This window comes from Aotus nancymaae, unplaced genomic scaffold (genome assembly GCF_030222135.1).
Source record: "Aotus nancymaae isolate 86718 unplaced genomic scaffold, 86718_ANA_hifiasm-v0.15.2.pri h1tg000002l, whole genome shotgun sequence".
Taxonomy (NCBI): Eukaryota; Metazoa; Chordata; class Mammalia; order Primates; family Aotidae; genus Aotus; species Aotus nancymaae.
Window position 1 is genome coordinate 35672244 of NW_026988413.1, and position 1118516 is coordinate 36790759.

Consider the following 1118516-nt stretch of genomic DNA (forward strand, 5'->3'; position numbering starts at 1 on the left):
GCCATATTTCCAAGTGTTTCTTTTGCTTATATAGCCAGTGGATGCTTGTGCCCTCCAATCCTTATGACTATTTGAAGCAAAGCATCACACTTTGAATCTCCTCTCTGGAAACTCTAAAAACATTACCTTCTACTTAATATCGTGGTGGACGACATTCTGAAAGTCAAATTTTATATTAGGCCCTAACTCTAAACAACATTCAAAGAATCAAATAGAATGACCTGGAATTGACAGAGAGAGAGAGAAAGAGAGAAAGGGAGAGAGATCAAAGAAACTGACAAGATCTGGATGCAAAAAGGGTGAGGTTTTTTGTTTGTTTGGTTTTTGTTTTTGAGATAGCTATATAAAGGCAGAAAGATAGCACCTGCACTTACAGCCTTACTGAAATTCACTATTTTTCAATGAAGTCTTTGTACATCTAAAGCCACCTTTTAAACGGAATAACAGAGATAGAATTTAATGATAAACAGAAGAAAACTGACACTAATTCCATGCAGCAAAAGAACACTGAAATCAAATATTTGACCATTATCCCAAATACACTTTGTTGATACCTTCTGTTTGGTGTACCAAAAGTCAAAAATTTCCAGCTGCTCAACTGTTCGGTTGAACTTTTCCCAATCTGGCCTACAGTTGACTGAATCTTTTAGGCATAAAATATATGTTGATTGACTAATTTTGTACTTCCTATGATGTACATTTTGATTGGGGAAAGACTACTTATTTTTATTATAATTTTAAATAAGTCAATTTTTTTAGTTCAAGAATATGTTGATAGAGTGCCTATAGGACATTGCTAGACACTAAGGAGATGAACAACACAGACTGCCTTTAAGGAGGTTATCGTCTAGTGAGGACTATACAAACAAAATGTGTGATACACAATTTACATGCTGAGATAAGTTTATATAGGGTATAATGGGAGCATCACTGAGGGGTACTTAATTTAGCTTGGGACTGTAAAGAGTTTGCTTTTAGGACTGTTGTGGTAGAAATGCCACTGAGTTGTCAGTAGGAAGCTGGATTTATGGTGCAGCAATTTTAGACTGAGCAAAGGTTATAAATGGAACTCTAGGGAATAGTCACAGTTACAGAAAAAATCAAATATCTCGGAGAAGCATTTGTCACTCATGTGTAAATAATGCACCATTCCTTATAATTAATTTCAGGTATACATGAAGATACAATTTAAATATAAATATTACTTAGGGTGACTTTAGAATTAATAAAAAATGTTGACAGTGTAGGAAAATATACAGAAGAAGCAAAGTCTTAGAAGATTATAGTTTCTAATCTCAGTTGTATACAGCCTTTTGACAATTCTTGTAACAGAATCTATAAAATTAGCAAAAAAACCAATAAATTAATAAAAATTATGAAAGCAATGAAAAACTAGTCATAAAATTAATGTAAAAGGATCAGATATTTTCATTTAACTAACTTTATATAATTATATGATTTTTATATAATCTGACCTATTTAACATTTTATTGTGGTTTTCTAATTATGACAGGTATAAGTTTTTAGTAGTAAAATTTGAAAAAGGAAGAAAATTATGGACAAGACAATAAAATTACTTACCATATTACCTCCCTCCTGCTCTCCCCCTCCTATAATCTCTTACCATTTTAATAGTATTTCCAATATATAGAAAATGTGTGTGTGTGTGTGTGTGTGTGTGTGTGTGTATGTGTTTTCTGGTCTATTTTAAGTTAGAGGACATGAAAAGTATTTCTCTAGCCACTATTCCTTTAAATATAGGGTACCAGCAAAGTTCAGTAAAAATAACTCAAAATTCCAAATTAGAACTAGCCAGATCCATTTTCTGGTTATCTGAAATGAGGATGATTTTTTTAAACCTCTGAGCTTGTTCAACTGGTTTAAATTTCCAGCTCTATTGTTATTGGCATGCAACCTTGGACAAATTTGTTTGCCATCAGGAACCTTAGTTTTCTTACCTGTCAAATGAGGTCAATAATATATATTGTCCATGATACTTAGGAGGATTAAATGAGATAGTACCTGTAAAATAAGTGAAAATTGTTTACCAGGAGAAAAAAAAAGAGCTGAGGTAAGCAATAGCTGTGGAGTGGGTCCTACTTTAGGTAGGGTCAGTGTGCATGATATCTTGAAGGAAGCTTTGAAACATAGAAGGAAATAGTCATGGGAAAGTCAGGAACTAGAGTATTTCAGGCAAAAAGCACAGCATATCAAAAACTCAGGGCAGAAAAGAGATTGACACATTAGAGAAATCAAGTATAAACAAGTGAGGTTCTAGTACAGTGATTGAGGGGAAGATGTTAGAGGTATATATAGGGACAATTTCATGCAGGGCTTAATAACCATGATGAACAGTTTGTAATTTATTCTAAATACAATGAAAAGATACTTCACTGTTTAAGTACATAAATTATGTGGTCTTATTTGTATTTTATAAATATTGCTGTACTTTTTTATGGAAAATGAATTAATCAGAGCAGATATGAATGCAGCAAAAGGCTGTTTAAGTAGTCCAGTGGAGAGATGGAAGTTTTCTTGACTAGGCTGGTGGCAGTGGAGACAGAGAATGAAATGGACTTGACACATGTTTTGTAGCAGAATTTTCCATTAGAGTGAACTCAGTATAGAAATAAGTAAAAAGGAGGAATCAAGGATAAAACCTAGGTTTTTGGTTGAAAGAATGGTTTGAGTGAAAGGTGATGCTATTCCTGACTTACAGAAAAGTTGTGTGATATTCCAGCCAGGAAAGCTTCATCTTGTGCACATTCAGCTTGAAATCTCCTATAGCTGGTTGGATACAGTCTCCAGTTCCCAGTAGAGGGAGTCCAGGCTAGAGATGTGTGTTTAGGAATCATCAGGATATACAGTAAATGTGTTTTAAAGCTTGGGAACTAATTGAGATTGTACAAGGAAAGGGAGAGACTGTGGAAAGAAAAGGAAAGGAAATAGCTAAAAGGGACAAAATGGCTCAGAAAATGCAGCTGCTCTTCATTCCATCATCTCCCAGGGCCCTACAGGGAAAAAGAGCTCTTGAAATTAATACTGGGTTAATTTGGTGGAGTAGGGAGGGAACAGCAAAGATGTATATGAAAGCCTTAAATAGTAGCAGCTGCTGACTCTTCTGGATTGTAATTCGATGACTATTTATTTAGCTTCAATTCAATAATTTTGTTGAGTAGATGAAACAGTTTATAATATTCTTATGCTGAACTGTGTATACATTTATGTCTTACCATTTTTTTTAATTGCACAGGTAGATTCACAGAAGGGTATTTTCAGGTAGAAATGAAATGTTTTAGAGTATAAAAAACTTGGATTTGCCATACGCTTCAGTTTGAGTTAGCATAATGAGCAAATACTACTATGAAAATTCAAAAGCACTATATATCTGTTAATGATGAATGATCATTTCTATTTATACTTTACACATTGTTTTTAGATAAAGTAAAATTATATTGGTAGATTACATATATTATGTCTGTGATAGTGATTTTTGGTTGGTATTTATTGGAAAGCAATAATTTAATAAGTCAATGATAGTTTTAAATGATCATTTAAAAAAGAACTAACAGTCGTTTTTTTCATTCCTTGTTAGCTTGGAAACCTTTTTTTCTTTCTTTTTCCTGAGGCATGAAAGAGATAAAAATCTAAAACATCCCTATTATGGTTCACACTGAAGTTACTAAGTTAAAAAACAAGTTCAACAAGTTTTAAAGAAAAGACCTGTTAGTTAAGTAGAAGGCAAATATTTTCCTTAGTGATGAGTGGAAAAGAGAAAGTTTCATATGACACATCAGTGTTCCATCACTTCTCACCTGAAACCCTTTTAACTCAGAGAAGAGGGAAACAAAAAGTAACTAATTTGGAATGAGGAGAATTTATATCAGCAAAATATTTTTTCTTTTCACGAAATGTAGAGAGAAGTGATGGTGCTATTTTATTCAGCACCTGTACACTTTTTCACGTAAAATATAAAATCATGCAATTATTTTGAAAATGTTTTTGACTAGAATGAAACAATTAAGGATAATAACTAAACTGAAAATGCTAGATTTAATAAGAAAGATCAAGAAAGGAGGTACATGTCTGTAGCCAGCCCCATTGTGTGTCTGCGTTGGAGATGGAGTTGGTTTTTTATCTCCTGGGCATCATCTCAGGCCTAGGTGGTGGGTAGTGCACCCAAGGGCTTTATTTACGTCCTACAAGATGCATGATGTCTGAGCAAATTAAAACTGAAAGGAGGCTTTGGGATGAGGCTCTAGAAAAGAGTGATTTTTTTCAACAGCGGTCTTAGTTTCAACGTGAAAAGGGGAGAATAAAGCTATTCAATGTTAGAACTGTGAAAGGAATTATTGAGAAAGGTTGATCTCTTCTAGTTGTGGTACCTTCAACCCAGCTCTAAAGGAAGTTTGTCCCAGGAAACTAAATGATTTGCATCCAAAATTTGTACAGGAAAATACTGGAATTCCCAGCCTCTCTGGTCGTTAATGTATTTAAAGAACTGCTGTGCTGGCTAGAGGAGGACCAGCTTACACATATACATCCTTCTTCTTTTACTGAGGGAGGTGGAAAAGACCATGGGAAGAAAGGAGGCAAAATGCCCTGATTTGCCTACATCACCAGAGAAAAGGAGGCTAATGGAGACAATGAAAGTTGAGTCGCTATTTTGGCATCTGTGTCAGTAGAACAAACTTTAGTGATCCCTAGAGACTGAATGAGATAGGCTGGGCCTTGCCAAAGAAAAGAAAGGTATCAAAACTACATTGAGATACCATCTCACGCCAGTTAGAATGGTGATCATTAAAAAATCTGGAGACAACAGATGCTGGAGAGGATGTGGAGAAATAGGAACACTTTTACACTGTTGGGAGTGTAAATTAGTTCAACCATTGTGGAAGACAGTGTGGCAATTTCTCAAGGACCTAGAAATAGAAATTCCATTTGACCCAGCAATCCCATTACTGGGTATATATCCAAAGGATTATAAATCGTTCTACTATAAGGACACATGCACACGAATGTACATTGCAGCACTGTTTACAATAGCAAAGACCTGAACCAACCCAAATGCCCATCGATGATAGACTGGACAGGGAAAATGTGGCACATACACACAATAGAATACTATGCAGCCATCAAAAATGATGAGTTCGTGCCCTTTGTAGGGACATGGATGAACCTGGAAACCATCATTCTCAGCAAACTGACACAAGAACAGAAAATCAAACACTACATGTTCTCACTCATAGGTGGGTGTTGAACAACGAGAACACATGGACACAGGGAGGGGAGCATCACACACTGGGGTCTGTCGGGGGGAAATAGGGGAGGGACAGCAGGGGATGAGGAGTTGGGGAGAGATAGCATGGGGAGAAATGCCAGATATAGGTGATGGGGAGGAAGGCAGCAAATCACACTGCCATGTGTATACCTATGCAACAATCTTGCATGTTCTTCACATGTACCTCAAAACCTAAAATGCAATAAAAAAAAGAGTACGGTATATAAAAACTTGCAGTTTAAAACAAACCCAACCAACAAGTAATCAAAAACCCATGGTTATTTGATCACCCCATTCATCCCTGAAAATATATTCTCTCATGTTGATGAAAGTGAAATACATATTCTATTCAATGGTTATGTTAAAACATATTTGATACCATTATGGTCCAGGCACCAACAATTTAGGATGGATGTTCCAGGTTCTTGGAACAGACCCTGGAGGATACAGGGTGTACCAACATTAATGCTTTATTTTCCAGATAGCAGAAAGATTTTGAGAGAGTGAACAGAGTAACCAGGGAGTCAGGGTGCCCAGAGCAGCAGTTATTTACCAAGAGTTCAGAATTCTATATTTCAAAGACTATTATGGCCAGATCAGTGCTTCCCAGATGAATATAAGCACTAGTAAAATTAGATAGCAGTTCCCAAATGTTATCTCCTTCTTGAAAACTTGAATCAATGGTGTGCATCATATTTTTTATGTTTTAGTTCAATCAGTGTATTTCAGCATGCATCCTTGATCATTTATCAGGTATTTATTTTACTAAACATTAATTTTGATAGACGAGATTTAGAGCCACTATTTTCTTTACACCTCAGATCTATAATCAAATTTGAATTACTGTCAAATGGCTTTTAGAAGTACAAATCAAAATTCCATTTATGTATTGAAACAACATTTTAATGTAAATATGCATTTGAAATGTCTCAGGACTGGGGAGGAACTCATTTAACATAGCCTTTCCAAGCACAGTTTTTAAAAAGGCAATCAAAATAGCATATAAACTTAGCTGATAATAAATTATTAAAAATGACTAATGAGAAAGATTGACCATTTTCCCATGTTGCAAACAAGTTGGAAGAAAATCCAGTTGGATGTTGATATGGTTTGGCTCTGTGTCCCCACCCAAATCCCCACCCCACCCATATCCAGTTGTAATTCCCAATGTTGGTGGAAGGACTTGGTGGGAGGCAAGATCATGGAGGCAGATTTCCCCCTTGTTGTTCTCATCATAGTGAGTGAGTTATTCCAAGATCTGATGATTTAAAGGTGTGTAGTACTTTGCCCTTCACTCTTTCTCTCTCCTGCCACCATGTGAAGAAGGCTTTTTCTTCCCCTTTGTCCTTCTGCTGTGATTGTAAGTTTCCCAAGGCCTCCCAGTCATGCTTACTGTTAAGTCTATGGAACTATGTGTCAATTAAACCTCTTTTCTTCATAAATTACCCAACCTTAGGTAGTTCTTTATACAAGCGAGAGAACAGACTAATACAGATGCATTGGTTCCTGAATGGATCTCATTTATCATTCTCTCTAACATGTTGAGATGGAATAGATGTCCTAACCACCCGAAATCAAGCATACACATTATGTTGCTTTTCAGCACCAAAGTGAAGTTCTCTTTTTCCCTCATACAACCCTCTTTGGGATCAAAGGCCACATTTTTCAGGGGGCAGCAAGGACTTCTGATCCTGGGATATAAGACTGAATTAGTCCAATTGGATAGCCAAAAGTTTCCTTGGTTACAGAAGGAAGGGAAAAAATTGTTAGGGAACTTGAAGAATTTTCTTTTTTGGAGAATTATAGGCAGAATTTAGTCCTCTCTCATGTATTTTTTTTTTCCCAGAGAGAGAAGGATGATTTAATGAAACAACTTCCACTGTCAGATAGGTGGGTAGGTAAGTAGTTAGCTAGCTAGTTAGCTAGCAAGATAGCTAGATGCTTTTTTAAAATCAGGCTTGGATCATCAGTGAGTGATATGAATTCAAAACAATCTGTTTCTGATTCTCTCCTTTCCAGCCATCTCATTAACTCTTCTTTTTCTGATGCCTCCTTTCTCCTCTCTCCTTCCTTCTTTCCCCTTTTCTTCCTTTTTACCCTCCCTCCATTTATGCTCTAAATGTAGTCACACAATGCTTCCTAATCCTTTCTCTCCTTTTTAATGCTTCAATAATATAACCATGCACAATGTTTGAATTTGTTTGGGATAGGAGGTAAGGGTGTGTAGGAAAGATTTTATGATGTGGCTATTATGAAAGATGTAAACCATTAAAATATTCAGCTTTTCTATAGTAAAGATCTTTAGAAAAAAGTACATAAAAGGGTGCAGATTAAACTGAATTTGTCTTAGTGTTAACTAATTAAACTAAGTGAATACCCATGATTTGTTTTATCATTTTTACATTAAGAAAATGTATCAAATGGAGGATAATTACAGCAGAAGCTTAATTAGATGCTAACAGACCATACTCTTCTGTTCTGATGCATTAATGATCTCTTTTGTGTTATAATTGTTATATTCATCAGGGCGTGTTAAGTGTTTCTTTTGCAGTATTCATGTGGAGAATACAAAGTGCAAAGTGAGGAATGTGACTCTTAAGTATGAGCCAGCTATTTGAAATGAGTTTGGTATTTCTAGTTGAACTCATCACAGTTTCATTATCTGCATTACAAAAATTTCTAAAACACTTGACACTACTGTTAGTTTTAGCAGAAAACATGTCTTTTGAAAATCATACCTTTCCCTCAGTCTATTCAACTGAGAATTGCAATACTTGTGTGGAGTTATTATTGATTTACTGACACAGTAATTGTTTTGTGATGACTGTCAAGTCATGTAAGTAAAAAAATATGGTATTTTTACTCTGTGAATGAAAAGATATAGGTTAAATGCATGGGGATATATGGGCTTGAATCCAAGTTAACAAAGGAAATTAGTAGCTACCAACTAGTGCCTGCAATAAAGGTTAAATGTACAAAATAATTATATGAATAAATATGAATATGGATTCATAATACAATTGTATGCTTTAATTACAACCATCTTCCACCTTGAAAAACCAAAAAAGAATAATAACGAAAGCAAATCTAACACTTATTAATCTGGATACACCCAGAGGAACCTTGAGCATTTGATTTTTATAACACATGGACTATTTCCAAAGCTCTCTTAAAAACAGGAAGCTGATTTTATTTATTTATTTTTTGACAAATAACTTATGTAAACTAATATTATAAATCTAACTTTGACCCCTAAAGAGATGTACATTGTCATTTTCAAAACGCTGAGCTATTGTTAGTTATCAATAGAATTAAAGGACATTACCCATATCAGTACTTAGTGTTTAGATTTAAGAAAAGGCTGTTAGGTCATGGATATTTTACCTCTGAAAAAATTACTATGATACTGTAAAATCAAAATTTATATTTCCCACCTAGAAGGGATAGAATTTTAAATATGTGATCTAATTTCTCAAAATTGAAACTATAATATTAAAATTAAATAAGTTAATAGAATATTAGAAATGAAAAGATCTTTATCCCTCTGGATGGAGAGCTATTAAACTCTAGGTTTCCTGGCTCAGGAAAAAGCCAGATTAGAATCTTAGTTTCCTTCCCAGTTCACCAGTCATTTCGCTGACTACAGACTTGAAGTATCTTAGACACAAAATTAGACTTGGAAATAAAATGATCTGCTAAAAGTAAACCTATTTGAAATATTTTCTCACAGTCTTTTTTCAAAAGGTTAGCTCAATAATTCTTTAATCACCAGAGCCACTTATCTTAGAAACTTAAGTACACAAAACATAGATGACTAAACACACACCCACACAATATTTTTACTTTAAACCCTTATGCAAAAACAGACATCACAAAATCCTTACACTAAAGCTCATTAATTTTTCAAGACTCTCATTAGAGTGTATTTCTTCTGTCTTTGAGTTCTTTTCTATCATCTTGGTTCTCCAGATTTTCTGTCCAAGGTAGATTATAAGATCTGTGCCTTTGCTTTTGACAAGAAAGAGAGCAGGGGGGTAGAGAAAGGAAGAGCAATGTAGCTTGCAGCAAGTACACCTATGATCAGCAAAAATAATAAATAAATCAGCAAAAACTTGATAGTGAGGATACAGAAAATTATAAGTTCACTTAGTAGAGAAGCTAATAAGCCACTCATGTTCATAAGCTCTGAGATTAATACTGAAAAAACTGTTTAATGTATTCCCTGTTAAAATTCAGGCATATTTAGGCAAAACAAAAAGTCACAAAAACTGTGCTAATCTCCACTGGTTCATATAGGCAGGGATTGGGAAAGTACTCCAGCTCTAGGGCTTGAGGGACATGTCAGAAAGGTCAAACAGACTCTAACTTGCTTCTTCCAGGTTTTAGTATCCAAGGAGGTTCAACACTGTGTGTGTGTGTGTGTGTGTGTGTGTGTGTGTGTGTGTGTGTGTGTTGAAGTGTGGTCATAGTTGTGGGGGCAGATGGTAGCAAAATTCAAAAATTGTCACCAAGCAAGTGGCAACAATATAGTGGTTTAAAGATCCATTCGCAACAGATCCCTGCAAAGTAAGAAGGAAACTGAATTATAGGGAGCAAGATCTAGACTCTAGAGGGAAATATTAAGAATAGTAATGAGGCTTAGCCAAGCAGAAGAAATTTGGGAAGATTTCTGATTCCAAATAGGATTCTAAACTGCAGTGTTAGGCAGGGAATGTAGAGGCAGCAGCCCAAATTAGTGTTTGGCCAATAGTGTAGGGCTAATGGGGCAAGCCGTAACTGGGAGAAAAAGAGATACTAGGGAGGCCTGGCAGCAAGTGAGCTTGTCATTCCTGTTACACTGTCTGCAGCATCAGAGTTATTTCAGGACCATGGTGGGGTTCAGCACGCAGAAGAAGGGCATCAGGAACTTAGCAAGTGTCTGCTAAGAAGGATAAGGGCTAGCATTATTAACGTGGATGAAGCAGGCATGGGCAATTTCTTTCCTTTTTTCCCCTCTCCCTCCTCCCCTCCCCTCTCCCCACCTCCTCTTCCCTTCACTTCTGTTTCCCTTCTTGCCTGCCTGCCTTCCTTCCTTCCTTCCTCTTTTTCTTTCTAGTTATTACTTTATCATCTGTCATCATTTCCTTAGCCCATTACAACTTTGCTCCCATTCACTTCTTCTGTGCTGTTACTGGCAAATGTATCATACATATATTATGTTTTATATGTTATAAACCTAATAATTTTCTCTCTTGTTCTCTCTTAATATATACATATAGATATAATTTTATGCAATTGTTTTTAAATCAATTCAGAGAAGAAAAAAGAAAAATACGTATTTAAATTATCATTTATAATCACACAATATTACCTTTATTGGTGCTCTTTGTTTGTGTGAATTTGAACTATCTGGATTCATCTTCAGACTGAAGAATTTCGTTTTGTATTTCTTATAAGGAGGGTCTGCTAGCAAAAAATTCTTTCAGTTTTTTGTTTATCTGGGAAACTCTACTTCACCTTCATTTTTGAAAGATAGCTTAAGAATATATAATTTTTGGTTGACTACTTTTAAAAAATTTTATTTATTATACTTTAAGTTCTGGGGTACATGTGCAGAACGTGCAGGTTTGTTACTTTGAGCCCTTTGATATATTATCACACTGTCTTCTGGCCTCTCTTGTTTCTTTAGAGAAGTCAGTTGTTAAACCTATTGGGATTTCCTTGTAAGGAACATGCCGTTTTCCTCTTTTGCTTTCAAGATTTCATTCATCATTTGACTTTTAGGATTTCTCTATGATGTGTCTGTTCATGAGTAGCTTTACACTTGTCCCAGATGCTTTCTGGATATGCACTAGAACTTTGTGGACATGTGTTTTATTATTTTCTAATAAATATGGGAAGTTTACAGTCATCATTATTTTGAATACTTTTTCATCTTTCTCCTCTCTCTCCTGTCCTCCTGCTACTTTCATTATGTGTATGATAGTGCATTTAATGGTGTTCTAATAGTTATTGAGGTGCTATTAGTTTTTTGTCATTCTTTTTTTCCCTCTGTTCTTCAGTTATATAATCTCAACTGATCTATCTTCAAGTTTGCAGATTCTTTTCACCAATTCAAAACTATTGTTGAGCCCATCCTGTGAATTTTTACATTTCACTTACTGTATTTTTTCACTCCAGAATTTTGTTCTTTTTTATAATTTTTAGATTTCTTTATAGAAATTTTCTATTTGATATGGCATTGTCATCATACCTTCCTTGACTTCTTTACTCATGCTTCCTTTTGTTTTGTGAACATGTTTATGAGGGCTACTTTGAAATGTTTTTCTGTTCAATTCAACATCAGGTCACCGTCACAGACAGTTTCTGTTCTCTGTTTTGCTTCTTTTATGAGTCATATTTTCTAATTTTTTGTCAGGCCTCAAAACTTTTTGTTGAGAACTGGACATTTTAGATAATATGTTTTAGCAACTCTAAGTATTGGTCCTCTTTTTCCCTGTGGGGCATATAATTTGTTTATTTATTTTTTTTAGTAACTGGTCATATTATTTTTGTGAAATCTATTTTCTCCTATACTGTGAAGCCTCTGATGTTGCTCCACAGGGAAGTACAGCATTGGTTTTTTCAGTCACCCTGGGATGACAATGGTTCTAACAGGGTGCTCTTCTGTTATTTCCCTGACTGCAGTCAGCTGTTAGACTCTACTGACTAGCTTGGTGCTGTGGGTTGCACCTGTAGTTTCAGCTACTGAGGAGACCAGGAGTTCAAGGCCTATGAAGTGTGCTATGATTATGCCTGTGAATAGCCACTATACTCTAGCCTGGACAACAGAGTAAGAAGACCTTGTCTTCAAAAAACAAAAAAATTAATAAAAGTTGCCTGCCAATTGTTGTATCATTTTCTACAATATCCCTGGCATATATTCCTCTACAAATTAATAAAATCAAAATGTAGCTTCTTCAAAAGAATAGTTTCTGAGATCAGTGTTTGATATTTGTTCTGACTACAGAATGACTCTGTCCAGCTGTCTAAGACCGAGATTCTCTCTTCATTCATGGATCTAATGAGGATATAGCCTAAAGCATACAGTTTCGGCTGTATCTTCATTAGATTTATGAATGCCTTTTATCACAACCATCACTGTTTTTGAGAGCAACCTTAGGCTCTAACTTCCTGTTTCCTGGTAAGCAGGTATATGCAAACCTACCCAGAAAGGCCAAGGGAGTTGGAAAGCTGAAGAAAAGCTGACAAATTCAGTTTCTCAGCAAGAAATATTTAAGAGGGCTTATGAAGCAAAGAAATGTCTTAGGCAGCTTCAAGAACATGGATCCCATGGCCAGCACTCTAGAAAGTATATTTTTATTTTTTTTATTTTTGAGATGGAGTCTCTCTCTTGCTGCTCAGGTAGGAGTGCAGTGGTGCAATCTCAGCTCACTTCAACCCCTGCCTCCTGGGTTTAAGAGATTCTCCTGCCTCAGCCTCCTAAGTAGCTGGGATCACAGGCACCTGCCACCATGCCTGGCTAATTTTTGTATTTTTAGTAGAGATGGGGTTTCACCATGTTGGCCAGGGTGGTCTTGAACTCTCAACCTCAAGTGATTCGCCCACTTTAGCCTCCCAAAGTTCTGGGATTACAGGTATGAGCCACTGCACCCAGCCTAGAAAGTATCCTTTATATAGCAAGCTTTTAGGGAAAAGGCCTGTGCAGCAGGTCACACTTCAGACTTGCTTGCTGAAACTTGTGACCATTGGGGAAGTTAGATAAGCTTTTCTATGAGGGGTTATCAATGCTACAACTATCGTTTAAATATTTTGCTATAGAATAAATACGTTGGTATACAGGAGTCAAACATTGATCATCATGGTGGTTTAACTTCAAGATGGTGTCACTCTTGCCATGCAACTGGCTGTTTTCCTATACTTGTACATACTCTGTTGCAAATCAAATCAGTTTCCTCTAGAAAGAGATTTGGAGCTATCTGTTTTATGTGTTACTTCTACGCCCAGGAAAAATCTCTGAAACAGAACTCTGGAAATGGGGATGAGGACAATGGTAAACTTCTCTAAGTGACAGTCATACTTTAGGAGCTGAGATGACTCAGGGGAGGCAATAGCCTGAGGTCCCCTTGGCGTGCCTCTCTTAGCATGTATCCACTGGTCAACCTCGTGGACTGGTCAAGAGTGGCTGGGGCAAGGGTGACTGGGGCCCAATATTCACACTGCACCACACTCAGGGACTGGATGAGTCTGAAAAAAAAAGAGAAAGGTGATGAGATGTCATTAGTATGAATCAAGAGAATGTGATCCTGAGAAGAAAGAAAAAATATGCTTTGTTTTGTTTTTTAAGTACATCTATTTTCTGTTATATGTCCAAGCCATTGGATATGTACCAAAGAACGTTGCTTTTTAAAGAAGGAATCTGTTGGGGAAATGCAGCAATTTAAGCACAGACAGCCTCAGAAATTCTCCTGCCCCCCCTAATCTTTACAGCTTCTGACATTTGTGAAACTACTTTTAAGCCCAGTGAACACAAGGCTTCTTATGGGCTTCTTGTGAGATCTTTAGCCTTGCCAAAGTAGATGTGATATTTGCTATGTATATTTCTCTCTCAGTTAAATCTCGTTCTATAACCTATTGTATTCTTGAAAATATAGTATAATTTCCTTGGTATGCAGTTTTGCTCTGTGTCTGTGTCACATGAGCTTCTAGGGTGAGTCTGGAAGAACACTACTGAGGACTAGCACTGGGAACTGCTGGGCTTGGAGCGTTCAGTTCTGGGGACGGCCCAGACTGGGAAAGATGGTCACTTATTTTGGCTTGTGGGAGTCAGGCTCTCACTGTGACTAAAGACAGGAATAAAGCATCTTGTTAAGTAATGGCCTAGTCTCAAATACAAAGATCAAATGAAGATGAAAAAGAAACAAATAAGAATGATAGAGGCAGGGAAACTAGGATTTGAAAAATATTCAGGCATGAAGAACTGGTTGCAAAAGTGCTTCAGTGTTGTGGAGTGTCTTGTTTTCTTCAAGTTTGTAATGGAGTGTGGAAATGAGGACAGTGGCTTAAAATAGATTTATATTATACAGGCTTTGATAATGATCATTGATTCCTCCAACTGAATGAACTAAACTTGGGGTAGGGCATGATGGACATGAGGAGGTACTTTAATACTTGTGGTCAAATTTAAGTTCTTTATTGTTTTAGGCCATTCTTGGCTTGCTAGAAATAAATATCTGAGACTGTGTGATTTATAAGAACAGAGGTTTAATTTGCTGTCAGTTCTGCCGTCTATATAAGAAGCATAACACCAGCACTTGCTTCTGGGGAGGCCTCAGGAAGCTTACAATCATGACAGAAGGCGAAGGAGTAGTAGGCATCTCACACAGTGAAAGCAGGAGCAAGGGGGTGGGGCAGCACCACATAATTTTAAATGACCAGATCTTGTGTAAACTCAGAGCAAGAGCTCCCTTATCACCAAGAGGATCACCCAAGACATTCCTGAGGGATCCGTCTCCATGATCCAGACATCTCCCACCAGGCCCCACCTCCAACACTGGGGATTACAATTTAACATGAGACTTGGCAGAAACATACATTCTAACTATATATCACTTATATTTTCCCTATATTTCTATATCTTTGTGCCTCACATCTATTTAACTGCTAAGTCCTTGGAAATAGCTCCATATTTCTTTGTGGAAATTGATATTTCTCAAAATATGTGCAATTGAGTATTAGGTTTATTCACTATTAATAAGAACTTGTCTCTTTGTCTTTTTTTTTCTGTCTCTCTCTTACACACACAGGCACAAACACACACAAAGATAACTTGATCAAACGTATTTAGAAAGTCCTGGGTTATACAAAGTAAAAGAAATTCCTTTCTTAATAGGAGTTCTCAGAACTTCTACTATGCTAGAATTTGCAAATGTTGTAGGAGGCAAATATAACAGCATTTCCGAAATGCATTTGCCCATAGAATGCTCAAAAGTTTAGTGCTCCACAGAATCTTCTTTGTTAAATACTGCCAAATAAGTGTCTCGCTACTGGCATCCCTGTCTTCAGTGTACCCTACCTATGGTTATCAGAATAATCTTCCTAGTAATCGTATAACCATTTATTTCTAGGCACTTTGTTCGGTGCTATCGGCTATCACAAGACTCCGGAGCTGCAATTCCCCACACTGAATTTTGGCTGGACCTTTACTAACTGCATGGTTTTCCCATATATATTATGGGCTTTTTGGGGATTAAATTATTAATATTTGTATAGCTCTTAGAATACTTTCTGGCCTATAGTAAGCACTGTAATAGTGTTTGCTATTTTCTTTTTTAATAAAAAGCACCAAAATTTCTTGCAGGGAGAGAATTATGTGAAAGATGAGATCTCTGGGGCCTAGACTGAAAGAAGACAATAAAACGAAAAAGATAGCTGTGTTGTCTGCATGAGAAGTTACCAGGAATTTAGAGCTGGGGTGTAAACAGTGAGGGAGATCAGAGAAGAGGCAGCCAATCAACATGGAAACTGCAGGGAAAGACTACTAGGAAGCAATAAGTAGAACTGGAGAATTTCTAATATTTGGTTTTGAGTTGTATATGGTGCTGCTACAGAAATACTTTCAGATTCTTTGTGACTTCAGTCAAAGGCAGCTATGAACATAGGCTTGTGCTGCTGTATTTTGAGAGGGAAGAAATCTTTTCTTAAAGACTGTTCACCCTTTAGAGAAAAGAATAGCATGCATGAGTTGGAAAGATGATCCATAAATGGATTCAGAAGTGGAGAAAAAGTGTTTCTTTCTTCTTTCCCCATCTCTAGAATCCCCAGAGGGATTGCAAGGGGAAAACATTTTCACCCACTGCTTGTGGGAAAGAGGCTGGCCTATTCTATTTAAACCTTAAAGGGCAGTGTGACCCCAGCTAAATTTAGGCTCATAATTACATGTTACTCATGACCACTTTAGGTGGTACGTATACAGATAAGGAAACTGAGGCTTGTGGACATGAGATCGTTTGCTCATAATCCCATTACTAACATTTGGTAAAGCCAGCATTTAAATCCAGGTCTGACTTCAAACTCCTGCTGTTGTTTGTTTATGTCATTCTTCTGCTCATATTAACATGTTTCCAAATTGTCATTGCCTCTGAATAAGCTGCAAACTCCTCAGGCCAGTCTTTAAAATCTTTCTTAACCTGGAAACCTCTAACTTTTTAGATCTTAACATTACCACTCTTAAAACTAGGGTCTAGAAAAGTTTCTTTGGGACAGTATTTCTTGCTTTTGAATTTTGCTTTTCTAGGGACCTGGAGTTCATCTCCCTGGATCAGCCTCACCAACTGAGTGTTGGCAGAGACAGACTAATTCATCTTGACATGGACTGGGGTCTTTCCTTACTTGTGTGACACTTTTCATGTTTTTGCTGCCCATTTCCTGTGCCACTGAGTTCTATTACCATTTGCTGGAACTCTGTGACATTGCCATCTGTCTTCCAGCCATAATTTCCACCTAGTGCTTGCCAACACATTCCCTTCATACTTGGTTCTGCTTGACTGCCTGAATTTACATTGCTTTTTGATGGGTCTTCACTCAAATTCCAGTCACACCCTAATTGATTGGTCTAGTTTATAGGTTCTGGCCATCCATGCCTGTTCCCATAACTGAATAAGGCACATTTGTGAAAACTTGAATGTGTAGCAAATGTGATAAGTTCACAGGATAGTTGGGAACACTGGTCTGAATAGAAGGAAGGTTGTGGAGAAAAGGAAAAAGGGGAAATGATTTATTATGGCATTTGCATATGTGCAAGCTGGTGACAATAAAGGAAGAAAAGATCAAGAAAGAGAGTCGACTTGAGTAACATGTTTTTGGTAGCTATATTCTGTTTTTATGTCTCACCTGAGGAATAGCTGTTGAGATCTAGTTAATTAAGTCAACATATGGTCAGCCTTCCAGCTCAAGCTGGCTGCTGCCATTTTTTAAGCCTGCATGAGAACCAACCCATCTCTACTTTGGCAGAGTTGGAAAGATTCTTCTCTATGAACCAGTGACTTATAAAATACCACCAATATAAAACTTATAACAAAATATATAACTTTTAGCAGTCATTTTGGAAAATATGTGTGTTTCTTAAATCAAATATGTTACATCCCAACTATTTTCTCTAGTCAGTTATAGGGAATAATATTGCTGATGAAGCCAATAAATGTATTAAAATAATCTAATTACTTGTAGTTATTAAAATTAACTGTATGAGCTATTTATGGATATCTTATGTTGCTGACATGATATATCTTCCTTCATTGCTGTGAGTAGTAATCAATCAGTTAACATTGCTTTCTAAGAAAGAAAACTGACCATACAAAGATAACAGAACAAAATGGCAATTGCTAGAAATAGTAATTCTTTGCAGTGAAAACAAATGCATTGAGAAGAAATGGATTCTTCTAGAAGAAACCAAGGACACTATCTTTTTTTCTTTTTCATTAGTCCATCATTTCTACATTCAAACCATGAAATTTGAAATGAGAATTTACAACATCTCCAGTTTTCCATACATGGTTATTGCTAGTACACATACACACAAATAATCAAATGGTTGTTTTACACATGGTAGGACAAGGACGCTTGTGAGTTCTGATTAGCTAGCTGGAAATAATTTTAAAAACAAAAGATTTTATCTAGTGTCACAAATAAATGTTTTATTTAGTACAGCATTGGAGTAAGCTGGAAGTTTTAAAACACAGCAAGAAAATGAAAAAAAGCAGCAGACAAAGACAAATATCTAATATTCTTGTTAACTATTTGATTATCTTTCCCCAGTTGTACTGTGGGCATGACAAAATGCTGATACAGTAGAATAACGATATAATTCCTGAGGGATCTTTCTGAGAAAAGTAAGAATTGTCAGCTATTTGTAAGTAGACCTGTATTCCTTCCTTTTCTTTACATTTTGTTTCAAATAACTGAAAATTAAGAGAAAGAGTTCTTTGTTATTGTTATTATTGTTTGAGAGAGAGAGAGGGTCTTGCTCTGTTGCTATTGCTGGAGTGCAGCGGTGCTATCATGGCTCACTGAAGACTCGACTTCCTGGCTGAAGAGATCCTCCCATCTCAGACTCTTGAGTAGCTGGGACTATAGGTGAGCACACAGCATCTGGATAATTGTTTTTTATGTTTTGTAGAAACAGGGGACTTGCTGTGTTTCCCCAGCTGGTCTCCAGCTCCTGGCCTCAGCCTCCCAAAGAGCTGAGGTTGCAGGCATGAGCCACCAAGTCTGTCCAAAAGATCTCTGATGTTCTATAAATTTTGCTTTCTGAAGAGGAAGCCTGCTAATGAAGTTATAAATTTTTGAGAATCAAAATTATGGTAGAACACTTGGTATCTCCTAGCACAGTTCTGAGTTTGTAACAACAATTCAGTAAATATTTATTAAATAAGACTGGATTATATGCATCAATATCTGTGGGTAAAGTGAGTCCAAATTTCTAAACTTTGCATGAAGGTTAGTTTTGATAAAGTTGAAGAGAAAAGTGTTCTAGGGGGTCATAGGTGGGTACTGATTTGGGCACTTCTTTAATGAATCACCTGGTGTGTAAATGCAAGTGATGATGCTGAAAATAAGCTTATGGCATGGGATGGAAATGATGTGATCAGAGTTTTCTCAGGGTCCTTTGCTATTGCCATGAGGTTCCTGCTTCAGTGGTTCTTTCAATAACTAAGAAACTTGCTATGAGTGCCACAAAAAGGTTGGCTGAGAGCTGGGTTGTCCTAGCAGTGAATAGGAGAGAGGATGGTAGTATGCCTTCCTTTCTCTATCCTTCAGTTCAAGTAAAAATCTGACTGTGTTCAGTTATCTACCCTCCTCTGTTTGGCAATGTGCTTTAGAGAAGGGCTGTCCCAGGCACAGGTAACATCCTGATTGGTTTAAACCTAGCCAGGCATGGTGGCTCATACCTGTAATTCCAGCACTTTCTGAGGCTGAGGTGGGTGGGTCACCTGAGGTCAGGAGTTCGAGACCAGCCTGGGCAACATGGTGAAACCCTATCTCTACAAATACAAAATTAGCTGGGCATGGTGGTGCATACCTGTAGTCCCAGCTTCTTGGGATGCTAAGACATGAGAATCACGTGAACCCGGGAGGCGGAGGTTGAAGTGAGCCGAGATTGATCCACTGCACTCAAGCCTGGGCAACAGAGTGAGACTCTGTCTCAAACAAAACAAAACAGAACAGAACAAAACAAACCAGTCATGGCAGAATCATAGTTCTTGTCAATAATTGGTACATATATGAGTATGTGAGATTCCAGCCAATCAATTAAAGGGATAATCTGCTGCAGAACTCCTGGGAGAGGTTGCTTGATTCTAAGACTCATAGGAAGGTATTGTTTCTTCTTCCTTTGGAAGTAACAGTAACTGAAAATGATGCCTGAATTTGCACAGCCATCTTGTAACTGTGAGAGGAGGTAGCTGAGGACTGTATGATGACTCATTGTGAGTGTCAGGAGAGTAAGGAGGGAAAAGAACTGATTCCTTGATAGCACTACTGGGCAGATGAATCACTATTTCTGGACTCATTATTATGTGAAACATATTTAATTGTTTTTGTCATTCTTTGAGTTGCATTTGCTAGTTTGCATAGGGAGGCCAGATTCAACTAATAAAAACTCAGGCTATGCAATTAAAATTTGAATTTCAGGTAGACTTGAATAATTTTTTAGTATACGTATGTCCAATGCAATATTTGTCCCATCCAATATTTGGGACATGCCTATACAAAAAACAAAGCTTTGTTTAATCTGAAATCTAAATCTAATGAGGTGTCTTGTATTTTATCTGGCAACCGTAAGCTTGCAGTAGAGAGAAGTCTACTTAATTCAGTAATGAAAGGATTTTCCAAGGTCCTATTGGGTCTGTATACTCTTTTAGAAGTAGATTTACCAGTCGTAGTTTAAGTACACAGATTTGCAATTCAGCTTCATATTTTCAAAAACTAATTTTAAAAAGCTCTAATATTTTCCTCTTTAGGGTTATCTGCCCAGATTTGAAATTTTATTGTAATGCAGATTAACAGTGGAAAGAATCAGACAGATCTTACAATCTCAGCTTCTTTATTTACCACCTGTGTGGCTCTGGTAAAAATCAGCTATCTGAACTGACTTCAGGTATCTCAACATATGGTTATTAGGAATTAATAAGATAAGTTGTGAGAAGCACCTATTATGTCAGACACATAATTTGTTCAAAACCTATTAGGTGTCTATCCCATGTTAATTGTAAAGAACTGGCTTAGGTGTACTCGTGAAGGTCTTGCACTAAGAAGGTATAGCAATTCATACATCCAAACTCCTGTGTTATCCTTTTCCTCTCCATAACTTGAGCAGAATGAATGGAATAAGATGTGGATAAGTGAGGTGCCTTATGGAGTGAGGAACTTGTATTCTCTTAACGTATAGCTGAGTTTTACTCCTGACACTGGGACTGGCATGTATGTGATTCCTTGTAAATGCTTTTATTATTATTTTTTGATATTATTATCATATAATGGGAAAGGACAGTTTTGCCTTTTCTTGGAGAGGAAGAACTTGTCTTAGTATCTTCAGCATGAGGCACAGTAGGTACCACCACTGAAATGATACTTAATGGAGCACACCTGGTCACAGAATTGGCTTCCTGAATAATGGGTAGTAAATAGACCATAAAATTTTCCTAACATGTTATTGCACATTTAAATTTTTATGTGCATATTATGACATTTCTATCCTCCTTTTGTTCACACACACAAAACCAGATCTCACAGAGAAAGATATAGAACCCTCAGAATGACAGCTGTGATGTCAAGTCTTATTGTGCTTCTGTAATTCTGGGGAAGAGAAGAATTGGAGAGGGAGGGAAGAACAGCTGCTCTCAAGTAGTTGAAGGGCTGTCATACGGGAGGAAGGCTTGCTCATGCTCTGGAGTCCAAGGGCAGAACTGAGGTTGAACACTACAAGTTAAAGAGTGATATGGTCAAGTTTAATCAAAACTGCCCATTACTGCAATGTCTCAAATACGGTGAGGTCTCCTCTACTGAAATGTTGATTCACTGTTTCTGATGACCATTTATCAGGAATATTCGAGCAGTAGCTACAGCTCCGTCTTCTTCTTAACTTGTAAAATGGGGATAATAATCTCAATTTATCAAGTCACAGGAGAGGCATTTGATCCAACGAAATCAATGATCCAACGAAAAAGAGACTCTTTTGCTAGTTTTTAGGCAGTTGTAAAGCCCTAGTTGCAGTGGTTTTCAAACTTTGCTACATACTAGAATTACCTTGGAAAAAGGTTGCTACAGACTAGAATTACAGCTTTGAAAAACGTGTATGTCTAGGCCACACCTGCAGAGATTCTGATTTAAGTGGTATCAGGCATGCCAGATAATTAGGATTGTTTCAGAGTTTTCCAGCTGATTCTCGTGTACAACAATTTTGAGAACCATTAAACTAGTGTACTAGTTAAAGAGTCACGAGTCTGGATTTTACTTTGGAATCTAGGTTGAACTATAGGTGTGATGTTGAGCAACTATTTTAATTTCTCTTGAATCTATACTTCTTATTTACCAGGAAGAGGATGTCATACATACTTCTAAAGTAATTTCCTCTAGTATTTTATTATTTTAAAGCAGTTGACCCTTAAAGGTTTATGAATTAAGGAAAGGGCATGTAACTACCTTCTAGAAATAGAAGATCTCTGCTTTGAGACATGGGAATTGTTGGCACTCTTTTCCTTAGTTTTAATAGCAGTCATGGACTCCTCTCAATGCGGGGATGTTTATATCTCTCCGGGAATGTGTGGCACCAACAGCATTTGGATGGCTGGTTGTTTCAGCAGTCCTTTGCTTAAAATAGGTATGCACCCTAATTTGAGAAGAAACTGGCAGAAGATAAAAGTGGGTTTCTTTTCTCTTCCCCAAGATTCTACAAGCTGCTTTACCAGAGTTGTAGTCATCTGATGGATGATTGGGCATTTTTCTTGGTATATTTTGTGCATGGCTATACTTCTTTATACTCTTTTGGGTTGCTGTCATACATGCCGCTTAGTAACTTGCTTACCAATAATTTTCCTAGCCTTACCTAGGACAACCATGCTGTTTTTAAGTCTTGACTTTGCTTTTTTCTACATGAGACTGCGTGTCCTATTGTCACTCCAGTAATGTAGCAACTGACCTTAGGGAGTCATAGACACAGGATTCCATTTTTTTTTTCTGCTAGAAAATTTAAGGGCTCTAGTTATTAGGTTTTTTCAGATGTTGCTCATATTCCAGGTAATTCATATTTGTTGGCGAAGTTTTATTTGCCACGCAGAGCCCACAAAAGTAATCCTAGAAATGAGCAGTATTGTGAGACATAACACATCCACATTTTAGGAGGATCTGATTCGGTAGAATTTTATTTAGTGCCAAACTTCTTACTTCTAAAAGGGAAGATTCTTTTGGAAGGATGGTCTCCTGTTGTTTAATACTTCATAAATTTCTAATTTAAAAATATCCAAAGATCCTCTACTATGTACATATTTCAAAATAAATCACCCAGTTAAAACTCAAAACAATCTTATCGCGAGAAATTTTGGAAAGTTTGAGTTACTTTTAAGAGTTAAAAATGTTCTTTCCTCTTCTGCATGTCATACTGGACACGATTACTCCGATGTTTCCATAAATGCTGTTAGTGCAGTATGAAAGTGGGAAATAACTTTTTTTTTTCAATCAAGGAGGGCAACAAAGCAATAAGAAAGATCATAGGGCACCATGTTAATAACAAATCACAGGAGGTGGCTCCGTAAAGGTTGTGAAAACTGGTTTCCCATTGCAGGAATTGGGTTGGGCCACCCCTTCGCCCCCCTTCTCAAACACAAATATTTTCATATAATAAAAGCCTGTTTCTCTATGCTTATAACCCAGCCTCTATTCCTTCGACACCACCATTTTAAAGGGATTTACTGCACGGGCTTCTCCCAAGTTCCTGGGTATTATCTTCTTCTGGACCCTGTCCTGCAGAGGTGAGGCGTCCTTTTGGGGACTCTCGCTGGGTGAGAGGGACAAGAAACACCCACTAGGACCCAACCCCGGCAGCCAGCGGCTCGAGCATGCGCTGAGAGTTTGTGCAGCTGGCTCAGGCTGCCGCCGCTGCCTCGTCCGGACTTGGAGAGGACTTGGGAGGGACAGCGGCGCTGGGAGGTGGCTTAGCGGAGACTTTCCAGCAACTGCTGCCCAGGACTTTTTTTTTTTTTCTTTTTCCCAGGAGGCGGCGACGGCGGCGGCGGGGGGAGAGGAAGAGAAAGAAGCGTCTCCAGCTGAAGCCAATGCAGCCCTCTGACTCTCCGCGAAGAGGGTCCCTGCCCAGATGAGCCCCCGCCGTGCGTCCCCGACTATCCCCGGGCGGGCGTGGGGCGCGGGGCCCAGCGCCGACGGTAAGTGGTCGCACGTCTGTCGCCTTTCCTGCCCGTGTCCCGCCAGTCCGCCGGCGGCTGCCCTCCACGCTGTGTGCTAAACTACTTAAGGGCTCGCTCTGGGGCTCCCTGCCGCAGGCGGCGTTTCCTCCCGCGCCCTGCCGGGGGCGCGCGGACGCGGTGGGCTCGGTGGCCGTGCTCGCTTTGTGCTCCGCTGACGGCTTGGAGCGCGGAGTCGCGACTGCGGTCGGAGGAAAGGGGTGTATGAATGACTAACCCGGCGTCTGCACAGCTGCACCGGCCTTAATTCCCCGACGCCCCCTCCCCGCCCCCCGCCCCCCGCCCCTGTCCCAGGCTAATCCATCATTCTGGGGCCAAAAACATCATTTCTCACGTTCTTCCAGAGAAACCCTAGTCGCTGGGCGGAATTCCGGCTCCGCGCTGCGCCCCCTCCAGTCCCTTGCATTCACACCCGAGCTGCGGGTCAGGGTATGGGGTGGGGAGTTGTGGTGCCCGGGAAAGACCTAACTAGAAGGGCGCTCTTGCTTTCGCGCTCGCCGATGGTGCCTGTGACGTCTCCGGGGTAGGGGCAGTGTGGTTTCTAACCTTCAGGACAGTTCCCAGCAGAGGTGTCCCCGAGGAGGGGCGTGAAGTGAGGGAGGTTTTCAAGAGCGTCTCATCAGAATGCACAGGGCCCCGCCGCGTGTCCCCTGAGAACTTGAGTTTACTGTGCGCCTCCATTCATCCGGATAGGTGCTCTTTTCTTTTCCCAGCAGGTGTTATCTGAAGCCGGTTTGGAACTTTTGGGAGTTTAGTTACTATTATGACTTTAACAAATGATTTTTGATGAGGCGAGGTCTCGAATGCACTGGGCTTAGGGACCCTTTAGACCCTGCTGAGGACTGGCGGAGGAGGGACGCGCAGACGGTGGGGAGCGTATTGGTGAGATGTCCCCTGTCTTCTCTCCCCCGCCCCCTGCAGATCGCTGCAGTTTTGCCCTTGGGAGTAGGATGTGGTGAAAGGATGGGGCTTCTCCCTTTCGAGGCTCACAATGGCCAGAGAAGATTCCGTAAAGTGTCTGCGCTGCCTGCTCTATGCCCTCAATCTGCTCTTTTGGGTAAGTCTGTTTCACTGCACCAACAGGTGGGGACGGCTGGCTCTGGTTTTCTGCAACCACAGGATAATGCGCCAAAGGGCACGGCTAAGCATTAATTAATTACATGGGATAACACCCTCTATTTTTCAGAGAAGTAAAATTTGACCTTCTTAAAATGCCTTTGATCTAGCTCAAGTTTCATTTGTAATTAGAACAAAGAAATCCACCCATGGATACTACTGGCAGTAAAATTAGACTTGAAGTTAAACTAGGGATATAAATAAATGCACGTGCTTGTACTCATAGATAAGACAATTATGACATACTACTTAGGGAACCGCTTGTTTGTGGGAATTTTAGATAACTGTGCAAGCCATAAATTGTTTATTTACATCAGCGTCGCCTGTAAAATCTGGTTGGACCAAGTCTTAATATTTTTTCCTCTGTGTGTAGGGGGCAGAGGGGAGGGGGTGGAATTCACACTTAGATAACCTATCATTCTACTCAACCTAAAAGGTTGAGTAGATTTGTCTAGGGAATTCCATACGGTCTAAAGAGTGATTTTTATGTAACTAATTCTAAGTTGGCAAAGTTTAAGGAATTGTGTGTATGCTTTTGGAAAATCCCATAACCATTTAAGGAAATAAAATACATAAAATATAAAAAGCTCATGGAAATTTTTATGCCCTATGAGTTAATGACTTTTTATGCTTTAAATTTTCATAAAGTATGACTAATAATCATATTATTACTTATAAACTTAGGAAAATTTATTAATTTAAACTATGAATGTTGCTTCAGGAGACTGCCATTCCAAGCAAATTGTTTTTTCCGTTTTTTTATGTTCTATCAATAATTTTACTCAAAAATTTCTGCTACAAATTTTATTGTGCAATTTATTTATGTGGCTGACTAGCTGGCATGCTGATTGGCTGGCATTGCCCAGCCTTTTTTTCACAGGGCTATTACATGTGGTCTCTAGAAGATGACATTTTGGTTGAACTGCACCTTATAGATGGCGCCATTTTAAAGGACAAATTAAGTCTTCAGTGAGTAATCTGAAAATATGTAAAATGGCAGCATTGCTTTTCTCAGAATTAAAGCATTAATTTCTAAAAATTAAAGCATTGGGTAGGTAAATTCACCATTTGGAAATGTAAAATCACAAATTGATCTTATTGTAGTTTATACTTCTTAAATGTTCCATTTTAAAGTGAATCATTAAATTACCTGGATCATTAGAAGTTATTAAGATTTTAAACTTCATTTCTTTAAAATGTATGATAATTATCTCTCCTGTTTACTAGTTTTTCACTTTTCTACATTGTGCTTTTTAATTATAGAATCATTACATTCTACTTCTAAAAGGAGCTTTAAAGATGGCCTGGTTGAACTTCCTTCCTTTGTGAGTGAGGAAATTAAGTACAGATTAAGTGACTTGCCAAAGATCAAATAGTCCAATGGTGGCAGTGCCAGGAACAGAACTCAGCTTTCTTGCCCCTAGACAGTGCCTTTAACTTGACTCTTACTGAGTTTCAAACCTTAGAATTACTAAGATTTTTATTGTTGTTCAATAAAGAATAAAGCTTTGAAAATTTTCTTAATACTTTATATTGTATGGGGGGAAAAAACCAAATCATTTAACAAAAGTATTACTCTTCTTGGAAATGAAATTTGCCTAAAAGCACCTATTCTTTAAACTCTTCCAGAGCTCTTCGTGTCCCAGAGAATGTAAACATTATTTCTTTGTTGTTATCCTATACTTAAACCTTCTTTCTATCTTTGTGTGCAGGGGTGTGTGTGTGTGTGTGTGTGTGTGTGTGTGTGTGTTCTGATTTATTGATTTATTTGGATTCCTTCCGTCTTTCTCCAGCCCTCCTCTTCTCCCAATATCACCTATGCTTCAACAAGATAATCCAGGTTAACCACCTTGTATACATTTTTCTGTATTTTGTTTCATACAAAGATAGATTTACTCATACCTGTCCATGACAAATATTCACTAATATACATATACATGCTTGATTTTTTTGTTGTTAGTTTCTCATTTGAGTTGACTCATAGGAGTAGAATTGCTATGTCAGAAAATATGTGATAATAACAACAAAAACAAAAGTAGCCAACCTATCTAACTAACATACAAAGCTAATGGTTCTTACTGTGTGTGCCAGGCACATTTAGTGTCTGTTTCCTAGCCTGTAAAATAGGAATCATAGTTCCTTATTTTTTAGCGTTTTTGTGAGAAGGGTTAGAGTTAACATATGTAAAGCGCTTAGAACAGTGGCACATAATAAGTGCTATCCATGCAATAGCAGTATTGCAATTATTCCTGTAACTACTACTACTACAATAATGATGGTGTTTTAGCAGATTACCAGGAGGTGGATTGCTACTATCATTGTGGTACTAATCATAGTAATTGTTATTATTATGATTAATACTGCTACTGTTGCTACCACTATTACAATTCCTTTGACCCAGCAATCTTGTTCTGGGAATCTGTTCCCTAGAAATAAAAGCAGTAATTATCCCATTATATGTACAAAAATATTTGTTGCCATCTTCTTAGTAATTTGGCACTTCTAAATTTTTGCCAATCTGAGTCACTTAAAGTATGTCATTATTACTTTATTTTGTACCTACCCCACTAGCAGTGAGCATGAGCATCATTTTATATGTATTTTTCATATATATCATTTCATTTCATTTCATATTCACTATTTCATATTTATCATTTAGATTTGCCCTATATTTTTTGTTAATTTCATTTATGGTATCTGTTTCTATATAATAAACACACTTTTCTATATTCTTTGTAATATAATTTTTTTCTTTTCTTTTCTTTTTTTTTTTTTGAGATGAAGTCTCACTCTGTCACCCAGGCTGGCATGCAGTGGCACGATCTCGGCTCACTGCAACCTCCACCTTCTGGGTTCAAGCAATTCTCCTGCCTCAGCCTCCTGAGTAGCTGGGACTACAGGTGTGCACCACTGCACCTGGGCTAATTTTTGTAATTTTTAGAAGAGACAGGGTTTTACCATATTGGCCAGACTGGTCTCCAACTCCTGACCTCGTGATCTGCCTGCCTTGGCCTCCCAAAGTGCTGAGATTATAAATGTGAGCCACTGCGCCTGGCCTGTAATATAATTTTATACAGGATTTTATATGTGTAAATATAAATATATTACATATAAAAATAAATACAAATATATGTATAAATATAAATTGTGTGTTTATATATATATATATCTGCATTTCTTGTCATGGTTAAGGTTTATTTTTTAGAATGTTCTTTAAGATTATTTTATCCAATTAAAAATATCTGTTGGGATTTTTGATTGAATAGTATGGAATGTATAATATGCTAATTTTAGGGAAACTGATTTTACCTTTTCAGTGTTAAGGCAATGTTTGCAGATCCTATCATTACCAAGTCAGAAGCCGTTTTCAGCCTTGTGCTGGAGACATTCCTGGCAATTCTTAACATTACTCTCATCTGATTCTCGTAATAGACTCGTAAAATGTTTTCTTAGTTTCTCTCTCTCTCTTTTTTTTTTAAGTAAAGCAAGTGGTACTCAGAGCAGTTAAATAACTTGCTAGTAAGTAGCAGAACAGGAATTGAAAGTCCAGTTTTGTTTTTTATCCAAGTATAGTAGAAGTTATATTGCTGGAAACGGTGAATTTATTTGCATGAGGGAATTCAAGTAAACATCCTCAGTAGGAAGGGATTAGCTGTCCACCTGCTCCTTCCAAGTTCTCTAGAACAGTGCCACTAAAACCTCAGTGTGCATGCACATCACCTGGAGATCATGTTAAAATGCAGATTTGGATTTAGTATGTTGTGAGTTCTACCTGAGAGTGCACTTCTAACAAGCTCCTCTGTGATGCCGATGCTGCTGGTCTGAGCATCACACCCTGAGGAGCAAAGCTTTAATACTAGCTTTTGGTTCTCATTGGAATTACAAGTAGAACAAAGCAGTGTAGCATATGAACCCCAGTTCTTAAACCAGACTGCACATTCTAACTATGGAGAGGGAGATTGTTCTTCTCTCTGGTTTGCAAGATTGACAAACTTGTCCCATTACCCATGAGGTCAAAAACCTATAGGCTTTTCCTCTGCACTGGCATTTTAAGTAGTCTTAGTTTTTTTAAAATCTGTTTTTACTATATTGGTACCTTTTTACCTTTTCTACCTCACTAGGATTTTAGGGAAAAGAAAAATAAATCTTAATCACGAAAACACTGGGAACCCATACAATTTTGTTCTATTCTGGGAGTCAAAAATCAAACTGAGAGGTGTTTCTTTGTTTGTTTTTAAGTTTAAAGTATATCTTGAGTATTTTTCTTAAAATATAAGGCATAGATGTGTTTTAAGTGTAAGCTATAGATGTGTCTTAGAGGAAACAATCCACACAAAATTGTTCTACTTGTAATTCCAATGAGAACCAAAAGCTAGTATTAAAGCCTTGCTCCTCAGGGTGTGATGCTCAGACCAGCAGCATCGGCATCACAGAGGAGCTTGTTAGAAGTGCACTCTCAGGTAGAACTCACAACATACTAAATCCAAATCTGCATTTTAACATGATCTCCAGGTGATGTGCATGCACACTGAGGTTTTAGTGGCACTGTTCTAGAGAACTTGGAAGGAGCAGGTGGACAGCTAATCCCTTCCTACTGAGGATGTTTACTTGAATTCCCTCATGCAAATAAATTCAAGATCACACATGCTCTGCATTCTCTTTATTGTATGGATCCAGTCACCTTGATTTGCTGTCTGATGAGTGTCTTTTCCACATTATGTATAGGCCAGATTCTAGTACTGCTGTACTTGGGTTGGCACAAAATTATTGGGCCTTCTAGATTTGTCATGAGTGTTGTGGGTTCATGATGGGAAAGAGCATACAGGAGATGGTGTGGGTAGGTGAACTGTCCGAGGGTTCTTTTGAGACCATGATTCACCTTCTGTCCATGGTGGAGCAAGGACGTGGGTTATCTTTACTTCAGATTTATATACTTTTATTACTATTAAAATTTAAATGGCATATTATTTAAAGAAATGCGAGCTTGCCACCATTTTAAAAACAGCTTTGCTAGCTTTTTGGTCATTTGTCTTTCTTAGATGGTAATTTTCTATCATTACAAATATAGATAAATATGGTTTGCCTTGAAAATTCCTGAAATTGGCAAACATTTAAAATTCATCAAGTATGTATTTGTTTCTAATTTTCTAAATGTATAATATCCCACCTGTAGTTTTTTTTTTTTTTTTTTGTTGAGACGGAGTTTCGCTCCTGTTACCCAGGCTGGAGTGCAATGGTGCGATTTCGGCTCACCGCAACCTCCGCCTCCTGGGTTCAGGCAATTCTCCTGCCTCAGCCTCCCGAGTAGCTGGGATTACAGGCACGCGCCACTATGCCCAGCTAATTTTTGTATTTTTAGTAGAGACGGGGTTTCACCATGTTGACCATGATGGTCTCGATCTCTTGACCTCGTGATCCACCCGCCACCTGTAGTTTTAAACTCCTGTATCTCACCTTTATATAAGAGCCATTGTTTTTTACTTAACATTACTAAAGATAATAACAATACAGAAGAACTACCCTGATTAAATATGAGAAGTAACTTATAAAAGAAAGTCTAAAAAGTGGACAGGAAATTTAGTTTATGCTTCTGGGATATATGTGCAGAAGATGAAATGACAGAAGGCTCAATGCTCTGTTTCTTTTTCTCTGGCCATCCGTATTGAACCTTAGGTGTTTGAGCCATACAGAATCTGAAGAGTTAGATTCCTGGGAAGTAGAAGTTTGAATTCACAGGAAGGACATTTATGAATCATATTAAAATGCGACATTTTAAATTGGTGTCCCCAACTTTAGGCTATGAATGGTATTCACATATTTTTGAACTGTTCCTAAGGAATAGTGGAAAGCCTTCCAACAATATTTGTGGTCATTTAAAGTAAATTTTAACCATAAAAACTTCCTTTAGTTGGCCGGGCGCGGTGTCTCATGCCTGTAATCCTAGCACTTTGGGAGGCCAAGGTGGGTGGATGGCCTGAGGCCAGTTCGAGGCCAGCCTGGCCAAAATGGCGAAAACCCATCTCTACCAAAATACAAAAATTACCAGGGCGTGGGTGGGGGTCACTGAGGCAGGAGAATTGCTTGAACTGGGAGGTAGAGTTTGCAGTGAGCCAAGGTTGTGCCACTGCACTCCAGCCTGGGCAACAGAGCAAGACTTTGTCTAAGCATATATATATATATATATTCCTTTAGTCTCAAAGCAAAGCTGCTCCACTTTTTTATATATACATTGCAGCTCAGTTGACCAAAATGACTTGAGCCACTACACACTTCTTAAGGAATGTTTTTTTGAGGAGAAGAACATGGAAGATTCTTTGCAGCACATTCTGCTGTATGCCGAGCAATAGGCTCCTTCCTCATTGACTCCACTCGGAATAAACCTGAGCTGGATGATGGGGAAGTGGAGTTTACTGCAGTTAGACTGCACAGAAACTATCATGTAGAATGAGGCATTTTATCTTCTTTTACCTGTAGTGACTATAGGATGCTCATATAGTGACTATAGGATCATGTAGTGACTATAGGATGATCCCTACAGGTAAAAGATCATAGTGAAGAAAAGGGGATATTTCTGCCAAGAATTATTACCAAACAACAGAGGCTTATAGTGGGTCTCTTCTGGTCAGATCAGAATGCATGGTCACCCTATCTATAGGAAAACATGATGGTCTAAAAAACCTGTCAGAACAGCTCCAGAGTGCTATTGATTTATTCAGCTCTAATGAATTGATGTTCATTTGGAAATGATACCCACCAGTAATCTCCGGACTGTATTTCAGCCATCATTTAAATTACCTATACTTTCACAACTTCAGCAAATAGTGTTACCTGTTTGCTGTCTTTCCTTCTGTCCATTCTCTGGTAGAGGGAAGCTGGGAAGGCACAGACTCACAAAAAGGCAGAAAAGAGCAGGCCTGGCAACATCAAACAGACATGTGGCTTACCTGGTGCTCCAGACTCCAAATAATCAAGGCTTGATCTTACTTTTACATTGTAACAAATAGCAATTGAAAGGTTAAGTGTGGTGGCTGTTGCCTGTAACCTCAGCACTTGGGAGGCCAAGGCAGGAAGATCAGAGTTCCAGGTGCAGTGAGTTATGATCATCCCTGGGAGACAGAAAAAACACCAAAAAAATTTAAATCCTTTTTTGAAAGAAGGAAAGCTTCTAGTCCAATTTCTCCATTTTCAAGATTAGCCAATAAAAATTATGAAAGTTTGAATTATTTCTCTGAGTTCTTTTTCATACAGACAAAGCTGTAACTAAGATTCAGATCTCTCTTTTACGTTCCTTTCTTTGCTAACAAGTTTGATTTGAAAAGTTTAGGTAGGTGGTTTTAGCCATTATTCTTGAACAGAAATTATTTGTGTCACTCTCATCTTATGTGGGACTCTATGTTACAGATGGCAGATAGTTAAAAGATAGAAAGGCCTGTTTCCTGACTGTGACCTTACTATTTTATGGAAATTATAGGTACACCTTTCATAATAAATTTAGGAAATGTGCATGCACATACAATTCTGATTCAGAAAAATACTTGATTTAAGACTCATTTTTATATAATTAGATTCAAACAAAAGCAATGTCCCCAACACTGCAAATTTTATATTTCTAAATACTTGTTGAAAGCTAGCATTTTCTAAGTATTTTGCAAGAGAGATTGTGACAAATGTCCTGCCAAATAATATATTAAATATGTTTCTATCAAGTAACACTTGTTTTAGTTTTTCAAGTAACATGTTGCAATACTGGAGAAAACATTAGGAACTATAAAGCCTAGCTACATTTGATAAATATAATGTTCCTAATAATTTAGCCAACATGAGTGACATTTGAAAGATTATTTTCATAGTTAATTTGGAAAATTAGCAGAAAATAACATTATTAGCAAGGAGTCCTGAATTGCTTACGTAAGTTGCGCTTCTAGATTTAATAATATCAGGTTTAGTGATTGAATTGACTTAGTCTCATTTTAATTCCGTTTCTTGCTATGGGTGTGCACTATATTTGTTTTTATTGTTATTTTCTCAAACCCAGTGAGTAATGAAACTCATTGAGGAATGAAACTATTCTTAGACATTTAATGTGGCTGGAATCAATGCCTTGAGAAAAAGCTGTTTTATTCCCAGGGTTGCTTGTTTACTATAGAATAAGGCTTGGTGTTATTATTTATTTTGACTAATGTTCTGTGCACAGCTGCAATGTTTGGATATGCTCCTATGGAAAAACAACCACTAGGACAGGGTATAATACGAAGTTTTAGTTTCAAGAACTTTTGAGAACACTTTAGCCAGCTTCTAATCTGATATATAAATCTTTGATGTTGTTGTTCAGTAATCATCTTTCTACTGGAAAACTTCCAGTGATAGAGAGCTCAGTTCTGGTTAAAGCATCTTCTAATTTGGTTAAAAATCTCTAACAGTTAGCTTATCTAGCAGGTTGAAACCATCCCCTTTAATTTCATTATTTTCTCTTTCACTCACCTAACATATATTAGGCCCCACTACTGAGCCTGGTACTTTTCTATGTTATGGGGAGATAAGCAATGTTCTGTGCCCTCTACTGGGATGAGATGGATGAACAGAAACAAGAACAATAGGATAACTGCTTTATGAGGTCTGTGCAAAGAGCATTAAGAGGGAAAAGATCTGTAGGTAAGTGGGGAGCTGGGAGAGAATCTTTACACTTATTGCCCTTGAAGGAGAAGTAGATGTTGCTCAGCACATGAGAACAGGAAAGCTGGGGCAGGATGGTATTCCAGGCAGAAGGCACCGCAGGAGTGAAGACGGATAGGCACTGGGAGGTCTGCATGGTGCATTTTGGAGATGTGCAAGCAATTTTGTTGTTGTCCATATATAGGATGTGTATCGGGAAGGGCTGGCAGGAAGTATGGTTTAAGAAAAAGGTTAAGGGGTAGCTGTAGAGGGCCTGGTGTGCCCTGCTCAAGAGTTTAAACTTTTTTCTCTCAGAGTTAGTCGAGGGAAGACGAAGTAAATGGTAGTTGAAGGAGAACTGTAATGAGTAGCTATAAGCAGAAGAACTTGATCTATGCTCTATAAAGTAACTAAAGGGTGAATTGGAGGTAGGATCTATGAGCTGAAGAATTCTATTATAAAGTGATTATAATTGCATAGCAAGAGAGGATGAAGGCCTGAACTAGCCAGTTGTGGCAGGAAAGGGAGAGGACTTCACCCGACGCCTTGCCAGTACAATTTGAAGGACTTGAGACTAATTAGATATACAGCTGAGGAAAAGGGAGAGGTTCAGCCTCCCTGCCAAGTTACCAGTTCATATGATTGAAGGATTGATTATACCATTTACAAGAAAAACAATGGGAGGGACATGCAAGTTTTGAGAGAAATGGAGGTAAGTTCAGCGTTAGAGATGTTGAAATTGACCGTGATAGTCTGATAGGTAGCTATATTACAGAGCTTCCTCTCTTGTCCATCTGGTAGACCTTCAAACAGCTCAATATTCCATTTCTGAATTGGTTTAGGAGTAGTCTTATCTTTTAGACGGACTGAGAAAGATTAAGAGAAAACCCTTAAGTCAAAAGTGACTTGCAAAAATTATAAGTAATGTATATGAGTCTCACTCTTTTTTTTTTTTTTTGTCATATAGATCTATGAAGTAGGACTTAATTTTATATCATTTTATCCGTGAGAAACCTGAGGCATAGGAAAGATCAGGGTGTATGTCATATAGCCAAAAGGCAGTAGAGCTAGAATTCCTAGCTGAAATTCAAAATTCAATGGCTTCTCATTGTCATGATGATGAAGCCCATATACCTTCAAATGGCTTCCAAGACTCTGTGCAATCTCAATCCTGCCTGATTTTTCCTTCTCACCATGTGCCACTTTTCCTTACCATGTCATGTTGCCTTCCCTTGTGGGGCTTTTGCTTTTTCTGACCAGAGGTTCTTTTCAACCCTCTTCTTCCTGAGTATTTTGATAATTATCCTTTAGATCTTAGCTCTCTTAGAGAAGTTCCTTTGACCCTATGGAATAGGTCAGGGCCTTCAAAAGAAATTCTTACAGAAACTTGTACTATTTCTTCTCAGTGCCTGTTACAGTTCTCAATTACATATTTATATTTCTGATGAGTTGATTAACCTGTGTCTTCTTCACTTAGTTAATTGCACCACAGAGGTAGTGTCTGTTACTCTTCATCAACGTATCCCTAACACATAGCACAGTGCCTAGCAAAGAGTGGGTCACCAATATTTAATTTTTGAATGGAAGAATGACTTCAAAGCCAGGCTTTTAATCATCCTGCCATATAAGAAATGTCTTGGAATATACCATTTAAAAGATATACACTTTTTTTTGTTGTTAGAAATGGAAGAACTAGCTTTAGTAACTACACTGATAATGAATTTTACACTATGAAGTATGAAGTAATGTATTGACATGACTAAGAGCTATGTTATTGAAAATTGGCTAAACAGCCTATAGAGCCAGTAAAGAAGAGAGAAACCAACAGCAGTCATTACTCTGAAGAGTGATAAAGAGAGGTTTTTGTAACTGTAAAATAATTTTAGATAATGAAATAAAGTAACACATGATATGGTTTGGATTTGTGTCCCTGCCCAAATCTCATGTCGAATGTTGGATGAGGGGCCTGGTGGGAGGTGATTGGAGCATGGGGACGGACTTCTCCCTTGCTGTTCTCATGACAGAGAGTGAGTTCTCAAGAGATCTGGTTGTTTATAAGTGTGTAGCACCTCCCCCTGCTCTCTCTTACTCCTGCTCTGGCCATGTAAGATGTACCTGCTTCCCCTTCCATCATGTTTGAAAGTTTCCTGAGGCCTTCCCAGCCATGCTTCCTGCACATCCAGTGGGAACTGTAAGCCAATTAAACCTCTGCCCTTTATAAATTACCCAGTTTCAGTTATTACTTTATGGCAGTGCTAGAATCGACTAATATAGAAAATTGGTATCATGAGCAGGACATTGCTATAAACATACCTACATAGTTAAAGTGACTTTGTAACTCAGTAACAGGCAGAAATTTGAACAGTTTGGAGGGCTCAGAAGAAGACAGGAATATGAGGGAAAGTTTGGAACTTCCTAGAGACTCGTTAAATTGTTTTGATCAAAATACTGATAGCGATATGGACAATGAAATCCAGGCTGAGGTGATCTCAGATGGAGATAAGGAACTTATTGGGAACTGAGTAAAGGTCACTCTTGCTATGCTTTAGCAAAGAGACTTGTGGCATTGTGCCCTTGCTCTAGGTATCTGTGGAACTTTGAACTTGAAAGTGATGATTTAGGGCAATCTGACAGAACAAATTTTTTTTTTTTTTTTTTTTTTTGAGACAGCCCAACCTCTGCCTCCCAGGTTCAAGCAATTCTCCTGCCTCAGCCTCCCAAGTAGCTGGGACTACAGGTGCGCACCACCATGCCCAGCTAATTTTTGTATTTTTAGTAGAGACGGGGTTTCACCATGTTGGCCAGGATGGTCTCGATCTCTTGACATTGTGATCCACCCGCCTCGGCCATCCAAAGTGCTGGGATTACAGGTGTGAGCCACCGTGCCTGGCCGACAGAACAGATTTCTAAGCAGCAAAGTGTTTAAGATTTGCCCTGGTTGCTTCTAAAAGTATATGGTGATATACGTAAGTAATGTTCTGAAACTGGAACTTATATTTAAAAGGGAAGAAGATCATACAAGGTTAGAAAATTTGCAGCCTGACAATGTGGTAGAAAAGAAAAACTAATTTTCTGGAAAGGAATTCAAGCTGGCTGCAGAAATTTGTATAAGCAAAGAGGAGCTGAATATTAATATCCAAGACAATGAAGAAAATGCCTCAAAGGCATTTCAGAGACCTTCACAGCAGACCCTCCCGTCGCAGGCCTGAAGACCTAGGAGGAAAGAATGATTTTGTGAACCAGGCCCAGAGTCCCACAGCCCTATTCAACCTTGGGACACTGTTCTCTGTGATCCAGCTGCTTCAGCTTTAGCTGTGGGTTAAAGGGGCCCAGGTACATCTCAGTCTGCTGCTCCAGAGGGTGCAAGCCATAAGCCTTGGCAGCTTCCTCGTGGTTTTAAGTCTGTGGGTGCATAGAGGGTAACAGTTGAAGCTTGGGAGCCTCTACCTAGATTTCAGAGGATGTATAGAAATGGCTGGATATCCAGGCAAAAGTCTGCTGCAGGGGCAGAGCCCTCATGCAGAATCTCTACTAGGGGAATGCAGAAGGGAAATGTGGGGTTTGAGCCCCAACACAGAGTCCCCACTGGGGCACTGCCTAGTGGAGCTGTGTGAAGAGGGCCACTTTCCTTCAGACCGCAGAACAACAGACCCACTGACAACTTGCACTGTGTGCCTAGAAAAGCTGCAGGCACTCAATGGCAGCCTGGGAAAGAAAACAACCACAGGGACTGTACCTTGCAGAACCATAGGGGTGGAGCTGCCCAAGGCATTGGAGCCCACCTCTTGCATCAGTGTTGCCTGGATGTGAGACATGGAATTAAAGAGATTATTTTGGAGCTCTACAATTTAACGACTGCCCTCCTGGGTTTGGGACTTGCATGGGGCCTGTAGCCCCTTTGTTTTGGCCAATTTCTCCCTTTTGGAGTGGGAATATTTAGTGAATGCCTTACCCCATTGTATCTTGGAAGTAACCAAGTAAGTTTTGATTTTACAGTCTCATAGGCAAAAGGGACTTCCCTTGTGTCAAGTGAGACTTTGGACTGTGGAGTTTTGAGCTAATGCTGGAATGAAGTAAGACTTTGGGGGGACTGTTGGGAAGGCAGGATTATTTATATTTTAGAATGTGAAAAGAACCTGAGATTTGGGAGGGGCCAGGGGTTGAATGATATGGTTTGGATTTGTGTACCCACCCAAATCTCGTGTCGAATTGTGATCCCCAGTGTTGTGGGAGGATCCTGGTGGGAGATGATTGGATCATGGGGACGGACTTTCTCCTTGCTGTTCTTGTAGTAAGTGAGTTCTCATGAGATCTGATTGGTTGAAAATGGGTAGCACCTTCCTCTGCTCTCTCCTCCTCCTGCTTCGGCCATGTAAGATGTGCCTGCTTCCCCTTCCACTGTGATTAAGTTTCCTAAGGCCTCCCCAGACATGCTTCTTGTACAGTCTGAGGAACCATGAGCTAATTAAACCTCTTTTCTTCATAAATTACCCAGTTTCAGATGTTTATAATAGTGTGAGAATGGACTAATACACCACATTAATAGACTTTTCTGTCCTGGTGATACTTAAAAGGTGTGCAAAGACCCACAGATAGCCAGGTAGAGGAAGAACACATGCCCACAGATTTCATCAAAGAGCTAGTAGTTCTCTGCTAGCTCCATGTGTTTTAATATGTTCTGCTGTCAATTAGGTATGCTAAGTCCAACAGATTAGGAGATGGCTGCTATTAAGAAGACAGTTTATTGTATTCATAAATCCCAAGACATGGAGTACACATCTTATTATAGGAGACCAAAAAGGGAAACATTAGGGTCAGTCACAAGGCAGAAAGAGAGATGGGGACCATGGGCAAGTTGTATACCATGGTTTCCATGGGAAGGAATGGGTGAGGCAGGTAAGTGGGTTTAGGATTGGCCAGTTTGAACAATTGGCCTTGGAGTGATTAAGGCAGGTGTATAGTGGCCCCTAAGTGGGAGAGCCCCATAAGGAGGTAATTAGGAGTGTGGATTCTGGATTGCATGGTTTGTATTTGAAAGGTGCACCCCTGGGAGAACATCTCCTCTTGAGAATGGAGCAAGCAACGAGGGAGGCAGCAGGCCAAGGCAAGGTGACTCAGGCACATTTTAAGGTTCTCCAGAGCAGGATGTATCTGGCATATGCATGCAGAACAGATGTTAATGCATCAAAAGAAGCCAGAAACATGGCTAATTCACTGCGGCTGACCCACTCGTAACTTTTATGAAGTTTACAATCTGTTCATTTCCAACAGAAATGAGAATAATAACTGGCCTAATTGTACCCTTGACTGTGGTCCCAGAGTTCTTAACCTATCTTATAGGCCATTGACTTTTTTGGCAGTCTCATAAACCTGCTAGCCAATTGTCAGAATATTAATCCATATTAATTAATATTAATATTAATCTGTATTTTAACCCACAAAACAAAATGTATTGGCTTACAAAGGAAATTAATTATGTTGAAATACACTTGTATTTATAGGTTAAGAACCGTTGAATCCCCATTCATCAAAGAAAGTCGTTCAGACATTTAGGCTGAACCTGACTGCTACAGGAGACCCACTGCCCTTCTTTCTAAAAAGGAATTCTACATGCCATCTTTTCACCCTCTGTGAACATACCATGCCCATTTCTAAACTTGGGAGACAGCTCTGAAGCCCAGCAGGTCGAATTTGAATCCCAGCTCTATCACTCAGGAGCTGAGAGACCTTCAGCAGAATATTTTTATAATTATCTTCTTTGTATAATTATTGCCTGTGTTCCCCAAGAGGTTCCAAGAAGGCCTGGATCTTATTTCTCTTATTTATTGTCAGTCTCTGAATCTTGCCCAATCCCAGGCACATAGTAATTGTTGAGTAAATATTTGTAATGAATGATGGAAGTGTGACTTCACTAGCTGATTTTCCAAGCAGATAGCCATAATTTACTGTTCAAGAGCTGTAGAGGTCCTCACATTCTGTTTACCTTGGGAACTTTCATGCAGGCCACCACTTGAGTTAGTGCAGACTCATTTCTACCTTCTATATATTCATTATATCAGCATTTAAAGCTAAAGCTATAGCACGTAATGGTAACTGATGTTCATTACGGTGCTAGAAATTATTAAAAATCAGGGTAACTTCAATTTTACGTTGTACTTAAGAAGATAGGTATACATTTCAAAAAGATTTCCAACAAAATAGGAGAGACATTCAGAACTTAGGGGTTAATAAATGCAGCTTTTTGAAAAGCTTCCCAAGAGGACTTCTTCTCAACTTGTTTTAGTGTGTTTCTTTTCATTTTTAAATTATAAAAAAAGTTAAAACATATACCAAAGTAGAAAAACACAGCATAATTAATCCCCAATTATTCATTACCCAGTTTCAACAGTTATCAACATGCCCTTCTCTACTTCCCACCTAACTTCTACTGGTCATGATTAATTATTAAACCATATCCCATTCATCATTATGTTTCATTTTTTTCTTACAAGTATAGCTATCTAATATATTTTATTTAAAATTACTTCAGTATATAGCTCTAGAAAATAAAGACCTTTTAAAAAATAAACTTAATCTATTATCATACCTAAAATAATTAAGTAGTTTTTTTTTAATATTTCCAAACCTTCATTCAGGGTTAAACTTTCCTCATTTGTGTCATAAATGCTTTTATGTACTTGATTTGTTTGAATCAGTATCCAAACCAGGTTAATATATTGCATAGGGTAATCTATTAAATCTATTTTAATCTATATGAGTTTCTCCTTCTCTCCTTTTTGTTTTTACTTGCCAGATTTTTTTTTTTAATTCAAGAAAAAAGATCATTTGTCCTGTAAAGTTTCTCATATGCTTGATTTTGCTAATTGCTTCCCGTCGTGACATTTCACATGTTTAAATCTATTTCATGTATTTTCTATCAACTAATAGTGTGGGAGGCTTGATCAGATTCAAGTTCGACTTTCTGGTGAAAATACTTCATAAGAATTTCTGTGTGCTTCTGACCACAACATGTTGGGAGACACATTATGCCTAGTTGTCTATTTTTGTGACACTAAGAGTAACCAGTGGGGTCTGGATCATCCACCTGCTCTCTCCATTGTGACTTCCCAGCAGTCTTTCATTTAATGTAGTGGTTCTCAGCCCTGCCTACCTGTTAGAATATCTGTGAAGCTGTTACACATTTCTGGTGCCCAAGCCCCACTCCCTAGAATTAGTCCAGGGTAGACCTGTGCTCAGTAATGTTTTTGAGTCTTAAGTGATTCTAATGTGTAGACAAGATTGAGAACCAATGACCTGATAAATTTGCAGCCATTGAGGATCTTTTTTTCTAGAGATCCATTATTTCAGATAGGGTTGTTAAATGGTGATGCTCTAGAATGCTTTCTGCAAATATTAGCAGAAATTCTTCCATAAAAACTTTCATCAAGTCCTTGTTTCTTCATTTAGTTTGTACAGGAAAAGTAGGATAAATAGAAATGATAGATTCTTGTCAGTTTTCTGAATAATGAGTTGCATATTCAACTTTCTACAAAGATGACCAGAGAATTGTGTTCATTATGAGTTTATATACTTTAGCACATACATGTGTTAGTATGAGTTTATATACTTTAGGACTTCAGGTATGTTTTAAAGGATTGCATTTAATATATTACTATTACTATCATTTTAATGCTTAAATTGTTTGAATTTCAGCCAATAAAAGTCATTTGAAATTAGAACCTGTGACTTTTTTTGACAATATTTAATTGTTCAGTAATAGTATTTAATTGCTTCCTTGCCTTTAAGAATGACAATGTGTTTTAGACGCATCTTCTATATTTGATAATTTAGTTGTTCTGTGGCCTCCTCATCTTGTGCAATTTCTGTCCTGAATGTGGGATCAGCCGCTTAATAGTCTAGTTTTCTATATCCCATTTAGGTGGTATTCTATTTGATGCCTATGACATGATTACAAAATGGAATGGCTGATATTTATAGTAATAGTAAATTTCAAGAAGTAGCAAATGGTAATTGGGAAAGATCTTATGTAACAAAATCCTTAATTTTTCTATTATTAATCCTGCAGCAAATGTTACATAAATCCTTGGTAACCAGTTTGTACTTTTTTCTTCCCAGTTGATGTCCATCAGTGTGTTGGCAGTTTCTGCTTGGATGAGGGACTACCTAAATAATGTTCTGACCTTAACTGCAGAAACAAGGTATACTTTATAATTATTGATTGAATTTTTTCATGCTGATTTTAAATAACTTTGCTCTTAGCTGTTTATATGGTAGTGCTCTTCCTTGATCTTTTGGAAAAGTTTTTCCTGCCCATAGCAACCTTGTCACAGATACTTTTATCCTCCAGAGTTCTCCTTAAGGTGTGCCTTTGGTCCTAAATGGGATCAGGTGGCAGCATGTTTATACAGACATTTCTGGATATGGTAATACCAGTTGCCTGTCTTCCTGGCTGTGTGTGTGTCAGCCATGTCATATGTGTGTGTAAAAAACCAGCATAGTTACTTTTTCTAAGAAAATTACTGTCAGCTTCTTACCTTCATATTCTTAGGTTAATGAAAACCAGACATCACAATGATTTTTTTTTCTCAAATTTTAAGGGTTGATGTACTAACATCACAGGGGACAAATTAGTTTTTACTCCTTCATCTTTAAATGGAGATTGTATTATGATATATGACATCTGAATTGTGGTAAGGATTAAATGAAAAACATTTTTGCGAAGTCCTTAAGACAAAGGAACTTAGCTTAATAATGGTTAATTTGTATCATTAGTTCTGGTTTTGGTTAATGAATTTTTCATTGGGTTCTAGCAAAAATCACTTCTACCTTTTCCTTTCTTTTAATGTAGATTGATTTCCCTTTGCATAGCAAGCAGTCTTTCACATTGTTGGGGAGGATCAGTTGTCAGGGAGTAGAAACATAGTGCACATGGGGTCAAAGATTAGAGAAAAGGAAGGAGATTCCTCTCAGCTGGGAAATAGCAAAGGATCCCATGTGGTTTACTTAGGCTAAGGCGTCAGAGATAATAACAGATGAACTTTTTATCAAGATCCCCTATATTGTATATTAAATGAATTGGGGTAGGAAAGCTATCAGTTGTATTAAAAAAAGACAAACACTGCAAAACCCAAAATAAAGCAGGCAAGCAAGTAAACATAGAAACAATAGCACAGTGATTTTGAAAATAACAATACAGTCACTAGTTTTGAGACATGATGATTTAAAGAATTATTAACACAAATCACAATTGTGTCTTGTACTAGGTCTTGGGTGCCTTTTGATTATATTTTATTGCTAATACGGCATTATTTTTCTTCTTTCAGGGTAGAGGAAGCAGTCATTTTGACTTACTTTCCTGTGGTTCATCCGGTCATGATTGCTGTTTGCTGTTTCCTTATCATTGTGGGGATGTTAGGATATTGTGGAACGGTGAAAAGAAATCTGTTACTTCTTGCATGGGTATGATGTTATATTTTCTCTTTGTTACAGTTAAATAGATTAACCAGTAATGTATTATTTTTAACCAGTTCACAAGATTAGGGAGCAGTGATACCAGTAACAACATCCTATAAGAAGGGAAGCTTTCTTTTCACAAGTGATTGTTTGAATACATGTATTTGCTGTACTCAGATGATGAGGTATGGAAATATATATAAGTAATTTAATTATTTCACTCCAGCTAAGTGTTGACATTTTCATTTTAAAGTGTGAGTTCTTTCTAGTGTCCTTGTCCTTATTAGCACTCAAAAAGGCCCCTTGGGACTGGAACTAAGAAGTCATAATAATCTTAGTTTTTTTGGTTTTAACTCTGAGAGTTGCACTAGGTACTTTTAAAATTAGTTTCACCATTCAAATTCTGTGATTAGTCTTTTAATTCAAAAATTCGCAAACATTTTTAATATTAAAAAATTGAGTTGATTAAAAATACTGTTTATATAGATATTTTGCTTAATGTGTGAAATATATACTAGTGGCACCAGGTAGTGAGATTGCTAACATATAATTGCAGACATATAAGGCTGGAAAACTAATTCATTGAGTGTATGCTTTCTTTGTAGTAGGTCTCAGCCCTAGCTGTGCTTTAATTTCACATAAGGAACTTAAACAGTTTGAATGGTGTACTGGTGAGCTGGATCACTGGGCAGAAAAAATGCTCAGATTCGTAGCATTTGAGGATTTCTGTGGGGTAAATTCTCCCAGCATGGTCAATTTTAAGTTACCAACGTGAAATCACTGCATGTGGAGCTGGGGACAGATGAGCATAAATTAGCTCCAGGAGCCAGCTCCCACACACTCGTGCTTGACTGGCTCCCATGCCAAGCCAATTAAAACAGAATCTTAGTGTGAAGTTAGACTAAAGCTTTGAATTTCACAGTATAACCTGTGTTAATGTATTACTTAGCTTCTTGGAGGATAACTGTTCGGGTTGAATATTGGAAAACACAAAATGCTGTAGAGAATAAACCATGCTCAGAGATGGGGAAACATCTCTACTGCTTTACTTCTCTTCATATGCATATACAGGGAAAGGGAAAATGGTGGAAAATTTTGGGATCTTATTTTGCAATTTTAGGTATTTGGGCAATAATTTAAACATGAACAAAAGGACTTACTTTACATGAACATTCTATAATTTGACTACAGTATAATGTATTTCAAGCTATATGTAAAAAGTCTCAGAATTCTTTTTTAAAACGCAGTCTTATGATGATGTCTCACTTGTGTAACCAATTAAAGTCTGCCTGCCATTTCCTCCCTCCTCCCTACGTTTATTCTGAGCAGTCCCTATGCAATGGGATGCGGGAGGGAGGCAGGGCAAGTAGGGTCAGGTATTTCATGGAACCACAAAGGCTTTGGAAACACATTTTGAAAACTCTTTATGTATTCCCTTAGGCTGCTTAAATTCTAGTAAAGCAGATTGACAAACAACAAAGTATTGCAGCCTACTACTTGAAGTAGGGTGAATCTTAGACTTGTGAATGAGAGTCCAGTTTGTGATACTGGAAAGAGCATTATAATGCAAAAGTGGCATGGAGGACTAAGGTCTTAAAAGTCACCAATTCACTCATTCATTCATTCTCCAAACACTTACTGAGCATATATACCATGAATTTTTGCCATCTGACCTATCTTTATGAGATAAGACCTCTAATAGGGTTTGGGTTTGTACTGGGTGCTCTGAAGCCTGAGAGGAAGAACTCAGCCCGAAAGGGTCAGTGCCACCCTCTGGGAGGATGGTGAGCATAGATTGATTTGCCTTTTCCATCCCCACTTTGCTTCCTGAATGTGCTCTTTTTTTTACAAAGCGTCTTTTTACGCTTTGCTGTTTCATATGTCCCTAGGTGACATCTACCACTTGGTTCCTCCTTCCTGTCGATTGCCTTTGGCAGTTCATTCCCCATTCTCTTTGGGCTGCCTGTCTTCTCATGGCACGTTTCTAGTCCTTACTCTGTCTAGACCCAACACAGCTTCCCCCTTGCTAAAGAATAATCTATGGTCTCAACTCCCATGTATCTGTCGCTCACAACCAATTTGCATCTGGTCTATTTCTCAGGAAATTTCTTTTTCACCTTCCTTCTCACCTCCTCCTCCTCTAAACAACTGCCAAGTCCTCTCAGTTCAGATTCTACAATCTTGGGAACTGATCCTCTCTTCTATTCTCCTTTGGGATGCCCAAGTTGAGGCTCTCCTAACTTCCTGCTCAGACAGGTGCAGAGCCCCCAACTCATCTTTCTGCCTCTGTTGTCATCTCCGAATCTACTCAAAACCAGTGCTGCCAGGTTACTCTTATGTGACTGCCAACACATTACTTCTCCATTTTGAGACCTTGAGAGACTATTTATTGGGTAATGAAGTATATACCAACACCACAAATGTGCACCAAGCCCTTCTACAATCAAGCCTTTATCTGCCAATTTTTGCTTTCTTATCTACTTTATTATTCTCTGGTTCTCTATTTTCTGACCCCTGAACAAACTTTCTTGCTTCATTCTTCTCTACTTTTATTCTTGCTGTCTTCTTAGCCAGAAATTTCTTCTCAGTTCTTTCGTTTAAATATTACTAGCTCATGAAGACTTATCTGAAGTGCTACCTCTTTAAATAATAAGAATGATAAGGATGATAATTGAAGTAGTTAACATTTCTTGAGTACTTACAGTACCAGATACTGTAGAGTTTTACCTGATTTTTTTTTAAATGAAGAGTTGTTGTACATGAGTTAATCTATTTTATCCTCTCTGCTAAGTATAAAATTGGACTAAAACTTTGAATTACTCTTATTATTCAGTAAATGTAGATCAGGAAATGAGGCATAGAGAGATAAAATGACTTGCCTAAGTCTACACAGCTAGTAAAGAGGTGATCTAATATTCAGACTACAGCAATCTAGTTCCAATATTTGTAACAATTTTGCCATTTTACTCTATAATAGCTGATTTTTTCCTAAGTGTTTCCAAATGTGTCCTGTAAAGTATAAAACATTTTCATCTTAACCTGACAACAATTATCTGAAGTAGGTAATTATTAAATGAGGTTCAGAGAGGTCATTAATGTGCCTAAAGTCATTCTGCAATAAGGGTTGGAGCTTGGATTCAGACCTCAGCATCCCTGATTGTGAAGCCCATTCTCACTGGGCCTTTACTGATGTCTCTAATAGACTTTTCTCAACTTTTGAAGTCTAGTATATTTCCCTTATTATAAACTTCCTTTTCTTTTTAATAATCAGCCCAGACTACCAGACTACAAAAAATTTAGTAATATGAACCATTCACCTTGCTCATTACTTTAATAAGTGTTCGTTAAATCGTCAAATAACAGACAACAAATTAGAATAATGAAAGTAGGAATGACCAGCACATCAGATTAAAGATGTGGCCTGAAAGGCAGTGATGAGAGTGAGATTTTAAAAGAGGAACTTGGCTGGCTGTTAGACAGGATTAGATTACAAGGTGAATGGCTCATGGCGGGTGGGCGGTAAAATAGTGCAGAATGTGACATAATGTAAGGTCTTCGGCAAATATTTGCAAAGCAACTCACAGATGTTTTGTGTGTGCCCTTTAGCCTTTTATCCTAATTAAAAACAATTTTTTAAGGAAGTTTCTTACTTTTATTTTGGATGTAAATGTTTAAACAAGCAGAATGCATTCATCCAACTTGTCCATTTCCCTGTATTCAAAGTCTTGTTTTACTTTTAAGACCGTAAAACAGATTAGTGTGAGAAAGCTATTTTTCAAAAGACAATTGGTATCTTAGAGAGCTGCCATATCTCTTGAATGATTATTCAAAAAAAAAAAGATCTGGCAGCTGGGCTGTTGTGCTGTTCAAGGAAAAGTAAAAATGTCATTATTCAACAGACTGATCAAGAAAAAGTGAGCGAGCCTCCCTCAAAACAGGTCTTTATAACCACCCTCCCCCCAGCCCTCACCAAAAAGCAACAGAAAACCTCTACAAGCTAAGAAGCCACCTATTGGAAAATATTTCTGAGAAACCTTGGTCGTGAATTTCATCCTTCTTTTGAATGATAGATTAATAGATGTAAGTTGTTAAAACACCCTAATTAAAGGTTCCCAAATAAAATACAAGATGCCCAATTAAATTCAATTTCAGATAAATAATGAATAATATTTTAGCATGAGTATGTCCCATGCAGTGTTTAGAATATACATATACTAAAACATTATTCATTGAAATTTAAATTGAAATGTACATCCTATATTTTTATTTGCTTTATCTGGCTAACGTACTTTCATTAGATTTGTTCTTAGTAAGTGTCAAACTGTCATAGAACAGAAATTTTTATGTATTTATATGAGGAGATTAAGAAAATGAAATTATAATTATAATGGGAAAACAAGCCAAAAATGACTAAGAGAGGAAACTGGAATATGCCAGGCCTTTCTCAGTAATTTCAGTAGTGGAAATTTCTTCTCTCTTTAAAGGAGAAATTGAAGCTAAATTGAAATTGGTTTTAAGCCTGAGATAGGTACTTCCCAAGGCTTTAGCCGCAGACTAAATGAAATTCATTTGTTATTGCAGTTCTACCTTGCTATTAACACAGGCATTAGGAAAGCGGTGCCAGCTCAGGGGGAATGTAAACAGATTGAACAGACATGTTTATGATGTTGACAGCAGCTGAATGTCACCATCAGGAGATCATCATTTGTCAGGATGCAATGCAAATATGTGCTCAACTGCCAGCAAAGCACAAGTAGTCAGAAATTAAGTTGGACATACCTTACGTATTTAATACGAATGAATCATTTTTAAAGAAGTGCTTTTTTTTCAATGTTGTTTTTCCAGAGACTTTGCATGTAACTATTGATTGCATGTTTGCATTTTTAAAACTTTCTATAATATAGAGTGATTGAACCAGATCTGAATGCTTTCCTTAGTGGAAATAAAGTTGATTTTTTTTTTTTTTTTTTTTTTTTTTTTGAGACAGAGTCTTGCTCTGTTGCCCAAGCTGGAGTACAATGCCAGGGTGTTGGCTTACTGCAACCTTTGCCTCCTAGGTTCAAGTGATTCTCCTGCCTCAGCCTCTGGAGTAGCTGGGATTACAGGCACCCGCCACCACACCCAGCTTATTTTTGTATTTTTAGTAGAGACGGGGTTTCACCATGCTGACTAGACTGGTCTCGAACTCCTGACCTCATGGTCTGCCCACCTTGGCCTCCCAAAGTGTTAAGATTACAGGCGTAAGCCACCGCACTCGGCCATCAAGTTTATTTTTAATGGCCATGGAGAAACTCCCCCTAAGTTTTTTTGTTTAAAATCATAATACAAAACAGAATATATTTGAGTAGTAATTTATTTTCTAAAGGGTCCTCTGTTTTAAGGCCTTGTCTTATGTAGTCATGAATTTTATAATTATATAGCTAGCCATAAGTCATTAAGTTAAAATTAATGTATTAAGTTGTATGTCTTTATTATTTTATGTTTTTGGTTGATAGCCTACACTTTATTTCTAAATGAAGATTCATCATCTCATTTACCGTATGTTCAGTATTTGCCCAATATTTTACCTTTGTTTTCTCAAAAAATACTCATAGCAATTCCATTAGACTTATTTCACAAAAGAGGAAGAGTAGAATTCTCAAAGATATACAGCTGGTAGTTTCTGTCATTAGCATTCAAATGCAGCCTATCCTCAAAGACCATGCATGTTTTACTACACCACATTACTGTTAGAATGCATTTAATTACTGGCATTGTTTCTAGAAGTCTTAACTATGCTTCATTTATTACTCCGAAGCATTTGGTAGTCATTTAATTTTTTAAAATATAATCTTTTCTATGCTTATTATAAAATGAACTTTAAAATTTCTACTCTAGTTATCATTTTCGCTTATCTTGTCAAAGAATCAAGCAGTTTCTCTTTTCCTTTTTACCTTCCTCACCTCCCATTCTCCTTTTCTTTTCTTTTGCCCTCCTTAATTATGTATTGAGTACCCATCTGTGATAGATACTTGAGAGAACAAAGATGAAAGGGGTGAATAGAAAGAAAATTACAAAGCAAAACATAATAGTAAACGTATAAATAAATTGCTGTGGGAACCCAGAATCGGGAGCAAATGGAGACTTCCAGAATGTTTCACAGGAGAGTCTTTATTTGAACTGGATGTTGAAAATACATAAGGGTTTCCTGGTGGAGATGAGGAAGGAAGGGGATTTAGAGCAACATGAAGAGTGTGTATAAACACTGAGGAGTGAAGGGATAGGGCAAGTTTAGGCAAAACTTAGAAAGTCAGTGTGGCTGTGGTGTTGGTGCACAGTGAGAAGAAAATGAAGTGAAGTCCAATTGTGAAGATCTTTATCAAAAAGTCAGATGTTATTCTTTGGGCTGTAAAGAACCAATGGGTGTTTCCAGCTTGGGATGAAATGATAATTCATATTTAAGCAGGAGAAAGCCCCGTTAGTGATTACATTATCGCTTTCATAACCCATTATGAACTAAGTAAGACTCTGGGGTTGGAGGAAGGTGGCTAAGATCAGTAGCCCTTGCTGAGATAGAATTATGGAGAAAGCATTACATGATAGTAATGTTTGTATTGCTCGACATCAGGAAATGAAAAATTATTTGGCATTTATACATTTTTCGTAGAAACATAGCTACTCAATACATGTATTTTATTTGACTTGTTAACTAGAATTCTTTAAATGTTATAATTTAAAATTTTTCATTTATAATTGTCAAGTGGTAATTATATATATCTATGGGGTACAATTTGATATTTTGATGATGTATGTATACATTGTGGTATTCTTAGATCAAACTAATCAACATATCTGCTGCACGCACTTATTTTTTGTGATGAGAACATTTAAAGTTTACTGTTTTAGCAATTTTGAAATATACAACTTATTATTATTAACTGTAGTCACCATGCTATGCAATAGGTCACTAAAAGTTATTCCTACTGTCTAACTGAAACTTTGTACCCATTAATCATCCTTTTACCAACCTCCTCATCACCCTACCAGCCTCTGATAACCCCCATTCTACTCTCTATTTCTCTGAGATCAACACGTTTTTAGGTTCCACATATAAGTGAGAGCATGCGGTATCTGTCTTTCTGTGCTGGCTTACTTCACTTAACATAATGTCCTCCAGGTTCACCCATGTTACCGCAAGTAACAGAATATCTATTTTTTTAGGACTGTATAGTATTCTGTTGTATACATGGACTATATTTTCTTTATCCATTCATGTTGATGGATACTTAGGTTGCTTTTATATCTTGACTATTGTGATGTGGAGAAATGGGAACACTTTTACACTGTTGGTGGGAGTATAAATTAGTTCAACCATTGTGGAAGACAGTGTGGTGATTCCTCAAGGACCTAGAAATAGAAATTCCATTTGACCCAGCAATCCCATTACTGGGTATATATCCAAAGGATTATAAATCATTCTATTATAAGGACACAGGCACATGAATGTTCATTACGGCACTGTTTACAATAGCAAAGGCTTGGAACCAACCCAAATGCCCATCAATGATAGACTGGACAGGGAAAATTGTGGCACATATATACCATGGAATACTATGCAGCCATAAAAAATGATGCATTAGTGTCCTTTGTAGGGACATGGATAAACCTGGAAACCATCATTCTCAGCAAATTGACATAAGAACAGAAAATCAAACACTGCATGTTCTCACTCATAGGTGGGTGTTGAACAATGAGAACACATGGACACGGGGAGGGGAGCATCACACACTGGGGCCTTTGTGGGGGAAATAGGGGAGGGACAGCGGGGGGTGGGGAGTTGGGGAGGGATAACATGGGGAGAAATTCCAGGTATAAGTGATAGGGAGGAAGGCAGCAAACCACACTGCCATGTGTGTACCTATGCAACAGTCTTACATGTTCTTCACATGTACCCCAAAACGTAAAATGCAATTAAAAAAAAAGAGAGAGAAATGAGAATCCAGATATCTCTTTGGCATTCCTATTCATTTCCTTTGATTGTATACTCAGAAGTAGGATTGCTGGATCATATAGTAATTCAATTTCTAATGCTTTGAAAACCTCCGTACTGCTCTCCATAATGGCTGTACTAATTTATATTTACTCAAACAGTGTACCAGGATTTTTTTTCCCCATAGCCTTGCCAACATTTGTTATCTTTTTTCTTTTTGATAGTAAACATTCTAAGAGCTATGCATTGATATTTCATTGTGGTTTGAATTTGTATTTTCCTAACAGTTAGTGATATTGAGCATTTTAAAAATCTGTTTGTCTTCTGTTGGGTATTTGCATATCATCTTTTGAGAAATGTTTGTTCAGGTCCTTTGCCTACTTTTTAATTGGGTTATTTATTTTCTTGGTATTGAGTTGTTTGCATCCCTTATATGTTTTGGATATTAGCCCCTTAACAGATATATGGTTTGCAGATATTTTCTCCACATCCATGAGTTTCATTCTTTTAATCGTTTCTTTTTCTACGCAGAAACTTGTTAGTTTAATATTATCTCAGGTGTCTATTTCTGCTTTTTTTTTTTTGCCTGTGATTTTGGGGTTATATTCAGAAAAATCATTGCTCAGATCAATGTCCTAGAACTCTTCTCATACATTGTCTTCTACTTGTTTTACAGTTTCAGGTTTTACATTTAAATCTTTAATACATTTTTGTTGTTTTTTTGATTATGGTGTGAAATAAGCATCTAATTTTCTTCTTCTGCATATGGATATACAGTTTTTTCCCTTGATTGAAGATACTTTCTATACCCCATTGTGTGTTATTGGCATCTTTGTCAAAAAGTCAATTGGTTGCAAATGTGTCAGTTTCTTTCTTTCTGGGCTCTTTATCTTGTTCCATTAGTTGATATGTCTGTTTTTATACTAATACCATGCTGTTTTGATTACTATAACTTCTAATATGTCTTGAAATCAAGTAGCATGATGCCTCCAGCTTTGTTTTTGCTCAAGGTTACCATAGGAATTTTAGGATTTTTTCTTTCCTGTTTGTGTAAAAACTGACATTGGAGTTTTGATAGGGATTGCAATGCATTTGTAGGTCACTTTGGACAGTATGGACATTTTAACAATATTCTTCTAATTCATGAACATGGGATATCTTTCTATTTGTTTGTGTCATCTTCAATTTATTTCATCAGTATTTTATAATTTTCAGCATACAGATCTTTTAACTCCTCAGTTAAATTTAATTCTAAGTATTTTATGGTTTTTAATGCCCAGGAAAGTATGTCAGCAGATGTCTTTAAAAGTAAATATTGTTTTAGAGAGAGGGGCCCAAGACAACTGTGTGATATTCATGGCGTTTGTGTTGGGTCTTTATGACAGGATTTTGGTTATTCACTGGACCTTTTTCTTACTTCAGGGTTTGAAATATGAATGATTCATCTTTTTATATGGTGTACTATGTCATAGAAAGCATTTTAACATTTTAAACCTTATTATATATAGTCTTTAGATACCAAATTTGAGATAATTTTAGTTAAATATAAGCCAAATACTACTCTATCCGTTGATTTGGTGACTGTCCTGAGTTTGTGCAAAGTTCAAAATCAGGTATTTTTCTGGCAGCACATGCTATTGAAATGTTTATTCTACTCGTGAATATGGTCACCATTTCAGCAAATGCTTCCTTGAGGTGAATTCAGCAATTGTGCAGTGTTTTCACTTTCTCATTTACTTCCACATGTCTCTCTACTAACTTCCTTTGGCAAACATAAATCAGAAAACATTCATTTAAAAGCAGATGTCTCAGGAAACAGTGTCCCTAAATGTATAGCGAGTTAAAACAAGAGGGCAGATAACACTTGTAAAAGATGAGATAATTAAGTCATTTAAGCCAGTGAGGAAAGCAGCTTTCAGATGGAATATTTAGAAAAAAACTCATGGTTAGTATTTATGTTATGTGCAATGTCGAATGAAGTTGTTGCTTAAATAAGATTGTGAATTAAATTAAGCTTTTTTCATGAAACTATATACATTTTAAAAACTTACAATTGCAGAATTGTAATCCGCATGTCTTTTCCCTTTTTCAGAGAAAGGGTGATAGGCTCAGGTTACGTGCTCAGGTTAAGACAAACATTCTCAGCTTAGATGACAGAAACAATAATTTAAATTGTATTTAAAATGTATTAACACGGTAGTTGTATCACTTTGTATTTCTGTTAAGCAATACATTTGAATTATTCTAAAATAAGTGGTTATTCCTGAATTTTCTTTATATTGCCATTATTTTAGCTTTAAAACTGTAAACTTTAGAAACAACAAATTTCCTCAAAATGATGACATTTTAGAAACATTGTCTTTAAAAAGAATATTAATAAAATTCTAGAGTTAATAAAATAACAGACTTTTATTAGATGATGCCAACTTAAAAATCATTTCTAATCAAGTAAAATATGAATCATTGCAATATCTTTTCCAGTAAACAGGCACTTAAAATATTTTACAGTTTCACATTCTGTATAAAAGCAGAGCTGAGTTGAAGCACTGACTGAGAACTTCTAATGAGACAGAATTTTTTTTACCTTTTATTATGAAAATATTTTCATTCCAAAAGTTCTCTCTTTGCATTTTTAAAGGTACTGTGTAAAAAAAAAAAAAAAACAAAAAAAACCCTCTAAGGAGCAATAGTCTTCTATTAAGAACATTTAACAAAGGGACATGAGGAAGTGTTTGAGCTGAGATGTGATGGAGAAGGGCAAGGGGCAGTGGTTGGTGGACAGTGGGCCGGGGAGAAAGGCACTTTAGAGGACCCAAAGGCTGGTGGAAGGAACAATTGTGATAACACTGGAAAGCTCACAGTGGGTTTGGAGAAGCTCATGGGTATGTCATGGGTTGGATGTGTACCAGACAGGACTGAGAGTTGGCTGTGTGAGCTGGGGCCATATTGAATATCATGCATACTCTGTGATCTGCAGTTCTGTGAGCAGAAGCACAATCTGATCTTTCTGCTATCTATCCCTGGTAGGAGTGTCTATTCCCTACTCCTGGACCTTTTGCTCATTTATCTGGGAGAAATGAATACCTGGTCTTGTTACTCTGGGCTAAGTAGGGAGTATCACATTTTGATAACCCTTTTTAATGATAGAAGAGAGAATGGAGGAGCTGCTTCAATTCTGACAATATGCCTTTACTGATGAGTATAAAGGTACTCATATGGGAAGTCCACCTAATGTTTTACATTTTTTCCAGATGCCCATTATAAATAAACTTCTATTAATCTAGATGTCTTTAATTCACATTTGATACTAAAAATATAGCAACCAAGCTAAATTAGGTACCTAGACATTGGATGCTGGGCTAAGATGAGTTTAGGGATACAAGCCAGCACCAAGAGCACTTGCTGAGGGTTACAACATTCGTTCTTTGGAACGCTGCAGTGATTTTTCAGCCTCAGGGAAAAGACTTTTCATAAATAATTAACTAGTGTCAGAGGACTGTGGTAGAACTGCTTAGACAAACTTTGAGAACAAATTTTTACAAATAAACTTTTCAAGGATGTTAAAAACATTTACTTTGAGATAATGGATATGCTTTTCTCACGTCGTCATTGATTTGTTTATAAAAGCAGGCCTTTACTTTTCAACATTGTTATATTCAAATATTTATTGTGAGAAAAGTGCATTTCTTTACAATTATTCTGTAATTTGTACTTAATTCAAACTTCCTTCTATCATTTAGACTGAATTATGGATGTTTTGGCAACTTTGGTGATTTAATAATTTTATCATTATTTATACATCGTTTTCCTACTCTGAACATTGAGCATGGCTGTGAATTTGCAAATAGTAGTGTTCTTACACTTTTTTTCTGTGGGAATAAAAATGTTTATGAGTTAGGAAAAAAGTGCATTTGCATGAATATATTCATCAAAGAAAAGAACAAGCTGTTTAATTGTAGTAAATATCTATATATATGCATTTGTAAAATTTAAAGGAAACTTTAATACTCTTTTTAACAAATAGGGTTTGTGTTCATTCTGGAGAATATGCAAAAATAAAGTATATATCTTGTTGGAAACAAAAAATGTGATTTAGAAGTATCTAACTCACTCTGATACTTTCACAGACGTAGAGTTACAGATAAGTTAAAAAGTTATTGACAGATATTATAGTACAAGTTTTCTTTCTGCCTAATCAATGTCTTTTAAAACTTCTCGTTTTCTAACTTGTCTTATGAAAGTGTTTTCATAAAGATGCTAACTACTGACCTGGCATGGTGGCTCACACCTGTAATCCCAGCATTTTGGGAGGCCGAGGTCAGTGGATCACTTGAGGTCCAGAGTTCAAGACCAGCCTGGCAACATGGTGTAATCCCATCTCTACTAAAAATGCAAAAATTAGCTGGGCATGGTGGCACACTCCTGTAGTCCCAGCTACTTGGAAGGCTGAGGCAGGAGAATCACTTGAACCTGGGATGGGGAGGTTCCAGTGAGCAAGATCACACCATAGCACTCCAGCCTGGGTGAAAGAGTGAGACTCTGTCTCAAAAAAAAAAGAAAAGAAAAAGGAAAAAACAAAAACAGTTGCTGACTATAGTGAACTTATTTCCTTCTCTTGTTTGGGAAGGATCTGGGCACATTTGACTAGGTCTGAGTGAGAGGGACCATAAGGGTCAGAATTGTGTGTGGTATTATTTGGCTTTATTGCTTGGGATATTGTTAAGGCTCCTTCCTGTTTGCATGTTTGTGTATGGGTTTTGGTAATGGGGACCCCTGTCTCACATTCTTAGGAATGGCTCAATAATCTGTGTAGATATTCTTTTCAGAAACCAGTTAACAGCCTGTAAATCTTTTGAGATAGGGCTGAACTTCCATATGTTAGATGACTTAGCTTACTGGGCAACAGATGCCATATATTTGGTGACCTCTCTAGTATGTTTAGATGTTTTATTGACTGACCCTCAATACCTTACCTCTCATTGACTCTGGGAACTTGTAGCCCTCAGGTAGACCAACATGTCCTGGCATAACACATTTCTCTGTCTAGTAGTTTGAACAGCACTTGAAGCAAACCCTTAATAATTTGAATTTCACCAACATCTTTAATGTAGAAATTAGCTCAGCATTTATTAAAATGAAACTGAAAAGGGGAATAAATCAAAATACAACTTTAGAAAGAATCTTCAATATTTATTCAAGTACAAGCATGCACAAAGGACTATAACGTTTTAATCTGAGCTTATATTTCTGCATGTCCTGAGTAGTTATTGATACTGGTGGGCTTGGGGTGGTCTCTAAGACAAGATTGTTGCTTTAACCATTGGTCTATAGTTCTAATTTATTTTTTCCTAAACCAGGCTGACCTGATTCTATTGACTTTAAAAAAATTGTAGAGAGATACTGAACATGGTGAATGATAGGCCTTCAGAAATTACCAAGTAGGTGTCTGCTATGACTAAAACAGAGGCTCTATGTGTATATGTGTTTTCAGCAGCAAGTACTCTTGGGGTTGTTAATATTTTAGTCCCCATGGATTCTTAACAGAAGGACGGCTGTTCCATTATCTTGTACAAATATTTGGCACTGGAATTCCCTTATTTACTAACTATAGGTAACGTAATATTTTTAAACCTCCAATCACTGAGAAAGGAAAAATAAACAACTGCCATAAAGATACTTAGCACTGAAAGCTTGCAGAGTTCAATATTTGACAGGATAGAGACTGGAGTTTATCATTTATCATTTAGTGAACATAGGCCTTTCATCAAACTTTTTGTTTATTAAAAGTGTTGGCTATGTAGCATGTAGATAGGCATCAAAAGGCACCATGTTTTAAAAATATTAAAATGTCCAGTAAAGTATGTTATATTTTGAAATAGCTTTTAGTTGGGAGGAGATGAATCACAGGTTGTATTAATTTTACAAGATAAGCAAATCTGATTTTTGTGGTTCTAAATTATGTCGAACGTTACTTACGAAAAACTGAGTTTTTTGTTGTAAATTAAGAGAACGGTAAGTTAAAATAATTTTTATATTGTTTATACTTTTTACTTTTCTCTCAGTATAGCAGATTCTTATTGGGGGGGTTCTCTGAAATTTCGGTGATTATCTGCTTGCTTGTGCAAAAAAAAACTTAGGTGAAAGTGTTCAAGGAAAACATTACCATTCTTTTAATGTAAAAATTCTTTTTCAGTAGCATTTATATTGAAAGAAGGTTTGGAAAAAATTGCCTTTTCTCTTTGTGGTGAGTAAGATATAGGCTTTTTGTTTTGTTTTGTTTAGATAATATATATCACAAAGTCCTCTCTTTGTAAAGTTGAAGGTAAGAAGGTGTTAAGTTTTACATGTAGAGAGTATATTTTCTCTAAACATGCTCTTGGTAATCAAAAGTATCTTTTCCTATGTTTTTCAACTGCTTTTATTTTGGAAAGTTTAATACTTTCCAAAATATAAGCAACTCAATAAATTGATTCACTTTGTTAGAGAAGATTGCTTTTTTGTCTTCATTACATTGATTTTTGTTAGATGTGAAAATTTTAAAAATCAATTTTTCCCAAAATAAAAATTATTGGAAATATTTAATGCAAAAGCAAATATCGTCTTTTTAGAAAGTTTGTTAATACCCGTTATTAACAGTAAAGAGGTAAAGATGTAAAAAGAAAAAAATTCACTTTATTAGTGCTTTTACAAAAGTTCAATTCAAAGAACTATTAAGCACTCATTGGTTTCATGGTGCCATATGTCACTGTAAAAATTGTAGGCCAGGCGTGGTGGCTTGCGCCTGTAATCCCAGCACTTTGGGAGGCCAAGGCAGGTGGATCATGAAGTCAGGAGTTTAAGACCAGCCTGACCAACATGGTGAAACCCTGTCTCTACTAAAAATACAAAAATTAGCCAGGCATAGTGGTGCTCGCCTGTCATCCCAGTTACTCAGGAGGCTGAGGCAGGTGAATTGCTTGAACACGGGAGGCAGAGGTTACAGTGAGCCGAAAGTGCACCACTGCTCTCTAGCCTGGGCAACAGAGCAAAACTCCATCTCAAAACAAACAAACAAAATATTGTAAAATGTGGATGACACCAAAAATTAATTTTACTGTTTGATAGTTATCTGGCTGACCTAATATAAGTTCAAAATATGAAAAGGAAAAATGAAATTGTGTCTGATATAATTTGTCAAGGATTTTGACACAGAAATTAAAGCTGCATTTGTGCCTGTAACTAACCAGAGGAGATAGATAAGAATAAAAGGAATTGTTTGTGGTTTTTAAAATTTTGATGTACTGGTAGTCTGTTTTATTTTCCAACTGGAAAAGATCAAGGTTAGAATATAGATTTTTTTAGACATTTCTCCCTAGCTCAAAACAAGAATGGTTTTGTATATACACATGAGAACATGTACTTGTGTGCACCTGTGTTCAGAAGTTGGGATCTGTAGAGAATGGATTAAAACATATTTTTACGAATGATACCAACAATATCCCTAATATATATACTGTGTACCAGCCACTATTTTATGTGACTTTACATGTATTGAATTATTAAATTCTACCAATTATACTGTAAGGTTGGCACCATTGCTAGCACTACGTTACAGGTGAGGACACTGAGGCACAGAGAGGTTAAATGATTTGCCCATCTAACTGGTAGAGCTGGGATCTGAATCCAGGTTGCCTGGCTCCGGAGCCTGTTCTCTGAAAACTTTACTATTCTATTGCTTCTCAATCATGGATGCATTGGGCCTCACTCCATTTTATCTTTTTAGAAAATGGAGATAATGATAGTTTTGTAAAATTTTGAGGAGTAAGTTATATTAATATATGTAAATATCTGGCACAATAAATGATTTGTGCATGCACTCGTGTGTATCCATCCACATGTACATATTTTTATAGACACATATATACTTTTTTACCCTCTTCTATATATACACAGTACTTGATTATATACATACATATAAACGTATTACATAGATGTGTATGTATATAATCAAGTACTGTGTATACATAAAGAAATTATAAAGTAAAATAGCTATCTTTATATTTCTATATGTATTATAAAATTTATATATATATATCTTCACAAATAAACCAAATCCAGACTATCATTGAATAACTTGACAGTAACAGAATTCTAGGTTCTATAATTTTGTGACTGAAATGAACGAACATGGAAAATAATTCAACTCACACTGATTTGGGCAAATTGTATGTATAGTTTTGTTTGTTTGTTTGTTTGAGAGAGAGTCTTGCTCTGTCGCCAGGCTGGACACAGTGGCGCAGTCTCAACTCACTGCAACCTCTTCCTCCCGGGTTCAATCGATTCTTCCACCTCAGCCTCCCGAGTAGCTGGGACCACAGGCGCATGCCAAACGCCCGGCTAATTTTTGTATTTTTAGTAGAGACGGGGTTTCACCATGTTGGCCGGGATGGTTTCGATCTCTTGATCTCGTGATCCACCCACCTCGGCCTCCCAAAGTGCTGGGATTACAGGCGTGAGCCACTGCACGCGGCCATAAGTATAGTTTTAATGGGCAATATTGCAGAAGAGATTCATATTTTCAGGCAGGGTCTAGCCTAGGTATACACTTTTTATATATTTTTTATGCTACTTCTATTTTGAATTACTGAGGATACATTTAGGGAAAGGAAGACTGTACCTGAGCAGTTAGAATATTTCCAATCTCCACTCACCTCCTTTATCTCCCGTAACTCTGAAGTATAATTGCACCACTTAACAATTTTCTATGTAAAACATATTTAAAGTCCTTCAGCTACCAAGTCTTTTTCATTTTGGTGTCAAGACCTACAGAGGGCTATTGTTTGTTTTAATTTTGTTTTTGCTTTTATCAGTGTGCTCCAAGCACTTAATTTAGAGAGCTAATTTAGTTCTAAAAGCTTATTATGAAACATTGCAGTCATTCATCCTGTCATTTTCCACACCCAAGAGGCAATTGCTTTCAATTTTGTTTGAGCAGATTCCTTTGGAATTTACTTCCATATCTCTAAGTCGTATATTTATGTAACTCTTCTTTTAGTTTTGAGTTTTGGGCTTCCATTGGCTTCCTCTTATGGAAGATGAAGAACTGGCACCCTTTCCTGCTGTGCCTCACCTACCATACTTCCTTTCTCACCTCAACCCAGAAATTTCATAAGTTTGGTTAGATTGATGTTTACATGATTATGACTATGTAAATGCTGTTTACAGCTGGATCAGATAAAGTACTGGGTTTACATTTTCTTTCTGGAACGATATGTTTTCTTGAAATTCATCAGTTTCTTTGTTTTTTCTTTAATGTATTTATGTTTAATTCAACTCTGAATTACTCTCTTCTGGTGTAAGTTTTCTCTTTATGTAGTCAAATATATTGGGCATTTCATTGATTATATATATATCTCAGAACATTCTAGACCTGCTCCAGCCTAGGCCTCCTGAAGTGATTGCCATCATGGGATATCCTTTTACTACCATTCTGGAATTTCCTTTGCCTCTCTTTTGTTTTAGACCCTCTGTTTCCTGGATTCCAAGTCATTGTCCTTTTCTGTTTAGTCTCTCATTTTAGGAAGCACGTCTTCCAGTAATTTCCGGATAAAGCATTCATAGGAGATTTTTAAAAGCCTATATGCCTGAAAATGGCTTTATAAACTCTTATGAATTAATTCTGATGGCTATACAATTCCAGATTGGAAATAACTTTTCCTCAGAATTTTGAATACATTCATCTGCTGTCCTTTAGAACTCCAGTACTATTTTGGTTTGATTTGAGTCTTGAACCTTTGTAGGAAAGGTATGTAAATTTGACCTTCAGTTCAGTGTTTCCAGTTCTATACTTTGTCCTCTACTGTACCTGCTGTCCCCAATCCTGACTCTATTTTAGTGTCTCTACTTCCTCAAGCATCTCTACTGGTGAAGGTAGGGTAGTCACCCTGCTGCATAGGATGAGAGAGGGGGCCTGTTTTTGGGAGGAGGTCAAACTTCTTCCTAAATGCGGTTTTCAACAAGTCCTCCTCTGTTTATGCACACTTTAGAGCTGCCAATACCTGAGTACTTTGGGGACTCTGTGATGTGAATCAGGTCTTCCCACTATTGCTTTAGCATTCAACTTTTGGGGAACTGCTGAGAAATTTGCCACTCTGCTCTCTGCTTTGCTCTTTTCCAAAATATACTTGCTGTTGTCTCTTTTTCCATTTTTCGGTTTTCTCTGGGATTATGCCTTTTAAAATATCCCTTTACTATTGTTTTAGTGAAGTTTCAAGAGAAGAAGAGATAAGGGCAAGTGTTTGAATCTGCTTTCTTTAGGGGGAAGTTCTAGGGGATGGTGGTATCAGGGAAGCAGATCAATTTTATAAATAAATGTTTCTTTAAGAAAGGGCCTTCCTTGAGATTTTACTATTTTGTCTGTATACATACAGTGATGTGAAATAACTTTAAAAGTGAAGGGAGTGAATCCCCTTTGTTTCTGCAGGGGTCACATTAACCCACACATCCCCAAGGACTTAAATAGTAAGGTGGGGCCATGCCCTTCCTTTCCTCCTCAGCTACTTCCAGTGGACAAAGGGACTAGTAAGATGTCATTCTGGTCATTCTATGACCAACCTCAGCTTGTTTAAGATAACAGACAAATTGATTTCAGTACTTTTAAAAGAGAAGTTGTGTTCCCCACCCTCCACACCCATCCTGCTTTAGTTTTGTAATAAAGATGTTTTGGAAAATGCCAGATACACTCTCACTGGACAAGGATTTTACTAAGAGTTCATGTAATAGCCTTTAGGATTAGACACCCTTTTGTGAGGATGACATTGATAGTCTCAGGAGGATGAGCAATTTTATACACCATCATTTTCATCCTCTAATCCTAATTAACTCTATTCAAGAAACATATATTGAGTGCCCACTATGTGCCAGGTAGTGTGGTATTTAAAACACAGTGATACCTCTTGTTCACGTGGAGTTTATGTTCAAATAGAAATTATGATATGGTTAATAATGGCTACCTTTTAGGAAGTGCTTACAATGAAGCAGCACTTTACCTTATGGAGTCTTTTGCACAGCATTGCAAGGTAATTTTAACATTCTCACTTTACAAAGGAGGAAACCGAGGCATAGTGGTTTGTCCAAGGCTAGCCAATGGATATGTCAAGTAGCCAGAATCTGAAGCCAGATCTATTTTATTTCAAAGCCTATGTTCTTCCATTTTTTTTTTTAAGTCACCAAGGCAATTTCACATACATTGTTTTATCTAGCCTTCTATTACCCAAAACATGAAGGCACTTATCTTTGAACTGAAAGGTATTTATTCTCAGCTTCACTGGCTTGGTGAAAAATCTCTGATTGATTGTATCATTTAGGGGGTGTATCCTATTAGCAGAATGCCATGTTAGATGCATTTTTTTTTTTCATGAATGTAGGTTTAGGAATAACACTTGTTTGTGAAACACAAATTTTAGTTGATCTATAGTAGGGGAGCTTAGATATTTTCAGGAACTCTGTTGAACAATTTTTCAAAGCAACTGAAATAGTTTGTGATGGAAATAATTACATTCTAATTTCCTGTATAGACACACATTTATTCTTCATTTGTTTAAAATGTTTAGATGATAGTAGCTCGAGATGGGGGAGAGTCTGCATGTTACTCGCTTTCTTTCACTTGTAAATTGTCTTACATATTTAAAGGCACACTGATTATTATAGCATAATCTACAGAAAAGACACAGGTAAAACAGAGACAATATTTAAAATAGAAATGTGTAGGCAGAAGTCAAAGGGAGTCAAATGTTAATAAGACACTCAAGGTACAAATTAGAGAAACCCAAGGGAATACTGAAATAGGTCGTTTTAGTTGGTAAACTGGTCATTATTTCCATTGACATTCCACCTAATACCTGCTGTGTGACAGGTGCTACTTAGGCATTGGGGATAAAATAATGGTTAAGAACAAAATCCTTGCCAGCCAGAACTGATGATCTGGCATTGGAGGAAGCACTGTGACTTATGGGTAGGGCCAAAGTTTCTGAAACCTGAAATACAACAGACAAGGAAACCCTGACACATAGAGGGAGGGAGAAAAATAGAAGGTAAAATACTGGAAAACAATGATAAGGAAGACCCTGTGGCATGTTGCATAGAATGAAGGCTATGTAAAGAAAGAGAGGACAAGTCATTATCCGCTGTGTTTCAGATTAGTACAGAATAGCATTTTTATAATGCTTTCCATTTTTCAAAGCATTTTCACATATATCAAATCAACTTTGATGACAGCTAAAAAAGGGGGTTCATTTTTATCTTTATCAGGCAGATATCAGACTGACACAGGGGCAGTTAAATGGTTTGCTAAAGATCATACAATATGTTTCAGAGCTGGCTTTGAACTTAAATCTAACTCCAAATTCAGAGCTCTTTTCATCATTCTAGAAAGAAAACATACTAGGAGAAGAGAGAATGAGTTGCTCTGCAAACTAGACTGGTATAGACCATCTCATCAAACCATATGCATTGGGACAGCAAGAAACACAAGGAACACTTTCTGCCACCATCAGGGGAGATACATACATGTTCCCAATGATGTTGAAGACAACAGGTGGTTGATTGTGTAGTGAAATTGATATGGATGTACGCTTTATTACCGTAACACAGAGCAGCAGAAACTGCTGTTTAATTCTGGGCTAATTTTGTTCTATTGAAATTAAGGATTAACATCATACTTTATAGATGCTTCAAATCTAACTCTTAAACTAAATAGTGGCTGAGTGATTCTCAGTACAATAATCAGTAGGAGAATGACTTTATCAAGGACTCAGATCTTGCCACAAAAGAAAATTTAGGAATAGGTGCAGATGGTCTATATATCCTCTATTAAGGATAGATTTGACGTTTAAAGTTTTCCTTGGAATAAGAAGACTGGATGTTTCAGGCTACAGCAATAACACCAAAGAAAAGACAGCTGACCATGAAGCTGCAACATCATTTGTAAAAGTATTTTTTTGAATCAATTTTAAATTTAATTTATTCTGAGAAAGTTATAATGTTGATGAAACTTGTATTTTCAACCTCAAGGTCAAACAAATCAGTGTTCCGGAGTGTTGATGAAATAAAAAAATATTTTGTATGGGAGCAGTGGCATCATATGAAAACACTGGAAATCTGAAAGATGCAATCATTTTGGAGTTTTCCCAGAGTTAAGAGTGTCCAGCTCATAGGAAACTTAGCCCCTCCATACCAATAATGGGCTACATTTGCAAACTGATCAGTGACACTAAGAGGCAGGAAATGACAGAATATTCAAGTGGGATTTAAAAGGTTATAAAACCTGTCTAGAAATTTGCATGATTATCCTCAAGGCAAAGTCAGGGAATTTCCTATGTTCTTTATAATTATAATCCAGGTCCATGTTTTATTGATTAACATATCTTACCTTTTCAGGGATGCTTTGGTTTTCATTGTAACCAGACATCAAATTTGAAAAGAATTTAGATTAAGGATCTGAGAGAGCAAAAGTGCCCCATAGTTTAATTTTTCTCTGGAGTCTCGCTGTCTCCAAGGGTCTTTGCTTATCAAAGATTAGAAAAATGATCTAGTATGTAGTTACTGAACATTTGGTCTCTTTGTAACATAAGAGGTAAATATAGTATTTTTTTTTTATGTCTAGAAATCTCTTAAGTAAAATATTCAAGAAAGTTTGGAGGAAAATTGGCTTGAAGTACTATGCTCACAAAATTTCTTCTAATCATAATTTAAGGCTGAAATCTTTAAGGCCTAGAAATAACAATACTTTGAAATGATATCTGAGTATATTAAAGCTGGCCATCAGTACTATATATGCCAAAAATAAAATTAGCTTGCAAAATGAGATCCCTTTAACAAAATATTGCTTTATCTTTTGAACCAATGGTTATTTTTAAGCTATGTTATTGTCTGAGACATTATGCAGTTATATATTCTTTATTTTTGATATGAAAGAAATCTGAAGGAAGCAGATTAAAACTAACAGCAGTGATTTATATTTTTAAATCATAGGAAGCATATTACGGTAGTAGAAAATCAGCCGCATTTTCTATATATTATACTCCACTCCCCCTTTTATTAGCAAATATTATGAACAAAATAATTTTAAGTTTGAATCCTGATGGCTCACATCCTAATTCAGTTCACTTTTTCCACTTTCTTGTCATCATCTTACTTCAGCAATCTTTTATTTGGTTCATCACACCTTGCTTTTTTACAGGTCATTTTTCACAAAATTGCCAGAATTTTGTTTTTATAATATACATTATATCATGCCACCTGCTAATGGATTTGCATTACACATAGAACAAAATCCAAAATCCTTTCCATGGCTCATGATGATCTGTTTCTTCGCACCTTACAACATTGCAGACCCTGTAACCCACCCCCGTCTTTCTGTGTGCCGGTTACCATTGAGTTTTTAACTAGCTAGCTCACCATGTAAGGTAACATCACACTTGATATTTCCTCTTCCTTGATTGCTTTTTCTGAAGTCTTAACAGCATTGCTTCTTTCTTGTCTGTACTGACTCACCTTAAAGATCACCTTTATAAAAAGACCTTCCCTGATCACCCAGTCCAAGGTGGCTCTCTCTCCTACTCACTATCATATCATTCTGCTTTGTTTTCATTTATTCTTTTATGTAACAAATATTCATTGAGCACCTATTATATGGTGAGGAGTGCAAGAAAGTACCTGCCCTTAGTGGGGCTTTCAGTCCAGTGAAGGAAGATGTTCACAAATCATCACCACCTGGTACTCCCACCCTCACGTCCCACCATAAATCGAATAGAATATTCATGAGTGCAGTGGAGTTTTATTCTTGCTGAAATTAGTGAGGACAATTTTCAGAGAGCTCGTTCTTTCTCATATTTTGCTGCTTTCCTCTGCCACAAGCAGCAAAGTCACTGCCACAATCGGGCAAGGTATGACATAGGAACACAGCTACAGTGGTCCAGTCCTCCCAAATTTATTATACGCATTCTTGTGAAAGTCACATTATCTACTTTTTATGTTAATTTTCTTGTTTGTACAATGAGGTAGTCTTATCTATTTCACAGGATTCTTGAGTGAATTAATTGTGAAAGTACTTGATAAACAGAACACTATCCAAAAATTGCTACTTTTTTTCTAATCATAGTAATGATTTTCAGTTCTATCCTTGGCTACGTGGGCTTCAAATCTACATTTTTTTTTGAGACAGGTTCTCTCTCTGTCACTCACGCTGAAGTACTGTAGCATTATCATACCTCAGTGCAGCCTTAATTTCCTGGACTCAAGTAATCCTCCTACGTCAGCCTCCCAAAGTGCTAGGATTGCAGACACATACCACCATGCCCGGCTAATTTTCTTTTCTTCTTTTTTTCTTTTTGTACATATAGGGTCTCATTATATTTCCCAGGATGGTCTCGAATTCCTGGGCTCAGGTGATCCCCCTGCCTCCCTAAACCCAAATGTTGAGATTATAGACCTGAGCCACCACATTCAGCTGAATCTACATTTCTAATAGTTAGATAAACATTTTTATGTTGATCAAATAAAATTAGATTTTTTTTCCTCTTCACACAGAACTAGTTACCACTCCCAATTTCTCTGCTTTGGTGAAATACATCTTTCTCCTCCATTCTAAATTTAATAAGTCTAATGCCTTCTAATGTCTATTTTTTTTCCCTATACCTTTAAAAAGGGTTCTTTTCTACCTATTTGCAAGGCTACCATCTAAGTTCATGCCTCCTCTTTGGCTGCCTTCTAAGGGATCTTTACCCTCCCTGCCCACCCTTCCTTTTTCCAAATCATTTAGAACTTTACATTATTTTATCAGTTTATCATGTCTTTCCCCTGTTCAGAACCTTTGAAATATTCTACCTTAATGCCTACATGATGAACTTAAAATTCATCAGCGTATTATTTAAAGTTCATAATCTGGCTTCAGTCTATCTTTTACATTTGATCTCTTCTCATTCCTCTTTCTGACCACCCCACACTAGCTACATGAATCTGTTTCCTGTTCCCCAACTCTTTGCTTGACTTTGCAGCTGACTCTGCACACTTGTTCATGTCTTTTATTTGCCTGGTATTCTCTTTTCTCTTCTTTGTTCCAATCCTCCTCACCTTTTGCAACACTGCATATTTCTCTATTTCCTAGGTATCTTGAATTTTTATCTCTTTCTGTTTCTGACACTGTATTCAACTTTGTGTTATTTATTTGCCTACACATGCCTTATCAGAATTTTTATGTTCTATTATACATCCCAAGTGCCTTCCCCATAACAGAAACTTACTATATAAAATGTCATCTGTTGTTGAGATTTTGTTCTATGTTGTGTTTTTTCAAAGAATGCAAAGGAGAACCCCCGACTTCCATTGCCTAGAATAATGAGTTAAAATCTGCTCATGGGCTGAGCATTAAACTTGTTGACTTCACCTCATCCACTTTGAAAGAAATTAGGTTCCTTTCTTGGAGAACTTGGTTAAAGTTTTTCAAAGTAGAACATGTAAATTCTTATTTATCCTAAAGTAATGGCATTTATAAAAGATTTTTTCTTAGGAAATGGCTAATAAACTACAGCTCACTGAGATAGATATTAAATGTTATCTGCAGATACTTCTAAATTTGCTGAAAATTTCCCCATCTGCTCCTGAGGTGCTTCATGAAAACTCACCTCTGTTTTCTAGTTCACTAAGTAAACATAATAACAAGTTTGTCTTTGAGGAGCATACTTTATTTTGGTACTATAGTAACAGCATACTTTTCTGTTTTTCTACAGTACTTTGGAAGTTTGCTTGTCATTTTCTGTGTAGAACTGGCTTGTGGCGTTTGGACATATGAACAAGAACTAATGGTGAGTTCAAAATAGATATAATCACAATCTAAAACAACAGGTCAGCCTTTTAAATTAGATCCTTGTATTAGTTCATTTTCACATTGCTATAAAAGAACTGCCCAAGACTGGGTAATTCGTAAAGGAAAGAAGTTTAATTAACTGACAGTTCAGCATGGCTGAGGAGGCCTCAGGAAACTTACAATCATGACAGAAGGCGAAAAAGGAAGCAAGCCACCTTCTTCACATGGTGGGAGGAAGGAGAAGTGTTGAGCGAAGTGGGAAGAGCCCCTCATAAAACCCTCAGAATTCGTGGGAACTCACTCATTATCACAAGAACAGCATGAGGGAAAGTGCTCCCATGATTCGATTACCTCCACCTCATCTCCCTTGACATGTGGGGATCAGGGGATTACAATTCAAGATGAGATTTGGGTGGGGACACAAAGCCTAACCATATCAATAGAGTCATTTAGGCACATGATTATTAATTTAAATGTTTCTGCTACGTAACAGTGAATAGTCCCAATACTTCTGGGAACTAACATTTTCTTTTCTGTGTCTAAAGCACATTTTCAAACCGTAATTTGTAATATTTTCTTTGGTATACTCTGTTTATGTCTTTAATTCCATAGGTTGTTTAAGATGGGTATCACAGACTAAAAATAGTATATGTTCTAAAATAATTTTACCAAATTATTTTACCGTATTATTTTACCAAATTATTTTACCAAATTATTTTACCATATTATTTTTTACCAATTTATTTTACCATATTATTTTACCATATTTATTTTACCAATTTTACCATATTATTAACGGAGTTAATGATAGAAAAGATTCATATTTGCAAATGATTAGTTTAAAAATGCTTGAACACTTACCTAAAGCCTTATAAAATGCTGACTGCAATAGTGCACAGATGACTAGGAAGCCTACATCTCCTGTTTGCAACAGGCAGAACCATTTTCCATCTTAAATAAGAGGTGTATTTGAAGAGTTGCTGTGTGTTTAGCACAATCTAGAAACACTCTCACAGTTCCATACTTGGCTACTTGAAAATAGCTCTTTGTCATTTTTTCTCTTTTATTTCAGCAGTTGAAATGGCTGGGACAACTTTCATAGCTAGCATGAATGAGCATAAAATTTCTCAGTCTTAAGATGTTTGCTAGTCATGTTTGGCTTACCACTTGCACTTCACCCTTGCTTGCATTGGGTATTACTACTTATTAATGTGTGCTTACTTCATTGAGGGAAATTAGTGCGTTTATCGCTACTGATGTTGAACACTTTTGCGTGTCTGTGAATGCCGGTTGTTTTCATGGAAGGAGGCCTGACTTTTTCCCCATAAACTTTGTAAAACTAAAACACCATTTTAGTAAAATGGTATTTTTCCGTGTGTAGTTCTTGGGCCATCTGCAGTAGGAGCCACCCAGGATGATTCTTAAAAATGTGCATTATTGGGCTCCAGCACAGATGCGCTCAACCAGAATGGAGGGGAAGGCAGGGAGAAAAGGGCAAGGACTGGGCATTTGCATCTGTGACAAGTTCCCTGGTGAGTCTTCCAACATTTTAAAATTTAGTAACTCTCTAGAAGAGAGAGAGATTATATTGTATTTGTTTCAGAGCAAAGAGAGTCATTTGGCAATTGTACAGTAAAATAGAAGTCATTTCTGGTGCTGATGTAGTATTCAAAGATTCTTTGGTGAATCTACTATTGTGCTTCGAGACCGTTTTGAATACCAAGTAGTAACCACAGACTAGTGGCTACTCTACACACTCCAGTTTACATGTCAGTGACGTTTGACACACTCACACATATGTACCTCTGTGAAGGCATTCATGCTTCCAATGTACAGTGGCACTAAGTAAGAAGAGAGGGTTCCTGAAAAGGTGAAAAGTTAGGACAGATTCTAACTAGTTTAATATAAAGTTAAGAGCTTTCATTAACATGAATTCTTCCATTAATATAGGAATTTGTTTGCTGTCTTTGAAAATCATGCTTTCTCTGCATCCCTGGAAACTTTATTAGGGGAGTGAAAAAGTGGCTCCAGGGAATCAGTTTCTATGGTTTTCAGTCATGAGATTGTTTCTCTTATTTTTTTTTTCCTGTTTTCAAATGATAAATGCATCTCCTTGACATTTAAGCAATAGAAAGTAAATCTTATCATTAGTTCTAGATCCTGTTACGTCAGCTTTTTATTGTGTTCTGTTTGGTAACTAAAAGGATTTTAGCAATTGGTTTACTTTCTTGCGGATTTTAAACATGGCCAGTAGGGTGTATATGCCATACTAATATTTGGTAAATCTTCTAAGATAGAGCAAGTTCAAAATGAATTAACTTAAGATGTTGGAAATGAAATGTTTTGATTCTAATGTAATTCTTAAGAAACATGAGGAAATTGAAATGAATGTATACTTGTTTAGATATTTTCTTCTATGCTATTAAGAGGCCATCTGCAAATAGCTCCTGAGTAGTGCGGTATTAAATAAGTGCCCACGACCATTCCAGGTGAGGATATACATCACTGTTTTGCTTGTGTAAATCTTTCCCATTACATAACTGGGATAGAGCAAGGGCTGTTTAAAAGTGAAATGTAAAAGCAGTTCTTTAAAAAAAGTTTGTCAGGTTTTTTATTGCTTTTGCACTAATAGCAGTGTGAATGAAAAGTGCCATTAAAGTTTATTATCTGCCAAATTTTGCAGAACTCAGCCTTTAAATAGAGTAGACTTTGTGCCTTTAGCTGTTACATGCAAGGAACCAATCAACCTGTGTGTTACTTTATGGCCAGATCTCAGTATTTTTGCCACAACCTCAATAGTCTCTTCTGTTTTCTTCCATATTTGGTCTCAGATTAATTGTAGTCACAATAAGGAAATAACCTGTATTTATTTTGGAAGGTAAAGTTTTAAAAAATTGTTATATTAACTAAATCAAGTGACTTGACATCAGACAATCTGCTTTTCCATTTCTATTTTTTATACATGTTCATCTTCTATTTATTATTCCTTCTCTGGATAAAATCTGTCAATGCTATGGTTTCAGATTGTACATTTCTGGATAATTTATTTCACTTCCATTTATTTTATGCTCAAAAGGTTATGAGATAATACTAATTTATGGTGAGTAGCTTGAACTTTAACTAGTTGCCTGAACATTGTTGAAGGCATATGAACATGGAGTACACCCATTTAGCCCACTATTTGGGGAAACAATTGTTTGCCCAAGTGTTTGGATGTTTCATTATATATTATGTATTTCCAAGTAATCAATAAAATTAACAAAGGAAAAAACTGAAGGATTTCTGTAGGCAGGAATTTTTAAACTATTTCTATTGATACGACTATCTTAAAAAATAAGATTTCAAAATAATCCTGATCTCTAGTTCTGTTGGATCCTTATTTGCTCACGTCTCCCTTTTCTTTTTTGTTTCTTGATCTTTGTGTTATTTGTTGAATGTCAAGCTTGCTTTACTTAGCCCAGTCTGTATTACTTCATAGATCAGATGGGAATGTCCATCCAGTTTCCCAGAGTTGATTTAATACTTGCATGTAATGAGATTAGCATTTCTATACCTCAATTTCTCCTGGCCCTGGAGTAAAAAACATAGCTTGATGTAATGACCAGATTTCTGGCCAGCAATGACTGTTGTATCGTATTGTATTACAGCAGTGACTGTTATATTTTGTATCTAAAACTGTCATGATTAAACACTGTAATAGACATGATGTTGAGTGATTAGAGAATAGAAGCACAAAAATGCTTTACTTTAAGAACTATTCTTTCTTTTTTTAATTTTAATTTTTTTTATTTCAATGGGTTTTTGGGGAACAGGTGGTGTTTGGTTACATGAATAAGTTATTTAGTGGTGATTTCTGAGATTTTGGAGCACCCATTACCTGAGCAGTGTACACTGTACCCAATGTGTAGTCTTTTATCCCTTGCCACCCCCACCCTTTCTCCCAAGTCCCCAAATTCCACTGTATCATTCTTATGGCTTTGTGTCTTATAGCATAGCTCCCACATATGAGTGAGAACACATGACGCTTAGTTTTCCAGTCCTGAGTTACTTCACTTAGAATGATGGTCTCTAGTTCCATCCAGGTTGCTGTGAATGCCGTTATTTTTTTCCTTTTTATGACTGAATAGTATTCCATGGTATATATATTTTCTTTATTCATTTGTTGATTGATGGGCATTTGGGCTGGTTCCATATTTTTGCAATTGTGCATTGTGCTGCTATAAACATGCATGTGCAAGTATCTTTTTCATATAATGACTTCTTTCCCTCTGGGTAGACACCCAGCAGTGGGATTGCTGGATCAAATGGTAGATCTACTTTTAGTTCTTTAAGAAATCTCCACACTGTTTTCCATGTGGTTGTACAAGTTTACATTCCCACCAACAGTGCGAAAGTGGAGAACTGTTCTTTCTAAAATTCTAATATACCTCCCAATTACAACTTTTCAAAAAGTGTTGACAAAATTATCCCAGAGTGAGGCTTGACTTGAGCCAAATTCTTTCCCTTCTTAATTATTTCCCCTTTGTTTTAGTACTGTTATCTGCAGTTGCTTCAAAGAGCAACAACTTCATAGCATTTTGAAATCAAATTAAGGGCATTTCTCTTGCAGAGATTATTTGTTATGTGAAAGTCTTCAGGTATGGCTGTGGGGTGTACAGTTAACTTCTTATTTGTGATTTCCTTGAGGATTAAAGTGATTTCTCATTTTTTTCCTTAACACAGAATACCTCCCCATTTATCACAAAAATGTACACATTGAGGTTGTCCAATAAATACGTTGAAAACTAAGCTAAATTTAGGCCACAAGCAAATATAAATTTAAAATAGTGTTTGTCAATTATAAGATATTCTGAGTAAGTGTGTGTGTGTGTGTGTGTGAATCTTTATCTTAGTGTGTGTGTGTCATAGCTGTTGATATTTTTTATTACCAGGTTCCAGTACAATGGTCAGATATGGTCACTTTGAAAGCCAGGATGACAAATTATGGATTACCTAGATATCGGTGGCTTACTCATGCCTGGAATTTTTTTCAGAGAGAGGTAAGTGCTACAATTTCTGAGGTAGAGAGAGTGAAGTTTGTGGTGCACTTTCAAAACAGATGTTTAAAGCTTTGGCTTTGGTAATTTTCTCCGTGCTGAAAAATTAAGCCTATGATTCAGTTACCTCTGGAGCAATTCTTTCTGGAAAAATATCTTAAGTAACTTTATGGCCTGATTTTCTTCCCATATATACCATTTCCCCTTTATTTCACATAGTTCACATATATTTAATAACTTTGGAAAGCCGTTTTACTGAATTATTGTGAGGTTTCCTTTTTATGTGAGTTAACTTGATAAATATCCAAGTTCTAGTCAAGTAGATTTTTTCATGACTTTTAGCACTGTCAGCATTTTAAACATAATTTTATTTTTAAAAAATGATTGTTCTCATTTGGGACTTTGAAGTCAGTGTATCATTAATGGCATGATCTACTCAGAAAGACCTTGGTTAAAATCATAGCTGTGCTACTTACTATTAAGTGAGCTTCTATAATTTACATAACCTCCTTAAGTCTTGGTTCTCTCACCTGTGAAATAGTGATAATAAAAATACCTATCTTTTCAGGTTGTTGAGAAGATTAAATGATATCATAAGTTTGATTTCATTTAGCCTATGGTTATTAACAATAACATTACAAAGTATAGGTACTTTTAGCTTTTCTTACTCAATGGCCATGTAGCACTGTACCCAACCATCTTCTCAAGTGAGGACTATATTCAGATATTTAAAATTTGGTGACTTGAAGTTAACCATTGATCTTGCTTCAAAGCAAGCTCGTCTTCCAAGCAGTTTCTTTGTGATTGAAGTGACATTTCCAGGTGAATAAGTATTTCAGTTTCCTTCAATTTATGTTAGTGCTAGACCACAAAGCATTTGAGAATTAGTATCTTACATGATAGACAGCCAAATCTCTGCTCAGTTACTTTGTCCTGGATGTGGGCAGAGGTTCAAGTCCAGGGCAATCTCCAAATCTGGCTCTCTATGTACAACTGTTGAGATGGTAAAAATTATCATTGTAACACAGATTTCCTGTTTATTTAAGTGCTTCCTAACTTTGTTTATTTATTGTATATCTGTGCTAAAAACAACACAAAGAGAAAATAAGCATTAGGAAATTTATAGTAAGTTATTTCAGCTACTGTCCTGAGTCGATGCTGCCTAGAGGTCGTTATTTTCTGGAATTTGTGATGTAGACAGCGATAATCCAAGTTAAAAAACAAAGTGAATTTTTTTCTGATGGGAGCGTCACCTAGATGGACAATGTATAAGTACTGCAAATGATAGCACACTTATTTTTAGATTTGTTACATGGTAAGTTTCCTCCTTCATATCATAAGACTATTTTACATAAATAGAGATGATGAAAACCTCTGGGAACTCGGAAACAGTTTTTTTTTGTTTGTTTCATCCCTTATATTAGTTTTCTATGACTGCCATAACACGGTACCACAGACTGGGTGGCTTAAATAATAGAAATGTATTTTTCACCATTCCGGAGGCTAGAAGTTGGAGATCAAGGAGTGGAGAGGGTTGGTTTGTTTTGAGGTTTCTCTGCTTGGCTTGCAGATGGCCGTCTTCTCCCCATGTCTTCACATTGTCTTCCCTCTGTAATGTCTGTATTTAAATATCCTCTTCTAATAAGAACATCAGTCATATTGGATTAGGGCCCACCGTAATGACCTTATTTTAATTTAATGATCTCTATGAAAACACTATCTCCAAAAACAGTCACATTCTAAACTACTGGGGGTTAGAATTTTAACATATGAATTTGGGTGGGGGACACAATTCTAGAATGACTTGTATTGCAGAAAGCAACTTTGTCAGGTGTCAGTTTCCTTTGCTCCTCATTCAGTGCAATTCTATGCACATACCTCAACTTAGCAGACTCTCACTTAAGCCCCAATGACGTTTATGTAGAACACTAACTAAAAAATGTATTCATTTATTTATTTTAATATAGTAGTTGGAGCATAGTCTTTGAAATAGACTGTCCCACATACTGGTCTGTAACTTTGGCAAGCTACTTGACCGTCAAAGGCCTCAGTTTACTCATATGTAAAATGGTGATGTTATTTTCTAGTGCTTGACATATGAGCAAGAGCGGTACTATCTCACAGTACGATATTAAAGGAGACAGGAAAATGACAAGGAGATGTAGACCACAGTAATATGTTGGTATAATGTTGGACTTATTTAAAGGAGTTTTCAGGAAAAGTTTTAGAATAAATTCAGTATCTTCTGTTGAAGAAGGACAATTCTATAAAAATACTTATTAACATAAAAATAAGTTTAGCATTGAACATTATGTGCTTAAGTTATTTGAGAAAGTCATTTATGTAGAATACGTCATTTACTGACAAAGCTATTATCAATAGGCTGTTCCATGCTGGATGGAGTTAAAGAGTTCCAAGAACTGTTCTATCATCAATACGGAAAAGACTCATGTCATTAGCAAAGGAGAGAAATGAGTTTTCTTTGAGTGCAAGGATTTAAAAAGACTGACTTGGAAAGGCCGTAGTTTATGATTTTTATGAAGTGGAGTCTTTGTACTACATACATATTTTTAAGGATATTTAATGTATTATATAAAATATGTGATGTCAAATTATTGACATTTCTGATGTTTATAGTATACTCATGACTTTTAGAGCAAGGTTAAAAAAGAAAAAACATATAAAATATTAAGTTTCTCAAAATTTTAGTATTACAGCTTTCAGTAATTCATTTATAATACTCTTAAGATGATTTTTTTTCTGTTTAAAAGTCAGATATTTAAGCCAGTGTAACAACACAAAATACTTTTTAGTATTTTCCTTTTGCATGAAAAGTTCAGAATTCTTCAAAACTAGTTTTAAATTTTGAAATGATGGTGGATTGTAATATTTTATGATACAATATTAAACCTGAACACAGATTGATCTGATGGACTGCATAATCTGCATAACCAGTCACTCTTGGCAAAGTTCTCAGTGACTGCCCATCGTCCTTGTTTCTGACTAGAGGAGGAAGAGCAACCTCCCTTTCTACTCAAGGACAGAAATAGTTAATTGTTCTGAGTCTAATCTATAGAGGTCCTTAAGCAGTGTTTCCAAACTTTGATTAGAGAAAGTTTTTGCTAATCTTTGGAGAAATGAGATAAAAAAGAAAAAATGTCAATATAATTTTTCTTAAATTCAAGTTTCTTCAAGCTAAAGGCACATCATTTCTTCTGAGATTATGGTAATAGAATATGAACATTTATTTCAAGAATCTTACTCAGTTGAATAAACATTAGTTGGCAAGACCTATGTTTATTTCTTAAAGTTTTTGGATATTTTACTAGCTAAGGAATCCATGTCTGCTAACTTTTTGTGATATGGGCTTTGGTAAACACATCTTTTTACAAAGATTACAGAAATTTAATATAATATTTGAATATGTTGAGCAGTATAAAAATTTGATTAATAAAAATTTGGTGGTTAGAGATTTAATGATAAAGATAAGATGTCACCTACTTGGGTTTGTTAATGTGTATGTTAAATCTCTTACCATATATAGTAACTTGTAGACGATCTTACAGTTGCGGGTGAGACTCGGTCGTGCCTGACTTGTTTTTATGTGTTATGGGCATTATTACTTAGAATTCTTCCATTACGCAATGGTTAGCCATGGTGTTCCTTTACTACACTTCTGTCATAAACAGACTGCACACATATCATTAGGTGATGGCAGATGTAAATGTAGCTCTGGGTACAAAATTTTTTTAAAAACTGATGCTTAATCTCCTATAAGTTAAGAAAATATTTTTGTAGTTTCTGAGGCTGACTAGTGATTTTTTTACAGTTTAAGTGCTGTGGAGTTGTGTATTTCACTGACTGGTTAGAAATGACAGAGATGGACTGGCCCCCAGATTCCTGCTGTGTTAGAGAATTCCCAGGATGTTCCAAACAGGCCCACCAGGAAGATCTCAGTGACCTTTATCAAGAGGTAAGGCCATATATGGTTAACTTATTATGGATAAATGTTTTCTTAGGAATAACTTTAAAGAATCAGCAACATGCCTAAGAAATTTTCCTTCTCTGCCTAAATATAAAATGCTTAAAATTTTTCCCTGACATGTGGAAAAAAAGAATAAAGCTAAAAAACAATATAAAAATCTAAACACGAATCACATTTTAACAAAGAGAAGTGGGAAACACCAGGTTTTGTAATTAATTGGATTTTGAACTACTTTGTTTTGAATCAAGTTCCGACTGCCTAGGGATCAGAACTTGAAACAGACACAGGCAGAGTATGTAGCTAACAATGGATATGCAAGAAATGCAGGCTTTGGAGTTCCTGGACAGAATACCTATTTTAAGAGCCTCCACATAGACCACCAACACATGAAGGGGAAAAAAAAAAAACCTCTCCCAAGAAAATGCTGCCGTGCTACTCTTCAGCTCCCCCTGCTGGCTAATGATTAGTGATGTAAGTTTTAGTTCACTAAGTTTTATGCTCACTGGCAGTAAAGTCAATCCTCATGTCCCCAAGAAATTTACATACTTGTGTTTTCTGAGAGAATTGATCGGAAAAACATCCGTTACTCCATTTTAGCAGAAGTTTTTTTTTATTCATTCATTTTTACTGATGATTTTCAAACTTTGTTAGCAGCAAAATTCTATTTTCAAATTAAAATCTAAGGTTGCCCTGTCCTGTACGATAGCTAAATAGCTACATGTGGCTATTTGAATTAAAATTAATTTAAATTAAAATGTCTGTTCCTCTGTTGCACCAGCTATATCTCAACTGCTCAACTGCCGCTTGTGAATAGTGGCCCCTGTCCTGGACAATGCAGGTATAAGACATTTCCATCATCATAGAAAGCGTTATTGGGCAGTCTCTATGTAGAATGGAAATGCTAAATGTGAATCAGATAGAAGGGAAAACTGTTTAGGCTGAGGTATTGGGATCGTTTCCCAGCTACATCTCTAGTCAAGTACCTGGTATCACAAGGCACTGTTGAAAATCTCTGGCTTAACATTAACTGCTCACACTATTCATAATATAACTCATGTATATAGTAGGGCTATAAAGAATGAAAATTTAAAATGAAAACACATCAGGATTTATAACACATGCATTTTGATATATTTCAGGGTGGTTATCTTAGGAGGTTATACTTTTTTTTTCCCCTAGGAATACTGCCATTCAAAACATCTTTTAGACTGTCTGCTGAAGTCAGTTGTTGATATGGGCAGTTAATTTATATTATAAATCAATTAATTTGAATGCTGTAATTAATTAAAAGAATGCTATACTACCTACACAAATGATCCATTATATTCATGTCCTAGCTATGAGTAACTCTGGGCTGTTACTCATATCTCAGAGGACAAGAATATGTCACCATTTAAGGATATCCAAAGTAAAGTGCTTTGGACTCTGAATGCATGCCCCAAAGAAGAGTGCCAAGTATTTTTTAGGAGTTTAAAAATTGTTATAATTTCCTAGAGCTGCCATAACAAAGTCCTACAAACCGAGTGGTTTCGACAACATGAATTTATTGTCTCAGTGTTCTGGAGGCTGAGTCTACGATTAAGGTGTCAGCAGGGTTGGTTCTTTCTCAGGGCCATGAGGAGAAATCTATTTCATGCTTCACCCCTAGCTTCGGTGGTATGCTGACAATTTTCCTGGTTCCTCATCTTGTAGAAGCATCACCCTGATCTGTTTCATCTTCACATGGCATTCTCCTTGTGTGTGTGTCTCCAAATTTTCCCTTTTTATAAGAACACCAATCATATTGGATGGGGGGCCCACTTTCCTCCAGCTGGACCTTGTCTTAGTTACATCTGCAACAACCTATGTTCTAGTAAGATCACAGTCTGAGGTACTAGCTCTTTAACATATGAATTTTGGGAGGACATAATCCAACCAATTAAAGAATTATTGAAACAACTTAATAATTCAGGCTGTTTATTTTAAAAGATGATCAAAATGCTTTTTGTCATGTTCACACTGCTGAGAAGCATTGTGTTTGTATGTTTAGAAACATTTGGCTTTGAATGAAAAGGAATATACACATATAGTTTATTGTGTATATATAAATATACACACACAGAGAAAGTTGTTGAGTTAGTGTCTAAGTTCTTCAGTGATTGTGGCACTGAACCTAGTTCCTTTGTTTTGGGTGAAAGCTGAATATTGGCTAGTGTCTGTAGTAGGAATCATCAACTAATAAATGCACTGCTTATTCCATAAAACAGAAAACAGTACTAATATTTCTGAGGTAGTATTACATATAAACATATTATGGATATTCAAATATACTATAACTCACTATTAGACGTTAAAAGAACAGATGGTTACAGTATAGTTAGAAGTATAGATGTGTAAATCGAAACCTACCAAATTTCCTAGTGTGAATTGTCCATTTGTTAGTTTTTACCAGTAGCAAGTCAATATGGACAATTATTGGGCTACAACATTATTGTATAATTTATATCTGCTTTAGTGATTAATACTGATGATATGATTATAATTACTATTGATCATGAGATCAATTTACCAAATCTTCCCATAAAGTCTGAATATGGACAAATTTTCTTCAGTTTTACTTTATTTAGCTGAAGACTGTTCCACATTAAACATTTAATATAATTTTATTGTTGTAAAAATACAGTTCATCTTTACTAGTTTGTCTTAGATTGTTTTCACTAATAGTACTACTTTATAAAGGGATGCTTTACTTTCAGGATATCTATAATTGCTTGCTCCATGAATTTTAAAATTGAAAGAAGCCATACTGTTGTGCATGTGCAAATTGATAGCCCAGATTATTTTGATTTTTCTTCGTATTTTTATCTAAAGAATTTTAATAGTAAACTGGCATTGTCAGTAATGAGATGCCTTTAGACGCAGACTTCCAGCTAAGATGGGGTCTTAATATATCAGAGTAACCTGCTTTTGCATTTTACAACTAATAACATATGCTGATATTTGTAATGATTTAGTATGCAATTATATGCATAGTTGACTTACAAAAGAGGATCATTTAGTGGTTTTATGGCATAAGTACAATTAAATCCATAATTAAAAATAAGGCATAATTCCACTTTGCCCTGGAGAACATATGTTTCCTAATTACAGTGTGTCCAGAGATTATTCAGTGGGAAGGTGAGGGTTCTAAAAGGAGAAATAAGTGAGGAACAGCTGGAGGTGTTTGGGATGTTTATTCTCAAGTCGAGTGCACTGGGATTTAGTTTAGATGTCTTCAAATATTTCCAAGTTCATAATTCAGAACAGGAATTAGACTTATACATTATTGGTCTAAGGGCCAGAAGTTACAGGAAGGAAATTTCAGATCAATAGAAGGAAGACCTTGCTCATCAAAATCTATCCAATTGTGAGACAGTTTATCTTGTAAAATAATGAGTGTCTCATCACTAAAAATATTAAAGTCAAGGTCAGACAACCATGTCATTGGTAGCGTAGAAGGGGTTTTTAAATTAAGAATGAATCTGAACTAGATGAACCTCAAGGTCTCTTTTATCTTTCCTATTCTGTAAGCTCAGAGATAAGAACTGGCTGTCTTCCTGCAATCATTCTTCAGTAGTCTGAAATCAAGGAAATAAATCATTTTCAACCATCTGGTGGCCTGCATGGTCCCTGACCCAGTAATATTTTATGACGCATTTTGAAACCTTTGAAAAATGACAGCAGAAATATAGCGACAATTGCACATTTAGAAACATTCAGAAGTGTTGTTAGGTTTGGCACACAGCTCTTCAATATCCTTAATAAGCTACATACTTGTATTACAGTATAGGTTTAAAAATCCATAAGGAAAATATCTCTGACCCTCAGTTTGGATCTATCACATTCATTCATTCAAAATGATGATATGATAACCAGTGTTCATTCAAAATATTTTGTGATTGTCTCCTGGGTTCCATTTGCTAGGGGTATAGTGGAGAGTGTTGCAGATAAAAGTCTCTTCTCCCATATAACTTATATTCTAGTTATGGATACAGATGTTTAATAAGAAAAAAAGCAGCAATAGAAAATCATTACAGGTGGCAGTAAGCACTGTGAAGACTCCGAACAGGGTAATGTGCTGGAGAATAGCTTTGTTGGTGAGGGAGTTACTTAAGATAGATCATTAGGAATAGGCCCTCTCAGGATGTGATATGTGACCTGAGACCAGTTGATGAAAAGGAAGCAGCCATGATAATAACTGGGAACAGTGTTTTGGGCCTAGGAAACTGCAAGTATAAAGGCCCACCCTTGGGTGGTCTGGGCCCATGATTACTGAAAGCCCATTCCCCTGTTCTTTGGAATCACCTGTGTAACCAAACGGTAAATGCAAGGTGTAAGACTTGACCTCAGCAAAATATCAGGCTCAGAGTTTAAGTTGGCAAAGCACAAGTCTGTGGTATCTCTGTCTTCTCTCACCTGCTGAGTTTTTCATCATATCACTTACTGATGTGCTGTGTCTTGACTTGATCTGGAGAAGACAAGCATAAATAAAAGACATAAAAGATGACAGTTAGAAAATAACTCTTTATAGAGCAGGGACTCTCAATCTCTTTCCCATGGACTGGGGCTCTTCTAGGATGGGCTTCAAGGAAAAAGTGATACTGCAAAAAATTTTTTCAACATTTTCTATCCTTTTTTTTTTCCAGGAAATAAGAGCCATAGCTTTCATCAACTCTTCTTGGGGTTCCATAGGTAAAAGAATGAAAATCCATAGTTATCGAGAATAGTTACAGCACTTACTGTCTCAGATAGTAAACTTAGCATACTAACAGCCCCTCAAAAAGGCTGAAATTCCATTTTACTCCTCTGTGTGCTCCCTCAAGAAAAATAAATGGAAGTAAACAGGCTCACAACAGGCCCTGGTTCAAATGGACTGACTCAAAATGTAAAACAAAGAGGGGCAGAAAGTCTACTAAAATGTACCTCCAGAGACACATTTCTTTGTTTAGTAGTTAGAAGAAAGATTACTGTTAAAATATATTGGCTGCTTCTTCAGAAAAGTAGCATTCCCACAGATTTATGTAAGGGCTGAACTGAGACATGTCCTCCACGCTTGTGTGCCTTTGGGACACTTTTCCTTTAGACCCTCAGACTTTCTGTGTTCCATGTGTTGGGCTTGAGTTTTAAATATTCTTAATAATTTCCACTTTAACAAACCCATTTGTGCCTCTAGATGATTATTTCTTTCTTCTCCCAATGCTAGAAAACATCGACAAATAAAGGAAATTGGGAATGACAGAGGGTGTGATTGTGAAGAGATGTGACCTTTTTCCCTGAGTCTTGGCTTGCAGGAAGAAGAACCTCATGATGACAAGTGTGTATAGGTTACCAGAACTCACAGAAGGTAAACAGACTTGAAGAGGTGCTCCTCCAGGTTAAAAGTGAGGGTAGCTCATGTTGCTAAAGAAAAAAAAAATCATTCAGTGACACTTGTTAAACATGATAAGGAGCTGGTCACAGTGGTTCATGCCTGTATTCCCAGTACTCTAGGAGGCTCAGGCGAGCAGATCACTTGTAGTCAGGAGTTCTAGCCCAACCTGGCCAACACAATGAAACCATAACTCTACTGAAAATACAAAATTAGCCAGCTGCTGTGGTACATGCCTGTAGTCCCAGCTACTTGGGAGGCTGAGGCAGGAGAATTGCTTAAACCTGGGAGGTGAAGGTTACAGTGAGCCGAGATTGTGACACTGCACTCCAGCCTGGGCGACAGCGAGAATCTGTCTCAAAAAAAAAAAAAAAATGTTGTTGATGATAAGGAAATCTTGATTTCAGTGGGGACTATCAGGATAGGAATAAGGCCACTGCAGTGTGGTCTTGCAGTGGGGGAGACAGATGGACAAGTAGGAATTTATAGTTGAGGAACAGGTTGTGGGTCAGAGGATGGAAAATCATTAAGAGGAAACATAGTGGTGAGGGATGGGACTCTGGCAAACCTTACCTAGCAAGATTCTTACTGAAGACAGGCCAGAGTGATCAGACATCACCTGGAGGATAGGTGGAGGAGGAAGAAGCCAATTAGATGTCAAGGATGATCAAGTGTGAAGAATGGGAAATCTAACTAAACCAACTTACCAAGATTCTTGCTAAAACTGGACAATGCAGAGACAAACACCAAAGTCCAAACATCAAGGTTAGGTTGAAAAGGAACTCAGTGGAGCCTGAATAGAGATTGGTCATGGAGAGAAACTTTGTCAGTGGTGAACCATGTGGGATGGACTGTTTGAGGGTTTTCTTCTCTCAGTTGAGTATTATATGATGTTTGAGTTGACAGTCATGAAATCACTCTCTGAACCTTCATCCTCATTAGAAATACTATCCTCACCTGTTTCCTCTATATTCTGCTGTCCTTGGAAAATGATAATTGTTTTATAACCAATATTTTTTTCCTGGGCAATATTTTAGTTCTCAACACTTTTTATTAACACTCCTTTCCTGTTAACATCTTTGACCAATTAGAAAGATGAGCCAATACTGTATGTCTATTTGTTTTGACTGGTAGAAATAACTTTTGCTTTATAATTTTCATATACAACATTCTGTTATCATAAATGTTTCCTCATCCCTCCTGAGCCAGAGGTGGAAACCTGACGGAGTGTTGGGATAAAAAGGCCAGGGTTGGGGGTGGACTTGGCCTTCTGGTAAGCTCCACCTAGTTATAAGATTAATTGTTTTTTTTTCCAGACAACCCAGCTCTCCGGTTATTAGTAGGATTCTACTTCAGACCAAGTAAATTGCCACACCTGAAACAAAACAAAATTAGAGGCAAGTATTAAAAGATAAGGCCAAGGCAGGGTGTGAGAGGTCATAGCTTAGACCTCCAGCTAGGTACTGGCTAGTTACATCAACATGGAAGCTGGTCAAGTCTGCATAGAGCAGATTCCCCACATCAGTGGGTAAGAGAAAAGGTAGGAATTGGAAAATCTTGAAGTGGGGCACAAAAAAGGCGCCTGACACAGAGCAGGCAATCCTTAATTGCCATTGTCTTTATGTTGAGATACACATGGGAACACATAGCAGTGGTAGTAACTCTTTGGGCTTCTGGTCTTTTTTTATTAGTAGTAATATTTTTTAAGAAACTGATGTTTATTTTCCATCAACTTTACTTACATGTTGCTTAAGAGCCCATGCAAGAACAGCTTAAGACCATTCAGTGGTTGCTCCTACCCATTCAGTGGCCTGAGCAGTGGGAGCTGCAGACCAGTCTTCCGTCTCAGGCCGAGCACTCCAGTCTTCAGTAGGGAACTGCTGAATAGACCCAGAGAGCACCTGCCTACCTTCAGACCAGTCTGTAACCTCAGGCTGAGTAGCAGTGAACTCAGGACCTGGAGCAGTCCATTCTCCCTGAAATTCCTCCTTGGTCACAGCCTTTTCAGCAGCAGCCTGCTCTTCTTTTTCAATCTCTTCAGGATCTCTGTAGAAGTAAAGATCAGGTATGCCCTCCCACAGGTGTTCATGGGAAATGGTGCCACGCATGCACAGAACTTCCCGAGCCAGCATTCACCACATCATTCACACTGAGTGAGCTCCTTTATTGTTGCATGGTATGGCAATGTCCACATAGCACCGAGGAGAATCTGTGTTACAAAGAGCAATGTACATTAACATAAGACGCCTCCGTGAGAGGCTGGTGGTCATGGGCTTCCAATCTTAAAGAATAAGTAGCTGTAAGCCATGTGCAGAAAATATTAGGGTAGCATGGGACTGAAAAGGGCATTCCCAGCCAAGAAACAATGGAGCAAATTTAGAGCTGGAAGCACAGGGTGTGAGAAGAGCCACGTTTACAGGGATGCACAGGGCAGGGATTAGATTCTGAAGAGTCCTGTATGTCCTGATAACATGTGGGTATTCTATACTGAAGTCTGTGAATAGTTGCCAAATAAAAAGAAACATATCACAAATTTGAGGCACTACTATAAAAAGAAGGTTTAGGACAATGCAGTTATAGGATTCTGTTTTTTTAATAATGAAACTTTGTTCTCAGATAAACATCCATAAAGCCTCCTGCCCAGATAGTAAACATCAGGCAGCTTTCAGTTTTCAGGCACAGTGGTTATTTAGATGGAATAGCCCCAAGAATTTCGATTCTCAGGGTTCTTTTATATAAAGCCAAAGATGCTCCCTCCTGTCTCTCTGCTGACTTCATTATCTCCCCTGCGAGTAGCTGCTGATGAGATCTGGTTGACTCTGACTTAGGGTGATATCTGTTTTATCATTCAAAGCCCTGCGGGATCAGTTTGGGCTTGGTAGGGGGAAGATCCCTTTTTATCTTCAGGTTTTGCTTGATCTAATCAGGCCTTGAACTCTTCTGCCAGTTTTGTTTCAGGTATACAAGTGCATTCTTCTTTCTTTCACTCTCTTTCTTGACATCATTCAATTGTGAGTTTCCTGTTCTCTATTCCCTATTCAATCAAACAACTTTTCCTCTTGGAATTTATTACTAGAGACTTGCAAATTTTGCCCTTAAAATTTATGGATGTAAAAGCCATGATAATATTTTGACCTGAAAATATACCTTACAAAATAACAATTTTAGATTTAAGCTTAAACATCATAATATTGGCATTGTTGAGAATGAGTTGAGGTGGGGATTAAGCTGAGGATTGGCTCTTAAGGCAGGGAAATTAAGGTAGGAAACTGTAGCAGATAACTCATGTGATGGTAAGGGCTAGAATTCAGGTTGTGGCAGTAAGTATGGAGAGGAAGGAATGAATGTGAAAGATATGTCAAAGGTAGAATGAACAGGACTAGGTTGTAAATTGGCTGTGGGGCGTGAACGACAGGGAAGTTGCAAGCATTCTTGACTTTGATTTGGACTCTGACAGATGAGGAAGCCATTTACTGAAGGGAGAGGTTAGAGTTGATTAGTTCTATTTTGGAAATACTGGATTTAAGGTTCTTGTCAGGCATTCCATGTGCAGAAACCGAGGTAGCAATATGAGCTTAGGAGACAGAACTCAGCTAGAGATATGGATTTTGTTTGTACAAATTAAGGAAAGGGCTAACTCAAAATACAATGGCTTGGATAAGGTGGGAGTTTATTTCTCTTTCATAGACCAGTGACCTGGTCCAGGCCTCCAGGCAGCTTTGCTGCACAAGTTCATCCAGGGGCCAGAATGATAAGACAACTTTACCTTTTAAATACCCTGTCTTCCAAAGTTGGTCCTGTTTTTCTCCAGTTCCAGTCACGGGGAGAAAGAGAGTGAGAAGAAGAACACCCAATGCATGAAGGCCTACACTCGTCACCACTGCTTAGATTTTATTGGCAGGAACTCACATGGCTTTGCTTAGCTGCAAGGGAGGCTGGGAAATGTGGTCTGGCTAGGAAGTTACGTTCTCATATACAACATTAATTACTGTGGATCAAGTGGACAACAGATTGGTGGGTGGGTGGGTGGGAGGGAGGACTAAGTTTATACAGGTGTTGTCAGTGTACATGAGGCAATGAAGGTATGGAGGGAAATAAGACTACACAAGGAAATGATGCAATATATGCAGCCAAGTACAGAACTCTGTGGCCTGCCAACACTTAAGGACAGAGATAGTAAAATTTTGAGATGGTGACTGCATGGTAAGTAGCAAGCTGAGTGTAGAGATTTTTCTCTTACACATCCTAATTCTCTTATCTCTACTAAGATATTAATAGTACCCACATCGTTGTAATATACAAAGATAAATTGAGATATGACGGGAGAATCTGTTAGTATACCACTTGCCACAGTGGTAACTGATGATAATAATAACAATTTATGTATTTATTAAAGTAAGTAGAAAATTTATTGATCTATGATTAGATTTTTAGCTAGGTAAATTGTCCCTAGTTTTGCTTGAAATGACAGGGAAGTATGCATTTTTTGTTTGTGTGTTTTTGCAGGGGCTGAAGGTAGATTTTTCAGGTCAGAGTTTTTGGGACTTGGTCCAGTTTCTCGCTTTGCTTGTTTTAACACCCTCCAACTTCTTATAGATGCAACTTTAAGTTGCCCAAATGGGCCCCCATGAGAGAAAATGTTTGCATGAGGGGTTTGTGAACAAACTGCTCCATGAGCATGGAGCTTTCTGGGTTTCTGGGTTTTCTGATCCTAGCCTCTTTGTAACTACATTTTTAGGTAAAAATGAAAAATGATCAGTAAATGCAGTCTTTTACATTTGGTTATTCTACCTATGTAAGGAATTTTGTGAGTATTAGGTGAGACATGAGGATCTTTCATATATTAAGAAATACTAAGATGATTTTTTTTCTACTGCATTTCCTATGCACGGATTTAGTTAACTTTCTGTTCTCTTAAGAGAGAGCTAAAGAACAAAAAGTCTTGTAGTGAATTTTATTGCTTGCGGCTTTTTTTTTTTAAAGGAGGTATTTATTTCCCTGCAGAGTTTAAGATTATCAGTGTAGAACTTTTGGTCTAACCTGTTTAAATCTAGTGAACTCATTAAGTGCTATCATTCACTTCAATTCTAGAAGAAAGAAGGCTAAAGATTGTATATTTGCATCTGATAATCAACATAGTTATCTCAAACTTGACAGTCATGTTTATTTACAAAAACATTAATATTGGCATGTATTGGCACCTAGATTTTATTTATACTTTATCTTCACAAGCATGTTAAAAGGCCTCCCGACTTTTTGATGTGGTCTGTGAATATTGAGTACTGAAAAGCCATGGGTGTTCTTCCAATTTTAGAAACTCATTTTGGAGATAGATCAGAGAATAATTTGAAGTGTATAATTTCCTCAAGTGAAATGAGATATCCTGACATGCCTTCGGATAGATTCCAGGAAATGTAGGGATTTGTGATTTTTCTCTGATAAAGGTACATTATTATTTACAGCTAATAGTTGACCAGAATTTTAATATTGTAGCAAATAAAGTAGGTTAGCCAACATGTCTTATTCATACCTTTGAATTATCTGAGCTTATTGACATGGAGCTAACCTGGCTTTATTTAGGAAGAAAACATATTCAAGTAAAATCAATCCAGAGTATTTTACTTTGAGAAAAACAAGTAAGTGCACTTCAGTTCTTTCCTATTCTGAATAAAATATTATTTGTGAAACGAAATGCAGTTTAGAAATTTATCATTTGTCTCCTCTTTTTATTCACTCTACAGAAATGTTTGTTTATGCAACTAAATATCTATAAATAGTATAATAAATACATATAATCACATCTATTTTTTTTATGTAGACTTAATGTCTTACTTTTCAAGACAAGTTTATACTGGAAAATGTAAACCTTATGGATAACTATTTGACTGGCTCAAAGTATGCTCAGAGTTATGTTCAGGTTGAATTACTTCAATAAGAATGATTCAGAACAGACAGAAAACCCTGGAGCTATTTCAATGAAGAATTTACAGTGTGACTGAAGAGGTCAATCATCTTATACAGACAAACCTGGAAAAATACTGACTGTCCTCTCAGGAAGAGAGCTATTCTTTTGAAAAGTTGGTTCTTAACTTTAAGTTCTTGTGAAAATGATTCATTGATATTCAGCCTGACACCTGTGTTAGGCCATTCTTGCATTGCTACAAATAAATACCCGAGAACTAGGTACTTTATAAGAAAAGAGGTTTAATTGGCTTATGGTTCTGCAGCCTATACAGGAAGGGTAAAGGATAATGGCATCTGCCCCTGGGAAGGCCTCAAGGAGCTTTGACTCATGGCAGAAGGTAAATCGGTGGCAGGCACATCACATGGCCAAAGCAAGAACAGGAGAGAGAGATGAGACAGGTGCTACACACTTTTAAAGAAACAGATCTTGTGAGAACTCTGTTATCACCAAGAGGATGGCCATTCATGAGGGACCTACCCCCATGATCTAAATACCTCCCACCAGGCCCTACTTCCAACACTGTGGATTACATTTCAACATGAGATTTGGGTACATTCAAATGTACTAACTGTATCAACACCTGTATGCTGCAAGCTTCTACATGCCTAATGAGTCAGCAAAGAAATATTAAATTGTATGTACTATAGAGAAATGTGTTTTATTTAGATATTTATACTCTGTATTTTTTAAAATTGAATTTATTAAAGGATATAGGGCAGCATACAACAAAATACAGTAACTTAATAAAAAAATATAAGCAGAATTGGAAAGTCAAGGTTAAAGGAAAGAGTAAGCAAATGTTCTTAACATGAAGACAGACACAGTTGCTGTGGTTGAGTGTCCTGTTTGCCTCTCAGCTTTCTGACAGCCCAGATGAAAACGAGGCACAATCATCAGCATAATTCTAATATTAGGAGAGCAAACATTCTAACTTCAAAGGGTGCAAAATTGTAAATCTTTTATCAAGTGGGATTTTATATCTACTACTTTATTGAGAAAAATATCTTCAACATTATTTTTCACAAATTTTATAGAGCAGTTTCTTATGGTGTTTTCTAATACACAGGATTAAAATACACCTCGGTGGAGAATAATATGCAAGAACATAGGTTAACATATTCCAAGTTGGCACATTTTGGTGACCTGGTTTGACGGATGGACATAAAGTACTAAGATGTCAACTGATTTCATTCCTTTTAAATAATATATAGTTGACACCTCTTTTGGAAGGATTCTTGATAGAGAAGCATAAAATATAATTTAATGAATTCTGATGATGAATTTAAGGACTGAAATTCTGTCTTGTTTGAGGAGTTAACTGTGTGCTTTTTAAACAAAATGAGGAAGTGATCACCTGATATTTTGCTATAAAAATGGAGGAGTCTTAGGACTTTCAGTTGGAATAAAGCACACTTGCCCACCTGTGTGTGAAGATAATCTTAAGGGACCAGTGATCTGGAAGGATACCAACTCCCAACTATGTTACATGTCAATACAATTGCATGTCTCCATTTCTGGACAACCGAAAAAGGCTTTTTTGTCACTGGAATACAAACTCATATTTAAAAACTTTGATTATCTTAATATTTCATTGCATTTTCTAGTTTCTTTAAAGTTACAAATCAATGTCATTTTCAAAGAAATTGACAGAATCAACACAGTCTAGAAAAGGATCAACAGAATGATGCAGTGTACATATTTGGAAAACTTGAAAACTAGGACTATTTAGCCTGGAGAGGAGAATAGTTATAGGGAAAGGGATAATAGATTCTTCAGATATGACTCTCTACCTTATGGAAAAAGGAAGAATTGAGAGCAGAGTTAGAACCAGTGCATCCTTACAAAGAAAGCAGGCTCCCACAAGGGAAGGGTTGTTAAGAATGAGTGTTATTCCAGTGTGGACAGGATTGCCTAGTAAGGTCAGGAGTCCCTCTCATTAGAATTGCAATTTCATTGATTGTTTTTTTTGCCCCCTGTGAGTCATACTTTCTTGTTTCTTTGCATGTCTTATAACTTTTTTTTAAGAGAACAGAACATTTAAAATTACAATGTGACAGCTCTGGAGATAATATTCTTCTACCTCTTCACGTTTGCTTGTGTTGATTTCTGGATTTGATGGCATTTTCTAAACTAATTCTGTAAAGGCTATATACTTTGTCACGTGTGGTCACTGAGAAGTTTCTGCTTGGTTAGCTTAGTGGTCAGTTAATGAATGAACAGATTTCCTTAGATGCCTGGAACCAGTGAGTCTCCCTGTCTTTGCCAAGGGTGCAAAAAATTTCAAGGTCAACCAGAGTAGAGATCTTAGGATCTTTGAAGGTCTTTCCTGGGCCTATGCACAGCCCCTGAACCTAAGCACAGCCCTACTCATGTGTGCAATTTTCTAGATCTCCACAAATATCAGAGTTTTTCAAGCCCCCTTGTGCACAACTGTTACCAACTGCCTCAGGCAGACTCAGAGATCAATAGTTACCTCTGACTGTCATTGCTAACCCTCTGAGGAGGGAAGGGGAGGAGGCTGTTCCCCTAGTTGAGCTTCAAGCTTAGGTTAAATAAAGACATCCTTCTGAGTGGGGTCTTCCAGGGAACCACCACACCAGACATACAATGACAGTCCTCTGGGAATGTGGCTTTCAGTGAGCTGCAACCCCATTCTGCCCCCTCTGGTGGCGGCTAGGCTGCCAGTTCTCACCAGGATTGCAGGCTCTTGGCTTTCCAGGCTACCAAGGGGAGCAGGGATGGGAATAGGGTAAATTAAAATTTCACAGACTTGCTGTTCCTACTGAAATTCAGCAGCTTTTCATGAATAAATGTTCCTCAGGTTGCTGTAAGAATTTGGTTAATTTCTAAATTCTAGAAAAATTGAGGCTAACAGTTTTTTGCTGGTGTTTTCATTGCTTACATGAGGAGAGATTTTTTTGGATGTCCTTCCTATGCCAGGTTTGCTGTGTCACTCTACAAGTGGTTTTTTTTTTTTTTTTTGCCATGTTTTTAAAATATAAAAAGTTGAATTCATAACTTCCAAGGCCAACCTCCCATTCTAGAATGTTCAATGTTAATAGGTCTCATTCCCCAGCCATCCTAGATGATAGAATTTACTGTACCACTTTAAAAATAAATGTGATTGTTTAAGATAAACTGAAATAGACTTTAAACAGTGCCAAAATATGAAACATAATAAATTGTACTTAATTATCAACTTCTGCCTTGTTTTACTCACAGATTTAAAAAGGAAACATTACTTTTTTTTTAATTGTACTTTAGATTCTGGGGTACATGTGCAGATCATGCAGAACTGTTGCATAGGTACATAAATGGCAATGTGGTCTGCTGCCTCCATCACCCTGTCATCAATATTAGGCATTTCTCCCCATGTTATTCCTCCCCACCCTCCCTACTCCCCACTGTCCCTCCCCTAGTCTCCCCCAATAGATCCCAGTTTGTGATGCTCCCCTCCCTGTGTCCATATGTTCTCATTGTTCAACACCTGCCTATGAGTGAGAACGTGTGGTGGTTGATTTTCTGTTCTTGTGTCAGTTTGCTAAGAATGATGGTTTCCAGATTCATCCATGTCCCTGCAAAGAACATGAACTCATCATTTTTTATGGCTGCATAGTATTCCATGGTGTATATGTGCCACATTTTGTTGTCCAGTCTATTATCGATGGGCATTTGGGTTGGTTCCAGATCTTTGCTATTGTAAATAGTCCTGCAATGAACATATATGTGCATGTGTCATTATAATATAACAATTTATAATCCTTTGGATATATACCCAGTAATGGGATTGCTGGGTCAAATAGAATTTCTATTTCTAGGTTCTTGAGGAATTGCCACACTGTCTTCCACCATGATTGAACTAATTCACACTCCCACCAACAGTGTAAAAGTGTTCCTATTTTTCCATATCCTCTCCAGCATCTGCTGTCTCCAAATTTTTTAATGATTGCCATTGTAACAGGCATGAGATGATACCTGAATGTGGTTTTGATTTGCATTTCTCTAATGACCAGTGATGGTGAGCATTTTTTCATGTGTTTGTTGGCCTCATACATGTCTTCTTTTGAAAAGTGTCTGTTCATGTCCTTTGCCCACTTTTGAATGGGTTTGTTTGTTTTTTTCTTGTAAATCTGTTTTAGTTCTTTGTAGATTCTGGATATTAGTCCTTTGTCAGATAAGTAGATTGCAAAAAATTTTTTCCCATTATGTTGGTTGCCAGTTCATTCTAATGATTGTTTCTTTTGCTGTACTGAAGCTCTGAAGTGTAATTAGATACCACTTGTCTATTTTGGCTGTTGTTGCCATTGCTTTTGGTGTTTTAGTGATGAAGTCCTTGCCTATGCCTATGCCCTGGATGAATTTGCCTAGGTTTTCTTCTAGGATTTTTATGGTGTTAGGTCTTATGTTTAAGCCTTTAAACCATCTGGAGTTAATTTTAGTGTAAGGTGACAGGTAGGGGTCCAGTTTCTGTTTTCTGCACATGGCTAGCCAATTATCCCAACACCATTTATTAAACAGGGAATCTTTTTCCCATTGCTTGTTTTTGTCAGATTTGTCAAAGATCAGATGGTTGTAGATGTGCGGCATTGCTTCCCAGGCCTCTGTTCTGTTCCATTGGTCTATATCTCTGTTTTGGAACCAGTACCAAGCTGTTTTGATTACTGTAACCTTGTAGTATAGTTTGAAATCAGGTAGTGTGATGCCTCCAGCTTTGTTCTTTTTGCTTAGGATTGTCTTGGCCATGTGGGCTCTCTTTTGGGTCCATATGAATTTTAAGGTGCTTTTTTCCAGTTCTGTGAAGAGGGTAATAGGTAGCTTGATGGGGATAGTGTTGAATCTGTAAATGACTTTGGGTAGTATGGCCATTTTCACAATATTGATTCTTCCTAACCATAAGCATGGAATATTTTTCCATCTGTTTCTGTCCTCTCTTATTTCCTTGAGCAGTGGTTTATAGTTCTCCTTGAAGAGGTCCTTTACATCCTTTGTTAGTTGTATTCCTAGGTATTTATTCTCTTTGTAGCAATTGTGAATGGGAGTTCATTCTTGATTTGGTTCTCTTTTAGTCTGTTATTGGTGTATAGGAATGCTTGTGATTTCTGCACATTGATTTTGTATCCTGAGACCTTGCTGAAGTTGCTTATCAGTTTCAGGAGATTTTTGGCTCAGATGATGGTATCTTCTAAATATACAATCATGTCGTCTGCAAATAGAGACAATTTGACTTCTTCCTTTCCTAATCAAATACGCTTTATTTCTTTTACTTGCCTGATTGCTCTGACTAGAACTTCCAATACTACATTGAATAGGAGTGGTGAGAGAGGGCATCATTGTCTAGTGCCTGATATCAAAGGGAATGCTTCCAGTTTTTGTCCATTCAGTACATTGGCTGTGGGTTTGTCGTAAATAGCTTTTATTATTTTGAGATACGTTCGATCGATACCTCATTTATTGAGAGTTTTTAGCATAAAGGGCTGTTGAATTTTGTCAAAGGCCTTCTCTGCATCTTTTGAAATGATCATGTGGTTTTTGTCTTTGGTTCTGTTTATGTGGTGGATTATGTTTATAGACTTGTGTATGTTGAACCAGCCTTGCATTCCCAGGATGAACCCTATTTGATCGTGATGGATAAGCTTTTTAATGTGCTGTTGCAATTGATTTGCCAGTATTTTATTGAAGATTTTCGCATCTATATTCATCATGGATATTGGCCTGAAGTTTTCTTTTTTTTGTTGAGTCTTTGCCAGGTTTTGGTATGAGGATGTTGTTGGTTTCATAAAATGATTTGAGAAGGATTCCCTCTTTTTGGATTGTTTGGAATAGTTTCAGAAGGAGTGGTACCAGCTCCTCTTTGTATATCTGGTAGACTTAGGCTGTGAACCCATCTGGACCTGAGCTTTTTTTGGTTGGTAGGCTATTAATTGCTGCCTGAACTTCAGCCCTTGTTATTGGTCTATTCAGGGTTTCGACTTCTTCTTGGTTTAGGCTTGGGTGGGTGCAAGCGTCCAGGAATTTATCCATTTCTTGCCAGTTTACTGGTTTGTGTGCATAGGGTTATTTGTAGTAATCGCTGTTGGTAGTTAGTATTTCTGTGGAATCGGTGGTGATATCCCCTTTATCGTTTTCATTGCATCTGTTTGATTCTTCTCTCTTTTCTTTTTTATTAATCTGGCTAGCTGCCTGTCTATTTTGTTGATCTTTTCAAAAACCAGCTCCTGGATTTATTGATGTTTTGAAGGGTTTTTTTTTTGTGTCTCTATTTCCTTCAGTTCTGCTCTGATCTTAGTTATTTCTTGTCTTCTGCTAACTTTTGAGTTTTTTTATCTTGCCCCTCTAGCTCTTTCAATTTTAATGATAGTGTGTCGATTTTAGATCTTTCCTTGCTTCTCATGTGGGCATTTATTGCTGTAAATTTTCCTGTAGACACTGTTTTAATTGTGTCTCAGAGATTCTGGTATATTGTGTCTTCGTTCTCATTGGTTTAGAAGAACATCTTTATTTCTGCCTTCATTTCATTGTTTATCCAGTCAACATTCAAGAACCAGTTGTTCAGTTTCCATGAAGTTGTGTGGTTCTGAGTTAGTTTCTTAATCCTGAGTCCTAATTTGATTGCACTGTGGTCTGAGAGACTGTTTGTTATGATTTCCATTCTTTTGCATTTGCTGAGGAGTGATTCACTTCCAATTATGTGGTCAGTTTTAGAGCAGGTGTGATGTGGTGCTGAAAATAATGTATATTCTGTGGATTTGGGGTAGAGAGTTCTGCAGATGTCTATTAGGTTTGCTTGGTCCAGATCTGAGTTCAAGTCCTGGATATCCTTGTTAATTTTCTGTCTCGTTGATCTAATATTGACAGTGGAGTGTTAAAGTCTCCCACTGTTATTATGCAGGAGACTAGGTCCCTTTGTAGGTCATTGCTTTATGTATCTAGGTTCTCCTCTATTGGGTGCGTATATATTTCGGATAGTTAGCTCTTCTTGTTGCATTGACCCTTTTACCATTATGTAATGCCCTTCTTTGTCTCTTTTGATCTTTGTTGGTTTAAAGTCCATTTTATCCGAGACTAGGATTGCAACTCCTGCTTTTTTTTGCTCTCCATTTGCTTGGTAAATCTTCCTCCATCCCTTTATTTTGAGCCTATGTGGGTCCTTGCACGTGAGATGGGTTTCCTGTATACAGCACATTGATGGGTTTTGACTTTTTATCCAATTTGCCAGTCTGTGTCTTTTGATTGGGGCTTTTAGCCCATTTACATTTAAGGTTAATATTGTTATGTGTGAATTTGATCTTGCCATTTTGATGCTAGGTGGTTGTTTCACCTGCTAGTTGAGGCAGTTTCTTCATTGTGTCAATGCTCTTTACCATTTGGTACGTTTTTGGAGTGGCTGGTGCTGGTTGTTCCTTTCCATGTTTAGTGCTTCTTTTAGGAACTTTTGTAAGGCAGGCCTGGTGGTGATGAAATCTCTCAGCAATTGCTTGTTCATAAAGGATTTTATTTCTCCTTTGCTTATGAAGCTTAGTTTGGCTGGACATGAAATTCTAAGTTGAAAGTTTTTTTCTTTAAGGATGTTGAATATTGGCCCCCACTCTCTTCTGACTTGTAGGGTTTCTGCCTAGAGATCTGCTGTGAGTCTGATGGGCTTCCCTTTGTGGGTAACCCGACCTTTCTCTCTGGCTGCCCTTAGCATTTTTTCCTTCATTTCAACCCTGGTGAATCTGATGATTATTTGCTTTGGGGTTGCTCTTCTTGAGGTATATCTTTATGGTGTTCTCTGTATTTCCTGGACTTGAATGTTGGCCTGCCTTGCTAGGTTGGGGAAGTTCTGGATAATATCCTGAAGAGTGTTTTCCAGCTTGGATTCATTCTCTCCATCACATTCAGGTACACCTATCAAACATAGATTAGGTCTTTTTATATAATCTTGTATTTCTTGGAGGCTTTGTTCATTTCTTTTCACTTTTTTCTCTAATCTTGCCTTTTCGTTTTATTTCATTGAGTTGATCTTCAATCTCTGATATCCTTTCTTCTGCTTGGTCGATTGGGCTATTGAAACTTGTGTATGCTTCGCGAAGTTCTCTTGTGTTTTTCAGCTCCATTAGGTCATTTATAGTCTTCTCTAAGCTGTTTATTCTCATTAGCATTTCATCTAACCTTTTTTCAAGGTTCTTTATTTCTTTGCATTGGGTTAGAACATATTCTTTTAGCTCATAGAAGTTTATTATTACCCACCTTCTGAAGCCTGTTTCTGTCAATTCATCAGACTCATTCTCAATCCAGCTTTGTTCCCTTGCTGGTGAGGAGTTGTGATCCCTTGGAGGAGGAGAGATGTTCTGGTGTTGAGTGTGTTCATCCTTTTTGTGCTGGTTTCTTCCCATCTTTGTGGATTTATTTACCTGTGGTCTTTGTAGTGGTAACTTTCAGATGGTTCTCTGAGTGGACATCCTTCTTGTTGATGTTAAAGTTATTTCTTTTTGTTTTTTACTTTTTCTTCTAACCATCAGGCCCCTCTGCTGCAGGACTGCTGGAGGTCCACTCCAGACCCTGCTTGCCTGGGGATCACCCAAGGGGGCTGAAGAACAGTAAGGGTTGCTGCCAGTTTCTTCTTCTGTTGTCTTCATCCCAGAAGTGTACCCACCAGATATCAGCCTGAGCTCTCCTTTACAAGGTGTCTCTTTGGATATACAGGGGCCAGGGAGTTGCTTGAGGAGACAGTCTGTCCCTTATAGGAGCTCAGGTGCTGAGCTGGGAGCTCCATTGTTCTGTTCAGAGCTGCTGGGCAGGTATGTTTAAGTCTGCTGCAGCAGAACTCATAAATGCCTTTTTCCCCAGGTTCTCTGTCCTGGGAAGGTAGGGATTTATTTTTAAGTTCCTGATGTGCTGCTGCCTTTTTCCAGAGATGCCCTGCCCAGCAAGGTGGGAGTCTAGCCACAGTCTGCCAGCAGAGGCGTTACTGAGCTGCTGTGGGCTCTGCCCAGCTGCTTTGTGAACTTCCTGTTAGAATTGCCTCAGTAATGGTGGTCTGCCTCAGTAATGGCAGACTGCCTCAGTAAAGGCAGATTGCCTCAGTAATGGCAGACTGCCTCGGTAATAGTGGACTGCCTCAGTAGTGGTGGACTGTCTCAGTAATGGCTGACACCAGAGCTGGATTGTCCCAGGTCCAGCTGCACTTGCTGCAAAACTTTCAATCCAGAGTGTTTCAGATTGCTGGTCTTTGTGGGGGGTGGGGCCTGCTCAGCCAGATCACCTGGCTCCCTGTTTCAGCCCCCCTTATTTTTTTTCAGTTGAATGAGTGGCTCTGTATCCCAGGCATTCCAGGGATAAATGTATCTGTATCCCAGGCTCTGTATCCCAGGCATATCCACCTGTTGAAATGGCTACCTGCATTTGTGTGAGTGCTTTGAGCAGAGATCCACAGTACTGGCTGAAACAGCCATGCTGGAAGCTCTTGGTGCTTTTCAGCCTGGGAATCTCCTGGTCTGTGGGCAGTAAAAACTTGTTTGGAAATGTGGTGATAACTCACCCTCTGCATTCTTCTTGCTGGGAACTGCACTCCAGAGCTGTTCCTATTCAGCCATCTTGGATCACCTCCAGGAAACATTACTTTTCTGACACAGTTTCTTAGCTTAAAATGAATTAGTCTAAGGGGTAGGAGATCTTAAGCCAATATAGATACAAGGTAAGCCTCAGAGACTATTGAAAAGTTAAAAATGAAAAAATTGGCTCACAGTATTTTATGTAGTTGAATCATCTGCATATAAATTTCTTGAATGGTTTACCTTTTTAATAACTAATGCACTGTTATTAATTATAGTCACCATGTTGTATTATACACCTCTTTAACTTATTCCTCCTGTCTAACTGAAATTTTGTATCCTTGAATGGTTTACCTCTAATTCTTTTTTTTTTTTTTTTGAGACAGGGTCTCACTCTGTTGCCCAGACTGGAGCGCAGTGGTGAGATCTCGTCTCACTGCAACCTCTGCCTCTGGGTTCAAGCGATTCTCATGTCTCAGCCTCCCCAGTAGCTGAGGTGACAGGCGTGCACCACAATGCCCAGTTAATTTTTGTATTTTAAGTAGAGACAGGATTTCACCATGATGGCTAGACTCTAGACCTCAAGCGATCTGCCTGCCCGGGGCCCCCAATGTGCTGGGATTACAGACATCAGCCACCATGCCTGGCCAGTTTACCTCTAATTCTGAAATCTGTTATAATTATCATTACCAAAATATGGATATACTCATGCTAATTCTTTATTCTCTAGCGATCCATTTTTGTGCTAAGTACTGAGAACATAGGTAAGGAATCAGCTAAACATGATCCAAGGCTGTTTTATATCAATTTCCTGAAAGATAGATGTGAAGAAATAGTGCCACATTACTTGGTAATGATGTTAAATGAAGTTGCTATGCAAATTAATTTTCCAGATGTCTGAAGCCAAACCTTTTTAACTTAACAAATTTTGAGGTGACTCTTCCCAAATTATGTAAAATATTTCTCTGCTTCATCAGGAAGCTAATGATCTAGTGTTTCAGTCATAAGTAATCATTTTGGACAGTTATTTCATTGTCCTGTAAAACAGTGGCAGCCACCTTGCTCTTGTAGGGTAGAGTTGTGCATAAGTACTTACTAGTGACATAAGGCTGTGCTTTTGGTGTTTTCATACTCTCATGAAGTGTTGTACCTCATACTTTTCCATTAATATCTGCTAATCATAGATTTTCCATCTATTTTTAATTTGATCTTTCTACTTTCTAATCTGTGAACTGACACATCAGCTAAGATATTGTATCTATTGAGTTCTTAATATGTATGAGGCACTATTTAAAGTGTTAAAATGTGCCTGTGCATTTAATCCTCCCAACATCTCAGACAGGTAGGCACTATTATTATCTACATTTTCAGACAAGAAAACTGAAGCACAGAGAGATTAAGTAACTTGCCCCAAATCACATAGCAGTTCATGATCTTAATCATTATACTATACTGTTGAAGTAGCATCATTCATCTGGAGTAATACCCAAGGTTTGCTGTCTCACACCAGGGAAATCAAGGATGTGAACACACAAGGAATGTAGTTAAGAGTAGAGGTTGAATAGGCAAAAGAAAGAGAAGAGCTCTCTCCTGCAGAGAGGGTTCCCGAGTGGGTTCTCTGGTCCACAGCAAAATGCAGTGGGTTTTATTGATGTGCTTGAGGAGTCGATGTCTGATTTACACAGGGCATGAAAGATTGGTCAGACCAGGTGTGCCATTTCACACATAGTGCATATAAATCTGACCACTCCCACCCTAATCTCTTATTATGCAAGTAGGTTTTCCACCTGGCTGGCACCATGTTGCCTGTTTCTTTACTGTACATGTAGTGACAAAGAAAAGGGAAGGTAGATCCTCCATGTTGAACATACCTGGCCCCCAGGTAGCCCCTTTCCATTGGCACAGCTGCTGGCATTCACCCGTGCAAGCTTCCAGCTTGCTTTTCAATGTCTACAACTTGATTTTCAGTCTGTTTTTTTGTTAGAAAAGAAATGATTTTGAAGCTGCTTTTTGTTAAAAGGGAAATTCCATTGAGAACTCTTTTACCCTCACTATTTGCCTAAATAATTTCTATCTCCTGTGTCACTGTGTCATATAAAGATGCTTATTAAAATGACACATAAACCTAAGAGTGAATGAGCTCTCATAGAATACTTGAATGGAACTCTGAAAAATACTTAACATTTTGGTGAGTTGTCTTTGTGATGTCTGTTTTCATTTCCCACAGAATGTATGTGTATGTGTGTGTTTGTGCAAATTTCTTGCGTTTGTATCAAATAGGTAAGGTGGCCAGAGAAGCAACTTTACCAAACCAGTGTGAGGTATTATTAAATCATAAACAAGTGTGCCATATCTGGCCTAATGCCTTTTTGTGTGTTTGAAGTTTCACTGGAACCCAGCCACATCCATTTATTCACTAACCATCTATGGTCTCTTTCCTGTGACAGTGGCAGGGATGAGTAGTTGCCATAGAGACCACATGGCCCACAGAGCCTAAAATATTTACTGTCTTGCCCTCTAAAAAAAAAAGAATTTGTCAACCCCTGCTCTAGATGTTGATTTTATACCAGTGGGTCTCAATTTCAGGTTTTGAGAAAGACAAAAGAAGGGGTTGGCTCATCAGAATCCACTAGATAGGCTTTTCAAAAGCTACACACCTCCCTCTCTCCTCCTTCTCATAGGCTTTCCCTATTGAGAATCATTTCCTTAAACTTTATGATCCAAATAGTCTGATTGTATTAACTGTTATTGGCCTTCTGTAACATATCTAAAGTAATGTTGACTGTGTATTTCTTTTACAGGGTTGTGGGAAGAAAATGTATTCCTTTTTGAGAGGAACCAAACAACTGCAGGTGCTGAGGTTTCTGGGAATCTCCATTGGAGTGACACAAATCCTGGCCATGATTCTCACCATTACTCTGCTCTGGGCTCTGTACTATGATAGAAGGGAGCCTGGAACAGAACAAATGATGTCCTTGAAGAATGACACCTCTCAGCACCTGTCATGTCCCTCAGTAGAACTGTTGAAACCAAGCTTGTCTAGAATCTTTGAACACACATCCATGGCAAACAGCTTTAATACACACTTTGAGATGGAGGAGTTATAAAAACAAAATGTCACAGAAGAAAACCACAAACTTGTTTTATTGGACTTGTGAATTTTTGAGTACATACTATCTGTTTCAGAAATATGTAGAAATAAAAATGTTGCCATAAAAGAATACCTAAGCATATAATATTCTATGCTTTAAAATGAAGAGGGAAGAGTTTCATGTCATAAGTCACCACCTGGACAATAACTGATATTCTTAAAATGCTGAAGACAGATCTAATACCACTGTGTAGCCTGTGTATGACTTTTGCTGAACACAGTTATGTTTTGAGGCAGCATAGTTTGATTAGCATTTCTGCATCCATGCAGACGAGTCACATATGGTGGGACTGGAGCTACAGTAAAGGTTGATTTACTTCTACCAGCTAGTATATAAAGTACTAATTAAATGCTAACATAGGAAGTTAGAAAATACTAATGACTTTCATTACTCAGCAAGCTATGCTTTTGATGCTAAATAAATTATATGTCAGAAAACTTTCAAGATTGGTGACTACCTAAATATGATTTTTGCTGGTTACTAAAATATTCTTACCGATTAAAAGAACAGACTAATGCATTGTCTTAAGCTGATCAGGGGTCTAGTTGTATATAAGTCTGTGTTAAGTCTGTATAATTCAGTAGATTTCAGTTCCGATAATGTTAAGAATAACCATTATGAAAAGAAAAATTTGTCCTGTATAGCATCATTATTTTTAGCCTTTCCTGTTAATAGAGCTTTAATATTCTGTCCTGGGCTTATATTACATATATAACTGTTAATTTAAATACTTAACCACTAATTTTGAAAATTACCAGTGTGATGCATAGGAATCATTCAGAATGTAGTATGGTTTTTAGGAAGTATTGACAAGAAAATTTGCACATAAGTTAGTTGATTCAGAAAGGACTTGTATGCTGTTTTTCTCCCAAATGAAGACTCTTTTTGACACTAAACACTTTTTAAAAAAAGCCTATCTTTGCCTTCTCCAAACAAGAAGCAATAGTCTCTAAGTCAATATAACTCTACAGAAAATAATGTTCTTTTTCTCCAGAAAATGCTTATGAGAATCATTAAAACACTTTACAATTTATCTAGAGATTCTTTGTTTTATTTCACTGATTAAAATACTGTGGTGAATTACACAGATTATTAAATTTTTTACAAGAGTATAGGATATTTATTTGAAATGGGAAAAGTGCATTTTACTGTATTTTGTGTATTTTATTTCTCAGAATATGGAAAAAATTAAAACGTGTCAATAAATATTTTCTAGAGAGTAATGACTTGTCTGTGCCTATTTTTTAATACATTACCAGCACTTATGCCACTTGAGAAGATTTTCAAAAAGAGAAAAACATGAGAAGGAATGATTGAATAAAAGTATTAATATTGATTTCCAGACTCCGGAACAGACCTATAAGAGTATGTATTTTCATTGAGAAGAGTCCAAAAGATGCCCATTTATTTTCACTTTTGCTTTTTAGCTAAATATTAAATAATATACTTGTTTGAGATAATACGCCCATTTATGTTAATTTATCTTTTCATTGTTTGTATATCACAGTTTTATAACACAAATATGCCCATTTGTGTTTATCATTTCAATGTTTGTGTATCAGTTTTATAACTATTATTAATTTTTAAGAGAATATGAGTCTTTTAATTTTAAATTCTCTTCAAATGAGTCAAGGAATACAATACTTGAAATTAATCACCATCTTTAAAATCTTCATAGATTTAAATGAAAACTGAGTACATTACTTGTTCAATCAGAGCCAAAAGCTTCCCTTTTAATAACTTCCTCAACACCCCAAATCCCTGTAATTTCACCTAAAATACCCAAGTAACTGAGATAGTTATGAGTTTTGTTTGAATTATCTGTATAATCGTCAAATTTAGCTGCTTTTTTGATATGTCTCATAGTCGAAGCAAGAGCAAGCATAATAAAAAGTCCTCAAATTATAAGAGTTGATTTCTACATTTTTAGACTTAACGATATTTTGATATATTACCTGATTTACTACCCTCTAGAATGGTCAATATAAATTTAGACAATTTTGCATACAATACACTTGCTTAATGGGAATGAATGACATTTATAGCAGTGGCCCACAAAAGCCTCTTATGGTAGCTGTGCACCTGGAATAATAAAACTACATGGGAGTTAAAAAAGTGTATTTAATGTGGTAGAGCTGAGGGAATTCACTGTTCAGGTACATTGCAAACAAAACTATTAACTGTTTCTTTGGGAATTTTTAAACGTGCTCTCTGGTAAAAAAAATAAAATAAAATCACCATTTTTTAAAAGTAGAAATTTAAGAAGATTATTTTTAGACTGGTTAACAGTCCATTCAAAGTGCCCTGGAGACTCAAAGATGGCAACAAGAGATGACGTCTGTCCTTAAACACTGTAGAATCTGGGTTAGAGACACTCGTGCTAACCACAGGAAAAATAAATAAAGGAATATGCAGTGAGTGGGGCCCTTCTTAAGAATAGGGGATGGAGTAGAGTGGAATTAAGGCAACTATGCCCAGGAAATGGCCTTCAAGCTGTATCAGAAGGAGCGGTGGAGACTAGCTGGCTCATGGAAAACGTTCCATGAGCCATGAGTTTGAGGTCAAAAGTATACATTGTTTTGGAGCAATGACCAATAGTTCAATGTGGTTAGACAGATCATAGGATGCTTGAAGAGACACAGTGGGAGAGGAAATGAATGAAATTTGGGTTTGGGTACTTTGTTCGGTAGGCTAAAGTAAAGTCACTGAAGTGATTTCAGAAAGAGAAATGATAAATATTTCATTAATTTAACTGGATTAGCCAAGTGACAAAGAAGGGGCCATGAGACAGATATTAGGCAATTCCTGGGGAGGCGGGGTGGGCAACCATTGACCACAGTCTAGGTAAATGGAGTGCTCAAGAGTTGTCCACACTGCAGGCCCTGGCTGGAGACTGGAGAGATTGCTGTTGCTGTGGTCCTGGAGAGGGATAGACATCCTCACCAGGACAATGGAAGTCAAAAAACAGAGTGCATAAAACAGATTACAGCAGGGTGAATCCACAAAACTTGGCAGTAGATAGACCTCAGGGAGCATGGGACAAGAAATAAAAGAATGGAAATTTCTGGATTTTGTGCCTGGTAAATTGGCAATGGCATTCATCTCAATGGAAGACTGCAGGGGAATGGGTATGAGAGGGTAATTAATTTGGTCTGAGACACACTGAGTTGGAGATGCCTGCAGGTCATGCAGATGGAGATGTCTACAGGCAGCTGTAAATTTCAGTCTGGAGCTCAGGAGAATTCACTGTCAAGCCTGAGATTTTTTATGCATTGCTTTCCCATCTCAGGAAGCCTGACAGAAAGTGGGCTGGGAACCAAATGTTATATGAGGAGAATCTTAAATAGATTGCCACAGAACCTTCCTTTTGTCTGAACTCCCACTCCTGTGGATGAGTCAAGAGAGGTAAGGAAACAAGAAATGACTATACTACTGAATCTTCTTCAGCAAAGGAGCTGCCCCCTTTCTAAAAACACTGCCAACTGCTATGTTGCTTCACCCAACCCCCTTCCTATCACCATCCTGAGATTTACGAGTAGACTAATCTCTCCTCTGAACTGAGTTCTCATTTCCTCACATCTTAGAATCATATACAGGAGAATCTTTGGTATCATCCTGATCTTGAAAGCTTTTATTTTTCTATTTGAATGTGTTAATTGCAACCATTCTTTATCTCATACTTTTGGGGGTGCGTACTAGGTACCACGCACATGTAGGAGGTGCTTTACACTTACTTTTTGTGTTCTTCACAACTCTTTTGCAATTTGCAGACACCATTAGCCCCATTTTATTTTACCAATGAAGAAGAGGGACTCCAAGAGACTGAATAAATTTCCTTAGCTAATATGTGACAGAGCTGTACTTCCACTCTGTCCAGTTTGTGACATGATATCTTCACCAACCTGTGGTGAAGCTCAGATGATTCTTTACATAGAAAAGTCAAATTCTCCTGCATGTAAATCTATATAATCAGGCCTAATCAGTCTCCAGATTCTACCGCTACTTCTTTCAAAGTGATGCTCTCGTCTATCTCACTTCGTTCCTACTATTATTTCCCCAGAACAAGTGTAGATTATCTAAAGCTTTGGTGGAAGCCAATGCTCTCTCTTCTTACCTCATCTCCTCCCATTGCTCTATCTTGTACACACACATACACATAAAGGCAAATTAAGTTCTTTATTGAGATTATATATATATATACACACATATATACACACACTATATATACATATGTGTTTATATATATATACACACACACACATATATATATCCAATATATGTACACCTTTCAAGTATACATTTAGTTTTGGCAACTATATATACCCATATAACCACAACAACAACCAAGATCCAGAACATTTTCCTCATGTCAAAACATTTCCTCTTGCCCATCTGTGATAAATCCTGCAGTCCCCACTCCTAGCCCCAGGCAACACTGATCCGCCAAACGTCACTCAAATTAATTCTTGTGAAACTTTATTCTTATCTTGCTGCTTCCTTACTCAAGCACTTCCAGAGGTTCCTTGTTGTAAGAAAGGCAGCGCTTCCCAGCTCATTTGTGTATTATGTTATTTATACAGCACGTTAGGATACGTGAAGCTCAGCGGCCACTGGTCACCCTAGGTTTTGCCTGGCTACCATGAGAACTATGAGAAAGCAATAAATAGCTCAATTTGAAAGTTTGGCTGCTACACTAGACATCTCAAAATACAGTGGCTTAAATAAAATAGAAGTGAAATTTTAGTTCAAAAAATGCATATGTGAGTAGCGTCAAGTATGACTGCCTGAAAGTGTCTGGGGCTCAGGATCCTTCTCTCTGGCTACTCTACTACGCTGAGGTGTTTGCTTTGTTCACATGGACCAAAGTAGCACCCTACTTCCATATTTCAGCCAACAGGCTAGACAATAGGGAAAGTTGAAGGGAAGGAAGCATACCTCTTCCCTTTAAGGACCTACTCAGAAGCACACACTGTAAGATTTGTTCTTGCCGAGTTTAAAAGGAAGAAACTGAGGCCAACACAAGAAGATCCAATATGAAGGGTTTATTCAGGCTCCCGGGCGAGGTTCTGTGGTCCAACAGGAGGGGCCGGAGAAGTCATGCGGACTCCTCTCAGATGTGGGGTTTTATAGGGAGTGAAGGAGCTCGATTGGTTGTGGGAGAGCAGGACTACTATTGGGTAAGGTTACAAGCCTTTGTTTGCATACAGGACTTGACTGCTATTGGTTAGAATTACTCGGCTGCTATTGGCTAGAAGGACTCAGCTGCTATTGGCTAGAAAGACTCGGCTGCTATTGGCTAGAATCACAAGACCCCGCTTGCATACTGGGTTCTTTAAGGAAGGCCAGGCTGTGCGAGAAGGGGAGAAGGGAACATGCCTGAGCATGTCCGAGCTTTTGGAAAAAAGCGGGGGTGGGGTGTGCATCCGAGCTCCTGGCGAGGAATTACATTACGACCTTTTGATGATAGATAGAGGGCACCACTCTTTCTGACTACTTCCCGCTGAATAGGGGCAAAGTAAGGGGGACAGGTCAGTCGGCTGGTGCCTCGACTGTGAATCAGATGAAGGGATGAAGCAGCATTTGATTGACAGCCACTCATCCAATTTCTCGCATACAAGCTTGTAGGAACCTTCTTTTTCCGCCATTAATAGGTCAAGGGCCTGTCTGTTTTGGAGAATTACTTAGGCTAGTAACATGATTTGTCACTGGAGGGAGGCCAGAGAGGCAGCTGATGCTTCAATGGCCACACGGAGCTTATCTTCCAGTTGGGCGGCTGAAGTGACACTGTACCCTAGGGCACCGCTCCCGAGTCCGGCTGCTGCTAGAGAGGATTCCGCTACCTGCAGCTTTACCCTGGGCTTGGCAAGGGTAATGGAGGTCCTCAAGTCCAGGCTGCATCAGTCATCCAGAAGGCTGAGAAATTCAGGCAAATGGATTGTTTCCTGTGGACCGGCCTGCTCCTCACATAGAGGTGCAGGGAGTGGGCCTGTGGTCCAGGACAGGCAATCAACCTTCCAGTGTCCAGTCTGTTTGCAGTTTGGGCAGGGTCCAGGAGGTGGATGAGGACAGGGGCACTGGCGGGCCCAATGTCCCTCTTGACCACCTCTGAAACAGGGCCTGGGTCAGGCCCTTGGAGCCTTTTGGAAGAGTTTTGATGGACCTCCCCCACCGGATGTTCAGGGGGCTGCGGGCCTCAGGGCTGCTACAAGAGCTCGGGTTTGGAGACCTACCTTCTGCCATAAGTAGGCCTGTCGAGTGGCCTCAGCCTTATCCTCTTGGCTGTTAAAAACTTTAAATGCTATGTTTACCAGGTCCCATATGGGAGTTTGGGGACCCTCTTCAGCTTTTTTAAATTTCCTCCTTATATCAACTGCCGACTGGGAGATGAAGTGGGTGGCTAGAACTGTAGCCCCTCTAAAGAGGCCGGATCCAGCCAGGTATGGAGGATCATAGCATTAGTTAGTCGGTCAAGAAAGGCAGTGGGGTTTTCAGTAGGGCCCTGAGTTATTTCCCTCAGTTTATCATAATTAACTACCTTCTGGGCTGCGCTTTGCATGCCTGCTAGGAGGTGTCGTTAGGAGCACAGTGTGAGCAGGTGTGAGCACTAACAGGAGAGGCCAGGTTGTAATTAGGAGGTGGAGGAGCTGAGGGGGGTTGAGGTCTGTCATAGGGCGGAGGATTATTGGGTCGGGCCAGTGGAAAGGAGAGTTCCTCAGGCGCATTGGAGTCAGAAAAGGAAGAGGAGGAGGGTGGAGGGACTAAAGGTGTAGAGAAGGTTTCTTTGGCTAGAAGCACCTGGGCAGTGGTGCAAGAGGAACAGAGGGTGGGGCAGGAATGAAAATACCAGAAAGCCTGCATATTTACAATGATTATAATCAGGAAGAAAACAAAAAGAGACAGGGCTAAGGCTATCTGCCACATGGAGGCTACAATAAAGACAGTACCACATATAAGAGAGGGAGAGAGAGAAGAAAAGAAAGAAAAAAAAGAGAGAGAAACAGAAAAAGAAAGAAACCGAAAATACAGTTTCTTACTTAATGGGAGCCTTTTATGCCAATGGGCTAGTTCAAAATAAAGATTTTGGTATAAGCTGGGGGGGTTGGCTCTGCCGTAAGGCAGGACTGCTTGAACGGGGCTTCTGAGTACCCACACCTCAGTTGCTGGTGAGGGTTCAGGAAAGTGGGGATGTCTCCCTCAAATTCCCGACCCTAAAAAACCCCTCACAGGGAGAGAACAAGAGTGTAGGGATGTCTCCTCTTACACTCAGGTCCTAAGCCGGGGCCCCAGACCCACGGCAGGCAGCCGGAGTCCTGGACCCACAGCCGGAGTCCCGGACTCGAGTCCCAGACCCCCAACAGGAATCCCTGATGCTGCAGTGGTTTTGGACAGGGACTCCTGTCCGAGAACAGTGGGTGGGGTGGTGGACAACAGAAGTCTTACCTTGTGGTGAAACGGTGGCTCCCCAGTCCGGCTTTGTGTGGAGGAGTCAGTTTCCCCCAGGACGGGTCTTACAACTCCCCCCGGGTTTTGGCATCACTTGTAAGGTTTGTTCTTGCCGAGTTTACAAGGAAGAAACTGAGGCCAACACAAGAAGATCCAATATGAAGGGTTTATTCAGGCTCCCGGGCGAGGTTCTGTGGTCCAACAGGAGGGGCCGGAGAAGTCGTGTGGACTCCTCTCAGACGTGGGGTTTTATAGGGAGTGAAGGAGCTCGATTTGTTGTGGGAGAGCAGGACTAATATTGGATAAGGTTACAAGCCTTTGTTTGCATACAGGACTTGGCTGCTATTGGTTAGAATTACTTGGCTGCTATTGGCTAGAAAGACTTGGCTGCTATTGGATAGAATCACAAGACCCCACTTGCATATTGGGTTCTTTAAGGAAGGCCAGGCTGTGCGAGAAGGCGAGAAGGGAACATGCCCAAGCATGTCCGAGCTTTCGGAAAAAAGGGGGCGGGTATGCATCCAAGCTCCCAGCAAGGCAACCGGCCTTACACACATCACTTCCATTCACACCACACAGCTACAAGGAAGAGCTGTAAATGCTTTTTGTTCTGAATACTGATGCATCTGGTTAAATCAGGAATTTCAATGGGCACACAGAAAGAAGGGGTAATGAGTATTGGTGTCAACTAGAAAATCTCTGCCACACTCCTCAGTACCTTCAGAATAAAGTCTTCTACTACCTGAATTTACTTTCCAAATCTATTTTCTATACTACGTTCCCAAATATCACTGGACACCAGCCAATGGGACCAATCCTGGTCTACTAATTGTCTCTGACATCCCACATATCCTGTGTCTTTTTGATTTTGCTCATATCATGGTTCTTTGCTGGCATAACCTCATCTCCACAATTTCAACTTGTACTCAACCTTGAAGTCCCAGCTCAGCAGCCACCTATTATGTGAAGTTTCTCCTGACTACTCCAGCCCATAGCAATTCATTTTTCTTGGAGCCCAGCATTAATTTGTTACCATGACATCTAGATTGATGTTTGTATTTTCAATTCTATATTACTTTTTATTCCCTGAGACAGGATCTCACTCTGTCACCCAGGCTGGAGTGCACTGGCACAATCTTGACTCACCGCAGCCTCTGCCACCCGGGCTCAAGTGATCCTCTCACTTCAGCCTCCTAAGTAGCAGGGACCACAGGCATGTGCCATCGCACCAGCTAATTTCTGGATTTTTGGTAGAGACAGGATTTCACCATGTTGCCCAGGCTGGTCTCAAACTCTTGAACTCAAGCAATTCTCCTGCCTCAGCCTTCCAAAGTGCTGGGATTACAAGCATGAGCCACCATGCCAGGGTACACAGCTCACTATGTTGCCCAGGCTGAACCTCCTGATTTCCAGCAATCCATCCACTTCCATCTCGCAAAGCACTTGAGCACAGGTGTGAGCCACTGGGCCCAGCTTTTTTTTTCTTCTTTACTTGTCTTGGGAACAAACATCATGGTATTTTTTCCCACTCAGCATTTTGCATTGGTCTAGGCGATACATCTTATGTATCAGTTGCATATCTACTCACTGTGTGTATAAATTAATATATGCCTGAATTATGAGACAGTTAAATTAATCAAAAGCCATTGCTTAAAATGATTCCAACAAGGAGAAACAGCTGTAAAGGAGGCTGTCTGTTCTTCTTGACTGGGACAGGGAACACTGGGTTAGCATGGACTAAGTAGTCATTTATCTGTAACTGGTTGTAGATTGCATAGTAGTCATTTATCTGTAACCGGTTGCAGATTGCATCTGCAGAATGCATTTAAAGCTTAGTCAAATCTTATAAATGTCTGAGTGAACTATGAAATTGTACTTTTAGTCTAAAATATAATAGTGTCCTAGATTTATAAAATGCTTTCATACCTAACCCTAAATCCTTTAGCTTTTAAATATACAAATTTCTTTGACTGTTAGTGTGCAGAGTAAAAGCTGAGTGCACATCTCTGAAAAAAATCCCTGGAGAGTGAGAAATTGGAGCAGATCTCCACTAACTTTGCGATTTCTATGCAATTCTACAAAGTCACTTAAAAAAATAAGTAGCATCGAAAATTTCTGTGCAAGTGCACCAAACAGTGCCTTATTTACTCTTCTTATACTCTTAATGAGGTCAGTATTTTAGTCAAGATAAAGTGCCTATGAAGAGATAAGAATCATGCCCCAAATTACATAGCAAGTAAGTAATATTGTTGGGATTTGAACCAGGTTTGTTAAAATTCCAAGTCTGTACTCAACTATTTTATAAGAGAGCTACCATGTTAACTGATGTCAAAAATTATTCTTAATTTCATGGTCATGATATATTGTTATTTTAATATATTTCTGACTTTTGATAACTAGTATTTCTTTATTAATTTTTTGTGTATATTCAACAGTTACATTAATTTGTATTGTGTTTGAACAATTTATTTTTGAAAAATATATCGAAGACAAGATAGAGAAGATAGAGTCCTGTCAATATCTTTATTTTAAATTTTATTTTATTCTAAGAATTTGGCAGATATATATATATCTTATCTTTAATTCTGTAAGATAAAAAATGTCTTAAATCTATTCATTTTTATCAACATTAAGAGCAGCAATATAGGACTTCTACTTCCAACCAAGATGAAATAACAAGGAACAGATTTACCCTCCTGCTTGAAACAAAGAACAAACACTAACATGCTTGAAACAAACAAATAACAAACACTAACGTACTTGAAACAATTAGTTTTAAAATATTGGCCATCAGGCAACAAAGGACAATGACTTTTAATTAACTACTAACAAATGAGGTGAGTCCTATGGTTTCCCCAACTTAGTGCTTTGAGAGAGTTTCCAGGATGTGATGGAGGGAGGGAGAACCTTCTATGATCTTAAGTAATAGTCTAGAGAAAAAGCATTTGCCAGATTTAATAGTGGCATCCAAGGTTTACAGTAAAAAATCACATCTTGAGCAACCATGCAAGCAGCAACACTATCTGATTAGATTTGTGATGTTCCACATAATTCTGTAAAATCCATCTGTTTTTTTCGGCGGGCCACATAGGTAAATTAAGGAGGCGGCAGAAATCTTTACCCCCTAGTCTTTCAAATTGGACAGTGTCAGTAATCTCTGGAATATTATTGGTGACTTTCTGTTTTCAAAAAAAGGGACTATTCCAGCCACTTTCATCTGATCTTCCTACTTTATAGCTCTTACTTCATAAAATAAAGAGCTGACGTAGGTATACTTCCTATCATTGAATGTACAGTTTGCATTCAGAAACTGAATAGTTAGCTAAGTGTGAGTGGGTTCACGGAGCCACTCATTCAACAGTGAGATGGATTATGATTTTTGTGTTCCTTCTTCTGCATTGTGACAAAAATTTCTGCCTTGTCAACTTTATTTAATGTAGGTCACTGGACTCCATAAGCTCCCACCCTGTCTACTGGATCACACTGACGTATAGGATCCATGGGAATTTGTAAGCTCTGAAAAAGTGCAATAATCTCTGAAGAGTCTGAGTATTTATCTTTCTCCAGTGTACAGCCACACTACTGTTACCAAACTGAACTGGGGTCCACTCACTCAGCATTTGTGTAAGGCTAAACATACACATTGAGGTTTGTAGCAAGTGCAAGGAGGGCATTTATTTGCAGGGCACTAAGTGAGGACAATCTGGCAGCTCCTGCTTAATACCTGACCGCACTGATGGCTTGCAACCACAGGTTTTTAAAGGCAGGGGTGAATTTCAGGAAAGCCAAAGCCACAGGCAAAATTCAGAATCAATACGGGTAAGTTATACAGTGGTTTGGCCTAAAAAGGTGGGGTATCTTGAAGCAGGTGCTTCCAGGTCATAGATAGATTCAAAGATTATCTGATTTGCAACTAGGTAAGGAAGAAAAGCTTTGTTTAAAAATTTGGAATCAGCAGAAAGATATGTTAGGTATGGCTCATGGGTGTGACAACCTCCAAAGCCCTCAGGAAGAACCTTAGAAAGAACAGCAGTCGGAGTTCAGTCCCCAATTCCTTCTTATCTGAGGTCTATGTACCAGTGGATCCATTTAGTGTGGGTCCAGGTTTCTGAAAAACAACTAAAGGAAATATGTGAAGATGTTATTCTTAGTTTCTACAGGGAATCAAACATCTTGTGTCTCTAACTACCTTGGCCATTGTTTAAAGCCACTATTACGTTTTTATTTATCAAGTTGCTCATTTACTTCTCAGAGACAGCTAGGTGCCTAGAATATCTCTCAAGACAACTCCAAATTTTCCATTATTTCCATGCTCGGGGAGGCCTGGAGGTCACTAAGCAGGGGCTTTGCTTTATGCCTTAGAAGAAACTAAAGGGAGAAATTTTATACAACCTCTTTGTGGTAGTGTAACAGTGGGTATTCTTAATGGTATCTGGTTCTCCTTTTATTGAAGGGACTTATGTCTGTGAACTGACTCAAGTCTGGGAACTTCATGAGAAGTTGTGATCCTCCATTGTGGTGTTTGAAGTTAAGACTCTGTTCACAGAAATACACGTTTTAATATTTTTGTATATTATAAATGGCATAGATATCTATATTTGTTTGAGGAATGCCATAATCAATTAGCTGCTACCAATGATATCTGTGGGTAAAACTGTTTTGGCTAGTGCTCTGGCCTTGTTGACCATTTTGGTATTTACCTCCAACTGTCCCTTAAGATTGGGCATCAGGGAGGCATGTCAAGGGGGTCATTTTCAAACATCATCACTGATTTGAAGCCATTGAACTTTTCTAGGATGTTAGTTCTTTATTTACCAATACATTTCTCAATGCATTGGTAGAGGTAGTATTCCCTGGGCACTCCTTTGTAACAGAGTTAGTGGGTGGGTGAGTGGTTAACTCTGATAAGAAATATATACATCAGTTTCTGTCTTGGATCCGGAGACAGAGCTCCTATAATCTTTGTAAATAGGGGCACTAGGAGAATATTTTGTTCTAACATTTGGTCTTTGACCATGGTTTCTGGCACACAGCTGGTAAAACCTTAAAGATTTTGGGATTTCCAAAGTGATGTGTCTTTTTATATCTGAGTGAGATGAGTTACAGTTGGGAGCTCCTGGATAGCTTTAGGGTGGGGTCTGGTTGCCACAGGAGCCAACCTTGTGATCAGAGGGTTGGTATTTACAGTCTCATCTACTCCCAACTTCCAGGCAGGGGAGCAGGGATGAAGGTTGAGATAATCACCAATGGCCAGTGATTTAATCAATCATGCCTACATTAAAGCCTCTATTTTTTCAAAGAGCTTCTGGATTGCTAACATGTGGAGATCCCTGGAGGGTGGCACCCCAGAGAGGGCATGGAAACTCTGTGTCCCTTTCCCATACCTTGCTTATTGCATCTTCTATCTGGCTGTTCACCAGCATCCTTTGTAATAACCTTTATAATGAATAGATGAGTGTAAATAAAGCGTTTCACCCTGAGTTCTGTGTGCCATTCTAGCAAATTAATTCTACCTAGGGGCAGTTTTGGGAACCCCAAATTTGTAGCCAGCTATAGGTGGGCAGAAGCACAAATCACACCCTGGGGATTCTGATTGGCACCTGAAGTGGGGACAATCTTGTGGGACTGAGGCTTAACCTGTGGGATATGATGCTAACTCCAGGTAGATAGTATCCAAATTTAAATAGTAGAACACCCAGTTGGTGTCCAGTAGACCAACTGGGTCTGTGCGAGAAGTTTCCATAAAACATGGAAACCAGAGGTGGAGTGTTCTGCAGTGTGGGAGAGTAGAAAAACAGTTTGCTTTTTTCACCACTTCACATAATAAATTTACTCCAAACACATGATTCACCCCAAATTCTTATTTCTCTAAACCTTAAAATTCCTTCATATGCAATATACCAAATATAACTGGCATCTCAACTTTATTTAATTTGCATATATACATATATAGAACAAGTATTAGAACATAAATGTAACAGTGTAACATACAAATTTCAGGATGACATTGGTGTATAGAGAGGAAGAAGGGAACTAGAATCAGGGAAGTTTCACTTGTATTTGTAATTCTTCATTTTTTAAGAAAAATTGAAATATCTAAAACATGGCAAAATATTACCATTTGTTGGATCTTATTGGTGTGAACACAAATGTTTGTTTATTATTTTTGCTTGTCAGTACTTTCAAAATATTTCATATTATAATATTTAAAAACTTAATTGAGATGAAGCTAACAGTTGTAACTAAATATGTTTGATCACATTACAAAAAATGCTGAATATAGAAAAAGTGATTTTTACAATGAAGGCCCTTACATTAATAACCAGAATATCATAAGGGGCTCAAACTACTCACTAGGAAAAAATAATCTAATTTAAAAAATGGCAAAACATATAAATATACATTTCTCAAAAAACATAGAAATAACCAACAGATCCATGAAAAAATGCTCAACATCACTAGTTATGAGAGAAATACAAATCAAAACTACAATGAGGTATCATCTCACCTCAGATAAAATGACTTTAATCCAAAAGACAGGCAATAACAAATGCTGGTGAGGATGTGGAGAAGGGGGAACGCTCACACACTGTTGGTGGGAGTGTAAATTACTACAGCTGCTATGGAGAACAGTTTGTCAGTTCCTCAAACAACTGAAAACAGAACTACCATATGATCTGGCAATCCTACTCCTAGGTATATACCCAAAATAAAGGAAATCAATATTTTGAAGAGAGATCTGCACTGTCATGTTTATTGAAGCACTATTCACAATAACCAAGTTATGGAAACAACCTGTGTGTCCATTAGACAGATGAATGGATAAAGAAAATGTAGCATATATACACAATGAAATATAATTCAGCCATATACACAATGAAATATAATTTCATTTCAAAAGAATACAATCCTGCCATATGTGAAATAAACCAGAAAGACAAAAATATTGCATATTCTCACTCATATGTGGGAGTTAAAAAAAGTGAACTTGTGGAAACTAGAATGATGGTTATCAGAGGCTGGGAAGGGTAGTCTGGAAGGCAGTGTGGAGATAAAAAGGGGATAGTTAATGCGTACAAAAATACAGTTAGAATGAACAAGATCTAGTGGTTGGTAGCATGATAGGGTGACTACAGTTAACAATTTATCTTATATGTTAAAATAACTAGAGTAGAATTGGAATGTTGCTAACACAAATAAATGATAAATGTTTGAGGTGATGGTTACCCCAATTATGCTCATGTGATGATTATACTCTGATGCCTGTATCAAAACATCACATATACCCCATAAATATGTACAGCTATTATGTATCCATAATTAAAAATTTAAAAATTAAAAATTAAAATCCCTTAAAATTGATTACAAAAAATTATTTCTAAGAAGTTAAAGACAAAAGGGAATAAATAAATGAAATTTGTTTCTAATTTAATTTTCTTATGAAGAGATGCTAATTATGCACACTTCTGTGAGTGGTTAAGTGAACCAGACCAATCCTGCCATTATGATGGTTTTATTGATCTCTTCCTAGAAATATGCAGCCTCCTTTAGGGATGTCATTGTTCTTTATATTGAAAGTCAGGGAAGAAGAAAGTAAAAGAAATGAAAAACTTATGTTTAATACCACAGATATCTCAATAACAAAGAGCACATATATTTCATTTATGTGTGCATTTTATTTTCATTTGTAAGAGATTTTTCAAAGTGTGAGTTTATGAGGGAAATTTAAAAAATTTGGTTATCTGCTTATAATTAGATGCTATGATTGTGCTGTGGTCTGAACATTCCCCAAAATTTATGTGTTAAAGCTCAATTGCCAATGTGACAGCTTTAAGAGTTGGGGTCTTTAATAGGTTATTAAGTCATGAAGGTGGAGCCCTCACAAATGAAATTGTTGACCTCATAAAAAGGCTTGAGGGAACTAGTGATAGTCCCTTTTGCTTTTCCAGGTTTTGCCATGTGAAGTCACAGCATTAAAGGCATCATCTTGGAAGCAGACAGCTGCCCTTATGAGAAACTGAACCTACAGAAGCCTTGATCTTGAACATGCCAGCTTCCAGGATTATGAGAAATAAATTGCTGTTTATAAATTACCCAATCTCAGGGATCTTATTATAGCAGCACAAGTGGACTAAGACATATTAGTATTGTCTTTTTCAGTTATTTCAATAGGGCAAAACAAGAGTAGAAAACAGATGCTGAAAAAACTAGCTATCCTGATTCAGATTCCGCAGCTACTCCCTGAGATTTTCTGTGAGTTTAATTCAGATTAAAAAACAAAACTTGACGGGGCCTGGTGGTTTATGCTTGTAATCCCAGCACTTTGGGAGGCAGAGGCAGGTGGAACACCTGAGGTCAGGAATTCAAGACCAGTCTGGCCAACATGGTGAAACCCCATATCTACTAAAAATACAAACATTAGCCAGGGATGGTGGTGAGTGCCTGTAATCCCAGCTACTCGGGAGGCTGAGGCAGGAGAATTGCTTGAACCCGGGAGGCAGAGGTTGCAGTGAGCCGAGATCCTGCCACTGAACTCCAGACTGGGCGACAGAATGAGACTCTGTTTCAAAAACAAAAACAAAAACAAAAACAATCTCAAAAAACAAACAAACCAAAAACTCATACCAACAATAACTAGAAAAGAGAAAGAATGGCTCTTAATATTCATTTAGAAAAGTAAAATACAAGGATAGCTGGGAAAGGAGGCAGAGCAAGACAGCCGAAAAGAAACCTTCGGTGATTGTCCTCCCAACAAGAACAACAAAATGAACAACTATTCACACAATTAAACACCTTCATAGGAAGAAAAATCAGGTATACAATCACAGTACCTGGTTTAACATTATAATAAAGAAAGAGGCAGTGAAGAGGGTAGGAAAGACAGTCTTGAATTGCATACACCACCCTTTCCCCATTCCCTGGCAATGGCTGTGTGGCACAAAGAGAGAATCTGTGTATTTAGGGGAGGGATAACTCAGTGATTGTAGACTTGTTGGAACTCAGAGCTGCCCTATCACAGCAGAAAGCACAGAAATGGCTGAACGCAGCTGGCACACATGGAGGGAACATGTAGACCAGCTTTAGCCAGAGGAGAATCATCCATCCTAGTGGTCTGAGCTGAGTTCCAGCAACATTCATCACCACAGGCTAAAATATTCCACACCACTCTATGTAAACTTGAAAGACAGTCTAGACCACAAGGATTGTAATTCCTGGGCAAGTCCTGATGCTGTGTTGAGCTTGAAGCCACTGGACTTAGTGTACACACAACCTACTGAGACATCAGCTGGGGTGTTCAAAAGAGTGCTTGCATCACTCCTCCGCCAATCCCAGGAAGCACAACTTGCAGCTCCAGGACTGACTCCTTCTCTCTTCTTGAGGAGAGAAGGGAGAGTGAAGAGGACTTTGTCTTGCATCTTGAATACCAGCTCAGCTACAGTGGAATAGGGCACTGGGCAGAGTCTTGAGGTCCCCATTCCAGGCCCTACCTCCCGGAAAACATTTCTAGACACGTCATGGGCCAGAAGGGAACCCACAGTCTTACAGAGAAGGACCTAGTCCTGGCAGGATTTATCATTTGCTGACTAAAAAGCCCTCAGGCCCTGAATAGGCAGTGGTTGCCAGGCAGTACTGACCTTGGGCCTTGGTTGTGAGTGACAGCCATGCTGGCTTCAGGTGTGACCCAGCACATTCCCAGCTGTGGTGGCTGTGGGAAGAGACTCCTTCTGCCTAAGGAAAGGAGAAGAGCGAAGGATAAAGGGGACTTCGCCTTGCAGCTTGAGTACCAGCTTGGCCACAGTGGGGTAGAGCACCAAGTGGGCTCCTGGGGTCCCCTATTCCAGGCCTCGCCTCTAGAAGGCATTTCCAGACCTTCCCTGGGCCACAAGGAAGCCCACTGCCCTGAAGAGAGAGACGAGAGGCTGGCAGCATTCACCATAGCTGACCGAAGAGCCCTTGGGCCTTGAGCGAGCTTTAGATGCTGACTTTCAGTGGAAGACTCAGCACCTCTCCACATGGGCCGCCTCACCCTGGAAGCCACCGTCTTTTTACAATCTAATCCTAAAGTGCCATCCCTCTCCCTCTGCCCAATTCAATTAGAATTGAGTCATTCAATGTAACCTGCACACAAGCAAAAGGAAATTAAACTCGATTTCTTAGAAGATTATCAAGTAATTTGTGGACATATCTTTAAAGCCTTTCTTGCCCAAATTCTCAGTTTTTGCAAGAGAAACCACATAAAACAATTTTTTTTTCAGCTGGTTCACCTACTAGTAAAACTGAGAAAAATAAATAAAAGCTTTCTTGCTGCTTCTCATCTATTACTGATAATTTCTTCTCTTTCTTTGCTGCCCCGCCCTCCTCTGTATGCCTTACAATGCTGGAGGTTTCTAGCTGCTCAGGGACTCTTCTTTATAGACACTCTCACCTAACAACTTCATCCAATACCATGCTTTATATACCATCTCTGTTCTCATAATTCTTTTATTTCTATCTTCAGCCCTGACCTATCCTTGCAATTCCGGTTTTATATATCTGGCTGCTCCTTGACATTGCCACATAGACCGCATGAATTTAAAATGAGTCGCAGCTAAAACAGAACTCTAGATTCTTCCTGCTTCTCTCCCAGCTTCCACTTTCTAACTAAAATCTACCCATTTGTTTATGTTTTGTTTTTGTTGTTTTTTGTTTTCTTTGGTTTTTTTGAGATGGAGTCTTGTTCTGTCATCCAGGCTGGAGTGCAGTGCTATGATATCAGCTCACTGCAACCTGTGCCTCCCAGGTTCAGGCAGTTCTCCAGCCTCAGCCTCCCAAGTAGCTGGGACTACAGGCATGCGCCACGATGCCCAACTATATTTGGTATTTTTAGTAAAGATGGGGTTTCATCATGTTGGCCAAGCTGGTCTCAAACTCCTGACCTCAGGTGATCTGTCTGCCTCAGCCTCCCAGAGTGCTGGGATTACAGGCGTGAGCCACTGAGCAGGACATCCCACTTATTTAAATTCTTCCTTATTTTGTACCTAATCCCTGGGCAAGTCCTGTCAGCACGTCTTTCTACCAGAGAATCTACCGGAATCTACCAAACTCTCTTCTTCATGGCTGCCACCTCAGTTCAACCTTCCTCTATTTCCCACCTAGATCATTGTAATAGCCTCCTAATAGCCTCCTAATAGGTTGGCTTAGTAAGTCTTCTCTGGTCCCTGTAAGTATTCTCCGTTACAGCCATGGGAACATCTTGAAAATAAAATCAGTTCGGGTCACTCTTCCACTTAAAACTCCTTATGGCTTTTTATTTCATTTAGAGTAACAAATCTAAACTATTTGCTCTGACTTAGAATTTTTTACATATTTTTATTTCTGCCCATTCGTCAACCACACAGGTCTTCACCATACGCAGTACTTAAAGTAGCACAAACTTTGTGTGCATGTATATCTATGTTTGTGTGTACGTGCGTGTTTATGTGCATGCCATGTGGATATATGTGTTAGTATATGTCTGGGAATGTGTCTGAGTGTGTGTCTTGAGTATATACAGTTGTGTGTCCACATGCCTGGACGTGCGTATCTGGTATGTTCCCGTGTAGACAGGGCCATCCTGATCGATAGGCAGATCAGACAGAATGGGCAGAATAGACAGCTCCCATGCTCAGTGACCGCAGATTATCTTCTCTCTTAATATTTATATTACTCTAGAGACTCATTAAGTTTAAGTGGTCTCTTGTCAATTGCAAATATCCTGGGAGTTGCATCGTCATCCGTAGCTTCCTGTGAGTATTATAACTAAATTGTCCTTCTCCCAGGACTTACAACAAACCACAGATAAGAATGAGTGAAAAGGTCTCAGAAAAGGAAATTGGGAGACACTTGGGTTCTCGGAGGGTAGCTTACTGGCTGAGGTGACATCTGAGTTATCTCCCCAGATTACAGGGATTTCCCTTCTCTATGGGACTGGGCAAAGGTGGGGAATGAAAAAGTTAGTTGTTCCTAAATTTTGCTGAATGCCTGACGTGCTCGGTACAGTTCTGCATTCAGAGGTTCCCTGATGCTCTTTAGATTTGAGGTCATTGCTCTTTTTATTCAGAACAGTGAAAAGGCAAACTTGTCCCCAGTAGACACAGCCACTCCTTGGTGAGCAGAAGCAGAGGACAGCAAGGGAGTGTATTCAGTGACTATTTCATTCTCTGTCAAACATAGCCAGCCAGGGGACCCTCCAGAAAGTACCTGCCTGCATGTGCCTCAGAAGGAGTGGCCCTCGTCCTGTCAAGGCCCCTTCCTTCTCCTCCCTCTGACTCTGTGCCCTCCCTTGTTCAGACTTCATTCCTTATATTTCTCTTTCCTGCAACTTCAACTGTTCCTTTTCTAGCTATTAGATCTTTCTTACCAACATGTCAACATACCATTTTATATTTCATAAGTTGAGAAAATAAAAAATTCTACCTCTTTCACCCCAGATTTCCCTCTAGAAATCTCCCATCTGAGTTGCATTTTGGAGCCTGGCAGCTCAAGAATGTTTTCTAACCCTTGGTGACTCTACTCTAGGTTTTGTGCTCACCACATCACATCAGGTGCTTTGCTTGGTTGAATGATGATCACTTTGGTGCCAAACCTTCCAAACTATTAGTTCATATCTCATGTGCCAAACCCTCAAACACTTAGTTTATATCTTATGAGACATTTCAGCAGCATTCAATAAATTGGCCCTTTCCTTCTTGAAATCTCTCAACATTCTCTCGGCTTCCTCCTATCTCTCTGGTCTTTCTTTTTCAGACTTATTTGTGGTTCTTCTTGGATAATTCCAGGGATCCTTCTCTTATTCAACACTTTATTCCATTCCCTTGGATTTAAATTCCTTTTTTATGCTGGTGATTCCCAAATGAATAGCTCAGGAATCCTCTTCTGTGAGTGTACTCTTATATCTAGCTGCCTATTTCAAAATGAAAATCCCTGGAGTAGTTAAGCTTGCAGGCTTTGGAGACAGAGTCAGAAACATAGAGTCCAATGCCAATTTTGCAACATATTTGCTGTGTGACCCTACATAAGTTATGTGTCCTTTCTGTGCCCCTGTTTATTTCATAATAAGCATATACTATATAGGGCTTTTCTGATGATAAATGAATTAATGCATTTAAAGCACTTAAAAACTATGCCTGCCGGCTGGGTGCGATGACTCACATCTATAATTCCAGCACTTTGGGAGGCCAAGGTGGGCGGATCTTGAGATCAGGAAATCGAGACCATCCCGGCCAACATGGTGAAACCCCAACTCTACTAAAAATACAAAAATTAGCTGGGCTTGGTTGCATGCACCTGTAGTCCCAGCTACTCGGGAGGCTGGGGCAGGAGAATTGCTTGAACCTGGGAGACAGAGGTTGGAGGTGGTAGTGAGCCGAGATCGCGCCACTGCACTCCAGCCTGGTGACAGAGCGAAACTCTGTCTCAAAAAACAAAGCAAAACAAAAACTATGGCTGCTCTATAGTAAACATTTAATAAGTATTTACTAATTCTTTTTTTTTTAATTTATTGTCATTTGTATCCTCCTCTCAGATGATTCAGATGTATATTCAAATCAGAACTCATGATTATCTCAGCAAATGACACTTTCTTCTCAGCTGCTTAAATCAGAAATTGACAGCTTCCCTAGATATCTCTCACACAGATACCAATCATTATCAAGTCTTTTTTACTTTAATTCCAAAACGTCCTTTGGATCGTTCACTTCTCTCATAGATCACCCTAAATCTACCATACCTTGACTCTCCCTCAGGTTACTGTAATGGTTTCCAAATCAGTCCTCTGCTCCCTCTTGTGCCCTCTGCTCCCAACTCATTCTTCAATACATAGCAACTAGAGTGATCGTTTAAAAGCATACATTGGATCATGTCCCCTTTCTGCTCAAAATTCTTCATGGTTTCCCACTGGACAGAGAACAAAGTCTCTTATCCTTAAGTGGAAGTGTCTGTGAGTTCATGCACAGCCTCGTCCCTGCCCACCTTTCAATCTATAGTCAATCCTCTCTTCACTCACAGTGGCTCAACCACACAGGCTTCCTAACAGGCTTTCAAATGTTACAAGACCTTTTCAACCTTGTCGATTATAATTTTGCCTCTAGAATATGCCTGGAATGTTTTAATCTCCTTTTTGGATAATTTTCCCTCCTTTTTGGGGTTCCAATAAATGGCATTCCTCTAAGAAAATTTTTCTGAACCTTAAATTTTAACTGAGGACCCCTGTTATCCCTTTTGTAATGCCTCATTATTTACCATTATGGCATTTACAGAATTTGCAATTATGTAATACCTGTGTGTTTATTTGCTTAATGATAGTCTTCCTGACTAGATACAAACACTATAATGACAGGAATCATATTTGTCTTGTTAATCGTTTCATCTCAAGTGTCTGGTAGAGCATCTGGCACATAGAAGGTACTTAATATTTGTTGAATTAATAAAGTGAATAAATAAACCGTGGCCAATATAGTTAATAGTCATTTCAGTGATTAAATAGAATTAGTCCTGTAACTAAGACATATATAAGTCACAAGATGTTTCTAAACCTTTTGTGCTTAAGTGATGAAATTATGAATTCTGTGTTGTACACAACTTCAATACTATCACATTGTATCGTTAACACAATGGAAGACTATGTTTGAGGGGAAAGTACATGGACTTGCTGTCAGATCTGAATTTGAATCCTTATCTACCAGCGGTATGGCCTTGGGCAAATTGCTTAACTTTCCTGAGCTTCTGTTCCTTCCTTAGAAAATGGTCATCCTAGGTGTACATGCCATGGTGGTTTGCTGCATCCATCACCCCGTCATCTACATTAGGTATTTCTCCTAATGTTATACCTATGTAACAAACCTGCACTTTCTGCACATGTACCCCAGAACTTAAAGTATAACAATAAAAGAAGTAAAACAATAAAATACTAATGATAATTTTTAAAAAAGAAAGAAAATGGTCATCCTAGCATCAGTTTACATGGTTGTTGCAGGGAATTGAAATAAGTAAATGGCTCATGTTGGTTGCTTAATGAATAAGTGTTAGCTGTCATTTGCACTGAATAAAACCTCTCTTTTGGTGCTAAACATGAAAAGGAAAAAAATAGGAATCAAGACTAATTGATAAACTTTTGATCTATTTATCCTATCCATTTAAAAAAAAAATTTGAGATGGAGTTTCACTCTTGTTGCCCAGGCTGTAGTGCAGTGGTGCGATCTTGGCTCACTGCAACCTCCGCCTCTGGATTCCAGTGATTGTCCTGCCTCAGCCTCCTGAGTAGCTGGGATTACTGGGATTACAGGTGTGCACTAGGATGCTCGCCTAATTTCTATATTTTTAGTAGAGACATGGTTTCACCATGTTGGCCAGGCTGGTCTTGAATTCCTGACTGCAGGTGATCCACCCACCTCGGCCTCCCAAAGTGTTGGGATTACAGGCATGAGCCACCATGCCCAGCCCATATCCAAAACTTTTACAGCCCCCAAATCATATATAAAGGCCTGAAATAATAGGCAATAGAATGGAAAAATGTAAAACCCATGAATTTTATTAAAATCAAACAGATTCGTTGTTTTTTATTTTTATTTTTTAATTTTTGATATCCCAATTCATAGCTTCACAATCAAATAGAGTGGTTCTTTACATTACGAGGGCAAATGTATATGCACTTCCCAGATCTGGACTGCTATTTACTTGGCCGACTTTTCCCTTTTCAGTGCTCACATCTTTTCCTAGAGGCTTTTCCTTCACCACCATGTTAAGCTTCCCTATATCACCATTTTATTGCTGATCTGAGCACCCTGTATATTTTTCCCTTGAGTACATCTTGTTCTGAACTTACATTCTTTAATTATATTTTTACCTGTTTGGGGTCCAAGTCAACAAATAGACTACAAATACCACCATGGGCAGGATCTTGTTTACATTCCATTCCCTGCAGGAAGCACAGCACCTAGAATGTACAATGTGCTCACAAAGAACATGAATAAACAGAATCGCTACATTGCCTGAGTTTCATTAAGCCCCTTTGGCATACTGTTTTAGCCATAGCTAAAGCAAAACGCCAGGGTCATTCCTTAAAAAAAAATCTTGTTTTTAGAAAATATCTAGAAATTTATGTAATTTTGAGCTGCAGGCATTATGCTGTCCATCATGAGAACTTATAACACCTGTCTTAAGTTGCAACTCAGACTGTTTAATATATAGAATACACTTAGCATTCCCACTGTGTGAAGGGATTTTTGCCTCCTTCCTTTTGATGGGTTACCAGTTCTCTACATAGTATCATATACAATGATTAACATGAACCAGAGGATATGGGCATATATATAAATATATCTGTGATCTTTATAAATTATAAAACCCAAAGAAGTGGCTTAGCCACTTGAAAAGTAGGGAGGAAAATAAGGTAGAAGCTCATAGACACATTTTTGTAAACAAGAATTTGAATTTCTTGGTGTACTTTTTAATTTCATGAGGATACAGTTGAAGAATGGTTTGCTCTAATAAACCCACTGGCAGCTATATTTACCTTAAGATTAAAACAAATTTACCAAAGAAATTGATTAAATTTTATAAAAATTTATTAAGGAGCTGAAAGAGCACAGATCCTTAATAAATTTTCAAGTTTGCAAACAAGGAGTTTCTCTTTTATGTGTGCATCAAAATCACTGCTATCTTATTTTTTTTCTTGTATTAGCTAATGCAGGTTCAGGCATTCTAAAGCATTTAAGTTTGGAAAAAGGATAATGCCTTTAGTAATCATAAGAATGCTACTTATGATACTTCCAGAAAGATTCATTTAAAAGCCTAAACACTGCTACATTATTATTTTCTACAATCGACAAAGGAAAAAATCAGGAGATGTAGCGATTATGGAAAGAAAATGTCTTCTTTCAGATGTCACTAAAATTCTACTTTCCTCAGGTGGCAAAATAAATAAAACTCCAAATTCTACCTTCCTTGATTTGTGTACTGTGTACTGTGTGTGTGTGTGTGTGTGTGTGTACATGTTCACCCTTTCCTTTAATGTTTTCTTTCCTGATTTTTATCTGAAACATGAAATAAATTTTATAATAAAACATCTATGTATACTGCATGGCAATCTATGATTAAGAATATAAATGTATGCACAAGAAATTTGTTTTTATTACATATTTTACATATTTCTATTATGAGAAATGCACTGGAAGCCTAAGTTAGCTGATTTGTTTGACTTTCTTTTATATTGTTAAAAAACCTTAGTTGAGGTGGTACTTTTATGATACACTTTGGGTGTTGAATATATTTCTTCTCTTAGTTACAAGAAGAAATTGAGAAGGGCTACAAATTATAAATAAACCAGTCATTCAATTGTTCATTTGTATTTAAATCTAGACTGCCGTCAGCAAACATTACTGAAAAAACATTTCATTAGAATCAGTGATACTCAGATACAGACAGGTATTTATGCTCTAACTTTTTTTTAACTTATGGATAGTCTCTTAAGCTGAATTTATTATAATCATTTTGGTTCAGCCTAAGTTTAGATTGAAATGCTTATTATAATATGAGGACATATATGATGAGAGAAATGTCTTGAATTAATTTCAGATAATCCTACAATATTCATTGAGTCTGTATCTAATAGTAAATAATTGCAGTAAAATTTAACTAAATTGTCAGAATCTTTGCTATTGAACTGAATTCTAAATAAGACAGCCAAAGAAAATGGCATGACATTGAATTCTTCTGGTTTTCCAAACTCTGTTTCCTCCAAATGATGTATGGTTTCAAGTTCTTCTAGTCACTCATAAATCCATCTCTCTCACTTGTCTCTCATTAGTGGACTCCTGCACATTCAGATAAATAAATTAATTTCATTTTAGATATTAGAAGGGCTGTCTGATACACACATATATGTACACACATATGCACACACACAAAAAAAACAGGGGTGAGTTCTGAGAAACATGGCATTAGGCACTTTTGTCCTTGTGAGAACATCATAGAGTGTATGTACACAAACCTGGATGGTATAGCCTAGGTTATATGGTAAAGCTATACACCTAGGCTATGTGGTAAAGCCTATTGCTCTTAGGCTACAAACCTGTACAGCATGTTACTGTACTGAATACTGTAGGCAATGGCAACACAATGACAAGTATCTGTGAAACTAAATATAGAAAAGGTAGAGTAAAAATACAGTATTATAATCTGTTGGGACCACCCTCATATGTGCAGTTCACCATTAACTGAAACATTGCTATGTGGCCCGTGACACTATGTACTTGTTTTTGTATATATGTATGACTTGTTTTCATAGTGTACTGTGATTTTTGCATTGGGGTCTATCTGCTGTGTACTAGCAGTTTGTATCCTTCTGTATGACAACTTAGGGAACTTTTTTTATTTTATAATAAAATTCGTATATTTTAGAAAATTATAATTTATCATATAAATTTATTATATTAAATTTATATAATTCATCATCAGAATTTGAAAATAATCAGCTATATATGACATTAATTTCCCATACATGTTTTTTAAATTATGATTGCATCTTAATTTCTCACGTAAAGAAAGTTTTGGACACAATATTAATATTTACAATGAATAACACATTTACCATTTGATAAGTAGAAAGGGAAAGATTGAAGTGGAAAATAAAGAGATATTATTAATAGACCAGTGTTATTTTGGAACATAAAACAAGCAAACGATCAAGCCCAAATAAGAAGTTTTATGGCAAGTACTTATATCCCAAGTACCATTTTAAAAGGTACATTAAATTTTCTACAGTGCTGAATAAATCAAATGTCTATGTTTACACCTTTATTGGAGTTTTTTATTTTATCAGGAACAAACAAAAATTTTCAATGACCTTCAGAAAAATTTTGGAAATGTTTGTGAGGTTGAGTTGGAACAACAGGATTGAAAAAATCCAATCATATTTGTAATTATATTATTTTAATTTAAGATACTGAATTATGCACTTATTTTGCCTATCTGAATCTCTCTGCACCTTCTTTTGTATGTGGGATTAAATGCCTGTAGGCACTTTGTTGTCATCCTCTGAAATTTTTGCTGGCAAGAATTTAGGAAGATACAAAAGATAATGAAGGGTGAGAATTGTGGTTATTGATATTAATTCCAAAATATTTCAGTTTCACTACCAGCCTCCAGGACTTGAACTGTGCACCAATTAGATGCTGCAGGCTATAAGTGCAGCCCTAATGAACAACCTTGAAAATTTTGGCAGACCTTATTTAAAAAGGGGAGCAAGTGAGAAATAATAGATGCTCTAACACATAATTATCTCTGTCACTGGAAAATTAGCTAAATGTGTATGCTGTATTGATACGGAGCTGTTGGAAAAACATTTGTCAATTAGGACAGTAATATATTTCCCCACTAGGTTCCATTTTATTTTAATTTACCAATAGTCAATTAGAAAGCAGTTATTATCAGAACACTGCAAGATGATAAAATGTGTTAGACTAAAGAAAATGGGAAGAAAAAATGATCATCTTTGATAATGACACCGTAATCACTAGAGCACAGATATGCCCAGGACTCCCTCTGTGTCCCATCCCCATTTCCTTTCATTTCTCTTTTAGTTTAAAAGAAAAAATAATATCAATAAATGCTAAACAATAGAACTCTGTCATAGAAATACATAATTCAGTTTAAACTTTTATATTATCTAAATTAGGAAAACCTAGACTCATAATTTTTCAGTGTTAGTTTTCTAACAGAAAATGTGGCTAATAAAAATCTAGTGGATTGATATATGTGAAATCATTAGCACAGTGCTTAGCCTATATTTAATATCCAATACAGTTAAGGGTCATTATTGCTATCTTTTCATGGTTGTTGTAATTATCATTATTTAGTACTCACTGTTAATCTATTGAAGAAAGAAAGTATAAATTGAAAAGTGTGCATTAGGATTTTACTTCTGTGGGTTTACTTTTTTTAAAAAAATCGCATTGATTGGCAATAAATTAATGTATATCCAGAACGATTGCTGTGTAAAATTATGATGCACGTGACATTTTTACTTCTGAAATTGTTATATCCTCCTTAATGAAATCTTCTGCCTCTCCCAGAAGGTGTCTCTGACTGGGAAATTTAACAAAGCCCTCTACCCAATTCAAGGTCTACTCAGCCTTGGTTCTTTCAACTCACTTACACATGTCTTGGAGAAATAGCTTATTCTGATAGTTTTAGAGTTCCGTTCTTTGTTTTGTAGGTAGCTTAGGAGGTGTTTGGGCATTATTGGTGTGTGACTATTAAAAACTGCTAATAGGTTAAAAGAATGGTGCCGAAATGTGTAGCTCTAACCAAGGAATTAAATTAATCTAAATCAAACTCTAAATTCTGGCTTTTCTTTCTTTTTTTTCTTTTTTTTTAAGGAGTCTCTCTCTTTTGCCCAGGCAGGAATGTAGTGGTGCATTCTCAGCTCATTGCAACCTCCACCTCTGCAGTTCAAGCAATTCTCTTGCTCAGACTCCCAAGTAGCTGAGATTACAATCAATCATGCACCATGATGCACTGCTAATTTTTTTTTTTTTTTTTTTTGAGACAGAGTTTCACTCTTGTTACCCAGGCTGGAGTGCAATGGCGTGATCTTGGCTCACCGCAACCTCCGCCTCCTGGGTTCAGGCAATTCTCCTGCCTCAGCCTCCTGAGTAGCTGGGATTACAGGCACACGCCACCACGCTCAGCTAATTTTTTTGTATTTTTAGTAGAGACGAGGTTTCACTTTTTTTTTTTTTTTTTAGTAGAGACAGCATTTTTCACCAGTTGGCCAGGCTTCTGTTGAACTACTGACCTCAAGTAATCCACCTGTCTTGCCCTCCCAAAGTGCTAGAATCACAGGCATGAGCCATTGTGCCAGGCCAAAATTCTGAATTTTCAGAGTCAAAGCCCAAGGATGCCTCTACCATCTTGTAACCCTTGTCAATATCCTACTTTCGTCTTCCAGGGTTCCTCCAAATCTCCCTCCAAATATTTGTTACCTACTCATTCAATACCCTTCTTCAGCCCTCCTTTTCCTTTGGAAATGACGTGAACCAACTAGGCCCACCTTTCTTGGTGAGTGCCCCTGATTACAGACTTACCTTTCTGTTTTCACAATCACTCAGATATTTCAATAGGATTAATCGGATGATAGAATTTCAAGTGTGGTGTGTTAGTCCTCCTGCAAAACTATTTTAATAGCGTTCTATACATTCTCTGAAATTATAGTTGAAAAGGTAGAGTGGATACCTGAGAAAGTTTTTTTCCTTTTAACTTTAACATGATACATAAACATGAAGCTCTTCCTCTTTTGGGTTTTGTTTTACTTTGTTTCCTGCTCTTTCTCTGGGCAGGTAGGAATTCATTTGCCCTGCCTGCCAGTCCCATAGAGAGAGAACCATTGCCTACTGAAAGAAGATTTTAATAATGTGATGAAATATTTTAGAAAACACCTTGAAGAATAGTATCATCATGTAACCTCTGTTGGACAGATGTTTTCAGGAGACTGAAGTATAAGAGTGACTGTCAAAATAGAAAGGCGAAAATTTGAAGTGTAAGATTATGAGTAGTAGTGTAAAGAAGAGAGTTGAGATGTTTTCCACTATGTAATTCCTTAAAAAGGATTTGATCTGGTTTCTTAATCTGTATTTCTCCAGCATCTATCACTATGTCTGGCCCATCATCTGTATTCAAGAAATTGAATTATATGTAGAATGAATATTAGTTACCTAAAGGATTTCCATAGAGAAGCTAGAGAAAGAAGTAATTAGGGAAAGGGGGAAAATAATCTGCTACAATAATAATTAATGCTTGAAGATAATGGAGAAAAAAGGCAGAGCAGGCAGTAAAGAGGAAGATTAAAAGTATGATATGGATTTAATTCTATTTTCAACTAGAATATTTGATAATGATTATATATTACAGTTATCTTAAGCAAACTTGCTGTTCAAAACTTGTAATTCCTTAGAAGTAAAACATCTAACTCTGTAAAGAATATTTTACTATCCTAATACAACCAGCTGAAGTAGATACAATTTAAACCTTGGCAGAAACAATTTAAACTTTCATTAAAAAAATACAGTGTGCCTACATAATTGTGTTGAAAATTCAGATGTTTACACAGTGCAGAGTAATAACCATTTTTGTACCAGTGAGTTAATAAAACAAACACCTTAATGGCACTGTAGGGAGAGAAGACGTCTTTCTTATGAAACTCTGAGGAGCCATCAATTTAATTTCAAGAACCCTATTTTATTCTTTTGAGCGATGTTACTGGCAGACATATTATAACTCCCCGGAGGCTATTTCTAAGCCAACATTGTGACTAAGTTGAAGGAATGGGGAGGTGTGTTGAACTTTTTAATGCAAGATTGACGCCTAATATATCAAAGGCTATAAATGAAAATAATTAACAAGAAAATATAGAGACTATCCACCAAGAGGATCATATATATCACCAGTGAAATCAGTCTTTCTACTAAATCATTTCCTTTGTCTTTTTCCTTCTTCTAACAAACTCTTAACATTTTCTTGTTTTTTATCCTTTCCAGGATATTGAAGAGAAGCCACTAGTGTATGCATATTAAAAATGAATGAAAATCTATGTGAATGTGTATGAATAAATATGTATCTTCATATATACATACATACACACAAATAGCTAGATAAATCACCTTGCTTTCCTAAATAAAATAAAGCCTTTGATTAAGAATTTAATTAATTTCTGACCAAAACCATTACCTCAGAGCTTCTCTGTTTAATTCAAGTAGTGGTGTTTAAGAAGTATATAAGGTTTAGGGACTGGCTTTCCTTAATTGATACTATCTTTTCTGTTAAAGTCTCTGCCTTAATACCCATTACTGGCAAAAGCTACTGTCTCCACCCATTCAGATGAGATTTAAGCATTACTTTCAATTGTTGTTTCCTTTGAGTTGTACATCTCACAGCGTCCTCCCACATGTGTATTATGAGTGTGGCATATCCTAATTTTGGGAAAGGAATGAAATCTAAGAAAATAGGGCAACAGTCAACCATTTTCTCCTGTTCAAGCATGCACATGTTTTATTTAAGTATTCTCCAAAGGTCTATTTTTTCCAGCATAATGCAGATATTATGCTATCCTTTGAAATAAGATATATGAATTTCAAACAAAATTGTCAAAAACAATGACCTTAGTTACTCCATATGGTACACAGAAATAATTACATTTCACTTACAATACAGATGCACTTAACACAGTCATCAATAGTCATTCACCACCAACACAGTATATTTTTAAATCACCTAAAACATCAAAAAAGGTTTTTTCTTTTCCAAAAGTCTAATAAAATTAATGATTTTGGATAAGTGATAAATCAAAAGAGGTGGTGGAATTGTTAATCAAAGTAATCTAATTGCATTTTCTTTTATATAATATTAAGAACATGAAAATAGAACTTCTCATTGGGAATCAAAAGACATAAGTATTCCTGACTGTGGTCTCCTTAGTCTACTTTTTGAAAAGTTTTCAATAAATGTCATCAAATAAGTTCCACTAGACATTGTTCTAGAAGCATAAAGTGACATGAGGCAGGTGTTAATATAATTGTTAATATTTGCACTGCTGGAAGATTAGTAACTTTTTAAAAGATGTACTAGTAATAAAGCCAGTTCTTCCCAAGAGACAGTTAAGTTTATCTTACTTTCACGTAGCAAATGTTTATTAAGATCTACTATGTGCATAGCACTGATCTAGAAGCTATTCTAGAAATGGGAATCAAGAATTTCTGGCTTTATTTGAAAATGGTTGGATTAATCCCTTTTTATGAGAAAATATGATAAGCATTTAAAATATCTCATTTCTAATAGAGGGATAATTATTAAATCTTTCCATGTACAGAAGCTAAGCTTTATTCCTTACAGTGGTGGCTTGGAATGAACAAAAACTTTGAATTTGACATTAAATTTTTTTACACTGTCACGTGCAGACATGTCTGCTGAAATATTTTAAGGGTGAAAGTTGTAAAGACTTTTCACTTAAATGTACAGAGATCAATTTTGCATCATCAAACTCCTGTCCTCCTGATTTATTGGAGAAAATTGTACCTTGCAATACACAGTAACCTTTTTGAGATAAATTCGTTCTGCCTTCCCTAATAGTGTAGAAAGCATGCTTTCATCAAATATTGCCAAATAAAGCACTCCAGTTTATCTCTACATTTCAATCCACATTAGTGATTCTCAAAATGTATTCAAGATCTAAAGCAAAATAAATAATACATCAAGTAAGATTCTGAAATCATTGAGCCTGTGATATTAGTCCCAGTCAAATCTTTTCATAAAATACATAGTGATATATCCAGGATCTGGGCTTTTCCATAAACAACAAAGACGTTAGAGATAATTTATATGGGTCAACTCCTTTTTTTCTAGTTTTTGACAAGGGGATTGATGACAATCTACTTACAAGATAATTTATTTGGAAATACAAATGTAGGGAAGTCACTTAAACTGCAGTAAACGTTAGTCTTGTTGATGATGATAAACCCAATAGAAAGGTGCTATAGAAATACAAGAACAGATAATGCACTGTGTCACAGGAATACAGTGGACCAAAGAATATTACTGAAAAACATTTATGGCACAATAGTTTTGGATTAAAAAGTTACCTAAAACCTGGCCACACCAAAAGTTTTTCTACGAACGTGGCTCTTACCGTATCTATAAAGATCTGGAAAGTACAACAACAAAAACATCCTGATTCCTGATACAACAGTTGTACAATGAATTATTGCAGTTGTAACAGTATCTAGGTGCAAAGTTAAATGATAATTAATACTCAACTATCTGAACACTTTAGATTTACTAATGAGCATCCCCATGAGAAATACTGCAGTTCTAGAAGGAGTTTATTTGCACAGCTCACCATGGAACATGAACACTCAGCTTGTTGTAAGTGCACAGAAATTACCCCTTTCTACAATTATAGTTTATCATGCCTATTCTGAAGACAACATAAGGAAACTGAGATCACTGCTTCAAAGAATTCTAGCATGCATTATGATGGTTTCCTTCAGTCAATACAAATATGTCGTGTGAGTTTTTTTTCACATGTAATAATCTTCATCATAGCCAATGTTCATGGTTTTAACAGGAAAAAATTTTATCAAAATGTTTTCCATATTTTTTTGTTTTGCATTCAACTGGAACATTATGTTCAAAGATTTATTTTATTTATTTTATTAAAAAAGAGTTCTGATCATAAGAAGCATCAATAGGTGGCATTTCATTGTGCTCATTCACAAAGTCAAAGGGCCACAGAATATTACTCTGTATAACAGGTCAAACTGTCTAGAAATGCCATTTGGTGGTTTTATGCACATCCTTAAGATTTGAAGCTTTGTTTTTGTTTCATTACCAACCTTCTTGCTTTGCTGCCTTAATCTGCAGAATATTTATTGTTTCTTCTTTCTTCTATGTTGAGATTCTTTTTCATAGCCAGGGCTCAAATTCTCTTAGACTTTATTCCAATTGTCTTACAGAGCAGAGACTCTGACAATATTTCCTCCTGAATACTCAGGAGATTCTGGCCTGTCGTCTCCTTCTGGTGTGGTAACTGGAGGTGTTGGGATGCTTATTATTGCTGTAGTCACATAAGGTTGTTCACAGTTTAGTTTAACACACTCTTCCATTTTGGCATTTAAACTGGATCGGCTGATAGGACAAAAAAAAGATTTAGGAAAGTAAGTTGTTTACTTAAAATTTTTTTCATACAACTGAGAAATATGTGTTGTAATGCTTATAGAAATATATAATTGCCTAAGAAAAGTTATTATAATTAACAATATCAAACACCAAACGTTAATCTGTGTTAAGGTGAACATTAGTTATTAACATTAAATAAATTTCTAAAAGACACTTCAACTTGGTTCCATCCAATATTTATCAAACTGAATGTATTCTAAAAAAAAAAAAAAAATGTAAGAAAGAAAGAGCATCAAGTAGGATTTGGACAGCCTGGACTGAGCAAAGTAGTTTTAAGACAGGACCTCTGAGAGATCTGAGAAACTGCTGTGAAAGAGCCATATCATATAGATTTCTTAATTCTTTTGACCACAGAATATTTTTATTTTTATGTCTTTTGGGGATATGTAATGTCTCCCAATCTCTCAACTTAAAGATGATAACATATTACAAAAATAAAAAAAATAGCTATTACTATCTAGTATTTCAAGGTTTTCCCAAATGGTATTCTTGCATGAATTGCATACACTATGTGGGGAAGGGGATAAATGAGAAAGGAGAGAGGAGGATATATACAGAAGCTTGAAACTAATTATTTTATTTTTATGGAAAACATAATTAGGATGTTTGTGTCCTAAAATTTTTTTTTCTAAAGACTTTTCCATTGTTGATTTCATTTTATAAAGGATATAAGACTGCAAATCTAAAATATCTTGAAGATAGAAGTCTTATGGCTCCAAATTTTAATTTAGTCTCAGAGGCATCCAATTTATGTAAATCAACATCACCTGACTTCAGAATCGCATCCAGGTTTTCAACAAAGACTTTTGAATGTCAGCAAAGAAGTAGGACTGAATTTACAGACTCTCACTCTAACAATATATGCTATTCAATGTGAAGAGCAAAATAAAATTATTTTGGCAGAAAGTGATTTTTTAATGACATATATTGTTTAAATGTACTGCTTTTTCTTTTTACATGTTTGTGGTAAAAACAGTGAATAAGGAAAAGCAAAGGGAAAATCTCAATATGGAAGTTTTACTTAAATTGTTCACAAACTAAACAGAGGTAAACAATTTAAGTATTTTATTTTTTGCATTATGTTGATTTTGTGTTTGATATGGTCAAAAATGCCTTTATGATCAAAATTATATATTGACAGAAAAGATTTGTGTAGGTAGAGTTTTCATTTTTACTATTAGAGTGTGTATGTTTTTAGGTGCTGTTAAATAATTTTTAGCCATATTGATCTCAATTTCATTTGTTTCTTTTAGTAGTGTCCACCATCATTTCAGACTATTTTAATACGTAAGAGACTCATGAGTATAAAGTTCTTGCCCAGATAAGAAAAAGTTGTGGAGTTGGAGAGAGAAAAACACATTTGTGTGCACCCAACCATCTTTTCTTCTTTAGACTCTTAATACTGATGTAACTGTTACTTTTAGTCCTTTATGGATATGCCAGTAGAACCATTTTCCTACTTGTTACAATGCCAGTTTTGTCTCTTCTGGAACTATAGGAGCTAGGGATTCAGGTGCCATATAAGTGGCAACATGAGTGCAGAAGACACACCCTGGGAACCGGCACAGGTGTGTAGGCAGCACAGATTAATCTCAGGTACCTGTTAGATAGAGGTGTTCTCTCCACACATCTGATCTGAATCGTGCTGAGTTCTTGTACACTACCTCGATGGCTTCCTGACACGTTGGCATTTGGGATGCGAAAAGTTTTTTTGTGTCTTCGTGAACAGCAAGTGCTGGTGACTCCTTGTTGTGAAGACAGTGAGGGACTGTGACTTGAAGGACGATTAACAGTTGTAACTTCCATGCAGCTTTCTTCAAAGACTTGTTCGTCCACAAACTCGTGATTCTGTTTCACAATTGTAAGTAAATGAAGAAACAGAGAAGCACGTTTTTAAAAAGGAAATACACAGCTTTACTTTTAAAGCTCAAATATGCCCAAGTACAGTTAGACTTGATACAATGTTAAATAAAATCATTTTCATGAAAATTAGAATATCAAATCACTTCTTTTTGGCATTTATATGGAAATATCTCTGTAGTTAGACCTAGAGATTGACATCTATAGGCTGATTTAATGTCTCTTTATCGACTAACTTTATTTTGAAATATCATTTATTTATTTAAATACAAAATCTGGAAGGTATAAGCTAAGGAAAAAAAAAACCCTTAAAAATGAATATAGATTAAACCTACAGGGAAGTTATAAATTCCCACAGACTTTATTTTTTAAACAGGTTGAAGTTATGGGAAAGAGATTATTTTAATAGAATGCCCCAAGTTAGATTGTCTGTTATATATTAGCAAATATTTTCACATGGGATGAAAACATTTCTAAATTGGAAATGAGATTCCTAAGACACGATCTATTTTTTATATGTTCCTCTAAAAATGCCCAGTGCAGAAAAATATAACTTATTATTTACATAAGTAAAATATAATTGTCTGCCGAATGTGTCACTTCATGTTTGACCCAGAAGGGATTAGCATTGAACTTTTGTGGCCTTTTTTGTAATCTTGTGATACATCACTGGCATCACTGGCTGTACTCATGATCTCTGTATGCATTCGGGGTTTCTTCATCCCAATTTCCTAACCTTCAGCCCAGTAGCAAACAGTAATAGGCATCATTTCACATATCATATTTTATAGAAATATGGTATCAATTTTGCTTTTAAAATGTTTAACAAAAAAACCTTCTGAAATGCCTATGCAAGAATTTCACTTCATAAATATAAGGGAAAACATTTTTGGTCTGAACTATGAGAGAATGACCTCAATTACTATTTTGTTTTTCTTTGCATGGGTAGGGATAGTCTTATAATGGAAGACTTTGCACATACCAAATTCCACTTAACCGTCCCTCACCCTAAAGTATTAGTAAAACAATTGAAGCAAGACACTGGCTAATAAGAAATAGATTACGTTTTAGTTACTCATTTTGTCATTTGTTTGCTGAGAAAAGCATTTTGAAACAAATTAAATTTAACATTTTACTCTTTAAAGTCTAGAGAATAATATAATCTACAAGACAGAATTTCATGTTAAACATTAAATTTCAAAGAAAAAATAGTGCACAAAAGATTCACAATCTGTTTCCTTCTCTTACAATGCATAGTTTCACATACCTAAGTTATAATGCATCAGATTCCAATTTATCTCATCAGTGATTGGAAGTGCAGGGGACATTCTGCTATAGGTTACTACATACTTTTGTAGATAGCTCAGTAAAAACTATATTAGTTGGTGTTCAGTGATTTTTGATCTTAAAAAAGCCCGTAAAAAGGGAAAATAAAGAAAACAAAAAAGATAGGAATAAAAACATTTTATTTATTTATTTGTTTTGAGGTGGAGTCTCACTCCATTGTCCAGGCAGGAATGCAATGGCATCATCTCAGCTCACTGTAACCTCTGCCTCCTGAGTTCAAGCAATTCTCCTACCTCAGCCTCCTGAGTAGCTGGGATTACAGGCTCCCACCACCACGTCCGGCTAATTTTTTTTGTATTTTTAGTAGAGACAGGGTTTCACCATGTTGACCAGGCTGGTCTTGAACTCCTGACCTCACGTGATCCACCCACCCTGGCTTCCCAAAGTGCTGGGATTACAGGCATGAGCCACCACGCCCAGCCAACATTTTATTATTAATCTATCATTTAACTTTCAAATTTATCCTACTAGGTTATAGACCTGTCTATATCTTTATTTAAAAATGCGAGTATAATTGAACTCCTGACCTCATGTGATCCACCCACCCTGGCCTCCCAAAGTGCTAGGATTACAGGCATGAGCCACCGCGCCCAGCCAACATTTTATTATTAATCTATCATTTAACTTTCAAATTTATCCTACTAGGTTATAGACCTGTCTATATCTTTATTTAAAAATGCGAGTATAATCATGTTACTACCTTGTTTAAAACCCTTAAATAATTTCCATGGGCTAAAGATCAAAATTGTTCACATGCCTGCAAAACCTAACATATCTGGCCACTGCCTTTCCCTTCACCTCTTCTTTTGCCATGCTACACTCTCTTCTTCTGACCACCCTCAAATTCTTTCACTTCCTCCTAGGCTGAGTTCTTTTCTTCTTTGGGTGCTTATATCACCTGTTAGTTCCTTCATTGCTCTGCGTAGTTAACTCCTAGTCACCCTGCAGGTCACTACTCAAGTTCCTCCAGGAAGCATTGCCTGACCTGTCCCCACATGGCTCTGCCCTCTTTGCTCCCTTGACTGTGGTATCATTGTTGCTTTCCATGTTCACTGCTCTTTTCCAGTAACACCCCTGTCTGGGGTTTTGTTTTACAAATGGAGGCTAAATGGCAGCAGAGGCCACACCTCATTTCATGGCGTTTCTTGGATCTGGCTCACTATTGGGCACATAGTTGGCAAGTAGTAAATATGTGCCGAAAGACTCTTGGTAAATAAGTACACGGACAGGCAATCCTTTGGAACTGAGGAGACAAATCATGTGTTGCCCGAGAGTGAGTGGGCTGACATGATTCAAATAGGGTGAAGGTTTTGTTCTCTGTGATCATCATAGACTGTGATGATCAAACTGGCTAAGAAATTGGTACATTTGCCAATGAGGGAGTTCAAATGAGGGCTTGTAAGTGAAGAAATACAGACTCACTCCTTAGTACCCAGGGGCATACCAGTGATTACATTAGTCATTTTTCTAATGAGAGTAGTTTTTATTATCTATGTCTATTCATTACAGCTGTGAATGAAACAAATGCTTACATTCCATTGCCTCTATTTTTTGTTACTGCTATTGCTATACTCTTGATCTAGATGTTAGGAATCCTCAAGCATCATTAGTTTTTTTTTTCTGTCTAACCAGCATTTTAAGAATCACGGAAAATGATATTGTGTAGGATTTACTATTGGAAGACCAATCTTCATCTGCATTAAGTGACTTCTTAGACTAGCGTTAAAATAGCTGCTAAGAATAAAACATTCTAAATAAGTTTCTAAAATACTTTCCAAGTTGAAATGTCATTACAGTCTTTCCAAGTAATTTCAAATATTGTGGGGTTTTGGTTTGTTTGTTTTTTAGTATGTTTTCCAGTAATGCAGACAGTGAAATCACACTCGGAAGCATTAAGTATGCACACAAAAAAATGGAATTACTGTCAGAGAGCAGAGGAAGGCAGTCATGCTGTCTCCTTACCGTGGTTTTTTCCAGGCAGTGAAGCAGGTGGTGGTGCTGAGTTTCAAAGCTGGAGCCGGATTTGCTAACAAAAGCCTGCTCATCCTCTGAGGACTGTTAACAAAGAGAAGACAGAAGAGCTTTCTATTTTATTTGCAAACAACCTGAACCTTGGCTACACATTTCCATAGAGAGATCTGCTCTATTAACTGGCAACGTTTTATTTTTTTAACTAGGAAGGAACAAATGTGCAGTTTCTGTGAAGTTGGATGATCGGCATTTACAATTTCATCAAATGAATGGTCTGGTCTTTTAGACATGCCTCCCTGAATTGAAATTTTAAATCTCTTTTACTCATTCAACTACCAACTGTGTTTGTAAGATGGGAAGCTGTTATGTTTTGATAATCAAATTTAACCTAGTGCTTAGAAAATGTTGAAACTGCAATTATGTGCACATACATAAATAAAAGCTATTTTGTAAGTAAAAGTAAAGATTGGAATCCTAAATATTAAAGGAAAGTTCTGGAGTAAAAATAAATGTCCTCAAATTGTAGTTTATGTCATATGAACTTCCTAACACTGAATGGTGTTCTCTCTTAGTTGTGAAGTAAAACAAGACATCATGTTAGCCACCCACCCCAATCCCTGACCGAGATGAACGTTAAGGAAGATAAGTAAATTTGAAATAAAAAAGAATTAGGCATTTGAATTATAGAGCATTTTTTGCCTTTACTTTGTTAATATGAGACAGTGTAGAAATATTGCCCAATGATAAATAGACATCATGATTCACTGGCAATATTTCATAGAGCAGTTTCTAACCTGCTATAGCCAACTGGGATGTATAGGGTGAAATTAAAAACAACAACAACAAGAACAGACACTTGTTTTGATAGCCATTGTCATAATTAGCCACAATAAAATTATATGGAAGTAGAACTAAATCAATATTAAACCAATAAACTCAACATTAAAAAAAGAGAAGCGCTTGATCATACCTGCAGCTGATTACTGAGTAAGCCATTCCGTTTGCTCTGCATGTAAGCATTTGCGCTTCCACTTTTGGCTGCCCGGATCCTGGCCAGTCTAGCTTTCTGTAGGAGAAGAAAAACAAATGTCCTGTTAACATTTATAAATTATTTGTTTTTAAACAGTGAAGGAACTCTTGTATAATCCTATTGTCAGCCTACATATATATATATATACACACACACACACACACACACACACACATATATATATGTATATATATGTATACATGGGTGTATATATATGTATATACATATATATGTGTATATATATGTGTATATATATATAATTGCATTTTAGATTTTGGGGTACATGTGAAAGCCAGCTTTTCACATGCAACTATTGAAAATGACCTCTCTACCTTTTTAAGTACTTTATTTCAGTTAATATTTATCAGTAAAATCAATAAACTACCTTGGAGCTGGCTTGTGCCTTTAAAAATTATAATTAAGTCTTTACAATAAGATCAAATTATTTCATTATTGTTTCAGTTGTGTCAAAAGAAAAATAACTATTACTTTACTTATATTTTCATTTATCTCGATCTGAGTAACTTAATGAAATGAAGACCAGTTTGGTAGCTCAGGAAACCAGCTGCCAACTCCTTTTTGTTTAAACTAATGTCCTTAAAAAAATCAGTAACTAAGTATCAAGAACTGATTGCCTTTCTTCCTTTTTATTTTTTTAAGAAACACTATTCATCTGTATCTGCATCCTCCAATATAAAATTATATTTTTGCAATTATCCTTTAAATGAGCCAATGTAGATCCCATGCCAAACAACATGGGCTCTCTCTCTAAACAAACAAAACAATCGAACAAAAACAACCCTGAATTTATCTACTTTGTCTACTGGCATGGGTCCACACAACTGTATGCTCATGTGATTTGTATTTCACTCTTGAATTTGGTGAAATGAAGAACATAGTGAGCCTATCCAGAGAGATTTAAACATTACTTTTCATTTTTAAAGCATTTTTTTTGTGTCTGTATAGAGAATATCCTTCAGTGTAGAGGGGTTAGGTGGCCAGTTCAATTGTTCCTTTAAGTTACAGTGAGATCCCTAAAGTGAAAGTGCTGAGCATCTCCAGATTTCTGATATTCCATTCTACTTTCTAACTGCTGTTGTCGATGTGCATTTAGATTGTCATGGAAGGAGTCTGGTGTTCTCTTCCTGGAGAGTACTATTTTGGTGACCATTCTACTTGTATTACATGAAGTTAGCAAAACAGAGACTGGGATGGCTTAGATAAGTTTCCTTAAGCTTATCTTACAAGACTCCTTCTTTTTCCTTTCTAAACAATCCAGAACAGTAGTATCTTTAGTCTCAAGTCCTAAAACGTTCCTTTTAATAAAAAGTTTTAAATTATCTAGATTTTTTAAATGAAAAAATTTTAGTACCACAAAAGTGCACGCAAACAATTGTCTCTGACCATGGAGCCATCCCACTCCTAGGCTTCAGAATCAATCATGGTAATATTTCTAGAGAACTCTGTGAGAAATTTTCTAAGTATAAAAGAGCAAGTACACACACACACACACACACACACACACACACACACATAGATTTTTTTAGTCCGGAGAATACTCCTCACACTCTTCTGCAAATTTGTTGTTTTTTAATTATATTTTGGAACTCCTTCCATATATACATGTAAAGATCCACCTCATTTTTTATAAATGTATAATACACCACAGTATAAACAAAGCATTATTTATTTACCAGGCCAACCACCAATTAATTTTTAAAGCATCTTTGGCAACTATAAGCAATGCTGCCTGCTTTGACTATCATGATGAGCTTATCTACAAGTCATAGTTCTGAAAGCAAAATTATTCCTGGATCAAAGGGAATGGGCGAAAGATTTATCTTTAGCATGTAATGTTGTTTGACAGCAATTTTTTAATGAAATAAAATTATCTTTGGAGAAAGAGTCTGAACAATCTTAAGGTATTCTCATGGAATTAATACTTTCGATAACAAGTGTGTTTGTGTGCACATGTGTGTGTTTGTGAGTGTCTCTGTGTGTTTCTTTTGTAAGATCTTACCAAATCTCCCTCCAAAGTTATTGTACCAAGATGCCTTTCACACACATCATTTGAGAGTAGCACTGAGATGTTTGAAGCTCTCCAAATCGCATTTAGATATCATCTGTCTTTAACTCCACCCCTCCTCCCTTCCTTCCTGAATTTATTCTTCCTGTGTGCTGAGTCCAGGTTAAAAATAATACTGTGTACAAAGAGCATATTTGTAAATGATGAGAAAATTAGACAAATTTCATTCTTTGTTGACAACATAATGTTTAGATCACTCCAAATACTGACACAATAGTAGAGAATGAAGTTGGAAGGTAGAAAATGTTTAACTTCAAAAGCTGGGCTGCAGTTTCAGGATTTCAGACCAGACTCAGTAAAACAGTAGCAAGTGACAAGGACATTTGGAAATGACTCAGAATTAGCCTAGTAAGTCAGAAATTAGAAATTTCTATATTGGTTTTTAAAAAGGGATTATCGTTGAAATTTCAGTCTTAAAGTCTCTTTGGTCTCCTGGAACATTCATTGCCTTTCTACTCCCGACTTCTGATTCCTCTCTCCCTCCCTCCCTTCATTCTCTAAGCATTCAGCAGCAGCATTAGGAAGTACTGGTTTATTTTATTAGGGAAACATATACATTAACCAAAAATACCATCCAGCAAAATAAAATGACAAATATTTCTCATCATATAATGGAAAGTCTACATATGGTGGCAAACACTACTACAGAAGTAGTTCTAAGCTTAGGGGATAAGAAGACGTTGTTTGAGAGACAGACTAGCCATTTTTGCCTAGTTATGCACTATGTTAGAAAAAGAACTTCCCATCTCGACTTCAATCATGGCTTTTCTTTGACCCGACTACAATTCTATAGGAGTTAATTGGTTTAATTGGTCTTGTGGAGCACCACAACAAATGCCTGTTGAATGCTAGCCTTTATGACTTGTGATTATCTCTTTGGTTCCAGCAGGTAATTGAAAGAAATTATTTTACAAAGATATTTTTAAAAAATCATTTTACTTCTGACCCACTTAGTATGACAATCTTGGCAGTTCCGATTATGCAATTGGGAATTTAAAAGAAAGCCATCTGCTAGTAAAAAGAAATGTATTCCTTTCAGTCTCTTACCCCGCTTTTAGGACATACAACCTCTGGCATGGCAAAGTATCAGCAAATAATATGGAAGTTAGAGAAAGGTTGTAGTAAGTACTTTATCTTAGCTGTATGAAAAGTCGGGGTCTTCTAAAATTTGAATTAAAGCAAGGTTTACACTTTCAGTGTAAAAAAAAGCTTTATAGTTATTTTCAAATAATTAATTTGCCTTAAATGGTGATGGTGTTTGGAAAAAAGTTGTCTCATAAGCATACTCTTCCTATGCATCCTGATTCTTCATAGCTGCAGTTTTTACCTAATCATCCAATCTTAGTAGGATTTCTCAAAGTTGGTTCCAAGGAATTCGTAAGTGTAATGAGTAAAATCTAAACCAAACAGATGGAGCAAACAACTGGTTCTGTGCTCAAGAAAGGTCTGGGAAATGCTGAGGTGTTAAACAGGTTTCTTTGCTCTTGGGTTCCTCACACCATATAATATTATATATGTATTATGGGTGATCACTGTGAGGAGAACAGGGATACATAGCATGCAAGTTTCCTCAAACTAATTTGACATGGAATTCTTGTATTGTGAAGTACTCACAGGCTAGTATACAGTGGAATACAATGGATTTTAAGTAGACTGTTTTTGAATTACCTCAAATCACATACACTTTATAGTGTATGTTGTGCAACAGAGGCTGGAAGTCAATCTGAGAAGGATCTATAAGCCAAACACCACTGAGATACTCATTTCCTTAAATGGTCAGTCATTTCTAGATGAGGTATGAGGTAGATTGAAGGAAGTTACCAGACCATCTTGTTCCCAAATTACAAAATATTTTGAAAAATAAAAGTATCCTAGGCAGCCTTAAAAGTGACGTAAAGAAGGTGTTTCTCTTTGGTAACTCCTTATTCCTCAAATACTTGCCCTACACTCCCTGTAACATGCGTTCTGGAAATTTTGCTTACATTTGTTTCTTTCATTTAAGGGTTAGTAAAATGCCTTAGGTGGAGGTAGCATATTAAACTTTATCAGCTTTTAAAAGTTTAAGGCATTTCATTTGCTAAGAAAAATAACTCTGCTAGAAATTTGAGACAAGTTAGTACCAAACAATGATAAAAAGAGAGGAAAGACGTCAGTGGCAGTGTAATATTCCCAGGTCCAGAACTTGGTTAATCCTGGAGATGGCAGGCCTAAGCAGAAACAGGGCTGGGATTTGGGTCAGTGGAAGAGGCTAAGCAACGAGGGTCTACAAAAGGATTCTATGTTGGAAGAGGTGAGAACAGAAAGAGGAAATAGGAGGGCATCTGAGACCAAATTCTTGGGTGGGATTAGGAGTTGGGAATTTTGGTTATCATAGTAGATAATCTAAGAGATTATTTTCACGCTATAGCAAGTAGTTATTTCTTGCTTTTTCATTATTCTACTTGAAAAAAAAAAAACCTCTTTGATTTGGACATTGGTTATAGGAGATTGGTCAGGGTGGTGGGAAAAAATATAGGAAGATGCAGACCTTCTTGGAAGGCCAGAAGGTTTTACAAAAGCTTTGGGAAAGAGTTACTGCTGAAGGCAGCCTAATCCTCTTATGTTGAGTTAATAGCAAAGAGCAGATAACAAGAGAATGTAGGGGAGTTTACCGAAATAGCTTGTTTACCTATTTCCACCAGAAACCAACCTTTGATCTCTACTGGGGAGGGGGGTGGCGGGATGGGGGAGGGATTGGCAATGTTGCTTACCCACAAATGGTGTTTGATCGAGACCTTTGTCATTAGATCCATTCTAAAATAAATTCGAGCATCTCTGGCATATGGGGGCTGCAAGGCTGGACTCCCTCTTTGGAGTCTGTAAGCCATCGGGTCCCCTAGCCATGCTTTCATAGGAATAACACCTATGTCTCTGTACTTCCATCATCTGTCGCTTATCTAGAGTCTGTGGGTCAGTCTCAGAAATGGCTGAATGTACTAGGCAGTGGTTTTCAAAGTGTTGTCTCCCAAGCCGCAGTATTGGCATTACCTGGGAATTTATTAGTAAATTTTTCAGGTTCTAACCCAAAACTACAGAGTCTGATGTTTTGGGATCCAACAATCTGGTATATGTGGCTCACTCCTATAATCCCATCACTTTGGGAGGCTGAGGTGAGCAAATCACCTGAGGTCAGGAGTTCAAGACCAGCCTGGCCAACGTGGTGAAACCCTGTCTCTACTAAAAATACGAAAATTAGCCAGGTGTGGTGGTGGGTGCCTGTAATCCCTGCTACTTGAGAGGCTGAGGCAGGAGAATTGCTTGAACCCGGGAGGCAGAGGTTGCAGTGAGCCAAGATTGCACCATTGCCCTCCAGCCTGGGCAACAGGAGTGAAACTCTATTTCAAAAAAAACCCTAAAAAACAAAAATCAAAAAAGAAGCTTTCCAGTTGATTCTAATGAATCTGAAGTTTGAAAACCATACTAGCAGGGTATGATAAATGGCAGACTAAATAAGGGTAGTATCTTCCTAAGTCAATGTGAAATATTTAATGTGTGAAAATTAAAAATATTACACTGCACACTGGTGCATTGATTCTACACTTCTCACTGCATTTAGAATTATCTATAGGAATATCCTAAAATAGTCATAGTTCAAATAATACTAGAATTTTTTGCCTTGGACTTTAATCACTAAGGTTTGTGAGCATGAGCAAATTATCTGTAAAATGGAAATAGTGTACTTCCTTTGCAAGTTGACTGTGAGTATACAAAAAACAGATATAAAGCACCTGGGACATTCTAGAAACTAGTGAGGGTTTTTGTTGTTGCAATTAGTATTATTAAATTTTAACTATAATTACTACTATGATTATCATATAATAATTACTCACAGGTTAGCCTGTGAGTATGCAGATGATTAGGTGGTGTGATCCATATTTTAAAAGAGCTGCTTCAAAATATCAACCTGCCACTTGTCATTGCATTAATCTATCTTTATTTTGGCTAATACATTCTGTTCAGTAACTATTTATTGAATAACTAAGAGAATCAACAAATCTATTAAAATACAATTACCAGTGGTAGGAGTAGGGGAGAGGTGTCACAGTTTAGGCCTATACCTACCAGCATGTCAGTATTTAAGACTTTATCAAGGATTGATACAAATGTGGTAAATGATGTATTCCCTGTAAATGGCAAGAGTGGGTAGCAGCAAAAGCAGGAAGAGTATTTGCAGAGGGAAGAACCTAGAAGAAGGAAAGTATTTCTGATGGCGATGATGGGAATTTTCCCAAATTAATATTGTATCTATTTCATGCTTTGGCTTGGTTTGGAGTGGCAATTGAATTAGACACCAAAAACACGGTCTAAAAACCATTTTGTAATATTACTTTTATTAGTCAGTTGGACTGATATTTTTACTGAATTGAATGCTTGCTTGACTGAATTAGCTGGTTATTTTTGCATAACTTTAATATTTGGCACGTAGCCCAGACCCAGATAAATTTAAACTGTCTTAACTTAATGGACGTTTGTTCTGCTTTTTTTCCTCTACTTTCTTGGGAAGAAAAATAGGAAATATCCCTTGGTAACTTATTTAGTTCATATCCACTGTTCTTTCTTAGAAGATTATGTTCAGTTTATTGATCACAGACTATATACTGCACGTATTATACTATGCTATTATATTTGACTTTATTAATCCAATTTTTCTAGTAGCAAAACTCTGTAAAATTCATTGCATTATGGCAGGAAATAAAATATATAGCAAATATTTTAAAGATACCAAAAAGCATTCATAAAACATACTTTTCAATTAGTGTACTTTTAGAATGTTTTTATTTTTGATTTCTACATGTATTTAGTAGGCCAAAATGCTTCTAAAATATCCTAAGGTTTTCTTTATTGATTTCTTTGTTGTAGATGACAAACTCTGAAGAAATTCAGGTGTTTGGGAAATTGGTTTATTGGAAATTAGATTTGTGCTTCCTATAGTTTTCATATAGGTGGCTCTTATACTAAAGAAGGGAATTCTAGAACGGAGATAGATGGGTGGTTGGAAGTTAAGCTTTTTGTGGGATCCCGTTATTTTAGACAATGTGCATATGTACCCAGTAGAGGGACTATACTATGGGCAGAGCCACAATTGTGGTGCTTGAAGGTCCCTGGTGGTGGGATCAGTTGTGGCTGAAATCCCTTTACCTCTGCTTGCCAAGGGTATGTATTCCCTACATAAGACTACAGGTATCCAGAGGGTGCCTTTTTCTACTCCTCTCTATTCATTAGATGATCAGTTCTCTATATCCATGTGGACTGGACTATTTCTAACTCTTCTCTGTAATAATTAGTTAGTGGCTAGGCATTTGTCCAAAAATGAAAAGTTCCATAAAACAAGTAACTACAGGGCTCAAAAAAGCAATTCTTTGCTAAAGTTAGAAGATCTTTGACAGTGGGCATAAATTGACAGAGAACATGCTAGTTCTTTGGACAAATATGCTGTGTAGCCACACCAATTAACTAGAACTTTCCAAAGTCTTACTTTATGAGATTATACTTTACTAAAGAGGCTGACATTGTTCATATGTGTGTTTAAGATCCTGTTCTGGAATTACCTACAAAGCCAGTGAATAACTAGACCAAGTTCTCTTACGATATTTTGTTAGTTATAACACATCACCCAAGTTGTGCATCTACTTTAGTCATGATTATGAATGACTTTGGATACTTTTAAAAAATGAATCTATCCTTAAAGGACAAACATATAGTGACTATGAAGAATACTAGAAATACAGTGCCATAAGCCCTAAGGAAACTACAAAAGAGATTTCCAAGATTACTTCTAAGTAACAAGGGACCTGCCTCTCAAGGTGACTAAGGGAAGAATGAGGAAGGGAAGTATGCTAGGATTTACATAGCTTTTATGAGAGGCACCTTATCATAGTGTTTGTATATGAGACTGGGAGCAAGACTGGCTTGGATGGAATGGTGGATCTCCAACTTAACAGGTATGTGATCTTACGATTGCTTAATTTGGCAGTACTTGAGGATTCCCATTTATAAAATGAGGATATAATGGTAACTAACTGCTAGAGTTTTAGTGAAGGTTGTATGTGTTGACTCAAGTTTAGCCTAAAGATTTCTTTACACATAGTGAACTGTAACCTAAATGGAGTTGTAAACAGACTGTAACCCACTCTTGTGCCAACCAACGAGCTTTGGCCAGTCACAGGGGCCAACTGTTCAAACTCTGTTCAAATAAGGCAAATGCTGGGCTGTAATCAGTACAGCTGTTTCTGTACGTCACTTTCATTTTCTGTACATCACTTTCCTTTTACTGCCTATAAATCTTTTTCTAAACATGTGGCTGTGCTCGAGTTTCTGAGCTTACTCTGGCTTGAAAGGCTGCCCAATTCATGAATTGTTCTTTGTTCAATTAAACTGTTAAATTTCATTTGCCTAAGGTAAGGTTTTTCTTTTAATATATGAATTCTTTTGTGAAAAACAGGAGACTAATGTCTGGCACATATAAACCATCAGTAAACATTAAATATTGACAATATTATGATGTGTTTATATACATTTATATATACTTATATATAATCTTAATCTTATCATTTTTCCCATTTTATAGTTGAGCGTACATTATGCTTATTCTTAGAGGGATTAATTAATTGGCATGAAGTTCAAACAAACAGCAAGCTGCTGGGACGAGAACAAAACTCAGCTACAAATGATCAGATTACTTCCTGTGTCAACTATGTAAAACATGTGAGAGACACATTTTGGTGCCCTTTAATAACCCTCGTCTACTGAACCAGCTTGACCTTTGATAGACTGAGACTCAATGAATCAGATCTAGAAATCTGATTTTAATAAAGTTTGCCAATAATCTGTTTCTGATTTTGCTACTGTCGCTAGTGCTGTTCATCGAATATTTCTAATTTCTGCTTCTGGCCCCACAGTAGGATTGTATTTTCCTGCCCACTTCGAAGGTAGACACTGCTGTGTGATTTGCTTTGGTTAATGCAATAGACAAGAAAGTGACTCAAGCCACTTCCAGGAGGGTGCATTAGGAAGCAGTGTGTGATTCATCATGTCCTTTACTCTTGCTGGAGTGTCTGCAGAAGTACGCTGTCAAGATGAAGTCTCTATTCTCTGGACAAGTAATGGACTTGTAGCATGATTAAGAAATACTACTTATTGCTTTAAGCCACTGAGATGTTAGGTTTCTTTTTAGTGTAGAATTACCTACCTGGTCCTGACTGATGCAACTACTGACCAATCCAGAGCACTGAATAACCATTAAGAAATTTTAAAGCTCATTATAAAAAGTGGGAAGTGCTAAACCATGGTTGCACAGAGCTGAATACGCACCTTTTGTGCCCTTCGTTTGTCTGCTCGTTGATTTTGGTGGTAGATGCGACTGAAGTTGGATACAATCACCGGAACGGGCAGAGCAATGACCAAGACCCCACTCAGCGAACAGATAGAACCAAAAATCTTCCCTGCTATGGTTTTTGGCACCATGTCACCATACCTGGGATAGAGAAAAATATATATATATTGTTTTAAGTCACAGAAAGACATTTCTACCTGAAAATAATAGTTTTTTTGCTTTAAGTCAAATGATTTTTGGACATGTCTATTTCTACTTCATAACTACAATATACACAGCTTCAGACTTTAATGTCAGAAATTATAAATATCTGAATATAAAAATTACCTCTCAACCTTGTAGAAAATCATTCTAACATTTAGGAATCTCTTTGATTGGAAATATTTTAAGCCAGATGATGTAATGATAGCTCTTCAATTTTTCCTTTATATGCTATGACATAGTTCTTTACATTTATTTAATACTCAATAATTCCATGCTGAAATTTATAGTCTGGATAACACAATTTTCCACTTAGTTCTTTTCAGCATTCAATTGGTTATGAAATTTAAGTAGAAAAAGTAGCACATCACATTCCTTTCACCAGATGCCATCATTTAAAAAATAAACTTTTCAAGGTCCCCATTAACCTTCACTTGTGAAATCTAATGGCCATTTCTCCATAAAAATGTACCTCAGTCTCTCATTTGTAGCTTGTCAGTTGACTATTCTCTCTTTGAAAGACTATTTTTATTCTTGGCTTTAGTATTAGAAAATATTCTTAGTCTCCCTCCTACCCCATTGGCTACCACTTCTCATCTTCTTTTCTGACTCCTGTCCCTTATCTGATTTTTAAACTTTAGAGTACTTTAGGTCTCAGTCTTCAGTCCTCTTATCTTCTCCATATAAGCCCACTTCCTATGTGACTTTGTCCAGTCTCATAGCTTAAACCTATCTCTATGCAGCTGATGCTCTAATTTACATTGACAGCCATGATGTTTTTCCTGAAAAGCGGATTCAGATCTCCAGTGGTCTGGTCTGATTATTTCTACCCTTGGGTATCTAAGAGCCAATTAAAATTTAAATTAGCCAAAATGGAACTCTTATTTCCCTAGCTTCCTCTGCCTCTCTCAAATCTTTTTCTCCCACAAGTCTGCCACCTATAATTAAATAGAACCACCACCATGCAGTTGTTCATACCAAAACCGAAAGAGCCATCTCCCCAGTCCCCGATATCAACATTTCATCACTTAGTTGGTCTCATTGTTTCTGGGCAAACCAAATTGTATCCCATTCAAGTCTCTTCATGACAATAAACCAAACCATGGTCATTTCTTACCAGAGCCACAAATATAGCTTCTTATCTGACTCTCTTTTCTACATTTACCATTTTACAGTTCATGCCAACATAGCAGCCAGAACTTTGGTTTTAAAAATGGAGATTAGACTATTGCTATATTGCTTAAACCCTCAAATGGACTTGAAACTGAAATAAATCCAAACTCCTCAGTTTTGCCTGCAAGGGCCTACCTCATTCAGTGGCTGCCTGTATTTTACGTCACCTTTCACCAAGCTCACTGGCCCCCGGCCACACTGGCCATCTGGCCCTCTATTTTGTGTGCAGCCCTCTGATGGTGATTATTCAAGGTGCCATTTAAATGTCTCCATCCAAGTGATTTTCTGGTCACCTCATTCACAGAAGTTTTATTCTCTTCCCTAATCATCCTCTATAAGATTTCCTCATTTGATTATCTTCAGAGTACTTATTAACATTGTCTTATTTCTTAATTTATTTTTTCACTCCGCATCCACCCTACTGAGGTTAGAATGTAAACTTGCTAAAGCAGGAATTGTTCTACTTCATGTCTCATGAGCATAAGGCAGGCTCCTACTACATATCAGTTGAATGAATACACTTTCTCTTCTTTTCTGATGGAGAGTTCATCTAAGAGTACACTCCTGGGACAGGGACAAGGAGGAGTTTTTTCCATCTTACTATTGCAGAAGTTACCCAGCTGTGTCTGAGCTCCAACTACTCCACGCTCACTCTGGGGCTCTGGAGAGCTCAATGCTCAGAGTGTAGTCCTGAGAGACAGAGCTCAAAGGAGCTCACATACTAGAATCCATACTCTAGGGAGCTGAGGAGGACTTGGGGTTATATTGTATCTTGAGAGGTAGCCTAGGCAATAGTCACTCTAACATTGTTTTGTGAGAAAACATGTGTGTCAATATGGAGATGGAGAGGAATTGGCTGAAGAAAAACTGTTGAGAGAGACAGAAGGTGATACTATTTAGTGCCACATTTAATAACCCTATTCTGAGCTCTGGTCCTTTGCTTTGCAGACCCAGATACTCACTCTTGTTGGTGTTTGTGGATGATCAGCAGTTGGGCTAATTTAATATAGCTGAGGTTCCCACAAGGCTTTGGCACCAGAATGACTATTAATTTATAGTACAAAAATAATAACCCAAGAACCAGAATGCTGTTTTCATATAAAACATGATCTCTTTCTGCAGTTTATCTGGGAACCTAAATTATAATCTAACGATTATGTTAGTGAAGAAACAGCAAAAGCTAAAGGAATTTAGAAGATCAGTTTAAAAAGTCTTAGGGATGTTCTTACTATAGAGATATGTCAGTGGGATTGGAAGGTCAACTCCTTTTTATACAATGTTGTGTACATATGAGCCAAATTATGTGTTTGTCACAGTTCACATTGATTGTCCAGCCATATTTTATACACAGTGTTTTTTCCCTTTGCATTGATTATGAAGTAGGCCCCAGAGAAGGCACAGGCACACACACACACACACACACAGCTTTTTAAAAGGGGATTTGATTTTTAATAAAAACTCATTTATTATGGCTAAAGAAGACAAGTACTGAGTCTATGTAATTAAAGTAAGCCTTCTAAAATCTAAATATATAAAATAGCTAAGTGCATCCATCATATAGTTTCTCTTGCCCTTAAAAGAATTTTAAAATCAGTATTTATTAACTACTTTTTGTATTCTAGGCTTATGTCAGAGGATAGGCAAGCTCAGCATACTTGCAACTATTAGAGAAAATTATGAAAAGTAAGGAGCTATACCAGTTTGCTGAAAGGCAGCAAATTCACAGTCTAGAAGGATCCATAAGGGCAAAGAGATTGCAGATACATAAGAGAAGCTCCGTGTCATAAAGTTATGCTAATCTACATCAAATAAAATAGTTATTTTTTAGCTCTACCATCTTTGTTTTGTAATCCAATCAACTTTATAACCAATCCTTCACAACCGAGAAAGCACAGGTGAGTATTTGCAAAGGGCAGGACTGCAACGACTGTGGTGGGAAGAGGAAGGGGCACAAAATGTTCATCAGTGGGTACATCTTCTCTCATGTTTATACTCTTGGGTAGAGATACAGAGTCTCTCCACATTATAGCCAGTTAGGATGGTCTCCAAGGCTCTGCTGCTGTGAGATAAGGTAGAGGAGATGGTAAGAGAGTACAAGGAAGTAGAACAGGCAGGGGTGCTAAGACGGTCCAGACTGTCCTGCAATTTCTCATGTAAGGGAAGCCTGAGCCCTTAGCTGGTTTCCATGGAACACCAGCTGCCTGCTTCCTCATACTCCTTGGTATAATTTACGTTTCTCTTTCTTTCCTTCTCCCTGCTCCCTTTACCAGTTGAAGGTGGACCGCTGTTGATATCTGCAATATTTAAGCATATCTCACTATTCGAATATGTTGGAGAAGAGCAAAAAAATAGTATGACTCATGTCTGTTTTTACATTATCCTCTTTGTCTCTCTTCTCCTTTAGGAGTGACCTGGAGAAATGGAAATGGACAATTTTTATCTGCAAACTTGTAACTGAGCATAGAGTCTGCCATGGATGGGATATATCTCACTGGCAAAACCAGTTGCTTTTCTTTGTTTAACAAAAGATCTTCTAACTAGTATTCAAACTCATAGCAAGAAGCAAAATAGCATTACACACCTCAGGAATCATATCTCTCTGAAATTCCGTGGAGGAAAGGCTTAGAATAGAAAGCATATATTGAGAAGTGACACTTACCATGGTGAAATGATCATTAAAAGTTTAAGTGTTTCTAAAATACTGCCACCTTTTAATGATTATTTGTATCCTAGGCAACTTGGTTTTCTGTTGGTACTTATTATTTACATTCAATATAAAATATATCTCATTTTTTTCCAGACTCCTTATTGGTAAATTTATGCTAAGCCCAGTAGTATTATTTATTTCATTCTGTTTTTCTTCAGAATTTTATATTATGCATTCAGTCTTTGAAAAATCATCCTCTAAAAAAGTTACACCAAAACATGGCATAGATGGGTGTTCATATTCATATATATATTTTTTCTATTTAATAAGATTAATTAAAAGACTACAAGAAGCCCCTAAAGTTAAATAAGATAAAGAATGAATTCTCAAAAAAGTTAAAAGGAAACAAGAGAATATATCATAAGAGAATAACTATCAAATATTTTACATAATACAGCAACTTGAACTTTGTTCATTGAAAGGAAGCTTTTCCCCATTCTCTCTCTCTCTCTCTCTCTCTCTCTCTCTCTCTCTCTCGCCAGGATGGAGTGCAGTGGTGCGATCTTGGCTCACTGAAACCTCCACCTCCTGGGTTCAAGTTCTCCTGCCTCAGCTTCCTGAGTAGCTGGAATTACAGTCATGTGCCACCCCACCCAGCTAATTTTTGTATATTTAGTAGAGACAGGGTTTCACCGTGTGGGCCAGGCTGGTCTTGATCTCCTGACATTGTGATCCACCTGCCTCAGCTCCCCAAAGTGCTGGAATTACAAGCCTGAGCCATCGTCTCGTGTTTATGGCTCCCTTTCCTCCTCACATCAGTTAAAAAGGTACAATATGGAAGTGGCCTTTGCATAAAAGTGTTAATTCTAAATTTGCACACAATTTCCAAAATTACTTGGCTAAAATTTTGTATTTTGCATTTAATGAAGATTATATTCGGTGTCAGAAGAGATTTAATTTTTGGCTAGTAAAGATTTCAATCCCAAATATTATCCAAAAGTTTCGTACAAGTTCTTGAATTCCTGTGTGCACTCTATTTAATGCTCAATCTGGTGAAATCTGATTAATTCAGGCAGACAGTGCATCCATTCACCCAGCTATCCATCTTCCTTCTTATCAAGTAATAATGATAGGTTGAAAATGTGGATAATTTTTAAACATAATTCACTGTAAACCAAATTTTATTGATATCTTGCTAAAGTTTTCCCTGTTTAGTATTTCTTCAGAAGTTGCATGGCTAGAGTGTGGCTTTCTTTATATCTCAAGTGAAGAAATATTCCCTTGAATTTTCTTACACAGTCTTCAAACACAGTACTGTTAGCCTCCTAGTCCTATTCATACAGTTTTTATTTTTTCTCTTTTTATTTGATGGGTATAAATGTATGTTCATTTGATAGAGTACAAATGTTGCATAAGGCAAATCTCTTTAGCTAATGAGTGACTTTCAATCCCTGAAAGTACATCCATACATACTAAAAGAGAAAAGAAAAATCATATAATTGATAAACAATCATGAAGATAGAAGAGATTCTTGTACAACAGGAAGAAAATGCTGATTTAAAAATAAACCTTGATGCTTACCGTATTTCTCACATTCTCTTTTTCATTTTTACAAGGAAAAATTGTAAATTACTAGGTATAAGGAATAGAATGATGAACAGATCCTGTGCAGATGCACAGTTCAGGAGCACCCTGTACACTGTATAAGGCAGGTGCTGGTTCAAAAAATGTTGCATTTCAACTACTACAATAGTTAAACTCATTTGGGCCGTGAATCAGTATTTGGGGTGTAAGTATTTGAAAAGCACGTATCCTTTAAAATGTTACATGAAAGTAAGTGATATGTATAATATCCTGATGAAAGCCATTAGTTGATTATGTGCGTACATCTATGTGCATGTAAATTATTGATTTTTCCTTTGAATTTTTCTCTTTGCCCAGAGTGTTAGTCTAAGAGGTCTGAGAAACAATTTCTTCTGACCTGGAAGCTGAATCATTTCTTAACTAGTAATTCTACCCCTTAGGGTCTGAGTATCTATGTTATTCATGGATTTTCTGCCATCACCTTGGTATTCTAGATGGATCACAGTTTGATGGATGATTTTTATAGTAGCTGTAATGTTTGCAAATAGCAAATGACCTTTTTTTTTTTTTTTGAGTGTTGTTACATAACACCTGCTTGTGGTATTGAACTTGTTTGCCAGAGGGGCCCTGCTATTACTTCACAATAGGCAGATTTCTCTTTGACATTTTAAAATCGATATTTGCCTAGAAAGTTGCCTTGATTTTATCTCCACCTCTCTTGCCCGGAGGATCAATTACTATTCCATCTCACCTCTGCAGGAAAGCTGATAAATTTTTTTTGGATCACATAATGTATACAGTTGTTTAAAGTATTCTGTGTTATCTCCTGTTTCAGCCAAATTATGAGCTACTGTTCTTTTAATAGTGTATTAAAAAAATAAAAAACAAACCTTTTCCCACTATTCATAGCGTTAATAATCTTAATTAGCGCCCACTGAATATAAAGTGGAAGCTAGAGGATTCCACACCCTAATTAGATATTTCTACCTCACAGTCTATGAACTTTCAAGGACTGCGTGGATAAATTCAAGGGAGTCAGGGAACTCCATGATACTATATGTTTTCACATGCATTTTCATGAAAAGTGTTTTCACAGCTGTTATTAAATTACCCAAAGTGTTATAGCCCAAATAATGTTTAAAACTTCTACCTTGAACACTTAAGATACTTAAGGGAATATTAATGTTAAATATTGTCAACATAAAGAGTCTGAACTCACAATGCACGAAGGAATTGCTGAAAAACGCCAGCATTATTTTATAACTGCAGAAATACCAAGTACCCACTAGGGGGCATAAAAACCTAAATGAAAGTTTGGAAACAAACCAGGTCTTTGCTGGTTTTCAGGAGCCGAGAGCGAGAAAAATATTTCGAGTAAATTGCCTGTACTGATTCCTTATCTTTGCTTGCACACATGCAATATTTAGGATATATTTTGGGCATCTATTCCTCTGGAAATAGTTGACCCCTACCCCACAAATTTCATACATTATCTATTCTCAAGGTGTTTCCAAAGATGCAAAATAATTCTGACAGCATTTTGTGTTTCTTTTACAAAGATAAGTAATTTTCTGTAATGTGAGGTATTGCTAAGGCACAATTTTAAATAAGAAACCCTTAACTAGGACCCTTAGTGTGAAAATTACATGAAATTAAAGGATTAGTTGTGTGTAAAGAAAAGAAAAAAATCAAGGAAAGAACTAAGATGATTTTACCACATCTACTCAACATTCTCATTTATACACTAAACCCTCAACGTGAGATTTCAGCAAGGCTTACTGACTGTGTTCTTTAGCTTGTGCTTAAAAACAAGCAAGCAAACAAACAAACAAACAAAAAGTCAAATTCTTTCCTGTTTCCTAATTTTTTTTCCTATTGCTTTTAGCCTAATACATGATTATGGGAAGGCTTGAAAGGTTTTAAATGGAACATATGATTTTGACCTAACATCCAAAGAAGTGTTTTTTACCTAAATTAATGCCATCAGTAATTGACTATATAGTCTCGTTTACAGAATGTTTTATTTTCAAAGTATGCTTTTCAGAGCCCATGTTTTCAACACTTATTCCTCATTTTCTAAAATTAGGATTTTTCAAGAACTTATAAAAATAGATTACTGAGAGGTACACATTAAAAACAAACAAAAAAACCACTAGGGACTGGCTTTCCCAGCTGTGGAGCCACCGGAAATATTTCCTCTGCTTTGAGTTCCTAGTCTTTGTTGCCTGGAGCTATCCTTTCACTCTCACATATCTGTGAGTCTGGTCATGTCATTCTCCTGCATAAAAGCCTTCAGTGTCTCTCCATCACCTGCAGGAAAAAGCCAAGCTCCTTAGCATGATAACCACAGCTCTTCATGACTTGGCCACCTCATCCTCCACTGCTCTCCCACATACACCCTATATTTTCACTGGAACAAATAACTTTCTATTACTGGAATGTACTATGTCTTTCCATTCCTGTATGTCATGTAATACTGTTCTTTCTAGAATATTCCTCTTGGCACTCCCACTGCATAAATCCTTTGGGTAATTTCCAATTTACATTGATAAAGCTCAAATGTCAATTCTTATTTAAAAAATTTCTGACAATTTTATCTCTATCCAATAACAGTATCCACTGTCCTTTTGCTATGCCTTCAATGCTACTTGCAATTGAGAAAGCACAATTAGATTTTTACAGGACTATCTTCTCTTTCCAGTTCATGAGTTCGGTGAGGTCAAGGATCAAGTCATTGTTAAAAACCCAAGTCTATCACAGACCTTGTCCAGTGCTGAGCAAATAATTGGAATTCAATAAATATTTATTGCTTAAATAAAGCCTTCAGGGAAAGGTCTGATGGTAAACAATACACATGGCAGGGAGTGAGGGGGAAGGGGGATACAGGTCTCCTGCTCTTTTTTTCTGAACTAGATTTCTTATTTTTCTCCAGACCCAACACCATGTCACCACCTCAGCTTTTCTAAATTCCTCTGCAATACTTAGACAAAATGCCCAGCATAACGAGGTTCGACACCGTTCATGCTTCCTGCTTTTTATACTCAGAGAAACCATTTTTAACCTAGATGATTTTAAATGAAAATAGAAGTGGTGAGGCCTGCCATTTTTCCAGTTTCTGCCTGTTTTCCATGGTCACATACTTAACAAACATGAATCTATAAATCTGGCCAGAATTTATTTATTTTAATTTTAATTTTTTTAAGAGACAAGGTCTCGCTATGTTGCCCATAGTGAGTGCAGTGGCTGTTGACAGGTATAGTCACAGTGTACTACAGCCCAGACTCCTAGAGTCAAGGGAACCTTTAGCCTCAGCCTCCAGCATAGCTGGGACTATAGGCATGCACCACCATGCTCAACTTGGCCATAATTTTAAAATGCAAATAACTCCAACTTGGCAGATTTTGTCCTCCCAAATTTCCAACAATTTGAATAAATGTAGACTCTGAATCTTACCATCATCCTGTGAAATGGCTGAGCAGTTCCATAACCATCTACTCTTCTCTTGGATGCTATTAATCTTAGATAGTGAGCATTTGGCCATTACCTGAAAATTCCACTGTGTGGTAGTTATTTTTCTTAACAAGATCCTGTCTGGTTACACCTTGAGAGTATATTGAGGGAGATATGATTGTCTTGCAACAGAAAAAAAAATTAGTCTATAAAGCAAATCAAAGTCCCAGTGAATGTCTGATCATTTTGGCTTTGGGCTCATGGCACCAGCCTCCCTAAGATGCATGTTTTGGTTTTGCATCCCAAGAGGTTTCATCTTCAAGACTGTCAGAGCTGCTTTCACTCTGGGGTCTTTCTTCAGTTACTTGCTGCCATCACTTCCATCTCTTCCTGGCCTTTGAAAGGTAACTCTGTTGGATGAAACTCCCATGATGCATGGCTTCAGTCACTGCTGCTGCCCTTCAGGCTGTCACCCAAGGAGCCAAATCCCTTCCACTTTGACAGTGCTGTTGATAAGTCTGTTTTCTTATAACCAGCCACCGCTCTGACTTGCTGACATCCCTGAAACTCTTCATTGCTTGCAATCTATTCAAAAGACTCCTAAGTGCCTTTGCCAGGGGAAGACAGGGAAGTTGGTCCCCAGGTGTATGCCTGCAGTGCCAGTCTTAGGGGAGAATGTTACTTAGGCAGCCTTAAAGCAAGAAGTGCAGCTATTTAATTTGAATTTTTTTTCTTTCCCATCTGAGTTTACACAGTCTAAAATCCATTAGTATTAGAGGTCTCTTGACATTTTTAAGTTGTATTTACCTATTTTATTTTTGACTGTAGTTTTAAAATTACCTATGGATTATCCAGTAATGACCTAATACATATCTTATTTCTAATTCTGCCCCAGAAGGCCTGATAATTTTGCCACCAATTGTCTACTTCTTAAGTGTTACAGAAAAGAATGCACAAAATTCTAAGTAGCTGGGAGATAAGACATGGCTCTTTACTGGGGCAGAGGATTAGGCTCTGTTGTGGCAGCAGCAGTGTGGGACTGAGATGATGGTCTGTGATTACAAATTGTGTGGGCTGTAACCCACCTTCTGGTGGGTCTGGCCAAGCTTAATATTATTCCTGTTCCCAAATACTTGATATGATCTGATGGCAGTTCCATGAAAAGCCTGGTTTTCTCACTCAACTGACCACCCTGGGTAGGGTCTGGGCTCCTCTTGTCCTTTATTGGCAGCACAGGGCCATTTTGGAGTTCACCACCACAGGCTCAGTTTGGAGTTTACCACCACAGGGCCATTTCTAACACTCATACAGCCAAGTCATGGGCTTGCCTTGTGTATTAGTCCGTTTTTACGCTGCTGGTAAAGACACACCTGAGACTGGGAAATGTATAAAGGAAGGAGGTTTAATTGACTCACAGTTCCACCTGCCTGGGGAGGCCTCACAATCATGGTGGAAGATGAAGGAAGCACAAAGGGACATCTTACATGGCAGTTAGGGAGAGTGAGGGAAAGTGAAAGGGAAACCCCTTATAAAGTCAGCAGCTCTCGTGAGACTTATTCACTACCATGAAAACAGCATGGAGGAAACTACCCCCATGATTCAATTATCTCCTACCGGGTCCCTCCCACAACATGAGGAAATTATGGGAGCTACAAATCAAGATGCGATTTGGGTGGGGACACAGCCAAACCATATCATCTTGTTTCTTCTTTATCTCTGCACCTCTCTGCCTAGTCATTAACCAGGGACTTCTTCCCCGCTAAAGATTCTGAAGTTCTTTAAGTATAAATAATTTAATATGATGATGCTTCATGTGAATAGTCACAGCTATTTAAATATAAGAGGAGATGAGATTAGAGAAAATGTGATTTAACCTCCCAAAGACAGCCAGGCGCTTCCACTAAAATTCTGGTGTTTATTTAACCTAGAAAATTTCTACATCCTTAAACAAACTTTGTTTTTGATGAGAATCCGGGAGCCTATGTTTACCTTAGATATGTTTTAGAAGAAAGATTCTATTCCAATCAATGTGAGACAAAGTTATCTCCTAAAGTTAAATGAATATACTTTATGGATTTTGTGTTTGGATTATTTTGCCTCTTGTTAGGAGATTAAAGCACCAATTGAATGCTCATTCTTCTTATTATTTATAAAAAGTAAGGCACATCCAGAAACAATATATACATAAAGAGGAACTTAAAAAATTCATGACTCTGCCTGTATAGTTCTACTTTGTCAGAATTTTGTATGACTATGCTCTATGGTTGTATTCTTACTCTATCTAGTTAAGAAAAATCAACAACACAAAACAAAAACAAAAAGATGACCTGAGAAGTACCCCTGCTTAAACATAAGCCAACTGAAAAGAACCTTCCATAAAAATTATTTCCATCAGCTTTCATTTTAAGGAGAAAGAAGAAATAAATTATGTGAAAACACGTTGATAATAGAATTTTTTAAAAAATGTACCATATATGCCAGAGTCCAAGCGCATTAAATGAATACTTTTTTACATCTCTTTGTATGCTCCTCTCTGCACTTAAGTTTCTGGATATGAGATTGGATTATGAGCAGAGTAGCCTATTTTAAAAGTAGTATTGCTCATATTCAGGGTCTAAGCAGACAGATAAAAATCACATCAAGTGTTTACAACAGAATGGACTAAGTAAGAAAATTCTCATCACATAAGATGGAGGAGCTGCGAAGCCTGTGGATAACCCAGGAATTAGCAACAGCAGGAAGCTGTCACCAGCAGGAGGCTGCTGGGCAAAGGGAGGAGGAAGTTTTTCAGTTTTAGGACAGTGTCATGGAGGCTGGATTTTCAACAGTCTTCCAATGCAGAAAATACTGGAGCCACAAAGGAGTGTGAGCAACTGCCTTAGAAGGTGCAAAAAAAAAAAAAAAAAAAAAAAAGGAGGAGAAATACACTGGCTTGTTCCCTAGCCTCTCTCCAATCTCCTGCCAACGCTTTGCTTTCCACTTTTCCACTGGCACAACTGGCAGGAAACCAGATGAGAAGCCAGCTTGGGAAATGCAGCCTGCTGGCATCTGGATTGCTGGTAAGAGGCATAACCAAACAGGAACCCAGGGTGTTTTCACTCAAAGCTGTGCTCTGCTCACCTTACCACAGCTCACTGAGAAGATCTACTCTGGTTCCAAAAAATTATGAACCAGATGCAGAGCGGTTATATTGTTGATTATCTCCAGCCCTCCCCCTAAAGCAGAAAATTGCATTTTATCCAGATCAGAATCCCAGTAGTGAGACTGATGGGACCTCTCTGGGTCGCAGTTTCCTGTGTCATGTCACTTTGTGTTTTGAATGATCACAAGCAAATCAGACATACTACATTAAAAACTAAGGGTAAGATGGACCTTCTTCTAGCTCGAGACTTTTAGTTTCTGTCAAAGACATGCATTTCAATCCACTGTAAATTGAGAACAAACTAAAGAACCAAAGTGTCTGTTTTGACAGAGTGAGAAAAAAAGTGTTAAACGAGGGAACATTATAAAGATGTAAATTAGATCTGATGATTGTAAAATGTTCTACTCCTATGAAATGTGCACAATGTGTAATGAAAGCTGGTCCCTGGGGCTTCCAAGCCTCATGGTGACTAAGTGTTGGCAAGAAGCTCTTAATTAGAATAAACCATTTCAGAGTTAAATCCTTCAAGAGATCACTGAAAATGCCATCAGTAATAAATTAAAGTCATATTTTAAGGGCAGGTGAATAAATGTAAAAGCAAGTTGCCTTTAAAAATGAATACAATTCTAACGTTAAAAAAATGAGTACAATTCTAAGTTCAATTGGTCATGGGTCTTTTTTGTTGCAGGAGTTTTTGTTTTGCTTGTTGTTTTATTTTTATTTTTTATTTTTTATCATGGTAATGAAAGTCTAGCTAAACATGTTGGAGCCTGGCTGTGAGTTATAAATTTAAATAAAGAAAAATATTCTTGTTTTTAAAGGAGATTATAAGATTGCAGATGAGGGTTTTGGCAATAAAATGGAAATGTACGAAGTGTGATTTAAATTAAAAACAAGAAAGAATACAGAGATTCCATTATAGGTGTCATTAACATGAATAGCTAGACTATTCTTTTAGAATTTTCTTGACAACTTGATGTTTCTGCCACTAATAAGGGGTTTTGATAATGGTTCATTTATAGTTGTAATGTAAAGCCTATCAGGCTTTTCACTACTTCACTAACCTCTGAGAGCAGTCACTACATGATCAATGGTGGTTGATTTTCATTATGAGAAAACAAAGCTGAAACTTGAAACAGCAGTAGTGCATTCCTTGAAACATTTGTTAGTGGTTTTATAAATACAAAGAAAATTGTCTGGTTAGATAAAAGCATTTAAATTAGTGAACTTCCACATAAAAAGTGAAAATAAGTTAAAATAAATTGTAAAAACTAAAAGCAAATAATCCTCTCAAATATATTTTTCTTCCTTCTTTCTCCCTCCCTTCTTTGCTTCCTCAAAAATCTATCTAGTTTCTACAGTGAGTTGGAAACTTTGATGCTGATCACAATTGAATGCTTGGTTCAATTTATTGAACCACCCCAAAAGGATCTTCCAGTGAAGGAAAGAAGTTAGAGCAGTAAACAAATAACTGAACTCTCATGATCTCAGCTTTCTAAATATTATTATGTATTTTGTTCTACTTTCTAGACAACCAAGGTCATTGTTTGCATTCCCTTCTCCAACTGAAAACAATCGCTAATTATCTCATTTACATCTCTCTTATTCAACCCTAAAGACTAAAGCCCCAATGGTTTACTCTCTTCAAGCCTAAGGGAATTTCTTTCTCTTCTCAATTGTTCCTAAATTATTTTTTAAGTGATGTAAATAATGTCATTAGAGTACCTGTGCTATTGTTAACATACCCACTTAGAGCACTCCTTTTGTAAAAGGCAAGAAAGCTGCCAAATATTTTAGGCTTTGCTGGACTTACTGCCTCTGTCACAACTACTGTACTTCACTTTTGTAATGAAAAAGGAAGCCTAGATAATCCACAAATGAACACGAGTCACTGTAATCCAATAAAACTTTATGAAGGGACACTAAAATTTGATTTTTTATACTAATTTTGCATGTCAAGAAATATGATTTGTCCTAACCATTTAAATATTTAAAAGTTCTTCTAAGCCTGTAAGCAGTACAAAAACAGGAGATGGGCCACATTTGACCCGTGGGCCGTATGTAGTTGGCCAAATTCTGACTTCGAAGAAACAATCATTGTGTAATCAATTCACTTTAGAAAGGTTAAATGCTGTGCTGTTTCTTCCAGAAGAGTTTGAAACCACTCAACAAAACATTAATACTGTAAAATGTATTTCTTCAAACATTGCATGTTTCTTGATTTTACGAAATACCTCTTTGGGGAAAAGAGAAAAGAGAAACCTCTGACTCTTAGTTTATCTGCCTCTTTACTATCACTGCCTCTCTCCACCATTACTGGATGCCTTCTGTGGACAGGTGGACAGAAGATGAAAGGGAGGACAATGAGCTGACTGCCCTGGTTGTTATCTACCACTTACGTAATATTGGTGCAGGGGGAGAGGGGAGAAGATACTATGCTCTGAACACTGTGCTAAGTGTGGAAAGGCATGAATTAATGAAGGTAGGTTTCCTTGGGAATTGAGTGTACTTGGGAAATACTTCCATGAGGAGACAAGATTTGAACTGAATCTAGAGGAATAAACAGAACTTAGCCAAGCAGTAAATAGAAGGGATGTGGCTTTTAAGAGGCTCCTAGCTGCAGGACAATCTTATGAGTAGGTGGAGCAAGTTGCTGTCTATGATGATATTGAGATGGTTTGCTTTCAACTCCATGTCTCAAATGCCTACCTGTATTACTTAAATTCCACAAGACTAATTCTGCCCAAGAATTCTTGTCTTTGTTAGTTACAGTAGTCCTCTCTTATCTACCATTTTGCTTTCCTTGGTTCCAGCTACTCAGGGTCAACCATGGTTCAAAAAGATTGAATGGAAAATTCCAGAAGTTAAAAATTTCATAAGTTTTAAAGCACGTGCACTTCTAAATAGAATGATGAAATGCCACTCTGCTCTACTTGTCCTCCCCGAGTCATAAATTAGCCTTCTGTCCTGGGTATCCACACTGTATTCACTACCTGCCCAGCAGTCATCAACATCCTCTGCTCCTGATATCCAACCATTGACATTGTCATGGTTCTGTGATCCAGGATCACTAGAAACATTTGATCCTCCTTATAATGATTGCTAGAAGGTCAGTAATAGCCTAATGCTAAGTCACAATGCCTATGTTAGTCACCTCATTCCATCTCATGATGTAGGCATTTTATCATCTCACATCCTCACTTGAGGAATTAAGAGTAGAGTAGAATATAATGAGATGTTATGAGGGAGAAAAACCATGTTTGCTACAACATATTGTTATGATTTTTCTATTTCATTATTAATTATTGTTATTAATCTCTTACTGTGCCCAACTTATAAATTAAGCTTTATCATATACATGTAATAGAAAAAAAAAACAGAATACGTTGGGTTCAGTACCATCCTTGGTTTGAAGCATCCACTAGGGCTCTTGGAGCATATCTCCGTCAAATAATGGGACTGCTGTATTCCCGAGAATGGTAGCACATGAAGATTTTGAGTTCATACAGGCATCTCTTTGGTATTAAATATGTATAATCAAATTATTTCTTGAAGGCAGATTTTAATTGGGAGAGGGCTTAGAAATGAAGGCTGGGGCACTGAAATCCAAACTTAGGCTATTGAAAAGTTTTAGCTAGTGATGGTTATGCTTAGAAAAAGCTTATTTTTTTTTTCTTCGTGAACTGACTTTTCTTTTAAAGGGGTATTTGTTTGTCTAGAAAGAGTGAAAGGAGCCAGCCATTATGCCTTAGAGACCCTGTATTGATCTTAGCAGACAAACCACTAAATAGGACTTGACTGCTACATAATGGAGGATTAATTCTCCCTTCCGCACAAGCCTACAGTGGGCATATCAATATGCATTTATGAAACCTCCCTTTGTGTGGAGAAGAGAGCAGAGAACCTAATAAACAGATTAATGTAGGAAAGTCATAAGGAAAGTGGCCATTTTTTTTCCTTAAATTAAACACTATGAAATAAAATCAGAAAAAGCAATTTTTATGTAACTTTCTAATTTTATTCATGTTTTTTGATTTACTTCTTATACATAGTATATTGCTAATCATCTTATAGTTTAGAAGGAATAAAATGTGGAAAAAGAGTTTTTCCTTTACCTTAGTGAAGCTTTCTTACTGAAACATCCCAAAAGATTATGGAAGATTTGACATAAGAGTGAAGCTAGGTAATTATGAGCTCTTGCTAGCCTAGAAATATGATAATCTTGAGTGGAATTTGGCTTAGCCTTATTGAGTGCAAAAGTAAAAACATTCTCTTAGCTAATTACTTGCCTGAGTGAACTCGAACAAAAATTTCACATTAAAAAAAGAAGTAATTGTCTTTTTAACTTGATTGTTTAGGTACTGATACAAGTTAAACTCCCTCATTTGTAATTAATAAAACAAGTCAAACAAGTCTATAGGTGGTTTTCAGAAAAGACTAGAGAACTCACATGGAAAGTTGCATGTTGGCTTTAATATCAAGTCAGAAAATATTTTGACTCCTATAAAGTGTTGTCATTCTATACCTCCTAAAATATAACATCATTAATCAAAAAGGATGTAGAACTGTGATGATGTGTTAACTCTAAGATCTTTATCTTTCTCACGATGTACGTGATATACTGTTTATTTATTTAGTTCTTTTGCAATTGAATCAATTTCTTTCTTTAACTTTTATTTTAAATTCAGGAATATCTGTGCAGGTTTGTTACATAAACTTATGTCATGGGGTTTGTTATACAGATTATTTTATCACCCTGGTATTAGGTCTACTACCCATTAGTTATTTTTCTTGATACTCTCCTTTCTCCCCCGTCACCTCATCCTCTGAAAGGCCTCAGTGTGTGTTGGTCCCCTCTATGTGTCCATGTGTTCTCATCATTTAGATCCCACTTATAAGTGAGAACGTGCAGTATTTAGTTTTTATTCCTGTGTTAGTTTGTTAAGGATAATGGCCTCCAGCTACATCCATGTCCCTACAAAGGACATGATCTTGTTCTTTTTTATGGCTGCACAGTATTTCCTGGTGTATATATACTACATTTTCTGTATCCAGTTTATCACTGATGGGTATTTAGGTTGATTCCCTGTCTTTGCTATTATGAATAGTGCTGCAATGAACATACATGTGCATGTGTCTTTATAAGAAAATGATTTATATTCCTTTGGATATATACCCAGTACTGGGATGGCTAGGTTGAATAATTTCTCAATTTTCTTGCTTAAAAATCAATGTAATTTTGCAGTAACAATAATTCTAGCATCTAACATAATGACTTTGACAATAAGTGTGATGATTTTGTTTTAGTTGTGTTTGTGCCTTGATGTACAGAACATCCACCCTTCACATGGTAATATCTTCTGAGAGTAGAAGCGTCTCATTATATTGGAGTAATGGATGCAGACAAGAACACCCAAAAGTTGTTATTAACATGAAGTAAATAGGTTAGTGTATGCAGCAGTATTTCTTATTCTTTCATAGATTGGATATTTAAAGCCTAAGTAGTATTAGAAGGACAGGACTACCCTTGAGCAATGACTTACCTTACATGGTTACACAACTATCATATTTATTTTTTTCAGAACTAATCTTAACATTTCTAAAAAGAAAAATGAAAATCTTGGGGATGACAGAAACAGTAAGAATGATGCCAAATCTCTGCCATGTGCAAGCAGAAAGATGTGAGTCATTCAAAGTAACTGCCTTTACCAGCCAAGAGTCTCTTTAATCAACTTTGATGAGCAAAGGTTGTACTCTTTCTCTAATGCTCCAGAAAGTGAATGCCAAGGAAAGTCAAGAAATAAGTGAGAGGTATACTTGGGGTATTTGATCCTCACTGTCTTTAGAATGTAAGTGCTTGATTCTCATCATTGATTTCGATATCCCAATATGCCTTTAATTATGTCAAGGATTATTTAATATTTCCAACAATTTATTCTGTGATTTAAATTTTATTTAATTAACTTGAAAAGTGTGTATGTATACCACATACATAATTAGAGGTGTTCTAATGATGGTGTTCTGTCCTCTAATTAAGAATGGGTGCATGTTATAAAATGAAAACAAGAAGGAAGGATGTCTTGACTCCCAAAGGATAGGAATGGCTACCGTAAAGAGATTTTCTATTTTTATGTTCTATTTCATTATGCCACTGCCAACCCAGGGGAAGGTCATGACATAAATATTTAATGTGAGCAAACAGTATGATACAGAAAGAGCAGATATCTGAATATTGCTGATTTTTAAATTTTTCTAAATTAATATGCAATGCTGAAAAAAGTGCAAAGTTTTGTTGTTTCTGTTGAGATGTATTTGCAAACACAATAAATATTGGCTCATTCTGCAATGCTCATTCATACAAACTAATCTATGAATTATAGCTGAATGCTTTTTATATGTTAGTTTCATTGTGTTCTATACAACCAACATATTTTTACTTGCACAATCAGATAAAAGCAGTAATTTATTTTCTTTGTCAAAACTTTCTTATCATCTAAAGAAAGGTTTATCTGATCAACTTCAGCTGTTAAATTAAAATTCCCAATGACTGAACATATTAGTAGCATTCTCAATGGGAGCTTATAATAAGACTTTTTTAGGAAGAAAATAAGCGAGCTTCTTAAAGGAGACTGAAGCATTGTAAGACTGAATTACATAGCAACTGTTTGATTTTCTCATATTAATTGTATATCTATTATCATTAGAGATTAAATAATAATTGATGTGCTCAACCAAGCACTATAAAAGATATGCTATTCTCCAGTGAGAAAATATTTCTTTACTCATTAGCCCTCCTTGAATAAATTATTGCAAAGAGAAAAATGTTTATCAAAAAACCACTATTATGATTGAGCTTGTTTATATCTGCTACGTGATTGAGCTTGTTTATATCTGCTACATCTGAATTTGCTTCCAATGTTCCAGAAAAAAGTAAGCCAAATCAAAACAAGACTAATATGTCACAACAATCCAGAATTTCCAAAGTCCATATCCTCACATTTAAGTCTAACTCATATAACTAATATGACAGCAAATCCTCTCAATGACAATGAGATCTACAAACCCCAGTTGTCACTTCAGTTTGTTTCAGGAAAATTCTGATAGAACTAAATTTCAGATTAGCAAAAGATGACACAATCATTTGAATGGCAGTTTTATGTGGAGGCCCTTGTCACTATTCATGTCCATCTCTGATGGTACATTTGCCCAGATTTATGCCCAGCTTGAATTTCTCTAAGAAAAGGAGCCTACTGCTACTGATTGCCAAACACTAGAGTATTTCCCCTTGTTACTGTTTCACAGTTGATGATATTTTATTTGAAGCAACATGACTGTGAGTTTTTCTCATTTGGCAAGACATGAAATCAGAAGACCTGTGGTCAAGTTCAGCTCTGTCTCCTGCTAACCATGTGACATTGTACTCTATAATCTAGCTTCTCTGAGATGATTTTCTAACTGTAAAATGTGGAAATATGAATATTCACTTCCTACTTTCCAGTTCGTGATGAAGATTATTACTCCAAAGTGTCCTATCCAGATCCAGGTGGACTCTGCTGTTGGAGGCTGAGTTGGTGCATGAAGGTTCATAGACTTCCTAGGAGCTTCTCTTATAAAGGGATGAGCTTTAGTCCTCCTTGGCTAAGCAATAAATTGCATTTATCGGACACTATGCTAAGAACCTTATATGAACAAATACATTTATAATAAGTTCATAACCCCACAGTGAGGCAGGTATTAATATTACACTTACATTACAGGTAAGGGAAAGGAGGCTAAGATACACTAAATTCTTGCAGGGATAATCACAGAAGAGGTGACAAGGGCTACATGGGCATGACTTCACATTTTTAAAAGAGCTGACATGCAGTCTTATGACCCTATTTATAAATGAGATGACATCTACAGGTGTTGTGCATGCTTATTAATGACAGAGCTGTGACCTTGCAGATGAAAATAAAAGTCTTTCAAGAAGGAAATTGGGATAGATTACACATTTGTTCAGAAAATTTAGGCTGAGCCATCACTTCAGAAACCTGTAGCTGGTTTTTGAACTTCTAATTTTAGATTATTATTTCATTTAGTTTCCTTCTATTTTAAAACCAAATAAAATTTGTTCTCTTAGGTGGAAATGTTTTGCACTTTTCATTATGGACTTTTGTTTGTTCTCCTTATCTAGTAGTCTTTTATTCATTTATATTCCTCTTCCACTATAAAGCTAAGTCAAAAAGTACATTTCAGGCCAGGCACAGTGGCTCACACCTATAATCCCAGCACTTGGGGAGGCCAAAGCAGGTGAATTACCTGAGGTCAGGAGTTCAAGACCAGCCTGGGCAACATGGTGAAACCCTGCCTCTACTAAAAATACAAAAAGAAAGAAAGAAAGAAGGAAAGAAAGAAGGAAAGAAGGAAAGGAAGGAAGGAAGGAAGATTAGCTGGGCATGGTGGTGGGCACCTGTAATCCCAGCTACTTGGGAAGCTGAGGCAGAAGAATCACTTGAATCTGGGAGGCAGAGGTTGCAGTGAGCTGAGATCATGCCACTGCACTCCAGTCTGGGCAACAGGGTGAGACCCCCTCCATAAAAAAAAAACAAAAACAGAAACAAGTTCAGACATAAATTCAAAGAAAACCCACAAAATAGAAGTTTTAAGAAATTAAATAGACTCCTCAGACATAAGTAAGAATTAGATCTACCATGACAGAGAGAAAATAAAAAGCTTTCTTATTTCAGTGCTTTTGGGGTCTATGTTAATAGAAGGTAGGAAAAGAAACATCAGCCAGGACTGATCACACCAGCTTCTCTTCATCTGTTAAATTGAGAGGAAGGACCTGAGATATCAACTATTGAATGAAGAAGCATAATACTCACTTTAATTTTCCTTTAAATTATTTAGTCTTTGTTACACAATAAGCTCTTTTACTATTCACTTTAGCCTGTGTATTTTGATTTGTTCAATTATTTACTTGCCTGATGATCATCTGTTTTTTAAATGAATTATGAATGTAACTATAAATACAGACTTTGGCGAACCCTTATATCAAAATGAACCAAAATAAAAAATGAACTCACTCCTACAAATCATTTATGAACTGCTGTTGCTCAGAAATTGAAGCCTCAAGGAATAGAACCAAAATATTCTATCAACTAAATCTGAACCGAACTTCTGTAAAATATATAAACTAGTCAAAGTCTTTTACTTGTTTGTAAAGAAATACAAATAATTAATGTGAAGTCCTCGGTAACAATAAAGGGTATTTCTTCATGTGATTCAATGTAAGGAGCCCCCTGGGACTCTTTTCTAGCTTGACATCCTCCGCCGCATCTTTGGTTCTACTTGTTTTCATAAGGGAATATGGTATCTTTCAATGCGGGCCTCTAGAATTTCTTAAGTTTGAAAAATGTCATCTTCATAGCTATCAGATATCAAACTGTTTTAAGCATCTTTGTAAAGGGAATGCAAGTCATTGCAAATATGATGTTGAATTTATTGCTTTGCATATACTAATCTTCAGTTTCATTGAATAAGTAATAAATATTATATAGAATGCAGAATATAAACTCAGAAATCTAAATGTGTATAAGCACTGTACTGGTGAAATCTGTATCTTTGAATTTTTGATCAAATGCTAAATTCAGTGACTTTATGTGAGATAAGACATCTCTCAGACTTATAAATCTACTTTGTCATCTTTTGTTTAATCATGTTTATATTATGTAATATGTAATTGTATATAAGTATATATCATCTACATTTTATATTTTTGTACCATATTCATGATTCTAATTGTAACGCAGTTTAAGAAAATATACTTGTATATTTTATATCACCAAATAAAATGCAGAAGAAAAGTAGAAAATGCATAAGAAAAAATGTAGACAGAATAAAAATGTGTAACCAAGTGTGTAAGAATATACTGGAGCTAACTGACTAATGAAAATTATAAAAAAAGATATAATAGTCCTAGTTTGGTCAAAGCATACAGTTATCTTTGGCTTTAGTGAGCTTATTGAAAATGAATTGGGTATGACTGCATGCTTTGTTAGCCCTGGGTGCAAATTATAATGCTGCCATTGATTAGCTGTGTGAGTTCCTTAACGTTTACGAGACTAGGTTTTTCTCATTTGTCAAACAGACCTAAAAACCTGTTTAATTTTTGTAATACAGTCTAAGTATCTTAGATTTGCTCCTTAGGCCACGCAGTCCCAAACTGTGATGGTAAATAAGATAAACTTGCCTTTGGTATAGTGGTTAGAACATATGCCTTCTGAAGTGGGATTGTGTCAGTAGAAACTGGGAAAAAAGTGGAAAATGAACCCAGACTCAAAGAACAGTGAAAATAGCTGACCTTGTTTATGATTGTCTCATTTTTCAAAAGAGGCTGGAGAGTACAAGGTTCTTCTCTTGGATAAAATATTTGCAGCTTGATTATTGCATAATTCAACTTTTGTTCAATTTCATAATGAAGTGGGGGAGAAAATATAGCTGCACTAAATTACCTGCTCCCTGCACAGATTTGAATATTTAATAGCTCAATCAATGGCAAAGCAATTATAAATGTCTGCAAATAAAAATAATTCCTTGTTCCTGGTGTGCAAACATATGTATCTGCCTCCTTTGCCAGTTACAATAAAAGTTTGAAAAGCAACTTGGGAACTACTTGTCATCCTTCATTGTCCTCACAGTGTACCGAAATCAAGTATCTTTATCTTGGTAAAATATGACTCATTACTGCGGGAGTTTGGATATAGTGTCACTAGGCACAAAGCAATAAGATGAATTAGCTTGTGACTGTATACAGGGCCAGCTTCGTGGGTGTGTAAGCTCATAACGGCCTCATGCTTGGTTTAATGCACTGCTGTTCTGTCCTGAAATTCTTAATTTTAATCTTTGATCTTGTGTTTTGCAAGTTAAATCCAATGGGACAATGGAGTATGGGCACAAGCCCAGAAGAAATGCACACCAGGCATGGAAACTATCCCTTGCTGCCCCATTTGCACTTACAATGTCCAATGAGCACAGAATTCTGGTGAACTCATGATATGTAAGAGTTAAGTAAGAGTCCAAGCCAGTGCCAGGTAAGTGTGTCACATCTACCTGGAGTAAGTGGGGGAGCTGACAGCCCTCAGAAGCCACACTTTCTCCTTTAACTAGAATTAACTTCAAACACAGAACAAAGGAATGGCATTCAAAGAAGCACGAACAACCAAGGTATCCTTACCACATGTTTTCTTACTCCTGTTCCTTTTCTTTATTAGCCAAATACTTATAATGCTGAAACGATGGATGACATAAGAGGAGAGGAGAAAGACAAGACAACCCTCAGTTTCTTTTTCTTTCAACCTGTCCTTGCTCACTAGCAAGCTGAAGGTAGAAAACGTTCGTCTAATATGCACATAATTAAGAAGTGACATAAAAACAATTGAGTTCATTCTACGAAGTGTTTCTACTGTTCTGGTAAGAACAAAATACATATGCATGTCCAAGTTATGAAATGAGAGTTGTGTAATTTTGGTGATTCTGCATGCAAATTAAATACTCATATTTGCATTTAAAACTGGTATTACACAACATAAAGATAAATGGTAAAATTCATGGTAATAATTTGAAGTTTTAAGTTTTCTTTACTTAGAATCACACTAAATAGCAAATAAAATTACACAAGTCAAGAGAAAACAGTGGAAGAAAGGAAAAAAGATTTATATTTTAATAACATTAATGGCACATTTTCCTTGCTTTTTGAACAGGAGATCACAGCTTTATTGTGTGGTGGGCCCTGCAAATTATGTATCCTTGCTAGCCTATAATCCCAGGGTAACACAACGGTTAAGTCCAAGGGCTTTGAATACACCGAGAATTTGATTTGAATGATGTTTTGCCACTTACTTATGGCTTTAATTAACTTTTCTAAGATTCAGTTTTCTCATTATTTATTTATTTAACCAATATGTGTATATTGACTGTACCAGGTAAACAAAATAGGACTCTCTACCCTTATGGAGTTTACATAAGGAAGACAGAAATTAAACCTATAAACAAAAAATGAGTGCATAGCTGCACATTATAATACGTGCTATGAAAAAAGACCAGCATGTTTTGAGAAGGTTGGGGAGGGTATTAAATTTATTTATTTGGGGTGGTAAAATATTTGAATTCAGATATAAAACATTAGTAGGACAGGTAACTGGGAAAAGGGTTGTGAAAGGGAAGAAATAAAAATGTCTATCTCACAAGACGTCTATGAAGATTATATGATTATATAATGTGTTTAAAAAACATTAATGTGGTCCTGGAAATAGTAAAATGTGTATACATAATACATTTTATAATTTCCCAAAAGGCTTATGTGATAACATTTTTAGTTAGTCTATAAGATGATATTTAGTTTTATCCTCACCATTCAACTGTATTATATATGTGTTAATATTTTTCTAGAAAGTTTATTATTGACAAAATCACTCATTTAATGGTATGTGGCTGATCTATTTGTACATAATACAATTACATTCTGTTAATTTTGTCCTTGTTTAGCTCTTGCTCATGCACACATATCCGTTTCTAATGAACTTATCTAGAAGGTTTGTAATTTATGATCTGAGTATACTTGTTACTTGATTTAGTTATGTTTCATTGAATTGTATACAACTGCATTTCAAAAAAAAGCTAGTGAAGGTATTTCTTTTCTGTCTTTCATTTTCTTTTACTTGTCGCTGATTTTAACAACTGTTATGAAAATTCTAAGACTGTCTTTCTGCTCTTTGAGTTGTCACTTTTGTTTTTCCTTTTCTGACAATCATATTGGTGTCTCTTGTATGCCTTTTCTATCTGAAAAAACCTCTTGTATCATCTTGCCTAATGGAGTTCCAGTTCTGAGTGCAGGCTAGCTAGTTTCTTGTTGAAGCAGACGAGGTACCCAGGGAAGGCTACCAAATGCAGAATTATCTGTGGGTAAACTCTTGGAACAGGTGAAATTGGTCATTGCTGTCGCTTCGCTTACCTTATTGGTAGTCCTCCTATAGTCTTCATTCCTTGATCACCCAGAGCCCTCAAGCTGAACTCTCAGAAACAGTGTCCCTCTACTTCAGCCTTGCTTGTCATCCCTCAACAGCATCTTAAGTGCTTGACCTATCACAATCTGTCATGAACCCTAACCAGAGGCAGATGTACAGTGAAGTTAATAACTTGTAAGCTTAAGGGCCCTGAGACAGAGTCTAGCAATGTACTCACCATGCATATGCATATTTGTTAAATTCTCCAAAGTAAGATACTACAACCACTGTAGGTTAGTACTGCTATTGTTTATCCTTCAACTTTCACTCCTTATTACCCCTATGGACAGAGAGTGTTAGAGTGTTTTGGGATCTGACTAAGGGAGCAAGGTGGGTGTACATTTAGCTTGAGTTTTGTGGGCTACATTTAGATGACTCACAGTCATTTCCATGAATAGTTATTATTGTTATAGTTGTCCTAGTGTAGGAATTATTTCCAGAATGACACTTACCACCCTCTGTGCTAGTCTCCCTGTACCAGACACAAAGGTACAAATGCTAAAATCTGTATTGTTATGTAAATGTGTTATAAATCACCTGGCACTGGAAGTATATAGATTTCTTAGACTAGCCAGCAGCTGGTTTGTGAAAAATTCTTCCAAACATCAGATGTGTAAATTGGTAACCAAAAGGTTCAGTCATAATTGATGTCAAACAAAAAGAGAAATTTTCTCCTGATAGAGAATTGATAAAGCAGGATATGCTACATTATGCAAGTTTTATGACATAATAAAATAGAATTGATCAGAGTTCCTATCATTTTAGAACTCAAACCTGTAATGGTACTACACCCGATGAAAATGCCTGTGTTTTGTACTTCAGCTATCAATTAGACAAAAATAAATTTTGATCAACTATGCTAGAGAAAAGACAGTTACTGTTTGATTTTCTCTATAGAAAACATTATAAATATTATTGTTACATAAAATGATGAGCACTAAGTATACAACCTAAAAATGTAGGAAAAACTATTATAGATGTATGTTAATTAATTCATGGAAAGTATTTTCTCTGGCTTTTGTGACATTTGTGTTACTTTCAGCTTTCTTAAAATGCATAATTTGTTGTGTTTTCTTATTTCAAGCAAATATTCACTTTCCCATGTAATTCTGTATTCATACCTGCTATCTTTTGAACGTGTCACCTTCAACATTCAGGTCAATGTGATAGCATTAAAAGAGGAGGCTTTTAAGAGGTGATTAAGCCATGAGCCCTGTTCCATTGTGAATGGGACTAAGGTCCTTAGAGGTTCCATGAGGCATTTAACTAGCTTGTCCTCCTGCCTTCTGCCATGTGAGGACACAATGTTGCTACCCTCCAGAGGATGCAGCCTTCACCAGACAAATAAACCTGTAGACACCTTGATAACAGCTCTTCCAGCATCCAGAACTGGGGGAAATACATTTCTGTTCTTTACTCATTACCCAGTCTGTGATATTCTGTTATAGAAGCACAAAATAGGTTAAAACAAAAAACAAACAAACCCATTCAAAGATGGGCGAAGGATATGAACAGACACTTTTCTAAAGAAGACATATGTGAGGCCAACAAATATATGAAAAAATGCTCATCACTGGTCATTAGAGAAATGCAAATCAAAACCACTTTAAGATACCATCTCACACCAGTTAGAATGGCAATCATTAAAAAATCTGGAGACAACAGATGCTGGAGAGGATGTGGAGAAATAGGAACACTTTTACACTGTTGGTGGGAGCGTAAATTAGTTCAACCATTGTGGAAGACAGTGTGGCAATTCCTCAAGGATTTGGAAATGGAAATTCCATTTGACCCAGCAATCCCATTACTGGGTATATACCCAAAGGATTATAAATTGTTCTATTATAAAGATATATGCACACGTTTGTTCATTGTGGCGCTGTTTAAAATAGCAAAGACCTGAAACCAACCCAATGGCCATTGATGATAGATTGGACAAGGAAAATGTGGCACATATACACCATGGAATACTATGCAGCCATAAAAAACGAGTTTGTGTCCTTTGTAGGGACATGGATGAATCTGGAAACCATCATTCTCAGCAAACTGACACAAGAACAGAAAATCAAACACTGCATGGTCTCACTCATAGACAGGTGTCGAACAATGAGAACACATGGACACCGAGAGGGGAGCATCACACACTGGGGTCTGTTGGTGAGGGTAGGGGAGGGATAGTGGGGGGTGAGGAGGTTGGGGAGGGATAACATGGGGAGAAATGCCAGATATAGGTGACGAGGGGATGGAGGCAGCAAACCACCTTGACATGTATGTACCTATGCAACAACCCTGCATGATCTGCCCATGTACCCCAGAACCTAAAGTACAATAAAAAAATTACCTTATTTATTTATCTTTTGGTCTAAAAGAGGGTTCTCAAAGTTATATAATCTTCAGTACTCACAAAAGCTGTATCCATTCCTGACTCCAACTCTATATACCTTATTGTCAGAAAATTAGCATTATGGGGAGTAACAAGCATTTTCTGTGTCCCTTTGTACTGGTTTTATGTTGGAGTACTATCCTCTCCTATATACTCATCCCAGAGTCTTCCTACAGCCTAACCCTATGAAATAGACAGTGAACTGCATGGCTCTGCACTCTGGTTGTACTGGTATACCACAGCTGGGAGTGAAATAGAAGATAGCCAATAAGGGACCCTCTGTGGACAGAAGAGAGATAGAAAGGAATTCAGGGAGCTGGAGGCATCAGGGGCGAAATGAGAAAAGAAAAGAGAGAGAAAGGATCAAAGGCACTGGTAGAAGGGGACACATCTTATGGGCAAAGAGAGAGTAGAGAGAGACTTTACTTCCTTTTAAGTTTCCAGTTCCATAGACTCTCAGTCTTGAGATTCATGGAACTCTATGTAAACTTATTAACACTAATGCTTTATACTTCTCATTTATTTAGTTGAGCTTTGAGTGGCTCTCCATTCCTGGCAAAGAGAAAAATCCCCCAAAATAATCCTTCTTGATGAATTTGCATTTTATTGGAGGACTCTGGAAAATAATAACTATGATTAATCGAATGCCTGCTCAATTATTGAATTCCTACACCATCTCTAATCTTCATAACATTCTCAGCAAGTAGCCACTATTTCTGACATTTTGTAAATGAGAAAACAGCCTCAGAGAAAGTGAGTAACTTGCTAAAGCTTGTATAACTGGAAAGTGAAGCTGAATTGGAACTCAGGTAAGTCTGACTTCAAACTGTGTGTTCTTTCTTTTTACCATGTTGCTTGTCAATAGCTACAGCCAAAGAAATTACTTTCTGCTGGTGGAATTTCATACATGATACTAAGCACATGATTGTCGAATGCTAGGGCAAGAAAAAGCCATCCAGATCATCTAATTCAACCCCTTGTGTTTACATTAAGATCATCGAGGTCTTACAAAATATAGCTCAAGATTCCAGAAGTATCTCAGCAGAGTTAAGAACTTGGATCTCCTGGCTTCCTTTCATTAAATTTTACCTTTCATGATAGCTTGAGAGAATATCAGACATAGCCTAATACTACTCTGCTTGAACTGAAAACTATTTGCTTCTGGTAAAATATCTAATAAGTCATTTTTTATTCCAAAAGAGAATATTAATAGGCAGTATTAAAGGACTTAAAATGTGAATTCCTTTTAAAAAGGGTTTACATTTTATTCTACACATTCATTTATTCTAAAATTTATTCTTTATATCATTTAGTTCATTTTAAAACTAGACAGTAATACTTGCTATCATTTATCAAATACCTGCTGTGCTTTACATGCATTATTTCTAACCCACCCACAATGTAGTAATGATATTTAGAGGACAATAAAACTTAGATAAATTGAGTCATTTACATAAGGTTTCTCAAATGATAAAAGGCAAAACAGGATTTTTAACCCAGGTCATGTTGACTACAAATAACAAGTATTTTACCACTTTGTTGAAGTTTCATGTGTATAAGATAGAAAATGCGGTCATTTAGACATAGCAATATTATTCCCTTGTTATTATGTGTTTCTTTTCTTATTATCTGCAAAATGATTATAGCTTGCCATTGAAATCAGTGATCTGGTCAATAGCTTTTAAATATTCCTTAAACAGAAACCTTAATACATAAATATTTAGGGGCTGTGAATTTTCCCACTGAGCAGGAATTGCCTTTGAAGAAAAGATTATTAAAAGAAAAACAACTCAGATGACCAGAGCTTTCAGATTTAAGGATCATTTCTGTATTTTAAGCTGAAGTTCAGAGATTTAGATTTACCTAAGCCTATAAGAAAAAAACCTGAAAATTTTACCATCCTGAATAATGTATCATCCCAAAATAAAACAGAATATTATGAAATTCTGATATTTTAGAAATGTCTCTTTCTAAAATTGCTCCTTGGCTATGATATGGTTGATTACACTGGTATTGATTTTGTTCCTCTTGAATAAACAGATAGAGGTTATAAAGGTAATATTCTTTATCTGGACTTTCCCACTCGAGATTCTATTAGAAGGAGAGTAGACAGGACTGGATAGTATTTGGCCAATAGTCATTATTATGTGAGATAAAATGAATATAAATTTAGCATAGTACTTGGCATAAAGTAAAAGCTCTATAAGAGTTAGCCATTGCTGTTTTTATTATTGACCATAGAAAGATGCCAGGGAAACCATCAGAAATGTGGATGGCTTCCTAAAATGAACAGAACATTTTGTCAAACGTGTCATGAGACATATAAGTAAGTGAGGCTCAGAGTGAAATAAAGTGGTTTTATGTTGCTACAAGATAGGATTTGGTTCTCATCTGGCTTTGTGCCAGCCATGTCAGAGACCTTGTTGACTACTGTGGAAGTCTCATCTGACCTACTGATGTGATATTGCTGACACCACCGTGTGGCCAGTGTCACCTGCAATGCATCAGCATTTCTCCTCCTGCAAGTGCCACGTACCTCTAATAAATAGCTACTTTCTCAATCTGGGGATGCATTTTGGTTTCTCATCTTCTTGAACTTAGGGCCCCAATTCAGGTTCTAGTGCTGTGCAATAACTGTTCTTCTGAATGTTACAGCAGATGAGTGGGCTCACATCATTTTTTCACGTGTAGTTATCTAAAAAGGGAAATTGGCAAGCCAAATGCTCTGCCAACATTGCCACATCGCTCCCAATTACTTTAACTGTAAAGAGTGAAAAATATCGTTCAATATCTGGATAATTATTCTCAATAGGGTTCACAACCTTTGAAAGGCAGCTGGCCAAGGTCCTGAACATCACCATCTGGAGGGTGATGGCAAAATGCTGACTCCTGTCATGAAGTAGCAAGATGGAAGAGCACTGACCTTGGATAATTCCCGAAGGAAATTGCTGATGAAGGTTAGGTGCAGCTATGACTTTGTTGCTAATTTAATAGCGAGTTGGTTGCAGGGATCCAAGTGATGTGTCAGTGAAAACTGGCATGTGTGAAATTTGACTCATGTTCAGATGCTTTCTCTCTTTGACAGCAGCCATTCAGGAGTTTCTAAACATTGCTATTTAATCCTTCAAGCACTGGACCACTGAGGACATCAAGATTACATCCTCTACATTTAACGCTGTTTTCTATTGTTTCCAGGAGTATATTGAAATTCTATAAACAGAAGAGGTAATAAATAACCACAATATTTAATTAATACTCTTTCCCAGGCAACAGATTTTTCTTAACTTTTATTTAAGTTCAGGGGTACATGTGCAGGTTTGTTAAATAGGTAAATCTGTGACACGGGAGCTTATTATACAGTTTATTTTGTCACTCAGGTATTATGCCTAGTACTCATTATTTTTTCTGATCTTCTCCCTCTCCCATCCTCCAGTTTTCAGTGGTCCCCTATGTGTGTTGTTCCTTTCTGTGTGTCCATGTGTTCTTATCATTTAGCTCCTGCTTATAAGTGAGAACATGTGGTATTTGGAATTCCTCAGTTTGCTAAGGATATTGACCTCCAGCTCCATCCATGTTCCTGCAAAGAACATGATCTCATTCTTTTTTATGGCTGCATAGTATTCAATGGTGTAGATGTACCACATTTTCTTTATCCAGTCAATCATTGATGGCCATTTAGGTTGATTTCATATCTTTGCTATTGTGAATAGGGCTGCAATACATATACACATGCATGTACCTTTGGGAATATACCCAGTAACAGGATTGCTGGGTTGACTGGTAGTTCTGTTTTTAGCTCTTTGAGAAATCGCCACACTGCTTTCCACAATGGTTGAACTAATTTACACTCCTAACAACTGCATATAAGCATTCCTGCTTTCTGTAACCTCAAGAACATCTGTTATTTTTTGACTTTTTTACTAATAGCAATTCTGAATGGTGTGAGGTGGTATCAAATTGTGGTTTTGATTTACATTTCTCTAATAATCACTGATGTTGAATTTTTATTATATGCTTGTTGGTCACATGCATGTCTTCTTTCGAAGTGTTCATGTCCTTTGCCTACTTTTTAATGGGGTTTAATGTTTTTTTTTTTTTTTTTTTTTTTTTTTTTTTTTTTTTTTGGTAAATTTGTTTAAGTTCCTTACAGATGCTAGATATTAGACATTTGTCAGATACATAGTTTGTGAAAACGTTCTCCCATTCTGTAGGCTGTTTGTTTACTCTGTTGATAGTTTCTTTCTCTGTACAGAAGCTCTTTAGTTCAATTAAATCTCATTTGTCAATTTTTGCTTTGTTGCAATTACTTTCAGCATCAGCATCATGAAATCACTGCTTGTTCCCATGTCCAGAACAACATTGCCTACGTTGTCTTCCAGGGTTTTGAGAGTCTTGAGTTTTACATTTAAGTCTTTAATCTATCTTGCATTGATTTTTATATATGGTGTAAGAAAGGGGTTCAGTTTCAGTCTTCTGCACATGGCCAGCCACTTATCCCAGTACCATTTATTGAATACGGATTCCTTTCCTCCTACTTGTTTTGTCAGCTTTGTCAAAGATAAGATGGTTTTAGGTGTGTGGCCTTATTTCTGGGCTCTCCATTCTGTTCCATTGGTCTATGTGTCTGTTTTTGTACCAGTAGCAAGCTGTTCTGGTTACTGTAGCCCTGTAGTACAGTTTGAATTTGGGTAGCGTGATGCCTCCAGCTTTGTTCTTTTTGCTTAGGATTTCCCAGGCAACCGATTTAGAAAGATGAACCTCCTTTTGAATATGACCAGTAAGCTATCCTAATTTCCATTCTAAATTCACCTAGTGCCTATTTTGCTTCTTGTTCCAGTCTATCATGAAGCTTTGAAAAATTTTAATATAGCGGAAATTGCTATTTACCTCCCAATATAACTAACATATATTTTCCTTAGAGACAGAACTAGAACTCTGATTTATTTTTTAAGCTAGGCACTACAGCCATTCAACTAGATTATTGGCCCAGCTAGCTATGACCATGGGTCTAAGCTCTGGCTGGTGAAATAGATGCAAAAAATGTTGGAAAGAACTTTTGTGAAATTCCTCTAAAAAGGCAGGGACCATCTCTATTTCTCCTCTTTCTGTCATCTGCTGCTTTAAACATAAATGTAAAAGTTGGAACTCCAGCATCCTATTTTACCCATGAGCACCAGTGCTGCACCCTGTGGGTAGAGGAGAAATGACATGGAAAGAGCCTGGGTCCCTGAAGATTTTCTGGAAGTCATCATGTCAACTGTCAACTTTTTCCCTTTATATAAGAGTCAAATATACTTCTATTTTTTTTATCTTACACAGCCTAAACTTCCTAAACTAATCTCAACATGGAGCATAATGGATTCTACAGACATTTTTTAACATTACATTTATTAGCTATTTTCTTCCTTTTCATGACTCTTTAGAAATCTATGTACTTTTTGCATTCAATAAATCCTTACTGAACAAATAAATCTTAACCATCAAAAAACAGCTTGTACTACACCTACAGAACTGAAAAAACTCATTTCAACATTTGTTGACTTCATGAAGGACCTTGCCCAGCTAATTAAAATTGTCTTAACTTTAATACATTTTTATTGTTTTTTAAATTCTCTAAAGTTTGCATGTTGAAGGGGCCATTGTGTTTATTATTTTTTATGTCATGTTTGTAAGAGCATATCTAAATGGACTATTAGCTTCAAATAAAAGACTAAGAGATAGCTGTTTATGATGTTAAGTCTCATGATGGCCGCAAATAGAAATGTGACTTCGTAAATTGAGCAGGCTGTCCCTCAGTTAGGATAATGTCTCACACCAGCTTCAATAAGATCTGAGACAACTTAGGGGGAGTTAGTTGAACGAAGATGACTTTACGAGTGTTTTCTTTAATGTGTAATTAAACTTACATGAATTAGACATATGAATTTTCTTCCTTTATACTGCCTCATTATTTTCAGTATATGCACTTGATCTAAATATTGCCATTAAACAATAACCCTCTTTTCACTATTCAATGCCCATCTACTTTATGGTTCTATTTATATCCTTTTCTTTAGAGATAAAATTTATAAAAGATTACTCTAAAACCACTCATAGCTTTTCTGATTTAACTTTTTCTTGACCGATCTTTGGTATTTCCCACTGTTTTCAATATCACCCCTGAAGCTTTCTTAATTCTCAGCTTCCATGAGAGCTCTTGTCCCGATTCTCCCAACTTAGCGGCCACCCCTTATTCTTATTTACTTGCATCTTTTCTTTCTTTTTCTTTTTTTTTAAGTAATCAATCCAAAGGATTATAAATTATTCTTCTATAAAGACACATGCACATGTATGTTTATGGCGGCACTGTTCACAATAACAAAGACTTGGAACCAATCCAAATGCCCATCAATGATAGACTAGATAAAGAAAATGTGGCACATATACACCATGGAATACTATGCAACCATAAAAAGGATGAGCTCATGTCCTTTGCAGGGACATGGATGAAGCTGGAAACCATCGTTCTCAGCAAACTAATACTTGTTTCATTTCTTCCTCCATGCCTGAAATATTGTTTTTATTCTATCAAGAGTTTCTTTATATCTTTTATATACATACGTATATCAAGGCTTTACATAACATGTACTTTCTGATGACTCATAATTGTACATTCTATTACCTGAATTTGAGTGTTGTATTTCTATACTCATTAACAAAATCCTACCAATCTGAGACTGAATTTACTCATGTCAAATGTCAAAGCATTGCTTTCTCTTCCTTTAAGAGTATTCTCTCTTTGACATCACCATTTTTCTTCTCTCTGTTTGCTATGGAAAATTCATTCATCCTTTAAGATTAATAAAAAATTCTACCTCTTGTTGGAAATGTTCCTAGTCTTCTTGGGGAATTTCTCTTCTGTCCACCTCCTCTTTGTCCCCATAACAACAAGGTATGTTGTAATTAATTTATTATAAAACATTCCCACTCTACTGGTAGTTATTGTTGAGCAAGGCTTCTGGTTGTTTGTGTCTGTATCTTTGGGTCCTACCACAGTGACTCATACAAACAAGAAGCTCAAGAAATGCTTTGGAATAAAGGAATGAATGTTTTCTTAACCTTTGCAAATTGAGCCATAATTTGGATATATTATTCGTTGTTTAATACCATTTTCATGTGCTAGACTTTGATCATCTCCCATCTCAACAAGTCTCCTGTTTTAATAAGTTAAATTCCTATTAAATTTAACGACTTTTAAAAATATAGCAGAAATACCTACATGAATCTTAGAAGAGTCACAGTAGTATTTTCTTACTTTCCCATCTTTTGAATCCAAAGAACACAGCGGATTTCTTGGTGGTAAGGATGAAATACATGGCAGAATCTATTGCCAAATTCTTTCGCAGGGCAACTGTGATTGGAAATCTTTGGGGTCTGACGTTAGGATTTGCTCTAATCTACTCAATTAATGACACAGCCTAGGTCATTAGGTACTACACATACCTAGTAGGTACTCACCAAATATTTATTGAATGATTTTGTGCATGAATAATTTCCTTCATTATTTCAACATGAAGCAGTATGTAGACTAGTTTATAGCTCATAGTAATCACAAATAGCTGACACTGACTGACAGTGTAATGCGTGCCAGGCACTGTTTCTTACTGTTTTATATGTATTATTTCATTTAATCTTCATAACAAACTTGTAAAGTGAACACTATTATTGTTACTTATACATAACAAATTGGGAAACTGAGCCACAAAGAGTTTTAGAAAATTGTCCAGAATTTCATTATTAGCAAGCAATTGAGCTTAAGCTTAAGCCCAACAGTTTGGCTCCAGCATGCATGCTTTTAAGTAATTTGCTATAGATGCTCTGTGATGGGTCTCCAAATGTAGTAAAAGGATAAATCTGAGTTTGAGAGCAGCCTGGTCAACATGGCAAAACCCCATTTCTACTAAAAATACAACAATTAGCCAGGAATGGTAGTGCATGCCTGTAATCCCAGATACCGAGGTGGCACAGGCAGGAGAATCACTTGAACCTGGGAGGTGGAAGTTGCAGTGAGCTGAGATTGCACCACTGCACTCCAGCTGGGTGACAAAGCCAGACTCTGTATCAAAAAGAAAGAAAAGAAGAAAGAAAGAAAGATAGAAAGAAAGGACAATCTATATACCCAAATATGCTTCCCTAAAATATGAGGGTTACAGATATTATAAATAAATGTTCCTTAACATTTTCAAAAGAAATATACACAGTGATCTTTGAAAATCTATGACCACAATTGGGTGAGCAGTAAATGAAGTCTTTTTACTATCTTCCATAATGTCAGTAATTTTGAGACCAGTTGATACATGAAGTTAAAAATATTTCTTCAATCTCAGATCCTATTGACTATATTTTACTGTTAAGTGGCATGGTAGTTGCACTTTAACTATATGTCACAGTTTTGCTAATTGTTCTTAGCATTATCTTATCATTATCCCCTCAGCTTTTACTTTTTGTTCTCTTGCAGTTGGTCCGCTGGGGTAAACTTACTGCTTTCCTACCTTTTTGCATTTTATATCCTCTCGTGTTTTCATGAAACCTCTCTAAAGGATAATCTGTATATCATCACATGCATGAATTTCATATTAAAGTATACAGCAAAAATTTATACTCTGTAAAAGCTGTTAAATCCTGTTTAGCATATCAGACTAGGGACTCCTTATTATGAGGTATTCTGGTGTTATTTTAAAATATCCTCAAGCTCTACTTTAGTTTCTAAAACAAATAATTATAATAAAAAAGTCTTCACAGATCTAGATAAATCTAAAAGAGAATTCTTTTCCCCATCTAGGAAGAAAAAAATGTTAACTTTTAAGTTATTGGCATTTGAGAAATTAACACTGAAAAGATGCTTAGTTAAGTAATGCAAAAATTATTGGTTGTAGTATAAAATGTTATCCTTTGATGTCTTTACCTTATAGCAATCACATTTGAAAGAAGAAACACATAAACCGTATCTATAATTAGAATGGAAACTCACACATTTATCAATGCTTAGGGAAGATTGATCCCCTCAACATGTTCTCTTCCTGTGTGAAAAAATGGTAACACTTTTACTGACTCAGCGATTCAAAAGCTGTGTAAAATAGAATGTTCTCAAATTAAAAAAGAAGATAATGTCATTTTTTGCAGATGCATGGAACTCTAAATTTTAAAGTGTTTAATTAGATTTACTTGATGATCTATAAGCATTTTACTTACTGACTGTTTTAATCTATTTTACGTTCCTGTAACAGAATACCGGAGACTGAGAATTTGTAAACTATAGATGTTTATTTGGCTCACGATGCCAAAGGCTGGGAAGTCCAAGAGCATGGTGCCGGCATCTGGTGAGGGGCTTTGTGCTTTGTTGTTCTAAGACAGAAGGCAGCAGGGGAAGAGAACACAAGAACAAGATAACAAGTGGTGGCTGAAGCACTCACTTTTATAACAAGCATCTCTGGCAATAACTAATGCAGTCTGGTGGTAAGGACATTAATCCACGTATAATAGCAGAACCCTCATGACCTAATCACCTCTTTTTAGGTCCCACCTCCCAATACTGTTGCATTGGGTATTAAGTTTCCAACATATGAACTTTGGTGAATACATTCAAATCATAGCATTGATAAAACAATACAATTTATGGTTTAGATTTAGTTCACACAGTTTTGTAACATAGCCAAATTTAGTATGGCAATATAACGCAAGAATTCACAGAATACTTCTATTGAAAGAATATATGATGGGTAGGGTCTTTGTAGGACATTCCTAATTGGCCATGGGAATGACTAAATTAAACTTGGCCCTGGCACTCCTAGCAAAATGCTCATTTAGCCTTCAGCTCAGACTGTATTTTTCTCTTGAGGAAAAAAATGCATTTTAATACAGTGAAATGGTTTCCTTTCACCTATTCATTACCAACCAAGTATGTTTGTCTGCAACCTATATGGAAAATAATATAATATTGGGTTGTCTAGAAAAAGTAAAACCAGCTTTTTCTGAAAATAAATTATAGTTTGAGTTAGGTAGCTTTATGCAATAGAAATGTTGCTTGGGATAATGACATTTCTGGCTGGCTGCCTTGTTTGATGCTCCCAGCAGTGATTTCCATTGAGACTATTAAATAAAAGGATTGATGTAATATGAAACTCAAGTCAGTGGTGCCCCTTATATGAGGATTAGTCGACTCTTTGATTTATTCTGGCATTTCATTTTACACCTCTTTTTGAAATTAACTCATAGCAATGTGGTCAATCAACTTCCATCTATAAACTACTCAGTGTACTTCTACTTTGAGATACTTTGCATTCTGACTAATCTGATATCATCACAAACTTCAGTAAAAAAACAAATGAATCAATAGCTTTAAGTGCAGAGAGGAGGGATTGGAAGTCTTTCTGTAGATGAAGAAAATCAAATTTCCATTTCCACTGTCATCATCATCACCATCACCATCATCAACAAATGTATTTATTAAGTTCACATATGCACTAGCTATTTCTGCCTTTTCTTCATCATAGTTTTACCTGAAGGCATATACATTTGAGAATTACTAAAAACACATTAATTTAAATCTATCTCTATTACTCTCCTTCTTAAAAAGCATCAGATAGTAGAGTAGACAGCCAGTTTATGTGACAATCCACTGGCATTCCTTCACAAAATATGCCTGACATAAAGTGTGAAATTTCATAGTCTCATTGGCAGAGAAAATATAAAATATTAAACTTAGCATGTTTTGCCAAATGTTTCTTATAATTAAGGACAAACATACTTTTTGTGCATTTTGTTGTTGTTTCTTAAAATTAAAGTGGGCAAATGAGACAGAACATCTATGGTATATATTTATTGATATATATATATATAGATTGATAGATATTGATTGATATATCAAGCTCAGTTCAATATATATAGAGATTGATTTATATGTGCATATATATACGTATGTGTATATATATATAAAGGTATTGATACATCAATATATATGTATATATGTATGTATATATATGTATGTGCATATAGATAAAGGTATTGATAATCAACATATATCTTTTACATACACATGTATATCAAGGTATTGATATATCAACCTCAGTTCAAGCTCAAGTTTGAACTGAGCTTTTTTTTCTGTTTTGATTTTTATAAAACAAAATCATGCTACATCATATATTCAGCATCACGGAGTACTCAATAATCAAATGAAAACTATCCTCCTAAGGAAACTGCAAACTTTGCTGGGAATTAAGAATCTAGTCGTCAATCCAATTTACAGTATTTGCTAAAATGTGTGTGGTAGGCAGAAGAGGTTGGGCAAGGAGGGGAAGACCAGAAGTGCTACAGTAATTCAGCAGGAAGGTCAAATCTAAACTGGAACTTGAGGATGAAGTGGGGTTAGGGAGAAATGGCAGGAATATTAAACAGTATTCCAGCCTGGAGCAAAGGTAGAGAAATAGAATAGATCACAAGTGGGTTGGTGTCACTGTACAGGTAGGTAATGGGTTTGGGGAGTACTGGTAGTCTAGGTTATACAACAAAAGCAATGTGACTTCTGAGTATGCCCAATGCCGAGGCCCAACTTCACAATAGTCAATTTACCCGCACCGCACAAGGGCAAATACCTCGGAGTGTCGCAGGCATCATTGTGAGTAATAATACCAACATGAAATAGAATTCCGGTGGTCCTTCTAACCCCTTTTAGATGTAGTCTTTTCATAAGCAGAGGTGGTGCAACATTATTATGAAGAAAACTCTATACTTCCCCTGGAACAGAGGCGGCTTTGTTTGGACTTTTCATTATACATGGCAAGGCTCATATAGGAAGAGATACCTGTCCTCCAACTTGGTTCTATATTTACCCCTTTTCAATAGAAGAAAGGATTTATAAGTTATTGTTGTTTACTGATGGATTGTGCCTGTCTTTTTTTTTTTTTTTTTTTTTTTTTTTTTTTTTTTTTTTTTTTTTTTTTGAGACGGAGTTTCGCTCTTGATACCCAGGCTGGAGCGCAATGGCGCGATCTCGGCTCACCGCAATCTCCGCCTCCTGGGTTCAGGCAATTCTCCTGCCTCAGCCTCCTGAGTAGCTGGGATTACAGGCACGCGCCACCGTGCCCAGCTAATTTTTTTGTATTAGTAGAGACGGGGTTTCACCATGTTGACCAGGATGGTCTCGATCTCTTGACCTCGTGATCCACCCGCCTCGGCCTCCCGCCTGTCTTAATTAAACCAAGGTGCCAGGCTATACAGTCTACCTGCCCATGACAATACTTTGTAAAGATCACCTATATCTAAAGATAGGTGTCCAACATGAAAAGGGTTGTATCCTAAAATATCAAGCTGAGGTGGATCTGCTCCACTGAAGTGTGTTGGTAAGAAACAGCCAAACTTTTTCAGAAATCTGGGAAATGTAGACAATTATTGCAGGAAGCCAGATACCCTAGGCACAGATAGGCTTAGGAAAGGAGGCATCAACATGGCTTGTCAAGTGTCAGTTCTGAGTCTAATTCCTTCAAAGCAGACAGGAAAGATCCTTTTTGTAGATTTTCTTTTATTCTTTTAGTGGTGCAATCACAGCTGACTGCGGCCTCAGTTTCTCAGGCTCAAGCAATCCTCCCACCTCAGTCTCCGCAGTAGCACCACCATGCCTGGCTAAGATTTTATTTTTAGTAGTGACCAGGTCTTACCATGTTGCCCAGGCTGGTCTCAAACTCCTGGGCTCAAGTAATCCTCCCACCTCAGTTTCCCAAAAATCTGGCATTACAGGAATGAACCATTTCACCCGTCCTTCTATTTACAAATGTTTATATTTTTCATCCCTTTTCTCTGCTATGTTGCTCTTTCTGTTGCTCCAATATAGCAGAAAGCAGAGAGACAGAAGCCACTTAACTTCCCTGCTTCTTTCCTTTTTCCTCTTCCTCCACTTCATCTCTCCTTCTCTCTATCCTTCCTTTCTTTGCTTCCTTCCTCTCATTTTAAAAAATTATCTATTTAAAAATATTTTTAACCACTTCCTATTTGCTAAGCTCTATGTTTTGCACTAAAAATAAATCAGTGCCTTAAAGAGGGAGAATGATCACTGTTCTCATCAGCTCACCATCTAACAAGAGAGACAAACATTAATCAAAGCAGTACATGAATAAATGTAAAGAATTATACCTGTTAACTACAAAGTGGAAGTACACGGTGCTCTGAGGATGAATAGTAGGATTATTAATATCTTTTCCTTTTTCTCTTTCAATATATACAAACAGAAAAATAAACTATGCTAAAATAGAACTCAGAAAATGAATAGAAATGCAAATGTTTATTTTTTGGTACATTAAGCTTGAAAATACATGAATGTTGGTACTCCGGTACTCTGAGATTCCTAGAATCAGGAAGTTGAACAAGAGACATCACAACCTAACATACTTGTACTTCATGTTTCTATTTTATGCTTCTTTTGCTCACTTTTTTGGTGAGTAGTTGTTTTAGTAGGATTTGGTAGATTTACTCTTCCTTTGATTAAGTGAATAGAAATTCCTTTGTTCCTTTGGGGGTAAAATGTACCTTGGAGTTCAAAACAGTGAGTTGTTCAGAAACTCTTAAGTTCAGTCACATTACAACCACTCAATAGAAAATAAAGCTCCTTTCTTCATAGAAGTTTCATCTTAATGAGCAGAACTGAGGCAGTTTCACAGTGTGGAGTGCCTCTCAGGGGTTGAATCCTCTCCCAGGCCCTTGGCTTGGAGAGAATAGAGAACTCAAAGTCCCGATCTACGTGAGCGCTCTTGCTGCAAAGTGACAGAAGTCAGCAGTCCCAAACAGCAGTACACTTTCTTATTGAATAATAATTCTTCTTGTTAATCCTAGAAGAAATGGGTTCTTTGCAGGGGGCCTTGGAATCTAGGATGATACTAATTTTGTATTAAAGGACTGTGCCTGAGAAACCTCTTTTTCTTACTCACTCAGTCTGCCAAGGTTGAGGAATTTGGGTCCTGTTGGTGTGTTTATCTCACGTCAACATAAGGTAGTATAACAGTTTCTCTCATCACAGTAAGTGATTATATTATGGACAAACTTGGAGGATAAAAATAAAAGACAGCTACAAAAATTTGTATTAAGGAATCTAAAGGTAAGTGATCCCCAAACACCACAGTCAAGGATCATTTTGGAAGCTGCCCTTGGTGCAGATGATCCAGCCATAATGATCTTTGTTGCACTAGGAGATGGCCTTCATGTAATATTGGCATGAATATGTCACATCTCTTCTCACTGCCCATCATCAAACAAATGAAACAAACAAACAAACAAACTTTTGGCTTCACTTCCTTCTCCAGCTACCTCCTTATTTGTCTCTCTCCCTTTACAGCACATTCCCCTAAAGAATTGTCATTGCTAATACATCTCCTTTTATTCTCTCTCTGTTGCATCTCAATGAGATTTTCTACCCCATGATTTCACCAAACTGCTCCTTTAAAGGTTCTCTAAGTTGCTAAATCTGAAGGTCGATTCACAGTGTTCCTCTCCCTTGACCCAATATTTGACACAGCTGACCGCAAGATCCTCCTTGAAACATTTTCTTTCTGCATTTGATTTGAGGTCTCTGCATTCTCCTTATTTTCCTCCTACCTAACTTGGTCTCTGCTTCTCAGTCTCCTTGCCTCAACTTCTTCACACTGGAGTGATTCAGCTCCCAGTATCAGCACCACTTCTCTGTGATATTCACACTCCCTCCCTTGTTGATCACATCTAGTCACTGGCTTTATCATATTTATACTTGGATAATTCCCAAATGTGTACTTCCAGGTTAGACCTCTTCCTTGGGAACCCACTTGGTGTGTAATAGGCATCTCAACAGTAACATATCCATGGCTCCAGTCCTAATCCTCCCCATCAATTCTGTTCCTCCCTGTCTCCTCCAGTTTACTTGAAGGTAACACCATCCTTAAGTTGCTCAGTCCAAAAAGCTCAGTCATCCTGTACTACTTTCTCTTACATTCAGCGTCCAATGTGTCAGAAAACTATATCAGCTCAATATTTGAAATATATTTACTGTCCAATCTCCTCCCTACATGTCCTTTGTCAACACCATGGTTTGATCCACCATCTTCTCCCCCTATGGCGATTGTAGTAGCTTCCTGGGTGCTCTGTGTGCTTCTGACTTGTCCCTCCCAGTCTGGTTTAGCACAGTAGTCAAAGAGATCCTGTTAAAACAGATGTTAGAAATATCGTATAGCTGTTAATTTTTGCTTCAAACCTTCCATTGGCTTCCAATCTGGCCATAGGTAAAAGCAGTCATTGGAATGGTCCATAAGACCATACATTATCTGATCGGGTTAACTCCCTGTCCTACTCTGTATTAGCTCAACTCCTTGGCTGGTCCTCATAGACCCCATACATGCTACTGCCTCAGGACCTTTGCACTTGCATGGACTTCTCTTTCCCTATATATCCAAAGCTCATTCTTCACCACTTTCAAGTATTTACTTAAATGTCATCTTCTTGGTGGAGATTTTTTCTGACCACACTACTTAGAATTTCAACATCCACAGCTCTACCACTCTTTAGCCTCATTTTTGTTTTCTTTTTCTTCATAGCATGTGTCACCCTCTAACAGACTATATATTTTACTTTATTTAGCATACATCTGTCCTCCCTCCCACCTCCCACTAGAATGAAAGATCCATAAGGGCAAAGGCTATTGTCTTTTTTATGCACTGCTGTATTCTCATGACTTAAAATAGTGCTTAGCACATAGAAGTGGTCAATACATATTTATCAATATGATCAATGTGGTTATTAGAAATACAACTTGTTATTCGTGACTCTAAAATGCATTTTAACTCTGCTTGATGTGCTTCTACTTCACTTCCTACTCCCATCTGTTCCAGTGTCCTGCCCTTCACCAGGTGGATGGGAAGGCAGAGAGAGAGGTGTCAGTGATGCAAACAGGATTATGTCACTGGTTGGTGTTATAGCTCTGGTGCCACTGCTAGCTGACCTTAGCATGTCTGTGCAAGCACATGGTTCTCCTCTCTGCCCTGATGCCCCTCATTTGGTGATATTTGGAAATAATTAAATACTCAAGGTTAGGACCTCCTTGAGAGTTATTTGTAGATTTTCTTTGTCTTTATAAGAAGTATTACATGAAAAAGTAACAGAACTATTATTTGTGTGTTTTTATGTCTTTATTTTAAAAATAATAAAGCAAATTTACCATTCTAACGAAGGTATTTTTTTCTGTATGCCTTATACTTGTGTCATACGTAAGCTCTTCATAGACAAGTACTAAGGCACATAATTGTTTACTGAATGTTTGTCATTTAACAAATAATATTTCCATTTTTTAAATAAAAAGTGATCATTGAAAAAAGAAACATTTTTTAATACCAGAATCACAAAGAAAAGTTTGTGCTGTTATTTACAAAGTACAGAAGAAAAGATCAGAAAGAGTCCAGCAGAATTGCTGATTTGACTAGAACTTCTACACACTTATTTCCAGCTGGCTAAACGGATTTGAGAGATAGGCACTAGCAAATACCCTCTAAGTGTTTCAACTCCCCAATACTGATACCGAGGAGTGAGAAGCCTGCGGCGTAGCTGAAGGATGCTCTGGGGAATTCGTGAATGGAGAATATTCCCTAAATGAAACATTGTTTAGGATCCTGCCCTCATTTCAATTTCCTCTTCAGTAGGTAGTATGACCTCTCTTTAGAAGGAGAAAAAAAATGGGACTGTGAAAGGAACTGGACTTACACATATTCCATGCTACGAAGAAGCATATTATTGCAATGCTCAAGCATGCTATCTAAGTAGTTTTAGAGAGAGGGATAGTGAAGATTTATGTCTAAATTATCATATAAATCATTATTACTAAACCAGGTTATTGATCCAAAAATAAAATAAAGGGCTACCTACATTATACATTTTATGAGTAGTGGTTTGTCATGTGTATTTCAAGTAAATATTAGGTTTAAATTATGTAAATGGTGACTACAAACACAGTCTTTATAAGCAAAAAGAAAGTAATCTATGAAATCAGATTATTGAAATGGAAACATTTTACTTTAAAGATAAAATTAAATATCTATTTCAACATATGTATTTAAAGCATCAACATTTAACAAAATTAAATTTGTATTGCAGCATAATTTACTGAGATTAAAAATAGATGAGGCAAAAAGAAAACAATGCCACTCTTTCCTCTTATTCTGTATTGTGCTCGTAGAATATTTTTATTTTGTGTACTATGTTGCATTTTTCTTGTCCAGAAAGTAAAAGTGCAATGCGATATTGGAAGTGAATATCTGCATTCGGCCCACTACTGTGCATTTTTCTGCTCATAGTCCTGTTTCTCATAAGATAAGACCCCGTACTACAGTGACACTCTGTGTGTATTATAACCATGACAAGGGTCTCTAGAGAACTGAAGAACAGTGAGGCAGAGGGGGCACCAATTGGATGGGAGAATTGAGTATGTGGAGTCTACTTTTGAATCCATCAGAATTATTTCATATCCAAAAATCTTTTTTTCCTTTTCATTCTCAGGGTCTGGTTATTAGCATCCATGAGAGTAGGCTTCCCTTCCTCCTGCTCACTTTTATAAAAGGAGATCATTTTTGATACTCTTAACACCGGGAAATATAGACAAAAGTATATTTTTAGAGCAGTACGGTTATTTCTATTTTTGTAATCACAACCAGGCTTAAGTCTTGTTCTTGTAACATTCTTTTTCTTAGAGGATTATGCCATGAGATCAAAATGGAAGAATCTTGAAACAAAAACTGAGGATGATAGACATGGTGTTTTCCCTGTGCTTCACCAGATAAGCCTGTGCTGAACAGGTGATCAACACTAACAAATCCATGGCAGTTTAATTTGCTGTTCAGAAGCTTCAAGGATATCAGGACAACAAATTATCCTTAGTGCCATGTTGGGTCTCCAGGGCCTGGGAAGTTCCCATCTATAGAGCAGAGTGTCAAACGTCAGACCTTGGGTAAAGCTGGCTCTCCTCATGTTTCTGTAAAGCTTGAAAACTAAGAATGATTCTTAGATCTTTAAATGGCTGATAGGAAAATGGCATGAAATTCAGATATGGGAAAATGGCATGAAATCCAAATTTCCGTGTCTATAAATAAAATTTTATTGAAACTCAGACATATTTGCTCACATCTTTTCTGATTGCTTGCGTGTTACAATGGCAGAGCTGAGTGGTGAAATATTTACTGTATGGTACTTAACAGAAAAAGTTTGACCCTTAGTACAGAGCATAATTTACATAACCCTTCCCTAAAGTGGACACTTAAGTCATTTGCAATTTTTTACATTAAATATAAACTAGTAGCAAGTATATCTGTGCATAGTGTGGCTTTAGTTTTGCAGCTTTAGCCTTTAGGAAAGCCACTTTCACCCATGTGCTTGACTGAATCTGAGACTCAAGAATGTGTCCACCAGGTTCCAGTGGGGATTTAGTCTCACAGTCCAAACCGGACACTGAATGCTTTCCACCCTGCATGTTTACCTGTCTACTTTTATTATGCAATCAAGAGCACAATTAAAGAGCTGAACTTCAATAACAAAAGAGATACTTTTGAAAGAAGGGTCTGTTTTACAATGTAAATCCCAATCCATAGTTCTTTAACTATAAGAACTATATACTTATGTAACCTTATTATTATATAAACACTTTGATTAGAATATTGCTTATTATAGTTTATCATTTTTAAAGTATTTTTTGACAAAAATTGCATGTATTTATCATGTACAACATGATGTTTTTCTTTTATTTTTTTCTGTTGTTCTTTTTAGATACGGAGTCTCACTATGTTCCCCAGGCTGATCTCAGACTCTTGGGTTCATGCAACCCACCCGACTCAGCCTCCCAAAGTGCTGGGATTGCAGGTATGAGGCACCATGTTTGTTCCAACGTGATGTTTTGAAATACATAAGCACTGTAGAGTGGCTAAATCAAGCTAATTAGCATACGCATTACATCGGATACTTACTTAATTTTTAAAATGACGTTAATAACATTTAACATGAGATTTATCTCCTAACAAAATTTTTAGTCTACAATACAGTCCTGTTGCCTATGTTATACAGCAGATCTCTAGAATTTATTAATCTACCATAACTGAAACTTTATACCTGCTGAAGATCAACAATATCAACTTCTCATTTCTTCCTCCCATTTAACCCCTGGCAACCACTGGACACTAATACAGTCAAACTCACAGAAGCAGAGGGTAACACAGTGGTTGCCAGGGGCTAGCGGGGAGAGGAGGAATGTGGAATCATGTTGTATTTGTCCTTCCATGTCTGGCCTATTTCACTTCAAGATTCATCCATGTTGTTGCATATGGTAGTATGACAGTAGGTAGTCAGGCAGATATGAGCAGGGAAGGAGAGGACCCCCCCCCACACACACAAACACACACATATCAGGAATGTCAAACGACCATCGGGTGATTGTCAGGTGGTTGTATGCTGTCTCTCTAAAAGTTGATCACAGCAGGTGCCTAGCAAAGACAGTCTTCCAATTGATAGAAACAAATGAGAGTGGTGATCAGTGGTTTCCGAATAAGATCTCAGGAGCTGGGCAAGTGGGCTCAAGCATGTGTACTAAGAGGCAAAATGGCAGAGTTTAACTGGTATACGACCTTTTTCTAGGAACACTCAACTGGTAAGGGAAGAATGCCTCAGGTGAGCATGCATACCACTCCAGTAAACACACTGTGCTTGCAGCCCCTCCGAAGTGCTGGCAGGTCATTGTGCATGCAGTACACCCACATCTGAGACCCCAGGTCAAAGGTCAAACCATGCACTGGGATCTCTAAAGTCCCCCAATTTGCTCTCTTCCACATGTAGTCTATTTCCTCTTATTCCTGCTCTAATACTTTTTAATAAATGTTCACTCCTGCTCTAAAACTTGCCTCCATCTGTCTATCTTATACTTCTCCATTGGATTCTTTCTTCTGAGGAGGCAAGAACTGAGGTTGCTATAGACCTGTATGGATTTGCTGCTGCTAACAGTAGGATTTCCATCTTTTTAAAGGTTTTATAATATTCCATTGTATGTTTGCAGGAATGGAAAATGGTGCAGTAACTATGGAAAACATGGAGGTTTCTCAGAAAATTAAAACTAGAAATCCATTACGATACAGCAATCCCACTTATTGGGTATATGAATCTAAAAGTATTGAAATCAGGATCTCTAAGAGATATCTACACTCCTATGTTCATTCCAGCATTATTCATAATAGCCAAGATATGGAAAAAATCTATATATCCACTTGATCTAAATTCAGAATCCAGATTCTTACGTAGGGTGCCAGAAATGCAAACATATTCCATTTAAAGATCCTTTAGTTATATCCCTCAGGTATTAATGCCTGTTTTTGCCAGAGAGAAACTTTTATGATTGCATTCTGTTTAGTGTAGGCATGTGTTTGGGGAGTAGGGAGGAGGGTAATATCTTCAGTCACTTGAATATGCTCTGTGAGATCTAGGAATTTGTGCTTCTCTTTCCTCTAAGGGACTTAGATAAAGGCAGAAACAGATTTCACAGGACAACTTCTGCCCACCGGGGTTCAGGAAGAAAGAGGTTCTCTTGGCATCAGAATAGCATTGCTTTTTACTTATTCATATTAGGAGAAAGTCCTAAAATAATTTGCCTTAGTCAGAATGTTCCTCATTTTTAGAGAGCTTTCTCCCTTTGGTAGAACAAAATATATTTTATCAGGATTCAAGTAAACCTGTGGAGTAGAAATTTACTGCTTTTGTGATAGCAGATATGGAGTTGACACTGCCATTCTGAAGAAAACCAGATTCCACCATGACAAATAGCTCATAGAGCAGGTGCTGGCTACACCCAAATTTGAATTTTCCTGTCTTCAGCTCTGAAATCATTTATCTCAGAGTACCAAATTTTGCCAACTGACACTGCAGCAGCTCATATCAACATATCAACCTCCTAGCTAGTGCCACAGTGCTGTGCTTCCATTGTAGGATGGATATCCCTATACATGTAATCTGGTAAGAGGGAAGTGTTTATGAGTACCTTGACAGACTCATGTGCTGGTGTATATGTTAGCCCTCAAAATTCTAATGACTCTGAAGAATCTTCAGAGCCTATGTGATCTTAGTGCTTAGGTAACTGTCCAGTTGATAACAATGAAACCTGGAAGGGTGGTAGTTGTTGGAGTAGAAAGACGGATTTTTCTCTCTCTCCTAGTCTTGTTTCAGACATGTACAGAATTTCTAACTTTATCAGCACCCATCTATGTTGCTACTTTTGAGCCTTGCTATAAACCCGCAGTCCCCAACCTTGTTGGCACCAAGGACCAGTTTTGTGGAAGACAATTTTTCCACAGACCAGGATTGGGAGGATGGTTTGGCCGTGATTCAAATGCATTATATTTATTGTGCACTTTATTTTTATTGGTATTACATTGTAATATATAATGACGTAATTATACAACTCACCATAAAGTCGAAACAGTGGGAGCCCTGAGTTTGTATTCCTGAAACTAGATGGTCCCAACTGAGGTTGATGGGAGACAGTGCTATATTATCAGGCATTAGATTCTCATAAAGAATATGCAATCCATATCCCTCACGTGAGTTCACAATAGGGTTTGTGCTCTAATGAGAATCTAATGCCGCTGCTGATTGGATGGGAGGCAAAGCTCGGGTAGTAATGCGAGTGATGAGGAATGGCTGTAAATTCAGATAAAGCTTCCCTGGCTTGCTCTCTGCTCTCCTCTGGCTGTGCAGCTTTGTTCCTAACAGGCCATGGACCCACGAGTAACTGGGGGAGCCCTGCTGTAAACTGTTTCTAAGCGTAAGTTCTACCTCAAGGTCTACCAGAGACTACTCAAAGTAACTACCTAGAGACACTTAAGGTCTACTCAGAGTTTGTGTTGCCAAAAGTTGCTTTTATTGTAACATCCTCTCACTTCTTCAGATGAAAACTGGTGGAAATAGATTGAAAAATATAAAGCAATTTTCTACACCAAGGAGGAAATTTACATATTCTGTTATCATATTCCAGAATGACATGTTGTACTTTTTTCTTTTGATTAATCTTGGCTTCATTGAAAATAACTTCCAATTCCAAGTACTAGATTAAGCCATGAGGCCTAAGGCACTGACATACAACGTGCTAACTTTAACTTCATAAAACATATTTTAGCAAATGTGAACTTGCTGTTTCTGAAGAACCCAGGAATAAGGCCACACTAGCGTGTACACAGAGTTCAATCCCAAGTGCAGAATTAGGCCCTGTGATGACAGAGGCTTTCCTTATAATCGGCAGTATCCCTTTTGCTTTCAGGTGATGATGAAGTATTCCATTTTCTTATTACAACTATTTGACTAAATAAAGGCTCTATTTGGAAACGGTCCCTATTTTCCCAATGGCTCAAGTAAGAAGCCAGAGAATCATTAAATAGAAAAGAAAACGAACAAGGCTATTTCCTACAAGCAGCATTGGAACCACCTCTGTTTGCTGTGCCTTTCCTACCATTACTTTCCTTGAATGTAAGCTCTTAAGACTTCAAGTCCACGGATCTCTGAAATGCTATTTCCACTTCTCATTTCTTTTAAAGAAAAAAAATATGAGTTTGCATTTTTGATCATTTAGACTTTATAGGTGATTCTCATCCTTTATTTTTCTATTTTTTGGATTATAACTTACTTTTATTGTAACTATGCTATTTTGATCTGGCTATTGATTATAGTGCTATCCTCAAATTTTCAGGCCTCTTAGTCGTCTTTTCTCTCTAGGCATAGAATGTCCTAATCATGTTTAGATATTAGAATTGTACATGCATGAAATGCCAGTTATGATATTATTCAAATACTTGAAACATTCCTTTTGCTAAGAGTCTTTAAAAACAGAACTTTTCACATTGGTTTTAACTGTCTATTTCTTGCACAGACTATAGAAATGTTACCAGCATCGTTCCAATTAGTGCTCTTATTGTGGTTTCTTTTTGCAGAAGGTAAAGCTCTTCTGAGTTTTACTGACATCTTTCAACACTACACGACAGGATCTCTTGGGTATTCATCATTATTATTGCATCCTCCTGCTGACTTGCTTAAGAAATGCCAACTAGTAAGATCATAGTAGACTGGAGTACCTCCTCCATCTCCATTTGCAATGACATCATTAGAGAAAGCAAATAAAAAAAAAACCCATAGGATTTCTTCATTTATTCATCAAAAATGCACAGGATGACAGGCATGACGCTTGGTGCTTGATACAAAACTTTGCTCAGAAAAAAGTAATATTCAACCAGTGTTTCATGAGATAAATCGATATATTGTCTAAGTTAGCCATGCCAATCCCACCTGTCTTTGGCAATGAGTGGTTTAGGAATGGACAAGTAAAGATGTTTTAGCCAACAGGATAGTTGGGGAGTCTTCTAGAAGTCGCTGATATTTGGGAAGGCTGATCTTTCATTATTCTTTGCAAGTTTTTCTATAAACACATGATACTTATAGCTGCTGTAGTCATTTTAAAACCCTGAGTAGGAATATCACCAACAAACCAAATAATAGCAGAGCAGAAATGTGGAACAAGCATTCTTAACCTGCGGAATCAACCATGAAACTTCCTAACTTCAGAGTTCTTGTTAAGAGAGACAACAAACCACTGTTTCGTAAAAGACTTTCAACTGGCGATTGTGTTACATATAGCTAAAGCATCTTAATGAATGTATAATAGAAACATGTTTCCCATTCAGATAATCTCATTGCTTCATTTTTGGAAGCCTTTTTTCTGCTTTCCCTGTATAATGTTGCAGTACGGAAATACTGCAGTGTCTTTCAGTAATCATTAAAATGGCTGATTAATTGGACCAGTTTATATACTATTTTTTGAGAACACTGGTAATTTTTGGCTGGTTCCATGGAGTCTGTGCTTTTCGACTATGTATTGGTGTCATATAGAAAGAATAGCACAGTTATGGAATCTTAACACATTTTACATTCTTTTTCAATTACTCGTCTTGGCTTTTAATTTACCCTGTGTTCTATCGATTAGGAAATGTGACATTACAGTTTTTTATTTAAAATATTCCGATAACATAACTTATTGCATGTTAATACCCTTATATTTAGTAATAGTATCTTTAATTCCTCCACACATCCCTGAGAGAAGTAACTTATGTAATGAAAACAGGCTGCACTTAGAGAAAACATAAAAATCTTGTGAAATTATATTTATGTTCCTTAAATTGTAAAAAGGAAAATGAGGGAAGTTTACTATTGCTTGATCAAATGAATAAGTTCAAGTTATGAAAACTTATCTCTCAGCCTTTGAGAGCCTATTTTTGAAACTGAGACAATCAACTACAATTAAAGCAAACTCATATTCATTAAATTTTGTAGGATTTTATCATTTGCTTTTAAACAGTACCTTTCCTGTTGCACTATTATCTACTTGGAGTTAACAGTGGTTTTGGGAGTTTCATTTAAGTATCTTTAAGTTAGTATTAGCTGATTTGTTAGCCTAATTATGTCATTAGGAAATGAAAAAAGGCCATATCATATGGATATTTAGTAATGGACATTTCCTTTTATGGTATTAAATATAATTCTCAATTTCTGATATAAAACCAGCATTCACATATCTCAACTGTTTTTTTTCTTAGTATTCTGCTGATAAGCAGGCTCTTGATACTCAACAATGAAAATATGAATGGTTATGTTTAAAAGATGAAGAGAAATTAGAATGCCTAAAACTTATTTGTATACATAAAAATTTAGTAGAAGGAAGTTTACTAACTTTCTATTGAAACCATGATATATATTTCTTCATTTGTGGAGGGGAATATATATATTCAGAGAACTTATTTGTTACTGTTGCATTTTAAGTATTTCTATGAGAAATGACACCAGATGTTGACACAGGTAAAAAATTGTGGTTACAGAGCACATGTGTTCGGTTGGAATGTGATTATCCTGCTACTTCCCCTTGCCTTCCCCATTCCTCTCTCAAAATCATCCTTACTATCAATAATAGAATCTGTAAGCATTGCAGCTGGAAGGCATTTTAGAATACATCTATGCCACCCCTATATACCCCATACCTCTAGCCAGTAAAAAGGAAGCTGAGACACTCACAAATCTGTTATTTAGTAGCATCAGAGGTCCTGGAGTCCTGGTCTCAGTCCAGCACTCTGAAATGAATGTCAGCACTTTAGGGACCACACATCCCACCCAAACGCTAGTTTGAAATAAGTCTCCTTTGGGAGGGTGCTTGTTTATATAGCTTCAGATGCACTACATATGAATAAATTGTTCAAATGATGAAAACAGTCCTTGGATGTGAATTTTAGGAATTCACCTTAAAGCATGATATTATTGATAGTTCAATACCTAAACCAACTTGTAAATATTATGTTATCACATCACTCAGGATTTTTAAGAACATAAGAGACCTACTCCTTCTGATTTAGTATTTGGGTGTTAATTAAATATATATCGATGGCTCAAATCAACTTATCTAAAATAAAAATTATCACTATTTCCTATACTTTTATTTCTTCATTTCTTTAATCAACAAATATTGGAGTGTAGCTTTGTGTCAGGCAGTGCTCTAAAACGAAGGGATTTTTATGGAGTGGATAAAACAAATTCCCTTCTCCCAAAGAGCTTATATACTATTGGATTATGCTGAAAATAAGTTAATATTTACTATAATGAAAGGCAGCAAAAAGAATTTTGCAAAAGAAGCGAGTGGGTGGTTAAAGAGATGGTGGGTCAGAGGAACAATATGGACCAGGTGGCTGGAGAAGGTCTCTCTAACATGACATTTCATCAAAGATCCCACTTATGTGGTATTAGCATAGGTTATCCTCCTTCATGGTTTGATTTATTCATTCACTAATATTTGTTATGTGTCCTCTGTTGTAAGGTATGCTGCCTGGTTTTATTTATATGGCGATGAAACAGTTGTTGCCCTTATGGGGTTCACAATCTGGTATCACGAGTATCACATGTGTATATAAGAATAACTAAAACAAGGAAGACAGTGATGAGTGCAGAAGAGAAATATTGACAAAGGGCCAGGGAGTGGGAAGGTGGAGAGAAAATGAAGAGAATGCTTTCTGGAATTAATCTTGTCTTCCCAGTCATATAGTAAAAAGGCGGGGATCATATATTCTCCATTCCAAATTCGGGCACAATGCCCTCCCTGTTTGTACCTTGTTTGGGCTATAAAAATTTGTGGTAGATGATGACTATTGTTTCTTATATCAGTTAATGACTGCTCTCCTTTAAATTGTCTTGTAGGTGACAACTATTCTCATGCAAATTAACCATCTCTAAAATTAAATGCAGCTTTCCCTTTTAATTCTCTTATCTATGTCTACTTAAGTCTAAACCGCCTCCAACTGTTTCCTTTACCTTATTCTATCACTAACCACACTGTGAAAAGGTGACCCTTTGTGCCTCCCATCAATCTATGCAGGTATTAGGGGCACAGAGCAATGCATGTTTAAAGGAGCAAATGAATAAATTAAAGAATCCCTTTTTTGGGTACTAAATTTATCATTATTTAATTCAGTTATGAAATGGACTTTTCATGACTAAAGGGAACAGAGAAATGGAGAAAATTTTAGATTGAAAAAGAAGCTTTTAAAAAGAATGTGCAACTTGGACTCCATGATTATTTCTATTGAAGCAACAGAACCTCAACTTTCAGTGCTTGGTTAGGCAGCCATTCTTTTTAAAGCAGGTAAGAAATAATAATTAAAAGAACCAAAATCATCATGTGTATAAAATACGCTGTCTGTGTATTTAAATACAAGCAGGATTGTCCTCTTTTGTGATACGTTTTAAATCCCAAGTGTCCTGTTTTAAAAGGAATCATGTCCGTTCTTTCAGTCAAAAGATTAAACCATTTTAATTTTCTGAGGAAAGAAGCCCCCAAAGCCACATAGAATTTTTTAATTCTGCCCTAATATAAGCTGAATTCTCCAAAATGCCTGCCTCTGAGGTAAACAGAATGCATTAAAAAGTAGTTATTAAGCCCTGTGAACAGAAAACAATATTAGAAGCCTAAAAATGATAGCTTTGGGGCAACAAACCTCATTGGAAATAGCATATAGAAGCAGAAACAAAAATGGAGAGAGATCCTTTAGTATAAAAAAAAGATTATGATGAAAAATATAACCAATTAGCATTTTCATTGTTTCTTTCGATAAAAATCTCAAGAAATTTTATGGGCCAAGTAGGATGATAAAATAAAGCCTAAGGGTAGGCTACCAGATGGAATAATATATACACAAAGAAAGTATATCCAAATATGGAAACTTCACTGTTTATGTAAGCAATGTAAGTGCCTAATCATGTTGTCTCTATACATTCTGTACCACATTTAGTATTTTCGAAGAGTTTAATGTTTAAGAGCAATATCAATATTTTAGAAAGTACTGTTACCTTACAACACTGAAGTCAAGTGCAATTGAGTCAAGCTTCAGAACGTTTTATGTTGTGAATGTAAACATACACACATCCCAAGTTGAAACTGGATTTTTATATTCACAACAGGCTCCCACTGAGAGAGAATGTGTGTGTGTGTGTGTGTATAGTGTAAGTGCTATAGATACATAAACTGAATATGTACAAACACATAGGCATATATACAAACACACACACACATATATACACACGCACATACATATATACATTTTGGAGGATTCAGCTTGTATTAGGGCATAATTTAAAAATTCTATGGGACTTTGGGAGCTTCTTCCCTCAGAAAATTAAAATGGTTTAATCTTTTGACTGAAAGAGGAATGGACATGATTCCTTTCAAAATGAGACACTTGGGACTTGAAATGAATCGCAAAAGACAATCCTGCATGCATGAATATAATATATATATATGATATATATCATATATATATATTATATTCATACCTATAGTAGAATATAATAATATAATATATATTATTATATATAATAATATATATATTATATTCATACATATATATATACACACACACACACACACACATACCTATAGTAGAAGAGCTCCCTGGATTAAAAAACAATACAGAGTCCTATATAATTGAATGCATACAGGAAATTGGGAATTCACAATGCTTATTTAGATGCTATTATAAATATAAGTGACATTCTTGCTAAGGTCAGATCCCCCTAACCATCGCAGAGTTTATATTCAAGAATCATTATGAATTTTAAATGTAACACAGTGCATGCATTTTGTTCTGATGAGGCTTATTATTTTCAATAAATGGAGTGAAGTATCAGTCTTGGTCTCAATTCAAAAAAGCCATCTATCCCATTGGCAGTTCCAAAAAATGGCCCGCAAATTAATGATTATGTTTCCAATAAAGGATATAGATGTAACATTGATTAAAGTATGTGGACTACTTATTAGTTTCATGAACCCTAAAATAACAGTTGCTATACATATTCTTACTGACCTAGAAATAAGCTTGAATCTCCATTTAAAACATAAGCCTATATTAGGCAACTTAAGAATTAAATATCTCATTTATATTGCAATCTTCTCCTTCAAAAGCTAGTCTTTGAAGTAACAGCATTTTGAAAGCAAAATGAAAGTATTAACACCACATGTAATCATTCGGAGGTGATGTCTCAAAGATTGACAGATTTCATCTGATTTATGCTATTGATTCTGCAGGAGAAGGGGATCCTATGTTCTATCTTCTGGATATTCATCTTTCTGTAATTTAAAGTAAAAGTTAAATTGCATTGAGTATTTTATATATATTTGGATTCTTACCACCAATGGTCATAGAAACTCAACTTAAGAGCAGACCCACCTCTATCCTCAACTATTTCACAAAGACTAGCTATATACGGAAGCTTTGGGACTCACAAATTGTCTGTTTGTCACCTTATTTTATGACTCTTCTCTAGTTCTCATCAGTTTCTTAGTTTATTGGTTTACTCTTCCCTGGTACTGATTCATTCCGAGGTGACTGGCTACTCAAAGACCCTCTGATGTGAGTCATTAAATACTTTGTATTTCCATTTGTTCACAGATATCTTTTTGGTAGCACTATCTCTATTGCACGGTCTCTCTAAATTATAACAGGTCTTTTACTTGTGATTCCTGCCTTTATTCAGTTCCAAAGACTTTGTGATGGTCACTCTCTGCTTTTAAGTCCTGACAGACTGATCACTGATAGAGTCCCCAAGATTAAGAATAGCAGCTTTCAAGTTACTGTGATTATATACTTGCTTGATTTTTACGTAGTTATTGCCAGTTGGATTTAATGAATGTTTATTTAATCAGGACTCAAATTCACTAGTTATGATTTTATGATCTCAGGTTTCTGTCCTTCAACAGCACAGCCAATTTGATCACTTCAGGTAAGTCCTTTAAAAGAAAGTACCATTCTTAGTTCCTATGTAGATTGTGGCTACCCAGATGCCTTTTTTCTTTTTCCTATCTGGCATCATCTAATGGTTGCATTAGTTAGCATTTTGGTCACTACATTTTGAAACAGGCTAGATATTCAAGGTAAAGAATTTGTGTAAGAGAATAAGCCTGGTTACCATGGCAAATAGACGTACAGTATTTCCCAGGAGAAATGTAAATCATTGATCAGGATTTTTATCACTTTGTAAGTCATCTCTGATATCTTGAAATACATCTATCTTAATATGAATCAGATTATAATACTCAATAGAAATATGAAGTTATGGCCAACATAGAATTCCCACATTCTAAAATGAATAAATATAGTTTTGAGAAAGAAAATACTAGACAGGTTTCCAAACTATATGGACAACCAAGAAAGACTAGCAGTTCATATAGTTTAAAGACAGCTAGGAACCGAATTTGGTGCAATAAATTCAGTGATGCAGAGCAAAGTACAGTGGGACTAAGTGATACCTAAACTACAACTAAACAAAGTAAAATACATCCAAAATGGGTTTACAGTTAATGACTAAACATTCATTTAATTGCAAAAACAAAATGGAAGCATTAAAACAAAAGATTCCACCCTACCAAAAAGTTAAAGAAAATTCTTTCCACATTGACAAGAAATAAGAAGCTGGATAAAACAATTTAAAACAACCACCATTTGTTGAACATCTATAAATGCTAGGCTGTTTCTGGTGCTAAGAATAGAAGGAGAAGCCAGGCACAGTGGCTCACGCCTGTAATTTCAACACTTGGAGAGGCGAGGTGAGCAGATTACTTGAGGTCAGAAGTTCAAGACAAGCCTGGCAAACATGGTGAAACCCTGTCTCTATTAAAAATATGAAAATTAGCTGGGTGTAGTGGCGTGTGAGGGAGGCTGAGGTATGAGAATCACTTCAACCCAAGAGACAGAGTTTGCAGTGAGCTGAGGTCACACTACCTTACTCCAGCCTGGGTGACAGAGGAAGGCCCTGTTTAAAAAAAAAAAAAAAAGAAAGAAAGAAAGAAAGAGAAGTAGGAAGACACTGCGTTCACTTATAAACTAGTCAAGGGGACAACAGCTTTATCACTCATTACAATACTATGATAGATGAGATAATTGGGGAATAACAAAATTTTATGCAAGCATAGTAACCTGAGAGGTCGTCTTCTTCCTGATATCTACAGTTCTAGCTGCGTGCACACAGGCCTGAGGTAGAAATAGGTATGTCTCATAGCAGATAGGAAGTCTCTCTATAACTCATTTTTATTCATATTCCATAGACTTGGGCATATGCTTTATATAAGCATGCATTCACTATGAAGAAACAGTAGAAATTTGGCAGGGCATGGCGGCTCATGCCTGTAATCCCAACACTTTGGGAGGCCGAGGCAAGCAGATTTGAGGTTGGGAGTTTGAGACCAGCCTGGCCAACATGACAAAACCCTGTCTCTACTAAAAATAAATAAAATAAAATAAAATAAAATAAAATATTAGCCACGCATGGTGGTGCATGCCTGTAATCCCAGCTACTTGGGAGGCTGAGGCAGGAGAATCACTTGAACCCAGGAGGCAGAGGTTTCAGTGAGCTGAGATTGTGCCATCGCACTTCAGCTCGAATGACAGAGCAAGACCTTGTTTCTAAAACCAACCAAACAAAAAGCATTAGAAACTCAGTAAAGAATGATAAGGATAAAAACCCAAGAAGTTAGTAACATGCAGTAGTATGAACAGATTTGAACAATTTGTAGTGACTCTAAGTTACTAAATAAGAAAGTTTAGTGATCTGAGAGACTTGCAAGAAAAACATAAGAAAATAAACTCATATTTTCAAGAAAAACTTTAGGTAGGCAGAAAAAAGTTTTTTTAAAAAAACTTCTGGAGACTGGAATAAAATGAAATTTTAGTGAATAGTAATTACAATAAAACTTTAGTGAAAATCAAAATAATTGCTTTTTAAAGTGATGCGCACTTTGGTAATATTTATTTTGAATCAATTGTATTACAAAGGTATACTTTATTTTTTTTTTTTTTTGAGAAAAGAAGAACTCTTCCCCTCCAACACACATTCACCTGGTAGAATATAAGTAATATAAAGCAATACCAAGTTTGAGGACCTTGGCCTTATGGGCACATGTGTTTGACCATGACATTAGATGTTTATGAAACTGCAGAACTAAGTGTACATGTCAATAAATTACCTGTAGGATGTGGCCGTATTTTTAAAATAAGAGTTGGGAAGATTTAATAACTGGAGGGATTAGGGTGTTTATCTGAAAATATTTATCTTAGAAAATTCTCAGACTCAGAATACAGCTGTGTCTACTAATGGCTCATCCCTCAGGAAATTCTATATAGAATTTGACATGCCTAAACCTGCACTAATATATTCATTCATTCATTTATTCTTCTGCCAATTTACATTTATTGAATTCACACCAGACCCTCAGGATACAAAGACACGGTTTTTCAAAGACTTTAAATCCAGTGCCTTAGACTCACAGGTAAAGTGTCTATTGCAATGCTAGTGTGATAGGGAACTAATATACACAAAGCTCTCACGGCTGTTATTGGAGGAGTGCCTAGATCAGGCTAGCCTGTGGCATGTCTTTTAAGTAAGACTCTCCACAAGTATCGTCTGTGTTGACTTCTATAGGAAAAGAATGAGAGCTAGGTAGGTGGATGGGCATCATGGCTCACACCTGTAATCCCAGCACTTTGGGAGGCCAAGGTGGGTGGAACACCTGAGATCAGGAGTTCAAGACCAGTCTGGACAACATAGTGAAACCCTATCTCTACTAAAAATACAAAAATTAGCCAGGCATGGTGGTACATGTCTGCAGTCCAAGCTACTCAGGAGGCTGAGGCAGGAGAATCACTTGAACCTGGGAGGCAGAGGTCATAGTGAGCTGAGATCACATCACTGCACTCCAGCCTGGGCGACAGAGTGAGGCTCTTGTCAAAAAAAAAAAAAAAAAAAAAAAAAAAAAAAAAAAAAAAAAAAAAAAAGCAGGTAATGAAGGAAGAAGCCTGGAAAAAGGCATGGAGGAATGATTATTCAACCTTCAAAAACTCCACGTGACTCAGGATGCCTGGACTATAGACTGGGAAAGGCAGATGATAGTGGATACCATCACTAGGTCATAGAGGACATTTTATGCCATAATGAAGACTTAGGGTTTATTTTGTAGGCTATGACAAAACCACTGAAAAATTTATAGCAAAGGAATGACATAATGAGATTTGCATTTTGGTAAGCTTATTCTGGCTGAAGTAAGATGAGAAACCAGCAAGGAGGTGGATAAAACATTTAAGTGTGAAATAATGATACGGAGAAGGAGGACGGATTTTAGATTTGCAGCATGAATGTGACTTGGTAAACAAATAAGATTGGTGGTTGAAGAAACTGGATGTGCTGGTGATAACTCCTAGATTTCTGGTGTGGAAAACTGGTTAGCTGTATGCCTACTATCAGTATAGGAATAAAAAAAGAGAAGCAGATTTTGAGGGAAGTAAAATGAATATAATTGTGAACAAGGATTTGGGAAGTTGTAAAACATTCAGTTTGTGTTAACTAGAATGCTTCTGTATTGAGGGATCTGGAGCTAAAGAGAAGGATCTCATGTTAGTTTACTAGTGCTGCCATAACAAAATACCACAGACTGGATGGTTTAGACAACAGCAATTGATTTCTCAAAAATCTGAAGATGAGAATCCAAAATCAAGGAGTTGGCAAGTTTGGTTTCTTCAGAGGCTCTCTCCTTGGATTGCAGATGGCTGCCTTCTCACTGTATCCTCACATCGTCTTTCCTCTGTGCGCGCACGCGCGCGCGCGCGCACACACACACACACACACACACACACACATCCCTGTTGTCTCTCTATGTGTTCAGATTTCAAGTAGTTTTAAACTTCTCTCTCTTTTAATATGAGACACTTCACAGATTTGCATGTCTTTTTTTTTTTTTTTTTTTTTTTGAGACGGAGTTTCGCTCTTGTTACCCAGGCTGGAGTGCAATGGCGCAATCTCGGCTCTCCGCAACCTCCGCCTCCTGGGTTCAAGCAATTCTCCTGCCTCAGCCTCCTGAGTAGCTGGGATTACAGGCATGCGCCACCATGCCCAGCTAATTTTTTGTAGTTTTAGTAGAGACGGGGTTTCACCGTGTTGACCAGGATGGTCTCGATCTCTTGACCTCGTGATCCACCCGCCTCGGCCTCCCAAAGTGCTGGGATTACAGGCGTGAGCCACCGCGCCCGGCAGATTTGCATGTCTTCCTTGCACAGGGGCTGTGCTAATCTTTTATGTATCCTTCCTATTTTAGCATATGTGCTGCCAAAGAGGGCACACGTTTCCTTTTTGTGTAAGGACACCAGTCAAATGGGATGAGGCTTCTCCTTCGTGGTCTCATTTTAACTTATTAATCACCTCTTTAAAGTCCCTATCTCCAAATACAGTCATATTTTAAAATACTGGAGGTTAGGGTTTCAACATATGAATTTTTAGGGAGACACAAGTCAGCCTATCACAGATCTGATCTGCTAATAGATCTGGCTCATTGACTGTAGTTTGTAATTTAAAAGCATAACAGCAATGGATGGTATACCCAAAGCGAATGTGAAAACTAGGGGGAATTTTGACTGAGAAGAAACCAATGAAATATTATTGTAGATGCAGAGAAAGGAGTCAACAGAGCTATCTACTTCAGAGGGGCCAGAGCAGCAGGTTACTTAGGAGAGAATTGTGTTATAAAAGCCAACAGAGACGTTTTAACAGGTAGGAGGGGTCAGTAGCTTTCATTACTCTGAAAATATCACCAACATGTCTGAAATGTATCCATTGGATACAACATCAAAGAGTATATTGACAATTGTGAGAGTGGTTTTTGGAATAGAATTTAGAGTTTGAGTGAATGAATTGTAGGAAGTGAAAAATTTTCCTTTATATGAGAATGAACTTTTCCTTTATGATTTTTTTCTATGTCACGAAGAAAAGGAATGAGTAACGGGACTCAAAGATTTTCTAAAATGAGCATATGTCTACATTATAGTGAAAGGGTCACTGAACAGAGGTAGGTTTAACATACTGTAGAACTAGGAGATAATCCATTAAGGAAGGTCCTGAGGAAGTAGAAGGAGATGAAAATAAAAGAACAGATGAGGATAAGCTTTGAAGAAAATAAAGACTGCTCTTTGAAGATAGGAAGATCATGAGAGGCTTAGGCGAAGATAAATTTCCTAAAAAGGGGTGAGAATAAGCTGAGGAGGTTTTAGCAAGTATGTTTTGAGGAATGAGAAAGAATCAACTAAATCATGAGATATTGCTGTGTGATTGTTTCTTCTACCCACTTTCAGTGGAACTGAGTAAAGAAGGCATTTGTAGAATGATGCGGGTTTAAGGGTTATAATTGGGGAAATAGATCAAGGGGCAGAAAAAACTGGCAAAGCAGTGGTTGAAAGGGTGCTGCATTAGATATAAGCTGTGTAGAAGTAAAATGAAGCTTTGACAGAAATGAAAATTTTGTAGTAAACTTTGAGTCAGGGCACTGGAGGAAGTAATGAGTCAGGGCACAGGAGGGGACTGAGATAACTGGAGGGAAAGATGGTTTTGATCAGAAATTGATATGTGGAATTTAAGAAAAGGCTATATTTTCAAGTGATAATAAGTCCCAAGTTGAGGTGATATCAGCAAATGTCTACAGAGAAGTTGAATAAATGGTCATTGGAATAAAAGATGACAACTAGCTTTAAGTGGTGAATGGGTCACAGATGTGGATGTTAAAATGCTGTGGAATGTTGGTAAGATCTGGTATAGAGAGGAGTCTCCTACGTATGAGAGCGGTGAGAAGAGGAGGCTGGAGACCATCCATGATTGAATAGCCTGGTTGCCTAGGAAGTGAGTTGGTTGCTGTTGTATGGTGAATTGCCATGCTTATTTAATGTGACAAATATTTATTGAGTGGCTCCTGTATCCAGATCTCAGGTAGATCATCTATGGCAAGGGTCTGCAATTCCTGGGCCATAGATTGGTATCAGTCTGTGGCCTGTTAGGAACCAGGCTACATAGCAGGAGGTGAGCAGCAGGCCTATGAGCATTAGTGCCTGAGCGCCACCTCCTGTCAAATCAGATTATCCAATCAGCAGCAGCATTAGATTCTCACAGGATGGCAAACCCTATTGTGAACTGCACATGCGAGGGATCTAGGTTGTACGCTCCTAATAAAAATCTAACTAGTGGAAAAGTTGTCTTCCACGAAGCTGGGCCCTGGTGACAAAAAGGTTGAGGACCACTGATCTATGGCTTTTGTGGAGAATTTTATGGCTAGCATACTTGGTAAGCAAATTCAAAAGAACACTAATCTTATCTCATTAAAAATGAATAGATTTACATACACAAACATAGAAGAAAGTTGGAAAGGGAACATTTACATAGTTGGAAGACAGCTATTAAATGTAAACAAGGGGGAGAGATCCAAGATGGCTGATGATTAGCAGCTCGGGCACGTACCTCCCAGTGAAAGCGCAAAGAACGAGAGGACGCCACACTTTCAGATGAATATTAGTTGCTCACGGACCAGGAGATTCCCAGTGGAGGAGCTCCACGGGTCGCCAGGGCGACTCTTGTGGCCGGCGTGGCGGTTTTGCTGGTGCCTTAGCACGCCAGTTCTTGGTGCAGAGTCCGGAGATTCCCGGGCAGAAAAGCACCATCAATCTTAACACCGCTGTTTCGGCCGGCTCAGTGGATTGCTCAGATTTCGGCACAGGGAATCAACAAGTTGGACGTCAGAGACCCAGTTAGAAAGTCGGTAATTATAAAGACGACAGACGGACAAATATATAATGAAGGGAAGAAACCAGCGTAAAAAGGTAGAGAATACTCAAAATCAGAATGCCTCTCCCTCTACAGGGGATTGCAATTCCTCATCAGTAACGGAACAAGGCTTAATAGATTACACGTGTGTTCCAATAACAGAAGCAGGTTTCAAAACGTGGGTGATAAGAAACTTCTGTGAATTAAAAGAACTTGTTCTAACCTAATACAAAGAAACTAAGAACCTTGAAAAAAGGTTTGACGAAATGTTAACGAGAATGGACAATTTAGAGGAGAATATAAGTGAATTGATGGAGCTGAAAAACACAACACGAGAACTTCGCGAAGCATGCACAAGTTTAAACAGTCGAATTGATCAAGCAGAAGAAAGGCTATCAGAAGTTGAGGACCAGCTCAGTGAAATGAAAGGAGAAGACAAGAATGCAGAAAAAAGGATGAAAAGAAATGAGCAAAGTCTCCAGGAAATATGGGACTATGTGAAAAGACCTAATTTACGTTTGATAGGTGTACCTGAATGTGATGAAGAGAATGAATCCAAGTTGAAAAATACTCTTCAGGATATCATTCAGGAAAATTTTCCCAACCTGGCAAGGCAGGGTAATATTCAACTCCAGGTAATACAGAGAACACCACAAAGATATTCTTCAAGAAGACCAACCCCAAGGCACATAATCGCCAGATTTATTAGGGTTGAAATGAAGGAGAAAATACTAAGGGCAGCCAGAGAGAAAGGTCAGGTTACCCATAAAGGGAAACCTGTCAGACTTACAGCAGATCTCTCAGCAGAAACCCTACAAGCCAGAAAAGAGTGGGGACCAATATTTAACATCCTTAAAGAAAAGAACTTTCAACCCAGAATTTCCTATCCAGCCAAACTAAACTTTATGAGCGAAGGAAAAATTAAATCTTTTGCGAACAAACAAGTACTTAGAGAGTTCACCACCACCAGGCCTGCTTTACAAGAGCTTCTGAAAGAAGCACTATACATATAAAGGAACAACCAATATCAGCCTTTCCAAAAATATATCAAAAAGCAAAGAACTTTAACACAATAAAAAATTTACATCAACTAATGGGCAAAACAGCCAGCTAGCATCAAACGCCGGTATTAAACTTATATATATATTTTAATTGGATAAAAAGCCAAAACCCGTCGGTATGCTGCATCCGGGCCCATCTTACATGCAACAATACACAAAGACTCAGAGAGAAGGAGGAAGATTTACCAATCAAACAGAGAGTAAAAATAAACTAATAAACAAAAAGCAGGAGATGCAATTCTCGCCTCTGATAAAGTAGACTTTAAAGCAACAAACATCAAAAGAGGCGAGGAATGACATTACATAATGGCAAAAGGATCAATGCAACAAGAAGAGCTAACGATTCTATAGATCAACGAGATAGAAAATTAACAAGGACATTCAGAACTTGAACTCAGACCCGGAACAAGTAAACTTAATAAACATTTATAGAACTCTCCACTTCAAATACACAAAACATACATTACCACCTCACACCTATTCCAAAGGTGACTATATAATTGGAAGTAAATCACTCCTCAGTAATCGCATAGCATTTTATAGGTTTAAATTAAATATTGGTTGGCTGTTTGTTTGTTATCTTCTTCCCTTATTCCTTCCTGACTACATCATTAAGTATAATTATCAGTATAAAAGAGGTTTTCAATACCCATTACTAAATTGAGCCTGGGCAAGAAAGCAATACTCCCATTCTCTCTCCCTCTTTCTTTTCCTTCTCCCTCCTCCCCATTCTCTCTCTCTCTTTCTCTTCCTTTTTCCTCCTTCCTATTCTCTCTCTCTCTTTCTCTTTAAAAAAAAAAAAAAAAAAAAAGAAGAAGAAGAAGAGTCTAGTTCCCCTCCACATGAATATGGGGCATCTTCCTTGACACTTGAATGCAGCAGAAGTGATGTGCTTGGGCTTCTGAGCTGTCAAAAGAGGACTTGCTGCTTCTTCCTTGGACTCTTAGAACTCTTGCTCTTGGGACACTTCCCCTAGGAAGCCCATAAGAAAAAAAAAAAAAAGAAGAAGACAGCTTTGTGTAGGAGCAGTGGGGTAGTGATTGGGAAGAAGTATAAGGGTAACTTCGGAGATGTGGATAACGTTCAGTTCTTGGCCTATGGTGGTTACTCGGGTGTGTTTTCATATGCTAATAGTTTCTCAAACTTTATACTTAATGTTTCTGAAAATGTTATACTGCAATTTAAACTTCAGTGAGATAAATATGAATAAATGTGTCCTAAAATTTTCTAAAATGTTAGGAAAATAGATTCAATTAAGAACAGACTCACTACTTTTTGGGTAGTACTGTTTTTTTCTCTAAGGTATCTCCAAGTGATCACAAAGAATATTTGATTTTTTAAATTAGAAGTTATGCACTTGGGATTGCTCCATATTATCACTTATTTTACTATTTCAATTCATGCAGTAGGCCATTGACCCTCATATAAATTAATAAGTAGGTTAACTTATTACGTACAGTGTTAGTAATGTATTGCTATATTCTGTAGCAAATAAAAGGACATATCAATTATTTTGTTTTATTTTGTTAGGATACATTTTAGACATTTAAAAAAAAATCTTTATATACTTGAGATAGCTCTTTTTTTAAATAGAGACAGGGAGACAGGAAAAAAAAAATAAAAAATAAATGTAAACAAATACATAATTCTAGTTTAGATCAAGGACTAGCAATCTTTCCAGAGGCAGTAACACCAATGTTGTATATTCATCCCTTTTTGAAAGTCAGATCCCAGGAAGCTGGAGGGAGGTAGGGCGTGGTTTCACAGTGAATTTCTGATTTCACTCAGAGTGATAAATCAGACTCTTGGGAGGCTGGTGGTGGCTTGGACAGCAGCAGAGATGGGGGTCTAGTTAGCAACAAACCCATGGGCTTATAATAGGCTGAAATTCACCCTTCTCCATCTTTGGGAGGTTTCCAGTATCTTATTTAACACTCTCTGAGGAATGATAATTGAAAATAAAAAAAAAATAACTATCAACTAGCAGAAAATACACATGGTAAGGATTAGCACATATTTCACATGTTTTTATTTGGCTATCAGATTGACCTAGAAAATGAAGTCCGGGAAATTCTATATGATTCTGAAAAATGATACACTGGTCTGGATGGAAGAATAAGTTGAAAAAATGTGTAAACCCAAATGCAGTATTACCAACGACTTTTTATTTTATTACCTTTTAGGGTTTTTGGTGTACAGGTGGTTTTTTTTGTTACATGGAAAAGTTCTTTACTGGTGATTTGTGAGATTTTAGTGGACCCCTTATCCCCGAGTAGTATACACTGTTCTGAATATGTAATCTTTTATACCTCAACCCCTCTGAGTTCAAGAAGACTATGGTCCTGCAGAAAACTTTATATGTAATTAACATATCTTTATCTTTATAAGCAGTAGACTCGTGTTTTGAAACAGATTCCATTAGGAGTGAATGTGTACCCTCCCTCTAGCCTTTATTATTACTGTTCTTGCTATTACATGTGTTAGTGTATGTGAATTTAATGTTTAAAAATGTATCAGATTGGTTGCTATGGAAAAAAGTATGACTCATAAGAGCCTGAGCACAGGTTAAGATCTGAAACTTTTCTCCCAGCCTCTTATCACTGGCACAGACTTCACAATTCACGGAAGCCACCAGTGAGATGACATTGCCTCAGGCAGTTACTATTTTTATATTCTATAACTTGAGAAGCTCAGGGTCTGGGAAATCATTAGACTTTTTTTGTCCTTTTAAAGTTGGAGACAGCAATTGTAGACAGCTTTCTAGTGGGTTATCTTTTTGTGTCTCCTTACCTGTGGAGAAGCCTGCTAGCTGGGATATGTAGTTAAATAGCTTTGTTATTTTTTTATTAATATCCAGGGCACCAAGTCAAAAAATGGTAGAAACAATATTTCATCATTCATTATTTTTTCTTCTGAGTCTACCAATTTATCAAAATTTCATTGTTTATAATAGTCTAGCCAGTTAAAAAATTCACAGGGTTACTTCAAAAGCCAAAAAAGTTTAAGCTCTATACTCCTGTTTGCGTGATAATTTGGGTGAACTTGGAGAAGGACATGAAAGCAAAATCAAGATATTTATTTGTTCTCTGTACAGAATTTTACTCTTGAACAATTCATTACTGCTTGGACTTCAGTTTTCAACGTGAGATAATTAGGCTAGACTGTTATCATTTTTTTTCCTCTCAGAAAAAAGTAAGCTGAGCAACTCTGTTTATTAAGTCCTATTTACTTGATTCTACTAAGATTCATTTTGAATGTCTTAACATTTTACAATTATTATGCCTTCCCTAAAAGGAAGGAGCTTTACCAATCCATTTATACACTGAAAGTATAAAGAATAGACTGTTAAAGTTCTTCCTTGAGAAGAGCTGTTTAGAAAGAGGATCACCTGTAAAACATTGTTTAAAGGAAAAGATCAAATTTTGCAACTGGTCCTAGATAACAAAGAAAAATGCCAGTGTAGTGAAAGATAAAAATGAAATGATTTGGTAGCTCTATCATCATAAATATCAACGAGCACTGTAATTTTAATGTTGCTGAAATTGGCACTAGGGCATTATTGATTTTCTGTACCATCTAATGGTTTCCTGCAAATATCTTTTATAAAAGTGCCTTATATTTCATCTTAATAATCTTTTCTCGAGTCATATACTATCAAATCCTACAGAGTACTATTCATTCAGCAGTAAGTTAAAGTCATTAAACATATTTCTATTAAAATTTTATTAGACCTGAACTAATATCCTGAAACTGATGCAATGTAATTTTACTATTCAACCAACCACCTTGATATTATATGTTAAGAAACATTTTGAAAAGTCAAAAAAAAATTTAAAGGACAATTAGGATGTATTAGAATTTTGTTTTCTGGCATTTTTAATGCAGGAATAATTATTTCAAAGGCCTGTTGTTATAAAGACTTTCCTTTCTCAGAGAACCCTTTCACTCGTTTTTCCTTTGATGCTTTCATTTGGGCAAAAGAGATATTCTCAGCTCACGACTTATGTGAAATGTGTTTTAATTTTGTTCCATTTCCAGCTAATTTACATCTTGACACAGAAGAATTACTGCATCACACAGTGTTAGAAAGATAGGAGATAGAATATAATTACTGAACTTTATGTTACCATCGACGTGTGAAATTTTTCAAGGAAGAAAATCCATTCATTTTGATAATATAGGCACACTGGTTAAATGCACAACCTTGCCCCATTTAAAAATTTTTTTCCGAACACATTTTTTTTTCCTCTAGTAAGCCATTAATTGAGAGTGCTTCTGTGAATTTTGGTTTTATTTTGGAGTTATGAGATGCATACATTTTAATGTGTGCATGATTCCTCTGAGTTACTCAGGTATAATAACAAACTTAATGAGATATTTAAATGTATTCTTTTTTCTGGTTTCTGGTTGAGGCTGTCAGAATACAATGAGTTTACTTTGGTATTACATGTTGTCTTTACCTTCTCACACCTGAGAAGAATATTTTGTTTCTTGTGAGGGAAAAAAGCTGAGATCAAAGTAGAGTAACATGTCTGTCACAGTTGTCTCTTTGTTCTCTTTTTATTTTTACTCTCCTTCTGAAGCTAAATAAAGAGACAAGTTTCGGCATATTCTTGTCTACTGAGTAGAGAAAGAAATTAGATTACTATGAGAAGGTTAGACATACTTGGATGAAGAACTCTAATGCCTCTTACATAAAAAGAAAACCATGAAAATATGTCTCTTGCTTGCCAGTATTTCTTAATACCACTCTTAGAAATGGAATATGGGACTGGGGTCTCATTAATCTCACTCAAGATGGTGTTTCCTACATTCTTATGACACACCTGCATTGATCCGATTCAGTCAGACGCCACTCAGATTTTATATACACACAGTATGGGGTTCATATTTTTTTTAATTACTGTAATTATGGGAGATGAAGATAAGATAAGGACAACATGATACCCCAAGCCTTGATTCACTGATGGCTGCAAGGATTTTGAGATCACTTTGAAGCTGTATGTAGAAGACTTTGTAAGTATGTGCATGGCTTTCTGGGGAGGTACACAGTTTTTATTAGAATCTTAAATGTCTCCCAAAATTAAGAATCTTGGTAAATGGACCACATCACTCTAACTGGCAGCCATTCTATGTTTTCCTTATCACATTTAAAATAAGAAATAAAATCTTTTGCTATAGTAAGAATCTTATGCCACCACGGGAAAAAGAGGCTAGACTTCAAATAAATCTGCTACTCTCCATTCAAGAAGTGATTGTTGATTGAAGTTCAGTTTGCAATGTACTTTCTCCTTATGAAGTCTTTTACATGACTTAGAGTCTTTTTTCTGTTTATCTCCTTCTGTCTTTCCCTCTCTTCTTACCCTTTCTGCAATTGTTCTTTGATTCTGTGTAGATAAAGAATAAATTTGAGAATTGAGGTCTATTGAATAAATTTGTTTCTAAAATTTCTTTACTTTTAATGCCCTAACTATAGAGGTTTGTGTTTTATTTTTATTTTTGTTGGTTTGTTTTCCCTTACATTCTTAGAGAACATGTAAGGGTGGCAAGTAAAAAGAGGCAAACTGAACATTATTCTTTGATGGAGTTTGTGATTTCAGTGGAGGGGCCTAGTGGTTAGAAGTCAGACTAACTGTGCTAATTTAGCCTAGCAAACTTAGGGTTGAGTCCAGAGGGCAGGCATGAGGGATGCTCTCACAAAAGCTTATGCGTGTCTCACAGTGTGGCCAAGGAACAAAGAAATCGCAACATTCTCATTTGTACCTATTCTGAGTTCTCACTGAGTAAAGAGAGGGTAAAAAAAGCCTGATCTGCGTTCTCAAGGACTGCCTAAACTATCGTTTACATTCTGTGGCTCTATTTTATCAAAATTATATTATTTTCCTACTAGATTATTGATTCTTTAAGTAAAACGATGGCACATTTTACCTTATCTTTAGAAAGAAACTGGGTCACTGACACATAGGATTTCAAAACCAGCCAATTACTTTGCTCTTTCCTGTGTGGTGAGGATTTGGTATTTCTCCTTGCTGATTGCGGTCTTTCTCTTTATTCTTGCTTTTCAATAGGATAGATCACGATGTTCTTTAGATCTCAAATGTCTCCCCTTCTTCTCCCTGCCCAAAAGGGGATACTTTGTATCATGGCTAACAGTTTACCAGATTGATCCATGATGTAAAATATTTTATGATATAATGCTGGATGGGCATGATATACTCACATGTAAATACTTGCCAAATCTACTTGATCTTTTAAAATAAAGTCCTTTACATTTTTTGAAATACTTACATACAAGAATAGTTTTCTTAATAATTCTGCCCTCCCCTCCAGTAGTATTTTCTGATTGATTTGAAATTTTGTTTGTCTAATCAAAAAGTTAATATTTAATACATTGCTATTTGCAAAACAGTGAACCATATTTGAAACATTATCTTTAATTACTAATGGAGCATCTGCAGATTGATACCTGTTTGGGTATGCATGTTTATGAGTTACTTCTCTATTTGTTACTTGAATAATTGTGCTTGTAGTAAACAGATACAACCACAGAAAGATCCAATCTACTTTGATCATTGCAAGATTATTTGAGGAAAAAGAGATGGGCTGTGTGAGTCAATTATCGTAAACAGAATGTAAAGTAAATGACTTTAACAATTTCTTTTAGATTAGTAAAAGCAGCACAGAAAGACTCCTAATTCCCCTTCTTCCTCTTTAACTAATTTTATGTTGGTTTTATTGCTACTAGTCCACAGGCATACACAACATCCTGTCTTCATACCCTGAAGGAATGAAAGCTGTTGACATTACTTGGAAGAAAATAAAGGACTTGAATCTGTTTTTGTGCTATACAGGTATTCAACTCAGTAAAATAAAACTAGTTAATGAGGAATTAATTTAAGATACTGAAAAGTATATTGATATATCAAGTAAATTTGTACATGTACAATAAATTAAGCTTAGCCGTTAGCAGTGTAATACATTCAAAATAACAAGATACAATTTTGGATCGGTTTGGTGAAGATTTACCTAGGGCAAAGGTAAATATGTCACATTCAACTTAAATATCTGGTATATTTTAAAATGTAGACATATAAAAAGACATAAATAATGGGCAACTCAATCACCCAACTCTTAAACAAAATCAGATCATTTCAGCAATTATTCAATGGTTTTATTATGATGATACACAGCAGTTATTTACTTCCACTTCAACATCCCTTAAATATCTACTTGTTTGCACTATAACATGAGCAGCAAAAAGTCACTAAGTTTGTAAACTAGAGTGCCACTGCCATCCACAAAACTCAACATTATCAGCATTTTGGGTCCCTAGGTTTTAAAATCTGGTTAAGTAAACCACAACATCATGGATCTTATAAAATGAAAAGCAATAAGCCAGGACAAATTATGATTAAATATAATATTTTGTATCTTGAAGATAGTTGTATATTTTATTTTTCTCTGGATTAGATCTGGGACTCTAAGATGTTAGCTTGATAAATATTTTTCTACTATGTGGTTTAAGCATTATAGTGACGTTTACCTACCTCCACACATCTCACCTACAGATTTTTCTGCTTAGAATAATTACTGAATCACTAATGTGACAGCCAAGGCATCTGGAAAGTCGTAGATGAAACATGGAATCAAAGCTTTAGGGACTGGAAGAAAATCAAGGGTTTGTAAATTCTATTTTCTCACCAACATAATTGTTCTTGACACATGTCCTTATAATATTACTTGTGCTTGATAACCTAGAACATGAAACTATCTCAAAATATTGGTACCTCTATCTGTGGCCTCTGCTAGTTAGATAATTATTATATTTTAAATGCTGATGCTAAATATGTATTCCTTGTTGTTTATATCTTTCTTTCTGCCATTCTTTTTTCCTACCTTTCTTCTTTTCCCCCTTCCTCCCTTCATTTTTTCTTTACTATCAAATAAGTTAGTGTATGAATTCTACCATGAGTATAGCAGTGTAATACATTCAAAATAGCAAGATAGAATATTGGATGAGTTTGGTGAAGATTTAAGGCACATGTATAATTTTATGCATACTAATAACTATATTCAAAGCTGCTGATGGTTGGTTTATAAAGTAGTTTGGCCAAAGCAGAAAAATAAATAAGCAATGTGCCAAAATAAGCAAAAGTAGTTGTTTCTAAAGCCAAAGACATTCATGACGATAAGAAGGCTGAAAAACCAACCAACAAAACTAAAACACAGAAACAGTAGAAAATGCCTAAGATTAACCACCCAGGCATCAAAGTGTGTGTGTGTGTGTGTGTGTGTGTGTGTGCGCGCGCGCGCGTGCGCATGTGGGTGAGGGCATAAACATAAACATACGTGTGTATGCCTTCGTGAAAGTATCAGTTTGGGAAAAGAGATTTAATATTGAAAGGAAGGCCACCACACTAGGCCATTAAAGGTCATGGAGAAATTAACTGACATGCTTAGACTTCTGTTCTCCTATGCATATACCCTGGAACTGTAATTGAATCACTGCCTACAAGTACTGTAATGTGCCTAGAATATTAATTGTGGCATATGATAATGGTGAGGAAACTAATTGATGTTTCTTGAAAGGTAGGAAAGAAGCTGCTCCTGTAAATATTGTAGTGTGTGTTTTCTTTACAACCTCTCTTGCAGACAAAACCTCCCTTGTAGACACAATAACTTGGAACTGTATTCATGACATAGTATCAAGTAAGAAACACTTGTCATATTACAGAAAAGTAATCATGTAATCATATGTATGTAAGCACATTTTTGTGAGCATAGAGTAAAGTGGGAACTATAAATATAGATAGGTTGGTATTGGTTATCTCAGGGAGATGAAGCAAGAGTAGAATGGTGGAGGTAAATTATTATTATTTTTCCTTATATCTTGTACTTTTATTGTTATACCTAGCCTATAATTAAATAATTCAGTAAATTTAAAAAGTGAGAGTTAAAAAATTGAAGTTTTTAAGGTTCCATTTATCATAGTTTGGCAAAACCATCATAATATTGGAAGACTGTCATGAGTTGTCATCTTTTTAGTTATCTTATTATTTTAAAAAAACTAAAGCAGGTGGGTGGCATAAATGTCACTTTATGAAAAAAATCCCTGCATTTTTGTTAATTTGGTCTTTTTATTGCTGATTGCTCAACTCCTCATAAACCAATCTCATCTGTAACCTCTTTTTTGTTGTTGCTGTTAATCTAATCAGTTGAGTGAATTCTGGCAGTAAGATATGTAATAAGATGAGTACTAAGAAAATGCCTCAAGAACGTGTAAGAGGAAGAAATTAAATTATGTTCAACCTACCATGTACCACTACATGGCACAAATTTACCCTTCCAGATCATACTATATATAGATGTTTGCCTAGAAGGGCCTGTTGTGTTGCAATTGAGGTCAGGCCCAGAGAATTTGGAGACCTGTGCAGAAGAGCTGAGGATCAATAAATAGTTCTTGCTATATTCCTGCTTAGTGACCCTTACAAACTTCTGTTGAAATGTTTTCCTAGCTTGAAAGCATTCAGATGAATCGACCAGTGTGCTCGCAGTCATTTAGTGAGTTAAAAAGCTCTGGGATCTATTGAAGAAAATGAGTCGGTAACAGAAATCAGGATCAGGTAAATCTTTTCCTTTGGTGCTTTTGTTTTGGTAATTGATTTGGTGCCTAAGCCACATTTTATGAATGTGGTTGAGTTATGTGAAGTAATAAAGGCAAAGAAAATTTGAAGAATAATTTCATTTTTATTTGGGAACCAAAAATAAAGAAATAAAGAATATTCTATTTAAAATGTTACTTAAGTGTGCTTCGCCTCACACATCACAAATAATACATACATTTTATTTTCTTTGTAAAGCATGGCTATTGCAGAGACACACAATAGAGAGAGTCATTGTGTAGAATTGTGTCACAAAACATTGAATGTAATCTTATTATTGAAGCCTTGTTCATTTGAGAGAAATGCTGGGATATAGATGTGGCTTAGTTATGCAGAACTTTCTGATAATAAAGTTGATAATTGTTATAATGAGATTTTTTTTCTCTGATTGCAAATAATACTATTCTAAATGCTCGGAGGCATTTAGGAGAAGATTATAATACTTATGCAATTACATTTTAGTAAAAATGTATGCCATATTTGGCAAACATTGTGTAGACAAGGATGAACACTATAGGGGAGGTAAAATTTTACCTCTATTCTCTTGGGGTTTTTCAGCTGGGACTAAAAATTAAACAGACCTAAGACAGATTAACAGTTGAAAAGCACACACATTTACTAAATATAAGTTTTGTGTGACATGGGCACCCTCGTAAGGAAATGAAGACCCAAAGAACTGGCAAAAGCTAAATACTTTTATAATAGGTTGAAAATGGAAAGGCACTTATGGAAAAAAACTGTTTCCTTCTGGTACAGGAAGGACATCCTCTGGTTTCATATCCTGCTTTCAGGAAGAAAAAGGGGATACTCATGGAGCCCTTTTTGTACTTTGTTTTTGTTTAAAAATACCTGTAGCTCAATGTTATTCTAATGTCAAAATGACATATTTTGGCCATAGCATGTTTAACCATCCTTTAACACTCCAGGCACTAGCCTAACAATGGGCAAAAGCTTAAAGTCCACTCACAGAGTAGGTTGTTCTTAAGAGAGTCTTCATCGTATTATTTAATTTTCTCAGAAATGTGTATAGTGCCATTCACTGAAAACCTGAGTATATCTCACAGACCTCCTGCTCTCCTTTCTTCTCTTTATTTATTTATTTTTTTGAGATGTAGTCTAGCTCTGTTGCCCAGGCTGGAGTGGAGTAGCGCGATCTTGGCTCACTGCAGCCTCTGCTCCCAGGTTCAAGTGATTCTCCTGCCTCAACCTCCCAAGTAGCTGGAACTACAGGCACCTGTCACCATGCCTGGCTAATGTTTGCATTTATAGTAGAGACGGGGTTTCCAATCACCATGTTGACCTGGCTGGTCTCGAACTACTGACCTCAGGTGATCCACCTGCCTCAGCTTCCCAAAGTGCTGGGATTACAGGTGTGAGCCACCACACCTGGCCTCCGTTTTTCTTTTATTGAGGTGAGTTTATCCTCTAAGCTTCAGGAGCCTATGACCACGAGTATCATGACTAACAGTGCCTTAGAATATTTTATTATTTTAAAAAATAACTGTTCAACTCCTTCTCGACTATAAAGTGTTAGAAAAATAGAGGTTTTGGTCTCAGCTTCCAGGAACCATACAGATGATCTACTTGGGTGATTAGGAGAGTCAACTCTCTATTCCACTCCTGTACTCCACATCATTGTTTAGCTTGAGATGGCAAGCCTGTTGTGTAAGATGTTCACTATTCTGGTGATGGGTACTCTAAAGACCAAGACTTCCCCACGACACAATACATGCATGTATGAAATCTGCACTTGTTCCCCTAAATATATAAAAATCAAAAATCAAAATAAACAAATAAAAGCCTTATCTACACATCATTTGAGAAATTTCCTCATTTAAGATAGGACTTAAATAAAATAATATTTAACACTCTTTTTCTTACCCATCTCAATTTTTAGAAAAAAAACCTATTGGATAGTTTCTTTTTAAATGCTGGGGATAGAGAGAAGCTATTTAATAGGAGTATATTTCTTACAAATAAACCATTAACTGAGGCCAAGAGCATTGTATTCCTTGATTGAAACTACAGAGCATGCTATAATACAACATAGTCTTTCTAAAAATCATTAATAACTTTGTACTAAAACCATTGGTACTTTTGGACATAAGCAAGCCTTAATTCATATATAATATGCATTTGCACATTTAAATATAATGGGTTTTCAAGACCATCCTGGCTGCCCTATCCTTATCAATAATAATGGCATGGTTTATGTTTTTATAGCAAACTAAGGCTAAACAAACTTAACATAAAAGTTATTTCTATTGAAATCCAACCGACTGGAAAGAGCTAGGATGTAATAATATATAGGAAAAATAAATGATCCGTTCTTAATTGAAGATTCCTTTCCACATTCACTTTTGTTTTAGCTAAAGATATTTTTCTTGATTAGGAAGCTTTCTTTATATAATAATTGTTTCTCTTTTGAAAATTAAAAGGAAAGAATGTATGCATTTTAGTCATAAGACTGGATGTACACTGGTAACTACTTTTAGTTGAAAGAAAGGCTTCAGAACTAATGATAGGAGTCAAAAGTTGCTTTCTTCCTGGACATCAGTTACCAAGTTTAAAATAATAGTAGAATTTGGATAATATATTTGAAAGTAGCAGTAAGTCATGCCCATATGTTGCAGAAGAGGGAAATCATAACAACTTATTAATTTCTTGTAACAAATGTATTAACCATGCCCACCCATAACATAGCACCCACACTGAACCTACAGAATCTGTGTGTCGTTGGAAGTGATGAGTATTATTACTGGTCTCTGCAGCAACCAGAAAATCTAAAAGTAATCGTCCTTGCTATATTTTCCTTAATTACATTTGACTCTTGAACAACACAGGTCTGAACTACATGGGTCTGCTTCTATGTCTATTTTTTTTCGATAAAGCACAATAATTGAAAAAATGTATTTGTGGGAGGTAAAACCCTAGTTTTCTTACAGGCAGGTTCTGTGGGGTTCTGCAGGGCCAACCTCAGGACTTCAGTATGTGAAGATTTTGTTATACGCGGGGTTCCTGGAAACAATCTCTCATGTATACCTAGGGATCGCTATAGTTTTATGTTTAACTATAAATGACTCATTGGATTGGTGTAAGAGGACAATTGCAAATTTACTTACTATTTTCTACTCATGGTATGGAAAGAACACCACAACATCTTAATCAAAGATAACGTACACAATTGCAATGTAAATGTATGAGGCAACCATGCATTTGCCAGTGATTTTCTACTATTGTATACACAGAATTTAAATATGACACATAATTCCACACATGAGTATTTCCTTCCAGATGTTGCCTTTGATATTGTTGTTTGTTAGATTAAGGACTCTAGTCAAAGAAACCACATGGTTGTGTTATCTCCAGCAGAATTTTGACTCATAGTAAAAGTTAATATAGGGTTTGGAAGAGGGAGCTCTCCCTTCTCAGGCCTGTTGTGGGATGATAGCTGGGATCCATTCATCTTAGAGGTAGAATCCAAAGACATGCCATCTATGTAACTTTGCACAAATGAAGACATGGCAGAACCAGAGGCAGACTGTGAAGTCGCTTGAGTTTGGATGATTTCTCTTTCTCCTATTCCCTCCATTGGTGGTATATTTGCTGCTTCTCTGTTAAAACTCTTGACCCTTGAATTTTAGGTACCCAGTACAGTCTTGTTTTCTAGCTCCCTAATCCTAAAAAAAAGTATTATTCAGTTAGTCATATATCAAGGACTGTTATGTAGAAAGTTAGTAAGTTTCAAATTCGTTTATATATTTTATCCTTCCTAGGTGTTTAAGTTTGAAGGAAGTTTTGTTCATCTTTTTTCTTTGTATTTTCTCAGAACTCAACACAGTCCTGCTGGTGTAGATCAATCCCACAATACCTACCATATGCATCATAGCTGTTGAATTAATGTGGGTGTGTGGAAGAAGTGCATCTTCAGTTAATGCATGTATGACTTGTTAAATAGTATTTTGATGTAAGGCAGTAAGATGATTATAATAATGATTAAGAGAATGAGTATCAGTCCTTGGCATGTTGGGGCTGGGTATATGTCAAGTGATAACTAGCTGTTTGGAAGTAAATAACTGGGACCTTTTTCTTTTAAGGTTTGAATGTTAGTATTCAAGATGGTGCTGCTGATGTGGATGGTGATTTCATTTTCACATAGTGTTATGGAAAAGAGTAATGGTGGAAAATAAAGCTCAGAAAACTGGTCTAATGAAGGAAGACTAATATTAAAAACAAACAAGTTTGGTTCTTTTGTTCTTCACATGAACCCCAAAACCTAAAACTCAATAAAATATATATATATATATGAGATTGTAAAGGGGAGAGGAAACATCATCAAATATGTAATATAATAAAATTTTCTAAAACTGAAAAAAATTCGTGCTCATTTCAATCACATATGTGAACTGCTTACCATTTATGCCTAAACCCCATGTCACTTAGTAGACATGTATATCATAAACATTTGCCAAATTAGGTTTATTTGATTAAAACAATGAAATAACTAATCGGTTTTCATGTTTTGGGGCTTATTCTGCATGGTGGATTGCATGTAATCCATGAAAGAGTACAAAGACAGAGATTTTTCTAGATGTTGAAGATATAGCATGAACAGAGCAGACTCAATTTCTCGCTCACTTGGAGTTTAAAACTATCACTACTGGTAAACCTCCTTTCTGGAAAAAAATACCTCTTGCCTGAAATATCGGGAACCCATAGGCAATTTTCTTCATGTGGGATTGATTAGATGTATTAATCAAATTCTGGTGGTAATGTGGATTAATTATTAGGTTAACTAGCATGCAGGCCAGTTAGTTTCTCTTAATAAGTTTATATATGAATACTAGCAACATCCTTTAGAATGAGTTTTCTTCTTCTTCTTCTTATTCTCCATCTTATTCTTCACCTTCCCCTTTCCCTTCCCCTTCCCCTCCCCCTCCCTCCTTCCTCTTCCTCTTCTTCTGCTTCCCCTCTCCCTCCCCCTCCCCATTCTTCTTCTTCTTCTACTTCTTCTTCTTCTCTTTCTCCTCCTTCTCCCTCTCCTTCTTCTTTCCCTTCTCCTTCTCCTCCTTCTCCTTCTCCTTCTTCTTTCCCTTCTCCTTCTCCTTTTCCTTCTTCTTCTTCTTCCCCTTCTCCTTCTCCTTCTCCTCCTTCCCCTTCTCCTCCTTCTCCTTCTCTTTCTCCTTCTCCTTCTTCTTCTTCCCCTTCCCCTTCTCCTTCTCCTTCTCCTTCTTCTTCCTTCTTCTTTGAGATTGAGTCTCACTCTGTTGTCCGGGTTGGAGTGCAGTGATATGATGACAGCTCACTGCAGCTTTGACCTCCTGAGCTCAAGTGATTCTCACTTCTCAGCCTGTGGAGTAACTAGGACTACAGGTGCACACCACCATGTCCCCTAAATTTTAACTTTTTCTTTTTTGGTAGAGGTGGGGGTCTTGCTATGTTGCTCAGGTTGGTCTTGAACTCCTGAACTCAAGTGATCCTCTTGCCATGGCCTACCAAAGTGCTGGGATTACAGACATTAGCTATCTTGCCTGGCCTCAATTTGCTGTTTTTGAAGGCCCTAGGAATAAGGTTACTTCACACTAGTATGTACACAAATAGTTCAATCTTTTGTGCAGAACTAGACCCTGTTATGACAGAGGCCTAAGGGTAAACTTTTCTACCTACCAAGAGCCAGCTATAGACCCAAATGAGGGTCAGTATCATAATGGCAGAGAAAATATCATAATGGCAGAGAAAAAAAATATATATATATGCCTGTTTTCACATCTGTTATGAGTAAGTCATCAGTTTATTTTTCATAACATGGGTTCAAAATATTCTTTACTCTTTTTGACAAAATTTTAAAAACTAGTGTTTATTTATTGGAAATGAACAATCCATCAAGAAGAAGGAGAAGAAATTTAAAAGAATGCAAGGAACTTAATTCCATTTCTATGCATATCTAGTTCAGTAATAATGTAGCTTCTTGACACATGGCTGTAGCTGTTTATTTCTTCCACATGAATAACTCCCCTAAAGCAGAATTATATTCCCCCTCTTTAAGCAAGTTCTGTTACAAAGCTATTTTCCTCTGTCTTTTTCCCAAAAAAGTTTTCTTGGGATTTGAGTTTGCTTTATTTGCATGTGTGGCCCAGAGGCCTCGTACAGTCTCAGCTGGATAGGTCCCTTGGAAAGAGAAATAGCTAACATATCACATTTTATGATGAGGCTGCCAGATTGTTGTTCCCCTTTATACACCTCCTAGTCGCTCTGCACGAGGGACTCCCTAGGGTGGATGTGAGAGATAAATGAGGTGTTGAGGGGAATAATAATTTTGCACAAGGTGAAAGAAAAAAGGAAAAGTGAAAAACATCCCTGCTTAGCCACAGGATAAGTCATATTAATTAGGCTGTGTATGACACGACTCCACAAGTGGAAATGAAATTTATGAAAAGAGAACCATAAAATGGATACACCTCATAGATAAATATCACTTGAGTGCTACACTTCACAGGTTTTCCACTTTGTATAAAATTACTTCATTATTCATGACCTTATTAAAGCACATTATACATACACTTGGATATGAATCTTAAATACTTAATCTCAGTATGCTCTGTGTATCTAAAAATATAATGAAAGATCCGTTTCTACCATTTCCGATTTAGACATTTGCTTTACAGTGATGAATGAAGAAAGGAAATAGTCTTCCATGGTTCATTTGGTAAAATATCTATGAGTCAAGTCCAGTCCACAGTAATATACGAAAGCAGTGCTATGCATAATCTAAAAAGCACAAACATACATTTGCCTTTAGAGTATATCCTTAAGTATTTTCAGTATGTTCCACCTCCTGAATTTAGAATGTTAAAAAAAAAACTGTATTTATAAGTATATTACAATTAATGGCCAGGAACACTAGGCCAGCCATGAAAAGGAATATGTGCTAGTATAAAACTTCTTTCAGTATTAAATACATAATATAGATAATGCATAAGAAGATAAGGAGTTGATAGAATACTAAAAGTTTCCCAACTTGGTTACAATACTTCTATAAAAGAATGAACTAAATATAATTTTAAACAAATGAAAACTCAGGAAGGCTTGTAGTTTGAGTGTATGCAATCAAGGCATGGCTTTTTTTCTTTAATTTTGACCTATTTGAATAGATTGACTAGAAATATAGATGTAGATAATCTTAGTTACTATTGTAGAAAAATGATAGTTATTTTTTTTTAGGATTTTAAAACTAGAATGTAGATAAATTATTCATACTAAAGAGGCAATTTTTTTCTTCCTCTTTTAAATCATTTTTGAGTGTACAGTTAAGTAGTTTTACTTCACTGCTTTTTAAAGGTGCTTTCGCAAATGTCTGAGTAGGTCATGAACAACCTAGAATCACGTTGAAAATTGACTTGGTTTATGTACATTTTTCTTGAGATACTTGAGCACAAGGGTTTGCTGGAAAGCTTAATGCTCTTTAAGAAATATGTTTTTGCTATTAATATATTTCCCTTAAAATACTGTATATAAACAACTTTGTCAACAAACTAGAGATCTATTTCTTTAAGATTTGCCTATATCAGCATTGTTTCTCTTCTGCGATGAAAGGAGTAATCACTACAGTATAATAATTATTTTTTTACCAAGGAGTAATTAGGAATGCAACCCTGAATAAGCAATGGTGTGTAAATTACTGCTGGCATCCCAAGGATCCTGTAGCTCAAACATTCTTCTTTTCAAAAGCTTTTTTTTGATTATTATGCCTCATTTATGCTATCAAATATAGGATTCATCCCTTTTTTATAGCTGATGCTGCCTCTTTCGGTGTAAAGTAATTAAAGTTTATTTACTTCATGGGGGAAAGAGTAATTTAAAGAATTAAAAAAAATTCTCTCTTTCGAAAAAATTTAAACTTTTCCCAACATAAATATAAAAATGAATTAACATGTATGACCCTTGTGAATTTAGAAGAATCTTTTCCACCAAGACAATTATAAATATGATTGTGGATGATAGTCCATGTTTTAGATATTTATTTTCTAGATTCATTTAATGCATTTTTGAGTAGGTAATACATACACATAATTTCATGTTCAAAAAGAACACGGATGTGTATAATAAGGGAATATTGTATTTCACCTCCTTCTCTGGTACCATTGTAATTATTTCTTGTGTATCCTTTTAGGGAGAGCTTATTTATATAAAAGATCCATATGAATGTATGTGTGTATATCCATATCCATAGCTGTGTTTATATTTATATCTAAATATCTATATCTCTGTCCACTAATGATTATGTACTACATACACAATTGTGCACTTTGCTGATTTGCTTGGCACTGTCACTACATATTGTGCTGTCTTATTCTTTTTAACCATTGCATATTGCTCCATTGTAATCATTTGAACATATATTACATATACAATGCATAAAATGTATCTAATAATTTGATACCCAGTTCCTTCATTTTGTTGAATATTTATGTGGTTTTTAACCTTTTACTATTATAATCACTTCAGTAAATATTCTCATACATATGTTACTTCACAAATGGCCAATATGTCTACAGAATACATCCCTAGAATTAGTAATGCTGAGTCAAAGATTCTGTAAATCATTAATTGTGATTGATATTTCCAAATTAGTTTCCATATAAATTGCACCAATTAACATGCTAGCCAGCAATGGATACAAGTATTTATTACTCCTCATATTCGCAAACTGTTTTATGTTGAAAGTTTTATGTCGCTCCAGTCGAATACCTGTTTAATTAAATATGACTATGGATATGTTATTTGATGTTTTGTAGAAAACATATATTCTCATTGACAGTATCAAATATCCTGCATTCTTGGTGTCATTCTAGGAAGAAACAACTAGGAGAAACTTGTTATTAAAACTGGTACCATCTCACGCCAGTTAGAATGGCGATCATTAAAAAATCTGGAGAAAACAGATGCTGGAGAGGATGTGGAGAAATAGGAACACTTTTACACTGTTGGTGGGAGTGTAAATTAGTTCAACCACTGTGGAAAACAGTGTGGCGATTCCTCAAGGACCTAGAAATAGAAATTCCATTTGACCCAGCAATCCCATTACTGGGCATATATCCAAAGGATTATAAATTGTTCTACTATAAAGACACATGCACACGAATGTTCATTGCAGCACAGTTTACAATAGCAAAGACCTGGAACCAACCCAAATGCCCATCGATGATAGACTGGACAGGAAAAATGTGGCACATATACACCATGGAATATTATGCAGCCATTAAAAACGAGGAGTTCACGTCCTTTGTAAGGACATGGATGAACCTGGAAACCATCATTGTCAGCAAACTGACACAAGAACAGAAAATCAAACACCACATGTTCTCACTCATAGGCGGGTGTTGAACAAGGAGAACACATGGACACAGGGAGGGGAGCACTATAAACGGGGGTCTGTTGGCAGGGAGAGTGGGGACAGCGGTGGGGTGGGGAGTTGTGGAGGGATAGCATGGGGAGAAATGCCAGATATAGGTGAAGGGGAGGGAGGCAGCAAATCACACTGCCACGTATGCACCTATGCAACAACCTTGCCTGTTTTTCACATGTACCCCAAAACCTAAAATGCAATAAAAATTAAAAAAAAAACCTTTCGCGCCGGTTGCCGCTGCGGAGCGCGGCTTGTCCATGTGCGCAGTGAGTGGCGCTATTACTGGCCCAGTAGCACCCGAGCCCCGGGTTTGACCGAGTCTGCGCTGCGATGGACCCCAACACCATCATCGAGGCCCTGCGGGGCACCATGGATCCAGCCCTGCGTGAGGCCGCGGAGCGCCAGCTCAATGAAGCACACAAGTCTCTGAATTTTGTCTCAACACTGCTCCAGATTACTATGTCAGAACAGCTGGATTTACCTGTGAGACAGGCAGGTGTTATCTATTTGAAAAATATGATAACACAGTATTGGCCTGATCGAGAAACAACACCAGGGGATATATCCCCTTATACTATTCCAGAAGAAGATCGCCACTGTATTCGAGAAAATATTGTAGAAGCCATTATCCATTCTCCTGAGCTCATCAGGGTACAGCTTACTACATGCATTCATCACATCATCAAACATGATTATCCAAGCCGCTGGACTGCCATTGTGGACAAAATTGGCTTTTATCTTCAGTCCGATAACAGTGCTTGTTGGCTAGGAATTCTTCTTTGCCTTTATCAGCTTGTGAAAAATTATGAGTATAAAAAACCAGAGGAGCGGAGTCCATTGGTAGCAGCAATGCAGCATTTTCTGCCAGTTCTAAAGGATCGTTTTATCCAGCTTCTTTCTGACCAGTCTGATCAGTCTGTCCTCATCCAGAAACAAATATTCAAGATCTTCTATGCTCTTGTTCAGTATACACTACCACTGGAACTGATAAATCAACAGAACCTGACAGAATGGATAGAAATTTTAAAGACTGTTGTGAACAGGGATGTACCTAATGAAACACTTCAAGTTGAAGAAGATGATCGGCCTGAGTTACCATGGTGGAAATGCAAGAAGTGGGCCTTACATATTTTAGCAAGGCTTTTTGAAAGATATGGAAGCCCTGGCAATGTTTCCAAAGAGTATAATGAATTTGCTGAAGTATTTCTGAAGGCATTTGCTGTTGGTGTCCAGCAAGTTTTATTGAAGGTGTTATATCAGTACAAGGAGAAGCAATATATGGCTCCTCGAGTTTTACAACAGACATTAAATTATATTAATCAAGGAGTTTCTCATGCTCTCACCTGGAAGAATCTGAAGCCCCATATACAAGGCATTATCCAAGATGTTATTTTTCCATTGATGTGCTATACAGATGCTGATGAAGAACTTTGGCAAGAAGACCCTTACGAATATATACGCATGAAGTTTGATGTGTTTGAAGATTTCATTTCTCCTACCACTGCTGCCCAGACACTTTTGTTTACAGCCTGTAGTAAGAGGAAAGAGGTACTGCAAAAGACTATGGGATTTTGTTACCAGATTCTTACAGAACCAAATGCTGACCCTCGAAAAAAAGATGGAGCCCTGCATATGATTGGCTCTTTAGCTGAAATACTTCTGAAGAAAAAGATCTATAAAGATCAGATGGAATACATGTTGCAGAATCATGTATTCCCTCTCTTCAGCAGTGAACTAGGCTACATGAGAGCAAGGGCTTGCTGGGTGCTTCACTATTTTTGTGAAGTGAAGTTCAAAAGTGATCAGAACCTTCAAACAGCCTTAGAGCTAACAAGAAGATGTCTGATTGATGATAGAGAAATGCCTGTGAAAGTGGAAGCTGCCATTGCCCTTCAAGTATTGATCAGCAATCAAGAAAAAGCTAAAGAATATATCACACCATTCATCAGACCTGTAATGCAGGCTCTTCTTCATATTATAAGAGAAACAGAAAATGATGACCTTACCAATGTAATTCAGAAAATGATCTGTGAATATAGTGAAGAAGTTACTCCTATTGCGGTGGAAATGACACAACATTTGGCAATGACATTTAACCAAGTAATCCAGACGGGGCCAGATGAAGAAGGTAGTGATGACAAAGCAGTTACTGCTATGGGAATTCTGAATACAATTGACACACTTCTTAGTGTAGTTGAAGATCATAAAGAGATAACCCAACAGCTTGAGGGAATCTGCTTACAAGTCATTGGTACTGTTTTACAACAGCATGTCTTAGAATTCTATGAGGAGATCTTCTCTTTAGCGCATAGTTTGACATGTCAACAAGTGTCTCCACAGATGTGGCAGCTACTGCCCCTTGTATTTGAAGTCTTTCAGCAAGATGGCTTTGATTACTTTACAGATATGATGCCCCTCCTTCATAACTATGTAACAGTTGATACAGACACTCTTCTGTCTGATACCAAGTATCTTGAAATGATATACAGTATGTGCAAAAAGGTTCTTACAGGAGTTGCAGGAGAAGATGCAGAATGTCATGCAGCAAAATTGTTAGAGGTCATCATTCTGCAGTGCAAAGGGCGTGGCATTGACCAGTGCATTCCCTTATTCGTGGAAGCAGCCTTAGAAAGACTGACAAGAGAGGTTAAGACAAGTGAACTTCGAACTATGTGTCTGCAAGTTGCAATTGCAGCTTTGTATTATAATCCACACCTACTACTCAATACCTTAGAGAATCTTCGCTTCCCTAATAATGTTGAACCAGTTACAAATCATTTTATTACACAGTGGCTTAATGATGTTGACTGTTTCTTGGGGCTTCATGACAGAAAGATGTGTGTTCTTGGACTTTGTGCTCTTATTGATATGGAACAGATACCCCAAGTTTTAAATCAGGTTTCTGGACAGATTTTGCCAGCTTTTATCCTTTTATTTAATGGATTAAAAAGAGCATATGCCTGCCATGCAGAACACGAGAATGACAGTGATGATGACGATGAAGCTGAAGATGATGATGAAACTGAGGAACTGGGAAGTGATGAAGATGATATTGATGAAGATGGGCAAGAATATTTGGAGATTCTGGCTAAGCAGGCAGGTGAAGATGGAGATGATGAAGATTGGGAAGAAGACGATGCTGAAGAGACTGCTCTGGAAGGCTATTCCACAATCATTGATGACGAAGATAACCCTGTTGATGAGTATCAGATATTTAAAGCTATCTTTCAAACTATTCAAAATCGTAATCCTGTGTGGTATCAGGCTCTGACTCACGGTCTTAATGAAGAACAAAGAAAACAGTTACAAGACATAGCAACTCTGGCCGATCAAAGAAGAGCAGCCCATGAATCCAAAATGATTGAGAAGCATGGAGGATACAAATTCAGTGCTCCAGTTGTGCCAAGTTCATTCAATTTTGGAGGCCCAGCACCAGGGATGAATTGAGTTATCTCTTTCTTTCCGGCTGTGTGATTGTAGTGAAGAGCTTGTGTTCCTCCTAGTAGTGGTTCCAGAACTGGTTCATGTTATCTATTCTATACTAATGATCAATAGATGGACAGAAAAAGCCAACAACCCCAGGAGATGGGACCTGATCATGCAACCTGGCACTGGAAAAGAAACCAGCGGGATTTTGTGGGTGGGAGGGGATGGGAAGTACCTTAGGGGGCGTATTTTCTTTATTTTTTGAAGAAAGTAAGATCCTGACTCTGAAGCTTCAAAGTGACACTGTGGAAATCTGAAACAAGAGGGGAGGTCATGAAGGCAGCTTTTCTTTTTCTGAGGAAAAAATAGGCATGGGCTACAGGACTATTTAAAATGTCTCATTTACAGTATAAAGCTCAAAGGTTGATGTAATTTTTACACCTATGAGTATTTGTCCAATTTCTGTCTCTTCCTTACCATTGGGTATCTATTCTTTATATGTAAATAAGATAAGGTAATCTGATAGCCTTATTCAATTCTTCATTTTTCATTCATCATTGTTCCTATGTAGATTATTGGACATTTATTGTAGCACTACATAACTGATTATAAAAATCTGTAAATGAATTAGCACTTTCATATTGAAACAAGCCTGCTAGCCTATGTATAAAATAGCAAAATGTTTGCTGTTTATAAAAAGATGTAATGGGGTGGGGGGCAAGGGTAATTTCAAGTTATTAATTTAAAAATGAACTAGCAATTTTGTACCTGGTGACTTTGTGGTGCACTCACCTCTGATAGTGACTTGAATTCGGTATGTAAAAAGGGGTTAGTGGTATTTCATTGCTGCTAAAAATGACAACTCCCTCTGTGTCCTGTTTTTCTTAAAGCTGTCAGTGTACCAGTGGGTATTTGAATACCAGACCTTACTGTAAAAAATAAGAAAGGTGGTATCTAGAGCATGTAAATTGGATATAAAGTTCTACTCTTAAAGAGTTGATCTAAGAGTATGACTAAACATCTATATATGCAATCTATTAAAAGAGCTTAATTCGGCTATTATGTCTTGATTTGATTACAGTTTTTTCCTAATTATAACAATTTTTTCCTCACTGGCCTATTTTTAATACTGTACCTAGAAAGAGTACAAAATGCACACTTAAAAAAAATTGATATTTAACACTTACCCACTCCCCCTTCCCCATCTCTTCTACCCCTCTTGTTGATTGTGGTATCTGATCTTAACTAGGTAGGCTGAAGGCACATGGTTCCCTCCAAAAACCACTATTGATACCACTGGAAAAACAAGCCAGCAAAAAGACAGTGTAGAGAGGTTGGCTTGCTTCCCTCTCTTCCTAACTGCATGTTGAAAAATAAGCCTTTATTGATCTTAAACATTTGTCAGATGAGTCATACATTGGGTTATTTTTTTATATACATGTATACACAAAATGTTTCAAATTGAAAAGCAACATCTTAATGGATCCAAAACTATTAACAAGCTGTTGTCTAAAACAGATGAGAACATTTATAATAACTGTAAAAACAAATGCACATACTGATATTTAAAATGCATAATTAAGAAAACCCATTGGTGTTATGTTTTTCTTGTATACCAATAATTAAGCCACTATTGTTGGCACTGTTTGGTTTTCTATTTTAACACTGAAGGAGTGAAAGTACTTCCTATATTTATGAATTTACTACTAAAATCTTGGCAAAAAAAGAAAAAAAATTATCTAAAATGTGTGGGTGAAAACTGTTAATCAAGTGTGTTTCTACTCCCCCCCACCCCACCCCCTGAAAGTTGGACACCGACTGTATACCCTAGGTTGCTTAAGGGGATTACACTATTATATAAAGTCAATAAAAATGAAGTAGTTGTATATATGCAACATTGTGTACAGAGGGGAGATAATGAATATTAAAGAAACATTCTCGTCTTCCTTTACCTTTTGTCCCCTAATACCTAGTCTACTTTTTAAATTTTCAGACTTCACTGCTTTTTGAATTCATAATTCTAATTTTCACATTATTGTTAATGAAAAATCATATCTAATAAAGGTTTTAGTTATTCCCAAAAAAAAAAAAAAAAAAAAAAAAAAAAAAAAAAAAAAAAAAAAAAAAAACTGGCTGAAGAACCACGTGGGATTTCAGCCACCCCTGCTTTCCCAGTAATCAAACAATAGGAAGGGTCATTATCATCACTGCAAAGAATAAACGTTTATTAAGCACTAACGATACAAGAGACACTATAGAGAGAACACAGAATTGGACATGTTCTGAATGCATTTAAGCCACAATTTAAAGCTGGGTAGAGCGAAACACTCAGAAACATGCCTTCAATTTTCCCTGTGGGTAAACAAGCCTGCTGTTTGTTAACTTTTTCCAAGCAAAATTAATGGCTTTCTCTTCCATATTCTCATAATGCTCTGTCTACACTGTACCCCTTCTCACTGTGTATTGTGCTTATCCACTGGCCTCTCAGCAATCCCTCTGGACTGAGACCTTGAGATCAGGAATTCAAGTTTTGTGTATCCTCAGTATTTGGCATAACACTTGTCACATAGTAGGTATGTAACTATTGTTTGTTTTATGACTAAATGGATGCTGAACAACATCTCCTTTTTATCCCTACAATAAACCTATGATGTGAATAATATTATTGTTCTTCCATTACAGATGAGCCAATTGGCATATTCCTGGTCACATAGCTAGTTAGTTGCAGAGGCAGGGTCCTAAGACTTTCAGATGCCAAACACATGCTTTGGAACAAAGTTAAGATATTGCCTCTTAGGGAACAGATGAACTAATGAAGCCATCTCTCAGGTCCAGTCTAGATCACTGAGTGGCCCTTTATCTAAGTCCCAGAGTTGCTAAGATTTGGTTTCATATCTTTCCTTTATTCCACTGTCTCTGAGGGTTCTTTTCCACGAGGAAGAATTATAATGAGGGGCCCAATGCGGTGGCCCGCACCTATAATTTCAGCACTTTGGGAAGGCGAGAAGGGTGGATCACTTGAGCTCATGAGTTTGAGACCAGCCTGGGTAATGCAGAACACCCTGTCTCTACGAAAAATACGAAAAAAAAAATTTAACTGGGCATGGTGGTGTGTATTTGTGGTCCCAGCTACTCGGGAGGCTGAAGGTGAGAGGACTGCTTGAGCCTAAGAGGCAGAGGTTGCAGTGAGCCAAGATCATGCCACTGCCCTCCAGCCTGAGTGCCAGTGAGACCCCATCACACACACACACACACACACACGCACACACACATACACACTACATCACACCACACCACTGTTTAGTGGGTCAGCTCCTCTAGCCATTTCAGGTCTTGCTGTCACCAAAAATGAGTCCTCTACATTCTAAAAGATTTTCTGCTAATCCCTAAAAGAAAGAACATGAGTAAAAATTATAATAAAAATAAGGAAATTACAAAGGTTCTGGAATATTTAAAAGTTGTTTCTAAATGTCATCTTGATATCGCAGTTTCTTCCTCTCTTAATATCTAACCCACGTCTAATTTCCCCTCTCCAGCAGAAAGAACTAAAATTAGTGTTGGGATGAACAAGTTTTGAAGTGGTGAGCCACCCAAGCACCAATCTCAGAGGGTAGCTCAAGATTCTCCATAAAGACAGTTTGCCTCCCTTTATCACAAATGTAATCCAATTAAGATCATTCTCAGAAGTGTCTTTACAGTTCTCAAAGTCCCTTTTCTGGGGCCACACAAGGAAGGTTGGGCTTCTAATTAGTTATATGTGCCCTCAACAGTCTCTGCATTATGAGTTAACAATGTGTCATTTCATTGCTTATTCTTTTTTTTTATTGTTGGGGAATATGGACAGCTGAAACCAAGGTGCATGGAGATATCCAGAGGAGAATCACTGTCTCTTCACCCTTCAGTTCTATTTCCTGCTCTGATCCATGTCCCCTAAGATACACTGCACTATCCGGGATAGGAGAACTTTGGTTCATTTGGAAGGCAGAGAAGTAGTTTGCCTTCCAATAAAATTAACAGATTTCCTATAGCTTCAGTTAGCTGGACTGAGGGATATTGTTCACCAGAAATAGGCAGAATCATATGCATATTAGCAAAGTCAGAAAAGTACAGGGGGTTCATGGATCCCAGATGTTTTCCTTTGGGGCCAGCTTAAATAAATAAAGATACCTAATTTAAGGTGGAGGAAAATGTGACTTGAATAATGTTTTTAAAATTATTTATAAACTCAAATTTAAAATTTAGAAAAAGGAAATGTAGTATTAATGCGAAGCAGAATTGTGTAGATTTGTTCATTTATTAATTCAACGTGAACTTTTTGAACACCTACAATGTACCCAGTAGTTTGGGAGAAATACAATAGAAACAAACTAGAAAATAATTCCTGCCTTCTGGGGGTTTATTATGTCCTGGATGGAAGAAGATGTAAGCTGGAAATTAGGTGGATTGAATTCCATTTCTAACTTCAAAAGTAACTCACTATTTGAGTTTAAGCAAAAACACTTAACCTATGTCTTTAATGTCATTTTCAAACCTGGGATTTGTTCTGTTTACTTTACGCAGTGTTGTAAGAATAAAAAGTGAATGTGAAGGTAGTATACAATGTCTATCAAACAATACCAAAGTAATAGAATGATATTTGTTTGTATTTATTATAGGCTTGTAAGTCAGCTCTCTGAGGTGTCTGAATCAACTATGGATTCTGAATTCTTACCCATATTTGTTATTCATGTTAATGCAATTAAGTCAGAACGTCTAGTTGAATGACCATCAAAATAACTACTAAGCCACATTCACTGTGTAACACGGGGCTATCCTCCCGCCTCCCATTAAAGAGTGACACAGCCCTAGCGAACTAGACCAGAGTATCACAGTCAGAAAAAGACATTGAATGGGTTCCTTAGATGAAGAAAATTTAAACATTTTTAATGATTCACAGAAATCAGATGGTTTGTATCACTATTTTAAAAACTCACACTCTATATCTGAAACCTTAGTAAAGTAGAGTTCTGGTGATCTGTTTTCCTTTATTTGAATTTTATGAACTCACACACATGAGACTTATTCCATCTAAGTCTGATGTTGATTAACATAAAGGATAGTCTATTGGGTCTCCCTCTCTCCTTTTGCTCTCTCTCCCTCCCACTCTTTCTCTCCCTGTCCATCTCTGTTTTTTTGGCTTTCTTTCTACAACTATGTACTTAAAGTAGGCATTCTTGTACTCTTGTGTTGTTTATCTTTTGAACATTATAGTCTTACTTATTTTAAAAGATTTTTTTCTCCACTGCAGTGAATTTCAATTTTAACTCTAGCCATAGCACAAAAAAATTATATAGGATTAAAAAAAATCCCATCAGTGCTAATGTGTGAGTAATGATGCGTTTCTTAGATAATAACATAGACTGAAATGAAAAAAAAATACAAGATGAAATATCTTGATTTTAATTGAGAAAGGAAGTCTTATTTTGAGGTCTAGTCTGAAATTCTGCCAGTAATTAGTTATCTCAATAATTCTAGGCTTTTCTCAAAAATTAAATGAGAGGTTAGGATTAGTGTATCTTTAAGATCTTTTCTTCCTGTGTCAATAACACTATGAATCTACTTGTTTTTACAATAGGTGAATTTCAATTTGCTATGAAAATACTTTATTAGTGTGATTCCATGGCTTATTAATTTTTATTTAAATTAATATCAAGTCTTCTAATAAAAATGGACTTTTGAAAAATTAGAATACAATTTACAGCGACTTTGTAGTATTGCCAAGAGACATAGTTAGGTTATAAGGAGCACAGTAACCATTTAGATGAAATGCTATTCCAGCTGAAATACATAGGTGAGTTGTGTTATTGGATTGCTGTAGTCGACTAGATTTGTAGTGTGCATGGAAGTCTAACTCTACATGGATTTTTGAAATTTTAATAGGCTTAAGGAAAATATCAAATTTGAAATTTAAAATCAACCAAAAGTCATTAATATATACTGGCAATACAAAGCTAACATGATGACTCATTTCCTTTCCTCTTGCACAGAGGCGTGATTTTCACTTCTGTGTGTGCTCACCTCTCTTATTGTGCCTCATCTACTCCTTTCAGGATCCTTCTTCCATCTTTCTCCATCTTGTTGACTGTGCTCTTGTTTTTTAACCGTCTTGCTTGCCTTTTTACACTCCTCTATTTCAATGTCTTTCTATTTGCATATATTCCTTCATTTTATTCTCCTTCTCTTCCACCCACTACTCTGCATTTAATTTTCCCTCCATTTCCAGGGCATCTCATAATTGAGCTTCCATATCTCTTTATTATATTTTTCATTCTTTTTCTGACCTGCACTACACATACTCATTCATTCCCATCTGTGATTGTCATTACATTTCCTTATTCATCTTTTTAATCATAAATATTTATTTCATCTCTATTATGTGCCATTATGTTTTTCTATCTCTCTCCATGGTCCCCATGGAGAACAAATATTGGAGAACAAAACAAGTAGTTTAGGAGGACCAGAAAACTTACTTTTAGTAGGACAGGAAAACCTATTTTTGTCATATTTCTTTTTAGAAGTAGAAATATTTCATCTACCTATTCATTCTATTAAGAAAAAAACAACCAATTGCAATTGCTAATATTACTGTACCTAAAGACATGCCTGCAAAGCAAGGCAAGACTATTGTACACATCTATGTATAAAAAATAAATATCTATATCTATGTGCATACATAATTCGATGCATAGACCATATATATGGGAATAAAATCTGTGTATTTCATCCAACATTACTGTTAAATTTATTAAAATTTCAGAATAGCTTTCCATGTTCAGTGAGCATAATACTACATAGTATACCTGTACGGCTATATTCAGAGTTGAGTGTTAAAACTAATGAAAACTTACAGCAAAGTTAATTTGGCAAATATTTAATGGAGAACATTAACAGTATTGTACTAAACAGTAATTAGGCAAAAACAGTAAGCCATTCATGCAAATGAAAATAATTAGCCGTTCTTTTCCACAGCCACATCGGTCAATAAACTATTGCTGTCTCAATCTGACTAGAAACAAAAAGAGTCTTATTTGCAATATGGCAACAAACTCATTTAATTAGATGATGTTATTAATTTTTAAAGCAAGGGGGAAGGTGAGAGGGATCTTGGAGAGTAAGACTCACAAAAGAAACAGTTTTATCAGCCACAAAATGAAGATAATGACATGAGATTCCTGGGTCTATCCCCACCTTTTTGGAAAGGAACAGCAGTTGTGATTTAGTTGTTTGAAAGTACCATTCTCAGACCTCCAGCCAGTTACAGGGAACTGAGTTCAAGGGCAGTCAGGGCTGTCAGGCAACCTGATGCTAGTACACTAAAAGCAAACTCTGCGCTGAATGTTAACATGATGTTTAACATAAGGCATATTATGATCATAAACCTTTGAATTCAAATACATTCAATCAATGAAGAGAGTTCTATGCACAAAGATCGGGCTAAAAAAACAAAAACAAAGCAACTTAAACCATACTGCAAAAAAGTTCAAGACCTGGTAGTGTAGAAATGATCACTTTATGATGTTTCAGGTAAAAGACATACTTTCAACCTAAAGTATTTTTCAATAAACTCCTTATTACTTAGGCTAGATTGCTCACTACCCTGCATATCTGAAAAATGAATCTCTAGGTTTAAGAAAAAGTGGCTTTTTGACTTGTCTTTCCTTAAGTTCAAACATATCTGAGTAAATACATCCAAGGGAGAAGATTTAAAAACCAAAGTGAGGCTTGTATTTTCACTAGTAGAAAATGTACTTTCTAAATTGTTATCTTTCTAAAGGGATATGGTCTATACTAATTCAGTACTGAATCTCTTTGCTGAGATGAAAGACACAGCTATTTCATTACTTTCCCCACTAGTGGGGTATCTGTAAATTACTTTACGGTTGGTTTTAAATAACTTATTTATTTAGAAACTAATATTTATACTCTTTTTCCCCCTTCAGTAAAATTGAAGCCACTTGTCCATTCATCTAACCTTAAAGTCAAAAAACCTTTTCACTGCATGTTGCCATAGGCAAAAACCATGAAGAAGGGTGATGACAGATTTGAAAGCACATAAAGCAAATACAAATATGAGTTGACAGGAAAAAAACACCATAAACAAAATTGAAAGACAAATATCTAATTTTGAATACATTGCAAGCAATAAAATCATTAACAGAAAAATTAGTTTTTAAAAAGATGTCTTAAGGCATGATTACATCAAGGAGTTGAAACAAATCTAAGTGACTGGGAAAAGAGAAAAGAAGGAGCTATCAGTGAGGACAGAAAAGGATGATAAGAGATCATGGAGAATAAGGATGTTAATGCCATAGTAAGGTTGTTGCAGGGATGAATATTTTTCAAATTTCTCTTCGTTGCTCTTTCAGAAACAGAATCACTTATCGGGCTGTGTTAAATGGGTCACATATGGTTGTGGGAAGGAAATCTTGGGACAGATTGTGATAATGTAGTGTCAGGATTGCAGAATAATTCCAGCAGATTTTAGTTTATTTCCTAGGGCCACATTTTTATCCCTCTGAAGAGAAGTGATTTCTGGTCCACATCTGCACAAAAGATAACAAAGTCACATCTTGGTGGTGGATGCTTAGATAGTGGTATCTATTTTCTCACCTTGCTAAACATGAGAACTTCCAGTGCTTATTAAAGGAGGGTGAGGCATACTTGCTAAGTGTCCATTGAGTTCATATCTTTATTTATACGACTGTGAAAATATTTTGTCACTGAACACAAAACTCTATATTAGGATGCCATTTGTCACATGGTCAGTTATTGTACATAGAACACTCTATTAGCATGCCACTTGTCAGTGGCCAGCCATGAAACATATAACTGTATATTAGCATGTCACATGTTATGTGGTCAGCCATGGGGCACAGCACCCTCTGTTAGCATGTCACCTGTCAGTGGCCAGCCATTGGAAACAGAACCCTAAATTATCATGTCAGTGGTCATGTGGCATACAGAATTCTAGATTAACATGCCACATGTTACATGGTCAGCCATGGGACATAGCACCCTCTGTTAGCATGCCACTTGTCATGTGGCCAGTCAAGAAACACAGAACTCTATATTAGTATGGCACATGTCACGTGGTCAGCCACTGGACACAGAACTCTATGTTAGCATGAAACTTATCATGTGGCCAGCCATCGGACAAAGAGCCCTAGATTAGCCTGCCACTAGTCATGGGACAAAGAACCCTATATTAGCATGCCACTAGTCATGGGACAGAAAACCCTATATTAGTATGCCACATGACACGTGGTTAGCCACTAGACACAGAATCGTATATTAGTATGCCATTTATCGAGTGGCCGGCTTATAAGCAGGCTTTTATAGCAATGAAACTCAGGGCTACAGTTTGATCCCATCACTTTATTTAGTCGTGAGAACTGAAACTACTTCTGAACTTGTATCTGTTTTACTAAACCAATTTCCTGAGTCATTTAACAACCTATAACACATGCTGTCTGAATACATATCATTGCAGTAGGCACAGAGAGACTTTAAAGGCAGATATAGGACATATAAAAAGTTTACAGAGAGGCAGCACAGAAAAACTTCATAGAAAAAAAAAAAACCAGTAACACATAACATAGAATAAATGTGAATTCATTCAATAGATATTCATTATCTATCATGATCCAGATGCTGTTAACAACTACAGATATAAATGTTGCCAAAATAGAGACTGATTCTAGCCTATATATTTAGAAAGAGCTGTATCCCAGCCACCGAATGCAAATATGAAGGTTTAGAAAAATTATCAACAAAAGTTATAGCTAGTCCAGGATATATTAGAAAAAGAGATAAAATATTAGATACAGAAATAATTTCTGTAGGAGGGCCTGATGTTAAGTAAATATATTCCTAATTAACATCAAGAGATAAAACCTGACTTCTGAAACTAGTGAGCATTTATCAGCAAATATAACGAAAAAATCACGAAATTCTTAATTGACTTTTTGTGATGTGTACATCCCTATCTTCGACAGAATGACATCAATTTCTGCCCAGAAGGAACATTTAAACTAGTTGGATGCTGTCATTTTGATAAGAAGCAAAATATTTGCTAAGGATTTCTTTGCTATATTTTATAATGGCATAGTTTTGTATTACAGAAATTAAATATGGCCATTTCCTGGTACTTTGTTCTTTTCTAGAGGTTTGGAAATTGATTTTTGAATCATTTATCCTAGTAGTTTCCTTGGTAAAGTAAACAGGTCTATTATTTATAACATCTACCTTTCTAGATTTGTTGGATCTTATTTGGGAGTAGAGTCTGGCTGATATTTCTGGGCCTCAGAAATGGAACTGAGTTCTATCATGAGACCAGTACATTTTTCAGGAGAGTTGAAAACAGGAATGCCCCTGAAATGGAGAATCTTCTGTATATAATGGTCAGCTGATACTCTTATATTCTTTTCCTCTGTATTTAATATACCAAAATTTTTGTCCTAGATTTTAAATATTATTCTAAACTCTCAATCCAGGTAAGTTGAGTCCCTGTAGAGAGTTCATTCATTTTCTTAAGAATGAGAATGGGATATAATTTAGCTAAGCTTTAAATATATCATACACACACACTTTCACCAAAGTTCATGTTGAGATGGTTTGTGATGAAATAACATGAGAAAATAAACCTAGATTACTTATGTTATCCCAGTATGCCCTGAAAATAGCTAAAATAACATATAAAATATTATTATATTAATATAATATGATAAGAATAATTATTGTATTATTTGAATTCATATATTTAAAAATGAATATGTCATATAAACATTCTTTTTTGAGAGTAGATAGCATTTTTCTTTCTATTATAATCATGATTAAAATATTTTAGATGATTTTGTAGTGTGTTGTGTGTATATATTTTTTGACATTTTATTACACGGTCGTATGTAATATAGACTAGGAAGAGTATTTAAAATGAATTTTTTGAAATAAGTTATTGTGATCCTTATTTGTCACTCTTCTAAGCAATGACTAATCTTTAAATGGACTTTGGCTTATAATATGTCGAAACGATTTACCCAAAGTCAGAAATAGCATGTCATTCATTTTCCTAAAATCCCTCATAGACATTCAAAATGAAACACTACATGATTTAAGATATAAAAACCTATTACTTTTATCAAATCACATACATGTGGCAACAGATCTTGCTTTTGCGTTTAAGTATTATATGTTTTTATGTTAATTGTTTTTGAAAACATATGGACATTTTCAATACTGTAAAATAAATTTAATCTCACAAATTAGAATATTTCTTATTCTATGTTGACATTAAGAAATTACAGCCTATCATATACAGCTACTATTTTTTTCTTATCACGTTAATGTCATTCATGAGATTAAAACTGCATTCCCATGGCCAATATTCTTAGTTCCTTACTTAGGCACAACCAAATACTTACACATGGAAAACTAAATGGCATTAGAAAATAGCACCTTATTCTGTAAAAGATTTCAGTATGTACTGCTCTGAATTTGTCATTCATTTAATTAGCAAATATTTTTTCACATTTACTTGTGTCAAGCTCAGTACCATTGCTTCTGGAAGGATGTTCGTGACAAATCCAATGGAATAATATGCTGTGGAAGCTGGAGTATGTCATACAATGGAAATTATTTCCACAGAATTGAAATCTTGATTACAGAAATTCTGATGCATGTTGTGAAAAAAAGCATGCAATTTTGGTATCACAAAACATGGTTAAAGCCTTATTTGGCTTTCTAGATGTGAAATCTTGGCAAATCACTTAACCTGTTTGTGACCCAGCTTGTTAATCTGCAATGTCTACTTCATGAAGAAATTATTTAAATGAGATGTTCGTGAAAATGTTTTGTAAACCCTGAAGTAGTTTATAATATTCATTGTTATTTTAAAACTTTCTTCCTGCCTTAAACAGGTGGAACATCTAACAAAAAAGGAAAAAAGAAACCCTTTAAGCTATCTGAAACATCCTTTTTTAAAAGCTTAATTCTATCTATCTAACTATCTATCCATCTATCTATATCTATTTTTTTGAGACAAAGTCTCATTCTGTCACCCAGGCTGGAGTGCAGTCTCCGCTCAGTACAAACTCCACCTCCTAGGTTCAAGCAATTTTCCTACCTCCACGTTCCGAGTAACTGGGATCACAGGTGCATGCCACCACATCTGATAATTTTGTTTGTTTTTTTCATTTGCTTTTTGTAGAGAAGGGGTTTCACTACGAGGCTAGGCTGGTCTAGGACTCCTGATCTCAAATGATCCACCCACTTTGGCCTCTCAATGTGCTGGTATTACAGACATGAGACACTGTGCCTGCCCATAAAATTTTATGTAATAAAAATCAGCCTACACGTTGAATGTCATGAAAAATATCTGGATGTAGATTCCTCTTTGAGGTTAAGATGAATATATTTGATTCTGGGATGGATTTTGATATAAATAGGAAAGAGTCTAAAGAACTGGCAATAGCTCTCATAAGAATAGAGAAAATGAAACCTGTTAAAGGAGGCTTTCAACAGCAAACATCCAGAAATGTTTTAATTAGATTTTTATTCAATAATAATTTTGTTATGTGAACTTAAACTAGGCATCAAAATCCTAACAACCATAAGAACAGACAAGTTCGAAGAGCTCTAATCTTGTTAAATAATGACAATGGCTGGTTTTTCAGGCTACGTGTTAGTAGGTGAATTTGAACGCCCTGTGCTTTTCTTCTTCTTCTTTTTTTAAATATCTTTTTATGCTTCATAACACAGAACACTAGCTATTCTTTCCAGGAAATTTTTTATAATTGGATTTTTAAGTATCAAATGTGCAAAAAAAGGAAAATGCTCAGAAAAGTTTTAATAAGTTTCTTACTTTAAGAGGAATATCCAGTGTTTAAAAGCTCAATTCAGTGATGTAATAATGCCACTAATAGTTCCTCTACTTCATTTCATGTCATTGCATGGATATTTAGCAGTGACACTTTGAAGTTTCATCCTTCAGCTGACTGCATCTGGGGGGCATTTCTCCTGGGGTGCTTCTCCAAGCCCATGTAGAAGTCCAATTAAAGTCAGTGGGAGCTAGGTACCCAGAGGGCAAGAGAAGCAAGAACTTGGAGAAAATGTCCATTATCAATGTGATTTACACAAGGTCACAGAGTAGTTTGGTCTCTAAAAGCATGCCGGTGAGGGGAAGGCTTGGCTGGAAATCTTCTTGCCTGCCTGTCTCCGGGGACACTAGAGGGGTCTTTAAAATAGCCATTCCAGAAATATCATCTTTTTGCACTTTCCCCATGAGTTCTCCTCTGGTTGAACATTATAGGATTAGCTGGGGACTGCCAAAATGACAGCCCCTGAATGAACTGGTGCCAAATCTGCACAGAGTCTGGATAATTGGATCTGCTGGGTTAAATAAGCAGCTGGCTTAAGCAAAACCTTGAAGACTTAATATCAGATTTTATTTTAATTCTCTGGATAATTTGAAAGTCTATGTTGATTGCAGAAATAACATTCCTCAGTGCATGCTCTCTCTCTCTCGTCTTCATTCTATAGTCCTCCTAAGAGAAATGTATAGCAAAAAATGCGAATCATAACATCAACACAGTCCTCAACAAAGTCTCTCTAATGGTTGGACAGTATCTTACAGAGCAAGAAACCAAAGGAAAGCCTTACACCAAGACTTATGCCAAAGGAAGGATTTGCACCCAAATCTGGGTACCTAGCTCCCACTGATTTTAATTTGACTTCTACGTGGGCTTGGAGAAGCACCGCAGGAGAAATGCCCACCAGATGCAGTGGGCTGATGAATAAAACTTCAAAGTGTCACTGCTTAACAACTATGTAATGACCTGAAATGAAGTAGAGAACTATCAGTGGCATTATTAATATCGCTGAGTTGAGCTTTTAAACACTGGATATTCCTTTCAAAGTAGGGAACTTATTAAAACATATCTGAGCATTTTCTTTTCTGTTTTGCACATTTGAGACTTCAAAATCCAATTATTAGTAGTAACCACATTCACAAAGTGACTAACATAAAATTATTCCTCCTCTGACATTTTTGAAGAATTTGTGTTAGAACTTTAGCCTGTTCTTTACGGAAATGCACATTGATGCAAATATAAATCCTTTAAATATATGGCACTCTGTAATGTTGATAAACAAGATTTACATCGCCTCTTATGTTTATGATGTATTTTCATGCAACACAACTATTTAATGAAAGGGTTCAAGAAGCCTATTGACATTTACTTTTCTTCTTAACATATATTTATTAAGGCCGAATATAACATTCACATTAACATCAAACACAGGTAAAATATGAAATTGCTGAGAGGAATGACGACATATTTTAGTACTTTGATGGTGGTGCCAACATTTCATTTAGGATATTTATATATGTCATCTAAAAAGGACAATAAATTTCAGTGAAGGCTCAATCTATTACAAAACTTTTCATCAACACACACCACAGGATAGGCTAAAACCACAGAGGGAAGGAAGAAATACTGCTGAATAATCAATCTTTGAAAGCATTCAATTTATTTAAAAAGCTACATTTAAAATATCCATAAGTCTACGGAATGAATGTGTCAGAAGTGGTGTGATGCATATGTGTAAATATGAGAGTTATAGAAACATTTTTTCATTTCCTTCTATTTTTCAGTATTAAGCTTATTAGGTAAACAAAACCAGAAAATATACAATGGAATATTAGTGACACTAAGGCTTCGATACAAATTCTACCCCTGCAAGATAGAAAAATTCCCTCGTGTGAAACTTTTGTTCATTTCCAGGCACTATACTTGCTGGCACAGAATAATTACCCACATGGATCGAACACAAAAAGGCAGACAAACTTTTCAGCTTTAAGAATGGGTGAGTTAGATTAAACAAATTCCTTACTCTCATATGCTACTGAAGATTAGCATAAAGGTTGCTCATACTTCTCCTAAGATTAAACTGACTTTGTCTAATATTTCAGCATGATAGACAAGTATTGACATTAATCTATTAAAAAACCACTATGCCCATACTGTGTTAAGTGAGCAACAGAAATGGGAAGAAAGGGAACACGCAGCTTTTTTTTCCCCGGGGTGGAGTTGCACTGCTCTCTGCTAGAACTGGGAGTACCCTATTTTAAAATGAAGGAACAGAGGCCCATGGCTGTGAACCTCGTATCTTTTGGAAGAAATAATTTTATTCACTATAAAAGACCAGCTGTACTATTTCTTAAGCTTTGTTCTTTGGTACATAAAAATGTATCATATTGAAAGAAATTTCCTAAGTTCCCGTAGTAAAAGAAGACCTCCTGATTCTGTGCTCTTCCAGAGGTATTCTTTTTCACTTTCATTTACTATGTGAATAAAGTCAGAAAAATTGATAGAATTTTCTGTCTTCTACTGCCAAAAAGGAGACCTCTTCCCCAAATCAATGCCCTCAAATATGTTGCAGTATTTCATTCTACAGGCTTTATTCAGTAATGTCAAGGTATGTGTGCATACTAACATTTGAAGCTTTTTCCAGTACATATGAGACACCAAAGAAAACCATTCTATAAATTTGTTTTGGAAAAATGGGCTTTAAAACACTCTCAGCAGAATATCACTGAAGAGGAATTTGGCAAAGTGATAACCTGCATATATTTGGTTTCCACTTTTATGTTTCTCTCTCTCTCCACACACATACACACACATACACACTCCACAAGCCCCCTCTATCAACGATGGGTATAACTTTGAATTATCTATACATCTTTACTACTTTTTAAATAGTCTTTTTCATTTCATACAACCCCAAGGCAGGTCTGAATACCTTCTGCCTGAAAGTATTCTTTAGATTTCCAGAGAGGACTTTCCATACGGAAGTAGAGAGGGAGATGTGTAAGCCTGCTCAGTACATAAGCATTTATAAATGGGACCCATTATTCTCAATATCTTGTGGAGGAAGTCATTTGTCGTCAAACTGAAAATCACACATATCTTTAGGGCTAATATCATATTTTTCCAAAAGACTATTTTAGGATCCACATAAAATTTAACCCTTGAGAGAATAAGCTTGAAAGTAGGAAAAGCAAATATCTGGTTATTAGGTAGAGCATCTAAATCTCTCCCCAGATGGCAGGGAAAATTTTGCTTTTTCCAAATCCGTCTTCTTATGTAATTTGCCACATCCTTAGAGGTACATTTGCTTTTGTTTTAAACTTTTCACACCGAACTTGTCCATTTCTCAGTTGGTTTGTGGTTCACTGTGCCTTACAGATACTCAATCACCAGGAACTCAGGTGGAGAACTAGTCATGGAGGGTCCATGCTGGAGACATGTTACAACTCTGTTATTTTGTCTTGGACATTGCAGAGGTAGTAAAATGGGAAATACAAAAACACATCATGAGCATGTAGAAAAGATCCTTTTTACCAGCACATGTCTAAGAAATTCTGCCGAAGATCCTAATCCCAAATTTACCTGTTAAACTTTTTGCTCCAACATTTTTTTTACTGCAGCCACTTTATTTCTTTAATACCATTTAAGCCACTATAATCTAAGATCTCAATTTTAACGTATTTTTTTCTGATTTGTCTTTACCATTTCCTCTATCAGTTATGTTTGTACTTTTGCAAACTGGTTATCTTCCAGGGTTGGTTTCTTTATACTTTATTTTAGCTTTGCAGTAAGGATTCCACTGGGTCTTCATTTTTAGATTCTCAGCAAAAGTCACGCAGGAGGTAAGCCCTTCGAACTAGGTCCCAGAACTCTATGATGTTTATCGTACTTGCTGGACTATTGATAGGGGTTTAAGACACTTCAAGCTGTTAAATCACCTTGAGAAATGTGAAGAACATATTTTCCAACTCTGACTTAATAAAAATTCACCATAGATGGATTTTTTTTTCACCTAACAGTGATTAAATCAACTTAATCTACTTATCCACATACAGAATAGGCACTGGAATGGCTAGAGAAATTGTGGCCTTAGGTTAATGCTTATATCAGAAATGTATAGAAATGATATCTTTTCTGTTTGTATAGTATTGTTGATGTCATGAAAGAATTACACTAAGAGTTATTTCTTTCTCTTTAAATGAATATTTACCTTGCGATGGCTTAAAAATTAAACTTCTTTAAAGAAAAATTTGAATAATACTTTAAAATCCATTATCTATTTTAAGTCTGGTTAAATTCCTACATCTTGGCAGGACAGGAATTATCATCCACATATTTTGAATTCAAAGAAGTTTTGGATTTATCTAGCTAGCAAGAAGCAAAGTAGGAACTTAATCTTCAGACTTAATGCCTAGACTCTTAATTATCCTCACCAGTTTCTTACTTAATTTTGCTTGCCTTCGGAAATATTGAAAAAAATATTTCTAGATTCTAGGTTATGAAGACTCAATTTGAGGACTCTGAAGACTTGTCGATATTAGAAAAAACTTTTTGGCATTTACTACATGTTTTGGAATGTGATTTAACTGTGAATCAAATTGAGTTAGCCACTTCATCTAGACTGTGTGTTCCTCAAGGGCAGACACCACTTCTTACTCATCTTTGGCTCGGGGTGTAGGGCAAAGTGCTGGCACAGAGCAGGTACACAATGAATGCCTGTTGAATACAATTACACATGGACCTTGAGCCTGGATGAATTATCTTTTCTCTCCAGTTTGTCTACATAATGAAGCCACAAAGTCAGAATTTATAAGGATCTGTTTCCCCATTCATAGTTACGCAAGTTCCTTACCTTAAAGTATCCGATTGTCTATTTGTCAGAGGATATATAGGCAAACTGTAAAACAGCTGAAGAACTGTAATATCACTTGGTAGATCGTAGAGAAGAAAGCTGCCAATTTAAGCAATCTGCAAAATGCTTATCCCTTAATACTTTTTTGTTTGACCTAATTAGTGTTCTTAGTCCTTTATTTCACAAATCTTTACAGACAGCTCTTCAGTGCATACTTTCACATCATTGAGACATTTTGCTAACATTCATCGACTTACTATATAGGCAAAGCTTCAAATATGTGGGAACCCAATCTCTTCATAGTGAAAAAAGTACAGCTTCACTTGGTAATAAGGAGAATATTGGCAAGCACAGCAAAAAATTCTAGTTAATCACAAATTTTAACCACTATCTAGTTGACATGTGCCTGCTGTGCTAATTGCTTCGTTACTTAATTATGCAAAAAATAATAGCATCCACAGCAAACATAGCCCATGAAGCATTATTAAAATATAAAGAAACATACTCTAGACTCTTTAGCACAAACATAAATATTTCATAATGAGGATGAGCACTTATTATAATAGTAATGGAAATTTTGCAGCTAGCTCGAGTTCTTCCTTTATGTAAACCTCCATAACACCCTTACACACCAAGACCTCTGCTGTCTGTGCTTATAATCATGGATGTTGCCCTGATGCCCACCCCACAAAGTCAGTTTTTTAAGTCATCATTATACATTCCTTCTCTAACACATAAGTTTTGATCACAATATATATGTCAAATATAATAAATGAATAAGGAAGTAAATAAACAAGCAAATAAATCCATCAATCTAGGGAATAGCTGTGGATCAGAGGGAGGTACAGAAACCACTTTACATGGGCAGAAGATAGTAGTTTCTGGAGCAGGAAGGCCTGTTTTAGCACTTAGCTTTAGGGCCCATAGTTCAGATTTTTATATCCCTGGACAATAAAATAAATATTAATCATTTGAAGTCTTCCTATTCCATTGCTTTAAATGTTTTTGAAATTCTTTGAGAAATGTTCTTGGAGACTTTAAGACTCATCCTCCAAATTCAATTTCATTATTTTTCTACTTTAATTTTCAAATTCAAAGATAACATTTTATCCCTGCAATTATCCTCATCATGTAGTTCTTAAATTTGGATGGTTTAAGAATTCAAAGATGTACTTGAAGATTAAATATTTGTAATCGTTGGAGACATTTCAAAGAAAGTTTCTATTGCCCTTATAAAATTTAAAAGAAAGATTCTCAAGTATCATAAAAGGTGGAAACATTCCTTAGGATAAGTATGTTTCAAAGTATCTACTCTGAAGGAAATAATAAACACTCATCTGATTACATGATCTTTGTTGTATTTTCAGTCTTTCACATTCAAAAAATCTCACTCATTCTCTTATATCTACCAATATTTGTGTAGTTCTTACAAGATTCTTATTGTATCTAAAGATAGAAGGAAATGTGGCACTGTCACCACACTCAATATTTACATGAAACTCCAACATAATTGACAAGTTGGAGGGGCACTGACAGTCAGTGCCGCAGTCCTCTCAACAGGTCTCAAGGTGAAATATATTGATTCCTATCCCAGAAAACTGAAAGCTTAGTATTCTTATTTCATTCTTTATTTATCGGCTATATCAGTCAGTTTTTGAAATATCGATATATTTATGGGTGACCTGCTACATATCAGGCACCACAGTGGGCACCAGTGCTAGACCTGTGAACAAGAGAGACAAGCTTATAAAATAAGAAATGTAAGTGTCATGACTATTTTCAGAAGGAAAGTAAAAGTAATTTACTGGCAGAAGACTCTACCCCAATTCAACAGACTGGGAAAGGACTTGCTAAGAAAATGATGTCAACAAGTAGATTTTGAAGATCAGTAGGAATCAACCAAGGGAAGAGAGAATACCCCAGGATAAGGGAACAGCACGATGCACTAAGATGTGAGGAAGAGGTGGTGTGAAGCAGAATGTTGGGGATTGCTGACATCAAGGCAGCAATGTGGGAGAGTGGCCTTAGGTGAGAATAGCCTGTGAGGTGAGGGGAAGAGTCCTAGCCTGCGAAGTGGAGAAGCATTCTGGGAGGTTCATCATGACTTTGGACTTTATCATAAGACCAGTGGGCAACTACTAAAGGATTTTAGATAGGGGATAACATGGTTACTTTTGTAATTTTAAAATTTCACTTTGGCTGTGCAATAGAGAATAGAAAGGAGATGGTCAAGAAAAAACATGAAAGGTTGATTAAAAGTTTTTACAAGCATTGGGTGAGAAATGAAGGTTACAATAGGCATGTCACTAACTAGGGCACATGCAACAGATTTGGGGTGAACAGGGCATGGCAAGTGAATTGAGGGAGGTCAGAAGTATAACACCCCGGGTTCTGGATTGAGCATTGAGTGCAGGGCATGCAAATTCCTGTGCTAGGAAACATGTTGAATGGAGTAGTTCAGTGTTCACTGAACTTAGTATAAAATGTCTTTTAGACATTCAAGTAGGGATGACAAGTAAGCAGCTGGTAAGACTCCCTGGTATTGCGAAATAATACTATCCCATCGTTATGTAGAATTTTTATTAATATTTTCTCACATAAAAGCATGAATAAAATTTTAGTGTAGGAAGGCATTATAATAAGTATTATTGTTCAATAAATATTTTTTGCTTTTTGAATATCCTGGAGCAACTAAGGTTCCAAGAGTTGAAGCATGTTTCTTGCCCAGGGTTGAAATATGAGCCTAGAATATATGGCTCCAAATTTTATACTTTATTGATTTGATCAATATCACACTGTCTAAAATGAAAAAGGATTCTACAAATGCCTGTTAGATCATGGTGACATTAGATAGTGCTTAGAACTTTTTGCTCTATCTATATGACCATATCTTTCATAAGTTTGGTAAAATTTGTTTTCCGTTATACTCAAATAGCTTTAAAATATTTGCCAAACGCTGCAATTTAAAATCCTTGCTAACCTACCCAATTTAAAATTGTATGTAGTCTCTAAGATACATAACATAAGATCCTGGTTCTCTTTCAGGCTTATAAATTTAGTTAACCACAGTGCAAATGTTGCCATATTGTAAAAAGCCATGAGTAAGCTTTCTCACTTATATACCATGTGATGAATTCAGAGTAGCAAAATGTTTGAGAACATGGGCTATGGATTTGAATTCTCTGTGTTCTAATCTTGGGTCCACAGTTTGCAAATAGTTTTTGATAAAACTGCTAAACTTTCTTAACTCTAGTTTCCTCATCTGTAAAATGGGGAATATTAACAACCATGGGTTTTTGGGGGAGAATGTCACGTCTTTTTCTTTCAAATGTTTATTGCTTTCTCTTGGCCATCCACTAAATGCTGATCTTACACTTGATTTCCATAGTTATAAATACATTAGATTCAGGTTGTATCTCAATATTGCAATCCATGCTTGAAATGTGATTTTTCTCTGCACTGGTAGTTGATTCTTAAAATGAACTAATCTGTTTGGACCTACCTGCCAACTTTACTTCAACAGAAATTTTATAACACGTACAACTGTTCTCTTTTAAACAGTCCTAATGAAAGAACAATTGGTTACAAAAGCAGTAGGGGGCAAATTGGTTTAGTCTCAAATAAAAGACCGATATCATAGGCCCTATCTCCTCTTCATTCTTACTTCCTCCAATAAGTAAATGAGACATTTCTTTCAAACTTGAAATGGCAATAATTCAGGGCTTTACATGTGTGACTAACAATGGATAATCAAGCCTGTAAGTGTGTTAACTGTGGAATTATTTCTCTTGTATCTTGAGCAACAAAGTAAGAATTATTGCAGGTTTTGAAGCCTCTTCTGATGCTAAAATTGGAGATTCACCTTAACTTAATGAGAGATTAATTTATGAAAGATTCTTCATGTTTCTTCTAGACAGCCAATGAGGTAGATGTTGGCTTGTCTAACATGGAATTGTTCTAAGCTCAAAAGCTACCTCTGAAGGTAACAGAACAAGATTTTAACTCTAGCTTTTCACTATGTGATCTGGGGCAAGTACCCAACCTCCTCCTCTTCTATTAAATGGTAACTAACAACCCATGGTGTTGTGAGGATTTAGTGGGCTAATTCATGTATAGGGTCCATTATATAGAGAACAATAAATAAATCACGGTTATTATTTTTTGGTAAAATTAAACAAATAAACAGACATGGTGTAGGGGATTTTGACCAAGTATAAGTTTTAAAAAAAATCTTGTTATGAAATGGAAAGACTACCATATATCAGTAGTAAAAGACACATTCAGTATGTACTTTTCTTTCTCCAAATAACTCCAGAGAGAGCTATTTTCTTACTCTCTATATCGCGTACTTCACCTCTCTAAAAAAAGTAGTAACTGTAATTTACAGATTGTTGTCTCCGGCTTTAAAAATTCATTTCTGTTAACTACTTTCAATTTCTTAGATGCAAGGTGTATACAAGTGCAAGACAGAATTATTTATCTTCTGGAATTATGCCCTTGTTTCTCACTGTTCAGCATGTGTGCATATATACTGCGGAAATTACATTCTAATGACAGCAAATTGTAGAATTATGAGATATTCTGTGCCATCTCTTTTTGAAATGGAAAATTAGGAGACTTTAATAGCAGATGCTGCATTATGAATATAATTTACTGGAATTGCTCTTCTCCAATCATATAGAAACCATGTTATGTCCCAGAGAGGTAATAAAAATATATAGAAATCCCTTTATCCTCCAAGGAAATTGGGGTCTTAGTTAGAGTAATGACAAGAACCTGAAATCGAATTGGGAGTCCCGACATCATGAGTTGAGACACTACCCTAATGATTTCACTGTGAAGCCACAACATACTCAATACATTAATAAAACGAGGACAATGCTTACCACATAGGGTATTTGTCATTTTAATCTTTCTCTGTTATTCCTTAGTAAGAAATTTTCAAAATGGAGGCTGCACATTTGTATAATGAAGAATCTGCAGTCCCCATTTCTGTGTTAAATTGAGAACAATGAACTATTTTTACTTGATGGTCTTATCATAAGCTGATAAAATAAATTATGCATATATAAAATTACTTCTCCGCATTTTCTATTTACAGATATAAAAGCCAATTTATGCGATGAAATATGCAGCTCAAACAATAGTCATTCTTTTTTGTATATCATCCAGAAACCTAACTTTATAAAATAGTTAAACATATTGTTTTAGAAAGCATTGTATCAAGTAGAATATGCAATTTTTATATCTTGCTGGAGGAAAATCCCAATGTTGATTTCTCTGTTTATCCTCCTAAGAAGTGAAAAATGCTCATACAAAAGCTTGCATTTTTAATGTGGTCTTTCACATTTGCATTATTTTCATCCTTCACAAAGTAATGAGTCCCTACAACTTTATTTTTAAACTTATTAATTATTATTTTAATAACATTAGACACTAGTTTTGATTATTAAAATCACTGAACCTCAAATTGAAATTTTGTGACCATCTGAATACTGGCCTGCCTCATACACTATATTCATTTTTTATGTCTAGATAAATACAATGGCATCTCAGAAAAATATTTGGATTGATAATGACTCAGTCAATAAAGATGGTAAGAAAATTATTTATGCTTGCAAAAGTATTATTTTATAAAACCCTATATTCAATTTAATGCCACATGAATGCAAGAAAATCAAAATTTTACCTTGATAAAATTTTCAGACATTTCTCAAGATAATAGGTGTTCATTTCCTTTGCTATCAACAGTTTTGGAAGCAGTTGTTAGAAATACATTTAATCTGTTTTAAACTGCAGCTCCTTAAGGCTGATGTGATCACTAAACCAAAGATTTTCTAATTTACAGACTTATTTAGCAGATGCAGTTAGTGCGATTCTCATAACATTAACAGGCACATATACCTAATTTCAGTTTCTTCTTTAAATGACTGTTGTAGTCTGCTTCTGGCAAGAATAATTTTCATATTAACATAAAAACAAATGAAAATGCAAAACTTTAACTTTAAAACTCATGTGACTTATCCTAGAAAGTCAAATTGTGAAAAGCATATGACTCAACATCCTTTAAGTGAGATACCACAATTCTGTCATTCTATTAATGGTTTAGCAATCCCCCAATGATATCGGCAATAAAAAGAAGCTTTATTAGAATTGTATAGATATTTTTATTGATTCTGCTTCTCCTATAATTCCTTTATTTAAAATTAATAATAAGCTGTTATGAGATATAAAAAATCCAAATATTTTGGTGTAACAGTTTCCCTACCATATATACCTGAAGGAATAAACCTAGTTGAACCATAGCTGGATATTTCATAACCAAAGCAATGAAAACTGACATCTAAAATTTTATATAGTTTGGGGAAAAAAAGAGGGTTTTTTTTTAACATTAAAGAAATGCAACAGCAGCTTGGACTTTTCAAATCACTGTCAATGGATTCTGTCTCATATTTCTTTCTTTAGGATACTACAGTGCCTTGGTCAATTCCAAATTGTTAATGGATTTGTACTGACCAAAGAGTGATTACTTCAGTGTACTGAGGTCACTACTGTTTGTGTCTGGTGCATCATTATGAAATTGACTTGCTAACTACTTATCTATACAAGGTTTAATGCTGAGCACTGCAAGACAACTGGTTACTATTTTTGAGAACTTATTCCTTAGTGAGAGAATTGCCAAGCCTGTATGACCATCTTATTTATCTTCCCTAAATGTCAGCCCTGGGACTTCTTTCCTTCGGTGTTTTCACTGCTAGGCCTTTAATTATGATGTCTACACTGTTGACTCGCTAATTTATAACTCCAGCTCAACTTCTTCCCTGAACTCCAGACTTGTATATCCAGCAGCTTACTTACCATTTTAATTTGGATGCTAAAATCACATCTCAAACTCTATATGTTAAAAAACAGACCCTTAATGTCCAGTTATTTGTTCCAATACAGTTCCATTTTTCTAGTTATTCAGACTAAAAACTTTAGAATTATCCCTTACTCCTCACCCTCTCATACATACCACAGCCCATCCAGTAGCTTCCAAATATATCCAGAATTTAGTCAAGTCTAACCCCTCCAACTGCACTCCCAATGCCAGCCAATATTGCTCTCACTTGTACTATTACAACAACCTGCTAACTTGCAGCTTCCACCTTGACCCATCATTCAACAGGAAGAGCAGTTCATTTCTAATATATCCGATTAGTTAATTTCCATCTCACTTAAAATAAAACAAACAGTTCCTGGCATGGCTTACAATGTCTATGTCATTTGCTTTGCATTCTCTCCCCTATCCTCAATTCGTCACATTCCCCTTGTTTACCCTTGCCTTTCCACCTGAGCCTTCTTTCTAAGACTCATATACACAGAGCAGTTTCTCGATTCAGGGCCCTTCAACTTGCTTCTCCTGCTTTGAAAAAAATTCATCCCACAGATTTGTGCATGGTTCTTTTACTTTCCTTAAGCCATTCCTGAAATGACATTTGTCTTAGAGAGTTCTCCCATGAGCCCCTTACCATGTCCATTTTTCTTAATAACATTAATCATATTACTTATCATTTACATATTGTCTTCATTCCGGGACTAGAAATGTAAATCTGAGTTCTCTAACTTTGTCTTTTCACTGTGGTTTCATCGGCACATAAAAATAGTGCCCGGCACAAAGTAAGAACACAGTAAAAATTTATTGAATTAATTCAGAAAAGCTGCATGAAGGGATGGTGTGGAGAATGTGGTAAATATGGATTTAATTATAGAAGTTTCCTGTGGTGCTATCCATTTATGTGGTGGCTGGAACTGGGCACTTGGGCTTAAGGAATAGGATCCTTCAATAGCCTCTAGAATTCCTAAGCACATAAGAGAAAGAACTTTCTACCCTAGGGATATAGTTAGCTCCAATTTCATTAGTGTATTCTTATTTATGACAGAAATGTGCCAAGAGAAATAGCATTCTTAGTTCATTCAATTACATGTTGAACCCCTAAAAAATCTTGACTTATTCACATGGAGAAGCAATCATTGAAAAATTAGGATTACCTCAGAGGAGATTTCCTGTGAGGACAGTTATATTTGGTTGGCAGTGTTGCAGCTAACTTTGCCTCAGTGTCTGGCAATGTACATATTCCCTTGATCCCTGGACTGTGAAATGTTTACAGTGATTTTTTCACTTTGTGTTTTGATACAATAACTAAGAGTATGGAGGTCACCCCAAAGGTGACCTGGCTGCTCAGAAAATAGCATGAATTTGGTATGTAGTTTTGATTTTTATACCTTTAGATTTCTGATTACTGTCCTCAATTCACAAGAGGAGACTGAATCAAAATCTGTTTAAGTTATTTTGAGTGTTTGCTTAGTTTTGATAATGCATTGGCATCTTATAATCTGGTTCTCAGCTATTCCATATATTTGAGCATTCATTGCTATCAGTGTTTCTTCGATTAAAAACAAAAAAGTTGTTGCATTTCCTTAGAGCGGAAGATTCTTGGAACCAGCGTGTGCATTTTTTATATCAAATTTTTTATATCAAACTTTCTGGTCTACAAAGTATTTAGACATTTTTAAAAATTACTAATTATTATAGATTAATTGATGCCTTAATATTAGATTCCTTGAGGCCTGCCCACCCAAGGTGATGACAACAGCAATTATTATGTGCATGCAAATAAATGGATGGTTTTCTTTTCTCTTTATAATAATTTAATAGATGGTTTTAATATTATATATAATCCATATATATTCCATGTATTACAAATTCACCTAAAATTATGTTATATAATTATATAATTCATTTATTTTACAGATAACTTATCATAAATGCTATATACAATTCTGTAAGCATGAAATATTAATTAGATGATTCGGGTCACTGCCTTACTCTCCCTGCCTTAAACTGTAGTATAGATCAAAACATGTCATTTTAATTCAATAGAAAAGGCTAGCTCCTTAGGAAGCTTATATATGTGACTGCTAGAAGGACATGGACAAATGAATTAAAGAGCAATTTTTAAAGACTGAAATAAACTATAGTAGGTAACATTTAATAGGAACTTTACTCTTCAAAATAGGAATTTATTTGAAAATTTGACATAAATCAACACTTTGAATGGAATTATATTATTAATTGAAACTTCTTTTAATGGATTGGAAGATAAATCACATAGCTCTTTGATAAAAGGAATAAACACTTCTTATACGTTTATTCCTTTTATCAAAGGATAGCATTTTCATGGTCATTCTCATATTCACTTTAAAAAATATTATTGAAAGTAGAATATTATTATATATTTATTTGCCTTTCTCTTCTTCTGCTTTCAAAAGGCAGAGCTGTCTTTCTTCTCTGTATTCTCACAATGAGCACAATGTTGAACACGTGACAGATGCTTAATAAGGATTTATGAAAATAGTGAACCTAATTTCCAGTTCTATCCAGGTTCCTGCTAAGTACTAACTACTTCTTGAAGTGGCATTGAAATACAATAGCCTCCTGGTGTACGATGAACATCATACTTGCACAAATGGGACCGGATCTTAACCAACTCTACATAAAAATCACAGGGAATTTCAAAGACACCAAGACAGTTAGCGCACATCATAGCAATGGAAAGGAACTTAGGGATCATGAGAAAACAGGCCCAGGGATTTCTTTAGGAACTTTTTTGGAGTGGGATATTTCTGTAGCATATTATGCTTTTCAAAGTATATTTATTGTGAGCTTCATTTGGAATTCCAAAGAACATTATGAATGGTATAGGGCAGAAATTATAATCTCATTTTTAAAAGTAGGAAGAACATCTTACAAAGAGAAAGGCAATGCTTTGCCCGAGGTCATGCAGTGAATTAGATTTAAATCTTGAATATATACATCTTAATGTGCAATGCAGACTACTGTAATATTTATTTTGAAATTAATTCCAATATTACAGAAGAGATTGGTGCCATCAATTATAGACTAATGTGTGCCATTTTTCTTTACTATTGGTGTACTTAAATAGTGTTGATTGACTATACGACTTATACTACAGCTACACATCCATGACCTTGCTACCAAACTTACTAATCTCAGGAATCATTCTGGTGAGTACCACATAATTATGATCACCCTTTTATCATACTTTTCATTAGAAATATATACACAGAAATACACAATGATAATGTACATGCTTTAATGAATCATTGCTACATCTCAAATGAGTATATGATATTTAAAAGAAGAGGCCATGCTACTCTTGTATGTCTTCCCCACTAGAATGCTTAAAGATGATGTAGGTTTTCAATAAATATTTTTAATTTATATCTAGAACATTAACTTACTCTTCTTACAACCTGGTTTTCTATGTTGAAACAAAAATGTACCAGGCAAATTTAGAAACTATGTATTTATGAAGCAATAAAAGAGAAAATTCAAGAAAAGTAAATGATCAAATATTAATCCAGACCACACATTATTAATAGTAATCTTAAATTTAAAACAAAACTGTAATAAGTATAAATGTTGTTACAATATTTAAAAAGAGTTTCTTGTTTAGATTGCAAAATGTTCCAAAATTTAAAGTGTATTATTGCCCTTCTGCATGTCCTTGCTTACATATTTAAAATTATGTTCTTCTCAAGCTTAAATTGTCATTTTTTTCAACTTCCAAAGTTAGGAAAAATTTTTTATCAAGGATTTATGTTAATCAATGATAGTAAACTATAAAATCTATATCACCAATGAATTCAAAGGTTTCCAAGTTTCATTATTGTTCTTTTTGTCTGACATATCCAAAGTTTCCTCTATCTTCTTATAAGAAAGTTATTCTCATAATTTTTTAGTCAGATTTCACAATTCAAAATCTTAGATACATTTATGAATGTGCCTTATTTTAATATTCTTTTGAATTTCTCCATGATTTCTACTGAGTTTTCCACAAGTAAAATAACAATTTTTCCCATATATATAGTATGAGTTAATGGACCTCAGGACTTTTCTATTTTAACTAAATGAATTACTGTATTTCAGATTTAAAAAGTAGGGGCAAGAAATCAATTGAAATGGTTGACATTGTATATGAAACACTGCAACATATGTATGAAATCAGTAATAAAGTTCTAAAATACATTGTTTTGCATTTGAATTAGTTAAAATTATGTGATAGTAGATATTTTTGCAAAGCTTAGATAAAAATCCAGAGTTGTGAAAATTGGAAGCGAGAATACATGCAATGTCTGTAATGAGATCATTACATTTTTCTGTTAATGGCAGTTGCCTTGCTTTGCTATTTTACTATGTTTTTAGATTTTTTTTCCTGCCAATTACTTACTCTGCTTCATTGGATCTAAGTGATGCAATACACTAAATCACTTGATCTTAGACATCACTTATGAGGGCTACTCCTCAGTTAATTTTATGGTGGCTATATACTATAGTTAGATGTTAATAATATAGAGTAGGGGCCAAGTCTCATTCTGGTTTCCCTTCGGCAATGAATCACATAATAGGCAAAATTGCAATTAGATACTTTGAGATATACATTAGTGAGTGATTTTTCTTAGCTGTGAACTTCATAAATTTATAATCAAAATTTATGTCAATTATTTTATAATATAATCAAAACTGCTTTGCAATGACTGTTTGCTCTACCATTGAGTATATTATTAGCCAATGTCATTTCTTTTTTTCACATTTCTATCTATCATGGAAGATACTTGATTTACTTTGTATCCCTCCCATAACCATTTTTTTTTTTTTTTTGAGAAAGGGTCTCACTTTATCACTCAGGCTGGAGTGCAGTGGTGCCATCACAGCTCAGTGCAACCTTGACCTCCTTGGATCAAGTGATCCTCCTACCTCAGTCGCCAAAGTAGCTGGGATCACAGGAATGGACCACCATGCTAAGCTAACTTTTGAATTATTTTTCTTGAGACAAGGTCTCACTATGCTGTCCAGGCTGAGCTTGAACTCCTGGGCTCATAGGATCCACCTGCCTTGGCCCCGGAAAGTGCTGAGATTGTAAGTTTGAGACACCATGCCCAGCCCACCATGGGTTTTTAATAATTTCACATATTTCTGTCTAATTGCAATATTACAGGTACAAAAATAATGAAAATATGTGTTAAATATGCTTCTTCCAATATAATGCAATAAATAAATTTGCTGGAGATCTGAAAAGTCTGGAGATGGCTCAGTCCAGAAAAGCTGCATTATACTAATATGTACGTCTAGTAGAAAGATCCATGAGGAAATTTATCTCAAAAGCAAAATATACTGTTACTCCTGGTTAATTGTTTCAGGCTTAGTTAGAATACGATTTAACATAATAAGGGGAGGGATGTGTAAGAATGCTTTACACTTGTTAAATTTAAATTCTGGAAGCTTAATTGAATATACAGTTAGAAGTTATAATTAAGACCTTACTGAACCATCCATCTTTCATTTTTCATTTTTCTCTTTGCCATCAACCATTTTAGACAGAATAACTTTCCTAAAACAAAATGGTTACTTTACAGACTCTGCTTAAAAATCTTCTGTCTTTGTGACAGACAATATTTGCAACAACCAACATTTTCTGATTATTTTTAACCTAACCTAAATCTTATGACTTAGTCACACTGGCTGGATTAATCCTTGAACATTCCTTGTACTTTGCTCCATCCACAGTGTGGCTCAAATTCTTCTACACATCTAGAATTACTTTCCCTCCACTTCAACCATTCACATTTTTGTAATTCTTTAGGACCTGGTTAAATTCTCATACCATACAGCTTTCTATAGCTCCTCCCTCTGAACATATTTATTTATTTATTTTATTTTATTTTATTTTTTTTCTGAACATATTTAAAATTCTTGTTTCTATCATCCATTTTAAAATCTAAATAATGTATTTCATGTTATATTTTTAATCAAATAAATGTTATTGACTATCTCCCAAATGCAAGCCATTGTGCTTAGTGCTATAGAACCTTAATAATCAAAGTCTGATTAGAGGAACTGAAGCATTATACAATCTCAGAACCTCACCTATACCCACTGAGCCAGAATCAGATCTTATGGTAGCAAGATCCGTAGGTATGAAATTGGAGAAGCTATGCTTTGGAGGATACAAACACTAGCAAATTGTAATACTTGCCTTCATACAGCTCACCAATAGCACAGTGTTTAATAATCATGGCAGACTGAAAGCAAGGGTTATAAGAGAAGTATAAACAAAATTGTAGGGGATGAGGGTTGGTGAAGGGAGAGAGGATCGCAAGCAAACATGACTAAACTATTAATGCCATGAAATACCATTAATAATAATACACACTTATATTCTGATTCTAATGCCTACATTTGGTCCAATATTAGGCATTTAACATAACTTGCTTCTAATCTTGGCAATGACTGTGGTATATAGTAACCGGTAGCCTCATTTTGCATACCTGAAAAACAGAATACACAAAGCTAAACACTAGCCAACTAGTATATGCTGGGGCGGGTTTTAAACTCATGTCTATTACCTTTGTTGTTTAAACTTTTTGACATTCTTTTGTCTAAACTTGTCATTTATATTACTACTCATGTACTACATTTCCATTGAATAAGTAAAATGTCTCCCAAATTTGAGCAAACCCTTTTAAATCTTCAAGTCTACTTTATGTTTCTTTGATTCTCCTTCAAAATGGATTGAAGGCACTAAATAAATATTTCATTGATATTTGATAATTATCAATTCCCTAAAGGAGAATGTTTTTTCAAGTTTGATAGTAAAGGGCATATAGTGGTTTGGTTTAGCCACAGATGTCTACAGAAAAGGAAGGGGCTCTAAAATGTGTGCATATGCATGTGTTTGTGTGAGTGTGAGTGTGTGTATAAGGAAAAGGAAGTGTTATTTTAAAGCCTGAGAGAAGATGGTAATGAACGAGCTTGACGGTTCCATAATTCTGTTATAATTCCTTGACTATTATGTGGAGTTGGGGTAGATTTTATACATATATATACACACACATATATATACACATATATGTATATTTGTTTGCTTATTAATATAAATTATGAGATTGCATATATAACAATTTCATATGGTTAATTAATTAACTTAATTACTTAATAATCCTAGGCAAATAATCTCTGGGTAAAAACTCCCATTCACTAGTCTGATGGAAAACCTGTCATATCTATTCTGAAGCAGCATTAGGCACCCTCTCATAAAAGTGAATCGTATGAATGCAAATATATTAGTCTTCATGCATCTCTGAACTTTGAAGTTGATGCCTTAATAATTAAACCATTCTTGTAGAGAGGTTTAACATATGTTGAGTTTTTTTAAAACAAACTCAGACACATCAGTTCTAACTTGTTTAAAATCCCATATAACATGGTAATAAACCATTTGCCTAAGTAGAGGACTATTTATTTTGGAATAAGTGACATTCTCCTTTTCCATATAATCATGTGCAATATATAGAGTATATTGTAACATTTTCCAACATAACTTGGTCAGATCTTAGTGCATTAAGGAAAAAAGAAAAGACGCTTTGAGAAACAAGCCTAGTTTCATTAAAAAAACAACCTTTTTTATGTAGTTGAATGCCATTCTTCACAGACATATCAGGGGTGGCTGGATTCTTTCAGAAAGATGAATAAAAGAGGAACGAAGCCCATTCATAGCACTCCTAGATTTTCTGCCTTCATCAGTCAATGACAGTTGTAAATGGAGACACTGAAATTTGCTCCTTTAGTCTTGTTTTCTTCTCATACATGCAATGGTCCCTCTTTTCTTCTTTTTACTCAGTCTCAGAATGTGCTTTTCTCTTACCAACTGTCTACATGTTTTGAATTATGTGTATTCTGTGACAGTTTTGAATTATTTGTACTTTGTGACAGCAAACTTTACTTCGTTTTTTATTAGAAAAAACAACCGGATTATTTTAAAACATTTGTAATAATGAGAAGATCTTAAATTTTTTTAAAAATGAAAGGCTTACTTCACTGTCAATATTGTTTAATTTTGCTCCCATGATAACTCAAATATTTATCACAGGCTTCAGAATATATCAACCTGTATTTGGGAATTCTTGGGTTAAATGCCACAGGCGGGTGCATCACCACCAGTGCACTGCAAAAATTGGCACCCCGTCCTCCAATGTGTTTAAAGAAGCACCGATAAAAGGCTATGAAGTGGACTGGGAGAATGGGAGAGACCCCAGGTGACAAGACATCATATGGTTCTTCTTTAAGGAATCATATCATGTGACTATATTCCGGTTGTTTACTTTCCATTGTCATTGTTAAAAATTTTATTTTATGCCTGTGAATTACATTTTCTAGGTTTGCATGCACATAACACTATTTATTAAACCAGTGGCTGGTTTTCTAGTGTCTGAAGTCCCTTAAGTGAGCTGTTTCCTTTTACCTGTTAAAGTAGCGTACATAAAGTTGCAAATGTTGAAATGAGTCGGGGTTTGCTCCAGATCCAGACCTTTGTATACCAGGGTTTTTACTTGCCTAGTATCATCACACTTATTTGGATCAAGACATTGTGACTTAGCATATCAATTATTCCTCTTCTTATCAGTGGAGAGAATTAGCTTAATTCTTAAAGTCATGAATTTTTCCAAACTCCTGGACAATAAATTGATTACAAACTTACTCAGCTTCCCCAAGAAATTTGGCCTTTTGTTTTAGGACATTTTGGTGGGAAAATGCCAGGTAGGAAGTTTTGTTCTTCTGTATGAAAACCACAAATGCTTTTACATATTTATTTACTTATTTGATTTAGTTTTGTTTCTTCAGTTACTCAAAATACATTAACTGAACTCCTACTAGAGATATAGCAGATAAACAAGATACACCTGGTCCCTGACTTCAGCATTTACTCTGAACTCCAAATTATGTTATTGAACTGGATGTTATGGATTGTAAATGAATAAAAGTGTCTGAGTGCTCTTAAAAGTAAGAGTTTTTTTTTTTTTTGCGGTTAGAATTCTGTCAGTTTTTCACATGAGAGAATGAATGGTAGCATTTAAATAAAAAGCTCATTATTCCAAGTTTTAAATATTACTTGAGATTATTTACTTTTCATAATTAATAGATTTATTTTTGTACTTATAAAATTATTCTCAAGAATCTCATCATTTGAGGTATTATAAACAATTATTTCATGTAATTGGACAGAAAAGATTAATTTTAAATACAGCTTAAATATTAGCTTTGCGAATAAAGCAACCTCTTGAGTATCTTATTTGCAAAACATACTCTATTCAGCCTCTTTTCATCCACATACCATCGTGACTGGGGATGATATGAATCTTGCTTTTCTATTTTAGTTTTACAACTTTATAATTAGCTGTTCAGTTTTTCAAAAGATCACAAGCCAAGAATAGTCATGACAATAAGAAAAATAAAATTAAGGCTTCCTTGCTATTGGGCTAATGCTCTTTAAGGAACTATATCATGTTACTGTACTCTGTTTTATGTCCGTTGCCATTGTTACAAATTTTATTTTATGCTTGTAAATTATATTTTCTAAGTTTGCATGCACCAAACACTATTCATTACCTCAGTGGTTGTTTTTCTAGTGTTGTAAGTGTCTTCATGAACAGTGAGCTGTTTCCTTTTGCCTACTGAAGTAGTATACATAAAGTTAAAAATGTTGAACATTTGTGTTTCAAAGCTTATTAAAGAAGTTGGTCCTCATCTTAGTATTCATCTTAGTTGATAGGTCAGGTACTGTTAAAGTAAAAAGTTTAGTCATGTTCTTGTTTTCTAACATGTTAATAATTTTTTTTTCAGGCAGGGTCTGGCTCTGTAGCCCAGGTTGGAGTGCTGTGGCATGATCTCGGCTCACTGCAGCCTCTGACCCCCTGGATCAAGCCAACCTCTCACCTCAGTTTCCTGAGTGTTAGCACTACAGGTGCATGCCACCATGTCCGGCTAATTTTTGTATTTTTTTTGTAGAGATGGGTTTTCGCCATATTGCCCAGGCTGGTCTAGAACTTGAGCTCAAGTGATCCACCTGCCTTAGCCTCCCAAAGTACTGGGATTACAGGTATGAGCCACCATGCCCAGCCATGTTAATAATTTTCATTTTTCATTCAGTTATTCAACAAACATTTAAGATAACTCTACTTATGTAGTATAGAGTCACAAATATTTCCAAACATTCCTTGGAAGAGAAAGCAAATAAATAATGATTTTCAACTTCTAGAATTACTTAGGCAAATTTTCTAAAAGATCTAATATAAAAAGCTGGATCTGATGATGCAGGTCTGTATTCCCAGCTACTCAGGAAGCTGGGGTGGATTGCTTGAGCCCAGGAGTTCAAAGCTAGCCTATGCAACAAAGTAAGACCTCATCCCTAATAAAAAATAAAAATTTAAAAATATCTTAGTACACTGAATATCACAATGAAATACCTCGTTTGTATCTATTTTGATCTGATGTGTCTAGCCTGAAATATTGCAAAGTGTCAATAAAATTAGTTTACTGTAAATTAAACCATAAAACTCATTTACTGTAAGTTAAACAATAACTGAAAAAGGCCTTTCATAGTTCAGTGTAAATTAATTACTAATGTGATAATTAGAGAAAATACAGATGAGCAGGAGGACAATACAAAGCCTGCACTTTTCTAAAATAATTTTATGTGTTTTTGTTGTGAAACAATGTCTGTCTTTAAATAAAATTAACAATAAGTTTTAATTATATTAAAAATTGGAAAACATCTATAAGGAGTAAGACATTTATAAAGAGGGAGCAGAAACTTAGTGCAGATGCTTAAAGACTCAGTGAGAAACTATCCTTTTTGAAGAGATATTATTTTAGGAAGAAGACAATTACATTAATGACCATTGGAAAAGATAATTTAGTATCCACATTATCTACAGGCATTTTAGGCTCTTGGGAACACAGTCTTTGATATCTAAAATACAAATAGAAAATATTTTGTATATAAGTAAGTAGTTATATTTTATAGGAAAGGCATTTGTCTCATATTTGACTCATGTAGATTCTGGTTTCATGTTAAGAAAGTACACCGGTTAATTTATGTAGTTTTATTTTATTTTACTTCAACATTTATTTTAGGTTCGGGGGTACATGTGAAGGTTTATTACACTAGTAAATTGTGTGTCACAAAGGTTTGGTGTACAAGTAATTTCATAGCCCTGATGGTGAGCATAATACTCGATATGTAGCTTTTTGACCCTCACTCTCTTCCCACTATCCTTGTTCCAGTAGGCCCTGGTGTCTGTTGTTCTCATCTTTGTGTACTTGTATACTCAATGTTTAGCTCTCACTTATAAGTGAGAACATGTGGTATTTTCTCTTCTTGCATTAATTTGCTTAGGATAATGACCTCCAGCTGCATCCATGTTGCTGCAAAGCACATAATTTTTTAAACAGCTGCATAGTATTCCATGGTGTACATGTACTACATTTTCTTTATCCAGTCCATTGTTGATGAGCGTCTGTGTTGACTCCATGTGTTTGCTCTTGTGAATAGCACTGCAATGAACATATGAGTGCATGTGTCGTTTTGGTAGAATGATTTATATTCCTTTGGGTATACACCCAGTAACTGGATTGCTGGATTGAATGGTAGCCCTGTTTCAAGCTCTTTGAGCAATCGCCAAAGAGAACTGCTTTCCACAGTGGCTGAAGTAGTTTACATTCCCACCAGCAGTGTATAAGTGTCCCTGTTACTCAGCAACCTCTCCAACATGTTATTTTTTTGACTTTTTACTAATAGCCCTTCTAACTAGTGTGAAATTGAATCTCAGTGTTTTAATTTGCATTTCTCTAATGATTAGTGATGTTAAGCATTTTTTCATATGTTTGCTGGCTGTGTGTATATCTTCTTTTGAGAAGTGTCTGTTCATGGAGTAGATTGGTTTAAACCAGTTTCATTACAAATATCTGGGAAATGTATTCATTATAATTTCACTCTAAGACATCTTGCTGTCACACAAAGCTTGGCATACAACTGGTAGTTTTGATGTCATCCAGAGGAACGTGATGACTAGAAGCACTTTGCTATCTCTGTTTCACATACAAAATGTTCTCAGGTCACAGCCTAAGAAACTCTGGAACGTAAATCATCCGTGTGGCACACCTAGAATGTGGATGCATACATCTTGTTTTCTGAATGTGACATTTATGCTACCAGTGGGGTTAATACACAAGGATTAATGTGGCCACTTGGGTTAATTAATCCATTTTGTAAACGACTGTGACCCTGATGATCAGTTGTTTGTGCTAATGTGGCTGTTGTGCTCAAATGTCAGAGAAATCAAGGAAACAGGGTGGAACTGAGAACACAAAGGGCAGAGAAGGAAGCAAACTGAATGCAACTAAGAACAGAAAGGGTACGGTGATTAGGGCTTAAGGTCCGAAGGATGCTCAATTGTGACTCATCTTGATAAAGGCAAATTACATTATAACCTAACACACACACACACAAGGCACACTCACACAGGCACACACACACACACATCTGGAAGAAATTTTAACAAAATTTTTATCCTTATTTACTCAATTATATTCTATAGTGTTTACTCTTTTATTAAAAATATTATTTGTCCCTACACAGTGAGAAGTTTTCACTTCACAAATTTGTCATGATCTGTATCTGGGGAAAAAAGTGACTAGTCTTGTGGCTCATGCCTATAATCCCAGCACTTTGGGAGGCCGAGGGCAGGTGGATTACCTGAAGTCAGGAGTTTGAAATCAGTCTGACCAACATGGAGAAATCTCATCTCTACTAAAAATACAAAATTAGCTGGGCATAGTGGTACATGTCTGTAATCCCAGCTACTCGGGAGGCTGAGGCAGGAGAAGCGCTTGAACCCGGGAGGTGGAGGTTGCAGTGAGCCAAGATAGTGCCATTGCACTCCTGCCCGGGCAACAAGAGCAAAACTCTGTCTCAAAAAAAAAAGTTGCTAGTCTTAATGAGTGGTTCGTGGTTCTTAATATGAAGTACATGAATAGGTTTGAAGAGTTTGCTGAAGCCATGAAATGATGATCAATTTCTATTAGATTCTCAACTGGTTTCATGACATTCCTTCAAGATAATAAAAGCTAAATATATAGGTCACTTTGTGGTTAGTCCTATATAGAATAGTGCATAGCACATGCGTATGATGCTAAAACCTTTACATGTGTTACCTCATTTAATCCTCACAACAGCTTTATTGAGTTGTTACAAATATATTTCAATTTTCTAGTTGAGAAAATTAATGCTCAATGGGATAAAATAATTTTTCCTTAGATTACAGAGTAAATGGCAAACAGAATTTTAATACAGGTAGTTTGACTTCAGAACTGTTTTCATTTTAAGCCTGTGAAATCCAGTAAATGGATTTGCTTCTTCCCTTCCTCCCTTCATTTCTTCCTTTTCTCTTCCCTTCCTTCCAACCAAAAATGCATTCATGACCTGCACTGTGTCATACACTGAAAACAAAAGTAACTAATACTTCCCTGATACCCTTCATGGTTTAGTGAAGGATAAACAGAAGTAAAGGCTGAGAGACATTTCAAAACCACTGTTAAGAGTCAGAAAAGCAGAACCAGACACAAGTTGACCATGAAACTCTCTGAAAATGGTTCTTTTAGAAGAGTCCATGTGGTTTGACCCAGTTTCAGATCGACCATTAAGCTGCAATATTAGAAAACCAAAAAGTCCTAGAGAAGCCACGTTTGCTACATTTTATTTTCTCCTATTTTTTCGTACAATAGCAGAGCAGTAAAGAAGGTGATTTACGGAGAATTGAATTCTGGTAAACACAGGCAGAATTGACAGGGCAAATGCTGAACAAAACAGAGATAAAGAATGTGGAGACAATCTTGGCTATTGGGAAGAAACAGCAGTGCTTTAGGTTATTCTGACTCTTGTCACTCTGAGTTGGGGTTGCCCCCTTATCAAAAAGGATGCCCCTAGGAAAGCCAGACCAAGTGTCAGCATCCAGGAGGACAGAGGGCATATTGCCTTGGAATGAAAAATGTTTCTTGCCATCTGTTTATCCTTTAAACGAGTTATACAATTGACCTGATCACTAATATTATCTTCCTGGGCTATGTAGTGAAATCTTCATATATAAAATTATCTTATAATTTGACCATTTGGCCTTCAGAAACTGAGTCACTCTCAGTGGAATTTACAAAGCATTTCTCAGTTCAGATTCCACTCATAAAGGATCTTGAAGCTACGTTCTGGTGGAGGACTATGAGTGGTGATGTCATAACTGATAATTCTGGTAACTTCTCCTTCTGTATACAGATTTCTGAATAAAAAACTAAGAAGAGCAAGTATTTCCCTGAAGCATTCTGGTATAGGTGGAAGAAGAGGAATTTGACTCAAGGCTACGAGTCCTCATACAGTTCTTGATCCTATGTAGTTGTGTGATCTTGGTTACAAAATATTTCACTCAGGTTTTCAAGGTCTCCATTTCTTCATCTGTAGACAAAGTCTAGTTTGGATTACCTTACATGTCTCTTCGTACTCTGAATTATATGAGTCTATGGTAAATGGATTTAAATTGTTAGCATATGTTGTTTGAAAAGAAATGCTCATGGGATAACACAGTAAGCCTAATACTTATCAAACTTTTCCACTAAGTTTTCTTCTAGGCAAAGAATGGTAAATATCTCCTTTGAGAAATTTCTTTGAAGTCTCTTGTTTTATCTTAAAAATTATGCAAATGTTGCATTTTACTCCATAAGGTATCCTTGTTCATTTTAATACAAAGTAATGTTTTATAATTACTTAACATTAGAAAAATATCAATATAAAACATTTGTACCATACTTATCCTGTGATGCTTAATATCTCCTGGTAGACATTAGGTTAGTAAATGAAGTTTCATTCCAATGCTTATTGCATTTTAATTGGGTTTAGCTGGGGAACATATAAATATAAATGAGAAAGGAATATGTATGTGAAAGGAGGGGTGTTGGGAGGTGAAATTCAAGAGATTGTTGGCAAAGGAATTGAATGAAGCAACAGAGTTCTACAATTACAAATAAAACTAGATGAGGTGGATTTTCAGTTCTATAGACTTTATTATAGCAGAAAGGGAGCTGAGGTCAAATCCAGCAAACCTCAAAATAACTCTTCATTGGAGCTCTCTGTGCCAACTGTTTAAAATATTAAGTTTTAAGTTTAACCTTTAAAAAATATTCAAACCAAGGCCAGGCACAGTGGCTCATGCCTGTAATCCTTGCACTTCGGGAGGCCAAGGCTTGTGGATCATCTGAGGTCAGGAGTTTGAGACCAGCCTGGCCATCATGGCAAAACCCCATCTCTACTAAAAATACAAAAATTAGCCAGTCATGGTGGCGTGTGCCATTACTCCCAGCTACTCAGGAGGCTGAGACAGGAGAATCACTTGAACCCAGGAGGCAGAGGCTGCAGTGAGCTGCGATCGTGCCACTGCACTCTAGCCTAGAAGACAGAGCAAGACTCTGTCTAAAAAACAAAAAATCCAACAAAGATTAAAGTGCTTTGTTAGAGAGTTGTTTATCTAAAAATCATTTTATACACAAATAATTTGTAGCTCTCAGCAACAATAGTAGCCAAAATTGCATAATTTCAACAAGCAATTTCTAGAGCTTGGCACAAAGTTAACATGTATATGTACTGGAATTTGAAATGTGGAATTCAACTTTGGTTAGTATATTTGTGGAGAAGTGGGAGCTACCATTTAGGCATCTAAAAAATCAAGAAAATACAGAAGAAAAAAACTGTATTCTATTCCTGAAAATGACAAAGGATCTAAGAAAAATGAAGGGTGTCCACAGCCAGAATTACCCCACTAAATCAGGAATGAGTTACATAATGGCGTAATGGAAGGAACAATTCAAGGAGTAGATATTTGTTCATTCTACAGGAGAAAAAAACAAATGCTGAATTATAACTGTTTTTAATTGTATAAATATTTGCAATTGTCTGTTTTTGCTCTTTTTCTGACATGGAATCTTGCTCTGTCTCCCAGGCTGGAATGCAGTGGCGCAATCTCGACTCACTGCAACCTCTGCCTCCTGGGTTCAAGTGATTCTCCTACCTTAGCCTCCCAAGCAACTGTGATTATAGGTGTGCACCACCACACCAACTAATTTTTGTGTTTTTAGTAGAGAAGGTGTTTGGTGAAACCATGTTGGTCAGGCTGGTCTCAACAACTGACCTCAGGTGATCTGCCCATGTCAGCCTCCCAAAGTGCTAGGATTACAGGCGTAAGCCACCATGTGTGGCCTCAGCCCTCTTCCTTGAGACTTCAGTTACTCAGCTACTTGTAAGCAGGGAGTTAGGCAAACTGACCTTTTGAGTTTCTATAGGATGCTGTTTTTCTGAATCACTGTGTAATAGCTAGCAGACATCCCCTAATCCCAGATCACACCAGAAAAAAATAATTAAAAATTAGGTTAAACGTCCAGTTTTCTAATACACAAAATACTGAATACCTCTTCCAAATTCTATGGATATCTTGTGCTTTTCCTGAATTCATACATATACTATTATATAATGAGCAGTTCGCTTGAAATTTCTTTTATTTTACAATTTAAATTTATAGCCTGATTAATGAAATGAGGCCTGGGAATCATGTTCAACCCTTTTCCAATTAATCAATAGAAATTCAATTACTTTACCGTCTTTCTTTCAGTGACTACAAAAGTAACTATATGAGACTCACGTAATTTATCAGTTTTCTTAGTAGAATTAGACATTATAAGAACTAATAACAAAAACTCATTAAGTACACAATAAGAAGTGCTTTATTCTTTTAGGAACTAAATTCCATGACTGAAAGGCAAGTTCCTTAAGACTTGTAGTTTGCCTGTGCATTATGGATATTTGGATCTTAGTGTGTGCATGTGGAAAATAGTCTGAGTATTTGATCCAAACTTATAAATGGAAAAAAAGCTGTATTTGAAAAATTATACAATGAAGTTTGTAAAACAAATATCTGTGTCTCATGAAATGCAGTAAAACAGACATGGCTGCTTAATCTCTCAACATATTCCTTCATCATTTATTTAGTACCCGAGCAACACACCTTATGTGCTATTTCATTCACTGCTGAATGATTCTTAATTACTTTATTTAATGGGAAACACTAATTTACATAAAATCAAAGTTTGTGAGGAGACACGGCTATGGAACCAAAATACAACATTAGGTCTTTGTTTCATGAACTATTAAGTTTAAATGTGTGAGGACAGGGGATTAGAAAGAGGAGTTATTATTATTTTTTTTTTTCAAGTACAGTTACTTGTATAAATTCAGCCTGATTTGTTCACCAACACTTGATTAAGTTTGTTAGTGTATGTTATTTGAAAAGAAAAGCCCATGGGATATCACAGCAAGCCTAGGGACAAATCAGCAATGACGCAGTAGCTTTCTATCTGCTCATTAGTAGTAAGTAATTCACAAAATTCATATATTGGGTAGAGAATGCTATTGGTTAAATGTTCTAGGAGGTAGATAAGGAGAATTGTAAGAAGTAGTTCTTTGCATTCATTTTGGATTAAGTGCATTTCAGAGTTTGGAGAACCCAGAATGATTGTGCTTAAACAAGCTTTTTCTGGTAACAGAAAATTCAGCAGAGCTGATACTGCAGAGTACTACCCGTGGAGTCTAAACACCATGAGCCAAAGACTCCTTCCTATGAAACATCCATTTCTCTTCTAACATCTGTTAGTGGTTTTTGTAGAGAAGCCTAGGCAAGAGCCCTGTGATGATTCCAGGGTTTTGTAACCTTTGATGATATTTTAAATATCATTCAAAGGGAGTCTTAAAAGGTCACTTTATCAGGGGATTCACCTTGGAATGAAGTCCATTTTTCACTTCACTGTGGAAAGCAGAAAATGAAATCTTTTTATAGTGGTATCTCTTAGGTTTTAGTCTCTACATCCTGATTCATGCGTTCCTTTCCAATCTCACCAATTCAATCAAGGTTTTCTGAACACAGACTAGAGTTTTAAGGACAATTTTCTCCACTCCCACTTTTACACCCTTTACCCCAACTCTAAGCAAATAAAAATCACAAAACCCACTCACATTTGGACAGCAAAAGTTCATTTCTATGCTAACCTCCACCCCCTGCAAATGTAGGGCACCAAATCATATACCTTCCATGGCTGGAGCAGATTAAGACTGTACACTGCTGCAAATTACCTTTGAAAGGTCATCTCTTATCACCTGAGCTTTCTTTACAATTCAGTTTCTTAGCTCGAGGTTTTGAATTCATAACAAAACTGTTTGTGGCTTCACATTTTTTAGAAACACCAAAAGACACTTGCAAATGAAATGTGTAATAATTAATATCTGCAAACTGTTTTGAGTTAATTAAATAAAGCATATAAGAACGCAAATATTAGTCATCAGGGTAGGCTTGTATATTACTAGTCTTCATTTAATAGCTTGGTACAGGACTTCGAGGGCTGCTAGAGGCTGCAGATAATTGCATTCAGTAAGCAATTATCCCCCCTTAACAATCAAGGTAAAACTTAGATAACATGTGATTTCTTTGGGATAGCAAGATGGGTGTTTTCAGAACGGATGTGAGAAATGGCTTTTGGTAAATGTGAGACTGGAGTTGTTCTGAGAATAGCCGAGTGGGTGAAGAAAACAAAAGGACAGGCTGCATTTAGAATCCTGAAAATGCACGTTTATCTACATTATCAAGCAATACAAACAAGGTGAGCAGATGGGTAGTACCTTGTTAACGTTCTCCATCAGTGTGAAAGCATGCATTTTTAAAAAGAGAGAATGCAGCTTCTTTGAAAATGAAATAACTGTGAATAACAACACAAAACTCTGCAAATAATTAGTTTCCAGTTGAATAATGATTGCACAGTATATCTATTTGGTGTTTATTTGGGGGCAGGGAACGTATTTGTTTCCTTTAGGACCTTGTCCAAGTCTGCAGACCCGCAGTACAGGCATCTCATGAAAGCTTATTGGAAAATCTGAATCTCAGTTCCTACCCCACACTGGAATCAGAATCTGCATTTTATTGAGACTCTCAAATGACTCATGTGCATATTAGATCAGACAAAAACTAGTCCACTAGTCCAGGAGATTTCTCTACTTTCCCTTCATCTTGTTTTGGGGGTAAACTCAGTTGCTCGCAGAAAACACATGGTTCTAGCACTGTGAGCTTCTCAGTTATTTAGGAGAAATATCTAGTTTCTTAAATATTTCAATGATAGTTTCATATCCTTAAAATGTTTCTTAAATTCTTATTTTTAAATGTTTCAGTCATGGTTTTATAATACTCAGGGACCCCAAGAAGTATGGCTGGGTCGCCTAGGAGGTGTTATGGAGACCTGCCTCACCTACTTCCAAAAGCTATAAGAAGCTATTGGCTATCCTATAGCTTCAAGTTAAGGGCAATAAAATTGGACATCTTCTATAGTTTAGTCATGCATGCCATTGATTATTTGGGGTTTTTTAAAGAGTAAATATAATATATGTGAAAGCATTCAGCCAGTAGGAGGCACTCAAATAGATATGTATTTCTCATGGAATAATTACTATACTATTTCCGAATTATCGAAAAATAGCATTGCATGTCCAAACACTTACTATTTCTGCTTACACAAGCAGCATGTGGACTCCTTAAGTCCCAGGTGGATAATTTTCATACTGTTCTTCACTTATGGTTAAAGGGTGAGAGAAAAAAGGGCTGGATTTATCAGTATGTGACATGTTCAGTTGTAGAGGGCCCTATACTTAGAACAATCCCACACTTCGTTGAAAGCTCAGCTGCAGCTGTGTTGAAATTTTAAAATAATTTTTGTACAAGGGGCCCTGTATTTTCACTTTGAACATTACATAGATGGGAACCTGAGTGGAAGAAATCTGGTGGTTAGGTACTGCCAGCTTCTTAAATGAGAAGCAGATAGCCTGTTCTTAAGTCCTATCATGCAAATACTATACATGGGAGCATCTTTCAGATATGGCTATTGTGCTACAAAATCAGCAGTGTCAAATTTCAAAAGTTCACAAAACTCAAACACAAAGGTTTTGTAGCATAGTGATTATGGGAGAATAGTTGGTGATGTCAAGACATTCACATTGTATGCATTAGCCTTCCCCAAAGATGGTTAGACCATATCAGTGGATTGGTTTCTGGCAAAGCCTCAATAACTCTGACAGCCAAGAAATATTTAGTAAGTTCCCAAGGCTACTCCAAACTAGTATGAATGGTTATGTAAGGGTTGACAGAGTGCTATGAAATCCTGTCCCTCTCATCAGTGAAGTGAAAAATGTTGGCTAATGATATCAGTTAATCTATGCTCAAAGATATCATAGGACAAATGAAAACTCTTAAATTATATGACCTTAGTCTGCCTCAGTTTAGTAGGCTACAGACATCAGCAAAGTCCTCAAGGCAGTTATTAGGTAGCAACTGTATTACTTAATTCTTAACTGTGCAGAAAAAAAAAATTCAGAACATTATGAGCAGTTTTGCACTACCAGTTAGCCATGTTATGAAAAATGTTTAATCTGCTGAAAACCAAGTTTATATCCCAGCCTGAGTAGGAAAAAAAATCCCACAGAGAGCCAGATTTCCTTGTTTTACAGATAACTGAGCCACATAAATGTGAATCCATAGGGTGTATGCAATTTAACTGGTCAGTTACTTGGTGTGTTTTATTTTGTTTTGGTTTTGTTTGTTTGTTTTTAAGAAGGCAATTTAATCATAAAAACCAACCCAGTGTTTGAAAGGCTAGCAGATCTATTGTGCTAAAACAGCCTCTAGTCTAAACTTTGAATGAATTTTTCAATTTCAGGTGTTTTGAGGAGTTGGTGCTATATTTAACTCTAACTGTCAATGATTACTATGCCGTGGTTGGGTGAATAAAACACTGGGAACCATGCCACTCCATAGGGTTGGGCGTAAAGAATAAATGCTTGTGGGAAGCCCAAATAGCTAAAATGGGATGTCAGAGGAAAACAAGACAAATGTACTTTGAATATTATACTGAAGCTCAGCAATGGACTTCTGGAAATAAAAGGTGAGAGACAAGATAATCTGTTTTTCTGGGATCAGAGAGACTATAAATTAGGCTAAAGAAACTGGAAGAAATTGCCATAACCAAGGACAGTGTAAACAGAATATATGGCAACACCATTAAATTTGTTTCTATTTACTTGAAAATGAAGATACTGGAGTAATTTCTTCTTTGTCTATATTCCTACTGCCTAGGACTTTCAGTTGTGCTTATATATTTGCTATAAATTTACTGGTTCTAAGAACCTCTGAAAAAGAAGTAAATGTAAAACAAGTAAGTCTTAAAATAATCAGGAGGCTAGCGCTTTCATTTTCATTGTGCCATCACTAGTCGGATTTTAATTTATAATTTTCCCATCTTTTTATAATACTCTCTTTCATCTTGTTTTTGGATTATACTTGATGGTATAAACTTGATTTAAATCTCTCAAATATTTATACACATACAAAGATTAACTTTTCTTGCATGTAGGTCTAATTTTGTAATCTTTTCTGGCTGACCTACAGAAAAAAAAAAGTAGTAACATTCCTTAGGCTGGCATTGTATGTACTTCTTGATCAAGGCTTAATCTTTAAACCATATTTCTCATGTTCTTAGATGCCCTAAGCTACAGCCTAGTAGACCTACTTCAGTTTTCCTGGTTAGGACTAGTGTTTTCTTAATGTCCATGTTATTTTTTCTTCTGTTTCTCTTGTCTGAAAAATGTTCTTCATCCATCCTGCATATGCTCATTCCACTCATGCTATATCTAGAATTTACACCACAGCCCTTGTGTATCTTCCCTTATTCTTTCAAGCAATCTTTCCTTGCCATTTTTTGCAATCCCATGATCTGTATCCCATTTCTGATGTTTGTCAAGTGTAATTTGTGTTTTAGCTACAATTATCTTATTTATCACATTGGGAATAATCTGTATTTGTTAATTTTTTATCTACCTAAAAGGCTATCACAGTCTCTTAATCATAGAAGTTGCTGAATATACATTTGATGTGGTATATATGATGAATGTTTAGCTGAGATAAAGAAATAAAGATGAAAATTGTTATGGTTTATGAGAGAGTGGGTAGCACCAGAAAATAAAACTGAGAGCCTGTAGATTTCTTACCCTACAGATTTTTTAAATAGAATATCCATGAATATTTAATATCCTTATTAAAAGTACATTAATGTAAGACATCAGCAGGGATAGCAGAGTAGGCCCTCTGAAAACCTCTCCTTCATAAAAGCAATGAGAACTCTGATCAAAATGGTCAAAATCCAATTTTTCAGAAGTCTGGAAATTAACCAAAGGCTCACAACAATATGGGCAACATTTAGTCAAGAAAAAGTAATCCGAATCTCCATTAAAAAAAATGAGCTTTCTGGTGTTTTTTCTTGACCTGTTCTTATGCTCTTCTCCTCAGCTCCACTGGACTCTTACAAACCAATAGTCCTGTAACTATGATGAAGGCCAGCATCCTGGCAAGACTGCAGGGTTAGTTTAACATATAAAAATCAATCATTGTAATACAAAATATCAATACACATTAGATAAAATAATCTACAGATTCAGTGCAATCCATAGCAAAACCCAAGCTGGATTTTTCTGTTGTTGTAGAAATGGACAAGTTGATCTCAAAATTCATGTAGGAATTCAAGAAACCCAGGATAGCTGAACAACTTTGAAAATCAAGAGCAAAGTTGAAGGTCTGAACATTTTTCTATTTTAAAGATTACTTCAAACCTACAGTAACCAAGACAGTGTGATACTGGCATAAAAATTATATATTTATCTTCTATATATTATCTTATAAACACCCATATATCAATAGAATAGGACTAAAAATTCAGAAAGAAGCCCTGACATTTATAGTCAATTGGTTTTTGACAGGGCTGCCAAGACAAATCAGTTAGGAAGGAACAGTCTTTTCAATGACTAGTGGGATAGCTGGATCCAAAAGGAAAATAACGACCCCTTCGATACAATATATATAAAAATTAACTCAATATAGATCAAATATCTAAATGTAAGAGTTAAAACCATAAAATTCAGAGGAGAAAATATAGGTGTAACTCTGTGATATTGGATTAAACAATGATTTCTTAGATACAACACCAAAAGTACCAGCAACAGAAGAAAAAGAAAAAAGAAGATAAATAGGACTTCATCAAAATTAAACATGTTCTCCTTCAAAAGACAAAGAAATGAAAAGATGGCTCAGAAAATGGGAGAAAATATGTTTAAATTATATATCTGATAAGAAATTTGTATCTAGAATATATAGACAACTCTTACAACACAACATAAAGATAAATAATTTAAAATTGGCAAAGTATTTGAATTTATACATGTATTATTCCATTTGCATATTGCTATGAAGAAATACTTGAGACTAGGTAATTTATAAAGAAAAAGAGTTTGAATGATTTGAGGCCTCCCACACATGGCTGGGGAGGCCTCAAAATCATGGTGGAAGGCAAAGCGGGGGCAAAGGCACAACTTACATAGTGGCAGGCAAGAGAGTGTGTGCAACGGAACTGCCTTTTATAAAACCATCAACTGTGGTGAGACTTATTCACTATCACAAGAACAGTGTGGGAAAAACCCATCCCATTATTCATTTACCTCCCACCATGTCCCTCCTACAACATTTGGGAATTATGGGAGCTACAATTCAAGATGAGATTTGGGTGGGGACACAGCCACACTATATCAATACATATGGCCAATTAGCATGAAAAGATAGCCAATTTCAATAGTGGTAAGGACAATGAATATCAAAACCACAATGAGAGATCCCACTAGGATGACTGTAATAAAAAAGATAGATAATAACAAGTCCTGGGGAAGATTAGTGGAATTGAAACACTCACATGTTGCCGGTAGAATTGTAGACTGTTGCAGTCAGTGTGGAAAACAATTTGGAAGACCCTCAAAAAGTTAAACCTTGAGTTGCCATATGACCCCTCAGTTACACTTCTAGATAATATACTGAAGAGAATTGAAAATATATATTCACACAAAATTTTACACATGAATGTTAAAAGCAGAATTTATCATAACAGCTCCCAAGGGAAACAAATTTCTATACATTGACAAATGCATAGATAAAATATGGTATATTCATATAATGGAATATTATTGATCTGTATCACTGAGTACAATATACTCATGTATGTTATAACATGAATAAATCTTGAAAACATGCTAGGTGAAAGATGCTAGATACAAAAGAGTACACATATGGTATGACTGCATTTACATAAAAAGTGTCTAGAATTGGCAAATTCAGAGAGACTAAAGTAGAGTGATGATTGATAAAGGCTTGGGAGAGAGATTGGAGAGTGACTGCTAACAAGTATGTGGTTTCTTTTTGGGGTGATGAAGATGTTCTGGAATTAGACAGTGAGTGGTCATGGCTGTGCAACTGTCTCCAAACATTGCCAAATGTAGCTTGGGGGTCAAAGTAACCCCTTAGAAAACCACTGCTGCAGACTTATATGTATGGATGTGAAAATATCTTGAAGTGTATTATTAAATAATAGTAATAATCTTAAAAGATATAGAACAATAAAAATGCACTGCTTACTTCAAAAATTGCTTGCATTTCAGGAGAGGAGAAAATTATAATTGGATAGAACAGGAATAATCTGCAATGTAATTTTCTTATATGAATAATAGGTTGTAATATTCTACTCACATCAAAGGGATACCAGAATGATTAAGAGGTCACATTTATGAATGTTTTTCTTTTTATAGTTCTTAGATGAAAGATGATGCACCATAAAGAAGATATTATTCTTGTTACATTCTGTACTTAACGCAGCACTGAAAAATACTCAGTCTGTTTTTCACAATGATTAAAGTATAATTATATAAATAAAAATAAATCAAACTTTTGCATATTCAAGACAAGGGAATACAAGGAGCATCTGTTTCCAGTTTAATTGCCAGAGAGAACACTGAATCTAAATTGGATTCTCTAAAAGAAAAGGCACTACCTTAGTTTAAAATAGTAATAATAATAATAATTTTTTATATAGAGTTTTACCCTGTCATCTAGGCTGGAGTGCAGTGGCACTATCTCAGCTCACTGCAACCTCCAACCCCGCCCTGGGTTCGAGCAATTCTCCTGCCTCAGTCTCCTGCCTCAGCCTCACAAGTAGCTGGAACTACAGGCACGTGCCACCTTGACCTCATAAGTTTTTTCTTTTCAGTAGAGATGGGGTTTTGCCATGTTGAACAGGCTGGTCTCGAACTCCTGATCTAGGTGATCCACCTGCTTTGGCCTCCCAAAGTGCTGGGATTACAGGTGTGAGCCACTGTGCCTGGACTTAGTTTAAAATTATGAAAGCAAAAAGACCAAAAAGGCAGGACTTCCTTGCAAGGCTCACTTACAGAGTAACAGTAATTGCTAATATTTTAGAATTTATTAAATGTGTCAAAGCCCTCTATTACTTGTTCTAAATTACATTTAATTTCTCTATGATCTTACCAGCTATGGTTTCAGGGAGTCATTCCCATCTTACAGCTAAGGAAACTGAGGCTGAAAAAGATTGAGAACAGACAGGCAACAAGTGGTGAGATTCAGTACTGAATCCAGGCCTGTTTGACAAAACCCATGTATCATACCAACTTGCCACTATTTAAAAAAATAGATCTTACAAAGAACCAGTGTGGGACAAAGGGTATGATTTGGATTGTAGTTCTTATTACATAGTGCTAAATTTTCAATGACATTTTTGACAGTAGATATAAAAATCATTATGATGAATGTCTTGCAAAAAAATATGTTTTTACATGACAGGGACCATAGAAACTTTTAGTATTGAAGTTCGTGAGGAGTTTGATGAAGGCTGGGACATGATGTTTGGCTCTTCCCAAGAAGTCAGGGAGGAGATCAAAGTCAGAAAAGCTTATTAAGTGTAGGGATAGGGTTTGATCCAATGCCTATCTCATTGCTGACCTTTGGCTCTTTCTACTGCCCTATGCTGCTTCTCACTAGATTACAAAACAGTCATATAAATCAAACTCAGTGCTGTGCACCAGTCCCAGACACCACTGCATACACAGAGATTGCGTATAGATAGAACTCAAGGCCCTCTCTATTTACTGCTCAGAAAAGCTAAAAGCCCGACTTGCAGAAATGATCTGGTCTGGAGCTCCAGCACATGTATGTGCAGCCCACTTGGGGGATTTGAAAAGGAGCATCTCAGAAGGGGCACCTTTCATAGATTCTATTCAGGTTGAGAAGCTAGAAAGAACCTATGAGGTCGAGGAGCTAGAAAGAACCTATAGTTGCTTGTACATTTCTTACTATATTTGAGCTTCATAGAAATCCATGAAATAGCAAACTATGTTCTATTATGATTTAATTTTATACATGAAAAGATGAAGAATCAGAGATTTAAGTAGCTTCTAATAGGTCACATGTCAATGCGTATGGTAAGGTAGATCTTTTCATTCCGTTTACTAGGGTTATATAGTAGTGTTATTTCTATTATGTCAGCCTCCATAAGTTGACTACATAATATTTTTCCAGGAAATGTTGTGCTGTATTAAAGCATTTCCATCTAGTTTAATAATAATTGAATTCCTCACACAATTTGTGTTGAGTTCCTTCTCATCTTTGTCCCAGGAGTAGAAAGGAACATTTCAATGGATTTCTAAGAATAAACATTTACTCTCAAAAACTGCTTCTGTATCTGAGTCTTTATTGCTATCTTCTATACTATTTCAAGAATTTGTTCAAAATGTATCCATAGAAACAACTGGAGAAGAAAGTAAAAACTATGTAACATTCTCAGCCAATGTCTTTCTGAATTTTGGACATTCAATCCTCAAGAGATTTGAAGTAGTTATTTCTTGAGGCACAATACATTTCTAAAGGAGATTCTCTTCATATTTTTTCTGAATGTTTTAGGTTATAAATTCACATTCCATAATTTTGATGAAAAATTCTAAAGACTATAAAACATTCTAGTTTTATTGTTGTAGCTAAAAGGGGATATCCTAATCTAGGTTACCTGCATGAATCCCTCTCTCTGCTCAGCATCTCCTTGCTTCCTAATGCTGAGATTGGGTCATAGAATACTGGATACCACCTATCTGTGTCCAGGCATATTGAACAGATGATTGCAGGAAGCCTGTGTGACTGGAGTGGAATGACAAAGAGGAAAACAAACAAGAAAAATGTACACTAAGCTTAGTGGTGCACTTGTGGAAAAAAAAGAGGTAACAGAAATTAATCTCAACACCATAAATTTTGCCACACTTTGGTGATCACTGAGAATGAACATTTTTCATAATAACCCATTTAATACCCATGAATTCTCTAAAATGAAGAAATCTGATAAATGTAGAGAATGTTGAAATTTTCCCTTACTGCTATTTACATGACTTTACTATTTACACCTGTCCCACAGAGGCTTGGCGTGGAAGCAATCATTCTGTCAGTTGGCATGGAAGTCTGCAGCTCTTTTTTTCAGTTCATAGGGAAGAGCAATAACTAATGATGCCTGCTGCTGCAGGTTCTACATTATATGCTTTTATCTTCACTAGACAGTTTTATATTGGAAGATTTTCCTTATCCACCTCTTCAAGCTGATCAAATTGCAAAAATCACTGAATGGAATTCTATATTGGCCTTACACGTGAGCAGGTGAACCTATAAATTAGCTAAGTGAGAAAGGGTTATATATTCTAAGAGACAGTGTAGTTCTGTGTGAGTGGAGAGCTGTAATGCTTTTAGTTGACTATTTCAAGAAAATTTTTGTGGGGAGAGGTAGAAAGTATTGGTGATGATGGTTTTGCCGTGCTAAAGGACTGTCACAATAGTTCAAGGTCAGCTCTCAAATCATTTGTGGTTAGCTTAACATATTGTAAAATAAGCAACATAATACAGAATTCCTTAGCTGCCACCTGCACATGAGGTAGAGAAGGCTAAATCTCCATTTGCTGTCCACAGATTAACTCTCATAAAAATGGCCAGTTTCTATAATCATTGTCCTACATGATAGAGTCAGCTGTGTCTTTAAAACTGCTTTCCTTAGCACAAAAAACACCTTACTTATGCTTTTCTACTTTGAATGTCCTTTCATTCTTTCTTCCACCTGTGGGATTCAGTTACAATGTTATTCCTCTGAACAGACTTTTTATTAATATAAAGAATTATTTATTGGCTCCCTTGTGTTCTCTTCATATTTTTAAGAGTTCTATTATTGCAGCATCAAGCATGTTAGTGCATGCTGTGGTAAGCACTGGTTTAACACAATGGTCACAAATATGAGTAAATAAAATGCAGTACCAACTCTGAAGGTGTTTACAATACTGTAACTCTTATTTATGTATCTAATTCCCCCTCTAGAATAGCATGTTAACTCCATGAAGGTATATACTGTGTTTCATTTATCTTTTTCTTCTCAGCACCTAGCACAAAGGTTTGCAAGAAAAAAGTTTAAAAAATGTGTAGAGTGATTAATGATTGTTATTAAAACACATTATCTGACTCAGATAAAAAGTGAATCTTAATGAAAATACACGAATAAAAACTTAAATTGGATTGCACTAACATTAGGAAATTATATATAATGGAGTATTTATATTTTTATCAGTAAAATATTATACATGACTCATTGATTTACTGGTTCATTCAGTTGTTAACAAATATTCATTGAGCTAATACATAAACAACATTAACATATTTCTGCTATCTGTATATCAAATTCTAAAAATCATGTATGAAGTTATTTAGAATTAAAAATGAAAGAAATCTATAATCAATTTCCCCAAATCGCTAATAAAAAATGGCAAAAAAATATGAGCAATGGTGCTCTTCTGGTAATTAGACAAATCATTGTTTGTCCCTTCTCTTTTGAATATTCAATTTACAACTTACTTTCACAGTCTGTTGGCTCTCTTTTGAATAGAACTTAGTAGATTATCTGAAATTAAAAGCTAATGAAGTTTAAGGTCCATTTGGAAATGTGGCATTCTGAAATATGTAATACTTTATCCACAGAAGTTGGGTTTTAGTAGAACTCACTCCAGTGAGGCACATTTTAAGATTTGACACATCTAGTAACTCTAAGAGTTGATGGCACTATGTTTAATTTAAGTATGCTAAATTTTAAACTTGAAAGAGCAGAACTAAATTATTAATAAATTAATATTTGGATAAACTTCTTTAAGATTTACTGAACTAAGAAAGCTTTTTGGTATCTGTTTCCTCAGTTTATACAAGAGATTAATTGTATAAACTGCCATTGAAAGATTGAGTGCCATTGAAAGATTGAAGTCTGATTTCATTCCATAAATAAATAGTGTATAAACCACTGGAAACAGGTTCCACCTTCTAACATGAAGCATTCATCTTGTGATTATCCAATATGGATTCCTACAAAGTTCTTTAAATGAAAAAATCCAGATTCAATAGACTAAATAAGAAAAAAAATGATAATCTTACTAGATGTAGGGGAAAATGTCCAAATTCACATACCTTCATGATAAAAACTCTCTACAATATAGAAATAGAAGGCAATTTTCTCAACCTAGAAAAAGAGAATCTACAAAAAACTTAAGAGCCAACATCATAATTAACTGTGAAAGAAAAACATACTCCTTCTGTAATCAGAAATAAGGCAAGGATGTCTGCACTGACTACTCCTATTTGTCATTTTACTGGAGGCCAATGGAATGGGGCAAGGAAATAAAAAGGTATGCAGATCAAAAACAAACAAAATAGTCTGTATTCACAGATACATGATTTTCTACATAGAAAATGTCAACAATCTACATAAAAACTATTAGAACTAGTGAGTTTAACAAGGTAGTAAAATGAAAATTATTAATTTCATTTTTATATACTGGCAAGAAAGACTTGGAATTAAAAAAATTTAAATAGCACCAAAAATACAAAATGCATAAGTTTAAATGTGTAAAATATGCAAGATTTTTGTGTTGATAAACACAAAACTCATTAATAAAAGAAACCAAAAAATACCTAAATAAATGGAGAAATATACTGAATTCATGCATTGGAAGACTCAGTACCATTAAAATACCTACTCCCCAAATCTGTCAAGAAATTTAATACAATACTAGAAAAGATTTCAGCAGATTTTTTTGTAGCAATAAATAATTTCATTCCAAAATGTATTTAGTTAGGCAAATAATCCAGAATCGCTAAATTAATTTTGAAGAAGAAGAGGCATTTTAGAGAACTTGTCTTATTTCAGGATTTATTATGAAGCTACAGTATTCAAGATACAGTGGTGTTGGCAAAACAGGAGACAAATATATCAATGGAACCAACCATAATTTAAAAATAGATCCATATATAGCTGTTTAATTGATTTTCTACAAAAGTGCAAAGGCAATTTCATGAAAAATGATAATCTTTTGAACATATGGTGCTGGAACCATTGGACATTCACATTCCAAAAAGTGATACTCAATCTATACATTATATCATATACAAAATTTAACTCAAAATGTAAAACATAAAACTGTAAAACAAAACACAGAAAAAAGTAACCTTGATTAGTAAAAGATTTCTTAAATAAGACAGTAATGATCAATTGATATAATAAAAACTGACATGATTTGATGTTCCTTAAGAACTAAAACGTTTATCTTTAAAAGACTGTTAAGAAAGTAACAAGGCAAGCAACAGATTGGGAGAAAACATTTGCAAGAGAATGTGCAATAAAGAAATGTATACAGACTATACAAATAACTCTATTCACCATAACAACAGAACAAACAATCCAATTGTTTAAAATGAGTGAAAAATCTGAACAATTACTTGTCTAAAATGAAAAACACAATGAAAAAAACCAAAACAACCTCTCCAAGACCTGATAATACTAAGTGGTGACAAGAGAGTGAAACAACTGGAAAACACATCCACGGCTTGTAAGTATGCAGAATATGGACCCCACAAGAAAATAGTGTGGTAGTTTATTAAATTCAACATACCATTATCAAATGATCTGGCAATCCCATATAAAGAAGAGCTACATAAACCATGTCTCTTCCCTATATAAAATGATAATCTAACAATACAAATACAGAGCTGCCACTTAAGTGTATTACACTTATTGAGCAGTAATATGTTTCCATTATTCCATAGTAAAAGGAGTTACCTTGTAGGATTAGAGCTAATATTTCCACTAATTCTCCTGGTTTCTTACACAAAAATAAATGATATTGAACTTTAAGTAATGAAGAACAAATTGACTTTTCCTCAATGAAACCACTTAAATGTTCTCTAATGGAAAAATTAATTGTTCTTAGTTCTTAATTTTCATTCTTTTTAGTTTTTCTCCAGATAATTACTGAAGATAAAGAAATACAAATAAATCAGGCTTTTTATCTGCAGAACAGGACGTGCCAAAGTAGTGGTATGGTTTCAATACCCTCTCTCTGAAGGAAAACTTACATTTTTCAGGGGAGGCTAAATGCTCTTGTGGAGGCGATTTTTAGAATCTTCAAACAAATCTCTCACTCCAGGCCCAGATAGTCCTTTTGACTTAAAGAAGAGTCCCCTAGGGACAGAAGGCTGATGCTGTGATACCTAAATCACAGCTGTGGCAATTTAGCACAGAACACAGACTGTTTTCTAAGATCACATATCAACTCAGGAAACTAGACTGACTAGGGTCTTAATTTTCTAAATATGTATATTTCCCAAACAGCCTTTTTCAGCAAAGAATTTAAAACAAAAATAATGGTGGATTTGGGAATACTCTCCCAGGATCTTTAGGATGGGAATCACTTAGTTTCTTTCACTTTGCCAAAAGATGTTTCCCACGTCTTTGTTAGTCATGGTGTAATTAGAATTGTAGAGCTCTTTAAAGTCCAGAAAGTTCTGCATGCCCAAGGGTATAAGACCCTTGTAAGGGATGCTCTTTAATTGGCAATTCAGAATTTCATTAAGAAAAATGAAATAATGTATGTGTTCTTCCACAGCTGAAGCATTTATATCAGCTGACATTCCAGCCATATATGTTTTGGGGTATTTTTATTCCTGAGTCTTAACTGATTAGAAAGACTAATTTATCAAACCCATAAAATCTTTTATTTAAATGAAACATATCGAACATTAAACATATTTCTCCTCTCTATAAATTTCTCCTGGTAATATATTTTTTAAAACACAGACAATTCTTCTCTTTGTTTGGACTAGAAACCTTGATCTTTGACTCCTCCCTGTCTTTGATCAATACCCCTCTTTGCTTCCTCTACTTCCAATCAGACATCAATGCTCTCATTTCTCTCCGTCAAGTGTCTTTTGTCTAATTCCTTTCCAATTCCACCAGGGCTGCTGTTCTTGCTCAGTTCCTTATCATCTTTCACGTTGATTATTGTAGTAACCTAACTGATCTCCCTTATTCCAGTCTGTACTCCACTTTGTAACCAGGAAGAAATATAAAATAGTAATTAAGTTTAAGTGTGCCAGAAATAGATGTCCTGATTTTGAGCTTCAGTCATAGATTAGTCACTTAGCGCCTTTAAGTCTCCATTTTCTGAGTTTCCTGTGAAGTTGATATATACTCTTCAGTACAGTGCCTCACACGCAGAATTGCTAAAAATATGTTAACATGGATTATTTATCTGTCTGTCAGATCTCAGCACAATGTAGTATAATTACATGTGCACTCATTTCATCTTTCCGTGTAGACTGCGAACTTTACTGGGGAGGACACTGAATCTTACTGATTTTTAAGTATACAACAATTACATAGGAACTAACAGCATGGTAACCATAATAGGATGTGATAAGTATTTATCAGGTACCATTACATAGATTTTATTTACCAGCCATCTGTGAATATTCACACTGAGTTCACAATCTGACTTTGTGGCATATACAATTGGTGTGACTTTATGGAGATTTAGAACCTTTCTACGTCTCCTTCCTTTAAGAAGAACTGGTGTAACAAGCTCTACAACACAATTTTTAAATAACTTTAACATAAAATGTTAGTTTCGCCCTTAACATGTAACTCATACACAATTACACAAACTCTTAACATATAACAACTCATATACAGTTACACAAATGGATCCTTCATATTTCTGGAGCAAACTCATTCCTGCTTTATTACTTTTTAAGCATACATTGGCTGGTATCATAAGTATCTATATAAGTAACAATTTGGCAGTGGTGTGGCCAATATTAGTTCATTTTCAAAAGTCCAAAAGTTAATATGATTATAAAAGCATTCTTCAAAAAAAAATTGGATATATCCTGACTTACATTTTTGAGAAATACTGTGAAACTAAGTAAACAAAAGAAGGGCAAAGTTGCACCGATCAAAACAAAGACCATCTGAAAAAAATTCATTTGAAATCACAAAAATAAAGAGGCTAAAAACTTTAGGTTCTGGTGTCATAAAACAAAATGTCCAGATATAGGTGGTGGGAGGATGGAGGCAGCAAACCACATTGCCATGTATGTACCTATGCAACAGTCCTGCATGATCTGCACATGTACCCCAGAACCTAAAGTAAAATAAAATATATATTTAAAAAAAAAGACTAACAAAACTGCAAACATAAAGTCAACACAAAGGCATTCATTCATTCATTCACTCAGAGATTTCTCCCTCATCCATTCCCCTACTCCCCCTTCTTTTTCTCCTTCTTTTCCCCTCCCTCCCTCCCTCCCTTCCTTCCTTCTTTTGCTCCCTCTCTCCTTCCCTTCCTCTTTCCTTCCTTCTTTCTAGCTTGTATTATTCGAGTGTCTTTTATGTGCCAGCTGCTATTTATAGAAAGCTCCATCTTTTGAGGAGCTCACAGTGTAGCTTAAAGAAAAACTAAGTCCATCATTTTAAAGTTCAATTATTTTTACATCATGGGCCCTCAAAACTGGGATTAAAAATATCACTGAGATTGTTTGGACTAAGCTATCTGTAAGCCCAATGCAGTATTTGAGACATTAGCAATGACACAGTAATTTCTTCAAAAATCTGGTTTACTTTTTTTTTTTTCTGTTTGTATGTGGCTGGGTCTCATTCTGTTGCCCAGGCTGGCGTGCAGTGGTGCAATCTCAGCTGACTGCAATTTCCGTCTCCTGGGTTCAAGTGATTCTCATGCCTCAGCCTCCTGAGTAGCTGGGATTACAAGTGTGCACCACCACGCCTGGCTAATTTTTGTATCTTTAATAGAGACAGGGTTTCACCATGTTGAACAGGCTGGTCTCTGACTCCTGACTTCAAGTGATTTGCCTGGCTTGGCCTCTCAAAATACTGAGATTACAGGCGTGAGCCACCACATCTGACTCACATATGGATTTTAATATAACTGAAGTGGATGTGTGTGGTGCTTGGAATGGAAGAGACTTATGCAACATCTTTCCATAGAGCTAGGCTATGTACTTACAATGCATCAAATTCCATTCTCTTAATGAATGCTAGGACTTCTTTAGCTGACTCAGTAAGTTTGGGGCAAGGAAGTAGGTGTTGTTCTCTCACAGGCAAAAAAGAGCTGTGATGTTTGTGATTTCCAAATGCCAATGCTATGGACTGAAGTTTGTGTTTCTCCAAAATTCACATGTTGAAATAGATGAGGCTTTGGGGCAGTAATTTAGGTCAAGAGAGTAGAGCCTCCAGAGAGTTCTCTAGTCCTTTCCCTACCATGTGAGGATACAGTAACAAGTTGGGAGTCTGCAACATGGAAGAGGGCCCTCACCAGAATTTGACCATGCTGGCATCCTGATCTTGAACTTACAGCCCCCAGAACTGTGAGAAATAAATCCTTGTTGTTTAAGCCATCTAGTCTATGGTAATTTGTTAAAGCAATGTGAAATGCTACAGACAAAGAGTTTCCACTATCTACCTGAAAATGAACTTAATAACTACTTGTTGTGCTTTTAGTTTACACCTTTACTGTGAGAAACTTGTTCAAAATACACATTTCATGAAATCTACTCTTAGAAATTTACATTTGGTCAGTTGAAGATGAGATCTGTAAGTCTATTTTAAAGAGTTTACCAGATGATCCTGATATTCAATGAGATTTGGAAATCCCTGGGATCATACCATTATGTATCAGAGTTCCAAAAGTTCTGCCCTCTGACTTCTCTGGTTATGAGAGGTGGACGTCTGCGGTGAGTCACAGAGATAAGTGCCAAGCCTCTGGCAGTCTGGCAGTATGGCAGAGGCTGTACGGCAGAGGCTGTACTGGTCTGGGCAGCCCAGCAGAGGCAGCAGGACACAGCAGTCAATGGATCATCTGAGTAGAGGTATGGCACCGCTCTGATAATATGTGACAAATTGTTCCCTCTCCCTCTTTGAGGAATAATTGGAGTGAAGGGCCAGATTTCCAGCAAAAGGATTTATTTCCTTCTAATGAAGTGGGTAACGGATTAGAGAGTCATCCTTTGCTCTCTGTGGGGCCATATTTGTACTTTGAATGTAGACAATAGTCTGCTTACACCTTTTGCTTGTTTATGTGTGGTCATGTATATATATTCTAGCATCATTCCATTTTGGAATCCATTAAAACTATTACCTTAGAACAATCTTAATAATGATTTTGGTAGGGAGCTTTCTTGCTACCACCAAAATAATTTTTTCATTTGGATGAGTTTTTCTTACCTATTAGTTAGGTTTGTAGCTAGGAGGTGGCATTTCTGTCATAGTCAACTGCTTGGCTTGGTCTTAGTAACAGTGGGAAGAGACAGGGAGTTTTTAGTTGATAGGATTCTATGATGTTCTTCTTCTTTAATATATGCAGGGACAATGTCTGTGGACCAATATTACCTGGTAGGAAAATTCACTTAGTTCCTCAAATGTCCATTTTAAAATCAATTCTGTTTGGTGAATCAATCAGGAGGTTGTTCTATCCCAAATCAAGTACTTCTTAGAAACAATGAAGAGATAAATTAGTATGTGATTGGATCAGCTGTCACGTAACTACATCTTATTTGGGTTCCATTGTCTGCTCTGAGAAGGAATATTTAATAGGTACAAAATTTTCTTTCATTTTGTTAGTGCTGAGCTAAATGAAATCGAGTTTTCATAGAGTATTTTTGAACCTATTTCGTATTTATTCTTATAGAGTCAAACTATTTTGCTGGTATTCAAGTTGGCCATTATTTGTGAACATTTTAACAAAAACTGTTTGCTTATAATGTTTGATATTTCTTGGTGAGTTTTGACAACAGATGTCTCTCTATTCTCCCAGAAAATATGAGAATGGGGAGTGTTTATCAGGATTATGTTGTCATGCCACCAGATATTAAATTCTTAAATATTTTCATAAAATAAATGTATTAAAAAATAAACACTAGTGAAAATTTTGAGTAGTACTGTGAGCACTCTCAGTGTATATCTTAATTTTCTTTAAATCAAAATGAACCTAATTTTCTTACACCAAGGAACACTGATATTTGCTAGTGTTTACAATCCATGTAACTTGTTTCCAGCCAGGTCACACGTGCAGCAAAGAGCTCTGTGAACAAAGGCTCTGTGAACTTGTATAAGACTATACAAGTTTCTTTGTATTCCCCAACATCTGGTATGGTTCATGGCAAACAGTAGGTATTCAGCCAGTATTGGATTGGAATTTATGGGAAGGCTAATAAACTGGGATGATCTAATAATGCATACTGAGTCATGATGAAGAAAGATGAATGTGCTTGCTTGACTTTATAAGAAACTTTGTCAAAGAAAACTTTTCAAGTATTGTACAGTTAATTGATAGAGTGATAGAGCATTTCACTCTATTTGGTTTTTTTTTGTTTTTTTTTTTTTTTGGAAACAGAGTCTCCCTCTGTGATCCAGGCTGGAGTGCAGTGGCGTGATCTTGGCTCAAGAATAGCTTGGTTCAAGCTATTCTCCTGCCTCAGCCCCCTGAGTAGCTGGGATCACCACCACACCCACTAATCAATGTATTTTTGGAGATGGGGTTTCACAATGTTGGACAGGCTGGTCTCAAACTCCTGGCCTCAAGTGATTTGCCACCCACCTCTACCTCACAAAGTGCTGGGATTACAGATGTGAGCCACTGCACCTGGCCTTATTTGCTTCTTTATATTAGAAAAATGCCATGGCTTTACTGTTGCAGGATGGTGTTTTGTCAGAATTGTCACATGCGGCTGGATCCTGCACTTGGTGACTAAACATACTTGACAGCACAATCACTTAGCGGCTGCCTCATTAAAGGCCCTCAACTCCATCCGCTGCCGTTAAACTAAAATCGGGTGACTAGGATACCTAGCATGGCAATATTTACATTAAAATTTTTTTCATTACATTTTAATCAGTGCCTAGAATCTCATTAAATATTGTTTATAAAAGCTTGTCAGCCACCTGTTGCTATTTGCACATAATGTACATATTTTTTACTTAATGAAATAGGCTTTTGCTCTGTACCATCTATTACCTCTAAGGAATTAATGTTAACAATAATGGCTAAGATTTACTGTACTTCGCACATAGTGGCAAGTACTGCACTTATACTTCCATTATCTTATTTATCCATCTCCATAACCTTGTGAGAAGATTGAGGAATGGGGAGGCTCAGAGACTAGCCCAAGATTATATAAGTAATAGGTAGTAAAGGGAGCCTGAATAGAGACTGAATAAATTTATATTGCTCGAGAGCTCTTTTACCACAGGTTAAAAGTATAAGGTTGAATATGGTTATGATTCTGTATTAAGCAAGGTAGTTAAGTACATGCACTTCAAATTATGGATATAAACACATTGCATTTCTATAATGTCTTTTGCAGCACTTTTCACTGCATTACTTTATTTATCCTAACACAGTCTTGTGAGGTGAATAGGTGTAGTGGTGTTATTGTCTTCTAACCCTGGACATAATAAATTTCTTTCTGAATCTTCAGAGCTTGGACTAGACTAAGTCTAATTTCATGAGCAGGGTACTTTCTCAGAAACCACATTGCCTCTCTCTGTAGGTCAATCCACTTTTTCACTAATGATGACACTCAGTCAACACTGATTCAGAATACAGCAAACTATGAATGTACCAATATGTTATTTTACTCCCAAATTCCCAATGATCTCATGAGCATTCCCCAAAGTTGTAAAGACATGTTTCATTTCCAATTCTACTTATGTAGGTTGAAAGTTGAAGCATTATTTTACTGCAAGATATTGAACATGTTGGGTGGTAGGTACTGGGAAAAAAGCTACTCATTTTTTACTTTTCCAAAGAAAATGTGTGGGAAACAAGATGAAGCATTATAAAAGGAAAATAATTAATCTAGAATAAGGTTAACATAGAAAACCTGCAGAATAGATTTTCTAGCAGCCCAAGAAAAAAATATTCAATCATCTAGAAGATAAACACCAGACAGTTTTTCATAACTTTTTCTGATACTGAAACATAAATAAAATCTCTCTGATGAAGTTCTCATAAGTTATCCTAGACAAGGATCTACATAATGAATACAACTGAAACTAGATAAGAAATCTATAGCACTGAAGTGTGATTCAGTAAAAAATTCTAGAAAAGAACAAGCCAGTACCGCTATATATATAGTTTTCTGAGGGCCTGAATTGATGCTAGGGTAAAATTAGAATACTCAGAATGTCTCACAAAAGATGTGGCTTTGGGACTGCATATTCTTTTGAGAATCAGATGAAAGCTCTGATTGGAACTTCTCTCTCCAAAAATACAGACACAAAATCAGAGTTGCAATATATTTAATGAAAAAAATGTAAATCTGAAAATCCAGTGACATTTTCACTCCTGGAAGCACGTTCCTTACATCCAGAATTCCACTAATAAATGAATGGATAATTTTAATTTTCCATTAATGTTATTTGCCACACTCAGACTTTGGTAAGGACTAACAGCAGGGATTTAGAGGATGCAATTTCTGGCAAGACACTGTATCTTTTTTATGACTGATCAGAGGGAGATGCAAACCACTATGAAGTAGGTGAAATTAAGAGCCCTAGCCAGGCAAGGTGGCTCACGCCTGTATCCCAGCACTTTGGGATGCTGAGGTGGGCAGATCACTTGAAGTCAGAGTTCGAGACCAGCCGGGCCAATATAGTGAAACCACATATCTACTAAAAATACAAAAACTAGCCAAGCATGGTGGTACACGCCTATAATCCCAGCTACTTGGGAAGCTGGGGCACGAGAATTGCTTGAACCTAGGAGACAGGGGTTGCACTGAGCCGAGATTGAGATCATGCCATTTGCACTCCAGCCTGGGTGACAGAGTGAGACTCTGTCTCAAAAACAAAAACAAAAGGAAATTAAGAGCTTTGTGAAAATTAAGGAACACAAGCAAGACTTGAACTTTAGAGCCCTGTTTCTGACTGAAAGTGCATAAAATGGCAATAAAAATAATAATTATTTATTGAGCATTTACGTGTTCCAACTCAGGTTCTCTCTCAACATTATGATGTTAGCACTACCACTGACCCCATTTTCCATAGGAACAAACGAGACATAGTGAGGTTAGGTGACTTGCCCAAAGTCTGAGTCTAGATATGATAACTTCATTAATAGAATTCATTTAGAAAGAAGATTTCTGTTCTTCACTTAAAAAAATATGGCATTTATTTTTCCTAGAGAATAAATTATTTAAAAATAAATTGAATTCATAAAAGACAAATTTGGTATATTAAAATAGACATCAAAATAGCAAAGTTAATGATCATTAAATTTATTTTACTGCCTGCTGCCTTGTTGCAGCATTTAAGGGTTTTAGGCTCAATTAGCTGGAAAGGACTTCAATCCAGCTCTGTCTATCTCCTTGACAAGCCTTACACCTATAGTAAATGGATGTCAAATGTTTTTGATCCTAAAGTTTAAAATACCATCTACATCTTATTAAATTATTTAATATGCTTATTTATATTTTATTGTCAATTAAATGTGTGTTTTTGTGAGGGTTGTAAAAATTAAATTTTAGGCTTAAATTTTTATTTATGCTTGTGTTTTGCATACGTATCATTCACTTCAGCTATTTATTTCACATGGTGAATCTGTCATATCCCATTACACATTTATTCTAGTACACACTTATAATTCTATTATTCCTATTTATATTCACTTATTTTCTAACCTTAGAAAGATGGAGTCCATAGCTATTGCATGGCTGAATTTAGCTTTGTAAAAGAATAAACATTAACTGAGCATGTGTGTTAGATCCAATTTTAGGGTTACATAATATTTGTCAGCTTTGACCTGTGTCCTCAGAAAAATCTTTCTGGTCTGGCTTTTTCAGCTACTGTTTTATTGCTTTCATGTATGAAAACACACATTTCCATGGTAAGGAATAAGTTTGGTTTATTCAACTTAGCACAAGAGATAATGTTCTGAAACCTCAAGACATGGCTATATGAGGCATTTATCGAGTAAAATTCTATCAGATGCGCAGGTGGACAATTATGTCCCAACCCTAAAGAAATCTGATAAGGAGAATTTAAAAATATACATTAGGCAATGGCATAAAATGAATTCAGTCCCCTTCCTGTTCCTGTCCTCTTCCTGTTCCTATTTTGCCATTTCTTCCTCCACCCTCTTTTAGAGTTTTCATTGTAATTGGTGACTGAATGCAGTTTTCTTTACAAGCTTGTGTTCCCTTAGCCCACAGATGTCAGGAGGTGGTGGGAGTAAATGCAGCTGTGAAACAGAATCAAGTTTCATCCTCCCCAATAAATAGCAGGGTGGATAGTGCTCTGCTTATCTTTCTACAAGCAGCTTTCTATTAGATTCTATTTCAAGATTATGGGTTCAAAGTAGGCAATCTCTAAGATTCTGATCCTAGATTCTTGTCTGAGCAACCCACTCAAGGACACATACACACACACACAAACACACAATGCAAAGTTGCCTCCCTCTGTTATTATTCCCAGTTGCAATAAAATCAATGATCACTGTATATGCCCCATGAAAGGGTGAAAGAAAATCATTCATAGCATTTTAATTCTGAAATTCAGGATTACAAAATATCAGTTAAAATGAGATAGGAACTTTTAAACCTTACACACACCTGTTAGACTATGAAGCCAAGGAATGCCCCTAATTCCTCACTTTATTTGGGTAAAGGTTAAATGAAACATAATGTAAATTTATATTACATAAATACCATAGAATCATATCCTACAAATTATATCTGTAAAAATATTCAATTGAGCAGAGAGAAGCATGCATTAAGATAAAAACAGGTGGTTTTGTCATTTCTTGGGGGAAGAGAGTATCCTGTCACTGACTGACATTTTAGGCTTCACAAATGAACATGAAAAAAAACATATTTATAATGTATTGTATAAGCAAAACACCCCTGGATTCTAAACATAGGTCCCAGACTTTAGGTGATCTTAGAGTCTACCACAAAACCTGTAGAAGGTGCCTGTAGAATTTATGAATGCTATTTTATTATTTATTTCTATCATTTGAAACACTAAAAAATTAAAGTGAAAAGAATAAATGCATCAGCACACAGTAGGGGCTGTAACATGCACCACATGCATTTATCCTGAAGGCAGAGTAATGCTTTATGAAAATGGCTCATTGTGAAGATAGAAGCTTTTATAAAACTGAAAGTGGTGGTTTTTCATCATTATATGAAGAGAACAGAGTGACTGATGTTAGAAAAGAAATGTTGAAAGAGAAAGGTCATCTTATCTCTGATACAATTGATTTTTTTCCCCAAAAGATATATCTGTTAGGAAATCTATTCATCTGGAAAAAAAAATCCTGTAAGTCATTAGGAGATGCGTTCCCCGGTCACTTATAACCACATGAATAAACCATTTTTACTGATCATGAAACAGATCAAGAAGAATACTATATAGCTGCCTTCCGGCTAAAATTTTGAAAAGTTATGACACCTTTCAAGAGATTAGTATTCTTAGTGTCTAATTGGCTAGGTTGTAAATGGAATTTGTGAAGGATTTCTATCTGCACTTTTCCCTTCTGGAAACTCCAGTTCAATATATTTCTCTGCTGGATTTGGTATATTTTGAAGTAATATTTGTGGCTTGAATTAGAGGTCTTGGATTAGGGAAAAAAACATACTTGTCACAAGTCTATTAGAGCGCATTTGACTAAAGTTACCAAAAAAGATACGAGCATTTTGTTTGCCTTTGTAAAAAATTTTTACAGCATTCAGTCATGAAAAATGATTTGTAGAGCTAAAATAGTAAATGTATTAAAATGTACTTAATACATATATCCGTTTCTCTACTTAAACAAATTTTGAAATCCCTATTTGGATTTAAAGTAGGTATTTAAAATAAATTTAATAATAAGGTTTAATATTAAATCTACTCCAAAAATAAAGACATCTTCTATATTCAGTTACTTTGATGGCTTTTTAGAAAGTTGTGCTTTACCCTTTAATGAAAACAAAGTGTTATTTCACTATGATAAAGATCTTGAAGAGTCTTGAAAAGTAAGGGTAGTTCTAGTCTAAATGAAACCATTCAAGCAGGGCTATGAATGTGCCTTTGGCAGAGATTTATAACACCTACTTAGAATGCTACACTGGTAGGAATGAGAAGAAGAAGAAGAAAAAAATCCTCTGCAAGTCAGGAAACCTTTGAGAAAGCAGTGAAAATCTTAACAATAAAATGCTGCAAATCACAAAAAACATATCTGCTTATTTGATGGTCTACAAAATGTAAAACAGTACAGACTCATACAGTAAAGAAAAGGGAGAATTACTTGCTTAAAAGTGACATAAATTTCTTCCTTTTTGCCTGTCAATTTCTGATGCAAGATCAACTATGGAATATAGGATTTATTCATAATAATTTTGATAATGTTAACCTTATCTTACAAGTTTAATTATAAATAAAGATTTTGATGAATTTTATGTATGACTAAATTTTTGTTTTTGTCATTTGACTGAAACAAAAGGAGTTCATTATTCAAATGGAGGAAATGAGAATCAAAAAACCTCAGTAAAAAATACATGAGGGTCAAACATCACTAGATATCACTAATTTAATTTTAGGATATATGGGTGCAATTTTCATAAGAAGTTGCAATGTCATTATTCTGTAGCCATCTGTACTTTATGCCTGTATATGTGTGGTGGTTGTGGTGGTGGTGGTGATGGTGTGTGTGTGTGTGTGTGTGTGTGTGTGTCTATCTACTGGGTGTTTTATATTATACGATACCTGAAATTTTTAAAAATCTGATCACATAGTTCCTATGTAGGAAAAGTAATCTATAGAAATCAAGTCAAATAGCCCTTAGCATTTTTCTTGAGAAAGGATTACGAAAGTGACCTCAGAATTTACTGATTGAGCTGGACTGAGCCATATGATCGTTAAAGGATCAATCTTCAAAAGCTGTCAATTTTCCACAGTGAAACCTGGAGAATTTTGTCATTCATGTGGATTAAATGAATAGACACTGGTGGCTCACAGACACTGGGAAAGATTATCTAATTTCCTAGAGATGAGCATTTATGGGATTAAGATTCATTATTATTGCTTTCAAATATTACTTTTGGTACAGGTCCCTGGTTCAAACAGCTGAGCGCTGAGATGTGTCACTGATCTGTTTCCTCTTTAGTGCCCTGGCCCGGATTCTTGATTCCCTGGCCTGCTTCCTGGAATTCTTTCGTTACCTATTTATATGGATGACACCTGCCCTCTACTTATTTCCTACTCTCTTTTCTCCCCTTGATACCTAATGTGTGATCTCTGACCTACTTAACGTATGGTGAAAACTGATCCTTTCTTCCTACCTGAATGCAGACCCATGCTTTCTCTACTAAGTCCTAGCACCATATGTTTCTCGGCATTCTTTGTTCATTCTGTCTGCCCAAGGCATGCCTAGTAAGTATGTATATTTGTACACCTCCCTTTTCTCATCTGTTTAAAGAATTTCAAATCAGTCCACATCAAACTCCTTTGTCAATCATGATTATTTTCTTTACCCTCACTGTCTCTGTCCTGCACTCCACCCCCCTCCACCTGCTCTTTGTTTGCCTCTGTTCTTCCATCTATATTTCCTTGAGAATCACCAAGCAAAGGCATTTCTTCACAAAGATGAGTTTTGTGATATTGTATTTCCCAGGAGATTTTCTTTTTAAAAATATCTCTACAGTCCCGTTAGGCACAAAAAGCAAGTCTTAATAATGCCTTATTACACTTGGTAACTCTCAAGAAGAGAGGCACACCTAAGTGTGTGTCAGGAACTCTGAGGTGCCTACGTAGTTTGAAAAAGCCCTGTCTAAACTCGATCTTCTTATATGCCACCACACTAAAGAGAGTATGATCATCCACTTGGAAAAAGTCACTCCACTAATTAAGGCAAATATACTGAAAAAAATCATATTTCCCTATTTTTCTTCTTTTTCTACTGTTGAATTTTTTTGGTCATTTCAATGCCAATCATGATAATCAATAAGATATTCTTCTTTTACAAACCCAATACAATTGCATATTTTATGGAATTTTTGTTTTAACAAAAATTTCATTTTTCACCCAAAGTGTGGTGTGTGTGTGCACATGCACATGTGAGTGTGCACAGTCTTCAGAATGCCACATACAGTGATGTGGGAGAAAGAAGGTCCATGTATTTAGGATTATTACTAAGGATTAGTATTGCTGTGAGTCCCATTATGCTACTGTGAGAGTTCAGGGGGAGTCTGGGGAACCTTTCTGACATGAAGATGTTCTGCAGGTAGCTAATTTCTAAATGGGCCCCTTTATAATGCTCCCCATCTACCTGCTTCAAATGCTAACCTGTTCAACTTTTTTCACTGATAGTTTAGAATGACATTGAACATAAAATCCATTTTAGCTGTGCAAATGCTTTTCCTCTCACCGTGAAGAGAGTCAGTTTGGAAAATTACAACATGAGTCACCTAAGAAATAACAGCAGGGATAGCAGCAAGGAAACTTTAAAATGTGCTGAAAGAGCCACCTGAATGCGAGAATAGAAATGATTAGTAAAAACCACAACCGAGCACAATCAATAAATGACCCAAGTCTAGGGACAGTTTTAGATCTGCATGAGATGTTAAACCGTTGCTACACAAGGGCAGCATATGTGTGATGAGGTAATTCAAAATGTGACTTATGCCCCCAAAGAGGATAGAAAGCCTATTCATATCATTAAAGCATGAGCTCCATATGTCTCTGTCAATTGTGCATTCCAGATGTTTACCTCAGTTTCAAGAGAATTCCTCAAGGGAATAAAAACTGGTATAATTAACACCCTTTGAAATGTCACTGGATGCATTAGCTACTTCCTTTTCTTCACTAACATGGCAGTGTTGAGTCCCATGACCTCCCTGATGTCCTGTGGTGCACACCTTCCCTGCTGAATTCTTCAGACCTTAGGGTAGATGACTGATTACGTTTTTTGCAGTTCTTTTTTTCTTCTTCTTCTAAGTTAAATGTCTTCTCTTCTCTTTACATATTGCTTTTTTCACGCAATTATTTTTCTACTTAAATTTTATGTGCTGAATTGTTCCCCCCCACAATTCATATGCTGAATTCTAACCTCCATATCTCAGAAGGTAATTATTTGGAGATACCAAAGGACCTCGAAGGAGCTAATTAAGCCAAATATGAAGTCATTAAGGTGACTATAATTTAATATTATTGGTGTCTTTATAAGAAGAGAACATTTAGACACAGAGAAGCACAGAAGGAAGGCCACGGGAAGACACTGGGAGAAGACCACCATCTATAAGCCAGAGAGAGACTTCATAGGCACCAACTCTGCTGACACCTTGATCTGCATTTCTCTGCATTTTCTCCAGAACTATGAGGAAATATGTTTTCATAGTATCCAGCATATGGTACTTTCTCATGTCTGCCCTAACAAACTAATACAATATATAATACACACACATATATATGCTCCACGTAAACAATTTGTTGTTCAGTTTCAAAAATGACTAACATTATATCCATACTATAAAATTCATTAGGAAAAAAATCCATATTTGAATACAAATTTGACATAGAAATGAAATAGTCATCAAGAAGAATTAGAGAAACTGGTTATGAACCTGCCGGGTGGGTCCTGTTGTGTAGGTTATGTTAGTCTGAGTAGAGAACTGAAGCAATGGATAAAGAGATATGCTGTATTTCTTATCCATGCTCCTGACAGTGATTGAGTACTTATCAACTACCCTTGTGATTACAAGTATTTATATTCATCTTATGAGTTAGAGGCTCTGCCAGGACTACTGGTTACACTGAAAATGTACAGTTTGCTTTCTGCCCTCCAGGAGCTGACAGGGAAGGTGAGAAAACAAGATATGTGGACATAAAACATACACACACACACACACACACACACACACATACACACACACACAGAGCAATGCAAACCAGACAGGATGAGAAATTAATGCCATAAGCTAAAGAAACTACAGGAAGTCCTTCTGAGAGAAATATAGGTGTGTAGTAGCTAAAAATGAGACTGGAAAGGAAGAAAAATACATGAATGATTTAAAGAATAAAATACCTGCTTGGCTATAATTTGGCCCAAGGATAAAACAAAAATTGAACAAGAGATGAAGAGATGGTGTCAGGGGAAAATAATTTAATTATATATCCTAGAATATATTTTTTATAATTGTTTAAAGATTTTATGGGTCTTTAGCAAGACTTTATCATTTCATAAAGTGGGAAAAGTCCACTTTATGGAATGAGAGGATGAAGAGCCAGAGGAGGGGTAGAGTACTTTAAAGAGACCTAAGGCCTTGCAGTAGACAAATTCTACCCCAGTCTAAGATGTGGTAGGAGCAGAAAGTGGCCAATGGTAGAAAACACAACAGGAGGGTGAAGGAAAACAACCACTCATTTAATCAACAAATGATCATTGTGTCCTTAAAACAATTATCAGTACACAGGGAGGGCACAGTTTGACTACAGAATATTAAGAATGAGGAGAATAAACATAATAGTAAAAAAAAAAAGGGAAAAACTTAATTGGGAAGTTTAGATTTGCTAGAAAGGAGGAAAATGGAAGAGGTGCTTGTAGGGGAAGGGATGCTGGAGAGGATGTGGGGAAATAGGAACACTTTTACACTGTTGGTGGGAGTGATTGTGTACGGAAATGTCCTATTTAAACATATTTTATAAATACTTATATTAGATAGGGATATAAATTATAATTATAATATTTGGTTTCAACCATAAGGATCTGGATATGAATTCCCTGGGCTTAGTGTAACATGTATTTGTGGGGTGTCTGTATTTGGACATTTGCAATTTATATACTGTTTTTGAGAAACATGAACCATGAGTTCTGCCTCACAACTGATTTCCTGTATTTTTGACAGTTTTTTAAAAAAATATTGGCACATATACACCATGGAATACTATCAGGACTTCATCAGGATTTGCATTCATTCTTCAGAACGAGATACGTCATTTGAAGACAGAATTGGATAAAGACGTTCAGTTCTGGGCTATGCAATTCAATCCATACACTTATGTGCACTACCTGCTGGGCGCAAGATACTGTCTGTGCTAAGAATGTCCTATGATACAAAACTATCAAATTCAGACACTAAATATTTCAATAATGTTTCTATAGGAAAGTGAGAAACAAACTAAACTTAATTTTAGAGAAAGGAACGTTCAATTGGCTCTAAAAACTACAGTCTGTTGATACTAGTCATACTTGGCAAATATGTTCAGAATGTATGAATAAGCTTAGAAAACTCTGACTAGCTGTGTATGCTGTGTTAATCTTTTAATAAGGCATTATATTAGAAATAATTTTAATCTTGAGTTCTCAGAAGTTGTAGTTTCCATTTCCACCTGAACCAACCTACAGTATATATTTTATTGAAAGTCATCTCAAATAATGTTGGAAATAGGTAGCTTAAATAAATTATTGGAATTGAAATAAAAAGTAGAAATAATTTAGTCCAGTTTTCTACTTAATTTAAGACTCCATGTTCAACTATCCTTACACTAAGGTGATGTGGCCTTTTTGTGACTCCTTTTAGGGATGGGAAAACCACCACCTTTAGAAGTTGATCCTTGTGCCATAATAGGACAAGTTCATAATAAAAACAAGTTATGAAAGTTTTAAATTTTTTTTAGATTCTGGCTTCATATTACAAGGCAGAAAGTATAAGATATTAAAGTAGCTTGTCAAGCATAAAAAAGTTTCTTATAAAATAAAACCATATCTTTCTTATTAACAGTACACAAGTTCTAAGAAAAAGTGAATTGTAAATGTGTTCAAGAATCAAAAGAGAACATTAGACATTTGGTACAGGGGCAGGTGTTTGTAAATAATGCAGGACTGCCTGAATAATTATCGCTTAGTATGCAGCACCCTAATTCTGATTGGTGGGTTCTGCTGGTTTTCAAGTTTCAGGCTGTTTTGCTGTCTGCTAGCTTGTGGAGCAGAAGGAGGAAGGGAAGATGGGGTGGAGGAGAGAGGAAAGTGGGGAAAAGAGAGACAGTCTGTTTCCAGCACCATCTCACCCTCTCCTTTTCTTTCTCCCTTTAAGCAAACCTAAAGGGTTATACTTTAAGAGTGCTAGGCTAAAGAGGTTTAACAGCTTAATTGGGTAACGAGTTGTTCTTCCAAACACTAAAATTCCATTTAGTGTCTTTCTTACTCTATGAAAACATTTTTTTCCCCATTGGAAATTCCTAATGCCTGATGATCAATCTTAAAGCATAAGAGGGTTATGCTGTGCTGATACATAAACCCTGATTGAACTAGTACAACTGATTAATAACTGTCAGTGATGGGACAGAGAATGGGATTTTCATGTGAAATGTTATGCATAGGCATTGGTATAATCAAGGGGACTCTAGGGGATCTGAGACTAATCCTCAACCACAGACTTCTCAGTATCAGAAATGGAGTCAGGACGGCCAACTTAGACCACTAAAGGCATTACCAAATCTCCAACATATTATCTATGCAGTGAATCCCCTCCACAATCCTATCAATGCTCAACTTTTCTTTGGCTCTACCATACTTAACAGAGAAAAATTGAATCCACAGATAATTACAGTGTGATAAAAACTGATGTGCTTATTGTATAATGTTTTTAATGTTTTACTATATTTTAAAAAAGGATCTTGGTTTCAAAAGCCTTATGAAGATATATAAAAATGTAATAATGCTTTTTTAAAAAGTGGGAGATTTTAAAGATCAATTACTATTATCATTATTATTTGAGATGGAGTCTCACTCTGTTGCCAGACTGGAGTGCAGTGGTGTGATGTTGGCTCACTGCAACTTCTGCCTCCCAGGTTCAAGCGATTATCCTGCCTCAGCCTCCCCAGTAGCTGGGATTACAGGTGCGTGCCACCATGGCAGCTAATTTTTGCATTTTTAGTTGAGATGTGGTTTTGCCATGTTGGCCAGAATGGTTTTGATCTCCTGACCTCATGATCTGCTTACCTCGACCTCCCAAAAGTGCTGCGATTACAGGAGTGAGCCACTGTGCCCAGTCCAATTTAATATTTTAAGAAAAAAAACTAAAAGATAAATCTGAGAAGAAATAAAAGAATAATAACAATATAGTCAAAAGGTCATTTTTAATTTTATTTTATTGCCTAAAAAGAAAAAAAGGGAGATGTAAAGCAGAGGAAAATTGCCCAAATTTATCGCTATCCTCTTTCTATAGTTTATTTATAGTTGATTATGGTTAAACTATATGCTCTTTAACTTAAAGAAAATTAGAAACATACAGATTCTGTACATTTTTGGAAAATCTTCTTTATTTAAGTGCTTGATTTGGAGTGAATATCTAGGAAAATTTTTTATTTTATAAGAAAGAAACCTATATTTTTACAAACTTTATTTCTTTTTCTTTTCTTTTTTTCTTTTTTTTTTTGGGACAGGGTCTCACTCTGTCACCCAGGTTGGAGGCAGTGGCACAATCTTGACTCACTGCAACCTCAGTCCCCTGGGTTCAAGCAATTCTCCTGCCTCAGCCTCCCAAGTATCTAGGACTGCAGGCACATGCCGCCACCCTCAGCTAATTTTTGGTATTTTAGTAGAAACGGGGTTTCACCATGTTGCCTAGGCTGGTCTCAAACTTCTGAGCTGGTGTTAGTACTATTTGTAATATTTATAATATTTATTATATTATTCAAAATTGTTTCATCTTTGCTACTACAAAATTTTTTTTAAAATACTATGTATATATGTATGTGTGTGTGTGCACATGCATAAAATCTAGGTATCTTTGAAAAATTGCTGGAAAAGTATATATCAAAATGGTGTGTGTTGAGATAGCATGATTATTGAGTTTTTAGGGTAATATTTTCTATATCCACAATATGTATAACACTTTTGCAACCAGCAATGACATACAGTTGTGAAAGAATCAGGATATACAACTTTGTTTACATCATGAGCTCAGTGACGTAAAAGCAATGTATACCCTTACATGCATATATAAAGGGAAAAAATTGCTAATGTGAAAAAAATGAAGTGTACAATCTGGGAATTTTTAAGAACCTTAGACATGACTTTGTTGAACTTATTTATTTTAGATATGAGAAAGCTGAGGGACAGAGATGGAAAAGATTTTTGCAGGGGCATGTGAAGAGTGTTTTTATTCATGTAGTGATACTAGAGTCAAACTAGTATCTTCTGGTCAAACCAAATCCAGCCAGAGATTCAGGGATAAATAAAAGCATATTCTTTTAAGTCCCCAAACTTAAGTAAACTACTTAAATAAGCTGTTTCTGAGCATCATATAGCCAGGTGTACAAATTTTAGGTAGCTGGAATTATTTTGTAAGGAAAATTTCTGTGATGGTTAATATTGAATGTCAACTTCATTGGATTTAAGGATACAAAGTCTTGTTCCTGGTTGTGTCTGTGATGGTGTTGCCAAAGGAAATTAACATTTGAGTCAGTGGACTCTGAGAGGCAGACCCATTCTCAATCTGTGTGGGCACCAGTTTATCAGCTGCCAGCATGGCTCTGATCAATGCAGGCAGAGGAACGTGGAAAGATTAGACTAGATGAGTCTTCTGGCCTCCATCTTTCTCCTGTGCTGGATGCTTCCTGCCGTCGAACATTGAACAAGTTATGCAGCTTTTGGACTCTTGGACCTACACCAGTGGTTTGCCAGGGGCTCTCGGGCTTTTGGCCACAGACTGAAGACTGCATTGTTGACTTCCCTATTTTTGAGGTTTTGGGATTTGGACTGGATTCCTTGCTCCTCAGCTTGCAGATGGCTTATTGTGGGACTTCCCCTTGTGATCATGTGAGTCAATACTCCTAAACAAACACCCTTTCATATATACTATTAGATATTAATATCTATCTCTTAGATACTATTAGATACTAATATCTATCTTAGTTTTGTCCCTCTAGAGAACCTTGACTAATACATACTGTAAGAGTAGTTTTTTTTTAAAATTATATGTCTTTATAAGGGTGAAGAATGGAATTGACCTCATAGTAGGAATCATATTTATTCATAAGTAAAAAATTTTAAAGTAATTCAAAAAATAACTGTAAACTATTTTTACATACTTTACATAGAAAAACATAGCTGTAAAAATAGCTGAAGATCATCATACATAGATTGCCTAATTATCAAGCAACAGCTATTTGTTTTGTTGATGTTGCAAAAGAGATTTGAAGAAAGATCGAGAAAGGGGAGTGGGCAGAGAGAGAGAAAAAAATCAGGAACAGTGAGTTTTAACCATAGTGCACATTAGAATTACCCAGAAGCTATAAAAATTCCAATGCCCAGGCTGGACGCCAGTCTAACAAAAACAATCCCTGAGAGTAGGACTCATACATTGTTTTCTTTTTTAATGCTCCAGATGATTTTGAAGTGAAGCTAAGTTTGAGACCCACCAGTCTAGAAGTTTTTGATTAACTTATTTTAGTTTTTTGATACTATGTAGAATAACCTCTTATTAAATGTTAAGATTCTCTCCTTTTAAATCCATGTGTGCTTTATCAGATATTGTAACTGATGGCATTATTGGGCATATTTATGCTTATTTTTGCTATCCTTTGTGCCTTGTCAAATATTGCCATTGGAATTTCAAATCATCTTTCATGTATAATATCTAAGGCTTGGTTGTTGACAATTATTTCTGTTCATTGCATGGTCAAAGACACTTTACAGCGATTGGGTTCAAGCCTCCATGGTCAATATACACCCCAGAATACATTTAACTGGATTGTAAACAACTGTCAACAATGTCATTTGGCCACACGTTAGATTAGAGTCTACTGTAGAAAAACAAAATTGCATCCTTTACCTGTTCAGTGAAAGAACAAGAAAAAGTAAGCATCTTAAGCCTTAACTTTTTCTAGGATTCATTCAAACTAGTTCTACTTTGTCCTCATACTAAAAGGATCATTAACTTAGTCTTCTTTTAAGTGTCTAATACTAGCACAGGGACAAAGTGCAGAGATTTACTTGTTAAAATGATGTACACATATTTTTAACGCCTAAATTTACGTTATTTAATGATTGTTATACAGAAAAGTGAAGACAGGATTTGTCACAGGATTCTAAATTTTCTTTTCTTGTTTTAATTTCAGAATAACTTCTCAACTGTAATTTATTAAAGTGGGCTATTATAGAATTGGTGCTTTGATCAGTGTCTGGTATCTTGCCTGACTACTTATTAAAGTTAGTACCTTGTGACTATATCTGGTATGCAAATGTCCCTTTCTTCGATAAAGACATTCACACTTTGAGGCTTCTTGCATTTACCAAACTGTCAAATTGATAGCACTAAACCACTTCTTAATGAATGAAACGTCCTTCCAACTGCCAACTGAAGACGCATTTCCCAAACCCTTTTCCTTCACTTGTTATATAAAATGTTCTGGACTACAAGGAGGAGCAGCTGTCTTTAGTGCATAGAGTTTGAGAATTTTCAGATAAGCTTAATGAGGGAAATTGCAAGTCAGGGAACACTTGTTTCGGGGCTAGGCTTCATTACAGTCTGCAGTGCTATAGAAACTTCAGATGGGCTAAACTTGGAAATTTGTTTCTTTCCATATTTATGACAGAGACTTTCAACATTTTAGTCAAACCTGCATATTGGGAACAATACTTGATGCTATTTTGAATATGCATTTTACAGTTGCATCTGAAATCTGATTGGTAATGTGTGTGGTAATGTGTAATATAAAACAACGAAAAAAAGAAAAAAAAGAATTTTAAAGTCTTATAAAATTACTGACATATAGCAGTTATTTCGCTCCTATGTGTAACTTTAACAGCTATGGAAGATGAAAATACTCAAATCTTGCTGCTTTAGCGGAATTTTTAAAGATAGAATTTTGAGAATTATAATTGAGAAAATACCATAAAATTCCATAGTTCTAACAAATCATGTTTTGTCAAAATCAAAGAGTGTTTCATGTTAAACATGTAAATAGTTTACAAAACAGGAGAATCACAGTATTTTTTAAAAGGGAAAATATCTCATGTGTTTGTGGTTATGCATATGTGCATGTGTGGAATTATTAATCTGCCTCCTTAGATTGCATTTCAAACTATTTTGTTAAACTGGTTATATATATTATGTTTACACTCAGCTGAGCACGGTGGCTGATGCCTGTAATCCCAGCACTTTTGGAGGCAGAGGGGGTGAATCACTTGAGGTCAGGAGTTTGAGACCAGCTTGGCCAACATGGTGAAACCCAGTCTCTACTGAAAGTACAAAAATTAGATGGGTGTGGTGGCACACACCTGTAATCCCAGCTAATCAGGAGGCTGAGGCAGGAGAATCGCTTGAACCCGGGAGGTGGAAGTTGCAGTGAGCTGAGATCATGCCTCTGAACTACAACCTGGGTGACAGAGTGAGACTCTGTCTCAAAATATATATATATCTTATGTTTACACTTTCTCAAACTATTAAATGGTAATAAATCATCAAATGTCACAATAAGTAAGGCAATGTATTGCCTGACATGCATAAGACATTTTTATAAGTAATAAACCATAGAAACATCATCTGTATAGAAACATACACTTCTGCCTTGTTTTTGTAAATAGTGAAAACACAGAATGAATTGCCTTTGAACTCACTCTGTAATCCAATACCACAACCTATGTACCTACACATTCAATTCTTTCACATTAATGTAGGAAAATATTTTTTGAACAGATGGCCTTCACACAATTTTTAAGCAATCAGTGGACTGAATTTTTATTTACTTCAAATAAAAACAAGCATTCATAGTTAGGATGGGAAAAGGCAAGCACTAGCTCCATCCTAGGTTTCTGGCTGAACTTACATGACAAGGATCGAGGAAATCATTCTTTTCATTTAACCAGCTGATACCCATATGAAAGTAAATCAGATATGCAACACTAATAAAGGAATTCACCAGGAAAATAAAGCTGGAAAAATCCCGGTTAGCAAGTTAAGTATGTCTGTTTACTGTTACACTTTCTGTCACTATACCTAGTTTTACCATTCTAATCAGGTTTTGCAAGTAGAGATTAAATGATATTATAGAAAAGAAGAAAGAGAAAGTATTCTAGTTGAAAAAATCCAATCAGGAATCCACACAATTGTGTCTGGAGTACAAATACCTGACTTTGAGAAAGACTATACTGCTGAATCATATTGTTGGCAGATCCTGGTGTATTTTTAATAATATAATTGGTTTTACTTAGCCAGATGTTTAGGTAATGTATATCGTGGAAGATGCTTCATTGAGAAAGAGTTATGTGGCTTTTAAAGAGAAGACAGATGTTAAACACGCAGAAAGGCCCTACGGAGTAATTTCTTGCTATGATGCTTTATGTAAAATAAAAATCTAAACTTAAATTCTTTCCTCCCCATGTTTTTCTAGAATAGAGCGTGAGAAGCATGGAAAGGTAAGATATCCTCAATGCAATAACTGACTCTAGGAAAAGTGAGGTTTCTGCCTTGTCTTCCTCTCCCTCTGTTCTTTCATAAACCCCTATTGAATGAATCATTGCTATGTGGAAGACATAGAGCCTGAAGTTGAAGGCATTAAACTGGAGCCAAGATTCTCCACATATCAATTTTTGGATTTCAGTTTTAATTCCTTTATTAGACCTCATAATATCTTTCTACCTTTTCTCTCTTTAATTCATATTTTGGCTTCTCTCTACAATTCAAAACTTTAAAATTAGATCGATGGGTAAGTCATAAAAAAGCTAAATACAGTAAAAGTTGAAACTAGGAAAGGATGTTTGGGGACACATAATCTATACATCAACCATATAGATATCAGAATGTGTGCAGCTGGCAAGAAGTACTTGCACGATCTGTTTCAGTGAAGCTCATGGGGGGGTGGTTGTGGGAAGCTGGGGGCTACCAGGAGCCATTATAGTCACAGAAATGGTAATATGATAGAAATCTGAGCAGCATGCAGAGAATCCTTGTATAGATGAAGTCGTGGAACTGTTAGTGTCACAGTGGCAATTTTCTTTTCAAGCCCTTATAACATTATTAACACAAGACATATTTAAGAAATAACAACTGTTTATACCACTTTGGATATTGGCCAGAAAAGGAAAGGTCACCCTTAGCTTTTAAGAATAGGGTTGGTGGTGTTACGTTTGTGAGAAAAAAATACTGCCTGGTGACTGGAATTTCAAGAAATCTGAAGATGAAGGTAACACTGGAGAAAATCATTATAGAATTAAAATTGCATTAAATAATGGAATAGTTGAATCCTCTACTGAGAAGCATCTTTAATAAGAAAGGTAATGTGTTATTTATATGTGGGTATAGAAGAGGATATGATGAGATTTAGTAAAAATTAATTGACATTGAGAGAGAAAAAGAATAATGCAAAAACTACACAAAGATGATCTGAAGTAGACTTTTTTGTTATTAACACATGCCTTTTTTTATTGGTTCATATCACACAGGTTTAACACATATGCAGCTATCAAGACAAGTATAAGCATGCTTTCTTACAGAGGATCACAAGCTGTTTTTTACTTTTTATTGCTTTAGGGGGTAAAAGTGCAGTTGTATTACATGAATATAATGCACAGTAGTGAAGCCTCGGTTTTAGCTTACCAAATTGCCTGAACAGTGAACACTGTCTCCAATAGGTAATATTTTGTCCTTCACCCACCTCCCATCATCCCGATTCCAGGAGTTTCCATTGTCTATTATTTCACTCTGTGAAATACAAATACTAAAAAAAGGGAGAACCCCAAATATCAGCAGGGCTCAACTATCTATTTGCAAACATCTAATTTATTTCTTTTGTGCAGATATTCCGAAATTATGTTCAAACAGAAGTTATTTACACAATGTTAAGAAGAAAGAGGAATATCAGTAAAAATAAATATTTTCACAAAGAGGGACACAAACACTTCTCTAAATATCCTTAATGTACTACGTAACAGAGACAGTGCTTGCAGTGCTTCAGTTTGTTTTTCTTTTCTTTGAGCATCATTAGCATTTGTCAAATAAAAATCAATCCCCATCTAAAAGGTCCCCTGTCCCTATTAAAGCTCCATCAACCTGTCATTCTTGTGGTCTTGTGCAAGCTGCCAACCAATTACAAATCAACCCTAACTATCTTCTTTCTTAGAATCTCAGGTTATAAACAGACTTTACAAAAGCATCTTAGAGAAATATTGTACTGTGTTTTACTGAAAGGTAATTTAAGCTAAAAATATTGTTTACTTTCTTTACTATTCTCTGACTTAGATTTTCTTTAAGTAACACTTACTAGGTTGGAAAACATAAATAAATTTTTCTTTATGACAGTATTTTGTATTTATTGATCCAAAGTCAGTTTTGTTTTTTAAACGATTGTATCTCTTTGGTGATTCAGGAACATTTTGCATGTGTTCTGGGAGTTTTGGTGGGGCAGGCACAGATAAGCTTGTAAATAGGCAGAGGCTAAAACTTCTTTACTTCTGAGTTCTTGATGTTGATTTGTACCAATAATAAAATCTTCCAAAGTAAAACAAATAATTGGGGATATTAAGTTTTATTTTATATAAGTAAGGAGATATAATCAGGAAATAATTAGATAATTTTCAGAGGCAATGGTTAACCATTAGCAATTGTATTGTTAGTAATACTCCAGAGGAAGGTATTTTGCTTCTCATGTCATTATTCAAGGAAGTCTAGAACTAGAGCATTCAGTTATTTGTAGTCTTTAGTAACACCATTCCAAGGAAGATGACAACTGGAACATACGACGTGGTCACCTCAGAAATATCTTTATGTAGAAGGAAGAGGCATAGCATGGGAAAATTTAAAGATAAATGTACTTATTATTGTAAGCTTCCTCCTAGATCAGTTTGAAATCAGAGCTATGTCCTCACATTAACATTTCATTTTTCACTCTATTCCTGTTTGTTTAGTCTTTCCAAGTGCTAGGGGTGCTAGTAAACGATAGGGCAGCCAGAGGTGAAAGACTGATCATTGTTCCAGCCAAAGTTATTGAGCGTTTATTCTAAGAATAGCAGCAAAAGACTGATCATTGTTTCAGCCAAAGTTATTGAGCATTTATTCTAAGAATAGTGAGGGGAAACAAAATTTTGAAAAAAAGGATATGCCCCTGCCCTTATGAAATAGACAAATAATCAATTCAAAAATACCAAATTAATAATGATCATCATCTTCATCATAGCAAACACTTATACAGCACTTTTAAATAACCTTATTTTATCCTCAAAGCAATCCTATGAAGTACCACCTTCATTTTATTGATAAGGAGATTGAAGACAGAGAAAGGTTTAGCAATTTACTAAAGGGAAATTAGAACAAATCAAGGCAAGTTAGAAATCAGGCAGTCTGGCTCAGAATCCAGGCACTAATCCATTTCCCAACACAAAGGCAAGGTGTTCTAATCCTGATTATTAATAGTACTTTAAAGCAATATTTCCATGATTGGAATATTTGCCACATATTTTAAGTAACTCTTGGAATTCCTAGGGTTTGATTTTAATAACACTTCACCCCAAAGTAAGATACAAATATATTTTGAAAAGAAATAGAATCCCTTAATTTCTCCTTCCTGTATATCAATTAAATTATTTGAAGTTCAAGAAGACTTTTTTCTTGATTAGTCTTTTATCCTAATGAAATTGTACATTTTGCTAAGTATAAACAGGAATCTGGTTAGTTTCATTAGAAATTCAGCAGTTCCAGAGTCCAATAATTATTAATTAATCACACAATACTTATGAAACTTTAGGCCTGAGAGTTTTTTAGCTTAATATACAGCAGTCTCCATGCAACTCCATGGAATTTACTACAATATTAATCTTCAGAATTAGAAGAGAGTTTATTTGCTGCCTGCCTCACAGTCATTAAATGCAGTTCCTCTATTTATGTTTAGAAAAGGCTTATTTAAATGTTCTTGTAATTTTTTCATTGCTTTAAATTGGAAACTAGTTTGTGACAAACATTTTTTTCTAAGGATATTACAAAAAACACATATAAGGAAGTGCTAAATTAATCTTTTGTGTAAAAATTGGTTAAATTCAAGTATATTACATGCATCATTGATTCAAAGTATATCTAAATGGAGAGAAAGATGAAAGAATTGTGTGCTTACCTGGTTTGAGGTTATGGACTGTAATCTTACCTACAAATATCTAATTTTATTCCCTAAAGAGTGGTTTTCTTTTCTGGCATGATGACACCCATGATGTTGGTGTACAAGATTTAAAATTTGTAGCTAGCTTTGCAGGCAGAAATATAAATCTTAATGAAAATAATGTACTGCATAATTATCATGTCAGGAAGCAATTATAAGCAATGCTTTATACCAGGAGGATAAAAGTATTTGCTCATTTTAGATATTTGTGTTTCTGTGAAAGCATTTACATATAAAAATAGGTGATTGCAGAAGTTTATGGGATGTCCTAACCTTGGTAGCTGAAATTCTGGAAGTGCCTTACCATATTGCTTTTGAAATAGAGATCTGCAGCTCAAATTTCTAAATGTTGACAAATTTATGTTCATCTCCATCCTGGGCTATTTTTCTTATGACAGATACATGGATTTCAAAACAATAAAAACACACAAGGTGGTAAGTTGTATTAAGTGGAGAGACATGTTGTAAAAAATAAAAACTGAATATCATTTCTAGTGAGTGTTGGGATTTCTAGGAAATTATATTAAGCTTATATAATTACATATGACTGTCCACAGACTGGAAGTATGGTAACATTTATATATTTTTAATAAAGAAAAAATTTCTATTCCCATGCAGAAACACAGCAATCATTTCAATTGTTGAAGGGAAAATAATAGTGTTGGCTTCAATGAAACTTGAACATTGACAAGCACCATGGGAGCAGGAACACGGGGATTCTTTCACAAGATTTTTTTTTCCTTTAAAGAAATAAATCTGATAATAGATGTTCTGATGAAAAATGATTTTCCATTTCTAAGAATGTGAGACAGGTTTATAAACAAACAAAATATTTGGTGTTTTTCAAATCATTCATTTGTAAAGCGTAATCATTAACTTCACAAATGAGCCAGCCATGTAGCCCAATGTGAGAGTTTTAGGTATAGATTTATTTAAAGCTTTCTATGTAAAGCATGTGAAGAAAGATACATAACTTAAATATTAAAAAGTAACAGTGTCTTAACAAAAATAATAAATATATGGGGGATAAGATTTAGAAACCATAATAATAATATATATAATATATATATATTACATATCTGTATTTATGTCATGCCAATTTATTTAACTTTTCTGAGCCTCAGTGTCCCTTACAAAAATATTAATGGGAATTCTTGCTGAAGAGGTGACACAAGACCAGGCTCATGCCAATAATCTCAGCACTTTGGGAGGCCAAAGAGGCAGGATTGCTTGAACCCAGGGGTTGGAGATCACCCTGGGCAACACAGCAAGACCCTGTTGTGTCCACAAAAAATAAAACACTAGCTAGGTGTGGTGACACATGCCTGTAGCCCCAGCTACTTGGGAGGCTTAGGTGGGAGGATCGCTTGAACCTGGGAATTGGAGGCTGCAGTGAGCCGTGACTGTGCCACTTCACTGCAGCCTGGGCAACAGAACAAGACCTTATTTCAAAAGAAAAAAATGCAAAATACCCATGCACAAACACACAAAAAGAGGTGACACAAATATTTTAAAAGATGTATTAATATCTAGACTGTTTTACCTAAAGCAATTTAGAATGATGAGATCAATGTCTCTCTTCCCTATAAATTATTTCCCTTTTCCCCAATCCATGAACAACTCTGCTATTTCAAGGTAAAAGATTATTAATGCCCATGTGGCAGAGTTGACAAACATATGTCAGTAATGGGAAAAAAAAATAAAGTACAAATCCCTGAGCAAGTGCACCTTTTTTTTTGGTACCAGAAGGTCATGGGGGTCATTTGTGACAAACATCAGCTATCCCCGAAGATAGATGTTGTGGTCTGGGAGAACTCATTATTAAGTCTCTTAAGTTTTGCTTGATAAATAGGATGACTTCTAGATTCAGGAATTAGAAAACAAGTATGTAATCCCTGTGTTAAGTCACTGAAAAACTGAGTAATCGCTCTCACCTTGTGGGACTTCTGAAAGTTATATTATTTGTTAACAATTCATACTTGGATTTCCCAAGTCTAGAAGAGCAGCAGAAACTTTCAAATTCCTTCTTAAGTATATATGCTGCAAGGGTATGCAATTATATCCTCTATCCTTCAAAGAAGAAACATTGTAGAAAGAAGTCTCATGACTCTTTTTCACTGACTTAATAGACATGCACCTTATTTTAAAACCCATGGAATCTCTGTGTCCAGAGAATGGTCTATGACTTCACATCTATACAGAATAACTTTTATATACGGAATTTCCCAAATCAACTGTGTTAGCACTTAATGAATCCTAATTCAGTTTTTCACAGAAACCTTGTTACACAACTAGAAATTAGGACTAATACTTTTATCTATTGGATGAGTATCTGATAAGGCTTTGCCATCATTCCCTTTACCAAAGATACAGACTGAGAAGTTGGTATCATCCTAGAGTGATTATTTTCCCTAACAGTTTCATTTCCTCTATTTTCCATTATGAATGGACTAAAACTATTACATAAGATACACAATACAATTACATTTTTTAAAAGAGTACAATCTATTTGCACATATATGGCTCTTGAGGTCCACAGCCATGAAATGCCTTGTCCAAGGTCTCAGAAAAGTATGGCAGAACAGATCTTCTCATGTCTATTTCAGGGCTTTTCACTCCATCTTCTAATTTAATACCACTATTTGGCAAATAGTCACATGAAAATGTGGTTTTCATTGTCTATTCTGTAGCTACCTATTCCTAATATGTAGAGTTCCAGCTAAAATGTAAGAGAAATGTATTAATATTTTTGGAACTCAAATTGAATGTGGAAAATAAGAATCCCCTTTTCTCCTATTACAAGTATCTAGAAATGTTACTCTACCTGAGGAGGTATATTCAACAGTATATTAACTAAAATAAGAAACAAAGATGCACACATATCATGGAGAGGATACTAAAATGTGAATTAATTGAAACATATACCAGAATAATTTGAGGTGCTCATTAAAATGTAAAGTCTTCTGCCTTGAACCAGAGTACGGACTCAGAATTTCTGGCGGTAAGAACATAAATTGTATAGTTTGTTATAAACTTTATATAATTATTAGGCACAGAAATTAAATATAAGATGTTTAAGGCTTACACAATTTCATAAGAATTATTAAACACAATTCTTAATATTAATCGTGTTTTATGCAGCACAAATTTGTTCCCTTAAATTTATATACTTTTTTGGTAAAATGAATACAGAATATCTTACATTAAATTTTCAATCCACAAGCAATTCTATGCAGAAATCTCCAATGAGTTAAATTAATTTTTAAGTTTGTCTTGTTCTATTATACTCTGTATATTAAGAATTATATTGCAGAAGAATATGAATTTATATCTTTGCTGGGTAACATCTTTATTATTCAAAGAGCTGTAATCTATTGAAGCAAACTCTAAGTAACTAGTCATTAATTCTTGGGTTACTATTATAATGTTCTTCAGGGAATCTTTGACTGATGGACTATCAAAATCTGGATGGGAAAGCTCAGATCTGGAATATGGAGTTCTGTACAAGAAGCGTATCATGTTGCTGTCTCAAGCCGCCTGTAAAAGCAGCTTTATCTGTGATATTGCTTTCACAAGGAATCATTACAACAAAAAATTTCAACAATATAGCATACATTAAAATTTGCCTTATTATTATTGATGGGTTCCAGGTTTATTATGTCTTTTTTCCTTTTCTGTAATTCTATGCTTTTACAGATGTATAAACAGAGGCTTGTGGAGAGAAAGTTATTTGTCCAAATTTATTGGTATATAATATATAGAAATGAGTTTTTCTTATTCATTTATTCTTCTGTTGGTATATGTCTAAAAGTAAAGAAGACAGACTCTTAGTCTTTAAGTAGCCTCAAATAGACAGATTATATGTAAAGAGGCAATTTCAGTGTAGTCCTTTAAATGTTCTGATGGGATAAGCACAGCCTGCAAGGGGAACTTTGGGAGAGATATCTAATTCACTCTAGGGTTTTGGTGGAGGATTCCTATAGAAGATATCTATTGGACAAATGAAAGAAGAGTAGGCATTAGCCTGTAAAGAAGTTGGCAAGATGGAGATAGGGGATTACATTAGGAGAGGGGTCAGTTTCTACAAAGGCTAGGACAGGATTGTGCCTGGAGTATTTGAAGTACTGTGGGGATTCAGTCTGGCCTGAATGTAGAGATGGAGGAAAACATTAGTCAGATCATTATGCTATTTAAAATCATGTTGAGAAGCTTGGACTTCGATTTGTTGATGAGCAAAAGACATTGAAGATACTAATTTCCATTTTAGAATGATCCCTATGTGTGTGGAATGGATTGAGAGATTGAGATGGAGCAGAATTGAAGGCAGTCTGATTTGTTCTAAGGCTTAAAGAAAATAACTCAAATCTAGATAACTAGGCTTAATGTATACACAAGGAGTAGAACTGGTGTAGTGATTTACATGGGTAATGGGGAAATGAAGGGTATAGCACGGTTTCTCACACGTTGGGCAATTAAGTGAACAGTGCTGCAATCTGAGATAGAAAATACAAGAGGAAGGGTTGTATGAGTCCTTTACTACTTCGTTATTTTTTTTCTAAACCTGGGTTCGTATCTCAACCTTGTAACTTTAGGCAAGTTGTTCAACCTTTCTGAGTCTCTGTTTCCTCATCTGTAACCTTTCTGAATCTCTGTTTCCTCATCTCTAAGATACAGAAAATAATAGTTATACCTCATAGGATTGGTTTGAGGATTAGTTTTGATAAATACTTAGAACAGTTGAAGTTCCTGGGTTCATATCCAGCCTTGTAACTTTGGGCAAGTTGTTCAACCTTTTGAGTCTCTGTTTCCTTATCTGTAAGATACAGATGATAATAGTTATACCTCACAGAATTGCTTGGAGGATTAGTTTTGATAAATACTTAGAACAGTGCCTAATATAGTATATGTAAATTATTATTAATAACCTTCTCCTTCTCTGCTGTCACTTGCACAGCTTATATATAATCAATCTTTCAGTTTTATTAACTATATGTCCTACTCATCTCTCCTTTTATCTGTCTTCACTTTTCCTGCTGTCCATAAGAACAAAGACATACCATCTTTTAATTCTTTATCTGCAGTGCCCAACGCAGAGTAAGCTCTCAATTGCTGTTTAGTCATAAACAATTTAATGGATTAACGTCATAAAATCTGGTTCTGAGAAGGTGGTTCCAAAACATTTTTCCGATTACTAGAATGTTTGTATATCCTCTTGAGGTAACTGTTGCAAAAGATTGATCATTTGGTCACAAACATATTGGTGTATTTGTTAATTAGTTTTACTGTTTGCAAAATTGTGGTAATGTGGCAGTACTAATGGCTAGCTTACAGACTAATAACATTCAGTATAACAATTGAACATCTTGGTACCTTGGGCAAATTTTTGTAGCATTGAGCAAGTCATGTACAACTTCTCTGAATTCGATTTTCTTCTCTAAAATTAATAAACTGGATTAGCATGGTCTTGATAATCCTTTAACATTTATGATTCCAGTAAATTTGAGCAATTACCTAATGCTTAAAATGTGAGACACTGAGAGGAACACATCGTGTTGAAAATTTCAAGCAGGGGAATACTAGACTGATAACCTTGGTTTTCTTGTCTGTTGCTTTGTTCAATGAGACAGGCCAGTCGACAGAATATTCTGGAAAGCAGCTCTTTAAATTGAATTCTGCAAGATTTCTCCTGTCTTAGCATTCATTTGCATTTATTTCAAACACCAAACCTTTCTGTCCAAAAGTGCAAAACATTTTAGCTTAACTGATTATCACATTAAAGTGTTGACCTTGAGCTCAAGACGGGCTCCATAGAAACTGAATCCCTATCATTTAAGATGATATTGGCTCTTAAAAATGACAAGTTCCACATTTTACTGTCTCTTTTCCCTCTGATTATTTCATTGGAGGATTTTTTTGAGGCAAAATATTTTACATCAAATTTGATTAATCGTTCCACTTCAAGTAGCAAGTCTTAAATATAGTCTTTTAAAACGATTGAATACTTAAAATTTCTTATGCTGATTAATATATGGCAAGCTTTTATGTAATAAAAATGGACTGCAAAAATGATTTCTGGAACTTGGGAAAAATATTTTTCTGTGGAAACTAAACAGTGTTTCAGTGTTTATATCAATGTTGAATTATTTATGAGTTAGCCATGTTAATGCTAAATTTTAACTGAGAACGACCCAAAATTTTGGCTCACACGTCGTTTGCTTAAAATTATTATTTTATGAAAGACATTCACATTACGATTTCAGTAGAGAAATAGAAAAGTCATTCCAGTTCTATCACAGTCTATAGAAACTTGTTTTGAATACAACATGAAATCATCTATTTTACGTTAGCATTGTCTTTCATCTGAGAACTTTTTGCTCCAAAGGATGGCAGATTTTTCACAATATGTGCTTAGGAAATCAAAGTTACTATTTATTAAGGCCTTGCTTAATTTTCTCTTGGTTACCAAGAGAAAATCAATTCATGAACTCACACTCTGATGCAGAAGATTAATGCACCATGTTTCAAAGATCACAAAGATCATAAAGCCGAGCTCTAGTGTATGGCAGCTTACTGTATCATAGATTTCCTTGTGTTCAAAAGCATAAACAATTATATTGTAACAATTATCCAATAGAATTAGAATTTCAAACACGCTGTTTCATTTCCTCCTAAGTAGAAATTGCTGTTCCTATCAAGCTATTTTCCTAATTTTTTAATTCAGAAAATATTGCTATAACCTGATACCAAATGATGATAGAATAGCCTGTGGCATAAATCCTGCCCTTAAGTTGGTGCCTAATATTCAGCCCTGAGTCTCTGCTTTTCTGTTTTCTGCCTGTATGATCTTCAAAAAGTTCGCTAATCTGCCTAAGCCTTTATATTCTCATCTGCAGAATGAGAAAAACTGACTACTTTGCAAGCGTAATTGCTGACCACTTGGAACTGTCTGGTAGATGAAAAGTGAGATCCTGTGTGCACGATGCCTGGCAAATAAAACACACTTGGCTCATTCTATCTATTATCATTGGTCGTAGTTGAATGGTTATCACCAGGAAATTCATTTTAAAAGTTATCAGAAAATGCACAGTTTTGCTTGTGGTCGCAGTATGATTATTATTTCATCAAAGAACACAGTTACGCAGTTAGAGCTAATCATGTTCCATAAAAGGTGCCTCAACTTCTGAGAGATGTATTAACGTTTCCAATTTTTTCAACCACTGCTAAGTCTACTTGTCAGTAATGCATGTACATCCACGTACATACAAACACACACACACACACACACACACACATATACACACACAGAGTAATTATTCCATGAACTTTGGCTACCTCACTTATCAATATTTTATATGCTCAGATAATTTGTAGACCAAAGGGTCTTATCATGATGCTATGGACTTTTCACCTTCTTTTATATTATTGCTCCCTGTTGGATATTATAATTTCCTAGATATTTTAGTTTGCTTCTCATCAGACTAGTTTGAATATACACAGACAAAGATAGTAGATATTTTAAGGAAACAGGCAACTGCTAAAAAGAAAACACACACACACACACACACACACACACAGGAATTTAAGGCCCAAATTATCCCACCTATAAAGGACAAATTCATCAGCTCACCACTTGAAAAGCTCAGAGAGGGAACAGTTGACTCAATCTATTTCACCATAGGATGTAGACCATTATTTTCAATGAAAGAATCATTCAAGTGAAGATATTATAAGAAACTTTGTGGTTAATTAGTTGTTCATATATATCCTACAGATCCCATTTAGTTCTTTCTGGAATCCAGTTATGCACAGATATATAAAATTAATTTAACTCTGAGCTGAAAATATGTATTACTGTTCCCCTCCATTACAGAGGGGGAACGGTTAGGGTGGGGACGTATTTGTGTGTAGGAGGAATAGGTTTTCTGAGATTTTGATGTCACTAAGAATGCTATAATTTAAAGGTGTGATGGTTGTCCTTCTCTGGATTTTGTTTATAAGTATACTGATTTAACAACTATGTGCTGTAGTAAAGCCAGCAAATTTTCTGGCAGATCTGTTCATATTCAGGGATATTGAGCAGCTCAATTGGAAACTTAATCTGACTTAAATGTTCCCTGAAATAACTTTCATTATCTTCACATTTGATTTACATTGTATACCTATTTAAATATGCCTTTAAATTACATCATTGGAACCACACAAAGTCTGCTTTTACATTCAGATTTTAATCTCTACAGTTAGATAAAATAAATCTGAGCAAACAGTTGGATTTTGTAGCGAACTCACTGGCTGAATTTGCAAGTTGACCTGACAGACTTTATTTTCAAGAAGTAGAAAGCTTTGTTAATCAATTGTTACTTTATATTAAGAATATTCAAAGGAAGAGCCAATTGCAGCAGCGTGCACCTGTAATCCCAGCTACTCTGGAGGATGAGATGGGAGGATTACTCGAGTCCGGGAGTTCAAGACTAGCCTAAGCAACACAGCCAGACCTTGTTTCAAAAACAATATTCAAAGAAGGAAAAATTATGAATATGTTTATGTCCCCCCAGATTAACTATGATGGTCAATATTGTGAATTATTCACGATTACAATCACCTCCAACCAAAATCCTCTACAAGTTTAGTTTATAAAAATTAATCTAGGTGTAGCAGGAGGCATAGCAAGCCACTAGGGGTCAGCAGACACTGGGAATATGAGGCACTCTTGCCCCTGTGTGGGAATCAGAAGATAAAAGACCTGCAGACAGACGCATGTTCTCACTCATAGATGGGTGTTGAACAATGGGAACACATGGACACAGGGAGGGGAGCACTATACACTGGGGTCTGTTGGGGGGGAGTGGGGGGGACAGCGGGGGGTGGGGAGTTGGGGAGAGATAGCATGGGGAGAAATGCCACATATAGGTGAAGGGGAGGAAGGCAGCAAATCACACTGCCACGTATGCACCTATGCAACAATCTTGCATGTTTTTCACATGTACCCCAAAACCTAAAATGCAATAAAATAAATAAATAAATAAAAGACCTGCAGATCCCTGGGTGGATGTATTAATAGAACAAAGTTGTTCGTTAGCATATACTTAAATTTGCATTCAGATTATTGTGAAAACAGAGTACCATACAGTTAAATGTAGGACCAATCAGTACTTCACAGATTTTCAACGTTTCATTTTTAGATCCACTTCCTTTGAGTATGGGAACGAAGAAAGGAGATTAGGAGAAATTGGGAAGTCCCAGGAGAAAAGGTGGAACCTGTTATGGAGGAATCAGCAGCAACTCTGTATCATTCTGTGGCTAACTCCACAGATTTATGAGCTCTTTCTCTAATCCAGAGCTTCTCAATGTATGGTCTCCAGACTAGAAAACATCAGCATCTCCTGGGAATCAGTTGGAAATGTAAATTCTCAGCACTAGATAAAACTTCTAAACCAGAAACTCTGGGGCTAGATGCCAGCAACCTGTGGTTAATAAGCCCTCCAGGTGATTCTGATGCAAGTTAATGTTTGAGAACCACTGCTCTAACCTATACTTGAAATGATGTGAAACTGGCCAGGAATAGCAGGAAGAACATCATCATATTTATACTAAAAGATGTGATTGAGTTAGTTTTCTTAACTACTATGTGAATTACTGGCTTTTGAATCCTAAACTCCTATTTAATTTTTGGTGTGTATTTGTGGCCAAGATTGAGCTTCAAATCATTTCCAGCTCAGCAGGAAAATAGGCTAACAGTAGTGGGAGTAATCACATAACATTTTTAATTCCCATGTGATGTACATTAATTATATTGGCCCTTGAGGATGTGAATTGCTTACCAAGGTCAAGAAGTAAAAGAAGAGATTATCCCAGAACACATCCAAGTTTTTGTCTAACTTATCTGCCTAATAACTTTTTCTTGAGAGAGAGAAGGGAAATTAGTAATGCCTAGTATGGAAGCCCAATTCACACCAGTTTCTGAGCCATATGATGTGGGTGTAAAAACCTGCTAGAAATCTTCTTTTCTCCTGTATATAATTCCAGTCTATATCTTTAAAATCTCACTTCAGTCAATAAGTGTTATGAGAAGCATCTTCATTTCCTGAGTGATCTAATCTCTGTACTCACAGGATGACCTACAATCATCCCCAACAGATGCAAGCTGTTTCCCTATTTAGAAATAGATGGAGATGATAATTTATCAACCTCATCAGCAGCTGTAGCAGCAGAAACAGTATATGGAATGCACAGTATACAGAAGGTAATGCAAGATACATTCTAGGTACAGAGCCATAAAGTCAAGGGTCCTAAGAAGTTAGCTGTAAAAACAAAGTGGTCTTTAACAAAGTACATTATTCACAATAGTCAAGATTTGGAAACAACTAAGCACTATCAGTGGATGTGAAAAAAGTGATTATGTGAAAAAAGTGATTTCTTAAGTGGATAATAAAAAAGTGATTGTCTCTTTATCTTAGATATAGCTACAGATATAATAGCTACAGATATATGGAATGTCATTTAGCATTAAAAAAAAAAGAAACAAATCCTGCTATTTGAAACAAGATGGATGAACCTAGAAATCATTATGCTAGGTAAAACAAGCCAGACACAGAAAGACAAATACTGTGTGATCTCACTGAGATGTGGAATCCACAGAAGTCAAACTCATAGAAACAGATTAGAATAGTAGTTGCCAAGATCTGAATGAGAGGAGAAAATGAGGGTATTTTGGTCAAAGGATACAGACTTTTGGTTATAGGAGGAATATGTTAATGATAATGTGTTATATACTTGAAATTTTCTGAGAGTAGATTTTAAGTGTCTTCACCAATGAAAAAAGTAACTATGTGAGGTGATGGATACCTTAATTAGCTTGATTGTGATAATCACAATGTATACTTGTAGCAAAACATTGCATTGTACATGTTAAATACACTTTGACACATACCTCAGTAAAGCTGGGAAAAAATGACAAATGTTTTAAAAATTATAGACAAAAGAGTGAAACATTCAAAGGAGCAGTGATGGGGTTTAGAAGAGGATACCCAAAAATATGGTGTCCTGGCATAGTGACTATTTCAAGCTGAAGCAATTTAAGAAATTGCAGGTGTATGCAGGATTCCCTGAAGCTGTCATAAGACCCACATATGAGAGGTGACCTCCCTGCACTCAGAGAGGAAGGGCACCTTCATCTCTGAAGATGCAAAGACACAAGAGGAATTCCAATGAACAGGCCCTCAGTTCTACTGAGCTACGTTTCCCTCAGTTTACTACTCTTAGCTCCTACTCCTTTGTTCTATCACATTTTTCCATGAATTTCCATTTTTCATCAAACTTAGCACAAAAACACTCAGACTTAACTGTTTCTTAGGTCTTCTTTTCCTTAAGAAGTCCCCCATATCACATAAAATTCATATCAAATACATTTGTATACTTTTCTCTTATTAATCTGCATTTTGTTACAGAACCTAGAAAAGTAACTAGAGAGTTAGAAAGAAAATATATTCTTCCTCCCCTACAGGGACAAATGGCAAGAAAACATAGCATGAATTTGTAAAAAGGGTGAAATTTAGAAATATTTTCTCATTATTAGTTACTCTTTCACATCCAGTAAATAAACACAATAGTTATTCTCTTAATCCAATAGAAAGTAACTTTTGTAAATTCTTGTAGTACAACAATTGAAATTTTAATATATTCGGGTCTCATTATTAATCACATATATGGGATTATAAGGAAAACTTCATACTAGGATTTACATATTCTTATAAGAAACTTTTATTTCTCTTGGGGGAAGACATTTATTGCAATATATTTTCTCAGAGATATTAATTTGATTTCCCATTTGGTTTCCTGTATTCTTTGTCAAACTGGGCTGCCTTGATGGCTGAAGGTAGAAGAGAAATGCATTGCAACAACAAGCACTAGCGTTCTGTCTCCTGATTTTCTGATGACCTCCAGAAAGTGCTATAACTCCAGAGACTACTTAAGGGCAATGTTTTTGTCTCATTCATCTTCACTTCTTGAGTTCCTGAGCACAGCAAGTGGCTGGCACAGAATGAACATTCCATGAATATTAGATGGATGAATGACTAGATAGACAGGTTGCAGGCTGTGGCTATCTTACACTGCTATATTTTTTAAAATAGGCACAGTTTGATAGCAGGAAAAGTAAGAATGCTTTAAATCCCAACTTCTCACGGTTTACCTAATAAGGAATCATTTGGCTTTTACAACAGTATTTTGTGACAATTTTTTTAAGTATGGAAGCTAAGATGCAATAAAACAAATGCAATAGCATGTCTTTCTGTGCACCGAGAAAATGTGATGAGTTCCATCTCTTGAAAAACCCTGACTTACAGGTACAAAGTCACTACCAGGTGGAAATGCAATCTCAAATTTCCTTCACTCACTTGGAATGATTCAAAATTATGTCTCCAATACCTAGGATAGCATCTGGCACAAGGAAAGTACACAATAGCTATTTACCAATGACTGAATGAACATGAACAAGTAAACTTGTGAATTATATATCCATACATTGAGCTGCTCACTCCTAGATGTTCTTAGAAAACTGCCTTTAATAGAAAGGAATGGCTTATAATTGTATAGTACTTTATTTAAGTAGAAAATTTTTATGTGCTTAAAATGGTAGAAATAATTTTTTCTTAAATTGTTCAAATATTTTCAAGTAACTATTTATTCCCCAGTGTCTCTCTTGAAAATAGTATAAAAAGAAACTTTATTAGAGTTCTGCACATTTATTTAAAATTTTCAATGAATAGAAAAGAAAGTTATGAGGCTATATTGAACTTAAATGCCAATCGGTTGGTTGTCTATGGTAATTAATTACAAATTCTCTTAATTCTTTACTCCTCTTTCATTGTAGACTTTCAACATAACACAGTCTTCTCTTTAGAGCATGTCCACTGCTGATCCTAACACCCCAATTTAGTCATTTAAAATGAGGTATTTCCACTTGAGAAGTGATATTTCTTTTTTTTTTCTTTTTTATTATTGTATTTTAGGTTTTGGGGTACATTTGAAGAACATGCAAAATTATTGCATAGGTATACATGTGGCAGTGTGATTTGCAGCCTTCCTCCCCTTCACCTATATCTGGCATTTCTCCCCATGCTATCTCTCCCCACCTCCCCAACCCCTGCTGTCTCTCCCCTATTTCCCCCCAACAGACCCCAGTGTGTAGTGCTCCCCTCCCTGTGTCCGTGTGTTCTCATTGTTCAACACCCACCTATGAGTGAGAACATGCGGTATTTGATTTTCTGTTCTTGTGTCAGTTTGCTGAGAATGATGGTTTCCAGTTTCATCCATGTTCCCACAAAGGACACGAACTCATCGTTTTTGATGGCTGCATAATATTCCATGGTGTATATATGCCACATTTTCCCTGTCCAGTCTATCATCGATGGGCATTTGGATTAGTTCCAGGTCTTTACTATTGTAAACTGTGCCGCAATGAACATTCGTGTGCATGTGTCCTTATAATAGAACGATTTATAATCCTTTGGATATATACCCAGTAATGGGATTGCTGGGTCAAATGGAATATCTATTTCTAGGTCCTTGAGGAATCGCCACACTGTCTTCCACAGTGGTTGAACTAATTTACACTCCCACCAACAGTGCAAAAGTGTGCCTTTGAAATCTGGCAGTAGAAAAGTGCTATTTCAGGGTTGCTTTTCCAATTCCATTCATGTGCTTATTTGGGAAAATCTATATGAAATAGACTTATTACTTTGCCTCTTCCCTCTGAATTTGTTCTCTCTCAAATGGATAGGATCCACAAACATGAAGGCAAATTGTTGTTGCTCCAGAGTCAGGGAGCTATGAGGACATGTTTCATCCTGAAATGGCTCCCTGGAGATCTTGAAGAGCATGTATGAATACAAACAGCCTGAGCCTTCTGTCATTGACTATAATGTACTGTCTTGTAAAACCATTTCCTATTACTTCACATAAAGTGGAATCAAGTAATGTCAAGCACTATTTAGAAAAAATTCCAGGTATATCAGCCTGCAATGAGATTTGACCAATTGAACATGATTAATTCTGCATATTTCCTTTGACCACTTCTTGTGGGTCTCCATTTAAAGTAAAATATGAAATGGGTGATGGACAATTCCAACCATCTTATTCTGATCACTGGGCTAAGAGATAACAACCTCTGGTCAATTTCTGACTTACCATCGAATGTTGTGCTACCTCATTTTTTTTTCCCATTGGTAACATAGAAATAATAATTCTATTCACTGCATGCCTCACTAAGCAATCCTAATAATACATTGTCCTTTTAGGGATACTTAAACTTTAAAAAAGAAGAGAAAATTAACTCCAGTTTTAATACCAAAAAAGTGCACTAGAGCAAGCAGAACCTGTAAATTATTGGTTATGGTGTGGAGTGGGGGTGGCGGGGTAGTGAGATGAGTGCTGAATGAGCCTAAAATCCCTCTATAGAGGCAGCTTCTAACGCCAGCTACATGTAGGAGTGGCTCTGCATGTGGAGGAGATTGCTAAATTATCCATGGTTTTATCTATTCTTCCCAACTGTCCTTTATTTTTATGCTCTTTATGATAATTATTTTTAATATGACTATTTCCTTTTGTTAATACTATTAAAAAATCTGACCACACAACAAATGATGTGGCACCTCTAATAGCTGAGGTTAAGAAAAGAAGTTTCTCTCAAATAAAGCATTATCCAAAAAAGCATCCTGAGAAGATGATATTTTCATTACTTCATGGAGCACTTGTTCAGGCAACTCCCATTAATGCTAATGGGATCTAATTGGTGAGAGAATAAACACCTTATAACACATTACATTTAAAACTCAGCATGAACTGAAAAACAGCTATTTTACTCAGTTAGCAGGATGGATGCTTTTAGAGTAAAGGGAAAACCTGCTGTTGAGTTCACAATTCCTCTAGGTATAAAGGAAAGAAATTATTTTAAATGTTATTTGTATCTGTAACCCACTACTGTGCTCTAGCTATAATTTGCAGCAACATGTCAGTTAAGTAATAACAGATGAAACTATAACAGTGTTAATCAACACACAAACACTGAGTGTGCAAAGACTGAAGTCTGGGCAAGAATGTGTTGTTATGCTTAGAGAAAACGACTCTCTTTTCCACCTTTCTGTTTTCTATTTCTTTCTCCTCCCATTCACCTTTTCTACATGTTTCATCTATGTCCTCAGTAGAAAATAGCTAATTTCTATAAATCATTGTGACTGATCTGTAGAGTAGAGCGTAATGTGTTATTAAATCCAATAACAGGATAGAGGTCCCCCTTAAAATGGCATGCTTGCTAATTTCTAATATCGCTCAATTATAATACATTTTGAATATGCCTTCCTTTCAAAATTTCCACATCTAAATCCAGTGTGCAACTTCTGCTTTCCCTTCAAAAGGGTCAGCCCTTGTTTCTCTGGCTTCTGACATCTTAATGGATGTGGGGTCAGTTTCACTCAGATACCAATCTTGTTAAGATTCAATTCCAACATCAGACTACTTTTTTTGAATCCAAAGTCCAATAAAAAGATTACATCTAAATGCTACAGCCAAACAGAAACAGGCATTGACACAAAATGGTGCCACAGAGTTAATAAGCTATGCACCTCTCTTTGGTCAGTCCCAAGGTGTATCCCTCACTTTTGTATGATGCTCAATATCTGCCTTGTCAGCCTCTCTGGTCCATCCCTTTTTACAGTCTTCATCAGCCATGGATATGCCACCAGTAACAGTTCCATTTTCCTCCCTGCAACTCACTAAAATGCTATGTGTGTAACACTTCCCTTCATCAGGCTGTGGTAAAGTGATTGACTCTGATAACAGACTTCCTGAAGGAAAGCTACAAGAGTCCCTGTTCTTTCGTTTTTAAAAATTCATTCATTCGACGAATATGAAATATGCACACTGTGCTGCTGGGTACTGTCATGGAATCCTCTTTTCCCACTGAGAGCTTTTGGGAGGCATTACCTTCCTTGTTTAATTGAGAAGAAATCAATCTCTTTGGGAATTCCAGGTTGGCCAGGAGGCTACCCTAGCAGGCTGGAGAGGAGACCGTTTTTGAGGAGACAGGACTTTTAGATTTTTCTAACTCATCCTATATAGAATTAGAAGAACTCTACTTGCTTCCCTAGTAGTAGATGAAGGAAAAGAAGGACATTGCTTCAGCAGTGGTTTTGATTGGTTCACCAGTCAGAAATAAGACTATCTTCCTCTATTTCTTCTTCATCCAACACTGTGATTTTGGTCAGTTTCCACAAAAGTGAGAGAGCAAGGCTGTTTTGAACACATCTCTAGATTTTTCTATGGCTCCTGAAGTGGATCTTGATTACCACATAAGCACTAACACTGCCTCACATTCTTAATATATTATTCAAGTCTCAAGTCGGTATTAATGCACATCAATACACATTCCATACCAATGACAATACAAAGAACGTGAGGAAACACGTTAGTCTTTTTTGCGCTTAAAATTAAACATAGAAGAATGGCATCATTCTTAGTTGCGTAGAGTTATTTTGAGTAGAACATCTTTTTTTTTAAGACAGTTAAATAATTTATTCACATCCTCAGGCTGACTGTGAAAGCTATATCACCCTTAGATGTACTGGACACTTTAATAGCAACAACAGAGAGAAATCGGAGGCAACAAAGAGTCCTAATTGCTTCTATTAGGACCACAACAAACATATCTATGAGTCTCTGCTTGTCATTTTGCCAGAGCAATAGGAGAAGTGAAGATTCTTTTGCAGTGAGGGCCAAAAAGAAAATGGAGGCTCAGGGACAATATGACCTACAAAAATCAACCTTTACAGAAAGTTAAATCAGAGGCAGAACCTCTTCAGGTAACATTGGAGTAGAATGGAGAATGATTTCAGTCATTGAGCTCTTACCTAAGTTCATGATGCGAGCCCAAGGGATTTTGGTCAAGTACCTCCAAGCCTGGCTCAATTTGATTCACTCACAATTTACTTCTCTATCTTTGACTTTTTATGGTTCATTTTTATTTAACGGAAGGAAAACGTAAATACAAGTAATTACAGAGTAATCAGGTAGATTTTTTATAATTCTACATATATTTTATACTTTATTTTTAGTTAATTGTTTTGATTCTAGTGCCAGTGTTTATAGTTTACAATTACTTTAGAATACTGGTTGTGAGACAGCTGTTATCATTTCTGATTTTGATAACATAATCTAGATCTCATTGGCATAATGAGACAGAGGAGAAAAATTAAAACCAAGTATAAATATTGTCTTATAGTCAATGAGAATCCAAATGATGAGAGCACAATTTTTAAAGACAAGTATTTGTATTTGATATTACATTGCAGATAGCATGAAATACATATTATACCATGTACAAATGTATATAGTGAATAATTTCTCTCATATGCTAAATATAGCTTAAAATCTATATTGTGTTTTGCATTCCTAGCCATGTAGATAATTACCTTTTGGGTACTATATGGATTATTTATTGTCCAAAAATTTGTCAACTCAACTCTCCAAATCATAATTTAAACATTTCCAAGGTCTTAGATCTTGTGGGAGAAGATGTTTCCCAGGAGATAGAAGAATTTAAAAAAATACAAATGTGACGCTTCCTCAAGGACCTAGAAATAGAAATTCCATTTGACCCAGCAATCCCATTACTGGGTATATATACCCAAAGGATTATAAACCATTTTATTATAAAGACACATGCACATGTATGTTCATTGAGGCACTGTTTACAATAGCAGAAACCTGGAACCAACCCAAATGCCCATAGATAATAGACTGGACAAGGAATATGTGGCACATATACACCATGGAATACTATGCAGCCATAAAAAACGATGAGTTTGTGTCCTTTGTAGGGACATGGATGAATCTGAAAACCATCATTGTGAGCAAACTGACACAAGAACAGAAAATCAAACACCACATGTTCTCACTCATAGGTGGGTGTTGAACAATGAGAACGGACGGACACAGAGAGGGGAGCATGACACACTGGGGTCTGTTGTGGGGGGCCAAGGGAGGGACAGCGGGGTTGGGGTACGGAGGTCAGGGAGGGATAACACGGGGAGAAATGCCAGATATAGGTGACCGGGGGATGGAGGCAGCAAACCACATTGTCATGTATGTACCTATGCAACAATCCTGCATGATCTGCACTTGTACCCCAAAACCTAAAGTACAATAAGAAAGAAAAAAAAGAGATAAATCACTTTTCTCTCTCTGAAAAAATAAATAAATAAAAAATACAAATAAAGGACATGAATTTACATGGAAGGGTATGGCAGAAGAACACGATGGTTTCTAGTATTGTGTCTATGATTTAGTAGTCCTTTGATTTTGGAAAAAATCACTTAAATGTTTTGAGTCTTGGATTTCTAATTTCAAAAACAGAAATAAATAAGCCTTTCCTTTTCTTAATTCACAGGGTTATTGATAGGACCACAAAATAATAAATGTGAGTCGCTTTAAAAACTGAATATAAAATTATTCTCTCTTATTAGAAAGTATATCCCTTTGCTGAAATCCAAGGAAAGAACAGCATTACATTGCTATTCCTATTCCAATCACCTCAATGTTACCACTCTATGTGCACCACAGTTATCAGGGCTAGAACTGTGTTCAATCAACATATATTGAGGCCCACTGATACATTTGATTTTCAAAAGTAAAAAAGATCATTAGTTTCCTGAATTTTGTGTCCCATTGGGAGGTAGACAGAAGCCAGATGATGACTATTTGATATTTATCTTTTCAATGTATTTGGGAAAATAATTAAACATTTACATATATTGTGAATGTTATTTTATATTTTACTTTTGCATGTTTTAATTTAAGTTTCCTGAGCAATCTCTCCTTATAGACCATCACTTTATTTCTTGCTTAAGCATATTTTTTGCTATATGATCAGCTCAGAGTCAGGAAAATACCCCTGGATTCAGAAATTAATGACCTGAAGATTTATTTCAAATTGGATTTCTTCTTCTTCTTTTTCATTTTTGAACAACAGTCACTGAATGAGAAGTTATACCACATTATTTATTTTCAGAATGGCATTTTTTCTATAACTCCAAGTATTTTCAAAAAATTGCTTCAACATCCATAAATTCTATCTTGTTTTTTAAAGTCATGCTTGTTAGACCCTACATCACATTTCGTGGTATGCCAACTCTCTGCTGGCTGACCTGTTATCTGCAAAAAACGTACAGAAAGGTACACAGAATATGCCTAGAATTTAAATCAGATCAATGGGAAAAATGAAAAATGAAAAAAATATTTTATTTATATGACTAATTTATCACAGAGATTGTTCCAATTATTTTCCCTGTACAACTTTCATTGCTGACCTGGGATCTATTTCATCTTTAAGAATAAAGCTTTACAGAATCAGAAAAGAAGATTTTACTCATATAATTTACATAATGAAAACCTTTCTCCAGATATTTAATCCTAATTTTGTTCTGTATAAGGCATACTTTAATACTCAAATAACTCCATATAATTTGAAGCTGTCCAATCTTTTCTATGGGACCTGGTTTAACATCAATGATAGCAGACTGGAAACACAAATACCTGCCTTGTTTGATCTTGTACTATCTCATTCTCAGAGCCTATCTACTGCAGTGGTAGGCAGAAAGAATGGCTGAGATTGATGGGTGAGAAATAGAAGTAATTTCCGCACATGAAGACAGCATAAATAAGGTTTCTTTTGCACAACAATTTTTTCTTTGAAATAGATGTTTTAGGATTAGAATCTAAATATTTACACCTTTGGCAATGTTTGTTCAAATAAGAGAAGAAGAGAGTGAAGGAGTTTATAGAAATCTGAAACGATCTCTAAAGTCATTTTCAGGAACATGAAGGAACTACTAGTACGAATATTCTCAGAGGTTTTCTCTAAGTAGAAGTGAACTCCATTTTTTAATACTCAGACTTGCACTTATTTCCAACGTAAAGTAAGGGAATTTTCAGCAGTCTTAGCCTCAGTATCTCTTATCATCTCTTATCACTTGATTTCCCAAGAAAACCAGGTGATTTTGAACTCCCACATTAATGAATTAGATTTTTCAGTCACTGAAGAATTAAGAAATGAGCGAAAGTCGTTGAGAATGAATTTGTGAGAAAATGTGTAATTATTACCAAGGTCCGAAATTATTAACAAGATCAGAGAGCAAAATATGCCATGAGAATTTGATTGTGGTTGAACTATTGTTGCAGTTGGGGCCATGATTCATACATTTTTAAGAATCAACCAGTTGCAAGGACAAGGTCAAGAGTCCACTGCTAATTTTAGGTTGATTCTAATTCCTAATGAAAATAATTCCAGAATCCTGTGATTGCATAGTGATTATTAATTTATGAATGGTTATACTTTTAAAACCTTTTCTTTAGATAATTTTCAATTTGGGGTAAACTAAATAAGACATTTTAGTGATTATAGTACTTATTATAACTCCATTTTAGGGAGTAAAATCTTAAAGCACAGATCTAAATTAAATGACATCTTTGCTCAAAACTGTGTAAAAGATAAGATTCTATGTCTTACATAATGTAATCTGGGCATGAACCATTCCTAATAATTTCTTTTAATCCTCTCAGCATATTACCTTTCTTTCTTGCTTCCTACTACTCCTAATCTATTATGATTTGCCTTAACATATAACTTTATCTCTTAAGAAATTTCTTTTCTACGACATGCTCCTGTCTCAATGAAAACATCTTTATTTTTTCTTGGTAGCCTGTTCAGAGAGAAATAGACATTTCCCCATTAATTATAAAGTTTTTTTTTTCTTGTCAGAACCCATAATTCTAGTTGGTCATGGAAGCAGACAGTAATCATCAATATTTGCTTTCTCAGAAGTCATGTAGTCATCTCCATGTCTATTCTCTGACAACTTTCCAGACTAGTTGGTTAGGGCAGTGGTCTATCCCAATTACACACATAATCAAAAAATTCATAGAAGATAATAACTTTCTTAAATTCAAGTTCTTATCAGAAATGGGTAAGAGTCAGTTGTGTCCAATAATAGCTACTGTTCAGAAGACAGATTGGCTGAAAACAAATCTCCACACTTTTTGCAGATGGGGTGTTTATAGGGGCAATGCAATCCTTGCTTAAAAAGAAAGATAAAAGGAATAGACTGGTTTTGAAAATCAGTAGGGGTTTCAAATAAAGCACACATCATATATAAAGTACAATAGTCTCTGATTTTTAAAGTTCATAGGTTTAGACATAATTTGGGCCATTTTAGACAATGTTACATAGTAGAATAAAACAGAATTTTGGAATCTAATCATCTATTCAAATTCTTATTAAAATAGTATTTTATGTATTTAACCAGCTGAACAAGCTACTTGACTTCTCAGAAAATCATTTTTAACTACACTTTCTTATCTATAAAGTGCAAATGTGACAGAGAAAATCATTCTAAAATATTTTAATGTCTTCTCTTTTTTGTGTATCTCTTAAGGCAGAAAGTTGTTAGTCCTAACTGGAAAAATGACACACGGTAAGAGCATAACTAAAGAAGACAAAAACAGGCATGCTCTGCTAGAGAAAAATGAGGAAACCCTGGAGTTCATAAAACTGGAGTGAGAAGGAGATAGAAGTGTCCAGAGAGGAAATGAAAAAAAAAAATGCATAGGGACTGATGCTGGTAGATCAAAGAAAGAAGTGGAAGATAACATTGGTTAGATGTTTTGTTTTTGTTTTTGAGGTTATGTTGCCTAGATTTTTAAAGAAATTCCTTGATACATGCAATGGAAACCACTTACCCCCCTTAATAAAACCTTAGTGAATGTCTATAATATATATATCAATGGATTTGTGTATGTACATGTCAATGTGTGTGTGTATGCATGTGTAGAAGTGTGTGTTATCTTTTTATGGATGCAAAATTATCAAAATTGACTTTCATTAAGAGCAAGTTGGATCAAATGGTCAAATGTTGCAGTTAATAAGAATAATCCTTACCTTGCTGGACTGCTTTCACAGAATTATTTATTATATTGCCTGACTCATAGCAAGTGAACAATAAATAGTAGCTATTTGCTGCATTGTAATGCAAGTAACTGTCAAAACAGACATCATTTTGGTATTCACTATCTCTTCCAAGCCATGTGCTCAGGTTTCCAAGTTGCATCAGACGCTATCAATAGAACACTGAAAAATGTAAGGTTGTCTCCTCAATTATTTAGAAATAAAAGTATTCCATTGGTTCCCTGAGGGCTCGGGCAGAGAGGACAAATCTCATAATAAAAGGGAGTCGTGTTTACATAAACTCTATAGAACATGGATGAATGGTTAGGGCATTTCGATTAGAGCAACTCTAGCATTAAGTCACACTCCTTATGCTGTAGATGTGAGAGAAGTTGGGAGAGTTATAAGGGTAATTTAATTATTTTACACACAAGTAGAGAGGATCATTACAGTTGAAAACTTATATTATTTGGAGAAGAATAAAATGAATAATTTTTTTATAACTGACACACCCTAATAGTATGACATAGAAACGAGCCAGGTGAATAGTGTTAAGTGTGAATGTTTCTCCCAAACCGTCTTCTAAACCTGATTCTAAATTACTTAAAAATTGTTGACCACTTGAATATGCAATCAAAGTACTCAATGTTTGGTAAACACACACTGTAATAAATTTGAATCTAATCCAATATATTGATATTATTTTCTGACAATTGATCTTGACACTGTCTTTAACTTTATTGTTTTTTAAACTGGAGAAAAAATTCCTGACAATGCAAAATTTCAGTTTCTATTTACAGTATCATTAATTTACTTACTTGTGTTAGCCAAATACTTGACCCATGTTTCTGATATCAAAGTATTTAAAAGTATTTAATAAAATAGGTCATAGAAACATTACATTAAACCAATAAATGACTGTAAAATGGTTTGTGTATTTAATGTTAACATTCAGAACATTATAATGATTTATCCCTCATCATAAATAAAAATGCTGAATAGAAGATTCAGTATGACACAGGTTATAAAATACTTTCAAATGAATTGCCCTGGGTGCCTATACATTTATTATTAAACATATACATGTACATACAAGTCGATAATTAATGACATAAAATGGCCCATTTCTCTTTGCTTCTGAGCTAAAGAATTATCACACCATGTTTATGCAATCCACTGAGGCCAAGATCTTCCTTCTGCTCTCAGATTATCTGGTGCTTCTAGACATGCAACCAAAGGCAGCTGGAAAATAAGTTGACCATGGTCTGTCTTGGTGGCAGCCAACTGAAGGACCTTACGTGCTTGGAACCTGCCAGTCTCATGCATGAGCTCAGAAAACTCTTCTACAGATTTAGGATTTTGGAATTTGAACTTGTAAACTCTCTGGTCTTTCTGTCTTTCACAAAGTCCTGGTTCAGCTACTTTTAGTGTGGGTCTTTGCATAGGTAAATAAAGACCCACATTAAAGATGCATTCCACACCCTGGTCTCTTTCATTATCTTAATAAATACAGTCAATCAGCACACCTCTCTCTCTATTTTTTTTCTTTTTTTGTATAAAGCTTTCCCAGTGTTGGTTCTGATTATCAGTGAGATTTGGGAACAATTGATCTATAGCAGTAGTAACTCAGAGGAGCTAGAGTTCTCTCTCTTCCCTCTATTTAAGTTGAAATAAGGACAAAAATTGGGTGTCCAGGTTTAAAAATTTAATGGCAATCTGAAGGGTACTTTTATGATTTTTGAATCTAATAATAGGGACCATTTTATGTTTTTATGTATTTTTCTACTTTTTTTCAACTGTATTTACAGAAGTGCTGCAGGGAAATCTGAAATAGAGCATGAGCTGGGGAGAAGGATATATGAACAATATTATTCTAAGTTTTAATATTCCTAATCATTTTTAATAATGTAATAAAATAATGTTCAATGAATTGAAAAGAGGTTAAAAAAGGAATAGTTGGGTCAATTTGAAACCTTGAAGTCAGTAAGCTAATGTTACACTCTTACAAAATACTTTTTAGCTATATAAACAGGAACTAACAAATTTGGACATTGAAAATAATTTAAATTGTTATCATTTCTTTTTTAGAGTATGAATCCTATTCAGGGAAACCAGTCAAACAAGTAAACACTTATATGATGAATTTGATCTATTATTTTGATTGACTTGTCCATTATAGTGATTGGAATTTGCCTGTATAGACACAGTAGTCCTTCTAGAAGACAGCTTCTTTGGGTACAACTTCTCTTACAGTTGACCTGCTTAAGAAGTTTGGGAAAGTTGAGCATCACTGTATATCGAAAATTTATCTAAGATTTTGGCATCATTCAAATGTCTGAGGCTCTAATTAAGACAAATTATAATGTTACTCCTAAATTTTGACATGTTTTAAAAACATAGTGTATCAACAAGATATGATGAAAAGTTGCTCTATATGGGTTTTCTCAAACCAGCTGGATAATGGTTAAGTAACTATATTGGCATATGAAACTTAAAGACATAAAATATATTGTAAATTTATGGATATATCAAGTCCTACATACCCTTATCAAAACAAGGAAATTCGTGGAGATAGTCTGAAAGAGTTTTTAACAATTTTGTATCATAAGGTAAGCTTAAATAACATTTTACTTTCTATAAAGCACTTGTTACTGAACAGTGTTATGAGTACACTTTAATTTGATTCTCTACCTATTTCATTTTCTAGCTCCCATCCCAACAAGACTAAGATGTCAAGGTGAGTGGATCACTTCAGAGCCCAGGAATTCAAGAATAGCCTAGGCAACGTGTTGAGACACCATCACCACAAAAATATACGAAACTTAGCCGGGTATGGTGGCTAATTTTGTTGAAGAAAATTTTCTTCAAGAGTAAGCTGCCCCTTACCTTTCTTTATTTGTCTCTCGCATGCCATGCATCATTGAGCTGTCATATTAAGATTTCAGAATTAACTGGGATACCTAGTTATTCTAAATGCTTTTTGAAGTTAAGACTTAACAAAGGATACAAAGTAGCAGATATGCTGGATGAGTAAGGCTAGAGAACTAACAAATCACACGAGAAGCGCAGTTAATAACATTGTATTGTGATTGGGATTTTTGCTAAAAAAGTAGATTTTAGGTGTTTCTGCTACAAAAACTGGGCAACTATATGTTCATTGGCTTAAACATTAATCATTTCACTATATATATGTCAAAAAATCATGTTGTAACATAAATATACAATATATTTCTTTGTAAAAATACTTAACGGCTAAAAGTTGTTCCTGTGTCTCCTTTAATGGGTTCCAGTTTGCAAAATGCTTGAGTCATATCCTTGTGAATTACAGGAGGGATGCCAGCAAGTGCCATGGAGAGCCTTGTTTTTCAGTGTTCCTTCCATGGTTCTGATGCCTTGTGAGCATTGTTTCTTGGCAGGCTCAGAGTAAGCTCCCTGTTTTTCTATCATGTATATTGAAGACGTTGATATCCTTGCAAGAAATCGAGCAAACTGATCATAAGCCCCAAAGCTCTCTTCAGAGGTGACTTTGATTCCATGAGTTTGAAGGCTTTTGGCAATTAAATCCAGCTGGATGCCAGAGATGTCTCTGAGCTCCCAAGGCAGTATGCAAATCAACGGAAACAAACAGTAATACTAGGATTTAACAGCTCATGAGAAAGTATAAAGATGTATGCATACGCTTTGTAATATCTATCAATTGTCTCTCTAGTTGACTTTTTGGTATAATCAACCCTTCTTATTGTTGCTTTATTAACAACAATATGGGTATATTGCCTACATGTGTTCATCTATAACAACATATATAATGGGTATATATAACTTATAATTAATATATTACATATATCTCAATTTGTTGTGATTTACTTTATTGTATTTTGTAGTTATTTTACAATTTACAGATTTGTGGCAGCCTTGCATTGAGCAAGACTAAGGAGCACCTTTTTTTTGGGGGGGGGGTTAGTGTTTCCTTTATTGTAAAGCACTGAAATAAGTTAAATAAACAGGTGGGAGCCTGGGCAGTCCTCCAGCCACTATATCCACAGCCCCTGGGAGTAGCGTAGGTGAATACAAGGCCCTTCTCACTGAGCTCATGAAGTGCATCAGTCAGGGCAAAGTCCCTGGTCCATATGAGCTCCATGCCCATGGGGTTTGGCTGGTCTTTATACTGCCTAGAGCAGTATATGGACTGAGAGAGCCCCTGGCTAGCAGGGAAAGGAGAAGGTGGCTTCTGGTCCAGCTATATAAAACATGGGGAAGAAGAACCTAGTTCAGGGTGAGTCTGTATCCAGAGCCCAGCTGCCAGCAGTGCCCAGTGCTGGAGGCCCCAAGAGCTCAAAACAGACAGTGGACTATGAGGTGGGTGGGGACCATCCCTCAGAGGCAGAAAGACCAGGCCCTCCTGCCCCACAGTGACTGTGCAGCTTTTGATGGCATCTGTAGTTGTCCCAGTGGCCTGTGGTATAGATGCTGGTGGCACCATTTTCTAACAGCTTGTGCACACTTCGTGTCTCTGTGTCACACTGTAATTTTTATAATATTTCAAACTTTTTCATTATTATTATATCTGCTATTGTAATCTGTGATCAGTGATCTTTGATGTTACTATTGTAACTGTTTTCAGGTGACAGGAATTCTGTCCCTATAAGATGGCAAACTTAATAAAGGTGTGCATTCCGCAGCTATTCCCCCAACTCTCTCCCTCTCCTTTGCCCTCTCTGGTCCCTGAGACACAACAATATTGAAATTATTCTTCGATATCCTTAAGTGTTCTAACAACGTGAAGAATCACATCTTTCACTTTAAACCAAATCTAGAAATGATTCTGCTTAGTGAGAGTGGCATGTGAAAAGCTGAAATAGTCTAAAAGCCAGGCCTCTTGCCCAAAACAGTTAAGTTGCGGATACAAAGGAAAAGTTCCTGAAGAAAATTGAAAGTGCTATTCTGGTGAACTCATGAATAATAACAAAGTGAAACAGCCTTATTGATAATATGGAGAAAGTTTTAGTGGTCTGGATAAGAGATCAAACCAGCCACAAAATTTCCTTAAGACAAAGCCTAATCCAGAGCAAGGGCCTAACTCTTTTTAATTCTCTGAAGCCTGAGAGAGGTGAGGAAAGTGCAGAAGACAAATTTGAAGCCAGCAGAGGTTGGTTCATGAGGTTTATGGGAAGAAGCCATCTCCACGACATAAAAGTGCAAGATGAAACAGCAAGTGCTGATATAGACAGAAGCTGCAACAAGTTTTCAAGATCTTGCTAAGTTAATTGATGAAGCTAGCTACACTAAGCAACAGATCTCCTATGTAAATGAAACAACCATCTATTAAAAGAAGATGCCATCTAGGACTTTCATAGTTAGAGAGGAGAAGTCAATGCCTGGCAGCAGGTCTTCAAAGGACAGGCTGACTTTCTCGTTAGGGAATAATGCAGCTGGTGACATTCAGTTGAAGCCAGTGCTCATTTACCATTCTGAAACTCCTAGGTCCTTTAATAATTATGCTAAATCTAGTCTGCCTGTGCTCTAGAAATAAAACAGCAACGTTTGTATAAGAACATATGGGTTTACAGCATAGTTTACTGAATATTTTAAGCCCAATATTGAGACCTATTGTTCAGAAAAAAATGGTTCTTTTCTAAGTATTACTGCTCATTGACAATGGTCCTGGTCACCCAAGAGCTCTGAGGAAAATGTACAGGGACATCACCATTGTTTTCATGCCTGCTAACATGACATCTATCCTGTATCCCATGGACCAAGGAGTAATTTTGACTTTCAAGACTAATTATTTAAGAAAAACATTTTGTAAGGTTACAGCTGCTATAGAGAGTAATTCCTCTGATGAATCTGGCAAAGTCAATTGAAAGCCTTCTGGAAATATTCATCATTCTAGATGCCATTAAGCACATTCATGATTCACAGGAGATCAAATATTGATATTATCAGGAATTTAAAAGAAGTTGATCTGGAAAAAATAAAAATTAAAAAAATATTGTGCATCATTTTCAGATCTGGAAAAAAATAATTAATTAAAAAGAAGTTTATTTCATCCCTCATGGATGACTTTGAGGAGTTCAAAACTTCAGTGGAGAAAGTAACTATAGATGTGCTATGAATAGCAAGTGAACTAGAATTAGAAGTGGAGCCTAATGATATGGCTGAATTGCTGCCATCCTATGATAAGGACGGCATTCTTGAGTGGAGGAGGACTTGCTTTTTATCGATGAGCAAAAAGAGTAGTTTCTTGAGATGGAATCTATTCCTAGTGAAAATACTGTGAATATTGTTGTAATGACAACAAAGGCTTTAGAATATTACATAAACTTTGTTGAGAAAGCAATGCAAGGTATGAGAAGATTGACTCCAATTTTGAAAGAAGTTCTACTCTTGGTAAAATACTATCAAACAGCATCACATGCTATTAGAGACATCTTTATTATTATTATTATTATACTTTAAGTTCTGGGGTACATGTGAAGATCATGCAGGTTTGTTACATAGGTATACATGTGCCATGGTAGTGGTTTGCTGTATCCATCACCCCGTCATCTACATTAGGTATTTCTCCTAATGTTCTCCCTTCCCAATCCCCCCACCCCCTGCAGTTCCTCCCCTAGCCCCCCACTCACCAGGCCCCAGTATATGATATTCCCCTCCCTGTGCCCCTGTGTTCTCATTGTCCAACACCCACTTATGAATGAGAACATGCGGTGTTTGGTTTTCTGTTCTTGTGTCAGTTTGCTGAGAATGATGGTTTCCAGTTTCATCCATGTCCCTGCAAAGGACATGAACTCTTTAGTGAAAAGAAGTGTCAATCAATATGACAAACTTCATTGTTGGGTTAAGAAATTGCCACGGCCACTGAATCTTCAACAACACCACCCTGATCAGTCAGCAGCCATCAACATCAAGGCAAGACTCTCCACCAGAGACTTACTGACAGTCCAGATGATTTTTAACGTTTTTTTTTTTTTTTTTTTTTTGACATAGTTTCGCTCCTGTTGCCGATGCTGGAGTGCAGTGGTGTGAGCTCGGCTCATCGCAACTTCTGCCTCCCAGATTTAAGCGATTCTCCTGCCTCAGCCTCTCGAATAGCTGGGATTACAGGCATGCACCAACATGCCCAGCTAATTTTTGTAGTTTTAGTAGAGACAGTGTTTCTTCATGTTGGTCAAACTGGTCTCAAACTCCTGACCTCAAATGTTCTGCCTGCCTTGGCCTCCCAAAGTGTTGGGATTACAGGCGTGAACCATCATGCCAGGTCACTTGTTAACATTTTTTAAGATTTAGGGTGTACATGTTTTTAGACATAATTCTACTGCACACTTATTAGACTACAATATAGTGTTAACATAGCTTTTATATATGCTGGGAAACCAAACAATTTTTGTGGCATGCTTTATTCAGATTTTCACTTTATTGTTGTGGTCTGGAACTGAACCACACAGTATCTCTGAAGTATGCCTATTATTATCTGCTTCAAAAATGCTTTAAATGGATGACTAGCTTAACTAGTGGCCACATTACCTGGTAATTTCTAGCAGGAGACTGAATAAAAGACCAAAATTAGTGGCTTGTATTTTTTTTTAATTATCTTGCAGCTGCCCACCCCAAAAACACATACACGTGCACACAAAAACAATCTAGCATTATGGACCACACAAGGGTCCTCTGAGCATTATGGCCTATCTCCAGCTGGATGCCTTCATCCTGCTATGGATAGCACATTCACTTATTTCATATTCTTAGCCACAAATGACACTGGGTACAATTTTAGAACGATTGTCCCGTTTGTCAGAATATCAACGTATTGCTATTGGAAGTGATAAGAACTAGACATTTAAATAGTCCTGTTACAATCCAAAACATTGGGAACACAACTGTTGTGAACAGTACTTTGTGAGCAGTGCGTGACAGCATGGCAGTGGAAGGCAGGCTTCTGGGACCTTCTTTCCATCAGATATGTACCCTTAGATATGTGATCTCCCAACTCTATGTTGCAATTTTTTCCTTAACAAAAAATAAAAATTTTGTAGTAAGTGATGTTATCTTCCAGCTCCAAACTAAACTTTCCAAGAAACCAATGACATGTTCTCATCTAAATACTGCACAAAACACCTATTTAATAAGGGTCTGTAAGATAGTCTACCTATAGTTATTTTTTTTTTCAAAGAAACCACAAACTGTAATGAAAAGGTAGACAGGAAAATAATAATAAATGATTTATGACTAAAAGGTCCAAATAAGCAGAATAAGCTTATGTTCTGAAGCTATGTATGTTAGATGAGGAAAGCACACAGAACGTGTATATATTGTTATTTGTGAGAAGAAATAATGATGGAAGTAAGTCATGCTTTAACCATAGCAGAATGAAGACATCTAAAGGATAGAGAACAGCCCATAATTCTCCAGAAGATTACTATAATAGTAAGGTTTTATTGAGATCCATCCACTTTCCCTCTTATTTATTGAGACATGTATTTCAACTATATTTGTATCAGTTACAACTCTTTAAAATCAAAGACTATACATAAAAAACAATTTTGCTGGAGTGATAGGATGATTTTATAAAATACATTCTTCTTTAACCAGCACACTTTTCATTTAAAAATATTACTTGTAAAATGTCAAAATTATTTCTGTTACCATTCCACTGGATGTGGTATGTGGAGTATTTTCTATAAACATTGAACAGTATTTTATAACAGACAGTACAAGAGACATTCTTAAATTTAAATACCCTTTTATATTTTAGAGTAGATTTAGATTTATGGCAAAGTTGCAAAGATAGCACTCTCACTCTGTTTTGCCTATTGCTAGCATCTTACATTACTGTGGTATACAGATTGTCACAATTAAGAAATCGACATTGATACGTTGCTATTAACTGAAAGAACACACTTGATTGGGACTTAGTTTCCTTAATGCACACATTTCTGTTCCAGGGTCTCACTCAGGATACCACCTTTCATTCAGTTGTCATGCAACCTTAGGCTCCTCTACTCAGGGGCAGTTTCTCAGATTTTGTTTGTTTGCTTGTTTAGATGGCCTTAAGAGCTTTGAGGAATACTCATTTGGATGTTTTTAGGATTTCCCTGAATTTGAGTTTGTCTTGCAATTAGATTGGAACCGGGTTAAATAAGGAGGATGAGCACAGAGTAAGTATTACTTGTATTACATCATGCAATGGTAGGAACTATCAACATGACTTATCACTGATGATGTTAACCTTCATCACATGTATAAGATAGTGTTTTTTAAGCTTCTCCATTGTAAAATCATCTTCTCCCCTTTTTCAGACTCTACTCTTTGGATTCACCAAGCACAGCCTACATTCATGGAGCAAAAGTGAAACTTCACTTCTTCAAGTTGGGAGTATCTACACAAATTATTTAAACAAATTATTTAAACTTGCTCTGTATAGGAAATTTGTACAAGAAACATTCCTAATATCCATTTTCTAAACTTTCATGAATGTTGTTCAATAAAACAAAGTTTTGTTTTTTTTTTTTTTCAAAATCTTTCATTTGTGGATGACATAGTGCATCAAATACATCAGGGAGTTAGAGACGTTTCTTGGCCTCAGCATTCTACTTTTATGGATGGGATAACTATCAATTCTTCTTTAAACTGGTCACTTTCAAAAGAAGACAATCACTTATTCTGTACCAGTCATTATTTAACCAAAATAATATCATGTAAAAGATATTCAAGCTGAGAGCTTCCCTTATTATGGCTAAAAGACCACAAACAAAAATCTGTGGAATCATTTATGTGTGAAGATGGAGGGTATCATGTACAGATCTGGGTAGGAAGAGGCAAGGTTGATCCAATTATCCAACTAATATGACCGATAGTACTTTGCCATAAACCCATACATTACATAGTTATATAACCATTACATTAGTAATAAATTTGTGTTAGTCCATATGCATCTTATCATTATTAAGAGCAGTACCATCATTAACAAGAGCATGTAGAGCACTGAGCCGGATGCAGCATATTTGCTCTATTTTCTTAATCATATTCCTTATAAATAGGGCACATATGAAATTTATTTTATTTATTTTTTTAATTGTACTTTAAGTTCTGGGGTACATGTGCAGATCCTGCAGGATTGTTGCATAGGTACACACATGCCATGGTGGTTTGCTGTCTCCATCCCCCATCACCTACATCAGCCATTAAAATGTTAGTTAGAAATTCTTAGCCTAGTGCCAGATCAGTAATATTAATAATGCCATGAGAAACTATGGTGATGGTATCTCCAAATGTTAAAATAATCTCAAAGACCTCATGGAGAAAATACAATTTGAGGTGGCTTTTGAGGGTATTACAAGTTTGGCAAAAGATGAGAATGTACACTATGTCTAACAATCATAATGTAGACTTTTTTGGTTAGAAAAGTTTTCACATAATAAAGAGGTCACATCAAAATGATTGGAAAGTTGAGATGTAGAGTAGATTATTGAAGACCTTGAATTTAAGGTGAAATAATTTGTAAATGAGTTGAGACTGAAGGTTTTAAAAATGGGCAGTAATTTGTGTAAATAGTGTATTGATATTAACCATTGCTGATGTTATACAATGTTATTGACAAAAAAAATAAACTACAGAGAAGTAAAAGGAAGGGAGTAAAGTCATTTGTCAAATTTCCTTCATAGAACTACTATAAAATTTACTTTATATCCTTTCAGGGGAGTACGGGTGTTTACATATGCATTTATTCTTTTTAATATAGTAAGACATTATGACTTTATAGTAGCTTATCCTATATCTTCATTTTATATTTCCCTGTGAGTATTTGCTCTGTCATGACTATTCATAGTTATTTTACAGCTATTTTATTTTAGATGTTACTCAGATAACATGCATATAGTTTTTTAATTGGGTATTTATTCCTTTTGTTTATTTTCATAACTGATTGATTTCTTCCTGCTTTTCAATATTTTTGTATTTTAATGCCTTTTTGGTGTCATTTCCTAACTAACTTTTAGTAATCTGGCTTATCTTCTATTTTGATCTTTTTTTCAGCTTGGTGTTTTCATTGTACTAATTTGATCCTAGTTTTCTCATATTGTATACATCAAAACTGACTTGATGACATATAGATTTTTATTGAAAAATACAAAATTTTAGACCCAGGTTATTATAACAATTTTCATGTTATACCAGCAATTTTATTAGGATATATAAAATAACTGTAATTACAGGCTTAACCACTTTAAAATATGCAGTAAAAATAAGCTATAGGTTTAACTGATTTTAAAGTTCATTGTCTATTCTTCAAACTAAAACTTGTTTATATGTGTATTTGTTGGATTTCTCTGTAGCTATACCACATGTTCATATGTATAAATATTCATTATATTTCAAGAATAAAAGCATTAATTTTATTTTTTAATGTAAAAGAAATGACGCATTTAAATTATAAAGAAAACTTTATAATATGATTGACATTAGAAAAATCATTGCATAGATTTAGCTAGAATCACCATTTTTCCTTCTGATTTTTTATTTTATTTTTTTATTTTATTTTATTTTTATTTTTTTTGAGACGGAGTTTCGCTCTTGATACCCAGGCTGGAGTGCAATGGCGCGATCTCGGCTCACCGCAACCTCCGCCTCCTGGGTTCAGGCAATTCTCCTGCCTCAGCCTCCTGAGTAGCTGGGATTACAGGCACGCGCCACCGTGCCCAGCTAATTTTTTGTATTAGTAGAGACGGGGTTTCACTATGTTGACCAGGATGGTCTCAATCTCTTGACCTCGTGATCCACCCGCCTCGGCCTCCCAAAGTGCTGGGATTACAGGCTAGAGCCACCGCCTTCTGATTTTTAATAATAAATTTTAAAAATAGGATTTAGTCCTCCTCTTCTCACACATCAGAGTTCTGTTTGACCTGATCAATTATCAGCTCAGTGAAACTCAGAGAATTTAAAGCTAGAGGCCTAAGAGATTATACAATATCTACAAGACTAGATAAAATCACCTAGAGAAAAAAATGTAGGTTAAAGAGAGAAGAGGTCCAAGGTCAGATAACTGTAGAACCACAGCATTTCTTGGAAAGACAAAGAGAAACCAAGAAATTAAACTACACAATATCCAAACAAATCAAACAAAATCCAGGAAAGTGTAGTGGCGTAGAAGACAAGTATATAAAGTCTTTTGTAAAGGAATAATTAACTGCGTTGAATAAAACTGAAATATGAAATAAGATGCAGCCTGAGAACTGACTGGTGATACGAGCAGCACTGACATTACTGGTGATCCAGAAAAAACATTCAAGAGGAGAGTAGGCTTCAAATCCTGATTGTAAAAATATCGAGAAAGAAAGTAATAGAAGCAGTAATATCAATAGAAACAGTTTTTCTATAAAGGGTGGCAGCTGAAGAGGGATATTTGAGGAGGTCTTTTCTAAGGAAGGTCTTTTTTAAGGTGGGGGGGTGTTACAGAAACTTTTTATGCTGATAAGAACAGGAGAAAGGTGGAATTAATTGCAAGCACAAGGACTTTAAGTGCATGGAACAGATGGGATATAGTTTAAGTTACTGGATTTCAACAGCATTGTAGGCAGTTCATCTACTGAACTAGGAATAAAGAAGTGTCTAGGTAAAGGCAGGCTAGATTTGGTGGTAGAAGAATTATAAACTTATAATTGAATTGCCTTTTTTAAAGGGATATAAAAATCAAGGTGATCAGCTGAGTGAATTAGGAGGGGGAGGAGACACGATGTTGGAGGAGAGAAGGTATGAAGTAGTTGCTTCATAGTTTAGAAGTGTGAACTGACTAGAGAAATCCAAAAGCATTTCTGAGCAGTTTTGAACCATAAATCTGTGGCCATAAATTTAAACATCCGTTGGTAAAACTGCTAGTTTTCTCCAACAGTGTTCAGCTGCTCACAGATAGGCTGGTAGTAAGAAGAGAAATGGATTTAACCAAAGCCAGGCCTTGACAGGTGAGTTGCATAGGGAAAAAACAGACAAAGAACATGAAGGAGTACACCAGGAAGTATCATAATAATGAATTGTGTAACCTGAGCTATGTATAAGGGCAGTAAATGAGGTTAAATGGGGTGAGAGATAGTAAAAATAATAACAATAATAATAATATGGTAGTGTTGATGAATTGCAGGTACTTGTGGGACTAATGGTTTATATTATTCTATTAGTATTGGAATAATGGTAAAATAAAGTGAGGTAGAATATAATAAGAGGTAGACAGTAAAATATAAAAAATAATGTTTTTGGACTTTTTTTGCTGATTAGTATTGACCTAGTCTAGGGAAACCCTGAGTGAATGCATGCAGCAGGATAAAAAACGAGCTCCGCAGGAGAAATGATCAAGAATCTAATAATAGTGGGAGGACCTTCATGAGCTACCCAAGAATTGTGAAAGAGCAGTGTGTTCAGTTTTTAGTAGAAGATGTCTTTGGAAGCAATGACAATGTTAGATATCTACTCCAAAGAAGGATGGTGGGTAATAATGAAAAATCACATGCTCTGAATAATATGTTTCAGGAGTGGAAGAAATGGGATTCTACAGAAGCTGAAGTAATTGAGCCTGTATTGTATGGTGGACTCAGTCCTCATCTTTTTTTTTTTCATTTTAAATATTTGTGTGTACGTAGTAGGTACATATATTTATGGGGTATATATTTTGATTCAGGCATGAAATACATCATGGAGAATGGGGTATCCATCCCCTCCAACATTTATCCTATGTGTTATAACAATCCAATTGTATCCTTAGTTATTTAAAAATGTACACTTTAGCTATTATTGACAATAGTCATTCTGTTGTGCTACAAATAGTACATCTTATTAATTCTTTTCTTATTTTTTTTTTGAGACAAGGTCTTGCTCTGTTGTTTAGGCTGGTGGAATGTAGTGGCATAATCATAGCTCACTGTAACCTTGACTCCCTGGGTTCAAGCGATTCTCTCACCTCACCCTCTTGAGTACTGGGGCCACAGGAGTGTGCCTCGCTAATTTTTAAATTTTTATAGAGACAGAGTTTCATCATGCTGCCCAGGTTGGTCTCTAACTCCTGGGCTTAAGTGATCCTCCTGCCTTGGCCTCTCAAAGTGCTGGGATTACAATCATGAGCCACCCTGCCTGGCCTTATCATTTCTAGGGGAACATGGATGGCCTCCTTTTTGAGGCTAGTCTCTGGAATTTTAGAGTGGTGAATCTGGTCGTGGGTCATATTAGAGCATAGGAGTGTACTCCATAAGTGCTGCTGTGGACTTTGTTCAGTCCAAGGAGACAGGTGGCTAGTTTAAAGTGAGTTTCAACCTCAGTTAAAAACTGAAAGCTTATGCACAAGAAAATGACTGTATTTATTAAAACCGACTATAAAATAATCCTGATGGCAGGGTGTCTCTTCTCATACTCAGGGGTCAACAGTCTGTTTATTCAGGAAAGGCGCTATTGCTACTAGCTTGATTTGCTCTTTGGGATTTTACTGACATCGCTGAAATTTAGCCAAGGTGATAGGGCATTTCAAACTCAACTGGAAGAAACGCAGCTGGAATGATGCCATGAAACGCTTTCTAGCAGAGAAGAACAGGGCGAAGGTGAAATGGCCCAAGTACATCTGAAATCCTGGCATCTTTTTCATTCCAGTATTTCAGAATGTTCAGTTTTATTGCTGAATAAGCTCCTAGAAGAACATCTTTCTCACTTAAGCACAATCTTAGATGCTATCTAATCTCAAACCTTAATACAACTGAGATTGTGGGAACCTCGAGAGGGGTAGGCAAGAAAGGAGACAGAAAGCACACCCTTGACTTTGTTTCCAAATAGGTCAAGATGCTCCCAGAGAAACATTCACTCTCCCATTTGCGGTACTCTGCCTTCACTGGAGTTCCTGGTTGTACTGAAAGCTACCAAGAGCCAAGGAAGAAAAATATAAAGCAGGGTATTTGTCCAAATATTTTCCAGGAGACATGAATTCATAAGATATACTTTTCCAGCTTTTAATCATGTATTAGTTGCTAGCAGAAAAAAATAACTATAGGAAGCAATCAGCTATATAGGTTTATAAACACGATTGTCAATGTGGAGGTATAAAAAATCCTATAGCTTTATTCTCTTACATAAATTATAAGCCAGCAAACTGAAGTTAAGAGATAGAGAAACCAAGAAAGTGATAAATGCAACAGGTGTTATCATTCTGCATTACTAGGAAAGAGCTAACTCCAAAATGGAAATGAAAAATTTTGTTATATGTAGCCATGGTTACATAGAAGAGTGTAATCATTGCAGAAAAGTGTTTATTATCTTTATGTTTCATTTATTTACTTCGTGTTATATCTGTTCGGTTAGCTATTTTCTGCCCCATGTTTGAAAAGTTGCTGGCTACTCTGAGTATATTAAGAACAAAGTCCTGAAGAAAAGATAGTGAGTCCTATCTCAATTTAGTTTACTTCTAAATGACACATAATACCTTACATGACCATAAATTAATATTGCATCCAAATTGTACCTTAAAATGGGTTGATTTAATAACTCCAAACTAGAAGACTCTATTGCTAAGCAATCTTCTAAAACGTGTCATCAATTTGTTTTTTAAAATAATCACTTAAAAAATCTCTTCTACATATGTAACAAGTTCTCCTTTCCATTCTAACCTCTAAATCATTCCCCACAGCTAAGAAAAATTTTAAATTTAAGTTTATATTACAATTGAGAGTATCAATTCTATGACTACTGTCATTTGTAAAGAGGCTTTCCTGATCCAATTTAAGGAGTAGTATTTGAATAAACTACTGTGAAAATCATTCTTTCTTCCCTGTGGGCCTGAGAGTATTGGGACAATGTTTGTCTTTGTAGCAGAGAAGTAATAAAATCACAGAAAAAAGTAAGTATATACGAATTGTAATACTTTATTGTATAGCACAATAACACAAATCACGACTACATTTTCAAAATGTATTTTATCAGTTTCCATAATTAGGTCACAGCAACTCTTTGTGATCAAAACAGATGGATAAATATCCCTGCTCTGCAAATCTGTTTGTTCCTAGGGATCTATGGCTTAGCCTATTTTGCAAAGATATGTATACATTCATCCATTTATTCATTTCATAAATATGTCTTTATACTTCCCTATATGTAGGGAAATAGAATTGAAAAGGGAGTTGGGAAGAGTGAGGAGGCAGTGAAGCAAGACATTAAACTTACATTTTTGCTTTGTTTAAAATGTACGTGAATTTATTTGCTCTTTAATGGCAATTAAAAAGTTATAGTTGCTTTGGAAAAGTTGAAAAAATACACAAATATACAAAGAGGTAATAGAAACTATCCACAGTCCCACAGTCATGGATGAGCAGCAGGATCTGATCACTTGGGCATTTAGGGAAAAGAAAATCTTTCCTGAGTTCTTTCTGCATGCATTACCTACCAATGATGTGTTAAATTCACATTTCATTTGCTGGGAAGCTTTCTCCAGCCCAGTTCCATACATAAGGCTAATGTATACTTAGCAACCTCACTAGAGATGTAGTGTACCTAAAGTCAGGAGTCCTCAGGTGTCTGGCAGTTTTAAGGATGCCCTTGAGCTGAGTCCAACTAACATGCAAGAAGTTATAAACATATAACCCTGGAAATGTTTTATTGATTTCCCGGAATGAGGTCCCTAATGACCACTATACTTAGCTTGCAACATGTTTTATAGATGTTTTTATTAAAGTTGATTTAATTTCCCCCAGTTCACGTGTTCTTGCTAATTGAATCATTTCCCTCAGTTCCCAGAACACCATAAAATAGAAAATTTATTATATACTTTGTCACGATATATGTTAGAGTAAATATATTGATGTGACTCCTCAGCCAGTACATTGTGCAGATCTGATAAAGTGCCATCATAATTACTCAATGAATCTGATGCACTTCAATATATTATCATGAGCTCTATTGGTTATGAAAGTTAAAATGATCCATTGTTGTGATTATTGAATTAATGTCAAATATTTTATGTCCTTTCAGTTGTAAGAAAGTTGTATTACCCTCTTATCAAAATTGAGTCCAGATAGTTATTTAGTTCAGCTTATTTTCCTTCTGCCAATTAGTGACATGTCAATAGAAATAGAAAAATATCAGAGTTCTCCATATTGAAAAATAGAACTGTGTCATGTGAATATCATAGCATTTAAAAATTATGTAAAACAATTATAAATGTAGATACATTTTTTTATACCTTGAAAATTTAATTATCAAAACTTGGTATTTAATAATAAAATATAATAATTCCCTCCTGCAAGGCTTCATTTCTTAATTTTTGTTTATTGGCAACACAATATGTTAAAAAATAAATCAACAGGATATCAGGTTTCTTTTTATGAATGTTCTCAAAATAATTCAATCTGTTTCTTTTGGGGTGGATGGGATACTGATCACTATATTTGGAGTCTTTTGTTGGGTATAATCAGAACAAAAGAAGATCTTAAGAAATTTCCTTAAGTAGGTCATTATAAGATAAAGCTTATATCTTTACTTTCTTAACTTCATGTGTAATTTTTTTCTGTATATTAGGAGTCAAATTTAGGAGAATTTAATGGAATTATTTTTCTCCAAAGCCACATGAATTTCATAGTTGAGATTCATCTGAAACCCTTTGATTTAAGATACATGTCTCCTTCTACACTCTGCTGTTTTTCTGAAATGTAAAATCAATATTGATTAGTTGAATTCTGAATCAAATCAGATTCAGAAAGTGATGCCTGGTGAATTGAACATAAAAATTCATAAAAGAGAATATATAGTTCACAGTCATATATCAGCCTGCTAAAGAACTTGGCCTGGGGAGAGTGCATTGGGTCAAGATAAAAGGCAGTGACTTCTGTTCTCCTGTGGGAAAGCTTTAGAGATTGTGGAAAATCCCATGCTTGTAGGGGACAATTATAACTTGTTAAGGAAGAAGGAAAGACAGAGAACAGCAAGCAAATGTGCTTGACCAGAATACACAGTACTGAATAACACAATAAACACAATTAGGTTACAATAAGGTTATTAACATAAGGAAACTGAAAATATTTCTAAAGGAGAATTTGGACAGGGTTGTGTACCTAAAAACAAACGTAAGAAGTTTCTATTTTACTTCACAAAAACAAACATAAGAAGTCTCAATTTAACCCACTATGGTGGTGTTGGATAACTGGGCATTTATTGTAGGTTTACTATTTCTATTCATTCATTTAGTAAATGATTATTGAATGGAGAGATGACTTTATACTAGGCACATTGTATTCACTTGCCTTCGTGAGCAGATGCTCATATAAAGTTATTGTTGGAGAATTATATGAAGTATAGAGAGATTTGTGAGTCAGTTCAAATCTTGCAAAGGCATGAATTCACCGACTCTGTGGCCACCTGGGTAATAGACTGGGATTTCTTGCCAGCTACTTAATTGTACCCTCAGAATTGCAAACAGGAATTTTGAATTTATTTCATTTACACTAGCTTCTGTTATGCTGATTTAAAACTATACAGTCATAGAATTCTGAATACAAGTAGGTTTTCTAAAATAAATTAAGAATGTTCCCAGTATATAAGGTAAGAATTCAGAACTATTTATAACTAGGGAGGCTCAAAGTGGGTAAGTCGTATGCCCTGGTATACTTCATGACTTAGGCTCAGAATCTAAACATCTCAATTTCCATTTTGCAGCTCCAAACACTAAAGTCTCTTCCCCAAAGAGTAGTTTTAAATATAATATTTAAGAATTTTCAAGTGATTGACAACTTGAATTTGAATACAATAGCAAACAAACATTGGGGAAGGAGTTAGTAGGCATCGCAGACTCTGGGAATTTATTTTATTTCATCTAAAAGAATGAGAGGAACACAAGCAGGAACCAACATGAGCTGGAAGTTATTTAGGCTAAAATATAGTTCAAGATAAATCGTAACAATAACTCACTAATTCAGAATGACTAAAGATGCAAAGTCTGAATTGGGAATAAATAGAGGTCTATAAGTATTTAAAAAGAAATATAAGTTCCAATTTAAAACAAGAGTATGAGGTCCTCAGAGACAGACCTGGTGTAAAATATCTTTCCTATCCCGATGTTGAACACATTCCCAAGAAAGTGGATTTTATAAATTTTCACTTGAGATGTTTGATATCCTAAGTTAGCTAACCCAAACAATTTGTTGGCAAGAAAATATCTCGTTAGTATTTTCCATTTCATAGAATGTGCATTAGAATATTGACCAATCCAAGTATTAGAATAATTAAAAGCTAACCTAAAATTGCCAGAATGAATGAATTATGTATATCCTGAGATAAAATATCAATGACTTTTATTATATTTTTTCAGATACTTAGTCATTTTCAAAATTCAGCAATTATCTTTCTGTCATGATTGTGAATTAACAAGACTCCAAGTTAATAGCACAACAGTTACAATATTAATTATGGAAAATGAAATTACATTTTAAACAAATGATGGCTATAGTCATATTAATATTGCCTGAAGAATAAATGTCAAAGAAAAAGCATTTAAAATATATTTTAAAAGCTAGCATGGAATTGAAACAAAATCTTTTAAAAGCAAAGTAATACTTGAACATTTTATTTTGGTATCAGACTCTGCTCCTATTTTTAGCTCCTATTACCTTATTACTCTTAGTACACTTCTTTAGTTGTGCTCCTCAGTTTTGGCCATTTTCATTTTTGTTTTTTGACAGAGTCTTGCTCTGTCGCCCAGACTGGAGTACTACTAGTGGCATGATTTTGGCTCACTGCAGTCTCTGCCTCCCAGGTTCCAGTGATTCTCCTTGCCTGAACCTCCCAAGTAGCTGAGAGTACAGGCACAGGCCACCACACCTGGCTAGTTTTTATATTTTAGTAGGAATGGGGTTTTACCATGTTGGCAAAGCTGGTCTCCAACTTCTGACCTCAGGTGATCATCCCACCTCAGCCTACCAAAGTGCTCGAATTATAGGCATGAGCCACCGTGTCCAGCCTAATTTTGGCCTTTTTAGACATTGCTGAATCTCTAATTTTTATATTTAAAAAAAATTGATTCTTAACAATTTTTTCTTGAACTTTCTATATTTTTTTACATTTTACTTCATATATACATTGCTGAATATGTATAAATAAATTTTAAAATAGATATACACACATATATAAAAATTTGTTATTCTTGACAGGCCAAACACATACACACATGTGTATGTGCATATATATATATATATATATATATATATCTGTGTGTATAAATATATGTGTGTATGCACATGTGGACAATATATAGTATGTATATATGTGTAAATGTGCATATATTTATATATGTGTGTACACATGTTTGTGTGTGTGTATGCTTTTGGGCTTATCAGGAATAGCAATTTTTTTCCGCTTCTCACTGAGGTGTTTCAAAATGTTGAACTTGACATAAAAATCATGTCAACTTTAAAAAATTATATTGACCCTAAATGGATGAGATAGTCCATTTTAAAAATGCTTATATATATATATAAACTACTAAATATAAAATATTATATTAGTATTTTTAAATTTATTATTTTAATGAAATGAGGCTACTTTTCTGAATTATCTAGAAATCTGTTTTATTATCAAAAACACATTTAGAATTTTGTTTCCATGTATTTTTGCATAATATCCTTTCTGTGGCAGGAAAACAAGCACAGTTAGGATATAAGTGTTAATGTTAAAGAATTCAGCTTCTAGGAACTGAAGTTAGTACCTAAACAAGGACAGTGGAAGCAACACAATCACAACATGGTTTACCACTCTGAAATGGGATGGGCTCAATTTAACAACAGGTGGTAACCTTCTACAAATATTTAATTGCTTACCTTTAATCAATTATGAAACATCTTTGGTGAGTCAGTGTATAGAGATCACACACTGGTCACTTTTGAGATATAAAATTTGAAGCCAGGCTGATGCCATTTAATTTTATGGTCTAGTTCCATTTTTCAGACAGAACATAATATTTGGCTTCCAGTTTGGATTACCATGAATTTAAAAAATAATTAGTTCCCTGAACACCATAATTATATGCATACAATAAGCCAAAAACTCTGTAACAGATAAAAAAAAAAAAGATGTAGAACTTTCACAGAATACTGTAGGGCTGATGGTGAGGTCAATGGACATTTATAGAACAGACTATAACAATATATTTAAAACCATGATTGATAGGGTAATTTCACTTTGCTTTTTCTGAGAGTCTAAGAAGAGATTATGGAGAGCTACCACTTTGGCTGAATTCAGAGGTTTAGACATGAGAGAGATCATCATTCCTGTGGGCACTGCAAATAATTTAGCATGACTGTAGCTCAGTGTGTGCACAGGGAGTGTGATGGGAATGAGACTAAGAACCAGGGGGTGCTCAAATCATGAAGAATCCAGTGTAAGTACAAGTGATCGTATATATCTCAGTTTGCCCAGGACAGTTAGGCAGTTTAGCAGTTTATCCTAGTGTCACAGAAGTAATTAGTAACAGTGCCTCCTTTCACTCAGAAAGATGAAATAAATGCTATGTCTTCTTTACTTACAAGTCATAGTAACAATTTGTCAATCTACATGCAGTAGGAAGCAAAATTTTGGTTTATCTGAAGAGACTGAGATGAATAAATCATGGCTTTGAACTTTCAGAACTTTATAGATTAGTGGAACATGAGATTAGACATGCACACAGTAACTGTTTGTTATTTTTCTCCCTACCAGATGAATCTCGAAAGCCTTTATACAAGATCTGGCTTTTAGGGAGACCTTGCCTGAGACCTAGGGTTTGAATCTACAGTTTCTTTGTACTCAATAGTCCAAGAGGCTCAAATTTACATACAGGAACAACTTTCTAATCCTCTTGGTTACTTATAAATGTTCAAAAATCAGTATGATATTAGAAAGCACAAAATTAATTGGTATCAATTGGTATCTTTAAAGATTAAATAAATGAAAATAAAAGTTCATTAAAACTTTAAAGCCACAGTTTACACCATAACATTCTTGATTAGACAGTTGGATTTTTGAAATCCACTTATATTCAAACCTTGTTCTTTCTCAAGACTTAGAAAAATATGGCTATTCAGGCACTAGAAATAAATTAGCATAAATGATTAGGTTTGTGATCCTACCAACTTGACTGTTGAAAAAGGGAGAACTAGACAGTAGCAAACCTTCTGGATTGTGGATCTGTTATAAGATTAACAAGTGTTCCCACCATCCCAAAGGCAATCAGGGGTCATTCTCACTCTGAATTGTCCCTACTAATAAATTATTTTTTCATGGTTCAGTCTCATATAATAGTTTGTGAAAATGTTCCAGGTTTATCTGATGGTTAAAGCATCATGATTCTAAGCCTTGCGAGGTTCGAGTAGGGACGGTTTAGTTTCCCTCAGTTTTGTGTGTGATTTTATGTTCAGACTCCATTATGCACATACACTGCATTTCCTAAAACTGCAAAATTTGATTAACTGGAAACTCATGCCTACCTCATCTGTATGGTTCACCTACATAGCTCTATGTCTTCTATCTCTGGTTGCTTCAATTGCCTAGTCTAGTAAAAGATACTACAAATTTAGAATAAGAATCAAAAGACAGGTATGTCTAAGTAACAAAAGCAAGAGGCATTACTGAAAATTGGCAGAATGCAAGGAATCCTTTTATCATTTAGTATTTCCATAAAGTGAGCACTTTACAGAGATTCACTTTATTATTCCTGAAACCAGCACTAAATTTACCACATTTCAGAGGCACAGTACCTGGGACTTGGCAGTGATATGATTTGTCTAAGGTAATAAAGCAGCTCTATCAAATTGGAGACATAGAATATAAAGAATCTGAATATTCATGACTTTTATTTACCCCTTCTGGGCTATCAGGAATGATTCTTAGGATTGTTATTATAACTTGTGCTGAACAACCACTTTTTTGAGGATTTGTAAAAGTGTCTGAAAGTGAAACACTTACATGGCAATCATAACAAAGCACAATAGAGTGCTCATTTGTAAAAGTAAAGAGAGGATGTGAGTCTTGTTTACCCCTCTGCTTCCTTCCAAAAACCACTTTACATATATTATCCCATTGATCTTTAAATATCTCTATCTTGGAAGGAGCAACTAAAGTAATTCCCTTAGTGAAAGCCTGAGGAGATTAAATGATCCATTCAGGGTCACACTGTAAGTCCTTCGTTGAGATGTCAGTCTTTGTGCATTCTGTTCTAATACTGTACTTTGTGTCCAACTGGGTAGATTAACTTGGATTTTTGAATAGTGCTTACACAAGACCTTTTCTAAAAGGCTCAAATGAAAGCTAACATACAGGACTGCAGCAGAAAATAATTTCACTTCCTGCCAACAGGATGAGGACAAGAGGGACAAATGGAGTTACAGGAGAGGGTGATTAGGAAGAGTGGTGGGGAAAACCATAAAGGGAGGCCCAGAGCTGAAGCCACAAAAAATCAAATTGGAAGCTGAGACTAGAAAGGGTGAGTTGTTGCAACTTAGCGTGTGAAATGCAATTCCATATCATTATGACTTTACTTGTTCAGAGAGTAATAGAATTGAACAGCAACCTGAGAGATCACTGGGTGTAGTGTTTGCCTTCAGGCAACTAAATAGTTGATGATACAGGATTGAGAAATGTCAAGACTCTCAGTACAAAAAAAACAGATTATTTTCCCAACTTACTCAATAGATTATTTTTCTGGGTTTTGCTATAACACTACAAGTACACTTTAGGTATACATGTGTTTGTACATGTGTTTGCTTGCATACAAACTACATACATACTCACATATACGTTATAGATGGAACATATTGAAAGAGAAAAAGAGTTGTATTTATAAAGCAGTTTTTAGGTTCTAATAACTTTCATATATTTTCTTCATTTGAATCTCACAACAGCACTATGAGGTAAGGGGACATATATTATTAGTCTCAATGTAGAAATTGATAAATGAATGCCTCAAAATGACAGTTGACTGTATTTAAAAATTCAAGTTTATCTACATGTTTGCTGAATGTGACAATATGTAGATTTAAGTATGTTGAATATTTCATCAAAAATAATGCATTAAAGATTTGAAAGCCCAAGGAAGAATAAAATATCCCATAAAATCTGATTAGGCTCACAAAATAAATCTGACACAGGTAAAAGATGCATTTTCAGTTGATTTCGTATTTCCCTAATTTTGTAATGAGAGATATAATTGAAAAATAAAGGAAACATTTGTAATATAACCCTAAAATATAAATATTTTAAACTGGACATCTTAAATTGCAGTCTGAGAGCAAAGTGGTTAGGTTTTATGATTCCTTAAAATTGAAAATTATACATCTTAAGGTTAAGTTATTTTAAATCAGAATATATTTATTTTCCTCTCACTACCTTTACAGTATTTTTATGCTGTGGTGCTCAGACTATAGGTTTTTCTTTCATTTACAGCACTATGGTTTTAACAGGGCTTAATTTGCAGAAAATCACTGTCCTTTAATGGCTCTCTTTCTAAAGTGTAGTCTGTAACAATTCCCAGTCTATTCTGCATCCAGGGTTGGTCCTGTGACTATTTTCCACCAAGAGCATATGTATAGATTGTTTACTTAGTGGGTATACTTTCTTCATTCTTTTTTGTCTCATTAGGTTCCTAAATGCAGAGTATGGTAGAGCCACAAGATGGATGGAACCTGGGTTCTTGAATCACTACATGGAAGAAAGCCACCCACCTTGACACATCAGGGCTGAAGATAAAAAATGTGGAGATTATTTGTAATAATGGCTAGGATTACCTTAGCTAATGCACACATGCAAACTCTTCCTGTGTCTCTCTTCTGTCTGTCTGTCTCTCTCTCTCTTTCTCTCTGTATCTCTGCTTTTGTTTTTTTTTTAAAAAAGAGGCTCAGAATTCTACATTTTCATCTTTTCTTTCATTTACTAGCAACTTATTGTCAACCTCTGCCTCATGTCTCATAATCGACTTACTATCACATTCTTCACTCAGGTGTATCCATCTGCTTCTATTATATATTCTCTATTCTTCTTCAGGAGCATCCCTGAGCTCATATACTCTTTTTTTCCCATTGCCATTCCTTTTCATTTTATTCACCATTTCTCATGTGTATTTCCTCTAACCTGCTCAAAGTCAAGGACTCTCTTTATCTCTCTGTCTCATTCAGGAAATGTTTGCAAAATGAAGACTTCTATTCTCATACATATATAGTGAGTTATTTTTCCCTCACTCTGTGCAGAAGTCAATGAATATTGACATATCAAAGTTAGAGGTATTCTTATGTGTAACATTTTTTATATTTAGGAGTATTTCATTAAAATAGATGATCAGAATTGGGATTACTGAAATTACAATATTCTTTAAACACCTTATCCTCTGCTACTTATACATAAATATACATAAATGGTAGACAACAACATTTAAACCAGTGCCTTCCTTTCATGTTGCAAATATTTTTATCCCAATGTTATATGGCTAGTATTACTTATTCATTATAAAGAACTATTGTTAATATAGTCATTGTGAAATTATACTCACCAAATTAATGACAGCAATCATTACTTTTGAAAAAATATTTTTCTTGTACAAATATTATGATCTTTAATAATTATGATAATTTGTAATTTATATTCATGGCTTACCTGATAAAATCATTCTATGTCTTAACATTAACTTTGATTGCATAAATATTACATTAGCTTCACTCACGTAAGAATTTTAGGAATTACGTTAAATAAATATGAAGGAAATGGATCAAGCTTGAGTGTAAAAACCCCAAGTACATATAAACAGATTTTATTTTGTTTTTAAAGTTTTGTCTATTGGAAAATATTCATTAAATTATAATGGCTATATTAATGAAATAACACTTTCATATGAAAGAGAATGGGGAAAATATATAATTAGTTTTCTACTGCTGACATAACAAATGATCACAAAGTCAGTGGCTTAAAACGCAATGTATTATCTCACAGTTCTCTAGGTCAGAAGCACAGGTGGCATCAGACAGTTACTCTGCTCCCATTCTCATAAAGCTGAAACCAAGGTTTTAGTCAGCCTGGACTCTGTGGAATTATGAGTTATGATGCTAGAGAAGAATCCACTCCCAAGCTCAGATAGGTTGTGGGCAGAATTCAGCTCACTGCGGTAGAGATGTGGTCCTTGTTTCCTTGCTGGCTGTGAGCCAACAGCAGCTGCTCTTCAGCTACTTAAGGCCAGCATACACACACACACACACACACACACACACACATATATATATTTTTTGAGATGAAGTCTCACTCAGTCACCTAGGCTGAAGTGCAGTGGCACGATCTCAGCTCACTGCAACCTCAGCCTCCTGGGTTCAAGTGATTCTTCTACCTCAGCCTCCCAAGTAGCTGGGATTACAGGCACCTACCACCATGCCTGGCTAATTTTTTATTTTGTTTTGTATTTTTAGTAGAGACAGGTTTTCACCATGTTGGCCAGGCTGGTCTTGATCTTTTGACCTTGTGATCCAAATGCCTCGGCCTCCCAAAGTGCTGGGATCATAGACATGAGCCACTGCATCTGGCCATGTCTCAAATTTTTAAAAGATTTCCATATAAAAACTATTCTGACTTAACACTATATAGTCAGTCAAATTTCCTTTACTGGGAAAACATCTCTGGATGGAAATAATAGAATAGATTTGTCTTAGAAAATTATATAGAAGAATAATATAATTCTGATCATATAATATGATAATGTCAATATAATATCAATATCAATACCAATAATATCAATATTATAATTCTGATCATAATATGTGTAAAGGGTCTAGTAAAATGCCACAATTGTGCTTTCCTGTTCATTTTTTAATTCCCCAGACCCAAAGTTCACTTTGTGTAGAGACATGGCCATAGATCCCTATTTAACAACTCTTTCTTCAGGTATGAATAGTTGTATACTCCTGGGCCATGAGGAGCCCAAATAATACACTATTAACCAATAGCTGGAAGTAATATGGCCCAGAAATGACAACTGTAGGAAATGCAGAGAACAAAATGCATGCTTAAGTGTTCTAAGAAGACATGTACTACACGCCAGTGTAAAATTCAAACGATATAGTTCTTGACCAGCACATCATGCTTTCAGGTAAGGACAGTAGTAGGAGATTGAAAACCGGCATGGAATTTAGGAGGTTTTATATCACTCCTAAAATGAAAACCTAATAAGTTATTCATATATACCTATGTAATGAAGAGAGACGAAAACAAATGGTTGAACTTGGCAGTAGTAGTGAAATTCAAAATAGCTGCCCTTTATTGAAGTTATAAGCTAAGCAGTTGGTCTACTAATATTTTTAATCTGCATAACAAATTTAAGAGATGGATATTAGTTTCCTTATTCTGTACCCTGAGAGGTTCAGATCAATTAATTCATCTAAGGTAACATGGCTTGTAAGTGAAAAAGATTGCCTTTTAACCTAAATCCTGTGCTTTTTTACCATCATGTTGCTCTGCTTATTTTAAGAATCAAATACTAATCACTTTTTGACATCTCAGTTTACCGATATTAATTATTTCTTGAACTTTAGCTCTGGATAGTTTTTATGAACAACAGTTACAGAAATAATCATAGAATATGAGATTCTGACTCAACAATACACTGAGAATAAAATATTACTTATTTTCTCTAAAAAGGATACTGAGAATATCATTAACAAAGTCTGACTCTCATCAGTTTTAACTATGATTGTCCCTCAACACAGATAAATTCACAGAAAAAAATCATTAACTATAAAATTGTGTGCAAATTCAACTTTGACAAATGAAATTGCTTTTTAAATGTACAATGAGGTTACTTTAATAAAAGTAATTGCATAGTCAATAATTTGTAAAATGAATAATCAATTTCTAGTTTACCATTATTTTGTAAAGTAGAATTTGACATGCTGAACATAAAATTATTTTACTGGATCAAATAGTTTCCTTTGGAGGAAATAAAATTTTGACAATTTATTTTAATGCTGAATTCTTCTCAGAACAACCTCAGGATGTCTAGAATTTTATGTAGTTTTACATAACACTTCTCTAGAGCCTGTTCAAATTAGTTGTTACATTAGTTGTCATCATAAAATGTTTCTATCCATTAAAAAATGTTCTTTCTATGAAAAAGCTCAGAAATATAAGAGCCCACATGAGTCTATATATTTGTATTTTCATATATATAGATACTAATTCCTGAGTCAACAGATTTCCCATTTTCTATCAAACTAAATCTAGGCAATTTATATTAATGAAGTTTGGCCAGTCCAACTCCATATGATCCACTTACAGCACTTGGAGAGTCAGGCAGTATATACATAGACTTGTGCCAGTAAGTCATCTCTGGATGTGAGCAGCATAAAGATCTTCATTTTGAACCTCAGTTTCTTCCCCAGATTTTTCATGCTCTAGCCTACAAAGCCTCTTTCTTCAGTTTATTCAGATTTAGAAAGCTATCAGAGTCTCTTTCTGATTCTGCTTCACTTTCACTTATTGGAAAAGGGGGAAAAAAGTAAGACTGGACTAAGAAACAACAATCTTTCAAGGAATTGAAGCAAAATCTGTATAATTATATGGACTACTAAAAGACACATTTAAAAAAACCCATTCCCTTGGGGTATATTTGTTTGGATATGTATGTTATAATAAACATAATAGAATCCTAGGAAAATTATTTGCAGTGCCAAGTAAAAGAATAAAACTAATTTTCTAATGCTCTTCTTTTATAATAAAACATTCAGTACTTGTAATTGAAAAGGAAAAGCCTTTAATTTGGTGGAATTCATATATTCCCTTATTAAACAGTATTACTTGAAATTTGAGACTAAAATATGAATCATACCCAGATATTATTTTCAAGGATCTTAAAGACTGATTGGAGACAATATAATATAGAACACTACATCAGAAGAAAATAGTTCTGAGAAGAGGTATAATAAGAATGCTAAGGTGCTGGTTGTGTATTCTCTCAAGTGTCAAATCTACCCTTCTATACTTTGTTTTGTGATGTCAGACCTGACTACTTCTCCTCCTCCTCCTCCTCCTCCTCCTTCTCCTCCTCCTCCTTCTCTTCTTTCTTCTTCCTCTTCTTCTTCTTTCTTCTTCTCCTTCTCCTTCTTCTTCTGAATCTTGATTACTTTTCTCTCATGAAGAAAGCACATGGCTGAAGGAAGGGCAAAGGATCTGCCATTTCACTGCTTGGCTTCCTGCTTCTATCAACCTCACCTCGGCATCACCTCAGGCTTGTCACCTTCATGGCATCTGGGTTAGCGCCATAGTTCATTTTTTTTCTCAATCCCGGAGGCTGGAACAAGCTCCAGCCAGCTGGGGTGCCTCCTTTTTGGGGTGGTGAGTCCCAACTCTGTGAGAGTCTCTGAGTTCCTGAGGCATCAGCAGGGAAACATATCTCTCCAAAGGTGTGGGTCTCAGTTCCACAGCAATCTTATTCAGAGGTTCTAGGTTCCAATAATCCCAATCTCTCATCTGTTCTCCAAATCCTAAAGGTGATATCATCTTGCAGCTACTATTTCTTCATAACCTTAGGATTCTGCTTTTTCCTTTTAACTTTCCCACATCTGTTTAGACAATTTCTAATATAAATTATCTCTGGTAAAACAAGTGGCATGGATTCTGTTTTTCTGCCCGATACAACAATAAAAACTCACGAAACAGGGAATATTCCCTTACAGATGGAGAGATCAGGGAGGGCTTCACAAAATATATGTGTTTCCACTGAGCCATGAAGGAATACTTTGATATGAGGTGACAGTGAAGGTGAGAAAAACAGAAGAGGAAGTGGCAGAGGCAGGAAAGCAGGAGCAAATATAGGGAAGATGAGTAGGTCAACTGGGCTGGAGGATGGTTAACCAAACGGGAAGAGTGAGAGCAATTTATATCTGTCATTTGGGTGTGAAAAAAATGCAAAGTATGAGTTGGAGGACTTTTATCTAATTAATATTAGAAAGAAAACGTTTAAAAAATGCAACAAAATGAGAATGCATTTTTAGTAGGAATGAACTTCCTAACTTTATAACCCATTTATGGTACTACACAATCACTATGTAACGTGTTGCTATAAAACAGGGGTCCCCAGTCCTTGGGCACAGGCCAGTAAAGGTATGTAACCTGTTAGGAACCAGGCCACATTAGGTTCTTAGAGGAGCATGAACCTTATTATGAACTGCAGTTGAGAGGGATCTAGGGTGCATACTCCATATGAGAATCTAACTAATGCCTGATGATCTGAGGTGGAACAGTTTCATCCTGAAATCATTCCCCCAACCATCTCCTGTCCATGGAAAAACTGTCTTCCATAAAACCAATCCCTGGTGCCAAAAGGGTTAGGGACGACTGCTATAAAAGTATACTAGTTTATAAACTGGTAAAACAAACGAACAAACAAAAAACCCAAAAGAAAACAAAAAAACTTTACATGATTGATGTCCTATTTAAACATATTTTATAACTACATATGTTAGATAGGGATATAAATTATAATTATAATGTTTGGTTTCAGCCATAAGGATCTGGATATGAATTCCCTGGGCTTAGTGTAACATGTATTTGTGGGGTGTTTGTATTTGGACATTTGCAATTTATATACTGTTTTTGAGAAACATGAACCATGAGTTCTGCCTCACAACTGATTTCTTGTATTTTTGACAGTTTTTTAAAAAAATATTGGCACATATACACCATGGAATACTATGCAGCCATAAAAAACGATGAGTTTGTGTCCTTTGCAGGGACACGGATGAATCTGGAAACCATCATTCTCAGCAAACTGACACAAGAACAGAAAATCAAACACCACCTGTTCTCACCTATAGGAGAACACATGGACACAGCGAGGGGAGCATCACACACTGGGGTGTGTTGAGGGTGGCAGAGGAGGGACAGTGGGCGGTGGGGAAGTTGGGGAGGGATAACATGGGGAGAAATGCTAGATATAGGTGACAGGGGGATGGAGGCAGCAAACCACATTGCCATGTGTGTACCTATGCAACAATCCTGCATGATCTGCACATGTACCCCAGAACCTAAAGTACAATTAAAAAAAAAAAAGTTTTTTTGACAGTTATAAAGCGTTCCATGTCTTTTGGGTTTCTGGTGTGGAGAGGTAAGAATATGAGCAGGTCACTGGTCATGAACAAAACTTTCAATCACCTCAGTTTTTGAATGTGAAAATCAGATTTAACTTACATAATTCAGATTTGCCATATCTTTTCCAGGAACTAATACCTTGTAAGCATTAGTAGGTGAGAGATAAAAAAATAAATCAGTATATCAATTGCTTAGTGCTTTAAGTATATATCCCATTGACCTTAATGGAAATGACATCTGAGCATCCAAGGGCAAAGTTGGGGCCATTATTATTAACGAACTCACACATAAGTGCTCATTAGTGGGTTTAAATTGTTAGTAATACATTAATACAGCATACATTAGATGTTATGCTGTATGTTTTGCTAGAGTAGTGACATGGTTAAATCAAATTTTTTTCAAAACAATTCCTGAACTACAGAGTAGTTTTAATTTGTAGGACCTTTGGATGGATATTTTAAGTGACTTTGTTGGTTTTTTAAAATAATTTTTTTCACATTAAATGCGAATTTTACCAGAATGACACATTCTGTTATACATACATGTGCAAACAAACAAACAAAAAAATCCTGGCAATTAGAAAAGTGAAAAAAAAGTAAAAAAACAAAAACCAAACCAAACCAAACAAAATCAACAAACCAAACTCCCATCTATTATGACTATTTAAAATAGAACAAGGATTCTTCATATCTTTATACTGTAGTCATCTACTTAAATATCTCCTTCTAAACCAAAACAACCGGTCAGTTCCAATTGATGTTACTGGAGGATCACTTTAATGAAATAAATCAGTCCATAAATTTGTTTTCAAAAATAGAGTATCCAAATGTGTAAAAATGTTAAAATTTTAATTTTCACATAGATACAACCTAAATCTGTATCATAAGTGGGACGGAGAATTAAAAAGTTTAATGAATTTAGATAATTCAAAAGCACGTATTATTTTCTTGTGAGAAGAAAAAAAGTGATAAAATGTCAACATTGGTTGCCTATATTAGTTGACTTCAAAGTCTTTTAAGGCTGAAAACGTCCAAATGTAAATGTCTGAAAACATGCTTCAAGTACATATCTCAGAACCTGCTTCAGCATGTTTGTGCACAGTTATTATAATTTTATGAGCTGATCAGGTTAAAAGATTAAGATATAAAAAATGTGTTTCATCAAAAAATTGCTCTATTCATTATTCACTTCACCTATGAAGAAACCTTGAAAAAGAACGAGTGCCGTGGCTAACTCCTATAATTCCAGCATTTTGGTAAACTGAGGCAGTGGACGAATCACTTGAGGCCAGGAGTTCAAGACCAGCCTGGCTATTATAGTGCAAACCCATCTCTACTAAAAATACAAAAAATTAGCTCGGCATGGTGGTGCCTGCCTGTAATTCCCACTACAAAGGAGACTGAGGCACAAGAATTTCTTGATCTTATGAGCTGGAGGTTGCAGTGAGCTGAGACTGTACCACTGCAGCCTGGGTGAGAGAGCAAGTATCTGTCTAATAATAAAAATAATAACCTCAAAGGCATCCTAAAACTATAATTCTGAGTTGGTTTAGACAGACTCTATCCTCCCTACCTTTATGAAAAAAGAGAAAAAAATTCCCCACTAATTTGTCATAATTGATCCTAACATGCAAGTATCAACTACAAATAACCTCATCAACATTCAGAAAGGATTACCTAAATGAACCCATCTACATATTTCTCCTCATAATGAGCCTCCACAAGACTAATGGCTTATTAGTGCCACTGGCAATGAATGATTAATTATTTGATTCTAAAGTGAATTGTTAAGACTATAATTGCTACCTTTTCCTAATTTCTGAAGGTTAGAAGAAGCTGATGTGATGCCAACGTAGCCCAATAGCTTCAATGATTTTTTTTGTTTACTAACAAAAAAATTAAAAAACCTGACCATAATAGCTACTAAAATATTTTCATTTATATTGAATAAGTGTTTACATGTAATATTTAAAGCAAAATAAACTATACATATGTTCACCACTATTATTACTTATAATTATAGCAGTTCTTAATTTTTAATCTATATTTTTCATTAGTATAATTACCAGTTTTTAATGTAGCTAAAAATTTGGCACTTACATTGTGTTTTTTGAAATACATTAATTCATTTCGAGGTTGTTGAGTTCTCTGCTCTCAAAAGTGAATTGAACCATGGGATTGTTGATCTTCTTAAACAGAATCAACACTCAATTATTCAGTGTCAATGAAGGGAAGCATTGGTATGAATAAATAATGCTAGTTGGTAATTCACATATTCAGGTTAGGACAAAGACAATTTATCTCACATTGCTCCAAAACCTGAATAAAAAGAAGCATAACTGGAGAAATTCCATTTGTGACAGTTTTGGGAAGTGGTGAGGAGTTGGTGCTATTTTTATGTAATACAAGTGGCCTGAGATCCAGTGTTTTAGGAGCATAAATGCTCTCAATGATGCACAGCTGTATATTAGCCTAATCTTTCTTTATAACTCTAAATTAATGTCTTCTTAGTGTTTTCTCCTCATTAAAATCTGTGAGATAGGTGCTATTATCCTCAAATTACAGTCAAGAAAACAATATCAAAAAGATGAAATATGTATGTATAGTCCCACTGATAAAATGTTAGAATCTAAAACAACACTCTTTCCCCCCACAGAAAATGAGAGAATAACAATTTACTGTATTCAAATAATGTAAAAATCATTCTTGGGATGTATACATCACCAAGGAATATAAACAATTATTATACGTATCTCACTACACGCTGCATAAATTATACAGTTCTTTTAGATTTGTACATTTCATTATTCATTCAGCAAATATCTATTGAATGCCTACTGTGAGCCAGGTGCTAGAGATATCTATGAAATAAAACCAGTCTCTATCCTCAAGGGGATAACATTGTTGGGGACAGGACAGATACAAAGTAAATTAGCTATTAAATGTAAAGTCATATGTTAGATGGTGTTAAGTCTTTCGGGGAAGAACAAAGCATGGTAATAAGAATTCTTGTGGATAGGGTAAGGGAAGATTTGGGAAGGTCTCCTTGATAAGATGATGTTTTGAGGCCGGGCGCGGTGGCTCACGCCTGTAATCCTAGCACTTTGGGAGGCCGAAGCGGGTGGATCACGAGGTCAAGAGATTGAGACCATCCTGGTCAACATGGTGAAACCCCGTCTCTACTAAAAATACAAAAAATTAGCCGGGCACGGTGGCGCGTGCCTGTAATCCCAGCTACTCAGGAGGCTGAGGCAGGAGAATTGCTTGAACCCGGGAGGCAGAGGTTGCGGTGAGCCGAGATCGCGCCATTGCACTCCAGCCTGGGTAACAAGAGCGAAACTCCGTCTCAAAAAAAAAAAAAAAAAGATGATGTTTTGAGAGGAGATGTAAAGGAAGTGAGAGTGAACCATAGAGCTCTCCAGGTTAAAAAAAATGCTCCAAAAAATAGAACAGTAAAGCTTTGAGTTGTAGTGCTCATGACATGTTCCAAAAATAGCAAGAGTTTAAGGTGGTTGGTAAGGAGTCAGTAGTCAGAAAGAAGCTCTGAGAAGTGAGTGTGTGTGTGTGTGTGTGTGTGTGTGTGAGTGAGAGAGAGAGAAAGGTGTCAAGTCATGTGAGGCCATGCAGAGTATTTTAGGATTTGGGTTTTTCTATGAAATGTGAAGCCACAGGAAGACATGGGTAGAGGATTGGCTTTGGATTTCAAAGACTCATAGAGGGAAGGTGCCAGGGGTTGGGGGTAGAAGGAGAAGGGAGGAGGCTGCTGCATGGAGATTTGGTAGAGGGGGAAAGTTGAAGTAGAGAAACTGCTTTGGAGGGCTAAACTTCTTGTAATTTGTGACTGGTATGCCTGACATCTTAAACAATTCTAAAAATCAGTATATCCACAGCTAAAATAGGCAAATAATTTTGAACGTGGGAAATGATTTAGTGCTCCTTAGGTAAAGAATTTGTGTAATTCATGGAGCATTGTTAAAAGTGATATCAAATAGCCCTCTCCCTAAGAAAACTTTAAGAGACTAGCATCTAATTAAATTGTATACATTTATTAATGAATACACTTATATAAAGTTTTAAAGACTTTTACCTAAGTTTGGGTTTGAATTTAGGTTTTAAGTTCATTAAACAATGTTTTCCTCCGTATCTTCATTGCACTGACAAGATTCTGGGAGGCAAAGTGAGATGTGAATTTGAACTCAGAGTACAGAGGTTCAAAACCTGGTTCCACTACTTCATAATTAGTAATCTTAAGCAAGTGAATTAAACGTTCTGGAGTCAGTTGCATCTTCTCTAAAATTTAGCTAATAGTCGTGTCAACGTCAAGAAGTTTGTTAAACATGAACTTTAATGTATGCAGAGAGCTTAGAACAGCACCTAGTGTCTCTGACAGCTAGAATATGTTGTACTTAATATGCTGTCATCAACCTATTCCACTGACAGGGGAGTCTTTAGGGTTAGTCATGACTTAAGACCTCTTAGCAGGAATATTAGCACTAGTGAAGCATGTACTAGGGGATTTGTGTCACATGGGACAATACGAATATTAAACTTCAAATACTGAAGCACAATAAATGATAGGGGAAAACGGACTGCTTCCTGTAGGGTCTTGTAACTAGATGTCCAATGATGGAGAGATATTATTTGCACAACAGCTAGTCTTATAGCTCCAGTTATTTGGCAAGTGTTTGGGTAGAAGAATGAACAAAAGCTTATCCTATAATAGATGGTATCAAAACTTTGATTCCTTAGGTACTGTATTCCTCATGGAAAAATTGTGGAAATTATTTTTGCAACAAAAGGCAAAATCCATTTTGAGTACATGAATATAAGTGAATTGACAATTTTGAAACTGAAAACTGTATTTCAGTTGCATTGAAGTAAACAACATAAAACTATTGCAGCAACTTATTAGCATCTCATGATACAACTCTTATTCCGTGTACAGATACAATAAATGTCAAAATCAACAACCAAATTAAGATGGCATTTGACTGTTAAAAAGCCATAGAATCCCTGTGGCGTGTTGCCGAAAGAAGTAAAAAGTTTGATCTCGGTGAAGCTAGTAAATTTAAATGGCAATTCAACCCTGGTTAGGAGATTACTTTTGAATACCTGTCTCTGGATAATGTAATAAAGTATTTGTTAAAAGGCATTTTTTCATTTTAGAATGGTGTTACATTTACTGAAGATTTACAAAGACTGTAGAGAGTTTATATATACCCCAAACCCAGTTTTCCCCATTATTAACATCTTACATTCTTATGGCACATTTGTATAATTAATGAAGCAATAGTGATACACTGTTATTAACTGAAGTCCATATTTCACTCAAATTTTTTAATTTTTACCTAATATTATTTTTTTATTCCAGGATCTCACCCAGACTACCACATCACATTTAGTGGTCATCACTCACTCCTTAGGTTCCTATTGGTTGTGACAGTTACCATAACACTCTTACATTATAAATATAATTACAAGTAAAATCAGTTTTGAACGGATACAGTCTATATGCTGTTTGGAAACTTGTTGGCAGTAATACCTCCTTCCCGTTTTGGCAGGTTGTATCACTTGCATATTCACAGATATGTTTTGTTTCTAATATTGCAATCAGCACCAGTCTCTGGAAATGGTGCAGCTGAGGGCAAAGCAGTCTGTTCACCACTCTTTTCTTTAAAAAGGTTGTCCAAAGAAAAAATAAATCACAAAAGGCAACTTCCAATCTAAAAGTGTGTATCTGGAGGATAAAAGTGGATTCACCTATTCTGCCTCAGTGACAGCACTGGTAGATGGCAAAATTTTGGCAGAAATAATATGCCATTCTTGTGGCAAAATAGGCTTTCTATAATCTATAAGAATGATTTTACATATGATTCGGGCCAATTTTTAAAGCAATTACTATTATGCAGTGAACGATTAAAACAGGCCTTTTGAAACTTGAGGCATTTGCATGTTTTTCACATTGATTTTGACTTTGGCCTCCTTTTAGAACATTCGTGAAAGGTACTAGAGCAATCATTTTGGAAGATATAATTTAGTATTTAAAACACATTTTATTTCTTCTCATCATAATGTGAATAAGTAGTGTGTTATAGCCAGAGGGCAGAATAAATGGGAGAATTATATCTGCAGCTACCTTCCTTGAAAACATCTTTCTGGCAATCTCCTTTGACTATGAAACCAAAATCTACCATCTCATCTAGAATGCTACAAGAAATAACAGAGATTCTCTTTCTTTCTCTCTTTCATTCTTTTTTTCTTTCTTTCTCTCTTTCTTTCTTTTTCTTTCTTTCCTTTTCCCTTAAAAAGAAAAAAGAAATAACAGAGATTCATAAAATGTTATGTACCCATTTCTGTTTGGAAATCTCAATTCCCAGATAACGGAAATATATAACAATGATTTTTAGAAAGCAGCTTTCTAATAGAATGTTAAACTCTAGACATCAGCAAAGAACATGATATTCACAATAAAAAGTGATTCTTTTTAATTATAAGAAATAATTTGTGTTCTAAAGAAACAAATTTAAAAAGAAGAAAAACATGTACAATTCTTTCTGGTGATTAGTTTTGTCTCACAATAATACACTAATTAAAATCTTGTAAATGTGCCTTAGTTTGGATGGCAACTAATAAAGAAAAAAACCCTCTGAAATTCAGTAAAATGATCAAAATGGCAATATAGACTCTTAATACCTCTTAACAACTCTAAGGAATATAAGCTTATCATTAATGAAAATATAGCTTCATAATAACTTTCAAATATCTGGTATTTAACCTCCAAGTGAGCTTATTTTTATAAAATGATGTAAAAATCAACTTAAATATAGGAAATAATACAGTCACATTATGTAGAAATATTTTTAATGTGTTGTTTAATTATTAGATTTTAGTGTAAGCAAAAGAAAATTTAAAATAACAGTGTTTTATGTAAGATAAGAATGTGTTTCTTTTCACCCAAAGGCTGAAAATTTAGGAGGTGTAGGGCTAGTAGGAGCCTGATAATTCAGGAAATCCAGACCTATTTTATTTTGATACTGCATAACGTGGTCTTCTTAAGGTTGCCTCATATTTTAAGACAGTTATTGAAGTGTAAGTCATCATACTTGCATTCCAACCAAGAAGAAGGAGGAAGGGCAATGGACATGTTCATTTTACATAAGGAAAATTTATAAATTGCACATTTAAGATTTCTGTTTGCATCCCATTGGCCAGAACTCCATCTCTTGGTGACACCTAACTGTAAGGAAGCCTGAAAGATATAGCCTTTATCCCATGTAGCCATAAGCCCAGGTGAAAACCAAGGCAGTATTAGTAGTGAAGAAAAGAACAGATTACCTTAATAGGGTAACCAGGAGTCTTCTGTGTTAACGTAGGTTAACACAGAAAAGTCAACAGATGTCTCCAAATCCATAAATTTTGTAAAGAACTATAAATCCTATTATTGAAAGGATATGTTATGTATCTAACTCTCCACTCTACTCTCCTTCTGAAATCTGTGTTCTAGAAGAACAAGACTAAGAGAAACTCTATTTCCTTAAAATGTTTAATATATTGATTAAAAGAGGAAGAATGTGGTCTACGATCATTTGTGTTCTACTTAAATAAGGTTAAATAACCATTTTGAATAAATGTTCAACTGAACTGATTAACCGGTTAATTTATCATAATGTCCATGTCATAAATAATATACATGTAAATGCACAGGTATACCCTACAAAATTTAGTCAGAAATACCATCCTTGGCTCCTTCTTGTTTGTGGGCTTTTTTCCCAGAAAATTAATAAATAAAAGGATGACTACTAAAGACTTCAGTAAACAACATGGATCATAATTAAATAAAAAAAATTAAAGAGGACTTAACTAGAAATTCTATTGGGAAAAAAAAATCTGTTTACAGATAGTTTAGCTACAACTAAGAGATCTCAATTCTGCAAAGTGTTATCTTTGTATTGTATCTGTTATACCAAAACTAGATTCTATATTTAAAGCTTGCTTCCTAACAAATGAATTAGGGAATTGTTCGCTTTCTTTACTACAACCATTTGACAGCTTTAAATATTTTCCAGATTGCTAAGTTTATCAGTATATTTTTTTCCATGAGTTCCATAGGCTAAAATGAAAATGAATGTTTTGTAAGTCTGGTCTTGTCTCAAAAGCTTTTTCTATTACCTTCAGAGTTTTAGTACTATATTTGTCTTTGCTGTATGCTCTTTCAAATTCTTTTGGCAAAAGATAGAGGAAAAATGCACAACACCATGAAAGTATCTCATCTGTATGCAATCTATGGCCATAGAACAAAGAGGAGCTAATTGGTCCATAAGTGGAATCTATGATCTCAGCATCATTTCCTATGGTGTTCTAATCTAATTAACCAGTCACTGTCCTTGGCTATATGCTGCCTAAGTATATGAATCATATTTATCTTTGTGTACCCACCATCTAGCATATTTTTGGCACTTGGATCGAGCTCAATATTTATTACATGAAGTTACAGTTCCATACTACTCACTTTTTAACATATCTACTCTTTAGGTATTTCCTCTTATTTACAAATATTAAAAGAAAAATACATTTCAAAAATCATAGCTTACATTTCCCTCTGGCTTTGAAAGGTAAGATTTTGTTTTTTCCTTAGAGGGTTTAAAATTAACAATCAGTTTAAAGTATTAGAAGAAAATACAACAAATGATATACTTTTAAAATTGTTTTATTAATGCTAAATAAAAACATTAAATAATAAATGTATTTACTTTTCTTGAAAATAAAATATATTTGAATATTAAATGTGTTGTTTTCAAAAAGGTTAGACAAGGGATTAGATGTTGTAAGAGCAAGTTGCACCCAGCCACATAATGGTAGGTAAAATTAGACAGAAGTAAGCAGGTCAGGCCTTATGACCCTATTCTTCTCTAATAGTACTTTTTTCTTATTTATGTGTTGCACTGACTCTGAGTCCAGAATTCTTACCACTGTACACCTATTCATAGCTTATTCTAATATCTCTCTGGGTTTAGCAAGACGCATAGGGTAACCATCAAACCTGGAGAGTGTGTCAACTAAAACAGGTCCATGGGCAAGACATCATATCAAATGACCCCTGAAACTCAGAGTTTTCATTGACATGATAAAATCTGATTTTAGGAAACACAAATACACAGGATTTTTTTTTGTTATTTTATTACAAACATGCAGTTTCTCTATATTTCCTTATATTCTACCATAAACGAATATAGCTTGGGCATAACACTAAAATAAAGAAAAACGCTTAAGTTTTGCAGTGTTTCATTTGCAACTGAATGCTTTACTACAGAAAATACAAATTCTGCTTCTCTGTCTTGTTTTGCTTCTTTCACACTCTGCCCAGAGATTTGCTTTTGAAGATTCCTAAGATAGATGTTAAGGGGAAGAGGGAGAGGGAGGACTCATCTTTTATTTAAAAGGTTACAGAATGTTATCTTTGGCCACCTCACGCCAGTCTTTACCTAACACACTTTTACTGAGTTTCAAAAATAAAATAATAAAAATAAATAGTGTTTAATTATGCTATTCAGTGGTAGCTAGCAGAGCAGTTCTTTTATATTTCATGAGAATACATTTATGACTTTAAATACCGTCTGAGCATTTTTACTATTTTTTAAATTGGGTAAAATGTTACCCGTAACTAAAGAAAATATCAACTAGAGTTTGCGTCCTTTATTTTAAAAAGCAAAAGTACTTTATATTTTGTAGTGGAACAATATTTCTAAGTGTCTTATGCAATATCCAGACACTAACAATATTTACCCACCTACTCACGTGCTAAAAAAGAGCATATCAATATTCATGAGTGATCTGGAGTTCTACAAGCAGGAGCAGCATTTACCAAATCTTACCACAGGTACAAAAAAAATTCATCTGTGTATTGCAAAGATATTTGGAAATGAGGCTTTGGCTGAACTCAAACCTTATTAATACTTTGCAGAACTTTCCATAATTTATAGAACCACCCTCTAATCCTTAATTCAAACGTGTATACCAATATTTTTCTAATTTTAATGACAATTGTACCACATGGTCTTTAGTATGGCAGGCTGCCTAGAAACTGTTTCAGTAAATTACACACCAAGATGATCTACTCTTTGGATTGTCTCCAGAACAAAGACTATGATGTATAATTAAAACCAACTAACAATTAACTGCCATCAAATATAACATGAGGGACAAGCATTGTAAATTTAGTTATTTACAATAAGAAGCAGTATAAAGGCTTTTTTCAATGAATGATAAAAATAGATCCATATACTTGAGGTTATAATTTTAAGGTTTATGTAAAATAATAATGAAACAAAAGAAAGCTAACATGTTCCATGCTTCATTGTGTTGAAGTAATTTTGTTAGCCTAATAAGGGACTCTCTAAGAACTCAAAAATCATTCTATTTATTGCATGTTTTGAACTAAAGAATTATTTTAAGAGACATAGTAATATCACTTTGGCATCATTATTAGTTACATAAGTGTGAGGGTGTTGAATGAGCCAAAATTATGTTTTTGTACACTACATTTGTGCATACCAAAAAGAGTTACTTAATTACTGTGATGTAGCTTTTACATTTAACACCCACTTAACAATCACATCTTGACGATCTGAACTAACAAATCTCTTTCATTATTTATTCTTATATAACCTAAGGGAAACACGCAGCAAAGCAGCTATCTAATTATGACTGCTTTAGAAGGATACAAGAAAGGAGCAAAAGATTTTTCCAGGGCTTTTATATATGGATGTAGAGGCAGATTTGTGGTGGAGCTAATGAAACTTCAGGGTCCTTTGGTTGAAAAGGTCCCTTTCAAAGGCCTTGAACTTTATTTTATATTCATTATTTTGTATTCTGTTGCTTAAAGTGACTTCCCCCAAATTGAATAAGCCACAGGCTTCGTATAAAGTAGACCTACTGGCATGTACGTATGAACATGTGGAATCTTTTTAGTTTTAAAGAGCTGGGGCCCTGGGATCGAGAAGGAAATAAATAGAGGATACTGAGGAATTATGAGCAGAATCGTGGGCAAGCTTTCATCAGCTTCATAAATAAATAATGAAGAAAAGCAAAGGACACAATGCAGAGGGGTCAAAGAAAGAAAAAGAGTGACGTAAAAATGAAAAAGAATATGAGGGAGGATGTTGCAAAGAGAGATAGATAGTTTGGAACACTTATGTTGAAAAGATTTTGAGACTTACAAAGTGACTGAAAAAAGTACATACAAGTCTCTGCATTTCCCTCCATGTTTCTTGGCCATGGCTTTCAACTCTCTCTCTTTCACTCTAGAGACTAATTTGTAATCTCAAATTTTGAAATGTAAACTCTGAAATATTAGCATGGATTACTTTTACTCTTATCCTAACCGTAGCATTTAATGCCACATTTTAAATGTCATTTGTTATTTCATAAATAAAATGGAAAATGTAGTAAAATCATACAATATGCTTCCAACTTCCTCCTCCCTTCCTTTTTTTTAATTTGATTTTTTTTCTTATTTTAGGATGCTCACAAAAGAACTACAAAAAGGCTGAAGTTCAGTAGATTATATTTACTTTAACAAGATTCTTAAATGAATGCTTCAGTCTAGACCCTAAGGCAATAGATAACAGATAAGTGGTCATTCCCTGCAAGTATTTCAAAATAGGTAAATAAAAACTGAAAAACAAGTTTTTCTTAACCTACTTCAAACATACACAATGGTTGAAAAAGTAAATATGAGGTACAAGATTTGCAGAGATTATTTCCTGGACAGAAGTGTTCTGTGAGTCTAACTGCCCCTACCAAGGAAGAAGGAAGTGTGATTCCCACTTCACCTCACATCAGGAGGGACAAGATTCAACGGTACCTCTGGGAAAGGCTTTATGTGGAAACTCTGCAGTTGGCTGATACAAACAAGATTAGAGTCCAGCACCTACTCAGGAAATCTAGTAGCAAAGAAGCTCCCTTTCTGCTTTGGTGCTGGAGTTCAGCAGAGTAGCTGATGTGTGGCAATTAGCTTGCATGCCCATGGTTTTGTTCAAGAAAGGAACATGCAGTCTTCTTCCACAGGGCTACCTGAAGGGGCAAGACACTCTGAAGACCAAAGCTAGAAGTGGATTGGTGAGTTCCTGGATGTTGCTGAGGCGTAAGCAACCAACTGGACTACAGAAACTTTCATCTAGACCAAGAGAACTTTAGGAAACAGTCTGCAGTCTCTCATAACAGTACTTAAATACCTGCTGGGCCTAGGGAAGATGGAGTCATCTTACCAGTCTAGTATAAACTGTCCCACCCCTTCCCTCTGCTCTCCTCTCGATCCTTCTGCAACCCTGGTGAGGACAGAAATCTTAGTTAACAAAATGGCGAAAGAAAGGGGTGAAAGCTTAGCACAGGGGAAGAAGAGAAAAAAGGCAATACTCTAGTGTTTCTGAGCTAATAGCCAGCCTTTAGCAGGACATTTCCCAGCCTTCCCAGCTTGGGAAGGCAAAAAAAAAAAAAAAAAAAAAATCTTTAAATCAAGGTTTCAATATACAGAATTGGATATTATATGGAACAGAGTTTGCTATTTAAACACAGTAGCAGCCATAGGCTTCCCACATTTCCAACCCTTGGCTAGAGAACTCTTTCCACTGAATAAATTTTAAAGAGGCCTTAGGGACTAAAATAAAGATGCTTTCTGATTACATCTCGTTGTCCAGCTGACTCAAAGAATGCCTTAAAAACACTTTATTCATTCTATAGATTGTTTTTCTGGGACTATGCTTTGCTTAATTGATTAGAAATCAATATCAAAGTATATGCTTCTGAAAAACTTTAACTTAGTCAAAACATTTATCTTCTAGTCATCCCAAATGAATATTTAATGAAAAATTAAATTTTAAAAATTAAGATCATTTTAAAAATTTGAAACACCCAGAGAAATATATTATCCCCTAGAGCAAGGAATGAAATTCTATAAACAAAGTAGAATTGTTAGGATTGGCTTATTGAGTTTCTTATGTTTGTGTGTCTAAGCATATCTGCAGTTCCCAGACAAGGAACCTATCAAAGGACATGTGAAGTCTATAAGCTAAATAATTCAAACAGATTTTTATTTTAAATATATTCTTCACTTTTACAAATAATTTCAGTTTATGTTTTTCAAAATCATAAGGATTTTCTTGTGACGGTGATGCTCTGAAAGGCCAGAGGGCATTTATTTAAATGCTGCTTGTTGCCATTGCATTGGCAAATGTTCAGCTTTCAGACTGGGCATGGAAGAAATACGATAATAAAGTGCATTGCTCAGGAACCTGAATCACAACTCATAGCTTTTCTGTGTGCAGTTATTCTCTTCTACAATGTACAAAATCTTAAGGAACCTGTCATATAAATATTTCTAAAGATCAGTCAATACCTGCAGCATTGCCATCCATCATTGCTGAACAAGTTCTGTTTTACATGGTAATCACATAAATCGAGTTACAAGAAATTATAATTCTTTAAGAAACACCTTTTGGTCCTTGGCAAGGTCATTACTGTGCTGTGAGTCTGTTCCCCAAGATGATGTATGTTAAAGCATAAAGACTGGAATAGCCAAGAAACAAAGAACATGGACTAACAGATTCTAGAATAAGTAATCTTACGTAAACACACAAAAACCTCAAAATATAGCTTTAGGGTATAAGCTAACATTTGATGAGTTCTTACGAAGCCTATTACCTTAGGCATTATATATTTTTTCACATAAAAAGGATAAATTTTAGCCAGAAGTCAAATATAGGATTTAACCATTATTTGTGGTACAATTGAATGGAAAGTGAATCAAAGGTAAATATTTACTCACAGGCCTTGGCATTAAAGGTAGAATATTCTCAATAATATTTAAACCCATATTCATCATAACTCTCAGACAGACACATATTTAGAAAAGCAAAGTTGATCAACAAAATGAAGTAAAAATAGCAAGTTATCTAACTGGTGAAATTCTGCATTTTTTGTAATGTTGTATAACTCAAACATAATTTTAGTTTAATTTTGCTGTTGTTATTGTTGCTTGTTGGATTGGTTGGTTTATTCGTTTCTTTTTTGCATTGACTCACCCAAGATATTTAAAGTGTTTAAACATCTTGTTCAGATAGTGTTCTCCGGAAGAATTACAAAAAAGTACAAATACCTGGGAATTTCTAACATTGAAAATTGTGAGTGCATTCAAGAATTTTGTGATAAAGACCCAATAGTGAGGGCATAGCATCAAGTTAGAGTACCCCCTAAAACACACTGTACTTTATTACATGATAAGAAAAGAATGGAATAGGTACTATTAAAATATTTGTGGCAATGCAGAGTACTTAAGGGACATGAACATTTACTTATATAAAAGATGACTGGTGAAGATTATATGCTAAGCACAATTTGTACCTATCTCTGCCTTTCCTCTCTGAAATTTTATAAACCACAGAATAAGTAATCACTTCCCACTTCTGGACTATGCTCTTAGTCCAAATAAAATTTTGATTCATACCAAAAATTTATATTACAGAGAATGTCTGACCTTCTAGGGTAGTTTCTAATTGAGAAAATTATTATAAGGGGACACTCAGAGGAAACAAAATATTTAAGACGAAGAAAGTCCACATAGGCTGGGCATGGTGGCTCACGCCTGAAATCCCAGCACTTTGGGAGGCCGAGGTGCGCGGATCACAAGGTCAGGAGATTGAGATCATCCTGGCCAACATGGTGAAACCTTGTCTCTACTGAAAATGCAAAAGTTAGCTGGGCATGGTGGCATGAGCCTGTAATCCGAGTTACTCGGAAGGCTGAGGAAAAAGAGTCACTCGAACCCAGGAGACAGAGGTTGTAGTGAGCACTCCAGCATGGAGCAGAGCAAGACCTCCGTCTCAAACAAAAACAAAAGAAAAGAAAAGAAAGCCCACATATATAATTTTATGAAGATGCAAATTCAAGGTGGTACTGATTTAAGTTTTATTTATTTATTTATTTTTTGCAGCTATGGCTATTGCATTTCATTTTTTGATGAGCACTCCTGTGTGCTGGGCATCCCATGTTAGGCATGGACAATAGTGGTACCAAAGTTAACTGTGTAGAGATTAGTGCTCAAGAAATGAGTCATCTAGTAGGATAGATAAGATGAAGAGAAAGTACTATAACAAAAAAATTTTGTGCTATATGATAGATTAAGTAGAGTAATCTATCATATAGCATATGTGGAGGGGCAATAAGGCAGGCGTGGCTTCTAGGTGGGGACAGCATAAAACATTTTGGCACTGACATGTATGCTGGATCTTGAAAGTTAAGTAGGATTTGCTTTAGGTAAAGGATGTATGTTGGAGGCAAGACAGGGGCAAAGGGAATTGGAACAGACTGAGAAAAGTATTCTAGACCAAGAAAATATGAGTAAAAGCTCCATGCTACCTATCAGAATTTCCATGAGGAAAATTACTACTTGAAAATGACTTTAAATTATTGGGAAATACAGCTCAATGCTTCTTTTAATGTACTTCATAGAAATCCCAAACACAGCACACAAAATAGATATAAAATATCTTCTTGTTACTGATGATGAAAATAAGAAAAATATACATGGTTTTCTCTCTTATTTTGGAAATTTAAATATAAAATGAAATGAATAGGCTAACAAAAATGATTTACTATCTGTTTTATAATTGAGCTATAATTTATTTACAATAAAAAACCACTAATATATTTTTGAATACTCATTAATTTTCATAAGTTCATAGAAGCTGCTTTTGTAAAGTTTCCCTTATCAGAGAATTCATTTAAATATAGTTCAGTATATAATGAGGTTTTCTTCCCTTTGCTTCCCCTGAATATTTAGCAGTATAGAAACTTGACAGGTTAGGCAATTAGAATATAATTTATAATACAAGAATCATGCAGATGAACTGCTTCCTGCCCATAATTTAAAATGCAAGTCAAATCAAAGATTTCTTATGCTAGACTAGAAGAAAAATTTCCTATGAACTGAATATTATAATATATTAATAGTTTTACTTATATCTCCAAGTTTTTGTGCTGAAAATAGTATCTGGTGCAATTCATTTTCCTTTTTTAAAAATGATTAACAAAACACAAAATTGTATCTATCAGTCAGCTTAATCCTCATGGACAACATTTAATTCCATGGATAGATGCTAAGATGCTCAGGTTTCCACAATGACTTTTATTTTTTATTTTTATTTTTATATTTGAGATGGAGTCTCACTCTGTCACCCAGACTGGAGTGCAGTGGCACGATCTTGGCTCACTGCAACCTCTGCTTCCTGGGTTCATGCGATTCTCCTGCCTCAGCTTCCTGAGTAGCTGGAATTACAGGAACCTGCCACCACACCCAGCTAATTTTTGTATTTTTAGTACAGACGGGGTTTTGCCATGTTGGCCTGGCTGGCCTCAAACTCCTGACTTCAAGCGATACCTCTGCCTCAGCCTCCCAAAGTGCCGACGTGTTGGGATTACAAGCATAGGCCACCGTGCCCAGCTTAGTGCCTTTTAATATATTTCTATCATTTTACTTATTAAATGATTTTCCAATAGGCCCTGGGATCTGCTGTGCCTTATAAAGTACATAGTAACTCTATTTCAACAAAGTGTTACTTGATAGTTTTTAAAATGTTGGTAAATTGATATCTCTTTTAAGTGATAGTAACTAAATCTGGGATTACACATCACAAAAATAATTAAGACCTTGTTGCTTCGTCTATTGTCATTCCATTAATTTATCTAAGTACTTTCTTTTAATGTGTACTATGTTTTGCAGAGGCTGCTAGGTATCCTCTAATATCCCTACACCTTCCACAAAAGTAAAATAAAACACCTGAATTTTGCCTAAGTACATATATCCATCTAAGTGAAACTATTTTATCAGGCTGTTTTGTGTTGTGTGACCATGTGATTAATTTAGGTCAAAAAGTGGAATTAGAAATGTCCTGTGTCAGCTTTGGGACCCTTTGTTAAACTAGACTAGTGCTTCAACCTCTTTAGCTTTTTAAATTGTCTTTGCCTCAAGCCTGCTGAATGGTCATTGAGTGTAACAGCTGAAGCTACATTTACTATGTTGGAATATAAGCGCAATGGCTAGACCCAGGATGGCCAAGTAGATGGCTGGAAGGTGCGTGGAGCCCTCAGCACTTTATGGAATGAAGCTACACTTGTCTCCTGATGCTAAGGAAGTATAAATCTCCATCATTTGAAAATTCCAACTTAAATAAACATGTAAAACGAATCTTATGAAATATAATTTGTTAACGTCTATCTTGTTAAATATTCCAAGGACTCACCTCTTCCAGAAAGGCTTCCAAGGCTGAGAAATACAGTATATGCATCCCTATGAATATTTTATTTTCCATTTCTGGCCATATTGACTCTCCAAGGTATTTTAAAGGGCAAGATAAACACTTAAAATGTACCTCAAATGAAAGTGACATTGCAAGCTTGTCCACAGCTAATAATAATGCAATTAAAGAGCTCATGATAGAATTGGGTGTTTTTATGCGCTTATTATTTTTATCTCTAAATGTCAGCAATATCCATTATTTTTAATTTCAGTCTAGTTAAAAAGAAATGATTAATCACTATTTTCATATGCTACATGTAACACTTATCAGAGAAAGGATGCTATTATAGTCTCAGTCATATGACAGTTCTTGTAAATTATCTTTATCTTAAAAAGAACCTAGACAAACTCAGATGCCATTATCATAATCATTAAGCCAGATTAATATATTTACATGGTATTGAATAATGAATTTATTCAGCTCAACAGGCCATTGTGCTAGGTAGTACAGGATGAATATATGAAGTAACCGCAATTCTGACTCTTGAGAAGGTTAGAATCTTTAGTAAAGGTAAAACAAAACTAATTACAACACAAACCAGAGGATAATACCTACTACAAAGTATAACAGAGATTTGGAAAAGAGAAAGGTCACAATCAATGAGTAGGAATTAAGAAAAGCTTCAAGAAGTAGGTGGCAGTACCACATTGGTGCAACCTAGAGTCAGTTTAGAGTATGTGGCCTTCTCATCTGACTCCAACTGTGGCCTTGCCAGAACCAAGGAAGACACAAAAAGGGTATATAGAGAGGTTACAATCTACCTGCTAAACCTGAGGCTTACAGATCCAATTGCTCCAAACTCAGAGTCTATCAAGGCAACTTCTTCAGGTAGAATGTTGCAGGTTTACAGGACAGGTTTTGCTCAGAAAGAGTTCTGAATCAGAGTGGATGCTTCTACCTCCTCTTACCAAAATATTGTTTCAAATAGCCAATAGTTTTGCTCTCTTTTTAAATATTATCATTATTATTATTATCCTTTAAGTTCTGGGATACATATGCAGAATGTGCAGGTTTGTTACATAGGTATACATGTGCCATGGGGGTTTGCTGCAGTCTTGCCCTCTTAATTTCAACAACCTTTGATAATTACTCATCTTAGTTGTATCAATCCTGAATCTGCTTGTCTATAGTGATCTGTTTCTTCAAATGGGATTTTTGCCTATTTTGATGTTAGTTCAACCTCCTCCCAGCATTTGCTTAAGTCACATGCTTGCTACTGGTCCCTGGAATGTGGCCTGTTAAACAACCATACGGTAGATACATATTTTACTTTTTCATAGCCTAGAAAATTCTTAACCTTTTTTGCTGCCTTAAAGACAGAATTACTATTTTTGAGACCTCATTTTTGCCTACCAAGCTTAAGGTAGGTGGGACAGGGTATGGGTGAGATATTTTGAACAGTTCTCTTTACCTTTCTTTTCAGTAATCTACCTCTCAATTTGGACCTTAACCAGAATAAGTGAATGCAGCTTCCTTTACTCACTTTTAGTCTACGAAATTACTGAAAAGATAATCTACCAATGACAAGTCTAAAATTGTAACTTTCTATATTTTCTTTTCCTTCCAGGGGATGAGGAAAAGTTAATGGCATTAAAATGCATTAGGTTGATCAGCCATTATGCTAATGTACAACCTGCATAGTTCTGGGTCAGTAACATTACAGCCCTTACTTTCTTGATTGAAAGGGACACAGTAACCTTAGCAAATTGGTTTGACAGGCTTGTTTCTTACCTCACAATGATAAAGTAGGTCTCATCAAAAAGCTAGATAATATTGAATTGGGGTTAAAAAAAAAGTTGTCATTCTATCCTGCTTTAAAGTATCCAACGGTGTGTTACTAATACCTTTTAAAAAAGGAAATGTTTGATCTCATTAATTTTTAAAACAGCTCGGTGCCTAAAAACAACCAGAATTACCTACTCTTATACAATAGGCTTAAATGTTAGCTTTTATAAAATGTAAACACAGAATGTTTACAGGTTAGTATAGCTGAAAATAAATATATTTTAAAAGCCCAACATCTTTTAAAGATTTGATTATATTTCCAAAGCATCTACTTATTTCAGCAGGTTTATTATTACTAATGCACATGATTTCAGGGGAGTGGAAAGAAGCTGAATTTAAATAACTACTTTTGGCAACACAGCACCAATTATACACTCCATGGCTATTTATGTCCTCTGGTGATCAACTAGCAGTGGGAAGTAAAATTGACAACACACTGGTACAATCACAATTATGGGTCAAATTTCAATAAGCTTGTTTAAATGGTTCCATTAGGTCCTACTTGATATACTAATTTACATATATTTTGACTATTTTCAGACATGTTATCTACTTTAAAATGCTGTGATATAACCATTTCCCATAAAGATACATTAGTTCAAAACACTGAAAAACAAAATACCATGCCATGCACACAAATTTCTGTAGAATTTGAATTGCATTAGAATGTATCTCCAGCCATACTTTAGCAGATTATAAAATCATCTGGATTCGAGAGCAGGACAATTTAATAGAGAATTTAAATATTTTTAGAATTGTTTAAATGAACTTTTTCTAGAAACATAAATGCATTTTTAAGGTAAACAAAAACTGTGTCCATAAGACATGATATGACTTCCTATTTTGACCCATGCCTAACATGTTAGTATCTTTAATGTTAGTCTGACCTACATATAGTTTTTCTATGTGATTTCTCACTCCAGTAGAACTGCAATCCTTCTATAATGCTACCTAAGAATTGCTATTTTTGAGATATTTTCATGTGACAAAAGGACTTCGTTTAAATTGTTTCCTTTCAAACATGGTGTCACAATATATAAAAATAAATATATGCAGTGCATACTAAAGTACAAGGCATCATGATAAAGTGTACATCAGAAAACTCATCAAAGTAATTAACACCCAGAGATTACTGGTCTTGGAAACCACCTGATTGTTGCTTCTGGACTTGATCTTCTACCTTCCCCACTAGAAGAAACAGCTATGCTAACCTTTCCTATACTTATTATTTTATTGCTTTAAAATATAGTTTTTACTCTATATGTATATTTTCCTAAATAATATAGTTTAGTTCATCCTATCTTTAACCTTCCTAAAAATTTTATTATATTTTTCATCAAATGACATTTTTCATTTATTTATGGTTTTACCATTTTGTAAGATTTACTCGGGTGAATGTAATTAGCTGTAGTTCAGCAATTTTTACTGGTTATTTAAAATTCCATTGTGTAAATATTTTGTGATTTATTTACCAATTATATATTTGAGATACATGAAGTTTAACACTACAGTGGATTATGCTCCTATGGACACTATGGATCACGTCTCCCAATAGAAATGTTCAAGAATTTCAAAAGTAGTGGTACTGGTTTCCACTCCCATAAGCAATATATGAGTTTGCATCATTTCACATATTCAGCAGCAATTGTTAAAATTCTTAATTTTTGCAAATCTAGCAGGTGTCATATGGAAATCTATTATTATCTTAATTTGTGTTCTGTTATTACTGATAATAATGAGCATCATTTTATAGTTTTCTTGTGTCTGTGTTTTTCTGTGAAAAGAAAATACCTGTTTACCCCCATTAAACTTCAAGTTCCTTGAGGGTAAAGATATAACTTTTCTTTGTTGTCATATCCCCAATGATCAGTATTAATTCAATTATACAGTTCTCTATTTTGCAGATATTAGCATGTTCCTTTTGCTAAAAGTTCTTCTTAAATCATTAAGAAAAGAAGGAAAATAGTTATCATTGCTTTACAGGATGTTAAAGGATAATAGAGTAGGGAAGTGTGTGTGAAGAGAACAGAAACTTCAGGAGATACGTGTATATATATATATATATATATGATACAGATCTATCTATATATCTAATATATATATTAGAATTGTACATTCATGTATATTACTATGGTCTGAATGTTTTTGTCCAGCCAAAATTCATATGTTGAAATTCTAAGCCCCCAAGGCATTAGTATTACCAAAGGTGACAGTATTTGAAGGTAGAGGCTTTGGAGGTGAAGCCCTCATGAATGGGATTACAGATGACCCTGACTTACAATGACTCCACTTACAATCTTTGACTTTACAATGGTGCAGAAGCAATACAGATTCAGTAGAAACCATACCTCAAGTGTTTATATAACCATTCTGTTTTTCATTTTTGGAGCAGTATTCAACAATTTAAATATGATCATCAACACTTGATTATAAAATTAGCTTTGTGTTAGATAACTTTGCCCCCAACTGTAGGGTAATGGAAATGTTCTGAGCACATATATGGCAAGCTAGGCCAAGGTATGTGGTTGGGTAGGTTAGATTTATTGAGGCTTTTTAAGCTTATAATATTTCCAACTTATGAAGAGTTTATAGGAATGTAACCCCATGGTAAGTTGGGGAGTATCTTTGGTGTCCTTATACAAGAAGTCCCAGAGAGCTCCTTTGCCACTTCCACCATGTGAGAACACAGCTAGAAGGTGACATCTATGAACTATAAAGTGGGCCCTTGCCAGACACTGAATATGCTGGTGTGTTGATCTTGAGATTCCTAGCCTCCAGAACTGTGAGCAATAAACCTTTGTTGTTTATAAGCTTCCCAGTTTATGGTATTTAAAATGTAAGTGCCCAGATAGACTAAGGCGTGTATACATATATGTATGTACATATATGTATGCATGTACATACATGTATTCACTACACAGACACACATACAATGTCAAAGACAATGGTTCAGTAGAAAGATGATACCAAGTTTTGGTGTGGTACTCAAAAGTTTGTCTAAAAGTGACTTCAAGAAATTCACCTGCCTTAAGACTTTATTGCTAAATAACATATTAAGTTATGGTTTTATGTTACCACAGAGAACATATGCTTGTGTGTGTGTTTGTTTCGCTTTTTACTAGTTTCTCATTCTACAAAAATGAGTAGAGATGGGAATTGAAGTGTTCCAAGATCTAGAGAAATAAATTACTTCCTTTTGATTGATGGCCATGAAATAGCATGGTCAGGCAAATACTGATGTCTGGAATCAGATTATACAAGGCACAAAGAAAACATTTTTCATTTCAAAACAAGGAATTATAACCATCAGTTTGCATGGTACATTCAATGAAAAGTTTGATTAGACATAAATTAGATGGTTAAAGACTTAAATTAAAAATGTTATTGTTGCATAAAATCTCTTAACATTCTAGATATCTTATTGAAACATAACAAACCATAGTTCCTAGATTGTAATTCTTTACATTAATTACCAAATTGCACTAATCACATAAATAGGTAGTAGTACTTTAAACATCCCCTAATCACTTCTAAAATTTTAAATATAGGATATGAGAATTAAGATTAAAATAAAAATAAAGAAATCAGAGAGCTTTCAGAATTCATTTTTTTAAATTAGTGTTTATAACACTAACACTCACACATATTTTGTTAAGACTTAGTTCAAGCCCTGTACCTTTAATACTTAGATATGACTGTTTCTTTTGATTCTCTGCACAGAATTTCCTCTGTTATGTACCACAAATGTAGGCTAGTATCTTCCTCAGCCAAGGTAAACCTTTTAAACCATATAATTCTACTCAAAAAAGTTACCTTTTGATTATGCATGATGACTAACAACTACAATATCACTACAAGAAGAAGAAAAAGGTTTCTATAATTCTAGAAAACCTTCCTATATGATATTATAATTCCTGTAATCATACCTGTGCACTATTTCTGTAGGAAAAACACATTTGTACCTTACACATAGAAGGCACCCAATAACTACCTATTATAAAATTAGTTAATACACTTACATTTCATGGAATACAGTCCTACCCAGTAAGACAGTTTTCTTGCTCCTCTTGGTATCTTGAACCTAGTAAGTCCCAACACTTGGTATGTAATATGTTTTTGTATTTCTTAAATGTGACTCAGAATCTAACTGTGGTAAATCTATCTGATCAAAATTTTCTTCTTAAATTTGAGGATTTGGGTATAATTGAATGCTCCTATATTAGACACGTAAGTGGCAGGTTTTCTCACCTACGTCTCAGCAATGTGAAAGCATGGTAGAAATTCTTCAGTCACTCGATCTTTAGTAATCACTAATCACTCACTAACTCCCACTTTTTGGTTTGAGGGTGTGAACTCTCAGGCAAGTGCTTTCTGTAGTGATTCCCAAAACCTCAGTAGAACTTCAGCAATGAGATGACATATTTACTTACTTTAGCAGGAGTTTTGTACCAGGTGCTAAGGACTAATGCTGACAAGGGAGAGAAATACTCTTTCCTGAGCTACCCATATGTGTTTTATGTAAATCATTATTTTATCCAATCACTCCCGATCCCTTTGTGGACATTAGCACTTTTGCAATCTCCTAGGGAATGCTTAAGGTATAATATTTGACTAGAGCCACACAGGTACGCCGTAAACACCACTCTGTACCTTAGATTTTATGTGATATGATGCTGCTGCTTAAATTGTGGTCTGCATTCTGAGTACCTTGACTATTTATGAGCCATGTACAACTTTGGTGTTTTGGTGAAATCTATGCATTCCTTCTCTGCCTAGGGTTCTAAAGTCCATATAGTAAAATATGTAAGATTACAAAAAAAGAAAAGACAAAAAAACCCAGTAATACTGAAGTTCAGTTATAAATTTATCAAGAACTAAAATTGTGATATGCTTTATTTTCAACAAATTATATAATAAGTTTTCAGATTGGTCTAATAACTACTTAGATTACAAAGTAGTGCTGAGTCTAAATAAAATCTCTAGATATTTGCAACTACTACAACAGAGTATGATACAATGGTATAGTTGTGTAGTAATTACCAATGTGTTTGTTGCCTATATTTATAATGGAAAGAAATGCTAAATGTCAAGAAAATTTGGGGGCAAGTTGTTGTAATTTCATTTCCATCCAAATTATTGATACTAACTTATTATTGAAATCCCTGGTTTTTGTTGGTAATATGCTAGGTCAGATTGCTGTTCAGCACAGTTTGCTGTGAAGACAGAGACATTCTGGCCTGCCTTCCAGGGATCAGACTTCCAGGCCACTCTGAGAAAGCACAGGTTTTGAGCCTCGTTTACTAAGGACACTTCTTTGTGTAGAGTGACAATGATGACTTGCCCCATTCTCCATTTCCAAAATATTTTCAGAAATTTTCTCTATTTATGCTAGAATTATCAAAGAGTGCCCACATTAGAAATATAAGTATTTTTCACTAATCTCTTCAAGTTTCAGGACCCACATATTTATAACTTTAAAACTCAGATATTGCTTCTATATACCTTTGAGATGGGGCATGAAGCCAAGTGTTTTCTTTAACTGCATGAAATACCACTTCTTCAAGATTAACACTGCTTTTAATAGGATGTGAGTGAGTGAATAATAGTAACCTAAATGAAAGCACTTTAATCTCAATGGAAATCACTGTGAATGCAATATGAAAAAATAACTTTATAAAATATGTCTGTGTCAGCAAGTTGGAAGATCCATCAGGCACAGAGAGAGAGATCTTTGTAATGAACATATAAATTCTGTGAAAGTTACTCATTCAGAGCATATTATGATGACTATTTTATTTTAGTTGGAAGTTGTGGCTTAACATTTCTAACTCCAACAACTGCTGAATGTGTATGTTTCAAAAGACACTCACTAATCAAAAAGTATATTTTCTATTAAAGTTATTAATTTTAAAATTTGTATATTGTATACATATTACATGTCATACTAATACATTGTATATGATTTATGCATATATCTAGTTTATAAATATATAAAATTAAGAATATTCACTTATAGAGTTATAATAACAGACTGATCTACAGATATACAAGCCATTTGTATTATGTATGAATTATTTCCTATTTATGCTACATGTTTCAGATGATAAGATATGATGTATTAGTTACACAAATATAAACTATTCTAAATAGAAACATAGCATTATTTTGGCCTGTGTTTAATATACAGAATATTAATACATACACAAAAAGACTAAACTTATTTCTAGCAGAATGGTAATTCTAATTGTGATGCTTGTTAACATTTAGCTGTAATTGTCTATTTATCCTAAATATTTAACATTCTATACTCTGAAATGGTAGGAAAAAATTGGACAGGTTCCTTGGAGAAACTTATCAAATATGATCTCAGTTTTTCAAAGGTCGAGACAATATAATTTAGTTTAACTAGAATGCTAGAAGCCCAAACTAAGTCATAATTGTTGTGTTCATTTTTCCATGTATATTATTTTCATTTAAATAAATTATAAGATTTAAAAAAATTTTTTTTCAAATAAAAATAAATGAACCGGAAAGACAATTCAGGAAATGATGTATTTTAAAACCCTAGAAAATAATAAAATAGGGGGACATAGAATCAGTAAATAAACATGATAGAAGTTAAGTAGTCTGTGAGGGGCCACGAAAGAGGTTTTATATAGTGTTAATGTTGTGGTTACAAGAATATATTCACTTTGCAAAATTCATAGAGCTATATACTTACACATTCTGCATTTTACTTTCTATGTATCAGACTTCAATTAAAATTTTACTTAAAGAAATATAATTAAATAAAAAGAATGGGGCCAGGTGTGGTGGCTCACGCCTGTAATCCCAGCACTTTGGGAGGCTGAGGCAGGGGGATCACAAGGTAAGTTCAGACCAGCCTGGACAATATGGTGAAACCCCATCTTCACTAAAAATACAAAAAGTAGTCAGGCATGGTGGCATGCGTCTGGAGTCCCAGCTACTCGGGAGGGTGAGGGAGGAGATTTGCTGGAACCTGGGAGGCAGGAGGTAGAGGTGGCAGTGAGCTGAGATGGCCCCACGCCACTGCACTTCAGCCTGGGTGACCGACTGAGACTTTGTCTCAAAAAAAAAAAAAAAAAGGAGGTAACTTTTTTTTCCCCCATATCAAGAGCACATCTATCCTGAAGCAGAGGATAGAAAACAAAACAAAACAAATCTAGGGCACATTTTATTTTATATCACCAAATGTTGTTTGAATATTTAAATAATATTAATCTTTTACAAACATTTAAATGATAAAATATACTTTCAATGCTTCTATAAAAATGAAGACATTGTTACTTCTTTCTTGGCCTTTTTATTTTATGTCTCTTATATGGGTTTTTTCATCATGAATAACTTTTTTTTTTTGAGACAGGGTCTCACTCTGTTGGCCAGATTGGAGTACAGTGGTGCAATCTCAGCTCACTACAGGCTAGACCTCCCTGGTTCAGGGGATTGTCCCACCTCAGTCCCCCAAGTAGCTGGGACTACAGGCGCCTGCCACCATGCCCAACCTCCAACCTTTTTTTTTTTTTTTTTTCCGTATAAATGGGGTTTCACCATGTTGTCTAGGCTGGTCTCAAACTCTTGGGCTTGAGCGATCTGCCTGCCTGGGCCTCCCAAAGTGCTAGGATTGCAGGCATGAGCCACCACACCTGGCTGTAAATAACTAATTTTGAATTTGATTTTTACTTGTTATATAGAATCTTCGGATATCTTCCATGCTATTTGAAAAAAAAAAAAAACCTGCGCTTAAGTGAAGTCTAGGCAATGGGATGAGATGTAATTTCAGTATTTCCTTAACTTGCCCTTTTAAGAGTATCAGGCATAGTGATGGTGGTATGTCCAAATACTAACTAGTCTTCCCACATGACTCATTATCTGCTCTGGAAGGAGAGTGACTGGGGAGACCAGACATGGTCACTGCATTTGGACCCCCTGTCTAGGTAGGGGGAGACAGATGGAGATGAGCGGGATAAAATCTCCGAGATCTCACCCAATCTCAGGACACTATTGATCCTGTTATAAAGAAGATACACAAAGCCTGAGGTTCTATGAGCCTCAGTTTCACTGCAAATAGTTGATGGCATTTTATCTCAATCTATTTCCCAGAGTTTCCCTCCATCTCTCTGTGTCTGTCTCTGTATCTTTCTATCTTTCTTTAATGCCTCTCAATTTCTTTTCTATTCTGTCCCATCTCTTTTCACTTTCTTCATTTTTCTTGATATTCCATTTTTTAAACTGTTGTTCATTTTCTTCCATCTCGGGCTGTGGTATTTAGCTCAGTTTCTGATACTGAGAGGTAAATTGTTGCTTGTTCTGATATTAAGGGTATCTTTCTTTTTTCAAAATCTTAAAGAACATTCTTTTTTTTCTAGTAAGAGCAGTAGATCTATTTGGCAAGAAAACCAAACGTGTTGAAATTTAATTTACAGAATGCAGATGCCAGACATGGAGGGGGAACCAGGCAGGATGGCGAGAGTGCTCCTGCACTGTGCTTTTCACATTGGCTTCCAGTAGCTTAGCATATTGATTTTATAATTTATAGCTTTCAAAGCCATTTGCAGCCTTGATCCTTCTTATAGTTCCAATTTGCTTGTGTCAGTCAAGAACACTGAAATTGTTCCATGGCAGCACGTTTCCTTTGTAGCTCTGGTTTTCTAATAGTTCAATTCATTTAAATTGGGATTGAAAGCTAACATTGATTTTCCTTTTTAATGTCTAGTATTCCTCAAGTTCTAGTCCCATATATTTTGGGCTTATTAGACATGTGTTTAAAAGGACAGCTTTGGTAGGCAGTAGTATTTTACAATTTCCCCTTGCGTTGTCTCAATTACAGTGACTGACTTAGATTAAGTACAACACTATTCCAACTAGGAAAAGAAAGGCAATAAACAAGTCAACTAGACAGAGAAAAAGGTCTACAATTCCTCATTTTTCAGCGTGGAAATTTTAATGCATCCCCTTTGTTTTCATCTTGATGATTTACCTGGATCTGGAGTCCATGAATTCGCATCCTGGCTTTGTGATTCAAAAGTAAACTTCTGGTCCTCTTAAGCCCTGTACCCTCGGTGGCTGGCTAACTGCTCCCTATCTTAACTTTCAATCTTCCTTACCTTACCTTTTCATCCTGAGATGAATTTGGTACCTACAATTCCTGAGTTTTTCTAAGGTTCAGCAGCATGAATCACCTTACATCCTCTTGGCTCCCACCCAAGGCAGGCTTGGGTTTCATTGTTTTTAGTTCTGCAAAGTCAGCTACCACTTCTAGGTTGGCTCTTCAGCTTTTAAAATTTCTGTTTCTTGTACATAATTTTCCATCCCATTCTCTTTGACCTCCCTGGTTTTATGTTTTCATTTATTTTATCACAATCTTGCTGGGCCTTCAGGATACAATAGAGCTAAATATACATCTTCACTTATACCAAAAATCTGTAGTATTAATTTGCATAAGAATTGTGCCCACCAAATATTTTACATATAGCAATCAAATATATTAGGCATAGTTTTCATGATCAAATAACATATATTTAAAAACCTGCTTGTCACACATTTTAATGTTATCAATACATCAAAAACACATTAACTCTTGGGTGAATGAATTTAAATTGTTCAGACCTGTTCGTCCATTTATTTATGCATTTAAAATATTTATCCCTTTCTGTATTATAGGTGTTAGTGATACCACAGTAAACACCACCACAAGGTCCCTTCTCTCATGTAGCTTACTTTCTTAAGAAGGGAGACAGAAAATATAGAAACAAACAAACAAACCAAAAAACATGCCGTACGTGCAGTTTAGGAAGAATAATAAATGAGCCCCATTAGGAAGGGTCTGAAAGTTACTATTTTAGAAAGAACAGCTAGAGTAGGCTTTTACTGAAGTGACAATTGTTCTGAATTTTTAAAATATTTCTGACCAGCATAACTTAAAAAAAAAGATCTTCTACTGTTATCTACATATATAGTACATGGTTTTTGTCCATAGGGAATTCAGTAGAGTCAGGTCATTTGTGAAACACCTTGCGGTCACCTTTTGTTCTGAGCAAATCATGGACTATCCTTTCATCTTCATTGTGAAAAATTGGGCATATGCAGTACCAGGTACCTGTAGAGTATATTGGATTGTATTTCCATTCTAAACTTTGATACGTTACCATGGAATCATCTCCTTCTTGGTATTATATGAGGGGACAATTGAGATATTCTTATATCAGGATAATTAACTCTGGGCATTTTAAGATTTGTCATCTAGGGGAGAGTTTTACAAGTTGTCAAAATAATGTCCAGAATGCAAACTGAGCAATTTCATCATTAATATCATACTAGACTCACTAGTTATTGTAACAATATGTTAATAGCTGCAAATAATACATTAAATGAGGCTCGGTGCAGTTGCTCATGCCTGTAATCTCAGCACATTGGGAGGTTGAGACTGGAGGATCACTTGAGCCCAGGAGTTGGAGACCAGCCTGGGCAAAATAGTAAGACCCCATCTCTATTAAAAATAAAACATCGTTAGCTGAGAGTGATGGCACATGCCTGTAGTCTTAGCTACTCAGGCATGTGAATCACTTGCCTGGCAGGAGAATCACTTGAGCCTAGGAGTTCAAGATTGCAGACAGCAGTTATCTATGATGGTTCCACTGCACTCGAGCCTGGGCAACAAAGCAAGACCCTGTCTCTTAAAAAAAAATTACATTGAATGAAGGATTACTTCCTACTTCAGTTAAAACCAAAAACATTAACAAAAGTGTTTTTAGCATTGAATAAAATGCAAATATCTTACTTTTAATTTTTTGTTGGATGATCTCTCAGATAGTTTGTTTTTTTTCTTCATTACAAAGGAAATTCTTTGTGTGAGTGTGTGTGTGTGTGTGTAATGTATATAAGCCTGAATTTTAAAATAGGAGTGTATGTGTGTTTGTATAATTTATTTTATTAGAAAGAAAAATACCTCTAAAGTATAAAGCTACTATTTTGGTAGCTTTTCTTTTAGTATTAAAACTTTGACAAGTTTCTGTAGTAAAAATGAGGGGCCAAAGATATAGTACATACCATCTCTTAGTTGGAGATTCTGTGAGAACACTGTATTATATTGTGTTACATAAAAATAAATCAGAGGCTGGGCCCAGGGACTCGTGCCTGTGAATCCCAGCACAGTGGGAGGCCAACACAAGGGAAGCCCTTGAGCCAGGATTTCAGGACCAGCCTGGGAAGCACAGCAGCACCCCATCTCTACAAAAAATAAAAATTATCTGGCAATGGTGTCATGCACCTGTAGTCCTATCTACAAATCCTTCCTAAATCTAAAAGTAAAAATGTATGATTAGTTGATCATAATTACTGGAAAGGAAATAGATTCAAGACTCGCATCAATGTGCCCTGTATCCTCCCGTGTCTTGCCCTCATTTTGTATCTTCACTTCAATGCAGCATTGCCTTCTCATTTTTAAAGCTCACCTCTCCTGCTTTTTGCGAGAGTTTCTCACTGTGCGTCTTCCTGGATCTTGCTCCTCATGAATCTCTTTTGTCTTTTATTTATCTACAGGTTTATTCATTCTTTCTCTCTTTGACAAGCTTTTTTTTCTCTTTAGCAATCACACACTGAAATTTCTACAGGGTAATAGTAATTTCAAAAAGCAAAGCAAAACAATCTTCTCCAGATTCTTCTTCCCACTTAGAAAACTGCTCATACTCATGCTTCTCTTTCTGATCAAACTTCTAGAAACAATTTTCTACCCTTGATATTTCTAATTCTTCATCTTAATTTACCAGTCAGTCTTTCATTTACTAGTTGACTGAAATTTCTTTCTTTAAGCTTAGCATACCTTTCTAATTTTCAACATCTGACTCTTTTACCCTATTAAATATCTCTGAAACATTTTCTCCTACTGTTTCTTTGTTCTACTGTTTCTACTCTTGGTTACATTGATGCTTCATGTTTCTGATTTTCCTCCTTTCACTTTGATGAATCATCCCAGTCACCATTGCTGTGTTCTTTATTTCCATCTTTCTCCAAATGCAGAGAATCCTTCACCAGCCTTGTTTTTTAGATTCCTATTTCTCTTTGCAGACTACCTCAGATATTTCTATTGTTTTACCTATCACATCATCTGTGACCATGCAAATAAGTCACAGATCTCTATGTCTAGCTCTGACCTTTTAAATTGATGAGGGATCTAGATTCACATTCCAGTTGCCTATAGAGCTTTTCCTCCTGGATGTCATTCTGGCATCTCAAACTTGATATGTACAAACTCTAAATCACCATGTTTCCCTTTTTGTGTGTTTATTTCCTCAGCATTCCTTTTGTTGAAAGCCACATACCTTTCACGATCTGGTACAAATAACACATTCTTTTTAAAGACTTTGATAGTGTCAGGAAAGAAGGCTAATTGAGGGTTTCTGAAGTTCAATCCATAATAGATAAAACATAAAGTCTTTATCTGGAAAAGCCATATAGGACATTGATTAAGAACCTAAGCTTTCCTGTCAGGCTTCCCTGGGTGTGAATCCCAACAAAAGTTTTAGAAATTTTGTGAAGTTTCTCAAGTCCCCTCACCTTGTCAAACCTTGGTTTTCTCACTTGCAGTTTGAAAATAATAAAGGGGTCATGAGTAGCCAGGGTCAACAGTAGGATCATAAGTGACACAATTAATCACAAACAATCTATCATTGTTTACAGAACACAGTAAGCGCTAGTAACAATAATTATTATCAGAAATGAAATTCTTAGAGTATTGCTTTAGTCCCCTTTTTGCTGCTATAACAGAATGCTGCAGACTAGGTAATTTACATATCACAAATGCTTATTAGGCTCACAGTTATGGAAGCTGAGAGGTCAAAGGGCAGGGTGCCAGCATCTGGCAAGGGTCATCCTGTTGTGGAAGGTGAGAGGAAGAAGCAAGCACATGAGAGCTCTTGTTTTCTCAGGAGCCCACGCCCAAGATAACTAAACCACTCCTGTGATATCAACATTAATTTTTTTGTGGATTAATTATCTCCTCAGGTTTCCACTTTTCAACACTGTTTCACAAGAAATTAAGTTTCCAATACATGAAATTTGGAGGACATACTCAAAGCATAGCATTTCTTCTCCGGTCCCCAACATTTATGTTCTTCTCACAATGCAAAATGCATTCATTCCATCTCAATAGACCTAAAATTTTAACTGGTTCCAGCACCAATTCAAAAGTCCAAAATCCAAAGTGTCATCTATGGGTGAGACTCAAGGAATGATTCATTCTTAGGCAAATTGCCTTCAGCTTTTGATCTGTGAAGCCAAAACAAGTTACCAACTTCCAAAATAAAATGGCACAAGAAGCATAGAATAGACATTCTGTTTCCAAAAGGAATAAGGGCAAAAAGAAAGAGGTAACTGGTCCTAAGTAGGTCTAAAACCCAATAGGGAAAAGAAAATTAAGCCTTAAATAATCTCCTTTGACTGTATGTCCTACTTCCTGGATATTGTGGGGCTGGAGATGGGCCCCAAAGATCTCAGGCAACCCTGCCCTATAGCTTTGCTGGGCTCAGTCTATCCAGCAGCACTCATGGATCGGAGTTGCACGTTGGTGACCCCATAGCTCTGTGTTCTTGCCAGTAGCCCTGCTCCTATAGCTCCACAGAGTATTACCCTAATGAGGATTTTCTGTGGTGACTCTGCTATTGTGTTAGGTTTCTTCCTAAACCCCCATGCTCCCTGTGACATCTGTTTAAATGCAGGTGGGAGCATCCATGTCCCCACAGCTCTTGAATTCTGTATGTCTGCGGAATTAGTGCCACATGGACACCAACAAAATTTACAGCTTGTACCTTCTGAGGTAGTGTGTGAACTGCACCTGGGTCCCTCTGAGCCCAATATGAGGAAGCTAAAGAGCACTGCTCTAGAACGCAGGGAGCAGAGTTCCGAGGCGGCCCTCAACAATGAGCTCATGGAGGGCCCCCAGGCAGGGCTCACCCCGGAAAACTATTCCACCCTCTTAGAACTCTGGGCCTGTAACAGGAGGAGTGGCCAAGAAGATCTCCAAAATACCTTCAGTGTCTTTCTCCCATTGTTTTAATAAATAGCACCTTGATCCCTTCCATCCCTGGTAATGCTTTTAAAAAATGGTCAATAACACCTAGTATTTCCCTCCAAATGGCCTTTTTATACTTTAGATGGCCAGGCTACACATTTTCCAAACATTTCCACTTTAATTTTCTTTTAATTATAAAAATCTGACTTTAAGTCATTCCTTTCTTCTTCATCTCATTTTATGCAGTTAAAAGTCGCCAGGAAGAAGCCTACATGGTTTGCTCTTTAGATATTTCTTCCACCAGGTACTCTGGTTCATCATTCTTCAGTTCCACATTCCATAAAGCCCTCAGGCATGAACACAATTCACCCAAGCTCTTTGTTCCTGTATAACGAGGATGGCTTTTCCTTCAGCGTGCAAAACCTTGCTCCTCATTTCCACCTAAGACCTTCTCAGACTGGCCTTTACCAGCATTGGTATGGCATTCTACCAGCGTCCTGTTCACAGCCACTTAAGTAATCTCTAAGAAGATTTAGACTTTCCTCAGTCTTCTTTTCCTTTGAATACTCACCAGAATCATCCTTGATGCTCCACTAATGGCAATCTAGGCTTTTTTAAAAACCTACTCCTCCAAATTCTTCTAGTCTTCACTTATAACCCAGTTCCAAAGTCTCATCCATATTTTCAAGTATTCATTATAGCAACAGCCCCACTTCTTGGTACCGATGTTCTTTCTTAGTTTATTTTCTGCTGCTATAACAGAATACCACAGACTGGGTAATTTATAAAGAACAGAAGTTTATTTTGCTCACAGTTCTGGAGGCTGAGAACTCCAAGAGTGTGGTGCTGGCATCTGGCAAGAGTCATCCCATAGTGGAAAGCAGGAGGTGGAAGTGCGTGCATGAGACAGAGAAAATAAAACCTGAACTGATCCTTTTATCAGGAATCCACTCTCCAGAGAACCCTCTCTTGCAATAACAGCATTAATCCATTCTGCATAGATTAATCCATTCAGTCTTCAGTATGGTAAAAGAACAATTTAGTGCAGATGTAGAACTCATTATATACAATCAATATTCAATTTGCTCATTTATTTGCCACGTGAAGACTGATCTCTATTGTCAAAGAATCATGGTAATCTTATCAGTTTAAACCTTAAAGTCTTTTTATAAATAAAATTCTTGATTACTGAATACAGAAGTCTCTGTTGGAGCCTGATATCAGTATTCTTCACCCTCCTATTGCCTCCATGTAATAATGGCTTATATATTTTCTCCATATTTCAGTATTTTGATTATTTCTCCTTTAAGCAGGGTATTTATGCAAACCAGACAGAAAATTCATATTTAAAATTATCAGAATAAACATTTTAGAAATCTCTAGCCCATATCTTAAAAATACTTCTTTAAAATATATAATTTTGTATACTTCCACCATATTTTTATATCTCCACCATTAAAAAAAACTGTTGAAATAATAATATATATTTCGACATTATAAGTTCATTGTGAGAAATAAACATTTATTTGTAGTTAAATACATTTCTGTTTCTTTATCCCTCTATACACTCAGACTTCTTTCTTTCTTTTTTTTTTTTTTTTTTTGAGACAGAGTCTCACTCTGTCACCCAGGCTGAAGTGCAGTGGCGCAATCTTGGCTCACTGCAGCCTTTGCCTCTAGGTTTAAGTGACTCTCCTGTCTCAGCCACCTGATAGCTGGGATTACAGGCATACACCACCACATGAGGCTAATTTTGTATGTGTATATATATACACACACACACACACGTGTATATACATACAAATATATATATTTAATAGTTATATATACACAAATATATTAGATAAATATATAAATATATATTATAGATATATCATATAATATATAAATATATATTATATAGATACATATACATATATATACGTATGTGTAGAATATATATAATACATATATATCCATACACATATATATGTACATATATACACACATATATATACTATAGACATAGATACATATACACATACATATGTATACAGATACATATGTGTATATGTATCTACATATGTATATATGTGTGTATCTATCTATGTCTATAGTATATATATGCATGTATATATGTACATATATATGTGTATGGATATATATATGTATTAGTAGAGATGGGGTTTTTCCATGTTGGCCAGGCTGGTCTTGAACTCCTGGCCTCAAGTGATCAGCCTACCTTGGCCTCTCAAACTGCTGGGCTACAGATGGGAGCCACTGCACCAAACCACTTCTTTCTTATGAGTTCACAAGCTCACTAAAAGTAAAAAGCATTTCAAAGTGAAGCTAAAGAAAATACCATTTTGTTTCCCTGGGTAGATAGAAAACCAGAGATTTCGATGTTTGTTAATATACCTATTTTTAAAATATTAGGCCAATTTTATTGTGCAACAAAGCTGAAATTTTATAAACATCTAATTTTCACCTTAACATAATGTCATACACATATATATGATTAATATTTTAATCAAATATGTATCCTTGTAAAATTTGTGTAAGATGAAAATAATCTTCTAAATCTTTAACTGAAATAGAAATATTACCTTTTAAACTCTAAGAATATGTCCCATATTTGAAATGTAAAAAGCCCAGGAATTTTTAATATATATTTATACATTTTTTTTTCTTAAAAACACATCCCAAGGTAGTGGATTATAAGCTTCTTAGTTAAAAAGTTAGGAGATTTTGCTTTTTCTTTGTCTCTAGTTGATGAAACTGTAAGCATAATACGTCACAACAAATCTGCAACACTACAACCATGCATTCTAAGTTGATACTGCCTGTAGTCAAGTATGAGTCATGAATTTCAATACATTTATTTTCAATTGTTCCCTACAGCAAAGATGCAGAAAATACTTATTCCTCTGGTTCCTATAAAATTCAAATGAATTTTATCATTTGAACCAAGGAGAACACTCTAAGGTCCTATCCTTCATGTATAAACACATAAGCAGGGGAAAAATATTAATGGTTTACTACATTATTAAATTAGAGAGAATCAAGTTTTTCTTCTGTTTTACTTGGATATACTTAAATCTTCAGTATGATTATTTTCCCAGCTTGTCTAAGAAAGAGATAAAAGACCCTGTCTCTCCAGTCTGACAGAAAACATTATAGCTACAGGCCAGTACAAGAAATTGCTTTAGAGTCAGGCGTATGAATTGTTAGTAGGACTTTTTATTTCAACTCAGTTTTTTAAATATAGCTATAATTACATTATTCAAAAATATGCAAATCTGCACCTGTTAGAGGTTTAAATTTTTAAAAATGTTCTTCATTTTTCATACTACATCAGAAAAAATAAATCTTTTTTCATGGTTCATTATTTATACTGAAGGTAAGTTAATTTTCACTCATTCCATAGGCCTCTGGAATAAAGATGATGGTACTAGCAGTGCTGGTTCCAGTGAAAATGCTACTTCATTGACAAGTTTTTGTGCCTAAAAATTGTCAGAACTTATTGATATCAATGGTATAGGTAGTATGACTAAGTGATAATTTATGGGTGATATAAAGTCAATTTAAATGTGTGACATAAGTGAAAATTTACGGGTGATAAAGGACAATTTGAAGTGTCACAAACCATATGAGATTATCATGTCTTTTATCCTTCTAGTATTCTTCAGTGTAAATGTTTTAGAACACGTTTCTTATTTGGGCTAGATTTAGGGGTGATCCTAAAAACTAATAGAGTAATTACAAATCAAATAGACTTTATAAAGTGTATTCCTTTGGGTGTTTGCTCCAAATTACTGTTGAATTAATGTGTAATGCATGATGAATGAATGATTAGAATAACATTATCATTATTATCATTATTATATTGTAAGCATTCATATATAATGGATAGAATCCATTCTAAGAATTTTGAAGAGAAAAATACTGGTAATGATAAATAAATTTGAGAAGTTTGTTATAATAATTTTTAAAAAGAAAGGAACTCTTAACAGTTTTGACTTCAATTTGTATGCCTTGTGGTAATTATAGATACTCATGCTGATCTTACCTTACAAGCGTGGAATACAAATATCCAACAAATGTTGCTGAACTATTCAGCTGGCTCTACGTTACTTCAGTCAACTCAACTGCAGATAAATACTGCCCCAATTTGTCTAGCATGCTTGACTGCAGTCCCTTCCTTCAACCAACTGCCTTAGAAAGTAAGCAGTTCTGTATAATTCTTTCTCCCTCTTCTTTTTCTTAAAGCCAATTTTTCTTTACTATATAAATTTACTGAATCTCAAGGAAACCAAAGAGACAAAAGCAAGCAAACCAAAAGGACCACTAAAACTATAGTCACAAGGAAGGTAGTATGATGAGTTCCCCTTTGTAATTTTTTACAATAGATTTTGTAAACGATTCACTTTTTTTCTTTAGATTAACTTTCATTTTTAGAGCAGCTTTAGCTTTACAGCAAACCTGAGCAGTACCAAGGGGTACTAAAAAGGACCACTAAAACTATAGTCACAAGGAAGGTAGTATGATGAGTTCCCCTTTGTAATTTTTTACAATAGATTTTGTAAACGATTCACTTTTTTTCTTTAGATTAACTTTCATTTTTAGAGCAGCTTTAGCTTTACAGCAAACCTGAGCAGTACAAAGAGTCCCCATAAACCTCCTGTATCCTCCCCCTTATAAACGTCTGCACGATGGACATCCAGCACCGCAGTGGTATGTATGTTACAACTGACGAAACTGCATTTGACACGTTCTTATCATGCAAAGTCCATAGTTTACATTAGGGTTCACTTGGTGTTTTTCTCTGTCTCTTAAAATTAAATGGTAATGCTTTATTGGTCAGAATGCCACTCTAAGCTACTCAGTGCATAGTAAGCACACAGTAAGCCAGTTAACCTATTGTAAAATAACAGTGCATAATAAGAGCATTTCTAAACAAGTCCGAGCTATACTGTCACTGGTCTCTTAAATATTTGTAGCTTACCATTATGCACTGATGCTAGGCCAAAGTATGAAATACTCTGGTTGGGGAATAATCCAACTACTTCCAAAAAAATGGTCTGTGGTAATGACTAACTAATTTACCACTCTAGTCAAGAATGAGGCCTGCCCTTCTTGCTGGCATTTGTAAAGGTTAAGGGTGGTGCAAAAGCTTAGAGTAAATTGTGATGCTCAAACCCAGCAGCTCCTCTTAGAGTTTAGATATTTCTTTCTTTTCCTTTTATTGACTATAATTTCCTATTTCCATTGTATTAGGTTGTGTTGTCCTCTAATATGAGTCAACACAAATCTCTTTTGGAAAGAGATTGAATATAATAGATATTTTGAAAGTAGGAGTAAGGATGAAATTCAGGAGTATGGATAAAAGTAATATTTGCCACCTACCTCCCTTCTCCCTTCCCAGATAGAGGCATATACATCCTATAGTGGGAAAATGACAATTTAAATTGAATAAGGACAGGTCAAGTTTAACGTATTAATTGACTTAGAGGGCTCACAATATGAAATGAATGGGGTGACTGGTTAGCTCCACATTGTCTACTTTGCTTATTTGATTAAACACTGGGTATCCAGTTAATTAACATGTATTTGAAAGTGCCTTTCTAGGCCAATCACTGTTACTGACTGTGGAGTTATGATAATGAACAAAGACAAGAATTTCTGTTTTCAGCAGCTTATACTCTACTAACAGCTAAAAATTGCTTAACCTGTGCCAGGCACATTGTAAGTTGATTTATGTGTTCTAAGCTTCACAACCAGCCCATCAAATAGAGACTAATAACACAAAAGAGAAAATTGAGGTATTGAAAGGTTAAGTGACTTTCCTGTGGTCACACAACTAGGAATTTGCAGTGGGAGAATTTGAGCCAGGTTCATTTTTTCCCAGATTCTGTGCATGCAATCACTTACATAGCTGGGGCTTCCTAGAAACGTAAGAGGGGAAACACTTATAAAATAACTACATGCTAAAACCTGATACATTATTTTCTAATAGAAGGAGGAAACATTTTTAAGGATTGATTATGATGATGAATATTGCCTTTGAAACTTCACGTATTTTCCATTTTACCATAACCATTTTCTGGCAATTGTCAGTATGTGATTTGAATTACAGAGAAGTGATTTAGTGGGGATGTTATAATATTCTATTTCTTCTGTCTTATTTTTTTAAAGAAATTTAACCAAATTGGTGATTTGTGTTAAGAGTAATATTCAGAATTACATTGCTACAACATTACACACTCTACATAGGGGCACAAATAATTTTCCATTGCTTACTATAATGCTACATGATCATATGATTATTGTTAACACAAGCCAGCTTGGAATTGAAGAGCAAAAAGGAATTCCTTTCATGCATCCTATTCATAGTTCCACCATGCTGTTATTTGACATTGGAATCAGTCACTTAAGCTCTGTGAACCTGTTTTTACCTCTGAAACAGATACTTACTAGCAACCTTGTTTTATACCAACAGGACTGGTATGAATATCAGATATGGAAAATGAAAATAAAAAATGCCTTGATATTGTAACAATTTACGTAAATTTTAAGTTACAAATAAAGGAAGGGATAGGGCATTTAGCCTACTACAAGGTAGGTATTTTGCAAGATTGCTATATAGATCCTTACTTAAGGGACGATGAAATGAAGTGATGAAAATACAATGTGCATGGCGGCCACTCAACAAATGTTAGTTAACTTTATCTTTCTCTTGATGCATATACACTAGAATGTATCCCTATGTATTTATGTTCAACTTTCAGAACTAAATTAAATAATGAAAAATATAATTACCTCTTGTTTCTTAAGGGCATAATGTTTGAAAATGATGAACCCTCCCATTTTATCATCTGCCTTTCTGAACACAAGACTTTTCTGAACAAAAAGGTCTGAAAAGAATTAGAATTTCTTAGCAACGTTTCACAGAGATGGAATATAAATTGCTCAGTTTTGATGTCTAAAAACAGGACCTCAATGGTTAAAAGTGGAGGCGTTAGCCAGGCATGGTGGTATGCACCTATAGTTCTACCAACTTGGGAGGCTGAAGTGGGAGGACTGCTTGAGCTCAGAAGTTTTGAGGCAACATAGCAAGACTTCATCTCTTTAAAAAAAGAAAAAAAAAAAAACCACCACCACATGTTCTCACTCATAAGTGGCAGTTGCACAATGAGAACACATGGACACAGGGAGTGGAATATCACATGCCAGGGCCGGTTGTGGGGTGAGTGGGTACAGGAGGGATAGCATTAGGAGAAATACCTAATATAGATGACTGGTGATGGATGCAGCAAACCACCATGGCACATGTATACCTATGTAACAAACCTGCACATTCTGCACATGTATCCCAGAACTTAAAGTATAATAATTAAGAAAAGAAAATTAAAAGCCTTGAGGTAAGAAGATGATGAAGATGATCAACCTTCTGCTTAGCCAAGACTAGAGTGACAATATGTGAAGAAACAAATCAGCTTTTCATCTCCTAGCACCCTTCCCTGGAGAAGCTAGGTGAGGGCACTTGTGCTGAGGTAATGGGATAGTAATAGAGAGGGGATGTTAGATAAATCAGGGAAACAGGAAGGACAGAGAGTGCTTCTGCTTCTACACCTCATTAATAATTCATGCCTGTAATCCCAGCACTTTGGGAGGCTGAGGCAGGTGGATCACTTGAGGTCAGGTGTTTGAGACCAGCCTGGACAACATTGTGAAACCTTGTCTCTATTAAAAATACAAAAAAAGAGAAAAAAAATTGCCAGACATGGTGGCATGTGCCTGTAATCCCAGCTACACAGGAGGCTGAGACAGAGGAATTTCCTGAACCCAGGACGCAGAGGCTGTAGTGAGCTGAGATCGTGCCACTGCACTCCAGCCTGGGCGACAAGAACAAAACTCCATCTCAAAATAATAATAATAATAATAATTCTGAAAAGAAGCCACCACTCAGATGACCCTACACTCACCTTCACACAAGGTTGGCAGAGCAGAATGGCCAGGCAGTGGGATGTCTGAGCTGCCGTGTGGTGTCCACAGCACCCACTGACTTCAGAGCTGTCCTGGGTGATCACCAAGAAGGGCCCCACCAAAGAGAATGGGGGCAGGTGGCTTCCTAGAGAGGACAGTGATCCACATAAGCTGGGACTGACAAAGAAGCCCAGCAAGACCACAGTGTCACAGGGAAGTGACAGCTAAGGTGAGTGGAACTCTTGCAAGATGTACCACTAAATCACATCACAAATTACATCACTGCAGGTTTCAGTCAAGAATGACAACAGGACAAGCAGCAACTACATGGATAAAGAACAATAACCTGAAGTCCCAAGTTGCTGATTCCTCCCATGACTCCTGAATCTCCCTTCTCACTACCTGGCTACAGAAGCCTCCTTTATGTTTCTTTTTCTTTTTTTTTTTTTGAGACGGAGTTTCACTCTTGTTACCCAGGCTGGAGTGCAATGGCGCGATCTCGGCTCACCACAACCTCCGCCTTCTGAGTTCAAGCAATTCTCCTGCCTCAGCCTCCTGAGTAGCTGGGATTACAGGTATGCACCACCATGCCCAGCTAATTTTTTGTATTTTTAGTAGAGACGGGGTTTCACCATGTTAATCAGGATGGTTTCGATCTCTTGACCTCATGATCCACCCGCCTCAGCCTCCCAAAGTGCTGGGATTACAGGTGTGAGCCACCGCGCCCGGCCCTCCTTTATGTTTCAATAGAGCCAGCGACTTGCTTAGGGAGGGAAGAATATCTAACATGGTATATTTATCCATGAAAGTTTAATAATTCCATACACTTTCACAATTATTTAATTTTTTTTATAAAAGCCTTTGGATTAGATTAAAAGTTTATTTTATTTATTTATTTATTTATTACCTCATTATTCAGTGCATAGAGTACACCAGACTGAGGCCTGGTTAATTATAGACATGACATAAAAATTACATTGCCGCTAAGCAGGAGTTGGTGTTTGAGTGAAATTTGCTATCCTGACACAAGAATAACTGGGGTAGAGGAAGAGGTAGTACTAGGTGGGATGATCAGAGGAAGACCTTTTGAGGAGGTGATATTAGAGCAGTGTTCTGAATGACCAGAAGGACTCAGCCAAATGATCATGTAGGAATGCCTTTCAGTCAGAGAGAGTGTAGAGTCTGAGACACGAAACTAGACCTGAATCCTTTCCTATAATGACACTTTTTGTTGCTGTCACCAGACACATTATTTCCTGTGAGAGTGATGATGAGCACTGTGGTTAAAGCCAGTGTTGCTCTGGACACATTCTAGGTTAGGGAAGAATATCTAACATAGCCAATATTTTTATCCGTGGAAGTTATGCACTGTTACATCAGCACAATCACAAGCTCCACCCTTGTCTCTCACATGCTTCTCAGAATCATGGGTTTCTCCCTCTGAGGGTGGTGCTGCTGAGCTGGACACTCCTTCCACACTGAAAGCTGGGCTGATCTGCTGGTTCCTACAGTCCAAGCTCTCGGGGCTGGTTGTGACCAGAAAGCTCTACATTCTAGGGTCAGCCTCCAGCCATCCTTGCTATCGGTGAACTCCTACCCACTACTGTCTACATTTTGACAGGTGAATTTTATTTTAGGTTTTCTTTCAGAGTCTTTATGTAGTGCTCACAATTCTTTGTGGTCCCTTATTTTCTCCTGCTGTGGATTTCAGCTTCATGCTGATTCTTTCCAGTTCCATGGCTGGAGCTGTCCCTATGTGTCTTCCCTAGTTCCATCACTTTGTCTTCACAAACACAACTATTGCCAATCCTGGATCCCCCATTGTTCATACCATTCTGTGTCCTGGTGATTCGTAAGTGTCAAGAGTCTAGTTCACTGAGTTTAGTTTGTTGCAAAGCTTGAGTGTTTCATAAGACTCAAAGTCTCCTCCATAAAGTTAAAAAACAAAACAAAACAAAAGAACCAACCAACCAATAAAATATAAACAAACAAAAAACACTGTGTGTGTATCTGTGTGTGTGTGTGTGTGTGTGTGTATGTGTGTATTTAAAGTTTCACAACAATCAGGTAAAAAACATTAGTACTGCTTTACAAGAACTTAGGGCTTGATAAAGTAAATTGCCCATGATCACAAGCTGATGAGAGATTCACTATTAGAACAATGTTATTCTAAAGCCCATGCAGTTTCTACTATGGCACAATGAGCTCTAACTCCAGGTATTCTCTAACCTGCCATTTTTCCTACTCTGTTGTTCAACCCATCCCTGAGTTCACACTATTCTAGAATTTTTTTTTTTTTTTTTTTTTTTTAGCAAGAATGCTGCCCTGTCCCACTGCTACATATATATGTAATTTATCTGAGGTTATATAGTTGCCTCAGGTAAATGGCATCATCTTCCTGAATCTTGTTTTTTCCTTTTTCTTTCTAAAATGGAGATAATAATATTAATAGTTAATGTGGCAGTTAACTGAGATAATCTTTGACACATAATAAATACTCTTTTTTTGAGACAGAGTCTCGCTCTGTCGCCAGGCTAAAGTGCAGTGGCACGATCTGAACTCACTGCAAACTCTGCCTCCTGAGTTCAAGCAATTCCCCTGCCTCAGCCTCCCAAGTAGCCAGGATTACAGGCACATGACACCACTCCCAGAAAACTTCTGTGTTTTTAGTAGAGATTAGATTTCACCACGTTGGCCAAGATGGTCTCAATCTCTTGACCTCATGATCCGCCTACCTTGGCCTCCCAAAGTGTTGGGATTACAGGCGTGATCCACCAGGCCCAGCCAATAAATATTCTCATAATCTAGCTGTTATTGGCTAATGGTTCTTTGAGGTTTTTTCCATTCATGATACCATCACCCCTCTAAAGGTTTGTCATTTATTTTCTTACATTTTGTTTTATTATTATCATACGGTTACAGTTTACTCCAACACCTTATAATACTGAATATCAAAATACTACAAAGCATATTTGATGTTGGCTCTAGTACTCTGTAACTGAGGTTAGAATTCAGAATCCTGTCCAACAGGATTAGTTTTCAAAGAAATAATGTCATCTTGTCATCATCAGTCTCCTCATGACATAGACCCTGAGGACAGTGATTGTGAGGTGATAGTAAATTAAAGTCTTAGAGAGATTAAATAGGCTATAAGTGAAATAGACAGTGACAGTGAAAAGCTCAAATTTCTGTCCACTCATTGTTAAGAATGCTACTCAAGTCAGAAAAGGTATATACCTTGCCCGCAGTATCAAATGTATGTGATTCCAGACCCATGGTGTCAATCTTTCTTGTATGTACTTCATATTTGAGATAGATAATTTGGAGATGTCTTTAAGAAAATCTTTTCCTGCAATTACACATTTAGAGGAATGTATAATTCATATTCCAGTCAAGCAAATCATAACTTGCTGCTGTTTGCACATCTGCCACAAAAAGTTACCTTAATTTTGAGGATTAGACTCATATATGAAAAAATTAATGCTGTCTGCAATTCAAGGAAAGGTGATGACAAAGATAATAATAACTTAAGTTTCCAGTTGATACCCAAGAAGTAATAATTGAAACGAAGAAATGTAATATTTCCTAAGATATTAAAACATAGTTGCTTACTCAAGAATTTGCTTCCTACATGTTATATAATAGTTAAGTATAGTTTGTCTAGAATTTGGGGTGATGGCACAGTAACATGAAATTTCTGTCAGCATATTAACCAACCAAGGTGTATTTCCCGTTTATTCATTGTTTACTTATAATATCTAATGATTTCAATATTACCCACATCCAGAGCACACATTTTTTTCTTGAGTTAAAGAGATGTGTATATGACAACTTACCAACTGGCTTTATTTGTTCATAATTGAAACATTAATTCAACTCATAAGTGAAAATTGGGATGGAATTTACTTATATATTTTAAATATAGTGTCATATAATATGACATACATAATATTACAGCAAGTGGATTGAGTTACCATGAGATCCATCCTTCTCTTTCCTTCCTTATATGTAATAATTCCTGTTCTATGCCTTCTCTAGAATAATTACTAATTCCTATAGAATCATCAACTCTCTAAATCTTTGGAAGTTAAAGCTCACCTGGTTCCTTCCTCATTTCAATTTACTCTTTCTCTGAAAACAAACAACAAGCAACAACAAAGCAGATAGTTTAAAAGTTTATGAAAATTGAATAAGGAACTGAGAGAGGAGGAGAACATCCTTTGTATGGTTAAGTTTGGAAAAATGACATAATTGCATTAGATCTAAGAAACGAAACATATTAATTTGCATGGAGAAGATGTTGATACTAGCTCACCTAAATGAGAAGGCAGGGCACACTTATGTTAAAGGGCTTGATAGCAGAGTAGAAAATGAAAGGTAGAGCCTATAAGAATAAATGCTCCAGACTTATGGACACTGCTAGTTGTCAAACATTTTTTGGTGTACAACTCATTTAACATTTAGAAATAAATTTTATCTCTTTATTTTGATTAGTTACAGCTGGTAGTGGTAGGGGTGAAAGGTTCTATTCAAATCTTGAACTTTATTAATTTGTTACTACATGAGTGTGTCTTGGGACAAGAGATACTGTGTACCAATTTTCATATGTAAGTATAGAATAAATATTAATCTTGTTGCAATTTAAAGGAAAGTAATTTTAGGTATCATGTCCATGGTCAACACTAAGCAAGTGAATAAAAGAAGTGAAATTCTGTTGTACTCCACCCATCAAAGAGAAATTACTAGCCAAAACCATAACTCTCAAGAGTAACGCTCAACCAACGTTCTTAATCTATATAATGAAACAACATGCGAAGTGGGATATTTTTATGCTACTAATAGGAGATAAAATTTCAGTCTTCTTTATGAACCAGAAGATAGGATTTTTCAGTCTTGCATTTGGGTAATACTGATACTAGTATCATGCAGTTAGTCTGGTAGTGTTTTATTTAGCCTCATTTCAGATTTATAATTATTTCAAACAGAAAAACACTCACAATTGGTCTAACAGGGAAGATGGGAGAAATTTGTGCTGATCTATTTCACCCCCAGTTCACAGTCACAGTCCAGGGCTGCTAATTTGGTTTTTGATTCTGTCATATCCCACTAAACCTTTCTGAGGACATATCCTATGCATCTGGCAGACAAAAACAGACAGAAATGGAACTGGTTCTTAAGCTTCCAATCCTCTGCTGCTGAAACAGAGCACTGACTAACGCTGATTTCTCTAACAACATTAGTACTGTTAGACTCTCCCATATCCTTTCGCTGATGTTTTCTGGCACTGGGGAGCCAAGAATGAACACACAGGACATATTTAAAGCTAAAAAGCCGTGCATCTACTAAAGATGTTTAAAATTCCAAAATGAAACTATATGTAACACTTTGCTGTGAGCAGAATTTAAATATGCCACTAGTAGATGAAATCATGAATTCCATTTTACTTTCAAATACACATCTTTATAAAATTATATTCAGCTAATAATTAAACCCATTCCATTACAGAGGTACAACAAAGATGAAGTGCTGAACTTCACAAATGAGAGGATCCAATTCATCTGTTTTGTGAATTACTCATGCTTGACATTTGAAGAATTTATACCAATAAAATGCATAATGGATCAAAAGTTAGTAAGTTTTCAAATATAAAGACTTAAAGGCAGAGAGTGGCACTCTGAGGATGATATGTACTGTGTTGTGTGTGTGTGTGTGTGTGTGTGTGTGTGTGTATGTGAATTCACACCATATCCACAAAGATCTTTTCAGAATCTGCTGTTGTCTCCCAGCCAGTGTCACATTCCCTAAATAAGTCCTAATATGGAAACAAGGGGGATTTCATTGTCAGCACTATCCCTGCTTGCAGTCAGGGAATCAATGAAGAATAAGCCTGGAGCTGGGCCTATATCCTGTGCAATCGCATTATGACAGGTTTCCAGGAAATCAATCTGTCTGCTGTTTATTGCACATTTCTCAGATCACATTAAAATTCAGCCCTTAAGTTCTTCAACTCTCATTCCATAGAAATCGGCAACAGTGGAACCAATTCAGTGTTAAAAAATACATAAATATGTAAATAAAATTGTGGCATATAGATAGGCTTGTTGTTGCTATGGCCTTTTAAATATCCACAAAATAATACAATTTTCTAAAAATAGCCTGCAGAAAATAAGTTTCTAAATAGATGTCACTTGTATTGTTTCCAAAAGGAATATCACAAGTATAAATTTGTGAGTTTTGTGCAAATTATCTGTAAAGAGAACAATTACTAGCATACCGTCTGGGGAATGCCACAGGTCTATATCATGGTTAACATAATGATGCTAAGAAGGACATCTTTTATGATGATGCTCAGACAAAGTCATTCTCATTTTCCAACCTGCTGTAGAGAAAATCGTATTATAGCAGAAGGACTTCATTTGTTATTTACTTAAAAGCTAAAAATAAATTACTAGTTCTTTTGCTTATTCACCTGGCTGTGCAATGAGTATGTAAGAGAAAATTAAGTACTTAGTTAACATTTGTGAGGGATTTAAATGGGAAAACAAAGAGAAAAGTCTTAATATACAAACATTGTTTTCTATACTATATGGAATTAAAAATTTTCACATTCCAATTACTAAACCAGCTACAAGCATTCTCCTAGAGACCAATTAGTTTATGATACACTTTCTTTAACAGAGGCCTAAAGCTTCCAGAGCCTACCATGATGAATGTAAGTTTGTGTATACATATATATAATTGTCATTTATCAACACTAATGTTAACAGTGAACTTCGTAAGTGGCTATTAAAAATTCTCAGTAAGGCCTGATTTTTCATTGCAAAAATACTACACAAGTACCTTTATGGATTTATGTTCCAGATGGTACTACCATCTGGGAGCTAACTTTCATTGTCTAATGGTTTCTTGCTACATTTACATGTATTAGGCATCAACACCCACTGCTGGTTACAATCGTTTTCTTTCCTGCGTCAGTGCTTAGTAGAACGTGTGTTGTGTACAGCTTATTATGAAACTGAACACAGATGACAAAAAGGAGTAAACAGACTGCAAATTTTATATGGCTAATAATAGAATGTGCAGCAATAAAGCGACCTCCATTGACCATTTTCAAACAAGAGATTAGTAGCATTTGTGCCTAACCTGATACCATATTGTATGAAATATGTATCCCAAACAGGTTGGGTCTGCCATTCTGTTCCCTTGTGAATGTAGACTTGCCAGATGGTTTAGATGAAACTTTATTTTCTTGAGAGGCTGCATTTAAAGAACACCTGATGGCCTCCAAATGCACCAGGAATTAAGCAGCTAGATTTTCTAGTAGACTGATAAAAATGAAAATAAAATGTAGTGATTATGAACCAGCCCAGCACAATTCTCTTAAGGACACTGCTTCTGTTCTAGTTTAGTCTTGAGATTCAATAAACTGATGGAAAGGATAGTCTTTTATTCCATATAGCCTAAGCAAGGTTTGGCTTATTTTCAATCAAAATGTCCGCCAAGTCTAACTCTTCTTCCTTCATCCTATGTCTCTGACCTATATCATTCTAATCCTATTGTCATAGTTTTCCTTTTCCTTTTAATATACACTGGTAGGCTTAGCAATGGCTCTCCAAAGATGTTCACATCCTAATCCTGGAACCTACATTACCTTAAATGGCAAAAGGGACTTTGAAGATGTGATAAAGTTAAGGATACTGAGGTGGAAAGAATTGTTTGGATTACCCTGGTGGGCCCAATGGAATCTCAAATGTCTTTCTAAGATGGAGGCAAGAAAGACAGAGACATAAGGAAATGGACTGATGGACACAGAGGTTGAAATTATGTGCTCTGGATATGCATAAGGGGCTAGAAGCCAAGAAATGTAGGTGATGGGTACAAGTTAGAAACGACAAGGGAGTGGACTGTTTCCGGGATCCTCCAGAAGGAATGCAGGACTGCTGTGTACCTTGGTTTTAGACACATAAGACTCATTTCAGACTTCTGGGTATCAGAATTGGATGAGATGAAATTTGTGTTGTTCTAAGCACTAAGTTTGGGAAACTTTGTTATAGCAGCAATAGGAAACTAATGCATATATCTTTAACGTTGGTGGGCACAAGCAGTGTTTCACAGAATCTTGAATTATTTTGCTATAGAAATAATCTGTAGAGAGGGACAATTTGTTAATGAGAGAGAGTAAAGGAAGCATTGCTAAAGGAATGATCTTGAGAAGGTGGAAAAGGCTGGGATCCAGGACATAGTTGGAAGTGTTGTGCTGATTGTTTTCAGGCAGAAAATAAGATACTTGTCTCCATTTCTTAATCTCTAATGATAAGAGTATCGTTGGCTATTCTATGATTGGATGCCAACCTATTTTAGTTTTTCTTCAAAGCCTGTGAAGAGTATTACTCTCTATCTTTTCCTAGGTTTATTTTACTCCTTCATTGAATGTTTCTATTTTCAACAGATGTTTTTGTTTCCCCATTAGATCACTCACAATGTTCAGTCTTATCCTATTCTAACTGCGGTATTATTGATTGCCTAATTAACATGAATATCTTATAGAACAGTGGTTCTTAACCAGCAGTGATTTTTCTCCCAGAACACATCTGGGCAATGTTTGGAGAAACTCTGGTTGTCTCAACCTGAGGGTTTCAGGGGGTGCTACTGGCATTCGGGAGGTAAGGCTCAGAGATAGCTGCTAAATATCTTATAATGCATTAGACAGCAACACATAGCAAATAATTATCTCCAAATGTAAATGGCATTGCCATTGGCTTTGAGAAATCCTTCTCTAGTAAATATACTCTTTTAAACCTAATATTGTATTACTCATTTCCCTCTAAGTCAAGCTTATTGAAACACTAGTCTCCACCCATATTTTCTATTCTCTTACTTCCCATTACTCTTTTACTATAGCAAGTTGATTCCTACTCCTATATCCTTAGGCTTTCCCTTGGGGTAATTCTTTTATACTTATGACTCTACTACCAATACAAGTAATGCTCACATCATTTATTTTAATTTAACTTTTAAATATATTTAGCCAGCTCTCCCTCTGAAGGTGTTCAGACAGACAGGCAGACAGGTCTAATGGACTGCTAGGCAGCTCCACTTTCAAACACCTCAAACTGAACATATGCAAACTAATCTCATGAGACGTTAGGTTTTCACTGAAACTCTTCTTGTATCTTCTTCCTCTCTAAATCCTTCACGTCTTTGATCTTTGTTTCTTTTTTTCTCATGTTCCATTTATTGTTTTCCATCTACTTACTTGGCAAATATTTCTGTTCTTCAATAGGGATTCAGTTTAGCTTTATTCATGGAAACCTATCCTAATACCTCTAACCGTTGCTGAGGGCTGAGTCAGATGCCCTTCATCTCTGTGCTTATTCTCTATGACCCTATAGCAGGTCATAAACTACACATTTTGCCTTATGTTATTAGCTCTTAGCTACATAGACATGAAAATCTATGAAACTATATGAGAACCCAAAATAGGTATCACTTGCTTGTTTTGAGATAAGCACACTGGACTTTCCCAACTTGGCTCAAAATATGACATAAATTTCCATGCCCTATTGTCTCTGTCCTTTCCTCCAGATTCTTGGGGTTCACTCTTACCTACCTCTGTAAAAAAGACTTCTCCAAGTGTGGTGTGCAGAATTTTAGAATGTCATCCATGACCTTTGCCTCTGGTGTTACTCTGATGATAATGTTATCTTACATGGCAAAAGGTGTTTTACTGTTGTAATTACAATTGCCAGCCAGTCAACCTTAAATTAAAAAGATTATCTAGATGGACCCAATATAATCACATGAGCTCTTTAAAAGTTGAGAGTTTTCTCTGGCTGGTGGCAGAAGGAGAAGTCAGAGATATTTGAAACGTGGGGAACCACCGTGCTGTTGCTGGCTTTGAAGATGGACAGGAATACATGAGAAAGAAGGCAGCCAGCTTCCTGGAGCAGAAAGTGCCCCCTTATCACCAAGTCAGTGAGAAAACAATGACCTCAGACATATAGCCACAAATAACTGGATTATATCAATACCTTGGATGAGAATGTAAGTACATTTTTCCCCAGAGCCTCTAAATAGGAGCTGACCTTAGCCAAAATTTTGTGTTCAGCTTTGTGAGACCTAGAACAGAAAACTCAGTCAAATTCACTCAGACTTCTGATGTAGAAGACTGTGAGATAATAAACAATAGTTGATTTTAAGCTGCTAACTTTATGTTAATTTGTTGGGCAGCAATAAAGAAATGAATACACAAAGCTTGCTCCAACCCTCCCCTTCACCTCAGCAATGAAGTGTTCCTAAAGTTCATAGAGCTATTATGAATTCTACACATCTCTGCTTCTTCAACCACTAGCTTTTAAGCTCCCAAAGACAGATATTGTGTATTATTCACATCACATCTAAGAAACAAATAAATAAATCAGCATTTTTAAATCATGTGACCATAAATTAGTAATCTTATTGGCTTGGTTCCTTGGAAATGTAGTTTTTTAAACTTGACCAGTCAAATCAAAATATCCAACTAGTTTGCAAGAACAGACTCAGCCAGAGGCAAAACCCCTGACAGTACAATTTGCTATAGCAGTATAGTCTACTTGATAGCTAGGGGGAAACCAGGCAATCCTGTGACATGCTTTGGGGTGGCTTCGTATATGCACCTCTTGAAAGCAAAAGGCTCAACTGCAAGAGAAACAAAACAAAAGAAACCTTAGGAACGTTTTCTTTATCCAACGTAACCAGTTAGGGTATTCTTTCTATCTATCTATCTATCTATCTATCATCTATCTATCATCTGTCTTTTAATTCTTATCCTTCAAGAACAAAGGTGTGTAGTTCTCTGTATTCAAAGATTTCCCATCTGTGGCAAAAAGCCAAACCCATGGCTTTTCCAACCTGCAGTCCTTTTCTAGGAGTAATATAATCTGCAATGTCAGCTTCAATTTTGATAAACCAAGATATAAATGGTAAAAAAATGTGGCAATCAAAGCTGCCTCCTTTGTTTCTCTCTGCAAATCAAATACTGTGGTTGCTAGTAAATTTCAACCTATAATTTACAACCCAAGAGTAAAGAGAAAAGAGTGAGGCTGAATGATTTTGTTTTTACTAGACAAATTAGGCACTTTAGTTAACAGAATATGCTACTTATTTTAGACTAAGTGACATCAAAATGTGAAAGAATCAGACAGTGACCCAAATGTTTAGAAAAATTAACACAATGTATTACTGGCAATATTTTTCAATAAAAAGTAGTTTGTAAAAGTAAATGATTAAAAATTTACTGTTTGCTTATATACCTATTCATCTCACTTTCGAGATTACAAATGTGAAAAATTAAAATTCTTAAAATATTTTTTAAAAAGCAGGGTATCAGTTCCATTTACTTTGAGAGATTTAATTATTACATTCTTCCATACTATGTCATCACAATTTTTTAAATAAAGGACATAATTCCTGTCCTGAAAGATGCAATATACTTGCCAAGGTTTAAAATTAAGTCATGGTTTAATCATCTTAGTCTGTATGAAAAGGAAGAATACATTAAAACAGTGGATACTCAAACAAACTAGAAAGTTATATGCTACCTTCACCAATATCTATAGGACTTCAGAAGAGAGTTGCTTGACATACAGATGGTAGAAAAGTAAGTTTGAGTGAACAGGTTATATGGAAAACAGGATTAAAGCAGAATACAACCATGATTAGCATTCTGTTATTTGCTTTTTATATTCAATATTTGCACACTTCATTGAAAATATAAAAATCAACTGTAATGGTTTGATTTTGTCTTACGGTTCTAATTTGCAAAGTTTATTTTTTAATCTCTTATGCCTTTATAGTAAAGTCTTGTTATATTTCTTTTCATGGAAAGGAGTTGTAAGGTGTATGAAAAATAGGAATTATTATCACAATACAGGATAAGGTAACAAGGTAAATGATTATTTCAACCAACGGAAAGGGCTCAGGGAAGAGATTATATATTATTCTATTTCCTTTAATATTCCCTTTTAAAATCACTTTAAAGGTTTAGATAATCATAAATATTATTCTATTAAAAGAAAATTATTAGAAATAGTAATATTCCTCTTGGCCAGAAACCCATTATATTAGGGTTTTCAATGTCTGTGTTCTTTAATATGCTTACTATTATGCTTACCTGTAAATTTATTCTCAAGGCAAAGTTGAATGAATCTCAGGATCTAGAATTTGTACAATAGAGTCCAGTGGCAGTCATTTATGTCAAACTTGCTTCTTTTAAAAGGATGATACTCCATTTGCATTAATTTTCTCATTTAATAACCTTGCTTGTAAGATTCAACTTCATATATCAAATTTTAAATAAATGTTGGAGGCTTTAAATCTTTCGACCACTGCATACCAAAAAATATCCCATTTTTGGGAAGGATTTTATGGGACAATACATTTTGAAATGTGCTAAGGAAATAACACCAATGAAATCATTTGCAGAGAGATACAATATGAGATAGTAACACAATACTAAAGAGAGATATAATGCTAAAAACCTGTTAACACTTCTAACACACTGTAAGAAGAAGTTAATTTTATAATCTTATGTTTGACGTTTCTTATATCTAAGTGCCTTAATTTCCATTTATATTGATGAAAATACTTTGTTGGCTATTTTTAAAGAGGAATGAATGTAAGAATCTAACTTTCTTGAGTGTATTTTAACATTTCTTGAATTTACTAAGCATACACACTGATTTGTTAGCTCTGCAGTGGAAAACTACAAGTACAGGAGTGGGAAGATTGTGATTCTAGAAAGGTGACAAAAGCAGAATTAAATGGGAACAGAAATCTGTTTTTTTTTAAAAAAATGAAAATAGCATTCTACATTGCAAAAATAACACAATTTCCATTAATCTACATACATATTTTTAGTCTTCTTTGTAAAGCAGCCTAAACCTCTTAGAAAACCCTGACAGTTAGTAGAAGTCTCTGTCAATTATATCTTTTCAAATAGCACCTCAAATATTTAGCAGCATCCCTAAATATCTAAAATCATACACATGGTGAAAAAAATAACATGAATGAAAAGGAAGCTCAAAAACAGAGCCTTGAATAGGGCATTGGTGTAAGAATCTGTGGGTCTTCAAAAGGAAACATATCTGGGGATGGAGGGCAAAATAGCTGAAATACCATTTGTTTCTGGCTGCTTGAAGACACAGCAGTGATGGAAGAAATGTTTTACCTGAAAAAAAAAATTTGCTCTAGAAACCCTAGTGAAAAAGTGCCTGTTCTTATGGATATTTTCCACAGAGAATCAGGGTGATCTCAGTGGCAGCTGACAAGCCACCAATGCTAATTATCTACGATCCTGTCAATAGGTACAAATCTTTGTAGGAGCTGGATCTGCAACAGAAACCTCTTTAAGCTAGGGTGCTCAGGGCGAAGGTACTAATGACAACACAGCCACAACCAAGGAGGCAGACATATGTTTAACAATAGGCAGAGCATTGTCTCATGCGAATTTTGGCATCTAGGAAAATCCAAGATCCAGGGCAGCAGCAGAACAAAAGGCAGACTGAGGTTTAACAATAAAGCACAAAGTAGAAACGAGGGGCACAATTTTCCTTTCTTCCATGTAATACATCAATGCAACAAAAACGTCTCCCTCAACTATCTTGGAAGGTATTAATTTATTCTAATGTTCTATAAGAAAAAAAATTACTTGTCTTGGTTGAATATGTAGAGAAGAGTGCCAAGCCTCTTAAATCTTTTTGTCTTCCATCCCTTTCTTTTTGTTTAGATAGAAGGTGGTCAGGGGCAGGCTGAACCTCAAATTAGTGTGACTTCCTCTAGTTTCTCTTTAGTTAGTAAAATAAAATGAGTATCAGCATGCAAGTGCCCGTGATACTTTCACAAGCTGTTTTTATCTCTTTGTGTAACTTACCTCCCTACACAGGTTCAAAATAAATGGATAATTGTTTCTGTGGTTTATATTCTAGATTCCAATTTTAATATATATATTAATATATATATTTATATATATATATATAAAAGGTCTTGATGATGAAATAAATTCTCTTTAAGGTTTTAGTAACCTAAGGATGCCTTTGGGGGCTGAGAATAACACTGAAATGATGAAAAAGAAGACCTGATGCTTGAAGAGATACTTGCAGTCAGGATGCTAGAAAGTGGAAAAAAGAGCCATTTTTGGAGTCAGGCTGACATGAGTTTGGATATAAGCTCCAGCTTTAGATAGATGACCTTAGGCACACTTCCTATTTTTGTCCAACTTCAGTTTCTAAACTGTAATATGGGGCTAATAATTTAGAACTCTAATATTGTTGTTTGAATTAAATTACATTCCAGCTTTGGAAACTCCTAAAGAGTGTCTGGTCTATAGACACATTTAATAACATTGTCTAAGGGGAGGTCAACTAGGTCTACTCAGAGATAACAATAACATACTTAGTTATGGAGGAAGCGGGTACCCTAGATTATAGTTAGGAAAAGGATTTCTCTCTTTTCAAATTGGAGCAAGGTAAACATTACCTTCTCCTAGAGCTTTTATGTTTCTGCCTACATTAAATTTGAAGATGAGAATCATTAGTAGAAATATGAGGCAAAAGGAAGAAGGCATTGAAAAAGAAACAACTACAAGATGCAGACTCAGTTTTCTCCTTTTTTTTTCTCTCTGATATTTGTCAGACAAAAAAGTGTCTTTATGCTGGCATTTACTTTGTGAAGAAGAAGAAGGATTCCTGGACTGTGAGTTCACAGGGGTGAGGATAGAAATATAACATCCAAATACTAGACACTGAAATTACTAGGAAAATAAATTCTGAGGCACAAAAAGAAAAAGTAAAGCAGAAAGGAGAATTTCTGTGTGTTTTTATCCTTCATTTGGGGTCTGTTCACATAACTGATAGATACCTATTATTCAATCATTTATTTGACAAATAGTCATGAGTATTCACTATATGCCAGGAATTTACTATGTTAGGCAATGTTGACAACAGCATTAACAAAAATCCTTGCTTTCATTGATGTTACATGTTAAAGGAGGAGGTATACAAAGAGTACACAAAATAAATAAATGATATAAAAGACTAGAAAGTGATGATGCTATAAAAAATTTAAAGGAAAGAAATGGATGGCAAATGTCATGCTATAGGTGGAGGCAGCCATTCAAATTTGAAACAGGGTGTCCAGAGAAAGACTCACAAAAAAGTGTACTTCAGTAAAGACTAAAGGGGGTGAGGGAACATGCTATGCAGATAATTGGGGGAAAAGCATTCCAGGCAGAGGGAACCTATAAGAACAAATTAAGAGCTAAGAACAAGCACCCCAAGGCAGGAGCACAGATCTTATATTGGAAGAACGGCAAGAGAGTAACTGTGGCTGGAGTTCAGGGAATGAGGGGGAAGTGCCCAAAGTAGTAGTGTTGGAGGCAGCTGAGGCCAGATTTCGTAGGGCCGGATAGGCCATTTTAAATACTTGGGCTTGTTTCTGGGAGAGTTTGCAAGCCATTGGAAGGTTCTGAGGTACATGCTTTTCAAGTTTAAATGCTTCATTTTGATAGAACTCTTATGGAAAGACAGTAGGAGATCAGGTAGGAAGTAATAAAAAAAATATTAAACACATAGATTTCTAGGAAATACTATTTCCTAGTAATTACATATTAAGCAATAATATAATAATAATTATTTTTACTTCCTACTTGTTCTCCTACTGTCTTTCCATAATACTAATACTAATAATATAAACTATCATTATTTTCTGGATATAACCTGAAGGAAGAGTCAACACAGGATATTTTTAGGAAATAATATTTTCTAGTAATTCTATATTAAGTAATAATATAATAATAATAATTATTACCTCCTACCTGTTCTCCTACTGTCTTTCCATAATACTAATACTAATAATATAAAAATAATTATCATTATTTTCTGGATATGATCTGAAGGAAGAGTTCAGAGGATATGTTGGGGTATTAGATATGACATATGAGATAAAGAAAAGATTAAAGAATGACATTAAGAATTTTCTATGTGGAATGACTGCTCCATTCAGTTTATTGATTTAAAGATAATAATCGGATGGTTCTCAAATAATTATGACAAATATTTTCATCCTCTCAGCCTTGTATTCTCTTTTTATATTTTCATAGTTCCTATCACATAAGATTCAAATTTTCTATTTGAGCATCACTCTATCTACACAGTTACTCAGGCAATCAAGGAATATTAATTATTCATTTCCATTTTCTGTGGGTAGGTACAAAACTTGACACACTGTGTGTGTTTACGGTGGGCATGAGTTAGTAAATATTTTTATCTATTCTGACCATTTAGAATCTGAATTTCTTTTTATTTGTGACAACTCTCTCATCTATTGAGTTTTGGCTGGTATCAAAACTGTTTTTGAAAAGGTAAAAATGTTAAATACGTGCTTCCTCAGCCTTGCTGTGTCTTGGAAACAAACCTGTGATCTGGAAGCCTCCCTGCAAAGACCTACACAAAGAACATGATATAAAGAGTTAGTATAAAAGATGCAGGGACACTTAGTATTTCCTTCTAACTCTTGAGGTAGATATCCATTCTTTATGAGATTAGTTCTGAGGCATATTTTTGGGTATATTTCTTGGCAGATTAGGCAGATGCTTGGTATACCAAACATCTCAATTGTTCTGTGTTCTATGTTCTTGTGACAGTGAATTGGTTCTAATGAGGGCTAATGATTTTAAAAGGGGTTCCCCTCCCTTGCTCTGAACTTCTTCTTACTGCTGCCATGTGAAGAAGGACGTGTTTGCTTCTCCTTCCTGGGGACTCCACAATACTTTGAAACTATGAGTCAATTAAAACTCTTTCCATTACAAATTGCCCAGTCTTAGGTAAATTTGTTGTATAGGTAAATTGCATGTCACAGGAGTTTTGTGTATAGATTATTTCATTATTTCAGATTATTTCATTATTTCCTTATTAGCAGCATGAGAGCCAACTAATACAGTAAATTGGTACCACAGAGATTGGGGCACTGCTGTAAAGATACCTGAAAATGTGAAAGCGACTTGGGAACTGGATAACAGGCAGAGGTTGGAACAGTTTGGATGGCTCAGAAGAAGAAAAGAAAATGTAGGAAAGTTTGAAACTTCCTAGAGACCTAGAGAGCTCAGAAGACAGGAAGATATGGGAAAGTTTGGAACTTCCTAGAGACTTGTTGAATGGTTTTGACCAAAATGCTGATTGTGACATGGACAATAAAGTCCAGGCTGAGGTGATCTCAGATGAAGATGAAAAAAATTATTGGGAAATGGAGTAAAGGTCACTCTTGCTGTGCTTTAGCAAAGAGACTGGCAGCATTTTGCCCCTGCCCTAGAGATCTATGGAACTTTGAACTTGAGACAGATGATTTAGAGTATCTGGCAGAAGAAATTTCTAAGTGGTAAAGCATTCAAGATGAAGCAGAGCATAGAAGTTTGAAAAATTGCAATCTGATGATTCAGTGGAAAAGGAAAACCCATTTTCTGGGATGAAATTAAAGCTTCCTGCAGAAATTTGCATAAGTAATGAGGAGCTAAATATTAATCACCAAGATAATGGGGAAAAATGTCTCCAGGTCATGTCAGAGACATTCACAGCAGTCTCTCCCTTAACAGGCCCAGAGGCCTAGGAGGAAAAGGTGGTTTCGTGGTCCAGGCCCAGGGATCCCCTGCTGTATGCAGCTTTGGGACTTGATGCCCTGTGTCCCAGACACTCTAGCCAGTGCTAAAAGGGACCAATGTATAGCTCAGGCCATTGCTTCAGAGGGTGCAAGCCCCAAGCATTGTCAGCTTCCATATGGTGTTGGCCCTGCAGGTGCACAGGAGTCAAGAATTGAGGTTAGGGAAACTCCACCTAGATTTCAGAGGATGTATGGAAATGCCTGGATGTCTAGGCAAAAGTTTGCTGGAGGAGTGGAGCCCTCATAGAGAACCTCTGCTAAGGCATCATGAAAGGGAAATGTGAGGTTGGAGCCTCCACACAGAGTCCTCACTGGGGCACTGCTAGTGGAGCTGTGAGAAGAGGGCCACCGTCCTCCAGACCCCAGAATGGTAGATCCACTGACAGCTTGTACCCTGGGCCTGGAAAAGCCACAGATGCTCAATGCCAGCCCTAAAAGCAACACACTCTAAAATGTTAAATATCAGATTAAACATATTTTTACTGTGCTGTTTTATACAAGCCATTATCAGGTATGTGATTTCAAATTTGTAGCTAGTGTAATAATAAATATAGTAATAAGATTGCATTTATTTATTGTGATGTTATCAGATAGAAAATTAGCCAAGAAAACAGAAATAGTTGAATTTCTCTAGGTATTATATCAATATAAAGATATTAATGTTGTAAAACTCAAAAATAAGCACAAATGAATTAAAGTTTAAAGTGCTAAATCAATGCCAAATAATATCAACTAAGGAACATACTTGGTCAGCCATGCAGATTGTTTAATATTATCCAAACTAATGCCATTACTTCATAGAAATGGATTCATAGTAGAGAATTTAGGTAAATTGCCCAATGTCACTCACCTAGTCACTACTTCTAGAAAAATAGTCTTTCACTAGACCAACCATCTTAAAATATAAAGTATCATATTATTCTTGATTCAAATAAAATGTTATAGTCAAATTCATGCATGTGAGTTAGATAAAAGCTAAGTTGTAAAGGAAGACATTGAGGAGTCTGCTGACCTTCTTTATAAGGAGCATGGTTTGAAGGCTTCACATCCTGTAACTTCTGATTTTTTTTTGGTAATAACCAATAAAGAAGAATAATAATAATTGCCCATATGTGTACAGATCCCATGGTAAGTGCTTTTATTTATTTATTTTTAATTTTTGTTTTAGGCATAAGGATACATGCATAGGTTTGTTATATAGGTAAACTGCATGTCACAGGAGTTTTGCGTACAGATTATTTCATCAACCAGGTAATAAGCATAGTACCCAATAGATAGTTTTTCCATCCTCTCCTTCCTCCCACCCTTAACGCTGAAGTACATATGTGTCCATATGTATTCAGTCTTTAGCTCCTATTATTGAGAACACGAAGTATTTGGTTTTCTGTTTCTGTATTAGTTTGCTAAAAATAATGACCTCCAACTCCATTCATATTGCTGCAAAAGACATGAGCTTATTCTTTTTATGACTGTGTAGTATTCCATGATATATATGTACCACATTTTCTTCATCTAGTCTACCATTGATGAGAATTTAGGTTGATTTCATGTCTTTTCTATTGTGAATAGTGTTGTGATGAAGATACATGTGCAGGTGTCTTTACGGTAGAACAATTTAATTTCCTTTGGGTATATACCCAATAATAGGATTGTTGGGTTGAATGATTATTCTCTTTTATGTTCCCTGAGAAACTGCCAAACTGCCTATGGCTGAACTAATTTACATTCTTACCAGTAGTGTGTAAGCTCTCTATTCTGTTCCATTAATCTATGTGTCTGATTTTGTACCAGTGTCATGCTGTTTGGTTACTGTAGCCCTGTAGTATAGTTTGAACTGTATGCTTTATTCTGCAACCTTGTCAGCATCTGTTATTTTTTAACTTTTTTATAATAGCCATTCTGACTGGTGTGAGATGCTATCTCACTGTGGTCATGATTCGCATTTCTCTAATGACTAGTGAGGTTAAGCATTTTTTTCATTTGCTTGTTGGCTGTGTATATGTGGTCTTTTGAAATGTATCTGTTCATGTCCTATGCCTACTTTTTAACGGGTTGGTTTTTGCTTGTTAATTTGTTTAAGTTCCTTGTAGAGTCTAGATATTTAGACCTTCGTCAGATGCAGTTTGCAAATATTTCTTCCATTCTGTAGGTTGTCTGTTTACTCTACTGATAGTTTGTTTTGCTGTGCAGAAATTCATTAGTTTAATTAGGTCCCATTTTTCAATTTATGTCTTTGTTGCAATTGCTTTTGGCTTCTTCATCATGAAATCTTTGCCAGGGCCTAAGTCCAGAATGGTATTTCCTAGGTAATCTTTCAGGGTTTTTATAATATAAGGTTTTACATTTCAGTTTTAATCTATCTTGAGTTGATTTTTGTATATGATGTAAGGGAGGGGTTAAGTTTCAGTCTTTTAAATAAGGCGAGCCAGTTATCTAAGCAACATTTATTGAATGGCGAGTCCTTTCCTCATTGCTTGTTTTTGTCAACTTTGTTGGAGATCAGATGATGATAGGTGTGTAGCACTATTTCTGGGCTCTCTATTCTATTTCAATCATCTATGTGTCTGTTTTTGTACCAGTGTCATACTCTTTTGGTTACTGTAATCTTGTAGTATAGTTTGAAGTCAGGTAACTTGATGTCTCCAACTTTGTTCCTTTTGCTTAGGATTAACTTGAGTATTCAGGTTTTCTTTTGGTTCCATATGAATTTTAAACTATTTTAAAATAGTTTTCCCTAAATTCTGTGAAGAATGTCATTGATAGTTTGATAAAAACAGCATTGAAGCTATAAATGACTCAGGGCAGTATGGCCATTTTAGCAATACTGATCCTTCCTATCCATGAGCATGGAAGGTTTTCTCATTTGTTTTTGATGGCACTGATTGCTTTCAGAAGTGTTTTATAATTCTTGCTTAAGAAATCTTTTACCTCCTTGGTTAACTGTATTCCTGGGAATTTTATTCCTTTTGTGGCTACTGCAAATGGAATTGCGTTCTTGATTTGGCTTTCAGCTTGGATGTTGTTGCTGAATAGAAATGCTACCGATTTTTGTACACTAATTTTATATCCTGAAACTTTGCTGAAGCTGCTTATAAGATCTGGGAGGTTTTGGACAGACTATGAGGTTTTCTTGGTATAGAATCATATCATCTGATGACAGAGATAGGTTGACTTTCTCTCTTACCATTTGGATGTTTTTTATTCCTAGAATGAGCCAGAGATGAATCCCTTTTCTCAATGATACATATTATTATAAATAACAAATTCCTGGGCTCAGATCTTTTGTATGGATTTTTATGTCTCAATTTCCTTCAATTTAGTGCTGATTATTGTTACTTCTTGCCTTCTGCTAGCTTTGGGGTTAGTTAGCTCTTGTTTCGCCAGTTCTTCTGGTGTGATGTTGTTAATTTGATATCTTTTAAATTTTTTAATATGAGTGTTTAGTGCTATAAACTTCCCTCTTTACACTGTGTTAGTTGTGTCTGAGAAATTCTAGTATGTAACACATTTGTTCTCAATAGTTTCTTGATTTCTGCCTTTATTTCATTGTTTACTCCAAAGACATTAAGGATTAGGTTAATTCCCATGTAATTGTAGGGTTTTGAGTGATATTATTAGTATTGATTTCTATTTTTGTCACACTGTAGTTTGAGTGTGTATTTGGTATGAGTTTGGTTTTTTTCAATTTGATGAGGATCGTTTTATGGCAGATTGTGTGTACATTCACACTGGTGGCAGTAGCAGTGCTGGGTTGGGTTGGGTCACCAGCATTCCTGCACATGTTCTCACTGGCCAGGTTGGTGGCACAGAGAGGATGGGCCCACCGGTGTCATAAGCTAGTTCACTGTGGTGGCAGAAACACTGGGGTGAGGAGAGGGGACAGGGTCCCTGGGTCCATGTGTGGGCTCATGCCATCAATGGTGCTGTGGCTGAGTGCTCACACATCAGTTGAGGGAGGGCAGCAGGTTGCACTCATTCTGGCAGTGGTGGCATGACATGGTACATATGCACACTGGTGGGGGAGAAAAGGCGAGGTCTGCCCACCCACATGTGCCAGCAAAGCAGTGGGGGAGTGGCTTTGAGTGAGTGTGTGCTGGCAAAGTGGCATGGTGCAGGCTGCAATGGAGAGATGATTGGGTGGGCTGGTGTACTCCGGCAAGGGCTGGTCTACTGGAGCTCGCCAATGGTCAGGTGCAGTCGCTGGCAAAGGAGCTATAATGAGGACTCCTGAGAAGCACTCTGGTTGGGCATCTGAGGCTGTGCTGCCCAGCAGGAGTGGCCAGGTTGGGGCCCCAGGAGAGGCCAGCAGACAGAGTACGCTCAGAGGCAACTGGCTCCATCTCAGGGGCACAACCGTCCTGCTCTACCTAGGTCCAGCAGCTACCCCATGGCTAAATTCTCCTAGAGGACATGGTGAGACTTGCAGGATAGGTATCACTGGCCATGCCTCACTGCTGACGTTCTCACACCAAACCATCTGGGCTCTTCACTAGCTGGAGCCTGCTCTCAGCACTGTACTACACATCTCTCCTCACCAACTCAAGTGTCTATGGGAGTCACTGGGGTTTCCTGCTACCAGATTCCAGAGGTTTTTTGTGAGAGCAAGCCACTCGTCATCTATTAAACTCACCTCTTCCTCGGGAGTTGCTGGGGGCCGGGTCCTGGTGCTCAGTAGCCCTGTGCAGGGTTCCCAGCTTCCTCTCCCTTCGGCCCAGTGTCTGTATCCTTCCTCTGTCCACTCCCAGTTCCTTCCCTCTGAAGATCTGCTTGGAATCTGCCAGTCTACCTGATATTCCAGTCCCTCAGTGGCAGACGTTCCTAATGGCTGTGTCTAGTTGGTCATCTTGGCTCTGAGTATAAGTGACTTTTAAATACCTTGTTTCACTCAATCTTTCCACCATGTGTATGCAAGGGACACCATTATTTTACTGAAGATATTAAGGAATACAGAGATTAAGTAACTTGCACAAGGACGCAGAGAGGAAGAATCAAAACATGAATCCAGAGCTACTTGACACCAAAGCCTGTGCTCCAAGTCACTACGCTTGAAAGCCCTTCAATTTTAAAACTTTATGTAGTTTAATAAACCTTATATTTCCATTATATTCTTGTATGTTCTATATACTCATATTTCTTGTCTCTCATAGTGTGTAAAATAACACTTAAATAGGAAGAAAGTGATCAAATTTAAAAATTTTTTTCAGTTAAAAATAAGTTATTGATTTCTGTTGTAGTTTAAATAATCAGCCTTACAGACTATCTACATAGTTCACAAAACAGAAAGAGTACCAAAGATGATTCTTTTGATTAATCAGTACATGTTGGCTTAGCCTGTGACCTACTGTTTGAAAATTCTTCTAAGTTGCTGAGATTTCTAGAATTTTCAGTGACATCAGAGCATAGCACATCAAGAGTTGAGACCACGTAAGTTACAACAGCATCAGGATGGTCAATCTGCACTGACCCAGGATGATGACTCTCTGGGTCAGTGCAGATTGATTGGTAGTGACTGTGCTGTAATTGATAAGAAAAGTCTGAAATAGGCATGGAGGGGAGGTAAGATCATGTGAGCCACGTGTTTATTATTTACAAACCTTATGTCACTCATTTGCCTTTACGTCTGTACAAGAATGTAGTCATTACTTAGGAATTGGAGTTTGTAAATCTATAGCTTGAAGGCGTTTAGAATAATTGATGTAATAAATGTACAAGGCCTAGTACTGTGCCTGTCCTATAGTATATATTCAATCAATAGTGTTTATTATTTAATCGTTCATAAGAAACATCTAAATAAGCTATATGGTCTTACTGATTTATCACTTTTTCTGCACAGAATTAAATAACAAAATGTCATTCAAAAGTCCTACTCTGTCAACAGAGTTATTCTTAATACACATATTTTTCTTGCTAATGCATGCTTTCTAGAATTTGGTGATTTACTGGACATTAGGATAAGCCAAGCTGTTGATGTTTTTCCTCCTATAGATTCTAACTAAATTGCAAGCAGACTCAGGGGCCATATAACAATCTGGATAGAGTATGTCTTTGTAATTGTTACACGCAGCAGTAGAAAACTCAGGGATCCTACTACAAATCCCAAATGGACCAGGGGGTGAGAGGGTAGGTGATGTTTGGTTGACAAAGAATCAAGGCGGAGAAAGAAAAAGGGAGGGAGAGGAGAAGACAAGGAAGGAGAGTGAGAATGAGGCCAGGAATTAGAGGACTGTTATCTACTTTTGGCCCAAAGAAATTCCACAGATTCTTGTGGTATGGTCATTGGACGTTAGGTTCCTTAATCTCATCAATAAGTAAACATTCCACCTCCATTTAAGGGAAGGCTGAGTAGGAGAGGTATCAGAAACATTCACTTTAATATTGTTCACTCTTGGGAAGTAGATCATAAGTGTCATTCCTTTATATGAGACAAAGGAAATTAGCTCTATCCCAAACAAGATCTAAAGCCTACTCCTCTAGATGTTTTCATAGTTATGCTGAGCCAAATTGTACTTCCTTTGTCTTCTTTTAATTATTCTAAGTCATATCATGTGGCATGGACTTTAGAATGCACGCTGCAGCTGACTACAGGGTTTCAGCTGGTGTACATACACAGCTGTTTAGTGTCTTTCCCAGGTAAATTCATGAAGGACTTTCCTCCATTGTCTGTGAGGTCTTTATTCTGAGGCTACACCTTTCCCTCCCCATTCCTCTCCTTTTCCACTCTACACCCCATGCAATTCAAACAAGTAAATTTTTATTGAACCTCTATTATGTACTTAGGTAGAGAATGAGTGCTTTCTTCACTGGAGTCAAAAACACATATCTAAATGTGTCTTTAATTGAATCTTCAGAAGACTTTATATGATGTCTTGCCTTTGGCATTCTTACCAATTCGTTCTCTTCAATTTTTCATATTATAGAGAGCAATAGAAATGATAATCTAAACCTCTGAGGTTTCCTCAATGCTTTACAGAACGCTGAAACTGTCACTTTGTCATTACAGATTCATATTTGAAATGGGCTGTAGCATTATGTACTCTGATGTCATAGGTTGTCAGGCACTGTAAGTAAATTATAGAGTGAGTGGCAGGCTTAACTAAGGACTTTCTGATCTTGAATAGAAATTCTCTGTAAGGAATAATTATCTTATCTCAATGGCTTAGAAATTATGCATTTTCTTCTATTAATGTTAATAAATCTAAGTCTTCACATCCCAGCTTACCACAATGAAATTAGACTCTTAGCTTTAAATGAAGATGTGTTTTCAAATATTTACAATGTTTAGCTCCTAAACCAATGTTTTATGAAAACAAACACAAATTTAAACAAACTGGAACAGATTACTCTGTCTTACATAGATCTAAAATCTCCTTAAATGGCTTTAATTCTTATCTTCAATCTGGTTAGGGAAAGGCCAGTAGGGCAATGTGAACAAGTATGCGGTTATCTAAAGATGAAATCTTTAAAGAGGGGAAAAGATTTCTATTTCCTTGTGTGTTACTGTTATAGGTGAAAGAGAGCTGGTAGAGCCCATGCGACAGATACTGATAAATACAAGTTTAATTTAGGTTTAGTTTAAATATACAGTAGGGGAATGTCACTGCCTTTAAGCTGAAATATACATTTATTTTCCTAACAGTGATTCTTATATAAAATAAAAACTCAAATAGATCCATATTTTAAAAATCAATGATTTTTTTGGGTCCACTTTGTCAATGCAATTTAAAACATTTTTTCAAGCTAATAATTCATGAATCAAGGTGGTTATCGAATCTCAAAAATACTTAGTAAAAACTGAACTTCAAAAAGTAAAATTTTTATATTTATTCCATGTCTGGCCAAGAGAATAAAGTATATATAGGAACATAAAAAAATTTTAAAAATCAGTCTTAAAAATATAATCATATCCATTTGAAGACCCAAAAGAATTTAAGATGCTTAGAAATATTCATTTGAGAATACTAATTTTGTTTATTAGAATAAATAAATGTTATTTTTATAGGATTGGAGAATTTAAAATGTCTTTGAAATTAGAAATTCATATTTTTATCTGTTAGGAGGTTTTGAGCTGCAGGCAAGAATATCGAAAAAATAGCAATAAGCAATAATGATTATTCTCACAGACAAGACTTTCATAAGAAAAGAGGTACAGGGTTGGTTCAAATGCTCAAAAATGTATGGCCTCTGAGTCATTTCTTCTATAATTTTCTTGCCCTTCTTTTCAGTTACAATATGGCTACAGAAGCTCCAAGTATTGCGTATTCACACATCGATGTCTAAAATTAGAGGGAAAACTGAACTTCTTTTAAGAAGTCTTTTTTTTTTTTTTTTTTTTTTGGCCGGGGTAGAAAATGAAAGACCCAGAAGGCATTTCTTCTAATTCCATTGGCCAGAACTAGGTTACATGTCCATTCTTGCCTTTAGAGAGACTAGGAATGTGAATGTCACACAGATGGGATCTCAGAAAGGAAGTGGGTGGCATGGATTCTTGTTTAGGTAACTAATGATGTCAGTCAGTAGAGTCAGCAGTATGGTATAAGTGTGGGCTTCAGGGCCAACTTCCTAAGTTCAAGTCCTGGCTTATCCATTTCTTGAGTAATTATTTAACTTCTTGGGGTTTTAATTTCATCTATAAGATAAAATTAAAATCAAACAGTTTCTCCTTCAATTCATGTCAGCTATGTTTACTATAAAATATTGGGTTATAGCTTATATAGTAAAACACTGCATTGTTTCATTAACTCTGCAGAAAAGTTGGAATCTCTTTTAGTAATTGAAATTCCAGTCTAGCACAATCAAGTTTTTAGTAATGCAAAAATGCCATGTTAGAATGGCAAGTGAAATGATATCAATTCCATCTTAATGATTTCTACAACTAATTATTAGCTATGTTAGACCCATAGTGAACTCCAAACTATTTGCTCTGCCATTCCTCTTCCCCTATAACAAGATAAATTGAGTACAGGGTAAACTGAATTAATCTCCAGTTCATCTATAAGCATAGGGGAAATAGGCACTCATTTAGTGTTCCTGAGTTAGTAGTTAGAATCCTGCCATAACTTCCCATGATAACATATATGTGTATGTATATGTTCTTATGTACGTATCAATGTGTATGTGTGTGTGTATAATATGGCAAATCTTCCTTTCTTTTACGCTGGAACAATTACTCCAACATTGAAATAAAAAGAGAATAAATCAAGTAGATTCAAACACAGAGCTTAACATGGCAGGTAAGAATAAACACTGGTGTGGGTGTTGATTGTTATCAATTAATAATTATTTGTTAAGGATTAACTGTAAGATGTTGCAAAAGAAGCATCAAATTCATCTGTGCCTTTAATATGCATATGATTTATTTAAAGATCAAATTTAACATACATCTAAGTCAATGTAGTGCTAAACTGGATCACACTGAATTAGGCTGAGAGAAGTTTGAGCAGGCAGAGATTAGAGTAGATTAGCAGCACTGTAAAGTAACCAGGAGGTAGTGAAGCTCAAACTGCTCCTCAGATAAAATAGGCAAAGGAAAAATTACTCCAGGACAAGGTTAAGGATGGTTGGGTGCATTGGCCTGATGGAGAGAGATATGAATAAATTGGAATCTTTATTTTGATAAGGTTAATGAATTAAACAAATATTTATTGAGTGCCTACTAGTGCCAAGCCAGTAGTATTAGGTGATAAGCAAACAAAATGTCATAATAAATGGTCCTCAAGTAGCTTGATTGAATAGCTGTCTTGGGTTAAGAGAGGGGTAAGTAGATATCACATTTCATGCAGATTAATTAGTAGGTTCCATTCTTGGTTATTTACTGAGATTTACAAATCAAGTCCTCAAAAATAATTATATAACATACATGTTATGTTGATTTCCTTTTCCTTCATATACAATAAAAATAACAATCATGTCAGATATACTTTGAAAGAGCGTAAAACTAGTGTGGTAACTGTTGGTTTATCTTTAGCTTCTTCCAATAAAATCCCTATCCTAGGCCAGGCGCGGTGGCTCACGCCTGTAATCCCAGCACTTTGGGAGGCCGAGGCAGGCAGATCACGAGGTCAAGAGATCGAGACCATCCTGGCCAACATGGTGAAACCCTGTCTCTACTAAAAACACAAAAAAATTAGCTGGGTGTGGTGGCGCACGCCTGTGGTCCCAGCTACTTGGGAGGCTGAGGCAGAAGAATTGCTTGAACCCAGGAGGCGGAGGTTGCAGTGAGCAGAGGTTGCACCACTGCACTCCAGCCTGGCGCCTGGGGATGGAGTGAGACTCTGTCTCAAAAAAAAAAAAAAAATCCCTATCATATTTTTAATAAGATAATATTGATAATCTTGCATTCACTACCTGCTAAGCAGTCTTAAAAGTGCTTTAAATTAATTTATTTTAGCTTCACAACAATCTTATGAAGCAGTAATTCCAGTATTTCTAATTACTGAATAAAGAAACAGGCCCAGCAAAGTGAAGTAACTCACTTAAGACGACAGAGGTGGTAACTGGTAGAGCCAATCTGTGAACAGTCTAGATTCAGAGACTGTCCTAACCATTGTTCTGTATTTGACTTATGAAAATTAATATAAACACAGAATCCATGTATTCATTATTTTTGAATTTCTATATAGTCCATCCTGAAATTTTGGACAAATACAAAAATATTACTGTCTTTCAATAATGGTTTTTCTTGTTTACTTTTAATTATAATTTATTTGTTACTTTTCTTATAATTTACTTTTAACATTTTACATTTCTACTGAGATGTTTTATGAATATGACTGTCATTTGTGCTCAAATTTCTATTATCAAAGGTGACTTTATATGAAAGAATATTGCATTTCTCGCCTTTATTTAGTGATATCAAGGATAACAAAATCAATTTTACTGTTAAGTACAATGTGTGAAGAAAGATGTTCAACATCAGTGCTCTAGTCATTCAGCTTGACATTTCTTTGTGAAGTGGGCAGAAAATTAAATTGCCTCAAATTAAAGGAAAAAGCACACACCATGAAAAGTAACATGTCCAGTGATAGTTGAGGTCATGATTCCACTGAGGTAAGTGTTAATTTCACCATGTGAATTTCATTGATGTTAATGGGAATTGTGCAATCATCCTTCTTTATGTTCTCTGAATCATTACACCTTAACATCCTCAAAGTATTAAACTTTTCCTGGCATGTTATGTTAGTTTTAGTGTATGGCATTATTATGTATTTGCTTAAAAAGTTGAAATTGGTGTCATTAAGTATCTTTAGTTTTAAGGTTTTAAGTTGCTTTCAGACAACCTTTGCCCCCAAAACCAAGATTTGAAATTCTAGATCTTTACTGTTTTAAATAGGCATTTAAAATTGGAATTCATTGGTCATTATTGGAGTATCCAGGTTTTTACAGCAAATATTATTGAGGTCTATTTGAGAGCCCAGTGTACTCTGCTGGGGTTCTTAGGAAATAAGAAGATAGATCAGATCTAGATGTTGATGATAAGGGCACACTGATCTGGTATCGAAGATGAGAAAAGAAAATGACAAGTCTAGGCAGTAGCTAAGCCATATATTCACTTTATGAAAATTAGTAAAGGGTGCTTTGTACCTCAGAAACATCTGAAAGCTAAGTTCTAATAATACTAAAGATCTTACATTTCACCTCTAACTTTCTTTCTGGTTGGAGGAAGATGGTAGATGGAGGGAGGTGTTGTCCTTCCAAAGTGAGCAAATTTCAGTACAACTCACTATGAGCAAAGGAGCACAATTTTAAGTGGAAATTATGCAGTAGAAATCACCTGACAAGAATGCCTGATATGTGGTAAGCACTCAGTGAATAGGAATCACCTTTGAAGTTCAGGAAGAAGAAGAAATCTTTTTGAACTGGAGATCAAGGTTAACTTTATTAATCCATCATAGATAAGGGTATGAAGATGTGAGGGAGTGACATTTCATGCTAAGGAAACAGCAGGAACAAGGAAGGAAGGCAGGAAGCCAAATAAAGTTCAAGAGCAGATCTTGAAGGGAAGTAAAGCACACCACCTCAGGGTTTCAGAAATGGATTGGGGCATTTCTGTTGTCACAATGACTGAGAAATGTTGTTGGCATTAACTGCACTGAAGTCAAGAGGCTAATAATTCTGTAATTAGTGAGACATAACAAAACGTTGTTCCTCTAGAAAAGCCAAAAGCTCTCCAGTTGAGAAAACCTGGAGAGTATGGCTTATTAAAGAAAGAAGTGAGAAGTGAGTTTAGATATTGGACATCAAATACCATGCAGAAAAATGTGTCTTAATTTTAGGAAATGAGAAGTCTTTGAAAGTATTGGAATTGAGGAATGGCATGCTCAGACTTTCACAGTGTTGTGAATAAGGAATCATATGATTCAAGAAGATGAATTTGGCATTGATTAATAAGATGATTAAGTTGGGGGAAAACTGGCAATGGAGAGATCACTGAGGAGATATTTATAACCCGCAAGAATAAACAGTAAGGAAATTATGGCAATGTCAATTTCTCTGTGGAAAGAGGCTGAGACTCCAATGTCATGCCCATATTTTTATCGCTTGTAAAGCAATTACTTTACTATTATTATTATTATTATTATTATTCGGTCTTGGAGAATGTTATCCAATAAAACTTTAAAGATTTTCTGAGGGGTTGAAACCATGTCTAATATTTCAAAGTCAGAATTAATTTTCCTAATTCACTCTTTATTCTGTCACAGTAACTTTGCCTTGAGGGACAGAGTGGGAAAGCAAGTGCCAGAAATGCAATTTTAGTAGCACAACTCACCCTGATTAGCGGTAAACATACCCCAGGTTCTCTGTCAAAGTTGACACCACTCCAGTTCTTAGGTTCTTCATGATTAAGAGCCACCACCCCAAAAACACTTGGAAGTGATGCAGGGAGTGAAACACACATATACAGACATATGCAAGCACACATCTGCACACAAACTACTGCTCTCTGTCTTCTAGAATGAAGTAAAGTGAAGTAGCCATTAGTAATTATAAGAACATATGTAGATCTTAAATTTCTTCTTTAAATTTAATTTACTTTTATTCATAGTTAAAAATCCAAATAGCTTGAAACTAATTGTTCCTTCCTGTTTGCTTTAAAGCAAGGGTGGAAATGATGGCCACACCATGCCAACCACACTGGCCACCTTTGTACAAAGAACTTTGATAGCTTACATTTCATATGCCGTTGGACCTAATCACAAAACCATTTTATGTTCTTTAAAATGTTTTTGTGTTACTTCTTAGATGGGTGTCTATAAAGATAATTTTATGGTTATGTTAAATGCACCCAGCAAATAATTGCTCTCCAACTACAAAAATCATATGCTCAATACTTTAATTATATATTGCTTCAAAAATAATTTATCATTTTCTTTTTTTTTCACTCTGTTGACTTTTAGGTTACCACTTACTTTTGCATGTCATTTTGTATTTTACTGAATTCTGTGAAGTCTCTACTTACTGTTTTCTTTCTCAATTAAAGAAAAGTTATTCTATGTCAGGAGTTGCAATCTCAAATTCATAAGCTTAAGATAATCTGTTTCAGTGAAGACTGTGGTAAAACTAGGCAGGGCATGCCTTATTTAAAGGCATTCACATCTGATGTGAACACACAAAGCATATGTTCTGGCTGGATTAGATTCATGGACAGCTACCTTGAGATTCCAGACTATAAAGTTTTTCTTCAGTTCTTCAATTGTTAGTGTGTAACTCCAGGTAGGGCAGTTCATGGGCGATTCTATTTGTGGGTTGAAAATTTGGTAGAGGCAGTCCCCTGATACAGGAACTTCTGAACTTCCTCTGTAGACTCTGGAAGAGTTGTAATAATGCAGTTTCTGTTTCAGTAGGAAGCAAGTTTATGTCTCTTTCTGGTACTTTTTATTAAAAACTGTTCCTTGTTCTCAGGTCAAGTGAGCATTCCTGAATGTCAATTAACTAAAAAGAAAAGACTATGGGTGGAGATCAGGGAAAACCTTCTTGGATATTAGCTGGCTGTCAACTTGGTGGTAGTTGACACAGACCCACAACAATAGCCAAGGTGCTAGAAACAAATTTACAGCCATAGGCAGAGTATGGAGTAACCATAAATCTTAATCACATATTTTATTTCTGATAAGCATATTGCCTAAAGCACAGTCATATTTCCCTATTAATGTTAATTCCATATCTGGCCAATTGTTTAACTCACTCAGCAATTAGTTAGTTGTCTAATTAGATATAGGAAAATCTTCTACAGGTTAAGTACATGTTACATAAATGTGAATTGTCAATGTCCCATATTTTCAGAGTTGTCTGTTACATACACATTTATTTTTACAAGGTATTTATTATTTTACAGATTATGATAGAGCTTATATTAATCTTTACATACTAAAAATGCAAACAAAACCCACTCTGCCATTCATTCTCAGCAATAAAAATAATCTCTGACTTTGACAAATGAGCCTCAAAATCAAAGAGCTATTTCCAGAAGAATTAAATAAGATTGTGTCTGTTTGTGGCTGCAACAAATAAAGGGAATATACATATATATGCCCTACTATGCGCCATACACATGTCTCTGAATAATTTTATACTAATTCAATTTTCACAATAACCTGTAGGCTTGTTTTACTAGCAAGGATGAGCCAACTGTGTAACAGAAAACTTAAATAACTTGCACAATTTCATACATCTAGAAAATAAAAAAAAAATTAGGATTCAAATGCAGGTCTCTTTGGTTCTACAGAACACGGCTCAATTTAAAAATTTATATAAAATTATCCACTATGTCATTAACTAGTTCTTTCTTTCCAAAGCTAAGGAATTGTTTGTTTGCTTTTTTTCCCATGAAATTGCCAGTTGTGATGTAATATGAGGTGTTCTTGCATTGTTCTATATTTTCATGTACCCACATCTGTGTGGGTATTTGAAAATTAATCAACAGCAAGAAGGCTCCTAAATACTGTTCAATCAACTAAAGAATTACTATAGACAGAGATAATTAATAGTCTCAAGTTTTGAGCATTTCTGAAAACCGGCTCATTGAAAAATAGTTTGTGATATTACAGAAATTATTTTACAAGAAGACAATAATAGTAGATATCTTCAGAGAAGATAAATTATGGAAAAATGTAAACTAGGAATGTATGAAAGCTTACCAGTTGGGGAAGAGACACTCTCTTCAATATATGATGCTTGGAAAACTGGATATCCACATGTAGATAAATGAAACTAGAACCTGTCTCTCACCATACACAAAAATAAACTCAAAACGGATTAAAGACTTAGAAGAAAGGCCCGAAACTATGAAACTAAGAGAAAATGCTTCACGACCTTGATCTGGAAAAAGATTCTTTGGATAAGACCTCAAAAACACTGACTGCAAAAGCCAACATAGACAAATGGGATTACACCAAAGTTTCTGCACAGCAAATAGAACAATCAACAGAGTACAGAGACAACCTACAGCATAGAAGAAAATATTTGCAACCTATGCATCTGACAAAGGGATAATTTCCAGAATACATAAGGAACTCAAAAAATTCAATAGCAAACTCCCAAATAATCTTATTTTAAAAAAGCAAACATAAGAATAAATTTTTATTCAGAGAAGACATACAAAGGACCAATGGATATATTTAAAAAATCCTAATTATCAGAGAAATCCAAGCCAAGGCCACAATGAAATATCATCTCACTCCAATTAGAAGGGTTATTATCAAAAAGAGAAAACAAATAATAAATGCTGGTGAGAATGTGGAGAAATCGGAACTCATACAATGGTGGTAGGAATGTAAATTAGTAAAGGCATTGAGGATAATAATATAGAGATTTCTCAAAAAATTAAAAATAGAACTGCCATATGATCCAGTCATCCCGCTGCTGGGCATTTATTCAAAAGAAATGAAATGAGTATAATTTCTGATATTTGTGCTGTCATGTTCATTGCGGCACTATTCAAAATAGCCAAAATATGAACCAACCAATATGTCCATCAACAGATGAATGAATAAAGTGTAGATATACAAAATGGAACACCGTTTAGACATAAAAAGCATGAAATCATGTCATTCACAGCAACATGGATGAGCCTGCAGGACAGAATATTATGCAGAAGTCATGCACATAAAGATAAATAATACCCCGTATTCCCATTCATATGTGAGAGATAAGAAGTTGAGGATATAGAAGTAGAGAGTAGGGGAGAGGATAGGGTAGGGAGGGTTTGGTTATCAGGTATAAAATTACAGCTAGATAAATGAAATAAGTTCCAGTGTTCTACAGCATGGTAGGGTAAGTATAGTTCACAATACTTCATTGTATATTTTCAAATAATTGGAAGAGAAGATTTTGAATTTGCCCAATACAAAGAAATAATAAGCTTGAGGTGATGGGTATGTTAATTACCCCAATTTGATCATAACATATCATATACATGTGTTGAAATACCACTCTATTCCATAAATATGCATAATTATTACATCTCAAATAAAAATAAAAGAAAAAAGTGCTTCTGTGTTTGGATCTCAGTTATTTCTCCTGATGTCACTATTTTGATTAAATGTTTCAGAACAAAGAGGACACTAGGTGAAGATATTCTTAGTCTAAAACAATTTAAATCCTAGTCTAATTGGTAGGCTTTAGAGCCTTAAAAAAATCTAATTTAATTAATTTCTTACAGGGAACATAGAAATTTAAAGCACGATAATTTCCTCTGAAAGGCAATGAAAAGCTCAATCTCTTTCAAAAGATAACTACTTTCTTAATAAAGCAAAGCCTTGATTTCCTCAACCAAATATTTCATATAAAGGGCAAAGAAGCATCAGGCATAGCTATTCTACTATTGGCCTTCTTAAACTAAGATTCAGCCATGCTGAACAAGATTTAAGTTCCTAGAACATGGTTCTGATGTAAATAAGAAAGTTAATAAATATGTGTGAATTAAGTAATTCATGAATGTTATGGAAAAAGCTGCTTAAAATAATATAACATGATTTATAATTTCAATAACTATATACATGAATTGAAAGTGAAAAGAAACAAGCTGTGTCAGGTTGAATGAGCACAATAAAATCTGATTATTAATGCCACAGGAATCAAAGCAGAGATATCTTGACAGACCACTACTTTCCCCTTCCCAGAATATATTTTTTCATGTATGACATTACGATGTCAAGTTATTTCAGATTTAAGTAGTGTGCAGGAATTCTTGTAATGCACATCATGTGGTTTTATTACTACGACCATGAAGAGGCCACATTAAAACACTAGTATTAGTGCCTATCAAATTCTTTTCTGAAGGTCTCTATATGTCCAACTATCTATCCATCCCATCAATCCATCATTTTACTATTAGTTATTAGTTTACTATTAGTAAATCCATCTATTTACTATTAGTTATTTCTCTAGTGTAACCATTCTACACATAATTAATGCCTTTATCATTGGAAAACATTATTCAATTTGACCTATATACAATGATTCCATTCAAGGTTGAATGAAGTGAACATATTATCAGGAGGCTATACTAAGAGTCTTACCAGTGAGTACAGGATATTCCAAGAGAGGACTGTGAAAATTGTTCCACCCCATGGCCAACTCCTGATAACATCTGGATTAAATTTTTCTCAGTTACTACTAGTATCTATGTTGTGAGATTCTGGATACTAAATCAAGCATTTGATAATGTGCTGCTAAACATCTAAAATGGTTTCTTGGAGAAAAGTGACAAGGCTGCTTGTGAACACCTTTGTTGGGATATGGGCTGGTCCTCTCTAAAGTCTCTTCAGTTTCATAATCATTTGCCAAAAATGACAGCCACTCATCTGGTTTAGAAAGCATGTGCCTTGGCCGGGCGCGGTGGCTCACGCCTGTAATCCCAGTACTTTGGGAGGCCGAGGCGGGTGGATCACGAGGTCAAGAGATCGAGACCATCCTGGTCAACATGGTGAAACCCCGTCTCTACTAAAAATACAAAAAATTAGCTGGGCATGGTGGCGCGTGCCTGTAATCCCAGCTACTCAGGAGGCTGAGGCAGGAGAATTGTCTGAACCCAGGAGGCGGAGATTGCAGTGAGCCGAGATTGCGCCATTGCACTCCAGCCTGGGTAACAAGAGCGAAACTCCATCTCTAAAAAAAAAAAAAGAAAGAAAGCATGTGCCTTAACTTCAATGACCAAAATAAAAGTCAAACTGTCTAGACCTTCATCATGCATTGCAACACAGAATCTCTGTTTTTCAATGTCTAATTCTTCAGGTCACAGAAGTGGTTTTTGGGGAGCATCATCCAAGAGGCATTAATTCTCAGAGGCGCCTCAAAATTTATTATTGGATAAAGGTGGATCACATTTGTTTAGCCATTCAGAATTTGATTTCACAGAGCTTCATTCTGATGTGATGCTGATGTTTTCAGTTTTTTCCAATAGTTACTATAAGTTTAAAATCTAGAAACATATATTCTATATTAGTCAGTTTACAACATGGAAATAGGTGAAACATCACTATACTGTATCATATGGATAAATACATTAGTATAGGTTTAATTAATTTCATCTGACTACCTAAACATTTATCTCTAGGGGGTTACTATATTATTATATGATTAATAGGAGTTCTGTACTTAGTATTTCTTTTAGCTTGTGGCCCTCCTCCTAATTCAGAGAGCAGTTAGAATGCTCTATATTGGGTCTGGGTACGGTAGTTCATGCCCTGTAATTCCAGCACTTTGGGAGGTCAAGGTGGGCAGATTACTTGAGGCCAGGAGTTCGAGACCAGCCTGGCCAACATGGTGAAACCCGTTTCTACTAAAAATAAAAAAAATTAACTGGGCATGGTGGTGTGCGCCTATAATCCCAACTACTCAAGAGGATGAGGCAGGAGAATTGCTTGAATCTGGGAGGCAGAGGGTAGAGCAAGCTGAGATCACATCACTGTACTCCAGCCTGGGCAACAAAGCAAGGCTTTGCCTCAAAAAAAAAAAAAAAAAATCTATATTGATTGTCTCCAGTAGTGGCTGTCACACTAAAATTCAACAGAAATAAAATTATATATTAGATTTTGAGTTCCAAAATCCAAAATTACTTGGAAGAATGCATAGTTAGTAAAGAAGTTGCTTTTTCCATATTTGCTCTCTCTCCAGGACAAAGTTCCATAGGCTTAGAAGAGGAAAAAAATGAGGAGCAAATATAAAAAGTCTAGATATTTGTGACATCACTGAGAAAGAGCGTGCTTTACTGATATCCATAGATCAAGTCCCCATACTGGAAGAGAATGACTAAACCTTTGATGAATTGGGCTCTCAAAGAGCAAAGTTTGGGCATGTGGGCTGAGACAGCTGACAATTTCCTTTAGCCTGAAGCAGTACAGCAGAAGCAAAATTTCTCCTATGAAAAATGCACATAGAGCCAGAAGGCCTAATGTGTCCTTGGAATGAGGACAAGGAGGCTGCAGTGGCAACCTACAAGGACCAGTGACCACAGAGCAGTCTGGAAGAAAGAAGTCTCAGTGGGTGCCAGCAGGGGTAGCTGATGACACTGAGGGCCAGATGGCCCCCCACCTGGCATTTTTGTAGACATAGTCCTGGAGGACAGTCAGTTAGGACTGACTGAGATTGAATTTCTGCCACTTGATGAAACCAGGGCCTGGAATACAAATTAAGTTCAGCAAAAGAAAAATACAGAAAACTGTGTTTCTTGCATACTTGAACACCTGAGCTTATGCAGAGGTTTCTCTCTGCTACAAGTTTATGAATCACATATAAGACAACTCTTATTAATCCAATGTTGCATTCTAAAGATATTTGCATAACATAGCTAATTATTTTATCTGCTACTTCCTATATCTTAATTATCTAAACTATTTTTTTCATTGTTTTATTTACAGAGAATCCTTAATTTCTTAATCATGGGTACATATTAAAGTCTATTATGAGAATATTTGTTTACTCCAAGTTGTACTTCACTTTTTAAATATTCTTCTTAATCTCAGCAACAATAATTATGGCCAGCATTTTTATTGGAAAGAATATATTTTTAAAACATACAGTAGCAAAAATAGCTTATAAACCTCAAATGCAAAAATAAAGCATTAAAGTCCTCTCTTTTCTCATTGTTTGTATCTTTAGTTTGAAGCACTATAATTCTCAAATATTTATTCATATTGAAATTGAGAATGTTCAGCATTTCGGCCCTTATACTCTACTCTTAGACCAATTTCTTGACATTTTTGTCTGATTAGAAAAGGCACCACATGGCTGCAAATTCTAAATTCTAAGATTTAATTCTCCTTAATATACTCCACAGTGGCTTAACAGTGCAATAAGCCATGCTAGGGGAACTGGAAAAACACATCAATTGCCCAAACACTGAAATAAACAAACATATTCCATTGGAATGGGAGAGTGAGAAAAGGCAGAGAAGATGAGATTCATTGAGGCTGGCTATATATATTTCCACTGGTTAGACATGACAGAAGAAATTATGGTTCCATTTGGTGGCTTAGATCCCTTTTGAATTATATTTTTCTTATTATTAATGTAAAATCTAAGTATTGATTCTGAATTGTATGAATGCACAATTAATTTTGTAATAGGGTTATTCATTTGTTATAATCATCATTAACTCTAATGAGTTATACTGTTGCTTTATACTGTTTCCCAGAGAAAATGGAATGCTTTTCTTATTCTGTACTTGGTTACTTTTAAATAATAATAATAATATAGGTTTTCTAAAACATCATGTAAATTAGAAAGAATGGAGTAGCTAGGCTAAAATTTATTGTTTGTGGCTAGGCTTGGTGTCTCACATCTGTAATCCCAGCATTTTAGGAGGCCACTTGATCACTTGAGGTCAGTAAGTAGATCACTTGAGGTCAGGAGTTCAAGACCAGCCTGGCTAAATTGGCGAAACTCTGTCTCTACTAAAAAGAAAAGAAAAGAAAATTATCCAGGCATGGAGGCACATGCCTGTAATCTCAGTTACTCAGGAAGCTGAGGCACTAGAATCATTTGAACCTGGGAGGTGGAAGTTACAGTGAGCCAAGATCAAGACACCGCATTTCAGCCTGGGAGGCAGAGCAAGACTCTGTCTCTAAATAAATAAATAAATAAAACTTATTGTTATTCTATATGCTAGTTTTAAAATGTGAATGATATGTTTTTCATGTCTTCCTCCTACAGATTCGATAGGAATAGTTTTCTACCATGCAAATATACCATTCTTCTTCTTCTCCTTCTTCCAATCCTGTGAGCCTTGGATAAAAGACAATGTGTCCTCTGACATCCACTAATGGACAATGATCGCAGACAAGTGCAGGTGGGAAATGCTATTTTAGGGTAATAGCTCACACCTGAAAAGGTCTATTTTTTTTCTCTAGGATCTTTTTACACAGCGGTGAAAATAAACTAATTAGGTCAAAGCACCACGTTGGGACCCATGAGCTATGATGATCTCTCTCAGTTGTGTCCCCACAAGAGGCCACTGTCCAAAGGCAAGGAAGTAATAAACTCCAACCAGAATCAGAGCTCTTGATTTAACTATTTCTTCTTTCACGGTAGTTGCCATTACATTTCATTGCAATTGAATTCACGCAAGCTTCACAGCAGAGAAAATTAGTATAGAGGGAGGAAGAAGACTTGAGAAAGGAAACAGCAACAAAGAAGAAATTGGCTTTACTAGAAACATAGCTTCTGTTCAGTCTGGAACAGAGACAGAATGCTGACAAGCAGGGGTCAAGAGTGGATTCTTCAGCTGCTCCAGGTGTCTAAGAAATGGAAGTACTAGGCATGGACACCTCTGCTTTTATCCTTTTGATAATTTTATCCACAGTACAAAGGGGACAAAAAAATAAAAAAGCAAAATCAACAGGACCTGGCAATTTTTCCTCCTGTAGATGCCTCTTGTGTTTTAATCAAACTGTCTTAGGAAGTTTGTTCTCTCAACCACCCTTAGTATATAGGTTGTGGGATCCCATGGGAGTAAGATACTGAATGGTATAGGACCCTTTTTTAGTTCTTTCAACAATGCTTCTTAATTCAATGAAGCAAGTTTGGATTTGACTCATTGAGGTCCCTTAACACAATATTTTCTGGCTATGATTTCTCTTATGTAACACTTGGGCACTTAAAATTTTCATTTAACAGATCATCATTGACCATCTGTAACACATATGTATTGTTCAAACTGCAAGGAGGTACAAAGGTTTAAGACATTCTATGCCCTCTATAGTGAGTGAATAGTATGACACATAGCAAGTATACTTGCTATACTTGCTATGTATAATAAGTTAAAAATACTTGTAAATGAGAAAAATAACCATAATCCCATCACTCACCCAAAAACTTCTTATATTTCGTGTTTTATTTGCATAAACATTTTTATATATTTTAAACTTGTTATTAAACTATAAATACTACTGCAAGTTGCTCATGATTTTAATGCCGCACTTATACTTTTCATGGCTACAAAATATCATTATTATTATTGGATATTAGGTTTAATTTTTTTCTAATAGAAAACATCATTTCATTCAATACTTACTGAGCATTTACTACTTGTCAGGCAATAGCGCTGGTTGTCCGGGATACAATGTATATTTTACACCAAGAGGTAACAGTCTAAGTTCAAGACAGGCTTATAAACAAAGGATTAAATGCAGTGAGATGTGTGTGTGTGAATCTGCCTGTAGATTGAAGCATATTACAGTGAGTTTCTTGTAGGCCAAAAAGGCCAGATAATAGTCATCTGTAATAGTTTAACCAAGCACAATATGCTAAAGAACCCCTGATAATAGGAGGCAGAGAGGGCTTCAGAGAAGAGTTAATATTTGAGTAGAATTCTAAAGCAAGATTTGAATTTTATATAGCAAACACGTAGAGAGAGCAGCGCTGCTCCATCTTTTATCTATTTTCATACAACTAGGGGATGTGGCACCCTCTCAGCGTTAACAATGCTTGGGGGCTGTAGTAATGCTCAACAGTGTTCTTCACCCCTGCTGGGAAATATGAAATCTCTGAGAAGAGTGAGAAGGACATGTAGAATTTGAAAAAGCCTCCAGATGATATGGATTATTGTATCTTTTTCAACCCCCCATATCTCCTTCGTATGTGTCTGAAAAGTCACAGCAAGAGGTAGGAGAGTCACACATCCTGTGTGATTAAAGCAAAGGGGGAGACAGCAGCAGGAATCAGAGTGTAAAAGGCCATGGAAGTCAGATTAGGAGTTGAGATCTGGCATTGCAATAGATGGGCAACCGTGAAGAGTTATGAAGCAGTGCAGTGAAGTGAGTCAATTTGAACCTAGAATGATAGATCTGAAAGTGATGCAAGAGACAGACTGAAAAGGAAGGACTGCAGATGAGAGGAATAATTCTCTAGAGGACAGTGAGGGGTGTCCAAGCAAGGCAACCCCAGGGAAGTTTCCCTTTGATAAAAATTATATCCATAGAGGCAGAGGTTATAGTGAGCCAAGATCATGCCATTGCACTCCAGCCTGGGAGACTGAGTGAGACTCCATCTCAAAAACAACAACAACAACAAAAACAAACCATACCCATAATTGTCAGGAGTAGTGCCACTTGGTAAAAAGTTATGACAGTTTTCATTTATCTTAAAAGCTATTTTTAAGCTACATTAAAAAATATGAGGGGTGTGCACGTGTGTGTGTATTCACACACACATGCAAACACACCAAAACTAAGCATTATCCATGCCACGCTAGACAAATAAATGTACACTGATATGATGTTTTCTTCGGTTATTAAAAGCAATGAAGTGTCTGTGTCAAGAAGCACAAGAGTCCCGATGTAACCACACCTGAAAACACAATGTGCAATTCTAGGGCAATCTTTACAGAGATATTAATATACCAGAATGTGTCCTGAAGGGCTTTACCAAGATGGATGTAGTAATGAAAAGCTTGTCATTTGAGAACTGCTTAAAATAAATAGTGATATTTACATTGGGGGATCAAATACTCAAGGAACAAGTAACGACAATCTTCAAATATTTGAAGTTTTGTCACAGTGAAAACATTAATGTTTTGATTGATTCAGAAGACATATCTAGGATACATGAGCATATATTTAATGAAGTTAAATGCAAATTCATCCAGAAGCCACTTGCTTTAGGAATTAGATCTCATCAAGAGTGATTTATGCTGTTGTATGAAGTGATAACCCTCCTACCACTACACATATCTAAGCTCCCAGAAACAGTCAAGTATGGAAGATTATGTGCATGGATGTGTGTGTGCAAATGTGAGTGTGTGTGAGAGACAGAGAAAAGAGAGGGACAGTAAGGGGGAGGGACATACATAAGGGACAGTTAAGTGGAATATCTTTGATATCTGTCAACAGACATGATTCAAATACAGGGTCAGATAATGTAAAAGTACAAGTCCTACTAATTCATGGTTAATATGCATCCTAGGAGTATGGGAAACAAAAAATAATACTGAGGCTAAGTAATTAAGAAGCATTACTTTATCCAAGGGCTCTGAACAACTTTCCTTTCTCATCTGACAGAAGAATTGCAAGATGATCCATGCCTGAATGCCAAAAAGGCAGGTGTGGCGAACTCATATGCATTCTTAACTCACTGTTTTCAGCAAGCCCACCTTCACCAAACTCCCTGATGTCATAGAAAATATGTTTCTGTCCTTATCTAATTGAATTACCTGCAATAATGGATACTCACTACTCCCTCCTTGAAACTGTTTTTTCTGGTCTTCATGAAAAGGTGCTTTCCCTCTCTTTTTTCACTGGATTATAGGCTAAGTGAAGGCATGGACTGCATTTGTTTTGCTCATTTCTGTGTACCTAGAGCCTAGAGTAGTACTTTTAAAAGGTAAGTATTACTAATTATTATTTGCCAGCTCACTCTCCTCTTTCTGTCTTTAAATACAGGCATTCCTCAGGCTTCTTTACCAGTTACTGATTTCTTCTTACTTGTGCTTTGACATTGATGGATCATCTTCAGAATGAACACAAGTTCTAAACACATATAGCTAAAATCCAACCTGATATTTTAAAGCTGCCGATGTTAGACATATTAGTCTCAGTAATTCTTTGGACATGTAGAAATTATTGAGAACCCCAAAGAGCTTTTGGTTATGTGTGATATATTTATTGATATTTACCACATTAAATATTGAGAAATTTATTAATTCATTCATTAAAAATAACAAAAATTTCATTACCAATTAAAACAAACATAATACTTTTATGATAAATAACTATCTCTGAAGAAAAAGAATAGTGGAACAGTGGCATGGTTGTAAAGTTTTGCAAATTTAATGTGTGGCTTATAGAAGATAGCAGTATACTCATATCTGCACTGAATTTTTCTATGATAATGCTGTTTTGGTTAATGTATGTGGATAAAACATGTCTTTATGAAAATGAAAATATGCAGTTGGAAAAGGAAGTTGAATTTCAATAACTTTATCAGGTAATTTTAAGTATTATTCTTTGATATTATGCCAAAATTCAACAATGGCTAGTTTCTTAAAAGCTGGTTTCATTGTGAAATCTAAAATCAGATTTTTTTTTAAGACGGGGTCTCGCTCTGTTGCCCAGGCTGGAGTGCAGTGGTATGATCTCAGCTCATTTCAACCTCCACCTCCAGGGTTCAAGCAATTCTCCTGCCTCAGCCTCCTCAGTAGCTAGGATTACAGGTGTATACCACCAAACCCAGCTATTTTTTGTAGTTTTAGTAGGTTTTCACCATGTTGGCCAGCCTGGTTTCAACTCTGACCTCAAGTGATCCACTCACGTTGGCCTCCCAAAGTGCCAGGATTACAGGTGTGAGCCACCATGCCCAGCCTAAAATCAGATTTTTATAGATTGAATTGTGTCCCCCCAAAATTCATAGAGTGAGGCCCTATCCTTAAATGTGACTATATTTGGACACAGGTCTTCTAGCAAGGGAATTACGGTTAAATGAGGTCATAATAGTTGGGCTCTAGAGTAGAACTGGTGTCCTTAAAGAAGAGGGAGAGACACGAGGGAGGAGCATGCAGAGAAAAGGCCATGTGAGGACACAGGGAGAAGGCAGCCATCTGCAAGCCAAGGAGAGGGGCCTATGAAGAAATCAAGCATGCTAGCACCTTGATCTCAAACCTTTCACTTTCAGAAATGTGAAAAAACAAATTTCTGTTGTTTAACCCACCCAGGCTGCTGTATTTTTTAATAGAGACTCTAACAAACTAATACAAAGAACTCTTAGGTCTGTAATAGAACACAGAACTGTATAATATTAAAATCTGCTGGTATAGCATTTTCTTTGAATGAATTTTTAAAATTCATGTATCATCATGCATAGATCATTTTAAACATATTAGTTCACTACATTATGTGCATCTTCCAAATATTGACTTATTATACTAAATCAAAATAATGTATTTTTTAAAAAATGTCATTCCAATCTCATCAAGAAAGTCTCTATTAGATGTCAAGCTTATAGTGGCAGACACTAATTTTCCAACTTTTGGATTTTTACTTGAACATTTAAATTTTATCATTGGCAACAAATACTGTCAGTAGTTGTCTGTGAAGTGAGAGGTTCATCTTATTCAATATCAACATGTCTGTCAAATACCCAAATCTAAATCACCATAGTTTGTCTCTCACTAGTTCTTTCAGACAGTAATGACACTCCGAAAAAATTGACTAGTTCAACTCACAACTGAGACAATAACACAGGTGTTCTTCCTCTTCTTCTCCCCTCTCAACCCCCTCACCCTGCCCCACTCCTCCTTCACCTCTTCCCCCTTCCCGGAGACAGTCTGCATGCAGCACAAGCAATTTTTGTGTAACTTCCATTTGATCATAAGATTAAAATGATAGGTACTCAAAGGTTGACATTTAATAAAATTAGTAATTTACTTATTTATCAAGAGCATTGTTAAGTGAACTAGTTTCTGTTTATTTATTTATTGCAACTGAAGAATACAATGACTACAACAATTGATTACTGCTTAACTGCCAATAGCTTCACCCATCACTGATACTACACCATCAGTAAAAAGTTCAACATCTTGGAAAAAATAACACCTTAGTAATATTATGAAGGTAGATTTGATATTGTGGACTCCCTGAGATGTCCTAGGGACCCCTTAGAGGTCTGTGTACCACATCTTGAGTTTAGCTCTTCTATACAAACCTAGCATTCAAAAGATGTAACACTGAACTAGTTTTCTTCTCTCTAGGACTGAGTCTCTCCTTTCTTCCCAATGTGTTGACAGTTATCCCTGTGTACTTATTTCCTAAGAACTGAAATCTGGCAATATCTCAATTCCTTATTTTGTGGTTTTATGATGGAAAATCTGGAGAAGCAAAGAGCAACAATTAGAGAGGCAAAAATAAAGGACTTTTACAGCATATTTAAGGGGTATTTATGTATTTTGTCACAGTCCAGAATTAAAAGAAACTAAGTTTTAAATAGATTTCAATTTTCTTTTGATGGAAAATCTATAATCACTGCTGCTAATTTGTTCAGAAAACATCTCTGAACTAGATTACTTCAATGATACCTAAATATTATACACTTTGCTAGTCCTGCCTTCCTCATAGAGCCAAAGTTCACTGATTTACTTACTATTTAGTATTGACTTCAGTATAATGTCCAAAGTGCCTTATCATAGGTTACGGCTTTGTAATCCGACCCTATTTAATTCTTCAGTCTTTTGCCATCTGCTGCTTGCCACACCTACATCAACTTCATTATAAACACAAACAAATATTCAGTTTCTTAAATATGATCTATCTTTCCAGACTGCTAGTCTTGGAATCTCTTTGAGTCAAACATTCCTCACTTGTTTCTGCTGATACTTATTTCCTACTTTGGTCCCTAATGCTATGGTTTCACCTTAGTTAACACTTAATCATCTTCTAATTCTGTTTCCATAGCATTTGCACCTGTTTCATTATAGCATTTATTACACCATATTGGAATTTATTGTTCCATTGCATTTCACCTGTGTTAGATCTTAAGCAATAGAAGAGTAAGTATTGTTAGTAGTTATCAAATGATCAACTAAACTAGTCACCTGTTAACTTCGTTTTCTGGAATCACAACTATAGCATTGATGTTTAAAGGATGAGTTGCCATATGTCTTACGAAACACCAAATGGAATATGGCAAATGTACTTTGTTTTATGTTTAAGTGTTTATAATATTCAAGTTAAAATTATAGCTCTGATAATTTAATAGGAATTGTTTTATATGTATACATTTTTCTATTCACCAAACTTCCATATAAGATATAAACCAATTGGATCAGCTAGAGCTTGTCAGATTTACTCTACATATATAGCTTATTGTTATACAAAATAGAACCAGGCACAATTTTATGATCATAAAGAAGGATACTATTGCTGCAAAAATGTACAGTCTTGAATGACTTTTCATAAATGTCAAAGATGAAAAGCAGAGAGAGATACAGCCATCTTTGTCAATTTAGATAAGAGTCATAGTAGCAATGGAATGGAAAATTATTCTAGTAGAAAATAAAACAAGAATCCTGATTTTTGATTTAAAAATATTGATATATTTTTACTAGAATTAAATAATAATTCTTTGATACAAATTATCTTATAAATATGGGTAAACATTTTATCACGTTTTCATATTCTTATATTTTTATATTTATTTCAAATATGCATTCACTGTCAGCTTTTAGCAATCCATTCACAATTCATTGTACTTGATACAAGAGCTTTGGCACTGTTAATATTAGTGGTTGAAATGTTGATATTCCCCATTGATATGATCATTTTTCCCTTTGTAGATGTTAATGGTCTGAAGAATGTTCTCATGGAAAAACTAAAAAACTGTTATTCTGAGGCTTATGCTAAAATTCAACAAGTTGACTGGTTAGCTGAATGATATTTGAATGGTACAGTGAAGTCCACATGGGCAGACTGTCAAGGGTCTGCCTACAAAGGGTATAACTGAACAATGGCAAGGGATGTGAGAAAAGGGTGAGAGATATAAATTATGTGCTATATCTTAGGAATCTGGGGGTCCTCACGTGATATAGATTTGTATGAAATATTGACAGATGTTGGCGTATGATCAAAACAAATAGCACTGGCTTAGGGAAAGCAAACATGAAACAAGCTGTAAGAAAGACAATGAGAAACACTCGAGGATTTACTCTGAAACCACTGTTTACATTACAGAAAGCTTGAGAAAACATGACCAACTTAAAACGGCAGTCTAGGATTTTTCTGTATTCATCAGGTGCATTTGACAATGAAGACATTTTATTTACAGAGCTAGCTTTCTTTCTTTCTTTCTCTCTCTCTCTTTCTTTTTCTTTCTTTTACTGTACTTTAGGTTCTGGGGTGCAGATCATGCAGGATGGTTGCATAGGTACACACATGGCAATGTGATTTGCTGCCTCCATCCCCCCATCACCTACATCTGGCATTTCTCCCCATGTTATCCCTCCTCGACCTCCCCAACACCCCCCCGCTGTCCCTCCCTTGGCTCCCCACAAAAGACCCCAGTGTGTGATGCTCCCCTCCATGTGTCCATGTGATCTCATTATTCAACTCCCACTTATGAGTGAGAACATGTGGTGTTCAATTTTCTGTTCTTGTGTCAGATTGCTGAGAATTGTGGTTTCCAGATTCATCCATGTTCCTGCAAAGGACATGAACTCATCGATTTTTATGGCTGCATAGTATTCCATGGTGTATATGAGCCACATTTTCCTTGTCCAGTCTATTGTCGATGGGCATTTGGGTTGGTTCCAGGTCTTCGCTATTGTAAACAGTGCCGCTATGAACATATGTGTGCATGTGTCTTTATAATAGAATGATTTATAATCCTTTGGGTATATACCTAGTAATGGGATTGCTGGGTCAAATGGAATTTCTGTTTCTAGGTCCTTGAATCACTACACTGTCTTCTACAATGGTTGAACTAATTTATACTCCCACCAACAATGTAAAAGTGTTCCCATTTCTCCACATCCTCTCCAGCGTCTGTTGTCTCCTAACTTTTTAGTGATTGCCATTCTAACTGGTGTGAGGTGGTATCTCAATGTGGTTTTCATTTGCATTTCTCTAATAATCAGTGATGAAGAGCATTTTTTTCATATATATCTTGGCCTCATATATGTCTTCTTTTGAAAAGTGTCTGTTCATATCCTTTGCCCACTTTTGGATGGGTTTGTTTTCTTCTTGTAAATCTGTTTTTATTCTTTGTAGACTCTGGATATTAGCCTTTTTTCAGATGGGTAGATTGCAAAATTTTTTTCCCATTCTGTTGGTTGCCAGTTCACTCTAATGATTGTTTCTTTTGCTGTGCAGAAGCTCTGGAGTTTAATTAGATCCTATTTGTCTATTTTGGCTTTTGTTGCCAATGCTTTTGGTGTTTTAGTCATGAAGTCCTTGCCTACGCCTATGTCCTGAATGGTTTTGCCTAGGTTTTCTTCTAGGGTTTTTATGGTGTTAGGTCCTATGTTTAAGTGTTTAATCTATCTGGAGTTAATTTTAGTGTAAGGTATCAGGAAGGGCTCTAGTTTCTGCTTTCTACACATGCTAGCCAGTTTTCTCAACACCATTTATTAAACAGGGAATCCTTTCCCCATTGCTTGTTTTTGTGGAGTTTGTCAAAGATCAGATGGTTGTAGATGTGTGGCTTTGCCTCCGAGGCCTCTGTTGTGTTCCATTGGTCTATATCTCTGTTTTGGTACCAGTACCATGCTGTTTTGATCACTGTAGCTTTTCTACTGACCGGGAGTAATATTAGAAATGCAAAGGAAACTTGCAAATAAAAAGTACATCAGCTTTTATAATAGTCTCCAAAGGGAGTAGTGCATTCTAAGGTGGCAGGAAGAAAATGTGGTTAAAACACTTTAATTTAGCTTTGTCACTTAAACTTTAAGAGTCAAACACAAATTAATTTGATCATTGAAATCTTGGAAATACAACAATGTAAATCTCTTTCCAAAGTTATATAAGTCTGTTGGAACATGAAGAAATCCTATTTTCTTTTTCTTTCATTTGATCTGCAGTAGATGGGAGTCTCTATCTCTGAGACATAAAAGAATGTTATGCAAATTAGGTTTGGACAGATTTTTCTATCTTTGGGAGGTAGAAATTTGTAAAATATATTTCAAATTTAAGGATATATGTTTAAAGAATTGAGCTTAATTTTAGTTTTGTTTCTAATTCCATTTAGTGAAGCATTATAACTACATACAAATTTAATTATGTGATCTTCCAATTTCAGACCTCAGGGACATTTTCTTATTCATTTTTAAAAATATGATTAATTATTGATACACCTAGGATAATTGTTATATAAACAGGGAACTTAACAGGTACTATTTTTATAATATTCCCTTACTTCTAAAACAAAACTAGTTATAAAAAAATAGAGTGAAGATAGAAATGGGAAAATAATATAGAGGAGAGAGGAGAGTAGAAGAATCCAGAAATGTTAGAGGAAATTAAAACGACAACAACAAAACAAAGGTGTAGCAGTTGAAATGACTGAGAAGGTCAATTTGCTTAATCCCCAGAAGCCAGGGGAAAACATAATTTAGTATGGCAACTGGGCCGGGTCTAGACATCCATGAAGAGAATCATGCCACTTCAATGAATGGTGCTGGCTACAATCAGAGAACAGGACTTAGTAGCATGCTTACAGTACAGTGTTGCTATGCTAAGAGACAATGGGAGAATTCCAGTAGAATTGAATTACAGAGAAAACCCTGTGACAGAACTTCAGCTTGGAAAATATCTATAGTAAAATAGTAGCTGGAGTACTCAGCAATAGTAGCTGGAAATTAAATAGGTGATATTGGCACTGGAGTTACCATGAAGGCAGAATTCCTGTGTTTACTGGAGCTGTATCATCACTATATGGCACATTTCTGAACATATTAATTCCTTAAAGATAGTTGTTGATTAAATAACTGTTCAGAAATAATGTTAAAGGCAAGCAACACATATCTGTGGCCTCGGCCACACAAGTGTTTTCATGTGTGTGTACACATGTATGTTATATTCTGTATATTCATTGCAATATATCCTTTCTAGGTAGAAAAATATTCTGTATGTTGGAATATTTTGCCACCTAAAAAGGATGAAGTAAGTTGGCAAGCTGAATTTCTAGTAACCTAGATGGAGAGGGTGAGCCAAATTACCACAATTTTTACTCCATTATATGCTCAGTTTGCACCTGTTATATTAATATAAACATAGCAGTGAAGAGCATAAGGAAGAGGAAAATCATATAAAATGTGCAATACAAAGTAAACTAATTATGCATGTACCCCTTTGAAAAAGAACAGGAAGAAAGAAATGATTCTGAAGCTTCACTACAAAATGAAATCAATTTGTTCCCCTTTTGAGTAAACTTTCCAGGAAATAATTTCTTCAGGCCAAATCTATGGTAGAGGCAGATACTAATTGTGGAAATAAACAAGCAAAATCTTCATTACATGAAAGCACAAACATAGCTCAATGTCAAAGCTATGCAGACAACAATGTCTCTTACTAATTTTCCTTAGATTAAGCGGTAGATTAAACTTGACTTCACATTTATTGTCAAGCAAGCTGTTAATTTATTTGCAACTTCATTAGTTTTTATGCTTCCTATTGTTTTTTCTAGTAGCTAGGTTCAAATGTCTTACAGGGGGCTGATGTGTGGACTCTGTATGAAGTAGAAGATGAAATCAAATCCACGTGTAAGAAGGCACTGTTTATTAATCAGGGGATTCATTTCAAGAGACACTTCAAGAAATTCTATAGCTCCATATCAAGTATGTCTTTCTTCCTATGAAATCTGTTTTAGGCTTCCAGAACTAGGTTTACGACCATTAACAGGAGTGAATGTGACCAAAATATTCTACCACTTTAATTTGTGGTGATTGGTTAACATGGTAATGCTGATATTACCATCTTAATTAGTTGTTGCAAATTGTATCTGACAAATCATTAGGTAACATATTCACTCTTTCCATAGATGTTTTATGATGAACCAGATTCTCTACATACTGTATCTCATGTAGTTTTAGTTCAGGTCTATCAAGCGGTAAGTATTGTCTACATTTTGGAGATGGTAATTTTACTACAGACCTTATTAGTGTGCCCAGGATCACAGACCCAACAGTGGCAGTGTTGAGACTTGAATGCCAATGATCTGATTCCAAAGCCCTCTTCTTAACCACTAACCTATCACCCACATTAGAGTTAAGTTTATGTTAAAACAAGCATCAAATTTGTCATCAATCTCAACAAAAGTTAAAATAATTTGTCAATGTCACTGTGATAGCAAGGATTTAGAGAAAATTACAAAGTAATTAGCAATTTTCACAGTGGCCTATAGGATAACCTATCTATTTTATGTTTTTATCCCTTTAGAAGAACTAGAGGCAGTGCCTTATAGCTAAACATAATGAGAAAAAAAGCACGTTTATCTTATAAAGGTTGTGAGGATTTCTCTATTCAAAAGTTTTATATCTGGTTTTGTTCCAGTTAGGTTAAAATGCTCTGATAGAAAATAAAGAAAACCACTAAAAGAAGCAGTTTGGTTTTGATAGAAAGTCAAATTTTAAAATGCCAGCGGTGCGTACCAGAACAAGAAGAGTTAGTAAACAAAGCAATAAAATGTATCATTCTGCTGTAAGAGTCAGTAATGCAGCATGAGTGTAATGGGTTCTTCCAGAAAGAGAAATAATTCTTGCCTGTCTTGGAAGGTAAAAGAAGACAAGTTAGTCCAGTTTCAACTGTGTCCCATTTTAAATGGGGTGGATTCTTGCATTCAGACCACACAGAGACATGGTACACAGCTTTATAGGTGAAAACAACAACAAAATCCAGGCATCCATTTATTTAGGCATAACCTATGAGTCTGGACTTTAAGAAGGCAGCATGATCTTACTTTGGGGATAAGCTGAAGATGTGGTGTGACAGTTGATTTCTGACATCTCCAAAGAACGGCCTCTTTCAGCCGGGTGCGGTGTCTCATGCCTGTAATCCCGGCACTTTGAAAGGCTGAGGCAGGTGGGTCACCTGGGTTGGGAGTTGGGGACCAGGCTGACCAACATGGAGAAACCCTGTCTCTACTAAAACTACACTATTAGCTAGGTGTGGTGCTTCGTGTCTGTAATCCCAGTTACTTGGGAGGCTGAGGCAGGAGAATTGCTTTAACCCAGGAGGCAGAGGTTGTGGTGAGCAGAGATCACACCATTGCATTCCAGCCTGGGCAACAAAAGCAAAACTCCGTATATATAAAAAAAATGAACTGCCTCTCCCAAATCCTTGCATGAACTCTAATGTAAAAGGAAAACCTTTTAGATAGCACTAAATTGATGAATAAATCTTACTCACCTTCCAATACTAACCCTTCCAATGTTATGGCCCCAAGTTAAAAGAAGGGTGAAAGATACATTTGGTGAAGGCAATGAGACTAATCAAGGACATTTCATAATACAGGAAAGTGAAGTATATTAATTCCGTTCTTGTTTAGGAAAGGTAGCTGGAACAGAGAAGTGAAGTCAGAGGTCAGACACCAAACCCTCCATTAGGAATCAAAACAATAAGGTGGTGAAAACTGAACAAATAAGTCTGGGAAAGCCCTGTTGCAGGCAATTTGCTTCTTTCTTGTCAAGGTGTAAATACATGTTGATCATGAGGTGCTGAGGAAAGTCCCATATTCAGCAGGCACTGACACTAGATGGCAGTTCAGGAATGTCTGAAGGGGGTATCAATGCAGGATGAGGCCTGGAACAGACTGCCTTGAAGTGTGCTCCCTGTAAACAGGGAGCAACCTTAGCAGATGAAAAATGACAGTAAGGTATTTACTCTGATATTCTATCTTGATTCCTGGAGTAGAAGAAACTTTCCAATCTTGCAGTATCTCAATGGGTCCAAGAAAAATAGCTGTTTTGAGGGCCAGATGGCTGCCCTGGAGCTACCGTCACAAACAGTGAAATAACCACACTGCCCGGGCTATGGGTGAGAAAACCCAGAGAAAGCAGAGTGGGGTGGGGGGCAGATGGAAGAAGGTTCTGAGCCTTTTTACAACATCCCAGAAAACAGGGTGCAAAGAATGGGGATATTATGGTTCTCCCGGTGGGTAGTTTCAGCAGTTGAAACTGCTAATACAGAATACATGCAAACAAGTGGGATAAAACAGCCTCAGTAGCCACCAATGCCAGATGCCCACAGAAAAGATGAGAACCACCATTCCACTTGAGGATGGAACCAGCACAAACCCAGATGATAGGCCAGGAAGAGGGAGCCTTTGCCAATCTCATGAGGATAACTGTGTGGATGAAGAAATAAGAAAAGGAAAAAAACAGCTCAGAGTGGGATTTGGGACTTGAATTGATCACAGTTTCTTGAGATTCTTTGGAAATGTTTGAAGAAAAAAAACAAAAAATTTTACATTTTAAAAGAAGCTTGAGAACCTTACCTTCTTTTCTTACCAGACAGAATGGTAAGACTCATGAGGATATTTAGATGATTTAGAGAAATTGGGTACAGATTTTGGCATATCTGCATTAGAAATTAACAATTTCAACCCTGCTACATATGTCAGGATCAGATGAGAGGATCCACACCTTAACTCTTTTTTCATATTTATAATTTCATAAACTTCATGATTTTCCTAAAGATTATGTAAGGAAGATGTACTGAACAACCTTTTGCTCTTCCTCCATGATGGTTGGTCTATACTGAATGTCCCAGCTGCCATCCTTCTGGTATGGGATCTTCAACTGCAGTTCTCTGAAAAGTGGCCACTAGTCTACCAGCTTCCAGCACTTTTCTTGCAAGGACCAGCTGGGCCAACACTACTATTCCACGCCAGGACTGTGGATGAAGGGATCTTATTTTGCTGTGTAGGCTGTAATTACCCTAGTGATTCAAAGTTTGAGAGAACAGCCTGACATGATGACTGGTATTTGTATTGCCATAACTAAAAATGGGAATACTGTATAACTGAAACTAGGAGTATGTGAGACTGAGTGGTTCATGCCAGATTCTCTTCAAAAGGCATTTCCAAATGGTGGCTGAAAATTAACAATCACCTATGAATCTTTGGGAAATGCAGATGCTTACGTGTCATCACAGAGAGTCTGATCCAACAGCATGGAAATGTTTAAAAACACTTTCACACTGCCCTTCTCATTCAGTCTTCAAAATAGCACTGCAATGAACGTGTTCATGTTTCCATTATGCAAAACAGAAAGCTGAGTTTCAGAGAGTGTTGTGTGTGTGCAGGTCACTTGAGTGAAAATGCAGAAGTGTCCTGGCCACAGACAACAGCTTTTTCCTGCATCATTATCCCTAGGTAAATTGCCTGACCTTTCAGAGCCCTGATTTCATCATCTCTAGAGAAGAGGTAGTTATCTGCATTTAGAACTGCCATGACATTAGTGGTAACAATGCTCAAAACACATAGAAAGAACAGCTGACATTGTTGCTGTTATTGATAGTTGAGTATCACCCCTCAGGTAGTCATATTTGACATTAACAGAAGTGGTATGTACTTGAATTGCATATGCTGTGATTAGGAAATATAACAATGTCAAGATAATTTCATAATTTTAACTGTATTTCAGTGACATAGTCATTACTGTTATTGATGCATTTTATTTTTGATAGGATCAAATACAAATACTTGCCACATTATTAATAATCATAATTATATTTCTTACTATAACAGTTACATATATTGTTATTATTATAGCAATATCACTCAACAGTTCAATTTGTTCTCTTGCAAATCTCTGCCAGTGTCACATAGAGCTCATGATTTTATGTATGTCAAATGATTACTAATGCGTGATTCTGATGGTAATACTTTTCAGAGGTATGATTTTGCCAGCAATCATCTTGAAAATGATATTCTTCTCCCTTGACTTTTCATAATTTCTTAAAAAGTTTGAATTCATTTTTTCCCTTACCTATACTCCAATAATGAAAATTTATCTGGTCTCCGTAGTCATCAAGAGACAAATGATGGATTTCACTCTCTACTTGCAGGTGGACCAGATTCCTTTCACAGATATCCCTTCTCCCTATTTCTTACCCTGATGGATATGCACCCTTCTGAAACTGTTTTTGACAAGTAAGCACCCAGTATCTCTCTGCTGTACTGAGGTATGACTGTCTCCAACAAGCCAAATTTCTGTAGTACCTAGAAAACTGCTCTTTCAACACACACCATCACCAAGCTCTTCCTTTCCCTCCCTATCAAGACCTATTTTCATTAATTCTGCAAATAATTGTTGAACCCCTCCACCCTGCCAGGCACTGCTCTATTGAATCTGTTCTATTGACCCACTGGTAGTGGGCCTTTACTGATTATTGGCTTCTCTCTGCTTTCCATAATTTTTAATCTCTGAATAGATGTAAAAATGTGAAACAGTCTACTTATGAAAGTATGCTTCTTACAGTGGAGTATTATTCATGAGTAATAGAGAGTAAATAGTCTATACTAAGCACTAACTAAAGGCCTTGCATGGATTAATCACATGTAGTACTCATAACAACACTAATTTAGTTCACTTTTGCCATCATTAAAAAAATATGTCTAGGAACTAGGAAATTCAGAGCTATTATGGAAAAGCTAAACAGCTCTTCAATGTTTTTTTTTTTTTTTTCTTTTTTTTTGGTAGAATAAACCTGATTCTTTATCTAGTCTAGTTAGTAGGATGAAGGGAGGGAAACAGAAAGAAAGAAAAAAAATTATCTTCCTACTAATTTTTGTCAGGCAGTGAGGGGCAGTGGGAGTGAAGTTTATTTAGGCCAGCCATTTTTAGTTTCCTTAATCTGGTTCCAAAAGCCTGATTGTTAGTGGAATTTTTAGATTCTTACTATAGGTTGTGACCATCAGCTTTTTATGGTGTTTTTGGTTTTTATCTTTTTCTGTGTCCTCACAGGTTTGAACATTAGCCTGCCAGATTTTCTATATATAGCATGTGTAATGTGTATACTTGTATATATGCATGCATGCATGCATGTGCATGTAACATATATACACACGTGTACATATACGTATGTTTTACAAAAATAACATCTTGCTCACATGGTGATGGACCCATTTGGAGGAGCTTCAAAAGCGGTCTCATACTGGATCCTGCTGCTTGGTCAAATGGATTACAAAGATATTCCTTTGTTTATAAAAATGCTTGTAATACATTGCCAGTACAAATGAGATTGGACTATGTTTTAAATATACTTAGATTTCATATAATTCATAGACAAAGGATTTTCTTTTATTTGACCAATTCTTTTAGTTTTATTTTCTAAAAAACGCAAAAGCAATGGGAAATTCATCACCAGGCCCTTTAGCAATGCATAGCAAATGGGAATTTGATGCTTTGAGAGATGCAGGAGGATAAAGCCGCCCCTTCCTAGTAGTAGACCTTTTATTTCAGGATAGACAGTGATCTAGGTTTAAAATTGACTTCTGGGTGATATATATAGGAAGTACAATATGTTCCAAGTTGACAACAAGAACAGTACTTTTTTGGAAGAAAATATAAATGCAGAGATTTGCTCATATTCAATTATATATATATTTTAAAAGACAGATTCAGTGGTACAGTGATATATTATTTTATCAACAGAGGATTTGAGTAAGGGCTTCCTGACTCAATATTCAGCAGAAACCAACTGTCAGTTTAGCCAACCAAGTGATTTAACTCATGATTTTTTTCCACTGAATTTCCCGCCTGCTTGAATAACTTAATGCTTTGTTTCAGCAATGGTTAAAATATCAAAACAATGGATCTTTTTGGTGGAACAATTGAGTAAACAAAAGAGTACAGCCACTCATGGAGTGGGGTATGGATCAGGGCTACATGGTACTCTCTAAGTTGAAGCTCTGATACTCTAAGCTGTTCATTTAACCTGAATGTTGTACCTTGCTTAATTTATAGAGTGGTGAATTGGGGTCAAGCATCCCAGTGATTCTCAGGCCTGGATGAATATAAACACCACCAAGGAACTAATAAAAAATATCCATGCCAAGTCCCCACCCAGACAAATTTCACCAGTATGACTGTGTTGGAGTCATCTGAGTATTGAGTATCTCTAAAAGTCACCCCCTGCCCAAGGTGATCTTAACAAACAGCCTGGTTTGAGATCCATTTGTATAACAGATACCTCTCAGGTCCAGTTCAAGGCAGAGTTTGGTTGCTGAAAATAGCCTATACTTGAACTATACTTTTTGATATTTCAGAATAATTTCTTCTTATGTTTTCTTGTTTATCAGATTAGAAAAATGGGAAAGGGGGCTTACCAAACACTCTACCTTGTGGAATCATGGTAGTTAACATATAAGTCCCTTTCTTCATTATCACAATGAGGATATAACCTTCTGAAAGGCATATATCCTTGTTTATATCTAGATAAATGCTTGCCTAGATCTTGGCATTAATATGATAAAGTTAAGCTTCTGTTCTCTTAATAGGATTGAGAATGAAATGGAGAGATTAATAGCACAACTGAGATAGAAAGCAGAAGTGACCTTTTATGTTAAATGAAGGACAATCTAAAGAAATTGTTCTGTCTTAAAACAAGCAAAATACTTGATTATCCAACAAAACCCTTTTCTTGAATTGGGCTTTTACCAAGTGGATATTTAGTGGGTTTTTTAACATGACTATTTTATCCTATTTCTAACATAAAGGGCCATTAAAAGAAGTCTAGAATGCCCATTGTGAAATCTACACAGCAGGGCCTAGACTCCTGGTTCAAGGAAATTAAGTTTATATCCTCCATAAGCCAGATCTTTTTCTGTCTTTGAACTCTGGATTCTGTGTTGTGCTGTTCCCACTGACACTGTAAATTAAAGGATAAAATGGTACGTTTCCACTCTGCTTCCCATAATGATGTATTCTTAGCTGAGCTTAGGTGAGAAATTTGAATGTTTCAGAAAACCAGATTGCTTTCTTTCCTGCCTCGGGGACCAAACTGGCACAACACAGGATTGTATATCATTCCAAAAAATTTATACTTGCTTACAGTATTAAATTTTGTTTTAGCCTTTTATTTCTTCTCAACAGATTTTTCACAGTCACAATACTGGAGGCTGTTTCTGAAAACTGCTAATTTTTAAAAATAGACCAGTCAACCAAATTAGCAGGATGACTGAGGGAGAACTTTATTAGGCAGTGAACAGCCGTAAGGTCTCAATAAATCTTTTCAGTCATATGAAAAAATGAAAAGCTAGGAGGAATGAGGGGGATGGGGCATGATTATTTCAGATTTATCCTAACAACCAAGAAAAAGCACATGTATGATTTTGTATAAGTCCCTTTGAAATCTGATTTCCACAGACTAAACTTTTTCTTGCCTGAGGGGCACAATATTTTCTGTGATAACATAGATTTAGGAATGAAAGGTCCTACTTATTTAAGAGATATTTATTTTAAAATATTTATCAGGCCTGACTTGATCTTTTCTGATCTATAAACTTTCTAGGCTGGGTGTGGTGGCTCATGCCTGTAATCCCAGCACTTTGTGAGACTGAGGCAGGTGGATCACTTGAGATCAGGAGTTAGAGACCAGCCAGGCCAACATGGTAAAACCCCATCTCTACTAAAACCACAAAAATTATCTGAGCGTGGTGGTGCATGCCTGTAGTCCCAGCTACCCAGGAGGCTGAGGCAGGAGAACTGCTTGAGCTGGGGAGGCAGAGGTTGCAGTGAGCTGAGATCGCACCACTGCACTCCAGCATGGGCAGCAGGACAAGACTCTGCCTTAAAAGAAAATCAAAGCATTCTAAATAACTGAATCATATATAACTCATTATACTATAATTATTTTTAATGTACCTTTTTTTTTTTCTAGTCTGTGAGTCCCTCCAGGGTAGGGTTTATTTCTTTTCCTTGTATCTTCCATATGACAAGTACTTGATAAACATTCAATCAGTTGAAATAAGGATTGCATTTTTCTTTGAAAGCATAATTTTCCTTATTTTAAAAATGTGGCTGTCTTCTAGGATTGTGAGAGCAAAACACTAGGTCTGGTATTTAGTAGGAACTCAGTAAATGTTTATTGAATTGAACTGATTGTTTGCCATGGAACTTTATCCTTGGATCAATACACACTTGTTAAACCAGCTTTATGAAAAACCTATATGTAATTCTATGAAAGCCAATTGCAGGAGACTAATCTTATCTGAAGGGTTAAGGGAGATTTCTATGAAGAAGTTATTTTTGAGCTATGTAAAAATAAGTAGGTAAGGGTGGTGGCAATGGAGCTATGTGTAGGTGAGTAGGGGTGCCCTTGAAGTAGAGGTAACAATATGTGCAAAGGCTCTGAGGTAGACGTAAGGCTGGCACATTAAAGAGCTTATCAAGGCCATTATTTCTGGAGAATGAAGTGGGATACAATGGTTCTAGGAAATAAACAGGTTAGTAATAACATTAACCTTTCAAAACTGTCTCTGGCTGTTATATACATATAAAAAAGAGTTCTAAGAATATATGGGCAGGTTAGAGAGGACATTATTGATACCATTGAAGCAATCTTGGCAAGAGATTTCTTGGGCATCATAATGGTAGAAACGTGGAGAAACAGTTACTCAAATATTTCTGGAGGTGAAATATATCAACAAGGCTTGCTAGTGGATTGGATAAAGGGTGAAAGAAATAAAGATGTTCAGAATGACTTCTAGGTTTCTGATTTTGTAAATGGATGGATGGTTGTACCTTTCATTAAAGAATGGAACGTGAAAGGAAGGTAGGGGTACAGTATTGTGTAGCTTTGGACTTACTGAATTTGATGTACCAAACATCTTTGACAGTATCTAGAAGACAAATAATATACTCCTCTGGACTAGAGATATAATCATGGGCCACTGGTATGATTGACTGGTTTTGACCTAATGCCATTCACCAAATTAGTTGGTCTGGAGTGAACTACAGAACGAAAAGGAAAGGAGCAGCCAGACCGAGCCTAGAAGATCCCAACATTAAACAGAGAAGTAGAGAAAAATGGACAAAGGGCCTTGTTAAAATGGGTACAGAGAGGTAGGAGCAGAATAAAAATTTACCTTGCTTTAGAAAAAAATAAAACAGTGTTTCAAGAAGGAAGTTGTGGTCAAGTATGCAGAAGACCCAAACATTTTTACTGGATTTAATAGCATGCTGGAATAAGGAACAGATAGTGTTGATGAAGGTGGGGGTATGTGCAGATGCAAGACTTTAAGAAAGTTGCTTTGAAGAGCTCCCTGTAACTTTACTTCTTTGTCTCCCATATAAAACTGAAAACTTTTACAAGAACTTCTTTTTTGGTATTGCTTTTGTTTTTGCTCAGGCAAAGTCATCCTTAGAATAAAGGGACTAATAGTAACTTGGAGTTTTGTAGAAAATAGAGCAAGCTTGAAATAATCTTTTCAGAGGGTAGGGGAGACCAAACAGAGTATGATTACATGGCACATTGATAGTCTAGTCAAAACTAATAAATATAAAGTAGTGAGAGTGGTAGTAGTTTACTGTACACTGTTATTGTTACTAGCTAAGTTAAGCTGCACTGACACAGGACAGAAAAAGCAGACAGTTGACTTCATTAGGGGGTCAATGGTTTTCTTGATTGGAAGGTCAAATCTAATGGGGTAAGGGAACTTGGGGTGTTGACATGAACTTATTGATATAATGATCCATGCAATCTAAGCTGGTTAAGAAGGGAAAAGAAGGCAGAAGGGAAGGGTGAGAGAAGCTAATGAATCAGGAAAGGCCAATGATGGTAGTAGGAAAGCACCAGCTTGACATGATGAAGTGGAAGAATAATTATGTGGGGATACTTCAACAATCAAATTAATGGATGACGAGAGGCCAGTGACAATGGCATCAAGGAAAAAGTGATGACAAAATGAAAGAATGATCATATGGGGGAGGCTACTTCAAGAATCAAAGTTGTGCTGCAAAGTAAAATAATTAAATTAGTGATTTTGGGAGATTACATGATTTTTCATAAGTACGGAGCATGGCTATGAGACTGCATGAAATGTAGCACAGAAGCTTGTGAGAGACAAGGTCAAAATGCAATACAAGGTTCTAGTAATTACGGTATCATAGCACTATTCAGTTAAACATGCACCAACGATTATGGGAGGAATTGTATTGCAGAGGAAAACTGAAATATGTATAATCAATAAATGTTAATTAAATGATCCACAATAACAAGACAGTCAAATGGGCATAATGGTAATTGGACAATCAGTAATTATTTTTTGACTGTTGACTGAAAATTTTCTGGAACAATCTCAAATGGCTTTTGATCCAGGTGAAAGCAGAGTAATTCATTTACACTGTTTTCAAATATAGAGTATTATAAATGTTCTGCCTCTGGAACCACACTCTCTATATAAATTAACTATTATAGAGCATCTTTTTCTTATTGTTATTTTTAAAGCATACCATTCTCAAAATGAAATAAAAGCATCAATAATGATGAAGTGAGAAGAAATTAGCCATAAGTAGAAGGTTTTATTTGTATTTTCTGTTTTCTTTTTCTAGCACGAGAGAATTATAACTTCATCATCAGATTTAACCCAAGAGGGAAAAAAATGAACTTCAGTTTAATAAATTAACTTACTGTACATGTTCTGAAAAAAAAAATGGCCTTAGGAAATATCTGAAACATAATCAATTGGTTTAAGGAATAAAACAGTGCCATATGTCATAATGCCATAAAAGCATCTTGGAAACATTGATGCATATCTAAGCCTTCCATAGAAAAAAAATCCCTAGTAAGCCAATGTTAATCACCTAACAAGAAACATTTATCTAAAACATGCAGATAGGAAGTGTCTACTAACAATCAATAACATGAATTTCTCTTTTCCAATAAACTAGAAAAACTTTTTTTGGTGCTTTTTAAAATAAAGTATAGTACAATGCTGCTTTAGAATTTTAAGAACAATTTGCATGAAAAGGGATTAATTTGTTACTAAGCTATAATAAAAAACATACAATCTGGTTGTTTAGATGTGTTATACTGAAACGTTTGAATTTTTTTTCTCTAGATTTACGTGCGTGTATACATAAAATGTATGTGTGTGTGCATATATTTTGAACATAAATATTGATATTATATATCAAAAATTAGAAAAATTTGTCACACAATTTTCTAATAATAGTCAAAAGTAGACATAGGTGAACAAATTAACCCAGAATAAATTATATTTTAGTTAGTATTTGATGACTCAGCTAAAAAATAATTTTAGTCAAAAAATAATGTATCTAAATGTAATATTAATGTTTGGTGCTATAGATAATCTAACCATAGTCTACAGTAATTCTTGAACATTTTCTTATGCTAAATAGTACCTTATAATTTCAACAGATTGTTTAGTGGATTTCTGTTAATTAACCAATATCAGTTACATCAATGTTATGAATATTGACTCTTCTTTTAAATATCTGACTTATTAAATAAACATTCTTCATAATTATATTATTGGGAAGGTGGTACTAGTAGTCACAGTATCTACTCAACATATATAACATCAAACTTCTATTGCAAGAAACTTCCACGTTTTCATTAGTTAAGATTTCAACAAATCTAACTAAAAGCTGAGAATCTGTGTTTACCATGAGAACATAAGAACAAGTGATCTGGAGTAAAGTGATCTGCCAGTAAGGGAGTGCTGGCAAACTTCCTGGAAGCTGCAGACTTTAAAGGGCTGATGCTTTAGTGTTGCCTAAAAAGTATCTTAAAATGGAAGCACTAGGATTTGGGCTGCTGTTCCAAAAAAACATTCTACCAGAAAGCAAAACTGATGAAATTTCCTGAGAAAATTAACAGCTCCCAAACTGTGTGGAGACAGCATTCTAGAATATTTCAAACAATACAGTTTCAGTGAACGTATAGTCTTACTAAAAGCTAGCAATACAAAAAAGCTTGATGACCACACAGGGTGGGCAGCTCAGGTTTAGAGAAAAGTCAGCCAGACAATTATTTTCAGGCTTAAAGGATAAAAACAGAAACAGAAAAGGAAAATATATGAAGGAACAGGAGAACTGATGCAATACATATACTATATGTAATTTTTTTAAGGGAGTAAGAAAGGTAGAAATAATGAATTTGAATCCAAATACAAAAGTGAAGTCTTGGCAACAGATTAATTGCAAGTTTCATGAAGTGTAGTGATATTTTTAAGCTCTCTGCAACACATATCAAAAGGAAATGGCACAAGACTTTTTCAATGCATGAACAGAACTGAGACTAACTTATGAGTAAGACTGAGAATAACCCAACCATGAGATAACCATTCTAAATTTTCAAGAGAGAAACCTGAGTGAAAACTAAGCTTATACTAATGCAATAATGCTGAATTCATTTTTTATTTGTATGTTTGCTTTAAATGTGTAACTTCTCAGTGACTCAATTATAAAGTTTAGCTATAATCCAATTAAACTATTATAAATCAGTCCCTTTTTTGTTTATGAGAGAATTGAACAATCCTAGTGAAGCCTTCCTTTTGAGATACTTTTGGACCAGATGGAATATAAGTAAAAAATAAAATGTAGTACAATATTGTTTGAAGTGAATATAGATCAATGCAAGTTTACCCAGCTGATCATCTGGTTGCTAGATGGTGCTTAGGCAGGGATAAATATATCCATATATGCATATTGAAAGATGCAATTAGGTACATGAGTTGCAGAAACCCTATCTAGGTAAACTGAGCGGGAACCCGCCTAGTTAAAAGAGCTAAGATTCACAAGGTCTAGGTATTGATCACTATTTCCATAATATTAAAAAACCTACTGTATTTCCAACATTCAATTTCTTCATCTGTAAAATAATAAGTAACATAGCTTACACATTACATGATGCTCAAGAATGTACTGTGAAAGTTTTAGAGCAAAAGACAGATATTAGTTGTCATGTTCTTTCTATTATATTTTCATATACATTCTGTGTGTATTGGTACTCATTCCTCCTCTTCTTACAAAGTTTTAAAATTATGTATTTCTTTATGTTTCCCCCACATATACACATAGTCACTCAAAGCATAGATCTGAGATCCCTTGAGATCAGGCTCTCATTATCTATTTTCCAATTAATTTTCCTAACTTGATAGAAAACTATAGTTATAAAAGAAATATTTCTTCTTTTAAACTTTTGTATCATTGTTAAATGTGAACTGAAATGTATTGAGGCCACCAAAATTTGGATCTGAAGTAAAGTCTTAGAAAAAAGTCATGGCAACAGAATAGGTTTAACTAGTGACTAGGTATCAAACAAAGTAAAAATGAAGAAAAAATGGCATTTCCTCATAGACACTGTATAAATAATCTTCAAGGATAATGGACAACTAAAAATTTAAATTAAAAAACTTCACTTAACTAAAAACATGAAATGTATAGAGATAAATTGTTAAAATGCTCAAGATTGTTACATTGAAAAAGAATGTTGCTATAAGAATGTAAAGAAGGCAACATAAATGTGGATATATACCGTTTTCAAAGATTAGAAGATACACTATTGTGAAGATACTACATTGATGATATACATATTTAATGCAATCTCAATTAAAATTTCAGCAGATTTGTATAGAAATTGACATACTGATTCTAAAATGTACAAGGACCAAAAGAACCGACAATAGCCAAAAAGAATTTTGAAAAAGAAGAGCATAATTGGAGAAATTACACTATTTCATTTAAAGACATAACGTAAGGCTACAGTGTAAAAAACAGTGTGATATTGTCATAAAGACAGGCATATAGACTGATGGAATAGAATACAGAGTTTGAAAACTGACCCATACACATCTGGTCAGATGATTTTCAACAAACAGCAAATGTATATTCAATAAGAAAGGATGGTCTTTTCAACAACTGTCACTACAACAGCTGAATGTAATATTCTTGTGCAAAAAATAATAATAATAAATCTTGACATTTTATCTCATGCCACATAAAAGTAACTAAAAATGAAGTATAAATTTAAGTCAAGACATAAATATTCCAGAAAAACATAGATCTACGTGACTTTGGGTTAGACAAACCCTTCCAAAATAATATTAAAGAGCAAAAATTTTGAAATGAAACATGATAAACTGTATTTGATCAAAATTTTTAAATTTGGTCTTAGGAAGACTTTGTTAAGAAGTTGAAAAGCAAGCCACAGACTGGGAGAAACTTTTGCAGAACATGAATTAGATAAAGAACTTGTACCTAGAATACATAAAGAACTCCTACAACTGAAAAATTGTAAGGCAAACAACCCAAACAAATAAATGGGCAAAAGATTAAACATCATTTTGACCAAAAAAAAAAAAAAAGCACGGCAAAAGTCATGAAAAGATGCTTAAAATTTTAATCATTAGAAAATGCAAATTAAAACCACAATGAAAGATCACCACACATCCTTTAGACTCAAATTACAAAAGCGGGAAACAACAAATTTAGGCAAGGATGTTACAGCAACTGGACTCTCATACATTGTTGGCAGAAATGCAAAATACGGCAAAAAAATTTGTGAAAGTGGTTTGGCAGCTTCTTAAAGAGCTAAACATATGCTTATTATCTAGCAATCCCAAACAGATATTTTATGAAGAAAAATACAAATGTCTACAAAATGTGTTTACAAATATTCATAGAATCATAGTATATAACATAATGGCCAAATGATTATCAGTTAGTGAATTGATAAACAATTTGAGGTGAATATTAGTTTGTACCTTTTTTTTTATATGAATGAATAGGGGCACATAGTGGTTAAATATCTTTTCTATTCTTTACCAAGAAAGGGATGATGCTATAAACTCAACTAACATCTCTCTGATACCAACACCCTGTTCCATTATGCCACATTGTTTCCCAGCAGCATTCTGCTTTCTAAATTGTAATAAATCACATATGTTTTCTTGGTCTTTACCAAAATAGGTAGGAATGACCCTGAGATTTACATAAAAAGAGCAGCATGTGCATTTGCTATTAGCATGCACATGTTAATAGCATGTCATCCTCCCTCTTAGAAAACATGTACAAAGTAGTACTTGACATATCATTGTCTCTTTATTCTAATACTTTGTTTGTCCTTAAGAAATTTTTGTGTGCATATCATTTTAAGAATATTTAAAGAATATTTTTGTGCTCATATCATGTAATTTAAAGAATCCACATGTTGCGTATTCAAGGCACTGTGTTTGGTGGATAATGTTCTTCAAATACGTACTATGGTATCATTTGAATAAACTACATAATAATGTCCAAAAGGGGGAAAAAGAACACTCTGTATCTGAATCTGTCCCTCAATAGGTAAAAACATTGGATTCGTGTGTGTGTGTGTGTGTGTGTGCACGCACATGTCTGTGTGTGTCTGTTGGGAGGCTGGGGTGTGTTGGTCACAATGACTCCTGAGGAACAATGGAAGTCCCATTTTGTTTTTTGTTTTTTTTTCTTATTTATTTATTTTTTATTGTATTTGGGCTCTGGGGTACGAGTGCACATCCTGCATCCTGCAGGATTGTTGCATAGGTACATACATGCCATGTTGGTTCGCTGTCTCCATCCCCCTGCCCCCACCGTTGCCTACATCAGGCATTTCTCCAGGTGTTATCCCTCTCCCTCCTCCCTGTACCTGCCCCCGCTGTGCCCCTCTCCCCTCCCCTCCCCTCCACCCCCTAACCTAGCCCTGTGAGTGTTGTTCCCTTCCCTGTGCCCAAGTGTTCTCATTGTTCATCACCTGCATATGAGTGAAAACATGCGATGTTTGGTTTTCTGTTCTTGTTTCAGTTTGCTGGGAATGACGGTTTCTAGGTTCATCCATGTCTCTACAAAGGACACAAACTCATCATTTTTTATGGCTGCATAGTATTCCATGGTGTATATGTGCCACATTTTTTTTGTCCAGCCTATCATTGATGGGCATTTGGGTTGGTTCCAGGTCTTTGCTATTGTAAACAGCACCACAATGAACATGCTGTGCATGTGTCTTTATGATAGAACAATTTATAATCCTTTGGGTATATACCCAGTAATGGGATTGCTGGGTCAAATGGAATTTCTATTTCTAGATCCTTGAGGAATCACCACACTGTCTTCCACAATGGTTGAACTAATTTACATTCCCACCAACAGTATAAAAGTGTTTCTTTTTCTCCACATCCTCTCCAGCATCTGTTGTCTCCAGATTTTTTTTTTTATTGCATTTCTCTGATTTATTTCTTTTTTTTTTTCTTTCTTTTTTTATTTTTATTGCATTTTAGTTTTTGGGGTACATGTGAAAAACATGCAAGGTTGTTGCATAGGTGCATACGTGGCAGTATGATTTGCTGCCTCCCTCCCCTTCACCTATATCTGGCATTTCTCCCCATGCTATCCCTCCCCAACTCCCCACCCCCTCACTGTGCCCCCCTCCCCCCCAACAGACCCCCGTGTATAGTGCTCCCCTCCCTGTGTCCATGTGTTCTCCTTGTTCAACACCCACCTATGAGTGAGAACATGTGGTGTTTGATTTTGTGTTCTTGTGTCAGTTTGCTGAGAATGATGTTTTCCAGGTTCATCCATGTCCCTACGAAGGATGTGAACTCCTCCTTTTTAATGGCTGCATAATATTCCATGGTGTATATGTGCCACATTTTTCCTGTCCAGTCTATCATCGATGGGTATTTGGGCTGGTTCCAGGTCTTTGCTATTGTAAACTGTGCTGCAATGAACATTCGTGTGCATGTGTCCTTGTAGTAGAACGATTTATAATCCTTTGGATATATGCCCAGTAATGGGATTGCTGGGTCAAATGGAATTTCTATTTCGAGGTCCTTGAGGAATCGCCACACTGTTTTCCACAGTGGTTGAACTAATTTACACTCCCACCAACAGTGTAAAAGTGTTCCTATTTCTCCACATCCTCTCCAGCATCTGTTTTCTCCAGATTTTTTAATGATCGCCATTCTAACTGGCGTGAGATGGTATCTCAATGTAGTTTTGATTTGCATTTCTCTAATGACCAGTGATGATGAGCATTTTTTCATATGTTTGTTGGCCTCATGTATGTCTTCTTTTGTAAAGTATCTGTTCATATCCTTCGCCCAGTTTTGAATGGGCTTGTTTGTTTTTTTCTTGTAAATCTTTTTTAGCTCATTGTAAATTCTGGATATCAGCCCTTTGTCAGACGGGTAGGCTGCAAAAATTTTTTCCCATTGTGTTGGTTGCCGATTCACTCTATTGACTGTTTCTTTTGCCGTGCAGAAGCTGTGGAGTTTGATTAGGTCCCATTAATTTGTCTATTTTGGCTTTTGTTGCCAATGCTTTTGGTGTTTTGGTCATAAAGTCCTTGCCTACGCCTATGTCCTGAATGGTTTTGCCTAGGTTTCCTTCTAGTGTTTTTATGGTGTTACGTCTTATGTTTAAGTCTTTAATCCATCTGGAGTTAATTTTAGTGTAAGGTGTCAGGAAGGGGTCCAGTTTCTGCTTTCTGCACATGGCTAGCCAGTTTTCCCAACACCATTTATTGAACAGGGAATCCTTTCCCCATTGCTTGTTTTTTTCAGGTTTGTCAAAGATCGGGTGGTTGTAGATATGTTGTGTCACCTCCGACACCTCTGTTCTGTTCCATTGGTCTATATCTCTGTTTTGGTACCAGTACCATGCTGTTTTGATTACTGCAGCCTTGTAGTAGAGTTGGATGTCCGGTAGTGTGATGCCTCCCGCTTTGTTCTTTTTGCTTAGAATTGACTTGGCTATGCGGGCTCTCTTTTGGTTCCATATGAAGTTTAAGGTGGTTTTTTCCAGTTCTGTGAGGAAGGTGATTGGTAGCTTGATGGGGATAGCATTGAATCTGTAAATTACTTTGGGCAGTATGGCCATTTTCACGATATTAATTCTTCCTAACCATGAACATGGAATGTTTCTCCATCTGTTTGTGTCCTCTCTTATTTCGTTGAGCAGTGATTTGTAGTTCTCCTTGAAGAGGTCCTTTACGTTCCTTGTTAGTTGTATTCCTAGGTATTTTATTCTCTTTGTAGCAATTGTGAATGGCAGTTCGTTCTTGATTTGGCTCTCTTTAAGTCTGTTATTGGTGTATAGGAATGCTTGTGATTTTTGCACATTGATTTTGTATCCTGAGACTTTGCTGAAGTTGCTTATCAGTTTCAGGAGATTTTGAGCTGAGGTGATAGGGTCTTCTAGATATACAATCATGTCGTCTGCAAGTAGAGACAATTTGACTTCCTCCTTTCCTAGTCGAATACCCTTTATTTCTTTTTCTTGCCTGATTGCTCTGGCTAGAACTTCCAGTACTATATTGAATAGGAGTGGTGAGAGAGGGCATCCTTGTCTAGTGCCAGATTTCAAAGGGAATGCTTCCAGTTTTTGCCCATTCAGTATGATATTGGCTGTCGGTTTGTCATAAATAGCTTTTATTATTTTGAGATACATTCCGTCGATACCTAGTTTATTGAGAGTTTTTAGCATAAAGGGCTGTTGAATTTTGTCGAAGGCCTTCTCTGCATCAATTGAGATAATCATGTGGTTTTTGTCTTTGGTTCTGTTTATGTGGTGAATTACATTTATAGACTTGCGTATATTGAACCAGCCTTGCATCCCCGGGATGAATCCTACTTGATCATGGTGGATAAGCTTTTTGATGTGCTGTTGTAATCGGCTTGCCAGTATTTTATTGAAGATTTTTGCATCTATGTTCATCATGGATATTGGCCTGTAGTTTTCTTTTCTTGTTGAGTCTCTGCCGGGTTTTGGTATTAGGATGATGTTGGTCTCATAAAATGATTTGGGAAGGATTCCCTCTTTTTGGATTATTTGGAATAGTTTCAGTAGGAATGGTACCAGTTCCTCTTTGTATGTCTGGTAGAATTCGGCTGTGAAACCATCTGGGCCTGGGCTTTTTTTGGGTGGTAGGCTCTTAATTGCTGCCTCGACTTCAGACCTTGTTATTGGTCTATTCAGGGTTTCGACTTCTTCCTGGTTTAGGCTTGGCAGGAGGCAGCTGTCCAGGAATTTATCCATTTCTTCCAGGTTTTCTAATTTATGTGCATAGAGTTGTTTGTAATAATCTCTGATGATGGTGTGAATTTCTGTGGCATCTGTGGTGATATCCCCTTTATCATTTTTTATTGCATCTATTTGGTTATTCTCTCTTTTCTTTTTTATTAGTCTGGCTAGTGGTCTGTCTATTTTGTTGATCTTTTCAAAAAACCAGCTCCTGGATTTATTGATTTTTTGTAGGGTTTTTCGTGTCTCTATCTCCTTCAATTCTGCTTTGATCTTAGTTATTTCTTGTCTTCTGCCAGGTTTTGAGTTTTTTTTGATGTTGCTCCTTTAGCTCTTTCAATTTTGATGATAGGGTGTCAATTTTAGTTCTCTCCTTTCTTCTCATGTGGGCACTTATTGCTATATATTTTCCTCTAGAGACTGCTTTAAATGTGTCCCAGAGATTCTGGTATGTGGTGTCTTCGTTCTTGTTGGTTTCGAAGAATATCTTTATTTCTGCCTTCATTTCAGTGTTTATCCAGTCAACATTCAGGAGAAAGTTGTTCAATTTCCATGAGGCTGTGCCGTTCTGGGTTGGCTTCTGAATTCTGAGTTCTAACTTGATTGCACTGTGGTCTGAGAGACTGTTTGTTATGGTTTCCGTTCTTTTGCATTTGCTGAGGAGTGATTCACTTCCAATTATGTGGTCAGTTTTAGAGCAGGTGTGATGTGGTGCTGAGAAGAATGTATATTCTGTGGATTTGGGCTGGAGAGTTCTGTAAATGTCTATTAGGTTTGCTTGTTCCAGGTCTGAGTTCAAGTCCTGGATATCCTTATTAATTTTCTGTCTCGTTGATCTGTCTAATATTGACAATCGTGTGTTGAAGTCTCCCACTATTAATGTGTGGGAGTCTAAGTCTCTTTTCAAGTCTTTAAGAACTTGCCTTATGTATCTGGGTGCTCCTGTATTAGGTGCATATATATTTAGGATCGTTAGCTCTTCTTGTTGCATTGATCCTTTTACCATTATGTAGTGTCCTTCTTTGTCTCTTTTGATCTTTGTTGCTTTAAAGTCTATTTGATCAGAGATGAGAATTGCAACTCCTGCTTTTTTTTGCTCTCCATTTGCTTGGTAAATCTTCCTCCATCCCTTTATTTTGAGCCTTTGTGTATCCTTGCATGTGAGGTGGGTTTCCTGGATACAGCACACTGATGGGTTTTGGCTTTTTATCCAATTTGCCAGTCTGTGTCTTTTGACTGGGGCATTTAGTCCATTTAACATTTAGGGTTAATATTGTTATGTGTGAGTTTGATCCTGTCATTTTGATGCTAGCTGGCTGTTTTTCCCATTGGTTGATGCAGATTCTTCATTGTGTTGCTGCTCTTTACCATTTCGTGTGTTTTTGGAGTGGCTGGTACTGGTTGTTTTTTTCTATGTGTAGTGTCTCCTTCAGGAGTTCTTCTAAAGCTGGTCTGGTGGTGATGAAATCTGTGAGTACTTGCTTGTTCACAAAGAATTTTATTTTTCCTTCACTTATGAAACTTAGTTTGGCTGGATATGAAATTCTGGATTGAAAGTTCTTTTCTTTAAGGATGTTGAATATCGGCCCCCACTCTCTTCTGGCCTGTAGGGTTTCTGCTGAGAGATCTGCTGTGAGTCTGATGGGTTTCCCTTTGTGGGTAACCCGACCTTTCTCTCTGGCTGCCCTTAGTATTTTCTCCTTCATTTCAACCCTGGTGAATCTGATGATTATGTGCCTTGGGGTTGCTCTTCTAGAGGAATATCTTTGTGGTGTTCTCTGTATTTCCTGGACTTGAATATTGGCCTGCCTTGCTAGGTTGGGGAAGTTTTCCTGGATAATATCCTGAAGAGTATTTTCCAGCTTGGATTCATTCTCTTCGTCACATTCAGGTACACCTATCAAATGTAGATTAGGTCTTTTCACGTAGTCCCATATTTCTTGTTGACTCTGTTCATTCCTTTTTACCTTGTTTTCTCTAATCTTCCCTTCTCGTTTTATTTCATTGAGTTGATCTTCGACTTCTAATATCCTTTCTTCTGCTTGGTCAATTCTGCTGTTGAAACTTGTGCATGCTTCGCAAAGTTCTCGTGTTGTGTTTTTCAGCTCCATCAATTCACTCATACTCCTCTCTAAGTTGTCCATTCTCGTTAGCATTTCATCAAGTCTTTTTTCAAGGTTCTTAGTTTCTTTGCATTGGGTTAGAACATGTTCTTTTAGCTCACAGAAGTTTCTTATTAACCATTTTCTGAAAGCTGATTCTGTCATTTCATCACACTCATTCTCCGTCCAGTCTTGTTCCCGTGCTGGTGAGAAGTTATGCTGCCTTGTAGGAGGAGAGGTGTTCTGGTTTTGGTTGTTTTCATCCTTTTTGCGCTGGTTTCTTCCCATCTTTGTGGATTTATCCGCCTATTGACTTTGTAGTTGCTGTCTTTCTGACTTTGGTAATTTTAAGTCTGCAGCAGCTGAACTCATAAACCCCCTTTTCTTCCCCACAGGTGTTCTGGCCCGGGGGTTAGGGCTTTATGCTTTTCAGCTGTGTTGCTACCATTTTCCCTGCCCACAAGGTGGCAGTCTAGTCACACTCAGCCTGCAGAGACTTCGCTGAGCTGCTGTGGGCTCCGCCCAGCTTCCGTGTGAGCTTCCCTGCAGTCCCTCTGAACCTTCTCTCGGAGCTGCAATCCCGACTTCCTCCTAAGCGGCCATCTTGGATGATCTCTCGGAAGTCCCATTTTGAATTGAACATGAATAGAGCATACAACAACTTCTAAAATACCATTTGCATAATTTGATTATTAAACTTTTTGTTGTATATTTCTTTTTCTCAGATCATACCCTTGGTGATCCTTTTGTCTTCAGTATATGGTCTGTGAAGGCATTCTCATCATTTGCCATCTCTTACATGTTGTGTTGTGGTAGAGTAGTGACTTCCCAATCTTTACCTCTAACCTGAATCATTTCCCCTGTCTTTATATGTTGTGTTGTGGTATAGTAGTGACTTACCAATCTTTACTTCTAGCTATAACAAGATCCTGCTCCAGGGCTCAAGATATATGTCTTTATTATCTCTTAGGTAGATCCCCCTGTATGTACCATTAGGACCTCAAACTCGAAACATCAACAATTTAATCTTACTGTTTTTGCTTTCTGCATTGTTCCTGACCCATATCCCATTGTGCTCTTCTTTTGTTCTCCAAAATTGATGAGTGATGACATTTTTCAGTTAGTATTTCGAGCTATAAACCCAACATGTATTCTCAATTCTTCCTTCTCCTTCACATCCCTTCAATCATCACGGGTTTAGAACTATATTCCCTAAATATTTTTGGGCTAGGTATTTTCTCTTCATTTTACCTGACTCAGCCTTGGTACAGGTCCCCATTTCTTAAATGTGATGCAAGAGCAAGAGCCTCTTGGCTTGTCACCAAATACCTTTCAAAATTGTAAATCTGATCATCATTTTCTTCCTAGAATCATTCCTTGACTCCTCTTCACCTATACAATAAAGTGCAAACTCTTCAGTAAAACATCTACGCCTCTCAAGCCTCATCTTTCATCTCTTACCTCTTCATATAGTACACTTCAGAAATATAGAATTATTTCATATTTCTGGAATATATGAAGGCATTTATGTTTTTATATTATATCATTATGATTTCATATTATAAGGTTTTTCATATTACATAATAACTGAATATTTACCTAGTGGTTATTATATACCAGACACTGTTAATATACATTATATGCATTATAAACTTTATAGTAACCATCTGGAGTTGGTCTTATTTTGTCCATTTTACAGATTGAAAAGCTGAGGCACAGGAAGGGCAAGCACATTATCCAAGAACACATAGCTGGTCAGCGATGGCACCAAAATTCAAGCATCAGTGGTCTGCAGCCAAAGTCCACGTGCCTAAACACTACAGTATGCCTGCCTCTCCCTTTGGAGTCTTATTATTGCATGCATCAAGTGTTGTCACACTTCTGGAGGGGTTGTTTATAACTACACTATGAGCTCTTTTAAGATAATGTCTTCTTCTTACAAGAATGATACTTTCTATTGCATACACCATCTTACGATCTATCCCCAACAAACTAGAAGGTGTCCTAGCTCTTATACTCTCTATCCTAATTCTAATAATTATCCCTATAACACATTTATCCAAACAACAAAGCATAGCATTCCAACCAATCACCCAAATCCTATTCTGAACCCTAGTAGCCGATCTACTTAGATTCATATGAATCAGGGGTCAACCAGTCGAATACCCCTTTGTAACTATTGGCCAAACTGCATGCATTATTTACTTCCTTATATCATTACCCTAATTCCCCTCTCCACTTTAATTGAAAACAAACTACTTAAATGATAAACATCCTTGTAGTATAATTTAATACCCCGGTCTTGTAAAGCAGAAATGGAGAGCATCTACTTCCCAGGACAATCAGGGAAAGAATATCTAATTCTACCATCAACACTCAAAGCCGAAATTCTAATCTTAAACTATTCCCTGAATAACTAATTTTTATATCATTGAAGGCTTAGCCATGAAGTACTTTGTAAGTACATATAATATAATATCTTCACTGTTATGATGTAATTAGTACATTATTGCTTGTCCCCATGAATAATACTTAGTACTGCAAATGCTTAACTATACATAGCACATTAGACCAAAATGTGCATTAAAACACTACAAGACATGCTTATAAGCAAGAACTATGATTCCACATTGGACCATGATACATTCAAATCCAGAAAGCACATAAAAGTATAACGAGCACACGAATATCATTCAGTACATAATATCATTGACCGTCCATCCATACATTAAGTTATTAACCGGCCATAGCACATCATACTTCGACAGTCCTTCTAACCATGGATATCCATCATTATATTTGGTCTCTTAATCTACCATCCTCCATGAAATCCACATCTGCCGCTCTTCTCGCTCCAGGCCCATATAGACAGGGCTTGGTTATACTGGAACTATATCTGGCATTTGGTTCCTACTTCAGGGCCATCCATTAAGGTCGCACATATGTTCCCCTTAAATAAGGCATCACGATGGTGTGGCGCTATCACCCTCTTAACTCAGTCACGGGAGCACGACGGGCCTCTGGTTGTTTCAGAATGTAATCATCAGCATTGCTGGGAGGCTCCGGAAGTATCCCAACCGCCGTTCTGTGGCACCTGAATGTGCTTTGCCAGACTCTATGCTATCATCGCACCTATATTGAATGTCTTGGCCCTCATCCCAACCACCAAGGTATTATTCAGTCAATGGTTACAGGACATATTAAATAATTAACTAGTATTTACACCCAATTAAACACAAGACCACCACCCCAACAACCAAATATATATATGCAAATACATACACATACCCATAAGCACAATCCGTATTTTCTGAGGCAGATACCATAAAGAGACATCCCACTACTAACATTATTTACTAATACAAGTCCTGCTAACTGGAAAACATATGCACCCTACAATTACCCTATATGCCAATAGATAATACTGCCCGTGGTTACTCCCCACATACCTCAAACCATGCCCTTCAGAAAACATACTTATACTAATATAGTAGTAAGTTAGATTTTAAACCTACATTGAGCCCACCGCTATATATTTATTTAAGTATTTATCAAGTTAATGTAGCTTAATATTTAAAGCAAGACACTGAAAATGTCTAGACGGGTAATTATCACCCCATAAACATATAGGTTTGGTCCTAGCCTTTCTATTAGCTCTCAGTGAGATTACACATGCAAGCATCCACAGCCCTGTGAAAATGCCCTCTAGATTATCAGAACATGAGGACCAAGTATCAAGCACGCGCACATGCAGCTCAAAACACTTTGCTTAGCCACGGCCCACGGGAAACAGCAGTGACAAACTTTTAGCAACGAACGAAAGTTTAAGTTACACTGTCCATTAGAGTTGTTCAATTTCGTGCCAGCCACTGTGGCCATACGATTGACTCAAGTTAATAGAGCCTGGCGTAAAGAGTGTTTAAGATTTTATTCCCAATAAAGCTAACCTATAACTACGTCGTAGAAAACCCCAGTTATGGTAAAATATCCTACGAAAGTGGCTTTAGTACCCTGAATACACTATAGCTAAGGTACCAACAGGGATTAGATACCCCACTATGCTTAGTCCTAAACCTCAATAACTTAACCAACAAAATTATTCGCCAGAACACTACAAGCAATAGCTTGAAACTCAAAGGACCTGGCAGTGCTTTACATCCGTCTAGAGGAGCCTGTTCTATAATCGATATACCCTGATAAACCTTATCACCTCTTACCCTCAGCCTGTATGCCGCCATCTTCAGCAAACTCCTTAAAGATCGTAAAGTAAGCAGAGGTATCATCATAAAAACGTTAGGTCAAGGTGCAGTCAATGAAGTGGGAAGAAAAGGGCTACATTTTCTAAATTAGAAAAACTACACGTTAGCCTTTATGAAATCTAAGGGCCTAAGGTGGATTTAGCAGTAAATCAAGAATAGAGAGCTTAACTGAAACAAGGCCATTAAGAACGCACACACCGCCCATCACCCTCCTCAAACATTACATAAAAGTACATTAACAATAAGCCACTAAACACTGATATAGAGGGGATAAGTCGTAACATGGTAAGCGTACTGGAAAGTGCACTTAGACGAATCAAAGTGTAGCTTAAACTAAAGCATCCGGCTTACACCAGGAAGATCTCACAACAGATGATCGCTTTGAGCTACCTCTAGCCCAAACCCCATACAACTATACTACTTAAACACAATAACTAAATCATTGACCTATTACAAAAGTATAGGCGATAGAAATTATACTTTAGGCGCAATAGACATAGTACTGTAACGGAAAGACAAAAACCTAATAAAGCATAAAAAAGCAAAGACAAACCCTTCTACCTTCTGCATAATGAATTAACTAGAAATAACTTTATATAGAGAACTTCAACAATGCCCCCTGAAACCAAACAAGCTACCCAAGGATAGCTAAAAGAGCACACCCGTCTATGTAGCAAAATAGTGGGAAAATCTGTAGGTAGTGGCGCAAACCTACCGAGCCTGGTGATAGCTGGTTGTCCAAGACAGAATCTTAGTTCAACCTTAAATTTACTCACAGAACCATTTAATTCTCCACTCTCTACATTCTTTTTTTTTTTTTTTTTTTTTTGAGACGGAGTTTTGCTCTTGTTACCCAGGCTGGAGTGCAATGGCGCGATCTCGGCTCACTGCAACCTCCACCTCCCGGGTTCAGGCGATTCTCCTGCCTCAGCCTCCTGAGTATCTACATTCTTTCTCTCTAATAAAGTGTTGGCACACAATAGAGCTAATAAAACTTCTTCGCCTTCCTGCTCAACAGTGACAAAAAACCAGTGTTTACTGAGTTTTGATCCATGTACATGTATGCTATGGGATGATTCACGGGAAAAAGATTTCACATTCAAATGAGTGTGCGGGTTCATCCAGTCTGTGTCTTCCTCTTGAAGTTTCAAAATGCACATTAATACATCAGTGGCCCTATGAAGGTGTATTACAGGAAAATTTCTTTTTTCTTTCATTGAGAATTTCCCAAATACATTTCAACTTCAAATCTCACTCATGTCCTTACCGCATTCCTGAGGATTAGGTACCACATCTTATGGAACTACTGCTTTGAAGACTGTGCTCTGTGACATTCTGATGTAAGAGATAAAGACAAAATGACATAGCCAGACATTCAAAAGTCATCATATCCTGACTCTAAGCTAATTTTCTAGTTTTTCTGCTCTCTACAGATACCCTTCATATGGCCATGCTCATTCTTATCTAAAAAACAAAAATTATTTCACTTTCTTATCCCTCTGCCCTAGCTGTGGGCATTTCTTGCACTTCTTTATATTTTTTTTTAATCAATGGATTGTATTGATCTATTCATTTTTAAACAAATTTATCTTTAACCAAATTGTGTTGTGTATCTAGTCATAGAACTTATTTCCTTTTTTTAAATTATTTATTTTTTATTATACTTTAAGTTTTGGGGTACCTGTGCAAATCGTGCAGGTTTGTTACATAGGTATAGGCGTGCCACAGTGGTTTGCTTCATCCATCCCCCCATCATCTACATTAGGTATTTCTCCTAATGTTATCCTTCCCCAATTCCCTCACCCCCTGCTATCCCTCCCCTACCCCCACCCCACCCCTCGACAGGCCCCAGTGTATGATATTCCCCTCCCTGTGTCCATGTGTTCTCATTGTTTAACACCCACTTATGAGTGAGAACATGAGGTGTTTGGTTTTCTGTTCTTGTGTCAGTTTGCTGAGAATGATGGTTTCTTAATCCTAGAATGATTCTCTGGCCCTGTCTCCATTCTTCATTATTCAGCTCAATTCCTAACTTTGCTTAATGTATATCTCAGCTCTACAGTGAAGCAATCTCTTCTTATGAACTCCTTAAGCAATTATTGCCTACACCATTAATTTTGCTATTAATCAGGTGCTGCTGTGTCACATATTCTATTGTTGATGAGAAAGGTTATTTAAATTATTCGTGTGCATGTGTTTCGCTTCTGAAAAAAAGTCATTAAATTCTATGACCTGAATTCTCCTTCTGTCTACCCAGGGCAGTAACTACTGGAAGCACATCATAAAAGACTGATATTTTGTTGGTGCTTCTAAACCAGCAGAAAACATTTGCTAAAATCACAAGCTTCACTGAATATTAATGCAGTAAAAGAACATTTCAAATTATTGAGAGTTTACATCTTTTATGTTGTATAAACTAGGTTGATTTGAGATTACTAGAAGAAAATAGTGCTTATTTTAAAGATATGACTTTGAATTTTATTTGAAATAATTATCATTTTGATGGGGAAATTTTTTTTTAAGATGTAAAACTAAATTGTGTATCTTATACTTAACTATCAGTGGGCCACAGTTATTCACCAGATATCATATGCCTCTCTGGTTACCATAAGGAAAAAATATATTACATTAAAATATTTGTTTGTCATGAGAATTGAATTCTAAAGTAGTTCCTTTATACCACCTTCATAAGACAAATGTACCTTCCTGAAAACACATAACTGAAAAATGAAAGCTGCGAACAAACCAATACCTACTATACCATGACAGAAACCAATAAACACTTAGTGCAATTTATAGCTTCACTAGCATATGGAATTTCCCCAGGAGCTTTCCTGATGTCTAAACCAATACCACAAAACGTATTGAATACTCCTACCTTCATTCTACATTTAATATCTGTCATGATTCTGCCTTTAGAAAGACAAATTAGTCATATGATGACAACCAGTTCAGTAACTACCTGACAAATAAGGTTTTTAAAAATATCTGTTCTCTTAATTTTGATTTTGATGTGACATCTATAGTTATAAATTTTGCAGATATACTTTATAACTGTGTGCATGTAAATGATACCTTTTAGTGCTTATTTACCCATTTTTACTTGAAACATTCATGGAAGTATACATGGAAATGTGTTATTTCTCTAACATCACATAAATATTGTGTTGTATTTTAAACAAGCCATCAGAATAAGACATGATCTTTCACTAAGATGTGTTTTCTATAACTCTTTCTTGTTTCTAAACCTCAGTTGTATCAGTATCAATCCCCACTATTCAGTCCACCTGGACTTGTGGCACTATCAGTCACTCTTGAAGAAATGTCAGGAGAAGACATTAGAAACTCAACTGGGATTCACCACGTTAGATATCAGCAGTGACAGGCTTTGTAAAGTTGGCTTGAACTAGCACATGGTAAATGTTAGCTTTAAAATTGAAAATGACCAATGATGGACTGGACTTACTTTAACACGACCTTTATTACTTGCATTGGCTTTTTTAAAAGACTAAACCTATAATGGACATTTTTACTTCCCACTCTTTTGAAAAAATGTAGGTATTTTGCTTCCTTAAGACAATTCATAAAATATAAATGGAAGTACTTAAATCACAAATCTGTCAATTTTTCTCCATCATCTTGTTAATTGCAAATAAACAACAGCATCCAGACTTTGTTAAATTTATTCCCAAAGGGATCTTCTATAGAGTCATATATGACATTGGAGTGAATGAATCTACTTTTGTATAGTAATTATGATTTATCTTTACATATATAAAATGAAGTACCTGATTTTATCTGCATGCCCGTTATGATCCATGGCATTTGTTACTGGCACCATCAATATTTGTGAAAGAGAAGAAAGGGAAGGAAGGAGGAGGAGCTACAAGAGAGAAAAAAATTCACAAAGGTCCCTGAAAAAAAAATCAATGCTAATAAAAGAGAATCCTAGAATTTTCATCTTCTATCACACACATCAAAAATGAATCTGGTTGGGTGCAGTGGCTCACATTTGTAATCACAGCACTTTGGGAGGTCAAGGCAACGTACCACAAGGTCAGGAGTTTGAGACCAGTCTGGCCAACATAGTGAAAAGCCTGTCTCTACTAAAAATACACACACACACACACACACACACATACAAATAGCTGGATGTGGCTGGGGGCACCTGTAATCCCAGCTACTCCAGCTACTCAGAAGGCTGAGGCAGGAGAATTGCTTGAACCTGGGAGGCAGAGGTTACAGTGAGCCAGGATCACACCATTGCACTCCAGCATGGGCAATAAGAGTGAAACTCCATTTCCAAAAAAAAAAAAAAAAAATCTAAGAAAGGAGGTTAAGAGTAACACAGCTTCTTACTGGCAAAGCTGGGTTTGGAACCCTAGCCTGAATCACAGGCTCACACCCTGATAGAAGTCTGCCTTCCAAGGGTATCAGGACTGACAAGAAATAAGTACTTCCCTGGCTTAATGTATCTGCATAGTTTTTCTTTCTTTTTCCCCCAAAGTCTATGAATTTTTCTCATTTTTCTTGCTTTACAGTATTTACTCATCTTTTAAACATGTTTGGATAATCCAACAAGCTATAAACAACCCTTGTAAAAATAAAGAAATGTGACACTAAGAGATGTCACAAATGTAGAGATGTTCAGAATATGCTGTATTCAACCAGTAATGCTGCAAAGGTTAGAAAAAAATGACATGTACTAATGAAACCTACATCACTAATGAGAGGGTCTGGTGTCACACAGTATCATAAAATCCTCCCCAGGGTTCATTACTAAACCATGTTGATAATGTCATTTTTTGTAAATTTAGGAGTGACTCATTCTTGGCTGACAGGTAAGTGCAGATACTGTTAAGTTACCTCTAAAGCTCTGTCAGGAAACTTGTCAGAAAATAAAACAGAATGTCATTACTAGGAAAACAAAAAAGCCCAAACTTTCTAGTTTTTTTGTTTTAATACATTGAAATTTTATGTATGGTTTCTGCTGAAATATTAACTTCCAAGCATCTTTTTAATGAATGTGCTTTACAGGAAAAAAAAAAAAAAAAAAAAAAAAAATCAGGTTTGTATTTTCACTATGAGGTTATGTTGTTTTTTAAAATCCTAAAAATGATTTATTTTCTTCACTTTAGTTTCAATTATATACAAAAATACCTTGAGATTCCTTTAAAATATCCTGATATTTTAATTTATTTGTTTATATGTAGAAGAAAAATTAAATTTCTATTTCACTAAACAGAAAACAGTAATTGTTTATCTCTGGAAAAAACTGTTTTCAAAATGTCACTCTGATTAATAAAATTTGGAATATGTGTTGTTATATAATTATATAAATGTATTATCTTCCCCAAAATGATTTATTTGTATTTTATGTTGTTCTAATTCGATTAAAATTTTGAATGTGAAATTGTTTTCAATGATAAGCCTTACATAAAAAAAATCATTAGGTGTGGTGGCTCATGCCTGTAATACCAGCACTTTGGGAGGCTGAGGCAGGTGGATTATTTGAGGTCAGGAATTTGAGATCAGCCTGACCAACATGGTGAATCCCTGCCTTTCTTAAAAATAAAAAAAATATCCTGGTCAACATGGTGAAACCTCGTCTCTACTAAAAATACAAAAAATTAGCTGGGCACAGTGGCGTGTGCCTGTAATCCCAGCTACTCAGGAGGCTGAGGCGGGAGAATTGCCTGAACCCAGGAGGCGGAGGTTGCGGTGAGCTGAGATCACACCTTTGCACTCCAGCCTGGGTAACAAGAGCGAAACTCTGTCTCAAAAAAGATAAAAAATAAAATAAAATAAATACTAGCTGGGTGTAGTGGTCAGCACCTGTAATCGCAGTTACCAGGAGGCTGAGGCAGGAGAATCACTTGAATCTTGGAGGCAGAGGTTGCAGTGAGCCAAGATTGCACATTTTACTCCAGCCTGGGCAACAGAGGAAGACTCTGTCTCTTAAAGAAAAAGAAAGAAAGAAAGAAAGAGAGAGAGAGAACCATGAATAATGAGGTGATTTGACTAAATTTCTGGGCCAAGCTGTAGCTGCCCTCTCTTGGGGCATCTTCTTAGCTGGCAGAGGGAGAAGAGCATCCTCCATGCACCCATGGTCACAAATTCTCTCTTCTAGGAACTTGGAATTGGGATATTAAGATATTATAATTTGGTTTGAGTTAATCTCTGGCAGGGAGAATTTGTCAATTCTTGGGACCTTGGGAGCTTTGGCTCAGTCATCTTTACATATGGACAACGCATATGAGAAAGCCATACTGTAGAAAGTGAAAATGTTTAAAGTTCAAACCTATTGTTACATAAGTTTAGTATCTTCTTTATTTCCAGTCATGCTTCCCAACTTTACTTATTATACTGGTCCTATTATACATCTTTGGCTTAAAGAATTGAATATCTGTTCTGTCACTCTACAGTAATAATATAAGGAGATTTTAAAAGAAGATGTTTAATCTTCATTACGATTATAACATTATCCACTGCAAGTTCCTTTGGTCTAATCATCTATTCAAAATATGTAGATTATGTAAGCAAACTATGTCAAAAAGATAATATAAAATTAAAAAAATATATTTGCAGGTTCATTTTAAGTCCCTGGGAACATTTTAAAAAATACACTGGAATTTATTATCAAAGTTCCTCCTGGAAGAAACAAAATGAATAATCTTTAGAGGGAAATGAAAAATTTCACTCTCAGGTACAGAAGCATGTGACTAATAGTCTTAAAATAGCAACTAGCTTGGCAATAACCAAAGAAAGAAACTACTGCAACATTAAACCACATAGTGTAACTGATTTCATATTGCCTCCAATATCTCTCACATCTTAAGATAATATCCACTATCGCTTGCTTCAGTTGAGAAAAAAAATCATTAAAACAACAACTCTCAAGTCGTAGAAAATAAATGTTTATTGTTCTCAAAAGCTGGAATGCATTGGATTACTACAATCACTCCGTTGTGCTCCCCGTTCCTTGATTTCTGACCATCCTTTTTTTGTGGAGGAAGGGATGCACATGGGAAGCTTCCTCAATTTAGTTCCTTTCATCTGAAAATTTCAAAAGCTTTGCTGATGGCTATTATTTACAGTAGCTGAGCAAATGGGAGCACGGAGCCAATGGGAAACTATAACTATTCTATAATGAATTACAAAGCAGTAGAATCCTGTTAAAACAAGTCAAGATGTAAAATGTCTTAGGCACTCTGCTTCGTTCTGAACTCATTTTCCATTTGTTAAAGCAATTCACCATTTTGTCACTCTTTTCTTATATTCTTATTTGGTTACTTATTCAGAAACATTGAGCCATCGGGCCCTAATTTTGTTTTTAGAAATTTAGCCCAGCTGATGTACTACCGATGTGGGTACTCTTAAAAAGAGTGGTGGGGTATGTATAACAGTATGACAGGCAATTTCAATGTGCTTTAGGGGTATAAATTATTCAGAGACAAAGAAAGGATAGAAAAATAAGTCTTAGACTCCAAATTGATGAAAAACTGAATAGAGGAAATTGCTACTATAGGAAAGGGATAGAATACCTAACAAAGCAAGTCCACAACAAGATAATTTTGGACAGAAGGCTACCAAGACACTAGATGAGGAGAAGAGTTGTGACAAAGAGGCAGAGATGTGTGGCTAAAGATGGGGAGAAGAGGACTGACCTCTTATAAATACAATAACATGTCTATTAATGATATATCTATGAAAGATTTGCAAATCCATGGCTCCCACACCTGGTCAATCATCAGAATCACCTAAATAGCTCACATACATGGATTCCCACTGTGTGCTCCCTGGAAATACTGCTTTAGTAGAACTGACTCAGAGTCCAAGAATTTGTACAGTATTTTTAAAAGGTTTTATGGTAAATTAGAAAGTATAAATGTTTTAGATCTAACTTTCCACAATGGCCAGTACCTCAAAAGCATATCTACCTCTGGGAACAGCACATATTTTCCAGTTCCCATTTACTAACATGAAAAAGGCAGCTTAAAATAGGAACTGAAAAAGGGCAGGTTTGTCTTGAGATCAGATGTCGCACACAGGCCGTTTTTTGATATCAGTATCTTGAGATGCCACCCTGCTATCTGTCCTAGATTTTTTGCTCCCTGCTTTTCCTTTGGTGTGAACCATGGGATAATGACACCAAATGCAGTCCAATTGGAACATGGGACTTTATCTGGATCCGTAGGCTGTCCTGTAATCTGTCCGTATTACCAAATTTGTCTTTTACCTTCTATTCATGGCGACCACACAAATCTAAGAGGCACAGAATCAGAGAAGTTAGATCTCTGAGTTTTACCAGAGTGCCCCAGGGTCACTTTAGGTCTTCTCCTTGTGTTCTTCTCCTTCTCCTTCTTCTTTTCATAGTACATGCAGTCCTCACTTAATTTGATCCTCTTTATTTACAATCAATTAACACATAATTGCCAAAAGATTTGCTAAAGGCTATGTGAATCAAGAAGATTTCTTGATCACACTAGTATTATTTATATCAATATTTTTAAAGAGTGATCTTTGCTCCGAATCAGAAACACTGGTGTCCTTGTTAGATGTATACTCACACGCTGCATAACCAACTGAATTAGAATCTATTTGTGCAGGAGTTAGGCATCTTCACTTTAAAATTGAATTCTGCCGGTAACTTTTATGCACATTTAAGTTTGAGAATTGTTGGTAAACACAGTGGTAATTTAATTGATTAAATAATTATTTACTTTATTCATTGATTTCTGAAACAATTTGTTGCCAGTCATTTAATAGGCTATGGGTGTATATAGATGGTTTGAAAAAAGCGTATTACATTCCAGTGGGGAAGATAGACAAGTCAGTAGATACACATGGAAAGGTATTACTTTCAGTTCTGGTGATTCTGAAAAGTTGTTTGATAGCTGAGTACTTTAGTGACATGACTGCTTTATTGGAGTACGGCTGTTTGCTGTTTAGCTTACAGCTAAAAAAGTCATAAAATATATTTTCCAATTTTCTCCAAGGACCCTAAAGTACTTCTCCTTATTGTAGACCCCTTTTGCATTCAGACATTTGAATATGGCATATTTGTTAATATACAAATTGTTGTGTTCAGATGTAACCTAAAAAGTCAAAACAAAAGAGCTGTGTTAATAGTCAAAATATTTTGACTCCTATTTTTGCCGCTGTTCTGTAAGGCATTGTAACATGTTTTGAAATAATATACCTGAGTTTTTGGTGTTTCATGAACACAAAACCACTGTAATTTTAATTTATAAAATTAGCTAAAGGCCGGGCATGGTGTCTTATGCCTGTAATATCAGCACTTTGGGAGGCCAAGGCAAGAGGATCACATGAGGTAAGGAATTTGAGACCAACTGGCCAACATGGTCAAACTCCGTCTCTATTAAAAATATGAAAATTAGCCTGGTGTGGTGGCAGGCGCCTATACTCCTAGCTACTTGTGAGGCTTAGGCAGGAGAATTACTTGAACCTGGGAAGTGGAGGTTATAGTGAGACAAAATCATACCCCTGCATTCTATCCAGGGTGACACAATGAGATTGTTTCAGATAAATAAATAGTATAAAGTAAAAATAGGGATAAACTACCTATTGGCCAAATACATATGAAAATTATTATAAAAAACAAGTCTATGAAGCATGTATACATTCTTTATTGGTAACTTTTTCCAAATGTTTAAGTGAGGTTTTTGGAAATATGGAAAATTTTAATACAATGATCACAATACCATAGAGAGAGAAGTTCAAGGTTTTATATCAGATTATATAAATGACAGGATATCTAATATTTATTTTTAAAGAGTAAAAGCAACACCCATGTTTTCTCAAATGCAAGATGCCCATTTGTATTTTTCTCTATTTTGTTTTTCTCTAATGTAGTGGAAGCACCATGAATACACCATAGACTCTGATCACAGAATCTACCGTGTTGTCAGGGAGATGATATAATGTGATGAATGCTACAATAGTTATCACTGAACCAAATATGCTGTTACAACTACTAATCATTAAGTATCATATTAAATATAAAATATTTAAAAATACTATGCGTCTACTATGTAGTATATAAAATAGCCAACACTAAGAGGAATACAAGTTGAATAAAGGCCTTATGTCAAGTGAGCTGATGAGACAAAGACATACGCATTGTAATTTAAGATAATGTAAAGTAGGTCTTAAGAGGAAGTACAAGCAAAGAGCTCAAAAAGTGAGATTGGCTTTAGCTGGAGTGATAAATAAAGGCTTTACGGAGGGGAGCGAACTGGGAGAAGCCTTAGATCTTCTATATATTAATTGTAGTAATAATAACAATATTAATTATTTCTATCACTTAATATACACCACTTTACTAGGTGCTAGGCTAATAAGCTTTTACTTAATACTGCCACATTTGAGCTAAATGTTACCCGCCCCATTTTACATGTGAATGAACTGCAGTTCAGAAAAGTTAAGCAATTTTGCCAAAGTTGCATAGCATTATTGCAAAGCCAGGTCTCTCCGACATAAAGCCCATGTATTTCCTGTTACAATGCCCAGCACTATTGTCCTAAAGAATGGAACTAAATACAAATAGAATCTGTGAAAACATATATTGAGGCCAAAATATACCCAATACTTTATAAATGGAAGGAAACAGACACTTGGATCAACATGGAGAAATCATGGTAAAAAGCATCAGAAAGATTAAACAATAGCCACCATGCTTGCTACAATATGTTTCTGTACACTGCAAAGCAAGTAGTATCTTCTAATGGAAAATATTGGTTATTTCCTTAACCAAGCTCTGGGTATAAAATTATGAGTGTGTAGAACTTTAATAAAAATACTACCCCACATGCTGTAAGAGGATTATAGATGTATGATACATGCTGATTATATGAAAGCCCCCAGCTAACTTTAAATTACTAATAATATACAATTATTTGCATTCTAATTGTTTATATAATAATTAACAATTTTATTCATTCATTCTTTTTTCATTAATTCACTTAAGAATCCATGATTAAGGACCTAATATATGTCAATACTGTGCAACACTTACTGGAGACCAAGATGTTTTATTGCCTTCATGGATCCCAAATTTAAGCTGATAACAGAAAAAGAAAATACCTATCAGTATTTATGAGTCATTATGGACATTTATGGAGGGGAAAGAGTTAGAGAATGTAGATGACTTGGACTTTAAAGGTTGAATTAGGCTAAGTTGATGGAGAAGAAACCCACCATCCCAAAATAGGCAGCAAAAGCAGAGTCACTGGAAGTGCACAGGAGGGCTCAGATGGTAGAGTGAAGAGCTTTCTGCATCTGGTTTTGGGTTGACTCTAAGAACTACAGGAGATATTGCTGGAAAATAAAAATGGGCAAATGTGAACTGGATATACCCAATAAATTTTTATTCCATCCTATATAATAGTCATAAAATGTTTTATGTTTTTTGCTTGTATGTATGATAGATAGGTAGATGTTGTTGGCTTATACATATGGTAGATAGGCAGACTACCAGGATAGTCACTGTGAACAGCAATAAATAGCTGATAATGGAGTTTTTTCTTGCTTAAAATATAGTGAGGATTTTAGGCGTGTCGATTGCCAAGATTCTTTGAAAACGCTATTAAGATATTCTGTACATGATGCCTTATTTTCTTCTGCCCACAAATTTCTCTTTTGTAAACAAAGGGTTTTTAAACTTGGTTTAGTAAGAATAGAATGATATTTAATATTGAAATTGGGCCAGGTATGATGGTTCACACCTATAGTCCCAGCACTTTGGGAGGTCAGAAGATAACTTTAGCCTAGGAGTTCACAACTAGCCAGGGCAACATAGTTAGACTTCGTCTCTACAAAATAAAATGACTAAAGAAAATGGCTGGGTGTGGTGACACACACACCTGTGGTCTCAGCTCGTCAGGAGCTGAGGTGAAAGAATTCCTTGAGCCTGGGAGGTCAAGGCTGCAGTGAGCCGCGATCGCACCACTGCATCTCACCCTGGATAACAGAGAAAGACCTTGTCTTAACAAAATGTAAAATTTTAAAATATGAAATTGGTGCTTATTTCATCCTTACTGATGTTTCCCCAATTATAAGCATTTTAAATGACCTAATCTATATGTCTTATTTTTCTATCTGTATTTCAATATTTGTATAAGCCACTTTATTCAAAATGTACTTATACTAAGTTAAAAAACAAATATGGATATGCCAAATCCTTAAAATACAAATTGCTAGGCCATAGTTAAGTTAAATTTATCTAACAGAAATGCTAAATCTATAACCTGAATATATACTTCCTGTTGTTTTTCACTGGACTTTGGCCTTGATGATCAAGTAAATAGAGCAACAAAAATTATGATTTAGCTGTTAATCAATAAATTTTAAAGAAATTGAAGAATATTATTAAACTTAGCAATGTAGAAGTGACTTATAATACTACAATTGAGAACTTTAACGTCAGTAACTTTGTGAGGCCCATCATATATGCAGAATAAAGAAACACAATCTTCAGGAATTCTAACTTTTTATTCTGTATTTTGTAGTTATGGAAAAAGACCTAAACTATATCAGTGAAGTAAGTGAAAGTAGCATCAACTACTCACTGGGTAAGTGGAGAAGTTATTGATATTTGTAATCATACTTACCAGGAACTGTAGGAATATTCTTGGGTATATTTTACTTCTTACTAAAATGTCATTTCCTATTTTGGTGAATGAGTTTAATGGAAGACATCAAACTGAACTTGAATTGTGCTAATATTAGTGGTTTAAATGGACACTTGTGTTGGTGGGTACACAGTCTCTTTCATCCTAGTGCAGGGTTAAGGTAATACTTCAGTATTTATTCTACAGGGTAGGCAGTGTGTTCATAGATACAGGGCCTACTTTCCTAGGATCATCTTTTTCAAAAAAGAAAATCAGATAAGCAACTCAGGAACAACTCAGGAAGATTAACTTAAAGCAAATTGAAAATAATTAAATATAGATAGTTTGACTTCCCAAAGCCTAGAGGGATATTTTATCAGCCTAAATACTGATAAAATAAGACAGTAAAGTCATTTAGCAAGCTTCAAGTCATTCAATAAAATAACAACAAAAACCCACTGGTGTCTGGTCTGTTGAAATATATGGTCATAATGTCTGTGGTATGTAAGGCATGAACTTGGAGAGTTCTTGCTTTTACCATTGTCTTTCCCTAGGATCAGTGGCTCATATTTGTTAAACATACAGAAATCATTTAGTTTATTACATTAGGACTCACGTGTACACACACACACACACACACACACACACACTTAAGTACTGAAATCCTATCCTAACTGAAATGGCTGTAAGTCCCTCTGTTTCCTGATGTTAGTAGAAACTCACAAATAGTAACTAATGTATTCAATTAAAATATAAACCCAGTGAAAAACTCAAATTCAAGTCAGTTGACTAATTGAAAAAGAAATCAAAGAATAAAGTTTTATTATTATGTTAAAATATAACAATTACAACCAATCTAAAAGAGTAGATCATTTGGAGTTGGTCAAGGCTAAGTCAAGAGTGTGGCATGGACATTTAACATAAAATATGCCTTTTGACCTGAAGATGTAAATCAGAAAACTCAGCGGAGACTTGCCAGTCGATTCTGTGAAGCTCTACAGACTCTCACATATAGTCCTTAACAATTAAGAGGAAAACCCACTGATCTTACAATTAATTTGACCAACACAGGATACATATTTAGGTCAAATGGTGAATATTGGGTTTGACATTGACTAACTTGGCTGTCTCCATGAATCAAATTAAACAAACAATTGCCATCAAGTGGCCATAGTAGACCCTGGACCTGTCCTATTAATCTGACTATTTGAAAGTTCAGCTATTAAATTTGTGTAATCTATGTACACAAAATATGGCTAAATTGCTGAGATTTGCTCTGTTGGAAGTTCGAAGAAAACATAAAATGTAGCCCCAGGTAAAACAGGCAGTTTACTTGCATGAGAGTAAGGAAGGAGGCCCTAAGAAGTTGTTTTCCGGTTACCACCACCTTGATGGAAACAGCATCTGGTCAAAACAGCATTCAGTAAAGAGGCCAGTAACCCCCGGAGACTGTGAGGAAAGCAACCTCCAGCTCATTAGCATAATGACACTTCCACCAGGGTCATGACAGTTTACTAATGCCATGGCAATGGGCCATAGCAACAGCCAGGAAGTTACCTTATATGATTCTGGAAACTGCCCACCATTTTCCAGAAAGTTCAGAATAACCTGCCTCTTAGTTAGCATATAATTAGAAGTGGGTATAAATACAGCCCTGGCACACTGTCTATGGCTTAGTTCCGCTCTGCAAGGAGCACTACTAGTTCAATAACAATTGCTTCTCTGACCACCAGCTCACCCTTGAATTATCTCCTGGTGAAGCCAAGAACGCTTCCAGGCCAGGACCCAATTTTGTATAAAATTTGAGTGAGTATAGTAAGAGAAGGAAAACTGCAATTTCCATGTCATTGGAAAAATTATTTCTTCAATACTCCAAAGCCAATGTTAATTTTCCTACCTTGAAAATGAAATAGGAAGTAATAAAACCAGAATTATCTATCTAGCTAACATTTATTTATATTGTGTTATACTGGGTTTGAAATTAAATAATAGCTACTGAAAGCTGCCTCAAATGTGTACCACATACAATGTAAAATTGTAACTAAAGAACATGAAGTACTCTTTTAGAGTTTACCACGCATTGACAATTTTGAAAAGACAAAATAGTCATGTTATTGCAGAAACAATGTTATCTCCAATTATATGCAAAACTGGGAATTTCCCAGATTAAGGCTAAACATTCAGCATATAAATATTTGGGGAGTTATCATAGAAGAGTTCCAACAACAGGGGATCTAAACTTGATATTAATTTGAATGGTGTAGAGTGGTATAGAGTAGCAAATTTTCACAGTGGTATAGAGTAGCAAATTTCCAACAACCAAATAGCCAGAGAAGAATATTTTATTCTCAGCAAATTAAAATAAACTTCTTTTTTTCTTACTCATCCAATGTAGATGAAAAATCATTTGATTTAGGTGGTTTAAGTGGTTACTTGACTGCAGGGTCTGAGAGTCAGTACTGAAACTGTCTTTGCAAGGATTACGACAGTGAGAGAAATCTAACATGATTGATTCCATTTTGCTCCTAGTCTCACAGGCTGGCTACCCTCCCTTGCTTATTCCTGGGTGTAGGGCTAGCTAACCATGGGAGAAATTTAATTTATTGTTTAGCTCTGTAGAAAGAATGATAATAGTCCCTTCCTAAAACTGATTTTATCCTTGTTCTAGAGCTGAAACAGTTTTGTAAAACTAATGAAAAGCCACAAGATTAGGATTATGGGAGGGGTCTGAAGGTCAGCTAAAATGTACGCCTAGTTTCTATAATCCCTTATTGCTCAGTAATGTGGCCAGAGGTCACAAGATTCCTGACTTCTCCAATTGCTCCTATAGATAACATCACTATTGTAGAACCCAAGAGTGGTCTTTTGAGATGTTTTTCAGACTGATCCTATCAGGAACTCATGACTCAACTAGTCTTGTGGCCCCACATCCAGAGGTAGACTCAATGCACAGGACACTTTTCCACACCACTAAGATTGCAACCTCAGCCAATCAGCAACACTTATTCCCTAGTTTTCTACCCACCAAACTAACCTTGAAAAACCTGAACCTCTGAGTCTTCAGGAAGACGGATTTGAGTTTGTGAAATAGCTAAAAAAATACTTCCAAAATTTCATCATTTTTAAGACTGCGGTGATTCGAGAATTTTGCTGTTGGAAGGCTACACACAATAGAATTGCAAATATTTTTCTCAGAATATGTTTTAGAATCTAAAAAGAAAAAAAAAAAAGTAATGGGTTTTATTCACCATGTGGCTTGATGGTATTATCTGGAGATGGTTCTGGGAGAAATTAAGAAAATCATTACATGAACCAATTTGTAACCTAAACACCAAAACAAAGTGATCAACCTAAAATTTCTAAATTTTAAGTCTTCACATATGTCCATAATCAGATAGGATCAGGTGGCTGGTGCTTACATAACTCACAGTTTACCAAGGATACATAGGTATACAATAAAAAGGGATAAAAGCACCTACAACATTGTAGAAGTCACATAAAACTTTACAACAGTTCACACACATTTTACCTGCCAAAGAACAATGAGAAGTGAATGCATTTCTAGATGATACTTATCGAAAACTTATCTTTCCAAAGATATCTAAGTTTTAAGCATTAAAAGTAAACCATTTAGAATGATTTTCCATGGATTATTAGAAAGAAAGAACTAACATTAATGGTGCTCTTGATGAGCTTGGTACTGTGCTAGGCAATATGCATATTGGTATGACTTTTTTCCCCCAACAAGTCTGACAGCTATCTACAATTATTCCTATTTTTAAAAATACATGTCGACTAAGATTCTGAGAAATTAAATATTTTCCACATGTTACACAGTTAGTAAGCACCATTAGATAAATAGTAAACTCAAGGCCATTCATTTGAAAGGTCTAAATATTTTGTAAAAGGCAAAAGATTTATTTGTTATGAAGAGAAACCAGAGCATGGTCTAAATATTTTGGACAGTTCAGAAAACATAAGAGACATTGAGGCTATCAAATTTTATTAACTTTTATTTTTTCACATTGTGTCAAACATCCTCATTACATTGTTGGGGAAAAAGAGTGGAAACATTGTAATATAATAATAAATGCATGTTATTTTATCTGATTAATAGTATTTATTTTAAATATATATTCTTAATGCTAGGCTTTATAGTGTACACATAGTGATTGGTGGATATTTTAGGAATATTAGTGTTCCTAAGTTCTATGATGGGTATTTGTCACTTTTACCATCCTAAATACATTATTGTTTGTTAGATGAAAACAATCAGCCCTGTGCCTGGAAACTAACTGCTTATAACACAAACATGTCAGCAGCAAGAGGTGGCTTATGACAGTTCTCGGGGAGCAGTTCTGGATTAGCAAAAGAATCACTTCAGTAAGGAAACAAATTTGAAGTCATTAACACAGACTTGGTTGTGAAAAACATATTTTTACAAAAAATGGTCTAGACAGAAAGTAAATATAAGATCAAAATTACTCATAATATTCAAATAACAAATCTCAAAACTATTAGCAGGTCTAGATTTGAAGAAAATTAAGGCTTTTATTCTTAGAAGAAGAGAATAAACTCTTAAATAATTCTTGTAAAATTGACTTTCTCAAAGAACTAGAAAAAATTACTTTAAACTTCATATGGAACCAAAAAAGAGTCCATATAGTCAGGACAATCCTAGGCAAAAAGAACAAAATCTGAGGCATCATGCTATCTGGTTTCAAACTATACTACAGGGCTACATATCCTAAACAGCATGATACTGGTACCAAAACAGATATATAGACCAACGGAACAGAACAGGAGCCTCAGAAATAGCACCACACGTCTACAACCATCTGATCTTCAAACCTGACAAAAACAAGCAATGGGGAAAGCATTCCCTATTTAATAAATGGTGTTGGGAAAACTGGCTAGCCATATGCTGAAAATTGAAACTGGACCCCTTCTTTACACCTTATACAAAAACTAACTCAAGTTAAATACTTAAATATAAAACCTAAAACTATAGAAACCCTAGAAGAAAATCTAGGCTATACCATTCAGGACATAGGCATGAGCAAAGGCTTCATGAATAAAACACCAAAAGTAATGGCAATAAAAGCCAAAATTGACAAATGAGATCTCATTAAATCAAAGAGCTCTGTTTAGCAAAATAAACTATCATCAGAGTGTACAGGCAACCTACAGAATGGGAGAACATTTTTGCAATCTATCAATCTGACAAAGGGCTAATATCCAGAATGTATAAGGAACTTAAACAAATTTACAAGAAAATAAACAAACCCATCAAAAAGTGAACAAAGGATATGAACATACACTTCTCAAAGAAAGACATTTATGCAACCTGGGCAAAGGATATGAACAGACACTTCTCAAAGAAAGACATTTATGCAGCCAACAAATACATGATAAAAGCTCATCATTACTGGTCATTAAAGAAATGCAAACCAAAACCATAATGAGTTACATCAGTTAGAATGGTAATCATTAAAATTTCAGGAAACAACAGATGCTGGAGAGGATGTGGAGAAATAGGAACACTTTTACACTGTTGGTGGGAGTATAAATTAGTTCAACCATTGTGGAAGACAGTGTGGTGATTCTTCAAGGATCTAGAACAAGACATACCATTTCACCCAGCAATCCTATTACAGGGATTTTTTTTTTTTGAGACAGTCTCACTTTGTCTCCAGGCGCCAGGCTGGAGTGCAGTGGCACAATCTCGGCTCACTACAACCTCCGCCTCCTGGGTTCAAGCAATTCTCCTGCCTCAGCCTCCCAAGTAGCTGGGACTACAGGCGCACACCACCACGCCCAGCTAATTTTTGTATTTGTAGTAGAGACGGGGTTTCACCATGTTGGCCAGGATGGTCTCGATCTCTTGACTTCGTGATCCACCCACCTTGGCCTCCCAAAGTGCTGGGATTACAGGCTTGAGCCACCGTGCCCAGCCAACAGGGATTTTTTTATATACCCAAAATGATTATATAACTATATGCCCATATAATTACAAATCATTCTGCTATTAAGGCACATGTACATGTATGTTTACTGCAGCACTATTTACAATAGCAAAGACTTGGAACCAATCCAAATTCCCATCAATGATAGACTGGATAAAGAAAATGTGGTGCATATATACATGGATTACAGTGCAGCCATAAAAAGAATGATTTCATGTCCTTTGTAGGAACATGGATGAAGCTGGAAACCATCATCCTCAGCAAACTAACACAGGAACAGAAAACCAAACACAACACTGTATGTTCTCACTCATAAGCCAGAGTTGAACAATGAGAACACATGGACACAGGGAGGGGAACATCACACACCAGGGCCTGTCAAGGGGTGGGGGGTAAAGTGGAAGGAGAACATTAGGACAAATACCTAATGCATGCAGGGCTTAAAACCTAAATGTTGGGTTGATAGGTGCAACAAACCACCATGGCACATGTATACCTATGTAACTAACCTGACACTTCAGGACATGTATCCCAGAACTTAAAGGAAAATTTAAAAAAAAAAATTAAGTGCAATAAAAAACTTTCTGTTTGCCATAACCAAGTTTTTGATAGAGTATGATTTCAGATATTTGGATTCATATGGAAGAATCATCTCTCTCTTTTTTTTTACAGCCTGTTAGACTGAAGCATATCTTATTTATAACTCATAAAAGTTTTAAATTTAAATTAACCAGGGAATGATAAATTACATTTCTATTATTGAACATGCAAAAAATATCATGAACAAAGATAAACTTATTTTTTGATAAACAAAATGAAGAAAACAAAAAAGTCATGATTATTACAATTATTTCTTTGAATTATGTTATTTAGTAGTGAATCTTAAACAGTGAAATACTTTAACATAACTTTTGAGGGGAGAAGTATATAGCATAGGAATTGAACTGAATCTCATCTCATTCCACTTTGCAAGAATTGTGTGATTTGGCTCAATTCCCTCAGCTCTCCAAGACTCGATTTACTGATCTGCAATATACGGAAAATAATTAAGGGATCTCATAAGGATACTGTGATAATTAAACTTACATAACATGTAAGTGCTGACCATAAGTACTGGCATGTGTTAAATCCTCCGTAAGTAATAGAAATCACCATCATCATCATCATCATCATTAAACATTTTATCCCTATGAACAAACAGTGTATTATTTTTGAAATTCTGATTGCATCTTATTTCTTTTTATATTTCCATTAGTAGTTAGCACATACTATATTTATGGAACCAAGTAGTAAAAAATATAATATTTAATTCAAGAAATTACCATGTGCTGATTTCCCCCTCATTAATTAAGGCAAACTTTAAAAATTCTAAGAGGAAATAATCATTTCCATCCACTTATCCAATAAAAAACATGAAAATAAGTTTATGGTGAGGTAAACTGTCCAAACCAGCTCTCTCTCATTAATAGCTGATCAAGGGAATTTCTCATGACTCAATTTATTGAACAGAAATTTGAGAATATCCAGGGATCTACATAAAGGTTTAAAAAAGTATTCAGCAACCCAGGATACACTTTAGTTATTTTTATATTCATAACTATATTTAAACACTAATCTATGTGAAATACTTCTTTGCCAAAAATTATCACAAACCTAAAATAACTAAAATGGTAGAATTTAAATGTAACAAAACGGTAATATCAATAAAAATTAGGTTAACATTCTGAGTAAAACTAATAAGTTAATGTAAAGAATGATTATATACAGAACCTAAAGCTAACAAATCAACCTTAGAAAGGTGGGTAGTCACCAGGAGTAGGGAAAGGATGGCAGGGTTGAAATAGGGAGATGGAGGTCAAAGGGAATAAACTTGCAGATGCATGAGATAAATAAGCCTAAAAATCCAATGTGGGGAATGAGGACCATATTTAATAATATTGTACTGTATACTAGAAATTTGCTAAGAGTGAATTTTAGGGACTTTGCCACACACACATACACACAAAAAAGATAACTATGTAAGATGATGGATAAGTTAACTTGCTTGAGTGTAATAATCATTTCACTAAGTAAATCAAAACAGCCTGTGCATCAGACATATATATGATAAAAAAGAAATATTTTAGAAACTTGAAATGTAAATAATTGCAAAATTATGGACCTTTTGATTTCAGTAAGCCTATCCTATACAAAGTGCTATATGAACATCATTTTCTCATCATTTTTTTCCTTCTTGGCAATGTACTGTCTTCTTCATGGATTAAAGTCAGTTGGCCTGTATTTAGTGAAAGCGAATTATGTATGTGTTGTCCACTTCTTTTCTCTATAGTCTTAGGCAATTAAAGTAGACCAGCATAGCACCAAATATTTATGCATCAAAATATTTATACATGCAAATGCTAAATTGGGAAGTAAAATCTAGCAGTTTACTATATGTGTGTGTATGTATAAATGATATGTTATAATGTATAACATAAAAATGTTTTAGTTATTATATATAACATATGATCATTTAAGTAATCCACAGAGGATATTAATTTATTTCAGATTATCAACAAAAATATATCAGTCATTGCAAAACAGAAGTTTTGTAGAGAATACACATAGCCCTGAGAATATGCCCATCGATGCCCACATGGGGCGCCTGGTTCTAGCTCATATGGATTGGTTTCTGTTGCAGAATGCTCATTGAGGTGTGAGTCTGGCTTTCAATTTGCTCCCATGAATTTAAAGTTTTCCAGCTGTATTTGAGACTCTGGTTCCCTGTTGTTCTTTCCCTGAAACCACAAACGGGTGCCACCTCCATCCATATTATTTATTCCTCTTTCACTCCAGCCTGAGTTAGAGCCCTAGGCTTCTGGGCTTGCTAAGAAGAAACTAATTCACACGTATATTCATTAAACATACATTTGTTGGCATCTACATTGTACAGTACCCCATGTTGCCACTGAAGGGAGAGCTATGAATTACGCAGATACTGTTGGACCCAAATATCTCCTACTGAACTTTCATTTGCACAAGCAGGTACAACTCAATGAATATAGACAACTCTACATAGTTGAACTTAAACCTTGGATTTTATTCAATTATATAAAAAAATGTTCCAGGGGAGGGGTTAATTTCTATACTACCATAAAATTTTCTACATTATCAGAAATTTAAAATAGATGCTAGATGTTCTAAACTTCCATTTATTTTCCCAGAAAGAATTAGTAAACATTCAAACCAGAATTGACTCAATGAAACAACTCTATCAGAGATTTAAAAGTATAAACACATTTACAAAAATTTATTTCTATGCAAAAGAGGCAACAGCCAGTTAGCAAAATTATATCAGAGTTTTATCCTGAGAATCTCATACACTTTCTTAGATTATATAAATATATGCTGATGATTTGTGTTTGTTTGGAATCATGACCTAGAGACACTATAAAATCCTCATTAGTGGTAGCAATAATACATTTTTATAGTAATGTATTATCAACGGCATCCTCCTAAGAAGGGACAGGGCATTGATTCAGTTGAGTTGAGGTTTATTTTTCCATCATAAAACTGAAACAAAATTTCACTGCTTACTTCTCAATTGTTGTAGAAAAGAAAGTTAAGAGAGGATAGCCATTTAGTCCAGCATTCTGCAAATCAAGTATTCTCTACCTCTGTCATTCACAAAAGGACATTTTAAATAATTATTTTCCTAATCAATTTATAAAATACACTTTGGATTTCATGCTTCTTTCTTAATAGTTTCCATATTGAGAAGACACAGGGGTAGAGCTATGAGGAATACCATGTGCTTAGAAATTTATGTAGAAGTCTCTATTTGGTTTATGAGAAGACATATAGACAATAAATATAGTCATTCAAATGTAAAAAATGATTAAAAATACTCTTTATTAAGTTACTTATTTTTTAAAAAAGCAATTTTAATCTTCACATTTTTTACTACATTTTCAAGCCATCATCTTTACCTCCTTTAACAGGCAAAACAGGGTTGCATAAATATTGATTTATACCAAAATATTTTGATGGTAATTCAGAAAACCTCATAACTAGTGTGTCATTTTAAATATATATCACATGCATATTCATTCACTGTGTCATTCACTATTCAAACAAGTATTTATTGAGAATCTATGTGGCTGACACTGTTCTAGCTGCTGGGCATTTAGTGGTAATCCAAACAGATTAAAAGTATTTGTTTTCAAGGAGCTTACATTTTAGTGGGGGAAGACAGATAAACGAAATGACACATAAACCATATCGCATGTTAGACAGTGATAAAAGTTCTGAAGAAAAATTAAGCAAGTGATGATGCTCATGATGATTTAGTTAATTTTGTTAGAATGGACTCATCACTGGAATAATTACACTGAATAAAGAACTGAAGTTAGGGAGGGCAGAGATATCCTTTACCTATTGTCATACTTTGAATGTTGATACTTGTTAAAATAATGTTACACAGAATATAATTCCTTGATATTTTCCCCCTCAATTTCCTTCAAGGAAACTTCTGGAGAGTAGCTTTAATATATACAAAATTAAGACAATAAAGAGAGGTTAAGAGTGATGAAGTGTTTCATATAACAGTGAAATTTGTGAAACTGCCAGCATTTGTCAGTAAAATACACATGTAATGAATGGTGTTTATGAGGTTAAAAACTAAGAAAGAAAGACTGGATCTCACAAATATTTCTGATTTTCTTTCTTTTTTTTTTTTTTTTTTTGAGACAGAGTTTTGCTCTTGTTACCCAAGGCTGGAGTGCAATGGTGCGATCTCGGCTCACCGCAACCCCCGCCTCCCGGGTTCAGACAATTCTCCTGCCTCAGCCTCCTGAGTAGCTGGAATTACAGGCACGCGCCACCATGCCCAGCTAATTTTTTGTGTTTTTAGTAGAGACGGGGTTTAACCATGTTGACCAGGATGGTCTCGATCTCTTGACCTTGTGATCCACCCACCTCGGCCTCCCAAAGTGCTGGATTACAGGTGTGAGCCACCTCGCCCAGCCAATATTTCTGATTTTCTAAAATATAAAGGAAAGCGATGTCCTAATTCTAATTCTTTTGGCTTTTTAAGAAGCATTGCTAATTGACTATCAAATAATATTTGTAACTGTATTTACTCTTTGTTGTTGGGTCCTTTTTAAGGGTCTGTTCAGGGACACCTGTGGTTGTCAGACAGACCAAAAATGTCTGTTTACTTCCAAGGTAACCCTGTGCTCTGAAGCACACCATTGGGGGAAGGCAAGAAGGGCAGAGAGGAGAAATGCGTTGGTAAGATAAATGATTAACCTGGGATGCATCACTCATACATAATCACATAAAGCAGACTACTTAAGAGTAGACCTCATAAAATGGTGTGGAAGAAACATAAAAATACATAAGATTTTTATTACTGAGAAAGGCTCCCTTATCCTGAAATATTCTAGTGTCTTCTTTCAAGTTGAAATCCGAGTACAATGACTCCTGAGGTAAACAATGTACTATACAAATGCTTCTGACTTTTGTCTGCCCTACCATCAAACCTACGTTTTAATGGCTGTGTCATCCTGACAGACTCCCGAGGCTAGACAGAAAAGGTGAGCCTTGCACAGAATTCTTAGGATCAATACAAAAATGTGTCAAGCCAAAAGTAATGTGTGCTCAGTCTCAGAATACAAAGATGTCTAGATGGAATTAGTATCATCAGGTGATGTACTCATTTCCAGTTCAGCCTGAAAATAACTACGGGCTGAAATAAAAACAGCTCAGGCCAGAATGACTGGAAACCAATGTGTAAGCCAACTGGGCTACAATTGTACAGTGAAGGAGGATCCTATGAAAATACCGGCATATGGCAGAGAAAACCGTGTATATCAAGAACATTTTTCTTTCCTCAAAACATTTAATGTTGTCTTGGACTAGACAGAGTTCATAGTTTGGCTATTTATAGTGCACTAATGAGTCTGCAAATGAAAACGTCATGTCCTTTGAAACTGTGCACGCTTTTGTTTTTGTTTTTGTTTATCTATATAAGTTATCGGTTTTGATGGCCAAGAGTTTAGAAGAAGTGAATGACCTTTCTCTTATGCCAGACTATAAGTTAAATGTGCCCTCTTTTCAGCATTCATCCATTTATTTGCTATTTTTTGCTTACATTGGGGGTAAACATGGATTGGTAATGACTTGGATGATTCTAAACTTGGAAGAGTCACTTATTTGACCAAACATTTGCTAAGGGCCTATTTTGTAATTTTTAACATGGTGTACTGAGAGATATATAAGGAATTTCTGCATTGAAGATATTCATCTTTACACAATGATAGAATTTATGCTTTAGAAGTTGTGTACAAATGGGCCTGGCATGGTGGCTCATGCCTGTAATCCCACAACTTTGAGAGGCTAAGGCAGGCAGATGGCCCTGACCGCAGGAGCTCCAGACCAGCCTGGAAACATGGCAACATGGTAAAACCTCTTCTCTACCAAAATACAAAAAAAAAAAAAATTAAAATTAAAAAGCTGAGTGTGGAAGCACGCACCTGTAGTCCCAGCTACTTGGAAGGCTGAGGTGGGATGATTGTTTGAGTCTGACAGGAGGAGGTTGCAGTGAGCTGAGATCATGCCACTGCACTCCCGCCTGGGCAACAGAGTGAGACCCTGCCTCAGGAAAAAAAAAAAAAGAAAAGACATACACACACACACACACACACACACACACACACAAATGGCTTTGTTTACACAAAGCAGAGTAAACAGTCTGTGAAGGTAGGAAATACTACTAGTTTTCCCGAAACTCAATCTTTTTTCCGTAAGAACAGAGTTTTGGCTAGGCACAAGTTCTCCTTGTGCATGGCTATGTTACCAGCCTTCTCAGCAGCCAGGTGTAGCCATGTTATTAAGTTCTGACAAGCTGAATGTCAGTGGCAGTTATATGAACTAGTTCTGGAATTTTTCCTTCAAAATAGTTGGGGATTTTCAAACAATGGTTCACTTAGGCTATATTTTGTTTGATATCTTCTGGGCAGGAAAATCAAAGTTCTAGAAAAAATGGTGTGTATTAGGTGTAAAAGATACTTAGATCCAGTAGCATTGCTAATTGAATACCAAAAGTGGATGTCATTGTAAAGGTATGATATTTCATGTGTATGCAATGTGCTGTATTAAAATGACATAATTACAGAAACTCATGTTAATACTACAGAACATATTATTCAGGGCTAGGAGCTTAAGATGTATGCCAAGGGCATACGTGCGTCACTGACAGGGAACAAGAAGCAGTTTTTGCTGATGGACCTAGTAATAACTCATGCATTTAAATATTAACCACTTTGACAGTCTTTTGCTTCTGAGTATATTTATGAAGGAAAGTTAGCATGGATGTGTAACTAATAAGTTATATGTGTAACTTCTTAGATATAAGTGGCAGTCAGCTCTCTGTCCAGGTTCCACATCCATGGACTCAACCAACTGTGGACAGAGAATATTGGGGGGAAAAAAGCACAACGAAAATATCCATATAGCAATAAAAATACAAATAAGAAAACAATGTAACATAACAACTATTTACATCGCATTTACCTTGCGTTAGGTTTTATAAGTAATCCAAAGTTGATTTAAAGTGTACAGGAGGATAGGGTAGTTATATGCAGATACCACACCATATAATATCAGGGACCTGAGCACTTGCAGCTTTTGGTATCTTCAGGGGTCCTGCGACCGATCTCTCTCAGATAACCGGGTTCGACTTGGGATATACACAATCCTTGTACATTTGCCACATGTAATTTAATTAAATTGATAATGCAGATAGGTCTTGTCTCACTAATACAGTCTTTCTCACATATAAACAAGCATGCCACTAAAATGGTTTTGAGTATAAGATGCCCTGTGAAGTGTATTTTGCCATTTTAATAATTATACCTTATTTAACAGTTCAAGAGACTGTACCTGTATTTAAGCTTTACATTGAATTTTTTTCTTCTGAGCTGAGACATGAAGGGATAATCCAGTTCACACACATGTGTGCAGGGGCGTATATATGCACATATTCACGTATTACTTATACATCAAATATGGGATCAAATGTTGCTTGTTTATTTTGGTATGATCAATAACATTTTACTAAAGTCAAGTCCTCTTGCTCATTATGTCATCATATGTATACAAGTTGGTGACTTTTGACTAAACTTTAGAACATATTAGTGTTAAAATTCCATATAGTGAGTGCACTATAAGGTTTCACATGCTTTTAAAATTCCCCAATAGTTTAATTGCTATTTGCTAACTAAAAAGAAGAAAAATTTGATTTGAATATTATTCATATATATTGTTTCTTCTCTTAAGTAATCTGTTCAAATAAATTAATGTCTATAAGGTGCCAAAAGAAAAATAAGAATTCAGAATAAATGCAGTTAGAAAGGCAACCTTTGCAGCCTGGATGCTACTGGCTGACACAAAAGTGGGTAAGACAGACAGAAAATCTGGCCAATGAAAAAGAGTGAAAAGAAAGAGGAAAGGTAGAAACTTATATAATGCATTATATACCCAAAGAAGAAATTAGTTATTGAATGAGGAGTGGTAGGATATCGTTCAGAATTAATTCCAGAACAATTTTGTCTCATCTAAACTTTTGGATTCACCTTTAAACAATCTTCTTCATGAGAAACATAAAATGACAAATTTGCCTTAAAATCATGTGGGTCATAGGTGAGAACTGAATGTTTAGGTGTAGCTGACTAGCGACAGGAAAGGTAATGTCATTTAAGATGATGGGAATGTTTGATCTTGATATTGGACTCTAGTAAACACCTCCACTGAAAAAATATTGACTGCTGATTTTCAAACTCTGAATAGAGGAAAAGTAGAAAGATTGTGAGTAACATACATTACATATCAAAACCAAAATATACTCTTTAAAACAAAGAAAAGTTATCTAAAACGTAAGCCAAGAGTAATCCTTGGAATTGCTCTAAGAGATTTCTTTTCAGCAAGTCCACCAAAGTATTCATGATGCTATAGCATAATTCAATTTCGACTGTTACTTAGTGGAAGATATTTTTAAATTAATCCTTATTTTGTTAGGGTAAGAAATATACTCAAGAAAAGATACTTAAGTTGTTTATAAACATTGTGTTAATGTTGATCATTAATTTAGAGTTAGAAAAGGTAATAAATTAACAAGAATAATACAGCAGACATCGTGTTCTACACTAAAGTGAAATTTTAGCAACATATGCCAGTAAGATTTTTTAAAAACTCACCATCATTACATTTTTATTTGAATTCTAGTAATGATAAAAACTATTAGTTCATTTATTACAAAAATGTATTAGAATTATTCTATAATGAATAGATGCTTATACTCTTCTAGTAGCTTAGCATAATTTACCATATTCTTATTCAGAACATAAAAGTCGATGCTATATAAAATTTTCATCCTTGTGCTCTTATATGTCCTATGCAGGATTTGAATAATTAGGATTGTGGCCTCATACTCAGACTTTAGGCAATGAGAAGATTAAGTGGGGAGAGCTGAAGAAAATTGGATACCCTTATTAATAGATTCTAAAAACTTGTCCTTATGTTCTTGAATTTAAAAAGAAAGAAAAATAACACTTTCTCCTGGTTGAAATATGCCTCCAAATCAGCAGCTACATGTTTTTCAAACTCTTCAAGAAAAAATGAAAATGTGTTCAGTATGACAAACTTGATTGGATTCCATATAGAACTATAAAGCACATAAACCACATAAAACTACCAACTATGCTAACTCTTATCTCTGTAAATACAAAGATGATGGATTTGACTTTTGAATTTTATCATTTTCTTAATAGTTTACTGTTAAACCTCCTAAGAAAGTACCAGTTTCCTCCTTTTTATTTCTTAAATTGAGTGGCAAAAGTCATTTAAACATAAATTGTTTTTATATACTTAAAAATACTTTTTTATGAGAAATATTCAATCTAATAAAACCTTATAGTTATAAATCACAGAACCCATTTGCTCATAATTTTAGCATGCTTTGTTTCTTTATTGATAATTTTGACCTCTATTTTTGGCTAACTTTTAGGATATCTTATTTATCTCTGAGGATAATTGAATCTTCCCCAAGTATAACTGTAATTACAAATGACAGTTCTATGTATTACTCTACCCCCTAATTTATTTTTATTTTTCCAAGTAATGCCAAAAAGGCTTTCTTTTGTCCCTCACATTATATCAAATTAAAAAGATAATAAAGCATTTGGCACAATGTAGCCAGAGATAAATTTACTATGTCTTATTTTTATTGTCTATCATATTATCAGTAAAACTTGAAGTTGCTTCCTTGAGCAAAAAATAATTACAGAATATAATTACCTTTCGGAAAAGAATAATTGTGTTATGTGTAATATTTTGTTATCTACTTCTTCAACAATGCATGCTGACAATTTTTCAAAACCTTAAATCTTTTGTAAGAAGTATCTTTGTTTATTTATTTTTTATTTTTTTGAGACAGAGTCTTACTTTATCATCCAGAGATTGCTGTAGTGCAGTGGCACAATCTCAGCTCACTGCAAACTGCCTCCCAAGTTCAAGCAATTCTCCTGTCTCAGCCTTCCAAATAGCTGGGATTATAGGCGCCCACCACCAGGCCTGGTGAATTTTTGTATTTTTAGTAGAGATGGGGTTTTACCATGTTGGCCAGGCTGGTCTTAAACTCCTGACCTCAGGTGATCCTCCCACGTTGGCCTCCCAAAGTGCTGGGATTACAGGTGTGAGCCACCAAGCCCAGCCTGTAAAAAAAAAATCTTTAAATCTTTGCTGGTTTTGAAAACTTTTTAAGAAACCATTTTGTGAATTTAAAATAATGTATTTAAGTAATTCATTGTTAAAAAGTTATCAATGCTCTTGAGGTAAATACATCTAAAACAATTTTTCATAACACATAAACATGAACACTTAAATTCTGCACTCCTGATTATGTACATAGGGCAGAAAGTTGGCTCAGTTTTGGTTTTGGGAAACAACTTACACCAATCTTTTTTAAAATTATAGGGTCAATGATTTTTCTCTGAGGTAGTGAATATATAACAACTGGATATTTTCCTCAGAAAAATATGTACTATCATAACATTAGTAAGTGTGTAAGAATAAAATGCCAAACTATATATGAAAAAGCAAAGCTACATACAAAAAGAAATTAAGTTTATTAAATATTGTCTATCTAATGATGAGTTAGGTTTAAAAAGCTATTAAGTGACTCTTTCAATTGTTACATATTGTCTCTTATTTTTCTTACTTTCCAAAGTCATACCGCTTAGGAATTCGTGCTGTATCAGAAGCCACTTCGGGTCCCCAGTTGTCAGGTTCTAATTCATCATCCACACACTCCCTGACCTAGGGATCCTACTTGCTTCAGAACAAATACAGTGCTTTATAAATGGAAACAGGAAAGGCATAAATAAATGGACAAAGACAATGATGTTCTACAGCACATAGAGAGTCACATAAATGCAGTCCACCTTGGTTCTATTTCTGGTATTATTAATGATTATGTTAGTAAAGTAATTCTGGCAAGGTTTTATAATATTCCTATATAAAATATTTATGGACATCAGTATTCTTTTCTTTGTGCTGTAGGTGTTTCTGAAAGTCATCTAATATTTGAACAAGATTTATGATACTTGCTATAACTTTATTTTCTTATGAATTCATATTTTCACATATTAGATATATTTATTGATTGAAATTTATTTGATACAGCATATGAAAATATGTACAAGGCACAATAGAGTAGGTTTTACTGTAGTAACAAACAAACTCCAAAGCCTAGTGTCATATAGTAGGAGTATCACAATAAGCATCAATAAGAAATCTATCTTTCATTGACCTAAAGTAAATTCTGTATCTACAAAACTCCAGGGAAGCTATTTTAAATAGAATGTCTCGGTAATCCAAGCTGCCTTGATGTTATGGCTCCACCATCTAGACAGGAGTCTTTCAGTTGGCCACAGCAGGCAGAGAGAGGGTGAATAACAGGGCAGCAGTGTTTTCCTGCCCCTGCCCAGACCTCAGACATATTTGTCCCAGTCATATTAGGCAGAACATTATGTAGTCTAACTCAAGATCTTTGTAAACTCTAGAGTCATTATACTCAACAAGGAGGAATAAGAATCAAATCTCTTAAAAAGAGTAATGAGCCACAGACATAAATAAGCTGAGAATGGCAGGTTTTAAGAATGACTTAAAGAAAGGCAAATTTGAAGTTTCTCTGTCAGTCACCCACAGGTGTTTGAATATATTTTATTTTATTAAAATAAACTATATTTAATATGTTTTTCAAAGCAGTATAGTCAACTGATAAAGAAGCTAGGGTTATGAAATTTAGACTGAAATTGGCCAGCTGTGACCTTAAACATGACACATTATCTAATTTATCTGTAACACAATTCTCTCAACCAAATACTGGCAATAATAGTAATTCATTAGTCATTACTATTTCCCTGACATATGTTATTACATATGGATGAAAGACATCTATGCTGGTATGCCAATATCCAAAACATTACCAGTGGGATTTCCAAACTCATCATAACTATATTACCAAGTTTGGAAATTCCATGGTACATAGAAAATACACTGTTTTACTTTCCTGGGCTATGATGTATGTTAGCATCATTTTATTCCATTTGTAAGAAAGATATAACTTTGAAGAAAAATTATATCAAGCATTTCTTATATAAAAAATTTGCATGGGTAGAGATCTCTCTGACTTTAAATAATTATTAAAATTTTCTGCCCATTTATTTCAGTTTTATTGTATTTTCAGTTACAAATGAGTTCTTCTCTTAAACATGCATATAAATTTCCAGCATAAAGTAGAAGACATGAGCCATTTGCCACTTAGAAAAGTAATATTACAACTAAGATTTTATCACCCTCTCCGTCTGTAGAATAGTTCCAGTATATGAGATTCTATATTTTTTAAAAAGGTAAGAGTCCTAACAAGAAAGTAAATTATTCTTGCCAGATTTTTAAGATGTTGGCATTTTTGAATTATTACTTAATAAATTTTAAAGTAAGATTGAAAGCAGAAATCATTTCTAAAGATTTATATGATGAGGCAGTCCAGTAAAGAGTCACATTTTTGTGAACCTGCATTACCAGTAGTTTTGTTGTAATAATAACACCGATTATCTCAAACATCTTATGAAGTTAATGAAAGAATTTTCTATAATCATTGTATTTAGTTACTAATTAACTTAAAATCCCATTCAGTGTGTGTCATTGTGGAAAATACAGCAGCCAGTAAAGAAATTCTGCAGCTTATTCTTAACTCCCACCAAATATTTCATGGAAAAAAACTTCCACCTTAGTTTGGGTGAGTTTAATCGTGGAAAATCTATAAACTTTATGATTCCTGGTGTAAAATTTACATTTCAAATGTTCTTATCAAAATCTGCACTTCCTGAAAGAAAGCAATAATATTCTTGGTTTTTGATGATTTCTGCTGCTACTATTAGTCATCTTTTTAGCCTTCAAAATGTTAATCACGGCATGTGGCAATCATAAGATGAATTTTAAAACATTGCATATTATAAATACTTTTAACATTATACATTTTAATATTTAAAATTACACACACAGACACACACACACACGCGCACGCACATGCAGAAAAGAGAGGAGAGAAACATTTGTTTGCCTTAAATGTTACAGACTTAAGTGTTTCCTGTGTTCATTCATTCACTATTCACATACTACCTCCTATGTACCATTCTCTTTCCTCTGAAAGTACACAGTCTAACTGGACAAGAACAATCAAACACAAAGTTATGAACCAACAATTTGCTTTAGTAAGGGTCACATTACATAAGCAACCTGAGCATAAAAAGAGGGACATACAAGGTGGCTGATGTGTCACAGAAGGTATTACTGAGGACAATGTAGTTTCCAAGATTAAGTTGAAGGGACACACAGAGGCTTTCTGGGTGGATAGACCGAGTAAGAGCATTCCAGGAAGAAGAGACAGCATGTGCCAATCTATGGAAATACGAGAGAATGCAGCAAGTTCCTAAAACATTTGCCATTTAAAATAATAATAGAAAATAATACACTGATTCCCATTCTTACAAATAAAAATAAGCTTCCAGAGTTCAAGAATCTAAGTGTCAGGCTTGCATATGAACTTATGACTGTCTGACTCCTTAAACTGGTACCTTGACACTATATACTGTTTTATTCCTGGGTTGAGGGAAATGAGAAAGGACGAGTATTTACAAAATCAGTAAAAAAAATCCTGTCCTGTCTAGGAAAACATCTAACAACATACTCCTCAGTGATGAAATAGAATATTTCAGAAACCTGTTCAAGATGTGAAAGAATCAAATTCTAATAGTCGCACCACAAACTCTTTCTGGCAGTCAAAACTTGAGCCCACTATACTTCTAGTAGCTTGCCTTCTCTGGATGTATTTCTCAAGTAGTAAATGAAGGAACAAATTATAATATTCTAAAATAAACACTTATTTATCTTTTGTTAAAATTTGGCCCTATGTTAGAATGTCTGGTGGCTTTTTTTATTATTATACTTTAAGTTCTGGGATACATGTGCAGAATGTGTTTACATGGGCCACTGTGGTTTGCTGCACCCATCAACCCATCATCTACATTAGGTATTTCTCCTAATTCAGCTCTATATCATAACTTGCATTTAAAAATAAACCTATATTCTATATTTCTCTGATTCTTATAAAATTCCTCAGAAGGAGTTAAGTCAGCATTATTACTTTCAGCTTTAGGAGGACAAAATTAACTTTTATAGAAGATACGTGATCTATCTAAAATCACACAGCTGATATATAGCTGAGTCAGAATTTGAACCCAATTTTTCAGATTTCAATTTCAGCACTTTCTTCAATACTGTATCTAATGCTAAACAAAACATCAAATTATAATTTGAAAACATTCTAACTTCAACTTCAGTTGAAACATTAAGAGACATTGTGCAAACTGAAGACATACACTAAAAAGTTCTAAGTGAGAGAAAAAAACCTGAGCTATAGATTCTTCCAATACAATACCAGAACAACTGAGCAAATATCAAATATGTAGTGAGTCATGTGAATGCTTTAAAGAACAAAACATGTAGAAATTTGAAAAATAAAGGATGGATGATTTTTTAATGCTGTCATTTTTGTATTCACTTGAAATAAAATTCATTGACCTTAAATTTTTTCATGATTCTTGAAAGGTAGAATTAGCTATTGAATTGAATCAAATGGACAAATGAGTTTTGGCTAAAACTAAATATACCATTGAGTTCCATATTTCAAAGAGGGTAAGTTTAGGACTAGGAATACTAATAGAATGCAAATGTATTTTTATATTTCATAATGATATATAAATGTATACCATATGATATATTTATTTTAACTTTATAGATTATTTGATATTTCAATTTGAGGTTATGTATTTATATTTTAATTTTATATAAAATATAAGTAAAAATATTTTGAGAAACTGTAACAATAGGCAGATAGCAAATACCAGTAAGTGAACATATTTGAGGTTTTTAAATAATTTATTCACCTAGGAAGTCAAACTGAAACTGGTTCTTTAAAAGTTGCCAGAAGATTCTTGTAAGGACTGACAATTTGTAACTGAGTTCTTAGCTCATAGTGCATGTGTGCCTTTCCTCCATCCAACAAGAGCACTTCTTATGACAACCAGAATTCATCTAAAATTCAAAGGAATTTCAAAAAAAGAGATTAGAATACAGAGAAAAAGCCACTGGAAATTATTTTTGCTACTGTTCTTTAATAGTTTCTTGATTGAGAGATAAGCAAAGGATATTGAACATGAATATACTTATCCTAGAACTTTATCAAGGGTGTGGCTCTGTCTATGCTTGGTTAGCATTGAATGACAGCAAATTTTGTTTTAAGCCCAATATACAACTCAGATTTCAATAAGAAATGTTTGCTATGACAACTAATTTTCCTTATAGGATTATTTTCCCACTAAAGCCCTACATATCTTATTTGGATTAAATGAATATGACTTGTTTCCTTTTGTAGGTCATGCTGGTCTTAATTGGGAGCAGAAAGTGGTTATTTTATAATGTTGAGGAATAATTTCATAATCATTACAACACCCACACAAATAGATTTAATTCATTTATAAACTTGAGCTTTGTCAGGAAAACACTACATTAACTGGCTTTTCAAATGCCAGAGAATGGTTCATTAGCTTTAACTGTAATATTATGATGACAATTCATGTAATAGAATGAAGAACCATATCTTTTTATCTACATAAAAATAATGCAGTCTCTGATGAATTTAGGATTTCTGACAGTTTAGTTATCAAACCTTGATATAAATTCATGCAGCATATTGAAAGGCATATTTCCACTGTTATGGTACATTTAAACTGACAAGAAATAGGACTGAACAATGATTCTTTGTTCTAAAAAGATTCTGTATGGTATGTAATAAGCATTATGCCACCTCGTATTAACACAGAGGAGATTGAAAAGAATCTAAATTTCCAAGTATATTCTGATTAGAAGCAGCATGGATAGAGGTCCTTGGTGAACAACTTCTTAGTACATTGATATTTTTAATAGTGGTTTGTGGGGGAAAACGTAGCTGTTTCACTTATTCCTACAAAAATGTTTGTTCTGCTAGAAACAAGCAATATCTACACAAACCATAAATTCCATAATCCAAGATACTTTAGGGATTTTAATTTACTGGTTGTGGAATATTTATCAAATGACAACAACAAAATAAAATAATAAAAAGCAAAAACAAAACCATGTATTATATACCTAATATGTTCCTGGCATTATGCTAAGGGTTGAGCATGAGGCAAGAGACATCTCTCTTAAAGAAGCTCAGATTCCCATGAAGAAAAGACTGTAAAGCAGAGATTTGACGAGCTCCTTTTCCAGGAAGGGCCAGAGACACTGTAAACACCGAGAAGAGCTAGTGGTTTGGCTTAAATACAGGACAATCGGTGAAGCTCATCAGAAAAAAATATCAGATAGACACCTTAAAAGATTACTAAAATCTAGCAGGGTGGGTGAAGGAAAAGATGCACACTGAGGCAGAAGAAACACACGATCCAAAAATGCCAAAGGGCAAAGTGTGTTGGGACAAGAACAGTGCTTTAGTAGTTTAGAACACGCCCTACGGGCTATGAAGCTGAAAGGAAAGGCAAGGCCACATGAGAAAGAACTTGAGCTGCCTGTTAAAGAGTCTAAATTTTATCTGAAAATCAATGGGACACCATTAAAGAAAGTCTCTTAATTAAGATCAAAGTATATATTAAGAAGCTTACCTAGTTGGCAACTTCAAAGATAAAACTCAAGTACAGCAAGGCAGAGAGAGAGAGCTACATGGAGGTACTTGAAAAAAGTTAACTAAGAAATATCTTAAAATTATCATAGAAAACATAATAAACCCTAGTTCAAATCCATTTTTGCGGGGGGCGGGGAGGTGGGAGGCACTAAACTGGATTGCATAAAAAAGTAGTTAAGTATTATAAAATATTTATTCAAAATACAAAATCTTTAACGGAGTGGTTACAAATATGTAACTTTGCGTTCCCTGTAAAATTTTGTTTTATCATTTGTTACTTGAGTATCTACTTTGAGATAAACATTGTCGTAAGCATTAGTATGTTTTAAGAGTTAAAAATAGTATGAAAATCACGTGGATAAGTACCAAAAATTACATTTAATTAAACTATAATGTAATTCCAAGTTAAAAATAGATAGGTTTATTTTTAACACAGATGAAGTAAGATAAAACCTACTGGAAAAGGGAATTATAGGCCACCTTTTGAATTATTTTCAATATGCACTTTCACAAAATGTGGTAATTATGAAAGCAAGTTTTTAAAATATAAATAAGCTAGCAGTGGGATCAACTATTTCAATTGCTTATATTTCTGGATTTATTAAATAGGGCAAAAAATGCAATAGAATATATAATTACTGTCTATATTTGATTTTCATGTAATTTCAAATCTTTTAAAAAATTCATAATGGAATCAGATAAACTTCAAAGTTGTGTAATTTGAATGGTACCACCTTCATTCTTCAATAGTGTGTAGAAAAACTCATCAGCAAATTTTCTGTCAGGTAATTTTATGAGCTCAAATGTAAAAGTCTTCTCCAAAAACAAAAGACATTTTTAAAGAAAAAGCCAAACATGTTTCATTAACATAGAAACATTTTAATTTTTGTTTATATGTTAATGTCTACAAGCAGGTCTATCCATGGGTTTATGCATTCCAATTACAAAGGTATTAGATATCTAAGGATTTAAGTGTTTATACTGATGATCGCTTTCTTTCCAGATAGCTCTTGGATGCATCCTAAAAGTATGGAAGGTTCCTCCTTACAACAGCACAGATATTCCAGAAGAACAATTAAGTTCATTAGTATTCTCATAAATGAGGAGCAATTTAAAGCTAAGTCATTTCTAAGGAGTAGGTAAAGAGCTTTTCAGATTTGCATATGAATCACTTCTTATAAAAGAGTTTCCTGCTTTCCAATTTGATATGATAAATGTACACTGGTTATTATGGATTAAATTGTGCCAGTTTATACCGGTAAGAAATAGGAGCAGGGCCTAGGGGTAGGTTCTGTTCTCCAGCTACCAAAGAGACCAGGCTATTATATTCTACTACCTTCTTTATGGAAGAAAAATGAAGTAAATCAATACTATATTCAAAAATGTAGTCTTAGGTTAGAGGAAAGCAACAATAAGATGAGGAAAAGCCAGGATACAAATAATCTCTATAATAATTAAGTTATATTCTGAATTTAATAATAAATTATACTAGGAAGTCTTGGAGCATCGGCAATGAATATGAACATTCTGAGAGGACTCAGGCACAAGTCACTGAAAGGCATCATTTTCCAGAGAATATTCTAGTGAAGTTATAGGATCCCTGATGGGAAACAGCTAAGGGCACAAATCTGAAGTAAAGCTTTATAAAGGAAATTCAATTCACAGACTTCTAACTTCAGTCCAAAAAGTCCAGATTCATAAAGACTTATACTTGAAAGGCTGGTGGCAGCTATTCCATTTTGGGGACTTAGCAGAGAGCTTTGATCCTGGAGTATTTGACAGTACTAAATTTAGCAGTACTGTTTCTCTATGGAAAAAGAAACCTATCAGGTAAGAAAGAAGTTCGTAGTTAAACAAAAAGACGAATTTCTATTCATAGTTTTGCTTATTTGTGCGAAAATTCTAGAGTTATCATTTCAAAAAAAAGGAAAAGAAAGGAGATTTGTTACATGAAGGGTCTACAATTTAATAATGCAGGTTCTTCTTAGTAAAAAACTGAAAATCATCACAAATTTTGTGATTTTCTTTTCTAGGCCTGAAAACTATGAGAATGTTTTTATCTTTAAAATAAAAAACAAAACAAAACCTTAGCTTTTAAATGTACTAAAGTAAATTATTTGCAAAGAGTAAATAAAATGAATTCAGATTTTATAAAAGCAAACTTTGCTCATTGCCCAGTGGACTAACAGCAGTAATATTAAATTTTGAAACCAATTGTTTATGAGAGAATTTTGCATTATTTTCCATTTTCAGATCAATTTGCCTTATACCACTTCTAGATCTATAAGAGAAGTGGAGAGGTGTCGAGGAACGGAGTTTAAGGAGAAATTAGAGTGAATACCTTGTTTGCACACTGGAGAATCTCTAGCAAAACAGTACTTGAAGGAAAAGAGTAAATTACACTTATCAGAGTATCATCAAATTATCCTAAATCTCAAGAAAATTTCTGTCACAGAGCTTATACCTTCCATCTAAAAGAATGTCAGAGATTCAGCAATACCAATACTGGGTACACATCCAAAAGGAATAAAATCAGTATGTCCAAGATACAGCTGCACGTTTGTACAGCATTGTCGAAAATGGCAAGGATATGGAATCAACCTAAGTGTCCTCATCACATGAAGAGATAAAGAAAAGGTGGTATATACAGTTACATGTTGCTTAACACCAGGGATGTATTCTGAGAAATGTGCTGTTATATTATATTCTCATTGTGTGAACATTACTGGAGTGTACTGTACACACACAAAGGTAGATGTTGTGGCCTACTAGATACCTAGATTGTGTGGTACAGCCTATTGTTCCTAGGCTATAAACCTATATAGCATGTTACTGTACTGAATACTGTAGGAGTCATAGTATAATAGTATTTATGTCTCTAAATATAAAAATTGCAGTAAACATAAAGTCTAAAAGACAAAGTACACCTGTATAAAGTATCTACCAAGAATGGAGCCTGCAGAACCGGAAGTTGCTCTGGGTGAATCAGTGAGTGTTGAGTGAATGTGAAGAAAGGGTCTTAGGGAATCTTGAAATCAATTTGTTGAGAAAAATCCACAGGAACCCCCTCCTATTCAACTACATAGCCTCAATCAGGAACGTACCAATAAAATTTCTTCACAAGGGTTCTCTGCCTAGGAACTGGTTTAGATAGTCTAAGAATTCCTCCAGTCCAAGAAGTGCATTAACTGTGTTTTTTATCTTTTCTTTATTTATAGTCCTTGCTACCTTTGGAAAACATCAGCAGATTGGCAGCTGCAAAGTACGTAAGCATGATTAAAAATAAGGCAGTGCCCCTGTGGTAGATTCGAATCTACTCAGAAACTATTTCATTTCCCTTTCTGTGGGGCCTGTCTGTGGGACATGTATATAGCAAGGCTCTGCTGAACTCAGGGATGGTCACATGACTTGCTTTGGCCAATGAAAGGTGGGCAGAGGCACAGTCTGTCTCCCACATAGAAGATTACAGAGGGAGTGTACGGTATGGCATGTTCACTCCTCCATCATTTATGATACAGACACGTCCCAACACAAGGCTGCCTCAATGGCCTGAGCTCCAAAGTGAAGGCAGTAGGAAGCAGAGCTGCAACTACGGAGAAATAAACCTCTGTCGAGAGACTAGCTGTTCCCACAGAATCAGCTAACGTATCTGGAGTAATAAAATCACTCGCCTTCAGCATCGTTAACATTTACCAGGTCAGTTATTTTTCCCTTGTAGAGAAGCAAAAGAAAATTCATTTTAGGCAGGGCGTGGTGGCTCATGCCTGTAATCCAAGCAGTTTGGGAGGCCGAGGTGGGTGGATCATCTGAGGTCAGGAGTTCGAGGCCATCCTGGCCAACATAGTGAAACCCTGTCTCTACTAAAAAATACAAAAATTTAGCTGAGTGTGGTGGTGCGAGCCTGTAATCCCACCTACTCAGGAGGATGAGACAGAAGAATCGCCTGAAGCTGGGAGGCGAAGGCTGCAGTTAGCTGAGATCAGGCCACTGCACTCTAGCCTGGGCAACAAGAGCAAAACTCCATCTCAAAAAAAAAGAAAAAGAAAAAAGAAAAAAAAAAGATTGATTCTAAATAAGAGCTATTTGTTACCTTTCCCTGTTTGGGGTTCTGTATAATCTTTGTTTCAATATATGAATAGTACAGATTATAAGCACAAACTCTCTAATGCCAAGATTTAAAACCAACTTTTTCCCTTTTCAATTGTGATCTTGGACAAGGAACTGATTTTTCCATGCTTTGCATGTTTCTTTTGTAAAGCAGGAATAATAATAATTTCTACTTTACAGGATGTTTTGAGCATTTACTCTCTTGTAAATTAGAGAGTATCTGGCAATGGTAATGCTATGGATGTCATTATTTACCACTAATATCACTATTATTATTTGCTATGAATGTTATTTGCCAAGGTGTCCATGGCTTCAACAGGTAATACATGAAGTTTTGTGTCTTTCTGAATTCAATTATAATTCATTAGAAAATTCTGTTGATTCTACATTCAAAATCCATCCTGATTGCAAATCAGTCAGATGACATCATTTATGCCCAAACATTGCAGTAGCTTCCAATTTAGCTCAGTGTAGAAAAACATCAGCCAATTGTTCCCTCCAGGATCTGCATCTGGCCACACCTCCCCTGTCCCTTTCTGATCGCCTCTCTTGCTATTCCTCCCCTGTTTACTTTACTCCAGGGAGCTGTTCTTCTTGCCCAGTTTGTCCTTAAACACTCCAAGAAATGCTTTTACTTTAGGTCCCTTGTTCTAGCTCAGTTCTCTGCCTGGAATGATCTTTCAGGAACCCCTACTGCCAAGATCCTTACCTCCTTCACATCTTTGTCCACATGTCGTCTTCATAGGAAGGCAAACAGAGACCATCCTTTTGTGCTGTTTTGTTTTAATTGCAAGTCTCTTCCCCATCCCCCATACCTGCTCTGGCCCCTATGACTCTCATCTACATTTGCTTTTTCATTTTTGTCACAGCAGTTACCTTTTAACATCATATGATATATGTATGATACATGCTCATAATTATTTTCTATCTGCCACAAAAATGCAAGCCTTATGAGGAAAGGTTTCTGCTTTTGTTCATTGATTCCAAGTAACTAGGTACTGCCTGGTACATAACAGATGGTAAATAAATATTGTCTGAGTGAATGAACAAACTGAGCATACTGTGAAACTTTCTTTTTAATAAACAAAACCGGTTAGCAGTTATCAATCCCATCACAGAAAGCTAACGTCTAATAAACATTGCCTATTAAAAGAAATAAAGTGCCAAAAGGTAAATAAAGCCCAAATGATGAAGTACACAGATAAAATGAGGGATTTCATATTCATGCAGACTCTACATCTGGATTGAGGAAGGTCAACTATTTCAAGCTAATAAGGAAATCATACCCTCAGAAGCCCTGAGACTGCAGCACTGTTTAGATCTGTACTTTAATATTTAATTTCATATATTTCCTGAAGGAAACTGATTAATAATTGCAACCAGTGAAGCATGTACTTTAAAAGATTGACCCCCGCAAGCTGTTGTTTTTTGAAGATTAAAATAGTATCTTTTTTTCTTATAAAACCAGTCGCTGATGGGACATCTTTTTAACTTAGAGTTGAAAATAAACTGAAGCAAAATATAAAAGATACCTAATTAACTACACGCTTTGCAGATTTCCTTTTTTTAGGACAACAAAGCTGATTGCTGTACAGTTTGACACTTTGAGATGATCCTAAAAATATATTAATTTGCAACTTTTGTGTTTGTCAAAACTTTCTATTTTAAAAAAGTATCTCAATCCCCCAAAATTGTCAACTCTCAAACTCTAACTCATGTACATTTATCAAATACGGATAAAAGATAACAAAACCAATGCCAAATACCATCTCTACTACAGCAACCATTAACAAACTCAGGTGTGTACAAACAGTAGCTCCAGCTTAGTTTGGCAAATGAGCAACTTCAGGTTGTCCACAGAAAAACTAATGTTAAAGAACAATTAATAACTGAAATTTGATTAAGTAAAAATGTTTGAATTAAAACATTGTGGATTAACTTCTCCTCAATGCGATATTTAATTTAATTCTGTCCTTTATCTTCTGTGAAAGCCTTCTACGTCTTTACTTCAGTCTTCTTCCCATTTCAGTCTTTTAATTATTTATGGGTAACAGTAATTATTTCCAAGAGTTTCAGCTTATATTCAAATTTCCTATAAACATCTTCATATTATCAACCAAATTGAAAATGATAAAGGAGAATTAGTAAAAAGGAATACTCCTGAAAATTTAAATGCAATGTATAGAGAGCTTATGCACTTGGTATAGGCTAAATTTGCAAATTGTATTCTAAATAAAAAATGCTGTCAAGTATTTTTTAACTTACAATCATATTTCCACTGGCAGAGAAAAGTCACTTTTAGAATGGAAAAGATGATTGGTCATTCCCATGTTTACTAAGAAGCACTTTAAGAGGTTTTTAAAATTCATACAAAGGATACATGAATTAGATTTTTTTTATTATTTTTTTTCAGCGTAGTAGTTGGACTTCAATACAAAAAAAATACTTAAACTGTCAAGAAACACCTTAAAACCCAAGAAATAAAAACTCTCCATCTTATCCTCAACTAGCCATTAGCAATTTCACTGATAAGAAGAAAAATTATCTCTGGATCTGCAAGAAGAATTTGAAGAGTAATATAATAAAATTATTAATGGCTAAGATATCCTCAACCTTTATATCATAGAAATTTCTTTCATTGAAGCCAGGGAGAAGTAAAAGCTGATGTCGAAATGCTTTGGATCAAATGAACCTTGACACAGTACTATAATCTGAGACCGATCACAGAGAAAAGATGAGCAGTGTGTCCAGGCATTTAGGTGTGACACTCCTGGTTATGGCTTGCCGGGCTGAATTAGTATCAAATAAAACAACTATCCGAGGCCTTTTACACTCTGGCAACAAAGATCCCAAAGGAACTTAAACCTGTAAAGCAGATATTTGTCAGGATGAATGCAATCCTTCCCTAGTCACCTTGATAGGACAATGAAACAGAAATATTTAGCTATTATCAGCTGTGTCCTCATTGCTACATGTTCCTTTTGAAAATGATTATAAAAGTAATTGGTCACTATTTTTTGAAACTAATTGACACTACAAGCTGAATCTCCTGGATTTCTTCTGAAGCAAACCCATAGCTATTTAGTAACGAGAATAACATTTCTAAAATTTTGCAATAAATCCCTCCTCCATTTAAAAAAAGAAAGAGATATTAACTATAGAAGTTCTTATTTGGAGGAAGCCCTGTTTAAATCATATGTCTGTGTGTGTGTGTGTGTGTGTGTGTGTGTTTTAAACTACACATTTCCTGGAATTTCCCATAGAAGCACTCCCTCCTCAATACCTACTTTACAATCCTTATTAAAACGCCAGGCTCTAGTCATGAGATATTTTAATATACAAATATAATAAAAGAAAAGCAATACTGTTCTCAAAATTATCCCCTAGTTCTCAACAATAGAGGCAGCTAGTCCAACCCTTTTCGTCATTTTTTGAAGGAAACAGAAGAGTCGTTGCTCTCCCTCAGAACACAACAAGAAAATAACTGCATATATAGATCCTTTTGCTTCACTTCATAACTGCTTCTCTTAAACCCACAGAAAACAATTAGGCAGACCTGAGTTCAAACCCTAAATTTGAACTCTTTAACTTTTGACCTTAAACAAGTCTCTTTACTTCCATAGATTCCAGGTTTCTCATCTGTAGCAGGTGTATGAAAACCACCATATGTAAATTTGTGAAGGATAATGTATTATAAAGACATAGCAAGGTGCTTGGCACATAATATGCACGCAAGAGAGGCAATCCTGTATTCCCTTAGATATTGTGATTACGCCTGTGGTTACAAACCAAAATTTTTAAGTTTTGAAGTGCTTTCATGTATCAAATTTGATTCTAGGAAGAAAAAGGGGAGGAAGGAAGGGAGAAAAAATGGAATAGATAGATAAGGTTAACAATTATTATCCCACTTAACAATTTAACAGATGAGGAAACGTGACACAAAAGTTGGTATTACACCCAAGGTCACATAGTAATGACAGAGACTCAGATTTTAAAAACAATATGGTTCAACTTGTTCTTTTAACAAACGAATAGACAATGTTCAGATAGCTGTGAGAAAGTTAGAACCAAAGTGGTGTGCTGCTTTTTAGGACAGTTGTTTTCTGACCTCACAGCATTATTCTCTCACATATTGGCAGCAGTACCCTATAGACAATCAATTCCACTGAGAGCTTGGGAGAAAAAAGCATTTTTTGTGTGTGTGATAGAGTCTTGCTCTGTTGCCCAGGCTGGAATGCAGTGGCATGATCTCAGCTCACTGCAATCTCTGCCTCCCAAGTTCAAGCAATTCTCCCACCTTAGCCTCCCAAATAGCTGGGATTACAGGCATGTGCCACCACGCCCAGCTAATTTTTGTATTTTTAATAGAGATGGGATTTCATCATGCTGGCCATGCTGGTCTTGAACTCCTGACTTCAAGTGATCTGCCTGTCTTGGCTTCTCAAAATGCTGGTATTACTGTGCCTGGCCAAAATTGCTTTAACTCTTAGCTTAATATTTCCTATACACATTATTGTTTTTAGTTATTATAACTCAATGATTCTCTTCTGTCAAGATAAAGCTTACTTTTTCATGGGACTCTGTGATTCACCACAATGCTGTTTACTAACCGGAATCATATCTTAACAATTGTTTAAAATTGCTTACTGATAAAGGGCAGTTATCAGCCCCCTCAAAGCTTTTTGTTAATCTGAACATTTTAACTGAAGTTTGTAATAATAATTTTAAACTTCTATTAACTATTTTATTTATTGATATGTAAACTAGTACAAAGTTTCAACATTTTTTAGTTATATTTATGTTGTTTTAATGACTTACCTGGATATCCATTTCACACACTTTTAGAACTTTACATTAACACTATCCATAGAGCTTCTATTTAGAACATGTGCATCTTGCTTGAAAATCCCATTTATCTTTTTCTATAGGTGCTTCTCTCAATTGCCTTCTTTCCTATAACCTTAACCATGCACGTCAAAAAGTATTTAGTAATTGTACAACTGACATTCCAGTATTTTATTTTCTCATTTCTGAATTCGATCCCCGTAGGGCCAGCACCTCTGCGCTTACCTTAATCAGGGACAGGCAAGATTGTTCAGGGCATTGACTAAACCACTGGCTTCAACAAATGTAAACACATTTCTCCCTCTTCTGTCTTCTCTGAATAGGGACTGAAAAGAGAAAAGGGAGCTCTTGCTGACACACTGACCTATATAGAAATGGCCTTTCGGACTTCTTAGTTCCTCAAGTCCTGACCCAGCAAAAACATCTGCTAGATTGTTACTGCCTCACATGATCCTTGGTCTTGACTTTCTGCTTAACCTTGCATTCTTGCTGTCCATACCTACAAGTGACACCTTGGCTCAGGAGACATCTCAAAGCAGGCTTCATCAATTAGTATCCTTGAATTAGCCCCTCCCTCCCTTCCCTTCTTTCCTTCCTTCCTTCCTTCCTCTTTCTTCTCTCCCACCCTCCATTTTCCCTGTCTTCCTTTCATCTCAAAGCAAAATACAAAGAAATAAATAACAACTGTGAGCTTTACCTTGGCTTTCTCACACACTCACCATCTTGTTATCAATGTCTTTAAATGCATTTTTATACCTGTCTACAATATCAATTTTGTATTTTAACATTTTTCTTTTTGTAATTTATAACTTTTCTATTTTGATTCTTATAAACTTTGTGCTCTTTACAAAATTGTTGGCTGGGCCAAACCCTAGTTAGGCTTCTGAATTTTCTCCTAGGCCCATCTGTGCACTTCCTTGTCAAATACAGTTTTAGCAAATAACCCTGCTAAGTCAGAATGGCAAGAGCCACCCCCCATCCTCAATATCTGATCATCTTTGATGTCTAATTAGGTTCTCATCCTCCGCCACCCCCCAGGGGATGTTTGATCACTCCAGCCTGTCTTCAGCAAAAATATTGCTGTGTCAGTTGAGCCACAATCCCCCTTACCCTTCATGTTTCCTCTTAGATAATGTGTGTCTACTGATCTCTACCCCACTCCTTTCCTATAAATCCCAGTTCCCCATGCTGAATTGGAGTTGAGTCCAATTTCTCTCCCCTATTGCAAAACCTCGAGGTCCCTGTACCTATTGCATTCATTTTAAATAAAGCCTTCCTTATTGTGTTTCACCAAGTATCACTGGATATTTTTTCTTCAATTGTTCTGTCATTGTCCTCGTTCTTGTCCCAGCTTATTATGTCCATAAATTGTGCCTCCTAGTCTGTGAATGGTTTTGCTTTGAAAGTTGACCTAGTACCCTTCCCACTGCTTTTCTCTGGAGTTAACAGTATCAAAAATACTTTCATTTACTAAAACAGCCTCCTTTCTGGAGAGCACTTAGTATAGTGTGGTTGGCGACACAGAGGACAATAATGAGGTTCCCCCCAGAGAACTTGGCCCTAAAACTAAGTATGCAGTTGATGTCAGTGTTAAGTTTATAAACCAGATACATTAAGATGGGATCAGAAATTGTGAAAGTAAGTCAATCCCAAGAGGTAGAAATATAAAATCTAAGAACAATACATTCAACAAATGTTTACTGAGTATCTATTATGTGCCAGGCACACTGTTTAAGGTGCTTGGGATGCATCAGTAAACAAAACAGATAAAGGTGGAGGATGAAACAGAGTGGCAAAGCAGACCCTAAAGGATGAGATTAATTTAGCCAAGTGAATATCTAAGCAAAAGGGTTCCAAGCAAAGGCATATGAGTGCAGAGGCCTCTCCTGTGCTCCAGGAATTAGCAAAGCAGTAAGAATGCAATGAAAAGAGCAGAGTGAGCAAGAGAAACAGCTGGATGAGATCTATCAGAGGAGGAGAAAGATAGGTGATGTCAATAAGAGTATAAGGGTAGGAGAAGATCAGGGAGGGCTATATTGACTATTGTAAAGAGTTTCACTTTTATTCTGTGTAAAACTGGAAGCTATCTCAAGGTCCTTAATAGAGTAGTAATATACACGATCAAAATTATGTAAGACAGAATCAGTTCAGCAGTTCAAGTGGAGCAAGGGTTGAGCAGAGACAACCGTTAGGCAGCTAGTGTAATAACAGGTGAGAGATCAAAATAGCTTTGACCAGTGTGGTAGCAAGGCGAAGTGGCTGCTCTCTGGATACATCATTTGGAACATGATGCCATATATTACATGAGGTATCAGAAGGAGCTTCGAATCAAGGATAACTGCAAAATGTTTCTCCTGGAAAATGGAAGAATGAGATTTCTATTACTTGATACTGATAAAATGCAGTTAGAGGAGATTTTATGAGGAATTTAAAAAATTTAGTTTAGTGCATATGTGATTTAAGAGATTTCTTAGACATCCAAGGATTTATGTATGTATGTACGTATATACGTATGTATGTATATATGTATGTATGTATATATGTATTATGTATGTATGTATATATGTATGTATATGTGTGTATGTAGTATATATGTATGTATGTATATATGTGTGTGCATTATGTATATATGTATGTATGTATGTATATATGTATGTATGTATGTATTTTTTGAGACGGGATCTTGGTCTGTCATCCAAGCTCGAGTGCCGAAGTGCAGTGGCACAATTAAAGCTCATTGCAACCTCTATGTCCCAGGCTCAAGTCATCTTCTTGCCTCAGCCACCTGAGTAGCTGTGACTACAGGCATGCAGCACCACACCTTGGCTAACATCTTTATTTTTTGTAAAGACAGGGTCTCACTATATTTCCCAGGCTGGTCTTAAACTCGTGAGCTCAAGAGATCCTCCCATGCTGACCTCCCAAAGTGCTGAGATTACAGTTGTGAGCACTACACCCAGCACTACACCCCCAAAACATACAAGAGTCACTCTAAAAGACATTATCACTCTCTTCTCTCCTTCTCCTTTCTCCAGATATACTCCTCCCTATCTCCCAATTAATACTTTCCTAGGGAAAATACTCTGCTTGGACCTTCCTGGTTCTGTTCACTCTGTGTCCAACCTATAGAGGTGGTCAACAGAAAAACAGAAAACATATTGCAAAATTGCCAAAGGTAAAACATATTTAATTGTTGAAATGATGCTTAAAGGAAGCCATAAAGTATAGTCTGTGTCACAGAATTACAGACTTTTATGAATCTTAGGCAGAATCTACAGCAACCTCTTATTTTATACTTGAGAAAGCTGAAGCCCAGGGAGGATAAATGACTTTCAAAAGGTCAGTCATCTAGTTATTACAGAGCTCAAGCTAGAACCCAGAGCTCCTGCAAGCTATTAGAGCATGCTGCCTCTCAGCTGATTTCCTGCTTTTGCTATAATTCATACACTGCAGCATTCACATTCTATTTACATATTTTTATTTGGAAATACAATTAAATGCCAGACTTTTAGCATAGGGTCACCACTGTCATGGCCTTAAAAACAAAACTTTGTCTTTTCCTTCCTTTTCTAATTAGATGTCCTTAGAGACCTTCAGTTAACCTCAAGATGAATAGGACTACGGCTTATAAAATGTCAAGCAGATAAATGATTTACACCAGTAAGGTAGTCTGAGGTTTAAACCAGGGAAACTTTTTCATTTCAAAAGCCATTTACATGAGTAGAGTTGGGCTATATAAAAATGATGACACTACAATTGTTTCAAAATTATTTATGGAGAGGGTAACAGGCAATCAAAATTTAGAAAACAATTCCTTAAGATTTTGCAGCAGCACTTTCCTCTACTACAGGTTTAGCTGTAATTTCATACTGAAAGGCTTGCAATCAAATGATAGATGCAATCTCATCCAGGTAGGTAAGATGGAATAGCTTTAATTATAACTTTCTAGTTATAGAAAATGAAAGATTATGAATTTGGTTATAATTTTTTAGCTCTACTTTCTGTATCTTCTTCAGAAAATTCTCCCGAGACCACTGATGTTTATTGGACAGAAAAGGCACCAGATTCACGGGGAGCTGTAAATCCTTCTATTCAGTTCTGACAGTACAGAAATAGCCTAGACTTCTTTAAGGTAATTAAATATTTAGCTGCACAATTATCTTTAAATAGAATTAGAACTTACTTTGGAACCTACTTTCAACCAGCTTCTCTCATTACATTAATGAGCCAAATAGGGATTAATGGCAATTATATTTAATAGCAAAGCAGTATGTAAAATTTTTAAGCTGTACATTCTGCCCTTGCCTTTCTGCTTTTCAAAGTTGTATCATGGCCTTCTCCTTTTCACACAACATGCTTAACATGCAACTCACTCACCATATGATGCTGTTGTTGCTCATTCTTCTCACCTGCCCTGAATGTTTCAAATCCCAACTCTCCATCCTCAAATCAATGGCTTTTACAAATTGCCCTTCTAAGCACGGGAAGGTGATTTATTGAAAATTTAATGTAGGCAGATAATCTACTGAGAAATTGACTTATGTTTTATTTCTAAGCTTTATCTCATTAGGAAGAAAAAAAAAAGAGAACTTGTCCCATTTCCAAGAATGAAACAAGAAACTGTTCCTAAGGACTGAGACTCTGCTTATAAAAATGAGTGGAAAACAGATGTTTTTGTTCTTCAGAAATAGAAAGGAGAATTTTTAGGTTAGAATGAGCTAAGGGTAACTCACTAAGCAGCCACTTTTTTTTCAAGGTTAAGGTTAGGCATTTTACACTTGGCTTACATGATAATCTGTTTCCTGAAGACTAAAGGCCTCTGTGACAGTCAAAACAATGTACTACTTCGGGGATTTTGTAAAACCCACCACCCTTGTGTAGAGCTACATTGACAAGCCACAAGGAATGACCAGTATTGAAAGTCTTACCATGTATGTGTGTACAGAGAGATGATGAGTATTTCAGCTGAAATTAATTTGATTTAAACACAGACATATTATCTTGCCTGCATAAGTATTTTAAAAGAATGTAACTTGTTGCTTACAGACTAGGCTCATAAATAGCACAAAGCAGAAAAACAAAAATGATCATATCATTTTAAGTATTTAATGAAGTAAATAAGTAAAAGTTTACTTCCATTTTCTGGAAGCTATGAGTTTTCATTCATTGTTTTCTTATATCTAAAGTTTTAGTTTGGTGTGTTTAAATTGAAAAGAATGCGACACTGGCATCAAGATTAAGAAGAGCCAAATCACGTATTTTTAGTGAAAATATTTTTTTAAAATGTCAGTGACAGGGGAGGAAAAATACTCAAAATACAACATCACTCTGTTCCAAATCTTCTAAATCAGATGCTTAATTAAAAATTTAGAATGATCAGTATACCTTCAAAGTAAATGTTATAGAGCCACAGAATACTGTCACAAAGACATAATCTTTTTACATAATTTAAGTATATCCTGTATGGAGAGTTTTTCCAAAACTTCCCAATCAAACACTGAAGCAAAATGTGATGATAAGAGCATGGCATATGCAACAAGATGAAGAAAGGGCAGATAGAGATCAAAGATGGGCTCTGATGAACCCATCAATAATAGGATATTGCTGGTAATTTTTGGTCATTAAAGTTATAAAACCAAAGGATAAACTTTTAAAGCCCCTTGATGTCAAGACATGTACCTTTGTGCCTTTTCCCTGCAAAACCTATAAGAGTATTGGATCATAATAAAGTTCAGTTAAATATATTTTATGAATTAATTTTTAGTGAAAATGAGCTGATGGTAGTAATAATTAGCATTGTTCTTAGCAGCCTAACCAGTATTTTGCAAGCAGAGTTATACCGCCATCAAAAAAAAGCTATATTTAAATAATTTTCACACTTAGATCTTGTATTAGTCTATTATCACAATGCTATAAAGACAAACCTGAGATTGGGTAATTATTAAGAAGGGAGATGTAATTGACTCACAGTTCTGCATGGCTGAGGAGGCCTCAGGAAACTTACAATCATGGCAGAAGAGGAAGCAGGCATGTCTTACGTGGCGGCAGCTGAGAGCAAGTGAGCAAGAGCAGGGAAAACTGCCTTATAAAACCTTCAGACCTTGTGAGAACTCAACTCACTATCAGGAGAACAGCATGGGGGAACCACACCCATGATCCAATCACCTCCCATCTGGTCCCTCTTTTGACATGTGGGGAATATAGAGATTACAATTCAAAATGAGATTTGGGTGAGGACACATAGCCCAACCATATCAGATCCTCTGCTTAAAAGCTTTTTCATGCAGAAATTTTTCCTATATTAAGTATTTTTTTCATTATCCAAAAGGAAGTTCTTACAGTCTACCTCCTTAATTGATGGTTGGTAATTCCTCTTTTGGAAAAGATAAGGGAATAATGAGGAACTACATTTACCTTACCATTTATACAAAATAAAAGCAACATGGGATTGTTTTTCAAATTCTATGGGTATTAAACATTGCAAGGACGCATAAGATATTACCATATCATGAAGTGTCAACTAAAATGTTTGGAGATGTCACCCATTTTGCAACCTATATTGGTGGCAGTACAAGTCATACTATAATGAAAAGGTCCAAGCCCACCAGAGAGGCATATTTATAGCAATTTATTTCCTCACATGTATTATCTTTATTATTTATATTATACAGAATGTGTTTTGTTATGAGGAAAGATGCCTCCTTTGGCAAGAAAATGAAGAAAATATTTATGCACAGAGCATAAAATCTTTCCAAAAGTGTTCATTTAAAAGGTAGGCTTCAGACAGAACTCAATCCTTTTCCTTATATGAAGCACTGAACATGTTAACCTGACTCATTCAAGTTTACAAATTACCATTAATACTCATCCAGAATAAAGCACAATAGGAAGGGTCGAGCTATAAAGATCAATGAATGCCACTTGTGGCTTGTAAAGGTTTTTATTTCTCTCTATTTTAAAATACCTGACCTATGCCACGGAATAGCTTATGCTATTATAGTCAATATTAAGTTTACAATGTATCCATTATGTGCACAACTACAATGCTAAGCAATGTAGGAGGTAAAAAAATGTTACTTCTAGTTGTGGTAACATAACTTACCTCTATGAAATATCCAGAGAATTGTACAAGATAGATATTATCAAATACTTTGCAGAAGAGTATAGTCTGCACATTGTTAGAAATTCACTGGTAATAAACCTTAGGCAAGGCTGACTTCTATGGCAGTTGGGTTTGAAGGTAGCCTTTACAAAACTGGATTCACAAAAAGAAGTTAGGTAGGGTTTTGGGGGCAAGGTAAATTCATGAGCAAATGCATCAGGATAGACTTAGGTACTTTCTGTACATTAGCAGTATCAGCAATATTGCTGATATTAAGCAGATAAAAACACAGGATTCATGTCAGGAGAAAGGAAGAAAAATGATTGGATAAAAAAAGAAAACCTTAAGTTGAAGTCATTAAAGCACCAAAATGAAGTCTGAATTTAGGGCAAGAGAAAATGATAATTGCTTATCTCATGTACCACCAGCAGATCATTTTTGTTTCAAATCAATCTAATGTAGATCTATGCATTGAGAATAAAAACAAAACCCCTAAATCTCTGTTAAACTTAGCTATGAGTGAAAAAGGAGGGAGAAATAATTCTAAGTACAAGGAATATCTAATGACAACTTTGAGAGGATTTTTCAAGGTCATCATCATCTGTACTAACACATCTTATTCACCTGTTATACATAGCTTGCTACTTCCTATATAAGGATTCTTGCTCTTACACTTAATTTACATCAGAATATTCGGCCCCCTGTGTCAATTTTTTCAGACCATATACATCCATCAAATTCTAGTTTGTATCTCCTTTTGTTCTAGCATATATTATCAGAATCATCTTTACCTCCACTATACTCCAATTTTCTAAACACCCATACTATTTTTTAAACTCACTGAAGACAATGATTATACTTGCTGTCAATTACAGACTGAACTGTGTCCCTCAAAAATTCTTATGCTGAAGCTCCAACCCTCAATGTGACTGTATTGAGAGACAGGTCCTTTAAAGAGATAATTAAAGTCAAATGAGGTTATAAGAGTGGGTCCATAATCCAACAGAACTCATATCCTTATAGACAAGAAAGAGACGCTAGCAGTATACTTAGGAGTGTCTGAAAGCAAAGAGAGAGGCCTCAGGAGAAACCTAACCTGTTGGTGCTTTGATGTTGGACTTCCAGCCTCCAGAACTGTGAAAAATAAATTTTTGTTGTTTAAGTCATCTAGTTCGTTATGGCAGGCCTGGTAAAATAATAGACTGCCTGTATTTACTAAATAATGATCTTTTCTCCCTTCTTTGACTCTGATCCTCTGGAGTATAGGAAACAAAATTATCTAATTTCTAAAAGTCTCTTACAATTCTAGGAATATTTTATTTATTGGAATAACATAAGATGATTACATGTAGACATACATGAATAAATGAATTAATTCAAGTTCTTATAGAGGAAAGTATTCTTCAGGAAGATTTACACTAGTGATGGGATAAGAGGGTAAAAATCACTTAAAATACCAGTATAAAACAGGAAAATCACATTGTAATGAAAGTGATTTGGACTTGTGAGTCATAAAATCCTGAGTTTGAATCCTGGCTGCTTCAATTAATAACTATGTATGTTGGTCTTCAGTTTCATCATTTAAAAATTTGGATAATAACATTTCCTTTGCAATATTATTAGAGGTAAAAGAGGCTTAAGCACTGATTTTAATTTCTGGTGACACTTACTTAATAAATATTAGTTATTTTGACAATTTTGAGTCTCAGTTATAACAAGAATAAATTAGTGAAAAAATTAACCTAAAAAAAGGGTCAATGTATAGAAGAGGTCTGAAAGAAGCTCATAAAATATGGAAGATGGGAAAATAAAGAACTTACTAGGAAAACAAAAGGATTGCAAAGCAGTACTGAAAAGCACAGCTCAGCCTGGAAGTCTAACTTTTTAAAAATACCTATGCACACGGTCACAGTTTGTTGCCCCCACCCCACACTAGTAATGCTAACCAGCCACGAAATAATAAGCAAAGAGAGAGAAAGACTGGATTCACATGGAGCTTGAGATTAGTCTGGAGGGTAATGGTCAAAAAATAATAATAATATAGAGAGAATGAGAATGCTGGTAAGAATTTCTGTGAAATAGATCCTTAGTTCTTCCTGGATAAGAAAATCCAAGAAGTTGCTCGTAGCAAGAAATGATGAGGAAATAGAAATTGTGGTTGTTTTCATGTTCTCATTTTATTATTTCTTGATTTAAGCAATACTATGGCTTTCCAAAATTCCACATGTGATTATACTTCAACAGTGGGCCACACTGGGCCCCTTTACCCTGACTAATCATGTTTCAATTAAATCATGGTCACAGGACCTCAATTTTATGATCACATCATTTCTCACTTATCATGATATATTACTTCAGGACACGTGATCATTCAAAGTATTTATTTATGATTTAGCATTCCCATTAAAGTGTCTCCAGATTTTGTATTTATAAAGAACCTAATGCTTGCTATTATCCTTATAGTAGCTACACTCTCAACCATGTAACTATACTTTACATGATGTTAAAGGCATAGCTAGGGAAGCACACATTATTTCATGACTTTGTAAAAAATGTTATAATTATATAATCACCAGGGATAGCATTCCTTATGCTCAGGGAGTATATAACATCTCAGTAGTTTTCCATTAGAACATTAGTCATATGGGGTTGGCATGAAAAATTAGGTGCCCTCCCTCAATTCAAGGTTAACACATAGGAATCACAGAATTCATACTCCCATCGAGACTGGTTTGTCCTTTCTAATAACTTTTCCTCATCTAAATGAGTTATTTGATATTCCAGGAGCTCTTGCCTCTAAAGTATAACACTTTAAATGCTCCTTACTACACAAGTTTAGAGAAAACAAAAATGAATTCAATGTTCTCTATCTATTTAGGTATAAATTAATTATGTAAATTTACTCAAGAGATAGACGTATTAAAATTTACAAAGAATTTACATGGAGGATTTAGAAATTATATCAAGTGAAAGTTACTCAGAAATAGTAAACAACAATCAATTTTGATGAAAATGTGGTTTCTATTACATGAATTTCCTCATAGAAGATACAGACAGTCTCCTATTTATAATGGTTTGACTTATAATTTTTCTACTTTATGATGGTGCAAAACTGGTACATATTCAGGGAAAAGTATGCTTCAAATTCTAAATTTTGGTCTTTTCCCAGGCCAGTAGTATACAGTACAATCCTCTCTCATGATGCTGGGCCAAATCATCTAACACAAAGCCTGTCTTACAATAAAGTGCTGAATATCTCATGTAATTTTTTTTCCCCAAGATAGAGTCTTACTCTGTCCCCCAGGCTGGAGTGCAGTGGCAGAATCCCAGCTCATTGTAACCCCCACCTCCCAGGTTCAAGTGATTCTCCTGTCTCAGCCTCCTGAGTAGCTGAGACTACAGGCATGCAACAGTACGCCCAGCTAATTTTCGTATTTTTAGTAGAGATGGGGTTTCACCATGTTGGCCAGGCTAGTCTTGAACTCCTGACCTCAGGTGATCCACCCACCTCAACCTCTCAAAGTACTGGAATTATAGGTGTGAGCTACCATGCCCGGCCTCATGTAATTATTGAATACTCTATGGAAGTGTTCTGAGCACATTTAATGCAGGCTGGGTAACTATGATGTAGATAGGTTAGGTGTAGTCAATGTATGTTTAACTTAACAATATTTTCAACTTAAAATGGGGTTATGGAGAGGTAGCTTCATTGTAAATCAAGGAATATCTGTATATTTATATTAGAGAGCTTCAATAAAAAAGCAAGTACTGGAGAGGAGGGTCATTTTTTCATAGTCTGCATAGATACAGTGTAAGAATGATTAAGTTTACTAGCATATTGACTTGATTTCTTCATTCTTTCCCCATAAAGTGTTTTCATGTTATTCACTTGAATATACACCTAGATACTTATCAAAGCTAAAGAATATTATAGTCTATATAATGTATTTCATATGTAAAATGTTAGGATTTTTCTTTCTAGAATTTGTAATTAAAGTTACTAAAGCAAAAATGTTTATTTATTTTTTCTTTTGGAGGCAGGGTCTTCCTCTGTTACCCAGGTGGGAGCTGAAGTGCAGCAGTAGTGCCATCATAGCTCACTGCATCCTTGAACTCCTGGACTCAAGAGATCCTCCTACCTCAGCTCCCTATCAAGTAGCTAAGACCACCGGCCCCTGCCACCATGCATGGCTAATTTCTGTTTTGTTTTGTTTTTAGAGATGGGGGGTCTCACTCTGTTGCCCATGCTGATCTCAAACTCCTGGCATCAAGCAGCCCTTGTACCTTGGCCTCTAAGAAAACTGTGATTACAGGTGTATGCTACAGCACCCAGCCAGTAAGTTTCTTAAAACATATTTGCCTATATCAAGTAAGATTCTCCTTAGTCATACGATTCTGTGTGTGTACAGGCATTTGTACAATGAATCTCCTATGCAAAAGACCTCCCAATCTTTACAAAAGAAAATATCTAAATATTTAAAGTATCTAAAATAAACTTCAGTGAATGGCAAATGGCTAAGCTTTACCTTTTCCTTAGAATTGAGGCTGAAGCCATTTCCAAATCAACCATTACAGCCTATTTTTGTTTAAAATTTTATTAGTAGCAAATTTTAGAAACAATAATAGCCCCATTACTTGTTCACATAACAATATATTTGTCTTGAAAATAACTATATTTTCTAAAAAAAAAAAAATTAGCTAGAAGAGTGGTATTGTTTTGCAGTTTTTCAAGTCTTTCTAAAGAGTATCTTACCAGAAGGGAGCTCGGTTCTGAAAACTGTGTCGAGAATTCAATCTATTGAATTACGTTGTTTTGGTTGAAATATATAAAGAAAATTCTATCTCACACAGACTTATAGTTGGGAAAGGATGGTGTGCTTTTATAGCCTTCTCAGATAACTGTGGTTAGTCTTCATTGACAGATTACCAAATTTTGACAGGTGTCAGTTTCCAAAAGAGTAGTTATAAGGTGGATTCTGAAACCACAGCAATGAACTTTCCATACTCTTACATTTTAAACCATGCCTCTAGCTTGCACTTTGAATATATCTTTTACCTATACACGATTTTGTAACAACCTATATTGGACATTTGTAAAATATTGGTCTCTCAGTTGTACTAATTTTTGAAATGTTGACAAGTTTCATTACATAACACCTATATAAAAAACACATCTTCAACATGACCACCAATATTATCAGAAAAGTCTTTAAATATTGGAAAGCTGAAAAACTCAAACTAGTGGTTGACACAGTCTATTTTCATTTTTTAGGAAATGTCTGCTAAATACCCATGTCTGAATAACTGTAGTTGATATATCAGTTGTTCTTTCAAGAAAAAATGGTATTGCATTTAAAAAATGGCTGGTTCTATTTTGGCTTTTGTTGTCATTGCTTATGGTGTTTTAGTCATGAAGTCCTTGCCTATACTTATGTACTGAATGGTATTGCCTAGGTTTTCTGTTAGGGTTTTTACAGTATTAGGTCTTATGTTTAAATCTTTAATCCATCTGGAGTTAATTTTTGTATAAGGTGTAAGGAAGGAGTCCAGTTTCAGCTTTCTTCACATGGCTAGCCAGTCTTCCCAACACCAATTATTAAACAAGGAATTCTTTCCCCATTGCTTGTTTTTGTCTGGGATGTCAAAGATCAGATAGTTGTAGATGTGTGGTGTTACTTCCGAGGCCTTTGTTCTGTTCTATTGGTCTATATCTCTGTTTTGGTACCAGTACCATGCTGTTTGGATTACTGTAGCCTTGTAGTATAGTTTGAAGTCAGGTAGCATGATGCCTCTAGTTTTGTTCTTTTTGCTTAGGATTGTCTTGGCTATGTGGGTTGTTTTTTGGTTCCATATGAAGTTTAAGGTGTTTTTTTCTGGTTCTATAAAGAAGGTCAATGGTAGTTTTATGGGGATAGCATTGAATCTATAAATTACTTTTGGGAAGTATTTTCATGATATTGATTCTTCCTAACCATGAGCATGGAATGTTTTTCCATCTACTTGCATCCTCTCTTATTTCCTTGAGCAGGGGTTTATAATTCTCCTTGAAGGGGTCCTTCATGTCCTTTGTTAGTTGCATTCTTAGGTATTTTAAACTTAATAGCTTCTGCACAGCAAAAAAAATAACAATCATTAGAGTGAACCGGCAACCAACAGAGTTGGAAAAAATTTTGCAAGCTACCCATCTGACAAAGGGCTAATATCCAGAATCTACAAAAAACTAAAACAAATATACAAGGAAAAAACAAACAACCCCATCAAAAAGTGGGCAAAAGATATGAACAGACACTTTTCAAAAGAAGATATTTATGTGGCCAACAAACATATGAAAGAATGCTCATCATCACTGGTCACTAGAGAAATGCAAATCAAAACCACATTGAGATACCATCGCATGCCAGTTAGAATGGTAATCATTAAAAAATCTGGAGACGGCACATGCTGGAGAGATAGGATGTGGAGAAATAGGAATGCTTTTACACTGTTGGTGTCAGCATGAATTAGTTCAACCATTGTGGAAGACAATGTAGCGATTCCTCAAGGATCTAGAAATAGAAATACCATTTGACCCAGCAATCCCATTACTGGGTATATACCCAAAGGATTATAAATTGATCTATTATAAAGACACATGCACACATAGGTTCATTGCAGCACTGTTTACAATAGCAAAGACTTGGAACCAACCCAAATGCCCATCAAAGATAGACTGGATAAAGAAAATATGGTACATATACATCATGGACTACTACACAGCCATAAAAAAGGATGAGTTCATATCCTTTGCAAGGACATGAATCAATCTGGAAATTATCATTCTCAGCAAACTGACACAAGCACAGAAAACCAAGCACCTCATGTTCTCACTCGTAAGTGGGTGTTGAACAATGAGAACACATGGACACAGGATGGGGAACATCACACACTGGGGTCTGTTGGGGGGTGGGGGGCTGGGGAGGGACAGCAGGGGGTGGGGAGATTAGGGAGGGATAACATTAGGAGAAATACCTAATGTAGGTGACGGGGGATGGAGGCAGCAAACCACCATGGCATGTATATACCTATGTAACAATACTGCAAGATCTGCACATGTACTCCAGAATTTAATGTAAAATTAAAAAAAAGGGAAAAGTAAAGGGAGAGACACTAGGGGAGCATGTTCACAGAAGGATGACCATGTGCCATGTGAAGTGGCAGCAGGGTCTGCCATCCTCAAGCTAAGGAGAGGCCTCAGAGGAAATCAACCCAGCTGGCATCTTGATCTTGGACTTCCAGCATATAGAACTGTGAGAAAATAAAATTCTGCTGTTAAGGCCAAAAAAAAAAAAAAAAAAAAAAAAAAAAAAAAAAAAAATGGCTGGTTCAGTTTGCCACCTGAACAAGGGCACAAGTGTTTTATTCTTGAGACAATAGCATACTTTCATATGAAGCAGGAGTACTCTATGTATATTTCCCATTTTGTCACACAAAATATTAAGATATTAAAATATCAAAGGTTGAGATTTTATAAAATTAATAACTTTTGCTGCATCCACATTTCTAAGTGAAAGTAGCTTTTTATTTTAAAGAGTGAGCACGTGGAGATGAAGAATAGAACCATTTTGTAATACTGCTTCAACTGTCTAAGGCACCCTTACTCACTATTGCTTTGCAGCATCACTGCAAATATCAATACAATGAAAAAGTCAAATAATGTATTAGAACATTATTTAAATAATTTGACATTATGGATACCTGAAAAGCATTTCAGAGACCTCCATAGGTCTATGGCCCACAATTTGAGCACTCCTGCACTGTTTCTTGAGCTCAAGACTCATTTAATGATGTACTAGACATCCTATAGGTACTGTTACTTCAAGAATCTTAACTGATTTTTGGTCACATTTCCTCCTTTTCCCCAAGCTCTTCTTTCGTTTTCTGTCTCAGACATCATCATTTTCCATGTCATTCAAGTCAGAAACCTAGGCATCACTATTGCTTTTTCCTTTCTCCATAATCCCTTGCACCTAATTGTTCCTTCAGTACAATCTCTTACATATTTTCATTTCTGTCTATCATTATAAAGATTGAGTTATTAGAAGTCTGGGCATAAACAAACAAACTTCCCTAAAATTCCTTTCCTTCCTTAGTCTTCTCCTCCCATTCATTCTCCACTGTCCTACTATAGAGAGCTTTTGAAGAAGCAAATCATCTAGATGATGCAATATTCCAAAGGCTCTGCACACAGCCAGAGTCTCAATTCCTACTTTCACTCCTTCCCAGATGAGTGACCTTTGCAAATTACTCAGGCTCTGTGTTAGACAGTTTGCCTTAAAAAAAAAAAAAAAAGGAAACGTATTTATCACACATGGTTATAAACATAGAATGAGAATAGAATGAGAAATTCATATACAGTATTATCTAGATGAATTTGTAGAGTGCTGGTATAACCCTGAAATCTAGCAAACAATTAATAAATATTAGTGATTATTAATTTGTCAACTCCTTAAAATTCTCCCATTTTTTTATTTTTTATAATAAATGTAATCTGACATGTATTTCTCACTCCTAGAATATGATCTTAACTTTAACTTATATTCACCTATTTCAATATCTTAAATATAGTTGATGTTTAATAATGATTGTCAGTAACTAATGAACATTTTTCTCTAAATTATCTACAAATGTAGACTTAGTTTTGTTACTATTTGCATTTTTCAGTCATATTTCTCAATTATAAAAAATCCTATCTAATTACCAGATTAAAATACATTGTAATATTTTAACACATATAAGCTAAATTATATAACAAGGTTACTCTGCTAACTTATTGTCCCTAGGTTGGCAAAATTCTAAGCTCAATTTTTAAAACACATTTCTTCTAAAGACTCATATAACAGTAAAAGTCTCAAACCTTCCCATCGTAGGCTTTATGAAGGATAGGGATGATCTATAAAACTCATGAAAATATATGCAATGTTTAATGAATGCCATGTACGTATACATACATTTGTATGTATGTATGTACACACACACATATATGTAATGTATTTGGGAAAAATATATGTATGTATGTATATATTTGGGAAAAACATCCGTTGCTTCCTTCAGATTCTCAAAAGAAATCTTTGATCTACACAAGATTAATGACCACTATTACAGAAAACAGCAGAGAGGGCTCAGCCCGGTGGCTCACACCTGTAATCCCAGCACTTTGGGAGGCTGAGGCAAGTGGATCACGAGATCAAGAGATCAAAACCATCCTGGCCAAAATGGTGAAACCCCATCTCTACTAAAAATAAAAAAAATTGGCTGGCTGGGTGGCATGCACCTGTAGTCCCAGCTGCTCAGGAAGCTGAGGTAGGAGAATCGCTTGAACCAGGGAGGAGAAGTTGCAGTGAGCCAAGATCATGCCACTGCACTCGAGCCTGGAGATAGAGCGAGAGCACGTATGTCAAGAAAGAAAGTGAGAAAGAGAGAAGGAAGGAAGGGAGGGAGGGAGGGAGGGAGGAAAGAAGGAGAGAAAAAGAGAAAGAAAGAAAGAAAATTGCAGAGAATATAGTGCCAGGAGTTGGCAGGGTCCATGACAGATTGGAGGAGATATATTTTTCAGCATGGAAATTTTTGAACATGTCAAATCATACAATGAAGGCAACTGCCTACCAGGTCTACATTTATATAAACTTTGAAAATAAATTATATGAAGTCCACAACTCTGAACCTGAGTATCTGACCCCTGAACAAGAGCCTATAAATAACAGCATTAAATCACCTTGTCAGTTTTACTGCATGCTTCTTCCTGGTGCACCTTATGTTTGTTGCCAACACTGCTGAGGGCTTAGAAAGAGCCTATGATTATAGTAACTTTGCATTGTGTGTGTTTGTGTGTGTGTGTGTATGTGTGTGCGTTTAGATTTTTTTTGAGATGATGCCATTTAAACTAATGATTAAATTTTTTAAAAACACGTATGTATGATGTATAATATATAACCTGAAATAATACACTGGTTATATATATTAATATGAAATATGATATATATCACATTTCATATATAGTATATTGTCATACAATATAAAATATAATTTGCAATATAAAGTGTAGTTTAATATATAATGCATAATATAAAATATATGTTTTGTAAAAATATGTGATTCTTCCATAGAAAATAATCTACATATTTAATGTAGATGATAATTTTATAAGATTTTAACCAAAAAACCCACTTAATTCTCTGTAAATAATTAAAAAGCATTTATATTTGAATAACTGCACTTAAAACTTTTTATAACAACTATTCAATAGGGATATGTCAGTTTAAGATAGATTTTTCTTTAGACTTATTTTTGTGTTTCAGTTTATAAGTAATTTCATGTTTAAATTTATCTAGTGGACCTGGTTGTCAAAATAGAATATGATTGAAACATTATTTGGAAGCTGGCAATTGATTTTACTTGCTGTGGATGTTAACAGGTGTTCAGTTATATGCTGTCATGGGAACAGAAATCTGTCCTTAGGTCAAAATTGACTAAGGAGCTGTGTTAGAAATAATATAGATGTGCTATAAGCAAAATATTCTGAAATCAAATTCACTGATTAAAAATTCAGAGGGTTATCTTTAAATTCACTACTTAAAATAGTCCTTGTGCTGAAATAATACTTATCAACTTTTCCATCTTTATTATCTGTTCTTGTCTGCTTCATAAAAATCAGAAAATTAAATGCAATGTCTTTCCATTAGTGCACTGTTAAAGCTGTAAATTTAAAAACAAATCAGAGAATATGAAAGGTAAGATCCTCTTAGTAACATTAACTTGTCCAACATTGATTATATATAATTCCTGGATTGCTGGTTAGTGTGCTAAATGTACACTTTATTATAAGGCATAAGAAATGTAGGAAAATTAATGCTGTTATGAAAACCCTTACTTTTCACTTTCTTGAGTTATGAAGGTTAAAATGTGCAATCTTAAGACTGTCTTTGCATAGGATCCTGCAATATAATAAAATAAACTTGTTGAGAAAATTAACTATATTCACTCAGTAAAAATGATGCCTGCTTCCTTGAATGAAACACTTACAGAATCTGAATTTAAAGGTAGCAGATAAAAACTTTAATGATTTAATAGTATTCATAAACCCTGATAAATTTACCTCACAAAATGATATTATTATATGTCTGAAAAATCTGTAAAACATTCTTTATGTTATAAAAAGTTGTAAAAGTTTTATCCAATTAATAATGTAGACACATTCATTTACTATACAGTATATATATATATCAAAAAATAATTAATTCAATTACTACATTGCATTCATAAAGGAACTTAGAAGATACTAAAGAGAATAAGTAGCAAAGGTCATTAAGATTTCATTGTTCTTAGGATATCTGAAGTGGACTAGAATAAAAGGGTTAACAGACAGCAAAACAATAACAGAAATGAATAATAAAATTAACAAGATTAAAGATCCAAAGGAGCCAGAGTCTTTTTATGTTTTATACAGTGACTCATAAAAGATATCTGGGCTATATAACAGGTGCTCAAAAAACATTTGTGTAATGAATTAACTTGCATGCTATCTTCAATAACACAAAAGTTCAAAAGCTCCCTTTATTGATAGTGAGGTTTCTCGGAGAAAGAGTTAGCAGCAGGTCAAATCTGAATAATCAGCATGAATGCTACTTACTCCAGGAAATTAAAAAAAAATTCCTAAATTGAATGTGGTCTGCAATTAAAATTCATGGAAGGGTATTATCAGAAACTCTAGAAATAGTAGTTCAGGATATTTTACTAATGATTTATCTCACTGGGTTAAACAACAAAGACAGGTGCATTAATTCCAGAAAGACATTATTAAAATGCCCACATTCTCTAGGAAAGCATTTATGTGTGTGTGTGTGTGTGTGTGTGTAGCAGCTTAGATGTGGTAGCAATGGTGGTGGTCTTATCTGAAGTTCCTCTCACTACTACTTCAGATGTCCATCTAATCAGCCACATAAAGGCATCAGAAAAGGATGGCGAGTATTCCATAAGTGGATGTAGAAGACCAAAAGTTATTTTTTTTGTAGAATTAAGAAAATGTACCTATGCAACAATCTTGCATGATCTGCACACGTACCCCAGAACCTAAAGTACAATTAAAAAAATTTATATATATATATATATACATGGAAAGTTGCAATTGCTATAGTATAAGTCTCCCATATATATAAGGGATGGTGAAATACTAATAAAGTGTAATGGTATTAGTTCTGTAGTAAGCTAACTAAAACTATTCTTGGGAAGTTGTACCACAGATAGATATGTAAATACGTTCATTCACATATTCAGCAAATATTATTTGTTATATTATTATAAGCCCTCTATGTAAGCTACTTATATGCAACTCTGCTCTACTGCCAGTGAAATGTTGATGAGTAAGACATGACACCTGCCTACTAAGGACATTATGATAAACTACAGAAATGAAGTAGCAACAGTAAAAAAAATACATATAAACTGAGAAATATATAATATTCCATTTCTAAAAGTAAATATATGAATAATCCCTGAAAATATATTCAATAATGGGTAAAGCAGCCTATCTTAAAGTGCAGCAGGATAGGATCATGAGGTCTTAACTATTTTTTTGGTCGTTCATGTCATTTGTTAGACAGAATAGATTTAGAAGAATGTGTTTGCTCACAAAGAAGTTGTAATGTATGTTTCAATCAGGTCTCATGCAGCATAGAGTAATTTGGCTATTTGAATCCCTGTTTGTACCAGAGAAACAATTTCTTAGCTACCTTGCATGCACAAAGGTGGTTAGTGTTCCTGCCTTACATAAGAAGACATGGGCTTTGTCAAGATATATAATATCTTTGCCAAGGTACATGTGCCCACCTTGGTTCTATATTGATCATCTTGTCAATATTTCAATATCATTTGGACAACAACATAATCATGATAGGCTTGAATAAAGACAATCAGGAATGACTGCTTAAAGTTCTATCATGAAAGGCCTTCAAGACAACTCAGCCTCCCCAGAAGCCATGCGTCTATCAGCTTGTCTAGGGAGGAAAACTAACCAGCCTCATCTATATAAATAACTATTCTGTTAAATGGTGGGTTGTAGAGCATGTAAGAGACATATTTATGATATCTGGAATCAAACAGATAGCATTATAGCATATCTGATGATTCCCTGTTTCTATTTGCAATAGACTGAATGTTTGTGTTTCACTGTAATTTATATGTTGAAATCCTAACACCCAGTATGATGGTATGAAGTGGTATAACCTTTGGGAGAAAATTAGGTTATGAGAGGGCAACCCTTATAAATGAGTTTAGCGCCTTCATGAAAGATATCCCAGAGAGCTCCTGCTCTCTTTCCACCATGTGATGATGCACTGAGAAGTCAGCAGTCTGAAACCTAGAAGAGTTCCCTCACCATGCTGGAACCCTCATTTCAGACTTCTAGCCTCCAGAACTGTGAGAAATAAATTTCTTTATAAACCACTGTGTCTATGGTTCTTTGTTATAGTAGCCTGAACAGACTACGATAATCTTTATCTGAAAATGTATTTATTTTTTTTTTTTGAGACAGAGTTTCACTTTTTTGTCAGGGCTGGAGTGCAATGGTACAATCTTAGCTCACTGCAACCTCTGCCTCCCGGGTTCAAGCAATTCTCCTGCCTCAGCCTTCTGAGTAGCTGGAATTACAGGTGCACACCACCACACCCAGCTAATTTTGTGTTTTTAGTAGAGACAGGGTTTCACCATGTTGGCCAGTCTGGTCTCAAACTCCTGACCTCATGCTTGAGCCACAGCACCCAGTCTGAAAAATGTACTTTCTATTGTCAAACATAAGCACATCCTTTTTGACATTACTTAGCTCCTTAATGCAGTTCCTGTTGAGTATTCATTTACACATAAGTAGAGTGCCCAGATGAAGAAGTTTAAGAGCTGGGTTAGAATAAGGCCTGTTTATTATCTTCACTATATATACAGAGTCTGAAACCTATTGTGAATATGCAAGTAGTTCAGGGCTAAAGACCCTGATTATAGGTGTGACAACTATTTACTGGAAGAAAAAAACAGAAAAGAAAGCAAAAGGCATCAAAATGACAGCCCATACAGGTCACAAAAGAAAGACAATATTTTTTGAACTTAAACCCTCTTAGGAGCAACTTGTTCAAAACAGTGTGAAGATGTGGCTTAATTGTTAGGGTAAATGTTGCTCATATTACAGCTTCAAACAAAAAGAGCCATGAGACACCGAAGGCCAGCAAACATATTTTGGCCATTAGACTATAATCCCTTAGAGGGAAGGAACTCTGTGGGAAGGAACCTCTTACATCCTCCTCCTTTCCAGAGCAGAGAACAAAACAGCACTTAGTATGTGCTATGAAAATGACAGCTGTTATTAATAATTCTTTTCATGTCAGTCAGTGGAATGTCTAAAAGAAGTTTCTGTCACATTTTTCATCAAGACACTGTGCTACGTTACCTAACAAGAAGGTCAAGACACTGGTAAAGCAAGAGCAATATAAAGGGATTTAGAGAGAGAAAGAGACAGAGAGAAGGGGAGAGAGAGAGAGAGAGAGAGAGGGAGAGAGAGAGAGAGAAAGAAAAATAAGAGAGAACAGAAGAATTGAAAGAGAAAAAGAAAAATGAAGAAACAACTTAATTTAGGCATAAATATACAATTTTCTCATTTTTTGAAAAGTTAATCATTTATTTAAAATGTCTTTGTTTTTGCTAAACATGTCAAGAAGCACCAAAATCTGTTCTGTGCTTATGGACTTAAAGGTCCTAACCTTATCCTTGTCAAGTTGAGCATTAATCACTGATATTTTAAAAATAGAAATGAATATAAATAATTAGTAACTCACACTTCTTTTTTTTCCCCCAGGACAATGACTTATCTTCCCTATTCCATGAATCTCAAATACTGTAATGGATTCTCTATGAACTCATTCAAGGCAAAACATTTTGAGAGACAGATTCAACCAAGTAAAAAGGCAACCTATAAAATGGGAGAAAATACTTGCAAATCATTATATCTGATAAGAGGTTAATATCTAGGATATATAAAGAACTCCTGCAGCTCAACAACAAAATAACATAATTAAAAAATGGCCAAAGGACTTGAACAGGTATTTCAATGAAGATATACAAATGGCCAACAAGCATATGAAAAGATGCTCAATATCACTAATTATTAGGGAAATGCACATCAAAACCATGATGAGATATCACCATACCTATCAGGATGGCCACTCATCACATCACCACTCATCACATCACATAAAATAACAAATGTTGTGAGTATGTAGAAAAACTGGAATTCTGTTCTGTTGCTGGGAATGTCAACTGGTACAATCATTATGAAAAACAGTATGATGCTTCCTCAAAAAAATTAAAAATAAAATTACCATATGATGTGGCAATTCGACTTGTGGGTATATATTTAAAAGAATTGAAAATGAACTCCCATTCACAATTGCTACAAAGAGAATAAAATACCTAAGAATACAACTAACAAAGGATGTAAAGGAACTCTTCAAGGAGAACTGCAAACCACTGCTCAACAAAATAAGAGAGGATACAAACAGATGGAGAAACATTCCATGCTCATGGTTAGGAAGAATCAATATCATGAAAATGGCCATACTGCCCAAAGTAATCTATAGATTCAATGCTACCCCCATCAAACTACCAATGACCTTCTTCATAGACCTGGAAAAAAACGCTTTAAACTTCATATGGAACCAAAAAAGAGCCTGCATAGCCAAGACAATCCTAAGCAAAAAGAACAAAGCTGGAGGCATCACACTGCCAGACTTCAAACCATACTACAAGGCTATAAAAACAGCATGGTACTGGTACCAAAACAGAGACATAGACCAATGGAACAGAACAGAGACCCCAGAAGAAAAACCACACATCTACAACCATATACTCTTTGACAAACCCGGCAAAAACAAGCAATGGGGAAAGTTCATGTTTAATAAATGGCATTGGGAAAACTGGCTAGCAATGTGCAGAATGCAGAAACTGGACCCCTACCTGTCACCTTACACTAAAATTAACTCCAGATTGATCAAAGATTTAAACATAAAACCTAACACCATAAAAACACTAGAAGAAAACATAGGCAAAACCATCCAGGACATAGGCACAGGCAAGGACTTCATGATTAAAACACCAAAAGCAATGGCAATAAAAGCCAGGATAGACAAACGGGATCTAATTAAACTCCAGAGCTTCTGTACAGCAAAAGAAACCATCATTAGAGTGAATCAGCAACAAACAGAATGGGAAAATATTTTTGCAATCTACCGATCTGACAAAGAACTAATATCCAGAATCTACAAAGAACTAAAACAGATATACAAGAAAAAAACAAACAACCCCATTCAAAAGTGGGCAAAGGATATGAACAGACACTTTTCAAAAGAGGACATATATGAGGCCAACGAATATATGAAAAAATGCTCATCATAACTGGTCATTAGAGAAATGCAAATCAAAACCACACTGAGATATCATCTCACGCCATTTAGAACAGTGATCATTAAAAAATCTGGAGACAACAGATACTGGAGAGGATATAGAGAAATAGGAACACTCTTACACAGTTGGTGGGAGTGTAAATTAGTTCAACCATTGTGGAAGACAGTGTGGTGATTTCTCAAGGATCTAGAAATAGAAATTCCATTTGACCCAGCAATCCCATTACTGGGTATATATCCAAAGAACTATAAATCATTCTACTATAAAGACACATGCACACCTATGTTCATTGCAGCCCTGTATACAACAGCAAAGATCTGGAACTAAGCCAAATGCCCATCAATGATAGACTGGACAAAGCAAATATAGTACATATACACCATGGAGTACTATGCAGCCATAAAAAACGATGAGTTCGTGTCCTTTGTAGGGATTTGGATGAGTCTGGAAACCATAATCCTCAGCAAACTGACACAAGAACAGAAAGCCAAACACCATATATTCTCACTCATAGGTGGGTGTTGAATAACGAGAACATGTGGACTCAGGGAGAGGAGCATCACACACTGGGGACAGTTGGGGGGGTAGGGGAGAGACAGCTGGGGGTGGAGAGGGAGGGGGAGGGGAGGAAGGGATAACCTGGGGAGAAATGCCAGATACAGTAGGTACCTAAAGTAAAATAAATAAATTTAAAAAAATATTAATCTACCTGTTTAATAAATTAACAAAATGTCTAACAATTTGGAGAAAAATAAAAAAAGAATTGAAAACAAGGTCTCAAAGAGATGTTTGTGCAGTTATGTTCATAGCAGCATTATTTATCATCACCAAAAGGTGAAAGCAACCCAGTGTCCATCTATGGATAAGTGTATAAACAAAATGTATATACTGCTACTAAACTTTTTGAAGAAAGGCAATTTTGACATATGCTACAACATGGATATGATCCTTGAGGACATTATACTAAGTTAAATAAGCTAGTCCACTTGTATGAGAGATCTAGTCAAATTCATAGAAACAGAAAGTAGAACGGTGGTTGCCAGGGACTAAATGGGGAGGAAATGGGATGTTGCTGTTTAATAGGTTCAGGGTTTCGGTTTTGCAAGATGATAAATTTCTAGAGGTTGATTGCACATCGGTGTGAACAATATGAAACTTTAAATGGTTAAGGTAGTCAATTTTGTGCTAAAAGGATGTTACCACAATTTTTTAATATAGATTTTCACTTTTAAAAATTACCTTTCGACAAATGTCTCAATCTTACTACTTATGTGATGAACAGACATACCACCAGAAGAAACCTCTATGACTGATTATGTTCAAACAGAGCTGAAAGGACCAATTAACCACTCATTTCTCAAATTGAAGTATTTTTTATCAAACAAGTTATCCTACATTTTAGGCACCTGGACCATATTGTTTTGGTTCTCTGAAGGAATTCTCTATGAATGTCTGCGTAAAATTATACATTGAGGGTTTTTGATTTGTTTTAAGATTAGAGTAACTTCTCATTTCTCTTTTAATCCTTGCTCTACACTCATACTTGAAGATCAATTCAACATTCTTCCCCTATGAGGGATTCTCTCTTTGATCTTGCTGACCACTTTTTCCTTCGGACCACCATATTGTTTTGCAAGTAACTTATTTATTGCATTTATTGCCTAATTAAGTTTATCTTAGCTGTGAGCTCCTTAAGGGTAAGAGTGCTTCTTAGTCATCTATGTGTCCCAAGAACTCAGTAGAGAGCTGGGCAGGAAATAGAAGTTCAGTATTTATTTATGGGATGATGTTGAAGTCACGTCTTGTAAAACTTCCTTATTAAAGATTTGCAAAATAAGGTCCTCTCGGAGATCAGAACTATGAACAAGAAAGAGAGAAAAAGTCCACACATTCCTTCTTTTTACTTAATAATATGAGGTAGAAATTTATTTTTCTTTGTTGACTTGAGTGCCAAGAAGCTAAATGCCAAAAGTTTGTCCTAAATATAAGTTTACCTCCAGTGTTAGTAATCTAGTATTAGTAATGTGGTATTATTGCACTACTATCCCACCCTATCTTATCCTTGAGTGGGTGCTATTGCAACATTATCTTCTTATAAACGGCCTCAAGCCTATTTTGGAAGGAAGTAGGCTACGATTAAAATATGTAAAATATGCAATATGAGGATAAATATGAAGGTGCTGCTTTAAAGCTGTTCTCTTTAGTTGTTTTTCTTTGTTCCACGAATAATGTTTCCCACATTTCAGTAGAATCCTAAGCAGCTGTGCTCTCAATACTACAATATCTGTTCTTCTCTGTGTTATCTTTTCTGGTTCAGTTCTGAGTAAGTGGTACAGTCTATTCTCCACAATTTGTTTTTTAATGTATATCCACTTGTGTGTCATATTATTATTTTTATCATAAACAGTAGCTAAAATAAGATATTTTTCAAAGTAATAAGAATCTAATCCAGATCCTTTCTATGTACAATATGCACAGTTTAGTCGGCATAACTATGACAATAGGAAATAGGATTCCGTTCTTAACAATTTTGAACCTCAGAATTTAGGAGACCTGTATACAGATTGAGATTTAAGATTGTCTGTGATTCCTTGGAAAAATCATCTGATTGCTTTGAACTGCACTAGCTCAAAAGTTCTTTGCAGCTGTAAAGACCTTAAGGATCTATGAGTGATGTCTAGAATGATAGCTGTGGTGATAAACCTTTTCATGGTAATAAGCACAAATGCTCGTTTGCAAGTGCACATGCATATGATTACATATTGCTTTCCATAAAAAGAAGCAACCCTGAATATCATGTGAAAATAGTGTTCCATTCAGGCTAATATAAAATTTAAAAAATCAAACTGTAGAACTTAGTATTATAAATGCATTTGCTATAAACCTCTTAATTAAATGTATCACCAACATTATTTTACTTATGGCTTAGAATAACACAACTGAAAAGATAGTTTCCAAATAGTAACACAACTTCTCATCCTGATATCCAAGATGACCCTGGTCTGGTACCAGTTACCTTTCCTATCTGTATCTGAGGATTTCCTATGCTTCACTAATAAAAGCCGATTTCCTCTTCAGACTCATTAAATTGTTGGAATATAGTGCAGGTTAATTCCTGCTCCCTGAAAAATGTATTCCAACCATTTGTGACAAACCACACTGACATGTCATTTAAGGTCTACTCTGATAGTCCACCAAGTGAAGCATTACCTGGCTATTTGGTAGACAGGTAGCTTAAAATGTTCTGCCCATTTTCTACATTTTTTTATACCACAGAGTCCTTACTTAACTTCTGATTTAACATCTAGTAATGCACTAACTCTGGAACAGACTAGTTAGTTCATTGGTAAGAAGGAATTCTCCTTGGCAGACACTGGCACACATTTAGACTGCGTTTCCCAGCTTCTTTACATCTAGAGGGGCCACATGACTGGTTCTAGCCATCAACATGTGGCCAAAAACAGTGTGCATGCCTGTGAGACCTAACTCTGAAACCTTTTAAAATCCTGCATGCATTCTCCTTTGTACTTTTCTAATGGCCCCATACAGAGGATTCCACAAGGATGAAAAGATTCTAGCAGATTGCAGAGATCCTAGGTGCCTCAGTAACTATGTGTAATAGAGCTACTCTCTCTACCACAATAGACAACTTTCTAAGATATTCTTATATTTCTGTGATCATTTTTCACTTACCTCATCTATCATGCAAGACTGGAAATATAGCCAATGCTTTTTCAAATTCTCCATATAAGTAACTACAATTATTTAATAACATTCATTCAACATGAGTATACATTTAATAGAAAATTTGCATTGTCTTTAAACTTCCCATATTATTATTATGCATTCTATTATTCATAAAATACTCTAAATAATTATTTTATGCATTTAGATTCTACTCAGAGATAATGCTATTATATATCCACACATTTTAAAAAGTAAAACAAAATGTAATCCTTTAGTATTTACTACAAAAGATAATGATAATGTTTAGTTTTTTTCTGATTGTTGTACCTTATATGTGTTGTAATATGTAATATAAAGCCAGAAATTGAAAAAGAAAATGTTTGAGAGTCTATAAACACATTCTCAAGTCACTGAAATAACACACAGTTGGTGTATGAATGAGTTTATGAATCATTTATCAGTGGTGATAGAAATAGAAATTGTTTACCTCAGAAGTCTGTCTTTGTTACAGTACCCTATAAATGCATTCAATATTTGAATCTCTACTTTGAGTGAGAGAACTAACTTTCACCAAATGCTTATTCCATGCCAGGTGTTTTACATATATCATTGTACTTATTGGTCACAGCTCTGAGAGTTAGTTATTTTTATCCCATTGCAGAGATGAAACACTTTAACGAATAACTCAATTCATAAATGGCAAAGCCATGATTGGAACCCACATCTGACTTACTCTTCCATGCAAGTTCTCTCTAACACAAAATTTTCTCCAAAACTTCTCATCTATGTACTCTTTCATGACACCTTGTTGTTTACTTTTACTTCCCTATTCTAAATATCAACATGAGTCAAATAGATATCATTACTTAATGAGTTCCTAGAGCATGATAAATATAATACAGTTTTTAAGATCACATAAGCTGGGATTTTATTAAAGAGGTCACATTGACAGATGGCCACTTCTATTGTTACTATTGTTTCTGTACTATTTTCCTTCCCTCCCTGTGAAGCCCAGTTTTCAATCTCCAGTCATCAGATTATATTGATCATTATCTTCATTGTTGCAACCATTTAATAATATTGCAATTACCCCTTCTTGTTTCTTAACTATTTTAACTCCTACCTAACTTCCACTCTCCTCAATATGACTTTTAATTTAGTTATTGGCAATTTTAATACATACGTATATGATCCCTTCCTAAAATCTGGTCTCTTAATTCCTTGATCTTATTTCCTCTAAACATCTTGTCCTCCACCTTATCCCAGACAAATACGTTCAGGCCATTTATAGACATATTCATTACCAGTAGTAATGAATATTTCTATATTCCCTATTTCAGGCATCTACATCTCTATCATCTTCTGTCTCTCTAGCTCATTTGCTCTAGTATCCCAATTCTAACAATCTTTTGATGTCAACATGACCTTCAATCAATTGATCCTGTGTATTTTTTCAAGGCCCTCCAACATCTTTTATTAGGCAAAATTACAACCCTACATAAATCTAACTCACTGCTTCTTCGACACCTGCACCTGTGCAATTAAAGATGCACAGAGAAACACACAGGTCTTAATGATCTCACTTTAAATTCAATTTGACAAATTGTTAGAGGACTCCTATAGCTGCCCACGGTATAGTATATTTTACCAGTCCATATACTTTCCACTATCTTGGAGAATTATTTCATATTTTTCCCTTTCTTCCCAACACCTCCACCCAAACGCTCTCAGTCCGTGGCTTTGCTTCTTTTTCCACTGACAAAATTGAAATAAACAGGGAGAAGCTTCAGAAAGTCCCACAGCCTCATATATCTACCCACAACTGAACTCATATACTCTGTCCTCTATCAAGTTTCTTGAGATAAAAATATTTACTCCTCAGTAAAATCTTCCCTTATGAACAAATATAATTTCTTTTCACCTATACAAGAACTGCACATTGGAATTCTTTTTCTTTGCATCACTATTTTTTGTAATGTAGTCACAGTAATCACCACCAGCAAAACAAAAATGTTATTCTTCTCCCTTCTTAAACATAATCCTGCTTTAAGCCACATTTTACTCACTAGTCATAATTACAATTGTCTTCTCTGTTTTACAACAAAATAACTAGAGAGTGTTGACCATTGTTAGTAACACTAATTTCATCTTCTTATAATTTGTAATCCTTTCCAATCAGATGATAATTACCCCAAAAGTATCCTTGTCAAGATCACCAATGAACTCCAGATTGCCAAAGCAAATGGCCATCTTTTCAATTCTTACCATACATTGCTTATCAACATCAAGTCCATTGTCCTTGATATACCTTCTTCATTGGCTTCCATGACACCACACTATTTGTTCTCCTCTAACTACATTATTATCCTACTTCAATTTCTTTTGTTCATTATACCTCCTCTTTCAGATCTCTTAAGGCTGGAGTTTCCTAGAACTCAGTCCTATCTCCTTTTCTCTTTTCTGTTTATATCCATTCCTGTGTGACCTCAGTTAGTATATGACTTTTAATAACAGCTATATGACCTTGTCACATACATTTATATTTCTTATCTAGACATGTCTTCTGAATATCCAAATTATATATGCGGCTGCCTACCTGCCAAATTCATTGAGATGTCAAATAGATATTACAAAACTGGCATGCCTCAAACTGCAGTTTTCATTTCCTTTGGCCCTTACAAACTTATTTCACTCAGACTCTGTCTCATTTCTCATATAGGTGGATGGCAATTGCATCCTCTCAGTTAGATGAAACAAAAATGTTGGCTTCATTTCAGATCTTTCCCTTCTCTTGTATGTGCATCCAATTTGTTGGAAATCCTATTTTAATATCTTTACACATATGCAGAATCCCCAGCTATTTCTCAAAATTTCTATTGCTACCATCCTGATACCAAGTCATAGTTATCACTCACCTGGATTACTATATTCGTTTCTTAACTGGTTTTCCTTTCTCTACCTATGTGCAAACTATTTGAACACAGGAGGTATAGTGATCCTTGAGTAATGTCAGATAAGTCTCTCTTCTGCTCTAAATCCTCTCATAGTTCTTCATCTAAGGGTGAAACTCAAGTGATTACAAGCACCTGTGAGGCACTACAGTGAATATATGATTATGCTCCACTCCCTTTCTGACCTAATGGCTTCCTCATTCACTTACCTCCAGCTACCTGACCACTTTATTTTACAGTGAACATACCAGACATGCTCATGCTTTAAAGGCTTGCACTGTTATTAGTTATTAGAGTGTTGTCCTCCAGATATCTGCTTCGATATTTCCCTGAACTTAAAGTCTTTACTCAGGTGCCATCTTCTTACCAAGGCCAATTTTGACCACCTAATTTAAAAATGCAACCAGATTTCCTTCCCTTCCCTATTATCTGTGTTTTCAATAGCACTAACCACTCTTTACGATCTCAATAATGTGTTGTGTGCATATGTCTATGTGTGCACATGTGTGAATCTCCTTAATGTAACCCAAGTGCCTAGAACAGTTCCAGATGGTTGGTAGATGTTCAGAAAATATTTTCTATATAAAATAGTGAAGCATAAGCTTACTGAAACTTATATCCTACTCACCTGGACACACACATACAGATGTACACACACACAAAGACACATCCTCCTAAAGAGAATTGGAAATCTGTCCTCACTAATTGAAATATGACAGTCTACATCTAAAGGATAACTAATAATTCTTTTTATAGAATAATAAACCCTCAAAATTATGAGGGACCTTAAAGGAGGTGTAATCCAATAATGATTTAATATTTATATTTCTTCTATGTGTTTTTTTTTAATATTACTTTTCTAGTCTGTGCTTGAATACTGCAGTAATGGGGGACATTTTGCCTGGGTTGCAGTGAGAAAATTGAAAGTCAATGTTATATACCGTTGCCTAAGATTATGTAACTATTAAAGATAGTAGCAAGGTTAGAATGTGACACCAGGTCTCTTTTCTAGCAGACCAGACTAGTGTTCTTTACGACACTCAGCTCTCTATAGAAAAGTATAAGTGCATATAAATATATGTCTGATAAACTAAATATTTTGTTAACTGACAATTTTAAAACAATTATAAAACTAATGTCAATTTAAAAACATAAAATGTCCATAGATGTAGACAACCTTCAAAAAATGTAAAACAATTTTTTTTAATTTTTAATTATTTGGTAAATTTTCTCATTATAAAAAAAATTTCAGTTCATAAGATCATATCACCAAGAAATACTAGGCCTATAGAAAACAAAAATTAATTAAAAGACATGGTAGAAGATTCTATAGGTAACTTCAAAACAGCATTTCACTATGCTTTAAAAAATATACCTTCACATTAAATAGTTGAAGACAAGAATGAAAGCAAAAACGTACAATATTTATATAAAAAACAAAGCCCTTAAAAAGAATGAAAGCAAAAACATACACAATTTAGATTTAAAAAAAGCCCAAAACAATTCAGGCAAAGCTAGGCTAAACAACTTAGAAAAGTCACTTTCTACTTCCTGGTGAGAAGAAAGAGATACTGGATACAAACAAAGCTCAAACACTATGACTGAATTGTGAAGGTTTTTTGTATTTTAATTGGTTTGGATTTGTAATTAGTGTACCACACTAAGACCCAAATGAATTTAAAAAGTAATAAAATGACACGAGACAATGAAATACTCATAATTATGATGCCTAACGACAGCACAGCAATCAGGAATAACAAACTCTAAGTACCCATTAAACTCTTCAAATTTCTAAAGATCTTCATATCAGAGCTCTCCTGTGTAAAGATGTTATATTTAATAGATAAAAGGAGAATTTTTATTACTGTGAAACTCTGAAATGTAAAACAGCTTGACATTTTTGATACACCATGTCAGTATATTATGTTCAAATAGACTTTATTCTGTGCAGCTCAATAAAAACTTATAAAACTTCAAAAGAATACAGCATCTTAGGATCACTTCTCAGAAGAAAGTTCATGATACTATGTCAGAAAATATAAAAAGTTTGTTTTCAAAACAATAAACACATCTCAATAAAACTTTTGTAAATGAATAATCAGTTACTACCTGTCTTCTTTGTGCTCTTATTTTTCATTATATGCATATGCTGCTTTCATGTGTTTGTTTACCTGCATCTTTATACACATAAATCTATTAGTTTCTTGATATAGAAAGCTAAAGTTACAGATATACAACTTTAGAGTGGGAAGATAATTTACTGGTAGTCTATTACAAACTCCTGGTTTTAATAATTGAGAAATAGAAGCGAAAGTCTTAAAAATAACTACTCATTAATGGAACACAGGTCTCCCGCCCCTGGTGGCATTGTTCTTTCTAATATTCCACACTGCTCTACTGTATACAGTGAGGTGATAGAGCCTCACTAAACAGAATTTTTGCTAAGCCCTGATATTTTATGTACATACTAGGCTTGATGATCTTTGCTTGAATAGGAGATTTAAAAATGACTTCAATTTCAATTGCCAAAATTACTACCTGCATGGGAATTCTTACACAGTATCCTAACTGTGTTAAATAACTTATTTACAAAGACTAAATAAATGAAAAGAACTGTATTTGGTTTTCCAGGTGGTGAAAAATAATGTTATATAGTTGCTCTTGTTACAAAATTAAATAGCATATATATACATATATATATATATATATATATATTTTTTTTTTTTTTGAGACGGAGTTTCGCTCTTGTTACCCAGGCTGGAGTGCAATGGCGCGATCTCGGCTCACCGCAACCTCCGTCTCCTGGGTTCAGGCAATTCTCCTGCCTCAGCCTCCTGGGTTCAGGCAATTCTCCTGCCTCAGCCTCCTAATAGCATACTTTATTAAAGGTATGGTGTACACTTTGTAGCATAACAATCTCTCAAGGTTGTGAGGAACCTTAAAGGTATATACATGGAGAGGCATCTATTATTTTTATTTGTTTTACTTGTTATATGAATTTTCCAAGAAAAAAAAAGTCAAACAGAAGTAAACCAAATTTTTTGTATAGTCATTCTTTCCTTTCAGGTGGAGATAGAGAGTTTAAGTTGTAAACCAAGGCTTGCTGGAGGGAAACTAATTTATTAGACCAGTTTTTTTTTTTTTTTTTATTTAATTTTAGTGTTTTAGAGTTCAAGAGAATTACCTCCTAGAGATCCTTCAAAAACACTGATTTGGGATTCTCCTTTAATCTTCCACTTATTTGAGTATTTTAACACATATCCTAGCTGAAATGTGCACCCTGATGTCTGTATACATAAGGGTGATTTTTTTTCTCATCTCTTTTGGGCTTCTACCATTAGCACGACTGATTCTATTTTCAGAAATGTACTCGATCACAGGAGAACTGGAATAATGCTAACTCTACATGGAGAAGGACTTTATTGGCTTTATTAAAACTTAAAATCCAAATGGTTTGTGTAGTTATTAATCCATTTACAAAATAAATACTATAGCTACTATTTATATCCCTATACTAATCAAGTAATAAATGCTAATAAAATTCAACTCTACAATACATAAAACCTGGCTTCAAAGGATAATGTCTTCATAAGGAAAGAGTTACACATGCAATCACAAGATGAACAGTGTCAAGAGACTTGGAAAAAGCCCAATCTCAAATATATATGACCCTAAAAAGATAAACAAAAAGAGGAGTTGGCATTTTCAAATTGGATGACAGTATGAACAATCTAGGGAAAATCCCAAATTTAAGAGCTTGGGACTGGGAAAGCAGGGTAATTGTTAACAGAACCAAGGATGCTCAGATTTGAAAATGTCTATAGACATTATTTCATTTAGCTATCAACATTGCCCTTAAATAAATTTTACAATATTCTTGAGGAGTGCATTTGGTTACTTCCTATTGAATAATTCCTGTGATGATAATTTTTAAAAAGAAAAAATTTATAACTATATGTTTATCCCACCTTAAAAAAATAATGGTTAGCAAAAAAAAAAAAAAAAAATAGGATTTATGGTTTTGAGTCTTTGGATTAGAATGTTTTTACACGTTATGCAATATTATTTGTGATATTCTTATTTGTTTTTCCCTAAGTTTGATTAAGTATTTGAGTAAAACAGAAAAGAAATATTTAAAAGAATCTAGTAATTATCAGTGCTTTTAATGTGTAAACTTTGGTGAAGTTTTACTTGTAAATGGCAATCACCGTACTATTGCTGCCAGGGGAAAAAAAAAAAAAGGAGAAATATTTTTTCCTTAAAATAGCCATGGACAAACAAAGGCCTGCTATCAGGTCCATTTATATGGCTCCTATCTGGATTACTTTTTTTTTTTTTTTTTGGTAAAAACAGGGTTTCTCCATGTTGGTCAGGCTAGTCTTGAACTCCAGACCTCACGTGATCCTTCCACCTCAGCCTCCCAAAGTGCTGGGATTACAGGCATGAGTCACCGCACCCAGCCTTTTTTTTCTTTTTTTGAAGGAGTGCCACTTTGTCATCCAGGCTGGAGTGCAGTGGCATGACCTCACTGCAACCCTGCCTTCTGGGTTCAAGTGATTCTCCTTCCTCGGCCTCCAGAGTAGCTGAGACTACAGGCATGCACCACCATGCCCAGTTAATTTTTGTGTTTTCAGTAGAGACTGGGTTGACCAGTCTCTACTATGGCCAGTCTCTACTAGAAACACAAAATGTTGGCCAGGCTGGTCCTGGCCTCCCTGACCCTGGGTAATTCACCTGCCTTGACCTTCCAAAGTGCTAGGATTACAGACATGTGCCAGCATGCTGGCCGGATTACTTCTTAAACTCAATTTTATTCTCCTAGCCTTTGCCTCTTCAGTGGGAATAGGAGTATGACTTGACAGAGACTTAACATAGTCAAGCTGTACTCTTCATGAAGGTATCTCTACATGTGGTGTTGTCCTATCCATCTTGGAGAATGGATTACTGAACCATGACATTATCCTACTCTAGATGAAAGAACTGAAAAAAGGGAACAATGCTAGCTTTTCTCTGTTTACTGTAATACAATTTAAATCTTATGCCTGAATTGCCTACATATTAAGAAGGCTCATGATATTTTACCACGGTGGGTCCTGGGGGTGACATAAATAAACTGTTTCTACTGCTGAACCCAGTATCCCACTGGAATTTTAAGATGAGGTGAAACATATATTCCCTTGACACTACTGAAAACCAAGTGACCTCAGTGGAAACTTGGCACGCCATCTATGATGCATGATGCCTAGACTCTTGGGGACAAACACCCATATATAGAAGGTGTGGTTTTACTGAGTGTTACTAAGTGGTTTATCTGTAGGTTCTAAAAAGTTAATTTTTATTTCTCACCTTGACTGAAATGGGTATCTTTCAAGTCAGGGACAGTTATCAACTCTAGTAAGAACATATACATTACTGCAGAAACATAAATGATCTATCCCAAATCAGTGAGAATCATCTGAAGAATAAATCAATGAATTCTAAGTTATGAGACTGAAATTTTCAGAAAATCCATCATTTTGTTAAAGAGACATTAATGTCCCTGTAACCACCAAGTTGTGTTAGTTCTAGCCTTTCTAATATGTACATAAGTAAAATCACTCTTCAAAATGGCAACTCAAACATCTCAACATTTCTATTTGATAGTTAAATATTCTATTCAGGCTAAACAGTCATAATTATTTTAATCCTCTTAATGTTCACGTGACATGAATTTAAGACTGCTTGTTACCTCTTTTAAGCACACTCAGGTTTTCTTATGTTCATCTTGTAGAGCTGTCCATTGAAACAGAAAACAAAAATAAAACTGGCTTAAAAATCATAAACAAAGGTATTAACTCAATAACCCAATCTCTATTTCTACCTTTATACTACAGGATACAAAATTCTGATTATAATTTATTCAGATAAAATCAAAACAATTATGTATACATGCCATTTAAAAATATATTTTGTTAAAAAATGTAGTCACGTATTGTTAAGATCTGAAATGCCAAAAGATGTTTGAAAAATATTTTGGAAAACAGCCCTCAGAGACTGTCTACAAACCCATGCAACAATGTAATTCTGGGCAACAATAATTTATTTTGTTGAATGCTAATAGCTAATTCTATTGAATTCAGAACCAAAGTGTTGCTATGGATGGAAGTGGCTAGCTAAAATACCGTTTTGATCAACACAAAGGTGTAACAATAGCGAAATAAAAAATTTTAGTATGTCAAATTTTATGCAATCAGCACATTGTATTCTGGAAATAATTATATTAAAACCATTTCCAATTTTTGTTGTATTTTTCTTATGCTTTGAACTGTGCCATTATGGCAAAAACCTGAAAATGCTTTATTATAAAGTGAGTTTGTTGGTTTGAGTAAGGTTTGTGCTGCTTTAGAACAAACGGAGTTAAATTTCTTAGAATCTGTCCATGTTAAATTATCTGTTTCTTCTGGTAATTGATAGTAACCATCTGTAAGATGGTTAATATAAGTGTAAAGAGAAACTAACTCTGGGTGAGATGAGGCCAAGTAGCAAAAACACATTTGAACATAATTATATGAATTAATCTCTAGTATAATAATATATATATTGTAAGCCCTTTGCAATTTGAAAACAATATTTCATTTGTTCCTTACAATAAACCTATAAAGACAGGAATAAATTTTAACCCCCTTTACAAATAACTTGCTCCTACCAAGCCTCAATTTTCTTAACACACTGAATAGCATAACTAAGTGACTGAAACAGAATGAGATCCAGATCTCTTTTCTCCAGTCTCATATTCTCCCAATCATCAGACAATGCTGTATGGAATGTCATGAAGACAAATTCTAGAAGATACCATACACTCATAAGACTACCCACAACAGCTCTGGATGGTTAGATGGATCTAAATAATTTTACATTGTATATAAGGTGCAATGATTTTGAATGTGTTAAATGAGTCCATTATCTTGGCTGAGAGTTTGCTTAATTTGAAAGGCTTGTCTAGCTCCCTTTTTCCTTGTTATAAAATAATTTTTATATAAACTTTTATATAAATTGTTGACTAGGCTGTATAAACAAAAGTAGATCAGTGATTAATCCAATTTTTGTTTTAATAAAAGTAAGAGAAAAATGTTAAGCAATCAAGTAACACTGAGCTTTTATGATTTGTTTCTCTTTTGTGCAATAAGCCATATGTTCGTCTGGAGCAGGTTTCTGTCCAAAGTTTTATGAAAGACTCCTTTAAAAGAAGCGCCAAATTGGAATGCCAGAGTACTAAACATTCAGTGAAGCATTTAAGAAAGCGTACAGGCTATAAAGGATTCAATAGCCATTCATTTATACTAAAAACACTGCCTGATTAAATGAAAAGCTAACTGAATTTGGGTTTCTTACATTTAATAAAGAACCTTCTAAGAGATGTCAACCACATCTACCTACCTTTTGTTACTTGACATAATTAGTCCTTTCAAACTTGTTTTGTAAATGTATCACTGATTTTAAAATATAAATGAAATATATATGGTGTACTGTCTTGGTACTCACATTTGGAGATGCTGCAATAGGAATTGATAATTGGCTGAAAGTTAGGAACATTTTAAAATGATTCCACAAGTGTATATTTGCCTTTCTCTAGTCCTTTAAAGTATAATAATTATCATTATTTAATTTGGTAGAAGAATTCAAGTGCTGCTTCAGATGCTAACTTGCTTAACTTACATTCTACTAATGCCATTGCAATAGTTATTGTAGATAATCATATCAATTTCAATTGAATGGGGTTGCAGGGGAGGACAGAGACTGACATTTTTAAAGGCAACAGAAAGGGAAGAGGAAGATGTAAAAGAAGGCTTTTACTATATCTTCTTCTCCAAAGAGGTGGTGATAACTGAGTGAAGAAATTGAAAGTAGAACAGGAGAATAAAATACAAATAAGTTTTTTAAAGAGAAACAAAAAGAGAGAGAGAAAGAAAGAAGGGAAGGCTATGATTAGAAATAATGGGATGAAATAAAGGTATTTTAAAGTCTTAAGATATGACACAATATGCAGCCAAGACATCAGGGGTGATTTTTGAGAGTTTTATGGAGTTTTTCACTTATTCCAAGTTAGCCACAAGGTAATTCATTATGATGACATTTTTCTTTTAACATGACAAATTTTCATGTATAGTTCTAGAAGATAAATTATAAGTATAGTTATTACTTTGTAATCACTGTTAATTTCTTCAATTACTTGTGGGGTTATGAAAACTAAAACAAACAAAATCAATCATCTCATCGTTTCTGCTAATATGATATATGCCAGCAGAATTTACTTTTCTCATATCTCCCTCAAATATAATACATGAACAGTTCTTTTTTCTCTTACATTCTTTCTTTTTCTTTTTTTCTTTTTTTATTTTATTTATTTATTTAGGTAATTAAAATGCATCTCTGAGATCCCAGGATAAGGCTAAAATACTTTTGAAAACTACAGAGGTAAAAGTATACAAACATTAAAATTAAAAAGAATTTGTTTTTCAAGAGATAAGGAAGAAAAGCAAAGCAAAGGGCCTTTACCTTGATTCTTTTCTGTTACAAATTAAAATCACAAAAATGATGAAGTTGAACTAAAAGGCATGCATTTGCTTCAGAATGACTTTTTTTTTCTTTTACTTCAAGTTATGGGCAAAATGACTGTCTTTCTAATTATGAGAGTGAAAAAAGAATGGAACATATGGTTAAAATATAAGTTTGGTAAAACATTATGTCCTCAAATATTTTATACTATTACAACTGATAAACTTTAAGAACATAATATATTAAAACCTAAAAAGTAATATTGCTTTTAAATCTTACACAATGGATTCAGAAGGAACAAAAAATAACACAAAAACTATTTTCTTTAAAAGATTCTCAACGTAATTTTCTTTTTATTTCAATCTTCAGTTTGAAATTTTTTCTTCCTCATTTCAATTACAGTTATCAGTTTTTGTGCATCTTATGTAGCTAACAACATTGATAGTTTGTAATGTATTTTTAAAATCCTTATTGAGGTCTTTGAAAGCATCATGTATTTTTAGAAACAGTAGCATAAAAATAATAAAATAGCCAAACATCTATGTATATTAATTGCTCTGCAACTGCATGATTATTCTCTGATTTTATCCATCACCTTTAGTAGAATAAAGAATATAAGTACCACAGCTTCTGGTGCTTTTTTCAGATTTCTAAAGCTTTTGTTTGAGTTTGATAAAAAGGACTATGTTTGTTGAGAATAGTAATGTTAGCCAATGCTGCTGCTATTTTTATTTATTTACTTTTTTAGACAGAATCTTGCTCTGTTGCCCAGGCTGGAGTGCAGTGGCGCGATCTCAGCTCACTGCAACCTCCACCTCCCAGGTTAAAGCAACTCTCCTGCCTCAGTCTCCCAAGTAGTTGGGATTACAGGTGTCTGCCATCACACCTGGCTCATCTTTTGTATTTTTAGTAGAGACGGAGTTTCACCATGTTGGGCAGGCTGGTCTCAAACTCTTGACCTCAGGTGATCAGCTCATCTCAGTCTCCCAAACTGTTGGGATTACAGGCGTGAGCCACCACGCCCAGCCTATTTTTTTTATTATGTGCCAGCACTTGAGTATTTAAGAGAGATGCGTTCATCTTTTTTCCCTTATAACATTTACCTAGAGTAGGTATTTTATTACCTTAATTTTAGAGAGGAAGAAACTGACAGATAAAAAGTTTAAGACGCTTACCTAGGGTTCACATATCTAGTGAATGGGGAGCTGAGTTTTCAACCCAGGTAGTGTCAATCTAAACAGTGGATTGATTACTCTATGGTTCTTCTATAGATTTTTTTTATTTTTAGCAAAACAAAGCAAACTAACAAATGCAAAACACTTCTCAGTGGTGAACATCCTTTTAAAAGAGCATTCTATTAATAATCTACAGATGCAAAATTATAATGTATGCTACTTTTAAAGTCATGAATAATTAAACAACATGAGTCCTGGACAAATTTGCAGCACAATCAGCAAGCATTCTCCACATTTGTCTAAATTCAGAATTCATTGCACTCTGTAAAACTCTTAATCATATGGATAACAGCAGAAAGTACTTCCTTCACTGCCTATACTAACTCAACTATTTGGTACCTAAAATATCCAGTTTAAGGGTAGTTTGAAAGAATTTTGCCAAATCACTGAAAATTCTGGAGCTCAGAATAGTTTCTTGTCAAAAAAAAACTCTTGAGAAAGCAAGTGTCAGTTCAGAAAAGACAAAATGACCAGAAAAAGATATATAAGCCCTCATTTTATTGAACAAAATTCCTCAATCCTCAACTAGAAAAAGCAACAGTTTTTATCAATGAAAATTTATTTATTAAATTTATCATTTTAATAAAAATAGCATCAGAATAAACACTTGGGAGATTTAACTTAATTTTTAGGTGACAAGAAAAATTCATATTAAGGTCCTGATTCAGAAGGTATGAATGGGTACAAAATAAATACTAAGCTATGCGCTGGGAGGCCAAGGTGGGCAGATCACTGGAGGTTAGGAGTTTGAGACCAGACTGGCCAACTTGATGAAACCCTGTCTCTACTAAAAATACAAAAAATTAGCCAGCCATGGTGGCAGGCACCTGCAATCCCAGCTACTTGGGAGGCTAAGGCGGGAGAATCACTTGAATCTGGGAGACGGCAGTTGCAGTGACCTGAGATTGTGCCACTGCATTTCAGCTTGGGTGACAAGAGTAAACTCTATATCAAAACAAACAAACAAAAACAACAAAAAAAATAATAAGCTAGTTATATTTTAATTATCTTTCAGTTTTATCTTTCCACATAATGTTATTTTATTTCCATTAGATTTCCAGTAGATTGCAGTAGCTGCCCATTATCTAGATTAAGGGGATTCAAAACTGAATTAAGACAGGGCAAATTTCCCAAATGACTTTTGAGAGATAAAAACATTTTGTGTTAAATAATACTGAAAGTTGAGTTTCACCATTATTAAATGCATGTTTACTGAAATGTCATCTGCTAAGTTGCATAATTTACACAGTCATGAACACACAACTAAGACAATTTCTAATGTATATTTAAAAGCTATGTTTCTTATACATTAGCTCAGAAAATTATTTCCCCATTTTGAAGATAAGGAGAAAATGTGAAAAGGAAAGATAAGCTACGTATAGATCAGAAATTTATCACCATATTTTGATAAGATTTCTTTCCCTGTCTTTGTTGTTAGAATATATTTTATGTACTAATTCAATCATTCATTATTTAGGATAAAATGTTTTCTCTTGAGTTTGTAACACATCATCATCATCTTTTCATAGTATAGTCCTTAAGCATGCTTACATAAGAAAGAGATTATCCTGGTTAAACTCTCAGCTTTGATATTTACTAGCTGAATCGCTGTTGGTAAGTTACTTTAACTCTGTAACTGCCAGGATCCTCATCTATAAAATGAGGATAATAAAATGTAATCTCTAAAAACCTTTTATGCTAACCCAAATTGGGTTTTTCTAAAAACTATATGAGGCAATTCACAGAGCCTAGGACAAAGTTAATATTCAATAAATACCATTGAATATCAAGTAAAAAATTAATAATGAATTTGGCTACCTAAACACTGTGGAACTCTTTCAATAACAATACTTAATAAGAGCTCCATGTAAAACTAAGCAATGGAAACTCTATCAATAAAGACTAAGCTACTGAACAATACCACCACCAGGTCCAGTCGGGAATGCCATGATATTGTATCATGAAATACAAGGACTGTAGCAGGCAGAATGATGACAGTAAATAACTGGGAGAAATTAAGATAAAGTTCTCCATAGGTGATTATGTGTGGTAGAGCTTGGTAGGTGCTCATTGCAATCTGAGACAATATTGAATCTGTAGATCTAGGGACATAGTTGCTAGGGCATGCTCTCAAACTCAAGGAAGAGGACTCAGTAGGACATGGAACATCTGATGCAATAAATATTTTCAAAAAGTTTTACGTGTAACTCAATTAAAAAACAAATCCCAATAACTTTTAAGTAGTCAAGAAAAGTTTGCTTTTTATAAGAAGGTTACATTTAAAACATTCTAAAATAAGGAAACTTCTGCAGTGAGAGTGATTAGACAATATGCACTATAATGTACTTCCTTCAAAGATCTGAGTTTGCATATTTTCCATCGCTTCCTGATGAAACAGTTGAATAAATACAAGGAAGGCTATAAATGTGTCAAAGAGCATTTTATGCACCTCATATTAGAATTGATTATTTCCTATAGTGTTATTAATTCATAATTTTCTTTAGATGCTGCAATTCAGGATTGGTTCTAGGAAGGTTTTTGTCTATAGTATTAAAATAATGAATCCTCCTATTTACAGTTTTGGGAGAATAACTCTTTGTATAGGTAGGAAGGAGATGGAATTCTAAATATTAACTGGTCTCTATTAAGTAATGTTTTAGATAAATGTGGAGATAATAACATTTACAAACACATTCTGAATTTAGTAATAAGTTTTCCTCCCAAGTTTGAGTGTGAAAACCTATGTTGGCACATCTACATCTGAAAGGTATAATGTAGATTCTGTGTTATGCCATCTGCAGTCTCTAAAGATCTTTTATGCTAATAGGTCACCATGAGTAACCATACTCAAACTCACACTCTTAATTCTAGAATGTAAATTGCCAGAAAAGTAAAAGACTCCATATTTAAAATCTTTTCTCTTGTTGATCCTAAACTTAAGTAATGTAGTGAACTTTGTAGATTGCATAGTTTATTACAACATGTAAGAGATATTTATTGTCAACAAAAAGTAACATTAAAATTCAAAACAATGGCATTTTTTCTCATATCACTTAATTGCAAATAAATGTTTATTGATGTAAGTATTTGATGTTTTAAATCCTAGCCCTACCACCTCTATTAGACATGAAGGCAACAGATCACATTTGTTTTGATCATGAGTAGACACCTATTACATAGTTTAGTACATCATTATTCACCTATCAGTGCTTACTGAACGGCCATCAAGGTCTAGTCACTGTTAGCAGTAAATGTTATGCTGCTGTAAACAAGAAAGACCATATTGCTGCCTTCCTGCAGTTCACTTGCCTGTGGGCAAGACAAAGGATAATAACAAATACAAATATCTATATTTCCATACATATTTGCGGAACATGTGAAAGAAAAAATATTTCTTTTAATCAATTATTTTATATCCACATTATCATATAATCTGATTATAATGATCTGCATGACTTTCTTGAAGTGTTCCTCCTCTAATTCTCTATTTTGAAGACAAGATAGACTATGTTTTCGCTTCAACAATGAGCTACCAATGATTCTTGATTTTACTTTATAAATATGCATGAATGTTTACGCACGTCTATGCATATTGTTGTGACTGAAAAAGTCACTTAAAAATAGGTTATTATGAATATTATTGGAATCACTTTTTCTTTTCTTTTTTTTGGAATTTAGCCAGAAATATCTGCCTCCTTTTTTTACCAGCTGTCAATGAACAAAGTTAAAACAAGTGTCATTTCTCTACTCCACTCTCTGTCATAAAGTAATAAAACATTTATTAATAAACTGTATTAAAAAGGTTACATTGAATTTATCAGAGTGTTCTTTCCAGGCAGCCCAAAAGAAGAGTAGGTGACATCTGCATAGGTACATTCTGCATTGGTCCTTCCCAATCAAGCCCATATTTAATATATAAATTGTTCTATATCTACTCTCTCTCTCTATATATATATTTCTATACAATAATATTTTAATAATACATTACTTAAGAAAACAAAATGATCCCAAAGATACTTTCACTTTTAAGTGTTTATGTGAGTCCAACCACATGTCATTTATCGGCTCATGCCTTTAAAAAAATCAATTTGTACAATTAAGAAAAACTTTGAAAACCAGTGTTTTTAATTTCGCTGGTAATTAAACTATTATTCTCCTGCTTTCCCTTTAATGCCAACTTTCTTCTCCTGCTTTGAATACAGGGGTCCTTTAGGACCAAAGTTTGACCACACAGAGCAGTACACATCAATGCCACCCCAGTGATCATAATATCCAAAAATCTCACCTCAAGTCAACACCACTTTTTTCAAATGACTGGTTCTATTTTTAAAATGCTTTCAGGTTTTCTTCCAAGTTATTATTTTCACCTATTAATTAAAACCATTGTGCTGCTCCAAACTAACACAGGAATAGAAAACCAAACACTGCATATCCTCACTCGTAAGTGAGAGTTGAACAATGAGGACACATGGACACAGGGAGGGGGACAACACACCAGGACCTGTTGGGGGTGAGGGGCAAGGGGAGGGAGAGCGTTAGGACAAATACTTTATGCATGAGGGGCTTAAAACCTAGATGACAGGTTAATAGGTGCAGCAAACCACCATGGCACAGGTATACCTATGTAACAAACTTGCATGTTCTGCACATATATCCCAGAACTTAAAGTTAACAACAAAATAACCAAACAGAAAAATTGTGGTGATCAATAACCTTGTTTTAAAGCTACAAATCAAAAGATTATAATTAAAGCATTCATTTTGGTAATATCTGGAATCTAATTTAAAATTTTCTATTTAATGGCATTAGATAAAAAGACAAGATTTGATTTATCTAACCCCTAAACAACCATTTATTCACACAGATTTTATGTTATCAGAAGACAAAGCTACTGAGTTTTACTCAAGACACAGAAAATACTAACAACTAGCTAAGACAGAGGAGTACCATCTTTCATTCTTAACCAGAGGTAACACCCAGAGAACAGGATATGGAGATTTTTTTAAATATTAGAGGATGCCAGTGACAAAATTAAATACATCCTTTCTTAAATGAAAAAAAATCTGAAATATGCATAACTTCTCATTTAAAGTATGCAAAATTGTAGAATCACAACCATAAGTTCCATTATAAATAATTAGAAATAATTTTGCTTTATGAACTGTATTCTTTAAAATACTATAAATTTATCTTATGCTATACCTGTCAATTATGTGTAGAAGAAAGAGCAGTACACAAACAAAAGAGTTGGGTTTCATTTTCATTCTATCACTGAGTGGATGTGCTACCTATGTGAAGCAATTTATATCCATGAGTCTCAGTTTCCCAATCTGCAGAGTAATATGGAACAAGTGGCTGCTGATTTACATTATATTTCTGGAAGTTATACACCTATTAAGTCCAAGTAACTTATATTTGACAGAGAAAACTGTTATGAACTACAACATCTTATTTCCTCCATCGATTTTAATTATGCTTTTTTTTTTAAAAAAAATAAAGGTTTTTCATGGCAATATTAATATTTATTTACCTGATATTGTTTTCTTTACTTTCTAACTTTAAAGATGCCCATAATTTTTACTTTGTTTTCCTTACACATAATTTAATGGCTATGAATCATTAACTTGTTCTCTCTACTTGCAATATTCTTATCATTTTTTTGTAGCTATTTCTGTGGAAATTTCCTACTCACATGTTCTCATTAATATTAACATCGTCTTCTCTGAGCTTCCATGCTGCACTTGGAACCTATTTTATGTATTTTGGCACCTTCTGAACATTACACTCTGAGTATTCAACTTACTGGGGAATGATTAACTGTGATTGAGTTGGTGGGGACAGAAAGATACTCAAAATTTGGTTTCTTTTATAAAAGGCTTAATCATGAACTATGAAAGAGCAAATGTGTTGGACATAAAAAGAACATTAGGCAGTATATGTAAGAAAAGGACTCCAGAGCAAAGTCAATAAATGGAAGAAAAAAGTGTTGCTTGTGTGTATATTTCATGCTAGGCACAATGCAATGTACTTTCACTTTCAAAATCTCTAATATGAGATATTTTTAAAGTATAAACATATTGCTACAATTTTAATAACAAGAAAAACAAATAATATTCGAATATAAGAAATGGACAATAAATTTTTAAATAAACAAAGCATACTGATATCCAAAAGCCCTTATACAAATTATGTTAAAAATCAGTAACTTTCTAACAAATAAATAATCCTAGGCCAGGAGTAGTGGCTATTGCCTGTAATCCTGAAGCTTTTGGAGGCTGAGGCAGGAGGATTACTTAAGGTCAGGAGTTTGAGATCAGCTTGAGCAATATAGCAACACACACACACACAAATAAATATTCCAAAGATGGACACAGAAAAAACATAGGTAGATGTAACTACATATGAGAAAAATCTTCACTTGTCACACATTATTATGATTATTAGCTTACTTCTTGGTATTTCCTACTAAATTAAAATAGTTGAGGGCTGAGGCTGTGTTCTTTACTGATAGATATATACAGTGCCTACATAGCAAAAATCTACAAAAATCTCTTGAATGAACTAATTTACATACATAAAAAAAGGTTAGCACTTAATGCTGGGCAGATATTATGAAATGGACATTGTCAAACCCTCACTTCTGACCTCGATTCTAAGCTTGGAAACAAAAGTCCACTGAACAATTCTTCATTCATTCATAAGATATTTCCTTGCAGGAAGCTTACATTTCCACAGACGCTTTAACCTTAACATGCCCCTAATGGACTTACTTTCTCCAATAAACTTGCTCTTCCTGCATTATGTATTTTGATTAATGGTTCTATCCCTGACTCTATTAGCCAGGTTAGTGACACAGCAATCACCTTCCTCTCTTCCCTCTAACTCCTATTTCCACTTAGATGCTTAGTCCTTTGCTTTTGCTTTCTAAATGTGTCTCTCCTTTACATCTTCACTCTCATTTTCTTCCTTTGAAACCGCTACAATAAACTTTTAATTGGCTTTTCTGCTTTCAATGTCAACCTCACTTCAATCAATTTTCCAAAGTGCAGCTACATTGTGACTTCTTGTCTTGAAATTCCTTAGTGATCCCCTGTCTTTGACAGAATAAAGTGAAAGTCCTTTTGTTGAGTGGAAAGGCCTTTTTCCTAATTTGTCACCTACATGTCTTCACCCTGGCTGCACTGCATGCTTCAAACACACTGAACCACTTGCCATTTGTTAGACACACCAAATTCTCACACTTACAGGTTTCACATCTGCTAGTTCCTGGGTGTCCATTCCAACTTAGACACTGGTAGGGTCACTCCATTGTACTAAGCTAGACTAGAATGACACTGCTCATAGAAGTCAATCTTTCCTTAACTCTCCTCTCTGCAGATATAATAATTTGCTTTGTAACAACTCTTTACTTCCATACAACCCTTTTTTTTTTTTGAGACGGAGTCTCACACCTGTTGCCCAGGCTGGAGTGCAGTGGCGCTATCTCAGCTCACTGCAACCTCCACCTCCAGGGTTCAAGTGATTCTCCTGCCTCAGCCTCCCAAGTAGCTGGGATTGCAGGCATGCGCCACCATGCCCAGCTAATTTTTTGTGTTTTTTGTAAAGATGGGGTTTCACTATGTTGGCCAGGCTGGTCTCAAATTCCTGACCTCAGGTGATCCACCCGCTTTGGCCTCCTAAAGTGCTGGGATTACAGGCGTGAGCCACCACATCCGACCCGTACAATCCATTTTTATATTTATATTACTGTATTGTATGCCTGTTTTCACTACCCAATTTCTGTATATCTCCAGTGTCTGTAACATAATTTCAATTCAGTTTTTTTCAGTGTTGGTCATTATACAAGTGGTACCAACTGACAAGCTCAAGGTGGAACAGGACCACTCAGGTAGACTGAATGACTCAATACATTTAATTTCAGAATTTACTTAAATCAAATTAAGAGCAATCTTAATTTGCATTTTCATAGGCTTTTGCATTTTCATAGGCTTAAACTAATATATGTATTCTAACATTCAATGCTAACCAACTAAACTCTGCATGTTAAAAAAAACTGCTTCATGGCTTCAAAAGTAGCATGATACTAATTAGAATATATAGATCAAAAACATAAAATATAATATTGATTATATGGCTTCTGCTAGTTAAATGGAGGGCAAAATGCTTATATTGAGTAAGACTTAATGAAATAAATACTATAATTACATTAAATTATATCTTTAGTTTCTTGACAAAACTTATTTTCTTGGCTATCTAATTACCTTGACAATAGTTTTGAAATGATTCTGAAATGAGTTTGAAATTACTATGCTGTTTCAATCGCTTAAATCAAGATGTATAAACATGGTACATTTTATATATATATGAGAAAGAGTTATTTATTCTGACCTGCCTTTAGAAGCAGAAAAAAAACTTGTTTATCTGTTACTGTAACCAATTCTCCTTCCTTTTCATAGCCAATATTTTGAAAAGACTATCTAATATATGAAGAAATTTGAATGCCCAGAGCCTAGGCCTAATGTTAATGTCTATTCTAACATAGAAAGTATATGTAATAGAAGAGTGAATGCTAGGTATGTGTCCCACTTTTGGCTTAATTTTTTTTTGTATAATAATGTCTAATATTTTTCTACAACTTGTCTGTTAAAAATAAAAAGTACCTCTATAGCTACACCCTTGTTACTCCATAATGATTTTGGAGGGATGCCTGAGATTATTTTTAGGGGCTTGGAGGAAATAAGAAAAAATGCAAATAGCAAACTTAGGGTTCATTCAAGGAGAAAGATATTAGAGTCATCTCTATTAACTAGCTTAATGGGAAGGAAACATAGCTCAGAAAATATAAAATTAAATGCTCTGATGCTTCCATGTGGTAAAGCTATAACAGGAAAGGAGACGGGTGAGAAGTAATAGTGAAAGGAAAACTGAGCTAATCTGTTGAACTGTAGTGATTAAAATAGTACAAAACTACAGGTAAATATCTTAAACTACAAATCATCTTTACAACATTTGAAGTTTACCAAAAGATTAGTTTGTTTAATCTTCCTATCGCTATGAGACATGTGAATGATATTCTATTTGTTTATAAACGTTTAATGCACCGTTCCAAAGATCAGTACAAATATGTTGAAAGCCATCTTCTGAATCTGATACGCTAGCATTCAATATGAACTTCATTTGTTTATATTGGTAAAAAGTATTTCCTTCCTGGTAGTTCTTCAGAATATGCGACCTGAAAGGGAATCCCAAAGCACTAAAACGTTAAATACACCACTGAAGAAAAAACTTACTCACCAGCTTTTATTTGGTTCTCAATCTCTGGATTTAGAACACAATGGAGTTATTTCAAGGAATTTTCCAGGCCAAATGAGCAAGTAATAATGCTATCAAAGCAAATAAATATGTTGCAGAACACATATGTGTCGTGATTGATGTTATGATTCATTAAATTTAAAGTATTTTAAAAAGTATTAATTGATTCAGCACAGTTTTGGTCATTATGAGTAGCCCCAGTTCACAGAGAGTTCTATTCCTCTTTCACATAGAATCAGTGAGAGTGTTGGACATTATTTCTGAAAGAGCCCAGGATTATGATCTAGACTCAATGATAAAAATAAAATTTTAAATATAATCATTCTTTGACTTGCTTCCTCTGGCATCACTATGTAATTTGTACAGTTTAAACTTTACTATCTTTAGTCAACCCAACACCCACTCTGACTCTTAGGTCCACTCATTATAAATTTGTTTTCTCTTGTGAATTCTAATTCTAGTGTTAATACTAATTTTAGATGTGAGAACTGAAGTCATTTGGATTTTCCAGGTCTCAACAATAAAGCAGAAAGATTAGCCAAGATTTCCCCTAAAATTCTTTTCACATCTAACATTTCATAACCCTCTGACATCTCTGACTTCAACCCTCACATCTTAGAGACCATGGTGGCAAATAAACAGCAAGTGCTTAATGAATGCTTGTTTAATTAATATGGTAGATCCTTTACTACTTTATCCATCTAGGCTGAACGCAAGACTATGTATCTTAAAGTTTTTCACAAAACTAATTGTTGGAACATCTCAGAATTCTCTCCAACTGATTGATTTGAAATCACTGGCTTTACATTCTTCCCATAAAACTGTGGGATTTTGCAGCTTTATAGACAATAAAGAGTACTCTTAATTACACATGCACAGTAGCAATAATCTCTAAAGACAATTTAATTTCTGAAGCCAAGTACTGTAATCTCAGCCGTATCACAGTCACACAAATCAAATGGAGATGAAGTGTAAGGATGAAAACCAATGTGTTGCACTTTGCAGTAGTCTACCTATCCTTAAATTTTGGGTAACTTGTAACTAATAAGGTATAGAACTAAATAATGTAAATAGCTACTTCTAATTTGAATGAAATGTTGTTGGTAAAAGATACATAATTCACACTATGCATAGCTGAATGCAGAAAAAGTATAATGCATTCCTTTTCTGGAGAAAAATGTAATTACAATTAAAGACACAATTGCTATGAGTTAGGTATGATATATATACATAATGGTTGAAATACTGTAAAAGTTAATGAAATATTAATACAAAACTTACCTAATTTACAATTAACACATATGTTAGATAATTTGATGCTATCATTTTGATGTTTATTTCAGAACATTTGGAATTCATATTAAAAGCAGACTGAAGTATTCCTAACAGTTTATTTAAGAAGTTTGATATATATAATACTTCTGTTCAATAAAGCATTGAAAATATAAATAATTCATAAAAATTATCTGCAATTAGGATGTCACAATCTGATTTATCCTGAGCATAAAGTACAATAATGCAGTATAACAACAACAACAAAAAAGTATACCATCCTTGGCCAAATGAAAAACTTTACACATGGACACTTCTAATACACCTGTTTTAAAGGTTTAGTTAGTCTTTTTTCATAGTCATCCGAATAAGTGGTCAATATGTCAACACAAATTGAAAACAAACTAATAAAATTGCAAACCTAAAATTTACATTAATGGCTTTGGCTAACACTTAATAAATTCATTGGAACAAAAAGGAAGCATTTATACCAAACTTTTACACATAAAAACAGTAACTTCATACAAGTGTGATGCTGAGAGCTTGAAAAGTCTAGGAGAGATGAGTTATTTCAAAAATGAGTTTTGATTTAAATGTAAGTTCAAGGTAGTTATGAAAAACATTAGGGGAAATTGGAAATACCTTGTTAAAATAATTGAGCTTACAGAAGCAGTGATAAGAATATAAATCTGAAAATTGCCTCTGCATCACATAGCTAGCTAAATATTCTGAGAAGTAAAATCATTTTTCTTTCTCTCAAAGCAAAATTGGAATTATAATAGGCACAAAGAAAAGTGGTACAGAAACCAGAAGCACCTGGATTTCCAACTCTTGTGAGACATATTAAGGGAAATGTAAAAGAGTGTAGTTTTATCTTTTAAGTTTCTAAAATTGAGATAAATGTTACATTTTAGGTTTTTTTATGATTATGAACCGTGAATATATTTAGTTTTTTGGAATGAACAAATAATATTTCCACCTTTTCCCCCTTTGAGCAACATCAATGAATTTTTAATGTATGTATGCATTTGTTTTTGTATTCTTTCCTTCTTTGTGTTTCAACCTGTGCCTCCTCCCTTCAGAAATCTGGAATTCTGATATATCCATAAATACCTTTGGGAATGTTACCTAAAGATTCAATCATTTTCAATTTTCATCAGTTTTCAATGGATCAAAATTTTAGTCCGTCTCATTATGTCTTAAAAATCTCAATTATCACACACACATACACACACACACACACACACACACACACACTGCTTATAGAAAAACCATAACACATTCATCCTCACTGCTTGTCTTTCCCTACATTGACAATAATTTACGACTATGAAATTTACAATATGCTGATAGAGGGGGACTATTTAAAGTGACTGACTTTCTGGGGGCTTTAGGGACTATTCCATAAGGATGATACCAGAATTTGTCAAAAATTTTATAAGCACTATGTGTGTGATTTTCTGTATCTGGCAAAATAATCAGTACCGAGATTCACTGGAGAAGTATACGATGTAGGTGCCATTCTGCTCCTTAGCTCTTTGCTTTGCTGTGAGAAATTCAAGATTTATATTGTTTCGGGTTTCACTGTGTTACCCTAAAAACACCCTTAGGGCTTAACCTCCTAGAGACAGTGAAAAACATTCCTGCTATGTAGAAAAGGGATTTTTCAGATTCTAGTATGGTAAATAATGCACAAATTCCCCAGAGAAAACTCCTGGGTCTGTTCAAACTCCTCCTTTGTAGTTGACAGTTAAGCCTCTCAATAAATGTGGTGAGGAAGGTGGGAGACAGCAGAAACCCTAATGAAAGGCTCAGTGAGATTCGATTCTTTGAAGCTGCATGGATCTCAAATAAATCATATTAATAGACGATGTTTTCCCTTTACAAAGTAAGTTGAACTAAGCTATAATCAATTGGTAAATTGATATTTACTTCCATATATCTTTCAATAACTGTACTTTTTATATCTTCCATACATCGTGTATGGGTGTGTATGTGTGCATGTGAGTGCTGTGCATGCTTTCTTCTAAAAAGTTTCAGTGGTGATAACATATATTATTTCAGCAAAGAAAGAGCTCTATGACTTAAGCTTGCAAGGTATAACAGCTAATCAGGAAATTGAATGTAATGTACTACATTTTTTTAAATAATATTTTTGTATGCTTTCCTATTCAATGTGGATTTATCCACAACTATGTGAAGACGATAGATTTCAAGTTAAATAACCTTTTTCTTGACAATGGACTACCATCATGTACTGATTTGCATTGTAATTCTGTACTAACTATGTAGACAACAAATTTGTAATTATTCAGTCATTCTTTATGCTGTACATAGATTATTGTACAGCATAAAGAATGACTGAATAATTATATATTTGTTGGCCCATAGCTTATATGGGCCCTGACATATATTAGGTGTATGAATGACCAGTCAAGCTTCTAAAGTCTGTTTCTCTGTACATAAAATATGATTGATAATTTCTTCTCTATGGTACTGTGGTATAAAAAGAATAAAATGTATGAAATGTCAAATAATTACTAAGAATGAATTTGATTATGCAATTATTCCCTTATGCTGTCTATACATTATCAATTTTACTAATTAGTCTTTTAATCTAGAGTTGGGGAAAAAAAAGAACAATATTATATTTTCTCTTTGTCTTAATTGAATGGAAAAATGCATTCGGAAAATAAACAAATATATTTCCTATACTTCTGCTTGTACAAAGGTAATTTCAAAAAGAAAGAAATTCTCTGAATCTGAATATTTCTCTTTCCTCATGCATTTGTTGATTTTTTTAAAGCCTAGTATAGGACTCTTTTTGAAGTGAGTAGAAGCTCAGATGATTTGGATTTTTTTTTTCTATTTATACTGAAGAAATAAAAGTGTACTTACAAAAGTTTAAAATAGAGGTTTAAATTCCCAGGATTACTTATTATTCAACTTCCTGGACAGAGATGTATAAACTGTTGGCTTATGTCTTACTGTAGAATATCACAGGATTCTAAAAATATTGCATGTTTCCAAAGAAGGATACTGTTCTTTAAATCTAGGGAAAAAAAAAATCCCAGGAGATATCTTGAGCAGAATTTTCTAAAGAAGAGCAATGCTTTGGTACTCTACCAGCAGAGACAGACCTAGAAGTAATTTTGAAACTACCAACAAGGCAGCCTATGGCATTCAACACAGCCCCAGCTGCTACTACTTCAAGGAGTCATTCTATCCCTGCCATTCAAATTTTGCTGCTACTAACTGAAAGAAAAAAGGGAGATACAGAAAATATGGTTTAAGTCAACTATAACTATGCTTTCTATATTTAAAATTATCACAAAGCACTTTTAAAATTTTAATAACATTCCTTTTCACAAAAAAATTTAACAACAAATGTTTTTTTCCCAAAATGTCTTTACCTTAATAATGAAACAAGCTGCCTATTATCTATTTAATTGTCATGCATACATTTATATACATATACAATAGAAATTTAAGATAATAAGATGAACAACTGTCTTTATCAATCAATTTGTTTAAGGTAAGTTTTCCAGTCAGTAGCAGCAACCTGAATTTCTATACCACAAGCATCTCTTATCTAGATATGTTTCAATTCAACTTTTGTGGCAAGCCAGATACAGAAAATTTCATGGGATCACAAAGAAAAATGAAAGTGTGAACTAGGGCAGGCCGTGTTTGGCCCCATGGGCATCATGGGGTTAATAAAGTTCCAAGTGGATCAACAGACTACCTAAGTAAATCCAAATCATCGGATTCGTGCAATGGAAAAGCCCTCAAGGTGGTTAAACTGCCACGTTAGAGATGCTTCTTGAATGGGCAATGCTATCAGAGCTGTACGTCAGATCTATAACAAATGTTGAGAAGGATGTCATCAGTCTTTTTTTTTGAACGTCAAAAGTTTTCCTTTTAGATATTAAAATAGTTGGTGAAGAGTAGGCCAACTACCCATTAATCCCTCCATATCTCCAAATCCAACTTATTTTGTGGCTATTATTCCTAAGACTATCAATATCTATGTATCTGAGTGTTACCTTCTATAATTGCATAGATGGTAATGTTTCTTTGTGTTCTCCCATTCAAGTCTAAGCTAGAACTATTATTGAAGGATTTAGGCAGCAAACAATACCTGGAAAATATATTGAATAATTTAAGTAATTCTTTGAGGCTGAATGTATGAATTTTTGTTGCCAGCCATGAATGTCAATTTAGAAATATCCAAATCTGAATCAAGTATCCTTTCCAGACATCTTCTATATAATCACTGGATAGCTGCCTGAACTTGGTAAGTACTTTGCAATTTTGTGTCAGTTTACTCTTCTTACAAAATGTGGCTAAAAATGACCTGTTTTATATTGTTTGACCCAGCAATCCCATTACTGGGTATATACTCAAAGGAATATAAATCTTTCTATTATAAAAACACATGCATGTGCATGTTCATTGCAACACTATTCACAGTAGCAAAGACATGGAATCAACCTAAATGTCCATTAATAGTGATACACTGTGGTACATATACACCATGAAATACCATGCATTCATTAAAAAAAACTGAGGGCCAGGCACAGTGGCTCATGCCTGTAATCCCAGCACTTTGAGAGGTTGAGGAGGGCAGATCACCTGAGGTCGGGAGTTCAAGAGCAGCCTGACCAACATGAAGAAACCCCTGTCTCTACTAAAAATACAAAATTAACCAGGCATGGTGGTGAATGCCTGTTATCCCAGCTACTCAGGAGGCTGAGGCAGGAGAATTGCTTGAACCTAGGAGGTGGAGGGTGCAGTGAGCTGAGATAGGGCCATTGCCCTCCAATCCAGGCAACAAAAGCAAAACTCTGTCTAAAAAAACAAAACAAAACAAATCAAAAAACTGAAAACATGTCCTTTGCAGAGACATGGATGGAGCTAGAGGCCATTATCCTTAGCAAACTATCACAGGAACAGAAAAAAAAAAATACAGCATGTTCTCACTTATAAGTGGAAGTTAAATGATGAGAACACATGGACACAAAAAGGAAAACACCACCACACACTGGGACCTTTTGGAGGACAGAGGGTGTAGGAGGAATATTGGGAAAAATAATTAATGGGTCCTAGGCTTAATACCTGGATGATGAACCAATCTGTGCAACAAACCCCCATGATGTAAGTTTACCTACGTAACAAATCTGCACATGTACCCCTGAACTTAAAAATAAAAGTTAAAAAAAGGAGATAATCCATTCAGAACAGTTACTGTAATATTGTGGTTAATAAATATTAGTCATTGCTTTTATTAAAAGGAGGCATCTTGGAAACTTTGGGCTGACTCCCAGTCTTCCTCAGATCAATGCTATTTCCTCAATGTCCTATTCTATCCCAATTGCCTCTATAATTAATTAAAATTCTTACTACCATTGTAATGAAAAATGTTGGTAAATGTTTAAACTATTTCTATTGTTCTTCTTTTCTCTGATTTTTATAACAAAGGCAAGTTGAATATTTACAAAACTGTGCAAAAGACCTTCAAAATATGCATTTTTGTTAAGATGCCACTTGGTTTCTTGAGACTTCCTTTAAAAATTCTGCTTATGTCAACAACAATTCTTAAAAAGCACAGTTTTGCTAATAGGAAGATGCAGCATATGCCTGTGCTCTATTAATCAGGAACCTAAATAGAGAAAAGAAAACAAACTGTATATGTCATGAAAATGAGAACACAATCAATCAAAGATATTTGCTAACAAAATATAAATTGCAATGTATACTTCACTATTATATATACACACATATACATGTATATATACACATATAAGTATGCATACATACAAATACAAGCAATATATGTAATATGGAGTTTTCTTTCTTTCTTTTTTTTTTTTTTTTGGCAGAGTCTCACTCTGTTGCCCATGCTGGAGTGCAATGTGTGCAATCTCAGCTCACTGCAACTTCCACCTCCCAGGTTCAAGTGATGCCTGTGCCTCAGCCTCCCGAATAGCTGGGATTACAGGCATGCACTACCACGCCTAGCTAATTTTTGTATTTTTAGTATAGACAGGGTTTCACCATGTTGGCCAGGCTGGTCTTGAACTCCTGGCCTCAAGTGATCTGCCTGCCTCGGCTTCCCAAAGTGCTGGGATTACAAGCATGAGCCACTGCACCCAGACTATATAGCTTTCTATAATCCACATTCATTTTTCTTTACTCACATTAAACACTATTATATTTATTATTAGTTCTATAGTATGAAATGAAGAACAGAAAAAGACTCAATCTTCAGAATATGTGATTTTGCATGTTGTGACCCAGACATTTGTATGACTATTTCAAATCGTAGTTGACAGATGTCAGTTATCTTAACATAAGAAAAAATTTTCTTTTAAAGAAAAATATAATGGAGGATGAATCAAGTTAAATTGTTCTTCATTGTCCTTAGATTCTGTAAATAACATATGGCGTGCTACTAATTGAAATATAATTACCAGTTACATGATTGTATTTGTTGATATCCTATAATCTTTGCAATTTTAGACTAACACAAGTAACTTAGTTTTTAATAGAGCTTTTATTCTTTATTTACCTTTTTTTAAAGCATTTCATTATAAAATTAACAATGTGTGTTACTAATGTTATTCTATCTTTTCCTCCTTCCCATCCCCTCTCTCAGGATAGTGCTATCAGTGCTATAACAGGGAGATGTCTGAGGCTTTCTGCTAGCATGGAAGTCAAGTACTCAGTATTCCTGCTTGAGGGAGTTAGGAAAGGAATCAAAGAGGAAGTAAAAATTGAGATTCGGAGACACAGTAGAAACCTGTGATGTTCACAAGATTTCAAAGAGTAAAAGCTAGAAGGAACAGTGTGTGTAAAGGCAAATCATTATGAGAGACTTTGGCCTATGGAAAGAAATTCCCTGTGACTGCTTTGTAGATAATGAAGGATCTTGTATGCCAAAAATATAGAGAGTTGTCAGGGACTAGTTTTAAACCAGAAAGTGACAAGATCAGAGTCTGGATTTGAAGGGTTAAGGGAATAGGAAGATAGAAGTCCAGCCAATAACACCACCTTATAAGGTGATATTGGAGATTATATCAGTTAATATTTGTGAAATACATAGAACACAGCTGACACATAATGATCTGTATCAGAATATATATGTGTGTATACATATATATATTATGTATATATAATATAAATGTGGCACATATACACCATGGAATATTATGCAGCCATCAAAAACGATGAGTTCACGTCCTTTGTAGGGACATGGATGAACCTGGAAACCATCATTCTCAGCAAATTGACACAAGAACACAAAATCAAACACCGCATGTTCTCACTCATAGGCGGGTGTTGAACAATGAGAACACATGGACACAGGGAGGGGAGCACTACACACTGGGGTCTGTTGGGGGGAAATAGGGGAGGGACAGCGGGGGGTGGGGAGTTGGGGAGGATAGCATGGGGAGAAATGCTAGATATAGGTGAAGGGGAGGAAGACAGCAAATCACACTGCCACGTATGCACCTATGCAACGATCTTGCATGCTCTTCACATGTACCCCAAAACCTAAAATGCAAAAAAAAAAAGCTGAAGTAGCTTTCATATTAAAAAAAATAAACAAATATGTGTGTGTATATATATGCTTTATATGCTTTCTCTATATATATACACACATATATTTAATTCTATTATGTGTATATATAATATATATGTATGTGTATACATATATACACACACACACAAATATATGCTTTATATATTTAAACTATTTATCAGAGAAACCCATGTACATTGCTTTCCTTTTATTTTAGAGATACATCCAGTCACATATAAAATATTAAGCATACGTTCTGCAAACACTCTTATTTTCAATATGGTGCCTCACCTCTGTTCTCTTCCTTCAAAGATTTTCTTGGATTTCTCCAAAGAATAAACATCTTACCTTTTGCCAGAGTCTGAGAAGAGTGATTGCTTGGATGCACAGTGAGACAGTGGGATCTCAAAGTCTAACTCTTTCCTATAAAGACCTTTAAGTCATTACCCACTCATGTCTTCCAAAATACCAAATATCTCCACTTATTGAGCCTTTTGGTGTCTTGTTTTGTGTTCTTTGTAAAAAGGACTTTGGTCTTATCTTTTCTAATCCACTAAGTCATTTGCCACTGCCCATATAGGCCCTAGCCCATTTCTTAAAATCTTATAATATACATTCATTTGCTGTCATCTCCTATCCCTAAGTCTCTTTTTCCTTGTAGGTTTGTACAGTTCAAAGTTTATTTGCTTTTAGCTTAATGAGAAACTCAGAAAGGGGGTAGAGATGTGTTAAAGTTAATTTGTTGAACAAGAATTTTTTATTTGCTTTATTCAGGTGAGGAAACTAGTCTCAGAGAAGTTAAATAATTTATCATTCCAACAGCTGATAATTGGCCATGGACAAAATTTCTCCTAGATATACCTGCCTACAAGGCAATTTCCTCCTCTCCCACACTTCTCTGAACCAGACCAATATGACTTTTTAATTTGAAAACTAAAATGATCATATCTAGGATATGTGTCTCTAATCAGTAATAACTGAAAAAAACATTTGAGTCAGCAAATTATGTGGACCAATATAATTCAAGGCAATTGTTTGTGATGATAAAAAAAAAAAAAAAAAGTAAAATGCCTAGACCACTTGAAACCTTTACTCTGATTTTATCTCTATTTGAGTTTTTCTTCACTTACTGTTAAAAATAATTGTAAAATCCGGCTAAGTTCTCAAAAGACAAACTGAAAGAGCTCTCATGCTGATAGCAGTAAGAATGGTAATGTATCATCTCGGCATGGCACTGCTTGGAACTATTTCAGTAAACAGGATAAAGCTATGTTAGACTAGAAGAACCAGGGCCCTCCTATGACCTTTATAGAAGCCATACAGTGATTATGAGAAGCATGGCTATAAAACTACCTTTATAATCATGAAAGGTTTTGCGTTATTTGAAGCTGCACTATGGATATAGCTAAGGGAGATTTTTTTTTTTTTCTCTCTCTCTCTCTCTTTAGTAAAGCCCTTCAGTAAGTGGTATTTCAGTAAAAAGTACAAGAAGGAGTTCTGGGTTTGAGATAGTCTCATTTCAGCAGCTGCAATGTCAAATTTATAATTGTCCACATAAACAATTCAAATATATCTGTTTACTCTACATGTACTCATGGAACAAAAAAAGGCTTGTATCATAAAATTCTAAAACCCACAAGCTTTAGTTCTTCTGTCACATCTCAGTGCATTTAATATCCTTCTGGCATATTATTTATGACTTCACAAAAAAGTAGTTATTTCCTATTATCTGTTCAATAAATATGTAGAGAAATGCAGGCTGCAGAGATACAATTTGTTAATGAAATAGCCTAGAGAATCTTCACGGTGTCTAGTCTCAGAAGCTTGTGCAGCATCTATTAAAGCTTGCTTCAGTTCTAAAGAGTAACTCCAATTTTACACATTGATATGTTCCACTCAGATGGCTGAAGCATGCTTTCTGAATAGATTATGCAACATGAGTAATGCATGCTGTGATATAACATACATCTGACCACACAGGCACATCTAAACACTTTACTTGTTGAACATTTTTCTATTACTGAGAAGACTGTCTCATTTCAGAAATGAGATGGATATGGAACTTCCAGTTCTTGGAATTATTTTCAAGAAGAGAAAGGCACCTTGCTTGTTGTAGTTTTTAACCAATTTTAACAATACTGTAAATACACTATGTTCAAAATATTTTGGTACAAGTTTCAGGAAACCTATAAGCTAGTTACAGGTAGGTACATTACATCCCCAAATTTGTATACTTTTACCGCTTTGTAAAAATCAAAAAAGCTCTCTTCTGCTATCTTCTAAAAAAAATCACTTTCTGCTGAAAATTCCCCTAACTGAAAAAATAAACACTAGGAAAATACTAGTTATTATTCCCCTTATTTGATGTGAAGGCTTTCTTTTCCCTATAAAAATGAAGCTAAACAAAGGGGTGTGTGTCGATTAGGTAGAAAACAAAAAAGACATCAAATTTGGGGGAAAAAAAAACTTCAGAGGGGTAAAAATATTATATTAGAAATGAAAATCTACTTCTAATCTAACACAGCATAAATTTTAAAGGCAAACATATGAATAGATTTTGACATTAATCAAAACCTTAGAGTGACCAAATGCCATTTAGACTTAAATATTTTTTTCTTTTTTACAATTTAAAATGCAGTTTAATTTCCTCAAATAATAAATATCTTATCTTTTGCCAGAGACAGGGTAGAATAGCAGCTTGGCTTCACAATTTGTATGACAGAATACAGTCCAATATTCTGGGGATATTCACTATATCTATGTTTCACTAATTTTGATACTGAATATTATTTATAAACTAGTAATATTCTCTTGGATCTAAAAAAATTATTCAATTGTTTTAATATGCAGTTAGCTAATGCTCAAGAGAATATCATGAGGGTATAGAAGTCAATATTTGCACAAGCTGCACACACACAAAAACATGGAGTATTATAGAGAAGGTTTTTGAGGAATGTGGCAATCGTCAGTCGATTGAGAATATGACTTTCTAAAATTAGAGATATTTTTGCAAACACATCTATTTTTTATAATGATAAGAAACATCACTAATTATTTCTATTAAGCCATTTGCATAATCAGTGTGACCAGAATCACTTTTGTCATATTTCAACTTGTTTTGTTTCACTGCCATCTAAACTTTGCTGTTTTATCTAATTGTTTTAATTAAAACTTCATTTAATCCATTATTAAATTGTTTTAAGCAAAGTATCATAAGGAACTCAACACAAAGACTAAACCATTGTTCAAAAATATAAGTTTTAAAGAAAAAATCAAGGTTGAGTTTGAGAAAGAAATACAGTTGATTACTGATAAATAAAGAGAGGTATGGTCATAAAAGATCTATAAATTTTGTGAGGCAATGTCTAATTGCTGTTGTATGGAGGAGGTGCGATTGAGATATACCACAACCTTAAGGCAACAAAGGATTTCTGACATTAATGGAAAGGACACAAAACCCTTGGGATCCAGCTAGAGAAAGTTTTGAATGGAGGAAACGGTCATAGTCACCACTGACTGTATGTCTACTCTATGCTAGCCATTTTAACTATGTTATCTGAACAAATCCTCAAACACTTCTCCCATAAAGCCATCTATCCCCATTTGAAGATTAGTACCATTCTCATAGATGTTAGGAAACTTGTCAAAGGTGGAAGTCAGGTAAGCCTTAGCAATCTCACACACTGCACTGCCATCATACTTTGGACCCTTAAAATGGATTCAAAATCATCATGTTGGGAACGTACTCACCAAATCAAAGTTCAGTCAGCAATAATGAAGTCTATGGCTAAAAGTTTATAAATACTGTAATTCTACACAATACCTCTGGGAAAACTTGGCCTATGCTTGGAACAGACACATTTGGTTTTGTTTAGCACAGAAGTACCATTTAAGGCTTGAAATCCAGGAAGAAATATCTGGGAAGGTTGGGGAAAGAATGAGGAATCTGTAGACTCTTGCAAAGCCACTGAGGATTCTGAATAGAAAAATGTAAAAGGCAAATAAAAATGTGCTTTTAAAGGCACATTAAAAAATGTGTTTGAGAATAAGGGAGACTGAAATGGGAAGTAAAATTAAACAGACAAAACAGGTAAGACTTTATATTGCTTCATAAGATTTAAGGAAAAATTCCCTCATTATCTCTTGGTTGAAGATATGTCACCTATTTAATATCTTTTATTGCAGGTTGTCTACTTTTTTACTTTACCTTATATCTAGCCATCTCTTCTTAGAAACTTCAGGTGAAATCAAATGTCATAGCAACATAGCTAGGCCCACAAGAATAAAGTAAAATACGAATTTATGTCTGGTTTAACTTGGGCACATTTTCAAGAGAATAGTTTGAACCTACAGCCTCATAATTTTCATGCTCTTGAGAAAGACACTAGTAAAATTATTTTCTTGCTACTTTGCAAAGCTCTGGTTCAGAAAATTACTACCCTTTTGATGTGAAAGCTGATATAACTAATTATAGCTAGGAAGACACAATTCTTCCTTTAATAATAAAGAAATAGCAGTCTTTCACCTAGAATAGAACAGTGTCTGGATTTGAAGCATGAAAGATTAAATCAGTAAGCTTTGAAATTCTATTATATTCATAGAGACAATGTCTCCAAGGACAATAATATTGACAATAGAAGAAGGTTTCTTCAAGAGCATTTCAACCTATTAGCAGACTCGGTGCCGTGAAAACAATCCCAGGCTGGCGATGAAGAGACAAGTACTGCTGCCCCCTGCCCACGCTCTCTTAGGAATCAGCAGAGAACTTAGGTCAAATTAGGCAACTTCTCTAATTTAACAATAGTGCAATGATTAGTTTCAACCACCAATTCACAAGGGAAGAAAGGAGGAATACAAAGGGAGGAATAGAGAGAGAAATAAAGATACAGAAAGAGAGGGTAAGAGAAGGAGAGAAGAGAAACATGGAAGGAGAAAGAGAGAATTGCTAATTTGTATTTCAGTGCTTTTTAACCTCAACTGGCATCAGAATAAGCTGGAGTGCAGATTAAAACAAAGATTAATGGGCCCCACCCACCATTTCTGATGCAGTCCATCTGGTGTGGGGCATGTGAGTAAGAATTTCTAACAAGTTCCCAGGTGATTGATGCCAATGCTGCCGGCATGGCAGCCACACATTGAGGACTGTGTTGTAGGTCTTCATCGATATGCAATCTCACCAAGAAAAATCTTGTGTAATTTTGTTTAGCCTGTACATTGTTAAGAAAATTGTCTCAGGGACTATCTTTCTAAAGGTCATTATTCATCCTGTGTGCTATATATTCTTTTTCAAATTTTTATTTAGTTTTTTTAAGACAGATTTTCATTATTGCCCAGGCTGGAGTGCAATGGCATGATCTCGGCTCACTCAACCTCTGCCTTCCAGGTTCAAGTGATTCTCCTGCCTCAGCCTCCCAAGTAGCTGGGATTACAGGTGTGCACTACCACACCCAGCTAATTTTGCATTTTTAGTAAAGACAGGGTTTCTCTATGTTGGTCAGGCTGGTCTTGAACTCCCGACCTCAGGTGATCTGCCCGTCTCGGCCTTGCAAAGTGCTGGGATTATAGGCATGAGCCTCCGCGCCTGGCCTGTATATTCTTTAGTTTCAAAATACTGAACTGTCCCTTTCAATATATTTGTTAGAATCATTATTACTTGTATGTGTGCAATGATTAAAAGGATGTGCTATCTGTTTCTTCGCATATGAGACATGCTAAAATAGAACAAAACCCAAATGCCTGTGGGAGCAGTGACATTTATGCTGATGTGGTAGTGACAGATCGGCCCTGAAGATCTTATCCTACCACTCCAACAGGCATTCTCATTCATTGCTGGTACAAGTATAATTTGGTCTAGATGTTTCAGAATATTTTTGACACTCCCTGTCAAAAGCTTTATTAATGCAACTAAAGGTACCATTGCAAGCACAATTAATAACAATATAATTGAGCACTAACTCTATGCTGAGCACGTGGCTAAGTGCTATATATGTTACGATATTTAACCCTCCTCACAGCCAGAAGAGAAGGAAAAAGATCCCACTGTGTTTTTGTTGGTCAGTTCAATATTTTCCTGTTATTCACTTGTGCAATCAATATTTTAAAGGATACATTGGCAAGCAGAAGTAAGATATGTATATGCTTTCTGAATGAGAGTAGAGAGATGCATTCGCTCTTTCACCCACATAAGGATGATCAGGAAAGCAGAGATAAAACTTGTTTTCTGCTGCTCCAGATGAACATTCTTGAAAATAGTATTAAATATTGAAATGTCTAAAGAAAGTATGAAGTTGAAAATGCATTTCCCCCAATCCTGCTGAAGTAAAAATGTTGTCTTTGGCAGAATATTGAGAAGAAATAAACTTATTTTCTAAATTTTACTTTGGAGGCTAAACATGATTTAAGATGATACAATAGAAGAACACACATATGCTATACAGGTTTTCAAGGACAGGTATTTAATGACATTATCTTTAACTTCTTAGATCTCTTCTTTCAAAAAAGGGAAATGATAGCTCTATTTGAAAATATATTTCTGTACTTCTATGGCCAAGGATAGTCAATTTGTTGTTTCCTAATATACAGATGTAGACTATTTTCACAAATATAGGTAAGTTTGATAGTATATCTCTAGAAACAAACCTCATAATCCACTCTTTCCCAAATTCTGCAGTGTCTCCCTTCATAAAGTAATTGTTTCATCTCTCCTTCTGTAATCTATGGAAATGTTACTGACAAAAGACAGTTTTTCTAGTCATTTTGACTTGTAATATCCATCTCCCACCTTTCTTTATAGCAACTGTCTGCCAAACAAAGTAAAATTTATTAGCAATAGAACTTTGAATTGTATAACATGTAGTAAGATAATAAAGTGAAGTGTAAAGGATGGGGATGAAACTGAGATTCTAATGTTTTGCTTTTAGTTCCATCTCTGCCTCTAAATGGCGTGTGAACTTATAGAGATCACTTCACATTTATATATTTCATTTTGTCCATATATAAAATGAGAGCATGAGACTAGGTAACCTCTAAAATCTACTAGAGTCTTCTGAATCAGTGATTCATTCTGAAAAACTGGCTTTGGTCCTAAGGTAGGTACAGGTTGAAAGGTAGTACAGATAAGATCACTGAAATATTCCGCATTCAGAATTATGTTTTTAAATACAGTTTGTACACAAGTCCTGACGAGGAGAATTTTACATTTTGATATAAATGAAATTAATAAGTTGTTTTTATACCATTCTTTTAGATTCCAACATTTCAACCATACATAAAACATCTTTCAGACACCATTTTAATAGTGTTTAATGTACTATTTAATAATCCTGGACAGGTGCAGTGGCTTATGTCTGTAATATCAGCACTTTGGGAGGCCAAGGCAGGATGATGGCTTTAGCTCAAGAGTTTGAGACCAGTGTGGGCAACGTGGCAAACCACCACCCCCCACCCCATCCCTGTCTACAAAAAACACAAAGGAATTATCCAGCCATAGTGATGCACACCTGCAATCCCTACTATTTGCAGGGCTGAGGTGCGAGGATCTCTTGAGCCCAGAAGGCAGAGGTTGCGGTGAGCCAAGATCATATCACTGCACTCCAGCCTGGATGAAAGAGTGAGACTGTCTCAACAAGCATCAAACAAAAATCTTAAAGTGCATAGTTCATGCAAATAATTCACTTCTTCAATAAAAGTAATAATGTAACTAGATAATTACGTAACTGGTTAGAACTTTTAGGGAGTTGTCACTACTGATATTGATTATCGTAGATGAATTAACTAGGTAAAGTTCTTTGTATCATATGTTGTACATATAAACATATAATGTAGATAATAGGATCTCATAGTAACAATGTCAAAATATCAATGTGCCTGTAGCTTGGTGTTCCATCTTCTAACAAGTAAACTAAAAATATAGAAATGAAATACATAATGCAGGGGTATCGAAATCATACATATGATTCCAGAAAACATCCATTTTGGTAAAAAGAAATCATCTGGTTACCTCTTTCAGTTCTCCATATTCTCTTACTCAGGCAGGTATTGTGGAGATGCTGCACAAAATGATGCCAGAAAAATTATCTTTTTCATTCCTGTTAATCAATTATTTTAAGGGAGATTTAACTTATACTCTCTGTTTGAATCTTAGCTTACACAAATGCCTCCTTTAAGCTCAAAATTCAAGCACAATTCTTTAGTTGAAATAGTTCAAATATCATTGAAATAATAAAATTTTCATATATTCTGTGGAAGTTATAATATATTATTCCTCAATAGAAACTAGGCTGCTATGGAACCAGCCTCAATAATGTGGCAATATTCATAGTATTTATTTATTTAAAAAGTAGGCAATTCCAGAATTAAACAAATTAACAGAAATCTAGCATTTTGTTAAGACTGAAAAAAAAAATAACCCTGCAAATCTTTAATGCCTGTTAAAGATTTTCGATGATGACATACCAAAAACAAAACTTTGAGAAATACGGCAGGAAAAATTCAACATTCACCTGATGACAAATTCTACTTCATTTGTTTACTGAGGGGAACATGCCAGTGGTTGCAGAATATGTATGTTTACTGTTCAAAAGCAGATACTAATATCTGCTAAGCATGTTTCCCATGATCTTGCCTAGAAGTGAAAGAGTGGCATAGGCTATGTAAAATGAAGATAACTATAATAATATTACCTGCCTCAGAATCTTTTTGTAGCGATTAAATTAGATAATTTTTGTAGAATAGTTAAGACAACATTTGGCCTATAGGTAATATTATAGATATTTTAGTTGTTATTTGTTATTGTTTTATTGTTGTATATAATTCATCATGAAAAATGGAGATATTTCTACAGATTCTTATTTGGCTGTTTAGGGGTGTATTACAACTTTGCATTGTAACTTTTGAGAGCCCTAGGGACTTTTACCTTTGTGGGCCCTTTCCCCCCTTGAGAATTAAAAATCATATTTACAATTGTATTTGTATAAATATGAACATAGTAATACTAAATAATAATTTCTTGACCTAAACGTTGTTTTCCTTTCTTGTTTTAAATGAAAGAAAACTATTTTCATGGATCTTTTAAAAGTAATATGGGCCACAGGCACTGTGTTTATGGTGTCTAAGGGTAAAGTTGGCCTATAAAAATCAGAATCTTGGTGGGCGTGGTGACTTATGCCTGTAATCCGAGCTATTTAGGAGGTGGAGGTGGGTTGCACCTGAGGTCAGGAGTTTGAGACCAGCCTGACCAACATAGAGAAATCCCGCCTCTACTAAAAATACAGAATTGGCCAGGTGTGGTGGTGCATGCTTGTAATCCCAGCTACTCGGGAGGCTGAGGCAGGAGAAACACTTGAACTCAGTAGGTGGAGAGTGTGGTGAGCAGAGATCCTGCCATTGCACTCCAGCCTGGGCAACAAAGCGAAACTCCATCTTAAAAAAAAAAAAATCAAAATCTTAGTGAAGATGGAGTATATGAAAGAGAAGGTATGTTAAGTGTCTATATGAACATAAAAACTTTCACTGTAACTACAACTAGTTTACATTTTGTTAGATTAATGAGAATATTTTATAATGCATCAATCACTATAAAAATAACTTGATATAATATTAGATCTGTTCACTACTCAATGCTTTTTCCTCTGAATACCCATGTTTAATATATATTTTGAAGACAAACCATATGCTTCAGATAATTTTGAAATGAAAACAATATACACCAGTATTCTTAAATAGTAATCCAACTGCTCTTTATTTATTTTCTAAGCTTTTCTGCCAAGACAGCAATCAGAATGCAAATCCAGAGCTTAAAGATATTATATAAATGTATGATCCATTCCTAGAGACGTACTAGTTAGTTCTTTCATGTATTTGCTGCAAAGAGTTCATCTAGGGTTTTGACTTCCTCGACCACCTGCATTTTCTGGAAAACAACACAGTGGAAGCATAAAATTATAATACCCCACTAACATGAGTCAGTCAATTCCAAATTAAGTCAATCTAGTGGAGTGAATATCTTTGAAACTGTTCTGAAAAAATGGTGTCCCTAACCAGGTATATTTTATAGGCCCTGGTGTAATTGTCCCACTCAATGTCACCAATCTTTTTTGCTATGGTTCTTCCTTAAAGTTAACTCTGCTACAATCTAGGGCATATCCTTAAAAATTTCTGCACGTTTATTGGCAGAGCTCTGACTGTAAACACTATACACCATTCTAATATATGCCAAAATAATCATCAGTTTCTAAAACAAGGCAGAAAATTCATTCTATTTCAACATTACTCTTCAAATGAAAACCTTTCTATTGAGAACTTAATACTTCATATTTTCTGTCAAAAACCTCTGGATCGGCCACCTTGTAAGTATGCATTGCTATATTCAGGCTTGGATAAAAATAATTTTATGTGGAAAGTACCAAGAAATCTCTTCAATGACAAATAACATAGGACTTTACCTCTTTTCCTTTCTTTTCTTCATTCTATTCTGTGGAATGCAGGTGTGACATATGGAGCTCAATTAGCTACCTTGATCGTAAGGCGAAAACCTTATATTTTATTTGGCAGAGAACTTGAAGAAAGAAGCCTCTGTCTCTGATGAAGAAATAACCAAAGCAGCTCTAGAATATAACTTTATTTAAGAAATAAAGAAATCTCTCTTGTTTAAATAATTTTTAGTTTTAGGTTTTCTACTACTCAGAGCTGAATCTACCTCTAAACTATATAGATGTTATGCCTGGAAATGAGTTACTATTACTAAAAGAACAAGATAGTGAAAACTTCAGACATCCAGGAGAACTTTCACACACAAGTCATACCACACACATACACACACACACTCACACAAAAGAAGGGTGAAAATCTGGTAACAATGAGTCTCACTTTCTATTAAGCTCTTAACTCACTGATCATGACTCATTTATTTATATTAGTGAATGGCATCTGTCTGTTTCTTTCTTTTACCAGACAGTACAAATTGTTAGTAAGAAAATAATAACAAGCAAGACTAAATGATAGACGACTTCACTAAAGCAGTGAATTCATTCTCAATTTCTTTTCTTTTTTTTTTTTTTTTTGAGATGGAGTTTCCCTTTTTTTGCTTAGGCTGGAGTGCAGTGGTATGATCTTAGCTCTCTGCCACCTCCGTCTCCCAGGTTCAAGTGATTCTCCTGCCTCAGTCTCCAGAGTAGCTAAGATTACAGCCCTCTGCCACCACGCATAGATAATTTTTTGTATTTTTAGTAGTGACAGGGTTTCACACATGTTGGCCAAGATGGTCTCGAACTCCTGACCTCAGGTGACCCACCCACTTTGGCCTCCCAAGGTGCTGGGATTACAGGTGTGAGCCGCCGTGCCAGGACTCCATTCTCAATTTCTTTACTTACACTTGTGATTCAACAAGAACCAACGGCAATAACAGGTAAAGTATTAAGACTTCGCTACACCTTCTAATAATAGTGCTCAAGTATTACTAACTTGCATGAGCAGAAGAAAAATGGATTTTAATTCTCTGGGTAGTTTTTCCAAGATTAGGCTTTGACAGAAACATTTCTTACTTTGGTCTAACATATATTGTTTTGAATTCAACTAAGAAGGCATTAAAATAAATGTTGGAATCAACATCCTTATCACAGAAAACATTTTGTGACTGGTTCTCAACACTTATTTTTAGAGATTATTAGCAGGAACACTAGAAATGTATGGCTGTATAAGGAAGCACTTCCAATTATCCATCATCCAAGTAACACTGATATTCAATATAAAATCATGAACACATCAATCACCAAATACCTAGACTGAAAAGTACAAGTGGCCAAAAAATTTTAGTCACTAGACTGGTATATTTCACATTTCTGGTTCTTCTCTATGTGAAAATCTACTTATTTTAGTTTTCAATATCACTGTAACACAGTAATATGACTGGGATGTTCCAGCTAAATGAATTCCCTTTTTGGTGATTGTTTATTTACCATAAAATTAGCTAGGGAGAGGATGTCCCCTGGAGAAATCTGTGATATCCATGTCTAAGTTAATATCTTAATTATGCATCTTTAGAAATACAGAACTTTAGTAGTCACTCTGTTAAGATGTAGTAACAAGAATTGATCTATCCAACATGGCAGCTACTAGCTACATGGAACCATTTAAATAAAAGATAACTAGCATTAAACAATATTACAAATTCAATTCTTCAATCGCCCTCGCCACATTCCAAATGCTGAGTAGTCACATGTGATTAATGGCTATTCTATTGAACAGAAAAAATGTAAACCATTTCCATCATTACAGAAAGTTCTACTGGACAGCGCTGAACTAGATTTTCAGGCATTAACACAGTTTGAAAGAGTACTAATTTAAAAATACCAAGGTAAATTTATTTACAATGACTATTACTCAACAGAACAAACATAAAATCCAAAAAAGTTCTCCAAAATATTTCAATTAGAGCACGAGAGGCTTGAAAATTAATGAGAAATCATAGCCGTTCACGAACAGAAGTGCATTTTAAAAAAAGTTAAATATAACAGAAGTTTACACGAGTAGAAATGTTAAAAATTAAGTTTCTGAAAAATAATAATAATGTAGACATTTTATTTTAAAATAATCTAAAAATAAAACTGCCATTCCATCTAGCAATCCCACTACTGGATATCCACCCAATGGAAAATAAATCATTGTATCAACAAGATATCTGCACTCTTGTGTTAATAGTGGCACTATTTACAGTAGCAAAAATATGAAATCAACCTAAGTGTTCATCAATGGATCACACACAGAAAATGTAGTTTACGTACACAGTGAAATACTATTCAGCCATAAAAAAAATGAAATAATGTCTTCTGCAACAACATAGATGGAAGTGGAGGTCATTATTTTAAATAAACAACTCAGACACAGAAAGACAAATACCAGCATCCTCACTTATTAAGTGGGAACTAAGTAATATATACATATGGACATAGAGAATGAAATGATAAACATTAGAGATATCTATCATTGAATAGACATTTGGACAGATGGATAATGTTTGGAAGAGCTGAGGGGGAGTGGGTAAGAAATTATTTAATAGGTACAAGGTAACTTATGTGGGTGATGGATACATATAAATGCCCAGATCTCATCACTACCCAATATATCCAAGTAACGAAATCACACTTATACCTATTAAGTTATATAAACAATGAAATAAAAATAATCCGATTAAAAGCAACATCATGAAAATATGTCAGATTAAAGCTTTCAACTAATTAAAAAAGTCATGTTATCATGTCTCCTTTGCATGTGAAAATTAAAATCCTTAATTAATTGCTTAAAAATTCTTAGAAAATAATTGCTAAATGGATAAAAAGCTTAGTGTTTGGGCATTCTAATTGTTTATTCGTTGATTTTTAAATTGATATCTTATTTACAGGTCTGGCTGTCGTTTCTTTTACACTAGCCAACAGATCCAATGACTATTTCAAATGTTTGATGTTTGATTTCTCTAAATATTGGAAAACTGCTTCTCTTAGCAACTATGTATATTACAGCATTGCATTTAAAGTGATCTTCCCAATTGATGTGATGAATATCACTCAGATAATGAGAATGGTTATAAAGAATTCATTCTTAGACCATTTTACTATGAACTAAAAAGCCTTAATCTTAAGTAAACAATACATTTCCCGTATGATCATACTATAGGCACATATTGAACTCTGGTTTATAAAAATGTAATGTAATGTGAAACTAATTATTAGAGCTAAGTCTTTCTCAGGAGAATTGTTTGAAATAGAAAATTCATTTTTAAGAGATTAAATTGAACTAGGTATTTCTTCTCTCTATGGTCCTAGGAATTAAACTTAATGAGATCCAATACTTAGAAACTTTGTTAAAATTTGTAGGACAAAAATCACAATTAGAAATATAACCTCAAACACTCCAGTTGGCAAAGCATGATATGTAAAACATAGCTTTCCGAAGTTGGAAGAAATGTCAACCTGAAATACAACACTTAAAATTTTTGTATATCATACATAAATGAGATCCTGACCCTACCAAAAGGAGACTGAATGACTATATATAAATTTTCCAGCAGCAGAAAGAGATATGCCAACCTTAAAGAAAGTGTTCAAATGTTTGTAGGTTATACTTAAGTATTCAGTGTTTACCTCAAAAATTCCCACTGACCTTTGTTGTGAGACTCCAATCCAATTATTTGTGAATTCTCTTTTAGGAAATAATTAATAGTCACTCTGAACTTTTGGAAATGTCCCAACCCAAGATGGTAAGACTGTAGAGGGGTGCTTAACAGCAGGGATTCTCGGGTTAGACTTGATTTGAATCTAAGCTTCCCCTACACTTGAACATTGAGTTTGCATTATCTCATCTTCAAAAGAGTGAGAAAATATTCACTTAATTCATAAAGTTTCTGTAAGGCATAAATTAGAGGTTCCAATTAAAAATCTTAGTACAATTAATAGTAAATAAACATATAATAACTGGTATTTGTATATTGTGGCTATAAACATTCTACTTATCTCTTTGATTTGCCATTCCTTCCATCTGGAATATTCTGTCCACTCTTTATTCCCATTCCTCATAATAGCTCGTATTCATCCTCAAATGCTTCATTCAGAACTTACCATTAGCAAGCCTTCTGTGAAACTCCACAGGAGATCAGCCATCCCTCCCCAAGCACAGTAATTTCCTGATGTACATTTTATTACCTTACTGTTTGCATTGTAATGTAGAAAGTGTGTGTGTGTCTGTCTGTCTATCAGTCTGTCTGTCTAAGGCATATTCTTTCAGGGCAGAAAATATGCCTCATTAATCTTTGTATCATTAACACTTAGAAAGAACATAGCCCGGGTTAGGCACTCAAATATTTGCTGAATAAATGAAAGAAGAGATCTTGATATTTTCTAATAACTACTGAAACGGAACACTACAATAATCTTGCAGCAAAGCTGAACTAAACTGATGTTTTATTGAATTTGCTTCCCTGGCATCAATATGAATTCTTACTGCTACATATTGAAAATCATTATCTACAAGTCAAGATAATTCCCCTTTATAAGTAAAATATGGGGTATTTTCATCAAAACCAACATAAAACTCAGCAAAAGAATGTATTCAATGCCCAGAGTATCAGAACAAATTAAGTTAGATACATGTCCTGACCTTCAAGAGTTTCTAACATAGGAGAGAGTACAAGATAAATAAAGATACATTGCAAATATATTTTTTTGGCATGTGCACATATGTGTGTATGTATATGTGTGTATGTACATAGATGTGTATATATATGTATATGTGTGTATGTGTATATATTTATATATATAGGTGAAAGAAACACAAAGAAGGTAAACATACAATGAGGCATAGGGTTTGGCTAGTAAGAATATTTTTCTTCAAGTCTATGTCACATTCATGATTTTTAAAAATTCTGTCATCATAGGAATGGTTCTTAATTGAGTCCTAATTAATTTTCAGTAAACTATGAAACCATTCTAAGGTGCTGGCTATTACCTGAATGTATGTTCTCTCTAAACTTTCAGTTAGATAAATACGTCTTTATAAATAAGTAAATATGTATTTCATGATCATAACTTTTTATATTATATGGCAATAATTATAATCAGACCTAGTGATTTTATAAATGAGAGATAATGTAACAAATACAATTAATTATAGGAGAAAAATTATTATAGTTGTTAAAAAGTGTTTATCCTTTTAACAAGGTAAGCTGATATGATTTTCAGACTCGATAAATATATCTGTTATTGCTGACATTACCAATAAGCAAGCCAGATAGGAGTCTATAACTATTTATATTCGATATAAACTCCACTTCTAAAGTAGTAACACAATCAGTCCTTTCTGCTATAATGAATGTGTATTTTAACCAGTCATGTATTATTTCAATGATGCTTGGATAACTTCAAACATCCAAAACATCTTAGAGGATTATTTCCTTCTGTACTAAGATGAAATAAACAAGGCTCCATCATCTACCCACCTTTTCACTAGCTTTAGAATGGCTGTATTGAGAATTGTTTTCTTTATGTTGAGTGGCTTCAATTAGAAATCTTAAACTTTGCAAATCACACACAAATGCATGCGTAGAATATTACAGCAGTCTCTAAATATACTTCAAGAGCACAAAAGTTTAGTTTTGTCATTGCAGGTGGTGACACACTTTGAATCAAGTCTTTTTCAACAGCATTTCTACATCTATACTCACAGTTGACATTACAACTACTAATTACTTACAAATATAAATAATTGCTGACTCTATGTCCTTCTACACATAATGTACATGTTTTGGAGACAGACAGAACTAACATCAATCATTTCTGAGTCATATATTTTTACCTGTAAAATAAAGGTGATATTTATGTTGTACATTCACATGTAATCAAAGACAATGTATGTTAAGCAGAGCTGAGTATGGAGCAGACTCAGGGTAATTACTCATTAAATGAGAGCTTCTGTGATAATGATGATGATAATGATGGTTGCATTTCATCCCTTCAAATGAATTTGGTTAAAGGAAAAGAAACAGGAAAGCCATAATGTGTCTGACCCTTTTCCTCTACCTATCCTAGTTGCCTTAATAGGCTCACAGTTGATGAGCCTCCTGGAAAGTGAAGGGAAAAATCATCAGAAAGCTGAATTATCCTCAGCCTCTGGTCAAATAGAACCCGAACAGCCCATGGGTGCCAGAACAATTCAATTAGAATTTGTTACAGAATCTTCCTTCTCTTTTCCTTCCCTTCTGGATTTTAAATGTCTGGTTGCACTGGGCAAATGCTTTCAGGTACAATGATCTGGACAAACACTTCCACTAATGAAGAGTCTCCTTTATAGCTTTTCCAGAAGAATACTGTCTATTGTGTATTCCATTTAATTTTTGTAATCCAATTAAACAGACTAATGGAGACATTTGAGCCATGCAGCTAGGTAATACACAAACAATACATTTTTATTAGATTGTAGAATGAAATTTAACAAGAATTTCTTAAAAATATGGTAGAATTTATTCTCAAGTATGATAAATCAACAGTATAAAGAAAGGAGAGGAAAGCTTTTATAGCACTTCAAATAAAAGTAAAAGACCTGATATTTTACCACATGACCCATCCAAGTCAATGTACTTAGAATCTACTCAGTGATACCGAGTAGGTTATGATTCCAATGTACTCTCTTCCAGTCAGATCAGCTTCAGAGGACATGAAATTAAGGTAATAAGGAGGTCAAGAGATCACATTACACAGCAAAAGTTTGAAAAACTTAGGGAGAATAACCCCAGCAAAAAAGCCTAAGGAGGAACATAAGAGTTTTCCTCAAATATCACCCTGGAAAGAATGTGAAAATGAAAACATTTTCAGTTTAACCTCATAATACCTAATTTGAATAAATGGGTGATCTATAAGGTGTTCATTTCAGCTCAATTTTTTAAAACTTGATAAAAATTTGAGCTGTGCTCCGAAGAATGGGTTGCCTGAAAATTTCAATTACACAGAGTATTTGAAAAGTTCATAGAAGGCCATATAAATGTAGAGAATACAGTAGAAAGAGAAACTTTAAATGGGTAGAATATTGAACAGGGAAAAGTTTCCTCCAAGGAAACTTTTAATTGCAAGATCCTGTGATTCTCTGAATATAAAGAACGACTCATTCGAAGAATCTCACTTAAAAGTCTAGATCTGTGAAATATGTCACTAAATTTAGGTATGATAGAACAGGATGACTTACCACTAAGGTGAAACGAAAGGTATTTGGATAATATTGCAAATGAATTAATATTAATTAGGACAAAGACAGCATGGGCACTAAATAATTACAAGGTATTATTGAAATCATTGCTTTCTTATCATAGAAATATATCTTTCAAAATACAACTAGAAAATTTACAGTGGTTATTCATTTACTGTATTTCAATACAATTATCTATAAAACAAATTTATATTACAACAAAAATATAATATCAGTGGTAATATTGCATTATTTATTATTTTGGATTGCACATTATTTAAACTACAACAGAGATGGGAAAATCTTAACTATCTGGGAAAAATATTGATTATGTTTTATGAAAACAACAGGCATAGAGGTTAGCTCAAAATTTAGTTTGCATGTATCCTAGACATTTGCTAGGACAGGTTTAAAAGAAGGAAAAGAGAATTTGGTAGGATGAAAAGCAGGTTCAAACGTCATTGCAATTTCTATGTTCCATGAGCTCTAACTTGACTTCAACAATTAATGGTTGACTTTTATTCTTTTCAACTCAAGGAAACAATTGGTCATTTCAGAGCCTTAAATAGGACTTCACAAATTTTCTATCACAAACTACATTGCCATGTATGTACCTATGCAACAATCCTTCATGATCTGCACATGTACCCCAGAACCTAAAGTACAATTAAAAAAATTAAGTCATGGAACACCCACCCCAAAAAAACACACACACAAATACATATTTTTAACTGCATCCAGGCTCTGTAGAATCAGTCAGTGTGAAGAGTCAGGATTTAAAGTCACAGTTCTTTGGTTTAAAATCCCAGATCTGCACATAGCTTAATCCCTTTTACTTGTATCTTTCTTCATAGTGCCATGTATACTGTCCAGCACAGAAACAATCAGCAAACTGAGTCAACTGAAATCTGGATTCTGTGTTTACCTGGTATGCTTTGTATATGACTGTGCATTTGTTGTTCTATGTTTCTGGACATAATATTTGTTTGTTTCTGCTAAACAATTGCGTTCAAGTTGTTAAATTCTATTCAACCTAATATACACCAATTTTACAGATTGTTAACAATTAATAATCTCAATGATGGCAAAAAGATAATTACAGAGTATAAGACTACAGATATAGAGTAATGCCGTGTCAAATATCACAGATTACTTGGGGGCTCAAGTGTTAAGACCATAAAACAAAGTTCAAATGCCATCTAATGCAATCTGTTACATCTTCCTGCTAAAATTATACTTCCACCTTCATAAATGAATCAAATTTCTATGCATAAAGATATTTTTTCATTTATTCTTTCATTTATTTCACCAGTATTTATTGAGCACTTATGATGGGCAAAATACTTAAGTAAAAATACAAATATAAGAGTAAATATTATTTATAAATGAATTATTTGTGCTGCAATGACTACTTTCAAATTCTTTCATAGCAGAATTTATTAAGATTCAAAAAAATGACAACTGATTTCAGATTTTTGTTCAGTGAATATTCAAAAGATATTTGATTGCCAAATAAATCTACTTACTGTGCCCAGAATACACTCTTCATTTTTCTGTCACTGAGATTTTGCTTATGTCAGATAAGAAAATTCTCTTCTATCCCCAACCTATGGATAACAGCGCTAATTGGTCATGGCACCCATTACTGGTGACCCCGCATATGCCTAAGAATTCTTCTCATTAGCCACATCAGGAAGCATCCAAATTCTAATAAAGTTAGCATACAGGAAATTATGTATACATACATACACACACACACACACACACACACACACACACACACGTGTAGCTCTTAATGTACAGGATATTGAGTAATGTGCCAGCTAGACAATATTCTATGTCTAATGGTTTTCCATTATATTTGGAAATATTCTCCATGTGGCTATTGCTTCTGCTGATTGTTCATAAAAGCCAAGGGTATAATATTTCATGATGACATAAAGCTGGAAATTATTATTTGAAATTCATAAGAATGGTCTGGGACAGAGATGTATAGCTATAAGCCAAGAGCATAGAGATGAGAAAAGTAGCACAGAAGTGTAGGGGATTTCTTTCAATAGTGAAAGAGCACGAATAAGGATTCGGAACACAGTTTTGCAGAGGAATGAATCAGCATATCAAAAAAGTCTCAAAATTCTAAGTTTATTTAATGTATAATTATTTGAATATATATATTGACCTGAAGACTTTGCTTGTGTTGGAATTTTACTTCTGTATGTAGGTAGTTGTATGTCAGAGGATATGGTTGAAGAAGTAGCTAGAAAGGATTATGAGTGATATAAATTTCTAAAATTGAATAGACCTTTAAACTCTACAGTAAAAATAAAAAAATCTTTATTCAGCATCTATGATCTGCAAAGCAGTGTTATAGACATTGTTAAAAAACATCTGTGGGGAAGATTTAACTAAAGTTTGAAGTTCTGTGAAGAGAGAACTTTGTCAGCAGGCATTATGAGGCACATTCAGATCAAGCATTACAAAATTATGGACTATGTATTCTCTTATTTGGTGCCTAGGGATACTACAAATAAGCAAAAACACAATGTGAGCTTCGAAACAACTTATTAAAATTAAATTGTATGTGTATTGCTTCAGTGAAACAGAGTTCCTCTAAGCCAACAAAAATAAAGGTGAACCAGAATCATAGATCCAATCAAAATAGGTCTTGGATGAAAAGTTGGAAGCCATTTGGTTTTTAATATTCCAAATTAAAAGTGCAGGTCAATGCTTCCAAGTGTGGTGTGTGTGGTATCTGGCTGACGTTTATGTCTGGCCTAAGGTGAAGGGAAGGAACAGCTGCTGTTCTTGGCAAACCCACTGATCATTTCTGCAGGACAGTAGGAGGACATGTTCATTTTGTGGCCCAAGTCTCAAGTCTTTGGTAGAAGTGTAAGATAACTCTTACTGGGATACTTGATAAGGGACATAAAATTAAGTCATGGATTTTTTTTTAATCTTCTCTAATATCCTCTCAGGACTTCTATGATCATATCATAACTTTTGACTATAGGTTTCATCTTTTTAACAAAGCTGATGTTCAAAAATCCTGTGACCACAAGTAATCAGACAGCCTCCTCCAATTTTAATTTCTGGCCATATTAATCTTCAATCAGCCTTTCTTGAGACAGTTCTCATATTTCCTATTTCAAGAGTCAGACTTGCTTCTCAGGCCACGTTCTATTGTTATTTGTTCTTGGTTCTTTTTTATTTTAACTGAAGGTGTTTGCTTGATTATTTTTGGTTAGCCCTGGCTGTTTGAACTTAAACAAATTTTTAGTGGAGTACCCTTATTTTATGAGATATCCATTTTATTCAATTATTATTTAGCTCATTTCTATTTATCTCTCTTGCTAATGAGAATTGAAATGTGGCAAATAAGAGAGACAGTCACTGGAGAGCATGAAAACATAACACAGCTTACATACATGGGATGGTGCCTCTTATAGAATAGGGACCCAAAAGTGTATACTCTATTCTTTGTCCCATTATAAAAATCAAATTATTTCCTTACCCCCCAACCCTCCTCTCTTTCTATCCTCCCTCTACCCCTGCCTTCCTCTCTCCCTCCATATTTACTCTGTTAAGGAAGAGAGGCCTTATGTGTATTTATAAGACTCTTCTCTATCTGACTGGGGATAAACCTGCATCATCTAACCTTATTTCAAACCAAGATTTCAAACCTGTCACATCAGGGCCTCCTGATCTTGACTAAGTAACATTTGGGTTTGCATGAAGTTATGTTAATAAGGACTTCTATGATCATAACTTTTGACTATAGGTTTCATCTTTTTACCAAACCTGATGTTCAAAAATCCTGTAACCACAACTAATCAGACAGTCTCCTCCAATTTCAATTTCTGGCCATATTAATACTCAGTCAGCCTTTCTTGAGACAGTTATCATTGCACCTAGACCTTATGAGAAAAGAAGATTATATATTTCATATATCTATAAAGAAAGAACATGAAATCATCTTGGACAAGCTAAAGTCCATGAAAAGCCAATTAAAAATCTTAACATCAAATCAGCCATTCAGTGGATTTTTACATAAAACTTCCCTTATGCTCAATTATAATCTAAGAATCCACCAGTAATTTGTTTTCTATCTTTAGGTCCTGCACATTTGAAATCCCTTACATGTGATTAAAAATTATCTTCTTTGGAAAGTAAATCCTTTCAAATCAACTTCTGTTTATATAAAAGAAAAAAGAGTAAAAGGAGAAAAAACGTTTTCCCAAAGAATATTCTAGTTTCATGAGATTTAGAATGTCTTCATATTTTGTGCTGTCTTATTTTTCATAAGCTTCTCCTTTGTTCAGAGGCTTTTATCTAATTCCATTTTCTTCACTTTTATTATGACCAATTGGTCCATTATCTAGTGCCTCTACTAAGGAAAGCTCAGCTTCCCTAACCTTGACAATGTTACAAAATCAGTAGCTTTAAGAGCTCACAATCCTAAATTTCCAAAAAGAAGCAACTGTATTTTCTTTAGTCCAGTTGGTCTCTAAAACACTATGACTAATGGTTGTTATCTCTGAAACCTTATACCTTAGCAGATGATAAGATACAGCTTTGCAATAAACCATTGGTTTATTATCTGTATTCAAGACTTCTGATTTTCTAACTATAATATCTAACAAAACTGAAAACAAGCACTTTAGCTGCTAGATCATAATTTTAAATGTTTCTTTTTTGTTGTTGTTGGGACAGTTTCGCTCTGTCACCCAGGCTGGAGTACAGTGGTACGATTTCAGCTCATTGCAATCTCTGCCTCCCAGGTTCAAGTGATTCTCCTAATTTAGCCTCCCAAGTAGCTGGTATTACAGGTGCACTCACCACACCTGTATATTTTTAGTAGCGATGGGATTTCACTATGCTGGCTAGGCTGGTCTTGAGCTCCTGATCTCAAGTAATCCACCCACCTCTTAAAGTGCTGGGATTATAGGGGTGAGCAACCACTCAGGGCCTTAAATAGTTTGTTTTTACCTCTACTCAAACTTCTAGCTCAAGTCAAAATAGGATGATAATTTTAGAAATAGGCTGAGCAGGGATTCTTCAGTGGTTCTCTCTTTTTTTTTTTTTTTTTGTAAACCACGCAAAAAATTTTATTGGGGAAGTACAAGTACACTACAGGAGAGGAGTGGGCTGACCCTGCTGGAAACACCCCCATGACATTGTGCATTGTGATCTTCTGTTGCCTCAGTTCCTTACCCAGTTCTCACCAAAGTTTAGGGGATCCTCCCTTACTGTGCTTAATGCACATGCCCGGGAACCAGTAATCAATATGAATCCTATCTAATGGTGGCACTGCTTATTACCGACACCCCAGGAAGGTAGAGCAGTCAATTTTGTACTCATTGTGCCTGCTCCGCTCTCAGGAATTCCCTTTTTGCCTTTTTTCTTCCTTATCAGGATCTAGTTGACAACATTCTGACAGTTCAACCATGGAATGAGTACTGGGCATCCTAAGACATGTTCTGGGTGATTCTTTCCCACATGGATACCTCCCCCTCGTACCTGCTCATATCTGACTGTCTACTCTTACATTTCACCCTCAAGGAGTTGGGACCCAGAAGTCTTTTGGGAGATGGGGCAGAGGTCATTCTCTGTAGCTACTTCCTGCTGAAAAGGGCCATCAGGGGTCTTCAGGGTCCTTCTTCCTTGCTTGCTGTCATGGCGAGGAGGTTTTGATGACTTCTGTTGTCTCTTGGAAGGTCTGACCTGTGGTGTCCAGATGAGAGATGTAGGGATTTGGTTGTCCTTTAGTTGCCCTTTCCCAAAGGTGAGAGGCCTGGTTTATAAGATCTCTAATGTGCTCCTGGACCTGCCCTAATCTGTTCAACCATTGATGAAGGGAGGAGGAAACTGCAATATACATCCAGAGCAGAATATTCTTCAATCATAGAAATGGGTGAAATCTTGTCACTTGCAGCCATGTGGAAAAACCTGTAGATCCACAGCTCTTCAGTTGTTCTTAAACGTGATATTAGAATTGAAAATGCTGACATCATGGTTCCCACCTCCAAAGCCTATTTATATTGTTTTAGGTGAACTCCCAGAATATTAATTTTTAGTAAGTATTCCAGGTAATCCTAATCCTGATGATTCTCAGCCTATATTAAGAAACATCACTCTAGATTTAATAAACTCTATATATGAATCTCACAATCATTTGAGAGTTGTGTATTTTGATCCAATTAGGCATATTTCCTATGAAAGCACCTTTATGTGTCTATAATATTATCACTTTGCTTTATAAATATTTATATATGGTATAGCCAAATCAAAAATACTTCTAAATATTTTTAGAATATTTAAAGTACTTGTGCAGACACACTTCATTATGTTATTAAATAACCTGCTTATAATGATTTTGTCACAAATTTCTATTAGATAATATGCTCTAAAAAACTCTTCATACAGATAACTTTATAGGAAATAAGATACTTTCTTTTCTTAAATAGCTATGAAACATATAATACTATACTTCCTGCTTTTCTTTGTCTGCCAGGAAATTCAAAGATGATTTTATGCTCAGCAATGTTTTATTTAACATAATTTTTATTCTCCATCATTATCCATCACCTTTAATACTTGATGCTTGCTTACTCATATTGGTTTATTTGACAGTAAACTGTTTCAACTCCTCCTTGAAAATGGACAGAGTAAAAAAGTAATGAAGTATATAATTTCAAAACAAGTCTGTTAGGATCATAGGACTTTTATAATTTAGTAACCCCAAGTCATTAAATGTTGAATTTCTAACTTAAAAATATGTTTTGTATGGTGACTCAAAATTCTAGTTTTTAAGTAGGAAATGCCTTTTGATTTGCGGTGTGTCATCAATCAACAGCTCTTCGGTAATTATTTCCTGCCTAATTGTCTATTGGTGTGATTCACTAGATATGTTTTCTTATGCAAGGCAAATATGTACTATATCTAATATTGTTATATATTTAATAGTAATAACAATATAATAGCAATCCCTCGTATAGAACCTATTTTTTTTTTAATCGTACTTTAGGTTCTGGGGTACCTGTTCTGATCATGCAGGATTGTTGCATATACATACTTGGCAAGGTGGTTTGCTTCCTCCATCACCCCCATCACCTGTAACTGACATTTCTCCCCATGTTATCCCTCCCAGCCTCTCCACTCCTAGCTGTCCCTCTCTTACACCCCTAGCGACCCCAGTGTGTAATGTATAGCACCTATTTGTAATGTTCTTGTGCAAAATGAAATTTAAAATGGCTTTTTCTATCTCCCGCATGCCCAGATCTTTTTAAAAATATTATCATCAATAGTTTATGTCTTCCCAGAAAAATAAGAGAGACATGTATCTATATATCAATACATGCATGTGTATATACTATTTACACCTCTATACATTTTGTATTGACCTATATGTGTGTGCTTCCCAAAATGCATATTTGAGTACACATTACACATTCACTCATTTTAGTAATATTAAAACAATATGTACCGATCCAAAAATTGTGAAATACTGCAGAAAATAATAAAGAAAACAGAAGTAAAAGGAATATGAGTGGTCTACAAAGTGATTTCTTAATTTATTCAAAGTTTTTGCTTTAAATAGGATATTTCAGAACATATTGCCAACACTTGCTGCTTGATGGAAAAATTCTCCCTTTAATTTTTTTAAAATAAAATAATTGTACCTTTCATTTAGATAACTATGAATGTATTTGGACTCTTTCCATAAAAATAATAAAATTCTTTGCAAAATTGATGGCATTTTACTTATCACTACTCTAGGATCGTGCCAACCCTGAATAAAGTGAATAAAGTGTACTATTTCCATAAAAAAGAGTAGATAGCCATTTTCTAAACTACATTCTTTTTCTCTGTAATAGGATATTTACTGTGTTTTCTTCTGAGATTTTGCATCAAATTAATAAAATTTTAAATCCAAAAGCAGAAATTATATACTAAAAAAAGAATAGTAGACAACAGATCAACATGTGTACTTCTAAATTAATTATGTTTTTCAAAACAACTGCCCTTTATTGCAAATATTTAAAAGATGCAAGGCAAACTATAAAGGATTAGAAATAATATTTATTTGATTTTCAATAATTAAGAACTTATTGAAATGAAAGTAATTTCTTTTTGACATCTATTCTTATATACTATTTCACAGTAATGTATCCTCTTGTGAATGTCTATGAGATGTTTTGAAATTAGTGCATTTTTTTCTAACTATACTAATGTTCTAATAAAATAGACAATATGAACAGAAAGACTGTTAACACTCTCTTGATTTTATATATTTGCAAAAACTAATATAACATTTTACAAAATACAATAAAGTATCTGAAAACCAATTGACTATCGACATCAATTCTCATACCTAATTTCACAAGAATAAACTAGTCTTGTGAGATATTTTCAGGTTTGATGTTTTCTGTATTATTGGCTCCTATATGTTCAGCCTTGAATTTGAACACAAAGCTGAAGATAATAAAATATTATGCATTGTGAAAATATAAATACAGTGCTATTACCAGAGTAAATATTTCCAGGTTGAAAAACTAAAAAGAATCCAATGACAAATCACTGAGTTTAATAAAATGCAAGTTAAAACTGCTACACTTTATTCTTATCTCAGAAAGGTCACAGTAAAGGTAATACCAGTGGAACAATATTCTTAGTTTTCTGTTATTTACTACATGAATTTGTTTATCTTTGTTACTAGTTCATAGTCTCTCATTAGTTTAAAAATTATAAATAAAATACAAAGTCATCATCAGAATTGTAATTAAAATATGGAGAAACTTTTAGACCTGCACATATACTGCTTGGTGATACTGCTCTGTTATGTTGTTAATATTTTGTTTAATGGTGGGGATAGGTATAAAATAGAGAAAGAAATATAATGGGGGAAGCCTCCAGTGTATAGTGCTGTAAACAACACTGGACTTCAAATGATCCTCCAGAAATCTAGCTTAGGTTCTTCTACTAATAGACCCTATAAATTTCATGACTACACTCCACCTTAGTTTCTTCAAGTATAACTGAGAAGTTTTTACAAAATGATTTATAAAGAGCCCAGCAAGTCAAAATTCCACAATTTTAATACTTTTGGACCAAAGCAAAAAATCAGACAATAGGAAGAGTCTGTAGGGCACATTCCTTCCTGATTCAATTTCTTGTCTAATGTGCATTATTAGGTTGATCTAATTTAGAAAAATACAAAAACATCTCATTTGGTACAATTTTGACATATTCTCATAAGTTTGAATGTGCTATATGAAACAATATGGAGAAGAATTTCATTTTTCCAAAGTGCTCTAAGATGGTATAGGGTTAGGCAGCCTTAATTTCTACAGCATGATGAAAGGAAAACCAGCGAAAGGTTGGAGAGGGAGGGGGAGAGGGAGAGAGAGAGAGAGAGAGAGAGAGAGAAACAGAGTGTGTGTGTGTGTGTGTGTGTGTGTGTGTTTTAGCTTGCTTCATCAGGAAATAGGCCTCCGGAGAGAACTTTAGGTAAGATGCAGAATTATCTGGAGGGCAAATATCTTCATGGAAACAGCATGCCAAAGTGAGATGCCACACTAAATTCCTTTAGATTCAAAAACTATTTCACAATTTGTTTATCTGGAAAGCATATACTTTTTTTTTGTATTTTTATGATGTTAATCCAATTTTTGTTTCTTTAAACCTGAGTATTCCCAATTATCCATTCATGGTTATATTTTATTCTTCAGCATGGTGATTCCTATCAAAGCATTGCTTCTGCAAGTTTTCATTATACATCTACTATAAACATGGTGTCAATTTGTGCTAAAAAATACATATCCTATGGCAATCTTCACAGATTTTAAGACATGTAAAGCATTTTGTCTTTCAAGCTTATAAGACTAACAAAACACCTGGAGAAGATATATATGTACTTACTGCAAAGTGACACAAAAGGAATGAAAATCTTTTAAATAGAATTTGAAATGTATGTAATATTCTTGAACACTAATATTAGAATTGACCACTGTAAGTATGCAAATCTATATTCAAAATAAATAATTATCTGTATCAGTTCCCAAATAATTCCATATCCACGGAGCACCAGCCTTGTCTTTTCAGCTAAAATATGGAATTCAGTTTCATTTGAACCAGGTTTATTTGTATCATCAGTAAGGTAAATATAACAAACTAACGAAGGATGAAAATGTATTTATGGTAAATAAGTTAAATTTAAAGTGACCATTTAAAAGTGTCTTAGATGTTTTAGAGCATGTGCTCCTTTTCATACAGAAATCATATCCTATCTCTACCATGCTCACAACTCTCTAATGGTTCCCCTTTTCATCTTAGATGAAATCAGAAATCTGTACTGTGGTCTATAATATCCTACCTTGTCTAGTCCTAACTACTTTTCAGATTCCATTTGATTCTAAGCCCCTTGACCCCTTTGCTTCTATTACAGGGACATTAGATAGAATTTATGAAACCTCATCCCACCTTGATGTCTTTGTACTTTTTTTTCTCTCTTCCTCTAATGTTCTTCATCCAGATAGTCAGAAAATCACTTCATCCCTTCAATCAGCCAATGGCTTAAATGCCACCCCTTTGGAAAAGCCTTATTTGTCTCCTATGTAAAATAGTAGGCTTGTTATCCAAATTTATTTTGTTAACGGCACTCATCTCTACATAGCATTATATATTTACGTGTTTATTTCTGACTCTTCCACTATTTGGTTCTAAATAGTTCTTAAGGTGAGGAAATTGACCTTTGTGGTTACTACTGTGGTCCATGACAGGTAGCAAGTGATCAATAAAGGTCTGTTACATTGAATTGAACTCTGTGAGCCATAGTTTGATTCCCTGAAAGTTCATGTTACTGGTATTACTTTGGGTTTCCAACAGCATTATTACTGGTATTATTAAAAGTGAAGAAAATGAAGAAGATGGAAGAATTAGGTCCACATAAAAGCAAAAAAAGACAAGACCTTTTACTTTCAGGACAAAATCTTCCTATTCTATTTGACATTATCTCAACTGTCATCCTACTCTTTCAATGTTATTTTTTCTCATTATTAACCTCTAGTAACTCATTCCCTACTCCCCCTACACTTTTTGTGATTTAGATCATCATTACATAACAGACTTGTCAAAATTCCCAAGGCAAAATGGATGGCATTACGCTAGAATATATACCTACATTTATCTTTACATTTTGTATATCTGCTTTATAATTCCTTAGAATGTTAACTTTATCCTGACAGAAATTACATTGAACTTTTTCTGACGGAAATTGCATCTATCTCTTATGTCATTTATAGACAATATTTTTCCTATTTTTCAACAATTCTAGTTTATGCATAAATGAGAAAACTTGGATTAAAAAAAAGTTCGAGCTTGTGTTACTAAGAGAGAACACCTTTCTTGTGATGAAGTGTCATCAAAGTATCTTTTGACCATGGGCTTTTTAATTTATTCATATTTAAGTAAGGAACTGAGCTTTCAAGAGAAGGCAGTATATTTCTATATTGATTCACTTATATCATAAAGTATTTCCATATGCCTCCCAGAGGCATTTGAAATTTACCTGGCTTTTACCAGAAAGCAAACTGATAAAAAAAAATGGCAATTAACAGTCATTAATTCTAACTTATGCAGAATAATTAGTTATGGATAAAAAAGTTGAGGACTCACAGCCCTTCCCAATTAAAAAGAGAAAAATTAAAAGGGTAGATTTGGTAGATCAGAGGGCAAAATGTTCAAATAACAAATTTAAATACTTTTAACATTGAACAAAGCAAAATAAATTGGCCTAGAGTAGCAGACTATTGCTAATGTTGAGATGGCACAGCTCCATGTCTAAGGAGCTCTCCATGGTGTACAAGTGCCATCTCACACCAGGATCAGCAACACATTAACATAGATATTTTTCTACATTTGAGCACTGAACTAGTAATAACTCCCCAGAAGGTATACACTAAAACCTCAAAAGCCTTTCAATTTAGTTAGAAAGTCAAGAGGTAAAACCATAAATTATATATAAGATGGCACTTACTAATATCAAGCCTAATTCCAACTATAGTGATGTAGGCTTGTTTGAGAGGCTGAGATGCCTTCATGGAGAAGGTCAATGTAAAGGCTGGCTCTCAAAGGAGAAAACTAAAGGGCAAAACATTCAAAGAGCAGTACAAATATGCACAGAAATGGTGTTATACCTCTGGGTTTCTTTTCAGTATCAGACTATCCCACATCATCAAATCTAGCTACAGAAGCTAGTGGGAGAACAATGCTTACACATACATACACACATGTGTGTGTATCCCTGCTCAGAAATCAACATAAGATATATGGAGAGTAGAAGGGAGAAAGGGAATGAATTCATTATCACAACTCTAAAAGAAAAAATATACTTCCTTTTCAGTGAATGTTCTTTTCGCCATTCATCTTTTTTCGATGAAAAGAGAAGTTAAATTGTATACTTTTAATGACTTATAGGCCAACTATTTTAGGAAATTAGGACAAAATAACTGAATTCCTCTCTTTTCCATCAGACCAGGTAAAAGACTCACTTTTGAGCAGTTTGCCCACAAATGGACTGAAAGTTCACTGGATGAGAACACAACGTAATATTATATCAGATGGGCACCACCATGATAAACCTCAGTGCTGTGTGAATAAATGAAGAGCCAGTAGTAATACTGAAGAATGTAGAGAGAGTGATTCACATCAATAGAACTGAGAGAAATGCACTATATTAATGGAATAAATAGCAAATGTATTCCTTCTCTTATCCCTGTGTAATCAGCAACAGTCCCCAGATAATTATTATAACAAATTTCTAGATAATGTTTTAGAGCCTTCAGAAGAAAATGAGTATAAAAGTGAAATTTCAAAAAATATTGCTGCTATTTAATTATGTAGTTATGGACAAACTACACAATTCTTACACGTATAAAATTATGAATTTTAAATATATTACGGGTCACTTTCTTCCACCAGGAATGTAGAGATCAGGTAATAAGAAATTTGAACTTCAGTGACTCATTTTCAAAGATGACTATAATTGAGAGGAATGTTCAGAAGTAAATGATGTAAATATAAAAATAAAGTAAGACAGTTTTTCAATAGTCTAAAGGGAAATTAAAAATAAAAAAGAATAACATAACAGACCCACCGAAAATTAGAAAATAGCATTTTCTCTAGGGTACTATGTTGAAACAACACATATTATCCCTTTTCTGAAATACCTCTGTCTGGCAACCAAGTAAATGCTGAAGTACTAGAGGCTGGATTAACATACATATTTTTAAATTCTACATCAAATATTGTCTCTAATTCAAGTTATGGCTAAAACAGAATGAAGACACATAAGATTTGGTTACTTGTAATTCTAAAAGAGGAATTCAAACCACATTTCTCTACATTTCTTTAAAAGTTCATTTTCAACTCCCATCAACTAACATTTTCTATAAAGAACTTTACAAAAATATGTCATAGTATGTCAAAATAAAAATAGATGTTACTCATAGTATGGCTCCTTACCAGAAAGATAAATTTTGGTACTTCCTACCTTTTAAAGAGTTTTATATTAATGCATTGGCAAATTTTATGTATAGATCTTGGCACAAGAGAAGATAATTTCACCCATTTCACTAACAGCTGGGCCAACTTTAAGCCTCTACATAAATGATTCTGCAAGATATACTCCTGACATTACCCAAAGCTATATAATCACAATAGTGACAGGTAGCAGAATGGTATTTAAAAGTTTATCCTTCTCTTCAACGATATATAATTATAACATAATATCATTATGTAGCATAGATTTGATCATTTATATGCATATGATAATTCATTTCCAAGTATGCCATTCTAAAAAAAAGGAATTTTCCTGATACATTGCTAAAGGAATTTTCCTGATACATTCACTTAAAGAAAAGTTAATTGAAAACTTTTTTTTTTTGTTTCTTAAAATTAATAATTCATCAAACACACAAAAATTGAAATGTAATAGACAATTATACTAAGCTTTCTGGCAGCAAAGATGTAACACTACCATAGTTGTTTTAGATAAATATACAGTATAAATTAAAATTTTACTTTCAGAAATTTGTTCTGAAATCAGAATTTATATAGTTAAAAGTACAAAACTTATCTCTAAGCATAATCTTTACAGAAATGCCATGTAGTAACTTTCCCATATTAAAAACTTTGATGAAAACAACTTTGTTTTAAAATTAAAGTGATATGGACCATGGAAATGACACTTCTGAAATTCTTAAGTTTTATATTATGGGTAATACAATTGCTTCTTTTAAAAAATCGTCAGAATGAGCAATAATCAAGATCAAGAATGCAAATATTAATATTACTTAACATAATAATAACCCTTCAAATTATTCAATGTGCCACTTCTAATTTCCAAATCATGTATATGAGGTGCAATAGTAATCTGAAGCTTGAAGCTGTTTAGTACATTTTTACAAAATAGTTTTTTGTTTTTTTGTTTTTGAGATGGAGATTCACTCTTGTTACCCAGGCTGGAGTGCAATGGCGCGATCTCGGCTCACCGCAACCTCCGCCTCCTGGGTTCAAGCAATTCTCCTGCCTCAGCCTCCCGAGTAGCTGGGACTACAGGCCTGCGCCACCATGCCCAGCTAATTTTTTTATTTTTTAGTAGAGACGGGGTTTCACCTTGTTGACCAGGATGGTCTCGATCTCTTGACCTCGTGATCCGCCCTCCTCAGCCTCCCAAAGTGCTGGGATTATAGGCGTGAGCCACCATGCCTGGCCTACAAAATAGTTTTTGATTACTGGGGAACATTTAGAAATTTCCTAAGTTTAGCAAGATTTGAGTACTACCATCTAAATGAAAAATCACAACTGGATGTTATTTTCTGAAGGACTTTAGGACAAAAGAGGAGTTCCAGGTTTTTTTCTACTAAGGCAATTAATAGCAGTAACTAGAGTTTCCATTATGGAAAGGGAAGCCAGGTGGTTAAAAGGGTGATTCAGGGACCTGTGACATATGCTCAGAAAGAAGGGATGAAATGGAGGGACAGATCTACCTGGCTACTCGATCTAAACACTTAAAAAAAAATCTGACATTTTTTCATCAATTTTTTAAAACTGTACTTTCTATGTTTCCTACTTTAGCAGGAAATGAAGTGGCCTGAAAACCATTTTTTAAAGCATTCATTTTTCTGATAGATTAAATGATGACTTATATAGTAAACATAGTCAAGTTATAGTCTAATGATATATTTGATATTTCAAGGAGCGAATAAAATGGTTATTGGTTCTAAGATAGACACATTCGGTTCTTCAGATCAAAAAACCAACTGAATATTGTTTAAAATAATCAAGAAGCCACAGATGATTCAGCCAGTCCTGAATGGCAAAGCTCTTGGTTATTTATTCTCATGTAGATAATGTTTATATGAGCTGAAACTTCTGATAACCACTGTTTACAACCACATTTTCACTTCTATTATCATTAATTGATGAACATTTAGCTCCATTAAAATTAATAGCCACATAAAAAGGGCTCAGATAATATAATGGAAAAACTCTTGATAATCATTCAGACATAGTTGGCTATTAGCTTCAACTATTATTTCCCAGAAAGTTTACACCTGAAACTTCATCCTCTAAGCATAGAACTACAGCCTAAACAATAATGTTTGGTAATGGCTTTTGTTGAATATTTTGTATTACTAAATAACTCTGTTGAGTCACAAAGATGGCATCACAAAGGCAGGGCTTATAAGAATCTATTTCTTCAGGGTACAGTACGAAATAAATATATTTTTAGGAGAAATTAAAGACATTTTCCTATGAAGTTCTGTTATATTATAAAACATATGATTTGTCAATTGTCCATATATGTTCTCATTTTGATTACATCGACATTTCCACATCTTAAAAGTATGACTGCCATATTCCATCAGGATCATTAATTAGCTTAATTTTCTGAAAATTAAAATGTTCAACTTCAGTGAAGCTAAGTCTTTGAAGTAACTCCGACTTAGCTTCCTAGTTCTGAGAAAGTGTGTGTATTTAATGCTTCTAATCCACTTACCTATGGAACATGTGAACTAAATCCACTGCATAGATTTTACTCAGGCATTATGATCCAATCTCTTAAATTATTTCAAAAAATAAGTGCTTTGAAGTATTTTATTTACATAATAAAAAATTATCACTAATGTTGAATGTTTCCTCATTTTTTTCCTTGAAAGGAAAATAAGCTTCAAAATAAAATAAAAATTGTAAAGTCATTTCCAGAAACAAGTTTTGAAATAATGCTCACTTCTTAACTCTAGTATAGAAATATTAGTGACATGAAATTAGAATTCTCATCAACATTCATTTCATACCTATAGTCAATCATGTAGATACCATATAGCATTACAATGACTCACTGATACCTCATAAAAAAACAGCCATATATACCAAATTTTTGAGGTGTATTTCATTTTAATAGTTCTCTCTTCCTATTAAAACAGAATCCTCTTTTTTATTCAGGTATGCTTCTGATTTGACGTCATGATAGTGATTTGTACTACCCATTTGTCCCTAATAAAGATTTCAAGCTACAAAATGACAGACAACAAAAACCTCTTTGATAAAGAATAAGCACCTACACTGCGAAGGCATTCTGCATCATCCTTATAAACTGTCACAAATTTACAAACAAGATAAAAGGGAAATATAAGAAAAAGAACATGGATTTTCACTAATTCATTTTCTAAATGTACCAGTAGGTCTTTAAAAATATATAAGACTTAATAAAATTCATAAATCATTGTATTTTTCTTTACCACAATTTCTTGTTTAACTTAGCCTAAAATTCTTCATATATAAAATATTCCATTAGTTGGCCATATGACAGGAGAAATTCTGTACAACACAGTATGTCCAATAAAATTAAGTCAACTTTAACAACAATGTCATTTAAAGAAGCCAATTAAATTATCCAGAAACACAAAGCTTAAAGAGTAGCCTTGGGAATAACTTTTTTCTTATAGCCATTACCAAATCCTCACTGAGCTGATTACCTATGCAATAATAGTAGCATAAAGCTGAAAAAAAGGCACCAACCTCACTCCCTAGCTTATCTAAGAACTCATAAAAGTAAAAGGCTCTAACCATTTTATTTTATTAGATTCTCTAATAAGCAAAATGTTGCTACTTTTCTGCAGTTTGATTAACATTATTAATCATTTGACTCCTTTCCTTTTTTCGACTACCTAAAAAATCTTAATTCTAGCCCTAAAAGTCTATGAAAAACAACATGAATTCAGAAATTTGTCCCTTTGGTTGCAAAACTTCATTATCCTCCCAAAAAAGAATGCACAGAACAATCTTAAAAGGAAATTAGGACCCCACATTTCATAATACAGCCAGCCCTGGTGACCATCAATCTTACCAGATACTGCTCTATCTTCTGTGTGTATTTAATGGGTGTGGGCCCATTGCCTGATGGGATCTTTACGTTCTAAAAAAAAATATGTGTGGATGACAGTCTTTTGCTTCTTTTTTTGAAACTATGAACCTAGAGTTTGAAATATGTTGCAAATTTAATTCCACTGCATATTGTAGAGTTGATCAGTTTCAGCCTTGATATTCTAAAACACTAAATAACCTATCAACCTAAAGTGCATACATATGAATATGTGCATATTATAAAATACTTTGATAATTACATCTCCAATCTATGTTTTACAATGTAAAATAAGAATTATGGTTCTTAGAGGGAAAATGCACACCATAACTATCTATTCATATGAAAATAATAGTTCAAATATACCTAGAAACTTTTCATTTAAATGCATTGAGGCACTTTCTAGACATTTCAATATATATTGTATATATTTGTGTCTTTATTAGGGCATAGATTTTTTCATTGTCATAATGTTTTTATATATTAATATAAATATTGCTAATACTTTCATATATTCAGGAATTCTAAAATTTCTTTGTATCTTTATCCCTTTCAGGCATCAATGCTCAAACATTTGCCAGTGATTCCTTAATACTTCAACCTGTGTTTTATACTCATTTCACAGATCAAAAGAGTTTTGCCAAACCATTTAGATAATGCTTCTCTAAACTCACTTAGAAAAGAAAAATAAATGATTTCCCCTGAATTATCATATAACCTTAATGGGTCCACAATCACCCCACCCACACTCAACCTCCATCCCATTTTCCACGATGGTACCTACCCTAGTGTTGTCATAGTGACGATGGTATACCAGAAGGCTGCAGGGATGCTGGTGAACTTGCTAGCCGAAGACCCCTTCTCTGCGTAGAACATAACTGTAGCGAAGATGATGATAGCCATGGTGAGCGAGAAAAGCAAGAAGCCCAATTCTGAAGCACAGCTCTTCAGTGTGTACCCCAGGATGCGCAGGCCTTGAGAGTGGCGGGAAAACTTAAAGATCCTGAAGACCCGGAAGACACGGAGTGTGACAAAGGCTCCGCTGACGTCTTCATTGTCTGTCATCACCAGCCCAATGTAGTAAGGCAGGATGGCCACCACGTCGATGATACTCATGACACTACGCACAAAACGGTAACGACTGGGCGCTGCAGCCAGGCGAAGCAAGTACTCAACGGTGAAGATCATGACGCAGGCCGTGTCCAAGCAGAAGAAGGCCACGGCATACCGCTCCCCACAGGGCAGTTCTTTAATGTGACCTGGGCTTGACCCACATGGCACCGTTTCCACCACATTCGCGATGACAGACACGGCAATGAAAAACCCCGTGACATAGTAGAACACCAGGGCCATTGTGCTGGTGTGAGGGTTCTCGAAGGCCCGCCAGACCCTCTGCCTTGCAGTCATGGTGGGCAACGTGCTCTCTCCTGTGGTGTCGGTATCCGCGTCGTCCTGCAGGCGCTCGGCATTCTCTCGCCTGCGATCCTTGTACTCCTCATAACAGCAGTCGCCAATGATTTCCGGGATGAGGCCAAAGAAGGCCAATTCTTCATCGTAAGCAGAGATGCACTCGTGGCGAGGATAGTGGAGCTTCCCAGTGCGGTAGAAATTCAGGATGTGGCGGAAGATGTCTGGGTCACGGTCAAAGAAATACTGCTGAGTCTCAGGATGGTAGAAAAAGTCCCTCTCAGAACTGCCCAGTAGAGTGTCCGGGTAACGTTCCAGGGTGTCCTGCCACGTCTGGAAGCGGGTGCCACTCACATTCAGCACAATGAGAGCATCTTGGGTCCTTTTCCTCTCCTGCCTCGGGGGAGCCGGCATGGGTCCCGAGGCCACAGGCATCCACCCGATGGCCGCCGCCCTTGCAAAAGGCAGCCACGCTGCCACCCCCGCCGCCATGGTTCCTTGAAGTGGAGGCACGAAGGATACCGAGGCGTCTACAATGGGTCAATCGAGGCAGCCACAGTCACCCACGTCCTCCAGTCAAGCAAAGTACTATTGAGAAACGTGGTCCAGAGGGGTCACTCTTATTCCAAGCTAGGGCTCCTGGTGAAGTCACAGTTCTCAGAAGGGCAAGTTTCCCTCCAAGACAGGTATTTGGAATAATGACAGCAACAAAATACAACGTCCTAACAATCACCCCCAACAAAACCTAGGCAAACCTCTTCCAGCAGGTGAGCCAGGTCACCCTCTGGCACAAATAAGCACACAGGTGCAGCCGTTTCTGCAAACAGGTGTCTTCGATTTCTCCCTTCGCACAGTCTGGAGAATATGGGGTCAGTATGTGGAGTGTAGGATAGAGAACACGAACGAGAGTCACCCAATACAATTCTTTCCACGAATTAGGGAACCCTTCCACCTACCCTTCTCACTCTTTCAAACCTTCCTTTCCAAGTAGCCCTTCCCGCCAAAGGAGTCTCAAAAAGGCGACCTGTTGTTGTAGCTCAGGGGATGCGGTCACAGCCGCTGCCCCACGTCTCTCTTTGGGGGTCCAGCTGCCACCTCTACTCCTCGGGCTGTATTTGCAGAGATTGAGGTGATGTGCCAGTGGGCACGGTGGGGGGCGTTAATACGGATCCTCCTCCCCCACGACTACAACACCCTCTGTGTCTGCCAAAAGCGTTCGCCCAATCGCCCCTTCACTCTCTTTTCAAGTTCAGCTCAGGTGCAGTGTGACAGTTACAGAGCCCAGGAGCTGGCAGCCGCCGCCGCCGTGGCGGCAGCAGCATCTGCCTCCGCGCCGAACGCGCCGCGCCCGCGGTACATACCTGGCCAAGTGCGCGCCGGGGCTGAGTTGCAAAGAGACTTTCTCCTCGCCGTGCACCCGGAAAGGGAAGAGGAGAGAAAGCAGCTCGCGAGCAGCTGAATCCGATGCGCCGAGGGAGCATAAATAAAGCTCAAGCGAGCTCTTCTTCCCCTTCCCCCATCCCTCCGTGCTTCCCTCCTCCTTTTCACCTTCCAAAAGCCAGGCGCAGGCGAGCAGAGCAGCAGCAACAAGTTCAAAAGGTGCGGGGGAGGCGAGAACGGAGGGGACCCGCTCCTGCCAACTTACTGCGGGGCCACTGTCGCGGGGGCCTGGCCGGCGCGGTGCGGGGCTGCGGGGCGGCGGGGCTGCGGGGCTGCCGGGCAGGCGGCGGCGGCGGCGCGGCGGGGCCGGGGCCGGGGCCGGCACGGGCTCTCGTCCGAGCGCGGAGGCAGAAGGCGCTCGGCAGCGCGGGGGCGCGGGAGGGCTGCTCGCTGCTTCCCCGCCAGTGGGTGGTCCCGCATCTCCCCGGGCTCCCCGCGCTGCTCTGCTAGTGCGATCAATAAATAAGGAGAAAATAAATAAATAACCGCACGCACGCCCCGCCACGCAGGTTAGGAAAGGCGTCTCCTGCCTTTCCCTCGGCTTGACCTTTCTCCGCCCCCGCCCCCTCGGGCTCTTCTCGCTCCACCCCAGCCACCCACCAGCCCCGGCGCAAAATGTCACCGAGGGAGAGCATCCAGGTGGATCTGCCGGGGAGGAGAGCGAGCCTCGGATGAACAAAGGGAAGCTTCACGCGCTGGGCTGCGGTGGTTTGGTGGAGGAGAGGAGGAAGGGGACCCGTGCCTTGCTTCTGCCTGCCGAGTCCCGGTTCAAGGCGAGCGTGGGAAAATGGGGGGAAAGAGAGCGAGAGAAGCTGGGAAGGAGGGTGAGCGGAGCGGAATGCGCAGGAATTGGTTGTCTTCTGGGGGCGACTGGAAGGCAAGACCTGCAAAGCCCCGAGGCGGAATTTTTAAGTGCACTTCCTCTTTTTCTTTTTTATTTATTTTCCATACCAGTTTGTTAACGTTGCAGGGATTAATATGCCATCTATCCAACTTGCCAAGAAGTCAGAGAGTCTCCTCGGTCGAGGTCTTGCCACAACTCCTTTTCCCGTCCTTTATGAATGACAGAGGGATGTGGAGCCCTTTTCTAAATGTCATCGTCAAGGGGCGTGCGTCTCTGAGAGTGTGCGTCCCCTTCAGCCTCCCTGCGCATTGCTGTGCATATTTAAAATGGTTAAAGTAGTTAAAGGTGTTCTTATGAGGGGTTACTGATGTGGAAAGACACAGGAAAATTGTCGCGACCAACCGTTTTGTTTTTTGCGTACCCCGCCCCCGAGTCATTAGGAATCTTCCTTAAAACCAAACATAACACATACAGCCACTAGATGGCGCGGATGGCGAGAAGTTAAATCTGCGCCTAAGGTTTGGATGCTTTAGGAAGGTGAAGGATCAAAATTAACTGGTCCAACAGAGAATCACATCATCTAGACATTCTCAAACCCCTTCGCTCCCACCCACCTTTTTAGTGTTTATATGAGATGTACTACTTAGGCTTGAGTCTGCATTTGGATAGTTGTGGGATGAGATGTGTAGTTTCCTTTTGAAATTCCTTTGAAAATTAAATCTAGATTACTGAATCATCATCAGCATAGTAATTAAGATCTTTGGCAATACTGAGGCTTCATCTATATTGATTGAGAATAGAAGTCTGATTTCTACCTAAAAATTGCTTTTCATGGCTTGGTTTGACTGCTCTTGGTTTGTGAAATAAGTGGACTGTGTTATACTGTACAGAAATTTACTCTTAAGCTCTAGAGATTATAGGCGTCATGTGTCAACCTTAAAAACTTGAAATGGGATACATCAAAGAAAATATATAAACTAAAAGTGAGTATAGAAAATAACCAGAGGATAAAGAATATCCTTATCATGTACAGGATTTTCTGTAGCGATAAAAAGGTATTTTTTGTTTATTTGTTTACAGAATAGAGATTTAAGGAAGTCTCTGTTAGTAGTAATTAAGTCAGAGCTAACACACCATCTAAGTTTGAGAACATGTAACGGAAGACACCTGCTGTTTATCTAGTTGTATTTGTTTATGAGAATGATGCTTGTTAACCAATCTATATAGCCTGCATACGTGAAAACAAACACACAAACATGTTACCTGGAAATGGAAATGAGGGGCTTACCTACCAGTTAACATAAGAAAATCAACCCCTCCTTAGTCCAGACAGTAAGGTGGCACTATGACAGGTGCTGGACATGGAATCCAGAGGGTGGAGAGCCATGAATATTTAATCAGTGCCAATAATGTCATACCTTCCTGTAAAGATGGGGCGAGGAACCTAAATAAAGCCTTTAAAACTGTGTAGGAAACTGAATACTTACAAATGTAAAAGTAGGAGTTTAACTTTACAAAAGCCCCAAAGAAGCAAGAACATAATATGTGCAGTTTTTAAGAAGGTATTGGGATCTGCCCTCCCCCATCTTCAACAAGCTTCTTGATATAGTGGAAAGAATGTGGGCTGAGAACTTAAACACATCTAAATTCAAATTCTTGCTTAAGAAATTACTTACTGGCTTTGTTTCATTTGGCAAATTACTTAACTTCTATGATTAGAAATTGTAGATAATGAAATTTAACTTTTCAGGCCTGTTGTCAGGATTAAACAGGATCGTACTTCTGAACACCAGTGAAATACTTAGCACATGGAGTGTACTCAATATTGGTTCTTTTTATTGTAATGCATAATGCTATGCAATTCATTTTATCCAGTCCATATTTGGAATTCCATAGATACTTTTGCATAGTTATGTGTTGCTTAATGACAGAGATACATTCTGAGAAATGTATCTTGAGATTTCATCACTGTATGACTATCATAGAATGTACTTACCCAAACTTAGGTGGCATAGCCTACTACACACTCATGCTATATGGACAGCTTATTGCTCCTAGACTACAAACCTGTACGTCATGTTACTGTACTGAATACTGTAAGCAATTTGTAACACACTGGCAAGTATTTGAATCTCTAAACATATCTATACATAGAAAAGATGCAGTAAAAATATGGTATAAAAGATTTTTAAGTATGATACACCTTTATATGGCACTTACTATGAATGGAGGTTACAGAACTGGAAGTTTGTCTGGGTGAATCAGTGACTAAATGGTGAATGAATGTGCAGGCATAGGACTTTACTGTACACTTCTGTAGCCTTTTAAATAGTGTATACTTAGGCTATGCTAAATTTCTTTTTTAAATTGTATTCTTTCATCAATAATAAATTAACTTTTCTTTAACATTTTTACTTTAAAAACTTCAATTTTTAACTTGTTGACTTTTGTAATAACATCTTAAAACACAACACACTGTACAGATGTACAAAAATATTTTATTTATGTCCTTATTTATAAGTTTTTGTCTATTTTTGTACTTTTTTTTTTTTTTTTTTTTTTTTTTACTTTTTAAATGGCTTGTTAAAAACTAGGACACGGCCGGGCGCGGTGGCTCAAGCCCGTAATCCCAGCACTTCGGGAGGCCGAGGCAGGTGGATCACGAGGTCAAGAGATCGAGACCATCCTGGTCAACATGGTGAAACCCCATCTCTACTAATACAAAAAATTAGCTGGGCATGGTGGCGCATGCCTGTAATCCCAGCTACTCAGGAGGCTGAGGCAGGAGAATTGCCTGAACCCAGGAGGCGGAGGTTGCGGTGAGCCGAGATCGCGCCATTGCACTCCAGCCTGGGTAACGAGCGAAACTCCGTCTCAAAAAAAAGAAAAAAAAAAACTAGGACGCAATTACATTAGCACAGACCTACACATGGAGCAGGATCATCAGTATGAATGTTTTCTATATCCACGTCTTTTCCTACTGGATGTTCTTCATCCTGTTTCAGGGACAGTCACATGCATGGAGCTGTCATTTCCTTTCATACTGATGACTTCTGGAATACCTCTTGAAAGACCCTGCTTCAGGCCGTTTTACAGTTAACTTTCTTTTGTAAGTAGAAGGAGTACACTCAAAAATAATGATTAAAAGTATAGTATAGTAAATACATAAACCAGTAACATAGTTGTTTATTATCTTGATAAAGTATTATGTACTGTACATAACTGTATGTGCTATACTTTTGCAGAACTGGCAGCACACCAGCATCCTCACAAACGCCTGAGTAATGCATTAGGCAAGGACGTTACAACGGCTATGCATCACTAGGCGGTAGGAATTTTTCAGCTGCCTTATAATCTTTTTGTTTCTTTCCAACTTTTATTTTAGGCTCAAGGGGTACATGTGCAGGTTTGCTACATGGATAAATTGTGTTTTTTAGGGGTTTGGTTTACAGATAATTTTGTCATGCAGGTAATCGATAGGTAGTTTTCCAATCCTCCCCTCCTCTTACCCTGCACCCTCAAGTGAGCCCTGGTGTTCACTGTTTCCTTCTTCGTGTTCATATATGCTCAGTGTTTAGCTCCCACTTATCAGAGAGAGAATATGTAATATTTGTTTTTCTATGTTAATTCCAGCTCCATCCATGTGGCTGCAAAGGAAGTAATTTGTTTTTTTTAATGGCTAAACAATATTCCATAGTGCATATGTGCTACATTTTCCTTTTCCTGTCTGCTGTTGATGGGTATCTAGGTTGATTTCATGTCTTTGATATTATGAATAGTGCCATGATGAATATACATGTGCCTGTGTCTTTATGGTAGAACAATTTCTATTCCTTTGGGTATGTATCCAGTAATGAGATTGCAGGGTTGAATGGTAGGTCTATTTCAAGTTCTTTGAGAACTCTCCAGACTTTTTTCCACAGTGACCAGGTCAATCAGGCAAGGGAAAGAAATAAAAGGGATCTAAATAGGAAGAGAGGAAATTAAACTACCTCTCTTTGAAGACTATATGATTCTATACCTAGAAGACCCTGTAGTTTCTGCCCAAATATTTCTGTCTCTGATGAACAACTTCAGCAAAGTTTCAGGATACAAAATCAATGTACAAAAGTTAGTAGCATGTCTACACATCAGTAACATCTAAGCTGAGAGCCAAATCAAGAACGCAATTCCATTCACAATAGTCAATTATAATCTTACGGAACCACTGTCCTATATGGGATCTGTCATTGACTAAAATGTTATTTGTTGTATGTCTGTATTTTCTCTTTACTCTGAATTCAAAAATCCCCTTGTTCTGATATTCAGATGATACTGATATTTTAATATTCATTAATGTTTTCAAATGCTATATAAAAGTAGGCATACAAACTCTAGAAGAGCACTATATGTGTCTCCCTTGCTTACGGATTCTAATTCTTTACTCTTCTCATTTTATATATTCTGTTTGGTTGATTACAAGGAAAACACACTCAGCAAGATCAAAATTGAATGCTTCATCCCTCTCTTCCAGTCACCTACTCCCATTGTTTTCTCTCTTGATCAATGAAGTCCCAGAAAGAAACCTGGTAGTCATCCTGTTCTTTACTACTTCCCCTCAGCAAACACACAGATTCATCCAATGACCCAGCAGATCTTAGGTATTCCACTTTCATTACCGTCTATCCTTACACTGCACCTAGAGTGAATTAAAACAAACAAAAAAACAATTTTGAGATAATTATAAATTCACATGCAGTGTTGAGAAATAATAGAGATTCCTTATGTATATCACCTAGTTTTCCCCAAAGGTAACATCTTGTATAGGAAAGTATAGAATCACATAAAGGAAATTGACATTGATGCTCTCTTAGTCCATTCAAACAACAATAAAAAATACCATAAACTCAGTGGCTTATAAACAACAGAAATTTATTTTTGACAGTTGTGAAGGGTAGAGATTCCAAGATAAAGGAGCCAGTAAATTCAGTGTTTGCTAAGGGCCTGCTTTCTGGTTCAGTCTCTGGGGGAGGGTAGAGCCTGCTTTCTATAAGCACCAGTAACAAACTCAGATGGGTTTAACATGGAGCAACCCCTCTTTCCAATTTTCGTAATTTTTCTACTTCCCTGACTTTACTGAGTCCTTACTCACCAGCCGTGCATTCCTTCATTCTTCCTTTAAAATGCCTGATGACCTCTGTACAAATTGATCACCACTTTAGTGTCCTTCCAGCTTTGACAGGTTTTTCTATGACAGTAGTGATATTTCATTGTGATTTTAATTTGCATTTCTCTAATGGCTAATTTTGTTGAACATATTTTTATGTTTGTATTTGCCATATGCATATAGTCTTCAGTAAAATGTATTACTCTTTTGCCCATTTTATTTTGATTGTTTTGTGTGATACTGTTGACTTTTGAGAGCTCTTTATATATTCTAAATAATTATCTTGTTTCAGATATGTTGTTTGCAAATATTTTCTCCTAGTCTCTAACCTGTCTTTTTATTCTTTTAACAGGGACTTCTGCAAAATAACATTTTTTTACCCTGATATGCTTCAATTTAGAAATTTTTCCTTTTATGAATCATGTTATTGGTTTGAAGTCTGAGAACTCTTCTTAGTCCCAAGACTCAAATATTTTCCCTGCTTTTTTCCTAAATATTTTATAGTTTTACATTTTAAAATTAAGTTTATGATCTATTTTGAGTTAATTTTTTTATGAACAAAAAACTTTTCTGCAGTTTTAGTAGATATTACACCTATAAATCAATTTAGAAATTTACCTTGATAATCATTCTGTTGAGTCTTTCAATCTGTGAACATGGTATGTTTCTTTATTTTTTTAAATTTATTTTATCAGCATTTTGTAACTTTCAGGATGCTGTATATGATATTGGACTTATGCCTAAATATTTTATTACCTTTGGAGCAATTATAAATAGTATCATGGTTTTAAATTTTCAATTTCCACATGTTCATTGTTAGCATATAGAAATGCAATTTGTTTTTGTGTATTGATGTTGTATCCTGCAATTTTGTTGTACTTCCTTATTAGTTCATGGATTTTCTATGTATACAATCATGTCACCTGCAAGTAGGGTCAGTTTTCTTTCTTTCTTTGCAATGGGTATACCATTTATTTAGAACGTTATGTTTTAATGAACTTATAATCATATTGTAACTCCTTTCAATAGCCTTCCTTTTTTTCCTGAAATTAATCCTTTAAAGAGAATATAGACTGTTCAGAATCTCTACTTCCTCTACTCTATGAACCTCATCTTATGATATTTTAACAGTATCCTACTTCACAGTCTGACTCAGCTGTTTTAAGTTTGCAGAATTTAACGTGTTTTACCTTGATCCTGGGTCTTGGTACGTGCATCCTTTCCCCCACAGTTATCAGGTACTCAGATCAAGATTCACATCCTCCAAGAACCATTGCCTAACCTCTTCAAAATGATGTCCAACATATCTGCATCGCCAGAGTCTGTAACAGCTTAAATGAGATCTGTTTGTGTTATTCTGTTTCTTAGCCACTACACTTTAACTTCCTTGAGAGAAGGCATTGATCTTCTATCTCTAGATCCAAAGTATCTGTTGTTATGCTTGGCTCATAGTAGAAATATAGTAAAGGTTTGTTGAATGAGTTGATAACTGCTCTAATTAGATAGTTAATATATACCTTTTTTCCATTAGAGATTATTAATTTAACTCTCTAAAATGTTCATAATCAACCTGATTTACTACCAAGATGTTCAATGGATAAAAAAATTTACCTTAGCAAATTAGCCACACTTGTATGGCTCTGTAAAAAGTACCTTCTCAAGGTATTTACTATAGTTAATTCTCAAAAACGCTTTTTGAGATGTGTATTATTCCAATGTTTATTTTTCCCAAAGGGAAACAAAGCTCAAGGAGGTTAAATGATTTTCCACAACTAGTGGCTGAAGCTGACTCACTGCCAGGACTTCCAACCCCAAAGTATATATTATTTTAGCTCCATAAACACACCAAGGTCTGCAATAGTAAACTGTGCTTGTCAATTTGTTTTTCTCAATACTGGTGATAAATTTGCACAGGTAGATGCATACTCTCTTACTTGTCCCCCTGGTATCTCTCTAAGGTCTTTGACAGGGCAGGAAGTAAGTCTTTGGTTATAGGGAACGGGAGCACTACATCTATTCATCCCATATTTTAACCAGTTGTACTAACTTCCCAGAAGGATGGATTTAAATATCTAGATTATCTATTTTAAATAAGATAAATTTAATACATCTGACTACATCCTTAGAATCTCTTTCCAGATAACTCTTTTTTTGAGTCTCTATTAGATTATTTTAACATAGTATCATCTTAACTTTAAAAAATAATAGTTCTGAATTAAGAAAGAAATTCAATCCACATGTAAAATGAGCAAAACCTTTAGCCAGTAATTTAGTTATGTGCATTAAATTTTGACAAGTCTAGCAGCTTCAAATTTTTATGTATTAATTTTTTCATAAAACACTATATTTGTTTATATTGTGAACTACCAAGCAAAAAATTAACATTTTACCCCAAAATATTTGATCATGAATTGTAAACATTTCATAAAAACTATGACTCTGTGTAGAAAAAATATATAGTATATTTTTAATTTACTTTCTAGGCTCCATATTGAGTTTGGCAGAAGGGCTTTATCGTATGGTAATTTTTTTATACTCTTTATTCATTGGAAAATATACACAGCTTTCTTTTTTTTTTTTTAACCATCGTTCCCAAGCGAAACAGTATCTGATATACTAGCAAGTTAAGGGGTATATGTGAAAGTCACAGCATAGCTAAGGCTAGTTAAATACTTAAAACATATCTGAGTTTTCAAAAACTTCACAGTATCCCTAGGATATAGTCTTCAAGGAAAGGGCAGTGACCCTGTGTCTTTCTTTAGACTGTTATTAAAAAGACAAGTTGGCAACCTGAGTTCAACTTCTTTTTTCCCATTTATTAATACCGTCAAAATCTTTTGCAAAGTCATCTTCAAAAGATCTTCCCCTTTTCAAGTTTTAGACCTTGAACAGTTCCTATTAATAATAACCCATTTACAGGGACTTTATTCTTCATATACAAAAAGTCTTTAATATATTTTATATAATGAAATGGACTAAATTCTTAAAGTTCCCAAAATGCTATTCTGAGAATCTGTCACAATCTATGTGATTGGAACTCTGTTAAAACTAGCAAATTTTGTAAATAGATGTACAAAATCTAACCATCATGTTACAGTCTCAATTCTGCCTTATGAGATGTCTGTTGTTATGAAAGAACTTAGTGATTCTTTCAACATAAAGAATATTTGTGTTGAGAAGGTGATCTCATGTTAAGTGTTCTAACCACCCAAGACAGAGGGCACAATGAAACTTAGGAAGGTGTTGGATATGTCTATTACCTCGATTGTGGTAATGCGTCAAACTCATCAAGTTGTACACATTACGTATGTGTGGGTTTTGTACATCAACTATACCTTAATAAATCTGGTAAAAATAATTTTTTGTTATTAAAATATTCTTGGTCTCATGAATGTTGATGCATATATTGTGCCTATGACCTAGGAATGCAGGGGGCAAATTAGAAGGAAAAAATCAGTTTCTAGCTGATTATTATTGATCACTCACAGTGTTCAAGGCACCACATTGAATATTGGAATGACCCAAGTTTTCAAGGTCAACCTGCCCTGATGGAGCTTGACATCTGGGGGAAAACAAATGAGAGGTGGGGGCAAAGGAAGAGGAAGAGAGAGAGAGAGAGAGAGAGAGAGAGAGAGAGAGAGAGAGAGAGCATGGAAATCTCTTTTAATCCAAAAGTAATCTACCTTATGAGTTTCATTTCATAATCTGTTTCCTAAATGTTTCATTCTCTAAGAAACTGTTTATTTGTCAGAAATGGGAAAAGAGGAAAGATAGGTAGGAACATATAAATTTGCTTCTTGGACTCATTATCATATTTATAACTTTGGGATTAATTGCTATGGAAAAATTCCAGTGCCATAAACTGAGAACTGCGACTACAAATGAGAAAGAAGCAGCAAAGGTTCTGAAGAAACCTTATTTTTCTAAAACTGGAGAAGAGCAAATTCTTGCATATTGTACTAACAATGGCAAAGGAGATAAATTACTTCCAACTAATTTATGGTCATTGAAAACCTGAAAGAAGTCTTACAAGGTTTTCATCATTTAAGAAGCCACATTCTGTGAGAAAACTGACGATTAATTTTCTTATTACTTTCTTTAAAATCACTTGATATGCTGTAGCAAGCCACTTTGATACACAAAGTATATTTACTTCATTATTTTTATACACAATTATGTGGTCAACTTTAATAAATCACTCAAAGTAGTAGAGTATAAAGAAAAGCAAAACAATATAATACTTAAAATCATTTAGTTAAAAGAAGATCCTTTAATTACCCCACTTTTAGAAAGTGATAATATCTAATTTTTTGTTTATGACTTAGCCTGCATTTGGATTTTAATTTTAACAAAGAAAATTATTTAATAGAGGGTTATTAAGCAGATTTTACATTGCAACTGTTCCAGTCCCTCAGGTAAATACTCATTGAGAGAGCTTATTAAAATTTGTTCTACTCATTTATGTTTAAATTCTTATTCTTTTTCCCTTGTGTGAAATCTTTGTAGGGGCAGAACTCCCATTGACTTTAAACAGAATTCCATGCACAAGGATCTGGGGAGAGGAACAAACCTGAAATGCTTATTAAGTAATTGCCTTTGATGTTCTTGGTTTATATGTGTCTCGTTTTCAATGCATTTTTTTTGAAATATAAGTTTTTCTCTGAATATTGACATTTGGAAAATGTACCTTTTTTATCCTAGCAAAGGATTGCATAATCAAAAGGTGATAGAAAAAAAGACAAATATTTTAAACATATTTTTAAAATATTTTACTATAAATATATTTAAAACATGAAAAATACGAGAGAAGATATTTGGACACTGTATGATCCAAGGTGAAAATACTGTAGAAAAAGCCAGTATTGCTTGCATGGTAAAATAAATTGCAAAGCTAGAGGTAAAATAGTTAAAAGATATATTCCAATACTGATCCTACTTCCTCTTTGACTGTTTATTTCTCTAACCAATTTAACAAGAAAATTTAAAAAAAAATCTCCATTTTTTTACACCTATGTCCAGGAAAAATGTAAATGAGAAGAAACTGAGAGAAAAAAAGAGACTTTTCCAACTGAAGGATGCAGTAAAAAAGTAAATGAAATGTGCATAAGATGAATTGTGAAATAAAAATTTTGGTCTGCATGATGATCTGAATGTTGGGTATGGAACTAAGATAAAAAGATAGATAGGTGACAGACGTTGAGCCCAGTTACTGGAGAATAATTATAAGAAACAGGAAAGTAGCAGGAAAATGTATGTAAGGAAAAAGATGGTTATCTTCCATACTGGTGTGTTAAGATAGCTGTTATAGTAGGCTCTAAATGCAGGAGGTAGAAAGGTTTAGAGCCTACAGTCCTAGATCTTCTAAAAATTGCTTTTTGATATTAAACCTTTGGAAATTAGTATTTTGTTCTACATCCTCAGCTTCACTTTCAGTTCTCTTAGATGCTGTAAGTTTATTTTGGCAGGGTAGGAGTGGGGGAGTGCTTTAAACATATATTTAATATCAACAGCAATAATACATTTATAACTGCTCTTTCCCTAACTGAGAAATACAGTCTCATCAAAATAACCAGTGGAATATTTCATTAAAGACTGTACAATATTTTAAAAATTTTGTAGTTATATATTAGGTTATATTAGGACCACAGAGAATAGAAACAAATATGCTATATATAGCCTTTTAAATTATACATATGTAAGTTAAATATATATCTACATCTATATATAAATTATCTCTCTAAATATACACCCACTACTGTGACTCTTCATTTAGCCTCCAATACTCTGCCTGCCACTGCTACCACTGTTTCATCCCTGTGTAGACACCCTCCTCTCCCTTCCCCAAGATGAACAATTCTGGCTTGGTTCTTCCTCTGTTTTGATGCCCTCCCACCCTACTAGACTCTGATACAAGATGCTGGGGTACCTCCCAATAGGGATGCCTTCTTCATCCAAATCCTACTTGAATTCCAGGGTCCTGTGCTGGTCTGCTCCTACTATGGAATTTCTACTTACCAGACTCAGCTCTAACACCCTGATTGTGGCACCACAACTCAGCCTACCTCTTTTCTACTTGACACCTTGACATATACTTGCATATGGTACTAACAATGGCAAAGAAGATAAATTACTTACTTAATGATATTCAGAGTGAATTATTCAGGAAGAGAACAGGATGGAAAAGGGGATAAGATATAAAGACTAAATTAAGTAGAAATAGGACTTTATGATCCTTTCAAAAGCCTTTTCTCAAGTGATTTCTATTTTCCAAGTTCTATGTAAAAGATATTCAGAAGTTATATGGGAGAGAAGGCTAAATATATTGGCAATTTTTTGTACTCCATAGCAGAAAATACTATGAAGTATTTAAGTTTGGGAGCACTGAACACCAGCAGCTAACTTTCCAGGAATCAGAAACAGATTATTTAGAGATTTACTTGCTGTGCAAAAACAGAAAACAAAGACTAATATAGCAGGCTGAGCTTGCTATCTTTAGAAAGATGACTTGAGGCTGGGCTTGGTGGCTCACAATTGTAATCTCAACAGTTTGAGAGGACAAGGTGGGTGGATCACTTGAGGCCAGGAGTTCGAGACCAGAATGGGCAACATGGCAAAACCCCCGTCACTACTAACAATACAAAAATTATCTGGGTGTGGTGGCGCATGCCTGTAATCCCAGCTACTTGGGAGGCTGAGGTACGAAAATCCCTTGAACCTGAAGACAGAGATTGCAGTGAGCTGAGATCATGCCACTGCATTCCAGCCAGGGCAACAAAGAGAGACTGTACGCCCCCATGATAAAATAAAATAAAATAAAGTAAAGTAAAAGAAAAGAAAAGAAATTAGAAAGACTGTTTAAAAGGTTGGCCTTTGGTTGACATCAAGAAGCTTGGTTCACAGTCAATAGTTAATTGTGTTTCATCTGTGCAAACAATATGGTTTATACTGAACATCTATTTTTCTTCTGGGAGTCAGGAATGTTAGTACATTCTAGGCAGAGGTTACTTGCATGACCAGCCCCCAGCTAGGTCTCTAATGGGCTTCCCTGGGAAGAAACATAGCACAGGTGTTGTTGCATTTTGTTACTGTGTGTGAGAGAGGATACTGTGTGTGACACCTCATGGAAAGAAGAAATCATAAGAAAATCACATTCCTCCCAACACTGCACCTTTTCCCAGTATGATCCAGCTACGTATCCTTACTACATTGCTGTAATAAATCTTTACGGCGAATACACCCAAATGCTGAATCCTGCAAGTCTTTCTAGGGAATCTATGAATGTGGGGGTGGTCTTGGGGACAGCCAACACACTCCTCAACTGAGTTTTTAAAACTAAGTCCAGTTTTATCAAGTGAAGATGAAATTCAGGACAGAAAGCTGCCCAGAAATGAAAAAAGATTAATATAGGCCAAAGTGTGGAAGTAAGAATAAACTCAATGTTGAGGAGCATGGTGGGATCCACACATCATTTGTTATTTCTGAAACGATAACAAATTAAAGGAAGGCAGTGTCATAAAATATAAGCAGAAGGCAATGTTCATTATCATTAGTCATACATTTGAACGAAATTATTGGTGCAGTTATTACAAGTAATTCGTACACTGGAAATTCATTAACCATGGAGTTATCTGGTATTCTACATTTTTAGATGCTGAATCATATCAAAGTTCTTCCCAACTTAATAGTTGCAATAGACTATGGCACCTTTTTATCCTATTTATATATTTTGATAATATTAGAAGAGGTATATTCATATGTCGTGGGATTTTTAATGTCAAGAGTTTTCAACAGGAGATAATTTCAAAGTGGTAAATGACTAACCACAATTTAACATCAACCATAGAGTGTTTCTAATGGTTAAACCATAAATGTTATCATTTGACAAATTTTAAGGCATTTATATCTAATTATTTGAATAAAACAAAATATCTTAATAGAATGTTATATCATTTCATAAATATTTCTTTTTGTCTAAGATATCATTTCCCTAAATGGGATGATGTTTTATGTGTTTCAATAATTTTTTAAAAAATATTTAATCCACATTGTTTTATTTTTTCATTATACTTTAAGTTCTGGGATACATGTGCATATTGTGCAGGATTGTTACATAGGTATACACATGCCATGGTGATTTGCTGCATCCATCCCCCCATCATCTACATTAGGTATTTCTCCTAATGTCCCTGCCCCATACCCCCACCCCGTGTTATCCCTATCATAGACCCCTCACTCCCTAACAGGCCCCAGTGTGTGATGTTCCCCTCCTTTTGTCCATAAACCACATTATTTTATAAGAATTTATTGAGCTCAGTGATTATAAATGACACTAATAGTTTTGTTAATTTTTTTTTTTTTTTTTAATTGCATTTTAGGTTTTGGGGTACATGTGAATAACATGCAAGGTTGTTGCACAGGTGCACACGTGGCAGTATGATTTGCTGCCTCCCTCCCCTTCACCTATATCTGGCATTTCTCCCCATGCTATCCCTCCCCAACTCCCCACCCCCCCACTATCCCCCCTCCCCGCCAACAGACCCCCGTGTATAGTGCTCCCCTCCCTGTGTCCATGTGTTCTCCTTGTTCAACACCCGCCTATGAGTGAGAACATGTGGTGTTTGATTTTGTGTTCTTGTGTCAGTTTGCTGAGAATGATGTTTTCCAGGTTCATCCATGTCCCTACGAAGGATGTGAACTCCTCCTTTTTAATGGCTGCATAATATTCCATGGTGTATATGTGCCACATTTTTCCTGTCCAGTCTATCATCGATGGGCATCTGGGCTGGTTCCAGGTCTTTGCTATTGTAAACTGTGCTGCAATGAACATTCGTGTGCATGTGTCCTTATAGTAGAACGATTTATAATCCTTTGGATATATGCCCAGTAATGGGATTGCTGGGTCAAATGGAATTTCTATTTCTAGGTCCTTGAGGAATCGCCACACTGTTTTCCACAGTGGTTGAACTAATTTACACTCCCACCAACAGTGTAAAAGCGTTCCTATTTCTCCACATCCTCTCCAGCATCTGTTTTGTTAATTTTTAAGACATATATGAACTTATTTGTGGGAAGTTTTCAAGATATTTCACAGATAAATTTATAATATAGAAATATAAGTTGGCTAATAATATCATATTCAGTGATTTTTCACTCAATAATTTTTTTCATGCTGATTTTTATTTCCTCTGACTATTGAGTTAATGTGTCTTCTTGTCAGTCATACTTTGAATGAGCTCTGTATCACAATGCAGAGTAAATAATAAACATTTTTTAAAGTGATGGAATTTTCCCCAAATGCCTTATGTGTTGCTTGGAAAAGATGTGCTTCACTGCAAGTCAGGAAAATGGAAAAATACATGACTGAACCTGAATCTTTAGACTGATAGTGTCTGCAGGGACCTTTTCATTTAGGAGAAAGCATTAAGAAAGACACAACCTGCCTTGCAACCAATATTATGACTAAAGAAATCACTAGGGTAGTTGCTTTAGGAAAAGTAACATAGTACTTTTTGAATCAAAATTACTAATGTTATATCATATTTAAAAGACAGGTGATAATACATTTTGGGGATGTTAAATCAATTCCTCTATTTTGAGTACTAGTAAAATATTAAGTAAGCAAATACAAACAAACTGTTATGCACACTAACAAGGATGTTGAAGGTTAACATAAGTTAACATATATTTGAAATTGAACATAAATTGGATGTGAAAGTAACATATGTTGATTTTGAGATTCTTATAGTTTTAAATACAGTTTTTTTCTAATTTTAATGTATATTAACATTTTCATAAATTTAGATAACTTTCTGACAAATTTACTTTGCAAAAATTTTGTTTGTGTATATTTTCAAAAGCCTTAATTATCCTTTATTAGCCTTGATTTCTTTATCTCTGTATTAGTACTTTCTGATATTGCAACAAAGAATTACCTGACACTGAATAATTTATTATGAAAAGAGGTTTAATTGCCTCACAGTTCTGCAGGCTTAACAGGAAGCCTGACAGGGCAGGTGGGGGCATGGCTCAGGAAACTTACAATCATGGCAAAAGGCAAAGTGGAAGAAAGAACAACTTACCATAGCTGAGCAGGTGGGAGAGAGTGAAAAGGGATGTGCCACACACATTTAAGCCATCAGATCTCATGAGAACACACTCACTATCAAGAGAATAGCAAGGGGTATACCCACCCTTATGATTCAATCACCTCCTACCAGGCCCCTCTTTATATTTGACACATGAGATTTAAGCAGGGACATAAATCCAAACCATACCATTGTGCCCCTGGCCCTTCCCAAATCTCATGTTCTTCTCCCATTGGAAAGTACAACTATCCCTTCTCAACAGTCCCCCAGTATTAACTTATTTCAGCATTAACTCAAAAGTCCACACTCCAAAGTCTCAAATGAGACTTTGGTGCCAGGTAAGTTCCTTATGCCTATGAGCCTGTAAGGTCAAAAACAAGTTATTATAATCATTTCCAAGATACAATGGGCACACAGACATTGGGTAAATACCATTTCAAATGGGAGAAATTGGCCAAAATCGAGGGACTAACAGACCCCATGCAATTCTGAAACCCAGGAGGGCAGTCATTAAACAAGTTCCAAAATGACCTCCTTCGAATCCATTTCTCACACCCAGGGCATGATGATGCAAGGGGTGGGCTCCCAAGGCCTTCAGCAGCTCTGCCTCTGTGGCTCTGCAAGGTATACCCCCATGGCTGCTTTCATGGGGTGACATTGAGATTCTGAAATCTTTTCAGGTGCACAGTGCAAACTGTTGGTGGATCTACCATTCTGGGGTCTGGACGACAATGGTCATCTTTTCACAGCTCCACAAGTCAGTGCCCCAGTAGGGAATCTATGTGGGGCTCCAACCCCAAATTTCCCCTCTGCATTGCCCTAGTAGAAGTTCATGAGGGCTCCACCCCTACAGCAGACATTTACCTGGACATCCATGCATTTCTATACACCCTCTAAAATCTAGCTGGAGGTTACCAAACTTCAATTCTTGCCTTCTGTGTACCTGCAGGCCCATCACCATGTAGAAGCTGCCAAGACTTGGGACTTGCATGACCTGAGTTACACCTTGGCCCTTTTAGCCATGGCTGGAGCTGGGATAGCTGGGATTCAGGACTTGTCTCAAGGCTACACACAGAACAGCAGGTTCCTGCGTCTGGCCCAATAAACTTTTTTTTCTCCTAGACCTTCAGGCCCATAATGGGTGGAGCTGATGTGAAGATCTCTGAAATTTTGTAGAGACATTTTCCCCATTATCTTGGTCATTAACATTCAGCTCCTCTTTACTTATGCAAATTTCTGCAGCTGGCTGCTTGAATAGCTCCCCAGAAAAAAAAATATTTTTCTACCACATAGTCTGGCTGCAAATTTTCAAATTTTTATCTGCCTCTCTTTTAAATGTAACTTCTAGTTTTAGGTTATTCCTTTGTTTATGCAAAGGGGCATAGGCTTTTAGAAGCAGCCAGGTCTCATCTTGAATGCTTTGCTGCTTATACATTTGTGCTGCTTAGAAATTTCTTCTGTCAGATACCCTAAATCATCTCTCTCAAGTTCAGAGTTCCACAGATCCCCAGAGCAGGGGCACAATGTTGCCAGTGTCTTTGCTAAATCGTAGTAAGAATGTTCTTTGCTCCAGTTCCCATTATGTTCTTCATCTCTATCTGAGAAGGCTTCAGCCTGGGTTCCATTTTGCATATCACTATCAGCATTTTTGTCACAACAATTCAACAAGTCTCTAGGAAGTTTCAAACTTTCCCACACCTTCCTGTCTTCTACTGAGCTCTCCAAAGTGTTTCAACCTCTGCCCTTTATGCAGTCAAATTAATTTCCACATTTTCATGTATCTTTATAGCAGTACCCCTCTTCTAGTACCAATTTTCTGTATAAGTCTGTTCTCACACTGCTATAAAGAACTACCTAAGACTAGGTAATTTATGAAGAAAAGAGGTTTGATTGACTCACAGTTCCACAGGACTAACAGTAAGCATGACTGGGAGGCATCAGAAAACTTACAAGCGTGATTGAAGGCAAAGGGGAAGCAAGTACATATTACCATGGCAGAGCAGAATTGGGAGAAAGAAAGGAGAAAAGAGAGAGAGAGAGAGAGCACAAAGGAGGAAGTACCACACACTTTTAAACCAGCAGATCTCAGGGAACTCCGTATCACAAGAACAGCAAGGGGGAAATCTGCCCCCATGATCAAATCATCTCCCACCAGGCCCCTCCTTCAATTTGACATGAAATTTGGACAGGGACACAAATCTAAACCATATCAATCTCTGATTATAAATTCATTATTTTATGTACTGAGTGCATAGTTTGGGCCAAGCTCTATCCTAAGCACTCATAATACAAAAGCCAACTAAGCAGAGTAAGCTTGTCTGTCCTGGAGGTCACATTCACATAACAAGGAAATGTTGTATTAATGCAAGATGTACCTTTTACAAATAATTTCATTTACTTTGTTCAGAATACTATTGCCTTTAACCACTTCAATATTATACGCCCCAAACTACAAGTTATTTTGTTTTGTTCATTGTACCATAATGTGGATGGGAAGTCACATCATACATACATTGGTGAGGAAGTCATATGATAAATGCACCTAACAATTGGTAGCTGTTGTCAGGTGGGAGCTTGGGCAGGACTTAGGGCCCACGGTCTCACCTCCTTTCCATGCAGATATCTCCATGTGGTTTGGGCTTCCTCACAGTGTGGTGGCTTAGTTCCAAAGGCACGTATCCAAAGCAAGAGCTAGATAGAAGCTATGTTGCTTGGATGACTAATCTTGGCTGCCACATAGTGTCACTATTAGGTTATTATTGCTTCAACAGGCCCATTCAAGGTCAAAGGGCGGGAAGTTCAACAATACTGTATGATGGCAGAGTGGCAAGATTCTAGAAGATGATGTGAAACCAGAAATATTATTGCAGCCATGTCTGAAAAGTACAATCTATTACAACTGTAATGTATAGGAAAATATTACCATATTTCTGAGGTACAATTTTTTGTAATGTTTATAAAATAATAAATGAACAGATGCTAAAGATTTGAATTTTTCAAAAATCCCCAGGTCTTATAGCAAAATGTTCTCTATAGGTGAGGTGCAGTTACAGTAGCACATCAGGATTCATTACTCAAATACTTATTAATAAACTGTGGTATTATATTAGTCTGTTTTTATGCTGGTATAAAGAACTTTCCTGAGACTGGGTAATTTATAAAGGAAAGAAGTTTAATTGACTTACAGTTCCACATGGCCAGGGAGGCCTCAGGAAACTTACAATCATGGCAGATGGGGAATCAGGCATCTTCTTCACAAGGCAGCAGGGGAAACTGCACCCATGATCTAATCACCTTCCACCAGGTCCTTCCCTTAACATGTGGGGATAATGGGGATTAAAATTTGAGATATGATTTGGGGACACAGAGCCAAGCCACATCAGGTACAATCAAGTATAAACCTTCATTCCTGTGTTTTATTTTAGTCATAGAAAGGATGTGCTTGCTTAAATGGAATAAAACTCTGTATGAGTAATTATTTACTATTAGTAGAAATGGTAACTTGAATAAACTAGCTTGAAAGGCAAACATTGTAATAAAACCTCACAAAGTTAGAATAAATGTGAAAGGATATATATTAATACTTTTGAGAGAAAGAGTAAGTGCTTGCATTTATGGGTGAGATTTTAAACTAGGTTTATCTTTTACATATAGACATGAGTAAAGATGAATATATCCATAAAAATCAGATAGTGATCCTGCGTTATATTATACCATAAATATCATTTGTCAGTGTCTTATCACTTGAAGATAACATTACCTAGATTGTAGTTGAATTAGAATCAATTATTTTTCTTTTTACCATACATTTATTGAGTGTTTATGATCAAGGGAATATGTGTCACAGATTGTCAGACATGGCAGAGACCCTACCCCTAAGACTCCTATAATATGGTGAAGGTAGAAGGAAAATAAGAAAGGAACATATGATCAATATATCATGGAAGCAAGGAGAGGAAAACGTAAATTCTGACCTAGGTGAGAAGATGAATAAAAATGTCTTTATCTGTTAAGATTGAGTGTTAGGATAATAATGAGAGGAATCATTTTTAGATAATGAAGCAGGAAATTTGGAGTGAGGGAAAATAGCATTCCTTTCAAAAATAACAGTGTGGCTATTGGATATATGATAAAAGGGTAAAGTAAGAATTTGAATTGGGATTTCTTCTGGGTTAAGGCAATGAAAATTTAGTAGTTATCCTTGTAAGTAAAGGTGAACTGATTGAAACAAGGTATAAAGTTACTTTCAAATCTGTTAATTCTTCTTCATTTCTATTCTACTGTGAATCCATTTAGCTTTCTAAATATGGCCTTCCTGCAACAGTTTCTTTTTCCTTCTGGATAAGGTCTGCAGTGCACAATGATATTTTAGAAATTAAAGATAAAAAAGTTTTATTTCACACTGCCAAGTTTTTGTTTAAGAGCTCACCATTGCCTGGAGCATAGTTACAATATTATCTGCTATGGTCCCACTTTATTTTTAGCAACTGTGCACCTTCCTTCTCTTCCCCACAACCCCAGAACCACCACTAACGTACAGATACTGTAATACAGTCATGTCACAACACTGTAGATCTTAGTCTTGTTTTTGGTGGTGGTTGTTTGTTTGTTTCTTATTTCTTTACACACATTGTGGCTGATTCCCTCTGATTTTAATGCTATTTCTCTCCTTTCTCTTTCTGGCAACTTCTTACTCATATATATCCTACTCTTTAATTTTTTTCTTCCAAACCTTACGTTGTTTGATTCCTCTCAGAGAAACTTATATTAGATATATATAAATCATGTATCATAAAATATGATCATATTTATCATATTTTACATTGTGCAAGAATGAAATAATATTTGTTTCTGCTCCTCATGTGACAGAATAGGTGCTTTCTTCTGACCCTAAATACAGTACTTTTTACTGCTTCATGCCATATTAACTCTTAAAAACAGGAAAATATGAGAAGCATTTATCAAGTGACTAAACATAATTTAAAACAAGCCAAGTCACGAAAAAATATTAAAACACCATCTCTAAAAAACTTTGACGCTATCCATCGTTTTAAAGACATGTATATAGGGCACAGATATTAATGAGAGAATGTGGAATTGACTGAGTGATCTAAATGGCACTATAAAAAATATACTAGTATAAATTTAACACAAACATTCATTGCTTATATGTGGATTTCTGTTACATAATTAGCTAAGTTACTTAGAATTGGAATTCAGGATGGTAAATGGTAATGCTATCTTTTCTGAATTTATTAGACTTGTATGCATCTCTCTGCCTTCAACACTTTCTTGGAATTACTTTTACCCATGAATAGAATATTGTTACTGAATTTCCACTTATAGTAAAAAAAAATGTGTTTTAGGAAAGAAAAATATAATTTGACTTCAAGTCACAAACTGCAAAGTGTCTAGACTCTACATAGATCTATTCTCTTATCAATTTCAGTTTATAAAATATACTTGTCATTGAATTTTTGTGTTTAGGCAAACTCTTACAATCTTTAGATGGATTACATTAAGCTATTGAGCCCATTCATATGTATGTCAATTAGGATATATTCAGCTATATACAATTTTACACTCATTTGAGCAAAGTAAAAAATCTTCAGAAAGCATATAATACATAAAACTGCAATTTGGAGCTTGAAAAATTAAACAAATGGATAATATAAGCAGTCATTAAAGTACATTTTTAAAATCTTTATCAAAAACTACTACAATTAATTCTCAACTTACCAAAGGTTTTTGAATGGGATGCATAAAATATACAGCAGATTGTAAACCACCCAGTTCAACAAAATCATTTTAATGTATGTATTATTCAACTGGGAACCACAGGAAGTCTAGATAACACATTAAAGGGTGAAAGTAGTCAGCACCTCACGACATATTGTTTTCATTTTTATGGGGCAAAAATCTGGATGCTCTGTGCTTTAGTCCTGAAATCATATTCTGATGGAATATTAGTAAAACTAACCTGAGTTTTTGACTTACATAACAATGTGCAAACACGTCTAATAAGAGCAAATGTAATAATTAAAAAACTATTATGATGAGTTTAATTTGATGAAAATAAAGTAAAAGTTAATTTTTTATATGTGAATAATAATTATCTGGCTGTTCTAGTCTAACCTCTATTGTCATAGTTATTGACTCATAATTGGTTCAATGCATATGGACCCAGAAAATGTGGTAATTTCTGGAAACAGGAGGAAGGGCAAATATTTGGAAACAACTGAAATTCAAACATATTTTTAACACAATATCTCTTTAAATCTCTATAAATCCCCATGAAAATATATTTCGGGTTGTATAGAGTCTAACTGTTAGATATTTATAGAGTTCTGATAACTTCTGTGTTTCTTTTCATATGTGAACTATTAATTTTCATTTGAAATATGGTAGAATGCAAGAATACCATGAACAGAGTATCTCTTCTAAATATAAACTTTAATAGCAGAAAATTTATTTCTAAGGGAAACATGACAGCAGGAATCCTGTAAAGACAGGGTTTTCTCCTCTACTAAGTCTGATACTTCCATTTTGAGGTACCCTGGAATCTTGGTAGAGAGACAGGTTGTTTGAAAAGCGTGCTAGGAAGACCAGCTCATCTTCAGCACTGGCATAAGTAGAGGTCATACCACAGAATATGAAAGGATGTGATAAAGTAATGCTGCCCACAAAAATCAGGTTGGAACTGGTTCCTCTTCCTCTATTTGTAGGAACAGTTCTACTAGTATATTATGATTTCTTCCTTAAATATTTGATAAAATTCACTAGTGAAGCCATCTTGGTATGGAGTTTTCTCTATGGGAGAAAGTATTTAATTACAAATTCATTTAAAAACATGTATGAAGCTATTACTTTCTATTTCATGTATACAAAATTATATGGGCCATGCATGGTGGCTCACACTTGTAATCCCAGAACTTTGGGAGGCCAAGGTGGGTGGATCACTTGAGGTCAGGAGTTCGAGACCAGTCTTGCCAACATGGTGAAACTGTCTCTGCTAAAAACACAAAAATTAGCCAGATGTGGTGGCAGGCTCCTGTAATCCCAGCTAGTTGGGATGCTGAGGCAGGAGAATTGCTTTAATCTGAGCAGTGGAGATTGCAGTGAGCAGAGATCACACCATTCTGCACTGGGAGACAGAATAAGACTCCATCTTAAAAAATAAAAAAAAGAAAAAGAAAAGAAATTATATGGTATTTCACTTATATGAAATAGAAAGTATTAGTATCTATTGGTCATGAAGTAATATTTGTCCATCAAGTAATTTATCTATAATCTTCAAAGTTTCAAACAGTTGTTGGGGATAAATTTGCTTATACTTATTTCACCCAATATGAGCAGAATCTGTAGTGATCTTCTCTCTTTAATTCTTAATATTAAAATAAGTGTCATCGCTTTATATCCTGACAATTATAGCTACAAGTTTATACATTTTATAGATTTTTCAATTTTGGGAACTTTTCATTACCCTTCTCTACTGTTTACTCATTTGCATGTTCATTGATTTCTGCTCTTTACTATTTTTTTTCCTTTGCTTAGGTTAGGTTTAATTTTCTTTTAGAAAATCTTATTAAGGCAGATGCTCAGATTTCTTATTTTATGCATTTCTTATTTTTTAATGTGTATATAACATAAATTTTCTTATAAAGAATTCATTAGTTGCATCCCAGCTTCAGCTGCAAAATTGGATTTTGTTATATTAAATTTTCAACTTAATTGAGTCTAATTCCTTCTGATTTTCTGTACTGCCACATGATATTTAGAAGTATGTTTGTTAATTTCAAAAATAATTTGGCAATTCTCCAAGTATCTTTATTGATTTATTGATAAATTCCATTTTGATTAGAGAATATACATTCCTTGGCTAGAATTCTTTAAAATTTATTATGATTTATATTATTAAATAGAATATCGATTATTTTGGTGAGTATTCCAAATATGTAAAGCACAGAATTTGTATTTTTATATGCTTTGGTGGAATGTACTACAAACATCAATTAAGACAATCTGAGTGATAGATTTTTACTTTTTTGAGACCAGATATGTTTTTACTGATTTATTTGCACTTACTCTTTCCATGACTGAAGAGAGGGTGGTGAATCTCAAAGTATAATTTTGATTTTTACTCCTCAGTTCTGTCAATTTTTGCTTATGTATTTTACAACTCACTTATTTGGTACATACACAACTGGGATTATATTGTCATCTTGATTGATTGATCCATTGGTCATTATGAAATATCACTATTTCTGGTAACGTTTTTGTTCTAAATTATATTTTGCCTGATATTAATACAGAGTTTCCAATGTTTTATGTTAGCATTTGCATACTTTATCTTTTACTTTTCATTTAACTTATTTGTATCTTTCTATTCAAAATGCATTTCTTTCAGAGTCATTAGTTGAGATTGCTTTTTAAATACAGTCTAAAAATCTCTGCCCTTTAATTGGAATTTTCAAACCATTGACATTTACTTTGAATGTGATTAGGTATAAACGTACCATTTTGCTATTTGTTTTAAATTTTTACTAACTAGCATTTGTCTACTTTATATCTTTTCCTAACTTATATTTTCATGACTTTAGTATTTTTCAAATATAATTTTATTCCCATTATTGTTTTTATAGGTCAATCTGTTTTAAGTTATTTTTAATATTCAAGTTTATTTTCACTATAAACTTGTTAACCTATAAATTTATTTTTACTATGAACTTATTATCTATAAATTGTTTAAGGGTATAAGACATACGTCTTTATGTAACTACAATATGCCTTGAAATATTGTATCACTTCTCATATATGATACTTAAGCACCATACTCCTATTTTTACCTTCCTATTTTCATGCAACTTTTGTCACAATGTTTACTTCTACTTAAGTGACATGATCTTCAATGTATACTTTTGGACCTTTTAAATGAATTAAAAATAATGAATATCATTTTTGTTTATTCACATAATTGTTATTTTAACAGTTGTTATTCTTTTCTGGAAATAGAAATTGTTATCTGGTATTATTTTCTTCCCACCCAAGGAATTTTCTTTAACATTTGTTGTGATGTTTTTCTGTTAATGACACCTCCATTTAGCTTTTGTTTATCAGAAAAGTTTTCTACTTCATTTTTGTTTTAGAAGTAATTTTTACTGTATACAGTATTCAATGTACACATTCTTATCTGCCTATAAAGATGACTTTAATTCTTTTTCAATTTGTAAGGCTTTTATTTTGCCAGGTTTTTACTTTTAGTATTTGAAAGATATTCCATTGTCGTCTTGGCTCGCATAGTTTGTTTAAGATGTCTGTGATTATTTTTATTTTTTATGTAGGGTTCACTGTATATACTGATTCAATATTTTTTTCTGGCCTCTTGTAAGTATTTCTGTTTATCTTTGGTTTTAGCAATTTAATTTTGCTGTTATGGGGGGTGTGTGTGTGTGTATGCCCTGCCTAGGGCTCATTGAGCTTTTGGATCTGTGAGTTTATTAATTATTTTCTCATAATTAGAAGAATTTTACTATTATGTCTTTACATACTTTCCTGCCAACTCTTCTTCCTAAGAATATATGTGTATATATGATAGACAACTTGATATTTTTCTATGGGCCACTAAAATTATGTTCCTGTTTCATTCTTCTTTTTTATTCTGTTTTATTTTGGATAGTTTCTATTGTTGTCTTTAAGATTATTGATCTTTTTGTAGTACCTAATCTGCTAGTAAATCCTATCTGGATATTGTATATTTCACATCTAAAAATTCCATTAGGCATTTCTTAAATTTTCCATTTATTTTTCTCAATAGGTTCATGTTTTTTAAAATATTTTAAGACATTTATAATAGATTTTTTTTTAACATCTTTGTCCATTAGTACCACCATCTTTGATACTTCTGGACCTCTGTCAGATTCTGTGATTGACCTTTCTGGAAGCCACCCTCATCCAAGCACAACTGAACCCAAGCACAAAAACTGACACATAGTAGTTACTGAATAGCATGTACTGAATTAATTAAGCAATGTTAAATAAATATTAATGTGCTTTTATTTCAATAGATAAAGAGACTTAAAATTTTGGGAAAAGTGCTTTTCAAAAACCATTGAATTAAATTGATAATGTAATAGTAAAACATTATTTACTTGGTTCTTGCTTCTTCTCCTTCCTTTTTAAGATATCAATATATTGTTACGTTCAATTAACAGAAGCAGATTTTACTTTAATTTGAGGTTGAAACGGTTCCAACATTCATTTCTGAATGGATCACTGAGTGCATGAAAAGTATCATTTGGATAATCGAACACAAATTTATTGAATTGGCCTCATGTATACTGAACTGGAATTTAAATGACATGCAGATGAACCAGAATAGAGATGCCAAGTAAACAGAGAAAGTGGTAATCCAGAGAGATTATTTAAAGGAAGAAATGGTTAAATTGGCAGAATGGATAAGGCAAGATGATGAAGGAGAAAAGAAACAGACTACTGTCTAACCTCAGCAATCAGAAGAGTGATAGAACACTAAGGAACAGGGAAAAGATATATCCTGAGAAGGAAGATGAGTTTATGTATGGAGATGCTTATTTTGATATAAACGCTGATCATTCGTATACATACATACACATTTGCTTTCTCCAGAAAACCCACTAAAACAATAAAAGGATACATTTACTAAGATATAGATTCACAAGATCAGGAAGAAAGGAAAGGAAAACTTGCCAACACAAGTTTTGAAACCGAATTGCAGACATACAAGTGGTAAGTTACCTAGCATTCCTGTTAAAAGTAAAATTTAAACCAGCAATAGGGAATACCAATAAATAATCAAGTTTATATGACAAAATCCCCCAAACTTTTATCATTTACAGGTATTTCTGAAAATGAGAGAGGTTTGAAATCAGGAGGATTTTTTCATGTTTTAAGTTCTGGGGTACCTGTGCAGAACGTGCAGGTTTGTTACATAGTTATACACATGCCATGGTGGTTTGCTGCATCCATCACTTCCTCATCTTCATTAGGTATTTTAAGTCTGTTTCACAAGCAGTCAGATTCCTGGATCACTCTCAACTTTTTGCAGCTGGGTGACTTCTCCTGCCAGACACCAAGAGCAGAGCAGAAGAGCAGGTAAAACAGAAGGTTCTTGGTTTCATTTTCTGTGTTTCACATATAAGCAATATTTTTCTTCTATATATCTGGCTTATTTCATGTAGAATATCCTCCAGGTCCATCCATGGTTTGGCAAAGCATAGGATCATCTTTTTAAGACTGGATATTTTAGTGTGTGTATGTTTGTGTATATATGGGTTTGTCCCTCAGTATCCATGGATAACTGGATCCGGGGCGCCCACAGATGCCAAAATCCAAGGATGCTCAAGTCCCTTATATAAAATGGCATAGTTTGCATATAACCTTCATATATACTCGTCTTCAGTGTAGCTACATCACACTTAAAAGTAATAGAAAACTTAAAATTAATATACTACAATGGTTTTCAAAATAATAAATTGCCCAATTTAAAGATTTATTTCATATGGTACATCATATTAGAGCTTTAATTCCTTGTTAAATGAGAAACCTTGTGACAAATATTCATCTCCTTCAATAGCCACCCCAACAAATTTTACCTCCTTTAATGTGATAGTTGTTGAAAATTATTGAAATACATTAGAAAACTACAAGTTTTTAATGATAATTTTAAAATGAGATGTTATCATGGTGCTACATTAGTTATTTTGGATACATGATTTTATTTTACTACTATTATAATAGATATATTTTTAAAATGTAATTGTTTTTAAGCATTCAAAATAAAAGAACTCAATCTTAACTTTCAACCTTTGTGGAAATAAAACAAAATAGAAAGGGAAAGAGTTATGTGGGGGGCAAAGCCTCCCATCTGCCTCTTCAGTCTATAGGTGTTCATAAATTAGACCATACTATACATTTTATATTTATTCTGATTTTAACATAATGTTATATAATGAGAATTATTCCATGTTATGATGTATTTAGGAAAACAAGATGAACAATTTATTAGTTTTTAATAATGGAGGAGAGAAAACTCATTTATGAATTGTATCCAGGTATAGTGACTACTAATCAGAACTTGATTACATTTTTCAACCTAAAATATTAATGCATAAAAATAAAATGAAATACTTAATTTGGAAGGCATGTAAAGCATAGGAGATGGGAAAGTGACCTGTAATGTGTCTTAGGTTCCACTGCTTGCTAACTGTACCTAAGTAAATCAACAAAAAATCAATCAGATTTTAAATAGTTGCATGCTTATTGATCATGTGTAGATACCATATTTTATATAGCCAATTCCGTATTGATGAATATTTAGATTGATTCTAATTTGTCAATATTAAAACAAATGTGAAAATTTTTGTATATAAACAAGGCACTAACCTACAGTTTGTTCATTTATTCCTGAGACACTATTCCTGCTGCTCTTCTTGCTTATAGAATTTTTTATGCAGGTGCAAATATGGAAAGACAGTGACTCATAGTGAAAAGAAAATGGTAAATCAAAGAGATCAAGGTTGAAATTCTCCTTCTTTCTAGGTGTTTCAACATGGTAAATGTAGATGGTATTTCTTAAAATAATAATGTAAGAAATTGGTAAGTTTATACACTATTCTTTCACTTCTCCTACCATTTGGGGTTCCTGTATATATACATTCTACTTCTTGAAGACACAACATGTCAAGAGCTGGGAAGTTTGGTATCTGATAAGAGCAGGTGATTTAATGGTGATGTGCCTCCCTCTTTGCTATAAAGTAGTTCCTTACTTTAAGACAATGATTATATTCAGTCTATGTCAGTGGATCAAATGTTTCTAAGCTCAGAAGGCAAACTTATATCTAAGATATATATTATTTCCATTCAAAATTAACTGTTTATTTTTCAGGGTAGGAGACTAATGTAATCAATGCAAACCAAGTGGCTGTTTTTATTTAATTTATTTTATTTTTTTATTTGGCAGGACACCATATCCAGACTTAGCGTTGGTCTCTGTGGCAAGCAACTTGAATGTTTAGCAATAGGAGTAATGGAATCAGCTTTACGGAGTGGGCACTCACTCATGCAGCTGTCCCTGAGTATCTTTCATCCTTACCACCATGGTTCTTTGCTAATTTATTATTCCTAGGATAGACAATGACAGAGACTGGCTGATCAAGTCAGATTATTAGTCAAGTAATTCTGCCTTCCTGGTTGTTTAGTGCCCCTTTTGTAGCAGATACTCTGATGAGAGTAAATAAGCAAAACAAAGAACCTCACCCTTTGCACCCACTTCAATAATATCTTCAACATGCCTCTTCCCTGGACCTCCTAATCACTCATCTTTCAATTTTTCTCTTTCCAGGACCCAGACCAATTAGCCAAGCCAGTTGTCACTACATGTGCTTTTATATGTTTCTCTTTGGGCCATTTATCGTCCCATACAAAGTGCTGACTAAACATATCATCTGAAGCTTTGCCTATTGAGAGTCTCCTCCTTACTTTCTATGGGGCTAGAATACAACAGCAGAATATTTTAGCCTGCATTATTGTACTGAGATAACCTATTTGTGAACAAAGTTTGTTCTTTTTCCTCTCTGCTATCTAGTGATATGAAACTTCAGCCCACCTCACATGGCCATAGGTGAGATGTGAAAGAGAGACATCAGTGCAACAGTGGTAAATGCCATGGGGATCTGGGCAACATGTTTACACCATTATCTTGTGCCTCTGTCCCTGCTTTTTCCCAGTCCTAGATGAACCATATTCCTCTTACAAAGAATGGCTGCTGGCCTCTCAATCATGATTTGGTGGATCTGGCCAATCCAGCTCATGAGGGATGGGTGATTCTGGGCAGCATGGTCATTTATTGTCCTATAGCCAACAGCTTTATCTCTGGCAGACTCCAGCGAAATGCTGGGACCCATTCTCAGAAACGTTTATAATTTTCTATGGCAGATGTACCCACTTTGCTCCAGAACTGTAAGGATCTATGTTGTGATTTGCCTACTGAGATGTGACACAGAGTCCACACTGTGTGTTTCCCCATTACTTATTCTCTAACATCTGAGAATCTGATGAGATATGTGACACCAGGTGTAGGGCCACTTGTACCACAGCCTGAACCTGTCTGGGGTCCTACACAAAGCTGGCTGTTTTCATGTCTATTAGTGAACAAATTGGAGCAGTATTCCCAAGCATAGAAGATACTGTCTCCAGAAACTCAGCGGTCAACGAGGAGAGTACTTCCCTCTTAATGATGGAAGAAATACAAATTCCACACTTTATTTAACGTTGAAGGCATGTTCCAAAACTTCACTTACATGCTGATAACCCCAAATCTTCACTGAGTTTAAGTTCCACCTTATAAAACTATGTGTATCTTTTTTAAATCAAGGCCTGTAATATACTTGCACATCCTTGCTCAGTCTTATTAAAATTATATGATTGATATGTTGAGACAACAGAAGACCAAGAAGTCTAATTCTCTTTGGACTTTATTATGTCAAAAGACCAATATTTGAAGTAGTACAATCATCTTATCCAACTGAATTTCAACTGCTTCTGAATATATTTTATAATAGGGCTGGAAAGATGATTTTGTGAATTATATTTTAAAGTCATAAAGACTGCTTTGTAACTGAGTCTGTGTTAACCTGTTTAAGCTAAGGCATCACAGCTGGCAGTGAAGCTGCAGTGGAGATACCACTAGTGAAACTTGCAGTATTCACTGTCATTTCCAGCATCCATCTAGAGAGTGGATTATTTTTAAGGATACAGGAGAAGTCTAGTGGATTTTACAGGATATCATATGTACTACCACCCTGTACAGTCTTTAGGAGTGGTTCCAATCTCTGCCATTTCCCTCTAATCTCTGCTATTTCCCTGACATGCAGTTTTTTATTTACTCTCTTAGATTGGGGGAGCAGAGACAGTTTCAGTGGCTTTCATTTAGCTTTCCTTGTTATAATGAATCTTAATGCATAGGCAAGGAACAAATTGCAGGGGTTCTGACAGCTACTAAGTGTGTCTATTCCAAATAAATATCTAGGAAAGAAGGTCATAACTACATTCCCCTTACCCTAACTGAAAGACCATGATAATGCTTCAGCCCTCTAATTTGCAATGCTAAGGCCCTGTATCCAATAATTCTTTTAGGAATTATTTAGTTTAGGTAGCATGTTTTTTTTCAGTGTTTGGTTACCTGAATAAATGTATGCAGGGAGAGTCATTACTATATTTGCTGTGGTGTTGCAGGGTTGTTCTTTTTGAAGGATCTGGCATCTGCTTCTGTCAACAGGGTAAGGATATGGAAACACGCTCAGGTTTATACAGTCAACAGTGGATCATGACTTTTATTGAGACAATGGGCTTTGGTTTCATGGTTATCCTCTTCCTCTCCCCTTCTCTGTCCTTGTCTCTCTGTCTCTCTCTCTCTCCCTTTTGTTTTTCCCTGAGACAGGGTCTCACTGTGTTGTCCAGGCTGGAGTGCAGTGGTGGAATCAAGGCTCATGCAACCACCACCTGCCAGACTCAGATGATCCTCCCATCATAGCCTCCCAAGTAGCTGGTACTACAGGCAGGCACCACCACACCTGGCTACTTTTAGTTAGTTTGTTGTTTTTTGTATAGACAGGTTTTCGCCATGTTGCCCAGGCTGGTCCTTAACTCCTGTGCTCAAGAAATTCACCTGCCTCGACCCCTCCAAAGTGCTGGGATCACAGGTGTGAGCCACTGCACCCAGGCTCTATCTCTTTTGATTGTATAAATCAAATAATAACCTCATTAGCTAGTCAACCTTCTTGACCCAAGGGACACTGTGATCTATTAACCACATCTGTAGCTCTTTGTGATAAGGATTGCTTGTCTTCTACTCCAAACTTGTCTCTCATTACGATAATTATAAGTCTACTTGTATCTCATAGTCAAATGCTTCCACCTGGCTTCTCTTACTGGGAAAGGGAGTGTGCAATCTCCATTGTTTCTAGGAGTATAAAAGTATCTATTATTATCAACCCTGTTGACAGTAGCAAAGTATACAGTGATGATAGTGTTCCCTTCACTACTACATTCTGTACCATATTGCTAATGAGATGGTGTTCAGTTTCTTCTGCAAAACATAGGTAACTAATGGATTTTTCAGTCTTATGTAGTATATGCACTCTAGTACGGCTAGTTCTTCAAGGCCTTTGGTCCGTTCAGCATCTGCCACAGGCATTTCTATTTATCTTAATGGGAGTCATTACTTTCTCTATGCTTCCAAAAATAGTATGTTAGTATTGTTCCCTGAGATCCTTGCCAGAGTGTTATATTCTGTATTACAGGACAATATTTGCATATCAATAACCTCTTCCTTATTCAGCCTCATGTTTCTGGACTTATATATACTATCTGGAACATAATGGCTAATGGGTCCAGTAGCTCTTTTGAAATGTAGTCCCTGTCCTACCTTAGCACGCCTGGAACTTCCCTGGGCATGTTGCAACTTGGCTCTAGTAATTGGTGATTGGTCATGTGGGTTGATCCTAGAGGGTACACATGTTGAAAGGCAGTGGCTTCTGCCTTGTCATCAAGAATATACTTATATCCTCTAACAGTAAGAAGATGGCCACTTCTGCAGGCCCAGAAAGAGTTCAGTGTATTCTGGAGCTTCAAGGTTTTGAGTGCAGCAAAACAGATGTCCCCATGTCAATTCTCAATAACCCACTCTTTCTCAACCAGTGCTGGGCATAGGAGCAGTGAAAGCAGGCTAAGAATAAGCCTTCCTTGAACTTGACTACACATATAATTAGGTTCTGGCCTTATTCATTAGAGTTATCTGCCCTCTATTCCCTGGAACTCTGATACTCTTTATAATTAAGTCGTGGGCTTCTTTTGTAGAATTTTCTCCCCTCTGGCTGCAGAAGATAAGTCTTTTTTTATGCTACCAAAGAAACTTCTCCTTTCACACTTGCTTAGGTGATTAATCAATCACCTACTTTTTATTGTCTTCCTCCAGTACATAAATGGCATCCAGCAAGAGTTAACAGGATACCATTGTTCTTATAACATGTACTTCCAAGGAACCTTTTAAAAACCCAAATATTAAACCTTCTACTGCATATCTATCTTATTTCTGTTCACTACTGGTACAATTTAACACTTGCACTGCAAGTCTGTAACCAATGGGGTCTTACTTTGCCCTTGGGTGTGAGGTAGTCCAGTTCTAAAATCCTATTTTAGAGCCTGATTCCTTGTACCATTCCTTGTACCAACAGTTTTAGGGTGGTTAGCCTGGGAAACAAATTTTGAGGCAGAGAAATGCATGCTGAAAATTTATTCAAGCTGCCCTCAGGGTCAGCATCTGTGGAGAATTAAAGGAAGAGGCTTGGACAGAGGAAAGAATTGAAGGTGATGTAGTTGCACCAAAAGTCTCAGTTGCTCCTATGGGAGCTCTAGAGACGGAACAATGTTTCAGAATTGCTCCAATTTGAGGCAAGGGCATCAGGTGTTTATATTTCCACATCAATTAGTCATTGGAAACATGCTGACTTCCAGGAGGGATACGTGACCTTGGATAAAGATATTCTTTTTAGCTGAGAATTATTTCCTGAGAAGAGCCATCAGCAGCCAATAATCCCAGCAGCCAGAAAAAGGAGTGCTGTCCAGAAGGAAAATCTAGGTAGCATATTCTATTACTCCAGTAAATATTACATGCACTTTAAGTGGGATTAACATAACATAAATTAGATCTGTATTATGTATGTTGTCAAATATTTCTAGTATATATTGTTAGTCTTAGCATGTAATGTCACCAGCAACATGTGAAGTGCCATTATATATGAATTTATATATGTACATATATATGCATCAAAAATTAGATGGATCTTATGTGTTTATATTTTCCAAATAGCCTGGAAATTTTACATATATATCATATATAATATGTAATTATATAGGTAATGATGACAAGTTATATTTATAAATCATTAGAATAATTTTATAGAAATCTAATTATGGTTGTTGTTAAAATGAAAACTGATATTGAAAATGCAAACAATGAACTAACAAAGGCATACTACATTATTTGTAAGTTTCAGCACAAGAAAAATGGCAGAAATAATTCATGGTAGCCAAAGGGTTTGAAGAGAATAGAATTTTACAAATGCTTTGGAGAAAAGGGAGCACAAGATGTAAGGAAAGGGCATTAATAAATAAAAAGACTGGTAAGTTAATGATTATTCCCAAGGGTCGGAGCTATTGAGCTCATTTTTAAAAATTCATACTGGAAAGAAATAAGGGAATTGAAAGCTTTGGGTTATTTAGCAATAATCATTGCAGACACTGGAACATTGCTTATAAAATAAAAAGAAAGTATAATGAACATCTCTTTTACAGAAGAAAAGGGAGTTAACCTAAATGCAAATATTAATAGTCTTCTGTTTCTCTCTCTTTCTCTCTTTCAGTTTTAAATAATTTATAAATTGATACTCTCTACTTCTCATCTCCTCTTTATTTTGATTTTGATTTTGATTTTTAGGGTATTTCTTTTTAACAATCATTTCTATTCCTCTGAGTTGGAGGCTACAATTGTTTACAGACAAATGATTTCTTTCCCTGGTAGGCAACCTAATAACTGACTCTCCCAGTACAAAATTGTCAGAGATCCTCTCTGTCTCTGACAACCTGTGTCTGCTCAACTCTAAAACTGCCTTCAGGCAAAAGTTACAGGTAAATATAACTCTAAGCTGTCTACAATCAAGACATAATGTGTATGTAAACAAAATAATCTTGATCTAGTCATTTTCTATCCAGTAATCTTATCTGTTTGCAAGACACCTACATTTTATAAACACCATCTCTGTATAGTTCAGTCTATTTTTTCACTCTGGAATTAAAGTAAAACAAAACTTCACCTGAGAAAAAGATGAAACAGTCATATTCTTCTCAACTAGTATTCTCGGGTTCCAAAAATAAATTCCTTCAATGCGTCCTATCTCCTCCATAAGATGGTAACTACCAATGTCGAGTCTCAGTGAGATGTGTTTCCACAAGATCTATTTTTAAATTATTTTAAATCTATTTTTATTATAAAATGTGAAAGGGAAATTTTAAATTCATGACCATTCATATTTATTCCCTCTCACCTGCCCAATAAATACCCATGAGCATTTTCCTTTGCCAGAGTAACTCCTGGGTCATTTTCATGCATATCACAGTAAAGACTAACAAGCAGACATTGTGAAGTCAGAAAGGCCAACACAATTTACACGGGAATAAACCAAGAGTGTCTGGCAAGTATTAGCTACAGGAAAAACAAAGGTGTTATGGTCAGAATTTCGTTCCCCAAGAAAGTTATACGTTGAAGTTTCAACTCCCAGTGCCTTAAAATATGACCATATTTGGAGATAAGGCCTCAAAGGAGGTAATCGAGTTAAAGTGAGGTCATTGAGAGGGCACTCTAATTCACTATGACTGGTGTCCTTTTAGGAAGAGGAGATTAGGACGCAGACACAGAAAGAGTGAAGACCACGCAAAGACACAAAGGGAAATGGCCACTGACAAGCCAAAGAGAGAGATCTCAGAAGAGACAAGTCTGCTAACACCTTGATCTCAGATTTCTAGCCTCCCAAAATTAGGAAAAAATAAGTTTATATTATTTATGCCGCCTACTCTGTGGTACTTTGTTATGGCAGTCTTAGTAAACAAATACAGAAGGAAAAATGCAAGATGGCCTATTGTAGGTTGTAATCTATGGGGTAGCTTAGGAGAGCCTAGAGGAGGAAGGACTGAAATTTTAGAAGCAGCTGCCTTGTGGTATAGAGTTCAGGACAGAGAAAGAATGAAGACTGTAAAGCAGTTTGACTGGTATTAGGTATGTAATACTTGTTGGATTTTGCTGTTACTGAGAGAGGCCTCAGTATTTACTTTTAAATTATTTTTGTATTTCAAATAATAAACGTTATTTTAGCTAGTACTGAGATTTTAAAAACCACCAGGCTGCTTAATTTTATGTATCATTAACATGTGCCATGCAGTGCCTATTTATGAGGCAAAATCTTTAAATATATTACCTTTAATCATTACAAAGGAAGGAATGTATTCTTTTTCCTAGGTCAATAGATGTGAAATGACTTGTCCAAGTTAACCCCAAAATTAAGTTCCAGTGCTGAAATTTGACCTGGATCAATCTTATTGTAATAACTGAGTTCTTTGTAGATTGTACCATGCAGTTTCTCAAAGCTATTTGAAGGACATGCTGGAAGCAATTGGAGGTTGCAGTTGACTCTGTTGTAGCCTTGCCAAGATATCTTTTCTGGACTGAGAGAACCTCTCACTTTCTGTGAGTGTTGATGTGAATAGTTGCAGTTACACTCTTTTTAGAATTGACCTAAATAAATGAAAGACATTTTAGTTCAGGGTAGGATGACTCTAAACATTCCTGAACGAGAACTCCCTATGGGATGAGACAGAGGCTGGATTTTATCTGCATGTACATCTTTATAAACTTCTTCCCTTCTATTTTTTCCACTCTTTTATATGTTTCACCTAAGGACAGTACCTTAATAATAAGTGACTAACACAGGAATTCCCATTCAGGGCAAAGCTTCTAGGAAATCTGACCTACAACTGGATTATAATAACTAGCTACATAACAATATGATTAAAACTTATTATGAGTAAATATTTAATAAATAACAACAACAACAAAACCACTGTCATTTGATGAGTAGTTAAATATGCATTAAATTACAAAGAAATGATAGTTGAAGAGATATAACCCAGAAAAATTGCTTATTGGGATCTATAGTGTTACGAAAACAATTAAATGCATTTTAGCGCAGATCTTTGCAGTTTTTGACAGTGTACATTGCATGGTACACAACTTTCACAAGCTTTTTATGTGTCAGGACAATTTTTGGTTGCAAGTGACTAAATCTCAATTCAAATAAGCTTAGTCCAAAAGAGAATTTATTGATCTTTTTCTCTGTGAATTCGAGGGCAAGGTTTATTGTAGAAATAGTTGGACCTTACTCTATCTCTTGACTTTGTTTGGCTTTATTCTACACACGTGTGGAATAAAGATTCCTGTGTAAAGGTAACTTTTCTAATGCTAAGGAAAGATTCTAATTGGTTTTGGCTATATCATTTGTTAGCTTTTAAATACTTAATGTGCCCATGGTATGTGGTATTTTCATTGAACAACTTGAGTAATGCATTGTGATAGGAAGGGGTGATATATAACTGAGAGTATAACTGTGGATGCACAGAGTAGGGAGAAGTTCCCAGTAAAGCCACGAGGAGAGAATATGTATTAGGCAGACAAAAATACTTCTACAATAGTCTACTAGTGATAATATTAGCAAGACTTGAAAAAGGTAGTGAGGTCCAATTTGTTTGGAAAATGCAAAATTAATCAAATTAGGATGCATTTATAATTGTAAGTCTCTTCAGTTATTTAAGATGATAATGGAAATTTTGAATTTCAATGATGGATATATATCATACATTATTTTACTAAAGTTATTTGAACTTGAGATCTATTTTTCATGAAATATTTCATGGAATCCCAACAGACTTGGGTTCAAAGATGTCTCTACTATATTACTTTGGAAAATTAGTTAAATTGTCTAGGCCTCAGTGTCTTCAGCTATGAAACAGTAATAACTAAATGCTCTTAACAAATTTATTATAAGGATTAGAATAAAATGTATTAAAGCTGCCTGGTTCTATGAAAGTAGTTTGTATTGGGCCAAATAATTTCAATTCAGAGACCATTGGACGCTTCTCCAAACTATTAAATTGTTTTCTGAAAATAAGATTAAAGTACTTTTATAGTTTTTGTTTGCTTTTTAGCAAGGTGATGAAAGGTAAATTTGCTGTTGATGAGGAATAATTTATGGGTTGGTTATAGGTCGAATTGGATTTCAGATGGCAAGGAAAAAAAGGAGCCAGAGATATGAAGGATAGTTGGGAGGTTATTGTAATAAATCGTGAATTGATGGGCACCTGAACCAAGGTAACATAAGGCAATAATGTGTAACTATTAAGAAAAAAACCATAAAAATGATTAGAAGTCTTTCAGAATGACCCAATTCAGCAGTTTACCGTGAGAATTTTATTTTCCAAATAGTCTATTTAATTGAATAATGATGGGTGCTAAAATTATGCAAGGTGCCCTCTTTTCCTCTAGTTTAATAAAATGATATACTGTGAAATACAATAACATTTTAAAAAATGTAATCATCATCAGTAAAATGTTCCCCTATACGTATTCATTTTATATATTTCATACTTCTTTTGATAGAGTGTGATGTAAAATAGGGCTTTCACTTTACAAGTCAGACACTTCAGAGTAGTCCTGTTTTAGTATATGGACTTAGGTAAAATGCCACATACAGTTATGATCACACTGGAGACAACATTACAAAATTAATTAACTTGTTTTAAAATATTTTAGCAGAAAGATAACCATACAAAAAGTGAAGATTCCTCAAATATAAAAATACATTTCCAGGATTAGAGGTAGAAATTGAGAATAAAGAAATTGGATTTAATACCTGAAGAACATTCTCATTGATTTATTTAATAGACTTAATAGAGGCAAAAATTTATTTGTATTTGGAAAACAGGTAAATTGTATGTTATAAAAATATACTAGAAATAAATTAAGAAAATTCTCATGTATTGATAGATTTGTAACATCATAAACTATTATAGGAATTAAATTATTTTCCTCAGATCATTAATAAAAAAGAATAAAAATAAAGGGAAACACCTCTGAATTCCAGAACACGACTGCTTCCAATTGGTTTTAAAAATTACTGCTCTCTTAGGAAAGATATTTTTGGTTGCATAAGGAAGGAAAACAAAACTGTGAGCTAACAAGCAATGGCAGACAATGTCAAGGAATCAAAGGAAGAAGAATCAAAAATCAAAGGCTTCGGAGTGAGCAGAAACCTGGACAGTTCTGTAGTCTGTGAAGTTACTCTATAAAGGTGACTCAGCTTCCAGCTTTAACATGCTGTACCAATCTATTTTTTTTTTAATGTTGGGGGGGTAATAAAATTGGCCCAACTTGGGTTAGATGTCATCCTTAATTCAATCATCTATGACCAAGAACTGGGGTCTTCTCATAAAGGGATCTATCTGTTCCCTTCTCATAGAAGAGATACTGTGCAGATCCCCCATAGGAATTAATAACTAGGACATTTGTTAAACCAACAAATTCATTAAACAAAATTCACACACATATATATGTACCTGAATATGCTGTCCTTGAAAAAAATCCTTTTCTTTGATTGAGCCCAGGGGTTTGAGGTTGCAGCGAGCTATAATTGCCCTACTGTACTCCAGCCTGGGTGACAGAGTGGGACCCTGTCTCTTAAAAACAAACAAACAAACAAACAAAAACTCTGTCTTAACCCTGGCTGTGTTTTCCTAGGTAAACTTGATAGACTAAATTTATTTACTGAGGAATCACTTTGAGCAGTCTCTATTTGGGAAAAGAAACAAGATGTAGCACAATATTTTGTACTAAAATCTTGTTGTTTTTGTTGACTTGTTACTGGAACTATATATATATATATATAAATAAATATATATATACATATAAATTATATATATATTTATATATATATTTAATTTTTAAATGTAATCTTACATAAAATCCCAATTGAAGCAACCAATAAAAATTGAGTTGCTTTGATGGATGTAGGGAGGAATGGCACTGAATTCGTATTTGCTTTGAGTCTCTGCTTGCTCCAGAAGTTCCTTTTCAGAACCCATATCACTTCAGAATACAATCTGAAAATCACTAGTGTATTAGAAAAAAAAATTAAAAATATAGGGTTTTGAATCAAGGTATCAGAGTTTTATAAAATGATGACTCGGGTACATACTAACTCTGAAACAGGTTAAAACACTTTAATTCTCCAACCCTTCATTTCTTCAGCTGAAAAGTATACTAACGCACAAAGTTGATGTATTAAATAAGTCATCTGAAATAAACCATGCAATGCTGTTCACTCTTAATTGATGCTGTAATTAGGATCCATTTCCCTACCCTCTGAGGAAATAGCTAGGCTACCAGTTCCTTTAAGAGACCCTCTGGTCCCCCACAGAACACATGCTCAATGATTTCAACAGTCCTCTCTTTTAAATAATTATATTCCCGTCCAAGGATATATTACTCAGTGACAATCTATGTATTAACAAAACACCTGCTATTCACTTATTTTTACATCGTATAGTTTACTCCAAATTTGTTGATGGTTATTCATCTTGTTCTGTGCTCTTAGAAGAATGTGAAGGATGAACATGAGCAGAGAGAATGTACCTTAAATCGCTGATTTGACCACATCTAGGAGCCAGCACAACCCAATCTGAGTAGCAAACTCAGTCTCCCTTTAATGCCAGGCGGAGGATTACTCATAGAGAGATGGTGAAGCATCTAGGAGAAATGGATACTGAGTATACAACAGCATTGCCTTGATATTATTCACTCGAGTGTGATTATCAACCATGAAATGAGTGACAGACAAAAACTGCTTAAGTTGAGGCATACACTTTCACTCTATTTTGGATGCTGCTACTCTGACAATGTATTTTAAGCTCAGTATTCTTTCTTCTTTTTTTTTGGTTCTTTTTTTTTTTTTAATTCTCATTCACTTGTGTGAAAGCTGCTCTTCTCAAGACTGAAGCTTTTCTATAGTAATGCTGTGTATTTAGATTTGAATCTACTAGGGCCTTGGCACATATGGATAGAATACTCTATTTTTAAAGATATATTGTGTCTGTTAATACAAAGGTCATGATGTAGATTTTTGCACTTAGAATCAGCACGAGAATGTAGAGCTGTTCCTTGCAGATCTTGGCTCCATCAGCAAATAAATTAAAATAAACTGGAGGCTTGAAATAGAAATAATCCTCCTTCCAAGTGTTTCATTTAGAGAATGACATCCTGTTTTCTCCAGAATATCATGGGTAATTCTGCATATGAATGAATTTGGGAATAGAAAAAGCCCAGCAAATGAAACACACAAAATGACTTTTAGAATTTTAGGCTTCAGTAATAAAAATAAGTGATGATGGTTTTCTCTTTAAAGTGTGAAGGGTAAAAGGAAACCTGAAACTTAGTTACATAAAGTTTTAGAGTTTTATAACAATTTTGTGAAAGCAAACAATAAGTTAAACTCTACCTGTAAGAGAATATAGTATACCTTTAAGACAATTTTGACACAATTCGGCTGTAACAGAAGTTTTCAGACTGTAATCAGCTTTCTGATTACAGTCACAAGTCAAAAGGTAAGTTTCAAAAATATCTGAACCTTAACGTCATTCACCTGGAAAACTTGGATTAGCCTCTCAATGGAGCCTGAAAGGGTTTTAACTCATGTTCAAAATAACAATTGCCAATGTCACAGAAAGTCTTAGTTTGTTAATAAAACCTTAAAAGAGAAATACGAAAGGTACAGTAATATATTTTAAATTGAAAAAAAAATTTTTAGTCATTATCTTCAATATATATTCCTTCCATTATGTCCCTGCTAAAATTGACCCAGTAGCTGAAGCAATCTCGGCCCATATGTATCCCTAGTGCCCTTATGTTGAATTTTACTACTATTTTCTATTTAAAATGAAGTAAGAGCTTAATTAAATCCCTGTCTTTGGTAAATGAAAAATCAGGAAGAATCTCTTATATCTTTATATTGCCTGGGATAAAATAATCTTTTCAGACTTAGCATCCTTTCAGGAAACTGCGAGAGTCCACGCTGGAAATATCATGGCAATTTTTGTATCAAGATGATGAGGATGATGATGATAAATGTGACAAGTCTGTAACATCTGCACATTTATGTGAAGTTAGTGTCAAATACTGGCCAGTGCTGAAACTTTTTCATTTTCTTGAGCATTGTAAAAATATGTTTTGTAGCTTTTTGATTACAGGCGGTGTTATATAACTCATTCCGATCAATGAATTATGAGTACAACTGATATGTTACCTCTGATGTGAGACAGTTAAGAGCTGTGCTTCAATTTATTTCCCCTGGATGTCACCATTTTGAATTTGAAGCCATGTATTACAGATGGCCAAGCTTCAGTCATCCCGTGTCTCTAAATGACTGCACAAATTCTAACTTTTTCTTCTCACTTCTGGGGACTATGTTTTTCTTTGACATAAATGAGTAATAAACATTTGTATTGCTACTCCTCTAAGGTTTGAGGGTTATTACATAGCCAACATTATCCACTATGACTTGTACATCCTCATAGTAAATAATAAAAAATAGAAGTAACTGTGATACAAAGTACGGTATAAGAAAGGTAGGGTAAAGGCAGGAACCAGCAAACGCTAGCAACTGACTATAACATTAGTTGTTTTAGAAGCTATCACAACTATACCAGGGAAGGGAAGATCTGATGAGTTCTGGTAATATCGATTACATGTACAGATTGTACTAGGTCTAACAGTTGACATTGGTTGTCACAAACAGTGACCAAATTAAAAAAAAAATGTTTGCCTATGAGGATCAATGGGTATCTCTAGCCAATGTCTTAAAAAGGAGAACTGATCGTGAAGATACAAGTCCTCATCACCTCAGAGATAAATTTTCTAAGTGATATTATTAATTGTCATGACATACTAAAGAGGGATGCATACATTTTCAATGATACTGGCAAAACAGGTCAATGTACCACGATTTTGGGGCACTGGATTTTATAATGCTTGTAAAACAAGATTTTGAATAAATGATACCTATTTGGGAACTCAAAGTAGGTTTCCAAAAATAAAAACTATGAATGCTCTAAAAAACTCTTATTAACAAATTAATTAACTTAACAAATATTTGTTTTATTGTTGAGCACTAATTGTCAGACCTTATTTTCTATGTTTGGTACCTACATTACATTTTAATAAGTTTAACTATTAAAATTAATCTCAGTCTAGTGGTAAGTGTTTTGCATATTCAAAGAAAAGTAATCCTAATGGTAAATATTGATCAAGAATCAATGGATGGGGCCAGGCATGGTGGCTTATGCCTGTAATCACAGCACTTTAAGAGGCCGAGATGAGTGGATCACTTGAGGTCAGGAGCTCAAGACCAGCCTGGCCAACATCGTGAAATCCCATCTCTACTAAAAATACAAATATTAACCGGGTGTGGTGGCCCTGGCCTGTAGTCACAACTACTCAGGAGGATGAGGCAGGAAAGTTGCTTGAACCTGAGAGGCAGAGGCTGCAGTGAGCCAAGACTGTGCAATTGCACTCCAGCCTGGTCAACAAGAGCAGAACTTCATCTAAAAAAAAAAAATCAATGGATGCATAACTCAAATCTTATAATCTTGGCTAGTTTGATTTGTTATCCTTTTAGCTTCACTTCTAGTAAGAATATTGCAGACCTCTTATTCAATTTAAGTTTTCTATAAATTTTTAAGGCATAAAATTTGTAGATTATTCTTAAATATTTACAGAAATTTGGACATCAATATTTTGTTCATTTGATCTCAACTCTTATTCCAAATCAACAGAGATCTGGCAATATGACTCTGTATTCTTCTTGCAATTCTGCCTTCTAACAAATACTAAGTTAAAATAAACAGAGCATTCTTTGTTCATGCTGTATCAAGCAGTTTGTAGGCAGGTACCAAAATTATTCATTATTAAACCTCTGATTGGTAGGTTGTAGCTATACTCAATTGGCATATCCTCCAAAAGGGATTACTTGAAATAGTATAAAATTTAAGTGCAACATTATAGAGGTTCCTTTCCTAAATTTGAGTTATCTACATTAGCTTGTTTTAATTTCAGCTCTTGCAATAGACTACTTCTTCTGAGGCAGGGGGCCAAGAAGCTACATCTGAGATGTTGCAAAGACTCCTGATGCAATTACTGTTTGGATAAATGCTACATTACTTCATTTGTGTACCTTAAGTAAACTGGCTCTATTTAGTATTCTATGAATCTTCTTTCTAATTTCCAACCCAGGACAAATTGAAATTCAGTCAGTCCTTGTGTAAGGCACAGGATTTATATTTAATGTATCAAACAAAGTAAAAAATATGTATGTATTTAATGCGGTTATCTCCTTCTGGAAAACAATCACTGGGCATTAACAAACCCATTTATAACTAACTGCATGCTACTTTCCCAGTTAAGAATATTCCCAAAGGTTCACCCCTTCTTGACAGTGATTAGCTATGCAACAACAAGATAACTTGTCAAAAATGTGGCCTGTGATGCTTGTACCAGTACTTAAACTTAATCCACCTTCCTCTTTCCCTTACTCCCTCTCCCTCTTTTTCTATCCTTTCTCTTTCGCATTTGTCTCTCTCAACCAGTCCTTCTTTTGTTTATTCTATCCATCTCTGTATGCAAGTCACCAGCAATAGGGGATTTGGATGTATTTTTATCAGAGGCAAATTATATTAGAGATTGATTCCTGCTCTTTATATAAATTACTGGTAAATGCTAATTATTAGTTGCATTTCACTCTGCTACAGACATTATAGTTCTGTAAGATGAGAGAGTCTGTTTCAATCACAGTTTACACATAATCTTCTGAGTTAATTTTATAACTTAAATTATTCCTGCATCAACACAGGATTTGAGTTAATTTCAGCTTTAATAACTGCAATAATAAAATGTAAGATATTTAAAGGAGAATATTATATAAAAATTCCAGTCTAATATGGCTTCAATATCAATATACTCCATTTCCCATATGTAAAACTAAATATACATTTATATATAATTCAATGATGAAAGCAAGTATACATCCTTTTGTTGGCAGAGGAAAAAGAATTTTGCTGCTACTGAATTATAAAAGTATGATATTTTATGTAAAGAACGTTCCTATGGAATCTTTTTTATTATCTATTTCTTATACTGAGAAGCATGTATATTGAAATATAATCCAAAAAAAAATCAGGATGTTAAAATAGTATGGTTCAGTTATGGAGGAGAAAATAGGAGTACAATTTAGGAAAAGGTAGGACAATTGATGCTTATTATTTTTAAAACTTTTTCTGAAATATTGACTGTTTTAGTTTTGGTCAAGAGCTGTGTTTAGTAATAATCTCTCTCTCAAAATCAATATCTTGGTTAATACTGATATTCAAGTGATCTTTGTATTTTATTTGGTTTTCTTCTTAATAATAAGCCTATCAAACAAAACGGCTATTAGCCCCTTTATAAAAATGAGGAAACTGAGGTACAGTCACATAACTTGCCTTGTCACCCAGCCAAGAAGAGGCAGAGCTAGAGTTTAACACAAGTCTGGCTCCAGCCCTATTGCCCCAGATTCTTGTGTTATAAGGAATCATTAGGATCTAGGCAAGTACATATCCTGGTTATTGTTTGATGAGTGATCCCTGTGATTTTACAGAGGCAAAAGAAATGAATTCATAAAATCAGGAACCTGCATTTTCTTCCAGGAATTGTCATCATCCTTCAACTTAAAGAACTGTTTCAAAGGAACCAGTGGAATTGGCCAGAACTATCCTTAAGCAGTATCTTTATATTTATCCAGATAACTGGCTCAACTCCTCAATTTTTATGTCATAGATTTAATAGATAATTTAGTCTGTAAAATTCTAAAGCTAAGTGTTAGACATTAGCTGGTTTAATTGAGATAGAAATTAATTAAGCTGACCAACTTAGGGCTGCCATAAAATGTTAGCTATAAAGAGTTCCACCCCCACTCCCAAGTTTTTGAAAAAGTTATCTTACATAGTCCTTTATAAGACTGTAGTCAAAATTATTATGCAAAGTTTTATTAGCAATAATGCTGGCTATTTTTCCATTATTCATTTTCTTGTCAAGTAATTACTTTAATCTGATTTTTAAACAATTTCTAATCAGTGGACTCCAGAAAAGAAATGGTTTAAGTTTTCCCAATCATAGCCTTTTAACACGTTGGTGAATTTCCGTTTTTCTTCTTCTTCATTCCTAAATAACAGCTTTGGAAAATTTGTAGATTTTAATTTCTTTTAATTTTTATAAATTTCAATTAAGTCTACTGAAAAATTCCAATTCCATATTCAGTTGAAAGCTTTGTGACCTCTTTGTTTTCCATCCAAACCTGTTTAAACTTGTGCTCATATGACACAGAATACAGACAAGTCATCCTCAGATAATTATCCTCTGGGATAATTAAATGTCTTCACTACTTTCCTCTTCTTGCAGGAATGGGTGAGGACTTTTCACTAACACGGGTAATCTGACAACATACTTTGTGGCAGGACTCCAAAGTGTGTGCTTGTTAGGGGGACCTTGGGGCCTGCAACTGAACAGTTCACTCTTGCGAGTTATCTGTGCAGGACTTCTTCACTTTGCATATCACCCTTACCACTACCACAGTACCCTATACTTTGCCCACAGGAACTTCATATCTTACCAATGGAGATATATTAGTCAGCGTTCTCTAGAGGGACAAAACTAAGAGGATATGTATATATGAAACGGAGTTTATTAAGGAGTAATGACTCACACCATCACAAGGTGAAGTCCCAAAATAGGCTGTCTGCAAACTGAGGAGCAGGAAGCCAGTCCAAGTTCCAAAACATCGAAAGTAGGGATGCCAACAGTGCAGTCTTCAGTCTGTGGCTGAAGGTCTGAGAGTTCCTGGAAAACCACGGATGTAAGTCCAAAAGTCCAAAAGTTAAAGAACTTGGAGTCTGATGTTTGAGAGCGGGAGGCCTCCAGCAAGGAAGAAAGATGAAGACTGGAAGACTCAGCAAGTCAAATCCTTCCACATTTTTCTGCCTGCTTTATTCTAGCCACACTGGCAGCTGATCAGTTGGTGCCTATCCAGATTGATGGTGGCTCTGTCTCTCCCAGTACACAGACTCAAATGTTAATCTTTGGCAGCATCCTCACAGACACACCCAGGAATAATACTTCGCATCCTTCAATCCAATCAAGTTGGCACTCAGTATGAACCATCACAGGGGATATTGCAGCCAATTCCATGGATGCTTCTCTCATCTGCTGTTTTTCTCTGAGTCTCTTCAGCCTTTGTTTAAATGAATCCAAGAGGCAAAGTGCAATTTACTATAGTAAAGATGTGAAATAAGATGCTAGTCTCCCTTTCCTATAAGACTACGCCCTGCCCCCAATCCCTATGAATAGATCCTCTGAATTCCTTTTATTTGCCTTGAAGGAAGCCCCTTTATTTGACTTGAGTTTGGAAAGGTAAAGGGCTTTATTCCTCCCTTCCTTGGTTAACATCTTACCACAGTTGTGAACATGCATGGTTTGTTGAGGGAGAAGACAAGAGAGAGGACAAGATTGGGATAGTAGATTGAGTTTAGTCATGGCCTAGTAAATTCCACGGGACACATTAGCCTCCCCCCTTTGCATTTGCTTTAACCAATAGATTGATACTTGATACATTTTCTTTAACCATATATTAGCTCCAGGCCTATTTACCAGGTAAAGGCCAATCTGACATCTTATTATATTTTATATACATATAACTAAATTATAATCCTTTAAATATTATTGGGAAGATGTTGGTCAAAGGATACAAAATTTATTTGACAGGGGAAGTAAATTGAAAGAGGTCTATTGTACATTATGGTGACTATAATTAAAAACAATGTATTCTATCTTCAAAATTGCCAAAAGAGTACATTTTAAGAATTCTCACCATGAAAAATAAGTTTATGAGGTAATACATAAGTTAATTAGCTTGATTTAGCCATTCTATAACATATACATATACCAAAATATTATGAGGTACCCCATAAATATATACAATTTTTATTTCTCAATTAAAAAATGAGCACAAATGGGTCATGTAGTGATACATTTTATTTTTTATTTAACATGTTTTCTACATAACTAAATATTATTCTAAACTGATATTATATATATAAGATTTTATGATATGATATACCATAAAATAATTAATCTAGCCCATATTTGCTTGTACCCTAATATAATTTCAGTTTTCTTGCCACTGTAATGATGGTAAGAATGAAAATTATGTACTTAATTTTTTTGTGCACATATTTAACTACTGTCTTATAAACAGTTATTGTAAAGGAATTACTGGCTTTAATACTTATCTTTGAAATTTTCATTATGTATATCATGGAAATGCCCTGCAAAAATGTACCACTTTATGTTCTTATCAGCATGTGTGAAGTTGCCAGTTTTACAACTCAGGAATATGCAACATTTTATTTCTGAAAAGTATTTTTTCATGTAGAAAGGAAAAATAATGTACAATTTAATTGTAGTTTACTTGCGTAAAAGTAATATTAAATACTAACAGTAGATCAGTTACTCTTTACAGTTTGTATCTTGTATATTATGTTTTTCTTCCATTGATCATTTTCCTAATTTATGGTAAGCTTTTGAGTTTTACATGATTTTGGTATGCTCACTTAATATCATGAGTATCAGAGTTTTTAAATTTTTTTTCTATGTGCTGACATGTATTACAGATTATGGAAAGCCTTTTGAAATTCTAAAAGAAGTCACTTATAATTGATTCAGATTTGCACCATTTTTAGGTTTATTTTTTGAAACACATTTTTCCTAGGTGTTCCATGTTTATTGATCAATTACAACTTTTTTTCTTTTGTTACACATGCTACTCATAATCTCTTAAAGGGTTTATATGTGTTATATATTTAAATTATGGTAATATAGAATCATAGGAAGCTTTCTAAAATTATTTTACAGCTTCTCTATATTTCTTTTATCCATTAAAAAATGACTGAAACTGCATATTTGTGTTTTTTTCAATTGACAATTGTTGAACAGTTGTTCATACGGCTGTTTGGGATGTTTTTGTATTTATTTTTCTTTTTCAACTGTTATTTTAGGTTCAAGGTTACAGGTCCATGTTTGTTATGTAGATAAATTGCGTGTCACTAGGTTTTGGTGTACAAATAATTTAATCATTCACATAGTGGGCCAAGTACCCAGTAGGTAGTTTTTCAACCCTCACCCTCCTCCCACCCTCTGCCCTTAAGTAGGCCCCAGTGTCTATTGTTCCTATCTTTCTGTCCATGTGTACTCAATGTTTAACTCCCACTTATACATGAGAACATGTGGTATTTGTTTTTCTGTTCCTGCATTAATTCACTTAGCATAATAGCTTACAGCTCCATCCAGGCTGCTGCAAAGGACGTGATGTCATTGTTTTTTTAATGACTATGTAGTATTCTATGATGTATATATACCACATTTTCTTTATCTGTTCTACCATTGATGGACATTTAGGTTGACTTTTTTGTCTTTTCTATTGTGAATAGCACTGTCATGAAGATACATATGCAGGTGTCTCTGTGGTAGAACGATTTATATTCTTTTGGGTATATACTTGATATTGGAAATGCTGGGTTGAATGGCAGTTCTGTTTTGTTTCTTTGAGAAATTTAAAGACATTTTTCCACAGTGGCTAAACTAATTTACATTCCCACCAGCAGTCTATAAGTGTTCCCTCTTCTCTGCCACCTCACCAACATCTGTTATTTTTGATGTTTTTATAATAGCCACTCTGACTGGTGTGAAATGTTATCTCATTGTGGCTAACATTTGCATTTCAGTAATAATTAGTGATTGGAGCATTTTACATATGCTTGTTGACCACGTGGGTGGATCTCTCATATTGTGAAATGTCAATTCATATCCTTTTCCTACTTTTTAATGGGGTTCTTTGTTGCTTGCTTGTTGATTTGTTTAAGTTCCTTATAGATTCTGGATATTAGACCTTTGTCGGATGCATAGTTTGTGAGTATTTTCTCCCATTCTGTATGCTATCTGTTTACTCTTTTGATGGTTTCTTGGTCCCACTTGTTTATTTTTGTTTTTGTTGCATTTGCTTTTGGAGATTTCATCATGAAGTCTTTGCAAAGCCTATGTCCAGAATGATCAGACGGTTGTAGGTGTATGACTTTATTTCTGGGTTTTCTAACCTGTTCCATTGGCCCATTCATCTATTTTTGTAACAGTACCATGCTCTTTTGGTTACTGTAGACCTGTAGTATAGTTTGAAGTTGAGTAGTGTGATGCCTCAGGCCTTGCTTTTTTTTTTTTTTTGCTTAGAATCACTCTGCTATTCAGGCTCTTTATTTGTTCCCTATGAATTTTGGAATTATTTTTCTAATTCCATGAGAAATGTCACTGATAGTTTGATAGGAATAGCACTGAATCTGTCAGTTGCCTTGGGTAGAATGCTCATTTTGTTTTCCTTTATTTCTTCACACACACACAAACGGGATACATGTGTACAACATGCAGGTTTGTTACATAGGTATACGTGTGCCATGGTGGTTTGCAGCACCTATTGACTCATCTTCTAAATTCCCTCCCCTCAGCCCTCACATGTCAACAAGCCCTGGTGTGTGTTGTTCCCTTCATGGTGTCCATGTGTTCTCCATGTTCAACTCCCACTAATGAGTGAGAACATGCAGTGTTTGGTTTTCTGTTCCTATGTTAGTTCGCTGAGAAGGATGGCTTCCTGCTTCGTCCATGTCCCTGCAAAAGACATGATCTCATTCCTTTCTATGGCTGTACAGTATTCTATGGTGTTTATGTACCATACTTTCTCTATCCAGACTATCATTTATGGGCATTTGGGTTGGTTCCATGTCTTTGCTATTGCAAATAGTGCTGCAGTAAACATATATGTGCATGTGTCTTCATAGTAGAATGGTTTATACCCTTTAGGTATATACCTAGTAATGGAATTGCTGAGTCAAATGTATTTCTGGTTCTAGATCCTTGACAAATCGCCATACTGTCTTCCACAATGGTTGAACTAATTTGCGTTCCAACCATTGTGGGTTTGGTTTGTGTTTCTCTGATGATCAGCAGTGTTGAGCTTTTCTTCACATGTTTCTTGGTCACGTAAATGTCTTCTATTGAGAAGTGTCTGTTCATATCCTTTGCCCACTTTTTGATGGGGTTGTTTGTTTGTTTTTTTCTTGTATATATGTTTAAGTTCCTTTTCGATTCTAGATATTAGACCTTTGTCAGAATTGCTTTATGGCTGAGTGTATGGTCAATTTTAGATGACGTGCCATTTGCAGATGAGAAAAATATCTAATCTGTTTTTGGGTGGAGTACTCTGTAGACATCTGTTAGGTTTATTTGGTCAGGTATCAAGTTTTGGTCCCTGATATCTTTTTTAATTTTCTGCCTCAATGACCTGTCTAATACTGTCAGTGGGGTGTTGAAATCTCACACTTTTATAAGCGGTTATCTAAGTTTCTTCGGTTTCTTCATAGGTCTCTAAGACTTGTTTTATGGATCTGACAGGCACTTTTATATAAATACTTTTCTCTAATGCATATATATTTAGGATAAGTAAGTCTTGTTGAATTGACTTCTGTATCATTCTGTAACACCCTTCCTTGTTCTCTGTGATAGCTGTTGGTTTAAAGTCTATTTTATCTGTAATAAGAACAGCACACCCCACCCATTGGTTTGATAGATCTGTACCTACCCCTTTTCTTGGAGCCTGAATGTCATTGCATATGAGATGGATCTTTTGAAGGTAGCATACAGTTGTATCTGGCTTCCATATACAACTTGCCACTCTGTGCCTTTTTAAGTGGGGCATTTAGCCTGTTCATATTCAAGGTCTATATTGACATGTGGCAATTTGATCTTTTCAGTGTGTTGTTAGGCAGTTGTTACCTAGACTTGTTTGTTTAGTTGCTTTATTACTGTCAGTGGGTTACATACTTAAATGCATTTTTCTGTTGGCAGGTATTGGTCTTTTGTTTCCATGTTTAGCTTTTATTTTATTTTTTTTTTTTTTGAGATGGTGTTTCACTTTTGTTGCCCAGGCTGGAGTGCAATGGTGTGATCTCAGCTCACTGCAACCTCTGCCTCCCAGATTCAAGCAATTCTCCTGCTCCAGCCTCTCGAATAGCTGAGATTACAGGCATGCACCACCACGGCCTGCTAAGTCTGTATATATTTTTTTATTTGAGACGGGGTTTCTCCATGTTGATCAGGCTGGTCTCGAACTCACAACCTCAGGTGATCCACCTTCCTCAGCCTCCCAAAGTGCTGGGATTGTAGGCATGAACCACCATGCCCGGCCTGTTTAGCATTTTTTAAGGACCTCTTGTAACGCAGGTCTGTTGGTAACAAATTCCCTTAGCATTTGCTTGCCTGAAAAGGATTTTACTTCTCCTTCACTTAAAAGTGTAGTTTCGTTGGATATGAAATTCTAACTTGAAATTTCTTCTCCTTAAGGATGATGAATATAGGCCTGCCAATCTTTCTTGGCTTTTAAGGTTTCTGCTGAAAGTTACGCTGTAAGCCTTATGGTGTTCCCTTTGTACATGAGCTGCCCATTCTCTTTAGGTGCATTTAAGATTTTTTCTTTTAGATTGATCTTGGAGAATCTGATGACTGTGTATTGGGGATAGTCATCTTGTATAGTATCTCACAGGGGTTCTCTGAATTTCCTGAAACTGAATGTCAATCTTTCTGGAAACATTGGGGAAATTTTCATGAACAATATTTTCAAATATGTCTTCTAAATTGCTTGCTCTCTCTCTGTCTTTTTCAGGAATGCCAGTGAGTCATAGGTTTTGTCTCTTTACGTAATCCCATATTTCTCAGAGATTTTGTTCTTTTTTAAATTCTTTTTTCTTTATTTTTGTCTGCCTGTGTCGATTCGATAGAGTGGTTTTTGAGCTCACAGATTCTCGTCTCAGCTCGGTATATTCTGTTATAGTGTTTCCCATTGCATTGTGAAATTCCTATAGCGTATTTTTTCCTTATAGAATTTCAGTTTGATTCTTAATATAGCACTGTCACCTTTCAAGTTTTGGATGGTATTACTGGTTTCCTTGGATTGGGTTACACATTTCTCCTGTATTTCATTGAACTTCCTTGCTGTCCAGGTTCTGAATCCTATGTCTATCATTTCAGCTATTTCAATCTGGTTAAGAACCATTGCTGGGGAGCTAGTGCAGTTGTTTGGAGGTAGGAAGACACTCTGGTTTTCAGAGTTGCCAGAATTCTTGCATTGATTCTTTCTCATCTGTGTGGGCTGATTTTTTAATCTTCGTAGTTGCTGCCCTTTGGATGGGGCTTTTTGCTTTCATTTTCTTGTATGCTTTCTATGTTTGACTGTGGGATAAGTTGGGTTAGTCAATTGGCTTTATTTCTAGATGCATTAATGAGACCAAGTCTCAGCTTAGCACTCTTGGGAACCATACTGTAGCCCCGGGGAAGACTGGGACCAGGCCAAGCTTTATTCTCACCAAGTTGTTTCTTTGGTTTTGTGTAACCATGATTCATGGGTTCAAAAGAGCTAATATTCAAAACTGTTTAAATATTTTGCTTTAATTGCCAATTTAAATATTACTGTATATCTTTTCTATATGCATTTGCTTAAATATCTCTTCCCATCCATTATTATAAATTTCTGCTACATATATGTTAATGGTGTCGTCTGTATATATCTTCTGACCAAGTCAATATGTTTAATATTAAATTTTACATATTATTAAATTGTTAATGCTCAATTTAATATTAAAATGTATATGATGCAATTAAAATTAGTGTTTTATATCTGTAATATTATTTTATGTTTACTTTCTTTCTTATAGATATCAGAGGCCATCATGAATTATTCCCTTTGTAAAAATTTGATTCTTTTCCTTGCCAATATATCCCGAGTAGTAAAAAATATATATTTGTAGTTCAAAACATTTGCTAGTATCTATTCATGTTCATATTCATCTTCTTCCATCAGTAGTCCCTAAGCACAGGAAACTTCTTCAAACTGCTTGCACAGGTTTTATTTTTCCCTTTATATTTTTTCTTTTCTAATATTTCTAGAAAACTTTATTGATTATGATTTGTTTTTGTTTATGTTTTAATATTAAGTTCTTCTTAAGAAATAGCTATAATTATTTACTTAAAAGTTTTTTATCATATCTATTCTCTCTCTCATCCTTTTATTTTATTTAATCTTGTTTATCTTCTTTATGATGGAGAAATCCAGAAATTGTTCTTCATGTCATTGATTAAAATGTCTACTGATTTAAGTAAAACTTCTGTTTTTTACTATCATCTCCAGTGTGGATTTCAGATTTTGTGCAAATAAAATAGGATATTTTGTGTGGACGTGTATGGGTATACATTTTCAAAGGAAAGCATGTTTTATCCACTTGCCAATATATAACTCTGTATTTCAATACTAGCCCAGATAAAATATTGTTACCCAATTTTATATTGATATAAACTTGAATCTTGGTGTCAGTGGCAGTCAATAAGGAAAGAGAATTATATTTCCCTTTTAATAGCTATTTGACCATAGTACGGTTTTGCTTTTAAAACATTATTTTCCCTCTAAGGCTTTTATGAGTATTTAGTAAAAGTCAAAACACTCAGAATTAAAGATAAAATTTGAACCTAATGTCAAATTTTCAGCAGGATTACCATCTGATACAATTAACATAAGAATTGCAATCTGGAACTAATGAAGACTTCTGTCAGTACCAAAAACCTGATTGCTGGCCAGACGTCATACTGATTGCTTGTCAGACTTCATATAATACTGGATCCTGCCTGGCCTTCTGTTACTCCAATGTTGTACAGTAGCAGTATGCATATATCGTACAATATCTTTTTTCCTACACTGTTTCAGATATACCATGGGAACAATACACAAGGATCAGAACCCAAACAGCAAACAAAATTGTTCATACAGAGGTTCCTAGAAAGGCTCTGTGCTGCTCCCTCCATCAGAAGTGTCCAAAATGTGGTGAAGGTACATTAAAAGGTAGAATGGAAACAGTACAATATAGATTTGATAGATGGGTAGGCTCTTACCTGAGGATTTTAAGAATTAAGATGATAAAACCATGTAGGCAACATTGAGAACATTATTTTGTGAAGGACAAAAGGGCAGACATCCAACACATTTAAAATATGTATTTAACTGCTTGGTAAAATTAGGTAAAGTGATAATGCAGCCCTAAATTATGCAATTTAAATAGGAATTTCATTTACCATGAACAATTTTATCTTTACTCTCATTCTTCAAACAACATCAAATACTGTATACAATGATAAATCGATAATCGATCTGTGAGTCATCTAACTAAACTAATAGATGTTCCTGATCATTTAATCCTAAGCTATGACCCTTGGAGCAATAAATCACGATATTTTACATTGTTCATAGCTATTTTCTCATACAAGTAAATCAAAATAATGTAAAATATAACATAATAGTTGTAACTAAATATTTTAATTCTCATTCAATATAAGACGATCTTTGCAGAATATCTTCATGGAGGAAAAAAGTAAGACATTTGGAGAAATACAAAACTGTATAATACACCTATAGTTTAGAGAAAAAGAGGGCTGCTTCTTTTCATATCTTTTTAAACAACCAATGCATAACGATTCTGGAAGTACTGTGCCTGCATATTTAAGAGTCAAACAATTTTGAGTCATCTTTATATAAAATATGATTTTATACTTGTGTTTTATTGCTTAGGTTACAAAATTATAGTTAGATACTTTGAGAGTAATATTTTAGGAAAATAATTTTAGGCCTTTAAACCCAGACATATTACTTATGTAGTTACCAATGGAAACTTTGCTCTTCAAATTCTTTCTTCTAGATATACTGTATTAATAATATATGCTATTGTAATAGTTGTATTTCAATTATCGAATTCAGTTGCATTTCAAAGTCTTATGTTATACTAATTCTATTGTATTAGTACAAATGTACTGCATATAAATATATTCTATACATTATATATTAATATTAAATATAAAATTTATATAGATTTAATATTTTGGCTAATATCTATTTTTTTGAAATGCAGTTTATACTTTCTAAGCCACGCACAATATGTTTAACATTAATAAAGCACCTTTTGACTTTGCATCCATCTGTGGACATTTCCTGGCTTTAATAAATGACCCATAAATGTTTGAAGAAGAAATGTGAGGTACTATCAGTTACCTTCCAGGGAAGGAGAACAGACTTTCAGATAATTAGCAGTGGGGTAAGAAAAGCTGAGTTCAGCCTGTCTTAATTGTACTTCTGTGGCTGGCGAGGAAGCCTTTCTCACAAGGACCCTTAGAGTGAAGTGGTTGTTAAACTAGGGGTATGTAGTTTGCCTTCTTAATTTAATAATTTTTCTACACAGTTATATATATATATAAATTCAATAAAATAAACATTAATAACTAAAATAAAGATGAGGTTACCAGTTTTAATAAAATTAAAGCAACTTTTTCATTACAATGATATAAAATTGCTAAATTTTAAATAATCAATTACACTGATCTCATTACTAATAATCGTAAATTTAGGAATCAAATAATTTAAAAAATCTTCTCATGATATTACTATATTGATGTGATGTTATTTAGTACTTAAGAAGGACAAATAAAGAACAAAGACAGTTTGGAGATGATTCTAGGAATCTTTATTATGATGCTTGCAATGACCTTCTAAAGGCATAGAGATTAATTGAAGTTGAGATGAGAGTACATGAGTATAGTTGGACATATTTTTCACCAAATGTATGTAAAATGTGTTCTCTGATGTGTATTTTCAAGAAAAATCTCAGTCTTCATTATGGTTAATCTTTTTTTTTTTTTTTCACTTTCTCTAGTAACACATATAGCAGAGAACTGAAAATGCTCACATCTACAAAAAGGAGAATAGCACATTGAACCTATATAAGGGGTCTGTGAAGATTATGTTATGTAGTGAGAATTCTAGATATTATCTGTTTCCTCAGTGCCATTAGAAGAGAACATTTCCCCTCCCACCAAGGACAAAAAATTAAAAATATTTATTGTACAAAAATAATTTTACCATCATATATTCTCTAATATTTTCTGAAGTTTTCCAACTTCACTTTAAATTATTTCATTTATAGTGAAAATAATTTTTAAAAATTATCAATAATGCAAATGTTTAAACTTACGTAAAATTATAATTAAAAACATAATCCATGAAATACATCCAGATTATAGAGTGACATAGAAAGCATGAATTATTTTGAAATGCCTATTATAAAGATGTGGGTTGGATGTGTCATCCCTTTTTCTCCTCCTAAAGTATCCCAGAGACTAGAGTAATGGGTCCAAAGTAAATCTAACAGAAATGGTTTTATAGATTGTGAAATTGAGGTCTAACAGTGTCAAGACAGAAGGTCATAGAACAAATCAATGTATCAGAAAGGACAGGAACTTGGAAATTTCTCTTAGTCTCACTAATACTCAGTAAAAAGATGTGGAAAAATGAAGTTAAATGGTGACAATTACCTTGTAAGTTAAGATTGTGCAGATGGCCAATATATACAATATTTTGGACATGTACTTCTGTCTTTTTTTTTTTTAATTTGGCAGTTTCTTCTTCTTATATATTTATGTTTAGTTTCTATTTGAAAAGTTTCCCCTTTCTTCAGTTACTTAGTCTTAGGTTCATAGATACCTTTGAGGTAGATTTAAGAAAAATAAATAGAGCCAATTACAATGAAACAGGAAAACAGGCTAATAAGCAGAAATTGATACCATATTTATTGCCATTTAAATGGAATTTTTGATATTTTATGTATTAAAGATAAATAATACATTTTTATGTGCTAAGTAATTACATATTTCTATTTAATTTATAGTAGATTATGGACCCTTTACTAAAGAGATTTTTTATACACCTCTATTTTTGTGTGTTGGGTTTATAAATTTTATTTCCTAATATGCTTATAAAATTTTAAAATTGGAGACTGCAAAAATGTGGGAAGTAAAAACTCCAGATCTTCTTGCAGATATATTCCTGTTTCTGAATAATATATTGCACCCCTTTGCCCTGAAGTTTCTGGATACACTCAGAGAAAGTTCAATTTACTATCTGCCTATTCTGTGATGAAGACTAACCTGATAACAATGAGAAAACATTCAAATGGCATCAGAATGCTCTCAGACTTGACAACAATACTGGGTTCTAGAAGTCAGTAGAGTAATAACTTCAAATCCCTGAAGGCATTTAGTTTTCAACCTTGGAAAGTAAACTAATGATAAGTAAAATTGGCAATAAAATATACTAAACAAATTCAACTTAAAATAGTATTTTAGAAGTACCGTATCTGAAGAAAAATAATAGTTTTTTTAAAAAAAGGAACCCAAAGAACAGAGTAGGAAAAGAACAGATGGATTCCATTTAATGCCTACTGTTCACTAAAAGATGTTACAGAAAGGATCTTCTGTTCATGTAAAGATTATAAAGAGATATATAATATAATAAGAAATTACTGTTGAGTCAGGAAAACCATAGCCTAAAATCCAGCTAACTCTGCATGTTTAATGACATTTATATTGTAAGCAGGCTGATTTGGAGGGAGAAGTAAGCAGATCTTGTGGAATGTCCTGAGTGAGATATTAGATGGAAAATTAGGTGAGATCAGAGCTGAAACATAAAGCATGTTTGTATATGTAAATTTCAGCCTGTGCATTTGGACACTTTTGAGAAGTGTATACCTCTTCTTCATCTCACTGGCATGGAGGCTGGTGAGCTTATGTTTATCAGAGTTAGTAGAGTCATATTGCTCTTTCTGTGCTACCTATCTGTACCCCTGCAAGGATAGGTTTTATGATGAATGGCTTTGAGTTTCCTGACTTTGGGTATGTTCATCAGTTGAATTAGGACTGTGTTGCTCTGTAGCCCACTCTTCTTTATGGCCTCTGAGGAGGAACACCATCCACTGAAGTTGGAGAGAGATATCTATAGTTTGCCAAATTCACTCAAGTAAGAAAATGCAACATGACATTTTAAACATGCAAGGAATCAGAAAACAGTATTTCTCTTGTAACTCCTTTCTTTGGGAAAATACTGGGGACTGTTCCAAGGAAGAAACATAAAAAAAGAAATGGCATCCATGAAACAAGAGAGTCCCAAAGGTGAGTAGTGGAAGTGAGTTCACAGTATTTACAGCTGTACAGTCAAAATTAGAATAGAAAGATCAGGGGCTACAAAAGAGTAACATCCAATGGGGAAAAAGGTACCTGATGTGCCTGGGAATTTGGAACAATGATCATGCCTTGACAGATATGCTGGAGCATATTTAAAAAATAGCAAAGGAGACACAGATAACCCAAATGAGTAATAATTCAAAGAAACCTTTTTACAAGGGAAACCTAATCCTAGTACATTAGTACATAACTGATATTACATAACTATTTATGTAATAACTAATTATATGATAAATACATAAATAATACATAATCATCCAACAATTTTAATATTGATAAGGTGGGAAGGTTAAGAGGTTTGGACTATAGGGTAGAGTAGAAGATTTAAAAGTTCTAAATCACTCATAAAAGGATATCAACAAATATTCTCTGAAAATTGTATCAAAAATTGTTTGCTCCAGGAAGTAAGACTGGTGGTAGGGAATTTGTGGAAAGGACATTACTATTAAAACATTAAGTCATGTTTAAAATATGTATTTTATTTAAAAAAAATAAAAGAACAATTTTTGAAATAATCTACATATTTTAAGGATCTGTTTAGTTTATATTGCTTTCTTATACATTTTATTCAATTCTTACAATAACACAATTATTATTCTACAGAGTTTCATAAGACCTAACTTCTTATTTAGATTTTTCAGATAGGGGTTTATGTCTTGGAGATGTTAAATAACTCCCCTACAGTCACATTTTTTAAGTGGTGTAAGGAGTAAAATCCGAGTCTTTTCCTGGTTTAGTGTTCTTTTTATATTCATTGCTGTTAATTACAATTTTGGTTGCTAGTTTAATACATTTTCTACACAAGGATTTATTTTACTGAGAATGTCTAAATGCAATGTTTTATCTTCATTGAGGAAATACTTGTATAATGTGGTATGTCAAAACAGATGAAAAAATTTACCCACTCAGTAATTCCTATTTAAATTGTCAAAAACACTGGGGCTCTTGAGTGGATATAATCAAGCTGGATGAATTTATAAGTAGGTTTATATCAATGTTCAACTGCTGACAACATAATATTTTTTTTTAAACATTGAATTGTAGGAAAAATATGTTTTGTGGCAAGTTAGAAAACAAAAGAAAATGAGCTGTCCCTGTGGAGATCTGCACTGTGTACAAGAACAGATCTCTCTTGTCCTGCAGTGTTAACATCAAGGATACTCTAAGCACCTGTGAGACATGATCTCAACCATGCTCATAGCTCCTAGGACGCAGCTCATAGAATTCAGAGAAGCAATGGGAACGAGTGGCCTTAACAAAAGATAATTTAGGCTCTCGGATCGTACATCCAATTGTGTCACAATCCTTTTATTCAAGCTTGCTTAAAGTGATAAATTATGAGTGCAAAGCTGATGAACACTGCATAAATATAATATGTGAATGAAAGGACAAATTTGATTTCTTTTTCTTTTTATTTTTCCAGAAGAACAGGACCAAAGAAATAAAGAGCATAACATGTAGCTACACTCTTTTTTTCTGTGTTGGATTTGTGAGTTTTATTTCCTCTGGCCTAATTAAAAACAAAAAAACGAAAAAAAAACACAGTTTTACTGACTACAGAAAGAATATGTTGTAAAAGACACCCTATCTAAACAGATGACTTCAACATAAATATAAAAACCAAAAAGTGTGTGTATGTATATATAGTGTGGCTGTGGGATTAATTACCAAACCCTGTTCACTAAAGATATTAGGGATCTTTTCTATCTTGGTCCTGTCTAGAACTCTTTTTTCTTTATTATGAAAATTTGTTAATCTTCTCCTACTAAGACAGTTACAAATCAGTTCATTTTTTTTTTTCAGGTAGATCTTTGGATAAACTTAATATCAACATTGCAAAGAATTCTGTTTTTATGAAATTGTTTAAACTTCAGTTATTGATATGCCAAAATGCCATTGGCTTCTTTTAAATAGCTTTGATTTTCCAATTTTTATTGTCATTGAGATTTCGGAATTGATGGAGACATGACTCGTATTGTGTCCAAATGTTTTTGCTAATAACTTCTCTTTTACTGTAGCCTTAACCTCCTGGGCTCAAGCAATCCTCCTACCTACGCCTTCCAAGTAGCTGGGACTTCAGATGCACGCCACCATGCCTGGCTAGTTTTTAAAATTTTTGTAGCGGTAGGGTCTCACTATGCTGCCCAAGTTGGTCTCAAACTCCAGGGTTCAAGTGATCCTCCTACCTCAGCCTCCCAAGGTGCTAGGATTATTTATGTAAGCCACTGCACCTGACTGTCACAGGCCTCTTATAAGGACAGCAGCCATAATATATAGGGCCAACCATAAGCCAATATGGCCTGGTCTTAAGCAAGGATATCTTCAACCACCCTATTTCCAAATAAGATCACATTTATACAACTTTATTGAGGCTTAAACATTCACAATTTTGATATGTTTTTATTTGAAAGTAAATACTAAATAGATAATTTCTTTTAGTAGAAATTAGTGTTTATTAGAATAAAGAAAGAGCTTTGTAATCAAATAGATGTGTTCAAATTCCTTCCTTCTCTTTTGACCTTGAGTCAATTAGTGATCCACTTTTTTTGTTAAATCCAGTTACTAATTATCTCAGGTAAATTCAGATGAGCTGACTGATTCAACCCAAGAAATGGCTGGTATATGTCATCCCCTCCCTCTTTATATCTGTATTTTTAAAGGAATAGAGACTCTAACAAATATATCAAGAGACAAGTGATTCTTTTGTCAAGTTGGGGAAGTTAATACAACATTATAAAGTCATTTGGACTGAGTCTTTTTTTCTATTTATGTTTTCTACAAGGGAAATAATTTGTAAATAAATACTTTGTCTTCAGAGTAGGATAATAAATGCCATGCATAAAAGGCTTGTCCTCCTAAGCATTGGCCTAAGAAGTTGCCAGGATTTGGCTGAAATTCCCCATTACTGAGACATTGACCTCATTCTCCAGGGATGAGTCAAACATCAATAATGTAGTTAATATTCATTTTTTATTTGTCTGGACTGAAGACTTGTTGTGATTTGAAAAGGGATTTTTAAGGAAACTGCAAGTGATTTACTGATGGATGATTTACTATTGCTAACTGGTATCCTTAATGTCCCACCAGACTACATTTCCTCTAACTTGGGCCAGTTGCTTCTCCATCCACTTTCTTTCTTTGGTGTTTTTTTTTTTTTTAATATGACCAGACAAAAATACCTCTGTTGATCTATTCAGCCCCCATCATGCCTGCATTGTGAAGATTCTCTGCTGAGATCCCCATTCTCACTGTTAAACCGGACCCAACTTGGCTTTTTATAAAAATGCTATGTAGTTGAATTTCACATCTGGAGTTGACCATACTCTTTTCTCTTAATTCCTGGTAATGTAGAATAATACTTGACAAGGAAATTTTGGTTCCTTTATTATATTTTCAGAAATCCCAAGAACATAAAATGCTGAATTATCTAATAGATCTGTACTTTAAAAAAATGTCTCTATATGACTTTTTAAATAATGATTTGTTTGAGAATAGAAAACTTCTTCAATATTATTATGTCTAAAACATTCCTATAGAATTGATTTTATTTTTTGAAATCTGTTTTTCAAATGTCTGCTAAGATATATTAGCATCTATATATTTTATATTAGCTTCTAAATATTAGATGTTTTCATTGTCACTTGGGGCAATGAAAAGGGAGTATAGAGAGGTGAGGGGTGTAAATATATCCTTTTAAAGTCCTCTACTATGGTGAGGGTGGGCTATAATACATGACAATCTAGAAAACATTAAATTCATTTTATTAAGTTCTAGTCGTTTTTGCAAATGTCTATGTACATATTGGTATAGTTTGGATATTTGTCCCTGTCCAAATCTCATGTTGAATTGTAATCCCCAGTGCTGGAGGAGTTAGAGCCTAGTGGGATGTTGTATTAGTCCATTCTCACGTTGCTATAAAGAACCACCTGAGACTGGGTAATTTATAAAGAAAAGAGGTTTAATTGGCTTATGGTTCTGCAGGCAGTACAGGAAGCATGGCTGGAGAGGCCTCAGGAAACTTACAATCATGGTGGAAGTCAAAGAGGAAGGAGGTACATATTACCTGCCCAAAGCATTAGGAAAAGAGTAAAGAGGGAGTTGCTACAAACTTTAAACAACCAGATCTCATGAGAACTCACTCACTGTCATGAGAACAGCAAGGAGAAATCCATCCCCATGATCCAATCCCCTCCCACCAGGCCCCTCGTTCAACATTGGGGGTTGTAATTTAACATGAGATTTGGGTGTGAACACATATCCAAGCCATATCATTGTAACCCTGACCCCTCCCAAATCTCATGTTTTTCTCATATTTATGATTCCTTCTCAACAGTCCCCAAAGTCCTAACTCATTTCAGCATTAACTTAGAAGTCCACAGTCCAAAAATCTCAACTGAGACAAGGTAAGTCCTTTCCACCTATGAGCCTATAAAATCGAAAAGAAATTAGTTACTTCCAAGATGCAATTGGGGTACAAGCATTGGGTAAATTCATGCATTCCAAAAGGAAGAAATCAGACCACACACAGTGGCTGCAAGTTCCATGCAAATCTGAAACTCAGAATAGCAGTCATTAAATCTTAAAGCTCCAAAATAATCTCCTTTGACTCCATGTCTCACATCTAGGCCATATTGAGGAAAGGGGCACACTCCAAGGCCTTGGGCATCTCTTTGCTCACACATATGAACATATGCCATTAGAAGCAGCCAGAGCCATATCTTGAATGCTTTGCTTTTTAGAAATATCTTCCACTAGATGCCATAAATCATCTCTCAAGTTCAAAATTCCACAGATCTCTAGGGCAGATGCACAGTGCTTCCAACCTTTTTGCTAATGAATGACAAAAGTGACCTTTGCTCCAGTTCCCAGTAAGTTCCTAATCTCCATCTGAGATCTCCTCAGTCTGTACTTCGTTGTTCATATCACTATCAGCGTTTTGGTCACAACCATTCAACAAGTCTCTAGGAAGTTCCAAACATTCTCTCATCTTCCTATCTTCTTCTAAGTCCTCCAAATTGTTCCAATCTCTGCCCATTACCCAGTTCCAAAGCTGCTTCCACATTTTCAGGTATATTTATAAGAATACCTTATAAATATAGAAAATTAGAACTTCTATAAATATAGAAAGTAAGAACTAATATAGAAAATTATAACTTCCCAGTTCTAATTTTCTGTATTAGTATGCTCTCACACTGCTATAATGAAATACCTGAAACTGGGTAATTTGTAAAGAAAAGAGTTTTAATCGGCTTACAGTTCTACAGGCTCTACAGGAATCATGGCTGGGGAGGCCTCAGGAAACTTACAATCATGGCAGAAGATGAAGAAGAAGGAGGCGAGTCTTACATGGCCAGATAAGGAGGAACAGAGTGTGGGAAGAGGTGTTACACATTTCTTAACAACCAGACCTTGTGAGAACTCAATCACAAACATGAGAATAACAAGGGGGAATTCTGCCCTCATGATCCTATCACCTCCAACCAGGCCCCTCATCTAACACTGGGAATTACAATTCAGCATGAGATTTGGGCTGGGACACAAATCCAAACCATATCAGAGGCATTTGTATCATAGGGGCAGATCCCTCATGGCTTGGTGCTGTCTTCACAATAGTGAGTGAGTTCTTGTGAGATCTGGTAATCTAAAATTGTGTGGCAATCCCCCACCCTACAACCCACCACCACATTTTCTCTCTTGCTTGTTCCTGCTTTTGCCTTGTGACTCGTTTGCTCCCACTTCACCCTCTTCCATGATTGTAAGCTTTCTGAGGCATCCCTAGAGGCTGAGAAAATGCCAACACCATGTTTCCTATAAACCCTGAAGAACCATGAGCCAATCAAACCTCTTTTCTATATACATTTCCCAGTCTAAGGTATTTCTTTATAGTAATGCAAGAAGGGCCTAATATACATGTAAAATAAAGAAACTATCAGCTAGCATATTTTATTTACCAAAATAAGTAATCAAATAACTGTGACTACAAATTTCATTTTTTATATGAAATAAAGGTGTTATGGTTGAAAAATTCAGTCTCTTTTTTTTTTAAAGGGAGACCCTCATTATTTTTTGTATTTTCCTATTTATATTTAGCAGACTTCATTTACAATTTTGGTATTAGTAAGCAGATTAAATACAGAAAACATCCTGCCCTAGTCATGTTGTAGGTACATTTCCATCTGATACTTTCAGTAATAAAATCCCTAAAAATCATCAAAAAACAACTACCTTTGCATACTATGCTGAAATTGTTTGACTATGGTATAGTTCCAATATATGTATAAAATATAATAATATTATTACTTCAGTGACATCTTAGGTTTTTTCAGTATAAAAAGAAGAAAAACATGTCTATTATTGGGAAGAAATTTCAGCAGCAAAAGGACTCTTTAGAATATTTCAAATAAAGCATATGAACCCATCACTCAAAGTTACAAAGTGATAGGATGTTCTTCTTCAGGCAATCAGCTATTTATCAGAAGAAAAAATTGTCATTTGCTGCTTTATGGTTTTGTTTTATAATTAAAGGAGTAAACTGTAATAATTGATTAGTAAACTATAGGCTCCTGTGTAATTTTCTGAACGTAAAATATGATATTTTCTATAAATATTAGAAATGCATCCTAGTAAAGAGAATTTAAATGTGAACTCATAAAGTAAGAGGAGTTGCATACAGAAAAAAATCATGTAGTCTCATTTTTGTTATAAATCTTGTTTTTGTAGCCCATGTATTATTTTCTTAATTACTTTTCTTTACCTATCCATTGAAGATAAATAATTGGAAAACAGCAGTGGAACATTTATAACTTGGCATCAGTTTATTATTAAACTATTTCTATGAGCTACTGCTAATATTTGTATCACTCCACACATTCATATGTTGAAAACTTAATTATTATTTTGATGGTATTAACAAGTAGGGCCTTTAAGGGGTTACTAGATTATGAAGGCGGAGGTCTCGTGAATGGAATTCATGCCATTATAAGTGAGGCCACAGAGAATTGCCTTGCTGCTTCCATCATTTGAGGACCCAGGGAGAAGGCACTATCTATGAGAAAGCAGGCCCTCACTGGACACCAAATCTGCTGGCTTTTGGATTTTAGGCTTCTTAGCCTCCAGAACTGTGAGAAATAAACTTCTGTTGTTTAGAAGCTACCAAGTCTGTGGTATTTTGTTGGAGTAGACTGGATGGAGGCAGATGACTACAATTGTCCTTGAAGAAGATATTTAATTAAAAATGTGAAGTTTATAAATTAGCATTGTGAATATACTTTCATGGAATATATTTTATGAAATTAACAAAAATATGGCATTTATTCTTTACTATACCATTTGAATACACTGTATATGACTGGTTCTCTGACTTTTCAAATAGTAATGTCTATCATTTTTACCTACTTGGTATAAAAAAGTGTTTACAGAGAAGGATGCTTTTGCAATTTGTTTAACTTCTGATAAGATTGTACAGTGAATATTAATTCTGTCACTTATATAAAAGTTTATTTAAAAATATGAAAGCACCGTGTTTAATATTGTGAGGAACTTAGTAGACATAAAGCATTTATCCTAGCTTTCATTAGACTTTTGGCATTTTGTAGTCTTTTATATTGTTCATTTTTCTTTGCCAGCCATGAAGATAAGGGACATGTAATGAAAGGATTAATTGTAGGAATTATTTTATCTTAGCTCTGGTAAGATTGCTATATTTATTTTCTAAAATGTAAATTATCTTTTAATTATCCAAGCATTTACAGGTACAAAATCTCCTTTTAATTTTTTAAAAAATTACTGATAGGCTGGGCACGGTGGCTCACACCTATAATCCCAGCACTTTGGGAAGCAGAGGTGGGCAGATCATGAGGTCAAGAGATCAAGACCATTCTGGCCAACATGGTGAAATTCTGTCTCTACTAAAAATAAAAAAGGTAGCCGGGCATGGTGGAGCACACCTATAGTCCCAGCTACTCGGGAGGCTAAGGCCGGAGAATTGCTTGAACTGGGAGGCAGAAGTTTCAGTGAGACCAGATTGTGCCATTGCACTCTAGCCTGGGTGACAGTGAGACTCCATCTTAAAATAAAATAAAATAAAATAACAGATAAAAGTAAAGATTTCCCATTAAAGCTTACCCTAAACCCAAGTGGTAACCAAAGTTACCCCTTTAGATATCTTTCTAGAAGTTATCTTCTGGTGCCTTTATACTAGTGTTTATTGTAGATTCTGAGAAATGGATTCAAATACTTTAAATTCCAATGTATGCTTCCAAATTGCCTTCAGATTGACAGTAACCTTATATATAAAACCTTCATTTATTCATTAATTTATTCAACCATACATGTGTTGTAACACTCAAGAAAATATATATTCTTGAACATAGAGATATCAAGAATGTATTAGAATATTCTTGATATCTTAAAATCAAGACTTATAAAAGTCTTATAAAATCAAGACTGTGGCAATAGTGTAGGTATAAACAAATAGATAAAAGCCAAGAAAAGAAAGACTAGAAATAGACCTACACATACATGGTCAACTGATTCTGTTCTCAAGAATATATATCTTCTTGAGTGCTACAATAGGTATCTTTTTGCCTTCCCAAATACATTTTTCTGTATCCTGTTCTCTGTCCTGGAGGATCACCTACTTAATCACATGAATGAGCACCTTTAACTTCTGGCTTCCAATTGACTTCAACCTCAGAGCCCTGACAAAATTGCAGAGGGAGAAAGGAAACTAAAATTAAGGCTCCTCTTCTGTTTGGTTTCCTTGGGCTAGATGTATCCCAAGAAGCACACAGCTCCTCTTTTTTTCCAGGTTCCAATAACTAGTCTACTCCTCTTAAATCTTTGGCTAAGAGCCTCAGTGTTGCTAGCACCGGGGTGCAAAAATACCCTTCAGGACCTCCCTCTCCAAATCCCACCTAGTAAGTTTGTCCTTCACTAAGCATTCCTTAAACTATCCTACATTGAGTGTATCATCCCTTTCCTGCTTGGCCCTAACTGACCCAAGAGCATTTCAATTGCTAAACTTTACTTTGGCTGCTGGGAATACAGGAGGGAAAAACACAGTAAAAGAGTAACTGCTCCCACAAAGAAAAGCTCAAAAACAAGATGGTTTCACTGGTGAATTCTAGCAAATACTTTAAAATGAAAAACAGAAAATATGAATAGATTTTTACAAAAAGAGCTTTATAAAAATACATACTTTAGAACAACAATTACGTATTTAGCTTACAATTCTATGAGTAGAAAAATTGTGCTCACTCTGATGGGTGACTTTTTTTTTTTTTTTTTTTTTGGTCTTGAATGAGCTTATGCAGGCATTTGCAGTCAGGTACTTGTTGTCCAAAGCTAGACAGGTACAGGAAGGACTCAGCTGGGTAAGACTGTCTTTTCTCCATGTGGTCTTTCAATCCCAAGCAGGGAGCCTGGGCTTGTTTGCATGACAACCAGTCAGAAGGAAGAAGCATGCAAGGTTGCCTTGTATGCCAGCTTGGAAATGGCATATCATTAATTATGCCATATTCCATTGATCAAAGAAAGTTGTACCAACCAGAGCCTCTCAATGGGAGGAATTATTCAGTCATATTCTAAAGGTAAGGTAAGGCTATGGATGAAATCTTTTAAAATTATCTAAATTCAATATACACTTAGTTGTAAATCAACACAGAAATCTTTACCTGTGAAAATGGCCCAACACTTTCATTTTTTAAGCTTTAAGGAGTTTTTAAATATGTTTTGCATAAAAGTTACTTGTCAGACATATGTCTTGGGGACATTTTCTTTTAATCTGAAGTATGCTTATTTATTTTCTTAATGTTTTATTTTGATAAGCACACAATTTTAATTTTGATAAAGTTGTATTTATATTTATATGGTTAGTGCTTTTTTTCATAATATCTGATATATCTTTGCATACATTAAGGTTGCAAAAATAATCTTTACATATTCTTCTAAAACATTATTTCATATTTTTTCATTTAGGTCTATGATGCTCTTCAAATTAAATTTTGTTATAGTATGAGGTGGTAGTTGAGGTTCATTTATTTCCCATATAGTTATCTGACTATTTCAGCACCATCTGCTGAAAAGACTTTCCCATCAAATTGCTTTAAATCTTGTCAAAAATTAATTAACCACGTATGTGTGGATCTTTTTCTAGTCATTCTTTTTTTGTCAATGATCTATTTGTTTATACCTATACTATTACTGCAGTCTTGGTTTCATAGTAATTCTCGAGATCAAATAATATAAGTCCTCCAAGTTTGTTCCTCTTTTTCAAGACTGTTTCAGCTATATTATGTCCATTAAATTTTCATATACATTTTATAAACTGCTTGCCCATTTATACAAAAAAAAAGATTACTGAGTTCTGATTAAGGGTATATTGAATCTAAATAACTATATGTTGAAGAGACAAACAACTGACTTCAAAAATGAGCAGAATGCTTGAAAAAATACTTCACAAATCTTACACATGAAGGGCTTAAGCTCATAAAGTGGGGCTCAATATTATCAGGCACCTGGGGAATTTAAGTTAAAACTACGATGAAGTACTAGTTTACACCAAAAAGAACTGCTGATATCAAAACAAGTGACAACAGGAAATGGGGGCAAGCGTGGAACAGCTGGGATTCTCTTTTTGGCAGTTTCCTAAAACTAAACTTCCATCCTTCCTGTGGTGTACAGCATTGCCACTCTTCCGTAATCCCCCAGGAAAAATGAACGTGTTGGCCTCCAAAAAGAGCTATGTTAGAATGTTTCTGGTTGCTTTATTCATAGTTACCTAAAACTAGAAATAACCCAAATGACGTTGACAGGAGATTGGATGTACAATTTGCAATCTACGCATACAATTGAATACCACTCAGCAAAATGAAAAGGATTAATAAATTATTGATCCATATAACAACATTAAATCTCAAAAAACATTGAGTAAAAGAAGTCAGACACAAAAGAGCTTATACCCTATAATTTTTATGTATATGAAGTTCAACAGCAGGAAAAACTAACCAGTGGTGATAGAAATAGGACCAGTGGTCACAGTTAGTGTGGGAAAGTTTGGAAGAAAAGTGTACGAAGAAATTGTCTGGAGTGAAGAAAATATGGTATATCTTAATTTGGGTGATAGTCACGCAAGTGTATACATTTGTCAAAACTCTTTGAACTGTATACTGACAATCTATAATTTCACTATATATAAATTATAATTCAATAATAATAATGATAAAATATGACCAAATGAAAACAAATTGTTCTTGAAGAATGTAAGGACTGCAGTTGTGCCTATATGTACTGCTGTAGTCCTCCTTTAACTTTACTGCAGGACAAGGCAGAATAGGAGGAGCCTAGAGGACTCCCTCATTTCCCAGTTTTTGGGGAAACTTCTTCCTTCTGCTAAAGTATAATAGCAAATAATTTCACTTCAACAATCAAGACTAATCATCAAGCCACGTTATCCAAACCACCTCCCAACACTTTTGCTTATTTTTACAATGTCTTTCAATTCTGACAATAGCCGATGGTATTTCTAACCTTTAATTCCTTGAAAACTCTTTGTTCAATGGTAGAAATATGCCTCCCATAAATAGTTATACCACTAAACCTACATGACTCAGAATCATGAGAACATAAGGCAACAATCAGTGTGAAATCACTGCAGTTAAACAAGAGAGATGTAACTCCTACTTCCACACTTCGTTATGCTGGTCCAGGAATTTTGATTTAAGAGAAGCAGCACCATGTATTTATTGGTACTCCTAACATGTAGTGTATATTAGAGGATGGTGCTCCAATATCACAAGGTATTATTTCCTGTAAAGCAATAATGTTAGTTACTTCTAGATGATGGTATATATGGCAAAAGACTAATAAATCTTCAGCCATTTGCCTTATCTTTTAAAAAACAAGGAATATTTTGGTCAGAGTAATGTTCTGTGGAACTCTATAATAGAATGTGAGATAGTAGGAATCCCTTAGATAATTCAGTTGACAAGAAGAGCAAACAGAGGAGGAGAATCTAAATTCAGAGTTCAAACTTATTCTGTTGATAGAAAATTGTTGCCTGTGAAAATGAGAGGCACCTGTATAATCTTTGTGTCACCAGCTGGCTTACTGGTTGCTCTCGGTTTGGTACTACGTTTGAATCACAGAGGTGGCTGCTAATGTGAAAGTACTGGATGCTTAGTGGTAGAGGTTCCCAATTAAACCTTGCTGAAGATTTTATATTAAAGTACAAATGATAACTCTGTTACCATGGTGATTTGTTCAAAAACTTATTAACATTGGTGTGCCTGAAAAAAATTGACAAATTGTCATAAAGTGGGCTATTTTGTCCATGTGGTTATTGAGAGACTCATTCAGAAGGGAATTTGTGAATTTCATATGAGGCATACATTTCTTGCAATGTGGGTCTGTTAATAGATATAGATAAAACACCCCCACCACCCTGGATCTCCTAGAAAATCCACTGAATTGACAGAAACCTATCACTTCGTTATGGATCAAAAAAGTCTTGCTGCTTGATGTACTAGAAGCCAATACAATGATGCCAGGTTTTTGAAAAAAGAAAGTTTTATATTGAAAGTCGACTCCCAAGGAGACGTAAATCAAGCTCGAGTCTGTCTCCCCATGCTGGCTTCAATGCAGTCTTTTTATTAGAAATGGTTCAGGGGATAGATTCTGAGATTAGTAGGTGATTGGTAGAAGAAAAGGGGAGGTCTGCAAAGTCCTTGGACATGTGTAGTTCATGCTAACGCATGGGTTGCATGTGCAAATTCAGGGGGAATTAGTGCAAAACACGTGGTGGATATTCCAACTGTGATGTCAGTAAGCTCCTTCTGTGCAAACTCCAGTCAGCCATCTTAGTTCCTACAGATTTCATCCGGTTGTTTTCTGGTCTCACAAAAAGAGGGCATTTCAGCATTGCAGCAAGTCGTTTCTTTTCTTATCTGCAAGCTCAAGAAATTTTGTTAGTTACCAGATTCTTACTCTTTGAGACACAGTTTTAGTTTTAGCTTTTCAGCAACTTGTTTCTTTTCTTATATGCTATCCTAAAAATCAAAGAATGTAGTCATTGGTTTCTTTAACTCTTTGGGCCACAGTTTCAACTTCATGAGATATATTTCCCATAACTGACATCCATGTGCCAGACTAAGGCATTTGAATATCTTCTTTGTCTTACTTATCAGAACATATTAGCATTATATAATCAGTATAATGTGTAATTTTGATGTTCAGTGGCTATGCTAATATAATTAAAATCTCTCTGAATTTTGGATTACTACATGGTAAAGAGCAGAAGCATTTATGTAAATCCTAGATAAGAAGGAGTTGGCTCATTGTTGTCACTGCTTGGTAAAAGCCAACTGTTTCTAGTATTCTCTTTTTATTGGAATACATATAATTTACTAGATCACTGGATGCATAGCAGGGTCCAGCAGTTATATTATTTACTCAAGTTAAAAGACCACATTTATATTAGCAGGTCTCTTAGTATAAGCCAAATAGTCAATCTAAGGGGAATATGACAGCATCACCCTAGAATTTTCCACTAGGATGAAATGTTCTTTTAGATTGACTATTTTGAGCAGTGGTGGGAGAGCCAGGACTTCTACTTGCCTCCTCATACAAACCTAGCTCCAGATATTCAGAGTTGTTGAATGAATTTATTCCAAATACACACTAAGGAAATGGATAAATAATCAAAATACTAAGAGCCAGCTGGGTCATGTATGAGCAGCAATCTAGCCAAAATTCAGTTTATCAGTGATGCCCCCTCCCACCTTGGTCAGGAGATGGATAAGAAGTTCACACGTAGTTGATCCACTCCAAATGTCCTTGTCCTCTATTTATTTGGATTCTTTTAGCTAAATTTGTACCCAGATAGGATCTAATCAAGAAAACAAAAAGTACACTTAGTACAGTATTTAAAACATAAGGAATATAATACATGGGATTTGTTAAATAAGTGGTGGAATATCTGTGAATGAATGATGAGAAAAAGCTAGCTTCTTGCTATTGCTGTTATCATGCATCAGCATGGATGGACAAAGAAATGAGGCAGATTTGCTAGAAGAAGTCAACTAGAAGAAGCTGAAACCACAGTAGACCTGTCTTGTGAAAGTTGGGAATAGGGACAAGATGCCAGTCATTGAGGTACTCTGTGTGAAAAACAGAGAATGTGTAAGCTAAATATTCTGGCTTGTCCCATTTTCCAGACTGCCTCTAGTTACTCTTGTTAACTGAACGAAATGGCAAGGCAGCTTGTAGAACCTGGAAATACAGCTGATAGAACACATACCTGCTGCAATACAGTACAGAACAGGAAATAGGTGAGAAATAAAGCTGAGGTCAAATAGGCCAAGGAATGGCACATTATACCAAAGGTTCTGATGATCCATTGCCGAGAAATAAACCATACTGAAACTAAGAAGCTTAAAACGATGATAATATATATTTTGTTCATGAATAGGCAAAAATGTGCAGGGCTCTGCTATACTCGGTATCAGCTAGGGTGATCTGGAATCATCTGACATTTTGCTTACTCACTTGTCTGGTGCTTGATGCTTGTCATCTACTGGGACCTCAGCTGAGGCTGTGCCTTGAACAGTTCTATCTGGCCTTTTCATGTGACTGCCTGACATACTCACAGTATGATGGCTTGATTCCCATGGTGAATACCTTGTGAGGAACAGGTTAGGAGCTGTTACTTCTGACATAATCATGGGCCTGTCTGAATTTCAAGGAGAGAGACCGCAGACCTACACTTCTTGGTGGAAAAGTGTCAAAATCATATTATAAGAGGGACATGTGAGACAGAATATATTGCTTTGGATATCTTCAGAAAGTATACCTGACATATCAAGAAATTTGTAGAATTCTGCTTCTTTTAGTTCTGGCAACTAACTGAGTATATTATTAACCAACTAACAAACCCCCAAATTATATTACATCACACAGCTTTTCAAATTCTGAATCCCTGATATGTATGTCCAAATTGCTGAACTTAGCCTCCTGCTCTATCATCTTAGAATCTATCCCCACATATTCCTCAGGTTGTTCCCAGTATAAATTCTCAAAATTTTGAGATTTGAGTTTGTACTTTTATGGGTTTAAATCTATGTAATTTATTTATTTGACAGAGTATTGCTGTGTCTCGTAGGCTGAAGTGCAATGGTACAATCACGGCTCACTGCAGCCTCCACTTCCCAGGCTCAAGCGATACTCTCACCTCAAGCTTCCTGAGTAGCTCGGGACGACAGTCTTGCACTACCATTCCTGACTAATTTATTTATATTTTTTGTAGAAACAGGGTCTCCCTATATCGCCCAGACTGGTCTCAAACTCCCGGGCTCAAGTGATCCTCCCAACTAAAACTCTCAAAGTGTTGGAATTAGAAGCATGAGCTACCATAATCAGACTGGGTTTAAATTTATTTTTTTCCTTTGAGGTATCCTGGACACTGACTTTACAAGACTTGAGGGTGTTTTGAAGTAAGTAATGAAAAAATTTGCTTTCCTTTGCTGATAAAGTGCCTTAGTGATGTCATCACAAGAACTTCAAGGAAAACATCAAGGGCCTCAAAAATTAGGAGATATTTTTCTCTTTCCAAGGAGGGTCTTGATTCCTCTATTGTCTTCCATTAAATGAACAGGCGCCCCCATTTGTTTTCAAACATGAGTCTAGTCAAAGCTGTGAATTCAGCTGATGTTATAGTTTGGTAATTATAGATTACATCTATGGCTACAATTAATAACTTCTTTACTATAGTAAGATAAATTTCTGATATCCTGGTTAGATTTTGTATGAGTAATTTTTGAAATCAAATTTGTGGTTCATTCTCTAAAATTTTTGGCCTGTTTAAAAACAATCCAACAAGACTTTCTTGTATTACTCATTATCATATATTATATTATGATGTCTTACTTGTCCTTCAAAGCCTTGCCTTCAATAAACTTTTCAACCTAGGTGATCAAAGATTTTTACTGCCTATAATCTAAAGATGTAATAGAGATCAGATTGTAGAAACCACTGAAAACCATTACTGTTATTATTAATGTTACTATTTTTTTATCCCTTTCTATGAGACAGGCAGGGATATCTTAGTGAGTTTTTAACAAAAGAGTAAATAACTGAATTAATTTTTAATAGTCTTATTCTAGATGCTCTGCTAAGAGTAGATTGTAGGAATAAATACAAAAGCAGGGAAGCCAGTATGGAATCTATTGAAATGATACATTTGTACCAAACTACAGTGAAAATGGATGTATTTTGAACGTGAAGCCAATAGAATTGGCTGAGTAATTGCAGATGAGATATGAGAGAAAGGAGCCAAGAGGGAAAATAATGTTACTATTTACCAGTATTGGGGAGACCAGAGGCTTAGGAGGATAAGACATGGTGGAGATGGGGCTGGGTATGAGAGTTCTACTTTAGATATAAGTTTGAGGTGTTTATCAGACATTAAAATTTAGACATCAAGAAAGTTGTTAGATATTTGAGCTAGAGTTCATGGAGAGGCTAGATGTAAAGTTTAGAAATTGACAGCATATAAGTGCTGTCAATTATAACATTTATACCTGCCAGCATGAGAACGATTAATTGAAATATTAAAAGGATATAAGCCATGGTGCAAAGGAAAATTGGGATATAGTTTATGAAGTCCTAAACGAAGAAAGTAAGTTTTGCCAAGAGAAGGGAATAATCAAAATGTCAAATGGGACAGATAAAGGAAATATGCAGATGTGGGCTGAGAAATGACCATTGGCTGTGACAATAGCATTCACTGGTCGTATGAAAAAGAGCAGTTTCCATGGAGTAGAAGCAGTGAAGACTTGATTGTACCAGGTTCAAGAAAGAAATACAGAAAGTGAACACAGAAAACACAGTCAGAGTTTCAACAGGTATTGGAAATGTTGAAGTCATTTGTTTATCTTTTGAAATTAAATTTCTATCTTATAACTAACATATTAAGTTGTGCAAAAGTAATCGCCATTACTTTTAATTTGCCATTAAACCACAATTACTTTTGCACCAACCTTAATATTTCTATTTTATATCAGTTCCATTCTGTGTTTATTTTGTAGTAATTAATTTATTATTAATTAACTACCGTCCATGAAAGATAAAGTTGTTTGCACTATAAACCTCAATTCAATTTGTCCCTCCCTAAATATTTAGAAAATATTTTTATCTGGTTACCTTGTAACACTTACATTTCTGCAACTACACTTACTGTAGTCTGCAACTACAATTCTCCTTGTTTCAATATCTTAATGTTATATTTATATGACTTCAGTAAATATCACCAGCCCTTCTGAATGGCTTTGTTATTTCTGAATTATACATTTTAACCCTCTTTTGTTTAAAAAAGTTTAAGTAGTTTTTCAAAAAAAGGCTCATGAAGGTGTCTTTGAGCTTTCGCATATTTGAAAATGTCTTCCTTTTTTATATTTGAGTGAAAATTAGGTTAAATATAATTTTCTTGGTAACAATATTGCCTCAATACTTTAAGCATTTTCCTGTACTGTTTCTGATTTTGTGAATGTCTTAGTCCAGCCCAATTTCCTCTTTTCAGGTGACTTTCTTTTTCTACCTAGATGAAGTATATTTTAAAAATATTTGACCTTTCTAACATTCAGCGTGTAACTCAAAGTTGATTTTATCTTTTAACTCATTTTGCTATAATTGGCATATTTTAATCTACTGATGCAAGTTTTCATTACAGGAAATTTTGCTTTGTCATTTCTCTGAATACATTCTTCAGGTTGAATTGATGCATTCTCCATTTTAGGAAGCTTCTGTTGGATCATCAGTCTCTTTGGACCCTATTATCTCATTCTTATCACTTTAATCTCTTTGTCCTTTACCTCAGTGTTTAAAGTAACAGTACAGATTTCAACAATGACTAATCTTCCTTGCTATTTATAATTCATTTTATTAGATAAGCTATAGTATTGTTTCAGTTTGTAATATATTTCCTTTCCTCTGCAATCTTTTATTCCATCATTATTAAACAAGACGCATATGTATGTATGCATTTGTGTGTTCATGAAATTTTTAATACTGAAGTAGTTTTCTGAGTGTTTGTATTAGAGGAGTTTTTTTTTTTTTCACTTTTCTACCAATTTGATTACCTAGTGTTTTCTTCATTAAGATTTTCATTCTTTTTTCTTTGATGAAAAGAAAAACCTCAGCAAAAACAGGTTAAGTTTGTTGTCTAAGAAAATCAGTACATAGATTACCGTTAGATTATAAGTCTTTTCTTTTTTCCTAGTCTAGGTAGGTATTATTCTGTTCTGTTATGTTCTTATCTGTGCTTGGGTCATTCAAAGTGTAGAAACTTACTCACTTTTTGCCATTGCAGACTGTGAAAAATAACTACCTAGGCTGGCTATTAGGCCTTATATTCAGTAGGTGGCCATCTCTATTTGAGTTAGTTTCTTCATTTTTTCTGGCCTGGTCTTGCTATTTTGTTTCAGAAGTCAAAGTACTTTTATAAGCCATAGACAATAAATTAAAACAGGCCTCATCTATGCTATGGTATTTTCTTACGTATTTTGACAAATTAATGGTTAATATGGCTAGTATCCTTTCAGTGCCATTGCTACGCTGCTTCTCTTAGGGCTGCTCAAGGGTGTATGGATGGAAGGTAGATGTGGAGAGCAAAGATGAGGACAGGGCATGGAGTGAGAGAAACTTACTCTTTAGGGCCCCCAGCTTGGCTAGGCCTCTGCAGAAAAAAAATATTTTTCCTGTAAACAAGAGTTCCAGCAATGTTTTCCTGACCAGTCATTCTGTCACACTTTCAAGTAGAAACTATGTGATCCTTAGTCACAATCTCTTTCCAGGCCAGCTTCCACTTTTTCAGACTTTCCCTCTGTCAAATGTCATTGCAGTGACTGCAGAGATTTTTTTTTTTTTTTTTTTTTTTTGAGATGATGTCTGGCTGTTTAACCCAGGCTGGAGTGCAGTGACGTGATCTTGGCTCACTGCAACCTCCGCTTTCCGGGTTCCAGCAATTCTCCTGTCTCAAACTCTACAAGCACCCACAACCATGCCCAGCTAACTTTTGTATTTTTAGTAGAGATGGATTTTCACCATGTTGGCCTGGGTGGTCTTGAACTCTTTATCTCAAGTCATCCAACCACCTGGGCCTCCAAAAGTGCTGGGGTTACAGATTTGAGACATCACCCCTGGCCCATAATTTTAGTTTTGAGTTTAGGTGAGATGTCTTCATTTATGTTTGCTTTTGCCAGGAGCCAAAGATACCATTATCTGGAACCACTGTAGCCTCTTTAAAAGTTCCACTCTCATATGCTCACATCTTGGTGTGGACTAAAGTCTTAGTTTCCAGAACTTTGGACCCCTGTTAACTTCTGCCCCAGGTGAAACAATAAATGGCATTTATTAAACAAATCTTGTTTAGTTTATGTATTTATTGTTGTTTGATTGTTTATTTTGCACTTTTTTGTGATTTTCTTCTGTGAGCCCAGTAATGCTATTAAAAGAATGTTTGTGGTCGTAATTCAAGATTATTTGAACTGCAGTAGGGGACACCTTTTCCTGTCCCTGATAACCTTCATGAATCAGAAGTCTCTTAGCATTCAATATTTATTGCTCATATTTAAACATGTTTTCCAAATATGTGCAAAATATATTAGCATCTATATATAAGAGAAAATAATCATACTTCTGATTCCCTTAGCTATGTTCTGTCAAATTTGGTCAGACAGTCTGTCACTTTCTTACCACCAGTATTTCTACCATTGATTTTGTCTGGCAACTTATGTCTAGATTTGTTACATTTTCACATTTATATATATCTATACTTAACATTTAGATTTTCAGATTTATTTGTTCATGCTTTCTTTTTTCCTGCAACCCTATTCTTTCTCTTGAATTAAATTTTCCTCTCACTGAAGTGTATACGCTAGGAATTTTTTCATTAAACTTTTAGATGTTACACTCAGAATTTTCATGTTTAACTTAGTTGTGCTTCAGCCCTGTACTTGCTTAGCTATAGAATCTGTTTTGTCTCCTTTGAAAATGTTCATTGTTTCCTGTATTCTACTGTTGATGAGAAATCTGAAATAAGTTTAATTTTTGTTTATGATAAATCTGCTTTTTGTATGAAAGTTTTGTTACTTTTGTTTATTGATCTTCTAATTTTACTACACATATTTATTTCTAAATAATTGTTTTATCTTTTTATGCTTACCACTTAGAAACCTTTTCAATTTGTCTATGCGTATCTTTCCTTGGCTTTGGAGTATTCTTTTTGTTTCTTTAAAGACAACCTGTCTTCCATTTTCTTTTATCTTTCCTTTTCTATTAGAAGGACTTGGAAAGTCTGCCTTCAATTTCTATTTCCTTTATCTTTCTTATGGACATTTTTCACAATTAATCCCTTTGTGATGCATTCTGGAAAGACTTCATGGCTCCATTTTCTAGAAAAGTAATATGCTATTTAGCTCTTTTTTATTATTATTTTTAGGAAAATAAACCCAACATAACTACCATTTTATATATTATTTCAACAACCACTACAAAAATTTTGCCTGTCTATGTATTTTTTTATTTTATGGATTTTTTAAATAAACTTTAATCTCGATGATTATATTGTTTATGCTTTATTTAAAATTGAATTCCACGGATTACTTTTATATCATATTTTAAAACTCTGAGCACTTACTTATTAAAAACAATATTTATCTAAGCTCCTGGAGAGGCACAGTAAATGCATGGAACTTTCTGCCTTTGCTCAGGAAGACAGAAGCAGCCATATTATGAAGAAAATAATAAAAAGCAGTGCAGGGAAGTTATGACATAGAGTTATCATAAAAACTCCAAATTGAAACTTTGGGATTATGATATGGAGGAGTGGATTTAAGTCTTTGTTCATGTTAGAACTTTATAGTTCATGCAATTATAATTACTTTTGGTTAGTTGCTATAAGTTTCTTATATTATTGGCTTTCCTCATATGCTTGTTGAGTTTTGCATGTGCCTTCTTTGTGTTTTACATTTTCTGTTAGACATTTTCCTGTGTCTGTTTGCAGAGTTTGTTTAGAAGGTGCTGCAAGGTACTAATGGTTATATTCTGCATATCATTTTTGGAGGAAGGAAGTGGCCAGAGGGCTGGAGGGGAAAGGCTTTTAGGTAACTTCTGGCTAGGGTCTTCCCAATCCTCGTGGAAATTACCAGTGACTTGAGACACTGCTCTGATGAGTTATTTGTAGGTGCATCTGTGCAGAACAAAAATGACTCCAAATAAAAGCTTGATGATGCAGAAAGGCATGAGGAATGGCATAAATGAAAAATACCTGAGCAGAGTTGAAAAAATACTTTTTATATTTGAAAGCAAAAAATAATTAACTATGATGTGTGAGTTTTAAAGCAAACAAACTAATAAAATTTATACTAACAATAGCAAAAGGTGAGAAAGGAGGTAAGTGGAAATAAGCTTTGGTAAGGTCCTCACATTGTTTGAAAAGTGGTAAAACTACTTATTTAAGGCAGGCTATTAGCAGCTAGAGCTGGACATTTTCAGTCTACATTAAAAACTAAGTACTAAAGGAATAATACAGAAAGGTATAAATAATATACGAACAAAGGAGGTCAAACAAAATAATGACATTTCATTATTCAAGGGAATAGTAGAAAAGAAGAAAAAAGAAATAAATAATACATGGAGCAATTTGAAAATAAATAGAAAAATGGTAGATGTAAATCTATGAATAGGTGATTAAATTAAACATAAAAGAAATAAACGATTAAATGACAAAGGTCATTATCTATAAATAGGTGATTAAACATAAAAGAAATAAGCCATTAAATGACAAAGGTCATCAGAAAGGAGAAGAAAAAGAAAGGCCAGTCATTTTCTTCTTACAAAAGTCATACTTTAGATGACAACATAAATTGAAAGAGGGCAATTTAAAAAAATCGGATGCCATGAAAATATAAAAATACTAACCAAAAGAAATGTGATATAACTATGGTAATACTAAAACTCCAAACTTTAATGTAGGAAATATTGCTAAAGGCAAGAAACGACATTTTTAAGTAGATAAAACTATCTTTATAAACATGCAGAACCCTAGGGCTCTGACTTGACTGGTATGAAATCTATGCATGTAACACAATTGCACTTGTACCCATAAATTTATACACATAAAAATAAATAAAATAAATTTTAAAAAATGGAGGCATACACATATCGAATTTATATGTAGCTAATAACTGCTTTAAAATGCAAAAAGTCAAGATTTAAAGACATAAGGTGAATAGACAAATTTAAAATCATATTTGAGATTTGAACAGAAATCTTAGCAACAGGTAAACAAAGCTGACACAAAACCATAAAGGATATATAAAAGTTAACCAACTTTTCCTATTTGACATTTACAGAATGCTATGCCAGGAATGGCAGAATGCATATCATTGGTGAGTAAAAAAGGGATACTTCTCAAAATTAACTATATGCTAACTGCTTAAGCGAGTATAAAAAAATTTGAAAGTATTGAAATAATAATTAATATTTTTTGATCAAAGTGAAATTAAAGTGTAAAGCAACACTAAAATATATTTTTTAATTCCCAAATGCTTAGAAATTAAGCACACACTTTAAAACAACCCATGGGTCAAACAAAACTCACAAAAATATTATAAAATACTTTTAACTCCATAAAAATAATGCCACTTATCAAAACTTATCAGATGCAGCAAAACCAGAGAATATGGAGACATTTATAGCTTTAAATACCTATATTGGAAAGGGGGAAGGACGAAGCATGTCAAGAAGTAACACGTTGAGGGTTATTAAATATCTTATGTTTGAGAGTCTCATTCTGCATACAGGAAGGTAATTCTCTTAGCAAGGATCATAATTTCACTGATAATTTATACATTCTCCATTGTCACAGTGATTCTAAAGTTCTTAAAATGAAAACATATACACAAACAGAAATTAATCACTTTAACAATAAGCACATAAATACTGTGTATAACATAAGCATATAAAAAGATTAATTTCCTCAATGAATATTATTTAACTATTACTTTTCAGCACCAAATTAAACCTTTTATACTCTGTTCGGATTCTGCTGTTGAAATTCTGCAAATTGCATTGACTACGCTTCACCATGTGCTGGCTTCACATTAAGTCAGACAGTAGAATTAGAGAAAGTATGGGAAGCAGGAGATGTGGAGAAGTGATTCATAAAAGATGGTGCACTACAATCATGTTTTTTCCTCAGAGGAGTCATGTATTAATTATAATTAAATATTTTAAAAATAGTATTTGTTTTTAATATAACATTATAGAAAACTAGAAAACAAATACAATCAAGTCAATGATCTTCGGATTCTAAACCTATGAAATGATTGATGCCTAGCAGAGGAACCTATTCTGTTTTAACATTAGGAATAATAGTAAAGATAATACTATGTATCCAAAGTAATGGGAAATTTACTATAATGGTTAATAGGCACCAGGTCACACACACACACACATGTATGCGTGCACATACGTGTGCCAAAAACAAGGATTTAGGAAGAGCAGAAGTGTAGGCTGGGTCTTTGTTGCAGCTTTGGCGTTCCTGAATATATAAACATGACTTCATTGCTCCATGGCTATCTTTCTATCCTATTACCAACTGTACCAATTGGTTTATTATCTACTCTAATGTTTTTTCTTTTTAGTTTTCTAGGAGTGTATATGTATTTTCTAATATTTTATTTTTCAAAACTTAATTGAAAGATAGTACATTATGCCTTGCTAGCCTTTATCAATATTTTTACTTTTTGCCTTTGAATCTATTGGTAACTACTCTTTATGTTTTCTACTTCAAATTATTAAGAGAATAATATTAATATTTCCTTATTCACCTATTTTATTATTTCAATCCATAATAGAGGTAACAATTAGTTTGGGATCAGATATTAATATTGTTTAATTTCACAGTGGCTGGGATATTGATTATTTTTGGCATAGCTGTTGGGGACTACAATTTTAGACTCTAGGATGCATAATATTTAACAAACGCTTGATTGGGACATTTGCTATTTTGCTTCCGTACTGATAATAGTGTCTCTTAAAGAAGATACATGAATATCTGGATCAGAATATTTTGTTGTTCTTGTAAAATATACCCATTACTGGATTCCACTCTAGATCTGTTTGATTTGTGTTTCTGTGATTAGAATTGGGAAATACGCATTTTGACTGTTTCTCCAGGAAAATCTAAATACCACAATAATTGAGAAACTCACCAAAATGCAAGTCTAGACCTTCTTGAATGTCATGTATTTCATCCATTCTTCTCTATATTCCAAAGTTTATCCCAGTAAGAGATTATGTGTGAGTTCTTTTTGAGGGTAAAACTGTATCCTTCCTACTACAGACTATTTAATGTTTGAAATATAGACACGAGTTCTCGATTGATTTCAAAATACTAGTTTTTCTTTCTGGGAAGCTAAATTAGATTTTAAAATATTGTATTTGCAGCAAAAATAAACATTTCTGCCACTTTTTAGAAAATCCAGATCTGAGAATGACGCACAGTGATTTGGTCTGCAGTTTGGACATTTACTCAAGCAGCCCAAGAATAAGCATTGTTTTATACTCATCTTGTCTTAAAAATGGTGATAAAGTAGGGTTTAATTCAAACTCGCTTCTAAAAGGCAGACCCTGGCCTAGGCACAGATGTGTTTATCTTACGGCACCTAGAATCAGTGAAGAATGATATGTTTCTGTCAGCTTAGCCTTAAAGCAAAAAAAGGAAAGCTATGTTGAAACAGTCACCTTCAACACCTCAAAGTTTAATAACAGAGGGTAGCAATATCTGTGAGATTCTTGTCATTCTACTGAACAGAAAAATCACTCCTTACAATAGTGAAGGAAGGGCCAGAAATAGTTTGCCCAGTAATCCCCAAAGAGAAGAAGTTTCCATTATAATAACCCAAATAATTTGAAAAGAAAGTTTTCCAGGGCCCAACCCTCCAAGATATCTACTTTGATGATATACTTCCTTTCACTTAACTATACTTAAATATTATTTTTTGACCATTTAAAAGAATATACAAGAAATAACCTTTATTAATTATTATTATTATTTTTAAAAATTTATTTATTATACTTTAAGTTCTGGGGTACATGTGCAGATCATGCAGGTTTGTTACATAGGTATTCACATGCCATGGTGGTGGTTTGCTGCATCCATCATCCTGTCATCTACATTGGTATTTCTCCTAATGCTATCCCTCCCCAGTCTCCCCATCCCCTGCTATTCCTCCCCTAACCACCAATCCCCCAGTCCCCGGTGTGTAATGTGAACCTTTATTTATTATAAAGATGTTGTTGAAGATATTGTTCACTGTGTTACATCATCTTCTATTAACACACAGAGAGAAAAGTTCACTCCTCCCTTAGTTCCTCCTTCCTTCCCTTCCTCCCTTTCTTTTTCTTTCTTTCCCTTTCTTTCTTTCCTTCTTTCTTTCTTTCTTTCCTTCCTTCCTTCCTTCCTTTCTTTCTTTCTCTCTTTCTTTCTTTCTTTCTTCAGAGTTTTACTCTGTCACCTAGGCTGGGGTGCAGTGGTGCAATCTTGGCTCACTGCAACCCCCACCTCCTGGGTTGAGGTGATTTCCTGCCTCAGCCTCCCTAGTAGATGGGATTACAGGTGCCTGGCACCACGCCTGTCTAATATTTGCATTTTTAGTAGAGATGGGGTTTCACCATGTTGGACAAGCTGGTCCCTAACTCCTGATCTCAGCTGATCCATTCCCATTGACCTCCCAAAGTGGTGGAATTACAGGCATGAGCCACTGTGGCCAGCCCCTTTTCCTGTTTCTTAATCTTGGAGAATGGTGTAAGCAACCAAAAATGTGGTATTATTTTTCTTTGCTTCCTCCTCATTCATCATGTTTCACATACAATCAACCACTATTATTTTATAAATTCCACTTTTTAAATATCTTTCTACTCCCACTGTAACTACCTTAGTTGTCTGGATTACAACAAGGCATCCCAATGTAGGCCATTTCCTCCTACTTTGTTCTACTTCAGGCCACATGTTTTGAATAATGTATCATAATATTTGGATACTAGATTGAAATTGGATATGCATGTGTTTATCTCACAGAGTAGACTACAAACTCTGAGAAAGTAGGTTCTATCTCCAGAACAATATGATTAACATAATTATTTTTCTGTCTGCATGTTAGACATTTGCAATTTTTATGTCATTCCTGATAGTAATATAAAACCTGAAGGATTATTTCAAGTAATAGCATCCCCATGGATGTATTCCATTTTGCATATTTTGGATCTTAGCTCAAATTTTCTCATTTACTCAATTATTCCTCTTGTATGTATTTTAAGTACAAATCACTTTTGGAATTAGAAAAGAAAGAAACAAATTAAATAATAAAACTAATTCAATAGGGAAACCTGGGCTGGCAGACAACTTGCGACGTCCTTGGGGACAATCAGTTTCCTGTAAATTACATTTGAGGAAATATTAATCTTGCTCAGTGTATGTCTGTGAGGTTTTGTGTTTTTTTTATACCTGTAGCCTAAGAAACACCATGCTTCAGTCCACCTCCTCTATGAACACTAAAGTATTAATCCATCTACCTATAGAATACTATTTTATTTCATGCTTCATATGCTCTATGGATGTGACCTTTTAAATAGTATTAGTAAATGTCATAACTGCCTTTGACCCCATCCTCTTTAAGAGACATTTCTTAAAGCCCTGCTGAGAGGCATAACATTAAAAACTATATTAGAAAAAAACTACTACAGATCAGCTTACAGAAGTTTAAAAATATTTGAAGTTTTAAAATTCTGTTATCCATTGAATTATCTGTAGGTATTTCTGAGGCTACTGTGAGGGGGAAATGAGCAGATGATTTGTTAGATGGATATTCCCCACCATTCTTGGGTTTCTGCTTCAGCAACAACACTATGCTCTGGGGATTTGTGGAAGGCAGATCTATGTAATTGTTAGCAGAATTTTCATTTAATCAAGTATTTCTTTCACTCTGCTTCCCAACAGAAATCTCATTGACTATAGTCTTTATTATTTTCATCTCTTTCCTCAGGCCCTTAATTAAAGTATGCTAGTGTTTTAGTTATCATGATTAGACTTCAGTTTTTATCTAGATTTTAGCAGGATTAATCATTCTATTCAACCATATTTTAGTCATCTACCTGCAGAAGGGCCAGAATCTTGATATATAATAGTTATTGTTGAAAGTTAGGGATTATTCCTGTTTCATCAGTTTATACATGCTGATTGTAATTGGATTATATTAAGACAAAGTTACAGAGAGGGAACATTACATACATAAGTATTTGAAAAAGAAAACATGAAAGTGAAAATTTTTAATTATCAACTATAATTCAATCTGTGTAACAGATCAATCGGGAACTGAGAGAAGTATAAATTGCACCCTAAGTACTTCTGATTCACTTAATCAGGAAAACTTCAAGAAGCAAATATCCCAGTATAAACTGCACTACAGAACAGTCATTACCAAATAGCTGACACAATATCTAAAAAGAGTTCTCATTAACAAGATTTTTAATATCTACATTTTAAAACAAATGCACTTCATCTTATACTGCATGATCACTACTACTCCATTAACTAATTCAGAAGATAAAATGTAATAACCAGTGTTTCCTAGATGAAGCAGAACACTTCCAGAATGATGGACAATATTCCAGTCCACTGAGTATAAAATTAGATTGCTGAATGACTGTGGCTGGCTCAGATTCTGAGGTCATGATGACTCTTCCTTATGCTAAGCAGATGAAATGTCAGAATAAAATCATAGCCTGGCTTTAGTTATGAATCTTAAATTAGGTGAGATAAAAAAACCTTTTGAAGTGTCATGTAGTATGATTTAAGTTTGTAGTTCCTTATTCTTATCCAGGGTACTGGAAATCTTATTATATACCATGCAGACAAGTTGCTAGCTAAGCTGACTTTAAATGAGCTTGTCTTCACCCTTTGGGACCAGTGAAGTGTCTTCTGAATATAGTTAGCTTACAATCATAAACTTGTTATTAGATTCGTATCTTGTTTTACTTTCATTATTAATATTGTCATTGGTAAGCAGGAAATCACACAAAGCCTGATACCTCATTTTGTACATAATTAAACAATTTTATATTCTCTGCTCTATTTCACTCAATGGTAAAACATACTTTATTTTTGAGCAGGAATCCAAGGATTGGTGAGGAGTGAATTCAAATCTTCTAAATGTTTAGTTAATTTAAAATAAAAATTTAAACTGTGTTATCTTTGTATTTTTGATGCTTAATTTTATTGTATTATAATTCCCTAATTTCAGGAATGCTGGCTAAGAAGGGGTTCTATGTGCCAACACCAGCACACTTTGCTTATATTTTAGGCACTCTACATAAGGCATGAGTTCCTAAATTTTTCACTCAATGTTACCACCATTATATCCTTAGCATATTTGAATTATTACTATTATTACTATCATAGATTCCTTAGTATGCTATTTCCTAAATTATAACCTGGTGACATCATGTATTGTTCAATAAAATCTGGAATATTAGTACTTTCAGAGATATGGAACTTGGATCTATTTTCCCTTTTCCATGTCAAAATTTAAGATGGATATTTCCTGCAGGACTAATAATTTCAGAACTAAAATTATGCACAGCACCCTTTACATTTTTCTCTTCTGTAACCTGCTAGAATCTTAAAACCAGGACTCTTCACTGATATAACTTTATATGTTACGTTCATCATTATCTCATTTTCCTGCCTCTATCTCCCTCTCATAATATTCTAACCTTTAAGCTGATGAAAACATATATATTTCAACATGTAAGTACATATACACAGACACATACTCATGCACACACATAAGCATTTTGTTTATAATCATTAACAAAACTTGCACAAAAATTGTGAGGCTCTGCTACTGCCCAGTTCTGAGCAATGAATTTATTTCATCATTCTTGGATTCTATTTATACTGTTAACTTTGCATCATATAGAGAGAGGTCAAGTCTGTTCTGGTCTTTGAATTAATTTTCAAGTTAATAGAATATTAAGCATGATCTCCAACTTCACTTTCACATATCCAATTTTCCAACCCCCTCATATCTGACTAATTAATTTTAACCATTTTCTCCTATAGAAATTTAAATGTATCTTTAGGTATTCCCTTCATGCCAATAATTTAAATTGATTGCCTCTATCTTTTTTAAGGAACCTGATTAATGCTTCCGTGTAACATCTTTTGAAGGTCTTTCCAGAATTTTAATGGATACCTTGGTTCCAGTTAAATGTGATCCAACATTCTAGCTTAGGCTTAAGAAAGATTGATGATATTTGATTATAGTATTCTGTGGGACCAAATTCTTGAAGGAATATAAAAACTAGAAGACTTAAGATCATAGTAAATGCTTTAAAATGTTTGGATTATGTTAGATATGAAAAGAAGTAGAAAATAATAATGAATCAATAACTGCTCTTAATTTTAATGTTTATGTCTTTTCAAAAGTCATAGGTTAAAATTCAATGACTAATGTGATGGTGTTAGGGGGATGGATTAGTGCTCTTATAGAAGAGGCCCCAGAGAGCTGCCTTGCCAATTCTATCACGTATGTACATAGTGAGAGGGTGCCATCTATGAACGAAGAATAAGGCCCTCAGCAGACTCCAAATTTGCCAGTGCCTTGATTGTGGATTTTCCAACATTCAGAACCACGAGAAATAAATTTCTGTTGTTTATAATCCACCCAGATTATGGTATTTAACTATAGAAACCATACTGAAATGAGACAATAACTCTAAGAAAACTATCTTTATTTAGCTGGGTGTGGTTCCTCATGCCTATAATCCCAGCACTTCCAGAGGCCAAGGCAGCACATCACCTGAGGTCCAAAGTTCAAGATCAGCCTGACCAAAATGGAGAAACCCCATCTCTACTAAAAATACAAAATTAGCTGGATGTGGTAGTGCATGTCTGTAATCTCAGCTGCTCAGGAGGATGAGGCAGGAGAATTGCTTGAACTCAGGATGTGGAGGTTGCAGTGAGCTGAGATCATGCCATTGCACTCCAGCCTGGGCAAAAGACCAAAAACTCCATCTCAAAAAAAAAAAAAAAAAAAAGAAAACCTTTATTTTCTAGAACATTAGTTTCTACAACCTGATTGTACCAAAAAAAAAAAATTACTAAAGGGTAGTTCTTAATAATAATGTTGTCTGAATCACAACATTTCTGAAACAGAATCTCTAGGAATCTATTTTCTAACAAGATTTTTAGATGATATTTAGCTACTGTGTTAAAAAAAAGGGGACAACATATCACTGGCTAAGAATTTTATACTTAAAAGAATTTAATTACATGTAAATAATTACAGGTTTTATTTATTACATATAAAGAGCTTGAAAATAATTATACCATCCTTACAACAGTAAAAGCTGGAAAAGTTAAACACCAGTAATTTCTGGGTTTAACTTTGCTAGTAATTTCTATCAAAGAACTGAAGTTAAGAACCCCTAATCAGTAGAGATAGGTGCATACAGAGAGATAGCAATGAAGAATGGCTTACTTGGAATAGGTGGCCCTGGGGGTTATAAACTTATTATTTAAAGGGTGATTTTGATGAATTCTTGAGTCTGAACTAGTGTGAGAGTGAGAGAGAACTCAGAACCCCATTCTCGTAGGTATTACCTCCAAGAATATGGCCAATTTCTCACAGTGAAGATGGCCTTATGGATCTGTTAAGGAGAAAACAGTAATCATTATGCAATATTTTCAGAGCCTTGACCATAATAAAAACAAGTTCCCCAGGGGAATGGACTTTGACAGAAACAGTTCCAAATCTACTACTAGTTCTATTTCAACTAAGAAGGAAGAAAGATAAAACAACACCCTGGAATTCTGTGGCTGGGAAAAGGAGTAGGCAGCAGAAAAATATAAGAAGTTAAATCACTGGAGAAACACTTGTGAAAGTCACAGCTCTGGAAAGCAGGCCACTAAAATAATCACATTTAATTAGCAGATCAGAGAATGTTCACCCTCCACAAACATTGCTAACATTGCTAACAGAGTGAAAAACAAAGAGAAAAAAGAATAAAAATAAAGTAGAAAAGAATACACAGGACCTTTGAAGTGATTTCAGACTGGTAAAAAGGTGTAATTAGAATAACAGAAGAAGATAAATAGAAAGACAGAGACCAAAACACGGATTCAAGAAACCTAGACAAATCCAAACAGAATAACTCCTGAGAACCAAACTACAGCTACACATTTTATATTTAAGCTGCAGAAAAAGGAAGAGAAATCTAAAAACAAGACAGAGGGAAGAAAGAGCACCTTACCTATGATAAAAAAAATAAGAATTACAGTAGATAACTCATCAGAAACCATGGAAATAAGAATAAACTGGTGAAAAATATTTAAGTATACTTTACTGTAAATATATTTAGAGTATTTTAAAAATCTACATCCATTAAAATTATCCTTCAAAAGTAAAAAAAGACATAATCATTTTTTATGTATTGAGTTCATTTTCAATCAGATCTTCCCTGCAAAAAATTTTAATTGATATTCTATAGGCAGAAAGAAAAGAATGTAGGCCATAAACTTGGTTCAACTTGAGAGAAAGAATAATAAGAAAAAATAAAAGATCAATTATATTAATTGATCTTAAAAGCTACTGCTTAAAGTAACAATATTAACAATGTTTTGGGAATTATATGGATAAGTAAAATCAATAACATTGATATAGTTTGGATATTTGTCTCCTCCAACTCTCATGCTGAAATGTTATTTCCGCATGAGAAATGTTGGAAGTGGAGCCTGGTGGAAGCTGTTTGGGTCATGGGGGCAGGTCTCTTACTAATGACTTGGTGCCCTCTCCGTGGTGATGAGTGAATTCTCTGTGAGTTCATGCAAGATTTGGTTATTTAAATGTGTGTGGCACCTCCTCCCCTCTCTCTTGGTCTCTCTCACCTTGTGAAGCTCCTGCTCCCCCTTTACTTTCTACCATGAGTGGAAGCTTCCTGAGGTCCTCTCAAAGGCAGATGCTTTTGTCATGCTTCTTGTATAGCCCGTAGAACCATGAGCCAATTAAACCTCTTTTCTTTGTAAATTACCCAGTCTCAGGTATTCCTTTATGGCAATGCAACAGATGAATACAAACAGCAGTGTCACAAGGAACAAGAGGGAACAATTGAGAATTCTCTATTCCAGTGTTTCCGTACTACATGTAAAATGGTATGTGATTTGAAGACAGATTTAGAATGTATGTCAAAACTCTAGAGCAATCAATAATTTTTGAAAGGCAGAATAACTGATGGGTTTAGAGAGATCTTACAAAATGCTAAATTAATAAAGACCCCAAAAAACAGAAAAGCCAGGCAAGAAGGGAAAGGAAAAAAATACGAACAATAGGCAACAAATATTGTATATATTAATCCAATGATAATAATTACTCTAAATGTTAGTGGTCTAAACACACCAATTAAAAGATAGATTACTAGAATTGATTAAAATAGCAAGATCCAATACATATTTCTGAAACTAACTCACTTTAGATTCAAGGACACAGACGTATGGGTAACAAAGGGATACAGAAAGATCCACCATGTTAATACTCGTCAAACTAAAGCTGGTTCAACCATATTTTACTCAGTCAAAGCAGACTTATGAACAAGAAAGATTACCGAGCATTTCGCAATAATAAATGGTTTAATCACTTAAGAAAATGAACATTTTTAATGTATGTAAACCAAACAAAAGGGCATCAAAACACATGAGGAAAAACTGATAGAATTACAAGGAAAATACAAAAATTTACTATTTCAGTTGGAGGTTTTGATAAGACTTATTTGGCAGTTGATGGGTCAAGCAGAAAGAAAATCAGTAGGATACAGTTGACCTTAACAGCACTATAAATACATTTGATATCATTGGTATTTATAGACTGCTCCATCCAACAAACCTCCCAGTGCCTTGAACCTGCAGGAGTTCCCAACCTGCAAAACTGTGAGAAATAAATTTCTATTGTTTATAAACTAGGCACTCTGTGATATTTTCTTATAACAGCACAAATAGACTAAGACAGGAATTGGTACCAGACATGGGGTGTTGCTAAAACAGATACCTAAAAAAATGTGGAAGTTGCTTCAGAACTGGGTAATGTGTAGAGGCTGGAAGAGATTGGAGATGGATGCTAGAAACAACTGCATTCTATAGAAGAAACATTAAGAGTGATCCTGATAAGGGCCCAGAAGAAAATGAGAGCTATAGACAGAGTCTTAATCTTCTTAGATATGACTTAAGTGTTCATGATTAGATAGACATTGGTAGAAATAACAATAAAGGTCATTCTTATGAGGTTTCAGATGGAAATGAGGCACATCTTACTGTAAACCAGAAGAAAGGCCTTTTTTATTATAAAGTAGCAAAGAACTTGGCTGAATTGTGTCTGTGACCTACTTCCTGCCTTGTGGAAGGCAAAACTTGTGAGTGACAAACTAAGATATTTGGCAGAAGTATCTAAGAAAAGTGTTGAGGGTGATGCATAGCTTCTCTTCTTGAAATAAAGCCTTTCTTCTACTTGAAATAAAACCAAGAAATAAACAAATTAAAGATGAAATTTATAATCAAGGGGAAAGCACAACTAAAAGATTTGGAAAATTCTCAGCCTGGCCATGTAAAGAATAAAAATCCTAATTCTGATAAAAAATGCCCCCAGGGGTGTGGCTAAGTGAATATTTGATAGGGAGATTATTATGGGTAAAAGAAAGCTAAATATTGTTCATCAGAACAATAGAATAATGACCACGAAGGCATTTTAGAAATATTTGAGGCTGCCACTACCATCACGGGCCCAGAATGCTAGCGCCTTAATAGAAGAATGGCTTCAAGGCAGGGGCCAAGGGCACTGTTTGGATGTCGAGGCTTACTGCCCAGCTCTGCTTCAAGTTTCTGCTCTTCACATTTCAGCACAGTGCTCCTTGGCCGCCTCAGCTCTAACTCAGATGGACCCAGGTACAGCTCAGACTACCACACCAGGGGCACAGTCTCTACTGCTTGCAGCATCCACATAGTGCTAACTCTGCAGGTGCACAGAGCATCCAAGCTGTGGAGGCATGGCTGCCTCTACCTCTATTTTAAAGTATGCATAGGGGAGCCTTGGTAGAGAATCACTCTTAGCAGAGAACCACCACTCAGGTGGGGCCACTGTAGAGAGAGTCTTCATTACAACAATGCTCGACAGAACTGTGGGGGTGAGGCAACCCCCAAAACCCCAGGACTGTAGAACCACAAGTGCGCAGTGCCAGACTAGGAGAGCCATAGGCACTGGTCTCCAACTTGATAGCTGCTGCCTGAGTTGCATACAGCAGAACCATGGACACGAGGCTTACCAGGGCTTTGAGAGCCCAACTCTGACCCCAGTATGTTCAGAAAGCAAGACATCAAGTTAAAGAAGATTTTCAGTCCTCAAGATTTAATGTTTATCTTGTTGGGTTTTGGACTTACTTGTGGCCTGTTACACATTTCTTTTTGCTTATTTCTCACTTTTGGAGTAGAAATGTCTATCCTATGCCTGTGCCGCCATTGTATTTTGTAAGCAATAACTTGTTTGATTTTACACATTCATAGCTGGAGAAATATTTGCTCAGTATAAATTGTCCCTTTAGTCTCATCCATATCTGATTTAGATGAGATGCTGGACTTAGACTCTTTACTTCATGCTGGAACAAATAAAGACTTTTGGGGTTACTGGGATGGAATAAATATGTTTTGTATGTGAGAAGCATACAAACTGGAAGAGCCAAAGGAGAAATTGTATGGTTTGTTTGTGTCCCCTTCAAAAATGAAACTCCAGTGCAAAATTATTGAAGTGAGGCCTTCCAGGCAATTGAGCCATGAATGTTCTGCCCATATGAATGGAATCAGCAACCTTGTAAAAATGCTGGATGGAAACTAGCTAGGACCTTCTTGCCCTTTTGCTTTCCACCATGTGAGGACACAGCCTTTAAGGCACCATCTTAAAGTAGAGCACGACTTTCACCAGGCACTGAACTTGCTGGTGCCTTGATCTTGGACTTCTCAGCTTTCAGAACTGCAAGCTATAAATTTCTGTTATTTATAATGTAGTTTAATATTTTTCCCTGAATATTTGGTAATTTGAGTTTATAAAAGAATCAGAGACTAGATTAACAGATTAAAAGCATACACCATTGTTAATGTGCATACGTGTGCATGGAAGTCATACAACATATGAAAACTCAAAAAGGGCCAGATGGTTGATGTTTTTATACTGTCTTGAGGTTACAGAAAGAATAGGGGTTTGGAGCAAGGCAAAACATGTTATGACAGGGAGCAAGAAAGAAAGGCATGGAGCAAAGATGTCTTGCTATGCAGATAAAACTTCACAGGTAGAAGCTCTCAGAAAGAATAGAGTACCCTGTGGGATAAGTTTCTCTGTTAGATCATCAAAGGTCAAATGTGTCAGACTCTCAATTAATCTCTCCTAGTTCCAAGAAGGGTCCTCAGAGAAAGCCAGTTTGCATCTGTTGTTTATCTCACTTTATTTCCTCTACAGATGCAAATCTCCCTCACAAAAGAGTAGCTTTTCAGGGCTGTTTTTGTGTTTGCAGTCCCTCTAAATAGCCATCTCGAAATATTTCAGAAATGAATAATTTGGGGTGAAACATTTTTGGTTTCCTTCAGTAAATTGTCCAGTTTGAGATATTCTACTATAGCAGCACAAATGAACCAGGACAATAGGTTTATTCTACCAAAATAATAACGGGATCTTTATGTGGAAATGTACACGTCTTTGATGAAATGAATCAAAGATATAAATAAATGAAGAGATGTTTTATATTCGTAGATTGGAGGCCTGGTATTAGTTATCCCCAAGTTGATCTATAGACTCAATGCAATGCCAGCCAAAAACCTGCAAAATACATTATAGATATTGACAAATCGATTCTAAAATTTATATTGAAAAGCAACTATTCTAAAAGCACTAGATAAAGACAAACAGTTCTTCCTAGAAGAACTTAGTTGGACAACTCACACTAATTGATTCTAAGACTTACCTTAAGCTTACCTAAGCTGCAGTATTCAAGATAGCCTGGTATTGACAAAAGAATACTACTATTAAAATAACTCAATGCTTTTCTTTTTAACAAACAGTGCTGAAACAATGGGGCATTAATTAAAAACAAGCAAGCAAACAAACAAAAAAATCTAGACACAGACCTCACATCTCTCCTACTTAAATGTACAATGCCATATTTAATACTGTAAATATTCTAAAAGAAAATATAGGAGAAAATTCAGGTGACTTTGGGTTTGGTGATTAATTTTTTAAAAGAACTATAAAGGACAATCCATTAAAGAAGGAATAGATAAGTTGAACTTTATTAAAATTCAAAACTTTCCCTCTTTGAAGGATACTATCACAAGATATGAAAGACAAGTCACAGACTGGGAGATATATTTGAGAATCATATATCTCATAAAGGGATTTTATCCAAAATATACAAAGCATCTTAATCTCAAAATAAGAAAACAAACAATCCAATTTAAAAATGAGCAAAAGATCTGAAAATCTACTTCATCAGGAAGATATACAAGTGGTAAATAAGTATATGAAAAGTTCAACCCCTGTGTTGTTGTAAAATACGTATATTTAGTTTTCAGCCCCATTTCCTTCCATGTAACACCTAAAATACTGAGAATATCAAGTTTAAATTTACTGGTGGCTGGCAGCTTCTAGGTAGCTTCAGGGTAAGTGCTGGTCCCCAGTTCCTCCTCCCAACCTCCAGAGACAAAAAAGGAGCTGAAGGTTAACTTGATCTCCAGTGCCCAATGTTTTAATCAATCATGGCTACACAATGATGCCTCCATAAAACCCCCAAAGGATAGAGTTACAAGAGCTTTGCAATAACTGAACACATGGAGGTTCCTGTAGAATAGTGTACCTGGAGAGGGTATGAAAGCTTTGTTACCTTTCCCATACTTTATCCTAAGTATTTCTTCATCTCTATCATGTGTAAAATCCATCAAAATAATCCAGTAAGCATAAATAAGTGTTTCCCTAAGTTCTGTGAGCCGCTGTAGCAAATTAACCAAACCTAAGATGTGGGGAGGTTCGTGGGCTCCCCACTTTATATCCAGTTGGTCAGAAGCACAGGCTACCTAGGACTTGTGGTTGGCTTCATAAGTGGGGGCAGGCTTGGGGACTGAGCTCTTAACTTGTGACATTTGATGCTGTCTCAAAGTAGATAGCATCTGAATTGAATTGAATTAGAAGAGACTCAGATGGTGTTCACTGCAGAATTGATTGTTTGCTTGTTGATGTGGAGAAATCCCCACATATGTGGTCACAGAAATCTTCTGTGTTGATTGCTGTACTGTGAAAGCAGAGGAAAAACAATTCTTGTTTTTTCTACAAACAATCCCATTTGTCACTAGAGAGTTGCAAATCAAAACAGCAAGGAAATATCATTCCATACCTATTAAAATGGCTAAAATAATAAAAACCTGTCACAATCAATGTTCAACATTTCTCTAGTGAGCAAGAATGTTGAACGATAAGAATGCTCATTGCTGATGGAAATGCAAAAAAGCACAGACATATGGGAAGGTGGTTTGACAGTTGCTTATAAAGCTAGGCATTGGCTTAACCATGCACTCTTAACAATTGAATGCCTAAGTATTTACCGAACTGAATTAGAAATAAAATGGATGTTATAGGAATTTTTGATCATAATCACCAAACTTGGAGACAACCAAGATATATATCCTTCAGTATGTGAATAGGTAATCAAACTGTGGAACAATTGTGCAATGAAATACTATTTACTGGTAAAAGAAAATGAGCTAGTCAGATATGCAGAAACATGTAAAAAACTTAAATGAATTTTGCTTAAAGAAATAAGTTAGTCTGAAAAGGCTACATAGTGCAAGCTTTTGTTCATATGATGTCTTAGATCCTTCAGTCTGCTATAATAAAATACTGTAAAATGAAGTTTATTTTTTACAGTTCAAGAGGCTGGCCCATTCAAGACCAAGTGCCAGCAGATTCAATGTCTGCTGAGGATCCACTTCCTGATTAATTGATGGCTGTCTTTTTATGCATTGTCTTTACATGGTGGAAAAGGAGTGGATCTCTCTGTAGTCTCTTACAAGGTCACTACTCTTGTTTACGAGGGTGGATGACCTAATCAGCTTCCAAAGGTCCCATCTTTTAATATCATCAACTTGGGGATTAGTATTTCAACAGCAGAATTTTAAGAGAACAAAAATATTCAGACCAAATGGTATGACGTACTGAAAAAGCAAAAATAAACATGGTAAAAAATATCAGTGCTAGCCAGGGTTTGTAGGAAAAGAGAGTTGAAAATGTAAACCACACGAGATTGTTTAGGGCTATAAAACTACTTTATATGATACTGTAATTGAGGACACATGGCACTATAATTTGTTGAAACCCATGGGTTATAAAGCATAAAGTGGACCTTAATGTATGAAAATGACAAATGAATATTTACGTAGTTGGGAGATCTCAGGATAGGATGGAGACAATGAAAAAAATCTAATGTTATTGCATAAGTATAGAATAATCCTACCTAATAAAATCAGGGGAAAAAGATGGTGACCTAAGTCACTTTGGAAATGAGTGGAGATAGTCAGATTAAAAGGTACAATATATAAGCATTTTAATGTAGTTAACAAAGTTGTTTCCAATAAGACTATAGGTTAAGAAGTCTGAAGTTGCTAGATCTGTATACTAGAATTGAAAAATGGATGGTGAATAAGAACAGTTTTCACAGTGTTAGCATGGAAGTTTACAAATAAGCAATGAGCTGAATCTGCAATGATCCATGTGGTAAGTGATTTGACTTAGGGTCATCAGTATGAACTCATATCTCACTTAATGAAGGCACAGATGCATAAATAGAATACTTCTTTTTTGAGAAGGAGTCTCTCTCTGTCACCCAGACTGGACTGGAGTGGCACGATCTCAGCTCACTGCAACCTCTGCCTTCTGGGTTCGAGCAATTCTCCTGACTCAGTCTCCTGAGTAGTTGTGACTACAGGCACGTGGAGGCCATCTGGCTAATTTTTTTGTATTTTTTGTAGAGATGGGGGTTTCACCATGTTAACCAGGATGGTCTCGATTTCCTGACCTCGTGATCCACCTGCCTCGGCCTCCCAAAGTGCTGGGATTACAGGTGTGAGTCACTGTGCCTGGCCCAAGTAGAGTACTATTTATACATATGTGCATGTACACACGTTAGTGTATATATGTATATATATCTTCTTGTTCTATAAGCTAAGAGAGCATAGAAGTAATGGCATCCTAGCAGCAATGCACTTGGTTACACACACTAATTAGAAATGAAGATCTCAGATCTTGGCTTCTAATGGCATCTGCAATTAAAAAAATATTAAACAGGTCTCTTTGAAGAAACGTTACTTTTAATAGCAAAAACCGCAATTTCTTTTGCACCAACCTAATAGCTGATTCTAGGACTAGGGCAGGAAATATGCAAGATAGTCTTGGTATATCTTATAGTGACTGAATGTAATAAAGTACTAAATAAAGGGTACAATTCTGGAAGTGCGTTGAAGAGAGAGCAGAGTCAAATGTAAGAGATTTTATTGGCCAAAACTGAAAAATTAAATGAACAAAATAAAGTTGTATTGGATGAAAACTTAAGAGTATAAGATAAAACCCATGAGTTCATACTGATGTAAATAATTAAATAAACAAATAAACGGAGACAAAAGACAAATCTTCTTACAGAAGAATTCCAATTACTTCATATAGACAGTACCCTAAAGGAAGTGAATCTTAACTTCCCACGCCTTAAACATGGTCTTCACATTGAGAATTTCTTCAGAAAAGCACAGGTATGAAAAGAGAAAAATTGTACCTTGGAGAATCCTGAATCGTGCAAACCACCTGACCAGTATACGTAAAACTGCCAAGATCATCAAAAACTACGCAAGTCTGAGAAAGTGTCACTGCCAACAAAAGCCATAGGAGACACACCAACAAAACAAATGTGATATTCTGAATGGAAACCAGGAACAGAAAAATAATATAGGTAAAAAATAAAAACTTCTTAATAGAGAATGAACTTTAGTTCATAAGAATGAATGAATACTCTTTCATTAATTGTGATAAATGTATAATACTAGTTTAAGATGTTAGTAATATAGGAAACTGGGGATGGAGCATATATAAACTATCTGTACTACACAACTTTTCTGTAAATCTAAATATTTTGAAAATTTTTTAAATAAAAAAACTAACAAAAGTAATTTGTAATTTTGTAGTTGTTCTACTTATCAATTCACTGTTAACCTCATTTTTGATTAACAAATTTATTACTTGTTAATTATCTAGAAATATATAATTATTTTGATGTTTTCTCTCTACTATTTAGCTAGGGGTTTTTCTTTGAGACTTTACTGATAGATTTAGAAATATTAAGCACCTGCATATTTATTTATTTATATACAGAATTTACCTTTATTATTTATTTATTTATTATTATTATTATACTTTAAGTTCTGGGATACATGTGCAGAACGTTCAGGTTTGTTACAAAGGTATAAATGTGATATTGAGGTTTGCTGCACCCATCAACCCATCATCTACATTAGGTATTTCTCCTAATGCTATCTCTCCCCTAACCCCCTTCCCCGTGACAGGCCCTAGTGTGTGATGTTTCTCTCCCTGTGTCCATGTGTTTTCATTGTTCAACCCCCACTTATGAGTGAGAAGATGTGGTGTTTGGTTTTTCGTTCCTGTGTTGGTTTGCTGAGAATGATGGTTTTCAGCTTCATTCATGTCCCTGCAAAGGACATGAACTCATCTTTTTTTTTAATGGCTACAAAAGGCTAATATCCAGAATCTACAAAGAACTTAAACAAATTTACAAGAAAAAAGCAACTCCATCAAAAAGTGGGTGAAGGATATGAACAGACCCTTCTCAAAAGAAGACATTAATTCGGCCAACAAACATATGAGAAAAAGCTCATCATCACTGGTCATTAGAGAAATGCAAATCAAAACCAAAATAAGATACCATCTTACTCCAGTTAAAATGGTGATCATTAAAAAGTCAGGAAACAACAGATGCTGGAGAGGATGTGGAGAAATAGGGACAGTTTTACACTGTTGGTGGGATGTAAATTAGTTCAACCACTGTGGAAGACAGTGTGGCAATTCCTCAAGGATCTAGAACCAGAAATACCATTTGACCCAGTAACTCTATTACTGGGTATATATCCAAAGGATTATAAATCGTTCTACTACAAAGACACATGCACACATATGTTTATTGCAGCACTGTTCACAATAGCAAAGACTTGGAACCAACCCAAATGCCCATCAATGATAGACTGGATAAAGAAAATGTGGCACGTATTTGTTTATTAAAAATGACTTGTGAATTTGAAATTCAGTTTTTTTTAAAAAGTAGGCTTTTGTAACTGAGAACTTTATTTATCTCAGAGATTGTCCATAGAAATTACACTTTAATATCCTTCTTGTAGAGGAAACCAGACTGAAGATACAATAAGTAAGACACCTTGCCTGGATAACACTGCTAGTTAGTAGCGGAGCTTAGATTACAGTAAAGATCTCTGAATTCACAGTTCTGTGTTTCTTTCACTTCACAACATTGCTAATTTTCTTTCTTTATCTTTGGTCTTGTTCCTCCAGTTATAAGTATAAATTAAGATAAGTCCTATTCAAGCATAACTGGAAATAAATTAGAATAAAATTTGAATAATCTAAACGCATGTCATTCTAAAACATTTAAAGATACAGAATATGTCTTGAAATAAAATGCTTTTTAAAATGTTTAGAAATTAATTTTTTCAACCATCTCACACCTTTTTTAAAAGGCAAACATATATGCATTTCATTTTTTATGGCATCTTCTTTTTTATAGTAAATCATTACAATACAGGCTTGATGTTTTTATCTGTGAAATATTATAGGTGATTTCAACCAAAAGATGGCCCATATGTAGCACCTGTACTGACCTAATCGACAGTTATGGCTCATTTGTAAGTTTTATAACCTAAGGGTTTAATATTTCACTGCAAAGACTCTAACATGCTTTGGCATCAGGAAAATCTAAGGAATAGTCAGATGACTTTTTATAATTACAGAGTAAATAACACTCATTTAAAATAATACGAATTTCAGTACCAGAAGATTATGTAAATGTTAGAGATCGCTTTTAAAAAATTGCTTAAATTGCTATCATAGTTATCATTTTTGGTAACAGTTCTGGTTTGTAAGAAGTTAAAAATTGCATACTGTAAATGGTTGTTGAGTGCATTTGCTTAAGAGAAAGAATATTGAGGCCATTTAACCTCTATTGCCTCATCAGTGTCTCCATTTCTTTTAAATTACATTCATTATTATAATAAACATTTCAGATGAAATATTCAATGGGTGACAAATTATTGCTTTTATAATTAGCATAATATAACAAAGCGTTTAATTTTGAATGCTGTTTTTCTAGTTACTTATACTGCCCCCGGCAATTTCATTAGTACATTCTACCTTTTATTATATATATAATGTGCATAATGCTATTTATTAAAAATAGAACTTTTCTCAACTATATTCACTTTAAGACATGATTTAGAATACTCCTATTAGGGTAATGTCAAGCAATTCTCATGTTATTAAGTGGCCCTTCCTGACAAAACTTTTAAAACATTTCTCTGTCTAACTACAGCACATTGACCTACTTAGCACTGTGGGCCACAGATTATTCTGGAGAAGCAATTATTACTCCAAATTAATACAGTTTTTTTTTCAGACAACCCTTATATATTTTTTGAAACAGTATCTATATCAATGCATAGTCTGGGAATAATTCCATTTGATTTTTTAAAAATCCAAGAATATGCAAAAGGTATGATGTCCTTGTGATGTTGTGTGCAAAAGATATGATGTTTTCTGAGAAATTAGAAGACAAATTTTGGAAGGAATCACTTTCTCAGTGAGGCAGCAAGGAAGGGATGATGACAGAAACTACAGGATAAGCAGTCTTATAGCTGCTGATCTCAGTTGTCTAGGAGAAAGCAAATAATATGGAAACTCACTTATAAAGAAAGTTGCTGTGACCTGGAACATGTCATTCATGGAAAGCTCCATCCAACAGTAGCAGATGATCACTCATCATTCTCAAGTTCACATGAAACATTCACCATGACTGACCACATTATAGGCCATAAAACACAGCTTAATAAATTTTAAATAATATAAATTATACAAGGGGTGTTCTCATAAAGTAATAAAATTAAATTAGAAATCAATAACAGCAAAATAGCTTGGAAATTCCCATGTATTTCATGATCAAGCAACCTTAAAAATGAGGAGATCATGTCATTTTCATGAAACTGGAGGACATTATTAAGGAAGATAGACACAGAAATAATCTAGACACAGAGAGAAAAATATTACATGATCTTTCATATATGGAATCACAAAGTCAAATGTACAGAGATAGAGAATAAAACACACAAATACAGATAGTTACATATAGAAATATACATAGATATTTATATATACTTGGGTAATCATATGCAGGTGCGTGTTTTTGCCCTATCAGTGTAGAGAGTCTAGAAGCGGCGACCTTTGACATCAACAAGCATACATAATGGTCAGATTTTTGGTTTTGGTCCCATTCTTCAGTAAAGAGACCCAAATTTGTCTGGAGAAATGGCTGATTCTAGGATTGTGACAGGAAATACGCAAAATTAGCCTTGAATATCTTGTAGTGCCAGAAAGCAAGAAAGTCCTAAAAATCTTTTTTTTTTTCCTAGTTTATTCCTTCTAAAACAAAAATGGTATACATGTGCAGAACATGCACATTTGTTACATAGGTATACATATGTATACCACGTATACCATGGTGGTTTGCTGCACCTATTGACTTGTCCTCTAAGTTCCCTCTTCTTACCCCACCACCCCCCACACAGGCCGGTCTACGTTGTTCCCCTCTCTCTAGCCAATGTGTTCTCAATGTTCAACTCCCACTTATGAGTGAGAACATGAGGTGTTTGATTTTCTATTTCTGTGTTAGTTTGCTGAGAATGATGGTTTCCAGCTTCATCCATGTCCCTGCAAAGGACATGATCTCATTCTTTTTTATGGATGTATAGTATTCCATGGCATATAGGTACCACATTTTCTTTATCCAGTCTGTCATTGATAGACATTTGGGTGGGTTCCAAGTCTTTGCTATTGTAAATAGTGCTGCAATAATCATATGTATGCATGTGTCTTTATAGTAGAATGATTTATAATCCTTTGGGTATATACCCAGTAATGAGATTGCTGGGTCAAATAGTATTTCTGGTTCTAGATCTTTGAGGAATTGCCATACTGTCTTCCACAATGGTTGAACTAATTTACATCCCAACAACAGTGTAAAAGCCTTTCTATTTCTCCGCAACCTTGCTAGCTTCTGTTGTTTCCTGACATTTTAATAATCACCATTCTGACTGGTGAGAGATGGCATCTCATTTTGGTTTTGATTTGCATTTCTCTAATGACCAGTAATGCCCTAGAAGGAAACATAGGCAATACCATTCAGGACCTAGGCATGGCCAAAGACTTCATGACAAAAACACCAAAATCAACTGCAACAAAAGCCAAAGTTGACAAATGGGATCTAATTAAACTAAAGAGCTTCTGCACAGCAAAAGAAACTATCAACAGAGTGAACAGGCAACCTACAGAATAGGGAGAAAATTTTTGCAATCTACCCATCTGACAAAGAGCTAATGTCCAGAATTTACAAGGAACTTAAATATATTTACAAGAAAAAAAACAACCCCATCAAAAAGTGGGCAAAGGATATGAATAGACACTTCTGAAAAAAAGACATTTATGTGGCCAAAAAATATGATAAAAAGCTAAAAATCATTATTGCTGGTGGTCAAAGGGACATAGAAGCCACCCGAAAACCCCTCCAATGGCTGAAAGGCTCCCCAAATCTGAAACCATTTGAACCACAAAATAAATGTACTAGTATTGAATTATAAATTCAAGGTTTAAAGTAAATATCTACGAGTCTATACTAATATAGATATCATGATTTAGATATAAATAAATCAGTGATATCTATATCTAAATGTAAATAACATATCTTAATGTAAATTATATATTATTTTTGTTTACATACATACTACTGATTTATAATATAATTATAATTATATAACTATAAATATAATATATCAATGATTTATCTGTATCAGTGTAGATTCATGGATATTTATACCTTGATATAATAGATATACTTGATGTAGATACCAGTGAAAAATAATAATAAATATTGTGAAATCTCTTTTAAATTATATGTACAATACAAAATCAAAGTGTAAAACTGTATGTTAAATTTTAATGGAATAGGTAATCTTTGAGCAGACTAAAAATTTCCAAACTGACCTCAGAGGAGATAGAAAAGTTTAAAGACATTTGCTTCATAGAAGAAATAAATTTGACAAACATAAACTACTCATAAACTACTGGGTCTAAACGTTTTAATTGATATTTTATGAATATAAAAGCATATAAATGTAAAGAAAATATACGAGAAACACTGTGCAGTCATAATCCAGCTTAAGAAATAAAATATTAGTGGTAGAGGCTCATAGACTGTGTGGGAAAATGATAGTAAAATATTTCAGACTCTAATTTGGGAAAATAGCAGTAATCTCTGGAATTTCCAACCACATATAAAGGAGTCATAGACATATTTAGTTTTTGAGAGCAAACTGGTGGAATATCCCAGCTTGGGAAGATACATGATGGTGACCTTACCTTGGCAATTTAAATGTGTGAATGGCTTCCAGGGAAGAATGAGTTGTTGACTTGATCTTGAAGTACAGGTGAAGTACCATAGGATGGATGGCCTCATATGAGTGAGTTTTAAGTCAGTGAGATAGGGGATAATGAGTGGGAAGGTCATACAGAATAGAATGGCAAGCCCAACAATTAATTTGTAAATGTCAAGGAATTTGTTCATATCATCTAAGTTGTCAAATGTATGAGCATAATGCACCTACAGCACTTCCTTACTCTCTTTATAATGGCTGCAGGATTTATGGTAATATCCCCTTTTTCATTCCTGATACTAGTGATATATCTTCCCTTTTTCTCAGTCTTTCAAGAGTTTGTCAATTTTAATAATATTTTAAAGAACAAGATTCTGTTTAGGTAATTTTCTGTATTGTTTTTCTTAATTACATTAATTTTCTGTTTTCATGTTTATTATTTCCTTTCTTCTACTTGCTTCCTTTTCTAGTATTTTGAGGTAGAAATTTAGGTTACTGATTTGAAATATTTTCTTATTTATTTTGTAAAACAAATTGTAATTTGTATATTTAAGGTAAACAACATAATGTTATGATAGATATGTATAGTAAAGTGGTTACAATAGTGAAACAAATGAACATATTCATCATCTGAAATAGTTACTCAATTTTTCCCAATGGAAAGAACACCCATAATCTACAAATTTAGCAAAAGTCCTGAATACAATCCCCTATTATTATCTATAATTCTTATGTTGTACATTAGATCTTTAGACTTACTCATTAGAAATATATTATATTTTGAATACTTTGACTATATCTCCACATATCCTTTCTCCTACACCATCCCTGGTAACCACTATATATTTAAACACTTTTAAATATATAAAAGTCACTATATATTTGACTTTTTAAAAAATATTTCACATATAGGTGAGATAATGTAATACTTTTCTTTCTGTGTCTGGCTTATTTCACTTACTATAATGTCCTCCAGTTTTTTCAATGTTGTGGCAAATGAAACTATCTGCTTCCTTTTAAAGGCTAAATAAAAATCCATTGTGTGTGTACATGTGTATATATATGTGTGTTTTATATATAATATTTCATTACATATGTGTATATATATGTAATAATAATGAATATTAATTAGCCTTTAAAAAGAAGGCATATATATCACAGTCTTATTCATTTATCTACTGAATGGATACTTAGCTTGGTTTCATACATTGGCTATTGTAAATAATGCTGCAGTGAACATGGGAATATAGATGTCTTTACAAGGTGATGATTTTATTTCCTTTGGAAAATGTACCTAGAAGAAGGAATTGCTGGCTCATTTCTAATGTAGATATTTAATATTATAAATTTTCTTCTCAGAACTGCTTAAATACTGTCTCATAGATTTTGATTTGTCTCAATTGAATCTGTATTCATTTAAATATTTAATAACACTTTTTAGGGATTTCCTTTTTAAAAGTGTGTTGTTTCCTTTCATTTTATTTAGAAATTTTCTTCTTGTCTTTTGATTATTGAGTTTAGTTTAATTTCTTTTTGATAAGAGAACATGCTTTGTGTGGTTTCAATTACTTTTAATATAGTAAGATTTTTTGTATAGGTATGAATACACAGAAACTAAAATAAAAAGCACAATATCATTTATAATAGTTCCAAAAAAGTAAATATTTAATTAGACAAAACAAAATCTGTACCGGATCTATGTGTTTAAAATTACAAAATCCTGATGAAAGAAATCAAAGACATAAATAAATGAAGACATGTTATATTCATGGATTCAAAGATTCAACATATTAAAGATATCCTTTTCCCCAAATTAGTCTTTAGGTTTATTGCAACTTCTATTGAAACCACTGCAGTCTGTTTTTAAGATACAGAGCTGCTTCTTCTAACACATATGTAAAAAGGGTATAGACTCTAAAATAGTCCAAACAATCATGACAAAGAAGAAAAAAGTGAAAGATATTATTCTACCAGAAATTAACTTTTACTATGTAGCTACAGTAATAATATTATTGCCAGAGGTAGCCACAAAGATCAATGGAACAGAAAATAGAACCAAAATAGACCCACACTAATATCCCAATTGATTATTGACAAAGGAGCAAAAGTATTTCAATGGAGGAAGAATGTTCTTTCCAGAAATGGTGCTGAAGAAACTGGACATCGATAAAGAATAATGAAAATAAAGTGACCTGAACTTAAATGTCACATCTTATGCAAAAATTAACTGAAATGGATTACAGACTAAATGTAAAATGTAAACATATCAAATTAATAGGAATAAACACAAGAGAAAATCTTTGAGACTGATGTCTAGAAACGAAGTCCTTGGACTTGAAACTATAAGCATAATCCATAAAAAGGTAAATCTATTAAATTAGACATATTCAACATTAAAATGTTTTACTTTGTGAAATCGCATGTGAAGAAGACTAAAAGAAAAGATGCAGACTAAGAGAAAATATTTGCAAGCCTCATACCTGACAAAGAACTGTCATCTAAGCTAGATAAAAAGAATTTTCAAAATACAACAAATAACAAACAATTTAATTCAAAAATAAACACAAATATCAGCAGAAATTTACCAAAGAAGATAAGCAGACCCAAATAAATACAGGAAAAGATGTTCAATATCATTATCCACTAGAAAAATTCAAATTAAATTCACAACATCATATATACCTTTCAGAATGACTAAAATTTTAAACAGTTACAATGCCAAATGCTGGTGTGAATACAGAAAAATTGGCTCACTCGTACATTTGTAGTGGGAATGAAAAGTAATGCAGCTACTCTGGAAAACTGTTTCATGGTTTCTATTAATAAATTAACCTAAACATAGCACTACTACATAATCCAGTAATTTCAGTCCTGGGCATTTATCCCAGAGAAATGAAAATTTATGTTCTCATAACAATCTGTACCTGAATGATCATAAAGTGTTTATTTGTAACAATCAAAAGTTTAATCACCTCAGATTTCCTACAGTGGGTAAATGTGGCATATGCATATCATGGAACACTACTCGGCAATAAAAAGGAATGAACTATTGACACACAAAACAACATAGGTGAATTTCCAGGAAATTATGATAAGTAAAAATTAAGAAAAAACATCCTCAAATGTATTAAGGGCATACTTCATTTATTTTTATTTTAGTTGTGCTTTGCCGTTACTGCATTTTTTACAATTTGAAGGTTTGTGGCAATCCCGTATTGAGTGTCTATTTGGCACCATTTTTCTGATTGCATGTGCTCACTTCCTGTGTGTTACATTTTGGCAATTCTCCCAATATTTCAAACTTTCTCTGTATTATATCTGTTACAGTGATCTGTGATTTGTGACCTTTATGTTACTATTGTAACTGTTTGGTGGTGCCATAAACTGTACCAATATAAGATGTCAAACTTTATTGATAAATGTGGTGTGCATTCTCACTCCTCTGCCTATCAGCTCTTCTCCAATCTCCTTCCCTTTACTCAGGCCTTCCTATTCCCTGAGGCACAATAATACCAAAATTAGGCCAACTAATAACACCACAATGGCCTCTATGTGTTCAAATGAAAGGAAGAGTTGAACATCTCACTTGAAAACAAAAGCTAGAAATGATTAAGCTTAATGAGGAAAGTTTGTTGAAATCCAAGATAGGCCAAAAGCTAGACTTTTTGTACCAAACAGTTAGCCAAGATGTGAATACAAAGGAAATTAAAAGTACTATTCAAAAGTGAACAAAAGTATGATAAGAAAGTGAAACTAGTATTATTGCTGATTTAAAGAAAGATTAGGTGGTGCAGATAGATCAAACCTATTCCCTTAAGCCAAAACAAAGCTAGAGTAAGGCCTTAACAGACTTTCATGATATAAAGACTGTGAGAGGTAAAGAAGCTGCAGAAGAAAAGTTGGAAACTATCAGAGGTTGGTTCATGAGGTTTAAGGAAAGAATTATTGTTATAACATAAAAGTAAAAAATTATAACATAAAAGCGAAAACTGAAGCAGCAAGTCCTGATGGAGTAGCTGCAGCAACTTATTTAGAAAATATAGGTAAAATCATTAATGAAGTTAGCTCCACTAAACAACAGATTTCCCATGTAAATGAAACAGACAACTGTTGCAAGAAGATACCATCCAGGACTTTCATAGCTAGAGAGAAGTCAATGCCTGGCTTCAAAGCTTCAAAGCACAGCTAACTCTCTTGTTAAGGGCAAACACAGTTGGTGACTTTAAGTTAAAGCCAATGCTCAGATATCATTCTGGAAATCCTAAGGCCTTTAAGCATTATGCTAAATCTACTCCGCCCGGGTGCTATAAATGTAACAAAAAAGCCTGGATGACAGCACGTCTGTTTACGGCATAGGTTTACTGAATATCATAAGCTCACTGTTGAGACCTACTGCTCAGAAAAAAGATTCCTTCTAAAATATTACTGCTCATTGACAATATACCTGGTCACCCAAGAACTTTGATGGTGATGTACAAGAATAATACTATTGTTTTCATGCCCACTAATGCATCTATTCTGCAGCCCATGAACCAAGGAAGAATTTCAACTTTCAAATGTTATTATTTAAGAAATAGATCTTGTATGACTATAGCTGCCATAAATAGTGATTTCTCTGATGGAACTCAACAAAATTTTCCGGACAAGTTTTACCACATTAGATGCCATTAAGATCATTCATGATCCATGAAAGAAGGTTAACAAATCAACTTTAACAGAAATTTGAAAGAAGTTGATTTTAACTTTCATGGGCAACTTTGTGGTTTTGACATGCATGGGTAAATGTGTGGTTCTTTATTTCATTGGAGGAAATAACTGAAGCTATCATGGAAATAACAAGAAAGGTAGAATTGGAAGTGGAGGTTGAAGATGTGACTGAATTGCTGCTATCTCATGATAAAACTTAAATAGGTAAGGAGTTGCTCTTTATAGATGAGCAAAGTGAGTGGTTTCTTGAAATGGACTCTACTTCTGGTGAAGGTGCTGTGAAGAGTTTTGAAATGACAACAAACAGCTTAGAACATTATATATATATAGTTGATAAAATAGTGTCAAGGTTTGAGAAGATTGATTCCAATTTTGAAAGGAGTTCCACTGTGGGTAAAAGTCTATCAAACAGAATCACATGCTAAAGAGAAATTTTCTTGAAAGGAAGAGTCAGTTGATAAAGCAAACTTCATTGTTGTCTTAAGAAATTGTTGCAGCCGCAGGAAACTTCAGTAAACACCAACCTGATCAGTCAGCAGCCACCAATATAACGACAAAACTCTCTACCACCAACAGGATTACAAATTGCTGAAGGCTCAGATAATGGTTAGCATTATGTAGCAATAAAGTATTTTGAATTAAGGTGTATACATTGTTTTTTAGACATAAATGCTGTTACACACATAACAGACTGCAGTATTATGTAAACATAACTTTTCTAGACATTAGGAAACCAAGAATTTCAAGTGACTTGGTTTATAGTGATATCTGCTTTATTGCAGTGCTCTGAGATCAAACCCCACAATATCTCTTAAATATGCCTGTATACGGCATGCCTGTATTTTATAAAATTTTTGATATCACAGAATTTTAGAAATGGAGGACAGATTAGTGGTTACTGGGAATTAGAGATGGAAAATGTGGCAGGAGGAAGCTAGGTAACAGGATAAAAGCAGGAGGAGTGTTACTGTTAGAACTGTTTATTATTTTCACTGTAGCGACTGTAGCAGCAGTCTCAGGTGAAAAGCTTCTATACAACTTAATATATGTACACACACTCCAGATGAAACTAGAGAAATCTGAGTAAGTTGATTTTATCAATGTCAATATCCTGGTTGTTATATCATACTATAATTTTCCAATCTATCATCAGGGAAATGGGTGAATTGTGCAAGATCTTCTGTGTATTATTTCCTGTAATTGCATGTAAAGGTACGAGTCAACTAAAAGAAATGAAAAGGGAAGAAAAATCATATCCTGGGACACAAATTATGTAAACACATATATTTTAACATGTCATGTTTTTGAAAAGACTGTTCAATATAATATAATTTAATTTTTCCTAAATTTTCACGTAAAGTTCCTATGATCCAATAAATTACTAAAAACTATTTTTGGTTTCAGAACCTGAGAAACAAAAATTTAAGTCAGTAAATAAACTTCAATAAAGGAATAAAACTTACTAGGGTTTACTAAAGTTGAATATAAAGTAGATTCTGAAACTACAATATGTTAAAAATGTTTTATTGGTGAATTGATTGATAGAATAAAAGTGTAGAGAGAAATATACTCTTAAACTTTGTATATTTTATCAGCTGGGAAAAAATTATTTAATGGATGATGTTGGGACAACAGGATTACGTGTCTAAAATGCAAAGTTGAGACCAGGCTCAGTGGCTCACGCCTGTAATCCCAGCACTTTGGGAGGCCAAGGCAGGAGGATCATGAGGACAGGAGCTAGAGACCATCCTGGCCAACACAGTGAAACCCTGTCTCTACTAAAATACAAAAAATAATTAGCCAGGTGTGGTGGTGCACACCTGTAGTCCCAGCTACTTGGGAGGCTGAGGCAGAGGTATCACCTGAACACTATTGGCAGAGGTTACAATAAGCGGAGATTGCGCCACTGCACTGCAGCAAGGTGACAGAGTGAGACTCTGTCTCAAAAAAAAAAAAAAAGAAAAGAAAAAAAGGAAAGCAAAGTTGAACCCTCTTCTACGATTTTATCAACCTCAAATTTTCAAATTTCTGAATTTATCTAAAATTAAAGATGATAAATTAAATCATAAAAGTTCCACAACTATGGGAAGATATTCTAATAATGTTGGAATGAATAAATATGAAACAATATTTAGATATCATAAAAGTAAAAATAAGATTAAATAAATTTAAAATATCTGCATAAAAAAGTGTAAACATAAATGACAGAGAAGTGAGAAAATATTTCCAATTCATATCACATTAATACGGCTAGATTCTCTAATTGTCAAATAAATTTGAAAAATGAATATGACATATATACTAGTTCAATATAAAAGCACAAAGAATATCAACAGGTAATTTAATTAAAAGTCAATTTTTATAGTTTCAAACACATAAAACTGATCTCAGTCATAATTTTAAAAATCACATTAAAATTACGTGATGCCATTTTTCATAGTTTGGTTAGGCAGCAACCAAATTTAGATATCATAGTCTTAGAGGAAGTGGAAAGATAGGCACTAACTTGATTTTTGGAATTCAACTATAATGCAGTTAGAAATATTTATCCAAATTAGTATTTCACTTACCCTCTGATATAGCAGTTGCATTACTTAAAATAATATATGAGATTTGATAATATCTAAATATGACACAGCTATGCATAGTTACATATATGTATGTCTACAAACGCCGCTGTTAAAAAGAATAAATTGCACATATATTTATACATAAATTTCAAAGCAATGTTAATTAAATAAATCCATGTACAGAATATTGTATATAGTGGACTGTTTTTGGCTATATAAACATATATATGTGCATAAATGTAATACATATTATATGCTTATATATATATATAAACATATATATATATGTCTCCAATATCTTGGAGAGTATCTACAAAAGCACCGCCAAGGACTATCAGTGGAGTTGTTCCTGGGAGAAAAAGGAGAAGACAGGGGTAGAGGTAAGGTAGGATTTGTTTTTCCATGTTGCATGTAGTACCAATGGGAAAATAGATAAAATGTAATTAAAATATAAAAAGAATTTAAACATTAATTACTATCATTTGTACTTATATATTATTTAGTTTCAGATAAAGTATTAGTGCTTTATTTTGTTGTCTCTTAGTAAATGCAAAATATATTTTCTAAAATGTTCCTTAATTTATATTCTATGAAAAACAATATCTTTGAACTAATTTTGACCTGCTTGTTCTTTTCCTATTTTCATGCTAGCAAATTTAAATAAATGTCACATTATCATGTAACTCTGAGTTTAGATAGCCTCTTTTTGTTCTTTTTAAAATTCTCTATAAACGTTTAGAAAATATAGCTAGAATTATTTACAAAAGTAGTATTGTAATTTCCTGGACTCATTTACCTTTTCAACTTGCTTTCCTGAAAACATTCCTATTTATTATCATTAGTAAAAATCAATTTATTGAACTCATTTCTGTAACAAAATACTTTCCCTTTTTTCCCCTTTGTTTATATTTAGAAAATCCTTTCTCAACCGTGCCTCTCTCTCCACCATTAAATAATGCCTTGGATATATTTAATTAATTTTTCATCATATATATAACTTCAACTCCAAAGTTAATTTTTATCATTATTTTGATCCTTATTGGATTGAGAGGAAAGAGTATCAGATGCCATTTCTAAACAACTTCTGTGTAACTTGTTAGTCATCTAAAAATTCAAGATTGTATGAAGATACTGGCTCAAAAGTAAGGAAACAATTTCTTTGTTCTATTTGAAGGTTTTCTGTTTCCCTTTATATCTGAAGGAAGCTTTATTTATGTAGGCATAATCGTCACCAATTCACAATTTCTTTTATAAAAAGTAAAGAAATGCCAAAGTCATGGTCCATGGGGGAAAAATACTTGATAAAGTAGACTTAACTGAAATTATAAATTTCTGTTCTGCAAAGACAGTGTCATGAGAATGAGAAGACAAGCCACAAAATGAGAAAAAAAATTGTAAAAGATATGTCTAAGAAGGCAGTTTTATCCAAAATATATAATACAAAGAGCTCTTGAAACTCAACGTTAAGGAAGCAAATGACCAGAATAAAAATGAGCTGTAGATATTAACAGCCACCTCATCAAAGACAATATACAGATAGCAAATTAGCATATGAAAATGTGGTCTCTATCATATGTCATCATGGAAATTCAAATTAAAACTACAGTGAGATACCACTACACACCTCTAAGAATAGCCAAAATCCAGAATACAGACAACACCATATGCTAATAAGAATTAGGAGCAACAGGAACTCTTATTTATGCTGGTGGGAAGGCAGCAAGGTAAGTTACTTTGAAAACAGTATAGCAGTTTCTTAGAAAACGAAAAATACTCTTACCATATGGCTGATTAATCGCAGTTCTTGGCAACAACGCAAAGGAGTTAACACAGGTCCTGTATGTATACAAGTTTTTGTGTGAGGCTTATGTCCATACAAAAATCTGTACACATAGGTTTATAGCAGCTTTATTCATAATTGCCAAAACTTGGAAGCAACCCAGATTTCCTTCAGTAGGTGAATGAATAAACTGTGGTACATCCAGACAATGGAATGTTATTCAGCACTAAAAATAAATGAGCTATCAAGAAATGAAAATAATCTGAAATGCATATTACCAAGTGAAATAAGTCAATCTGAAAAAGCTACATACTGCTTGATTTCAAATATATGACATTTTGAAAAAGACAAAACTATGGAGACACTAAAACGATGGGTGGTTGCCAAGGGTTGGGTGAGTAGGGAAAGGAATGAATAGGCCAAACCTAGAGTATCTTCAGGGCAGTGAGGATATACTGTATGATTCTATAATGGTGAATACATTCATTCATTAAAATGTACAGTAAGAATGAACCCTATGTACCATGAGCTTTGGGTAATTATGGTATGTCAACATAGTTTCATCAATTGTAACAAATGTATTACTCTGTTGGGGAATGTTAATAATGAGGAAGACCATGCATGTGTAGAAATGAGGGTTGTATGGGAAATCTACGTATTTTCACCTCAATTTTGCTCTGAACCCAAAACTGCTCCAAAAAGCAAACTTATAAAAGTTCATTGGAGCATTTTCAAAAAGATGTTTGATCTTCTATTTTCTCCTCTTTTTTAAATGGAATGTCACCTTCATTGTACTTACATTCCATCACTTCTATGGAATGTTTTTTTGCCTTTTCTATGTATTTACCATAAGGTAAGTGATTTCTTCAATATTCTTTTTGACTTCATTGAAATACTAGTATGGTGACTATTTGATGATTAGTTTATCTTTCACATTATGAAGTATAGTTTTTCCTTTATAATATATATCCTCTTTAAGTTAATTTCAATGATATTGCTTTTGAGACACACAGCTAGGTTTATGTATAAATGTGAGCATTAAAATTTAATTCTTGAATTCTAGTGTTCTTTCAAAGGATTCAGTTGCTAGTCTTGAATTTTTGAAGATATTAAAATTGAGATAATGTGGAAAGCTTTATTTGAAAAAATATATTTTGGGTGTGGCCTAAAATATTGGTAAGAATATGAACTTAAGAAGATAAACTAAAGGACCCTGTCAGGATTGATGCAGTGGACTCAGTCAGGATTGATGCAGTGTACCCTGTGCAGACAGACCATTTTCTCTTCCTGGGAAAGTAGCACGGGCATATTTTCCAATATCCATTGTAGTTCAGTTAGAAGCCATGTGACTTTCTGGATAATGGAATGTGAACTGCAGCTTCACATAAGCCAGCTTCAGCCTTGAAACCTAAAATCATTTTATACAGTGTTTTATCTCTTTCTTCATCTCCTAGGTACATTACCCTCTCTGGATACATGTATTTCAGATCACAAAGCTATAAGATGAGAAGAGTCTGTGTTGTTAAATCACTTTTGAGGAACACCTGAACCCAGTGGAATGTAAGATGTGTGGGAAATCAACCTTATTGTATTAAACTACTCAGATTTTTGTGTAGTTGGTTAAAATAGTATTAATTACCATGACTAATGAAAAAATGAAATAAATATCTATCTACTTTTCCTTCAATGGTATAAACAACATATACATTTTAGTACATTATTCTGGAAGTACTACTTCCAAGATGCCCCTTGAGCCATCTCCTTGTTTTTTTTGAACTGTGTTTCCCAAGTGAAGAAATTATGAATAAATCATTTGTTTGTTAGAAGAATCATTTCAATATATCTTGGATCATTTCTACTCTCATAAGAAAAGTGGTATATCTAAACCAGTATGTCCTGATAGCATTAGCATAAATACTGGACTTCCTAGGAGCTACTTCAAAGGTAGTCCGGACTGAATATGTGACAACACAACAAGGCATGATGTGTTGAGGAAACTGCTGGAACAAAGGAAGGAAGATCAAATACTAAAGTTTAAAGGAAGTATACTTTACAAACACATGGGCCCAGGAAAGACAATTTAGATAGCAGATTATAGTAATTTTATGAATAGCCTTGAATGTTTTAATATGGAGTCAAAATTAATAAGCAGTGGGAAACCAGTATGCTTTTGAGTAAGTTGGCTGGTTGCATGGTCACAGCTGGACTTGGGAAAATCAATCTGTGAAATCTGTTAGGCCAGTTACCAAAAGGCAAAATAAAAGACCTTCTGTAGTACACAAAATATTGGGTTTGATGAAAACATTTCCTTTAGACCTTTAAGAAAACATTGTTAGTATCAGGCCTCAACAAACAGAATTCTAAAAAGAAAGCTAAAAATTAGTTGAAGGAGAGCATTAGTATTTTGTGTCTTTTAAAACAGGAGGGAAAACCAAAAATAGTGAGATGCAATAAAAGTTAAATTTTGAGTTAAAAAATTTAAATCTCTTATAAGTCATTAAGAGTAAATCAATCCCTTAAAGAAATTCCATTGTTTAGTGTATAAGTGTTTATTTTTAACATCAAACCCAATCTCCAAGAAGATAATGGTAATTTCTCTTTAATTATAGACAACTTGATCATATAAAAGTTTGATTAAAAAAATCTTTTTATTTTTGACTAATATAGACTATTCATGACATGCTTGGACTTTCTGGATTACAACATCTCTCTTTCTTAAACAACCAGTCATTTTATCATTGGACTAAATTTACCATACAATATGCTTTCTCATATAAAATTATTTCTCTTTAAATTTTCTTAGCAAAAAATACCTCTTTATTTATATAACTTTCTTTACACCTTTCTTATTTCTTGGTTCCTTTTACCTTGTTTTATACATAACCTTTAAATAAACTTTGAATTAGACAAAAAAGTTTCCTTTTTAAAAAGGACACTTCTTTTTTTTTTTAAGAAAGAATGTTTTTCTACAATATATTTTTATTGGAAAATACCCAAATAATGAAATATCTATTATTTAGTTTAATATAACTTTAGATTCCAAATTATAATACGTTTGCCTACAAATGTTTATCCTTTACATTTACCTAATTATTTTAATTATTTTTATAGATTATTTATGAAAACTGGATCAGTCATCACTTAAAGTTATGAAACTCATTATTGCAAAATTATAACTGTGACAGTGAAAAAGATATTACCTAAATGACTCCATTTTGCTTCTAACCTCCAAGCTGTTCTTGTTCATTCCTGGGCATAGGACATACTAACTTAGGGGAACGCTTAGTTTGTAGTTTAACTTTGAATCAAAATGATAACAGTCCTTTACCAAAACAAACCTTTTTACTGCCTGTGGACTAGACTCTCTGAAGCCACAAGTTAGGAAGTTATGGTAATTTTACTAAATACTTTAAGATGTGGCTATCTTCAGTAAACCAAAATGAATGTTTTATCTGTTAAAAATTACACAAGCAAAGATGATTCTGTTTTGGACTGCGTTCACATTTTTGTTACCCCTCTGACAAATTTTGACACTTCATAATATTTGGAAGGATAGAATTGCTTGATCAATAAATGCAAACAAAAATGTATTGGCATTTCTTAAGGCATTCCTAATATTACCTTACCAATATATATATTTTCTAATTTTATTTTACATTCTGGGATACCTGTGCAGAATGTGCAAGTTATACATGTGCCATGGTGGTGTTCTGCACCAACCAACCTGTCACCTATGTTTTAAGTCCCACATGTATTAGATATATTACTTTACCAATAATTTTAAAGTTAGCTTGCTTATTAAAGATTTTACTTAAGTCATGTATACTTGAAAAAGCATTTGACTAGTCTTTCCTTTCCTCTGATAATGTAAAAACATTTCATTTAAATGCCTTTTTTTTTTAGCCAATTAATTAGAGCTCTTGTGTATATTTTCAGTAGTGAAATACTGTGTACACATAATACATAATAAATACATAGATGTTTAGGCATACTGATAGAAGTACATCTTATAGATTCCTAAGACCTCCTTTTGGTCCCCACTATGTTAGACTTGCAAACTGTTGATAACCTGTTTCACAACCATGGTTGTTATCCCTTAAATAGCTCTAAGTCTCCATATTGAAGGAAACAACTCTTAGATAAAAAATTTAACATCTCAAAGTACGTTAAATTTAATACAGCAAATTTAACATCTGAAAGTACAGAGAGAAAAAGTCTGGTGGTGCTGGAGGGAGATTAAAGATGAATGTGAAATCAAACTTAAAATTAGAGAAATCTATCATAGGATTGTATGTGGAGATCAATTTTATTTAGATAGGTACTATCTATCTTTCAACTGAATCTCTAAGCTCTGGGCAGAGCCCAAACTGAATTCTGTGTCTCCTAAAATGGAGAATTATTATGAGACTAGACCATGTGATGCTTTTACAGTGCAGTTAATTTTTTTTAAACAAGGACATTTCTAAGTGCTTAAATTATAGTCTTCCTCAAAAACCTCAAGAGAATCCTCTGTTGCAATAACAAGCAGTTTAAGAACTGAGATGAACTTGTCTGTTTACATTCTTGGGGTTCCATAAGGAAAAACAGGTTACTCCCTGAAAAGGAGTCTGGTGCCTCCTCCATTTTCTTTAAGGAACTCCAGGCTATTATATACAATTATAGGTCCCTCATGCAGCAGAGGGTACAAGAGAAAGAAGAGACAGAATAAGTAAATGAAGAAAACAGAATTCAATCAACTGAGAAAAAAAAAACAACAACCTTTTGCCCTCTCTTCCCCCAAAAATGTCCTGAAGGTGGGGGGTGAACATAAAGCCCTTTTAAACAAACACACACAGGCACACATACACACAAACATCTTGGATGTTGGCTTTTAATTAACCTGGCTTTTAACCATTGAACTCCTTTAAAGAAATCTCTTTAAATCTTATTACGAAATTTCAGCTAGGACAAACTTCTGCTATTTCAGAAGTACCAAGTATCAAACCAAAAAGAGCTTGGTTTAAGAACAAAACTCAGGTTGTCATGGTGGAAAAAAAGAAGGCAGAACCCTTAGCTATGGAACATCTCTTTCAGATTGGCCTGTCTAGCAAAAAGGTGGCCTTGTTATGTAAACAAAGCCCCTTAAGTAATCAAAATTAAAAAAATCTTTTCTCTTACATTTTATTATGGGGATTTAGTTAGTTTAGAGGCTTTGTTCTCAGTAAGTTGGAACTTCCTTTTGGATTTGATCAAGTCAGAGATGGTTGATCAATCCCAATGAAAAAAAAAAGACTGAAAGGACAATAAAAACAGAAATAACAACAATAAAACAGTTAAACTAAACAAATAATGGCACAATTTATACAATAACTGAACACTGTAATGGTAAGGAGAAATTAAGACCAGCTGGTTGTTAATCTCAACTTTAGTCAAGACAAACCCCAATTCAGTTACTTACTTAGGGATGGATCTCAGGCTGAAGACTGCTCTCTACCATCCTAGAAGTGGGAAAAGACTCAAATTCATCTTCCCTGTTGGAAGAGAGCTCAAAATCCATAAAGGAGTTACCTGCCTTTCATCATCATGGACACAGGAAAATTTGCCTTCCTTGAGTTGGAGGCAAGTAAAATTCTAATAAAAGGAGTTGTCCAAATGTTGGGATATAAGGGATTCTCTGGCAAGGGTGCTTCCAAGCCTCAGCAAATTGTCCTATTGGTTTGAGTCATAAAGATAACTCAACCTGGTACCAAGCACTGGTTGAAGATTTGTCAAAAGTCAGTTGCACCTCCACTCAGAATCTTTTTGTGGTTACCAGTATGTGAATTCTGAATATCTGAGACAGATCTCAGTTAATTTAGAAAGTTTGTTTTGCCAAGGCTGAGGATGGATGCATGTGACACAGACTCAGGAGGTTCTGGCCACATGTGCTCAAGGTGGTCATGTCACAGCTTGGCTTTACACATTTTATGGAGACATGAGACATCAATCAACATTGGATTTATCCAAAAAGGCAGGACAACTCAAAGCAAGGAGTGGGCTTTCAAGTTACATGTAGGTGACAGACAAGTTCGCATTCTTTTGAGTTTCTGATTAGCCTTTCCAAAGGAGGCAATCAGATATGCATTTATCTCAGTGAGCAGAGGGATGATTTTGAATAAAATGAGAGGCAGGTTTCCCCTAAGCAGTTGCCAGCTTGACTTTCCCTTTTAGCTTAGTGATTTGGGGGCCCCAAGATTTATTTTTCTTTCACAAACCCAAGGCATAGTGATTTTTATATTACATTCCTAAACAGCACATGCATAGACATTAGAACAGAATCCTGTCATCTAATGTGGAATCTCTCTTTATTCGCTTTTTCATCACATGGGTTAGTCAATAATATGCTGTTGATCATGGGAAGGATAGGTCTCATCTGACATTATTTTGCACAACCTATACTTTCCTACCCCCACCCCAGGTACCAACATGAAAAAGACCATTGCTAAGTTATGCATATGTCAGTTTTGAAATACTTCATTTAAAGATAAAATACATTATTCCAATCTTTGCTTCCATTTTTAAACTTTATCTTTTCATGAGGAGGTTCTTCAAAAATGAAATGTAGTTAAAAATATACTGGAAAACAAATGATATTTAACATATTTGAGAGATTTATACACAAAGCCTGAAAATTATTTTTGCTAGAAATTATACAAGATTAAATATTTCACTTTTCTATGTTTAAAATATTTATATTGAAATGTAGTAAGATATCACATCGTTTTATAAAATTACAGTGACTAAGCTACAGGGAAGACTATTGTCAAATACAAAAAAATCTAGTATATTATACATATAGTGAATTTTATTTTCCAATTTAAGCCAAGAAGGACAACTATGAGTAGCAGAGTAATAGTCATTGACATAAAAGCATAAGAATAAATACATATGTCTTTACAAAATTAGTTTGAAATTTATTTTTACTTCCATTTAATTATAGATCAAATAAAGTCATTTTAGTGTATAATTTTGCTGACTCCAATTTCTGTTTTCTAATTCAGGCATAAAACTATATAAAAGCAAAGTTAATTCTTAAGCAATTGTTCATTAACTTCAACTTTATATAATAATAGCATTCTCCAGAGGAACTATCATCACTGATGACTTACGTGTCCATAGTTTGGGTTCCCCCAAGGGTAGAACTAAGAAGCGCAAGTAAGGAAGTGGGGAAAGTGGGACAAAGAAAAGCTGATAAATAATGTATTTATGAGCCGGTTACTCCTGAGGTCAACTGAAGCTAAATCCTCTGGGATCTTGGGGCTGTCTGGAAATATCTTGGAACAGACCCCAAGATAGTTTTATTAGATGGCAGGTTTTTCTACTAACTCTCTTAGTGCATGGTTGAGGGCCACTCCCAGTGGGTGGCAACTCTACCACACTACAGCCATTGCATCTGGCAGAGGGAGTAAGCTCACTTGGTACTGGGCAAAGATCATAGGCAGAATAGGGGCTGGACACAGTGGCTCATGCCTGTAATCCCAGCACTTTCAGAGGCCAAGTCTGGTTGATCACCAAAGGTCAGGGTTTCAAGACTAGTCTGTCCAATGTGGTAAAACCCCATCTCTACTAAAAACACACACACACACACACACACACACACACACACACACACAAAGCCAGTCATAGTGATAGGCACTGATCATCCCAGCTACTCAGAGGCAGAGGCAGGAGAATTGCTTGAACCTGGGAGGTGGAGGTTGCAGTGAGCCAAGATCACACCTATGCACACCATCCTAGGTGACAGAGTGAGATTCCATCTCAAAAAAAAAAACAAAAAACATAAAGAAAAAGATCTTAGGCAGAAAAGGGAGACAGAGAACTTTGAGTTAAAAATGATAGTAACTGTTTAGAGTTATCCACAAACTCAGGTGGCCCAAACCACCTGCTACTGATGTTCTCGTTCATCAATAGCATCTAACACATTCTATTATATACCTGTTTTATTTGTTAATTCAGTAACCTCATACTTATGAAACACTTTTTATTAGAAAAGATCAGTTCCAAATGCTTTAAAAAGATCAGTTCTAAGTGCTTTGAAAATAGTAGTGAACAAAATAAAATCCCTGCTCTTGTGGAAATTTTAGTCCAGTGGGAGAGACAGACATTAAAGTGAATCAAATAATTATGTAAATAATAGAGATAATAAAATTGCCTACATCCTCCCTCCCCAATTCCAAGTACTGAGGAGTAACAAGCAGCAGGTTTTGGTTGGTAAGTCAGTTCTTATAAAAACCTGTAAGAAATGAAATGGACTGCCTCTTGAGTTAATAATTGTATCTTATGCATCAACTCTGTGTTCAAGTTTGTTTTAGTGAAGCTTTTAATACAGTGATATTCAATCTTTTTTGTAACTAGTGGTTGGTAGTGGTAAGCATGCCCAAAATATATGGTCTGTAAAATTTTCTATATGAAATGTATTTCTTGTATTCCAGTATCAGGGAATTTATGGGAAGATGTGTATGTGATAAGTTAAAAAGTTGCTGTATTCTTTTGATTCTTTTTCTCTGAACTAGAAAAAGAAAATTGAAAAGTCAGAAGCTATTCTGTTTCTCCTCTTGTTTTTAATTTCAGAGATAGGAAGAATGTTAAGACAGGAGTGCAACTATATAAAAAAGAGGTCTTAAAGAAAGGTGTCAAAGGCAAACCAAGTTGATGTCAAATACCTTCAACTCTGCACTAAACAGCACTTTTTTGTCCTGGGATGGAAGCTGTGATTAGTGAATGAATGCATTGCTGCTTACAACTCTAAGACATTCCCGCAGAAGTCATGCTGCATTCCAGGCTGCTATCTAGAAGTCCTAGCACACTTTCTATTTTTCAGCAGCTCCCAGCTCTGTGACACAGTTTCTAATTGTGCTTCAGTTTCCCTTTGAGGCTTTTTTCCCCCTAGTCAGCTTCTTTTAAAGGCTCTCTTTGCGCTTTTAAAAAGATGAAAGGATGCATGAAAGTCAATTATTTTCAGAAGAATAAGAGAAAAACAATAACAAGCACTGAAAAGTTGAGTGACAAATAACTTTGTAAATTGCTTAAAATAGGTCAGAACATTTGAGACTTCTTGATGACCGTTGTTCAAAATGGATTTAATAACATGTAGATTTCTAGTCTGCATACATACAGAATTCTGTTGATGTGTTTGCATTGCACTGGGAAAAATTAACAATGAAAGACACAGTCTATAGATATTCACATTATGATCTGTCCAGTTATGCTGATATTACTACCATATCACTATAAATGACTTCTCCCTTCAAAATAAATAAACAACCAAATGATGTTGAGAGTGTGACAACAATATATAATAAATATTCAGGACAGAGAATGAGATGCAACCACGGATAATATTTATACTTGAAAATAAAGTTAAAGCATATGGAATAGTTGAAATAATCTATAGTGTTATAAATATGTATTGAGTAAGAGAAAAGCAAAACTAATTCTTGGAAGAGCACAAACAGAAATATCATATAATTAGTTACAGGAACTATATTTTTCATCAATGGAATTTGAAAGTACAATCAAATATGTACATTTTAAAACATTTCTAATAACATTTCCAATTTTGACAGGAAATATAAATGAGTGTATCCAAATACATATTGAAAATAATAATATGATAGTGGATTTTATAGCTGATATCAGTACCTAATATAAGTTATAATAAATAAGTTCTGATTAGGTTGAATGGGATGATATAGGGATTAGCCTAATAATAACAGGGTTTATTTATCCCTTAATACCTGAGGTACTATTCATAGTATTTCACATAAATGAACTCAGTTAATATGCAAAACTATCATTTGATGAATGCCCTTGTTTTAGTTTTATATTGCTACCCCAACAAATTACCTTAACAGTATTGGCTTAAAAGAAAACAAATATACTATTTTGTAGTTTCTGTAGGCAATATGTTCAACAAAGGTGTTTTTGTTTTTTTTCCCTAATCTAGGTGTTCCAGGGCCATGGTCCTTACTGAAGACTATGAGGAAGAATTGACTCCCAAGTTCAATTAGCTCGTTGGTTTAATTCACTTTCTGATTGTTGTAAGGCTGAGGTCACCACTTTCTTGCTGGCTGTCAGCGAGGCATTATTCTCAGCTTCTTGAGGCTGTCCACAGTCCTTGATATGTGTCCTCTTTCTCCATCTTCAAAGCCAAAATGAGTTTACAAGGCCCTATGTGATTACGTATCCACCAAGGACACATAGCCAAAGGTAGAGAAGTTGCATTTTGAAACTATTATGGCACAAGAGTCCATGATAATCATTACTATATCATAAAAAATAATGCTGGGAAGCAAATCCTAGCACAAAAATGAATGTTATAGACAAATCAAATAACATCACAAATCAAGAAAATTGCTAGTTCCCTATGATACAGCATTCACCAACACTAATTCCAGCAGTACGAAATGAAATATGTAAATGTAAAAACAATATTTTAAAAGTACTAGCTTTGGCCTAGTGTAGTGGCTCCCATCTGTAAAACCAACATTTTGGGAGGCCAAGGCAGAGGATCACTTGAGGCCAGGAGTTTGAGACCAGCATGGGCAACATAGGGATATCCCATCTCTACAAAAAAAAATAATTAAAAAATTAGTCTGCTGTGGTGAGGTGTGCCTGTGGTCACAGCTACTTAGGAGATCAAAGAAAGAAACAAAAACAAAAATAGACAAATGGGACTAAAAAGCTTCTGCACAGCAAAATAAATAATCAACAGAGTAAAGAGATGACCTGCAGAATGGGAAAAACATTTGTAAACTATACATCTTACAGGGGACTAATATCCAGAATATATTACACAAGGATCTCAAACAACAGCATTAAAAATACAAATAACCCCATTGAAAAGTTGGCAAAAAAATATGAATAGACATTTTTCAAAAGACATACAAATAACCAACATATGAAAAATGCTCTATATCATTAATTATTAGAGAAATACAAATTAGAACCATCATGAGATACCATCTTACCCCAGTCAGAATGACTATTATTAACAAGTCAAAAAATAACAGATGTTGGCAAGGATGTGGAGCAAAAGAAATGCTTATACACTATTAGCAGAAATGTAAATTAGTACAACATCTGTGAAAAACAGTAGGTAAGTTTCTCAGAGAAACAACAATAGAACCACCATTCAATCCAATAATCCCACTACTGGATATCTATCCAAAGAAAAAGAAATCATTATGTCTTAAAAATAGCTGCACATATAATTATTACATTATTCATAATAGCAAAGATATGGAATCAATCTAATTGTCCTTCAACAGATGACTGGATAAAGAAAATATCTCTCATATATATCTGTATCTATATACCTATATATACACACACACACAAGAAGTACATACACTCAATGGAATACCATTTCAGCTTTAAAAAGACTCATGTCTTCTGCAGCAACATGGGTGAATTGGAGGCTCTTAAGTGAGACAACTCAGAAATGGAAAGTCAAATACCATATGGTCTTATTTACAAATGAAAGCTAAATAATGTGTATATATGGACATAGAACGTGGAATAATAAACACCAAAGACTCAGAAGGGAGGGAGGATGGAAATGAGATGGAAATGTAATGGATCCAGTGTACATTATTTGGATGATGGTTACACTGAAATCCCAGATTTCACCATTATGCGATATGTCCATGCTAAAAAACTGCACCTGTATCCCTTAAATTTATGCAAATAAAACATAATTTTTGAATAAATTATTCCTATGTATTTGTATAGTTTCTAATATTTCTCATTATTAATTTATAGTTTTATTCCATTGCACTAAAATATCAAATTTTAGTGCAATGGAATAAAACTATAATTTTATTATAGTTTTGCACAGCAAAATAAATAATCAACAGAGTAAAGAGATGACCTGCAGAATGGGAGGTCATTAATGGGAGGTCATACCCCATTAATATTTATGGGGTAAGCTTAGTCTTGAGATGACCTGCAGAATGGGAGGTCATTAATGGGAGGTCATACCCCATTAATATTTATGGGGTAAGCTTAGTCTTACCCCATAAATATATATGCCTACTACATACCCACAAAGATTTAAAAAAAGAAAAAGAAAAAAATGCACAAATCAGCAGTAAGCATATGTACAAATGAACTGCTAGTGGCAGTGTAATTCTCATAATCTTTAGTGTTATTTAATATTTTCAATCAAGAGTCTCACATTTTTAATAATATTCTTTAAACAATTTCTCATTAAGTGTTATATGTTAAGGAAATAAATAACTATGCAAATTTTTTAAACATGCATTTCATCACACTATTATTGTTTATTTTAATCAAACATTGGACAGTTTAATTCAGTTAATTGTTAATTTCTAAATTAATAGTAATACAAAGTCTATTTAGCAGCTCACAAATAGTGTTTTGAAGAATATTTAACGTTTAACAATATGAAGTGAAAACACAGAATACAGGTGTATATGTCTATGTGTATGTATATGTGTTTGTGTATGTTTGTATACCACAATAAAGAAATATATTTAAAATTTTAATTATTATCTTCAAGTAGTGGGATTGGTTAGAGTTTATCTTAAAATGTGTTCTTTATCTTTTACTATATTTTAAACATTTTGTAGTATGAATATTATTGGGTCTCATAATTTCATAATTAACAGTTTATAAATTAATCTGTATTCTTTCATGTTTTTAATGTTGTGTTAGAAACATGATATAGATGGTTCTGAACTTCAATTGAAACTAAAAGGAGAGACTGGGCATGGTGGGTCACCCTTGTAATCCCTGTATTAATGGAGACTGAGACAAGAGGATTGCTTGAGCCCAGGAGTTTGAGACTAACCTGGGCAACATAGTGAGACTCAGTCTCTACAAACTAAAACATAAAAGAAACCCTCAAAAGCTAAAAGGAGAGAATCAAAACAAAAAGCAACTTCATCTATGTTAGTAGATTTGCTTATTTTAAATCTTATGGAGACGTTATCTCAAAAGGTTTTAGAGTAACAGTATATTTTATTAATATTTATGACATAGCATATTATTATTAACATTATGACATGATTCACTCAAGGTCATGAACTCATTTATTTATTTAAAAGTAGTTATTGAGCCACTAGTTTATGCTCGATATTGCTTTATATGCCAAGAATACAACAGTGAACAAGATAGATGTAGTCTGTGTGTCATGGAACATCAACACTGATGGGCCCTGGATTCAAGCTCAACTTACTTGACTAAAAGCTCCCACGGTCTTTCATTACACTAAACTGCTTCTATAAAGTAAGCATTTTCTTGTAAATCTAATCTGAAACTTTATATTTTTTCTCATGTGCTTTCATTTGTCCCCATATAAAGTGATTGATCCACTTAGCAAAAATAACTCAGAATTTATATTCTTGGTAAATAATTCAATTAAAATCTAAATTGTGTGAATGGATTATTTCTCTTCTAAGTATCAGTTTGCTGGTGACCACCTGCTTACACTGTACCTAGAAAGCTGCCAAACAGATATATTCTTTCCAATTGGTACAAGAAAACACTTTCCAGGCTATCGCCTTCCTCATTGTGTTTCATCTAGGCATCAATTTTAATGAAATAATAATGTGCTTGGCACCAGAATATCATCTACCATCCAAGGATGTCCAAGTATGTAACAAACATCAATTAAGTAGCACAATAGTTCTGTAAGAGAGAACATCATTATCACAGTTCTGGAATTGAATGGAATATAGAACAGGGGAAATAATGATAGAAACCCATTTTGAATTAAGCAGAGGAATGTAGATTGCTAAGTTGAATAAGTTCAGTTCATTACCTTAGTTAAAAAGTAGTAAATGTTTTCTGAAATGGGTGGGTACTGTTTTGAAAAAAAGGAAACCCAAATTCTGATAGAGATGAACATCTCACCTCTTTGCTTAATTCAGGATATAATACTCTGCAATAATTGTTAAAAATTAGGCTTGGTTGGCAATTTAAGAAAACTGAAAGTACTATCTTTAAAGTAACAAAAAAGTCTCTAGTGCAAAATTAGTCCATTCAGGAAAGATGATTGTGCTAAAAACAAAGGTGACTAGTTGAAAGAAATACACAAATCAATTAATTAAAAAATATAATTTGAAAATGACTCAATATTTATAATATTCTGAGGTAAATTATGAGATATTTGCTTGTGAAACATGATACACTTTCAAATCTGATATATGGAGCAAAGTATACATTGTCATCAAAGGAGGTTACTTATCAATAAATGAAAAAATAAAATAGATATGTGCTTGTTTAATACAAATTTTTCTGTGTAAAATTAGGCTCTAATGGCCGGGCGCGGTGGCTCACGCCTGTAATCCCAGCAATTTGGGAGGCCGAGGCGGGTGGATCATGAGGTCAGGTGATCGAGACCATCCTGGCCAACATGGTGAAACCCCATCTTTACTAAAATTACAAAAAAATTAGCTGGGCATGAAGGTGCACACCTGTAGTCCCAGCTACTCGGGAGGCTGAGGCAGGAGAATTGCTTGAACCCAGGAGGCAGAGAGTGCAGTGAGCTAAGATCACGCCACTGCACTACAGCCTGAGCGACAGTGTGAGACTCCCTCTCAAAAAAAAAAAAAAAAAAAAAATTAGGATCTAATTACTGGATTTAAAAATCATTTAATCATTTTCAATTTGACATGGTAACATTCAATTCTTCAGTATCCAAGTCAATGATATACCTTATCTCACATAGGGTCAAAGAAAGAACTTCAGTACGTTATCTACACCCAGTGAATCTATTTATAAGAAAAAGTGTCTCATTTTGTTTATTATGAAGTTTTGCTCTACTTAAGTATCTAATTTTAATAGTGGCTGAACTTTGTACACTTCCACTATTTAACAGATTTTGAACATTTAACTGATTTGCAATTGGAAATACTTTTCAAAGGTGAAGCTGTGAAGAGACATGAAAGTTAAGGGGCTTATGTTTTGCTCAGGTAATATATTACATTTGTACTTTGACAGCTCTCATAATTTGGAGAAATATATTGTGTTTGTATGATAACTGGTTTTAGAATTACCTCAATCCTTTTCAGCGCAAGTAGATGAAAAATGCTGAATGAAGATGAGATCGGTCATTAAACCATGAAATATGCAGAGGATGTTCTAATGCATTTCTGCATTTGGATTATGTCATCCATAAAAAATAGTTTCACAGTTATTTTGATTGCCTTTTCAAAAATACTTGACAGCTGCATGCACTGTTAATATATGAGTTCTTGGGGAATGTGCATGTTTGTTCGGTTATAATGTAATAAAGTTAAGATCATCCTATTAAAAATCAACTTAAATAACTGGGAATTCTGAACTGTTTAATATGTCAACCTAATCTTCCAAAAAGATAAGTGCTAATATTTTAAAGTGTTGCTCATAAAGCTGGAAGAGCAAGTTGCTTTTTACTTAAAAGTTAAATTTCTTAAAATTCATGCAACCATTATCTTTTTAAAATCTTTTTCCTAAAACTGTATCTCACCTATATTCATTCTTATTTAATTATTCTTAATTTATCTAAATAAGTTCACATGCAGATTTATTATTTTAAGTGATATATGTGCACTCCTTCATGTTCTTTCCCCATTCTTCTTGCCTAGAATGGCGAGAGCCAGCTTGATCTTGGAACCCTGTGTTGAAGATAAAGAGTTAGTGTTAGAGATTCCACATAACTGCTTGACTCTAGGACCTTTTTCTTCACCCTCGCCCCTCCACCCCGCCACCATACATAAATGCATCTTTTCTCACTGATCTATACTATCTTCCCTGGATAGAGGCATTCTCTCTTAATTAGGAAATATGTTTATATGTGTGTGTATATATATGTGTATGTGTGTATATATATATATGTGTGTATATATGTATATAGCTCATGTCTTGAAATTTTGTTAAAAATGTAAAAAGTCATACATATTTTTTCTCATCTTAACATTTTGCTAAATGTATATCTTTATCTTTGTCACAGCAGCTTAGCTCACCTTAACTCATAATCTTGCAATTCTCATTCTACACTTATGAAACATTCTCTTACAGGTAAACACAGCTTTGTAGACCTTTCATATGATTTACTTACTTATTGATTAAACTGCTTTGATAAGGTCAAAAATTAATTATATGTTGATTTCTACTTCACAGCTAAGAATATTTTGAATTTGTGCAAGAAAAACTGTAAGTACTAGTGATACCATTCATACCTAAAATGTTTTATTTTAATGAAGAGTTACTTTAAAGTACTCCTTTTTGATTGAAGTTCCTTGCCATTTTTAATATTTCAAATATGAAATCAACTTCTTATAATACTTCTCTATAAACCTTAAAATACTGATTCCAAGTGAAAATAATCTAATTTGGAGCTGAAATTTTCTCTTTTCTACCTCAAAACATTTTATGTAATTATAGTAGACTTTAGTGCTTTCTCCTGAAGCAAGTTTTTAAAAGTTTTAACATGAAATTTTAAACATTTAAAAAAATGTAAAACCTATTAATAAGACACAGCACTATATATTATTAAAATTTCTTCATACCCAATTGGAAGATTATTAATACTGGTCATAATTCTAATGATACGAAAAATTTCCCAAGCTATCTGGAGGAGCTATGATTTATCAAGCAGTATATATTATGCCATGGGCATTCAAGGTCAAGGTCTCTGGCAGCCTTTGGTCTAGAGCTCTGCATATAAAGGAGTCCTAAGCATTTTCACTTTGTAAGCTGAGGCAAATTACATCCTATTTCACTATCTTACTTTTTGTATGGATGAACAAAAAGAAAAAAAAGTTCACAAAAATTCTTGATAGAGATATTCTGTCAAAAAGCCACTTTATAAAGGTTCAGTTTCTTCTAAAAAGAATTTTAACACCATTTACCTTGAAATAAGCCTTTCTATGAAGTAAACTTTATTGTTTTTCTCTTAATTCAATTGTTGCTTGTTTGTTTAGTGTAACTTCTTATAATTCATTTAAACCTACTTTCATGGTATCCAAGTACGTCAGCAATTTCTTCTGTTCTGTTCGACTGTACTTAGATCAAAGTGTCTCGGTGCCTATTGATGTGTCCCAGGATCTGGAAGCTATTTTTCTTTATTCAGAAAAGATAGCTACAAGAATATAAGAATAGGAGTAAAGTAGTGTGTGTTTTCATAATCTGTTCATGGAATCAACCATCTATTATCAAATACATGTCAAAAACCCTGAGCCAAGTGCTATCTCAACTTGAAACTGCCCTGTACTCTAAAAAATATATCTTCATACAACATTCATGCATATACACATACAAATTACCAAACATGCTCAGAAACAAAGTTTAACTATTAGCAGATACTTTAAATGCAATAACGTTGAGAATTTTCTTTTAACCTTTGCCTCTTTTGTGTGTATTAAAAAAATACAACAGAGTATAATGATTTATTATAAGCTTCAGAAATAGAATAAAGATGTGAGGAGATATTACTTACATACTATGAGGCCACAGTCATTGAAACTATGTGAACTAAGTTGTATTTTTTGGAAGCAGAATCTGATTCTACTTCCAAGAGGCAGACTGGGCATACACATTTATCTCTTCTTCCCATGTAATTTCAACTTAATGTCATTGAATTAGCAGAAGATATATTTATTTTAAAATAATAGCAATGAAACAAGAAATTAAAAGGGTAAGAAATACTGATACAAATGTGTACTTTTTGGAAAGTAAAAAACAGATGAGACCATATTTGGGAACAAAATAAATTTAAAAAACAAGCAAAAAAAGGAATTAAATAAAACTGTTGAAAAGCTGAGAACAGACTTTGCCATACAAGCTGCTGAGAAACTCCAAGTTTAGAATCAACAAAAAGTGAGCTGTAGCAAGACCATATCAGTCCTTAACTGAAGAACTGCTTGAGAAATAAATCTACCACTCATGGCTATAGGAGTGGGTGGGTAGCTATGATTTCCTCAACATAAACTCCTAAACTCAAAGCAGTGGGAACTTGGGAACTTCTTTCATGGTTATTGGGATCAGAGAAAGAAACAGAGCAGCAAAGTTAATATAAAACTACATTTTCACAATAAACATGTAGGAGGAATAAGAAGAAAGAATTCAGCTCCACTTAAGATTGAAACATACTACAATGTTCATACCCCATGTAGAGCTGTTTTGAGTTTGGTCATTATGGGGCTTTACATCTGGCTCCGTGTTCTCATAACATGAAGGAAAATTGGCCAATCAGCCAAAGTGATACATTTAAAAGTGTTATTAGAAGGATAATGTACAAGTGTTTTGAGGGACCATTTGTACTTCTGGATATCTACTCTGGCGAAGCACCTAGACGTATGCACATGTATAAATGCACATGGATATTGATTTTAATTTTTATAATGCAGAAAATGGAAACAATACAACTGTTGGTCAATAAGGCACTGAGAAGTTGAGAAATAAAAATAAAATCCTAAGTTCCCAAACTGACTGAATAGATGCTGTCTTGGTCAAGGGGACCCCAGAGACACTTTAAACTTTGAGTTCTCAACCATGATGGGATGGGAGGTTAGCCATGCTTTGCTATAACCCCTCTTGTCTGTGACTTAGACAAAACTGATCAGCATTGACGTTAAAACAGGGAACATAAGACTGACAGAACAGACTCATTGTGGCAATAAAACACCAAATTATAAAGATCTAAGGTCATATTTGCCAAAGTTTTAGTTATGCGCCCCTACACTTAAAGAATAAACTCTTATTCTGCCACAAGCCTTTTTATTTTTCTTTAGCAGCTAAATCAGCACTAGCCTCCAGATAAGCAACTTTAAAGCAATTGCAGCTCATTGACCAGCAGACACTGACTAATAAATTCCCCATTCTTCAGGCCAATACTACAGCTTTGACTGGACAAGAGACTGATTCAAGCAACTTTTGGCTGATAAGGGACCACCAACCATGGACTGGTTCTGGCCAGTTTACAGAGGCTGTGCACTGAGTGACTTCCAGTCTTTACTTCACCTTTAGATGTATAGGGCCTAATTGTAACACATTTAAATTTTACATCTCCACCCCAAAGAAAACCTGAGTCATATGTAACATACATGTTTATTCAGTATGCATATATTAAGACTACCTCATAAACGAATAGGTATGTGTAGCTAATCTCACTGGACATAGATCTCAGCTTCTCCTTTTTTCTCTGAAGTGCCTGCTTTTAATTTTAGATGGAGGCTGCAGGTTGTAATATTCAAAAGAAATAAAGCTCTTCTTTCTAAGTTTATAAAGCTTATGATTTTTCAGTTAACACCAACAATAAAAAAGTTTACTATATTCATACAAATCAATATTTTATTGTCACTAGAAGTCATGTTGCATGAACATGCAAATCAGAACACTGGAAGTACTCTCTATCTTGATTGGAAGGTTGGGTACGTGAGTGTTAGTTATTTCATTATTATAGTTACAGTAACTATACCTCAAAAAATACTGTATAAAGAAATAATAATTACTGGTATGAAAAGGTCTTTACTACTGTTAGAAAATAGCAAGTTTCAGAACACCAATGCCTATAAAAAATCCAACTTAAAACACACTGAATTTTGTGAAATATACATTTGACTATAGTCCTTATTTTCTGGCATACAGTTCCTAAAACTCTTGGAATCTCCAGAAACATAAGAGCATTTTCTTATGCCAATAACACGACTGGTGGTGGGGGGCCTCTAGATAACTTCAGGATGGAGACTAGGGACCAGAAAAACCAAGGTCGGATTAGAGGATTAGAACTTTTACCTTTACCACCCCACCTAACCTCCATGGAGAAGAGCGAGGGCTGAAGGTTAAGTTGATCACCAGTTGCCAAAGATTTAATTAGTCAAGTTTCCAATTTTTTTTTTAACTGTGTTCTAGAAGCTTCTAGATAGCTGAATAAGTGGAAGTTCCTGGATGGTGGCAAGCCCTGAGAAGCCATGGAGGCTTCACACTCCCTGCCATATACCCAACAGTATGGATCTCTTTCATCTGGCCACTTATCTGTATCTTTTGTAATATCTCTTATAATAGGCCAGTAAACATAGTGTTTCCCTGAGTTTTGCAAGCTGCTTTAGCAAATTAATCAAATCCAAGAAGAAGGTCATGGGAATCCTGATTCAAAACTGGTCGGTCAGAAGTACAAGTCACAAGCCATGCTTTTGACTGGGATCTGATGTTGGGGCCAGTCTTGCAAGACTGAACCCTCAACCTTTGGGATCTGACACTATCTCGAGTTAGATAGGGTTGGAATATAATTGAATTAGAGGACAGCCAGCTGGTGTCCACTGCAGAATTGCTTACTTGGTGGGTGGGGAAAAAACCTTCACACATCTGGTGTCAGAAGCATTCTGTGCTATATTGAGTGACTGGGAAAACAGAGAGAAGGAAAAGTAAAACACACGTTTTTTTTTCTCATATCTCTGTAAGCAGACATATATTCATGCAGTTATACACATAAAGAAGTATGTTTGTATATGAATATAAATGTGTGCATTTATGATGGTGGCTATATATTTAACTCACACTTAATTCATATTGTTGTTATCAGGGGTTATATCTCAGAAGGGATTAAAACTTTGAAGGAGTTTTGAAAGAGAGGCCTTTTCTTCTTGACAAATACCCTGCATTACAGTTTGGACTTCTCATAAGCATTACTTATTAGGAATTTCCAAAATCAACAATCATGGCAACAGTAACAAGCAACCACAAGGTGAATGAAGTATTGAAATGGGAACTTTATTCAATATTTCCTATGTGATAACTGATATTCACATCTCTGAAACATGTATCTAAAATTAACCCTCCAAACTAGGGTGCGCCTTCCCAATATGAATTCACATTGCTATTAATCTACAAATATGATAAGATACAATGGGAGATAAATGGTGACTTCTATTTTTTCCTGCTGGATACTTCCATTCATGAAATGGATGCTAGGAAACAACAGAAGCAGGAAGTAACATGCACAAAGATGCTATAAAAACCTAAACATTAAGATAGATATCGTACAGCAGATTCCAGAAAATGTCTCTGGAGCTGCTTTTTTCTATTTTTTTTTTTTTTTTTTTTTGACGGAGTTTTGCTCTTATTACCCAGGCTGCAGTGCAATGGCGTGATCTTGGCTCACTGCAACCTCCTCCTCCTGGGTTCAAGCAATTCTCCTGCTTCAGCCTCCCGAGTAGCTGGGACTACAGGCTGTGCCACCATGCCCAGCTAATTTTTGTATTTTTTTAGTAGAGACGGGGTTCATGTTGACCAGGATGGTCTCGATCTCTTGACCTCGTGATCCACCAGCCTCGGCCTCCCAAAGTGCTGGGATTATAGGCGTGAGCCACCGCGCCCGGCCTGGAGCTGCTTTCATTGTATCATATTATTTAATATTTTATTCTCTGATCCACCTGTTACAAGGCATGTGCACATTTCCATTATTGTAATTGGGATGTCATTTTCAGGCACAAGAGTTTTACTGGGCAGAAAACAGAACAAAGTACCTCCAACACTTAAAACTTACAGGGAAACCATTGTGAATTTTGTTGGGATGTCTAATGACATTGAAATAAGAGACTCTAGGCAAAAATATTTCATATGCTTTTAGAGTCTAACAGAAATGGGAATGTTTACAATGGCCAAGTAGGAGCAAAACAGTACTAAGACTGCATATCCAGATCTATATCTAGATACAACTATTTACCTATATACTAAAGTGCTAAAGATGAGCAAACAAATTTGAAATTTTGCCTATTCCAATAAGCCAGGGGTGATGACTATTCTGATATGAGTACTTAGAGTGATTAGTGAATCACTGATTCTCACACATGGCTGCTCATTAGAATTCTCTGTATGATTTCAAAGAACCATCAATGCCTTGGCCCCATTCCCAGAGAATATGGTTTAATTTGTATTGTGCGTGACCTGAGAAGCAGGAGTATTAAAAGCCTCTCAAGTAATGCTAATATGCAATAAATTTTAGTAACCAATAACTAACAAATCATTCCCAAGTTGAAATATACTCAATTAGCAAGCAACCTTCTTTTAGCAGAAGATAATGAAATAAAACTCACTTACATACAGTTGACAAAATATTGCTTTAGAAGTGTTTTATTTATTTCATATTACAGATTAGGTGTTTGTTACATAGATATAGAATTTAATAGATGAATTGTTAAAAGATGAGTGCAGGGGAACCATGTTTCCATGTTGCCTAACTAAATGATTTGCTAAAGAAGCTAGAGTCCTTAAGAAGAATGAAGATCATCACTCTCAATCAATGGGTTTGTCTCCTTCTATCTTAGTTTTTTGGTATTATCTACTCTGGCACAAAGATACATGACAGGTACATGAGCTGAAACAGAGAATGTGGATTTTTAGGCTCTGCTTCCAGATAGACTAGCTTGGGTCCTATATCATGACTGAACCATGCAAATGACAAAGGAGAATGTCTGCAGAGTGTCTATGAAACATTCCTGGTAACCTCACATTCACATTAACGTGCAGGTATGAGAGATCTTTCGTTATCTTTACAGAGTTCTAAATGATGTTTGGCCCTTCGTCTGAGAAGTGCTATGAAGAAACAGTCCTCTGCCTCCAGAAACCAGTCAACAATGAGGGGACATGCAGACAAGCATGTCTGTTGACCAAGCTCTCTAAATATTTTCTACCAGAGAGAGGGGCTGATTCCCATTTCTGAGCCAGAATGAAGCCTAGTCTTGCTTATTCTCCAGCCAGCATCACTTTGTGCCCAACCACAAAGATTTATATCCATGATGGAAGAACTAAACTCACAGGGGTAAAGATAATCTTATCCTGTCAAAGCCAAATGCAGATAAGCTGATTATCATGTAGGGTTTGAGACAAGAGACACTGGAAAACAGAACACTAAACATCTCTTATTATCAGCAAATGTGCACGGCAGCTGCTGGTAATCACCAATCACAATAAGCAGATCAACAGAAAAAAGAAAAATATTGTGGATGCACCCAAATTCTAAATCTTGGCATCTAACTGAATTTAGCACAGAGGATCAGTGTGAATTCAAATATATGTGAATCACAGTAATCATGCGAAGTGCTAAATCACACATTGCATGATTTATTCAAGATACCGAAAACACTGTATTCAGGGTACCCCAAGTTCTACCAGGCTTTTTAGGGTCAAACTTCTAAAGAGTCACATTACACACACCTCCCCCCACACACTTACAGTCTGTCCCAACAATCTACTATGTTACAGCAGCATATAGCAATGATTATATTAAACAAAAACCAAACATTTGGCTATGTGAATCAAAGTTACTGCCAAGAACTTTCATAAAAATTGATTAAACAAAACGTCAATTCAAAAAACTACATTTGTATATATGTAAGTATATACATACACACACACAAATATCCAACCAGAATATTTCATATTTCATATTTATTAAACCTATCAATAGGCCCAATCTCATGGAGATTATTAAACAATTAAGATAAACACAGAGAAGAGTAAGCACAATAAAAGTAGCATACGATGTGTAAGATATTACATGTTACAGGAGGTCAGAAGGGACATTTGAATTGGAAATTTTTAGAGAAGGCGTCTTGAAGTATGTAGTTGTAAAATGCATGATGAAAGATGACAGATTTGGATAGATGGAAAAGAAATGTGAGACGCTTGAAATTTGGAATTTCCAGGGAGAAGCAATAGCATATGCAAAGAATGGAGAAAATAGTATATTTGATGTATGGAAATAACAGTTAGAAGGGCAAGACAGAATAATTCATCACTCAACTTGACAGAATTAAAGACAGTGTAATAAAACTTTTGTTGGAAGACTTCTTTGGGGGTTGAAGCTCATCTTGGGTAATGAAAATTTAGCAGCAAGTGCTAGATCTTGGAGAGAGGACTACTGGAAGGAGAACATGGTAACATTGTTGACCTGTATTCAGGGGAAAGTGTTGTACCATCTTGCTTCCTTCTTTTCCAGGAGAAGTGAGCTCTGCTGACATTGCCCTTTCATTGTTTCCTGCTGGACCCAGGAGCAAGATCTGTGCCTTCTCCCCCAGATTGCATGTTTTTTTGTGTGTGTGTGTTAAAATGCTGCCAACTAATCATGGTGACTTGCCCTAGGGATACCCGAACCTGTGACAGCACCAAGTCCATGGAAACTACCTAGGACATTGTTGATGAGAGGAAAAGCCAACTTCTGATTGAGTGATACTCAGTTCCCAAGGAGTTTTTAACTTTGGAAGTTACTGTAAATAATCATGATAATGATAATAATGAAATATGACTGCATGCTGCCAAAGAGTGAAAATACTGATTGCAGTTTGGAAACGAAAACCAGTTAAGAAGGTTAGAAATGAGCAAACACTATAGGCATCTGTTTTACAAAAGTAATGAGATATGTTGCTTACTATCATTACTTAATATCAAGCTCTCAAGTCCTTTCCTGGACACACTGGTTCATATCTGTGATTCCAGCATTTTGGAAGGCTGAGGCAGGAGTTTGAGATCAGTCTAGGAAGTTTAGTGAGACTATCTCTAACAAATAATAATAAAAAAATGACCTCACAACTCATTAAAATTAATTTAGGTGTTATTGTATCAAGGCTCAGAATTCTTTTCTTAGACCTCAAATTTTCCAGTATGTTTTATCTACAATTTTATTGTATTGTATTTGACTTTAAGTTAATATCCATTTTGACTTAATTTTTTATATGTGAAATTTAATATGGTTTGTTTTTCTGTCATAGGATGTTTAATTGCTACAGCATCATTCATTGAAATGTCTTTACTTCATTGAATTGCTTTTAACCCTTATCAAAAATCAGTTGGACATATTTGCACATCTATTCTGGTTCTCTATTCTGTTCTACTGGTCTATGTGTCTACCCCTCTGCCAATATCACACTGTCTTGATAACATAGATACATAGCAAACCTTTGTATTAGGTTGAGTGATTATTTCCATTATATTTTTCTGTGGAAAAACATTGCTATTTCAGGGCCTATAACTTTTAATACAAATTTTAGAATAAGCTTGTCTATGTCTACAAAAATATTGCTGGGATTTTGCCAGAAATTCTAATCATTCTATATATCGATTTAAGAAGAATTTTCTTTTTTTCTATATTAAGTTTTCTAATTCATGAATAGGGTATGCCTCTGCATCCACTTAGGCTTTCCTTGATTTATTTCACCATTAAGTGTGAAAGGCCAGTCCCAAAGGGTATATACAAATTAATTCTGTTGATATTCTTGAAAGAAAAAAAAGAAAGAAATGGAGAACAGATTAGTGGTTACTAGTTGTTAAACAAAGAGCAGAATTGGAGGCTGAGGAAAGCAGCTATTGGATGTGGTTATAAATGTCAAACTGAGAAAAGTCTGTGGTAATGGAACTGTTCTTCATTTTGACTGTGGTGCTGGACACACAACCTGCACATGCTGAAATTGCATGGAACTAAATACACACTCACGCACACACAGAGTGAAAGTAAATCTGGGTGCATGCGACTAAGATTGGTAGGTTTTATCCATGTCAGTATCATAGTTTTGATATAGGCTATAGTTTTTCATGATGTTATCATAGGCAGAAATTGGATAGGGGTACAAGGATCACTGCCTTATTTCTTACCTCTGTGTATGAATCCACAATGATTTCGAACTAAAAGGTGCACTTAAAAGGAAGTAGAACACAATGTGATAAGTGCTAAGATAAAAGGAAAAACAAGTTGTAATGGAAGCACATAGTGGAATTATAAAATGTAGACTGGTAAGCCAAGAGATAGAGTAGAACCTAGCCAATTAGCAGTAAGATTAAAAAGAATAAACCCAGGCAAAAAGATCAAATTTTGCAAACAATGTATCCTAGAATATACTCTTTCTATTTTAAGCAATTTAGGATGTTTTTCAGGCAAGAAAAAAAGAAATCTTACTGGAGTGAAAGTTAGTGACCAATGTCTTAAGGAATATATAATGACATTAATGTTCATGCATGCAAACCATAAAGCTACGTGAAGTTCTTCAAAATACGTATCTATAGACATTAAGATCATACAACATCAGTGTAGTGAATGTCACCGATAAAGCTAAAACTGGAGGCACAGATAACATAAATAGCTACAAAAATCCAAGTGAAATTGAACACAGAGTGTTTGTCACAAAATAGTAATTGGACAAATATTTGTTGAATGTAAAAGACAGTGACAGTAGAGAGGGTAAAGAGCCTTAAATATCCATTAGATATAGATGACGGTAAACAAAGTAATCAAGACGACTCCCAGATTTTTTCTTGGGAAAATTCAGGAACAGGTAACTCCAGGGTTACAGGTTAATTGTACCATCTATTTTTATATAAACACAAACAGGTGTTAGCTTGTAACTGTCTTCCTTCTTTCTCTTTTCTCCAATGCGATACTGTAATCCACCTTCTGTTAGAAAAACGTTGAGTGGACAGTGAAGATTACCAACGGACGAGACATGTAATTTCAATTCTTTTCATTTATTTTTTTTTTTCGTGCTACATCCTTCAACCACAGTATGGTTGTATTGTGCCTTTTGATTTCACTTTGGAAAGAAGTGTACATTACATGTTTTGTCCCAGATATTCAAATATGGTCACACTAGACATAAAAATGATAATATTGAATTAAGCTGTATAAGCAGTGATCCTCAAAGATTTGCAGTATCTTTGAAGCTGCCCGTAGGTGGCAAAAACACTCATTTTAACTTCAAGATAACACACTGTATTTCTTTTATGATATCCCTGCAGTGGTGAAAATGAAAATTATTGACTCAGTTGACCCAATTTACTATGCTTTTAATCACTGGATTGCTATTAATTGATTTCTGTAGGCATGAGCCAGGAGATCCCAGGACAGCACTTATTAGACGTCTCTCACACTCCTAATTTAATGATTTTGATACATCTTAGAGAGAGAGTTTTTAGACTGAAATGTTTCATTTTTATGACAGATACGTTTGTATGGAACAAAAAAAAAAAGTCAGTTAGTTTAAACCATGAAGTAATAAGTTGACTTTCGGAATGATAAAGACAGATTATTCTTTCCACATTGTCTTCATCATCATAAATAAATAATTTAAAATTATGCATTCAAATATACATTCTAGCCACCTTGCAAGTGTGTTCAGAAACTTTTGATTATTTTGAAAAGTCATCTAGATTTGCTTTCTCAAATATTTTGCTACCTTGTCCAATATATCTAGAGAAAATATTCTATTTTGCAAATAATAAAAATAATACACATCAAATATCTAGTATCTAGAAGCTAAATATTATGAATTTATTTCTTTGTTTCTCTCTTCTAAATTTGTAGCTGGCAATGAAATGCATGAATTAGATATTACATAAACTTATAATTAGAAGAAAAATGTATATGATATATGCAAAATAATAGAAGGCTTATGCTGACAGGCACATATTTACAGATGTATTTAAACAGTGAACTTACGTCTACTTTAACTCAACAAAACTGGGGGACTATTATCTAACACATTAGAAATTTTGATTGAATTTGCCTTTTTCTTAATAGGCTATTAGAGTAGTAAACAAAGGAAGACATAAAGTATCCAGATAATCGATCTGCATCGTATTGGAAAGGTCAAAACAGAATGGTACATTACTACTGTCAGAAATATATAAAACATTAACATTTCTGTCCCATAGTCTCATCACATAAATTGTACTGGGGACTGATGAAGACATAATATCTGTCCATTCTCATGACCAAAATAGCTATTAAACTGGAAACAGAATGGCAGAAATCTAACCTCAGGAGAGATTCTGGCTGAAGAAAATACACTGAAATTCTTTATTTTATAGGATCTGTGTTCTCACCCAAGCCATCTTGTAAGTACTCAGGAATTTTCCTACAAGAAACACTCAAATCAACATATATGTACACATGATTTACCAAATAACATCTTTGGTAGAAACAGACCAAGTCATAAAGAAAAGCCAAATAATAAATTTGATATTTTTATCAAATTTTATAACATAAAATAAATAAATAAGAACAATTAAAAATTACATTTTGCATATGGTTAAATTTATGTTGTATAGGAAATTGAAGGGAATTTGTGCATATATGTAAATATTCTATGAAAAGCTTCACATTTAATTTATTAAGGTATTTTTGAACATTCCTTATATCCCTGATGGCTATATAATTATGTTATTTATAAATAATTGTGAAAAGTGTTTCTTATTGTATATTAACAAAAAGTAAAGTTTGTGTTTTATTTTGTGGGATTCAGAAAATCACAGTGTGTGCACAAGTTGTGTATACACTTGAACACATGCCAGGTCATGAATTGTATTCCTTATTTAATATGCTCATGAGACAAAACTAGTTCTTTAACAGAACATTTTTAACAGAGAGATTAATTCTAGAAAGCATTACAAATCTGAGTCTCTTCTAAGCTTTAAAGAGATCTTGTGTTATTTTTCTGCCTCCTTGCAGTTTAGCTTGTTAAAATTTATGTAGCAAACCTCTTATAACTCCTACATCTGAGGAAAGTCAGTAATGATAATTGTACCGGAGCCTTCTTTGTTATTTTAAAATATCCTTACTTTGGGGGAAAAATCCATATTATATACCATACTCAGCATAATTGCCAAAACCAAAATAATTATGGGAATGAAAACTTTCAGGTAAGTTTTTATATTGGAAAAAATGATTATATTGTAACCTGACATTAAAAATTGAATGTAAATCAATAAATATTTGCATGTGTATTAAGTACAACACAGTTTGTTTTAAAATACATAGCTAACAACTAATAGCAAACACTCCCAAGGAGTTTATAATCCAGCATAAACTGATTATAAAATAAAATAAATAGATGTCATGCAGATAATAAAATATAGAATTCCATAAATACTACAAAAGACATTTAAAATGCAGTGAGGAAGATTAGAGAAAAAACAGATTAATATGGATAAAATGCCAGGAAAGGCTTCATGGAGGGAGTGACAGAGTATAACAAGCAGAAATTTCAGCAGAAAATTTTTGAGGTGGATATTTAAAATAAGGAAATAAAAGAAGAAGCATGCAAAAAGGGAAGTGTGGTATATGAGGAAATTTTGAGCAATAGAGGTCTATTAGAAAGAAAATAGTTTAAGTACCTAAAGAAGTACTGTGATATGCAGGCTGAAAATATGATGGGCATATTGCAAATAACTTGCATGTCAAGTGGAATAGGTTAGATTTCACTTAAAAGAAAATGGAGCAACAGAAAATTTTTGAATAAGTATATGAACACGAAAGTTTAATTTTGTGTATTAGAGTTCTCCAGAGAAACAGAACCAATAGGATCTATTTAGATATAGATCTAGATGGATAGATTTATTATGTAAATAAACGCTCATGCATTTATGGAAGCTGAGAAGTCCCATTATCTGCAGTCTGCAACTTGGAGAACCAGGAAATCTGACAGTATAATTCAGGGCTGAGAACCTGAGTTGAAGGGCTGAGAATGTAGGGCAAGGTGTGACAATGGTGTAAGTCCTGAGTCCAAAGGTCTGAGAACCAGAAGCAGTGATGTGTGAGGGCAGAAGAAGATGGATGTCACAGCTGAAATAAAATGGATTTGCCCTTTCTCTGCATTTTTGTTCTATTCCAGTTTTCACTGGATTGGATGATGCCGACTCACTTTGATGAGGATGATCTTCTATACTTAGTCTACTGATTCAAATCCTAATGTCTTTCAGAAACACTTTCACAGACACACCCAGAAAGACTATCTGGGCATTTCTTAGCCCAGTCAAGATGACACACAAAATTAATCATCACTTTTTGAAAAGCATACAGAATGAATCATGTGAGCCACATTTTCAACTCATTTATTTTTCAAAGGCCTTTATGTGGATTAAAAAATAATCCTACCATTCAATGATACGGAGTCCTAAATTTGAGATCATCATTTGACTTTATACATACACCGTACATGAATTTATTTTTAGATTTTGGTATATTGTTTCACACTCGTGTAGGAAGAAAAAAAAATGTTTTCTAAATGGTTAAAAGAATAAAGTGTATAGAGATTATTAAATTAATTTGAAGAGTGTTATAATTGTCTAATCAAGTAAAAATTAAGTATGAAATAGGACAGGGCAGTGGTAATGAAAGCAAAGAATTAAATTTAAGAAAAAAATAGAGAAATGATCAAAGTTAATCCTAACGATTTGATCTGGAGGACTGAAAAAAAAGAAAAAAACAAACCCATTCAAAAGTGGTTGAAGGATATGAACAGATACTTTTCAAAAGAAGAGATATATGAGACCAACAAACATATGAAAAAATGCTCATCATCACTGCTCAGTAGAGAAATACAAATCAAAACTACATTGAGATATCATCTCACACCAGTTAGAATGCTGATCATTAAAGCATCTGAAGACAACAGATGCTGGGGAGGGTGTGGAGAAACAGCAACACTTTTATACTGTTGGTGGGAGTGTAAATTAGTTCAATCATTGTGGAAGACAGTGTGGTTATTCCTTAAGGACCTAGAAATAGAAATTCCATTTGACCCAGAAATCCCATTACTGGGTATATATCCAAATGATTATAAATCCTTCTATTATAAAGACACAAGCACATGTATGTTCATTGCAGCACTGTTTACAATAGTAAAGACATGGAACTAACCCAAATGCCCATTGATGATAGACTGGACAAGGAAAATGTGGCACATATACACCATGGAATACTATGTAGCCATAAAAATCGATGAGTTTGTGTCCTTTATAGGGACATGGATGAATCTGGAAACCATCATTCTCAGCAAGCTGACACAAGAACAGAAAATCAAACACCACATGTTCTCACTCATAGGCAGGTGGTGAACAATGAGAACACATGGACACAGGGAGGGGAGCATCACACACTGGGGTCTGTTGAGGGGGAATAGGTGAGGGACCATGGCGGTGGGGAGGTTGGGGAGAGATGACATGTAGAAAAATGCCAGATTTAGATGATGGGGATGGAGGCAGCAAACCACATTGCCATGTGTGTACTTATGCAACAATTCTGCATGATCTGCACATGTATCCCAGAACCTAAAGTGCAATTAAAAAAAGAAGGAATGGAGAATAAGCAAATTATATACAAATGTTAAAAGAAAGCAGCTTAAGGTGAGTGGGGGCACTGCTGTTGAGAAACTTGTTAAATTTCACCTGTGAAAGACTGAGTTGAAGTTAGGCATAATAAAGTCACAATCATGGGAGAAGAACTCTGAGAAGAGGTAATAGCTAGAGGTGAAGTTTTGTCAATCATCAATGATACAGACATGATTAAAATAATGGAATGAAATATCAATAAAGAAATAAAGTTATAAAGATAAGACAAATAGAAGAATAATTTGAAAAGACACTGTTTAAATGAAAGAAGGTAGGCAAGATAAAGTAGTTAAAAACAAAGATATTTGGAATGATGATGGTAATTCAGAATATAGTGTCACTCATGAAGATGGAAATTACAGTATCAAATTTGACTCTTACTATTTGCTAATCACTGTGATAGTTGTTTTCAATGCTTTTCAGATTTAATCTTCAGAAAATATCTGTGATATCTATATTATTATTTTTTATTATTTTTAAATATACAAAAGTGATGATGCTCGGAGATTTATTTTTTTAAGGGGCAGCCCTAGGATCTTTTAAGCTTGAGAATTTTAGAGTTTAACCTTAATAAATATTTCCTCTGATATTAAAAAATCAAGAAAAGAGATAAATTCAAGACGGGTGAAATCTACTTTGGCTATCATACAATCTTTCAACTGTAGGTAGAGTACATAGGCTTTATGACTTTATGAGTTAGATAGGCAATACAAGAAATAAAAATGGAAGAAAGACTTCTGCTGCAAACTAATATGTAGTAACAGAGACAGAATTAATCACTAGATTGAAAAAAAAAGAGAGAAAATCAGAAAAAATATATGTGAAATAATAACCAGGCAATGAAGGCTAGTGATACTTGAGATGTAGAAAACACATAAGGTAAGCCCCGTTACTGCCCAGGTTATTTCCTGGAAATAATTTACAGGCCATCATGCAGGGAGAAGAAACTCAGGAAGAGTCCTGTGCATTACAATGGAGCTAAGATTCCAGGGCAGGGGGAGTGGAGGCTGGAGTTCACAGGGCAGAGAACTGGAGAGGAGAGGACTTCAAAGAATGCAAGGGCCACAGAACTGCAGTGGGTTAGCCTTGAGTTTTCAGCTAAATGCCCAGTGCGTGAATGTGAAAAAATGACTTGAGGCTAGGACAGAACTCCCCAAAAGGATTGGTAGAAATAAATCCTAGAACTCACAGAGGGGCAGGGGTATTTCTCATTCCTTTATTAAACAGGGTGGAATTTCTTCTATATTTTAATTACTATTCTGGTTCACGTATATCCACATATTCCTTGATGTTCCCCTTTCCAGGAAAAAGACTTTAACTCACATCCTCTTGAGCATATGACTAGACTTAATGAGTCACTTCTAACAAATAAAGTATAGAAAAAGAAAGATGCTTAACTTCACAGTAGAAAAATCAGGCAGATAGCACTTCAAGCAAGTGGTTAGGGGCTAATACCACTAGCAATGTCATTTTGATACCTGTACAAATAGATGTGATATGATTTGATTTGATGTGATGTGATGTGAAGTGAAAGACACTTTACCTTTACATTTTTCTCCAAAATACATAGCCTCAATCTGTTCATGAAAAAACATCAGGTAACCTCATACAGTGGAGCATTCTACAAAATGGCTGAGCAGTACTGTTTAGAAGTGTCAAGGTCCTGTGAAACAAGGAAAGACTGAGAAACTGGCAGAGATTGGAGGAGATTATGCAGACGTGGCAACTAATACTCTGGAATGCTACTGGAACAGGACAAAGGAAATTGATGGTTACATGAATTCCAAATAAGGATTTTAGTTTTGCTAACAAAAGGAGGAGAAGAAGAAAAAGAAAGAAATAGGTAGCATGAATAGTTATATATTTAATAACAAATTAAATTAAATGTAAAATATCCCACAATAAATAAAACCTAAGGACCAGATGGCCTCACTAGTGAATTCTAGCAAACACTTAAGGAGAGAGAACACCAGTTCCACACAATCCCTTCCAGAAAATTGAAAAGAAGAAAATATTTCCCAATAAATTCTACAAAGAATTACTCCAATGTTAGCACAGTATCAAAAGCAGTACAACCATGAAACAGAAATCCTAAAAGATATTCCAAAGGAATACAATTACTGACCAATATTTTTATAACAAAATTTTAGCAAAGCAAATCAAAATATATATAAAAAGGATAATCCATATTACTAAGTGGAGTATCTTCCAGGAATTCCATTATTCAAACATTAAAAAATCAGTCAATACATTTTCCCATATTGGACCTAACCATAGATTCTATGGTTAGAATATTAGAACTAACCATAAAGTCATCTCAAAAAAATGAATAAATTTATTTGACAATGTTTATAATAATTTTATTTAAAAAACTATCAGCAAACATACAAGAGAACTTCCTTAACTTGATAAAATTATCTATAATTTATCTAGAATTAAATTTATCTAGAGAAATAAATTATCTCTAGAAAAGAAACAGACAGAAGAAACCAAAGGTATAGCTTAGTCTTTTATAAATGATTCTGGAAAGTAACATGGTATCACTTCTACCACATTTTATTATTTTGAAGCTATCTCAGCTTACATTGAGGATAATGAAATTAAGATTCTCCTTTTGTAGGGAGACTTGTCTAAGTATTTATCCATATATTTTGAAAACCACTGCTAACCTCTGGGCACAAATTACTTAATTCCATATGCACACACACACACAGACAAACACATTAAACTGTACACTTAAATACATTCATTTTATTGTTTATCAAACTAAATAAAAACATTGTTTAAAGAGGCAAAAGGAAGAGGAATAGGGAAGGAATTAAGAAATTAAGACATGGAGACAATACTAATAAAGATATTTTTTACCAAGTGGTGACCTGAGCAGTGTCATATGATGATGAATGTTTACATCATTTGAAGACAGAAACATTCCTTTTGGATTTGTTGAAAACTTGATCAGTATAAGTCACAGGAAACTTCTTCCAGAAAAAAGAAAAAGTTAAAAATGTCCTCAAGTTAAAACCAATAATCAGCAATATATGCCTTCCCTGATTATTTGTTCAAATAGTTTTCTTTTCTTCCAGATCTTACTATTTGCTTAATATTTAATTTTAATAACGTCTCTTAAAATGTTGGATTTTAAAACAGCAGGTAGAAATAATGTAATTTAACTTCTTAAATGACATGAACACTCATTAACTTTGAATAAGTATTTTCCATAAATCAAGATAGAAGAGTTAAAAAGGTGTAAAGTTCATATTAGAGAATCTATACTCTTCAATAAATGTGATTTTCAGTTCTAGAAAGTGCAAATCAGATAAAACGTACCTTATAAGAATTATCATTCTATGTAAATAAATATATTGCACTAGTAACTTCTCACGTTTTTCAGTGATGTCTTTCAGCCAAAATACTTGATTGGATATCATAGACATTAAGATAATTAATAATATAACCAAATATGTTCATTTGTTGTTTAGTTTACATTTAATGATGTAAGACAAACTTTACAAAGTTTTCAGAGGATTTTTCAGGTTAGTTCATGGCAAACTACTAATGAGAACCATTTCTGATGGGATTTCGGAATTTCTGAAGAGGGTTTTTTCTTATATACCCAAAAACTGAATCACATTACTAAATTTCAATTCACAGTTAAAAATTGTTTTTAGCCTGATCATCCCCATTCAATTGTGTGTGCTATAAAAATAATTTGTACTAAATCTTGCTATAACAATGATATAAATAATTTTATTTATTTTTTTCAAGACCTTGCCGACTTATTGTCATCTCTTTTCTGCCTATGCTTTCACCAGCAATGTTTTAATTGTCACATTCAGTGACTTTTTAATTCATCTTTGTATTTGATCTTCTGAAGCAACCGACAAAGGAGGCCATTTTCTTTAGCAAGCTCCTTACCCACGGAATTACATGTCAATTCTTTTAAATAAACAAGCAAAATATTTGTAGTTGTTTTTTTCTTCCCTCTAATTGGTAGCTTTTTATTATTTTATTATTATTATTATCATAGTTTAAGTTCTGGGGTACATGCGCAGATTGTGTAGGAATGTTACATAGGTATACACATGCCACGGTAGCTTGCTGCCTCTATCCTCCTGTCATCTACATTAGATATTTCTCCTAATGTTACCCCACCCCAACTCCTCTACCCCCTGCTATCCCTCCCCTAGCTCTCCCACTACCCAACAGGCCCCGGTGTGGGTGTGTGATGTTTCCCTCCCTGTGTCCATGTGTTCTCATTGTTCAACATCCATTTATGAGTGATAACATGCGGTGTTTGGTTTTATGTCCTTGTGTCAGTTTGCTGAGAATGATGGTTTCCAGTTTCATCCATGCCCCTACAAAGGACATGAACTCATCCTTTTTTATGGCTGCCTAGTATTCCATGGTGTATCTGTGCCACATTTTCTTTATTCAGTCTATCATTGATGGGCATTTGGGTTGGTTCCAAGCCTTTGCTATTGTAAACAGTGTCACAATGAACATACATGTGCATGTGTCTTTATAATAGAACAACTTATAATCATTTGGATATATACCCAGCAATGGGTTTGCCAAGTCAAATGGTATTTCTATTTCTAGATCCTTGAGAAATCACCACGCTGTCTTCCACAATGGTTGAACTAATTTACACCCCCACCAACAGTGTAAAAGTGTTCCTATTTCTCCACATCCTCTCCAGCATCTGTTGTCTCCAGATTTTTTTAATGATCATCATTCTAACTGGTGTGAGATGGTATCTCAATGTAGTTTTGATTTGTATTTCTCTACTGACCAGTGATGATGAGCATTTTTTCATGTGTTTGTTGGCTGCATAAATGTTTGATTTTGAAAAGTGTCTGTTCATATCCTTTACCCACTTTTTGATGGGTTTTTTTTTCTGTAAATATTAGCTCTTTGTCAGATGGGTAGATTGCAAACATTTTTTCCCATTCTGTTGATTGCCAGTTCACTCTAATGATAGTTTCTTTTGCTGTGCAGAAGCTCTTAAGTTTAATCAGATCCCATTTGTCTATTTGGGATTTTGTTGCCATTGCTTTTGGTGTTTTAGTGATGAAGCCCTTGCCTATGCCTGTGTCCTGAATGGTATTGCCTAGGTTTTCTTCTAAGGTTTTTATGGTGTTAAACCTTATGTTTAAATTATTTAATACATCTGGAGTTAATTTTTGTATAAGGTTTAAGGAATGGGTCCAGTGTCAGCTTTCTGCACATGGCCAGCCAGTTTTCCCCACACCATTTATTAAACAGGGAATACTTTCCCCATTGCTTGTTTTTGTCAGGTTTGTCAAAGATCAGATGGTTGTAGATGTGGCATTACTTCTGAAGCCTCTGTTCTGTTCCATTTGTCTGTATCTTTGTTTTGGTACCAGTACCATACTGTTTTGATTACTGTAGCCTTGTAGCATAGTTTGAAGTCAGGTAGTATGATGCCTCCAGCTTTGATTTTTTTTGTATGTCTTGAGCTCACTCTGTTCTCAATCTGTGTTGGCCTTAGGTTACCTTATCCATTTATCCTTATGACTACTAAATACAGAGCTCCACTTTTTCTTTGGTATATTAAAGTTCATATCTTTTTTCCCCCAAGATGGAGTCTTGGTGTGTCTCCCAGGATGGAGTGCAGTGGTGGGATCTCTGCTCACTGCAATCTCCGCTTGCGGGGTTGAAGCAATTCTCCTGCCTCAACCTCTCAAGTAGCTGGGATTACAGGGGCCTGACTAATTTTCATATTTTTAGTAAGGAAGGGGTTTCACTATGTTTGCCAGGCTGGTCTTGAACTCCTCACCTTGTGATGCGCCCACCTCAGCCTCCCAAAGTGCTGGGATTACAGGCATGAGCCACTGCGCCTGGCCAAGTTTAATATCTTCATTACAACTGTCTCTTAATTTGGATAACTTTGTGCAGATCAAATGCATTATTTCCCAAGGCAAAATTCTAGACAACTCCTCCAAACCTGTTTTCTATCCTGTTTGTCTTATTTCAGTTAATGGCAACTCCATTTGATTAATTTTCTAATACTGTCTTCCTTACTGCTGGTCTTTCATTTAACTCTTGCCTTATCTATTGTTAAACTATTGAGAATTCACTCTACTCATGTGAGAATTCTATTGTGGTTAACATTTTATTAACATATGAAAACTAAAAATTATGAGGATAATCATCAAGTTTCTCTATTCTCATCCTTAGTTATTTTTAGATTTCAAGACATAAAATGCATTAATTGAAAAAAATTTACACGTGGGTCATACTTTATCATATTTTCACATGAAGCTTAACCAAAGTATTCTTTATTATGCCAAGTTCCATTCCCTTTCTGTTTCTCTGGGGAAAATTTGTTTTGAGTTTTCTATCACTTTCAATTTTTTATATGGTTTTTAATGCAAATAAAAATATTGCTTGGTGTCTCCTGATTTTTAGCTCAATGTTATGTGTTTGAGATATACATTTGTTTACCTATGGAATGTTTTAATTGCTCACCAGCTTTACCACTTATAGTCTGGTTTCCTTCTCTGTTTCCCAATAAATGGCACATTTTGATTGTTTCTAATATTTATCCATATAAACAGCATTGCAAGGGTTTTTGAATGTCTCCTTGTGAACATAAGTCAAATATAGTCTAGGGTATATACTTAGAAGAGAAATTAATGAGTAAGGACGTATATACATTTCCCATTTAATTAGATATTCCCACTACTGTCCAAATTGGCTGTTACTAGCAGTATTTGAGAACCACTTTTGCCTTACATTCTTCTTAATTATTGACATTCTCCTGTGGTTTTTCCCTTTCACTTTTGTTCATCTCATGAGTTAACTAGATTATTCTGCAATGAATTTAAAATTATTAAAAAATAAATCTAATTATGTTACTGTCTTACTTATTACAATTTGATAATATCGCACTGCTTCCAAGATTAAAATGAAACAATAGAACAAAACACAAGCAGCATCTAAAATATTTTTACTATCTGGACCCAATTTCTTCCTTCTCAATTCAAAACACAACATTTTATAAACACAAAACAACTAATCTCTTTCTGAAATATGTTGTGTCCATCTCATTTCTACATTCTTATATACTTTCTCCCCTTTCACAATACGAATCTTGAAGGCTTTTGGGAAAGCTTAAATAAGGCAATATAGGTAAAGTCTTTAATCATCAAAGTCATAATTTGTCACAGCATTCTCAACAAATTAATTTAATGATTATTTTCTGACTTTGATTTGGGGTTTATATGTCAAGTTCTCTCTCACTACTTAACTTCTATGGACATTTAGTCTTTGCTACCACAACATTTTAAACATAATTCTACTATGAAGCAATCACAGTTTTTGGCATATGTATTTATATGTCTGTCTTCACCCATAATCCCTGAGTATCTATCCTTCCTATTCTTTTTAGTAATATCAATGCTATTTGTAGTGCTGGGTAGAGTGTAGGAGCTACTTCTCCAGCCAATTTTTAAATGAATTAGTTTGAATAAGCTATAATAATATCCAATTTGATTTTTTCTGCCTAAAAATATAGTAATGTGGCTTATAAGAGCCAGGACTTACTTAAATTTTTTTTTTTTTATGTGAAGTGAGGAGGATTGAAGACAGAATGTTCTGTTCCTTTAAAAAAAGTATTTTTCATGCTAATTTCCTTCTTAACTCTTCAAAAAGGTGATTTCAGCTCTCCAGCAAAATATACCCTGAACATCATAAGCCTGAAACACGTGCAAATAAAGTCTTTGCAATATCAGTGCTCCAGTTTTCCCACTCGCAGCCAAGCTGACAGTCACTGACTTCAATGGTCAAAAAGAGCTACTGCAGAAGTGGTCTTATTTGACTACACCAGAGTTTTCTTTGCCAGTCAAAAGCAATCCAGACCCTTCTTGAGTCATCATATCAGGATTATTACAGGAAAGAGTCCAGACTCAAGAATGCTAAATCAAATCATTAAGAACAAGAAGCACTCAGCTGGGGATTGGATTAAGCATCCTGGATTTTTCTGTATGTAAATTAGTAGCTGGAAACCAAGTCAGCAATAAGAAAGCAGTCATAAGCACAGAAAGGAGTCTCATGTTTTTAATAGAGAGTAACTAAATGCATTCTTACTGTGTTCTTTCATACTTTTTTTCAAGTTTTGGAGAGTACCTATTTGGCATCTAAATATTTCTGAAATATAATGTATAATTCAATGCAGTTCTTTGCTGAATTAATACTCTGTTGCTTACATAAAAAATTCCCTGGATGTTGAGCCTAGAGACTTCTCCTGAGAATAAGATGAAAGGAAGCTCTTACTTAAAACCAGTGAAGAAGAAGGGAGTATAAATGCTGTGAATTTAATTGAAGTGAGACAAACCACAGGCTTCAGACTTACCAGTTGAAACAAGTTAGAACCAAAAGAGTTGAAACCAAATTTTTTTTAAAGATCTTAGCAACAAAATCAACATCTTGCACCTATTGCTGTATTTTACAACCTTCTATCTTACCCTAGAGGTTTTCCTTTGACTTACTAAAAAGTATGTTTTTAAAGCTCTGAAAACATGTACCATAAGAAGAAAGAAGTAACCATTTTATTTATTACTCTTTCTTCACATATTTATACAAGTAGAGTCATTTTGGCTTATATATACTATTCACAGAGTTTTAAGACTTCAAACGTCTTGATTAGCTAGCTCCTTTTTAAATCTTATTTAGGATATGTATTTTTGGCTTAAAAAACATAGAAAAATATAACAAAAATAATAGAAAAATAGAAAACTAAATTTGTGAAACCTGGCTGAAATAAATACTGTCTGGATGCTGCATTACAAATAAGTAGTAAACAACAGTTCTGGATCAAATACGTTTGACAAAACATGGTGAGAAATAGTATTAAGTTAGGGCAGGGCTCAGCATTACTTGCAATATGTGAATAAGCATGTCAAATATTATAAAAAGTCATTTGGAGTCACTCAGTTCTAAAAATATTGAACTCTGAAACATTTACTCTAAGTGTTTCTCCCATGTTAATATTTTGCAGAATTCATATTGGGAAATGGTACCTTATAAAATGTATTAAGGACTAAAATATAATCTATATTCTTGCAACCAGTTATATTAATTTGAAAGAGTTAGATGTGAAAGATAATAAGTATTGGAACGCTGTTAAAATTTTGATGAAGTCTACGTCAAAGCTTCTCATGTTTTTTCAATGTATGGGTAGATACTGATTATCACCTATCTTATTTCTCTTAAAAAATAAATCGTTCTATTATAAAGACACATGCACATGTATGTTCATTGTAGCACAGTTTACAATAGCAAAAACCTGGAACCAACCTAAATACCCATTGATGATAGACTGGACAAGGAAATGTGGCACATATACACCATGGAATACTATGGAGCCATAAAAAAGGATGAGTTCGTGTCCTTTGTAGGGGCATGGATAAACCTGGAAACCATCATTCTCAGCAAACTGACACAAGAACAGAAAATCAAACACCGCATGTTCTCACTCATAAGTGGGTGTTGAACAAGGAGAACACATAGACACAGGAAGGGGAGCATCACACACTGGGGTCTCTTGTGGAGGAATAGGGGAGGGACAGTGGTGGATAGGGAGGTTGGGGAGGGATAACATGGGGAGAAATGCCAGATGTAGGTGACGATGGGATGGAGGCAGCAAACCACATTGCCATGTATGTACCTATGCAGCAATCCTGTATGTTCTGCACATGTACCCCAGAACCTAAAGTGCAATAAAATATATTTTTAAAAATTTTGAATCCAGATGTTTGTAAAATGAAAGACAATAATAAAGATAATGGCTTTAAATTTCAATTGCTTTATTTGCACCACTGATGAAAACTTTTGTAACATATATTTAAATTCCATTTTAAAGCATAAATCTGGTCAGACATGCTCTGATTCCTTATGTGAAGTTAACCTCTAGGAGCACACTAGGTATTCAAATCTCTTTGGTGTCTTAGTAACTCAAATCTCTTGCAAAGATCTAGGATTTTAAAAATAATTACTTTGGCTCTGAAGAAATTCAGTAATTTTGAGATATTAGTTTTATTTTTATCCTCAAATATATTTCAAAATAATTAAAAATAGTCCCTAAATCCTCCACCATCATTGATATTTCTTTAAAATTTAAAGTTTCCTTTACTAATTTTAACAACGTATTTTTATTTTGAGGTAATTTTTGAATTTCCATCTCACAATGACTTGACAAAATGAATGCCAAAATAAGAAGAGATGCTTCATAAAAAGTATTAAACGTGTATAGAGTAATAAATTTCAATGTGTATCCAAGCTTCTGATTTTAATGTCATGAAAAAGAGATATTCCTTCCCACCTCTTCTATGAAAAAAAAATCTTACCAAATTAACAAGGATATCACGAAATACAAACACAAAATTCATCTTCAATGAAAGGATAAATTTGCAAAAGTGACCCACACTATTACAATACATAAGTAGGAAGAATAAATGAGAAACAACTTAGCAAAGAAAGAGAAGTCATACATAGTTGCCTTCAAGCTAGAATGGAGCTGAAGAAGTGTGGGTGTAGTGAAAGACCCAGAGAGCTTTTGGAGAGTCATGGAAACAGACACATCAGGTACTGTGAGTGCATGAGTTTTGGCACAAAAAAAATGGGAGCCTGATGGAAAATTATTTTAAAAAAAGAGAAGGGGGAGTCTATATTAGTCCCCCAGGTCTTCTACCCAAAGTAGGTGTACAAGAAGGAAGTGTATTTTGTGTATTACGGACTTTAGGAATAGTAGAATTTAAGGAGGAGGTGATATTTTGAATATAGAGTCAATAATTCCATGCTTGCATTATACAAAAATGAGACTACCCAGCCCTTTTGCCTATGCAGATCCTAAACAGCAGCAGAAAGATTTATATTTACCACCCAAATAGGAAACTTGACTGCCTTCCCGTAAATTCATTCCAATAGGACTTTCAATCAATTTTTAGGGCCTTGTTGGTAAATGTAAATGGGCTGCCAACATTTAAAAATGAATGACATAAATAAAGCAAACAAATAGAGCAAAAAATGAAGACAATAATAGAGAAAAATATACTAGTAATATCTTCAGAGAAAGTAGAAGGGATACTACAACTATTAAACTGTGCTTACAAATGATTCAGAGGAAAAAAAGTCAAAAAATTTAAAAATAATAGTTATGGAAATAAAAAATTTATTTGTAGAAATGTCAAATCTTATCTTTCAAGAAATAGAAATGGAAAACAAGATGATGCTCAATAGGAAAAAATAGAAAAGAAAATTAATTGAAGAAGTCCAAAATCTGGCTAACAGAACTTCAGCAAAAAAAAAAAAAAGTAAAAATAGAACTGAAATTCTTAAAACAGTAATTCAAAAACAAAAAGTCTCAGAAGTGAAGGCATGGCTTTCCAGTGTTCAAAGACCTGCATGCTTGGTTCAGTAAATAAAACTAAACTTATGAAAATATATTATCATGGAATTTTGCAACATAGAATTCAAAGAGATGTTTCTACAAATAAATCCTAAAATTAATATTATTCTCTGCCTTGACAGCTCGTAAATTGGGAGTGCCTCTAATGGTCTAACTGCAAGTGTTCTCCATGCACAACTTTGCTCCTACAGATAAGGTCCAGCTTCTTGATAATACAAATCCTGCCTCCCACAGCTTCTGGCTGTTCACCCTGTTCCTGAGTTCAATCTTCATGTGGACCTTCAGTGTCCACATCCCTGAACTGTAAGTATATGTGACTAATAAAATGCTGTTGATGTTATCTCTCCAGTGTGGGATATTATGTTTCAGACATCTTCCATAATCCAGAGTGGCAGTACCTCCCTCTTAATGGGGTGATTAAGAGACAATTAAAACACTAAAGTTTTCCAAATAACAAATAAGTTTTCTAAATAAAAAGGGTGATAGATTAGAATAATATCACTTTCTTAAATGTGAGAAAAACAAGAAGAATATTAGACAATATTTTCAAAATTCAGAGGAAAAATGTATTTGCAATTTAAAATTATTTATTCATTCAAACTAAGAAACATCAGAGTAGAATAAGAGATTTTTAGGTTTTTAAAGTATAGAAAATTTGACTATCCTGTACTTTTTAAAATAGAAACTATTTGAAAATGGTTTCTATCAAAATAAGAGAATAAGCCAAGACAGAGCAAGAACTGTGATCCAGGGAACAGGACACACAACACAGTAGAGATGCAAAAGAAAGAATGCAAAAGAAGGAAAGAAAGGAAAAAAGGGAGGAAGAAGGAAGGAAGGAGGAAAGGAAGGAAGGAAAGAAGGGAGAAAGGAAAGAAAGGAGGGAAGGAGAAAAGAAAGAAAGAAAGAAGAAAGAAAGAAAGAAAAAGAAAAGAAAGAAAGAAAGAGAAAGAGAAAGAAAAGAGAGCGAGAGAAAGGAAGGAAGGAAGAAAGGAAGGAAGGAAAGAGAGAAAGAAAGGAGTCCCAAGATCATAGCTAAATGGAATATCTGTGTGATGGTTGTATTCTAGGTCTAATTGAAGTGCACAAAGACCCTACTTTAGTAGAAAGTCAGATGTCACCAGTAGACTTGAGAGTGGAAACATGAAAAATGCTTGAAAATGAGATAAAAGCTTTGGCAATATGAGAAATATTATAATGAGGCATTTTATAGAACTTCTGAAGTTTGTGTGCTGATTTATTTATAAGTTCAAAGAAAATAAAATCAAATGAGGAGAAACAGCAATTTTTAACTCCAGTTTTTGTTTTTGTTTTTGCTTTTTGTAGAGATTTAAAGGAAAGAAATGTAATGAGAGTACGTTTCTTGGCTCGGCAGTGAGCAATATTTGAAAAATCATCATGGAAATACTAAATTATTTTTAGTAAAAATTGAGGCATAATTATATTCAGTGGAAAATAAAAGGTATAAATTAGGAAAGAATAATATTATCTTATAGTGAGAAGTTTAAATTGATTATGTAATATACAATAGCATATTCATTTTCTTTGGATCTATGGAGAAAGTAACCAAGGAAAATAGTTAAATATTAAATGTGTTTGTCTTTGAGGACATAGTCAAGAAACATTTCAGAAAATATGTGCATTTCAGAAATAGTTGACTTTTAAGTTAGTTTTATCTATTTGTTAAAATAAATACTAATTTTAAAAGCAATCTGGATTATATTTCTGATTGTTGAATATATATTCCATAGTCACACTCATTTATAAACTTAGTGTTTCTCATTATATTTTCTGGTAAAAATGTTTGTAATTGCTTGTACCATGACAATTTTTACAATATTCATCCTAAATTCTTGAATTTTTTCTTTTGCTTCATTTCAGTGCTTCAGTTTATGCCCCTCCAGCTCACATGGTAAGTTAATCAGAATATTCTTAAGAATCATTATATTGTTCTCATTAAGATTACTCTTTTGAATTAAATTATATTGAAAATAAAATGATTCTTGAAGTTCTACTTTATCTCTAGTTTATGGCAATTGTGAACCTAATTTATTTAATAATATTCAGCCTAAACCTCTAAGATATGAGTGGTGATGGCTGTCTAATAATTTTTTGAATATTGTGTTTCTAAAAATTCTAATTATAACTAGAGATATATATACCATGTTTGATGATTTATTAAAGTTGGTAGCAGATTTAAAGTTAAAAAACTATTTTTATCAAAAGCCTTTTAAATGTCTAATATTTTATTTTGAGTCTAAATGAAATCATATAATAGAAGATCATCATTAGAACTGGGTATGTGTTTCTAAATTTGGAAAAAGATATTCATGTCTTTTCTCTTTTGCTTAGCCAAAATAATCTGAATACCAAATACACTTTTACTTATAAAAAAAAATCTTTACATTTGGAAGAATGTGTATACTGCTGTTCGGTTCTAAATTTAGTCACATGCAGATACATATATAGGTATGTTTGTAATTGTGGATAAATTTAATGCCTGCAGTTTTGCACTGTAATTAAGAAATGAGGTCTCTATGTAGCAGCCCCTGTAAAGAAAATTGTTCATGAGGATATAAATTATGTCAAACGCTAAAGAGCTGATCCCCAGGAGGATAATGTGGGTAGCTAAGCAGCTGTACTAAGGGTTATATAAAAGAAGAGCATGTTAGTGGCCTCTCTAGCATAATGAACGTTTCAAAAACAAATCCCTGAATTAACATCTCATGCTATGCACAAATTTCTTTTTCAGACTGTTTAGATTATTTTTTAACTTAGATAAATCTAATTAGAACTAACAATTTAGTAGTAAACATTGAATTTGAATGATAATACAATTCTCATTGATTTTAGATTAATATTGGCTAAACAAAATGGATTGAATTTATCTTTAATACTGACAGAATTGACTCAAGACAAATTTTTTAGATCCAAGAAGGAGCTCTAGTTAGATAATTAGAAAAAGTAAATAAATGTCGTAGAAAATAATTAAGAATATTTGTTTCAGACTTATTGAAACAAGATGAATGTTTTAAAACCAATCCTGAGGAACATAGCAACTGGAAGACCAAAACAATTTATGGAGAAATTTGAAAAAATTTATATGGATATACCAATAGCCCACCTACAACTTAAGTCATGAAATATTTGTCTAACATACTTGAGATAGAATTTTGTTTAAATATTATTAAAGTAAATAATATAAGATTATAGTTTCAGTAGACTTTAAATGTACATCAAATCTTTCCAAAGAGCAAAGTAAAAACAAACACAAGTGAACAGTATAGGGATAGCAAGTAACACTAACATGATGCTTACACTTTCTTGATATTTCAGGTTATCCCATTTTAAACTTTGATTTTATGTCAGCATTACCTATGGAGGTTTGTTACATAGGTAAATTTGTGTCCTGGGAGTTTGTTGTACAGATTGTTTCATCACCCAGGTATTTAGCCTGGTACCCATTAGTTATTTTTTTCTGATCCTCTCCAAATTATCCAAAGATCCATAGGACCTAATGAACTAATTTTATGTGTGGAAATTTTCATCATTTCAAATAAGGTATCTAGGCATACATATTTGGTTTACAAATGTCTACGTATATTTTTCTTAAAACCTAGAAGTAATATGAATTCTAATTTTTGATTTCTCTTTGTTTTGTTTCATCAACTTAAGTTTATTAAACTGTAACAAGCTACAGTACAAAATAATTTACACATTGCCATAACAGATGAAAATAACACGCAGGAAAGGCAGGTGATAGAAAACTGACAGCTGAAAGCTGAAATTTACACAATCATCTTAAACTTAGCAATTATAAATTTAAAAAAACTGGTAAAAGTGATATCCCCTTTATGATATCGCATATATATTTCTGTATTTATGAACTAATTTAATAATAAAACTTTAATACTTTTCTCTTAGGACATGATGGTGTCCAAGTGTAATGAAAATTTAGAAGAAAGTTTTTGATTAAATAAAATCAAACAAAATATTTCTTTATTTGAAAAAGCATAAAATTTAATACTTAACCAGAAAATAAGGATGAAGAATTGAGGGCACAATTCAGATAATTTATTGATACTTATTTTTAAAATGTTTGTACATATTTATTTTGCTTTTTAAATAATTTTTAATTGACACATAATAGTTGCACATAGCATTTCTCCTATCTAGCTGTGCTTTTGTATCTGTTAACCAACTTTTGACTATCCCCTCTCCCTGCCACCTATCCCTACTTTTAGCAACCATTATTTTACAATCTACCGCTATGATATTAACTTTTTTAGCTTCCACATTTGAATGGGAACATGAGGTATTTACTTTTCTGCACCTGGCAGAAAAATAATACTTTCAGTTTTTCTAAGTATAAGAAAACTGTTTATGCTGCCTGCAAAGAGGGACTATTTTACTTTCCAATTTGGATAAGCAATGTTATTTTTCTCATCTAATTGTGCTAAGTAGGACTTTCAGTACTATGCTGATTAAAAGTGCAAAGTGGGCACACTTGTCTTACTCCAGATCTTAGAAGATAAGTTTCAGGCTTTTTCCTTTTAGTATAATGTTGATTTTGAGTTTGTTATGTATGGGCTTCATAATGTCGAGGTTCATTTCTTCTATATCTAATGTGTTGACAGTTTATTATGAAAGAGTATTGAATTTGAATTTTATCAAATGCTTTTTCTGAATCTACTGAGATGATCATATGGTTTTCTTCATTCTGTTGATGCAATATGTTATATTTATTGATTTTTATATGTTGCATCATCCTCGCATCCCTGGGATAAATCCCAACTGTCATGGTAAATGAGCTTTTAAATGTGCTGTTAGATTCATTTTGCTTGTACTTTCTTGAAAATATTTGCATCTATGTTCATCAGAGGCATTGAAGTATAATTTTTTTTTTCTTTTTGTTGTGTCCTTTTCTGGTTTTGTTATCAGGGTAATACTGGCCTTGTAGAATTAATTCATAGGAATGTTCTCCTTTTAAATTTCCTGGAAAATTCTGAGAGGAATTGGTATTAAATCTTTAAATGTCTGATTAAATTTAGTGCTGAAGCCACTAGGTCCTAGGTTTTTTCTGATGGAAGAATTTTTGTAAAAAACTCAATCTCATTACTTGTAAATGTTCCAGTCCAGTTTTCTATTTCTTCTTTGTTCAATCTTGTTAGGTTTATGTGTCAAAGAATTTAACCATATTTTCTAATTTGTAGGTGTATAGTTGTGATAGTCCTGATAGGCTTTAATGACTCTTTGTATTTCTGTGGTATCATGCATAATGTCTACTTTTCTACTTTTGATTTTATTTATTTTGGTCTTTTTTGTTTGTTTGTTTTTTGGTTAATGTAGCTAAGTGTTCATTGATTTTGTTTCTCTTTTCAAAAAACTAACCTTTTGTTTCATTGATTTTTTTTAGCTTTTTCAGCTTCGATGTCATTTATTGCTACTGATCTTTATTATTTCCTTCCTTCTACTTTTTTTTTAAAAGGTTTGTCCTTACTTTTCTAAATCCTTGAGATGCATTGATGCTTATTTAAAATCTTTATACATTTTTGACACAGGCATTTATTGCTATTAACTTTCCTCTTAAGTCTCCCTTTGTTGTATCCCATAGGTTTTGATATGTTGCATTTCTATTTCATATTTTAAGAAATTGTTTGATTTCTTCTTAAATTTTTATTGATTTATCCAACATTCAGTAGCATGTTATTTAATTTGCACATATTTGTGCAATTTCAAAAGTTCCTCATGTTATTAATTTCAAGTTTTATTCCATTGTGGTCAGAAAAAAATACTTCCTATCATTTTAACTATTTTAAATTTGTTGAGACTTTTTGAAACCTTACATGTTGTCTCTCCTAGTTAAAGTTCCTGTGCTGGTGGGAAGCTTATGTATTTTGTAGTTGTTGGGTAAAATATTCTGTAATGTCTATTAGGTCCATTTAGTCTAAAGTGTAGTTTAAATTTAATGTTTCTTTGTCTATTATCTGCCTGGATAATCTGTTCAATGCTGAAAGTGAAATACTGAAGTCCCAAACTATTATTATATTAGAGGCTATCTCTCCCTTTAGAAGTAATAACATTTGTTTCATATATCTGTGTGTTGTTATTGGATGCATATATATTTACACTTGTTATTAATCTTTACCATTATGTAAGGACCTTATTTATCTCTTTTTACAAATTTTGACTTAAAGGTTGCTTTATCTATATAAATATAGCCACTCTCGTTGGCTTTTGGTTTCCATTTGCATGGATTATCCTTCTTCATTTTCAGTCTATATAAATTTACAGGAAAAGTGAGTGTCTTGTAGGAAGCATATAGTTGTGTCTTTTTTTTTTTATTCTTCAAGTCTATGCATTTTAAGTGCTTAATTTAATACATTTAATTCAAGATTTTATTGATAGGTAAGGACTTAGTCCTGTAATTTTGTTCACTGTACTCTGGTTATTTTTTAATATTTTTTGTTTCTTTCTTCCTGTTACTGTTTATCACTGCAATTTGGTGGTTTTCTGTAGTGATAAGTTAGAATTCTATTCTCTTCCTCCTTTTTGAATCTGCTATATTAGTGAATTTCGTACTTTTGTGTGTTTTCATGATAATGACTATTATCTTTTCACTTCTAGATATAGGAGTCCCTTGAATATTATTCTGTAAGGTCAGTATTGTAATAATGAATTCCCTCAGGTTTTGCTTGTATAGGAAAAACTTGATTTCTCTCTCATTTCTGAAGAATAGCTTTGTTGGGATTCTTGGCTGGCAAGATTTTTTTTGTTTCTTTTGTTTTGTTTGTTTGTTTGTTTCCCCAGAGCTTTGAATACATCATTCCGTTCTCTTCCTTTGCAATGTTTCTGCAAGAAAAGAAATTCCCTTTTATGTGACTTGATACTCTTGCTGTTTTTAGAAATGTTTTTGTCTTTCATTTTTGATAAATTTTGACTATAACATGTTTCAGTGAAAATCTTTATGGGGTCTTACACATTTTCTGTATCTGGATGCTCACATCTCACTCTGGACTTGTGAACTTTTCAGCTATTATTTTACTAAGCAGATTTGCTGTGCTTCTCTTTTTCTTTCCTTTTGTCTAGTTCTCATAATATGAACATTTATTCTCTCAGTGCTTTCCTATAAGGGCTGTAGGCTTTCCTCACTCTTTTTTATTCTTACATTTTTTCTTTGAGTAATTTTAAATGACTTATCATCAAGTTCAGATATCCTTTTTTCTGCTTGATTAATTCTGCTATTGTAGCTTTCTACTGTTTTTTTTTTTTACTTCATTCATTGAATTCTTCAGCTGCAAAATTCTGTTTATATTTTAAAATAATTTATAGTTTTCTTGAATTTTTGTTTATATTATAGGTTTTTTTCCCTAATGTCATTGACTTGCCTATCTGTATTGTTATTGAATCTCATGGAGTTGCATTAAGACCATGATTTTGATTTATTTTCTGAAAGTTCGTTGATTTTATTTTCATTAGGATCTGTTACTAAGGAGTTATTTTATTACTTTGGTGGCACCACATTTCCTTTATTTTTTATTTTTCTCATGTTTCTGTGTCAATGTCTGTATATCTATTGGAGCAATTATGTCTTCAAACCTTTCTGGAGCGTTCTTTGTAGAGAAAGACTTTCACTTGCATTTGAATTTTAGTATGCTGCTTGCGGAGGTTATAAGAAGTGTTTCTGGATAGGTGCAGTGATATGATCTCTCTGCAGCTTCTACAGCTGCATTCAATCTCACCAATGACTTCAGGTGCCTCAGTGGCCTATGCTGTGGAAATTTGTGGCAGCATTAGTGGTGGTATAGAGGTTGTTAATGTCCTCACTGTCAAAAGTTTTTGATGTCCTTCTATTTCCACTTTTTCCATAATGGTGAGATCAAGGTAAGGGTATCCTTCTCAAGTCTGACATGGCCTAAAAGCAGCTACAGTAGCACTGGGTTCCAGGTACAGGTGCATGGAGTGGCTGAGGGGCCAAGGTCATAGGGGCTTGCAAACCTATTTTGGTACCTTGGTCTTAGGCTGAAGATTCACTCTCTGTGACATGTTTGAAAGTGGATTGACCACAGAGCCAGATAATCTGTGATTCTGAGGCACCAATTAGCATCTGAGGCTGGGATTTCAGGTTCTAGCTGTGATTCTATCTCAGGAGTTGAATCTGAGCCAATAGGGCTGGGAAAATCAGATTTAATAGGGTGCAGTGGCAAATTGAGTCTCAGGGAATGAATGAGGCACTATGTAGTACTGACTCTATATTCTGGAATGGTGGAATTCAACAGTATTCTAGACTCTGTGAAACCAGGTGCAGCAACAGCAGCAGCAAGAAACACAGAATGGCAGTGTACATCTGTTATTTGGACCCTGTAGTGGGTAGAGAATAGCTTAGTGATTCCTCCATTCCCTAGGGAGAGAGATATCTTAGCAGCTCATACTCTAGGGGACTAGTCCAGCTCCAGGTAAGTAGGATTCTAAATATATTTTGCCTGTAGTTTGAAATGTGTCAGCTGAGCCACTGCTCTATTTGTTTGGGACATGGGGTACTACATCAGCTTAGCTCTGGGATGTTTAGCTTCTCAGCTCAGCCGTGGTTCCACTTCTTTAGAGGGCAATATGCTGCTTCAGCTCATACCTTTGAGTTAGGCTTATATATTTCTGCACAACCCAAACACCATTTTTCTGAGATTCATGTGTCTCTTCACCTTAGGCTCTGGGGCTTGTGATTGCTCTTGGCAGCCAAAGGACCATTTTCTTGCATATAGGGCTCTGCTTCAAGTAGAGACACATAACTGCTCTGACATCCATGGTAATATTTCTAATGAGAGAGGGTATCACTTAAGCTCTAGCCACAGGGAACAAAGTGATAGGTGGTTGGAGTGTCTCTACTTCAATTTGACTCCATGAGGAAAGGTATAACAGCTGCTTGCAGCTTGGCTGTGGGATATTAGTCCACCAGAATGGTGTGGCCCAGTGGCAACTTAACCTCATCAATGAAGGGCAGAAATGATTGCTTGCCCCCAGTGTAAGACACACTCTGGTAGTTCTAATTCCTAGATAATGTAGCACAGCAGTCATATGGGCCACTGGGGTAAGGAACAGTGTCAGCTGTCTCTGGAAGAGCACAGCTACCTGCATTCTAGGCAGCTCCCTTAGCTGGGCTTAGTGACTGTAAGCATGACCCCAGTGGTAAGGTGAGGTTCATACATGTCTGTATTGGACCATTTTCACACACCAATATGCTGATAAAGACATACAGGAGACTAGGCAATTTACAAATGAAATAGGTTTATTGAACTTACAAAACCACATGGCTGGAGAGGCCTCACAATCATGGTGAAAGGCAAGGAGGAGCAAGTTACATCTTATGTGGATGGCAGCAGGCAGAGAGAGCTTGTGGAGGGCAACTTCCATTTTTAAAACCATAAGATCTTGTGAGACCCATTCACTATCATGAGAACAGCACTAGAAAGACCTGTCCCCATAATTCAATCATCTCCCACTGGGTTCCTCCCAGAACAGGTGGGAATTATGGGAGCTACAAGATGAGATTTGAGTGGGGACACAGGGCCAAACCATATCATTCCACCTTGGCCCCTCCCAAATCTCATATCTTCACAATCCACAATCCAAAACCAATCATATCTTCCCAACAGTTCCCCAAAGTCTCAAGTCATTTCAACATTAACTCAAAAGTCCACAGTCCAAAGTTTCATCTGAGACAAGGCAAGTCCCTTTCATCTATGAATCTGTAAAATCAAAACAATTTAATTACTTCCTACATACCATGAGGGTACAGGTTTTGGGTAAATACAGCCATTCCAAATGTGAGAAATTTGCCAAAAGAAAGAAGCTCCAGGACCCATGGAAGTATGAAATCCACTGGGGCAGTCAAATCTTAAAGCTCCATAATGATCTCCTTTCACTCCTTGTCTCACATCCAGGTCATGCCAATGGAAGAAGTTGATCCCATGGTCTTGTACAGCTCTGCTCCTCTGGCTTTGCAGGGTACAGCTGCATTCCTGGCTGCTTTCATGGGCTGGCATTGCATGTCTACAGCTCTTCCTGGTGCACAGTGCAAGCTGTCAGAGGATTTACCATTATGGGGTCTGGAGGATGGTGGGTCTCTTCTCACAGCTCCACTAGGTGGCTCCCCAGCAGGGACTCTGGTGGGAGCTCCAATGCCACACTTCCCTTCCACACTGTTCTAGTAGAGTTTCTCCATGAGAGCCCTGCCCTTGCAGCAAACTTCTGCCTGGACATCCAGGCATTTCCATACATCCTCTGAAATCTAGATGGAGGTTCCCAAACCCCAGTTTTGAACTTTTGTGCACCTGCAGGCTCAACACTACATGGAAGCTGCCAAGTCTTGGGGCTTGCACCCTCTGAAGCTATAGCCTGAGTTCTACGTTGACCCATTTCAGCCATGGCTAGAACAACTGGGACACAAGGCACTAAGTGCCTATGCTGCACATAGCACAGGGACTCTGGGCCCAGTCCACAAAACCACTTTTTTTTTTCCTAGGCCTCCAGGTTTGTGATGGGAGGAGCTGCCATGAAGACCTCTGGCATACCTGGGAAACATTTTTTTTCATTATTTTGGAGATTATCATTCAACTCCTATTTACTTATGCAAATTTCTCTGGCCAGTTTGAATTTCTCCTCAGAATATGAGATTTTCTCTTCTATTGCATTGTCAGGCTGCAAATTTTCCAAACTTTTATGCTCTGCTTCCCTTATAAAACTGAGTGCCTTTAACAGCACCCAGTCACCTCTTTAATACTTTGCAGCTTAGAAATTTCTGCCAGATATCCTAAATCATCTCTCTCAAGTTCAAAATTCCATAAATCTCTAGGGTAGGGACAAAATGCCTCCAGTCTCTTTTCTAAAATATAATAATAGTCACCTTTGCTCCAGTTTCCAACAAGTTCCTCATCTCCATCTGAGGCTGCCTCAGCCTGGATTTCATTGTCCATATCATTACTAGCATTTTGGTTAAAGTTAGTCAACAAGTATCTAGGGAGTTCCAAACTATCTTATATTTTCCTGTCTTCTTCTAAGTCCTCCAAACTGTTCCAACTTCTGCTTGTTACCAGTTCCAAAGTCATGTCCATATTTTTGGGTATCATTTTAGCAGCACCCCACTCTACTGGTACCAATTTACTGTACTTGTCTGCTTTCACACTACTGATAAAAACATACCCAAGACTGGGCAATTTACAAAAGAAAGAGGCTTATTGGATTTACAGTTCCAGATGGCTGGGGAGGCCTCAAGATAATGGCAGAGGGCAAGGAGGAGCTAGTCACATCTTACATGGATGGCAGCAGAAAAAGAGATCTTGTGCAGGGCAACATCCATTTATTAAACCATCAGTTCTTGTGAGACCCATTCACCATCATGAGAACAGCATGGGAAAGACCCACAGACATAATGTAATCATTTCTCACTGAGTCCCTTCCACAAAATGTGGGAATTATGGGAATTACAAGATGAAGTTTGGGTAGGGACACAGAGCCAAAGCATACCAATGTCTAAGGTGTTGAAGAGAGTTGTTGGAATCTTCTTACTCACCTCCTCACTGTACGGAAAAGTTCCTCCTGGTTCCCAGCTAATCTCACTTGGGGAATGGAATGGTGGAAGCCTGGTATTTTCTTCTATTCCTTATGTTGTCATCCTGGATTTCTATGCTCATCATGGTTTCTATTACTCCTCTTATGCACTCTGGCCCTCTCTCTCAGTTATTTTCATTAATATGTATTTGTTTAGTTATAACTTCGTGAGGAGGACAACAAGATTAGGGGCCTGCTGGTTAACCATTTTGCTGATGTTACCCTTCTGATTAATACTTATCTTTGGACACTGATAAAAACCACCTAAAATTTATGCTGTTTATATCAATATTCTGCTTTTTGCTGGGGTATAGTGAGGCTTTAGAAAGTGAATATTGACCTGTATATGATTATGACTAACAGATGCCTTGGCCCTACCTTGAACAAACTGAGGTCTCATTTTGTTCCTAAAATTATATAACTAAATTAGTTCTCTCCTTTGGCTCATGCCCTTTTTGGCTTTCATTTCAATTCAGGAAGATGCTACTTTTGCTTCCTGAAGAGAGGAACACAGTACACTGGTTTGTCCTTCTGCAGTATCAATTACTATCACTCAGAAAACAGGAGAGATGAAAATGATAGAACACACTACAGTAGCAAATTGGCACATACTGTCATCATTACATTCTATCTTACTCTAGAAATTTACCATGAATTTAAATATTAACTTTCTGTAGATTGGAAATGGTCTGTAAAATAAAAATGTCTTGAATTATCTTTTCATGAATAGCTATGGGGTTTATTCATGGCTTCCAGTCATACAGTCTGTTGAGTTTCTGCAAACTGAATAATAAAGGGAAATAGTAAGTATTAGAACATCTAAGCATGTTGTTTTTCACAGAGCTACCTTGTTCATTTCAGACAAAAAGCCTGTAGAAGTGGATTTGTGGAGCTAGAGATGGTAGGGCCTTCATGGAAAGTCTGACCATCTCTAGACAGGCAAGATTTGGAGCCCAGTGATTTCTTCATGCTCATGAGATTAGTCTGTTTTAAAATCTGCTGCTGCCAAGCAAACTTTGACATTACTTATAGAAAGAAACTGGTAAGATGCTAAAAGGCAGGAGAGAGAAAAACTTGTATCATGAATTAATGCAGGTGGAAGATAATCAAAACACCCCAAACCTAACGTATATCTTGAAGAAAATCTTACCAGACTTAAGTTCTTAAAATGTGTACAAACACTTTTATTTTTCTTAAAGTAGAATAAAAATTTCAATTTTACAACTACTTATAAATTTATTATAAGCTAAATTACTTTGTATTGTGCATTGCTAATTTAACATGCACTCAACTAAAAGTCTATGTTGGTAAGAAAATACATAGAACGAGTAGAGTGAAAATTCAAATCTGTCCTATTTCTTAGTGAGTTATACTACCATTTTGTTTGAGAAATGAACTAGAAGTTTTTTATTGCTAAAATACATAAACTTTTAGACACCAAAGTGAACTTAGGTATATTTGAATAAAACTTTTAATCTCTGAAGTAGTCCATATGGATGATGGGTATGATCAATGGCATAAAATGAAACATTAATATCAATCTTTCTATTCTTACCTGCCACTCTGTTTGATTATATCACATGTTTTTCATGCTCGTGTGAAACTGAGGGAATGTCCAATTAGATGTCAACCTGGTGATACTGGCAATAAGTATTTTGAAATATTGCGGGCATTTTTATATTTAATTTTATCTGAATTTATGACACAAGATTCACTTTGCATTTTTCCAAAGCACGCAGAAATTAGTTCTTTTTTAAATGTATATTCCTATTCTCATCCTAAGATGTTGCTTACATAAAATGTTTGGGTGAAGAAGATAAAAAAGCCACCTATTTCAAATAGTACAGTAAGGAGTTCTGGTGATAAATAGCTTTTCAAAGACAGGATGACAGATGCCATTAAAAGACACAAGCTGTTAAATCTAGAGACTCATATGTGCTTTGTTCTTGATTTCTAAATTTATCCCAGGTTGTTTTCAGAACTTAAAACAGTCATGGGAGTCTGGTGATTAGAGAAACTATTTGAAGTTTCACAATCAGAGCAGCTGGTCAGAGATGAGAGAAGATGATGCTGAATTGTATGAAGTAAATCCAAGAGTGACTGGGGAATGTTTTGGCAAGTAATAAAATAAAACATCAGAGATTTTTAGCCAGTGTCAAATAGCATTTGTGTTATATATGCTTTTCAGATCCAATGTATCGATTGACCCTCTTGCTTCTAAATGGTAAGACCATATGTTTATTTGAGAATTATAGAAAGGAATTGCATTAGTCTCTTCTCATACCACTATAAAGAACTACCTGAGACTGGGTGATTTATGAAGAAAAGAAGTGTAATTGACTCACAGTTCCACAGGCTGCACAGGAAGCGTGGCTGGAAGGCCACAGAAAACTTACAATCATGGTAGAAGGTGAAGGGGAAGCAAGCATGTCTTATCCAGTGGAGTAGGAGAGAGACAGGGAAGGAGGAAGTGCTACATACTTTTAAACAACTAGATCTTGTGAGAACACACTCAGTATGGTGAAAAGAGCAGGGGGGATATCTGCACCCATGATCCAATCACCTCCCACCAGATCTCTTCCCCAACATTGGGAATTACAATTCAATAAGAGATTTCACAGAACCAAACCATATCAGAAATAAAATTTTGATTTAGAAAACAAGATAAAAGTAATACATAGTATGATTATTGAAATGATAAATCACAAATTCTAAGGACATAAGATCATCACCTCTCATTTAAGCTACTATAATCAGACTCTACCTGGTCTCTCTAAAAAAAAATCCCTCTCTTAGCATCTATTCTTTAAAAAAATGTTTTAATACTTTTATTTTTTACTATGGTAAGCACACAACATGAGATCTACCTTCTTAACATATTTTTAAATGCACAATCTGGCATTGTGATTATAGGTACAATGTTTTACAGAAAATCTCCAGAACTTAATAACCTTGCATAACTGATGCTTTATACCCATCAAATAGCAACTTCTCAGTTCCCCAAGTCCCTGATAACCACCATTGTACTCTCTTCGAAGTGTTTGGCTATTGTATGCACCTTGCAAAAGTAGTATCATGCACCGTTTTTCTTTTATGCATGGCTATTTCATGTAATATAAGGTTCTCCAGTTTCATCCATGTTACACATAGCAAGGTTTCCATTTTTTAAAGGTTGAATAATATTCAATTGTATGAATGTGCCATATTGTTTGTACCTATTCATCTGTTGATGGACAATTAGTTCTTGACTATTGTGAATAGCGCTATAATGAATACCAGAGTGCAGATACCTCATTTTAATTCTTTTAGTTGTACCCCTGGAACATATGGTGTTGCTAGAAATCTCCTTACTGTCTCCATACGTTTTCATAGCAGTGGCATTATTTTATATTCTCACCCACAATTTGGAATGGTTCCAATTTTACCACATCCTCATCAACAATTGTTATCCTGTATACTCATACAGGCATGTGCATGTGCACACACAAACACACACACACAGATATAATAAACATAGCTTTTATAATATATATAGCTTATAAGTATATAGATTATATTTTATGTATTTATGTAAAATAAACATTCTACATATATATATAAGATAGTCATATTAACAGGTATAAGGTGATATCTCATTGTGTTTTGGGTTTACATTTTAGTGATTAGTGATGTTAAATGTCTTTTCATATACTAGTTGGCTATTTGTATATTATCTTTGCAAAAAATGTCTATTCAGTTCCTCCTTTTTTTATTTGAATTGTAGGAGTTTCCTCTTTATTTTGGAGATTAATTTTTTATCACATATATGGTTTGCAAATATTGTCTCCAATTTTGTAGGTTCTTTTCAGTCAATAATTGTTTCATTTCTATGCAGAGATTTTTTTTTAGTTTGATTAGGATAGGAATAAACAAAATGAATAGAAAAACAATAGTAAAAATCAAAGAAACAAAATATAAAATTTAAATATAAATAGCTGACAAGTAGTGAGCTAGATTAGGAAAAAAAGAAAAAACTCAAATAAAATTAGAAATGAAAGAGAAAACATTACCACTCATGCACAGAAATGAAAAGGAATCCCACAAGGCTACTATGAACAATTATATGACAAAATATTAGAAAACTTAGAAGACATAAATTTAGAAACACACAACCTACCAAGATAAAATTATAAAAAAAAATAGAAAATCTGACTGTACCTATAACTAGCAAGAATATTAAATGAGTAATTGTAAACCTCTCAGCAAAGAAAAGTCCAGGGTGAATTGGCTTCACTGGTGATGAACATTTAAAGAATTAATGCCAATCCTTCTTAATTTCCTCCCCCAAAAATGAAGACCAGTGTGCTACAGTTTATTCTTTAGAGAAAATTTAGATTGACAATTTTTTAACTCAAGTTATCACATTCCTGTACCCCAAATCCCCCAAGGTTTTTAATGACATTCAGAATAAAGTTTCAACCCTTCACCTTGGCTTGAATGACTCTATGATTTGATTCGTGATTACTTCTCTGAAATCAGCTCCTGCTTCTATGCCGGGCTTAGGTTACAATGGACTTCTTGCTCTTTATCAAACATGACAATTATTAACTCATTTCAAGAACTTTGTAGTTAATATTTCCTTCACCTGTATGTTCTTCACCAAGTCACTTTTATGGCTTATTCTCAAACTTTGTTAAGATTTTTGATTAAATGTCACTTTCTTGCTCCTCTATCTCAAATGGTAGTTATGGTGACTCTCTCTCCTTATCCTACTCAACTTTTTCTTCATAGTATATATCATTACTTGTCATATTTTTGTTATGCATTTATTTGTTTTATTTACTCATTGTATCTTTTGTGCAATTGAATGTAAACTCTATTAGATCAGAATCTTGTCTATCTTGTTCATTTTGTATATCCAATGCCTAAAGCACACAGTAACACTCAATAAATATCCCTTTAAGTAATGTTGAATAAATGTATCTTTGTATGGCATAATATTACTGTCACATTATTTTAAATGGATTAAAGTACAGTAATTAGCACTTAGATTATCCAAATGCACCAGGTTCTTTAAGGAGAAGGAAAGCCTCATTTTATTTCCCATAGTATTATGACAATATACTTATGGTTCAGTCTATATATTTTGCATTGGTGTGGCTTTGATCTATTAATAGTAATATCTGTTTTCAATGTCTTCTCTTGGACAATTACTTAACTAATCTTGGTATTTTATTTTCAATGATAATACAGAAATTTCCCAGAGTTTGTTGTGGAAAGTAGTACATTTCCAGTTGGTTCTCAAAAGCAAAGTGCATATCACACTAGTCTTTCTTTACTCGACTTGGATGAAATTGTCAACTCTTGTCCAAAATGCACTCCATACTAGTCCTGTGCTCTGATTTAGATAAATCTCTAACTCTGTCCAATTGAGCTAAACAATTCTCAGTTGGATCAAACCTTTTACTATATGCAGAAACAGGGCTTCATTCTTATTGGCACATGACATTACAAGATACACTTCAAGAAGCAGGACATTATATTGTTATTAACATAATGCTTTAATTTATTTGAAGTGACAAAAATTATTAACATTTAGCAATTAAAATATCTTTATTACTCTTACATCAATTGCACACACCTATCTCAAGTTGATTGCCTATTCTAAGCAATGTCATACACAAATCTAAACTGATGAAGTCTATGTGACACTTCTTTAAAAAGAAAACATGCTGCAACCACTCAGGCTGATACAGTGGTTCCCAGAGCTGTAGAGAAAAGATTAACATGAAACGTGAAATAAATAATTCCCTCTCCCTAGGCATATGTACAGTGAGATCTTTGTTGGAGATCATATTTTTGTTTTCATGGTTTCTTGAAAGTTTCCTCTTGGGTAAATAGAAAGGCATGCTTAAATTGCCTGACATCCTTGTGAATATATTTTGTTAAGGGGTTAGGATATTTCTCAGGATGGTGTGCCAGACACTGAGTACAATGCAAGACTTTGATATTTTACCTCTTATTCGGTGTCATTAATGTCTTTATCAGCCTCTCTTCCTGCTGAGACACTGTTACACTAAGAGGTGAAAAGTCAGTCATTAGATGAAAAGGTTGACTATTCTCAGTCTTAACATTGATTCCAAACACCAATTCCCATGTTCTCTATCTTTCTTTTAGGTATATTTTGATTATTCCCTTCAGATATACTTTCATTCTTCTACTCCTGCTCTAATCCCTTGTGGGCTGACTTCTATGGATTTCAAAATGAGACACGTTTGTGTTTCAGTTAGAATTAGATGATAAAGAGCACTGGTAGAAAAATTAATGAGGGAAGAAATAAGGTAAGTCCTGGCTGTCTTTGTGGGGTCTTCTCTGGCTTGGTATGACCCATGGTGGATCTTTCTCTCTCTCCGGGTTATAATACAAATCTCTCTGCTCACCACTTGGGCCTCTGTGTTTTATCCCTGAACTGTTGCTAACACTAGGATACTCTATTATCTATGATTTTCCTATTTGATATCTTGCCCTACCTCTGTAAATTAATATATTAATTAAACCCTGCTCCAATTACTCAAATTGAGGGTCATGTTGGAAACCTGACTGATACATGGTTCAAGGTTAGGGAAGTCTTGGGGAGAAGTAAAAGAAATATCCAATGCCTGTTGTAGAACTTCAGTGATCCATTTACAATTGTAAGGATTTCATACTCGATTCACAAGCAAGAATGTTTTCATAAACATAACAAATATAAGATAGGTGCAAGGAAATATAGATAAGTCACAAAGAGATTAGAATACTGTTTTGTGAATAAGGTGCTTGGATAAATATTAACCACTTTATTTTTAACCTCTTATTTATTGCTTTATGAATTTCAAGCAACTTTGGAGAAGTAATTTTAAAAGAAGTAACTTTAAAGTATGCTCTTACTTGTCCCTTGAATTTAAGATAAATTGTTATGTGAATTGTATAAAGAGAATGTTTATTCATCACACTTGAGATATAGACTAGTTTGGAAATGACAAAATTTTATGTTTTTAAAATACTTTTATTCACTGATTGAAATATTCAATATTTTGTTCATCTGTGAAAATCACATGCATTTAATTTTGAAAAATAATGTCATCTTTATTTAGGAAAATGATTTTGTTACTGTTTAAAATTTTGGTGGCAGTTTTAGTGTTATACTTTTGTTAATTTCTAGATTTATTTTATTTGAGTCGGAGAGTCAATTGGTATGTTAATTTAAGAGTTATATGAGGCTAATATTTCTTCTTTAAAATAGGCTTAATTATGGCTGATTTTCCATGGAGACAAAACATGCACTTTTATACTGTATGAAAATGTGAAATATTTGGAGGGGGTTTACTACATGGTACTTCTCTTCCACACCTGAGCTTTAAACTATTGAAAACTAAGATAAAACACTCAGAAAATAGAGAAAAAAATATGCTAACTTTTTAGTGATAACATCTATATTAGAAGACATAAATTACTATAAAACCAATAATTTACTCATGTTTTCCTGCAGTGTCAATAATAGAACAAAACAGGGTGTAAGTTTGAGTTTGCAGAGCCAATAAACTCACCCATGTTTCCGTCTCCCAAAGTCCCAAGTGAAGAGTGAAAGTATCTAAATTGACATTGGGAAAACAACAACAAAAACCATAATGCATTTTGTTTAGCTTTACAAAGTAGTAAAAGTTCTTCAGAATGCAAATCTAGATTTTTAAAAATCAGATAACATCTTAAAGTTGGTAGATTATTTTTTTCTATTGTATAACTATTTAGCTATCATTATCTATTGTTATTCACTTTTAAACATAATATATGAAAAAATGAAACTTTATTATTAAAACATATGAAAACATTTAAATTAGTATTTTCCCATGTCAAATATAAAAATTCACTCTTTCATCTAAAGAAGTACACCGTTAATTTGATGTTGAAACTTCTTGATGTTTTCACGTGTATCTATGTACTTGTTTACTTGCATGTATTCACAGTCATACACATATATTCACTTGAATATATCCATAGAAATATGCAGTTTCAAAGGATCAATGATATATATTGCTTGCAAACTGCTTTTTAAACAATATATTGATTGAGAGAGTTAATGGTTTATTGGAGAGACATGACACAATTTTCTTTATGATGCTTTTCCACAATACAGATTTGTTAGGTTTTTTTAAAAAGAAAATAAACAAACAAAATAAAACAAAAGAAAGTGATCCAGCAGGTAGGGGTGTGATTTAAGCTGGATTTAAAAAAAGAAATCGTGTTCCAATGGACAGTATGCTTTTTGCTTCTCATTATTCTGGTTTGGTGGGGCATAAGAACCAATCCAGACATCCCTTGCTCTCTTCTCATGTGTTAATTCCCGGGTATTGATTTAAGTTTTGGTTTCACCATCAATTATCTGGGGCAGGTTTCTTAGCCTTTGTAAGCTTTGGTGCCTTCATCTGTAAAATGTGACTGTGGTAAAGAATAAATTAGATGGCGTCTATGAAAAAAAAAAAAAAAAAGAAAAAAAAGAAAGTCAAATGATCTATATACTCCTTTCAACCTGGTCCAAAGTAGAAAAGTGATAAAAATTAGGAATTATAATCATAAAATATATTTTCTAATTTCTGGTTCACCTGCTGAGATCAGAATTAATATCCGTTACCATTGGCATTTATCGTTCTCAGGCATTAATGTTAATGGCAATAATAGCTACTTTTATATTATTATTACCGTTTTCTTTAAGTTTACTCTTTTCTTAATTTCTTTCCCTGATACTAAGTATAATTGGTCTCTTTTCCCGCTTACATTTCTATTATTTTCTTTTATAGTTATAGTTACTGCTCTTTCTCAGTATGATCCTTTGAGATTTTATCAACTAAAACCATGAAGGAAGAATCAAGAAGTTTGAAAATTTAATTGCTTTTCCATTGTGTATTGTTTTCATTTTGTGCTCAATAATTTATTTGGCCTCCATAAAGCAGAATTGAGGGAAAATAACTAGCCCTTCTCCCTCCAACAGAAATGAGAGGCACACTGTGGTATATGGAGGCAAGGATATAAAATTCGCAATATAAGGAAGTAAGCAAGTGAAATTTTAAATAAACTTAAGATGTCATGAAAAAATATACTTGAATGGTAAAATTTTTTAAAGTGCTATTAAACTGATATTAAAAAATCTCATGATTTCTTGATTGCATCTTTCATTCCAAGTTTCTACGGGTAATTTCATTTTAAGTTTTTTTGTGTACTCTCAGAAATATTTTGAACATAAACAAATGTATATAAAAGTGCATTTACACACTTACATTTTTAGTACATATATACACATACAACTGTTAGATATACTTCTAGACATCTATAGGCATGCATACAGAGACACACATTTGCCTGCAATTTACTCTCTTTACTTATTTTAACTTAGATTGCTTTTTTCCATATCTGCACACATAAATCTACTTTACTCCTACTAATTAGTAAATAATATTATATTGCATGGGATTATCTTAATTTATTCAACAAGTTTATTGATTTTAGGTTATTTCCAACCTCACTACTGAAAACAATCCAACAGCAAGCATTTATATATAAATATTATTCTGTATGTGCGTCAGTATAAACTTTAGCATACTTATTAGTAATTCACTGCTTACAAATTCATAAGAACTTCTGTATATGTAATGTTTCTAATCTTTAGCTTTTTTTAAAAAATCTGTTATTTCCTAATATCTTTTAAGAGATATATCTCCCTGACTGCTTTCAGCTTATAAAAGAGAAGGCTTTAGGCCGGGCACGGTGGCTCACGCCTGTAATCTCAGCACTTTGGGAGGCCGAGGTGGGTGGATTACGAGGTCAAGAGATCGAGACCATCCTGGTCAACAAGGTGAAACCCCGTCTCTACTAAAAATACAAAAAATCAGCTGGGCATGGTGGCGCGTGCCTGTAATCCCAGCTACTCAGGAGGCTGAGGCAGGAGAACTGCCTGAACCCAGGAGGCGGAGGTTGCTGTGAGCCGAGATCGCGCCATTGCACTCCAGCCTGGGTAACAAGAGCGAAACTGCGTCTCAAAAAAAAAAAAAGAGAGAGAGAAGGCTTTAAACTCCAAATTGATGCTCACACTGAACCCTGAGTGGACATCACTCTATTCTTTATTACACTGCAACAGGAGGAGATTTTAGATAACAATGTCATGTCTGTATTGTGGCTGCTTTTTTTTACAGTTGTAACAGAGCTCTTCATAAAAGAATACAATGGTCTGTTTTCAATGATAAAGCCATTCTTTTCTAAGAATAAACTCCCAGATTTCAATGTAAACATTATTATATAAAAGAATGGAAATACATTTTTGGAAGTTTATTTTATAGTTCTAGAGAACTGTCATTTAAATTCCCATGAGTCATTCTAAAACTTGCTGAAGAACTCCAAGGAGTTCTTCCAATTACAGCATTTCTCAGCAGATTCTTTTTCTATAGCTATAAGACCAACTTAGACTTTGGTCTCCCTTCTCCTTCTGGGTTCTTGCTCTTTAATTTTGTATCCTCTAGGGGACTAATTTCCTCTGCTTTACACTGAGATTACAGTCCTTCGCTGCCCTTAATCTACCCTGTTTGCACTTTCCCCTTCCTTTAAAAAATATCTACTTTTTGGTGATGATGTTTATAACATAATTTTTATTTTGTGGAATTTTTTGATGTTATCAGGGACTTACTATGTTCCAGACACTTATAAACAGCAGAGTGATTTGCTCCAATATTTAATTTATGTAGGAGAAAAAGTAAACTTAGTGAAGTTGAAGATCTTTGTCCAGTGTCCACATGGCCTCTCTTTTAACCACAAATCTCAAACCACTGATGACCAAGTGCCATGCATTAACAATGAATGATAAGACAGAGGACTGCTGGATTCAATTCCAGAGGTTCTTAGAGTCGAAGTTCCCACTTAATTCCTCAAAGTTATACTACATAGATGACTTTACATTTTATAAAGATTCTCTGTTTGGGAGACCAGGAATCCCTTTTAGTTTTCAATCCCAGATGGACATAGTTAATTGTCTCTTATTTATAGCCAAGAAACTAATTCTGCATGTAGAACCTGCATAGAGCAGGATGAGCTCCACTTATTAGTCTCCATTCTGACTTTATGAGTTGGATTTGGAAAAATGTAGTCTGTGAAATAGATATATTTCATGAAATAAAGTAACCATGTGTGTTATGTATGGTATGCAAATGAAGCATATATACCCATATATATCCTATATAAATATGGAGTGATATGTGAATATAAACATAGACGTACACAAAAAAAGACATACTACAGAACAGTGGTTGAGAGTTTGGCTTCTGAGTCAGACTGCATTCTGTGACAATTTTCTTCACTTACAAATTAATTTTATTTTTACCTTAAGCACATTTTAAAGGTAGAAAAAGCAGAACAAAACAACCTCACTCCTTCCCTTGCAAAAAGAGGGAAAGAAAAAACAAAACAAAAATCTTTGAAGCCTAATAGCCTGCATTCAAATCAGAGTCCTATTACATATTAGGAATATAATATTCTATTGCATTTATTTGTTCCTCAGTTCTTAATCTGTAAAGTGGGAATAAAATTCCATTTAATTCAGATAGTCATGAGGAATGAGTAAGAGTATAACTTAGAACATTATATGTTATATATAAGAACTGAATAACTGTAGCAGGGTTAGATATTCTTGTTCACTGTGTTCTGAAACCTGGAAACAGAAAGGATTACTATTTATTGAGGACTTTTTGGGTTAAGCATCTGGTTCCTAAAAGCATGGCTTGCTACTTCAGGATAGATGCTTTCTCTCAGCTTGAATATGAATGAACATCCGAAGGCTTAAACTAAAGTCCTTTGACAATGTTAACACCAGAATTCTAATAGCAAATGAGACAACTACTTAATACAAAACAAAAACAATACAAAACAAAAAAGAAAGACGTGTGACTTAGATACAGTATCAGTTGAAAACAAAAAATAAACATCAGCAGAGATAGGCAACATGAATGCAAAACTAAGGTAGGAACTGTTTCTGTAAGGTGTTAAAGCTCAACCTAAAGTCAGATGAAATTTTCTGTGTTTGTTCAACATCATCAATACTCTACCCTCTTAAATGCTATATCCCGCAGAAGAGTTCCAAGTGGAACCCACTGAGTAGATATTGTCGGAAATAAATTTTACCTTGTAAGAATGTGATAATCAGACATGTCCTCATAGCTTATCTGATTTTTGACTAAGTGATCACCATAGGGCTCCAGTTAACTACCACTGATTGGAATTCATAGTAAGCCCCAATAAATCTTTGACTATTTCCAGCAGTGTAATCAAGATAATTTTTAAAATTTATATATTTATAGCATGAAAATTATAAGGACTTTATATAATTTTACAAAGAAATGACATATCTAATACCTGTAGTTAAATACTTTTAGCATTTCCCATCATTTAAATTTTTAAAATGTAACTTCTATAAATTTGTCATTCCATGTAAAATTGTTGTTCTAAATAATTAAATTTTGGAATAGCTTTGCTGTTAGCTATTTTTTATTTTACCATTTTGAAACTAAAACTATTTAAGCAAACTAGCAACACATCAGTACAGTCTCATTGTAAAAAAGCAAATAGCCAAAACTAAACAAGTATACATGATGCAAGATAAAGCCCTACTTTAATTCTCTAAATATTATATGAAATAACAATAATAAAAAATTTGATATGAGTATGTCTATGCATTTATATGTGTACATATATAGAAACAAACATATACTTTTTTGAAAACACATGGGATGAAATATATTAATACTTATGTATAATTTTATAAATCACTTTTTGTTTTTGATTTTTAAAAATGTCTTTTTCTAGAACATTATTTTGTATCTCTTAGATTTTGGAAAGATTTAATGATTTTACAATTTTGTTAAATGAATGCATCATACATAGCTTAACCATTACCTAATCAGTGGATATTTATATTATGAGTAATATGTAGCTATTATAAATAATGTTTCAGTGAGCATTCACATATATACAAAATAGGTTAAATATTTCTGTAAAAATCAACTTAGATAACATATTACTGTAATATCAATGCCAACTGCATATTAAGAATATAATTTTTTAAAATAAACTAATAGATGTATAGTTTTAATTATTTTTTGGTTTGAATTAGTTGTCACAAAAATCTACTGGTCTTCATAAAAATATTTTTCCATTTGTTGGCAAATTGTAGTTTGTTTTAAATTTTTTAATCAGTTGTTTGTACTTTTGTCCATTATTCTATTAATTAATTTTCTATATTTATTTTAGGAGATTTTTATATATTAACCTTATGCCTTCTATATGTGTTGTACATTTTTCCTTAAAATATTGCTTGTCTATTAGCTGTATTTATGACATTTTTAATATAAGAGATCTTTATTATTATGTAGGCTGATCTGTTGACTTTTTGGATAGTTTCTGAAATATTATTTTATTGGCTTTTCAAGCTAAAATCAAGTTGGGTATCAGGAGCTCTGGATGAAATAATTTAATTCAACTCAGAGAGTGCTTTTATAAAGCAACTGCAAATTAGTGAGTGGAATTATAATTTTTGTAACAGTGATACTATATCAAAGGCATATCACACAACTGGGAAGAATATGTAGACTGCAAGGTGTGCTGTTGTCACTGATCAGATATTGTCATTTGATGATATGTCTTTGCAAATCTCACAACAGCTTAGCTCTGTGTCACCATATTAGAATAATAATAAGTCATTATGTTTTCTTTCATTTAACTCAATTAATTTTTGATGTGTTAATTGCCAGAACTACAACACAGCCACATTAAAAGAACATCTCAGTGCATTCTTTTTAGAGGTAATGTTGGAAATAAAAGCTCAGACTCACAAAGTAAACCAGCACTCAAACAAAGGACTTCTTAGCAAGGCAAATTTACTTCTGCAGAAGGGTGCTGCTTGCAGGTCTGGCCACCATGAGAGCACACAGAACAATGGAAAGTAGAGGTTTTTATTCCTAATGCAGCTTCTGCCTCTGTACCTTCCCCGCATTGGCCAGGGTTGGACCACACGATCTAAACTAGTCTGAATTGGCTAAACATTTAAACTTTCATAGATAAGGTAGGCACATGATGGAGGAGAAAGGGAGATGAGGAAGGGATCACCTACATTAGAAAGCTAACCTATCCCCACATATGGAAAGGGATGTAGGCTGGGGCTGTGACACACCAAGGCATATTTAGACAGATTAAGGTGTAGCAAAGACAAAGGAGTGGTATTTGGAATTGAAGAATGAAGAATGGGGAAAGTGGGCATGCTATTTAAAGAGGAATCCAACTATATCTAACAGGTAGCCATTTATTAAATACTGAATGGTAATAACCAGACTGAATTTATTCATATTCCTGTCTAATTTTTCATGCATTGTACAAATTCTAAATCAATATATATTAGATAGAAAATAAAAATAAGTTCAGTGATAATAAATAAACATAAGATGCTATCAATATATGTGTACCTGTTCTTTAATTTAATATGTTGTTAATGTTTACTTGGTGATAACAGGGAAGATATGAACTATATTCTTTAATAATTTGAAAATAGAGAACACTGAGCTCAAATCTAGGTTATCTTATTCGATATCTATGTTTTTATTTGTTTTCTTTTGTTTTTCCACTGTGCAACAAAATAAGCCAAGTTAAAGGTCTTTTCATAAATTACTAAAATAATTTGATCATCCATGCAATCAAAGCAAAAATTACACCAAAGTTGAATAGTCAAGAACTTTTTAGTTCAAGGCTATTTCAATAGGTGAGGGAGATGAGAACTAAGTCTGAACTCAACTGAAGTAGAAGGCTATAGGGTTTTTAAACCCTGGAAGTAGCTAGAAGAAATTTATTAGAGGATATTATAGAACATAGGCCATCTATGTGTCCAATTGACTTCATCCAAAGCCAAAGTAAACTTCTCATATCTTTATGACAGAAGGTAGTTTTACAACTTTGAGCAAGACATCCACAGAAGTTATGCTTTTCCGCTCCCATAAAAATTAGGAGATAGCAGCACTATCTTCTTTCATCAGTACATTTCAAAGAGTGGTTCTCAAGTCTGTGAGAAAGATATTTCTGGGTTGTAACACTGGCAAGAGGCTTTTAAAGAAGGATTTACATCTCAAAGAGGCAGAGAAAGGACTTAAACTTGCAAGTTTCCTAAAGTAAATCCCATAAATAAAGGAAGGTCAGGAGCCTATACTCAAGAAAAAGACAAGTTTAGTCAAGCTGAAAAGGAAATTTAAATCCATCTTGATCAATTCCAATTGAATATCTCATAGTCAAAGTAGATCTTCCAAATGGAACTCCCTGTAATCTCACTTTAGATTTTCTAATCTCTTTTGAGAGCTGTTTAAGTATCAGCTACATTCAGATATATTAAATGCACACTGAATTTCAGTAATTGAAAGAGAGTAGAAACTTTCTTTTTCTTGATTGGGTGTGTATATTTGCTAGAATGTGTCTTTCACAGAGTATGGAACTGAAAAGTTTTTAAAAAACACTTTTAAAAGTTTTTTCAAGAACCTTCTTCTAAATGAAGTTTCTTAAATTTTACAATTGTGCAAGCTCTGCCATTTGTATATAATTCTTTTAAAAGGTGGCTGTGGTATTATACTTTCAATAATCACATGCACTCAAGCCTATCTTTTTCCCTCACAATTGCTTTTCAGCCAAGTAAAATGCTTTAATTTTATTTTAAGCTTTTTTTTTATTGCCACAAATGCTAAAATCTAATTTCTTATACTTTTTCACTAGATTGAAATTTATATCAGTGGTGTTGGAATGATAATTTTTCATTGATTATGGATGATTTAATAAATAATAAACTATTGAAATATATCCTCAATAGTAAATTTGGTATTCACTAGAAAATGTCTAAGAGATGCCATATCAAAAATAATGTGTTGGAAATAACACCTCTCCAGGGCATTGCTTAACAATATACTGAAAAGTTCACAGCATTCATTACAGCAATTACCATAATGATTGTGCCTTTAAATGTGTCTTTACTTGTAAATCTTTGGGCAATTAGCTTTAATAATGCCAACATATTTTCAATGATCAAGCACCACTACATTTTTCTAAGCTTTTATAAAATTCAAACAACTTACAGTGAAAAATTTATTAATATATTAAATTAGAAAGGAGGAACAATAAGTGGATATGCTCATATCCTGTAATATAAAAGATGCAAATTGTCAAGGGGATGAAACATTTATTTTAACTCTATTTAATGTTTGTTTATAGCTCTTTTAACCTCACGACATTATATGATGTCTATGGAAAAGTTTTAATGAGAGGTGCTTCCGATTGTAATAACAGGCAAAGAGTAAAATTGCTGTCTTGTTTTATTGAGATGGCACTGTGTCACATTCTCTGTAACTGGAATATTTTTTTCAAAGTTCCAGTCCTTACATAACAAAGCAATTATTTGCCACCTACTTCTGGCTAAGAGTTTACCTGTGTGAATGAACTATTGGTCAGGGTGAGTTGGAGGCTGTGGTAGTTAAAAGAGCATGGTCTGAACATCAACTGAATGCATAATTTTGATTTTGTGTGTGTGTGTTATTGTATAACTCACTGAACTAATTCAAACAATAAGAAAAGATATATTTTGTGACTTCAAAATTGGAGTATTGAAATTTAACTTAATTGCAAATAGATTAGCAACTGAGATAAACATACAATAAACAGTAAGAATATCTCACACTTTAAACAGAGTAAAAATAGGTATAAGCAGAATATAAAAATATTGTTCTCTGATTTCATTAGGGGAACTGGCTCCTCGTTTATTCTTTAAACTCATTTTCTATTTAATACTAAGACTCATCTTTATCTCCTTTTGTTAATATCTTGGAGATACTAACACCATTTTTCACATACGAAGAAAATGGGCATAGCTGTCAATTGATATGTATATAATTACAATACAAGCAAGAACACAAAACTTCTATACCTTGTTTGCAACACTCTTGAGAAGTAAACAAATTTTTAAATAAATATTCAAAAAGAGAAATGAAATCAAATATAAGAAATAAATACAATTCACAACGGCATTTGATACAGAGTAGAGGCTAAGAAGGAGGTGAAGAGAGAAAGAGAGATAGGGAGCTCACAAAATTAGGTGATTCAATTTTATGTATATGCACTTTGTTTAAGTTATATTAGAGGAGTTTTGAAGGCTCCACTTAAGTTTGATTGTTATTTTAGAATTAACTTTAGTATACATAATGAGAATATGTGCTATGTTCCTCTAATTAACGGTGCATTGCAAAGTGATAGAAAACTTTGTTCATTAGCACAAAGGTCAATAATATAAAATATCTTCTGGCCAGTAGTTGCTAACACAGTATCTCACAAGTACACATAAATTAATGTTATAAGCATTAAAAATGATAGAAATTCAAAATGCCCTCAAGATTGAAGACTTACAGACAATCAAATATAAAACTTTAAATGAATTTCCAGTAGTTATAAATTTGATGGACAATGCTTTTGAAATTTTGAATTGCCAGTTATAAATATAATGAGAGAATAAACAGACATATCAATGGAAAGTACAGTGGAACCAACCTGTTGATATATTGAAGTTCTTCATGCACCTTTAAATCATCCCTTACCCTTCTCTGGTCTTATTCTCCCTATGACCTGTTCAATTTACTATTGATTAGATTTCTTATTGTGAAATTCAAGATGAATGAACTCTTTTATATCTGTTTTTTTTTTTTGATAAGCATGTTTTTGAGATTTTTTTTCATGTTGATTCATAATTGGTATATCAGTTTATTTTCATACTGCTGTTAAAGACATACCTGATACTGGGAAGAAAAAGAGGTTTAATTGGACTTACAGTTCCACCTAGCTGGGGAGGTCTCAGAATCATGGCATAAGGCAAGATCCTTCTCACATGGTGGCAGCAAGAGAAAATGAGGAAGAAGCAAAAGTGAAACCCCTGATATACCCATCAGATCTCATGAGACTCATTCACTATCATGAGAACATCACAGAAAAGACCAGCCCCAGTGATTCCACTACCATCTCCTGGGTCACTCCCACAACACATAGGAATTCTGGGAGATAAAATTCAAGTTGAGAATGGGGTGGGGACACAGGCTTATCATTCTACCACTGACCCCACCAAATTTCCTGTCCTCACATTTCAAAACCAATTATGCTGTCCCAACAGTCGCTCAAACTCTTAACTCATTTCAGCATTAACCCAAAAGTTACAGTCCAAAGTCTCATCTGAGACAAGGCAAGTCCCTTATGCCTATGAGCCTGTAAAATCAAAAGCAATCTAGTTACTTCCTAGATATAATGGGAGTACAGGTATTGGGAAAAAGCCATTCCAAATGGGAGAAATTTGCCAAAACAAAGGGGCTGCAGGAATCATGCAAGTCTGAAATCCAGCAGGGTAGTCAAACATTAAAACTCCAAAATAATCTTCTATGACTCCAGGTCTCACCTCTAGGTCACACTAATGCAAGAGGTGAGTTCCCACAGTCTTGGGAAGCTCCACTTCTGTGGCTTTGCAGGATACAGCCTCCCTCCTGGATGCTTTTATAGGCTGGCCTTGAGTGTCTGTGGCTTTTCCAGGTGAAGGGTGCACGCTGTTGGTGGATCTATCTTTCTGGGATCTGGAGGCTGGTGATCCTCTTCTCACAGCTCCACTAGGCAGGGCCCCAGTAGGGATGCTGTGTAGGGGCTTTGACCCCACATTTCCCTTCCACACTGCCCTAGCAAAGGTTCTCCATTAGGGCCTTACCCCTACAGCAAACTTTTTCCTGTGCATCCATGTATTTCTATAAATCTTCTGAAATCTAGATCAAGGTTCCCAAACCTAAATTTTTGACTTCTGTGCACCTGAGTTTCATCACCACATGGAAGCTACCAAGACTTGGGACTTCTACCATCTGAAGCCACAGCCTGAGCTGTACATTGGGCCTTCTCAGACACAACTGGAACAGCTGGAACAGCTGGGAAGCAGGGCACAAAGTCCCCAGGCTGCACAGAGCATGGGACCCTGGGCCCATGAAACCACTTTTTTCTCCTGGGCCTCTAGGTCTGTGATGGGAGGGGCTGCCATGAAGGTCTCTAACATGACCTGGAGGCATTTTCTCCACGGCTGTGGGGATTAACATTAGGATCATTGCTACTTATGCAAATTTCTGATGCAGGCTTGAATTTCTCCTCAGAAAAATGGGTTTTTCTTTTCTATCAAATAGCTGCAAATTTTCTAAACTTTTTATGCTCTTCTTTCCTTATGAAACTGAATGCCTTTAACAGAGCCCAAGTCACACCTTGAATGCTTTCCTGCTTAGAAACTTTTCTACCAGAAACACTAAATTATCTTTCTCAAGTTCAAAGTTCTACAAATCACTAGGGCAAGGGCAAAATGCCACCAGTCTCTTTGCTAAAACATAACGAGTCACCTTTACTCCAATTTCCAACAAGTTCCTCATCTCCATCTCAGACACCTCAGCCTGGACCTTATTGTCCATACTGCTATCAGCATTTCGGGCAAAGCCATTTAACGAGTCTCTATGAGGTTCCAAACTTTCCTACATTTTCCTGTCTTCTTCTGAGCCCTCCGAACTGTTTCAACGTGTGTCTGTACCAAGTTCCAAAGCCACTTCCATATTTTCTAGTATATTCTCAGCAATGCCCCACTCTACTGGTACTAATTTACTGTATTATTCTGTTTTCATGCTGCCAATAAGTACATACCTGAGATGAGAAGAAAAACAGGATTAATTAGATTTAGAGTTTCACATGCCTGGGAAGGCCTCAGAATCATGGCAGGAGGCAAATGGTACTTCTTTTGTGGCAGCAGCAAGAGATAATGAAGAAGCAAAAGTGGAAACCCTTGATAAACTCATTTCATGAGATTTCATGAGACTCATTCACTATCATGAGAACAGTACAGAAAAGACTGGTCACCATAGAGGATTTAATTACCTTCCCCTGGGTCACTCCCATAACATGTGGGAATTCTGTGAGATATAATTCAAGTTCAGATTTGGATGGGGACACAGCCAAACCATATCAATTGGGTAGTATTATCCTGTTATTCCTGATGAGTATTCTATTCCGTGATTTGATTTTTTTTCACATATTACTAGATACTTGAACTGTTTTTAGTTGTCAGCTCCCATAAAAAAGATACTATACATTCATGTGAGTTTTTAGGTGGACAAACTTTTATTTCCCTTGGATAAATACCTAGACTGAAAATCACTAAATCCTTTAATAAGGGTATGCTTTAGTTTATTTAAAAATTCTGCTAAACTATTTTCTAGAACCACTAGATCATTGTGTATTTTCACAAATATTGTGTGCATTTTCTAGTTTTTTCACATCTCTAGCAATCTTTTTAATTTTTGGTCTTTTAATTTTAGCAATTCTCAGTAATGTAAAGTAGTATCCATTGTTTTATCATGTGTGTTAATTTGCCTTTCCCTGATTCCACATAAGGTATGATTTGCTCCTCCTTGTCTTTCATCATTATTGTGAAGTTTCCCTAGCCATGTAACTTAATTCTTTTCTAAATTGCCCAGGCCTGAGTATATCTTTATCAGCAGTAGGAAAATGGCCACATGTCATGGGAAGGACAGAGTGTGAAGTAATTGAATCATGGGAGTGGGTCTTTGCATGCTGTTCTCATGATAGCGAATAAGTCTCATGAGATGAAGATTTTATAAAGAGGAGTTCCCGTGCCCAAGCTCTCTCTCAGCTGCCACCACTCATCTAAGACTTGACTTTGCTTCTCCTTGCCTTCCTCCATGATTGTGAGGCCTCCCCAGATATGTGAAACTGTGAATCCACTAAACATCTTTTCCTTGATAAATTACCTGGTGTTGGGCATGTTTTTATTATCAGTGTGAGAACAGACTAATACAGTAAATTGGAACTGGCAGAGTGAGCATTATTCAAAAAATACCTGAAAACGTGGAAGCAACTTTGGAACTGGGTAACAGGAACGGGTTGGGACAATTAGGAGTGGTTGGGGGAGTTAGGAGTGCTCAGAAGAAGACAGAAAAATGTGGGAAAGTTTGGGAATGCCTAGAAACTTCTTGTGAATAGCTTTGACCACAGTGCTGATAATGATGTAGACAATGAAATCCAGGCTGTGGTGGTCTCAGATGGAGATGAGCCACATGCTGGGAACTGGAGTAAAGATTATTCTTGTGATGTTTTAGCAAAGGGACTGGTGACATTTGACTTCTTCACTAGAAATTTGTGGAACTTTGAACTTGGAATATATGATTTAGGGTATCTGGCAGAAGAAATTTTTAATCAGCAAACCATTCAAAAGGTGACTTGGGTGCTGTCGAAGGCATTTCGTTTTAAAAGGGAAACAGAGGATAAAATTTCAGAAAATTTGGAGCCTGACAGTGTGATAGAAAACAAAAACCCATTTTCTGAGGAGGAATTCAAGCCAGCTGAGGATATTTTCATAAGTAACAAGGAGCCAAACAGTTGCTAAGACAATGGGGAAGATATCTCCAGAGCATGTCAAGGAACTTTGTGGCAGCCTATTGCATCACGGGTCCAGAGCGCTAGAAGGAAATAATGGTTTTGTGGACCAGAAACAGGACACCCCTGCTGTATGCAGCCTAGGGACTTGGTACCCTGCTTCCCAGCCCCTCTCTCTCTATGACTATAAAGGCCAACATACATCTCAGGCTGTGGCTTCAAAGGGTGCAAGTCACAAGCCTTGACAGCTTCCACATGATGTTGAGCTTGCAGGTGCCCAGAAATCAAGAATTGAGGTTTTGGAACCTCTGCCTAGATTTCAGAGGATGTGTGGATATGCCTGGATGCTTAGAAAATAAAACTTGAAATTAGATATTGTAGATGTGCTATACTTTTTGAAAATTATTTTGGTTATTCTAGGTTTTGGTAAGTCCTTCTATATTTAAAAATCAATTGATCAATTTGTTTGAAATTGCCTGATGAGATTTTAGAACAATGTGTTAAATCTTTAATTGGAATGCTGTTTTAAGTAGTGTCTCTTCTTTGTTCCTTTCCTACTCTCTCTCTCTTTTATTCTTTCTTTCATCTATTTGAATTTGTGTGCTATTCATCTTTATGGCTTGTAATTTAACAACACAAGTATTTATTCTGTTGCTCAAATAAAGAGAAAGAAAAATTAATATAACAGCATTATATACAAATAAAATTAATGCAGAAAAGAGGAGAAAAAATTAAATTTTTCTTCTGTAAGCAAACTTCCCTGAGTCCTTCCCCCTCCTGTGGAATTGTATCCTGGTTTGCAAGTTTTACAAGTTAACAAGTTCTTGTAGTCTTGTTCTCTATAGCTGGTAACTTAAGTTTCTGCAACATAGCGAAGGTCATAAGAAATGCCCAAGCAGGCTGGACTCCAGCCTTCTAGGTGCTGTAGCAGAGGGCAACAGATAAGGCCTGTGTTAGAATCCTTGAGCTCTACAAATAGTGAACATCTGGGTTGCATAGCAACAGTCATATGTAAGCCTGTTAGGTGCCTGTCATTGCTTGACAAATTGCCTTTGTTTTGCACCTGCAAACTTGTTTTACCGCCACTGTGTACATCATGTATAAAAAGTCAAGCCCTGTCTTTGTTAGGCACTCAGCATTTTGGATACGAGTCCAAGCTGGGCCAGTGTACACCTAAAAATAAAATCCTCTGAAACCTCATTGGTCACTATGGTACCTGAATTCTGAAACACAAACTTCAGTTGTTAGAAACTTTTTCAGATGAGATCAGGTGCGTTCAAGGTGGTATGGCCATAGACTAGAAACTTTTTCAAATTGTCATTGTTGTTCTTTTTAGAAGACCTCATTATTTTCCGAGAATTTTCTTACTTTCTGGCATTGTAAGGTTTTGTTGTTGTTGTTGTTGTTGGTTGGTTGGTTGTTTTTTGTATTTAAATGATATTTCCCTGTTTTATTCCTATTATTAACCAAAAATCCTACTTTCTCTTGCTGAAGAATGATGTTAAGAAACCACAATATAGGCAGTAGGTATACTCATTGCTACTAAGGGTCATTGCTTCTGTGCCCTGTCACTGGACAAAGCTGATCCTTATCTCTCGCCCCACATGTCAACTTGAGAATTCTTTAATTTCTTTTTCTTTCCCTGGATGTCCTTTTATTCTGTTTTCTAAAAGATGAAAGAATTTATGTATTTTGCCTATCAAAAGAGGAGCTTGTCATGTTTTGGAGTCTAGTATACTTGATTTCTTTGTGATTTCAGCTGTCTGAAATATATTTGTAGTTTATGGGTTTTTTTCTCATTATTGGGGAGGATAACAATATTCTCTTTTGCCATACATTTCCCAAGTTAGCAGCCAAAATTTGAAAAATATATAGCCATTATTTTAAATATTTTTTGTTTCACCCATCCTTCTCCATCTGGAAATCAAATAATTGTTATTTCTATTTTTATTTATTTTTTATCTGGTGTCCTTTAGATTGTCTGTTATTTTGGGTTTTTTTTTTTTGGAAAATTTTTTCTCTCTTTGTTTCTGTTTGAATATTTTATATTATGCCCTTAAGTTCACTAATCATTTAGAAAAGATCTCTACAGTATCTAACTTACTGTTAAGGTCATACAGCTAATTTTTCATTTGAGATATAGTATTTTTCAACTTAAATTATATTTTGATCTCTTTTAAAATTGTTTTACTTATTTTCTTATCATGTTTATGTTTTACTTCAAATCCATGAACATATTTATACTAGTTATTTTGATTTCCTCCTCTCATAATTCTAATATCTCTGCATTTCTCTGTCTGTTTATATTGATTATGTTTATTCAAGTGTCACCATTTACTGTGTCTTTGTATATTTTTCCTTTCTGGACACAGAAATAATAATGTTGGTGAGTGTTTGAACTTTATTATCAATTTGTAAAAAGCATTGACTTTTTTTTTCATAGATTGTTACTTTCATCTCTAAGTAACAACAGATGAGCTTAGTAATTTTGAGTCTTATTTTTCTAGTTCATTAAGGTGGTACTCAGCCAGACACTGGGACATGTCAGTTTCCTGAGCTCTTTATTTGTCTATATCCCATTCCTTCAGTATTTTCATTTACAAATTCTATTTGTTTCAGCTTCCCCAACTTCTTTCTTGGTTTTACTGCTTCAATGAGACCACTGTCCTCTGCTTAAATTCCCTCTCCTTTGTGATGCAGTCCAGAAACTGCCCCAAAGCACAAAGTCTGGACAACTGATGTACTTTTACATTTCCCTTTCCTTTCTTTCATGGCTCATAGTCCAGTCCTGCTTTTCACTGAATATCTGAGAATTGTTGTTTCATGTATTTTTCAGTTTTATAGTTCTTCATTTCCCATGTCAGTTATTCCATTATGGGTGAAGTTGAGGTCCTTATAGCTTTTGTGAAAACCAGTCCCTTTTGCTATTAGTGATTACATGGTCTCAATTGAAAACAGAAATAAATTTTTTCTATACTTCTTTTCTGTCTGTATGTAAGGAAAACGTGTACAGTTCCTTGTCAGATGGAATATCTTTCTTATGAAATTATGTTATAATATATATTTAAGTATGTTTTCTATAGACATATACATTCAATACCTGAAATAAAGTGATCTTCTTATGTGCTAATAATTTAAGAGTGAATTAGGTAATTTTTGTTGATGGATAAATGAGTGAGAATCTTTGTTTTTCAAATCTAATTTAATATGAAAAAAATATTGTCATATTTTGCTTATATATTATATAAGCATTTTCAAAATACATAGTAAAAACTAGATTCAACTTTTTTCTTAACATTTAACTTTTTGCCCAAGTTGAAGCAAAGATTGAGAAATACAAATATTTTCATATGAGTAAAGTACTTTTATTTACTATTTTAAATGTAATTGTAAACAATTCTTTCCTGCTCCATACTCTTCATAGGTTTTAATCTTTTATTATAGCTTATCTCAGACTATGAGTCAGATAATTAAAGAAAAGTTTTTAATAAGGACTCTACATTTCTTTTACCCTGTGAGTGCTAACTACTCCCTCTTCCTCTCATAATTCTCTCAGCATCATTCCAGGTTTACTGTCTGGAGTGCCAAGCCCAGGGTGTAATTTCTACTGCAAGTTTCTAACCTATCTTTCCTGAAACAAGATCTCATCAAAACCAAACAATTCTGCTTAGTAAAAAAAGACATTCCATGAAAAATTCCCAGTTTTTAAAGGATTCAAGATTAAACAAATAATAATAAAAGATATTTTAAGAAATAATGTTTATTTTTTAATATTGAATAAGCTGTGATATAGAAATAATCATTATTTATGCAAATCAATTATTTTGAATCATGAAAGGAAGAGATTTATCATGACAGAAAAGCATTACTGGTCCAGTGTGTTCAGGTTTTTGGTGCTTTGAATAAAGAATTGGACAAAATCACAAACAAAACAAGAAAAGAATAAAGCAACAAAAGCAGAGATTTGGTGAAAATGAAAGCACATTCCGCAGGTTGGGAGCAAGCCAGGGAAAGTGATTCAAGGACCCAGTTACAGAATATTCTGGGGTTTGAATACCCTCTAGAGGTTTCCCATTGATTATTTGGTGAATACCATTTGTAAATGAAGTACTGGACTGTGATCAGTCTGATTGGTTGCAGAAAGTGACCAATCAGAGGCTAAAGTAAGTTACAAAGCTATACTCCTATGCAAATAAAGACTTGGCCCATGACCAGCCCTGATTGGTTGCAGGAAGGGACCAATCAGAGTTAATTTCAGTTTTTCATCTGCCACACAGAAAAGGAGGGGGGTTGCAAAGGGAGTAGCCTCTGGTCCTTTTGTTGCTTGGGCATGGGAATTTTGGGTTTCCGTTTTGATTTAGTTCTAGGAAGTCAGCCTGAATTTGTCTTGGGTTCCCTGGCTCCAAGAGCTATCCTCCAGGTTCAAAATTGTTTCCTTCTTGATTTAACAGGTAGGGTTCTTTTTTTTCCTCTTTAGACCCATGATGAAAGCATACCCCAGCACTAAAAGCAAGACGTTACAGAATTGCTAATGTTATTGGGATACATGTCTTTGGCAATAATTTTTATTTAGTAAGCAAGAATGAAGCATTAGTGCTGCTGGAGGCAAACGGGCCTCAGTCTATATCCAGAATGCTCTCTAGTGCAGAAATAGAAAAGCATTAGAAAGACTGAAAAATGGCAGCTACTTTGCTTAAACATCCCAGGACCAGAATATTAGAGAAACCAAGAGTTTAAGGGATAGACTGTGAGGAAAGAAGCACTCACAAATATTACCTTTGGAAAGATGAACTGCTACAACTTTTCTGGAATGTTTCTGGCCTATCATTTAGCTAAGAAAGTGTAATTTTTGAAAAATGTTTTATGATAAAAGAAACAGTAAATAATATGTATATATATACACATACAATGATATTTATCATAAGATTGATTGTAGTGACAAAGCCACAGTTAAAAACATTGGTTTTGAAATACCATACAACAATTAAAATAATTATCTATCTCCCTAGAGTTCTCTGTCATCTCTTCATATCTTTATCTACTTATCTATCTGTATATCAATTCATCACCTATTTATCCATTTATATGTTAAAATAGAAGAGAAATGTTCATGACATGGAGTTAATTTAAAAACAAGTTTCAAAATTATACACTTAATATGACAAGATTGATGCCCTTTTCCTTCCAAAAAAACTCATAATAATGACAATACCACAAAATGTATAATTATCCTTTTATAAGTGCATAAATTATATTGTAGAAAGATACAAAGCAAGATGTTAAAATTATTTACTTAAAGTGGAGGAAAAGAGGAGACTTAGGTGACATAACTGAACATTTTCTATATATTAATTTGAATTGGTTTTCTATTTACACTGATATTCTTTTATTTTATATGTATAGAATAATAATGATAAAAATATAATAATATCATTAGTATATAGATATGACATAGTTTTAAATTGCATCATATTCCAATTCATAAAAAATGTTTTAGAATGTTAAAACTTAGAGACATGTTTACTTATAGTTTTAATTGGTTTTCAGCCATGGTTTTTCAATTTTGAATACTATAACACTGCTTATTAAGAATTATGAAAGTTACTTATAAGTACTTGCTTAATTAATACTTGCCAAATATATGTTATTTGCTATCCTAAACTTAGGTGTTATAGATTGGTTTCCTAATTAAAATAAAGCATTTTCTTTTTTTCAGTTCTGATAAAATTATTTATTGATATGAATGCATTTCAAGTTCATACAATTAAATAAATTTTGTTTTATGTAAAATAAATACAGGTGTATGTATACCTATAATATGAAACTACATACAGTGAGTTGAATTGGGATTAAGAATGAAATATAACAGAAAATTACTTAATTCAGCAGAACTGGGATTACAAGCATGAGCTACCATGCCCAGCTAAAATCTTAAATAAATAAAATTCTTACTCCTTTGATATGAATAATGTTAATAGGTAATAAAGATAGTATTAACAGAATTTTAAGACTGTACTAACCAGCTAGAAGGAGTCATATATGAAGTACATAAAAGTATGCATTGAATAAAATTGTCTTGCATAGAAGGTTGTAATATTGGGAAATGGTAGTATAAAATAATATCGGAATACATATTATTGCTTTCAAGATCTTGGGCAAAATTTCTGCCTGAACAGATTATGTAAAAATGGCAGAATTGAACTGCATCAAATTATCATTTTCTTTCAGTATTCAAATAAATGAACATTAAAAATAAAATCCTTGAAAAATTGTTGCCAAGTTTTGATTCCAGAAACTGGAAAAACTGCCAAGAGTATTGGCAGTCAGTACTCTTATTGAAGCCTATAAGCTCAAGAGGTCATAGGATGGGAAATAGAAGCCAGAAAACTTTAATATGGGCCTCGAACATGAAGAAAAAATTCTGAAGTGGCATCTTTACCATACACATATTAAAACTGGTGAGTTCTAGAAAGTTCTGTCCACATGAAAGGGGTGGAGCAGCTTGAGGTGAATTGAATTGTTGTTCCTGAATATTTCTTCCCTTCACTGTAAGAGAAGCAAGCATACACGTCTTCCAACTGGCATTTGCAGCACTTTGTCATGGGTAGCATGTGAATGTCTTCTCCAATATTAGGCCCAAAAAGTGTGAGATGCTTGGGCTAATAAAATAGGAGTAAAGGCAACAGTGTCCAAATTCTAAGCAGCCTTAGGCAGCATTGCAGGTGTTTACTAATTTGCTTTAATACAAGTGTGAATTTCAAACTACACAATGAATTGGGAATCTAAACTGTAGCAGAAAAGTAATCACAGGTATTCATGTCTAAAATATTTATTCATTCTTTCAAAAATTATTTATTAAGAAGTTACAATGCAGTAGTTTCTATGGCAGCTACTGAGGACACAGTGTGTGGGCATTTAACATTATTGCAGAAACCAAAGCAGAGCTCAGGTATTCTAACAAGGGCTACACACTGCCTCACCTGAATATCTCTCCTTTCCTGTCATGCTTTCAGACCACTGAAATGTAGCTAGCAGAGAAAATCACTAGTTCTAAACAGTAGTGAAGTAGGGAAAATAAGCCATAGAAACGTGATAAGAACATGGTCAAGACTGTCAAAGAGACAAGGAAAGATCTGGAAAAGCTATCCAACAGAAAAAAAAAAGTAAAAAGAAATGGAAAGGTAATTCTGCAAACTAATTTATTGAAATGAAACAAGGACTATCCCATGAATAATGAAGATTAGTATGACGCTGACAGAGAACAAATGACTTAAAGATTGAAAACATTGTGATATGATTTTTAATTTAATAAAACAATATCTATAAGACATAGCATAGAAGAAAAAAAGGATGAAACTGTAGCTTGCCAACCTAAGTAATTAGATCCAGGAACAAAAGAATCTCTAACATAGCAAGAAACAGAGTAAACAAGGTAGAAATAATGGAATCACATAGGCTCTTTATGATCATTTGTATTAAAGAGAAACATTATAGAAATTCAAGTTGAAAGAAATAGTTATTTTTTTCATCAAATGGTGGGGGAAAAAACCCTTGCAGGAAGGGAAGGCAGTTGGCATAGCCTCAAATTTCTATCTACCATCATTTATATGCTTGCAAAGACATCAATGATGATTGGAAAGCTCTAAATAATGGAAAGCGTAACCTAAGAATTTTTCACTCAATTTACATGTTTTCCAAGCATGAAATAAACTAACAGGCTGTGTCAAATATGGAAGAACTCAGAGATGACAACACAGATGATATGTCTACTTGAAGACAAAAATCTAATCAATTAGAAGATAAGCTAGGTAAAGAATTCAAGAAGAAGAAAGCATCCATTCATATCTGAATCCATTTCAAACAAAACTAGCATAAATATTTATCTAACACATTAAAAATGTCGTTAAAATGTTATAGTAATAAAATTTAGAAGACATTTAAGAATGCCAATGACTTTGTCAAATGATAATTTGTAATTTAAAACAAAGTTAAAAATTATGTAAGGATTCCAGCCTTAACGTGTTCCATAGTTGCTTTTCTTATCCTTAGCCTGATCTTTTGAGATAATGTTTGGGTGTGAAAACTTTTAAGTGAAACATGTTTACAATCTTTCATGTTAACTTCACTTTATTTTTTGATGTTACATTAAAGATTAATAAATTTCTTTAGCATAACATAGGAATTTTGAACTATTTTAATAAAAATGTATATAGATAAATATATGTGTATCATTTGATTAATATGCATGCATAGGATATACCAGGGGTGACATTATTAATAATTAACCATGGAATATTAGCAGATTAATACAACACTGTACGAAAAGAATTATGTGTCATCAAGAAGAGGAATTTATTTAAGGTATATAACAGTGGTTCAACATTTGAAAATCAAATAATGTAATCGATCACATGAACAAGATTACAAATAAAATCCATATGATCATAAAACACTTCACAAAATAAATATCTATGAGTACATTCTGAGGTAAATAAATGAATCAAATTGGCTTCATTCCCGGGGTGCAAGGTTGGTTCAACATATGCAAATCAATAAATGTGATTTATCACATAAACACAACTAAAGAGAAAAACCACATAATTATTTCAATAGATGTAGACAAAGCCTTTGATAAAATTCTACACTCATTCATGTTATAAACTTTCAATAAACCAAGTATTGAAGGAACATGCCTCAAAATAATAAGAGCCATATCTGACAAACTCACAGCCAATATCAGACTGAATGGGCAAAAGCTGAAAGCATTCCCCTTGAAAACTGGCACAAGACAAGGATGCCCTCTCTCTCATTACTCCTATTCAACATAGTATTGGAAGCTCTGGCTAGGGCAATCGGACAAGAGAAAGAAATAAAAGATATTCAAATAGGAAAAGAGGAAGTCAACTTATCTTTATTTGCAGAGGACATGATCCTATATCTAGAAAACCCCATTATCTCAGCCCAAAAGCTTCTTAAGCTGATAAGCAACTTCAGCAAAGTCTCAGGATATAAAATCCATGTACAAAAATTGCTAGCATTCCTATACGCCAACAACAGGCAAGCAGAGAGCCAAATCATGAATGAACTTCCATTCACAATTGCTACAATGAAAATAAAATATATAGGAATACAGCTAACAAGGGAAGTAAATTACCCCTTCAAGGAGAACTGCAAACCACTGCTCAAAGAAACAGAGAGGACACAAACAAATGGAGAAACATTTGATGCTCATGGATAGAAAGAATCAACATAATGAAAATGGCCATATTGTACAAAGTAATTTATAGATTCAATGTTATCCCCATTAAACTATCACTAACATTCTTCACAGAATTAGAAAAACAAAATGATTTTAAAGTTTATATAGAACCACCAAAGGGCCTGACTAGCTAAGTCCATCCTAAACAAAAAGATCAAAGCAGACATCACACTATCTGACTTCAAACTATACAAAGCTACAGTAACCAAAACAGCATGGTACTGGTACGAAAACAGACACATTAAACAATGGAACAGAATAGATAATTCAGAAACAAGACTGCACACCTACGACCAGCTGATCTTCAACAAACCTGACAAAAACAAGCAATGGCAAAAGGACTCCTTATTTAATAAATGGTGCTGGGAGGGCTGGCTAGCCATATGCAGAAAATTGAAATTGGCTGAACCCCTTCCTTATGCCATATACAAAATTTAACTGTAGGTGGATTAAAGAGTTAAATGTAAAACCCCAAACTACAAAAACTCTAGAAGATCTAAGCAATACCATTCAGGACATAGACACAGGCAAATATTTCATAACAAAAATGCAAAAAGCAATTGCAACAAAAACAGAAATTGACAAATGGATCTAATTAAACTAAAGAGCTTCTGCACAGCCAAAAAACTATCATCAGAGTGAACAGCCAACCTGCGAAATGGAAGACAATTTTTGCAATCTATCCATCTGACAAAGGTCTAATATTTAGTCTACAAAGAATTTAAACAAATTTATAAGAAGAAAAACATGAAAAAGTGGGCAAAGGACATAAACGGACACCTCTCAAAAGAAGACATTGATGAAGCCAACAAACATATGACCAAAAAACTCAACACTGATCATAAAAAAATGCAAATCAAAACCATGAGGTATCATCTTATGCCAGTCAGAATGGCTATCATAAATTCCATTTGACCCAGCAATCCCATTACTGGGTATATATCCAAACGATTATAAATCGTTCTGCTATAAGGACACATGCACACGAATGTTCATTGCAGCACAGTTTACAATAGCAAAGACCTGGAACCAACCCAAATGCCTATTCACAACAGACTGGACAAGAAAAATGTGGCACATATACACCATGGAATATTATGCAGCCATCAAAAATGATGAGTTCGTGTCCTTTGTAGGGACATGGATGAACCTGGAAACCATCATTCTCAGCAAACTGACACAAGAACAGAAAATCAAACACTGCATGTTCTCACTCATAAGTGGGTGTTGAACAATGAGAATACATGGACACAGGGAGGGGAGCACTACTCACTGGGGTCTGTTGGGGGGAAATAGGGGAGGGACAGCAGGGGGTGGGGAGTTGGGGAGAGATAGCATGGGGAGAAACGCCACATATAGGTGAAGGGGAGGAAGGCAGCAAATCACACTGCCACGTATGCACCTATGCAACAATCTTGCATGTTCTTCACATGTACCCCAAAACCTAAAATGCAATAAGAAAAAAAAAAAGTCAAAAAACAACAGATGCTGGTAAGGTTGTGGAGAAAAAAGAATGCTTTTACACTGTTGGTGGGAGTGTAAATTAGTTCAACCATGTGGAAGACAGTGTGATGATTCCTCAAAGATCTAGAGGCAGAAATACCATTTGACCCAGCAATCTCATTACTGGGTATACGCCCAAATGAATATATATTATTCTATTATAAAAATACTTGCATGTGTATGTCCATTGCAGCACTATTCACAGTAGCAAAGACATGTAATCAACCTAAATTCACATCAATGATAGACTGAATAAAGAAAATGTTCTACATATACACCATATAATACTAAGCTGCCATAAAAAGGAATAAGAGATCATGTCGTTTGCAGGGAAATGGATGGAGCTGGAAGCCATTATCTTTAGCAAACTAATGCAGGAACAGAAAACTAAACACAACATGTTCTCACTTATAAGTGGGAGCTGTATGATGAGAACATATGAACACGTGGGGTGGGGAATAACACACACTGGACACCAGTGGGATAAGTCAGGGAAGGAAGAACATCAGGAAAAATAGCTAATAGATACTGGGCTTAATACATAGGTAATGGGATGATCTGTGCAACAAACCACCATGGCACATGTTTACTTATATAACTACCCTGCACACCCTGCACATGTACTCTTGAACTAAAAATAAAAGTTGAAGGAAAAAATATATAAAAAATAGAAAAATCTCTGCAGGAAAATTTCAAATGTTTTATGTCCATACTATGCCCTCAAGTAGTTGGAGCAGAGCTTCCTGTTCCTTAAGTATAGACAGTTTATAGTGAATTTCTTCCAAGGATGTAGTACAGAAAGGGGTAAATAAGTAAGTTCATGAAGAAACCCAACAAACACTATCTCAGCAAAGTTATCAACATCAACATTAATAGTGACAATTAATGTTGATAGTATATGTTCTTAATATGATACATGAAAATGACACTTTTTTCTGTGATTTTTCTTGCAAAAACATAACCCAGCATAATCATGAGAAACACATTGCACAATTCCCAATAATTTCTATGAAATATTAGACCAGCATTTTTCAAAGCTGTCAAGGTTATTAAAAGCAAAGAAAACCTGAGAAATCATTATAGCCAAGAGGAGCCTAAGGGGACATGGAACTGAAATGTAATGTGGTAACCTACCTGGGACCCTGGAACAGAAAAAGAACATTAGCTAAAAGCTAAAAACATCTGAATAAAGCTCAGGGTTGAGTTAATAATACTGTATTAATATTCATTTATTAAACATAATAAATGTATCATACTAATGTAGGATATTAATAATAGGGGAAATGGAATGTGAGGTATATGGGAAACCTCTATGCTATTTTCATAATATTTCTGTAAATCTAAAACTGATCTAAGCAATAAAGTCTATTTAAAAGAAAATGAATGATGAGTAGAGCAGGGTGGTGGATTCAGGGGAATGCATCTCCATTATTGATTGGAAAAGAGAATTTAAACTTAATATAAAAATAATAGTGTTTAAAAAGTGACAAAGTTTCAGAAATTGTAGATAATTTCATGATACTGTATGCATCTGTTCTCCTGAGTCTGTTTTACATTGCTATGATTTATTTTTTGTTGTAGTATATAAAACATTTAAATATATTTTATATTACTCTATTTTATCAATCACTACAAGATGAGAAATCATTTTTGGAAAAAGGCATGATGTACTTACACAAGTGCATTATTTCTTTCTCTCATTTTTGCAATATTGACTCAATATTTTCTTTTAAATCTTTAGATCTAGATGTTGAGAATTTAAATTATGAGAAAACATAATTTAATGTTTTAAAATGTTTTGATTTTAAAACAAAATCAAAAAGAGAATAATGAAAATAAATTATTGACCTTTCGTGACAAACCTACCAGACTTCATCTCATTATACATCCCTCTAACCCTTTTTACACTTAATCATAATCTTATTTATAAGTTTATTGTCTAAGATTATGAACAATGAGAACACATGGACAGAGGGAGGGGAGCACTACACACTGGGGTCTGTTGGGGGGAAACAGAGGAGGGACAGCGGGGGGTGGGGAGTTGGGGAGAGATAGCACAGAGAGAAATGCCAGATATAGGCGAAGGGGAGTAAGGCAGCAAATCACACTGCCACGTATGCACCTATGCAACAATCTTGCATGTTCTTCACATGTACCCCAAAACCTAAAACGCAATAAAAAAAATTGGATTTAACAAGAGCTTCTTTATAATACAATAGAGTGTACTTAATATATGCATATTCAAATACACACACACACACACACACATACACACATACACTAGGGTTTCTGAAGGTTCAGATAACCCAGCCTTTGTGTGTAACTACATTGAAACACTCTCTTCAAACTGGCTCTTCTACCAAAACAATCCATCTACGTAAATTCTAAGTCAACTTTAGTATTACTAGTAATAACTTTAAGTCTTCATGTTATCAGGTATTTTCAAATATTGGCATTATTTTTGTCTAACCATTAGTCTGATATACAGAGGTGCTGGGCCTTTTGTGAGGGGGAATATTTCTAATAGCATATAATTAATAAGTAAAGCAATGCTGCTTTAAGTAAAAGACAGTGTATTATATAATTCAGATTGATTAAGAAGATAAGGTTTCTGTAAAAGGCTATCTTGTCTTAAATATTTTCCGAGTCATAAATCAGCCTGTTGGTGATTACATTTGTTTCTATTTATAGACAAAAATGGACTCAAGTTTCATAAATCTTGCACTGGGGTGTGATGCATAAAAATAGAGCAAATAAATATGTGCATCAGCAGAGAGCCTATGCACAGACATCTAGCCAAGAAATAAGAAATTTTGTTAAAAATGTTCTTTTCGTCATTCTTCACTTAGGCATGACTACACAGAACTTACAATTTTCTCACACACACACACACTCAGGCACACACACAAGCTGTTATGGACTGAATGTTTTTGATCCTGCTGCCCCAAATTCTTACAATGAAATACTCACCCCCATATGTGGTGATATTTGCAGGTGAAACCTTTGGGAGGCAACTAAGTTTAGATGGTCATGAGAATGAGGCCTGCGTGATGGGATTAGTGCCTACATAAGACGAGCAAGAGAGGTGAGAGCTCTCTCTCTTTCTACCAAGTATGTACACAGTGAGAAGGTGGTTGCCTTCAAACTTAAAGAGGGCTTAGAATGAAAACCACCTTCCTGGCACCGTGATTTTGGACTTCTCAGCCCCTCTAACTGTGAGAAATAATTGTCTATGTTTTAAGCTACTCAGTTTATGGTACTTTGTTATAACCGTCTGAGTTGACACAGCCCCCTGTCAAACTTCAATATTTTCTTGTAGTCCAGAAACATACAGAATTAATGAATCTTGTGGATTAAAATACTATTCCACCACTTAACTAAGATACCTGTAAATGATACAAAATGATATAATTCCACCATTGTAAAAATCAGGAATCTATAATGTTGCAATCTTGCAGTATGCTCCCATGCCCCTAGCAATGTTATTGTGAAGAATTTACCAAGCTTCCCTTCATTTTTCAGTATATTGTCCTTTAACTTCTCTGAATTTCTTTCTTTCCTACTCCCTCTCTTTCTCTGTCTCTTTCAGTCTGGTTATACGGAGTTGCCTGGGAAATGGTAGGAAGATGCCTTAAATTTTTCTCACAGCCTATCCAATTGAGTCAAACAATCAGTCTTTGATGACATGAAAACTAAGCAGCCAAATATATTTTGGCTGTTCACTGATTCTTTTTCTTTCAGGCATACTATTGACTTTTTAGTTACTTACAGTTTTTCACATGCATTCAAAGTTGGTGATTCTAAGGAGAAAAAACAGTTATGGAGTGCAAGAGAAACGTGTGAGTGTGCGAGTGTGCTGTGGGGGCTGATGACAATGGCATTTTAAATACTACAATGTGCTGTTCCCACAGATAAAGCACTAGAAAGAAGTAGTAGAGAGTGGTGGAAAAGTAGTTTATGGTTGTTTTGAAAAATCTTTCCTCTTGTCAGAGTTACAGGTAATCAAATAGTAGATTCACAAAGGATGTCTCCGCATTAGAGGAAAGATGTTCAAAGTAAGAATTTGAGGGAATTTACGGATTATACTTGGAGCTCTAGATGATAAATGGTTCTTTAAATGTAAATCTAAAGGGGACTTGTACAAGAGGACAGATAGCATAGTAATAACAGTAAAATAGCTGTTCATTATTATCATTATCATTATTATAACAATAGCAGCAGCAGTAGCCACTAAAATTAACTACATATTGCTCAATTCCAGTTACTGTTTTCAGAACTTTGTATGTATTACATTATTTAATTCTCAAAAAACTATGAAGACTTTACTATTACTAACCTAATTTTATAGATTAGGAAACAGAAATTTAGGATGTTAAATTAATTTTTCAAATACACACAGCTTGTAAACAGTAGCATTTGAAATGTTAATACAGTATATAAGGCTCAAAATTGTTGCACAGACCTTGAAATTCAGCCTCTTCCTAGATTATTAATGGTATAATTTTTACTGAAAAAAAACAGTAAAATTTAAGTAACATTTTTATTAGGAATTATATATACAGCATTGCTGTGTGTGATTTGAATATAGACTGTATTCCAACCTTCAGCTGTAGAGGAATCTTCTTTTTTTCTTTTTGTAAAGATAAGCTCCTCTATTTCCTTTCACAATATTTTATTTGAAAATGTTCTAAAAGTCACCTGAATCTTTAGAATTCTACACCTTGATTTATTTTATTTTTAAATATGGAACTGTTAATGAGCTTCCTATCCTCTGAGATTTATCTAACTTGAAATCTAAGAATGCCATAACCTTTCTGGAAGTGTTTCTAATAGATTAGCAATTACAACTAATTTAATTAAATGAACTCATTTTTATTTTTAATGAAGTTGTTACTGTAGTAGTCATTTTCTGAGTATTGTACTTCAAGTATCTAAATATATTTCTGCCATTTGCCTAAATAATATCTTGCATAAATTAAAACAATGCCTCTTTATTTCAATAATTAATCTTTCTCATTCACAAAGATACAAATAATTATCTGGATCTTTCCAACGTTCAGAAACGGCCACAATGTTTTCAGAGAAAAGCAATCATTACATAGTTGTATTATTTTAAGTAAAAATAGAATAGTTAAATCGAGATGTGGTAGATCACCATGATTTCGACTTTGTTTTCCAATATTGCAATATTGGCCGTAATGAAAGCTCTAGCAACAAAAAGAAGTGTTGGAAAGCAGTCAGGATATTAATTTACTTGTTTCCTATATAAATGTTATAAAAAACTGAAGGAAAGGAGAACAGCATGCCTTAAATTTAAAAAAATTAAAAATAGGAAGGAGGAAGGGAAAAAGTAGGGGTGTCAAGTAAAAAGTGAAAAAAAAATGTGTTTGTAACTTGAAAATGTTAAGCTAATACTAATTTAACTTATATGGTTTATCTGGGAAGAAGTGATTTCTATTAAAGAGAAGAAATTAAGCAAATCTGAGTTAGAATGAAGGGTGAGACTTTAGCATAAATATATATGATACTGTGTATATATATAGCCATGTCACTAAAGCATATAATAATATGGAACACTAATAAACTTAGTAATACATGCTAATACATAGGAAGAGACTTAATATGAAGAGAATCCAGAGGATAGAGTGTGAAATCAAAAAGCAGGTTAAAGAACACAGTAATATGCTTATCCCAGATCAAAGAAAAGTTTTATAATAGGTCTAGGCATTTTCAAGAGATAAAAGATGAATTGGTGATTCAAATGATGGAAACAAGGTCAATTTCCCCTGTTTGTTAATGGACAGTGATTAATGTATTTACTTTTGCAGAGACACAGAAAGCTGAGAAAGTGTTGAAGGTGGGACTGGGATGGAGAAGTGATTTAATTTAGTTTCCTCAGCTTCATATTTTTAGGGGATGAAGAGAGACTGGTTACCCTTCAAAAAAAGGCAATGATATCTGAAAAAAAGTTTCTTGGTTCTTTAAACCTTTTAGAGGAAATCAATTTTCAGCACTTTTTGCACAAAGAAAAACAGTCTAGTGAACTGAACATTGTTTGGAAAATTCATATATTGTATTCAGTTTCTCTGATGACGTAAGATTGGATCATAGCAAAAAATATACAAATTTACATTCTCTGAATATTTTCCTAGACTACAAATATCAAAATATTATGTTGAAATATAGACCAATGGAACAGGACAGAGGCCTTGGAGGCAATGCCACACATCTGCAACCATCTGATCTTTGACAAACCTGACAAAAACAAGCAATGGGGAAAGGAGTCCCTGTTTAATAAATGGTGTTAGGAAAACTGGCTAGCAATGTGCAGAAAGCAGAAACTGGACCACTTCCTGACACCTTACACTAAAATTAACTCCGGATGGATTAAAGACTTAAACATAAGGCCTAACACCATAAAAGCCCTAGAAGAAAACCTATGCAAAACCATTCAGGACATAGGAATAGGCAAGGACTTCATGACTAAAACACCAAAAGGATTGGCAACAAAAGCCAAAATAGACAGATGGGACCTAATTGAGCTCCAGAGCTTCTGTACAGCAAAAGAAACAATTATTAGTGTGAACTGGCAACCAACAGAATGGGAAAACATTTTTGCAATCTACCCATCTGACAAAGGACTAATATCCAGAATCTACAAAGAACTAAAACAGATTTACAAGAAAAAAACAAACAAACTCATCCAAAAGTGGGAGAAGTATATGAACAGACACTTTTCAAAAGAAGACATATATGAGGCCAACAAACATATGAAAAAATGCTCATCATCACTGATTATTAGAAAAATGCAAATTAAAATCACATTGAGATACCACCTCATGCCAGTTAGAATGGCGATCATTAAAAAATCTGGAGACAACAGAGGCTGGAGAGGATGTGGAGAAATAGGACCACTTTTACACTGTTGGTGGGGATGCAAACTAGTTCAACCATTGTAGAAGACGGTGTGATGCTTCTTCAAGGACCTAGAAATAGAAATTCCATTTGATCCAGCAATCCCATTACTGGGTATATACCCAAAGGATTATAAATCATTCTGTTAAAAAGACACGTGCACACGTATGTTCACTGTGGCACTGTTTACAATAGCAAAGACCTGGAACCAACCCAAATGCCTATTCACAACAGACAGGACAAGGAAAATGTGGAACATATACACCATGGAATACTATGCAACCATAAAAAATGATGAGTTCGTGTCCTTTGTAGGGACATGGATGAATCTGGAAGCCATCATTCTCAGAAAACTGACACAAGAACAGAAAATCAAACACCACATGTTCTCACTCATAGGCAGGTGTTGAGCAATGAGAACACATGGACATGGGGAGGGGAGCATCTCACATTGGGGTCTGTTGTGGGGGCTAAGGGAGGAACAGTGGGGGGGGTGGGGAGGTTGGGGAGGGATAACATGGGGAGAAATGCCAGATGTAGGTGACAGGGGGTTTGAGGCAGCGAACCACATTGTCATGTGTGTACTTACGCAACAATCCTGCATGATCTGCACATGGACCCCAGAACCTAAGGCACAATAAAAAAAGAAGGAAAAAAAAAGAAATATTACCAGTATTTTATTTAACTTCAAATATGAAGACAATTCTTGTAAAAAAAATTTATAATTAAATCTTGAAACAAGAAACAAACACTTTCATGAAACAGAAAAGTAAAGATCTCCAAACAAAAATACTCAAAAACTAAGAGAGAAAGAAAAAAAAAAAAGAAAACACAGATAAACTTCAAGGATTAGAATATCCAATAGATACATGGGAATCATAGTCTATCACTCATTAGGAAAATAAATATATATTGTTTTACCTGAAAGTACACAGATTCTGAGTAGATGAATATCTAAGAATATATTCCAGAAAGAAAAATTTAAAAACTCACAGAAGACAGTACAGTCAGCCCTCTGGATCCATGAATTTCTTGTACTCAGATTCAACCAAGGTGGATTAAAAATATTTTTTAAAACCCACACAATGAACATTAAAAAAAATTTTAAACCCACACAATAAAAAAAGTGTTTGTTCATAAATATCTTTATGAACAATGTGAAATAAACAAATATGAAATAAATTTTCAAGTAACAGATTATACTTGTTATTTTCAAGTAATAATACAGTAATAAAAATAGAGTATAACAGCTATTTATATGCTGTTTACATTGTAATAAGTATTATAACTTATCTAGAGATGATTGAAAACATGTTGGAATTGTGCATAGGTTATATGCAAATAACACACTATTTTAAATTAAATATTTCCCAATTCACTGATTTGGGAATTAATAGGGGTCCTTGAACCGATTTTGCACAGATTCCTAGCAGCAACTGTAATGAGTTACAAGGAGAACAGATACACAAGTAAATAAATGAAGTATTTAGATAAATCATATAAAGATAGGGATTTTATAGTTACATCTGAAAGCTAATTAGTGTATCCCAATTTGCTATTTAAAAGCAATTTTGAATTGAAATGTTAAATGTTGACAATGTAGAAATTAGCAAAGAGAAATTTTGATAATTTTAAAGCAATATTTTAATTTACTGAATATATACACACATAATTTTTTATTGAAATTAAAGGAAAAAATCCTAAAAGCATATATAGAAACATAAACGTATATGTTAGACTCTCATTTAAACTAGTAAAGTGAGAAAAATGAAAATTAAAGAATTTCAATCAGTGTAAGTGAAGTCAAAGAAGGAAAATGAAGGAAGCATTAATGTAAAACATAAAACACAGAATGTGACATTTAAAGTAGATTCATATAAATCAATAACTTTAATAAACAGGAATAAACACTCCTTTGAAAAGCAGAGATTCCTTTGAAACCTATTAAGTAATTCCAAATAAATCAGCAATCATGGGAAATATAAACACATGCACTCTTTACTATACAGAGGCTCATTTTGAATTTAAAAACTTTCTTAGAAGGGATAGATCAGATATATATTTAAATAAATATGGTAAAAATTAAACGGAAAGTCAGAATTTAGAGACACTACATATAACCAACTTTTTCAAAGGAGTTTTTCTACAACATAAAGACAGTATCTGATAAAAAAAAAGTAGGAATAAGAACATTTTGTTTGTTTTTAAGAAGGAGAAACGGCAGCATTCGGTGCAAGTGGACATGATCTAGTGAAAAGTGAAAATACAGGGGATGGAAAACAAAATATGGAGAGCCACTACAGCAATATTTTTTTTATTGTTTTACTTAAAGATCTGGGATACATGTGCAGAATGCGCAGGTTTGTTACATAGGATATATATGTGCCTTGGTGGTTTGCTGCATCCATCAAGCTGCAATCTACATTAGGTATTTCTCCTAATGCTACCTCTCTCTTACACCCGCACCACCTGACAGGCCCTGGTGTATGATGTTTTTCTTCCTATGTCCATGTGTTCTCATTGTTCAACTCCCACTTATGAGTGAGAACATGCAGTGTTTGGTTTTCTGTTCTAAAATAGCAATATTTAACATAGACAACAAGACCTGCTTACAGTTTATGAATCAAAATATGGTGTTTTGATATAATAATTAAAATAAGAAAACCCCTAGAAGAAATACGGGAATAAGGAGGCATGGGTTAACACGTAAGTATTCTAATTCATGATGGTGAATCAACAACACTCTAAAAAATTAATCAATTAGTAAATAGACTAAAAATCCTTAAAAGTAGATGTTATAGTAAATATCAGAAGAGCTAAAACAAATTGTTACCATTAGTTGCCTTTGTGAGTGAGAAAATGAAGACTTTTATATTAAATTTATATTCTTCTGGGCTATTTGAAAATTATTACAATGTGGATGTATTTTTTAAACTATTTCATGTAACAAATATGACATAAACTTTGTGAACAAACAATGTGAAGTAAATAAATACAAAAGAAATTTTCAAGTAACAAATCATGCTACATTTTCCAATGGAACATAAAGATGCACTTACATAGAACAAAAATAATCTACACAAGTTAACAATGAAAGATGTTCCAATATATTATTATGTGAAAAATTACAGTTACAGAAAAAGATATATTAAATTCTGAATGTATACATTTGGGTATACTTGGGGAGGAGAAAAGAAAATCTCTTTGTTAGATGAATATTTTAAAACCTCAAATGTGCATTACTCTTGTAATTACCATATTCTTAACCAATAAGTTTTAATAACTAATAAGAATTCTAGATGTCAGAGGTTGCTGAGAAATGTTTGATCATAGTTTAGCAATATATAACATTTGGGAGGATAAAAAGCTTTCTCTTTGAAGAAGATCGTGGAGCCTTTATTAACATATCAATTTGATCACTTTTATTGCCATTAATTACTGACCATTGATGCACGAATACCTACCTGCCTTTTACTTAGAATTTCTAAAGAGATGAGGACAATAGGTCAGATCTTACCTTCTGCATGACTCCCTTGTGCAGTATTTACTACAACCTTGAATCTCCACGTCTGAATTATGAGAATAGCTTCAATCATTTAATCAGACCATTATATATGCTTAAATTCTATTTGTTGTCAAAATAAGAAAACTGTCCTACATTCTTATTTACCCTAGAATAAAAGATGTTGACAGTGGAGTGCTATGTCTTCCCTCTTGTATGCTTTAAGGAACTTTAATTTAATTATTTAGATATATAAAACAATTAAGATCTACTTACTAAGCTAGTTGTATTAACATACCTGTTGAGTGTGGAAGAAGGGAAGATTTAGGTGTTATACCTCAAATCAGATCTTTTTTGTGACTTAACTTCAAATGTCTTTGGGAAATACCTGATTGTTTTTCTAATCATAAAGAAGAAAAACTATGTTTGAGAATAACTGAAGGCTTAAATTTAAAATGACAGAATTGCCTCCTAGAGGAGTGAGAACAGAGAAAAAAAATTCTGATATATCGGTCAACACATTGTGAACAAATTTCATATTTCGTTAGATCCTTTTTTTGTTTGTTATAATTTGAGTTTTTTCCTTTTTGATTCTTTTGGACTTGTTTTTATGTTTTGTATATTGTCAGATGGTCTTTTTGTTTAACATGTACTGATTCTAACATATAGCCAATGTTATAAAATCTGCTGTTAAAAATGACTTAAAACATAAATTATAGTATTTCACAGCACAAATAATTGGCATGTATTACTGTTTTCCAAGTGTAAGTTTTGTATTACAATCAATTCAACATTACACTGGGGGACTACTGTGTGCCAGGAACTATCCTAGAGAATTGGAATATATCAGTGAACAAAATAGAAAAATATTCCTTCCTCCACCCAAAGAAATTCTGAAAAGATTATGCACTGTGTTAGAAACTGAATTGCAAAGAGAAACATGTACTTGCTGTTTTTCACTCCAACGTTTTTAATATTCTTAGAAAACTTATGGATATTATGAATTCATAGATAAAAATGCAAATCCAGATGGAAACTGTGACCTGCATACTGGGATTGCAGAGTACCAGGCTGTATTGGGAATTAGTAGCCTGGCAGATGATGGATGGTGACAGTATTGTTTCACTTAATGAAGTGGCTATTGAAGCTTAAAAGGGACAAAAGGGAACTGACACTTTTGTCTGTGAGAGAAGAAAAAGCTTTATATTATACCAAGGAGAACTAAACTCACTACTTCTTTTTGAACTTCATTAATCTTTTCTCTGAAAATCTGTCTCATTGTTAAGCAGCTTGATGGCCACTTTGGGAAAATGCTTTGCTTCTTCATAATGGAACCAATGCCTTCATTATCCTGAGGCTCCAGTGATATTCCACCTTCACAGAAATATTAAGACCAGCAATGCTCTGGAGAAGTCAGTGTGAAGATGCCAAATGGTACCGTCGAGACAAGATTTTGCCTCGTGGGGCAATTTTTCTTTATTAATTTGTTACTGAGAACAGCAACACATAGAAGAGCCAAATGATGCTGCTGAGAATTTTTATGCAGAGACAACTATATTTGAGCACAAGAAAGAGAAGCTTTTGAAGTTCTAGTGAATCTTTTTTGCAGCCTGATCTAAAGTTTAATAAGGCAAACTTTCAGTGAAGTCAAAAGACAAAACAAAATGTCACAACAAAAAATATATCTATGAAAATCCACACTTCTAAAAGCAGTCAAATCATTTTTTAGTGCCAATCCCTAAAGCTTTCCAGAGTCCCAATTTATATCTATTTTTATAAAAGGAAAGCAAAACACATGCAAATTACCTAAGACTCCTTCTTTTGGAAAATATTCAAAATCCAGCACTACTTCATTCTTTAACTATTACAATATCGACTTTTATTAGCAGAAAAATCATTTTTGTATAAGAATATCTAACTAATTAGGAAATATTTTTAAAATGAATAACTCATTATTAGTCATCGTTTTTCTTTTGAAAACCACTGGGCAGACAGCTTTTGTTTTTAATGTGTAGTCAATTAAATCATTTTGGTGCTCTAAGGTAGTAGCTCAGCTGTATCATACTTTGCTGTCACAATGCCTTGATGTTTTGTCTTTGATATGAGTGCTTTTTATCTTTTGAATCACAGGTGATTATTTTCAGCCTTGTTTTCCCTCATCAGTTCCTGCATCTGTGCAGTGGGTGGAACTGGCACTATATCAGTTCCAAACCTTTAATGCTAGGGATCACAGACTAAAAAAACAGCCTAGAATGCCAATGGTTGTGTAGAGGGGGCAGAAAATGAGGACAATGTCTGCTGCTGGCCTAATACTTCACCTTAAAAATATAGTGTGGTGTTCTTGGGGGTTATTATTTTTCTAGGGTTCAGAAGAGAATTTAGAAAAGTGGAGTTAGCAGTTTTCTTTTATTATTTTTAAGTAAGCTTGCACATAGAATAGGCCAAAATGGAAACACTGCTCATATCTGACTATGAATGTGAATATTCAGAATAAATATACAAGTAGAATATTACAAATGGGAAAATAAATGGGACTTTTTTAAAGTGTTAGACTTTTTTTTTTTTCAAATGTTCTTTGAGATATAACTGGCAGTAAGACTAATCCAGGATCCAGTTTTTTGGCTAACCACACAAAGAGAACATAAATTATTAATTGCAGAATTTCAATTACAAATTTATTTGAATCCAATTTTTCTTCAATTTTATGGTTTATTAAATCAACCTAAAACTACAACTAAACCACACAACAAAACACATAGATTCAGGTACTTAAAATTAAACAGGTCTAAAATGAGAATTAGACAGAAGTAACTTATAAAGTTTTCCTCTTTGATATTATTTTTTCCTTAAAATGTTATTAGCAATTTTTTTAAATGGAGGTTTTCACTTTCAGCGCTGACATGCCTGGAAGTTGTTACTCATGTCCTTACAACAAGAGAATACTGAACAAATGCAAAATCAATGACTCTTGTTGGATGTGGTAGAGAAAGGAGTTTCCATAGGCAAATGTTGAATGGCACAGCTGAGGATCTGTTTACTGAGAACAAAAGTCATTGGAACCATAGAGTAGCAAGTACACTTAAATGATAATTTTGATAAATTGTTTGAAGTTGAATTGCTGGCCTGAGATTGAGAATTTCCTAGGAAGGAATGTAGACATAAGAGTGCCCCAGCAATTTCCTGGGTTTTACCTCCAAGAATCCAACAAATATCATTTGTTGGTAAAAATCCAGGAAATATCATTTTGTGGCTTGGGCAGGAGCAGGAGAACAGTAATCAATCATTGTGGAAATGTCTTGGTAGTTCTTCATAACAAAGGACTATTTTCCAGGGGGAAAGACTTTAACAAAGCTTTGTTCCAAAGCAGTGGGGGACTGGCATTCTTCTCACTCCTGCCCATTCCAGTTATTCTGTTCTCTCTGAGAAAGTGGGGAACTATATAAGAATTAATACATGTAAATGTCATAGAAGAGAAACAAGAATCAATAAAAACCTGAGAAGCCTTCAACATCAATATCAACTAACAGAGCTGCACTGAGACTACTTAGCTACTCCCTCCTAAGTGCTAGAACTGCTTCACCCCACCCAGCAATTTCCTTCATATTCCCTGTATTATTCAGGGTTCTGCAGAGAGACAGAGCCAATAAAATATATGTACATATAAAAAGGAGTTGATTAGGGAGAATGGCTGACATGATTACAAGGCAAAGTTCCATAATAGGCTGTCTGAAAGCTTGGGAAGGAAAGAAACCAGTAGCATGACAGTCCAACTCTGAAAACTTCAAAATCAGGGAAGCTGACAGCACAACCCACAGTCGGAGGCCAAAGGCCTGACAGGCTTTGTGAGGCTGCTAGTGCAAGTTGCAGAATCCAAAGGCCAAAGAACCTGAAGTCTGATGTTGAAAGAAAAGGGGGAGAGCAGTCAAGCATCTGGCACAGGAAGAGAAAGAGAGTGAGAGAATCAGCAAGCTGCTTATTCCTCCTTCTGCATGCTTTGCTCTAGCTGTGTGGGCAGCCAATTGTATGGTTCCCACCCACATTGATGGTGGGTCTTCCTCTCCCACTTTATTGACTTATATGCCCATCTCCACTGGCAACCCACCCATACAGAAATGTCCAGAAAAATACTTTAGCAGCAATCTAGGCATCTCCCAATTCACTCAAGTTGATACCTAATACTAACCATCACACTCTGCCCCCAACCTCCCTTCCCATCTAGGGGAAGGTCTTTCCACACTGAAACTAGTCTATGAAGTCTGCAGGTTGTAGCTACTCCATCAGATGCACATACATCAATATAAGACAACAAAAAATACGAAAAAACAAAAAGACATAAAATCACCACAATAACCACTGACCCCAAACAAATGAAAGCCTACAAACTTCCTGACAAAGAATACGAAGTAATTATTTTAAGGAAGATAAGCAAACTCCAAGAAAATACAGATACATGATTTAATAAAATCAGAAAAAAATAAGTGATTTGAAATGAGAAATTTAGCAGGTAAATTATTTATTTTAATTATATAATTACAGTAATAACTAAATTATTAAATGATTAATATTTTAAATTTTTAATTATTTGATTCTAGGAATAGCTGTATCATTGAAGAATTTTTACATTATTTAAAAAATCAATTAGAAAATTTCAGAGCTGAAAAATATGATTAATGGAAAAAAATTAATACAGAACTTTAACAGCAAATCAAGTAGAATAAAGAATCTGTGAACTTGAAGTCATGTAAATATACTGAGAAAGAGAAAAAAACAAAATAATAAGAATAAAGTTTATGAGATTTATGGAACAACTTCAAAAAAGCAAAATCCAAATCATAGAAACTTACGAAGAGAAGTGGGGAGAAATGTGGCAGAAATATAATTCAAATAAATAATATCAAAAAAATTTGCACATCTGGGAAAAGATATAAATATCCAGATACAAATGGCTAAATGTCCCAATCAGATTCACTCCAAACCATCAAGACATAATCAAGCTGCCAAAAATCAAAAAGAGGACACTGAGAGCAGCAAAGGCAATAAATCACATATCAGGGGGGTTCAGTAGTTTTAGCAGGGGACTGTTCAGCAGATACAGACCAGGAGAAAGTGGAATAATATATTCAAAATGCCAAAGTAAAACGATTGTGAAGCAAGAATACCAAACCTGGCAAAGCTATCCTCTAGAAATAAAGAAAAGATAGATTTCCCAAGCAAATAAAAGCTAGGGAAATCACCAGATCTGTCTTACAAAAAATGTTAAATGTAGTACTTCAAAGTGAGATTAAAGGATGCTAATTAGTAACACAAAAATACGAAAGTATAAAACTCATTGGTAAAAGTAAGTTCACAACCATATTAAGAATACTTTGATACTATTGTGCTGGTATATAAATTACTTCTGTCTTTATATAAAGGTTAAAACACAAAACTACTAAAAAATAGCTGCAATAATTTGTTATGGGATATACAATATAAAAACATTTAAATTTTGATATAAAATTATAAAAATGTATGTGAGTGGAGTAAATCTGTAGTTATTTTATGCAATCAAAATTGTTTGTTATCAGCTTAAAATAGTTTCTTATAATTATAAAATGTTTTATATTAACCTCATGGTAACCACAAATAAAAAAGTTATAATAGATACACAAAAGACAAAGAGTGAGAAATCTAAGGTATAAGACTAGAGAATATTATCTAATCACAAAGGAATACAGAAGAAAGGAAAAATAAAAGACAAAGTATCTACAAAACAACCAGAATACAATGAGCAAAATGGCATTAGTGAGCCCTTACCTCTCAATAATTACCTAGAAGATAAACAGCAAAAAATGTATTATTTTTATTCATTTATTATTTTTTACTATTTCCCTTTCTACTCCAAACATTTAATGATAGTGAATGAAATGTAATATAAAAAGTTATTTTTATAATTATTAGAATGTTAGGAATTAGAAATATTCACATATTTCTAACATATATTTCTCAGAAATATACATGTTTGGTTTTTATTATATCTCTGTAAGGTAGGTGTTATTATTATTATTTGTTGTTTGTTTGAGACGAGTCTCACTGTGTCACCAGGTTGGAGAGCAGTGGCACGATCTCAACTCACTGCAACCTCCACCTCCCGGGTTCAAGCGATTCTCCTGCCTCAGTCTCCCAAGTAGCTGTGACTACAGACGTGTGCCACCACGCCAAGCTAATTTTTATATTTTTAGTAGAGATGGGGTTTCATTCACCATGTTGGCCAGGATAGTCTTGAGAACCTTCCTGCCTCACCTCTGCCTCCCAATGAGACGTTGACCACCACCTGCGGAGGTGAGTGAATTCTAACATCCCAAAGTGCTGGGAATACAGGTGTGAGCCACCATGTCCGGCCTGACATGTAGGTATTATTAATATTTATTGTTGCTCTAATTATTATAGTTTAAGGTACTGAAACAGTAGTTATCAAATATAGATAGCCTAAGTCTACGTGGCATGCTTTTACACCTCACTGTATTTGAAAACATTAAGTATTTTGGTAAGGTGGTGGCAGAAAGGAAAAGAAGAGCAAAATGGTGAAGGAGGACTGTCACCAAGAGCAAACTGGGTCATAGTATAAAAGCAAAACATGACACTGGGGTCTGCTGGGGGAAACTAGGGAAGGAACAGTGTGGGGTAGGGAAGTTGGGGAGGGATAACATGGGGAGAAATGCCAGATATAGGTGACGGGGTTAGAGGCAGCAAACCACATTGCCATGTGAGTACCTATGCAACAATTCTGCATGATCTGCACACGTACCCCAGAATCTAAAGATCTAAAGTACAATTATATATATATATATTAAAGCAAAACATGGTAATCAAGATTTTGATTTCTGAAGGGTATTGGGGCTTCAAGTAATTCACGTAAGATGGTGGACTAAAATCAAGGCTATTTCTTGAAGTCAAGAACTGGAGTGAACTCCTGCTCTTTTATAAAGGTAAAAAAAATATAGTTTGTTCAAAATGGAGGCACAGTCACAATACTGGAGACAAATATGAAATAGAGTTTATCGAATAAAACTTAAAAGTGGAGGCAACGCATAGTGCACAAGATAAAGGAGGAACTAATTTATCACACAGAGGTGTGTAATAAGTCTTGGCACAGATCATATGTAGCATAAATTATGCTTCATGGAAAAGGAATCCTTTAGCTATAATTCTTAACAACTTCAGGGAAGATAGATAGAGCTTCCTTGTTACAATAATGACCTTGTTTACAAGGAGGTTTACAGAGCAGATAATTTCATCAGTCTGATTTAAAACGAGATTACTCAAACATACCCCCCACCCCACCTTTTTAAGCTACTAAGAAGGAAGAAATGAGTTAAAGATAATCAGATTAATGTTTTTAAGAAAAATCATGGTTTGAGTCTAATGCTTATACCAAATAATAGGTCAAGGAAGCCAGAAGGCAGCAGCTATACACAATCAACTAGAATATAAGCTAAATAAATCATTTGTTTGTCTAGAGGATAATAAGTATTATCTTTTTCTCACCTCTTGAAAGGTTCATGTCTGACATCCCTGTAACAAAAGTCATTAACAAGAGAAAAGCATAAGGAGTTTATTTATCTAAAGTTTTACTTTAGATAAATAATGTTTTAGAAACGAAGGCCCAAATGACGCGGGGAAATCTGTGTGTTTTTGTGCTAAATCTGATAAAAGAAGTGGATCGTCATGGAGAAAGATGACTGGGCAAAATGAAATATCATCTAATGGTGGTAAACTGGGGCATGGGGGAAGAACTCAGCAAGGCCAGTTTGTTCAGATTCTTCTGCGTCTCTTTATGACATTTCTTCGCCCCAGATATGGGACAGGATGCCTCTTACGTGATGATCTTATGACCTACTGTCATGTGAAGTAGATCAGAGAATCCTTTTATGGATGGCTCTCACACAGAAACGTGGGAGAAGGTCAGACAATGACTTTCAAGTTACCTTATTTGGGGGCAGCATGTCCTAAAACTGTAGTTTTTCACCTGTAGATGGGATGTAGAAGAATGAAGAAAACTTTACATGTATACTGACCACAAGAATATCCCAGGAGAAAACATAAATCAAAATGTTGTATTGCCTAAAAAGGAAGAGTGGTTATGAAGCAGCTTTGGTTAAGTTAATAACAGAGAGAAATAAACAATTTATATCTGATGGCAGCTTCCATTTCTGAAGGAATGTGTCTGGCTTGTTATATATCAAACAGAAGAGCATCCTTACTAAGACAGTGAAGGTGCTCAGGAGAAGGGAGAAACCAACGAAGACTTTAATGGAATTATGGTTTGGCAGGAAATGAAAGAGTGCCAAATGTAAAAGCAGTCCACTCATACAAGGAACAGTAAAGCAGAGAAAAATTGCAAGACACTCAAAGATCTTACTAGAGTTGAATCTATCCATTTCTTCTAAATTTTCTAGTTTATGTGCATAGAGATGTTCATAATATTCTCAGATGGTTGTCTGTATTTCTGTGAGGTCAGTGATAATATCCCCCTTGTCATTTCTCATTGTGTTTATTTAGATCTTTTCTCTTTTTTTTCTTTGTCTAGCTAGTGCCCTATTTTATTAACTTTTTTTAAAAAAGTTCCTTGATTTGTTGATCTTTTGAGTAGTTTTTTATGTCTCAATCTCCTTTAGTTCAGCTCTAATTTTGGTTACTTCTTATTCTCTGCTAGCTTTGGGATTTATTTGCTCTTGCTTCTCTAATTGTTTAGTTGTGAGTTTAAGTTGTTAACATGAGGTATTTTTATCTTTTGGTTTGGGCACCTAAAAACAACAGAGCATCACATTGTTCTCTTTGCCACATGGTACCTATTCTAAAATTGATCACGTAATCAGAAGTAAAACACTCCATAGCAAATGCAAAAAGCTGAAATCTTAACAAACACTCTCTTAGATCATAGTGCAATCAAATTAGAAATCAAGATTAAGAAATTCACTCAAAACCACATAATTACATGGAAATTAAATAATTAAATAACTTGCCCTGAATGACTTTTGGACAAATAATGAAGTTAAGGAAGAAATCAAGAAATTCTTTGAAACTAATGAGAACAAAGATGTAACATACCAGAATCTCTGGGACACAGCAAAGGCAGTGTTAAAAGGGAAATATATAGCATTAATTGCCCAAATCATCTGCTCTCAATGCCTTGCCTCTGAAGATCTGTTCGGTGTGTGTCGGTTCAGTCTTCCCAATGTCCATATTTTTTTATTTCATAAATTTCTTGCTAAAGTATGACATTCATACAGAGAAATACATAAATTAGGTGTGTAAATAAATCTTAGCAAAATGAGTACACCAATGATCAAAAGAACATTACCAGTGCCCAGAAGTGTACCTCATGCATCTTGTCAGTAACAACTTCTGTTACTGAAGTAAACACTGTCCTGAACTGGAACACAGTATAAATATACATTTTGCATTTTGTGAAATGTTACATGAGTATAATCACGTAGCAGGTAATTGTCAATGTCTGGCTTCTTTCATTCTTACTTATGGTATTGGGTGTAGTTTTAATTCGTTCATTTTCATTGCTGCTTAGTGTTCTGTTCTGCTCCATAAATACCTCACGATATTTTCATAATTCAACTAGTATTGAACATTTGAATTGTTTCCACCTGGAATTATTAAAATAGTGCTGTTATCAACCATTTTGTGAATTTTGGGGCATATTTTTTGTGTTTTATATTTGGGAATAGAATTATTGAAATATATGTTAAACAAACTTTCCACCTTTGTAGAAACGACCTATTTTCCAAAGTAGTTGTACCAATTTACTTTTTTACCACTGTTGAATGAGAGTTCAAGTTGCTCCATATTCTGGCAATATTTTAAGTTGCCTTTCATTTTTACTGTAACTATTCTGGAAAATGTATAATAATATTACACTTTGCTTTTAATGCACCATTGCATTTTCTTAATGACTAATAAAGTGCATTTTTAAACTACATTATTACAAAATGCATTACTTAGAGCTACTTATTATAATTTATTAGCATGTTCCAATGATTTTTCTGGGGAACCATAACTTCTTACTTTCCATTTCTTTCAGTTTTCTTTTCCTTCACCATGAATTTCATTATTTAAGAAGTCTTTCAGAGATTTTCTATATAATCACTTCTAGTTTTTATATCTGAAAATATATTATTTACGCTTGACTTACATTTTAACTACTTTAGATTTTTACATTGCTAGTACAATGACAATAATAGCCCAGAGCTTTTTGGTATTTATGGATGGTACTTAAGATGGTAAAACACCGCAAGGATGGTGTTTTGTATATTTCTCTACTTTGTTGGGGGTTTGAGGGAATGTTTTTTAATCACCTGTAATGTTTTGGTTATCAACACAATGGTGATGATGATAGTGATGAAGATCATGAAGGGGGCGCATTTATTTTTGTTTGGTTTAGTGCCCAACACCCTACTTAATCACTTGGATCACGCCCCTCCAACGACCAATTCTGAAAAATTTCCCATTACTACTTTGTAAATCGTTTTTTTTCTATCTATCCTTTTCTTTCCTTCTAAAAATCATACTCGATTTATATGGAGACTCTAATTCTACATTCCTTGTTTTTAATGCATTTATATCTTTTATCCATTAATTTTTTTTTCATGAGAACTTCCCCAGTATTCCAGACTATTTGGTGGACTCATTAATATCTCTATTATAGTATCTGATCTATTTAAATCTAGACTTCTTATCCTCTTCTCCCAATTCTCATGTAGTTTTTCTCTAAATCGCTTAATGGCAAATATAATACTATATAGTTTCAAGTCAAAACCTTGGAATCATTTTTAGTCTTCTCATTTTCTCAGATCACAGGTCCAACACATTAGGAAATACTTTCAAATATATATTCCCTACCTAATTACTTCTCAGCACTGCTACCACTTCTGGAATTTTTTGCCTGAATAATTAATTACGCTAAATTTCTAACAGGTATCCTTGATTTTATATGAAATATTCCCCTTTCTCTCTGCTAATATTCCTTACTTTGAAGTATACTGTGCATATTAATATAGCTACTGTAGCTTTTTTTTTAGATTCATGTTTGCATATTCCCTTTTCCATCCTTTTACTTCTTACCTACCTATGTCTTTAAAATGTGCTTCTTGTATATGAAATAATGCTCCCTGTTTCCTTTTTATTCAATCTAACAATTTCTACCCTTTAATTGAAGTGTTTTGGCCCTTTAAATTAAGTTAAATTATTGATAAAGTAGAGTTTAAGTCTACAGTCTGGCAATTTGTTCTCTGTTTCTCTTAAAGGCTATTTCTCTTTTGCTTTTTGTATTCTTTTTTGGATTTGAATTTTTTTCCTTTTCACCTCTAGAATTGTTTTACTAGATCAGGCTTTTATTTTTGTTTTTGTTGTTTGCTTGCTTTTTTTCTAGCATTTGCTCTATAGTTTATATTGTGAATCATTAAACATTCAATAATATGATATGATTTTACATATAATATTAAAAACCTTACTATATTATACCATTATTTTCCCTTCTCATCCATTGCGCTATTGGTATAGTTTCACTTCTACCTAAATATCTTAAAATAAATTTTTATTATTATTGCTTAAAATGAAAAAACTGCATTTTATATGTATTCATCTATATTTACCATTTCTTGTGCTCTTTATTCATGTGTGTTAATCCAAATTATAAATGGGTATATTCCTTCTACATTTAAATTCATATGGTATTGCTAAGATACATTGCAAAGTTAACTATTCTATGTAATTTTCCAAGGTAAACAATTGTCTTTTCCTTTATTTTGTGAAGTCTTTCCCAGAGCGGACTTTAATTAATCTGTTATACTGTTTTGTATTTCCTATTTATATTATTTAATTTTTTATATTTTGGATATTTGTCTATCTTATATATAACGAATTTTTCCCCATTATGTTTTCTCTTCTGCGTTTTGCTTCTAACTTTATTTTGATTTCTTTTGCTGTTATTTTATTTTTATTCTTAGTGTTCCTGATTATTTGAGTTGAGTTGAATCTCCTTTCCCTATCTTGGAATTTAATCTTGACTATCAAAATGACTTTTAAAATATTTTCTTTTCTTGGTTCACTGAACCCTTTTCTCACAGTTGTCTTTCTGTTTAGTATTCACTTGTGCAAGGTGTCTTAATGTCATCCAGTGTTTAAGGATATTTAGTTATGTTGATGTTTTGTATTTTTCTCTACTTTGTTGAGGATTTGAGGGAAAACCTTTTTATCACCTGTAATGTTTTGATTATCATCTATTTTCTTCCTCAAGTACAATTTTATAGTGTCGCCTATTCTAACTGTTTTTATTTTTTTGAAATGTCTAATATTTTCTGAAACAACAGTAATGAGGATTTATATGGAAACAGTATAAAGAAATTTGGGCAGTGTTTTAGGTTTCTTAAGTCAATTTTATGGTTTTCTTTTGGTACAAGTAGCCAGTTTCTTTAATAAATTGAATATTTTTATGAGGGAATATTGTGGTTTCTTATTTGAGATTTTTTTTTTACTTATGTAGAACTTTTAAATGATCTCCTTTTTACTTTGTTTTCCTTTTCATTACTGAGAACACTGAGTGTTGCCTCTCTCTTCAAATAAGTATCTCTCACCTCTAGAGGCATAGTCTCCTTTAGACTTCACTTCTTCCCTTATATATATATTCCCTAAAACTAATGCTCTCATTCACCAGGATTTAGAGGTTTGGTGTTTTTATAAGCATTCAGGATAGATCTTTATTTCACAGGAGTGGTTCTCATCTGTACTTATCACCACTTGGCTGCCATTATCATCTCTTATATTCCCCACAACCCCCTCCCAATATTGTTGCTGAGCTGGAGCTCATCTTATGGTTTTGGATATATATTTCGCTGCTGAGTTATGAATTTAATTTCATGCTATTCTTGTAGGTGTGTGTTACTTGTGGGTTTTTTGTTGTTGTTGTTGTTTCTTTTGTTGATTGACCTAGTCTATATTTTTGTGTAGAGTTTAATCTTTAGGTGTTCATTATCACAAAAAATGTGGAAATATAGTGATTTAAACTATAATGGATAATACTCAATGACCTTTTCAAAGACTTTCTTAAAAGGTTAAGTAAATTTTATACTTCTTAATTTTATCTGATAGGTAGTCTGTAAAACCAAAATGATCAGTATGACATGGTTTCTTAATGTTTCTAATACTAGATAGGTATACCAATTTTATTCATAAAGATAAATGTTATGAATATTTTGGGTTTCTTTTGAGTTTCTTGAATAATTTGTAAGACCCAGAAACACATTTTTAATCAATCTGTTCACTGTCTTTATAGTTAATTCTGTTCACATAGATTTTATTAGTTTCTATTGTTGCCATAATACATTTTCACAAGCTTAGCCATTTAAAATAACACAAATTTAACATCTCACAGTTTGGTAGGCTTCAGGTTGGATCAACTTGTTTCTCTATTCTGGGTTGCACAAGGTCAAAATCATACTGTTGTTTAGCTTGGCCATTGTCAGGAGGCTCTGGGAAGAATCAGTTTTCAGACTCATTCAGATTGTTGGTAGAGGCTACTTCTTGGAGCTTGTAGTACTTAGATTCTTTTTCCCTTGATGGCTATCATTGGAGGACTGTGTTTAGTTTCTTTTGGCCACTGAGCCTGAGTCCCCGTATCTCAGAGCAGCCATCATTCATCAGATCCTTTTCATGTTTGTTTGGAACTTTCTGACTTCTGCTGCTATGTCTCCTGCTTTCAGCTGGAGAAAGTTTGCTGCTTTTAAAGGCTCATGACATGAGCTCATGTCATTCACTTGGGTAAACCAGAGTACTCTCCCTATAAGTGGACCTGTGTCTCAAATCCGCTTTTGCCAAAGCATAATATTCATAGGTGCCAGAAGGTATGTTTGGTTAATCTCATAAATAATATAATTACAGACTGCCCAAATCTATAAATATCCCCTCAATTTCATTGTTGAAATTCTTGAAATACTTTTTTCATAGTTTAAGAAAATAATTTAGCACTTCTCTCTTTTTTCATTTATGAGCAGTGTATTTGAAAATTTAGCTTCAATAATTATCTAATTCCTTCTTTGTATATGAAAAATGTGTTTTTTCCATGTTTTAATATCTCATGTAATTTCCTCATCAGTCCTTTTTACACCTACATGTTTAGGCATTTATTTTGAACACCTAATCACCTCCCATCACACTGTATATTTGGATATTGCCTTATAGTTCACAGGTGCTTAAAATATACAACCTAATTTAATCCTTGTGATGTAATTGTGCCCTTTTCTGCTAAATAATATTGGAAACTCAGAGAACTTCAGACTTAGATCACATGGTTTAAAAAAAATAGCTGAGGCTTAAACCCATGTTTCCTTATATCATATTGTTTCATCTTTACATTAATTCATACTGACCATGAATATTTCAATTCTTTGTTCACTTAAACTGTATTTCTGTTTTCTCACAAAACCTTTTTGTGCAAGTCAGATTTTATGAAAACTCTGATATCCTGAATATATTAATATTTTACTAAAATTTCAAACTTTATGTAATTTCTGTTATTTAATGAATGTGCTCATATTTTATCACCACTTTTTTTGCTAAAATTAAGTATATGGGATACAGTTATTTGCATTCCTAAGTTGATTCACTATTTATCTATCAGCCAAAATGAAATAATTTTAACACATTGAGCAATGGAGTTTTATATCAAATTCTTCTGTTAGCTATTTATTCACTACCTATTTCTGTTAAGTCCTATGCTAAGAGCTAAGAGAATCAAAGATGAGAAAAAAATTATCACTGCCTTGAAATATTATCTTTCAAGAAACAGGTCATAATTTTCCCCCAATTTTTCCAATAATAGTAAAAAAAGGAACAGTTGCCATTTTATTCTGTGAGAAGCACTCAATAGGAAATGAAATTCAATAAAAAATAATGACATCAATTTTCCTTGTAAACTATTGATGCAAAAACCCAAGGCAAATGTGGCATAATAAAATTAAACAAACCAAGTTTGATATATCGTGATGCTGTAAAGATGATATTAAGAATACAAAGTTGTTTTACAACAAATAAAATTCATTAGAAACAAAAATATGTTCTATATGTGGTTTTCTCTCCTTCCACTTCCCAGTAACAATTTTCTAACTTCCTTTGAACTCTATCAGCAGCATCCTCAAGATCAGATTTCTACAAACAGTTTGTTCAAGGCAATTTAGGCCTACTCAATCATGCTCCTGGACTTTCTATCTGCCACCACTTTCTGCATGGTTCCAAAGCCACACCTATATTTTCAGTATTAAGGTAGCAATGTCACTTTTTGGATTGATATTGATTCTGCTTTAATTATTTATTACAGTTGACTACTGAAGTTAAAAATTAAGATATTTTCAACTTATGATATGTTTATCCAGCTATAACCTAATCTATCCAGGAGCATATGTAACTTGCTTAAATTTGTTTTACATTTTATATATAGTTACTAATTTTATCATCTGTTAATTATTTAGTTATTGAGGAAGGACTGTTAAAATCTTTAATATTATTATAAATTTATCTTTATTTATTTATTTCTGTCAATTTCTGTTTTCTGAACTTTAATGTTGTTTTAATAGATGCCACATCTTCCTATTAAATTGATCTTTTTATTATGTAATGTTCATGTTTATCTCTTATGATATAATTTGCTTTGAAATTTACTGTCTCTTATATGCTTTGTCTCTGTGTTCCCCACCAAATCTTATTTGGAACTGTAATCCCCATAATTCCTTCCGGTCCAGGGTGGGACCTGGTAGGTGATTGGATCATGGGGGTGGTTTTCTCACAAGATCTGATGGTTTAATAAGTGTTTGACTGTTTCTCCTTCACATGCTCTTTCTCAGCTGCCACCATGTAAGAGGTGCCTGCTTTCCCTTCTGCCATGGTTGTGTTTCCTGAGGCCACCCAGCCATGCAGAACCATGAGTCAATTAAACCATTTTTTTTAATAAATTACCCAGTTTCAGGGAGTTTTTTATAACAGTGTGAGAAAGGATTAATACAGTCTCTAATATTAAAATAGGAACACCACGTTTTTTAATACTTGCCAGTTGCTAGACATTTCTTTTTCCACTTAATTATTTTCAACATATGTGTGTATTTTAATTTAACATTCATGTTGTAAACACAACATATAGTTTATGTTGGGTTTACTAAATGGATGTTTATTTAATTTTAGAGTCAATTTTTTTATTTTGTTAGATTTAACTCTACCATCTTGCTAATGGTTTTCAATTTTCCATTTTGTTTTGTTTCTTTGTTCTTTCTTTTCTGCCTTTTTGGGGGCTCATCAAAAGTTTCTAGAGTTCAATTTTGTTTCCTCTGTGACCTTCTTAGCTGACAACTCATTTTATATCATTTTTAGTTGCTTTAGATCTTAATATGTCTGCTTTTTCAAAGTTTACACTTCACAGCTGACATTTCACTCTTCTCCCTCCTCAAATTCATATTTCCCACTTCCAGTTTCCATTTCCTGCTTCCCACTTTACATTTTACCAATATAATATATTGTCATATCATATTCTCTCATTCTATTTTCAGGCTCCACATTCTTTATGTGACTGTCATATATTTTAAAGTTTCATATTTTAATGCAAAACAGTCTTAACTCTTAAATACCATTCACTGAATAATTATTTTTGAATTAAGTAGTTGATTTTGTTTAAGAAAAATTGTTAGACTAAAGAAATATATCTTATGTAATTGCTTATTTATTTATTTATTTTTATGAACTTCATTCTTTCCTATAGAAGTGATTTTCCATCTGGTATCATTTGTCTTCAACCTCAAGGAAACCCATTCAGATTAATTTTAGCGTACTTCTTGAGCTTGCAATGAATAATCTCAGTTTATGTTATTGGAAGATTTGTTTACACTGTCACTTTTAAAAGGTGTTTACCCCTGATACATAATATTGGGATTATAGATTTTTTTTTTAATTTCTGCTGTTGAAGATTTTATTACACTGTCTTATCATAGGAAGTCAACTCTGGCTTCTTTTACCTATGACTCCTTAAATTTTTTTTTCTCCATATTTGGTGTCACGTTTTAGGATTCCAATGTGCCTACGTTTGATTGTTTCTATGCCTTTATCCTGCTTGGACTTGATATTCACCAAATTTTGGAGGTGTTGGGCCACTATGTCTTAAAATAATTTACTAACTTTGTTTTAATGTGGCACTAAAATTACATGTAGGAAAGACAGTTTGATATTGTCCCATAAGTTGTCCCACTCTTAATTTGCATTTTTCTCTTCTCTTTCCTTCAGTTTTGATAACTGATATGTCTCCTAGTTCTTTGATTTTCTTTTGCCATTTCAGTCTATTAAAAAGTCCATTCCATGAATTTTATTACTAATATTCTCCCTTTCATTTGTATAATTTTCTATTTTTGAAAAATTTTCATTGCTTTGTAGAAATTCTCTATCTTTTCACTCATGAATAATTTATTTTTGTTTATTTTAACATATTGTATATAATTATTGAAATATGCATAAAATATACACTTAAATCACTCTTCTCTCATCTGGTTCATCTTGGGATCAAGGTCTATTGCCTGTTTTAAATTTTCTTAATTATGAATCATAGCTTTATACTTCTTCATAAGTCTATTAATTTTTGATGGAACATTTGACATTTGGATAATATATTGTAGAGGCACTGTGTTTTCTTATTTTCTTGTGAATCATTTTAATTCTGAGTCTCGCAGGCAGTTCAAATACTGGATTATCGGTTTGAACTTGTATAATTTTTTTCCTTTACCTGTTTTCCAAGCTTCTTTACCTTTATGGGACTCAACTCCTTCTGAATTTTGTCAGAGTGAAGTTTTAGGCCTTGTTAAAGCAAATGTGGTATATACGATTTCTGCATTCTCAGCTCAGTGGGATAATTGTGCTGTGCTTGGATTCCATTTCTCTGTGTCACAATCTGCAAATTGTCTCCAGTTATGAAATTTGATTGTGGGGATCACCTCATTATCATTAGCATCTATTTTTTCAGGGATCACAGTCTTACATTGCCTGTTGTCCATTTTTGGAAAACTCTAATTTCCTCATACATTCTCTGCAATATTATGATTATTTATGTTGGATAAACTATTTTTTTCTTCCTAGCTAAGCAGAATTCAGTTCATCTTTTATAACTAATATTTATGACTCAATAAATCAATTATTACCATTTTCAGCCATTATGATTTATTTATGTCAATATTATCATTGACAGAAACACATTTATAAAATTAGGCAAAAAGTATTATATTATTATCACTTTTATGTCTCAGTATATCAGGAATCACAGTAAAATAGAAAATATTTTTCAGAATCCTGGTAAAGTCTATGTTTATTCTAAGGACTAATAACTACTCCTTTGATCTACTTATTTTTAAAATGATCCCAAACCTTAGATCAGAGAGCACAAGTTAGGTTAAATGGCAACTAATTGGTGGTATCTTCTGGAGTGTGGTGTTGAGAGGGTCACTGAGGAAACATCCAGTATTATGAGAAGAGTTTTTGACTCATTAGCAATGTGTGCCCAAAGGAGAATGTTGGTACACTGCATATTTTTGTAACTATTGTAATGTTCATTTACATAAATGATGGAATCAGAATTCTCAACCATGCAAAAATATTTTAGATATTTTTTTTTAGCAGGAAAATGTACACCACTGTATTACTGGATATTTCAAACTAATTGTAGGGTACATAATTCTGCAAAGAATTATGAAAATCAACTATAAAAAGCTGAATGATCACTCTTAGGGATAAAAAGGCCTATCAAGGAACATTAAATATAAGGTGATCCCAGGGATTTTTAATTCTGACCAAAGTCTTCTAACTGTACAGCAAAGCCTATGTACATTGCCAGAATCTTTTCTTACATCTTTTGAGTGAAATGTGGTAATGTGAATTTATGTTGCCACTTACCAAACGGTTGATATGTAGACTATTGGGAATATGTTCAACTCTCAGGAGCTTGACGACATTATTGAAAGAGTAAAAAACACAAAATACTTTCACAAGTTGCCTATCAGACTTTTGACCATTGAAACCAGTTTACCAACAAGCCTAGCAATGTACAATAAGAATATCTTATATTTGTACAGCTCTATGTCATTTAAAATGCATTATTACATACTAATATGTTTTACTTTATATTGACTCTGAAAGTAAGTAGGTTAAGAGTGATTATTCTCCTTTTAAAACTGAGAAGTGATTTGTACCAGGTTTCATAGCTGACATAGTTCATAGCCAAGATTTCAGAGTCTAAATGCAATGGTCTTTCCCTTCCATATGACTGCCTCTTTAATGTAGCAAATATTTCCTTGGATTGACACAGGAAATAATTTCTCTGCTGCTCTAGTTTATTTACTTATTATTGAACTTCAATTTAGCAGATAAGTGCTTCCAGTTCTTTCTGTTTATGCAAATGTCTACCCAAATGACACACTCATGGTCCTACTTTGGTATATTACAAGGAATATTGATTGCCTTGTGTTTATTGATGCATTCTCTGAAAAGTGCTCTGGCTAAAATGTTCAACATAAATGCAAAATATTATTAGTATTATTATTGTGTAAATATTCAATGGTTAATATACCTTTTAAACATTCTTTCTCCTTCATGAAGGAGCTATTATTCATAGCCTGTGTGATATTTAAATAGCAGCTATTTTCCCTTGCTTTGTATTGCAGGGAAAAATCCTGTCCATTCAATAATTGTAGCATGTTAGAAAATACAATTCTTGCTTTAGGATTAGAAAAAAAAGGTATCCCACAAATTCTTGGGCAATAGTAGGAAATCTGTGATGATGTGATCTGAAGGTAAGTTTAATATATACACTTTTCATTACTTAAATTAAAAAAATACTAAAGTTGTACATAGATTAATGACACGTCTATTCCACTTAGAAAGACAAATTTCTCTTACATCCAAATACTTCAGAGTACTTAGAAGCCAAAATATAAAAATTTTCTTATTAACTAAATTAAATTACCAAGACAGCAATTAGAAGCATTTTGTTACTGTGATTATTATGTAAATTGAAATTGATAAAATTGAATTTTCTTTTAAAATATTATAGAGCATGCAATACATATTATATAAATATAACTTTAAAAATATTATCCACTAATTTGTTTTCTGCCATTATTAAATGTCTATAATGCCTCCCTTAGAATTCACAGCATATCAACACTAATACAGCCAATTATTGGAGAGGAGGGAAGTAGTAAGTTTTGGGGGCATACATATTTTTGTTAAAATCTCAGCTTTGCCACTGTCTATTGTCTTAACTTGAAGCAAGTTATTTAATCTCTCTGAACCTGTTTCATGATTTGCATTAAATGAAAATAAGATTTGCATTTAAGAGTTTCAAATGTGTAGGCAAATATACAATTTATGCAAAGTACCTCTCATATAATAAGCACAACTGTAGATATTTATAATATTTGGTACTGCTGACTAGTTGTATGACCTCTGAGAAACAAGAAATAAGATTATGTTTTCTGTTTTGATTTCCTAGCTATTCAATAAAAATTGAAATGCCAGTTGCCTCTTTTCTGCCTTGAAAGAATAAAAAGATGCAGACAATAGTTGTTGGCTTGATGCCCAAACCATTCTCTTTAATTCATCTGGGAGTTTATAACCACAATATGAAAAAAATGAAAACAATTATTTTTAACTCTTTGAAAGTACGGTGCTCTAATACAATGAATATGTGACTATACCCCATTCTCCTTACCTTTTAACTCTAAGTAGCTTTTAATCATGACTATACTCCATTCTCCTTACCTTTTAACTCTAAGTAGCTTTTAATCATGCAAATCATGCTCTGGAGGATGTATATAATGCATATTCATAACACATATCCTTACACACATGCACACATTCTGTATGTTATTTTCCTTGAATTTTCAAAGCAGCTAATATTCATGGGAAATAATTTGATGACTACAAGCATTATTTATTTATATTAATAATTATTATTTTTTGAGATGGAGTCTCTCTGTCTCACAGGCTGGAGTGTAGTGGCCTGGTCTCGGTTCATTGCAGCCTCCATCTTCTGGGTTCAAGTGATTCTCCTGCCTCAGCCTCCTGAGTAGCTGGGACTATAGGTGCGTGACCCCAGGTCGGGCTAAGTTTTGTATTTTTAAAGAGACATGGCTTCACTATGTTGACCAGGCTGGTCTTGAACTCCTGACCTCAAGTGACCCACCTATTTCACCCTCCCAAAGGGCTGAGATTTCAGGTGTGAGCCACTGCACCCAGCCTGCAAACATTATTTTTATGTCTGCTATTTTTTTAAAAAATATGTTAGCTAAAAGTTAACAAAGGACAAGCAATACCTGGAATCAGCCGTATAATAAATATTTCATGTATTTGTATGTTGTCTCATGTTCCCAAACAGTATTGTGTTATCAAGGAGATTGAAAGAAAAAAAAATAGTTCCAGTGCAGTCTTGAGGCATGAATACCTTTTTTACCACACAAATGGGAAATCCACGTGTTTAACATCACCTACTCTTACTCTAGGTGGAGAACACTTTGAACTCAGTTTTTCTTTAGATGTTTAAAGTTTTCATATATGACAGATTATTTTAAGAACGTTTAATGCGATGAAATGATTGTAGTTATTATCCACTTAAAATCACTTCCTCATGAAACGTTTGCAGCTACTTGCCCATGTTTTAAACATTTCAATATTATAATTTTGGACATAAGTTGAAAAAAAATTATTGATGTACTATCTTTAATTCAATTATAATTCCTCATATGAATACATTTTTATAGCTATCAATCCTGGCAACCAAATAATTCTCATTTTTATTCTGTATGTGACCATTAATTATTGGCGTACATTCAATATTTATTTAATTTTTATTATTTGTAAGAATACATTTAAATAACTATCTTTCTACAAATAGTTCATATTTGTGCACTAAGACTTTGAAAGCTATTTAATGTAAACATTTATTTATTTATCACTTAATATTTATTTTAGTTTATTTAATTCTTATAAAATATTTGTGAACATAAAATTATAACTGATTATTGTATATATCCTGATAATATACACATTTACAACTTACAGGAAGATATAAAAACTTATGAATCTTGACATTCCATGTATGTAAAATTCACTTTACTATTTTTCTTCAAAATATTTTAATTATTGAAATACTATGTACATTAGTCCATTCTCACACTGCTGTAAAGACAAATCTGAGACTCAGTAATTTATTAAGAAAAGAGGTTTAATCAGCTCATGGTTTTCTGGTCTGTACAGGCTTCTGCCTCTGGGGAGACCACAGGAAACTTATGATCATGGCTGAAGGCCAAGGGGAAGCAGGCAAGATCTTCACATGACTGGCAAAAGAGAGAGAGCAACATGGGGAGTGCTACACACTTTCAACCAACCAGATATCCTGAGATTTCTATCATGAGACAGCATTAGGGGGATGGTGCTAAACCATTAGAAACCACTCCCATGATTTAATCACCTTCCAACAGGCCCCTTCTCCAACACTAGAAATTTCAATTCAACGTGAGATTTGAGTGTGGATACAGAGCCAAACTGTATCATTATGCCATTCATTTTAAGAGAAAAAATATATTAATAATGTAAATCCTCCCATAGTTTCCTGCCTCGATATGACCTTCTTCTTCAGAAGAGCCTATATATATATATATAGGCTTATATATATATAAGTATGTATTATATACATATGTATATAAGCCTATATACATATGTGTGTGTGTCTGTGTGTATACAAATATTTTAACCATAAATAAGATATATACCTTATTCTATAAATTCTTTTTCCTAAAAATGATATGGATTTACCTCGTTCATTTTAATAGTTGAATTGCATTTTATAATACAGATATACTACAGTAAATATGGCCAGTAATTGTGTTTTCACTTGTTTACTCTTACAAAAATGATGCACAATTTTAATGGCTATTTCTAAATGTATGGGTGTCTTTGCAATCTAAAAATTGTGAGAGATTTGTCATATGCCCTCCAAAAATACCATAGCAATTTTAGACATTAGATATTATCAGACAATGATTTTTTCCTAAACTTATATTGGAAATAGTATTCTACTTAACTTGTCATGGCTATTACTTAAACTTATTGTGTTTGCCTGGGTCAGCCATTTTCATTCCATTTAATTTGCTCCTTATATACTATGTCTTAATTTCTGTAGATATCTCTGCTTTCCTTGTTTAATCATAATAGTACTTTATATAAAATGAATATTAATTTAACTTCATATTTATTGAAATTATTTTTCTCTATTCCTTATTTGAATTCACTAAATGCTAATTTTGCTATATGGAAGCTAAATTTCACTTAGTCCAATCTATTAATTACTTCAGTTAATTTTCTTCCTTTTGTATTACACTTAGAAAATACTCTCTCCAAACTTCTATTAGCATTTCCTATATTTATTGAACTCTTTAAAAATATTCAGGTTATGAAATATTTACATTCTTAATGTTAGCACTAGAAAATAACAAATAGCATTTTCTTCTACCTAAGAGAAATAATAGCATATTTAAAGTTAAAACTCTATATTTCTTTTAAGCCACACTGACTTAATTTTGATATAATTATATCACAGTTATGGCTTTTAAATTATAAATACATTTATTACAAAAGTAGAATCCAGAAACCACATTTATGTCCTGATGGGTAAGAAAAAATGAAACATTTTCACAAATATATACTGAGCACCTGTTGTAAGTATATTAAGGTTCTCCAGAGAAACAGGGTGAGTTGGCCAGCTAGAGTCCTAGAAGAGCTGATGGGGTAGTTCCTCTTAAGCAGATTTGAAACCCCAGAAATGCCATGCCAAAAGATGAAGAACCTAAAACAGATAAATATAAATGGCTATTTATTTTATTAATTTCTGTTAAAAAAATGAATTTCCATCTATAATTTTTAACATATCATAAACTATATACTGCTAGTTTTCTTGTTAACAGTCATGATCTAACAAGTTCAAATAACATTGCAGTGAGAAATATGCAAATGTGGTGTAGACAAGAAAAGGAAACAGCTAAAAACAGCAACAAACCCCACTTATTTGCTAGATTAGATATATGACATTAGCACGAGAAAGCAAAATGTCTTTCAATAGTTTATCAAATAGATTAAGAAAATTGGTTTGCCAGGCTTCATTGTCTTATATCTCAAGTTCTTTTTCTTACGAATTATGCAATACAAATTAATGGCCTAATTTGACAATGTAAGATATTAAATAACTCTATCATCCTCTTTTTAAAGATATCCATTTTATAGCAACTCTCATACAAAGTTGAATTGAATTTCATGTTAATCCTGCCACATTGCTTTCTTTTCATAAAATTCTGAGGAGATTTACTGGAATTCTTCCTCAGAAAGTTTTTGGAATTCAAGAATTTGGAAGTTCTATTCCATGAAAGCCTATTGATATAAAAATTATACTAAAAAAATAGGGAGAGATATCAACCTATTAGAAAATTGGAACTTTAGTGGAAAAGCATTAAAAAAGTCTGAGATGATCGATGATATGAAAATATTATTCCTTAAACTGAACACCAGGTTACAGAATGAGGTACTGATGGAATGAATATACTTATTCTAATTTGAACTGCTTTGGTGTTATAGCAATCACAGGGTTTTAAAAATTGCTTAACCATTCAAAGAAAATCTAATTCCAGTTTTAGAATTAGATTTATAGATTTTCATGTGCATGAATCATCTTTTAAATTTCTGCGATTGCCCATGGAATATCTTTGCATATATCACAAAGTTTCCCTATGATGATTCATTATCAGAACAAACTGATAGTCTTAGATGTGTACTATACATCCTTAAATAAACAAATCCATCCATGTTATTTTGGTGCTGACATTATAAATGGCAGATATTTCTGATAATGTGCCAAATTTTGGAATGTTTCTGATCTATGTGACTCTATAAACATGCTTTCTTTTGATGAAACTGCTTAAATTGAACTAAGAAACTACCCGTAATCATGCACCATATATTAATGCTACAATCAAAACTGCAATTACCCTCCCTGCTACTTACACACACAAACACACACACACACACACACACACACCGGGGGGGGATACTACATAGGGTACATGGGGTACTTAGTATCCCTGTGGGATGACTACAGTCATTCCTTACTATCCAGGGCCTTCAGTGGATGTTAAAATTCAAAAATGTTCAAGTCCCTGATTTAGAATGGTGCAGTATTTGCATATAACCTACATACACCCTCTTATATACTTTAAATCATATCTAGATTACTCGCAATACCTAATGCAATGTAAATGCTATGTAAATAGTTGTTATAGTATGTGGTTGAGGGTATAATGTCAAGAAATAAAAGTCTGTACATGTTCGGTACAGATACATCTATCCGTTTTTCACTCAAACATTTTCAATCTGCAGTTAATATTCATATTGTATTACCTAACATTCTATAATTCACAATTCTAGTTATGTAAGAAATAATGTAGATTATTCATAATTTGCAGATCACGTAACAAATTAAGTAATAAATCCGAATCTCCTTTGTAGAAGACCACTCTCTCATTTTACTGCTTAGAAACTTACATTTAGAAATCTGGCATGACAGCCAAATTCATAGACTGTGTTATCAGTAGAATCATGATTCTCAGTGTCTTGCTTGTTATATACTTTGAGAAATAGCAGAGCAGTCCCTGAAATCACCTTTGATTGCATATCAAAAGAAAGTTTAGCTTATAATAACCTAGAGTCTTAAAAGAATTAAACATTTTTAAAGTATTTCTAATACTAACACATCAAATAAAAAAGTATAATCTTTAAAACAGCATGATACAGGAAAGTGATGGTGTACTTTATCTAAAAAAGAGTGTCTATTTTTCTATTTAGCAATATAGAATGTGACTAATTTTGGGATTTTTTTTTTCTCCTCAAAAATGACAGACCAGAAGCTAAGCATTCAGAGAACAAAACTGATCACCAAAAATTTAGTCACACTTAAATTACACAAAGAGCTGAATTCTGATTGCATGTTTCATGGATGTTAAAATAAGTGAGACGATGTAGCAAGAATTCTTTAAAGGCTTTTGTGTTCCTTATGGAGTCACCATTTTTTTTAAATTGCCCACAGCAAGGGTCCTAGTTCTATGAATGCTAAAGCAGATACAATACCTTTGTGAACAAACAAAAAAAGGTATCCATTATAGCTAGAGAAAACAGTATATTTTTTTACAAATCATGGACTCTATGTAGTGTCATTTTAGGAATATAAATCATCTTTTCCTCATGATTTAAACATAACAATATCAAATAGCCTTATGGCTATACCTTGAATAGATAGGTTTACTTCTTTTTATCTTTTGCCTATACCAAAAGTATGCCATTCATTTATTTTGAGCATGGTTTATTGTTACATATGTGTATAATAAGAAAATCAATAATGGCTAATAATATGAGCTTTCAATATGTGCTATTCCTAAGGCTCAGTATTTGATACCTATAACTGCATTCAGTGCACCCAGCAAAACTGTGAAGCAGATACTACTGTTAACACAAGTTACAAACTAAAAAGTGAGGCTTTGAAGGAGGCCATAAAGCTGATACGTGCTGGAACCAGTGTTCGAATGCATACCAAGTGAATCAAAAAGTTAAGATATAAATTATTATGCTATGTTATATACGAATCTATTCATCATTTACTTAAACAATTTTTCATGAATCAGTGATAGTCTCATGCAAAACACCTAACTAATAAGTTATCTGTATCAGTAAGAATTAAGTTTGGCTGCATACAAGGGTAAGTCTAAATTAATGGTGGCTAAAACAGTTTTCTGTGTTTTATATGGCCAAATCTAGGCCTTGAAGGGATGGTGTGTTGCTCTGCATTGTCCAGAATTAAGTAAATTCAGTTTTTTCCTTCATCATTCCTAGATCATAATGTTTGTCCTCATTGTGCACAATAGGTGGATGTCAACCATTCTTCCACATTTTGAGAAACTGAATGATAAGATCTCCTCTTCGTTTTCTGTCCCAGAAGTTGTAATACTGCATGTCCACACATCCTTTTGAAGCCATCCTCACAGAGTTAACAAGAATTCTGGACAGAAATATAATTACATTTAAGTATTAATCAAGCTGCAGTCTGGCCTACCTCCTTGTAACTAACAGGTAGCACTAGATACTGATCATCTGCATCTGCATTGCCCCTATAGATCAGAATTCTGATGTTAGAACTAAAAGCTTGTGTTTAATAATTAATTTGTATCCTGATTGTTCTTATAGTTAAGATCTCTGTTAAAATCATAAGACTTTTTAAAAGGACACTTAAATGTGTTTCAGATTATAAATTCCAGCAGAACAGCTGACCCCAAACAGCTTTAGGACCTCCACAGGGGAACTGAATCAGCATGAAAATACAGTTTCTCCACATTTCTGTCCCATGACTTCACCCTGCACTCTTCCTCCAATCAAGTGCCTCCACACTTTGGCCTACACCTAAACCTTTAAGAATACAACCCTAACCCCAAATTCCTTAGGCAGACAGATTTGAGGATTCCTTTTACTCCTCATTTGGCAGCCCTAAAATTAATCCTCTTTCTTTGCTGCAACTCAGTGCCTCAGTGTATTGACTTGTAGTGCACTGGACAACAAACCCATCATAGTTATATTATTGGCTGCAATTTAGTCTATGTCCACATCTATCTAAAAGGAAGAGTGGAAAATGTAGGGTTAATTTTGAGTGGGCATAAGGACGCATAAAATTTAAAGTCTCTATTAGTGTAGAAGGAAAAACAATCTATTGGGAACAAAATATCTAGTTTCGGTCATACACATGAACACATAAATGAATAAAGAAAAAAATAAAAAATGACTATGTTTGCTAGTATCCACATTAAAAACAAATATTAAATTAACTATATCAAAATAATTTTTAGAGAAATCATGAAACCAGATTTTTAACTTTCAAGCATTGGTAATACTTGTTTTTATTTTTCTAAAATACATAGCAGGCAAATGTACTTCCTCAACCTTAGAAAAGTTAACAAAAATACAATTAGACTGTGAATGTAATAAAGAAATTAAACGTTCTTCAAATTAAAATGGTTGTGTTCATGAAGTCTGAATCAATTTCAGACTATCACAGGTTGGGTGTACCAGAAGCAGCTGTTAAGATGAAGTTTAAAGCACAAGATGTTTATTATGAATCCACACACCTTAAAGTAAGGGGGAGGAAGCCAAAGTGGACAGAGATGAAGTCAAGTCAAGCTATGATGCAAAATTGTCAAAGCTCTGGCCAACAGGATAAAACATCTGGAACAAGGATTGCCTGTCAGAGTTGCCTAATGGTGATGGAAATGGCCAGGCCTCTCTAGCTCACCTCACTCAGTCTCTAGATGTGTTCAGCTATGGAAAGGTGTGACTTGGGCAAGTCCAACCTTGCAGCTGAGGTGCTGATTACAAATATTACCATTTTCCCTACTTCTGTCTCTGGGACACTGGTGACTGGTCCATATGACTAATTCTGATAGACCATTTGTAAGCTGAATTATTACATGTCACTTCTAGGCTGGAACAATAAATTGCTTATGCCAGATGCCCCAGAGCTTCTTTTTTTTTTTTTAGCATAGTGACCAGCAACATTAGAGCTCGTGGTTGTTCAATCTATCTGGGTATCTGAAGGACAGACAATAATAATCAAAGCCCTCCTGCTGATCTATGTTAGACATGCAAATTACATACATCATTTAGATTAGAGGTTGATTTGCTACCACAATATAACTTAGTGAATCGTGACAGAAATCCTCATGGTTTTTTTTTTTGTGTGTGTTTTGTTTTGTTTTGATAATAGAATCCTTACACTTAGGTGGGCAAATTCACATACACTTTTCCCCCAAAAGCTTATGCCCAGATAGAAGATTATGCCCTTTTACTTTATGTCTGTCTGTTATAAACAGTATGTACCTAAAAAAAATGTAGCCTGATATACATTTCAGCCAAATCCAATCTGATACAAGTATCTAAGAAGGTTATGAAGCCAGTGTGTGCAATTCTGAGTGTACAAGATATGATACAAAGTTTAATCAAAGATTGCATTCATGTCAGAGAATGTTTCTAATAGGAAAAAGAAAATACATTGACAAAGCAAATGTACAAAAATATCCAGTATCTACTGCAGAGTACATAATAACAGTTGAAATCTGAAGCAACTCATTTAACTTTTTCCTTTCAAGCATAGATAATATTGTTAAAAAGGGAGGTTGAAGTTAATGGGTGATAACAGAAATTAAACCTGGATGGGGAACTGGTATAAGCCTATGAAGCTTCCTTTCTAACTATTAGCCAGATTCTCAGAAGAAAGAGAGGTTTTTTTTTCCCCCTCATTTAAATTTCTGTCATGTATATTGGCTATACCATTCTCTCGTCAAGTAAGCCAGGCTGTTTCATGAGCTTTCATATTGTTTTCAAATGTTATTTATAACATATGCCCATTTATTTTATTGTGCTTATCTCTTTTTGCTAAACAGACTTAGCCATTTATAACCTAATTGTCTTTCAGTTATATTTCTAAATTATCCCATATTATGTAATACAGAACCTAGTAATATATTAGAAAAATTAGTTTTGACAGTCAATATTTTTCTACATTCCAATACTAGTTACACTATTTACCCTCTCTGTGATTAGAATTTCTCCAGTTATGTTACCAAACTACTTAGATAAAAATGTATAAAAGAGATTGTGTTTTTTCCAGATGGCATAGCAAATAGAAAAGTGCAAATAAACTTTATATTTTTCACCTCATTCTAACCATATATCAATAAAAGCATGCATTCTTAGGCCTGGTGCAGTGGCTCATGCCTGTAATCTCAGCACTTTGGGAGGCCAAAGTGGGCAGATCACAATGTCAGGAGTTCGAGACCAGCCTAACCAACATGGTGAAACCTTGTATCTACTAAAAATACAACAATTAGCTGGGCATGATGGTGCACACCTGAAGTCCCAGTTACTCGGGAGGAGTATCACTTGAACCTGGAGGCAGAGGTTGCAGTGAGCTGAGATTACTCCACTACACTCCAGCCTGGGAGACAGAGCAAGACTCCTTCTAAAAAAAAAATCATACATTATTTTATCAGTATCACTGAAAGACATTATATACAAATATTTAAAAAAATACACAAACATTTGATTCTGGTGCTTATTTTACCACCAATGTGGAGTATACTTGGGAAAGTCACTTAAATTCTGAGTTTTCATTTTGTATCTCAGAGTGACAGAAAATAACATTTTAAGTTTGCATTTTATCATACACTTTCCCATTTATTCCTCAGAAGAAAGCAGAGATAAATATTACTCCCTTTATTTTCAAGATGAAATCAGAGGCCTGAGAGGTTAATAACTTGCCTATAATAAGTGAGGAACACAGAGTTTAAGTTCAAGCTAAATCTTATATATCTTTAGTCTCTAAATTCGTCTATTCAATTATAAAATCAATAGATGTAAATATGACATAAATTGGGAAATAAAGAGTAACTATTAAAACTACAATGTTGACAATAACTTTATTACTTAACCTTTCTCTTTGAGGTGAGGTTGAATTGAAACTTCTTTTAACACCACCAAGAAAACAGTTACCATAATGAGACCTTGACCTAACTTCTGGTACAGACAATTTTAAAGAAGCTAACACAAGTTAAAAGTAACATACAATAAAACATACATTAATTTCACTTATTTGTAATGGGTTAACTGAAGCACGATAATGAGAAAAATAAAAGAGTGAAAGTTAAAATAAGTAGTAGTATGAATTTTTACAGTTAGGATGAATTCTGTGTTCCAGAATCTTGAACTATTACATCAAATGTGAATTTCTGTATTGAAGAATTGTTCACATTTGGGCATAGAATAAGAACGGAGGCCACATCTTCCATTAGGTCCACCAATATTTTTACATGTACCTTTGATTTCTGAATATATTGAAAAATAAAAAATAAAAATATTTTCTCTTTTAGTATCTAAAAAAGTCTCAAATGTATTCCATTTATTTTAAAAAATAAAACCTTTAAACTACATGTTTAGTATAGTGTAGGGACAGAGGGAAATTTCCTCTCTGCTTACTGAAGAATTATTGAAGATGAACTGACAAAAGGCAGATTAATAGGAGAAAAAGAAATACCAAATTTATTTAATGTGTATAAGCATATGGGAATCTCAGGAACATAATTACCTGATAACTTAATGAGGTCTAGATACTTATGTATCCATCTTTATAAGGGAAAGGAAGATGAGGGGTTAAAGCAGTAACTTATTTTCAAATGGAATTGAATGAACCCAAAGAACCATAGTCTGTAACAAAGTTTCTCTGAGTTTTATGGGAGGTAGTGGTAAGGTGAGGGGTGGAACTTCACTGTGAACAAAAGTTGTCCTATGCTTCAGATAAGTCTCCCTAGCAATCTCTCAGACCAGCTTTCAGAAGAATTGGTGTAAATTCTTTCTGTGCTTGGTGATGACTCCTAGTCTCTCCTCTTTTCTAGTGGTTAAACTTTCCAGGTTATTTGATAAGATTCAAAGGGAAGAGGTTTTAAGACAGTAGCATTTCTTTTGGAATGAAGCGTCCCTAGTTAGAACTCCAGAGCTTCTGCACAGCAAAAGAAACAGTCATTAGAGTGAATCCGCAACCAACAGAATGGGAAAAAATTTTGCAATCTACCCATCTGACAAAGGGCTAATATCCAGAATCTACAAAGAACTAAAACAGACTTACAAGAAAAAAAAACAAGCCCATTCAAAAGTGGGTGAAGGATATGAACAGACACTTTACAAAAGAAGACATATATGAGGCCAACAAACATATGAAAAAATGCTCATCATCACTAGTCATTAGAGAAATGCAAATCAAAACCACATTGAGATACCATCTCACGTCAGTTACAATGGCAATCATTAAAAAATCTGGAGACAACAGATGCTGGAGAGGATGTGGAGAAATAGGAACATTTTTACATTGTTGGTGGGAGTGTAAATTAGTTCAACCATTGTGGAAGACAGTGTGGCGATTCCTCAAGGACCCAGAAATAGGAATTCCATTTGACCCAGCAATCCCATCACTGGGTATATATCCAAAGGATTATAAATTGTTCTATTATAAGGACACATGCACACGAATGTTCATTGCAGCACTGTTTACAATAGCAAAGACTTGAAACCAACCCAAATGCCCATCTATGATAGACTGGACAGGGAATATGTGGCACGTATACACCATGGAATATTATGCAGCCATCAAAAACGATGAGTTCGTGTCCTTTGAAGGGACATGGATGAACCCGGAAACCATCATTCTCAGCAAACTGACACAAGAACAGAAAATCAAACACTGTATGTTCTCACTCACAGGCAGGTGTTGAACAATGCAAACACATGGACACAGGTAGGGGAGCATCACACACTGGGGTCTGTCCGGGGGAAATAGGGGACGGACAGTGGGGGTGGGGAGTTGGGGAGGGATAACATGGGGAGAAATTCCAGATATAGGTGATGGGGAGGAAGGCAGCAAACCACATTGCCATGTATGTACCTATGCAACAATCTTGCATGTTCTTCACATGTACCCCAAAACCTAAAATGCAATACAATATATATTTTTAAAAAAAGAAAAGAAAACTCCAGGGCAAATCCTTCTCAGTGCTTTGGGGAAGAAAGATCAGAGATAGAGGATGCTGGGGAAAGGCTGGAGAGAGACCTTGATTCTGAAGCTTATTTCAGATGCCTTTCAATTTTCTTTAATCCAAGATACTCAGAAATCCAAAGCATTATATTTTGGGGCATTGTTTTATGAGCCCAACATTAGTTAATATAATTTAGTACAAACACAATTATCAATCATTATACATTTAAGCAATCAACTACTAATGTCAGTTTTTCTAGTTAATGTATATTTAGTGAATATGAACCATCTGTTGTTCAATTTAACTGTGATATAAGATCTATGTAGTAATTAGTAAAGTGTTTTCCTACTTTTATAGATCAAGAATCTGAGGCCCTGGAAAATTAAGTTATTTTCCCAAGAACAAACCCTCTAATCAAGATTTTAATTAGATGGAAATTGAAGTATTTTTTCATTGCACAACAGCAATATCTCCTTTTGCAGAATATTTATATTTTTCAGTTTTTTAGTAGAAATTATATCATTCTAAAAGTCAGAAATACAGCTTATTTTATCAGGAGCTATAATTTACATAAACACCATTTAAAATGATATCAAAGTGTGCCATATCAGTTAGGAGTATGCATTTTTTTGAGTCAGAGAGACATAAGATTAAATTCCAGTTTTAATACAGCACAAGGTATGTGGTCTTGGACTAGTTATTTCATTATTCAGTTTACTTCCAATTTTTTATCATGGTAAAACATATATTACATAAATTTACCATTTTAACCATATTAAAACATACAGTTCTGTGATATTAAGTGCATTCAGATTATTATGCAACTATTCCCACCATTTATCTCTAGTACTTTTCATCATGTCCAACTGAAACGCTAACATTAGTAATATTATATATCTTATAATATGATGAAGACTAAATGAATCAGAGTCTGCTAACTATACCCTATGTTTATTTCATTTAGTCTTCACAGCTATATTATAATATACATAGTTTTACTAATATCAGAGTTTTAGTTGAAGAAGAAGATGATGACATTATTAAATATGTGGATCAAATAACAAAATAAATGAGAGATAGCATACAAAAACTCAAATATAGTAGTGTATACATTGAAAGTATATGTACTCTACTAGGAGACAATTTTTAGTTTTGAATCATACCTATACATTCAAATCACAAGCTTTAAATATAATAGAAAAAATATTAGATAAAAAAGAACTGAAAATAAATGCTCAATCATAGTATCAGACTATAACATGTTGAAACTTGCTAGCTGATAGAGCAAGTAATAAAGTCAGTAATTATGTAGCATATTTAACAACAAAATTCAAAAACAGGACCTAATTTACATGTCTAGAATGCTGAAGCTAACAGCCCTGAACCCATGTCCTTTGCAAGTACACAGAAACACCAAAATTATCCTTTTGCTGGGAAATAAAACAAGTCTCAAATTATTCAAAGGACTTGAATAATTTCAAAAGATTCTATAAACAGCCTAACTACAATGAGTCTGTATCCACAGTATTGAAAGAATTTCCTCAAATCAATAAGCAACATAGACAAATAAAAAACCCAAATAGAAAAATGAGCAAAGCAAACACTTCACAAATAAACCTAAAAGAAAGATATACAGCATTATTGGTTATCAAGAAATTGCAATTAAAATGTTTAATACCACTTCATACCATTGTAACTGATAAACTAAAAAATTAAAATACTGTGTGTTGATTTGAGAATGGAGCAGTTGGATTTCTAATATATGGAGTTGGCCATGTAGATTGGTATAACCACTTTAGAAAAATGTGTGCCACTTATTTTACCTACTGTAGCTAAACATATGCATACATGTAATGTGCATACATTGCATGAAAATGAATGAAGCATGATTCAATTCCCTGTGCCCTAAAATGTGGAACTTGTTTTGACCTAAGTGAAAACAATGTTTTAGGTAATGTAATAAACACATTTAGTTAAAACTTGTTTTTGAACATGTTGTTTTGAGAAGATTTTAAAAGTGAAAAATGTGTTTCTACTTGTTGTAAACAAGAGCTTTATACTGGAAAGAAAGCTTGGGGAAACAGTAATAAGGCTCTATGCTATGATACCTGGCTCCTAAAAGCCCCTAGTCCCTTAGTAAAAATTTTAACACTAGCCTAGTCAGTCATATTGTCATTGAGAATTAAGCAGCAAGCGTTAATCTCTCTCTCTCATGAAGAATATATATATATATATATATATATATATATATATATATATATATAACGCTATACATGTATTCATACGCATAAACACAGATGTGTATATGTGTGTGTGTGCACATATGTGTTTAGACATCATCTAGGAAGAAATGTAAAGAGGGTGGCCTGCCCCTCTTCTTGGGAGTTTGGTCCCAAGGAGACCTGAAAGCTCTGTCAGCCTGAGAACACAGGTCAGGGTAACCAGGGACTCTGGTTGGGAGGCTCCACATAGTGATGAGGAATGGGATAGGGACCTGCTTAAAGAAGCAGTCTGGCCACATTTTTGTGGGGTCATTCTGCCGTTCTAGGGTACCACTTCCACCACCTGGTCGACTTGGGCTCTCTAAAGCCTCAAGGCTGGAGCTGCTAAGTCACCCAAACAGTAAAGATGGTGTCCCACTCTTTCCTCTGAGAGTTTCATCTCAGGGAGTTTTCAAGTCTCTGGTGGCCAGAGAACATCCGCAGAGGTGACTGGAGATCCCGGTTGGGGAGCTAAAAGATGAGAACACACGGACACATAGCGAGTAACAACACACACTGGGGCCTTTTGAAGGGTAGAGGGTGGAGGGTGGGAGGAGGGAGAGGATCAAGAAAAATAACTAATGGGTACTAGGCTTACTACCTAAGTGATGAAATCATCTATACAGAAAACCCCCATGACACAAGATGTCACCTATGTGACAAACCTATACAAGTACCCCTGAACTTAAATAAAATAAAATAAAATGAATATAATGGCAAACAAAGAAATGTAGCAAATGAATACCTTGAAATTCATAATTGATAGCTGCACTTCTAAAAGCAAAATATGTATGTTACTTATAGGTAGTATAAAAGAATATTTAGATATAAAATGATAAATGATTTAGTGAAAAAAGAGGGAGTAAAAACAAAACAAAACAAAATGCCCTAACTGAAAACATTTTATGCCACTAACACAAAACATTGCTATGATCCAGATAATCAGAAAAAAAAAAAAAAAAAAAAAAAAAAAACCTGTAAAAGTCCTGGCAGAGAAACCAGAAACTAAGGATTGTGTAGATTGTAACCAAAATCCAGATTAAAAAATAGCAAGAACAAAACAAAAACACAAATATAAAAAAATTGCAGTGCACTCTAGAGTTCAGGACTGGAAGCCATCTAAATAACCCCTGATTAGGAAACATATGACCTGGGAGTCTTAGATTTTGGTCACATCAGATGACAATTGTGTCTATACAACCACAACTGTTATATGTAAGTCTTAAGGTGATAAAGAAGAAAATCAAACAATAATATATTGAATGGACATACAAGTAATGATAATTATAGAGCAAGCAAGTCATTAAGAATAAAAATAGAATATAAAAATAAGTTTTCCTAAAGAGCAATAACTAGGAAATTGAACAATGGAGACAATTTTTAGTATAGCCATTAAGATAATATAACATTGTAAAAAGCACCAATTTATGAATGCATAATAGGAAAATTGGAGACAAACAGCATTTAACAGAGCTCATAAAAGAAATAAAAAACTAAGTGAAATCTTAAAATACTTAACATTGACTGAATTGTAAATATTTGCCAAAATAATGTCACAGGAGGATTAGAAGATATGACAAAATAATACAATATCATTTAGAAGAAAATCTGATTGGGCAAATAATATTTCCACATAACTCTCCATTGGGCCAGTAGAGAAAGCCTTGGAAGAGCAGAGATTTATTGTTGATGTTGGGAATTTAAATGGAAAATGCCACTAAAATTGCAGGGCTGCTTCACAGTAAAAAACAATTAACACATGAGATTTTAAACAGCCCCCAAAAATGCATGTTAATAATTTAATGTAAAGTTTGCATTACTAGTACCATAGGAAAATCTTCCCCACTTGGTCTTCACAAAAAAAGGGGCCTTTAACACAATTACTAGGTTAGCACGAAGGTATAAAAATAGTATAGTAATAGCAAACAATCTATATAGACAGAATTTAAATCATACTTTAAAGGAAGAAATAATCGTAGAGTATTTTATTGATAATATCATCAAGTGAGGAAATAAGAAATAGTTAAGAAAACAAGCTAATACTTACCAGCCTACAAAATAGAGGATAATGTACAGTACAAATATTGGTAAAATTGACACAAAATATAATTACATTCTTAAGATCAAGCCTTAGGAAATTAATTTATAACTGCATAGATAGTGAGAGAACTTGGGGGAGTTATTTAACTCCAGAGATATGTGTTTCCATTTCAAGGCAAAATGAGGGCAAGACCTAGAAGACATCACCAGATCTTAAAAACTGCATATACTGAGGTTTTCCTTTCTCTTTGTGAGATGCATTTACATTCCCAAATATTAGAGTGAGAACCCAGGATCCTTTCCATTCTATCTTTTCAACCTTTCCAAAGCAAAGGTTTTGCTTTCTACTTTTGGGAAGGGAATAGGAGGCAGCTCTCTTTTTCTCCTGTAAATAAGCAGAGAAAATTCATTTTCTCCTGTTCAATTCCCATATTGCAGACTTCGATTAAAATATTTGACTTGGTTTTCATTAAGTCACCCAGGGATAAGAATAGGGATATAGGACAACACATTTTTATTATTTACTTTTATAATAGAATAAAAATAGAATCTGTCTCTGATACATGCAGAGTACCCTATATGTATATTCAAGCTAAAATAAAGATGAATATTAAAAATGTGAAAAGGACTCTTACCTCATTCTAAATGAAGATAAAATTGCTTGTGTATAGTGAGCATGTCCTCAGAAGTAGGAACGTACTACCTAGCATATAATAATTATTCCAAATCCAGGAATTAATAATTCGGAGGTCAGCGTTCAATGAAAGTGGAGGTCTCCAATCAGATCTAGGAGTTTATTTCAAAGCTATGGTAATCCAGATTTGGGTAGACGTAGTATCAGATGGAAGTTACATGTACCCTCTAACTGCAACGAGAAACATAGAAAAGTGTGATAACTAATAAAAACAGACATAAACAAAAAAAAAAGTTTCCAAATAATTAATGGAAAATTTATATAAGAACTATGAGATTTCAAGTAAATAAGAAAATATAAAAAAGACAAATTTACCTTCTATAATATAATTATTCAAGTGATTATTTTTATAGTAATATAAATATTCAAGTGAATAAGAATATATAAAAAAAGATAAATTTGCCTCTATAATATTATTCCCCTCTTTTCTCCTAGAAAAGAACCACCTTAAAAATTAGGAAAAGTAGGCCTAATTCTAAATATATTTATAAACTGTGGAATAAAAGACAAAAATTATATGTGATATCTGGGTAACTAACAGCCAGAGAAGTCCCTGAATAAGCTAAGTAGCAATAGAAAAATGTAGTTCCTATAAGAAAATATTCTACACAGATCATGCCAGGGAAAATACAGTAATAATGCTAAAGCCGTTCTACTCTGTCATAAGAACACTTTATGAAAATATTTGATTAATGCAACTAATTATGAAGCTCATCATTTACACTTTGCTCAATACTATCATAATATTCCTCTACTCTTTTATGTATTTTAAGGCCGAGAATATTTATGATACTTGTTACTCTTAAAATAATGACTATGTAATATTAGGAAAAAAAAGACCTCAATAAAAATAGATGACAGAATTTTAGAAAATTTTGGTATATATTAGGAGCAAACTATTACTTTATGAAACCTGAGAATAGCACTATAGATTTTGAGGAGACATGTAAGATATTACACTCTGAAGTAAATGTGTAAATTTGGTATAGCCTAGATGTACAGTTCACTAATGAAAAACTAGAAAAGGTGAGATTACTTGATGTTCTTCACTCATCAGGTATAAACTTGCAAATTTATTTAACAACTATAACAAAATCAAACTCAAGCTGTCAATTTTAGGGGATTCAGCATCAAGAAGGGGCAGAATACTTAATTCATCAAAAAAAAATGGCAATAATATTATAACTCTCAAAACTATGGGCAATCTAAACTAAACTGATGCTTGATCTAAAATTATCCAAATTACATAACACAGCCCATGTAAAAACATTTTTTTAAAAATCAGAAATACTTTGAATATTATGACATCCTTCCAGACTCTGCACAACATATGACTTACAGGAACACTTTTTAAGAAGCACTGGTGTAATTACTGTACAAGGTATGTCCCTGGGTCCGTGGAAATCCAGGAAATGCAGCTATTATGAAAATTATGTAGATAATACATATACAACATAAATTTATTACTCCTAAATTATTAAGAAAAGCATACTAAACTTTTAAATAGTGACCAAGAAATGGAATCATAATGTGGACATGTGAGAATCAAGAAAATATAGATGAAACTTCCCAGAAATGGGTTGTGAAGCTCGTGATTTGTATATGAATTTAAAAAGAAATTATTCTTTTCTCCATCCAAATAAACTTGTGTTGAAAGTGGTTTCATTCTACCTTGTCAAAGTGTAAACATGATTTTAAGAAATAGTATAAACGTATTTCTATAAAGCTTGTGTTTGAACATGTTGCCTTGAGAAAAGTTTTTAAAAATTAAAAACAAGGTTTTACCTTAAAAATAAGTAATGCAAACAAGGTGATTGCTTTGGAAAGAAATTTTGGAATAGCACTGAACATTGATAAAGGTTTGTGCTTGACTCCTGGCTGCTGAAAGTGCAAGTTTTAGCATCAAGGCCCATCCAACCAAACTGTCTTTGATCATCACTTATGGAGCATTCCTGTATCCTTCATGAAGAATACTGAAAAAAGTTTTCAGACTGAGGCAACACATCATTAAAATACTTCAACCTCTTTGTGCAGGTCATAGGTCATAGGAAGAATATCTTGCTAACAGAGGTCACACTTCTTCACATAGCAATGGCTCAAGCGGTGACAGACTGTTTCTGACAAGATAGTAGACCCCTATAGCATTTTTCTCTTTCCACTAGCTCAAACCCTACTTAGCTGGTTGAAGGAAAATAAATGTTGATATTGTACTCATTAAGTGTGTGTATGTGTGTGGTATTGATCATTTTTCTTGGCCTTAAGATCTTATCATTTAGAATCCCAAACCAGAGAGTACTATTTTTAACTGTGAGTCATTTTAAGAACCCAGTAATTCTTCCAGCTGTGTACCCAATATAAATACATATTCACTAACATACATGCTAGTAGCAGCAATTTTCTTAATAGCTGAAGATTGGGTACAATTAAAATACACATCACTGGGAGAGTGAATTGTTACGGTGTGGTATATTTTAGATCAGGGAATACTAGAGAACAATGCAAATAAAGAAATTGAACACATTTGGCTCTGAGCCCCCAACCCAATCTCATCTTGAAATGTAACCCCCATGCATTGGAGGAGGGGCCTGGTGGGAGGTGACTGAATTGGGGGCAGCCTTTCCCCTTGTTCTTGTGATAGTGAATGAGTTTTATGGAGATTTGATTGTTGCTAATGTGTGCGGTACTTCCCATTTTTTTTTCTCTCTCTCTCTCTCTTGCCACCATGAGAAGATAAGCTTTGCTTCCCCTTAGCCTTCCACAATGATCTTAAGTTTCCTGAGGCCTCCTGGTGATGCTTTCTGTTAAGTTTGGAGAACTGTGAGTCAGTTAAACCTCTTTTCTTTATACATTACCCAGTCTCAGGTAGTTCTTTATCACTGTGTGAAAACAGGCTAATAGACTAAAACTCAAAAATATAATGTTGACTGAGAGAAGCCAGACACCAGTGTATATCATGTATGGTTTTCTATATACAAACTTCAAAAATTAGGAAAAATAATTTATAGCATTACAGGTCAAAATAGTAGTGACTGTTGGAGTGGTGAGTGAGTAGAAGGGAGCATGATGAATTGCTCTTTGGGTTCTGTTTGTTAATCTTCACGTGAGTTAAAATTGTTTCCATTTTGTAAAAGAAATGTAAATTTTCATGAATACTATGTGTGCACTTACACATGTAAGTAAAAACACATAGCTTTTACTCAAATAAATACTGATATACAGCATTAAAGCAATTGTACCTTTTGCTATTTCAATTGACATTTACTGAAGAGAGATACAGTTTATCATAGAGATATGTATTATTTCTAGTTTAATTTTGTTAATTTAAAATTGTCAAATAACCAATCTGTGAAAAATCAAATGATTTTTATGTAGGGAAAATTAGCCCATTTTGTTTTCGCCTATTTTGATGTTTATTATTTACTTAATTCATTTGTTTATGACAGGACTGCAAATTCTATTAAGGAAATGGCTGTGTCTTTTTAAAATCGAAGTAGTTAGTAAAATCCCTGGCAAAGAGTAAACATTCAAAATATTTGTCAACTTCTATCCTGATGTGCAGCTTATTGTTGTGAAAAGATTAATGAAAGATAATTTCATTCAGGACTGAGCTGGGAGTATCACTTGAGCCTGGAGATCTAAGCTGCAGTGAGCTACAACTGTGTCACTGCACTGCAGCCTGGGTGACAGAGTGAGACAACATCAAAAAAAAAAAAATAATTTCATGAATGTGTAGCAATTAAATGAGCATTGAAGAACAAGGATAAATGTCTAATTTGGGAAGTAAAAATAGGTTTCATGTAGGAAATAATGGAGCTAGAGTCAGAAGCATCAACATTCGAATTTATATTTTCAATAATTGTATAAATGTCAAATTAACACTTAGTTTTTCTGTGCCTGAGTTTTCTAATCAAGATCCTAATTTAGTTCCTAGCTTCCTTTAATGACAATGAAGTAAGTCTTATTTTTAAAGAAAAAGCAGACCAGAAATTAGATACCTAAAGTAGCTATTTTCCAAGTTAGGTTTTGTTAAAGGTCATATTTCATTTTCATAATATAAAAATACAACATTTCCACTATTAAGCATATGTTTAGAATTAATGTTAGAGCTCAATGTTTTTTATCTATTCCATCTGCCTGATTATAATTTTTTGCTATGATCATTTCTTCCTAATAAGATACTAAAAACCTGTCTCTGCCATCTATTTTAAACCTAGGATATGATCTTCTAAATAATTTCTATTGTTTATCTTCTCAAACACTAATTAATTCAAAATTATATTTAAGCAAAATACTGTTTACTTTATTTACAAATTATTTTTGTGAAATAGTACTCCAAAATGTATTTTACATAACAGCACCTCTTACTTTTAAATCTCAGTTTTCAATTGTATACTTTTCTACATATAAGCCTATTTATTTTCTAGAGTTAGAGTGACTAAAGAGACCCAACAAGAAATAATTCTAAGAATCCATCTTTATTTCCCAGTCAAGACTCATTCTTCCATTCTATTCAGAATTTCAGGGTTCATTATCTGGAAACCCCATCTTTGCTATTACATATATTTTTGATGAGTTGTCTAGATGACCATTAAATGGAATCAACAGCAAATATTTACTCCTAGTCACAACACAGATTTTAGCTCTTTTCAAAGTTTATAGCTCATAACAGCTTGGTGTGTTGGCTTCTTATACCCTTACTTTCAAAAGGAAAGGCATCTAGACCCAAGGTAGATAAAACAAATTCTGAAAGGCAGGCAAAAAAAAATTAAGGCTGATCAACAGACTTAGAAATTTACTATGAAATAAATGGCAGGAACTACTTATGAAAACATAATATCTATATATCTATATATATTCTAATTTCTGAGAAGTAATTAAAAATATTAAGAATGAAAAGTCATATATATATATGCAGATATATACCTATATAAATGATAGATAGGAGCAGTATCTGCAAATTGAAATAATAATTTTTTACTTTCATTGTTTTACATATCTAATTCATACTTCCAAATACTTCTTAACTATTATGTTTCTAGAGTTTATGGGAGAGGTTGTTCAAGTACTGTAGCAGGTTCATTTTACCTACCACTCCAGACCTGTTTCATCACATCGGAACAAGGGCCCTAAACTCTGTCTATTTTGTTGGCCACAGCTTCTCTCACACAGACTTACATCGCTTCCGAGGTCCCAGAACCCCACTGCACTGACTTGATTCCCTTATACTGCTGATTTTCTCAGCTGTACCTGGAGGAAAGGGATAGGCTATGATTTAACATTAATCATACATTCTGCAACTCCAGCCACCCAGTTCTGATTCAATTGGGTCCACTAAGGTTGCAGCTTCCTCAGCAATTACATGATACCACTGAATACTACAATATCAGCACAGAGAAAATACTATTTCATGGAGTAGACTTTGCCATAAGGTTACAAGACATTGGAAAGAGCTATCCTATATAGCACTCACCTTTTTCTCTTTGATGGACTTTTTTCTCTGTAAGAGAAAGTGTTTACTTACAGCCTCTACAGAGATGTCTCATGTGTTTGAGTAGCCAGAGAAAATCTTTGAGCAAGTGTACAAGATATTTCCCTGAATTTATTTTTGCTCCATTTCTTCCTCACTTCCTTATTTCTTGTATACAAGATTCCCCTAAATTGAAGTCTTATGCATTAACAGTATGCTTATGTAAGCTTTAGCTCCAGGCTTTATTTCTAGCTTTACCAGAAAGTGCGAAAAATCTACTAACTAGTTGAAAAACGCACAGAAAAAATTTATTGGCTAGTTGAAAAATGCACAGAAAAAAATTTATTAGCTAGTTGAAAGAAAAAAAATGCACACAAGAATATCTTCTCCTGACAAAGTGAAGTAGTACGGACTGCATTTACAATCCTGACTAAAACAACAAAAAATATAGGAGCAAATATATAAAATAAAGGTTTTCAGACATTGTCCTTTAGGTAATGCAAAATAATGATTTTTGAAAAGGGGAAACAACAATTTACAACAATGTATAAATTATATCAAGTATTTAATAAATAAAAAGACACATATGTATTTTAAAAATAAAAGAGGAGCGAGCATCATTAAACTTATGTTGAAGATACCATAAGCCTAATTCTAACTCACAAAGATATTACAAATAAGGAAGAAAATTATGGACTAGGATCTATCATGAACATAGAAAAATTGTATCAAAATATTTAAAACATTAATTTTACAGTATATAAAAATCATAATAGACCACAACACAAAGAAATTTCTTCCAAGAACATAAAAATGGTTTTAAATTAAAAAGTAAACCTATCTAATTACCAGATTCACAGAATAAAGATGAAAAGCTATATAATCACTTAATAGATAAAACTAAATCATTTGAAAAAAGTCAACATCAGTTTAGGTTAAAATATTCAGAAAACTAAGTATAGAAGAAATTGTACTAAAACTATTAGAGGCAATTAAAAATGTTATTTGGAAATTATACAAATAACATTATATTTAATAATAAAATAATAAGTATTTCCCTCCTAATCTCAAGAACAGAGAAATATGTCTGCTTTTACCATTTCTATTCAAAGTTTTACTGAAGGTCCTAGCCTTTACAGCAGTGGACTCTTTGCAGATGACATAATTGCTTTCTTAGAAAATCTTAAGTGACCTAAAGAAGAACTACTCTAAATGGATAATAAGTAAATATGGTAAGGTTGTAGATTAGGTAAATTCTATAGTAGTATGAACAATTTGAAAATAAAAATGTCATTACCAGCAGCTACAGAAAATATGTTTAGGAATAAATTGGAGTAAAACTACTATGCTAAATGATACAAAGTCCTGCTGAGAGAAATTAAGTATTATTGAGAATTTTTTCATATTTGGAAGATTTAACTTTTTAAGAGGCCATTTCTCCAAAATTGATCTGTAAGAAGTCTGAGGCATTATAACACTAGATTTGTTTTAAGAAATTGATATTCCCCCTTTAAAGTATAGAAATGCAGAGGACTTAGAAAGTTCAAATCCAGCTTTATAAAGAAGAACAAATTTGAAGGACTTGCACTACCAGACATCAAGAATTATTATACATTTAGCATAATGAGTGTGCTACTTGCAAAAGATTTGTTGATCTTTTGCAAGTAACACACTCACTGGAAGAAAAATACCAGAAATAGACCTATATCATACAACAATTTTATTTTCAATAAAGAAATCAAATAATTTAAATGGAAAAGGAAAGGTCTTTTAAAAATTGTTCTTGAATTACTGTAATCCATATGTTTAAAAATGAAAACATGTTTAATTATAAAATTATTTCACATACAGTTGTTAGTAAAAAAAAAATATTAAGAGATTCTGTGCACACTTTAACCAGTTTTTTTTTCCTTTGGAAACATCTTGTACAACTATAGTACAATATCACAATTAATATATTGGCATTGATACAGTCAAAATACAAAACATTCATATCACCACAAGGTTTTCTTATGCTGCCCTTATGGCCACACTTCCAAACCCTCCATCCCCAGCTCCCATCTCCAGTCCAGCCACCATTCTATTATGTTATTATGGAATTGCTGTCTTAATTTGCAATCCCAGAAGAAAAATGATATCTTCTTTGATGAGATGTCTGTTCAGACATTTTGCCCATTTTAAAATTGGACTGTTTGTTTTCTCATTGTTGAGTTTTGAGGTCTTTGTAGATTTTTGATGCCAGGCCTTTATCTTATACATGCTTTGCAAAGATTTTCTTTCAGTCTATGACTTGTCCGTTCAATCTCTTAATAGTGTCTTTTGCAGAACAACTTTTTTAAAATTTTAATGAAGGCTAACATCAATTCTTTTTTTCATGAATTGTGTTACTGATGTTATATCTAAAAAGTTATCACCAAACATAATGTCATCTAGATTTACTCCCATATCATCTTTCAGAGGTTTTTATGGTTTTATTTTATATTTAGGCCTATGGTGTATTTGAGGTCATTTTTATGAGACATATTTTAGAGTACATAGATAAGCATTTTTTCAGTTTAGTGTCTCATTTCGAATCAGTTTATCAATATCTATTCTGTAACTTACTGGAATTTTGAGATGGCATTGAATCCATGGATTATGTCTGCAAGAATCATCATAATTGTAATTAGTGTTCCAGTCTATGGACCCAGCATATTTCTCCAGTTGCTTTGGTCTAGTCTCTTTTGACTTTGCTGCCTGGCTGCTGTGGTGTCTCTCAATGAGGGAAGGACATGTGAGAGGGGGTGGCTGGGGAGGAGAGGAGGCTCAGATTTAGCAGGAAAAGAGAGTACTTCCTATGGTTGCTTCTTGGTAATAAGATTCTGATCTTCCTTGATGGTGATACAAGACTGCTTGCTGTCGGATGACTTTCACTGGGTAAGAAGAAAGAATGAGGCTATCTGTACTGCCTGCTCTTCCTAGACTGGGGACTGGGAAATGCTGGACCTAGACTTCCTCTTCTATTTGTGGAGAGACATACAACATCCTGCTACTCTGCTGTTTCTTCAGCCTTGGTATCTCAAACCAGTTAACCTTTCCCTTACCACCTTGCAGAGTTCTTTTGGTTGTTTATTGCATTATTCACAGGTTTTATTGTTGTACTTAATGCGAAGGAAAAGAGAGAAATGAATCTCTGACATCTTAGCTGGACCTGAATTCAGCACTTTAATTTTTGGTGAAAAGTCTGGTAGTTTCTTATAACATTAGCATACCTCTTCCTGATAATTTCACTTCCTGACATTTACTCAGGAGTATACAAATTTTTTTAAATGCAATAAAATAAAACTGATTTATTCATAATTGCTTCATTCTAAATCAGAAACAGCAGAAAATCATTCAATGTGGAAATACATTTTTAAAAATCTGCTGCATATTCATTCAATAGAATACTATTAAACAATAAAAAAGAATAAAATACTTATTTAGGTAGCAACAATATTAATTTGAAAAATATTATGTTGAGTGAAAAACCATTATATAGAATAACACTTAATGTTTACCATAATGTTTACTTCTATTTTTCTGAGTGTCTGGGAAAAGCAAAATTGATTTATGGTAGAGAAAATTCAAAGGAATCATTGTTCTTGGGGTGGTGAGAATGTTTATTGACTTTGAAGGAGCAAGAGGGAAATTTCTCAGGTAATGATAACATTTTACATTTTGTTAAGTGTTTGGATTTCACAGGTGTATGGTTTGGCCAAAATGAGACATCTAAAATTAAAATTTGTGCATTCAGTTGTATATAAATTTTACCTAAACAATTTACAAATATTAAACTTTAGTTGATAATACAAATATTTGGAAGAAAGGATATGGGTATCAACAACTTAATCTGAAATACACAATAAGGTGTTATTGACTGATGATTATAGCAATGGAAAGGTGGAAAGATATAGAATACATATAAATATTTAATTGTCAAATCTAATAAATGGCTTTCTTCTGGAATTATTTTCTATTAAGAAATGTATAGGCAAATAAGATAATTCTTTTTGCTTATAAAATATTTTATTGGAACTCCTCATCCAGATGAATACTAAGGGGATCTTTCATAATTCTTGAAGTATTTTTATCTTAAGATAAAGTTTAGTATCAATACAGAACTCTCAAAATTTCTTCAAACTTCTTCATGCTTATTAAATTTTAATAATAAAATTCTGAAAGAATGTCAGAATGCTTGCTTCTCTTTGATATGTACTAAAAATTTCTAATGTCTTTCTTTGGGATATTCAGCTCTTTGTTCTAAGAAACTATTTTACTCTGTGTTTCTCTTTCATGATAGATAACTACCTTTTTATTTAGGGCAAAGAAAATTATCTTTGTTAAGTATGCTATCCACATAAACATCTGCAGCAATGAGTATGAAGTACCATACATGATATATTCTATCTTGTACTATTAAACATTTTTTTTCTGATTGCATCTTCCCAGATGTTTGTAGTTTAACTCTATCTTACTCAGAGGGGTAAACTTTTAACCAGCATTTTCTGAATACAGTCTTTAACTCAAGGTATTCATATTATACAACCAATTTTAGCACAGGGGATGATTGCTGGGATAAATTAGGGACAATAGAGAGGTTATCACATTACCTCATGAAACAAACCCTATCAGGCATGCAAACTCTGCACTTGGGTAACATTGCAGCAGATTACAGAGCTGTACTCAAAAACTGTTTGAAACTTTTAACATGTATTTAATATTGATAATTATAACTAATGCAAACAGAGAGGTAAAATAATTGAAACTAAAAAAAAAAATCATACTACTACCTCTGGCAAGACATCACAAAATCGTCTACAGTTTATTCAATGGAAATTATTCAAATTCTTGTAACTCAGTGGCAATACGATCTTAGAAAATACATTGCTATATCTTTTCTTTTCTTTGGTTAAAAAACAGCTTTCAATGACAAATAGAAATTTGGGTGTTTGCTTTCTCCCTAGGTCAAGTTCTGCATTATGAAATTTTCTATTAACATATTGATGGATATTAAGAAACAGGTACTACTTTTATTACAATCTTAAAATGTTGGGATTATATTTCCATGAGTTTTGGTAACTTTTCAACAGCTAGGAGTCTTGGCACCAGAAAAATAAATAGCATCACTCAGATGTAGCTCTATCAACTATTGGATTATTCTGTAGCGATATATTTTTTTTCTAAAAATTTTGAGCAGATAATTTGAAATAAAATCAGGCATTAAGAGAATAACAGTTTTTATTTCAAAACTATTTGCTACCCTTCTGTCTTCTACCCTCTGCATTTTACATATTTATAAATATGAAATGAAAGCATTTTCTTTGGTTAAAACCATATTCTCTTTTACAAGCAACATTTTAGAGTTTTATGAGAGTAATTAAAATTGAGAAGCTTGATGATACTCAAATCTAAACTGTTTTGAAAAATATAAATGATGTACTTAATATGTGTAATTGCTAATTTATATTTCTTGTTCTAAAAATGGTTATTAAACAATCATGCAGAAATAAAATGTAATTGATGTCTTTTAGAATGAGTTTTTTCAAGCAATTTAAAAATATGGTTATAGTTATAGACCAACATGTAAGCAATTATGACATTTATGAATCTACTGACAATTCTTTAGCTTCAATTCATTTATATGTTGATGAAGCTTACTAATGTTTTGGAACAATCAAACTGATAGTTATATTACTTAAAGGAAACAACTTATTACTAAATAGACTTTGTGGTATCATTAATTCTTAATCACTTGTAGTGACAACTAAATATTTTTAGTCACTAAAAATATAGCCAAAGCTATTATGTTATTTTAGATAGCATACAGAAGTGATCTCTCCAAGGATTCATTTCCAAAATACTGCCATCTTGTGGTACTCTTCACAGAACATCTGAGAGTCGTTTATGACACGGACTTTGGGTAAAAACAAGAATGGTACTCTTAAGTAGATAAATAGACCCAAGTGAATAAATACTGTGGAAACCTAGAGAGTGAGAATAATCTTTAACTTAAGAATTATGAATGATCCCCTTATTATTCCATCTGGATGAGGAGTTCCAATAGAATATTTTATAAGCAAAAATAGATTATCTTATTTGCCTATACATTTCTTAATGGAAAATAATTCAAGAAGAAAGTCAATCAATACTCACTAATTTTCTGTCTGGAGAGAAAACACTCCATTTTGACTCAATCCAATTCATTTAAGTACAGCTACTCATTGAGTATTTTTAATAGAAGGTTTACACGTTATTTGGCAAACAAACATAAGGCTGTGACTACTCTTTGATTTCCTTTGGGGTCTTTATGAGCCGGGTCTCATTTGCATTATGACTTGAGTTATCAAGTTCCAGAGGCGTGACTTATTTTTACACAGTTGAGTTGTTTGGTGCTCAGGGTCATCTAAATTATCCTAACTCTTCAGTGACAGAATATTGATCTCCAACAGATATAGAAATACACCTCTTAGCTTATACTCTACTTTTTTCACTGAAATGTAATTATTTAGTTTAATTGTTTACTTATTCACTAGTTTGATCCTTAATTTAGTGCAACTGTTTCCAAAAGCAAAATTTACAACCAATAAAGATAGAAAAAGGATATTTGATATGATTTGAAGACCACTTCAAAAAAATTTTAAAGTTATTAGCAAAACCACAATCTTCATTTGGACCTATAATCTCTAGTGTATTAATTCATTGATTCAAATGATCAATCATGCTATTTTATGGTTTTATTTTTAGGGATTCATTTGTTACACAAACATTAAATAAAGATAATGAAGCTATTATAAAACCTTAGCTTAGGGAAAGAATAGTTTCATGGTCCTTTTCACTGAAAGGTTGCCTAGATCTCTAGTAATGCACGAAAAGCATTTGATAAATTGTGAACATAAGAACAATGTCTGCAAACACTTTCAAGATCAGCTTAGGCATCCTCTGGTAACTGAAGCAAAAGGAAACAATTTCAAAGTGAGCCAGAGCAAAATGCCCTTAAGCTTTGAGTACTGAAGCAGTTTTCACACGATAAAAGAAAAACTCCTTATGAGGCAACTTTGCCCTTGCTCTCAAAACACTTATTTTCTGCAGCGGAAATTAATGTGAGTACTATCAATGAACTCAACCTTGTAATAAGCTTTGCTTATATCTTTGGCAAATGTTTTGTGTTTCTCTGCATCCTGGTCCAAAAATTTCAAGTGCTTTTACTTTCCATGATGAGATATTAACTATAGAGAAACTTCAGTATTTTCCTCCAGGACTAAATCCCTCACCCTCTGACATAATCAAGAATATTACTGCCCTTCCTCTTTAAGTCCTTAAATACTCAATTTCAAAGTGATAAATTTTACTAAGAGGAAAAAGCGTAATGGTTTTGAATAAGTACCAGTGCGGATATAGCAAGACTAAAATAATCTATTTTAATTTATGAGTGATTTCTCCATAAACGTTCATTATTGTTAATAATCTAGTTCAAGATACCATTTCAATATAATCCACAATGTGAAAGAAAAACAATTTTTATACATTAAAAACTCCACATGATTAGAGATGCCAAAATGAAAAGAATAATGGCAAATATTCCATCTAAAATCATAGTTATTTTTCAAATAGTGCAACTGACATGTACATGACATTAAATATATAACTCATACACATGGTGTTACATACATAGGTAAAAAGACACCTTATTATAGTGCTATGCAATACAAAGGCTCATTGCACCTAAAAACTTTCTATACTAATTATATTAACATAACAAATTACAGATTGACTTAAATGCGGAATACTTCCAGTAAGCATGAAGACTTTAAAGCAATTTAAATCTCTCAGTGCAATTATTTTTGAAATATATGTATACATTTACTATTTGATATTTGAACACGTTGTCATAACTTCTTAAAAATATGTATTTATATATATAAACAAACATGTTTTCTAAAAGAGAAGCACTTCCGATTATAAAACAAAGAAGATATTTAAAACCATATGAATTTGACTGAATCTTAAACAGAAACAGAAGTATTCTCTTAAATTATTAGATTGCGTTTATTATTTTTTCAGACAGGTTGAAAAAGTTTTACTGAATTCTATCCTTGTTACTTGTTTGTGACAAGTTGTGTTTATTCCTAATTTGTTTAAATATTGAGCCTGTCTTTCTTTGTTGAGGGATTTCTAGATTTTAGCTTATATATCTTTTCATCCTTTTCTTTATCACAATGTTTGCCAAAAACAGCATTATTCAAATTTTGCATTTTTCTTTAACTATAAACCTTTTTTATATTGCTTATTTTTAGCATTTTTGTCTTTTAATATCATTCAAATGGCAAACACTATGTTGCTTCAAATAAGAAATATTTTATCATGTAAACTGTTTGCTATATATTATTAATATAGTATATATTTAACATTATTTTTAAAAAAATTTTTTTTTTTTTATTGCATTTTAGGTTTTGGGGTACATATGAAGAACATGCAAGATTGTTGCATAGGTACACATGTGGCAGTGTGATTTGTTGCCTTCCTCCCCTTCACCTGTATCTGGCACTTCTCCCCATGCTCTCTCTCCCCAACTCCCCACCCCCTGCTGTCTCTCCCCTATTTCCCCCCAACAGATCCCAGTGTGTAGTGCTCCCCTCCCTGTGTCCATTTGTTCTCATTGTTCAACACCCGCCTATGAGTGAGAACATGCAGTGTTTGATTTTGTGTTCTTGTGTCAGTTTGCTGAGAATGATGGTTTCCAGGTTCATCCATGTCCCTACAAAAGACGCGAACTCATCGCTTTTGATGGCTGCATAATATTCCATGGTGTATATGTGCCACATTTTCCCTGTCCAGTCTATCATCGATGGGCATTTGTGCTGGTTTCAGGTCTTTGCTATTGTAAATTGTGCTGCAATGAACATTCATGTGCATGTGTCCTTATAGTAGAACGATTTATAATCCTTTGGATATATGCCCAGTAATGGGATTGCTGGGTCAAATGGAATTTCTATTTCTGGGTCCTTGAGGAATCGCCACACTGTCTTCCACAATGGTTGAACTAATTTACACTCCCACCAACAGTGTAAAAGTGTTCCTATTTCTCCACATCCTCTCCAGCATCTGTTGTCTCCAGATTTTTTAATGATTGCCATTCTAACTGGCATCTCAATGTAGTTTTGATTTGCATTTCGCTAATGACCAGTGATGATGAACATTTTTTCATATGTTTGTTGGCCTCATGTATGTCTTCTTTTGTAAAGTGTCTGTTCATATCCTTCGCCCACTTTTGAATGGGTTGGTTTGTTTGTTTCTTGTAAATCTGTTTTAGTTCTTTGAAAATTCTGGATATTAGCCCTTTGTCAGATGGGTAAACTGCAAAAATTTTTTCCCATTCTGTTGGTTGCTGATTCACTCTAATGACTGTTTCTTTTGCAATGCAGAAGCTGTGGAGTTTGATTACATCCCATTTGTCTATTTTGGCTTTGGTTGCCAATGCTTTTGGTGTTTTGATCATGAAGTCCTTGCCTACGCCTATGTCCTGAATGGTTTTGCCTAGATTTTCTTCTAGGGTTTTTATGGCATTAGGTCTTATGTTTAAGTCTTTAATCCATCTGGAGTTAATTTTAGTGTAATGTGTCAGGAAGGGGTCCAGTTTCTGCTTTCTGCACATGGCTAGCCAGTTTTCCCTACACCATTTATTAAACAGGGAATCCTTTCCCCATTGCTTGTTTTTGTAAGGTTTGCAAAAGATCAGATGGTTGTAGATATGCTGTGTTGCCTCCGAGTCCTCTGTTCTGTTCCATTGGTCCATATCTCTGTTTTGATACCAGTACCATGCTGTTTTGATTACTGTAGCCTTGTAGTATAGTTTGAAGTCCGGTAGTGTGATGCCTCCCATTTTGTTCTTTTTGCTTAGAATTGACTTGGCTATGCGGGTTCTCTTTTGGTTCCATATGAAGTTTAAGGTGGTTTTTTCCAGTTCTGTGAAGAAGGTCATTGGTAGCTTGATGGGGATAGCATTGAATCTGTAAATTACTTTGGGTAGTATGACCATTTTCACGATACTGATTCTTCCTAACCATGACATGGAATGTTTCTCCATCTGTTTATGTCCTCTCTTATTTTGTTGAGCAGTGGTTTGTAGTTCTCCTTGAAGAGGTCCTTTACATTCCTTGTTAGTTGTATTCCTAGGTATTTTATTCTCTTTGTAGCAATTGTGAATGGCAGTTCGTTCTTGATTTGGCTCTCTTTAAGTCTGTTTTTGGTATATAGGAATGCTTGTGATTTTTGCACATTGATTTTGTATCCTGAGACTTTGCTGAAGTTGCTTAATCAGTCTCAGGAGATTTTGGGCTGAGACGATGGGGTCTTCTAGATATACAATCATGTCGTCTGCAAATAGAAACAATTTGACTTCCTCCTTTCCTATCTGAATACCCTTTATTTCTTTTTCTTGCCTGATTGCTCTGGCTAGAACTTCCAGTACTATATTGAATAGGAGTGGTGAGAGAGGGCATCCTTGTCTAGTGCCAGATTTCAAAGGGAATGCTTCCAGTTTTTGCCTGTTCAGTATGATATTGGCTGTTGGTTTGTCATAAATAGCTTTTGTTATTTTGAGATACGTTCCGTCAATACCTAGTTTATTGAGGGTTTTTAGCATAAAGGGCTGTTGAATTTTGTCAAAGGCCTTCTATGCATCAATTGAGATAATCATGTGGTTTTTGTCTTTGGTTCTTTTTATGTGGTGAGTTACGTTTATAGACTTGCGTTATGTTGAACCAGCCTTGCATCCCCAGGATGAATCCTACTTGATCATGGTGGATAAGCTTTTTGATGTGCTGTTGCAATCGGCTTGCCAGTTTTTTATTGAAGATTTTTGCATCTATGTTCATCATGGATATTGGCCTGAAGTTTTCTTTTCTTGTTGAGTCTCTGCTGGGTTTTGGTATCAGGATGATGTTGGTCTCATAAAATGATCTGGGAAAGAGTCCCTCTTTTTGGATTATTTGGAATAGTTTCAGAAGGAATGGTACCAGTTCCTCTTTGTATGTCTGGTAGAATTCAGCTGTGAATCCATCTGGACCTGGGGTTTTTTTGGGTGGTAGGCTCTTAATTGCTTCCTTGACTTCAGACCTTGCTGTTGGTCTATTCAGGGTTTCGACCTCTTCCTGGTTTAGGCTTGGGAGGAGGCAAGTGTCCAGGAATTTATCCATTTCTTCCAGGTTTCCTAGTTTATGTACATAGAGTTGTTTTTAATAATCTCTGATGATGATTTGAATTTCTGTGGAAGCTGTGGTGATATCCCTTTATCGTTTTTTATTGCATCTATTTGGTTATTCTCTCTCTTTTTTTTTTTATTAATCTGGCTAGTGGTCTATTTTGTTGATCTTTTCAAAAAAATCAGCTCCTGTATTTACTGATTTTTTGAAGGATTTTTTTGTGTCTCTATCTCCTTCATTTCTGCTCTGATCTTAGTTATTTCTTGTCTTCTGCTAGGTTTTGAGTTTTTTTGATCTTGCTCCTCTAGCTCTTTCAATTTTGACGATAGGGTGTCAATTTTAGATCTCTCCTTGCTTCTCATGTGGGCACTTATTGCTATATATTTTCCTCTAGAGACGCTTTAAATGTGTCCCAGAGATTCTGGTATGTTGTGTCTTTGTTCTCGTTGGTTTCAAAGAACATCTTTATTTCTGCCTTCATTTCATTGTTTATCCAGTCAACATTCAAGAGCCAGTTGTTCAGTTTCCAGGAAGCTGTGTGGTTCTGAGTTAGTTTCTGAATTCTGAGTTCTAACTTGATTGCACTGTGGTCTGAGAGACTGTTTGTTATAATTTCCATTCTTTTGCATTTGCCAAGGAGTGATTTACTTCCAATTATGTGGTCAATTTTAGAGTAGGTGTGATGTGGTGCTGAGAAGAATGTATATTCTGTGGATTTGGGGTGGAGAGTTCTGTAAATGTCTATTAGGTTTGCTTGTTCCAGGTCTGAGTTCAAGTCCTGGATATCCTTGTTAATTTTCTGTCTCGTTGATCTGTCTAATATTGACAATGGGGTGTTAAAGTCTCCCACTGTTATTGTGTGGGGGTCTAAGTCTCTTTGTGAGTCATTAAGAACTTGCCTTATGTATCTGGGTGCTCCTGTATTAGGTGCATATATATTTAGGATCGTTAGCTCTTCTTGTTGCATTGATCCTTTTACCATTATGTAATGTCCTTCTTTGTCTCTTTTGATCTTTGTTGCTTTAAAGTCTATTTTATCAGAAATGAGAATTGCAACTCCTGCTTTTATTTGCTCTCCATTTGCTTGGTAAATCTTCCTCCATCCCTTTATTTTGAGCCTTTGTGTATCCTTGCATGTGAGATGGGTTTCCTGGATACAGCACACTGATGGGTTTTGGCTTTTTATCCAATTTGCCAGTCTGTGTCTTTTGATTGGAGCATTTAGTCCATTTACATTTAGGGTTAATATTGTTATGTGTGAATTTGATACTGCCATTTTGATGCTAGCTGGCTGTTTTGCCCATTGATTGATGCAGATTCTTCATTGTGTAGATGCTCTTTACCATTTGGTATGTTTTTGGAGTGGCTGGTACTGGTTGTTCTTTTCTATGTGTAGTGCCTCTTCCAGGAGCTCTTGTAAAGCAGGCCTGGTGGTGATGAAATCTCTGAGTACTTGCTTGTTCGCAAAGGATTTTATTTTTCCTTCACTTATGAAACTTAGTTTGGCTGGATATGAAATTCTGGGTTGAAAGTTCTTTTCTTTAAGGATGTTGACTATTGGCCCCCACTCTCTTCTGGCTTGTAGGGTTTCTGCTGAGAGATCTGCTGTGAGTCTGATCGGCTTCCATTTGTGGGTAACCCAACCTTTCTCTCTGGCTGCCCTTAGCATTTTCTCCTTCATTTCAACCCTGGTGAATCTGATGATTATGTGCCTTGGGGTTGCTCTTCTTGAGAAATATCTTTGTGGTGTTCTCTGTATTTCCTGGACTTGAATATTGGCCTGCCTTGCTAGGTTGGGGAAGTTTTCCTGGATAATATCCTGAAGAGTATTTTCCAGCTTGGATTCCTTCTCTTCATCTCATTCAAGTACACCTATCAAACTTAGATTAGGTCTTTTCACATAGTCCCGTATTTCTTGGAGAATTTGTTCATTCCTTTTTACCCTTTTTTCTCTAATCTTGCCTTCTCATTTTATTTCATTGAGTTGATCTTTGACCTCTGATATCCTGTCTTCTGCTTGGTCAATTTGGCTATTGAAACTTGTGCATGCTTCACTAAGTTCTCGTGTTGTGTTTTTCAGCTCCATCAATTCACTTATATTCGTCTCTAAGTTGTCCATTCTCTTTAGCATTTCATCAAATATTTTTTCAAAGTTCTTAGTTTCTTTGCATTGGGTTAGAACATGTTCTTTTAGCTCACAGAAGTTTCTTATTACCCACCTTCTGAAGCCTGATTCTGTCATTTCATCACACTCATTCTCCATCCAGCCTTGTTCCCTTACTGGTGAGGAGTTGTGATTCCTTGTAGACGGAGAGGTGTTCTGGTTTCGGGTGTTTTCATCCTTTTTGTGCTGGTTTCTTCCCATCTTTGTGGATTTATCCACCTGTCGTCTTTGTAGTTGCTGACTTTCAGATTGGGTCTCTGAGTTGACGTCCTGTTTGTTGATGATGAAATTATTTCTGTTTCTTAGTTTTCCTTCTAACAATCTGGCCCCTCTGCTATAGGACTGCTGAGGTCCACTCCAGGCTCTGCTTGCCTGGGGATCACCTGCAACAGCTGCAGAACAGTAAGGGTTGCTACCAGTTTCTTCTTCTACTATCTTTGTCCCAGAACGATACCTGCCAAATGTCAATCTGAGCTTTCCTTTATGAGGTGACTCTTTGGACATACGGGGGTCAGGGAGCTGCTTGAGGAGATAGTCTGTCCTTTATAGGAGCTCAAGTGCTGAGCTGTGAGCTCTGTTGTTCATTCTGAGCTGCTGGGCAGATATGTTTAAGTCTGCTGCAGCAGAACTCATAAACCCTTTTTGTTTTCCCAGGTGTTCTGTCCCAGGGAGTTAGGGCTTTATTTATGAGTTTCCATTGTGTTGCTGCCTTTTTTTTTTCAAGATTGCCCTGCCCAGCAAGGAGGCAGCCTAGTCACTGTCTGCCTGCAGAGGTTTTGCTGAGCTGCTGTGGGCTCCACCCAGCTGCCATGTGAACTTCCCTGCAATCCTGTTTATATGGGTATAGTTAGAACAGCCTCGGCAATGGCGGACTCTCTCTGTAATGCCAGGTTGCCTCAGCAACGACAGGCTGCCTCAGCAATGGCGGACTACCTCCATAGTGGTGGAGTGCATCAGTAATGGCAGACGCCCCTGCCCCACAGAGCTGGACTGTCCCGGGTTCAGCTGTGCTTGCTGTGAAACTCTCTACCCAGAGCATTTCCAATTGCTGTTTGTGTGTGTGTGTGTGTGGGGGGGTGTGTGACCAGCTGAGGCTGATCACTTGGCTCCCTTCCTCAGAGCCTTTTTTTTTTTAGTTGAACAGTCAACTCTCTCCCAGGTGTTCCAGTCACCTGTTGAAAAGGCATCGGGATCTGTGTGATTTCCTGTGTGACAACCCACCGTGCCGGCTGAAACAGTGGTGCTGAGATTCGTGGCACTTTTTTGCCTGGGAATCTCCTATCCTGGCTCCCTGTTTCAGACTCCTTTTTTTTAATCAGATGAATGGGCGACTCTGCCTTCCTGGAGCTACCCTCACCAGCTAGAAGGGGACCCAGTCCCATTTACTCTGCACCGGGAACTGCCGCACCTGGGTGCTGGAAAAACAGCCGCACTGGCCAAAATAGCCGCTTTGGCGACCTGTGGGTCTCCTCCACCTGGGAATCTCCTGGTCTGTGGGAAATAAAAATCCATCTGGAAATGCGGCGTCCACTCACCCTCTGTGCTTTCACTGGGAGCTGCAATCCTGAGCTGCTCCTAACCGGCCATCTTGGATCAAATCTCTATATTTAACGTTATTAATGACAAGTTCCTGGTTTGATAATGACTTCCCATAAGCAAGGAAGGAGCTTTTGCATTTTCTGCTGAATTATTAAAAATGGCAATTAATTATATTGATAATTATTAATATGATTTAAATGTTAACATAAATGTTATGTGTTGTGTAGCATCGATTATGTTGAACAGACATAAATTCACTTACTTATTAATCTAAAACAACTAACAGTGAATATTAATCATTATACAGTGGATAAAGAATCGCTAAGATAATTAGGCATGTGATAGAATTAAGTTTCTTTTTTCTAATATCCTTTATGGCATTATATAACTTAGTGGCAAATCTAACAAACTAACAAACTAAGTTAAATTTTTCAAGATTTAATCAAACTGGATAAAATTATTATTGTTACATTTCTGTTATTCTAGCTAACTTAAATTTTCTTCTCTCCTCTTCATTTTTTTTTTAATCAGTCTGGAAAATGGCTCAGATATATTAACATTACAATCATTCTGCAAATGAATTTATGTGGCATGTTTTTACCTTTATCTTCCCAGTAGGAATGAAAGAATGATATGTGTGTATGTGTGTGTGTGCGCACACGTAGACGCAAGTGTGTATGTTTGTGAGTGTTGAGTTTATGTTTATAAGATATCTGGATGAGTTAAAATTAAACATCAACATTTTCTTTTAATGAGGTTCTATAAAAATCAAAATATAGGAATCAGTATATGACATAATTTGCACTGAAGAAAATGAAATCAATAATGTTGAAGTCAAAACCGAGAAAATGTCCTGGAATAACAAGTCAAACAAGAAAAAAGATTATAAGAAATCTGAAACATCTGTTGTAGTAAATATGATAAGTAATTATAACTTTATAGAATAAATATCTTTAATTTTTGCCCCTTCAAACAAGTTTTTCTTGATGATATCTTGGGCTTATTCTTAAGTTGTCTAATCATGTACACTAACAAGAATGATATCCCTCTAGTACTCAAAACCCACTTTGTAATTTAAAATGTTCACTGCAGTCTCAACCATCAATTTGATCACATATCCAACTCAATGCTTTGTCCCTCACTTTATCAGAGAGACTTGATTTGTTGTCAGATATATCACCACTAGGAAAGAGAATCAATTTCTCCTTTCGTTCTTTATTTTTCTCTCCTCTTCTGCTAGCTTACACATTATTTTTCTCTTTTTATATTTGCCAAGGAAAAAGAAAGGTAAAAGGAGATATAAAAACTGAATCACATGTTTTGCTTTTGGATGTGCATTCCAGTTTTAGCTCTCTTGTGGAGCACAGGTGTGCTTTCTTCCAGAGACTCTGTAGGAGCTCACCCATTGAAGAGTGCCCTGATATGGACAATCCTTTCTGGTTGAGAGTGCTTACTAAGCACAATCTCTAGATCTCACTCTCCACAGTATCTCTCACAACCTCTAGCTGTGGGGGACCCTTTACCTGGCAATGAGCCTTTTGACATGGCACCCTGGTAAGAGGGCCCAAGTGCAGCTACTTTCTTTGACATACACACAGTCCTTAGTCCAGTCATATATTCTTCCCATTCCAAAAGGGGGAAAAATGGCGTCATCTTTGGCCCCCTCCACCCACAGTATTACACAGTCTCCCAGGAGAATATGTTAGGCTCTTTCAAGAATGTACTCACCACACATGTTCCCATGGCAGCCCTGCAGTGGCCTTATGAACCACAGACAGATGCTTCAAATTTTGTGGGCATCCTCAAAATCCATTACAATTTCTGTGCACTCCTCATGAGTTGGCTTAGGAAGGAAACAGCTATTTCTTTATTCAAGGCAAGAATATGGGAAGAAAAGAAGAAAGAACAAAATAAAGGAAGAAAGAAAGTAAGAAGGCTCTCAAAATTAGTAAATATTCCTATTTAGTATGTAAAATTGATTTAATCCACTTTTACAAGGTAGAAAAATGAGTATCCGAGAAAACTGATTCAAAATGGCTAAAAAGCTATTAAGTCAGAAGGCATGTCTTCAGTTTTGTTTATTTGTTTTTGTCCCTTCCAACTTTTATTTTTGTTTTTATTTTATTTTTTTTAGATGGAGTTTTGCTCTTGTTGCCCAGGCTGGAGTGAATGGAGTGATCTCAGTTACGGCAACCTCCACCTCCTGGGTTCAAGTGATTCTCCTGCCTCAGCCTCTGAGTAGTTGGGATTACAGGCATGCACCACCATGCCCAGCTAATTTTTAATTTTTATTAGAGATGGGGTTTCTCTATGTTGGTCAGGTTGGTCTCGAACTCCCGACCTCAGGTGAAATGCCCACATCAGCTTCCCAAAATGCTGAAGTTACAGTCATGAGCCACCACACCTGGCCCCTTCCAACTTTTATTTTAAGTTCAGGGCTACATATGCAGCTTTGTTACATGAGTAAATTGTGTGTCACTGGGGTTTGGTGCACAGATTATTTCGTCACCTTGGTAAGGAGCATAGTACCCAATGGGTAGTTTTTCAATCCTCGTGATCCTCCCACCCTCCACCCTCAAATAGACCCCCTTGTCTAAAGTTCCCAACCTTGAATCCATATGTATTGGATGATTCACTCCCACTTATAAATAAGAACATGTGGATCTTGTTGTCTGCTCCTATGTTATTTGGTTTAGGATAATGGCCTTCAGCTGCATCCATGTTGCTGCAAATAACATAATTTTGTTTATCTTTATGGCTGCATAGCAATCCATGGGGCCTATGTAGCACATTGTTCTTATCCAGTCCATAGTTGATGAGCATCTTGGTTGATACTCTGTCTTCACTGTGGCGAATAGTGCTGAAATGAACATACTATGCATGCCTGGGTCTTTATGGTAGAATGATTTAAATTCTTTCAGATATACACCCAGTAATGAGATTGCTAGGTTGAAAGTTAGTTCTGTTTTAAATGTTTTGAGAAATCTCCAAACTGCTTTCCACAGTGGCTGAACTAATTTACATTCCTTCCAGTAGTGTATAAGCATTCTATTTCTCTCCACAACCTTGCAAGCATCTGTTATTTTTTTATTGTTTTGACTTTTTAATAATAGCCATTTTGACTGGTGTGATATGGTATCTCATTGTGGTTTTGATTTGCGTTTATCTAATAACTGGTGACGTTGAACATTTTTAGTGTAATTAAATGGAGTGAGATTTAATTATATTAAAAGTAAATGTTACAAATAGCAATTCTACTATGTGTTTTAAATTTTCAAATAACTGATAAAATGTATTTAGAACAAAGCAGTTCAATTTTATTGCATATGATATCTAATGAATATCATCTTAGAGGTGTATTATTGTGTGATGTATTTTTAGATATTTCTCAACATGAAGTTTTATTTAACTGTCTGCAAATAGCTAATTTTACTAGGAGCTATATAATTTATTAAATATTAGATAAGTAAATATTTGGAAAAAATATCTAGTTTGCAGTAGAGAAAAAATATTAAATGTGCTCTGCTTACTCTGGCCATTTATATGTTTTCTTCCTTCTAAAGTTAAAGAACAGCTCCAGCCAATTAACATACAGATATGTGTTCATTCACAAGAGAGGTTTTGTGTGTTTTTATGTTTTAGTATATAAAGAGACATAGTAACTAGTAATCCATAATTCTTGACTTCCTCCCTAGTGGGTTTCTGAATCAGTCACCAGAGTAGGACTCTTACTTTCACCCTTCTTACCACTTACTGCCTTACCAGACAGCCTGGCTGACAGCAACAACCACGATTTTATCTCGTAAGCAGCATGATATCTAAGGTGCAACCAAGTAAGATAAGGTCCCTAGAACAGATGATATAGTGGTGAGTCTTAGTGAAACTTAAAAACGATAAATTTCTGTTTTTGTATGTTTGCATGTTTGTGTGCATATGTATGTGATATAAAATGCAGTGGAAGTGCTTAAAATACAAAAATCAAATTTACATACTTGCAGCTTTTCCAGAGAAGGCAAGTATCTAAGACAAGCAAGTCATTTAAATTGTTTGGCTTTATCACCCCAGAATTCTGTATTCTTTCAAACCATTCCTTATTTAACTTAAGTCCCAGGGATTAGAAGACTGCCAAACGCACTATATTTCTGGCTGATGGACCTAGAATAATTCCCCAATTGTAGAATGCATTTCAAGTTGTGTTTTATAAACAAGAAGATATAGAAACTCGATTCACTGTAAAACAAATTAAAGTTCAGTGTGTCGGAAGGTAAGCATTGTACTTCCCGCTGTAGCAATCGGCTGGTTGGAGTGAACATAATTATAATGAGCATATCAGAAACAGTAGATTCTTCCTCTTTTCTGTTGGCCATCAACAGCACCTATTCAACAGAGCCTTCCGTTTTAGTGAAAAGGTTAATCATTTCCATTTATTGAATATTCAAATAAACAAATAACTTATTCTAGGTAATAAGGAGTGAGCAATACATTATTGTGATTTTTACAATGTCAAAGAGAGTTAATATATGAATTATATATTTCGGGGAGCTTTAGCTTGTGGTTATTTACTACTGAAGTCATGGGTTAGAGCATAGGTAAAGGAGCATATTTCTAGAAAACCATTGCAATACATTGCTCCTTTGAAGTCTCAGTGAGTACAGAGATTAATCACCAACAAAGCAACTAAACACACCAAATCATTTTTTCACTGTTTTAATACTTTGTTAGTTATATTTCTCTAGTTGTCAGTGACAGTACATTCAATTCACACCAGCTAGGTTAATAACAAGATTCACTTTCTTTCTTACCTAAGAAGTATAGACATTATAGTGTTTCAAAGTAGAGCTGATTCTTTGCTCAAATAATACTTTTTTATTTGTAATAATTTATGGGGTACATGAGAAATTTTGTTACATCCATATGATGCATACTGATCAAGTCACGGTATTTAGGGTATCTGTCACCTGAGCACAACACATTTTTGTTAACTATAATCACCTGACTTTGTTATCCATCATTGAATTTATTCCTCTGTCTAACTAACTGTACATTTTTATCATTAACACACTTCTCCTCCTCCACCTTTCTCCCTAGTCACCCTTCCCAGTCTCTGTTCTTTACCGTTCTACTAACCCCATGTGATCAAAGTTTTTAGCTTTCACATATAAATGAGAACATGAAATATACGTCTTTTCGTGCCTGGCTTATTTCACTTAAGATAATGACCTCTAGTCTCATCCATATTGCTGCAAATGACATGACTGGAATCAGTTTTCCTGATCTCCTAACATTTCTGTTCAATTGATTATATTCTCAGATTCTACAAGATAGCCTCCATTTTATGTCCCTTAGTGTATCCAGTAAAACAACAAAACTTGGGAAACGTATTTCGATTCATTTTGATTGCAACAACTTAGGCTACATGTCCTTCTGAATCTTTCCCTGGAAGAAAGCCAAAGTCATGTTGGCCCAAGCTTGCATTGATGGCCCACCCCTGGATCCTCTTCCCTTTAATCACATGGACTGAAAGTGGTAGAAAAAGACACATAAATCATCAACTAAACATTAGGTATTTTCATTATAAGAAAGTATATATTGGGTAGGGAGCTATTGGTTAGAAAATCTGTATGTACAATTGTAATAATAAAAGTAAAGAATTACTTAGAACCCCTACTTTTTGGCTGACCACATTAACATATATCCTCTTATGTTAAAAAACTGAAACTTCATTCCAAAAGGATTTATAATAATCATATCTAGTCATTATGTCCAGCTTCAAATCCAGGCTCTTTGGGTAATATTTAACAGATATGTAAATCTTCAATATCTGATAACTTACACTTAAATTATATATTTATTCAGCTATAAAATGTCATAACCAAAAGATAAAAAAAGGATAACTTTTAGATAACTTAGAGAAAAGATATTGAAAACCATCATATCATTGTTATTAATTCATAGCACATATATCCTAGACTATAAAGGGAAGGTACTTTCCATGTAGCAATGAACTAAGTATTTTTTTTCAGTGCTGTTATTACTATTTTTGCATGTACTTTATATCATGCACACTCTCCTATTTGTGTTTGCCCATCTTGAACATATTTGAGATAAAAATATAGAAGGGACTGGGCTCAGTGGCTCACACCTGGGATCCTAGCATTTTGGGAGGCTGAAATGGGTGGATTGCTTGAGCTCAAGAGTTCAAGATCAGCCTGGGAAGCATGGCAAAATCCTGTCTCTACAAATAATACAAAAATTATCTGGGCATGGTGGTGCACACCTGTAGTCCCAGCAACTTAGGAGGCTGACGTGGGAGAATCGCTGGAGCCTGACAGGTGGAGGTTGCAGTGAGCCATGATTATGTCATTGCATTCCAGCAGAGATGACAATGTGAGAAACTTTAAAAAAATAATGATAATAGTTTAATTTAAAAATGCATATTTTTCATTATACAAAGTGCAATTCTTAGCAGCAGATACCTTAGAAGCATTGTTGAGGTGGGCAGATAAAGGGTAGCCTAAGGATTTTTCAGTATAGATATTTTGTAGACAAGTCAACAAATATGATGTCGTTAAGCATTTATCAAAAACGTAACTTTTAAAAGTTGTTCTTTATAAGTTTCCTAGTCTATTTGTTTTTATTTATATCCAAAGTCTGTTAAGCAACACTGGAGAGCTTGCCTACCTGTGGCTACTCCTTGGGTCAAATTTTGTCTTAAAAGTTCTTTCTCTAATCAATAGGCCTCTGTGCTCTGTTTATCTCCTTAGGATTCAGGTCCTAAGTGGATCTGCTTATCCACTGTCTCTTAGAGAATTCAAGAAAATAACTTGACAGGGAAGGCACTAACCATATCCTTCCCACAAAGTGAAGCAGAGAATTTATGATAGGAAGTGTATTGCATAAGCTCAAAAATCAGCTTTTTATTTCATAATCACATAATTTCCCATGACTTGTCCTTTAATAAAATTAGCTTGGTTGCCAGTATTTGGTCTTTCCCAACCCCATTAGTTTCCAGGTTAGCTGAATTAAAATAATCTTGAGTTAAAGAACATAGGAAGAAATTGCCTCTTCTTATTTTCTCTAGACTTTGAGAAAGGTTATTTTCTTACCTTTGCTTATGCAGCGAAAAAGATTCTGAAGCAAGAATTAAGGTGATCATAATTAACTGTAGAAGTGCAAGTCCAAACTGTAAAAATGATGAAAAAGAGGGGGGAGGCAAAAGAAGGAAAATCATGCTCCTTCTCCAACACTGTCCCCACCCCTTTCTCCTGGGAATTATTTTTTATGCTTCAACAAGATGATTTCAAAAACAAATTTTTGTCTAAGTTCATTTTATAGAGGATTCATTTTTTATGTATATAGTTATTTTATTTTAATTGTTATTATGAGTGTATACATGAAGTCTATATTTAGCAAATCAAATTATTTTTCATGGTGATAATGACAAGAAGAAACAGTTCATTTTTAATCAAATTATTTTTCATAGTGATAATGACAAGAAGAAACAGTTCATTTTTAGAAAGAACAGCTTAATAATAATTTATAAGTTTAAAATATAAAGTCTAGAAGATGGCTTAGAATGGTCATTTATTTCATTATTGATTTGGTTATCATCAGTGCTACCATAGGTGGTCCCTTCCTCGCTTTCCCAATGCTTTATGCTACTTTATTTCTTTTAGCTATGCTTCCTCCATTGACAAGGGGAGTTGCAAAAATCTGTGGTCATTTTAATATTTATTTTCCACAGTCTCAAACTAAAATATCTACTCTAAGAAAACCTTTGATTTAGAAATATTAACTGCCTCTTAAAACATTATTCCTGTTTTCTGTTCTGTTTAAATATGTTTTTTCTGACTTGTGAAGAATCTTAGGATTACCCTTTGGATTATTTCAGATTTTTACAAGACAGTTTTAATAGTTTGTTATAGATGATGGTTGATTTTATAGGGGTAGTAACTAGAGGAAAACAAGTTGAAATATTTGAGATTGATTTGCAGTGTAGAATTATAGGAGTGCATAATCAAGTAGGCAATTTAAAGGAATAAAGAACAAATTATTAATTTAACCATGGGTCATTGTACTTTGTGTAATTTCCTATGATTAATTTAACCCACACACACACAGACACACACATGCACACACACAAATACACTGTTCTGTTCCATTATCCAAATTCTTAATGCTAAAATATCCAGGTTAAATTAATGTAGCTTTGAGTATTTTATATTGATTAATAATATCCTATAATATCGCAATGATTTATTAACAGTTTGAAATATATTAAAAACTGAATGTTGTTTTAGATGTTTCAGAGAATGACATTATCTAGTTTGACCAAAATATCGTATTTTAGAGGATAATGATAAACCTCTAAATTAATACTTGTAAAGAAGATATATGATTTGCTTCTTTAGTTATCTTTTAAAAATTTTCTTAATAGTATTTTCAATCTGTGCAACCGCTATTGTAGAAGCTATCATTTTGCTTTTTATAAAATTGTTGTCCAAAATAAATTTCTGAGTATATTATTACTAGTATAAGGAAAGATAGTAACGGTATGCATTCATACTTATAGAAATCCTTGTATTTTGTGTTGTTTTTTCCTCCAATAAATATTCTTCTTTTATTTGGATCATCATTTATTTGTCTTATTATAACTTCTAGAAACATTAAATGATAACTCTATTAATAGTAGGGTTTTTATCTATATTTTTCTGCTTAATGAGAATACGTCAACCATTTTCTTATTTTTTGCTATAATTCTTCTCTACCTCAAGACAACTCTTAGGTGAGCTTTGCATAAACAATAGTGCTCCCCAAAGCACAAACTACTATTTTGAAGAACCTTATTCAAATAAATCTCCTATCATTCAAATGCAGGCATTTAAAGTAATTCTAAAGATTCTCTCTCAAAAATAGTCCCTATTATTTCTTAGTCTCACTCTCCAAGTGTAGTTAGCCAATGTTTCCAAAACATTTAACACAACAGATTCTGTATCTGATGATGCCAGAACCATAGAGCAATTTGTTTAGAAGTCCAAATCATTTCAGGCCACACAGATCTTTAAGATTATTGGCTGGGAAGGAAAGAACAAAATAAAGGAGGAGAGTGGAGACTATAAACCACTCGAGTGTGGTAATGTATGTGATAGAGAGGAGGATGTTTACAGACTCCCAAGATATATTTCGAGATGTGTTGAAAGAACATGGTTTGGCTGAGGGGATTGAAGGAATAGTAGTAGAGCAAACTGAATTGTTTATGAGATCAATGAAAGCGGTTGTTCATTTACAAAGCCCAACAACCTAAAGCAAATAATACAAAATCTCAGATGTAATAATAATGAGGCCTTTGGATGGAGCAAGAGAAATGTCTGGTTACTAATTTACAGAAATATAAACAATCTTTATCAAAATCATCAGAAGTTATTGAAATCATCACTTATGAGATACACATAATTCATGGGGGGAAGATTCTTTCTATGTGTGAAGGCACCTATTAGAGAAAATGTTGAATTGGTTTTATGCTTAGGAATATTATTCTTGTTGTTTAAAAATGACATGATCAGTGGATTTCTATAGAAATTATGAGAGAATTGCAAAAAGGTATTGACAAAATCCTTATATTATTTTATTTCATATATTTGTGAATTTTGTTATTTTTAACCAATGTATGCCAAACTTCTATTTTTGTTTGCTTTATAATAATAAAAACTATTTTTCTTTCATTATTTAAAAGAAGAGGATTTTTAAATGGAGAGAAGTAATATGGTCAAGGTGCTTTCGCACGAGTAACATTTTCAAGATTGTGGAACAGATGTACATACCTTGAAAATTTTCTAAGGTTTAAAAGACAATGGGAACAGATAAAACCAAATCAAGTGTGATATGATTTTAATTGAGGAAAGATATTAAATGCAAAAGAAATAGAATTACTGCACAATTAAATTTTCTTTGAGTGTTGATTTTTGTATTCCACACAGTGGCAATGGTAAATCCATTTTTTTTTTTGAGGCTTAAACTTACACAATTAGGTGAAGATCTCTGGGTTAAAACAAAAGTAAAAAAAAAAAAATTATATGTTATGGAATTATTTATTTAGAAAAAAGAGATTATAATAAATTTCAGAAAGCTGACACAACAGAAACATAATAAAATACAGGAAAATGAGAAAATATATTATCTGTCATTCTATAAAATAATTTTCTACATTTTTCTCTATTATTCCTTGTCATTTAGACAATATTTTATAATAGTATTACTATAGAGAAAATAGACTTTTTGGTCTTCTATTGGTTGTTCAAAAGTTGTTTTATTATTGATAACTTTTAAAAATGTTATTCATCTTCTAACTTATTTTATTATGTACTGATTTACTTATTTTTAGAGAGGCATCTCATTCTATCACCCAGGCTGGAGTACAGAATAGAAGCCCAATGATAGTTTACTGCAAATTCAACCTCTCCTGGGCTCCAGTGATCCTCACACTTCAGCCTCCTGAGTAGCTGGATCACGGTTGCACACCACTATGCCTGATTTTTTTTTTTTTTTTTTTTTTTTTTTTAGGGTCTTTATTGCCTAGGCTGATCTTGAATTCTTGTTCTCATGCAGTCTTTAAACTTGGTATTAATGAACTGGTGACATAAACTTCTGTTTATAATGGAGTAAAAGATTTACTCTGCCACCGTAAATAACTAAAAATAGCAGGAAAATATATGAAATAAGAATTTTCAGACACTCAAAATCTGGTAGTAAAAATAAATCCTGAAAGTAGAAAAGTGCCTGAGGTTACCTCTAGAGTATACCTACCACGTTACTTGGAGAGAATGTTTAGCCTCAGCAAAGGAAGTTTACAGAGTTGTGGAGAGAGTTCAGAATTGGAGAGAACATTGTGGCTAGAAGAGTACTGAAGAGAAAAAATATACTCAGAGAACTTGGATTAAGTCTTTTGCTGAATACTAAGCAGCATATACTTGTAAACACAAAACAAAAAAAAAACACCTAAGGTTAAGGCAGGCACTCCAACAAACAGCAGAACAAAATTTCAAAAGCTCAGTATGCTTAAGATAGAGCAGAAAAACCTCCTAATACACTCTAAATTATGACATGTATACAGAAGCATCCTGCCATGGTGGTGAGGCCAATTTATAACTAATCCAAATGTCCCTGAGATTTTAAGGATAACAATGGTTAAAAATATGTAGGGAAATGATCAAACTGTTTCCAAGTAACTTAACTGTATCACAGAAAAATGTGAAAAATACTTAAAGAAATACGAGTCATTTATATACCTAGCATCTAACTATGTAAAGTTTAAAATGTGTGATGTTCAATCATGAAGCATACAAATAAGCAGAAAAATTTTGCCTAATTGGGATGCAAATCAGCATATAATCCTAGATCTAGAAATAACACAGTAGATAGATAGAATTATTTGACAAGGCAATTATACCAGATATTTAAAAAGAATTCAGTATTAAAGAAGGTATAGTAAAGAATTAGAATGTCAAGGAAACATCTGAAAACACAAAAAAATGACATACAAAACATGGATAAAATGTAATGTTAGAGAACATTTAAAAACCCTGGATGGTATTAACAGGAATTTATATATTGTCGACAAATAGAAAGCATTCAAATGAAGCAAGAAAAAAGGGACAGAACAAATTGAACTGTTTTCTATCAATATACTGCAGGTCAATATCAAGCACTTTTAATGTTTCTGTGATTCGAGTCTCAGAAAGAGAAGTTCAGGGAGTGGGGGCAGTAGAAAACTATAATAAGAAATGATGACAAATTTTTTATTTTTTTAACTTTTTAAAAATACTTTTAAGTTCATGAGTACAAATACAGATTTGTTACATAGGTAAACCTGTGTCATGAAGGTGTTCATTGTACAGATTATTTCAGCACTCAGGTATTAAGCTTAATACCCATTAGTTTTCCTGATACTCCCCCTCCCCCTCCTCCCACCCTTCACCCTCCATAGGCCCCAGTGTGTGTTGTTCCTTTCTATGTTTCCAGCCATTGTGGAAGATAATGTGGTGACTCTTCAAAGACCTAAGGACAGAAATACCATTCAACTCAACAATCCCATTACTGGGTATATACCCAAAGGAATACAAATTATTCTGTTATAAAGGCACATGTTTATTGCAGTACCATTTACAATAGCCAAAACATGAAATCAACCTAAATGCCCATCAATGATAGACTGGATAAATAATTTTCAAAATTTGATAAAAACTCTAAACCCACAAAACCAAAAACTTCAATAAATACCAAACACAAGAAACATTACAAAAAAACCCCAAGAACATTAGACTAAAACAATTTAACAGTAATGATAAAATAAATCTTAAAAACAGAAGATATAAATTTTAAAAACAGAGATAAGAAAGAGACATTGTATAGAAGAAAGAGATATATTCAAAAGAACAAAGAATGATGATGAAAATCTTTTTTTGAAATGATGAGTCATAATGCTGTACAGTAACATCCTTATAAATCTGGAAGAAAAATGCTGACCTAGAATGTTATACTCAATATAGTATCTTCCCAACAAACACAACTGATAAGAAAGATTATCACCAGAAAACCAACATTCTGAGGAAAATTATAGGAATTGCTTCAGGTCAAGAAAAATGATACTAGATGAAAATCTAGGTCTATATAAAAAACGAAGATTACTGAATATAACAAACATACGAGTACATATAACCTAGCCAAGAAGGAAAGACCTCTACAAGGAGAGCTACAAAACACTGCTGAATGCAATCATAGACAACATAAACAAATGGAAACACATCTCATGCTCATGGATGAGTAGAATCAATATTGTAAAAATGACCATACTGCTAATAAGCAATCTCCAAATTCAATGCAATTCCCATCAAAATACCACCATCATTCTTTACAGAACTAGTAAAAACAATCCTAAAATTTACATGGAACCAAAAAAGAGCCCACATAGCCAAAGCAAGCCTAAGCAAATAGAACAAATTTGCTTAGTGGTTGTTCATTTATAAGCCCAACAACCTACAGCAAATAATACAAAATCTCAGATGTAATAATAATGAGGCCTTTGAATGGAACAAGGGAAATGTCTACTAACTAATGTATAGAAATACAAACTTCAACTTAATCAAAATCATCAGAAGTTATTGAAATCATCACTTATGAGACACATAATTCATAGGGAGAAGATTCTTCCTATGAGTGAAGGCACTTAGATAGAGAAAAGGTAGAATTGCTTTTATTCTTAGGAATATTATTTTTGTTTGGAGTAAAAGAATTTAAAAAACAATAAACAATGCACAGATATATCCTGTCTAGAAATAAGGTATCTTTTTCTCCCCCATGGGAACAGCCAACCATTTTAAAAATAAAAGAATGGAAAATGTTGTACCAATGTCATTTCTAATTGAAATAAAAGTTTGCCTACATACAAGGTAAATTCCAGATCAAGAAATGGAGATAAGAAAGCTTATTTTGGCCAGGCATGGTGGCCCATGCCTGTAATCCCAGCACTTTGGGAGGCAGGTGAATCATCAATTCAGGAGTTCAAGACCAGCCTGGCCAACATAGTGAAACCCTGTCTCTACTAAAAATATAAAAAATTAGCCAGATGTGGTGGTGTGCTCCTGTAATCTCAGCTTCTCGGGAGGCTGAGACAGGAGAATCGCTGGAATCCAGGAGATGGAGATTGTAGTGAGTCAAGATTGTGTCATTGTACTCCATCTTAAAAAAAATAAAAGAAGAAAACTCATTTTATAGTGACATTGTGGTCAATTTACCAAGTGAACATGCAATTATAACAATTGATGCATCTAACCATGAAGTTTCAAACTACATAAAGGAAAAGTGAATCAAAAGGAAGGAGAGAATCCAAAGGAACTACCAAATTTATATTTGTATAGGTTTCAGCACCTCCTTTCAATAATTAATAGAGCAAATACATATAAAAATTAAGGATATAAAAGTTTTGAACAAAGATATAAAAAATGGACTATAGATGCTCCTGGACTTATGATGGGGTTCTGTCTTGATGACTCCATTATAAATGAAAAATTCTGTAAGTCAAAAATGCATTTAATATATCTAACCCATACAACATCATAGCTTAGCCAACTGTATCATAAATATGCTCAGAAAAATTACATCAGCTTACAGTTTGGCAATATTATCCAACAAAAAGCCTATTTATAATAAAGTGTTGACTGTATCATGTAATCTATTGAATATTGGGCGGAAGTATGGTTTCTACTGAATGCATTTTACTTTTGCACTGTCATAAAGTCAAAAAATTGTAAGTTGAACCATTGTTAAGTTTGAGATCATCAGTAAAATATCTTTAGAAAATACTCATTCAACAACAGTAGAATATTCATTATTTTTCAAGTGCATAAAAAGCATTAACCAAAATATATCATAATCTGGATGATAAAAAAGTCACAATAATTATAGAAGTTTTTATATTATTACAAATGTGTTTCTAGGCTATGATTAAATTATAAATCTGGAAGAGAAAGAGATAGGACATCTCACAAACATTTTGAAAGCAGCTAACATATTTGTGTATAGCCAATAGGTTATAGAAGAAATAAGAAGGAAAATAAAACATTATGAACTAAAAAATAAAATAAAAACAAGATAAATGAAATTATGTGAGACACATGACAGTGCTTAGAAGAAAACTTACAGTACTGAAACACTTACATTAAAAAGGAGAAAAAAATTATATGAATGGTTTAAGTTTTTCCCAAAGAAACTTCGAGTAGTAAAATAAATCAATAGGAGTATATAGAAATAGTGGGAAAAACAAGGGTCAATATCATTGACAATAAAATTTAAGAAAATTAATAAAGTTAAAAAAGTTATTTCTTGATAAGTTAAATACAAATGAAAACATATTTTCAGGCCAATCAAGAAAAGGGAATTTAAAGATTATGAATATCATGAATATAAGAGAATGCATCACTATATGTCCTATATATTTATAATTGACTTGAATTTTTAAAAATGTCGCTCTTAAACATTGTTAAGGTAATTAAAACAATGAACATAGATTTGGAGGAAACCACTTCAAAAAATATGTTTGATATAATATTTATATCTAGAATATATACAGAATTTTCAAGCTTGATTATATAAAAACAAATAATCAAAAAACATGAGCAAAGCACTCAAACCCTCACTTTACCAAGAAAGTATCAAAATAAAGAGATAAGAAAAAGCAATATTATTTACACTGGCTACAAAAAATTTTTAAATGCCTGGGAATAAATTTAAACAAATAGGTGAAAGATCTCTACAATAAAAACTAAAAAAAAATTGAAGAAACAAAAAATAGAAAGACATCAAATTCTCATGCATTAGAAGAATTATCATTGTTAAAAATGACCATATTAATTAAAATACTCTAAAGATTCAATGTAATCCTATAAAATACCAGTGGGATTTTTCACAGAAATAGAAAAAAAAAAAATCCTAACATTCATGTAGAACTACAAAAGACCTTAAACAGACAAAGCAATTTTGGGGGGGGTGGGAAGCTGTAGATATTATACTACCTAACTTCAGAATATAGTACAGAGGTATAGTAACCAAAACAACATGGTACTGGCATTAAAACAGACAAATAGACCAGTGAAACACAATGGAGAACCCAGAAACAAATCCATATATTTACAGCCAAATGTTTTTTGACAGAGTTGCCAAGAACATGCAATGAGGAAAGACACCCTCTTCAATAAACGGTGCTAGGCAAACTGGATATTTGTATGCAAATGAATGAAACTAGGTACCTGTTTATCATCATACACAGAACTCAACTCAAAACAAACCAAAAACTTAAAGTAATAACCCAAACCAGAAAAACTCCTAGAAGAAAATAGGAGAAATGCTTCAAAAAGTCAATCTAGGTAAAAATGTTATAGCCAAGACATTGAAATCACAGGCAATCCAAATATACATAAGTGGGACTATATTAAATGAAAAACCTTCTGCCCAGCAAGGACACAATCAACAGAGTAAAGTGATAACATATAGAATCGAAGAAAATATTTGCAAACTATCTGTGAAGGGACTTATATCCAAGATATAAAAGAAATTCGAGCAACTCAATATAAAAAATATAAAAATAAAAATACAAACAACCTCATTAAAAAGTGGGCAAAGGACATGAGCAGCCACTTTTCAAAAGAAGACATACATGTAGCAAACAGTCATATGAACAAAAGGTCAGTACCACTGATCATTAGAGAAATGCAAATCAAAACAACAATGAGATACTATCTCATACCACTAAGAATGGTTATTATTAAAAAGTCAAAAACAACGATGCTTGAGAGGTTGCAGAGGAAAAAGAAAGCTTGTGTACCGCTGATGGAAGTATAACTTAGTTCAACAGTTGAGAGAGACAGTGTGACAATTCCTCAAAGCCCTAAAGAGAGAAATACCATTCAACCCAGCAATTCCATTACTGGGTAAATTCCCAAAAGACTATAAATCATTCTGTTATAAAGATACATGCATGTATATGTTTATTGCAGCACTATTCACAATAGCAAAGACATGGAATCAACCTAAATGCCTATCAATGATAGAATTGGTAAGGAAACTGGTACATATATACCATGGACTACTATGAAGCAATAAAGACAGAGGAGATCATATCCTTTGTGGAGACATGAATGGAGCTGGAAGGCATTATCCTTAGCATATTAATGCAGGAATAGAAAACCAAATACTGCATGTCTCACTTACAAGTGGAAGTTAAATGATGAGAACACATGGACACATAGAGAGGAACAGGACTCCTGGAGTCTTTGGAGGATGGAGGATGGGAGCAAGGAGAGGATCAAGAAAAATAACTAATAGGTACTAGACTGAATACCTGGGTGATAAAATAATCTGTACAACAAACTCATGTGACACAAGTTTACCTATGTAACAAATCAGCACACACCCCTGAACTTAAAAGTGCAAAAATCACAAGAAATCATAAAAGGCAACACCAAAACTCCCAAACAAATAATCTAACAAGAAAATGGGCAAAGAGTGAAATGTCTAAAGAGACATTTCTCAAGAGAAGACATACAAATAGCCAAAAATATCTGAAAAAATATTTGTTCTCAATAATCATCAAGGAAATGCAAATCAAAACCACAATGAAATAGCTCACCCCAGTTAAAATGGCTATTATAAAGAAGACAGAAAATAACTAATGCTGTCAACAGTGCAGATAAAAGGGAACTCACAATGTGGAGGAGAATGTAAATTAGTATAGTGATATAGAAAACAGTGTGAAGATTTCTCAAAAAAATTAAAAATAGAGCTGCCGTATGATCTAGCAATACTGCTACTGGATATTTATCTAAAGAAAAAGAAATTAGTGTGACAAATGGTCATTTTTACCCTCATATTTAATACAGTACTATTCACAATAGCTAAGATATGAAGTTAACCCAAATTTCCCTGAACAGATAAATGAATAAAGTGTATATGTATATATAATATATGATAAACATATTTACATACATATTACATGTAACAAATATATATGTATATAATTACACACACACACACACATACACACACACATTGATATGGTTTGGCTGTGTTCCTACCCCATTCTCAACTTGAATTGTATCTCCCAGAAGTTGCCAGAGGGACTCAGTGGGAGGTAATTGAATCATGAGAGCCAGTCTTTCCTGTGCTATTCTTGTGATAGTGAATATCACACAAGATATGATGGGCTTATCAAGGATTCTCGCTTTTACTTCTTTCTCATTTTCTCTTGCAGCCACCATGATTCTGAGGCCTCCCAGCCATGTGCAACTGTAAGCTCAATTAAACCTCTTTTTCTTCCCAGTCTCAAGTATGTCTTTATCAGCAACGTGAATAAGGACTAATATAGCCAATTGATACCAGCAGAGTGAGGCACTACTGAAAAGATACCCAAAAAATTGGAAGAAACTTTGGAACTGGGTAACAGGCAAAGATTAAAACAGTTTGGAGGGCTCAGAAGAAAACTGGAAAATGTGGGAAAATTTGAAAGTTCCTAAATTATTGTTGAATGGCTTTGCCCAAAAGTCTGATAGTCATATGGACAGTAAGGTCCAGGCTGAGGTGGTCTCAGATGGAGATGAAGAACTTACTGAAAAGTGGAACAAAGGTAACTCTTGTAATGTTTAAGCAAAGAGACTGGTGGCATTTTGCCCCTGTCCTAGAGATTTATGGAACATTGAACTTGAGAGAGATGATTTAGGGTATCTGGCAGAAGAAATTTCTAAGGAACGAAGCATTCAAGAGGTGACTTAGGTACCGCTAAAGACATTCCGTTTTATAAGGGAAGCAGAGCATAAACGTTTGGAAATTTTGTAGCCTGACTATTTGATAGAAAAGAAAATCATATTTTCTGGGGAGGAATTTAAGCCAGCTTCAGAAATTTGTATAAGTAGCAAGGAGCCGAATGTGAATTCCCAAGACCATGGGGGAAAATGTCTCCAGGCCACATCAGAGACCTTCATGGCAGCCCCTCCCATCACAGTCCCAGAGGTCCAGGAGAAAAAAGTAATTGTGGGCCAGGCCCAGAGTTCCCGTGCTGTGTGTGGCTTGGAGACTTGATGCCCTGTGTTCTAGCTGCTTCAGCTGTGGCTGAAAGAGGCCATGTACAGCTCCGGCTGGCTTCAGAAAGTGAAGCCCCAAGCCTCGGCAGCTTCCACATGGTGTTGAGCCTTAGGATGCACTGAAGTCAAGAATTAAGGTTTGGAAACCTCTGCCTAGATTTCAGAAGATGTATGGAAATGCCTGGATTCCCAGGCAAAAGTTTCCTGCAGGGGTGGGCCCTCATGGAGAACCTCCACTAGGGCAGTGCGGAAGGGAAATGTGGGGTTGGAGACCCCACACAGACTCCCTGCTAGGGCACTGCCTAGTGGAGCTGTGAGAAGAGAACAACTGCTCCCGACCTTAGAATGATAGATCTCCCAACAGCTTACACCCTGCACCTGGAAAAGCTGCAGACACTCAATGCCAGCAGGTGAAAACAGCCAGAAGGGAGATTGCAAAGCCAGCCCACGCAAATTTGAACTCTAATTGTATATCTCAGAATTGCCACCTGTTGTGGGAGTGACCCAGTGGGAGGTAATTGAATTATGAAGGCCCGTCTTTCACCTGCTATTCTCGTGATAGTGGTAAGTCTCACGAGATCTGATGGGTTTATCTCGGGTTTCCGCAATTGCTTCTTCCTCATTTTCTCTTGCTGCCTCCACGGAAGAAATGGCTTTCGCCTCCCGGTCGTGATTCTGAGGCTTCCACAGTCATGTGAAACTGTAAGTCCAATTAAACCTCTTTTCCAAGTCTCAGGTATATCTTTATTAACAGCAGGAATATGGACTAACACACACACACACGGCACAAAAAGAGAAATAGTATATATTCTCACTAAAAATTAAAAAATAACATTGAGCTCATAAAGGTACAGAGTAAAACTGTGGGTTTTAGAAGCTGGGGAGGGTAGAGGGAGGGAAGAATTGGGAGAAGTTGTTTAACCAATATTAAGTTTTAGCCAGTTAGGAAAAAATAGTTCAGTTGTTCTGCATTGCTGTAGGGTGAATATAGGTTATCTAAAATTTATTGAACATTATTAAAAGCTAAAAGGTAGAATTTTAAATGTTCACAACACAAAGAAATAACAAAGGTTTAAGGTGATGGATATGCTAATTACCTGATTTAATCAGTACCCATTGTGTACATTTATCAAAATATCACTCTGAATTTCATAAATGTGTACAATTAATACATATCAAGTAAAAGTAAAAGGAAAGAAAAAGTCCTCAACATTCTTAGTCCTTAAGGACATGCACGTTCAATCTCAATTTGATACCACTGCATAGCCACTGGAATGGAAAACCAATAAAACAAAACAAATACCTGCAAATACAAGTGCTAGTGAGGATGTGAATTAAATATTCATATATGATTGATGGGGATGCAAACTGATGCAGCTTCTTTAAAATGTATTTTGGGAGTTTCTTATCAAGTTAAATACTTATCACCTGAACCATCAATTCCACAACGACCTATTTACAGAAGATAATTGAAAACATATGTTTACCCAAAAACTACAACTTCTGTTTATGCTTTTGACTGTGTTTGTTTGTGCATGATGGTTATGGAAAGGAAAACAAAAATGAATGAACAAAAAACAAATCAGTTGCAGATGTGAATTTGGCATGAAGGAAGGGGTTGACAACAATGGGATATCAAGAAATGTTTTGTTGTGATAGAAGGTTCTCTATATTTTTGCTTGGTGTACATGACTGTGTTCGTGAAAATTCATAGAACTGTACATTACATTAAGTGAATTTTATATTATGTAAATTAAACCTCAATAGAGTTAATTTACATAAAAAATAAGCCTCAATTTTCCACACGTTCCCCAAAAGTTTTTCTTTGATCTAGAAAACACAGAATCTATGTTCATATAATGTGATAAATATGACCTAGGATTTAGTAATTATTTTAGGTTTTACAGTATACGTCTTAACAATCATATTCAATGTTCAGATAATATTGCATCACTTCATATGTCGGATAAGTATACAACAATATGTTTCCATGTCCCTATACCTGGTGCTTGTTTTGTTGCCATACATTTTCCTTCTACATGTGGTCACATATCTGTTGGGTAGATATCTGAAAATGATATGATTGAGCTACAGTGCACATATATGTTTATCTTGTTAAGAAACTTGAAAATTATTATCCAAATGAACTGTATCATGTTACATTCTCATGAGAGGTATGTGTAAGTTCTAGTTGTACCAAATACCAAAATGTGATATGATCAGTGTTGTTATTTAATTTGAGCTTTCTAGTCAATATGTGGAGGTATACCATCATGGAAATATTCTGCATTTTCCTAATCAACAGTAATGTTCAGCATCTTCTCATATTGTTTTTTTTTTCATCAACGATAGACTATTAGAAATAATGGTGAATTTAGCATCATCATTACATGCAACATTGATATAAAATTTGTATTCTATGTGCCAACAAAAAGCACGAAGAATAAAAGAAAAACTATGACAGATTTCATGTCTAATCATTAAATATAAACAAGAATACATTTATAAGAAAACCAATGAATGTCACTTCATAAGTCAGACAGTTATATATCTCTTAAACAGAATATTAATATTGCTATTTATCATAAAAATGTGTTGAAATAATATTAAGAACTGCTTTTCATCAAATACTGGCAATAAAAGCATAAAATACAAACCAGAAGAGAGAAGACATTTTAATAATGTATTTAACATACAACTATTATACTTGGTATATTTGTAAAACTCCCACAAATCAGTAAGTCAGATAAAACACAAGAGAAACATTTGCTAAGGATATGATTTTTTAAAAACTTTTTGCATAAAATAATATTCAAGTGGCTGAATAACATGAAGTTACTCTGTATAGACATCAAATAAATGCAAATTAAAACTACATTTGCTAGCACTACTCGCCCACCAACATGACTTAATTTAAAAAATACACAATAAATTCAAATGTTGATGATGATGTATAAAAATTTAAATTCTCATACACTGCTGGCAGGACCATAACTTCTTGAAAAACTGTTGCCAGTATATAGTAAAGATGAACATATGCACACTCTATAGTCTGGAAATTAAAATCCAGGTATATACTCAAAGAAGTTTCCAAAATAAAAATTGAAAAATCTGGTAATGTATAAAATCTTCATAGCAACATTATATGTAATAATCAAGAAAACTATCAACAATATCTTAGAAAATTAAATTTTGGTACATCTATTTAGAGTAGAATGATATGTAGCAAACGGAATGAAAGATTCACTATGTGCAGCAATAGAGTTGAATTTCATAAACATAATAATGAGTAAAAGAAGCCAGACACAATACTACGTTTTATGATCCCCTTTATATGAAGAGTACAATCAGGTAAACTAATCTATGTTAGAAATCAGAATAGTGGTTATCCTAGTGGATGGCGGTAAGACAGGGAGACACTCAAAAAGGAGGCACTTGAGGGATAGTGATATTTTTTTCTTAATCATGGGATGATTACATGGGTGTGTTTATTACGGAAAATTCAGTTTCTTCTTCTCCTTCTCCTCTTCCACTGTCTTTATCTTCTGTTAGCTAAAATGCAATGTAGTGTTCTGTGTACAAGAAAATGCAATTTGGATTTCTTACAGAGTATTTGGATCTTGGGCACATTATTTAGAGGTTGATTAGTTGGGCTGCAGATGGACGCCTTGCTGATCCCTTGGGATTATCAGCTGTGACTGTCTTTTGATATAATTTAGTTCCTTCTCAGAACCACGGCTTTAATTAGTGACTCAACATCCACATGTGAATATTTAAGTGAGAGGAATCATTTTAAAGCTCTCAATTATTATCAGCATTGTTCAGCTATCTAGGATTAAATTTCTTTCTTTGTCAAACTTACTATTCCAGGTAGTGCATTGAAAAGTAGTTCCATTATAAACCAATCAAAATTAGACCTGACTCTGTGCATATGAAGTACTGCAAAAGGCATTTAGTTACTTATTGAATAAGTAAATATCTGGTATAAAAGTCATTTATCATCACTGCATTTTAAAATTATTGAATTTTTGAACAAAGTATTATAGGTAATTAAAAATTACAGAAATCCAGATAAGCAAGATAAATTCTGTGGCCTATATTACATGGAAATCTCTCTTGAAACTCTATTTCATACTGGGTTTGCAGTAATACACACATTGCAGTATCATCCTTTATTACTCTCTGAAGTGCTCCTAGAAATTGATTGATTTTGAGCATCTAATAAATTTAATAAATAAAAAATATTGAGAGAAATACTGCTGTGGTAAGGAAATTTCCTATCTATATACCCATTAACTTGAGTTATGGAGTAATGGACTTTAGCTGGGTTCAAAGGCAAATCAATGTCATGCAGAATGGGGTAATAAAATTGTGCCCCATAAAGTTCTTGAATATCAGCCAAATCACAGAATATTTGGCAGAATTCCTAGAGTTTTCCTGCAGAATATTACTTCAGGATTTCTTAAAATGCTCATAAGCACATATAATGTACGTGTTGCCAGTAAACTAGGAAGCTATAATAGTGTTTCATTATTCTGATAGAAGCCAGTTGCTATAAAGTCTAGTAGTTCAAAATGTTTAAATAAAAAAATAAGTGGAACTTTTTAGAAAACTAATTTATATCAAGAGAATGCAATGATCTCTTACATTAATGGAATAGAAAGTATTGGGGTCTATGGTATATTATAGAAAGGAAAAATAAGGGGTTGAGTCACTTCTGGGAGACTAGAGGATGTCTAAATATTTCTCCCAGGCAGGAAGACCACATATAGTTCTCATGGTCTGGTCTGAGAAGTTTGAATAGGATGTGCCAGTTATCCGGAGCAGTTAGTGGACTGAGACTGAAAAGAAAAGACAATTGAAAATTGAATGGATGGATGGAAGTTGTTCATCTAAAGAGGAGGATTAAAGTGAAAAGAAACCTTGGAGCATGTGAGGTAGCTATTTAGGCCTTGTGTCCAAATTTAAGGCAGGAATATACATATGAATAGAAGACTCTCAATGGCATATAAATTAAGGATATTAAATGAAAACTGTAAATAAGTTTGGACAGGACTAGGGCAGGTATTTCTTAGCCATATCTGAGTTTTTCAGCTATAACTCTTTGATACATAATTGAAAGGTAATATAAGAAGCAAATATTGCTTATTTTCTATTCATGTTTAGTTAATCATCTTACTTTTCTATTAATGAGTAGTAAGGGAGAAGCTATAATTAAAGAAATGTTTACTGTCTTCATGAAATGCAAAAGGTAAGCTTTCTGACAAAGGGCCACAAATGTCATCATTATGATGGCTCCAGTGCCTAGAACATACATACCTGTCAAGTGACACCGTGCTCTCCCTTTAAGAATGGTGCTCTTACAAAATATGCTTCAGTCAGAATATACATTACCTTAATACAACTACTCTAGAAAGTATTACATGTCAGTATTTAATAATGGTGTTTTAGTTTTTTATAGTGGAAAGTGCATTATTTCTGTTTCCACAAACTTGCAGTTTCTTGTGAGGAAAGGATTATTTTTGTGTGCAGAGTGATTTTGAAATTAGATAGTAAAAAGTTGCCAGATGGGTGAATCAATAGGAAAAAGCTGGATAAATAGATGAAACTTCTTCAGAAAATGTTTAATTATTTATTGAACTCAGGACTATAGCTCAACTCTACCATGAAGATGAACTGAGACATAACTTCCTTAACATATCAAAATAAAGTATACATTTTGAAAGAAAAAAATAAGAAAATCTGCTTTTACCATCACAGGAAGATGTTTTGCCTTAGAAAATATTTTCAGAAATTATCAAAATAGACATGGTTGATCTCGACTCAATTTCTAGTTAAGGGAAAGAAAATGGCTTTATGGAAGCCTTTCCTTATTGTCCCCAACCCCCACAAACAGCAACATCAAATTTGACATTTAGACAAAAAAGAAACTTCATAACAATCAAAAATCAGGTGAGCAATCACAGTCCTGATTTTAACTTAATATCACTGAGAGAGGCACTGAATACATTAGGAAAGACAGTCTTGAGTTGCTGTTACTACTCCTTCTCCATGTCCTGGCAGTGGATATGTGGTATGCAGAGGGAGTTTCAGCTCTTTGGGGAGGAAGTGAGCAATGCCTGTGGGACTATGCATTGAACTCAGTGTTACCCTATCATAGCAGAAGGCAAAACCGGGATGAATTTGGTTGACACCCACCCACAAAGGGAGCATTTAGACCAGCCCAAGCCAAAGGGGTATCACCCATCCCAGTGGTTGAGTTTTATTCCAGCAAGCCTTCTTATTATGGGCTAAAGTGCTCTGAGGTTCTAAATAAACATAAAAGACAGTCTAGATTATAAGGACTGCAATTCCCAGACAAGTTCTAGTTCTGTGCTGGGCTCAGAGCCAGTGGACATAAAGGACATATGACCTAGTGAAATTCTAGTCAGGGAGGCTAAGGGAGTGCTTGCACTACCCCTCCCCTAACCCCAGGCAACACAGCTTGCAGCACTGAAAAAAATGACTTACCTTCTGCTTGAGTAGAGGTGAGGAAAGAGTAAAGAGAACTTTGTCTTGCATCCTGGACACAGGAAGGGAAACCACTAGGCAGAGTCCTGAGGGCCCTGTTCCAGGCCCTAGTTCCTGGATGATATTTCTAGATACACTCTGGACCAGAAGGGAACTCACTGTCTTGAAGAAGAAAACCTAGTTCAGACAGGATTTATTACATGCTGACTAAAGAGCCCTTTGGCCCTGAATAATCAGCAGTAATGCCCAGATAGTACACTATAGGCCTTGGGTGAGGCTCAGTACATTCCCAGCAATACTGGCTATGGTGAGAGAACTCCTTTTGCTTGAGGAAAGCAGAGAGAAAAGCAAAGAGGACTTTTTGTACCTTAGGTACCACCTCGGCCACAGCAGGGTAGAACACCAAACATGTTCTTGGGGCACTTCATTCCAGGCCTTGTCTCTTGAATGGCATTTCTGGACCTAACTTGGGCCAGAGGGAATCCCACTTCCCCTGAAGTGGGAGACTCAAGCCTGGCAGCATTCACCACAACCTCACTTTAAGTGCCCTTGGGCCTTAAAGAAACATCAAGGGTAGCCTGGAAGTCCTCCCTGTGGTCCTGTTGTTGTGGCAGTCATGGTGGGGAGGCTACTCTGCCTTTGGAAAGGGTATAGCAGTGTGGGAAGAACTTTTCTTGTTGTTTCAGTGTCAGCTTAGCCATAGAAGTATAAAGCACCACATGAATTTCTAAGACTTTTGACACCAGGTCCTTGCTCCAGCACAGCATCTCCAGACCTACCTAAGGCCTGGGGAAGCTTTCCATCATTGAAGGGAAGAATGCAAGCCTGGCTGGTTTCACCACATGCTGACTGTAGAGCTTGAGGGCCTTGTGTGTACATAGATGGCAGCCAGGGAGTGATTACAGTGGGCCTTGGGCGAGCCCAACTGCTGTGTTAGTTTCAGGTCTGACCCAACACAGTACCAGTGGCAGTGGTTAAAGGGGTGCTTGTATCACCATACCTCCTGCTCCAGGTGGCTCAGCAGACAGAGAGAGAGAAGGGGGTCGGGGGAGAGGGAGACAGAGAGAGACTCTGTGTTTGGGAGAAAGTAAGGGAAGGGAATAAGAGTCTCTGCCTGGTAAACCAGAGAATTATTTCGAATGTTATATAGTTTCCCAAAGGCAACACCTCTATTAGTTCACAAAAACAACAGTGTTACTGGGCTCGAAGCGCCGTCTAATGCAGGTAAGGCGTAGATCATGATACGGTTTGGCTCTGTTTCTCCACCAAAATCTCCTGTTGAATTGTAATTCCTAGTGTGGAGGAGGGGCCTAGTGGGTGGTGATCCTTGTTTTTGTGATAGAGATCTGATGAGGTCTGGTTGTTTGAAAGTATGTAGCACCTCCCTCTTCTCTTTTTTTCTCTTACACCAGTCAAGTATGATGTGCTGGCTTCCCTTCCACCATGATTATAAGTTTCCCAAGTCATCCCCAGCTATGCTTTCTGTACAGCTTGTGAAACTGTAACTCAAATTTCTTTTCTTCAAAAATTTCCCAGTGTCAGGTACTGTTGGGGTTGGACCAGCACACTCTGACCCAACGATGGATAAACAAATTCACTCAGGCAAAGAACGCAGTGAAAGAGCAGGTTGGAGGTCTCTGTGGCCACTCACAGACATTTGAGGGGAGTGTTGTAAAAAGCTAGCAGCAGCAAGCCCAACCAGCTGGCTCTCTAGGCATTTTACTCAGTATAGATTTAACAGAGGCTTTGAGTAAACAAACTTGTGGATAATGATTAAAAGCAGGTTCTGAGGCCTACGGCAAACACCATTTGTGGGTAATAAATTTGCCCCCCACTTTAGAGAGCCATCTGGTCTACAAAAGATTAAAGGTTAGTTTTAGGGCCACATGAGTTAACAAGTTATTCAGACAAACTCCCCCACATTCTCTAGTTATTTGCTGTTCTTTATCAACTAAAGGTAAAGGAGATTGGCTGCCTTAAGCTTTAATTCTATCCTGAGGCTTTTATAAAACCTTCCATCCTTCCAAGAAGGTCTGTGACATTTTTCTATAACTTTCTTTATAATTTCTCTTACAACTCTTCCTACCACCCTGACTGAACCCCCACAAAACATGTCTTTATAGCAGTGTGAGAATGGACTAATATAGATCACACCTAAATCCCTTTGAATGCATAGAAAGCCTTTCCAAGAAAGATGGGTACAAATAAGCCCAGTCTGCAAAAACTATAGTCAATACCTAACTCTTAAATGTCTAAACAATGACAAACATCCACTAGCATCAAGAAAATCCAGGAAAACATGACCTTACCAAATGAAATACATAAGGAAACAGGGACCAATTCTGGAGATACAAAGATATACAACCTTTCAGACAGAGAATTCAAAAGAGCTGTGTTGAGAAAACACATGAAACTCAAGATAACAGGAGATGAAATTCAGAATCCTATGACAGAATTTTTTTAAAAGAGATTAAAGTAATTAAACAAATTAGAAATTCTGATGTTAAAAAATGCATTTGACAATACTGAAGAATGTGTGGAAGTTCTTTAATAGCAGGATGGATCAAGCAGAGAAAAAATTAGCTTGAAAACAGCCTGTTTGAAAATACATAGGCAAGGAGAAAAAATAAAGTACACATACAGAATCTTGAAAATAGCATGAAAAATGACAAATCTAGCAGTTATTGTCCTTCAAGAGAGGTAGAGAAAGATAGGGGCAGAAAGTTTATTCAAAAGGCTAATAACAGAGACTACCAAAACCTAGAGAAAAATATTAATATCCATGTATAAGAAGGTTATAGAACATTAAGCAAATTCAACCTGGAGAAGACTACCTCATGGTATTTAATAATCTAACTCCTGAAGGTAAAGGATAAAGAACTCTAAAAGCAGTAATAGAAAGCAAACAAGTAAAATGTAATAGAGCTTCAATAAGTCGGGCAGCAGACTTTTCAGTGTAAACCTTGCAAGCCAAGAGAGAATGGCATGGCATATTTAAAGTGCTGAAAAAACATTTAAACCAGCCAACCAACAAACAGCTTTTACCCTAGGATAGTATATCCAGCAAAAATATCCTTCAGATATGAAGGTGAAATCGTGACTTTTGCTGACAAATAAATGCTGGGGTATTTTAGCAATTCCAGACCTATCCTACAAGAAATGCTGAAGGGAGTTCTTCACTCTGAAAAAAAATGATATTAATGAGCATTGCTAAATAATCTGAAGGTAAAAGACTCACATGTAATTGTACGTAGACGAAAAAACCCAGAATATTATAACACCGTAATTGTTGTGTGTAAACTATTCATATCTTAAGTAGAAAGATGAAAAAATGAAACAATTAAAAACAATACAACTTTTCATGAGTTAGTACAATAAGGTATAGAGACAATTTAAACAGTGGGGAGACAAAGCTGAACTGTAGAGTGTTTTCAGTTTTCTTTTTGCTTGTTTGTTATTTGTCTGTGCAATTGGATTCAAGTTGTCTTTGGTTTAAAATAATGGATTATAAGTTATTTCAAAGCCTCACGGTAACCCCAAAAACATGGAATAGATACACAGAAAATATAAACCAAAAAATTAAAACACACCACCAAAGGAAAACTACCTTCACTATAAGGAAAATAGTAAAGAAGGAGAAAAGGAAGAGAAGACTACAAAACAATTAGAAAACAAATAATAAAATGGCAGGATTAAATTCGTACTTAATAATAGCATTGAATATAAATACCTTAAACTCTCCAATAAAAAGATGTAGAGTGACTGAATTGATAAATAAGACCCAAGTATCCGTTACCTACAATAAACACACTTCACCTATAAATGTCCACATATACTATATATAAAGTAATAAAAGGAGATATTCCATGACAAAGATAAATTTTTTAAAAATGAGTAGCAAAACTTAGACAAAATAAAATAGATTTCAGTACAAAAACTAAGAAGAGACAAAGAAGGTCAATACATAATGATAAATAGGTCAATTCAGCAAGAAGGTATAACAATTTAAAATATATTTGCACCCATACTGCAGCACCTAGATATACAAAGCAAACATTACTAAAGTTAAGAGAGAACTAGACCCCAATGTAATAGCAGCAAGATACCTCAACACCCCACTTTCAGCATTGGATATGTCTTCCAGACAGAAAAGCAACCAAGAACCTTTGGACTTAGTATGCACAATAGAATAAATGGATCTATTAGCTATCTACAGAACATTTCATGCGCTGCATGGGCTGCAGAATACACATTCTTCTCCTTAGATCATTCTCAATAATAGACCATGTGTTAGGTTACAAAACATTTCGTAAAACATTCAAAAACTATTGAAATTATATCAAGTATCTTCTCTGACAACTATTGAATAAAACTATAAATTAAGAACTTGAATAAAACTATAAATTAAGAACAAGACAGATTTTGGAAACTATACAAATACATCAATATTAAGCAATGTTCTTATGAATTACTAGTGTATCCATGAAAATATTAAGAAGAAGATTGAAAATTTTCATAAAAGAAATGATAATAGAAACACAACACACCAAAACCTATGAAATATATATAAAAAAATGAGGAAAATTTCTAACAATAAGTTCTTACACTAAAGAAGTATAAGATGTTTAAATCAGCAAGCCAGTAATGCATCTTAAAGAGCTAGAAAAGCAAGAATAAACCAAAGCCAAAATTATTATAAGAAAAAAATACAGCAGAAATAAATGAAATTAAAATGAACAAAATAGTACGAAAGACAATCAAAATGAAAAGTTTCTTTTTAAAGATCAAAAATTGACAATTGTATATCCAGACTAACTACAATAAGACAGAAGACCCAAATAAATAAAATCAGAAATGTAATGGGAGACATGACAACCAACCAATACTGTAGAAACAGAGGATTATTAGAGACTACTATGAGCAGGTGTATGCCAATGAATTGGAACACCTAGAAGAAATAAATAAACCTCTGTACCTACAAAACTTACAAAAATTGAACCATGAAGAAATTCAAAACCTGATCACACCAATAACAAATAACAAAATTGAAACCGTAATTTAAAAAACCTCAAGCATAGAAAGCCCAAAACCCAGTGGTTTAAGTGCTGAATTCTATCAAAAGTTTCAAAAGGAACTGATATCAATTCTACTAAACTTATGACACAAAATAGAGGAGGAGGGACTACTTCCAAACTCATTAAAATAGGTTAGTACAGTACATAAAATATTTTGAGAGACAGAGTGAGATCAAATTCACATAACTTTTACTAGAATATATTGTTATAATTTCTAGTTTATTATTATTATTGTGAATCTTTTACTGTGACTATAAGTTAAAGTTTATCATAGTTATATATGTATTGGGAAAAACATAAGCTATATGGAGTTCAGTACTACCAGTGGCTTCAGGCATCCTTTTGGGTGTCTTGGAACGTATCCCTTGTGGTTAAGAATCCCAGGATGTTTGTTTGTTTGTAGTTTATAAATTGCTTTCTGAAAACAGCTCAGTGGAGGATCAATAAAATAAAGTAATATACATTGGTAACAATGAGATAATCTAGACCTAAAAAGGTAGTCTATAATTTTGTAAATTCAAATACAATTTTGGGAACACTTACCTAACTTCTATGCACTATCATCATAATTGAATAAATATACACAAAAGATGTTAAAGGTTTCAACAGTGCCTTAGTTTAAGAATCTTCTGAAACAATTAATTTAAGCAAAAACCAGAGTAAGTTTTATGGGACTGGCATCAATACAAAGGGGTTCAATCTGTATAAGAGATCAAGAGAAATATTGAGAAATTGAACAGCAGATAGATATTAAGATAAATATATTATTTCTATTTAGGGAACAGAGTAATAGTAGTAATATTGGGAGTCAAGATATATTTATTGAATAATACAAACAAACAAGTATCAAACTTGGAAATCTTTAAATACTAAGCATATAATTAAAAATGAAACATTTTGGCTATGTTATTTTTTGATAACATCAGTTAATATTCATTGCTCAATTTTATGCTTTTTTTCTATGACATTTAAGGACAAGAAATCTTCCTGATTCACCTTGAATTCCTCATAGTGGCCCAGCACAATTACCTAATTACTATTTTCCAATGAATGAGGAATTGAAGTGAATTAAACATCTATTATCAAGGCCATTAAAAATAAGTTTAGCAATTTTTCTGTTTGTAAGTGTAATAATAGGGAAATGTATAAGATCATGGACTATGAAATGACACTGCTATTGAATTTGCAGTGTGAATATATTAGAACATACTGCTGTTTTTTGTATGTTAATTTTGTATCCTTCAACTTTCCTGAATTTTGTTTTAGGTTCTAATAGATATTGGAAGAGTCTAGGTTTTCCCAAATATAAGATCAGTCATCTGCAAATAAGGATAATTTGATTTATTTCTTTCGAATTTGAATGCCTTTTATTTCTTTCTCTTGTCTGATTGCTTTAGCTAGAACTTCTGTTACCATGTTGACTAACAGTAGTAAAAGTTGGCATCCTTGTTGTGATCCAAATCTCAGAGGCAGGCTTTCCATTTTTGTACATTCAGTATGATGCTTGCTCTGGGCCTGTTGTATATGACTTGTATTGTGTTGAGGTCTGTTCTCTCTGTAGACAATTTCTTTTGGGGATAAGTTTATCACAAAGGGATGTTAAATCTTATCAAATGCTTTTTTAAGCATCAGCTGAAATGATAATATTAAATTTGTCCTTATTTCTGTTAATAGTTTGCTCTTTTATGGATATATCTTTGTCTGATTTGATATTAAGCTAAAAATGGCCTTGTAGAGCGAGACTGAAAATACTGTCTCCTAGCCTACTTTTTTTTTTTTTTTTTTTTTCCTGTAATAGTTTCAGTAGGAGTGACATCAGTTCTTTAAATGTTTGGCAAAATTCAGCTGTGAAGCAAATATGTCCTGGGCCATCCTATTGTGGAAGACATGTTATTACAGCTCTGATCTTGTTACTTGTTATGTTCATGATTTAATCTTAGGTAGGTTGTTTGTGTTTAGGAATTTTTCCATTTCTTGCAGGTTTTATAATTTATTGGCATACATTTGGTCATAGTGATCTCTAATGAGCCTTTGAATTTCTGTGATATCAGTTGTAACATCTTTTTCATCTCTGATTTTATTTATTTGGGTGTTTTGTGTTTTATATTTTTTAGTTAGTCCGGCTAAAAGTTTCTCAATTTTGTTTATCTTTTCAAGAAAACAAATTTCTGATTTATCTGTTGTAGCTATGTCTTTCTTTGAATTTTCTTTATTTTTGCCCTGATCTTTATGATTTCTTTCCTTCTACTAATGTTGGGTTTGGTTTTCTCCTGCTTTTCTAGCTCTTTAAGATGCATCATTAGGTTGTTTTTTTGAGGGCCTTTTTTTTGTTCTTCTTATCCAAGGGCTATAAGGTAGAAGCTGAGGTCTTTGATATAGAATCTTCTTTGTTTTCTAATACAGAAACTAAATACTATATATTTTTCCTTTACTACTTTAGAATCATTGCTGAAATATCAGTTAGTTTCTTATTTTCATTTTCCCTTCTAAAAATTCTTTCACATTTTCTTTTATATTTCTTCTTTGAACCATGTGTTATTAAGAAATTTCTAATTTATAATTATTTGGAGCATTTCTAGGTAACTTTGTTATTGATTTCTCATTTAATTGTGGAAAGAGAAACACTTTGCATTCATTAAATGTTTTTATTTATATGGAGACTTGTTTTATGGCTCAAAGAATTATCTATATTTGTGCCCTGTACCCTTAAAAAATACATTTTCTGTTCATGAGTGGCATGCTTATGAATATCAATTAGGTCAACTTGGTGGATACTGCTGTTCAAATATACATACGTACTCATACTGATTTTCTGTGTACTTGTTCTAACAATTGTAGAGATATAGATATTGAATTTTTTCACTATAATAAACATTTCCTTACATTGTTTATTATTTATGTATGTTTTTGTTTCATAAAGTTTAACATTTAGTTATGAGGTGCATAATTAGAATTTTTATGTTGTACTTATTTATGGATGTCTTTATCATTCAAAACTGACCATTTCTATTTCTGGCAACATTCTTTGCATTAAAATCTATTTTGTCTAATATTCATATATTCCTTCTAGCTTATTTTTAGTTAGTGTTAGTGTGGTATGCTTTTTCCATTATTTGTCTTTGAGTCTATTTCCTTCTTTAGATTTGAAATGTGTTTCCTGCAGTCAACAGATAGATATGTTTGGTTTTTTGTTTTAATTGCATCTTTCTTCTACCTTTAATTGGGGAATTCTAACCAATCACATCTAATATTATTATTATTGATATGTATGTATTCAAGATGAATACATTGGTATTTGTTCTCTATTTATCTCACCTGTTGCTTTTTTGCTTTATTTTTTCTTTTTATGTCTTCTGCTAGACTAATTGAATATCCATTGTAATTCTATTTTATTTCCTTTGTTGGCTTATTAGGTTCAATTATTAATTTTATTATTTTAGTAATTTCTCTAGGAACTTTTATACGCTAATTTATTATATTACAATTTCAAGACATAATATACCACTTTACACATAAAAATCTTAGTATATTTTGATTTCTCAGCTTCTGAATTTTGTACCATTGATGTTATGCATTTTATTTGTATATTTTCATAACACCATTACAGTGTTATACTTTTGCTTATTCATCTATATTTAAAATGAATTTTAATATTAAGGAAAAGTCGTGCATATTAACTGATGTATTTACCATTTCTCCTGCTCTTCACTTATATGTACAGAAATAAATTCAATCTACTATTACGTTATATTTGCCTAAAGATATTTCTATAATATTTAATGAAGCTCACATCTGATGGTGATTACGTTTTGTTATCTTTTCTGGGTCTGAGAAAGTATTTTATCTTTGTTTCTAAAGTATATTTTTGTTGAATATGTGTTTCTAGGTTGGCAGCCTGTTTTTTTTTTTTCTTTTAGTAGTTGAAATAATTTGTTCTAGGCTCTTTTATTTCATTGATTCCTACAATAATTTTACTGTAATATTATTTTTCTCTGACTTGATTTTCCCTTGCTTAAAGTTCCATAAACCTCCTGAATCTGTGAGTTAATCATGTTTTACAGTTTTTAAAAATGTTTAGACATAATTTTTTTGTAACCACTTCCTTTTTCTAATAAATGTCTAAAATATTTGGATATATATTGTTTTTAACCACTCCTTTTCTAGTTTTATAAATATTAAGCTGATTGAAGCATTTCATGATTCACTAATATCCTGCTCTTTTTTTTTTTTTTTTTTTTTTTTGAGATGAAGATTTGCTCTTGTTGCCTAGGCTGGAGTGCAATGACTCAGTCTAGGCTCACTGAAACTGAAACTGCCTCCTGGGTTCAAGCAATTCCCCTGCCTGAGACTCCAGGGTAGCTGGGATTGTTAAATTTTTGTATTTTTAGTAGAGACCAGGTTCAACCATGTTGGCCAGGCTGGTCTGGAAATCCTGGCCTCAAGTGATCTACCCATCTCAGCCTCTCAGAGTGCTGGGATTGCAAGCATGAGCCACCGGCCCCAGCCAATATCCTGTCCTTTTCATCACTCGTTTTCTGTGTGTGTGTGTGTGTGTGTGTGTGTGTGTGTGTGTTACAGCTTCCATGTAAAGTTCACCAGTCTTTTCTTTGGAAATATATACTCTCCTATTAATGACATCTGTTGTATTTTTTATCACACATATTGTATTTTTATCACTAGAAGTCTTTTTTGTATCTCCCACATCTCTAATTTTTGAACCTATGGAATGAAGGTATAATCATCTTTTTATTGTACTTGTCTACAAAATCTAACATCCAAGTAAATTCTGTATTGATTTCAATTGACTGATGTATTGTATTCAATACAATTCAATACAATTCAAATACAATTCAATTATGAATTGTATTTTTCTGCTTTTTGTAGGCCTGGTTTGTTTGTCTGTTTGTCTTATTGTATGCCAGACATTATCAGTATAATATAGTTGTATACTTTGAAGAATAACAAGTAACAGTACAGAATGCAAACCATAATTTGAAAGAATCCTTGGCCCTACTAATTTTTATGTTTAGCTCTTCCCATTTTGTTATTTAGCTCTCATCACTAGCTCTGATGTGGCAGTAGCTATGCTCTGGCTTAGAGGGCTTGTCTGTACTCCTAAATATGTCAGCCAGTCAGCCAACTCTATGTCTCTTTCCCTATATCTCACACCAACCCCCTCTGCTTGGGAGTTGACAGCTCTACTACCCTGCTTGACATTGTTAACAGAACGTTGATTTGCTTGTCAGATTCTGCAGCAACACTTCACACATTTTCCCAAATGCTAACTTAGCTGGTAACTCTAGCAAATCATATTCATTATCTTTTGCATTATTCTGTTTCTGCTCATTTGGAGTTAGGGTTTTCTCTTTCATTAAAATATATGTATCTTTTCATATAAATATACCTTATTTTTTATGTCTCTCAGTCTTGGATTTGAAGCAAGATGAAGAGACTCTAGTTCCATCTGCCAGTCAACCTTCACCTTCTGCTTCTATCCATAGGGCTGAAAGAATCCTCATAATCTTTTATCACCTATTCTGGCCACTATTACTCTCCAAAAAATACTGTGGATTTTCTTTTATAAAAATGAAACTTCTCTTCTTAAACACTAAGTAGTATGCATGTTACTGATTGTAAAACATTATTTTTCATAATGACATTTAATTTATTGCCTCTTCTTAGCATGTTTGCTTCTTTATATGCATGTGCTTTACAGTGAACATAGCTATCATTTAATACTGTAGGCTAAAATTAATTCTGTAGGACATTTGAAATTATAGTAAAGATCAATAAATGTTATTGTTAGATTTAAATTGTTATGATTGTGGGTTTTCAGGAAAACAGTTTTACAGGTAAAATCATTTAGTTATATAAATATAACTAATTGAATTTTATATGTCCTAACTTAATTATGTAAAATATCTATGTATTAATAGTCATAGATGCCACAGAATAACTGCATGAAAATTGTTTTGGGAAAAGGGGAAATGTGCTTTGTTCAATTGTATAGCTGGTGTTTTTTATTCTTCCCCTGTTTGTTTGTCTTTAGAATTCCAGAATAGGTCTTATGTCTAGCACTGTGCTCCCACAGCAGGCGGGAGTTCAGCTTATTCACAGCCTACATTTGTATGGCTTGTTGAAGCTCAGCTGGTATAATTTACAGTGTTCTACAGAGTAGCTTCTCTCTTTATGTGTATACTACATGAATAGAAGGTACTTGCAAGAGAGACTTAATAATCATATGAAATTACACACATGAGCAGCTTACAGTATTATGATAAGCAATTATACAATTAACATACACTGACTAATCCACTTTGGCAAATCATCAAAGACCCATAAATAAATAAATAAATACATAAATAAACGGTATATTGCACTATTTTAATGGACATAGAAAATTTAACAAAAGTTATTATTGCACTTATATCCTTGTACTTATAATCACAACCACCAAAATATTTATGGAACATATTTTTGGAAAATATTTATGGAACATATTTTTGGAAAATATTTATGGAAAATACTTACAATCACAACAACCAATAATTATGGAAAACCTTTTAGATTAAGGTTATCAGACTCTCAAATAAATTACTGACTTTTATTTACTGAAACTGCTAGTTAATTCAGAATAAACACATTTCAGGAAGTAGTTTCTCCAAACCACATGTGAAAAATAATTGAATGTTTAAGTAACTCTAATTTTAATCTGGTGGTCAGATAACCAGAGATTTCAAGGCAGAGCAAAGCCTTGTGTTCCTCTTCATGGCTTATTTGCTTATTACAACAGATATAAAACCATACCAGGTTTGCTCTCCCATGAATGAAATAATCACTACTACCTGATTTTTGTAGGAGGTAATCATCTTTGCAATCCATTTTTCACTGAACAAATACGTTGTTCTTCTTTGAAAGACATGACAGTTATAAATGGCTCTTAACTGTCTTTTAATATTTTACTGTTTTGGCCTTAGGAAAACAAATCTGTTGATAAAGATAAGATTTTATAGGAATTATTTTTGAGAACTTAGTAGGACCAAATTCCCATTTGCCCAACCGAGGTCACTAGATTTTTACTTAATTTGAACAAAGTTGAATAAGCCCAGCAGTGTACTGGACTAGAATGGCAGTGGGACAAGTACCTTATCAATGTATCAGACAAATGACTTGGCCTATGATAAAATAAGACACTGATATAAATTTTGCCCTTGTGCCATATATGTAGGCAATGTAAAATGTGAACAATCTCATTACGCCGCTGTTATGATTACATGTCAGGAAACAACTAGTTTGAATATCTTCTTTGATCTTGTTATTAAATTAACTAGGTGATTTTGGAAAAGACGACTTAAAAGTAGCAGCATAATAACTTAACATTTAAACAGAAAAGTTAAATGATGAACAATAGAAGGCAACAAAATCGAGGAACTGAATAAAAACAAAATTTTCTGCAGCCTAATGCAGAAAAAATTCTAAGCAATAGATGGAAGTACTGGTAAAATAACATGTAAGTATGAACAATAATTCAGATTGCTTGACAAATATCCTAGAGCAATGGATGAAAATGTCTAAGAATCTAGATCCTCGTGTGTATTTAAACAATTTAATGAAAGTATATTATTCCTAGAGAAAATAGTAGCCATACAGTTACTATCAAATATGAAGAGCAAAGGAAAAAGAGAACAATCTGAACATCTTCAGAATATTTTCAGAACTTTTATGGAAAAGAGATTAAAGACATAATAATCTAAAACCAATTAGACCCTAACTAAATTGCATCTCTTATTACGGGTTACTGCAAGACAATTATAGCCAATTTGACTATCAAATTGAACTCCTTGCAGTCTCTTTGAAATGTTTGTCAACACTTGAGAGTAAACTCCTCCCAAAAAATCATCTGCTTCTAATTTACTTGAATTCTATTACCAGAAATTTGTACAAAATCTTCACGACAAGAAGATAATTTATGTGATCTTCCTACTAAGATATTGTACCCCTTATTTCTTATACAAATCAACTTTTAATGATCATATTCTTTAATTTTATTCATGATATAGCTGTGACTTTTTATCTAGAAAATCAGTATCAGAGCACTGTGAATTCATATTATAAATTCATGCCATATTATGCCAAATGAAAATACATTATTTTCACTGCATGGTCCCCAAGTACTTTTGAACTTTGTCCGCTGGTCCATTCTGAACCAGGATGGCAATCACTCTATGTATCTCATATTCTTTTAGCCTTTGTCTGGCATGTTCATATCTGTATTGACTGAGACCTTTACTGATGGCCATTCCTCAAAGTTGATCAGGAAGAAGCAATATAAACGCTTTCAGAATATTAGAACTTCATTTGGTTGACTAAAAATGATAAAACAAAACTAAATTCAATCCCTTGGAAGCCAGGAGATACTGTTTACTTATGATACAGAAGGAAGAAATGTACCATATTTGCTTGTTAGATCTTACAGTCTAGTGGGCTTAAACAACAGAAATCCTTACTGTTCTGTAGGCTAGAATTCCAAAATCAAGGTGTTGATAGGGTTGAGAATTCTTCTGAGCACTATGAGAGAAGATTCTGTTCCAGGCTTCTGTTCTTTGCTTGCAGACAACAATCTTCTCTCTGTGTGGGTTCCTCTTCACTCTGTCTTTCCTCTATGTGTGTCTTTGTGTCTAAGTTTCCTCTTTTGATAAAGACATCATATTTATTGGATTAGTGCCCATCCTGATGACCTCATGTTTAACTTGTTTACCTCTGTAAAGACCCTGTCAACAATTAAAGTCACTTTTTGACGTAGTGAGGGTTAAGACATCAACATATGAATTTTGGTAGACACACAATTCAAGCGCCCGGGCGCGGTGGCTCAAGCCTGTAATCCCAGTACTTTGGGAGGCCGAGGCGGGTGGATCACGAGGTCAAGAGATCGAGACCATCCTGGTCAACATGGTGAAACCTCGTCTCTACTAATACAAAAAATTAGCTGGGCATGGTGGCGCGTGCCTGTAATCCCAGATACTCAGGAGGCTGAGGCAGGAGAATTGCCTGAACCCAGGAGGCGGAGGTTGCGGTGAGCCGAGATCACGCCATTGCACTCCAGCCTGGGTAACAAGAGTGAAACTCCGTCTCAAAAAAAAAAAAAAAAAAAAAGAAAGAAACACAATTCAAGCGATAATAGATACCCTGAGCCTACATTGTACACAAGCTTGAGAAGTCCTATGAATTCAGGATAGTATTCTCCAGCATCCTGAATGATGGCAGAGAATAGTTTTGTTTTGTTTAAGGAGAGAAAAGATGAGTAGGATATTCAACATTTAACCTGCATGGTATTCCACTGAGTATTTTTTCAGGCTTCTGAAGTTGTTGCTGTTTGTAAGCTGCTGCGCTTCTGACCTTAGTCCTGTCCAAACCTTCTTTATATATCAGTGGGAAATCACACACACACACACAAAAGGCAGGAGGAAATGAAGCATCTCACACCCTGGCCTCAGGAAATAGTTTTCTCCTTTCTTATAGAAGTAGAGTTTCACTCTTATAAGAAAAGTGTACATATATTTGTGAGGCATACATCCTAAAAATCTGGCAACAGCATGGCATCTTGTTGTGTGCATCTACTTCTCTCATAGTCCGAATTATTAAACATGAAGAGACAGAAAAGAGCAGACGGACATGTAGAAAATTAAAAATTTGAAGGAAATACTAAAAGAGCACATACCCCAGCCTTCAGGGAATACCTCTGTCCCATGATTTTGCTGTTCTTTGTCAGGATAAGACTTTATGACTTCTAATAATTCCTTTCTTGACTAAATACTGTTTTCCCTAATCCTATAGTTGCAGTCACTTTTTTTCTGCCCTTGAAGTTGGAATCTATTATTCTCTGTAAATATGTGTATTTGTAAGTGTGATTGTGTGCAAATATTGCTATGAAAGCATGTCAAAAGTTTCACAAAATGTGTTTTAGCATCTGCCATGGATAGATGCCATGCCCTAGAATAAGGGATAAAGAGGTGGTCACTGGCATATCAAACATAGAGTTTCTGAGTCTTGATAAAAAAATATCGGATTTCTTCAATTGCATTTTGCCTGCTACTTCAAGACATTTAAACTGAGTGCTTCTTTCTAGGATCTTAATAAACTGATAATGATTATGTATTATTTTGATAATAAAACAGTAGAGTCCTACTTGCTCGAATATTTGGTAAATATATCTCAAACACTAGGGTAAACCTGGGTCCATAATATATCTGCAATCCTCCTTCAGGCTTCTGGGGCTGGAATATAACTTTGAAATATATGTTCAATCAACCTATGAAAATTTGTGCTATGTGTTTAAAGAGTTGAACATATTACTCTTAAGTTCAGATTTCTTCCAGAAGGAAAAACAATTCAAGAAATTGTGATTTGACCTACCTAAACTTGCAAACCACTTCTCCCCACATCCAATCTTTCCCCAAATCCATTTTTAGCAAGGTCTTTATAAGGATGTTTCTATCTCTTTAACATCATTTGAGTCTCTGCATAGTCTTCTGATGAAGTCTCAGTTCTTCAGCATTTAAGTTCAACAATTCAAAAAGAGATCTAATATGTACTCATAAACTTGGCTGAGAACATAAATGGCTATGCATATGTTTTCCATAATTCACTTTAAGAGAATTATCACACATCTGTAATATATTTGAAAAGTTTTCTGACATCTGAAAGCATTAATGTTTTACTGTTCCATGGCAATACAGTCAAAATTTGAATTAAATTAATTTATACCATGTTTATCAAATTTACTAAAACTACAATAATTTAATTTTCAGTTTTTGAGATGTTCAGTATATTCTCATTGGTATTTATTAAATGTTTTGTCTCCAGTGACTGTACACTGAACATAGTCTTTCGATTATTATTAATCAGGGCCATGGGTATAAAGAGACAATGTGTATACTACTAAGGCCAAGCTAAATTTTGTTTATATAATCTTAAAAAAACAAAGGAAACACATGTATGAATAAAACATAATATCATAGTTTAAATGCTTCAGCTTTACTTAACCTCACCCTGAATGAGAAGATATTAAATAAAAATCATATTTTTTCGTTAAGGTAGACTCAACAGTTCCCCTCTTAGGCTTTATTTAGCACTTATCTATTACTAAAAATATTAAAAATATTTTTACCTTCCCTAAATAATGAGTAATTCACAGCTTTTATTAATTCACATAAATATTCCCATCCCCTATTTAATTATAGAAGAAAAATATTTTCAAAACAATGATATGCTGAGGCATTGAGAGAAGAAGTAATTTATTTATACATTTTCAAGAACACAGAGCCAGTTGTGCTGCTGAATATCTAAAAGTTTTCAGGTTATCATATGTAGTTGGGACTACACAAATTTCAGAACACTAGTGTATCCCTTATGACAGGATGTATAGTACTAATGCATTGAAATTGTTGTAAGCAGCAAGCCCAGGAGAAAAAATACTGTCATGAAGAAAGCTTAGTATTATTCATAAAGAGGTGAGGACCGAACTGTCCTGAGAACATTTATGTTCAAAATACTTCTATTTAGCATGTCTCCTGATTCTGAACATAGCTTTACTTTTATTATGGCATTTGACAAATGCCGTGTGTCTAAAATAAAAGACACAAAGGAAACTATCAAGTGCCGGTGGGATTCACAGTTCAATAATTTAAATGTAAATATATTTCTAATTATACCTGACATTAGTCTTAGGCCATGTAGAATGTATTCTGAGTCATTCAACTAATATGAATGTAGAATCCTCACTTTCCATAGAAAATTTTCATTTTTATTTATGTTATTTTGTGCTTTTGGTGAGTGTCAGTGATATTAATTCTATACCTGAGTCAGTGTTGGGAGAATGTCTGCTGTTGTTTCCATTTGTTGTAGTTAATTTAGTGGAAAATAGCTAACCCCTTAGGGTGTGCCATGAATTATACCTGTTTGCTATTGACAATGTTTGAAGAAGTGCACCAGGCAAAAATAATTTAGTAACTGACAAACAGTGCCCAAATACTCTCTCTGTAATAGTGTCATCTTAATTCCTTTCATATTTCTCTGTGCAATAAATTTTAGCTTTCCCAAGGAGAGAAATATATATGTGTATATTTTTTCCTTAGACATATAGGACTTCTTAGGACAGTACTTACATTGGCTATTTTAAAATGCAATTGTTAATTAAGGATCATTTATTTTGTATTCCATTTACACATTATAAGAAGAGGAATGAAAAACAAATGTGTTCATCAGCATAGGTTTTTAGGATGCTTAAAAAGGGCTGAGTGGGACTGACAATTTGATTTTAGGGTCAATATTCCACATTCTGACACTGAGAGAGGAAGGCAGGGCCATTCTTTAATGAGGCCCTCAGGGTTTCAAAGACCCTGTGTTCTGTGGTGACAAGTGTGAACTCTCAGGTCTTTCAATACAAGGAATGAATCTCGGAGCGAATTCAAAATGAAAGTTTTATCTGATAAGAATTTGTATAGAAGGTAGAAGTAAAATCCATGAATTTCGTAGACAAGCTGTAAGGAAATTTAACTTCCTGCTTTTTTGGCTCATCTAAATTCAGCAAATCAGTTATTATGGGAGAAATGTCTGAGTTTAGGATTATTCTTATTGGATAGACAAGAAAAAATGGTTGGAGCATGAGAAACAGAAAGATTTATGGAAGGTGTATATGAAAATTTGATGGCAAGAGAGAAGAAGCCATTAGTCACTGTGCTCATTTCCTAAGCCTGCTATAAAATACTAATTAATGGGTGGATGCAAACAGCAGAATTTTGTTCTCTCGCAGTTCTGAAGGCTAGAAATCTGACATGAAGGGATGGATAGGGCCATGCTCCCTCTAGAGGCTTTGAGGAAGAATTCTTTGCTCTGCTAACTCCTGGTGGTTGCTGGTGATTCCTGGCATTCCTTGGCCTGTAGCTGCATCTGTCCAATTTCTGCTTCTGTCTTCATGTTGTTGTCACTCCTCTGTGTCTGGAAGTTTGAAAATTTTCCTCTCTTAAAAAAGTACTAGTCATTGGATTTAGGGTCTACCCTCATCAAATATAACCTAATCCTATCCTGATTTCCTCTGCAAGACCCTATTTCCAATTAAGGTCACATTCACAGGTACTTGGGGTTAGAACTTAGGGTAGCCAATTCAATCCATAAAATTAACTTTATGATAATTGAATTAGAAATATAAACAATTATTTTGCAGAAATCATTTTGGGGTTGGGAGAGTAGAATGAAACAAGAAAAATGCTTAAAAGTATGCATTTATGAAAATAAGAAAAGTGTTTTTAAAAACCTAGAAAAAAAATTAAAAAATAATGATTTCCACTTTTATCTGGTAGAAAGACACCTTCTATTAAAAGAACCTATCTCTGCCACTAGCAGCACTAGGATGAGACTTACTTTCCTTAAATACAAACAAGGAAAAAATGCAGGATTGTTGCAAAGATTAACTGAAAAAAATAGTATAGAAACATTAGCCCCATCTTAGCATGAGGTAGGTATGTAAACACCAGTTGAATCTGATTGTGCCAAATAAAAATGGGTTATGTAGTTATCCAGTCAATTGAATCTAATCAGAAAAATTAAAAGACTTGCAATGATGAAAGTATCTGGAAATGTTGATTGAAAGTTATTTTGCTGCCTCACTATTGAAATGAGAACTAGAAGGCAATATATATAATTATACAATATGTAAATTATATATTGTATAATTATATATAATTATATGATATAATTATATATTTTATATAAAATATAATTTATATATAAATTATATTATATGTCATAAAATATATATATTTTATATATTTTTATATATTTTATATGTATCAAATTTATATATATAACAAAATATATATATAATTTCTATATGTAATAAAATATATATAAAATATCGATATATATAAGTATATATTATATATACTTACATATAATTACATGTAATATATAATTATAAATATAATTATGTTATACATAATATATATAAATATATATTTTATATGTATATAAATATATAATTTATATTTATATATTGTATAATTATATATTATATATTTATATATGATATATAGTATATATACTATATATACATTTATATACATAAATGTATATTACATGTAATATATAATTATAAATACTATATATACATTTATATACATAAATGTATATTACATGTAATATATAATTATAAATATGTATTATAATTATAAAATAATATGTATTATAATTATAAAATTATAATTATAATTATAATTATAATATGTATAATTATAAAAATGTATAATTATAAACATGTATATTACATGTAATATATAATTATAAATATAATTATATATTATACATAATATATATAAATATATATTTTATATGTATATAAATATATAATTTATATTTATATATTGTATAATTATATAGTATATATATTTATATATGATATTATATATTATATATAACTATATATAACTATATATAATATATAGTATATATATACAAATATATACATGTATATACATAAATGTATATTGTATGCATATATTTTATTATATTTATTATATAGTTATATGATAAACTATATTATACATAGTTAATAATTATATATATTTTATTTAATTATATATAAACATATAAATTATATATTATATAATTAAATATATATAATTATGTATAATTTATATTATATATAAATGTATATATATACGTTTGAAATCTAAGTTTGCTAACAAAGATACAAAGAATGAGCAGTCCAAAATACAATAAAGATACACACACATACATATATATATGTATATATAGTATTTTAGATTGCTCACGGCCTATTGTGGGCCCCTGTGATTATGTGAGTTAATATAAATAGGTAAACTCATATATATGTGTGTATGTGTGTGCGTGTGTGTGAATGTATATATATTAACTCATATAGTTATACATATATAAAATATGTTTAAAATAAATATATTTATATATTATATATTCATAATTATATTTATAATTATTATATATAGTTATATATAGATATAAGCTAACTTATATCATATATGAGTATATATAATATATAAGTATATATAACTATATATCATATATAATTATATCATATAAAAGTATATATAACATATAATTATACTATATATAGTATAATATATATAAAATTTATATGAAATTATATATATTTAATATATATATTTTAATTTATATATTATATATAAATTATATATATTTTAATTTATATATTATATGTAAATGTATATAATAAATATATGTATTTATATATATGTGAAATATATATAAAAAATATAAAATATAAAATAATATAAAAAATTTATATATAAATAATATATATTGTATAATTATATATAAACATATATGTAAATCATATATAATTATATAGTATATAATTATATATTATATATATTATTTATATATGCATTTGAAATCTAAGTTTGCTAACAAAGATACAAAGAATGAGCAGTCTAAAATACAATAAAGATACACACACACATACACACACACACACACACACACATCTATATATGTATATATAGTATTTTACATTGCTCACGGCCTATTTTGGGAACCTGTGATTATGTGAGTTAATATAAATAGGTAAACTCATATATAACTCATATATAAATGTGTGTGTGTGTGTGTGTGTGCATGTGTATGTATATATATTAACTCACATAATCTCAAGGTCACACAATAGGCCGTCTGAAAGCTGAGGAGCAAGGAGAGCCAGTCCGAGTTCCAAAACTGAAGAACTTGGAGTCTGATGTTTGAGGGCAGGAAGCTTCCAGCATGGGAGAAAGATTTAGGCTGGGAGACTAGGCCAGTCTAACCTTTTCACTTTTTTCTGCCTGCTTTATATTCACTGGAAGCTCATTAGGGAGTGCCTACCAGATTAAGTGTGTGTCTGCCTTCCCAAGTCCACTGATTCCAATGTTAATCTCCTTTGACTACATCCTCACAGACACACCTAGAATTAATACTTTGCATCCTTTAATCCAATCAAGTTGACACTCAGTTTTAACCATCACATATATGTCTTTAACATTGGGCTCTGTTAAGTGGTTTATGAAAGATGTAAGATTAATATTATAAATGCATGTGACTACTTATTTCAAATGTTTTAAGTGTGTTCTTTCCTTCAAAATATTTAGCTTTTTCTTCATTTCTTTCCTTTTATCCTTATACAATCTGATGCAAGAAACATATTAATATATTTCTTATAAAAATGTATGCAGAAAACAACTTTTTGTGTAACACAAAAAAAGAATATTTCTACAAATAAGAAACAGAGAAGAAAGAAACCAGGAATAAATGTAATCTATTTGCAACAAAAAGGTGTTTGTGAATAGGATGAATAGACAGTGAAGAGTATGACATTCCTCTGTGGGCATTATTTTATATCATTTTGCCTTCTGAATTATGTTAACATTTTCCATATTGAAGAATGAAAGTTAAGTCCACAGGATGGAAAATACCTAAAATTGAAGAGTAACATAACACAATGAATATGCCCTTTTATAAAATTGACAATTGTATCAAAGTAGAAAAAATTATCTCTGAAAATAATCTGGATGTCTCTTAGACTATATCTCAGCCAGATATAGTCTAAGAACCAGAGGAACTTTGAAAACATCTTAAAGCTATTTACCAAGTTTATCATTGTTAGTAGAATTGGAGTAATAATAACAAAACTACTTTTGTGTATTACCAATGAGCAAATAGGTTAAAAATTTTACTCAGAGCTCTCACTATGGAAATAAATAATATTATCATTTTTTTCTGATGTGGTGCACTAAGAAAGACACTATCATATATGTAGAATCCCTGTCAGAAGTGTTTAATCTGAATATGCATCAGTAAACAATTGTATATGCTCTAATTTAGATTCACTCTGCAAAAGGTCCATACTTGACACTCCAAATTTATCAGTGTTATGAAAGAAAAAGTAAAAATTGAGGGGACTTGCTACAATAAAGGAGACTAAAAGTCATGATAAATAAGCACAAAACATGACTTTGGATTCTGGATGAATTTCCAGAAATTTGATTCTGATCTATATATAAATTCTAATAGTGTAAAGGTTAAATTCCCAGAGGTGATAATTGTATTATGGTTATGAAGGAGCCTGTCCTTGTTCTTCAGAGATGTACACTAAGCATTTAGAAGTGATGAGTAGTGATGTCTGAAACTAGCTCTCATGTTTCTCTCTGTGTGTGTGTGTGTGTGTGTGTGTGTGTGTCTTTGATAGAGGAAGAAAGGGAAAAGGAGATAGAGGAAAGGGAGGCAGGAAAGAGGGAGAGAGAGAAAGAACAATAATTGGTGAATATAAGTGAAGGGAAATTAGGATAATAATATTCTCTGTTTATGTACATTCAGAACCAGTTTTATTCTGGCTTCATTTCTAGGAGAATCTTTCTATGACCAAAGATAATCCTAGGTAATTAGTAGTAGATACAGTTTACATGAAGAAATTTGAAATGCTTCTTGGACATTGTAATGTAAATGCTATAGAAAAATTATGAAAAAATTGAAATCTTAAAACCACAGAGGCATCTCGTCTTTATAATTAGAATTTAACTGAAAAGAAAATTATTCCTCTGAAATTACATGTCACAGAATAAATGAACAACTGAGACATTGTCTAGGAAATAGGTTAAGAGAAGTTAAATGTCTTGATTTACCCAGAAAATGACATACAATCTTTGTTTTAGTATAAAAGGAGAAACATAAAGAAGAATCTGGAATTCTGCATTTCCAAAATTATAAATATTTTTGTCTCTAAATTGTCATGAAGGAGACACAATAATATACTGACAAGAGAAAACCTCCACTCTTTCAGGGAGGTTTAATTAGTCAATTAATTGTTTTTTTCTGTCTCTTATTTTTATGAATCTCAAATTCATTTTCCATGCATTTTATAATCATTCACTACTCAAGCCAGACCCCAAAATAAACATAAAAGATGTATCTGATATAGCACAATGCATATTTTGTAGCACATCAACATTAATAGCTACACAAATAAAATGTTAAAAAAGTTTGAAAGTAGGTGGAAATGGCAAACAAGGGATATTGATTTAAGTTAGTGGTAAGAGAGTTGCTTCTTTTCAGCTGCAACTAAGAATGTTTCATAGCTTGTGGATGGACTCTAACAAATGTGGTAGACATGTCTAGAGTACTTAATTTATTATTGATCATATTTAGGAACATGGCTGTACTGGCCCTTTAGAGAAATGGACTTAAGCCTATGATTCCAACCCATTCTCCTGGTTAGAACAAGGCTCCTGAGTTTTCACTGGGGAACATGACAAAACCTCTCCAACACAATAAAGTAAAATCTGTTCTGAGTGAAGGGTTGAAAAGGTCTTTGTAGAATTTCATAGTATTTTAGGAGTGTGAAATTGATGTCACCCTTTGTATATTCTTTATTTTACTTTCATCAATTGAATGCATTGGTCTAATTCAAATGACTGTTTCTTGTGTTTCAACATAAATTGTGTGAGTAAACAGAATATACATTATACAAAACTACATTATATAATTCCACCAATTAAATATTCTCTATGAACATGAAAGTAAATGACAACACCTAAAGATGGATTATGTTTTATCTACATTTCCTAACTTTTATGTCACATTTTCCTTTAATCGATTAATAAATATTCACCACACATTGAATATTCACAGTTGTTGAACATACTTCCAGGTTTACTTGGAACTTCACAGTTTATGACTGTTTCCCAGTGCTCCATTCAATTAACTTCCTTTTCACTCTCAAAATTTTCCAATTTAGACAATAATTTATATAACCACTCTGGCACATATGAATAAAGAAAGGAAGAGTACTTATTCTAATTAAAACTGGGTTGAAAAATTTGTAAGACCTAATAATAATTTGCTAATAATTGTATCCAAGTAAGTATGTGTATGAACCTCTGAAATATATTTTTAATTTTGCAAATATATCCATATCAGATGAGAATGTCTACATTTTTACATTTTATGTTTAAAAATATTTAAGACATATGTATTTATTAGTTACTACTGAAAAATACTTTTTAATTTAACTGGCAAATTTCCAATAACTGCATAATCAAAGGTCTGTTTTATTTAAAATTGCTTACATTGGTAGCATAGTTTAAAAATTATTAGATCTCATATTGGTTTAAATTAAATCAAATAGCAATAAATACTTGGTTCCTTATCACTATTTCAAATATCTTTTTTTGGTAATAATGCAATCTTTCTCCATTTTCCTTATTTTTCTCTTCTATCAAAAATACATTTTAACACCTGCTTTCTTATAAGTCCATAAGGTTTGGAACCTCCTAGGCCTGTTGCATTTTTCCTGCAAAGGTTTTTCTGGGGGAGTCTTTTGATGGCATAGCATTTTTATTCTGCTCGAATGTACTCAGCCCTTGCTAGCTATCCAGTCTCAATTTCTCAGCACTGAAGAAAATTGGCTTCTACTTCCACACATCTTGGCTTACAGAGGAAAAGAAAAATACTGCCAGCCACACTGCATTTGCTCCTCCTGTCGTTATCCAATAACTGTTCTTCTTAAGAAAAGAATTCTGCCCCCGATTACATATATGAAATTAGAGACCATTTACTTTATTTTTGAAACGCTGTCACTGACATATTTCTGATGCAAGTTATTTCTAATAAATTAAAAATATCAAACTTGATTTCCCTCTATAAATTGTAAAACATCTTAGAGAGCAAAGCTGTTGTTTCTAACAAAGTGAATGAGTGCTTTCTCCTCAGTTGTGCAACACTGTGAAATGGCAGCAAAAATCAAATAAATAAGAAAAGTTATCCACAATTGAACTATGAATCATCAGGATTGTACTCAGCTGCAAGTGACTGGAAAAACTAACCTTCACGGCTTAAATAAATTGGATTCTATGGTCTCACGCACAGGAACTATGAAAGACGCAGTTGCCGATCAGCCATTAATGATGCTCTTGCAGACCAAGGCTTTTCTGTTTTGTATTTTATCTGATGACTGTGACCTCATTGTCACACAGCGTTTTTTAGGTCCATTCATTATACATTATTTTAAAAAACACATTTTATGTTTTATAGTAGTTTTAGGCTCATAGTAAAATTGAAGGTTTTTACATTAAACCTTCAATTTAATTGAGGTTAGGTTTCAACAGAGAAATAGATTTCCCATATACCCCTCACCACTACATGTGGATATAGCAGTCACACCCACATTAGCAATCACACCCACAAGAGTAGTACATTTGTTAAAATTGATAACATACATTGACATATCATTACTGTCCAAAGTTCACAGTTTACATTAGCATTCACTCTTAGTGTTATACAGTCTGTGACTTTGGACAAATGTATAATGGCAGGCATCCAGCATTATAGTTTCAAACAGAACATTTCCACTACCTTAAAAGTCCTCCATGTTCTGCTTATTTGATCCTTCCTCTTTCTAAACCTGGTTAAACATTTGAGATTTTTACTCTTTCCATAGTTTATCCAGAATGTCATATAGTTAAAATCATATGATAGCCTTTTTATATTGGCTTCTTTCACTTATGCATTTAAGTTTTCTTTATGTCTTTTTATGGCTTTGATACGGTTTGGCTGTGTCCCCACCCAAATCTCATCTTGAATTGTAGTTTCAATAATTTGGGACCTGGTGAAAGGTAATTGAATCACAGGGGTGGTTTCTCCCATGCTATTCTTATGATACTAAGTTCTCATAAGATCTGATGGTTTTATAAGGGTCTTCTCCCTTTGCTTGGCTCTCATTCCTTTACTTTCCGCCTTAGGAAGAAGGATGTTTCTTCTTCCCCTCCTGCCATGATTGTAAGTTTCCTGAGGCCTCCCAAGCCATGCTGAACTATGAGTTAATTAAACCTCATTCCTTTATAAATTAGATCATGTAGGGAATGTCTATTAGCAAAGTGAGATAGCTCATATCTTTTTAGTGCTGAATAATATTCTATAGTCTGGATATACCACGGTTTATTGATTCTTTATAAATTCTCTCATGTAGGGGATGTTTTTATTAGCATGAGATAGCTCATATCTTTTTCACGTTGAATCATATTCTTTGGTCTGGATAGACCATGGTTTATTGATTCACTTACCTACTGAAGAACATCTGGGTGGCCTCCAAGTTAAGGCAATTATGCCTAAAGGTGCTATAAACATCCTCCTTGTGCAGATTTTTGTGTAAACAGTTTTCAATTGATATATCAAAAAACAACATTGCTAGATCATATAGTAAGAGAATGTTTAGTTTTGTGAGAAACTGCCAAACTGTTTTCCAAAGTAGCTGTACCATTTTACATTCTCACAAGCACTGAATGAGAGTTCATGTTGCTCCGTACCCTCCCCAGTATTCAGTGTTGCCAATGTTCTAGATTTTGGTCATTCTCATATACATATGGTGGTATCTTGTTGGTGTTTTAAGTAGTATCAGTATTATATATCCCTGATGACAAATAAAATGGTTATCATTCATATATCTTCTTCGTCGAAATGTCTATTAATGTCCTTGACACATTTTTAATTGAATTGTTTTCTTATTGCCAAGTTTTAAGGGTTCTTTGTAATTTTGAATATAATTCCCTTATCAAATGAGTGTTTTGTAAATAAGTTTTCCCATTCTGTGACTTTTAATTCATTTGACAGCGCCTTTTGCACAACAGAAACCTTTAATTTTAATGTATATTAATTTTAATGTAAACATTTAAAATGCTTATCAGTTCTCTATTTTCTATATTATATCTTTTGTCTTTGATATGGTATCTACAAAGTCATTTCCAAACCTGATATAGTTTGGTTACGTCTCCACTCAAATCTTATCGTGAATTGTAACTCCCACAGTTTTCATGCGTCATGGGACGTATCCAGTGGGAGATAGTCAAAGCATGGGGGTAGGTCTTTCTCGTGCTGTTCTTACAATGGTGAGTGGGTCTCATGATATCTGATGGTTTTCAAAAGAGGAGTTCCCCAACACAAACTCTCTGTCTCTTTGCCTGCTGCCATCCACATGAGTTGTGACTTGCTCCTCCTTGCCTTCTGCCATGATTGTGAGTCCTCCCCAGTCATGTGGAACTACAAGTCCAATAAACCTCTTTCTTTTGTAATTGCCCAACCTTGGGTATATCTTTATCAGCAGCATGAAAATGGACTAATACCAAACCCAAGCCCATCTGCTTTTTTTTATTCTGTTATTTTCTAGTTGTTTTCTAGTTTAATATTTTATATTTAAGCCTATAATTTATCTTGCATTGATTTTTGTGAAAGGTATGAGGTCTGTTTTAGACTTTTTTTAATTTTAATTTTTATTTTTTTGCATATGGAGGTTCAGTTGTCCCAGTACCATTTGCTGAAACAACTATCTTTAGTCTGTTGTATTGCCTTTGCTGCTTTGTCAAAGGTCAGTTGAGTATATTTATGTAGGTCTACTTCTGGGCTACCTATTCTGTTCCATTGATGTATTTGTCTATTATTTCATGACAACCACACTTTCCTAATTGCTGTGGCTATATAGTAAGTGTTCATGTCAGATAGTGTCAGTCCTCCAACTTTGTCCTTTTTCAACATTGTATTGGCTATCCTGTGTCTTTTGCCTATCTGTATACATTTTAGAATTAGTTGATTAATATCTATAATATGATTGTCTGAGATTTTGATTTGGATGAGTCTATATATCAATTTAGGAAAAAAATGATATCTTGACACCATGTCCCATTTTAAGACAACAAATATGGGCAGGGGCAGTCAGTTGCATCTCTATGTTTATTTTGAAAGAAAACTTTCCTCTGAACTTATTGAAAAATATTTCCACTCATATTCCATTGCTGAAAATTGTGCCATATTTCTACTCTTAGATACAGAAGAGAAGCTGTGAAATTGTATATTTAATTTTCCAACTCCCAGGTAAAAAATAAAAGGAGAAGTGTTATATTAGTGTTGAGTGAGCCAACCTGCTACACAGGTCTTAATATACTTACATACAGGAAGAATTCAAATAATTTCTTCCAATAAAGTATTTTCTACCTCAGTGATACACTTTAAAGACCTTTGCAAAACCTCTTTAATGGAATCAGAAGAATTCACAGGGCCTGTGAATGGTAGTGCAGGAAGTAAATGTTTGCATTGTTCCTTATGTTTTAATTATCAATGCTATAGAATTGGTATATACTAGCCACTGAATGCATATTTGATAGAACAGGAGTAAATACCCTCCTAAAAAGTTCTAACAGGATGTAACTGTTAGGGTTTACAGATGTTATTAAAGAGAAATGTCTTTCTTAAATATTGATTCACCTACTTACTAACTTGAAAAAGATTTTCAGTGTCTAATATGTAAAATTTATTTGATAGGTGTTGTGAAAATGGAAAATAAATATTTGAATCTCATTTCAGTGTCAGAGACAAGGTTTTCAATGGAATTAAAAGGACATATATATCCTATACTTAGTTAAAATTATTTAATAGTCACATTTTAAAAAAGGACACTAAATCAGTGTTATTAAAGGCAGAGAGAAAAAAATGAGGACATGGAGATTTAGAGGGAGACATTATTCATGATATAGGGGATTAGAAAAAAAAACTTACAGAAACGATAACCCCAGATCATTTCAAAGCAGTTAATAGAAGTGTATAACCCTCCCTCTGTGTTCAAAAAACATTGGCGGCTCTATTAATTCTTGCCAGTAGATACAGTCATTGTGATTTTATTTGCTCTTAAGTTCCAAAGACATGAGGAGGCTAAGGGAATCAGAATTTATGGTGTGAGATTGTAGAGAGCAAGAATGTGTATGTTCACTTAAATGAATTGCCTCTCAAAAGAGCTTGCATTGCTAACAGTTTTAACAATGAAAGAATAAACATAATGTATGACCATAAAGATTAAAAGCCATATGTAATAATAATGGATTGCTAATTAGAGCAAGGAAGATAAGAGGTGAGATTTAGTATTTAGTACAGCAATATTAAAACTAGGAGCTGCAACAGGAGAATATTTCCCCTAGCCTCAGCAGGAGCACTTGCAATAGACTGAGGCAGAATGTGCAATTGAACTATGTCTGTGTGAAAATAAATGCAACCAGTAGCAAGTAACTTTAAATGAGTGAGATTTCAGATGTTCCAATATGGAAATTTTTTCTTGTTCTCTTTTTTGTTGTTGTTAGTTTCTTTCATGAAAACTATTGTTTATAATTATTGTAATTCGAAAGTATTACATGTGCATCAAATTTGTGTGAATTGAATTTTTCCTTCACTGATTTGTATAATCTCTTTCAGTTCTGAAGTCAATGATTCTGTAATATCACTGTGCTTTCTAATGTGCATTATCTTTATTGCACATTCTACTTCAGTCTAATTTCCACCAACATTCTATCTTTTACTTTTAGTCATTCACCAAATATTTATTTGGCACCAATTACTGGCCAGCCATGGTTCTAAACACTGACTTCATGGTTTTCTTTGCTTTTGCTGTTTTGTCTGTTTTATTTAAAATTATTGAATCTTCAGGATGAAATTATAAAAGCACACACAAAAGGCAATGAAAATCATCAGTGATGAATGTCGAAATGGGGAGAATACACAGAGGATTTAGTGTTAATAAGATGTCAGAATAATGGGATGGAATTTGTGAGATGGAAAGAGTAAAGATCCTCCTCAGTGTAAGGATGTCTATCTTAGAATACAAATTTAGTTTAACTTTGTATTTTCCTACTCTTTTTTTTTTTTCTTACTTGTACTCCAGGGATTTGTTTTATGGTCTAGGCTATGGCACAGAAGGAAAAATAATTGATCTTAGAAAGTATTTCTTTTTCAAAATAAATGCTATGTTGCTCCAGACTATAGGAGATTTTCAGCTAATAGAGCCAAAAATATTTAGTATACAAAAGAATATGAAATGTAATAGGAGTGAAACTGAGAAGAGACAGTTGATCTAAACAAAAAGTAATGCCAACCAGACTGATATATAATCACAATTTCTGTAATTGTATGTGTTCAATTTTCTTCTTAAAAGAACTATAAATGTATAAAATAAATTGGATGCTTTTTAGGAAGTTTTTTGACACCTGGTTTTGATGGACAAATAATATCAGATATGACTTTGTAGAATGGTAAATAGCAGTAAGAGCAATTATATGTATCCACCATTGATTATTTGATGATTTGAATTTGGTATTAAAGTTTAGATTAAACATAACTTTCCCACACTTGAAGTAATTGCTGCCAAAAGGCATTATCACAAAATGTTTTGGAAAATAAGATACATAAATGGTAGATTTACTCTACAAAAAACTTTACACAATCAGTTTCTCAAGAATCTTCAGACAATTCTCAATTGTCCGAAATCTCAGAAAATTTACTTCCTGCACATGTTTCCTACAATTAACTAACCTGTAATTTACCTTGTTTCCTATTGACCACGTGAACTGGCTCTATGAAAGTATTAGTGGGCTAACTATGGCACGGTACTCCTGATGATCAGGGAAGAGAGCAACATCTAATATTTCTTGAACCACCACCTAAGACTGGAAAGAGATCTCTCTAATCGTTTGGATCCAAGATAATTCTTTTTTTTCCATCAAGTACTCTACATGTTGCACTTGAAAAGTAATTATAAAAAATCCTGTGCTTATAAAGGATCAGAAAAAGGAAATAGCTAATTACTGGTAACCTCTCAGATTTGAACACATTTTAAAGTCGAAATACTTTTACTGTACATAGGCTTCACTATTAGACCAGGGCAGAGGAGATAAATTTATTTTAATGTAGTATTAATAATAATATTTAAAATCTTAATGAATGCTAAGTTGGGGTAATACTTCTAAACTATTATTTAAATCTACACATATGTTGACCCTGGTTATGCCTGTTGAAGACTGTTAAATCTTCTCTTACTGCTTATCTTTATTACTTATTTTTTTCTGGGTGAGTAGCCTCTTGGCTAAAATAGCTTTCATATTTTTCCAAATGGAATTGAAGTTTAAAGCTCATATACAGTCTCAAAAGTAAAGCATAAAAGGAAATTCTAGGCTTTAGAAGAAATGGCATTAAATATTGTCATCAGGTGGAGAGAATTAGCAGTTACCCTTCAGCCTTTCAGAAATGTATAGAGGATTTATATAGGTATTGATGATTGAGTAGTGTGGCTTGAAGTATAAACAGAGGGCAAGGAGGCAGTGTGGGCTACTCGGGAATCATGCTTTCAGCTTGTCTAATCTGAGGTCTGTGGTTTTGTTACCTTTGTAATGATGCCTGACTATGTAAATTCTGAATAAATATTTTTAGTGGAATTAGATTGAAATTGGAGAAGAAATAAATGATAACAGTTTGTATAACTGCAGTAGTAGTCAGGTTCCAGTCTGGAAAACAGAAGACATGCTAAGAATTCAATGGGAGAAAATTTGTATTTAGGAAACTGGGTACTAAGGTTTCAGAAGGCTGAAAGGGCAAATGAGATCCCAGGGGTAACTTAGAGTTAAAAGCTCTAAAAGGCAGCTAGCCCTCCTAGGACTTGGGGAGCAACAAAGAAGAGGTGAGGATTAGCAGAATCTAGAATTAAGAAGAGGGATCCCACAAAGCCTGGAAACATTGGATCTCCCTAATTCCCATGACCCATATGAGTATTACATGATACATTCATAAACTAATGTATTTAAATGCCTTTTAGGACCTTGTCTGAGTATACGTTCCTAATTTTATTATTTAATTATCATTATCATTATTATCATCATGAAGGGAACCTAGTCTAATCTGAAGCATCTAGTAGGTAGTAAAATCCAACTCAATGTTTGTATTCTTAACCCACCTTCAATGATGTATAGAATGTGAAAATACACTGTAAAGCCATATTCACACACTGATCCTACCTACCTTCAATGATGTATAGAATATGAAAACACCCTGAAAAATCATATTCAGACACTGTCAAACAATATGCAGATACTGCTTACGATTATTGTATGATAAAGCTAAACTATATTAATTTAGGGTACTATATCACATCTTATAAGGGACATTAACATTGAGTGTAAATTTTGATCTTTAGTTATTTGATATTGTCGATTTACCTTTAACTTTTCTAATTTGCAGGATAAGTTGCAATATAGTCCCCTAGAACATATAATGCAAGATTGGACCTCTGGTGAATGTAAATATGCCTCCAACTGTTCTGTACTTTTCAACATATTCACTGGTGCATGCTGTGTTTCTGCTTTTTACAAGGACAATCAATCTTAGGCTTTTCAATGTGTCTGTTTCCCATGTTACGGACTTCTGCAGCAGTAAACTCACACTTTGTGTCGATATAAAATTCACTTACACTGTAAACAAGGGGCTGTTGAGAAGAAAATCATACAAACAGGTGTATGTCTTCTCAGCACAGATGGTGGTGTAATATTAAAAAAAGTCATCTCTTGTCAACACTAAAACAGTTGCATTTTTTAGTTATGTATAAGATAAACCTGCTCACTTCATTAGAGTAAAAGATCATTTTTTTATTTTTTTGTGTGGCTATTCTTTAAGGAAACAAGGCACTGTTATAGTCCAACTGCTGCCAAGCAAAACCCAGATGTTAATGCAGTGATACATTTCCATGGACAGTCATCAGGAGGCAAAACCATTTTTAAATTGTCAGTCAATAACAAATGCATTACAAATGTGATAACAAATGCAAACTAAAATACTAGTTTTGATATAAATTTAGCAATTATAAATACAATTTGAAGTACCATCACTTTCTGCTCATTACTTATCAAGGGATCTCTTTCCCATATGTATATTTTTAGGCCAGTCATCTAGAAAGCTCAGACTGTGCTAATGTTTTTGAACAGGAAACTTTCAACAGTAGGGTGTTTTCTATTTTAGTAAGTAAATAGCCACTAAAATTCACTTTAAAAGATTTTTTCCTTTAAGTATTGATAGATAACCCATATATTTATTTTATGTTTCCCAGAAAATTGTTTAGCACATGTTTTTAATATATTAATCATTTTAATTCTCATCATAAATCTGTAAGGTAAAAATAAATATTATCTTTATTTCTTGACTGTCCTGTAATTGTTCACTAGTTCCATGATTCACTGAAAAGACTCACACATCTCAATGTAAAATTATACTCATGGCTAAGAGCTATTATAGTAAAGAATAAAGTTCAGGAAAAACAGGGCTGGAATACACATACATTAAGACAAAAGAAGTCCAAAGCAAGCTTTCTTGTCTTCCTCTGTGGGGTGTGTATGGGCACTTCTGTCTATCCAGCTGCATACTTCCAGGAAATGTGTGAGATGGACTTGCTCAGAAAAGTCTTCTTGAATTGTGAAATCAAAGGTCAGCCATGGTGCAAATCCCAAACCACAAACTATGTGCATGTAATTAACTTTCAGGTTTTATTTTAAATATGATAACAAAATCCTTCATGTTGATCTACTGCTTTTGGTTTTAGAAAAGCATCATTACCAAGTAATTATGAGAGCCTTCCAGAAGTTTAGTTTTTCATGTTTGACCAGGCCATCATAATATAGAAATGGTCAAGAATTAAATATAAGGGTCTATTGTCTTACCTATTTCTTCTCAAGGGCACTGAGTAGTTGAGTAACTTATATAAGGTTATACAGCTAGTAAATGTCAAATCTATACTTTAAATTCAAATAAATTTGGCTTCAGATTCCATACTCATAATTATTAAATAACATTTCCTTGCTACTATCATATGCCATAAATTAGTAAGCATACACTCAAATGTTGTTCAGAGACGTGACGATGTCATCCAGAAATCAGGAGCTTCCCTTTTTCTGTCCTGCCGCTCAGTGTGCCAGTGACTCTTTTGTGGTGGTCAAAAGAGGGTTGCAACTACTTCACCACTATATCCTAACTCTGTTAACGCTCAAAAGCAGGGAGGGAAGGGAACTACCTTCCTTTAGATCTGGCCCTCTTGTTATTAGAGTATAAAAACAAACATTTCTTAATGACAAACTGACCTGAGTGATACATTTATATATTTTTGTAAATAAGGTTTTAGTTTAAAAATATATGGTCTTGGGAGAAAATACTATTTGTTATAAATAATTCAATAATTCAAATGATTTAAGAAAAATTATATTTTTACAGTAGTTTAATACCTCAGTGTCTGATTTTACCAAAAACAATTGCTTTATCTAAACCCATTTTCCACTTGCTATGTTTTGCTACTGTATAAATACATCATTCTGGTGATAGCTTTACAGTACCTTGGGAAAATCTTTAAGTGTCAACAGTCTATAGATCAGCCAATTAACGTAAATCCCATTACTGAACCTATTTCATGATTTAATTATGAATTCAACGCTTAAAGAGAAATGATTTTTAGTAGTTTTGTGGTGACAAAATTTTGAGAGTTTCATCATCATGTTACAACTAATAATAGATGTGATTTAAAGGAAAAATAAAACTCACCAGTTTCTAAGTTAAAAGATAAGTTTATAAAGTGGAAAAAATAATTGGACTTTCCTGTGTCACTAAAATATCCCAGAGGACTTCAAATGTCTGTCTTCTACTTGATTTTTTCAATTGCCTTTCTCCTTAAGGATGTTGAGCCAAGTCTCTTGCAAACATTGCTGTTTCAGGGTCATTGAGGCCGTATTTCTAAATAAGAAAACGTTTCAACAGATCAAATCTTACAGCATGTTGAAAACGTAAAAGAGAAAAAATATCAGAAAAAATACAGAGAAAAAAATCTTCATATGTCCCTCAATATATGAACTAAGATAATATTCTCTAGATCATCAAAATAAAATAGGTCATTAACAATACAGACAAGGAACAAAAATGGAAATTTACTGTATTTTTTTGATATTTAAGTTATTGCTCCCTGTGTTCATTTACTAGGGTTGCCATAACAAAGTACTGTAGACTTGGTGGCTTAAATAACAGCCATTTATTATCTCACAGTCTGGAGGCTTGTAATCTGGCAACAAGGTCCTGCAGGGTTGGTTCCTTCTGAGACTGGGAGGGAAGGATCTGATCCAGATGTCTTCCCTTGGGTCTAAATAAATGGTCATCTTCTCCCTATGTCTCTTCACATCAAATTATATTTCTTCCATTCATATATGTGTCCAAATTTCCCCTTCTGTAAAGACGTTGGTCATAACTGGATTAGGGTCCACCCAATTATATAATTTTTATTTCCACTGTAAAGAACGCATCTCCAATTAAAGTCACATTCTGAAGTAATGGGGATTAATACTTCAATGTATAAATTTGGAAGAGAGGACAGGACACAATTCAACCTGTAACACTTATGACTTCTATAGTTTTGCAGCAACTTCCTTAGGGAAAACAAAATGAACACATTTTTTAACTTAAAATTATGAACTGAGAGCTTATGTTTGGCCACATGCTAAAAAGTATAGATAAGTAGTATTAGACAATAAACACCTACTAATTTTAACAAATTTACAAAATGCTTTTAAGGAAGAAAAGCCCTTATAACACCACTTAATGACAGATGTTATATAAGTATACATTCTAAGTGAGTAATATGTACATTGTGGATCCTCATAGGCGCATACCAATTCTCTTAAGCAATAAAACCCAGAAAGTCTAGTAAGTTTCACTCTTGTCACCCAGGCTAGAGTTCAAGCAATTCTCCTGCCTCAGCCCGCTGAATGGCTGGGATTAAGATGCCTGCCACCACACCCTGCTAATTTTTGTATTTTTAGTAGAGACAGGTTTTTGCCATGCTAGCCAGGCTGATCTGGAACTCTCGACTTCTGGTGATTAGCCTGCCTTAGCCTCCCAAAGTGCTGGGATTATAGGCTTGATCCACAGCTCCTGACCAGTTAGGTAATTCTTAATGTTTTGTATTTCAACCAATTTCTACATGTCCTTTATTGCAAAATGCTATGCTACCTGTATTATTTAATTGATTGCATATCATTTGAATAGAAGTTTCAAGTTTGCTTACCCAGTTTTCTGCTTTGCCATTTATTTATTCATACAGGCATGTGTAATTTATTGAATGCCAACTAGATTCTAAATGTTGATCTGGGTCTGGATGATAAATAAGCACACTCTAGATCCTTAAGAAGTCCAAATCTAATGAAGAAGAAAGAAATAGACTAAGAATGACAATATAATATCTAAGTGATAAACAATGTGTAGGTTCAGAGAATGTATAAACAATTTGTGCTTGAAACCTCTAAGAAATGTTTCACTTAATCTGAATATAAAAGGAAAATGGAGATTTCACTTGGCAGAGAAGTGTATGAATGCGGGAGGGAAGTATGTATGGGATTTAGGGAAAAATAATGGTTACGTTTGGGGTAAAAGAACAAAATAATAAGATAGTATTGCAGTTAGAGAGAACAGTATACAAGAGTGATTGCCTGGTACCTCCAGAGAGAAGAAAGGGGTTTGGACTGGAAGAAGAATAGGCTGCACATGGGAAATTTTGAGAGATGATGCTAAGGAGGAAAGGGATAGGCAGACCTTTTTGGCTTTAAGAGTTCTTTGGTTTCACATCTTAGCTTCACCCAATTGCAAAAGGACACAGATCTACCAGATGTTTCCATGTCAAAGTTTCTTTTAGTTCTTTGGGATTTCTATAGGGTTAAAAACCACATTAAAAAAAGAAAGATTTTTTTTTTTTCAAATAACTTAGATAACTTATTTTTAGTTTATCTGGATTGTGGTTCAACACAGATATAGCCCTCAGTACTGGAAAGGGGAGTGTCAAAGGGCAGTGGACATCAGTATGGATCTCTAGTTCACACTATGGTCCAGAACATCTATGAGAAGCTAGACTCCTCAGTGCCAATACCATCACGTGTACCTGGCAGATACAGCCCCTTGAGTGTTTTGACCATTAGCGTGATGGCTCAATTGCCTATAAAGAGTATGACAATATGATAGATACTAAGTGTACCTGTCATTAACAAATGGTCCTCTTAAAACCGTGAGCCTATTTTGCAAAGTAACTGTTGTGTACATATTTGTGCTACAAGAGAAAGCTTCATGTGTTGTCTCTAAATAAAATGCAGTGTATGTTATACAAAGAGAAGCCGGTATAGATTAGTACTTTCTGTGACATTTATCAGTGTAAAGGGATAACATCAGCTGTTGCTATAGAGTCTTTTTTATTTGTAAATTTAAATGAAATATAATTATTGTGGAGTACTTTAAATTTTTTTATTTTCATAGGTAGTCTTATTCTTGATGGGCAAAAAATCTTAATTAGCATAAATCTTGAATGGACTTGCAGCTATAAATGCGCAATTCGGAGTGCTGTAATCTTAATGGAAGAATATGTTCCTGTCAATGGCAAAAAAAAAAGGGGATTTGGACTAGAAGGAAAATAGGATATACATGGTAATTTTTTAAAAAATACATATTTTTCCGCCTTTCAGGTACAACTTTCTTATTTTTCTGTTTTGTTTTAAATCAATAAAAGAACTAAGTCCTAGAAGCTGCAGTGATATATTCCAGATCAATAATATTTGAGTAAAAATATACCACAATGTAATTTTTATTTAGCTTTTTAATATTATTTTACAACTCTTTGTGTTGCATGTAAATTTTTATTTACGTAAGTCCTGAAGCAGCAGCAAGTTTGTGCATTCATCTTTTTGTTTGTTTTTATTTAAATTATCACACTGCTGGAATACTTCATTTGCACAAAATTTTGTACCATACTTACTAATTGTAATAACATTACCCCTCAACCCAGGGAAAAAAATACAGTCTGGGAGACTAGATTAGATTTCACTGAAATCTAACGAAACTTCCTTAAATGGATTGTGACAAGATTATAAATGTTCTGAAAAATAACATTTTAACATTTGACCATCAACTTTAAGAAAATGGTTTGCCTATAAAATTTTTTGTAATTTTTAAAATATAGTATATTCTACCCTTATATGGGCCTCAGAATTAAAATATAATGAATAGGAAGGAAAAGGAAAAGAACGCAACTGAGTGCTAAGCCACAACATTTTGCTAGAAGTAATTAATGAAGGTAGAGTATATACTAAATATCAAATGTAGAATGTCATAGGGCCAACAAGATAACAGTCTATACTTTTAACTTACACAGGTGAAGTGGATTTTGCAATTACCAGTTGTAGTAAATGCAATAAATAAAACTCCTAAAACTGATACTATATGATGCCACCTTAAGTTTTCCAGGCTGCAACTGTGCATAACTTTAAAATGGTTTTCTTAAATTAATTTATTTTAAAAAATAGAACAAAAGAAAGATGTTAAAACTAGTGTAATAGCTTAATAGAATAAGTGTAGCAGATTTTGGAAGGGATGAAGAGGGAGATAGTCAGAACCCTTCACCAGATTCCCCACAACTTGATCATAGTAGTGTAGATTAAGGATGTGCTTTGTGGATGTGGTTAGTCAATGACAGCAGCGTGACAGATTTCTGCACCAAACCCCACAAAATTCTTATTTCTTTTTCTGATTTATCTTGGGAACTTAACTAATGTACTAACTGCAACTGCCATACTATTTCTGCATTTTTGTTCCAAAAAAATAAAATTGTTTTATTAAAACTGTATATTCAGGACTTAGGTAAATAAAAATTTACATGCAACACAAAGAGTTGTAAAATAATATTAAAAAGCTAAGTAAAAATTATATTGTAGTATATTTGTACTCAAATATTATTGATCTGGAATATATCAGTCAATTGGAATTGGTTCTAGATTTTCAAATATCTAGTCCTAATACATGTTTGGCAGACTATGTGCTTTCTTTGATTTAAATAAATTGACTAACTGTAATTGCCAATAGTCTTAAAAGTGCCTCCTAAAAGGTCTATATTAATTAATATGAACCCATTCAACAAATATTTATTGAACAAATTGTAGATATCAATGTTACTAAACACAGGATACAAACATTTTTAAGATACAGGTGCTCCCTTCTAGATGCATTTGGTAGTCTACAGTGGAAGTTACATAAATGTGCTATTGTAATACAGTGAAGTAAATCCATAAAGAACCTATTCAATCACATTATTTTATAAATTATTTTCTATTACCTTATCTCTAACTAGAGCTTCCTTCTGTCATGTCCTCTGTATTTCTATTTTTGTTCATCTTTTTTTCTTCCAGTAATATATCTGTGAGAAGTGTTGCTATGCATTTAGAAACTGGAAGGCAAGCATCTTTCTATAATAAAAATATACTGGAAAGGTTTATTATAGCATATAAGTATTTACTGCTAAACTATGGAATACATGTTCATGGCATAGAGGAGAAACCCTCTTCTGTGAGTACACAGGTGCTTCTTTTTGGTCTCAGCTTTTCCTCAGTGAATATCATTGCTAATGATGACGGAACATGAGATGGGTCCTCTAGGATGTTGAGACTCTGACAGTCAAACACTGAACCAAAAGGTAGCTACGGCATCCCTGGACCACTTGACCTGACTCCTTTCTTTTCTCACTCACTCAGCAAGCTTGGCAAAACATTGAGCTCTTCTTCTAGCGTGAAAAGAAATAAAATCATACCAAAGCTATCTCACTTCATTTTTTTTTCCCCTAAAGTTTATGAGGCCATACAGAGGAATCAGATTGAACATGGTGCAACTCTGGGTAAATCTTCATTAAACTTCCTTCTATTTGATCTCTCAACTTCCTTTAGCCACAGGGTTTGTGCTCTCAATACCTCTCTCTGTTAAATGGCTAAGTTTCTTCTTCTTTTCCCTCCTTTTTAAGTTAGTTTTTTTCCCCCAAATATTATCATGAAATAACAAATAGTACATTAATACACTTAAAATGAACATGTAATATACTTAAAATACGTAATTAGAAGCTTAGAATAGCAATTGTTCTACACTTTTAAAATTGTAAATCTAGACACACACCTAGGAATTTTTATAATATTAATTACATAACTATATCATTCATTTAAATAGCTTCTTGATGTTATTATTGAATGGTATTAATGTATGTATGTGTCAATGTGTTTAAATTGGCCACCTTTAATGGACAGTTATAACATTTAGTCACTTCTATGTCTCATGAAACTTTAGAGCCAACTTCTTGATTGGCTTATATCCATGAAAAACGTACAAATTACCTTTCCAATCTAGCCAATGATCTTTTAAAATTAATTATAATATTTACTATGTACTTTTCTCTACATTAACAAAAGTGTCTTTAATTTTTATGGAAAGGAATTGGAAAAAGATATGGTTTTCTGACTCATACTGGCAATAAACTAGAGACAATGAAAGCATTGGTTTTTACCTTTACCAAAGTCAACTTGCATTTACTGCCTAAGAGCATTGAGTTTGTGTGTACAGACTTCTTTAAAATTTCTTTACTCTTTTCCTAATATTATATATTTTAGTCCTTTTTTTCCCTTCAGTTAGTCATCACTTGATTTGAATTTATAACCCACAAATTCTGTTTATCTTTTTTTTTTTTTTTTTTTTTTTAGTTGAGACACGAACATACTATGTTGCCCAGGCTGGTCTTGAACTCCTGGGCTTAAGCAGTCCTCACAACTTGACCTACCAAAACACTGAGATTGGACGCATGAGCCACTATACCAGCCTACAAGTTGAATTTTAAAATAACTTAAAGGAAATAAAAATGAAAATGTATCTTATATTTGTACTTCTCATGTAACAATACTTACATACATAAAATAGTTACCAATGTTACATCAAATATATTAATATTTGTTTCAAATTCCAAATGCAAGTGATAATTTATTATTTGGTACTATATTTACCTCTATACCAACCAATACCAGGCAAGATCTAAAATACATGGTTCTTTGGGCTCCCAGTTTAAGAAGGCTTTGGTAAATTAAGTTACGACCAAAGGAGAAGCTCTCAGATTAATAGACTTTAAAAGTGTAAAACAAAACTAAATTATGACAGTTATGTTCTTTAGCTTTAGAAATTGATTAATAATGTTGGTTTTAAAGCATTGGAAAAATGGTCAAAGCCCTGTCTTTGTGTATACTCTTTTCCTTGTTAGACTGCCATCCCCCACCTTTTCCCTGTGATCTCTCATTCCTAACAGAGTTTAAAGCCCACTTGATAGCCTTCAGTAACCTCTCAAGTTTATTTAGGTACTGCTGGTTTTTCTATCCTACTACCCTATGCATATCACTGTACAGTATTTAGTCCATCGTATTTTAATGATGTTCTTATCTATCTCTCACATTAGACCATTTAGAATATGGTTTATATCATGTACATTTCTACAGTCGAATTGACATTTAATAAATGCTTACTCATTAAATTAGAAAAAAAAATGTTTAAATTTGTTCTGTGTGAACTAAAACAATTTGACATCATTGAATTAAACAATAAAAAAGTAAATTGTTTTAAAAGAAACAACATTTAACAATTGTAGTACATGATAAGAGAGGCCACTTTGAATGGTAATGAGTTCCAATTTACCATAGATATTCCAAGTATGAATAAATATGAGAAAGCCTGGAAAGGATTAATTTATCATAGAGAAGTGTGAAATTAATGCTCTACTTACATTCTCATGAAAAGTCTAGCTCTCGATATCACTAAAGTCAATCTGTAGGTATATAATTTGTACAAGTAAATCTTGTATTATAAAACAACTTATTAGTTAAACTGAAAGTCAGTTGGCTCCACTTTCTAGACAAGGCGACTGAGGCATTAGCTGTATAAAGGATATATTGGAGCTCAATAACTATTGTGGCAGAATGGGAAGAATAATCACTGTATTCAAAGCGCAGCATTCTTTCTTTTAGGCCACAGTCATTCTGCGGAAAGAATATAGGGAGATGACTGTTTTCATGAGTGGATAGGTCATTCAAAGCCCTTGCAACACAGGACAGCGCTCTTGGCACTAGAAACGAACATGCTGAGTCCTCACAGGGACAGATGGATTTGATGACAGCAATACTGCATAAAGGCTTTTATTAATAGCCTTTATTTTTAGCCTAGCATATGCTATTCTTGTATAAATGTTTAATCGCTTTGGAAACTTACTAAGTATTTTTATCTCAGATAATATCTTGTTGGAAAAAATTCCAGTTAAATTATATATTGCTCTATAAAAGATCATAATGGTATAGTGACCTCTGTGTGTCCCAGATGAAAAGTGCTAGCTTGTATGTCAGCCTTAGTTTTTCTAATGCTATTATGGAGACTGTGGCTTACAATAAATGAGGTAGTAGAAAGGGAATTAAATCTGTAAATGTATCAATAAAATGTACCTAAAATTAGATAACATATAATCAAAATAGACATAATAAAAATGTACTTGAAATACAAAATACTTCATTTCCTTTCAGCAAGCTTAACAAATCACCCAAACTTCAGAATATCATTTATACTCATGAAATTGATAACCCCATTACATGGTAGCCTTGCAAAATTATATATGGTGCTTCATGGCAACTTACAAAGTAACAATTTCAGATTAAGGAGAATATAATTATCAAATACAAATTAAAATGAGATTTAAACAACTACAGATAATCATTTCAGACTGTGTATCTCATAAAAATCTCTTACTTATCCTCTTTTGAATGCTCATTTGTTTTTCTGAGCAAGTTTAATTGCAAAATGACCTAGTGATTATTTTTAAAAACATCAAAAGAGAATTTTATTCAGTGAGCTGGTTTATATTTCTAATTCTTCCTCTAACTATAATCATTTCATGTCACTTTTGCTCTTTTATATAATTTGGGCATTGAAAGAGATGACTCAGTTGTGTTTTGTCTTTATTATAAAAATATATGAATTTAAATGCCGTTATGTATATTAATGTCTAGAAAATTTATATATTAAATGTGATTATGCTGTTTGTAAATTTTAAAACTCACAGAAGCCAAATATTCCATGATGCAAATTACAGATCACTCCCAAGATTATTTTGACTTTTTTTTTAACTAAAGAATAAATACAGTCTTACTAATACAACTTGGTGAATATTTATAAAGATTAAATGACTATCTCCTATGTAACAACCCCCAGACAAATAAATAGAACATTATCACCACCAGAAAATCCTCCCTTGTGCCTGTGTACAGTCATTTATCCTAAAATAATAAATTGAATAATAAATTTAAATATATTTGAATATGTAAAATAAAGGAAAATATAAAATTATTTTTTACCGAAATAGTAAATATTCAACTAGATGAATAATAACAGTCACAATAAACAATGTGGAGTGTCTTGCACTTAGAGTTTAGATGTGCATGTTTTATATTAAGTTAATATGAAATCAATTTGACTGCTGATTTTAGCAAGCTTTCATATTATGAATTTTTATATTCACAAACACAATACAAATAAATTTAAATGAGTAAACTAAAAGGAACAGAGTAAAGAGGAAATTACATTTCTAATTAATAATTTCTGTTTCAGCAGTCATGAGGATTCAGCCATAAATTGGGTACTACTCATGATCTTCGGAGTTAGAAAAAATAATTTTGCACTGAATTAAAAATTTAAAAATATGTTCTATAAAACTTAAAGGACTGAACACATCACTCCATTAGACTTACAATCTAGTGATACATGTACACATACACATATATATACAAATGCATGTTTACATAAAATGTAAGATAATTTAAACACCAGATACATATAACAAAGTATGTACTGTGACTACATATAATCAAATATAACATGAAGCAAATTATCATTTTTTAAAAATCTTTACATTTAGTTTATTTATCTAGGGCAGAAATATACCTGACAAAATGGTCATTAACTTGGACAATTACCTGTTTTATTGCGTGGGTTTCCCTATACATCTTTTTGTACTAATTAGAATTTCGAGGTAGGTTCTAAAAACCTGCATTTTTTTGTTGTTAACTTGTTTGATTAAACAACTATTTAACTGTCATATCTATGGAACATACATACTTTGAGTTACATTGTAAGAAATTCTTTGTTTAATAGAGCTATAACTAGAGTTGTGAGTTGTATATTACCATTAATGTTCACAAAAATTTGTGGAAGAGTAGTAATATTGATATATTTTTCTTTTTATTTATAGTACGTAGGAGATTTATTTCTGTCCAGAACTAAGTAAATTACCTAAATTTCTCTATGTTTCAGAATAATAAATATGACAGCTAGACTATTTTAAGATATATATAGCATAATATACATACAAAATAATACACCTGTATATGTGAATTTTACGGAGCTATTGAAGCTAAGTGGAATTAAAAAATATTCACCAATTCAAATACATACATTAAAAAAGGGGACCAATATGATACTTGGCAAATCAGTATCAGAATGATACAAAGGGAGAAATATAATAGGATAAATAATAATAAGTTTTCTTATATTTTTAAGAAAAATAATACTTTTTTGCAATTAGACATAACATTCTCATACACTGAAAGAATGCAATCTTAGAAACAGGCTATCAATTCAAAGGCTTAATGGGTAATTACAGTTGTATGTTCACATTTCTATATACTTATTGTATCAGCATTTATAACTCTTGATTTCATGCATATGTGTCTTAGCTCTAGAAATATTTTATGTACAAAAAATTATTGACAATATTTTGGAATGTAGATTACAGAACAATGTGAGACAACATGACATAATGGAACTAACACTAAATCTGAAGGCAGAAGATGAATTAAATCTTGACTCTAATGCTTATTAATTGAGTATAATCACTAAATCCACTAACTTTTAGAGTGACAATTTTGGCATTTAGAAATGAACATAATAATATTCCTACCTCGATACTTGTGTGATTGTTAAAATAAAATGAAATAATTTTATATGAAATACCACATTGCAATACACAACAGTGTAAACAGGAGGATTCTGTAGTAATTAAAAACATTTTTTTCCCTTTTCAAACACACAAAACCCTCTAAAAAGCCACAGTCATCGTTTCATTATTTTTAAGTAAGAAAATAATTAATTTTAATATTGTCATTACTACCAGGATTATAGACAGTCACTAATTAAAAAATCTTCAACTACATTCTTCGTCAATTTGGGTTGCTATAACACCATAGACTGGGTAGCTTGTAAAACTCAGAAATTTATTTCTCATTGTTCTGGAGGCTGAAAGTCCAAGATCAAAGTGCCAGTAGATTTTGTGTCCAGCTAAGGTCCATTTTTTTTGTTTACAGACAGACATCTTTTTGCTGTAACCTCACATGACAGAAAGGGCAAGGGAGTTCTCTCAGGCCTCTTTTATCAGTGCACTAATGCCATTCAGGAGGGCTCTACCCTCATGACCTAATTAGCTCCTAAGTGCCTGACTTCCTAATTCCATCACATTAGGGATTACATTTTTATATATGAATTTTGGGTGGAAAACATTCAGTCTATGGCAGTTACTCCAGGCATGTTACTTCCTGAAGAACACAGGCATTCCCCAGCAAAATACTTCTTGGTTTCCATGAGTTTACTTTCTTATATCCTTTAAGTCTTTACTCAAATATCAAGATCTCTGTGAGATCTTTTTTGACTCCTCTATGTAATGCCACAAAAAATTATATACTTTCTAGCATTTTCTTTCCTCTAACAATTTCATTAGTCACCACCTAACATTTATTTTACTTACTTTTAGGTTTATTTTCTGTCCATCTTTTTCCTAAAAATAAGCTCTAATTTAGCAGGAATCTTCATTTGATTTTTTTTCTGCTATTTTAGCAGCACCTTTAACAATAAATGCTACAGAATAGTTGTTAAATAAATATGTGTTGAATGAATGAATAATAACTATTTTTATATATTAAACTATGAAAGAAACCATGAATTCAGAAGGTACAATGTTTTAAAACATAACCATCATTTGATTCAAATTAGAGACATTTTACTCTCTTTGATAAACTGTTTCAATTCACATATAAATTCAGGGATAGAGATGGAGTATAGGAAAGGCAGAAATGCAGAGATACATAAAAATAGTGTTCAGACCTTCACATCTGAACAAGATTGACTTAGAGTGATTAAATTTACACTCCTTCCTGAAACAACTATAAAACAGACAAAATAAATAAAATAATGGTTTGCAAGGCCCTGCACATCAGGCAATGAAACAGTGATCCCTGAGAGACAGGAAATAAATGAGCTTAAATCTTACAATTGCCAAGATAATTGCCTTGTGAGAATTTTCAGATCTCGGCACTAGTAAAAGAAGCCCAATCAGAGTGTAGAAGATACCTTGACTTCAGGAAACAAGACTGAGCATCTGTTGTGGTAAAGACAACTGCAGCAACCAGGAAAGAGTACCAAACAAGACAGTTTCATAGGTAAACTCTACAGGGACTGGTAGAACAAATTCCTCTAGTATTCAGTGGGAGTACTCATCAGAATATGAGTATACGGAAACTACATGGAAAAACAATAGTATGAATTCTCATGAAGCAAACGCTGATAGAACTACAAAAAATAGACAAATTCAGGATTATAGCAGGAAATTTTAATATCTCTTTTTCAATAAATGGCGAATCATTTAACTACAAGATCAGGAAGGAAATTCTGCAATCGGCCAACTTTCACTAAGTGACATCTACAAAACACTACACCCAAAAACAACCTAATATATATTTTTTCAACAAAATGTATCAAGTTTTAGCCATACCAATCAGAAAAAAAATACATGACAATGATAGCCCAAATATCAGAAAGGGAGAAAGTATACTGATGTAAGATTCTTACACTATAAATAGAATGATATAATTTAACTTGCAGGTAGAGTGTAATAAATTAAAGAGGCATACTATAAATCCTTAAGCAGCAAAGTAGAATAAAGGAATATTTGGTGTTAATATATATGTAAATTTTCTTGATTATGATGATGGGTTCAAAGGTGTTACATACGTCAAAATATATCAGAGAGTATTATTTAATTTTGTACATTTTACTGTAACTTGCTATGCCCCTAGAAATTTTTGGTTAACATTTCATACTTTAAGACCAAATATATATATATGAATAATAATTCCTTTTTTATAAACACTTCTTCTTGCTTTAAAGTTAGTTTAGCCAGAGATCTTTCTTCTACTCTTTGGACGCTAAATTTCAAGACCTAAAGGCATGTCAACTGACTAGATTCTAGAAATTTTGTCTTTGAACAAGAGAAATATCTGAACTTATTCTCAAAGGCCTTTAAAAATGAAAAGACTTATGCTGTGAATGATTTTTGAACTTACAAAACTAAAATAAAACACAATGAATCAACTTGCCTTTCTATGTGACAGAAAAGTAAGTTTGGAAGTTAGTACTTTAGAATCTTCTTTTTTTTTTTTTTTTGCATTTTAGGTTTTGGGGTACATGTGAAGAACGTGCAAGACTGTTGCATAGGTACACACATGGCAGTGTGATTTGCTGCCTTCCTCCCAGAATTGCATTTGCTGAGAATTGTTTGCCTTAATTATTTATTAAAAGAGAAATTTCTGTGCCAATTAGTGGCTACCACCTAATTAATATACTCACATGCATACATACATGTATAGTTATATACAATACATGCATGTAGCTTGTGCATGCATTTGTGTGTATATATATTTTGTTTTTATACCTATACGTGTGTGTGTGTGTGTGTGTGTGTGTGTGTGTGTGTGTGTGTACATTTAAACTAAAGAATTTAGAACTGAATGATTGCCCCAAGCTTGTCCTATCTCCCTTCTCAGGAGATATTGAGAAGTGGACAATAGTGGCTTGCGCAATGAAACACTTACTTCCAGCTCCCAGGAGTGTTGCCCACTGATGGTTTATAGCTGAGTGTTTCTTTCAGAGTTACTCTCTGTCAAAGGAAGCTACCTTCTTAAAGATTATACCACTTGGGGTAGGCCATGTCAAATGACCTATTAATTTTATAAGGCTGGACACCTTCACTCAGTTAGGTACTTCTTTGGGGTCCATTTCATGCAAACTTCATAATGTATGAGATCCTGTAAGGCCAGTGTTTGAACTGCATTGCACTGAAACCTCCTCCTCTAATTTATTATATTCCCTTTGTTTCTTAGATGTAATGATCATGAGATTACTCTTCAATAAACTTCTTGTAGGAAAATGTTCATCTCACCATATGTTTGCCAGGACCAACAGAAGAAAACCCTCTGATTCATTATCTGTTAAATTATCATTATCTGTTAGTATTATTTAAATTTTAATAATTATAATTTCTAAAACATATTTTTAATTATCTTCTCACTTTTCATAATCAGTTATTCTTAAGTTTTTAATTTCCTCTCGTATTTGACAACATACAGGATTTCTGGGACATGAAAGCATGTCTTAAACCCTGAAATAAATTCAAGCCAGCCAGTCTATATTTAGACTTTATTTATTTTTAACTCCAAGCAAGTTCTGTCAGATATTTTTTTCCTCCCCTTAACTCATCTCAATGTGATCCGCACCCTTCTAGAGTTCTGGTTTCATATGACAGTCTCAGTCACACCACTCGAAATTGTATTGTTAGAAGGTGTTATAGACTGAATGTTTATGGCCCTCTAAATCCATGTTTTGAAATCCTAAATCTCAATGTGATGGTATTAGGAAGTGGATCCTTTGGAAGGAGACCTCATGAATGGGATTTGTGCCTTTATAAGGAGAAACAGGAAAGCATGAGAATAAAATGAGATAATGGCTGTCTACAAGCTTCAAGAGTGCTCTCACCAGACACTAGATTTGTCTGGTATCTTGGTCTTGGATTTCCCAGCCTCCAGGCTTTGATAAACAAACGTTTGTTGTGTAATCTATCTAGTCTGTGGTAATTTGTTATAAGACCCCCAACTGACTATGACTCAGGCCTATGTTTGCTCTTTAGAATAGAGTTCTAGTTCTACGTATCAACTTTCTGATATCTCAGGCAAACCTGCGGCTTTGGCATTTATAGTAGTCTGGTCACTGTTTTTGTTTTTGTTTTTGTTTTTTTGTTTTGAGATGGAGTCTTGCACTTGCTACCCAGGCTAGAGTGCAATGGCGCGATCTCGGCTCACCGCAACCTCCGCCTCCTGGGTTCAGGCAATTCTCCTGCCTCAGCCTCCTGAGTAGCTGGGATTACAGGCGTGTGCCACCATGTCCAGCTAATTTTTGTGTGTGTGTATTTTTTTTAGTAGAGACGGGGTTTCACCATGTTGACCAGGATGGTCTCGCTCTCTTGACCTCGTGATCCACCCGCCTCGGCCTCCCAAAGTGCTGGGATTACAGGCGTGAGCCACCGCGCCCGGCCCCACTGTTTTTCTCTCTATTCTTCTCACCCCACCTTCCATGTTTCCTTACTTTCTGTTGACCATAACTGGGTATGTAAAAGGAACTTTTGCTGCATTGTATCAAATGTTTTATGGTATTGTCTACAAATCTATTCAGAGATACTGCAAACAAAATTTTTTTAAGAGATTAACAATTTTTAATATGTGAGAAATGTTTAAATGCTATAGCACTAAAGAGATTATTAATAAGAATTTTTGCTTATAATATTTGTGTCTTTTGAGAAAAAGCATGTGCATAAAGATTTGTATTTTAATATTGCTTAAAAATATTTTTAAAATAACTTTTTTATAATTTTAGCTTTTAAAATAATTCAGTTTCTAAAAACTTGTTTTTTTGCATTGTTTCTAAAAGTATTTGATTCAGAGGTTTAACCATATATTTTTTTCTAGTTATATTTTTAGAATTATAATAACTGGGTCAAAGTGTATGAATTTGACTGACAGAATAATACAGGGTTCTTCTGTTCTGACATCTGACTGATACGGGTTGAGTTACAGTTTTGTCAACAACTCTGTGAACTTAGACTTTTCTAACCTTCCATTTGTTAATCTGTAAGATCTAGATAATAACAAGCTGTGCAATAGAATATTTGAGATTACACAAAATAATGTTAGTAAATTTTTAGCAGAGTAAGTATACAATGTGTACTATGATCATTACTACAGTCTTTTCTTTTGCATCTGTTGATGCAAGAGTGATAAGTTTATGTGACTTTTACAGTGATGAATTTAAGTTATTCCTTTCCAAAATCTATTTAGAAGTTCTTAATTGTTATTTCCACATATACCTATAAACTATATTTTCAGAATTCTGCCATTCAATTTCAAATATTTCAACTTTCATGTATTTTCAATTTTTTAAAGATGAATTTCTCATTTTTTTATTGCACTTATGAAAGTCACATATTCAATTTCCTTTCCTCTATAAAGCTGCATTCATCAATTGTAAAGAAGTGTAGAAACTATGCTGAATATTAAAGGCAGTAGCACTCAATCACTTTCTGTTAATATTCGTGGAAGATCAAATTTAATTCTATTGTGGAGCAGTGACTTGAAAACCTTCCCTACTCCAGCAGCCAGAAGATGCATAAGCTTTGTTAAACCTTTTACTGAGTCACAAATTATTCTCAGTGTGATCAGGCTAATTAATTCTTTAAAAATATTTGTGAGTTATTAGTCACTTCATACATTTATATGACAGATTTATTTTCTTAATGTTTCCAGTTGAAAAACAATTAGGTTGCATATATAAAAATTAAAACAGCACCTTTCATAAATGCCAAGAAGGTAAGACATATCAAACAATGACAGAGGTTCACCATGAAGCTTTTGAGTGATGGGAGTAATATATTGCTAATGATACCAATGGCACTGGGAAGAGAAATTAGCTAGGCTTAGCCAAAGCAGCTGATTAATAGGCATGAATTAATAGACATGAATAATGCCTTTGATATCCATGAGGTCTGATGGGTATCATTATGTAAATGATTGGCTTGTTGTCAGCCACTAGCATTACTATTTTCCAAATTGTGGATAAAGGTCAAAAAGCACCATTTAGCTTGATTCATTTTATTAACTAAAAGGTTTCCTGTTTTTTAAAGAGGTCTCTATCTGATATTATTCTCATGAAATCTGATACAAACATAACATATGTTAAAATTAGGAGTTCCTGAAACACATATACCTTCAGAGTTCTTGGCCTTTCTGTGTACTTGTTCCAGAAGGTCTATTTCAGTGTCCAAAAAAGATGTAAGAATTATGAAATTAAACAAAATAAATCATCAAATACTATATAAATGTTTCCACTAAAGTTTTATAACTTGAGAATATACTTTCTTTTTATAATTTGAGAATTTTAAAAAAATACAGATGAAATGATACCATTCATTTATAATTCATTACTTTTTCAGAATTAAGCAGTTGCTAAAGGAGCCAATTTCATGTAAAATTATATTCCAGCATCATGTTTTGAAATGAAACATTCTACAGTTTATTTTCAGCCAAGGTAAATTGTTTGTGCAAAACTGTAATTGGTATTCTTTTATCAGTTAGGAGTAGTCTGCTTACTAAAAGGATATATATTTTTTAAAAGACCTGGTGAGTTTGTTAAATAAATATAATGCCTTTGGAAAAGTTATATCTTTTATGAAGTAGTCATTGGGTTTGCAATTATTGTCAAAATGATAAAATTTCTTCTACAATAAAGAATGTATCTGGAATTTTAAATTGTTTATTAAATAATTTAATAATATATTTAATAAACAATATTTTTATAGTTTGCATTGAAGCATATTTTAAAAAATTATCTCTGAGCTGGTTCTGAATCCAGTAATGGCACAGTAACATGTATCACAAATCTTCCTGAAGATTAAAACTTTAAACTCTAGGCAAAATTTCTTAAAAACTAAAAATGAAGAATCTGGAAAGTGACCAAAACCAGGCATAAACTGTAAGAGATTCAACCTTAGAAATAAATAGTATCAATGTTTATTTGACTTTTTCTCAAAGGTAACAGTCTATGCAGCAAGAAATGGCTAAAACTTAAAAATAAAAAGTCTCAAATTGTATTAGAGGATGACATCATGTTGTCAGATGAGCTACTAATTGAGAAAGAAGATTCTATAAAGGAGAAATCCCCAGGGGAAGCCCCAACTTCTGCATATATACTCTTCTCTATATATAGAGTAGTTCTATATCCTTACCTGAATATTGAACTACGTTTCAGCAGGTAGATTCTAAAGTACCCAGAAAAGTGCAGTCTTGGAGAGTTCGATATAACTGAATAAAGATTTAAATTGTTTCCCAAAATAGAAGAGATGTATTTTTGAAATGGAGTTCCACCAAACTTAGGGGCAGGTAGGGTGCTTCAAAAATCAATACCTTTGTCCACCTGTATAGACAGATCATTAATACATATATAGTCCAAGCTTTCCAAATTCAAAATAACAACCCACTAATTTGTCTGCCTGCTAGATGAAGACTAACATTCTTTTTGGGCAATATCAGAATGTAGATTTTCTACAATATACCGGTCGCAATATTGAGTATACAATGAATTGCTAACATGTAAGGAAATAGGGCATGTAATCCATAGCTAAAAGGGAACACTTTTTAGCTGAAACCCAGATGGCACAGAATTTGAAATGAGCAGACAAGGATTTTAAAACAGCTATTTAAAATATGCCTGTGTGGTGGTGGGGGGAAGAATATACATAAACAATATGAAGCAAAATAAAGATCCAGGAAGTTAGAGCAATTGTAATATAGAGCATCGTAAAGGAAAATGCTACTTAATGGAAATATTAGGAGATAAGAGATGGCAGAAAAAGGGTGAAGTGTACTCATCTTGAAGAATAGGTGAGAAAATATTATTAAAAAAGTGAAAATAACTTTAATATCTTATGACACAATAAAAGTGGCCCAACATACAAGTAACTGGAATCCCAAAATAAAAGAAATTAGAGATATTATGAGAAAAAAAATCTGAAGAAATAATGTTCACTGCATTATAGATTCATCATAATAGATCTTACAGAAAAAAAATCAACATACAAATCCAATATGTCAACAAAATATAAGCAGAATAAATACAAAAGAACCACATCTAGTTACATCATATTCAAACTGCGGAAAGCCAAATATATAGAGAAGATTTTATGAGCAACAATGGGAATCAGAAGACTATATACAAGAAAAAAAAAACTATGTTTTACAAATCTTGAGTATATACTAGTTGGTATACACAAGAAATGATGATGAAAATATATTCATAACTGTAAGAGAAGTCTCAGTTCATTCTAAAATATTGAAATTACATCAAGCATATTCTCTGAGCACAGTAGAATTAAAATTATGAAGGGTAAAATATCAAAAAATGCCAAATATTTAAAATTAATCAGAACATTTCTCATCAGGACCTATATCTCACAATGGAAATTACATCTCAAAGTGAGATTTGAAAGGAGACATAGAAGCTATATCATTCTGCTCCTCACCTTTCAAATAGTGTGTCTTTTTCACATTTCAAAATAAAATCATTGCTTCTCAATAGTCTTCCAAATTCTTAACTTATTCCAGCATTAACACAAAGGTCCAAAGTCTCATCTCAGACAAGGCAAGCTCTTACAACTATGAGCCTGTAAAATAAAAAACAAATTATTTACTTCCACTATGCAATGGTGGAGTTAGGCATTGGGTAAACATTCTTATACTAAAAGATAGAAATTGGACAAAAACAGAGGTTACGATCCCCATGCAGGTGTGAAATCCAGCAGGGCAGTTATTAAATCTTAAAACTCAATCTATCCAGCTCTCTTTGGGTTTCACAACCTCCCCAAGCTTCTAGAGTATAATGGATCTCATTAATGCTCTGAGTTAGGTGAGACACAAACCATTTCCTTGGGCAGTCCCCTGAAAAGCAATATGGTTACATGCATACTCTACCCTTTTCTTTACCTGCAAATGAGAGATTGCCAAACTCTATTGGTCTCTGTGCGCTGTATTTCAGGTCTTCTGGAATAGCAGTAAGGTGCTCAGCTCTTTTTTGTTCTCAGAGGCCCTCAGGTATCTAGAATATGCCAAATCCACTTAGGGCTTTAAGGCAGGTGAAACAGAAAACAGTTTCTTGGTCATCTCCCCAAAATGGAAACATTAGTCTAATTCTTTTCCTTTCCAGGGAGAATCTGGGAGTTGGGGTTTTTTTCCTGCTCATTCCATCCTGAGCAAAGGGTAGTTCATTGGGTGAGTGGATACTTGCTAGTCCAAATTTTCACCTTTGTTTTCATTGCCCTCTAATGTGGTGCCCTTTTCTGTCAGTGCTTAGTTCAGGCAAGATGGGAACCAGTTTCCCAGACAGACTCTCAAAAACTTTGCATGTTAGATAAACATTTCAGGCTTTTCTATCCTTCCTTAGGGAGAAACTTAGAATTGGGAGTTTTTCACCAATCACATCTGGCTGAACCAGAAGGAGTGAGTATGGTGAGTGAGAGCCATGAATTTTTCTATCAGTTTTTGTGCAGCTTGTTTTTTGGTTCAGGAACTTCTTAATGGCTTTCTGGATTTTTTACACAGGGAATTTTTTGTGTGTGGTGAAGAAGGATCTGGAGCTTCCTATTCTGCCATTTTGCTGAAAGTAATTTTGCCATTTTAGAAATTAATTATATAAGTTTTAGATTATTTTCATATCATTGAGACTCAACTATGTATGATTTCTTTTTTCCTTTGCAACATTTATTTATCTGCAATTTGAAACTAAGGAAAGTAACAGCTGACCCTCTAAGCTCCTAAGCAGATAAATTAATTCCATTTTTGACATTAGTTATGAACATCAGAGAAATGGAGGCTACAGCTTAATTAAATTTCCATATATCCACAGACTAGATGGAGTTTTATTTAGGTATATAATAATGAAAGAAAAATTCATCTGTGGACTGATTTCCCTGTGCTCTCACTGCTCATGTTCACAAGTTCCAAGGTCTAATTTTAAGATGCAATAAAAATAGAAATGAATGTAATAAAAATGAGAAGTCCTTCAAAATTATGAAACTATAGTTATCTCTCTTTTTTTGTTATTATAAATTTTGGGGTACATGTGCAGATCTTGCAAGATTGTTATATAGATATACACATGCCATGGTGGTTTGCTGCCTCCATCCCCCCATTACCTACTTTAGGTATTTCTCCCAATCTTATCTCTCTGCAATCTCCCCTCCCTCCACTCTCCCTCCCCTAGCTCCCCACCCCCCAACAGACCGCAGTGTGTGATATTCCCCTCCCTGTGTCCCTGTATTCTCATTGTTCAATACACACTTATGAGTGAGAACATGTGGTGTTTGGTTTTCTGTTCTTGTGTCAGTTTGCTGAGAATGATGGTTTCCAGATTCATCCATGTCCCTGCAAAGGACATGAATCTCATCCTTTTTTATGGCTGCATAGTATTCCATGGTGTAGCTGTGCCACATTTTCTTTGTCAAGTCTATCATTGATGGGCATTTGGGTTGGTTCCAGGTCTTTGCTATCATAAACAGTGCTGCAACGAACATATGTGTGCATGTCTTTATAATAGAACAATTTATAATCCTTTGGGTATATACCCAGTAATGCGATTGCTGAGTTGAATGGAAATTCTATTTTTAGATCCTTGAGGAATCGCCACACTGTCTTCCATAATGGTTGAACTAAATTATACTCCCACCAACAGTGTATAAGTGTTCCTTTTTCTCCACATCCTGTCCAGCATTTGTTGTCTCTGGTTTTTTTAATGATCACCATTCTAACTGGCATGAGATGGTATCTCAATGTTGTTTTGATTTGCATTTCTCTAATGACCAGTGATGATGAGCACTTTTTCATGTTTGTTGGCCACATACATGTCTTCTTTTGAAAAGTGTCTGTTCATATACTTTGCCCACTTTTGAATGAGTTTTTTTGTTTTTTTCCTGTAAATCTGTTTTAGTTCTCTGTAGATTCTGGATATTAGCCTTTGGTCAGATGGGTAGATTGCAAAAATTTTTCCCATTCTGTTGGTTGCTGGCTTTTGTTGCCTTTGCTTTTGGTGTTTTAGTCATGAAGTCCTTGCCTATGCCTATGTCCTGAATGGTGTTGCCTAGGTTTTCTTCTAGGGTTTTTATGGTGTTAGATCTTATGTTTAAATCTTTAATCCATATGGAGTTAATTTTATGTAAGATGTAAGGAAGGGGTCCAGTTTCAGCTTTCTGCATATGGCTAGCCAGTTTTCCCAACACTATTTATTAAACAGTTTATCCCCATTGCTTGTTTATCAAAGATCAAATGGTTGTAGATGTGTGGTTTTGCTTCCAAGGCCTCTGTTCTGTTCCATTGGTCTATATCTCTGTTTTGGTACCAGTACCATGCTGTTTGGATTCTTGTAGACTTGTAGTATAGTTTGAAGTCAGGTAGCGTGATGCCTCTAGGTTTGTTCTTTTTGCTTAGAATTGTCTTGGCTATGTGGGCTCTCTTTTGGTTCTATATGAAGTTTAAAGTGGTTTTTTCCAGTTCTGTGAAAGTCAATGGTAGCTTGATGGGAATAGCATTGAATGTATAAATTACTTTAGGCAGTATGGCCATTTTCACAATATTGATTCTTCCTAACCATGAGCATGGAATGTTTTTTCCATCTGTTTGTGTCCTCTCATATTTCCTTGAGTAGTGGTTTGTAGTTCTCCTTGAAGAGGTCCTTCACATCCTTGGTTAGTTGTGTTCCTAGGTATCTTATTTTCTTTGTGGCAATTGTGAATGGGAGTTCACTTGTGATTTGGCTCTCTGTCTGTCTTTTATTGGTGTATAGGAATGCTTGTGATTTTCCACATTGATTTTGTATCCTGAGACGTTGCTGAAGCTGCTTATCATCTTAAGGAGATTTTGGGCTGAGACCATATGGTCTTCTAAATATACAGTCATATCATCTGCAAATAGAGACAGTTTGACTTTCTCTTTTCCTGATTGAATACCCTTTATTTCTTTTTCTTGCGTAATTGCTCTGGCTAAAACTTCCAATAGTATGTTGAATAAGAATGGTGAGAGAGCTCACCATTGTCTAGTGCCAATTTTCAAAAGAAATGCTTCAAGATTTTTCCCATTCCGTGTAATATTGGCTGTGGGTTTGTTGTAAATAGCTTTTATTATTTTGAGGTACATTCCATCGATACCTAGTTTATTGAGAGATTTTAACATTAAGGGCTGTTGAATTTTGTTGAAGGCCTTTTCTGCATCTGTTGAGATGATCATGTGGTTTTTGTCTTTGGTTCTGTTTATGTGGTGAATTACATTTATAGATCTGTATAGGTCGAAATAGCCTTGCATCCCTGGGATGAAGCCTACTTGATTGTAGTGGATAAGCTTTTTGATGTACTGTTGCATTTGGTTTGACAGTATTTTATTGAAGATTTTTGCATCAATGTTCATCATGGATATCGACCTGAAATATTCTTTTTTAGTTGTGTCTCTGCCAGGTTTTGGTATCAGAATAATGTTGGTCTCATAAAATGAGTTTGGGAGAATTTCCTCTTTTTTTATTGTTTGGAATAGTTTCAGAAGAATTGGCACCAGCTCCTCTTTGTATGTCTGTTAGAATTTGGCTGTTAACTGGTCTGGACCTGGACTTTTTTTGGTTGGCAGGCTATTAATTGCTGCCTCAACTTCAGACCTTATTATTGCTCTATTCAGGGTTTCAACTTCTTCCTGGTATATTCTTTGGAGGGTGTAAGTGTCCGGGAATTTGTCCATATCTTCTAGATTTACTGGTTTATGTGCATAGAGTTGTTTGTAGTAATCTCTAGTTGTAGTTTGTATTTCTGTGGAATCAGTGGTGATATCCCCTTTATCATTATTTATTGCATCTATTCTATTCTTCTCTCTTTCCTTTTTATAGTTTGGCTAGCAGTCTATCTACGTTGTTGATGTTTTCATAAAACCACCTCCTGGATTTATTGATTTTTTGGAAGGGTTTTTTGTATCTCTATCTCCTTCAGTTCTGTCCCGATCATAGTTAATTCTTGTCTTCGCTAGCTTTTGAATTTGTTTGATCTTGCTCCTCTAGTTTTTTTTAATTATGATGATACAGTGTCAATTTTAGATCTTTCCTTACTTCTCATGTGGGCATTTATTGTTATAAATTTCCCTCTGGACACTGCTTTAAATGTGTTCCAGAGATTCTGGTATGTTGTGTCTTTGTTCATTGGTTTCAAAGAATATCTTTATTTCTGCCTTCATTTCATTATTTATCCAGTAGTCATTCAGGAGTAGGTTGTTCAGTTTCCATGCAGTTGTGTGGTTTTGAGTGAGTTTCTTAATCCTGAGTTCTAGTGTGATGGCATTGTGGTCTGAGAGACTGGTTGTTATGATTTCCATTTTTTGCATTTTCTGTGGAGTGATTTACTTCAAATTATGTGGTCAGTTTTAGAGTAAGTGTGGTGTGGTACTGAGAAGAATGTGTATTCTATAAATTTGGGGTACAGAGTTCTATAGATGTCTATTTGGTATGCTCGGTCCAGATCTGCATTCAAGTCCTGGATATCCTTTTAATTTTCTGTCTCTTTGATCTGTCTAATATTGACAGTGGAGTGTTAAAGTATCCCTCTATTATTGTGTGGGAGTCTAAGTCTCTTTGTAGGTCATTCAAAACTTGCTTTTATGTATCTGGTTGCTCCTGTGTTGGTGCATAGATATTTAGGAGAGTTAGCTCTTCTTGTTGCATTGATTCTTTTACCATTATGTAATGCATTTCTTTGCCTCTTTTGATCTTTGTTAGTTTAAAGTCCCTTTTCTCAGAGACTAGGATTGCAACCCCTGTTTTTTTTTTTTCTCTCCATTTGTTTGGTAAATATTTCTCCATTCCCTTATTTTGAGTTTATGTGTGTCTTTGCACATGAGTTGGGTCTCCTGAATACTGCACACCAATGGGTCTTGATGTTTTATCCAATTTGCCAGTGTATGTCTTTTGATTGGGCATTTAGCCTGTTTACATTTAATGTTAATATTGTTATGTGTGAATTTGATCCTGCCATTTTGATACTAGCTGGTGGTTTTGCCCATTAGTTGATGCAGTTTCTTCATTGTGTCAATGTTCTTTACCATTTGGTACGTTTTTGCAGTGGCTGGTACTGGTTATTCCTCATCGTATTTAGTGCATCCTTCAGGAGCTCTTGTAAGGCAGGCCTTGTGGTGATGAAATCTGTCAGCAATTGCTTGTTTGTAAAGGATTTTATTTCTCTTTCACTTATGAAGCTTAGTTTGGCCAGATATGAAATCCTGGGTTGGAAGTTCTTTTCTTTAAGGGGGTTGAATATTGGCCCCCACTATCTTCTGGCTTGTAGGGTTTCTGCCAAGAGATCCACTGTGAGTCTGATGGGCTTCCCTTTGTAGGTAACCTGACCTTTCTCTCTGTCTGCCCTTAGGATTTTTTCCTTCATTTGAACCTGGTGAATTTGACGATTATGTGTCTTGGTGTTGCTCCTCTTGAGGAATATCTTTGTGGTGTTCTCTGTAATTTCTGGATTTGAACGTTGGCATACCTTGCTAGGTTGGGAAAGTTCTCCAGAGTAATATCCTGAAGAGTGTTTTCCAGCTTGGATTCATTCTCCCTGTCACATTCCAGTACACCAATCAAATGTAGATTAGGTTTTTTCTCTTGTGTATGTTTCATTAAGTTCTCCTTCTGTGCTTTTCAGTTCCAACAAGTTGTTCATGTTCTTCTCTAAGCTGGTTATTCAAGTTAGCATTTCATCTAACCTTTTTTCAAGGTTCTTAGTATCTTTGCATTGAGTTAAAACATGTTCCTTTAGCTCAGAGAAGTTTGTCATTACCTACCCTCTGAAGCCTGCTTCTGTCAATTTGTCAAATTCATTCTCCATCCAGTTTTGTTTGCTTGCTGGTGAGGAGTTGTGATCCCTTAAAGGAGAAGAGGTGTTCCAGTTTTTGGTGATTTCAGCCTTTTTGCTCTGGTTTCTTCCCATCCTTGTGGATGTGTCCTACCTTTGGTCTTTGAAGTTGGCGACTTTCAGATGGGGTCTCTGAGTGGACCCCCTTTCTTTTGATGTTGAAGCTATTTCTTTCTGTTTTTTAATTTTCCTTCTAACAGTCAGACCTCTCTGCTGCAGGACTGCTGGAGGTCCACTCCAGACCCTGCATGCCTGGGAATCACCTGCAGGGGTTGCAGAACAGCAAGGATTGCTGCCTGTTCTTTCCTCGTAGCTTCCTCCCAGAAGGGTACCTATTGGATGTCAGCCAGAGCTCTTCTGTATGAGGTGTCTTTTTGGATATATGGGGGTCAGAGAGCCACTTGAGGAGGCAGTCTGTCTCTCATCAGAGCTCAAGTTCTGTGCTGGGAGCTCTGTTGCTCCCTTTAGGTCTGCTGGTCAGGGACGTTTAAGTCTCCTGCAGCATGACTCAAAAGCGCCCCTTTTCCCAGGTGCTCGGTTCCAGGAAGGTGGGGTTTTATTTATAAGGTCCTGACATGCTACTGCCTTATTTCAGAGATGTCCTGCCCAGCAAGGAGGGAGTCTAGTCACAGTCTGCTTGTAGAGGCGCTGCTGAGCTGCTGCGGGCTCTGTGTAAACTGTCTGGCACTATTGTTTACACTGGTAAAGATAGAACTGCCAAGGCAATGGAGGACGCCCTTCCCCTCACCAAGCTCGACTATCTTTGGTTGAGCTCACGCTGCTGTGCTGGCTGTGAAACTTTCAAGCCAGAGGGTTTCAGTTTTCTGGTCTTTGTGAGGATGGGAGCCACAGAGCCAGATCACTTGGCTCCCTACCTTCAGCTCCCCTTATTTCAGAAGAGTGGGAGGCTCTGTCTTGCAGGTGTTCCAGGCACCAGCCAGAACGGCCTCCTAGATTTGTGCCAAAAACCTGTGGCACTGGCTGAAACGGTGGCTCAGATCTGTGCTGGAAACCTGCAGCTTTTATCTGCCCGGTTGGAAATCTCCTGGTCTGTGGGCTATAAAGACCATAGAACTGCAGGATCTGAACTGGAGTGCTGGGGTGGCTGGAAAAGTCCCTGATGTCCTCCGTTGTGTGTATCGGGGGTCCTCCCGCTGGTTGCACTTCCCTGGTAAGGCAGCGCCCCACTGTCCCTCGATTTGTCTTCCTTGGGCTACACCCACTGTCCAACTAGATCCATTGAGATAAACCTGGTACCTCAGTTGGAAATGAGAAGATCGTTCGTCTTCTGTGTCTCTCTCACTGGGAACTGCTCTCGGGAGCTGTTCCTATTTGGCCATCTTGGTGGACTCCTAGTTATCTCTCTTTATCTGTGGTTTATTCATCATGAATTCCACCAACCCTGAATCTAAAACATTTGAAAAAATATATGAATTTAAAAAAAAAATTGTATTACATCTATTTACATAACATTTACATTGTATTAGTTATTGATATTACAGGCAATCTAGATATGATTTATAAACACAGGAGACAATTTGCTTGTTTATATGCAAGTAATACATCATTTTATATCAGAGATTGAGCCTCCATAGATTTGGATATGCATTGGTGAGTGGTGGGGTATGGAGGATCGTGAAATCTCCCACAGATATTGAGCGATGACTCTACAGTACACATTTGCAATATGAAAGCAGCAGATACTTTATGAATGTATGAAGAATACCAGATTAACAGAAACAAATTACCTGCTCTCCATATCACTTAAATTTCTTAATCTCGTTTTTGATAATAATTTCTTTTTAAAGTTTTTTTGACTAAGTTTTTTATTTTACCTCAGTCTTCACACAAGACTTAGAATAAATTTACCATTACTAGTTTGAAATTCTTGTAATTGATAATAATATGTAATGCTGGAAATGGATTCATCTTAATAAGAAAGCTGAACTACATCTGAAATTTATATTCATGTTTTATGATACAAAGAACAAAATGACACTTTTGTGCCTAATCACTTCGAAGTAAATGGCTTATTGTTTAGCACAAGAAATTAAGACCCTTCTTACCATTTTATGTTCTCAAGAGGTAGGTTTGAAGTTGGTGGAGTTTTGCTATTCCAAGCAGTATATTGTAGTTTATAATTCTGCTGCCTTCCAAGGTATTTATGGACTATCCCCTACTTGATATTTAAGGAACTGATTTTCAGATAATGGTTCTTGGATTAGCTGAGGCAGATATTGAACTACTTAAAATGGACAGTTAGCAAAAATGGCAAACTCTTAGACTCTCAACTCTCACTCTGGGAAAATCACAGATAATATGTATTAACAGAGGCACCTGAAGGTCTCCGATAGCTCTATGCCCTTTCAAGCTAATGCATAAATAAATGACACTTGTAATCATTCTACTGATTTAATAAATCCAGTTTATATATTTTGGAAAATAATGATTGAAGCTCCTTTTAATAAAATAATGTCCCAATTGCACCTGATAATTTATTCACTACTTAAGATAGAGTAAACTACTTTTAAACAGTATAGAATATATCTATGTTTATGATTATCAAATGCACTGAGTTGACATTTAGCTTGTCACCTAGAGAATTCACTGACAGGCTGTTATATGTATTCAATATCATCACTTTGTTTTCTTGGAATAAGCAAAAAGAAGAAATGAGAAAATCATCATTAATGTTTAAATATTCCATAAATAACTTAAGTTACACCTTAATAAGGTAAATCAAAGTGGATAAGAAGCTCAGTCAGTGGCATTTTCTACAGCTTTGTCTCTCTTCTTCTTTAAGCAAACTTGTGCCAAATTTAGTGAATTTTACTAAGAAGCATTTCATTGTTCTATTTCCCTGTTTACTCAGACTTTGGAGGGTCTTTATACTAAGTAATAGAGCATTTGATATCGGTAAATTCCAGTCACCTAATTCAGGTGAGTCTCAGTCTACCTTGGCTTTCAGTCATCTCTTTGTCTCAAGAACTGGATAGTTAGCTAATTGCTAACTGCTTTCTTCTGGTGCCACCTTATTAATAAGCAAAATTTAGTTATCACCATATTTTCTCTATTTATGAGCCATAGCCTTTAATATATTCTAAACTATGTGGTACAAGGTAAAAAATGAATGGAGGCAACAAAATGTTTAACAGTTAACATACTGCCTAAAATGTGGCTAAGGTTGCTCTATCTCTATGGAACATTAGGAATCAGTTGCAGAAGTCTATACATTTCAGTCATGATATATTCCAAATGCAGTCTTTTTAAATGATTGTTCTTTTTAAGCATATTTGTTTTTATAGATTATGCAACACAAATTATTTTTCAAAGAAGTCTATGTGTCATCAAAAATTTTAAATGATTATATGCTTTGAAATGTGCAATGTACTTTAAAATATTTTAGCATAGGCAGTGTGGTATTGTGTACTCATTCATTAGTTGAAATTTCACTTTAGGATTCTTCAGTTTCTCTAATCATAAATTTACATCTCAGAGGTCCTTTGTTAGCATTATAATTAGAAAGTCTAATCTGTAAGTGGTTTCCAGAAGTGCTTCACTTATATTTATATCTGTTCAAGTTTAGCATATTTTTTATTGGAACAATGGATATTAGAAGTGTGTGTGTGTGTTTATAACATATAAATGATGTGCATTTTCTGATATATAATTGAGTAAGTCTTTCCCCTTGCAAGAATGGCACTTAAAACTCTTGAAAAATTATGTAGCTTGTACTCTTAGGGACAACACAAGGAGCTTGTTTTTCAAAGGTCTTTGGTTATCTTGAAGGATTATGGTTATAGTTGAATGAAGCCAATAAGGTTAACTGAACCTGCCTCTAGAATATGGATTTGTTTACTGAAATAAATTTTCTCTTGAAAAAATGTTATCTGCACAGTTAAACTGTAGGCAGCTAAAACTTTATTCAGATGATGAAACAATAAGAATTTTTTATGCTTGTTTTATTACCTAAGTTTAGATATAACTTAGAATTTAAACTGATGACATGCTTTTTCTTACCTGGTTGCTAGATCTTTGGTTACTAGCTGATTCTTACTAAAAATCAGAAACCGTATACTGTTATTTGCCAAAAATGATCTATTAGTTGTACATGAAATAATATAGGTTACTTTGCAGTGACATGAGACTCTTGTATGTAATGCTCAAAATATTAGATTGAGCATTTTTGTGTTATATCTTTCTATTGTGTGTACTTGCTCCACAGACTCTTAGCCAAATTTTTAAGGCTGAAATTTTTTCTAATATTTATTATATAATCAGTGATATTTTCTCTCATGGGAAACAGAAAAACCTGATGTATAAAAACTTTCTATGAAGGAAGTCACCAAGTTATTTTCTCCTTTTCTAGCAAGATAAAATTTGCATTATTGCAACGAATAATATAATATGTAGAATGTGTAATGTTTCTATGAAAAATCTGCCAATAAATTGTGCCATTTTACTGTATAATTTAGTCCATTCAGGTTCTGGAGATAGGAAGGACAAGATCAAAAGCATAGGTAAAATCCATGTTTGGTGACTATCCATTCCTTATAGATGATGCCTTTTCTGGAATGCTCACATAGGAGGAAAAACAAGGCAGCTCTCTGGGGGTCTTTTATAAAGTCAGTAATCCCATTCATGAGGGCTTTGCCTTCATAACCTATTCAATCCCAAAGTCCCCACCTTCCAATACCATCATCTTAAGAGTTAGGTTTTTGACACATGAATTTTGGGGGAGCACAAACATTCAGACTATATAAATTATATTGCTATTATAAATGATCCATCTATTATACTGTCAACTGATGAATGCTGAGGTTCACAAATTTGGAAAGCGAGCTTTATTTCTTATAAAGGCTGGTAGCCTGCAAGGCGCTCATGCTGACAGACTGGAAAGCATAGCCTCTAGTCAGAAGCTGGAAACAGATACTTCAAGTGAGGAGCAAAGGGAACAGGAATTTATGCTGAGCAGAATGTCCAAATACACATACTCAATAAGCTACAGGGGGAGTCATGGATATTTATGAAAGGAGAAACGTGCAAGTGCAATAACACTTCAGGCACCTTTATGGGTCTCATGTTAAAAAAATGACAGTGTTAGCCTGATAGTGAAGTTTTCTACATTCTACGTTAAAGTGTGAAGCAAAGGACATGCAAACCCTTACTGTGCATTCTCTTTAGACTGGCCAGAAACATCCCATGATTAATGGTCTCCTATCAAGCAAAAGTGGAGGGGCAGCGTAAGGTGGTTGGTTGATATCCCTGGTAGTCTTTTGAAAAGGCTGGTTTCTGTTTAGCCCTTAGGGAAGAAGGGCCAATTGTGATTAGCAAGGGAGACAGTATAGGAAAGTATGTCTGACACCCATCCATTCATGGCCAAGAATTCAGTTTTCAAGATTGCTCCAGCATCCGCATGGCCAAGAGATGGTTTGTTTAGAATTTTATCTTTAGTTTACCTTTCTCAAAGGATAAAATAACTTTGTGAAGTTACAGATAGAATAGATTTCAAACTATTCTATCAGAAGAGTGGTAACAAAGGACTAAAACATGCTGCTTTTCAATTTCAAGCAGAACTCAGACATTTCCCCATGTTCCTAAAAAGCATGAATAATTTAAGATGGTGAGAAATTAAAATAAAATTCTAAGCCCTTAAGTGACTGAAGAGAGCCCCTTTGGGCCATGGGGACCACAGGGAATCCTTGGAATCTGAGTTCAATGGCCATGTTGAAATCTTGTACAAGCCTCATCATATCCCCTCACTGACTAACACTATTAGGTTTTCATCCCTAAGGGGCCAAATATAAACCAAACCTTTACAAAGACTCCACAATGATAAAATTGATTACTCTCTTATTGTCCAAGATACAGAACACAGACCAGATGTAATTAATCATTCACCCTTTCCTGAGATGTTTGCTTCCTCCATTTTCTTTTTTTTCAAATATTCACCTTACTCTTTGTAAAATGTAGATTGAATGGGTATTAACAGCAGTCTCACAAGTTAATAAGTGTGTAATCATGTATTGCACTTCTTCCCCATTTTAAAGGAAAATGTGTAAGTAGTAAACCTGGCACCTCCATGGGGGGAAAAAATTTGCCTGCCACAAATGTGTCTGCAACTTGCATTTTTTTGAGGAGCACCCTCAAACTGTCTCAGTAAACACTGATGATTTGAGACTCAAGCCTCAATCATTCATTTTGGTTGTCAATGGCAATACAGGTAATAGTTGAATGTTGGTAATACTTTTTTATAAGTCAGAAATGGATGTTATTAAGTGACTAGTGAAATTATCTTAACATTTTTAAAAATCTGCTTTCTTCCACATTTAAAGAAACAAAAATAAGCCACTTTGAAAGGATCAGCTAAGTATTTTTAATGTCATGCTATAATAAGGTTCCAGTATAAAAACCTGAGAATTCATATGGGGATTAATTTAGTGCACTTTGTATTTTAAAAGTTTCTAATGGAAAAATTGTTTACTTTGTTGCAAACATTGATGGAAGAGGAAGCCCAGGATGGCTTTACAGGATTTGGCTGTGTATGTAGGTAAAATTCTAAAATAAAGACAACAGATATATTCATATATTATGGAGCACTTTAAGATACTGTATTTTAAATTAAGCATTATAATAAAAATGTAATACAGTTTAAGTAGCAATAATTTCTGTTACTTTGGGGCCTGGTAGCCAGTGTGCAAAATATTCACTTTGTCAGTAGGCTGAAGTCATCCCACATGATATGCAGTTTATTCTTTCTCTCAGAAGGAATTCCATTCTCAAGGCAAGGCCAACTTCTTGGCATACTGTTATTCTGTAAAATTAATATTCCATACCGATTTCAGATCCATTTACTTCATGGAAATAATTCATATTTCAATTATTGATTAATAACAGATTAACAAAATTTATAAATCCTTAGAATAACTACTCTAGAGAAAGAGAGAAGGACAGATAGATGAAGAGAGAGATGAAAAGAGAGAGAACAAATTACCAGAAGCATAAAGAGGGAAACATAAAAATATTAAAACGTTAAGACACTAAAATGACAATATCATTCCGATATCACTGACATCTTGAATTAAATAAGAAAGTGCTTTGGCAAAACAGCCTACAGAAATTGACAAAAGAAGAAAAGAGATCTGAATAGCCTTATATCTGCTTAGGAAATTGAAAAGAAAACCTTCTCTTATAAAAACAGATATAATTGGTTTCACCAGAAGAAATAATAATCTGACACAGAATTTTTCAGGAAATATATGGTGATGAAAAAGTTTTTAACTCATTTTATGATGCCTGAATAACTCCAATATCAAAACTTACAAGGACATTACAAGAAGAAAATTTATCAAAAGCAATATCACTCATAAGCACAAGCAAAAAATTCCTTTAAAAAAGCACAGCAGATGCTGAAATAAAGAGTAATAAATAATGATCAAGTTAATTTACCTAAGGAATGTTAAGATTTAACATTGACAAATCAAACTTTGTATTTCATACTAATAGATGAAAGAAGAAAAGCAATATGATAGTCACACCAGAATCATTAAAAGCATTTGACAAAATCCAAAGCCTCTTTACAGTGAAAGTTTCAGCAAACCAAAGGAAAGTGTGATAATGACATATAAAGTCCAATATTTTGAATGGTTTCTATTTAAGACCAGAATAAAAAGTACCTGTTCTCATGATTTTTATTCAATGTTGTTATGAACTGAATTTCGTTCCCCCCCTCCAAATTTATATGTTGAATCCCTATTTCCCAATGCAGCTATAGTTAGAAATTAATTAATGTTAAATGAGGTCATAAGGATGGGGCCCTAAGGCAGTATAACTGCTGTCCTCATCAGAAAAGAGACACAAGATATACGTGCACCCAGAGATAAGATCTTGTGAGGACAGAGTAAAACTACAAATACCTGTAAGCTGAAGAATGAGAGTCCTCGGGAGAAACCAAACCTGCTGGCAACTTATCTTGGAATGCCAGCCCCTAGAATGTGAGAAAATCAGTTTATGTTGTCTAAGCAACCTGGTTAACCATTTTTTGTTATGGCAGTCCTGGCAGTGTAATACAATACATATATTGTATGAAAGATTTTAGCCAGTGAAATAAAGCAGTAAATTAGTACAACCATTGTGGAAGACAGTGTGGCGATTCCTCAAGGATGTAGAAATAGAAATTCCATTTGACCCAGCAATCCCATTACTGGGCATATACCCAAAGGATTATAAATCTTTCTATTATAAAGACACATGCACACATACGTTTATTGCAGCACTATTTACAATAGCAAAGACCTGGAACCAACCTAAATGCCCATCAATGATAGACTGGACAAGGAAAATGTGACACATATACACCACGGAATACTATGCAGCCATAAAAAATGATGAGTTTGTGTCCTTTGTAGGTACATGAATGATTCTGGAAACCATCATTCTCAGCAAACTGACACAAGAACAGTAAATCAAACATCGCATGTTCTCACTCATAGACTGGTGTTGAACAATGAGAACACATGGACCCAGGGAGGGGAGCATCACACACTGGGGTCTGTTGTAGTGGAGAATAGGGGAGGGACAGCGGGGGGTAGGGAGGTTGGGAGGTATAACATGAGGAGAAATGCCAGATAGAGTGATGGGGGAATGGAGGCAGCAAACCACATTGCCATGTATGTAGCTATTCAACAATTGTGCATGATCTGCTCATGTACCCCAGAACCTAAAGTGCAATAATATATATATATGTGTGTGTGTGTGTGTATATGTAGATACATGTGTGTGTGTATATATATGTATATATGTGTATATATATACATGTATCTATATACACATACACACACACATATATATATATATAATTGCACTTTAGGTTCTGGGGTACATGAGCAGATCATGCACAATTGTTGCATAGCTACATACATGGCAATGTGGTTTGATGCCTCCATTCCCCCGTCACTATATCTGGCATGTGTGTATATATAGATACGTGTGTGTGTATATATATATGTGTGTATATATAGATACACTTATATATGTATATATATACACATATATGTATATGTATATATGTGTATATATATACATGTATCTATATATACACACACATATATATATATAAAATTGCACTTTAGGTTCTGGGGTACATGCACTTTAGGTTCTGGGGTATATATATATACACACACACACACATGTATCTATATATACATAATATATATATATATAGAGAGAGAGCAAACATTTTGGAATAGAAGACATATAATAGTTTTACTTGCAGGACATATAATTCAGTACTTAGAAAATCTTAGTATATTTTTAAAATTATATAGCAGATAGTAAATTTTTATAAATCTTGAGATTCAATATTAAATTTACAAAAAGGATGTGTTTTTCAGTGAAGCCTAAAACAGTTGCAAAATTAAGTACATGTAAATAGAAGATGAATCCAAAGGAACAGGATTAAATTTAACAAAAGATCTGTAAAACTGCACTGAAAACCACAAAACAGTGTGGAAATGAGCAGTACTAATGTAAGTAAATAAGCACTCTGTTCATGGATAGAAAATCTAAAAGTTAATCTGTTACTTCTACCCTAAATCAAAAATCCAGTAATTGTAGAAATTGGATAGGCTGATCCTAAAATTTATTTGGGAATACAAATATGAATAAGCCACAGCAGGTTTAAAAGAATAGAATAAATGATACAAGGTTTATACATTTTCTGTTAAAAAAAAATTCTACAAAGCTACTGAAATCAAGATATTAGAGATATGAACAGAAAACTGGATCCATGGAATAGAACACAAAGTCCAGGAACAAGAAAAATAGGTGCAGTCAGATGATTTTTGACAGACTTTAAAGCAATTCAGTAAAGAATAGATTTTTAACTGGTGATAATAGGCAACTGCACACACACACACACACACACACACACACACACACACACACGGGGAAATGATGATTTTCTCCAGCTCATAGTATAAACAAACCTTAATTTGAGCTACATAATACACTTAAATGTAACAGTTAAAAAATATTTTTTCTAGAAGAAAACATAAGAGAATTTGTTTGTGGTCTTGGGTTAGACAGATAATTTTTAGAGACAAAAATGTTGACAAATTGAAATCAATTATTTAAAACACCCAAATTCTATCCTTCATAAAAATTAGTTAAGAAAATTAAAGCACAAATGACAAACTGGGAAAAAATATTCACAATGCATTTAACTGAAATTACATTTTTAGTATCGGATATATATTTAAATAAAAATATTAATAAAATACAAACATCCTAAATTTAAAAGGCAATATATTTTAACAGAGACTAAAGGAACTTTACATTATTGAAAAAGTATATAATGCTCATACACCACCATAATAACTACAATTTAAAATTCTGAAAACATTAAGCATTAACACAATTGTGAAGCAGCAATCATTATTTAAAGACACATATGATATAATCATTTCGAAAATTGGCAGTTTCTTATAAAGTTAAGCATGCACCTAACCTAAGACCCAGTAATTTATTGTTCAGTATTAATTAACTGAAGAGAAATAAAAATATATCTATGAAATGACTTTTAAAATAATATTTAGAATATATTTATTCATGATATCTACAACTGGAACAACATTAAAGTACACACCACAGAAGAACAGATAAACAATTTTTATAAATTCACTTTCTGGAATATTTCTCAGCAATGATAAAGAACGAACAAATGCTATACAATTTGGCTAAATCATAAAAATGTAATGTTGAGCAAAACATTCAGAAATGAAATATAACATTCTATATGTTTTCATTTACATGGGTTTCAAGAATAGGCAAAACTAATCTGTGGTGATAACAATATCAGCACACTGGTTATCTATTGGGTATAGAAGATGACTTCAAAAGAGAGAATTAGCTTTCTTTGTTCATGGAGATAGTCTGTAGATTGATAAAGGAGCTAGTTACAATGAGGTATTTGTCAAAATTATCTACTTGAGTATTTAAGATCTATGAATTTCACTAACAAATTTATATCAATTAAAGTTTAATAACAAAAAAGACTTTGGATTTTATCTATGTGCCTGAAAATGTGTCCTCTAGATATCTAGAGTCTAGAAGAATTTACTGATTCTGATGTTTCATGCAACTTCCAAGGACACTCCAGCCAAATATTGACTAGTTTACTAGGCCTACCATAACAAAATACTGTATATTGGGAGGCTTAAACAACGGAAATATATTTTCTCACAGTTCTTGAGGCTGGAAGCCTAAGATCAAGGTGTCAGCAGGTTTGGTTTCTCCTAGTCCCCCCTCCATGGCTACCTTCTCGTTGCATCCTCACAGAGACTGTTCTTTGTGTATATATCACTGGGATCTCCTTTATATGCCTTATAAGTACACCAGTTATATGATATTAGTTATAAATAAAGTCATACCACCCTTATGATCTTTTTGTTGAAAAAAATCTTGGTTGAGATTTAATTCAGACACCACACAATTCATCCATTTAAAATATGCAATTAAATGGCTTTTCATTTGTTGACAGATTTGTGCAAACATCACCACAGTCACTTTTAGAATACTTTCATCATCTCAAAAAGAAAATCCTGTATCCTCACACCATCACCCCCTACATCCTACTACCTTCAGCCTATTCCTCAGCAACCACTAATATACTTTACATCGCCATAGATTTGCCTATTCAGGACACTTCTTATAAGTAGAATTATATAATATGTGACCTTTTGTGATGGGCTTCATTCACTTAGCATAATGTTTTCAAGGTTGTAGCATATGTCAGTACTTTGATTCCTTTTAATGACTGCATAGTATTCTGCCATATGGCTATGTCATATTTTGTTTGTGCATTCATCATTCATAGATATTATAGTTATTTTAACCTTTTGGTTCTTGTGAATAATGCTACAAAGATTTAATGATGAATACTGCAAAAGCAATTTTAACCAAAACAGAAATTGATAAGTGATACCTAACTAAACTAAAGAACTTCTGCACAGAAAAGGTAACTATCGCTAGAGTAAACAGACAGTCTACAGAATGGGAGAAAATACTTGCAAACTACATATCTGACAAATGTCTAAAATCCAAAAAACCAGCCCCGCTAAAAATGAAAACATATGAACAGACACATCTCAAAAGAAGATATACACAGGGTCAACATGCATATGAAAAAAATACCATCACTAATCATTAACAAAGTGTAAATCAAAACCACAATGAGATACCATCTCACACCAGTCAGATAAAAGTCAAAAAATAACAGACACTCTTAATAAAAATCAAAAAATAACAGATACTGACAATGTTGTGAAGAAAGGAGGAACAGTTATACCCTGCTGGTGGGAATGTAAATTAGTTCAGCCGATGTGGAAAGCAGCTTGGAGATTTATCAAAGAACTTAAAATAGGATTACCATTTAATTCATCAATTACATTACTGAGTATATATACCCAAAAGAATATAAATTGTTGTACCATAAAGACACATGTACACATATGTTCATCACAGCACTGTTCACAACAGCAAAGACATGGAATCAACCTAGATGCTCATCAAAAATAGACTGGATAAAAACTGTGGTAGACACACATCATGAAAGTAATATTACCCAACCATAAAAACAAATGAAATCCTGTCATTTGCAGTAACATGGATGCAATTGTAGTCCTTTATACTAAACATAATATCATTGAAATAAATATTTTTTAGGATTTTATTAAATAAATTTTGTTATTTTACACTAGACATTTTTTAAGTGACCTTTTATTTATAATATATTTGTTTTCCTTTAAACTTTTTAAAATGTTTAAAAATCCATCAGTAAGTATGTTTCCCATAAGTACTGCACACTAAAGGATTGTGCTACTGGAGCTCCATTAAGTACATTTCAAATATTCAATTGTTTTACTTTTTAATGGAATGGAGCACATTCTTACGGGTATAGACAAGAGAAACACAATTTTATTTTTCTCATATCAGTTTGTTTGTATGCACAGATGGAGCTAATGAAAATGGTCTTTATTTCCCATTTGTATTTGTTATCTCCATAAATTGATGGACTACATAATAATAGGGCGATAAAAATTTTTCCACTCATTATAGGAGAATTGGGTAGAAGATATTTGAGGTTGCAAAGCACAGTATACAATATTTTTATAAGGTTTTCTTTTCTATTTTAAGCTCTTTTCTATTTTTTTTTCTTTCTAAGCTCTTCACTGGCTCAGAAGCTAAGGCTAGTGCTATGTTCAGTCTGTTTTTTATACTAAGAATTGAAAAGTGAACAAAGAGGCAGAAAAACTGTACTCCACCTCTTCTCTCCATATAATATCATATAATTTCTGTTTAGGATGCCAATGCTGCTTATGAAAATCAACCAATCAAAACAGATGGTGTTCAGAAGTCCAAGAAAATCGTTTTATGTAGATGGCTAGAACGTAGATCCTACATTTAATAGAACAAGCAAATCCAGTCTTTTTCTATGCCTTTTGTTTGCCTCTCCATAGCTACAGTTTGCAAGTTTACACTTCAAATAAAAAACAATCAGACTGAAAAGTATAGCTCTGCCTTTTCAGCTTACTTCCAATGTGAGATGAATACTAATATTTCACTCCCTTCAAACAGTGTGAAAAATTGGCCACTGAAAACACTGAGTATGTTAGTGGTGCTCTCACTGGGTCTACTGCTTCATTCATCCTTACTTTCCTTTAAATTGAATTTCAACTCACATAAAGGAAAATAAAACACAAAAGGAAAAGAAAAAATGTGAAAATAATGAAAAGTGTGGAGAACATACATATCAGTCAGCCTCTTTACATTCCACCAGAAAATATCACAAAACAGGTTAATTTTTTTTGCAGTTATGCATTTGTGAGGAAATTTTAAAAAATCAATTTGTATTTTTTTTCAAACTGAATGTCTTCTTGATTAAGTATATAAAAATTAGTTTTATTTCCTAGAATTGTGTTGGAGAAATAAATAAATGAAATTTATTTCATTTCCCTGAGTTGTATTTTGAAATTACTGAGGAAGTAAAAGTATCCTAGGCCAATGCTTAAATAAAATTTTAATTTATTGAAAGTTATGGGTGAATATTTTGATGTTATATGATTATATGACCTTTTGACCAATTCCATGTTCTGAAAGCACTATATTCTGTTGTATACCCTTCTACTAAATTCACTGGTTTTTTCTTAGACTTCACTGGCTTTTACTTCTGCATGAACCTTGCAGACTTCATGTGTTTGGTGCGTCTTTGATAGATGTTGGTGTTCCTCTTCAAATATTCTCACTTTCTAGGCATCTCAAACTATATTGACTTCACTTACAATGTATGTCTGATGACTTTCACATTTATTTCTAGTGACTAGATAGATATGCCTCTTATATATCCAACTGTTATTGGACATGTCCTCTTGAATATAACACATCAACTTCTTCCAAACCTGACTTACCAGCTTGCTTCCCCTGGATGCCTTCTCATTGAAAATACTAGATATACATGATGGAGCCATGGTCACCATCATTTATTCTACCATACTTATCCCTCTTCCTTATTCCTCAATATTAATGAATAGATACTGCTGATCCTATATTCTAATTATTTTTCTCAAGTTGCTTTAGTTTTCACAATACCCCCCACTTACAGTTTTATAGCTAATAGCCTCCTAACTAGTCCCTCTATAAAGAGTGGTATTTCTAAAATATAAAACTTACTATCTTACTCCTTAGCTTACAATTGTCTGTTTTTTTTTATTGGTACTGGGCTAAGCTTTAAACATTCCACTGGCCCTTCTTATGTCTCCAGATTCTGTTATCAGTCCTTTAATACACTCCGTATTCTTACCAAATTAAAATTTACTTGCTTCTTCTTTCTTGAAACTTTATCATGTGTGACATTAAAGTCAACTTTTAACCCTTTTCTATGTATTCTTTATATCTCAAATTAAAAATTTATATCACCAAATATTCTTCATGATCACTCCCATAAATTTGGATTTGTTGCCTCCCATAGACAACTCTATTTCTCTATCACATCACTTACCACATTTAAAATGAATAACTATTTGCCTACCTGTCTTCCTGACATAACTGGAATTTTCATTGACTAAGTAACTGATCCAACTTCTTTACTATTGTGCCTACATTAAATGGATAATTTTAAATTTTTTCAACATGTGATATTCCAGGAGGAGGTTAATAAATATTTTATTAGGTAGCATTAACTAAAAGGACACACTTTCCCCTATGCACTTTAGACCTGATAGTATGGTTCAGAAAACACTGGGAATCTTCATATTTCTCTCCAGAGGCACAGAGAGAAGAGGCAAATAGTTAGATCTATTTGGTTGCATAATGCCTAACCTTGCTGAATAACACTATACTATGGCCTAAGCATAGTAAGAATGAAGCAGAGCTGCCAGGTCCAAAAGAACCATTTAGCCTGGGGGTGACAGTTTTATTGGTAACCAGTTAGGAATTGTAAAGTGAGTCTGTCCCTAATGTTTGATTATTAGTTACATGCTTGAGTAACAGAGGTTTATGGATCATTATTTTTGTAATGGTATTGAAGTGGGGATGGGTGGCACAGGAAATCTGTAGACTGTGTTTCAAAATTGCCAAACATCTAACAAAAAAGCATCACACACTGAGGTCTGTTGGGGGGAACTAGGGGAAGGACAGTGGGAGATGGGGAGTTGGGGAGGGATAACATGGGGAGAAATGCCAGATATAGGTGATGGAGAGGAAGGCAGCAAACCACATTGCCATGTATGTACCTATGCAACAATCCTGCATGTTCTTCACATGTACCCCAAAACCTAAAAGGCAATAAAATAAAATATTTTGGTATATGCATACTAAAAAAAAAATTTATTTCTGACTATGAATACTGTTTATTTAAAAATATTATTTGAAGCTTAATATTTCTAGGTAATGTTAGGTACTGAAGATCTAAAAATGGAAAAGTCACAGTTCCTCTCTAAAGCAATCTAAAATATACATGGGAGGCAAACATACGCAGATAATCATAATATAACAATCCAAGTACAATAATATCAGTATGTGCAATTTATGCTAGTAGTAGAATAAATCAGTTCTGCTTGATTACCAGAGTAATATTTGTAAAGAAGAAAGTGACTTTACATTTTGATAAATAAAAAGGAAATTATAAAAAATAAAAGATGAGAGATGACATCCTGGGGAAAGGGAACATATAGTTTAAAACAGCACACTATTTTTAGGGAATGATAAAGGGTCATTATTGCCTGTTTTCTTGACTCAAGTAACAGCATTCTCTGTGTACATTCGCATTTTGTTTATTGTTTTCTGGTTGTTTTGTATGTCTTTAGTTAATTTTTCCTTTCTTGCTGTCTTGCTGTGTGATTTGATAGTTTTTGTAGTGGTATGCTTTAAGTTTTTTTCCCTTTACCTTTGGTGTATCTACTACTAAGGTTTTGCATCATGGTTACCATGATGCTTAGATAAAAACCTCTTAAAATTATATTGGGTCAGCTGATAACTTGGTAAGTTTGAGCACATTAACACAACTAGATTACCTACCATGTTATACGTTTTTGGTGTCATCCTTTATAACTTTTTATAGTGCTGTCCTTTTAATAAATTATTGTAGCTATAGTTATTTATAATCCTTCATCTATTAATTTTATACTAGAGATATAAGTGATATACTTTTACCAGTGAGTTTCATACTTTGTTATGTTTTCAAGTTACTAATTAACATCCTTACATTTTGGGTGAAAGGACTCCCTTCAGCGTTTTAGACTGGTCTACTGGTGAAGAATTCCCTATGCTTTTGTTTGACTTTGAAGTTTTTATTTCACTTTCGTTTATGAAGAATACTTTTGCCAAATATGGTATTATTGTCTGACATAATTATTTCCTTCAGCACGTTGAACATATCATCACACTGGCTCCCGGTCTGCAAATTTTCTGCTGAGGAATTTTCAGAAAACCTTACTGGGGCCAGGTGCGGAGGCTCAGGCCTGTAATCTCAGCACTTTGGAAGGCTGAGTTGGATGGATCACTTGAGTCCAGGAGTTCGAGACCAGCCTGGCCAGCATAGTTAAACCCCATCTCTACTAAAAGTAGACATATTAGCCAAGTGTAGTGGTGCACGCCTGTAGTCCCATCTACTCAGGAGGGTGAGACAGGAGAATTGCTTGAACCCAGGAGGCAGAGGTTGCAGTGAGCCAAGATTGTGCCACTATACTCCAGGCTAGGTGACAGAGACCCTATCTCAAACAAGACAGACAGACAAACAAACAAAAAACAACCAAAAAAAAAAAAATAATAACCTTATTTGGGTTTCCTTGGATGTGAGGGTTTTTCCCCCCTTTTGCTTTCAAATTTATCTCTTTGTCTTTCATTTTTGTCCATTTGATTATAATACACCTTGGGGTAATCTTTAGGCTGAATCAGATTGGAGATTTTTGAGTTCTTCATCCTTGGTTGTTTATATCTTTCCCAAGATTTGGGAAATTTTCAACCAATATTTCTTTAAGTAAGCTTTCTATTTCATTGTCTTTCTCTTTTCCTTCTTTAGTACTTATAACATTAATTTTAGCCCTCTTGATATTCTCTTGTAAATCCCATAGGCTTTCTTCATTGATTTTCATTGTTTTTTAAATTTTTTCTCTGACTTTATATTTTCAGATAACCTATCTTAAGTTCAAAGATTATTTCTTCTTCTTGAGCATTTCTATTATTGATATGCTTGACGGCATTTTTTATTTTATTCATTGTATTATTCAGCTCCAGAATTTCTGCTTGGTTCTTTTATATAACTTTACTCTCTCAGTTAAAATTCTCATTTTGTTTGCATATTATTTTTCTGATATCTTTAAATTTTCTTTCTATGTTTTCCTAAGTACATTAAGCTTCATTAAAAGTGTTATTTTAAATTATTTGTCAGAAAATGTATAGATCCATTTTTAGGGGTCAGTTAATGAGAAATTATTGTGGTCTTTTGTGGTCATGTTTCCTTTTATTTTAAAATATTTCTTATTGCATTTCATTGATGTCTGCTTGTATGATGGAATAGTCACTTATTCTAGACTTTACAAACTGTCTTTATTGGGAGAAGACCTCCCCTTATGAGTAACTGTGAGGACACCCACTGGGTTGGTTGTGATGGTTCTGGCTGTACACTTGAACCTATAAAACATTGATAAAAAAAATTGAAGAAGAAAAATATATGGAAAAATACTTTGCATTAATGAATTGGAAGAATTAAAATTATTAAAACATCCATATTACACAAATCGATCTGCAGACTAAATGCAATCCTTCTTGACATCCCAAAGGCATTTTTCATAGAAACAGAAAAAATATCTAAAATATGCAGTGAACCACAAAACACTCTAGCCAAAGTAATACTGAGTAAAACAATGAAGTTCCAGCTATCAGACTACCTGATCTGCAGATACACTGCCAATCTGTAGTCAGAAAACAGCATGGGTCTAGCATAAAAACAGACATGTCTACCAGTGGAACGGGATAGAGAGGTCAGAAATAAATCCAGCATTTAAGGTCAATTGATGTTTGGCAAAATTGCCAATACACATGATGGGGAAAGGATAGTCTTTTCAGTAAATGGTATTGTGAAAACTGGATATTCACATGCAGCAGAATAATATTGGACCCCTATCTCTCACTATGTACAAAAATCAACTTTAAGACTTAAGCCTAAGATATAATAATCTAAAAGTACTAGAAGAAAACATGGAAAAAAGCATCCTTACATTTGCTGAGTGTATTAGTTTATTTTCACACTGCTAATAAAGATATACCTGAGACAAAGACATTTACAAAAGTCTAAGAATATTGATTATTTAATGGCCATAGGTAAGGAAACAATACTCTTCCATGTTAATTTTCTCAATATTTGTTTCTAATTCAAGAGTTGTCACATTAAGTTAGCATGCAAAAATCTAATCATAACTGGATAGCAAGAAATGTTCTTCACATGAATGGCAACCCCCTGTCAACTGAAAAGGTGAAATGTGGGAAAATGAAAGATGTCTCTACTATTTGTTTATTTTTTCTGGGGTTGAAAATCATTAAATTTAATTTGATGACACCTTAGGTTGTACCTTTGGTCCCATATCTAATGTTTTGAAGGAAAAAAAAAGCAGATCTCTTTCATTTAACTTGCATCTATATGACACTTTTATAATTTTCATTTATCATATAAAGAATTGTGTAGATTATCTGGAACCATTACTCACATATTTCTCACTTGCTTCTAGGTCTCTTGTCTTTCCTGAGTTCCTTTGCAATATTTAATTGAAATAGGGCACAAATACAACTTAAAGTAAATTTAATTGAAAAATACAGATAGTGGAATAAAGATATATTTCATTGCAAGAGAATGTAATTAAGAGAGTTGTGAGAGAATAAGGGAGAAAGAGACAGAATAAAGCAAGGGCAAGAAACAGCCTGTAGAGTAGTCCCAAGAGAGCAGAACAGCAGATTGATCCAGTCCTCTTGTAAGCAGAATGATTCTTGAATTAGCAAGACAATGAATGAATAATTAGGGATAGAAAAGGCATTCTATGTTCCAGTGATCCAAATGACATTTCTAAAATTGCTTGAATATATATAAATTATTCCTGCTTGAAAATACAAGTTTATGAAAGTTAATTAATTCAAAAAGTAAGAAAAATTTCCTTTTTGGTAGTTAGGCTTGTACTTTGCAGAATCTTCTAATATCATTATAAAAGTACTGTATTTTGTGCCCTGAGATTTTGTTTTCACATATGTCTTTACTGTGGAGATACTTGAGTGATACAGTAAAAGATGATTTAAGCACCCTTTGGAATATAAAATTATGAAGTGCTTTGAATACATGCTTAATACACATTTAACAATTTTAACAGTTTTAACACACACCATTAGAGTAGATGTGATGATAATCTTAATTTCTTTTATTATAAAATTCAAATATATAAATATGTTTTATTAATTTAAAAGTGATAGTTTGTATTTTAATGAGACAGATATTTAGTAAAAAGTGACCTCTGAAAAACGTTTGAATATATCTATTTTTGTGTTTTAATGTTTGCAAGCATATCCCTTTATAAAAGGGATAAAATGTCAATAATGTATGTTAAGGTAGAATTTACTTGAATTATATTCTGAGAAAATGTCTGAAGTCTTTAATCAAATATAATTTTTTCATATTATGTTTTTCTTTTAAATGAGGATTATCTGAAAATTGTATTTTGTAAATTTTCATATTTGTATTTATTTCAGTAAGATTATTATTTATTGCTAATATACTTCAACTTTCCATCAGATATTTTTTAACTGCATGATTGTCTTCAGTGGGACAAATAGCTTTAGACAGTCTAATCATTTTGATCATCAAATTACAAACATATATACTTTAAAAAGCTTAGTTATCAAAGACACAGTCGAGTACACTACTGTAAAGACGAAAAACACTATGGTAGGATCGTGTTTTTGAAAAAGGCACTTTCTGGCTTCTGTTTGCCAGAATCAGGATCATGTCACATGATTAAAGCCAGCACACAGTACTATAGCTGGTACATGACTAATATTAATACCATTGAAGAGGTAAGAATGGATCGTGACTTCTGCTAACTGGAAAGAATTTGTATTTATATGACATGAGAATCAGTAAAGTTATTTAATGTTGGTAGATCATTTAATGTTGGTAGATCAGTTAATAATCTGTCTTTCCAGGATCACACTGCACCTTAATCATTTCCCATGAGCACATTAATAGAAACTTTCTTGTAGACTAACTTACTAATATGAATAAGCACATATTCCCAGAAAATTTCTGGGAAAATTGAAGGTGTCTGCAGTAAAAGATGCTTTTAAAAGACAGACATGTTTTAAAGAGACTGTCTTCTAAACACATCGTTTTAGGAGATTTTTTAAAAAGGCAAAGTGAAAGAAATCAGCACTCTTCAGCAAAGGAAAAGAAAAACAAAAGCTGAAAACCATAAAATCAGAGGTAATCTCTCTGGTGGTGTGGGTAACCCATATCCACCACTAAATTAAAGAAACAAAAATATTGTCTCTAAAGTACTATACTGACAGAAAAGCGTGTCAATAAACACGACTCTTATAAAACACACTAATATAAAAACATTTTAAAATTACAAAACTAAAGTTGATATAAACAAGGAGTCAATTTCATACATCAAATCCTACCCCTTTCCACATTTAACAAGAATGTGTAAAACCTAGGTGAAAAAATATTTAAAATACTGTTAAAATATTAAGAAATAATAATAGATTTGAACCAATTGAATAAACATTGTTCTTGCATAAGATTATAGAATAAAGATATTAGGTCTCTCTAAATTAATTTATAAATACAGCCTAACTCTAATAAAAATTCCAACCAGCTATTTTTGGAATTGAAGATGATCCTGGAGTTTTTAAGGAAAACCAAACATTCAAATCAATAATAGCCAGGTAAACACTGGGGAAAATAAACACACAAATATTAAAACTATGGTGCAGTGCTGGTGTCATGGGTTTAATTTTGTCTCTCATTAATACATATTGAATTGTAACCCTTTGGAGCATCAAATTATGACATTTGGAAATAAGGTTATTGCACATGTCATTAATTAAGATCACAATGGAGTAGGTTGAACCCTTAATCTAGTGTAACTGATGTCATTATAAGAAAAGATACAGAGATAGGCTCACAGAGAGAATACCATGTGTTGATGGAGGCAGAGATTCTAGTAATATGTCTACTAGCTAAGGAGTACCATGGATATGTTTCTTTATCAGCAGCTAAGAGAAGGGCATGAAGCAACTTCTTCTCTATTACCCTCAACGACAGCTTGGTCCCTCCAACACTTTGATTTAGGACTTCTAGCTTCCATTATTGTGAGACAATACATTTTTATTGTTTTAAGTTACCCAGTTTTCGGTACTTTGTTACAACAGCCCTAGGATCAAAAACCCTACTAATACCAAAACAAAGTATAAATATTTGCTGTAATGAAAACAGTATATTACTGGCACATGGAGATATATATATATAATCTGTCTATTATCTATCTATCTATCTATCTATGAAAATTGAGTAACTGACACAATAAACATTTGAAATCACTGGAGAAAAAATGAGCTTTTAAATAAGTGGTGCCATGACATCTGACAGCCTTTGAAAAGTAGATAAAATATCTCATACCATACAGAAACTCCAAATGAATTAAGTGTCTAAATGCAAAAAATAATTAAACAATAGAAGACTATTGGGTGAGTTCCTCTTTAAATGTGAAGCAGTGAAAGCCTTTGTAATATGACTAAAAATCCAGGCAATATATGATTTACTGTGGCTACATAAATATTAAAAACATTTGCATGAAACAAGTAGCACAAGTAAAGTCAAAAGGTAATTGACAGACTAGGACAAAGTATTCAAAACATACTATAAACAAAGAGATTTTATTGCTAATAGATAAAGAACTCAAAAAGTGAAGGAAGTAAAGAACAAAGATCCAATAAGAAAGTACGTATCTACAACCTTCTTGAACTTTGCCAATTATCTTAGTCTCACATTTTTGGTGTGAAAAGAGTGATTGCTGGTAAAGGATTTTGGCCACAGAAGACCATATTTTAACATTGAATTACAGTGAGAAATGAATTTGTCAAGAAAACTTTTAATAGAAATAAAGCCACATAATTATAATAATGCTAATTGTAAATCACATTAGCTTAAGCAAAAGAAGTCAGAGGTGCTTTAAAGGGCAGAGACAAATGGAGAAGTTGCTTGAGAAAAACAGGAGTGTGAATTTAATATGTAAAACCAAAGTGTGGTGTGTGTGTGCTCGTACATATGAAATGTTTACATCTGACAGCTTTTATAGATATGCATCATATGTATCTTCTAATGGACAGTTATATAAATTATGAATTTATTAATCTAAATGAGGAGTTCAGTTATATTGACCAGCATCAACTTTACACCAAACGTAGAATAATTCGTGACTTTTGATTCTATCATGATTCCCTTAATCCCAACTATGACATTAAATTCTCTTTTCTACTCTTTAAAGTCTATTGTAATATCAGTTCACACAAGGAAATGTTACCTGACTGATTATGGCTTAGAGGACTATCTGAAGGGCATTTTCATCATACAAGGTGTTTAAAGTATGAATGTCATAGGTCAGATATTTGAGAGACAATATAGAGGCTCTCAGATCTTCTAAGAAGTCTTGAGAACCATGTTATGATATGCCCTTACCCCTGAGAAAAGATGCCCTGTGCACAGTTTAACCCAAAGGATGATTCTACATATCAACTGCTTTATTTCTCGATCTACTTGAAGAATGAAGAGTTTCTGAGTCATATTATCTTTCCTCCAACCACCTTTGCTCTATTTTAATTTTAAAATTCTAATTTTCCCTATTGTTTGTAGCTATTTAATTAGATTAAATAATATCCACTTAGCAATTTTTAAACACAATGAATTTTGACAAGTGTCACAAAAGGTTTCACATCATAAGTGAAATAGATTTCATTCTTCAACTTTCTATGTTAATTTGCTTCCTAATAAGCTTGTCCATGAAAACTGCCCCAGTCACTCTACTTATGGCTAATTTTGTCAGATCATCTCTAAAGACCATCTCTAAAATCACACTATAATAATGGCATTTAAAACTAGACTGTTATTTAATGCTAGAATCACAAAAAGGCTATCAATTTCACTCCTTTAAAGCATTTATATTTTTGGTTATTAAAATTATGTGAGGATAACAAGTATATTAAAAGAAACTACACAAGCTTCTGATCCCATAAAACTTGTCTAAATTGCCAGAATTAAGACTAAAGACTAAAGATCTATATATAACATCAACATAAATGGTTTACTTTTTTCTCTTGCCAAGATTTTATTCACTTTGTTGCTTATCCTCAGAATAGAAATAAGCTTAAAGAAAACAGGTTTAAAATTTCTCCCAGATACTTATAACAATATAGGATTACTCTTTGAAATGAGGAGATAGTACATATGTGTGTGTATGTGCATGTGTATATAATAAAAATTCAAAATTTTAAGATCAAAATCTTTATTTGTAACTTTTATTCTCCAGTCGATATAAAGTATTAAGATAAGCAATTGGCAGTCCTTTTTCCTCTAATTTTTATTTATTGTGGTAAGCAAACTTAGCAATGTATCCACTTAAAATTTTAAGTTATAATACAATATCATTAACTGTAGGCACATTATTACACGGGAGGTCTCTAGAACTTACTCATCTTACATAACTGGAACTAAATCCCTTAACTCAGTATGATGGAGGAAAAGCTTCTGGGAAGTTCCACTGCTCTCTGTATGAGTGAATGATGGCACTTACCTGAAAACGAGAAATGACTTTGGTATTATACTGTATACTGTGAGAGCACTGAGATTGCTTCTTTCCCAAGTTTGAGTCTGAACATTGCAACTGACAAAATGTAAGATCTTATGATTGTTTCCTTCTATCTTTAAAATAGGCATAATAGCAACTGACTCTCAGAATTATTGTGAGGAGAGGAAAGGTAATAAACATAAAGGTTTTGTTTTGTTTTTAACTGTGGATTACTAAACAAATGTAAGTTAATGTAGTTTATCAGGATTATATCTGATACTTTACTGATGGATAATATTGTTTATTAAATCCTAGTAGACAATTAAAACGATATTAAATGCTTGCTTTATCTGGTATAATGGTAACAATGTTGTTGTTGTTGCTTGAGAGAACAAGGAAGAATGATACTGATAAGGAGATTCCGACCCATGATAATGACTTAAAAATTAATACCTGTTTACATGAACATCCATAGATTATGCATTAGACTATAGATCAGGGAACATTTTCAATTCCAGCTCTGTAACTTATTTGCTATCTCTGGACCTCAGTTTTCTTCAAATGTAAATAACCAAACGAGACACTAGGTTTTTACAAATTAAAGAAGATAGTGACCAATGGACAGTCAAGGAGAGCCAATGTGAGAATGTAATCTAGGCTTCAGGGACCCCTGTTTACCTCATTTCAGTCAAAATGGTTCTACTTTTATCTTCTCCAATGTCATGAGGGATTTACTATACAGAAATCATTCAAAATATAAAAATGTAAGAATCCTTGTGGTTTTTATCTTCTATAATAAGAAAATTCTATATAAAGCTCTGATGTAGAAAACTGAAACTCCACACAGGAGTTTCACACAGACAAGTATAGTGATAATATTACTTTCAACAAAAAGAATATAAAATCTTAGTCTGTATGATTTACTATTGTGATATATTGAGTGTATATTCAGATAGATGATATGTTTATCTCTCCTCAAGTGCTAGATTTTATATTGAGGACAATCAATAAGGCAGTGCTATTTAGGAAAAGTTTGAAATTTTCTACAGACAAAAAGTCAAGAAAGACTTACATACATTAAAATATCAGTCAAGAGAAGAGGAACAGGTAAATAACAAGACTACTCAGAAAAATATAGGAATGTCAAGTAATATAGATTTAAGTCAGCAAGATCTGGAGTCCAGGTGGAAAGAGGATCAGTGACCTCTTTCAGAATCTCTCTAGCATGGAATCCAGTTGTAGCAGCTGTGATCTCGGACAGGTGGAAAAATGATGTTATTGGGTGGAGAAAGTAAAAGAAGTGAAATTTTGTTGGTGAATATGCTTTCTACTTTGCATTGGTATCTTTGACCTTTCCTAAATGAGAAATGCTGGCAAAATGGCAACTAATATCTAAGGTAATTTTTTTCTTTTCTTTTTTTTTCCAGTAAAAAGTGACTGAAAGAAACATTTGGGATGCATAACAGAAGTCTTTAAAAAGAGGTATGATGAATATGATGATCTTAGAATGATACTGATACTCACAATGAAGCATAAAGTTAAAAGCAGATAAATACTGAACTTTCAAAATTCCTTATATTATATAGATTTAATTTGAATGTGAGTATTTTGTGGACTTAAAGGAGACAAATTGCTTTTTATAGCCCCTAGCAAGTGTAAGAGGCAACTGGGAAGAAAAAAAAATTAATAAAATTAAGAACTTTAAAAATGTTTCCTCTTCAATCATAAACTAAGTACCTACTTATGCCAACCTCTGGAGTAGGGATAATATGAGGAATTAAAGGTCTTACCTGCTCCTGAACAGCATAGAGTCTAAAAACAGCATGTCAAACCCGCAGCCCGTGGGCTGTGTATGGCTTAGGAGAGCTTTGAATGCTGCCCAACACAAATTTGTAAACCTTCTTGAAACATGAGCATTTTAGGGGAATTATTTTTAAGCTCATCAGCTATTGGTAGTGTTAGTGCATTTTCTGTGTGGCTCATGACAATTTTTCTTCTAGTGTGGCTCAGGGAAGCCAAAAGATTAGACACCCCTGGTCTAAAGGATAGGAAAAGAAGATAAATGAAATTTAATATGTTAAGCTACACAATAAAAAAAAATAACAAAATGCTATGTTAGCATATGTGAAAATGCTTTTTCCAGTATTCATCTGACATCATTTAAAATTTTATAGGTCAAAGGACTTTAAATGTTCATATTTAAATGTAGACAAGATTTCAGCTGGCTACTCTAAAGTGAAAAATCAATTGGATATAAATAAACGCCTTACTCTGTGACTGGTTTCAACAGCATGGTGTATGTCATATTGGAAAAAAGCCAACTTGAAGTTTTAAGATAACAGCATGTACTTTGGTCGCAGATGAACTGATTGCCCTGTCTTTAAATGAGTACAACTTCTTTTGGAATTCATAATTAAAAATAATCACATTAAGACTATATTAATTCCAATGTAAATTAGAAATAATTTTAAGTAGTAATACAATAGAAATTCCTTATTTCACTTTCTCTTTGAGTAATTAGTTGAATTTTCTTTCTTTATTTTTTAAATACAGAAGGCAAACTTTCTAGTAATTGGCATTATCTGAGTAATAATAAATGTGTTCTAATATAAAAATGGCAGAAACAGTTTTAGAACATTAAGGCTAAGGATTTTTCAAATCTATTTTTTTTATGTATATGCCAGGATATAATTCTTTATTGGCAGAATTAGAAATCCTTGACAGAGTACAATTTACCAATTAGAAAAATGAATAAGTTCCAGCATATCGACCAATGTTGTCTAGTAGTTTTCCTAATGAAACAATGATGTTTGCAGTATGATTGGGGTGAGGTCTAACTCAATTAGTAATCTGTGATTATAACTGCCTTTTAATCCCAATTCGTGGCATGGCAATAAGGTGCTTATTGGGAGATCAGTGATGCTCAAAATGACACATGATTTTAATGTCAGGTGCGGCCCCATATTCCTTGGATGTCACCAAAATTTGTATATTACATTACTTGTTCTAGCAACAGACCACATATGAGATGGTACCTGTATATTTTTCCTTACTTGGTCCTTTCAGGTTGGAGGATTGGGATAACTTGATTTAATGAGCTTTTTTAAATTGTGACTTCTTTAGAGATGATAAAGTATTAACTTGGTCTCTTCTTCATTTGTAATACATAAAGAACAAACTTCTGGAAGTAAAATCAGAACAATTTTGATAAAAGGACTTACAATCCTCTGTACTAAGGTTTTGTAAAATCAGAGAAACTTTACTCTTAAACAAAAAGATCCTTGCTTTCTTTTCTATTTGTCCTTGTATAATGCTTCTGTGTTTTGGATACTGTCTTTGATCCAATTAGGAAATTTAGTCTTCTAAATACAGTTATCCCTCAGTATGTCCAGGGAATTGACTCCAGAACCTCTGTGTAGACTAAATTCCATGCACACTCAAGTCCCACAGGTGGCCCTATGGAGCCTCTTAAATGTTAATGTGGCCCTCTGCACATGTGGGGTTTGCATCCCATGAATAGTATATTTTCAATCTCTGTTTGGTTAGAAAAAATTCATGCATAATTGGACCCTTGAATTTCAAACCCATGTTGTCTACTGTAGTTATCTGTTCATGCAAAACAAAACAAAAAATGAAACAAAAACCAAAACATAGACATACTTTTTTCCAAAATAACTCATTCACTTACCACAAAAGCTTAGAAAGAAAGAAAATAGAAGTATATCTGTGTACAAGTTAATAATGCAGATGTTTTTAGCAAAATCTAAACTTAATTTATTAGTGCCATTATGATCACCATGGTTTAAAGTATTCATCATTAAGCTTGTGCACGTTGGGGAATAACTAACATAACTATTATTTAAAAAATATTATTTTGAAAAAAGTACCAAGCACGCCTCTCTCAGTGAAGAGAAATCATCTTTGATTGGTTTTGTCATTTTCTATGATTGGTTTATGGTCACTCCTGTATACTGGGGATTGGTTCCAGGACTCCTATGGATATCAAAATCAATGGATAGATAGTCAAGACCCTTAAATAAAATGATGTAGGGGGAGAGGTGGAGCATGACAGCATAATGTAAAGCTCCATCAATCATGCCCCTCACAAGGACATCAGATTAACAACTATCTACACAGAAAATGAAAATAAAATAAAACTACCTTTAGAAGAACCAAAAATCAGGTGAGCACTCAGTACCTGGTTTTAACTGCAAATCGCTGAAAGAGGAACTTAAGAGGTAAAGAAAAAGCAATCTTAATCTCCGCGGGCACCCATTCATCACCTCTGGTATCAGCAGTGGTGTGGTATGGGGAGTATCCCTGGGTACTAGGAGAAATACAGCAAAGCATTTGTGAAGCATTGAACTAAGTGCTGTCCTGTTAGAGCAGAAAGGAAAACCAGACCAAACTCAGGTGACACCTGCCCACAGAGGGAGTACTAAATCCAGCCTCAGCCAGAGGGGAATCCCTGGTCCCAGTAGTCCGAACTTGAGTACCTGCAAACCTCACCACCAATGGTTACAGCTCTCTGTGTCTTCAAGTAAAGTTGAAAGGCACCAGGCACGGTGGCTCACGCCTGTAATCCCAGCACTTTGGGAGGCCGAGGCAGACGGATCACAAGGTTAGGAGTTCAAGACCAGCCTGACTAACATGGTAAAACCCTGTCTCTACTGAAAACACAAAAATTAGCCAGGCGTGGTGGTGAAGGCCTGTAATCCCAGGCATTGGGAGGCTGAGGCAGGAGAATTGCTTGAACCTGGGAGGCGGAGGTTGCAGTGAGCTGAGATTGTGCCACTACACTCCAACCTGAGCTGAGATTGTGCCACTACACTCCAGCAATAGCTTGAGACCCTGTTTCAAAAAAAATAAAAAAGAAAAAAAAAGTTGAAAGGCAGTCTAGTCCGTGAAGACTACAACTCTTAGTTCAGTCCTAGTGCTGAACTAGGTCCAGAAACAGTGGACTGAGGGGTTACCTGACATACTGAAACACCAGCAAGGGAAGCCAATGGAGTGTCGCACAGCCCCTTCCCTAACTCCAGCTTGCACTGATCAAGGCTCCAAAACAGACCCCTTCCTTCTGCTTGAGGACAGGAGAGGGAAAAGTGGGGAGAACTTTGTCTAGCATCTTTGATACCAGCTCAGCCACAGCAGGATAGGGAACATGTCAGAATTGTAAGCCTCACACTTCAGACCCTACAACATTTCTAGACACACCCTGGGCCAGAAAGTAACCTATTGTCTTGAAGGAAATAACTCAGTCCTGACAGCATTCATCACCTGCTAACTGAAGAGCCCTTGGGCCCCAAGTAACCAGCGGCAATACCCAGATACTACATAGAAGATCTTGGATAAGCTTCTGAGATATGCTGGCTTCAGATGAGTCTCAGCACATTATCATCTGTGGTGACTATGGGGCAAAACTCCTTTTGCTTGAGAAAAGCAGAAGAAAAATTAAAGGGGACTTAGTCTTTATTTATTTATTTACATATTGATTTATTTATTATACTTTAAGTTCTGGGGTACATGTGCAGATCATGCAGGTTTGTTACATAGGAATACATGTGCCGTGGTGGTTTGCTGCATTGTACCATTACATCAGGTATTTCTCCTAATGCTATCCCTCCCCAATCCTCCCACCACCTGCTGTTCCTCCCCTAGCCTCCCACCCTCCAGGTCCCAGTGTGTGATGTTCCGCTCCCTGTGTCTGTGTGTTCTCATTATTCAACACCCACTTATGAGTGAGAACATGTGGTGTTTGGTTTTCTGTTCTTGTGTCAGTTTGCTGAGAATGATGGTTTCCAGTTTCATCCAGGTCCCTACAAAAAACATGAACTCATCTTTTTTATGGCTGCATAGTATTCCATGTGTATATGTGTCATATTTTCGTTATCCAGCCTATCATTGATGGGCATTTGGGTTGGTTCTAAGTCTTTGCTATTGTGAACAGTGCTGCAATAAACATATGTGTGCCTAGTGTTTTACCTTAGGTAGCAGCATAGCCACAGGGGGATAGAGAACCAAGTTGGCTTGTCGGGTTCCCAATTCTAGGACTTGACTCTTGAATGGCAGTTCTGGACCTGTCCTGGGATAGAGGGGAGTCCACTGCCCTGACAGGTGAGTCCTAGGTCAGGCAGCATTCAATGACAAGCTGACTTAAGGATCTTGGGCATTAAGGGAACATCTTTGGTAGTCTGGCAATACTCTTTGTATGGGTGTGGTGATGGCTACAAAGTAGGTTCCACTGCCTTTGAAAAGGGAAAAGCTGGGAAGATTAGGAGGGTCAGCGTCTTGCAATAAAACATCACGTAGACTTCTAAGGTTTTTTGGCTCTAGTCCCTGACTCTCTGACAGCACCCCTGGCCCACCCAGGGTTGGGGAGACCTTACTGCCCTGAACAGAGGGCTACAGGCCTGGATGACTTTGCTCTCGGATTACAGAGTCCCAGGGCCTTGAGTGAACATAAGCAGTAGCCAGGGAGGGTTACAGTAGGTGTTGGTCAAGATACAGAATTTTGCTGGCTTCAGGTCTGACCCAGCGAAGTAGTGTCAAGAGTGGCCCTGGGGTGCTTATCTCACTCCACCCCCAGCTTTAGGTGGCTAAGAACAGAGTGAGAGACTGTATGTCTGGGAGAAAGAAAGAGAAAAGAAACACAGTCTCTAATAATCCAGATAATTCTCCCAGATTGTATCTAAGACCATCAAGGTCATCCCTTTTTGAGTCTACAAGAACTACAGTTTTACTGGGTTTGGGGTGCCCCTTAAAGCAGATAGAGCTTAGATAACAACATGTAAATCCTTTCAAATATCTGGAAACTCTACTCAAGAAGAATGGCTATAAATAAGCTCAGAGAGTAAAGACTACTATAAAAACCTAGCACTTCAATGCCCAGACACGGCATCAACACCATCCAGGAAAACATGATATTACCAAATGAACTAAATAAGGCACAAGGAACCAGTCCTGGAGAAACAGAGATATGCAACATTGCAGATAAAGATTTCAAAATGGCCGTGTTGAGGAAACTCATAGAAATTCAAGAGAACACAAAGAAGGAATTCAGAATTCTATCAGACAAATTTAACAAAGAGATTAGAAAAATTAAGCAGAAGCAAGCAGAAATTCTGAAGCTAAATTATTTAATAGACATCCTGAATAAGGCATAAGAGTCTTTTAATAGTGGAATTGACCAAGCTGAGTAAAGAATTAGTGAACTTGAAAACAGTTTGTTTAAAAATTCGGTCAGAAGAGACAAAAAACAAAAAGTAAAAAACAATAAAGCACACCAACAAGATCTAGAAAATAGCATCAAAATAACAAATCTAACAGTTGCTGGCCTTAAAAAGTAGGTACATAAAGAGGTAAGGGTAGAAAGTTTATTCAAAGGGAAAATAACAGAGAACTTCCCAAACCTAGAGAAAGATATCAATATCCAAATACAAGAAGGTTATAGAACCCAAACAGATTTAATGCAAAGAAGTCAACGTGAAGGCATTTAATAATCAAACTCCCAATAGTCAAGGATAAAGAAAGAATCCTAAAAGCAGCAAGAGAAAAGTAACAAATAACAATGATGCTACAATACATGATCAGACTTTTCAGATGGAATCTAACAGGCCAGGAAAGAGTGGTATGGCATAATTAAAATATGGAAGAAAAATAACTATTACTCTAGAATAGGATATCGGGTGAAAATAATCTTCTCACTGAACTTCTCAAGACAAACAAAGGCTGAGAAATTTTTACCCATGTCGGCCTGTCCTACCAGAAATGCTAAAGAGAATACTTCAATCAGAAAGAAAAAGGCATTAGCAAGTCATAAATAATCACCTGATGGTACAAAATTAACTGGTAATAGTTTTATACAGAAAAACCCAGAATACTGTAACATTGTAACTGTGGTATGTAAACTACTCTTCCCTTAAGTATAAAGACTAAATGATGAAGCAGTCAAAAACAATAACTGCAACTTTTTAAGACATATCACAATAAGATAGAAACAAGAAAAACTTAAAAAGCAGGGCATTGAAATTAAAGCATAGTATTATTATTAGTTTTCTTTTTGCTTGCTTGTTTTGTTTATGCAAATAGTTGTTGAGTTGTTATCAGGTTAACATAATGGGTTATAAGATTGCAACAACCTTCATAGTAACCTCAAACCAAAAACATGCAATGGATATGTAAAATATAGAAAGCAAGAACTAAATCATATTACCAGAAAATCACTTTCAATAGAGGAAGACAGGAAGAAAAGAAGGAACATATGATCATAAAGGAACCAGAAAACAAATAACAAAATGGCAGAAGTAAGATCTTACTTATACATAGTAATTGAATGTAAAGGGACTAAACTCTCCAATTAAAATACATTTAGTAGCTCAATAAATAAAAAATAATGACAACCACTGATCTGTTTCCTACAGCAAACACACGTCACCTATAAAGACACATATAGACTGTAAACAAAGGGATGGGAAAAGATACTCCACATCAATGGAAACCAAAAGAGAGCACAAGTCACAGTATTTATATCTGACAAAATAAACTTCAAGGCAAAAACTATAAGAAGCGACAAAAAAGGTCATTATATAATGATAAAGGGGTCAATTCAACTAGAGGATATAATAGTTTTAAAAACATGTGCACCCAACACTGGAACACCCAGATGTATTAAAAAGAATCATTAGAGCTAAATAGAGACATAAGCCCCAATACAATAATAACTGGAGACTTCGACACCCCACTTCCATCATTGAACAGATCTTCCAGAAAGAAAACACAGAAATATCAGACTTTATCTACACTATAGCCAAATTGATCAAATAGATATTTACAGGACATTTTATCCAAGAGCTGCAGAATACACACTGTTTTCATCAGCACTTGGATCATTCTCAATGATAGGCCATACGTTAGGTCACAAAACAAGTTTGAAAACATGCAAGAAAAAGTTAAAAAAAATATCAATCATCTTTTCTGACCCTAACGGAATAAAACTAGAAATTAGTAACAAGAGGAATTTTGGAAAGTTTACAAGCACATGGAAATTAAACAATATGCTCTTGAATGACCAGTGGGTAAATCAAGAAATTAAGAAAAAAAACTGAAAAATTTTCTTAAACAATTAATGATGAAAACACAACACACCAAAACCTATGGGATACAGCCAAAGCAGTACTAAGAGGGAAGTTTATAGCTACAAGTTTCTACATCAAAAAGAGGCAAAACCAAAAATTTAATGGTACATTTTCAAAAACTAGAAAAGCAAGGACAAACCAAACCTAAAATTAATAGAAGAGAAGAAATAATAATCAGAGCATAAATAAATGAAATTGAAATAAAAACTACTGAAGGTCAGTAAAAAAAAAAAGTTTTTTTTTTTTCAAAAAGTTAAATAAAATTCAGAAATTTTTAGCCAGACTAAGAAAAAAAGAGAGAAGACACAAATAAATAAAATCAGAAATGAAAAGAAAGAGACATTATAACTGATACTGCAGAAATTCAAAGGACCAAGATTGGCTACCATGAGCAAGTATATGACAATAAACTGGAAAATCTAGAAGAAATGGACAGATTTTTAGCTACATACAGCTTACTGAGTTCTAAACTAATATCAATATACACGAGTCAAGCCACAATGAGATACTATCTCATATTAGACAGACAAATTTCTAGTTACATACAACCTACTAAGTTGCAAACTGATATTGATATACACAAATCATACCACAATGAGATACCATCTCACACCAGTCAGAATGGCTATATTAAAACATCAAAAAACAACAGAGGCTGGTGAGATTGTAGAGAAAAAGAACACTTTAACACTCTTCATGGGGGTGTAAATTAGTTTAATTATTGGGGAAGACAGTGTGGCAATTCTGCAAACACCTAGAAGCAAAAATACCATTTGACCCAGCAATCTCATTACTGAGTATATACTCAAAGGAATATAAATCATTCTGTTATAAAGATACACATATGTTCACTGCAGCACCATTCACAATAGCAAAGACATGAATCAACCTACATGCCCATCAGTGATAGACTAGATAAAGAAAAGGTGGTACATGGGCACTGTGGAATACTATGGCAGCCATAATAAGGAACAAGAACATGTCTTTTGCAGGGGCATGTATGGAGTTGGAAGCCATACAAAACACTGGCAAAATTCTCAGCAAACTAATGCAAGAACAGAAAACTATAAAACACTAACAAAATCCTCAGCCAACTAATGCAAGAACAGAAAACCGAATACCATATCTTCTCATAAGTGGGAGCTGAATGATGAGAACACATGGACACATGGCAGGGAACAACACACATTGGGGCCGTTGGAGATGGGAGGTGGAAGAAGGATAGTATCTAGAAGAATAGCTAATGGATACTGGGCTTAATATCTAGGTGATGGGATGATCTGTGCAGCAAACTACCATGGCACATGTTTACTTGTGTAACAAACCTGCATATCCTGCTCATGTACCCCTGAAATTAAAATAAAAGTAAAAAAAAGAAAGAAAAGAATACAATAAAACAGGAGATAAGTTAGCTATTGCCATTTCAATTTTAACTGATGACAGATCCTGAACCCCTTCTGCAACATAATATGTTAAAATATTCAACAAAACATTTTTAAACATACACATGATGTAATACAACATATCAACAAAATGAGGATAAAAGCCATATGATCATTTCAGTTGATGCTGAAAAAGCATTTAATAAAATGCAGCATCCCTTTATGATAACAATCCTAAAAAAATTGAGGATAGATGAAACATACCTCAACGTAATAAAAGACACATATGACAGACTCACAAATAGTATTATACCGAATGGGAAAAAATGAAGACTTTACCTTTAAGATGTGAACTGTGACAAGGATGCCCACTGTCATCACTGATATTCAACATAGTACTGGGAGTCCTAGCTAGAGCAATCAGATAAAAGAAAAATGTAAAGTGCATCTAAATTGTAAAGGAGTAAGTCAAAATTTCCCTGTTTATTGATGATATAATCTTGTATTTGGAAATAGCTAAAGCCTCCATAGGAAAACTGTTAAAAGTGATAGATTTAGTAAAGTTGCAAGATACAAAATCAACATACAAAAATTGGTAGCATTTCTATATGCCAAGAGTGAACAATGTGAAAAATAATTTTTAAAAAGTAGTCCTATTTACATTAGCCACACACAAAATTAAACTCCTAGGATTTAACCGAAAAAGTGAAAGTTCTATAAAACTATAAAACACTGGTAAAATAAATTGATGAGGACATCAAAAAAAAACTGAAGGGGACACCATGGATTGGAAGAATCACTAAAGTGTTAAAATGCTCATACTACCCCCAAAAAATCTACAGGTTCAATGCAACCCTTTCAAAACAGCAAAAGCATTTTTCACAGAAATAGGAAAAACAATCCAAAAATTTATATGTAACCACAAATAACCCTGAATAGCTAACGTTATCTTAAGCAAAAAGAATAAAACTGCTGGAATCACATTTCTTGACTTCAAATTATACTACAGTGCTATAGTAACCACAAACAGCATGTTACTGGCATAAAAACAGACCAAGTGACCAGAAGAGAAACAAATTCACTTACCTACAGTAAACCCATTTTTGAGACAGGTGACAACTACTTACTGGAGAAAAGACAGATTCTTCAATAAATAGTGCTGAAAAAACTGTATGCACATATGCAGAAGAATTAAATGAGACCACTATCTTCACCATATACAAAAGTGAAGTTGGATTAAAGACTTAAATCTACACCTCAAACTATGAAACTACTAAAAGAAAACTTTTGGGAAAATCTCCGGAACATTGGTTTTGGCAAAGATTTCTTGAGAAATACCCTACAAGCACAGGCACCCAAAACAAAAATGGACAAATAGAATCACATCAGGTTAAAAAGCTTCAGCACAGCCAAAGATACAGTCAAGGAGGTGAAAAGACAACCCACAAAATGGGAGGAAATATTTGGAAACCACCCATCTGTCAAGGGATTAATAACCAGAATACATAAGGAGCTCAGGCAACTCCATAGGAAAAAGTCTATTAATCTGTTCCAAAAATGGGCAAAAGATTTGAATAGGCATTTCTTGAGAGCCTACGATAGCAAACAGGCATATAAAAAGGTGTTCGACATTATTGACCATCAGAGAGACACAAATCAAAACAATAATGGGATATCAACTCACCCCAGTTAAAATGGCTTACATCCAAAATACAGTTACCTTCATCTACCTTTTGTTATCTATTAGTAAAAAAAAAAAAAAATACTGTGGAAAGATACATGTGAAGCAGGAAGACATACAGAGAAGACCTAAAAAGAAAGCCATTAGATAATGGGAGTCAAGGAAAGGCAGAAAGATAGTTCACAAAACATGTCATAATATTGGTTTAGCTTGAAGAAAGCTAATGATCACGAACTACTTAAAGAAGTAGAATGCTGAAAAAGAGTGTAGAGGAAAAGACTACTAGTGACGTTATGAAATTCATTTGTTTCTTCCTTAAATTCTCATGTTTTAAACATATACCATATGCAAAGAGAAATAAGTGTTCTAGATAATTTGATGTTTAACCAAACTGATCAATAGCATGCAACTAGTAAGAAGCAGAGCCAAGATTTAAACCAGAGAAGCACTCTTCTCCATCTAATTACTTCCCTCATGGAGCTATTATTTGTTCTGGACAAAAAGGATTTAAAAAATGGCTAACTGTAAAGCCTGACTGGAGAGTATGTATAGGCCAGAAAAGACCATGATTATAGAATTTACAAATTTTTTCTTCAATTAAAGCATTTAGGTACTTTAGAATCAAAGTAATACTGGGAAGTCAGAATTAAATATTAAGCCATTATCTTCTTATCACATGTCATTTTTCATTGTATTTACTCTTTTAAGGAAATGGATCACAAAATATACAATTTTTGATATCATAAATTATTCGAATCAATACACTTTTTAAGAATAAGGATGTGCTGTGGCTTAAATGCCACCCCTCACCCACCCACCCCTGCCCCGAGAAAGTCATGTGGAAATAAAATCTCAATTGTGGCAGTATTAAAAAATGATTAAGCCATGAGGGATCCACCTTCGTTAGTGGATTAATGACATTATTGCAGAAAAAAATTTCTGACAAAGTGAGCTCATCCTCCTCTACCCTCTTGCTCTCACAAGCACGCATTTGCTATTTCACTTTCTGCCAAGGGATGACATAGCAAGAAGGAACATATTAGTTGGCTCGAAGATCTTGGACTTCCTGGCCTCAAGAACTGCAATGAATACTTTTTTTTTCTTTATAAGTTACCCAATCTGTGGTATTCTGTTATAGCACACAAGATAGACTTAGATTGCAACTTTAAGAAAATATCTTGATGAGTTCCCTAGATGATGAGTTCCCTAGAAGTTTAAGCAACATTTGTAATATACTTTTTTTTTTCGTTTGTTTTTGAGATGGAGTCTCACTCTGTGGTCCAGGCTGGAGTTCAGTGGCACGATCTCAGTTCACTGCAACCTCTGCCTTCCAGGTCCCAGTTCATACAATTCTCCTACCTCAGTCTCCAAAGTAGCTGGGATTACAGGCATGAGCCACCATGCCCAGCTAATTTTTGCATTTCTTAGTAGAGATGGGGTTTCACTATGTTGGCCAGTATGGTCTTGAACTCCTGACCTCATGATCCACCTGCCTCGAACTCCCAAACTGCTGGGATTACAGGTGTGAGCCACCACACCCAGACAACACACTAATTTTTTAAGTGAAAGTTAACAGGATACTATTAAGCCTGAAACGGGAAATGTAAATGAGCAATTAGACTGACAGAGTGATAATCTAATAGGTATTGAAATTTTGCTTGTAGGTGGTTCAAATAGCAAAAAGACACCATACAAAAACATACATATGTTCATAATTACACATACACTCTCATAAATGCAAATACAAACAGAACTTTCCTTATATTTAAGAATCCATAACTTATTTTTCTAAACCCCACTATATCTCATGTGTGAAATAGGTTCTACTGTTTTTCTTCTCTCATATTTTCTGTTTGGCCTGTATTATGAAAGCTATGTTAATGGATCCCTTTGCTATCCTTCCGTAATTCTTGTACAAATTTCTAGGATGCCATTTATTACCTTTTAGCAATTATTGACTCATGATGCTATCTCTTTCATTAGACCTTTAAATTCCAGAGGGCAAATAAAATTACTTATTTGAAATTGTATTCCTTGCTCATAACTCATTTCAGAGCACATAGCAGAAAACAATAATTTTTTAACATATAAATGAAAACCATCTACAAATAATTATGTCATTGATGGACTATAAAGATATTTTTATATCATTTTAGGCTTTACAGAGTAAGAACAATATTGGTATAAATTATATTTAAAAACTCTATCACATACTTGTTCAGCAGTAAAGCGCTAAATTCATTTTTAAAAAAATATTTTGCTATAGTTTTTTGCTTGACATTGACTAATGTAGGATATAACCAGAGGCCTGAAGAGAAAATCTATGTCTTTGATAGCTACTGGTGATTCTGTATATCCTCTAAAATGTAGACCTTATGGTCTTATGCCAAATCTCAAAACAAATTTAACCCAAACCCAATAAAAGCACTTAGATCACAGGTAGTGATTTAGTGTTACATCATTTATTTTATTTTAGAAAAATGCTTATAATATCTAGAACTGATATAGTGTTATTGAGATATATTTAAGGAATTTCTGGAGAGGGAACATTGTTATAATCAATAAAGTCAGAAGTATGCTGTACTTAGGTTATAATGGGCATTGGGCCATGTGTAACAAGCCTAGAAGATGAAATAGAGGGGGATTTGGCAGACTTTTTTGAAGGACCACATTCCATTGAGCTGCTGTATTCAAAATGACAGACAAAATGGTGGGGTTTGTTACAAGGAGCATTATGAACAAAACAACTTGTATATTACTCCCATAAACCCATGTGTCCTGTCTACTAGAATACTACATGAAGAGAAATTTTGGTTGATGTATATAAAAAAATTAGAAACACCCCAGAGAAAAAGTAATATGAGAATAAGCCTTTTGTTTGTGAGTAGGATAGACCTAAGAGTGGTTTATGTAAGTGTAGTAGAAATAACCCCTTTTAGTGTATCAATGTAAACTTGTGTAAACAATTGTTTGCTAAAACGTATCTAGGAGTTCCACAGCAAAATATCAATATTACCTCAACCTAATTTACATCATAAAAAGTTATTGTATTATTTCATTTTTGGTTCTATAGAGGGTGTTTTATGGGGCAGAGGGAGTTTATTTCAGGTAAAAAAAATTGTGATGAAAATGAAAAATATATCTTCTGAGGAACTTCTTATTCATGGCTGCAGATAACAATATAGTTCTGAGTAATTGAAGGGTTTCTAAAGGTGGCAAAATATTGGAATAAATATTAGCAGCAAAGACAAATAAATCTAAATCTTTTTAATTACCTGGGCTATAAATTTCAAAGTAGTTGTTGTTGTTGTTGCTTTGCTTTTAAAAAATAAACCAGTACCATGCAGTTTTGGTTACCATAACCACAGCATTGTAGTATAATTTGAAGTCGGGTTATATGATGCTTTCAGCTTTGTTCTTTTCACTTAGTGTTGCTTTGGCTATTCCCAAGCTCTGTTTTGGTTCTATATGAATACTTTTTCCTAGTTCCATGAAAAATGATGTTGGTATCTTACTGTGGATAGCGCTGAATCTTTAGATTATCTTGGGAAATATAACCTTTTTATTTTTCACTTTTACTGATTTAAATTTATTACAATCTTAGGAAGTTTTGAGAAGATAATCTAGGCAAAACCATTCAGGATATAGGCGTAGGCAAGGACTTCATGACCAAAACACCAAAAGCATTGGCAACAAAAGCCAAAATAGACAAATGGTACCTAATCAAACTCCACAGCTTCTGCACAGCAAAAGAAACAGTGATTAGAGTGAATCGGCAACCAACAGAATGGGAAAAAGTTTTTGCAGTCTACCCATCTGACAAAGGGCTGATATCCAAAATCTACAAAGAACTAAAACAGATTTATAAGAAAAAAACAAGTCCATTCAAATGTGGGTGAAGGATTTGAACAGACACTTTATGAAAGAAGACATACATTAGGCCAAGAAACATATGAAAAAATGCTCGTCATCACTGGTCATTAGAGAAATGCAAATCAAAACTACATTGAGATACCATCTCACACCAGTTAGAATGGCAATCATTAAAAAATCTGTAGACAACAGATGCTGGAGAGGATGTGGAGAAATAGGAATACTTTTACACTGTTGGTGGTAGTGTAAATTAGTTCAACTATTGTGGAAGACAGTGTGGTGATTCTTCAAGGACCTAGAAATAGAAATTCCATTTGACCCAACAATCCCATTACTGGGTATATATCCAAAGGATTATAAATTGTTCTACTATAAGGACACACGCACACAAATGTTCATTGCAGCACAGTTTACAATAGCAAAGACCTGGAACCAACCCAAATGCCCATCAATGATAGACTGGACAGGGAAAATGTGGCACATACACACCATGGAATACTATGCAGCCATCAAAAATGATGAGTTCATGTCCTTTGTAGGGACATGGATGAACCTGGAAACCATCATTCTCAGCAAACTGACACAAGAACAGAAAATCAAACACCACATGTTCTCACTCATAGGCTGGTGTTGAACAATGAGAACACATGGACACAGGGAGGGGAGCATCACACCCTGGGGTCTGTTGGGGGTAAATAGGGGAGGGACAGTGAGGGGTGGGAAGTTGGGGAGAGATAGCATGGGGAGGAATGCCAGATATAGGTGATGGGGAGGAAAGCAGCAAATCACACTGCCATGTGTGTACCTATGCAACAATCTAGCATGTTCTTTACATGTACCCCAAAACTTAAAATGCAATAAAAAATAAAGTTTCAATAATACAATTTTTATTGTAGTAAAAAATATATAACTTAATATATATCACCATAACCATTTCTAGGTGTATAGTTCAGTAGTGTTAAATATACACATATATTTATTTGTAAGTATATTTAATATTTGTGGATACATAGTAGGTGTATGTATTTATGGGGTACAATAAATAGTTTGACATAGACATGCAATATGTAATAGTCACATTAGGGTACATTGGGTATGCACCTCCGAGACCATTTTACCCTTTGTGTTACAAACAACTCAATTATACTCTTTTAGTTATTTTAAAATGCACAATTACATTACTTTAATTTACATTAATTAAATCACCGGGTGTGCTAACAGGTTCTAGATCTTATTCTTTTGTTCTATTTTTTGTTCCCATTAGCCATTCCCATGTCCTTTGCACCATCCCTCACTACCCTTTTCAGCCTCCAGTTACCATTATGCTACTCCTTACCTTGATAAGTTCAGTTATGTTGATTTTTAGATCCCACCAATAAAAACATCCAAAGTTTATCTCTGTTCCTGGATTATTTTACTTAACATAATAACCTCCAGTTTCATCTATGTTGTTACAAATGACAGGATCTTATTCTTTTTGACGTGCTGTTGGATTCAGTTTGCAGGTATTGTATTGACAGAGATGTAGACGAATGGAACAAGATAGAGAACCCAGAAATAATGCTGCAACCCTACAGCCATCTGATCTTCAGCAAAGCCAACATAAAGAGACAATGAGGAACGGCTCCCTATTGAATAAAGCCGCTGTGATAACTGGCTAGTCATACTCAAAAGAATAAAATTGGACCCCTCCCACTCATCAAAGAACAAAATTAACTCAAAATGGATTAAATATTTTAATGAAAGAACTCAAAACTCTAAGAATCCTTGAAGAAAACTTAGGAAACAATATTATGGACACCAGCCTTGGGAAATAATTTATGACTAAATTCTCAAATATTAGTTGCAACAAAACCAAAAATTGACAAGTGAAATATAATTAAACTAAAAAAATCTTCTTCACAGCAAAAGTAACTATCAACAGAGTAAACAGACAACCTGCAGAATGGGAGAAAATATTCACAAACTAAGCATTTGAAAAAGGTCTAATATCTAGAATCTTTAATGAATAAGGAACTTAAACAAATCAGCAAGCAAAAAAACAGCTCCACTAAAAAATGGGCAAAATACATGAAAAGACAATTCTCAAAAGACATAGAAGCAGCCAACAGACATTGAAAAATGCTCAACATTACGAATCATCAGAGAAATACAAGTAAAAACCACAATGAGATACCATCTCACCATCAGAATGGCCATTATTAAAAAGTCAAAATACAACTGATGCTGGGAAGGCTGTAGAGATAAGGGAATGCTTATACACTGTCAGTGAGAATGTAAATTAGTTCAGCCACTGTGGAAAGCAGTTTGGCAATTTCTCAAAGAACTTAAAACAGAACTACCATTTGGCCCAACAATCTAATTACTGAGTATACATCCAAAAGAGTTTAAATTGTTCAATCAAAAAGACACACGCACATGTATGTTCATAGCATCACTGTTCACAATAGCAAATACATGGAATCAACCTAAGTGCCCATCAATGCTAGATTGGAAAAAGAAAAGGTAGTACATATACACCATGGAATTTTATGTAGCTACAAAAAAGAGCATAATCATGTCTTTTGCAGCAACATGAATGCAGCAGGATGCCATTATCTAGGTGAATTAACATAGAAACAGAAAACCAAATACCATATGTTCTCACAAGTGGGAGCAAAACATTGGATACTTGTGGACGTAAAGATGGCAATGGTAGACATTGTGGACTAATGGAGAGGGAAGAATTGGAGGGAGACAAAGATTGAAAGACTATTGATTGCTATGCTCAGTACCTGGGAGATGCCATCAATTGTACTCCATACTTCAGTATCATGTTATATACCCAGTTAACAAACTACATTTGTATCCCCTGAATTTATAGTAAAAATTGACATTATAAGATATAATAAAAATAAAACATAAGAGTTACAAGTGTCACATGTGATAGAAATCCTTGTTCCCTAGAAATAAAGTGTTTAATTAATTATGCAATAACTCTCTGTATATTAAAGCTGCTTGATATAGTCATTTTTATCATTAACTACATGAACAATCTTGCCTCAATATCTATACATCCTTTAATTCTTATTTATGTGACTCTGTGCGATTTAGGAAACTGCCCTCAAAATTACACAGTATATTATAAGAATTTTTTAATACAAACTGTTACAATAAAAAGTTGGAAGTGCATTGTAAGTGTGGCACAAAATTGTATTGTTTTTGATAAAAGAACTGAATGAGTTCTCCCTTTACTCAGGAATATGCTTTATGAAACTTGATTTTATTTGATTTCTGTTGGTAGTATGGAGAGAATCTGAATATGAGATGGAATAGGAGTTGGCATATTTGAGAAGCTGCATATATAAAGTAGAAAAAAATACATGAACAAATTCTCAAGGCAGGGATATGTTTTTTGTGTGCAGTAATTGATAGTTAACTTGGGACAATACAAAAATATGGCCAAATTGTGGGAAGATTTAAACTTAAGGCTTAGTAAAGGAATTCTAAATAAACAATAATAAAGTGGAGATGAGGATATTTTGTAATCTTTGTAGTCTCATGCATCATTTAATTAAAAAATAGCATTTCAGGTTTGGACAATATGCTGTATCTTGCATGTCATTTTGCATAAGATGTACTGATTCCATAGCTTCAATTGCACTTAAGTTAAAGCTATGGAAGCAGTACATCTTATGTAAAATGACATGCAAGATATAGCATATTGTCCAAATCTGAAATGCTATCTTCCAAAAAATATTTATTTCAAGAGATGAAAATTATGCTTTTCGTGTTTTGTATTGTAGAATAGGAAGGAAACACTTTAAAAAAATTTTAAATGGACGTTCAAGTATGAGCACTTTTTTTTCCTCTAGGGAACTGACATATCTTAAGAAATCTTTCTTTGACCTATAGTTCATTCTGAAGTGTTTAGGACTGAGAACTCATTCAATTTCTGGGTCAACAATATACAATATATATATGTATATTATACAATATATAATGCTTAGGATATATAAGAATCTGTAAGCATATTTGAATCAACAATATTTCAGGATAAAATTTTAACAAGGAAAGTCACAATAAAATATGGTTATAAAATAGATGATATAGAACCTCTAACCTTGTTGCCTATTTGAGTAATGGCTATTCCCTTTTTAAAAAACTTGATATTTTGATATTTATGTTTCCAGTTATAATTTTTAAAACAATTTTAGTAGTAGTTTTATGTCTGCCATATCAATTAAAACACTTGATACAAATATTTTAATAACGCAATTATAAAGAAGGTATATACATATATTAATTCAAATATATATAATTATTAATTGAAAAAATCAACGATGAAGCAACTGCAAATTCTGCTTGCTTCAGTGAAAATATTCAGATAATCAGGAAGAGCCTGTACATGACAGATGTTAAGACGTTTTGCAAAGCAGTACTGTTTCAATTGAAAATACTAATTCTTTGCCAGAGATTTTAAATTGTATGTTAAAATTGATTACAGTTATCGTTTTATTCAAAAATTTTTATGCTTCATTTATTTGTTTGCTTGCTTGTTTGTAACCTGCTACAAAAGAAACCCTTCTCTTGTGTTAAGGCTCCTGTAAGCATTAGTCATCTTTGCAGTAAAGACTAGCTCTGACCACAGATAAACTTTAACGTTCTTTATTTCCATGTGGTGGCTGGCCTCTTGGTAGATGGTATGTAGTTAATGATTTAGCACCTCTATTAAAATAGATTTATTTAGAGCTTGATATCTCATACATGGCTACAAAGTAGATTGAGACTGTAAAGTCCAACACGTTTTTAATAAGTTAGTCAATTATAAAATAATTAAAAATACAAATAAATTATAAATCTAAAGTCAAACCTAGCTTAAAATGTTTCATAAATAGCCTAATAAATGGCATAAATTGAAAGCTTGGAGTCACAATAATATTTAATGAAGATTCTATATCTTTGTATTAATCAGGATTCCACTAGAAAAAAAACTATTAGGAGAGTGGACAAATAGATAGGTAGACAGATAGTGTTATACAAATTGGCTTATGCTGTTGTGGGGACTGACCAGGCATGTTTGCAATCCATAGGGCAAGCTGCCAGGAAGGACAGGTTCTCAGGAAGGGGCTGGCTGGAAACTGTGGTGGGAGTTGATGGTATATTTTAGAGGCAGAATATTTTCTTTCTTCCCATAACCTCAGTTCTGCTCTGAAGGTTTTTAAACTTATTAGATCAGGTTCATCCATATTATCAAGAATAATCTATGTTACTTAAAGTCAACAGATTGTAGCTGTTAATCATACTTACACAATAATTTCAAATAACACATAGATTAGTATTTGGTGGAATATCTGGGGATCATATCTTGCCAAATTGACACAAAATACTGATGAGTATATTCACAAATATTGAGAAGAAGGCAAAGATATCCTCTTGCATTTCAAAATTGTGCTGAAAGTCCTAGCTAGTGCAAATAAGGCAAGAAAAAATAAAAGTTATACATATTGGGGAAAACATTTATATTTCATATGTCTAATAAACAATTTTATGTAGAATATTTAATAAAACCCCTTAAACTCAACAAAAAGAAAACCAAAAACTCAATTAAAATTAGGGAAGAAGTATGAAAAAACCAATCACCAAAATTATGCAGAAGACATATAAACATATGAAAAATGGCCAGGTCATCATTTATCATTAAAGGAAGACAAGTTAAAATCACAATTTAATATCTCTATCCACTTATTAGAGTGACTGTAAAAAAAAAAAAAGATGATATTAATTGCTGGAGAGGATACAGAATAAGAGAAATCCACACTTATTGATGGTGGTAATGCAAAAATGGTACAACTACTTTGAAAGAGAGTTTGTCAATTTCTTATATGTTCAGAAATAATTCTACCACAATACTTGGTATTCTTGTTCCTAGGTATTTATCCAACATATTGAAAAAATTCTGCCTACACAAAAATATGTATGTAAACATTTTTAGAAACCAAACTTGGAGTGAATGTATAAACTATGGTACAAATATACAATGGAATAATATTCAGTGACAAAAAGATAGCTATTTTTCATGTAAGAACATGAATGCATGTTAGATTAATAGTGATAACTGGAATAAGCCAAACAGAAATGCTGTATACCGTATAATTTTATTTATATGGCACTATGTGAAAGGCAAGCTATAGATAAGTAAAATACATCAGTAATTGCCAGAGATTTGTGAAGGTGCAAATTTTGAGAAGCAAATTTTATTAGAATGGAAGAACTAATTTTTGTGTTACTGGAGTGGTAACTATATAACTCTATACATCTTTCAGCACCCATAGAAATTTTCTACACAAAGTGTGAACCTTAGTGTGTACAATTAAAAAATAAAAGTTGAAATAGGTATCAGAGGATCCTGGCATGGAAGGCAGACTATGAGAAGAAAATCTAACATAATAGAAATAGATAATATAACCTCATTGAAGGAGTGTAGAACAATGCTGTAACGCCACCTAAGTGATATGGTTTGGCTCTGTGTCCCCACCCAAATCTCATCTCAAATTCTAATCACCACGTGTTGAGGAAGGGGCCTATAATTCCCATGTGTTAAGCAGAGAGATGATTGGATCTGGTTTCTCCATGATGTTCTTGTGATAGTGAGTTCTCATGAGATCTGAAGGTTTTATAAGTTTTTGGAAGTTCTTCCTTCACTCTTCTCTCTTTCTTGCCTGCAGCCATGTAAGATGTACCTGCTTCCTCTTCTGCCATGATTGTAAGTTTCCTGATGATTCCCCAGCCATTCAGAACTGTGAGTCAATTAAACCTCCTTTGTTTATAAATCACGCGGTCTCAGGTAGTATCTTTACAGCAGTATGAAAACAGACTAATACACCAAATAACTTGCAAAATGATGTTTGACTGTTAAGTCTAAAGACTAAAGAAACTACATATAAATGCTGTATTTTAGCTGATAAAGTTTGTTTCTCAAAATGAAAGCTAAATAATTATATAAAGAATCTCATTATTGACTCACAGCTACACCATCTGTAACTTTATCTTCTTCTATTTTATCCATGCATTCTATACCAGTCCTGTTGGCATTCTAAATTCACTATGTGTACAAATTATGAGATCGTTTCCTGCTGTAACTCCAGTTTCTAATTCTGTTGTAATATTTTATGCCCTTGACTTCATCTTTCTGATATTTTTTAGTTTTCTTGGATTATGTGACTTGATTCCTCTCTGTTTTCTCAGAAGTGGATGGATCTTCCACAACTCTATCTGTGCCTTATTTATGAAAAATGTGCAACTAGTTTCTTTATTCATAATTCTATTAATTTATTTTTAATGGTGTTTTCCTGCCCTCTGGCCAATTGTATGTTTTTAAATCTTATTGTGTCTAGAGCATACTTCAACCTCAAACTTCATGTTTAGCATTTTAATTGATATTACACAGTAATTAGTATGTTTTATTGACTTACTTAAAGTTGCATTTGAATATTATACAGATTTTCAGGTATGTGCCATATAATATTAAGGTATTTATTTTATATTCTACTTAGATATTATAACATTCATTAACATATTTTCCTTCTTTATCTCTCATTAACAGTAATATATTCTCATACATTTTAATTTAAAATGCATAGTAACTTAGAAGTACTTTGGCAATGAAACTTAAGAATACAAGCTCTTTATTCTCAGAAAATTTTACTTAGTCAATATTTGAGTACATAACGTATTAAAGATAATAAGCCTATCTAAGTCTCAGCAGATCAAATTTACTTTCCAGTTCCCTTTCCTACATGTGAATAAACTCAGTACAAATTCTGGATTTTGTCAGGCCTCAAGGCAAATTCAGAATTTACTAATAGAAACCGAAATAGAAAGGATCCTTGTAACAAATGCCAGAAGAAGTAATTCTTTTCCACCACATTAAATAAAAATGAAATCACTCTGCTAATGAGATACTTGAAGTTGTTATATCAGAAAACAAAATTGTGAATTCTCCTTAATAAAACTTGGAACAATAAAAATGAAACAAACAAAACAAAGCGGATTGATTCATAAATTATCTCAAAAAATATTCCACACACACCAATTCTGTTTTCCATATCCACAACACTAAATGCTCCCATTTATTTCAACCCAAGCATTATACTTTTCATTCTGTCAGACAGTAATATTTCTGTAAACTGTACCTAAAAAAGGACTATTCAAAGCAGAAGGAAAACAACTAAATTTACACATGTAATTTGTATGTAAAAAGATGTAAATAAGCGAAGACTTATTCAGGAAATCATCTCTGAAATGTATCTGAATGAGTATAAATAATGATGTTTCCATTAAAGTTAGTGTGTGTGTCATGGTGGGGAGTATAGTATGGGTACTGTATTACTTGAACTTAATGTTTCTAGTGTCTGTTTTCTATTACACTTGATAGTTGTACACGTACTCTATTTTAACTATGAAAACAAAAATATAAACCAAAAAATAAAGAGAATATAACTACTTCTCTTCTGCACCCACATGTATTAGGCTTTTAAGTGACACATAGTTTTTTGTGCTTTTTTTAATAACAGTAAAAAAACAGAGTCTGATTCCATCACCCAGGTTGTAGTGAAGTGGCGCAATCTTGGCTGACTGCAACCTCTGTCTCCCAGCTTCAACAGATTCTTATGCCTCAGCTTCCCAAGTAGCTGGGATTATAGGCACATGCCACCGCGCCTATTTTGCTGGTTTTAAAAGAGACCAACAGATGGCCTCCCTACCTGCTACTGCAACTTAATTCATTGTTGTGTCATTGCTGCAAATTTCCTAAAAATCTACCAACCCTAAGATGAGACATTGAATTTAGTTATCATCTTTCTCTAAAATACAATCTAAATAAATTTTATGACACACTCCACTACTTATTCTCTTTTACTTTAATAAACTATTTTAGGACAATTTTAGATTTGTAGAAAAACTGAAGATATAATATAGAGTTTCCAATTTACAAATACCCTGCTATAAGTTCCCCCTATTATTAAACGCTTATGTAAGTATGGCATACTCATTGCAATTACTGAAATAATATTGATTTTTATATTGTTATTATGTAAATTCCATGCTTTATTCATATTTTCTTTTTGTGTTTCATGCATAATCCCATTTGGGGTATTGCATTGTATTTAGTTGTCATGTCACATTAGGCTACCTTAATTTTGACAATTTCTTGGACTTTTCTTGTTTTCAGTGACCCTTACCATTTTGAAAATAATTTGTCAGGCATTTTGTAGAATATTATTCAGTAGGATTTGTATGGTGTTTTTTCTTATAATTTGACTGGGGTTATAGGATTTGGGGAAGAAAAGCATATATATGAAATGCCATTATCCTGAATATCGTATCAATGGTACAAACTATCAACCTGACATATTACTGTTGATATTTACCTTGATATCCTGGCTGAGGTAGTTTTGTCAGGTTTCTGCATTGTGAAAGTATCCTTTTTATTCTTTTTACCATACTCATCTAGAAGGACATTTCTATGTGTAGCTCACACCTAATAATTACAGTTAATGTTCCACTTTCTTGAGAGCTACCTAAATTATTTGAGATTCTTCTGCATGGGAGATTTGTTTCTTCACTTCCATTCATTTATTTATTGAATTATTTATATCAGTATGAACTGATGGATATATATTTTATATTATGGGTTATATATAAATACAATTTTATTTTCTTCTTCAACTTTTTTAAGATGTAGCCAATGGGAGCTCTTTCAGTTGGCTCCTGTGTACCTTTGACATATCACAATCAATTTGTGTGTGTGTGTGTGTGTGTGGTGTGATTTGAGCATGCTTTACTTATAGCACTCTGAAATGCACCAGCTCTTCTTGTATCTTTGCTTTCTTAGTCCTAGAGTCAGCTGTTTCTTCAAGGAATCCTATCTCCTTTTATTGGAGAATGACATTAGACATGAAGATTTTAGGCTACACATACTGGCTCATGCTTATAGTCCCAGCACTTCTTGGAAGCCAAGGTGGGAGGATTGCTAGAGGCCAGGATTTGAGACCAACATAGGGAGCATGGCCAACGTAAGGAGACTTCACCTCTTAAGAAACAAACAAACAAACAAAATAGCCAAGCATGGTAGCTAATACCTGTATTCCTAGCTATTTGGGAGGCTGAGGTGGAAGGATCCCTTGTGCCAGGAGGTTGAGGCTGCAGTGGGCTATGGTCATGCCATTGCACTCCAGCAAGGGAGAGACAAAGCCTACCTCAAAAAAGCAAAACCAAAAACAAAAATAGAAATGAAGATTGTAGTGTTAGGTGTTTAGTATATGTTTGTAACTAATTTCTATTAGTCCATTTATTTATTCTTTGTTTTTTCTTTTCCTTCAGTTTTTATCTTTTCTGGTTATAACTTTTTCATGGCTCCATTTTATCTCATCCCTTACCATATTAATGTTACTTATTTTAAAAAATTTTAATGATTGTTCTAGAATTTCCAATATACATGTTTGACAAATCTTATTTCATCATAAATTAACATTATACTACTTCATGGAAATGAAGGTAATTTACAACTGCATTCCCAGTTCTTCCCTTTCATCATTGAAGATATTATTGTCACATTTATGTCATTTATTTGTGCTCTAATCATTCAATACATTGTTACTATTATTACTTTGCACACAGGGTTATCTTTTAAATAAATAAAGAGTAAGAAACATGTCATGTTTTTAAATTTTTCTTCATTTACCTTCTTTCTCTGCTGCTCTTTTGTTTGCTAGATTTGAGTTTCTGGCCTATGTCATTTTTCTTTTCCCCAAAGGACTTCTTATTAACATCTTTGCAGAGAAATTTTACTGGTGATGATTTCCCTCAGTTGTGAGTGTGTGGGTTCATGTGTGTGTGTGTGTGTGTATGTGCATTTGTATGTATGTCTGAAAAAGTCTCTACTTTTATTTATAGAAGAATAATTTCATTGGAAATACAATTTTAGTTTGGTGGTTTGGATGTTTTGTTTAGTTTTTTAATCAACACTTTAGATGTCTTGTTTACTCTTACTTTACTTGCATGCTTTCTTATAAGATATCTACTCTAAGTCTTATTACTATATAGGTAATGTGTGTGTGTGTGTGTGTGTGTGTGTGTGTGTGTGTGTGTGTATATTTTTTACTCAATAGGTAATGTATATATATATTTATTTTATTCCTCTGATTGTTTTAATTTATATTTATACTTATATATATTATTCCTCTGATTTCGATATTTTCTCTTTGTCACTGATTCTCTGCAATTTAAATATTAAATGACTATATGTAGGTATTTTGATGTTTGTCTTCTTTGGTTTTCTTTGATATTCCTGGATATGTGGGGTGCTGACTGTCATTAACTCTTACCCATTGTTACTTAAAATAGTTGTCCTTTTTCTCTTTTACTTCATAATCAAGGATTTAAGTTCAAATAAAGAGGAAAAAAAACTCTTGAAATTGTCTCGATTAACTCACAGATCTTGGAAAATGTGTTCTTTTTTTTCTTCTTCTTATATCTCAGTAAAGAAGTTTCTATTGATCTGCTTCAAGCTTACTAATTCTTTTTTCTGCCATGTCCAGTATACTGTGGATTCCATCAAAAATATTCCTCAGTTTTATTTCAGTATTCCTGGCTCAATTTCTTTGGAGAAAGAATTACATTTTAGACTAATATAATTATCTGTAAGCTCTTACATTCTGTCTACTCTTTCTATTAGAGATTTAGCTATTAAAATAGATTTTTAAAAACTGCCTGATAATTCCAAAATCTATGTCATATCTGAATCTGGCTCCAGGCTGAGGTCATCTCTTCAAACTGTATTTTTTCTTGCCTCTTAGCATGTCTTGTATTTTTTTATGCCACATTCCAGACATGAAGTATTGGGTAAAAGGCACTGAGGTAAATACGATTAGTGTACTGTTTTATGCTAATCTGCCTAGAAATTTAAGGTTTACTGTAGCTGTATTTTCCAGGAGTTTTGAATTTCTCAAGTGTGTTTGTTTATGTTTCTCCTATTGTCTTGGGGTTTCCCTAGGAACACTTCTTAATAGAGCTGGAGAGTTGTAGTCCTGCCAGCTGTAATCCATGACTGCTATGCTAAACTTCTGTTGACGTGGTCATAAAAGGTGGAGGAGATAAACAATTCTATACTTTAATGACTAAATCTCTGTTTTTTATTGGGTCTGTATTCCTTGGCTGTGAACTCTGAAAGTGTTTCTTAGTTTATGGGTTTATTACATATTCCTAGTTTTTTTTCTTTCTCTGTCTTTGATACTTTTACACCATCTCCTCAGTCCTCAGATGTCCAAAAACATGACAACTTTTCTCTCATAATGTAACATGTGACCATGCTCTTAATTTCACTAAGAAAATAAACCCAGTAACATTACAATCTTATTTCCCCACCTCAAATTTTACTAGCCTAGCTTACCTACAAATTCTGAATCTTACTTACAAATTTTGCCTTCATTCTAGTTTTATTAGCAGTGTGGGCCATCCATTGGATAAGGATATTCTCTTACCTATTAAATGTCTTCTGTAATTAGTACCTCTAGTACACTATGGTTTCCTCTTTCTTCTGAATATTTCTGAAGATATAGTGTATGCTGTAACATTCTTTTTTTTTTTTTGAGACGGAGTTTCGCTCTTGTTACCCAGGCTGGAGTGCGATCTCGGCTCACCACAACCTCCGCCTCCTGGGTTCAGGCAATTCTCCTGCCACAGCCTCCTGAGTAGCTGGGATTACAGGCACGCGCCACCGTGCCCAGCTAATTTTTTGTATTTTTAGTAGAGACGGGGTTTCACCGTGTTGACCAGGATGGTCTTGATCTCTTGACCTCGTGATCCACCCGCCTCGGCCTCCCAAAGTGCTGGGATTACAGGCTTGAGCCACCGCGCCCGGCCCTTGCTGTAACATTCTTGATGAAAAAATCAACCATCGTTTTCTAGCTACTGCTCTGTTTTGTTCTATACCATAGACAAAGACTCAAGCAAGTTGTCAATGCTTCCTATCTTTACTTTCTCACATTTTGATGATCGTTCAGCTTTTAGCATAGCTAACCAGTCAGTGGTTTTAAGCATCATGTTGTCTGACTAATATTTAGTGAATGTCTACTTGATGTGATTTTTTTGTTTTTGTTTTGTTTTGTTTGTTTTTGAGTCAGAGTCTTACCTGTTGCCCAGTTTGGAATGGAGTAGGTATTGTTTTGGCTTACTGCAACCTCTACTTCCCAGGTTCAAGCAATTCTCAGGCCTAATCCTCCTGAGTATCTGGGATTACACACGTGTGTCATTCTACTTTGTTAATTTTTGTATTTTTAGTGGAGATGGGTTTTCACCATGTTGGCCAGGTTGGTCTTGAACTCCTGACCTCAAGTAATCTGCCTGCCTTGGTCTCTCAAAGTGCTAAGATTACACCTGTGAGCCACTGTGCCCCACCATCTACTTGATGTGAAGGACTGTTCTAGGCAGAAGAGGGTGGCAAAAAAGACAACGTATGTATCGGGTGGAAACTACATTCTAGAAGGGCAAAGAGAGATAATAAAATGAAGGAAATAATTTGTAATCTTAAGTTTGACTGTATGCTGTGAAGGAAAAGAAAGTTTTGGCGTACAAAATGTGAAAAAGAAGACTTTTGTAAGGGTGAGGTAAACTGAGTTCACTCTGTCAGGGTGACTCAGCAGAAACTTTATGTAAAAGTTTTGTTTTTGTGGCTTCAGAATCTTGCCTGACTTTATGGTGTCACTGTCTCTTTTACTAGTTCCTCCTTCTGAGCCTAACTTTAAATATTGTATTGCTCCTGGTCTCAATTCTCAAGTAATGTTTCTTTTCTATAACATTCTCTCCATAGTTCTTCTCATCCTGTACCATAACTTTAAAATTCATTTATAAGCTAGTAACTTTTACACTTATAATTTTAGCCTTGATCACTAAATTGAGCATTAGACCTATATACCCAATTACCTACTCTGTATATCTCCAAAAATCGAAGCTTGATTTACCCTCTCTCCAAATCTGTGCTTCTCCCGTCTTTCACATTGCAACATCCCCTACTATTTACCCAATATTGATGTCCCAAATATCAAAATCATCAGATGGCTTTTGGTAGCCACTTGACCACAATAAGCACAGCTTAGAAGTGTGTGTGTAGAGGAAAACTGAATGTCCAAAGGTACCATTGCCCATAAACCAGGAAGAAAAGCTCACAAGCAAATTGCCCAGTGTTGTCTTTTATGTGGCTATACAAGATACATAAAAAGGCATTCTACACATTCCCCTAGAGATCTCAACAGAATCAGTTTCCAAGATTAACACATATTTATGTTGCCTTGCCTTCCTTGTCTGTCTCACTGTCCTCACTTCTTCACATGTCTTTTATGAGATTAATTCATCAAAAATCTGAAACTCTAATATTCTTCCCAGGGAATTTTAGATAAATCCAAATTAAGTTAGTTATCTTTGATTTCTTTTAGACTGACCACCTACTCTTAAGCCATCAGCTTAAACTTCACTTCAACTCTATTTTCAAAATATATCTCTTAAATTCAACCATGTCTCATCACTTATACTGTTGCTCTGATAAATGACAAAATCCTCATTTTTTATAGTTGAACTACATGTACTCCATTCCTTGGAGTAAATGAGTAGCCATAAACGACCCCCTTTCTTCTCTTTTCCCTAGCACGTTTCTCTATACAGCAGTATAATTTGAGCATTTTAAGGTTGAAATAAATTAAATCCTTTCTTTATATGTAATTTGACATCACACATAAGTTTATTTTTAAAGGCCATTATGATTTCTTTCATTCCTTCATGTGTGACTTCCCGTAAAAACATTCTTCCCCTTTCTTATTATATCCCAGGCTTTCTGCCTTTTTCTTCTGTTTATCATATGTTGCAAATTTGTCCCCGCCAAGGATCATTTTATTTGTTGTAACATGTGCCTTTTATTTTTCATCTTTACTTGACCCTTCCTCATGACTTTGTTCTCTCCTCACATAGCTACTTCCTCCTGTCCATCCAATCTAAAATATTCCACTCATGCTCTTCTTTATCCTTCTTTCTTGTTTTATCCCTTTGCATAGCATTCCTCACAATCAGAAATTATACTCTCATTATTAGTTCATGTTTTAATTGTCATCTTCTTTCACTAGCATGTAAATTTCTTCAGGCAAAAACCTCATCACTTTAACAGATGGAATAAGACCTCTGATGTAAAATGTGGGTAAAGTAGCTGAAATCAATCATAAGATACTTTTAAAATTTTCAACATATTTTGAACATAGCAAGTGTTGTATTACAAATAATTATAAAGAAATTATATGAAGTTATGGAAACGAGATATTATTTGGAACATAAGTATTATAAAACAACATAAGTATATCTGAGTTGAGTTTACTCTAGGTAGATATGAAATATATACTTTATTTGGGGACTAAATTTTAATTGAACTCTGGGGAAAACATGAGAATACAATTTACAGTCATTTAAACGAAGATGATAAGTTTTCATGGTGATAAAATCTTGAGTTAGTTGAGTTTAATGTGAAGTCATTTATTGGAAGAAAGTAGTACACAGATCAATAGTTAGGGAAAGAAACACATTCTGCTCAAAAACACATGAAGATTTAGTGGTATGATCAGTGCAGAAACCTTTTGTCAACTAGATTATATTTGATTTTATCTCTTTGTTCTGCAGATTTAAAACATGCATTGTCAAACTGTCATTTACATTCATCTTGTGGATGATTCATAACCATTGGAAACATAAATGTTCACATGCATAATTTAAACTGATGTATACTATATATTCTGTAAACTGAATGAGAAGAAGAAAATCAATTTATCACTACTAGCATTTGTGCAAAAGACCTCTTAAATTAATATTGACACAATTTTTTAAGAGCAATTGATGTTATTGTTTAGAAAGCCAGACATTTTGCCTTGTGGCCTGTAAGTATTGACAGGGAAGTTTGTAGAAAATAAACTCCATGTTGTTTAACTAACCTTAGAGTCTAAAATATATGATTTTGTGTAGGATGTAGAAGAGCGAGGTAACAGAAAACTATGAATGCAGTTTTTATCTTCTTTTGGTAATGTTAATTACTCTCTGGATGCATTATTTTTCTATTGATCCTGTAACAAATTACCATAAACATAGCAGCTTGAAACAATACCAGTGTATTAGCTCACAGTCTGTATGACAGAAATCAGACCAAAAATAGTGTGTACCAGGCTTCCCTGCTTAGGGTCTCATATGGTGGAAATCACAGTGTCACAGGTAGTGTCTCACCTGGAGCTACAAATCTCTTCCAAGCTCCTTCAGATTGTTGGTAGAATTCAGTTCCTAGATTCACATTCTCTAAGGACTGAGGGGTTGTGCCTTTTACCTTTAAAGTCAGCAGCAGAAACTTTCTGACATTGTCGAATCTCTCTAGTGCTTAGAATCCCTTACTTCTGTCTCTGACCTCAAAATCAAGGTTTAAAGGGCTCATGTAATTAGGTCAAGACTGACTGTCTCCCTTTTTTTTTTTTTTTTTTTCTGACCGAGTCTCACTCTGTCACCAGGCTGGAGCGCAGCGGCGTGATCTCAGCTCACTGCAACCTCCGCCTCCCGAGTTCAAGGGATTCTCCTGCCTCTCAGCCTCCTGAGTAGCTGAGACTACAGGCTCACACCACCACACCTGGCTAATTTTTGTATTTTTAGTAGAGATGGGGTTACACTATGTTGGCCAGGATGGTCTCGATCTCTTTACCTCGTGATCCACCCACCTCGGCCTCCCAAAGTGCTGAGATTTCAGGCATGAGCCAGATAATTTCCCTTTTTTAAAAGTCTATTGTGACATACGATGTATCCTAAATATGGGAATATGACCCATCAAAATCTCCATGCCTGAGATTATGAAGAGCATATCCACCAGAAGGCATCAATTTTGAGAGGCCATCTTAAAATTCTGCCTGGGCCGGGCGCGGTGGCTCACGCCTGTAATCCCAGCACTTGGGAGGCCGAGGCGGGTGGATCACGAGGTCAAGAGATCGAGACCATCCTGGCCAACATGGTGAAACCCTATCTCTACTAAAAGTACCAAAAATTAGCCGGGCGTCCTGGTACGTGCCTGTTGTCCCAGCTAATCGAGAGGCTGAGGGAGGAGAATTGCTTGAAACTGGAAAATGGAAGTTGCAGTGAGCTGGGATCACGCCACTGCACTCCAGCCTGGCGACAGAGTGAGACTCTGTCTCAAAAAAAAAAAAAAAAAAAAAAAAAAAAAATCTGCCTGAATTTTGAGTAACGCCACTTGACTAAAATACTTGTTTTTCCTTCTCCAATTAGAAACAAGAAATACATTTGTTTGATTCATTCAAGCTAAATATTTATTAAAAACCTTTACTCTGTTAAGGACTTCAATAGAATTTGTAGAGGTATATAAATATGTATGTTAAAATAACTCTACCCTAGAGGAACATTTTTTGATTTGTATATTTTTATAAGTAAATGAAAAAGAGGTAGTATGGGACTTATAAAACAAACGTGCCTCTCTAATATAAGTATGTAGGAAATATACTCTCCTTTCCATAAAAAATATTCCCATTAATTTCTTTTGCTCACCTATATTTATCATCACACATGACATTCTTTCTCTGTTGCTTAATAATTCAGAGTACAGTTAGAAGATGCACTTGCCTCAAGATAATTTCTCATATCTCCCAAAAGTATGCTCCATGTTATGGAGATGATGTATCACTTTTGTATCTTGACATTCTAAAAGTAGGTAGATCCAACTTCTATGATATACTGTAGTATATCTTATTATGGTATTCTGACTAGAACGCCCTTCCTCTAAACATTCTACTTTGCCTAGGCAATTTTTAGACATTTTATTTAAATAATATGCTCAGAAGTTAGCCTCAAAATTTGGGGTGAAAGACTAAAATTATCATAAATAATTTGCAGCTCCTTGCATTAAAAGGTGGATTCCATTTCCCTATCTTTTGACTTTGTGCTGGATTTGAGACTTGCTTTAACCAACAGAAGGTAGCAGAAGTGAATTTTGTGCAAATTCTGTGTAATGGCTCAAGAAGCCCTACTTTTTTCTACTCTTATTTTCTTGCTGCTCTGAGATTACTAGGTAAAAACAGTCTGAAATATTAGTAGAGAAGACCACCTGAGAGCCATGTAGGGTCATTCAGCATTTTTAGCTCCCAGCTAACCTAGTAATAAATTAATGCAGCACACTTACAACCATATATTTAATTTTATTAAATAATTTGAATGTTTTATATTCATATTAGGTAATATGTTTGCCTTGATGGTAAAAACTTTTATGTTTTGTGTTGTATTAGTCAAAAACCATAGAAAATAGATTTAAATCAACAAAAATAACTCATAAACAAAATTGAATCAACATGTAAAGAAGCATTAGTGTTCTTGGTTAATAGTCAAAATTTCAGAAACAGTATTTTAGCAAAGAAATATAGCAGGTTGTTTAGAACAAGGGCTATGGAAATAGCAGTCCTCATTAGTAATCTTAGCTCTGATACTGATCTGAATAAATTACTTAATCTCTTTTTCCTTTAGTTTTCTCATCAGCAAAATACAGGCTTCTGACTCATAAGGTTATTGGAAATTTGGCCAAGTTAATATATGTAAATCTGTATAATAATTGTTTACTGCCATGTAACATATCATCAAATACTAAGCAATTTAAAAATAATATACATTATCTTCCAGTTTTCTGTGAGTTATGGTCTGTCCATGGCTTAGCTGGGTTCTCTGCTTCAGATTCTTATTAAGCTGTAATGCATGTGTCAGCCTGTACTTTGGTCTTACCACAAACTCAACTGGAGAAAGAACTTTTCCCAAGCTTTCTCAAGTTAGCAGAATTCATTTCCTTTTTGGCCACAAAACTGAAGGTTCTAGTTTCTTGCTGATGGCCACACTCAATTTCTAGAATCCTTCTGAAGTTCTTTGCCATGTAAGCTTCTCCAACAAGGTCGCTGAATTTATGAAAATGTGTTTATTCAAATCCAGCAATAGAAAGAGAATAATTAACTAGCAGGATGGAGTCTTACAGAAGATACTATAACTACACAGTAGCATCCCATCATATTTGCCACATTATATTACTTAGAAGAAAGCCACAGTTGCTACTCACACCAGAAGGGAGAGGATTATTTGAGGATGGAAATATCAGAAGACAGGAATTATGAAAGGCCATTTTAGAGACTGTCCACCAAAAACCCTTACCTCAGTATGTGGAATAGAGTAAATGCAGAATGAATGTGAGCTATCTAACAGCTGCTATAAAAATCTCATGACAAAATTGCAATAAAATATATAGCAATTGAAACAACAAAAAATTTACTATTAATAGTCATTATTTATGCATCTTCCTCTTGTGATTATTAAAGCACATGTATAAACAGTAACCAGTTTGAAATAGTCTAATAGAAGATTTGAAAAGAGGAGACAACTTAAAAGTCCTTAGTTCAGCCACTTGTCACTGAACAGATAATCAGCAGCTAGCATACTTGAGAGCTTGGCACTTACTCATTCTGGCTAAGCTTAAATGCACAGAATCTCTGAAAATGTACCTGAAACAATAGATTTGATAAGGGCTGAAGTCCATTGGTCATTCTGATAAGGTTTTAGATGATCTATGACTCAAATAGTTACCTCTGAAATAAGCATTTTGCATATTATTTTTCAAAATCTAAGCTATATGGCAAAATAACTGAGAATCTGAAAATGGGTTATAAGAGGATTGTTTTTTATTATTTTCAGAATGAGTTTTACCAATTTCAAGTTTTTGGACACCTTGTCTAAGATTAATCTGTGTTCAGGCTTTTTTTAAATTGTACTTTAAGTTCTGGGGTACATGTGCAGAACATGCAGGTTTGTTACAGAGGTATACATGTGCCATGGTGGTTGGCTGCAGCCATCACCCTGTCATCTACATTAGGTATTCAGTGGCTTTTTAGAGTAGAATTTAAACATTTTAATATTGTTTCCTAAGTAAAAGGTGTAATTTTCCCCATTTGTACTTGTTTTTGTATTTAAATGAGCAAAATTTTCAATATTGCTGCTTCCTTAATTCACCTTTTATGATTTATATCTTTCTCATTAAGTAAATTTTAAAAGGGGAAAACCATCTCTTCAGGAGATATACTAGAGAAATGTGTCTCTACCATAGCAATAATATGGGTACCACTGAAGGTGCTGAATAAAAAACTGATAATTTTTCTTACCAGTTATACTTTCCAGTAGAAAACACTAGAAATTTAGAGGTATTTGTACATGCTGGCTATTCCTTGTAGCATCAAAGAAGCCCACAGTAGTGTATCAATGGTTTCCATGGCATTGCTATGATTCACTTTGATGATACAGAGCTTCCATAGTGAGAGATAGACATGGGAAAAGAGGCAACATCATCTCTAAGTCAAATGGAAAAATGTCTTCAAATATAATTTTCTGTGTTTTTCTATGAATGTCTTACTAATTTTAGAAGTATATCTTTTATAAATTCAGTGATACAAATTTTTAAATTTTATGTCTAAGCTAAAAGCATTATATTAAAAATTAAATTATTGGTGACTGTCCATGAAATTTTATTTTCAGGGGAATTTAGGTATAACCTAAAGAGATGCATTAGGAAAAGATAATATGCAATCATAGCATCATATGCTCTATATAATAAAATATTATAGATGTATATATTTAAGGGGCACAAAATGATGTTATGATTTATAAATAAATGTAAAATAATTAAATCAAGCTAATCAACATATTCACCTCGATTATTTTTTAATGAGAATATTTGAAATTTATTATCTCAGCTACTTTAAAATGTACAGTACACTTTTCTTAACTATATTCAGCACACTATACAATAGATCTCAAAGAAAAAGTAAAAATTAATCCTCCTGTCTAATTAAGGCTTTGTAGCCTTGGATCATCATCTCCCCATTTCCTCCATCCCCTAGCCTTTGTTAACCACTATTCTATTCTATTATTCTATGAATTAGATTGTTTTAGATTTCACATATAAGTGAGAAGAGCCAGTATTTGCCTTTCTGTGACTGGGTTATTTCACTTCATGTTATAGTGTACGACTTCAACCATGTTGTTGCAAATGATAGCATTTCTTTCTTTTTCTATGACTAAATAGTATTCCATATTCGTCGTAGTGTTATTCGCAGTAGCCAAGTTATAGAATCAACAATTCTAATTGTTTATGTATACCATATTTTCTTTTTATGTCAATCTATTGATGAACACTTAGGTTGAGTTATAACTTGGCTATTGTGAATAACGCTATGATAAATATGGGAGTACAGATATAATTTGGAAATACTGATTTTAAATCTTTTGGGTAAATACTCAGAAGTAGGATTGCTGGATCGTATGGTGATTCTATTTTCATTTTTTTCAGAAATCTTCATATAATTGTCTATGTTGGTAATACTAATTTTGATTCCCAACAGTGTGCAAGGATTTTCTTTTCTCCACATTCTCATGAAAACTTGTTACCTTTTATTTTTCTCTTACTAGAGCATGGAAAAAACAACCCTCCTGTTTTCTATAATGTAATTAGGTTTATATAGCTATTGTAGCATCTAAGAACAAATTTTAACTGTAATATAACTCTTATGATACTATGGTAATTTGACATAAATAAGTTGAAGATCTAGAGATGGTTTAATATTTGCATTAGGCACATAGGAAAAAATGCAACTAATGCTTTTATAAAATAAATGGGAAAATGACCAAAAATAAATTATACAGATGGTCTGTCCAGTCCACACATTAATTTTTGCAGTTGTGATAGCAGAGACTTAACACATTTCAGCATAATAACAGTGAAAACAGATGACTTTTATCATGATACCATTTCATAGTCATACTACCTGGAAATTGCTATGCAAGCATGCTGGCACACAGGGAACCTCACAAAGCTTCTCTCTCTCTTTTTTTAAATCAAATGGATCATGTCAACTCTATTGTAAGTAAAGTCTTCAAGAAGCAAGTTAAATAGCACATATGCTCAAAATCATTAATTTCTTATATAAAACCTAGCTGTGCTCTGGGAAAAATACACTTATAACTTTGCCTCAAACTATATGAATGTAAACATACACACAGACTGCACACTTCTGTAAGAACTTTTGCATGTAGGATCTCCATGTGGTTTATCAGTAAAAGATTGTGAATGATGATTCTCATAGCATGACCATCAGCTTGACTTTAAACGTAATCACGTGGATAGGTAAATACATCGTGAAACTTATGAAAACATTCAACTAGAAAACAGATGCCACATTGCAGTGGATAGGGCATTTTGTTAGATGAGAATTCATTTAAGTAATTTGAGAAGCTAATCGTAACAAACAGAAGAAAATAAAGAGAAATCATTTTGTAGCCACTGAATTAGACTACAGACATTGAGCCAGGTCTTCTACAAAGTGCAAAAACTCAAGTAAAACAGTAGGTCATTTAAATTAGGATTTAAAGGCAATTCAGAAAATAATTCAGCACCATCAATTGGGTAATCATCCTTTGTCCTTTGTAGATTCTGACCACGATAATTGTATTATTAATGTGAATCAGTTTTGCCATGTAGGGTTTTCCTCTCTCCTTCCATTGTCAACTATTTCCTAGTATCTCACATATAAATTCTTAAATGTTATCTGACATTTGCCTCAAATTTATTTTTTCAATACAAATTGTTAAATAAAATTATTGGGCTGAGAATAATATTCTAGGCAAACACAGAAGCTTATACAATTGTCAGAAAGTTGAAAGAAGCATGATGAAGCTGTGGAACCGAAGAAGACCAATGTAACCATAGAAGTAATAGTGACAGGGCACCTATAGAGAACAGATTAGAATTACTTGAATAAAACCCACAGTTAAATGTAGTAGAAGATGCAGGTATTAAGCACAGCACCCAATAGTTACCTTTTATGCTCCTCTTCCTCCTCCTACTCTTTTTTTTTTGAGACAGAGTCTGGCTGTGTCACCAGGTGCCAGGCAGGAGTGCAGTGGTGCAGTCTCTGCTCACTGCAATCTCCACTTCCTGGGTTCAAGCAATTCTCCTGCCTCAGCCTTCTGAGTAGCTGGGACTACAGGCGCATGCCACCACACCAAGCTAATTTTTGTATTTTTTAGTAGAGACGGGGTTTCACCATGTTGGCCAGTATAACTTCTTATCATTTAGCTCCCACTTATAAGTGAAAACATACAGTACTTGATTTTCTGTTTCTGCAGTAGTTTGATAAGGAGAATAGCCCTCAGCTTCATTTATGTTCCTGCAAATCACACGATCTTGACTGGATTAAAAAATGTGGCACATATACACCATGGAATACTATACAGCCATAAAAGAGCACATTCTTGATTGAGTACTTTAACGTGATTATTAAAAATGAGCAGTCCAAACCAAAAAAGGAAACCGTGTTGTAGTTGTTTTATTAATATTTAGTTAGTCAAGTGATATATCCTTCTTAGAAATAAGAACAATAATACAATGCTAAGTTTCTCTGTACATCTGAACCTTCATAACATTCTGCCACCTTTGCCTTATGATAGCAATTTTAATGTATTCAGCATTTCCCTTCATAATCTATTTGGTAATATAATATGCATAAAAATAGTATGTAGTACTAGTTTATATTTTAATGAAGTAAGAAATTATGTAATGGAGGCCTTAAAGCATATTTTAAAGCAAGCTATTCCAGAAGTTATGGAACAGAAGGGATCTCAGGCCAAACTAAGATTCTTGAATGACATGGTTTATAAACTCAGTTAAAACCATATAGTAAAAGCAAGAGGAAAAAGCAATAGGATAGGATGAAAGATTATGCTACCTGAACCTTAGGTTATGCAACATTTATTTTTATGTCTATCTCTCTCCACCATATCAGTCTTTTCAATTGATGGTGATTAATGGGGACCAGATTTAAGGTTTGATTGAGGGGTCCAACAGAATGATGGTGCCAACACAAATATAATTTTTCTATCAAAGAGATGCCAGGGCAAGCAGTCCTGTTCATAGCTGTAACTCACTAATTAGTCTAATGAAGTGACTGGTAGTTAGCTGTTTCTTGGAAAGAGCCAAAGAGGGGCCAAATTATAACATAATGGGAGTTACAAGCAGATGGCCAATTTAGAAGTAACAACTGTCAGCCCAGTGGTGCCATAACCATAGCCTATAACTTTATCTTTCCCTTTACATCTATTTGAAAGTAGCACTCTTGTTTTTTCCTCTTATTTCATCTACCTTTAACATGTCTTAAATATTACTAACTTGAAATATATACATAAGCATATCACAAATTCTACCTCACAGGCAACTTCTTTAATCATTACACACACACACACACACACACACACACACATTTATGTATATAATGAGATATTACTTGTATCTCATAAACTACTCACTAATTTTTGCTTAACACTTTTTAAGTGTTCTATCCATTATCTCGTGATTTTCTAGTCATTTCGAGCAGTCATGAATATCCTCAAATAACACTTCAAAGGCAAACTACATTTAATGTAAATTGTATCAAACTCTCTATATTATTTGGTAACTTTTTTCTACATTACATCTCTCTACATTTGTAATGTAGAGAAAAACTACAAGTTTGCATCGAGATTGTTCTATCCATATGTATCTGGATCTCACTTTAAAGGGTTTACATTTTTAAAAAATTTTGCATCCATCTAGTTAGTTATTTCATTATATATGATATTTAGATACAACTTTTCTTCTTTCCATTTTTTATTCATTCCTACACTTTCTTCCTTCTTTCTGCTATTGTAAATAACTTAAATAATATAGAAAATTCTGAAACAGAAAGAATGGTTTGAGATGTTGCCCCACCTTCACAATTACACATTACTATAGAGTGGTGAATCATAGGTGGTGAATAAATTACTAACAGAACATTTTGCCCAGTTCCACATATTCCGAATTCCCATGGGGTCACAAAATAAAAGAAGAGAATCACTGTATATATTTCAGGGTATGTATCAGAGGAGGATAACTCCAAATATATTAAACTGGGAACTTATATAAGGTAGCTGGCAATCTACCTCTCTAGAGATGAAAATAAATTGATGTTTGCTCTAGATAAAAATAAGTGCTCTCTAGAGAGAGCAGAAGGTCTCTAAGTTTATAAAGCCTGGAATGTAAACAAATGGCTTCAGGGAAAATTGTTTATAAGTCTCTCAGAAGGTCTCTATATTTAATTTCGAAGACTTGGTTTTCCTTCAATCATTCTTTAACATAGGTTGTCAGTAATCTTTTCTCAGTAAACCATGAGTGTGAAGAAATGTGAAAATATTTATTGATCATTGTTTCCTGACAGCTGCAACAAATATCTTCATAATGTTTTCCCTATAAATTGACCTTTTCCTTTGTGCTTTCTAAAATAAATGGTATGAGTAAAAGTAGGTTACCTTTAATAAGATAAAATCAAGGTAGGCACACATTTATTCCTTTAAAATATCAATTACAAAGAAAATAATTCAGAATTACTATGGTAATTCTTTGGAGAAACGTTATGACCCTAAAATCCTGTACACATTCCAGCTTTCATTCATGTGTTAAAAGAGTGAGAAAATTAGGAATATTTGAAAAAGTATTTTGGTATCTACTGCCTTCTCCAGAAATACTTGATGCAGCAATTGTTATGAATATACAACTTTTGTTTTTCTGCCTTATGTTTTTTATTAATTATTCTCATTGTTGGCAGAGAGAGGTAAGGATAATATGCTTCTTATTCCATAATTTATATAGTTTGAGAAATTATAGAGCATTATAAAAGTACTTTTATATAAGGTAAATGAAATACATGTACTCACTTTTTTTTGGTAATGCAATATACAGAAAAGATACAAGAATATTATTTCTTACTAAAAATACTCTGGTTTAAAGAAGAATGAGTAGCATATCTATGTAGTGCTGAAAGAATAAGTTGTGTTAACTACTAATTTAACTTAATAAGCTCTTTACTTTTCAAACTACAAGTTTGTTTAAATGTATTTTTCAAACTAAAATTTGTTTAATTCATGAGAAAGAAGTAGAATAATTTATGTAGGAATAAGATGATGTTCTACAGATTTCTGGTGTCTGCTATATGTTGAATGTTAGGATATAAAAAGAAAATTTTCAATAGCTCAAATAATTGAATGTTAGTTCTTATCTAATGTATGGAAACAATAATTGTATATTCTTCATTGTGTAATTTTTAATATGTTCTTCTGATATCACTTCCACAGATATATGTGGGTACATATAGCTTTCTCATATACAGATATGCTAGAGCACCCTTTTTGCATGGATACATAGGACACAAAGAATAGAAATTAGCACTTTGGCTACAAGTTAAATTACGAAGAATTGCATGGTCTGTGATAGTAAAGAAAAGCTACAGTGAATAAAGTACTAAGGATAATCTATAGCAAGACAGGCTTCAGATGTATTAACTAAGAGAGTTTTGTCTTTGTGGCTTGTTTTAGGTTGAATTGTGGTTCCTTTCCCTAAAATTCATATGTTGAAGTTCTATATTTCAGAACAACAGAATGTCATAATTTGTTAAGAAGAGGTCATACTGGAGTTGGATAGCCCTTCTGATACAATATGGATTGTGTCCTTATAGAAAGAAACAATTTGGACATAGACACACACACGGAGGGAGAAAACTTTGTGAACATGCAGACAGACATTCATATGCTGAAGCTTGCCAAGAAACACAAAATAGCAGGAAAGAGGCATAGAAAAGATTCTCCCTCAAAGCACTTGGAAAGAAACAATACTGCCAGCAACTTGATTTCTAGCCTCCACATCTGTGAGACTCTATGTTTCTGCTGTTGAAGTCACCATAAGGTATTTATTTATGGCAGCCTTCACAGGCATCTATGACCCCTGTATCTTTTCTTTCTACTAAGAGTTGATGACATTCATCACCTAATGGGCCCTTATTAATACACTTTAGGGAAGAGGAGCCAATAAAATGACCTTCTAAAAAAGAAGAAATAAGTCAACTTCTAATCAGATGTTTAATATTTTAATATAGAGTTCTGAAAGCAAAGATGTAATTATTTATGAAGAACTGAGGTCATGAGAGAGAAAAGGTGAATGACATTATTTCAACTCCAAGTTTGTCCTTGTTAAAGCCAAATATAATATTTAATGAAAGAGAACTTTCAGTTTACTCTGTAACAGGGTTCAGGGAAAGGCACCAGTATGTAAGAGTGAGATTTTCTGGTTTAAAAGGAAGAGTCATTGTGCTTATAGGATAGCTAAATATAAAGTAGCTTATACTCAGGAGGCTGAGGTAGGAGAATTGCTTGAACCTGGGAGGCAGAGGTTGCAGTGAGCTGAGATTGTGCCACTGCACTCCAGCCTGGCAACAGAGCAAGACTCCGTCTCAAAAAAACAAAAAAAAAAAAAAAAAAGAGGGTGGGTGCTTAATGGGGATCACTCTTTTTCATGTGGATATCATTTTTTCCTCAGTAAAAAAAAAAAAAAAGGGAACCTCAAACTTCCAAAACCACAGTTACCTATGGCTAAATTCCAATGGATGGACTATGGAAGTGAATCTCTCATAGAAGAGCCCACTCCACATCCAGCAGCACACCAGAACTATTGACTGACAGTTGTTGCATAAAGTATGTAGGTAATATTGATGGCAGCCTCGCAGAATACTGAGCTCCCCACATATTACCATAAGATTATCCAAATATCTGTTCTCTACAGTAAGTAGAGAACACTACAATAAGCAGTGGGGAAGTTTCTGAGAGAGACTTGGGGAATCTACATAAGCCTTGAGTTTGAGTTGAGAAAGTGGGATGATCAGGAATCATGAGGAGATAGGGTTATCACAGAACAATCCAGAATAAGATATGAATGCTTAAGTCCATCAGGTGTTTTTTATTTCAGCAAAGGCCTGATGGGATAGGTGCTAACAAGTGAGAACCACACTTTTCCTCCTAACTGCTAGTTTTATACATAGGGAGTTGATGGAAATAAAGAGAAATGTGAAAATAAATTTCCCAATCTATAAAAAGACATTGGTATAAGAAAACTAAACCAAGTTAATAGGTAGGTCTGGAAGTGAATCCCATATATATACCATACATTTATGTATATATACAAACAAACACATACATATGTAATTCAGAGTTTATAAACTTCTATTAAATCCTCAAGCCTTTAAGCTGTTGAAATCATATGCCAGTTATTGTTAGAATATCTTTTAGATAGAGTACTTTGTATACTTTTACATGTTTGTTTGATTTCATTTTGCTTTTTGCGGTTTGGTTATTTGATTCTAGTGAGCTAGTATGCTCAGCTATGATTACTATCATCTGACTTCTGAAAATAATTAAGCTCTTAAAGGTAGGAACATCACTTAAAACTGTACATCTAATAAATCACAGTGGGGGAACTAGTACTTCACTTTCTGTAAAATTGTTAGGTTCCGTCAAGCATTTTAAGCCATGGGTCAGGCTGAGCCCCTGTTGTAGCTTTCAAAGGAGAAAGCAGATCTTTTTCCAAGTACAGTGCTTTTTAAAATCTTTTCCAAATATTATTGCAATCCACCCTCCTTAAAAAAAAGAGAAATTTTATCTTTTCCTATTAAGTCATAATCACGTGGGAAGTAGTTATTCAAGTTATTTGGGCTCTTCACATTGAGATTTCTTTTGAATACAATTATCATCAAGGGCATGGAGCCCAGGAAATGTGAAGTGCTATGTCACTCTGCCCTCAACATGAATCCTTCAAAGACTGGATGTTTATCAAAGTACTAAAGATCAGATAATGAGAAGAAAAAGGTAACTTGATCCTAGAGTAACAAAAAAATAGAATCAGTGTTTATATTTTATTCAGTTCAGTTAACAAATATGAAGAAATGCATTTGGAAAAATTACTATGTGTGATTTTATCATTCATGAAGAAAAAGATGAATAAGTCAATCAATGATAATGATGTGATGATTATAATAGCAGCTAATTTTGGAGTTTAAAATATATGTCATGTACTATGCTGAAATTTTATGTGAATTGTACAATTTAAATCTCAAAAGTCTTATGAGGATTTATCCTTATTATCCTCTCTTTATAGATAAATACATTAGTCTTGAATAAACTAAGTAAAATTCTCAAGTGCCACATAGTCTGTTTATTCTTACAGCCAAGGTTTGAATTTTGATCTTTCTGAAATCAGACTCCAAGCCCTTAATGAGTAAAAATCAATAGGTATATGTATCGATTATCACAAATTACTACTTATTTTTTTCTTAATTATTCAAATATAACTCTCAAGTAGTTTAGTGTCAAAAATGTATATTCAATTTTGTCTTTTGTAAAAAATGTTAGCTTACATATCTAAATTAAAAAAGCAATATCTGTTAATTTCTTCAAAAGTATGAACTAGTCTTTGAGTTTATATTTATGTTTATTTACATCTCAACTTATGAGAATAATTCTGAGCACTACCCTGTGAGAGAAAAATGCTGTGAAAACTGAATAACTTAATAGCCTCATATTAGAGGCATCAGGTATTCAAGTTTTGAATACATTAGAAAACAGTATCAAATAGCTTAGATTTAATTAGCTCCAAATTGTAAACTTCATACAGTAACAGGTTTATTTAGATACAAAGCCCTGTTATGGTTTGAATATCACTCCAAAACTCATGTTGAAAGTTATTCCCCAATGTGGCAATAATGAAACTTAGGTCCTCTAAGAGATGAATGCATTAGGAGGGCTCTGACTTCCTGAGTAAACTAATCAATTCATGGATCAACAAATTAATGTTTTAATAGATTAATATGTTAAGGAAAGGGAACTGGTTGCTTTATAAGAAAAAGCCACCAGTGAGATAGCACCTGAGACAGCACATGAAAAAGCTCAACCCCCTACCCATGAGATGCTCTGCACTGTCTCAAAACACTACAGGGTCCTCATCAGCAGGAAGGGCCTTACCAGAGGTAGCCCCTCTGCCTTGGACATCTCACCCTCTACAACTGTAAGAATTATTTTTTCTTGAGAAATTACCCAGTTTAGTTATCCTGTTACAAGCAACAACAACAACAACAAAGATTAAAGCAAGCTCTTAGAAACCAAAGAACTACACATTTGTCCCTGGAGGATTAAAATAAGACCTTTAACAATCTGATAACACTTACAGAAGACAACCAACCCTAGATCTGAAAAGGGCAAATCAAGTGCCTGTCAACAAAAATGATTCATAAATTCTGAAACTGGCATAATGAGAGAACAGGCAAATCTCTGGAGAATCCAAATCCTGAATTATTTTTAGGTCAAAACCACCATCGAGAATTCTACTCAGATTCTGGTGGGAGGGCATCCTCAAAGACTGAACATAGATGCACTATCTAGCATCTGGAGCAAGTGTGTGTGTGTGTGTGTGTGTGTGTGTGTGTTTCTAGATCCATAATGTTAAAACATTTCAAAGACATTCACCTGAATGTTTTTAGTTGTGTAAGTCTATCTTCCCTAATATTATTTTCAATATATTGTTCTGATAAAAAGAACAGTTATTTTCAAGTTTCTTTAAAAAGCATTTTTCATCTTAAGTTACCTGTATTTTTTAAAAGGGATTAAAAAGTCTTCCCTTTTTAAAATGCCATTTTTTTTATGTTCTAGGGAAAAGTTTGTCTCATTTATATTGAATAAGAAAGGTGACAGCTAAACCTATGCTTTCTTGCATTAAAATGACAAAAAGAAATGGTATGTTTTTAACTAAATATGAATTGATTGAGAAGACAAATACATTTCCTGCTAATCTAAGCAAGCTTTGTGAGACTTGCAGGGGGTCGGGCTATGTCTTGTGGCCATCTGTGGACTCCTGTGATGCCTTGCGAACAGTGAATTACATTCACATTGACACTGTTATACCTTCATAAAGCATCTTCCTTTCTATGACTGGCACTGAAATTAATTTAAAAGTGTAAGTAACTGTCTGCTTTCTAAAATGTATCATTTTAAACACACCAAAACTGCTATGACTTCTGTTTTTCATATTATAACAGAATCTTATTTTAAACTTTTAGAGAATGGCAATTTTATTTGAATCATATTAACTCTGAACCTAATGAAACAAGGGAAAACTCTAACAGAATTATTTAGTCCTTTAGTAGAAAATGGCAATTGATATAAACAGTACTTATTTACAACATTACACGTTAAATATTTATGATAGTTTGTGGAAATCAGACTTATTTTATGATAATTTTGTTTTTTATATACATGATAAGATAAAATACTACTTACATTTTCCAATTCTCTAAACATTTGTCAATTGTAAGTTAATCAGAATATCCTGGCCTATAATCATTTTGTACAGTATAAATGAATGTTTACTATTATTTTTTTCTATAAAATATGCATAAAATAGCTTCAGATTTTAAAGACACTTTTAATATTTGAATAGTTTTGGAGTAAAATTTTAAATGGAAATTTGCATTAGAATCGAAAGACTGCTAAAAGCTTTCAGATAATTACTGTTGGAAAGCATTTCTTTCCCAAAATGAAATAATTCTTATTGATATTTCTTAAAAACCTATCTTTCTCTAGACAGTCTGTTACATGGTTGATTTCTCCTGCAACAGAAACTCTTGGACAACGGATATAATAAAAAATTAAGTAAATAAATAAATAGTATAAATGTTAGCTTTTTTTCTATACTGCCTTGAGAGAACATTTCTGGGAGCTTTGTACTCCTAAAGCTATAGCAAAATTTACATGGAATATTATCATTCTGAGGAAGACTGACAGAGCACATATATCTTTGTTCCAATGGGAAGCTGGCTGACCTTACATAGTGACTAGAATGCTGTCAGACTTTGACGCGCAGCAGGAAGATGGGCAGAGAGGAGAGAGGCAGGAGCAGATAGTCTGGCAAATGAATTGGCCTCACCTGTCACAATGAACACGCAATTGTATAAACTGGAATTTACATAAATCCTTGTTTTTAACGTATCCTGATATCAAATTTGTGCTCAGTAGTTATCAGTTTAGGCAACTGATTTCACTAACTCTTCCACAATCACCTCCCCACTTTGCTTTTGTTTGTTTACTTTGTTTTGTTTCTAATTTTTGTGATGACATCCTTATTGCTTAATGATCTGATATCAGTACAGTTAAAAGGGAAATGACAGAAGTGAAAACATCTGGTTTTATTTGGAAGCTAATAAATACTTATGCTTGATACAAAGACATTTAAAACTTGAAATACTAGCACTGCAGATAGCCTCAATCTTTTCTGTCATTGAAAATAATTACAAAAATATGAAGTGTTTATGCAAAAGTAGATGTTTTATAAAATTTCCACTTTCATTGATTTCTTTCAGCTTCTAATGACTAGTGACCATGGATGAATTCAAAATTATAAAAGGATTAACTTTTTACCAGCAGGTTAAAAGACAGAATTGTATCCCATTAATTGGTAATTAGGCACTTGCCATAAAAGTTGCTGTTATCAATATTTGTGATGGCTAAGACAAGCCATACTAGCCATACGCTCATTGCCAGAAAATGCTTTGATATTGGAAAAATTTGATTAACAGTTCTTGCATTAGATTTTCTGTAGAAAATTTGAGCCTAGTGCAAATCCCAACTCCAATAGTCTTTTTCTTCAGCTTTATGACCGATCTCCGTTTCTAGAGATTCTATTCCTAAGGAATATCTTACACTCTGGTCTTTCTTTGCCTAAATTAGGTTGTTTTTGTTCCTCATTTAAACAGTCCCATAATCACATGCAGAACTTACAGAACCAGAATCTACTCCACCATCAAAGTCTTTATTTGTAACACCCTTGTCCCCCACCCCCACCATTCTGCTCACTACTTTCTATACTCACCTCAGTTTTTCAGTTTATTATCCATATTCTATAATATTTTGGTCTTATTGAGAACTTCAATACATATTCTTCACCATTTTGCATCATTTATTATTCCAATGGGACTTTACTTTCTCTTCCAAACACCACTTTGGACTTGTCCACATTAATTGAGTTGGCCTATATTTCCTCCTCATTTTTTTTTTTTTTGTGTGTGTGTATCAGTAAGGGATCAAGAAGAGAAACATAATTACTAAGTTATATACCATACATATATGTGTTTGTGTACATACATATATACATAGATAGATAAAAGATAGGTAGACATTTTGATGATAAAGTGAGAGAGACAAAGAGAGACTGATTTACTATGTGAAATTGACTTAAGTGATGTAGTGCCTGTCTAAGCAAGATCAAAACCTATGGGGCAAAGATCACAGACAGAATGGAACATATGGGCATTAGATAACGCTATTGTCCACAGTATTCAAGAAGCTATCAGGAGCAGGCTGGAACTCCATGGACACAGGCAGAAGCTGTTATACCTTAATGACATCTGCAAAATTCTTCATAGGAACACTTAAATTAGTGCTTAACTGAATGACTAGCACTGTAACCTCAGCAGACTGACATATTAAAGGAAAGTGAGTTTCTGTAAAGATTCCAGTTATCTCTTTTGTAAAGGTTTAATATATTTGTGAGATCACTTGGACCTGGAGATTTTGTTTTAAATTTTCCATTAAATTATAAATCTGTTTTATTTAAATAATATGTAGGAATATTAATATTTTAAATTTATTCCTTTGCAAGTTTTACAGATTTTTTATTGTCAAGGAATTTGTGCACTATATTGAGGTGAATTTTTTTAATGGTATAATTTATATATTATGTGGCATTGAGGCTAATTTAGTGGTACAATTTATATATTATTTTATATGGCACAAGTTTTGAAATATTCTTGCACTCAATTTTTAATGTCTGTGGGAATTTTAGTGCTTCTGTTCTTTGTTTCTCTCTCTCATTATCTCCCTGTATCTCTGTTTCTCCACTTGTTCATTCTATCTAGTTGTTTGTCTTTGTATTGTTATATTTATGGAGCAACTTGTTATTTCATTTTTCCTGCTTTGTAAATTATTATTAATTTTCTAGATTGCTTTTAAAAGCCTGTTTCTTTCCTTCTGTTGCCTATATGTTTATTTTGGTTTTAATTTTCTCTCCTTTTAAGAGGTAGCTTCAGTTCTTGATCTATAACTTTCTCTTTTTTTCTAATATAAACATTTAAATCTTTAAAATTTTTTCACATTGCCTTAGCTGCTTTTCACAAATTTTGATATCTTGTAATTTTTATTTTCTTTCAGTTGTATTTTCTCATTTTCCTATCTACTAATTTGATTTTGGGGCTATTTAGAAATGTATTTTTTAATTCCTCCCTATGGTGAGTCGTTTCAGGTACTTTTTAATTACTGTTTTCTAATTTAATTCCATTTGTTCATAGAACATGTTCTGCATGATTTCAAACATTTTATGTTTTAGGATTTATTTTATGTTCCAGAATGTAGTCAATTATACTGAAAGTTTTGTGTGTACTTGAAACTAGCATGTATTCTGCAGTATTTCAATGTGTATCAGTATGTATACATATTTGTAGCACTATAAATGGGAATCCAGTTAAGTTAGTATAGAGTTGTAATAAACTCTGCAAATCCAGCTGATATTTTGCCTACTTATTCTATCAATTTTTATTTATCTATATATGTTTTAGAGACAGAGTCTCACTCTGTTGCCCAGGCTGGAGTGCAGTGGTGAGACCTTGGCTCACTGCAACCTCTACCTCCCTGGTTCAAGTGATTCTCCTGCCTCAGCCTCTTAAGCAGCTGGGATTATGGGAGGATGCCATGACACCTGGCTAATTTTTGTATTTTTAGTAGAGACAGGGGTTTCACAATGTTAGCGAGGCTGGTCTGAAACTCCTGACCTCACGTGATCCACCCACCTCGGCTTCCCAAAGTGCTGGGATTATAGGCATGAACCACCACACCTAGTCTTATTCTATCAATTATTATAAGAAGTGTTAACATCTCAAACAATTATTATATATTCATATATTCATCAATTTAAGGATATACATTTGATTTTGTTAAGAGCACCTGACAAAGTCTCTTTATAATATTAAATATCCTAGTTCATCATTCTTTTAAAATTTACTTTTTTTATATTAATGTAGCCACTTAATGTTTTTCATAATCAAGCTTAACATTCTATATCTTTTTTTTATCATTTTATATAATCCTATTGGTATCATTCTACTTAATGTAGTAATCCTGTAAGTAGTAATCCTGTAAGTAACATATCAACACGCCTTTCTTTTTAATCCAATCTGAAAATTTCTTTTTTCTTAATGGACTGTTTAGACCATTTATATTTAATATAATTATTTATATATTTGAGTTTAAGTCTATAATTTGGCTAATTTTTTTCTGTCATTGGCTACCTCTGTCCCCCACTTTAAGCCTTTTAATTTCTTATATTTTTTTTAGTCCCCAGTTAACTTTTCAATCCCAATTTTATGCCACAGTGGTTAACTTGGAACAATGGAGTCTATGAGAACTTTCTGCAATTATGGAAATGGCTTATAATTGTGCTGTCCAATAAAGTTGCTAAAAGCCACATTTGATGAATGATCATTTAGAATGTGATGTGTTAATGAGAAACTGAATTTTTAAAAGTTCTATTATATCAATTTACTCTAAATTATAATAGCCACATATGACTAATGGCAGCTACCTTGGACAACACAGATCTATAGTTACAATATGCATTCCTAACATCACAACTAACAGTCTACTTGCATCTTCCTCTTTTTTTGTTCTTTATATTATCATCGTATATTTTACCTCTACAAATGTAATGAACTCCAAAACGTATTGCTATATTTTACTTTCTCTCATTAATTTTTATTTAAAGAAAATTAAGAAATGATAAAAATGTTATATGTACATGCCTATTTACCATTACTGGAGCTTTTTATATTTTCAAGAATTTAGATCCAAAATTTAGATCCATCTGGTATAATTTCCTTTTAGTGTGAAAAATTTTGGTAATATTTTACTTAATGTAGCTCTTGCAGCATTTATTTATCTGAAAATATATTTATCTTCATATGTGAGTGATATTTTAACTGGATTTATATTTCTCAATTTAGTTTTATTTTTCCTTATTATCACATTTGTTTATTTACTTACTTATTTGTGTATTTTTAGAGGTGGAGTCTTGCTCTGCCACCCAGGTTGGAGCCCAATTGAGATTATCATAGCTCACTGTAGCCTAGGACTCCTGGGCTCAAGCTCTCCTCCTGCTTCAATCTCCCAAGTAGTTGGGTCTATATGTAGAGAGAGGAGTAGAGAGAGTATATGTGTATATGTATGTATATATATATATATATACATACATATACACATATACTCCATATTTAGCAAGTTTTTAAGTGCTTTAGGTGTATATAATTATTTGTAATCTTAGATTTTTGTTTCTATTTACTGCTTTTAGGTACAAATTCAGAATATCTTAGAATAGCCCATCAAATTTCCAGTCAATTATATAATCCAGCCCCTTCTCATAGAACATGACACACTAAATCTTTACATATTATTGTTCTTTGATATATTTAGTGAGAAGCATTATTTACTGGTTTTCTTTAATTTCTTATTGTATTGTATATTATAAATAATCTATCAGTATACTCTTGTTTAAAGATATTTTTGTAAGGCTTTACTAAGTTGAATTTTCCAGACAAAAAAAAACTTGTACCATTCCTTTTTTTTTTCTTTAACTAAATTAAGTAAGTCTGAATGCATTAGTGGTCTACATTTTCACGGAGGATAATTGACAGACACTGATGTCTCCCCTTTTAAATAATTGTCAAAGAGTATCCTAAGAGGCCCTAGGGAACCTGGTAAGCCATTATAATGGTGTTTATATGTCTAAATATCATACTAACAGTGTATCACTCTTCCATTAATAAAATTGTTTCTAAAATTAGCATCAACATTATTCCAATAAATATAATATCATTATTTCATTATGAAAGTATTTTATGTTTCTTTATAAACATTAATATAAAATGTACTTGTTTTCTTTCTGTAAGCCATTGGTTTGTTCTACATAAACTAAGAAAATATTCCCAAGGATAAATATAATTTTTACTAAATAATCTACCAGAAATTGGGAACAATTTACAAGCTAATCTTTATTTTTTCCTTTACCTAAGGAAAAAAAAAGCTTAACATTAAAACATCTTATAATTCTCAAGTGTAAAAAATATATATTTGAAAGTTTCAATTCAGATATATGTACTTAATACGTTAATTTTTAACTACACATAGGTAAAACAACATCTATGTAATAGAATATTTATTCATATATATATAACATAAAATCCATCTGAAATTACTCAACTTGTCAAAAAGTCAGGTGTTTAGTAGGTATTGCAAAAAGAATAAGTTTGATAGTGTGAGCACAGACAAGACTCAAAGATAGATTCATTTATAAGAATAGATTTCAGTTTTATCTTGTGCTAGAAAATGAAAAACAAGTAGTTATTAGCAACCGATAGTAGGTAAGGCAAATGATCTACCACTGTCATTGAGAATGAGCTTAAGTTTACACCCTAAGTTTTAGGATAAGAAGGCCACAAACTGAGACAATAGTCAATTGGCACTAAGAATGATGGGAAATAGTCTGAGTAGAGAAAATGAGAACACATGGACACAGGGAGGGGAGCACTATACACTGGGGTCTGTTGCGGGGGAGTGGGGGGGACAGCAGGGGGGTGGGGAGTTGGGGAGGGATAGCATGGGGAGAAATGCCAGATATAGGTGAGGGGGAGGAAGGCAGCAAATCACACTGCCACGTATGCACCTATGCAACAACCTTGCATGTTTTTCACATGTACCCCAAAACCTAAAATGCAATAAAAAAAAAAAAGAGAAAATGTTCAGACCCCATAAGTGACCAAACTTGTACCACATCATATGTAATTTCTACTAGACTTCATTCTAGACTTCTTGTATGCAAGACAGTTTTATTTGTACACAAAAGTTTTTATTGAAGTCACCACACATTAATTATTTACATTTAAGAAAGACAAAATCACCCAAAAGTCACAGTTAGCTGGCATAGACGTTGTAGGGACATTATAAATACTTGGTAAATGAATGTAGAGTAAATGACTTGTTACCTAAATGCGCTATGGGATAATATAACAATAGACCAATATTTTAAATGGCAAAGATAATTTAATGTAAATAATATAAAAATTTTTATTATGTATTGTAAATGTTTTATTACATATACTTTTTATATTATATGGAGTTATATGTAATATTGCATATTATTTATAAAAATGTATTCTTTTAAGAAAAAAGCAAATCAAATGGCAGAAATCTAAAATACGGAATAGTAAGCAGAAATTCCAATGTTGATAGACCTGCAAGAGACATGACCATGTCTTGGGGCCTGTGAAAGATGGAAGGCTAAATTGGAGGGTCACATGATCCCACAAATGTCAAGACTATCAACAAAAGTATAAATAAGAAAAGAATCATCACAAAATTAGATGGTAATTGAAGTTGTGTCATAAACTTTTACATTGATAAGTTGAGAAGAAGAAACTCCCTCCACTAAAAATTCAAAATTATAAACAAGACTTCATGTTGGATTGGTGTCTGAAGGTCTAAAAAAGTCCAAGTAGTTTGATTTTAAGAGTTCACAGATTTGAAAGTACTTCCAAGATTTTGAATAAAGACATTCAAATCTTTTATAAAACAGTTTAACCTCCTACAAAATCCTGATAAACCCAATAATGGAACGTTACAAAACAAGATAAATTCATGTATATAACCAAGAGTAAACAGAAATATTACCAATAGAATCAGCTGCTTCTATTCTTGGCTCAATCTTCTTTTCAGGCCTCAGAGTCCCCTATAGAAACCTAGAAGATAGAGAAAGAGAGTATAAAGAAACTAAAATTTCTCATTAATTTTTGCTCAAATGTGCCTTATATCTATATATTTTGCTAACATTCTGTTAATGGTATGTGTTGTCATTTTACTCATTTAAAAAGTGGTGATGGAGGAAAGCCTATTGGGCTGGTAAATATAATCTGGCTTGATGAAGATTTTTTGATATGAATATATGCTATGGAAAAGGCACTTCAAATTCCTAAAGTTATGCCAGCCATCTCTGTCTCATTGATAAAAATCTTGGAGAAGAACCAAGGAGTACATGTGCAACTCATTATCACTTAGCAAATGCTATTGAACATGTATATTCACGAAAATATTCATGAGACTCGATATCTCTGTCCCTTAGTTACTTTTCTCACATAAAATTAAAAAATAATAATTATTATTTCATCACATGAATGTTGTGAAGAGTAAATAAGTTGATGCATATAAAATATTTAATTTATTGTTGACTCATGGTGAGAAATACACATCTTGGTGCCATTATTATTATGATCTGAGACTCAGTATGCTTTCTGGGTTAGTATTTAGAAGACTAATATCACCAGAGGATGTGAGATGAAGGCACAGCCTGCCTTATCTAGGATAACCCATCAATTCCTCTGTTGAAAAAAGAGCCTCTGTCTAATTCCCATTTCTGTGACCTTGTTGGCATCTAATCCTTCAAAATATGATTAACAAGTTCATCACATGTGAAATATTGTAAAATAAGTTGCCCCCAAGTAAGGACAGAAGAATGTTTCTCTAAAGGACTGAGACCTGCAAAAATGTAAATAATTGCTTCACTTGTCATAAGTAGTGAAATGAAATCCCACAGATTTTTACTCTAGGTAAGACAAAGTGTTACTATTAATCTACTAAGAGAATTATTAGCATTATGGATATTTGACATTCATTTCCTAAAAAAAAAATAGCACATAGTTAAATTTAACTAAAGAATTTATTCAGCATTCTGCTAGGCCAGCTGTCACACAATGCCTGGCAATGTTGCAAAGCTCCTATTTGCATGCACATTCAGAGATAGTAGGAATTCCTCTACTTTTTATAATGGATGTTGCATTTTTAGTGAAACATCTGTGTTGTCTTGAGTGTGTTATGACTTTTAATCTTTGACTTAATATGTTTGTAGATGTATTGTTCCAAATTTGGTTTAATAATTATTTTAATTTGTTGTAAATGTTCAATATTTAAATATTTGATTAAATGGTTTTCAATGGGATTTGATTTCCCAATGTAAATGTATGTGCCTTATCTTAATTATGATTTGCCTACATTTACAAAAAAAGTATTTCAGCAATAATCTTAAGAATACTGGAATATTTCTAGTTGCTATGGTCATAAAGATCAACTGAAACTTTCTCATTAATAGTAGGATATTTAGTAGAAAACATATCTTTGTACTATTATTATTACCTTTGAGACCCAATGTGTTTTCTGGGTCAGTATTGATATAGGATATGAATTAGTGCTTTATAATTATATACATTTGAAAGTAAATGCAAGGAGAATAAAGTTCTCAGATACAATAACTCTAATTTAATTTTTATTAAGTTGAAAACCTCCAAAAGAGCATTGCAACTACATTTCCAGCTTTGGATGTTTTTGCAAGTTTATTTTTTTCTTTTTAATTTCTTGTCTGTTTTCTTTTACCTATTAATTTGGAAATACATATTCAAAGAAAGTTGTGAAGCTAATACAGAAAAGACCCTGTTTATCAGTTATTTTGTTTTATTGATAATGCTTTTGGTGTCCTATCTCATCTAGTGTCATACCTTCACCAAGATATAGGTTCTAAAGATTTTCTACTCTTTTATCTTTTAAACCTTCACTATTTTAGATTTTATATTTAATTCTATGATCTGCTTTGAGTTAATTTTTAAATAAGGCATGATGAGGCAACCTTTTATTTTTGATTTTTATTTTTTGCTCATAGATTTCCACTTGTTTCAAATCATTTGTTAATAAAACTATTGTCCTTCCGCTGAAGTGCTTTTCACACTTGTCAAAAATATTCATGAGGCTAGACTCCTGCAAATGCATTTCTGAACTTTCTAGTTTATTGATCTATGTCTTCTCCTCCAACAATGTCACACAATCTTGATTACTATAGCTATATAATGAGTCTAGTATTTTTATAGAGTGATTATATCTTTGAAAATTATTTTAGCAATTAGTTTCTTTATTTTTTAATACATTCTTTTAGAATAATCTTCCTTATATGTAAAAAAGCTTGTTGAAATTTTGATAAGAAAGTTGCTTAATTTAAGTGTAAGAAAAATTTGTCAGTGTTTTATAGGGAGTAATTTTCACCAAAAAATTCCTAGACATTTAAAAAATTATACCTATTTCATTTTTTAAATAACTAAATAATATTGTAGTGTTGATTTTGTTCTACACGTTCATTGCCAGTGTATAGAAACACAAATGATTTTTGTATGTTGATCTTGTAAATTGTGACCTTGCTGAATGCACTAATTAGCTTTATGAAATTGTTGTAGATATACTGGGATTTTCTAGGTAGATATTGATATTCTTTGGTTCTGTCCCCACCCAAATCTCATATCGAATTCTCAGGTGTTGTGGGAGGGACCTGGAGGGAGGTAATTGAATCATGAAGGCAGGTCTTCCCCATGCTCTTCTCCTGGTGATAAATAAGTCTCCCAATATCTGATGCCTCTGTAAGGAAGAATTTTCCTGCACAAGCTCTTTCTTTGCCTTCTGCCATCCACATAAGACATGGCTTGTTCCTCTTTGCCCTCCGCAGTGAATGTGAGGCCTCCCCAGCCATGTGGAAATGGAAGTCCATTAAACCTCTTTTTCTTCCCAGTCCCCTGGTGTGTCTTTCTCAGCAGTGTGAAAACAAACTAATACAGACATTCATAACAACTGCACAAAACAGCAGTCTTATTTATTCTTTTTGAAACCGTATGCTTTAAACTTTTTTTCTTGCCTTGTTTCCCTTTCTAGAACCACCAGTATCAAATAGAATTAGTTGTGAAAGTGAGTATCCTTGCCTTGTTTCCCACATTAGAGGAAAGCCATTCAGTCTTGTACCATTAAATATGATGTCAGCTTTAGGGTTTTTTTTCTTGTAGATATTCTTTACAAACCCAAGGAAGTTTCCAATATTTATTATTTTTCTGATTTTTTAAAAATCAGTAATGGATGTTAAAATCTAAATATTTCTTATGGCTATAAGATATTAATATTACTTTGTTCTAGATACAAAGCTTTCTTTGTTCTATATCTATTGATATGATCATGTGATGTTTTTATTTAGCTTGCTAATCTCATAGATTAAATTAACTACTTTCAAATGTAAAACCAGCCTTGCATCCCCAAATAAACCCAATAGTCAGTGTATAGATCTTTTTATGTAATGCTAAGTTTTATTTGCTAATATTCTCTATAGAGTTTGTGCATATATGTTTGTGAGAGATATTTGTGTATGGTTTTTAGGGGTGTGTGTGTGTGTGTGTGTGTGTGCATGTTTTATCTAGTTTTAAAGTCAGGATAATACGGACTTAATAGAATTATTTGGGAACTACTTACATGTTTTCTATTTAAAAAAGTATATACTTGATTTTAATTCCTTCTTAAGTGTTTCATAGACTTCGCCAGTGACTATCAGGGCCAGACAATTTCTTGTTGGGATGTTTTAAGAATTACAAATTCATGTCTTAATAGTTACAAGACTATTAAATTATGTATTTTATACTGAAAGAATTGTTTTAGTGTGTACTTTTAAAAGCATTAGTTCATAAAATCCAAGTAGTTCAGTTCAGCTATGTAGAGCTACTTCTATTATGCCCTTACAATCCTTTTGATTCTGCAGTGTCTATAGTAATATGCCCTGTTGTATTTCTTATATCAGTAATTTGTGTCTTTACTCTCTCTTTTTCTTCTTTTTTGGTCAGACTTTCTAAAGGCTTATCAATTTTATTAATATTTTCAAAGAACTTTGCCTTTGAATTTAAATAATTATTTCTATTTAATTATTCATAGACGTTTTCATTTACATAGAACCCTCAAATGTATTTATACTACGTAAGCTACCCTGTAATGCCATCCTAACAACACTATTTTGTGACATTGGATGAATAGCTCTAGTACTATAAGAAATTATTATCCTGTGTGATGCATCTCAGCCAGGTACATTATACCTCGTTCTATGTCATAATAATGAGGGTCTACATTTTTCTTAATTATTCTGCCACATTTTAAGTCACAGGAAAAAGAAAATATTATATCAATAAATGAGGCTGTATTCACACAGCAGAAAATATGATTTGATAAAACAATTTATATGCAACTCTCTTATTATATTTAACCAATATTTTAATTTACAAAATTACTTTCACTATGCCTTTTTGTAAAGATTTCAATATTTCTGATCAATAGTAATTTTTGCAATGTTTACCTGATGTCATTTTCAACATAATTCTAGGGGCATAACAGTATGTAAAATAGTATTTTTGGAATTACTATTAATAATTACTATTATTCAACCTAATTACTGTTACTATTAATAATAGTAATCATGCTGATGTGAAATTTAGATTGCAACTGACAATTGAATTTAAATGAGACAAATATGCATAAATAAATATTTAAATTATCATGATCCTATTTTCTGTAACAAGAAAATAAGGATATTTAAAGAATGTATATTGATTTATATGTTCATTTACATTCTTTATCTTTTATGATTAAAATAATGTAACTCATTTAATTTTTTTTTCAGAAAACAAATTAATACAGGCTGGCAACTTTGTGTGCTGGTTTGTTCTTATGTGAATTAAACCATTGAGTTATAAACTCATCAGAAACTGCACTTACAATAGAATGCTGCCAGCCTGATCTGCTATAATTAAGTTTTAAATAACAATAATGACAAAGAAAAATAATAGTTTTCATGTTCTTCTGAGGCTTAAAGTAATCCTTAACTTTCAGCACTAAATAGTGAAGACTCATTATTTTCAATAAGTTAAATTAATAAAATATATCTTACAGCAATCACATTGTAAAACTTTTAGATTTTTGTCTCTGTTAATAAATTTTAAGTTTCACAGTAAATACTTATATCTAGTTAGCAGGTTATAATCTTATTGAGCAATAATAATCATTAGTACTTTCTTTAAATAAAAAAAATTCTCCCTAGAGCAAGTTATCATTGCCCACCTTCTGTAACAATTTAGAACACCATTACAATTTCTTTCAAACTACAAAGTGGAATAGAATGTTTAAGCAGCTAGTCGATTCAATCAAGGTTTTTCCCATTAATATGTGTTTAAGATTTTTTTTATTCATTTTAATTGAGAATGAGAAATTTTTCAGATTGATTTGCACAGTATTTCCAGATAAATGTTTAGCTTTCATTTTAGTTTGTATTTGGAAAAAGTAGCTTGGGGATCCTAAATAAACCCACACTAATTAAAATACAAGACCAGCTGTTACTTCCAAGGACACTTGCCAGGGACTATAGACCCACCTCAGCTGGGGACTCTGAATTTGTGGGCTTCTTGCCCAAGGGCAGTGAGAGATATGTTCTGGTATCACAGATTCTGCAGCTATGTTAATTCAATAACAAATATCTGTATTAGGATTAAAACATAAGAAAACACATAGACCGTTTTTTAAATAATATTCACATTATTCTTTACAAATTAAAAGAATTATTAAATTTTATTCAAAATTGTTTTATTTTATTAGAAAAAAGCTTTTATTTATAGAGGACTATTATGTTTTTAGCTGGGCACAGTGGCTCACTGCTATAATTTCAGCACTTTGAAAGGCTGAGGCAGGAGGACCACTTAAGGTCAGGAGTTTGAGATCAGCCTGGCCAACGTGGTGAAACTACATCTCTGAGTCAAGATCACACCATTGCACTCCAGCCTGGGTGACAGAGTGAGATTCTGTCTCAAAAAAAAGAAAATATTATTATCATTTTTTAAGTTGAGGCATTTACTAAACCACAGTTCAAAGAATTAAACTAATTACTGAGTAAGAACTGGTTTAGGCAGTTGCTGAATGATTATGGCTATAAGATCTAAATATTTAAGAACCAAAATTATTTTTCTATAACTTAGAAGCTTCTTTGTATATGACTCTCATCTAGTTCTTCTCAGTTCAATATCCTGGATTTCAATTTATAATTTTCTTATTTTTCTTTATAGATTCACCTTCCCTGAATATATCAATAGGCCACATATTCTTTAGTTTCACCTGCTTTGAGAGTATTTTTTTTTAATTTTGAAAAGGTTAATCTTTATACGAAATTAATTTTATATGTTTTACTTGTTATATAGAAAGGACGTCTATTTTGTACCTTCCAATCTGTTTCTTTTTGCTGTCTATGCATATGCCAAAATCACACATTTTTAGTTATTGAAGTTTGTGAGTACTTAATATATGATTAATACAGACTTCCTAATTGCTCCAGTTTACCACAATTTTAGATATACAACTGCCACTCTATAAATGTTAGAATTTACTTTCTGAGTTCTGGAAAAACTTTGTAGTATTTTAATTTTGATGTATTTATTATTATTGGCATTAGTGACATCTCCTGTTTAATATTTCTCTCCAAGAACATAGTGTGTTATTCTTTCTCCTTGTCAATTTTTCTGTTTCAGAAATGTTTTGAAATTTTCCTGGCAAAAATATTTTTTATATTATTTCTAAAGGCTAAACGTAAATATTTTAAAAAGGCATTTCTATTTTAAGGGATATGATGACATTTTTAAATATGTCTGTCTAATTCTATGAAGGCCATTCACATTAATGCTATATTTTGTAATAGTAGTGTTATTTTTTGTTTGTGGGTTTCTTTTTAGTTGTACATCTTAGTTTTCCTGTTATATTATCTACAGGTAGAAATAGAACCAATTCTTTTATTCCAATTATTACACTTATAATTTTATTATCTTTTCTAATGTCATTTAAATAATTCAAAAATAATATCAAATGACAGAGATGACACAAAATTGAATATTATACAAGCTTTATTTATAATTGCCAAACTTGAAAATGATCCAAAGGTCTTTCAACAAGAGAATCAATAAACTGCTAAATACGCTTCTTCAATAATAACTAATAGGTCACTAATACACACAACAACATAGACGCATCTCCAAATAATTATGTGGAAGAATATAAACTGAAAATAACATTAGATTCTCTTTGAATTTATTTACATAAAATGCTAGAAAATGCAAGCTAATCTTTACTGACAGAAAACTAATCTGTGATTACTTTGGTAAAAGATGCAGAAAGAAAAGGGTGGTAGCAGTTACTACATAGGAACAAAAGGAAAGTTTATGCATTATCTTGATTATTAAGATAATTTCATAGAAGTATATACACATCTCAAGATCTATAAATTTGTACAGAGTATGTGCAGTTGGTTGTATGTCAATTATATCTTAGTAAAGGTGCTTTTAAAAAGATTAGTTATCTAAAGCAAATATTGTATTGTAATGACTTATCATAAGTAGAAATAAAATGACAACAATAGTATAATGAATAGGTGGTAAGAAACATTATATACATTGTTGAAAGATTATTATAATTTTTGGTATAATTTTTTTGTAATTAAACTCAGTTCAAAGATGTATAACATTTAGGGCAAAGTTTAAATAAAAGGTAATTTATAACTACAAAATCAAAACTGTTAAAAATGAAATTAAAAAATTGGACTCTACAAGAATGCAAAAGCAGAGGAGAAAGGAACAAAGAAAAATGAGACAAACAAATGTTCATGATATGATACTATTAGAACCAATCATATTAAGAATGTGTTGCATACAACTTAGATAAGTATGTAGATTTAATCCCAACCATACTAATAACACATTGTGTGAATAATACAAAAACATTTCAAATGAATGATTTTTTAAAATTCATAAAGGATTACCCTATAGATAAAAACCTAATTATATGGAAAGACAAATGATACTCTATCATGTATTGATAAACAAATAAGATTATCAGAATCTAGAGACAAGTACAATAAATCAATCCTATTAACCTACTTGATTTTCATAAGGCACTTCACCTACCAGCAAAAAAAAAAAAGTCTTTCCAAGTAGTATGAAATACTAACAAGATAGACCACATTCAGAGCAGTAAAATATAGCTTAATAAGCTTAAAAGAAAGAAGTTATACAGGGTATGTTCTCTGGTTACAGGAGAATTAAACTAGAAATCAAAAAGTGTGGAATAGCTGGTTATCTCCAAACACTTAAAATTAAACAACACACATGAATCAAAGAAAAATTCACAAATAAATTTTAAACTATTTTGAAATAAGTAAAAATTAAATCAGCCAAAATTTGTGAGAGAAAAAGGAGTGATTAGAAGAAATATCTCAAATTAAAAATCTAAGTCTTTACATAATGAAAATAAAAAGAGAAAAGGAAATTAAATCTAAATCAAACAGAAATAAAGAGATGTGAACCATAAAAGCAAAAATCAATGAAATTGAAGAAATAAAAGCAAATAAAAATCAAAACAAATAAAAGTTGAAATTTTGAAAGGATTAATAAAACTGATAAATCTCTAAAGAAACTGATAAGAGAAAGTTACAAATTGACAAATCAAGAATGAATAAATACTCCATATTCTACAGGCTTTAAAATGATAATAAGGAAATGTTGTACATAATTTATGCCAATAAATTTGATAAAACAAAGAAAAGTTCAAATTCCATGAAAGATACAAATATTAAAAGTCATTGAAGATGCAAAATGTACATCCTGAATAGCTTTATATCTATTAAAGAAACCGAATTAAACAATAAAACATTCTAACACAGAAAACTCCAAGATCAGTTTCCTTCCCTGTCAAATTACACTAGACATTTAGGAAAGAAATAATAGCAATCACACACAAAAAATTCCAGAAAAAAGAGAAGGATGAAAGCCATCCAAATTCTTTATAAAAGCAATAATATCCACTACCACAATCAGAGACAAAGACATAGAAAAAACAAGAAAACTACAAACAGATATCTTTCATTTGTCATATAAATAATTCAAAAATAATATCAAATGACAGAGATGACATGAACTTGAATATTATACAAGGTTTATTCATAATTGGCTAACTTGAAAAGGATCCAGATGTCTTTCAACAAGTGAATCAATAAACTGCTAAATATTATTCTTCGATAATAAGCAAGGGTCACCAATACACACTACAACACAGATGCATCTCCAAATAATTATGTTGAAGGACACAGCTGGAAAAACATTAGATACTCTGAATTTATTTACAGAAAACTCAAGAAAATGCTAGCTAATCTTTACTCATAAATATCTGACAAAAAAGTTTTACCAAAATATTATCACATTGAACTCAGAAACAAATAAAAAAGAGATAATACATAATGGCTAATTGGATGTTATCCTCAACAAGATTGGTTTAAAATTCAAAAATAATCACTGCAATTTGATATATTAACAAAATTAAAAAGTAAGGGCATGTATTAAATTAGAGTTGACAGTATTTTTGTTTTGTTGAGGGGGAAGGAGTCTCATACTGTTGCCCGGGCTAGAGTGCAGTGGCACAATCTCAACTCACTGCAACCTCCACCTCCCGGGTTCACGTGATTCTTCTGCCTCAGCCTCCAGAGTAGCTAGGACTACAGGTGCCTGCCACCACGCCCGGCCATGTTGGTCAGGACGGTCTCGATCTCCTGACCTCGTGAACTACCTGCCTCGGCCTCCCAAAGTGCTAGGATTACAGGACAAATTTTTTCTATAAAGGCAAGATATTAATAGAAGACATTTTGGGTTTTAGAACCACATATACCTTGTTGCATATTCTTTTCTTGTCCTCCATTTCTTTCCTTTCTTAATATTCCTTTCTCTCTCTCTCTTTCTTTCTCTCTCTCTCTCACTCTGTCTTGCACACGTACCTTTAAAAATGAAAATCTCTCTTTAGTTTGAGATCATACCAAAGAAAAGGCTGAAAGTCATATTTGTCCCATGAGTTGTTTGCCAGCCCTTAACCTAAAGATAATTTTTTTTAGTTATAAGGAGAAGTGTATCTTCTCCTTATATTAAATGCAACCTATGCATAACATACAGGCACTATCACATGTAATAGTCTAAGAGTAAATACTTTCCCTCCGATATCAGAAACAATGTTAGGATGTTCCTGCTCACCATACTTGTGCAATAATTGACTGCAATTTTATTCTACACTGCTGGTGCATGTTTTCTTAACATATACCATGACCTTATTAATTTATTATTAATAAATTAATTATTAATATCTTAAGGCAAAGAAAATAAAAGGCATACAGATTGGAGAGCAAGTCCTTATGAATGTCATGTTCATCTAAATAGACACATATTCTGCTACAAATTCTAACAGGAGTAATGAATAAATTTAGCAAGGCTGCTAGATAACATTTAGTAATACATTTTTATATTCTAATAAGAAACAGGAGACTGAAAAAAGTACCTTTGATAATAGAAGTAAAATACGTAAAAGCATTAGAGCTATATCTGATAAAATAACTTCAAGATAAAGGCCTCAATAAATGGGTGGATATCATAGATTCATGGGTAAGTAGACTATTTTCAAGATGCCAGTTTTCAAAGTACTATTCTATCAGTCAAATGCAATTCAACTCATAGTGTGGTCTCTTTATACCTATTTGGCCTCACATCCATCTTGGCCATGAACTTGTACTTTAGTCACACATCCCTTTTTTCAGTATCGCACAACTGAATGGTCTTTACACCCTTATGTTTTTCCACCTCTGTATTCCACCTCCTTGCCTGTTAACTCCTCCTCATCCTTTAGAGCCCTGCTAAAATCTCATTTTGTCATTGAAAGCTTCAATAAGCCTTCAGACCAGGCCATGTACCCTCTTACAGACTCTTATGAAAACCTGCATATTTTCTTCACAGCACTTCTAATTGTTATTTCAGATTTAAATTAACATTCCTCTTTCCCCCTAAACTATAAGTTTCCTTCGAATAAAAATTATCTTATTTGTTGTTATATTTTTCTTCTCATATAGCACGCTGTCTTATCCAATGTAGAGACTCAGATTAGATGACATAAGGGAAGAATTGAGAAGACAAAATTTGCCCTACATTGGACATATTAGTTTGGTAGATAGACCTAATAGATACATATACATATATATGTGTGTATTATATATATTATATATATAACACACACACAAAATTCAGGCATGCATGCATGTGCACACACACACACACACACAGTCACACAGAATCTAACATCCAATCTGATTTATATCTGTTCTACAAAATCAAGTTAAACTGTCTTTGGTAGAAACCTTTCTAAAGTTGTAATATGAATGGAGATTTTGTTTTATATCTTATCACAGTAATCAATCTAGATAAAGTAAATTTGAAAATAACATGAAATATTAATGATTTTCAAAAATTAATTATGCAAAATAAAATAGAAAAAATCTGTCAATATGTTCCCTTTGCAGAATTTGTCTATTTCTTCTCCTGGCTTTACTGAAGCCACTTAAATGTTAACTCATTTGAATTTGGGCTGGAGATAGTATCCACTCTCTCTCATAATTTTTTAAAATGTCTTATTTATTTATTTATTTATTTATTTATTTTTATATGATAAAACAAGCCTTCTTGTTGATCCAGAGAACTTCTGAATTCATTAAAATTTAAATATCACTTTTTTGTGATTCAAACATTTTACAATGGCAAAATTCTGTGAGAAGATTATTTCTATGGAAACAACTTCTAAGAGAATTGTCTTCCTTGTTACCACTGCTTTTCTCTTTGCTCTTCTCTTAAATTTTATACTTTAATGTCAATATGATCTTCATAGTAAGATCCTGTGAATGAAATTTCAACCCTTTAGCAATCTTTAAAGCAGAAAATTCTTGTTTCACTTGATTTATTAAATATATCATCAATCAGTTTTGATGATGACTGTTAGTTATGATTCCAGACAAAGTATTTAAAATTCTTTCAACACAACAAATTATCTTCTAGAAAATTACATTAATGCTATTTCAATGACCACCTTTCAAGCTTTGTTGCTAATTATTTAGATCATTCATTGAATGTCTTTCACAGTCCTTTGATCCTTTCACTGTTTTTCTTGTCAATTAATCCAGTCTTTGAAAAGATCTTTGAAGGAAAATAGAACAAAATGAGGTTAATATACATGTTGATGATTTTAGGGCACATAAAAACAATCTTTAATTTAGGATATTGCTTGTGAATTCAGGATGATCTGAGATATAGGCCTAAATCAACTTTGTTTTAAAATGATGATTATTGTAATAACATATGTTGCAATATCTGGAACAAAATAATTAAAAATATCTTTATATCCTTACATTCTTTATGTTGGAACTAGTGACTTGATGTTTTTATTTGATTTAGTTCTGTAATGCTCTAGGGTTTTCAGAACAACAAAATAAGTAATGCTTTCAATTTGTCTTCACTTTTTGTATCTGCCCTCAATAACATAAACAGTGTAATCAATAAATTCTTTTCTCTATTTAGACAATCATTGACTTACTTTTTCTTCCTTGGCTTATAGCAACTTGCAAGAATTTGTTTACAAAACAATAATAACTATAATATTAAGAGCTTATTTTGTGTTAGGCTCTATTCTATATTCTTTATACATATTATATAACTTAAGCATCATAGTAAACACATTAGGTGTGCAGTAATATTGTTCCATACCAAAGTTGATAAAACTAAGAAAGAACTTTCTGGTAACTACCAAAAGCCGCAACTTCAAAGTGGCAGATTAAGGGATTGTATCACACAATATAATACAATCACAAGAGGTAGCTATCTTATGCACTACACAATAATGCCTCTTTCTTCCCAGAATGTTATTATATTTTTCATTTTAAACATCTATTGGGAACATACGGAAGTCTTCTTTCTTTCTTTCTCTTTTTTTGTACTTTAGGTTCTCAGGCATGTATGCAGATCATGTAGGTTTGTTGCATAGCTACTTACGTGACAAGATGGTTTTCTGCCTCCATCCCCCGTCACCTATATCTGGCATTTCTCCCCATGTTATCCCTCCCCAACCTCCCTGCCCCCCCACTGTCCTACCCAGCACCCCCCAACAGCCCCCAGTGTGTGATGCTCCCCTCTCTGTGTCCATGTATTCTCATTGTTTAAAACCCTTTTATGAGTGAGAACATTCGGTGTTAATTTTCTGTTCTTGTGTCAGTTTGCTGAAAATGATGGTTTCCAGATTCATCCATGTCCCCACAAAGAACATGAACTCATCGTTTTTTATGACTGCATAGTATTCCATGGTGTATATGTGTCGCATTTTCCTTGTCCAGTCTATCATCGATGGGCATTTGGGTTGGTTCCAGATCTTTGCCATTGTAAACAGTGCTGCAATGAACTTACTTGTGCAAGTGTCTTTATAATAGAATGATTTGTAATCCTTTGGGAATATACCCAGTAATGGGATTGCTGGGTCAAATGGAATTTCTGTTTCTAATCAATGATTTCAGTTAAACTTTTAAGAAAAAAAAACAGTGAATCTGTATTGATATTTAAATATTCCCCTGAAATTAAGGATACACCATTTCCTTATCTTCTGGAGATGAAACTTTCTGTGATGTCTCATCAAACTCAGTAGTTAGGAATTTAAAAAGTAGATTTATCTTTGCTGAAAATCGTTCCTGGTTCAGAAAAATATGGAATTACTCTATCTAAGCATGATTTCATAACATCACATTTTTCCATATTGCTAATCAACCCATCATGATTTTCATAGCAGAGTTTATTAATTGACCTATTAATCATCACTTTTTCCCACTTTCCAATTTTCCTTTGACTTCTATTTATTTATACTGCTTCAATTAAATTACAGTGAATTCTATTGGATCTTTTGTTGAGTTACCATTCTGCACATAAAACTTAATTTAACATGCAGAGTGAAAATGTGAAAATTTTAAAACAGAAAGATATCCACTAGGAACCTCTCTTAATGGATTTAGAATAGAATAAGGTAAGGTGAGATGTCCTTAATGCAATCACTTTTGTATCCTTGATAAAACATCAGTCTTTGTATCTTCCATCATATTTTTTTGGTTCTAAGTCAGTCAGAGTTTTGGTTTATTATGTACTTAATATTTATAACAAAATTGGAAATATCATTGTAATTCACAGACTACTATAGATTATTTACACTTCATTTAGGGGATAAGACAAGAAAGAAACATATTAGGACTAAAAATAAAAACATAGCCACTCATTTGTTTTTTCATTTAACAATTTTTTAATTGCCATCTTTGACTATATTGTGATACTTTGTATTATAGCTCAGAAGAGTTCAGTAAAAATTAAAAAAGAAGAACTTTGCTGTCAGGGAGATTGAATTATAGTATCTGTAACAGGAAATAAACAGGGAAACAAATATAAAAATATTTTAAAAACATCACATGCCAGTAAGAAGTGAATCAAGATAAAGCAATGGATTAAATTGGCCTCTATCCTTGGTATTTGCACTGAAATGAATTACTGTTGAAATTAAATAATATTTGGAGTTTGCTATGTAAGATTTTAGCCTATACTGTTTTTGCAAATTTTCTTAACATATTTATTTGTGTTTTTATAAGGATTAAGTTAAAAGTGATATTCAGATATTTCTAAAAAAGACTTTTCTACACAAGATAAATCCAATGACTATTATTAGGAGACTTCCATTCTGTTTAGGATCACAAAAGAGAAGCCTTAAACATAAAGTGTCTATGGCAGATAGTGTTTACTCAGCATATAATCCATGTTTGCTGCAATTCCCATCATTTTTGAGCAGGTTGAGATCAGGCAGCTAATTATCCACAATGGGAAACAGAAATATTATGTATCATTTGTCAACCAAGACAATTACTGGTCAAAATATGGTCTTCATCTCTTGCTTTCTTAACTGTGGAAGAGATGTTAAGATAGTGGTGTATCAATGGTAAAATGATGACACCACAAGATAGAGTGAGCATGGATCTATGAGTCACTAGACGGAGGAAAATTATTGCTAATTTGATTAGACTTTGCATGAATAAGACATAAATTTATATTGTGCTAAGCTACAAAGATTGTTTCTATATATTTATTTTTGTTACAACTGAATGAAGAACATCTTGGATGTTCCAGTTGGGGCAATTATGAATATAGCTGCTATAAACATGGATATACAAGTTTTCGTGTGACAGTAATGTTTCAAATCACTTGGATAAATATTTAGGAGCAGGATTGCTGGATCATGTAATAGGAGTATATTTAGTTTTGTAAGATTCTACCAAACAATCTCTCAAATTAGTTTTACTTTTTGCATTCTTAACAACAATGTAATTTGCTATTCGTCCACAGCCTGGTCAACATTTAACATTATATTTGTTAGGTTTTTGAATTTTAATCATTCTATTTGGTATATAATAGTATCTCTTTGTTTTAATGTGACAATCTCTGATGAAAAATGATGTTGAGTATCTTGTGAATATGGCTATTTGACATCTATATAACTTTTCGGCTGTGCTATATATTTAGAATATTTGCCCATTTTAGTAGTTTTTTTAAATTTTCTTATTGTTGACTTTTAAGTACTTTGTATAGTATATATTAAAGTATAGGCTGGGTTCGGTGGATCATGTCTGTAATTCCAGCACTTTGGGAGGCTGAGGCAGGCAGATCACACTTGAGGCCAGGATTTTGAGACCAGACTGGCCAAGATGGTAAAACGCTGTCTCTATTAAAAATTCCAAAATTTGCCAGGCGTGGTGGGCACCTGTAGTCCCAGCTACTCAGGAGGCTGAGGCAAGTGAATTACTTGAGCCTGGGAGGCAGAGATTGCAGTGAGATGAGATGAGGCTGAGTACTCCAGGCTGAGTGACAGACAGAGTGAAAGTCTCCAAAATATATACAGCAAACCATTCACAATAACATCAAAATAAAATATCTAATAATTTTATTAATACTGCACAAGTTTCTAAAGGATAAAAATTTACAGATCAAGGAAATAATATAGAAACTATAATAAATTTGTAACTACTCTTGGATGAAGTGACAACATTAGATATATGCCTGTTCTCTCCAAACAAATTTATTAAGTAACAAAATAATAAAATATGTCATGTGGAAATCAAAAACCTATTTCTAAAATACTTATGAAAGAAAACAAGTTCTATATATCACAGTATAGACTATTCCATTGAAATAAAACCATACCCACAATCCTTGTAAAGATATAATTCTCCATGTTTGTGCTTCTGTAGAATAAAACTCTTTTGAAAAATTCTCTTACTTAACTTAGATGGTATATAAGGCACCACCACTTTAAATTTTTCAAAGGTTTATTGTAAGGTCTTATAGACACATAATTAACATGATTTTTGGTCCTAGCCCTTGTTTCATTTTGAGCATATTTTACTGGCTGGTAAAATTCAAGATTAGAAACATTTATTTTTCAGTGCAGCAATTGCAGAGTCTTCAGTATTCTCTCTAAAATCTGCTTACAAACCAAAAAGTTCTTTACTTGGTGTTATGATTTTCCCTTTAGAGGACATTTGGAAATGTCTGGAGTTAGATTTGATGCCATGCCTAGGGTAATAGTGCAACTGGTGTTTAGTGCTTAAGACCAGGAATTCTGCCAAACTTGGATTGTTCAGCCCCTTCCCTCAATATAGACTTATCTAACCCAAAATTTCAATAGTTCTGAGATCTAGAAACCCTGATTTTAACTCATCTTTCTTACCTTGTATCCAGACATAGGGAGGAGAAAAAATTCACGCAATATTTCAACATTCTGCATTGGCATCATCTTGCCGAATTCCACACGTTCATTAAGAACATTTTATAATTTCCAAATTACCGAAAATGTTAGATTTAATTTTTGTGCTACTGTATGTCATGGATTGCCACAGAAGCCTGTTTTAGCACTTTCCTTACCACATTTTCTTCTTCTGCCCACATTTTACGCTTTTCTTACAGTAGCACTTCACATTCAGGTACCCATTTCTATGCCAGTTATCTGTCATTGCACTAAAATTAAAACATTTATAACACTTCAAACAGTTACTCAAAACACCTTATGCATTTCATAATTGAACTGAATTCAGTTGAACACGTCATTTGGTAATCTGAGTTGGACTCGCTTGGATATTTGCATTGCCTTGCAGGTACATTAGTCAGCTCTGCCTCAGTGAGTGGACTTGCTCTCAGTAGGGTGACTTTGGTGGCTAGATCATGTATCTCATAGTCCAGAAGGCTTGCTCATGGGGCGCTGTCCAAAATATCAATAGAGCGAGTTCTAATGTGCAAGTATTTGTGAAGTTCCATCCTGCAACATATTTCCTATTGTCCCTTTGGCCAAAGCAAGTCACAAGGCTAGTCCAGATACAAGAGTTGGAAAATGATACCAATTATTTTCCAAGTGTGGATACAGTGAAGAGGAAGAATTTATGGGCATTTTGCAACACATCACTCTACTATCCAGAAATGTATTTTATCCCATATGTATGTTAAAGAAATATCACACATATAGCCATGAAAGTACATATATGAGAATATTTAATGAATCATCCATTGATTTTGAGAAGACTCTTATTTTCACAATTATAAGGCCTTACTCATTGTTTTAAAGAAAAACACTAGGATTGTTTTAAAGCTGAATACATATGCCTACAGATTGATTTGAAGAGATCTTTCAAATATTATTAGACTTGTCAATAAAAAAAACATGCGGCAATCATTTTAGGAGATTTATTTGCCAAAATTAAAGACACGTGCCCAGGAGACAGGTGTATGCCTTTCTCCAAAGATGATTTTGAGGGCTCCAAATTTAAAGGGGAAAGGGCAGGATTTTGAGAAGTGCACAATTTGCATGTAAGAGGTTGTTAGGGAAAAATATGTCATTCATGCCTAAAAAATGCAGTGAATCTGCGTTTTTTTTAACTTAAGATGACCTAGACAAATGGGGCATAGACAAAAATGCAGGAAAGCTGCATTTTACATATGGTAACACAGACAAAAATGGGGTAGGGGAATAATTAGATAGGCATTTGTGTCTGGTAGGTCCTGGGTGACAGTACCTGTAAAGATAAGCTATCAATTTACATTGCCATGGTGAAATTTTAACAGGAACACCTTAAAGGATATTGTGGCTCATCAGGAATTTCCTTGTGGGAAAAATATGGGAGAGGTATATAACTTTTCATCTTGTAGCCATCTTAGGAACCAAATGGGGGAGGAGGCAGGTTTGCATCACCCACTTCCCAGCTTGACTTTTCTCTTTGGTTAAATGAGTTTGGGATCCCAAAATTTAATTTCCTTTTACTGGCTCCATTTTTATCTGCCTGAGAAATGCAAGAAAGAGAACTAATTTTCCCAAAAGGCGATTGAAAAAACATGCTTTTGTAATGATGGAGTTATTTGAGAAATGTGCTGTTCTCTATTCTTTGATGTGGGGCATAATGCTTATTCTAGCCGTGATTTTTGGACTATTAAGAAAGAGCACTATGTGTAAACTAGCAGAAAATGCTAGGTCACACTTACTATGAAAGATTGTAGAGAATTCTCTGATGCTTTCCTGTCCTTCCTCCCTGAGGAACTTCTGTGGGGCTGAAGCAAAGACTGGAGCACCTGTGGCCACAATCTGATGGCATCTACTGTGGAGAATGAGGACCACATTCTCTGTGCTCTTCAGAATAAGCTATTATTAGCATTTAGAGTCTTAGGGATATCTGGGAGTTAAACTCATATGAAAGTTAAACTCATAATCAAAGAAGATTAGATTTCTCATAATTTAAAGAAAAAATACTCAGAGCTAAGACATGAATAATAGGCAGAGGTGAGGGATGAAATAGGCCAAGCTAGTTATTTTTTAATATCTGAGTGCTCAGCTAGGTTTCAAACTCTGTTAGGAAGCATCTTGTTGAGGGCTACATCCCAGTAACTACATAAAGCCTCATGCAGAGAAATGATTTAGAGTATCTATCATCCTCACAACAAATGTATGGCCTCCTTGAAATTATACTTTTAAATCTCTTTATAATCTATATTTTTCCATATAGTTTGGCATTGATTTAAGCTGAAATGAATGGTGTGATGCACAGTGCTCTTGAGTTAGAGAATGAATAAAAATATTCCCCTAAATTAAAAAATGTACATACACAGATAAACATGGGAATGGGACAGAAGCAAAAGAAGTGACTTTGTAAAGTCATCTTAGCATGGACAGAACTACAGTGCAAACTGTGAAACTTACCTGATAGAATCTGAGTTCCCAGTGAATAGAACAAGACCATCATGTTACCAATAAGGCAGGTTGGTGATAGAACACTGCAAGTATGGCATCTGATTTGATCTACTATCTCCATGCATACACATATTCATAGGCTAGTATTGAAATATCACTTTTTGATAAATATCAGTTCCATGTCACATAAAGCAATTCCTAGCCTTGATAGTTAATTCTATGTTGGTTGAACACATTTTTCTGGATGGAGTTTTATGCTTATGTAGGCTTGGGGATGCAATGTAAATGGTTTGCACATGTTATATGAGGGCACGGAAAGATATATTAAATCCATCTATGTTTGGATGTATATTAGAAATAGCAAATGATATTATAGAATGTTTATTTTTATAATTCTCTACTTTATCTGGGTCATAAACTTCTTAAAATTTCTTTTTCAGTTTAAGCTTTCTATGCTTCTATTCAACCCCAAGATAATTTTCTTCTAAGATTAAGGAAAATCTATTCAGCTGTTTTAAAGCTAAGTGAATGTGAAAATTATTTATTTTTTTATCATCATAGGGAAGGCAATCTATTGTAATAGCTTTCTCAGTAAAACTCAAAAAGGCTTCTTTTGAAAAGTTCCAATCTAAATACAAATGATACCAGATACCATAAAAACGATCTTGTCAGTATGTGAGGAAGAAAAAAAAAGTTCCCATATTTCTACGTTAAAAATTCCCATTGTCTGGACTCCTGGTACTTATAAATACAAATCAGTGAGTGATTCATTTAAATAGACATTACTAGAGGCACTATTGTCTCAACAAATAAATATGTACTGGAGACTTCAATCATTATGTTAGAAAAAGTGAGAGTAAGTGCAACAAGAAAATGTGAAAAATGAAAATGAATAGTATAATGCTTAATAAAAATTTAAAGGTCAAAAGGATCTTGGTGTTCATGTGGTTAGTTGTCCTGAAAATTGATTATAACATGAAGTACTTGGAGGTCATGCTGTTCTTTACAGAACTCTTAATTACTGATATAGTGTACCAGTATGACAATCATTATTGTAATTTTTCCAAGTGAGATAACATATTTACTGATATGAAATAATCAAGCAGAACTGAATATTAATGTTTTAAGACAAAAATATTATGGGCAGGAAACACAATTACAACCATTTTATTTATTAACTTAATCTTTTTGTAAAAAAAACATTTAAATCAGTGTCTGAATACCTTAGTTAAACTCAGAAAATACAACTTTCATTAAAATTATATTTAATGACTCTTATGCAGTGCAATTCTCAAATAATTTTAAAAATACAGGAGTGATTGTCCTTTTCATAGCCATTTACTGGAAAAAACAGATCGATTATTGCAGATGTGACTAGACATTAACAAGGAACCCACTTTTTATCCAAATGTTAGAGGCTGAAAAGCAAAAATTCAAGTAACCTCATTATTACTTCTACCTTCTTATCCTTGGACCCATATGTCCACATAACTGTATTCATTTAAGAGCTGTCTACATCCTGAAGAGTTGTGCCTACTCATCATGGAATGTCATCCAGCTGCTGGCATCTAACATGCACCTTTAAGAGGCCAGTTCATCACTGTCAGCTGGTGGCTTCTGGAGTTACATGGTAGGACCAGTGGCTCCCGTGAAACAGGCATACCTCTATATCTTCTTTGCTAAACAGGCACACCTCTATATCTTCTTTGCTAAAATCCTGGCTAGCAAATTTCAGGGGTTTTATATGTCCCTTTAATACAGGAAGGAGACGAGGAAATATTTGGTAGGATAGAGTGGTTCCCTGGCAAAGGGCCTCACCCTCATGCCCGAAACTGTGGCCCAAAATGGGAACTGGCATTTTGGTTTTCCTGCCCAAAAAGTTGCCTTTGGCCTGTCATGCCCCCCAACCTATGCCCATATAAACCTGAGACCTTGGTGGGCACCCACACAAGTGGCTGAACATCCAGAGGCACAGAGGGACATAGCAGCAGAGAACAACAGACAGTGGTGGAGAGTGGCACAGAGAAGCAGGGCAGCATGACAGAAAAGGAGGGGTGTCTGGGCACCTGGAGGAATTTGGCTGGGAGCTTTTGGGGAGGGGTTCAGCTACTGAGAGTTCCAACTCCAGGGAAGGGTCACCTTCCCACTCCATCCTCCCCGTTCCAGCTCCCCATCCAACCTGCTGGAAGCCACCTCCACCATTCAATAAAACCTAGCATTCATCCTTGGAGACCATGTGTGACTCCATGTTTCCTGGACTCTGGACAGGAGCTCAGGATCCAGAAAGCTGTCACCCTGGCCTTCTGCCCTTGCAGAAAGGCAGAGGGTTAATTGAGCTGATTAACACTCAAGTCATCTGAAAACAGCAAGGCAAAAACCACACACTGTAACACATGCCCACTTGGGCTCCTTCACCTGCCAGTCTGTGTGCTCGCCCTCTTGCAAGGGGTTTGAGCAGCAGGGCGACTGAACAGGTGAGCCACGCCCTGTTGCACTTCCTGCAAAGGGAATCAAGGAAATCTTCCATTTTATTTCATACTACAGTAACTCATATCCAAGAATCAAAGGATTAGTGTGGATATTCTGCTAAGTATTAGATATGTCTATATAAGATACATGTTTGAAAATGGGGAAATGGCATACAGGTAAATCTGTTGAGCATAGTGAACCTAATTCTACAAAATCATCTCTTGTCATTACCCCTGACCTTCAAAGGACAACCACACCTGAACTCTCAATCATGAAGCCATCTGGTCACCAGTTTTGATTTTATTGTTGTATACTTTTTAGTTGTATTTCTTTTTTTGAGGGATTACTTTATAGACTTCTAGTGGAGTTCTTAGAGTACATCTTTACAATGTAAAGATAGCCTCTTGCTTCTTACCATTCATACTTTCTATTTCTTATTCTCCTCTTAATTACCAACTATTAAAACAATCCCTAAAAGTGGATATTATCCTCTCTAGAAAAGTTTAGGGAAATGTTTGGCTTCACATTTCTTACCTTGAGATGCAGAAATAGAACAACACAATAAATAGGATAAGCTACTCCTATGGTTTGAATGCATATATTCCTCCAAAATTCTTAGATTGAAATCTAAGACTTAATGTGATAGTATTAAGGGTTGGGGCATTCTGGGAGTGATTAAGTTATGTTGGCTTTACCCTCATGAATGGATTACTGACCTTATGAAAGAGCAGAAGGGATTTAATCAGTTCATTTTGTCCTTTTCCTTCCACCACATGAGGATACAGCCAGACATGAACCTTGCCAGCCCCTTAATATTGGGCTGTCTAGTTTCCAGAACAGTGAATTAATTTATCTTATTTACAAATTACCTAGTCTAAGGTATTTGGTTATAGTAGCATGAACAGTCTACGACAACTACTAAGCAATATTAGTATTGATTTTAAATGCCATGGCGAAGAGTTGGAGTGTTTATTCTTAATGAGATTAAAACCAACAACATAAATTTGCAGGATGCTACATATTCATCACCACCATTCTCTCCTTCAGTTTTAAATTAGCTTTAATATCAGAGACTAGGATTGCAACTCCTGCTTTTTTTTTGCTCTCCATTTGCTTGGTAAATCTTCCTCCATCCCTTTATTTTGAGCCTATGTGTATCCTTGCATGTGAGATGGGTTTCCTGTTACAGCACACCAATGGATTTTGACTTTTTATCCAATTTGCCAGTCTGTATCTTTTGATTGGGGCATAAAAAAATAAATTAGCTTTAATAAAATATAATTTACAAACAAATCCTCCAATTTTCAATGTGTGATTTGATGAGCTGTGTGTATAATAGAAACACAAACACAAACATGATATAGAATATTTCCATTAACCCCCACATTTTTATGTGCTTTTTGACAATCAAGGTCACCTCTCATCTCTTAACCCTGACAAGCACTTATTTGCTTTCTGGCAGTATACTATTGACATATTGAGAACTTTACATAAATGGAATAAAGAATATATAAGCAACAATAATTAGCTTCTTTCATGGGTATTCCTAAAATTTCCAATTTTTATCTGTTACGAACAATCAGCAACAAGCATTCATAAATATTGCCATCTTTGCACATATATACTTGTCTTTCTAGGGTACATGTTCAGTAGAAGAGCTGCAGGGTAGATAAATTATTTTAATTGGAATATATCTCAACAAACATGGCTTACAGATATGTATACTTAAAAGGTAACCGAAGAACAAAACTTTTTAGAAAGAGCAAATTTGTAGCAGTCTCAAAGAACTGTTTTCTTACACAGTCGGGGAAACTTATTATCTGCCTTAGCTTGGATCCTGCAAAAGCAAAGCCTGAAAAAAGAAGTTAAAATGGTGACATTTTGTTGCTTATGGATAGACCCTGGGAGGTTAGAATAACTAACTTATTTTATAAAAAATAAAATGTCTGGGAAAGGGAGGTAGATGCTGGGTGGAAACACAGAAAAGAACAGAGGCAAAGCAACACAACATTAATCATTACCATCCTGACCCCTCTTCACAAGGAGCCTCAATAAACAAAACAAAACCCCCAAAACTTTCAGCTGATACACTTGGAATCTTTGCAAAAATGAACTGCACTTTTTGATAGTGCCCAGAGGGGAGAAAAAATAAGTTTATTCATAGTTTTTTTTTTAATCTACAATTTCTCTACTTGCTGAGGTTCTCCCCACCAGGAGCTGATTCTAGGTAACTTACAGTTTATGTTAGTTTGCTCCTTAGCAGACACTGGAAGCAACATCTCAGGGTCCTCCGTGTAGCATTTCCTCTGAGTCTGAAAGCTGAAAGTCTCAACCAATATTTGCTTAGTTTGGTATTCCAGTGACTGGAAGATAAAAGTTTTCCTTTGAGAATCATCAATATCTATTGATTGTCCAGAGAGAAAGAATGAGGTGGTGTAGGGAAAGTGAAAAGGTGCCCAAAATGCATGTTCAATACATTAAATGGATGAAGAATTTCACTTGCTGTTGGTTTAATTGATTGATAGGGAGGTTGAACATCTTTTCATGTATCTATCACACTCACATATATATTTTTTCTAATTTTTTATTCCAAATATCTTGGAATATTTGTTCTTAATTTGTTGATTTTGTAATATAAATTTTGGCTTCTAATTTATTGTCTATATATTGCAATATTTCCCTTTAGGTTATATTTGTCTGTTGGCTGGCTTATGTTTGAATTTCATTCATGATGTTTTTATTATTACAGAAGTTACAAATGTTCATTTAGACAAATGTGTCATTTATTTGCTGTTAGAAATTTATGAAAAATTATTTTGTGCTATAACAAAATAATTTTCTTTGTTGTTATTCTTACATATTTATTGTTTCTGTATTTGCTTCTTTTTATGACAGCATAAAATAGAATATATTATTTATATTTTTTTCTAAATAGAAAATTAGCCCAACACCAAGCATTTTTAGATTGTTCTTTTCTCATCTAATTGAGATGCCATATTTATATGCACTGAAATTCCATTATTGAATTCCTTTTTCATTTCATTATTTCCCCATTGCACCTTCAAAATTAATGACTACAATTTTTAAACTTGTTTTAATATTTAGGAAGACAATTACTTTCTATTTGTTCTTTTTAAAAATGTCTTATAATGTTTACTTACCTTTCTAAGTGAATTTTAGCTTAAGCTTGTCAAGTTCCTTAAAAAATCTGTTGCTGAAATATTTATCAGAAACTACTGAATTTATAAGTTAATTTAAAGAAAATTTAAAATCCTATATAAATGAGATTTTTAAACCTAGAATCTCAATATATAAAAAAGATAAAAGGGGAGACATTTGAGATTATTTGAAGGGTCAGAGATATAAATGATCAATGAAAAAGTTGTGGAGCATAGGTCAAGAACCACTTTTAAAATTTCAGGAAAGAAATGACATAATGTATATTTTCTCTTGGGTCAGAAATTGCTGGGTAAAGATTTTCAAAGAGTGAAAGCCAGGGGAAATTCAGCACAGATGGAGGAAGGAAATGAATCATTCATTAGGAATTTGACTGACCTTTGGTGATATAGCTCTGGTCGTTTGCCGAGTGGATGTCAAGATCCCTGTTCTAGTAATAGCCTAAGCATTTTCTGTCTGTATTTAGGATGAGGATATATCTATGTCCCAAAAACTTGGCAGTTCTTTTTTTTTTAATAAATAATATAATTAAGTAAGCAATATTTTAGGGAACATTATTATTGAAAATCAAACAACTATGATTATATTTATTGCAACTATGTGTATTGTAATCACCTTCAGAAGTATTTGAAAATTAAATAGAATATGGAACTCAAAACTGTACAATGAATCTCACTGAATTCTCTTTGACAGACTTTCTGTCTAGAGTTTCAGAATCTCTGAGGATAAAGAAAAGGTGATAAAATATTACAGACATTCTATTATACTTGGTCAGAACTTTTTAATGCATAGGTAAAACTTGATTTTAACTTTGGCATTGGGTCTAAAACAAAACTTTTCTTTTAAAAGGGTAAAATTTTGGCTTTAAAAATACCCTGTTGAATGCATGCCTTATTTCTATTTTTCATTTGATTCCCACACCTGAAACTTCTGTCTTGAGTTTGAATTTCATTAACATCTTCTCTAAGTACAAATTATTGGGTTCTTTGTTAGTGGTAAAATTGGAAATGGTGAAGGTGTTTTGGCATTAAATGTTCTCTGTAATTATTTTAAAGAGCAATCCGTATGATATTGTATGTAGAAGTTACAAACACACGTAATTTGTTACTTATAACTCTTAATCTGCAGCTATTACCCAGTTGGACAAATCATGAAAAACATAACACGTTATTTAATTGTGTAAAGCAGTAGTTTCTAACCTATTTGATAACAAGAAGATATTTTATGGGTAAGCTTCATATAGCCTTGCACAAGATAATTTTACTTTTAGCAAGTGTACATTGAGAAAATACATTTCACAAAAATATAATTGTTAACAGTCATATTTTAATTTATTTGCATATTATCAGAATATTTATAAACTTTGAAAAGTTCATATAAGCAACTGAAATGTTATTCAAACACAACTACAATGACACTTGATGAATGCTTGGATTTAACAGATCATTTACAATAAGCTCCTAACTTTCAAGGTATCAAAAGCTCACAGATTCGTGAACACGAATACAAAAGATTCTTTTCCCTCTTCTTCTCTGTCTTTTATCATTCCCAAACTGTTTTTTTTTCTTTCTACTTTTACTTAACTATTAATAAATACATTTTGGCCTCAATTCAGTATATTTAAAATCAAGGGCATGGTTTTTTTCAAAACACGTTTAATAGAAATTTATGAAAGCCACTGAGCCAAAACCCAATTATCTGAGCAGCCCACCCAAAAAATCATACCTGGTGAAATAGTTTTAAAAAAGATCAATTGACAATATGTGCTACCTGAAGATTAAGTAGGAAACAAAGCATCACAAATGTTTACCAGTAATGTGTGAAAACAAAATTATCCACATAAAAGCTTTTGTACCAAGATGTGTATGTGCTAACCATAGATGAGCTCCGTACCTGACAGCTGGATAATTTTAATTTCTGAGCAGTTAATACCTTAGGGAAAACAGAACAAAATATTTTAAAGGTTGTAATCAGCTGAAGGTTTCCTGTATTTTTAGTGTCTTGATACTTAATTATCTAATTTTAACATGATGATTGAACTAAGCTATATAAGGCACATACATCATCAGTACATATTGTGAGCATTTAAGAGAAGCTTTTTTGAGAAAATATAATGGTCTGATTCAAATATAATACACTAGGGCCAGGTGTGGTGGCTCACACCTGTAATGCCAGCACTTCTGAGGAGCCTTGGGAGGATCACTTGAGCCCAGGAGTTCAAAATCAGCCTGGGCAAAAATGTCAAAACCCCCATCTTGACAAAAAAACAAAAAAATACAAAAATTAGCAAAGCGTAGTGTCACAGGCCTGTAGTCCCAGCTATTCGAGAGGCTGAGATGGGAGAATCACTTGAGTCTGAGAAGTTGAGGTTGCAGTGAGCAATTATTGCACCACTTCAGTCTAGGTGAGAGAGTGAGATCCTGTTTCAAATGTGTGTGTGTGTGTGTGTGTGTATATTTGTGTATATATATATTTTATGCATATATATACATATATATGTGTATACACACACACACATACACATACACAATACTCTAGTAGGAAGTATCAGTCACAGGTAGAAATGACCATAACAAATCACATAAAACAGTGAATTTCACAAAGTATGTGCATATATAGTGTAATATGTTCAAAAGAAAAAAAACTTATTAAATTCAGAAACTTATAAATAATCATCATTTGTAGTAAAAGATCTGCTTCTTTATGATATGATGACATAGAGATGTAAAATCAGGTGTTAGGCCTGTATTGTGCTGAATATTAGTGAAATAAGCACAATTAAACAAACTTTGCTTACAAAAAAGATACCGATGCTGTTGTTTCAAATATAATTATTAAGTAATTAAATTATTGAACAGGTAATGTCTTACCTGTTTCTAGATATACTGTAATGAAAGCTGAAGCAAATTACAAATGCAGACTGTAAATGACAATATTTAGACAATGACAATGGCTGGGGTTTTTAGAAATCTTCATGAAAGTGGTGTATAAATTGGTGCCATGAAAGATTTATGGAATTCCAACAAATAGATATAAGTAAAAGGAGCATTTTCACAATTATAGGTGGAGAGAGAAGTGTAAACAGAACCACAACGATAATTGTAATATGTTTGAAGTTGGAAAAGTAAGTAGAGATAAGGTTGTGAAAGGCCTAGAGCCGTCTTTATCAGTCAAGATTCAATTAGAGAAACAAAAACAGTATGATTATTTTAGTAATAGACCTCACTGAGTTGCAGAAAAAAACTGGGGTGGTAACAATCAAGAAGGAGAACTTGGAGAATAATTGTAAAGTTACTATTTCAGAAACACCGACACATGTGGACGTGTCTGAACTTGCAGGGAATTCTGGGAAGACAGTCATGTTCACCTACCAGAGTAGGACCATGAATTGAGGCTAGTGGAGAGGGCTATAGAAAGCTACATATCTGGATAACTGCTAGTTGCTGTTGCTAGGCAGGACTGACAACCAGTAAGCAGAGTTGTCATGGAATAGAGAAGACGAAAGGCAAGAAAAATGACAGTACTGCTGTGTCTTTATGTAAACATACTTAATATGATGATATTCAGAAAGGAGTGCCTGTCTCCCCATTTTCTGGCTGCTGTTCTGTTCTGTTTTCCAAATTTTGCTCAACACTAACTTTTGATCAACTCTAGCAGTGAATGGGGAATTCCGGGAAATACAGTCCAATGTAAACAAGTGGCAGAGTATAAACTGCCACACCACTCTGATGCCTCTTGGCTTTACACAACATGAAGTGGCATCCTCAGAGATAATGAGAACAGGAGTGAAAAGTTGACATTTTGTTGTGGGAAGGAAATCCAGTCTGAGGCCATAGAATTGTTTTTAAAGAAAAATAAACTGGAAGTAAAAAAATTTGCAAAATTTTTTTTCAGTCCTCCAGATAGAAATGGTACAGTCCTGAACTAAGACAATGATAATAGGAATGACAAAGAGAAGACACATTTGAGACTTGCAAGAGGCTATATTGACTGGACAAGTGTTGATTGGTTAGGGGAGAAAGAGGAGATGGGGAGCAGATAGGGTGTGCACAGTATTTAGGTATTGGCAAGTATGATAAAAATGTCAAAGAAATATTGTACAAGGCAGGTTAAAGGGACAAAGAACACTTGACATTCAGGACTACCACAATCAGAGAAAGACTGAAAATCAACTTCACTGTAACAAAAGGTGGAGTGTTTTCAAGAGGTGTGGTTAGTTAGTGGAAGGGTAGTGGAAGACATTAAGGAGAAGAAAGGTCAATGCCAATAGTTTGTCTGTATTTGTTAATTAGCACTTTTTGAAATTAGGTTCCTACCCTTCTGCAGAGACTGGGAGATCTGGAGTCTATCTTTTTTGATAGTTATAAATCCCAGATTCTTGAGAGAAGATGCAATATCAAAGATGTGAAATTAACAATGTTTGAATTCTACAGTTTTGAAAGAGGTAATTAATTTTACAAGAAAATTACAGGAATTCTCTGAATTTTTTTTCCTGCATAAAGTAATAGACAAAATCTGTTAACACTTTAAAAGGACCAATTTTTAGTAAGAGAAAACAATGGAAGTTTTTTTTAAAGAAATGTTACCTTCACCATTGTTGGGCTTGTATCGCTGTAAAATATGCTGAGAGTTTGTCTTCACATTTGCTAAGCAATTATATTGTTGCCTTTAAGAATGATAAATTTATAAACTTTGAGAATTATATAATTTCTCCTTATGTAAAACAATTTTCAGTACACTTAATTGAAGGGAAATAGTATGTAATACTGTCAAAATCTTAACGGGTTTTAAAGAATATATTATTTTATAGAGGAACATATATTCCAGCAGTCAGATTTAACTTCAAAATCTCGGTTTTGAATATCTACTTAAGTAGTGGCTACTATGCAATCAGTGATTTAAATAATGACTGTCTCATTGTTGCATCTTTAATATGAAGGAGAATTGTACAGGAAGAATGTCAACGGTGCAACCTAAACTCCTAAAATGCTGCAATTTTGAGGTGCACCGATACAGTTTTGATCCTCTGCAAACCCCCATTCTTTATGCATATGGAAATAACAGCCCTAAGCGAAATATTTGGCTTTTTTCAACAAAGTAGCAATAGAATTTAATCTCAAATCTACATCTCTATGTTTATTAATTTTCATTTCATCCCATTATACTCTCATGCCTGTCAATAGCTTGATGGTATTTTATTGTTAGTCCAGCATTTCAGGGACATTAACGTATTTTATATCTTATAGTCATTATTTCATTTAATGTATTATAATTTAAATCAATCATGTAGTATACTATTCTTGGTCTCACTTTACTGGTGAGAAAACAAAAGCAGAGAACACAGTGCAAGATCTATCTCTGGACAATGCTAGGTTGCCCTTGCTTTCCCTTAGAACATATGGTTTGGTGGTCCACATTGCTGTAGAGAAACTGAAGGATAAAAACAGTGATATTGGGAATAATTTGTCTTTTAACTCTAACATGAAGGGGTTTTTATTCATGGCATTTGAGTGAATAGATAAATTAGCATATGTATTAAGGGTGAGCAGTAATATTCTGGGACATGGAAGTCTCTTCTCTCTAATTCAGCTACATTTATATTTTCTAGTAGAATATCTCTCCTCCCCACTCCCTCACTTTGGAATTACTGCATATTGAGATTTATTTTTATTTTTATTATTATTATTTCTTATAGGTTTGTTTATTCTGCTTAAGTCCAACCTTGCATCTCAACTCCTTGAATGGTCTGATCCAGTCAAAAAACAAACAGACACATTTATATAACCAAGATTTTGCCAGCAAAGAGAACATAAAGTCCCTTTTCAGGATACAAATGTTCCCTACAACAGGTCATTTTCTTAAGAGTTTTGGGTGACATCATCCCTCAAGGTGTATTCTTCTTCTTCTTCTTCTTCTTTTTTTAGTTATACTTTAAGTTCTGGAGTACATGTGCAGCTTGTGCAGAACTGTTACATAGGTATACACATGCCACTGTGGTTTGCTGCATCCATCCCCCCATCATCTACATTAGATATTTCTTCTATGTTATCCCTCCCCAATCTCCTAACACCCTGCTATTCCTCCTCTAGTCCCCCCACCCCCAAAAGGCCCCAGTGTGTGATTTTCCCCTCCCTGTGTCCATGTATTCTCATTGTTAAACACCCACTTATGAATGAGAACATGTGGTATTTGGTTTTCTGTTATTGTGTCAGTTTGCTGACAATGATGCCTTCCAGCTTCATCCATGTCCCTGCAGATGACGTGTCTATCATTGATGGGCATTTGGGTTGGTAGCAGGTCTTTGCTATTGTAAACAGTGCTGCCATGAACATATGCATGCATGTGTCTTTATAATGTAGTGATTTATAATCCTTAGGGTATATACCCATAATGGGATTGCTGGGTCAAATGGTATTTCTATTTCTAGATCCTTGAGGAATCGCCACACTGTCTTCAACAATGGTTGAACTAATTTACACTCCCACCTACTGTGTAAAAGCAATCCTATTTCTCCACATCCTCTCCAGCATCTGTTATCTCCAGATTTTTTAATGATCGCCATTCTAACTGGTGTGAGATGGTATCTCAATATGGTTTTGATTTGTATTTCTCTAATGATCAGTGATGATGAGCTTTTTCTCATATGTTTGTTGGCCAAATAAATGTCTTCTTTTGAGAAGTGTCTGTTCATATCTTTCACCCACTTTTTGATGGGGTTGTTTTTTTTCTTGTAAATGTGTTTAATTTCTTTGTAGATTCTAGATATTAGCCCTTTGTCAGATGGATAGATTGCAAAAATTTTTTCTCATTCTGTTGCTGGTTCACTCTAATGATAGTTTCTTTTGCTGTGCAGAAGCTCTTAAGTTTAATTAGATCCCATTTGTCTATTTTCACTTTTGCTGCCATTACTTTTGGTGTTTTAATCATGAAGTACTTGCCTATGCCTATGTCCTGAATGATATTACCAAGCTTTTCTTCTAGGGTTTTTTTTTGTTTTTTGTGTGTGTTTTTTTTTTTTTTTTTTTTTTTTTGGTGATAGATTTTATGTTTAAATCTTTTATCCATCTGGAGTTAATTTTTGTATAAGGTTTAAGGAAAGGGTCCACTTTCAGCTTTCTGCAAATGGCTAGCCAGCTTTCCCAACACCATTTGTTAAATAGGGAATCCTTTCCCCATTGCTTATTTTTGTTAGGTTTGTCAAAGATCAGATGGCTGTAGATGTGCGGCATTACTTCCGAGACCTCTGTTCTGTTCCATTGGTCTATATCTCTGTTTTCATACCAGTTCCATGCTTTCTTATTACTGTAGTCTTATAGTATAGTTTGAAGTCATGATGCCTTCAGCTTTGTTAATTTTTTTCCTAGGATTGTCTTGGCTATGCAGGCTCTTTTTTGGTTCCATATGAAGTTTAAGGTGATTTTATCCAGTTCTGTGAAGAAGGTCAATGTGAGCTTGATGGGAATTGCACTGAATCTATAAATTACTTTGGGCAGTATGGACATTTAATGTGCAAAAATAACAAGCATTCCTATACACCAGTAACACACCAACACAGAACCAAATCATGAGGGAACTTCCATTCACAATTGCTACAAAGAAACAAAATGGGAATACAACTAACAAGAAATGTGAAGGACCTTTTCATTGGAGGACTACAAACCACTGCTCAAGGAAATGAGAGGACGCAAACAGATGGAAAAACACTCCATGCTCATAGTTAGGAAGAGTCAAGGTGCGAAAAAATACCATACTGCCCAAAGCATATTGAGATTTAAAGCAAGGATGCAGAACAAGGAAAGGCTGCTATCTGATTAATATCTTCAGTTTAGTTACTGCCTAGTTCATTGATCCACATGGGGGAGGTAGTGAGTAATATGAATTTATTGATTGCTAGGACAGAGCCCATGGAATAATATCTGAAAATCATATTACATGTAATAGCACTACATCTTTCAAAATAGCCTTTGAAGAGTCAGCAAAGACAGGAACTAACACTTTTTTAATGTTCGCTATATGTAAACGTTTCTAATTTGTCACTATTTTCACAGAATTTCTTTTCAAAGAATTCCATTGCCTCAGCAGCAGAACATGGCTTATTATTTTAAGACTATAAAGTTATCATGGCTCATTTCCGTTTTCTGATATGTAACTTTTTTTGTATAACAGTAAGACTGTCAGGCAGTGTTATTTCTAGTCCTATATTTTATAAACATTTCTGCATTTTAAAATGTAATTGTTCTGGCAATATGAAAATAATATACATTGTCTTAGTCTGTTTGGGCTGCTGTAATAAAGTGCCATGAACTGAGTAGTTTATTTCAAGAAATACATGTTTAATTCGTAGAGTTATGGAGGATAAGTCAAAGGTGAAGTGCTAGCAGATTTGATGTCTAGGAAGGATCTGTTTCCTTGTTCATAGATGGTGCCCCCTCCCTGTGTCCTCTCATGGTGGAAAGGATGAGGGGGTCTCTCTTCAGCTTCATCCTGTAATTATTGGGAGGGCACTATCCCAATAATTACAGCTCTTCCTTCATTATCTAATCACCTTCCAAAGTCCTCACCTTCTGATACCATCACTTTAGAGGTAAGGATTTCAATTTACACATTTTGAGGACATGCAAACAATGACCATAGCACACATTGTTAATTCATTTTTTTATAGCAAACTTGGGAGAAAGGAGGAAATCTAATATATGCACAAAGATATGAGAAGTAAAGAATAATTTATTCATTTTATCCAGAATAGGGTATCAGGTCTATCATCTCCAACAATGTTGTTTTTGGGTAAAATTAGAAGTTTCATTATGACCAAATAATTATCTGACTCCTCTCACTCCTGAATTCTCTAAAGATCTTCCTTTTGTTTTCATTATTGGAACAGAAAGTTGGCATTCAATAGAACACCCAAGAAAGCTTCAGCCCAAAGTTGAGCTCTCCTGGAATTCCTGCAACTCTTATAAATAAGAAACTTAGAGTAATTATACTCTCACTCCGCTAGAAATTTGACTATACTTTTATTGTAGCAATATTTTTTTCTTCTCTAAATTGATCATAAGTGTGTTATTCTTGTTAAAACTTGGAAATGTAGGTCACATTGTGAATATCAAAATACAGACCTCTTTTAAAGACTAAAGAAAAGAATAAAAAGTATAAAAGTCATATATTAAATTATTTAATTCAGCTGATGGCTATTGTATCTGACAGCACTTATTTTCTATGGTGGTATGAAAATTAGTGAAAAAGCAACTACCACAAATAAAATGAAGTAAAATGTTTTATATATCTACTACTTTCTCTCAAGTTTTGCTGATTTTGAAAAACTTTATACAAGACTTTAAGACAAAGGTTACTACTCAGATTTGTAGAGTCTCCATTGTATAACAATTTGGAAATTAGATATTCATTCTCTCTTTAAATTAATAAAAATATATAAATAATTACCCACACAGAAAATATAAAACATAAAATAATCTGCAGTGGGTACACTAATCTCACATGAAATTTTTACCTCTGTATGATTAGATAGCTAACAAAGTTATAGCAGGTAATAAAGTCAGTTTTCTTGTTAAAAAATGCATGATTACAGAAGCTTTTACAGGACAGCATTTGAATAAAAGAGGAATATTACTTCCATGGGGATTACTTTCTCTCTGTGCAAAACTATTTTGCCCATAATTTCCTTTGGTCCAGTTTTGTTGTTATTTTGGTAAAATACACATAATGTAAAATTTACCATCTAAGCCATTTTTAAGTACATGGTACAGTTGCAGTGTCGATTATGTCGATATTCCTGTTTAGGCACCAGCTGTGACAAGTGTCACATCAGGGTCACTACCTGAGACGTTGATCACCATCTGCGGAGGTCTGTCTTGCAGACCGTGACTCAGAAACAGATGAATGAATGCACTCACACACACAGACTGCAGTGTTGACTGGGCTAGGGATGGTCCTCAACTGCTTTCAGAGGGTGATTGCAGCTAACTGACCACAACTCCCTGTTCCTCCTAGCATTTATTCAGTATAGATTAATAACAGAGGTTCCAAGTCAACACACTTGTGGATAATTATCATGGTTAAAACAGTGGTTTTACAAATGATAAAAGCTTTTGGTTCTGGGGCCCAGAGTAAACCCCATTAATAGGGAATTCCCCTTCCACCTCCCCTGAGAGGAACATCCAGCACAAAATATACATGAGTAAACAAATTAGAGTAGGGTCAAAGGAATGTGGGGTAAATAGACTTAACTGGAGAAGCTTTTACTATCCTAATCTTTACCCTATGACTTAATACTCTAACTTATGGACTGGCTGCCTTCACCCCATTCCATAAGTTAATAAAAAACTTTTTGGCCTTCCAAAAGGTTAGAGACTATATCTTATAACCTTTCTGTAAAGGATTTTATTTATCCTTCACTTATGAAGCTTAGTTTGGCTGGATATGAAATTCTGGTTTGAAAGTTCTTTTCTTTAAGGATGTTGAATATTGGCCCCCAGTCTCTTCTTCCTTGTAGGGTTTCTGCTGAGAGATCCACTGTGAGTCTGATTGGCTTCCCTATTGGGTAACTGGACCTTTCTCTCTGGCTGCCCTTAGCATTTTTTCCTTCATTTCAACCCTTGGTGGATCTGATGATTATGTGCCTTGGGGTTGCTCTTCTTGAGGAATATCTTTGTGGTGTTCTATGTATTTCCTGGATTTGAATGTTGGCCTGCCTTGCTAGGTTGGGGAAGTTCTCCTGGATAATATCCTGAAGAGTATTTTCCAGCTTGGATTCATTCTCCCGTTCACATTGAGATACACTGATCAAATGTAGATTAGGTCTTCTCACATAATCCCATATTTCTTGAAGGCTTTGTTCATTTATTTTCACTCTTTTTTTCTCTAATCTTGCCTTCTCATTTTATTTCATTGAGTTGGTCTTCAATCTCTGATATCCTTTCTTCTGCTTGATCGATCTGGCTATTGAAACTAGTATAATTCGTGAAGTTCTTGTGCTGTGTTTTCGGCTCCATCAAGTTGTTTATGTTTTTTGCTAAGTTGGTTATTCTAGTTAGCATTTCCTCTATTTTTTCCTCAAGATTCTTAGTTTCTTTGCATTGGGTTATAACATGTTCCTTTAGCTCAGATAAGTGTGTTATTACCCACTTTCTGAAGCCTGCTTCTGTCAATTCATCAAACTCATTATCCATCCAATTTTGTTCCCTTGCTGGTGAGGAGTTGTGTTCCCTTGGAGGAGGAGAGACGTTCTGCTTTTTGGTGATTTCATCCTTTTTTCGCTGGTTCTTCCCATCTTTGTGGTTTTGTCTACCTTTGGTTTTTGAAGTTGGTGACTTTCAGATGGGTTCTTCGAGTGGATATCCTTTCTGTTGATGTTGAAGCTATTTTTTTGTTGTTTTTTAGTTTTCATTCTAACAGTCAGGCCCCTTTGCTGCAGGACTGCTGGAGGTCCACTCCAGACCCTGCTTGCCTGGGATTCACCTCCGGGGGCTGCTGAACAGCAAGGCCTGTTCTTTCCTCTGTTATCTTCATCCCAGAAGGGTACCCACCAGATGTCAGCCAGAGCTTTCCTGTATGAGGCATCTTTCTGGTTATACAGGAGTCAGTGAGCTGCTTGAGGAGGCAATCTGTCCCTTATTGGAGCTTAAGTGCTGTGCTGAGAGCACCATTGCTCCCTTTAGGGCTGCTGGGCAGGGACGCTTGAGTCTGCTGCAGCAAAACTCACAACTGCCCCTTTTCTCAGGTGCTCTGTCCCAGGAAGGTGGGGTTTTATTTATAAGTCCTTTACATGCTGCTGCCTTTTTTTCAGAGATGCCCTGCCCAGCAAGGAGGTAGTCTTGTCACAGTTTGCCTGCAGAGGCCCTGCTGGGCTGCCATGGTCTCAGTTGAGCTGTTGTGTAAGCTTCCTCTGGCTTTTGTTTACACAGGTAAGAATAGACCTGACTTGTCAATGGTAGACTCCCTTCCCTCCACCAAGCTCAGTGGTCCCAAGTCAAACTTGAACTGATATGCTGTCTGTGAAACTCTCAAGGCAGAGGGTTTCAGTTTGCTGGTCTTTGTGGGGGTGGGACCCGCGAAGCTGTGTCACTTGGCTCTCTGTTTTTAGCTCCCCCTCTTTCTGGGGAGTGGGAAGCTCTGTATCGCAGGCACTCCAGGTGCCAGGCCAAAATGTCTGTCCAGATTTTCAGTGACAACCTGTGGTGCCGGCTGGAGTGGCTGCTAAGATCTGTGCTGGTAACTCTTGGTGCTTGTCAGCCTGGCAGGGATCTCCTGGTCCATGGGTTGTAAAGACCATGGGAGAATTATCTGAACCAGAGTGTCGGAGGGGAAAATCCCCGATGGCCTCTGTTGGGTAGGAGGGGAGTCCTTCGGCCAGTTGCACTTCCTGAGTGAGGCAGTGCCCTGCCCTGCCTCAGTTTGCTCTCCTTGGGCTACACCCACCATCCAACCAGTCCCATTGAGATGAACCTATTACCTCAGTTGGAAGTATGACGATCACTAACCTTCTGTGTCACTCTTTCTGGGAACTGTGCTCTGGAGCTGTTTCTATTTGGTCATCTTGGCAGAAGTCCTAATCCATTTATATTTAAAGTAATTACTAATAAGCAGGGAGTTACATGTTTCATTTTACTATTTACTTTCTGTATGATTTATAGCTTTTCATCCCTCATGATAGTGAATAAGTCTCATGAGAACTGATGATTTTATAATGAGAAGTTTCCCTGCACAGTCTCTCTCTTTGCCTACTTCCATTCATGTGAGTCCTGACTTGCCCCTCCTTGCCTTCTGCCATGATTGTGAGGCCTCCCCACCCATGTGGAACTGTGATTCCATTAAACCTCTTTTTCCTTATAAATCACCCTGTCTCAGGTGTGTCTTTATCAGCAATGTGAAAACAGACTAATACAGTAAATTGGTACCAGTAGAGTGGGACACTGCTGAAAAGATACCTGAAAATATGGCAGTGACTTTGGACCTGGGTAACAGGCAGAAGTTGAAACAGTTTGGAGGGCTCAGAAGAAGAGAATAAAATGTGGGAAATTTGGAATTCTCTAGATACTGGTTGAATGGCTTTGACCAAAATGCTGATGATGATATAAACAATGAAATCCAGGCTGAGGTGTTCTCAGATGGAGGTGAAGAACTTGTTGGGAACTGGAGCAAAGGTGACTCTTGTTATGTTTTAGCAAAGAGACTGACAGCATTTTGCCCCTGCTCTAGAGATTTGTGGAACTTTGAAAGTGAGAGAGTTGGTTTAGGGTATCTAGCAGAAGAAATTTCTAAACAGCAAAGCATTCACAAGGTGACTTGGGTGCTGTTAAAGGCATTCAGTTTTAAAAGAGAAGCGGAGCATAAAAGTTCTGAAAATTTCCAGCATGACAATGTGATAGAAAAGAGAAAAAAATTTTCTGAGGGGAAATTCAAGCTGGCTGCAGAAATTTGCATAAGTAACCAGAAGCTGAATGTGAATCCCCAAGAAAATGGGGAAAATGTCTCCAGGGCATGTCAGAGATTCTTGTAGCAGCCCCTCCTACTGCAGACCCAGAGGCATAGGAAAAACAAAATGGTTTTCTGGACTGGTCCCAGGGTCCCTCTTCTGTGTGCAGTCTAGGAACTTGGTGTCCCATGTCCCCGCCACTCCTGCCATGACTAAAAGGAGTCGAGGTACAGCTCTGGTTGTGGCTTCAGAGGGTGCAAGCCCCAAGCCTTGGCAGCTTCCACATGGTGTTGAGTCTGTGGGTACAGAAAAGTCATGAATTGAAGTTTGGAAACCTCAATCTAGATTTCAGAGTATGTATGGAAATGCCTGGATGACCAGGCAGAAGTTTGCAATAGGGATGGGATGCTCATGGAGAATCTCTGCTAGAGCAGTGCAAAATGAAAATGTGGTGTCAGAGCCCTCACACAGAGTCCCTACTGGGGTACCACCTAGTATTGCTGTGAGAATAGGGCTGCCATCCATCCTCCAGACCCCAGAATGGTAGATCAACCAATAGTTTGCACCATTTACCTGGAAAAGCAGCAGACACTAAATGCTAGACTATGAAAGCAGCCCATAGGGAGGCTGTACCCTGCAAAACCCCAGGCACATAGCTGCATAAGACCATGGGAACCCATCTCTTGCATCAATGACCAGGATGATACATGAAGTCAGGTCAAAGGAGACAATTTTGGAGCTTTAATATTTGACTTCCCCACTGGATTTTGGACATTCATGGGGCCTGTAGCCCCTTTGTTTTGGCCCATCTCTCCTATTTGGAATGGCTGTATTTACCTAATGCTTTTACCCTTATTGTATCTAGGGAGTAACTAACTTGCTTTTGATTTTAACAGGCTCATAGGCAGGAAGGACTTGCATTGTCTCAGATGAGACTTTGGACTGTGGATTTTTGAGATTGCTGAAATAAGTTAAGACCTTGGGGGACTGTTGGGAAGGCATGATTAGTTCTGAAACGTGAGGACATGAGATTTAGGAGGGGCCAGGTGTGGAATGATATGATTTGGCTGTGTCTCAACCCAAATCTTATCTTGAATTCCCACACATTGTGGGAGGAAGCCGGTGGGAGGTAATTGAATCATGCGAGAGTCAGTCTTTCCTGTGCTATTCTCATGACAGTGAATAAGTCTCATGAGATCTGACTTCTTTTTCTTTCTCTTTTTTTTTTTTTTTTTTTGAGACAGAGTTTCACTCTATTGCCCAGGCCGAAGTGCAGTGGTGCTATCTCAGCTCACTGCAATCTCCACCTCCCGGGTTCAAGCAATTCTCCTGCCTCAGCTGCTGAGTAGCTGGGACCACAGGTGTGCACTGTCATGCCCAGCTAATTTGGTATTTTTTGTAGATATGAGGTTTCGCCATGCTAGCCAGTCTGGTCTCATGCTCCTGACCTCAGGTGATCCACCAGCATTGGCCTCCCAAAGTGCTGGGATTACAGGTGTAAGCCACACCACCAGGCTGAGAGACAGATTCCTGATGCTTCCTACACTATATTCTTCTCAGAGTTTTCATCATAATTTTCTTTAAATCTAACAAACACATTTTTCTTCTTAGGTAGAAAAATGATATTATATAATCAGAAATATATAAAAAAATTTTATATATTTCTGATTATAAATTTCTCTCTCGCTCTGTGTGTGTGTGTGTGTGTACATATAAGAAGGTATTTGGTATGTGTTTTAATATCACATACTCAAGCTTCAGTTTCAACTTATATGAATTTTATTATCTCCTTCTTTCCTGATTAGCTTTTCAACTTCCTAAACAAAAGCTCTGTCCAGCGTTAGCTGTTTGAAATAAGCTCTTTTGCACACAGTGAAACAGTATCATTTCTGTATTGTAGCCATATAGAAGAAAACTATTATTCCCAGTAATTGCACATTTTTTATTCTTATTCTTCATAATGATCGACCTGTCCACAACTGTCCTTTCCAACTCATTGTCTCATGGAATTTGGCAGGGTTTCTTTCTAAAATGACTGGCAAAATCATTTGTAATGAACTGTAAATATTGGGCTCTCCTCTGAGAAAGAAATTTATGCATCTTTTACTACTCAAAATAAAGTCATTCAACTTTCAGAGATATAGCAGCAATTGCAATTGAGAAACAGCTGTGTTTCTATTAATTTATTCTAAAATATTTTCTATATATCTAAAGAATGCTAGATTAAAAATTCCATATGTTGGAAATTAATGCTGAAATATCCTTGATATTAGCTATGACATGGAGATCACGCACAGTATATGTCAGCATGCTTGATAAGTAGTGAATATTTAGCATCGTAGACCCTATGTGACTTCAGCTAGATTAGGTACCTTGTAGATATGGATAAGCCTGTGTTCTATATAGGCTAAGTAAATAAGTAAATCACTTTTTCATGCCTTCATCTTCATAGCTACATTGATTGTTCCAAATATGAAGAACTTCATACTTCTTAGTGACTTTTTCAATACAGATTAAGTTAGAATTACAAATGGTTATTCCTACAAACACAGTGCAGTTATAATCATAATACACTATTCAACGTACAGGAGATTCAAGCTAATGAAGAAGTATCCCAATTTTTTTTTTTCATTAAAGGTAGGCGTAAAAATACAAATTTTATGTTTGGATTATATACATTCTCAAAACTGAATGAAGCCAGTTTCTAGACTAGCACAATAAATTATTTATATATGTGATAACAAAATACTAAAGTAATGTGTAAATGCAGTAGCATTCTGGAGATACCATTTCCAGACCTGTGATGAACATAATAGCATAATTAACATGTAGCAATATTTCCATATTTTGTAAATGGATACTGATCATCATTTTAATGACTAACTACTTTCCTCTGGAATTCATGGAAAATCCTCCTTGCTATTTCCATATTTTGAAAATGGATACAGATAATCATTTTAATGAGTAACAACTTTCCTCAGAAATTCATGAAAAATCCTTCTTGCTATGAAATAATAAAAATCTCCTTATCTTAGTGGTGAGACCTAATAAACAAATCAGAGGTTTTAGAAAGTATGATGAAAGAAAGAAAGAGAAAGAGGGAAAGGGAGAAAGAATGAGAGAATGAGAAGAAGAAAGAAAGAAAGAGAAAGACAAAGCAAGAAAGGAAAGAAAGGGAGAAAGGAAAGAAAGAATGAAAGAGAAAGAAAGGAAAGAAAGAAATACCTACTGAGTCATTTTTTTTTTCTATTGCAATACCAGGATAACCTCTTTAGTTGCTGTTGAATAGTTTTCTGCAACAGATAAAAATTTCTAGCAAAATTCCTATGCTTTTAAGCTGTTAACTATATCTCTTCTAAATCCTTATTTATCTCATGGGAAACAGAGTTGTGTCAGGGGCCCTCTAGACTGCTTTAGATTCTATGAGCTAGAAGGATTCACAGGACTCAGATACTGTTACACTTATGGTTACCATTTATGACATCACAAAGATACAAATTAGAATAAGCAAAGAGAAAAGGCATTCAGATCAAAGCAGCACAAACTTTTAGGTATTCTCATTCAGTAGAGTCACACAAGAAAAAGCCTAATTCTCCCTGGAATGCTGTGTGACAACACATGCAAAGTGTTGCCAACCATGGAAGTTCACTAAAGTCTTGATGTCCACATTTTCACTGTCAGTCATATAGACATGCAGTGCCTGCATGACTGGCCATAGTTACTCAGGCTCCTGAACCCCCATCTAGGGTAAAAACAGGCTTTCACCATAAATCACATTTGTTAGCATAAACTGTCTTGTTATAATGGCCACTGTATGGTCTACAGCTTCAGGTTTACAAAAACATATTCACCATTAATCATATATTTAGCGTAAACTCTCTGGACAAAATAGTATAGCACAACCCAGGGCTTCAGATATACAAAACACTCTTAACAGGTAGAATATTCTAAAGGCTCATCCATCTAAGGATCAGTGTAAAATACAAGCTTTCCTTGGGAATTTGCAGGGTTGGAGAAACCCAGGTCGGCTGCTGCATTAATGCTTTCCTGCACAGCCCCATCCTTCTGGCTCTTGCCCTTGGCTGTTTTACAGCAAAATAATCATATTTTTCTGAGCATCTACATTTAATATAGCATTTATTATACCCTTTATACATTTAATATACCCTTTCTTGCACAGATGATTAGAATTTTCTCTGGCTGTGAAAACTTACCATTGTAACAGCTTGGCCTTTTAACACTGAAACTATTGTACTATTGTGCATTGTACTATTGCTTGGTAAGTCACTGAAGCATAGCTGTATTTATGAAAGCATCAACTAAAATACCTGGAAACAATACACAGGCTAAAAGAAACAAGTTGAAATTTGTTGCTATGTGGCTACGCATGCATCACAGAGGAAGAAATTTAAGATGCTATTGCATATCAAAAGTGGCTGTCATATAATATAAAACATGCACCTTAGATGGAAGATCTTGTCATTTATAATTGTGCAAGGAAATAGAATGTCATGTGGGACTTTTTAAATTTTTGGTGTTTAGTTGTTAGAGTTTTCCATGACTATGAAAAGAATCCTTTGATATACTTTGTAAAAATTGCCAATACTATGGCAAAATGTATTGTTCTTGAATGCTCTGTTGTTGGGTAACTAATAGGAGCAAAATAAACCTTGTAGGCTTATCCATTACTATTTCATATATTTCCTTTCTTCTCTGGGCAATAGATTTTATGAACATACAATACAATCTATGAGCTCATAGATCAAATAAGCCATTTCAATCTGATTCTATCCAAATTTTGAGGAATTCTTAATTTTAAATCCCATTTTCTGATTTGTACTGTACAAGATCATCCTGGGTAGTGCTGCGAATAAGCATGTTCAATCTATAAAGATTATAGTAGCCTTTATTATCTGACAAACAGTAGCCCATTAACATTAATAGATAAAAGCATCCTAAAGTAACAGAAGTTGTATATATTCCAAACATTATTTGTCAGTCTTTTCATATGGTTAGGCTTCTATATGTCTGGGAAAAAAGTATGAATATAAACATATATTCAAGTGAAGAGTGTAAATTATAACTAAAATCAATTTTTAAAAGCCATCACTTTTGCATTTTGCTATTTTTTTTAATGTAGGCCTAATAAAATTAAATGCGTAGATCTTAAATAATCAATTTTATGGGGTTTGAAAACTGAAAGCACATATATACTTACCTGTTTTAGACTGAATTATTACATTAATAATAGAAATAAAATAATTCCATTCTACCTGAAACCCTTGGGATTCCTTCTAGTATGCAACTTCATAAACTTCTTTTAACATATAAAAATTTGGATAATTCCGCAAAATACTTTTTGAATTTATATATTGACAAAGTTTATTAGCAATTGCAAACATATAAAGAAGTAGATTCTTTTAAAAGATGAAAAGGTAGTGATAAAGATGAATAGACTGATGCTCTAACAACCTAAGGATTTCAGGAAAACCATTTGCTTTATCTATATTTATAATTCTATTATTGACAAATAACTAAGACATGTAAAGATAAGATGATAGGAAAATATGAAATTTAAAATAAGATAATTTAGGCTTATAAATGAAGTTATATCAATCTTCATTGTATCCAAAATATCTTTTTGAATTGATCTTAACATTTTATCCTGTTTATTTGCAAGGATCATTCATTTTCATTATTAAAGCATTATTAAATCCATACTTTATATCAGTGGATTTTATTTTCTTAAAGTAGGGCATTAGAAACAAAATTCTTAAAGAAAAATTCTACAATTAAAAAAATGTATTCTACATAGTTGTCTCACATTAACGTTTTCCCATATGTTTGTATCTTTGTTCTTTAATATAATCCAGAAAGTCTGCATCTGGAAGGTGCTAATTCCCAGATCCACATTTCAAAGCAAGGCAAATTAAGGTGCTAATTGCAGAAATCTAATTTCAGGGAGTACAGTTATCACCATACATTTAGAAATGCAAACATTACACAAAGAGGGAAATATCACTAGTTTTCATTTAGAAATAAAAACATTCTAGAACTTTTGGGGGATTTCTTTGCATTTTATAAATAACTCATTACAAATATTAGAGAATTCTAGTTTCTGCCTTGAGATATAAAGAACTTGGAAATTGCTGTTTTCATTTTCATCACAAGAAAAAAGCTAAACACACTGAAAACCAGCAACTGTTCTTAGATTATTCTGAAAAATCGAAGAGAAATAAAAATCACTGTCCTGAAAACTGAAGAGAAAGGCAGATGTAGAGAATCACAGCTTACTGGAAAAAGAAACCCAGGAGCAGGAGTCTGCTCTTGGAGCCAGTACTGGTAGAAACACTTAAACTCTGATACAGTTTGAGTGCTTAGTGTGGTCTAGCTTGAGAGTTAAAAAGGGTGGGGAGGGATAACATGGGGAGAAATGCTGGATATCGTATACACCTAAAGTAAAATAAAATTTTAAAAAATTAGTAAAAAAAAAAAAAACAGAAAACAAAACAAAACTCCAGGCAACTTAAAGTTAGAGGGAGCCTCAAACTTTCATAAATTTTGCCTTCAGGAACACCACCAGATTCTTGTGCTGAAGATTGGTGAAGAAATCCCTTTATGCTTCCAACAGGGAGAGGAAAGTTGGTGCTTTTGAAGTACACATTGAATTTTCTGTTTTCCAACTGCCCTCAAGAGAAACTATCCAAGCCTAATTAATGTGGGAAAAAGGAAGTACTTAAGTTGAGGCCCGTCTAACTTTCCTAGATCCACTTCCTGTATCAAATAAGTTTCAGACAGGGAGATCAAAGAAGCATTTATGAAGGTAACAGACACACAGGCCCACTGAAATATCTGGACCTAGTAAAAGGATTATAGAGCATTTTCCTTTCCTCACATTTCACCACAATGCCAACAGTGCTACTGTAAAAAGAACAGAGGATTACAGCTGAAAGAACTGCAAATGTCAGACTATACATCAGAAAATTTTGTTTCTAGTGAAACCTAAAGACAAGGGGTAGAAGAAAAAAGAATACCTGAGAGTATTAATGTCTTAGGCAGCAACAGCTCTAGAAAACTATAATCACAATTTACCTTCTAGGAAGATCTCCATGATTTCTCACAATAAAGATCTATTTTTCTTAGTTTCTATTATACAATACATCATATCTAACTTTCAACCAAAAATTGCAAGGCATGCTAAAAGGCAAACACAGGCCGGGCGCGGTGGCTCACGCCTGTAATCCCAGCACTTTGGGAGGCCGAGGCGGGTGGATCACGAGGTCAAGAGATCGAGACCATCCTGGTCAACATGGTGAAACCCCATCTCTACTAAAAATACAAAAAATTAGCTGGGCATGGTGGCGCGTGCCTGTAATCCCAGCTACTCAGGAGGCTGAGGCAAGAGAATTGCCTGAACCCAGGAGGCAGAGGTTGCAGTGAGCCGAGATCTCGCCATTGCACTCCAGCCTGGGTAACAAGAGCGAAACTCTGTCTCAAAAAAAAAAAAAAAAAAAAAAAAAAAAAAAAAAAAAAGGCAAACACACACACACACACCACCCAAAAAAAGAAAACCAGAAAATGCCAACAACAAAACATTTCTGGAGAGACAAGCAACCAAAGGAACCAGGCTCAGTTATGACACAAGTTTTGGAATACCACACCAGTGATGTAAAATATCTATGTATAATATACTAAGATATAAAATGAAAAATGTGAAGGACATGCAAGAATAGATGAACTCTTCAGAAAGAGTGCAGCTCTCAGAATCTTAAAATGCTAAAATAAATCAATATAAGGAAAATATGCTTTTGATGGAAATAACACATTGGATTATGTATAAAAAAAGAATCAGTAGGGTTAAAAATGACAATAGAGATTTATCAAAATTAAATGCAAAGAAAAAGTTTAATTGTAGAAAAAAATGAAAGAGAATATCCAAGAAGTGTGGGACAATTAGAAAATGTGTAACATATGCATAATCTGAAACCAAAAGAAAGAGAGAACAAAATGGAAGAAATATTTGATGTAACAATGGTTGAGTCTTTTAAAAATTAATGACAAAGACCAAACAACAAGCAGAGGAAGCACTGAGAAAACGAAGCAGGATAATTTTGAAAAAACATCTACATATGTAAATATATTCAATCTGTAGAAAAAGTCAAAAGGCAAATCTTGAAAAATACCAGAGTATAAAAATGTTACCTGTAAAAAATGAGAATAAAAGTTACAGTGAATTTCTTTCATAAGCCATGCAAGCAAGAAGATAATGGAGTAAAATATTTAAAGTGTTGAAGGAAAAAAGAAACATGAAACTGGAATATTAAATCTGGTGAAATTATCTTTCAAAAGTGAAAAAGAAAGACTGTGTTTTGGACTGAATTGGGTCCGCCATGTCCTCCCTCAAATTCCTGTATTGCAGCCCTAACACCCAAAGTTATGATATTTAAACATGGGGCTACTGGGATGTAATTAGGTTTAGATAAGATCATGAGTGTGGGGGCTTCATTATAAAATCAGTGCTCTCATAAGAAGAGATAACAGCTTAGCTTCAACCTGTTTCTCTCTCTCTCTTTCTCCCTCCACCTAAACAGGACTAGGAAAGGCCATGTGAGGACACAGTGAGAAACTGGTCATCTGCAAACCAAAGAGAGAGCACTAACCACACTTAAATATTCGTTCCTAATATTTAAGCCACCCAGTCAGTGATAGTTTGTTATAGCAGGCCAAGAAGACTAATACAGAGTTTCTCTGGCAAACAAAAAGAAATGGTTTGTTGTCAGTAGATATGACATATAAGAAATGTTGTACACAACGGTGTATTATGTGACTATAGCATACGGAATAAAAGCAATGTTATAAGTGCTGAGAGGCAGGAATTGAGAATACTCTCTTATAAAGTCCCTGTACTAGGTAGGAAGCAGTACATTATTTAACAGTGAACATAGATAAGTTGTAAATGTATATAATAAACTTTAAAATATGTAAAAAATATAATTGATAAACTAAGAGTGGAGAGAAAATAGAATCATATAAAATGTTCAATTAAATATATAAAAAGAATATGAGAAGGTATAAAAAGAAAAAAATGTAGAAATGAATACAAAACCATTACAAATACAGTAATTTTAGAATACTTCCTAATTTATGTAACCATAAATCTAATATAAATATTAGATAAAAACACTAAAAGAAAAACTAGAAACCATTATCTTTCATAAACATAGATACAAAAATCTTCAATAAAATTTAAGAAAATTTAAGCCAACTATATATTAAAAGAAGTGATTCTCCTGCCTCAGCCTCCCAAGTAACTGGGACTACAGGCGCCTGCCATCAAGCCCAGGTAATTTTTGTGTTTTTAGAAGAGACAGGGTTTCACCATGTTGGCCAGGATGATCTCCATCTCTTGACCTTGTGAGCCACCCACCTTGACCTCTTAAAGTGCTGGGATTACAGGTGTGAGTCAGCATACCTGGTCGCTGACATTTCAATTACCAGAAAACTCAATATTTTTATGTAAAATTTTCCAAAGTGATCCATAGATTCCAAGCAATCCCGATTGAAGTTTCATGCATTTGTACATGTGTGTTCATGTGTGTGTAAATTAACATGCTAAATGGAAACTATATATGAAAATGCAAAAAGTCATAGCCAAAATTATCTTAAATATAATAACTTTGGAGTATCTTACCAAATTTCAACACCTATTCTATAGTAACAGTAACTAATAGTCTGTTATTGGCACAAACATGGACACATCTTTGTATTTGTTGGATCAGATAGGTTATGGAACAGAAGAGTGGTCCAGAAATACATTGACATATATTAGATTACTTACTTAATGGCAAAAGTGACACTATAATTCACTGGGGAGAAAGGAATGGTTTTCAATACATGATGGCAATGTCCCAACCCTCTTTGCCTGTAGGAGTATCAGGTGTCATAATTTGTAGGCCCTCACAAAGCAAATTCTGGCTTCTTCATAACCGAATTACCAACTGGATGGTTCATGTAATTTTTTTTCCTTTCTCCTTCTCTCCTTTTATTCTCCTTCCGATTTATTTTCTTTTGTATCTCTGTGTATATCTTTTTTCTATAGTTTATATTTTAGTTTGTATTTGTAAATATATTTTTGATCCAAAATTATTACATTTAACTATCTACCTAAATTATATGGAAATATTGTTCACGTTCTTTGAAATTCTGATTTAAGTATATATATCAACACTGAAAAAATCTTGTGGCCTTCTCTGTGGTTATTATTATATAGATTTAAGTTGAAATAATATCACCTCATTGCATCATATTTCTCTGATGAGAAAACAAAATTCCTGTCTTTTGGAATCTACACAAGGTATTTTTTTTTTCCCATGGGAAAATAGGCAATGTATACCAAAATGGCATTTGGTCATTTTCACTATGTGTTAATATATCTTATAATCTTGATGAAAAGTTACTTTTCAAGCCTAAGCATTAAGCTTTAATCCCAGTGAGATTGTAAGTTACACACAACACACACACAAAAATATATACATATATGTTATAATATTGATTATTGTTTTGTTCTTTTTTCTTACTGCTCTTTCTGTTTCCTTTTGGTTTTTGTTGTTGTTCTTTTTGAGACGGAGTCTTGCTCTGTTGCCAGGCTGGAGTGCAGTGGTGTGATCTCAACTCACTGCAACCTCTGCCTCCTGGATTCAAGCCATTCTCCTGCCTCAGCCTTCTGAGTAGCTGAGACTACAGATATGTGCCACCACACCCCACTAATTTTTGTATTTTTAGTAGAGATGGGGTTTCACCATGTTGGCCAGGATGGACTTGATCTCCTGACCTCGTGATCCACCCACTTCAGCCTCCCAAAGTGCTGGGATCACAGGCATGAGCCACTGCACCCTGCCCCTACTGGTCATTTTTAACAAAATATATGTTTAAAATAATACTAATACCTTAAGAGTTACACAGGTATATATATTCCTTTTCTGTTTATTTAAACACATTAAAGATATTTAAAGATAATTTGAACTAGTATTTTGACATGATATTATTTTGGAAGTGAATATTTTTGGATGCTTTAACATTTAAGTTTCTTTTAATATTTCACTCTACCTTCATATGAGGGCATTTTGTTTTTCAAAGAAAATAGGCATAATACATCTTAATCACCATCTCTTTTTATATTTATCTGCATTCAAAGACACAAAATGATATACTGCATTATGTTTAATTTTAGAGACAGCTGTGCTAACATACGTTTCATGCTTTAAAAGATGCCCTGTACATTTTTATGAGAAATAACACACTACGATGTCATTGTGAGGTAATAACATTTTACCACTCAAATTATGCAGGCAAAAATACATGCACAAATGATTTAATCATTTGTTCACTAATTTTAAGAAAGGCATTAAAATGATATAAAAATGTCAGTTCTATTATCTTACACTTGTACTGACATACCATATTCTGATTATACTCCCATTTTCCATCTTACACATTTCTGATATTAGGGCTACTTTGAGTTTTTAAGCTTCCTCTAAACATGTATAAATATCTTGCCTATTTTGCTTTCTAATGCATCTTAAACTCAGTCTGAACAAACTAGTTTTTCTCAGGACTGTTTAACTCAGGGACCCCATTAACTTCTGAAGTTTCTTGATGATTTGACACTTAGATGAAATTCAGTCCATTATCATGGATATATAAATACAAAAATCTACCTGGTAATATCCAATTTGTCACTATCACTTTTTGTTCACTTTACATTTTCATCTTCAGTGATTATACTCACATACTAATTTAACCACCTACACCTATGGCCACACTGTAGATCTTGAAATTATCTGGAAATACTTGTATTCTAATACACGGATTCAAACATCTCACTTTTAGAACACATAGTATCCTTCCATTTCACTCGGTTTGTTACTCTTGCTATACCTGTTCTTCAACATTCATCCGTATCTTGGAACTCTAGTGTTCAGACCACTGCTACTTCCTCCCTTTACATCACTACATTTACTTCCACTTACCTAAAGTAGAGTCTCCCCTACCATGAGTCCAACAAATTCCTGTCAGTTTCTTCAACTTTTTACCTTATTTTATTTCATCACATATTCTTGGTACAGGACTAAGTCTGAGTTAATACAGAACTCACCCTTCTCTTCAATTATACCTAGAGCTTGAAGTGCTAAATAGAAAATTCAATACGTGTAAAGACTGGTATCACTTAAATTTCTGACTCCAACATCAACTGTATCCTTGATTTGCCAATGCTCCAGTTCATTAGACAGAACTGTTAATTTTTTTCACTTGTTTGTTGTTAGCAGATGACACTTCCTTCTTCATAGGGAAGACAGGAGGGTGAAACTCTCAAAAGTTATTTTTGTGAAAAGTACAAGGTTAGATGACTGAATACATTGTTTATCCTTCCTTTCTGTTACAGAAGTGTTGCCAGTTCCTGTGTCTGAGACTGTCTTGTCTTACGTGATCTATATTACTTTGCCTTTTGTTACTAAGAACTTCATTATTTCATTAGTCTCTATTTTTCAAATTCCCCTTTAGTTCCTTTTAATTATATCCTAAAATTCACTCCAATAAGACAAGAAATCCTTATTGAAATCTTTTCATACCTTCCTCTTTTTTTTTGGCAGAGTCGCGCTCTGTCATCTAGGCTGGAGTGCAGTGGTGAGATCTTGGCTCCCTACAGCCTTCACTTTCTGGGTTCATGGGATCTTAAGTCTCAGTCTCACAATTAGATGGGGCAACAGACCTGTGCCACTACATCTATCCAATTTTATTGTAGTTTCTTCTTCCTTTGTATTGGGATTGACATCATCAACTCTCCTGATCTCAGGCTTTTGGACTCAATTTCTTGGTTCTCTAGTTTGTAGACATCAGATAGTGGAACTTCTCATCCTCCAAGGTCATGTGAGCCAATTTCTCATAATCTCTCTCTTTACAGATAGGTAGGTAGATAGATGTATATGTCTACATAAATATATCTGTCTCTATATCTCCTACTGGTACTCTGGAAAACCTTGCCTAATATAATTCTTAAATAGAACTTGTGATCATTTTGATTTATATATAAAAAGGTAATATATGACATATTATTTATAACTGAATCTACAAATCCAGACACATCCATGGTGGAGGGCTACATTGTATATTATAGGTGCCTGAGTTACAGTCTTGATGTTCATGACCTTAAATAAAAGTTACTTTAATAATATTTTCTTAAAAACAAAATGTGAATTTACAACATAGCTTCATGTATTTAAAAACTAGAATCATAAAACTTAGCTCACTATTTGTAAAGCAAATGCTCAAATAATTTTTAAGAGTTGAAGAGAAAAAGTACACACCTGATAGGAAAGACAGAAGACAGAGAGAAAGAGAAAATTTAGCAGTAAACAAGTGCAGAAAATGCCACAGAAGGGGAAAAGAAAAAAGAAGTAATGCTGTAGGTTACTTCTCCCAAAAGGTATGTCGAAGTCCTAACTCTCAACATAAGTATATGTAACTTTATTTGGTAATATGGCCTTTGCACATGTAATCAATGTAAAATGAACTCATACTGGATTAGGGTGGGCCCTAATCCAATGAATGATTTTCTTATAAGAGAAGCAGTCTAGATGCTTGCTAAGAGTCAGATACAGAGAGAAGGCCAAGTGACAATAAAAGCAGAATCTTCTGCTGCACACCAAGTAATGAAAACGATTGCCAGCAACAATTAAAAGCTAGGAAGGATTCTTTACTAAAGCTGTCAGAAGGAAGATGGCTTCGTTGACACTTGAATTCGGACTGCTCTTCCTTCAGAACTGTGAGAGAATGAGTTTCTGTTGTTTAGGCAAATCTGTTTGTGGTATTTTGTTACAGCAGTCTTAATCATATTATAGAAATGTGAAGGTTCCAGACACATGATTTAAATCACAGTTTTCCTCTTTCAAGTGTCTAGAGCTCTTTTTAAAAAATGTTTAATATGTAATTTATTTAACTGAACAGATATATTAAAGTTTGATGCAATGAGAGAAACTAAAATATAATTGCTCCTTGATAGCAGAATAAATAAATTAATAATTTAGATCATGGCTCTTCTTTGAGGACAACATAAAACATAAACTACCATATTCTTTTTTTCTTCTTAAAATAAGTGACTATTACAGGGATTGGGATAAAATAAAGCACTTGCATATGGAATTATTAACTTTATCAAGAGAACCAATTATTAATTCTTATTATCAGCCACCAAGGCACTGAGATTGTTTTGTTATACTAAAATTGCCTGGTAAACAATTGTCTTTGTAATCAGATTTTACATGCATCTATTCTAACATGTGTCCCTGTATTACTTTATTTATTTTCTTAGATGAAAGTATTTTATGACAATTACTAAATAGCTCTCCAAGACTAACAAATTTTAAATATCAGTATTGTTGCAATTTACTTGCCCTGTCTTGACTTTAGATCTGTGATACTATACTATTAATCAAATATATATGCATTGGATATGTTAATTTTTCATGATTTTCGTCATAAAATAGCTCATAGAAAATTGAGAAACAGATAAAATCACAGTAGTCGAGGTATATATCTACTTCTGAAAATAATTTTAATGTTATCTCACAGGCTATTGGAATTCAACACTGTTAATGGATTCTTCAAAAATTTTCTAGAACATGCTTACTATAACAAAAGAGTTTATTTTATAGCTCTTATATGCATATTTCTAATTCTTAAAATATAAAAGAATCTGAAACCACCTATAAAATTGATATTTTATCAACAGTTTCCTAGTGGTAATAAAAAGCAGATGGGATACAAATACAATTATATTCAAATAAAAGTAAAAAAGATTAACATAACATTTAGGAAGGAAAAGAGCAATTTAAAAATAATAGCTGAATTAAATAAAGCATCATTCTGCATATTATTTGAAGGCTTGTAAAATACAAATGAAATATACAGATATTTATTTTTAAATATTATTACCAAGCATTTAAAATCTTTAAAATATATATAAACCAAATAAACCTTTTTGTCTGACATATAGCCTACAACTATATGGACAGACTGAATTAAAGAATTTTGTCTATTTATTTTTCTCATCAAATATAGTTACACAGTGCTTATGATGTATCAGACACTACTTCAACAATATTACTAACAAAACTTTATAAATATTTAGTTCACATAACAACTTATGTAGCAAATTTCCTAAAGATATATAGCTAGTGAATATTAAGGTGGATTTTTAAACTAGTAATCATATTTGTGTGTGTGTGCTCTTTCTTCTAATATATCTATTTAGGTGTTTATATAATGTGCATAAATGCTATTTATATAAATATAATATTTATTGAACTATATAAATATTTAAGATTATGTATGCATATATGGATATAAGGTGTATACATACATTATAAACCATATATGTATTACATATGTATGTGTACATGTATATGTATTATATATGTATATGTACACGTATATATATTAAATTTGAATATTATAAGAA

The 1118516-nt window shown here is 34.7% G+C and overlaps 3 protein-coding genes, 1 long non-coding RNA gene and 1 pseudogene across 4 annotated transcripts; 3 read left to right on the forward strand and 2 right to left on the reverse strand.

Moving 5' to 3' along the window:
* The first annotated feature begins 23375 nt into the window (after window positions 1-23375).
* On the forward strand, window positions 23376-102049 carry TSPAN12 (tetraspanin 12). The gene is made up of 8 exons (XM_012474088.2): window positions 23376-23697; window positions 24658-24793; window positions 41620-41702; window positions 42828-42963; window positions 67693-67767; window positions 72701-72808; window positions 76635-76778; window positions 100476-102049. Exons 2-8 carry the CDS (start codon window positions 24728-24730, stop codon window positions 100779-100781), a joined length of 918 nt encoding a protein of 305 aa, XP_012329511.1. The 5' UTR covers window positions 23376-23697; window positions 24658-24727; the 3' UTR covers window positions 100782-102049.
* A 29256-nt stretch (window positions 102050-131305) lies between these two features.
* On the reverse strand, window positions 131306-632616 carry KCND2 (potassium voltage-gated channel subfamily D member 2). The gene is made up of 6 exons (XM_012474018.2): window positions 629426-632616; window positions 149660-149822; window positions 140164-140259; window positions 139185-139277; window positions 135616-135863; window positions 131306-133964 (listed from the first exon to the last, which is right to left on the reverse strand). The coding sequence occupies exons 1-6, from the start codon at window positions 630538-630540 to the stop codon at window positions 133787-133789; spliced, it is 1893 nt and encodes a 630-aa protein (XP_012329441.1). The 5' UTR covers window positions 630541-632616; the 3' UTR covers window positions 131306-133786.
* On the reverse strand, window positions 210971-211058 carry LOC135274310 (U6 spliceosomal RNA; annotated as a pseudogene).
* Window positions 233906-238137, forward strand: LOC135273992 (importin-7). Its single transcript, XM_064374023.1, has one exon. It carries the CDS (start codon window positions 233980-233982, stop codon window positions 237094-237096), a length of 3117 nt encoding a protein of 1038 aa, XP_064230093.1. The 5' UTR covers window positions 233906-233979; the 3' UTR covers window positions 237097-238137.
* Window positions 632617-634988: 2372 nt separating the features above from the next.
* On the forward strand, window positions 634989-640836 carry LOC105732045 (uncharacterized). Its single transcript, XR_010341766.1, has 2 exons — window positions 634989-635660; window positions 637831-640836. It is a non-coding gene; the product is annotated as an uncharacterized LOC105732045 (long non-coding RNA).
* The last annotated feature ends 477680 nt before the right edge of the window (window positions 640837-1118516 follow it).

Excerpts from the sequence above, each read along its gene's own strand:
- LOC135273992 (XM_064374023.1), top strand. The coding sequence starts at position 233,980 with ATGGACCCCAACACCATCATCGAGGCCCTGCGGGGCACCATGGATCCA.
- KCND2 (XM_012474018.2), bottom strand. The coding sequence starts at position 630,540 with ATGGCGGCGGGGGTGGCAGCGTGGCTGCCTTTTGCAAGGGCGGCGGCC. Across the intron at positions 149,823-629,425 it reads GTCACTATGACAACACTAGG|GTATGGTGACATGGTGCCAA; the intron begins GTAGGTACCATC and ends TCTCTATCCCAG. Across the intron at positions 140,260-149,659 it reads ACAAACGAAGGGCACAAAAG|AAAGCTAGACTGGCCAGGAT; the intron begins GTGCGTATTCAG and ends CTTCTCCTACAG.
- TSPAN12 (XM_012474088.2), top strand. The coding sequence starts at position 24,728 with ATGGCCAGAGAAGATTCCGTAAAGTGTCTGCGCTGCCTGCTCTATGCC. Across the intron at positions 24,794-41,619 it reads CCCTCAATCTGCTCTTTTGG|TTGATGTCCATCAGTGTGTT; the intron begins GTAAGTCTGTTT and ends TTTTCTTCCCAG. Across the intron at positions 41,703-42,827 it reads ACCTTAACTGCAGAAACAAG|GGTAGAGGAAGCAGTCATTT; the intron begins GTATACTTTATA and ends TTCTTCTTTCAG.